The sequence below is a fragment of the Maniola jurtina genome, chromosome 11 (genome assembly GCF_905333055.1).
Source record: "Maniola jurtina chromosome 11, ilManJurt1.1, whole genome shotgun sequence".
Taxonomy (NCBI): domain Eukaryota; kingdom Metazoa; phylum Arthropoda; class Insecta; order Lepidoptera; family Nymphalidae; genus Maniola; species Maniola jurtina.
In genome coordinates this window covers 11,897,010-13,050,442 of record NC_060039.1, presented here as the reverse complement: position 1 = coordinate 13,050,442, position 1,153,433 = coordinate 11,897,010, and the positions used below count along the sequence as shown (strand labels likewise).

The 1,153,433-nt window shown below is 37.3% G+C and overlaps 37 protein-coding genes, 8 long non-coding RNA genes and 1 other non-coding gene across 78 annotated transcripts in view; 23 read left to right on the top strand and 23 right to left on the bottom strand.

Annotated features, from left to right (window-relative positions):
- The window catches only part of LOC123869656 (CUGBP Elav-like family member 4), an 895,280-nt gene extending 804,393 nt beyond the window's left edge, over positions 1-90,887 (top strand). For 4 of the 7 annotated variants that reach the window (XM_045912645.1, XM_045912651.1, XM_045912649.1 and 1 more), the window contains 9 exons: positions 19,739-19,818; positions 80,769-80,939; positions 81,307-81,421; positions 81,923-82,144; positions 82,650-82,739; positions 85,099-85,176; positions 87,499-87,675; positions 88,210-88,376; positions 89,076-90,887. In XM_045912645.1, coding sequence (XP_045768601.1) covers positions 19,739-19,818; positions 80,769-80,939; positions 81,307-81,421; positions 81,923-82,144; positions 82,650-82,739; positions 85,099-85,176; positions 87,499-87,675; positions 88,210-88,337 — 1,061 coding nt within the window. In that variant the 3' untranslated portion in view covers positions 88,338-88,376; positions 89,076-90,887. The remainder of the gene's footprint in view (positions 1-19,738; positions 19,819-80,768; positions 80,940-81,306; positions 81,422-81,922; positions 82,145-82,649; positions 82,740-85,098; positions 85,177-87,498; positions 87,676-88,209; positions 88,377-89,075) is intronic. The other 3 variants (XM_045912648.1, XM_045912647.1, XM_045912646.1) reach the window with 3 other exon arrangements.
- Positions 1,103-13,222, top strand: LOC123869666. The gene is made up of 3 exons (XR_006796940.1): positions 1,103-1,227; positions 8,694-8,699; positions 13,211-13,222. It is a non-coding gene; the product is annotated as an uncharacterized LOC123869666 (long non-coding RNA).
- LOC123869662 (barrier-to-autointegration factor-like) lies at positions 32,280-34,103 on the top strand. Its single transcript, XM_045912656.1, has 2 exons — positions 32,280-32,519; positions 33,637-34,103. The coding sequence occupies exons 1-2, from the start codon at positions 32,382-32,384 to the stop codon at positions 33,781-33,783; spliced, it is 285 nt and encodes a 94-aa protein (XP_045768612.1). The 5' UTR covers positions 32,280-32,381; the 3' UTR covers positions 33,784-34,103.
- On the bottom strand, positions 89,728-100,812 carry LOC123869668. Its single transcript, XR_006796942.1, has 3 exons — positions 100,366-100,812; positions 90,896-90,903; positions 89,728-89,737 (listed from the first exon to the last, which is right to left on the bottom strand). It is a non-coding gene; the product is annotated as an uncharacterized LOC123869668 (long non-coding RNA).
- Positions 100,813-106,133: 5,321 nt separating this feature from the next.
- Positions 106,134-114,846, bottom strand: LOC123869653 (poly(ADP-ribose) glycohydrolase). Of its 2 annotated transcripts, none has more exons than XM_045912642.1 (12): positions 114,616-114,846; positions 113,874-114,151; positions 113,208-113,366; positions 112,252-112,361; positions 111,310-111,453; positions 110,799-110,881; positions 110,242-110,404; positions 109,869-109,999; positions 109,148-109,335; positions 108,561-108,801; positions 107,966-108,114; positions 106,134-107,268 (listed from the first exon to the last, which is right to left on the bottom strand). In XM_045912642.1, exons 2-12 carry the CDS (start codon positions 114,114-114,116, stop codon positions 106,525-106,527), a joined length of 2,355 nt encoding a protein of 784 aa, XP_045768598.1. In that variant the 5' UTR covers positions 114,117-114,151; positions 114,616-114,846; the 3' UTR covers positions 106,134-106,524. The 2 variants fall into 2 exon arrangements, with proteins under 2 accessions (XP_045768598.1, XP_045768597.1); XM_045912641.1 differs by having other exon boundaries at positions 114,716-114,846.
- Positions 114,847-115,277: 431 nt separating this feature from the next.
- LOC123869660 lies at positions 115,278-118,828 on the top strand. Its single transcript, XM_045912655.1, has 4 exons — positions 115,278-115,569; positions 116,251-116,422; positions 117,373-117,504; positions 118,475-118,828. Exons 1-4 carry the CDS (start codon positions 115,457-115,459, stop codon positions 118,700-118,702), a joined length of 645 nt encoding a protein of 214 aa, XP_045768611.1. The 5' UTR covers positions 115,278-115,456; the 3' UTR covers positions 118,703-118,828.
- Positions 118,829-125,796: 6,968 nt separating this feature from the next.
- LOC123869659 (uncharacterized protein CG5902) lies at positions 125,797-138,883 on the bottom strand. 2 transcript variants are annotated; one of them, XR_006796936.1, is made up of 5 exons: positions 138,531-138,883; positions 137,452-137,537; positions 133,042-133,109; positions 129,343-132,820; positions 125,797-127,505 (listed from the first exon to the last, which is right to left on the bottom strand). XR_006796936.1 is itself a non-coding variant. In XM_045912654.1 (4 exons), the coding sequence occupies exons 1-4, from the start codon at positions 138,722-138,724 to the stop codon at positions 127,351-127,353; spliced, it is 666 nt and encodes a 221-aa protein (XP_045768610.1). In that variant the 5' UTR covers positions 138,725-138,883; the 3' UTR covers positions 125,797-127,350. The 2 variants fall into 2 exon arrangements, 1 of the variants encoding a protein (XP_045768610.1); XM_045912654.1 differs by lacking the exon at positions 129,343-132,820 and having other exon boundaries at positions 132,879-133,109.
- A 288-nt stretch (positions 138,884-139,171) lies between these two features.
- LOC123869650 (remodeling and spacing factor 1) lies at positions 139,172-157,422 on the top strand. 12 transcript variants are annotated; one of them, XM_045912639.1, is made up of 27 exons: positions 139,172-139,525; positions 139,604-139,791; positions 140,619-140,815; positions 141,211-141,334; positions 141,686-143,157; positions 143,231-143,301; positions 143,491-143,720; positions 144,153-144,318; positions 145,148-145,249; positions 145,804-145,967; positions 146,578-146,749; positions 147,100-147,221; positions 147,393-147,512; positions 147,896-148,017; positions 148,441-148,550; positions 148,933-149,035; positions 149,260-149,497; positions 149,831-150,068; positions 150,664-150,745; positions 151,649-151,746; positions 152,100-152,143; positions 152,373-152,699; positions 152,939-153,014; positions 153,743-153,842; positions 154,624-155,791; positions 156,026-156,083; positions 156,162-157,422. In XM_045912639.1, the coding sequence occupies exons 1-27, from the start codon at positions 139,381-139,383 to the stop codon at positions 157,121-157,123; spliced, it is 6,999 nt and encodes a 2,332-aa protein (XP_045768595.1). In that variant the 5' UTR covers positions 139,172-139,380; the 3' UTR covers positions 157,124-157,422. The 12 variants fall into 12 exon arrangements, with proteins under 12 accessions (XP_045768595.1, XP_045768596.1, XP_045768594.1 ...); XM_045912640.1 differs by lacking the exon at positions 156,026-156,083 and having other exon boundaries at positions 154,624-155,919; positions 156,388-156,432; positions 156,511-157,422; XM_045912638.1 differs by having other exon boundaries at positions 154,624-156,231; positions 156,388-156,432; positions 156,511-157,422.
- Positions 157,423-157,825: 403 nt separating this feature from the next.
- Positions 157,826-169,334, bottom strand: LOC123869655 (retinoblastoma-binding protein 5 homolog). Its single transcript, XM_045912644.1, has 11 exons — positions 169,161-169,334; positions 169,033-169,058; positions 168,663-168,857; positions 167,946-168,152; positions 167,362-167,543; positions 166,060-166,179; positions 164,955-165,148; positions 159,724-159,899; positions 159,436-159,549; positions 158,913-159,033; positions 157,826-157,919 (listed from the first exon to the last, which is right to left on the bottom strand). Exons 1-11 carry the CDS (start codon positions 169,177-169,179, stop codon positions 157,843-157,845), a joined length of 1,431 nt encoding a protein of 476 aa, XP_045768600.1. The 5' UTR covers positions 169,180-169,334; the 3' UTR covers positions 157,826-157,842.
- LOC123869654 (juvenile hormone esterase-like) lies at positions 161,310-164,579 on the top strand. Its single transcript, XM_045912643.1, has 4 exons — positions 161,310-161,447; positions 161,529-161,672; positions 162,923-164,232; positions 164,414-164,579. The coding sequence occupies exons 1-4, from the start codon at positions 161,406-161,408 to the stop codon at positions 164,577-164,579; spliced, it is 1,662 nt and encodes a 553-aa protein (XP_045768599.1). The 5' UTR covers positions 161,310-161,405.
- Positions 169,335-169,850: 516 nt separating the features above from the next.
- LOC123869465 (phospholipid-transporting ATPase IF) lies at positions 169,851-193,446 on the bottom strand. The gene is made up of 17 exons (XM_045912387.1): positions 193,213-193,446; positions 184,739-184,943; positions 181,635-181,760; positions 180,048-180,269; positions 179,377-179,556; positions 178,113-178,418; positions 177,754-178,001; positions 177,122-177,562; positions 176,672-176,843; positions 175,711-175,901; positions 175,033-175,314; positions 174,297-174,433; positions 173,548-173,683; positions 172,488-172,633; positions 171,723-171,890; positions 171,232-171,387; positions 169,851-170,989 (listed from the first exon to the last, which is right to left on the bottom strand). Exons 1-17 carry the CDS (start codon positions 193,300-193,302, stop codon positions 170,797-170,799), a joined length of 3,399 nt encoding a protein of 1,132 aa, XP_045768343.1. The 5' UTR covers positions 193,303-193,446; the 3' UTR covers positions 169,851-170,796.
- Positions 183,067-193,268, top strand: LOC123869466. The gene is made up of 4 exons (XR_006796897.1): positions 183,067-183,081; positions 183,834-183,839; positions 189,264-189,269; positions 193,190-193,268. It is a non-coding gene; the product is annotated as an uncharacterized LOC123869466 (long non-coding RNA).
- A 976-nt stretch (positions 193,447-194,422) lies between the features above and the next one.
- On the bottom strand, positions 194,423-197,601 carry LOC123869267 (facilitated trehalose transporter Tret1-like). Its single transcript, XM_045912104.1, has 3 exons — positions 197,325-197,601; positions 196,441-196,576; positions 194,423-195,696 (listed from the first exon to the last, which is right to left on the bottom strand). Exons 1-3 carry the CDS (start codon positions 197,334-197,336, stop codon positions 194,429-194,431), a joined length of 1,416 nt encoding a protein of 471 aa, XP_045768060.1. The 5' UTR covers positions 197,337-197,601; the 3' UTR covers positions 194,423-194,428.
- Positions 197,602-203,254: 5,653 nt separating this feature from the next.
- On the bottom strand, positions 203,255-208,624 carry LOC123869919 (facilitated trehalose transporter Tret1-like). Of its 2 annotated transcripts, none has more exons than XM_045913012.1 (4): positions 208,579-208,624; positions 205,901-205,943; positions 205,039-205,174; positions 203,255-204,528 (listed from the first exon to the last, which is right to left on the bottom strand). In XM_045913012.1, the coding sequence occupies exons 2-4, from the start codon at positions 205,910-205,912 to the stop codon at positions 203,261-203,263; spliced, it is 1,416 nt and encodes a 471-aa protein (XP_045768968.1). In that variant the 5' UTR covers positions 205,913-205,943; positions 208,579-208,624; the 3' UTR covers positions 203,255-203,260. The 2 variants fall into 2 exon arrangements, with proteins under 2 accessions (XP_045768968.1, XP_045768967.1); XM_045913011.1 differs by lacking the exon at positions 208,579-208,624 and adding an exon at positions 206,968-206,985.
- Positions 208,625-208,786: 162 nt separating this feature from the next.
- LOC123869924 (ubiquitin-like-conjugating enzyme ATG10) lies at positions 208,787-209,886 on the bottom strand. The gene is made up of 2 exons (XM_045913018.1): positions 209,386-209,886; positions 208,787-209,162 (listed from the first exon to the last, which is right to left on the bottom strand). The coding sequence occupies exons 1-2, from the start codon at positions 209,703-209,705 to the stop codon at positions 208,961-208,963; spliced, it is 522 nt and encodes a 173-aa protein (XP_045768974.1). The 5' UTR covers positions 209,706-209,886; the 3' UTR covers positions 208,787-208,960.
- Positions 209,887-210,747: 861 nt separating this feature from the next.
- LOC123869928 lies at positions 210,748-211,294 on the bottom strand. Its single transcript, XR_006796979.1, has 2 exons — positions 211,206-211,294; positions 210,748-210,982 (listed from the first exon to the last, which is right to left on the bottom strand). It is a non-coding gene; the product is annotated as an uncharacterized LOC123869928 (long non-coding RNA).
- Positions 210,748-216,222, top strand: LOC123869923 (spermidine synthase). The gene is made up of 4 exons (XM_045913017.1): positions 210,748-210,772; positions 211,215-211,425; positions 212,269-212,394; positions 214,839-216,222. Exons 2-4 carry the CDS (start codon positions 211,222-211,224, stop codon positions 215,373-215,375), a joined length of 867 nt encoding a protein of 288 aa, XP_045768973.1. The 5' UTR covers positions 210,748-210,772; positions 211,215-211,221; the 3' UTR covers positions 215,376-216,222.
- Positions 216,223-218,185: 1,963 nt separating this feature from the next.
- LOC123869921 lies at positions 218,186-247,544 on the bottom strand. Of its 2 annotated transcripts, XM_045913015.1 has the most exons (8): positions 247,533-247,544; positions 228,923-229,037; positions 228,249-228,389; positions 227,054-227,185; positions 226,326-226,480; positions 219,911-220,068; positions 218,948-219,131; positions 218,186-218,450 (listed from the first exon to the last, which is right to left on the bottom strand). In XM_045913015.1, the coding sequence occupies exons 2-8, from the start codon at positions 229,001-229,003 to the stop codon at positions 218,300-218,302; spliced, it is 1,002 nt and encodes a 333-aa protein (XP_045768971.1). In that variant the 5' UTR covers positions 229,004-229,037; positions 247,533-247,544; the 3' UTR covers positions 218,186-218,299. The 2 variants fall into 2 exon arrangements, with proteins under 2 accessions (XP_045768971.1, XP_045768970.1); XM_045913014.1 differs by lacking the exon at positions 247,533-247,544 and having other exon boundaries at positions 228,923-229,121.
- LOC123869920 (modifier of mdg4-like) lies at positions 229,928-239,037 on the bottom strand. Its single transcript, XM_045913013.1, has 7 exons — positions 238,814-239,037; positions 238,102-238,242; positions 237,523-237,654; positions 233,018-233,151; positions 232,157-232,347; positions 231,050-231,236; positions 229,928-230,579 (listed from the first exon to the last, which is right to left on the bottom strand). The coding sequence occupies exons 1-7, from the start codon at positions 238,889-238,891 to the stop codon at positions 230,411-230,413; spliced, it is 1,032 nt and encodes a 343-aa protein (XP_045768969.1). The 5' UTR covers positions 238,892-239,037; the 3' UTR covers positions 229,928-230,410.
- Positions 239,678-242,851, bottom strand: LOC123869922 (transcription initiation factor IIE subunit beta). Its single transcript, XM_045913016.1, has 6 exons — positions 242,723-242,851; positions 241,986-242,090; positions 241,399-241,561; positions 241,159-241,268; positions 240,377-240,554; positions 239,678-239,957 (listed from the first exon to the last, which is right to left on the bottom strand). The coding sequence occupies exons 1-6, from the start codon at positions 242,782-242,784 to the stop codon at positions 239,697-239,699; spliced, it is 879 nt and encodes a 292-aa protein (XP_045768972.1). The 5' UTR covers positions 242,785-242,851; the 3' UTR covers positions 239,678-239,696.
- LOC123869918 (chitooligosaccharidolytic beta-N-acetylglucosaminidase) lies at positions 242,570-261,219 on the top strand. 3 transcript variants are annotated; one of them, XM_045913010.1, is made up of 16 exons: positions 242,570-242,649; positions 245,446-245,509; positions 247,386-247,522; positions 248,500-248,630; positions 249,441-249,546; positions 250,225-250,391; positions 253,961-254,069; positions 254,616-254,737; positions 255,405-255,539; positions 256,278-256,383; positions 256,476-256,651; positions 257,027-257,125; positions 257,584-257,704; positions 258,429-258,521; positions 259,074-259,221; positions 260,870-261,219. In XM_045913010.1, the coding sequence occupies exons 2-16, from the start codon at positions 245,454-245,456 to the stop codon at positions 260,952-260,954; spliced, it is 1,791 nt and encodes a 596-aa protein (XP_045768966.1). In that variant the 5' UTR covers positions 242,570-242,649; positions 245,446-245,453; the 3' UTR covers positions 260,955-261,219. The 3 variants fall into 3 exon arrangements, with proteins under 3 accessions (XP_045768966.1, XP_045768965.1, XP_045768964.1); XM_045913009.1 differs by lacking the exon at positions 242,570-242,649 and adding an exon at positions 242,689-242,823 and having other exon boundaries at positions 245,445-245,509; XM_045913008.1 differs by lacking the exon at positions 242,570-242,649 and adding an exon at positions 243,753-243,957 and having other exon boundaries at positions 245,445-245,509.
- A 464-nt stretch (positions 261,220-261,683) lies between these two features.
- On the bottom strand, positions 261,684-262,944 carry LOC123869927 (chorion class CB protein PC404-like). Its single transcript, XM_045913021.1, has 2 exons — positions 262,788-262,944; positions 261,684-262,070 (listed from the first exon to the last, which is right to left on the bottom strand). Exons 1-2 carry the CDS (start codon positions 262,839-262,841, stop codon positions 261,738-261,740), a joined length of 387 nt encoding a protein of 128 aa, XP_045768977.1. The 5' UTR covers positions 262,842-262,944; the 3' UTR covers positions 261,684-261,737.
- Positions 262,945-267,496: 4,552 nt separating this feature from the next.
- Positions 267,497-279,494, top strand: LOC123869916 (nidogen). Its single transcript, XM_045913007.1, has 8 exons — positions 267,497-267,912; positions 272,558-273,048; positions 273,125-274,785; positions 274,895-275,893; positions 276,230-276,404; positions 276,915-277,199; positions 277,510-277,735; positions 278,208-279,494. Exons 1-7 carry the CDS (start codon positions 267,724-267,726, stop codon positions 277,718-277,720), a joined length of 4,011 nt encoding a protein of 1,336 aa, XP_045768963.1. The 5' UTR covers positions 267,497-267,723; the 3' UTR covers positions 277,721-277,735; positions 278,208-279,494.
- A 1,772-nt stretch (positions 279,495-281,266) lies between these two features.
- LOC123869926 (transmembrane protein 50A) lies at positions 281,267-283,959 on the bottom strand. Its single transcript, XM_045913020.1, has 4 exons — positions 283,754-283,959; positions 282,881-283,012; positions 282,208-282,343; positions 281,267-281,439 (listed from the first exon to the last, which is right to left on the bottom strand). The coding sequence occupies exons 1-4, from the start codon at positions 283,847-283,849 to the stop codon at positions 281,330-281,332; spliced, it is 474 nt and encodes a 157-aa protein (XP_045768976.1). The 5' UTR covers positions 283,850-283,959; the 3' UTR covers positions 281,267-281,329.
- A 56,713-nt stretch (positions 283,960-340,672) lies between these two features.
- Positions 340,673-801,181, bottom strand: LOC123869436 (kinesin-like protein CG14535). Of its 2 annotated transcripts, XM_045912358.1 has the most exons (10): positions 801,024-801,181; positions 730,805-730,896; positions 664,505-664,577; positions 609,841-610,220; positions 410,667-410,829; positions 361,064-361,267; positions 350,993-351,086; positions 345,914-346,111; positions 345,261-345,476; positions 340,673-344,554 (listed from the first exon to the last, which is right to left on the bottom strand). In XM_045912358.1, exons 1-10 carry the CDS (start codon positions 801,033-801,035, stop codon positions 341,871-341,873), a joined length of 4,116 nt encoding a protein of 1,371 aa, XP_045768314.1. In that variant the 5' UTR covers positions 801,036-801,181; the 3' UTR covers positions 340,673-341,870. The 2 variants fall into 2 exon arrangements, with proteins under 2 accessions (XP_045768314.1, XP_045768315.1); XM_045912359.1 differs by lacking the exons at positions 664,505-664,577; positions 730,805-730,896; positions 801,024-801,181 and adding an exon at positions 614,332-614,336 and having other exon boundaries at positions 609,841-609,876.
- Positions 431,187-434,488, top strand: LOC123869453 (ubiquinone biosynthesis O-methyltransferase-like). The gene is made up of 6 exons (XM_045912380.1): positions 431,187-431,270; positions 431,768-431,938; positions 432,092-432,206; positions 433,045-433,179; positions 433,511-433,781; positions 434,359-434,488. The coding sequence occupies exons 1-6, from the start codon at positions 431,215-431,217 to the stop codon at positions 434,475-434,477; spliced, it is 867 nt and encodes a 288-aa protein (XP_045768336.1). The 5' UTR covers positions 431,187-431,214; the 3' UTR covers positions 434,478-434,488.
- LOC123869459 lies at positions 439,991-445,026 on the top strand. Its single transcript, XR_006796894.1, has 2 exons — positions 439,991-440,023; positions 444,707-445,026. It is a non-coding gene; the product is annotated as an uncharacterized LOC123869459 (long non-coding RNA).
- LOC123869460 lies at positions 548,158-581,836 on the bottom strand. The gene is made up of 3 exons (XR_006796895.1): positions 581,826-581,836; positions 573,767-573,781; positions 548,158-548,269 (listed from the first exon to the last, which is right to left on the bottom strand). It is a non-coding gene; the product is annotated as an uncharacterized LOC123869460 (long non-coding RNA).
- Trnal-caa lies at positions 714,936-715,018 on the bottom strand. Its single transcript has one exon. It is a non-coding gene; the product is annotated as a tRNA-Leu (tRNA).
- On the top strand, positions 751,304-759,943 carry LOC123869447 (juvenile hormone esterase-like). Its single transcript, XM_045912374.1, has 4 exons — positions 751,304-751,343; positions 756,945-757,088; positions 757,174-758,483; positions 759,734-759,943. The coding sequence occupies exons 2-4, from the start codon at positions 757,026-757,028 to the stop codon at positions 759,897-759,899; spliced, it is 1,539 nt and encodes a 512-aa protein (XP_045768330.1). The 5' UTR covers positions 751,304-751,343; positions 756,945-757,025; the 3' UTR covers positions 759,900-759,943.
- LOC123869445 (juvenile hormone esterase-like) lies at positions 756,583-775,915 on the top strand. Of its 2 annotated transcripts, XM_045912372.1 has the most exons (5): positions 756,583-756,682; positions 756,799-756,847; positions 772,861-772,955; positions 773,471-774,780; positions 775,587-775,915. In XM_045912372.1, exons 1-5 carry the CDS (start codon positions 756,638-756,640, stop codon positions 775,750-775,752), a joined length of 1,665 nt encoding a protein of 554 aa, XP_045768328.1. In that variant the 5' UTR covers positions 756,583-756,637; the 3' UTR covers positions 775,753-775,915. The 2 variants fall into 2 exon arrangements, with proteins under 2 accessions (XP_045768328.1, XP_045768327.1); XM_045912371.1 differs by lacking the exons at positions 756,583-756,682; positions 756,799-756,847 and adding an exon at positions 772,680-772,734 and having other exon boundaries at positions 772,812-772,955.
- LOC123869444 (juvenile hormone esterase-like) lies at positions 777,234-783,275 on the top strand. 3 transcript variants are annotated; one of them, XM_045912368.1, is made up of 5 exons: positions 777,234-777,304; positions 777,626-777,769; positions 778,216-778,798; positions 782,182-782,908; positions 783,084-783,275. In XM_045912368.1, the coding sequence occupies exons 1-5, from the start codon at positions 777,245-777,247 to the stop codon at positions 783,247-783,249; spliced, it is 1,680 nt and encodes a 559-aa protein (XP_045768324.1). In that variant the 5' UTR covers positions 777,234-777,244; the 3' UTR covers positions 783,250-783,275. The 3 variants fall into 3 exon arrangements, with proteins under 3 accessions (XP_045768324.1, XP_045768323.1, XP_045768325.1); XM_045912367.1 differs by lacking the exon at positions 778,216-778,798 and having other exon boundaries at positions 781,596-782,908; XM_045912369.1 differs by lacking the exons at positions 782,182-782,908; positions 783,084-783,275 and adding an exon at positions 780,398-780,571 and having other exon boundaries at positions 778,216-779,525.
- Positions 801,182-806,657: 5,476 nt separating the features above from the next.
- Positions 806,658-883,214, top strand: LOC123869446 (polypeptide N-acetylgalactosaminyltransferase 2). Its single transcript, XM_045912373.1, has 10 exons — positions 806,658-806,872; positions 856,786-857,021; positions 857,587-857,685; positions 858,431-858,498; positions 861,267-861,454; positions 876,840-876,953; positions 878,150-878,328; positions 878,711-878,917; positions 879,385-879,557; positions 879,909-883,214. Exons 1-10 carry the CDS (start codon positions 806,780-806,782, stop codon positions 880,181-880,183), a joined length of 1,632 nt encoding a protein of 543 aa, XP_045768329.1. The 5' UTR covers positions 806,658-806,779; the 3' UTR covers positions 880,184-883,214.
- LOC123869454 (peptidoglycan recognition protein-like) lies at positions 850,672-853,932 on the bottom strand. Its single transcript, XM_045912381.1, has 4 exons — positions 853,761-853,932; positions 853,036-853,208; positions 851,846-852,014; positions 850,672-851,132 (listed from the first exon to the last, which is right to left on the bottom strand). Exons 1-4 carry the CDS (start codon positions 853,804-853,806, stop codon positions 850,882-850,884), a joined length of 639 nt encoding a protein of 212 aa, XP_045768337.1. The 5' UTR covers positions 853,807-853,932; the 3' UTR covers positions 850,672-850,881.
- Positions 883,215-884,676: 1,462 nt separating the features above from the next.
- LOC123869441 (ATP-binding cassette sub-family G member 1-like) lies at positions 884,677-926,653 on the bottom strand. Its single transcript, XM_045912365.1, has 11 exons — positions 926,487-926,653; positions 906,820-907,023; positions 895,024-895,141; positions 894,182-894,371; positions 893,435-893,580; positions 889,606-889,844; positions 889,260-889,498; positions 888,452-888,620; positions 886,928-887,184; positions 886,230-886,453; positions 884,677-885,868 (listed from the first exon to the last, which is right to left on the bottom strand). Exons 2-11 carry the CDS (start codon positions 906,944-906,946, stop codon positions 885,676-885,678), a joined length of 1,902 nt encoding a protein of 633 aa, XP_045768321.1. The 5' UTR covers positions 906,947-907,023; positions 926,487-926,653; the 3' UTR covers positions 884,677-885,675.
- Positions 926,654-932,220: 5,567 nt separating this feature from the next.
- Positions 932,221-989,057, bottom strand: LOC123869439 (ATP-binding cassette sub-family G member 1). 3 transcript variants are annotated; one of them, XR_006796890.1, is made up of 13 exons: positions 984,637-984,999; positions 970,184-970,301; positions 955,504-955,693; positions 953,387-953,711; positions 952,561-952,702; positions 949,829-950,037; positions 947,858-948,012; positions 947,137-947,305; positions 946,422-946,522; positions 945,599-945,754; positions 944,817-945,002; positions 943,586-944,374; positions 932,221-932,233 (listed from the first exon to the last, which is right to left on the bottom strand). XR_006796890.1 is itself a non-coding variant. In XM_045912363.1 (13 exons), exons 1-13 carry the CDS (start codon positions 989,022-989,024, stop codon positions 944,216-944,218), a joined length of 2,070 nt encoding a protein of 689 aa, XP_045768319.1. In that variant the 5' UTR covers positions 989,025-989,057; the 3' UTR covers positions 943,321-944,215. The 3 variants fall into 3 exon arrangements, 2 of the variants coding, with proteins under 2 accessions (XP_045768319.1, XP_045768317.1); XM_045912363.1 differs by lacking the exon at positions 932,221-932,233 and adding an exon at positions 988,993-989,057 and having other exon boundaries at positions 943,321-944,374; positions 984,637-984,764; XM_045912361.1 differs by lacking the exon at positions 932,221-932,233 and having other exon boundaries at positions 943,322-944,374.
- LOC123869742 lies at positions 937,124-938,934 on the top strand. The gene is made up of 3 exons (XM_045912741.1): positions 937,124-937,255; positions 937,322-938,534; positions 938,891-938,934. The coding sequence occupies exons 1-3, from the start codon at positions 937,130-937,132 to the stop codon at positions 938,932-938,934; spliced, it is 1,383 nt and encodes a 460-aa protein (XP_045768697.1). The 5' UTR covers positions 937,124-937,129.
- Positions 939,485-943,031, top strand: LOC123869457. Its single transcript, XR_006796892.1, has 2 exons — positions 939,485-942,399; positions 942,727-943,031. It is a non-coding gene; the product is annotated as an uncharacterized LOC123869457 (long non-coding RNA).
- Positions 964,043-968,073, top strand: LOC123869450. The gene is made up of 3 exons (XM_045912378.1): positions 964,043-964,450; positions 966,707-966,923; positions 967,500-968,073. Exons 1-3 carry the CDS (start codon positions 964,143-964,145, stop codon positions 968,022-968,024), a joined length of 1,050 nt encoding a protein of 349 aa, XP_045768334.1. The 5' UTR covers positions 964,043-964,142; the 3' UTR covers positions 968,025-968,073.
- A 1,785-nt stretch (positions 989,058-990,842) lies between the features above and the next one.
- LOC123869452 (etoposide-induced protein 2.4 homolog) lies at positions 990,843-1,000,227 on the top strand. Its single transcript, XM_045912379.1, has 7 exons — positions 990,843-991,036; positions 991,113-991,273; positions 991,982-992,237; positions 992,785-992,904; positions 994,992-995,215; positions 997,726-997,797; positions 998,403-1,000,227. Exons 1-7 carry the CDS (start codon positions 991,022-991,024, stop codon positions 998,497-998,499), a joined length of 945 nt encoding a protein of 314 aa, XP_045768335.1. The 5' UTR covers positions 990,843-991,021; the 3' UTR covers positions 998,500-1,000,227.
- Positions 1,000,228-1,001,294: 1,067 nt separating this feature from the next.
- LOC123869449 (equilibrative nucleoside transporter 3) lies at positions 1,001,295-1,012,192 on the bottom strand. Of its 3 annotated transcripts, none has more exons than XM_045912376.1 (7): positions 1,011,720-1,012,192; positions 1,010,690-1,010,844; positions 1,009,806-1,009,951; positions 1,005,487-1,005,924; positions 1,004,898-1,004,983; positions 1,004,493-1,004,689; positions 1,001,295-1,003,567 (listed from the first exon to the last, which is right to left on the bottom strand). In XM_045912376.1, the coding sequence occupies exons 1-7, from the start codon at positions 1,011,972-1,011,974 to the stop codon at positions 1,003,456-1,003,458; spliced, it is 1,389 nt and encodes a 462-aa protein (XP_045768332.1). In that variant the 5' UTR covers positions 1,011,975-1,012,192; the 3' UTR covers positions 1,001,295-1,003,455. The 3 variants fall into 3 exon arrangements, 2 of the variants coding, with proteins under 2 accessions (XP_045768332.1, XP_045768333.1); XR_006796891.1 differs by having other exon boundaries at positions 1,003,459-1,003,567; positions 1,004,286-1,004,689; XM_045912377.1 differs by lacking the exon at positions 1,001,295-1,003,567 and adding an exon at positions 1,004,259-1,004,285.
- Positions 1,012,193-1,014,911: 2,719 nt separating this feature from the next.
- Positions 1,014,912-1,048,251, bottom strand: LOC123869435 (protein bark beetle). 2 transcript variants are annotated; one of them, XM_045912356.1, is made up of 15 exons: positions 1,047,517-1,048,251; positions 1,026,386-1,026,549; positions 1,020,012-1,026,226; positions 1,019,718-1,019,929; positions 1,019,502-1,019,637; positions 1,018,920-1,019,139; positions 1,018,454-1,018,579; positions 1,017,993-1,018,022; positions 1,017,545-1,017,673; positions 1,016,898-1,017,030; positions 1,016,571-1,016,772; positions 1,016,304-1,016,436; positions 1,016,091-1,016,211; positions 1,015,375-1,015,999; positions 1,014,912-1,015,225 (listed from the first exon to the last, which is right to left on the bottom strand). In XM_045912356.1, exons 1-15 carry the CDS (start codon positions 1,047,865-1,047,867, stop codon positions 1,014,993-1,014,995), a joined length of 9,030 nt encoding a protein of 3,009 aa, XP_045768312.1. In that variant the 5' UTR covers positions 1,047,868-1,048,251; the 3' UTR covers positions 1,014,912-1,014,992. The 2 variants fall into 2 exon arrangements, with proteins under 2 accessions (XP_045768312.1, XP_045768313.1); XM_045912357.1 differs by lacking the exon at positions 1,017,993-1,018,022.
- A 1,130-nt stretch (positions 1,048,252-1,049,381) lies between these two features.
- LOC123869455 (RNA-binding protein Rsf1) lies at positions 1,049,382-1,052,374 on the top strand. The gene is made up of 3 exons (XM_045912383.1): positions 1,049,382-1,049,543; positions 1,049,705-1,050,337; positions 1,052,230-1,052,374. Exon 2 carries the CDS (start codon positions 1,049,716-1,049,718, stop codon positions 1,050,196-1,050,198), a length of 483 nt encoding a protein of 160 aa, XP_045768339.1. The 5' UTR covers positions 1,049,382-1,049,543; positions 1,049,705-1,049,715; the 3' UTR covers positions 1,050,199-1,050,337; positions 1,052,230-1,052,374.
- On the bottom strand, positions 1,050,254-1,065,935 carry LOC123869440 (mediator of RNA polymerase II transcription subunit 17). The gene is made up of 13 exons (XM_045912364.1): positions 1,065,547-1,065,935; positions 1,064,528-1,064,780; positions 1,064,035-1,064,316; positions 1,062,701-1,062,836; positions 1,062,241-1,062,458; positions 1,061,062-1,061,139; positions 1,060,379-1,060,532; positions 1,059,374-1,059,510; positions 1,058,675-1,058,760; positions 1,057,258-1,057,390; positions 1,056,445-1,056,586; positions 1,055,812-1,056,104; positions 1,050,254-1,053,564 (listed from the first exon to the last, which is right to left on the bottom strand). The coding sequence occupies exons 1-12, from the start codon at positions 1,065,633-1,065,635 to the stop codon at positions 1,055,884-1,055,886; spliced, it is 1,929 nt and encodes a 642-aa protein (XP_045768320.1). The 5' UTR covers positions 1,065,636-1,065,935; the 3' UTR covers positions 1,050,254-1,053,564; positions 1,055,812-1,055,883.
- LOC123869458 lies at positions 1,056,867-1,062,960 on the top strand. The gene is made up of 3 exons (XR_006796893.1): positions 1,056,867-1,057,019; positions 1,057,874-1,057,878; positions 1,062,950-1,062,960. It is a non-coding gene; the product is annotated as an uncharacterized LOC123869458 (long non-coding RNA).
- A 701-nt stretch (positions 1,065,936-1,066,636) lies between the features above and the next one.
- LOC123869438 (1-phosphatidylinositol 4,5-bisphosphate phosphodiesterase classes I and II) lies at positions 1,066,637-1,153,064 on the top strand. The gene is made up of 21 exons (XM_045912360.1): positions 1,066,637-1,067,018; positions 1,068,496-1,068,642; positions 1,100,291-1,100,428; positions 1,111,606-1,111,739; positions 1,122,979-1,123,164; positions 1,127,292-1,127,483; positions 1,129,485-1,129,667; positions 1,134,487-1,134,749; positions 1,139,341-1,139,501; positions 1,139,930-1,140,119; positions 1,141,241-1,141,398; positions 1,141,890-1,142,027; positions 1,143,065-1,143,298; positions 1,147,173-1,147,349; positions 1,148,571-1,148,732; positions 1,149,013-1,149,127; positions 1,149,451-1,149,649; positions 1,149,748-1,149,895; positions 1,150,383-1,150,514; positions 1,151,001-1,151,120; positions 1,151,409-1,153,064. The coding sequence occupies exons 1-21, from the start codon at positions 1,066,923-1,066,925 to the stop codon at positions 1,151,454-1,151,456; spliced, it is 3,321 nt and encodes a 1,106-aa protein (XP_045768316.1). The 5' UTR covers positions 1,066,637-1,066,922; the 3' UTR covers positions 1,151,457-1,153,064.
- The last annotated feature ends 369 nt before the right edge of the window (positions 1,153,065-1,153,433 follow it).

Sequence of the window (1,153,433 nt, the reverse complement as noted above, 5' to 3'; positions counted from 1 at the left end):
GGGATTTCGAAAAACCTAAATCCGCGCGGGCGAAGTCGCGGGCGTCGGCTAGTAATTAATAATACAAGTGGATAGAACAAAGATTACTATTCTTAGAGTTTTATATAATTCTAGGCTCCAATTATTCGTTTTAACAAATTACTCGGTCGAATTCAAGGTAACTTCTTAGTACGATTAAAATAAGAAGTTGTTTAAGGTCAAAGTATGTTTTAGCTCTCTACATCTACTTCGGAATACTTTTTTTACAGAAAAATTAGTAACGAAGCCAAAAGTTATTCATACTTAATTTCTTATTGACTCGATTCACGCTGTTTTATTTTCTAAGAATGTTATTTAAGTCTTGTTTAGTCATCCATTTAGAAATTATAAATTCCCAAACTGTCCCTGCCAGGAATCGAACCTGGACCTGCATATTATAATACCACAGTGCACTCAACACAGCGCCAGAGAGGTTTTCATTCACAATATACCTATTATACTTACTTACATTTATTTACAGTAAAAAATACGCGCTGAATTGAGTACCTCACCCTTTTAAGAAGTCGGTTAAAACTTAAAACAAAAGGTTTTCAGTTTCACAAGGTACTTACTTCACTTTTCACTCTGTGGTCGGGTAAGAAGAATCAGTTTTACTTTATCAAGTGAAGAAAATGCCTCGTAAATCCAGCACCGATTATTGAGGGAAGGAAAGCATCTGAAGTCATTCGAATTTAGACGATCCAACTCACCCTAACAATGGATACGCGTACACCCTTCATGACCATAAAATATTATCCAGGTACTAGCTCGGAACTGTTTGATTTTCCGGGATAAAAAGTAGCATATGCCACTCTCCAGGTCTTTAACTATACCCGTGCAAGAAATCACGTCGATCCATTGCTCCTTGCAATTTAATTGAAGGATGAGATACTTCGTAGTATGAATATGGTATTATATACTCGTTGTTCTCTTTCTTCCTTTCATTGCTCCCTTCGTAGAAATGACGTTCGAACACTGTTCTAGGTTGGTACTTAAATTTGCTACATAGGCTTGTTTTTTTTTTCGTTTGTGATTTGTGTATTTGTAATTTATGGTGGTGATAGTAAAAAAAATACCCGGCTGAGTTTGTTGTGGGCTCTTCTCAGACCTGAGCACGTTTGGAACCCTCGTAGCTTTAGTTTCAAGTTAACGTAGTTAATTATCACCGCTATATCTTTTTACAAATCTTACAATTCTGCCCATCAAAAGGTACCAACAATAGATACCTACTTTGAATTAATGATTTTGAGTTTTTGATTTTTTTTTGAGTTTTATTGTAAGTCGTAGGCAGTGTACGAGGTCCGCATTTCGCAGTCCTCTCGATGAGTGAGCTGACGACCGGAAAAATAATGAGCGGCTCAACCGAGCGACACGATACGACGCTACGTGTACCTACGACCGGCGTAGCATCTCGTAGCACCTAGCTACCTTAAATATTGCATATATACAGTATGATAAATATTACCGTGAGATTCCACTAGTCGCTTATCCATATCCAAAAGTCTGTGTGCCTGTCTGTCTGTCTGCCTGCTTGTTTTTCACGGCCTATCCATGAAACCGATTTAGACTAAAAGCTTGCATCTGGGAACGGACACAGGCTACTTATTGCCTCGGAAAATCAAAGAGTTTTTGATTAAATTTGGTACAGAAATAGCTTGCATCCCGGAGATGGGCAAAAGCTACATTTAACCCGGAAAATCAAAGAGTTTCCACGGGACTTTTAAAAACCTTTACTGTAAAGCCGTGGGCATCATCTAGTGTTTAGTAAACAGAATCTTATGACATAGTCACGATTATTGATTACTCTAGAGCGTTTTCGATCTTTGAGCGTAATATATTATTATACAAAGATAGAAGTAAAATTCTGTAGATAGTGTAGTACATTAGTACCTACTTGTCAATATATAATACAAACAATCTTCTATTACCTACAAAAATTGATGTCTCATTTAATAAAGTATACTATATCAGGTACCAAACGCACATTTCACCGTTATCATTACAACATTAACCTAATGTGAATTGCTGATGTCTTGAAAACTCAATCCACGGAACAGAACGTAATTGCCGATACAAGATAAAGGTGTTACTATTTCAACGCGTTTGTATCATTTATTCCAACCACACGAAAATCAATCTTATCACATCGGAATTAAACACGTTATTGCTCGTTTGGTCTACAAATGTATACCACTACTTTGATAGTGCGAAAGTAATTGTGCGTGAGGGAAAAACGGCTATAACTCAGTATTAACAAGGATGTTTATCGCCTGGAGTAATTATGGAGTTGTCGTGTTGATAGGTGGACTGACTGTAAGACGCCGAGGCGCAATAGTGATAACGCCCACGACCGTCGGTCACGCAAGGCCTCTGAAACCAGATAGCTTGATAGACTAGGTCTTTAAGTGATCCACGTATATTTCCGACCAACTTTTTTATTTTATTACGGTTATATCAGAGGGCTTTTCGTATAAACTCTTATAATATGGATGTCGGGAATGGTAACGCCTCTTTCAGACTTGAGAGAGGCTGGAATGATGAGGACCAGCCCCTAGGTTACGGTAAAATGCAACTACAGTGTGACGATCGCAATCATATCTGATTGGCCGACACTCGCTCACCATTGGCTAAAACGCATCGTTGCAACGAGAATTCAACCAATCAGAACAATTGCGATTGTAATAATTTGATGCAGATTTTCCGGGATTGAAGACTGTGGCGTGTGGAAGTCCCTACAAGGAACCTATACGTAGCAGTAGACGTCTATCGGTTGATGTTGATGACGATGGTTGTATACATTTAATAAAAACCCTTACCTTTTAGAAAAAAACCATAGTCTTTCTGCTGTAAATGTTTTACGTTGTCGGTCCAAGATAAAGGGGATGTCACTCACAACTCATTACACTTCATTGGCAGGCGTCCCGCGATCCGAGCGAGCGTTTGTGTTGTTTGTAACCCGTGGAACGATTAATTTGATAGAACCACATTTTTTTTCATTGAGAGTGACACCTTTCGACGACCGTTCGACCTCTATCATCGTAGCCTCAAAGTTTGTAGACAGACCGTAGGCTACATAATAGAACTTTCCTTATTTATGTGACTATGTACCTAATTGAGTTATATTATAGAATATACTCGTACTACGGAAAGTTTCCAATAAACAAAATTTGACAAAGTCTTATTTTTGGAGTAAATTATTTCTTAATTAAACAAAAAAGTACGTACGTAGTAAGTTTTAATACATATATCTTGAAAAATGACGTCTATACAAACTTTTACCTACCTCTTCTAAAACTGAACGCCTATACGTCAAAGTAACCTATTGTAAAATTCTAATTTCTAAACATAGCGGCTTAGGCTGTGCGTTGATAAACCATTCAGTCAGTCAGTCTGTCAGTCAGTCAGTCAGTCAGTCAGTAGTCAGGACAAGATTTAAGCATAAGTATAGATCAAAGATAGACGAGTAAAGGTAAAGGTATAGTATAGTTACTAGAGATACTAAGCGCTGTTACAGGTAAAGAGTGCTTGTAATTATTTTACCCGTTCGCTTTTACGGATCCACTGGCCTTTTCTAGTTGCTTGTCGCACTAACCGTTCCATTGCCGCTTATTAGCCGGGACTCCCCGGGACAAAGGGCCGGGAGAAGTTCCCGCGTCTTTGTTCCCCTCACATAACAGCATTGAAAATGAAACAATGGAGGGAACTTTCTTTCATCAGGTGTTTGCGGGCTTGAATTGATGGAACTGCGCTTGTCGCTTCCACGGACGCGTCCTCAAAATGCTTAATTAGTTCACAAGTTCTGTTGCTACTTTAATTATGGTGATTTAATACCCTACGGGACCCTATTACTAAACCTCCACTCTCCATCCGTCTGTCCATCTGTCTGTCTGCAGCTGGGAGTATCAACTACAATAGCTGGAGCTGAAATTTTCACAGAGTGTGTATTTCTATTGCCGCTATCATCATCATGATCATCATTATTAACCGATAGAAGTCCACTGCTGGACATAGGTCTCTTTGAAAATCCGACTCGCGCTTGACCATTTTTTTTAATTCGATATTAAGGAGTGCAGTGTCTTTGTCTATACTTTATTGAGTTGATGGGTTAGTGTTCAAATGAGAACCAAACTATGTTTATACTATACGGAAAGCACTGCGGATGCGCTAGGAAATCTTCTGTTACAGGTACATCAGATCACACTAATATTATAAAGGCGAAAGTTTGTGTGTGTGCGTGTGTGTGTGTGTGTGTGTGTATGTTTGTTACTCCTTCACGCAAAAACTACTGGACGGATTTGGGAATGGAGATAGATAATATCGTGGATTAGCACATAGGCTACTTTTTATCCCGGAAAATCAAAGAGTACTTAAATCCACGCAGGCGAAGTCGCGGGCATCGGATAGTTGTCGTATAAATCCATATGTAACCTTATGTAAATTGACATATTTTGAGAGCTCACGCAAATCTAAAATCATGTAGAGATAACAGTGGATTTACTGCAGTTACCTGGCAGTTACAAGTTAGTCTAACTGCAATATCTCGTCCATAAATACGGAATATCGTTAGCTGCGTGTGCGAAATAAGATAACAACTTTACACGTATCTCGGGTATCGTTGATGTTCGGTTGAATTCGTTTGCTGGGTGAACCGTGTAACGAATTAGAGCTCTGGTGTGACGCCATGTTGAAGTAATGTTGAACCGTAGGTGTATCTCTACAACTGCTGAGTATTATCTAGATATTTACTCACTAGGTTAGATGTGTTATGTATTCTCGCGGCCAACTTTTAGCAATTTCAAAATATTCATCATCATCATCATCTCCACTACTTAATATGGGTCTCCTCTTATAAAGTACTAGCTGACGCCCGCGACTTCATCCGCGTGGATTTAGGTTTTTCGAAATCCCGTGGGAACTCTTTGATTTTCCGAAATAAAAAGTAGCCTATGTGCTAATGCAGGATATTATCTATCTCCATTCCAAATTTCAGCCGAAACCGTTCAGTGGTTTTTGCGTGAAGGAGTAACAAACATACACACACACATACACACACACACACACATACAAAATTTCGCCTTTATAATATTAGTGTGATAGTCCACCATGTTGGCAAAGTGCAGAATACTAGACTACATACCTTTGAGAACATTATGACGAACTTTCATGCATGCAGGTTTTGTCACGATGTTTTCCTTCGCCGTAAAAGCAAAAATACCTAAGTATTAGATACAAATTTGTTATTTCAACAAAAACAAGTTTTCATGCACCTCCTTACCAATGTATGTTTTATTACATAAAACCTATAAAAGTTGGAATTCCCTAACGGAAGTTTACAGTACTAACTCTAAAACCGTATTCCGATTGGCAATCGGGAGTCTATTCACATTCCCCACTGTACAAGTCGGCAACTGATAAGAACTCCAATGAAACACCCAACTTTGCTCACGCCCTTATCACCCGCGCTTTGAAATATTGCCCAATTTTTGCCACTTGAAAGTATGACGGAGAACCAGAAGACTAAGTTAGTTGGGACAGGTATTTTTAGTAGGCCCGTGTTAGGTACATTTTTGACTTTTATTAAGCTTTGAACAGTGAATTTTAAAGAATTACTTTTTGATTCATTAGGTCTGTATATCTGATACTCGCCTTCCGAATCAAAAAAGAAAGAAAAAACGAAAAAGAATCATCATCACTCATCACCAGCTCACTACTGAGAACAGAACTCTTTCCAGAATGAGAAGGTAAGCCATAATCTGCCACGCTGGTTCAGTGCGGATCAGCAGATTTGCAGCAGCGCCATTTAGAATATTATGGGGTGATCCTCAGACAGGTTCATCACGATGTGTTTTTTTTACCGTTAAAGCAAGTGATATTTAATTACTTAAAATACGCACTCCGAAAAGAAGAGGTACGTGCCCTGTTAGGAAATACTCGTACCTAATCCATTGAGTGGTTATTATTATTTATCAATAAATTAGCAGGATAGTATGAAACAGTGAACATAATACTTTATCGTAGCAGCTTACGCTCGCCCTAAGCAACCCCACTTGTAAATCTCCCGACTACGTATTTAATTAACTATCTCCTTACGCGATCCTAAAGGGAAAGAATCGGGTGTAACAAGATATTTTAAGACACTTAAAGACTCTAATTGATAAGCTAATATTCCCGTATAACGTTAATTGCGCTCCAAGGGCCGTAAGCGATGCCGGTATTACGTATTTAGGGACGAAATTTCGACGTATTTAGAGAGATCTTAAGATTTGTGAGAGTTCGTACTTAGAGCTATATAGGTGCTTCTGTTTAATTTTGTATAAGTACAGAAAAATGCTATCATCCTCTATATAATACTAATATTATAATACCAAGTTATCACTACCCATGTTATAAATGCAAAAGTGTCTTTGTTTGTTGGTTTGGCCTTCAATCATGCCACAATAGAGCAACGGATTGGCCTGATTTTTTTACATAAATATGGTTGAAAACCTGGAAAATGACATAAGCTGGTTTTTACCCCGAAGAGTTCCCACGGGTTTTGGAAATCTAAATTCTACGTGGGCGAAGTCGCGGGCATCAGCTAATCATTAATATTAAGTAAAATCAATGAATAGCCTAGTGGTTAAGACGTGTTTTATTAGGGAGATAGGGGGTTTGATCCCGGGCACGCATCTCTCACTTTTCAGAAATAAATTGACACGCCCGTATATACGTAACGTAACTACAAATACTGCGACGCACGGCACACAGTCATATCTACAATTTATATAGACAGGCACAAAGTCAAAGCTTCGTTACGAATTCGAAATTCGTATAAAGCAATTGTGAAGGCAGAAGCAAACAGTAAAATTAAAGATCGTTCATCCCGCGCCAGTGCGCATAGATTTTGTTTACACATTCGAGAGAACTGGGGAACTTTGCGGGAAGTTTAAAATGAAGGATGGGGTTCAGGCTTGTAACATTATTGAATTTCCAACTAGAACACCTTTTATGTACGTTCCTCTTGTATGTAAAGTTGGTACGACGAGAAAAGTTCTCTTAGTGTTGATGTGAAAAAATGTTCCTGTAAGTACCTAAATGTTACCTGCTGATAAAAAAGCTGTAGCCTATCCAATAAGGGTTTAGTATTAACTAGTAAAAGCAGAATTTAATGAAATACGTGTACTGGGTACGTAATCCATACCTACTAATATTATAAATGCGAAATTGTGTCTGTCTGTCCGCTGCCTTTTCACGGTCCACCGATTTTGATAAAATTGGGTACAAAGAGAGCTTGGATCCTGGGAACGGACTTTGGAGGACTTGTCAAAATAGCACTATTTTGACGACTTCTTCAAAAAGACCTTAATCTATTTCTGACGTCACACGATTTTTTCAGTAAACTGAAAGTAATTGGTTATGCCCCTTGCGTTTCGTTTCGGCACTCGCGTTGTTATAAGAAAGAGAGATAGGATATAAAAGTAACGCAAAAGAAAGAGAGGTATTCATTAAATATTAAGCTGCGGCGCTATACACCTTAAAGTGTCGTAACAAGCGTCGCTATTTATCTAAAAGTCTTTGCGGAGTGATTATTCTGTACATGGAAGGTACTAAGTATAAAGTATTCTCGTGGTATACGATCACTTTTAAAAGTATTTGCACAGAGACCCACAGTGAATTTTTACGCAAGCTTGCGATCAAAAATACATCACGGCATTTCTTATTCAGCAAAATAATGTAAGCGGGATCCCTTAAACACGAAATCTATTACGCAAAAATCTCCCTAGGGACGACATGTTCTTATAGGCCCTTGTCTTATGTTGGTTTAAGAACGAATACTCTTAAAAAAAAAAGATGGTAATATTATGTTTTTTTAATCTGTGACAAGAGGGTTGGCAACATTATGTTTTTTTTTTCATCTTCAATCCTTGCGCTTGAATACAAGTCCTCGTCTAATGGCTCAGTGGTTAAGGAAGTGGATTAAATTCTTGGAACTAGGTTCACTCAGTTAATTGGGGCGATAATATTTAATTAGGTAATCTTAAATCTTAAGCTACCAGGATATACTGCACGTTGTACCAAACATGAACCTTGTTGGATAGAATCAGGCGGTCATGTTTAGCAAGAAACAGTTAAAAATTATTTTGCTATAATCCTTTTATTTTGTAACTGCATGTTTGACTATACAGATTTTATCTGTTGGCGGATTATAGCAAAATAATTTTTAACTGTTTCTTGATGAACCTTGTTGTTCCTTGTATATCATTGCTTTTTACTAGACGTTCATAAAGTGACGCCTATTCAATACATCAAAATATTGAGATAAAACTTCTTGTATGAAAATTTTACATTACTAAAAAACCGTTTTCATTGAAAAGCTGGAATAAAACACGCCGTAATCACAAAATATATCTACCATTATATGTATTCCGAGACACGTACAAAAATGTCATGACTATGTAATTCCCTCTCATCTACATTTTGATGCGAGTTTAGTAACTCGAGGAATACCTATTCCATACGCAAATAATTCCGCCTTCGTCGCTCGCCAGGAAAAAGTATATTCGATGAGAATTTTGCGGTCTATCCGTGGATAATTTGTGAAGATGTTTGCTGATATAATTCAATCATATTGAAGCTGGAGCGGCGAGATTTGGGAACCTACTTTTATGCTTCAAAAATTATTTTTATTGGCACAGAGTAAAGTATGATATTTATTACTTTTATTCATGAAGCTTGTAGGTAGACACGACTTAGTATTTAAAATTTAATTCTTGCCAACCAGTTAGATAAAACAAAAATGTTTTTTTGAAAAAGTTCCCCAACTGTAAGTAGTTAGAACAATACTCTGATGAAATGACAAGGAGTCATGATGCGAAGAATTGCATCACTTTTTGCGTCAACTTTTTCACCTGTCTTCATGTATTTGTCAATGTTAAGAGCTGAGTGCTTAGGTTAAATGGAACACAAGTCTTCCTCAAATATTTACTGGGACGACAACGTAATTCATCAAAGGTCTCTTTGTTTTTTGTGTGCCCCTGTTTCTTTACGCGTTATCGGAACAAGTATTGACAACACGGGGTCTTTGGGCTAACGGGTTCTTTGCCAAAGGGAAATTGACTATATAGGTAGCCCGATTATAAAAATTCCGAACAAATGAACTGGCGGGTCACCTGATGATAAGTGATTACCACGTACCACGATGTTAAGTGGTTACCATTTATCACGTATCGGCGTCGCGCGTCGCTGTACCGCTAAGGCTACCTTAAAATTAAATATCTACTAACTTCAATTTTAGAGTTCCGTATACCCGAAGGGTGCCAATGGGAGCTACTAAGAAGCCTCCGCTGTCCATCCGTCTGTCCTGCTGCCTGTCAGTGAACTGTATCTTATGAACCCTCCAACCACCCATGGCCCCACCAACTTCTCGGTTATATGGGCCGAATCGCGGGAGAGCCCCCCGGTACTTGCTCTGGGCGTGTTTCCCAGGGGCGCATTCTTGACTCCCTACAAATTATTTATCTCCTCCTTGTCCCTTTGGTCTTTCTCCCCTTTCTGGGGCAGACGAACACTATCACGCAGATCCCCGCGTGCCACGCGGTCCGGATCCGTTCCTCTCCTTAAGCGCTGGTCCTTGATCACGGCTCCGAGCTGTTCCGCCTCTTGTGCCATTGGTGCGCGAACTCCCGTAGCTTTCCGAAGTTTTCTGCCGTTGCAACGAGGTCCTGGTAGTAGACCGGACCCTCCTCCTCACGAACGATCCCGTCCAGCAGGGCGCGCCGGAGGTCCTCGTATACCGCACACTCCCACAAGACATGGTGAAGGTCCTCCTCCGCCAGTCCACGCAGACACACACCACTATCAACAAGACACATATCATGCAGGCGCTTGTTGAAGCACCCATGGCCATGTATCTTATGAACCGTAAATATGTAGAGAATTGAAATTTTCACAGTGTGTATCTATTCGTATTAGTGCTATAATAACAAATAATAAAATTTTAGCAATGACCGCCATGCAAATTTAACAAAAACTACCGTTAAATCTTGTACGATGGTATGGAAACCCAACTCGCACTTGACCGGTTTTTTTTATGGATACTTAACTATATTTCACCGAAATTTCCACTCGAAACACAAAAGTTTCCTCTTGAAAAATGAGAAAAACAATTTAACAGTCGCAAGAGTACGTGACGGCGAATAATAACGTCTTTAGATAAAGTCGCCATTAAGCAATAAACTATTTTATATCTGACGCCGAGCTTTGAGTCGAGAGCGGTCGAGTGCCAAACTTTTAAAAATATAATGTTTCCGATACATAAAACCATCGAATATTTGTTCGGCGGCGACGCGCAAACATTTCGGGCGGTATCGGTCGACGATAAAGGCCTTTCGGGCGATAAAAACTCATCTGCAAGTTCGGTGGAAAACAGATCCCTGGCCGCTTGCCAGGATACCTGCAGCGCACGCACCCCTAGTACCCACTGCGTGCCAGTGTTACCTATAATGTAGGATATAGGCATAGTTTACCATCGTACTTATAAAACTTATCGTCGGAAAAGAACTTTTGAAATATACTGTAGATATTTTTTATAATCCATATCTGTTCCGCTAAACCAAACTGGACGATAGCGTCCTTTCTAGATTTTATCCCGGAATATCAAAGATTTCCCAGTTGAGAGTTAAAAAAAACCTGTAACTCCTAAAAAACAATTCGGAGCAAGTTGTGATCTACTTATTTGAGTTATTTTTAAAAGACCTTAAATAAAAAGAAGAGGTCCGTAATTCGATGGGTATTTTTATTTGTACCAGTAAGTTGTAACAATAAAGAGAAAAAGAAAGAAAAAATGGACAGGGAAGCACAGTCTTATCTTGCATCAAAGCCCACAATCGCTACCCATCACTACATAGGTAAGTATTATAATATTATGCGAAAGTGTGTATGTTTCTTGGTTTATTGATTTGTGCTTCAATCACGCCACAACAGAGATTTGTATGTAGAAAGTGACGTACCTATGTGATACCTGTTCCGAAAAATCAAAGAATTTGCACGGTATTCTTAAAACCTAAATCCACGTGGACGAAGATAAATTCGATGCGTATTTTGTATCAAAGCCTACAATATTGGTTCATACACCCTACATATATTTATCTTAAACTTTGTCTTTTAATAAATCCTGGTATCATAATATTCAGGGAAAATACTAAGTATAACTTGAAAATAAAAACGTGAACACAATTTGGTAGTAATATTAAAAAGGAATAAATCGCACCTGACTTAGTGAAAATAATAATATTCGGATACGTTAGCTATATTTCACGAATACAGATGCTCAAAGCATCCCTATGTAATAAAAACCAGACGCGGGAATAAAAATATTTCACCATGTTCCACTGTGATATTTTATAAATGGCTCATATACCTACCTACCTGTGCAATAAAAATTATAGAATGTGAAAACTAGTTTCAATATGTTATGTAGATGTAAAGATACACAAGTATAAATTAAAATTTTCAACACCCCCGACAAATCATTTTCAAATAAATAATTATGTATATCTGGGCAACGTCCATCTTGACAGCTTGACATTTGTCAATTGACACTTGAATATTATGAACCTAAGGGTTATCTAACCTTCTTTTCTACAAGAATACTAGAAAATAGCTGATAACTTTTAAACGGCTGAACCAATTTTTTTGGATTATAGCTAAGAACAATCTCGATCAAGCCACCTTTCAAACAAAAAAAAGTAAATTAAAATCGGTTCATTCGTTTAGGCGCTACGATGCCACAGACAGATACACAGATACACAGATACACAGACACACAGATACACACGTCAAACTTATAACACCCCTCTTTTTGGGTCGGGGGTTAAAAATAGGAATTTCTGAATTTCTTTAAGAGAGCTGTCTATATTAGGATCGAAGTACCTAAGTAGTAACGAAGTCTGAAAAATATAAGATTCGAATTACGGCCGTAATCCCACTCTAGTGTTGTACAAGCATTAGGTTTTTAACCCCCAACCCAAAAAGAGAATCTGTGTATCTGTGTATATGTCTGTGGCATCGTAGCTCCTAAACTAATGAACCGATTTTAATTTAGTTTTTTAGGGTTCCGTTTTTCCTTTTGAGGTACGGAACCCTAAAAAAACTAAATTATAGGAACAGGAAATTAAACCTTAACCTGTCTGTTTGTCTGTCTGTCTGTCGAGAAAACCTATAGGGAAGGTAATTCCCGTCGACCTAGAATCATGAAAGGCAGGTAGGTACATCTTATAGCACAAGTAAAGGAATAAATCCGAAAACCGTGAATTTGTGGTTACATCATAAAAAAAAATTAAAATGTGTTTCAAACAAAGCAAGATAACTATACCAAGTGGGGTATCATATTATGAAAGGGCTTTACCTGTATATTCTTAAACAGATTTGTATTTATTTTTATGCATGATAGTTTTTGATTTATCGTGCAAAATGTCGGAAAAAGTACCCGAGTCCGGAACCCTCAGTGCGCGAGTCTGACACGCACTTGGCCGGTTTTAATATTATGGCAATAATAGCGAACTAGGTAAATATACAATACCTTTCCGAGGAATCAGACCCCCATGAAGGTGGCGCCTAGTCGTCGCTCGGGTAGCAAGTACCAATTGTCAAACGTTAAATAGCTTCCGTCATTATTAGTTTCGTCCAAGTTTCTAGCTCGTACGGCAAATTTTTATGTGCACCGAACTTGGGTAATAATATTTTATCTGTAGAAATTAGGAATGTCGGAGCGAAGGTAAGATTCACAGACAATTTGACGATCTTGTTCGTTATTACTTAGGTACTCGGTCTTGTTATGTACCTAGTCTAGGAATCGAATCAGTCTAAATACATATATTAAGGCCTCATTCTTACGAGAGTTTTTTTAACGTTAAAAGCGTTCAAATAGAACAAATGCATCCCCAAGTATCTGTTCACATGTCAACGCTTTAACGCGCACTTTGTATTTTCAGCGCAACGCCGGGTTTTAACGCAACGCTTTTTTAACGCTCGTGCGAATTAGGGCTTATAAAAGGAAAAGCTGACTGACTGACTGATCTAACACACAGCTCAAACTACTGGACGGATCGGGCTATTTGGCAGGCTATTATGACGTTGGCATCCAATAAGGATTTTTGAAAAGATTTTTTTTAATTTATAGACTAGACTAGCGGCTAAGATAGAGCTTGCCTAGAAGTTACCTATTCACTCGTGACTTGAAGGTACCCATATTAAAAGTGGAAGATTATAATACGAAAAGTAAAAAGATTTTTGATTTTTAATCAACCAACTATTTAAATAAGGCTTCCAACAGTGACAGTACAGAAAGTTCTCAAAGTTATTAACTTCCAAATGGGTAAGTAAATGAGTGAGTTCTTATTGAATCAGCTTTAGTGGATTCTTGCGGGGACATAAAAAGTGTAGCAAAAGAGATTGCGACTTTTATCTTTTGTGGGGAATCTTCAAAGGAATTATGCCTGATTGGTTTCATTCGTTACGAGTCCGAGGACACGGTTCATTTAGTTCTGTTGGATTTTATGCCGTTTTCCTTTTGGGCGACCGGATGACGAGGTCCAGTAAGTCGTCCTAGCTCGAGAATAAATTAAATAGGCTTAAGGTTACCCTAGCAGGCACCTCTTAAGATGGGTTAAATGTAGTTTGGCGCGCATTTGAATACTAACCAATAAACCTCAATGTTTGGATACGTTCCAGGAACAATTTTTTTTTATTCAGATACAAGTTAGTCCTTGACTGCAATCTCACCTGGTGGTAAGTGATGATGCAGTCTAAGATGAAAGCGGGCTAACCTGAAAGGGGTACGGCTGATTTATCAAATCCAGAGGTACCCCTTTGGTTTCTACATATAGCATCGTATTGGAACGCCAAATCGCTTGGCGGCATGGCTTTGCTGGTAGGGTGGTAACTATTGCCACGTCCAAAGCCTCCCACCAGACCAGGCCAGAAATTCGGAAATTAGAAAATTTTAAACCCCTGCCGGGAATCGAACCTGGGGCCTCCCACTAATAAATAGTAAACCACAGGCATCGATATTAGTTTTTAGAACGTGTGTAGAAAATTACATAGAGTTTGATTGATGAAAACATGATGAAAACCAAACTAAGTAGGTAGGTACTTTGTATGGAGCGAGTGGCGGATAGACCGCTGTTAAGATTTGATATCCGAATCCAGCATTGACTAGATATCAAATCTAAATCGAGCTACACATAAAGATTATCACCGGACAAGTCCAATATGTTACCTATCTGGTCCAATATAAAAAAGATCGGATGATTTACTTGTTAAATCCAACTTTGGGTTCTATAATCCTATCTTCATAACCGACGGATCCATCAGTCGTCATTACCCGGACAAGTGCTCCATCTCTTTCTATCGCACATCTTTTTGCGCAGTCCGTCTCGCTCGTCGCACCTGTGGGAAGCAAGATTGATAAGGCCCCGGCCACACTGGGCTCTGACAGCTTATTATGGAAAAATTGAGCGATAATCCCACAGCGCGGTGTTGTTTAAGATTTTTTTTTTCACGGTGTATATTTCTGGATATTTTCGCAACGAATGGTTATTGATGTGTGTGTTAGCAATTTCCGCACAAGTGTATATAAGAAAGTAGGTATTTCTTTTGTATTTTAAGAGTACATTTTAGTATAATCATTTCTCCGCTCACACGTTCACAAAAATAGATCTTATGAGAGCTTTAGTGTGGCATTAGGACAGCTTTATACAGTGGTATAAAGTGCCTTAAGAACCTCAAAGAGTGACATAGTAGTGAGTGCGCGATTAAAAAAATAGCTTACATAAAAGCTTTAATAATATGGAGTTATTCATTCCTTGCCTACCTTAGAGGCAACTTGATGTCACTATTGTGTGTCCAAAGTGTCTCTGTCGGCTGCATTAGGCTACAAAGCACTCTCTACTGTCTAAGTCTTAACACCTCAGGGCTCAGGGCATAATCGGATTGGCTCTAAAGCCATTGTGCAACTTTTTGTGTTAGTTGGACAGCAGACCATACACTTTTAAATGCCGACATTGTAACCCTACGATAATTCCAATGGTTGTAATTGGCTGAATTTATGACATTCTTTCTACATTTTAACTAGTGCAAGAGTGTCAAGTAATAAAATCAAAAGGTGACAGCTACAGTGTAGCGATCGCAATCACCACTGATTGGATATCGCTCTTTCGCTATTGGCCGAAATCTAACGTCGCAGAAAGAGTACCATAAATTCAGCCAATCACAATAATTGAGATTGTACTATGTACCAATGATTGATGCAGCTATTCCGTCGAACAGCAGAGGTGATCACGTTCACCACTTGTGCTTATTTTTTTTTTAAATTCTGATACAAGTTAGCCCTTGACTACGAACTCACCTGGTGGTAAATGATAATGCAGTCTAAAATGGAAGGGGTATTGAAGTTTCAAATCCCTGATCGGTTCCACGCGGCATCGTACCGGAACGCTAAATCGCTTGGCGGCACAGCTTTGCCGGTAGGGTGGTAACTAGCCACGGCCAAAGCCTCCCACCAGACGAAATTGTATTTATCAGTATTTAGTGCTAGGCCTACGCTAACATACTAAAACGAAGTAAAACTGTTATCATGGACTGCAGCTATAGGTCTCTGTAGGGACTTATGCCTACTGCAGTTTTGCGCTACCTGTATCTAACGACTCCATGCAACTTGTTTGATATCTACCTACTATACTAATCTAAATAACTAAAACTAAGTACTGATCCAAGTAAATCACAACATTTTTAGGGTTCCAAAGCCAAATGGAACCCTTATAGATTCGTCATGTCTGTCTGTCTGTCCGTCCGTATGTCACAACCATTTTTTTCCGAAACTATAAGAAATATAATGTTGAAACTTGTTATTTACACCTAGTAACACAGCCATCCCATGATACTATAGTGAAATAGTTGCCTCGATAACTTAACCCCATTGTTCACACAAATGAAATTACGCATGCAAATTACAGTGCGTAAAGTAAGGATGATCCTTGCCACCCTCACACATAAGAACCTTTGTCATAATTAATTCCCATTCTCTACCCATTCAGTTTATGAAAACTACATGAATATAACCTATCTACCCATCGATTATAGCACCTTAAAAAAAGTTTAATAGCACTTTTTAATAAAAAAGGGGTTTAGTTATATTTTTAACCCCAGACCCAAATAGAAGGGTGTTATAAGTTTGACGTGTGTATCTGTGTGTCTGTGTATCTGTCTGTGGCACCGTAGCGCCTAAACTAATGAACCGATTTAATTTAGTTTTTTTTTGTTTGAAAGGTGGCTTAATCGAGAGTGTTCTTAGCTGTAATCCAAGAAAATCGGTTCAGCCGTTTGAAAGTTATCAGGTCTTTTCTAGTTACTGTAACCTTCACTTGTCGGGGGTGTTATAAATTTTTAATTTACACTTGTTTCAATTTTAATAATATGAAATATCTTAGATGCTTCACATAGAATAACTTGTACTACTTATTATATGCTAGGACTATTATTACCAGTTCGGAAAGTAGATTCTACTGAAAAGAGCCGTCAAGAAACTCAGAATTTACTCTTTTCAAAGCAATATGCGAGATATTGTACAACTCAACCTTAATCGAAAAATGTTTAGTTCATTATTCCATATTTTTCATTTCTGTATTTTATTTTGATGTATCATAACTTACTTACCTACTTATCCTGAGGTTATTCGAAACAAATTTTGAACTTATAGAATTGTATGGGGTCGCGTGATTAAATTAGTACTTACCTATTATTTTAATCTCCACTAAAATTTTCGAATTTGCTTCGAATAACTCAGCGTAATACACACACACTTATTATTCTCCTAGAATGAAAAAAATGTACTTACGCTTTATTTTTTCACGATTTTTCACTGTATAGAGAAAAGAACCTTAGTGAAAATCACATCAACTAACTAGCATAACAATATTGTTACTAACCCCCGGCCCAAAAAGAGGGGTGTTATAAGTTTGACGTGTGTATCTGTGTATCTGTCTGTAGCATCGTAGGTCCTAAACTAATGAGCCGATTTTAATATAGTTTATTTTGTTTGAAAAGTGGCTTGATCGAGAGTGTTCTTAGCTATAATCCAAGAAAATCGGTTCAGTCATTTGAAAGTTATCAGCTCTTTTCTAGTTACCTTCACTTGTCGGGGGCGTTATAGATTTTTAATTTACACTTGTACTTTAAATAAATAAAGTGATTATTCGTTTTAAAAAAAAAATGGCAACATACAGTTCCTACTCCTATAGTTCTCATAAATTACATTACACTGTATCCTTCCCTACACATAAGAACCTTTGTCACAATTAATTCCCGTTCTCTTACAGTTCGCTTGTATGCAAATTACATTAATATGACGTGACATTTTCAAGACTAGGCGACACCCTGTCGAGACAGCTCGCACGGTTCAAGGGATAGTTTCCACTGCGAAGAACATGTTGTGACGAATTACATATAAACATAATTAAGAGAGCACGCAGGGAATATGTATATCCTATCCTATTATATCCTATATGTAATCCTTTGTATACAGGGTGCAACCAGAACGCTAGCAATTTAAGCTTATTACCAAACTAGCTGTGCCCGCGACTTCGTTCGCGTGGAATACTCTGTACGTTAAAAATGTTCGCCGTGATTCTTCAAATTGACATAACTTTTTTATTTATGAGCCGATTGACATGAAATAAAAACTAAATGTTAAGTGAAGCTTACTACAATATATTAGTGAAAAACTGAAAACCGTATCTAAATCAAATAAGCCGTTTCTGATATTAGCGTGCACAAACATACAGACAAAAAGACAAACAGACAAAAAAATAATTAATTACAATTTCGGGTTCGGCATCGATATAATAACAACCCCTGCTACTTTTTTTATATATTTCCATTGTACAGACACCACTTTTCTACAATTGTATTATATGTATAGATTACCTAAACACAATCCAGTACCATAAGCCTTATTTCGTAGTTTTAGTGATTTAGTATTTTTAAACCCGCAATGGATAGCGTGCAAAACCGGGTCAATGCCCCGCCTACGACGCGGCATTGAACCCGAGTGACCTATTTGAGTAAGGTCGTTGACCTCTAGGGTCAGTCATATGTTTTATTTGCATAGTATTGTGAACTTATAAAAAATACAGGATTTTTATTTTATTTTTCGTGATTTTTTGTTGTCTTATCAGTAATCATCAGTATACTATCACATGTCTTCTTTTTGCTAGCATTCCGGTTACACCCTGTATATTCCGGACGAAATCAGCTCAGTTATTTTAGAAGGTTCTTAATATGTCCTAAGCGTCAAGTCGTTACTCAATCGGAATCTGTGGAATTAGGAATAAATACACTATGAAGGCTAGTATTTAACAATTCTACGGTCATCTCATAATTTTTTTGCCTATCATTGTTCAAATGTTTAAAACGGCACGTTCGTTCTTTATGTTAGAAAATTTTCTTAGAACAGTCTAAAGGGGATAAATTTAAGGTAGTTTTGTCAGTGACAAAAATGGTCACAAAACAGTCGACTGCAGGTGAACTACGTCAGTTGACAACGTCTGCTCTAGTGGCCATGTAAAACTGCTTCAAGCATACAAAATATGACATGACGACCTAGGCATAGAAGTTGCTATCTTTCTAACTCTTGACCCAAGTTGTCACCCATATAGTGACACGATGACATAATACTATTATGTCAGAATATTATTATGTCATCGTGTCACTCTATCATGATATGACACGGTCATCATGTACCTAACTTAATCATTTCTAATAACCATGTTACCTGGTTACAACCAATGAAATTATGTCCTTACATTGACATGACAAATAATTAATTCCTATTCAGATGTATGCAAATCGTATTAATGTGACGTGACAGTTTCAAGACCAAGGTGTTGTTAGCGATAATTTCGTTTGGTTGAAGGGATAGGTTCATCAAATTGATAATTAAAGGTATATCCAACACTATTCCTACTATAATGGTACATAATATTATGTATTATGTACCAATTACCTCACTGGCAAATTACAAAATATTTCGAAGTTATCAACAGAGCGGCCTTTAAATAATATGTTTTCACTCATATTCAGCCTTTTATCAAAAAGTACCCTGAAAAACCTCACTGGCATTTTGAAAATACTAACTTTTTTTAAATATTTCGAAGTTATCAACAGAGCGGCCAAATTTAAATAATATGTTTTCACTCATATTCAGCCTTTTATACTCAAAAAGTACCCTAAAAATTTCTTTTAGCAGTAATATAGGTTTCTAGAATTGTTGTACTATATAGTGCTCTTGTAGTTGTTTTTTTAACTGAGACAAACAGAGGGATAGATGCAGGGCAGATAGACAGGCAGACAGACGGACAGACGGGCTAGACCAAACTGAAAGGTTTCCTTGTTATACTATGGACTATGGGAGTCTAAAACGCGTTGCGCCGTGGCTTGACCGTAGGTGTGCCTAAGGTGGCCTAAATCCGTGAGAAAGTCACTCATTGCTAACATTCAAAATGTATGTAATATGAAATTTATAAGGCCTTCTCACATACTTGCTTAGTAATTAGACCATGTATACGTCTTATCAATATAATTTATTAATCACTGCAGTCGATGCATAACACTAGGTTAAATCTAAAGCAACCGCATAGTCTTGACCCATTTGATGTAATCTAACACATACGTATGTTTGTTGCAGGTTGTGCGTTCGTCAAGTTTAGTTCACACCAGGAAGCGCAAGCAGCCATCACAAGCCTGCACGGGAGTCAAACTATGCCGGTAAGTGCTCGCTGCTCGCTACGGCATTCTTGTTTAAAGTGATAACAGTGATATGTGTTTATAACAAACGCTGCGTACCTACACGTACATACATATATGTACGTATATTACTCTTTAATAAACACGATGGCGTATAAACCGTATTCTAACTGTAATGTTAATTGCTCTACAATGTTTACAATAGTGTTTTACATGCGTAGGAATATTATATATTTTTAAGGACTGATTTGTTTGCAGTCACTAATAACAGGAATTTTCACGTTTTGCCAGATTTTGTATTGCAATTTTTTAAACTCCTCTATTCGTCAGATAGATTACCTATATTTTGGCAATTGAAAAATCAGCCCAAATTCTACTAATTCTCAAAAGTTTTATAATATTTATGGAGAGTAATATCTCCCGCAGATTATATAATAATATTCAATGAAAAAATGGCTACGGTGAATTTGTCAGTTGGTGTATAAGGTTATGTCTTATTTTATATTGATTTAAGAAGTTGTTTTTAATATAAAAGCACGGCAATGCTATGACAATCGCTACATATCATAAAAATATCCTCCACCGCGATGAGGTCGTGCTTATTCAGGCTAATCTCAGAAACTACTAGACTTTTATACAGTTTTCATTAATAGAAAGACGGTTAATTTAAAAAGATTATACTTAGGCTATAATTTTTGAACAATTATTACCAAATTAAGCTACCGATATGATCATAATTTTAAAATTAAGTCGGAAAAAATCATCCCATCTGAAAACTTCAGTGGCATGCGCTGTGTATACAGATAAGTACTTTTGTATTAAAACACGAAAACATGTAAAACGGAATTGTTCCATCCCCGTGCGAAGCCCAGGATGGTCCCTAGTGTTGTATAATTTTATATCAATAGGTACTTAACTACTTTAGTAGTATTAGAAATATTTCAGCAAGATTAAGAAAATTTGACTTTTAGCAAAACTATATTGGAATTTTGAATTTACAAATAAGGGTTTAAATTACACTCATACATTACCTAAGTACTTAAAATCAGAAAGCTGAGAACCCAAAACTAAGCTTAATTGTGGTCTTAATGTGAAAAGCGAGTTTATACCGACGTTTAGACTTAGAGCATTCAAACTAGTTGTTTCCATCTTGTTTTATACCGCTTGTGTCACGTTAATAGCCAAGTTTTAGTCAAATGGTAACAAATGTAACAACTAAATGACCTGTTTATTACTATCTGAAAATAACGTAGAAGTTTAAAGTAAATATATTGTTCAATCACATTCATCTTTACCTTTTAGAATCGAATTGCATACTACAGTTACTATGGAACCCAAATAATTGGCAATATTTCTCCGTAACTTACGTAGCTTTCAAACTTGTACATTTTGAGTTTCTAAACTTATAAACTAAGTATTAATAAATAAGTTGTTACTGACTCTGTAATTTTTAACGTCTGTAAATTATAAATTTTGTCTCTCTGTCTTATCTTTGCTAAAAACATTAATTCAATTTTAATCCTATAATATAATCTGGTATATCATTTAAGATTCCCAATCAAATCAACTGTTTTAATGTTTAAATTATGTTACAGAGTAGTAAATTGTTTCAATTTAATTTATTTAACTATTTTTTTTATCCACATTTACATACTAATACTATAAATGCAAAAATATCTATTTGACTGTTAGTAAAGGTAACAGATTGTTACTTTTCAATTTTCACGACCAGATGGGTCGATTTGACTTATTGACTTATTGACTTGACTAATTTTGACAACGTTTTGCTAGATCTTTGCATCTTTTGCATTTAGTCCGGTAAATCAAAAACCAGAGGATTTCAAAATCCTAAATGCAGGCGGACAAAGTCACAGGTATCTACATAGGTAAAATATTTCAGTAAAATTCATTCATTTTAGAAATGCATAACTGCGAATCAAAACCGTATAAAACATTCACGCCAACTAACAGAAACAAGTATCAAAAATAACGAGTGCAGTACAAAGGACCAAAATATAAAACTGCTCGTTTGACAAGCGGAATATTTTTAACTCTGGCTCAAGCCTCTAACGTTTTATTTGGGATTTTAGGATATTAATTAAAATGTCACGCACATATTCATTTTACGTTTTGATAACTGTGTTTGGCTACCTACCTACGTTTACTAGATTAGATTACGCCCGCGAATTCATTAGTTTTTTTTTTATTTCATAATTTGAGCTATTTTCTGAACTCTTTGATTTTTCGGGATAAAAGTAGCGAATGTTCGTCTCCGGGATGCGAGCTATCTCTAGACTAAATTCCATTGAAATCGAGCGGATTGGGTGTGATAAAGTAATAGACAAACAAACAGATAGACAGACAAACAAACATACAGACAGACGGATAGACAGACACACTTTCGCATTTATAATACCTACTATTAGTATGGATATGGATTCTGTGCCTTTGATCATGCATTCCTTTTTTAACCGACTTCAAAAAGGAGGAGGTTCTCAATTCGACGGATTTTTTTTTAATCCATTACAAGTGTTGTGTTTATTCCCTTAACTGTGATCTCACCTGGTGTTAAGTCATGATACAGTCTAAGATGGAAGCAAGCCAACTTAGAAGGGGTATGGCAGTTTTATTACACATAGCTGATGCCCGCGACTTCGTCCGCGTGGATTTAGATTTTTAAAAATCCCGTGGGAACTCTTTGATTTGCCAGGATAAAATAAATCCCATCAGTTTTGGTGTTCAGGTCCACTGCAGCATCAGGATTGAGGAGTTGGAATCCAATTTTTTTATGAAACAATGTCGCAAAGTTCTTCTATCGATTAAAAAAAAAAATACGCAAATCGGTTCAGAAATATCGGAGATTTCGGTGTACATAGGTAGAAAAACACAACTCCTTTTTTGGAAGTCGGTTAAAAAAGTAGCCTATGTTACACCCTGGTCAATCCTCTACTTGTCTGTGAAAGTCCCGTCAAAATCGGTTCAGCCGTTCCGAAGATTAGCCTTTTCAAACAGACAGACAGACAGACAAAAATTTTAAAAACGTGTGATTCAGTTAAGGTATCGTTCAAATAACCCTATGAGCTTAATATGAGGTAGTTATTTCGAAATTACAGACAGACACTCCAATTTTATTTATTAGTATAGATACACCTTATCAGCTTCTAAGCAGCATCGGACCGGAACCACCGGAAATAACTTTAGCATAGTATCGATACTATGATCGTGCCGACAATCGATTCGGCGATCGATTGTCAATCAATTGTCGGCACGATCATAGTATCGATACCACACGAGTAAATATCCATATCGATACTATCATAGTATCGTCGGTAGATTCTAAGAAATTATTTTACACTAGCTGACGCCCGCGACTTCGTCCGCGTGGATTTAGGTTTTTCGAAATCCCGTGGGAACTCTTTGGTTTTCCGGGATAAAAAGTAGCTTATGTGCTAATCCAGGATACTATCTATCTCCATTCCGAATTTCAGCCAAATCCGTCCAGTGGTTTTTGCGTGAAGGAGTAACAAACATACACACACATACACACACACACATACAAACTTTCGCCTTTATAATATTAGTGTGATGTGATGCGGATTTTTCGCCTCTTGCGGTACTGTGCGATCAACGTTTAGGAGAATTAAAGCTTCCGTAGGCAAGAAAAGGAAAAAATATGACGAACAAGCAGATACGGTATGGGGATTAACTTCGTTAATAGATTATTGATTTATAAGCGTCCATAACGTGGTTCAGTGAATGAGGATTTTACCTATTAAGGAAATAGTCTGAGTAATTAAAGTAGGAAAATGTTCTTTGTCGGACGGTTTTGAGACTTTTATGTGATACATAATTCTTTACGATTTTTCGAATTAAATAGAAACTTATAATATTATAAGTATAAAAGGAAAAGCTGACTGACTGACTGACTTTGTTCAAAATTTTATTTTACATCAAGCTATTGAATATTATTTATTACTAACGTGACTTATCGTAATGTATCTACATAGTTTACTTTGATTTTCCGGAATAAAAAGTAGTCTTCGTCTGTCTCCGGGATGCAAGCGATCTCTACATACATTTTCTCAAAATCGGTTCAGCAGATATGCAGTGAAAAGGTAACAGACACACGGACACTTTCACATTTAAATACAGGATGTAACCAGAACACTAGCAAAAACGAAGACAGATGATAGTACTGATGATTACTGATAAGATACCACAAAAAAAAACACGAAAAATGAAATTAAAAATCCTGTATTTTTTAAAAGTTCACAATGTATTGCAAATAAAACATCTGACTGACACACGAGGACCACTCGAAGTCACTTACGCGTCGTAGGAGGGGCATTGACCCGAGTTTTGCACGCTATACAATGCGGGTTTGAAAAATACTAGATCATGGCAAATGGTTATTGTCATTGGATTGTGTTAAGGTAGTAAAATAATAACGCTAAGTTTTTGCTAGCGTTCTGGGGCCTTACTACCATCGCTTACAGTAGTAATGTCTTAATAATATTGTTTTGACATTTTCATATAAAACTTGTATGAAATTGTCAAACAATACCATTGAAACATTATTACTTTTAGCGGTGGTAGTAGGGCCCCAGGTTACACCCTGTATATTGCATAGTATGGATTGCCTCTTTTCGAATTCCACGAATATCCGTAATACATTCGCTACCCGATACATAGTCTCAACAGTGTGGAGAGCGTGGACGCGAGCGGACCGCTAATTAAAACTTAAGCGGCTGGCTCGGACAGTCAATTTTAGGACTTTTTGCTCAACCTCCCCGAATCCGTGCCTGCTCGTGCTACATGTACAGCCTACCACAGAGGTTCTGATGTACTTACCACATTTTCCCTTCGTTAGGGTTCCGTACCTCAAAAGGGAAAAAAGAGCTCTTATTCTATAAGGGTTCTTTGAACACACACTTACATTATTATGTTACAAATCCCACAGTGCGACAATCGAAAAGCGTACCTATAATGATATCTAATCTAAATAAATGAATTTATTTTGATTTTATGCAAGCTATTTTCTGTACCAAACATCAAAATCGGTTATAACATTGGACAAAAAAATGGGCTGTGAAGAAGATTAGTCATGAATAATTAAGCCATTAAACCACTGAAACTCGTAAAACTTCTTTAAAAGAACTGGTCAAGTGCGAGCCGGACTGGCACACGAAGGGTTCCATATCATCGTACAATAGAATATTATTATACGCAGGTACCTAATACTTTTATGTAGAACACTGCAAGTTAATGTGATGCCAAAATTATTTTTAATGAGTATTTTAATTAGTATTTTAATTTTTTTTTCTGATGTAACTACTAATTCACAGGTTTTAGGATTTTTTCCTTTACTTGTGCTAAAAAACCTACCTACCTGCCACGAGACCCCTGTAGATTTTCTTGATAGACACGACAGACGGACAGCCAGACTCACTTTCGCATTTATAATATTATATTATAGTAGGTATAATATTTAGACTATGATGTAACTTTAGTAACCAGTTGTATATCCTCGTGTGTTTAACAACGATGCAATTTGTTTGCAAGCCGAAAGCTTTTTGTACAGTTTCAAAGTTAAAGGCTATTTTAAAAAAAAGTTGATAGGTAAGGTCATTTTGGTAAAAAGGAATAATGCAATTAGGTAAGTATAAAAATGCAAATGTAGAAATGGAAAAAGTAAAAAAAAAAAACTGGTCAACTTCGATTTGGACTCGCCATCGTACAAGAATTAATAACCTTTTAAGTACTATTTTTTGTGATGTATTTACCTAACCACAAATTCACGGTTTTGGGATTTCTCCCTTTACGTCATGTGCTATAAGACATTGCTACATGCTTTTCATGATTCTAGGTCAACGGGAAATACCCAGATGGGTTTTAATTTTATTGACGGATCTTGACAGACAGACGACGACGTGATCCTTTAAGGGTTCTTTTTTTCTCTAGAGGTACAGAACCCTAAAAATATGCTCTTAAGAAGAATTTTAATTACAGCACATGCAATGCCTGTTGACGCCTTATAAAAATTAAGTTCTGGATGAGAATTAGAAGGGCTATAAATTGTCCACGACGCTGCCTAAGTGCAGATTGGCAAACTTCACACACCTTTGAGAACATTTTGGAAACACTCACGCAATCCTTACACTGTTTTTCTTTACCGTTAAAGCAAGTGATAGTTAATTGCTTGAAATCAAAGTCAAAGTCAAAATCATTATATTATACCTACTCCTTTTGATGGTCGAAATTGTTAAATTTGTACGATAATGATAACGGTGATAAATAATTATGTAACTTAAAACTAAAGCTACGAGGGTTCCAAACGCGCCCAAGTCTGAGAAATGCACATAACTCCGAAAAGTTTGAGAATTCAGCCAGCCGTAAAAATAAGTGTAGGTATATATAATAGGAGTGTGTTCCGGCCCTCCTGACTAGGAGGACGTATTAACCACTAGGCTATCCGCCGCTTCTTCACGCCTGTAACGAATCGATATTTTGGGAAAATCCAAGATTAGATTTGGGCAGGTTAGGGGAGGACAAAAACGTCATTAAGCGGAGTAGAGAGCAAATCCAGAGGGCGCGCCTTTGTGTTGACGCTGTTAAAGGAATTATCGGCGGCTCTCCCGCTCTCAATCCTGCCTTCGGTTTGCAGCTTTGCCGATAAATAACATTTTGGTTTGGATGGGTTCAAAGGTTTTCGGCAGTTAATTGTTGCTAACAAAGGTCTTATGGTCGAAGGAATTTGTGATGGGTGCTAGGCATGAATCTATGAGGTACCTACCTATATAAAAGCTAAAGTCCGCGACAGATTGAGATGGCAACCGGAGTATGAGGCGGGAGGACACTCCGCACACCCGCACGTCATCCGCGCTCGCCCGCAGCGGGTTAGCGCGGGGGGTGTGCAGCTGTACGAGGCGTTCCCTCCCCTATTGCCATTTCAACCTGTCGCGTACTATATCTGGATTGCTCATAATACGTAGATACTTGAAGCAAATCCCATTTTTGGATGTCCCACTTCAACTGCAGAGCGAGAGCGAAATATCACAATTTACACCCCCCTAGGGTCCATTCTTTCGCTCTTCTATATTACTATTACTTCATGGTACCTAATGCACTGTAAAAATTATGTAAAAAAGTAGGCATAGCAGCATGGCCGTGTGACACATGAAAGTGTGTCTGTCTGTTTATCTACCTATCCGTAACCTTTTCACTGCTTGTGATATAAATTATTATGTGCTAGAATCCAGAGTCGTAAAGCCAGTTGAAAAAAAAATTACATGTTATTATACTCTTTGGTAAAATCAGTGTTACCAATTTAGTGACTTAGTCGTTAGATTTGACGACATTTTAAAGACGCGAGTGATTTTTTCTTATTTTTAGCAACAAAAAAATATTATATTCATTGACAAGATATAAACGTAAAAAAAACATGAAATATTTGTACCGTAAATAGCTACACACGAGCAGAAAAGTGTAATATGTAAATTAATGTGAGATCTTACAAAGCCTAATAAGACTTGTTAATATCAAACAACCACAATAATAATACACAAACGACTTTTCTATATTATTTTATTATTATTATCGAATTATTATTATTATTAATATCGTAGTAACCCATAGCCATCGAAACCCATGGTAGCAATCATAGCTATGTGGTTACGGCCGGTGCGGCGTCTGAATAATTATAACTGAAGGTCAGCAGATCAAGTCCTCCGTTCAGAATAATTTTTTTACCTATTCAGTGGTTAAAAAGGATTCATCAAAACAAAAATATTATAATATAAAGATCATCCAGTAAAAAAAATCGTCATTTATTTTGTATAATTTTTTTTACTCTGATTTTAGTGACTTCTAGCGACTTACTTACTTTTTCTATGCATGTTGACTCTTCAGTGTTTAGTTTTCGTCGAAAACAACCGTGTCCTAAACGCAATACTAGCAGCGTAATCTGCTGACGCCGCGTCTTCGACCGCCGCGCGCGGGTCGACTGCGTTCAACATAATGACCCAGTTCCGCGTTTCGACCGCGTCAGGGTTATTATAAAATAATTTAATATTAAATCGCAGCTATACTACCTTTATACTGCAACTATGGGTACAGAAATTAAATTAATCACGGAAACGGAGCATATGCTTTTTAAAGCATTCTCCGAAAAAAAGGCGGAAAATGAGAAACTTCAACTCATGATTACTTCTATGCAAAAGCAAATATTGGAACTCCAAAATCAGATAAAATTTCTGTCAAATCAAAATCCAATGGATACCAGCCAGAATAACACTACCAAGGAAAACTCACCGCAACCTACGGAATACCAGACGGATGAGGAAGAGCTAGCCAGAGAGACAGAATGGATTAGAGCTAAAAGCAGGAAGAAAAGAAAATTGAACACCTCACCTGCACAGTCCACATCTATCAATCAGCATGATGATTCCTCTCAAGAAAGGACAAAGAAAGTTCCACCACCCCCGCCAATAATAGTAGACGACGTAACAAACTATCAGTCATTTTATGACTTATTAACAGAAGGTCCATCTGGAGACTCTTTTCGAATCAAAATGTTAAATGGCAACAATGTTAAAATAAATGCCAACAACGAAGATACATATCGGTCAATCACTAAGATATTGACTGCAGGGAATTTCCTGTGGCATTCTTATGAAAACAAGCAAGAAAGGCCCATTAAAGTCATGGCCAAAAAGCTGCATTTTACTTGCAAGCCAGAAAGAATAATCGAAGACCTACAGAATAAGGGGTTTAAGGTTGAAAATGCCGTCAACAAGCTAAGGTGGAAAAATAAGGAACCACTAAACATGTTCTTGCTTAGCTTTAAAAATGGAGAAGACATCAACAAAATTTATGGAATCACTTCGATTCTTGGATGCAAAGTGGAAATACATCCACTGAGATCATCAAAGCTCATACCACAATGTAAAAGATGTCAAACGTATGGGCACACCCAGAAATACTGTTCTAGAGAGCCAAGATGTGTCAAATGCACTGGAAAACATCTGAGTGTTGAATGCAAAAAACCAGCTGAGCAGAAACCTAAATGTATCCACTGTGGGGAAGCTCATCCAGCTAATTATAGAGGCTGCATTGTAGCCAAGGAGATGCAATCCATTAGGAACAAGAGATACAAAAATCCATCTTCTCAAAACACTCAAGCAACAAGTGATAAAGCAAAACAAACTCCAGTCATCAAGAACCGACTTGCCGAAATCAACAAAGAAATTCCTAATAAGAAGGTAACATATGCACAAGTAGCATCAAATAAAATGTCCAGCAGCAGCAACACGAGCGATTCTACCTCAAATAAACTAGATGAGATCCTAAAACTTATGTCATCATTTGATGAACGCCTGCGAAATCTTGAAAAAAGCAATAACAAAGCTCCCTTTAAAACCAAATAATGGGAAAGGAACTAAAAATATTGGCATGGAATTCTAATGGACTATTCCAACATCAACATGAGCTACAAGTAGTCCTAGATACTGAAAATATCGACATATGTCTGATCTCCGAAACACATTTTACAAAAGAATCCTATATCAAATTTAAAGGATATAAAGTATACCATGCCCTACATCCCAATAATTCAGCCAGAGGAGGTAGTGCTGTTATAATAAAAGAGAATATTTCCCACTACGAAGAAAGTAAACATGAGGAGTTAGAAATCCAAGCAGTGGCAGTAAATATCAAAACAGAACGATACCCAATTACAATAGTAGCCATATACTGCCCACCACGGCATTCTCTGAAAAAATGTGAATACATAAGATTCTTGGGACAATATGGACACAGATTTATAATTGGTGGCGATTTTAACGCCAAAAATATTTTCTGGGGCTCTAGACTAACAACAACAAAAGGAAAAGAATTGTTGAATGCGATTAAAGACCTGAGATGCGACGTGATCAGTACTGGTATGCCGACCTATTGGCCTACTGATCCTCAAAAAATCCCAGATCTGATAGATTTCTTTATATCTAAGAATATCTCACCAAGGTACCTAAATATTGAAGGAAAATATGACATGAATTCGGACCATTCGCCAATATTGTTAATATTGGATAAACATAACATTACATTCAAGGAAACCAAGCTCACTCTAGTGAATAACAATACAGACTGGGAGAGCTTTAAAATAGAGTTAGCCAATATTATAAACCTAAAGGTTCCTTTAAAATGCCCAGACCAGCTCAATGTGGAAGTAGCCAAATTTATTACAGACATACAAAAATCAGCCTGGGACAATACGCCATTCATTAAAAAATGGAGTAAGGGTACCACCTATCCTACGGAGATTATCCATCTCATTAGAATAAAGAGAAAGCAAAGAAAAAAATGGCATGCTTCGAGATCGCCACAAGACAAAACAACACTTAACAAACTCGCGAAAACAATCAAAAAAGCAATCAAAAGTCATAACGAAAATAAGTTAAATGATTACCTACGAAGCTTGACCAATGATCGAGAAACTGACTATTCTCTTTGGAAAGTAACGGGAAATCTAAAAAGACCCATCACACATATACCACCACTTAAAGATTCAAATGGAAAATGGGCTATCAATAACATTCAAAAAGCTAATAGATTCGCTCAGCATCTGGAAAATATATTCCAACCAAATGAGGGCCATCCACTTGATCTTAGTGAGATTGAAGAAAGACTAGATGATCTGCAAAATATCAGACTTGTGACACCAAAAGAAGTATCTGAAGAAATAAAGTTCAATTTAAGCAAAAAAAAATCTCCAGGATACGATCTCATTACTGGAGAAATCTTAAAAAACCTTCCTCGGAAAGCTTTAGTGAAACTTACCAATCTCATAAATGCATCATTCAGACTGAGACATGTACCTGAGTTATGGAAAGTTGCTGAAGTCATTATGATTGCCAAACCGGGGAAACCACCCCATGAAACAACATCATATAGACCAATCTCTTTACTACCAGTTATTTCAAAGTTGTTTGAAAAATTGTTACTTAAGAGACTAAAACCCGTACTAGAAGATAGAAAATTAATACCAGATCATCAGTTTGGATTCCGAGAAAAGCACTCAACGATAGATCAAGTCCACAGAATTACTGATATAATAGAGAAATCATTAGAAAATAAGAAAGTGTGTTCCACAGTTTTCTTAGACGTAGCGCAAGCTTTTGATAAAGTGTGGCACGAAGGGCTTATCTATAAACTCAGAAATATGCTACCAAAGTCATTCGCAGATATCCTTGAATCATACATTACAAACAGATGGTTTAGAGTTCGTCAAGAAGATGCGTATTCTGAACTCAAGGAAATTAAAGCTGGGGTACCACAAGGAAGTGTCTTAGGTCCGGTCCTGTACTTATTATACACCTGTGATATTCCAGCACTAGAAAATAATACCATTGCAACATTCGCTGATGACACTGCGATTATAGGAACTGGTGAAAGTCACGAAGAAGCAGTGGAAAAAGTTCAAGTTGCCATAAATAAAGTTAACGAATGGACTATAAAGTGGCGAATTAAGCTTAACGAATCGAAATCAATGCATATAGATTTTACGAATAAGCGACCGAAATATCACCCGATTTATCTTAATCGGCAACTTATTCCATATGTAAATACAGCAAAGTACTTAGGTATGACGCTAGATGCAAAGCTTCGATGGAAAGCTCATGTTAAAAAGAAACGCGAGGAGCTGGAACTACGTTATAAAAAAATGTATTGGCTGCTTGGAAGGCACTCAACACTCTCAATAGATAATAAACTTATGCTATACAAGCAAATCCTGATGCCTGTATGGACGTATGGTATACAACTCTGGGGGTGTACTAAATCGACCAATGTACAAGTAATACAAAGATTCCAGAACAAAGTACTCCGGGAAATAACAAATGCACCCTGGTATGTAAGAAATCACGATCTCCACAGGGACCTTAAGATAGAGTTCGTATACAAAGTAATTCAAAAGTTCGCAGAGGCTCACCAACATCGACTTCACCATCATGTTAATTTCGAGGCTGTGAAGCTTCTAGATAACTTGGACATAAAAAGAAGACTCAAACGAACCAAGCCGTTCGAACTAGTGTTAAAAAGTGCATAAATGCAGTGATTGTGTAATAGTGTTTGTGCTACTTTATTTTTATCTAGGTCACAATAACATAGTGGACTGTAAGCATATTAGAATAAACTAAGGACAGTTATTGGACTGAAATTAGATTTAGAAATTATTCATAAGTAGAAGTTTAAGCTAGAATAAAATTACTTATTAGCCCATAGGCTAGATTGTAGTAGGAATAAAGCTACCATTATATAATGGAGCTTTATGGTAAGAAAAAAAAAAAAAAAAAAAAAAAAAAAAAAAAAAAAATGTTGACTCTGGCGACTTTTCAAAGGAGTTACAGCGACAAACGTTTTTAAAGAGTTGGCGACACTGGCAAAATTGTTGTTGACCTTGTGAGCTGACAGTCTGACACACTTCCTAAACATAGATTTGTATTATTATAATATGTATACCTACTTGACTCAAGTTTACAGCAAAAGTTTTATTTTACTGATTATTCGTCTACTAAAACCTAAATAAAATGCCGACTACATCACAAAAACATCGCAACTTTGTGGCTGAACCTATGGGAGAAAAGCCCGTTACAAAGTTAGCTGGAGTTGGAGAGGTTCTTGGAAAACGATTAGAAACTGCAGGTTTCGACCTTGGTTTCGACAAGGTATACCTGCAATATAATTATCTAAAAGTTTCATTTAAACTTAAGTTATCAACTAAACCAGTGCTTTTCAACCTTCTTGAAAATTCATAAGTTAAAAAAATTCTGGCCTAAAACCAGGTAAGAAAGTCATTCATTTAAAGACTTTAATTTTCTATATATTGAGGAGACCTAAATTGATCGAAAGCTTAGATTGGATGAAAATGAAATCTGTGGATAAGAAAGTCTAATAGATTTAGCATCTGGCATACTCAAAATGCAGTTTCATTACTAACATATCAATGTCTTCTGGATGAAGAGAAGATTATAGTACTTATCCAGAGTTAGGAAGGGATGCCTTAAAATTGTTTGTGCAATTTGATACTAGGTACTTATTTTTCATGGGGTTGCTATAGAATGAGTAACAACCGATTTGATTTAAAAGAGTATGAACATCTACAGGATTATAAGTGCTTCAAAAGCAACCGAACAATGAAAGTAAAAATAATAGATTGCTTTTTGACCATATTTGAAATTAGTCAAATTTAGACTTATTGCCAAAGTGTTGTTTTATTTTAGAACTAGCTGATGCCCGCAGCTTCGCCCGCGTGGATAGGTCAGATCCCCTGCAGCATCAAAATTGAGGAGTTGGAATCCCAAATTTTTTATGAAACAATGTCCCAAAGTTCCTCTATCGATTTAAAAAAAAATGACGCAAATTGGTTCAGAAATCTCGGAGATTTCGGTATACATAGGTAGAAAAACACAACTCCCTTTTTGAAAGTCGGTTAAAAAAGTAGCCTATGTTACACCCTGGTTAATCCTCTACTTGTCTGTGAAAGTCCCGTCAAAATTGGTTCAGCCGTTCCGAAGATTAGCCTTTTCAAACAGACAGACAGACAGACAAAAATTTTAAAAACGTGTGATTCAGTTATGGTATCGTTTAAATAACCATATGAGGTCAATATGAGGTAGTTATTTCGAAATTACAGACAGACACTCCAATTTTATTTATTAGTATAGATATATATTTTTGTAAGTACTAGTTTTAAAAAATCTACCACTTGAGTGATGTCATTTTGTTCATAATCTATCATCTATATTCTATACCTACTAACTATTCTATAACTCCTTGTTTCAGGCTTTTGTCGTTCTGGGGCAGTTCTTACTCTTTAAAAAAGACAAGGAGCTATTTCTAAAGTTTATGAAAGAGACTTGTAGTGCCAATGCTAAACGATCTGAAGACTGTTACCAGTGCTTAAAAGACTGGTGTGATGAATTTTTGTAACATATAGATTTGCATTCAAGGTAATTTGGATTCATTTTTTTGTGGATCATTGGTTTTAAAATCCCAAATCTAATACAAATTAAGGCCAAAATTCCATAATTCCGCATCAACACACACACATGCTTTTGTAATCTTTTATTTTTTAGATATATTACTTATATTAATATTATTCTCAAAGTCTATTCTCTTGATGATATATTTTTTTATAATTTTAAGTAACTAATCTTTTGTGGCTGTATATTAAATCTAGATTAAGATTGTAAATATAATTTTGTATGCTTTTGATTAGGAACAAATAAATAAAGTTAAATTAAGATAAATCATACTATTTCTCCTAAAAACAAAAGAACCCTAAAAACAAGTTCGGTTCTGTATCATCCAAAATACTTAGTCTCCAGTCTGAGAACGATAGTGCTATTCCACGATCCACTGTTTTTAATAATTGGGCTCTCAAAGACGTTTCGTCTGCCTTATTAAAAGAGTTTTCCAGTGCCCGAGGCCCGTCTTGCAGGGCCCGTTTAACAATCTACCGGGATGCAATGATCAACTCGTCTAAGAGTAGACATAGTGCTCTAGTTCCATGTAAATAATACATTTCATGAAGGAGGAGGAAAGAAGAATGGAAATTCAAAACAATAATTTCCAGTTGCTACATAGTAACACATAAAATACAAACCTAATATCATTTGGATTTTGACTGGACCATTATCTTGGTAATGATAACCAAGATAATGGTCCAGGCAAAATATTTTGTTAGAAAAATAGATTATTATCATAAAAAGTTGGTGGCTAACATCCTGCCTCTCTAGATATGCTAATATTATTATGAATGCGAAATTGTGTTTGTTTCTTGGGTTTATTTTAACGGATTGACATTTTTTATATATGAAGACACCTAGTTAAAAACCTGGAGAGTTAATTAGGTTATTATTTTTATGGGAATTCAAAGAGTTCTTACGAAATTTTTAAAACTTAAATCACGCGGGCCAAGTCTTGGGCATCATCAAGTACAATATAATAAATAATTATCTGATGACACCTTAATATTATTTTAATATCCGGCTTTGACCTTATGGTCTGATTCTTTTACAAATGGCATATAAGCACCTCCCCTTTTACACACCAGGGGTTGCGTAGCTTTTTGCCCTTTAACAATCTACCGGGCCTTATATCAGGATGCCTTGTTGGGGATATTTTATGGAAACTATAAACTTATTTCGTTTAATAACGTGCCTCCGTGCGGGTCTTTTTATGAGGCAACTAGATTTAACTCCCATCTCTTGCGAGGCTACCAGATTTGAATGCAAGAAACCTTTTTATATATTTTTATTTTTATAGTAAAAATAAATCCAGCATCAGTTAAAGACCTGGAGAGTGACATGGGATACTTTATATCCTGGTAAATCAAAGAGATCTGTCATACATTTATGAACTATTTATTTTAATATGTATATATTATACAACATAATATCTACTAAGCTTTTTTCATGAATACTTTCTATCCTTGTTGTACCTATTATACTCCCTTTACAATCTCTCGCACTGCCAAGGGTCACTGGTAGAGATCTCTTATAGAGATAAGTGCGTACCTGTCCACTTTTTCTTTCTGGTAAAAATAAAAGAAAATATAACATCCATGCTTATTTGTCATAGTTATACCCCCCGACCCAAAAAGAGGGGTGTTATAAGTTTGACGTGTGTATCTGTGTATCTGTCTGTGGCATCGTAGCTCCTAAACAAATGAACCGATTTCAATTTAGTTTTTTTTTGTTTGAAAGGTGGCTTGATCGAGTGTTCTTAGCTATTCCAAGAAAATCGGTTCAGCCGTTTGAAAGTTATTTACTTTTTAGAGAGTTTTGTGTCGGGGGTTTTCAAATTTTGAATTTATGTTATTCACATAAGTAATTAGGTATATAATCAAGTTTAGTGCCTAGTTATGACAGGTGTAGTACCCACTCAAGGCGCCGGGCAGTCTTCAGCCCGGTTGGTCGTAAGTACTTGGCTGATCTCCAGGGCCCATGACCTTTGCCGTTATTACGAGATTGACAAACTCAACCCTTGGTCCGGGCGAGGCACTAAATTGTGATCGATCCCAATCAATTAATTTGATGACATCTATACGTGTACCTACCTACCTTTGAGACGCTGATGTTCCTTTACTGCTGGGTTTGCTTAAAGGGGCTTTGGAGGTGTATGTAACTATTTGGCAAAATACCTACTGTAACGATGTTATCAAATGAGGTCTAATCACTATTTTTTTTTTTGTAAGTATTTAATTATAAATGCGAAAGTATGTTTATTTGTTAGTGTATTGTTCTGTTGGTTTATTGCTTTTTCTTTGATCACCAACGGAGCAACGGATCATCCGGATTTTTTGCAAGGATAATTCCCCTCTTATTATATCCCCCTCCTCCTTATAAAACCCCTCTTTTTGAGTCGGGGGTTAAAAATAGAGAGGTATATGCGACTTCAAATCGAGTCGAAAAACGTTAACCCTTTTGAAAGTGGGTCGGGCGGGAAAAGTCGTTAAAATATACATTATAATTGCAACGCTAAAACGTTTTCGTTTAAAATTAAAAACTCCCTTTAATTATCCATTTTTCGAAACTGTAGGCCTAAATAAATTTAGTTAACTAAGACAATGTTAAAACATCTGCAACGTCCGCGAATAATTGGATTCCATTTTGATCAAACTGGAAAGCCAAAGTAATCCTTGCTAAACTTTCGTTTTTTTTTTCACATAAATTGACAGCTATGAAAGGCTCCGAGATGGATCTGAAGATTGGAAGAGATTTAAAGTCGATACCTTTTTTTAGGGTTCCGTACCTCCCAAATTAAAAAAGAACCCTTATAGGATCACTTAGTTGTCGTTCTGTCAAGACCCTATTTCTGAGGAACATATCATATGGTAGAGGTATCAAGTTGAAATTTATGTTAAATACTCAAGTCTACAATTCCTTAGAGCTGTACAAAAAGTCTGACTTCTAAGTCAACGCAATCAAAAGAAACGTTCGTTTATGCCGTATATTTTATAGGTACTCGTAAAGGAATCAAAACCCATAGGATACTTCCCGCTAGAACCATAAAATTTAGCAAGAAGCAATGTCCTAATAGCACAAGTAAAGGGGGAAATCCGAAAACCATAAATTTTGTAGTGTCATGCGATTACAAACTCATATTTGCAGTTGGACATAATTTAAGCAACAAAATATTTACACGTATCCTACCAAGGTACGGGTCCCTCAGAACGCGAACCCGACTCGCACTTGCCGGTTTTTTTTTACTTATCAGGTAACTTTCAGCGATTCAATTTTATAAACTTTATTCTATTCGAGTGCCGGCAATTATCCCTGAATGCGAAAAATCTTGAGAGATAAGTTCGCTCTTTTAAAGCCACTTAACGTTTTAAATAATATAATGTAGGTAGATACTTTGGAGAATCGGTTTTACAACTTTTACTCTTCGGTATAAAAGCGATATAATTAGTTCTTGTTACATTTTCATTTGAATTTATAATATCCTCATTAACTTTTTAATATTGGATGTAGTTTTTTTTTTATATTAGAACTTAAGTAACACAGTTTTTGCTTAAATAATATTCTTCTTTTCTATTAAATTAGTTAATTAATTAGTAATTATCAGTATTTAGCCATTACAAGTAAAACAATATGATCTAAAGATAGGTATAGTGTTAGCTTGAGATTCCCTTTGCAATAATTGATTGATTATGAATTAAACTGCGTTTGAATATTCACTAACTTATAATCATTTATACTTATAGGTAGTACATTTGATAAGATGTGCAAAATGCTAATATCACGAAAAAGGCTTTAACAGGGCTCTCTCCGTCACTTACTCCATACAATCGTAGTTCCAATTTCATTTGAATATTATGCAACCAAAGTCCATGAAATGCAGACATATTCTAGAAACTTATATCTGTATAAGGTTATATCTGTGTGGTGTTTTACCTATTTTTCTAAAAATATGTAACTTTAAAATTACTGGGGCTCAAAGACCGCGTAACTTTGAGACCGAATATTTTAACAGAAATCTGGAAAACCACAGGCATAGATATTAGTTTCTAGAATATGTCTGCAAAATGTCATGGCCTTTGGTTGCTTCATATTCAAATGAAACTGGTACTACGTTTGTATGGAGCGAGTGACGGAGAGACCGCTCTTACACTTTAGTGTTAAAAGATAAATACGAGATAGTTTCAGTTTCAGTTTTCGCCTCAGTGTGTTATCTCGCAATCTCACCCTATACATTATGATACTACCTGAAGCACGTAGGAGCCCGTCCCAAGTCATCAAGGAGGATATAGCGTATCTTATGATAAATGTAAGCTCCTCGCCAACCAATTATAAACTCTAGGGGCACGACCGTACAGCCCCAATCTACCTGTTACGTTCATTAGAAACTCAATTATCTTTTGTTAATATACAGTTTGCTAATAGTTTTTAGTCTGGCATTAGTTTTAATACCGTCTTAAAGAATGTTTTAAACGTTCCTTTAAGGCTGTATTAAAGGCTTATTTAAGTTCAAATATGGGTGAATATTTTAAAACATGATCGGTATTGAGACAAATTTAGCATAAAAAATACAAGTGCAAATTAAAAATTTATAACATCCCCGACAAGTGAAGGTACTAGACTAGAAAGGAGCTGATAACTTTCAAACGGCTGAACCGATTTTCTTGGATTATGGCTAAGAACACTCTCGATTAAGCCACCTTTCAAAGAAAAAAAACTAAATTAAAATCGGTTCATTAATTTAGGAGTTACGATGCCACAGACAGATACACAGATAGACACGTCAAACTTATAACACCCCTCTTTTTGGGTCGTGGGTTAAAAACTTACTATAAACTTATTCTAAACGAGAAAGTATGTTTGCATGTTGATTTATTGGTTTGTTAGTTTGTCCTTCAATTACGCCGCATCAGAGCAACAGATCGACGTGATTTTAAAGACCTGGAGAGTGACATTACCTACTTTTTTATCTCGGATAGTCAAAGGAGATCCCTACGGAATTTTTAAAAACCTAAGTCCACGTGGGTGAAGTATAATATTTCCTGCCGGGTGCCGTAGAAGAATTTAACACTGCGTCTCAAATATTTCTTTTTCGTAGTCCAACAAAAATCTGTCAGTCTTTCCCCCTCCCATAAGACAAGGGAAAATTGCAGGAAAATTACAATGAAAAATGTCGGATAGATTGTTAGGGGCTTGTCAAACCTACCCACAGACGTCGTTCATAATTTCCATCTCGCAGTGTTGGAAGCGTTAAAGGCATGGACATAGTTAGAGAACTGATGACCATAGAAATATTATGGTGTACTTGTACTAAGTATATTCTATCCACGGAAACAAATTAGTATAGCGCGCTCTCTGTTACGTAATCTCATACAAATAACAGAGACAAAAATCGGGTTTTTATGTTTTATGTATGCATTATAATTGTTAATTGTAGAACCTACGGGGATGACATAGTCTTCATAGACTAAACCCCCACCAAAAAAAAAAAAATCTCGGTGTTTAAAAACCAACATGTTTTCAAAAAATCCGGCCAAGTGTGAGTCTATCTCGCGCACCGAGGGTTCCGTACTCGGGTATTTTTTCCGATATTTTGCACGATAAACCAAAAACTATTATACATAAAAATAAATAAAAATCTGTTTTAGAATGTACAGGTACCTATCTGATTCTTATGATTCCCCACTTGGTATTGTTATCTTACTTTGAAAACACGTTTTTTTTATGTAACCACAAATAATTACTTTGTACATACTGACAAATGCAATGACCTTGGTGTCAGGTGGTGTATAATGACTGGCTAATTCCTGCCACCAGCTCCGTGGCTACAGTATTTACGGAGCTTATGGGCGAGGCGGGCGCGAAATTAAGAGATTCCCAGCATCAGTACAAACAGACCCTTATTACACCGGGCCTGGGTGCGCGGCGCTCGAGTACGCGTACATTGACGTACCTACAATAACTTGAAAATAACCAAGACCGTTTTTAAATGTACCTATTATAGAAGCAGGTGTTATTTTGCGGAGGTCCATGATATACAAGGATGATATAAAAGCTTAATCTGCTATAATCCGCCAAACCAACGAAATCTGTATGGTAAGCAGCACCACACAAATTCCAACACCACTCGACGCGCGTTTCGCCCCGACACCGGAGCATCCTGACCTCACAATGTCTAATTGCAAATTGTTGCGATCGTCACTTTTGACCGTTTTTTTTTTTTTTTTTGTTAGTGAGAAACCTGAAAAAAGCTTATGATATTAAACTTAACTTATATGACACATATTTATTACTAGCTGATGCCCGCAGCTTCGCCCGCGTGGATTGGTCAGATCCCCTGCAGCATCAGGATTGAGGAGTTGGACTCCAAATTTTTTATGAAACAATGTCGCTAAGTTCCTCTATCGATTAAAAAAAAAATACGCAAATCGGGTCAGAAATCTCGGAGATTTCGCTGTACATAGGTTGAAAAACACAACTCCCTTTTTGAAAGTCGGTTAAAAAAATAGCCTATGTTACTCCCTGGTCAATCCTCTACTTGTCTGTGAAAACCCCGTCAAAATCGGTTCAGCCGTTCCGAAGATTAGCCTTTTCAAACAGACAGACAAAAATTTTAAAAACGTGTGATTCAGTGTTGGTATCGTTCAAATAACCATATGAGCTTAATATGAGGTAGTTATTTCGAAATTACAGACAGACACTTCAATTTTATTTATTAGTATAGATATCCCTGTCGCGTGCCTAACTCGTAGTTTTTGGAGACCCCCACTTTATTCAATGTAACGTCCGTTAAGTTGATTTTTTTTCGTATAAAATGTAGCCTATGTCATCCGGACCATAATATCGAATCGATTGACATCTCATTTATCAAAATAGGCTTAGCAGTTTAGGTGTTAACAGTGGAACACACATAAATACAAACCTATATACATACATACATACATAGGTGCATACATACAGTGCAAAAATCATAACCCTTTCTTTTGGCTTTGCCGTAGTCGGGTAAAAAGCACATCAAATCATTGTGACGTCACATGCTAGTATTTCATAGAAGCTCGCATACTAAGCGCGTGTTTTGACGTTTGATAAAAAGATACTGATTTGACTAGTTGTTAAACACCGGATTCAAGACCTTTCTATGAAAGCAAAAGATTTCCCCAATAATGAAAAACATTGTGAAAGGACTTTCATTAAAACCCGGCCGGTTACTCGAGTGCGAAGTACGCTATGTATCAACATCGCAGTCAAATAAACAGCGAAAAATATGTCTCTCGAAAATGTTTTCAGCTGCTAATTAAAAGTCCCTTAGAATGTGTAAATTTCCTTTTTCATATCAAAAATGTGCATCTCGCCGCGCTGTGACGGCGAATATTTTTAACTTATATAATTTTTTTTTGAATGAACGTTATATTTTACGTGCTTTGACTGTTGCAACAGCCCAAGCGCAATGAATGCGACAACAATTTCTTTTCACGGCATTTTCATGGGCAAAGCGTTGCAGAAGTCACAAGGGAGTTGTGTCGCACTGGCTGTGCTCGGACTGAAGAAGCATATACTATTTTCGCAGAGTTTTTCTCTGACAGAACAGCAGCGAGAAATAACAAGCGGGAACTGCATTTTAAATGTTTACTTTATTCAGGATTTTGGAACTTTTACTCTAAACTATTACTACCTACACTATTACTACGAAACAGAAATAGTTTTAGGTTTAACTCGCGTTTGACTGTGGGAACTCCTGAAGTTTCAGGAATAAAAGATGCATAATAATATATCACTTTCAGTCTTCGTCTATTCTATAACTTTCTGTCTGTCTGTCTGTCTGCTACCTTTTCACGGCCCAACAGTTTAACCGATTCTGACGATATTGGTACAAGGTCAGCTTATATCCCGGGGACGGACATAGGTTACTTTTATCCCGGAAAATCAAAGAATTCCCACGGGATTCCTAAAAACCCATCCGCTTAACCGATTTGTATGAAATTTGGTACCGAGGTAGCTTACGCCCCTGTAATTGACATAGGCAACTTTTTATTCCGGAAAATCAAACAGTTCCCACGGGATCTTTAAAAATCTAAATCCACGCGGACGAAGTCGCGGGCATCCTCTAGTATTTTATATTTAGTGAACGCAAAATGAGACCTATATGTGGTTAGAAATAAAAGGGGTTCCACATTGGGCGCCATTTGAAAATGAAGACGCCGTAATAAAGCGTGTATTTGTTCAGGAATCAGAGTACGTGCTGTAATCACGTTATCAAGTGCGAGGGCCTCGTATGCGTAGTTCATGAGCTCATCTGTTTACATGTGCCGACTAAATGGATGGCTTTGCGTTCACGTAAACTTATTTTCTGTCTTATTTAAATTACCTTTTGAAAATGGTGTATTAAGAAGTGTAAATTAAAAATTTATAACACCCCCGACAGGTGAAGGTTAACTAGAAAAGAGCTGATAACTTTCAAACGGCTGAACCGTTTTGTTTTATTATAGCTAAGAACATTCTCGAGCAAGTCACCTTTCAAACAAAAAAAAAAAACAAAATTAAAATCGTTTTATTACTTTAGGAGCTACGATGCCACAGACAGATACACAGATACATACGTCAAACTTATAACACCCCTCTTTCTGGGTCGGGGGTTAAAAATGGTATATTAATTAAAGGATATTAAAGAATGTTAAAAGTTAATTTTGTCTTAGACCTCTTATTCTTTCAAGTTTTTTGTATATTTTTATGCTGCTTATTATTCTTAACATATTTTTTAATCAAATCCATTTAACTTTACCATATTTTCTTGATTGAAGTTTTTAATGTTCGGGAGGAAAGGGAACTTATCTACTAATTATCTTAGGTCTAGGTAGGAGCGCGCTTGCCTAGGAGATACCTATTCACTCTTGTTTTGAAAGTATTTAGATTATACCTAGGAAAACGAACGCCGGAAGAGCATTCCACATCTTAGCGTTCGGATCAGAAACATTGAGCAAAAACTTTTCGTGCGAATTGATTGGATGTTGACCACATAAGGTTGACAATATTCACAGTTTCTCGCTGTTCTGGGATAGAAGGAGGAGCAATATATCCGATAAAAGATCGATTGAGACCGATAAGAGTGATTATAATGATGATATAATATTTATACAAGTGTAAATTAAAAATTTATAACACCCCCGACCAGTGAAAGTTACAGTACCTAACTAGAAAAAAGCTGATAACTTTCAAACGGCTGAACCGATTTTCTTGGATGATAAGACCACTAAGACCACTCTCGATCAAGCCACCTTTCAAACAAAAAAAACTAAATTAAAATTGGTTCATTCGTTTAGGCTCTACGATGCCACAGACAGATACACAGATACCTACACACGTCAAACTTATAACACCCCTCTTTTTGGGTCGGGGGTTAAAAAGAAGTGACTGGCTGTAAATTACTGCCATCAGCTCCCCACAAGTGATTCCCGTGTAAGCTAGTGAAAACACGCCGAATTCAGGCAAACAAACCAACAATAACTTCGTTCATGCTAAAGTCATTACAAACAATATGCATTTGGCTGTTTGTTCGCCTCATTATTATATTACCGTAGTTGCAGCGCGCGGAATAAAATTTAACACTTAACGTTTAACAATAATAAAATTATGTAGAAAAGTACTTATTTATACAGTTATTAAATCCATTTAAAATTCAAAGGCATGAATTTTTAAAGCATGTACCGTTGTATGTGTGTCTCTGTTTTTATATCCTTTGGGTACGAAACCCTAAAAACTTGAAAGAATAAAAAAGATCTAAGACAGAATTAAGATTACTATACTAATTACTAACCTATACTAATCTATACTATTAAATAAAATTGAAGTACCTGTCTGTTTGAACGGGCTAATCTTCGGAATGGCTGAACCTATTTTGACGGGACTTTCACAGACAAGTAGAGGATTAACCAAGGAGTAGGTAACACAGGCTACTTTTTTAACCGACTTTAATAAACGGAGGAATCGTGTTTTTCTACCCTGTATGTGTGTTTGATGTACACTGATATCTCCGAGATTTCTGAACTGATTTGCGTATTTTTTTTTAATAGATAGAGAAACTTTGCGACACTGTCCCGTAAAAAATTTGGATTCCATCTCCTCAAGCCGGATGCTGCAAGAGATCTGACGAATACACGCGGGCGAAGCTGCGGGACATCATCTCGTTTAAATATCATCAATATATAATATATCATCAATATAATATAATATCAAGTCTGCCGCGTTAAAAAAAATATTTAAAAAATATTTCAACTCATCGACCTATTGATCTACTCTCAGAATGAGAAGAATTCAGGTTATAATCCATCATGCTGGCCTAGTATGAATTGGTAGACTTCCCACATCTTTGAGAACATTATAAAAACTCCTAGGCATGCATATTTCCTCAGGTAAAATCATACTGTACCTAAACATTTAGTTTAGCCACCGACTCCCAAGCTATTAATTAATATGCTTATACACTCTACACTCTTTATTTGATTATGTAAACTTACTAACTAACCCTCTCTATTTTGTAAATACCTACCTTGTACATATTATGTAAAAGCCACTGTATTGTATTTTCGCTCTCAAAATGGAAACTTCTGTAAGTTTTGCTTAGTATGAGATTTACGTCTCACTAACGCTGATAGAATTCGAACATCGAAATACTTTAGAGTTAAATTCAAATAACAGTCTCGTTTTGAAGTTCAAGTTTATCCATACGTCTACAGCCAGCGCAAAACTTGCAAAACAATTGCTGCTACTAAATTGTTCACTTAAAAAGATTTTAGGCCCATTTTACTTTGGCGTTATCGTGCTTCGATGCTAGAATTCTGTCAACATTGGTGAGATCTAAAATCTCATACTAAATCAAACTAAGCACACTGGTCTCTTGGAAACACGTGTTGGTAGTATTACTTACTAAGCAGTATTTATTTAGCTGTATTTTACAATATAAATAGACAATGCAGTTAGTCGACTTTAAAAATAAAATAAAATATTGCAGTGAATGGGAAAACTGGAGTAACTGAATGAAAGAAAATGTTTATAAAAATCCTAGTCGTTGTTTTAACAAAATTAAAACAATTTTACACAAATATTTAAATTATATTTTTATAATAATAACTAGTACCGTTTTAGATGGATGTATCCATTTCTTTCGAATTATGTACAACTAGATGATTCCGGCAAATTCATCCGCGTGGATTTTGATTTTAAGAAATCCCGTGGAAACTTCGCTTTTTCGGAATAAAAATTCCGAGCGAGTTCAACTCGCACTTACCGATTTTTATGTACCTATTGTTGCCATAATTATCGCGATAATCAACGCGTTACAGAGTGGCCACACTTGAACGGTTAAAGTCTAATGCCAATTGAATTGGTGTTAAAACCGTGTAACGCCAAACGGCATTGTGAATGCCGTTGTATGTTGATTGTAGCTACATCTACGTTTAACTATCTCAGTTTAGAATTAATTTAATTATCTCAGACGTTTGACGGGAAACGCCGTTGAACATCGCGTTGTTGACCGGGACATAATTCTTACCTGGTCTGCGTAGTGGCAGTGGCAGTTCCCCCTTCTTCCCCCACTAAGCAAGTTCGCTGATTTAATGCGGAGGTGCCAAGATAATGTTATGCGCGGCGCAGAGCCGGCATTCTGCAAAACCGGCAGCTAATTACCCTTTGTTATTTTATGTTAATAAATTTCATCCCGATTACTGAAGAGCGCTTAGTCGGTTTCATGTTACGGGCTGGTTTGTTTTATTTCACCGGTTTTGATTTCTCTCGCTCGTGCAAAAATCTGAATGCTTTTTATACCGTTTTTGTTGGACCCGATAGCGTATTTTTTTTTGAATTGTGATTTTTTGTCAAATTTGATCAAATTTTGAATTTGAATAAGTGATGACGCTAAGATAGAAGCGGGCTAACTTGGAAGGGATATGGCAGTTTTCATGCATTAAGCCAATACTCCTTTGGTTTCTACACGGCATCGTACCAGAACGTTAAATCACTTGGTGGCAGGCTTTGCCAGTAGGATGGTAAGGAAGCCGTCAGACAAACGAACATTGCGTTCCGTACGTGAAGAGTGCAACGAGACTCTATTACCTATTACTGAGCCTCCGGCTTCCGTCAGTGACTGTCTGTCCGTCAGCGGGCTGTATCTCGTGAACAGTAGTAGGTAGAGAGTTGAAATTTTCACGGAATGTGTATTTCTATTGCTGTTATAACAACAAACTATAAAAATTTCGAAATGGCTGCCATGCAAAATAAAAATAAAATGAGAAGTAGGTACGTGGTGTCATAACTTGTACGATGGAATCGAATCCTTCATGTGCATGTGAATCCAATTCGTTATTTTATTTGCTTTTCAGTTTTTGAGAACACTATCTTTCCAAGTTGAATATTCTGCAGGCTATAATATTTCTGAGAACCAGGTCAAAAATTTCTTGGCCACACCAAGATGTACATCATCTGTGCTCCAAAAGTGCCAACTTATCAACGAAAAAAAGTAGCTTTTTATCTGCGTCATTTCCTCCCAGCAATATATCCGGACATCTCCAACGCATCGCTACAATTTATACAATAGCACGAATATTCACACCGTGTATCCGTATGTCGGTACGTACCTCGCCCCTTATTGAAAACATTTACATATCTATGTGGGCCTCGGCGGGCGACTCACGACAATGGATAAAGGGAAATACGACGGAAAATGCTCACTATCTTTTATGTTGGGGAATACAGTTTGGTAATCGATTTATTCAGTTTTCCTGTACCTAGCTATTTATAAATCAAATCCTTTAGATAGACTTCAAACTACTTACAGTTCAAAGGAAAACATTCATAACAAAAAAAAAACTAAATTAAAATCGGTCCATTCGTTTAGACGCTACGAGGCCACAGACAGATACACAGATACACAGATACACAGATACACACGTCAAACTTATAACACCCCTCTTTTTGGGTCGGGGGTTAAAAATAGCCGCAGAAAACATATTTCTCAGTAGGTACTAAGCAAGCGTTTCAACAAAGAAGAGACATTTTTGAAAAGTAATGTCCTAGTTGTACTTTTCTCTCTCTTCTCTTGTAAATATATTTTAAACAGTAAAACTTAAATCTAGTAATTTTTTTAAATGCCTCTTACGTAATAGGTAAAGTCCACTTATGCCACTTATTATTATTTTAATAAATTGACAGTTTTTCAATATAAAACTCTCAAAATAGCTTCTATCCTTAGTAGTAGTAGTAGTATTCATTATTTGGTGATTTTAAAAAATCCGTCCTTAAAAGTTTTCATGTTAATTTACTTTTATTTTTATTATTACAGCACGTAAACAAATAGTGCAAGTTAGGCAAAATAATTGCATGTTTAGTTAGGTGCTCGCAATTTAATGCAGGATAAATTCCACGCAGCCTGAACGTTCATACAATAACAGCGAGCGCTGTGCCATGTGTTACCTTGCTAGAATAACAACGTTATTTTGAACGGGTGTAAATTTATTTTTTAACAATAATTTTTTACTGCTAGATGGAACTAATAAATTTTATTTTTATGACAGTTTTTACTGCTGTTTTATGTACATGCTTATACTAGGTCATGTGGCGTGTAGAAAGTTTCAATATGTCTCCAAATTCTATGATTCTAGACCCTGTTTCCTTGGTAACGCATTTTTTTTGCCTTATTCCCAATCAGCAGATGCCTGCAACTTAACTTCGTGTGGATTTAAGGTTTTCTAAAATCTTGTACACAAAATGAACGCTAAAATGTATCAAAAAACACTCGAAAATTAAACTCGTAGATCTATGAAAATGTAGTAGCGTATCTGGGCCAGTATCCCAAAGACAGGCGGATAGAGAAACAGACAGACGAACTTGACGTTACTACTCGTATGAGAATTCTGCAATCCGTTTTGCCTTCGGGATAATAAACAAACTATCAACAAAACACTATCGCACAATTTATGAGCAGATTTATCATAAAATGCGTATCCCTATGTCTGATAAAGTGTATCCAGGATAGCGTGCCAATAAAGTTCATCCCGACAAATCCGGGTGGCATGTGTCCGGTGCCTTCCGTAAAGAAATTGACCCAAATTGGCCCCATTCACAACTTGCAAGATCAACACGCTCCGCTCCTGTTTGTGCCTGCGATTGGAACGGGGTATTGATATTGTAGTTTGAACTTTTAAATGAACCATTGTTGACTGTGTGACTTGTTTTTTTTTTAAACTTACCAATGCTCGTTTGAACGTGCATTCGACAATGAAAAATTACGAAGAATGGGTGTACCTACTTCTGGAGATACAGATCCATTTATTTGATTCGATATAGAATTTTTACTAACTATATTTGCAACCAGCATTTCATATAATTTAAAACCAGACTAGTTTTACAGTTTTAATGTTTAGGTTACATTTTAAATTAACCTTCGATCACATAGAATCGATTATAAAATCTGCAATGCAAAAGATTCAAACAAACTTTTTCGTGGCAACAAAGATTCGTTATAAGTTTAGGTAATATTTTTTGCAACTTTCTGGTTATACTGAACTTCTAGTTTTGATTACATTCAATTAGGCAATAGGTTAAGTAAGGTAGGGGTTAATTGAGTAGTCCACGTGAACGCAGTCGCAGGCAATACGCTAGTTTACAATATTAGCATAGACTCCTGTAAAGAGCTACATCATAATAATATGTAAATACGTGCGTGGCCGAACAAAACATCAGAAAACTCCTCTTCGCTCTTTTACAAATAAAATCTGCCTTAGCAGTGATCACTAAAGAGCAAATCAACGCCAAAATAATTGTGGCCCATTTTTTGTGGCAACAAATTGAGATGCGGCGCGGGTGAATAGGCTCTCAGCGAGGGTGTATGCAGATGTCTGTTTGTCCAGTCATTACTGCCTCCACGCCGCCGGACTTCGAGTTGTGGTACAAGGAATGTAACTTTTAAGTAAGAAATGTTTGTTATTGAACAGTTTCTAACACAATGGTAAGGCCCCGTAGCTTTAGTGTTAAGTTTACATAATTAATTATCATCATCTAACAAATCTAACAATTCTGACCATCAAAAGGAGTACAATAGTACCTACTTTGAATAAATGGTCTGTTTTTGAGTTTGAGTAATGCAATTACTATAGCCGCAATAGTCCAGACGTCTCCTCCTATTCGGGAGGTCGTAGATTCGATCCCGGGCACGCATCTCTAACATTTCGGAGTTACGTGCGTTTAAAGTAGTTAATATACCTATCACTTTTTTAACGATGAAGGAAAACATTGTGATGAAATCTGCATGCCTGAGAGTTCTCTATAGGTATAATGTTCTCAAAAGTATGTGGAGTCTGCCGATAAAAATCAAAAACCAAAGTCCCTATAGCATATTTTTAATTCAGATACAAGTTGTCCCTTGACTGCAATTTGACCTGGTGATAAGTGATGATGCAGTATAAGATAGTAGCGGGCTAACCTAGAAAGGGTATGGAAGTTTCATTAAACCTTACATTAAACACCTTGGTTTCTACGCGGCATCGTACCGGACCGCTAAATCGCTTGGTGGCACAGCTTTACGGGTAAGGTGGTGTAAAACAATATTTGTTTACCTAATCCTAGCCTTAAGGCCTAATTAGCCTTTTCAACTTGCACTACAGGAAAAGATGGCAACTTAGGACCTATCTCTCTTACCTTGGGCCACGCTAAGAGACCCTATTATATATGCATCAGGGGTCCCCATTTTTGCATTCCTAATGGGGATCATTGTGTAATTATTCACTCGTTACCAATCTATACTGTGGGCTCGAGACCCGCTTAGTGGCCAATTTCCAATGCGCCTTGGACCGCGCTTTCGCATAAATCTACATTTATAACTTTTATTTTATTTTTAGGATTCCCTGCTTTAAAAGGAATAAATGGAATGCCTAAATAGTAGGTATGCTGGTCAAATAATAATGTGGACTCTTGATTGTTGAGCGGGGTGATTCGCTCACTCAGTGATCATCACTGAATATTAGCCACTGAACTACTTAACATTTATTTTTAATCCATAGAAGGTTATTTACAAAAAAATATTTTAATATCATTCAGTGAAGCAGCAATGTAGAACCAACCACCCAATTTCATATGAGCTCGGCGGCTATCATTCATTGTTGAGTTGAGTTAGCGAATGCAGAACCGCTAAAATAATATAAACTCTAGTCAAGGTTTAAACTTCATAATAATTCTAAAGTAATTAAAAATTACTTTAGAATAGAACTACTATTTCGTTATGAAATAAGAATTAATATAAATTAACATCATATTTTATTGATATCAACATTTTTGGATTGGTTTTTTATTAAAACTACAAAAAATAAAAAACATAGTTGAATTAAAAACTAAGTTAAATAAAATTAAATCTAAAACCTCATCGAGACCACCGCAGCGAGGCATTGTACCTAAGATGCTGGCTTTTAAGCCTTAAATTAGTTATTTAAATTAGAAGTTGTCTGCCCCCTTAGCAGGTAGGTATAATAGTAAGGGGTACTCCAACACTACGCTTTCCATTAGGAGTTTTTGTACGGAACCATTAAAAGAGGAATCCGACTCGGCCTTGATCGGGTTTCCTTAATACACGCTTTATATTCTTTACGTTCGTGGATTTCCCATTAACCTGGAAAGCGCGGTCACCAATTGTTTGTATCGGGGAATAATTTTATGAATTCATCGGCCGTGGACGCAGGCGAATTCGTTTTACGTTGATTACGAATAAAGTTATGATTAAACTTTATTCATTTCATATTTTAACCACACGTTTAAACGTTTTTTTAATAACTTCGGTGATGGCTGGGGCGGGGAAAAGAAAAATCTTAGATATAGGTACCTATGTATTTTAGGTGTCCCATTTTCTAACTTTTATCACTTCCTCACAAAGTGAAAAAAAATTTCGTGAGGAAACCTGCTTGCTTGAAAGATCTCCATTATATTCTCAAAGGTGTGTGAAGTCTGGCAAACCAAACGGATGCCCTCCGATAAATTTTCATTTCATTTCATTTCCCACGTTTCGCCCCTTATAATCGCAAGGTTGGGGGAGCCATGGGATTAGGTGGGTTGTCTCTCTCACAAATCGAACCTGAGACCTCCCACAGCGTTAAGGTACTATTGCACCAGAAACAGACGCGTACTTAACAACGAATAAAAAACCTTTTTGCCATAGGTACCTCGGTATTAGTCAGATAACCATTCCAACTTTACCGATAGCCAAAGTTGCTATGTAAAGTTGATTCGACAACGTATTACGGGGAGCTCGACTATCTCCCGGAGCTGGCACGCAGCCAGTGTTCACTTCATCCGATCCACCTTGAGTAAATCTCGCTAAACAAACAAGGGGTCATTAAACCTGCACAGCAATTTTTTGTCTCCTTTTCACTGTCCTCTCTTTTTTGTCTTAGAATAAGTTTACAGAAACGACTTTTTGTTTCAAACATTTTATCTTGAAATCTACATGTACGAGGCATGCCTTTTAAGTTTTGTCGTTTGAAGAAAAAAACACAACTAGAACCTTATAGTATTTTTTATTCCTTTTCAAAGTATTCACCACGTAGCTTAATACACTTTTCCATTCGCTAAACCAGTTATTCTAATATTTATTCCACTCTAAAGTGGTGGTGTTCAAAATGGCTGACTTGAAAGCGTCGACTGCTTCTTCATCGGACTAAAACCTTTGACCACGAAGACTTTTCTTAATTTTAGGAAATGTAAAGTAATTGTTAGGGCTTAGGTCAGGACTATATGGAGGATGGTCAAGAATTTCTACTTTTTCCTGCTTCAAATACTCAATCGTTTGACGAACTCTGTGTGAGCTTGCGTTGTCGTGGTGCAGGATGATGCGTCGCTTTGATATAGATTTTCGAAGTTCGGCGATGACTTGTGGTAAACAAACTGTGGTATACCACTCTGCGTTAACCGTTCTACGATCTTCAAGTGCAATAGTCGCAACATAGCCGGTTTTTCCAATAAACGTGGCCACCATCTTCTTTGAAGTGCTTCGAGAACGAACAACTTTAGTGGGCTTTGGCTCGTCTTGAAAGACCCAGAGTGTGGATTGTTGTTTGGAATCAGGATCGTAGGCATAGATCCAAGATTCGTCACTACTGATGATGTCGTAGACGTGATTTGACTCTCCTCGGTTGAACCTTTGCAGAGTTTTCTTACACCATCTGACGCGGGCCGCTTTGTGATCGTCGGAAAGCAGATGCGGTATCCAACGGCAAACTAGCTTTCTCACACCAAGCGCTTCATGCAAGATCTTCGAAATGGTTGTCCCTGAGATGCCTAATAGAGCCTCTATCTCTCGATATGTCACATGACGATCTTTGAGAATTAGTTGTCTCACAGCAATGATGTTATCTTCAGTGAAGGCGGATTTTGGTCGTCCTTCGCGAGATTTGTCACTAACACTAGTATGTCCACGCTGGAATTCTAAATACCAGCGTTCGACAATCCGCAGACATGGGGCTTCATCACTGAATACAGATGTTAGCTCTTCAAAACACTGAAGCCGTGTCAGGCCTCTTCTAAAGTTGTAGAAAATTATTGCACGAACATTTTCCTTAGAAAGATTCACTTTCGTATTTTCCTGATAGATTCCAATCGACGCTGTGACTAAACGATAGCATTAATCCTAATACTTTCAACTGTTTTGAGATTCCAAATTAAAACACATTCGAATATAGAACAGTTCCAAATTCAAAATTGCCGGGAAATATGGAAACGACAGAACTTAAAAGGCATGCCTAGTATTTTTAAAATGGCAAACCAATATTAAATACACTTACTTGCCTACTAGCTTTTTTCACCTAACACTTTTCCATAATAAAAATTTGCGCGAAATCGGTTATAGTGGACCGATTTGACGGGCTATACTTATTATGCTTTCAAAATGCATGAGTTTTATCTCAATCGGCCCAGTATTAATGGAAAGGCCTCCTATTTCTTCTTGTATTCTGTCTTGCTGTCAAATTAAAAGTTAAAATTACACTAACCAACCAGGTATTCAGTATTCATCCCGTCAAGTAGAGTAAAAGTTTTTTTCTCATGAAAAGATTCGGTTAAGACCCGGATAACCCCCCCGAAACCAATTCCTGGCTACGGCCTTGTGTTTGACATACAAGCGTACGAATTAGTCTTCACTCCTTAAAGTAGGTAGGTACTATTTGTATGAGTTTTGCCTGTCAAGAGTTTTATAATAATATCTTAGGCAATTTAAAAGCAACTTTCTGTCGTGCAAAATGTCGCTACTAATAAGACTTGCTTTATTCATTGAAGTTAGCTTTCCCACGTTATTTTTTCGTCCCGTAACGAACCGTTTGACAAACATTTCCTGTTCCCGTTTCCTTGGGACTATTTCTTTAGGTAATAAAAGTAGGCCATTAAAGTTCCTCTACATTACATAGAAAACAATTTGGAATTAAGATTGAATGGAATTTTTATATTTACAATTCTACGAGTAGATATAGCAATGGTATGAAATTCGGTTACAATTTTATGTGCAGCAACTTCGAAAATGGGTCAAAGAGGAAAATTAGGTCGAGCTTGTTGATAGAACCTCGGAAAACTTTTAAAAAGTAAATGTTTTCTTTCTTCTAGGAAAATTTTATACGCGTGTACCAAAGACAGGGGTTACTTTTCCTTGGAATAAATAATAGATAATATTATAATGTGCTCCCGAATTTCGTCAACGGCAACCCATTTTCACTGAGATTAGCCATCGGCGCGAGAGTCTGTAAAGGTAGTATACCTACTAGTGTGTGCACTCTCTCTTCCTTTACCCTCGTAGTCCAATAGGACAGTAAACCGACACGACCGGAGAAACATTAGGTGCAAGACTGGTGGATTGGCGTGCTCTCCGAGGCATAGGGGTAAAACACTACTAACTTTTTAACTCTAGAACCATAGGTACCTACCTACTGAAGAGTTCTTGGTAGAAAACCCAATACTTACTATTTTTGGCGCGACCCGGAACACGATTGCAGGGCCTCGTTACCAGCAGTCGAAAAAACTAAACTAAGACCAATGAATTTGTTGTTTTACTTTATTATGAATTGTGAAAGTTTGGATGTTGTGATTCCCTCACGCCACAATGACCGAACCAATTTTGCTGAAATTTGAAATAGAGATGGCTTATAATATGCACTAAATAATTAACACATAAGGCTACATTTTATCCCAGAAAATCCCCATGGCATTTTTAAAGACTTAAATCCATGCGTACGAAGTCGCTGGCATCATCTAGTAAATTATAACGTAGTAGGCTGAGAACTAGTACCTAAACCCTTAGGAAGACGCCAAGATTTCGCACTAATTGGTCACACTAATCTCTTGAATGAAGTGTAATATCATCCAACTTCTATATTTATTTTGAATTCTGTATATCTTGCTACACTATCACCTTTATCGTGGCTTATCAAGAAGATAGTGAAGGAGAAAGGATGGGTTTAAATCAACAATGTCGGCGCAAGTCCGCTCCAATCCACTTTGTTTCCAAGCGGATGTTTTATTCCTACACCTTGTTCGGCTGATTAAATTCATGCGAGTCCCGGGGAATTTCTTAGCTTCACTTTATGACCGCTTCGCGAACTTAAGTAAAAATGGTCGGAGTCCTCGCGAACATTTTTATGTCACATCATTTGAGGAAAATACGGTGGAATAGGGAAGTTAATTATGTTTATAAACCAAAACTAAATACTTACAAAATACATTTTATCAATCCTGGTAAACGCTACATAAAGTTTTATATCGTAATAAAATTAGTAATATTAATAAATGCAAAAGTGGGTTTGTTGGTTTGTCCTTAAACTACACTGCCACGAAGCAATGGATGGACGTGCCTTTCTGGATGGATATAAAGGTAGTTTAAGACATGAGAAGTGACATAAGCTACTTTTCATCCTGGAAAATCAAAGAGTTCCCACGGGATTTTTAAAAACCTAACCTTACTAACAGCGACTCGAAGCGAATTTCTAAAATTTAACACAGCATATTGACCTCTATCTCCACATGCAAAGCATCAATTTCATCCGAATAAAAATCCTGCGAATTTTTCATCTGGTCCAGAAGTTTGTGTTTTACATGGTGTTAGTCAATATGCTGTGTTAAATAGAAATACGGTTCCATTCGCTGCTGACTTATGAATTAACCCATAGTTTATAATTTTATAATATAGATAGATGGTAAAGCTTGTAACAAAAGCCCGGCCTCGATCCGCTCGATAACAGAATATTCTCTGAAATATCCTCGAACGCCATACCTACCTCGCGCTCATCTCCGCTATTTTAATTCCGCCGGGCTGCGGAAATTGGTCCCGCTGAGAGCGAAATGACAACCCTAATAGTCGGCCAGATACACCCAGCCTTGCTATAGAAAAACTAAAGTCTCAACTAGGGCTGCCAAAAATGTAGTAGAAGAGGAAAATAAATTTGATGTTTAAATTTTTTTTTTAATCAAAGGTTTTTTATAGCAAAGATTTCCTGGTAGAGATTTCTCCAAGCAATAAGGCCGCCTTTGCACACAATTGTTTTTTCTGTTTTCTTCTTTCTGTGTTGTGTTCCTTTACATGTGTTTTTGTGTGCAATAAAGTGTTATATCTATCTATCTAAAAATAATAATTAAATCTACTCAATAAAGTTGTTGGACAAAATTTTTTTTAGATTTTAAAAATGCTTCAAACAACGCAACGCACATTTTACCTAATAAACTGCTAATTCTAGCTAGAAACATGATTTTTTGCATAAAAGCTCATTATTTAACGAGGTGGGCAATAAGAAAAAATGATTTTTGAAATTCCATTCTCTAAGGGCCGGTTTGCGTTGACAGCGAATTGAAGCAAAATTCCTATCTATTTCTATTACATAAAACACAAAATTCTACCAATAAAATCCACATAACTCCGTGTATTTGAATTGTTTTCTCCAATAAAGTTATTAAGATGAATTACTTAATAACTATGTCATTTTGTAGTTTTTAAATCAGAAGCTAAAAATCGCAAAATTTTCAAATGTGCCGTAAAGTTACCTATAGTTGTATCCATCGACCATAACGTGAACAGGGCATGGGTCACTTTTAACTATTGTTGGTTGAAAACCCTATAGTTTAAAAAGTTAAAATAAGGATCATTACCCACCATCACAGACTCGTGCAATCTCAAAATGCACAAGGTTTACTTTATAACTGCGTCGGTTAAAAATACAAATTCAGGTGGGTCCGTGGGAACTGCCGGCATAATGTCTGCATTTAACCAGTTTTGTATGCAAGTTCCATGCAAAGGCGTAGGTACACTGGAATAACTTAAGTTTGTTTGCATAAAAACTCGCGTCTCCGAATCGGTAGAAAGGCGTGTTCACGGCGGGGGTGGATCCTTTGAGATTTATGAAAACGTTTTATATTAATGCTTTCGAATAAAATATTCTACGAGTAGAAAATCTTTTTGGATTAAGTATCCACAGTATTTTGAAAAAAGGGACATATTTTATTCAGTGCTTTACATATTTTAAGTGCCACGCATAACAAAGTTTATTCCGCCGCTTCTTCTGCTTGAGACCTTTTGGCCCTCAGGCAGTGATATGTGGCACAACTTTCAAAAACTAAATGTTTTTCTTTCTTTCTAAGTCGGTACGCTGTATACCTGTTATGTTGTCTTAACAGAGCCTGTTGCATAATATTATAAATACATGAAAGAAATAATTGAATAAGGTTTCAAGTGTGCAAACACAGAACAGAGAATCGGCTTATACTTATTAATTAAAGCTTCGGTTTGCTAGGAGCGCGATGCCGCCACAGTGCGGCTATTCTCTGAATCTATGCATCGCAAGAAAAATCTGTTTTGTCCTATTTCTGTTATCTGCTTTGATTATAATTTTTGTGTTGTGGCACTACTAAAAACCATTAAACAACATAAGAAGAAGAAGTATTATTTTGTCATTCCTTGATATCTACTTCACTAAGTAACATCTCATAATAACTATAAAACCTAGTCGAAATCCGTTCTCTTAGTCGAGTTGTATGCAAAAGCATTTTAAAGCCCACCGCATTAATTATTATTATTCCAAGAAAACTTTAACCAATATGTAATTAATAGAAAGGGGTTATAACCAACAGCAATGAGCAATACAACGCAGAGAAAGAATGAGAGATAAGTCGATATGAGTGACGGATTGCGAAGCTGAGGTGGCAATGGGCAGGGCACATAGTTCGAAAAACCGATTAGACGTTGGGGGTCCCAAGATGCTAGACTGTCGCTAGCTAGAAAAGCGCAGCGTTGAAAGACTCCCCACTAGATGGATAGACGACATCAAGGAGCCGCTCGATTCAGGCGGCGCAAGACCGGGGCGTATTGACCTATTGAAGAGACCTATGTCCAGCAGTAGATGTCTATCGGTTGACAATGATGATGATGAATGAATGACACAAACTATTAATCACTCCGTCTCTTCACTGACTCATTCCACTCATTCCAATTCGCCACCATGAGCAAATTGCGCAAAATAACTCCAGAATTCCTACATTGCAACAAAGTTTCTTTCGAAAGTATTCCTCTCTACTAAAGTCTCCAGTTTCTTTTAATTTTTTGCCTCTTTCTTTGTATAATTCCAAGAAATTAACACTTCAATTTACTAGAATTAACACTTTCACTTTCAAATTCTAGCTCATAAGTTTATGAGTGCAACTAAGTTTCAGTGTTTTTTAATTCTGCTATCTTAACGTTTATACCAATTTACTGCCAGTTTGTTATCATTAAGTTGATGAGGTACTTCGTGTTTACTCAGAATTAGGCATACCTATTATAATATTAATTAACTGTCTATATATTTTGAAAACAACCCTACTTAATATAGGTAGATATAAGTGGTTATAGAATTATTACGCAGGCGTTATTTTATTTAGTCTAAGTTAGTGGTGATATAGTATAAAGTATCTGTGATAAGGTTGCCTTTTGTTTTTAAATATATCCTGTATCTATATTAGTAATCTTATATTTAGCAGTAGAGATCTTCAAATAAATAAAAAAGTAGATTATTTTTTATCCCGCAAAATCAGAGTTCCCACGGAATTCTTAAAGGCCCAACCGTTTAACCGATTTATATGGGTCTAGAAGTAGCCTTGCATCTCGGAAATTGACATAGGCAACTTTTTATCCCGGAAAATCAAAGAGTTAAAAATCCACACGAACAAAGTTGCAAACCCAAACATCAATTTAATCATTTTTAAAAGCTTTTGAAGAATCAAATTTTAAAAAAATGCATTGAACTACATCGCAAATTTTTCGAAAACACAATTCTGCTTTTGAAAAATCTTTGCCCAAAGCGGTACAGTGTCAGGTAACACCTGATGAGCTCTGTGTACACACCTTTACACTTTCAGGGGGCTGGGCATTTGCATAGAATAACAAGTGGAGAGGGAGCTCCTGAAATCTCTGCGTAGTTCGCCTCCAATCATAGGGTGAAACATAATGGTGTTACTTAAATGGGTTATTGATTGAGGCAGTTTAGTTTTCGTAAATAATTTTAAATACACTTCGAAAATTGCTTCAGGATTCGAACTTGCGTCTCCCCTGGATATCACGCTCGGAACGCTACCGTCCAACTTGACCATGGTTCACTTGCTGTCCGGTGACCTACCTTTAGCCTAATGGTTACAACTTTGGCCTCTAGTTTGTAAGGTCAGCGGATCGATCCCGGGTATGCACCGATAACTAGTCTGAGTTATGTGCGTTTTAAGCCATTAATTATCGCTTTAACGGTGAAGGAAAACATCGTGAGGAATGCATGCCTGAGAGTTCTCCATAATGTTCTCAAAGGTGTGTGAAGTCTGCCAATCAGCACTTGGTCAGCGTAGTGGATAATGGGCAAAACCTTCTCATTCTGAGAGGAGACCCATGCTCAGTAGTGGGCCGACGATGGTTAATCATTATGATGATGACAGGGTGGAGATAATCGAGGTACATAATTTAGTCAATGTTTGATTTTACCCCACCGTCAACAACCGATTAAATATATCTACTGCTGCACATAGATTTCTTGTAGAGACTTCCACATAGTGTGTGAAGTTTGCCAATTCGCACATGACCAGCGTGGTGGACAATGGTGGTGGTGGTGGTGGTGGTGGACCTAAACCATTTTTCTGAGAGCTAACCCGTTGCAGTACCGTATGTGTTGGGTTTGGCTGATGATGATGAACAAATCCATTCCAACATCCAAATTCCAAACACCCAAAAATCCCAGTCAGCTTTACAATAATTGCAAACCCAACGTTTTGTTTTTTTAATCTGTCCAGCCAGACTACTGTCTTTAACACAATTAGTGAATAAAATCGTAATAAAAAAACTCCAACCTCCCTCGAGTAGCTTATAAGCGTTTTTGAATTTGACATAAAGCGCTCGAGGCGTCCCGGCATTTAAATTAAAATTAACTGTGAATTCTTCAGGAACAGCGACTTTTCACTCTCATTCCAAACATACCAGTTACGATAAAATAGCTGTGATAGCCTAGTTGTTAAGAATTGAGTCTCCTATTCGGAGGGTTCAGTGTTCGATGCCGAGCCCGCACCTCTAACTTTTCGGTGATAGAGTTACATATCTACATATGCTACCATAAGAAACACTAGTAGGCGACAGGTCGAGATGGCGATCGGGGTATAAGGCGGAGAGATGCCCCGCACACCCGCGCTATCCCGCACCGGGTAAGCGCGAGGGTTGTGCGGGGCGTCCCCATCTCGATTGCCATCTGGACCATTCATGCACTATAATTTAGTTGTCCTGATTGAAATAAATGATTTTGATTTTGATTCAGCCACCAGTTCCTCAATCTTCTAGTTCTTCCTCACTTATACGGAGCATAGGTACCTATTGTGGGCTAAATTCTCTAAGATCTCACTAAATCATTAGGAATCTACTGTTATTAATGAATTTCGTCCACTGCATCCAGTAAGCTGAGGCTTCCAAGCTTAAGCGACCTAATGCATCATAGAGCATTAATGTTGAAATTGAAATTTAATTCAGAAATAAATAAATTATGATTTGATTTGGTTAACTATAGGCGTAATAAAACTTAACGCACTTTGAAAAGGAGACAATAGAGTGTGCGTCGCGAGCCGTGAAAAAATCGTACCACTTTAAGCGGGAAAGGCGCTGTTTTATAAATAAACACTCGCTATCAGTCGTCGACACTCCAGCGACTTGCTCCGGATTTAATAAAAACCCCCGTGTAGCTGGTGCCCGAATAGGGTGCATTTTCACTAGCCAGGACGATCACACTAATATTATAAAGGAGAAAGTTTGTATGTGTGTGTGTGTGTGTGTATGTTTGTTACTCCTTCACGCAAAAAGTACTGGACGGATTGGGCTGAAATTTAGAATAGAGATAGATTATACCCTGGATTAGCACATAGGCTACATTTTATCCCGGAAAATCAAAGAGTTCCCACGGGAATTTTTAAAAACCTACATCCACGCGAACGAAGTCGCGGGTATCAGCTAGTACGACAATAATTTAGAATGGCTACAAGTTTAAGCGTAACGACGTTGAAGATTGGATTGAATGAACTTTCTTAAGGTCAATAATACGGTGTGAATGTGAAGATGTTACTATAATGCATATAAGTCATAACAAAAGGACGCAGTTATAATAAAAAAAATAACTGAATAGGCATGCGCGTGACTGCTCTTAATCAACATCTAAAATGTATCATGAGCTAACCAAAAAGTCCTCATATAAAATAATGCTTTAAAATATCTAACAAGATAAAGTTGAAAACTAAAACCCGACTGCGATCGTCTTAGTAAACGCTGAAAATATATTATAGTAAAATTGTTTCTCTGTCGCTTGGTATAGGTATTTTAATATTGTACCTAGTACATTTATATTTACGAACTCAAAATTTTCTCCTCTTTCATTTGACACCCAACTCGATACAATAGCAAAAAAAGGCACTTTTTTTAATGTAACATCCGTTATGTCAATTTTTTTTTTTCATATAAAATGTAGCCTATGTCACCCGGATCTTTACGACGAATCAATTGACACCTCATTTATCAAAATCGGTCCTGTAATTTAGGCGCTACTGTGGAACACACAGAATCTGGATACAAACATACACACCCTTCCTTTTGGCTTTGCCGCAGTCGGGAAAAACATAAAAAGCTGGCTTTAGAAAAATCGACGATGCGACTCAAAAAATATTAAGTAACTTAAACTGGTCGCACCTTAGTTAGTGAAGAGTCACCTTAAAGGAACCCTTATCAAGAGTATGGGAGCGTTCAAGGATAAATTATGTGCCGGCAAGAGATGAAAATTAATGAGCTAAGAGCGAGCGAAACTAAGCGGTTAATGTCGTTTGATGGTTGTAGTTTTTTGTGAAGGTGCGATGGATGGAGGTAATGTTTTAACGGGTAGGATTATTGGACGAAGCTAAGAGGAGTGAAGCGCGATTATTCAGTATTGGTTTTAACGCTTTAAAATATACTGCTCATTTAAACGTGGCTTATTCGAGACCTGATAAATGTTTGATTATGGAACGGTTAACTGTTTCAAAAAACACGATGTTGTTTTAACAAATTGATTTTCAGTAATTAGTTTGTAATAATGGTCGTTTAAGGACATGGAAAGTACCTTGTTTAACATGACCAATTTTCTTTAGTTAAAAAAATTGGCAGTCAGTAATGACTGCCGATATAAGCGGGAACTTTAAAAGGATGTCGGTGAATTTTTACCTACTTATCCCAAAATCGCCCAACACACCTAATAATAAGTCAAGCACCACAAATTATAAGATTATAATTGATTATTAATTATTATTATTACAAAAAAGTTATCTCGGAAATCCAAATATGTATATTGTTCATCCCCAAATGAAAGCATGTAAACTTGTATTAAATAAATGTTGAATAAAGTGGCCGGTCTACGGTAGACCTCGGGGTCCAAAGAATAATCACGGCGAAATGTTACGCATTTTGCCAAATCTTGGATGACGGCCCTCGGATTATTATTATATCTTTTATCCCGATTGCGCTGTAGTAGAAATAATAGGTGGCGTATTTCTGCTCCCTTCCCCAGAGCCTGCGTGAGCGATGGAGGCTCGTTCCGTCAAGTTTTTTATGAGAGCTCCGTGAATCAACGTTAACTTTAAATAACGGACGATTCTTTTTTTCGTACATCTCATATTTTCAGATTATTTGGCGTTTCATAACTTTTTCGGTCTTCAATCTAAATTCTTTAAGAACAAAAACAAGACTGCATACAACTTCTTTGATAGAATAAAAAGTGAAAAGTGCTCCAAATATTAAGTAGATTTTATTTTATTTTAATTGAAAACGGTAATCAGAAAATTTGATTAGGTACTTTCTTATTTCCAATTACCTAATAAAATAAAATCTTATATTTGGAGCAAATTTTGGATTTTTTCTATCAAAGATGTTGTAATATGCAGTCGAGTTTTTATTTCAGGACGAATTTAGATTAAAGACTGAAAAAGTTATAAAATGTCATGATTGATTTTTTTTAAAGTCGTGATTTGTTAACTATTATTTTTAATTGCTGTTCTTAATTTGATTTTTGCTGTCGCAGCCAACGTTGCTTTATTGTCATCTCTTTCTCAGATAGATAGATTTTTCATAATAGTGTAGGTACCTATTGTGAAAAATCTTTCTGGCCTCTTAAAAAAACGACAGCATCAAAATATTTAACTGGCAACAACTTATTGCACCTAACTTGTGGAAAAATATCTTTTAAATGTCCTTAATATTAAGAGTATGACAGAGATCTCAAAGGTACAGACAAAAGAAGTATTTTGTATTAAAAATGCGATGGCACACCGCACGACAAACCAACCAGTAAAACTGAGAGAAACCACGGGCGGTCGCAAGTATTAAAACAGCTTTTACGATGTCCAATATATTGGACATATTGTTCATATTATATACGACATCCTGTTCGTTTATTGTAGACTTAATGGCGCATAAAATAGAGTCTATATTGCACTGGTGATGACAACGTATTGTGTACGAACTCTGTTCCCGGATTAGGGAGGCCTTTTAAGCCCCAATTAAAAAGAAGAGGGCTTATGCATGATGTTTTATTCACAAAATGAAAGTAGTTTTTATCCCTTATCATTCGGTCTCTGTATAGACCGTGGTTTAGCTAAGAAGCTCTTTAGATTTCGACGTTGGGTTATGAATATTGGATTATTTTATAGCTTTTATATGTTGCTTTGTAAGATTTGATTTTTGGGTACCTACTTATACTTTTGATTTATAATTCAAACTAAATCTTTAAACGCCTTTGAAAAATGTTCAAATGAATCAACAAAAATAATAAAAGTAAAAATTTAAAAGTTTTTTGTACAGGTTTCATGAAAATTAATATTACTAAGTATATTCGAAGTAATAATATCACCACCTCATATTATCACCTTCGGGTTATGAATGTCTACGCGATTGTATCTCTGTAATGTATCTTAATTTATTAGGTGTCTCTATCACTACCCATATCATAAAAATGTGAAAGTGGGTTTATTTGTTGGGTTATATTTTTTATAACACCACTAAGCTGAAATCGCGCCCACACTAAATATAATAATAGTAATTCAATTCAATTCAATTTATTTATTAACCGGACAACAAAAATTCATATAGTGTTAGTAATGCCTATGTCAAAAATATATTATTTCTCTGTGATTATTAAATAGAGGGTCTTCCATAATACGTAAAATCCACGTCGTTTGTTAGGTTTAAGTTTAATAACCATTTTAAATTATATCGATTAAACTTAAAAACCCTTGTGACGTCACATGCCAGTGTTTCATAGAAGCTCGCATACCTACTAACGCGTGTTTTTAATGAAAATATACTAATTTGACTAGTAAATTGTCAAACATCGGATTATGTTACTATGTAATTAGAAAAGAAAAGTCAACGAGTCTAACTCAAGAAGCCTAATTAATTAAAATTCGCTTGGAAGCACTGCTTCATTCAGTAGGTACGTCAAAACGCCTCTGTATTTACGGCGTTTGTCATAATATAAATTGATTAGCCCGAGCCTCCTCAAGGGGCTCTCCTTAATAAATGTAAAATTTCAAATCCATTAGGGGAAAGTTTGGATATTAAGCACGCACCTTAATTTTGTTGATGGAAAACTTAACTCGGCCGTAAACTTCTTATGAAGAAGTTTTTTAGGGTTCCGTTACAGTTCATCACAGTTATGAAACTTATAACTAAACGTCGAAACTCACTACATGTAATGTAACCTACATTTGACGCTAGGTAGGCTTTGAAACTACTAGATGAGTATCTTTGATTTCAGGTCATCCCTAGCCTAATAGTTCACATATAGTATGTCGATTTGGGATCATACAGAGAGTTTCCTCTGGTTCCATGTTCGAAGGGTACCAACGGAACCCTATTACTAAGCCTTCGCTGTCCGTCCATCCGTCTGTCTGCCAGCGGCCTGTATCTCGTGAACCGTAATAGTTACAGACAGTTGAAATTTTCACAGAATGTGTAGGTGTAGGTCAAAAGGGCTGCCAAAAATTAAAAAGTGTTATTATTTGTTGTACCTACGATGCGGAACCCTTCGTGTGCAAGTTCGATTCGCACTGCACCGATTTTATTTTTAAATCCCCGTCAAGCGAGAAAGCTAATGAAGACGAAACTCAATTTTACGGAGGCTTTATAAAGCTTTCGTTTCACTTCTAGCTTTTTAATTGACTCTTGAAATTATGATAAAAAAATTCCTAATCCATATCTGTATGATATAAAAGCGAAATATCACTCACTGACTGACTAATCATTAAATTTCAGGCCTAAAAATAAAGTCTAAAAACTAGAAATTTGGAAGATAGATTTCTCCTAGGGTGTAGGCGTCAGCTAAAAAACGGTTTTAAGAAAAGCCAACTCGAAGGGGGTGAAATGGGGTTTGGAAGATTATGTGGAAGTCCTATGTTTTGAAGTTAGAGACATTTAGGTTATCCATACTAATATTATAAATGCGAAAGTGTGTCTGTCTGTCTGTCTGTTACGTTTTCACGGCCCAACCGCTGAACCGATTTTAATGAAATTTGGTACAGACTTGGGATACATCCCGGGGAAGGACATAGGCTACTTTTTATCCCGGAAAATCAAAGAGTTCCTACGGGATTTAAAAAAATCGAAATCAATGCGGGCGAAGCCGCGGGCATCCCCTAGTTCAAGATAAAATAATAAAAACCTGAAAGTTTGTATGATGAAAATTTAATTATTGTTATTATCAACTTCATTCCGTTGCCAAAAAAGACTCAGCGTTGCCAAAAAAGAAATTGAAAGACGATAATGAGAATTTTGTATTTAATCCTAATTTCGTTGATGGAAAATTTGAGTGGAGCCTAAACTCCTGTCGAGAAGTTTCTCGGATCCCCGACCAGCTAATGAAGACGGAACTCAATTTCCCGGGCGGCGGATGCCAACGAGAGAACTTTTATAACACTCTCTTTTGACTTTTTGAGTTTACTCAACTGCGAAAAACTAAGGTCTCTATGGTATAGTCTCCTATAGTAGTAGTAGTATACCTAAGTAATCTTTCTTTTCTTCTTTGTATAATCCACAGAGATTTCTTGAATTTTGAAGACGAACTATAATGCATAAGTAGTGCATAACTTATAGTTCGTCGTTTTAACTGCAGATTAACCCTTAGCATAAATTCAAACTAAATATCTTTATTGCGAATTTGGGTGTTAGGTATAGGTTCTGCTAAATTCTACCTTATGGCATGCAATCCATACTAATATTATAAATGCGAAAGTGTGTCTGTCTGTCTGTCTGTCCGTCTATCTGTCTGCTACCTTTTCACGGCCCAACAGTTTTACCGATATTGACGAAATTTGGTACAGTCATCTTATATCCCGGAGATGGACATAAGCTACTTTTTATCCCGGGAAATCAAAGAGTTCCCACGGGATTCCTAAATACCCATCCTCTTAACCGATTTTCATGAAATTTGGAACCGAGGTAGCTTGCGTCCCTGCAATTGACATAGGCAACTTTGTTCCGGAAAATCAAATAGTTCCCATGGGATCTTTAAAAAACGAAATCCACGCGGACGAAGTCGCGGGTATCTTCTAGTAATACAATAAAACATCAATCATAATTTTTTCATTACAATAATATTATTATAATATTTTTAGATATATTTGGGAAGGCATTAGCCTCGGGTCTCCGATTCTAGGGGTCATCCAAATCTTGAAAAACATTCCATGATAAAATGTAAGCCTATATAGGTTTCTGTTCCCTTTAACACGCTAGTAAGCATTTATTCTACAAAATCACTACCCATCACTACCCTTATTATAAATGCGAAAGTGTGTTTGTTTGTTGGTATATTGGTTTGTTCTTCAACCACGTCGCAACGGAGCAACGACAGATGATTTTTTTGCATGAATATAGTTAAAGACCTGGAAAATGACATGAGCTACTTTTTATTCCGGAAACCCACACGAACAATGCCGCAGGCAACAGCTAGTCTATAATAAATCCCTTCGTTCGCAATATTATTTAGTACTTATCTTTAAGTATTGCTGTAGGTCTGTAAGTATTGCGTCGTTTCTGTAAAATGAAGGAAAAATATTTGCGGCTCTTTAAAGTTACCTCCTAAGTGGGCATCACCTTAATGCGGACGATGCCTGGGTCAAAATTAAATTATTTCTTAGTACTTAATCATTAAATAGAGGTTCGTCCAAAATTCGTAAAACCCACATTCGCTGCTAGTTTTCAGTTTGCTAACCATTTTAAATTATCGACTGTAAATTGAAGTGAAGGTCACAGTAACTAGAAAAAAGCTGATAACTTTCAAACGGCTGAACCGATTTTCTTGGATATAAGCCACCTTTCAAACAAAAAAAAAACTAAATTAAAATCGGTTTATTACTTTAGGAGCTATGATGCCACAGATACACACGTCAAATTTATAACACTCTTCTTTTTGGGTCGGGGTCTAAAAAACGTACCTACGTCAAACGTGTATGACGTCACATCTGTGTATTTCATACAAGCTCCCATAATAAGCGAGCGTTTTGATAAAAAGTCGCTGATTTGACTAGTAAAGGCATAGTTAAAGGTATACCAATGCAAGGCTTTGTGTGCGGTATGTAGCTCTTGTGTCTAGGCATAGCTGGCTGTGGTAATTGGAATCTTTTAAACTTTAGTACGGCAATAAAGGCGACGCTAGTTAGATCTATAGTCTATACCCCAGCTCGAGCCGAGCTGCGACGTATCCGGGTTTACCGCACGGCTTATGTTGGTTTGCTTCCTTAATTAAGGGGGTATAAACCTCGTTCTTTTAGATCTTATTAACCCCAGTGTATCTAATGGAAGTACAGGTTGTTATATAAATCAATTTTAAAGTAGATAACTGCTCTGGTTTTTAACCCCGATGCAAAAAGAGGGGTGTTATAAGTTTGACGTGTGTACCTATCTGTGTATCTGTCTGTGGCATCATAGCTCCTAAAGGAATGAACCGATTTTAATTTAGTTTTTTTTTTGTTTGAAAGGTGGCTTGATCGAGAGTGTTCTTAGCTATAATCGAAGAAAATCGGTTCAGCCAATAAACCAAAACCAATTCTGAGGTAGGTAAGTATATATTATATCGAACATCAAATAGTGCTATTTCAAACAACAGTTTAAATTGAATAAAACCTCTATTGATATAATATTATTGTAATAAGCTTGGTCTGGTTTCTTATTCATCTAAGGTCTAGGTATGATGCATGAGTGCTTCCTTCAATTTATTGAATGGCATCACACTATAGAGAAAAAATAGTAAACATAAAGTACAATAAGTAAGTACCTACTTAGTTCATTTCTTTGATCGATTGTAAGTTCACTATACAATAGAGATAATAGACGAAAGGAAAAATCTAAAAGAAATTATTCGTTCTAAACGTCTTCAATAGTATAATAGGTCAGTTAGGAATTACATTACGAAATTCACCAAAACCGATCGGCCCATCAAAAGCACCTAAAACCACCGCCTACAATGGGATAGTCTTTGAAAATAAATTCACGTTTGATCTCTTATTAAAGAATGAGAATAGGTACGGAGGTGGAATCAATTGTCGAAGTAAACAAGCCCACTTGGCCCTGCCCGAGATGCCGAGTGCGGAAGAAACAGAAAACTCCTTTTACTATAATTGGCCGATGAATAATACAAGAGGCAGTTATTGCAGGCCGAATTTCGAATAAATAAACGTTTGTCGAGCCAGCCGCTCATACTCTACGATATTGCTTATTATTTTATAAGTAGGTATACGGTACGGTTAAAGTGATAAACGTAAACTTGAGTTTAACAAAACTTATGACAGATGACAGATAGAACTAGAGTGAGGGATCTCTCGGTTTGATGCTGAATCGACGACCTGTCAGCTATGGGTGACGTGAAGTCAGTCAAGGACAAATAGTTGTTTCATAGCGTAGCGTCAAATGTAGGTAACATTTGACGCTTGCCAGTGACGCCGAAGCCTCATCGTTTTGCTACAAGTTCCCTAACTGTTGTAAACTGTGATGACGCTCCTGGCACGAAGAAAAAGTTGAAGATGTTCGTGTAAGAACATGACTTCGCTAAAGCTAGGTACATGACTTTGTTAAAAAAACTACAACAATTCCGAAATGTAAAATGACCAGTCACTAAAAACGTCTACTTTGCCCTTAGGGAAATCCCCCTTAGTGTAAACGAAAAAATTTCTCGCGGTAAAGAAATATAGTAAGTAGTTCGTCTTCAAAATGCAAGCAATCTCTGTGGATTATACAAAGAACAAAAGAAAGAGTACCTACTTAGGTAGACACTATACCATAGAGACTTTAGTTTTTCGCAGTTGAGCAAACTCAAAAAGTCAAAAGAGAGTGTTATAAAAGTTCTCTCGTTGGCATCCGCCGCCGGGAAATTGAGTTCCGTCTTCATTAGCTGGTCGGGGATCCGAGAAACTTCTCGACAGGAGTTTAGGCTCCACTCAAATCTTCCATCAACGAAATTAGGATTAAATACAAAATTCTCATTATCGTCTTTCAATTTCTTATTTGACAGTGTAATTATGAATGAAAATTACTTAATTTGAAGAAAGCCTACCTATGTTGGTAAATAGAATTACATTACCGAAGTTAAAACTACCTTATACGAATTTTGGAGACGCATACATCATCAATTTCTACATCATCGCAATCCATTGCGGACCTATGTTAATTTAGGTAAACGGCAAAATATAACTCAGCCCTAGGTGGTGAAATTGAATTATTTGTAAATTGAAACGTGATAGGCAACAGTTTCATTCAACCGCATATCTGAATACTGTCAGGATCGTATTTGGGTCGTATCCGGGCCGTCTTCTAAGACTAACCTCAACGCTAGAGAAGGCTTTCAAGCAACAATGCTTTTAAGCGCTGCCTTCGACACTAGCCGCTATTTTACGAAGGTATTAGACGGGCCAGCGTTACAACACTGTAATACGGTAAAGCTGTTGGCACATCTAGCAGCAAGCCTTAATTCGTCGCATTTTTCTTGCCTTCTGCTAAGACTAGTAACAAACAGCCAAAGTCAAAGTCAAATAATTTATTTAAAATAGGTAACATTGTACATTTTTTGATTGTCACTTGTTGGATTTGTAAGATAATGATGTAAACGGTGATAGTTAATTAACTAAGCTACGAGGGTTCCAAACGCGCCCATGTCTTACTTGCGCAATGCAGTACATCATCACCACGATCAACCATCACCAGTGCAGTACTGAGTACAAATCTCCTCTCAAAATAGGCCATAGACCACCACCCTGGATAGGCGCAAAATTCTTTGACGAACTTCAAGAGTGCGCATGGGGAAAGGGTCTAATAACGACGCCTAGATTTACGTCGCATCTTATGCACTTATGTCATTCAAAAGAGTATATTAAATCTATCAACAAGTGTAAATTAAAAATGTTTAACACCCCCGACAAGTGAAGGCTACAGTAACTAGAAAAGAGCTGATAACATTCAAACGGCTGAACAGATTTTCTTGAATTATAGCTAAGAACACTCTCGATCAAGCCACCTTTCAAACAAAAACAAACTAAATTAAAATCGGTTCATTAGTTTAGGAGCTACGATGCCATAGACAGATACACAGATACACACGTCAAACTTATAACACCCCTCTTTTTGGGTCGGGGGTCAAAAATACATATGTATCGTAGAGCGCGTACGGCGGGTGTTAATAGATGTACGATTATCTTTATAGTTTATACGGAGTCGGAGGGTTTTGACTGGGCCAACGTTTCAGCGCAATAAAATAAAGTAAAGCTGCAATTACACTGAGGCGGTTTTCGGCCGGGACCGTTAACTCCGGCGAGGTTTTCGACAAATCTGGCACAGTTAAATCTGTTTCAGACCATTAAAGCTCTGTCGGCACTGCTTGGGTCTGATTTTGATATGAAGTTGTTTCTCTTTTCTCTTTGCAAACATTTTCCCACCTATTTAATGATTATTGTCATAAACATTATTGCCTTAAATGTTGCTGACATGGACCAGCAAAACCATAATAATACAAATACAGAAAGGATTTAATATAACGATGTAGCTCTAGGCCTGACCAAATTTATAGTCTGAAACACACACAACTTGAAAAGGTAGCACGATAGTAACTGCAGGGCAGGACGTCAAGTTCTAACGCAATCAGCGTGGCTTGGGAGATCGCCCACCTAGGCTTTTTGCAGCGAATACAGTAACGATACGTCGCTGGCCCACAACTTTGTACGGGGTTCCGTACCGCTACTATCGCGATTGAGAATCGTATTCAAGATCGCTATGAAAAGTCAACGTGGGCGATGTCCCTAAACCGCACGCTATAAATTCACGTTCTCGCCTCTTCAGAACCTCCTCCGGGGCAAAAAGGTTTTAAAGGTGTACCAGTTATATAAAGGTGCGCCTTTCATCTCAAACAGTGTCCTTCTATCGGGCGGTAGACTAAGGTATTTTTTTTTAATTTTTAAAGTAGCACTTGGCTGCAATCAGACCTACTGGCAAGTGATGATGCAGCTTAAGATGGAGCGCGCTGGCCTAGAAATGCCTATCCACTCTTGATTGAAGGTACCCATGTTAAAATTGGAGGGGAAAACTGATGCTGAATATACCTATTGTATTGTTTTGTACAAGTTACAAGTACACTTAATTGAAACATTTGAACCTTAATCAAAGCGAGAACTATGAACACGCAATTCCGAATTATATTCGCAATAATTCGGAAGCCCACTAAAGTTAAACAACGCCGAGATTATAGTTTGATATTCCGATTAATGTAATCATGGAGGCGAGACCGCAGATCCGCTCTCACTTAATTGAAACACAAATAGCGAGGTGCGATTGGTCGGCAGAATTATTAAGCCTACTCGAAATTATTAAGAGACAAAGGGTGCGAATTATGAGATAGCTACTACGAGTATCTTCGATGTATCATGAGGATATTTTGGCTGGGGGTCATTTATAACATAAACCTGCTAGGTGATTCGCCAACTCAGTCTCTTACACTGAATGAAAGCCACCGAAGTTGGTTGGTTCGACATTGCTGCTTGACAGGTTGATATAAAAATACCTACCTTCAATGGATTAAATAATAAAGAAAACATTCTAAGTATCATTAAATATCTATTGTTGTTCAGTTTTCCTTTCTATTCCCTGCAAACGAATGCAAAGTTCGGCCACTTTCAAAATGACAATTGTTAACAGTCCAGGCAAAACACACGAAACACGGCAATTAACAGGAATTCAAGCCCAAACATTGTTAACAATTTCCCCGAAATTAATTTCCGCACTATAATTAAGCTCACAACAATGTGCTCTAACTAGGGCCCGTGTAGAATTTCACGGTGGACAAATCACATACAATGCGGCCTAATATGCAAGGGACAAGGCTTGCGGGTAGCTATCAACTGACACCACAGCTAGGGCGGCCCACGCATCGAGGAGAAAGTCGGGACTCCAATCTTTCTAAGCTTCAAGATTAATTGTGTCGGATACAAGCTACTAATGAGAGCCTCAATAGCTCAACCGGTAAAGGAGTGGACTGAAAACCGAAAAGGTCGACGGTTCAAACCCCGCCCGTTGCACTATTGTCGTACCTACTCCTAGCACAAGCCTGACGCTTAGTTGGAGAGGAAAGGGGAACATTAGTCATTTAACATGGCTAATATTCTTAAAAAAAAAAAAAGAACATTTGATTTCTATATGACTAGTATGAAATCAGCCACTCCCCGCGCATACGTCAAGATGTTTAGTGTCCAGTTGCTTCCACAGTCATAAAACTTTAGAAAGAGATAACTGTTTCGTAGAGCGTTGTCTCTGTAGGTGAGATCGACCAAACGTCAAATAGGTGTGAGAGCGAAGCCGAAATCTCTTTCTAAAGTTCAATCTATCTAAGTTTCAATATTTCCTGCCGGGCACTGTAAAGCCTGAACTTTACACCCATTTTTGTGGGGCGGTTTATTTTAATACCTTTTTTATATATTTTACATTATTTTAAATATCTTTTATTCTATTTTCTTCAAAGTAACCGTACTGATTATTATTTTCGCATGTCTATGATATCTATAGTTCGTATAGCCTGTACGCGCCAAAATATAATGGCGGTTCAGATTATTCCTGTGTTCAGAGTACTATGGTCGCCCTAGCTGTAGCACATGCATACCGTATTCCCACTACAGACACTGTGTAACATTATGTTGAACATATCTGCACCGTGCTATCGCTGCCATGCACGCTAAACTCGCACCACTATACGTGCTAGTAGGCGTGTGAGGTGACGGAATTTGTAAGGATACTGTGAAACACTCTTTAGCTAATTTGCATGTTGCTTAATTAACGTATCTAGCAGCAGCTACGTATTTTACTAAAGTGATACAGTACTTTATTCTGCTCTAATAGGTAAAGCCCGTGCTGATACTTATAAATTACTAGCTTTTCTCGCGAGTTTTTTTAAATGCCTTTAGATTTTTTCATAAACCTTTCTTAGTGAAAATCTACGACCTACGGTATGTTAATGTTTCAGTCAATCAGATTATCTTTAATATTATAAACTTTTTAGAGCTTTGTGCGTTTTTGGCAACTAAAATATATAACTAACTTGCTTTAACGGTGAAGGAAAACATCGTGAGAGAATCTGCATGCCATGAGAGTTCTCCATAATTTTCTGAAAGGTGTGTGAAGTCTGCCAATTCGCACCAGGCCAGCGTGCCGGCTAGCGGCCCCACCAAGAAAGTTGTTTCAGAAATTTCACCCAGGCGAAGCTGGGGCGAGTCGCTAGTCCTAACTATTTTCAACTATTTTTTACTAGTTCGTAGTTCGCAACGAGAGTATTTTACATAAAGGCGAGTGTCGCCGGAAAATAATGTTTTTCGTCCAAGTGACTTTTGACCGGGAAGTTATTTTCTTTCACGGCAAAGTTTTAATTGTATTTCGCGAGAACGGGCTGATGAGGCGCGCAACTACTACTCTACTTCTACTGGGACTTCAAGAGACGACGAATAAATTTTGTTTCAAAAACTAGCGTAGAAAGTAAATTTTGAGGATAATACCTGCTAACGTCTTATTGGGTAGGTAAATTATAGGTAAATTGAATAAATATTTTGGATTTCATTGCCGTGAGATATACATATTTTGTAAATGTCACTTTTTGGTGCAACTGATTGGTAATGTAGTGTTTTGATGTGGACCTCTGAATCTATTTTTTATAACAAGATAAAGTTGAAAACTAAAACCCGACTGCGATCGTTTTAATAAACGATAAAATATTAGAGTAAAATTATTTTTCTTTCGCGTGGTATATTTTAATGTTGTAGTAGGTACATTTATATTCATGGGCTTTCATTTGCCATATGCCGATACAATAGAAAAAAAAATCTTGAAGACCTCCACTTTTTATGATGTAACATCCGTTATTAGGTCTATTTTTTCGTATAAAATATAGCCTATGTCACCCGGAACTTTACAACGAGTCAATTGACACCTCATTCATCAAAATCGGTCCAGTAGTTTAGGCACGACGGTGGGACACACTTACATACATAGACTGCTAAAATCATAACCCTTCTTTTTGCCGCAGTCGGGTAAAAATATTACCTATGTGTCAGGATTGAGCAGACGTCACACACTTTTGAAAACATTATGGTGAACTCTCAGGCATGCGTGTTACGGCGTGATTGAAGAACACACCAACAAACAGACACACTTTGCGTAGTGATCGGGATGCTATAGTGAGATACATTACAGAGATATGATCTCGAAGACATTCATAATTCGAAGGTCTCCGTCGCCCGCTGAATAGCGTAAGACGGGAGCAAACAACGGGATGGTTTATGCGTACTGCGTACGGACGGACGACAGATCGCGATCAGCACTAAATAATGGGGACTTACTGCCTCTACACAGGAAGATGACGAACAATGGAGTGATGGAGTACCATCGTCCATCCACCATCGTATAATTCAGTACAGTTATCACTATCACTGCTTTACAACACATTGTAAAACAAAGTCCATCCGCTGAGTTTCTCTGTAGGTATATAACTATATGTATATATCTCAAAAACTATTGCACGGGGTTTCACTAATCCATACTAATATTATAAATGCGAAAGTGTGTCTGTCTGTCTGTCTGTCTGCTACATTTTCACGGCCCAACAGTTTAACCGATTTTAAGGAAAGGTACAGAGTTAGCTTATATCCCGGGATGGACATAGGCTACTTTTTATCCCAGAAAATCAAAGAGTTCCCACGGGGTTCCTAAATACCCATCCGCTCAACCGATTTGCATGAAAGGAACCGAGGTAGCTTGCGTGCCTGCAATTGACATAGGCAACTTTTTATCTCAGAAAATCAAATAGTTCCCATGGGATCTTTAAAAACCGAAATTCACGCGGACGAAGTCGAGGGCATCCTCTAGTAATACTAAATTATTGAATAAGGTATTCATACCTTATTCAATAATTTAGAGAAAAGGAGAAATCTCATGAGATTTTTCCTTTTCTTTGAATTCAAAACCATGACTTCTAATAATTATTAAACTCTACCTGTCTGTGTAAGATAGAGTTTTAGTTAATCAGAAGCTGTCCCTATAGACTTAAAATTGGTAGCCAGTCAAATTCAATAGAGATGTAATCCATCTCTGCCAGTCTTCGATGAATGCAAGACGGGTACAGGGAGGGGGTCGGACAGAGAATGGTTTATGTCGACGCCGACGGCCGCACGTCAAATGTTGGGCGGCAATAAATAACCAACCAATGAAACTCGTAAGCGACGCTTTGCACGGCGCATACGACATTCTTACTGAAAACTAGCAATGGAACCGTGATGCAAGTGAAAAAAGTTGGTCAAAATACACACATTGTAGGGTTCTAATGCCAGCCAAAAATTTTGGCGGTCATTGTTACTTAAACATTATTTGTTTCCAAAAAACTTTGTAAAAACCTCTTAATGATATTTTTAGGTAGCAATTTATAAATCCAGTTACCGATCTGGGACAATGTCGCTTAACCAGCATAATACACTGATGTCTCAATTAGGCCTGCATACCTCCCAGAAACGCCTTGTTAACCCCCGACCCAAAAAGAAAAGTGTTCTGTTTGACGTGTGTATCTGTGTATCTGTCTGTGGCATCGTAGCTCCTAAACTAATGAACCGATTTTAATTTGATTTTAATTTAGTTTTTTTTTTGTTTGAAAGGTGGTTTGATCGAGAGTGTTCTTAGCTTTAATCCAAGAAAATCGATTCAGCCGTTTGAAAGTTATCAGCTCTTTTCTAGTTACTGTAACCTTCACTTGTCGGGGGTGTTTTAAATTTTTAATTTACACTTGTTTAGTATTTTCACATCACTAAACTTTTGTTATCTATCTAATCTAGTTGATCTGTCAAAAATGTATTATGCCTCTCTCTCTCTGTGATTTGAACCTAAATTACATGGACGTGTTGAAAGAGCTCTTCGTTTTATTGAAATATAATAAAATGCCTAGTACCTTCGCCCGAGTGGATTTGGCGGCATAGAAACCCCAATCCAATTTGGAAATGGCCGGAGTAGTCCACGAAGATCCCTAACACGCCTCTCCGGAAAGAACTTTACTACCTATTAAGTAATTAAACAAATTATAAAACGAATTTAAATATTAAGATAAGGCAAATAATTCGCTTAAATTACTGTAGGTAGCGCTCAACTTTAACAAAGTTACTCAGCCAAATCCATTTAGCGAGTATTTTGTACTTTTGGCTATGTACCGAGCCTCCGTAGACAATGCCAACTTTGGCGTAGTAACTTCCATTACATAAATACTGATGTATTCAGCTTCAGATTTATGTACAAAGCTGATTAGGTATTAGGATTACTTTCGAAAATTGCAGTTATTTTTGATACGAATTAGATTGTAATACAACGATGAAAGATGATGAATGATTATAAAAGAACATTATTTTAATGGGATATTACTGTAACGATGGGTCTTGGACCTCGTTAAGGGATGCCGCAGATGCAGCAAATTGGCGTTATAAAATCCATACTAAACAAGTTTTATATTATAACTACTAGCTGATGCCCGCAGCTTCGCCCGCGTGGATTGGTCAGATCCCCTGCAGCATCAGGATTGAGGACTCCAAATTTTTTATGAAACAATGTCGCAAAGTTCCTCTATCGATTAAAAAAGAAATGACGCAAATCGGTTCAGAAATCTCGGAGATTTCGATGTACATAGGTAGAAAAACACAACTTCCTTTTTGAAAGTCGGTTAAAAAAGTAGCCTATGTTACTCCCTGGTCAATTCTCTACTTGTCTGTGAAAATCCCGTCAAAATCGGTTCAGCCGTTCCCAAGATTAGCCTTTTCAAACAGACAGACAGACAGACAGACAGACAGACAGACAGACAAAAATTTTAAAAACGTGTGATTCAGTGTTGGTATCGTTCAAATAACCATATGAGCTTAATATGAGGTAGTTATTTCGAAATTACAGACAGACACTCCAATTTTATTTATTAGTAGTATAGATAATATGATGCCCAGTACTTATATAATATATACCTAAACTGCCATAATAACGATTAAAAGTCTGCCAATCCGCACTTGGTCAGCGTGGCTGACTATGGCTTAAAACTTTCTCACTCTGAGAGGCGACCTGTGCCAGTAGTATGCTGGTGACAGATTAAGATGATGATGAACATGACAGGTATGGTAACATTTTCAACACCACATAAAAGCATTTCATCATTTTCATCGCTTAATTAATTCAAAACCGCGTCAGCAAAGAAATGGGGTTTACTTTCGAAATTAAAACAGCAACACCGAACCTCCAAATATTGACTGTAAACATTTGTAACGCAAACAATGGAATCGCACTCGGAATAAATAATCCAGGAATTATTCCATATTCCGATGCGCCGCCACGTACTGAAAGAGTGGTTTGTTTTATGAAAAACGGGACAAATAAAGTTGGATTTTATTTGAACTCGAATAAAGTTTATTTTACATTTTTGTCTGGGATTGAACGTAATTTTGCATTACTTCAGATAGATACGTCTACGTGGAATTGTAGATACTACCCGTTTAAGTAGCTCGCGGCTACTAGAATAACATACTACTATTACTAACTACTAGAATAATACTAGACTAACGCCATGCAATACAAAGGTATAGGTATTGTTTCTAATAGTAGGTACTTACCTAAATTCAAATTCAAATTCAAAATATTTTTATTCAATTAGACTTTTACAAGTTCTTTTGAATCGTCAAAAGCATCTACCACTGGTTCGGAATGCCTTTCCTACCGAGAAGAACCAGCAAGACTAAACTAAGACAAAACCTATAACAATTCTCACATTCATATTTATTTCATCATCATCATTATCATCATAGCCCGTGGAAGTTCACTAAGAACATAGGCCTCCCTTATTGGGGGACTCCTGCAGTCCATCGTGCCGAAGGAGGCCCCACGCTATACGCCTACCTACATACCAGTATGGGGTCTCCACCCTAGGACTTTTCAGATCCTATGACAAGCATGGTGTACCCATGTCACTTTAGCTTGCATGTTTATTTCTTTCATTCATTACTATCCAATTAATTAGTCACTGCGTCCACACCGTCCTTGATTTATTGTTCATCCATAAAATATACCTACTCTATCGATAATTACTACTTATCAATTCATGTATTTTAATTCTGAATTTAAGTTGTGCAAAGATGCAATGACTTAACTATTAAAAGATTTTTGCAATTATCATCAATTTCCTAAAACTTCGAAGACATAATAACTACTAAATCAATCTTAAACAACCCAGAACCCTATATATAAAAATTTTATATTAAAATTACTTTGTTGAACATAATAAAAAAGCCGCCTCGCCCCAAAAACGCGTCGCAAAAGCCAGGCACTTAACATTCAAAGCATAGTCAATTAGCCAAAGCGAAGGAAACTATTACTGGCAAGTTCTGCGGCGGGCGCTGCATTTTTGGACGGCGGCCCAGGACTTGTTGCATCGGGGAGAGAGACCTGTTGCTCCCGAGCCTACAGAGCGATATTTTTGCTCCGCAGTTGGCAAATACATAATGAATGCGCCGTACTCAGCTCCCGCATTGTAGTGCTGCGGAATTGCCTCCGGGCCGACGCTTGCATTTTTAAGGACGCTCGGGCCTCGTTTTCTGAGGCGTTTGTGTGTTTTGCTAATGATGGGTTCATTTATTTTTCACTCTTGCGGGTGGAAACGTTCTAGTTTGTTTATTGTGATTGTTTTCCTTAAAAGGGAGGTAAATATTGCAGATATTATAATATAGAGACTGTCAGATAACCGGTTTCTGGGTCTAGTGCTATGTCTCAAGAATTTTCTATCGCTCAGCGACTGTCATTATTGTACTTCCGCTATTTAATAAATCAATAATTATCTTTTTATAGAGTATTTTTATATCTATTTTACCTACAGCATACAATTTGGTAATTTACCATAAGTAGTATAGGCTTGGGAACGAACCTACATTAGGTAATTGGCTATAGCAGACCGCGTGTTCTGCCAATCAATATTATATGTTAATAAATAAATGGAAAAGGTGACTAACTGACTGACTGATCTATCAACGCACCAGTTCAAACTACTGACTGGCACAGCTGAAACTACAACGGATCGGGCTGAAATCAAGGCTGAAATTTGACATGCAGATATCTATTATATGAAGTACACATTCACAAAGAATTTTTGAAAATTAACCCCCTTAAAGGGTAAAACAGGGATTTGAAATTTGTATAGTCCACGTCGACAAAGTCGCGGGAATAAGCTAGTTATGATAATTATAGTATTCTACTAGTATTCGATGGCTTACCTAAATCAGAAAATACTGAAAACATTGCACTCCTTTTTTTGGACAAACGCGATGTGACAAAATAGAATCCCTTTTTATTAGGAATCCATTACAGTTGTGCGTAACATCGGTTTTTTATTCCCAAAGCAGATTTCCGGGATTATATGATTCTCCTTAGCGCTCCAATGTTAAAAGCTTTGCGGGTAACGCGATAGACATTATCCCTAACCCCTAGCGTCTAATAATATTAGTGATCTAATCTTACGAGGAAACGTTGTACACCAATCTCGGTCGCCTCTAGAGCTTGGAATATTGTTTCAGTTTTAGCAATGTTTAAGCATGATAATCCGTCGCTCATTTGGGTTTCTTGATTTTTTCAAAAAGGGTTTTACCTAAATTCTAACTTTTCTAATGAATTCTTCAAGGGTTAAATAAAAGTGACATTATTTCGGAAGATTTCTGATTACTGAGGTCACGACACATTTTCATTAATCAAATAATGGTAGGAGTTTTCTTGAGATAATAATGCGGTGGGTTTCCCGATCCTTAAGCATACATTTTGACTAAGAGCTTTCGACTCTTGGGCTTTTACAGTTATTATCAGATATTAGTGACAATAACTGGGACCTACAGCTTAATATGCCCGAGGCAAGGAGGAAACAGAAAGGCCAAATTCGGACCACCAAAGTCGATCATCCATGCAATTACTTACCTATTGACTTGGACCAATGCAATCGGTTGATAGATACCTACCTACTAAGTATGCGTTATCAGTTATCACAACTTTGCCACTCTTCCATAAATAATACACTATTGACTATATCACGATTCTTTCAAAGGATATATGCAATGTTTATGTTTGTTGGTCGTTTGTCGGACATATCTATGTTTGTCGGATAGGTAACTATCAAATTATTAGCTAGCGGAGTCAACGTTGATTGCCTAAATCCTTCTCCCAGACTTTTTAGCTATTTAAAACGTCGAATAAAATTAATTGCGTGTACCTAAATAAGATTAAAGTTAGGTGCTTTACAAAATACTTAGCAAAGGACAATGATTACAACTTTTGATTCCTATTCTTTACAACGGGAACACAGAACTCCAAATATACATATATACTAACGGGAACTTTTTATACAAGAAAAAGTGTGGAGGGGAGGGGTTGTCGGTCGGTAAACTCATATCGCAATTGGGCATCGCGGCGTAATGAAAGATGGCCGTTTTTGCTTCAACACTTCTCCAAATTAAGTGATAATTGAAGTATTTCTTGTTTGTGCTTTTATTTTATTATTTTTCTTCGGCTGTACAAGATTTATTTTCTTCTTTTTTTATGTAGGTAGAGAGTAGGAGGATTTTGTGAATAGATTTGATGTGATTTGTTATTTGCGTAACTACCCACCAAATCGTAATTAATTTTATATTTAGCGACTACTACCTACAATATTAATGATGAAACTTTTTTAAGGATTCTTATGGTATCCATGGTATTAAGAAAATATTACTAAACTTAAAGCTAGCCTTATCTAATTACTATACGAATCATGCCCGCGTGGAATGGTGTTAAGTCCATGGTTGTAACATGTCCTAATCAAAGTAATGTCATTGTTGCAGGGTGCGTCTTCAAGTCTGGTAGTAAAGTTCGCCGACACGGAGAAGGAACGTCAGCTGAGACGCATGCAGCAGATGGCCGGCAACATGAGCCTGCTCAACCCGTTCGTGTTCAACCAGTTCGGCGCGTACGGCACTTACGCGCAGGTCATCACTGAACAAGTTGACTTACAGGTATTACAATAATTGTCGTAAAGGAAATCTGTCTATACGAGTGTAACCAGAACGCTAGCAAACATTTAGCGTTATTATTATACTCCCTTAACACAATCCAATGCCAATAACCATTTCCTCTAAAATCGACTAGGAAACCATCTCGGTTAGAGGTTTTCGCAGCCTTTGAGAAAGAAGAAATCTCTGTTGACCCTGTTATTCTTGTGATCTTCACTTAATTAAATTATTTTCTTCTCTGTTTATTCCTGACAGGGAATCATGTTCTATCGATTTATCTGTCGATAGCGTTTGTGATGAAAATACCTAAGAAGAGAAATCTAATTTATCATATGTATTAGCCACTAACAAATCCAATCATTACTTCCAGCAACAAGCAGCGCTGATGGTGGCGGCCACGGCGCAGGGCTACATTAGCCCGATGACGGCACTCGCTTCCCACGCACTCAACGGAATGGCCAACTCGGTTGTGCCTCCCACTTCTGGTAAATATCCCTATTCTTTTTTATCCAAACCTCTCTCCAACCAATCTCTTGATCAATTTATCTCGACCAATATCTCGTAGAACTAAGAAAAGTTTCTGTTGAAAAACTAAGTACTTAGCTCATACAAAACACAAAACACTGTCTTTGATTTATTGGTCAATAGACGACGAGGTGGTTGGAGAAGTTATGCTTTAATTGAATTAAAGTGCACCTAGAGAGTGTCCCCAATTTTCGACACACTCTGAACCATTGAGTATATTTCTTAACTGTCATTCTAATTATGCCATTACATCAGTCCTTGATCAGGTTTTACTTACTTGGTCGTAAAAATTGCATCATTCAAAGTTGAAAAAAATATCTACGATGTCCTACTTTGAAGGTACAAAATACACGATGTCTGCGATACCTTATCATCCTAGTGTGTTATTTTTATGCCCACAATGTAGATGTAAAACGTCACCACTATATCTTTTGTCATTAAACCTATTTGCTTGTCATCAGATTCCGATCACCCGATTGATTATTTAAAATATACTTTTGGGGATATAGACAACTTTACCGGGCTGGCGATAGGCACAGGCGCCCAGCCGCTGAACGGTGCTCTGCCGTCGCTGCCTTCGCCCACCATGCCGGGGTTCAACATGGCGGCGCAGACCGCCAACGGACAGCCGCCGCCGCAGGAGGCCGTCTACACCAACGGCATCCACCAGACATTCACTGGACGTGAGTAATGACACCCTGCATACACTCTTCAACTCGCCCGCTATGCTGGGGTTCAACAAGGCTGTGCAGACTGCTAACGGACAGCCGCCGCCGCAGGAGGCCGTCTACACCAACGGAATCCACCAGACATTCACTGGACGTGAGTACTGACACCCTGCTCACACTCTCCGCCTCACCCGCCATGCTGGGGTTCAACAAGGTGGTGCAGACCGCCAACGGACGACCGCCGCCGCAGGACGCCATCTACACCAACGGCATCCACCAGACGTTCACTGGACGTGAGTACTGACACCCTGATCACACTTTTCAATTCGCCCACACCATGCCGGGGTTAAACATGGTGGTGCAGACCGCCAACAGACAGCCGCCACTGCATGAAGCCGTCTACTGGACGTTCACTGGAGGTGAGTGCTGACATCCTGCTCACACCCAATCTATATAGTTAATATGATAATGATGATGATGAAACTAAACTTAAGCTTTAACACTGTATGGTGTATTCCAGCGGTCCCGGTGACGGCGCAGGGCATCCCCAACGGCGAAGCGGCGCTGCAGCACGCCGCCTACCCCGGCATGCAGCCGTTCCCCGGCGTCGGTGAGTAGCGCGTACACGTCCGCTTGTATCGCCGCCTTTCCTTGTGTTAGACAAACGTGTATTCCATATTTGAATGTGTATTTTGAGTGTAACTACTTTGAGTGTAATTTTTTTTTTTCTACATAAATGAGTAACAATAAAGAATTCTCATTTTTATTAGAAAATCCTAAATTAATCTTACGCATATTGAGAGTGCGAATTGCTCTGAAGCAAATAGCAATTTGCATTTAAAACTATTTTTAGTTAGTTGAACAACGAGCAAGTCAACTTCATTTTTTTTCAAATCAATGTGACGTGGTTTGATACATTTTGGCATAACTGGGTCCAATTTCAACCTACTTATGCCATAGTAGATGCCTAACATTAAGTTGATAAAATAAAAGCAATGTGAGCAATATGTGTGAGCAAAAAATACACTCAAGACAATATTATGAGCTTCTTCACCAAAATACTCAATTATAAACATGCATCTAGATGTAGGTACCTACGAGAAAATAAAATAATTTAGGTCTCAGACTAAAGGAAAAATATAGACGAAACCAAATTGGATGGACCAAATGGAATGACAAAAAATTTAAGCTACTTCTTGGCACTTCACTGGAATTTACCTGTTTGTTCATAAGATGTCTATCACCCGTATTCACAAACGTTACTATGAGGTCTCATAGTGCGCTCGAACGCACAGTGTCCGTTCCACCAATCAGATGACTGTATCACGTCAATTTACAATGATCTGATTGGTGGAACCTACACTATGCGTTCAAGCTTACTGTGAGACCTCATGGTAACGTTTGTGAATACGGCCGTTAGTCTCTCCTTTTAAATTGGTCATCTATTTGGTGATCTCAATTAGTGACTGAAACTAAGAACTCTTTAAAATTTTCTACTTTGGTTACAATATCTTTAGTTACTTATATTTGGTTACAATATGTTTAGTTACTTATATTCCATTTTCCCTAAGTAAGTAGAGTTTTAAAGCTAAATCTGTAACTTAATTACAACATAAATTTAAAGGATATTTTACAATAAAATTGAAAATCTTAAACAAGCCAGGTGCTCTTGAAAAAGTTTCGAAACAAACGCAAATCCCCATCTGACAGCTGACAAATTGAACAAAATATTGCGTATTCGGTACTTTTATTCTCTAAAGTTTTACAGAATTTATAGCCATTCAGGTCGAATTTTCCCAAAGTTCTTTATAAAAATAGACATCTAATTGTGTACAAATGTATTATTTAAGTATTTACATATAAAGTATTTAGTTCCTTCGTAAGACTTTATAAAACCTACCTATCTTATTTTATACATTAGAATATTTTAGTAGCTCGAAAGAATTTTTTGAAAAAATCACACGACTGATTCGATTTAAAGTAACTAGTTCAAGTAAAAAATCTTTTAAAATAAAGATTAAGTAAATAAAGTATTATATCAATAACAAAGTATATCATAATAAGTACGGCATAGGTAACCAATATAACATATTTTAATATATTTTTTTGAGCTATCAACATTTTTGAATGTGTAGACCCAATTGTTGTTGTGATGTTTTATTGCATATTGTGTTTTGAATGGCATTGTCTTTTTTTTTTTTTAAATTTAAATAAAATAACTGTGACATCGAGAATTTACTTTCAAAAGTAAAACTAAGTTTGCAGACCTAAAATCAAAGTTATCTTTTCCACGCTGTAATTTATGGTAAACGACGGCTTTACTAGTATATTCATTCGTCTACTTAATTAATTTTACTTTTCCATCATTTTTAGTGCGTTATCAATTATAATATCTGAAACAATACACAGCCAATTAAAAATGACTATTATTAATTTTGTAAGCTTTGATTATGAATGTAATTTTGTGTACAACGCAAACAATGTAATTAGACATCATCATCATCAACGGCGTTATTGGCCATTGTGGACTGCTCGTTTTCCAACTTTTTACGTCTATTCGCTTTGAGTCTTGGTTCATCCCATAGAGCTATAACAACAGTTTCTTCTGACTGTTCTTCTTTTCTTATAGCAGAGGCTTGTACAGGGCTTAAAGTCCTAGTACTTACTTCTCTTTGTTGAGCCATTAACTGGTTCATGGCACTATGGCATCTATTCAAAGCAAAACTCGCATTAACAGGGTTTCTAAGAGATCTCCAAGTCAGAGGATAACTGAGTGCGAAACATCATATAAAAATACTAGATGCAAGTTCCACCAATTGCAGCCACATCTTGCATTAAAATTTTCTTCCACATCAATCATTCTGAAAGGATGTCTAGTTACATCGGTGACCTAGTAATGCATGTCGTACACGCAATATAATAGATGTTCAATGTTCATTGTGAAAAATGTGCAAATTAATGTTCGACAGCTTACCCAGCGGTATATGGGCAGTTTCCGCAGCCGATCCCTCCGCCGATGTCCACCATTGCGCCGGCGCAGAGAGAAGGTAAGTGGCGCCTTGAGCTGGCGATCTAAAATCACTTTCTCGCTAGTGGACTATCTCTCTTCGCTTCTAAGAAAATGGAACCAGAAATCAAACAGTGCACGTAACAAAAGCCGGCAAGACTTTGGTGGTTTCTCTGGTGCTGCAGAGTTCTGGGCAAATGGAATCATCTAACAATTATGTTTTTCACCTCAAAAAGTTAAAAAGGACATAGAACGTCCCGCTAAGCCGTTAAAATCATTTGTCAAATGCACAAAAGACTTTAAAAAAAATTGAATATGAGATCTGTTATAAAACATGTCTGAAGGCTGTGGCAAGCAAATTCTCTTGAACAAGCTATGTAACAAGGGATCACGGTTTAATACATTACCAGAAAAGTGAGTTTTCAATATGTTTTATGTAAAGATTTCATCTGTCTGTGTTTCACCAAACTCACGAAAGACGAGCTGATGTTATCCTGATAAAAGGCCGAGCGCTGTTTTTCTAGTCTGCAACAGTTATTTTAAAATCACATTTGATTCATAGTCTTGACAATTAAAAAAAAAAGCTTGCTTCCAGTCCTAAAATTATCGTAATTAACACACACGAGACTTTTAGTATCAGCGATTTAATCTTATTTCAAGACACGGGGGAGGGACTGAAATTCTTAACTCAATAAAACAACACAATATTGATACAACCGCAAAATCGATAATTATCTCAGATGCTACAATTATCAAGTTCGGTAAGACCCTAACGAATATTTTAATTCAAAATCAATAGTCTTAAATTCTCAAAGAGGAAACCACTAATCCAATTAAGTGCGAAATTGCCAACTTAGCGAACCGCCCTCAAATAAGCCATCATTTCTCTTCAACGACTTTGGTAATATCCGGTACTTAACTGTTTTCCAGTAAGAAAAACCATAGCGAATTGGACCCTTAAATACATTTTACTGCACAGCTATTGGTTGCATAATAATAAAAAAATCAAAAATACCTATGTATAGTTTTGTCTTCGTTTCTTTCTAAAGTGCATATTCAACATTGGATTCCTATATCCAATCTATCTGCAATCTGTCCATAATGTTACTTAGCAACGTTGTTATTTGTCAAAAATTGTATGGTCTTTTTTGACAAATAACATTGCTAGGTAAGTTATCGGCAGATTATCCATATCCATACTTCCATACTTATCCATACTAATCCTTACTAATATTATAAATGCGAAAGTGTGTCTGTCTGTCCGTCTGTCTGTCTGCCACCTTTTCACGGCCCAACAGTTGAACCGATTCTGACGAAATTTGGTACAGGGTTAGCTTATACCCGGGGACGGACATAGGCTACTTTTTATCCCGGAAAATCAAAGAGTTCCCACGGGATTCCCAAAAACCCATCCGCTTAACCGATTCGTATGAAATTTGGTACCGAGGTAGCTTGCGTCCCTGTAATTGACATAGACATTTTATCCCGGAAAATCAAACAGTTCCCACAGGATCTTTAAAAACCTAAATCCACGCGGACGAAGTCGCGGGCATTCTCTATTAGTAGATAAGTTGAATATACGAATCCAACTTTAGTGACGTAAAATAAAGTAGGAGCAATAAGCTTCAACTATTCTACTATAAGTAGGTACCTACTCTTATAGAATATGTGACTTCTTTTTTTGTGTATTCAAAATGTACGTAACTATTCTTGCTTGGAAAACAGTTTCTGTGCCATTCATTGAGTATGATATCTGTACTATTCTATGTTAATAGTTTGAGTGTTATTGGGAGTTTGAGTGTTAATTGGGAGCATAGCACGACTTGTACAGTTTCATAGAAAGCTTTGCAATTGTCGTTCGAATAATCTAACCATTTCACATTTTATTCTTTCACTGTATCATTGTTTCGATGTACTACTGCTTTATTCGTGTGTATGAATTGTATATTGTGTAATACTTGTGTCTTCTTCAATACGATTTTGTTGAAGGTTGAAATAAGAAACTTAAAGTATAATAAGTACCTACCTACTACCACTTTTATAAGTTGCATAATTGGCAAAATTCGTTTGCGCAGAAAAGCGCAACCAAACGCCGATTAGAACCGAATGAGTTTGAAAAAAGAACAACAGAGACTCATGCTATCTCACTCATAATTCGCACGTAGAAAACATGGCGCGTAGGCAACAACCAATAGCGGACGGGCACGCGTTATGATTGACTGAGATATTTTCGCGCCATTCAAAAATAAAATTTCTGCGCAGGTACCTCAGGGTAACTTATAGAAGTGGTAGAATTGTAATAGATTTATTAGTATTAATCAAAATGCTGGTGTTTAAGAGCAGATTTGTGAGTTCTTTAAAGATTTTCTCGTGTTTCCAGGCTGCTCCATCTCGGGCCCCGAGGGCTGCAACCTCTTCATTTACCACTTACCGCAGGAGTTCGGCGATGCAGAGCTGATGCAGATGTTCCTGCCGTTCGGAAATGTGATCAGTAGCAAGGTCTTCATTGATCGGGCCACTAACCAGAGCAAATGTTTTGGTACGATTCCTTGTTGCCTTCTAGTTTGCATTGTTACCACAGAACGGAAGTGATTGTAACTCAGATCATAGCTGGTTCTTCTAACGCATTATTTTATTTGTCAATTTTCCACATCCTAATATTATATAAAACACAAAAAATGTTTCTACTTTCTACCTATATCCGTTGTAAACTTGGCATTATAGACTTTCCAACCGATGCCGATGTGCCCCAGGTCAGTTTCATTAGAAAGGCAATAATGCGAAGATGGTTTTAAACCACTAAAACAATGCAATTCTTTTTTTAGCGTCGTAGCACACGTAGGGTGTCTGCTAGTTTTAAAGTAAAACAGGATTATTAATTTTTTTTCTTTCAGTTAAAATTAGACAAAACTTACGCGATTTTCAACATGAACATTTGCACTATAGTCTCTAAAATTGAGGAGATTTTATTTGCTGGCAGCCTTTGTTCTACACCCCCCTGTCAATCTCATTCAAGTGCCAAAAGATCCTTGTCGTACTGTAGGTATATTGCTAATTTGTTGTCGTTTGACAGGCTTTGTGTCATTCGACAACCCGACGTCGGCCCAGGCGGCCATCCAGGCGATGAACGGGTTTCAAATCGGCATGAAGCGGCTAAAGGTGCAGCTGAAGCGGCCCAAGGATGCCAACCGGCCTTACTAACCCATGACGCCGTCCCCGCGCGCGCACCACATGCCCAAGGTAGCGTTCATACCACCATCACCAACATACAGGGTGCAACCAGAACGTTAGCAAAAACGAAGACAGCTGATAGTACAGATGATGAGATACTATAAAAAAACTACGAAAAAATCCTGTATTTTTTTTAAGTTCACGATATATTGCAAATAAAACATTTGACTGACGCTAGAGGTCAACGAAAGTTGCGTAAGTAGGCTACTCGGAGGCCGCGTCGTATCGCGTCGTAGGTGAGGCATTGACTCGAATTTTGCTCGCTATACATTGCGGGCTTGAAAAATACGGAATCACTAAAACTACGGCCGAATAACCTTAATAAATATTTATTAAGATTAATTGCATTGGATTGCGTTTAGGTAGTAAAATGATTACGCTAAGTTTTTGCTGGCGTTCTGGTTACACCTGTATTATAATAATAGTTACTATACTTAAATCTACAATCTTTTCGTATGGCAACAATCGAGCCTGACATCAAGTTTGGCAACAATCAATGGGACAGGGACTAACAGAAAAAGATAGACGTTAATCAAGGTGTTGACTATTGACTGCGTAGCAGTGATCTTTGTCATTTATTTCCTTTAAAGTTTGTCTTGGTATTGTAAACAAAAGTTTCTGATCAGCAATTTTTCCAATCGTTATAAGTATTTAAATTAATTAATTATTATTTAAGTATAAATAACATATTCGTTTTGTTGTTTTCAGAATGCTGCCGGCAAGTCCCGTTTACCCGCGGTGGGCTTGTTTGCGTATTATCAAAAATTCTAAGGAATTTAATAAACATTTATTGTATAGTAAATATCATTAACTACATTACTTACCTAAAGATATATGCAAGCCCACGCGGCGCGTATACTATATTAGTTAAAGTAATTAATTGATCGGCGCGTAGGAAAGCTTCATTCTTATCATTATCGATTAATCATTAAATTACTCTATTATATTATTATATATACAATTTATTAACTTTGATTAAATTATTATTATTATTATTAAATGACACGTTATAAAAATTTTGTCATTCGTAATCATACTTCTACTTCTAAGTACTTAATGTTTAACTGAAAACTTTTAACATAAATTTATTATACTAGTTATTTGCTTGAACTAAGCCAAACTGAATTTATTAAGTAAGTTGAGAATAAGAAAAATGTATTTTAATTATTGTATATTGCATAAATTGTAACGCCGTGATGGGGCACGCGTCTTCGCACGTTTTGTTGTTTTGTTTGTAGTATAGATGGCGCTCTCGGCGCGTTCCGTTCTACGTTGAGTTGTTAGCCGTAGACTTATAGGCCAAGACGCGTCCCCGCGCGGCTCGCGACACTGTTGCCTCCCTTCACCGTGCATCACACATAATATAAGTACTGCGGTATATATCACTATCGGAGTAGCCTATATTTTGTTAAATTTTATTGGTGTGTGTGTCTGTAAGCTATTATGCTGAGCTGTGCCAAGTTAAACGGGATACAATTTGAAATGGACACGACTCTAAATTAAACTGACAACGTTTGAAACACTAGTAGTTCTTTCTTAATGACTGTCGATCGAACTTTACATAGTGAATAAATTGGACATAAAATTAACTTAACTTTTGACAGATTAAAACGAAACAGTTCTTATTTGCAAAATACACGCTAAAGAATAAAAAGATAAACGGAATCCACGTCAATAAACATGTTTTCTTGACCACTGAGTGTATGTCACATAGCATTTAAATGGAACTGTCATGGAATTGGTCTATCCAGTTAAAATTTTGGCACCTCGTAATCCGTCTATCTTTTTTCTCTAGTCTGGGATAATAACCATACTAACTGTCAAAATTTTTCGTCACGCTCCCGAAGGCCAGCTCGGCGCCCCACAACCTACATGTTAGTAAAATTAAATAAACACGATGTTATTAAATTAAATGTTCATAAAACGCTGTGTACAAATCGAAGTGCACTTCAAATATTACCGAGATACTTAAGGCCTTCATTTTGAGATAATTATTATGTTTTGATTCGTTGTAAATTCCAAAATGGGCTGTGATATAAAAAATATAAACCTTAATAATGGATTGTACAGACCGTTTATGCATATTAGTTGTTGCGCTCTCTAAAGCCGCCCGCACACTGCCGAGGTTGAACCAAAATCTTAATAATCCTTGATTACCTAAACGCTTTGGTTCTTAAAAATAGTATCTACGGTATGGCTACTATGAATTTTACAAACATTTGCTCGCTTCAAGTATACAAAGTTTACCGGTTTAACGATTTAGTTTAAGTGAATGTAGGCCTAAAGTTTCAAAATCTGCCACTTTACGTGAAATTCCGCACTTAAACTTAAAATTACCGGTAATTTGAAAATTATCTAGTTACCAATGTTAGTGCTATAGCGGTAATATGGCACTACATGACTACAAGATGCAAAACTGACCTGCAGGTTCGTAAACATAGTGATACGACTTCATATTCTGATACCCACCTTGTTTGAGAGATCGTCTCGGCGACTTTTTGCAGCGATACATTAGTGCAAGTAGATACAATAGTACCTACATTGGTAGTATACGTAAAAAGGTTGCGATACAGGTATAATATGGGGCCACAGGGGCATTGCTGGCCCCTGTGGCCCCGTATTCTGTATCGCTACTGTCGCGTTCAGAATCGCGTTCAAGATACGCGCAGCTGTATCACTACAAAAAGTCGCCATGAGCGATTTTCCATACTTTTTTTAAGAACCAAAAACCATTAGGTACCTCCCGTTAGGCTAGGATTTGTTCCTAATAGCCCGTATGACATATAGACAATAATTTAACCTCATTAGAGTAAAATTGGCGCGTCGGAGTCCCCAATTTGTTATCTAGAAGATTTTGTAGATAGTTCTCAATGTTTTAGTCAAAATAAATAATCTTAGATTGCGGGACACATCCCACGCACGCCAATCTCTATCCATTACAGTTGTTCCAAAAATAATTTTATCGTGTGCCCTTGCAAAATACTAGCTTTTGATCGGCCTTTGCACTACTTATTTGTGAGGCTACCAGAAATGTAGCTAGCTACCTACCTAGTAGGTATACCGACACAATAGTGAATTAGCCAACTGATCAAATCATCAACTCGTTATAAAAGAACGTAAATAAAATAGTGAAGTATGACGTGATAAGCATTTGACGTCTTTTTTAATTTAATCGGTAATTTAAAATGATTATCCAACTCAAAACTACTTACCGTGATTTTACGTATTTTGGAAGACCCTCTATTTAATAATACATTATAATTAATCTTAAATTTTTAAGAAATAAAATTTATTTTTGACATAGGCAATGTCCTTTTGATGTCGAGTTTCAGATCAATTCTAATTGGCCGTTCGTTAAATCCGTAGTTTGCAGAGGTGGCAAGCTTTAAAAGTCCTTAGGAAATTGTTAAAATTAAGTGCCACGTCCACGTAACGTCGCTTCGTAGATCTGTATTCTTCATTTTATAATAATTTAACACTAAATTTAACTTATCCACTTCATTGCTGCTTCCATATAAAAGTTTGGGATATTATATGTCAATCTTGAAAGTTAGCATTCGATTAACATCTTTACTGATATGGCATATTTAAGTCGTAAGAATGCGCCGGTGTGCTAACGACTTCTAAGAACAGCCGAGATCTATAGACCTCAGACTTTACTTAGAGATAAAATAAGACAGATTTATGTGAGAGACATAAAATAGTCATTCTCAAATATGAGATATCTGCGCAGGTACAGTCAAAGGCTGTAAGTCGTTTAGCACCTTTCATATTCGCGTGGCACGGTTATGCACATGCGTTAGGTGTGTGTTTATAGAAAAAGATCAGTGCGACAGGTTTCAGATACAATAGTTTCGCGAAATTGCTACTCGAATTCTGAGGCCGACCGTACATCGACGTAGCATATAAAAGTGGTAGTAAGTACTAACTGTAGTACACATATCTACGAAATAACGCTTCGTGGGCAGTAACTGTAGTGTTCGTGTGCGGGCGGTCACTCGCAGTTAAATGCGAAGTCAATTCTCAAAGAGCGCGTACCCCTGTGTATTTATTTCATGTGTGTGTATGTGTGTCTATATAAACATATATAAATCTATACATGTTAAGGTGTTAATGGAGTGAGACACGTCCAGGGAGCCAGCAGTGACCAAGCGGCACGGATAACAAAAAAAAAGTACTAGCGTAATTTCTACAGAAAGTAAATAGATTCATAATCAAAACGTACCAAGTATAAAATTATAATATTGAGATACCTTAGATGTTAATGCGTGCGCGCGGGCGGGTTCCGTACCCGGAGTGCCGTTGTATTGAAAATAACAGCTTTAAATAACAAGAATCGGCCAAAAATGTATACGTGCCATTTACTTACCTAGAAGCATTAAACGTAAATCGGCGTAAACATTTCTGGCGTGAATAAGGAATTATATTTTTATAAAAAGTGTCGTAAACTTACACATTCTTGATGTGTGGGAGACAGAGATATTCCAACTATAATATTTCCCTTTCCTTCATGTCAAAAAAACACTTTTCGTAGCTTTTCGGGCTGTAAGAACACTATTTATAAAAATACATCAAAATAACCTTTGTGCTCGACGCCCGGTCGGAGTATAATGTAAAAATAACATTGTTAATCTTAATACTTAGTTCCACGATCAGAACAAGGAAGTTCTATAAAGCGATTGCCATCTCTATAGTTCTGAATACCACCAATTCAAAATTTCACAGCCGAAAATCTCCGTCCGTTCAATAAATCCGGTCAAATAAAAAAATGTCTTTCTAAATTAATTTTAAAAAATAATTTCTACACTATACTCCTTGCATAGAGCAATCGAAGGTTGCGTGGCCGCACACAGAAATATGTTATAAATAGTCCTATTTGTATTTAAACATCTTCAGATGTACCGACAAATCGGATACGAACACGTTGCAACTATTTAATTATTATCAGCCAAATAACGTAGGTTTTCGTATAGACGCGCAAAAAATGGAATGGTGTTAGTTGTTAAACTGGTGTAAGTTGGATCTAGGCATTGGCATATCTGAAGATGCAGTTTGTATGAATAAGAGGCGTCTATTTTGTTAACTGACTTGTACACAGGAATGATAAAGCATGTAGAATAAAATTTCGTCTAATGTTACGTTTTATGTCAATAAAGCTACAAGAAAGTAATGATTAAAATCATTTTGAGAAACTAAAATTTTATAGTGATTTTGCATGATTAGTATGAATAATAATCAAATCCGCTAATTTCTGTGTGCAGGTATCGTTAAAAAGTGCTAGCATTCGATCCAGTTTGGTTGCTGCCAAACAAACGCTGGTTGGACCGAACATGTATGATGCTTCGTAGAGAGAGTCGATTTTGTCTGATCAAAATTTAAAACATGGTTAGCACTGACCGAGTTGGATGGTCTGTTGGCGCTTAAATGCCAGCTATCCGCGTGCGGTAGCGAACATACTCATGGCCGCCGCCCGCCTCTAGTCAAATATTACTCTCACACAAGACATAGAATTTTATATTTACACAAATAATTATATTATATTGATATAGTATTCTAGTTTTAGGCGTTTATGATTTAATAATAAGCCGTAATTTAAAATGAAAAATTGTACCGATATCGTTCAAAGCGTAGGGTACCTAGTTTTTTTTTTTCTCTTTTTAAATCATGTTCGTGCAATACTGTTACGCTTCTTTAAATTGTTTAGCGTTACTTTTTACAATGCTAAGTTATATTACTTATTTATTGAATTGAGTCTGTTTGTGTTACGGATTTAAATTATTCGTCGACGTGATCTCGTCTTGTGAAAGAAAAGTCGGCACCTTTAAACGTTTAGCGAAGTCGCTTTAAACGCAACGGACACGATACGACTTTAACTGAAAGTCGGCGACGACTCTGTCCCTCGTTGCGTTCAAATGGACTCAAGAGAAAGCGTAAGTGTAAAGTTTAAATTGATTAGTGAAGGTGTTCGCGGCGCGCACGCGCCTGCCCGCGGGCGACGCGCGGGGGTGCGGGGCGCCGACGGTGGCGGGCGGGCGCCGGCTCGCCTCGCGCCGTGCTATTAGGTTACAGAACAAATCGATGCCAAAGCGGAACACATACTTAGTATATATCGATTAATGATTATATATCACCTCGTGGGTTAAGTAGGAGTAACGCTCGACACCTCGACGCGCGCCGCCGCGCGCCGCGGCGTTCGGGCGATTAATGATATTGTACTTATGTATATTATCTTTATACTGATTAAAATTAAACGTTTCCTTAAATAATATTGCAAAGACGCGAGTCGAAGTTTTAAATAGAATAAAAAATATCCTCACTGAATGTATAAAACGATCGCCCACAAAGTGATTCTAGGATACAGGGTATGCTTTGCAATTGTTTAAATGTATCTAAATGTTTTCACGTAGGCAGAAGTTGTCGGTCTCTACTCTCGCTCGCCGACTGCGGCGTGGCGTCCGCTTCCGGTCGACGGTCGGTGGACGAAAGAGCCAGGGACGACTCGGACGAGCTCGTCGCGCATCGGCCTCCCGGCGCCGCTTCACTCTCGGGTCCACTGTAGTCTGTCGCGAATTTTTATACTCTGTCGTCACTATCGTAGCGTAACCGATTCCATACTGTCATGTCACTCGCGACTCTATAGACTAGCTTCGCAAATATTCTTTCCGTATTAGCTCCGCACTCTCATACTGAAATATTCTAAATTGCGTTCGCAAAGTATCCTCATTCACTAATCATCTTAGTCATAACTAATAAGATCGAGATATTTTGCCGTTGCGTTGTCAAAAAACTTTACCATCCAACAAGAATTCGACTGTCGTACCGTGATTTAGTAAATACCTATGAATAAAAATCTAAATTAATAACTTAACTCCAAATGAAACTTTATACGCGCAACGGGTTATTTAAACCAAACTCGATTCCAGAACGTCTTAGTATTACGAAATCGAATTTGATTAAAAAATACTATTTAACTTCTAAAATTTTATAACATATTTATATCGTTCGCAATTACTTCGTCGTAGCGCTCGCGTAGCCTTGTAACAGTTGGAACACTGGATTGAGGACTTTGTAGAATATAATGTGAAATTGAAAGTGGAGTTTTAGGCGAAATAGGTAGATCGTCGAACGGTGGCCTCCGCGACACGAATCGCTTAGACCCGAAACGACCTCGGTCTGACGATATTGATCAGCCGTGTCGTTGCGTTTAAAAGTCTTCTGAAGGCGAGTTGCACATAGCGATTTGTCGAAATCTTCGCGAACAAATTGAATAATGCCATGGAAGTATCTGCATGTTTCAGAATTATGCAAAAAGGGTAACGGGTGTCATTCCAAGCATTGATTCGTTTGAGAACCTCGCGTCGTATATTTTTCTACCTATTAAATAATCTGATTCCACTAAACTAATTCCACTCAGATGCATATGACAAACAGCAAACGCCAAGTTAAACTAGCTTTTGACTTTTGCCGTGTATAAATTTACAGTAAGGATAGTGCGATTTTACACAACTAAACATTTTTGAGAGAATATCGCGAATTTAACAGCTTAAACACTAACAAGTGAGAGTGAAATCGCCATAAAGGTTTTTTAAGGTGGATAAGGTATACCTTCTGGATAAGGTATTCTTGTTTACTATGTTTCTGCTTGGGAGACTGCAACTCATATTATTAGGTACCTACTGTTTCCTGTCACGCGTTACGCCGTAGAACGCGTAGACGCTTACCCGCGTAGCGACTGCGCTACAAGGCCGTAGCAGTGAGGCTACACGTCACACGGCACGGGGAAGGTAACCTTGATTGGGCCATGAGACCGGCTTGCCCGCGAAATTCAAATTTAATTTGGTTTTTCGCAATTTGTAAACTAATACGACAACGTAGGCTTATGGTATTCTGATTCTGACAGTGACAGTATCATCCTCACAGGTTTATATAAAAATCTTTACTTGAAAAGGTCCAGTTTAAGAAATTAATTAAAGTATCGACCAATTTGTGAGAATAGTATTAGTAGTAGTTGTCGTATTAGTTTACAAATTGCGAAAAACCAAATTAAATTTGAATTTCGCGGGCAGGCCGGTCGCTTCGCCCTTAAGCTTATTCTGAGGTTATATTGTATTTCATTTTGTCCCATCTGTTACAACCCGTTACATGATGTGATTCGGCTTGTGAGTTGTGCCTATAATCGTATTTCGACGACATCCCAGAAAATTCGTTTAGTGAAACTCGCTCAAAGAACGACTTAGAGATATATACCTCATTTTAATAAGCACCGTTCGACGCTAGTGAGTAAGGTGATTGCCAATATTCAAATCAGGAGTAAACAAAATTTAGGATTTCGGAATTATTAAGCATAATATTATATCTATTTATATGGTAAAGATATGGAGAGATGCGCATAGTGCTTTTATGAATTGTAGATCGTAGTGATGAAACAAAAAAGATCTAGTCATATCCTCTTCGTTTATTTAATTTTTCTATCGCTTAGCATAGTTTAGCTTCAAGCACTTCTTTGATAATTTTTTCCTAATTTATTAACTTAGTGGTTTATACGTTTTTGTTTTATTAGGAATCTTTCGAACGCATAAAGGAATTTTAGATTTAATAAAAGTTGACAGACGACTTATTATGTTAACAGGGCTCTCTCCGTCACTCGTTTCATACCATTTCATACAATCGTAGTTCCAATTTCATTTGAATATGAAGCAACCAAAGTCCATTAAATTTTGCAGACATATTCTAGAAACTAATATCTGTGTCTGTGGTGTTTTATATTTTTCTAAAAATATGTAGTTTTAAAATTACAGGGGCTCAAAGATTTGTATGAAAATTTTTAGACCGCGTAACTTTGAAACCGAATATTTTAACAGAAATCTGGAAAACCACAGACATAGCTATTAGTTTCTAGAATATGTCTGCAAAATTTCATGGACTTTAATTGCTTAATATTCAAATGAAATTGGAACTACGATTGTATGAAATGGTATGAAACGAGTGACGGAGAGAGCCCTCTTAACTATTTCTTGTTGTATTTACGAGTAACTACTCCCGCTGTATTTAAGTTACCTTTTCGAGAAAATACTTAACGTTTAAATGCCTAACCTTTCAAAATAATAATAATTATTATAAAAGTGTTTTTGATAAGTTATCCAGAATATTGTTTCATGCATTTCATTCGTCTTTCTTCATAAATCTTTAGATTTTAATAAGGTTTACTAAATTATTAATATATTTTATTGGTATAGAGTGGTCTAGGATTATGAATGGTGTAACCGTTTGGTTAAGTTAGGGGTATAACGTACGAGTACCTTAGAGAAATTAAAGATAGGTAGAGAGAAGTAACTTAATAGTTCCGCTAAAGTTTGGTGCTGACGATACATAGGTTTCTTTGAGGATCGGTGTAGCGTCAGTAGAATTAAGCGTGAAACAGATATTACGCGTGACGACAACGCGTTTAATGTGGCTTCTATAGAAGTTGTTATTCAAGGAACTTATGAAGGGGTTTACATTGAAACGCGCGCTAAACTGCGTTCTGTCGTGATGGCGCGCTTCATAAAGCTCCTTGTAATAAACAACGTATCCACTATGTTCACACTCTAATCTAATCTGCAACCGCTGCAAGAATACGTCTACACTCCAGCAGTCACCTTTGGAAATTATACACGCGTAAGCGCGAGTTCAGTGTGACAGCCTGTCGTGCAGTTTCCGCCACGCGTTTTGTTTGTTTCAGCCTTTAGACAAATATGCGCCGTCCGTAACGATCACAGGTTTCAAATAAACTATGTACAGATCCAGCTTATAGAGAAATCTTTTGCAAGTAAATTGTATGTATAAATTATGTTTCATGATATCCATACACTATAACAAACATAAGTACGTTTCCTTGGACCCCTTGCTATGCAATTCCCTAAGTTATTCGAGCAATTTCCAAAAAAGTAGGAAAGTGATCAATTGTTGCTGGTATTAGGGAGGTATTTATTTTATTAAATGCGTGCTCTTTTTATTAACATTACAATTTACATTAAATCAAGCGTCCGTACGTATTAAGTATGTTGACAGTTGACACCTACTTAATTCTGTTTTTTATTGATCTAGTCCTAAGACTAAGTCAGATAGGTATTCCATTTATTTCTTCATTACATATTCTTAGCAACAAAAATAACATCGTAAAGTTATATTTATTTTTAAAGTCATGACCCATGAAACATCTATGCTTTAAGTAAAATTTTGAGGTAAGTTTGTGCATAAATAAAGTATATGGAACCAGAAAATTACAAAATTAACAACGTCAAAGCATGCTTGCCCTTATTGATAATTTCAAAGGTTTCAGTTCCAGACTTTTGCAAAATAATTACGTAATACCAAACGATGATTTGTCCCGCTCGTTTCAGAATGTAAATAAATATATGACGTCATATCTAATTTAGGAGCTTACTAGCGTTTTGCCCCGAGTCCACTCGGGCGGGTGACAGGGTGTCGCTGTGTTTATGCTAAGAGAATTCATAATCATCAACTGATTAGAAACAATATCACCAAATAGAAGGGTTACAAGATGGTGGCTTGATACAGCGCGTGATGAGTAACAGATGCACTCACCTATGACAATACCTCAGCTAAGTCAGCCAAATGCAGCCCGCATTTGGCTGACTTAAGCTAATTGACTTTGCTCCAACTTTATAAATAGGGATAGATTTCTGTGAGAGATAAATCTGTCCCGTTTTAAATATCTCAAGGCTGAACAAAGTCGAATTAGGGCGGTTATGCACTCATCCGATCCGAATCCGTGAGAATAAGTTCCGAAGTAGGTACTCACAGAACTATTTGTATGGTAGCTTACACACTAGATCCGACTTCCGTCATCCGATTTTTCTCCGTCATTCGTGACAATGTTTGATGTGCCTCGGATTCAAATCGGACATTATGACGTAGATAATGTCAAAGATGTCCACTCAATACTTTTGATTTGGATCAGAGATTGGATTAGTGCGTAAACAATATCCGAATTCGTTCCGAGGTTTTTATAATTTATATCCTCGGATGAGTGTGTAACCGCTGAATGTCACACGCGTGTGTGTGAATGCGTCTTTAGCGTGCGATGAATTGAGTGGGTCTTCTATTACCTTTCTATTGTTGTCACTACTCCGAGGTTGAGACGTCTAAGCATTACTTAAATCTTTTTAAGATTTCTTAGTATATCATAAGGAGCTTAGGACATGCTAGAAGTGCCTTTCAGATCAGTGCACCTTGGCCACAGCTATTCAAACTTCTAAATTAGCTGGGTTATGCAATATTAGATTGTTGGTCTTCAACATGGTAATTTAAAATTGTATGAATCGGATTTTCACACTAATATTATAAAGGCGAAAGTTTGTATGTGTGTGTGTGTGTGTGTGTGTGTATGTTTGTTACTCCTTCACGCAAAAACTACTGGACGGATTTGGCTGTGGAATGAAGATAGATAATATCCTGGATTAGCACATAGGCTACTTTTTATCCCGGAAAATCAAAGAGTTCCCACGGGATTTCGAAAAACCTAAATCCACGCGGGCGAAGTCGCGGGCATCGGCTAGTATTATAATAATTATGAGAAAATAATCAGCTTTACTCAGATTCATGTTAAGTCAATATAGACACTGGCTAGTCTCAATTTTAGACCAGATCTTAGGCGTGTATGTGCCAACGATATAATAATTCAATTGAATGCCATTATTCAATTCAATTGCATGTCATGTCTTAGATGGTTTACAAGTAGGCAATATAATTACCTAGTTGAATTCCATTAGTCTATATTTTCTAATTAATTTAATCTTTTTTTTCTTCTGGATTTACACAGATTAGCCAATGTCAAGTTTGTAATTTGATCATTTCAATTCGATTTTTAATTAAAAGGTAAAAAAAATTGCAACAAGTACCTAAACGTTTTCAATGTTAAACTTAGATTTATTTATTTTTTAATTCAATTATGAGCACAGCTTAGACGTCACACCTAGATAGAAAAAGTACCAACAGTGTATCTTCGGTACAGAGGGAAAATCTATCAATCAAATATGTGCACGCCATTCTGATCCATTGTACAGGTGATCCTTCAGATCATTTTCGCTTGCACAGCTTGTTGATAGCCATCCACACTGAATGTCCCACACATTGTTCTGGATAACTTATGTTGGAATAGTTTAGGCGTGAACAGCCTGCTCTGTTTAAACCATTAAAATTATACATACCTACCTATTTAATAGCATTACCAACATCACTTACTTTATTACTTACTTTTTGTTTAACTAAATCACGACTGCGTAATTTAGTTAAAGTGTCGTAACTTAAAATCTTTGATTTCGTGGTATTGATAATATCTAATTTTTCATCATAATTTAAATAATGAGGATTGCATATTCATTTAACATTAGCTAAGAAATGAGCACGGGCTGTTTACGTATAGCTTAGCAAAGGGATACCTCTATAGATCGATCGTTTCAACGAATAGTTCCTATGGTGTTATGTTGGCTCCCCTGTTTGTCTATGTTATGAGAAGACGCAGATCTTATTTATGGAAATAAACAAAATCTGCGTCTTCTCATGCCAATATGATGCCAATGACTTAGACAGACAGGTGAGCCAATATAACGACGCCACAGGAACTATTCGTTGAAACGATCTATACAGGTGTCTGTGATATACGCTTGTAAAGATCGTCCATTCAACCCCTTTATATATAATTCACTATCTCTCCCATAACCGTTCCGTTTTGCTCGAATACATACAACTAATTATAATGTTAAGACAAATTGTACATTTGACATCTTATTCAAGTGTATTTTACACATAAAGTAATTTTTCAATTTAAATATAGAACAAAATGAATAGCGATCTACGGTAAGGAAATTGTAAAATCGTTTTTAATAAAATCTCAGATAGCCGCTTTTATCAGGACGCCCTTCGTTTGAAAGTATATAGTTTTATATACCATAGATTTGCTACAATGTAATATAAGAGAATTGAAATAGGACAGCGTTCACTATTTGTTTATTGAATATATGTGGATTTTGTCACTTGTAACATAAATGAATGGAATATATTATATAAATATTGATGACGCATTGTTCGCGAACGTGGACACAAATGGAACTACATATATCTATGAATACGTTGTTTATATAAGCTACACGACTACATGATCTTCTACTGGACTCAGTTTTTCCTATTTTAATGTAAGAGAATAATGCATTATTTTGCAACTGTGAGTAAATGAAAATTGTTGATTGGTAGTCTTATTTAATGTTTCACACGCGGCAAACATCTTACCTTTATGAGTACAAACCATCTATCCAGTTATTTCAATATGAAAGCATCTCATTTCAATTAGAGTAGATTATGTTGAAATAATTCGAAAGAAGGCATATTAGCTAGATGCTCACTTGTTCGATTTTCAAAAACAGACATCGTGGCAAAATACTCCCAAAAAATCCAAAATGTTACTTATGTAGCTTTAAAGAAAACACTGTTATTCAGTAATGGTTATAACTTATATGTAGGTACACGATATTTGTTCTTGAGAAATGTATGTAAATTTTCATAGTATTCATTTCAAAATATCATTCCTCGAATATAAAACTCTTAACTTTATAATTTTTTTATGTGTACTTATCTCTTTATCTAAAGAAATGTATGTAAATTTTCATAGTATTCATTTCAAAATAGCGTCATTCCTCGAATATAAAACTCTTAATTTTATTTTATTTTTTATGTGGACTTATCTCCTTATCTAATCAAGTAAATAATATGTACCTTCCTATTTAAGAATAATTCCCTTTGCATTCATGATAGATATGAGACATAAAAAAGAGACTCTATTGTGTTTGAAAGCTGAGTGAAAAATGGCGGCCAATCAAAAAATCCGGTCAAGTGCGAGTTGGACTCGCACACGAAGGTTCCGTTTTTATCAGCGGTTATATTTCAGAAAAGGTTTATGCGTTTGGCTCTCACTTGAATATTAACCAAACTTAATGAAATCTCGTAAATATATTTCAGGAACACCTTAATATCTGTATCAGTGGTTTTCCAGATATCCGTTAAAATATTCCATTTCATAATTACACGATCTAAAGAATTTACATACAAATCTTACAACCCGTGTAACTAAAATTACTTATATTTACGGAAATCTGGCAAACCACAGACGTAGATATATTAGTTTTGATTACATTGAATTTGATTGGTTAATGAGAACCAAACTACGTTTGAATGGTCCGAGTAACGGAAAGATCGCTGTTAACATTCGGGGTTGAAAGATATTTTGAAATGACTGCTTTGACGGTTTACCATAAATTAATGATGTACAATGTACATATTTGAACCTCCTGCCGCATAATTATGATAATATTATGATACACCAAAATAGATCGCAGCTGTCGTTAATGCACAAACGAATACCGCACAACAGCGAATATAAATAAAGTCCACATTTGTATACCAAAGAATTGTAATAAGAAAGCATATAAAATGGATTGTATTTTTACTAAAAGAATTGAATTGAATTGAATAATAAAATAAAATTAAGTATAAAAATTTAAATACTTTAAGTTAAGCCGCTTTTATTTTGGGGTCATTATCAAATGCATTTACAAACAATCCTAATTTTTAAATGTTAATTACCTAGTACCTTCTAAGTTTCTGCTAGCAGTCTCTACTCAGTAGTTTTTGAAAACGAAATTCGGTATCGAGTTCCTCTATACATCTACACTAACATGTAAAATTGGTAGTTAACGAAAACTATCAAAGTTTTCGACATGTGCAAACTCGTGCTAGGAGTAATTATCGTCACTTTTGAATATTAGGTTGAAAGTACGGCAGCACGGTAATAAGTAACTCTGGAAAATATCCGAAAGTGAATTTCACGATTATCCCTGTTAAATTGTTATCATGCTTTAGAAAAATAAGAAATTTAAAACACTTAGTTCTAATAACAATTACTTAGTTAAATCGTAATTTTGATCTTCAACATTAATTTCCTAGTATTTTTATTATAATAACAAAGTTAATTTTACATACGTTAGTATTTATTGTTAGAATAATTCATGTAACTAATTTATATATTTATTTCTAGTCAGTTTACAATCGTGTAGGTACCTATTATTCGTCAATTCTTATAAGAGAGCAGAGAGAAATAAAGAAAGAAATAAAAGTACGCAAATAACTTGTTTCGATGCTAAGCTAGGCTACTTCTATACAAGCAAGACAATCAATTGCTAAGCTTCATACAAAAAAAAACGCCCAAACAACGTTAAGACAAAAATCCCAAATTTAAACGTTATTTCGTTCCAATAAGGTGCAATTTCAATCGTTCAATTGAACAAAACAATCGTGGCTAATTCTGTTGTACAAAATCTCTCGTTGAACTTGAAATTGACAGGTCTAAAAATGCTTTATTTTTCTGCATGGACCATGATGAAACGGATAGCTATACATTTAGACTGTCATTTTAGTTTAGTTTAAAGATTGGGTTTAACAGAATTAGCCACATTGTCTAAACTTTATTTACTAGCTTAGCTTTATCAGTTGTAAATTGGTTTAAATATAACACAATCCATTTTATATTTTGGTGGACACACAACCTATTAAAAAACTCGAAGTTACCAGCAGTGCATTTGATAGCTAGGCTGTTCTAAATGATTCATAGTATATTGTTATATTTCGCCAAAGTTTGTAATTTAAGAGAGTTATAAACACTTATTTAAAACGTCGCTAGGTAATAATATTGTTTAACTATTTATTTTTTAGTCTAGCAAAATTCTGTAGTTAATTGACTGCATACCTACTCTTAAGTGCTTATGTACATGATGACAGCGCTGCAAACTTTTGTGCTCAAATGCTAGTTTTAGGTTACGTTTCCACTAAATGGCAGACGTGTTTCATAGATACGTGATAATCCACCTCATCTCTCAATAATAATCTATAATCGGCGCGGCGAACCTTGATCCCTATGACACTGACAGCTAATTGATTGAAAATTGGTTAATAAATAAAATTGGTTGAAAACATCTCAGCTACAGTCCGTTTTAGTGGAAACGTATCCTTATCCTGTTCAAATGCTACCAGGCGTGGTTTTGTCTCTCCTGCTAACTTCACTCATGACTTCGTTAACATTACAAAATTTTAGCAAGTGAAATTAGCAGGTGTCAAGCCGCGTCTCTTAACATTTGAATGGTAGGTATAATTGTATCGTATGAATAATAGTACTAGGTGGTACGAGTTTGCACATTTCCATAATGTTGGTAGATTTCTAGCATCGAAACACTAAAATATCAGAATATAATGAATCTAAAGCCTCTTGTTTTAAAATCGCCAATTTAGTACTACCGGTTTTACAAGTTTCCGCAGCGTACTTTGACATTGCTCAGATTTAAGTTAAAACTAGACAGTGTTGTCTGACATAAATCTGTGTTTAAATTAAGTAAAGACTGAACAAAGTCAAAAAACGCTCTATAGATCTGAACTTAAAATTTAAAACAAAAACGTTTAGATCCATTTTACCTTGACTATATAGTTTAGACTTACACGATAGCGTTTCGAAGCTCGAAATCTATCAACGTTAGCGAAATATGCAAACTCATACTAAGCCGACTGTATTGAGTTCACAGTTCAACTGTCTTTGAAAATGTCATCGTGTACAAAGGCACGAAGAGAACCACGTTTTTACGGAACTAATACAATAATGATTTGCCTACTTTGCATGTCTAATTTAGTTAATACCTATTATGAAGTTAATAATTATGTATATGGCTGAAATATTTCGAAACTAAATTACTATTCAATTATTTATTATTATACACTTATTACGTTTAGTATGCTAGAAATATGAGGAAGGATAATAAATAATTTTAATTATATTAGGTATGTGTTTTATTTTCCGACTAAAAGCTGCCATAGTATAATTCTGCATTACGGGATCGAACGTCATATCTACTAGGCTTATCCCCGCTTTTGCCGATGATTAATTTTTAGGGTTCTATACTTCAAAAGGAAAAACGGAACCCTTATAGGATCACTTTGTTGTCTGTCTGTCTGTCCGTCCATCCATCCATCCGTCCGTCGTGTCCGTCAAGAAATCTATGTACTTCCCGTTGACGTAGAATCATGAAATTTGGTAGGTAGGTAGGTATTATAGCACAAGTACAGGAATAAATCTGAAAACCACGAATTTGTAGTTACATCATTTAAAAAAAAATTAAAATGTGTTTCAATTTTCAAACTAAGATAACTATACCAAGTGGGGTATCATATGAAAGGGCTTTACCTGTACATTCTAAATCAGATATTTATTTATTTTTATGTAAAATAGTTTTTGATTTATTGTGCAAAATGTTGGAAAAAATACCCGAGTACGGAACCCTCACTGCGCGATTCTGACTCGCCCTTGGCCGGTTTTTTGCAATCACATACTTATAGTATGCGACAGGTTGAGATGGCAATCGGGGTATGAGGCGGGGGGAGGTCACCCGCAGCGGGTTAGGGCGGGGTCTGTGCGGGCGTACGGGGCGTCCCCACTATAGACCATTAAGTAATTTCGCATAAGTTATACGTCGCTACTAATAAATTTATTTTTAAATAGGTCTTATAAAAATAACTGATTGGTAATTTTATAGTAAGTAGTAACAAAATTAAAAATCAATTATTTTATTGCAATAACACCTCAAGTAGATTAATAGTTTTATTACAGAAAAATACATAACAGTGTATTTTGCAGGCATGCAAATATTTCAATTTCATTAAAATATAGAGCCCGCTCAGTTGAAAAAGTGAAAAGACTAAACGCTTTGCATCACATCTCTGAATATAAGTAGATTACAAGTACTACTACTTTTATAACTTACACCAATGTACTTGCGCAGAAATATTATTTTTTAATGGCGCTATAATATCCCAGCCAATCAAAGCTTGCATCCGTTCGCTATTGGTTGTTGCCTGCGCGCCATATTTTGTACGCGCGAATTATGAGTGAGATAGCACAAGTCTCTGTTGTTCTTGTTTTAAATCTTAACGTAAGGCAATAAGGTCTGTATTTCATTGGTGTACATTAATTGGTTTTTATAAAAGTAGCTGTAGTACTGTATATACTTTAGAATTGACTAATACATTTTTCATCAACTTTATTGGGAGGTTAGTAGGTACGTTAAATAGGTTTTTTTGAAAAGTAATCTGTAATTTTCCTTGCTAATTTCTTTTTCGCATCAGGGTTTACTTCCGAAAGTACTTTATCCTCTACGTCCATCGCCGATTTCTGAGGACTTTTTAGGTTCAACTTTCCACTATCTTTATCTAGCTGTTTCATTTCATCGAACAATCTCGACGATCGATTACAAGCTTCACTGTTTTCCGCCATTTCTGCCTGTTTAGATTTCTGTCGGAAAATTGAATTTTGTGGACTTTTTAGATTTAAATTTCCACTGCTTTCGTCTATTTTTTCCATTTCTTCGAATAATCTTGAAGTATGATTAGGTGTTTTGCTTTTCTCCGCAATTTCGGCAGGACTTGTCGACATTCTTGGATCAGTTGCAGGCTTTTTATTTATGTTTGTCGGCGTTTTATGATCAATGTTCACCATTTTGTGATCACTTTCCACCATTTTGTGATCACTCTTCGATGTATTGTGATCACTTTCCGCCATTTTATGATCACTCTTCGATATTTTGTGATCATTATCTACCGTTTCTTTGGAACTAGTCGCCCCGATGATTTTATTGTCGGCAACTTCGTCCACTTTACTCAAATCTTTTTGTCTGCTATCGTTTTGTCCGTTAACTTTAAGTTTTGCGGGTGTAATAAGTAATGCATCATCGTCATCGAATAAATCTGGTGATCTATCGAGAACCAGCTCTTCTTTTAGCGGCAAGTTATACTGCTCAGTTTCGGCGTTCTGTAATAAAACTGAATATTATTTATTATACTTGAAGGCAGAGCGCCACCTTCACTAGTTATTGCTGTACGCGTGAGGAGGGAACGGGCAGGATAAATGGCACCCAGATGGTTACCTAATCATATTTATTCTTGGTAGAATATAATTACAACTGATTTTTGTAAGGAGCAGACGTCCACTAAGCACGAATATGCAATAGGTAGGTCTGTAATAAGCACCCGCATACCCAGCTTGGTTTGGCGTAGAGAGCGATCCTACTCTATTGTCTCCATTATATGGAAATATGGCGCTGTAGTCTGATGTCAACATACTGCTGACCGCCGTCATACTTAATGCAGACATTATACTTAGACTAGATAAAACTCTAGAAACTAAAGAAGAAACATTCGTATGCCTGTACGCATGCGCGTAGCGGCAGACTAGGGGCGGTGTTTAAGCACCTTAAGGTAAAACAACACGTATGAGCATACTTCAAAGCGGCCCGTAACCAGTTTATAGACCCCCAGGGATGTTAGAATAGCGACCTCCCACCGGAAAGCGCAGCATTGACAGACCCCCCCACTGAGTGACCTTGAGTTGCAGAGTCGCTGGATTCAGCCAACGCAAGACCGTGCCTTGTAATAGTCCCTACAATAGACCTATGCCCAGCAGTGGACATCTATTCATTGACGATGAAGGATGTACTTAAATCACTTACACAATCCATAGGTTCAGGCTGATCTGGAGTTGAAGTCTGACTTATGCTTGATGAATCTTTGCCATCCAAAATCTTCTCCAAGAACTTATACAGGTTACATCTCAGTATGTCTGTTTTACAGTAATCCAGAATTAATCCGTACAGCCCTCCTGTAGACAAAAAAAATACAAAATGAGAACTCACTCGCCATTTTAACTCTATGTGTCAACTGTTATGTCAAAAGTTCTCCTTTAAAATAAGGAGTAAAATCGTACATCTGTTGACATGGCGAGTAAGATCTCAGTTTATACGCATTACAACAATATTACCTTATGGCACTTGTTGTTTTATAAATTTAAAAAAAAAAAACTTTGACAGAATCACAGACACAGTTACCTATTTGTTTTAAGAATGTGTCTATAAAATATCACTGAGTTCAAAAGAATAAAAAAAAAAGAGATAAACATGTCGGTAGAGGAGCAAGGATGGAGATGGGGGTTTAAGGAGGAGAAATGATAAGGGGAGGGGAGGGGGGATCCATGGAAAAGGAGGACTTGTTTTCTATTTGGATATCATATGGCAACCCTATTTATTATGAATGAAAGAAATAACTAACCAACAGTAACACTATGCTTCACAAGCAAGTTATAAACTCTCATAATATCATCCCTAAGCTTCGCGTCGCCGAAGGTGTAGTAGGCCATGGGTCGGCCGGACTGCGTTAGGGCCATCGCCTGCAAAAGGGCCTTTAGGGCCGCGGTTCCCCCGAATGCCCCACAGCCCCAGTTGCCCGTGGCCACTCCGGGGTAGTGTGGCCCGGGGTCATCTGAAGTGTAGAATGAAAACCCCACCCAGGCCTAAAACGTGGAAAAATGTGTTAAAAAATTGTAGAAAAGGTTAGTTGGAGTCCAATCTTATAGTTATTTTTGTATAGAACGTAATCACGCGACATTTAGCGTCGCCTGGCGGTCGCGTTCAGCAAAGTCTACCTTATCTCTTGCCTAGTAACAACGTCTTTGTTTAGCACAGTACTTGTCTGTCTCACTCACTCACTTCCCTTTCTCCCTCTCTCTCACACACATTCAGCTCTCTCCTGCGGTCTCCTGTATGAAATATGACACCGCGTTTATGTCTCACTCATTTCCCTATCTCCTTCCCTTCTTCTCTTCCCTATGTCCCTCTTCCTCTCTCTCTTTACCCTACCTTATTCAGCTCCCTGTTGACGGCCTCTTTACGATGCTCCTGCAGTTTAGTATGGAAGGGCAGCGCGTCTATAGCTAACACGGCACAGCGGCGGCGGCCGGAGGAGTCGTATGGCGTTTCATCATTGTGGTCTCCCAACCATTGGAAACTGTGACCGTAGCCAGTGTATGTACAGAATTGTTCGCACCCTGAAATGTTATTACATTTTTAACAAAAAAAATCTTTACAAATCAAAGAAACATACATTACACGAAACCTTTACATATTATAATGTACTTCTTATATAATAACTAGCTTATGCCTGCGACCTTACCCGCGTGGACTACATTTTCAACCCCAGGACTTTACCCCTTTAAAGGTTTAATTTATAAAAATACTTTCTTAGCGGATGTCTACGTCATAATAGCTATCTACATGCTAAATTTCAACCCCATCCATCAAGAAGTTTAAAAATAGCGAGCAAATGAGCAGGCGGGTCACCTAATATTAGGTGATTACCGCCGCCCAGGATTTTTTGCAGCACCAGAGAAACCGCCAAAGCGTTGCGGGCCTTTCAGGACTTTGTTGGTACAATAACCCCATCTATCTAATATAGTGGGAACACTGCCGAGAGGTGATTTTGCAGGCAATGGTCTTCTATTCTAGAATTACCGCTTAGTCTGTCGACTTCATCGCAAATAAAACCAGGAAAGAAAAGAACTACAAAAAAATAGAAGCTCACCTATCATCATGAGTGCTTCGTTAGGTCTCAGGTACTCAGTGAAAAGCATGGATATCATCAGCTCAGGGCATATCACGAACCTGATCTCCTCCTGCACACTTCCATAGCCCAGAACACCACCGCCAAGGAATCTGAAAGTATACCATTTTTAACGAACTTATAAAAGAAGGTTGTCAATTAGGTACATACTTTTTAAAGCTAAGCTTTTTTGTCGGTTGTTTGGCACTGCTCAGCAAGTCTAGCAGCTCTCTATGTAACAGAAGTTGCTTTGGATCAGGCTGTGGGGTACACCGCGTGTACTGGCAACTCTGCCAGCGGCTTGGCACTGCTTGGCCAGTCTGGCAGCGCCCTCAGTAACATAGCAGTAACTCACTTGTTGGCGAAGTCGACTTGTATCAGTCCGTGCGCGTGCTCGATAGTGCTCTGCGGGTCCACGTGTACTGACAACTCTGCCAGCGGCTTGGCACTGCTTTGCCAGTCTGGCAGCGACTTTGGCGGTACCGAGCGTCGACTGAAGGTGACTACCCCCACTGGCACTGTACTGGAAAGTATCGCCAACGCGTCACTACATTAACATTGGCTTTCGTTGTAATGATCCATTTAGATACTTAATAAATAAGTAATATCATGAATAGTAGGGAACCGACCTCGATGGAGAATACTCATACCTTGCATCCTGGAAATAGATACTATATCTTTAGAAAACAGAGTTTCCTAGGGATTCGGTAAACTTAAATCCACAATGACCATAATATGCCGCTATGAACTAATACATTTTTTAATTTCATTCACTATAGTTCTGTATGTAAATGTATTCAGACTATCAATAATGATAACATAATATTGGCCTCCATATTATTTATGAATTTAAACATTGTAATTGGGTTTATTTAAATATTCAAGATATGGGATCAATAAAATATAGCTTACCTTTTCTGCAGACCCGTCTGAAATAGTGACACAAGCATTTGATTTTTTCCAATATATGCGTGGAAGGGGTACAGTTGTACAATCTGAAAAAATATACATTATATAATTGTTGTGTAGAAGCAGGGGTTACTTTGCGGAAGTCCATGTTACCATGGAACATGAAACATGGAAGTTTAAATAAGGAAACAAAAATTTAATCTTCTAAATATACATAAAGGAATGATTGGGTGACTGATCTATCAACACACAGCTCAAACTACTGGACGGGTCGGGCTATATTTTGGCATGCATCCGCTAAGAAAGGATTTTAGAAAATTAAACCCTGAAAGGGGTAAAATACTCTGAGGCGTTCGAAATTTGTGAAGATGGGCATATGCTTGTTAGATATAATCCGCTGAACCGTACAAATCTATATAGGGTGCAACATGCAGCATCCCTACTATCCGCCCTCCCACTGCTAGACGTGCAGGAAAAAATTTTTTCAGCTTAAAACATTAGACTTAATACTTACGCATTAAAATTGATAAATGGATATGACGAGTACTCTGCATCCTTCTTATGTGTATTTCTTCTAGGGAAGGTGCAGAAGAATGCGTTCGCTAATAGAGAAGATATCTGCTGTTGAGACAATGATACTGAGCGGTTCTTGTGTTGCCTGCGAAAATTAAATTATATTGAAACTATTTGACGGCCCTGGCGCAGTGGTAAGCACCGTGGTTTTATCAGTGGGAGGTCCCAGGTTCGATTTTTAATTTTTAAATCCCTGGTCTGGTCTAGAGGAAGGCTTCCGCCGTGGCTAGTTACCACCCTATCCAAGCCAAGCGCCGCTAAGCGATTTAGCGTTCCGGTGCGATGCCGTGTAGAAACCAAAGGGGTATGGGTTTAATAAAAACGGCCAAGCCCCTTCCAGGTTGGCTTGCTTCCATCTTAGACTGCATCATCACTTACCACCAAGTGAGATTGCAAGAGTTAACTTGTAGAGAATAAAAAATAAAATAAAACTTTTGACCATGAGCAAAACGAAGAGCAAGTGTAATTGGGTGAATTTGCATTTGCCTACCCATCTGTCAAGGCCACATAACTTCTAAATAGATTCACATAATTACTTCAAATTCATAAATAAAATGTAAATCAAGCAGTGATAGCCTAGTGTAACCACTAAGACATCTACCTGCAGTTTGAAAAGTGGGGGGTTCTATTCCGGGCATGCACCTCTAACTTTTCAGAGTTGTATGCGTTTTAAGCAATTAAACATCACTTGCTTTGATGGGAAGGATGTTATCGTGAGGAAACCTGCACGCTGAAGGGTTCTCCATGTTCTCAAAGGTGTGTGAATTCTGTAACGTACACACTTGGTCAGCGTGGTGGATTACAGCCTAAACCTTTTTCGTTCTGAATGGAAACGCTTACTCAGTAGTAGGCCGGTAATGCATTGATCATGATGATAGCTTACTTCAGTAAGGGTATAGGTGCCTGTATCAACTTTGGCAACGCTAGAGCCAGCTTAGCTATTTCAGGCAGAGTGACATCAAAGAAATACTGCGCCTCGTCTTCGTCCAAAGACTAGAAAAAAATATTATATAAACTAGATGATATATAAACATCGTCCACATGGATTTAGGTTTGGTGCTTTTCGGAAATAAAAAGTAGGTAGCCAATGTCTGTCCCCGGGATGTAAGCTAACTCTGTATCAAATATCATCAAAATCGGTTAAACTGTTGGGCTGTGAAAAGCTAGCAGATAGACAGGCTGACAGACAGACAGATAGACAGACAGACACACATTCATATTACAATGATCGAACATACATATATTCAAACAATAATACACAAAACACATCAATTGTAATTTAATCCATACTAATATTACAAATGTGAAGGTGTGTCTCTCAGCTACCTTTTCATGGCCCATCCAATTTTAAAAAAAACTGATTTTGACATAATTAATACATGAAAGAATTCTCTCCCTGAGAGAGGAAAATTTTACTTTTTATCCCAGAAAATCAAAGAGTACACACTAGATTTTTAAAAACCTAAATGCGCGTCAACAAACTCACGCGCATGATGATGTTAAAAACATATCTAGGGAGACATTACAGTCGCCCAATTCGTCTCCCCAGGCTACAAAAATACATTTGAAATTGAAACACATTTCATAAAAAAAATCTTCAAACAAGTAACTTTATTTGCTCATGTAGTGTAAATAGTAAAATGTGCTTCTATATTTTAAACACTATGCTCAATACTGACACCTAAATTTATGAGGTTTAACAGTTTTAAATTAAATTAAGTTTGTCTATGTTTTTCTTATCATATTGGTAAGAAAAAGATGCAAATATGTACTCTAAAATTTAGTAGCCTTAATCATTCTGATGGCAACTTTTAGTAGGTATCAATGTTTATTCATTACCTCAAATAAACTATGCAAAGAACGGAACTGCCATTTATCTTTGAACTGTGAGTTGTAACTGAGTATAGTGCTGGCCAACTCTTTGCTATTTTTGATGGGCTTGCTGAGAGCATCCTGTATCATCTCCCATCGGCTCTTCAGCTCAGTCTCTCCAGATCCCTGTGAACAATAAAAAATAATTATGATACATGTCATAAATAGTGAACAGGTTCGAACTAGGAGTGGGGCAAGTTATGCTGGAGCTATGCACTTGTTTCATCCCCAGATTTAACCATCAGATATTTATAATATCACTCACGATAGTCTTAAGATAGAAGCCTGAAGTATTGATATTAAAGAGTAGTAGTTAGTTATACTAACAGAATTTTTGAAAATCAGAATAGAATTTCAAAAATCCTGAAACATGCTTTTTCACATAGACCAATGCCACAAGTGTTCTGAACTGTGACATTGGTCTAAATATCAAGAAGTATGTTGAAATCCTGAAGGATTTTTGAAATTCTAGCCCCTCAGCCCTCACTGATTTTTAAAATTGATTTAACTTAAATACACGACTGTATGTATGAAAGAAACTTTAACCCCGAACACTTCTTTTATGGACAGTCATGTAAAAATGAAAACCCTTTTTCAAAGTTTATTTTGTTAATAAATAGAAGAGTAACTCACTTTGGGAACAGGGTACAAGCTGTGTTTTGAGAAGGGCATCCTAACATGTTCCTGGTCCCACTTGTCTCTTGCAACCTGGGGTTTGGGCGGCCGGTCCAATTGTGTACCGCTTCCCGGTATATGGTACAACACTGCATGGTTGTACCCTGGTTGCACCAGTGGAAACTCTGGGGACCCCCAAGGTGACTGGGACCCAATGATGTGGGACATAGGTACCCCTTTCCAATCATTGTCAGAGGCCATTGTAGTACATGGCACGATACACTTTAATGATTTACCTAGAAAAAAAAAACAGCAAAAATATTAAAATGTCCTGAGATATTCTTGGACACAATACTAAGTACCTGACAGCTCCCTCAATAAGGATGTTTAAATTAATAGACACTCTTGTTATGATTTAATAAAGAGTAGTTCAATATGCACAGCACTGCAGTCTATAGACAAGCCGAGTGATCTCTTCCAGGCAATTAAAAAAAATAAAGCTAAAGCCACATAGTCAAATAAAGCTACTGGACAGATTTTAAGACAGAGAAAGAATCCTAAAATTAACCTATATTCTTTAGTGAATACACAAAACAGTGAGCACCTACATAAAAAGAGGGTACTTATATTAATAATTCTGCCCCTAAATTAATACAATTTATTAATTTAGGGGCCGAATTTATGGAAATAACATGCAATTTAAAGCTATAGTAAATACAAAGCTCTGGCAATCATCCGGCAATAGAAAGATAGTACTTACCTATAAATGGAAATCACGTAGTCTGATAATATGTTTTGTTCCAAGTTGACAGGTTGTGTACATATACTATACTATAAAAAAACTGATTTCTAATACTTACAATTTGGTCTTAAACATTTAATAAAATGTCCAGTTTTAAACATCTATTGAAAACCAACAGGATTTTAAGAATTTTACGAAAACAAAAATCACTGCACAAATGCAAAAATTAACATTAATGAATGCATTCGTTTTCCGTGGTCTGTGACATTGACAGTTGACACAAGATCTTTTTTTTTTTTTTTTCTTTAAATCTGGCTTTACTCTGATTAGCCAATGTCAAGTTTGTGATATTTTCAAGTTATTGAATTTATACAAGTATGGACTCCGTCTGTGCCGGCGCCCGCCGACAAACGCGCGGCGCCCCTTTAGAGCGCTTTTCGGTCAGTTCCACCACCAAAAAACACCAACTAACACAAAAACCAGCCACTCTTAACAAAAAAAGCGCCAGCAAACGCCATCACAGACGAAGTCCGACACAAGATCTGTCTACGCGGGTAACATTGTTATCGTTATTTGTAAAATGTTTGTAAAGGTATAGTATACTTTTGTTTCTAGTGGTGCTACCCATGTGCTACCCGTGACGAAATAAGATTGGTTTTGTCAATAGTAGTCTATGGTAAGATCTATAGTTTGTGGTAATCAGCTGTATTGTCAAAACAAAACAAAAAGATTTGAAAAATCAAAATAGATTTCTGCATTTTAACTGAAAAAGTTGAATAATTTCCACATGAATTACTCTTGAAAAGTTCTTTCAAAGTTTTGAATTCACTGATTTTCAGCATAGCATAAAAGTTTTGCGATGGCACTAATGAAATCATCAAAAATCCCCAAAGATGCGGTGATTTTGGATGAAATGGAAGCTGCGGGCTATATTTGGAACATGATAGCCGACTGGGAGCCTTTATCAGACATGTAATATCCTTTATATTCTTCAGAAACATTAAACTAGATTGTTTCTCTGTAATATTTTGCCAAATGCTATAATGGAATCATAACCTATAAATCTTTAATTTTTTTCAAATATGTCTACAACATACCTTATTTTTTTTACATGCCTTATTAGGTTATTACCAAAGATATTATAAAATTGCAACTAGGCAAAGCTCATGGGTACAATTCAATGCCAAAATAACAACCACAGCCTAGCATGCTTCAAAACCTGGTACCCATTTCAATTATTGGTTGTTACATAATTTAGTACCTATTGTTCCGTTTTATATGGAATAAAAAAACTTAAAATTGAATGCTAACGGTGTTCCAGGAACAGACATATAGATTAAAATAAAACTGCCATATATCCATTCCAAGATAACCCACTTTTTTCTTAAAGTGACTTTTATCTTTTATCACTTAATATCGAGTGAGATTGCAGTCAAGGGCTAATTTGTAATGAAACAAAAAACTTTTATGCATTTGACCGTTCAAAACCCGAAAACCGAACAAAAAAAAAATTTTTTTTTCAATTACTGCTGTCACCTTAAGTAACCATTTTCCAAATGACTCGTGTGCACCAAGTTTTAATGGGCATACATTTTGATGCCATTATAACACTGGTATAGAAGTTTCACTTCATACATGATAGTAAAATTCCAGATGGGCATTACGCTATGGTGCAGTGGCGTTAGGAGCGGTGAGCTCACTGAGTGGGCTCCTCATCAACAAGCACTATAGATGGAGGTTCAAGTTGGGAAACTATGGCTACTTGTCCTCAACCATACCAATTGTTGTTATGCCGGGCCTTCTCACCTTATTGTTTCACAAACAGGTAAGGTCCAAAGCACAAACTTGGACTAGCAAACTTAAAGATATTGAAAGCCATCCACCCAAGTGTTGCGACAATTTGGATCTTTGAGATATTTCCTTTTCATTACGATTTTATTTTCAGTACAATGTTGTGTAGAAACCAAAGGGGCATGGGTTTAAAACTATACCCCTTCCAAGTTAGCCCCCTTCCATCTTAGACTGCATCAGCACTTACCACCGGGTGAGATTGCAGTCAAAGACTAACTTGTATCTGAATAATAAAAAATCCTTTATCAATCGTAAAATCAATGCTCTCTCTTGGCTATTTGTGACGCGTGGCGATTAAAACTTGTGATTGCGCTTTATGATCATCACTTAGTGATTCGCGGAACGTCAGTAGGAAAAAAACCGGCCAAGTGCGAGTTGGGCCTCGCTCTTATAGGATTCCGTACATAATCACGAACAACATATTATTTTGGTTGTATGAAATATTTCGTTTCCGAGATAGACATTCATTACAAGTTGCAACCAACTGTGAAAGAAAACCCCACAAAATTTGTTTTGGCCACAGTTTACAGGCTACTTTTTGAATTTTTACCCGACTACGGCAAAACCGAAAGGAAGGGTTATTTTATTTTTATTTTTATTAATTAGGTTCACTTACAGCTACTTACATTAAGCATTAAAAATAGTACTTACATAATCTAAACTTATTTGCTAAATGTAGTCGCTATTTACAAGTGAACACAACATTTACAACAACAAAGTTACGATTTTAGCAGTCTATGTATTTATGTACAGTATTTGTTGTTTAAATACCTAAAGTATATTATGGTGTATCAGCGAGCGTGTGTGGTGCGTGTGTGGAGCATGTGTGGTGCAAGCGTGCGTGGTGCGTGCATGTATGCGGTCATAAGGTGATTGGAGGTGAAAATAGTCATCATAACCATATTATGTTTTAACTGTTTTCAGCTAGTCACAACAAACATGCTGCTCATGAAAAATAATGCGTGTCCAATATGCCATGAAATCAAATCAGGAGTTTTGCAATTAGGCTTTGGCATTGGATACCCAATGCTGTTGGCGCCGACTTCGGCTTTAATGGTAAGTGTAGTATACAACGAAATTTAAAATGATTTTAAATTGAGAAACTATATTATAAATATAGTTAAAAGAAATGTCATTTCTTGTTCAAACCTGCATTGTAATATGGGCTTGTTGTGGTGTCTTCTCGACAAACTAGTCTATCGGGGTACGGGCCTCGAGGCCGAGCCTCCTTGGAGCCTCCTCCTAATATGGGCCTTTGGAAGTTTCGATAACTGCAAAATGTCGCTACTAGATGGCATTAACAATCGCTTCAGTACTGAGTGAACATATATTATCACAAACGTCACTGGTAGCAAGCAACCCGTGGCCTAGCGGTAAGGGCGTCTGGCATAAACCCAGGTTCGAATCCTGCAATATTTTTTGATATGTATTTAAACATTATATAGAAATTTCTTTCGTCTCACAAGTGTGATGGGCGCTGTGCGTCATTAACTTGCAAATTTTTACTGTACTGGTTTGAGATTTCTTGTACGATGGTGCAGACTGCGGAGCCCTTCGTTTGCGAGTCCAACTCGCACTTGACCGGTTTTTAGGGTTCCGTACCCCAAAAGGCAAAACGGAACATTTATAGGATCACTTCTGTCTATCAAGAAACCGTTGAAAGAAACTGTGTACTTCCCGCTGACCTAGAATCATGAAATTTGGTAAGGTAGGTAGGTTTTATAGCGCAAGTACAGGAAAAAATCTGAAAACCGCGTTTTATCATCAAACAAAAAAAAAAAAAAAAAATGTGTTTTAATGTCCAAAGTAAGATAACTATACCAAGTAGGGTATCATATGAAAGGGCTTTACCTGTATATCCTAAAACAGATTTTTATTTATTTTTATGTATAATAGTTTTCGATTTATCGTGCAAAATGTTGGAAAAAATACCCGAGTACGGAACCCTCAGTTCGCGAGTCTGACTCGCACTTGGCCGATTTTTTTTTCTGTTGTACTTAACTACATCTTTAATTTTTTGTTCCAGTTCGCCAACAGATACGCCACATACAGGGTGCCCCATTTAACCGAAGGCGTGAAAGTAATGTTTAAGTTCCTTCGCGTCCATACAAAGTCGTTGACCGGCACTCTAGCGTACATCGCCGCGCTGCAGTTGGCCGCGTCGGCCGTGGTCACGTACTTCGAAATGAGAAATAATATTACTTTAAGAAATAAATTAGCTGAAATCGAAAGGAAATTAGAAAGTGGACTATAGTAACTAATACAACTAGGAATAATTATCTGTATCTGTACTCGTATATTATAATAACTTTGTAAAAAAATATTTATTTAGTGGTTAAAATAGATTGTAAATAAGTTGTATTAAATAATCTTGAGTTATAAGATTGGTTTTATTTTTAACCCCCGACCCAAAAAGAGGGGTGTTATAAGTTTGACGTGTGTATCTGTGTGTCTGTGTATCTGTCTGTGGCATCGTAACGCCTAAACGAATGAACCGATTTTAATTTACTTTTTTTTGTTTGAAAGGTGGCTTGATCGAGAGTGTTCTTAGCTATAATCCAAGAAAATTGGTTCAGCCGTTTAAAAGTTATCAGCTATTTTCTAGTTTTCTTGTAGAAAAGAAGGTTAGATAACCCTTAGGTTCATAATATTCAAGTGTCAATTGACAAATGTCAAGCTGTCAAGATGGACGTTGCCTAGATATACATAATTATTTATTTGAAAATGATTTGTCGGGGGTGTTGAAAATTATTAATTTACACTTGTAAATATTCAGTTGTATAATATGCAGTAGTTTTTAGGTATATCTGGATAGATATACAATATACATAATAAACTACTTAATATAAATGCTAGTGTTAGTAGTTTATTCTGCAATCATGCCACAATCATCGATGCCACAATGGATTGATAATGATTTTTGGACAAATTAAAAAAGACCTGGATAATGACATTGCTACTTTTAATCCCGATTTGATATAAAATCGAAGAGTTCTTACGGGACGTCGAAGAAAAGAAACTCATATTTTGTGACTTTTGGCAGATATTTTATTATCAAGTCAGAGACATTATTTTTTCGATCATTTCAACAAAAAAGCATCGATATAGTAATAACAACAATATGTATTAAAAATATCGATAAAGTAAGACGGCCACTTACATTCTATTTACAACAAATAAACCTTATTATTTTAAACATATCTATTTTTTGATATTTTTCATGTTTTAATTTTTTTAGATTTTTCTCTTTGACTTTGGAAATTATAACAATAGTTAATACCCTAATATTATAACACACTTTGAGAACACTTTTTTGCCAAAACACTAAAGCTGTTTTACACCAGAGCAAAATGCGAAATGTTTCATATAGAATTTTGCGACCCAGGCCTAGCTCGCACACCTATTTTTATTCGCGCGATTTATATTCCGCGTAGGTACGTAATTTCACCTACCTGCACTGCGAATGCGGTGAGCGTCATACAACCCCATACTGCACAAAATATTCGCGCGAATTTAATTCCGCGTGTTTGTGTCAAATCAAAGATTTTTCGCGCGAATTATAAATCTCCATATGATTTCAAGTGTTAAGGAATTGCGAAAAAAATGCACGATTTTTACCGGTGCGGGCTAGCTCTAAAGTAGCATGCAGCAGTCTGTTTTACGCCCAGAAAACATCGTGCTGTAGAATTGAAATATTGTGGCTCTGTTGGAGACGCGGCGCGTTGTGCGTCGCGTCGCGCGGTTAATTTAATATATAGCCAAGTATGACAGCGTTCTTGCAAAAGCGTTTGCTTGTGACGCGCGACGCAACGCACCAAGCGACGCGCGACCCAACGCACCACGCGACACGCAACGCATCACGCGACGCGCAATTCGCCGCGTCTCAGGACAAGGGCCCTAACAGTTCGGTAGGCTGCCGATAAGTCTTGCCACATTTTAAATTCTTTAACCTTTCCTTTATATCAAGCGCAATAGTACTAAAGTAAGGGCCACTCTGCTGGCTGGGACGAGCCTAATGGACCTCGCCCAAGGGGGGAACCGAGCGTTTAGTAGGTAAAAATCCTACATCACGTTTACATACGGTTTCAAGCCTGCCTACATTTTGCCTGCTACGGAGTGGTTGTGGCACCCCTGGAAGGACCCTTAAGCTTCTGTTTTGACAAAAAAGTGTTCCTTGATACCATCTAAGTACTTCAAGTGGATGTAAGTGCGTGAAGATCTGCCAAGTTAAAATTGTAAAACGTAAAAAAGTATATCCATACTATATCACTAACTAATAACTAAAGAAATCACCATGACCTTAATTTATATTTAACATCATTCAATAGGCACATTTCACACAAACTTGACAGTGGACTGTATCAAATAGACTTCTTCAATTATGACCAACGGGGTGATTCGCTAACCCAGTGCCCAGATGATAGCCACCAAGCTCATTTGACATTTGTTTTTAGTCCATTAAAGGATTTCTACGAAACAATATCTTAATACCACTCAATGATGCAGCAATGTAGAAACAACCAATGTCAAATGAGTTTGATGGAAATCATTTAGTGATCACCGAGTTAGCGAATCACGCCGCTGAACAAGGCATGATGGCAGCGACGTGCAACGGCCACTGGATAGACTTGGCCACGTATAGACGGAGAAACCAATAGACATATACGAGTACCTGCTATGTAACTGGGTGTGAGATAGCACCATAGCACTGGGCTGAGAGTTATAAACATTTCATAACCGAGACTAAACAGTGTTAATTTTTAGTATAGTAAATAGTTGATAGTATAGTTTGAATACCCAGCTGAGTTTGTTGTGGGCTCTTTTGGGCGCGTTTGGAACCCTCGTAGCTTTAGTTTTAAGTATGTAAATATTTATCAGCACTTCTTTCAAATCTAAAAAATCGGACTAACAAAACTAACTATTTGATATATAGGCTATATTTGTGTAAATGCACACGTACTCTTTGTTGTAGTGTGCGTGGTGCTCAGGCTGAGACCTATAGAGGACACTGAATTTGCGCAGACTTAAGACACTGTTAAAACGAGACAGCGTTATACCGCTGGCATAAATCTGTCTCGTTTTAACTAAAACTTAAGTCTAAGCAAAGTCAAAGTGCGCTCTATAGATTTCAACCTTAGTCTCGACTGTGACACAGTTCACGTTACGCACACAAAAGCGTTATATAATATATAAATATTATATTATATTATGTATAATATTACATTGTACAAAAACTAATTGGACAATAATTGTTTCTTCTCGGGTATGTCTTTGCTTGCTTTGCTTTTTCAAGTAGACAACTCATAAGTTGGTCTATTGGTCTCTCTATCCACATCACACTGAGCGCACACGTTTAAGATTTGTAACATAAGGAATTGTATGAAATAGGTCACATACTGCAGCTAGACGGAGTAACAGAGACGACGCTTTACGAAGGCGAAGCTGCCGATTAACTCTTTCTAAAGTCCGATGTGTAATATTTCCTGCCACATACTAATTTGTATTTTGTGACCATTGTATGAACATCTTCATACAACTCCTTATATTACAGATTCCATGAGTCGCGTTGCACTTGGTTTTTTCGTCGCACATTTTATGTCCATGCCATAAAGGCTTAGGAAACTAAACTTTTGATTACAGCTTTGAGATCAGTTCCCTTAGTACGAGTTTGTATATATCGAAAACCTTTTACGTTTAGATATTATAATGTAAATTTGAGTAAAATGAACCTCAAGCTCCTTGTTTTTAAAGTCGTTTATGCACTTCAAATTTTTATTTAATAGGCGCTGGTTATTGAAGTAGTACTATGGAAAAACTCGACATCAAATTTCATTTATGAACATTATTCTATTAAAACCCGTTACTAGAGGTTCAGATATACTAGCTTTAATAAAATTAATTGAATATGTTCGTTTATAATACCTAATACAATATATTATTTCATGACATAATCATCAAAATTATAAAATTTTAGACATAGAAGGAATAAAATAAAATAATAATTAGACCCTTACTAATATAAAATTTACACACACATTATCACATTCAGTGTATAAGCAATGTGTAAAATTTAAGTAGTTAGGACTTTTTACTTCAACAATGTAAATGTAAAATTACAGATTGAAACCTATAGACTATATAAAAACGATTTAAATGTTTCATAATCGAAATGATTCAAGAGACTGCATGCAATTTGATCTTTTTAAAATTAAAACCCAATTCATTCATATTTATATTTGTCATAAAGTAAAATATGTAACAATAAAGCTTCCGTCAAACCGAGGCGAATCGCGTGCGGGATGCGGGATAGCAAGAGTAGATTTTGCGGACAAGCTTTTAAAGCAATCGGCGCATCCCAAATCCCGCGGTATTCTTCTCAACTTGACTGAGCATGAAGTCGAATTTTAAAACGTAAAGGCGGAAACATATCTTTAACACGCGACGCGTTCCAATAAAATGCATCACATATTGAGTCATATCCATTTCCAATCGTAATATTTATTTGGAGAAAAGTAAGGAGAAAGCTCGAATATCTGGGACATATAATGCGGAACTCAAAATATGACCTGCTGCAGCTCATAATGCAAGGGAAAATAAAGGGCAGGCGTAGACCTGGCCGTTGACGAACATCCTGGCTCAAAAACCTTCGCCAGTGGTTTAACATGAGTACGAGGTCACTGTTTAGAGCAGCGGTGAACAAAATCCAGTTAGCCTTAATGATTGCCAACCTCCGATAGGAGACGGCACTAGAAGAAGAAGAAGAAGAAGAATATTTATTTACTATGACCAGAATCACACTACCAACGCCCAACGCGTTAACATTATGTATCCGCCCTAAATGTTCGTATCAAGCTTATGTGAACAACCACCTCATCCTAATCAGTATTTAAGTTAGGGTACGCACCCACTAGGACATCAATATCAAGTTAACGGAAGTTTATAGTCGTTTCGTATATTTATTATAATATATCCGTTACGCCTGATCCAGTCATTAGATGTGTGCGTTTAAAGTTTTTTTTTTTTTAATGTAAGAACAATTTCTATTAGACGATTTAAGAGCACCATTGGTGATGGAAGCGACAAGTACAGTCGCGATCGCTTGTCACCATGACAGATCGCGACCAAACAGCGACTCAGAGAGTAGACCAAGCAAGTTTAGCCGCATTTCCGCCCTAGTGAATACGCACCTTAAAAGTAAACTTAACAGTAATTTCACATAATTTTTATAATCTATTCACATATTGTTAGAAGCACATCACCATTCAATTGAATTCCCTACGTAAAATAAAATTACATTATAATAACTCGAGTGTCTACTACATTCGTGAACTTGTAGCACACCGCGCTCAATTGTTCAAACGGATGTACAATGTTTGCATAGATCTCTAAACTATAGAGCGTTTCAACGAATAGTACCTATGGCGTTATGTTGGCTCCCCTGTCTGTCCAAGTCATTGACACCATATTTGCATAAGAAGACGCAGATTTTGTTTATTTTCATTTGATTTTCCTGAATGAATGAAATGAAAATCAAATGAAAATAAACAAAATCTGCGTCTTCTCATGCCAATATGGTGCCAATGACCACCCAACAGACAGGAGAGCCAACATAACGCCATAGGTACTATTCGATGAAACGCACTATAGACTGAATTATAATAATTAATTATTATTAATAATAGACAGGTAAGCACTGTTATTTTCAACCTTTCTAGGCAAGTGCGCTCTGACCTAGATCTTATCATTTCTCTATTTCTCAGGCATGATTGTCGTCAACAGCAAATCTATCTTACAATTTAAAAAAAAAGTTTCTTTCAGTTTAGAGATCTATGTAAAACAGAATTAGTACCATGGTCGAAACGCAAACGCCAAACAGTTCGCTTAAAGCTTTGGTCAAACTGGTGCGATATTCGCGCGGGATGTGGGATTTGAATTAGAATCGCGAATGAATGTATGCAACTTCCCGCGCCAATTTAAAATCTTAACTGTTTGGTAAAAAAGCGCCCGTGCGAACGAGTTCGTGAACACAGTAGATCCGCGATCACAGACATTTTGTGAACAATAAACCATTCATTTCTCATTAATTCAATAATTCGGCCATTATTTCCCCCACTGAATTTATAATTATTATTATTTATTATTGTTACAATATAATTTGGGACTCACGAGTGCGCGACAATTTTGTCCATCCAAAGATGTTTTCACATTGAACTATTGAGCATCGCAATGCCTGTAACATGCATATTAATGAAAATAACTTTAAGATATTTAAAAATCTTATCATATTTCATTAATTCCGCAACTAACAGACCCTGCAATACTCAATACATTTCTTTAAGCTTACGTCAAAATTAAGTTTGAAGTCAAACTGAGTTGAATTCCATGAAGGACGCGAGTTAGCGCGATTCGCGAATGTATTTTGATGGGAATGTGGGATCCGCCTCAGTTTGACCGAAGCTTTTGTTAATGCTATGTCAAATCGACAACTCAAACTAATTTCGCGCCCTCATCACATTAGTCATTAAAAATACAAACGAAAAGAAACCTTACGTAACAATAATTATGGTATAGAGTCAAAATTATGATCTAAGTGAACACCCGATGGAATTACGATACAAACACAATTTAAAATTCTATACATCTAGCGAGTTAATTAATTAAAACGTGTGTCTGATGTTAAAACAATCACAAACAGGGCCATTTTAACGTGAACGAATAATATAGAATCGATTTTTTACTCCATAGACACTTTCATCAAGCCACACACAACTTTGAACTCTGTGTAGAACTCACTACAGACTATATTCACGTACTCATCTAGGATTACTAAAAATATCCACACAAGTTATATTTGTTTATTGTTAATTCGAGTATCGAAGGGTTACGGCAGATGTAGGTATGAGTACAAAGCAAGATAATATAAAGCCAGGACCAAATTATACAAAGCTTCAAACAGCCGTTTTGTGGTGTAACAATAATCTAAGAAATGGAAACTTGCATAAATTTTGTGAAAACACTCGCCATATTTTGCTCTAAGTGTCAACGGCCATGTTAACAGGGCTCTCTCCGTCACTTACTCCATACAATCGTAGTTCCAATTTCATTTGAATATTAAGCAACCAAAGTCCATGAAATTTTGCAGGCACATTGTACAAACTAATATCTGTGTCTGTGGTGTTTTAGATTTTTCTAAAAATAAGTAGTTTTAAAATTACAGGGGCTCAAATATTTGTATCTGAATTTTTAAGACCGCGTAACTTTGAAACCGAATATTTTAACAGAAATCTGGAAAACCACAGGCATAGATTTATAGTATATTTATTAGTTTCTAGAATATGTCTGCAAAAATTCATGCTTAATATTCAAATGAAATTGGAACTACGTTTGTATGGAGCGAGTGACGGAGAGACCCCTCTTAAAAGTACGATTAAGTACGGTAAATCCATGAAGTAGAAGTAATGGCGAGTTCCAATTGATGCTATATAATATAATTTGTTCCCAGCTTATGCGGTACGTTAGGACATTTTGTCACCATGCCTATGGTTTGCTTCATTCACTTCTTCAGGCTTCATTACGAAAATCATATTTGTGAATTCATATATTGATTTTATTGAGTCATCAAAGGCCAAAAACGAACTAAAAAGTAAAAATCGTCACATTTGAAAATGGTGCCATGCAGCCGCCGTATACTAGAATTTCTTTCAAAAAATTTATATCCGTCACTCAGGATGGTGGGATTTTAACGATACCCCATACATCCAAATCTGTTCAGTCATTTAGAAATTATGGTGGAATTAAGAAACTTACATACATACACCCTGAAAACACTCCTTTTTTTTGGGTAGCTCCCTGCTTCTTTTTCTAATATCTGCCATAGAAAAAAAAGCGTTCAGGATCATCTATTTAAAGCCTTAGTAAAGTTATCCTAAAGCACTAATGAAACTATAATAGACATTTTATGTCCTAAACTGATGGTACTTTTTATTGCTAAATATTTCTATTCAAATTGTCTAATCTATCTTAACGTATGATCTTGATAAAGTCTCTTTTACGAGGCATTAGGGCTGATCCACACCTGCGCACACGCTCGAACCGTGTACACAAAACGCAACATAAGAACAATTTGGACGTGTTTGTGTGGTTTGGGAGTGGTTCGCGTGCTGTTGTACATGTCACGGCGTGCATATGTCCGTAAGTTTTTGGGAGTCAGTACAAACATGATATACGCGTTAGTGACATGCACGTGCTATTCCATGCGTGTGTGAAGGTATAAATCCACCTTCAGTATCCCTAAAAGAAAAATACAATTTTGCCAAGGGATAATTTTAATCCCTAACAGCAAAATATAATTTTGCCCAAGGGTAATTTTTCCTGGACCAAAAGATCTTTTTTTGGGACGGCATGCTGATATTATAATGGTATGACGCCACATAGGATTTTCAACAGTGGATGCCGTATCACCTACATGCCATATTTTTTTACTAGCATTCCCGGCATGCGTTATATAATGTAATTTGCGCGCCAATATATACGCGCCTATAGCTTCATCGGTCTGAATTTCGCACTTTTTTGACTCAAGCCCATAAAAGCACAACCATCGCAACAAAATGTCTCTGTACCCTGCCGTGTAGTTTCAAAGATGGCACCGTTGAACGCCCTGAGGAATGTCGTTGGCAGTGATAATTACTCTTACACCATATCGATGAAGCACGATCTGTTAAGAGCGGGGGCACTTTGAGCATAATTCTGACCCGTCGTAGTCGTGTGCGCGGGTCGCCACGCGTCGTACGGCACACTAGATGCGGTATACTTATAAACTACATTGTTAACACAATAGTCACTCGCGTTCGTCCGATATATTCGCTTGTTAGTGTACGCGTGCCCGTAAAAGGGGGCCGTTTGCTAGCACCGCTGGTTGATGTAGTCGTTGTAAGACGCGGACACCTCTTCCGATTGGTATCTAGTGAGCTTGATGCTCCTTCTGAGATCTGTGGTGATGGCCGCCTTGTAACCCCCCTTTCGGAGGAGGGAGTCGATTGTTTGTATTTGGTCCCAACCTGGAAATATCAATCAACTTTTATTTAACAGATATTGGCGTTGGTTCTCATGATTTTCTCTGAACTAAATTTAGAGTATCTCATTTTTTTTTGTATTGCTAAAAATGGACAGAACATGAATTTTAAATTTGAAGATTAAACAAAGAGTATGTATGACTCGAAATTTTAGTTTGGCTAACCATTGGCATAAAAGTACGTCAAATTAATAAGTCAAATGTTTATGACGTCACATCTATGAATTTCATACAAGCTCCCTTACTAAGCGAGCGTTTTAACGTATGATAAAAGTCACACACTATTCAACGTCACCGTCCGCCTCCCGCAACCTACCCCACGATTCACAGTTTAAGTCAAGCAGTACACCTATAAAATTTAGAAAATAAAATCCTCTCTAAATTTCCTCAGTGTAAATTGAATTCCAAGGACTGTGAGGGTCAAATTGTTCGTTGGCTATGTATCGTTTTAAAGCCTGGCCATATTGCGGTAAACCTGTGAAATTAATTTAAAGGCCGTATACTTAGTGACCATAGTCATTCAATCTTACGACTTAGTAATCTATAGTCATTCAAGTCAAGTCTTATTATATTTCTGGTCAGGCTATATATAGCAATTGCCCTGCTGCGTGCATCAGCTAATGCTGAATGTGTTTACAACATGTTGCTATATGATATTATGCAGTTTGTTATAACTCAATCGCCAAAGCAAAGTGTAGCATTAATGTTTATTTGAACATACCTACTCGAAATAATAAGCAGTACATCAATGTAACGTTAAGCATAATGCTTATAAATATAAGCAGAATTCATGTTGGAGTATTGAAGTATAAATAAAGGAATCGTTCATTAGCAACATGTTAAAACCGTAGATATCGTAGAGCAGAACTTTGTATTAATTCAAGTCAATACTAAAACCAGACAGTAAACAAAACAAAATAAATAACAACCATGAAATAAGTATAGTTCGCGACAGGTCGACATGGCAATCGGGGTATGAGGCGGGGGGACGTCCCGCACACCCGCGCTATCCTACACCGGCTTAGCGCGAAGGCTGTGCGTGTGTGCGGGTCGTCTCCACCCCGATTCATCATCATCATCATCATGATCAACCCATTTCCGCCCCACTACTGAGTACGGGTCTCCTCTCAGAATGAGAAGGGTTTAGGCCATAGTCTGCCACGCTGGCCCAATGCGGATTGGCAGACTTCACACACCTTTGAGAACATGGAGAACTCTCAGGCATGCAGGTTTCCTCACGATGTTTTCCTTCACCGTTAAAGCAAGTGATATTTAATTGCTTAAAACGCACATAACTGAAAAGTAAGTGGTGCGTGCCCGGGATCGAACCCCCGACCTCCGATTAGTAGGCGGACGTTCTAACCACTAGGCTATCACAGCTGGCTAACTCGACTTGCCATGTCGAAATTGTAGTTTAGCGTTTTCACCTCCTCGCGTGTGATACTGGCCATACACGATCAAGTTTTTTTTTTTTAATCTGGCTTTACTCTGATTAGCCAATGTCAAGTTTGTGATATTTTCAAGTTATTGAATTTATACAAGTATGGACTCCGTCTGCGCCGGCGCCCGCCGACATACGAGCGGCGCCCCTTTAGAGCGCTTCCCAGTCAGTTCCACCACCAAAAAACACCAACTAACACAAAAACCAGCCACTCTTAACAAAAAAAAAACACTCCAAACAAGCACAGCACGCGCGCCAGCAAACGCCATCGCAGACGAAGTCCACGATCAAGTTTACCAGTCAAGTTTGCAGCGGACTTGAAGTAGCGTCGAGTAAACTTGACGGTGAATGGTCAGCGCTCGTGACAGCGTCAGTACTGTACCTTGCTCAGTAGCGACTTGAGGTAAGTAGGTTGCAGTGCGCTTGGAGCCGCGCTCGCTGAGGAACTCGATGCGGATGCCGTGCTTGCCCAGCTTCCAGTCCAGGTAGTGCTCCGCTTCCTCGAAGTGCTGCAGGATGGACACCGACACCGACAGCCGCGGCACCTCCTCGCGCGTGATCGACGTAGACTTGAGCGCGCTCGTGACAGCGTCAGTACTGTACCTTGCTCAGTAGCGACTTGAGGTAAGTAGGTTGCAGTGCGCTTGGAGCCGCGCTCGCTGAGGAACTCGATGCGGATGCCGTGCTTGCCCAGCTTCCAGTCCAGGTAGTGCTCCGCTTCCTCGAAGTGCTGCAGGATGGACACCGACACCGACAGCCGCGGCACCTCCTCGCGCGTGATCGACGTAGACTTGAGCGCGCTCGTGACAGCGTCAGTACTGTACCTTGCTCAGTAGCGACTTGAGGTAAGTAGGTTGCAGTGCGCTTGGAGCCGCGCTCGCTGAGGAACTCGATGCGGATGCCGTGCTTGCCCAGCTTCCAGTCCAGGTAGTGCTCCGCTTCCTCGAAGTGCTGCAGGATGGACACCGACACCGACAGCCGCGGCACCTCCTCGCGCGTGATCGACGTAGACTTGAGCGCGCTCGTGACAGCGTCAGTACTGTACCTTGCTCAGTAGCGACTTGAGGTAAGTAGGTTGCAGTGCGCTTGGAGCCGCGCTCGCTGAGGAACTCGATGCGGATGCCGTGCTTGCCCAGCTTCCAGTCCAGGTAGTGCTCCGCTTCCTCGAAGTGCTGCAGGATGGACACCGACACCGACAGCCGCGGCACCTCCTCGCGCGTGATCGACGTAGACTTGAGCGCGCTCGTGACAGCGTCAGTACTGTACCTTGCTCAGTAGCGACTTGAGGTAAGTAGGTTGCAGTGCGCTTGGAGCCGCGCTCGCTGAGGAACTCGATGCGGATGCCGTGCTTGCCCAGCTTCCAGTCCAGGTAGTGCTCCGCTTCCTCGAAGTGCTGCAGGATGGACACCGACACCGACAGCCGCGGCACCTCCTCGCGCGTGATCGACGTAGACTTGAGCGCGCTCGTGACAGCGTCAGTACTGTACCTTGCTCAGTAGCGACTTGAGGTAAGTAGGTTGCAGTGCGCTTGGAGCCGCGCTCGCTGAGGAACTCGATGCGGATGCCGTGCTTGCCCAGCTTCCAGTCCAGGTAGTGCTCCGCTTCCTCGAAGTGCTGCAGGATGGACACCGACACCGACAGCCGCGGCACCTCCTCGCGCGTGATCGACGTAGACTTGAGCGCGCTCGTGACAGCGTCAGTACTGTACCTTGCTCAGTAGCGACTTGAGGTAAGTAGGTTGCAGTGCGCTTGGAGCCGCGCTCGCTGAGGAACTCGATGCGGATGCCGTGCTTGCCCAGCTTCCAGTCCAGGTAGTGCTCCGCTTCCTCGAAGTGCTGCAGGATGGACACCGACACCGACAGCCGCGGCACCTCCTCGCGCGTGATCGACGTAGACTTGAGCGCGCTCGTGACAGCGTCAGTACTGTACCTTGCTCAGTAGCGACTTGAGGTAAGTAGGTTGCAGTGCGCTTGGAGCCGCGCTCGCTGAGGAACTCGATGCGGATGCCGTGCTTGCCCAGCTTCCAGTCCAGGTAGTGCTCCGCTTCCTCGAAGTGCTGCAGGATGGACACCGACACCGACAGCCGCGGCACCTCCTCGCGCGTGATCGACGTAGACTTGAGCGCGCTCGTGACAGCGTCAGTACTGTACCTTGCTCAGTAGCGACTTGAGGTAAGTAGGTTGCAGTGCGCTTGGAGCCGCGCTCGCTGAGGAACTCGATGCGGATGCCGTGCTTGCCCAGCTTCCAGTCCAGGTAGTGCTCCGCTTCCTCGAAGTGCTGCAGGATGGACACCGACACCGACAGCCGCGGCACCTCCTCGCGCGTGATCGACGTAGACTTGAGCGCGCTCGTGACAGCGTCAGTACTGTACCTTGCTCAGTAGCGACTTGAGGTAAGTAGGTTGCAGTGCGCTTGGAGCCGCGCTCGCTGAGGAACTCGATGCGGATGCCGTGCTTGCCCAGCTTCCAGTCCAGGTAGTGCTCCGCTTCCTCGAAGTGCTGCAGGATGGACACCGACACCGACAGCCGCGGCACCTCCTCGCGCGTGATCGACGTAGACTTGAGCGCGCTCGTGACAGCGTCAGTACTGTACCTTGCTCAGTAGCGACTTGAGGTAAGTAGGTTGCAGTGCGCTTGGAGCCGCGCTCGCTGAGGAACTCGATGCGGATGCCGTGCTTGCCCAGCTTCCAGTCCAGGTAGTGCTCCGCTTCCTCGAAGTGCTGCAGGATGGACACCGACACCGACAGCCGCGGCACCTCCTCGCGCGTGATCGACGTAGACTTGAGCGCGCTCGTGACAGCGTCAGTACTGTACCTTGCTCAGTAGCGACTTGAGGTAAGTAGGTTGCAGTGCGCTTGGAGCCGCGCTCGCTGAGGAACTCGATGCGGATGCCGTGCTTGCCCAGCTTCCAGTCCAGGTAGTGCTCCGCTTCCTCGAAGTGCTGCAGGATGGACACCGACACCGACAGCCGCGGCACCTCCTCGCGCGTGATCGACGTAGACTTGAGCGCGCTCGTGACAGCGTCAGTACTGTACCTTGCTCAGTAGCGACTTGAGGTAAGTAGGTTGCAGTGCGCTTGGAGCCGCGCTCGCTGAGGAACTCGATGCGGATGCCGTGCTTGCCCAGCTTCCAGTCCAGGTAGTGCTCCGCTTCCTCGAAGTGCTGCAGGATGGACACCGACACCGACAGCCGCGGCACCTCCTCGCGCGTGATCGACGTAGACTTGAGCGCGCTCGTGACAGCGTCAGTACTGTACCTTGCTCAGTAGCGACTTGAGGTAAGTAGGTTGCAGTGCGCTTGGAGCCGCGCTCGCTGAGGAACTCGATGCGGATGCCGTGCTTGCCCAGCTTCCAGTCCAGGTAGTGCTCCGCTTCCTCGAAGTGCTGCAGGATGGACACCGACACCGACAGCCGCGGCACCTCCTCGCGCGTGATCGACGTAGACTTGAGCGCGCTCGTGACAGCGTCAGTACTGTACCTTGCTCAGTAGCGACTTGAGGTAAGTAGGTTGCAGTGCGCTTGGAGCCGCGCTCGCTGAGGAACTCGATGCGGATGCCGTGCTTGCCCAGCTTCCAGTCCAGGTAGTGCTCCGCTTCCTCGAAGTGCTGCAGGATGGACACCGACACCGACAGCCGCGGCACCTCCTCGCGCGTGATCGACGTAGACTTGAGCGCGCTCGTGACAGCGTCAGTACTGTACCTTGCTCAGTAGCGACTTGAGGTAAGTAGGTTGCAGTGCGCTTGGAGCCGCGCTCGCTGAGGAACTCGATGCGGATGCCGTGCTTGCCCAGCTTCCAGTCCAGGTAGTGCTCCGCTTCCTCGAAGTGCTGCAGGATGGACACCGACACCGACAGCCGCGGCACCTCCTCGCGCGTGATCGACGTAGACTTGAGCGCGCTCGTGACAGCGTCAGTACTGTACCTTGCTCAGTAGCGACTTGAGGTAAGTAGGTTGCAGTGCGCTTGGAGCCGCGCTCGCTGAGGAACTCGATGCGGATGCCGTGCTTGCCCAGCTTCCAGTCCAGGTAGTGCTCCGCTTCCTCGAAGTGCTGCAGGATGGACACCGACACCGACAGCCGCGGCACCTCCTCGCGCGTGATTGGCGTAAAGCGCGAATCCTTCAAAGCGCTTGTTATTGCGTACTCTCGCAGACCTGCAATCAACATGTGATAGCAGCATTAATAGTGGAACACATAAAACAACCCATTGACTATGGGTCTCATAAGAAAAGCTCAGAGTCACTCAACGGGCTTAGAGATATATGCTCGGAATTTCTCTACGTCAAGTCAGAAATGTGCAGATCCATAGAAAAATCAAAGCAACTGACATAGCACAACAGGTTGCGAAGCGGAAATGAACCCAGCACCTATCGGTTCGAAGAACCGATAGGTGCTGGGATGGCGACTTTTTACCGGAAACCGCAGCGTCTGTGGACCCCTCTAGGGGACAGACAACATCGGACGAGTCGAAAGGAGGTGCTGGAAGAAGGAGGCGACGTAAGATCGTATAGAAGAGACCTACAGCCAGCTATGGACGTCTATTCGGTGACGACGACGACAACCTTAATGGCTGGAACTTAAAACCTCGACGTGATCACGTATCATCAAAAACTGCGAACTATATCGACGCTTTGCTGAAACTTGTGATGACTCAAGTATTGACATAAAAATGCAGGAAATATAAATGAATACCTACCCTTGATTTTATTTTTAGAGCTAATAAACCATATCCTTTGATATTCTGCATTAAAAGCGCTGATGGGTGTAAATAATAAATATCTATAGGTACATCGACAACTTAGTTGGCGATGTGCCAGTGTAAAAGCCACGGTTTCAGGAAATGAGCTCTTAGCAACAGGGCGAGCAGGAAAGAGAACCCGTTATACCTATAACTATACTTGCAGAATTTCTACTTCGATGCTAGATTCAAGGTCTAAGCTCAGGGTTCGAGTACAAAACTGCGATGCGTCGTCGCATCGTACAAAATTTACCAGCTTGCGGGAAACCATCGCAAGAACTTGCGAATTGATTCACGCGATTTTTACGATGTGATGTTACTTTTGACGCCATTTTTTTTAACTAGCTGATGCCCACGACTTTGTCCACGTAAATACATTTTAAAGAATCCCACAGGAAACCATGGGTTTTAACAGGGAAATAAGCTTAGGTATGTGTTAATCTAGGATATAATCTATCTACATTCCAAATAGCCAAATTCGTCCAGTAGTTTTTGAAAGCAAGAATCGCAACAAACAAACAAGTTAAATTTTAATATGTAACACATAGGTATAGCTAAACCGAATCGGAGCAGAGATATTCGATCTATTGAATCCTGAACGTAGCGGGGAATTCAAATGCACAAATTTTTGCAACGTCTTTGAAGCTCACAGTTTATGACGAACCGAAAGATGTTTCAGCCGTAAAGGTCGATTCACATTGGAAGAAGCGAATTTCAAAAAAATTACGTAGCATATTGAACTCTACTACTTATATTATGTTCACATGCATTTAGCTTGTGCACGCTGCAACGTAAACCAGTATGATCTATCAAAATTCCACAATTATAATAATGTAAACACCATACCTACTAGCAGTGGTTTGCACTCCATGAAGGCATAAATACACTGCCTGCCTCGAATAATCCTAACAATCTGGTATTGGATTAATATAACAAACTTATATAAAACGATTAATCATAGGCAATGTCTCTCTGCTTTCAAGACCACTCAAGGTTTGCATTATAATTATGAAGTATTTTGCACGTTTCGGGATTTTTGAGCTCACATAGCCTTTAATAGTAATCGCTTTTGTGGTCGATTTAACTGCTTACAGCCCCTACAGTTTTTAAATCAAAGTGGAAAATTAGCATTAATATCTAATGCTGAAGCGACCAACCACTGTTGATGTATAATTTCAAAGTTAGACGAGCTCTAAGATTTGTATGTAACTCTTTAACGTGTCACACCACAAGTATTATAAAAGGGATTTATGAAAGGTGCTGAAAATCAGCCGCTTCAGCTGCCGACAAGAAGCATTCGCTCAGGTGACAGTGGGCCAACAGATCAAGCTGAAACAAACTACGCGTAACGGCAGTGTTATAACGCTCTTCTAACTGTGCGTCCACACACTGCTCTACTCGCGCAATTAATCGCGACGCGTTGCACAAGGTCGCTTGCTTTTGCAACGCGATGGAGGTTGAAACTGTGGCAGTGTGCGCGCTATTGCATACTACCGACTAAACAGGGAGCGATGAGCATGAACGAGGAACACGCGAGTAACGCGGCCACACTACGTCTCTGCCTCCGTTCCTCGCTCCTTCCCATGCCACACGGGGAGTGTGTGGACGGGGGGTAAGGCGGAGATTTATAGAGCGTACTTTGACTTTGCTCAGACTTAAGCTTCATTTAAAACGAGACGGTTTTATGTCAGCAGTATAGCGCTGTCTCGTTTTAACAATGTCTAAGTCTAAGTAAAGTCAAACTATGCTCTACCCGCCTTACCCCCCGTCCACACACTGCTCGTGTGGCATGGGAAGGAGCGAGGAACGGAGGTAGAGACGTAGTGTGGTCGCGTTACTCGCATGTTCCTCATTCATGCCCATCGCTCCCTATTTCGTCGGAAGTATGCAATAGCACGCACACTGTATGGATCTCAACCTCAGAAACCTAGCTTTAGCAAGTTTTAATTGATAAATTGATAATAATGAATTAAATCACAAACAAAATGGCATGTAAGAGATAATTCCTTGTGGATTTTCTCTTGGATGCTATTTTTAACAGTAGTTGTGATTTATTCATTAATTAGCTTGCTGAGCAGTGTGTGCTGACCCTTAGCTAGTGCAGCACTGCAGTTGCGCGATCTGTGTAAAATCTTGTATAGTTAATAAGCAAACTATGTAACATTAAAGGCAGGTCTTATCAAACAGGTTATATTACCCTGATCAAGTGCTAACAGCTACGTTTTATACAGCTGCCAACTTCAATCACATTATGAATGCGAAAGTGTGTTTGTTAGATTTTTGATTTGTTGGTTTGTGCTTCAATCACGTCGCATTACGGAGCAACCGATCGACGTGATCTTTTACACAGGTATAGCTATAGACCTGGAGACTACTTTTTGTTTCTGAAAAATCAAAAAGTTCCCACTGGATTTTTAATAAGTGTATGTTAATAAGTGTCATCAAACTTCTTGGATGCTCTGGAGTCTGATGCAGTGACAGATATCAGCGGGAACACGGCAGGTAGCAGAAGCAGAATTTCGCTTATTCATTACAGGAAGTGGTAAATGAGTTCGTATTTATTCTATTGATGCAAACAAGAACTTTAGAGTATTCAAGATGTTTGATGCCACCTGTATATCATATACAGTTGTGTGTACATATTGAAGTTGTGAGTGAAGTTAGCAGGAGATGCAAAATTTTACTGGTTAGCATTTAAATAGGGTAATACAGTTGATGTCACATAAAAAGGCCACGAGGAACGGCAATGTCTTCAATCAATCAATCAATCAATCAATTTATTTATTTGCTGATACAGGTATTACAGGTGTAATTATAAAAATAGTCCAGCTGTATCACGCCAAGCTGGCATGCAAATACATTAATTCAAAATAGTGAATAAACAAATTAAATTAAAAGTAAAATTTTCGTTTGTTTGAAATAAATGATGTTATACAATAAAAGGAATTTACAATGCTGAATACTTAATATTAAAAAAAAAAAAAAAATAATAATAATATTACAGGTCTTAAAAAATATTACAAGATTACATAATAAAACAAAAAAGTCATCTTAGATATTCATCAACACTATAAAAGGTATTCTTAGTTAAATATTCAAATAATTTCTTTTTAAGAAATGTCTTTTTAAGAAAGTCTTTGCACATGGTATCATGGTATAATAATATGATTGTACTGATTATACAACAGCCTGTGAAATACGCTAGGTTGACTGATAGACCAAAGTGCGGCGGCATAGGCCACCACTCAATAGATCAATAATTCACTCACTGTGCAAATTCAAGAGGTCTTTTTACGTGACACCACAGAACTCTAAATAAGGCAATAGAAATGACATCTATCATACAGGGACCACATTTCGCCCATATTGAGCCATTTGTACAAGAATATTTCAAAATTAAATTGTAATCGATGCAAATAGGTATACTTTTACAAAAACGGGCAATAATGAGTCACTGTCTATTCGGCAGTTGTTTTTTCTAAAAGCGGTTAACTCCAAAAAGTAGTTTTTGAGCTGTTGCCAAAAAACAATTTTCAAGTATGGATGTTTTTAAAAAGCATGCTATGTAGGACTAAGATTTTTTAAAAACATCAGTTTTGATTTTTGCCGATAACTCTCAACCTATTCTTTGGAGTTAGCTGCTTTTTAGCAAAAATCGGCAGCGTCGGCGCGGCAATAATTTCACTTTTTTTACACTTATTCTGATTTCTGTGGGTGACACCAACTGTACTGTACACACATTCCTTTCTGTTACATACCTGAATGCAAATGCATAGCATTAAAGGTCCCAATACATCCGCGGAGCCGATGCTCCTTGCCAATCTTCCATGTGACAAAAAGGGGACTGTAAACACCAGAGACTAGAATATAAACACTTCAGATCAACATCATATTACTGATATTGCTCTATCTAACCTACAATAAACTATAAAGAGGTAGTTTTTAGGGTTCTGTACCTCAAAAGAAAAAATGGAACCCTTATAGAATCACTTTATTGTGTCTGTTGGTATGTATGTCTGTCTATTGTGTCTGTCAAGACTCGTCAAGGGAATCAAAACCTATATTATACTTCCCGTTGACCTAGAATCATGTAATTTGGCAGGTAGAAATGTCATATAGCAAAAGTAAAGGAAAAAATCCATAACTGTTTGTGGTTACATTTCAAAAAAATTAAAAAGGGTTATTTCTTGTGGAATGGTACAGAACCCTTTGTGTGCAAGTCTGACTGGTTTTTTAACCATTTTGTTATAGAACCCTAAAAAGGATACCCTAAATTTCAAACCTCACAAGTTCAACTTGGTTAAACTATTCTCACAGTGGATTTGACTGTTTGAGAAGCAGGATTTATCATACTTTAAGCATTATTATAACCATAATTTTTTAAAAGCATTCTATTACTTTCAAAGAAAACCCTAAATACATAATAAGATGTATAGACAGATGTATATAGTAAATATAGCTAAGTAATATAGTACCTATAGTAATATTTAAAGCTATGAATTTGAACAAAGCCTGACAAAAATAGCACAGCAGTTTCAACATCTGTACTCTATAGAGTTACAAATCCGAGGAATTTATCTCTTTGTGTATGTAAATGATGTGCTAATGAAATAATTTTAAATAAAACTGCTTGTCTATGCCTTTTTGACTAGGTACAGCACAAAGACAGGAACAAAGAAACAGAAAGTCCTTTGTTGAAACCTAAGTTTTTTTGTCATGGTTAATTATGATCATAGCAATTTCTTAACATGAAGCGTTTACGAATCAAAGGCAAGTTGTAATGATGAAGCCCACTAATTGGGCTATTGAGTTGTGATATTTAAATGATGCCACTTACTATGCTTCGTTGGTGAAAAGTGGCGTCTGTGGAGGGTCCATACTGTGCAGCTGACAATACAATACATCGAAACAAAAGTAGCACATATCGGGTATTGCCACTGGCTCATGGTAACCATTTATAGGTCGCTCGACGTGGTTGCTGTATGAATTGTTCAGCTTTTGTTTTTTAGTTCCACAACATACTGAAGACATGATGGCTGGTACCAAATTTAAGGCTATGATACGACTGATACGAGTAATAACAAGAAATAAAAACCTAAAGCAATCACACAAAGTAAACGAAATAATTATCACACATACACGCCACTTTTCGTGGTTTTTCCTGCTTTTCACAGACGATTGACCTTTTTATAATTGACAGCTGTGAACCATAGACAAATATGAATAACAGATAAAAATCTAGATGTGAGCTCCTTGGATCCCCTTTGAGCACTGTGAAATCATTGTTGAAAAAATGCTCGAAATGAGGTTGTAACCAACTTGAGTTTCCAACTTTGTAGAATAAATAGTCTCAAATGGATAAAAAATATTTTGAAGTTTTTATTTGAATTATACACCCTGTTCAGTTGTATATTATTTCCAATGTATAATCTGTGGTATTTTCTTTAGTCTGTGGTTTAAGAAGTTTGAAAAATAATCCGTTGTCTATGGTAGCGATGGCTGTCATTGAGTTTTATTTTATTATTTTAGGAAAATAGGGAATGAAGCTTTCAGTGATTGTAGAATGATATTTTCGTGAATCATGTACATGTTTTCTAATAATCTAATAGTAGTAAGTGTAACTATAATCTACCGGTAGTGAAAATCACTCAGCGATGATAAGTAAAAAGGCTTAATAATTGACGACGATGGCGTCTGATGGAGAAATTTCATGTACGAATGATCCTAATTTCGCCGTTATCTACTCCTTCTTGAAAGTATTTGGTAAATTGTATAATCTAGACGTCCCTACGATAGCCAAATTGCAAGAATTAATAGAGAACACCCAGGAAGGTGAGTTAACATTCTGCGGTATTCACATACAATATAAACAAACTTGGCAAACATGTTGAGAGTGTTTTGTTCTTTTAGTGCTCGATCCGTTGAGGGAGCTCCACTTACGGCTATTGCGCCGTGCGTTGAAATCTGTCCAGAGCAATCGATGGGAGAGGTCCCTCATCAAGTTTTGTCACCAACAGAGGTACCACCAAGAGGCCTGGGAAATAGAAAGGTTTTCATACAAGAAAGCTAGCACTCAAGTCAAGTTGCGGATATTGAAAGTAAGTGACTCAGTGTTTTTTTTTAAGATCATTAGCCATTTATTACCTTTCATGCTAGGTTTATGAGTTTAATGTTGAAATGAAATGAATTTATTTATGTCATGTAGCACAGCTTGTGCCACTTATGAAATGTCAAGACTCTACCACCAATTTGGAAAGAAAATTCTACTGAGAAGAGCTTGCAAGAAACTCAGCAGTTGCTCTTTTTAAAAAACAAAATATCACAGTGATAATCATTATATTACAATACATAAGCACTAATTTGTGGGCTTCTGAATGCAAAGCCAACCTTCTAATCTTAACTTAATGGGTTTTCTTAATTTTCATTCTAGTTGCTTCTAAATCATAAATGGTTTGCACATTGTTTTGCAGGAAGAGCGTAATTAATACAACATACATTTTTTTTTTTTTTTTTTGGTTCTTCTCTAAATGTTATTTCTTATGATGATGGATGGATGGAGCAGTTGTTTTCCTTGTCTCCCTATCTTTGGCTGTTGCCTTGATATGGTTCCACAAGAGTCCCACTCTTTTAATGTCTGCTTCAATGGACCTCCTCCAGGTGTTGATTATTTGTTGCTCATCATACAAAATCCAATGGAATTTATTTTTAGTAAATAATTTGACTACTTTTACTATTTAGGTACTGATGATCTCTTCATCTTCTTTTCTTTATTGGTGGCATGATATACTAGGTCAACAAAAAGTACCCTATAGGTTTTCTTGACTGACATAACAGATAGACAGACAACAAAGTGATCCTATTAGGGTTCCTTTTGGACCTTGGCCTAAACTCTGCACAGAATTATTACAAGATAATACTTTTCCAGTTATTGCTAGAATATCAGTTCACATGTCACCCCAAGTTCAAAGCAGCGGTGAGTGGCATATCATGCCAGGATCTGCGTCTGGAGCCGGTGGGCAGAGACAAGCAGGGCTGTGTGTACTGGCTGCAGGTGGACCACGAGGCCAACCTGTGCCTCTACCGCGAAGACCAGGATGAGGAGACGTGGCAGCTGATAGCTAGGTATGCGATAAATATTGGTAAACATATTGAAGGCTTCAAGTGCTTTATCTAAAATTGGTAGAGGTCATCTAAACTTTTTGGATGTCAATATAAAACTAAAAAATCTAAACTTAACCAAAATAAAACTATAAAAACTTACAGATTGTGGATTGTTGTAAAATCATTGTGTTACATGCTCTGTACATGCAATTGTGCAAACAAATGTTTTTGATCTTTTAAAATTTTAAATAATCCTTGAACATTGAAACAAGATTTTTCTATAGGTTTGCATTTAATAAAAACTTTTAACTTGTTGCAAGACATCTTTAATGTTTGGGAGTATTTAAAAAAAATTGAGTACTTCTTACTTGTATGTCTCAGAACCTATAGAGTAGAATTGAGTATTATATTTTCAGCAATCGAGAAGAGTTGGTAAAAATCATAGGGCAACTTAAGAGCGGGGAAGAGATTACTCCATCAATCGTGTCCAACAACAATGAGGACTCCAGCAGTGCAGATGTGGTGCCGCCACAAACAGAGGTAAATACTAACTTTTGAACTGATTACACATATCTTGCCCACATTTTTTTTAAAATTAAATACCATATTTATAAATAATATTCCTATAAAGTTGATACACATAATACAACCTCACTTCACATCTATTTAGGCATGCACTTTACAACTACTAGAAGCAATAAACATATAAAATAGTAATGCCACATTTGCTAGGCCATTGCATGTGGCAGACTCAGCATTCACTAAGTATTCATCAAGTAGTGGCACAATTACCCAGTTTACTGCCCTGCAGAATAAACAATTAGCTGATATATTTAGGCTAAGGCAAATGTGTAATATGAGTGTTCTCAAACTATTTAAGATATCTTTCAGCCTCCAAAATCGTCAGATGTTGATGAAGAAAATGAAGAAGAGTTCCTAAGTCCTGAATCTGAGTCTGAACACGAAAGCGACGATCATAAAGAACAAGGTAAATCTGAAGCACCTCTAGAGAGTAATGATAATAAGCAAGCAGAAGTAGTGAAAGAAAACAGTGATGTAGATTGTACTGATAATAATAGCAATATAGAATGTAAGGATCATGTAAAAGACACTAATGAAACAGAGTCTAGTGGCAATGTAAATATAGAATCAGAAAAAAAATCAGAGGAAACTATTCCAGAAAACAATAAGAAGGAAGAAAACGAAGAACAGAAAGATGAAACTGAAACAGCAAAAGAAGAAGAAGTGAAAGAATCGGTTAGTGAAGCAATAGAAGAACCTGTTATGATTATAAAAGGAGAAGGAAGTGGTGCTGATTGCGAAAGTGCATATTTCTTTGGTGAGGAGATCTCTGAACCTGTGATGTATTTTTACGGTGATGGCTATGGATTCGAAAATGATACTGGCAACCCTGAAGCAATAAAACAAGATACAAATGAAACGAAAACTGAAGAAGAAACCCCGCCCGAGGAATGTAACGGCGAAAACCATGTCACCGTGTCCAGTAAAAAGACTAAACGAAAAAGTGTTAAATTGAAAAGTAAAATGCCAGCCAACAAACGTACTTTAAAAAAGAAACCTAATGATTCTGCAGAAACTTTAAAAACAGATTGCAAGAAACATTGTAAACGAGATTTAGACAAATCGAATGGTTCAAATTCCAATTCTCGTGTTGATAAAAAAAGAGATAGCAGCTTAAACGATAAAAGTACGACAGACTGTGAAAATGCAAATAAAAGTAGAAAAAAGAAGCTTAGAGGCAAAGTAAAGAAAAAACAGGTCACACAGAAGGTTAAAAGGAATCTGAGTAAAGATCCTTTAAACTCTGTGTCAGAATCTGACAACTGTCAGAATAATAAAAACAGTATTATAGAGAAGAGGAAAAGTAGTCTCTCTTCTGATCAAGGTGAGGAAAATAGTGAAAATGAGAAAGAAAAAAGTGCAGATGAGATAGTTAAGCCAGATGACGACTTGCCACCTAAAAAATTACGTTTAGCAACCTCCGCTGAATTCGTGAACGTACAACATTCCAATGATTTGTCTGACCACAAAGAAGATGCAAATTCACACGAAAACAATGAGAACTACAATTCAAATGCAAATTTAGTTACGGATCCTTTATCTAGTAGGAAGAAAATTAAAGCCAGGAAGGGCAAATTTAAAAAGAAACATTTTGTAAAGTCCAATGACAATAAAAGTGATAAAGCTAGTGATAAGAAGTCGAGTAAAGCAGTCAAAAGGTCGTTATTAAATGCGAATGCAAGTGACAAAAGTGAATCTCAGAGTGAAAGCGAGGAAGAGGAAGCGGCAACTTGTGGCAAAAGGTTGAAAATCAAACCTAAGAAGATAAACACATCCAGCAGGTAAACTAAAAACAATTATTAATTTATATGGCATACCTCTTTTGTCAGGAGTTAAAGATTTTTTCTTTTGTAGAAAAAAAGTGGAAGCGAAACTTTTGGCCAAGGGTTCAAGTGAGTCTGAAGAGGAGACCCTTCATAATTTAGGTATCTATTTTGAAAAATTACTTTTTACTTTAAATAATTCAGTTTAAATTTTATTTTTTACTTTCATTCTTTTGTGTTGTGTTAGTAATATTTTATATCTTAAGAAAAATAGTCAAAAATATTTTTTGGAGAAATAATACAAATTTATGCGGAATCAACACTGAACATTATTGGTTTTAAAATTGGCAGCAGGTAAAAAGTCAGCAAAGAAGAATTTAATAAAAAAGAAGCCAAAAAGCAAAGAAAAAGGTAAAGACAAGTCGAAACAACCAGCGAAGGCGACGGAAGAGGTGGACGCGGACGGAACCCCCGTGCGACAGTCGCGTCGCATCGCGCAGATGAAGATCAAGGAGGAAGCTGATCGGCGGCATCTGGAGGAGGTGGCATTGCGGGAACTCAAGATGATACATAAGAAGAAGGTAAGACATACTTGCGATTATTTTGTCGCGTTGTAGATTTTTACGACGTATGAAGATCAAAGAGGCCGACAAATGGAGGAAGTGGCGTTGCAGGAACTGAGAATGACACATAACAAGGTAAGATACAGTTGTGATTATTTTGTCGCTTTGTTGATATACTACAGAGTCCCTGTATCAATCGGTCTTCGCCGATCTTATGTGACTGCCGCCATTTTGAATTTCCTTGCAGGTGCTTGTGGCTGTACCTGTACCTGGTACAGCAGGATTTTCATGGTTCTGTTTCTCAAGATGGAGGCTACGCTTATGAATTAGGGGGAGGGGGGGCGGCAGTGTCCTGTGTTAAGGTTGTTTTAAAAAAAAGTGAACAAATCATTTTATGTTTTATATGTATTGTTTCTTTACTATCCTTAAAAAAAAACTTTTTGTTACTAGTCCAAGGATGATGAAGAGGAATGGCGGGCTAGCGGCTGTAGTTCAGAATCTGACACAAAAAAGCGTAAAAAGCACAGCGCGACGTGGCGGGCGTCCGACTCCACGGGACCTGATGCTGACAGCGACTCCGAACCGCTGTTTGACCACTACGAGCCGGAGCCTGATTGTAAGTACAGCCCTAGCTTGAAAGCGAGAAAAGGAGTCAGTCTTTGCTCAGTCTTCAGACACTGTTAAAACGTGACAGCGTTAGCATGAATCTGTCTCGTTTTAGCTGAAACTTACATCTGAGCAATATCAAAGTATACTATAGATCTCAGCCTTGGTGTTTTGGCACATGCAATGTTTCCACATCCACATTTTGATTTTCAAATATTACCATAAGAGACTAATTCTTATTCAGAGTCTTATAAAAAAGTCTTATTCAGAGATGCAGCCCTTGCAGCCCTGGGCCTCCAACAGGTTTAATCCGCCGCTAGTGCAATGAGTGATGACACCTAAGTATCACACTACACACTATTAACTGAAACTGTGTGTGTGTATAGTGTTTGTATGTTCGTTACTCTTTCACGCCAAAACTACTGAACGGATTTGGTTGAAATTTGGAATGGAGACAGATTATACTCTGGATAAACACATAGGCTACTTTCTGTCCTGGAAAATCTAAAGAGTTCCCATGGAATTTTTAAAAACCTATATCCACGCAAACAATATCGCGGGCATTAGCTAGTATTATAAAAGTTAAACTGTGTGTGTGTGTTATGTTCGTTACTTTTTCACACCAAAATTACTGGACGGATTTTGTTGAAATTTGGAATGGAGATAGTTTATAACCTTGATAAACATATAGGCTACTTTCTGTCTTAGAAAATCAAAGAGTTTCCACAGGATTATGAAAAACCTGAAACCACGCGGACAAAGTCGTGATATAAAAATTTCATGACCCATGTAAAATATGTTAAAAAAAAAATTGTAATGAATTCATGTATTGTCAACAGTGGAATTCAACAACAAATCAGATCACGAATTCTCCCCCGAGTCAGATCTGGAAGCTGAGGATTCTGCCCAGCCTCTCAAACTAGCCAGGACATTGCGGGAAGGTAAGGTTACATTGATTTTTGAATTATTATAGCCACATGCTTGACCAACAATCACATGTGATGGAAAGTGATGATGTGGCCTCAAATGGGACATGTTTACCTAGAAGATGCCTATTCACTCTAGTTTTAAAGGTACCAGGATTGTAATTGGTCTAATAGTCATCATAGTTTATTTATACAATTATACTTTGTATATACTTGCACCACCTACCTCTAATATCTATAGCTACGTCCTTTAAGGCCGCCTAATTGTACCTACCTGCCTATATTTTGTTGTGTTCTTCTGTACTAATTTTGTGGTATACAATAAAAGTACATTCATTCATACATTGATTCATACTTCCATACTAATATTATAAATGCGATTCGCAAAAGTATCTGTCTGTTTGTTTTGCTGTTTTACCGATTTTGCTGAAATTTGGTAAGCTTGCATACTGATGTATGCAAGCTTACCAAATTTACTTTTTAAATTTATTTAAACCTTTACCCTCACAAATGAACGTGTGCGGACAGTCCGATGTGCCGGTAGTAGTATTAAGTATTCTGTGCCCTAGGTGCGCGTAAAGAGGAAGGGTTCTGCGTGCGTTGCGGCAGCGCGGAGCAGCCGGAGTGGATCCTGCTGTGCGACGCGTGCGACGAGGGCTACCACGCCAGCTGCCTCAAGCCCATGCTGTTTGTGGTGCCCGAGGGAGACTGGTTTTGCCCGCCGTGTAACCATGTGAGTGAGATGGTGAAGCCTTGGATTCGCTACGGGACAAAATGCTGCTGTGTAGTGTGTAGCTATTGGGTAGAATGATAGCTACAATGTCCCGATTGCAATCACCTCTGATTGGTTGACGCTCGCTTACTATTGGCTACATTGTATTGTTGCAACAAAAATAGTATTAACCAATAACACCGATTGCGATTGCAATAATGATTGATGCCGGTTTTACGGGATCGATTTACTAAACATGATGCGGTATATAGAGGGATACAATACTTGCGGTGCGAAGACGTTGCGAGAACGACATCGCACCTCATGCGAATCCCACACAAGGACATATCAAAGACCAGTGTTCTCGGGACATTCACCCGAATAACTGTGGCAGTTTACTCAATGTGTCCCCTAGTGAATCCCAAGTTCTGTACCCCAGGTACAAAAAGACGAAGTTTTAGGCAGTTTTATGATGGCTTCGATTGGCCGATCGTTACGCCAATTTACTTTGTAACACCCACGAAATAATTTCCTTTCAAATAATAATACTGTATTGATATAAATTGTAGACATATTACATATTGTAGAATACAGTTTTATATATATATATTTTTTTATAATCACTTTGCAGGAAAGGCTAATATCAGCGTTAGAAAAAGAACTGACAAAATACGACGAGTTACTAGTGACCGTAGAAGCGGAGAGAGAGAGGAAGAAGTTAGAAGCCCCAGAGCAGGGCAGCGAAGAGGAGAAGCCTTCTGGAGATGAGAAGAAGAAGCAAGGGAGTGACGATGACTCCTCAGGTACATATATCATTCTTCTATATAGGAAAGAAAAAAATCAATTAAGTTAAGTGAGGTAAGTGAGTAATCAGTTAAGTGAGGGTTCTTCCCCGTATCTTGTAAGTGAACTTCTAAAATTTTGCATATCAGAGTTTTTTTGCGGAATCAAGCGCTTTTATTGGGCATACACGTTGACACTAACTAAAATACAATTTAGTGATAAGACCGTTTTTCTATTTATTTTTATTCTTTGTAAATAATGTTTTGTGTGGCAATAAAGGATATATCTATCCAAATCTTTAATGTCAGTTGATCCTAAAGCTTTGGCTTTCAGAAAGTGTTTACAAGATCTTTTTGTATTTGTCTGGTAGGCTCGGAGGGCAGTAGCGGCTGGTCGTCAGAGGAGGCCGTGTACCGCCTGCGCGCTCGGAAACAGTTGCCCGTGTCTTATCGCTCGCAGGAGTATGACCGGCTCATCAGCTCAGCCATCAAGGTATGAAGCACTTCCACATTTATGCCATAGACTCGGAGAGCAGTAGCGGCTGGTCGTCAGAGGAGGCCGAGTACCGTAAGACCTATGTCCAACAGTGGAAATCTCCCTGATGATGATAATCTTGAAAGCGCTTAGTGTAAAAATTAAACAATACTATTGTTACATTCACAGGAGGAGTACGTAGAACCGACCACCAGTGCGGGCAATCAGGGTCGCGGGAAGGACATATCGACCATTATTGAAGCAGCGGAAGAAGAGAAGTTGAAGGCTGAACGAGAAGCTATCGAGCAGGTAGTCAAGCATGATCTTTCATACAAGCGGCAATTGATTTTTGTTTTGTATAGATAACTGAGTGATACCCGCGACTTCGGGTTTTTAAAATCCTATGGAAACTGCTTTACCGGAATAAAAAGTTCCACGTTTTGCGTTGCAGAAGTTCAATTTATGGGATGTAAGTAAGCTACTTCTGTATCAAATTTCATATAAATCGGTTAAACTGATGGGCCTTTAAAGTATACCGTGGGAACTTTGATAAACAGCCTATGTCCATCCCCGGGATGTACGATAACTCTGTACTAAACACCAAAATCGGTTAAACGATTGGGTCGCGAAAAGCTAGCAGACAGACAGACACACTTTTGCGCTCACAATATTAAGTGTGGGTGTAATTTCAGGGTAAACCCGTAGAGTTCAAGAAATCAAAGAAAAAGCAACGCAGAAAGCCACGCAAGCTGAACTCACTTGAGGTGCCATCTGAGGATGACGACGAAACTGACGAGGACTTCAAGGATACGGGGTGAGTTCTACATATCGTCAAAGTGAACTATAGAATGAGGGAACTCTCCTGAGAATGTAGTACACCACTTATTAGTGGAATGTGTTCGTAACGACGCGGAGCGATGGGAGGTATTCACTCGATTTTCCAGGCTTCGCCAGATTGGCGGCTGTAACGGAGCCCTATCCTAACCTCAATCGGATGAGGCTAGGGCTCTGTTACGGTTGTACAAGGCCTTACGCAAGTAAGTGGTTTTATAAATGTAGATAGATGCCTTACGGAGTGACATATTTCGAAAAAAAAAATAAGCGAACACTCGATTTGATCCTGTACCAACGATAATATGTCTATTACGATATGACGATACGACTATTAACTAAATTAAACTCGCTTAATATATCAGTTGCTTATTATAAATATGTAATAATTTTTGCTTGATTCCAGAATGGAATCTTCGTCAGAGGAAATATCTTCTTCCGCTGAACGGGATAGCTCCGGATCTCATTCGTCGGATCAACCCATCCGGCGAATTTGCAGACCGGAGAAAAAGAAAGGTTAAAACACGTCCGTCTTGGATTTCAAAACGAATGTTATTTTTCTAATCAACACCCCGAAAATCCTATGAGATGACACCTATCTTGATTACTTAAAAAATAAGCTTGCTATCTAGGTTTTCAAAATGAACGTCATTCTCATAATCAGCACCTGGAAACTCCTTGAAATGACACCTACATCGATTTATCAAAAAAAAATTGTTGGACATCTTCAATTTCAAAACAGACGTCATTTTCATTCAGCAACCCGAAACTTCTGTGAAATGACACTTATTTCGTTTTCTCAAAAATAAAACACGTTGGCCATCTTGGACTCCAAAAACTTTTACTCTAAAAATATTTTTCAATGTACTTTGGTAAAATCAAAATTGAAATTTTACAGATCGTCAAAAATTAATAGAGTCATCTCCGGAAGTGAAGAAAAAGAAGGGCGTTTTCGACGACAGCTCTAGTGAGTCCGCCGGCGCTAAGGAGTGGTCCAACAAGTGAGTATGATTGAGCCAACAAGAAAAACCTTTTCCATCTTCATAGTACCTATTCACTCCCTTTACAACCTCTCGCACTGCCAAGGATCACGGGTAGAAATCTCTTATATAATCTTATAATATCTAATAGATAAGTGCTTCCCTGTCCACTTTTTCTCTTTATTGTTACAACTTTCTTTAAAGTAAGTAATAAACGTAAAATAAACTTCAAAATAATTTTGTAGATCAAAATCGTCAAAATCAAAGTCCCGACCACCGAAAAAACGAGACAAACGGGACAAGTCGAAGAAGTCCCGCAAACGTAGCGGTCTCACTCAGTACGACGCGGAAGGGAACGTCATTCGAGCGCGCGTGACGTACGGCGGCCTGAGCGACGACGACGTCAACGACTGGTCGCCCAAACACCGCACGCGCCAGAAGAAGATCAACTACACCGAGATGCCCAACACTGAGTCAGAGGATGTGAGTATCCTCCCGAGTAAATCCCGTGGAAGTCTGATTTTCCGGGATAAAAATATATATTTGTACATCTATGGTTGAAGTGGATATAAGCTATCTTTTTACAAAATAGATGATATTTGCGAATTGGTCAGCGTGGATTTAGGTTTTTAAGAGTCCTGTACGAACTCTTGGATTTTCTGAAACAGAGTAGCCTATGTCCTGCCTTGGTATGCAAGCTGTGTCTTTACCAAATTTCGTCAAAAACAGTTAAACGGAAGCACCGTGAATATCTAGTAGACAGACACACTTTCGCATTTATAATATGGATTTATGAGCTCTCGATATCTATTTTAGGAGATGCACAAGTCGAGCGGCAAGCACATGCCGGACAGTTCAGACGAGTTCAAGATAGACGACTCTGACGTCACGTCTGACTCCGACTGCGAGCGTGCGAAGCGGCGCCGCGACCAGGAGGATGAAGAGCGGCAGAAGGCGATGTCGGACCTGGCTACCAAAACTGCGGTAGTTCCTCTCCAGAAGCTGCCGGATGGAGTCACTTCCATCAAGACTGAGGAAACTGAACCAACGCCGGGTAAGTGCCAAAGCAACCAGCAGATTTCCAACTTAGATGGAACAAGTTTTAGCAAGCATCCTTTTTGGGCTACGTAGTAAGGTAAGTGCTTGCAAAGTTTCTTGTCTAAAGCAGTCTTTCTTCACCAGGGAAAAATGGTAGGGATCTCCCAAAGGAGCTTTAAATTTTCATAGTTTAGCTCATCTTAGACGCGACTAAGAAGATGACGAGCGGCAAAAGGCGATATGCCTGCGCAGAAATCAAATTTTTGAATGGCGTGAAAATCTCAGCCAATCATAGCGCCCGTCCGTCCGCTATTGGTTGTTCCCTTCGTCATGTTTTGTAAGCGCGAATTATAAGCGAAATAGCATGAGCTGTTGTTCTTATTTAAAGTCTTTAACGTCAAGTAATAAGATCTATATTTCATTGATGTACATTCGATTTTAGTCAGCGTTAGTTTGCGCTTTTTTGGGCAAACGACTTTGCCGATGCGACTTATAAAACTAATACAGTACCTAGGTCACATCCGCATTTCAATATGAACAACGCCTGCGCTAGGTAGTTATCAGTTATTCAGCAAACAATATTTTAAGTGATTACTATGTTATATTTTCAGAAGGTCAAGAAAATCAAGTAACGCCGATAAGACCGCCGAGGCCTCTACGCGGTAGAGGCAGTAGGGGTGGTCGTGGAAGCCGGTAAGTGTTTTTATGTTTCTTCAAATTGTTTTTAGTAAAAAATATCGAGCAAACGATTAGGCGGATCACTTGATGTATAGTGATTACCGCCGCCTATGTATGCTATTCTCGAAAAATGTCTTCACTGACGTCATGAAACTTTTTTGTTCGTACGCCCATTATGTACCTGAGAAGACCAATGTTGCAACTTGCATTTCATGCCATCAAGCTTTTCTCGTCAAAGGTTCTGCTTAGGTATAATATAATGATAATAATTACCCTAGTGATAAGCTGACCAAAAATGAAAATGAACTTCTCCATTGTTGATTGAATTTTCACAAGAAAACCGTCACAAAAATATATTTTTTTATGTCCTCGACTACCAGTCCCCGTGGCTTCATGAGATAAACTATTGCGTTACCGTAACTGTAGGGTTATAAGCAATAAATTAACATACATTAGAACTCTATTGGTTATCAGGCCAGAGTTCATACAAAAATGCCCATGGTCCTTTGACAGCTATCGCTTTGGACGAGTTCGAGCGTCCCTATTGAAAATTGTAAAAATGTACGTTTATTTTGAAGTTTGTTAGTAAATAGGTTAGTTGTAGATATAGGTTAGAATTAAGAAGTGTTCCGTGGCGCCACCCGAATCGGGGTTCCGGCTGAAAACCAGAGCTGTATGTTTTTGTGTATGGGCAAGGCATACAGCATTTATGCTGAGTTGGGACTTTTTTTTTCGGGTTGTGCCACACATGACACAGTTTATTCCGACGCTTTTTTTGCTTGAGGTCTTTTGACTTTACTGCTCAAGTATTAGAGACGCTGGGATAACCTAACTCGTAATGTATGGCACAGTTTTAAAAAATAAACGTTTTTTCTTTTTTTTTTTAATCCTTTTATAAGCAAAAACCTATAATGTCAGGGGTCCACGCGGCGGTCGCGGCGGGCGCGGCGGCTCGTCCTGCGCGGCGCCGGCGGGCGACGACGCGCTCGCCAAACTCGTCGGCGTCAAGATCAAAGGTGAGCCATTATTGAACATAGACTGATCCCACGTACGCAATGCATGCAATCGATGGCGTGCAGGTCAAAAAGGCATAAAAGCATTTCCCCTTGTTGAAATGGCTAATACTGGCTTCACTATGACTTGTCCCCTGCCGTTTTATTGGCACAATTGCTGGTTTCTAGAACTAAGGGTTTATTATTGTGCGATTTGCAATGGTGCCAACATCATGGGACAAGTTATAGTGAAGGTTTAGTTGCCTACGACAGAATATTTGATAAGAAGTGACGCGCCGCGCAGCGCTGTTGTAATGTGGTCCGACCTTTAGTAGTACTGAAAGAGGTTCTCAAGTTAAAGAGTTTTCTTTTTTCAGATCTAAAACCGGATGGAGATGCGGGTCCATTACGACCGAATCAGGTGAAAATTTATTTCAAATTACGGTAATATTAATATATCAAAAATTTAAATCTAAGTTCTGTTGTGTATTCTAAAAATCTTGTTCAAAACGTTTGCATGAATATTTATAAGGATAGTTTAAAAAACAATCACATGAATGTGATTATGAAAATCTTTTAAAAAGTGAGATTTTTAGGGATAAAAGCTAAAACCACATTCTCTCTCAATATCTAGATATCTCGTTTTTCAGGTCGAGCGTGAAAAGAAGAGGCAAGAGCGCGAAGCGAAACTAGCCGAGAAAGAGGCACGGAAACAAGAAAGAATACAGAAAAAAGAAGAGAAGGAGAAACTAAAGGAACTTAAAGCCAAAGAACGGGAAGAGAAACGCCTCGCAAGACTGGCTCTACAAGAGAGCAAGAAGATGAAGAAGGAAAAGCCAGATTTCATGGGGCCGATGGGGTACGGGCCTCCGATGCGGCCGATGCAGCCGGACCGGCCATATGGGAACAGTCCCATGGGGCCGAGGCATCCAGGCGATTACCAGGATCAACGGTTTCCAGCTACGCCTCGATTGCAGGTATTTTATTTTTGAAAAGAGTTCTTGACAACGGTGCCTGATGTGTTTGAGCGTCTTTCTTTGATGAAAAATTATTATAAGATGACCTGACAGTTATCCTGCAAGTTTAATTTTTACTGAAATAGTTGTTCTTTGGAGCATGTTGTTACTATCAAGCGCCACATCTAGTGGAACATTTATATCGTTGGATGATGGAAAATCTCATCGTCACGCGGTCAGTGAAAACGTTGTGTTTGTAGGTTCGCGCCGAGCTGCGAGGCATTGCCACGCCGGAAGACCGCCGCCCCGACCAACTCCACCCCGCTATGAGAGAAGGTACAAATTCACATTTACATCCCCTAAATAACACTTACAAGCATAATGTATGAGTCGATTAGATACTCGCAAGTATATAATTGGCACCGATAGATATAGAGTATATGATATAGAGTATTCGCATCTTTTTCCTAATAATGTAATAAGAAAAGGACAGACAAACCTAAATAAATAATTTAGAACTGTCAAACCTTGTGGTTTAGCTGCCAGTTGTTATTGCGTGAAAGAATAATAAACACACATACATAACAACAAACTTTCTCCTTTATCCACACTAACTAATATCATCCCAATTCTTAATATAATATTATAAATGTGAAAGTGTGGATGTTTGGATGTTTGTTACTCAATCACGCAAAAACTACCGGACAGATTTGGCTGGGAATGGAGATAGATTATACCCCAGATTAACACATACGCTACTTTTTATCCCGGAAAATCAGTTCCCGCGGGATTTTGAAAAACGTAAAACCACGCGGACGAAGTTGCCGGCATCAGCCAATATAGAAATAAAGTTTGTCTGCAGGAAGTAATTTCTGGAACTACTGAACCGATTTTGAAAATTATTTCACCAATAGAATGGCTATAGCCTTCCCGAGTAACATACGCGGTTTTATTTTCAAGCACCCGTGCGAAGCCGAGGCGGGTCGCTAGTTAACGTATTAATATTAGTGTGATTTATTAATATATATCATCATTCATCATTCACACATTATTGAACATTTTAGGTACTTTGTCCGTAGCGGGATCACCTCAGCCGTTCAAGCCGGTCACCGAAGAGCCCAGTATTATAACACGCATGCCGCATATGATCAACCAACAATACAGGTAATATTCCACGATATTAAAGTCTTCATTTCAACCAAAGCTCAACCGGTAAAGGAGTGGACTGAAAACCGAAAGGTCGACGGTTCAAACCCCGCCCGTTGCACTATTGTCGTACCTACTCCTAGCACAAGCCTGACGCTTAGTTGGAGAGGAAAGGGGAATATTAGTCATTTGACGTGGCTAATATTCTTTTTTTAAAAAAAATTAAATGAAAGTTAATAAATAGTGACGTTGTTTTTTTTTTATTTTTATGTACAGACTAGTGCTTGGCTGAAATCAGACCTGATGGCAAGTGATGTAGCCTAAGATGGAGCGCGCTTGCCTAGAAGTTGCCTATTCACTCTTAACTTGAAGCTCGTTATGTACCAGCGAAAAGAACAAGAAAGCGGGTAGTTCAATACCTACTGCCTGTGGCAGCTCGAACTTTATTTTAGCACTGCGGTCCCGTCGTGACCACGACTCGTGCAACGGTCCAAATATCGATAATTCAAAATTATCGTATTCATTGTGGTATTGTATGTACCCGTTATTTAATTTAAATTATAATAAGGCTTCATTCTTTTAAGATTTGTAAAGAAATGTTTAGACCTTTTACATGCTGACAGGAGACTCCACAATCCCGCTCTAAGTGTTTGAGACAAGAGCTGCAGCCACTGATGTTTTGTCACTATTGCGTACAATTGAAATAGCACCTCTACTGTAATGAAATAACGCCTTTTGAGATTTGTTATTGCAAAACTAATCTTAAAAAAAAATGAGTTTTCTGTAATTCTCATTGCAGAGGTTCGATGATGTACTCGCCGGGCAACGCGCCATACCGCGGGCAGGGCATGTACCAGATGCACCCCTCCCACCCCCCGCACCCCGCGCTCAACGCACCGCGCCACAACTACCAGTACTACCAGCACCTGCAGGCCGGCCCCTACCGCGCGCCCCCGCACGCCCTGCACCGCCCCGCCTCGCCGCAAGCCATGCCCTACCCGCCGATGCAGCACCGCGCACCGCCGCCCGGGCCCCCGCCGCCGCACATGCGCCCGGCGCCCTTCCCGCGCCCCGACCACTCGCCGCACCCGCCGCACCTGCGGCACGGCCCGCCCGCACCGCACGCCGCGCCCCTCCGCCCGCCGGCCGTCATGAGCCTGCGCGCCGCGCCGCCCGCCCGCACGGCCGAGGGCCCCTCCGGATCTCCGGCGCCCCAGCCCACTCCCCCGCCCAACTCGGCGCCGGAGGACGACAAGGAGCCTCCGATCAAGATCAAAGCGGAGGTGAAGACCGAGCCCGAGTACCAGTCGCCGCCGGGCTCGCCCGCGCAGCGCTCGCCCGAGCCGCCCAAGTCGCACCCCAAGATCAAGCACACGGAGACCAAGGACGGCCGCCCGCGCTTTCCGCTCGGCCCCTACGCGCCGCACTACGCGCCCTACGGCCCCTACGCGCCGCCGCCCGACGCGCAGCTGCTGCAGGCGCCGCGACCGCCCGGCCCGCCACAGCGCGCGCCGCCCGACATGCGCCAGTACATGCCGGGCTACCCCTCCGACGCGAAGCCCGGGGACCCGCGTCCGCAGCACCCCGACCGCCCCATCATGCACGACATGACTCGCCCGCCGGGCCCCGAGCGCTCCATCATGCACGACCTGTCTCGCCTCGGACCCGAACGGCTCGGAATGCACAACGTGCCCCGCCCGCAAGCGCCCGACAGGCCCGTCATGCACGTTATGTCGAGGCCGCCCAGTCTGGACCGGCCGCCCGCGCACGATGCGCCGAGGCCGCCCGGTCCCGACCGGCCGATGTTGCACGATGCGTCGAGGTCCCCTGGCGACGATCGGTCGATGATGCGGGAAGCGCTCCGGCTTGGCCCCGACAGGGAGAGCATGCACGATATGAACAAACCTCCGGGACCGGATCGACTGTCCGCACACGACATGTCGAGACCGCAAGGCGGTGACAGACCCATGCCCGATATGTCGAGGCCCCCAGGATCAATTCGGCCGCTGCACGATATGCCGAGGCCCCCGGGACCGATTCGGCCGCTGCACGACATGTCGCGACCACCCGGGGGAGACCGACCGATGCATGACATGTTGAGATTTCCCGGGGGGCATCGCCCAATGCATGACATGTCGAGACATCCCGATGGAGATCGACCGGTGCATGACATGTCAAGACTTCCCGTGGATGGTCGATCGATGCATGACATGTCCAGACCTCCCGGGGGCGACCGACCGATGCATGACATGTCGAGACATCCCGGTGGAGATCGACCGGTGCATGACATGTCAAGACCTCCCGGGGAAGATCGATCGATACATGACACGTCAAGACTTCCCGGGGGAGACCGACCGATGCATGACATGTCAAGACCTCCCGGGGAAGATCGACCGATGCATGACATGTCAAGACTTTCCGGGGGAGACCGACCGATGCATGACATGTCAAGACATCCCGGGGGAGACAGATCCATGCATGACATGGCGAGACCGCCTGGAGGAGATCGGCCAGTACATGACATGTCAAGACCTCCCGGAGATCACCTAATCCATGACAGTATGTCGAGACCGCCTAGTGTTGATCGACAAATACACGATATGTCGAGGCCCCCCAGCGGAAATCGCCCGGTTCACGATTTGTCGAGGCCCCCCAGCGGGGAGCGCCCGATACACGAGATTTCCAGGCCCCCCAGCGGAAATCGCCCGATCCACGATATGTCGAGGCCCCCTAGCGGAGATCGTGCGATCCACGATATGTCCAGGCCCCCTAGTGGCGATCGGGCGATGCTAGAATTGCCGAGACCCCCTAGCGGGGGCCTTCCGATTCATGACATGTCGAGGCCCCCCAGCGGTGACCGCCCGATCCATGACATGTCGAGGCCCCCCAGCAGCGATCGCGCGCTGCAAGACATCGCGAGAGCTGGCCACATGCACGACATGGGTCGGGCGGCGGGGCCGCGGGGCCCCGTGCCCGACATGATGCGCGCGCCGCCGCCCGAAAGGCTGATGGGCCACGAGCTGCCGCCGCACTACCCGTACGTGCGGCCGGCGCCGCGCGCGCCGCTGCCGCCCTTCGCGCCCTACCCCGACGTGCACCGCATCGACAAGCCGCCCGAGCGCCCCGCGTCCGCAGAGCGCGCCTCGGAGTCCCCCGGGGCCTCGCCGCGCGCGTCGCCGCCCGAGCCCAAGTTCGAGCCACAGCGCGTCAAAGAGGAGGCTGGGCGCGAGGAGGGTAGCGTGTTCGGGGGCCTCGTTAGCTACTTTTCGAGCCAGCGGGAAGATGAGCTGGACGCGTGAGGCCCCCGGGGGCCCCGCGCTGTACATATTACATAGATAATTTTATTTATATCGCCGCGATAGGCGCCTAGTGACGTACGCTATGTATGATATTTTATGAAGTTGACATATAGGTTCTTGGAAGTTTAAATGAGTCTTTTTGGTCTCGAATAGAAACGATGTATTATTAATTATTATATTATTTTGTTTATTTTAAGCGAGATTTATTTATATACAAAACGAAAAGTACTTACACAGTATACTCTGAATTCTAATAAAGATCGATTATTTCATTTTGCAAATAAATGTTTTCTTTTAAATGTTTGCTTTCATTATTGTATTCCTGTTACTGTAAGAGAATATTTGCCTTTTGCAAAAAGATGTAGGTTTGTATATTATGTATTTAAATGGAATAATTTTTAATTTTTTTTTAAATCTAGAATATTTATTGAGAATTTGTTCAATTTTTTTAATTAATGACCTATGTTTAGAATATATTATTGTAGCGTTGGTTTTAATTTATTGGAGGACAGTAAAAAATTAGCCTAAAATTATGAACTGTAAATGATGTCCTTTCTAATTAAAGTAAAATCAAATGAAATTGACAAAGTAGTGTTAACATCACATAAATCATGATAAATGTTTATAATAAGATAATATATTTTTTCTTTATCTTTGCAATAAATTAATAAAAAATATGATTTAAAATATAGAAACTCATGATAAATTGTTTACATAATTTATTTTCGAGGTCTCCCGGCGACTTTCTTATTCCCCGCCGCCTGCTTGTTCTTGCCTCCAAATGGCAACGTTTGTTCTGAAAGAAAACACCATGTTCAAATATTGTAACTCGACCAGACTGAATCGTCATCTGTCAAATGTTAAGTACTAGAGGATGCCCGCAACTTCGTCCGTGTGGATTTAGGTTCCTAAAGATCCCGTGGGAACTGTTTGAATTTCCGGGATAAAAAGTAGCCTATGTTAATTACAGGGACGCAAGCTACTTCGGTACCAAATTTCGGTTAAGCGGATGGGTCTTTAGGAATCCCGTGGGTACTGTTTGATTTTCCGGAACAAAAGCCTATGTCCGCCTCCGGGATGTAAGCTAACTCTATGCTAAATTTCATCAAAATTTGTTAAACTGTTGGGTTGAAAAGCTAGCAGACAGACAAACTTTCGCATTTATAATATTAGTATTTTACAAGTTTCATAACTCGTGAACTATAGTGTTGATCACTGAATTAGCGAATCACCCGCGCTGATCTGAGAAGAACCCGTAATAAACTCAGACGGACGTTAAATGTACATAAATCTGTCATTATATACCTAATAGACACGGCTTTCCCTGGTGCGTCTATATCAGAAGTGCTTCGAGTTTTCCAAATGTTTTTCCACAACTGAACTGGTTAACAGCTTGACATAACCACATCCTATGGCAATTTATTCCATACTAGAGGATGCCCGCGGCATCACCCGCGTGGATTTCGGTTTTTTAAAATCCCGTAGGAACTCTTTGATTTTCCAGGATAAAAAGTTGCCTATGTCCTTCCCCGGGATGTATCCCAAGTCTGTACCAAATTTCATTAAAATCGGTTCAGCGGTTAGGCCGTGAAAACGTAGCAGACAGACAGACAGACACACTTTCGCATTTATAATATTAGTATGGATATGAACAACTCTGTTGGTCTGAAGAATGGATTTGACGATGACAATTGATATTGTAGCTTCATATCATATCCCCTTAGTCTAGGATTGCTCCTCGGAAATATAATATGGAGGAACAAAAAACTTTAAAAATAACTAAACTAACCGGGAGGCGCGATTTTGAGTGAGATGTCGTATGTTTTGCTCTTGGTCCGCTTGGCCGCCGGTTCCAGCACCTCGGGCGTCTCGCTGGGGGTGACCGTCTCTTGCGTGGCCGCCCAACCGTCCTGTTTACATTGGTGAAAGATAAGATTAAGATAGATTTACTTGGCTGAACAACAAATATAACATACTCAAAGATAAAATGATTAATCATTTTTCCTCAATCACACCGCACTAAACAGATGTGATTAATCATTTTGTCTCAATCACATCACACTACCTACAGAGATATGATTAATCATGTTGTCTCAATCACACCTTACTAAACAGATATGATTAATCATGTTGTCTCAATCACACCTCACTAAACAGATATGATTATTTATTTTGTCTCAGTCACACCACACTACACTGATATGTATAATCACTTTGTCTCAATCACACCACACCACATAGATATAGAAAGCGAATGATTTAACGCCGCTCTTCTTGTTTCTCTAAGGGGGCGCGTTATACAATTGGCTTACCTCTGGGTCCTCTATCTCAGGCGCGATGGGCAGGAAGGAGAGCATATTCTCGTCTTCGCCTTCTTCATCAGAACTGCAGAACGCGGCCACCGGCTCGCACGTCGTTACATCCACCTAACAATAATAATATCTAGTTAAGTGTGTTTTAAGTTACTTTGCAGCGTATATTAGATAAAGAACCCTTTGTACGAGTTCGAGCAGCGTCACCTAGTATCTGTATGAAGACTGTCACACTCTTCACTATTATAACATGAACTCTCAGAAGAAACGTATTTCAAACAACGATACCTCAACTTCCTCATCATCGCGGCTCTCGCCAGCCTGGTCTACGGAGCGGTCCTCGTCTTCGACGTCGAATTCACTCTCTCGCTCCTCGTACTCCACGTTCTCGTCCAACTCCTTGAAGTCCGGCGCGAATGCGGACCAGTTCTCCACTTGGTTCTGGGCCCAGATCGATACGACGCCTGCGAACAATTCCATACTAATATTATAAAAGGCCGATGGCCGGGGTAGACGTGTTCTGGAGTGGAGACCGCGAACCGGTAAGCGCAGTGTGGGACGACCTCCAGCCCGCTGGACCGATGACCTGACGAAGGTAGCGGGGAGCGGGTGGATGAGGAAGGCGGAGGACCCTGTTTGGTGGCGCGCTCTTGGAAAGGCCTTTGCCCAGCAGTGAACACATACAGGCTGAAGGATATGAATTATAAATGCGTAAATGTGTGTATTTGTCACGTTTTCACGGCCCATCATAATCGAGTTTGATTAAAATTGGAACAGACCTTGCATCTCGGAGATGGACATAGGCTATTTTTAATCCCGAAAAATCAAAAAGTATGCTGGCTCAGTGGAAGTGTTAAGTGTATGTTATAAAGAAGATACATACAAAATCATAGATTTCTTCACTCAGCGGCGGTTGTAAAGCTGTACTTAAGATATTTGGGTATCAATAACTACTTGAAGCGATAAGCTTCGTTTGAGAGGTTCCCGTGGGCAAGAATGACAAAAATTGAAACGAAAGCCGCATATAGGCTGCCCATATCAAGGAGCAGTTTCGCTTCTTCCAGGTAATACACGACATCTCACGGTTATTTTTTTTTTTCAAATAGAAAACGTTCAGTATTGGATTTAATACCTGAAATCTGACTTTGGACTGAAAAAGTAAAGGCAAATGATTTTAATAAATCGACCAGAAATCATAACATATAGCTAATATGCACATTCTCAAAATATTATAATACTGTTTTCGTGAGGAACATCTACATAATACATTTAGTAAAACGAGTAGGTACATATATGGTAATATGAGTACATAGGTATAATAATAATAATTAATTGAATAACAACTGTTTTGAATAACCTTGGTTCAAGAGATTAATGAACTTAATTACCTTTGTTATTGCATAAAAACAACACATATGTACTAACGTAAAACAAGGATGGAAACTTTGAGCTACGCGACCACGACGGCGAAACGCGATAATCGGGAGGCGACACTGTTTTGTATGAAAATGTATGGAGACAATATTTCGAGATGAGCCAGGATGCGTGAAACTTAGCCTGAGATCTATAGAGCGCACTTTGACTTGGCTCACACTTAACAAATATGCGTGTGTGATCAGAGCCTTAATAGTTCGCGTTAGTAGTTAGCCAGGTTCGCGCATGCGCACATTTCTTAAGGCCTTGACACACTAGTATTAACTATTAAGGCCCTGATCACACACGCATGGTGTTAAGTGTGAGCAAAGTCAAAGTGCGCTCTATAGATCTCAGGCTAAGTTTCACGCATCCTGGCTCATCTCGAAATATGCTCTCCGTACATTTTCATACAAAGCAGTGTCGCCTCCCGAGTATCGCGTTTCGCCGTCGTGGTCGCGTAGCTCAAAGACTACCTTTATCATATCGTGTATATTTTCAGCATTTAATACTGTAAAAACAACTTTTCTACAATCATTTTTGTAAAGACAAGCGGAATGTATGTAACAGTTTTATTCATACTTGGAACAATAATATGGGTAGATAGTATCTTTACATTTAAATATTCAAATTATTCAATTTTGGATTGCCAAAAACATTAATTTCAAATAAAATTTCAGCAAGATGTAGCCGCTGTGATAGTGCGGGTACAGCAAGGGTTGTTGGAAGGCGAACAAAAACGGACAATCACTGGGAAAACATTGTTCTACAGTTTTAAAGCCATTCCATATGCATCACCTCCTACTGGTAGCAGGAGATTTAAGGTAAGGTGAATTAGGTATGTAGGTTCAATCAGAAAATACCTCCACTAATATGAAACTTTAGCCGATGCCCGCGTGGATTTAGGTTTTTTGAAAACCCGTGGGAAATCTTTGATTTTCCGGGATAAAAAGTAGCCTATGTGCTAATCCAGGATATTATCTATCTCCATTCCAAATTTCAGCCAAATCCGTCTAGTAGTTTTTGCGTAAAGGAGTAACAAACATACACACACACACACATACACACAAACTTTCGCCTTTATAATATTATAGTGTGAAGTGTGATAGCCTGTATGAAATTTGAGAAGACGCTTGATAAACACTGAATGTGAAAAATTACTTGATTAATTTTTCATTTTCGAGTGGTTTATTAAGCACCTAAAAATTACTATGGGATCTCGGGCCATATTCTTTAACTGTATTTTGCAAAAATGATTTTGGTTGTCTATTAAGGAGTGTATGCATTTAAACCATTTTATCTTTACAAATCTTCTAGTTGACCAATTCAATTATCGGTGGAATTTGTGAAAATCCCTTTTCAGTGAGGGTCTATATTGTAAATAATCCTACATAAACAATCTCAAGCTTGGTCCCAGCAATATGAGTTGTATGTTGAAATGCCAGGCAATCAGTTTGTTGTTTCATGTACTCGTACATAGATTTGGTGTTTTATTTATTTATTAGTATGCATACTCTAAAACCCCTGAACCTGTTTTAGATGATTTTTAGGGTTCCGTACCTCAAAAGGAAAAACGGAACCCTTATAGGATCACTTTGTTGTCTGTTTGTCTGTCTGTCCGTCGTGTCTGTCAAGCAACCTACAGGGTACTTCCCGTTGACCTAGAATCATGATATTTGGCAGGTAGGTAGGTCTTATAGCACAAGTACAGGAATAAATCCTTAAAAAAAATTAAAATGTGTTTCAATTTTCAAAGTAAGATAACTATACCAAGTGGAGTATCATATGAAAAGGCTTTACTTGTACATTCTAAAACAGATTTTTATTTATTTTTATGCATAATAGTTTTTGAGTTATCGTGCAAAATGTTGGAAAAAATACCCGAGTACGGAACCCTCAGTGCGCGAGTCTGACTCGCACTTAGCCGGTTTTTTTTTTGTGTTCAATCACTATAGTCAGAATTAGGTACATACCTATTATGCTAAAGCTTAAAATCAAACCTATAGAGCCCAAAATACAGCTAGAGCCGAAAACCTACTTTATTGTAATCCTAATCACATGTAACACATTTTAGGCACCTCAACCTGCACGGTCTTGGAGAGGAATACGAAAAGCAACAGCACATGGCAGTGTGTGTCCTCAATTCGACTCACTCACTAATACGTACACGCCTGGAAGCGAAGATTGTCTTTTCCTAAACGTTTACACCCCAACGTTACCACCGTGCTCTGCTTTGCCGGTCATGTTTTTTATCCACGGAGGTGGTTATATATCCGGATCTGGTAATGATGATTATTACGGAGCAGATTTCCTAATTGATCGAAATAGTGTCATCGTTACGATTAATTATAGACTGGACAATCCCGGATTTTTGTGCTTGGATACTGCAGAAGTACCCGGAAATGCAGCATTGAAAGACCAAGTAGCTGCTTTAAGATGGGTTCAAAGAAATATAAAAAACTTCGGTGGAGATCCGAACCAGGTGACCATCTTTGGGCAAAGCGTGGGCGGTATTTCAATGACTTTACACGCACTGTCACCGATGTCGAAAGGGCTGTTTCGTAGAGGCATAGGAACGAGTGGAGTGCCAATTAGTGATTACTCCACAGCATTCGAACAGAGGCGAAGAGCCTTCGCACTTGGTAAAAAGCTTGGCTTTGAGGCTACAAATACTTCAGCGCTCCTCAAATTTCTCCAAACTGTGCCTGTCCGACAACTGCTCTACACTAATTCATCTGTTATTGCAGCAGAAGATTATATTCAGATTGTAATGAAAATATATTATACTGTGCCAGTCGTGGAAAAAGATTTCGGTCAAGAGAGATTTTTGACAGAACCACCTCTCACTTCACTAGAGAAAGGACGAAATGAGGTTGATATGTTGCTAGGATACACTTCAAACGAAGGTATTTTTGCTGTACCCTATCTTGAAAACTCAAGCATCATCGCCAATTATGACAGATTTCCAGAAGTTTTAGTGCCAATAGATATATTTTATCGAACAACACCAACGCTCCACTTGCAACTTGCAGATGTTATCAGACAACACTTCACTGGGTCGCCGTTGAGATCTTTAAATACAATACCGATATTCGTGAACTATACAACCAACTTTTTTATTTATCCCATAATTAGATATGCAAGGCGTCTATCCAGTGTTAGAGGAAACGGTGATATATATTTGTTTGAGTTTTCGAGTGTGTCTGAACGCAATGTTTTGAGCCAACTTGGCTTGAGATATGGATTAAGTGGAGTTGCTCACAACGAAGATACATTGTACGTGTTTAACCCTAATGTGTTGAATCTCCCGTTCAATAAGAGTGCCACATCCTACAGAATGATACAGAAAATCTGTGACCTGTACACTAACTTTGCAATATTTGGGTAAACAAGATTATTTACATTTTTTTACTTTTATCTAACTCAAGAGTTTATTTAATCAAATTAACGCGTGTTTTAGCTTCACTTAAAGGAAAAGATCTGACGAAGATTTGAGATAAATGGCATAGCAAACGTGGTGAACAATCCATTATACCTACAATCACTCTCACTGTTATATTTACAGAAACCCCACACCAGATGCGTCGCTGGGTGTAGTCTGGCCCACGTACAACGCAGTATCCGCTGTTTACTTGGACGTTGGAGAGAATCTAACACTCCGCGCGAATCCAAGAGCGTCTATGATGAATTTCTGGGAACGCGTTTATGAACTAGCTAATATACGATTTTAGAAGATAAACTTTTTTAAATTCAAATAAACTTTTACAAGTGCTTTTAGTCGAATTGATTTACTACTGATTTAGAACTTTTTTCCCAACTTCTTAATCCGAAATCGGACCTATTTCGGATTCTATTAAATAAATAAATAAATAATAAATAAAAGTTTATTTAGCTCAATCACAAAAAATACAAGAATAAGAATTAAGATACATTTAAACTTAAATATTAATTAAACTTAAAACTAGAGAATACTAAAACTATTATTGTGTCTGTGAGCTAAAAGGGCTTTGCCTCAGCAAGATGCTGCAGTATTTGACTACTGCAAGCCCTGAAAATCAGCGCTTTTCCTAACCTATTCGATTCTAATCGTCCTCCTCGGCACTTACCAGCACTGATGCTAGCTATGATGGGGCGTATGGGGTGCCACACCACGTCCAGGAGCAGTTCCCCCTTGGTGCCGTGCAGGATCTTCACCAGGTTGCCGATGGACTTCTCCCAGATGTAGAGCGCGTGCTGTCGCGCCGAGCCCGCGCATATGTACTCGCCGTCGCCGGAGAAACAACACTTTTTCCATGTTGTCCTAGCGGCAACCGAAATAAAGTGTTTTAGGGTGGTTACAGACTATGGTTTCTCTTTTTTTTTTTTTTTATTCACTATAGGCAAGCGCTTGACCACAATCACACCTGATGTAAAGTGATGATGTGGTCTAAGATGGGACGCGTTTACCTAGAAGGTGCCTATTCACTCTTGTTTTAAAGATACCCGGATTGTAATTGGTAGGAAACACAGATCGGGGATCTCTGCGTGGTTTGCGCTCATTTTGGCACACGCGAACTACATTTCGCGATTCAATGAACCAAACACTCATTCTAACGTGTTCCTCATACCAGTGGTTCAGTCATTAGCAGTACGGTTTGGGATATTTCGCGACTCGCGCGTTAATAAACAATCGCGTATCTCGAACGAAATGCGTATGACAAAAGACGCACGTATATAAAAGCAAGCTTTATACGCGCAAAAAAGCGCAACTCTGAAATCGCTCTTAGATCTCTTTCTGAAGTGAACTGAAAATAGAAATGAAGAGAAGGTTGAAGGTAAGTCATTCTAGATCCCACTATGACAGATGAAATTGGAACTGTGAAGCTGACAATCTAAGGTAGCGAAATAGTATGCAATCAACCACATACTTGTAGTTTGATGGTGGCGCCGTGTCCAACATTACTTTTTCTAAAATATTCGTTATTTATATTGAAAAAAATTAAGTCATCATCATCAAGGATGCTGCTCCCAGATCTGAAGCGTTCCTCTTGTGGCTTAACAAGAGTAAGATTTTGATTCAACATGCTCACCAAAGCACAAAAAAAGGTTAAGCCAAAATCAGACCTCCATCCAGTTACAGAATGTTGTCAATGTTGCTGCAATTAACACAACCAACTGATATTCTGAAATCTAAATGCTGCGAATGAGGATAAAACCTCAAAATGATCTTACTTGTTGACAAGATCCTGCAGCTTTTGTATGGGCTCTGGCTCCCCGTTGATTCCACATTTCACCACCGTGTTTGTGTCATACACTCTTATTACTCGATCTGAAGTATTTACAAGGAAGCAGCTGGAAAACAAAATCATTCATATATTATACCGGGTTTATTTAATCGTACGCCTAATAAAGCAAATTTTAGTTCACTAATACAGCACCGAATATAATGAGTGCATATTTTGTAGCACTCCCCTAATCAATACTAAAAATAATTATTATAAATGCTAGTGTTGGTCTGTCTGCTAACTTTTCGCGGTTCATATGTTTAACTGATTTGACGAAATAAAGTTGCGGGCATCATCTAAGCGTCTATAGCGTTAGATTAACTGATTTTAGCAAAAACGCATATAAAGCAGATAAATTGAATGTGTTAGCTATTACATATTATAATTGACTTATACATATTGATTGACTGGACAGCACTGGGTCGGAGCAAAACAAAATTGGCTGGATTGGAACAGACTGGATCGGACCAAACCAAAACAGACAGAACTGACTTTTTAAATGAGCTACAATTACTCCCACCACAGTCCCTTCATTTAGCTTCGGTTATTCAACCTCCTGGCTTCTCGCTTTACATAAACACTCTAGGGGTAAGATAGACAAGACGATGCTATGGCATTGACGACTGACAACTCACTCTCCGCGTCTCGCAAACTCTATGCTCTTGATCCCCGTGCTGCTGGAGGTGCCGACGGTGATTTTGAAGCTCGCCTTGACGCGCAGCGACTGCAGCTCGCAGATGAGGATCTGTTGTGTATAGTACACGACAGCTTGAATTGGCAATGGGAACGCCCCGCACACCCACAGAGCCTCTGCACCAAGCTGATGCGGGTGAGTACGGGTGACGTGCGGGTGTGCGGGGCGTCCCCCGCCTCATACCCCGATTGCCATTGCAGCGTGACGCGGACTATACACGTGTCGACGCTATGACGTTGACAACTCACTCTCCGCGTCTCGCGAACTCTATGCTCTTGATCCCCGTGGTGCTGGAGGTGCCGACGGCGATCTTGAAGCTCGCCTTGACGCGCAGTGACTGCAGCTCGCAGATGAGGATCTGTTGTGTATAGTACACGACAGCTTGAATTGGCAATGGGAACGCCCCGCACACCCACAGAGCCTCTGCACCAAGCTGATGCGGGTGAGTACGGATGACGTGCGGGTGTGCGGGGCGTCCCCCGCCTCATACCCCGATTGCCATTGCAGCGTGACGCGGACTATACACGTGTCGACGCTATGACGTTGACAACTCACTCTCCGCGTCTCGCGAACTCTATGCTCTTGATCCCCGTGGTGCTGGAGGTGCCGACGGTGATTTTGAAGCTCGCCTTGACGCGCAGCGACTGCGGCTCGAGGATGAGGATTTTGCCCTTCGCGTTGCCCGTGTACACGTGGTCGCCGCGCCGGTCGAACGACGCTATGACGTTTATGTCACCCTTAGAAAAGAACTTCTATAAAAACCGGTCAAGTGCAAAACGGACTCGCATACGAAGGGTTCCGTACCATCATATAAAATGTTTTAACATTTTTATGCGCAATACTGCAAGTCAATAACAACAGCGCCATCTATATGTGATTTAGTAAGTTAATTTTGTTGTGAACACAATTTAATATTTTTTTTGCGATCTAACCACAAATTCGCTGATTTTTTTTACTGGTGCTATAAATACCTACCTATTTATTTAATCTATAGATTAGATATATTTAGGAAGTTAGGTGATTATGAAATTTAATAATTTCTTGACAGACAGAGCGCCAATAAAGTGATTTTATAAGAGTTCAATTTTTCCTTTTGAGGTATGGAACTCTAATAATAGGATGAAGGAGGATTTACTTACATCATCATCTATAGGTAATATCTTATGGTCACCATCTGTGTCAACCAGTAAAGCTGCATGTCTCATGGGGCATACAAGGAATCGTTTGTCATTCCTTGGGTCAAACTGTACCCTTAGTATTGGTGTTGGGAACCTGTACCGTTGCTCACACTCCCCAGTAAGGACATCCCATATACAGACATTGTGGTCTGTTGACGCTGATAACAACTGGAAAATTTATAGTAACAGCTCTATGTTAAAAAATTTAAGTAAATAGGTAAAAAAATATTAGAAAATTTAAAACATTTCCAAATAAACCATAATTTCCAATAAGCAAAAAAAAAAAAGTACATATATTAATAGCCTTATGGGGCCTAGTATTAATACAGTCTGTCAGTATTTTAACTGACCAATAAACTAGCTCAAACTTACATATTATGGTAAGAGTCAATTCACATAATTAATGAATCAAAGTGATCATAGTATTCTTGCAGTCCGCAATAAACTTTCTACCAAGAAAAAAGACAAGTCAATGTGAATCTATACTATATACATGAGGCGAGAGTAGGGTTATATAAACACTGCTATGTAAAGAGCAGCTATAAAGATTATTGATCAATATACTTCAAAATCTAGAATTTAAGATTGACAATGTACTAATAGGTAGTTTTTAAATGACCATAAATCTCCAGCCTCAACTGTGGAGATATTAAGAATTTTAACCAAAATTAGTCAAACCTTTTTACAGTTCCTAGACCAACTCAGGCTACATACAGGGTAGACGTGTGCTGATATTGACTTGGCTATGCCTCGGGTGAGGAAGTCCCATATAAATATCCTGCCGTCATTACACCCCACAGCTAATAGTGTGCCTCGTCTGTTGAACGCACATGTTGCTGCCAAGGATATTGAGTCTAATGCACCATCAAATTCCTGCAAGTTGTTAACATTATAATTATAGTCATATTATCATTGTTTATAATTGAAATATGTCAAGTGTGAGCTCAGAGAGCCTTATTCGAGCTTGAAACTTAAAAATAGGATCTCTTCATTTTCTTGATTCTAGCTTTGCAAACAAATCTTTGTTTAAATTATAAATTATACATACCTCTGGATAGTTTTGGCCGAAAGATTCTGAAAAAACAAAATAATTAACAGAATATGAAGAAATCTACATCAGAATTTAATGTTCCAAACTTAAAAAAAGGTAATTGTTAAAATAACCTGTTTACTTACCGAGTAACTCTAAATTCATGATTGTTTTATGGTCATTTACTCACTTTAGTATACAAAAGGCATTTAACATATTTACTAGCAGTGATTTAACTTATAATTAATAGAAATAGTTCGTATTTATTAAAAAGTAAACAATACAAAATCGACGCCAAAATTTTGGATCTGTCATTTCACCACTTCACTGTCAGTTGACAATTTGACAGTTGCCAATGTCATATGCTGCGCTGTCACTTTAACCACAGACTAATACTACAATAAGTAAGCACGGGCATCTTTTTTGTATAGATTATACAAATCTCTTCAGCCGACGTGGGTAACATTGTTTACGGAAGTTTAAGTTAGGATCAATCAACCATCGCTCAACAATACAAGTAATTACGAGTAGTTACCTACCTACCTCTCTTTTGTGAGTAGCTCCATTTGACCGTCGACTTTGTGGCCGACTGAAACCAGGTATTACAGGTTAATCTATGACTGAAACAATGCGTTACAATCAAAGAGTATATGTAATCAGTATCCACTGCGTTTTATACAGTATGGGGTATTATAAAGCCAAAATGCACGTTGTGGGCGGTCAAAGAAAAATTGTAACAAACTGTTACCCAGTCTACCCTACTTTGGGTACCTATAATAGTTAGTACAGAGGGGCGCAGAAAAGTTGACAAAAGAGAAAATTAAAACGAGAATTAGTTAAATTTAATGTAAAATTTATTTTAAATCACATTTTCATTTAATAGACCTATGATTAGGCACCACGTCATACGATTACCTATCTATTATAGATACAAATCACAACAATCAACCTGTATTTTTTTAACTTTACCTAAAAATTATTAATCTACCTACTGGGTACTTAATACCCAATGGTCACATTTTTATCCAGTCAAACTATGACGAATAATATTAACGTACTAACTAGGTAGTTAAATGATTGATCGTTCGCTACGCTCGACAACCGTAGCGAACAACCAATCTGTGAATAGGTAACAATAATAAACATTATTGTACTATTGTAATAGGTACATAATATTGTAATATATTGTACTATTTGTAATAATAAATATTATTGTACTTACTTAATTCTGCTTAACTTCTTACATGACTAGATACAATTAAAGTACAAATTAATTTTTAATATAAATAAAAGTAGTTACCTAACTATAGCTAAGTAGGTACATCACAATATTATTTTACCATGTTTTGTTTTCATTTTGGTCCGCTCATAATTTTTTATTTCGCAATAATAATACTAATCGTAGTTAGGTCTTTACGTAAACTTAATCTAATAAATAATTAAGTTTTTCTTTCTATGCTTTAGAATAAAAGTAGCCTACCCATTTCATTATTTACGTAGATACATTCTGTTATTTAGTAGGTAACAAGGTACTTAATTAACAGGTACCTTTATTCTGTATCTATTCAATTCAACGCTGATGCAGCGATGAAATATTTTTTTAGATTGGTCATAATATTATCCTATTTAATTAAAAAATATGTTTCGATGTTGTTCACGCTAGGGCTACCAACCGGTGACCAACCGTTCATTTATTTCACGTAGGTACCTACCTTCTATTAGCTATAATCATTTCAATTCTTGGTACCTAGGTATTCTATAATATATTTTTATGATGAACTTTCACATTCTAGTCATAAAAACTGTAGGAATCAAGTTTTCAGGGATGATATGTCTTGCTCCCCATTTGGCGGAAATAATCCGAATGCAGAAATCTGGCATGAGAGTCGCAATTATAATCAGGACGTTCAGGAAACCGAACGCCGGCGAATGCAGGAGTCTTATGTATGTCCCTAGGACGTCACCGTCGATTGGGCTGCAAATAAAATAAAGGTTATTTAGTCAATAATATATTCTGATTACACGGCTCAAACACAGACAAACACACACTCCGTACACGCCCATACACACCTTTAAGAACATTATAGAGAATCTCCGGCATGTAGATTTCCTCACGATTTTGTCCTTCACCGTTAATTGTTTAAATCATGAGTGCGTGCCCGGGACCCGGCGTCTTAAGTACTAAATTATCACCACAAGCTAGTCAGCCATACTTACAAATAAAACCAAGAGTAGAGAGAGTTGAAAGCCATGTAAACCAAGAACGAGAGTACACTGGTGGCCACGAAGACGAGCGTGTGGTAGCTCGCCTGCAGCCACAGCTTCAGAGTCGCCACCAGTAGCATCAAGTGGAACAGCACTGCACCGAAAGACCTGGAAAAAATCTTATTAATTATTTAGTATATAACATAGGTACGTAATATTCTTTATTATGGACCTATATAGGAATATTTCTTTTCCTTAGACTTAAAAGATACACAAATAGAAGAGACCTCCTCTGGAAAACGCGTAAGCGATGCGATTTGTCCAGCGCTGTAGACCTTCAAGAGTTAGATTTTTCACTCGTATCATGATTTCATTTTCAGTTCAAATATACAGTTGCAATAAGAATACTACCTACTTAAATCTAAGTTTGGTCTTAGGGGGTCGTATGATGAAATACCCCAAGTTAGTAGTTAGGAGAAAACAGAAAACTGTTGTTTACTCACCACAAGTCTACATTCTGGCCATCCACGTTGATAACGGATGGTTCAAATATAATCAACGAGAAATAGTAAATGATGAGAGAGTGATAGAGAGCTGTGAAGAACCAAGCCACAAAGTACTGCCAACCCAGAAGTTTGTTTTTCCTTATTTGTCTATACAACGTTGGGTTTCTGTAACAAAAAATCTAGGTATTTTAACAACATTAATAGTTACTAGAATTGAGATCTGCATTGAACCGCCTAACGCGTGACATAGGATGTTTTTTACCCCGGAAAAGTCGCGGGCATCAGCTAGCTGTTTATAAATAACTACATTTACATAATCTATATTACATTACATATAATAAAATTGTAGAAAAGTGGTGTCTGTACAATGGAAATGTATAAAAAAAAGTAGCAGTGGTTGTTATTATATCGATGCCGAACCCGAAATTGTAATTATTTTTTTTTGTCTGTTTGTCTGTTTGTCTGTGTGTTTGTGCACGCTAATATCAGAAACGGCTTATTCGATTTAGATACGGTTTTCACTAATATATTGTAGTAGTTACACTTAACATTTAGTGTTTATTTCATGTCAATCGGTTCATAAATAAAAAACTTATGTCAATTTAAAGAATCACGGCGAACATTTTTAACGTACAGAGTACGTACTACACGCCTCGCGCCTGAGCGTCCGTGGCTATATAAAGCGCGAAAAGTCACTATTCCACGCGAACGAAGTCGCGGGCACAGCTAGTTCAATTTAAATAGGCACAAAATCGAGCTTACTTCAAAAGAAGATTGGCCGGCCACCTCTGGTCGGTCACTGCGAGTATCAAGCAGGGGACGGAGGTGAAGAACAGGTTGTAGAAAGTGAGATACATCGAGTCGAATATCGACTGAGTGGAGAACATTGAGTTCGTTTGAAAAATAAACTGAAACAAAAAAAAAATACTTATTTACTGAAGAACTTTGAATTTATTTTGATATCAATATTAATTATATAATCATCAGCTGTTTTCATTAAAATACTCGAAAAATATTTGCCACTTTAAGTAGGTAGATACCTACTTTGTATTGTGTTGGAAGGCGAGGCTGTGGGCTTACAGAATAATTCGCCTAAAATAAAAGTACCTAGTTACGTTACACTTACAAGCCGCTGTAATCACCACAATTTCGAAAAAACCGTTATAATAAGGGTTCCCTAGCATCGTACGAGATTATAGACTTTTTCATTTATTTATTTTAATTTACATGTTTTGAAATTTTTATAGTAATAGAAATAAACAATCCGTGACAACTCTACCTATTACAGCCCACAGACAGACAAACAGACAGACGGATGGACAGCGGAAACTTAGTAATAGGGTTCCGTAGGCACCTTTCGGGTACGGGACCCTAAAAAATATCCTCATCACACCAATATTATAAAGGTGAAAGTTTGTATGTGTGTGTGTGTGTGTGTGTGTGTGTGTGTGTGTGTGTGTGTGTGTGTGTGTGTGTGTGTGTGTGTGTGTGTGTGTGTGTGTGTGTGTGTGTGTGTGTGTGTGTGTGTGTTTGTTACTCCTTCACGCAAAAACTACTGGACGGATTGGGCTGAAATTTAGAATGGAGATAGATTATACCCTGGATTAGCACATAGGCTACTTTTTATCCCGGAAAATCAAAGAGTTCCCACGGGATTATTCAAAAACCTACATCCACGCGAACGAAGTCGCTGGCATCAGCTAGTTATCATGATAAAATTAAAAATATAAAATGTCAAATAAAAATATAATATACCTACCTACTAATAGGTTGATACCTGGGAAGTGCTATTTGTTTTTTTTTAATTAAAATAATTACTTACCATAATATTACCAAGGATTAGATTCTTGTAGAAGAAGAAGTGTATAAGTGTGGCCAGCCGCTGGTAGTACCAGTGGCCCAACACTAGCAACACCTTTTTGATCATCGAGAACTTCGTGAACGCAAAATCTGCTGATCTGAAAATAAGGGAATTCTTATTTTAAAAACTAGTCAAGTGCGAGTAGAACTCGCGCACGAAGGGTTCCGTACCCTGGTACGAGAAATCTGAAACCATAACCACAAGTATCGCAAGAACTACCTATATTACTCAAACAGGTATTTGATTGGTGCCCATCATAGGAACTGATATGGTAGAGATTGCTCTAAGCAATAAGGCCGCCTTTCACACAATTGTTTTTTCTGTTTTCTGTATTTTTTTCCTTCTGTCTTGTTCGTTTACATGTTTTTGTGTGCGATAAAGACTTCTATCTATCTATCTATCTGATTTAAGTCAGTTAATAGTTACAGCTGGCGCCCAATGTGGGGCTTGGTTAGCACCGTACCAGAGTGAACTAGGGTAAGGAAACTCTTGGCTTGATCCTTAATCAACATAATTTTGTGTCAAATATTAGACAAGGGGCACAGTTCACGACAGAAAACTTGTGTCAAAACGTCGAGGCTTCGTCGTCACTGCGGCGTCAAATGTTCCTACATTTGACGCTAGGTGGCCTATGAATCGTATATTTTTCTTTGATTTCAGGTGACCCCTAGTGATTAACACGGCCACCTTAGGTGTAGGTAGTCACTAACCTCGCAGCTTGATGACCTTCTTTGCCAAAGATGCCGAAGCCAACATGAGCTTCCTGTATCATTGATATGTCGTTCGCCCCGTCTCCAATCGCGGCAGTTATTGGACGATCGGGACTGTTTTTTATTAATTTCACTATCTGAAAAAAAAAACAATTAAATTATAAATCTAATGAGGTAACGTTCTTTTTGGCCATTTTTCTGATGTCTACTTTTCCTGTCTAGTTAGTTGTTCCAATCCGGCCAAAAAAATCAATGTAAGACTTGGTTAGCGCCCATCATAGGATGTAATTCGTTAAAAGTAGGCGGACCAACGTGACAAATTCGTTAAAAAATGGCAACCAACGTGAGACCTAAATTCGTTGAAAGTTGGCGACCAACATGACGAATTCGTTAAAAAATGGCGACCAACCTGGGACTTAAATTCGTTGAAAGTTGGCGACCTACGTGACAAATTCGTTAAAAACGGCGACCATCGTGGGCCTTGAATTCGTTGAAAGTTGGCGACCAACGTGACAAATTCGTTAAAAACGGCGACCATCCTGGGCCTTAAATTCGTTGAAAGTTGGCGACCAACGTGACGAATTCGTTAAAAAATGGCGACCAACGTGGACTTAAATTCGTTAAAAGTTAGCGACCAACATGGGTCTTAAAAATTCCTTAAAAATTGGCGACCAACGTAGGGCTCGGTTGGCGAAAAAAAAGGATAAAGCTTTGAAAAAGAAAGGACTGTACTTGCTTTAGCTTTCTGTATCGGTGAGAGTCGACAGCACAGCACAGCATGGCACTTCATCGCTATTTCGACGAACGTATCCGCAGCCGGTGTATCCAGTACATGGCTCATGCTCGTCCCGTCCACTATCAGCGTCAGATCTCTGTAGCCAGGCTCCTGTAGGGTGCGCTTGCATAAATCTAGGTGGGATTGTAAGGCTTCCTCGTTTTGGATGCCGACTAAGTACAACCGCCTGTCGTTTTCTGATATATGCGAGCATGATTGTGATACGTTGATGGCTGTTTCCACCTGAAGAAATAAACAAAAGCATAAAATTACTATCGCATACCAGTAATACAAGCTCTCTGCGGCGCGTGATATTGCGGACGGACGCGGGTCAGCCCCGCACGGACGCACCATGGGAAGAGTAGCCGTTTGGCGTAGTAATAAACGCTGAAATATTATAGTAAAATTGTTTTTCTGTCGCTTGGTATATTTTAATGTTGTAGTTATATTCATGAACTCAGAATTTTTTCCTCTTTCATTTGACATCTCATTCATCAAAATCGGCCCAGTAGTTTAGGCGCTACGGTGGAACACACAGAATCTGAATACATGCATACATACATACATACATACATAGACTGCTAAAATCACAACCCTTCCTTTTGGCTTTACCGCAGTTGGGTAAAAAAACAATACTACCTTGTCCCCGGTAAGCACCCACGTATGTATTCCAGCTCTTCGTAGTGAAGCGAGGGTGTCCGCCACACCGTCCTGGAGACAATCCTCGACGGCCGTCGCTCCGAGCAGTGTTAGCTCCTTTTCCAACACCCTATATTGCTGTGTTACTTGCTTGAACGCTTCTGCACTACTACCATCTATCCTTTTTATCACTGAGAACAACATATTCCATTATAGATCCATATCTTATTCTTATAATAATCCATACTAATATTATAAATGCGAAACTGTGTCTGTCTGTCTGTCTGCTACGTTTTCACGGCTCAACTGCTGAACCGATTTTGATGGGTACAGAGGTAGCTTACATCCCGGGGCCGGACATAGGCTACTTTTCATCCCAGAAAATCAAAGAGTTTCTATGGAATTTTTAAATAAACCTAAATCCACGCGGACGGAGTCGCGGACATCATCTAGCTAATTATAATCATCAGCAACAGTTGCCACAAAAGATACTTCCGTTCTTCGGGGATACAAAACTCAGAACCTACTTAAAAAGCCAGTCACTTTGTTCATCCTTATCTATAAAGAGCGCTAAATTATCTATAGTCGTTGCTTACAATAACTTTTATTGGCCCATATGGAATTTTTAACTTTTTAATTAGGTAGGTATATGTACTCAAAGTTTCTGAAAACATGGATCGCCCTCACAGCGTCCATGTTTACTGCCACATACTTGTAAAGTTTACTCTTTTCTTTTACTAGATATTTCCATTGCCACCAGGCAAGGCAGGCATTTTTGTACAGCACAAGTCTGACTTGCATAAAAAATCTATAATTGAATACATTATTACAAAAAACAAATTGGTGCATCGAATCATATTCTGTACCACGAGACCTCTTAATGAAAACCCACGCGTTATAATTTCATCACTTTTTAACCTACCTACTCCCTAAACCAAGCAAGATATTTTTTGGGTCTTACGTTGAGATACTCGTTCATATTCTTCTTCTGGTATTTCTCTATAAGCAACTGCTAGAGTTCTCAACCCTTTGTTTGCGAATGTGTTAATATCCCTGTCTGTTTCCTCTATATACACCGTGTCTTTGCAAATTGAAAACACCGATGTCTCAGCTCCCTTGCAGAACAACCATATCTGAAAATAAATGGCCTTTCATTACTTAAATGCTTTAACAACCCTTTTAAATTTTTGTTTCCTGACTATTAGAATATTACTTATAGATGAAGAAAAAATTATCAGCATAAAATTCATTAGTTATATTTAATTTATAGCTACTTGCTTCGTAGAGCGACGAGTCAATACCTGAAGACCCCCATTAAAAAAGTTCTAAATAAGATAAAAATGTGTTATTTTATCGATACAACCAAGGCCAAATTTTTCTTAACTGTTTAGGTACAATCCATCTAACTAACCTTCCCATCCTTATCTCTCACGATAACGGACATTCGTTTCCTTTCAGAAGTGAACTCTATCACCTGCAATCTTTCATACATTTCTGTGTTACCACCAATTTTGAGTATTAAATTGTTGCCTTCTTCGCCTAAAAATGTAACTCCATTCCTGTCTGCCGCTTCGACGAGTGCCTTCTCATCTGGACTGCTTCCTTGATAATCCATTTTACTTCCGATCTCGCTCATTATTGAACTCCAAGTCACATTCTCTGCGACACTGTTTTCATTCGTCTCCACAACATTGTTTCCGCTTCCTTTAGATTGTTTCTTCCGACGGAAGAGATTGATTAGTTGTAAGCCGTCACTCGCTGAGAAACGAGCGCTAAGCTTTTTCATATCTTCACTGGAAACTTGCACTGAGTGGCACAAAGCGAGGATTGTAAAGAAAAATCTGATGTCTGTCTAAAATATAAATTAATAGATTATCACAACTTCTATCAACATATAGCTATCTTAACAATAAGTTAAAACAATAAAATGTGTATGCGTAAATCATTAATATCAACAGCTAGCAGCAAAGTTGAACGGCTTTATCACAATGCAAGAGATAATGTAACTTATACAAATAACTTTTATTCAAAACAAATACTGACCTGAAAAATATCTACCGGTTCATCGAACCTTTCTAAATCATAAAGTTTGGAATCCCTCTCTTCATAGATTTGTCCTCTAATAGAGCATGCTTTGAATACCATGAGGTTCTTTGTAAGGGTTCCAGTCTTGTCAGAAAATAGAACCTCCACCTGACCCAACTCTTCGTTTAGATCTGACGTGTTGGCTATAGCTGGTCTTCCAGTTTCCCCGCAGCGTAAATCTTCATCCCATCCGATGAAGAAAGCGCCTTTAAAGAATATACAGACTAAATAGGTATAATAAACCTTGATTTATAGTAATATCAGTAAAATTACTACTAAGTAGTAAGTGATGCTTATATTTTTACGATTGAACTTACCAATAAACTTGTACAATTCAATAGTGACGTACAACGACATAGGAATGATGTAATAGTAAAGAAGCAGGAACGAGAATAAGTCCTGTAAAATATTTTTAATTTTGAAAGTGTCCTCTGGTCTGTCTCCTAAATATGATTCATGTTTGGGATACCAATGTTCTAATATCATTTTCGCAGTGTAAGAGCCTGTCATTTCCAGGATGAGGAGATAAATGAAGAACATTAGGTAATTATTGACAACGGCTTCACTTGATGAGAATTTGTTGCCTGAATACTTTGAGTTGAGAGCCAGTTTAGTTTCCTCTCCTGAAATATTTAAAATATCACAAATTTCACATTGTTTATATGATTAATACCTATCCTTTACGTAATTACTTATTCCATTATACTAATTTGGGCGAAAGACTTAGATTCGGTCTAGCGAAACATTTTATGCAAACGAATTATGAAAAGCAGGGTGCTTTTCATAATTCGTTTGCATAAAATCCAATAACATCGTTGTTGATGTTTATTGTATTAAGAGGGGTCTCTCCGTCACTCGCTTCATACAAACGTAGTTCCAATTTCATTTGAATATTAAGCAACTAAAGGCCATGAAATTTTGCAGACATATTCTAGAAACTAATATCTATGTCTGTGGTTTTCCAGATTTCTGTTAAAATATTCGGTTTCAAAGTTACGCGGTCTTAAAAATTTACATACAAATTTTTGAGCCCCTGTAATTTTAAAACTACATATTTTTAGAAAAATCTAAAACACCACAGACACAGATATTAGTTTCTAGAATATGTCTGCAAAATTTCATGGACTTTAGTTGCTTAATATTCAAATTAAATTGGAACTACGATTGTATGAAGCGAGTGACGGTGAGAGCCCTGTTAATACTTTCTGTATAGTCTATATTATATTCACGGACTCTCAAATGCCAAAAGAATGCAAATAAGTAGTCTATATTTTCTTGCCATTGCTCATGTGCTCGTTAGGCCGGTATCAGGAATATATCGGGATTATGGTAAGGGACTGATGGATTGCCACTTATTCCCTGGGAATGGAGATTATACTATTGTGGTAACATGCTGGCTTCATTTCATACTACGTAGACAGCATCAACACCCGTAGCAAAAATGGCTGAAACTGGCAATTTACGCAAGTAGGTAAGCCTTACATTTCACCAGAAGTATTCTTGGCTCTATTCCACGCGGGTATGATTTGGCTAGCTATGAATGTTATTGTAACATTTTCTTTAAAAAAGTTGTGGTCTCACCCGTATACACAGCACATCCGATTGCCCACTCAGTATTCTTAACCCGTGATCCCCTCAGCATGATATTGTCTGTCGACAAAGCCAGACTGTCCATGCCAGGGATTTCCAGACGTCCGTAAAATGTGTACAGATCTGCGACCGGATCTGGGACCTCGATACGCATGCCGTGGGGTATTATATCTGCCGGATTAACGAGTAATTTGTGACATGTTTGGTAATTCATACGATGACTTAGCACCCAATGTAAAAAACCGATCAAATGCAGATCGGACTCGCACACATACCTAGTACAAGAAATTTCAAACCAGAATAAAAGTAAGTTAATGACGGACAGCGCCATCTTGATGTGACTAAGTCAACTAATTATTTGATCGGGAACACAAATTTTTAATGTTTTTATGATGTAGGTAACCACAAATCACGATTTTTGGATTTGTTCCTTATCTTGTGCTACAAGACAAAATTTCTTGCCTTTAATGATTCTAGGTCAATGGGAAGTACCTACCCTTTAGGTTTTGATGCCTGCGAGCTGACAGAGACGACAGACAAACAGACAGACAGACAACGAAAAGGATCCCTACTTCCGTTATTCCTTTTGAGGTATGGAACCCTAAAAAAAACCCATCTCAAATTCGGCACTTTTCAAGAATGAGTCGCAATAAATTACCTACCTGCTGTATATCCTATTAACGATGGGGGAACTCTTAGGGTCTTCAGGTTGGTCTCGCCATCTAAGTTGGCCGTGGTGATGAAGCATTTCCCCTTCTCACCCGCAGCGCACAGCAACACCAAGTCAGCGGGCACTTCTCTTCCACGTTTTACTCTGACAAGAGTTCCAGGCGCTATTGAAGAGTTCTTCACTTCTTTGATGACACCTTTGTAGACGATTTCCACTGTAGATCAAATAAAATTATGAATTTTGATATAATTATGAAGAATTAAAGTTGGAGAGGAGCTTTATAACGACGAAAAGTAACTTATTCTTTTGAATAGGTACCAACCTAATTATTTATTATTAAGTATAATATGGCCCAACAGAAATCTAGTGGATGCTAAGAAGTCGGCCTCCCACGGGGGTCTGGGATTCGATACCGGGCACGGACCTCTAACTTTTCAAAGTTATGTGAAGAAATTAAATATGCTTTAACGGTGAAGGAAAGCATTGTGAGGAGAATCTGCATATCTGAGAGTTCTCCATAAAGTTCTCAAAGGGTTGTAAAGTCTGCCAATCCGTACTTGACCAGCGTCAACTATGGTCAAACCCTTCTCTTCGTGCTCAAAGAAGTCGGGAGACCCCGTACGTAATGTTGGTCGGCAATGATGATGATGATGATAATGCGGATGAAGTCGTAGGCAACTGTTAGTTTATATATATGTATAATGTAGCGTAAAATCCCTACTGATAAGACAAGACACTCAGATAGTAGGTACAATCAGAATAACATAAATAGATATCTTCCTAAATCCATAATCTAATCAGCGAATTCTCAGAGTTCAAGATTTCCCCTTTGTAACAATAATATTCACCGGGTACCCAGGAAGGTGACACTCCAGATTATAAACTTCAGTGAGTAGACTACATTAAGTAGGTATCACACTAATATTATAAAGGCGAAAGTTTGTATGTGTGTGTGTGTGTGTGTATGTTTGTTACTCCTTCACGCAAAAACTACAGGACGGCTTTGGCTGAAATTCGGAATGGAGATAGATAATATCCTGGATTAGAACATAGGCTACTTTTTATCCCGGAAAATCAAAGAGTTCCTACGGGATTTCGAAATACCTAAATCCACGCGGGCGAAGTCGCGGGCATCAGCTAGTACGTCATAAAATGACTTGATAATAGAATCTTGAAGGAAATAAAAGTTTTAGTAAACAACCCGCTTTAGCGTTTTGGAATATAATAATATACATATATCTTAGTAGGTAACTAATTATTCCTATCTTTTTGTATACAGCATGTTTGGTAAACGTAGCTTGTACAGGTAGGTAGATAAGTATATCTTTCGACTGCAGTTGACAAGGAACCAAAAGCTTACTTTGCTATAATCTGCTAAACCAGACAAATCTATGTATATGGTGCAACATGCAGCATGCACCACCCGCCCTCCCACTGCTAAACATGCAGGAAAAGCCAAAACCACTCGACGCACGTTTCGCTCCGATACTGGAGCATCCTCAGAAGGTTTATATTATCATGGACTTCCGCAAAGAAACGCCTGCTTCTATACAACTGTTCACTGTTGAGTTTGACTCACCAATCTGGTTGTTGACTCTGTTGTCCGCCTTGTGGCGCAGCCAGTCCTCGTAGCCCTGCTTCACCGCCGTCACCAGCACCATGAAGCTTAGCGGCGCGATGCTCGTAAATGGAGACACGGGACTATCTAAGAATTATGAACAAATAATACTAAATAATATTATGGTGAGCGTAGTAAGTCGGTCTAAAAGAGAAACTCAGGTTGAGATCTATAGACCGCACTTTAACTTTGCTCAGTTAAAACGCGAGAGATTTTAAGCCAGCGCGGTATAACGCTTACTCGTTTTAACAGTGTCTTAAGTCTAAGCAAAGTCAAAGCTCGCTATAGATTTCAGCCATAATTCCTAACAATCTGTGATAGCCTAGTAGTTAGAACGTCCGCCTCCTAATCGGAGGTCGGGGGTTCGATCCCGGGCACGCACCACTAACTTTTCAGTTATGTGCGTTTAAAGCAATTAAATATCACTTGCTTTAACGGTGAAGGAAAACATCGTGAGGAAACCTGCATGCCTGAGAGTTGCCCATGTTCTCAAAGGTGTGTGAAGTCTGCCAATCCGCATTGGGCCAGCGTGGCAGTCTATGGCCTAAACCCTTCTCAATCTGAGAGGAGACCCGTACTCAGTAGTGGGGCGGAAATGGGTTGATCATGATGATGATCTAACTATACCTAAATATGTTATTACTACCTAATTATGCATTCATTATCATCATGATCATCATCGTCACAACGAATTTAGCGGTCATCATGCCAAAAGCTTGTCTACTCTGAAGCCTTTTCTTTAATTTTGGGTAATTGTCCGGTCCATACACTTAAATCGTTCAACCCCATGAATTAGTTGATGCACTGACGCATTAGTTGGTTTTAGCAACACCGACTCCGCCAAACATCGATGCCGCCAAACCGAATATTGGTACCTTCAAAAGAAGTGTGAATTAGGCTTCATCTAGGCACTGCGTCCTCTACCAAAGAATGCATTATCACTTTGGTGTAATTCCAGACTGCAGTCCTATGTAGTTACCTAGGTACTTAAAAAAAATGATCGTGAATACTACTATTTACTTACTTATATTCTTACTTATCCATGGTTATTTATTATATCACTTATTATGTAGTATAAATATTATGTTTTAAATCATTGTGCTACAAATATTACAAGCACATTACTCGTATATGTTACTTAGTTCAGATTAGATTGAAATATCAAAACATGACTTTATCCAATAACTAGCTGATACCCGCGACTTCGTTCGCGTGGATGTAGGTTTTTAAAATTCCCGTGGGAACTATTTGATTTTCCGGGATAAAAAGTAGCCTATGTGCTAATCCAAGGTAAAATCTATCTCCATTCTTTTCAGCCCAATCCGTCCAGTAGTTTTTGCGTGAAGGAGTAACAAACATACACACACACACACACACACATACAAACTTTCTCCTTTATAATATTAGTGTGATAGTGTGATGTGATAATGTCTTACTCCACTTCCCCATTATGTACTTTTAATCAATGGTATGGTAAGTGCCTAGGTAATCATTATGATCAACCCACCCACCTACTACTGAGCACAGGTATCCTCGGGTATTCTCGGAATGAGAAGGGCTAGGCCATAGTCATGGCCTGGCCAAGTGCGAATAGGCAGTCTTTACACACCTTTGAACGAGGAAATTCGCAGAAGAACAAAAGCGACCGACATAGCTGAAAGGATTAGCAAGCTGCAGTGGCAATGGGCAGGTCATGTCTGTCGTAGAACCAACGGCCGATGGGGCAGACGTGTTCTGGAGTGGAGACCGCGTACCGGTAAGCGCAGTGTGGGACGACCTCCAGCCCGCTGGACCGATGACCTGAAGAAGGTGGCGGGGAGCGGGTGGATGAGGAAGGCGGAGGACCGTGTTTGGTGGCGCGCTCTTGGAAAGGCCTATGTCCAGCAGTGGACGCATACAGGCTGATGGATGGATGACACACCTTTGAGAACATTATAGAGAACTCTCAGGCATGCAGGTTTCCTCACAATGTTTTCCTACATCGTCAAAGCAAGTTACCTATATTATGTACCCAAGTGCCTATTCATTTGCCTATTAAACGCACATAACTCCGTTTTCGAAGTTAGAGGCGAAGTTCCGACCTTCCCCATAGTACGCGGACGTACTAACCACTAGGCTATCACGGGTCCCAATCATATAACGAACGGATTTACGAAGAAGTTAGAAGTTACAGCTTTTGAAATATTATTATGTTTAACCCTCGTCCCTCATAAAAATATATGGTCCATAAAAGCAAGACTTATCACAACAGGTATAAGTACTTACCTATAATAATATTGACACCAATGTGCCAAATCATTAGACCGTACCTAATTATTATTGCAGAAATATAGATGCAACAAAATTATAGGACAAATTCTAGGTATTTATTGATCGCGTTGCACGCGGTAACTACGTACATAAACACATATTATGCCACGAAAAATGTATTTAATAATATTGTATTATCAATAATACTAACAATTTACGATGAAATGTTTTATAACCAAATAAAAAACCGGCCAAGTGCGAGTCAGACTCGCGCACCGAGGGTTCCGTACTCGGGTATTTTTCCGATATTTTGCACGATAAATCAAAAACTATTAAGCTTAAAATTAAATAAAAATCTGTTTTACAATGTGCATGTAAAGCCCTTTCATATGACACCCCACTTGGTATAGTTATCTTCCTTTGAAAATAAAAATACATTTTTTTTGTTCTGTGATGTAATCACAAACTCACGGTTTTCAGATTTATTCCTTCAATTGTGCTATAAGACCTACTTATCTACCAAATCTCACGATTCTAGATCAACGGGAAGTACCCTATAGGTTTTCTTGACAGACACGAAGGACGGACGGACGGACAGACAACAAAGTGATCCTATAAGGGTTCCGATTTTCCATTTGAGGAACGGAACCCAAAAAGTTTTGGAAACCTTTTAGACGTAACAGCTGGTGGATGGATACACACACCACACACACACACATAAGCACGCACGCACGCATTTTACATAGATGAGTACCTACTTAATTTACCAATCCTTTGGGCCGTTGCCCGTTACCTCACTAGTTAAGACTACTTACCAATAACAATAGCAATGATAGTGACGATGAGGAAGTAGAAGTTGACGACCCTCCGGAACTGCTCGGCGAGATTCTTGGGGATGAACATGAGGAGCGTGTACTTGGAGGTCTTGATCTTGTTGTGCTTGCGACGCTTGGAGCCCGCCGCCTGCGCCGCGCCCACCTCGATCTGCCGCGTCGGCGATGCCGCGGATACTTTGTTGGACTGCAAGAAAAATTCTTTCATTATTTTTTAACCCCCGACCCAAAAAGAGGGGTATCATAAGTTTGACGTGTGTATCTGTCTGTGGCATCGTAGCTCCTAAACTAATGAACCGATTTTAATTTAGTTTGTTTTTGTTTGAAAGGTGGCTTGATCGAGAGTGTTCTTAGCTATAATCCAAGAAAATCGGTTCAGCCGTTTGAAAGTTATCAGCTTTTTTCTAGTTACTGTAACCTTCACTTGTCGGGGGTGTTATAAATTTTTAATTTACACTTGACACTTACATATCCTTTACACAAGTATAAAAATCTGTGCTCCTGAGAAAAGCATATTATATTACAATCGAAGATCAAATCAAACGTCAAATTCACGCTCTTTTATCATTTACATAAAATGATAAAAGAGCGTGGATTTGACCTGCAGCAATGCGCGGGACTTCGATTACTTTTAAATACATGGCATAATATTGTATACCTATCAAATCTTTGAAAAGAGCAACCGCCGAGTTTCTTGCTGGTTCTTCTCGGGAAAGGCATTCCGAACCAGTGGTAGATGAATAAAAATATTTTGAATTTGAATTTTTCCATCCATAATTCCATACCCAATAAGGGGTACCTACTACTTCTCATAAAAAAAATTGGCCGAGTGCGCGTTAAACTCGCGCATCTAAAGTTCGGTACTTGGCTTTGTTGGACTGCGGGAGAAATTAATCGATTCATTCATACCCAATAACGGGTACTAGGTACTTCTCATAAAAAAAACCGGCCAAGTGCTAGTCAGACTCGTGCACCGAGGGTTCCGTACGTACTCGGGCAATTTTTTTCGTCTTTTTTCGTCGGAACTCGAAAGGTGTCGAAAGCATCTAATAGTTGGGAACACAAGTTAGATAGGTATGGATATTATATTGTATATAATTAGGTCTATTATTAGCTTAAAAAAACCGTGCAATATCTACTTATCAAGAACACATGTTAGGTATCTAATTATCTGATAAGTGATAAATAATTTGTAACTTTAACTTGCAAATGAAACATAAATACACAAATAATATCAGCTTGCTTATCTTTAATTGAGTTGAAGCATTAGAGTATCTTGCTTGTTTCTTTGTCTGATTAAAATTGATTTTAAAGAAAGCATAATTTAGCTATTACTTACGTAGGTATATTATTAGTAGGTATATTATTAATGATATAGGTAGGTAGGTATTATGATATGATATGTCTAATATAGAGAAAATATCTTAATCTTCGTATTAAGAGGGCTCTCTCCGTTACTTACTCCATACAATCGTAGTTCCAATTTCATTTGTATATTAAGCAACCAAAGTCCATGAAATTTTGCAGACATAATATTCTAGATACTTACTAATATCCCACCAAAAACATTTCATGTAAAATGTTGCCAAGACTCACAAAATCATAATGTTTTCACTGTTAAAAAGTTATGAGATCTCTAGTAGAGCCAAGCCCCGAGCTGAGCTTAGATTTGTGCTGGCCATGGGAGCTATCCCAAGTCCAAAGTATATAGCTTTTAAATGCTCTTGACTATATCACATTTATAACAATAAATAACAAATAACTCTACTTACAAGCTCTGATTCTACAAACCCTACATCTTGGTTAAAAAAGTACGGCTTGGCCGTTTACAGTTCGTGGATTTTTTATCTGAAATGACATTTAAGCCCGGAATAGCTTCTGCGACCATCACGAAGTACAATACAAATTAGTAATTGTCGAACAAACTATTCCTTATTAATTAAAAAATGTTATGTCATGTAATAGTTTTACGAAAATTAAACGGCCAAGCCGTACTTTTTTAACCAAGATTTAGGGTTTGTAGAATCAGAGCTTGTAAGTAGAGTTATTTGTTATTTTACACTTTTTATCCCGGAAAATCAAAGAGTTCCCACGGGATTTTTAAAAAACTACATCCACGCGAACGAAGTCGCGGGCATCAGCTAGTAATTAATTATTATCAAAAGTTCCATTTGAAAGGATTGGCACTAGAAAACAAAAACAATTGCAATAATGTAATTATTGCAATCGTGTGACACCATGCAAGTAAAAGTGTGAATTCAAGGACTAACTAAGGAAGTTTTTTTCTGCGATAAAGTCAATCGATATGCCCTACGTGTAGGTACCTACGTACGTTAATAGTTTTGTAATAATTAATTAATAAACTCCGTCAGCTGGCATTAGACGCAGGCAAGTTCAATAATTAAAAGCTCAATCAAAGATACTTAATAATTATACTAATTTATCTACCCTGAATGGATAGATTAATTTTATCTTAGTATAATTTCTCTTCGAAGAAATTGTTGGCTATGGCTAATGACCTGGCAGGGGGGGAGGTTTCTCCGCGTGTCCCTCTGACTAGCAGAGGGCACAGTGGACGAAGCGAAGGATGGAATGCGGGCGACGTCCGCGTCCCGGGGTCGGGGGACGCACTTCGTTGGTGCGTCCCGGAGGTGCGGTGGTGGGGACCGAGCAGGTCCCCGGTGGAGGGTCTGCCTCGGCAGACGTCGCTGGCTGGGTCGCGGTTGTTTGCTTCAGCGTTCCCGTGACCCAGTCGCCAGGCGACGCGCAGTAGCGCCGCTGGGGTTTAGTGGGTATTCCGGTCGCCTCTCGGCCGGCGAGTCCCACATACCCTCCCTCAGCTGGCTGGCTGCCTCACGGCTGGCTGGCTAGCTTCCGGGGGGGATGCGGAAATGCATTCCCCAGCGTCAACAAAAAGGCTAGGTGACTATTAGTCGAAGCTTTTTAAAAGGAAGTTTTTTCAATTCATATACCTATATAAGTCAGCCCTTGGCTGCAATCTCACCTGTCTAAGATGGATCCGGTTTAACCTTGAAGGAGTATGGCAGTTTTTATTAAATCCACATTCCTTTGGTCGCTTGGCGGCATGGCTTTGCCGGTAGGGTGGTACCTAACTAGCCACGGCCAAAGCCTCCCACCAGACCAGACCATGGATTTAGAAATTATAAAATTCCAAACCCCTACTGAGAATCGAACCCCGACTCGCTACTAATAAAACCACAGCGCTTACCACTGCGTCAGCGAGTCTCCACCAATAGCATAATTTTCATTCATAAAATATTATGATTATTGCCAAGAGTACCCACTGCATATCTGCGCCAGACAGCCCGGTTGATTATTTACTTAGTTCTTTATTAGTTACCTACCTACTTTTTACCCGACTACGGCAAAGCCGAAAGGAATAGTTATGATTTTTTGATGCAAGTGATTGATAATGTAGTATTTTGGCACATGAGTAGGTCTTGGTTTGGACAGCACCGCATGCTGGCTTTCGTACCACTCGAGTAGGTACCCGTCCCTAGCATACGATATAGTAGCTAGGTACCTATATGTTATGTACTTAGACACATATACTCACATCAAATAAAAAAATGTTGCCTGGAAGGTATCTTAAATAATAAATGATTCTCATGATTCTGGTTCGAACTTGATTTCCACGGAATCATTTTAGAGGAACAAATGTCAGTGGAAAAGGTATTGCTTGTTTGATATAAAATATTCTATTCAGTTATTCAATGTCAAAGTCTGAATTAAATATAACATATTATTGACTGGTTTCATTCCTAGTAGGTAGGTAGATAGGTACTTAGTTTAGGTAGTTAGTGCAATTAGCTTTATACCACCTTAATCAACCTTAACCCCTGCCTATTTAAACTTTTTAGTTTATGACGTTCGGAATCCAAAAAAAAGGTCAAGTGCGAGTAAAAAAGATCTTATGGGCGGCGTAGATATAGCTTTTCAGCGAGAAACTACCCTTTAAGTCAGATAAGGAAAAATGGATTAAGTATCTAATAGGTACTATTGGGCAGATACATACCTACTTAGTGCTTTGAGTTTGAGTTATATATAGTAGAGTAGATACCCACTGGGTGGATTTATCACTCTTATCAGCTTGGCCAGTCCGGAAATGAAACATTCTTGTGACATCAGGCATTCCTACTCTGTATTTGCGTACCTAGAACTACTTATAAAGAACGAATCATATAAGTACCTACTAATATGTGTACAATTTGGGTAAGGCGCATATATCTTAAGTAGGTATTGAGGAACGCGATACTTTTTACATTTCGAAAGCTCAATTATTCGAAATTCGCTTAAAAATCAAACCACGAGAGCTTTTTAAACTACAACAGCTTTTATTCGGATCAACAAATGGTGGCACCATTTTGGATTTCTGTGGGTAGCACACAGTCCATAATAAATAATACAGCAATAACAGCAATACTTTACTTATTATGCTTTAAATATTAAGTAGTAAGTAATAATTTTCCTTGTGATTTAACCACAGATTTAGGTGGATTTAACTCGTTTAACATTCAATCATCGTAGTTAGGTACTTTAGCTCCTTTTTTTTAAAGATTCTTTAATCCAATTCATTTTCAGGGTGTGGACTGTGGAAGATATTTAATTCCAGACAATATAAAAACACATTATTATTTAAATTAATTTATTGACAGAAATTATTGTCCTGAAAAGGCGTGCGCATCGGGAAGTAGGTATGTCACATTGATCCTTTTAGCAAATCTTGGGAAGGTACGACTTACGAGTTACGACTCTTATGAGTATCTAGCCTATACTACGAGTACTTATTATGTTCAAGCAATTAAAATATCATCTTTGAGTTATATTTTAATTTTCTCTGCGGTGTGCAAGAGCATTTCATTTCTCTCACTACCTCAGTTTATTCTGCCTACCTTTATTTTTTACTAGGTATTAAAAAAAGTTCAAAATAGTCACCCGCATCTGTGAAGCTCCGCACTAAGGCTTATGGTGCGTCATCGTGCCTACTGTCCACACATGACACAAGCCTGCCGGTCAATGTCAGCCGCTGATACAGCGATAGCCAGTAGCGTGAGATTCTGTACATCTGGCATTCGCGACTGATAGCTTTCCCTCATCGATATACTACACCACAGATACACCGTGGTCCCTCCTGGATCCGTCATCGAACAATGACTGTCAACACGTGAAACTCACAACTCAAGCCAGCTGGCCAATGTCGCCCCTGATACAGTGATAGCGTGAGATTCTGTACATCTGGCATTCGCGACTGATAGCTTTCCCTCATCGATATACTACACCACAGATACACCGTGGTCCCTCCTGGATCCGTCATCGAACAATGACTGTCAACACGTGAAACTCACAACTCAAGCCAGCTGGCCAATGTCGCCCCTGATACAGTGATAGCGTGAGATTCTGTACATCTGGCATTCGCGACTGATAGCTTTCCCTCATCGATATAGTTCACCACAGATACACAGTTCCTTGTAGTCCTGATTTTTCATCGAACAGCTACTGTCCACACACGAGACATGCTCGTCAGCCAATATTAGCCGCTGATACAATGATAGCCAGTATCGTGAGATTCTGTAAATCTGGCATTCCCGACTGATAGCTTTCCTTCGTCGATGTACTTACTCAGTACACCACAGATAGGTACACCGTTCGTTAAAGTCGTGATTTTTCATCGAACAGCAACTGTGACACGTGACATTCGGAACACAGCCTGCCGACGGTCGGCAGGCTGTGTTCCGAATTGAAGGCAGGCAGGCTGTATCAGCACCTGACATTGGTCGGCAGCCGACCAATGTCAGGTGCTGATACAGTGATAGCCAGTAGCATGAGATTCTGTAATTCTGGCATTCACGATTGATAGCTTTCCTTCATCGATATATCTACTAAGTACACCACAGATAGACAGTTCCTTGCAGTCGTGATTCGTCATCGAATAGCTACTGTCGACACGTGACACAACTCAAGCCTGCTGGTGCTGGCCAATGTCAGGCGCCGATACTGTGATAGCCCGTAGCGTCTGTAAATCTGGCATTCGTGACTGATAGTAATGTATGCGGTCAAATTGATCTTAATATGTGTGTAATGGGTCTGAGAGCCACGAAGTCGCGGCGACTGTGTGCGCATACATCGACGACGACTTCCATAAATGACAGATTCTAACGGTCGCGGACTGAGGGTGAGATTTATAGAGCGCACACTAGTTTTGCTTAGACTTAAGATTGAGTTGAAACGAGACATATTTATGTGAGAGATATACATCTGTCTCTTTTTAACCCCGTCTTAAGTCTAAGCAAAGTCAGAGTGCACTCTATAGAGTCCATAAGTGCTTCCTGCAGTTCCCTGAGGCTGAGATCTATAGTTCGCACTTTTTCTTTGCTCAGACTTAAGATACTGTTAAAACGAGACAGCGCTATACCGCTGGCATAAATCTGTCTCGTTTTAACTGAAACTTAAGTGTAAGCAAAGTCAAAGTGCGCTCTACAGATTTCAATATAAGTCTCCGGGCGACTAGCCAACCGTACGTTACGGCTCTGGCACGAATCGCCCGTTTTATCGTTTTATCATAATACTAGCTGATACCCGCGACTTCGTTCGCGTGGATGTAGGTTTTTTAAAATTGCCGTGGAAACTCTTTGATTTTCCGGGATAAAAAGTAGCCTATGTGCTAATCCAGGGTATAACCTATCTCCATTCTAAATTTCAGCCCAATCCATCCAGTAGTTTTTGCGTGAAGGAGTAACAAACATACACACACACACACACACACACACACACACACACACACAAACTTTCTCCTTTATAATATTAGTGTGAAGTGTAATACGATTGTCGAGTACCTAGGTATCGTACAATATTAGCAAATATGTAGGTATCTTGGTTATTACACATCAGTGTTTTCCTGCACTTGTAGATAAATGGACTAATATTTAAAACCTTATCAATATTACTTGTATGACATTATTTTTCAACAAATTGAGCATACTTAGATACTTACCTACCTACATTACTACATAATATATATACATAAAACGATAAACAACATTAAACCACTGGTTATGTACTTACACGGTACACATGTTAAGAGGGCTCTCTCCGTCACTCGTTTCATACAATCGTAGTTCCAATTTCATTTGAATATTAAGCAACCAAAGTCCATGAAATTTTGCAGACATATTCTAGAAACGAATATCTGTTTCTGTGGTGTTTTAGATTTTTCTAAAAATATGTAGTTTTAAAATAGGAAAGGATAGAATAGAAATATTTTTTATTCAAATAAACTTTTAGAAGTAAGTATCTACTTTATAATCGTTAAATGCATCTGCCACTGGTCTGAAATGCCTTTCCTACCGAAAAGAACCAGTAAGAAACTCGGCGGTTGCTCTTTTTAAATATTTGTTTGATATAAAATATTATGGCATGTATAATATAAAAGTACTTAATTGCAGTCCCACGCATTGCTGAAGTGAGCTGCAGGTCAAATCCACGCTCTTTTATCGTTTACATGGTAATGTTTTGTGCAATATAATCTTTGATTTTTTTCACGAGCGCTTTAGATTTTTTTAAACTTGTGTAAAGGTAAGTCGAAAATTGATTCTAGAAGTTTGTTACAAAAGATTGTACTCATTCCCACGGACACCTTTTGGACTTTCAAGTCCAAAAGTTGTCGTACTTAGGTGTCGCAAGGTTATTACGGTTTCTAGTTTGCCTAATAAGTAGATCACCAATTTTCTCGTAATATATTTTGTCTAACAAAAATTGTGTTGTGGTAAATGTATGGATATATAAGCCGTGCTAGCCCAGTGGTTGGAACGTCCGCCTCCTGTACGGAAGGTCGAGGGTTCGATCCAGGGCATGCAGCACTAATTTTCGAAGTTGTGTACGTTTTAAGAAATTAATTATCACTTGCTTTGACGGTGAAGAAAAACATGGTGAGGAATCCTGCATTCCCCAGAGTTCTCCACAATGTTCTCAAAGGTGTGTGCAGTCTGCCAATCCGCACTTGGCTAGCGTGGTGGACTAACCAAACCCTACTCAGTACTCATTCAGAGAGAAGACCCGTGTTCAGTAGTGAGCCGGTTCATCATGTAAGTAGATTGTATATTGAAAAGCTATTGTAAGAATACTAATTTCCTTAAATTCCTCTCGAAGGGAATCGCGTGTCTAATCTTTCTAATAGCCTAAGCATCAGAGCTCAGTTTGCCAGCAAGAGTTGATGTTATAATTATAATGGTACATTATAATGGTGGATGATGTAGGATTCTAATGATACCCCATGCCCATACATCCAAATCTGTTCAGGTATTTAGAAATTATGGTAGAATAAAGAAACTAAACCCTAAAAACACTCCTTTTTTGGGCAGACATGTAAATTACATCACATTACTCAATTCATAAAAATATGTTATCAGACATTAGGTACGGGGAAACGCAAAACTTACATGCCACCAACATATTAGAAGAAAACAGGAACGCAAACAGTCACGGAGGCGTCCGTAAAAATTATACACTGGTACACCGCACTCCCTCATTATACAGTTTTGTTGACCACCATTATACACTACAGCATTATACGGGAAGCATATTATACAATCTGTAAACACCAGGGTCCACGGACAACTGAAGCCACATCTATAAGTTATCTTATCAGTATCATGCCAATACGATATCAATGAAAACGCAACACCCAGTCCGATGACTGGATGGGCCTAGACCTTTCAATCGTTTCAATTTTGAAGTTACTAGATAGGTATTTATCTCTGTTCAAATATTGAGTTTATAAAACAAACTTAAAATAAGGTAGGGCTGATTTCAGATAAGTATTAGGTAAATGTCGTCTTTTTTCATCTTTGACAGCCTTTATTTATCCATTATTAGACAAACGAGTTGGCGTACTTATGTGCACGCCATTCTTTCCGGTGTCGGGGAACCTTGGTGATGTCGTCGGACCAACGATGGTTGTCTTACCCCAGGGGAGGTGGTAAAGAGCGACAAAGTCGAGTTATATCAAGCGAAAGTTGAACACCCGACAGCCCTGGTAAGATCAATAGCCATGGAGGCTGCTACAAGCCTGGACGGCCTGGAGAGTAAATAAATACCTCCAAAAGTGAATCCGCACTAGCCAGAATGGTGTCTCAAAGCCTATGAATCCCGCATGAAAGTACAATTCCCTCAAATGTCGTCTATTAAACAACATTTTGTGCTAAGTATTGCGCTACCTACCCTGTAGACTAGTAAGTACCTAGGCATCCTTATAGAATACATATTGGAGATGTCTTTCAACAAGTTCAAATAAAACGTAAACTGATTGAAAAATCCTATTACAATGTAAAGGATTATTTAAATGATAAGAAAGCTTGGGAATGAGTTGCCAAACAGCGTTCATAGTTCTAATAAGGTGATTTTGTAAACTTGTGATAGTAAAAAAGGAAAAAATACCCGACTGAGTTTGTTGTGGGCTCTTCTCAGACTTGGGCGCGTTTGGAACCCTCGTAGCTTTAGTTTTAAGTTAACGTAATTAATTATCACCACTACATCATTGTTTGACAATCAGAAAGTGTACAGTTAGTACCCAGCACGCTATAAAAGCACGCTTATTTATTAAGAAATGGAGAAAGGTATTGTAGGTAGGTAGGTATTTAAATAAATAAGTAGAATCTAAATAAGAGTCTTTATTTGTTCACTAGGATTCAGTACTTGATCGACGTCGAAACTATTTGTCTTAAAGTATACTTCGATCTCTTGTAGTGTCTTCCCTTTTGTTTCCGGCAGTCGCGCGTAGAGGTACGCGAGACAGACGAACATAATGCCTGTATTTAATAAAAACAACCCGTGATACCCCATAACGCTGACTATGTAAGGTAATGTTAGCAAACATAGAAAAACTGTGCCGAGTAATAATGGTGCTGATAAAAAAAAACAGTACAATTTTATTTCTAATGGAAAAATTTCACCCATCAAAACGTCCAGGATGGGGTATGGACCAGCATTAATGACAATAAAATATATTGCGAGCAGTAACACGTTTATCCATTGGAAATAAACTTCGTTATTTTTAAAATAGAGACTCACACTCAAAGCTATCAATATCCCGTTAGCCGCCAACCCTGACGAGAACAGCAAAGCGCGAATAGACATCTTCTTAATTAAAAAGCATGCAATACACGTTCCTACAAAAATAAAACCGTCCACTACCAACGTGTAAAGCAGAACATCAGACGTGCCTGTCATTTCTTCCAGAATTACAGTTGCCAAATTGGTGAATACCACTCTCCCTGCTGCAGCGTAGTATGCGAAGATCACTCCACTCATTACCATCAAATGCCAGAAATATTTTTTCTTGAACAGCTGCAAAAGTATCCTGCAAGTGTTATTTGTATTCATTTCATTGGCTGCTTTCTGCTTTTTGGTCTCTAGTTTTATTAACAATAGCAACTCACGTTCATTATTACTCTTGTTTCCGTGGAGTTTTCTAAATATACGCTCGCACTCCTCGAATCTGCCTTTCGAAGCCAACCAATGCGGGCTTTCTACCCAAAAGTAAGGCAATATAACGTGGACGGACGTTAGAACTATTCCTATTAATGCTGTGGTTCTCCAGTGAAAAAGTGCTCCAAGAACATGTCCCAATCCTATGCCAAACGATGGAACTACCATTAGTACCATGTTGAGACACAGTGCTCTTGACTTGTATGATATATATTCTGATGTGCCAGCCGCACTCAGCACCCACAGCGGTCCATTAGATACACCAGCAAGGAATCTCGATAACAGAAGGGCTACAAAGGTTTTGGCATAGAATAATACTATCCAATTTATAAACAGTGGTAAAGAAATTATTATCAGGCTCCATCTTCTTCCAAATTTTTCACCGATTACAGCAAGGAAAAAATATCCCACTATATTAAAGAGGTTCAAGAAAGCCCCTGCAAAAAAGAAAAAACTATATTGGTATTCCGTTTCCGACGACGAACGATCCCTATTATTTTTCTGAATAAAAACTCTATCTATATTAACCCGTAGTAGGTTTATGTACCTATATAGATAGGTAGGTACGGTCTATGCCAAGTTGCATTTAAATCCGTCCAGTAGTTTCAGTGTGAAGCATGCTCAGACAGACAGATAGACAAAAATTAAAAACAAACGTTGTAGGCTCTATATCACACTAATATTATAAAGGCGAAAGTTTGTATATGTGAGTGTGTGTGTGTGTGTGTATGTTTGTTACTCCTTCACGCTAAAACTACTGGACGGATTGGGCTGAAATTTAAAATGGAGATAGATTATACTCTGGATTAGCACATAGGCTACTTTTTATCCCGGAAAATCAAAGAGTTCCCACGGGATTTTTAAAAAACTACATCAACGCGAACGAAGTCGCGGGCATCAGCTAGTCAATAATAATTTCTTCTTCCCTTCCCTTCTTATTCTGAGAAGAGACCCGTGTTCAGTAGAGAGCTAAGCGATTCGTCATCTGCATTATTTGTGCATTTCTAAACTGAAAACTCAAAATGATTTATTCAAAGTAGGCACAATACATATTTTGATAGTCAGAATTGTAGATTAATTGTAAGAGGATAGTATAGTGGTGGTAATTAATTAGGAACACTTAAAACTAAAGCTACAGGATTCCAAACGCGCCCGGTCTGACTTTTTTTTACAACACTTACCTAACAAAGCTATCTGCCCCTCACTAAGGTCTATTCCGTCTTCTTTTTTCTGCAAGGCTGCAATCATGCCGGCCATTTGTCCCTGTAGGAACCCCCATGATAGAGCTAGCCAATTCAATGTGACAACCACAAGCGCCTGCAAAAAACGGTTAATTCTAAGGTAAGTATGTACGGTCGGCTCCAGAATTCGAGTAGCAATTCCGCGAAACTAATGCATCACAAGACTAAGTTGAAAACTAAAACCCGACTGCGATCGTCTTAGTAAACGCTGAAATATTAGAGTAATATTGTTTTTCTGTTGCTTGGTATATTTTAATGTTACTGTACATTTATGTACATGAGCTCAGAATTTTTTCCTCTTTCATTTGACATCCCACTCGATACAATAACAAAAAAATTTTTGGGCGACCTCCACTTTTTTTGATGTATCATCCGTTAGTACAATTTTTTCGTATAAAATATAGCCTATGTCACCTGGACCTTTACAACGAATCAATTGACACCTCACTCATCAAAATCAGCCCAGTAGTTTAGGCGCTACGGTGGAACACACAAAATCTGGATACAAACATACATATCCACATACATACATACATAGACTGCTAAAATCATAACCCTTCCTTTTGGCTTTGCCACAGTCGGGTAAAAAAATATACGCCCATAGCACCCTGCAAAAAAAATCCGGCCAAGTGCGAGTCAGACTCGCGCACCGAGGGTTCTGTACTCGGATATTTTGTACGATAAATCAAAACTACGAGTATCTTGCATAAAAATAAATAAAAATCTGTTTTAGAATTTACAGGTAAAGAAAGCCCTTTCTTAAGATACCTACTTACAATAGTAAGGTATACCTACCTACTTAACAATGTATCCTGCTTGCTTACCTTGCTATACATGATTCGCCTGGAGGCTGGAGCAGTCACTATTCTAAAGAATAGGAAAGTGACATTACTTACAATATGCACATAATTATAAAACACTCTAAATAATGCCTAAAAGCGCATTGAAATGAAATGCATTAAGAAGTTTAAAAGTTATTAGCGAATGCACAGATAAATGCACATGGCATCGCTTTCGACCAAGTAGGTAAATATTGAAATACAGGTGCAGTGAACGCTCCAAGAGAGGAGCAGAAACTGAGTGGGAAAATTATTAAGTACTAAAAAAAATAGTAGACATAAAAGTGTCTACCTTGCTATTTATACTAAACAGTATGATTATAAATGTAAATTGAATAATATGCAGTGATCTTTATCTATACTAATAAATAAAATTGGAGTGTCTGTCTGTAATTTCGAAATAACTACCTCATATTAAGCTCATATGGTTATTTGAACGATCATTTAACTAAATCACACGTTTTTAGGGTTCCGTAGCCAAATGGCAAAAAACGGAACCCTATAGATTCGTCATGTCTGTCTGTCTGTCTGTCTGTCAGTCCGTCTGTATGTCACAGCCACTTTTTTCCGAAACTATTAGACCTATACTATTGAAACTTGGTAAGTAGATGTATTCTGTAAACCGCATTAAGATTTTCACACAAAAATAGAAAAAAAACAATAAATTTTGGGGTTCCCCATACTTAGAACTGAAACTCAAAATATTTTTTTTCATCAAACCCATACTTGTGGGGTATCTATGGATAGGTCTTCAAATATGATATTGAGGTTTCTACTATAATTTTTTTCTAAACTGAATACTTTGCGCGAGAGACTCTTCCAAAGTGGTAAAATGTGTGTGTCCAATTAACTTCTAAAATAAGAGAATGATAAAACTAAAAAAAATATATGATGTACATTACCATCCAAATGTCTACCGAAAATTGGTTTGAACAAGATCTAGTCAGTAGTTTTTTTTAATACGTCATAAAAAATTAAAATATATTTCAATTTTCAAAGTAAGATAACTATACCAAGTGGGGTATCATATGAAAGGATTTTACTTGTATATTCTAAAACAGATTTTTATTTATTTTTATGCATAATAGTTTTGGATTTATCAAACACAATGTCAAAAAACACCCGAGTACGGAACCCTCGGTGCGCGAGTCCGACTCGCACTTGGCCGGTTTTTTTTTAATTTTTGTCTGTCTGTCTGTTTGAACGGGCTAATCTTCGGAACGGCTGAACCGATTTTGACGGTATTTTCACAGGCAAACAGGTACCTAACATAGGCTACTTTTGAACCGACTTTTATGAAGGGAGTTGTGTTTTTCTACCGATGTACACCGAAATCTCCTAGATTTCTGAACCGATTTGCGTAATTTTTTTTTAATCAACGGAGGAACTTTGCAACATTGTTCCATAAAAAATTTGGATTCTAAGTCTTCAATCCTGATGCTGCAGGTGACAAAACTGATGGGATGTAAACACTGTCGGTTATAAATTGATTGATATTGAAGGTATCTATTTATTTATTTCGTAATTTTCAAATTACGATATTTTTCACCTCTCTCCTCATAAATATAAATCTGCAATTAGGGACATTATATCCAAAACTGACTAGCTTCACTAGTCAGTTTTGTTTCGTTTTTGTTTTTGTTTTTGCTTTATTATTTATGTAATTTACCTATTTTCTGTTTTTTTCCTACGTACCTTCTTATACCCGGCTATTGTGTGTTTTAATTTTGTGATAACTTTTCGTTGGAGACTGTTGTGGTGTGTGTGCTTTGTATTTGTGCTACCTTTTGTTTATTTTTAATACTGTTTGTCTCCATAAAAAATAAAAAATAAAATAATTAAATAAATCTATACCAAGTAAAGACTTTGTCGTTGAAATCGAGGACCCAACTGTAACTTCAACCCTGATGCTGTAAGGAATTACATTCCTAAATCCTGGTGATCCCTCGGGATTTTTAAAGGATCATCCGTTTAAATGTTTTACATGGTACAGAAGCACGTTGCATCCCGGAGACGGGCTATTACAGATAGGCTACTTTTGTCCTGGGAAATCAAAAGTAGGTATCCCACGGGATTTTTAAAAACCTAAATCCACGCGGGCGAAGCTGCGGGCATCAGCTAGTCTCCGATAAAATGTTATGGCTTGCGTCCATTGGCGACACGGCACACTGGAAAATCGAGGTCTGTTTCGGATCAAAAATTTTTTATTACACAAGTGTAAATTAAAAATTTTCAACACCCCCGATCAGTGAAGGTTACAGTAACTAGAAAATAGCTGATAACTTTCAAACGGCTGAACTGATTTTCTAGGATTATAGCTATCCAAAGTATCTGAGTTTTCCAAAACATCATTTTCAAATAAATAATTATGTATATCTAGGCAACGTCCATCTTGACAGCTTGACATTTATCAATTGACACTTGAATATTATGAACCTAAGGGTTATCTAACCTTCTTTTCTACAAGAACACTAGAAAAGAGCTGATAACTTTTAAACGGCTGAACCAATTTTTTTGAATTATAGCTAAGAACACTCTCGATCAAGCCACCTTTCAAACAAAAAAAACTAAATTAAAATCGGTTCATTCGTTTAGGCGCTACGATGCCACAGACAGATACACAGATACACACGTCAAACTTATAACACGCCTCTTTTTGGGTCGGGGGTTAAAAATACAAAACATTAGGACACTGTGAAATTTTGCACTAATAGAGATTAGTATATTTAAGGCTTGGAACGTAATGTGTTTTTATATAATTTATTTTAATAAAGTATATTTCCCGTCTCACTGAGCATGGTTCTCCCCTCAGAATGAGAAGGGTTTGGCAATAGTCCACTTCGCTGACAAAGTGCGGATTGGCAGATTTCAATCACTTTCGAGAGCTTCATGGAGGACCCTCAAGCATGCAGGTTTGCGCACGATGTTATCCTTCACCGTGAGTTATTATATCTATACTAATATAGATTAGATAGATTGTTAGTTATTATATCTATACTAATAAATAAAATTGGAGTGTCTGTCTGTAATTTCGAAATAACTACCTCATATTAAGCTATTAAGAAGTAAATATTTTTGGTGCTAGAACTTCGCTTGGTTTTTGTAGAAAACTATTCATCGAGCTTTGTCCCTTATATTAACAGGGCTCTCCCCGTCACTCGTTTCCACTCGTTTCATACAATCGTAGTTCCAATTTCATTTGAATATTAAGCAACCAAAGTCCATGAAATTTTGCAGACATATTTTAGAAACTAATATCTGTGTCTGTGGTGTTTTAGATTTTTCTAAAAATATGTAGTTTTAAAATTACAGGGGCTCCAAGATTTGTATGAAATTTTTTAAGACCGCGTAACTTTGAAACCGAATATTTTAACAGAAATCTGGAAAACCACAGACATAGATATTAGTTTCTAGAATATGTCTGCAAAATTTCATGGATTTCAAAAGTATGATATAATTATAGCTGTATATATATATATGTAAGATTTAAAACGAAAAATGTGACGCGCATGATACAGATAAGTAGGTACCTACTGTAAGGTTACTTTTAAAAATTGATTTGAATTGTCAACAATAATATAAAATTATTAATTTATCTAATGCAGGTAGTTTGATAAAATCGATATTTGGCTCATTCGATGTCATACAATCTGTTGCTAGGAGGCCAACAAGATTGAACTTGCATAAATACGGGTGTTTCGAAGGTTTTAGTTTAGTCTCCTTCTGAGATTCGGAGCGATATCGCATATTTTCGGTATTTGGATTGTGAACTGAATAATTAGATGTTGTGATAGCAATCACGCTCTAATTAAATTATTTATTTTGGCATTAGTTTGCTCTACACATTGAACTTGTGTTTCTTGTGTTGGTTATGGGAGGACATTCCAATAATTCGATAAAAATATTTAAATAATACCTGCTTTTCTGAGTGACGCCAATAATTCAGAAGTGGGATGTGTCTCACGTTGTCTTAATTTCGCTGTGGTATCTTTTTGTAAACAACCCACATTTGATTAAAATTTTTATTGAGTTTGATTTGGTGATTAAAATTTTTAGTTTTTTTTAAAGAATTCAGTCTTTTGTGAAGTGGAAAGTAAATTGCAGTAAGTAATTCAGATTTCGTGTACATCGAATGAGAGAATAGTCGTTTGGATTTATTTTTGATTGGATATTAAAACTGAGAGTTCGGCTGTTCAAGAATAGGTTTTGATGACATGACTAAGGGCAGGAACGCCCATGATTTGACGGAGGGCAAGATAGCCCATGATTTGAATTTGACTTAGGGCAGGGAAGCCTGCGACTGACATGACAAGATTGATTAGAAACACGAGGACGTGTTAAATTCAGGACGGCCGAACTGTAAGGTTACTTTTAAAAATTGATTTGAATTGTCAACAATAATATAAAATTATTAATTTATCTAATGCAGGTAGTTTGATAAAATCGATATTTGGCTCATTCGATTTCATACAATCTGTTGCTAGGAGGCCAACAAGATTGAACTTGCATAAATACGGGTGTTTCGAAGGTTTTAGTTTAGTCTCCTTCTGAGATTCGGAGCGATATCGCATATTTTTGGTATTTGGATGGTGAACTGAATAATTAGATGTTGTGATAGCAATCACGCTCTAATTAAATTACTTATTTTGGCATTAGTTTGTTTAGATTAAAACTCTCGGATAACCTCTACACATTGAACTTGTGTTTCTTGTGTTGGTTATGGGAGGACATTCCAATAATTCGATAAAAATATTTAAATAATACCTGCTTTTCTGAGTGACGCCAATAATACGTACCTTAAAAATTTTGATGCATGGATAGGTAATATTAAATTCATTCTCACCTACGTTTCTAACAATTTTATAAAGCACATACTTATAGCAAATTATTATAAGAACTATAGTAGGTTTTCCCAACGACAGGGTTCTCTCTGCTACCTACACCAGTATCTTATACATTTACTCTTTGACCAGAGTGAACTTTACCCAAACAAAAACATTTCATGTGAAAAATAAGGGTCAGTTCCTATCAAAAAGTTTCGACCATTAAAAGTACTGATATCAAAAATTATGGCCAGTTCTTTGCTGGACTCGGTAAATGGCACCATATATATGTAGTTTTATAAGGTGTATCTTCTTCGACCACTTTCAAGCTGTCATCGCTTTCATAGGGATCCTGTTAAGAATAAATAAATACAAATACCTACTCCATATGCTACGGTAAAAAAAAAAAAAACCGGCTCCTTTTTCGTGTAGGTATGGGAGCCCTCCTGAAAATGAACAGATTTTAATTTCGTGTTTTTTTTTGTTTGAAAGGTGGCTTGATCGAGAGTGTTTTTAGCTATAATCTAAGAAAATCGGTTCAGCCGTTTGAAAGTTATCAGCTCTTTTCTAGTTACTGTAACCTTCACTTGTCGGGGGCGTTATTAATTTTTAATTTACACTTGTGTGCCTACCTATCCTGCAGCATAGTACCTACTATATAGGCATCCTTAAAGAATACGTATTGGAGATGTCGGTCAACAAGTTCAAAGTTTTCATAAAACGTAAACTGATTGAAAAATCCTATTACAATATGATTACAATATAAAGGATTATTTAAGTGATAAGAAAGCTTGAATATGAGTGGGAAACAGCTTTTCAGATAGTTCTAACAAGTATTTAGGTGATTTAGTAAAGTTTTGATGATAAAAAAGGAAAAATTACCCGGCTGAGTTTGCTGTGGGCTCTTCTCCGACTTGGGCGCGTTTGGAACCCTCGTAGCTTTAGTTTTAAGTTAACGTACCTAATTAATTATCACCACTAAATCATTGTTTGACAATGAGAAAGTGTACAATATAGTACCCAGCACGCTATAAAAGCACGCTTATTAATTAAGAAATGGAGATAGGTATTGTAGGTATTTAAATAAATAAGTAGAATCTAAATAAGAGTCTTTATTTGTTCACTAGGATTCAGTACTTGATCGACGTCGAAACTATTTGTCTTAAAGTATACTTCGATCTCTTGTAGTGTCTTCCCTTTGGTTTCCGGCAGTCGCGCGTAGAGGTACGCGAGACAGACGAACATAATGCCTGTATTCAATAAAAACAACCCGTGATACCCCATCACGCTGACTATGTAAGGTAATGTTAGTAAACATAGAAAAACTGTGCCGAGTAATAATGGTGCTGATAAAAAAAAACAGTACAATTTTATTTCTAATGGAAAAATTTCACCCATCAAAACGTCCAGGATGGGGTATGGACCAGCATTAATGACAATAAAATATATTGCGAGCAGTAACACGTTTATCCATTGGAAATAAACTTCGTTATTTTTGAAATAGAGACTCACACTCAAAGCTATCAATATCCCGTTAGCCGCCAACCCTGACGAGAACAGCAAAGTGCGAATAGACATCTTCTTGATTAAAAAGCACGAAATACACGTTCCTACAAAAATAAAACCGTCCACTACCAACGTGTAAAGCAGAACATTAGACGTGCCTGTCATTTCTTCCAGAATTACAGTTGCCAAATTGGTGAACACCACTCTCCCTGCTGCAGCGTAGTATGAGTAGATCACTCCACTCATTACCATCAAATGCCAGAAATATTTTTTCTTGAACAGCTGCAAAAGTATCCTGCAAGTGTTATTTGTATTCATTTCATTGGCTGCTTTCTGCTTTTTGGTCTCTAGTTTTATTAACAATAGCAACTCACGTTCATTATTACTTTTGTTTCCGTGGAGTTTTCTAAATATACGCTCGCACTCCTCGAATCTGCCTTTCGAAGCCAACCAATGCGGGCTTTCTACCCAAAAGTAAGGCAATATAACGTGGACGGACGTTATAACCATTCCTATTAATGCTGTAGTTCTCCAGTGAAAAAGTGCTCCAAGAACATGTCCCAATCCTATGCCAAACGATGGAACTACCATAAGTACCATGTTGAGACACAGTGCTCTTGACTTGTATGATATATATTCTGATGCGCCAGCCGCACTCAGCACCCATAGCGGTCCATTAGATACACCAGCAAGGAATCTCGATAACAGAAGGGCTACAAAGGTTTTGGCATAGAATAATACTATCCAATTTATAAACAGTGGTAAGGAAATTATTATCAGGCACCATCTTCTTCCAAATTTTTCACCGATTACAGCAAGGAAAAAATATCCCACTATATTAAAGAGGTTCAAGAAAGCCCCTGCAAAAAAGAAAAAACTATATTGGTATTCCGTTTCCGACGACGAACGATCCCTATTATTTTTCTGAATAAAAACTCTATCTATATTAATCCGTAATAGGTTTATGTACATAGATAGGTAGGTACGGTCTATGCCAAGTTGCATTTAAATCCGTCCAGTAGTTTCAGTGTGAAGCATGCTCAGACAGACAGATAGACAAAAATTAAAAACAAACGTTGTAGGCTCTATGTCAATAATAATTTCTTCTTCCCTTCCCTTCTTATTCTGAGAAGAGACCCGTGTTCAGTAGAGAGCTAAGCGATTCGTCATCTGCATTACCTATTTGTGCATTTCTAAACTGAAAACTCAAAATCATTTATTCAAAGTAGGCACAATACATATTTTGATAGTCAGAATTGTAGATTAATTGTAAGAGGATAGTATAGTGGTGGTAATTAATTCTGTACACTTAAAACTAAAGCTACAGGATTCCAAACGCGCCCGGTCTGACTTTTTTTTACAACACTTACCTAACAAAGCTATCTGCCCCTCACTAAGGTCTATTCCGTCTTCTTTTTTCTGCAAGGCTGCAATCATGCCGGCCATTTGCCCCTGTAGGAACCCCCATGATAGAGCTATCCAATTCAATGTGACAACAACAAGCGCCTGCAAAAAACGGTTAATACTAAGGTAAGTATGTACGGTCGGCTTCAGAATTCGAGTAGCAATTCCGCGAAACTAATGCATCACAAGACTAAGTTGAAAACTAAAACCCGACTGCGATCGTCTTAGTAAACGCTGAAATATTAAAGTAATATTGTTTTTCTGTTGCTTGGTATATTTTAATGTTACTCAGAATTTTCTTCTCTTTCATTTGACATCCCACTCGATACAATAACAAAAAAAAATTTTGGGCGACCTCCACTTTTTTTGATGTATCATCCGTTAGTACAATTTTTTCGTATAAAATATAGCCTATGTCACCTGGACCTTTACAACGAATCAATTGACACCTCACTCATCAAAATCAGCCCAGTAGTTTAGGCGCTACGGTGGAACACACAAAATCTGGATACAAACATACATATCCACATACATACATACATAGACTGCTAAAATCATAACCCTTCCTTTTGGCTTTGCCACAGTCGGGTAAAAAATATACGCCCATAGCACCCTGCAAAAAAATCCGGCCAAGTGCGAGTCAGACTCGCGCACCGAGGGTTCTGTACTCGGATATTTTGTACGATAAATCAAAACTACGAGTATCTTGCATAAAAATAAATAAAAATCTGTTTTAGAATTTACAGGTAAAGAAAGCCCTTTCTTAAGATACCTACTAACAATAGTAAGGTATACCTACCTACTTAACAATGTATCCTGCTTGCTTACCTTGCTATACATGATTCGCCTGGAGGCTGGAGCAGTCACTATTCTAAAGAATAGGAAAGTGACATTACTTACAATATGCACATAATTATAAAACACTCTAAATAATGCCTAAAAGCGCATTGAAATGAAATGCATTAAGAAGTTTAAAAGTTATTAGCGAATGCACAGATAAATGCACATGGCATCGCTTTCGACCAAGTAGGTAAATATTGAAATACAGGTGCAGTGACCGCTCCAAGAGATGAGCAGAAACTGAGTGGGAAAATTATTACTAAAAAAAATAGTAGACATAAAAGTGTCTACCTTGCTATTTATACTAAACCAGTATGATTATAAATGTAAATTGAATAATATGCAGTGATCTTTATCTATACTAATAAATAAAATTGGAGTGTCTGTCTGTAATTTCGAAATAACTACCTCATATTAAGCTCATATGGTTATTTGAACGATACTTTAACTGAATCACACGTTTTTAGGGTTCCGTAGCCAAATGGCGAAAAACGGAACCCTTATAGATTCGTCATGTCTGTCTGTCTGTCAGTCCGTCTGTATGTCACAGCCACTTTTTTCCGAAACTATAAGACCTATACTATTGAAACTTGGTAAGTAGATGTATTCTGTAAACCGCATTAAGATTTTCACACAAAAATAGAAAAAAAACAATAAATTTTGGGGTTCCACATACTTAGAACTGAAACTCAAATTTTTTTTTTTCATCAAACCCATACTTGTGGGGTATCTACGGAGTCTCGGCATACCCAAGGGTCCCACGGGCCACGACATAGTTGCCGCCAATATTATGCGTTTGCATGCAGTGATTCCGAAGGATCCCCTGCCGTGCCGTGTTGCCAGTGGGCGCAGGCCCTTACTTTGTCTGGTTGTTTTGCTTTTTTAGGGTTTCGTAGTAGGTAAAACAAGGACCCCTCATAGTTTTGTCCAGTTCGTCGATGTCTATATTATGTTACCTATTTTATTTTATCAGAAATTACCTACCTATTAAAGCCGGCGGTGATCAACAAGGCCCTAAATGTCTTCACAATCATTAATAGAAACTTCTAACTTACCGCTAGACGTTTATCAGCCTATTTAAATTTTAAAAAAATACTAATACACTTATATAGCTAGGTACTTAACTACTATGTGTTTAAAAAGAACTAAAAGATATGTAAGATTTAAAACGAAAAACGTGACGCGCATGATACAGATAAGTAGGTACCTACCTACCTTAAAAATTTTGATGCATGGATAGGTAATATTAAATTCATTCTCACCTACGTTTCTAACAATTTTATAAAGCACATAGCAAATTATTATAAGAACTGTCGTTAGTTTTCCCAACGACAGAGTTCTCTCTGCTACCTACACCAGTATCTTATAGGTACAGTTACTCTTTGACCAGAGTGAAAAACATTTCATGTGAAAAATAAGGGTCAGTTCCTACTTCCTATCAAAAAGTTTCGGCCATTAAAAGTACTGATATCAAAAATTATGGCCAGTTCTTTGCTGGGCTCGGTAAATGGAACCATATAGTTTTATAAGGTGTAGATACACCTTATAAAACTATATGGTTTGCTAACTATGGTCAAAGAAGATTCTTTGACCACTTTCAAGCTGTCATCGCTTTCATAGGGATCCTGTTAAAATGTGTTTAAAGCCTAAATCGAAGAATAAATAAATACAAATACCTACCCCATATGCTACGGTAAAAAAAAATATTCCAGCTCCTTTTTCGTGTAGGTATGGGAGCCCTCCTGAAAAATAATTTAATAGAATTTTTAATTCAATATTTGGTTTTGGGTCAACGTTCTATCTATACCTACCAAATACCAAAATTTCAGGTTTGTAGGTTTGTAACTCATTTACAAGCTAGAGAACTTCACGTTTGTAACGTCTACGAGCTAGAGAACTGCGACACGCGGACAGACAGACAGACAACAGAGTGACATTAATAGGGCTCCGTTTTTACCCTTGGGTACATAACCCTAAAAACGTTTTTCAATTGCTCCCTAGCGGTCTAATGTGCGAACAGACTAATTGCGAAATAATTTTAATTCACATTGTAGTTTCAGATTTTATTGAACATGGATTAATTGCCTAATGACTTAACTGTCACTCCGTTACGAAAGTAACAATAACTGCACTTTAATCGATTTTAATCAGGTATTTAGCGAGCAATAATTTTATTGTTTGCTCTTCCCAGTAATTAGATAGGTATCTATGACTATTAAAATATTCTGTGGTAAATTTAATATCTGCTTGAGCCTTGAGCCGAGATAGCTCAGTGGTTAAAACGTCTGCTGCCTATTCGAGAGGTCGGTTCTTCGATCCCGGGCATGCACCTTTCGGAGTGACAGTTAAATATCACTTGCTTGCAGCCTAAGAGTTCTCCATAATGTTCTCAAAATATCGAGAGCCTCGATAGCTCAATGGTTGAGGAGCGGGCTGAATTCCGAAAGGTCGGCGGTTCAAACCCCACTCCTTGCACAAGCTTTACGTTTAATTGGAGGGGAAAGGGGAGCATCAGTCATGATTAGCATGGCTAATATTCTTAAAAAAAAAAATGGCCTATGGCCTTCTCAATTCCCTTCTCATTCTGAGGAGACCCGTGATCAGTATTTAGACGGCAAAGTGATCAGCCAAGATGATCATGAATATCTGCTTCTTTCTTGACCTACCTCAAGCGCTTATACTACGCGCGTAGGTACGTACAGTTAAAGACCGTAAGTCGTTTAGTATTCGGGTCGCACGGTTATGCATAATTTTATTATGCGTTAGGCGTGTGTGGCGGTTTTATAGAAAAGGTCATAAGTGCGACAGGTTTATAATACGTTAGTTTCGCGGAATTGCTACTGGAATTCTCTACGGTACATAATTAAACAACAGTTTATTAAACATACGACATTATTTTATTCCTTGTATATAGATTGTATTTCAACATAAGTGCATAAAAATGCAATTAATATCTTATAATTAATATTAATTAATTGATAATGTTTATAATTAAATGAATATTAATTAATTGATAATGTTCAATTAATGAATATTAATCATCTTTAATCATAAACCATATTCTAATGGTAAATTCAGCTGGATCAGTGGCGTTATAAGACCAAGGAATGTGATGATGAGGTTTCTACTCTTCTTCTTGAACATAGACAACAGGTTGGCCGTGTGACATGGATGGATTATGAAATATGGTCGATATAATACAGGATGCTCTTGTTGTGTCACCACTGAGTAGAAATCTTCTTTGCTTATTCTGTGAAAGAGAAAAATACAGGTAGGTAGGTTATTTATAAGAAATAACCATATATTTTTACCTATTCCCAATACTTTTATAAATGCATACAAATGAATCAGACCTCCTGATTCACAATGCCTTTTCTACCGAGAAGAACCAGCAATAAACACAGCGGTTGCTCTTTTATTTAAAAAAAAATTACTTGTGCGCCTCAACTATTCAACCATTAAAAAGTGCTTACTTCATTAACGATATTTCTCTAACTTCTTCCAAAGTCAACAGCTTCCCCGAGCAGTCCCAAACATTGAAACTGAAAGATGGAACACCATAGCTCAAGTTGTAAAATATGACGTACTCCGCGCGGTACAAAAACACCCTCCCAGTCTCATCTCGATGACTGACGAACTCCTCCTTTTTAATATGCGTGTGCAATAATTCGTTGTCGTTCTGGTAAATGGTCCAGCTGTCCAAAAACTTGTCTGATAATTCAATGAAATCCTTCGCTGCATATACGAATTCTTCTAGCGTTATACCCGTGGCATGCGAACTCGATGAGTGCATGATGATTGCTTGGAATCTTCAGAATATTGCCATGGTATGACTTATATAGCAATCCCATTTAACTAATTCATATCATAAAAGTACCATGGTCAATACCGAACCGAAGCACACATGAGCGGATTTTCACAGGGTCCATCAATGTTGTGTAAACAAAGAACCCACAGACCACGAAGCCGAGAGTAAAAACAAAGAGTATGTAATCCAGTTCTACCATAGAGTAGGATATGTATTAACTATGCTGGTATTATTCATGGGCGTATTATAAAGGGGACTTGAAACGTCTTTACTTATTGCTAAAATATATAAGATGCAAAAACATTTATGCTGTATCGCACTGTTACAACAAGGAGTATAATTATTAATCATTACCATAGACTTTGATTTCGTCATGTTACGTCGCCGTGTCAAGTCAACTGTCAAGTTTTTGTCGGGAGTCGGGACTTCGCTGTGTTAGCGTTTGCTGGCGCGCGTGCGGTGCCTTTTTGGACTGTTTCATTTTGTTGGCCGGTTTTAGTGTTTCACTGGTGTTTTTTGGTGCTGGAACCATGCTGGAACTGAATGGAAAGCACTCTAAAGGGGCGCCGCGTGTATGTCGGCGAGCGCCGGCACAGACGAAGTCCATACATTATAGTTTCCCAAACTTGTAAATAACTACAAACTTGACATAGGACTTCGTCTGTGATGGCGTTTGCTGGCGCGCGTGCTGTGCTTGTTTGGAGTGTTTTTTTTTTTGTTAAGAGTGGCTGGTTTTTGTGTTAGTTGGTGTTTTTTGGTGGTGGAACTGACTGGAAAGCGCTCTAAAGGGGCGCCGCGCGTATGTCGGCGGGCGCCGGCGCAGACGGAGTCCATACTTGTATAAATTCAATAACTTGAAAATATCACAAACTTGACATTGGCTAATCAGAGTAAAGCCAGATTTAAAGAAAAAAAAAAAAAAACTTGACATAGGCTAATCTTTGTAAAGCCAGGATGAGAGAAAAAAAAAGTTTTTGTCAGTTTGTCAGTGTTGTCAGCAGTTGTCAGTTTAGTTGATGTTTATTGGGAAATTCGTGTTCTTCGCATTTAGTGTGCAGTGTGCACTGTGTTCGCTGAATATTATAGTTTAATTAATAATTACTAGTTTTATCTGCCACTGTAAATTGTTTAATTAGTTCTTCAAGTAATTGGGAGTTGGGGCCAGGCACAATAACATTGGACATATTGACCGAGTGTCTCGAATCCCGCTCGAATCTTCAATCAGTGCGCAAGAGTAATTTGAGATAAAAATTAATAGCTATCTGTACCGGTGAGTACAATTTTAAGCGAGTTATAGGCATTGTTATCATGCTCCAAGTTATTTGTGTTTAGTTATCTTAATGAAGATTATTTAATTATTTGCCAATATAAGTTGAATATTAATACAAAAGTTTTCGTATTTTGTCTAGCGAACTTTAATCGCTGTGCTGGAAGTTCGCTTAGCTCTTCAGGATATATATATAGTAAACTATCTTTATAGTAAACCTTTTACAGATAAATTATGGATACATTAAAGAAGAACTGGTTCTCGGAGTCGTGTGAGCTGTGGCCAGGGAGTACATTCTCGTTTGAAGTGAAGGAGGTGCTGCATGACGAGCGCTCGGATTTCCAGCTGATCCAGGTGTACGACACTCCCAGCCTGGGCCGCGTGTTAGTACTGGACGGCATCATACAGTGCACACAGAAGGATGAATTCTCTTACCAGGTAATTGTTACCATCATCATGATCAACCTATCGCCAGCCCACTACTGATCACAGTTTCCTCTCAGAATGAGTAGGGTTTAAGCCATAGTGTGCCATGCTGACCCAGTGCAGATTGGCAAACTGCACACACCTTGGAGAACATTATAGGGGACTCTGGCATCCAGGTTTCATCACTATGCGATGTCTTCCTTGACTGTTAAAGCAAGTAATATTTAATTGCTTAAAACAGCACATAACTCCAAAAAGTTAGAAGTACGTGCCCAGTATCAAACCCTCGACCTCACGAATAAAAAGCTGACATCTTAACCATTAGGCTATCATTGCAATACCATTGAGATTTAGAATTTTGTAATCTAGTACCTACTATCAGTAACCAACATAATAATTGTAAAATGAAACGCCTGAATAAAGGCTTAGTTATAATTATTATGTATTTAATGAGTTTTTTTAGTATTTTTAATGTGCTTATTCATATTAATAATATAAAATGTATCTTTCATACTGCATTAAACTAGAAAAAATTGTTAGTTAGTATTAATATTCCCTAAATTACTATATTAAGCCATACAGACTCATTTTTTGGAATTTTCACTTTAGTTAATATCCTCTTTGTAACTTGGTATTTGTACGGAATTTGCATGCAGTGTTTACTTTTAAATGATTTAACATAGTTGAGCATGATAGAAAAATCAATGTATTTATTATAGTTATTAAGCTTATATGTTAAATCGCTAGTAAACCTTTAAATAAAAATTATTTATTTAATTTTATATTATTATTATTATAATATATAGTAAAAACTGTTGTAGCAACACAGATAAAGGTTTTTATCTATTGTTACAGGAGATGATATCATTCCTGCCATTGTGCTGCCACCGCAACCCTGAGAAGGTACTGATAGTGGGCGGTGGGGACGGCGGCGTAGCGCGGGATGTGGCCAAGCACCCGCAAGTTAAGGAAATTGTACAGGTATATAAATATCTTGCCCTCTCTGTGTGCATATAAACTTTTTTGAAGATTTTTGGTCTACCTAGTAGTCTGCCATTTTTCTTCTTAAAATAGTGTCCAAGTATAAAACCTGTATTAATCAATACCTGACATCAATACAAACAAGTATTGTATGAGACAAAATCTTCCATGTCATGTTTAATGAAAAATATTTAGGTGTTCGATTGGAAATGAAGAAATATATTATTTACTGCAGAACCCTAAAAAGAAGTATAATGCATACAAAATGACTTCTCACGCGCATTTTTAACTTTATGTGTCAAATATTATGTCAAAAGTAGGATTTCAGTCGTTATTTTAAAGATGAACCGTACTTTTGACATGACAGTTGACCCATAGAGTTACAAGTGTAAATTAAAAATTTATAACACCCCCGACAAGTGAAGGTTACAGTAACTAGAAAAGAGCTGATAACTTTCAAATGGCTGAACCGATTTTCTTTGACTATTCCGCGCCTACGACCCAAAGTATCTGAGTTTTCCAAAACATCATTTTCAAATAAATAATTATGTATATCTAGGCAACGTCCATCTTGACAGCTTGACATTTGTCAATTGACATAATTATTATGAACCTAACGGTTATCTAACCTTCTTTTCTACAAGAAAACTAGAAAAGAGCTGATAACTCTTAAACGGCTGAAACAATTTTTTTGGATTATAGCTAAGAACACTCTCGATCAAGCCACCTTACAAACAAAAAAAATGAAATTAAAATTGGCTCATTAGTTTAGGAGCTACGATGCCACAGACAGATACACACGTCAAACTTATAACACCCCTCTTTTTAGGTTGGGGGTTAAAAATGGGAGGCGTAAGAAGTCATTTTATACAGACTGTACGTTACATATACGCCTAAAGTGATGACAAAACTACGACACTTAGGCACATTTGTAGAGTGCTATCTCTTCTATTCTCCTGCATTTTGAATGTTCTTTCTTACTCAATGTAATGTGAATATTAAAAAATATTTATCATTTATCTAAATTCTAAGTACATATAATATTTCAATTGAAACGCCTAACATTTTATTTTGTTGTGCAGCCTTTCTTGGATATTTTGATCAGGTAATTCACAATACATCTTTACCCCTATGGCAAAGCTTTAGACCATAGACAGTCAATTGGTTGGATTTTGTGTCTTTGTCTAAAATTTTTCTTTTTAATAATGCTAAAAAAGGACGGAAAATGAATTTAAAATCTAAGACTTTAAATTTTAGTGCTACCTAGTAACATTGATAAAAATTATCGTCTATTTACACTACATACACAAATATTCTTTGTCCAGACAAGTCTGATAAATAAATCTTATCTCAACATGTGGTTAGGAAAAGGTCAATTTTAGATAACAGAGTGGAACATTGGTAGAGTGGTAACATTTTGTTATGGTTAGTCGCCTATAGTTTGCGACAGGTCGACATGACAATCGGGGTGGGACCTTCATACCCTGATTGCCATCTCGGCCTGTCGCGAACTATACTTATTTTGCGATTACTATGCAGTGTTCATACTACATCAATAATTATTATTATTGAACTATAAATTATTTTATTTTTATACTATATTTATATTTATACTTTCGCTGTCCATCATCAATATGATCTACCTATGGCTGATCACTAGAGTATGGGTCTGGGGCGCCAGCTAGGTAGGTAACCTCCCAGTGTGCCTGGATGCTGCTGGTCCCTTCTGGATGCGTCCGAGGGGAAGAGCGTGTCCCTCTAACTAGCAGAGGGCACAGTGGACGAAGTGTAGGACAGGACGTGGGCGACGTGCGCGGGATCGGGTCGGTCTGCGGATGTTGCCCGTTGGGTCCCAGGGTCGGGGGACGCTCGAGTAGGTCCCCGGTGGAGGGTCTGCCTCGGCAGACGTCGCTGGCTGGGTCGCGGTTGTTTGCTTCGGCCGTTCCCGTGACCCAGTCGCCAGGCGACGCGCAGTAGCGCCGCTGGGGTTTAGTGGGTATTCCGGTCGCCTCTCGGCCGGCGAGTCCCACATACCCTCCCTCAGCTGGCTGGCTGCCTTACGGCTGGCTGGCTGGCTTCCGGGGGGGATGCGTAAATGCATTCCCCAGCGTCAACAAATAAAAAAAGAGTATGGGTCTCCTATCAGAATGAGAAGGGGTTTGGCCATAGTCTACCACGCTGGCCAAGTGCATTGGCAGACTTCACCACTCTTGAGAACATGATGGACATTATGGAGAACTCTCAGGCATGCTGATTTCCTCACTATGTTTTCCTCCACTATTTAAGCACGTGATATTAAATTAGGTATTTAAATGCACATAACTCTGAAAAGTTAGGGGTGCGTGCCCGGGATCGAACCCCCGACCTCCGATCAGGAGGTTACCAGGAACTATCACAGCTTAGTTTCACACATTATGTGACGTAAAACATTGATTTAATTTCAGGTAGAAATCGACGCAAAAGTCATCGAAGTATCAAAAAAGTACCTCCCATTCATGGCCGTGGGATTCGAGAGCAAAAAGCTTACACTACATGTGGGGGACGGATTCGAATTCATGAAGAACCACAGCAAAGAGTTTGACGTCATCATAACCGATAGCAGCGACCCAGTCGGCCCAGCGGTCAATTTATTCCAAGAAAACTACTTCGCCTTAATGAAAAGTGCCTTAAAACCAAACGGCATTGTTTGTTCCCAAGCGGGCACATATTGGGACAGTATGGAATTAGTCAAAAATACCCTCAGATTCTGCAAAAATCAGTTCCCCGTAGCTGCGTACGCGTCTACGTCTGTGCCGACTTATCCTTGCGGTCAAATCGGTTTCGTCATCGGCTCTTTAGATGCAAATGTCGACCTTAAGAACCCGGTATCACGGTTTACTCTTGAACAAATAAAGAATATGGACTTGAAATATTACAATACGGATATTCATAAAGCGGCGTTTGCGCTGCCCGCGTTTGTCAGTTATGAAATCGATGCGTAGATATGCGTATAGACTTTTATTAATGATAATTTTTATTTTATAATGGTTCAATATACATTCCGAAGCGTTTTATTAAGACGAAATATATGTTAGGGGCAGCTTCGGTCTGAGAAAGATTGCCTAGGCCGGCACAGGGGCGCCCCTGTTTCGGATTTTGACTATAAATAACTTCATTATCGATTAAAACTCGATGCAAAATTGCTATAAATAGTAACTAAAGGTTGGTTCACCCTGACTTAGGCTTAGATCTATAGAGCGCACTTTGCTCAGACTTAAGACACTGTTAAAACAAGACAGCGCTATACCGCTGGCATAAATCTGTCTCGTTTTAACTGAAACTTAAGTCTAAGCAAATTCAACGTGGGTTCCAACCAGAGTTGAAGGGACGCGTCTAAAGACATTTACGTGTATTTCGTTTTATTAAAAAACAATTATAGTTACGTACTTAGGTACTTAATGTGCATTTAAGTTTTCGATATATGAACAGATCTATATACTCGAATTTAGATGTAAGTGTTTTTAATTATTATAAATAGAATACAATAAATAACTATTATTGGTAAAGAAATTCAGACTGAATAATACTCGGCGATATTAAATTACTTATATGTAACTTTTTATACATTCCACTATCTTTATGTATCTACCTCCATTTTTTAACGCCTGGGTGATATATTATTATTATTAAGTTGTTTTTATTATTTAAAAAAATACGAATCAAACTTCGTTTATATGGAACGCGTTAAAAGGGGTCTCTCTGTCACTCGCTTCATACAAACGTAGTTCCAATTTCATTTCACGCAACCAAAGTCCATGAAATTTTGCAGACATTCTAGAAACTAATATCTATGTCTGTGGTTTTCTAGATTTCTGTTAAAATATTCGGTTTCAAAGTTACGCGGTATTAAAAATTTACATACAAATCTTTGAGCCCCTGTAATTTTAAAACTACATATTTGTAGAAAAATCTAAAACACCACAGACACAGATATTAGTTTCTAGAATATGTCTGCAAAATTTCATGGACTTTGGTTGCGTAATATTCAAATGAAATTGGAACTACGATTGTATGAAGCGAGTGACGGAGAGAGCCCTGTTAAAGGTGCAAACACATTAAGCAGACGCAGCGTGCCAAATTGTCATAATGTGACTAGTTCTGCTAGAGTGCTGTGTGACATAACTCATAACGTTATGTACATAACGTTATGAGTTATGTCACAAAGTTCTTTGCAATCTTATATTTCAGTCAAAGTCTTTCAAATATAAATCAATTATAGGCTTTAAAAATATATTTCTCATTTCTCATAAAAAAAAAAAATAATGAAACACTCATACTAAAAGGTGTTTCAAGGTTTCTTTCTATTGTTTGATAGGCTTGCGCTTGACGACACTTATGTTCATAAAAGCAATGAGGTCTGGGTTATAGCGTGCCTGCCTAGAATTCGATTGAAGAGAATGTTTAAATTTTTTTTTTATAGGAAGTATTTACTTATTTACTTCCATGCCTATCCGCGTGCATTTTAAAGATATAGTAATAAGCTACTATGTGATAAACTAATTGAGATATACATATTTTTGTACATGAAACTAATGTTGTTGTATATTTTTATTCTTATTCAATGTTAAATCGGGGACAGTAAAGTTTATTTTTTATACAACCAGTGTTTTTAATATTTTTTCCCGATTGGTGACCAATTACATCCCGGAAACTTTACTATTGTCATCCCGGAAACAGACTGTATCCCGGAAAATCAGAGTACCCGGGATCTTGAAGATAATGCACCAGGACGAAGTAGGCCTGCTTAAATGAGGGACTATTGTCCACGGTGGACAAATCCCTTTTAATAAATAAATAATAAATAAATAAAAGTTTATTTAGCTCAATTACAGAATCACAAAAAAAAAACAGGAATAAAGATAAAGATACAATTAAACTTAAATATGAATTAAACTTAAAACTAGAAAGTACTATTAAACTATTGTTGTGTCTGTGAGCTAAAAGGGCTCTGCCTCAGCAAGATGCTGCAATATTTGACTACTGCAGCGCTGATTTTCAGGCAGAGCCCTGGTGTCACGACCTGACAACGAAACAGTGCATCTGCATATTAGATTAAATAACAGAAATAAAAGCAACCAAAAAAGAAAAAAAAGAATTATTAGTAGGGTAGAAAAGATATCTATACTAATAAATAAAATTGGAGTGTCTGTCTGTAATTTCGAAATAACTACCGCATATTAAGGTCATATGGTTATTTGAACGATACTATAACTGAATCACACGTTTTTAAAATTTTTGTCTGTCTGTCTGTCTGTCTGTTTGAAAAGGCTAATCTTGGGAACAGCTGAACCGATTTTGACGGGATTTTCACAGACAAGTAGAGAATTGACCAGGGAGTAACATAGGCTACTTTTTTAACCGACTTTCAAAAAGGGAGTTGTGTTTTTCTACGTATGTACACCGAAATCTCCGAGATTTCTGAACCGATTTGCGTCATTTCTTTTTTAATCGATAGAGAAACTTTGCGACATTGTTTCATAAAAAATTTGGAGTCCAACTCCTCAATCCTGATGCTGCAGGGGATCTGACCAATCCACGCAGGCGAAGCTGCGGGCATCAGCTAGTTATATATATTTTACTAAGTTGTTTCGCCATATTATTATTTCATCGTGTGTGTTATGCGACGCAGATCAGTAATCAATTTTTGTCCTCCGCCGTTAGGTTATTAGTATGGATGGATGAAGCGCCCCATCCAATGGCACATTTATATCGGTGATATCAAACCTTAGGAAATAGCGAAATAAAAACACAATAAAATTTAAAATACGTGTATATATTTTCCGGTTACTCTTGAGTAAAAAGAACGTTAAAACCCTTCTCACTGTGAGCTGAGACCAGTGCTCTGTAGTGAGCCAGCGACGGTTGGTCATGATTCATCGCAGAGCTCTTCGTCTGTGCCCTGCGTCTTGTGCGCGACGCTGGCCTGCTCGGCCTCCACGATTTCTGAGAACACGTTGTTTGATTTTATCTTCTTCCAGATTTTGTCATCGTGAAACGGATGCATGTGCGCTTTTATCCTGCGGGACAAACCATTTATTGTTTACTAGATGTCAGATGATGTCCGCGACTTCAGCCGCGTAGATTTTTTTTTAAATCCAGTGGAAACTTTCATCTCCCGGGATAAAAATTGTCCATCTCAATTTCCGGGGCGCAAGCTATCTTTGTACCAAACATATTTAAATCGGTTAAACGGACGGGCCTTTAAGAATCCCGTGGGAACTCTTTGATTTAGCCTATGTCCTTCCCCGGGATGTAAGCTAACTATGTGCCAAATTTCATCAAAATCGGTTAAACTGTTGGGCCATAAAAACCTAGCAGACAACAAACAGAGAGACATACTTGTGTATGTGTGTATATTGAGTGACGAGGTCCCTACGAAAACTGTAATAAACTAGCCGTGCGGAGACGCGGCGGGTCGCTAGTCAGTAATAAACGGATCATCTAAGTTTGTCTAATTTAGTAGCGTTTCACAGATACACCTACCTGCATGAAAGGTATAAGACACATCAGTTACCTTTGCAACACCATATTGTCCTTGGTGATGACCACAGCTGGGCACTTGTTTCGTTTGAGGTAGTCCACGCATCGCCATTGTCGATTTTGGTTGGCTCGTGTGTTCTTCAAGTAATACAAGAATCTGTTCAGAATGAGCTGTAGCGAGCCATGCGTCGATAGTGTGTATTGTAAAGTACTGGATTCTGAAAAAAAAAGAATTGCTTTTTTTTTATTCATTATAGGCAAGCGTTTGACCACAATCACACCTGATGGAAAGTGATGATGTGGCCTAAAACCTGTTTACCTAGAAGATGCCTATTCACTCTTGTTATAAAAATACCCGAATTGTAATGGGTAGGAAACACAGATCGCGGAAGAGTATTCCAAACCTTAGCCATGCGTATGAGAAATGATGACGCAAAACGTTTCGTGCGTGTAGTGGAATGTCGACGACATAAGGATGCTATATACTAATCAGGTCGTCATAGCCGGACGGTGGAATGGATATCATAATCTCATCAACGGCTCGCTACTGAGCACGGGTCGCCTCTCAGAATGTGATGGGTTTGACCATAATCCACCACGCTGGATTGGCAGCATTATGGCGAACTCTCTGACATGCAGGTTTCCTTTCACGATGTTTTTCTTCACAGTTAAAGCAAATGATATTTAATTGCTTAAAACGCAAATAACTTCAAAATGTTAGAGGTGCGTGCCCGGGATAGAATCCCCGACCCACTGAATGGAGGGCGCGGTCTCAACCACTAGACTACCACCGCTCTATCCGGTCGCGTCGCGTACAAACTGTCGCAGTCGCTCGTGCGACGCAACAAAATGACGTTTCCAGTTTCTCTCATCGTTCTATGTCCAACGCGAATGTATTCAAAGCTAGTTGCGTACAATTGCCTAACGAATTCTAAATTCTAACGAATGTCACTTCTTTCGTGTGTCTGCAGGAAAAAGTCGAAGCCATTGGACTTACTGTCTGGACTCGTGTTGGTTAATACGGTAGCCCTCGAAACTTCGGCGAAGGATGGTGGCAACGCGACTGTCGCGGCATCTGATCGCGTCGCACACCAACTGTCGCTGTCGCTCGTGCGACTCAATAATTCCACGTTTCCGGCTTCATTCATTGTCGCACTGGAGAATAAATATAATTTTAATTCATTGTTATTTGACAAGACATTTTTTTAAACATTATACCTACAATTTATATTTCAACTAGCTTATGCCTGAATTTATTCGCGTGGACTACTCTTTAAACTTTACCACCCTATTTTGGCACCGATTCCAAAAAATGACTCTAATTGTTATAATAAAACTACATTAATCCTTGTATAAGTACATAATATATTCAGTAATAAATTAAGGCTATTACACTGATCGCGAGCAATTCACTCTTATCCATTGAGTTTTGTTTTCCATCTCCGAAGATATTCATCAGATCTTAACCAAAATATGGGACCACCTGGGAAGTATACTCTTAAACAACAAAAAATCCAAGTCGTAATAAAAAATAATAAAAGATTCCGACGAATTGAGAACCTCCTAATTTTTTGAAGTCGGTCAAAAATAGCATATGTCCCTTCCCGGGATGCAAGCATCTCTGAACGAAATTTTATCTAAATCAGTTGAAGTGAACGGCCGGATTTTGACAAAAGACACACTTTCGCATTTATACTACTTAAGGTGGATGCGACGGGTCTGCCCGCGAAATTCAAATTTTATTTGGTTTTTCGCAATTTGTAAACTAATATGACAAAGTAGGCTTATGGCATTCTGTTTGCGACAGTAACAGTATCATCCCCACCTATTAGTCGATATAATTAGTCGATACTAGAGATAATTTCCTAAACTGGACCTCATCAAGTAAAGATTTTTATATGAACACGTGAAAACATAAGCCTACTTTGTCGTATTAGTTTACAAATTGGGAAAAACCAAATAAAATTTGAATTTCGCGGGCAGACCCGTCGCATGCCCCTTAATAGTATCGGTTCAATCATTGTTGGGTGGAGGAGTAACAAACATACAAACTTTAAGGGCGAGATCTATAGAATGCAGTTTGACTTTGCTCAAACTTAAGTCACTGTTAAAAAGAGACAGCGTTATACCGCTGGCATAAATCTGTCTCATTTGAACTGAAACTTAAGTCTAAGCAAAATCACAGTGATAGATCACGATTCAGTGATAGAAATCACACTAATATCATAAAGGCGAAAGTTTGTATGTGTGGGTGACTGGGTGTGTGTGTGTGTGTATGTTTGTTACTCCTTCACGCAAAAACTACTGGACGGATTTGGCTGAAATTTGGAATGGAGATAGATAATAATCTGGATTAGCACATAGGCTACTTTTTATCCCGGAAAATCAAAGAGTTCCCACGGGATTTCGAAAAACCTAAATCCACGCGGGCGAAGTCGCGGGCTTCAGCTAGTCACACTATAGATTTCAACCTAAGATAAATATTAGTGAAACTAGAAGTAAGATTAGTACTTTAAAAAAAGTAATCAATATGTATAAACACGTGGATACGTCAAGAACCTAACTTATTATAATATTTAAGTGTACAAATGTAAATTTTAAATTCAAAAGTTGGTTATACTTTTAAAAACAGGTCATTTGCGAGTCGGACTCATACGCGAAGGGTTCCGTACCATCGTACAAGACATACCTAACACTCTTATGTAGAACACTGCAAGTTTATGACGGACTGCACCATAATATTATGTACACATATGTGATTTAGTAAATTATTAGATGATGCCCGCAGCTTTGCCCGCGTGGATTGGTCAGATCACCTGCATCATCAGGATTGAGGAGTTGGAATTCAATTTTTTTATATGGAACAATGTCGCAAAGTTTTCTTAACGATTAAAAAAAAATTACGCAAATCGGTTCAGAAATCTCGGAGATATCAGTGTACATAGGTAGAAAAACACAACTCCTCCATTTGCCAAAGTCGGTTATAAAAGTAGCCAAATGTTACTCCTTGGTTAATCCTCTATTTGTCTGTGAAAGTCCCGTCAAAATAGGTTTAGCCATTCCGAAGATTAGCCCGTTCAAACAGACACGACACTTCAATTTTGTTTATTAGTATAGATTTTTTTCGTGAACACATTTTCATTTTTTTTTTTTTGTTGTAATGTAATCACAAATTCATGGTTTTCAGATTATAGCGGGCAGCGGCAATAAGAATACAAACTGAAAATTGTAACTCTACCTATTAGGTGCGATTCATGAGATATAGCCCGCTGACAGACGGACGGACGGATGGACAGCGGAGGCTTGGAGGCTTAGTAATGAAGTTCCATTGGCACCCTTTGGGCACTGAACCCTAAAAACAGAGGTCGGCAAAGTAATGTTTTATTGGAGACAAAATATGTCACAATATACGTAAATCATTTAATTTACATTTATAATGACACTGGTTTAGTATAAATAAATTTATACCTACATACTAATTTTTAGGGATCTGTACCTCAAAAGAAAAAATAACTTTTATAGGATCACTTTGTTGTCTGTCTGTCCCTCTGTCGTGTCTGTGAAGAAAACATATAGGGTACTTCCTTTTGAGGTAGAATCATGAAAGGCAGGTAGATGGTCTTATAGCTCAAGAACAAAATCCGAAAACCGTGAATATCCTTAAGGTTATAAAAATAGGTAGTTTACTAAATCACATATAGATGGCGCTGTCCGATATTAACTTGCAGTTTTACATAAGTGTTAGGTATACCTTGTACAATGGTACGGAACCCTTCGTATGCGAGTCAGACTCACAATCGAGCGATTTTTTAATGGTAATTTTTAACGGAATTTTTCACTCTAGTTTCTGCTCATCTCTTAGAAGGTTCACCTGACTCGAAATAACCTATTTAGTAAAAAACAAAGACACAATCTATGTTTGTTTGTGTATGAGCTAATAACTGCTTAACTTTTCAGTGCATTTAATTAGAAAGATTTATAATTATGTGCATATTATAAGTAACACCTTCATAATGTATCACAAGGTAAGCAGGGTAAATTATATTTACTAGCTTTAAATAATAAAAATAAAACATCACTCAGTATTATTAATAGTAGTAAAAACAAAATAATAACTTTCTCTGTCACGCTCGTAAGCTTGGCCGCGTGCGAGAGAGACAGAAAGGCTTTTCATAACACTTGCGTTTATTCATAATTATAAAACACAAGCGTGTGAATGTCCTGTACGATCCAGCTCTTGTTAATATGGCTGTACCCTCAGCATAAGATTTACTTCTCACCAACGTTGATAGTTTTTGAGAGTTGAAACACTTTAGCGTTAAAGTAAAATGACCCTTGACTGCCTTAATTCAATGTTCAAGTTTGTACATACATTTAAAGCCAGCGCTCCAGCCGAAACGTTGTGAAATTAAAATCAATGGTACTGAATTTTTGACTTTAAATCAAGGGTTTTTAGATCTATTTTACTTTAACGTTATTTTGTTTCGACTATCGAATACTATCAAAATCGGTGAGAAGTAAGATCTCATACTTATCTGTCAAATATTAACAGGGCTCTCTCCGTCACTTACTCCATACAATCGTAGTTCCAAATTCATTTGAATATTAAGCAACCAAAGTCCATGAAATTTTGCAGACATATTTTAGAAACTAATATCTATGCCTGTGGTGTTTTAGATTTTTCTAAAAATATGTAGTTTTAAAATTACAGGGGCTCAAAGATTTGTATGTGAATTTTTAAGACAGTGTAACTTTGAAACCGAATATTTTAACGGAAATCTGGAAACCACAGGCATAGATATTAGTTACCGGAACGTTTCTACAAAACTCCATTGAGTATGATTGGTTAGTATTCCAATGAGAGACGAACTACGTTTGTATGGAGCGAGTGACGGAGAGTCCCCTCTTAATAGTGGACGTTATTTTAGGTATTTGTGATCGCCACTTTGAATTGGATAGCTCTATCATGGGGGTTCGTGCAGGGGCAAATGGCCGGCATGATTGGTTCCTTGCAGAAAAATGAAGACGGAATAGACCTTAGTGAGGGGCAGATAGCTTTGTTAGGTAAGTGTTATAAATTCTCAAAGAATGTTGAAGTCGATAAGGGCGTTTGTGCACTGACTCGTATTCGATTCGTTTTCGTAATTCGTGAAAATACGATTCGAAAACAGCCTTCGGGTTGACTAAATGATGATAGTTACACAAAAAAGCGAAAAAATTAAAAAAAAACACTAAAAATTAAAATTAAATTAATTAGTGTTTTTTTTTTAAACATTTATTAAATAATAATTATTTTTTTACTTTTTTTTTAACGGTTTTTTAAACGAATTTAAAAAAAAAAATTAAACTTGACTTGAATTTCGGGTTAGGTGTCAGGATTGAGGAATCCTCTGTCCAAATAAACCGTAAAGATGGAGGTCTCCTGTTTAACCATTAAATTATTATGTATGTTTATTTATGTTTCATGTTAATTTAATTGTTTATTAATAAATGTATTTTTTGCAGGGTCTTTCATGAACCTCTTCACTATAGTTGGTCTACTTTGTCTAGCTATAATTAGTGAAAAATTTGGGAGAAGATGGTGTTTTATACTAGTTTCTATACCACTGATAATAAACTGGATAGTATTATTCTATGCCAAAACGTTCGTAGCCCTCCTGTTATCAAGACTCCTTGCGGGTGTCGGCGCTGGACCGCTGTGGGCACTGAGTGCGGCTGGCTCCTCAGAATATGTACCACACAAGTCAAGAGCACTGTGTCTCAACTTAGCACTAATGGTAGTTCCATCGTTTGGTATAGGATTGGGACATGTTCTTGGACTGCTCTTTCACTGGAGAACTACAGCATTAATAGGAATGGTTATAACGTCCGTCCACGTTATATTGCCTTACTTTTGGGTAGAAAGCCCGCATTGGTTGGCTTTGCAAGGCAGATTCGAGGAGTGCGAGCGTATATTTAGAAAACTCCACGGAAACAAGAGTAGCAATGAACATGAGTTGCTATTGTTAGTAAAACTAGAGACCAAAAAGCAGAAAGCAGCCATGGAAACGAATACAAATAAAGGCTCCAGGAAACTGTTGCAGATGTTCAAGGAAAAATATTTTTGGCATTTGATGACAATGTGTGCGTTCATCTACTCATACTACGCCGCAGCAGGAAAAGTGGTGTTCACCAATTTGGCAACTGTAATTTTGGAAGAAATGACAGGCACGTCTGATGTTCTGCTTTACACGTTGGTAGTGGACGGCTTTACTTTTTTAGGAACGTGTATTGCGTGCTTTTTAATTAAGAAGATGTCTAACCGCACTTTGCTGTTCTCGTCAGGGTTGGCGGCTAACGGGATATTGATAGCTTTGAGTGTGAGTCTCTATTTCAAAAATAACGAAGTTTATTTTCAATGGATAAACGTGTTACTGCTCGCATTATATTTTATTGTTATAAATGCTGGTCCTTACCCCCTTCTGGACGTTTTGTTGGGTGAAATTTTTCCATTGGAGCTGAAAGTGTACTTTTATTTATTATCAGCACCATTATTACTCGGCACAGTTTTTCTATGTTTACTAACATTACCTTACATAGTCAGCGTTATGGGGTATCATGGGTTGTTTTTGTTGAATACAGGCATTATGTTCGTCTGTCTCGCGTACCTCTACGCGCGAATGCCGGAAACAAAAGGGAAGACACTACAAGAGATCGAAGTGTACTTTAAGACAGATAGTTTTAACGTCGATCAAGTACTGAATCCTAGTGAACAAATAACTACTCTTATCTAGATTATATGTAGATAGGTATATTTAAAATAACATACAGGTTCTAAAATTATTTTTTATCTTTAGTCTCTAATACTCTACGAATCCATTTGTACTAAATAAATAATTAAAATATGTAATCTGGGTTTTTTAATTATAAAAGTAATTTCCAACTTTAAAAAGGTATGTCCAGTTTCAAATAAGGTGTTTGGTTGTTTAAAAAAAAGATATATCGGGCCTTTATGGCCGACAAAATATAGCGCAGTATTCGGCTTTAGTCTTTTAGGGCCTAGCAACCCTAGAGATACGCAATGAGAAATATTAAAAAATACACATGACCTGTTCTGTGCTCTATGGTTGCAAGACAATCGTTCTAAAGGAGAGTTGCCCTAATGTCCTATAGAATCTTCAATATATGATGCAGTATATAATGTTGATTGCAATAGCATGCTCTCATGCTAGACTTGAAACCATGGAGATTGGAGAACACTCATAAATGAATGGGCAGCGAAAAGCTAGCACACAAACAGACAGACACACTTTCGCATTTATAATATTAGTAGTTCGCATTTCTATATCATAATATATTATAACATATAATATAATACATATTAAAGATGGTTGCAACGCACTATACTATAGTTTGTCTGCACTTTTACTCACTCGTCTGGAGCGTGCCTGTAGATGTTGTCTGAGGGTGTGATTTCCTTGTGTATCTCGTAGGAGTCTTCGTCATCCATTTTTAGGTAACCTGTGTCACGGGACACTATAATTTCATTGGTTTTCTGTTGGTTCGCGGGTTTCGTTACAGCTAAATCCTGCAAAAGAAAATCTGTCAAGAACTCTCAAAAAAATCTGTCAAGTCAGATTCGCACATAAAGGGCTCTGTAGGAGTAATTTCAAGTCAGTATAGTAAAAGTTTGCAGGATAATGATGGAGAGCACCATCTTGATGTGATTTAGTAAACTAATTCAAAAACCTGTAACAGGTTTCCCTAGTACGGGTGTCAAAGCACTCCATCAGGTATCATAGTTATTTTGTTTACTTTTACAGTCTGCTATTTTTTAAGGAGTTCATTTATTGTCAAAACTGTATTTTTGCTTAATAATAATTATATTTGGTCAGGAACACATGTTCCATTTAATGTTTTTTGTGAAAACCACAAATTCACGATTTTCGGATTTTTTTATTTACTGGTGCTATAAGTAACAAGACATAGCTACCTGCCAAATTTCATGATTCTAGGTCAAAAGGAAAAACCCTATGTTTGATTTCTCCCAAATTGACAGAAACGACAGACAGACAGACAACAAACTGATCCTATAATGGTTCCATTTTTCCTTTTAAGGTACAGAACCATAAAAAAAGTCAGCAATCAAAAATTTACACACCATTTCCTGTAACCCTTTGATGTGCAACTCTTTGGCGGCGTCTATCAGGTCCCGAATGTCCTCTATAGCAACCATAACCTCACCCCTGTAGATATACTCCAGTATTGATGCTAGGGTTGTGTGAGAGATTTTCTGAAGTGATATATAAACAGGTTTAACACAGCAAACATCAATACCAATATTATAAATAAATGCAAAGGTGTGCTTGTCTGTCTTTCAGCTAGATTTTCATAGCCCAACAGTTTAACTGAATTTGATGGGTGCAGAGTTAGCTTACATTTCGAGGACAGACATATTAAAGGTTATATTGTGATAAATCCAAAAATCAAAATTAAAAAAAATTAAATCCCAAGAGTTCCAATGGGATTCTTAAAAGCCATCCATATACCCCATTTGTTTGAAATTTGGTACAGAGGAAACTTGCGTCCGTAAACTGACATACCTAGGCATCTCTTTATCCCAGAAAATCAAAGAGTTTCCACAGGATTTTAAAAACCTAAATCCACATGGACGTAGTCGCTGGCATCATTTAGTATTACATTTTTTTTTCACAACAATTATTTAGCCCTTGATTGCAACCTCTTTGGTGGTAAGTGATGACTGATGATGCAGTCTAAAATAGTAGAGGGCTAACTCGGAACAGGTAAGGCAGTTCTCTCAGTTAACAATATAATTTAGTTGTTCACTCTCAAAGATATTATATATACTAGCTGATGTCCGCAATTTCATTTGCGTGGATTAAGATATTTAAAATCTCATGGAAACTTTTTATTTTGCAGCATAAAAAGTAGCATTGGTCATTCCCATAATATTTAACTATATCCATGCAATAAAATCATGTTGATTTGATACTCCAAATTGTGGCGTGATTGAAGAACAAACTAACAAAAAACGCTTTCACATTAGTCAAAATCTGGCAGTGTTTATTAATCTCTGACACTTTGATAGAGTCCAACAAATATCAGTGTTTTGGTCACCTTTGAGAACATTATGGAGAACTCTCAGGCATGCAGGTTTTCTCACTATTTTTCCTTTACTGTGAAGCAAGTGATATTTAATTCTATACACCCAGAATGCACAATAACTCTGAAAAATTAAGAGGTACATGCCCAGGATAGTGTTAACCACTAGGGTATCATAGTTCAGTGCTGCCATATTATGTTCTGTCTAGCTAAAGCTTAAATGTGTAACTTACATTTAATACTATAACAGGATGAGGACATTGGGCGGAGGCTATTAGATCCTTCAGGTAGGGGCTGCTGAGTGCCATGATCACTTGGTGCACTTTTACAAGGTGTCCATCTGCTGCCAATGTCATGTCTACAAACTCCCCATTCTAGAAAACAATAATAAGTTTTGCAATAAAGCTTTGTTATTTATTAAAATAGTATACTTATGTCATCAAATCTTTTAAAATCCAAAAATAAACAAATTAAGAAAACAGTCAATTACACAAAAAACTGAATTGTTTTACTGAATATTTCATGTCGTTCCGACCGAATCCCAATATTAACATCTTTTTTTTTTGCGACATCCATACAACTGCAACAATCCATACTTTCATACTAAATATGCGAGTCTAATCTGTTAACAGATTTTGACGAAATTTGGTACAGAGATAGCTTGCATGCCAGAGATGGACCCAAAATATTTTTATCCCGGAAAATTAAAGAGTTCCCCAGGGATTTAAAAGCTCAAGTTCACGATTTCACAAGGATGAAATCACGGGAATCTTTGTGGGCTATAATGATTTGAAATCCATCTTAAACCTCAAACCATCTCGGGCAAGGCGTCAAATACTTATTTTTTCTGTATATCTATGCAAAATGGCAAGATTTTATATATTATGGAATGCAACAAATTACAAACCTGTTGTAGGTAGCTTAAGCCATTGCAAATGTTCTTCGGATGGTCTTCCCAAGATAAAGAATATTGAGGTTGAGCCATCATAATTACCTACTTGGTAATCACAATAAAATGTGAACTTTATTAGAACTTTAGATTTCAATGTGATTTCAATTTTCAAAAATCAAATCAACAATAATGTTCAACTCTTCGACAAATTGACATTGACATTGATTGACATTAACATTTTGAACCTTTTTTTTCCTCTCTCGTCTGGCTTTACAAAGATTACCCAATGTCAAGTTTGTAGTTACATATTTGTAACAAGTTAGGGAAACTATACAAGTATGGACCCCGTCTGTGCCAGCGCTCGCCGACATACGCACGGCACCCCCTTAGAGCGCTTTCCAGTCAGTTTTAACAAAAAAAAACACTTCAAAAAGGCAGAGCACGCCCGCCAGCTAACACCAACACAGACGAAGTCCCGGACCAAAGAGTATGTGGGTAAAGATTTGACATTCGCAAAATATATTCGTTAGTCTATGATTTAATTTCGTTGGATGTGGGTAACTTTAGAAATGTGATTAAGCCGTGGAATGCAGGACTCCGCTAGGAGTATAAGTATTCCACACTAACACTACTCAATCTCTAATATCTCTGACTCTATCCACATTTTTTATTTCTCAGAAAATAAGTAAGTCTAGCAGTTCCAGGATCTTGCTCCACTCAAATTGTAGTAATTACATACTCTTTGAACTGACTGAGCCTGAGCCGAAGACGGTTATAACCATGTTATAACTTATTATTATTTAAAGAATTTATTAATGGTGTTAAAACGATAGTACAAGCATGTATTATTATATTATGTAGTATCTAGTACTCTGGATCGAATGTTCAAGACTGGCTTTTACGCTTTGGACTATTTAGTAGAACTAGAACCCTTTTATAAACTTATAATGATACTCTAAACTCATTACTTTGGAATAATTTTCAAATAGGGATAGTGTAGATTTAATTAAATATCAACAGTTCTGGTCCCTGTTTTATAAATAGGCTCTCTTGAAGCCTTATTATGAAACAGGTATATTTATTGAACTTAAGCTTAATATATATCTCTTTGAACAAAATATTTAAGTTTAAAGGTCTCTCAGTTTTGCAGGATAAAAAATTGAAGAGCTACCCAAGGTCATCAATTTTTTTTCACCAAGTGAATAAAATACATATTCACTTATTTGTGGCTTCCTCTATAAAAATTACCAAGTATAAAAATTAAAATTTTTGAAATTTTTACTATTTCATAATTTTCTATTTGGGATACTTCCCAAAGAATAGTTTTAATAATATCATCGCGCACCTACGGAGTATGGTAAGGCTGAGACTCAGCATATTTTTGTTAACAACTTATTACTTTATTCAGTTTGACATACTGAAAACAGTATTCGAAAAGCGTATCAAAACACGTGTGTGATGCGTCCCTAGCATCCTGTAATTTAATTTTATGATAACAAATGTCTATGTAGCTAGTAGGTGTAGACTTGACTTTCTTTTATTCTGTATCAAGTTTCTTGCATTCTTGGTTTGCGCATGGACCTCGGCACCCTTCATAGTTGAATACAGTTCACCTGATCCGATCTTCTTTGCTATTTGCAACTCGTGCGTTGGATGAGAGTGGGTTGCTACACTAAAAAAAATAATTATAATATCAATATATAATATCAAAGGATATGACCAGAAAACTGGTCAAGTACGAGTCGGACTCGCACACGATGGGTTTCTTCCGTGCCATCGCACAAGAAATGAAACTTTTGATTGTTTTGTAACTACCCACAAATTCATGGATTTCGGATTTTTTCCTTTACTTGTACCAGAAGAAATTGCTACCTACCACGTGATTCTAGGTTAACAGGATGTACGTTGTAGCAACAGACTGACGTAATTTTTGGCATGGATATAGTTAAAGACCTGGGGAGTGACATAGGCTACTTTTTATCTCGATAAATCAAAGAGTTCCCACGGGTCTTTTAAAGACCTAAATCCACGCGGACGAAGTCGCGGGCATCAGAATATGGCTAGTGATGTACCTATGGATACAAATTACAAATGGAATCCTCATAGCAGGTTATTTTTTATACTGTTTAGAGATTCACCAACCTTTGTATAACCCGGTCGTGTCTAGTGATGACGAACGCGGGGCACTTAGTATTGGAGTAGTTGAGGCATTTCCACTGCGAGTGGCGTGAGGCGCTATTGCTGGTGTATCGCAGATAATACATGTATTTGTCCAATACCAGCTGGAGCGAACCCATTTTTGATGTCGTAAAGTATGGAGTAGCTGTGCCTGAAACATTGTAATTTGTAATAGGTTAGTAAGCCAAATATCATCAGTAAATAGTTGTGTACCTACAAAGCAAAAGTGAAACTTCAGTGAATTTAAAAACCAGGTTTAAAAACGAAGGGTTCCATGCCATCGTAGGTATACTTAAGGTATACTTAAACCTAACATTTTTATGTAGAATACTGCAAGGTAACGACGGAATGCGCTATCTGTTTATGTGATTTAGTAAATTAATTTTTTTCGTGAACATATTTTAATATTTTTTTGTGATGTAAGCACAAATTCGCGGTTTTCGGATTTTTTCCTTCAGTTGTGCTATAAGACCTACCTACCTGCCAAATTTCGTGATTCTAGGTCAATGAGAAGTACCCTATAAGTTTTCTTGACAGACACGACAGAGGGACAGATGAACAGACAGATCCTATAAGGGTATCTTTTCCCCTTTGAGGTAAGGAACCCTAATAATGGATGTAGGTAATTTTGGATTTGAAAATGGATGCTATTTTCATAATCGGTAGCTCGATTGCAGTACAATGACAGCTACAATGTCACGATCGTAATCACCTCTGATTGGTTGATGCTCGTTCACTTTTAGACAATTAGACAATGCAGTGTTGCAACAAGAATACCATAAATTCAGCCAATCACAACAGTTGAGATTATCATAATGATTGATGCAGTTTTTCTACAATCAACCAGCAGCACCCCATACGTTTTTAAAATAACACCCAAATGAGTTTTTCAAAAAATTCATTTCTGCCCATTAATAATCCAAAAAAAACCTTTATAAGGACACTCATATTAGTTTTGTTTTTCAAAAATCCATGTTTACTATTTTGGATATTTGATAATAATGGACGTCATTTTCGTAATCAGTAAGTATCAATTTTTGCAGCTTTCAAGAAGAATTGTCAATGACTTGCCTTTGCTATTTTGAGCACTAATGCTCTTGTTTCCATTGTCAAACTCTTCCTTGGTGAGGCTCTGTGCACTTATACAAGTGATTTTCTCATCCTCTGTGGTATTTGTATAATGTGTTTCGTCTTGTACATGTAATACATAATCTTTGTTATACTTTGTATCATAGTCTGTTTCTGTGTCCATGACATATACTCTGAAAATACGGTTAAAAATTCAAAATTGAAAACATTTTTATTCGATGAAACTTTTACAAGTACTTTTGAATTGTCAAAAGCATCTACCACTGGAGAAGAACCAGCAAGAAACTTGGCGGTTGGTCTTTTCAAAGATTTGATTTTCAATATTATGGCCATGTATAAAAGTATGGAAGTCCCGCGCATTGCTGGAGCGAGCTGCACGTCAAAACCACGCTCTTTTATTATTTACATAATCTTCGCTTGTATAATATGCTTTTCTCAGGGGCATAGTTTTAATAGATTTTTTAAACGTGAGTAAATTCTAACATAACTAAACTCGAAAATGTAATTCGAGATCAAAAATGTAAACAATGGTGGGGCTAATTCAAAATAATAACCTTGTCCATGAGTTTGTGAAAAGTACTAAAATATCATGTAAAAATTATACCTTATATACAAAAACCAACCATAAATAATAGTGATTACCATCATAATAAGCTCCTCAGAACCCAAATCAAAAAGCAAATTATTGTTATTTATTTTCTTTCACTTTTCACTATAAATATTTTAATAGACTTACCTAGACTAGTATTCATCAATTGATTAGGCAAACAGGCATGTAAATCAACCAAAAATATTCAGGCAGCTAAGGCCTCAGAAATATATGAAAATATGCATAAATCTTACTGCTGCTCGTTTTCTTTTAAAACATCTTGTTTGACTTTCTTTATTCTTGGGCTTTTGTTAAGTGTTTGTTGCACATTTTCATTTGGTGGCACATTTTCGTTCGCTCGCACGTTTGAAGACATTGTGTAATGATTCTGAAAGTACAATTAAATTACAATTAAATGCATAATATAAAATTTAAATTACAATTTAATGCAGGAAAAATATTTTATGTAATCTGATAAATTTATTTTTAACTGTAAGTAATTTTAATTTAATTTAATAGGACTGGAGATCTGGCATTCAAGCAGGCATTAGTCTGGCCTTTCAACGAGAAAACACAGCCAGTGTTGTGTCACACCCTGCCCCATTACAGTGATTTGGATAACATTTTTATTTTGTAATTTTAATATTTAAATATTCATAGTATTAGTTAAAGTTAAAATAAATTTACTTAAAGTTCATCATCATCATCATCATCATCATCAGCCTGTGGACTAGTGGTGTCAAAAAATAATTTATCTATAATACCGTAGAGTCTCCTAACTTCAACTTATATGCCTAACATCGGCTAAAATTTAAAAAATTCAATATTTTTTTTCCTTTTATGGAAACACTAATTGTAGTGATTTGGGAAGTATACATATTTAATCATGGCAACATTGCAATGTCATTTGTCAAAATATTGGTGGCCATTTTGTCACAATCGTGAGTAACTTCGGATCACGCACACGCTTCTTTTTTACCGACCCCGAAAATTTGTGTCATTACTCAATACTGCTTGGAGGTAAGTTTTTTAAATCTTTACTACAGTTTACTCATATAATCCATTACCAAAATTAAAAAAATCATTCAGATATGTTCATTAACTATAGAAATATTAGGGCAGACAATGTTAGGATACAATCTGTAATGTGATGTTTTTCTAACTTCGTCTGCCCTTAGGGTCGTCAAAATTAGAATAAGAACTTTTTTTTATGTACTATACTTATATGAAAAAGTACCTGGTCTGTATTTTTTCTTACTCTATACCCTCTATACCTATTTAAAACTGTTATGTATCTGAATAATTACCAAAACGTAGATATATTGTATAAATAACTATGTATTTCCTACATAACAAAATGTAAAGTAAGTTGATAAAAGAGTTGATTTCTGGCGCATTTAAGGTGTTTTAAATTAATGTTTGATAATAAAAGGTTTCTTTAAATATTTGTAACTAGGTTTTTCCTGCGGCGCTGCCTGCGTGAATGTTGTTTTTTTTTATTGATTCCGCATGAACCATGGCTTTTTCACGATAAAAAGTAGCCTGTGTGTTAAGTCAGGGTATAATTTATTTCCATTTCTAATTTCAGCCAAGTAGGATAAACAGTTGAGACTTGTGATGTAGGAGAACTCCTGAAGGAGTATATTTTATCCTGAAATCCACGGCTTCCGCGGGATTTATGATAAACCAAAATTCACGCGAGCGAAGCCGCGGGCAAAACCTAGAAATTTTATAAGAAAAAACTTTTATTAACAGACATGCGCCAACTAAAAGTGCTAGAAATGAACTCAATTTTTATATTTGAAGAAAATTAACAATTACAAAATATACCACTATTTTATATTTGCAATAGTTGATTATTTTAATTTTTTTTACAGGTAATCAAAAAACTCTAGACATGAATCGAGAATTCGTAAAAAAGAAAAAACGATCATATACAGTTGCTCACAGCCAAGACATGCTGGATTTAGCATTAGAATGCCTAAGAAAAAGACAGTTTTACGATTACTACGATTAAAGTGTTTAATTCATTCATCATATTTCATTTTTATTTACGATACCTTTGTGCCACCCCTGAATTTAAGAACGATTTTGGACAAAGTACGCCCTAACTTCGTCTACCTAAATAAAAGTATAAAATATATAAAATTAAAAGGCGATAAGATAGTGTATTTGGACTTTTGGATAATTTTATCTTATTTATATTTTTTTGATAAAATTGGCATTATGTTTAAAATTAATTTCCTATGCATAGATGAAGTTTGGAATTTCACCTTAACTTCGTCTATTTTTTTAACGGTCATTAGCTTGCCTAAACTATAAACAGTAGGTACACTTTCATACACACATAAAAAGAACTATTACCATTGGACGATGTTTGTCAGACGTAACAGATTTTTTTACATCCGATTGGCGGAAAATTTGAAAAAACGGTCAAAAGCAGACGAAGTTAGGGAACTCTACGGTACATATTCAATATAAAAAAATATTCAGGATATTAGATATTCCTTAAGCCCCATATTTAATATAAAATTTTTAAAGCAATACATTTTCTATTAGTAATTGCTTTTAAATTTGACGAGGCGTTTGCCAAAGATAGACCTACGATCTACGTCACACGATATCAGTAGCGAATATCATACGCGATAAAATATTATATTCTATCGCTACGCGTTGGTTTTTAATTCGTTTGGAATATCGCCCCTCGGTAGTTTCATTTATCAAATAGATTCTTTCGATTTTGCTATTCAATCAGGACAGTAGTTTTATTTATTTGTGAACTTGGTTGTGGGTGAATACTGAATGTAAATAATATCATATTTCGATATTTGGAGTTGATATTATCACAGATTAGGTTAGTTACTTGATTTTGTAGATTTGTGACGCGCATATTTGTTATTATAGGTTAGGTACGTAAATTGTATTGGTCTTTTTGGAAATGTGTGTGTTTGTGTGGTCTCATGATGGAACCGGGTGGGCATAGTGGATTATATCCAGGGTCTCATGATGGAACTGGGAGGTAGCCATAGGAACCGAGTGTCTGTTATAGCTCCGGCGTGCTTGGAGCTTGGGTTGTTCGATTTTTGTATTAGTTTTAGCCGTGATGAAGGCTAAAATAAAAACTCGTTATTAAAACGATTTTTAAATAGGTAACTGGGTAAACTTATCTACTTTTTGTACCTTCTTGACATTTCTTTATCATTCCAATTGTTTTTAATTTTGCATAAATACGTAGGTAGGTATAGGTACCTAGGTATTTAGAGTAAAATTATTACCATATACTATACGTCTTTCGGGATTTCTTTATTGTCATGCTTTTTAGGGTTCCGTATCTGAACCTGAAGGGTGCTAACAAGGAATACAGAATCTATTATTTATTTTTGTGAAGCTTGTAGGTACTTATTGAAGTAAAGGTTTACAAGTGCCTTTGAAATTTGTTGGTACTAGTATATCGTGTTAGGTACTATTTTTATTACTTGAGTGTTATTGAAATGGAGACCCGTGCTCAGTAGTGCGCCGGCGATAAGTTCTCACTTCTTTTTGATGATTCTTATAAAAAAAAATAATGAAAAGAAATAATTTAAGTATAAAAATACAAAATAAAAATTATTTGTTTTTTTAAAGTGATATAATATATTTCTACAGAACCTCCTCCGACACCTCAGAGACGTCGCTTTTAAGGTGGTAATCTGTATAATGGTTCGCTAGGGGTGAAAGCAACAGAAAAACAGGTGCAAGCGATTCTCGACCTTATTGACGGTAACGAGAAAGTTGTTATTTTGTCATATTCTTGCTCAGTATCATTCATAGATTGCTAATATGTGGTTTTCTGAAACATGTCAATAAGGTTGAAAATCGTTTGCATGCAAGTTTCTGCTTGCGGCTTTTTTTTTTGATAGTTAATATATTTTAACGTAAAAAATATTCAATATTTTTCTGTAACAAACATTAATATTATGATATAGGAATCTAACCATATTTGACACCTCTACTGTGGACGTCCACTGCGGGACATAGGCCTTCCCTAAAGAGCGCCACCACACCCGGTCCTCAGCCTTCCTCATCCAGCCACTTCCCACCAGCCACTTAATATCATCGGTCCATCGTGCTGGAGGGCGTCCCACACTACGTTTGCTTAAACGCGGGCTCCAACGGCCATCACCTCTATGACAAGCATGGCCTGCCCACTGCCAATTAAACTTAAAAACTTATTTAAAGTTAAAAATATATTATTAAATATGACCAACTATTTACTTTTGATACAATGGAATTATCTTTATATGAAACTGAGAATTATCTTATCTGTTAAAATTATTTTTATGGATAACTCAAGACAAAGACTTGACCAAAAGGTTTACTATGCCAAAATTGTTTTTACAAAAAAAGATCTATGGTTCCTAAAAAGCTTTCTACATCTCATATGGTTTCCGATTTCATCATACTGCCCTAGTTGCAAAAAACATTGTATACTATTACAATTAGTATGTATGTATGTATGTGATACTTATGATGATGAAGGCTAAAATTAAATAAAAAGCTAAAAGAACACCCAGAAAAGAAAAAGATAGGACGGATTGCATGGAAGATTTAAAGAAAATTAAAAGTTTACACATTAGAAGAAAAAAAATAAAGGATACAGCTGAATGAAGAAAAATGGAGAGGCCAAGATCTATCAGCACTACAATCCAAAGCCAAAAATTGTTGCACAAAGGAAATAAATAGGTATGATAATGAAAGTAAGTATGATGCTGAAACATACAATTTCCTGGAGTCCTTTGATTTGCAGCTGCTTCCCGGCCTGGATAAGATCCTCCAGGTGTTCCTTGGATACTTGAACTTCTCCTTTATACACATAGTCCAATATTGAGCATAAAGTATGGTAGGATACATTCTGGAAAATAAAAAATCTGAGTGCCATGATAACCTAGTGGTTAAGGTCATTTGCCTCCTATACGGCAGGTCGGGGGTTGGAGCCCAGGCACACACATCTAATAACTTTCAGAGTTATGTGTTATTAAATACTAATATACTTTGATGGTGAAAGAAAAGATTGTGAAGAAACCAGCACACCTGAAATTTCTCCATAATGTTCTCAAAGGTGTGTGAAGTCTGCCAATTTTAGTTTGTATTTTTATCAATGCTTCATTTTTTTATCAACTTTTGTAAAAGTGTTTTTTTGAATATAAAGGAAATTAAAGCAATTATATTTTATACTAATTACAATCTCACAAAGAGGATCCAATAGATGGTTTTAACTTGCCAGTATGTCCATCCTTAGTCAAGTCCGCCACCTAAACCATGAGCTATTAATTATAATTTAAAGTATGATGACACTTACATTCAAAAATATAACAGGATGTGTACATTTCAATGACTTGATGATGTCTTTGATGTATGGGCTGACTAGTGACAGGATCATTTGGTGAACCTTTACAAAGTAGCCATCTACTGCTAGTGTCATGTCCACAAACTCTCCAGTCTGAAAATGAAATTCAAAATCTATATAATAAAAAAGTTTTCTGACACGAAACACTAAGGTGTGGTTTCTAATCTATGCTCCTACCACATATGACCTAGATATCTTCAAGTCAAGAGTGAATAAGCATCTCTAGGCTTTTTAAAACGCAATTCATGTTCTACGAAGCTGACAGAATGAGTACAAAACTGGATACCATGTTACAAGGAAAAATGAATGACCCATCCCGTACAGCACAAACAACTGGGTTTGGCAACTCTTGCATATATAGGTTTTTTCTATTACTTTGGTCATAGACCCACATTAAGATAGGATTTTCAGAAATTCTAATCAAGGCCAGTCTTGTCAGATAGTTAATGAATACAGTGCAAACTTCCACTATAACACGATTAAACTTCACAATAAAACAAATTTGTCTAAAAGCCTTTATCATGGTTATCAAGACGAATTTTGTTTCAAACCCTCCTATTTGGAGCTACAAGATACTACTGAATACTACTACTGAATACTGAAACTGAATGAATGTTTAATAGTTTAAATACACAAATAATATAGGAAAACGTTTAAAACTAACCTTTAAATATTTATTTAGGCCATAATTTATATGTTGCATGTGTTGCTCCCAGGATAAAGAAAACTGTGTATCTGACATAGTTATTGGTTTAGCCTTAGGCCTTAATATTGGCCGAATGTAGAATTTGGACTGGTATGAGTATTATGCTCTCATATAAAATCAAAATCACAATCAAAATAATAATACCGAAATCGAAAAAAATAACAACCGGCGGCGGTCGAAACTCGAAATGTCAACTTTGACATTTGACATTTGACAAAATATTGCCAGTTCGGCCGTAGCCGTTTGCCTCAATGGTTTGCCTTCCGTGTGCGATCCGGCTTGCCCACTAAGCGAATAGTCCCATTGATTTGATAATGAATAGTCCATACTAACTACATAGGTAGATAAAGAAATTATAAAATCTGTCCTAAACAAAGATTTTTGAAATCATAATAAAGCGCCTTATTCACTGTCAAAGACTACACTTACAGTGTATAAAGGAAGTTCACCGTTCACGTTCCTTTAAGGGGAATGTGATGGGTCTGCCCGCGAAATTCAAATTTAATTTGGTTTTTCGCAATTTGTAAACTAATACGACAACGTAGGCTTATAGCACTTTAATTGCGGCAACGACAGTATCCTCCTCACAGGTTTATATAAAAATCTTTACTTGAAAGGGTCCAGTTTAAGAAATTAGCTCTAGTATCTACTAATTTGTGAGTTATAGTCGATACTAGAGCTAATTTTCTTAAACTGGACCCTTCAGAATACTTCCTGCAGAAAAGGATAGCACTAGATTTAGACCTGTCAGTTTGTATACAACCGAATAAAGCCACATTAATTTATTGTAAAAACTTTTATAATTTCAATAAAACACAAAAACCGATTTAACTAATTTATTTCACTTAATGTTAATGCCTTTCTGACTTAATGAGTTATCCTCGTACGTCTCTAGAACGTCTGCCAAATGCTCGTTGTCCCTTGGTTTCTTGAATGTGCGCCGCTTCTGGGATACTTTCTTCCGTTTTGGCACTACAGGTTTCTTCAGGCCGTGGTCCTGCATGGATTTGATGCCTTGTTTCTCTAAATACTCTTCTATTTTCGCGTCATCCATCGCGTCTACGGCTGTGGCGCGCCATAATTTCACAAATTCGTCATCAACCTAGAAAAAAAAAAACACGCATATTAAAAAAAAAATTTGAACACATCCAGAGTAGTTTTTCAAAGGGTTAAAAAAGTCAGTCAAGGGCGAGTCGGGCTCATACAAGAAGGGTTCTTCGTACAAGAAATAACTCTTATATTTTTTCAAAATTTTCATGGCGGCAATTTAGAAATTTTTAATATTTTTGTTGTTAGCTGCAATAGAAGTACACATCCCATCAAAATTTCAGGTTTCTATTTATCATGTTTCACGAGATACAGCCCGCTGACAGACAGACCGTATTTAGTAATAGGGCCACGTTGGCACCATTCAGGTACAGAACCCTAAAGATTACCCAGATGGGTTCTAAATTAGTCAGGCTTATTTCATCTAATCACATAAGCCCAGCTGGAATTAGTTAAATGTGATTTCCTACTTACATCTAGTGTGGCAGTTCTGTCATTGTAGAACAATATTTTCTTTTTATCGGTGGGCCTTATGATATACAGTATTTCTTGTGCTAAGCTCTTGAGCGCTCTCTCGCAGTGTGGCAACGACTCCTGGACGTCTTCTAGAAATATCCCTCCTAGACCTTTCAAGTCTTGCTGTTTGAGTAGCCTAGAATAATGAATCAGATTTTTAACCCCCGACCCAAAAAGAGGGGTGTTATAAGTTTGACGTGTGTATCTGTGTATCTGTGTATCTGTGTATCTGTCTGTGGCACCGTAGCGCCTAAGCTAATGAACCGATTTTAATTTAGTTTTTTTTTGTTTGAAAGGTGGCTTGATCGAGAGTGTTCTTAGCTATAATCCAAGAAAAATTAGGTTCAGCCTTTTGAAAGTTATCAGCTCTTTTCTAGTTACTGTAACCTTCAACTGTCGGGGGTGTTATAAATTTTTAATTTACACTTGTTATTCATGTTAGGGCGAAATCTATAGAGCGCACTTTGACTTTGCTTAGACTTAAGTTTCAGTTAAAACGAGACAAAATGCCAGCTGTCTCGTTTTAACAGTGTCTTAAGTCTGAGCAAAGTCAAAGTGCGCTCTAAAGATCTCAGCTTTAAATTAGGAAAAAATTAAAATGTGTTATTTTTTGTACGTTGGTACAGAACCCTTTGTGTGTGAGTCCGATTAGTGCTCGGACTCACCCATATACATCAATTTTTTCTATAGGTAAAACAAAAAAATTTTTTGTGCCAGTTTAATTTTTTTCTGTTTCTTACCGTAACAATGATTTCTTATCTTTGATTTTATATACAGGTTTGAATATGAACTTTCCATCCATAGTGCATTCTATTTTTGGATTGTTTTGTAACGCTTCTGTCTGTAGCCACTGAAAACAATTTTTTTTTATTTTTATAAAATCGAAATTCTTATGATAACGACACGACGCGTCGAATAGTTTGTTTCCGCCTATAGACTTAACACAGGGACTGAATAAGTAGTGATGATAAGCAACTAACTTGTTTTATTTTACTGCCAACGTCCAACTGGTTGGTTTCATCCAGTATGTCATCGAGGCTTAGAGGATGGTCGTCCCCTTCTTGATGCCTCGACCTCATGTGTCTAACGATGCGCGCGAGCACTCCAAACCGATATGAGGAACTGCCCGCCATGGTTTTGTAACTGGAACAAATATGTATTTATAATTTATCTATATGTTTTTCATATATTAAATAAATTGCCCAAGAATGTGGTTATGTCAAGCTTTGTTAACCAGTTCAAGAATAGATGGACAAACATTTGAAAAACTTGAAGCACTTCTGATATAGACACATCAGGGAAAGCTGCTCAGTAATAATTTTGTCCTATTGTGATTTATCAAACACACTGTATAAACAGAAGTCTTGTATCCTGACTAAATTATCAATGCCCATCCCAAACCCTTGGAATCCCAAGCTAAATCCCAAACGTAGAAAGCTGAAATTTTGCACAGAGGTTTCTTTTATGATTATTTATTTATTATGACAAGGAATAAGGCCAGATTTCTCCAGTTTCAGTTCAGAATCTTATCATAATTTTCTCTGTATCTAGCACTGTTGATACTTACTTATTGGCATCGAGTTTTGGTGCAGTGCTAACAGAGCTGGTGGATTTGGATTTCTTTTTGCTGTCATCTTTAAATGGTGATTCATCTTTCTTTTTCTTTTCAACACTGGAAACAAAGAATTTTTTAAATGTAACATTTAATAGATAAGTAAATTGAAAGATTAACAAACAGCAGCTATTATTTTTTGCTAGAATTGTTTCAGTTGGGTAATTAAGAATTATAATATACTAAGTAATTATATAGTTCTGCACAATTAGTGCAGTTGGATGCAAAATAAAGTAAAAATATTAACGTTTTTTGTGTGACTGGTCAATGACATTCATTATGTTAGTTAAAACCTAAACATTATGTTCAAGGAAATTTGAAAGGAGATAAAATAATACCTCAATATAAAACTGATTGAAAGCAATAACAAACAATAATTTTAAAATCAGTTACAATCAGTGGGAAAGAAAATTAAAATTAAGTAGATAGCTGTTTCATTGTATATTATTATCACTGATTGTATCAAAGAAACCACTAAAATTGATAAGATAAACAGTAAACACTGGCAGCGAAAATAAACTTGTTTCTCGCATTAACAAGACAAAAATCTTAATAAATCATTATCAATAGGATATCGCGATATCCACGGGAGGGAGCGAGAGGAGGGAAAGTAATTGGTAATTGGTAAAACCGGTGAAGGGAATAGTTCAGTTTGTTCCAAACAAGTGGTGCATAACAAGGATGTAACATACCTCGGTGTCGCAAGTGCCTTTTTCCTAAACGCTTCGCGTTCCCGCAACAGTGCAGGGTCCATATTTTACTTCTGAATTTAAACTACTTGCCCCGATAAAAGGTAAGTGAGGTTTTGTTTATTAAACTATAAAATAATGAGAATGAGATAAATATTTCAGCCAATTTACTTTTTCTATTTTTGTGTGAAATGGAATTGTCAATGTCACTGGCTGCCTGAGATTGTCATTTGTCACTCGCAGTTGTCAATGTCGTTTGAATATTGTTTTTTTTTTCGTACATCTTCCATGATTTGGATACTAGACTCTTTGGATTTTATACTTTGTTAAAATTATTCTATTTTCTTGCCTTATTTTAAATTAGATAAGTAATAACTTCTTTAATTTACTAAAACATACATAGTTACTTACTTTGTACCTATATAAGTTAAAGTTCTCACGAGTCACGAGTAACGACTCACAACTTACAAGTCGCGATTTGGTCGCGATCACTGGTGGAGGCTCCGTGTTTGACTGTCGACGTTTTCAGTTTATGTCTCGCTTTTCGAAGCGTAACCTAACCAAGGAACAAATATAAGCGTAACTATATATGTACCATGGACCTATTATACTACTAGGTACCTACTTAACGAAAGCCGAAGTCCTAACAATAAATAATAGCTTCCAGCCATAGTTAGTAGTCCTATGATATTATGTACCTACTTAATGTAGAAGTTTTCATTTGATACCTATCAAGATTAGAAAAATAATAATTAGGTAGTTAGTAGTTACCTAGTAACGTAACCTATCTATTTATAACCTTATCTATAACTTATAAGATCAGACTGCGTCAAATAGCAATAGCTAAAATATATCAATAAAATTAAATAGTTACATAAGTAAAGTCAGTCTAAAAATATATTTACCTACTTTACAGATTCATCGGAACAACGGTCGAATTGTTTGTAATTTTTAATCTAGTTAGTTAGGTACCTCCTTTCGAATGCAGAATGCTATTGATAAGAAGCCGAGAAGAATCACAACATTACTGATTAAAAAAATATAATTCATGAAAATAAAATATGAGACATTTTGCATTGATTTGTCGAAAAAAAAAAATCTTGTCTGCAAAACTTGTTTTCAAACATGCATATCTAGGTAACGATATTAGGCGGGAAATTATATTTGTTTAGTCCTCCAACTTCTCCCATCACAGTGTCGACATTCGCGAGACGGTGTGGACGCTTGGAATTCAAGAGGTATGTGTTTGTGTACTATATTGTTGAGTAACTATTTACGTACGTAACGAGCCCATGCCCCATTGTGACTTGTGCATCTTCAATTATAAACTGTGTTTTGATATAGTTAAAGTGCACTTTACTCTTTCATATCGCAATATCTAAGCACCAAGATTTCTTTCTTGTTTGTGCCAATTAATTAATTTTATTACAGGTCCTTCCTAGTACGTATGTCGGTCGTACGATTAATTAAGTAGCTAGATAGTTAGTAGGTAGTTAATTAGGCGATTAAAGTTTTTTGAAAATTAGCTAGATAGGACTCGAAAACGAAGTTTCCGTATCATCGTATAAGATATAACACTTTTTTTTTCGTAATTTTCATAGCGATCGTTTTGAAATCATTATTTGTTGTTATAGCGGCAATAGAATTACATATTCTGTGAAAATTTCAACTCTACCTATTACGGTTTACGAGATTCAGCCTGCTGACAGACAGACGGACGGACGGACGGTCGGACGGACGAACAGCGGAGTCTAATTGGGTTCCATTGAGCTTCTGACTAACAATAATTTATTGTAAGGTTCAAAATACTTTTGCTAACAAGCTTTTTTTTATAAGTTTTTTAAACTTATTCAAAGTTTTTTTTAACAATTTTGTTGAATCCAACTGAAACCTACTTACTAATCTAATTGAAATCACGCGATAAGAGATTAGATAATAATAGATAATATGTAGGTCCCTAACTAACTATCTACAAGCCTACTGACTAAACTCTGGGATTAATCTGAGCTGGAACCCCTTTGTCGATTAATTGAGCTCTTTACGGAAACCTTTTAACTATTCTAGTTCAAGGATCAAGGATATGCTACTCGTAAGGTTATTCCTTTGATTGTCAACTATGTATACTCAACATTAAAAAATCGATGAAGTGCGAGTCGGCTTGCACAGGTAGGATTCCGTACCATCGTACGAGAAATGACTCTTTTTAATTTTCGTAAATTGTCTTGGTGACAATTTTAGAATTTTTGGTAGGTATTTGTTGTTATAGCGGCAATGGAAATACACATTCTGTGAAAATTTCAGGTCTCTCTTTACTCTGTACCTATTATGGTTCACGAGATACAGCCCGCTGACAAACAGATGGACGGACAGACAGACGGACGCGACAGACGGACAGCGGAGTATTAGTAATAGGGTCCCGTTGACACCCTTCGGGTACGGAACCCTAAGAATAAAACAGGCCAACTCCGAGTCACACTCGCACAGCGAGGGTTCCGTGATAATAAACGTAAATTATAGTTGTTCGAAAATATTGTTTTTTTTTTTTTTTGGGATTTGGAACTCTTTGATTTTCCGGGATTAAAAGTAGCCTGTGTTAATCCAGGTATAATCTATCTCCATTCCCAGCCAAATACGTTCAGTAGTTTTTGCGTGAAAGAGTAAAAAACACACACACCCATACAAACTTTCACCTTTATAATATTAGTGCCTTTTTTATTTGTTCTAGGTTCACAAGATGTGGCGCCATAATCTATTTTATTATGTTCTACACTTCTTGTTTGTATTGCAATGGTGAGTAAAACATGGTAAAACATTTCGTTATTAATCTAATAATTAATTATTATCATCATCATTATCGACCGATGGACGTCTACTGCTGGACATAGGCCTCTTGTAGAGACTTCCACACGCCAAGTTATTGCGCCGCCGCTATTCAGCGGCTCTATGCGACTCATTTGGTGTCGTCTGTCCACTTAGTGTTGGGAATACCCTTGACTTTAACTTTGTTAACACTGACGGCCTTCCTGGCGCAGTGGTAAGCGGGAGGTGTTAGTGGGAGGTCCCGGGTCCGATTTCCGACAGGGTTTGGAATTTTATAATTTCTAAACTGGTCTTGTCTGGTGAGAGGCTTCGGCCGTGGCAAGTTACCACCCTACCGGCAAAGCCAGGCCGCCAAGCGATCTAGCGTTCCGGCACGATGCCGTGTAGAAACCAAAGTAGTGTGGGTTTAATGAAAACTGCCATACCCCTTCCATGTTAGCCCGCTTTCATCTTAGAATGCATCATCACTTACCACCAGGTGAAATTGCAGTCAAGGGCTAACTTGTATTTGATTTTAAAAACACCTGAGCTTTCCGATGCGAGGTCGCCATTCTAGCACCTTGGGACCCCGACGACTATTTTCGAACTATATGCCCTGCCCATTGCCACTTCTGCATGGCAACCCATTGAACTATATCGGTTACTCTGGTTCTCCTACGGATCTCCTCATTTCTGATTTAATCTCGTACCTAGAGAAACTTCAAGCATAGCTCTCTAAATAAGAATCTAATAATAGAAATTCGATTTCTTTAAGTTGGTCTAAATACCAACGCAATAATGAAAGTTATTGAGGTCAGACTTTGATTGTCTATCATATGTTTATTCGATTGTAGTTAAGTAGGTACCAACTTACAGGCAAACCCGAGCAAAATATAATATTATGTAGAGCGTTAGCGACCTCAGCAAAATCGTTAATGGAAACCTTACACAAATCTGGGATTAGTCCGTTTAGCAATTAAATGGAGAATCGCGTTATGGTTTAGAAAAAATATCTGTGACTAGCTGCGTCGCTCTGGCTTCGCTCGGGTGGAATTTAGAAAATCGGTGTGCGGACAGAATTTCCGAAAATCCTGAAACACGTATTTTTTCATATTTTGTACCTCTCTACAAGGCCATAGATTTGTAAGATGATATAGTGGTGATAACTAATTAGTAATTACGTAATCTTGAAACTAAAGTTACGAGGGTTCCAATCGCGCCCAGGTCTGAGAAGAGCTCACAACAATCAGCCGGATATTCATTTTATTATCACCACTTCACAAATTAACATAGCTTATTAGAACTGTCAAAGCTGTTCAGCAACTCATTCCCAAGCTTTCTTTTCATTTTTTAAATAATCATCTGAGTATAATACATTATTCTTATAGTAGGATTTTTCAATAAGTTAACGTTTAATAATAACTTTGAACTTGCTGAGTTTAGACTTCTAGGAGTCTAGACATCACAATATGTATCATCATCTTCATCATCATCTCAATCCATCATCGGCCCACTATTAGGCACGGACACTATTTAGGCCATTATATACCTATTATAATTCACCAAGCTGGCCAAGTGCGGGTTGGCCAATTAGGTGAACAATTTGGAAAGCATCATGGAGAACTCTCAGACATTCCGGAGGTCGAGTTGGCTGAAAACTAGCGCTGTATGCTTTTAGGTATGTGCTGAAAGCATACAGCATTTTGCTGATTTTCGGGTTATTCCACACATCACAATACAAGACACAGTTTATTCCAGCGCTTCTTCTGCTTGAGGCGAGAGGAACCAGTATAAACCCTTAGGTATAAGTGGTGATGTGTTTGTGTTTGTGTTATGCAGGTTTCCTCCAATGATTTTTTACCCACAGTGTGAGCACAGCCGAAGACCAGCCCGCGTGGCACTGGTCCTGCGAAGATGGCAAATGCGTCAAATCCAAGCATAACCCACTCAGCTCCGAGCCAGCACTTTCCCTCGAGGCCTGCAAAATGTTCTGCAATGAATATGGTATGCTAACACAAACAATATACACAGAAAACATCAGAAGAAACTATACTAGATGGTGCAAGCGCGGCCTTATTTCTATACGTAGTATTTTAATTTTTTAAGAATTTATGTACCCAGTAACACTCCCGCCATCAAGACGAATCTGATGACGTATAATTTATCAAAATCGGTTGAGCTGTTGAGTAGAGTTACGACCGCCCTCCTCCCTTATTTACCCACATCCTATTTAAGGTGGATGCGACGGGCTTGCCCGCGAAATTCATATTTAATTTGGTTTTTTGGAATTTGTAAACTAATACGACAAAGTAGGCTTATGGCACTTTAATTGCGCCAATGGCAGTATCATCCTCATAGGTTTATATAAAAATCTTTGCTTGAAAGAAATTAGCTCTAGTAAAATTATTACTTAGTTGCACCAGCTCCCGTAACAATAGTTTTTATTTTTCGTTGCAAAGTAAAATGCGTACCGTTTGCGGTTTTGCCATTTATTTTATTGCATTTTAATCGTTCTTAGGTACCTAGTTTGTTTTAGCATTCCTTTTGTCGTAATCTTTTAATTGTTCGTCGCATCTTATTATGATTCCTCACTAAGATATTATCTTAATTTTTTGATCTTTCATTAAATAGAAATATTTTTTTTATACCCTTTATTTCTTTTTTATTAGGAGTTTTTTTCTGTTTGAAATATAATGTCACTCCGTAAGGCCACATTCTACAACCACTTACTTGCGTAAGGCCAAATAGAGTTATTTTATTCTGATCTTAAAAATTACTCGGTTCTCACATCATTATATTATGTATGTATGTATGTATGTGTGTATGCATGTGTGTACTGTGTATGTATGTATGTATAAACTTTATTGTACCACAAAAAAGAAAACTTAAAATGTAGTGTAGGTACAAAAAGATCTTATCGTTAAATGGCGATCAATTGCTTTCTTACTATCATTATATTTTTCTTTATTATTTACATTTAGGTCTACTGTGGCCAGCGCCAACAGGTGTAACAGATTTGGGAAGATTCCTGTCCAAAGTAAACATTAACAACATAGAAGTTCTAAATCTTAAGCGAGGCAAAGCAGACGATTTGGTGCAAGCTGCTGCCCAGGTGAGTTGCATCTCTAGGTATAGTACGCGACAGGTCGAGATGGCAATCGGGGTGAGGACGCCCCGCACACCCTCACAGCTCCCGGACGTGCCCCCCCCCCCCCCCCCCCGCTTCATACCCTGATTGCCGTCTCGTACATGTCGCGTATTAAGGACGTATATGCATACTTGTACAGATTTTCGGTACACTTTGTGACTAATATATACTAAGTAAATTGGAACTACAGATTGCTAAAAATAGATTGGTCCTTTATCTCCAGAGGTGGGGTAATTTTTTGATAAAATCATTATTTTTGATACTATAAGAACGATTTTCCGTCACCTCTTCCACGCAGAATTAACGATTTAGGGTCAAGTTTAGGTACATTTTTCTCAGTTTACGTACGGATTTTATTCTTCTAATAAATATTTTACCATAAAAGTATAAAATAAAGTCTCTTCCCTCTGTACGCATAGATCTTTTGAACTACGCAACGGATTTTAATGCGGTTTTCATTAATTATAGATAGAGTGATTCAAGAAGGTTTATATGTACATAATATTGTATGTGTTTAGGTGTAGTTTATTATTGGTTTGTGCTAATTTGTTAAAATAATATCAGGAATAACAATTGCCGATAGGTTCTTGAAGATGTCGGAAGAAATCAAGAAGACCGAAATCACTCCACACTGACACGTGTCTGACGTTAACCTCCATATAACTCGTTAGTTAAATATATTCCCGAAAAATAAATTCATTTAGTTTAACATAGATTTTATGTTATTTATCCTTTAATTTTTATGTATTTAAAGCATTGGTTTTATCTTTCTAGAGATTCAAAAGCTTGGTTGGTTTAGCGATTCCAACAGGTCTGGTACCTAAAGCATCTGGCAAATCCGTCTACGTATATCTAGTCAACGAAGACCCTAATGTTAAAGGTAAGTTAAATTATTTTCACCTAAATTAAATCTACTTGCATCTTTTTCTTACCAATGTAATAAGAAAAGGACAGACAAACCTAATTTAATTTAGAACTTTCAAACCTCGTGGCTTTAGGCGCCAGTCGTTTGTTCAGCCTATTGTTTCAATTTGTAGAGCACACTAAAAATAATCTTTAAAGGTAATTGGGCATTTTGGACCCGCTTTGCGAAAAGTTCCGGACATGAACCAAAATATTTTTGAATCAACAATAACTTCTATGTAGTCATTGTAAATCAAAGATAATATTGTACCTCTTTTGTATATTATGTAAATTATATTTGATTCAAAATCAGTAGGCAAAAAAGTTATTAACCATAGAAAAGAGTATAAAACAATAGGATTGTCTTTCATGGTACAAAAATTCTTTAAATTTTTCGTGAGTTCCATGACCCACAATAACGCGACCTATGTCAGTGTAGATCAGAGCCGTATTTGAATACATACTGTTAATTTCACTTGTGCCCGCCGCTGCGGCTATGGTTTCCATACTCAAGCGCCCGTTTACTTTTAAAACACATTTTTCGTTCTACTTTAGCAATATTAAAAAGAAAAGGATGGAGATGCCCTAAACTTATTTTAGAGAAAAACATCAGAATCGCCTTCAATGTCAGCTCAACGTCATCAATTCTCCTTAGAATTCTCCCCGACCGGCGTGGATGAGAGCTACGGTCTCAGAGTATCACCGGAGAGTAACGACAGAATCAACGCTACTATCTTCGCGAACAACTTCTTTGGCATCCGAAATGGTCTGGAGACGCTGTCGCAGCTCTTCGTGTTCGATGATATCAAGAACCACTTACTGGTAAGCATTTCGATTCTGCCCTTCTTTAGCGTTTAAACTATTCGTGTATAAATCTGTTAATGGAATTCTGTTTGGATCTGAAGTTAGGACCTACATTGAGGAAAATATAATCTTTTGTGCAATTCAAACGAAATTTATCTAAATAATTAAAAAAAAAATTGTACTGACTCCTAATAAAGATCGTTTTCATCCCATTTCTGAAAGATCTACTCTAAAATCCTCTAAAAAATTTAAATACTCCATCAGTACTTAGCAACTTTCAAATGAAGACTAATTAATAGAATTATTATTAGTTCATTTTCAGTTTCTAGAACAAAATCTCTTTTAAAAACAACAAAAATGCATTTATTGAATTTTAAATGAGCATGAATTTTTATAAATGCAGTTTTATTGGCTATTATTGCTCTTTATGCGTCTATTTTATTATGATGACCTTTATTTTAATCTTATTTATTAGTTATTGATTATTTTTGTTCCTCGCGTGGCATTATTAGTGCATTTTTATGGATTTTATTATGTGATAGTTCTAATTTACCTAATGTCACTGAAGCTATAAATTGTTACACTTTCGAAGATGTCCTTTGATGTCCTTAACAGGTCATCGAATTCCCGCTAAAACATCGTTTGACCGCTAGATAAATACTTACAAAATATGTTAATTGGGATGATTATTTTATAGTAGGAATAATAATTATTATTAGATTAAACGGAGAATGATTAAGGAAACAATATAATGATCCTTACATTTTTTATTTTAGGCAATAAATATTTTGTTAGCATTAAACTCATTACCCAATCGATTTCAACGCTCGTATAATTATCATTTGTTCATTTTACTTTTCTTATCGGGATTTAATTAACTTGTCGTTATTTTATTTAACTAAGTAGGTACTTAGGATTTTAGGTATTTAGTACGATGTAATTTTAATTGTACTTAGTTATTAATCGTTTTGGAAATAAATTATTTGAATTTAAATTAATTGTATATAATAATAAACAATGAACACATTTTACTAGTACTTTAAATTATAAATAAATATACCTAATTCTTGGGTGGAAAGGCATTCCGAACCCGTGGTAGATGCTTTTGACGATTCAAAAGAAGTTGTAAAAGTCTAATTGAATAAAAATATTTAGAATTTGAATTTGAACTTACTTCTTACCTATTAATTTGTTATTCTTACCTAAAAATTTTAATTTCGCGTGGATGTAGGTTTTTTTAAAATTCCCGTGGGAACTCTTTGATTTTCTGGGATAAAAAGTAGCCTATGTGCTAATCCAGGGTATAATCTATCTCCATTCTAAATTTCAGCCTAATCCGTCCAGTAGTTTTTGCGTGAAGGAGTAACAAACATACACTATATCATTAATATTTATATATAACAATAAATCAAAGAGATCCCACGTAATTTCGAAAAACCTAAATCCACGCGGGCGAAGTCGTGGGCATTGGCAAGTTAGCCATAAATGTCAAATTGATTTCGCTTTTTCATCATTCAGGTAGCGTCTTTTCTTTTCCAATGCCAGATATTAGGTAATTTAAAAGATACTCACAATCATAATATTATCAGGTTCCTATATTTTTATTTTTTAACGTAGCATTAGTTTTTTTGGCGTAGCATTAGTCGCCAACCTAATATTTTTGGAACCCGCAGTTTGTTTTCCAAGCACCCGAATTACAATTTATTTGCGGCCGCTTTAAAAATGACCGTAAAACTGTAGCTAGGTTTTATTTTATAAACATTCGCAACTATTCGTAGATGTATCATCAGCATTGTTTCTTTTTATCGTAAGAACAAATCGATGTCCTTATACATTTTTTGAAACCGGTTCGCGAACGTTGACTCCTCGCCTATTTGCATAACAACTTCCAGTTATGGGGGAGATCACATTGTGACATTTTATAGTCCTTTATGCCCCGGCGCAGACGGCAGATTAATCCTAATGCACGTAAAGTCGCACACTGTTGGTACTGTATAAAGTTTGGTTCTGGTTATGGTTCCGGTCACCGGTGGGATAACTTTCGTCCATCAAAAAAAAAACAAAGTAAGTTTCAGTTCTAAAGGACATATTACTTGAAATGTCCCTTAGACAGCTTGATTAAGTTTGACAGCTTGCTTGCGGGGAAGGACATAAGCTATTTTTGATCCCAGAAAATCAAAGAGTTCCCACCGTATTTAAAAAAACCTAAATCCACGCGGACGAAATCGCAGGCGACATCTAGTTATAATAAAGTAAGGATATGGAAGTATGGGTATAATAATATTAATCTCTGTGGGAAATCATGCTTGACTTTAGTGGACTTCGAGGATTTTTGTCGGCCATGTGAGCCAGTCGGTAAATATAAATAAATATATGAAAAAAAAATTAAAAGTTCGACTGCTCATTGCTCTTCAGGGATAATCGCAAACAATAAATATTATGGTCATGCAAATAAGGTCATAGCCGTATAGTGATTATAATATTGTTATGCAGCATTCAAATGACAAGATAAATTGCTGCACAATAAACATCTGATTCATCGTGTATCTGCTTAGTGATAAGCGCGCTAAAATTTATTCAAATTAGGTGAACGTAAAAGTAGTTTTATGGAAAAAATCTATAATTCAATAGAAAGCCTATTAAAAGTTTTTCAACCTCTTAGGTGGTTTAGAGCATTTAAACTAGTATCTATCTACGAAGTTTTGAGATTCTTGCCATTACAAACTGTAACTATGAAAGCTGTCGATATTGCTGAAGCTAAACATATAATTATTATGAAATACAATATAAGCTAAAAGCTAATATAAGCCTAAATATAATGAAATTTTTTATAAAAATTATTATAAGCGTATTAATTTTTTTTTTAAATTTTCTTCAAACAATGTATTTTAGGGTTCCGAGTTTAAAACTCAAAAGTGACGTTAAGAAACTTGTATTATTTTTTGTGTAGGTAGGTATCACCAGGAAATGAACTTTTAGTAGAGGTGCTTAGCATAGTGTTTTTTGTAGAGTTATAGCAATGAGTCTTTAACTCCATATTAATATTCCGTCCTTTTTTAGCAATAAGAAAAAGAATAAACAAGTGTAAATTAAAAATTTATAACACCCCCGACAAGTCAAGGTTACAGTAACTAGTCCAAAGTATCTGAGTTTTCCAAAACATCATTTTCAAATAAATAATCATGTATCTAGGCAACGTCGATCTTGACAGCTTGACATTTGTCAATTGACATAATATTATGAACCTGACGGTTATCTAACCTTCTTTTCTACAAGAAAACTAGAAAAGAGCTGATAACTTTTAAACGGCTGAACCAATTTTTTGGATTATAGCTAAGAACACTCTCGATTAAGCCACCTTTCAAACAAAAAAAAAAGTAAATTAAAATCGGTTCATTCGTTTAGGCGCTACGATGCCACAGACAGATACACAGATACACAGATACACACGTCAAACTTATAACACCCCTCTTTTTGGGTCGGGGGTTAAAAAGATTCAGACACCCGACTTACTATATTTTAGAGAAGAACAGAATTGGAAAAACTGAAAAGTTCTACAATATTAGCCAAAACTGTTCATGTTCCAGATCACCAGAGATGTGATGATCGACGACAAACCGGTGTACCCTTACAGAGGAATCCTCCTGGACACCGCTAGAAACTACTATTCCATCAATTCTATTATGGCAACGATTGGTAAGATTTCTGTCATGTCACTCTGCTTTATGGATTTTTTTTGGCTCCGTTTTCATGTATGAGAGCCCCCCTGAAAAATAATTAATTTATATGGACCTACTGGTAGATTTTAGTCAGTACAGATAGTTACTATTGTATGTGCTGAATATATTAAAAGTATTTTATTTTTTATTTTTAAAACTTCACAAGTACTTTTGAATTGCCAAATGCATCTAACACTGGTTCGGAATGCTTTCCCAACAATCACATCACACTTAATATTATAAAGACGAAAGTTTGTGTGTATGTGTGTGTGTATGTTTGTTACTCTTTCACGCAAAAACTACTGAACGGATTTGGCTGAAATTTGAAATGGACATAGATAATATCCTGGATTAGCACATAGGCTACTTTTAATCCCGGAAAATCACAGAGTTTCCACGGGATTTTGAAAAACCTAAATCCACGCGGACGAAGTCGCGGGAATCAGCTAGTTCTTCAATACGACCTACCGAAATGTTTTAATTATTTCGATTACAATTCATAAATGTTCCAATTATTTGACAGATGCCATGGCCTCAGTGAAGCTGAACACCTTCCACTGGCACATCACGGACAGCCAGAGCTTCCCCTTCCAGTCTTCAAAGAGGCCCAACCTGACCAAATACGGCGCTTACAATCCTACCAAAGTCAGTTTATGTTTCGATTCTATAAAAGGTTGTATCTATCTATCAATTTTTAACATCAGAAGTGGGAAAGACATAGCACAATTTTCTTCTTTATGTGAGACCATAAATATTTTCGTTCTTAAATGAATCAAGAAAATTTTTTGCTAATAAAAACAATGGGTGAGGAAATGTGCATACCTATTTAGTGACAAGAAATAATGAGTTTATCCAACTTGAATTTTAGCAGTTATTGGTTGAACTAGTAGGCAATACTTTCTGAACTTTTCGCTTCTGGAAAAAAATACTCTATTCTGTACTTCGATACTGTATAGTTGTTAAAACCCAGAATCCCTGTCATCATTATCATCGAACCGTCCCCAGCTCACTACGGAGCTCGGGTCTCCTCTCAAAATAGTCTACCACGCTGGCCAAGTGCGGATTGGCGGACTTCACACATCTTTGAGAGCATTATGCAGAACTCTCAGGCAACCAGGTTTCCTAACTATGTTTTCCTTCACCGTTGAAGCAATTGGTATTTAATTGCTTAAAAACACACATAACTCTGAAGAGTTAGTGGTGCGTGCCCGGGATCAAACCCTCGACCTCCGAATAGGAAGCCAACGTCTTAATCACTAGGTTATCACCGCTTACAGGATATTAGATTAACAATTTTGTAACCGTTTTCTAGATCTACACAAAGGAAAACATCCGTGACGTGGTGAAGTTCGCTCTAGAGAGGGGCATCAGAGTGTTGCCAGAGTTCGATGCGCCTGCGCATGTGGGCGAAGGCTGGCAGGACACTGGACTAACCGTGTGCTTTAACGTGAGTACACACACATACACCCATAACTAAAACTACACATGGACACACACACATCCAACACACATATACCCACACCCACATATACAACCATACGAGACTACTCGATTATTTCCACTACATTGCCAGAAGGGATACACAACAAGTGAAAAAAAAAAGAAAAACAGGGATTATCTACTGGCAAAGTGGACGGAAAGAGACCTCGGTGGACATTGCCCTATGCGTTCAAAATCTGCACCGCTCTCGATACCACGATGTGTGTGTGTGTCTCACTGTAGATGTGTGTACGTCTACGCACATACATCTACAGTCTACACCCACTCATAGATGCACACGCATATGCCCATGCATGCACGCATATCACCACCCACACGCCCACACTTACACAAGCTCAAGTCGAGGCCAAATCCGAAGCCCAAGTACAAGCAAAAACAAACAAACACACACACACAATTTCGTTATAATCTTACAGGTGTATAAAATACCCTGCAGTTAAATACGTCGTTCTGCACACCTGCAAGAGCGTATGTGACCGGGAGAGCGTTATATGATAAATTCTCAGCGACTATAGAATCCTAACATCGCGCGCCACACTTTGCTTGCGGATACGCGGTCTCCACTCCATAACACGTCAGCCCCAGCGGCTATCAGTTCTGCGGCAGACGTGGCCTGCCCACTGCCACTTCAGCTGGCTAATTCGCGTATTTATGTGCGATAATTTAAATCTGATTGTCTGATCAGGCTCAGCCATGGCAGTCGTACTGCGTGGAGCCTCCGTGCGGTCAGCTTAACCCCGTGAGGGACGAGCTATACGACTATTTGGAGGACATCTACTCAGATATGGCAGGTGAGAAGCTTTGAAAATGAAAATCTACAGTTGTTAAAAGTAGGTCGTTGTTGGAACCCTGAAGTTTGAACTTGACTTGTTTGATCTTTCAGAGGTGTTCCCAACGGACATATTCCACATGGGAGGAGATGAGGTCAGCGAGAAGTGCTGGAACACCTCGTCTGAAATCCAGCAGTTCATGAAGCAGAACCGCTGGCAGCTGGACCAGCCCGGTTTCCTGGACCTGTGGAACTACTTCCAGACTAAAGCGCAGGCTCGAGTGTACAAGGTAGGTGACTTTGAGGTCACTATGAGGTCAGCAAAAAGTGCTGGAACACCTCGTCAGAAATCCAGCAGTTCATGAAGCTTCTGATTTGATAGGTATTCGCGAACGCAAGGTTAACGAACAGACAAACAAACATTAATTTCGATTATTGTATTTAGTATTATTTGTAATTTGTAAAAAAAAATTTAATTTAGTATGTAATAAAGTTTTTACTTATATTGAGGATTTTCGGTCCTCTTTCTCAACTTAATAATTTTCTGTCAATTTTTTTGTCATGTTCGCCATATTGGATTTGTCATGACGTCACGTAAACTGACTCGCGGAAAGCTAAGACCTTCCTGTAGTCGGAAATAACTGGGAATTTTGTTTTTTCCACAGGCCTTCGGGAAAAAACTGCCTCTGATTATGTGGACCAGCACTCTCACCAACTATGTGCACGCGGATAAATACCTCAACAAAGATGACTATATCATTCAGGTGAGGCACTAAAAAAATACAGAATGTGTCAATATTTTTTTTAAACAAAAATGTTGTTACCTATAGTGCCCGACAGGACGAGATGGCAATCGGGCGAACGCCATGTACACCCGCATGTCACGGGCTGTACGGATGTGCGGGGCGTCCCTACCCCGATTGCCATCTTGACCTGTCGCGTACTATACCTATTCCAAGACTAAGGACAACCGTATTCTCTTGACAAAAAGAGTCAAAATTAAAACTGCCAGTTTAAATGTTCTTGTGCATGTATACCTAAAAGTAATCTAAACCGGCATCTTCAATATCCAAATTCCAATAGGAATTTTTATCAATTTGTATATAAATGTTTAATTTAAAATTTTATATTTTGTTTTAAGTACTTATTTTATAATGCAATTTTTTTTTGAATTGGTCAGTTTTCAAAATTGGAATTTAGTTGCATCTATGTTGTGTCTCAGGTGTGGACGACGGGAGAAGACCCTCAGGTCAAGGGTTTGCTGGAGAAGGGCTACCGGCTCATCATGTCAAACTACGACGCTCTCTATTTCGACTGCGGGTTCGGTGCTTGGGTCGGCAGTGGTACGTACTAGTTTATATTAAGCAGCAGTAGTTAGTTATTACCCATAATGGGTAGTTTCGTTCGGATTGATTCTATAAATTATTAATTCTATCAATACCAAGTGTCTTTCATTTAATGTCCCTTTCATATTGAAAGCTGATGAAACTTGATGTTAAGTGATTACTGTCGCCCATGAATATCCCCAGAAGAACTGCCAATGCGTTGCCAGCCTTTCTGGAATTTTTCCAAAAGCGTTCCCTTTCAAAATGAATTTTTTCTTTTCCAATTTCTGCAAGAATATCGCAGTTTTTTCATTCGGTAGGTACCTAATCATAAAGAAAATGTTCTTTCTTTTAAAAGAAAGTCAGAAGGAACGTCAATGTCTTTCTCACCACTTTGTATAAACCAAAATAAAAAATTAAAGTATCGAGTAACAGAAATGTTAGTTCGCAATATTTTATTTGAAAACGAATGCCATGCATGTTCGTAACAAGAAGCTCGGTAACGGTAAAATGACAGCTATATGTCTCGATCGCAATCACTTCTGATTGGTTGAAAGGTTGACGCTCGCTCTCTATTGGCTACAATGCATTGCTGCAATATACCATAACTTCAGCCAATCACAATGATTGAGATTGTAATAATGATTGATACAGTTCTTCCGCAATCGATCAGCAGCATCGTAAGAAATGTCGGAAAATAACACTCTTCTCAAACTATAAAATACCCGATATTTTATTGCAGGAAACAACTGGTGCTCGCCCTACATCGGCTGGCAGAAGGTTTACGAAAATAGCCCCAAAGTGATGGCGCAGGAATATTACGAACAGATCATGGGTAAGAGATAGAATAATTATTGAATAATTGTTGGATACTAAGATACTTTTAATACATTATTTAAACTAGCGTAAAGGCAAGTCTAAAATTGATTGTGGAGAGAATTACAACTTGCCCAAAAAATGCCTGTATTCACTTTTGATTTGTTACACACATGAAACGAAACCCAAAATGGCATTCCAATCCTATAGTTTTGTACCTACCTCCAGACTCATCATCGTTCGTTTTCTATTGTAATTTATGTTTATGTTGCATTCAATGTACGTTAAGTTCGTTAATTCCTAATGTTTCATAATTATTTCTACAAAATGAGATAAAATTATCGATTTCATTTAATCCGTTTGTTTCTACATAGTAACATTTTGACATTTTATTTGTTTATTATTCTCGACTATGTAGTAAATTTTGTACAGTTTGGATTTAATATTAGGTGCCCGCATGTAAAACATTTGCACGCCATTCCATGGCAAATGTGGTGATACCAAAATGAATTGTAATTTCTATTTTAACCTGCATTTGAGCAAATAAATAAATGATTTGATTTGTATCCAGGTGGTGAAGCAGCCTTATGGTCGGAACAATCGGACTCATCAGTACTGGACGGTCGGTTGTGGCCGCGCGCCGCCGCGCTCGCTGAGCGGCTGTGGGGCGAGCCGTCCACTGGCTGGCAGGACGCTGAGAGGCGCATGCTTCACATCAGGTAATGGGGATCTTCCGACGCTTCTGCGACCAGTTTGCGGGTACCATTTCAGCAGCTCTCGCCTCCAGCGTCCGTCCTCTCTGCGATATACGTGCCCCGCCCAACTCCGCTTTAATTTGTCAAGCGATGTTAGTCACTTCGTTCTCAGAACAGAACGAATTTAGTTCTCTTAGATTCTGAGCGCAACTAAATTTTGGAGTATTTGCATCTTTTTCTTACCAATGTAATAAGGAAAGTACAGACCAACATAATTTAACTTAACCTCTCAAACCCCGTGCCAGTTGCGGGCCTATTGTATGTATTATTGTTCAAATTCATTTTCCGTCCTTCCTAGCAATACTAATGAAGAAAAAGATGCAGCTAAGTTTAGAGAAAAAAAAAAAATAGAATCGATGCCATATCACCACATTAATTTTTACTTTAGCCTATACTTAGATCAATCATTTTACGTCGCGTATTGGTGGGTGGCAAGTCATTCCAACACTTGAAAGCGGTTAATTTCTCGTGAGGCTTTATTACAGAAGATTTCTCCTTAATCCACCTTTATAATTTAATTCTTTCACCAAAAGTTGCCTGTAATAGATCGCTTTAGCAATAAGGCCGCATTTACACCCTCTTGCATAGTTTCTTCTGTATCATGTATTTTTCTGTGTATACTATATGTATATGTGATTGTCTATTCGCCTCTTGTATCAATTTGGTTTTAATTTGCTCAAGGCTTAGTTTTTGTCCACTGTTGTCTACAGCCATTATAAGGGGATTGTATACTTCACTCAACCCGCTCAGCATAATAGACACTATCCAGTCATCATCAATTGGAGCATCGATGTCATTCAACTGATTACACAAAAACATTATTTCGGAGATGTATTTCTCCATAGACTCGAAGTTTTCAAGTTTACATTGCCAGAGTTTTCGTTGTAACGTAATTCGTCTTCCCCACCCCTTGTCTTCGTAAGCTGTGCATAAACAATCCCAGACCTCTTTTGCAGTCCTTGCTCTATACACATGCGTGAAGCAATCGGGTTCAAGTAAAAGGCAAAGCGTTGCTTTTACTTTTGTGTCCACTTCTACCAGGTTTTCTTTTTGTTTACTCGTTTGACCTTCATTTGCTACGACCCACCACCAGCCTTTCAATTCAAGATAGTTCTTTACCTTAAATTTCCAATTGGCAAAGTTTTCTGTGCCTTTCAACTTCTCGATGTGGCCGCACAAACCAGAATCAGACTGATGTCTTTCTTCCATCGTCATACGAACAAAAAATTTGACCCGATACTACTGAACTTTTCACTTTAGATTGAGTTTCAGGGCTTCCAGTTTTGCATGCAAAGGAGCCATAACCAAATGGTAAAAATAAAATCTTGTTCCGCCCACAAACTCAATCTTTATTATATTAATAATTATAATTTAATGTTTACAAGAAGACATACTTTTTACGACGATCATGTGGAACGAAACATCGAATCTCGAATATCGAATGACAGAAAAACATCCTACAAAAATAGAACATTATTTTTGTCTTAAGTTTTTCTTGATGTAATGAGATTACATATATTATGTTCCAATAAAAAATTCTTAAACCTTTTGACAGCAAATATAGGTATTCAGATTGCAAAAGAGCAGGTACCTAATCTTATCTTGTTTGCAGGGAGCGTCTAGTTCGTATGGGCATCAAGGCTGAATCAATCGAGCCCGAATGGTGCTACCAGAACGAGGGGAACTGCTACGCCTAACTCTCCAACTCTCAAACCTTCAGTGCCTTCTCACCATTCTAGCCTTTATTCGCAGTGCCATTTATTGTGCTTAGTATGAGAGTTTACATCTCGTTGATAGATTTCGAGCTTCAGTGTAAAATAGACCTTATCGTCATTTTAACATCTGTTAAAAAAGCGTCCAAATACAACAAATGTATTCCCAAGTATCTGTTCACACAATAGATTTGTTCTATTTGGACGCTTTTTAACGGGTGTTAAAAATGCTCTCGTGTAAATAAGGCCTAACTGTAATTTCGCGGGTAGTTGTAAGAAATGTTACGGGGAGTCTTAGCCTTCTAAAAAGCACCGCCCAATAATGATACATCTAACTCCTGAATTACTTCTCTATACTGCTACACTGACGTCGGTTGCGTATGTCGGTCACGATTGAGTCACACTGTGACGTCGCAGTGCGAACAGTCTGCGCGACCGATGTCAGCGTGAAAGGGATTCAGGCCTACAAATATACTCTCGTTGCATTTTCGGTGTGTCGCACTTTGATTCATTAAGTTGTTGTTTTTATTGTGTCGTGTAATAAATAATTTGGATACTTTAAAATAATGTTTTATTACAAAACTATAGATAGGTAGGTATTATTAATTATACAAATAAACTCTTTTTTTTACCCAACTACGGCAAAGCCAAAAGGAAGGGTTATGATTTTACCATTAAAAAAAAAAGTTTCGACTTCAATAAAAAAGACAAATGTTTCAACTCAATTTTATTAAACAATAATTATAAATAACCTAACAGCTAAATGGTTCAGCAAAACACAGAGCCCATCGGAGCGACCATGCCAGAGAATGGCACTTCACGTACAATGCCAACGTCCCCGTTGCCACAGTTGTACAAAACAGTCCCTTGTCCGGCGGCCGGGAGTTCCCCTGCCATGCTCACAGTGCCAAGGAATGGCATAGACCCGCATACAGTCACCATGCCAGCCACTGCCAAGTCATCTGAGCTCACTGAGAAGCTCGGGGCTGGGAGCCACGGCATTTGCATCGCCAGCTCGCTGGTAAATGCGCTTGGCACACCGAACACTGGACCGCATGGTTCTGGTATTGCGACTCTGGGAATACATTGGCCCAGAGTATACTGTAAAACAAATAAATAGCCATTTATCATAGGTTTGCGAAAGACAATTTTATAGATAACTACCTATAGGTACCAAAGTAGGTACTAAACGAATTAGTCAACTCAAGTGGCAGTGGACAGGCTATGTCTGTCGCAAAACCAACCGATGACCGGTGGGGCAGACGTGTTCTGGAGTGGAGACCGCGAACCAGCAAGCGCAGCGTGGGACGACCTCCAACCTGCTTGACTGACGACCTTAAGAAGGTACCGGAAACATGGGCGGTAGAGGAAGACGGAGGACCGTGTGTGGTGGCGCGCTCTTGGGAAGGTCTCTGGACGTCAACAGCCTGTTTGATTGACCTAAGTACTTACCAATCTATTACTTACTAGATTACCCGCGACTTCGTCCGCGTGGGTTTAATTTTTATAGATCCCGTGGGAACTGTTTGATTTTCCGGGATAAAAGTTGCCTATTTCGATAACAGGAACGCAAGCTACTTCGGTACCAAATTTCATACAAATCGGTTAAGTGGATGGGTCTTTAGGAGTCCCGCGGGAACTCTGATTTTCCGGGATAAGAAGTAGTCGTATCCGTCCCCGGGATATAAGCTAACCCTGTACCAAATTTCGTCAGGATCGGTTACACTGTTGGGCCGTGAAAAGGTAGCAGATGGACAGACAGACACACTTTCACATTTATAATATTAAGTATGGATTTAAAATGTACTTAAAACATACCTTCATAAGCACCAACTGTAGACAGAATACAACAAATATGCTCTTAGCTACCATTTTTCCAAATTTTCGAGGACCAACGTTATTGATTTAAGGTTAAAATATTATTATGATGCTCTTCGCTAACCTACTGTCCTATTTATATTGGGACCAGTTTATCGTTGTACAATACACATTAACTTACATCATGATATCAAATGCATTCATTACAAATGCTTAAGTAGGTATCTAGTTTCCAGTAAAATTATTGAGAAATGTCAGCAATAATGGTAAGCGTTGCTTTTTTTGATAACAACACAGTTTAAAGGTCACGAAACTTATTGAGTTATTTTTTTATTTTAATTCATTTAGGTACTTCACTTACCTACTTACTTTTTTATACTAGCTGTTACATGCGACTACGATTACGTGCATTTAATTTTTTTTTTTAATCTTGATGATTTTCTTGGAAATAGCGATATTTCCTAGTGATATCACCAAATTCCTGAAGAAGACGGATACCCCAAGATCATCACGATTAACTCATCACCGGCTCACTACTGAACACAAGTCTCCTCTCAGAATGAGAAAGCGTTGGCCATGGTCTACCACGCTGGCCAAGTGTGGATTGATTATCTCGTTATAAAAAAAACCGGCCAAGTGCGAGTCAGACACGCGCACCGAGGGTTCCGTACTCTGGTATTTTCCGACATTTTGCACGATAAATCAAAAACTATTAAATCAGTTGCGTGGAGTGGTGCTCAGATTTCATTCTAGACTACATTTGACCTAATCTCATGCAGTTTACAAGAGTAAATTAAAAATTTATAACACCCCCGACAAGTGAAGGTTACAGTAACTAGAAAAGAGCTGATAACTTTCAAACGGTTGAACCGATTTTCTTGGATTATAGCTAAGAACATTCTCGATCAAGCCACCTTTCAAAAAAAAAACTAAATTAAAATCGGTTCATTCGTTTAGGAGCTACGATGCCACAGACAGACACACAGATACACAGATACGTCAAACTTATAACACCCCTCTTTTTGGGTCGGGGGTTATTAAAATTGATGATCATTTCACTAGATATTCATAGATTTGTTTAGTTTGTTCTAATGATTGTATTATTTGGCTTCTTCCGGGATTTCTTGTAGTTACTTACCTATTCATAACATTATTTACGAGTATAGGTCGGTATATTAATTCACATTGATTCAAATAAGTTGAAAATATTACTCACTTAGATGTTCGAGAATTATTATCTACAACATTCTCTGAGATTTTAACGTAAGCAGATAACATTATCGTGAGGGCAAAATGCCAGGGTTGTTCGCTCGATGCATTTTCGGGATTTTAAATTAAACTCACGGATTTAGGAAGATATTTTTGCACTCGATTTATCAGTGCGGTCAACGTACTTATGGCCTCAAAATGTTGCAGTGATAAACTTTTGTGAACCTAATGTATCTAGGTACATGGATTCTTAAACCTGTCTAGACTGAAGATCGACCTAGCCATCAGTAAGAATAACATCATTTTCATCGCCAGCTAACTGCTGAGCATGGGTTTCTTCTCAGAATAAGAAGGATTTGGGGCAAAGTCCATCGCGCTGACAGAGTATACCGATTCGCAGACTTCCTTCACATACCTAGAACTCTGAAGTATCTGTGCAGGTTTACTCACGATGTTTTTCCAAGCTAAAGTCCATACAGGCTTCCTCACGATGTTTTCCTTAGCCAGAGATAATTTATTGCATTGCGCCGCCGCCTGAATCCAGCTGCTCCCTGCGACTTGTGAATCTTGTTACGCCATTTTAATCATGACTGACTCCCCTTTCCCCTACAACTAAGCGTAAAGGTAAAGTTCCGCTGCAGTGCGGTTCAAGTGCGTGGGCACCTTTAAGCTTGTGCCAGGAGTGGGTACGACAATAGTGCAACGGGTGGGGTTTGAGCGGCCGACCTTTCGGATTTCAGTCCGCTCCTATTAACCATTGAGCTATTGAGGCCAACGCTTCGCTTCCCATCGAGGTACCTTGGGACCTCAATGTCAAATTCACACCTAACCTAGGTACGGTCAGTGTATTTCAATCTGAAAATATTTTAAGAATTGTTTTCTTATCAAAATAAAATATTATGTTTGGTAATACGGAAAACGGTATCACCAGAGATATATAAACTGTACATTAAGCATTCTTATATACTGGTCATTACTCTTTCTTATTATCTGACTTTTGACCTGATAGTACGCCTCAATGATAAGACACAATTTCACACTAATTCAGCATTATTTTTGTTAACTGGACAATTAACTTTATCGGTGGTTTTTACGTTCTTAAAATATTCTAAAATTTAAATCATAGATCTGTGATTTAAACCATTCCATTCCATCAGCCTGTGTGCGTCCACTGCTGGACATAGGCCTTTCCAAGGGCGCACCACCAAACACGGTCCTCCGCCTTCCTTCAGGTCATTGGTCCAGCGGGCAGGAGGTCGTCCCACACTGCGCTTACCGGTACGCGGTCTCCACTCCAGAGCACGTCTGCCCCATCGGCCGTCGGTTCTGCGACAGACATGTCCGGCCCATTACCACTTCAACTTGCTAATCCTTTGAGCTATGTCGGTTTTGTTCTTCTGCAGATTTCCTCGTCCCGAATTTTATTCCTGAGTGTGATACCAAACATAGCTCGCTCCATAGCGCGCTGAGCAACTTTTAGTTTGTGGACGAGGCCGTTTCCACGATTCTGCCCCATACGCCATCATAGGTAGGACACATCATTGAAGACCTTAGTCGCGGTATCGACGATGCAAATGTCGATTTAAACCATCTTAAATTAAATCTAGGTACCCTGAGTACCTACGTACTTAGGTACAATCTGCTGTCAAACGTTCGTATTGAATCTAGAATTGAATTTGTGTGAAATGTCGAACGAATGACGAACGAGCGCTGGTGACCTGATAAAAAGCCCGCAAAGGTAGAATCAACAACGACAAGCCACTTCTATTTCTATTCTAAATAAGTCAACTTCAAAGGGATGGCTGTTAGGTATATTACTAAAGCCTGCAGGTATAAAGTTACTATCATCAAATAATGAACCGTCAGTTTCGCAATTCAAAGTTAACTCTAGTTTATAGCTTTCCAGAAAGGATGTAAATTCCCTTCAAACAAACCGAAACATTATGGTTAGAACAGACACAAAGCGAAACCGTAGCGTCTAGCGACGCGTGATGACAGTATGACAACATAGCAGAGCAGGGAGTCAGGACGTTACACTAAACTAAAACAACCAACCGTAATGACATCATAAGCACTAAGTAGGTATGGTGATGGTATGGTTTTAAACTTTTTAGGAGCTACGATGAGCACTTTTTCTCGTTTTAAAAGTTCTAGGAGCCACATATGGAAACTTTTCCGGGCTTTAAAAGTTCTAGGAGCCACATATGGACACGTTTCCGGGATCTAAAAGTTCTAGGAGCCACATATGGACACTTTTCCGGGATCTAAAAGTTCTAGGAGCCACATATGGACACTTTTCCGGGATCTCAAAGTTCTAGGAGCCATATATGGACACTTTTCCGGGATCTCAAAGTTCTAGGAGCCATATATGGACACGTTTCCGGGATCTAAAAGTTATAGGAGCCACATATAGACACGTTTCCGGGATCTAAAAGTTCTAGGAGCCACATATGGACACTTTTCCGGGATCTAAAAGTTCTAGGAGCCACATATGGACACTTTTCCGGGATCTCAAAGTTCTAGGAGCCTTATATGGACACTTTTCCGGGCTCTAAAAGTTCTAGGAGCCACATATGGACACGTTTTCGGGATCTAAAAGTTCTAGGAGCCACATATGGACACTTTTCCGGGATCTCAAAGTTCTAGGAGCCATATATGGACACTTTTCCGGGCTCTAAAAGTTCTAGGAGCCACATATGGACACTTTTCCGGGATCTCAAAGTTCTAGGAGCCATATATGGACACGTTTCCGGGATCTAAAAGTTCTAGGAGCCACATATGGACACTTTTCCGGGCTCTAAAAGTTCTAGGAGCCGCGATGAACACCTTTCCATCGCGATTCGCGTAGTGTTTTGTTGAAGCCATCAAAGTAACCGCAAGCATATTAACCCAGATCACATTTAACTGAACTGTCGTAAATCTTAACTGTTCCTTGTTAGATTTAAAGCTCGAACTATTTTTATCTTACTGCTTTACAGCCCTTCAATGAGTAATTAAGGAGTAGAAATCGTAGAAAAGAAAAAATTACACCTAAGTAGGTACCTACCTAGTTACCAACTTATTTAAAAAATAATTATCTTATCGAATCTAAAAATCTTTCTTTTTAGATAATAAATTGGATAAAAGCTTTCACGAGATGAGACCATTTTATGACGCCTAAGCTGGAAACGCTTTTATTTAAAAAGCTAATAATTTTTACCACTACTGACCCAAATCGCTAATTATAAAAATATAAAAGAACCCTTAACTTTATCGCTGATTGATTTCATTGATTTCTTCAATAATCAACTCAAATCATAATAGGTAACTATAGGCTAATCATCTAAATCTATAGCTTTCGCATTGAACTTGTGTTACTTGATAAGTGTACCTAATTATTATTATCTGTTGTTTATTTTCCTTTAATCGTGTTTGCTGTTTGCTGTTAAAATTGTCTAAATGTAAATAGATAGATACTTAGATACCTTCTTTACCTATCTACATAATTAGTTGTTATTCAAAGCTGTTCCAAACGAAAATAACTTCATTTTAATTGACAATTTCCCTAATGAATACGTAATTAGCGATTGTCTTTTAATTCTGTTTTTGAATTAAACATATTTTAATGTGCAAATTTCGATTGTTTGGGAATTCGGGAGCTTCTACAAAAAACTGCTCTGTACGAATTCGTCAACAAGTTGCCCCGAGTGTTATCAATATTCGGTAGTGTGACAGGAAACTTGGCACGATGTGGACGCCTGGTGTCGTCCTGGTGCTTTTACTGGCAGGACATTGTACCGCGGTGACTAGGGACCAGTTCTATCCGACTGGCCCAGGTCTGGACCAGCGGCTACCGAGGGGAGCTGACGTTTCTTCACCTGAGATCCCACTGAGAGTTCCCATTGTGTTCTTTGGCGAGACGTATGAATCTATTTATGTGAGTAGCTATCCTTCTTTCTTTATCTGTTTCTGTTTCATATTCAGCTTTTTGATATAGGTACCTAAGTCTGATATACCTGATGCTTTAGCCCAGGGGTCTGCGAACTTTTTAGCCTAAGATTCCTCCGCTAGTTAGTCCAAAGGGCCTAGATCTATCTAGAAATATTTGATAGTTAATTTTTTCCCCACATTATAAAATAAATGTACCTACCTAGGTAGGTAGGCGTAATAAACAAGACTAGATATCAGGCATTTCAGCTCTCTAAAACTACGGCTTTAGGTTTGGAGACCGCTGCGATAGACGTTTATTTAGCTTCGTATTCAAATTTCAAATATTGCAACGGATTGTTCAATTAAGTATATTTTCTAATGAACCGATTGTAATGGAACTTCGAAAGCTTTCGTTTCTATAACTGTACAACTACTCAGTCGTGATGATACAGGGACCCATATAAATCTTGAGGACATAGCCGAAGATTAGGTATGAATTTATATCGTGGCTTTTTAGCCACGAAATACAAAAAATAATAAGTTAATAACGAAATATGAAAAAGTTTAATATAAAAGTTTTGGTTATTTGTTTTTTGAATGTGTCCTGATTTTTATGATGCCTAGATGGTGGTTCTAGTTCAGTTGATTCTTCTCTAAACTAAAATTCACAAATTTTAGGTTTAGGGCTTCGAGGTACTTACCTCGATAGACATCGTCACTAGGACGAATCCCTTGATGGGATCTAAGTTTCTATTCTATAGTAAGTTTTACTTAGTGGTATTATATTATGAGTGATTATACTTAGAATGTAGGGAGGTCCATTGCCGTTGTGCAGAGGTGTTAGCTCACAGTTCTGATTTTATTTCTTGCGTTGTTGATGCATTTTCAATTTACAATCTCAAAAACAAAATGCATTGTTACAGAATAGCACGCAAATAAGCCCAAATAATTTAGTTGACACGGTATCATCCCAAAATAGTACTCGGGGGCGGTTGTTGATGCACATTCTGTTGTCTGCACTGTGCCAATTTTTTAAAAGTCCAATTTATGTTTTTGTGTACAAAATTTTAAACGCTCGCACGCGTATGGTTTTTTTTCCGAACCGAATTTTGAGATACCGTTTTTCCGTGACTGTTTCGGGACTTTAAGATGAGTAACTTCTTATAAATTGAGCATTGAAAAGAGCAACCGCCGACTTTCTTGCTGGTTCTCGGTAGGAATAGCATTCTGAACCAGTGTAAGTAAATTCTTTTGATGATTCAAATTTCAAAAGCACAGTTTGTAAAAGTGTGCTTTTGAAGAAATATCTCTTCTATTCCACTTGTTATGAAATTATACTTTTTAGGGTCCCGTATTCAAAGGGTGCAAATGGGACTCTTCTACTAAGCCCCCCTGTCCGTCCGCCCGTCTGTGTCAGCGGGCTGTATCTCCTGAACCGTAATAGGTAGAGAGTTGAAATTTTTATAGAATGGCGGCTATAACATTAAATAATAGAAATCAATTATCATTGTGTGATTTATGAAATGTGGCCACGATCCCTAACAGGCAAGTTGCCATATCGCGTCAGCATTTCTATTCTCCAACCAAGAGTCGAACTTGGTTTATCTTACTGATGGCGCAGGCGCATGCCAGAGGTCTTCGTTACACGCGCCAATGATCCGGCTAACCAATCGAATTGGGGCAGTGACCGAAACTTAAAACAATAGATTTATACTGCTTTAACTAAATTAAGTAAACAAGTTATATCTACTTACTTTGCATCTATACCTACGGGCACACTATACAGAGAGAAAAGGTATAGTCCAACGCCTTTGCTCTCGTGGTAAATGACGACCACGACGACCCTTGGCTCCAACATAGGGCCCAACTACGTACCTAGGCCAGTTCGGCTCGCTCCTTCGTCCCGCACGAATCTTTTTTTAAAAAAATTCAGATACAAGTTAGCCCTTGACTAGATTGGATTTAGAAATTATAAAATTCTAAGCCCCTGCCGGGAATTGAACCGGGACCTCCTACTAATAAGACCACAGCGTTTACCACTGCGCCAGGGAGGTCATTATAGATCGAAGATGGAATTAGTGTAGGAAATCGGATCGCGATCAAGTTCGAATTCAAATCGAAAAGACTTAAGTATTTATAAATACGTAATTGTTTAACCCCCGACCCAAAAAGAGGGGTGTTATAAGTTTAACGTGTGTATCTGTCTGTGGCATGGCAACTAATGAACCGATTTTAATTTTTTTTTTTGTTTGAAAGGTGGCTTGATCGAGAGTGTTCTTAGCTATAATCCAAGATCTGTTTGAAATCGGTTCAGCCGTTTGAAAGTTATCAGCTCTTTTCTAGTTATTACTGTAACCTTCACTTGTCGGGGGTGCTGTAAATTTTTAATTTACACTTGTGTTATGGTAATAAATATGTTGTCTAGGAACTCTACCACCGCTTCCGAGAGAGGAGAGCCCACAAGAATCTTAGCATTTTCACTTTTCATCATCATCATTATCAATCGATAGACGTGACTGGACATAGGCCTCTTGTAGGGACTTCCATACGCCACGTCATTCACCGCTGCCATCCATTGACTTGGCTCCCTACAACTCATTTGATATGATCTGTCCACCTATAGTACGCGACAGATCGAGATGGCAATCGGGGTAGGGGTTGCACAGTGCACACCCGCACGTCACCCGTGCTATCCCGCCATCGGGTTAGCGTGGGCAAAGAGTATGTAATCACTATGAGCGCGGGCGCCCAAGTTAAAGGTACACCGCAAGCACCACTTTCTTCGTGCCCAGGTATTTACTGTGCATTTTTGCGAACTGTGATGTCACACGGCTTAGGTCTCATACTGTTACTGAGTAGGATTAATCGCAGTGAGGCGTCAGTGACCGATGTGCCCTACACCCACGAGCGCTTCCGTCCGCTGCACCAAATACATTATCAGTAGACGCGTTGCAAAAATGTGCGAATTGCAGTTTGGCGTGAAGGGGATTGGTGTAGGTTTACGCGACAGGTCGAGATGGCTATCGGGGTGGGAACGCCCTGCACAGTCCCCGTGCTAATGCCCGGTATCTACCCAAGCGGAGCGGAGAGATGTGTACAGTCTATCAACAATTTACTTTTTTTACGTCATCTATTATGAATCTGCAGCTCGATTGCGGAAGAGTGATAGCTACAATGTCACGATAGCAATCACCTCTGATTGGTTGACGCTCGCTCACTATTGGCTACAATGCGTTGTTGCAATAGTGCAAGATAGTAGTTAGCCAATAACAACGACTGCGATTGTAATAATGATTGATGCAGGTTTTACGGAACTGAGCTAGTGATTGGTCGACTGATCATATTTCCTCTCATCTCCGATTAGGTGGATACCGGGCCTTACCAAAATCCCGGGCCGTATCAAAAATTTTATATACCTACCTATAGGTACCTATTCTCTTTGTGACCTTAGCTATTAGTAGGTGCTTACCTAATTAAGTAGGTTTTACTGTCCATTCATAAGAAATTATATGTCAATAGGCAACTAATAACCTATAGTAGTATAATAATAACATGAATAACACAATGGTATATTGACAGTATGAATAACAATAACTTTAATAATGGTGTTAATTAAGTAGGTAGTTGATTAAAGTAAAATAAACTTAGCGTATTCAGAAATTTTGTAACATCTTATCAGTTTAGTGTCAAGACCTCTAAGTATGGATATTTCTATTTCTAGGCAGATAAAGGCTTGGACTCAAATAGGTAAACTGTTTCGGACATCAGAAGCATTACCTGCTTGAGGCAGTCAAGTGCGAGTGCGAGTGGGCTCACGAAGGGTTCCGTAACATCGTACAAGATATAATACTTACTTATTCACTTTTTAATTTGCATGGCAGACACTTTAAAATTCACCACGTTGGTTTTTATTATTTGTTGTTATAGCGGCAATAGACATACGGTTCATGAGTTACAGCCCGCTGACAGACAGACTGACAGCCAGTCGGACAGCGGAGGCTTAGTATAGGATCCCGTTGGCAGCCTTCGGGTACGGATTTACGGAACCCTAAAAAAACTACACCTCGGGCCTCGGCTCTACTCCATTCAGGCGGTCTGCGTTGCGCCTTAATGTAACTTCTGTTATCAGGGAAGGGTCATAGTTGACGTTTGTACCTATCTAATCGTGAAAGATAAATTACTGTGTAGTCTGTTACGTAAGAAATGTATCGATTGCTGGTTGGAAATAAAATGTGTAATAATTATGTAAAGTCAGTTGTGTTATTAATAGAAATAATACCGTTGTAGCTCAATGGTAAAAGGTAACTAACTATTAAACGGTTGGAATTCTTAAAATCTAAATGTCGAAAAAACGGACCTATCATAATTGCTTTTTTGTCGTCACGCGCAAGCCTCTATCACGCATTAAGAGAAACTTAAATTATTTCAAAGGAACATCTACTGACATAATATTAGAAGCCCTTTTTACACAACTTGCATTTTATGAAGAAATGTAGCAAATTCACAAGCATGTAGGTACGCCTTATACCTGAGATAAAAACTTTAATCTATAAGTTAGCACGAGGAAAAAGCCACTAATAAAATTTACAAATGCCAGACACTCATATTTTTTGTATTATAATAAACCACAAGTTTTACTCTCTTTTTTCCAGGTCAACAATTATGGAGTTCTATCGTTCAGGTCTGACATCCCTTCTTTCCTCAACGCGGAGTTTCCTCTCCCCTACCCTTCGATAGCTGCGTTCTACTCCAACATCGACACCACGGAGACAGGCGCGGTGTACTACCGGGAATCCAACGAGTCATACGTCCTGCGCAAAGCAGAGGAAAGCGTACAAAACAACTTCCAAAAATACTACGATTTCAAACCGACAAGTGTCTTCATTGCCAGCTGGATAGAAGTAACTTATTCTAGCAAACAAAGATACGATAGAAAGAACACTTTCCAAATTGCTGTTATAAGCAATGGCACAGAAAGTTTTGTGGAGTTGATGTATCCTGAGAGGGAGATCCAGTGGATTCAGAGGGAAACGGCACAAGGAGAACTGCCCGATGCGAAAGCCCAGGCTGGGTTTGTCGCGGAAGACGGCCGTATCTTCACTCTTAGAGGCTCTGGTAGTCACCAAATTAGAAACATCATCTCGTAAGTCATTTCACTTAAATTAATTGAATTTATTGCTACCTACCTAAATTTATAACTATAAATTCAATTTTTGCAGATGGTCAAACACCCAAGAACCAGGAAAATATGTGTTTCGTGTGGGAAACATACCAAAAGACGGCCTCGTAGCAGTTCCCGACCAGTACGATCAGTACGAAGCTGAAGTAGCAGAAGAATCTAAAACCTGCGCCCAGAGCGGTCCCAGCGTGTGCCATCTGCAAGCGAGATGCGTCGACTACCAAGCAGGCATCTGCTGTCAGTGCGGCGAGGGCTTTTATGGAAATGGAAAAACTTGCATCAAAAACGACCTTCCTATAAGAGTTCACGGAAAACTTAACGGAATGATTAACAACGAGAACTTAAACGACGTCGATATTCAAGCCTATGTGGTCGTCGCCGATGGAAGGTCATACACAGCTCTATCTCAAGCCCCGACCCGTTTGGGAGGCAGCTTGCAACTTTTAAATCTCCTAGGCGGAGTGATAGGCTGGCTGTTCGCAAAACCATCCGGCTCCGCACTAAATGGCTACCAACTAACAGGAGGAGTCTTCAATCACACTGCAGATATTTTTTTCCCTGCATCTGGTGACAGAATTACCATTAATCAAGAATACTTTGGTCAAGATGTATTCGACCAGATATCTTTGGATACAGATGTACGAGGAACTCTGCCACATATAAGTCCTGGATCCAGACTTGAAGTATCTGAATATGAAGAGCAGTACAATATTGTTGAACCGGGTGTAATACACAGCGCGTCGGAGAGGACTTTCACTGATAGAAATACAGGTCAAAAGTATGTAGAGAAGGTTTCACAAACGTTCTCATATAATCCGTGCAAATTCGCTCCACCATCAGAAGAGCCTCCACTCACGTTGAAAGTTATCAAAAATTATTTAGGCTACGAACCGAGAGAAAACATTGTCAGATATGGCACCAGTAATAAAATTCAAGTGATCGGACGAGAAGATCCTTGTATAGAAGGTCGAAATTCTTGTGGAGTCCACAGCACATGTGTTGCACAAGGGGATTCCTTCAATTGTGTTTGTCAGTCGGGTTTCACCAGTATTTACTATGCAGAAATAACTGTTTGTGTTGATGTAGATGAGTGCGCAGCTGGAACACACAATTGTGATACCAACGCCGATTGTTATAACCACGACGGCGGTTTTGAATGCAGATGTCGAAATGGATACGAAGGAAACGGAATTAGTTGCAATCGAGAGTCTCGCTGTAGAAACAAGGTGTGTGACCCTAATGCGCAATGTGTAGATAACCCTGCAGAAGAAGCCATATGTCTATGCAATCCTGGTTATACTGGAAACGGGGAAAGATGTTTCGATACAACATGCAGCAACTGTTCGCCGTACGCTTTCTGTGGATTTTCTGAAGTCACTAAAACTCGTCAGTGCCAATGTAACCCTGGCTATATCGGTGATGGCTACTACTGTGCTTATGCATATTCATCCACTACCGAAAATTACATCGATACAACTACAGTACAATATATTACTGATATTTCTGAAATAGCTCCTTTACAATCGACTACCCCTGCATCATCTGATAACGAATATAATGAAGATTATGTTCTGCCAAATTGCGACGCCTTCGGTTGTGTGTGCCCGCCTGGGTATTCAAGTTTCAAACATAGAGATAACGACTTGTGCCGCATCGATATTTACAACGGTGATAATAATGAGGAAAAGAAAGACAATTCAAGTGAGTTAAATACTATTTTCTATGAAACATTAGAGTCTACTATCTATCATTCGCAGGACTCCATTTTTAGTGTAACTTTATAATCATGGAAATATTGTTTTGCTTTCAGTTAAGTGCAGGAGCGACACTGATTGTCCACCGAATGCAATGTGTTCATTCTCTCCAGAAACATATTTATCCAACAATCAGGAACAAGGCCAGTGCGTATGCCCTGAAGGCTATGAGGGTGACGCCTACGAGTGTATAGAACGTTCAGGGCCTAGTTGTGCGTGTGGTCCCAGCGCTCACTGCGTTGACACGGCCGCTGGCGAACTAATATGCGTGTGTGATTTTGGTTACCACGGTGACGGATACGTGTGCAGGCCGAACTTCAGCTGTACCAACAATTCCGACTGTGAATATAACGCCGAATGCAGACCAGATCCGAACACGATGGAGTATGTGTGTCAATGCATAGAGGGATACATCAAAGACCAAAGCGATGCGTGTATCCCTGATGCGCAACTGTGCAATGGGGCCACATGTGCCGAGCATGCGTCCTGCTTATACGACGAGACTATCCAAGTGAGTTATTGTCACTGTGACGAAGGATACGAGGGAGAGGGTATTTTGAGTTGCGTGCAACGACAAAAGACCTGCGAGCTCACCAACGACTGCGGCGCTAATGCTATCTGTACCCCGGAAGAGGGCTCCTACCGCTGCGTTTGTCTTGAGGGTTTTATTGGAGACGGTTATACTTGTAACCCAGAAATCAGTTGCAAGACTAATATCAATCTATGCGATATCCATGCCTCTTGTATGAAGACAATGGATGGATACGAATGCAAATGTAACAACGGGTACACTGGTGATGGAAACTATTGCGACCTAAATCCGAGGGAAACCGGTAACTTCCTCGTGGCGAGTGATGGCGCATCTGTGTACCGAGTCCCCTTCACAGTTACACCGAGAGAGTTCGCAACTCCTTTGAACAGTGCAATTTATCAGATCGCAGTAGGAATAGATGTAGATTGTCTAGCAGGAAACATTTATTGGGGAGACGTGGGAGCCAGTTCCATCAAACGCACGTCGTACGATGGTTCTCGATTTGAGGAATTTTTGTCAAATGGTAAGTTTTGTTATCAATCCAAACTCGCCATCATACATAATATTTTAATTCCAATACATGCCATGACTCCTAACATTCCAGTTGACAGGATCATTTTAGGGGTTACCCTCAAAATAAGGGGTTTCAGAAATGGCGGACAAGAGGTGACACCACTGAGACGTCAGATGCAAGCACCAAATCAGGCATCGAAGGCATTTAGCGTATAATATAAGAACCGGTGAACCTCTCGCCTCGGTGAAACTCTCATTGAGAAAGGGGTCGTACAAGAAATATATTAAAATCTTTCTGCTATCGGGGCATTAATTATTATGTACTTATCGTAATCTTAATTTGCAGGTGTCCAATCGCCAGAGGGAGTAGCCATCGACTGGGAGGCAAGAAACATATTTTGGACAGACTCTAAAAAGTTAACAATCGAAGTTATTAACATAGACACAAAATTGAGAAAGGTATTGTTTGAGAGAGATGGTCTGTTGAATCCTCGTGGAATTGCAGTACATCCTGGATTGGGGTAAGTTAACAAATATTGTCTAGTTGATAAAGTTTTTCTGGTTAGATCTTCTGGAAAACATGTTCTGAACCAGTAGTAGATTCACTTGTCGATTCGAAAGCTTCGAAAGTTTGATTACAAACAAATCTATTCTAAGACTAATAAATTACCTACATTAAACAAGTATTATTGGATCATCATCAACTCAGCGCCAGCTCACTATTGAGCACGGGTCGAGTGAAAAAGGTTAGGCCATAGTCTACTACGCTGGTCAAGGGCAGATTGGCAGACTTTGCATACCTTTGAAGGAATTATGGAGAACTCTCAGGCATGCAGGTTCCCTCACGTTTCCCTTTACCGTTATAACAAGTGATATTTAATTGCTTAAAACGCACACAACTTCGAAAAGTTAATAGGGATTGAACTACCAACCCCTAACTAGGAGGCCAACATCTTAACCAACAGGTTATCAGTGTTATCACCGCATAAAATGGCTAAACTAATATCTAAACTATCATTGGATACTTACAGGAAAATTTTCTGGTCGGACTGGAATCGCTCTGGACCAAAGATTGAGTGGGCAAACATGGACGGCTCCCAAAGAGGCGTGTTCCTCGACCAGTCGGACGTCAAGTTGCCCAACTCGTTGGCCATCGATTGGGCGAGAGATAGACTCTGCTACAGTGATGCTGGACTTCTTATTATCAAATGCGTTGACATACGAACCTTTGAGAGAGAAACCATCGCTGAAAATTGCTCGTATCCGTTCGGTCTTGCTATCAGTGGAGACACATTCTACTGGACAGATTGGAAAACGTAAGTACCTACCTTAGCTATTTCCTTGACCAGTTGGTCGTCAAGTTGCCCAGCTCGTCGACCACCGATTAGGCGAGAGATTAGCAAATGCGTTGACTTACGAATTTTTGAGAGAGAAACCATCTGCAGACGGATTGGTAAACTTAAGTATAATTTCTTTGATCAGTCTGACGAAGAATTGCTCAACTTGCTAGCCATCGAAGAGAGAGATAGAGACACGGTCTACTTCTCGTCATCATAATAATACTATGCTTAGGTCTACAAGCTTTGGACAGATTGTTTTTAAGGATAAAATTTTCCTCTGTTACAGGCGAAAGATCGAGTACGTGAACTATTTGACCCAACTGAAGGGTCAAGTGCCAGTGGCGACTGCATCGCGGAGGCTGTACGGGGTCTCCGTGGCCCCTGACAGGTGTCCTGACATGCGCAACGTGTGCGGACTCAGGAACGGCAATTGCGGCTCCGACCAGCTCTGCTTACCGAATGGTCAAGGAAGTAGGACGTGCGTCAATGGGGATTAGATTTAAGTATATGTATAAAAAAGTTTTAAAAAATCTCGACTGTGGTTTGCACTGCATCTTTTTCAGGCGTCTTTTACACAGCATTTTTTTTCACGCACATTAAAGGTGAACGCACACTTACCCGAACCGAACGCGTCGAACAAAACGAATTTTAGAATTCTGTATATGAAATCTCATGAAACCTCGCACACTTCCCGCGCCGAATCTTCCGAATCTTTGACGCGCGAAAATGTGCGAGGTTTCATGAGATTTCATATACAGAATTCTAAAATTCGTTTCGTTCGACTCAGATAAGTGCCCTTAAAGCGCATAATATCCGCCATTTTGGTTTTTAACAATTCTATGTACCCAGTGACAATCGCGCCATCAAGACGAATCTAGTGAGCATTTATCAAAATCGGTTGAGCTGATGAGTAGTTACGAGCGAACATAGGTACATACATCAGATCAAACACATAGCCCTCCTTTGGGCTTCGCCGCAGTCGGGTAAAGTCAAAGAATACCAAACTTTTGGGTTAGGCCTACCGTTGAACTGAAAATATTTCCGAGACGAACTGCACGGTACGGAAGCTAAGGGTGAAGGGTTCACTGACTCGGATCTGATGAGTGCGAAACCGCCCTAAGAGCAGCGCAGTTAAAATTACCACATCACAAAGAAAGTACTTAACGAGAGTACAATAAATTGCCGTAATACATTTTGGTCGGAAGACTCCGTTTACATCACTAAGATCTTATAGGTTTTAATCGCAATACCAAAGCAATAGTTATTTATTACGTTTTGTATTTAATTAACATATTAAGCCGTATTAAACTTAAGTACATTTTCTTGAGTAGGTATACATAAAACCATAAGTGCCATGGTGCGTGTAAGTTGTAACGTATACCTACGCATGATTGAAATAAAACTTTTTTGAGGTTATGGTGGTAGACATTACAAAAAAATAGAGCTTTTAATCTATGACCCACTACATCTATAGACCGTTCACTACTTGACCCCTGACGTCATATTGGTACCTTTGCAAATCACACAATAATAATCCCTAAGTTCTAAACAATAAAGCAAAAAAAGCAATAGTGCCAACATGACGGCAGGGGACGAGTTATAGTAAAATTTTAAAACACCTCGATAAAAGATAGCACTCTCTAACCGTCAACAAGGCAAACACGTGCTTAAAATGACAGAATAAAGGAGTAAATACATTACTGTGTTGTGGTGTGTTGTTACACCACAGAAAGCATTGAACTAAATTAGTACCTATTGAGGGGTCATTTCAAATTAAAATCGTGTGGGTTTTGAAGCTGTTAAAATTAGTATGACATTGTAATTTGTAAGTAAAAATGAGTTGCAGTTCACAAAATTTTTGTTTGGAAAGAAAAACCCCCTCTTGTGCGTAGTACTATACGAGTAGAGGTTATTGAAAAAAGGCGCTTGGAGTCTATGTTTCATAAATGACTGAAATGCACTCTATAAAATATATCAGTCACGTCGTCTTGGGCGATTAATCGATCGTCGTGCCAGATTGCGTTACAACACAACACAACACAGTAATAACTAATGTGTCTGTAGTAAAAAAATATGTATTAAGTAAATACAAATAATTTATTTTTATGACGGTTTTAAATACTTACTTAAAAGTATATATTTTTTACTTATATCGTGCACATGCGAATACTTAACATTAAAGTATAATAAGCGAGAAAATTAAACAAGTTCAATAGATTTAATTGTAATACAAATTTATTTTAAATGTAAATATATTTCTTATTAAACATTTTTGCTTTTCATTCTTAGTTACCATGCTACATTAACACAGAAAGACAACTTAACAGTTTTATCTTCATTTCTTTTGAATTAAAATTATTATTATAGATAAAGAATAGTTTTTGTGTGAAAAAGGAGGGATAGATAACTTTATAACAAAATAATGTTTATATTTAATTTAATACATTAAACCTAAATAGAGATTTTAAGAATGTTTAATTTTAAAATAATCTGTTTAATAGTAGACCTTTTTTTTTTTTTTGAGAAATCGACCAGCTTGAGGTACAGGGCGCACCAACCAAGTAGGCCAATCTGAACACGAAGCGTATGACTGCACATTGTACAAAAACAAATCTCAGCTGAAATCTCAGCGCGCAAATCGCCATGTTGCAACTTTAGACTTATTTCAGGTGCACGGAGCACTTTGTGAAATATTTATATTAAGTATTCTGAGAAGTTGAAAAAATGTAGCGTCACAGTATTTTCTTAAATATTAAAGGCGCAATTACAATACTGTGTCGTCATGTGACGCGTGATGGGCGCCGACGCACAAAGTAGGACCGGCAGTTATCTGTGTGATCCAGTCATATAAGTGAGTAACAGTAGGAATGTATAAAGCATGCTGAAGAGGAAATTGACTTGAAGAAAGCCATATTAAGGGATCAAGTATATAAGTATACCTTTAGTAATAAATTTTTAGGAAGAGGACAGGATGACGGAAATCATCATTCAATCAATTACCCTATTTCGCGTCCAATGCTGGATGTAGGCCTTCCCAAGAACGAACAACAACACACACCACAAAATATTCATTAAGACAGTATTGCATCTAAAATTAATAATAAAATATTTTTTAACTTGGTTAATTTATATCAAATCAACCTATAGGTATGGAGACAGGTTGATGAAAACGATTTAAGCTCAGATCACTCAGATGATAACGGCAGTAGTATAGTCCATTGGTTTTGTGGGATAGCGCAATAATTTACAACACACAACAACACAGCAATGTGTTTGCAGCTTACAGTTCAGGTCATGACACCGGCTTATGAGTTATGACAAATCGAGATGGCAATCGGGGTAATGCGGGGAGCCGCCCCGCATACCCGCACGTTACTCGCGCTATCCCGCACCAGGTTAGCACGGGGCTGTGCGGGTGTGCGTGACGTCCCCACCTCTATTGCCATCTCGACCTGTCGCGTACTATATATTACTGATTGAGACATCTGAGTATTGCCATTAGATTTCCTACATGCAAGTGAATCTAAGTGTGGATAAACAACAACAAAGAAAATCAGAAAGCTAGAAAAATTATTATAATACAAATAAGTAATAATACAACAATTTGATATTTGTTTTTCAGTCTTAACCTAATTTTAATTAAAATATAAAGGGCGACAGAGTTGTTAATTACTTTGAGTCGCTAAGTCGATAATTATAACTAACTTGAATAAATTGTTATTATTTTTCAGAATAATTAAGGTTGTCACTGACTTATAATTTTGATTGATTTTGTCATTCAAGTGACATGGTACTTATTCTGAGCGCAACTAAATTTTAGAGTATTCCCATCTTTTTCTTACCTATGTCATAAGAAAAGGACAGACAAATCTAATTCAATTTAGAACTGTCAAACCTCGTGACTTTAGGTGCCAGTGCACTAAAATTTAGAGTTTCTACAATTATTTAAAATTAATTATCCATCCTTTTTTAGCAATATTAAAAAGAAAAAGATCCAAATACTCTAAAAGTATTCAACTTCAGATTGGACTACTTGTTTTGCAATTACTTTACCAGTGAGGTGTGGTGGTATGATGTATATCAGTGACAACTTTTAATCTCAATACCTAGCCCCAAACATCCTCGGAGCGGCCGAATTTGAACACTAGGGACCCCGCGAATATGAACGCATTTTGCATGAACAGACTCACGCCAGGCCACGTGTGCTTGGAGCTACCTAGAATGAGGGAAAAGTGAAAAATTAAAACATTACATGCAATGATCCCTAACATTTAGGGTAACTTGTAGTTCGTGGGTAGGGGGTAAATCTCTAGAACATCATAGAATGATCAGATTCTGAAAAATATTTCACAGATAGATAGCTTCCGTGAATTCACCAACACTACTAGTACCTTAGTTGAACTATTTATTCCCAGTAGTTCAACTGCGTCTAAATCCTCTTAAGAGTTGAACTAGTGGGAATAAAAATTCCCAATAGTTCAACGGTTGAACTAATCAGTTGAACTAGTGGGAACGACAGATTTGACGGCCTCCCTGACGCAGTGGCAAGCGATGTGGTCTTATTAGTTAGGTGAGAGGTCCCGGGTTCGATTCCCGGCAGGTTTGGAATTTTATAATTTCTGAATTTCTGGTCTGGTCTGGTGGGAGCCTTCAGCCGTGGCTAGTTACCGCCCTACTGGCAAAGCCGTACCGTCAAGCGATTTAGCGTTCCGGCACGATGCCGCGTACAAACCAAGGGAGTATAGACTTAATGAAAACTGCCATACCCCTTTATCACTTAGCAGCAGGTGAGATTGCAGTCAAGGTAACTTGTATTTGAAAAAAGCTATTTTATTTCATAGCCTATAGGTGGAGCACTCTATATTCTATAGCCGCTATAGAGTATATCACGGAGACTAAGTCACGGGAGAAAGCTGGCATTCTTTACAAATAAATTCACAGAATGATTGAAAAATGAAGTAAAATAAATACATCTTCCCATTACCTGCATTAACATAGTTAGCGAAGAGTATCCAGCAAGCTGCAATGAGTGAAGCAAACCCCACTACGAATCCCAGGAACAGCCAAAGCCGGGCTCCACGAGGGCCCATGCAACCTCCCGTGTATGTCTCTCCACGGACCTGCCGATAGTAATAGAATGCAGTAAAGGCAAGTCTAAAATTGATTGCGGATTTTTTTTATAAAAGCTCAAAGCGCATTCACATTTCACATGGAATGTGTCCACATTCACACTCTTTATACTTTTTCCTGATGTATTATGCGGCCAAACTGACCTGATTCGATGTTGATTTCAGTGCATTATGTCAGGTTAAAAGTCCTCTTTGGTACAGTGGTGAGCGCTATGGTCTTATAAGCTGGATATCCCTGGTATTAATGGGATTTTTAACTGTCTCTGGTCTGAGCTGGTTAGAGGCTTCGGCTGTGGTTAGTTACCACCCTACCATCAATGCCATGCCATCAAGCAATTTAGCATTCTGATATGGTTTAACTGTGTAGAAACAGATCAGAGGTATGACTTTAATGAAACTGCCATACCACTTCCAAGTTAATCCGCTTTCTTAGACAACATTATCACTTATCATCAGATGAGTTTACTGTCAAGGGCTAAATTGTATCAGAATATAGAAAAGTGGGTGATAATGTGACATGATACAAACCTGAGCATTGGAAACAGAATTGACCATGACTAGAGACAAAGTGGCCATCACTCCACACACGTGAGCTGCGTTGGGCAGCTCGCCCGGGTACACTGAGGCTGCATCAATGATAAACCACCACCCAGCAAAGAACTGAAATTCATAAATATAATGTTGGTGAATAAAATAGAGCTGCTATACACTAAACAAATGATCAAAATACTTTTTATAATTCAGATCTAAAGTAGCCTATATCACTCTTCAAGTTTTTAACTACATAATATTATTACATCCATGCAAATAAATCACTATGACCATTGCAGCTGGTTAAAAAACAAACTAGCACACTTTCACATGTATTATTATATGTTTATTGCGAACAAAATAAGTAACCCAATCTGAAGACTGTGATCTAACTTCAGATTGGACTACTTGCTTTGTGCACATTAGTGATAACACCATTGCAAAGAAACTTAAATACTGTAGAAAAAAATATAAGACAGGTAGTCACGATGTTTCCTTGAAAATCATGCATGCATATCAAGTACATTTTGACACATTGAGGTCATTGAATTTAATATTCTTACTTTAATGAGATTCTATGTGCTTGTTATATGCGGGACCATATGCGGGTCTCAGTTTGGAGTCTGGCACAGGACAAGTACCAGACGAGCAGACCTATTTCATAATCCGATGGAACATGAAGGAATGGACTTATGGACTTATCGATTTGTATTGCTTTATACTAAATCGATTGCAAAAGGATCTGCATTAATATCCTAAGAACTGCTTCCATTATTTCAAGGAGTTAAGACTCTCAGCAATGAGGAATACGACGTAGAGAGAGGAGAAATCAATATAAAAGGAATTAGGAATAATGAATCATCAACAAACCAAGAGGCCAGCGAATATTGACGCGTAGATGTTACGCTTCTCTCCGCTCTCGAACCACACACAATTCGGCATCGTGATGTTTTCGAAACAGCTCATCCTGAATTTAATTATTAGATTTCAGTCGTACAAAATTTTCTTTTTCTCCAACAAAATTACACAAACTGTCACAAACACGATCGGATTTTGTAAATAAAAATGACAATCACATGACAATATGACAGGAGAAAAATATTAAAATGTGACACTGACAGTTGATTGACATCTCATTGACACTTGACAGTGTCACATCACAGAATGCCAGCTTCCACAGAGTAGTAAAGCGCATTTAGTGACAAGGAATGCAGTAGAAACGGGTAAGATTGATATAGTAGTAGGGGCTTTTTAAGATGCCATTTTAAAAGTTTTACGTAAATGTGCTTATTATATTTTGTGGATTTTATGTGTTCTCAGAGGTTTCTGAGTAATTTTTGAAACAAAAGAAATAGTAAGGCATTTTTTTAAATTGAAAATTTTATAAAACTTTGAACCTTATTTAATTACCTAGCTGTAGGTACAATACCTAATCGAAGGTACAAATCTCCCCGTGTGCCTTATTGCAGGATCTGTACGTCGGGCCCACGAACGGCGACGCGTCGTCTCGTGCCATTTCCGACCATCCCTTGAATGATACGCTATTTCCTGTTTCTACTGTCTTCCTACCTGTGGTTTTATGATATTTTTCTTTTAAGGAATTGTAATAAAAAAACATCCCAGGCACGCACCTCTAACTTTTCAGAGTTATGAGCGTTTTCAGCAATTAAATAGCTCTTGCTATAAGTACATTATATAGCAATAGCAGATTTTTCAATAGTTTCTCCACGATGATTTGTCACCTCGCCTCGGTGGGAGAGTTCTCCGTAATTTTCTCAAAGATGTGGAAAGTCTCCAAATCCGCACTTTGCCAGTTTAGTGTACTATGGCCTTTTGATAAGAAGAGATCTGATATCAGTATAATTAGTGGATTAAAATGGTGATGATGTGTCATAGGTAGGTACGTAAATTAAATTAGTGTTTTTCAGCTGAGTTTATTCTTCGTCGTTGGTCTTTTCAACTATGTTTCAACCGTGACGTCTACTGCTGGACGATCTGCCAGACCCCATTATTAAAAACCTGTAGGGTGACTTTAAAAAATCTGTACATTACCACCATATTACCACTATAAAAATCTGTGTGATATCTATAGACTCTATTAGATTTATTATCTGATGATGATATTTTGAAGCTGAAAATAATGGTCTTAGATCTAGTGCCTATTTGACTTAGTTCATCGTGTCGGGCGTCCCACGCTCCGCTTAGATACGCAGTCTAAAACTTTTCGGCTTTAAAAACCGAAAAAATGGGGAATGTTCTGAGGAGTACTCATTCCACTCTCCTTTTTTTACAACCCCCACCGCACGTCATCGTTTTCGTAAGCAATTTCACCCTCATCACCTGGGTGCCTGGTGCACTTCGACCGCTCGTTTTTCCAGATCTTTTTTCCCACGCACATGCAAATTGTGGAACCAACTCTCGACGGTGTTCCCACTAGATTTTAACATAGGGTTATTCAAGGGGCGGACCAACAAATTCCTGAAAGGCCGGCAATGCATTGGCGGTTCCTCTGGTGTTGCAAATGTTATTTTTATATAAAAAAAACTTAGCTTTACTTGATTTGTATACTTACCTAAAGCAAAAAAATAAAGTTCTAAGCCTTCAAACTGGGATGGCGATTTAGTCTATAGAGCTCAGGGACTGTTTAGGACAGGGACTTGGCGTTCAGTGGCAGTAAAGACTTTATTGCTAGTATCACCAAAGTCACGAGCTTTGAGTGCCGTATCAAAATATCACTCGGGCTATTATTGTGGCCCTAGTGACCGCGGTAAGTGAAGCGGAACTTTACTCGTATCTTCTTTTTTGTATTATATTTATTTGAACTTAAAATTGTAGAAGACGTATGAATAACAAGAGAAGGAAACATTAATCTCCATAAAAGATATTACTAACTTTTCCAGTGGTAAGAAGAGTATTATAGTATCTACTATAAAATAATAAGAAGATGCGATTCATGAAATGAATATGGTGGGTCCGTTTTTTTTTACAAGCACATGAGTACAAGGTTGCTTAAATTGTCAGATCTTAGAACAAGACCTGATCAATCAAAATTATCTTAAGCTAACTTTTTCACGTAGTCTGGTAAAAAGCGACAACACAGAAAGCTATGGAATACAACCTATTAGTTTAATTAGCTTAAATTATGTAGGTAAATACAAATAATTTTAGTTAAATAAATTAGTATTTTCTCAGCAATTTTCTTTGCATTCCTTATAGGCTTAGGTACTAGTTACTTATCAGTTATGGAAGAGAGCATAAAGGCGATATGTACTCCTTATCTAAAAGTTAATAATAGTGACTAACAGCTCCGGGCGATGGAGGAATAATGACATTATAAAATAAATGTATGATTGTAATCTACGCCGCCAGCGGCTCCTCGTAAACTGTTTACGACCAACCACTGGGCAAGGGCGTAATTGTTAAGCGATAGCGGGTAGGCTTTAGTCCACAAATCCTACATTGGTTTGGCTTTGTTCATATTCACGACGGACGCACCTACCTACCGCAGCGACTTAGGTATATGTCCTTGGTTTAATTCCTGGTACTTCTAAATTTAAATTCAATTTAGAAATTCAAAACTTCTAAACCTAACATTAGCAAGACAGATATTTGTCAACGCTTTGCTCAATAAGACGCGTGAATTGGACTGTGCTACTACTGTTTACTTAACTTGACATAATTAAGAGTACAGCACTAACAGCTAGGTTTAAAAACTTAGAGATTTTGCATGGTATGTAGACCCTCTCTAAGAATGGATTATCAGAAAATCCACCCAAGTCAAGCTGAGGAGGATCAGTTAGTTTAGCAATAAGATAGAAACATTTCTCTTTCCTTATATATATTTTATAATAATAATAATAATAATAATAACGTTTATTTCAGACCATTATACATAGTCCATATTTATGTGTTAGTAACATTATTTACTTAATCCTATATTAGTAGCTAAACCTAAATCAAAGTGTTAGTAACGATAACTTAAAAACTATGTTAGTACTTACTCACTATAAAATTAACTTCATTTCAAACACACCTTTTAGGCGCCCTCGTTTCAACATGTGCAGCGTTCCAGGTCCTCCAGAGAGGGCCGTCCAGCTTCCATGCCAACGCGCTGAGGAGGGAGTTGGTACTAGTCACGATTCTGCTTATCATAGACGCCGCACGTTTGCGCATGATCGCATTTTATTTTTCTATTTTCTTTGTTGTACTTATCTAAGTAATGTTTTATGTGTTAATAAAAAAATCTGTTTTCTTGTCTAACAGTCTAGTCCAGTCTAACATTTAATTGGAGGTGAGCGGTCATTTTGTCGTATTATTTTCAGTCTTTCTATCTATATCCATTTGTAGTTTGTATGATCCGCTCTTGATCCGCTATCATTCGCACCACAGCCGTTCAGTTGTTAGGTTGTCAAAGCGTTCGCTGCCCAACCCTTTGCTAATGCGATTTGTGTTTTACGGTTTGTGTAATGTGTCTGCCATGGTGTTTTGATTAGATTTAGCATATCTAAGTAATATCCTATGTTAATTAGTAGGTATGCGTATCAATCGACTTGACTCGACTCAAACTTGGAGGTTTCCCCGTGATGTTTCCCTTGACCTTTAATAAAAAAAGTGATAAGTAAATATTTAATTGCTTAAAAGCACATAAATACGAAAAGTTAGAGTTGCATGGGCGGTGTCGAACACCTAACCCTCCGAACACAAGCCAACGTCTTAACCACTAAGCATCACCGCTCTTAAACTAGTTAGTAAGTAGTAGTAAGTCAAAGGGAGACCGACCGTACTTGTAAGGAAGTAATGGAGTAATCTTTAAAAAGAAACACTTTTGTACAAGTCCATCCCCCAACAAACTTAAGGTGAGGGTACATAAAGATAGGATTAACCGTTCCCCAAAGTCACGTAGTCGTAACTGACCGTCAATAAAATTTAATATCATTACCTCGCCGACTCGTTTCAATTAACTGCGGTGGAGAAACGGAGTCGGGGGAAGGTAATTTACTAGGTCCTACTGTCAGAAAAGAATAATATCATAAGACTAGCTGACGCCCGCGACTTCGTCCGCGTGGATTTAGGTTTTTCGAAATCCCGTGGGAACTCTTTGATTTTCTGGGATAAAAAGTAGCCTATATGCTAATTCAGGATATTATCTATCTCCGTTTCGAATTTCAGCCAAATCCGTCCTGTGGTTTTTGCGTGAAGGAGTAACAAACATACACACACACACACACACACATACTAACTTTCGCCTTTATAACATTAGTGTGATGTGATGAAATACATGATGCCTGCGATTTTGTCCGAGTGCGTTTAGGTCCTTTTATTTCTAAATATCGTGGGAAGGTAAGCAAAATCAAATCAAAGAGAAAATCAAGAACAAACCTATGTCCGTCCCTGGGAGCAACCTATCTCCATAATATACTAACTAGTACCTACTACCTACCTACTTCTTGTATAGAATCAGGCGTTACTTTGTGGAAGTCCATGAAGAAACAACCAAAAGCTTAATTTTCTATAATCCGCTATAAAACAGACAAATCTGTATGGTGCAACATACATCATGCGATATGCTCCACTGCTGAACATGCAGGAACATCCAGCCACCAAGAAAGCAATTGGTTGGTTGGTTCCTTGTATCCTGGATATATTTCGATGGATGGACTGTTAAAATGCAAAAAGGCTAGCAGCCTGACAAATATTCATACATATACACTTTCGTATCTATACTAATAAATAAAATTGGAGTGTCTGTCTGTAATTTCGAAATAACTACCTCATATTAAGCTCATATGGTTATTTGAACGATACCATAACTGAATCACACGTTTTTAAAATTTTTGTCTATCTGTCTGTCTGTCTGTCTGTCTGTCTGTCTGTCTGTCTGTCTGTCTGTCTGTCTGTCTGTCTGTCTGTCTGTCTGTTTGAAAAGGCTAATCTTTGGAACGGCTGAACCGATTTTGACGGGACTTTCACAGGCAAGTAGAGGATTGACCAGGGCGTAAAATAGGCTACTTTTTTAACCGACTTTTAAAAAGGGAGTTGTGTTTTTCTACCTATGTACACCGAAATCTCCGAGATTTCTGAACCGATTTGCGTCATTTCTTTTTTAATCGATAGAGGAACTTTGCGACATTGTTTCATAAAAAATTTGGAGTCCAACTCCTCAATCCTGATGCTGCAGGGGATCTGACCAATCCACGCGGGCGAAGCTGCGGGCATCAGCTAGTTTATAATATTAGTTTAGTATGGATTATACGTAATAAACGGTGAACTTAATGACCTTCATTGGTAAAGCACTTTCGGCGACGTTGTCGTCAAATGAAATGAAATGATTTATTTGTCATTCCAGGACCTTGGGACCTCAAAGTCTATGGGTTTTTGGTCCATTGCCACTTCATCTTCGCGACTCGTCTCTTCTAGCATCTCCAGCACTTTAGCCCGATTGATGATATTGTGAGTGAGAGACACCTATTAGAGAAGATTACTCCTACAGAAACAATATATTTCTTTGTTGAAGATATGCTCAGATTGATGTACCTACCTACTCTAATTTCTGCCGATATTCTGGAGCTTATATTGTCACAGTAATCTAGAACTGGACCTAGAAAACATGTAAATCCAGTTTCCCTACGCATAATCTGAAAACCATCCGAAATTCTAGTAGCGATTCTTTGATTGCATATTACCTTGCCCTAAAACCCTAAATTCTCTCAGATTCCCGCTCTTTCCTCCGCACATCTACATAAGACGTAAGTAGCAACCTTCATAAAGATCCGCCTAAGGGCGCCCTCCTGATGCGCTATAGGTAGGTACCTACTGACCGTCCGCGAAGTAAAATTTAATATCAGTACCCTCGTTTCAATTAACTATGTCTTAGGAACTGCGAAGGTGGACTTAAGAGACTAAGCGATGCAACCTGAGGGACTCGTTTAAGAAATGACGGCCTTTCTGGCATAGATGCAATTTACTTCTCAGGTTCCAGGTTCGATGAACCAAATCAGGCCATCAGCTCAGAACTGTTGACAATAGTAAGATCCTCATATACGGCCGATATAGGTATGTCTCTGCAATAGACTCTTGCACAGACTTCCATCACGGTCTTGCGCGGCCTGAATCCAGTGGCATAACTCATTTGATGTTATCTGTTTACATAGTGAGGGGATCTTCCTGTAGGAAGCGGAGCGCACTCCGCTTTCACAGATACACACACACACACACACACACACACACGCACAGGCGAGCTCGCCATTCTAGTACCTCGGGACACCAAATATGTCTATCGTGTTTCCAAACTGTGTGCCCTGCCCTGTCCATTGCCACTTCAGCTTTGCAACCCGTTGAGCCATGCCAGTGTTACGACAGTATGTAGCTATACATATAACTACAACAAATTATATTATAGGACCTACATACTATCTTGTGGCTGGCTGAATACAAATCCGTTATGAAAGACATGTCAATACAAAGTATATTTATTACTTAAGTTATTTAGTAGATACAATCGAAATATCAAAATAGTTGGGATCACCTTTTCAATTTACGTATGAAAGCTTTAGTTAAGTCTTGCCTTGGGCGAATGAAAATTAACCCGTGAGATCGCTCAAAACCTTAAATTTCCTCTATCCCTTTCCCACACTCCAAATTGGATATACCCCAAGAGTAGGACAGAGGTAATAAAATTCCCAACGAGGGGAAAATGGAAGGATTCGAGAGTAATTGGAAAATACCTTCGCATTGAGTGGCGCGACTGAGGTTTCCACATAGATTATAAAAAGTCAAAAGATGGCACACTCCTTTTGAGCATTAAGGATAAATAATAACCATTTACGTACAGTCATGTGCATTACAGATATACCAACATTACTAAAGAAAACTAGAAATTTAAGTCAAAAGACGTTAAATATATTACGCGTATTATGTTCTATTGTTCAATTTAATTTCTAATTATTTCTATGCTCTATCTATTCCATCATTTAGCACAAAAAATAAAATTAGTTTGACAAAGTTTAACTGAGGACTAAATTATTGATGATTTGACAGTTTTTGCATGGGAAAATAGTTTTTGGTGTAAGACTGGTAATAGATTTTGAAATGTAATAATTTTGCGATAGTATTTTATGTAAATAAACATTTAGTTGGTTAAAAAATTAAATTAAAAACAGTTAATTAGAAATTAAGCAAAAAAGTGTGAGCGGAGTTAAGTAGAAGATTTATACACCTATCTTATCGTTAGTCCTCTATTTTGAAACACATTCTACCTACCAACCTACGAGTACCTACTGATTTTTAAGTGAGTGAAAACTCGAAATGACTTTCTCTTATCTCCTTACTCTATGGCCTTCTTCTAAAATAGAGATCGTCGCGTGTACCTTACTAGCCGACTGCGGTCTTTTGTATGAATTTAATCAGATTCTGTTTTCGTCGTTTTGCCCGAAGTTGGAATTTATATTGAAATCGATCCTTATTGCCTGAATATCGTTATTCAGTTCATCATTCTCAATAACCGATACAATTAATTAACGTCCACTCATTATGTGAATAAATAAATTGAAATTCAGAAATATTATAATTTTCAACTAGTTGATTCTCGGGCTCGGTTTTGCGCTGTCTTTTCAATCCTACTAATATTTTAAACGCGGAAGTTTGTATGTATGGATGGATGTATGTTACTCTTTCACCCAAAAACTACTGAACGGATTGGACTGTTTTTTTTTTCTTTTCTTTTTCTTTTTTTTTTCTTTATTTATTTAAGGGCTTTTATACCTTTTATGTGTACATGTCAGCCCTATTATAATCTAATTAAATATAACAATACAACAAAATTCTTAACCTAACAAAATAAACAAACTATGTATTTACGTTAATACAGTGCAATAAATTCAAAGTCTTTCTCACTACCCATAATTTGATTTAGTAAGCTGACTGAAATTTTAAATTGAGATAGATTATACCCAAGATTAACACATAGGCTTCTTTTATCTCGGAAAATCAATGAGTTCCGACGGGATTTTTAAAATCTATATCCAGGGGAATGAAGTCGCGGGCATCAGCTAGTATATTATAAATACATGTTATAACTTATAAGGTATAGCGCATAGCTAAGTAGACTCTCGCGGTAGGGCAGCATTGCGGGAGGGTGACAGTTGTCACAAGTTGACGAATCACTGAGCTTTCGCGTCACGACATGACACCCCTCCCGCACCGCTCCACTACCCCAGGAACCTACTCAGTTTTTTTTCTCTCGTCTGTCTTTACAAAGATTAGCTAATGTCAAGTTTGTAGTTATTTACAAGTTAGGGAAACTATATAAGTATGGACTTCGTCTGTACCGGCGCTCGCTGACACACGCGCGGCGCCCCTTTAGGACACTTCCCAGTCGTTCCACCACCAAAAACACCAGTGAAACACAAAAACCGGCCACTTTTAACAATTTTACACTCCACAACACGCGCGGCAGCAAACGCTAACACAGAGGAAGTCCACCTACTCAGTTTTTTTTTTTTTCTTTAAATCTGGCTTTACTCTGATTAGCCAATGTCAAGTTTGTGATATTTTCAAGTTATTGAATTTATACAAGTATGGACTCCGTCTGCGTCGGCGCCCGCCTACATACGCGCGGCGCCCCTTTAGAGCGTTTCCCAGTCAGTTCCACCACCAAAAAATACCAACTAACACAAAAACCAGCCACGCTTAACAAAAAACGCCATCACAGACGAAGTCCACCTACTAGTTATATGTTAGGCCTATAATGTATAACGTATAATGTATAATATGGTAATATTATATAATGTATAATCTGAAGGTCGTAGTATAATGCAAATAAATGAATCCTTCACACCTTCCGTAATAAACATACAATTTACATTATCCCTTCTCAAAATAATCGGGACCAGCAGAATTCAAACGAAAGGTAACCCCGGGGGTGTGTTTATAATTATTACTCGAGCCCGTCTTGAGCTAAAGAGCCCTAAGGGATGAAGGGATTCGGCTGTATTAATTAATGTTGAGAATATTTTTGATAGAACAGCGTTTCATTTAGGCCCTTAGGTAGAACTATTATTTATTTATCCTCTGGGATAGGATGAGGACGGCAACGCAATTGTTCCTTAACAAACACTATCTTTGCAACTTTTAGTAGCTGTAGAATTAGAAATAGAAAGATTTTAATTCAAATAAACTTTTACTTCTTTAAATCGTCTAAAATATCTACCATTGCTTGGTTCGAAGTGCCCTTTCTACCGAGAATTTGCAAACAACTTGCCGGTTACTCTTCTCAAACATGCAATTCATAATATTATGCCAAGAAATTAGTAATTGCAGTCTTTTTTATCATGTGTGAAACTTCAATTTATTAATATCAATTATCGCCTGCTTTAACGGTGAAGAATAAAATCGCGAGGAAACCTGCATACCTGAGATTTCTCCATAATATTGTCAAAGGTATGTGAAGACTGCCAATCCGCACTGGGCCAGCAAGGCAGACTATGGCCTTAATCCTTCTCATTCTGAGAGGAGACCCAGAAATAAGCCGATGATGGGTTGATCATGATGATGACACACAAAACACTCGTGTGATACTATTAAAAACCTTAACTGTGGCTCAGTTTTGAAACTCTCACTCGTTTTTTAATAACCCCTATTATTATGCAATAGTTTCATAATACTACATCCTTGCACCCTTTGTATATATTTTAAGTAAGTTTTCCTGTAATGTGTGTATCAAATAAAGATTTCTAAATAAATAAATAATACTACATTCAACAAGATAAGTGAACCATCAGACATCTTATAATGCAGTTACTGTACCAAAGCACAGTCTAGTTTGGAGCAAGCTTACATGCTAATACGATAGCTTTGAGACAAGCTTAGTCCACAATAACCGCAATAAGCCTGATTGTGTCGGAGTCAAGGCACAGTGACATTTGGCTCTGCTTCAGCCCTTGAAGGACGAACGAAGGGATAGTGACTGTATATTATACGGTATGTAAATGACAGACTTTGGTACAAGTTATAAGAGTTAGCGGTGAAGTAATAACATATTCAACGAACTATTTTGTCTGTATGATTCGTAATGTATTGGTGCAATCATTCTAAAAACGCATTTCGCTCATTGACAGTTACTTTAAAATAGTGCAGCAATTTTTTACAGAGAAAATGCCGGTTTCAACGCTTTTCCTATCTGTGAGCATTATAATAATGATTCGCAGTGTGCGATTTTGGGTGTTTTTACTATGCCTATTTCGATAAGACAATAATGTGGTTCACCAAATTATATTTAGATATATTTTCTAAGAGTCTATGCGCCATGTTAAAAGCCATAGCTTCATGTTTTAACATTTCACTTGTTGAAAAAGCAACTCTTGAGTTTCTAGCTTACTCAGTAATAAGTTGGCCTACATGATATTTTTTTTTAATAAATCATACCTTTTATGATTCTATAAAATTATTTCGTAGTTCGCTACGCACTTACCTCTGGACCAAAGCCATAGACAGGGCCTGAGATTCCCAGCGGGTGGATCACGCACTTTACGACCGCAGACGGGCTGCGATTGCTATCCCTCATAATGTAGCGCTATTTATAATTAGTTCCTATTGCCCCGGTGTGGCCGCGCCCTAACAGATACTGGATCACACCCATTCAGTCATCATCATCATTTCAACCCATCGCTAGCCCACTAGGTATTGTAAGAAAGGGTCTCCTGTCAGAATGAGGTTTTAATCTGCAGTATTCCAATTCAAATTCAAAAGATTTTTATCCAATTAGACTTTTACAAGTTCTTTTGAATAGTCAAAAGCATCTACCACTGGTTCAGAATGTGCAAGAAACTCGGCAATTAAAGAGAGACACAGTAGTCTTTGATCTTGTTGTAAATGAAGACCACGATGACCTTTCAGTATAGGACCCTAACTACGACGTCAGTACAGGTTGCTCCATCAACCTGCGCTTGACACACGATTGCTAAAGCAGAATTTACCAAACAAACTTATGTACCTTATGTAGATACCTACCTGCTTCCACAAGTAACGCCTGTCTACTACTAACATTTAAAACCATAAGCTTCAAGCTACAATAATATGGAAATGATTTTCTCTCTTTTCCTTAACATCGCAAACTCTATAGGCACCTACATCACAAACTTCCTTAATTTATTTAAAAGGAACGTAAAGAAAGCAATATATTTTTTTACTACCTTCTAGTACCTATCTACCCCCACTAATAAGTGCGCCATAAAGTATTTTATCTTTATTTTATTCAATTAAAAAACGAACGCCTAACAAGAAGGAAAATTAAATTTTAATATCTCACAAAAAAACGTCCCTTTCAAATGTTGAAAGTCGAGAGAGTATTATTCTGAGGGCATTAGAGATTCACATTGATATAGAAAAATTAAAAGACAACTACAGTATCGTTTGAAAATTTCCAAAAACGTCCAAAAAAAACAAATTATAGCTGCTTGCGTCAAACGTACTAACATTTGACGCACGGCAGTGACGTCGATGCCTCGACCTTTTGTAAAAAGTTTGATAAATGTCGTGAATTGTGCCACTGGAGAGTGATATTAGCTGCTTATTGTCTCGGATAAGTAGAGATTCGGCAGAAAATGGATGAGGCAGGTTGTGGATCGTCTGTGGAGGTGCGCTTTTACCAACCTATATGGCTAATGGTTCAAGCCGCTGGACGAACCCGGTGATAATGTGTGTAGATCATTCACCATATATGGACGCGAACAGGCTGATAAAACGGGAAAGCTTTTCACTTTACTGTGGATCATCATTTTTGTTTATACGATTTTCGTAATAACTTCGTAACGCCGCTGCGCACTTTACGAGCATCGTGCCTTATCTTCAATATTAAGGATTTCATTAAATCATGCTCGGGGCAATAAAACAGTTTGATACCACATTTATGTCGGTTCCGACTCGGGTGACCAACTTAATGACGTGTACGCATTGACCCTTATATCTGGGCGGGTTGAGTGAGGTCCAAAAGTAGGGTTGAAGCGAGAACTTTTCATGTTTTTTAGGCTTTAAAAGGAACCTTTACAGGATCAATTCGCTGTCTGTCTATCTTTCTGTCTGTCTGTCAAGACCCGTCAAGGGAATCAAAACCTATATGGTACTTCTCGTTGACCTAGACTCATGAAATTTGGCAGGTAGCAATGTCGTCAGCACAAGTGAAGCGAAAAATCCGAAAACGCCGAATTTGTCAATATATCACAAAAAATATTACGAATAAAAAAAAAAAATTTACGATGGTACGAAACCCTTCGTCCAACTTGCACTTGACCGATTTTTTATACCACTGGAGTAAAATTGGAAAACGCTGATTTGGCACTAACAATCAGAAGAAAGGCAGCCATCAGAGAAAAATGGAGACGCATTGTTAAGCATGCTACAACACTGCAATGACGCCGACGTCCGCTCTGGCCACTCCTGAGAGCGTAACGATGACAGAGGGAAGAAGAAGAACCATAGCGTTGATCTTAATCTTCTTTGTCGATGGCCTTGACTAATTGAATTATATATCAGGTAGCAGGTGTGGTGGGTTCCCAGATGCTTCCGCAGAAGTAGCTTAGCATATTTAATTGTTCTTATACTATTAATTATTGTTATTCACCATTAAAAATGTCCAGAAATTCTATATTTATGGGATTAATCAGAATGTGTATGTGTATGTTTTTTGTCCGACCTTTGTCGTTTTCCATCGTACTTAGGGTAAAGCTCGCAGCTACACACGCTGTGTTTTTTACCTCACGTTATACTCTTTACGGTATTTTACCTTAATCGAAGGTATTCTTTAAAATTATTAAGGCAAGAAGATAAATAGGAATAGAAAAAAATAAAGACTCGTGGGGCCCGTGTTGCAAAATCACTTCTTCCAAGTGGAATCATAAACCACTAAAGGCTTATAACTTATCCCCTACCAAAATATGTTATAATCTTCGTGTCCGTAAATTCCGTAATTCGGCATGTAAAATAGTTGCCGGCTTTATCGCCGACGTATAGCTCAGAATGATCGTAACTACGTTTATTGCGCGGGTAATCGCAATCTTGCTGACAGCTTCGACCCTAGATGACGAATGTTGATTTATTACCTACCCAGTTAAAAGTAGTTTGGAGAGAAGTCCCAAGATTATTCTGGAGGTATTAGCAGACAAGACAGGACAGCGTATTCAAAGCGCACTGGATGTCTGCTTTTAGGTTTAAAATCACACTAATATTATAAAGGTGGAAGTTTGTGTGTATGTGTGTTTGTGTATGTTTGTTACTCCTTCACGCAAAAACTACAGGACGGATTTGGCTGAAATTCAGAATGGAGATAGATAATATTCTGGATTAGCACATAGGTTACTTTTTATCCCGGAAAACCAAAGAGTTCCCACGGGATTTCGAAAAACCTATAAATCCACGCGGACGAAGTTGCGGGCGTCAGCTAGTAGGTTAATAATGTTACGAAGATATCATATTATGCCATTTATACATACACACCAGCGTAAGCAAGCTCTCGCCATCTGGGTGCCTGGTACACTTCAACCACCAGTCGGGCCAGATCTTTTTTCCACCTACATGCAAAATTTAGAATCCACTCTTCGGCAGTATTTTCACTAGATTTATTACATGGGGTTATTCAAGCGGCGGATCTGCAAACTATTATGAAGCCGGCAAAGATTCCTAACCTCATCATTGAGGAAGACGATGCACGATGTACGATTCCGTACCGTCACAAAAAAAATGTTATTTTTTTTGTGACGGTACGGAACCCTTCGTGTGCGAGTGCGATTTGCACTTGACTGGTTCCTTTTTTTTAAACAATCAGGCACTAAACTGCAGGCTTTGTCGTCGACTTTTTCACTGTATCATGTAAGCTTGGCCCATATTAATTATCTATAAACGTGTACAAGTTACTGATTAAATATTTGGCGCCACTCAAATCATAACAAATCATAACATCATATTAGAAGGCGTCATTGATTGGCTGAAGTTGTTCAACATCTGATCGATAAACGTACTGTATATAAAATTCTTATAGTTTTTAGTTGATGAATTGTAGCATAATAAAGGATAATATTTGTAATCAATATATAAGATGAAAACATCTTTATTACTTAGACGATTTGTTAAACGAGCTTGATGATTTGTATATTAGTCACTAAGTTTATTCATTGTACAATTTGGATTGGCCGATAACGATAAGATAAAAAGGGGAGTGGCTAATAAACGTGGAGAGGTTACCTGTAAGAGTGGTTTTTAAAACTACGACATTCGAAAATATACTAACGTAAGAGGAACAACATTTATTTGACACAAATGTAAAAGTTAATAAATTTAAATATGAAATAAAAGTGTAATAATTTATCATAAAGATTGTGTTTGTGATTTCGTCAGACCTTACCCAAAAGGTCAGAAGAGGGACATCAAGAAAATATAATATTTTCTTGTCACGCTCACGACTCAGAGAAACAAGTGGAAATATACAGAGGAACGAGAAAGAAGTGGAGGTCTAGTAGACCACAGACATTTTGGAGCACAAGGCCAATATTTGGGCCTCAATATATCAAAGTACCTAGTCATGGCATCAAAGGATTTCTGGATAAACGGGTAGGATCTTTCCATGATTTTATTTTTACTGATACCTATTAATGGTAATTTTTTTTTATTTGTGTGGGTTTTCGTTTTGTTTGTTCTACATTTAGTTATCATTTTGTTAAAAAGCTTTGCTCCGAGTTGGAATGGAAATTATATAACGTTATGATACCTAGAATTACCCACATGTTTATATTTCATCTTGTATATTGGTTATACAAATGCGATCGACCTTCAAATTGTGGTTTAAATAACATTGAGGTATTTAGAAGGCTTATTTTACAATGAAAAATGAAAAATGTTTATTTACAAAATACAGTCTTGTACAATTTTCCTGTGTCTGGTGGTACCCGCACTAGGTTATCCTGTATCGTGGGTACAATGGAATAGATAGTGAACATAGTGTTAAACAATATAAAAAGTGTGGTTTACTTAATGATGGGCGTTATTGTTACTTTTAAATAGTTTTCAGGATGTATCTACTATGTCCTGCCGGGGTTTTATTTCTCATTAAATGATTTCACAGGTGAATATCTCACGGAACGTGGTATTTCAATCTTCACACTTGTAATCGTGTGCCGAATTAGTTTGGTTAAGAGTTACGATAGGGATTTATTTTCACATACCTAGTGGTTTTGTTTTACGGAAGGTGAATTTCTGGATTTAGGTTCAATCGTTTGCTGCATTCATTGTATAGATAGATGTTTTCCTTTTTCTAGCACACAGTGACGCGATATTATCACACAGCACTCATTGGGCATCTTGAATGTTGTTTTGTGAAATTATTATTTTTTGTAAACCGCTTTGGGATAAGGTAGAAAAAGTTACATGAAATAGCTTTTCGTTTTACGCCTGCCAGTGAAATAATCCGTCTCTCAAGTAGGTAATGGTTACTAAGTGATTGGGGATATAAAATGTTAATTGATAAAAATGAAGGTGATCCGTTGTAATAAAGTGATAGTGACCAGATAGTGAATCCTAAAATGGGTGTAAAAGTAGGTTTATCTTATCTGGTTATTCTTTAACTAAATTTAAAATTATGGTAGGTAGGTAGTCAGATAGTTTTAAATACGGGGTGCATAAATAAGTGTTTTTTTTTACAAAAGTGAGGAGAAATGTTTTTATTTATCTATTTTTACCACTTGAAACGCGTAATGTTTGAGTTTCAAACATAACTTTGCTGATAACAGCTCACCATGAACAACCCATGGCCGGCCCACTACTGAGCAACAAGTGTCTCCTCACAGAATGAGAAGGGTTTAGGCCGTAGTCTACCACGCTAGATAACAGCTAATTTACTTTTAATACTGGCACAATAATTTGAGTACTACGAGTAGTAGGTAGGTATAGTATATGGGCAGCGGGGTTTTTTTTTTTTACCTGTATTCACGCAATTAACTGTGTACTGCCGCATTTAAATGCAATATGATTTTGTTTTTATTGGATTAACATCGCTTGGCGGGTTAAATTCCTGGCAAATGTTCTATTAAAATTAGAGTAAGTTTTTTTTATGGTAATATACCTACAGTACCTACTGCCCTTAGGGCAGGGCGCGATAATAAGTACCTACTACCAAAATACTATTTTCTTTGTTGTACGAAAGAAATTTTAGGCAAATATCTTTGCACTACGCTCGCGTTTGTGGCATGACATTATCCCAGAGATATATTTAAAAAAAAAATTCACGCTCGCTTGACTCACTTCGCGATAGTTCAGCTTCGATATGCATTTAGTTAACAAAACTCTCAGGAAACCACGTTTGTTGTGCTCTCGAAATTGATCAGTCTGTTTGATAAAATCGAAATGCGGTGCCTTATAAATTTCGCTTAGGAGCGCCGGCAGTATCTCATGATAATAATATGAATATTGATCATAATTTTTTTTTTAGGCTGATTAAGCATTGAAGGTTTTTCGGCTGGTCTGGCATTTCGCCTGATTTTATGTTTTTGCTTATTTAGCGCGTTCAGGAAAGCTTTGACAACGTTTTATAACATGAGTATATATTTTTTTTTTGTTTTAGTTACCCAAACAGAAAAAAAAAACATTAAAGATGTGGGACCGAGGGATAAATCTAGTGTGATTTTTGGTTGGATTATGAAGTTGTAGTTAGGGTATTTAAAATAGAAAGATTTCAATTGTAGGAAATGATGTAAAACATGTTGAGGATAAGTTGTGTAATAAAGTCGATAATTCACTTGTTGGATGTCACGCGATCTATTGCGAGGAGGAATCTTTTTCTTGTCTCCTTTTTTTTTAAATACGGTGTTCTGACGGGTTTTTATTTACGTCTCGGATTATTGAATACTTTCGGTGTTTGATTGGACGGTTAGAGGTTGCAAAAGCAATCGCCCTCTAATTAAATCATTTATTTAGGCATTAGTTCAATTTGGATTAAATCTCGCGAAAAGCCACGTTGGCTGTCTCTCGCGCGTCTTGGAAAGACATTCCTAATGCCTGTTTTTCTGAGGGAGGGATGCATTATCAAGTGAGATGAGCTGCGATGTTTGCGGCTGATTATTTTGGAAAATTTGCAATCGTGGCAAGTGGAGTAAAGTTTGACTAAACTATTTAATGAACTAAGTATATAATGGATTTGGTGAATGGTTATATTATATAACATTTTGATAAATGGATGAATTTGAAGAGTGTATGTATGTGGTTGATGCACATTTGTTTCATATTTTTACTTAAGTTATAAAGTATTACATTTGGTGAGTAGTTATTTATATTTGGTAGGGTAGGTTTGATAAACAGGTAGTTATCTTGATTAATAAGTGACTTATCATTTTATAAATGCGTACTTTAATGTTTGATGAACTGGTATACTTGATAAATGTGCATATTTTCATACTTCAAAGACAAGTTGTACCTATTAGTTTCTTCAAGCTTTTAGTTGCTGATAATTATATCAACATTCTTTAGAGCGCATGTCCTATGGACGAAATCGTTTATACATACTTTCACTGTTTGAAATGTTACAATCATAAAGATATAGTTATGACTAGAGGGGGTCATAGCTTGTTGCCGCTCTTGTACATCCATGTGTCAACTAGGTATTGTTATCAGTATATTTCAGGGAACCTCCGTTCGGGTGAAAGCAATAGCTGTTGGATAAATGCTTGTTGGGTTATCAGAAGACCGTGTAGTCTTCGATGAGGTTACTTGTAAATATTATAGCGAAATAGTAAGTTTAAAAATAGAATGAGGCTAAACTAAAAAAATGAGACAAAGATAAAAATAATAACTTAAAGCATTGAAACAGCATAAAGTGAAATAGTAACTTACAAACTATACATACATATTTACGAATTATGTAGATAGATATAGTATTACTGGATTACGTATATCAAATAAGAATACTGTCAGCTCATGTTTTGTTTTCGGCGTGGTAATTTTACGCTTAGAACTCATAAGAGATATCATGAGGTTCGCTTTCTGTAAAAGTTATTAGCTTTAACAGTTAATTGATTTATTACATTATTTATTTATTATACACTCAACAAGTAAAAGTATTTTGTTTTGACAAAATCCAAAGAAGTACCTATTGGATTAATAAGGCAAGGTACGAAGCATTGGCTGGATTTTACAACATTTAAAGTTTCCTGTTCATTTTTATCATTGAGTTAATTTGAGGCGGAAGGATCCTCTTGAAAATTTTTAAGATTAAGTTATTAGTAAGGAAGTATATTTTGCTTAGGTTAGTTTAAAATGTACAGCCGGTAATTTAAAAAAAATATATATATATTTAATTTTACATAATAGGTGAAGCTGGTTGATGCACCAAAAATCGAATTATCATAGGAATTTAATTAAGCTAACATTTTTATTTATTATCAACTTCAAATATACAGTAGCAAACTGATTAGTTGGAATACATGCAGTGATTGGAATATTTAAGTTCCGATAGAAGAATCTATATCGTGGCTTGTTCCTTTATGGACAAGGATATTTTTTTTGACTCGTGGGACCACTTACACAAAATATCAACGTTCGGTTTGGAAGTCTTCCATGGCTATTCCTACAGTTCCATGACGTATTGAAGAGGTTAACACTTTGTCGCTCACCGCATCAACCAGCACGGCATTTGGGTATGATGGATGGATGTAGATAGGTACACATTTGATGGGGGGGGGGTTTAGTGGTTTGTATCAATAGGAACCAGGGGTTGAATGAGGAAGGCTGAGGACAGTACGTGTGGTGCTTACTAGGGAAGGTTTATGTTCAACAGTGACCTTATGATGATGACGATGTAGATGACGATGATGATGATGATGGACGTACGAGGATGAATCTTTTACGAAACGAATAAAGGAAAATCGAACAGATGCAGGTCATTACGGTTAACATATAAAATAATGTATAAGGTACCTACTTTCTTCTAATCTTTATGATCGATCAGCTTGTGATAGAGATCTTGATGTCGTAGAGAATAGAGATGTATCGAACGGAATATTTATTTCATTTTTTTTCCTGCTATTATATTGATATCGCTTTTCTCTATGAAAAGGAATTAATGATAAACTAATAGGTATCATTCGGCGGCGAGTCGCGACTGTGTCGTTCCCAGGGTCGAATTTGGTAGTTCTGCTTATGTTACTCGAAACGACAAAGTACGCCATATGGTGCATATTATGGCTAAAATAAAATATATAAGTATCATGTGAAATTATAAATCAAAGATTCTTTTTGCATGTAGATATTATATGGTTAAGAGGCACAAGTGACGCAACTACTGTACCCTGGCATTGTCCATTAGTACTTCAGAATGTGGATTTTGCTAGAAAAAAAAAAAAAACAATAGGTAATTGTAAGAAATATGGGAAGCGTAATCTGCATTAAAAGAAAAAGTTTGAATTGGAAGCAACCAGGCATAGGATTTTCATACATCCGTAATCACGTTCCTTTCAACTCTCTATCTATCACGGTTCACGATACGCCGTTCATGGTTCAGGCCGTGACGCACGTGCAGACGGACAGACGGACGGAGAGCAGAGGTTTAGAAAATAGGGTCTCGTAGGCACCCTTCGAGGGGTACGGAACTGGAGAAAACTAAATTATAATAATGATAATAGTTTTTTTAGGTTACCAAGTAAAATTACTTCTCTTAGGTCGGATTATATTATGATGGATGCTTATGAAACAAAATTAAATGAACGGTCTACTCAAAGTGTTTTATGTTTGCAGGATCCAAGGATGTTGGAAATGAACAAATGAGGGAAAGGATGACCCAAAACTAGGTATGGGTCAGGGACACAAAGTCCCAAGGAAGGAAAGGACGAAAAAGTAAGCCCCGAGGTTACGGGCTATGGACAAAAAGTCCTATAGGAGGAAGGAGGTGGACCCTAGGATAAGGGTCATTAAAAATTTGGATCTGGAGGGAAATAAGGACAATCATATATGTATCCCGTTAGAAGAGAGACGCGCCAAGGCTCGGAATCCGCGATTTTCCAATAAGAAGGGAAGAAGAAAATATGTGCGTAAAACTATTGCGTTGAAAGTGTATGAAAATGTTTTGTGATTTAAATCGAGAACTGGCGGCGATTAACTTTAAGTTTAAAGAGTTTATTTTATCAAAAGGACAAGAAGTTCACTTACACGTATTCATATTAAGAATCGCTCCCGATTCTAAATATAAATATAGAAGAAAACATAATCTTTAAAGGTATGGTGACTATACAATAATATAAAAAGTCAAAACACGTTATATTCGTTAACAAACTATACCTACATCTAGCTAAGATATCTATGGTGTTTGACACTGTTTGATTAAACTTTAAACTTTGTAAAAGATTTTTCCTCCAGTATGAGTTTCGGCAAGTACATTATGTAGTAGAGCTAGGTAGTTTTCATACCATAATTAGTCCTAGCTTTATGTAATTGTAGCATAATAGGTATGTTCGTTTTGTGTACCATATTTATGAGATTTAGCTTTAAAGTGATGCGTGTATGTACGGACTTTAATAGTATTTTCCTAACAAATAGACATATTTTGAATTTGTATAATTGACTTATATAATATAGTTCATCAGTTTTCTTATATAATTCTTTAGTGGGGAGGAAAGTCTAGTTGGAACAGAACTTTTAACAATTTATTTTGAGATACTTGAAACCCTTTAAAGTAGTTTTTAGTAATAGTTTTACATGCTCATCCCCAAATCTCTATTGAGTGTTCCTGTAAAATATTGGCTTGTGAGTTATAATTGATACTTCGGACTTTATGCATATACCTACCTTCTTTGATTAAATTGAGGCCTCCTTTAGTTGCTACTGGTCTCGCAATTTTTGATATCTTTATGATTTTTGAAAAATTATTTATAAATTTAGAGTGTCTGCATCTTTTTATTTTAATATTAGCGGAAGAGAACAGAAAAATGAATTTTAGATTAAAGGCTAAATTTGAGTGCTACTGTAGACTGGCAGGTAAAGTTGCGAGGGTAAATAGTTTGGAATTGAATTGAGTTTGTCTGCTATTTTCTAATTATATCGGATGGAAAGGGTTGCTGCGAGTGCTCTAAAATTAAGTTGCAATCATAATCAATACCAATGTAACAATAAAACTGTATATTCTTTCTAGTTAAGGTTAGCAAGAATATTAATTTAATTAATTACTATCTTAATTTTTTTTTGTTTTGTTGAACTAAGTATTTGTCATTTTGGTTGTGAAGTTTACATGTTACTTAAGTTTTAAAAGCGATGAGACTCGCTTAAAACAGGATGGCCGAGCTGTAAGCTTGGCCCATATTAATTATCTATAAACGTGTACAAGTTACTGATTAAATATTTGGCGCCACTCAAATCATAACAAATCATAACATCATATTAGAAGGCGTCATTGATTGGCTGAAGTTGTTCAACATCTGATCGATAAACGTACTGTATATAAAATTCTTATAGTTTTTAGTTGATGAATTGTAGCATAATAAAGGATAATATTTGTAATCAATATATAAGATGAAAACATCTTTATTACTTAGACGATTTGTTAAACGAGCTTGATGATTTGTATATTAGTCACTAAGTTTATTCATTGTACAATTTGGATTGGCCGATAACGATAAGATAAAAAGGGGAGTGGCTAATAAACGTGGAGAGGTTACCTGTAAGAGTGGTTTTTAAAACTACGACATTCGAAAATATACTAACGTAAGAGGAACAACATTTATTTGACACAAATGTAAAAGTTAATAAATTTAAATATGAAATAAAAGTGTAATAATTTATCATAAAGATTGTGTTTGTGATTTCGTCAGACCTTACCCAAAAATCAGCACCCAAACTAAGGGTAAATCACACTAATATTATAAAGGCGAAAGTTTGTATGTGTGTGTGTGTGTGTGTGTGTGTGTGTGTGTGTGTGTGTGTGTATGTGTGTGTGTGTGTGTGTATGTTTGTTACTCCTTCATGCAAAAACCACTGCACGGATTTGGCTGAAATTCGGAATGGAGATAGATAATATCCTGGATTAGCACATAGGCTACTTTTTATCCCGGAAAATCAAAGAGTTCCCACGGGATTTCGAAAAATCTAAATCCACGCGGACGAAGTCGCGGGCGTCAGCTAGTAGTCTATAAGAATGAAAAGTTATATGATGTTTCAAACACATTTAAAGCAGACCTACTGGAAATATTATTTATTTGTAAGTTTTTATCACAAACAGGGCAAACTTTACGCCTAATTGACATCCGGATATCTGTCAACGGCGGCGGCATTCCTACTCTGTGATACTATCCCCTGGTTGTCCACTTGCGAATATAAGTCAATGACTCGCTGACGCCTTGGCGCGTGTTTAGGTTTTTAAAAATCCTGTAGGAACTTTTTGATTTTCCGGGATAAAAACTAGCCTATTTCACTCTCCAGATCTTTAACTATGCAAAAAATCACGTCGATTCGTTGCTAATTGCGACGTGATTGAAGAACAACCCAACAAACAAAAATATTTTCGCATTTAAAATAAGTGATGAAAACGAATACGAGGATAACCAAGTAACGTCCACTGAATTATATTAACACCACCGCGGCGGAACATCGGAATATACCGGAATAGGACCGCCAGAATCAATACCGTTGCAGTCGCAGGCTATATTTATCATCCGACCCGGGTTAAAATAGTGCGCACAAAACTAAACTTTGTTTTAACGGCACTTTTGGGTAGCTTTTAAAAATTAATTCCAATTACCCATCGTTTTTGCGGAATTTCAGAACTATTGAAACTGAATCACTTAATTAAATTGAGGTTTGTTATCAGCGCAAAGTTGCTTGCCCATAAAATTGCACCGATAATGGATTTACTAACGAAAGTAAGGTTGGTAAATAAAATTAACATTACATCTGATTAAAAAAGAATTTCAAAATGAAGAATTTCAAAATGAAAAAGTTGGAAACTGGAATGGAATCGGCTTATATTATCTAGATCCTTCAGGTCCAAATGATGCCCGCGACTTAGTCCACGTATGTTTCAGTTTAAAAAAATCCTCTCTTTGAAAGAAGAATACAAGTGTAAATTAAAAATTTTCAACACCCCCGACAAATCATTTTCAAATAAATAATTATGTATATCTAGGCAACGTCCATCTTGGCAGCTTGACATTTGTCAATTGACACTTGAATATTATGAACCTAAGGGTTATCTAACCTTCTTTTCTACAAGAAAACTAGAAAATAGCTGATAACTTTTAAAGGGCTGAACCAATTTTTTTGGATTATAGCTAAGAACACTCTCGATCAAGCCACCTTTCAAACAAAAAAAAAGTAAATTAAAATCGATTCATTCGTTTCGGCGCTACGATGCCACAGACAGATACACAGATACACAGATACACAGATACACAGATACACAGATACACAGATACACAGACACACAGATACACAGATACACACGTCAAACTTATAACACCCCTCTTTTTGGGTCGGGGGTTAAAAAAAGAACTGATTTTCCTGGATAACACCTTACTTCACACACCTTTGAGGATATTATGGAGAAATGTCAGGCATACAATTTTCCTCACGAATGTTTTCTTTCATCGTGTTTATACCGCAATGTTCTCAAAAGTCTGCCAATCTGCATTTGACCAGCGTGGTGGACTATGACCAATCCCTTCGCATTCTGAGAGTATACTGAATGAATATTGATGAAAACGCTTATTCATTTACTGAAAATAGATGCCGATTAGTGTTCACAGGCGAAAAAGCCGACATGTTTGTAAAAACGTCAAAAAAACCTATTCCTAGTGATGGAATCAAATGGTGCTCGAAAAGAGTCGATCAAAAGCCGGGCGTGTCTCGGCGATGGATGGGTAAATTAGATTTGTTAGCGAGAACTGCTCGCACCTGACCGGCCGCTGCTGTTTCGTGATGTAGGTAGGTACTTTATGTCATGTGCGACTCTTCTATTGGGTGAAAATCGTATTTCAAATCGTTATTTTGTTATAGTGTCTTAGCAGAGGTTAATGTTGTTGATGGCCATGGCCATGAGATTTTAGTACTGAATACTTTGAGCGTGTAGCCGGAGCGTAATATAGGTACCTATGGTAGGTATACAATAATCTCAACTCATTACCGATTAACAGGTTAAAGTAAGTGATATTAAATTAAAAAACAAATTAATAACTCTGAACAGTTAGAGGTTCGTGCCAGGGATCTAAACTCAGACGCAAGACGTCGGGCGAGTTTCCATCCTTATGTCGTTGACATTCCATCTACACGCACGAAACGTTTTGCGTCTTCATTCCTCATACGCATGGCTATTGTTTGGAATACTCTTCCGCGATCTGTGTTTCCTACCAATTACAATCCGGGTATCTTTAAAACAAGAGTGAATAGGCATCTTTTAGGTAAACGCGTCCCATCTTAGACCACATCATCACTTTCCATCAGGTGTGATTGTGGTCAAGCGCTTACCTATAGTGAATAAAAAAAAAAGGCCCAGATATTATTTTATTTGTTAAAGTTGTTATTGATAATATACACTGGTTAATGCTGTACTTAGCTATAAAAATATTTACATTTTAATTCCTACTAACATTTTACAAACAAGTTTTACATAGGTACGTGGACTTGCATCCAATATCAATTTCATTTAAGTTTCGACGCAAATAAAAAACAAGTAGGTAGTTTGATCGAGATCGCCGCTGAGACGAAGTCGCCAAGTGAAATTACCTCTGAGACATCCATTGGAACTTGTTTCCTACATTTTAACTATTTAATGAAACCGACCACCAACTTTGTAGCAGATAAAATGAGGTAGATGAAATGTTAAGACGAATGTACACTAAACTTGTTGCGAAGGAATCTACCCATATTATAAATGTGAAAGAGTTTGTTTATTAGTTTTTCCTTGAATCACATGGCCATGGATGTGATTTTTTGGATGTATATATTTAAAGACCTGGAGAGTGATATAGGCACCTTTTTATCCCGGAAAATCGAAGACCTTATTAATATGATTATAAAAAACATATAAGTATTAAAATTTAAAACATTATCATCCTGCAATGGCTCTCTATTATTTTTTACACACATTTTAGTAAGGGCAATACGGTATTAAATAAAGTGAAAAGTAAAGTTAGTTTCGTCCAATCTTAGTTAATCGATGAAAGTTTATCGAGGGAAATTTCAAAACATAAACTTTCCTCGAGCAAGGTTCCAAACCCATTTTGCAGTACGAAACTGCCGATCGGAGAACGTAACGACGAAGATCGCACCCGGACAAGTCCTCGGATACTTCGGCGATATTTAAAATGACTAGTGGATAAACTAGAGTATTTTGCGGTACCGATAATAGTTTTTGGCTTACGGCTTGTCCCATGTGAATTGCATGCAAATTCGTAGTCTTTAACTACAGTTTGGAGCGTCCATGGCTAAGCGGTTAGAGAGAGTAATGAAATGCCTCGTAGGTTAAAAGCACTATTGTGTCGCACCTTCTCCTAGCATAGATTATCTTTACAATTTGAGCAGGAAAAATACTCTTTTTCTAAGGTATGTTCAAAATCTGGACACTCATGATTCATCATGCTCTATTTTCATAGCTTTAAGTTCAACGTTAATCACATTTAATGTTATTAAATTATTTTTCAGAAATGAATTGCATATTTTATTGCAATTTATCAAAAATATATAGTACATATTACAATACATACAATGCATCAATGTAATCTATGTAATTATATAAATCTATGTACAAAAATTTAATCATACAAAACTAAGCATTCAGGGTAGTATTATTTGATTTCAATAGGTAATTATTAATTTTATTCATATCAATTTTATTGTTCTTTTATTTAGGTTGATATTTTTTTGACAAGGATCTTTACTGTCTATTTTTAACCCCCGACCCAAAAAGAGGGGTGTTATAAGTTTGACTTGTGTATCTGTGTATCTGTATATCTGTGTATCTGTCTGTGGCATCGTAGCGCCTAAACGAATGAACCGATTTTAATTTAGTTTTTTTTTGTTTGAAAGGTGGCTTGATCGAGAGTGTTCTTAGCTATCATGCAAGAAAATCGGTTCAGCCGTTTCAAGCCGCAGCTTTCGTTTGAAAGTTATCAGCTTTTTTCTAGTTACTGTAACCTTCACATGTCGGGGGTGTTATAAATTTTTAATTTACACTTGTATATTGTTTCTCTTACTTATTATAAAGATGAAGGACGTTATTTTTTAATTTCGCTTGTATAATGTACACGGGGGCTTAACATTTAGGAGCCAAGTTTTTGATCTGATATGACGAGAGTTCAGTAGTTTCGATATTATTAAATTAATATAGCGACATAAACTTTACGGCTCTTGCTTTACTATACAATTAAATACTTATGTGGGAAAATAATTTAGTGTAGAAAATAAAATATTGAAATAATAATTGCAAGATAATATTTTAAGACAAGAACTTTTTTTTTTTGATTTGTATCAGAAAGTTGTAACAATAAAAATAAAAATAAAGAAAAAGTGGACATGAAAGCACTTATCTCAGAGATCTCTACCAGTGACCCTTGGCAGTGCGAGAGGTTGTAAAGGGCGTAGAATAGGTACTGCAAAGATAGACATAGACAGTAATTATGAAAAAAGCTTACTTATATAACTTTTTCAATTTTTGAAGTTAGCGAAAAGTTTGTTATGTTGGAAAATGAACTGCATCTATTATCTGAAAATCCATACCTACCATACGTTAATATTGGTTTGGAATTGGATCTACGACGTTCTCAGATACCTTTGAGCTTTGGGATGATTATAGCCAAATGCTGTTATTTTGTGCTTACGGCTCTAGAACTAGTGTATATTTTAATATTTCAGCGCCATTTCAGAACTTATAATCTTTAAACTACGACTTACTAAAGATTATCTGTTTTTGACCGACTTCAAAAAAAGGAGGAGCTTCTCAATTCGACTGTATGTTTTTTTTGTATGTTGTCGTTGTCAATGAGGTGCCAATGTGGTGGTGGTGGTGGTGGTGTGGTGGTGCCAAAACGATATGAAGAATAAACGGTCCAAAAATTATTATTATAGGACTAAATTAACTCTTGTATACCTACATACCTAATATATTCGGTACTAAAAATATTAAATTATTTTTAATTTTTAGTGTTTATGGTTAATGAAAACGGTTTTTATTTTTCATTTTTTTTTTTTTTTTGCAAAATGAAAGTCAAATAACAAAGACAATAGTGTATTTTTTCTAGATATCTTCCGATGTAACATTTAGTGACCATTAGCGGGCGGTGCTCGCAACTCATACATTTTGAACACGGACCCTCCTCAAACTAAGGTTTATCTTTATCAGCGGTTTTCATGCGGAAACTTGTGTTTTTTGTCGCTCAGAGAAATATATAGAGCCTTTTTTTGTTGTAATGTAAAAAACCAGTCAAGCTGAGCCACCTCGGCCATTTTAAAACCTTACCTTTGAAACTGTCTGATTGATTTGACTTTGACTTTGATTTTAAAATGACTTCTACACTGGCTATATTATTGATCGTCTTTAGTGTAATTACTCTTTATTCAAGTAAGAGCTGTATAATTACAACTTCAAGAGCCAATATCGCTTAATAATCGTTTGAGTCTATGTTTGAGATACCGCGAAGTATAAACCATAATAATATGACCGCCGACATTCGAGGATGGCCGTATGGCTTTATCTGTCATATCTTTTCCAATTTAGTCCACTTCCATCGGAGACTGCATCATCACCAGTTGAGATAGCAGTCAAGGGCTAATTTGCAATGGAATAAAAAAATACGCAGCTCTATGGTCATCTCTGTGCATCCAAAGATCACTTTATCCGGGAGCTGCCGTGTGCCGTCCTTCCGGAGCGGCAGAGCTCCTGAATAAATTCCACCGACTCCATTAAAACGTCACTCAAAGCCGACTCGCCGCAAAAGTGCCTGTTAGCGGACCTTGCTGGCTTTTTTACGGATTCAAGTGTACTTTTGTAAAACAATAACTATATTTTATTTTATACTTAGTGGTTCGCCCGGAGCTGAGACCTCCCAGAATTTACATTACGAAATTAGTTTCACGACATTAATTTCATCATCAATTGCACGTGTAAACGTCTCATTTCGTAATGCATGCATCATGAAACAAGACGTTTCCACGTGCAATTGATAATTAAATTAATGTCGTGAATCTAATTTCGTGCCAATAATTTCGTATTGTAAATTTCGCTTAAGAGGTCGGACTTGAGAGAGAGACCTTGCAAAATTTTATAAATGTTTTTGATTCCTCATCGCACATCTCTGGTGGAAAGCTAGCTTTATGCGTCTGTACTGTAACCGTTGTAATCCTAAAAATTTAGTGAAGAGGTATGTAACCTATTCACTAAATTTTAGGATATAAATTTATGTTATTTATGTTTTAAATAAGTATGGAATGTAATATTGTAATACAGCATCGCAATAATAAAATTATTTTAGTGTAAACATATTTAAAAAAAAAATTGTATTATTGATAGTGAACCTCTATAACAGAAATTATGGTCACCATACGTAATTATTCAAGATAAAAGAGGTATATAGTCACACTAATATTATAAAGGCGAAAGTTTGTATGTGTGTGTGTGTGTGTATGTTTGTTACTCCTTCACGCAAAAACTACTTGACGGATTTGGCTGAAATTGAGAATGGAGATAGATAATATCCTGGATTAGCACGTAGGCTACTTTTTATCCCGGAAAATCACAGAGTTCCCGCGGGATTTAAAAAAACCTAAATCCACGCGGGCGAAGTCGCGGGCATCGGCTAGTATCAAATACGTTTGTAATCTTAGGGCCAAGGATACACGACCTAAGCTTTTAAATTTGTTACCATTTTTTCTCTCTGCTTTGCTTTCACTAGATAGACTCCAACTTGCAGTACAATAGCAGAAAACGAGCGGTGTGTGATTTGAGAACCCTTATCTAAATCAAATGCCCTCTGCTCTCGGTACGTCCTGAAAGCAGTTTCAAAAGGATTTGCCTCCGAATAAATAAGGCGTAAGTATATTGCTTGAAGACTTGCATTTTATTTGAAGGGTTCTACTATATAAAAAGTATTTAAAAATATCTACCAGGTACAGACACTAAACCTACGCTTAACCCAATCATGATCCCCGCGTAATCCACGCGTAACCCACGTGAAAACCACGCGTAAACCACGCGTAATCCACACACAACCCACGCGTAAACTATGCGTAATTCACGTAAGGCTATCGTTGTCAACGATCCCCCGTCGATTTCCTACGTATGATATTATTGTTCTTATCTCTATCTGCCCTGGTTCGTGCATTCTCGGTTCCTAGATCGGTACATTTGTGATAACCAATTGAAATTGCTGTGATTGGCTGAATTTACCATGTTCTTGCTGCGACAGTGAGTTTTAGCCACTAGCGGAACAATGTTAGCCGGTCAGAAATGATTGCAATTAGTCAACCTGTTTGACGTCCGTGTTCTGTTTTCGATTACAAAAAAGAAAAAATTGTTGTTGCAATCATCAATTTTAGCAAATAGTGAAAGAGAGTCGGCCAATCAGAGGTCACAACTACCGTCACACTTTCTGTCACACTATGGCAGTAGGCATACCGAGTAATGAAAACAATTTTTAAATTCTGTCTAGGAAGTAGTAGGGTTGCCACCTGCCTCTTTTTGATTTACAGGCTACCACCATCAAAAATACGGGGTTTAGATTTGAAGAAATTTGAAAATTTGAAGTATTTAAAGAAATAGGCGGTGGTTCTCTCTGAAATGCATGGAAAGCCTATTTAGATATTTTAGTTTATTTGTAAGTTTTGTATTTTTTCTCCGTATGTTGCCGTGTCTTGATTAGTGAACTGTGTTTGCAATGTGGTTTTAAATAAAAGATTTATTTATTTAAATAGCTTTTAAAAACTCTTAAGTTTTGTAAAGCAAAATGTTATACATTTCATGCATACAATCTTTTCATTTTAACTTAAAATTACATTTAATTTGTAATTCCACCTTCACAGTATCAATACTATGGCCGTAGCCAGGAATCGATTGCGGGAGAGGTTTTATCAGGGCCGGAACTGAATCCTGTCATGAGGAAAAAAACATTCGCTCAACTTTATGGGCTAATTACCTGGTTAGTGAAATTTCACCTTTCAATTTGTCAGTGAGATAAAATACAACAATAAAAAAGCGCGAGCGCAGTGAGCGTAAGTGTTTTTGGTTCAATACAGAAAAAATTAAAGTGAAAGGGAAACGAGTTTAGCCATAGCAAGATTATATTTTTAAAGCTTCCTATCCATACTAATATTACGAATACGACAGTATATCTATTTGCCTATCTACCCTTTCACGGCCCATCTTCTTTACCAAAATTTTGGTACTTACTATTCAGAGGTAACTTGCATCCCAGACATTTTTTTTTAGGCGGCTTTTTAGCCCGGAAAATCCCCCACGGAATTTTTTAAAATCTAAATTCATGCAAACGAAATTGCGGAGTTTACACCAAGTAATACAAATTCAAAGCGCGAGTGAAGTGAGCGCGAAATGTTTGATATATTTCCAAAAAAAATTGGTAAGCAAATGCAAGAAATAGTGTAAGTATTATTTTAGGCTTAGGTTTTTGACGGATTCCCAGGCGCAGTCGCCATTTCTAAATTTCTGGTCTGATGGAAGGCTTCGGTCATGGCTAGTTATATGGTTATTATGGCCCTAACGGCCAAGAAATTAGACTGCATCATCACTTACCACTAGAAAAGATTAAAGTCACGGGCTAACTTGTATAAAAAAAGGCTTACATCCTCAAACCAAGCCCCGCTGCCTTGGCTACGACCATGATCAATATCGAGTGGGTTTCGGCTACGCATTGCCGCAAAAGGAAAATATTCTTTCTACTGGACATAACGTCAGTGTTTGATTTCGCCAGCCAGGTTTCTGTATCCCGAAATACGGGGTAACCAGTAAAATACGGGGCCTCTGGCAACCCTATTCGGAAAACACTGTCACATTCAAGTTAATGTCAAATATTTTGTTTTCAATTACAGAAAGCTGCATCAATCATTATTACAATATTTTCTTTGTTGTGATTGGCTGAATTTTTGAGTTTGAGCCAATAAACAGACTGTTTGCCAATTAAACGTCATAACAATATAAATGCCAGAAAGTTTAACCAAATAAAACAAACTTAATGAGAACCTAGTGAGAATGCAAACGGCACACAATTTATAATACATATTATGTTAGTCGTATATAATAGATATTATAGTAGTCGTTCACTTTGGTAATAGTCAGATTGTCATCAGTAAAATTGATATTGGTTGATGTATCGTAAATTATTGTTTCGGTGACAAATATTTTTATTATCTATTTATCTTTGAACAGAATGGAATAGAATGAAATGGAATGGAATACAATGATAAATTTTTATTCCTGTAAACTTTTAGGTAAACTTCAAAGTGTTTTTGGATGGTCAGACAAATTTACCACTGGTTCGGAATGCCGTTCCTACGTTTTCTAGGGTTTCGTACCTCAAAATGAAAAACGGAACTCTTATAGGATCACTTTGTTGTCTATCTGTCTGTCTGTCGTGTGTGTCAAGAAAACCTCTAGGGTACCCGTTGACTCAAAACCATGAAATTTGGCAGGTAACCTAACTGCGTAATTTTGGGTAGTTTTTTTAATCGATAAAGAAAGTTTGCGACATTGTTCAATAAAAAACTTGGATTCCAACTCCTCAATCCTGATGTTGCAGGGGACCTGACTACTAAAGCTAATGGGATTTAAAAAGTGTCGATTATTAATTGATATTGAAGGTATAGGATGCTGTAAGAAATTGCATTCCTAAATCCTGGTGATCCCTCGGGATTTGAAAAGGATCATCCGTTTAAATATTCTTACGTGATACAGAAACAAGTTGCATCCCGGGGACGGGCTATTACGGAGAGGCAACTTTTGTTCTGGGAAATGAAAGGATCGGGATTTTTAAAAACCTAAATCCACGCGAGCGAAGCTGTGGGCATTAGCTAGTTGTAAATATATTTAAAAGCTACTATAAGATAATAGATAAGGTACTTATTTCCTTATATTTTTATTGTATGGCAGCGCGCGGTTTTAAATTATAAATTGCACGTCCTATCCTTTCTGTAATACATTTTTTTTTCAATATCTACCGCTTTATCTCATAGCAAGAGTCCGTAAGACATAATACAGTGAAAATAGGCAAAATATACAATTTTTGCAGTTTCCACGTCAGTACCTGTCCAATTTTTCTAACAGTGTAAGCAGCAGAGCTGAGTTTACCATCAAGTGTTGATATGTGGGTGTTCCATAGAAGCTTTGCATCTAACATTATACCGAGAAACACGGGGTTCTCCTTTATTTTCAACATATGATTATTTATCAATGAAATTATGTCATTTAAGGTCCTGGTATTGGGCAGTGTGAATTCAACACACTTAGATTTCTTTGCATTTGGAAGTAAATTGTTAGCAATAAATCAGAGAGTGACCTGTGATATGGCATTACATATAGTATACATTGTCAAAAATTATAATATTAAAGCTGTGCGTATTGCGTGAGGAATAGGTTGCAAGAGAGTTGCAACTTGCAGGGTTTGATGCATGCGCTATTGCCAGCAAACATGAGACATATTTTTATCTACAGGCAACGTCTGAGTAGGTAACGCATACGTCTAACGCAAGTTGAAATGTACCAGTGTATTTAGTTAGACCTATCGACAAGTTTGGAGTTGGGTGCAGTCTAAATGTGGCCCGTGTGTTTAGACTGTCAGTTTCTGTCAGTTTCACGTGTCGTCCCCCGCACTTCACCACCCCGCTTGCACAAATCGAGACAGCACGAAATTTTCAAGATTTCTGGGTGTAATTTCTCGTTTTCGTAGTTCCCACACAATTATAACAATATAAAATATATAACGATAATTTTTTTACTACATAATATTCATTAAATTTTCTAGGTCTGTGGTTTTTCCAAATTTCATTAAATTGCTCCATTGTCTAGAAAAACGAGCACAAAGTTGGGCCTTTTTTTAAAGAAAAATACAAATCTTTGAGCCCCTGTAATTTTAAAACTACATATTATTAGAAAAATCTAAAACACCACAGACACAGATATTAGTTTCTAGACTATGTCTGCAAAATTTCATGGACTTTGGTTGCTTAATATTCAAATGAAATGGGAACTACGATTGTATGGAGTAAGTGATGGAGAGAGTCCTGTTAACCCGCGCGTAACCCACGTGTAACCCACGCGTAACCTACGCGTAACCCACGCTTAACCTACGGGTAACCCACGCATAACCCACACACTATCCTCACATTCAGGCATGAAAGGCATTTGATGATTCAAAAGCACTAAAGAGCAACCGCCGAGTTTCTTAAATTCAATCCATCGCATCAAAAACCTTTATTAATAAAAAAAATAAAGAAAAAATTCTTTTAACGATTCAAAAGTACTTGTAAAAGTTTATTCGAATAAAAAATCTCTTTATTTCTATTTTAATAAAAGACTGCTAAGTATCGATAGTTCCCCTTTTCCCTAGGTCTATTGTTAATTTCCTAGACCAAGCTATAAGATCTAGTCCATGTTAGGTAAAAGATCTAAGCTGTGTTTTCTAAGGCTGACCGCAATTTAAAGGAAAGGCATAGGTTCGTATTACACATATATTGAAGGTATAGGTACCGACCATTGACCATAAGGAAAAAGAAAATCAAGTTTTTGCTTTTTCCCTGCGCTTTTTCCTATAAAAATTAGAAGTACCTCTCTTCAAAAATAGTCTAACCCTAAGATTTGGTTGCCTGGAAGAGATCGCTAGGTAGCGATAAGGCCGCCAAATTGTACCTATATTTTGTTGAGCTTTTTATGTGTTTTTCTGTACTAATTTTGTGGTGTACAATAAAAGTATATTCATTCATTCATTCATTCATCAGCAGGAGTAATTTGGGGATTCACATAGTCTTAGCTGTTGTCTCTGGTTTGGTGTAGTGCAAAGCTACGGCGGTGGCTAGTTACCACCCTAACGGCAAAGCCCCACTTGGTATAGTTATCTTAATTTGAAAAAATCACATTTAATTTTTTTTTAAGTAACCATAAATTCACGTTTTTCAGATTTATTCCTTTACTTGTGCTATAAGAGCTACCTACCTGCCAAATTTCATGATTCTAGGTCAACGGGAAGTACCCTATAGGTTTTCTTGACAGACAGACAGACCGACAGACAGAGAACAAAGTGATCCTATAAGGGTTCCGTTTTTCCTTTTGAGGTATGGAACCCTAAAAAAGGAATAAGTACAGTCTAGTCTACACTTTTTATGGCTTTCGAAGCATTTGGGAAGCAGTTTGAGGCGGAAGGAGGAATTCAAGTCGACAGTGTGCGTGCGGGTGCCAGCATTTCCAACCGCCCTTGTTTTGTTATGTAAATAGCATGCTTCCAATATGCTACGTTTATATGTAGCTATTGCTATACATGCATACTGAGATATAAATAAATAAACGGCATTGTCCCTGATATTGAGGGTGTAAACGGCGGCATAAGACCGTGGTTTGTGAGGACCTCTTCCATATCCATATTATAAATGCGAAAGTGTGTCTGTCTGTCTGTCTGCCACGTTTTCACGGCCCAACCGCTGAATTTTAATGAAATTTGGTACAGACTTGAGGTACATCCTGGGGAAGGACATAGGCTACTTTTTATCCCGGAAAATCAAAGAGTTCCTACGGGATTAAAAAAATTGAAATCCACGCGGGCGAAGCCGCGGGCATCCTCTAGTTAGTAAATAATCTTCGTAACTTAAATATAAATAATAACCACAAACAATAAAAAGTTTAAAATAATTTAATTTATTACCAAATATTTGTTTATTTTTTTATTTTACAAGTTTTAGTCGTCCCTCTGTATTAAAATATGCATGCCTGGTTAAAACACACACAGTTTTACACAGTTATTACACTGATCGCGAATAATTTACTCTTATCCATTGAGGAGATCTATACTCTATACTATAATCCTATTTCTGAATATATTCATTAGATCTTCACCAAACTAAAATGTAACCACCTCTAAAAGTATGATCTACCAAATAAAAAAAAGGATTATGAAAATCGGTTCATATTTGGCGGAGTAATCGCGTAACAAACATACAAAAAAATATATACAGTCGAATTGCGAACTTGCTCCTTTTTAACCGACTTCCAAAAAAGGAGGAGGTTCTCAATTCGTCGGGATCTTTTTTTTTTTTTTTTATTTTTTTTTATATTTTTTATGTATGTTCCCCGATTACTCAAAGGCCCCTGGACCGATTTGGAAAATTTTTTTTTTGTTTGAAAGGGTATACTGTGCAGGTGGTCCCATATAAATTTGGTGAAGATCTGATGAATATCTTCGGAGATGGAGAACAGAACTCCTCAATGGATAGGAGCAAATTGCTCGCGATCACTGTAATAGCTTAGTAAACAGTAGGGTTTTAACTGGGCATAGCATATTATAGTACAGTGGGGCCACTAAAAATTGTGAAATAAAAAATTTTCAAAAGAAAAATAAAACCGACTTCAAAAACCAAAAACACTAAAAAGTAGAAAATAATTTTTGTTTAGCTACACATGTAATGTACCTAGGTATGAAGTCGGGCGAGCTTCACTCTTGGATTTCTAATTTTGTTTTAATATGCTCGCTCGACTTCATACCTAGGTACATTACATGTGTAGCTAAACAAAAACTATTTTCTACTTTTTAGTGTTTTTGGTTTTTGAAGTCGGTTTTATTTTTCTTTTGAAAATTTTTTATTTGGAGTCGATTAAAATATTATAAGTATGGTGAATACTTAGAATATTAAATCAGGTTCAAACTTACTCTACTTAATTCAATTTAGCCAGGATCAGATTTTACTCCCGACGAATGGATGACGGATTCGATTTGTGGTCAACATTAGCCAAAGGTCTAACCAAACACGTTTGAAACTGACGCGCTCCTTGATATTCGACACACGGGCACGCTTTGAACCCCGATACTTAATGGTTCGGATGTGTGGACAAGAGCTTTGGAGAGATTTCTGTGGGCGCAAAGTGCACTAAATTCCTCCGTAATATAAGTAGGGACTTTATCGACCTATGATACCGACTAGAGGATGCCCGCGGCTTCGCCCGCCTGGATTCGGTTTTTTAAATCCCGCAAGAACTCTTTGATTTTCCGGGATAAAAAGTAGCCTATGTCCTTCCCCGGGATGTAGCCCATGTCTGTACTAAATTTCATAAAAATCGGTTCAGCGGTTGGGCCGTGAAAACGTAGCAGACAGACAGACAGACAGACACACTTTCGCATTTATAATATTAGTATGGATTAGATGATGACCTATGATACATAGAAGCTTTTATTTACCTAGTATTTGTTTGGTTTTGACAACATAACGGACCATGACATCATTCCCTTTGTAAAACGTAAATATTGTATTCCCACCTATCAAATCTATATCCACTTGTATTTTATGATACTAACGATCCACGTCTCCAAATTCGAGCTCACGATTTGTAGTCCACAGCAGCAGTATACGTGGCAATAAAATTTATTGTCACCCCGAGCATCTGGTGCCTCCCTAAGATTGCTTTATGTAAACACCGGCGGAGGAAAGTTCTTTGAATTTTAAATTTTGTAGTGAAACAAAACACCGCGCCACTCAGGGATAGTTTACTGCGAGTCACGAAGTAAAGTTAAGTAAGTTGTTGAATAAGTGCTTTACTCTATTGAGTTTGTATATTTCATTTATAAATAACTGGATTATGCCCGCGACCTCATCCTGGTGGACTTAGATTTTCAAAAATCTCGCGGGGACTCTTTGACTTTCCGGAATAAAAAATAGAAATACCTAGAAATTCTCTATTTGCAAAAAGAAGCACAAATCAACAATTAACCAACATACAAACATACTTTCTCATTTATATTATGGGTAGTGATGATTGATGATTATTATGCAGTAAATAGTGCACTTTTCAGAACAGTGAAATCTGAATATAGCTACATAATATATAAAAGGAAAAGCTGACTGACTGACTTATTGACTGATCTATCAACGCACAGCTTAAACTACTGGATGGATCGCGCTGAAAGGCATTACAGGTAGCTATATATGTAATAGAATTTTAAAATCATTAAAAAATAACTACTATAAAACACAATTAGCAAGCAGTAATGGTAATATCTCAAAAACTTGGAATATTGTCAAAGAACTATGCTATAGTAACAATAAAAAGTCCTCAGGTCCATTACTCAAAATTAAACCTTCACCTGTAGAATCTCTTAATGAAGTAAATAAATACTTTACATCTGTCGGAAATGATCTAGCTTGCACGATTCTTAAAAATATAAAAACAACACAGTATGACTTAGCAAACAAGGCTGTCAATCTAGCGAATTCCCCGTGTGATTCCTTCTCATTATACTTAACAGATTCCTCTGAAGTTAAAAACATAATATCGAGTCTCAAAAGCAATAGTGCACCAGGCTGGGACAGCATAACTGTTAATTTAATAAAATTTTGTGCCGATTTTGTTGCCGACCCCATAGTCTACATATGTAATCAGAGCTTTACTACCGGAGTTGTTCCCGAATTGTTTAAAAAAGCTATTGTGACTCCTATTTTTAAGACTGGTGACAAACAATTGCCATCTAACTATAGACCCATTTCGCTCTTACCTGTTGTTGCAAAGATACTTGAAAAACTTGTTAACAAACGTCTAAAATCGTTCTTAGAAAAGAATCAAATATTATCTAATAACCAATTCGGATTTCGCGCCAAGAAATCTACGGAAGACGCTGTATTAAAATTAACTTCACTGATCACTCAACACTTAGATCGAAATAAAAAGACTGTAGGAGTATTTCTGGATTTGCAAAAAGCTTTTGACACAGTTTCCATCCCAATATTATTGGCTCGTCTAGAAAACTGTGGAATAAGAGGATTGGCACAGAAATGGTTTTCCGACTATCTCTCTAATAGAACCCAGCAATTAAGAGTTGAAGGATGCTTAAGTGATACGTATACCTGCTCATACGGAGTCCCTCAAGGTAGCACCTTAGGCCCTACACTTTTCTTAGCTTATATAAACGAACTATGCAATATACGAATCAATAATGCTGATGTCATAATGTTTGCTGATGACACAGTTCTCTTATTCCACGGTTCCACATGGGATGAGGTTAAAGAAAATGCAGAAATAGGCCTAAGTAAAATAATTTCGTGGTTAGAACATAGTCTTCTTTCTCTTAATACCAACAAAACCAAGTATCTTTGCTTCAGCAAAACCAAAAGCGGACGACCGCCAAATGATTTTAGAATAAGAGCGCATTGCTACCCGTGCAATCAAGCTGATGGATTTATGTGTAACTGTGATTCCTTAACGCCAGCGAATACAGTTAAATATCTTGGCGTTACAATAGATGATAATATGACTTGGGTTCCTCAAATAGCTAACACTAGTATGCGTATTAGAAGACTTATTTACATTTTTAAAACCCTACGCGCAGTATGTAGTACGGATATGTTAATCAAGCTTTATAAATCCCTTGGCGAATGTGTCCTCAGCTACTGCATCTGCGCCTGGGGTGGAGCTGCTAAAACGCATAATATTGAGGTTGAGCGGGCTCAACGCGCTTTGCTCAAAGTCATTAAGTTTTATCCGTTTATCTTTCCAACTACAAGATTATATGAAGATTGCGACGTACTCTCGGTAAGAAAACTCTTTATCTACCAGACTCTGCGCAGATATCACAGTGAAGCGGTTCCACTCCTACCTGCGAGTACAAGGAGAATCGACAGATGCCCTGTACCTGCAGTCAAGAGTAGTTTAGCGCGTAGACAGTACGACTTTCTTGCACCCTTCTTATATAACCTACTAAAAAAAAGAACATTGAAAGATATGACGAATAGAGACTTAAAAAGCTATGTCAAAACATGGCTGAAGAAATACGACTATGAGAATGTCGAGAAATTATTCTGCAAAAAGGATTAACAAATTAAATAAATGTAATTATTATATTTTATATTTCTTTTCACGCGCAAACGCACTCAAACTCGCACACACACACACACACACACACACACACACACACACACACACACACACACACACACACATTACACATACAAACACACACACACACACACACTACACAAATCTCTTAGAATTGTAACTATCTATCTTTAAATATTAAGTATACCTTTAATTACGTGTTTTCAATTTAAACTTAATTTAAGTAATTATTATAAGTGGTTATATTATATTGTGCTGTACACTATTTATGGGAAGACACTGCCTCCTGAAACACAGTTTTCACTTCATCAGGAGGCAGGGCCTCACACCAAAGTCTGTAAATAATGTTCTGTTCAGATAATAAAGATTTATTTATTATTATTTATTATTATTATTATTATTATGACGTAGGCATCCGCTAAGAAAGGATTTTTGAAAAGTAAACCACCAAAGCGTGAAATAGGGGTTTGTGTGTAGCCACGCGAATGAAGTGGCAGGCATAGGCTAGTCACACTATCACACTTCACACTAATATTATAAAGGCGAAAGTTTCTATGTGTGTGTGTGTGTGTGTGTGTGTGTGTGTGTGTGTGTGTGTGTGTGTGTGTGTGTGTGTGTATGTTTGTTACTCCTTCACGCAAAAACTACTGGACGGATTTGGCTGAAATTCAGAATAAAAATAGATAATATCCTGGATTAGCACATAGGTTACTTTTTATCCCGGAAAACCAAAGAGTTCCCACGGGATTTCGAAAAACCTAAATCCACGCGGACGAAGTCGCGGGCGTCAGCTAGTTCAGTAATAAAAGCAAATAAAAGTGTTCCAAATAAATCCGAATATGAGACAAATGGCATATGTGAAGGTACAAGGGTTTGATATTATCTAAAGTACCCCAAACTGGTCCGATTACTGCCATTAATGAACCTTCTCCCCCTGAACCCGGCCTAAGGGCATTTTTGCATACCTAAAGTTTAGCCGAGTTCTCATTTGAGTTCGTATACGTACCTACTTAAGTAATACGTGTAGATAAGTACATATTGCATTCTTCAATGATAAAGCAGAGGAAAACCGTAACTTATGGTGGCTCTTCCTACGCACTTCTCCATACAAACGTATTACGCCTATTATTCTATTTTTTTTTCTTTAAATCTGGCTTTACTCTGATTAGCCAATGTCAACTTTGTAATTATTTTCAAGTTATTGAATGTATACAAGTATGGACTGCGCCAGCGCCCGCCGACACACGCGCGGCGCCCCTTCAGAGCGCCTCCCAATCAGTTCCACCACCAAAAAACACCAACTAATACAAAAACCAGCCACTCTTAACAAAAAAAACACCCCAAACAAGCACAGCACGCGCGCTAGCAAACGCCATCGCAGGTGAAGTCCTATTATTCTATTATTTTGTTATTCTAGATCTATAACTATAAGCTACATAATATCGATTTATCTCTCCATTATCTATGCCCTAAAATAATAAATTTAGTCAAATTATATTTATTTTGAAAGTTATGACCCTTGAAGTCCAATTAAAAGGCGGACGCAGAACAAATATCTGGCTAGTTGCCTGAATTTTATCACAGAACTATTAAAAACTTCCATCTAAACATTAGCATTCAAACGAGCAAATTTTTTTTACTGTCAATAACCATCACTGTTCCGACTCCCGAGTCGATAAGAAAACCGTTCAATATGCTGTTTCTGGGATTTGCATGTTAATTAAAAATTACCTTTAAGCTTTCTGGTTCCATTATCCAAATATACTCGTATTTTCTTCAGTAATCTAAACAAACGTTCTTCTAGCTGTTTATTCAGGTACGTGGCCTTGTGGTTAAGACTTCCGTCTTGGGAGGTTGTGGGTTCGATCCCGGGCACGCACCTCTAACCTTTCGGAGTTAATAAGTGCGAAGGATAAAACCGGGAGGAAACCTAAAAGCCTTTTGTATACATAAGAAATGCCTAACACATACCCCTCTATCAGTCAGAACGGAGGGGTTATGTGGGGCTTGTACCCACTAAAACCTGTGTTTGTCGCTCAACGGGCTGGCGGTTGCGCTGGTATCACTTAAGCCTACAAGCCAGAGGGTTCTCCGTAATGTTCTCAAAAATGGGTGAAGTCTGCCAATCACGCTGGCCAAGGACTAAGGCCTAAGCTTGCTCATTCTGAGAGGAAACCCGGTATGAATTTACCTACTCTGTCAATGAGATGAAAATCGTATATAGGTACATCTATTATTATCTAGGTTTTAAAAAATAAAATCGCTAGTACTCAAACCTTTAAATAAAAATAAAAAGAGTTAAAAAAATCTTATCACCGCTCTTAAATTGGGGTCAGGAGAAAAATTGTTTTGAAACAAACCGGTTTACGCGATGTTTTATGCCATCAAGATTTAAATCCCGGTTACCATTAAAATGAAAGCTAATTAACTTTTTAACTTTACGCTCTACGCTTTTTCAGGCCGCTGGGGGTAATTAAAACAAAACAAAGGTCAACTTTACCCTGCCCCCCCGGAGTTGGATATGCGTTTTCCTGCTACGCAGAAATAATATACTTAATATGCATAATTAGCTGGATATAGTTAATACGTACGCAAGTTTGGTCTTTGTAACCGACTTCCAAAAAGGAGGTGGTCTTCAATTCGGCCCATATCGCTCTTCAACGTTTTTCTTCGAAGTTTCTGGACCAATTTGCAAATATATTTTTTAATGAACAATAGTGTTTTTTTTTTGGTTTGCAGTGATAAGGGGACGTGCCCCCTCACACTCAATCGAGTCACACTCAATCGTGTCACAGTGTGACTCGTTGGGAATTATAGGAGGAGAGGGTGATGGGGTTTCAGAAAGTTTTCTTGTGTGTATTGCATAGTCCACTCTAATTGCTGAGCGGTTTATTAACAATAAGTAATTTAGTAATTACCTAGTACATAAAATATTTGTAAATCCGAAGACAATTACAGTATTTCTATTTCAACAAACGCTCCGTAATAAGTAAAAATAGCTTTCGTTTTGGTTACAATCGAATTCTTGTTACAGAACTAACTATACAAATTTTTCGGTAATAATTAATTATGGATTAATGCGGAAAACCTTTTTAATTATGATTAAAATTTAGTTTTGTCACGGATACAAAATAGATCAAGTAATTAGTAATTTTAGGTGGCGTGTTTTTAGTTGTAGATGATACCCGCGCATCCAGGTGGAGATACATATTTAGGTTTTTTAACCCCCAACCCAAAAAGAGGGATGTTATAAGTTTGACGTGTGTATCTGTGTATCTGTCTGTGGCATCGAAGCTCCTGAACTAATGAACCGATTTTAATTTAGTTTTTTTTTTGTTTGAAAGGTGGCTTGCTCGAGAGTGTTTTTAGCTATAATCCAAGAAAATTGGTTCAGCCGTTTGAAAGTTATCAGCTCTTTTCTAGGTACCGTAACCTTCACTTATCAGGGCCCGGTGGTGTTATAAATTTTTGATTTACACTTTTTATGAATTCTTGATTTTTCGGGAAACTTTATCAATTTTACTGGAAAAAGTAGCAGTCCGTCCACGGTACGTAAGATAACTCTGTAATTACCTTCAACTAAATCGGTTCCATGGATGGGTTGAGAAAACCTAGCAGACAGACAGACCCACTTTCGTATTTATAAAAGACCATAATCATACGTGATGAAGTTATAGTAGCACTTCAAATATTAATCTTCTTTAAAGAGAATCAACTTTATAATATTAATTCTCGGCAAAACCTCCTCGAACAGAGCCTCAACTATCGAGAGGATAGTTAAAAATTTCCAACATAAAGTCTTAATTCCACTTGTTAAGAGTTAGTTCGTTTAGTCGGTTCTTAGTATCTCAATACCTCTTCAAGAAATATTAAAGTGGATTTTTAAGCTAGTTTTCCACTCGAGTTAGGCCTAAAGACACGCAAATAGTACCTACATTGGAGAAGTGGGTACATGATCTTTAAAAATCTATACCTGCTAATATTATTCTGCGAAAGTGTGCCTGTCTGTCTGTTTGTTAGCTTTTTAAGGCCTATCCGTTTAATCGATTTTGAAATAGACTATTGTTTATTCCGAAAAGTCAAAAAATCAGAGAGACAAAGTCGTGGCTATAACATAGTGTGGAATTAACGTTTAAAATATTAATTATAAATACAAAAGTTTTGTAAGCGTAGCTTTTCTTTTTTAACCCCCGACCCGAGAATAGGGGTGGTATAGGTAAGTTTGACGTGGGTATCTGTGTATCTGTCTGTGGCATCGTAGCTCCTAAACTAAAAAACCGATTTTAATTTAGTTTTTTTGTTTCATTGGCTGGTGGCTTGATCGAGAGTGTTCTATAATCAAAGAAAATCGGTTCAACCGTTTGAAAGTTATCACCTCTTTTCTAGTTACTGTAACTTGTCGAGGGTGTTATAAATTTTTAATTTACACTTGTTTAATTGACGCACTATCCACTAAATTGATTACCTATGAAACTTTTTTCAAAAAAAAACCTTGTTCAAAGGTTTAACATCATCTACTTACCAATATTTAAATAAAAAACAAAGTTATATTTTTTTCTGTAGAGTCAGCATTTGGAGAAATAAATATTATTTATTTTGTATTTAAAGCTAGGCTATACTAAATTAGATGTATAGGTAAATACAGACCTTTTAAAACGTCTAGTCTGTCTGTCCACCAGCGGATTAAATAAAGGAAATAAAAAACAATTGTCAGTAAAACCTCTCCGAAAGGTGGACGTAAATTTTCGCTCAGTTTTCTGCCCGGGTTGTTTTAAAAGACCATTAAAACAATAGCAGCCGGTTTGTCTTCGGATCACGTACGTAAGTAATTTTAAAGGAGATCGCCATCCCGGGAATAGGTGCATTACGATAGATTTTGGTACCGCAGCAGATGCGATTGTTTGGGGGCCCCCATACTTCGGAAACAATTGTTTGATATTCTGGTAAGGTTTTTTCTATCTTAGTGGTAAAGGTATATACTTATGTACCACTAGCTGTGCCCGCGACTTCGTTCGCGTGGAATATTGAATCAGAATATGAAGTGATAGTGTATAGCGGCTCTCAGCGCGCTTTATATAGCCACGGACGCTCAGGCGCGAGGCGTGTAGTACGTACTCTGTACGTTAAAAATGTTCGCCGTGATTCTTTAAATTGACATAACTTTTTTATTTATGAACCGATTGTCATGAAATAAACATTAAATGTTAAGTGAAGCTTACTACAATATATTAGTGAAAACCGTATCTAAATCGAATAAGCCGTTTCTGATATTAGCGTGCACAAACACACAAACAAAATAAAAATTAATTACAATTTCGGGTTCGGCATCGATATAATAACAACCCCTGCTACTTTTTTTTATATATTTCCATTGTACAGACACCACTTTTCTACAATTTTATTATATGTATAGATTTACACTGGAATACACAGTCAAGATAGGGGTTTCTTTAGGGGTCTATTCAGACGACATGTGTCGTTAAATACAACCTTAATACATTGCATAATAGTTGAATACTATGACACATGAAATCTGAATAGGTAGTCCTATGTAAGTTATAGGTACTTTGTTTTGTTCTCTGTACTTATTTTTGTGGTGCAAGTGCAATAAAATAGTATTCATAGATAAATACCTATATAAACGAAAAAGCTAAAGGACTGATTGACAGATCTATCAACGCACAGCCCGATTTGGTTGGGCATGCGGGTAGCAAATAATATGACGTCAACATAAGTTTAAAAAAATTTCAAAAGAAAAATAAAACTGGCTTCAAAAACTACATTTTTTTATTTCACAATTTTAGTGCCCCACTGTACTATATATGCTATGCCCAGTTAAAACCCTAATGTTTACTAAGCTATTACACTGATCGCGAGCATTTTACTGTAATCCATTGAGGAGTTCTGTTCTCCACCTCCGAAGATATTCATCAGATCTTCACCTTTATATGGGACCACCTGCACAGTATACCCTTTCAAACGAAAAAAAAATTCCAAATCGATCCAGGGGTCTTTGAGTAATCGGGGAACATACATAAATAAAAATTAAATAAAAAAAAAAAAGATTCCGACGAATTGAGAACCTCCTCCTTTTTTTGAAGTCGGTTAAAAAGGACTTTTGAAAATTCAACCCCTAAGGTGGCAAAATAGAGGTTTGTTTGTGTAGTCCATGCGGATGAAATCGCGGGCAGAAGCTAGTCTCGTATAAACATAAATTGCAACTTAATACCCCACTTTACTTCTGTCTCCGAGATATCCATAGCCGAGTCTGTTCGAGTGTGAGCAAGTTGGCGCGCAGTATCCGACGGGATAATAGAGTTGGCCAGATGATTTGTCGGATCGATCCCTATTTTAGGAAATTGGATTTGTTGATCGGCGCGATAAGGAGGGGAGGTAAACGGTAAGAGTTCGGGACCCTGTTATCACTGATTTGCGTATCGATTTTCCTTCCCGGCGACGCGGATTTATTTAGATTTTTCCGAAAGGGTTCCGAATTTCTGAGAGGCGTTTTTCAAAGAAAATTGTTGAGTAAATAGACTGTTTATCTAATCTACATTTTGAAGGCTTACAGACTGAGCGAAATTTTTATTCCAAGATTAGTTTTGGAAGAAATAATTGCAGGCAAGAAAATTGCATCACTAACGATGCAAGAATAGAATTGAAATATTTTTATTCAAACAAACTTTTACAAGAACTTTTGTGTCGTCTACTTCTGGTTCGGATTGCCTTTCCTATTGAGAAGAATCAGCAAGAAACTCGGCTGTTGCTCTTTTCAAAGATTCCATTTACAATATTATGCCATGAATCCACGCTCACTTCATTTGAGAGAACACGTGATATTAAAGGCATTTTTATAATTAATTTTCCTTTCTATAGACTACCGACTCCTCTTTTCGAGCTTCATATATATTCTCAGAACCGACGGCCGTTGGGGTAGACGTGTTCTGGAGTGGAGACCGCGTGCCGGTAAGCGCAGTGTGGGACGACCTCCAGTCCGCTGGACCGATGACCTGAAGAAGGTGGCGGGGAGCGGGTGGATGAGGAAGGCGGAGGACCGTGTTTGGTGGCGCGCTCTTGGAAAGGCCTATGTCCAGCAGTGGACGCTTACAGGCTGATGGATGGATGGATGGATGATATATTCTCATGGTTATTGTTGTAATGAAAAAAAAAATTGCTGTAATTATAGAAAATATAAGAGATGGACAAAATGTAAAAAAATATTCTTGTAATATGCCGTACGAAAATTTGCAAAAATAAATTATTCATCGACGAGTTTTCTTTTCCCGAAAGTTACAGAATAGACAAGTAGCTAACTTTACTGCTTCCAAAAACTCTTTTATAGGTATAAAAGCTTTGAAAAGCCACTCAGATATCTTCAGTAAAATAATCGCCAAAATATAATCTCTAGTAACTTAGGAATTAAGGCGTTTTGACAGTTTTTGCACAGAAATCTGCCAAATTTAGTGTCGTGGTTGGTATTGATTGGCATTGACCCATTGGCAGCTACCATTGATGCGTTGGTAGCTGCCGTCGACGAGTTGGCAGCTGCCATTATCGATGATATGTCGAAATACTGGCGGCTTAGTCAGATGTCGAAAATTATATTAATTTTTTTGCAAAAACATCGCATAGGAGCTTTTAAATGGATGATATAGTGGGTAGGCAAAGTAGACTGTTCAGACAAACATATTGTAACGTTATATCGAGCTTATTCGGGCGGTGATATTTTATGCGGAACCAATCGATGTGTCCGGGTTTGGGGACACGTTTAATGACCCGCAATATCCCTACGCTTTCCAGCACTAAATTTAGGTTTAGCCAATTTGGACACCAAATTATTGCCGCTATAAATGGAAAACTAATAGCGTTAATGTTACTTTAAAGCATGTGCTAATAATTGGGCAAACATTATTTTAATGCGTTATATAAGGTATGTACCTATTACATCCGTAATTACTAATAAAATTATTATAAATACAATGCGTCGACTAGCGCTTGGCTGCAATCACACTTGATGGTAAGTGAAGAGGCGTGGTCATAGAATACTAACTACCTACACAACACAAATCATGTGCGGACAGGCCGGTGCTTCGGTAGTAGTAAATAAACTCGTTCGCCGTCTAAAGTAAAGATTTAAAAACTACCACATTTATAGATAGCACTCTTACTTTTATAGAAATGCAACGTATAAAAATTTTAAGTCAGTTCATCGACTAACTTTTCAAGCTTTGAGTATATAAAGATACAGAAGCTGAATTTTTATATATGTATACTGTATATAGGTAAAGAAGATTGCAGGTCCCATGTGGTATCACGCTATTTTACGCATCACAATCAAAATTTCGATGGGGAATTTATGATAAAGGCTACCTTACCTACATAAGGTTTTTATACACCGGGTCTCCGTTATTCTGTTCGGAGCTCATCATTCGCCTTTTATTAGACACCCCCTTATTGTCTTCAATAAAAAATCTAGGGGATTGCCTATAAAATTTAACGTAGGCCGCTGTAAAATTCTACCCTTAATAAATTCTGTTGTAAATCAGAGATTTGATATACCGATACGGGCTATATAATGCTAGTATATAAAACTCAAAATCGCAATCGTAAATCGTAGTATCGCAAAAGTTTGGTGAACGTTTTTAGACCTAAAGTATTGGAGGAGATTTTTTTATATTTTGAAAATGGATACGAGCCTATCCAAAATTTTGCCATCCATTTTTCAATTTCCATTTTTATTTCCTATTTCATTAATTACGACTGAATTTGTTTTTTAAACTTTGTACCTAGGTACTTTCTATTTTTGCCCTAAATTGTCAGTGATACGGCCTGAGGTACAAATTGTCGTTTCTTTGCGACATGCCTAACCTACATACCCTACTACCTACCTACCTAGCTAGCTATTTAGAAACAACTTGAAATCATTTTGGAAGTTTCAGAGTTTAGACCAAAGTGTCCTTCCAAAATCCAAATATCTACGTGACCGCCCGTACCTGCGATTTCAATCTGACTTTTATTAAACTTTGAAACTAAGTGTAAATTAAAAATATATAACACCCCCGACAAGTGAAGGTTACAGTAACTAGAAAAGAGCTGATAACTTTCAAATGGCTCAACCGATTTTCTTGGATTGTAGCTAAGAACACTCTCGATCAAGTCGCCTTTCAAACAAAAAAAACTAAATTAAAATCGGTTCATTAGTTTAGGAGCTACGATGCCACAGACAGATACACACGTCAAACTTATAACACCCCGCTTTTTGGGTCGGGGGTTAATAATGATAATACAAACACATATCTCCCTTGCGTAATAATTTACATCCCGTGTCATTTGTTATTATTAGAACTAATCATGTATTGATTATTATTATTCTAATCGCCGCTTAGAGCTACCTACATCATTATTAGAGACCTAAATTAGTATTAGCGGTATTACCGCGGATCGGAATTGCGAACGATCCGAGAAATAACATGATTACACCGGTGGAGTATACGGAATCCTTATAAATTGCGAGGTAGGTAATAAAAAGTCGCGCTAATGCTAAATAAACGCTTTTATTCCTTACCACTGGTTTGAAAGTCACTTTCTTAGGTCAATTTTACTCGAAAGTCGTGTATAAATTCACGTGTTCTCTTCCTTCCATTATATGTTTACTAGAGGATGCCCGCGACTTCGTCCGCGTGGATTTAGGCTTTTAAAGGTCCCGTGGGAACAGTTTGATTTTCCGGGATAAGAAGTTGCTTATGTCAATGACAGGGACGCAAGCTACATTGGTACCTTTCATACAAATCGGTTAAGCGAATGGGTATTTGGGAATCCCGTGGGAACTCTTTGATTTTCCGGGATAAAAAATAACCTATGTCCATCCCCGGGATATAAGCTAACCCTGTACCAAATTTCGTCAGAATCGGTTAAACTGTTGGGCCGTGAAAGGGTAGCAGACAGACAGACAGACAGACACACTTTCGCATTTATAATATTATAGTATGGATAATGTGATTTAAAAATGATTTTCCTGTATTTATTAAACAACAATACTACCATTAGTAACAACATTTATAATTTATGGACGAGTATAATTTTAATGAGAAATAGATACGTTAATTACGCGTCTAATATGAAGAAGATGAACCTACCGCATTAGTAGAGCGCTATCACTTTTTTTATTTTACTTAGTTAATTATTTAATTTTATTTAATTTTTAATAGGCTGTATTAGGTATATACTTTTCGATATAGAACATATTATTCTGAGATCGTGTACTCTTAACGGTCATCGATAAAAATAATGGCAAATGGTAGTGGTAAAATTCACTAATTCGCCAGAGAGTCTTACGTAGATAAATCGCTTACACTTGTTTACGGCGACTTATAATCAAAACAGATTTCATGTTTATAATACAATTCCTTTAGAGTTTAGTGCATAGTTTTATTTTTCCCATAAATATGGGATATTTCTTATTTTTATGTAGATTGTAAGATATTTATTTTATTGAAAATGTTGTAGTAAAAGTTAAATTACCTACTGTAACAAATCATGCCCGTGTGTAATGGTATAACGAATACTGGTTGTATTTCCACGCTGAAGATTCAGGCCAATTCTTTCCGCAAAAAATTAGCCAGTCCTTAATTTGCCTCCAGGTGACGCAATTAGCCGCATTTAAGGTACCTAAATAGGTATATTTTTAACTACGCGACTAAAGAGTCTGAATAGTACCTAGTAACTAGAGATACGAGTAGGTTTCAAAATTAGACTGCTTGAAAGTAAGTACAAATCTTGTAAATATCAAGTCCTGCCTATTTTTATTTCTTAGAACTGATGTTACACTGAATTCAAATCGATTTACTTTTACTGAAACACAAATAATAATTTAAAAAAAAATTAAAAACACGAGCCATACAAATTTTTTCTAAAAAAAAATTATCACTTTGTAATGATGTAATGATTCTAGCGGTACATCATACATCAAAATCTGTTCAGGCATTTACAAGTTATGGTGGAATAAACTCACATACACATGAACCCTGAAAACATTACACTCCTTTTTGGGTAGCTGTGTATGATAAATCTAAATGAAATGAATGAAATCAGTCTATTTTCTCATCCCAATATCTAGTAAGTAGTCCAAACTGCGTATTTTTCACCACAGTTACCAAACATCGAATTCTCGGTATCTCTAGGAGTGGAGTGTAAACATAGCAAAGTGCGTGCTTTAAGTTTGAGTCGTCGGCGTCTCTCAAATCCTGAGAAATCGCGCCGGCTATAGACGGCTTTCAACACGTTTTAGTCTATGGCCTAAGTTAAAAGAGAATCCACGGTTCCGTTAACTTATGCTAAGAATGGAAATGGCAAGAATCTACTTTTGGAACCAGTGGTAGATTCTTTTGACGATTCAAAAGAAGTTGTAAAAGTCTATTTGAATTAAAAATCTTTCTAATTTATTTTAATAATATTATAAATGTGAAAGTATCTGTCTGTCTGCCACCTTTACATGCCCCGACATTATTTGTAACAAAGATAGCTTGTTTCAAAAGATGAACATTATGAGCGATTTAGGTTATTAAAAATTTCGTGGAAACTTTTTGATTTTCCGTAATAAAAAGTAGCTTATAATATACCTTCTTTCCTAATGTCCGTCTTCGGGATGCAAACTATACCAATTTTTGTCAAATAGAGTTAAACGGATGGGCCATGAAAAGTTTGCATGCAGATAAACAAACAACACACCAGATTTTTAGTATAGATATTTTTAGTTTAGTACAGATAAACACATAATTAATATGGCCTACATGCAAAACTTTGAACCCGTCTAGCTTTGAAACTACACATTTAACGGAAATGTGGCAAACCATAAGCACAGATATTTGGTTCCAAAAGACGTCTACGAAATTTCATTGAGTAGTGTATAATATTCAAATGAGAACCAAGCTAAATAGAGAGCACTAGGAAGCGTGCTAAGAAAATTCCTTTCAAAACGCTTCGTTCTTGATTTTGGACTGTCCTGTGTTGTCTTCGCCGGGATAATGCAGATTGATTCGGCTCAACTCTGAAGAGACAAATTCGATTTGAAACCGCGGAGGTTTGACGCGGGGAAATATAGCGGATTCCGCGCCGACAAAGTAATAGATGGAAATCTTGTGTACCCTTAGGAACCTAATAAAGGTTTCTTATTTCTTTAGTTTCACTACAGATCAGAGACTTTATCGAAGAATTACCCACTCAGTAATCGTTGAGAGCTCTGCACTAGATGAGTATATACCTATACTTGGGACAAGGTAGTCCAATTTTGATAAAAGCGGTTAGCTACTGAATTTAACTGGGCAATTTACCGGCTGAGGAGTATTTAGGAAGCTTCGAGATATATTTTAAACCAAAATTTATCAGTCTTCGATCAGTGCGTGTTGCCAGTTATTATAGACCTTATAAAAAAGCTCAGAGTCACTCAGTGGGCGAAGGAGAGAACTATGCTTGGAGTCTCTCAATGTTATCAAATCAGAAATAAAGAGATCCGTACGAGAACAAGAGTAACCGATTGCTCCGACCGAGCTCTGATCTGATTTTTTTTTATTCTAAAAGTTCTCACCAAAAGGGAGACTCCAACTGTATATAATATTTTTTAAACCAAACGTTACATGCAATATAAATAATATTCCATCCATACGCTGCGTATTTTGACTGCCGAAACTAGTTGATCCGGGATTTGAAATCCGGGATAGAAAAATATACCGGACCGCAAACCTATCCACATTTAAAACCTGAATTTCAGGCTTTGGTTTAAATCGGAAGTAGAATAGAATAAATAATCCGATTCAGCCTCTATACATTTTTTACATTTTTGTTTATAGGCATGTATCCTTATTGCTTTTATCAATAAAAAAATTTGGAAATTCTATATATTCCATTTATTTGCCTCACAGGATAGGTTTAAATTAGTCACGTAGGTATATAGAAGAAATTATGATGATTTTGTTTAGCTTTATTTTCGTGTGCCAAATCTTGCGATTGATTTCTAATAACTTTAATTAACTGAATCGCTTTTTAGGTATGGAATTTCTTATTATGTACCTACCATAAATATTATATCGTGAACGTAACGTGAACTGATGCTATAGGAGTCCAGGTATATAAACCGCGAGGACGATTTTGAATGAATATTAAGGATGTCAATTATGTATAAACTTTCTCATTTAATTCCGGGTTTCAACTTCTCAACCCTGATGCTGTGGGAATGAGGGCGTTATTAGGGGCAAAAAATACATAAGTGAAAACCAAGTAAAGTGAATGCATAAATCTTTGAAAATAATCTAATTCTCAGGCAAAGTTCCAAGCGAAACTATATATTTATCATATATTAGTGTTTAGTTTAGTAGTCAAGTATCAAGTAGGTAGATTAAATGTAATTCTTTTAAAATAAATAGGTAGGTACGCAAATTATATAGAAGCCGTTGTCCTACTGATATTGAAGGGGGACCCCCCTCAATCTCAATTCTTAAACATAAGGGCAAAATCTTTTTAGCGCCCGATAATCGTTATGGGCTAAGCAGCTGCCACTTTGCCAAATTATTGGGAGATTTTCAAGAAAAAAATTCTGTTATCCGTAACAAAACGTCGCTAAGTCATATATGACTGATTTTGAGTAGTTGTCGTCATTTTATAACAAAGAAAATTCCTGCCTTGTTCAATATATTTCATTTTTTCTAGTTAACGAGACGAGTGGCGATCATACGTTTTAATAAAATTAAAAAAAAAATCAGGTATTAAACGAAAGTAAAACAGGTTTTAAGAATCATATTTTCAGTTGAAATAATAATGATTTAAAGAGCAATGCAACCTCCAATTATTTTAACGAGCAGTTTTTTAAATCTAATAAACATTTTATATTTTCCACGTCGTTTTTTCATTGAGGATACAAACTGATCGATGTGTGCTGAATGGGTAGTTTCATTTTTACGGCTTCGGTTCTAAAAATCTATCAATCTCTTCATCATCACACAATCATCTTTGCAACTCTCTGTGTGCTTAGTATGAGATTTTGTATTTCACCGATGTCGATTAAATTTTTTACAGTGAACTGGACCTAAAAGCCCTTAATTTAAAGTCTAAAACTTAGTACTACCGATTCCAATTTCGGAACGTTTCCGCTTGTAAAGCTGCTGGTTGGAAAATATGGACAAACTTGAGCTTAAAAAAAGGCAGATAGAGTAAGTTTTGTCTTACTGCTGGAGTGTTTCAAATTCTATCGATCGATTAGTGAGATCTAAAATCTTTTAACTTTACTAAGCCTAGTAGTAAGAAGACAGCGTAGGTATCTCAAAACTTGCGTAATGCACTTAGCTGCGTTCTGTAGCAGAAGGTAAAGTTGTCACCCCAATGAAGAGGGTAAACGTAGTGTTTGATAGCATGATTTTCCCGAGGCGTAAGGAGAATGTTAAATTACAGGCGAAATGAAAGATAATAGGTATTCCCCTTAAAAAGTTTTTTGTAGGGAAAAAGTTTGTACCCCATAAGATTTTGGAATTACCCCAAGGGCGTTCGTAACTTTCAGGCTCGAGTTTTATTTTATTTATTCATGGGCTCGAGATTTCGACTCGGTTTACTCAGTTTAAAATCTTTATTTCTTTTGCAAATTAGGTATCTACTTTTTACGACGGGGCAGATTTGGTTTAAACCCTCTAGTTAACTAAAATTAAATTAAAATCATATACTTTAAAGCTTTTGGCTATCAGTGGACGCATACAAGCTGATGGATGGATTTTAGAAGTCCGATTTTGATTTGAAACGAACAGAGTTTGTGAAAGCATGTAAAAAAGACAAAATTTGAGTATTTTAAGTGAGTGCTTATATCTATTGTTGAAATGACATAGCATTTTAAGAAAAACTAATAGTACCTGATCTTACTTAGGTATAAATCACCATATAAAATCGTTTTAGGCACAGGTTAGCTAAAACTGATATCAATTCATGATAAAGAAAAATGATTGGTCTTTAAATTGTTCTTAGAAGTTAGACAAAATAACGATCGTTATGGTTTCATACATAATGGTATAACTTGCAGTTGCGTCGTCTTATTCCTTAAAAACATCAGGGACGTTACGGATGGTACGTGGTTAGAATAAGTGAGGGTTGACAACGATATCTATCATTTTGCGTCTCTTAATAATAATAATTGGATATTGAACGCGTTTCGCAGACAGATAGAGATAAATAAAATAACATGAGACAATAAATACTACAATATCTAATCTGTAGAGGTAGGTATATTGAATTAAAGAGTAAAAGCAGATCTAGCACTTTTCCGTATTTATTAAAAAGCGGATACCACTAAAACGATTTTTTGAGTTAGCTCAAAATGATGTTTCTAAAGGAAAGAGCAGGATCAAACTAGAATTTAGAAAATAACTAAAAATCTTGGTAAGTACTACAAAGTACTGAATTAGAAACATCCGTTTTTAAAATTCTCACGTTTTTTGGCCCTAACTCAAAAACTACTTTTTGGGGTTAGTCGCTTTTTAGCAAAAGCAGGGCAGAATTGAATGAATGATATATATAATGAAAAAGTGCGAAAACACAACTGCCGTAAAAAACAGTCAGGTTTTCGATGGCATAATTCACATCTATGGAGTGGAGTAGATCCAATACTTTTCTGATTACAACTTGAATAATTTCAGCTTTAGGCGGCAGTTATGATGCAGTTGTGTCAACTGCAATAAAATTTCATTCCATCTGCAATTTTGCAGTTGACATTCCAAATACATTCCGTCTGTATTAGATACACATTAAGCGCGCATATATCGTTAATAATGGAAAACTTAATTTGATTGAGTTCATTACAGCGATATAAATGTTTGCACGTTCATAACAAAAACGACGTTCTGCCTAGGGGTTTCCCTTCAGCAGGTGTGCGTTGCGCCTTATCTAGAAATTATGATTGGTCGCAACCCTAACCCTCGTGATTAGTGCGACTCGGTATCATTCCAGCGTAACATTATTAGCAATACCTACTCGTATGTATATTGTATACATTTTATTATTTCCGAACAGCTTTCTTTGCGCATCACGTCCTAATATTTCCCGATAAATATAAACTTACCCATACCACTTTATAGTGAAGGGGTTAAGGTTTAATATCGTTTGGTTTTGATCGTAGACGTAGTTCCGATATGTCATGTATTTGGTGTTCGGATCACGTCCCGGGTTCGACTCCCCGGCCGACGCGTGTACCGCCTTTATCCTCCGTTATTCTTCGCGTTTTGTTCTTATTGTGGTATTATGTGTCGTGACAGACTCGCGTTATTAAATGTCTGATCATTACGTGGTATCGTATGAAAGGTAGGTTTAAACGGTTTTATAAATTTTTACACTACTTGCATTGGCTTAGAGGTTGGGATGCGTGGATACTCACTTAGGCGTCAAGGGATCAAATGCTCTTTTTGAGGAGTTTTGAGCTGACTGCTTCTGTCTTAAAAATCTGTTTTACAATATACGTGTAAAGCCTTTCATATGATAGCCCACTTGGTATAGTTCACTTTGAAAATTAAAAATGCTAATTTTTGTTCATGAACACATTTTAATTTATTTGTGATGTACCTACCTAACCACAAATTTACGGTTAACGGATTTTTACCGTTACTTGTGCTATGAGACCTACCTACCTGTCTTTCATGATTACGGGAAGTGCCCTAGGTTTTCTAGACATGACACACAACCAAGTGATCCTATAAGGGTTCTTTTTTTCCTTTTGAGGTACAGAACCCTAAAAATTACACAAAACCGCTCGAGCAGACTTCTTCGAGCTGTCCTTGTATTGCCACTCTTACCACTAATATCTGGAATCCGTGCCACATAATGATCTCTTTGTATGATTATTTCAATGGTGACGATCCAAATGAATTGAGTCATAAACCCTCAAAAATAACATTGCTTCTAGGTCTTCTAGGTATTTTTAGATTTATGCGGTGATAGCCTACTGATATGCTTCGAGCTGTCCTTGTATTACCACTCTTACCACTAATATCTGGAATCCGTGTCATATAACGATCTCTTTGTATGATTTCTATTTCAAAGGTGACGATCCAAATGAATTGAGCGATAAATCTTCAATTAATATAACATTGCTTCTAGGTCTTCTAGGTATTCTTAGATTTATGCGGTGGTAGCCTAGTGGTTAAAGCTTCGGCCTTCGAGTGTGGGGTTCGATACCTAGCAGGCTTTTAACTTTTAGGAATTATGTGCTTGTAGGGTCCCGTATATGCAAATGCAAAAGCGGTAGCTTTACTTATCTTCATTAAGATTTAAACTACCGTGAGTGTTTTGCATTATACTCGTAAGTTTAGGTTGTTACGGCTATATTCAACCGCGACGCGCAGCGAGCTGAGTCCCTATGAAAAAGGGCCCCGGATGAGTTCGAAACTAGTCGGGCTTACATCGACTTAACACGTGAGCAACCTATACTTATAATCTTTAATAAGCAAATATCACTTTACACACATAACGGTGAAGGAAAACATCGTGAGGAAACCTGTGTCTTGGAGTTCTCCATAATGTTCTCGAAGTTGTGTAAAGTCTGCCAATCCAAAGTTGACTGGGTTAGGGTTAAAGCTATTTAATAGTCCACCATGGGACTATAGTTTTAACTCTTCTCATTCTGAGAGAAGATCCGTTAAAAGTGTTAAAAGGGTTGTGTATAAAATGAAACTAGTTAGCATAGGTTCAGATAGAACATTTTATTTTAAACTAATACGAACGCATAGTAGAATTTACGATATAATAATATTTTAATATAATATTAAATGGTATATAACAAAACATTGACAATAAAGCGTTAACTAAGTTTACCAACATTTCATAAAGCCATAGTGATTGCAATCGAGTATTATTTACAAACGGACTAGCCGATTTTGGAGTTGATAATTAATTAATAATAATCAATTAAAGTATTAAAGCTATTTAGAACATGGCCATGACACAACAGTCTTAATTCTAGATAATTTTTGTATATAAATATAATATAACAACATTCGATCCATTCACTTAATTAGACCCAACGGGCTAACATATTTCATAAAAAAAAAACAATTAAACACATTTAGGCTCAAAACACATTGGTGCAAAGTAAAAGTGCGGCGAGGCGTCCTTTTTAAAGTCTCTCAATTTACGTACCTAGTGACGTAAAGTGTACAAATTCCTTTCACGGAAGATGATAGAAGAAAACCGTATCTTGACTCTAGGCTAATAGGTTTTAAACCTTATAATAAAGAATACGCTACTTTTATTTTAAACAGATAAAATGAAGACTTATTTACAATCTTCAATATAGACAATTTAATAGTTAGTTATTTATTTATTAAGTGATTGGAAGAAATGCGTCAAAAACATTTACAAAATTCATTGGTAGCAAACATAGAAAGTATTGCAGTTCCTCCTAAATACAATATTATTTAGATGCGATAGAGATTCGAGGAAGACTTTGTATCTTACTCTTAATAAAAAAAAAATGTTATAAAAAGCTTTAATAGACGCTATTACAAACATACAAATAAAATAAAAACTTCGAAGTATATTATAAAAGTATAAAAATGAGCAGAAATAGTTACACGAACTAGGTCGATTGATTTTCGTTGCATAACACGACTGTATTTCAATATTTACAAAAGTGTTAGGTACATTTACTATACGATCCAATAAACTCACTAAGTACGTCTTTAAAAATATATTTCGGAGCAGAGCTAGAAGCTTCGTAGGGTTTAGAAAAATACAGCGGTAAGTAACCTCATTGGATCAGAGCCAAAGCTTTTGTTATATAAATACGAGTATATCTAGAGTACAAAAGCAGTCTCCAGATTAAATTCGGTAACGTAGCTTAATGATACGAGCTATTTAGAATTTAAACACTAAGTATAAGTACGACTTTGTACCGTTACATCTAGTTTTTAGGTTGTTTTATTGTTAAAAGTCACTAATTTCGGGATCCGTGTCCGCGTATTTGCATGTGAAGGGATTTCTTAGCCACGAGCAGAAAGATCTATCGCTGTGCTGTTTATACTTAGCAGTGGTATGTTTTTTTGCGTGTGCTCTCGCGACAGCTGCTCTACGTGTAGGATAGGAGTCTAGAGACGACGCATCCGAGTCTCTGGGTACTGAATCGTAACCGGACTCTGCTCTTCTCGATGTTGCCGCAGGACTATGCTTCCCAGTACGTGGTGTCGATTCATGGCCACTGTCGTAACCATCAGGTTTACAACTGCCAACAACTCTAGCTACATTCTTGTCACCCTTTTCACACTTCTCTGATCGTGGTTCTGTAGTTACTGGCGGCGTTACTTCAAGGTGCAAATTTGATTTCAGGTCTCGAAATGTACTAGATGGTGCTCCACTACCTGGGATTCGATTTTCTTCCCTCAAATTTGGATCTGAAGCACCGTCTGGATGCCTCAATGATGCTATTCGTGCATCCGTTATGTCATTAGCTCTGTATCGTTCAAAAGGGCCGTATGAATCGTTGTGCGCTACATCTAAGTCGTGATATGCATCACATTCTCCTACTGCACTACCAGGTCTAGACATAGATCTCTTGCAACTATCACAAATTTTATCACTAGGTCGATATGCAGGTTCACTATAAACGGATCCGTCGCCGTGAAAGTCTTCAGTGTCTCTCACATTACACAAAGATAATGATTGGAACTGAGGTGCGATTCTAGCGGCTGTTAAGTTGTGGCTATCGAGCATTCTCCGTGACCCATACAACTCTGTTAAGCCCATGAGGTCTTCTAATCTTGAACGTGAAGATGGTAAACTCTCATGCGGGTGTATATCTGTTGCATGTTCTCCATAATGTTGCGTATAGAATCCGATTGTTTGTCTAAGATATGCTTCGTTTCTAATTTGTCTTTCGACTTCGCTATACAAAGAAAGTGTATCTGTAAAGGTTGATGCTGCTGTGAGATTTTCTTGGCTTAGTATCCTAAGTGGGTGATCTTCACCATCTTCGTGGTCTAATTCTCCAAAGAAATGATCTGAATATCCCATACAATACGCGATGTCTTCTTCAGTAACTTGAAGACAGCAATCTTGCATAGGAACTGGTTCTAAAGGCTCTTCAACTTCAATTATTTCTAAAATTTCATCCTCGTCATCAGCTGGACCTTTACTCATTCCGTGAAGATCAATGTCTCGACTATGAGTAGAAACCATTTCATCGTCCATTCTCATTCTTTCTTTATATTTGCTATCTAAACTTTCCATTGACACTTCCCTACTACTAAGACTACTTGGCTGTAATAGTGGAAGTGCAGGTGGTATTTCAGCTAATTCTTCACTGTCATCATCTTCATCTGGTTCGTTTTTATTCGAAGATGTTGTGCTAGCTGATTTTTTCAGTGCGTTTGGATCTGGAGGCCCTTCTTCTTCAATTGCCATACCCTTGGATCCAGCTTTTAAACCTGTTCTAATAGTAGATTCTTCGACATGTATTCGTCTTGTTGCTTCTTTCATTTCCATTCGATGAGTAGTTTCAGTCTCATCGGGTAATCTTGGGCCATCTTTTGTTATTGTTTGGCTCTTATGGCTTGGTGAGTTATGTCTGGATTTATGAATTTGAAAAGTTTGATTCTCTACCCACTTTTTGATCATATTTTTCTTATGATTGTCCATATATCCATATCCCAGATTTTCACCTCCATATGAATTAAGAACTCCAACTTGTAACGGTATAGAGTTAGATGGCTGGATTGGCACGGATTCAAATTGAAGCGGGATTTTTGGTTCCTGCATTGGACCATCTATCCAAGTTTCTCTCTTTTTTCCTTGTGTTTCTTTAATTATATTATGTCGAGCTTCCACCAACTTTGATTTTGATATTCTAGGACCATCAATCCATTGTTCATCACTTGTACTTTTTCCTTCTTCACCGTGTTTTGTCATTTGTTTCTTGATTGGAGCTGCTTTTGACGCAGCAGAATGTACTGGTGAAGATTTTGGTGTGTGAATCGGCTGTGATATATTTTTCAAAGGCGATGATTTAGGTGATGAATGTAACTTGTGTATGGGACTTTTTTCTTCGACAACTTTTGTTAACGATGACTTTAGCTTTTGATCAGCCAACGATCCTCTTAAAGCTTTACTTAAAACGCATCTGTTATCACCGGAGTTTATATGCGGTATGTATACAGGCGGATGTTCCCCATCTGTCGCGTCGTCTAAAGGTCCAACGTATATAACGGTATCAGCTGATAAATCACTACTAGATGGATCAGGTTCACTACTACTTGGTTTGGAAGCATCTTCACCAGAACTGCCGCCGGAACCAGCGTTATTATTTGAACTATATTTTACTTTTCTTCTCCGCAACCTATGTATTCTAGATGCTAATTGTAAGGTTGTTAGAGTGTCGGAATAATTTTGGAGGTTTGGAGAAACGTGCACTATCATCGCTGTATGGCACGTGAGAGATCCTAAGCATTCTTTTAGAACGTGTGTAAGGTTATGGTCTCTATACGGTAAATGTCTTTGACCATTAAATATTGCAAGAAGTATATTTCCTAAGCCGGACAGGGGTATTCCTCCGTTGGTTTTCCCCCGTTCCGAGTTTCCTAAGTCTATCAAGTGCAAACGGCTGCGGCCCCCGGCAACTGTAAATAAAGAAACGAAATGTTATTTTAAATTCGACTCCGCAGAGAGAGCTCCAGACATTTGTTCGTACGAGAATAATCAAACATTCAATTTTATTGAAGTTGTAGAATCAGCGGTGCACTACAAATAACCAGATTGAATTTCTACAACACACAGAATACGTTATGTGAAAGAGTGATAACTTCTGTTGGTAAAATCTAGCATTTTATAAGTTTTTTTTGCATAAAAATGTACTTTAATGTAACCTTTTAAACTATGATTATTAATTTTCCCACCATGTCAAATAACAGACAATTTAAAAATTCACAAACTGTCCCTGTTGGAAATCTCCCATTTATAAAACCACAGTGCCAGGGAGGTTGCGAATTTATAACCTGAACGGCTAGCTGACCCACCCCAGCTTTATTCGGGTAGTATTTTTGAAAATCCTTTTTAGTGTGGGGTCTATGTTAAATCTCAAGTTTGTGGAGCAGTTTGAACTGCACGTTAACATTAGTAGACCTTAGTCAGTTTCTCCTTTTATATAATACTAGACAATGCCCGCGATTTTGACCGTCCTATAGTCGAACTTAGGGGTTTGTGAATCCCGTGGGGTCTTTGATTTTCCGGAATAAAAAAGTTCTGTGCCAAATTTCATGGACCGCGAAAATGATACCAAGACATACTTTCGCATTTATAATATTAGTATGAGTATCAAATATTTACCAGCTCCTTTTCCCCCCACACTGTACTGGTAAACATGTAAAGTGTACAAAAGATGGCTGTCCTTCCCCTCCTCCCTTGTCCCACGCGTGGCCAACGCTGCGTCGAGGTAGAACGCGGCCTTTTCTGCACTGTGCACCCGCAGCTCCGACTGGTTCTGAAGATGTGTGCCGAATAGCGGGTCGTCTCGGAGGTATACGCCTGGTGACTGTTCGGTATCTGTTGGAATAATACATTTTATCATTGGTAAATTGGTTAATGATATGTTGTGACTAGTGACTGCCATCAAATTCGCACATAAAATAATGTTTCTTGAGAGTGAGACGGTATGTTTGGATGAAGTTTTATTGCGGTCCACATAATTCAATCGAAACTGCCAAGCTGATTGAACGTTGCCGTTAGCAGTTTTAATGACTGCACACTGACTGCAGGTGATACAGTATTGGAACAGGTTTATGACATTTGATTTAACATTTTGGTTAAAAAATTCTCAATTGCTATTCCTGGAACTCGCGGTTGCCCAAGAAACTGCTGATTACGAATCTTAACTGCAGACTTGAGCACCAATAGGCTCGGGTAGTGAAGCCCGGATAAAGTAGGCTAGAATACACCAAAAAACAGACCTCACCCAGGTGCCCAAACTTAATCCAACTTACCGTTCTGATAAGGTGCCAGTAGATCACGAATTTGGTTGGTATTCGTGCACAGTTCCACAGCAGACACTCTGACGGAGAACCTCGTGCCACACTTGTGCCTCTGCTCCGCGATGCCACGGAACAGCCAGGATATGGCGCAAGGGATCGCGCCCAGAGAAGCGGCTGCATCCGGTCGCCCCAGCATTGTGTACGACTTGCCTGGAGAGATAAGCAATAAGTTAGGTCAAAGACTAGGAGGATAGTAAAGATTTATGCTACTGTCCTACGGTGACTGGTCACTCATTTTATCAATAGTTCTGAATCCCGAAGCAAAGGCCTAGTATAAAACAAATTCACCCTTATTCAGTTGTATATACCATAGCTTTTATAAAATATTAGGATAGCGATTATTTTAAAAGTTGCTTGAGGAACTTTAGCCATTGACTTTGTTGCTGATACCGTGGACACGGGCAATAAAACTTGCAGAAGTCAGCTCTGGCAGTGTGTAAATACATATAACAAATTCTGCAAGAATTTTCAGTGGACAGTAACTTGCTCAATTACTTGCAGGAGTTTTGACACAGTGCAAGCGAGTTGCCAGTTGCCACAGCCAGAGTGAACCAGAGTGAGGAAACTCTCGATTTGATTTAGAATCGACGGTATATCAAATGTTAGGCTATGGTGACGCAAAATCAAAAAAAAAAGGCTATTTTAGGGCTACCTGTGTCAAATGTACCAACATTTGATACCTACCAGTGGCATGCCAGTAACGTCGAAGCCTCAATATTTTGTTAGAAGTTCCCTAACTGTCGTGAACAGTGCTGCTGACTTTTGGAGTTTTATTGCTATAGAGCGTTTCATCGAATAGTACCTATGGCGTTATGTTGGCTCCCCTGTCTGTTGGGTGGTCATTGGCACCATATTAGCATGACAAGACACAGATTTTGTTTATTATCATTTCATTCATTCAGGAAAATCAAATGAAAATAAACTAAATCTACGTCTACGTCAAATATGGTGCCAATGACTTGGACAGACAGGGGAGCCAACATAATAGCCATAGGTATTATTCGATGAAACGCACTATAGTTGTACACTTGGCATACAGAGTACAGGGCATTATATTTAAAAACTTTTATCACTGAGATGTACTTTCATTCAAGTGTTCGGCATCACCGTATTGGGATGCAAATCCTGAACCATGAGTTCCGCCGTGCGGTTATGTGGCTGTGCGGTTGTGTGGTTGTCTCCGTCTAGTAAACAGTGCAGCATTGAGGCTTCGGCTGAATATTTAAACGCAATTCAGTCAGATCCAATCGATTGATCTAATTCATACAATTTGCATTGGAAACCCTAATCATGCCATAATCCGTGACAACATCCGAATCACAAATTAAATTGATAATGATATTATTAGTCATAAAATTATGGTGGTCGCACATTACAGCTGAATGGGTCGCTACTTACAAGTATTTTTCAGTTTGAACATATGTCAATTTCAGACTCATGTCACATTGCATCCTAAACAAGATGAATTAAATTGCGTGTCTTGTGCAGTTGTCTCCTAGTACATGATCAATTTCAGACGATTCATGTTTTTGGTTTGGCATGGCATTTTTTATAGCAAAATTGACCTACCTATCACTTTATAGGAGCTTTACAGCTATGTAATATAGTGTCTGTCCTTAAGTTACGGTTGCTGGATAAATTACGCCACCCTGTGTAAATGCCCATACACTTCGCCACCGTGAAGCCTTCGCCAACTACTTCGTAACCAGGACGCAAAGCACTTATTAATGCATCTTGAAACCTTACCAAAGCCGGAAGACCTCTTCCTTGAGCCGGATTCTAAGTTCGGGAGGAAGGTTTTATTATTTCAGCAAAGTGAAAATTAAGTTTAGTTCGAGTGAATTACAAGTTTGACGTGAAAGTTTCAATGAAGTGTGCCCGCCTTCCTATTTAGATGCAAATCCCTCTATGAGTTCCCGTTATGTGGTTGCGCGGTTGTTGAGTAAACACCGTGCCTCGAGGCTGAGAATATTTAAACGCGTTGAAGTTTCGTTTGAACACACACAAACACACAAACACATACACAAATACATGTATCTGTGCATACACTTACTAACGCACACACGTATGCATGAAAATGCTGATAATATTGTTATGGAAGAGCGGTGTCTTCTGAGTTCTGACATAGTAGTTCTCCTACTCGTAAAAGAAGGCCCCAACCTCCTAGAAATACTATGAACGGGGTTGTCTAGTAAACACCTCATATTTTTAACTAGCGACCCGCCCCGGCTTCGCACGGGTAGCTTATTACAATTTTCTTAGGGATCTATCTCTAATTTTTTAAAGTAAAATATAGCCTGTTACTCAGGAATAATGTAGCTTTCTACTGGTGAAAGAATTTTCAAAACCATTATGTAGTTCCAGAGATTAACCCCTACAAAAAAACTTACAAACTTTACAGCTCCTCTACAGTATTGGTATAGAAAAAAATTCAGCTTCGAGACTGAGGTTGAATACCTATATGTGCGTGTGTGTGACACATACATACTTTCACCAGTTGACAAATAGAGTTTAAACTAATGTTTTAAAACCTTGGTTTAAAACATAGTTAAATATAAACTTAAAAAATATTTCAACAGTAAACTGTAGGTAGTAGGTACTAAGAGTCTATACAACGCTTCTGTTAGATGCAAATCCCCGACTATGAGTTCCGCTGTGCGGTTATGTGGTTATGCGGTTATGTGGTTGTCTAATAAATAGTGCGGGAATAAGCCTCGGCTGAATATTTCAACTGAAATTCGACAAAATATTGAAAAGTTTGCCAATCCGCATTGGGCCAGCGTGGCAGACTATGGCCTAAACCCTTCTCATTCTGAGAGGAGACCCGTACTCAGTAGTGGGGCGGAAATGGGTTGATCATGATGACGTTATAGCATACGTTATAGCAATAATATTAGACAGCAGACGATTTAGGTTATTTAAAGATCCCGTGGGAACTCTTTGATTTTCCGGGATAAAAAGTAGCCTGTGTCCTTCCCCGAAACGTGAGCAATCTCTGTACCAATTACCTAATCAAAATCAGTTGAACTGTTGGACCGTGAAAAGCTAGCAGACAGACACACTTTTGCATTTATAATATTAGTAAAAATATGGATACTAGTATGGATTATAATCAAATAAGTATTGCTTGTACCTGGCAGACTTTACATACATTTGGGAATATTGTAGAGAACTCTCGGGTAGGGTATGCAGATTGCCTCATGATTGCAACGCCGACCTTCCGAAAAGGTGGTCAACGTATAAACCTCTAGGCTTTCATTCATTTTTTTTAGATACCCCTAATCGATTTCTATGCGAAATACGGCATCGTACCTATAGGATCACTAAATTGCTTGTTAGCACGGTTTTATGGATATGTCAGTAACTAGCGACGGTTGAAATCTTCCATCAAATTTTACCTAAGCAAAAGAAATTAACCCTGCCGAGAATCGAATTCGACATCTCGCAATAACACCACAGCGCTCACCACTAAACAGGCCGCAAAGTTTCCATTATACGATTACTAGCTGATGCCCGCAGCTTCGCCCGCGTGGATTTAGGTTTTTAGAAATCCCGTGGGAACTCTTTGATTTTCCGGGATAAAAAGTAGCCTATGTGCTAATCCAGGATATTATCTATCTTCATTCCAAATTTCAGCCAAATCCGTCTAGTAGTTTTTGCGTGAAGGAGTAACAAACATACACACACACACACACACATACAAACTTTCGCCTTTATAATATTAGTGTGATGAAGTACGTAAGCTGACTTCATAATAAAACAAGAAGATTATTAACGACTTAAGCGCACATTGTGTAAGTCTTATTCAGCGTCGGGGATTAAGGTTTTGAATGCAAATTGAATGAAAGCCTCAGAAGCTGCGGGCTGAGGAAACCTGGCTTACTGCGTCAAACCGCTTATTGCGGGATTGTGGTACGCGATGAGCGAAAATTAGAAACTCATTTTAATTAGGTAAGTACCTATGAAGGCACGTGTGGCCTAGTTGTGACAACGCATATCAATCGATTGCGATTGTTAAGCGACGTTGACCCAAGTCGGTAATTGGATGGGTGACCTACTTTGGAGGTCCGTATTTGGCCTTTTCGTTTCCTCCGTACCTCGGAGAGAACGTTAAACCGTCGGTCCCGGTCACTTACATCTGATAATAGGTAACTGTAAAAACCTAAGAATTTTCATTCTCTTAGTGAGTTGTATGCGGAAGGATCTGGGAACTCACCGCACTATTATCCCAAGAGAACTCCTACCATTATGTGATTAATGGAAAGGAGTCACGACCCTCAGCAATGAAGGAATACGACTATAAAGAAAAGTACCTATATATCGTGTTTGATAAATCATAGGTCAAACATGGCAAATGAAGTATGATGTAGGAAATAGAGCCATAGATTCTTTTGTTGTAGTGAAAGTTTTACTGAAAAGTGTAAATGAAAATTGAATGAAAACCTCGAGAATAGAAGCCGGAGCGATCAGAGGGCTGAGGAAACCTGGCTTACTGCTTATTGCGGGATTGTGGTACGTGATAAGCGAATAATTAGCTTATTTTATCTTATTCGTGCATTATAAGGAAGCTTTCAAAAGGATCAAAGTAATGATGAAGCAAGTATTACTCGTCTTTCTCAAGGTTATTTCGCCACGGGCATGAAAAAACAAATTGAATGAAAGCCTCAGGAGCAGAAGCCGGAGCGAGCAGAGAGCTGAGAAAACCAGGCTCTGCGTCAAATCGCTTATTGCGGGATTGCGGTACGCGATGAGCGAATAATAAGAATCTCATTTTAATTAGGTACCTACAAGTAGGTATATAAGTGCCTTAGGGAAGTGTAAATTAGGTTTTAGACGTAGACTGCTTCGATGAGGGTGGTATGTTCATGGTAAACATTCCGATTTAGAATTATATGTAGACGTAACACCATCAAGCATAACTATAGGCAATATGCTATGAGTATCTAGCATGTACCAGTTCGCATTTTCCTTCGTGGTAATAGAGGGGAACGTGGTTTATTATAAGAAAAATCTCCTTCTTGATACACCCACCTAGTCCTGCGTGTCCGAAGCAGAAGAGGCAACCGTCCGTGCCGTTGATGACGGCGTGAATGACGTCCGTCAGCGCGCTCGAGCAGATCTCCGTCTGTAACAAATACAATGAGGTTTAGCAAGAAAATAGCGTTAATACCTAATCAGCTGTGATTTTTAACGCCGTGTTATAAGTTTGACGTACTGTGTATCTGTGTATCTGTCTGTGGCATCGTAGCTCCTAAACTAATGAACCGATTTTAATTTAGTTTTTTTTGTTTGAAAGGTGGCTTGATCGAGAGTGTTCTTAGCTATAATCCAAGAAAATCGGTTCAGCCGTTTGAAAGTTACCAGCTCTTTTCTAGTTACTGTAACCTTCACTTGTCGGGGGTGTTATAAATTTTAATTTACAGTTGTGTTTTGTTAAGCGTATAGTTGTTATAGCTTGCATTCCAAAAAAGTCAAAAAATTCGCACGGGATATTCAAAAAACCTGAATTCATGAAGTATAGGTAGTAGTCGCAGGTGTCATCTAGATATTCAAGTACATAAAATTAACAAAATTGTAGTTGTAATTGACTATATTGTGGTAACCCTAAAAGGCCGTTAGCCATAGTCACAAATCACTATGTTTGATTTTATTTTTGGGGACATTATTAAAAGTGTACCTATTATTATACATAGTTACATTCATTAATTTATAAAACGTTTTGAATAATTTAGGTAAATCATCAAGTGTTGGGCGCATTTCCCTGGCTTAGCGTGTTCCCAGTGTTTTCTTTGCTACAGAGGGTTGCCAGATAATTAAAAGGACTTACGGTTAAGCTTAGAGATTACAAGGTAGGGTGCCTACCATTATTTTACGAAATATGTTATGAATTTATCAGTACCTAAATAAAATGGTGAAATAAAAGGAAATAATGACTGACTGACTGCGTGGCCTATCAACGCCCAACTACTGGACGGATCAGGCTAGGCATGCAGATCAGGGGGCACGGCAGTGCCCCCGCCAAGACGAGCCAAACGGCGGCCGGGGCGCTACGTACCTTTTTCTCGAAGTGTTTCGCCGTATTTTCGACCCGTCATAACTTCGGTCTGGATGACGCTAGAAAGCTGAAATTTTCAGTAAAAGGTGTCCTCAGCAAATTTACCAAATATACCAAGTATCAAATATCTAGCTTTTATGGTTACAGATTTATTGATACCTAAAATACGCCGATTTCGTCCCTCACTGATGATCATCAAAACCTCTACTCAAAACCTCTAAGGTACTTCCCGAAGTCCTAGAAGACTGAAATTTGGTATGTAGACTAGAAATTGACTACAAACTACAGGAAAATTATGAAATTGGAAATGCCCCCCCTCTACGCCTCTTATGGGTGAAGCAAATCTGTAAATTCTGTCGCTAGAATGCTGATATTTTCAGGATAAGATGTCCTGGGCAGATTTATTAAACGCATTGAGTATCAATTGTCTAGCTTTTATAGTTTCAGATTTATTGACAGTCAAAATTTCTAGTCTGTCATTCTAGGGTACTTCCCGAAGTCCTAGAAGACTGAAATTTGGTGTGTACACTAGAAATTGCATACAAACTACAGGAAAATTAAGAAATTCAAAATTTTCCCCCTCCACTCTCACGTATGGGGGAAGCAAATTATTTGTAAAGTCTATCGCTAGAATGCTGATATTTTCAGGATAATATGTCCTTGACAGACTTATCAAACGTACCAAGTATCAATTGTCTACCTGTTATGGTTTCAGATTTATTGCCATTCAAAACCCCTCTAGTCAAAAATTCTAAAGTACTTCCCTAAGTCCTAGAAGACTGAAATTTGGTATGTAGGCTAGGAATTTCATTCAAACAACAGGAAAATAAACTTTTCCCAGTCTGTAATTTAAAAAATGTGTTTCCTGAAGTCCTAAAAGACTCTAAGACTAAGAAGAGATCTGCTTTAAAATTGAGTTGCAAGATTCCACCCAAACAAACATAGTTACATACATTGCAAGTGGAATAAAAGTTTTTAAAAAAAGAGGTAACGATAGAGAGCGGGCCATGAAAATGATGTAGGTACCTACAAAAAATAGATCCAAAAAAAAATCTAGGGCACCTGCCAAAAAGAAATGAAATCCCACCAAAAACATTTCATGTAAAATGTGGCCAAGACTCACAAGTTCATAATGCTTTCACTGTTAAAAAGTTATGAGATCTCTAGTAGAGCCAAGCCCCTAGCTGAGCTTAGAATTGCGCTGCCCATGGGACCTATCCCAAGTCCAAAGTATATAGCTCTTAAATGCTCTTGAGTATATCACATTTATATAACAATAAAGAACAAATAACTCTACTTACAAGCTCTGATTTTACAAACCCTAAATCTTGGTTAAAAAAGTACGGCTTGGCCGTTTAATGTTCGTGAAACTATTACATGACATAACATATTATATTAAGGTCATAAGGAATAGTTTGTTCGACAATTACTAATTTTTATTATACTTCATGATTGTCGCACAAGCTATTCCGGGCTTAAATGTCATATCAGATAAAAGTACCACGAACATTAAACGGCCAAGCCGTCCTTTTTTAACCAAGATTTAGGGTTTGTAAAATCAGAGCTTGTAAGTAGAGTTATTTGTTCTTTATTGTTATATAAATGTGATATACTCAAGAGCATTTAAGAGCTATATACTTTGGACTTGGGATAGGTCCCATGGGCAGCGCAATTCTAAGCTCAGCTAGGGGCTTGGCTCTACTAGAGATCTCATAACTTTTTAACAGTGATAGCTATTACCACATAGACATCCACTAAGAAAGGATTATTGAAAATTCAACCCCTAATGGGGTAATATAAGGGGTTGATATTTGTGTTATCCACTTTAATATGTGTAATAAGTATATTTCATAGACCAAAATCTTTTTTTACCCTATTTATTGAGTAAAAAAAAGTTTTTTGGAGTTTTTAAGTAGACTAATAATATAAGAAGGTACCATATAATTTCTGATCGATTTAAGCAGGAGTTACCCTGTAAAAGGCAATGGGTATGAAACAGTGAAAATCCGTCTTCAGTTTAAATTATTTTTAAATAATAAAAAGTATCATTTGAACCAGTCCTGTATATTTATTTGACTGATTAACTGGGTCACTTCTAAATTATTTATTACAAAGAACAGAACTAGTTTTTACTGATTAAAGCTAGTTTAAATGGGTTTTACTATAATACAAGATCGAAGTAAGTACTTACACAAGCAACAGCGAGCTTTGCTAAACTCTGCTAAAACCTAGTTCTAGCTAGTTCGGATTTAGCGGGTTTTAGCAAAATAAACTTGTTCTTCGTAATGGACAAAGTATTTTTACAAGTTTTCTGTGTAACTTTGAGCTTTCTGTTAATTAAACTTTATTTCACAAGTTTTTGTGCAATTATAAGGTTTCAGGCTTTCCAATAAATTACTATATGCTCAATATATTCAAGGTGTATAATTTTTTTTTTTAATTAATCAGTGCGATTAATTTAAAAAAATAAATAAATCAATCTTTTTATTTAGTCTTAAAATATTAACACAATATTTTAGTTTTAACTCATCACTTTCATTGTAGTTGAATTAAACCGACATCGTGGCTTTTGTACACAATTTCTAAAGCCGGCTCTACACTCGTACGCGAAGTCGCGCCGTTATTTCACGCCGTGAATGTATGCCGCGATCGACGCGTGAACTTGTGTCCCTCCACACTCGCAAGTCTTGTTCGTGACGTTGACGATGCGTTCACGTTCGCTCCGCAAACCCTTTGTCGCGGACCAAAAATCGACACTGATCGGGAAAGACGCGAAGCGCGAACGCGAAGGCGCGAACAACATCTACACTCGTGATTCGCAGTTGTCGCGGGCTTTCGCTGCCGTTCGCGCCGCGAGTGTAGAGCCCACTTAAAATAAACTAAATTGTCAAGTTAAGTGTAGTGCTATCCTTTTCCTCAAAGAGTATTATGTAAGGGATAGCAGACGCTAGACCAGTCATTTCAGTTTAGAGATTGTGTAGAACAGAATTATCCACATTGTTTATGAATGGTTACCCTACTTGGGAACCTATTTATAAAGGTGAGGAAGGAATAATATTGAAATTGTTTTGAGTGAAAATTTTAATGAGCATCCCCCGTCCCCGTCCGCAATGGGTTGGAATTAATACAGAGGGTAGTTTATCAAATTATCGTAACAATTAGGACTGTACTCGTCCCGAACTGCCCTCGAAACCCTTTTGTTTATAGTTTAGTTTCGATTGTTTCATCATAATATTTGTATAATTAATGATAATCTGTGCAATTGTAACTATTAGTTACTTGGTTGTATTTGGGTGTGTAAGAGGAGATCCGTTGAAGGACCAGAGTACAGGACGAGAGTGAGGAGAGTGTGTAGGAGGACTGGTCAACTAGTTGTGAAGCTGAAGTGGCAATGGGCAGGGCACATAGTTCGAGAAATCGATTGTGGACCTCGCACTGGAAAGGGCAGCGTTGGAAGACCCCTCACTAGGATAGAAGACATCAAGCAAGTCGCAGGGAGCCGCTGGAATCAAGCGGCGGCGCAAGATCGTGGCGTTCAGAAGTTCCTACTGTTCATTTTTAACCCCCGACCCAAAAAGAGGGGTGTTATAAGTTTGATGTGTGTATCTGTGGTATCGTAGCTCCTAAACTAATGAACCGATTTTAATTTAGTTTTTTTTTTGTTTGAAAGGTGGCTTGATCGAAAGTATTCTTAGCTATAATCCAAGAAAATCGGTTCAGCCGTTTGAAAGTTAACAGCTCTTTTCTAGTTACTGTAACCTTCACTTGTCGGGGGTGTTATAAATTTTTAATTTACACTTGTAATTCATTTACACTCAATTTAAGATTATCAAATTCTGAAAAATCATTTCAACTGGTGAGGGATAAACCACTCATCGCCAGTTATAGTTTTCTCAGTATTTATGAGCTCAAAATTCACACGAGGTAAATTTCATTACAATCACAGACGGTTGGCAAGGTAACGGTGCACGTAAGCTCTTAAGCCTTCACCGCATGGGCGAGTTATATGTAGCTGGCATCGATGTATAGCTGGCTATATGTATAGACCTGGTTCAGACTTAGTAAATCAAATATTGCACAAAAAATAATAAATGAGATTATCTACCTAAATTTCAATAAAATTCGATTACTCGTTTTGTTGAAGCACTAATGCGAATGCGAAGCGAAGTGGAAACAAGCAATAAAACTTGCAGCAATCACCTTTGGCAAGTTACTCGCCCTGTGTGAAACCTCGCTGTGAGTTTATGTAAGTTTATTATACAAAACTTGCACTAATAGACTTGCCGCAAGTTTTATTATACAAAACTTGCACTAATAGACTTGCTGCAAGTTTTATTATACAAAACTTGCACTAATAGACTTGCTGCAAGTTTTATTGCTGTATGGAAAAAAAAAACCCGAGTTTTGTGGAACTTAACATAATTAGAACACTTTACGGAAGCTTAGTAGCACGGCTACAAATTAAGCTTTGGTAAGTGGGTAATGCAGCGAATGCGGATGTCGGGGGATTACACGATATTAATGACGATGCGCTGTTGTCGCGCTGATTTATTGCGCACGCATAAAATTTACACTGTGGCCCCAAATATATATTGTCTGATGTTTTTTGTTTCATTAGTCTAGGCAAGTAAGTAATAAATTAGCCTTTTTCGACAAGAACAATTAATTTGGGAACCTCGTTTTATTTAGAGGTCGTTTGAAAATATAGTTCAAGAAAATACCTCTTACGATTTGACGAAATTAATTAAGAGTCCGGCAACACAATTACCAATTTTTTAGGAACTCTTTAGATATTACGATTAAAAAAATGTAGGTACACTTGGCAATAAAATAGGTATTAATTTTATTAAAAAATATTATTCAAATCTTAATTCTTGCGATAAATGTATTATTTTATTTAACGACTCAATCACGCTTTTGTGTGGGACTTCGGTCTGACATGTAACTACAATTTTTTTAGATATCTAATTACCTTATAAAAAATACTAAAATTATGAGCACACTCTCAGAATTGGACTTTTTGATTTAGTTTTTATGTATTTCTTATACAATTATAAATAGTTATTTTTTGAATAAAATTTTCCTACGCTAGCTAATTGGTAGATTTCTCGTACTTAGAGGAACATTATGGACATATTTCAGGTATGTAGGTTTTCTAACGTTTTCTTTCACCGGTAAAGCAAATGATATTTAACTGCTTTAATTAAATGATGTTTAATTGATAGTTAATTGTTTTTAACTTTTTATTACTTATTAAAGGCGCTGATCCATGTTTCGGCTCCAGACAAATAGGTGGCTGGGATCGTACAATGGACTCCCTGTAAGGAAGGCTGAAGACTAGGCTACTTATAATCGCTTCTTAGGCAAAATAATACTGCTAAACTTTTGGCCCGGCTATCATATACTGTGGCTTTGCTAAGTAGCTAATGCAGACTGCGTATATAAAGGGATTACATGATATTAATGACGCGCGGCGTTGTCGCACTGATTTAATGCCTACGCTTATTTTATACACTGTGGTGTGCATGCCTCTTAAGATATACGATTTGTTTGTTTCATTTGTCTTCTTAATATGCTGTTGCAACATCTACGGACTGTGTTATAGAACGGATGAATATTCCGTCTTTTAATTGAAATAAACCTTAACCATTTATTAACTACCACTTTTATCCATTAATAAACTAAATCACACTAATATTATAAAGGCGAAAGTTTGTATGTGTGTGTGTGTGTGTATGTTTGTTACTCCTTCACGCAAAAACTACTGGACGGATTTGGCTGAAATTTGGAATGGAGATAGATAATATTCTGGATTAGCACATAGGTTACTTTTTATCCCGGAAAATTAAAGAGTTCCCACAGGATTTAGAAAAACCTAAATCCACGCGGGCATCGGCTAGTAAGATAATAAAGTTAGAATAGAGGTCGCAACTAAAATATTCAACCTGGCTGAGAGTTCTCCATTGTATGTTAAGTCTGCCTATACGCGTATAGCGTGGCGGGCTATAGACGAGCTATTCTCATTTCTGAGAGGAGGCCTGTGCTCAGTAGTGGGCCGGGGATGGTTTGAGAACTGAGATGATGACTAAATATAAGTATAAAAGAAAAAGATGACTGACTGAGTGATGTATCCATGCTCAGCTCGAACTACGGGACGGATCGGGCTGTTCAAACGTACTTATCCTATATTCCCTTATTAACAGGGCTCTCTCCGTCACTCGTTTCACTAATATCTGTGTCTGTGGTGTTTTAGATTTTTCTAAAAATATGTAGTTATAAAATTACAGGGGCTCAAAGATTTGTATGAAAATTTTCAAGACCGCGTAACTTTGAAACCGAATATTTTAACAGAAATCTGGAAAACCACAGACATAGATATTAGTTTCTAGAATAGGTCTGCAAAATTTCATGGACTTTGGTTGCTTAGTATTCAAATGAAATTGGAACTAGGTTTGTATGAAACGAGTGACGGAGAGAGCCCTCTTAATCAAATTAGCCAATTATTATTAACAGGGCTCTCTCCGTCACTCGTTTCATACAATCGTAGTTCCAATTTCATTTGAATATTAAGCAACCAAAGTCCATGAAATTTTGCAGACATATTCTAAAAACTAATATCTGTGTCTGTGGTGTTTTAGATTTTTCTAAAAATATGTAGATTTAAAATTACAGGGGCTCAAAGATTTGTATGAAAATTTTTAAGACCGCGTAACTTTAAAACGAATATCTTAACAGAAATCTGGAAAACCACAGACATAGATATTAGTTTCTAGAATATGTCTGCAAAATTTCATGGACTTTGGTTGCTTAATATTCAAATGAAATTGGAACTACGATTGTATGAAATGAGTAACGGAGAGAGCCCTCTTAAGCTTGATAAGTACCTAGTTGTGTAATTAGCTTCAGTAAGTAAACTAATTATTATGTTCTATTTAATTCTAATATGTTGTTGGTTTTGCAGCAGCCATGTTTGCTTGTAGACTCGATGTACCTACCTACTCTATATTTATGAGTTACCAGCCTTATACCAACTGTGTTGAGGTTTACTTGGGTGATGTAATGTGTACGGTATTGTTTCGGATGTAATTCCCGTTTTCAGTACAAGCCTTGGAACAATGAAATATTTTGATATGAGTGTACATGATATGGGCATGGATTTCCAACTGAATTGTTTGTGGAGTAATGACAGAATTATTAATTAAACGAGGTTTGTAACTGAGTGTAATAATTATTCACACATCAAACCAACAAACGAAGTTGAATTAGGAGTGTATTCAGAGCACACCCCATACAAATGGAGTTTAATTCCTATTTGAATATTAACCTATCAAACTCAATGAAATTTTGTAGATGAATTCTTCAAATGAATATCTGTGTCTTTGGTTTGTCTTTGAGCCCGTGTAACTTTGAAACTATAATATATTCAGACATTTAAGATCATTTTCCCTGCATAAAAAAGATAATAGTATCAAAATATAAACTCCAGTAGTTATTTCTATAATAACATTAGGTAGCTCTTTTTCGCTAGAATTTAAAATGTTTCTCAAAAAGATCAAACTTTTACAGGTACGGGCCCAACTTTCTCAGATATTCTAAACTTCAGATGTTAGCGAAAAATGCCAATTTTACTGCATAGCAGGCGATACCGAACGCTGCACGGCCTTTCAACAATTTAAACATGAAATTCGGCGAGAAATTTTTGCACATGAATTTTGAAGTAAGTATAGAAAGGTTGCGACAACGGACTGCGAACGTTCCAAGTAAGAAGATTGCGGATTTTTGTTGGCAAAATATTTTTACTATGTGAAATAACTGAAATATATTATGAAACAATGAACTATTTGCTTTTTGGCATTATTTTTTTCATAGCTAGGGGCTATGAAACTTGACAACTGTTTACCTATACTGTTAGCTTTGGAGCACTATAGATGACTTTTGAAGTAGGCACGTAAATATTTGAGTTCATAAATATACGTTATACCCTACGATATATTATAGGCAAAGTAATAATACTGCCAGAGGGATCAAGAAAAAAAAAATCAAATCTTGAAATATTAATTTATGACTATAAGTATATATTTATTTACTAAAGTATGTATGTTTTTGTAAGTCTATTTTAATATATAAATATTTGTAAGTATATATTATAACATAATATCTACTATTTTTTTTTTCTTCATAATTACTGTCTATCTTTGCTGTACCTATTCTACTCCCTTCACAACCTCTCGCACTGCCAAGGGTCACTGGTAGAGATCTCTTATAGAGATAAGTGCTTCCCTGTCCACTTTTTCTTTCCTTTTATTTATATTGTTACAACTTTCTGGTACAAATAAAAAAATAAATAAAATAAATATTTCAGGCTATGTTCGATTTAGAAAACATTTCGAGTATTTCATCTTGGACCAAAACTAAAACTTAAAAGTTTCATGTAGTACACATTTCCTTCGTTCCTAGACCAGGGATCGAGGAAGTTTCCGCGCAAACACCGTGTCCCGGGAATATCAGATGACTGCACGCTTACGTTAATTCAGGTTTATGTGTTGGCGGAAAATGTCGCTCGATGTACTCGGATATGCCTTTGAGTTTCATGGGGAATGTGAGATAATTGAATGAAGTATGTGTAGAAATATTTTCGCGGATATTTTCTATGGCATGTTCGTAGGTTTTAACAGTTCAGAAAGTGTGCTTCTGTGTCAGTTTATTGGTTTGTTCGTTTTTCCTTCAATCACGTCGCAACGGAGCAACGGATCGGCGTGAATTTTTGCAACCCTCGCGTGATGCGCCCACTCGAAGCATTCCTCTCGGATTTTTCCCTTTACGTATTTGTGCTATAAGTCATAGCTACCTGCCATATCCCATAATTCTAGGTCAACGGGATGTACCCTTATAGGTTTTGATTCGCTTGACGAGTCTTGAGAGACAGACAGACAAACAAAAAATGATCCTACAAGGGTTCCTTTTTTCTCCAGAGGCACGGAACCCTAACAAGCATTCCAGTTGAGCTGCTCTTGTAGCTTAAAGCCAAGCACCTAATGCTAAGTTACCTGGGAGTCGTCCTGGGAGAATATAGCATCGAAGGCGAACATCTTCGGGGCAGCAACACCAACTTTTCTGTCCTCAGGAGCGGTGGCCGCGGGCGCCGCTTCGCACAGCGTCACTTGTTTCTTGCGCTTGTCGAGAGAGAAGGTCTGTGTGCCACTCGTAAAGGGACCCTCGCCTGATGCGCCCACTCGAAGCATTACTTTCACCTGAAACAATCAACATAAATCTTGAATGGATAATAAATAATAATAATTGTTCTCTTGACTTTTTAGGGTTCCGTACCTCAAAAAGAAAACGCAACCCTTATAGAATCACTATGTTGTCTGTTTGTCTGTCTGTCTGTCTGTCTGTCCGTCCGTCGAGTCTGTCAGAAATCCTACAGTTTCCTGTTGACTTAGAATCATGAAAATTGGCAGGTAGGTAGGTCTTATAGCACAAGTAAAGAAAAAATCCGAAAACCGAGAACCGAGTACGGAATCCTCGGTGCGCGAGTTTAACTTGCACTTGGCTGGTTTTCTGGTGAGGTTAGCTGTATTAGCCAAGTTACTGGGTTCTAGTGATCAATATATACGCCTTCTTCTCGGTGAAGAAAAACATCGTGAGGAAACCTGCATGCCTGAGAGTTTTTCATAATGTTTGCAAAGGTGTGTGAAGTCTGCCAGTGTGCACCCCGGGTCGGCGAGGCATAGTATGACTATTTTTTCACAATATTCCTAACATTGTGAAAAAGATAGCTCTATTTTTCTTTCCTGCAGCAAAGCACTACTGTTAAATCTGTCAATTTACTCTAATTAGAGGTTGTGCACAAATGAATTTTCGATATTAAAGGCGCTTATAAAGCAAAACATGGTCTATGATGTTCTATCACTAACAGGAACCCCTCAACTAACTAATTCAAAGAGACAACCTGCCGTAATTAATTCCATCTAATTACATAGTGATTTGGGAGACGCTGTTAGGAAAATGTACCAAATTACGTCAAAATCGGTTAAATGGATGGCAGCGAAGAGCTAGCAGATAGAGAAACAAACAGACAGAAAGAATCACGCATTTATAATATTAAATCATATCAAGCAAAAGTATCACATAATAAGAAAAGCCTTCCTAACCAGTGGTAGATGCACTTGACGATTCAAAAGTAGTTACCTACTTGTAAAATTATTTTGAATTTTGAATTAGTATGGATTTGATTCGACTTGTCACACGTTACGTGTTCGAAGTATGTTTCTCTCATTATTCTCTCCCTTAGCGCTCGTAATCAGCTAATAGGAATCATCAAAAAAAGTCTGTTATTAGTCCTCAAAAGATGCAAGGGGAGCAAACATTAGCAAAATATGTGGTTTACTACCAACATGAGGGTAAATAGTTGACTCTGTCGTAATCAGCTAATAGTCGTAATTCGGGCTTGCGATAAGCCATTGTGCGCGACGTGTCTAGTTTGCTTGATCACGGGCTGAATGCCATTAGAGGATTACTCGAGACGTGTCACGCTAATTTGCGAATGCCTCCGACTGAATTATAAAGCCCTAAAGGGCTAAGCAGACACTACGCGTAAGCGACGCGTCAGCAGTGCTGTCCGTTTTGTGGATGTTGTACCATTTGTTGTCTTACTTCTTACTAATATTACAATTGCGAATGTGTATTCGTTTGTTCTTCAATCACGCTGCAACGGAGTCATGGATCAAGTGATTTTTTGCACGGATGTTATTAATTATCATTACCATCGTTGTTTGACAATCAAAAAGTGTACAATAGTACCAATTTAAATAAATGACTTTTAAATAATATATATAGTCTATGCTTTTACTTTGACTTTGACCTGGAGTGCAATATAGGCTACTTTTTATCCACTAGGTATATATAGTGCACAAGTGTGAGCATGCACAGATACACTTATTTTATAGTCAACAGAAAGTTTAGTGGTTAGAGACTCGAAATCTATCAACGATGTCGAAATGACGTGTAAACTGAGTGCATACCTTGTGCATACTTAGATTTCAACTACTATGAATAGGTACCCGTTGGAAACATTGCTGCCACGCTTTGTATGTGTCAAGGCCTTAAATGGGATGTAATTCTGGAATAACTTCAAACGCCAGTCGGCCGATGAAAGCGATGGATGGTGGGACGAAAATCTTTATGACTATTTGCAATAAGCCATTCCTGTGCTGCGTCCCGTTCTTATGCCGCGATGAGCTTATAGCTTTTGTGTCGTTTGATGTAGGTAGAATGAACTAGAAAAAGAAAAGTTAAGATTTTATGGTAGCGTAGATAATTAAGATTTTTTTATTTCTTATTGAATTTATGACAGGTAAAAGCATGTTTATTTTCTAATTAAAGCTTGAAGATCTATTTTTTTTTAGATCTGAGCATAGAGGTATAATAAATAATTGGTCCATGGATCTGAGTAGATATTTCTAGTTCAAGTTTTTGTGCTTTCTAGTGCTTATTTTAATATCTTCTTCTTTTCTTGTTTGGTGGCTTTTTGAAGTGCGAGTCTTAATAATTAATTTATTTTAAAAAACGGGCTCCGTAGCATCATACAAGATTATGTATTTTTTAATTTTTTTTGTATGTTTTATATTACTGCATGTCATAGCGGCAAAATAAAGACAACTCTCTACCTTTTACGGTTCAAGAGATATAGCTCGCTGACAAACAGACGGACGGATAGCGGAGGCTTAATAATAGGGTTCCGTTGGCACCTTCCGGCTACGGAATCCTAAAACCACAAAAAACCTGTAGTAGTAACTGCAGGCTGCAGCTGCAATATGCTGATAAGGTAAGCCGCAAAGTCAACGCACACTAGCAGTCACCCACTTCACAATGCGGGATTAGGCGCGACTGATTAGTTATTGACGCGATTCACCAGCAGCGTTGTTATGCAAATGACGTCATTAAGTCAATTGTTTCAGTTTAATTCATAGAGATAGCATATAATATTCATCTATGATTGAATTGAGCAGATTATCTGTTATAGTTGATGCCACTTGCAAGAAAATGTATAAGATGCATCTTCTAGGCAAGCGCGCTCCAGTTTAGACCTCATCATTGAAAACCGGTCGTCATCTCAACCTGTCGCGCATCACACTAATCACACTAATATTATAAAGGCGAAAGTTTTTTTTTTTATTCACTATAGGTAAGCGCTTGACCACAATCACACCTGATGGAAAGTGATGATGTGGTCTAAGCCCGTCTTAGTTTACCTAGAAGGTGCCTATTCACTCTTGTTTTAAAGATACCCGGATTGTAATTGGTAGGAAACACAGATCGCGGAAGAGTATTCCAAACCTTAGCCATGCGTATGAGGAATGAAGACGCAAAACGTTTCGTGTGTGTAGATGGAATGTCAACGACATAAGGATGGAAACTCGCCCGACGTCTTGCGGTTTGGTGGTAAAATGGTGAAGGGGGGACAAGTTTGTGTGTATGTATGTGTGTATGTATGTTTGTTACTCTTTCACGCAAAAACTACTGAACGGATTTGGCTGAAATTTGAAAAGAGATAGATAATATCCTGGATTAGCACATAGGTTAGTTTTATCCCCGAAAATCAAGGAGTTCCTACGGGATTTCGAAAAACCTAAATGCACGCGGACGAAGTCGCGGGTATCAGCTAGTATTATATAATAACTAGGTAATTTACGTGATAATATAGCGAATGAGAACATATATGAGCGAATGGGAATGAGAGAATATAGAGAATGGGGCTTATACATTACATACTAGAGATGGATCATTTCACAGATACTTAGCGTGTGAAAAGTCACGTCAGCCTTTTCACAAAATATGTAACACTTCCTATCTTACTTAAAGTTACCTGTAATTTTCACACTTACAATCATAACTTCATAAGTCTATGACATAGACTCCATGTAGTCTATGCTTAAGTAAACAGAAAAAGTTTGATCTTGTGCACAATTTCTAGTTAAAATAATGTAGCAAACGATTCTACGTACGAAAATTAATCAATTTTCGTGAGAAATAGCCCATGAAATCGCTGTGAAAAAAAAATATCACCAAATGAAAATGATTTCAAATAGCAATCATGCCCATCGCTATTAGGTACATACAAACATGAGCCAGGAACGGAGCACTATCAGGCGTCAGTTAACCAGGCTTGCGGGATTAACTCGTCAGAGCACTCGGTAAACTAAACTCCTCACTGGGAATTAAATTATTATCCTGTCTTTTTGATTGTGAACACATAGCTGTGTTACGTTATCGTTGGACCAATTATTGTGTCACTTGTTTAACTATTTGGTAATAGGTATTACATACCCCAAAAAAAAAAGATTCCGACGAATTGAGAACCTCCTCCTTCTTTTAAAGTCGGTTAATAAATGAATGAATTGAGGGAAATATGCTTCATTGTATATTCAAAAGTGTAATATTAGTGAATTTTTATTCAGATACAAGTTAGCCCTTGACTGCAATCTCATCTGGTGGTAAGTGATGATGCACTCTAAGATGGAAATTACCCTGGAAGGGATATGGCAGTTTTCATTAAACCTTTACTTTGGTTTCTACACGGCATCGTACCGGAACGCTAAATCGCCTGGCGGCACGGCTTTGTCGGTAGGGTGTGTCTGTTTGTCTGTCTGTTACCTTTTCTCGACTCATCTGTTTTACAAAATGATTTCACGATATCATAATAGGATATACAGGAAAAGTAGGAAGGTACAGAAATATCTTGCATTCTGGGGACGGTCATAGGCTACTTTTGTCCTGGGAAATCAAAGAGTTCTTACTGCATATTTTTAAAATTAAATCAAGCGGACGAAGTTGCAGGCAATAGTCAGTATCTACCTACTCTTTACATACTTTCCAAGCTTTTACACAAAAGAATGAATTTGTTCCTTTAAATTACCGGGAATCTGTCATAACATAAAAAGAAAATAATGTTATCTTAATACTTTGCGCGAAATGATAAAATGAAGGAGAAAAACAAATCTCGTTGTCAACAGGCGAAATGGCTGCCACGGGTGCCATTTTGCTTTTTTTAGGGTTCCGTATGCGAAGGGTGCCAACGGGACTCTGTTAGTAGGCCTCCGCTGTCCATCCATCCGTCTGTCTGTCAGTGTTCTGTATCTCATGAGCCGCTATAAGTAGAAAGTTGAAATTTTCACAGAGTATACATGTATATGTATATTTTTATTGCCGCTATAACAACAGATACCTAAATAAAACCAAAATGGCCACCATGCAATTTTTATATTGGCACGGAACCCTTCGTGTGAGAATCAGACTCGCACTAGAAAGGTTTTTCGCTCTCACGTAAATATTTCACCCAAAATACGTCATTTGATTTCGTGACACGGATTTTTATGTTCCGTAAACAATATGCTTTTTTCTAAAAGTGATTTAATCTCGTACCACTCTGTGTAATGAAATTCCACACAGGTGGTAGATACCTACTTAGTTTATTTTAATTGAAAATATTACAGTTATTATAGTTTGAATTTCATTTATTAACAATTTTGTTCGTATAAAGATTGAAACAACTTTGGGTTAAAAAATATTAGAGGTTTTATAGCTTTGGAATCCATTATCCTTTTTTTTTAAATAATATTATCTATTTAAATACTTACCTTAAAAATAAGAAGCTCTTTGTATAATATAAATGAAGTTCGTTATATTAGATCACTAGCTGACGCCTGCGACTTCGTCCGCGTGGATTTAGGTTTTTCGAAATCCCGTGGGAACTCTTTGGTTTTCCGGGATAAAAAGAAGCCTATGTGCTAATCCAGGATATTATCTATCTCCATTCTGAATTTCAGCCAAATCTGTCCAGTAGTTTTTGCGTGAAGGAGTAACAAACATACACACACACACACACACACACACATACACATACAAACTTTCGCCTTTATAATATTAGTGTGATGTGATTTTGCTTTTTGAAAATAATTTCCACGTTTTCTCCAGGGTTGGCGATTGGTTGGCTAATATTTAAAACAAGTGCTACTTGGCCTTTAAAAACTGGGGTTTCAAACTGGTTTTCGCCCAATACTTAGGTTGTTTTTAAATTAAACATGCTTCCTTCAGTGACAAATTACAAAAAAAACTTTATACATTTTCCCTTAAATTTTTGGAGTGAAATTGGAGTAAAACTTTCCTCTGGTACAATGCAAGCACTCGTGCATAAAATTAAAGATGAATGACAAGGAAAAATACATCAAGGAAGAAGAAACGTTCATAAACTGAATAATATCCTACTAGGTACCTATTTACGCAAAAGGACCGAGTTAAATAATATTATCATGATTTGGACCCTAAAATAATAAAAATTTATACTTAATATTTTTAAGTAAGTAGTAGGTATATCGATGATAAAATAATAACAAAAATTTTTCGTCAGTTGTACAGATTTTGACTCACACTCAACGACCGCCATTTTTAACCCCCAACCCAAAACGAGGGGTGTATCTGTGTATCTGTGGCATCGTAGCTCCTAAACGAATGAACCGATTTTAATTTAGTTTTTTTTGTTTGAAAGGCGGCTTGATCGAGAGTGTTCCTAGCTATAATCTAAGAAAATCGGTTCAGCCGTTTGAAAGTTGTCAGCTCTTTTTTAGTAACTGTAACCTTCACTTGTCGGGGGTGTTATAAATTTTTAATTTACACTTGTTGAAACTTCCTCATAGGTGTCGTTTTACCCAAAGGTGCGTAAACACCACGCCAGTCTATGCTGCTACGCCGCTACGGGCACCCCAAGCCTACGAATTTGATTGACTTTTTAAAATGCAAATGTACGAGTTTTGCGTATCTGGAGTTTTATAATATCTGCGAAAAAAAAGACTTTTCCGCATCTTCTTATATTTTAAATATAGAAATAATGTTAACTACTTATTGTACATAACGACTAAAAGTACTTTAATGTATTTTTATTAAAAATTACAATTAAAAATTAAAAAATTAATGTTGTATAGAAGTCCATGATATACAAGGAACTAAAAGCCTAATTTGCTATAATCTGTGTGGTGCAACATGCAGCATGCGCCATGCACCGCCCGCCCTTCCACTGATAAACATGCAGGAAAAGCCAGCCACCAAGCAAGCCACAGGCACCACCACCACGCAGCAGCTTTTAAGCTTTTGGTTCCTTGTAAAAAATAAAACAAAGTTTAAAATGCATCACAGGAGGGATATTATAGTCGATAAGAGGATCTCACGGACAAGTTTTTTTAAATCATTTGTCATCTTTGTGGCAAAGGCATTAAATTATACAGACTACGATCTCTGCTTCCCGCGGTTTTCTCCCCACGCCCCAATATATTCGCGCAGTAAAGTTTAAGCAAGATGTTCGACAGCGACGATGCACGCATCCATGCATAAAATTAAAGGCGGGTAATGAAACCTTCCATGTGCTAAGCTGAGATATTCGCGTAATAAACGCGGAATACGCCCCCCACGGTTGAGTGATTGCGAAATTACAAAAAGTTTGTTTAGGATTTACGATGATAATGGTAAAATATTATTTTGTTTAATTTAGTACGACCAGGAATCCTTTTAGTTTTGTCAGTATTGCTGTATAGCAAAAACATATTAGGCACCCTGTGTCTTTAGGCAGCTGTCCCACCACCGACGAAGAAGCGACTATCCACTAAATGTTGTAAATGTTGTACTTTCAATTGTTTCAAAAACAAAATATATAATATATATATATTAAGAAATTGTATTACTTTAGGTTAGTGCATGTTGGATTATTTTTATTCATAAGTGCACCTGTAATGGACAACCATACTGAAATTGATTTGTAAATTTTGTGGTCATAATAACTGTATGGAAGTTGTTGGAGTAAATAAAAAAAAAAAATCTCATTCTTATTTTACTCGTTTATTGATTCACTAGCTAATTTGGTCCGCGTGGATTACACTTTCAAACCCTTATTTTACCCCCTTAAGGGTTGAATTTTAAAAAGCTTTTCTTAGTGGATGTCTACTTCATAATAACTATCTGCCATTCGGTATGTACTTACCTATTTTTTTTAACAGTCTACGCGACTAGTAGTGACTATTAGAAGTTGTTGAGTAAAATTAACAACAAAAAAAATGTTAGCTCTTAAGAACTCTTTAAAAAATCCAAGTTCCAACATTGTGTTATCACGTTATGTTATCGGTAAAGGTAAATGATGGGAACTCATAAATATTTCACGACCGCCTAATCAATCAGACCGCCATGGGCCGTATTATTCAGATATTCTTTATGGGCGATTGGGGCAAACAAATTTGAAATTCGCTGTCGGAGTGACGCGTTATCGACAGCTTGCACGACGGAAGACCTTGTTTATCGTTACTGATAGCCCTTAAACGCACTGTGGTTAGTTTTAAGTTCATAAATAAATAAAATATTTACAAGATGATGCCCACATGTATTTAGTTAATCAAAAGATCCTACAGGATTTTTAAAACACCTTTATCAACGCTTGCGGAAAATCAAATAGTTCCCACGGCATTAAAAAAAAACCTATATCCACATGAACGAAGTCGTGGGTATCTGCTAGTAAAATATATTTTAGTAAGACACTAAGTGGCGTATTATAAGACACAACCCCAGCCTGTGTCTGCCCGTTCTCCTTTCGGTTCAGTTAATTCGGTTTAGTCATTAATAGGTAGTAATGCGAAAGTGTGTCTGTCTGTCACTCTGTCTGCTAGCGTTTCACGGCCCATCCATTGAACCTATTTTGACAAAATTTAGTACAAGGATAGCTTGCATCCCGGAGATGAGCTTAGGCTACTGTTTATCCCGAAAAATTAAAGATTTCCCGCAGGATATTAAAAAAAACTTATATCCACGCGGACGAAGTCTCGGGCATCGCGTCTTACAATAAAATAAAATACGCGACTGGTCGAGATGGCAAACGGGGTGTGCATGCCCAGCACACCCCCCGCGCTAACCCGGTGCAGGCTAATGCAGGTGACGGATGGGTTTTCGGGGCGTCCCTCCATTTCACATCCCGATTGCCATCTCAAGCTGTCGCGAACGGTAGTTACCTACTAATATATCCGCAGTGCAGAATATCCCCCTCCGCCATAAACCAACGGATCATCGTGGAGCACAGGTTTATGTTTGGTCGCTTGATAAAACAAACCGTATGCCGAGGAACAATATTCAAAACCCAGGGGAGAATATTTTACTCGCTTACATTTGGCTATAATAGTTGCATCTTGCTGTATATATAAGGAAAGAAAGAAAAAAAATATTTTTGAAAGCTGTGCCACACATTACCAGTTATATCTAGGTATATCTTGCCAAATTAAACTGTACCCAGCTGTTCAATTACGATAAAACGACTGGTACATTGTGACGATCGCAATCATTTCTGATTGGTTGATGCTCGCTCACTATTGGCTACAATAATGCATTGTAATAATGTAATCGCTAAAAATTGACCTGCTTGCTCATTTCCTCGCTATTCTTACGAAAAATACGTGCCCGGAATCAAATCCCGGACTTTCCGAACAAGAGGCCAAAGTCTTAAACACTACACTATCACCGCTCAAACAAGTAGGGTATAGTGACTATTGTGACAAGTGTAAATTAAAAATGTTTAACACCCCCGACAAGTGAAGGTTACAGTAACTAGAAAAGAGCTGATAACTTTCAAACGGCTCAACCGATTTTCTTGGATTATAACTAAGAACACGCTCGATCAAGCCACCTTTCAAATAAAAAAACTAAATTAAAATCGGTTCATTACTTTAGGAGCTACGAGGCCACATACAGATACACAGATACACCGATACACAGATACACACGTCAAACTTATAACACCCCTCTTTCTGGGTCGGGGTCCAAAAATTGACCTACTTGCTCGTTTAAAAATACGTGCCCGGAATCAAATCCCGGACCCTCCGAACAAGAGGCCGAAGTCTTAAACACTACACTATCACCGCTCAAACAAGTAGGGTAGTGACTATTGTGAAAATGTGTTATAACGGGACATATTCAAAAGTCGGGGGTGAATTTATTACACGGTAACCAACATGCGTCCTCATACGTTTAATTCCATCCCGCCAAGTGTGCTGATATTGTGCTCATGAATATTTCATTGCAGCAGTAGGTACTTTGCTCTAAGCTGGCTGGAAGATTTACTTTATGGGTCTAGATTTTATTTGGGACTTCACAAACGCTTTCGTAAAATCCAGATTTTTTAAGGCCGAAAAAGTCTTTTGTCATGTTGCTCGATATAATTGTGTAAGCATGATTTTTGAAAATATTTTTTTTTTTGTAAGAATGTGGTTTTACAAGCGAAGATAGAAATAACTGTTTGTAAAAAGAAAATAGCTACTTACTTGAAATAAATTAATGTATCATATTTTATATTTAAAACAGAGTTACAGTACTATTGGTTAATTCACTAATTCAGCAAGATTAGCATATACAATCTATTAAGTTAGCTAACCCAAATTATCTCCAATGTACAGACTTACCTAAAAGTTAAAATCAAATGTGATTTTTTTATTTAATAAATGATTTTCTGAATATAGTTAGGAGGCATTGATCTTTTATTTTTAAAGTAACTGAAAAAACATTTCGTAGATAAGGTTAGCTCAATTACAAAGACAAAAACAAAGCTCATTTTTATGAACAATGTATGTCAAAAGCTTCGTATAGGACAAAACAAAAACAGAATGCAAAAAAAACAACTAACAATAATTGCGGCAGGCGAGGCGGCGTCGGTCAAAGCTTTTCTAAGAAAACTGTAACCTTTTTAAAGAAAACTGTGTTAGTAGTTCCCACAAAGGAAGGCGCATGTAATTGCGGCGGGCTTCACTTTCCTGTTTCGTACACAAACGAAGGTGTTGAGACCGTGGGCTTTGTTCTCGAGGACCTTAGATGTTGTGAGGAGAGTGATATTTCTTCGTGAATAATTTCATTTGGTATCATTTGTTTCAATGCGAAAAATTGTGACGCAAAATATAAAAATACTAGCTAATGCTCGCAACTTCGTTCGCGTGGATTTACGTTTTTAACCCACGACCCCAAAAAGAGGGGAGTTATAAGTTTGACGTGTGTATCTGTGTATCTGTCTGTGGCATCGTAGCTCCTAAGCTAATGAACCGATTTTAATTTAGTTTTTTTGTTTGAAAGGTGGCTTGATCGAAAGTGTTCTCAGCTATAATCCAAGAAAATCGGTTCAGGTGTTTGAAAGTTGTCAGCTTTTCTAGTTACTGTAACCTTCACTTGTCGGGGGTGTTATAATAATTTTTAATTTACACTTGTTAAATCTTAGGTCATGTTATTAAATGACTCAAAGCGTATTCAAAGTCGCAAAGCAGTGTTAGGCAGCTTAAACACGCAGACGTTAATAGATTACAAGTGTAAATTAAAAATTTTCAACACCCCCGACAAATCATTTTCAAATAAATAATTATGTATATCTAGGCAACGTCCATCTTGACAGCTTGACATTTGTCAATTGACACTTAAATATTATGAACCTAAGGGTTATCTAACCTTATTTTCTACAAGAAAACTAGAAAATAGCTGATAACTTTTAAACGGCTGAACCAATTTTTTTGGATTATAGCTAAGAACACTCTCGATCAAGCCACCTTTTAAACAAAAAAAAGTAAATTAAAATCGGTTCATTCGTTTAGGCGCTACGATGCCACAGACAGATACACAGATACACAGATACACAGATACACAGATACACAGATACACAGATACACAGACACACAGATACACAGATACACACGTCAAACTTATAACACCCCTCTTTTTGAGTCGGGGGTTAAAAAGGCCCAATTAACGTTTGGTGTAGGCACATTAAATCAAAGCATACGCTGATCCGCGCCACGCCCTCGAATGAATAATGTAAATCGTCTACAGCGGTTAACATCCTAATATTGTAAGCGACACTTTCGTACTACCCTCCATCTTAGAGTTCAAGAAAGCAGTAAACTAGAAGCGACAAGAGCGCGTAGTGTTTTAAGAAATGTGAGCGTACTTATCTGTCCTATAAAACCTTTCAAATTTTTAGAAGATAGCTTTTAATTAAATATACTGAGCCTTTTTGAACAGACTGAAACGGGACATCTATAAATTATCATCATAATCATCTCAGGCCTACTAATAAACATAGGCATCCTCTCAGAATGAGAATGGTGCATGAATGTGGCCATAGTCTATCAAGCTGGTCAAGTATGGGTTGACAGACTTCACACGCCTTTGTGAACATTATGGATAACGCTAAGAAATGCAGGTTTCATTATAATGTTTCCAATTTTAATTGGTTTAAACGCTCATAACTGTGAAACGTTAGAGATGCCCCGCATCGCCCGGAATCTAACCCCCAGACCTCCGAATAGGAAGCCGAAATCTTAACCACTAAGCTATCAAAAATATTAATGAAAATAACTGCAACGTAATATTTAGTTAAGGAATTTACTTTTAAGTTCGCAATAGGGAATTATTTGGAAATAATAAAACAAGCAAACAGTTTTGAACACGTTACTTACTAGAAGTAGTCTAAAATAAAATAAACTGCAATAAGAGTGGATAATAATGAACTCATGAAAACATAAATAAAAGCACATGAAGTTATCAAAAGAACGCGAAATGCAACACATTTGTCTCTTCTAGCGACAGCCATTTATCTCGTGATTCGAATTCTTACAATGAAGATGGTATCTCAGGCAACATAAATTTGAAGAGGGAGCACCGCGAGGCGCAGCGCTCAGGTGAAAATTATCAAAGGGGGCGAGACTGTGCCAGATTTAAACCAACATCGGTTACCGAGTTACGACTCTTGTCAGCTCCTGTATATAAATGGCTGGTTATCTTCGCCAGGCTATAAAATATTATGAGGTTAGCAGCGCGCGATGCCATTTCTAGTTTTCATTATGGCGACGTATGTTGTGAGAACTGTAATAATTTAGTAGTATAGTTAAAGTTTTAACGGCAGTGCATCTGTCACTTGCTGCATACAAACGTAATTGGTTCTCTTTTGAATACTAGCCAATCAAGCACCGAGTAATTGTGTAGACATGTTCTAGAAGCTAATATTTATGCCTATGGTTTACCAGATTTCCGTAAAAATAATAAGTTTTAAATTTACACGGGTCTAAACATTCATATGTAATTTTAGAGACCGTGTATCTTTGTAAGTGAACATTTCAAAATGCTACAGACTTAGTTACTAGTAACGTTTTAAGAGAAACAATGCCACCATACATTGTTTTTGTATAACTTTAACTAGTTACACAGCGTACGCCACGTAATCTCTCAGATGAAACGATTTATGCCGACTTAATTCACATTATCACAATTTTCGTAGGGACCTTTAATTTTTATTGAAAATAAAATATGCATATTAATTACTCAGGAATAATGTAGCTTTCTACTGGTGAAAGAATTTTCAAAATCGGTTCAGTCACGGTAATATTATATTACCGTGGTTCGGTAGTTCCAGAGATTACCCTCTACAAAATAACTTACAAACTTTATCTCTTTTATTATAATAAATAAAAAAATATTTAAGTGCAAAAGTGTTGATTTAGATATACTCGTAATACGCGAAATACTTGAGTAAAATTTTCTTAATTACTTATACAAGACACACTGGCTACCTATAAACCTACAGGCAGAACCTCAAATGTTTAGAAAACGCTTAACTGTGGAGTTTGTAGTCCCCTTACATAGAGGCGTACTTACTTAAAATTATTAAAGAGGCTCTTTTCATTACTGGCTGTATACGGAACACCTACCTTATAAGTTAGCTTATAACTAAAGGTACTAGGATCATCATCATCACTAGTTATAACAGTCCGCTGCTAGAGTAAAGGCCTCTCTCAACGGGAGGGTTTGCCCATATAGTCGCCTCGTACAATGCTCGCAGGACAAGTGTAAATTAAAAATTTATTACACCCCCGACGATCCAAAGTATTTGAGTTTTCCAAAACATCATTTTCAAATAAATAATTATGTATTTAGGCAACGTCCATTTTGACAGCTTGACATTTGTCTATTGACATAATATTATGAACCTAACGGTTATCTAACCTTCTTTTCTACAAGAAAACTAGAAAAGAGCTGATAACTCTTAAACGGCTGAACCAATTTTTTTAGATTATAGAAGAAGAACACTCTCGATCAAGCCACCTTTCAAACAAAAAAAACTAAATTAAAATCGGTTCATTCGTTTAGGCGTTTATACACAGATACACACGTCATACTTATAACACCCCTCTTTTTGGGTCGGGGGTTAAAAAGGAGGAACGGTGACAACTGTATTCTGATCTGCCGTCACTACATGGTACTCCTACTAAGATACTGGGATATTAGGGAGGTACTTATATCCATACTTTAATTCACAAATGCGAAAGTTTGTCTGTCTGTCTGCTAGCTATTCACGGCCCAACAGTTTAACCGATTTTGACGTTTGGTACAGATTTAGCTTACATCCCGGGGACACATCGATGGACATAGGCTATATTCCGAAAAATCAAAGATTTTCCAAGGGATTCTCAAAGATCCATCCGTTTAACCGATTTATATGAATTTTGGTACAGAGGTAGCTTGCGTCCCAGAAATTGACATAGGCTACTTTTTACCCCGGAAAGGGGAACTCTTCCCACGAGATTTTTAAAAATCTAAATCCACGCGGACGAAGTCGCGGGTATCATCTAGCTTCATATAAATTAAAATTAGGTACAGAGAGAGCCTACATTTTGGAGACAGACAGGTTATTTTTTCCGGATAATCAAAGAGTTCCCACGGGATTAATAGAAACCTGAACCCACACGGACAAGTCGCAGACATTATCTTATAGTATAATATAGCTCGGTGTTATAACAGTTTTGTTTATGTCTGGGAATAAAAAAGTTTTCTTTAACAGATACAGAAATAAAATAGTTCTCTACAATCGTAAGACAGTCCGCAATAAAAACTTTAGCACTAAAACACTAATTCTTGTTTCCCCAACTGTCTTAATTTCACAGAAGTACTAATAACGCAACTCAATCATTGTAATGCTCTTTACGCACTGCATCCTATCCGAATCCAAGAATCCTCGATCCGATAGAGGTAATATGTAAGTACCTACTATTTGTATGAGAGGTTGCGCAAGAGATCCGAATGTCGTTTTCAAAAGTCGAGAATCTCTCCAATCCATAAGTTTTTGCATGCCAAATTTCAGCTTGATTCGTCCAGTAGTAGCTGTGCGTTGGTAGAACAGTCAATCAGGAAGCTTTACCTTCAATACTTATATGTAGACTATCTTTCAGGTACCTGATTCGGGTCGGAGTCAGATCGTATGCAGTGCGTAAAGACCCTATGTGTAATAAAAACTTCAAGCCCACCGGTAAGGAAGCGGAGACTTAATTCACTAATAAAATAAAACAACGGCCAAGGAATTCCCTAAAAGGGTTAAACTCAATTACCATTTGCTTAAGTAATTGCATTGAATTAAATCCAAGTGAATTATACAAGGCATCGCAGTGTATACTTAAGGATTGGAATCTATAGAATGCAGTTGTATCAAAAGGTACTGATAGTAATAAGTAAGTATATAGAGAGATACAGTGTCTATTTTTAACCGCCGGCCCAAAAAGAGGGGTGTTATAAGTTAGACGTGTGCATCTGTGTATCTTTCTGTGGCATCGTAGCTCCTCAACTAATGAACCGATTTAAATTTAGTTTTTTCTGTTTGAAAGGTGGCTTGATCGAGAGTGTTCTTAGCTATAATCCAAGAAAATCGGTTCAGCCGTTTGAAAGTTATCACCTCTTTTCTAGTTACTGTAACCTTCACTTGTCGGGGGTGTTATAAATTTTTAGTTTACACTTGTTATAATTTGTGAATTAAGAAAATATACTCAAAGATATTTAAATATATTATGCTGTATGTACACACTGAATTAATAAATTTATATTAAGCTAATAAAATTATATTAAGAGATGTAGCCCTAGAGCGCACCCCAACAATTTCCACGCAAACGTATTTTGTTTCTCATATCGAACTCTTATACTAGACACGTTGAAATATCGTATATTTTATTGTTATTTTATTTTAATAAAGCTCCAACTAAGCGTAAAGTTTATGCTAGGAGGTGCAACAGGTGGGGTTTGAACCGGCGACTTTACGAATTTCAGTCCACTCCTCTAACTGTTAAGCTGTTGAGGCTGAAACGGCCTACTAATCTTGCGATTTCTATGTAAATCTTTGAACCCGTGTAACTTTAACACTACACATTTTTAGGTATCAGGAAAATCTGTTTGTTCTGGAACAAAGAACCTCAGAAATGAGGAATATGATGCTGAACGAGAGACTATAATATTATTTTGCTGGGTTAAAGTTTAAACACCTTAAGCTATTCGCAACAATGGATAGTGATAGCCATAAATTAAGAAAGGGAGGCGGAATCGCCGCAAACGATCTCATAAAGTCGAGAAAAATAAAAAGACACTCCAAGTAAATTATCCTGGAGTGCCATCATGGCTATACAACTCTGTTTACGGCCGATAAGGTATTTTTTGCTTACTTTTATCATCACCAGTTATGCGTGCTAGCTTTTAGAATGTTTATGCCCTTCTTGTGGCATCACCATAAGGTGATGAGTTCTATCAATATTAGAAGTTCCAAAAATAATGATGAATTGTATAGCGGTTCCTTAGTAAAACAGGGAACCCTTAGGACTCTTTTCCAGAGATACGGCGCGTTCCGCGTCGCATGGTGGTGGTGATAAAAAGAATAAGAGTAACCAACATAGCTTAGCTATAGGTTGGGGTCCCAAGGTACTAGAAGTCAACGAAAGGTGCACTTCCACTACTTAGGTGAAGACGACCTCAAACGAGTCGCAGGGAGCCTCAGGATTCAAGCGGCTCAAGACCGTGGTGTGTGAAAATCGTGGAAATCCCTACAAGAGACCTATACCCAGAAGTGGATTTCTATCGATTGACGATGATGATGACACAATGATGATTACGAGATCAGCGTCATGTAGGATGATGAAGACGAAGTCGTAAAGAATAGCTTGTTTATAACTAAAAGGAATAAAATTGGGTCAAATAAATACCGTTGTAATAAAGTTTGTGAGTGACAGTGCCACGTCGTCTGTAGAAACTTATCCGAAGTTGTTCTGATTTTTAAAATAGAGAAATATGAAGAATTCTACAACTTTGACTGTTTCATAAAGTTTGAGTTGGAAATTTTATGGAAATTTTAAAAGAGCAAGACAATCGTATTGATCTTAAACCTGTATGCACATTGGTTACTATCGCACGATGCCTGACGCTTAACGGACGACAACTAATAATAACTAAGATAATTGTCAAAAAGTTAGTTAGAAACGTTGTCATATTTTGTGGGAAAGTCAAAATTGGTTAAACGTATGGACCGTGTGAAGGTAACAGGCAGATAGATAATCACACATTTCGCATCCTACCGACTGCGCCATTTAAAGATAGTATGTCAATCAAATACCAGCATTACGCATGCATACCCCTTTATTATTTCCACATTGACAAATCCATACTAATATTATACATACGAAAGTGTGTACGCTACGAGAGATAGCTTCTCAATATATTTACGCTAATATAATTTTTGTACGACAAAACATTCATAGTTACAAAAAAATCGGTGATTTTCACGACCGGCAAACTAGAAACCGTAATAGGCTCGCATATCCTACGCTCCGCCTCAGGAAAGTTGGAAAATCGTTTGTGGGAATGAGTGTAATATTTTATAATAAAATTCCACAATCAATTTTAGACTTGCCTTTACACAAGTTTAAAAAATCTATTAAAAGTATGCTCCTGAAAAAAGCTTATTATACAATCTAAGATTATGTAAATGACAAAAAAGCTTGGATTTGATTCGCTCCAGCAATACACGGCGCTGCAATTGCTTGTATACAGTATGGCATATTATTGTAAATTGTACATTTGAAAAGAGCAACCGCCGAGTTTCTTGCTGGTTCTTCTCGGTAGGAACAGCATTCCGAACCAGTGGTAGATTATTTTGACGATTCAAAAGCACTTGTAAAAGTTTAATTGAATAAAAATAATTTGAATTTGTATCTGTCTGTTAGCTTTCCACGGCCCAACAGTTCAACTGATTTTAATGTCTGGTACAAAATTAACCTTCATCCCGGGGACGGACGTAGGCTGCTTTTTATTCCATAAAATTGAAGAGTTCCCACGGGATTCTTACAGACCTATCCATTTAACTGATATATTGTATGAAATTTGGTACAGAGGTAGCTGGCGTCCCAGAAATTGACATCGGTTACTTTTCATCCCGGAAGAGCAAAGAGTTCCCTCGGGATTTTTGAAAAACCTAAATCCACGCGTAAGAAGTGTGGGCATCATGAAGAACTATATATATCCATTCCTTACTTTCTTATTTTACACAATATTTGGCTCACAAATGACTAGATCACACTTAAGACACCCCAGTCGCAAACCTGCGTCAACATTCAACAATGTGTTCAATTCTGAACGTTTTCGATTTTGTAAAGTTGGGTGATCGTTAAAATTGCACTAGCAGTGGACGAAGTTGTAAATTTAAATCAGTTTCGCAAGTTGCAACTTGCAGCAAGTTTGAGAACTCACTGCAAATTGGATTACTCGTACACAGGCTAGTTTGACATTGGATGAATACAATTTGCATTTGTAGAAGTAATATTGGCATTTCGAAATGGACCGTTATGTTGCTGATAGATGTAGTTCTCAATTTAATTCGTCTAGTCTTGCAAGTTGCGCGTTCCAGGGGCTTTGAGGTACCCATTGCGAATTGGATGAAAACCGATACCAACTTGAATATCAATATAGCTGATATTATGTGAAACTTGAACATTATTTTAGAATTTCGTAATTAAACAAGGAACACTAATCATAGTTACATCTAGTCTGACTGTCTACCTTTTTTTGTGTTTGGGAAGGAGGAAAATCCTCATGGATACCTCGGTGTTATGGGGCATGACCAACTCCATTGGGGATGCTGCCTAACCTGCCTTCGGACTAAAATCTGCTCCCCTATCACTCTTTCCGTTTGTCTGTCTGTCTATCCGTCCTGTCATAGCCATTTTAAAAAGAAACTATAAAAGCTGAAATTTGATATAGTTACAAAAACCTGTTATCACTACATAGAGGCATATTTACATTATTTTGAAAAAAAAAACTGATGCGAGAGTCGAACATAATTTGGATTACGGCCCTCAAAGTCATGTTTTGTCGAATAGGTATTCTAAAATCATCATGTTTCTTAAACAATTTTTGGGAAAAACTACCAATTACAAAATAATGACCGTCCAAGTATTTAGCAACTAGCATGACTATGGAACCAGGAACCTTACTTTATGTATGTTCTGACTCGAGTTTCTTGCTGGTTCTTCTCGGTAGGAACGGCATTCCGAACCAAATGGTAGATTATGTTGACGATTCAAAAGCACTTGTAAAAGTTTAATTGAATAAAAATATTTTGAATTTGAATTTGACTAGCACTTGACCAATTTTTTCATTTCTCTAGTATCAATAATGATCGTGCATCATTAAACGTCGCAATTTTTCTATTTTCACGGCCATGAAAAATAAAATTAAGATAATTTCCTGCCATTAAAAGGTGGGAAGGCAAAATATTTAATCAGGGGGGACAGTTAAGAGTCTCATTAGGGATGATGGCCCTCAAGCAGTCCGTGAGCTTGAGACAGACTATGGAGTCATTAGCACACCTTATTGATGTTACCCTCTGACTCTATACATAAAACGGGAACTTCTTGACTCTTGACTGACTTTCAAGTTTCAACAATACTCGTAAGTCGCGAAGTCTTAGAACGTCAAACAGACTTGCTTTTTTGATATTAATAGACGATACCGACGACTTCAACCGCGTGGGTTTAGGTTTTTAACTTGAGTTCTCATATAATTTTCGAGATAAAAAGTATCCCATATCCGCTTCCGGTACGCAAGCTATCTCTGTACCTACTAAGTACATTAAATTAAAATCGATTAAACGGATGGACCGTGAAAAGGTAACAGACAAACAGACACACTTTCGCAATAATATTAATATGTATAAGAGAGTTAGCGACCTGCCTCGGCTTCGTACCTATAACATGAACTATCCGCAGTTAACTATATTTTTGGTTACAATGTTGCAATTTTTTTTTTTAGATTTATTTACGATTTATCTTTTTGCACCGAGGTTCCCTGGTGCAGAGAGGTTATTGGGTAATATTTAAATATTTTATTTAATTTTCTGTTTACAGCCCCCCCCCCCCCCCCCCCATCGCAGAGCTGCTGTTTGCTGTTCGGATTAAAATAATGGTTTATATGCAGCTAAACTATCCACGAGAATCGCATTTGAAAATGAAATTACGTCACGTTTCCATCAAATCACATTGTTATTCATCGGAACAGCTTTCGTTCTATTTTTTCAGATGGCATCAGCGATTTCCACTAGTTATACTCGTATCTAGTGGCTTCACTTCAGCGCCCTAACGATTGTTACAAGTTTTAAGAGGGATTACGTGCCTAAACGCGAACGAGGGACACTTCTTCTGCCGCAAATTAAACAAGTTCTGAAATTCAACTGAATTCGCGCTACGGTTTGGCAAACTGGATAATTAGTTGAGTTAGATTTGATACTGATTTGTTTTGTTTTTAGATTGAACATGTTTTACCCCTAATTCACACGAGCGTTATAAAAGCGTTGCGTCAAAACCCGGCGTTCGCGTTAAAAAAGCGTTGTCTTGTGAACAGATACTTGGGAATGCATTTATATTTGAACGCTTTTTTAACGGATATTTAAAAAGCTCTCGTATGAATGAGGCCTTAGAGGTGGTAATGTAGGTTTTCACAGATATACATGTTTAATGATTCAATAATAAGTGATTTAAGTTACTTTGTACTAACCTAGTTGTTTTGTACTTGACATAGAATTTTTTGAAAAAAATTCAATATTTTAAAATGTGATTTATTTACTTTTTAGTTCATTTTTTGGCAAGGCTGTCGTATTTTTTAATTAGGACTTTACTGCTTAATCACTGCATAATTTGAATGCTTGTCTGAGGGATCCCGCTTACAGGTTGATTAGGAAGTTCCGTTCAGCTTGTCACTATTGTGGCGTGACGATGTTGCAAAGTGCGTGTGCGTGATTTGTGATTGGCGGGCTAAAAACTTTTGGATATGTACGTATCATGGATAGAAAAAAGTTTAGAATTAAATATGTATCATTATAATATCTCTATGTTGTTTTTATCCGTCCGTTATCAGTCTGTTATTTACAAGCATCTTCTACTACATAAAAGTGTTAGGTATACCGTATAGTGTGCTGCCTTGTAAGATGGTATGGAACCCTTCGTGTGCGACTCGCACTTGACCATATATATTATATATTATATATATAAAAATAAGTCGGGTTTTCCTTCCTGACGCTATAACTCCATAACGCACGAACCGATTTCCACGGTTTTGCATTCGTTGGAAAGGTCTCGGGCTCCGTGTGGTTTATAGCAAAGAAAATTCAGGATTTCGAAAAACCTAAATCCACGCGGACGAAGTCGCGGGCGTCAGCTAGTTATATATAGATTTTATTTATAGACATTTGTCGATATTTAGACCTAGTTGCGTGACTACGACGGGACTGTCGCGGTCGTGGTGTGGTCTATTTAATCTGTCACGGACAGAATCTATCCGATCGCCTTTTAGTTCTTTTAGAAGGCATTTTTCTCTTCGTAGTTTACTTAGTTGTATTAGGCAGAGAATTTAGTATAGGTAGACATAGAAGTGGTAAATGAGTGTGAAACTTGGCGCAACGTAGATGGCGTTTTATTGTAAAAACAGATGAATTGCACAGTCATCGTCATCATTAGCCCGCTGCCGACTCACTACTGAGCACTGGTTTGCTCCTATAAGAAAGGTTTGGGCCATAATCAACCACGCTGACCAAGTGTAGATTGCTAATCTTTACCTTTGAGAATATTATAGAGAACTCTCAGACATGAAGATTTCCTTACGATTTTTAGCGAGTGATATTATTTTAATTGTTTAAACGCAAATAACTTAAACAGTTTTCCATACCATTACAGTTAATTTTAATATTACTGAATGATGCTAAAGATAAAGTCATTTTTAATTATTTTTGTTGAGTCCGTTGATAAAATCTGCGACACAGTGATCCGATACTAGGCAGAATACACCATTTCTATCACCTTCACAATTCTGCGGTATTAGCTAATGTAAAAGTAAATAAATAAACCAGGTCACACAAACTTTGATGCAAAAAAAAAAAACTATTTCCAATAAAAACCCATCGAGTTAAAGTGCCGTAAGTAAACTCGCAAACTTATAACTACAATATTTTTGTTAGTTGCACAAATAAGCCCGGAGCCACTTCGTTATAATTTCCAACTTGGCGGAAACTTGGCCGTACATTGTGCGTACTGGAGTTACGGGGGAAATACGTGCTCGGACTGACAAAAGAGTTGGGGGTAAATTAGGGTAACGAATTTAAACTTCGCGGTACAAAAATTTGGCTTGAAGCTTTTTTGGTAGCAAACTTGCCGGTGAAAGCTATGTAAATAGAAACTTATAATAAGGTGCTAATGATGGTATATTGGTTAAGATGTCGGCTGCGTATTCAGGAGTTCCAAGGTTCGATCCCGGGCACGGCACTGCTAAAGTTTCGGAGTAATATCGGTAGGTACGTTAAAACAGCGCATCATTAGGAAACATACATGTGAAAATTCTCTTCACTGTTCGAATATATTCTCTCGAATATATGTGAAGCCTGCCATGCCCATAGAAAGATATCAGTAAAGTATTAACTCCAAAATCATGCTAACAATAACAAATGTCATAAAATCTTCAAACCATCATACCTGAGAATTCTCCGCAATGTTTTCAAAGGTGTGTGAAGCTTGCCAAGTAGGAACTTCGAAGTGAAATTGCAGTCGCAAAGATATCAATGAAAAAGTTATGACCCCAAAATCTTAATAACAATAACAAACAAATGTCATAATATCTTCACACATGGTTAGCATGAGGGTGAGAGCACATGCTCGATGTGTGACGTATCAGTAACTTTGGCCGTTAATAAGTTTGGTCGTATATCGCACAGTTTGCCGCGTTGTAGTACAACCAACGAACGGACGACCGGCAGAATATGCTATAGTTAGCAATGTAAAGGCCGATTCACACCAACGTACACGTGACACGTGCGTAGTGACGCACGTAAACTCCTAACAAACCGGGTTACGCATACGTCCACGCTTTATGCAAGCGGTGTGCCATGTTTCATACAGATCCATACATTACAACGCAATGGTACGCGCTACGTCTACGCTTACTATTACAGTACAGAGTCAGCCTACATCTCGGGGATGGACATAGGTTATTTTTCTCCTGGAAACTCAAAGACGTCCCACGGCATTTTAAAAAACCTAAATCCACGCAGACGAAGTTGCAAGCATCAGCTTGTAGTCCAATAAATGAATATTTACTTGCGTGCCTTGCAGAGTTTCAGATTTCAATTCACCCCTATATCGTTGACATTTTAAGTCTTCCGTTCCACGACCTTTCACCATTTGTAACGCTGAATTGAATTGGGCTACTGTTGGGCTACTGTTACATTACATGTAAAGTGGTCATAAATAAAAGTTGACTAATTACATCACCGCACGGTGGTAAATTTCGTGACCAAACACATTTTAAGTATGAATGGTCATTCACAGAGGGGTGCTTAGTATCAAGAGTTTGTTTACGTCTAGTGAGTGACAGTTACGTATTGCAACGTATCATCATGAGAACCCAGGCCCTGTCAGAGGAGTAACGTACATCTACGCACTTTATGGGAAATCGCCGACACAACACGAGCTTGTAAAGCAGGCGTACATCACCACCGCGCATAGCTGTACGCGCTCCGAACATATCTAACCAATATTTAAAGTGTAGAGAGGGGGAATAGGTATAAAAAGCTAAATACGCGAACACACTTTAGCTGGCGAACAGACAGACATACATATACATTCATTTTTACATAAAGTGTAATTATAGTGGAATTTCCGTTACATGCCTTGAATATTGACGCTACAAGCCTATTATGATTATAATGTCATAGCATAGGCCTCAGAGGCGAGCAATGATAAGTAATGCTAAGTATGTATAGGATCTTTCTCAAACCAGGTACTTGTTTGGAGCTAATCATCTAATTATGATTGTTTGCGATAATTAAGCAAAAAAAATATTGTTTACTCGCCGAAGTACAAGATTTGCCCTCTTTAATATACTTGGACGAGTGCGCTGTGTTACTACTGTTTTTTTTTTTTTAAAGAATAGTAGCCATGCTAATCATGACTAATGCTCCCCTTTCCCCTCCAATTAAGCGTAAAGCTTGTGCCAGGAGTGGGTACGACAATAGTGCAACGGGTGGGGTTTGAACCGCCGACCTTTCGGAATTCAGTCCGCTCCTCAACCGTTGAGCTATCGAGGCTATAGCTATTTGTAAGAGCACTAGCTAAGTATAAACTGTCCCTAAACAATGACCAAATATCTAAGGACGTTAAGGATTTGTACCGTACAAATGACACAACTTGTCACATGACTCTTCGGGGAGCGATCGGGCCTTTGTGACTAATGAGTGACATTAGAATGGGTTTACACAGGAATTATGGGGTAATTATGTACCATATCTTAAGTTAACTGTACCATAAAGAATAAAGTTTGGTTCGTAACAAGTTCCTAAGTAGTTTCCGCGTAAGTTTGTGAGTTAAGGTTTAATGTGTTATCCTCTTTAGCGCCTAATAGCAACAACGACTTCACGCACCTTTGAGAAGTTTGAAAGCATTATGCAGAACTTTCAAAAATATAGGTTTCTTCACGAGTTCCAGGTTGTCTACATGCAAGGTGTATGACCTCAGGGGGGTAAATCCCCTAGGATGAGCCCAATGGGCTTCGGGCAAGGAACTGGGGTCCGGGTGGCGTACTTATGTCATTTACAGTTCCTGGAGCCTCTTGATATACGCTGAAGATGAACACCGAGGGGATTTAAGTGGGTAGAAACCCCACATAATCCAAAGAGATCAGGTATCTCCCCCTAATTAAGAAGGATTCTCCCTCATTTTGATGAAGCAAGTCATATTTTAGTCGCCTGTGGACCTAAGCTTAAAAAATTGTTATAGTTTATCACACTGATATTATAAAGGCAAAAGTTTGTGTGTGTGTGTGTTCGTGTGTGTGTGTTTGTGTGTGTGTGTTTGTGTGTTAAAACTACTGGACGGATTTGGCTGAATTCAGAATAAGAGAATTTAATCCATCCTCTCCGAAGATTTACTTTCATTACAGCTACCTACCTAGTTCAATTTTGGTACATCGTTTTGTTATGGTATGCGTATTGCGTAAAGCCGTATTGATCCATCTCACCGATAGGCCTGGAGGCAATTTTGTGTTAAAGCATTGTAACATACCCATTACCCGTATTATATCCGAATTAATACGTTCAATTTTAAACTGTAAAGTAGGTAGGCACATTATGTATTTAATATTTATATTGTTTAAAAGTTGTTTTAAATACAATATTGATCAATCTTAGGAGTTTTGCTTATATACTTAATGCTACAGCACTTGAGTTTGATACAAACTTTGTTTATGTTGAAATAGGTAGGAATAATGTAGCCTGCAGTTGGTTTGGGAAATTGGGATTTATATGGAAGGAGTAGGAGAACCAGAGTAACCGACATAGCTTAGCAGGTATCGAGGCTAAAGTAGCAATGGGCAGGGCACATAATTCGATAAAACAATAGTTGTTGGGGTCCCAAGGTTCTAAAATGGCGACCATGCACCGGAAAGTGCAGCGTTGAAAGACGTTCCACGAGGTGAACTGTAACATCAATAACAATAGCAAAAAAAAATTTGGAGAACCCCCACTTTTTTTCATGTAACATCCGTTAGTTCAATTTTTTTCGTATAAAATGTAGCCTATGTTACCCGGACCTTTACGATGAATCGATTGACACCTCATTCATCAAAATCGGCTTAGTAGTTTAGGCGCTACGGTGGTACGCGCAGAATCTGGATACAAACATACATACACACATACATACATACATAGACTGCTAAAATCATAACCCTTCCTTTTGGCTTTGCCGCAATCGGGTAATAAGGAGTAAGAGTGTGTCGTGAATTTATTCCAGAAGGTGCAAATAGCGAGAGGTAGGAAAACAATGCTCAACTACAATAAACAACGCTATTATTTACATTAATATAGCGGCCGACACGAGAACTCCATAACTATGCTTTATTCAAATTTATTGTGCGCTCTAATATACCCACGTATTCTGCCCTCGAGGGGCGTTGCATTTCGAGTTCACTGTTCACACTTAAACCCACTGGGCGATATGTACCTACCTACCTACATACTATACTGTACATTATGTACATAAGTATAGTACCTAGCTACGAAGAATCAATAGCTTGTAACCTTTGATATAAAGATTTTCACTACGTTATTCGTAACGACTGTCCAATAAAAACATTTCAAAAAAAAAAACCGCCTTCAATAACCACAAACACTAAAAAAATTAAAAATTATTTATATAATTTAGGTATTACCGAATATAACATAGGTATAGCCGGTACCAACTGCGAATTAGCTAATTAGCTGCGCAAATCGTCAACTTTTCATATTTTTGAGACTCTACTATATAGCAACCTCATTGGCATTGAATTTCTTTATTCCACCATAATTTCTAAATACCTGAACAGAATTGGATGTAGGGGGTATCGTTAGAATCCTTATATCGCATCATCCCGAATACACTGGCTTTAAATTTTTTTTGAAATTTTTTACTTTTTATTTCATTTTTATGCAGAGAAGTCGTGTTTTTTATTATAATATTTTTCTACTACGACTTTTCATCCTACGAGTAGATTATCTGATGCTCGCGTGGATGTAGGTTTTTAAAAATGCCGTGGAAACTTTTATTTTTAGGGATAAAAAGTAGCCTATGTCAGTGACGGGTATCTACTAGTTGAAAATAAATAAGAATCACTGTGCTAGAGAGAAACGATTTGTATTTTTTAAATCTTTCACCCAGAAGTTACCGGCGGGCATCCGCTGGTTTAAAAAGTTAAGTTTTAAAATAAAAAATAATATCTATTGTAGTCCGTTGACCCATTTACGAGTTCCCCATTCACCTATAACTGCTTTTTTATATTAAAAAAAAAGGTTTCAACGGACAAAAGTGCTCGAGGTCGGAAAGACAAAAGTTATCGACGTTTGAACTAACAATAAAACCTGGAATAAATGTAACTTAAATCTGGTCTTTGTTTTTCTAGATTCCGTTGTTTTTGAACATCGTTAGCGTTGTTGCCTTTTTAAGACTTTTGGCCCAATCAAAAAAGGATCAGGTTGATGCGAGTATTTTTAGGGAATTGGAGCATTTAACTCCTAAATTGAGTCCACCAACTTATGCCAATCTTTTCTTTTGATTTTTTTTTATGACAAAGGGAATATAATGTTGATAGTTAAACAAAAAACCGGCCAAGTCAGACTCGCGCACCGAGGGTTCCGAACTCGGGTATTTTTTCCGACATTTTGCACGATAAATCAACTATTATGCGTAAAAATAAATAAAAATCTGTTTTAAAATACAAATTGAAAAAACTAATTCGGTATTTGTTCATGAATACATTTTTATTTTTTTCATGATATGACCACAAATTCATGATTTTCGGATTTTTTCCTTTACTTGTACTATAACACCCACCTACTTGCCAAACTTTATGATTCTGGGTCAACGGGAAGAACCCTATAGGTTTTCTTGACAGACACGACAGACGAACAGTCGGACAGACAGACGGACAGACAACAAAGTGATCCTATAAGGGTTCCGTTTTTCCTTTTGAGCTACGGGACCCTAAAAAACATTCAAATTCGATGCTATTTACGCTAACCAGCATCCATACGTCTTGGCTGGTGGAAACCGCTCTAAAAGGCATTCCGCTGTCAATAAGCAGGAAGGGCAGGCAATTACGAGGCCGGCGCGCAATCGATACTCTGCAGACAAGGCATGTTTTATGCAGAACCACTCCACGGGCCGTGCCTGCGTCAACTACGTACATCTTCTTTAGTCCCCGTATACAAATAACTAACCTTAGGTATCTACTTAGTACTTCAAAAACTAGTGATTCAATCGCGTAAATTAAAAATTTATAACACCCCCGACAAGTGAAGGTTACAGGTGAACACTTTCAATCAAGCCACCTTTCAAACAAAAAAAAAAAAAACTAAATTAAAATGGGTTCATAAGTTTAGAAGCTACGATGCCACAGACAGATACACAGATACACACGTCAAACTTATAACACCCCTCTTTTTGGGTCGGGGGTTAGAAAGGAAAAGCTGACTGACTAATCTATCGACGCATACGAGCTCAAACTACTGAACGGATCGGGTTGAAATTCGGCAGATAGCTAAGAAAGGATTTTCGAAAATTCTACCTCTAAGGGGGTAAAATAGGGGGTTGAAATTTGTGTGGTCCACGCGGACGAAGTTTTGGAGAAGGTTTCTGCGATTTGTTTATTTTCTAAGCAAACTAAGGAGTAGTAGGTGGTAGTAGTCAGGTTTTAATTCCGATCGTAGAAAATAGGCTATCACCCGAGCAGCGAATCGTCTGGCTAGTTGGCTTGAAACAAAACATTTTGAATAATTAGCGGCTCGCTAGTCGCTGGGCACGGAGCAGTTTGTTATTGTGGAGCTGCCAGTAGTTTGCTTTTGTTGATGTAAAGTATTCTCATACAACTGAAAACCGATGGTCAGAAGCTACTAGTTGATTTTGAGTTAGTGGACTATCAAACCTCGAGTTAGTGGACTATCATACCTCGAGTTAGTTTTTTGCATAATTCGTCACTTGAACTAATGAAAAATAAAATGCCATGCTAAAATTATAGTGCGAAAGTGTCTGTATACTTATCTGTATGCTAACTTTTCGCAACATATCCGTTTTAACAAAACTTGGTATAGTATCTCTGAACCAAGTTTTGACATATTATGTTACTTTTGTCTTGGAAAATAAAAGAGTTCCCACGAGATTTTTACGAGCATTATTTATTTAGTAGGTACAGAGATAGCTTGCATTCTGGAGATGGACATAGGCTACTTTTTACCCTGAAAAAAAAGTGTTTCAGTTTGTGGAAATGTATTTACACTACTAAGTACCTAATTTGAAAAAAAAGACATAATATGAAATTAATCTAAACTTGGTCTCCACAACGTGAAATACCAGAATTCAACATTTCAGATAAAAGAAAACAAAAATCAACAACACTTTAAAACCATTCACTGAATGTGTCTCTCAAGTATATTCGCACTGGATCTGCGACAATTTTGTTCAATGTTTGTATTTAATATTGTATTAGATAAACTTATCTACGTGGTAGTATAGAGCAAGATCCCGGAACCACCAGACGCTACTTATTTTTAACTGATTTCAAAAAAAGGAGGAGGTTCTCAATTCGTTGAAACCTTTTTTCTGAGAAACAAAATGTGTGGGATTGAGTAGTATTAGTATATAGTTCTGTACTATTAATTAATGTACGCATATCTGCTAACTTGTACCGCGGTTGTCCCACGGTACAAGGTAGCAGATATGCGCACATATCTAGGTATCTGTTGCTAAAAGAACTTCTGTAAAACCATTAAGTGCTTACTTTTCTTAAGGTATGAGTGTAGATTTTGATGTACATTTGACAGAAAATTGTTAATAATTAATATTTCATACTTCCAGACACTTTCCGTCGGCGGTAATTTCCGCCAGATGGTTTTAAGCTTGCGAAAAATAACACATTTAATATAATCTTACTTAATGTCTGAGTCATAATTTTCATTTTATGATGTTCAGAAAATATTAACATAGAAATCATCATTCAGAATTTAAGAAAAGTGAATAATTTTTTTACTTACCGCTAGCAATTTGATATCTTTTTTGCCCTCAACACAAGCTAGTAAATATGTGAACGTTAAAAGTACACACTAAAACTACTCACTATCAGGCACGTTTCGTTTCTCAGAAAAAAAGTAACGTCTGGCAACACTGGGATCTTGGACCATTACCAATAGTTGTATAAAAGGCCTCCTCTCCTCTTGCAACCCTTTTTGTGCCATTATGTCAAGACCTCTTGGCTCTCGACTTCTAACGAGCGGTTTAGTACGCGTGTAAGGTGAACAGGGGGTCTTTATAGGTCACGATACGATTAAGTTCCTGTACAACTGTCGCAATTTTCTTAGTGGTTAGCACTGATGCACTGCAGTATTGTACTAGGAGTCAATTACAATAATTGTGGTTATTAAGAAAATTAAATAGGTATATCTGATGATCTAATAATGTAATTATCTAATGATGCTGATTCGTTAAATCAGGATCATTAGATTCTGAATTGAAATACCTATAAGCGTACACGATATCAAAATGTGCCTAAATTGCGGCGATTTTATATAGCGAACAAACGAGCAGGCAGGTCGACTGATTTTAAGTGATTATCGCCACCCATGAACATTTGACGCACCAGAGAAACCACCAATGCTCTGCCGGCTTTTCAGACATTTGTTGTTTTTTAATAACCCCGTATTATAATCTACTGGGAACACCACCGAAGCTAAGGGATTTGGTTTCACAATTCGCATGCGCGTGGAAAAATGGATCTGGCACAACAGGCGGTCGAAGTGCACCAGGCACCTACATAGGTGGTGTGGGAAAAAATTGCTCACGGTGGCATGTGGTGCGGTTGTAGAAAAAGGAGGGTGGAATAAGGCCAAACAGCTCCTCAGAGCACTGCTCAAGAACCAAAAGCCAAAAGCAAGGCAAGCCGAGAGCTGCTGGAATGACAACCACGCACTAGTCGCACATCAAATATTATTTATGTAGCTTATGATAAGTCGTAAGTCGTATCGTACCCGAAAAGTGTTTATATGACATAGACTTAATATCACTTAGAATTTAAGCTAAAGAGGTTAAGTACGGTCTACGTTAACTGAGATTCAGATGTCACAAGCATGCAAGATTCTTTTATCAGGTATACACATTTAGAAGAGGTAGTTTGCTTATTTAAATTTTTCGTAAATGCCATTTTCCTAATTCGCATGAGCAAATAAAAAAGCGTTGCGTTAAAACCCGGCGTTGCGCTGATAATAAAAAGTGCGCGTTAAAAAAGCGTTGACGTGTGAACAGATCGATACTTGGGAACGTTTTTTAACGGACGTTAAAAAAGCGAAGCGAATCTCTGTCGTGCGAATGAGGCCTTAAAAATACCTATTTAGCGCATTGCTTAAGTCCTTTATCTAAGTGTAATTCCCATTTGTCCTTAACTTAAAGAAGCGATAAGGAAACCTGTGACCCATTAAGCTTCCTATTTATATTCCACAGTGAGGGCGCGTCGGTGTCACGTAGGGCTTGAACTCCGGAACTCCGGTTTTGGCATGACTCCGGAACTTCGAAAAATTACAGATCCGTTTTTAAAACCGGAGTTATCGTGAACCTAACCGGAGTTTATAGGCTCACGAATCACGATAACTCTGGTTCATATTTTTAACAAAAATATGAACCGGAGTTTTTAAAAATTTTTAAACAAAAGTCGAACTTTTCCAGTGATTACATATATACAGTACAGAGTCTTCATAAAGTGTATATATGAAATAGGTTAGAACTTATCCAATTATATCGATGGAAAACATAATAAAAAAATGTAAAAGAGAAACTTTACTAATTAATTTTACTTGGTCGTTAGAATAAAGGTTTCTTTTCATTTTTCTAACTGATTTGTTTTACTTCATGCATATGCACTTGAAGATTCATTTAAGCGCCAGAAATATTCCAAATAATTTTTTTTTAATGAAGCTTCAAAACTCCGGAACTCCGGAACTCCGAAGGCTCAGCATCAAAACCCGACTCCGGAGCTGAAAAACAGTTCGTTTTCAAGCCCTAGTGTCACGTGACCGCGCCGCGTTACTTCAATTAGCAATAAAGTATGCGTAATAAGCTATTACAATCATCGTATATCGTGTGATGTACAATATTTTTAAACGCGAATCAGTCGTACTTTAGCCGGGTAAAGGTACGTTGGCACGCGTAGTAAGGCGCAGTGTACACAATGCAGCTCTTCTATCATGTACCTATGTTCTTTAAAATAAATAAGAAACCGGCCAGGTGCGAGTCAGATTTGCGCACTGAGGGTTCCGTACTCGGGTTTTTTTCCAACATTTTGCAAAAAAAATTCATAAAAATAAATAATATTCTGTTTTAGAATGTACAAGTAAAGCCCTTTCATATGATACCCCACTTGGTATAGTTATCTTACTTTGAAAATTGAAACATAGTTTAATTTAATAATTTATATTATATATTTAATAAAAAAAATTAATGATGTAACTACAGACTCGCGGTTTTCAGATTTATTCCTGTATCTGTGCTATAAGACCTACCTACCTACTAATTTTCATGATTCTAGGACAACGGGAAGTACCCTATAGGTTTCTTGACAGACAAACAGACTGACAGACAGATAGACAGACAGACAGAGATCAAGTATTCAAGCATCCGATATTAAGCTACTAATTTTCTGGAGCATTCAGTCACCACTGGCAAAATGCAAAAATGAGGAATTTGGATTGACGAAATTTATCACGCGGTTGATAAAACGGGACCTACAAGTCAAGAGTGAATAGGCATCTTCTAGGCAAGCGCGCTCCATCTTAGGCTGTATCTTAGACCAGCAAGTCTGATTGCAGCCAAGCGAGCACAAATTAAAGAAAAATAGTGTGTACCAAGCTTAAGACACCTAGCGGAAAAAATGGCAAGCGACTTTTATTTTCCCTGGGGAAACTATTCGAGATTAAAATAGTCTTTTTATTCTGTCTTGACTTATGGAAATTCCCATTCGGAAGAAAGAAAGAAAATATGAAAAACTGCAAGGAATTCAATCTATAGTGAAGAGATTTGATGTAATAGGATTTAAAATACAAAGATGTATACTTTGGCATACCTAGTTATATTGGGAACTATATGTATAATTACACAGTAATTTTACATTGTTTGATTAATATTGGTTGACTCTAGTAAAAAGATTACTAAAACAAAACTGATTTTAATATTGTACCCATTAATTTCTTTTCAATCATTAGTTAACATCACCTGTTGGCTGTTGTTACTGAGTAAGTAGTACCTAATAGTTGATAAGACACTTTCTAAACTTATATTCGGTATGAAGTTCCAACCCTCATCTCCAGGTATGTTCTTCCGGTTTTTATTATAACATAGAAAAACGACAAAAAAGCTATTTCACAAAAAATTAAAAATATTTTGGTGACTTTTAACAGTAGTTTGGTTCATAAACTGGATCAAAACTAGACCTATTGTACTCGTCAGAACATTTAATCTTTTTTAAAATACTAACTTTATTATTTGTGAAGATAATTAAGATAAAAATAATTACTTTCGTAAAACAAACAGATAAATCTCAGCACAAAAGCCAAGTAATTAGGGACCCCTGTCATAAAACCTCCATCTAACCCCTAAACGCATAAAGCGATACAAAACGACGATATTATTTCGATAATTGGTTTCATATTCGTATCGGATGGCCCCATTGTCCGGGGATGTACGTTTGATAAGCTTATTACTACCGCAAACGGCTGAAATTAATTAGTGTGAGGTCTTATAGACCCACAACGATATTGGGGCTTATTTTGTGGGTTAAGTTTTAAGAAAAAGCGATTTTCATCATACTCTAACCAATTCTATAGTGCAGTGCTGAATGCTGGGGTCTGTAAGTAATAAGTGAGAGTTCCTATAAATTCTGTCCTGCCTGGCCTGGGGTTCAGTTCCCGGCAGGTGTGATCTGGATATTTAATATTTATACCTAATTAGATCTAAATTGGCTAACATCATAAAGCGATACGCAACGCCAGATTTTATTTCGATAATAAAATTGGTTTCATATTTGTATCAGATAGGGGCATTGTCCCTGAATGTAGGTTTGTTAAGTTGCTTATAAGCTATCTCTATTGCAAACGGCTGAAGTTATTATTAGTGTCGGGTCTAATAGACCCACAACATCATTGAGGTTTATTAAATAGGTTAAGTTTTAAGAGAAAGCGATTTTCAAGATGAGCTTCTTATAGCAAAGAATGATTCGAATGGGCCAAGCCTTTGCCCTGGCCGGGAGATGGACAAAACGTACTTTCTATTCCGGAAAATTAAGGGGTTCCCACGGAATTTTCAAAAAGCCTACGCAGACGAAGTTGGTCATAAATTAGATTTAAGAGTAGAATCCTCAAGTAATTTTATCTTTGGAAACTTGTAAACTGTAAAAAATACTACGATTTAATACTCGCTTTACCTATTTGGCGTAGGTAGGTACATAGTGAACATAAATCAACCTGTTTTTGTACTCGTAACAATACGAAACATTATCGTCTAATTAATCGACTGGCATTAATAAAAACAACAGCCACGCTCATAATTCCTTTTATTTTTAACCCCCGACCCAAAAAGAGGGGTGTTATAAGTTTGACGTGTGTATCTGTGTATCTGTGTGTCTGTGTATCTGTGTATCTGTGTATCTGTGTATCTGTGTATCTGTGTATCTGTGTATCTGTGTATCTGTGTATCTGTCCGTGGCATCGTAGCGCCTAAACGAATGAACCGATTTTAATTTAGTTTTTTTTTGTTTGAAAGGTGGCTTGATCGAGAGTGTTCTTAGCTATAATCTAAAAAAATTGGTTCAGCCGTTTAAGAGTTATCAGCTCTTTTCTAGTTTTCTTGTAGAAAAGAAGATTAGATAACCGTTAGGTTCTTAATATTATGTCAATAGACAAATGTCAAGCTGTCAAGATGGACGTTGCCTAAATACATAATTATTTATTTGAAAATGATGTTTTGGAAAACTCAAATACTTTGGATCGTCGGGGGTGTTATAAATTTTTAATTTACACTTGTTACATTTTAAATTACTTATTGCACGTAAAATTGTCACCGAGCGTTTTCGTTACAATTTTTAAGTGCTGACAATTTAGTGATATCTACACGCAATCTTAAGCCTGAAACACACTTTTTGCGTACATTTACACGGAAGCGCGTGACATCGGTGCAATACTTGCTTCGGAGTATGAACGTTTTTAAGCAGTTTCAATTGCCCCTATTAAAACTTCTAGGCATCCATGGAGTCTTCAATCATCACTCATATCTAATGATTATTAGGATCATGAGCGCTAATTGATGGAACAGAGAAGTATCCAGATATTTGTACCTACTGCAAACCAATCTGATAGCAAAATCTAATAGACACCTATGAGCCATGTCGCACACGTTTGCATAGCACGCTATGTGTATTCCCGGCTTAATAGTACATTTTCATCGCCAAGTCTAGTAAATCAATAGTTAAATCTTACATAGGTGTTAGTAGTTTCCTGGCTGACTTATTAGCTGCAGGCAGCTATAAATTGTCACCAAGTATTTGTGTTCGTGGAAACTACAATAGGTACATTTAGCTCTACCTGAAGCTACAGCTTACTAATAGTGATGTGACTAATATATTACTATTTCGGTAATCGAATCTCATATCGTGATTTAAACTTAAACTGTTTATAAGTCAGCCATGAAGTTGTGTGATTAGGCTACGTATATAACAGAGGCTACTTTATATCCCGGGAAATCAAAGAGCTTTTAAAATCACCCAGTTATTAAGTAAAAAAGCAGAACTTATTTAAAAATAGCTACAATTTTGTAAAATATATTGGTTCATAGGAACCAGAGTAACCAACATAGCTAAACGGGTTGCGAAGTTAAATGGCAATGGGCAAGGCACATAGTTCGAAAAACCGATAGACGCCGGGGTCCCTAGGTGCCAGAATGTGACCTCGCACTGGAAAATGCAGCGTTGGAAGACCTCCCACTAGTGACTAGGTAGACAGGCGAAATAAAACCAGTCGCAGGGAGCCGTGCAAGACAGGGGCGTGTGGAAATCTCTACAAGAGACCTTTGCCCAGCGGTGGACTTCTATCGGTTGATCATGATGATGATTGTTTTTAACCGACTTCAAAAAGGAAGGATGTTATCAATTCGTCGGAACCTCTTTTTTTTTAATATTTTTGTACCATTACGTAAGTTAATTAGTCGAGTCTAATTCAAATCTACAGTTATACGCCCATCACTAACTACCCTTGGTTAAATTCTGGAGTTGTTTGCCAAGTACACTTTGCGATCCTATTTAAAGTTAAATTTTACTATTTAGGAACCTAGGTACTTTATTTTCCTGCAATTTGCAAGTAGTAGGTATTCAACTAACTAAAGGCATTTACCTAGGTATATTAAAAATTATAATGACGTGTCTAGCACATACGATGTAAGAGGCCGGTATGTGTACTTATTCTTAAAGAGTGTATTAAAATGGTACTTAAGCATTCAAAGTTATTAAGGGCTTAAAATTTACATATAAATTTTTGAGCTATAGCTTTGAAATATTTTTACGGAGATCTTGCAAACCACAGATTTGGATATTTGTTTTTTTAACTAGTCTACAAAATTTCATTGAGTTCGGCCGGTACCTAAATATTCCAACGTATAGGGCAAAAGTCAAAAGGTAAAAAGTCAAATTATTTATTCAAATTGGGCACAAAAATTAATTGTACTCTTTCTGATTGTCAATTGCTGAATTTGCAATACAATGATGTAGTGACGATAATTAATTACTTAATTTTCAACTAAAGCTACGAGGGTTCCAAACGCGCCAAGTTTGAAAAGAGAGCGCTCCAAGTACCTTCCCTGGAAAAAAATTAAAATTAAAATGCAATGTGACAAAAACGTGCATCACACTAATATTATAAAGGTGAAAGTTTGTGTGTATGTGTGTGTGTGTGTGTGTGTACGTATGTTTGTTACTCCTTCATGCAAAAAGTACTAGACGGATTTGGCTGAAATTTGGAACGGAGATAGATAATATCCTGGATTAGCACATAGGCTACTTTTTATCCCGAAAAATCAAAGAGTTCCCACGGGATTTCGAAAAACCTAAATCCACGCGGGCAAAGTCGCATCGGCTAGTCTACTATAAACGTCAATTAAAACATCGTCCAAATGAAAGTACGATTCAATATTGATATTGATGAACTTCCAAGCGGATTCCGTCAGAAGTGTGAACGGGGGCAGAGTGAACTAGGGGGTCAATCATACGACTATAATAATAAAAAAAACATTCTGAGTGGAGTTGGAAAGCCGCTCAACTGATCGGGTCGCGAAAAAAGCGATTCATTTAACTCGTTTCTTACTACATAGTACATTTTGACATTTAATTTTTAATTATTCTGGACTATGTAGTAAATTTTGTGCAGTTTGCATGCTGCTCTTATCCATTGAGGAGTTCTGTTTTCGATCTCCGACCACCTGCAAAGTATATCCTTTAAAACAAAAGAAGAATTCCAAATCGGTCCAGGCGTCTTTGAGTAATCGGGGAACATACGTATAAAAAAAAAAGATTCCGATGAATTGAGAACCTCCTTCTTTTTTGAAGTCGGTTAAAAACCCGCTGTTTTAATGGCTCCGCAGTACGTGAAAAGAAACCGGTGATAATTCGAGTGAAAACGACCGGGTAATTGATTAACGGGCGGCTTTCGACCTTGCCTCTCTTTATTACATTTTACTCTATTGTTTTTCAAACCGTCTCCACTGCGATATTGAAGTGAAAGATGAATAGTCTTGTTTGATTATTGAGTTCGTCTCCACTGTGATATTGAAGTGAAAGATGAATAGTTTTGTTTGATTATTGAATTCGTCTCCACTGTGATATTGAGGTGAAAGATGAATAGTTTTGTTTGTTTATTGAGTTCGCTCCACTGTGATATTGAAGTGAAAGATAAATAGTTTTACTTGATTACTGTCCACTGTGATATTGAAGTGAAAGTTGAATAGTTTTGTTTGTTTATTGAGTTCGTCTCCACTGTGATATTGAGGTGAAAGATGAATAGTTTTGTTTGTTTATTGAGTTCGCTCCACTGTGATATTGAAGTAAAAGGTGAATAGTTTTGTTTATTTATTGAGTTCGTCTCCAAAGTGATATTGAGGTAAAAGATAAATAGTTTTATTTGAATATTGAGTTCGTCTCCACTGTGATATTGAAGTGAAAGATGAATAGTTTTGTTTGATTATTGAATTCGTCTCCACTGTGATATTGAGGTGAAAGATGAATAGTTTTGTTTGTTTATTGAGTTCGCTCCACTGTGATATTGAAGTGAAAGATAAATAGTTTTACTTGATTACTGTCCACTGTGATATTGAAGTGAAAGTTGAATAGTTTTGTTTGTTTATTGAGTTCGTCTCCACTGTGATATTGAAGTGAAAGATAAATAGTTTTGTTTGATTATTGAGTTCGTCTCCACTGTGATATCGAGGTGAAAGATGAATAGTTTTATTTAATTATTGAGATCGTCTCTACTGTGTATTGAGGTGAAAGATGAATGGTTTTGTTTGATTATTGAGTTCGTCTCCACTGTGATATCGAAGTGAAAGATGAATAGTTTTATTTAATTATTGAGATCGTCTCTACTGTGTATTGAGGTGAAAGATGAATGGTTTTGTTTGATTATTGAGTTTGCTCCACTGTGATATTGAAGTGAAAGATAAGTAGTTTTATTTGATTACTGAGTTCGTCTCCACTGTAATATTGAAGTGAATTAAGTTTCGTTTAATAATTGAGTTGCAAAAGCTAGTTTTATAAATTTAGAAAGAAGATAAAACTGTACAATGCTTGCTATTGACACTGTAACGAATCTCCACGTTTTCGTCTGTACGTGTAAACGATATAGCTCGGTAACAAATGCCACGCCATTAAGTGAGCTCGCGCGGGATGTGAACGCATATGAACTGCGCTGTGACACTTTGTCACTGCTCATACGTTTCGTTTTATGCTTTTTACTTTGTTTGAGCCAGTATCGCTGATCGAGTTAATCTTTTTTAACCCTCAGCAACAACGTAACGCGTTTTTAGAGTACCGTAGTAAAAGAATGAACCCTTATAGTATCGTCCAGTTCTAGATAGGTATATAGGTATGTCTATGTGTCACAACCATTTTAAAAATAAATTATAAGAGCTGTAAAATTGAAAAGTACAGTTACAGAAGTAGAGTTATTACTGCCACATCCTCTGAAATTTTGAAAAAAAAAGTCGGGCTGAGGACCTACGCTTAGCTTTTTTTGGTTTACCCCCTGGGTTATAATAGACTTGAGTCGGTATTTCAAATTCATTACTGTCAAACTATCTGAAATTTCTCAGACAGTTTTTGGGAAAAAAAACTGTCGTTTAAGAAGCAGTGACCGCAACACTTCTTAGCAATTAGGCTGACTACGGAACCCTACGTCATGCGGGTTCCGGCACACACTTGACCAGTTTTTTTATAACATAGGTGACTGAAAATTCACTGTGAAACTAAACAATACCAAATTACCATTTAAAATTTCCTTTGTTTGTGTATAGCGTTGAATTAATTAAAACTGGCGATTTTAACTGGATTTTGTTTTCTAAACTAATTTATAACAAACTGGTTAATAGTAAAACAACATGCTGCGCTAAGGTGGAAAAAGAGTGTGTACAGATTTAATTAAAAATGTAATTATTAAAGATAATCTAGTAGGCAATTCTTTGGTATTTTAATAAGAATGCAGGAAAGGAAGAAAAATGGAAAGAAAGATAGATAGATAGATAAAAACTTTAATGCACACAAAACATGAAATAATAAACACAAAAGGATGAAACAGAAAAAACTAGAAACAATTGTATGCAAAGGCGGCCTTATTGCTCAGAGCGATTTCCACCCGGCAACCTTTGGTGAAAGGTGTGTTGGTGGAAAGATTGAGAAGAATAGAAGCCCCTATCTAAAGTTTGGTTATAACGCGTACAAAATAACTTCTTACGCGCCATTTTAACTTTACGTGACAAATATCATGTCAAAAGTACGATTTTAGTTGATCCATAAAGTTAAAATGGCGCGTAAGAAGTCTGGTATGGTCTATACTCATTAGTGTCGACTTGAGAAAACGTTTCAACAACCGCAACCAACCTATGCTTTCGGAACTATCGGTACATATATTTCCGGATAGGTATTTCTTTTTTCTTCTTTCTTTTCTATACCTTTCTGTGTTAGAGGCACTAAATAAAAAAAAATAAAAAAAAAATTATCTACCTTTTAGTTTAGCAGCTAGTTCTCAAACATCGGGAAAATACTAGGTCGTGGTGCTTATAGTAACAAGTGTAAATTAAAAATTTATAACACCCCCGACAAGTGAAGGTTACAGTAACTAGAAAAGAGCTGATAACTTTCAAACGGCTGAACCGATTTTCTTGAATTATAGGTAAGAACACTCTCGATCAAGACACTTTTCAAACAAAAAAAAACTAAATTAAAATCGGTTCATTAGTTTAGGCGCTACGGTGCCACAGACAGATACACAGATACACAGATACACACGTCAAACTTATAACACCCCTCTTTTTGGGTCGGGGGTCAAAAACAGCATTGAAGAGTAGTAAACTATTACAAAGCAAACTTCAAAGGGCACTGACAAAGGACGGTTTAAATCCAGTCCGAATGAACGAGCAAAGTTAATGGCTGCCATTAGTTTGTGTTGAGTGAATGACTTGTACACTCGGACGGGGAAGTTTTAATTAGTTGTGAAAACATTAGTCAGAGACGAAAACTTAGTGAAAAACTCAAAACTTTTGTGAAACTTTTGAGTATTCAAAAATAAAAGTCATCTTTTTCGTAACCTAAACTAAACCTAAGTTATTATATTTTTGAGTTACATAGTTAAGAGCCTTACACTTTTGAGGAACTTATTTGACCACACTTAAAAGTTGAAGGTAAAGGAATTTCGAAAAGTGAGTACCTACGTAACGTAGGTACCTTATTGTGATCTAACTTGAAGGTAAATCAACGCAAAAAAAAACACTGTCGAAACTTTCGAAGTATCTTCTAAGAAATAAGTAAATGGAGATTAGATGCATGCACAACCTTTTTAAAAAAATATAAGGCCCAGTTTATTTTCTCCTAAATTGTCCGTAAGGTAAGATCACTTTGGAACACAGAAACATAAATAAAACAAAGTTAATACTAATATAATAGACACTGTTTAAATATGAAACATACGTCACAAATAAATAATAAATAAAAGTTCATTGTTAAATATTTCGAGCGCGAAGCTACGCTGGCGGTCCGCCAAGTGCGGGTAATTTGATAAAAACGCCAACAACGGGTTAGTGGCAAACTTTAGACAGGCTTTATTAGGTCTGTAACGTTCATATTCACTGCTCCCGCCCGCTTTAGCGCTAAACTTGCAGTAAACGCACATATAAATAACGATTCTTTGCTACTTGCAACAGCTGTTAAGTTTTATTCTGCAAAAGAAAGCCTTGCTTAATGCGAGCTTTTAAAACTGTTTGACTGCTATTTCATTATGGTTTTGTAAACATAAATGAAGTTATAAATGTTATATATGGGGCTAGTGGCAATCTTGAGACAGGCTTTAAGAAAGTATTATTAGTAATACCTACTTTTTTATTGTGAACTTTCCCTACCCTATTTAAATTTTTCGTTATATTGTTATTGCATTCAATTTTGTAAAGATAAAAAAACACCAACAACGGGTTAGTGGCAAACTTTAGACAGGCTTTATTAGGTCTGTAACGTTCATATTCACTGCTCCCGCCCGCTATAGCGCTAAACTTGCAGTAAACGCACATATAAATAACGATTCTTCGCTACTTGCAAGTTGCAACAGCTGTTAAATTTTATTCTGCAAAAGAAAACCTTGTCTTTAAACCGTCTATTTATTACTATTGCTGCTAAATTGCTATCCTATTTAAATTTTACCTTGTATTTTATTCAATCTATACTAATAAATAAAATTGGAGTGTCTGTCTGTAATTTCGAAATAACTACCTCATATTAAGCTCATATGGTTATTTGAACGATACCAACACTGAATCACACGTTTTTAAAATTTTTGTCTGTCTGTCTGTCTGTCTGTCTGTCTGTTTGAAAAGGCTAATCTTCGGAACGGCTGGACTGATTTTGACGGGGTTTTCACAGACAAGTAGAGAATTGACCAGGGAGTAACATAGGCTACTTTTTTAACCGACTTTCAAAAAGGGAGTTGTGTTTTTCTACCTATGTACACCGAAATCTCCGAGATTTCTGAACCGATTTGCGTCATTTCTTTTTTAATCGATAGAGGAACTTCGCGACATTGTTTCATAAAAAATTTGGAGTCTAACTCCTCAATCCTGATGCTGCAGGGGATCTGACCAATCCACGCGGGCGAAGCTGCGGGCATCAGCTAGTTTAAAAGTAAAGATAAAAAGGACCCAACAACGGGTTAGTAAAATATAAATAATTTTACTAATTTTATTTCATTTTTATATTATTTTTTAAAATTAAAACCTTTTCTATTTTATTCAATTTTATATTTTTAATTTAAAAAATTGCCTCAAATAAATGACTAAGTAGGTATTTATTTTATTCATTTATTTATTTATTTAAACAGAACATTATCAATATCATAATATTCTGATAGTGCCTATTATTATTATCATCCCACGTTGTTATTATAATATTATTTGGGATATGCGGAATGTGTATTGGCCGGACAAGCCGAATATTTCCATTTATTGGATACGACCCATATGATAGAGTTCGAGTACTCTCGAGAAAGATATGAATTTATTAATAAAACCTTCGTAACCTATCTAGAGCAGCGGTAATAGGTACTCCATAATGCCATAATATTTTCTATATCAGTACATAGTCCATATTATAAATGCAAAAGTGTGTTTGTTCGTTGGCTTGTCCGTGAATCACGTTGAAACAGTGCAACAGATCGACATGGTTTTTACATGGGTTAGTGAGTGACATAGGCTACAATTTATGCCGGGAAAAAAGAATTTTCACAGGATTTTTAAAACCTAAATCCATGCGAAGTTGCCGGCATCAGCCAGTATTATTATAAATGCGGATTTATGTTTGTTTGTTGCCCTTCAATCATGCTGCAACGAAACATGATCTATGATGTATTTTTTTAGGGTTCCGTACCTCAAAAGGAAAAACGGAACCCTTATAGGATCACTTTGTTGTCTGTCTGTCTGTCAAGAAACCTATAGGGTATGTACTTCCCGTTGACCTAGAGTCATGAAATTTGGTAGGTAGGTAGGTCTTATAGAACAAGTACAGAAATAAATTTGAAAACCGTGAATTTGTTGTTATATCATTAAAAAAAAATGTTTTTATTTTCAAAATAAGACAACTATATCAAGTGAGATATCATAAGAAAGGACTTTACCTGTACATCCTAAAACAGATTTTTATTTATTTTTATGTACAATAGTTTTTAATTTATCGTGCAAAATGTTGGAAAAAATACCCGAGTACGGAACCCTCAGTGCGCGAGTCTGACTCGCAGTTGGCCGGTTTATTTTTTTCATGGATTTTGTTAAAGACCTGATGAGTGACTCTTGAGATGAAAAGCTACTTGTTGAAGAACTTTCAGGCATGCAGGTTTCCTCACGATGTTTTCTTTTACCTTCAAAGTAAGTGGTACTTATTTTGTTATTTAAAACGCATATAACGTTTAAAATTTATAGGTAGGTACGTGCCCCAACTTAGTCGAGTATTTTACCTACTGTGTGTAAATTACGTATTCCTTACGTTTTGCTGGAAAAATGCTGCAGAGAACATCGAAAACAAGGCAAATTGATACGTTCCAAGCTCACGTGCACATCAAAGAGGAAAGAAAGATGTAGGCCTGTAATCCGTATCAATAACGCAGACCCTCTACTGTATATAAATCATCTGTACTCGTAGGCAAGCAGGGTCCAAGTTGCAAGAAATAGCGACGAAAACATGATTTTTAGGGTTCCGTACCTCAAAAGAAACCCTTATAGGATCACTTTGTTGTCTGTCCATCTGTCCGGATGACGGAAAAAATACCTGAGTACGGAACCCTCGGTGCGTGAGTCTGACTCTCACTTGGCCGGTTTTTTTACTTAAGCATAAAGAGTCGTCAATAAAAACGTGCATTCTCAAAAGCCACAGTAGTTCAACGGATTACGGGGTGGACTAAAAGAAAAGTCCTAGGTTTTGATCACTTACACAAGCTTATGAGAAATAATTATATATTGTTTTAAATATTTATGAGAAACATTTATTTATTTATTAGTAGTGTTTCATCATGGCAAAGAATGTACATAAATTATGTAGTAAAATAAACTTAGAATAACATTTGACTTTGATGTGTCTGAAAAGAAATCCATTGGCCACTCATGTTCTTTTACTCACATACATTTTAAAGAGAGAGAATGGCAATTTGAGAAAATGGTAGTACCTAGAAGTAAAATATTATCATCATCAGTACGTGGGTTGTTGAACATTAAAAAAAATACAGAGGTAATTCTGAAATAGTACATGAATTGTAAAGTGATTAGTATTTAGCTATCGCATTAGGTTAGCCTTTAATGATAGTTTTAAGTGGTCAAATAAATAAATAAATAAAAAAAAATAGTTGTCATTCGAGCCACAGATTAGCCAGAATGACAGAAAAATATTTGAATTTGAATTTGAATTTAGAACTAAATATTTAAATTAGGACTTAGGTCACACTTGTTTACTCCCTTCTTATCTCTGTCACTCATGTCTTGGGCGGATGTAAATAAAAAAGGGTCGAATCAATAAGAAGTTTAATCCCGTGGGCAACGTCCAAGATCTCATTGGTCGGTACAAATTGACAGCAAAAGGCGCTTTGGATCTAGTTTAAGTGTTGTTTTGTGTTGCAGTTTACTTTAAATGTTCTCAAAGGGGACCTTTTATTTTTCTATAGCTATACCAATAACAGATTTTATATTTTACTAGAGGATGCCCGCGACTTCTTTCGCGTGGATATAGATTTTTAAAAATCCTGTGGGAATTGATTTTCCAGGATAAAATGTGTTAATTCAGGGTATAATATATTTCCATTCTGAATTTAAGCCAGTCCGTTTTTGCGCGAAAGAATAATAAATATACAAACATACGTACATAGAAACTTTCGCCTTTATAATATTAGTGTGATGTGATTTGGTAACATTGATTTGTACACGACAGCGCATTATATTGGTTTTGCCTGTCTCGAAATACACTACAAACTCTGAATTGAGCAAAAATTACTAGTTTAAAAGTATTGTTATTCCTTTCATAATGCTTGGCGCGGAAAAGGATAGCGCTAGATTTACACCTTTCAACTTCTTTGGAACGCGTGTACTCAATTTTGTGAGGCATAGGACACAATAATTGCGTGAACACAGTCTCTTTTCAACTGTAATTCTAACCTGCTGTTCAAGTGCAATCAATGCAACAATGATTTTTCACGGCTTATGTATTGTATCTACAAAGCGTTGCTAAAGCTATGGGAGAGATTCTCACTAATTGTTGTTCGTTCAGTAAAATTAGACTCGAAAGACCTTTTTAAAGCACATTAAAAAAATTGCACTAAACTAAGTTAAAAGCGAAAACAGGCGATAATACTCCGATGCGATATCAGGCGATGATTACTGATAAGTTACCACAAAAAAAAAACGCGAATATAAAATTAAAAATCCTGTATTTTTATAAGTTCACAATATATTATAAATAAAACATCTGACTGACGCTAGGGGACACCGAACGTTGCGTAAGTACGCCGCTCGGAGTCAATTGCGCGTCGTAGGTAGGGTATTGACTCGAATATTGCACTCTATGCATTGCGGGTTTGAAAAATACTAAATCACTAAAACTAGAAAATAAGGCAATTTATTTATTAAGGTTACTGGCATTGGGTTGTGTTTAGGTAGTAGGTATAATAATAATGCTAAGTTTTTGCTAGCGATCTGGTTACACCCTGTATATTGAGAGTATTGAAAACTGAACGCATAAAAAGTGATTAAAAGCCCTCAAATAGTAAAAACTGCCTTTACTGAACGTTCACCAAATCCTGTTATCTTAAGCCTCCACGTGGCTATGTTTTTGCGGCCGCGTTCTACGGCCTTATCGTGGCCATAGATTATTTCCTGAATTGCAAATTTCGCGCCGTTACGGCTTTGAGCGAAATTTTTTATACCACTTTTTAGCCATTCGCGTGGGTCTACACCGCGTTGGTCTGAAATAGAAATGAAGATTAGAAATGCATTCCTTTTTATGGTATTTCTATTGCCTGTGACAGTTTAGCTCAGACTGTAGGTCAACGGTGTTCTAGTAAAGAAAGATAAGAAATACTATAAACCTGGAAGACGTATTCAATACAAGTGGAAGATGTTTTTGACGATTCAAAAGAACTTGTAAAAGTCTAATTGAATAAAAATATTTTGAATTTGAATTCGAATTCAAGCCACTGAAATGGATATAACAAGTACGGTGGAAGACGAGTGCCATGTAAAATGAGTAATTTTTTGTGCCGATTCGAAGAGTCGATTTTCTTTAATAATGAATTCTAGCCCCATCAACTACCGCTATACAAAACATCACATCATTTTATTACTACAGTCCAAGAAATACCATTTAGGATTAAACGAAGTTAGAGTCTCAGACGTAGCAGAGATACTAGTGTTGTCCTACACGAAATAAATAAATTTTCATTTTGATTTTGACTAATGGAAAGGGGTCATGACCCTCAGCAATAAGGAAAACGACGCAAAGAGAGGGAAATGTAGGTTCCAATTTACCTAAGTAAAATGATTTCGATTCTCATTGTCCAATTTGGGTCGAGCTGGGTCCAATTAATGGTCGAAATTGTCTCATTTCGAATTCGGCTCACGGACAGACGTTGAGTTGGTGATTAAATTCACTCCTAACTGAGTTATCGTTTCTTTCTGAGCCTTATTTTTGGCAATTGCTTGTTAAGGCTTGATTGGTCATCGTACTTGATAAAATTCGGGCTTACAAAAACCAACCTTAATTTGTTTTTTTTTTTTATAATAATATCATGTATGTATGTTAAGTACGATTAATGGAAATGAGTATGGTGATATAGAGAAAAAAATAGGGGGGGGGGGGGGGGGGGTGAGAGAGAGAGAGACGCAGAGAGTGTAAAAGAGAAGTGAAGAGAAAGTGTGCTATAAGACCTACCTACCTGCCAAATTTCGTGATTCTAGGTCAACGGGAAGTACCCTATAGGTTTTCTTGACAGACGAACAGACGGTCGGACAATAAAGTGATCCTACAAGGGTTTTTCCTTTTGATATACGGAACCCTAAATATAGCGTAGGTTCTACTATTTACTACTCATGATCTTTGATTACACATTGATAAGATTCGGTGCGAAAATTTCAAATCAGATCGTTTTCTAATTTCCCCAAGCCGTCTTGGTTATTGGAAAAGGAGTAAAAGTGCAAAGTTCATCTATTTGAAGCCTGCGGGCTCGGTAATGCGGAAAACGGATTTGCCGCTCTGCTGCCTTCTTCGATAATATTCGTGCTAACCTACTTATTTTACAAGCAACAGGTAATAATATGTTTTTAACTTCTGATTAGACACTGATGCAGTATAATTGCCTGCTTATTGGATTTTCTATAGTACATATAATACACTAGAGGATGCCCGCGGCTTCGCCCGCCTGGATTTCGGTTTTTTAAATCCCGCAGGAACTCTTTGATTTTCCGGGATAAAAAGTAGCCTATGTCCTTCCCCAAGATGTAGCCCATGTCTGTACCAAATTTCATCAAAATCGGTTCAGCGGTTGGGCCGTGAAAACGTAGCAGACAGACAGACAGACACACTTTCGCATTTATAATATTAGTATGGATGGATTGAATGCCCTTGCTTATTCCCGCAACTTCATCTGCGTGGACTACACTAATTTTCAGCCCCTATTTTACCACCTTAGGGGTTAAATTCAGTCAGTCAGTCACCTTTTCCTTTTATATATTTAGATTTTTGATTATATATTTAGATATACTTACTTATTTAGATTCAGACTGACTTATTGACTGACTGATCTATCAACGCACAGCTTCAACTACTGGACGAATCGGGCTGAAATTCGACATGCAGATAGCTATTATAACGTAGACATCCGCTAAGAAAGGATTTTTGAAAATTCAACCCCCAAGGGGGTAAAATAGGGATTTGAAATTTCTGTAGTCCACGCGGACAAAGTAGCGGAAATAAGCTTGTTTTCTCTAAAGTTAAAGATTTCACTAACAAAATCATAAAGGAAACTTTAAAATACCTCGCCGTTTTGAAAGAGATTTATTTATCTGGGATCTCATCAAGTGCAGTCTTTATTTCTTAAAGTCCGAGCTAATAAAAGAGTAATATCTCTGCTCCATCGCTAAAGACCCTCATTAGAGCTGGATCATCAGTTGTCTCATTAAACGCAACCAATTAGTGAGCTCCGTGCTCCTTGCGGCCTGTAGTCCAGTGGAAATGACAAGCTATCTAAACTATTGAAACAAAGCTATTAAAATATACAGTATAGACTTAAAAGCTTGAACTAATAGAAGAGTAATGTCTCTTTTTCATCGCTAAAGACTCTTATTAGTAGTGGATCATCAGTTGTCTCATTAAACGCAACCAATTAGTGAGCTCCGTACTCCTTGCGGCCTGTAGTCCAGTTAGAATGACAAGCTAAAGCTATTAAACTATAATATGTACTATATCCACGGAGAGAAGTTAATTTAGGGCTCGTTCGGTTACGTAATCCCATACAAATGACAAGACAAAATAATAATCAGTGCGCGTTGACCTCTTGAGTGACCAACCAAACACAAACAAACCTATTTTTTGTTTTTTGAAAACATAGGTTCCAACTAGTACGGACAACATACTCGTAAATGTAGGTTCGATTTTGTGTGTTTTTTGTTTTTGCCTAATATAATATGCCCGTGCCCGCCCGTGTAGATTTTGTTTTTTTTTTTAAATCCCATAGGTTCTCTTTGATTTTCCGGGATAAAAAGTAGCCTATGTCCTTCCCCGGGATGTATCCCAAGTCTGTACCTAAAATCGGTTCAGTGGTTGGGCCGTGACAACGTGACAGACAGACAGACACACTTTCGCATTTCGTAACAGAAAGAGAACCCTATAGGTATTTACCAACTTCTCTCCCTGGATAGGGTAGAATAGGTAGCTTTAGATAATCGTAAGTTAGTTCACAATCGGCCTTACCCATCGACGTGCGCGTGACTCGGCTCCGTTTCGTCTTCACATTAGCGCGAATTGTGGCTCGAATTTATTTTAAGCGACACTTAATTCTTAAGCGCTACCGGATGCTCACTAATTGTTGTTAGGTTCTTTGTTTAAGAGATCTAAATCTTCGATATAAAATAAAATATTACCTTTATCGAAATACAATACAGTTTGGGGTCATGTGATATTTTATTTGTACCTGTACGATAATGGTTTCATGAAAGTTAAACGCCGATTCACACCAATTGCGTACACGTGACACGTGCGTAGTGACGCGCGTAAACCTCTAACACACCGCGTTATGCACACGCCCACGCTTTACGCAAGCGGTATTCTATGTTTCATACGTTCCATACATTACAACGCAATGGTACGCGCTACGTCTACGCTTACGCAGCCTGTGTGAACGAGCTATTAAGCTCTACCAACCTTGCCCACACCAGTAGGCTCCTTGACACCGAGTCGCCGCAGCAAGGCGGGTGGTGGAGGCGGCGGCATGCGGTGCAAGGCAGCGCTGAACCCTGAGGAACTGGACTCCTCTTCGCGTCTTCTGCGCTCCCGGTGTGGGGAGCCGCTGCTGCATTTTGTTGTTCTGTAACAAAGAGGTTAAGTTTTTTTTTATTTGTGGTTTTGCAAAATTTCATGGACTTTGGTTGCTTAATATTCAAATGAAATTGGAACTACGATTGTATGGAGTAAGTGACGGAGAGAGCCCTGTTTTAAAGCCATGCCGCCAAGCGATTTAGCGTTCCGGTACAATGCCGTGTCAAAACCAAAGGCGTATTTAAGTTTAATGAAACCCATACTCCTTCCAGGTTAGCTTGCTTCCATCTTAGACTGCATCATCACTTACCACCAGGTGAGATTGCAGTCAAGGGCTAACTTGAATCGAATAAAAATGAAAAATAAATTATGTAAGATCTTCAAACGAACCAGAGTAACTGAAATAGCTCATCTTATTACGAAGCTAAGTGGCAATGGATAGCGCACATAAATTATATACGTTTTTTTAATTACTCAGAAATGCAAAGTAATTAGTAGCTTTAAAAACCTATTAAGAACATCGAGGAAACTATTTTGAGGGAGTATAAGTAAAATTTTCCGTAAGTAAAATTAATTTTTCCTTTTTGTGGTTATTACAGCAAATCAAATTAACGATCCCATTAGGCGCTAATCAGTTGACTTCAAAGTTAACTTTGAAATTTATTTTCCAACGGGTAGAAGCCTATGTAACTAGTGAAATATTTCTGTTAACAGTATTAATGGAAAATGGCACGCCACTGAAGTGTATGAACATTCACCCATGTTTTTAGGGTTGCGTACCCTAGGGGTGCCAAAGGGACCCTACACTAGCCTCCGCTTTCCTTCTTTAGTCCGTCTATCTCATGAACCGTATTATGTAGAGTCGAAATTATCAGTGTGTATTTCTATTGCTGATGTAACAACAAATAATATAAAAACCGGCCAAGTGCGAGTCAGACTCGCGCACTGAGGGTTCCGTACTCGGGTATTTTTTCCGACATTTTGCCCGATAAATCAAAAACTATCATACATAAAAATAAATAAAAATCTGTTTTAGCATGTACCCTTTCATATGGTAGCCCACTTGGTATATAGTTATCTTACTTTGAAAATTGAAACACATTTTAATTTTTTTTTTTCAAAAGATGTACCACAAATTCGTGGTTTTCAGATTTATTCCTGTATTTGTGCTATAAGACCTACCTACCAAATTTCATGATTCTAGGACAACAGGAAGTACCCTATAGGTTTCTTGATAGACAGACAGACAGACCGACAACAAAGTGATCCTATAAGGGTTCCGTTTTTCCTTTTGAAGTACGGAACCCTAAAAAACCAAGGTCGCGAAATTCATGCAATTAAAAGAAAAATAATCTATATCGTGTTATATTTTGTGCGATGGTACGGTACCCTTACTGTGCAAGTCGGGCTCGCACTTGACCGTTTTTTTCTATTTTGGCATAATTAAATTTGATGAATTAGCTTACACTAACAGTCATTTATACTTGTAGTATAAATTAATCTTGAATCGTATCCAACCATGCAATTTTAAATTATGTAAACGACATATTAAAAATAATATCTTTTAGAACGAGACTTTCACGTTTTACATTTGATTAATTGTTACCTACTCGTACTTCCACTGGACTTATAATTATTATTATTATTTAGGTACGTCTAGTTTTTAGCCAGATTTTATTTACCTTTAGAAGCAACCAGTGGTTGATTCATTGTTGATACCTAGATATTCACAATATTGAATACCTTCAGGGCAGGCGCGCTCCACCATAGGCTGCATCATCCTTCCATCCTTTTAGGTGTGATTGCAGTCAAGCACAAGCCTGGCCGTAGCCAGGGGACGATTCTGGGGTCTAAACCCCCTTTGCCAATTTTTTTTTGTAAATACACCAAAAACTTCGTGCATGGATTTAGGTTTTCAAAAATCCCTTGCAAGCTTTTTTGGTTTTCCGGGACAAAAGCCTATGTCCGTTTCTGGGATGTAAACTATCACTGAACAGTACCAAATTTTGACTAAGACAATAGGCCGTGAAAAGGTAACAGATTTCTTCCCAATTCACTTTATTGTTTAAAAGCTACTTTAAAATATAAAATTTTGCTATGGCTGAGCTCGTTTTTCTGTCGTTTTAAATTTTTCTGTATTAAAACAGAAGTCGCCAGCATCAGCATGTATATTATACGCATAGTAACTTCATAACTAGTCTATGAATTCAGATGTTATGCCTTACCACCTAATACTAATAAGTTGTTGAACGTACAGGTGAAGGCGGCTTTGGACAAACACCGTGTCATAGCGTGCCGCGATCGCGTGCCACCCCCAGTTCATTGTTTGGGACTATTAACATTCTTATAGGGGAATGTTTAGATAACTCTCGCCTGGTGGCAGAAAGCCCTTCGTGTCTCGTGTGTGCCCGATAAGGGCACATTGATTTACTCTGTATCGATAGCTGAGCTTATTTCGAAGGTCGTTGCTACATGCTAGTTTTTATTGTGTCTTTATTCTGTTTTTGTATTATTTTTTGCGTGACTAAAAGTTTTAATTTTGAAAATGTAGCACACGGGGGATAAGATGCTTGACCACTAAGCCAAGCCTCTGGTCCTACCAAGTCAAGTCACTCACTGGCATTCCACTTACAAACGCAATGAGAAAATCCGAGGACCAAATAGTTACCAGAGTGCTACGAAAACACTTTGTTGTGGATATGACGTTCAAATCATGAAGACATGATGCAATCAAAAAGTATGAGAAACATTCTTATTTCAGTCACTTCTAGGGTAGGTCATGAATTCGCAAAAATACATCACTTCTGTAGAATGAAAAACAATTTTTCAAATCGATATTCTCCAGCAGAACTGATAGCTACTTAACATTCAACCGGATATAGCTCCAGCACACGAGTGTCACTATTCCAATATACTGAGAGAATTTTCAATTTTAAGCCTCGGATGGAACGGGAAGCGTTAAGAGTACTCTCCATGTTCGCTTCATGAGCGTGAGACCATGCTATTGCAATCAACACTTACGGGCTCAAAAGCAAGATGCGTAATACGTGAACTGCAATGTGAATAAACGTTTAATATTACGTTAATTTTTTGCAAAGTACCTAATTAATATTTTTTTATAATCTAAAGACATTTGAAATTATTATCAAGCAAAGTTTGCCTTTAACGCAATAGTTTTGCGATTTTGTAATTTCTCATTATGGTTTATTTAAGCACGAAGAAAAGCTTCAAATAGAGTTGTTTAAAGGGTCATAGCTTTTAAAACAAATACAAGTTTACTATGTACTTATTGTTTTGGTTAAATCATATATATTAACAATCTATTATCTAAATATATAAAAGGAAAAGATGACTGATTGACTGATCTATGGTATACAGATTGCTATAATGACGTACAATCTGCTAAGAAAGGAATTTTGAAAATTCGACCTCTTAGGGAGTTTAACTCCCTAAGGGATTTGTTATTATTGAAATCGCGAGCAGCAGCTAGGATCGAGAGATAAATCAATATCTGGCTTAGATTGAGACTTAGAACAACAAATAAATAATAGAATATTTAAAGGCGGCATACATTCGCATAAAGAAGCGCGTAAAGAAGTGTAACCTTAAATAAAATACGGATCGTCGCCAGGAGTCACGTAAAAACCATCCATCAGCTGCAGGCCCTTTATGCCGCGGTATTGACGCGGAGCGAATTTTTGAAAAATGTAAAAAAGGTTTGGGACATCACGTAGTGTCCATTTATTTCGACTTCGAATTCTTGGGGGGGTTAAGGCGACAGGAAGCTCCACGTTTCCGTTTTCAATGAACTTTTTCAGTTTAATTGAGTCCGCATCACATTTTTCCGTGTAGTTTTGGTATAATTTCTCATGGTTCTTTTGTGTCCGTTATTGGACAATCATGTTTGATTCATATCCTTGGATGGATTAACTCGTCCAAGTAATTAACGTTAACTATGCGCAAATCTGTCAAAATTGTACAGAAATGTCGGGTCACATCGTTTAACCATAGTCACAGTTATCTCGCTTAGAACAAGAATCTGGTTGAACTGTGCGCACAATGCAGATTTAAAATATAATTAATGACTGTTTAAACTCAGCTTTTAGACTTGTCTGTCTGAACTTATATCAAGAAACAATACCTACCTATAAAGTACCGAATAAGAATTTATTTTTACAGTATTTTTAAAAACCTCAACTAATTATTTTGAAAAATCGGAATAAATGTTTTCTCGAAGTTTATTGTTGATCTAGGAAAAAATATAATTGTATAAATCTCACGGAAACGCGGAATAAAAATAACCTATAGAAGATCAATTCCCAAAATGGACTCTTTTAAAAGTAGAACTTATGCTGCGAATACGGAAAACCGAGTCGATATTCTATGAAATATAAATGTTTTAAGCAACGGCTAAGGGTCACTGACTTGTACAAACTTCAGCTGAAGTCGAGGAGTAATTGACACACGATTGATAGATCCTTCGAGAAATCTCGCGAAGAGGCCATCCGAACTTGGGCATTCGTCAATTAAGCTGACAGGGTCATATTGAGAGTGATCTCTTGGCAAATTGGAACTTGTTTCAAAGAATTTGTGTATTTGTAGTTGATTTAGCGTTAGTGCACAGTAGCAGATTCCACGCAGATTTCGAAGGGCAAACGAATCCTAAAATATAATACTTGAAGAGCAAGCATCATACAGAAGGCCAAATTCAAATGGGAATGCCAAAAATATTCATGGCCGTTGTTATCGCAAACGCTAAGTATATTGTAGTTGGAATAGTCTGCAAAATATTTATTCATAACTCATGACAGCGATTCACTCTAAACGATTCCACGTCCTCGCTAGTCATTTTGTCATATTTTGGTCATATTTCTCCGCAATCTTTTATGCTCTTACATCGCGAATTTCACTACTCAGCTTCGAATAAAATGTCGAGGAGTAGAGATAGAAATCTTGCAATTTCAAAGGATGTTTATGCCCCTATGATGCGTTGATTTCACGGCCCGGTGGCTTTGGTGAAAACAATCTGGAAAGGCCGACTCTTGACATTTGATAGAATGTTCCTTGGACCATGAAAGTTAGCGGGCATTTCGTGCGATCTTTATTATTTTTCGAAGGTACAACCCGATATATGAATTTTATCAATTGATGAAATCAATCTATCAAAATCACGGGTTCTCGAAAGATTGATTTTAGCTGGAATTCTGTTCGGCAAAAGTTGGGCAACGATTTTTTTCTGAATCAATTTAGTCTTTGTTTCTTATCGAGCCAGTATTTAATGTTCTAGTACCATGTCATATAGAAACCAGGTATAGCAGTCATGTCAAATTCAAGTTACCACTTTTTAGGAAGCAAGTTACGAGTAGGTCTTTTTGAAAAAAAAATCGTAACCTCAATTCATCTGATGTCCTCAAATCCGAAAGGTACGTTACGAACTATAATCGTAGTTAATTCTAGTATAAGCTTTAGTCTTAGAGAAAAACATGGCCATGGTTTGAAGAAATACAAACCAACTTCGTAAAATATGCACTAATGATTATGGAATTTTAAAGAAATTCAGGTCTCCCCCATAAATATCGTTCACTCGCGAAAAAGTCGCGTGACGTTTAACACGTCGATTACATCCACAAATTAATGATCAAAGGCCTTATCCCCGCTATTTTACATTTCTGAAATTCACCTTGCCATAATATCTCGTAGACAGATGCGATCGTTCTGTACCAGACACAGTCGATTCTGCTGGATTCATTGATCAAGTGGTCAAGTCAAACTTACGAAAAAGATACCCCTGATTTTGTCCGCGTGGATTTAAGTTGTTAAAAATCTCGTGGGATTTTCTGGAATGAAAAGAACTCTTTGTACCTCACCGAAATCAATTCAATGGATGGGCCGTGAAAAGTAACAGACAGATTTAAAGATATATGCGTAAACGGTTGGTAGACTTTTCTATGTATTACGTCGTATAGTATGTTTCGAGACTATCTACTTGGAGGTATGAAGTGAAATGAAGTAAGTAAGCGCAGAGTGCATCTTAACGGCCGTCTATTGCTTCCTTCAAACAACCTTTCGGTCCGCGAGCTAGTATAACCTTAATTATTATACCCATATGCAGAGACATCCTCACCACTACCGCCCATCTGTCTTTTTGAGTAAAATGTACGTTTTTCTGTCCCTGGATCAGTGGAGAGACCTCAAAGTTAATGATCCAAAAGTACTTGTAAAAGTTTAATTGAATAAAAAAGATTTTTATTTATTTACTAGCTGTGCCCGCGACTTCGTTCGCGTGGAATAGTGACTTTTCGCGCTTTATATAACCACGGACGCTCAGGCGCGAGGCGCCGTGATTCTTTAAATTGACATAACTTTTTTATTTATGAACCGATTGACATGAAATAAACACTAAATCCTAAGTGAAGCTTACTACAATATATTAGTGAAAACCGTATCTAAATCGAATAAGCCGTTTCTGAGATTAGCGTGCACAAACACACAGACAAACAGACAAACAGACAAACAGACAAAATTAATTACAATTTCGGGTTCGGCATCGATATAATAACAACCCCTGCTACTTTTTTTTTATATATTTCCATTGTACAGACACCACTTTTCTACAATTTTATTATATGTATAGATTTAAAGTCTTCTAACGTCACGGGCGCGTGTGTCGCTGTCAAGGTGAAATGTGTGCAGCGGGCGCTTGTTGTACTTATTTTGTTCCATAGAGCGCCCTACATTTTTCTTCACAGCAGCGTCACGCCCGCGCCTGGTCGCTAGGTAGGTATATCAAGCCCCTTAAAGTCCGGTCGAACTTTGTATGTCACAAGTGCGATTGCGCTTCCATCAGGTTGAACCACCATATTATTACTTAATGTAATACGACCTAATGGCGCTAAATAGCTGTACAAACGTTTTATTAACGTCCGTGATATGAATTATGCGGTATTTATTTTCGGGGGTGGGAACCTTGGCGAATGATTTATCGCGCCGAATTCTTTGTCACATTTCTGTTTTATGGCTAATTTAAAATGCATAATGGGATTTTTGCAACCCATTACACAATTCATGCATTCTTCCTGGACGTTATACTGTGTATAACGGAAAAGCGAATTAATTAAAAAAAAGCTCTCACGAAACTTTAGGAATTAGATCCGATCCACGCAAGTTTTAAAGGAAAAGTTTCTACAGTATAATGATGGTAAAAGAACATGAAATATGTCATCGTCATCTCAACTGAGCAGCGGCCCACTACTGAGCACGGGTCTTCTTACAGAATGAGAAAGATTTAGGCCATAGTTCACCACGGTGACCGAATTTGGATTGATTGACTTCACACACCTATGAAAACACTGTGGTGAACTCTCGTGCAGGTTTCCTCACGATGTTTCCTTAGATTTCTCCGACATCGATGGTTTTCCTTCACTGTCAAAGTATAGCCAATTTTAATTTCTTAAAACGCACAGAACTCCGAAATGATGAAAAGTGCGTGCCCGACGTCCAACCCCCGACCCCCGAATAAGAGATATTTTAACCACCAGGCTATCACCGCTGTATACTTATAGTCACAAAAAATTTGTTCTAAGTTTTAACCAACAGGCTGAAGACTGAAAAAATGCAAAGAAAACTGTTCAAGTAATAAAAAGCTGTTACAAACTAAATCTTATCTTACCATAAGGATGCATAATAGAGTTATTACCATTTATATGGCATTTAAGATAATATTCTGATCTCAAATGTCCCATGAATAATATTAAAGTAATGTCGGGAAAACTTATGCACGCTATCAAAAGTTTTGAATTCGAACAATTCTTACACCTTTATTTCAGACTAGACGATTTTTTCCGTACCAGCTTCACGTGGCAACCAGCCAGGGAAACACCAAATAATATTACCATTTCAAAAGTAAATTTACTTCCAAATTGAACTCTATTCCAATAAAAATAAGTAGTGTGAATCGGTTTCTGAAATGCAATTGTAAGTTTGTGAATCGAGCATTGTTTGGGAAAATGATGGCAATAAATATAAAGGAAGGCCTTTAACAAAACTGTCCAATCGCGTTTAAGCTTTTCAATACATGGTATATGACGTTTTGAGCTTGTTTTAGTTTTTCCGTGTCTAGATTCATGTATGTCTCGAACTGACGTTCCGTGTAATGGGTTTTCGAACAATGTAGAACATAATTCCCAATGAATTGAACGTAAAACCATTTTAAAATAAGCTTTTTAAAAATATGAGCTTGTTAAAAATTTATTATCTTTTTTAAATAGATGACGATCGTAACAGTGTAACATGCTCATAAGAATTCACAAGCCTGCAACAAAAATAAATATTGTTCTTATAAAACCTTGGGTTGCTTTATCAACCTGCAATGTTTTAGTATAATACCTATATGTCCAGTTGTTAGTGAGCTGACATTTACACAGTAAGTTTTCACTAAAGATCTCTTACGATGTTAAAATATCTACTCACTACACACAAATAAGTAGGGTATTATAGCCTATAATACTCAGGGATATTATGCTATTCATAGTGAACGAATTTTCAGAACCAGATCACTAGTTTCGGAGATTAACCATTACATGAAAACTTAAAAACGTTACCTCTTTAATAGTATACTAGTGTAGATAAATTATATCTGGTCTTTTGCTACTAATGGAAACTTAGGTGGGATGCAACTCAGCCACACCACAGGAACAAAGCACAAGGATGAAAATAAAAAAATAATAATATTCACTTCATTTATAGGTACTGAACTGGCTGCAGCATTATACAAATGAGGGTGGAAGCCGTACGCCACACTCCATCGGATAGACTGTACGATGAATATTTTATGTGAAAAATTGCACCGCACTCTGCTAATGCTTGCCGCGATATCTTTGCGTAGTTTTCGCAAGACACACTAGCGACTTTGTGCTAGACAAAACGTTGCTGACTTTTTCAAGATTCTCAAGTGTGTGTCATTATCACACTAATATTATAAAGGCGAAAGTTTGTATGTGTGTGTGTGTGTGTGTGTGTGTGTGTGTGTGTGTGTGTGTGTGTGTGTGTGTGTGTGTGTGTGTGTGTGTGTGTGTGTGTGTGGGTGTGTGTGTGTATGTTTGTTACTCCTTCACGCAAAAACTACTGGACGGATTTGGCTGAAATTTGGAATGAAGATAGATAATATCCTGGATTAGCACATAGGCTACTTTTTATCCCGGAAAATCAAAGAGTTCCCACGGGATTTCGAAAAACCTAAATCCACGCGGGCGAAGTCGCGGGCATCGGCTAGTTACATATATTGGCATTACACATATTATTTAATATATTTATTAGTGGTTTGTGTGTTAGGATGTAACAGATATTTGTATGTACTTATGTGTATTAGAATTAGTTTATTGGACACCACCTGCAGTCTGTTTTCCTCTTATTCTCTTATTATTGAAGTTGCCTGGTAGAGATCGCTAATTAGCGATAAGGCCGCCTTTTGTGTCCTCCTTCATGACCAAACTTTTGTAGATGTCATGTTTTAAAGTGGGTAACAAGTGTACAAATTAAAAATTTATAACACCCCCGACAAGTGAAGGTTACAGTAACTAGAAAAGAGCTGATAACTTTCAAACAGCTGAACCGATTTTCTTGGATTATAGCTAAGAACACTCTCGATCAAGCCACCTTTCAAACAAAAACAACTAAACTAAAATCGGTTCATTAGTTTAGGAGCTACGATGCCACAGACAGATACACAGATACACACGTCAAACTTATAACACCCCTCTTTAACATCAGTAGACCTTGGTAAACCCTTTACTTTATAACACCCCTCGGGGGTTAAAAACGGCGATAAGACAAAACATTAGACACAAAAAGTCCCTAGTGTGATCACAACGCTTACGGTTAAGCATCACGTACTTATTTTTATCCCTTTTAAGGTTCTTATCTGGAAAGGGATAAAGGTACAGCCGAAAAGGATAATGAAATTGTCCGTTTTCGGAGTCAAAGAATTCTATTTCTGGGCGCTTAAGCGGGAGTATTTAATTTTTCAGGGAAACTTCTTTATGTCCTTTATAAATAGTGCTCGAAAAATTTTCCTCTCAGTAAATGTTTAATACGGCTTTATTCAGTTCAAGGTTTGTAATGATAGCACGACTTTTGGTGATTAATTAATCCATTTCATTTTGTTATGACTGGCTATTGATAAATTAAAAGATCTGGATATATTGAACTGCTTGGACCTCACACCGGAAAGCGCAGCATTAAAAGAGTCCCACTAAGAGGGCACATGACATCAAACCCACCGCAGGAAGCCGCTGGATTCAGGCCTCAAGTACCTACAATATACCTACCTAAGCCCAGCAGTGGAGTCCTATCGGTTGATAATGATAATGATGATGATGAATTTCGTCGTCGACGGATAAAGATCCCCAAAATGGGAATATACGATATTGAAATTTGTGTTCTAAACATCAGAACTTCATTGAGCTACATATAGTATGCGACAGGTCGAGATGGCAATCAGAGTATGAGGCGGGGCGACGTCACACACACCCGCACGTCACCCGCGCTATTCTGCATCAGGTTAGCGCGGGGGCTATGCGGGTTTGCGGGGCTCCCCACCCCCGATTGCCATCTCGACCTGTCGCGCACTATAAGTACTTATTTCTACGTAATATAAAACTCTGGTAGAGTCGCTCCCCGCCATCTTCCTCCCACTGCCGCTTAGATCTTCTAAACCACGCAACGGATTTTAATGTAGTTTTCATGAATAGTAAGAATGATTCAAAAGGACGATTTATACGAATATTTTAATATAGTTTTGTGTTAATTTGTTGGAATATGACGATAATTGCTCAAGATGTCGGAAGAAATTAAGCTAACCGAAATCACTTCACACTGACACCACATTAGTATCTACCTACATTGCACCCGTGCGAAGCCGGGGCGGGTCGCTAGTTTATATTACAAACAGTTCCGAGCAAGTAAACCCGTCGGGGTATTAATAAAGGAGCCGGAAGCTTTGTGTATAAAACTCTTCATTAGAGATCATAGCATTGTTGTGCAGCAGTTTTTTCCTTTTACGGGTAAATCAGAACGTTTTTTGTTCCTGACTGATTGTCCAAGGTAATGGAGTGCGCGTTTGTACAGCTCTACAAATTTTAAAAGTATGGACCAAAATCTACTAGAATTTCCAAGTAAAATTGAATCTAAATAAATAAATTAAAAAAAAAAACAATAACCACAAACACTAAAAGATAAAAAAAATTTAAATTATTACCCAATATAATATTATTATTATGTATACAAGAGTTAATGTAGTTTTATATAAACATTTTTTGAAGTCGGTGCAAATTAGCCGCAAAAACTCCACATTGGCACCTCATTGCAGAGAGTTGACATTATCACAGAATGTAGATTTATTTCTATTGTTGCTATAAGAACAAATAAAAAAATAAGATGGCGAATCTTTCAAAATGGCCGCCATGCAAAAGAGATAATGGAAAAGTACGATAGTACGATAGTAGTGAACCTTTCGTGTCTGACTCCCACTTGACCGATTTTTTTTCGATTTACGTAACTCTGGTTCCAAATTTTAAACTTGAAAATTTTTAGGACTTTGAGTGCAACAAAGTCCACTAAACACACAAAAATCGCTTAATCTTATACCTTAGTTCACTTACATGTTTGGAGTATTTCACCCTAAACTGCAGATGCGTGTATAATGTGCGCTTTGTATCGCTGATGGAAAAGTTTCGGGGAAGGGTACCGATTTTTAGGATTCCGTATATCTAGAGAAAAAATGGAACCCTTTTAGGATAACTTCGCTGTCTGTTTGTCTGTCAAGACCATCGATGTATATGGATGGGCCCTTCGAAGAAAAAAAATGCGCTCACAAGTTAAAGAGAATTGGCAAAAGTCTCTGCATCACGCATCAGTCGGCCGCACACGCTTTATCGTATCGCACGTGTTTTTGACTGTCGAAAATGCCGTCATGTGCGGTCAAATCTTGCAAAAACCGTACGGAAATCCATCAAAAAAAAATTTCAATAACATTTCACTCGTAAGTATATCGTTTTCTCATTTAATTTAACGTATAAGCTGGGTATATTTTTAATTTTGCTATAATTAAATATTTGCCGCAAAAATATCGTACAATTGGAATACAGAAAGAATGGAGTCGTGTTATTTTTTTTGAAGTAAAACTTTTTATTCGAGTATGACAGACTACTTATGATCATGAATATATTTAACTATGATTGTATGTTTGTAAGTATTTAACTATGTATGTTTGTATATAATTAACTGTTTTACTATGTATGTATATTTGTACTAGTAGACTAACGATGTTTCCGATATTCGCATCCTCACCCGCAATTGTGAAGGTTACGCATTGATTTGGGCATCCACATCTGCATCTACAATAATAATAATCAATGCGGATAGTCACGCGGATGCGGATGTTGCAAGTCGCGAAAACTATATATGTATGTTTGAGTGTATACATGCTTATATGTATTTAACTATGTATGTTTATGTATGTGTTTAACTATTTAACGATGTGTGTATTTTTTATGTATACGTCGTACGTATGACGTAGCTATATTTTAGCGATTTTGCGGGCATCCGCATCCGCAACGGCGAAGCTGCCGCATCGATAGAGGGTTCCATACTACAGAAGTTTTTTTGGTTATGGTTTATATTATTACATATTATTTGTGAAAATTCTTTGTTAGATTCATTACATGCTCATATCTGCACTAATAATATTTTTAACGCAAAAAAATTGACGAAATATTGCACAAAACAGCTCCATTCCATCCTTGTTCTTTTTAATAATAGAGAGTTGACGCTCGCGTCAAATTCACTGACGAGTTCAATGACGTAATATTTATTTTTTTATAGGCTCATTTTTGTAAACGGATTTATATGGGAATGACTTATCCTTATACATCGATGGTCAAGACCTATAGGGTACTTTCAGTTGACCTAGAATCATGAAATTTGAAGGAATGTCTTATAGTACAAGTGAAGGGGAAAATCCGAAAAGCGTAAATGCGGTTCAATCACAAAAAAAAAAGTATTTCTTGTACGATGGTACGGAACCCTTTATGTGTGGTCCGACTCGCACTTGACCGGTTTTGCTCCACGGATATTCTATCAGAGCAAAACAAAAGAACAATTCATCTGATATAATGCACCAGATTACCGGGATATTAAAAGCAGAGAAAGTAAGACAGATACTATTGTTTTGACGTGAAAAGGGATATAGTTGAAGGGATCGTAGTTAAATGTACTTGAGTTGACCACTTTTATACAGATTTTTAACCCCCGACCCAAAAAGAGGGGTGTTATAAATTTGACGTGTGTATCTGTGTATCTGTCTGTGGCATCGTAGCTCCTAAACTAATGAACCGATTTTGATTTAGTTTTTTTTTTGTTTGAAAGGTGGCTTGATATAATACTATAAACCCCATATGATATAATACTATAAATTAAAGAAAATAAACAATTTTTCCAATTTCCACTTCAGTTAATAAGAAAACAGAAGGCGGTGCAAGAAGAAAGCTGTGACTTAGACACATCCGTGAAATGGGAATAGACTGTGCTAGCCAATGTAGCATTATTTTTGCGTTTGGCATCGAATAGCTGTTTTTTTTCTCCTTTATTTATTTAAGGGCTTTTATAACTTGTAAGGATACCTTCATGAAAAAATGGGAGAAAAAATAACAATATTCCAATGAAAAAAGCGAAAAAAGCTCCAATATTATATTCTTTGAAAAAGTAAGCGTAAATCGCGACAACACGTGTCCCGTAAAGCTGTCCTATATAAAGTGCGTGCGTACGCCGCCGACGTAACTCCGAAACTAAGCCGTAAAACACGTGAAAATTCTTCTTTATGGCGTTACAAGACCCTGGAGTATGGCGCAGATTACTATGCCCATTTTATAAATGTCAACGATTCAAAGTCAAGAGGGTAAAGATTTTACGTAGGGTTACCAATGTTAAATGTCTTGTCATTATACTAATTTTAAATCGTTTATTCAGCACTAGCTTATGCCCACGAAGCATACGCGTGGACTACAGAAATTTAAAACCCCTTAAGGGTTGAATTTTCAAAAATTCTTTCTCTACACCATAATAGCTGTCTGCATGCCAAACAGTTCGATCCGTCCAATAGTTTGCGTTGATAGATCAGTGAGTCAGCTTTTCCTTTTAAATATCATATTTAGATGAATGTGTGTTTTAAGCAACAATTTATGGTAAAGAAAATATTGTGCTACAAACCTGCATGCCTGAAAGTTTTCCAAAATGTTCTGAAAGGTTCAATCCGTACTTACTTGGCAAGTGAGGCGGACTACAATCTTATCATTCTTAGAGGAGATCCATTGTCAATAGCAGGCTGATGATGGGTTGAGATGACGCTGAAGATAATGAATGTTTCCATAACAATACATATAGCAGATATCGATTTTTCGGAAAATATTCTCGGATTTTTCGGATTCTAATGATTATTTCCGAATTTTTCTCTGATGGCAACCCTAATTGTAAGGAATAAAATAACAGTCTCGAAAAGGGCGCTCGATTTCGGTTTATGAGATCGTCGGACGCGAAAAATATTCAAATCCTGCCTCGGCGTTTGCGGTTTGAAAAAACGCAGACTATTTCGAATTATTTTTTACTATGCATGGCGGAGGATTATTTTCAAATCCCAGAAACAACAAAAGTAATATAGTGAAACGGGGATTGTTATTTATTGATTCTTATTCAAACACCTTTGAGTGCTGCTGTAGGGGCTTAAGTTGCTGGGATGGCAAACTCGCACGGGAAGCCGCTCAGCGTTGACGGTCTCCCACCAAGTGTACGACATCAAACGAGTCATAGTCATAGTTATAGTCATGCATATGCATGCATGTCATAGTTACAGGGAGTCCAGTGGCAGCAAAACCGTGGCGTGTGAAAGTCCTTACAAGAGACCTATGCTCACATATTTTTACTTTTATTATTATTTTTAACCCCCGACCCAAAAAGAGGGGTGTTATAAGTTTGACGTGTGTATCTGTGTATCTGTGTGTCTGTGTGTCTGTGTATCTGTGTATCTGTGTATCTGTCTGTGGCATCGTAGCGCCTAAACGAATGAACCGATTTTAATTTAGTTTTTTTTGTTTGAAAGGTGGCTTGATCGGGAGTGTTCTTAGCTATAATCCAAAAAAATTGGTTCAGCCGTTTAAAAGTTATCAGCTATTTTCTAGTTTTCTTGTATAAAAGAAGGTTAGATAAAGGTTCATAATATTCAAGTGTCAATTGACAAATGTCAAGCTGTCAAGATGGACGTTGCCTAGATATACATAATTATTTATTTGAAAATGATTTGTCGGGGGTGTTGAAAATTTTTTATTTACACTTGTTACAGTGTGTTCATATATATTTTTTTAATTTTTATCTTTACCTGATGAAGAAAACCAAAAAATAAACAAGTACATACCAAATTCATTCAATTTCATTATTCACAAAAAATACGCAAATAATGCTAACCGAAATAAGCTTAGCAAAAAAAGGTGTCCAAATAAAATATTAAAGGGACAAATCACGAAATGATTTCCCCACGATACACGCTTAACAAAGGCGCCTCACATCCGCAACTCACCCCTGACGGATGCGATATGGAGACATCGCGAAAATATACGACGACAGCCACTGATATAGTAAAACTAAATCAAAGATATAGATAGATTACATTGGCAAAGCGTTGCAAAAGCCACACGAAAACTCGGAGTAGAATAGTCAAATGAAACTTTATATTGAAAAAAATACCTAATAATAATGAACAAAACTCACTAATAACGTTTAGTACGTTATTAGTGAGTTTTGTTCATAGTTTTATAAGTCATGATTTTACTAAAATACTAATATAATCATTCATTAATGAATAAATATTTAAAAAACTTACAATAATTATTACTGTAGATATGGATGTAATAATTTCTAATAAACTTATTTATAAAATTAGGATTATTAAATAACAACATAATAAATATGTCTAACCGTTTCATAAAAATGACAGATAAATATTTAGGCTGACTTGAGTATCATCCTCTAACTTGCTTATACTTTCGAGTCTAAATTAAAAGTAAGCTAATAAGGTAAAACTAGTCCACGTTTTCTCAGAAGCTTACTTTCTTACTTAATTTTAGGGTTAGTACTCAAAATAGTAATGAACCTCATATAAATTATAACAAACATACATACGCGTCTTAGCCGCTGCAATTTATTTGAATGCATCCTAAAGAGCATTTACTACTGAGCAAATAGCAAAATCAAAACAATCAAATTAGTACTCAGTATCACCCGAAACTTTGTATCCAGGTTTTGTATATATCAATGAGAGTTACAGGAAACGAATACAAATACAAAATAAAAATAAATGTACGAGAGAAATTTCTCGAAGGAAATGAGAAAAACCATACGCTCAACACCAATCCGCGAGGGGATAGGGTTGTACGGTGTTGCCAGGAATATAATGCCGATAGAATTAAAGAAATGGCACACGGATGGTGGAATTTATAAGCAATTACGTTAGTGAGAATTTATAGACTTCTGGCTTGCTAGTAAATCAAGTGAGGGTCTGTGGATTTAGGTTTTTAAAAATTCCGCCATAACTCTTTGATTTTCCGGGATATAAAGCAGCCAATGTCACTTTCTAGGTCTTAAACTATATCTATGCAAAAATTCACGTCATTCCACTGCTTCGTTGAACCAAATAACCAAAAACAAATAGGTACACTTGCACGTATTACGAGTAAAACGTAAACAAGTGTAAATTAAAAAATAACACCCCCGACAAGTGAAGGTTGCAGTAACTAGAAAAGAGCTGATAACTTTCAAACGGTTGAACCGATTTTCTTGGATTATTATAGCTAAGAACACTCTTGATCAAGCCACCTTTCAAACAAAAATACTAAATTAAAATCGGTTCATTAGTGTAGGAGCTACGATGCTACAGACAGATATACACGTCAAAGTTATAACACCCCTCTTTTTAGGTCGGGGGTTAAAAAACCTCTCAAAAACGTAAACTAAATATACGTTTTTGGAGAATATTTTGGTAAAGGTGTCGGAAAAGCATAGTCACCATGCATCATGATCGCTGGCTCACTACTGAGCATAGATCTTCTCTAATCTCTCGAAACGCTAAATCCAGACCAGACCAGAGACAATTTAGAAATCATAAATTTCCAAATTGACCCTGCCGGGAATCGAACCCGGGACCTTCCACTTATAAGACCGCATGGTTACCACTGCGCCACGGAGGTTGTCTATTTTCATTATGATCTTTTTAGGATTCCGTACCTCAAAAGGAAAAATGGAACCCTTATAGGATCACTTTGTTGTTTGTCTGTCGTGTCTTCAAGAAACCTATAGGGTACTTCCCGTTGAGCTAGAATCATGAAATTTGGCAGGTAGGTAGGTCTTATAGATCGAGTAAAGGGAAATATCCGAAAACCGTAAATTTATGCTTACGTCACAAAAAATAATTGTTAGTTTTTGTAAGATGGTACGGAACCCTTCGTGTACGAGTCCGATTTGCACTTGACCGATTTTTTTTGACGTGACAACGTCTTATAATTCGATAGAGCCGGCTGCACGCACGAAAAACATGACTCATGCGGCGTTACCTCGCTCTGAGGCGTTCCATGTAAGGCTTGAAGTGCAAGCGAGAGCGCGGAACGAGCGACAAAGAAGCACAATCGGCCTTTGTTGTCACGTTCAACTATCGTCAGTAAACCGACTTTACAGACAACCAATTTTTAGATAAAATATGGCTTAGAAACATGATGAGGCAGCTATATACATCTGTGTGTAGTGTGTATGTATATATGCTAACCGCTACTGAATCAGTATGGCGGCGGTTCTGTCCTTTGTCAGATTGTGGCTCTGAATCCACTCGGATTAACTGGGCTCTAGTTCATGTGCGCTATTACGTGTCGCTTGTAATAGCGATAGCGATTCGTCGCCGTCGTTATCGATTGACAGATATCCCTGCTTTATATAGGTCTCTACTCTCCTGTAGGGACTTCTTGTAGCTTATTCTCCAGGTTTTTAACTATATCCATTTATCCATGCACAAAATCAGGTCGATCCGTTGTTTTGTGACGTGATTGAAGGACAAACTAAGAAACCAATTAACCAACAAACAAACATACTTTCGCATTTATTATATGGGTAGTGAAATGTATCGAAGTGTTACTCTTTCTTGTGGGCAGCTGAAATAGAGCTAATCTAAATTATGTCAAAAAACTTTATAAACATATATTTTTTTGTTTAAAACTACCAGAAAATAAGGCAACAACAAAGATCGTGATAGTGACGTGAAAACAAAAGCAACAACGGCAACAACATGATTCTCTCTGCATCTGCACAATATCCTGACATATCTCAAAACTTCGTCGAATGAAACTTAACACCATTGTTTAACATCAGCATACGTAATTGGAGCTCTGTGCAAAATTAATATCTGCAGAAGTATTAAAGTAAACAAAGGGTTGAAATGCTATGCTTTGATGTACATATGGGTATAGTTTTCGCTGAAGTAAATTACTTGTATTCTACTCAAATGATGCACTTTAAAAAAGATTTTTAGGGCTCTGTTCTCGAAAGGTGCTAACGGGGCTCTATTATTAAGCCTCCGCTGTCCGTCCGTCTGTATATCTGTCTGTTTGTCAGCGGGCTGAATCTCATGAATGTTAAAAATAGGTAGGAAATTCGTACAGAGTGTGTATTTCATTTGCCGCTATAACAACAAGTGCCTAATAAAAATTTCAAAATGGCTGAATGAAATTTAAGATATTAAAACAAAATAAAAAGTACATAATACGATGGTACGGAACCCTTCATGTGCAAGTCCGACTCGCATTTAACCGCCTTTTTATTTAGCATTTTATTATGGTAATTACCACAGAACTCCAGTCTTTTAAATCTGTGGTAATTACTAATTAATAATAATTACTAATTTACCAATACTAATTTAAATATATAAAAGGATAAGGTGATTGACTAACTGATCTACCAACGGACAGCTCAAACTACTGGACGGATCTGGCTGGGCATGGAGCTACGTAGCTATTAAATGATGTAGACATTCGCTGAGACAGGATATTTTATAGGATTGTACGGAACACCGTGTGAGTTTGACTCGCACTTGACCGATGTTTGTATATTAAAGACCTGTTATCTAAAGACAAAGTACGTCATAACATTCCTATGACTTAGCTGGGTTGTAATGTACTGAAATTCATTACGCCTTTAGGGATGTAATGTAATTTGAATTAAGAACTTTGTTCCTCACAATACAATGTCACCTGCTATTAAGTGAGTCGTCCATGAACATTTGTGGCTTTTCAGGAAGTTATTGATTCATCCCTGAAAGCCGCCCTTGAATAACCCCATGTTGAAATCTAGTGCGAAGTAGTGACACTGGGAGGGAGGGAGAAGACACACACACACACACACACACACACACTTCACATACCTTTAAGAACATTATGGAGAATTTTCAGGCATGCAGGTTTCCTCCGTCCGTCCGTTCATCCGTCCGTCCATTTTTAACCGACTTCCAAAAAAGGAGGAGGTTCTCAATTCGTCAGGATCTTTTTTTTTTTTTTTATGTATGTTCCCCGATTACTCAAAGACCCCTGGACCGATTTGGAAATTTTTTTTTTTTGTTTGAAAGGGTATACTGTGCAGGTGGTCCCATATAAATTTAGTGAAGATCTGATGAATATCTTCGGAGATGGAGAACAGAACTCCTCAATGGATAAGAGCAAATTGCTCGCGATCACTGTAATAGCTTAGTAAACAGTAGGGTTTTAACTGGGCATAGCATATTATAGTACAGTGGGGCCACTAAAAATTGTGAAATAAAAAATTTTCAAAAGAAAAATAAAACCGACTTCAAAAACACTAAAAAGTAGAAAATAATTTTTGTTTAGCTACACATGTAATGTACCTAGGTATGAAGTCGGGCGAGCTTCACTCTTGGATTTCTAATTTTGTTTTAATATGCTCGCTCGACTTCATACCTAGATACATTACATGTGTAGCTAAACAAAAATTATTTTCTACTTTTTAGTGTTTTTGGTTTTTGAAGTCGGTTTTATTTTTCTTTTGAAATTTTTTTAATATAACGTAAATTAGGTGTGATTTGTAGACTTCTTTTTACCCGACTGTGGCAAAGCCAAAAAGAAGGGTTGTGATTTTAGCAGTTTATGTATGTATGTACTATGTATTTATAAATAGAAAGATCCTAGACCTACACCTAACGTTATCTAACTAGCGACATTTTATCTTAATTACTATGTTAATACAAACGAAGCGCGATCAAACACATATTTATCTTTAATTACTTATTTGATTTCTATTTAGGTAGTTTTATATTACACTGTGCCCTCAGATAGCAAAGATGACTGCAAAGTTCTTTTACTACTTAAATATTCGTCGTACTAAAACTATATTTAGGTAAGTGGATACATATTTTTGGCCTTTTAAATTTTACTTTAAGAATTCATGTATTTTTTATTCAATGAATCTTTCTATGTACATCAAGTTCTTTTAATTTATGTACCATTGTTGATTGATTTTATAAGAAATTTATTGTTTTGTATGTGTTTTTTTGTTGCATTTTAATATTTTTTGGATACTAAATATGACGATGAAGATAACAAATCCATACAAATATTATAAATGTGAAAGTATGCCCATCTGTCTGTCTGTCGTCTACCTTTTTATGGCCCAACAGTTTACTCGATTCTGACGAAAATTGCAGTTTACTTTTTGGAACAGAGATTGTTTGCATTTTCGGAAACGGACATGGGCTACTTTTTATTAGAGACAATCAAAATTTCCACAGGATTTTCAAAATTTAATTCAACGTGGAGAAAACCTTAGAAATAAATCTTACAAAAAACCTATCACAAATATAAATTTTTTTTTTGATTAACCTAATTTGTTTCCAGATGTAGGGTTCCAGCTGCTGGCTCTTCAACCAGTATTAATTTCATTTCTAGGAGATGTACTCACTCAACGATCGACCCAAAAGATTTTTACCAAGTCAATAAAAAAATACCAACATCGTTTTGGGATCCTCAAGGCACATTTAAAGCGCTTTATCGTTTGAACTATATTCGGTAAAAACCAATTTTTTTCAAATTTAGACCAATTTTTTAGGGTCCTTTTCTTAAAATCTGTTTTTAACCAAAAAATGGTTATAAAGTTAATTAGCCTTCGCTTCTACATTTTAGTAAATAACAATAATTATTATGTAACGGTTGACTTTGTAGAGTGCCTTATATAAGAGACAGTCTAGTAGATGTACCGCCTGGTGAAAAATTCTCTAATTGTCTGAAAGGAAAGAAAATCCTTGACGTCGGATGTGGGGGAGGATTTCTCTCAGAGGTAAGGTGTGGGTGTCATAATATCTAAAGAGAAAACAAGACGTAGATCAAGTAGCCTTAGTACAAGATTTCATATCACACCAACGTTGATAGAATTCGAGCGACAAAGACTTAAAAGCTTTGGTTCGCCCATAGATTAAAGCGGAAAATCTAAATTCAAATCAGTTGTACTTTAAACAAGTGTAAATTAAAAATTTATAACACCCCCGACAAGTGAAGGTTACAGTAACTAGAAAAGACCGAAAAGACCTGATAACTTTCAAACGGCTGAACCGGTTTTCTTGGACTATTCCGCGCCTACGATCCAAAGTATCTCAATTTTCCAAAACATTATTTTCAAATAAATAATTATGTATCTAGGCAACGTCCATCTTGACAGCTTGACATTTGTCAATTGACATAATATTATGAAACTAACGGTTATGTAACCTTCTTCTCTACAAGAAAACTAGAAAAGAGCTGATAACTCTTAAACGGCTGCACCAATTTTTTTGGATTATAGCTAAGAACACTCTCGATCAAGCCACCTTTCAAACAAAAAAAAGTAAATTAAAATTGGTTCATTCGTTTAGGCGCTACGATGCCACAGACAGATACACAGATACACAGATACACACGTCAAACTTATAACACCCCTCTTTTTGGGTCGGGGGTTAAAAAATAAGCTTTAGGGCCTTTATGCCCATTTTCTGACGTAATTGTATTTTCACGCTCGAATGCTATCAACGTTGTTGAGATATAAAATCTCATACTAACCACACAGACTAATGATTTTTGAAAACGTGAAATAAAATACAAATTTATAACTGGCTAGTATACCTTTTTATATACATTTTTAGGCGTTGGCTATGCTTGGGGCTGAAGTTACTGGAATAGACCCCAGCGAAGCAGCCATTGAAAATGCAACACAAAATCGCTTTAAGAACAAGCGCTTGGAAAATAACTTGCCTGCATATATTTGGACTACAATAGAGGTGAGATTATGATGACAGTAGGAAAAATCTTTGATCTCAGTCAAAAAAAGAACCAAAGAACCCTCGCTTGTCTCGAACCCATGCTCGGTACCTTTCATACAAATCGGTTAAGCGGATGGGTTTTTGGGAATCCCGTGGGAACTCTTTGATTTTCCGGGATAAAAAGCCTATGTCCGTCCCCGGGATATAAGCTAATCTTGTACCAAATTTCGTCAGTGTCGGTCAAACTGTTGGGCCGTGGAAAGGTAGCAGACAGACAGACAGACACACTTTCGCATTTATAATATTAGTATGGATATGGATAGTATGGATACATATTTTTTTTTTTCAGGAATATTCTAAGGAATATCCTGAGAAATACGACGTTGTCGTGGCATCAGAAGTTATAGACCATGTCGCCAATCAGGAACTGTTCGTGGAGTCATGTGCGCGTACCGCAAAACCAGGAGCAAAGCTATTCTTCACCACCATAAACAGAACAAGACTCGCACAGTTCTTTATAATATTTGTCTATGAAGATGTTTTGAAAATTGTTCCAAAGGGTGTCCACGAATTTGACAAGTTCATCAAACCAAACGAGCTGAAATACATGATAGAAATGAGTAAGTATGATAATGTTATTATCAGTTACCACTTATACTCAGCATCAGGGGCGTGTCCAGGGTTTTAAGCTAGGGTAGGTAATGTCTGTTTCGGCGGACATATGCTGGCGGAAAGAGTGAATAGGCACCTTCTAGGTAAACGCGTCCCATCTTAGACCACATCATCACTTTCCATCAGGTGTGATTGTGGTCAAGCGCCTACCTATAGTGAATTAAAAAAAAAAAAAAAAAGGAGTAACAAGGAGTTGCCAGTCCTTTGTGCTTCGTCGTCAGCGGTAGGCTGGAACTTCGTTAGAGTTTTAGTCGGTATTATAATAATAAAATATTTCCTCACAAAAAAAAGGCATTTAGTTGATCTCTAACAATGCCTGACTGGCGCAAACGGGAAATGAAATCGGAGACTAAGGATTAGATCTATACAGCGTACCTATAATTGACTTTGTTTAGACTTAACTTTCAGTTAAAACAAGACAGATTTAGGTCAGTGTCTGATGCTGTCTCGTTTTAACAGTATTCCTACGTAATGGCCTACAAATAAAACCCTCAGTGAAACAATTTCTGTTCTCTATTATTTCAGATGACTGTTTCGTGGAGTCAACAAAAGGCTACGTTTATTATCCATTGGCGAAGTATTGGGAATGGACTAAACATACGAATTGCTTCTTTGCTATCGAGGCTGTGAAATCAAAGTCATAAAGTTTATGACTTCTAGTCATGGATCTACCCTCTCACGTACAAACAGCGACATACCTAGGTTTGCACCTGCCAGTGTAAGCAACTATGGACGGGTGGAGTCCTAGCTTTGTCTCTGGCCCTACCTAAATTATCAGAAGTTAAATATTTTTTATTGTTTCACAAGTGGTTTTCTTGATTATTTTGTAGTAGATTATGCCCGCGACTTCTAGCTGGGCTACTAGGACGACACTAGGTGGCAGCACCAGTACCTTATAGTTGAAGTACAAGAAGAACACGCAAACCTGAATCGCACTACCAGTTTGCTGAAATCTGCACTATTATACTATGGTACGACCGAGCCTACAGTGTAAAGCGGTTTAAAGTTTCGCTAGACCGCGCCTATTCCCACAGAGCGTGGTTTTTATTTCTTTCTGAATTTACATAATGATATTTTTGTCGCGCTACTGCGCTGAGATTTACTGCGCAAATTCTCAGGGGTGAGGAACTAAGGAGGGGCGACTGAATTTGAACGTATAAATCAAACGCACCGAGTTTTCTGTGAATCGCTTAGGAATGTATTGTTTGATGTCTCTATCTAAGTACCTATCTATAGTGCATAAATTTTGAAAATTAACTCACTATATTGTCAACTGTTATGACAAAAGTACGATTTCGGTCCCATTGACTTATTATTATTTAGTTTTTAGTCTTTCTTTTGATATGACACAAAGCAAATATGGCGAGTGAGTTCTCATTAAACTAAACAAAATGACATGAAACCCTACCACCTACCTGGAGAAGTTATTTGCGTAGATTCAACAGTATATTTATAGGGGTAGTTTTCATTAGGCTAGGTATTTTTTAAATGTTTTTTAATTATACATTATACACACATTTCGATGTCTTTGTTCACAATTGCACTAACTGCACAATTGTCGGTTGTACATGAGAGCTATTTAAAGTTCAGATATGACGCACAGAAATAGTAGTTCGTTTCTATACTTACGTTTAGTATTTGATCACAATTCTCGACCAGATATTAATAAGGTCCAGTTTTGCACTTTAGGTACAGAATTACATACAAACCCTAAAAATAACTAATTGTCTGGTGGGGGCTTTGGCCCTGGCTAGTTATCATTGTACCAGCAAAGCCGTACCACCAAGCGATTTCGCGTAGAAACTATGCTCTGTAGGAACCGATAAGTATCTACATCATCACTTACCACCAGGTGAGATCGCAGTCAAGAGCTAGCTTGTAATGGCATAAAAAAAGAAGCCGCACCTCAGCTCGACTTCACTCTGCAGGTGTGCGTCGCACCTTATTGTCAACCTCAGAAAAAAGACGCGTCTAACAGTAAAAACTTTTCAGTTACAAAATCCCATGTAGTGCGCGGGGGACGCAGAGTCATCTTTGTGAAGCGCTCGCCCGCGGCTTTTAATCAGGGCCGCATGAAAACAGTTTTCACAGATGGCTTCAACGATATTGCTCGCACTGCGCCATGTACCTACTCAGTTGCGGACACTTTGCTAAGTTCAGAAGTTTTATAAAATTACTGGAAAACATATCGGTAAATGTGACTTTAAAGCTTGTGTCAAATGTGTGTGATATCGGTAAAAATGACAAACTTAAAGCTTCAGTAACTCAAGGGTTTGTGGTTGTTGTGTTCAGAAATTTCATATAATTTCTGGAAAAGAATAATCGATAAATGTGTCTTCAAAGCTTGTGTCAAATGTGTGTGATATCGGTAAAAAAGTTAAACTTAAAGCTTCAGTAATTCAATAGTTTGTGACTCAATGAAATTAACAGGGCTCTCTCCGTCACTCGTTTCATACAATCGTAGTTCCAATTTCATTTGAATATTGAGCAACCAAAGTCCATGAAATTTTGCAGACATATTCTAGAAACTAATATCTGTGTCTGTGGTGTTTTAGATTTTTCTAAAAATATGTAGTTTTAAAATTACAGGGGCTCAAAGATTTGTATGAAAATTTTTAAGACCGCGTAACTTTGAAACCGAATATTTTAACAGAAATCTGGAAAACCACAGACATAGATATTAGTTTCTAGAATATGTCTGCAAAATTTCATGGACTTTGGTTGCTTAATATTCAAATGAAATTGGAACTACGATTGTATGAAACGAGTGACGGAGAGAGCCCTCTTAAGGCTGTTCCAAGCAAGGATATCTATTATATTAGTCTTCGACAGGAGGTTTGAAATTAACGTGGTTTTTGAGCCACGCCACCTCTGTATAATTAACGCATTTCAAGTCTTTTGGAAGATATTATTATCTGCTACATGTTAACATTTACTTATTCTCTTTCCTTTTCTGGGTTTGTCCATCTTTGTTTCACTGAGCCCGTGAATGTATTATGTTCAAGGAATTATTTTTAAATCCGTTTTTCATACTTTTCCTACAACACATGCATCAGGTGTATGAAAATGTGCGAATCTGGCTTTTGATCCGCGCTGTTTGTCGCATGAAGGAATACATGTACGAAATACATTCATATTCAATTTCGTTGCAAAAATATGGTGCCCATCATCATACCCCATAATGTTTATTGTCCATACAAATATGCGGTCGTTATACGGCCGATATTATGCCTGAAGGTTTAAACAAACACAAAGCGTGAAGGAAACTTCACGTTAGGAACTCTCACTGACAGCGCGCGTAAAGGTGTACGAATCGTAAAACCGATAAAGCCGTGCTGTTACTATGATAGGTTGAGATCGCAGTCAGGCTTACTTGCTTCGAATAAAAATAAAACCTGTCAAGTTCGAGTTGGGTTCGCACACGAAGGATTCCGTACCATCATACAAGATTACTACATACTTTTATTTATTTTTAATTTGCATGCCGGCCATTTCGAAATTCGCCATCTCGGTTTTTACTATGTTTTGTTATAGCGGCAATAGAAATACAATCTCTGTGAAAATTTCAACTCTATATCTATTACGGTTTATGAGATAAATACAGCCCGCTGACAGATAGACGGACGGGCAGATGGACTGACAGCGAAGGCTTAGTGATAGGGTCCCTTGTCTGGCTTCTGGTATGGAACTCTAAAAATACCACCTTTATACAGATCCTTGTATCAAACGTCCAGGAGCAGCGTTAGACAATTTTCCGTTGCATCGCCCCACGTTTCGCGTTTTGTTTGTTGAAGCCATAATTGCGGCATTAATATGGCGCTTAATATAATTATAATAATGGTGTCGTAAATAGATATTACTGAATACATTTAAAGCGCCGATTGTCCTGTTATATATGTAATTGGATATGGTTTTAATGGTAACGATTAACACTTATTAATTTTGTTTATCATTTCACAGGCGGCTTAAGGAGTTAATCCCACATGATTTCTGAGGTCCTGGTTTCGGAGAACATATCCTGTATATAACACCTTAGTATTATCATGAACCCATCTCCAGCTCACTACTGAGCACGGGTTTACTCTCAGAATTGTGTTTTTCGGTTTGTTTCCTATATTGTATTGGTATATATAATGTGTATTCATTCATTCATTCGATCATTATTATTACCAAGCCTGTATATCTGTATGTCTAGTTTAACACAAGTAACTTTGTCCACGGAGAGAAGTTAATATAGGGCTTTCTCTGTTACTTAATCCCATACAAATGACAGAGACGTTAATCTCAGTGGACGAGCAAACGAAACAAAACTATGTTTCAGAATTGAATTTCGTACGTTTTTTGAAAACATCTTTGTGATTGGTTGGTGACTCAAAATGGTTAACTTCGTCTCTGTCTTTTGTATGAGATTACGTAACAGAGAGAGCCCTATACTAAATTCTTTCCGTGGTTAGAGTATAGAGGTAGGTATCGCGATAGAGTGATCGCGAAGTGACTTCGCATGCAGTGCCTACGCAATGCGGCACGGTGCCGACTACGGGGCATTTGTCAAACTGTCGCCCGCGAGCGAGGAACGTCCTATTCCCTAGCAGCCTAGCGCAACATGTAAACGTAGATCCAGACTTGAAACGTGTTTTTTTACGGTTAACTGTGATAAGTGAACATGACCTAAGTTGGAAGGAGAGCAGAACTCAATATTTTAAAAGCTCTGCAGGCCAAGTACAATCAGTGTGAAAAATGTTTAACTATAAGTACCTACGTATACAAAAATACGCAGAACACCTAACTGATCTCTAGTTTTTCATACAAACTGACTGAGTTTCGAACTGTGTTAAATTAACGATTAAGAGTATTCTTTTCTCAAAACTTACACTCTGGCTCTGAATAGTTTGGGTTGTATTTCGAAACTCTGATTCTAAATATTTCGGGTTTTATGTGGAGTGAAGCTGAGGGTCTCAGCCGATGGGTTACGCAGTGCGGAATCGCCGCAGTGTATTTGTTCAGTAGTGTCGCGAGGGAGCCATAAACATACAACTTTAATGCAAATACTGTATACACAGATAAAGCCTAAGGCTCTACTTTAAAGCCTAAAGCTGTTTTCTACCAGATAAGTACGTGGGCGGTCCCAAAATGAATTGGCCTGATATAGTTCTAACCAACATATCGATACATGTTATGTTATATCGGACAGTACGTTTATCGTGTTACTTTATATACTAAAATGCATTGACATGAAAAGCGTAGTCTCAGCTCAGCAGTGGTTTGAACATCAAGATTCGCGTGTTTTTTGGAAATGTCGAAAACCGAATATCGAAGCGTCACAAGTTTCCGTTTAATGAAGACTTATCTCCCGCCCAAATAAAAGAACGATTAGATGATGTGTACAAGGAGTCTTTCCCCTTGTATAGCACAGTAAGAAACTGGGTGAAAGAGTTTAGCTTCGGGAGAGAAACGGTCGAAGGCTTCGGCCATGACGGTCGACCGGTGAAAGTGTTCTCTCCTGAAACTATTGCTGTAATCGAAGAGGAGGTTTTAAGTGACCGCCGTTTGAAGATTAGAGTAATTGCAGCTAGACTTAGGCTCTCTATAAGTACCATCCATTGTGCAATCCATGACCATCTTCGTATGAAAAAAGTTAGTGCAAGATGAGTTCCGAAACTTCTTTCAGCTGTCCAAAGACAGGAGCGAGTGCGCTGTGCAACCGAGTTTTTAGGACTTTGGGACGAAAACCCAAAGAATGTAATCGAGGGGCTACTTACTGGTGATGAAACTATGGTCTTATATCATGATCCAGAAAGCAAGCGCGAGTCAATGGAATGGTGTTACAAGGGTGAAAAGCCATCTAGAAAGGCAAAGGTGCAAAAATCCACCAAAAATATCTTGTGTACAATCTATTGGGATTCTCAAGGGATTTTGATGGTAGAATTTAAAAAACGTAATACAATCGTGAACGGCGAATATTATGCTTCATTACTATATGAACTGCGAGACACGATTAAGGAGAAGCGCAGAGGCAAGTTGTCTTAAAGCATCCTGTTGCTCCACGACAACGCACCCGTTCACACTGCCGGTGTTCCGAAGGCTGCAGTTTGTGAATGCGGGTTCACGGAACTGGAACATCCACCGTATAGTCCAGGCCTGGCCCCCTCAGACTATAATTTGTTCCCAAATTTAAAGCGGGGCTTAAGAGGTGTTGTATAAAGTCACCATTACTATCGTGTAAAGTCACTTAAGCAGAATGTTATATATTGTCTATTGTCTGTGTCATTATTGTCGGTGGTCTCTCTCTTGAAATAAAAGCATGATACAACATGGTGTCAGAATTATAAAAATTAAAATTAAAATGAATAGTCAAACTGCTAAAAAGTACCAAGATTTTGTGGAAAATCAGTAAGTCAGTCGTAAAAGTTAAATAAATAACTTACAGTTTAAAACAATTTAGACACAAAATGCCCAACACAGAAAAAACTCCTCAAGTCATGTCGGCAAACGACACGTGTTCGACATCAAACATTTTTAATAATGTTCCCAAACTTGTCGTCTCGAAGGCTGATAGCCAGAGCAATGCAGTGGAGTGGAAGAAGTGGTGGCAGAGTTTCCAAATGTTCCTTCTCGCCACAAACCTGGAAGCTGCGTCCGAAAAACGTAAAATAGCCATATTGCTACACACTGTCGGTGAAAAAGGCGTGGAGATTTACAATTCTTTTAACTTGGATTTAGAGAAGATAACATTATCGGGAGTAAAAAACAAATTTGACAATCACTTTGAGCCACAAAAAAGCCTAACGATGACACGTCATTCATTTTTCACGAGGGTCCAAAAAGATGAGGAAACTATTGATTGTTTCATCACTGACTTGCAGAACAAAGCAAATAAATGTGAGTTTGGAGAGCTAAAAGACTCATTAATCAGAGACATCTTTATAGCGAACATGAGTTCCAAATTGATTAATGTGAAGCAAAGATTACTGCAAGAAAACAACCCTACTCTTGAAAGAACACTTACACTAGCAAAAACCGTCATAATGGCGCAAGAAAATGCTCAAAAAATTGAGAGTACACAATGTCCAGACACAGTCATGCACATACAAAGGCAAAGACCAAGGTCAAGGTCCAGAGGTTCTTCAAATAAACAAAGTATGTCACATAGTCAAGTCAAGTCAAGGCAACGCAGTCAGAGTCCATTTAGTCAGCGCAGTGCCAATAACAAAACCTGTGGACGGTGTGGTCAATTTCATCGCTTCAAATGCCCAGCTCAAGGAGTTAAGTGCAATTCGTGTAATCGTCTCAATCATTTTTCAAAATTTTGCTACTTTAACAAAAATAACATTAGAAATTTACAGTCAACGGTCAATTCTACAGAACAGATGTCTAACAGTGAACAATTTTTTATAGGAATGGTGAAAAATTGCAGTGATTCTTCAAATTCTAATAAGTCTTGGTATCTTAGCATGTTTATAAACAATGTACAAGTCAAATGTATATTAGATTCTGGTGCTGATATAAATATCATGTCATATAATACATTTAAAACATTAAAATTGTCACAGTCAATAATTAAAAAGTCTCAAGCCAATGTAAAAGGTTTTGATGGGTCGTCAATAGAAGTTTTAGGTCAATGTGATTTAATTTGCAATTTTAATGGTTGTCAACAAAGAATATCATTTTATATAGCTAACATTAGTTGTTCTACAGTCTTAGGTCTACCTACATGTGTTGATATAGGTGTCTTAAAAAGAGTCTTTGCGATCAACAATAAAAAAATGTCTCAAAGTCAAATATTAAAAGAATTTAATGATGTTTTTCAGGGTCTTGGATGTCTACCTCCTGTTTGTCGCTTGAAGCTTCAGGACAATGCAGTACCATGCGTTGATCCTCCCAGAAAAGTTCCATTTGGATTATATAGTAAATTAAAAGAAGAATTGGATCGCATGTCGGAAATGAACGTCATAGAAAAAGTCACACATCCTACTGAATGGGTAAATTCTGTCGTAGTCACTGTCAAAAAGTCAGGTCAGTTAAGAATTTGTCTTGATCCTAGGAATTTAAATAAATACATTATCAGAGAACATTATCCTCTTAAAAGTATAGATGAAATTAGGTCAATATTAAAAGGTGCTTCTTATTTTTCACATCTTGATGCTTTTTCTGGCTTTTGGATGCTGAAACTAGATAGTGCGAGCTCAGATCTTTGCACATTTCAAACACCTTATGGTCGTTATCGTTATTTAAGATTACCTTATGGTATTAATGCTGCGTCAGAAATTTTTCATCGAGTAATGACAGAAATTTTTGCTGATCTCGAAGGAGTCTTAGTTTTTGTCGATGATATTCTAGTATATGGGGAAACAGAAGAAATTCATAACAAAAGATTATATAAAGTCATGCAGAGAGCAAGAGAAGTCAATTTAAAATTAAATAAAGATAAATGCAAATTTTCAGTCAAAGAAGTATGTTTTTTAGGCTATGTCTTTAGTAAAGAAGGTGCTAAGGTCGATCAGGAAAAAGTCAAGGCTATTGTCAACATGCCTACCCCAACTAATGTCAAAGAACTACAAAGAGTCTTAGGTATGATAAATTATTTAGGTCCTTTCATTCAAAACATGTCGGAAAAAACCCAAGTTTTAAGAAATCTTCTAAAAAAAGACTCAGTCTGGGTCTGGGATGAAAATTGTGAAAAAAGTTTCCAATCTTTAAAAAATGCAATCACAAATGCACCTGTCTTAGCTCATTACAACCCAAATATACCTATAGTCTTGTCAGTCGATTCATCAAAGAAAGCATTAGGAGCAGTGCTCATGCAAAATAAACAGCCTATAGCCTACAGTTCTAAAACTCTAACTACAACTCAAGAAAGATACGCTCAAATAGAAAAAGAATTATTCGCTATTCAATTTGGTTGTGAAAAATTTCACCAATATGTCTATGGCAATAAGGTCACTGTACATACAGATCACAAACCCTTAGTCTATTTATTTAAAAAACCTTTGCACGATGTACCAGCACGTCTACAAAGAATGATGCTTGCTTTACAGGCTTATGATTTAAATGTAATTCATGTGCCCGGTAAAGAAATGTACATATCAGACACATTGTCTAGGGCAGCTTTAAAAGAAAATTATATTCCAAATTATGAGTCAGATTTGTCATATCATGTAAATGCAATATATTCTAACTTGGCTATAAGTGAAGAATACAAAAATAAAATTTTACAAGCTACTAAATTAGATAGTCAATTGCAAATGTTAAAAAAGTACTGTCAGGATGGATGGCCTACTAGTAAAAATCAAGTAGATCCTTTATTGAAGTCATACTGGAATATTCAGGCGGAAATTCATGTCATTAATGATTTATTGTTTAAAAATGATAGATTAATTATTCCAAAGTCAATGCAAAATGAAATGTTAACGAAAGTCCATGAAGGTCATCAAGGCATTAATAAGTGTCTAAGTCTTGCTAGAAATATTATTTTTTGGCCAAACATGAGTGCAGATATAAAGAATTTAGTTGATCAATGTTCTATTTGTGCTAAATTTAAGCCTAATAATCAGTCAGAGCCATTGCAAAGCTATAATATAAGCAAATTTCCATGGCAGCAAGTAGGTATTGATTTAATGCATTTTAATAACAAAACTTATTTAGTTGTCACAGATTATTATTCAAAATTTATTGAATTAGCAATGCTGAACAGTAGATATACAGCTTCTAACATAATAATACAGTTAAAATCTATTTTTGCACGCCACGGGATACCAGTCTCCCTGGTTTCCGATGGTGGTCCACCTTATAATTCAGCAGAGTTTAAATCATTTCTATATAATTGGGATATTGAACATAAACTTACAAGTCCATACCACCCAAAGTCTAACGGTCAAGCTGAAAGTTCTGTCAAAATTATGAAAAATTTATTAAAAAAATGTTTGGAGTCTAATAAAGATCCATACATGGCTTTATTACAGTATAGAAATACACCTAAAGCAAATTTTCCATCTCCAGCTCAGTTATTAATGTCCAGAAATCTAAGAATGCATATACCAGTCACTAATAAAAAGCTTAAACCTAAAGTAGTCACCTTCAGTGATTATAAAAAAAGTTTTGATAAAGACCGAGCACAAAGTAGAAGTTATTACAATAGAAATAAAAAACCATTACCACTTTTACAACCTGGTGATCATGTCACTTTTAAAAAGAATCCTAATTCAGACTGGCTTCCTGCTATTGTTAAAGAAAGGTTAAAGTGTCAGAGGTCATACATAATAGAAGACAGTAAAGGTAATAGGTACAGGAGAAATAGAGTACAGATAAGGTTCACGTCCAATGAAAGTTGTCACAAGTTCGATTCCGAGGTGCCATCCAATGCTTCTGAAACCCAAATTAGTCAAAGGGAAGAGGAACCAAGCGAGAGACAGGTGGAAGCAGACCATGATTCATTTACAGATTCATTCATGGATTCAGTTCATAAACCTAAGGAATTTTACAAGTATGTGACTAGATCTGGTAGAGAAATTAAATTACCTATGAAATATGATTTGTAACTTTTTAACTAAATGTAACTTTAAATGTAATTTAAAACTTATACTTTTATATGTAAAACTTAAACTATTATATTATGTACCTATGTAAAAAATTGTCTTTTTGTAATTAACTAATTAGCAATTTACTCAATAATGTCATGTCATGTCATAGTGTTCAACTTCTTAAAATGTCAACTAAAAAATTGTAATAATTTATTTATTTAAAAAGGGAGATGTTGTATAAAGTCACCATTACTATCGTGTAAAGTCACTTAAGCAGAATGTTATATATTGTCTATTGTCTGTGTCATTATTGTCGGTGGTCTCTCTCTTGAAATAAAAGCATGATACAACAAGAGGAAGGAAATTTTCAAACGATGAAGAGTTGCAGGCGGCCGACTTTAGTCATTTTGAAGACAAAAATTGAAGTCACTTTTATGAAGGTTTAGAGATGTTAGTCCTCAGAAGTCAAAAGTGTGTTTATATTAGTGGAGATTATATAGAAAAATAAAATTGGTTTCATCTCATTTTGTTGACTATTTCATAGCTAGGCCAATTCATTATGGGACCGCCTAGGTATGTCCTTTGCAGCTATGCTGTGAGGAGGTCCAAAGCTACGAAACTATGTGACCGTTTCCACTAATGCTAGTGGTGTAGCGGAGCGGGTAAGATGTGCTATCGATGCTCCGCCGCGAGGTAACAGTGCGAGGTAGATGCGAAGCGATGCATCGATGGTAGGGACAGATCTCGGGGCTACACCACTCACCTATCCGTAGCACCCATCCATAGCTCATATCAATAGCTCCCATCCGTAGCTCTCATCCATAGCACACACCCCTCCATTTAAAACATAGCTTCGTTAAACCCGTTTCCACCAATGCTATGGTATGTATGTGGAGCAACGAAAATATTGGTGGATATCACACATATCCATTTTCTGGCTTTGAATAGTTTGGGTTGTATTTCGAATGAGGCTGGAAGTCTCAGCTGATAGATTACGCAGTGCGGAATCGCCGCAGTGTGTTTGTTCAGTAGTGTCGCGAGGGAGCCATAAACATACAACTTTAATGCAAATACTGTATACACAGATACCTATTTTAAAGCCTAAAGCATACACGACGCGTGCCATAGCCGTGTGTTTTATAGCCTCGTTAGCTGATGTACGCGACTTCGTCCACGTGGATATCCACGTTTTTTCACGTGGTTTTTTAAAAATCCCATGGGAACTCTTTGATTTTCTGGGACAAAAAGTATGGTCCTAAACGTAGGGCTCCTCCCGGAGAAGGACTACAAACTATCTCACCTTTCTTCAAAATCTTTTGAGTTGTTCGTTGAAGATCAGTCAGTCAATCAGTCAGTCAGTCACCTTTTCCTTTCATAAGTATATTATTTAGACATACAGAAATCGTCCTAGGTTGTTACGACTAAACGTATCAACTACTAACTAACTAACCGCAACGCGCAGAGACCTGAGTCCCTATGAAATACTCGTAGGACCCCGAATGGGTTAAAAACTAGTCGGGCTTACATCGACTAAATATATGGGTATAGTCGTAACACCCTATACTTAAATACTGGAAATCACTTACGATACTTTAAACGTTAAAATCGTCCAGTTACAGTTTTATTATAAGTATTTTTGTGGTCCCAGCCTAAAATGACAGGTAATTCAAAGTAGGGCTTTTCTCTACACTTGAATAATTGTGAACAATAAACTAGACGAGCAGCCTGCCGGCGCAGCCTCGATTTGCAGCGATTATCCTGAAAGTTAATCAAGATTAAGGTAAACCTATTATACTATAAGCCGTAACGAATGGCGGTAAGAGGTATGTTCTCTCTGAATTTCTTTTTCTTTCAAGTTATATTTATTCGAACAAACTACCATTATCTTGTGATAAACTAAAACTTGGTTATAATTATTTCAAATTAAAATCGACAGTTTTCTTCCTAATATATTTCATGATATTCTCTAGGAAAATCGATCATGCCTAATACAAGGCCTAATAATATAAAAAATGCGAAAGTTGTCTGTATGTCTGCTTGTTTTTCACAGCCCATCTGTATTACCTATTTTGATGAAAAGTAGAATAGAATTAGTTTTATTAGTTGATCCAACACATAATATAAACCACGAAAAGATAAATTACAAATGATGACGCCTTGAAATACGTGGATTTAGGCTTTTAAAGATCCCGTGGGAACTGTTTTATTTTCCGGGATAAAAAGTAGCCTATGTCCGTCCCCGGGATATAAGCTACTCTGTACCAAATTTCGTCAGAATCGGTTAAACTGTTGGACCGTGAAAAGGTAGCAGACAGACAGACAGATATACAGACAGATGCACTTGCGCATTTATAATATTAGTATGGATAAAATAAAATATAACATTATAACATTATTTTGAAAAGATTGCCTCTTTTATTTACCTAAACACACTTATTAGATGCGTATGAGTCGCGTTTGCTCGCAAATTCACTCACAATAATATTATTCATAGGTTTTAAAAGTTAAGTAGACTACCTAAAAGAGCTCTCAACGGCTTAGATGAAAGCATTCAAGTTTAATCAGATGTGATCCAAACAACGCGCTGCCATGAGAGTAGGTACATTTGCATTCACATTAGAGTTTCACTATTTGCACTGTGCGAAATGCACTTGGGATGTTGCTATTTACTCTTACTTGAAGTGAAGCGAGATGTCGATAAAATAGATTCACAACTTGCACTACTGAAAAAACGCTCGTTAATCAGTTTTGATCCAAACACATTCACATGAGTTTCTTGAGTATGAGTTGTTGCAATTTACTCATGCTGTAGTGAAGCTATGTTGTCGATTTAATTGATTCATGCTTAATTTATGAACAATAATCTGACGTTATATGTAAGGATAGACATACCCTCCTGGACTTCGTCTGTGTTGGTGTTAGCTGGTGGGCGTGCTCTGCCTTTTTGGAGTGTTTTTTTTTGTTAAAACGGACTGGAAAGCGCTCTAAGGGGGTGCCGGGCGTATGTCAGCGAGCGCCGGCACAGACGGGGTCCATACTTGTATAGTTTAACTAACTTGTTACAAATAACTACAAACTTGACATTGGCTAATCTTTGTAAAGCCAGACGAGAGAGAAAAAAAAATAACCCTCTTGCTCTATTAAATTTGAACTACTGAAAACCAATTTTCAATCCAATGTGATGTAACATACGGCGCGGCGCCTGTCATACTTATTATTTTTACCTGTCTCACTTATTTTGGCATTCACTGATGTGAATTATTCACAGTGTCAATAGTGAAACTCTGATAAGTTTCACTATTAACACTGTGAGAAATGTAGTTGCAATATTTACCTACTTGTGTAGGTACTTGTAGTGAATGATATAATATAATATGTCAATAAAAAGCCATTCAGCAAAAGGTGAAATACTCAGTAGCTTATTACGCTTTTAAAGAAAATGGCATGAAAATAGAGCAAAAAAATACTAGAACATTTTAGCATCTTGAATTTTCCAGTGGCATTTAATAAGCTATTTTGCTGTCGTTGCTTCGAGACGATTGGTGACAAATGAAACTCTGTACTCGTAAATAAAAGTGCTGTATAAGTTATAGGATCAAGCGGTTAATCGATAAATGATGCAATCTTTGTAAAGTAAATTATTAACTTTTCTCCTTCAACAAAGCATAAAGCTTATCCTAAAATCTACGCTTCCATCTGACCAGTGGTATCCATGGACAATGATGGATTTTTCTCACAATAAAGGAATAGGTAATTACGCGAAAAAAGCAGAAAATGGAGTTTGAACTTCAAAAATATTGTTAAAATCCTGGGTTTTAATTTTTTATTTTATTTCGATTTTTTCCATTAATAGTTTTTACTAAGAATTGACTTTGTATGAATAAAATTAAGTTTACTTGAACAAACTAAAAAAAAATTAATATCAAAAATGCTATTGTACCTACGTGTGTTATACAAAGCTAACAGAAAAAATTGCTGTATAAATTCTTTACTCCCATTTTTTGCTTTTTATTAAGAACATGAGAACTCTTTATGTAGGAGTAAAAAATATAAGGCAGAAAAGAAATAAACCTGTATAAATAAGGCGTATGTAATTTTGTGCTTCCATTTTTCTTATTGTTGCTCCATTTTAGGCCACAGCGTAAGAAATCACCAACCATGAGGGAAATTACGCTCAAGATGCTGGCGTGGTTTACTTATTTCACTTTTTGTGTATTTTGACCCGAGAGCCCATAGGAAATTTTACGTAGGTGCTTGAAAAAACTGAATGAAAGTTTCTAATAAGATAAAGAGTATCTTCGCTAAGTTGAGCATAGCAAATTAGAAACTGTCAGGATTGCGAGCTAAGATATTTTAAAATTAAATTTTTTGTAATCAATAAAAGTAAATGATAGAATCTGAATTATATTTAAATATATCACATTGAGGCCAAAAATAAAATGGCAGGGCATTCTGCTCGGAGAGTTGCCAGGCATGCTTAAAATTTACAACAACTATTTCATGTCATTACGTTGTTATACTAGCAAGTTATTGAGCGATAGTTGAACTGTTTATTTATTTTTCAAAAATTGTGAGCTCACCATGGATCTGTTTTTTCTTCAGTGGCTTTTAAAAGGTTAAGTAATCAAAGAAAATTTCTCGCGTTTTAAACATTGTTAAGTTTGATGATTTGATGATGATGATTTTCACTCCTACCTCGGTTTCATTGTTTGCTCACGACAAGAACTTCCGATACACCATAACACTTACACATTAAGCCAGAAACGACTTGTTTACCTTTTAATTCAACCATAAAAAATAGACTAGTTTGCTTACTTTCAATTTTTATCAAGCACATCCTCAAAATTTCTAACTGGGTCTTAGACTATTTACTCCACTCTCGCCGCGGGCAACGAAACCTCTTAATGTAGGTCCCTGAATACAATCCCATTTCAGCACAGTTGGCTGCAATTAGAATACTACTTCGTTATTGGACATTTCTTAAAGCTGGAGCGTCGATCGACGAGGCGGACTATTAAGAACCGCTATTAGTACTTGAAGAGCCGGAGTAACAATCAATTCTTGAAGTTGATTGTGCTGATGCTTTCCGCTTCAGCCTTTCTTTTTTTAGATTTAAAAACTTGTAACAGCAGATACACTAGGTATCTAAGTAGAAAAAAAGTTTTATTAATATTGAAATAGAAAATTGAGGTGTCTCTACCCAAAACTTTTCTTAGGGATGATTTTGACAATTTTAATCTTTATATTAGGGATAACTTTGGTAGTTTTGCAATGGAAATCTGTCAAACCGTCAGATTTATTCCTCAAATAAAGCCTCAATAGCTCAACGGTTATAGGAGCGGACTGAAATCCGAAAGGTCGGCGGGTCCAAACCCCACCCGTTGCACTATTGTCGTACATTGTAGCACAAGCTTTACGCTTAGTTGGAGGGGAAAGGGGAATGTTAGTCATGATAATATTCTTTAAAAAAAATTAAAGTTTATTTGGCTATAGAAAAATCAGCCTTTTCATTATACTTTAATTACGTCCCATATACCTACATAACTTGTATCAGATATAGTATATAAGTAGGTACCTATTGAAACCTGAATATTCATTAACCATGAAACGGCTTTCTAGATTAATCAGCGAGGATTCAAACAACACAGCAACGAAGTTACATTTGCATTCGCATTACAGTTGCACTATTTGCACGGCATGCACTCGGCATGCACCCGGGATGCTGTTATTTACTAATCTTGATGAGAACATGTCAGGGGAGATGTAGAGCGTTGCGGAGAGCTTGTTTGCTAAACGGGATATTAATTTTCAAATAGTATTTTTTCTAATGCTACAGTCTAGCAAAAATGAAGAAAGCTGAACCTGCAGGTGGCGCAGTACTGATAATTTCTTGTCACTGAGTGATACCATAAAAAAAACTATATTTTTTAAAAGTTCGCAATGTATTGCAAACCTCTGATTGACGCTATAGGCACATGTGTGGCGGGTCAATGCCGCATTATAGGTAGGGCATTGACTCTAAGTTTTGCACACTATACATTGCGGGTTTGAGAAACACTAAATCACTAAAACTACAAGTGAAAGGTAAATGGTCGTAAGTATTGGATTGTGGTCAAGTAGTATAATAATGGTGCAAAATTTTTGCTAGTGTTCTAATTCTAAAAGAGGGTATCCTTAATCCTTATCCTTAAGTCATACTTCCATATACTAATATTATAAATGCGAAAGCGTGTCTATCTGTCTGTTTGTCTGCTAGCTTTTCATAGTTCATCCGTTTAACCGATTTTGACGAAAAGTGTAGATATAGCTTTTTAGGGGAGGACTATTTTCGATCTCGGAAAACAGTTCACTCGGGATTTTTAAATACCTAAGTCCACTTCTATCCTAGGGGAGGACTATTTTTGGTCTCGGAAAACAGGTCTTACAGGATTTTTAAAAAACTAAGTCCACGCGGATAGTATAGTATAGTAGTAGTCATAGACATCATTTCATCAAGATAAAAGAGCATGTTCCCGATATCCCAAGACGGCTGTCTTACCCAAAAGCGTCTCTCTCTCTCTCTCTTAAGCTAAAAGATATAACTTTTATTTGTAAGGAACATTAGGAAGATGCTGCGCATGGTTTACAAAAGGAGACATTAAAGTCGTTTTTCGTTTTACTACATTACCCGCGCCCACTGAAATGCCATAAATACCTCATGCAGGGGTAGAAGTCAATCTATCGTGATAATTCACATTAGAATTTACATAAATATTACGTTATGTAAATTGCTGATTGGGTAGCCTTTTCACAAAAACGAATGATAGAAAAAAAGCAAGAAAGTTGCTATTCCAAGATGAAACTTTGATAAAACAAGGAACGTATTTTTTTATTAATTTAAGGCTTGATCATGATCAACCCATCGCCAACTCTGCAGAGCACAGTTCTCCTCTCAGAGTGAGAAGGGCTTTAGTCTATCGGTGGCCAAGTGCGGATTGACAGAGCTTACTAGGCACGTACGCATATTAGTTGTATTAGGTAGAGAATTTAGTATAGGTAGGCATAGAAGTGGTAAATGAGCGTGAAACTTGTCATCGGGTATGGCGCGTTATTATAAAAACAGATGAATTGCAGTCATCATCATCATTAGCCTGTTGCCGACTCGACTCACTGCTGAGCACGGGTTTGCTCTCAGAATAAGAAAGGTTTGGGCCATAATCAACCACGCTGACCAAGTGTAGATTGCTAATCTTTACACACCTTTGAGAACATTATGGAGAACTTTCAGGCATGCAGGGTTCCTCACGATGTTTCCTTCACCGTTAAAGCAAGGTATATTTAATAACTCAAAACGCACGTAACTCCGAAAAGATAGAGGTGCGTGCCCGGGATCGAACCCCCGACCTCACGTTAGGAGGCGGACGTCCTAACCACGTTATCACAGCTTTCAGAGTTGACTCTCAAAGAGAGTGCATGATCAGATGCAATTCCAAAACAAGGCAATATCAAAATATCTACACTATAAACCAAACTAATATCCAATGAATAATTAATATTAACTATAGTCTCACGAATCCAAGACTAACCCGCCTTATCTGGAGCGTTTTAAGAGGAGTTTATTCAGTGCGCGCTCCATACTTAATGTAGTTAACCATTACTCAACAAATGTAGGCATGCTCTAGAAATCAATATCTGTGTCTTTGGTTTACCAGATTCCTGTAAAAATGTAAATGTGTACACGGGAAAAGATATACAATACTAGCCGATGCCCGCGACTTCGCCCGCGTGGATTTAGGTTTTTCGAAATCCCGTGGGAACTCTTTGATTTTCCGTGATAAAAAGCAGCCAATGTGCTAATCCAGGATATTATCTATCTCCATTCTAAATTTCAGCCAAATCTGTCCGGTAGTTTTTGCGTGAAGGAGTAACAAACATACACACACACACACACAACCACACACACACACACACACACACACACACACACACACACACACACACACACACACACACACACACACATACAAACTTTCGCCTTTATAATATTAGTGTGATACATACATACAAATTTATGAATGCGAATGAAAAGGTTGTATTATTCTCACCGTCACCATCTTCAAGTTGCGGTAGTAAGACGCTTGCGAGGTAGTGGACGTTCATTTAAATGAGATCCAAATTACGTTTATATGGAGAGCGTGGGGGAGTGCGCTAGGGAAACTTCTCTTAAATCGAATTTCTTCGGAATCCCGCAAGTATCCCGCCACTTAATATCGTGTCCCGGTATAATTAATATAACAGAACACTATTTTATTTGATTACGGCAGCAATATTTCGACTGAGTTAGAAGTTTCGCCGCGAGTTGTACCAACAGAAGTATAATTGTGCACATAAATATTTATGCGGCCATCTTGAAGTGTAATGGCTTAGGTTTATTAGTTGTTATCGAGTTTTTATTGCATATGGTTTTGTAGTTCCACCATAACGGTGGAACTTTGAAGTTTATAGCAATGTAGCGAGGAAATTATAGAACATAGCGTAGAATATTTGATTAAACTTTAAAATCATCAACCAAGTTAAAGCAAGTGACATTAAACTGCTAGAAGAATTAGACTTATCAGTCTTAAGAGGGGTCTCTCCGTCACTCGCTTCATACAAACGTAGTTCCAATTTCATTTGAATATTAAGCAACCAAAGTCCATGAAATTTTGCAGACATATTCTAGAAACTAATATCTATGTCTGTGGTTTTCCAGATTTCTGTCAAAATATTCGGTTTCAAAGTTACGCGGTCTTAAAAATTTACATACAAATCTTTGAGCCCCTGTAATTTTAAAACTACATATTTTTAGAAAAATCTAAAACACCACAGACACAGATATTAGTTTCTAGAATATGTCTGCAAAATTTCATGGACTTTGGTTGCTTAATATTTAAATGAAATTGGAACTACGATTGTATGAAGCGAGTGACGGAAAGAGCCCTGTTAACAATAATATCGTAAATAACAAATCTTTAGGCGGTGCTATATTTTTTAATGAATTAACATGCTTAAAACTTATCACTTTATTTTAACTAGTCTATGGTTTTTTTGTAACCAACTGTACTTCCTTATTAGCAAAGTAAGAGTGTCTCATCTAGTCTTAACCAAAAACTCAGCGCATAAATCGTGCGAATGTACGAGTAGATTTATGTGTGTCTGTGTGTCCCGCTAACACGCTACTTCCAGCCGAGCCGGGGACTGCTTGCCGGTGCGTTGGTTACAGTAGGTAATTAACGTTGACAGAACATGCCATAACTTCGCCCTTTTCGAGAAAATTAAATTTGGTTGCACTGCTATAGTGTATACCTACTATGGTTTACTTTTGTAACATTAGGTAATTGTTAAGTAATGTTACATAGAACAAGCTTTAAATAGTTTGAGACGAAAGAGGAATATTAGTCACATCTCCAGGCTAATATTCTTTAAGAGATATGGCTATTATCCTTTAAATATTCCATTTAATATCACAAGGCGAAATATTCCACATTAATATTAATATAAAAGGTATAAAAAATAAATTAATATTCATCCCGGCGTCTCAATGGGCCGTCAAGAAGAAAAATAATTAAAAATTCCATCAGCAAAGCGTTTCGGCCAAAACGGTCTTATTGTCGCTTTTAAGGCTTAATAACGGAGACACAGGGACGGAGGCATTAAAACCTTTCTGTTTCTAGTAACAAAAGTATATCCTAAGATAAAATGAGCAATAAGTTTGGTGTGCGGCCACGGAACCAGTATATACCTAGTCACAATAATTTACTCGTTAGTGACAATATCTAATTTAATACCCTAGGAATAGGTATTATGCGCTTGTTGTCATGTTGATCAAACTCAGCGGAAAATGTAAATATTTCATAACGATCATCAGTACCTACTTCGAATGCCTACGTAATCTATAATAAGTACCTATTTCAGAGCCTCAATAGCTCAACCGGTAAAGGAGTGGATTGAAAACCGAAAGGTCGACGGTTCAAACCCCGCCCGTTGCACTATTGTCGTACCTACTCCTAGCACAAGCCTGACGCTTAGTTGGAGAGGAAAGGGGAATATTAGTCATTTAACATGGCTAATACTCTTTAAAAAAAAAGCCAAACTTAACAATCATGCCTATTATAATAAATTAATAAATTATAGTTCCGAAAAGTCCTATGAAAAATAATAACAGATATATTACATAGATTAAAAGGATAGGACATACCTGATTTTTTCTAAAAATCGCGATTCCAGTGGCCATAACCGAACAGTAATATAAAAATGCTCGAATTTTTTAAAGGGAAGGCGGTGCCCGCTACGCCTACGCACCTGGTATAACTTTCTTTCATTCTATGAATACAAAACGATCTGGTTAGGGGATCGCCGAAACAAAACGTCTTGGTTTATTACTGCTTCGGGTGGGGGAGGGTTTTAATTACGAGACCTGTGTCTACTGTCTATATTCAGTACAATTAATATAGGTGAAGTGCTTCCAGCTTGGCTTCAAGTCATTATAACTATTTGAGAATATAAATGTGTCAAAAACAACAGCTTACAAGTGTAAATTAAAAATTTAAAACACCCCCGATAAGTGAAGGTAACAGTAACTAGAAAAGAGCTGATAACTTTCAAACGACTGAACCGATTTTCTTGGATTATAGCTAAGAACACTCTCGATCAAGCCACCTTTCAAACAAAAACTAAATTAAAATCGGTTCATTAGTTTAGGAGCTACGATGTCACAGACAGATACACACGTCAAACTTAAAACACCCCTCTTTTTGGGTCGGGGGTTAAAAACAACGGCTTAAAATAATAAACTTAAAAGTAAAGCAGTTGTCCCATCGCCGACGATGCGACTAACTATCGGGTATTTTCTCGCTCAAATAACGTAGAATCAATTATGATTCCGTGTCGATAAAAGAAATAAATATATTAATAGTTAATCGCTGACTCTAATGACTGCTGATCAGGGACTCTCTCTTCACTAGCTGATCGCAGCATCAAGAGCTATCAAAGAAAAACTCGGCCAGCTACGCTCTCTTGGTGGTCAAAATACTCGCGCAGCTTGCGCTGGGATTAATTTATAAAATAAAATTTACATAAAAATCATACAGTTGAATTGCGAAACTTGCCTTATTTTTGATGTCAGTAAAAATTATCAAGTGTTTCGAAAAGAACACAAGGGGTCAAAAATTCTTCTCAAAAGTGAAATCGAAAAAAACTTTTTCCGATAGGCCGACTATCAATCAAAGACCTCAGAGAGATCTCGATATAGATTCCGGCAGAGTTTTTAACAAAATTAAAATCCCCTGATCCGCTGTAACAAGGCGGGGCAAGTGGCTCAAATCATCGGTTCTCGCTGTCTGATTACATTATGTAAATTCTTTGGATTTCCCTCCCGTGTCATCTATATCTTTACACGAATGTAGAGTTGATAGATGTGAAAGGTTTGCACTTATCCTTTCTTTAAGTTTTCAACCCCCGACCCAAAAATAGGGGTATTATAAGTTTGACGTGTGTATCCGTCTGTGGCATCGTAGTTCCTAAACGAATAAACCGATTTTAATTTAGTTTTTTTTTTGTTTGAAAGGTGGCTTGATCGAGAGTGTTATTAGCTATAATCGAAGCAAATCGGTTCAGCCGTTTGAAAGTTATCAGCTCTTTTCTAGTTTTCTTACAGAGGTTTTTGTGTCGGGGGTTTTTAAATTTTGTAATGTAATCGAATTTCGAATGGTTTCATTACATTTGTACAAATGTGGTCAGTACACACCTTTAGAATATATATGTTGTTTGGAGCATGAAAACAATTTGAATTGACTCTCCCGTAAAAATATTATGTCAGTTCCATTTTTGATATATTTTTGTTGGTTACTTTTCCTTAAACAGATACTTGGCTGTACGCCGTATCGTCGCCCCCGTATTGGGGACATTTCGAGATTAGCGTAAAGAAGTATGTTTCTATTTAAAAGCTCCGGTTCGTTCGAAGGAACGCAGCTGCGTCTGTCAGGCGAATAATTTCAAATGTATCCGGGGAAAGGTTTCGCCTCTTATCGGCTTTTTTATACCGTTTTTCCATCGTTTTTCAGATAAAGTTAAATGACGCATTTATACCGTGCCCTTTCTGATTTGTATGCGATGGAATGTTGATTACATTTTGTATTATTTATACTTAAACAGATTTAGCTTCTATACTTAATTCTAGCTTAAATGACTAAGCAATGGAGGCCACGCCGGTATAATCTATCTTGAAGTTAAACTACTGATGTGTCGCACAGTTTATAAATAAACGTTATTTTCTAAACCAACTATAGTACGTCAACTATAGTAAGTGACTATGGTTTCAAAGATGGAAGCAGAGTTAGGTAGGTACCTACTTGATAAATGGGTATGTCAGTTTAAGCTCATACCTTTAATCGGAACGCTAGAGGCTTTGCCACACTCTTTGCCGGTAAAGTAACTAGTCATGGCTGTAGGATGGATGGTGGCATCAGACCAGACTAGTTACAATGTAAATTATGACTTCCCGAATTACCCCTATCAAGAATCAAACCTGAAACCTCCCACTTATAAGACCACAGCGTTCACAAGAGAACCAGGTAGATCTGCAATTATAAAGAAAATTACTCCTGCCGAGAATCAAATCCAAGGCGGTCCCTAAGATGACAGCGCTATACCGTGCCTATTCTGGTTAGTATGTAGTGTAATGTAGACCACAATATTTTGTATTATTATATCTAGCATATTATCTTCAAATAGAGAATCGGTAGGTACATCTAGTGCGCCGAATTAACATTCATGATGCGATTCCAATAATGTACTTATCGAGCATACGTGAGCTGACTGGAGGCTGATATGATAATCAGTTATAATCATAATGCTCGGGCCACATTAAGGTTAACGTCAATGCCCAACAACGCCATAATTATCACGATAATTGTGGCGTTGTTGGGCATTGACGCGAAACTGAGTGGCCACACTTGAACGGTTACGATGTAATGCCAATTGAATTAGGATTAAAATCGTCTAACGCCAAAATCATCTAGTAACAAAAACGGATTGATTGACTTTATCTATTTTGATTTTTTTTCCGGCTCATATTTTTAAAAATGTGAAAAATATTGAACACAAGCCTTGCCATTCCCGATTTCACCACCCCCAGACGTATCAATCCAAACTACATATAAATCATATCGCACGGTGCGGGAGGCTGACAGGCAAAAGGAAGATGTAAAATATTGCATCTGTCAAGAATGGCCGACGCAACTGGGCATATCCATCATGCTGGAGATTGGTTAGTCTGCGAGCGGTGGCAGGGTTATTGACTTGAAAAAAGTAAATGGCTTTTCACCAACCTCAAACCGAAAAATGTATACAGGTGGGATGGGATGTTAGTAGGTATATTTTCCTCCAACATTTCTATATTATTTGGAAACTTAATTTAATTCACCTACTGCAGCTAGCTGAATCAATTAGTATAGGTCTACTATACTATACTATACTATACTATACTATAGTAGACTTGAATACCCTTTGATATTAATCAATGAGAATTCTAAAAAAACCAAAAGTTCATTTTGTGCGATTTCCGTCTCAAAACAAATAAGAAATTTGAAAATATTACAAGATTTTATGAAATTCCTACGGGATTTTTTCAAAATTAAATCCACGCGCGGGATACAGCTAATAAAAACATCAATTGAACAAGTGTAAATTAATAATTTATAACACCCCCGACAAGTGAAGGTTACAGTAACTAGAAAAGAGCTGATAACTTTCAAACGGCTGAACTGAATTTCTTAGATTATAGCTAAGAACTCGATCAAACCACCTTTCAAACAAAAAAACACTAAATAAAAATCGGTTCATTAGTTTAGGAGCTATGATACTACAGACAGATACACAGATACACTCGTCAAACTTATAACACCGCTCTTTTTGGGTCGGGGGTTAAAAACTGAAAACACATTCAACGTAACATACCCAAACATCTCCAGATGCTACGAATACGTCGACGAAAATCAATAGAGCCGCTTATCAAACAAATCGCTTCTATCCTTTTGGATAAATCGAAATCACGTACACGTACCATCTAAACGTAAGGCCAAGACAAATATTATGCACCCCCGAATGTTTTTGGACGTAAGAATCCAGCTTTACGGCTAGGAGTGGACATAAATAAAGTCTTTTAGCATTGAATGCTAGGGGAAAATCCTATACGGTGATAAAGTAGAGCATAGATAGATAGATAGACCACTTTATTGCACACAAAAACACATGTAAAGGAACACAACACAGAAAGAAGAAAACAGAAAAAACATATGTGTGCAAAGGCGGCCTTATTGCTTGGAGCCATCTCTATCAGCATAGTAGAGCGATGATAGTCTAGTGGTCAAAAATTCTGACTCCTTTTCGGGGAGGATCAATTCCAGGCAAAAGCGCACGTGCTTTGAGCAATTAGAGTCTCAATAGCTTAACGGTTGAGGAGCGGATTGAATTTCGAAAGGCCGGCGATTCGAACCCCACCCATTGCACTATTGTTATACCTACTCCTTGCACAAGCTTATCGCTAATTAGGAGAAAGGGGAACACACGTATGATTAGCATGGCTAATGTTTTTTTAATGATTATGAGTTTTGGCCAAGTGGTCAATTACCTCGGCAGAGGATAACATTACTCATATCATCTCCCCTTAAACGCAAGGGCGCTCGTTGCTTGAACGTAAGCAATAACCGGGGCCAGGTGTGCGCATCCAGGGCAATACATCGGAACAAATAGACGGACGTGATCCGGGTACGGGACGCTGACCCAAATACAATGCGACTCGATCGGACCTCTTAGGGACTATCCACACCTATCCGCTAGTTATTCGGAGCTGATTAATAATAGTCTTTAAAACCAACAAAACAGAAACTTCATCATCATTATTATTATTATTTTTCATATTCCTTAGGTTAGCAATTATATTATATTTTATATTTTACTGTACGACTTATGTTTATGTTAATGTATGCTGTGACTGCCCGTAAGTGGAGTTGCATAAGAGCCCTAGAATTTAAGGAACAACATGTATTTAATCTAAATGTGTAACTCTGTGGGCGGTACATAAATAAATAAATAAATAAATAAATTAACTGATAGGGACTTCCAAACGCCAAGGTCTTGCACCGCCTGAATCCAGCGGCTCCCTGCGACTCGATTGATGTCATTTGTCGAACTAGTGGAGTGTCTTCAAATGCTGTGTTTTTTTTCTCGCTTTCTTACACCTTGGGTCCCCCAACAGAGTCTATCGGGTTTTCGGGCTATATGCTCTGCCCATTGCCACTTCAGCTTTGCAACCCGTTGAGCCATAATCCGGTGTTTGAAAACTAGTCAAAATGAGTATCATATTTTTATAGTATGCGAGCGTCTATGATATTATACTGGTATGTGACGTCACAATGAATTGACGTGCTGTTCTCGTTTAATCGATAATTTAAAATGGTAAGTACACTTAAAACTAGCAGAGGTCGTGAGTTTTACGTATTTTGGAAAACCCTCTATTCAATAATCACTGAGAAATAATTTATTTTTGACATATACAAATACCGTATTTTAAAAAGAAGTAAATATCCAACAGTCACCAAGATAAATTATTATAAATCGTATTCGTCCACAAAGTTGCATTTCCTTGAACAAATGTAGGAAGACCCATAAAGGCTGACCAAGGAAATTGGTGTAACGGAGCGTGAAGAGATCTATCGAATCCTGAGATACATTGTGAAAACTCAGCTTGGGAGACGTTTCAAAGATTTTTAAAGTTTTTTCAAACATACAATCGTATAGACTATCTAGTAAGCATTCATTTGGAAAAACAATGATAAGTACAAATACCTACATAATTTTTTTTCAAAATTTAACCCTTGATACTGGCCAAATTCTTCATCGAAGCCGCTAGATATGCTTAAATACCACACAAATAAAGTATCACACTAATATTATAAAGGCGAAAGTTTGTGTGTATATGTGTGTGTGTTTGTTACTCCTTCACGCAAAAACTACTGGACGGATTGGGCTGAAATTTAGAATGGAGATAGATTACACGCTGGAAAAGCAAATAGGCTACTTTTTATCCCGGAAAATCAAAGAGTTCCCACCGGATTTTTAAAAAGCCTACATCCACGCGATCGAAGTCGCGGGCATCAGCTAGTCTCTTTTAAAATGATGAACTGACTGACTATCAAAGTTTAGTTCAAATCGCTGGGCTTATAAACTTGGGATCTTACTTTTTGATGTTTTCTATTAAGTAGATCCACGATTCCAAGAAATCAACGTTATCTTAATTTATAAACTTTTAAATATGCGAAGTGTAGCTTAAATAACTTTTCCTTGTAATAAATGTAATTTTTTGTTACAATGTAAGCTTTTATTACATTGTTGGTCTTGCATTGATATGGTTGTATGATAAACATCCACATTGCGGTGAATTTTCATTTCATTTGTTTGCGTGCTTATAAAAAAACAATAGATCACCTGAAATTAAACTTACATAACCCATTAATTAATATTATAAAGACCGTTTTTAGTTTTCTAAAACCAAAAATTCGCATAATGTAGCGGATACATTAACGGCCATTAACGCGTTTTTCAACGGAATTTCTTGTTTCCCCTAAATGTAGCCACGATCAATTTGATCAACGGCATTCACATTGCCGTTCGGCATTAGACGATTTTAACCCCAATCCAATTAGCATTTTAACCGTTCAAGTGTGGTCACACAGTTTAACGCGTTAATTATTATCGGCGAAATTATCCCAATAATTTTGGCGTTGTTAGGCATTGACGTTAACCTTAATGTGGCCCGAGCATAAGGAAGACCTGTAGTATGACATTAAATAAAGGTAACCTAAGTGTAATTTCAAAAGCTCATATATTTTCTAGCGGCTGTATTCTCAAAGTTCAGTATATCAATGTCCACTGTTATTCTTTTCATAAATCGAGGTTCATCGTACGCAGACAATGGCCCTGTCTTTATCTTCAAGTTAAACACTGGACACAAAGGGATTGCACAATTTCGTAGACTCAATGCAGCATGGCTCGCTTACAGTTGATACTGTTTTGTCACGGAATTATAACGTACGAGTAGATACTGTGAGATTCTAGCAAAAAAACGGTCAAGCGCGAGTCAAACTCGCACACTGAGGGTTCCGCACTCGGGTATTTTTTCCAACATTTTGCACTATAACTCAAAATCTATTATACATAAAAATAAATGAAAATCTATTTTAGAATGTACAGGTAAAGCCCTTTCATATGATACTCCATTTGGTAAAGTTATCTTACATTGAAAATTGAAACACATTTTTTTTTAAATGATGTAACCACAAATTCGCGGTTTTCAGATTTATTCCTGTACTTGTGCTATAAGACCTACCTACCTGCCAAATTTCATGATTCTAGGTCGACGGGAAATACCCTATAGGTTTTCTAGACAAATACGACGGACGGACGGACGGACAGACAACAAAGTGATCCTATAAGACCGAACTGTGGAACAGCTAGTTTGGCAGAGTTCTAGTCTAAGGTTCTAACGTTCGCTAATACACCGTTTAGCTGCCAGACAATTTGCCCATTTGCTGTATGATCGGATTTTCGATCAGAAATTGTTTAATTTGGTTAGCTGTGCAGTTGCTATCATTGTTTTACCTGAGCTCTATTTGTTTAAGTTACATTTTAATAAACTTGGTGACTACACGTTTAAATTAACTGTTGCGTGTAGTAAAAATAATAATACTCGTAATACCAACTCCATTACAATTGTTGACTAAATCATGACCAATACTGAAAAAATTCTAATAATATCAGCAAAAAAAATCGTGAATTATGCTTTGCACAGTTGGAAATTTCCTATCCAATAGTGTGTTTGGTTTTCTCTGTTATACTAACTTCCCACGGTGCATGATTCTGCGGATTGTCCCGCATGGCAGACGACCACGGACAGCCACGCACCGCGCACAAGGCTCGAATGACAACAACGATGTGTCTGTGCTACCACGAACGGTACGCTTCCAATGGTGCGTCAGTGCGGGCTGGTCCGCGTATGTCCGCAATATCAGCACCGTGGAAGGCGGGTATTACATTTTCACAGTCCATTCGTTGAACCGATTTTGATGAAATATGGTACAGAACTGGCTTACATCTTGGAGAAGGATGTAGGGTACATTTCATCCCAAAGAATCATATACACAGGATTTTAAAAATATACATCGACGTAAATAAAGTCGCGGGCATCTAGTAACCCTACCCTTTATAGGTTTGATGAAACTCGTTTACCGTAAAATCGCATACTCCAACTGAATTGTTGCTCAATTTAGATAGTTTAAAGCAATTGCGAACATTATTTTTGCTTCCCTGCTTTAGATTGCATGTAAATGCGTTCTCTGATTAGAATCTTTGGCGATATTCCGCGGTTTACTATTGAATTGTCCTTGATTCAAACGACTATGAAAACGACTTATGAGTCCTGTGTTGTGGTAGGCTTTTATTGCCGAAGGTAGGTTTATGGTAGGTTTATATTCTGTTCTTGACTGCTCTATGACACGGAAAGTATTCTTATGAATATGGTAACCTCGTGACATGGTAAAGTTATATCACAGATATTTTACCAGTAAATCTACTAGAATGATGCTAAATTCTTAATGTTACGGGGATGGTGTTATCCATAATGTTCTCAAAGGTGTGTGAAGTCTACCAATCCGCACTTGGCCAGCTTGGTCGAGCTTGGCCAAACCCTTCTCATACTGAGAGGAGATCCGTTGTCTGTAATAAGCCGGCGATGGATTGATCATGACGTAAATTAAAAATTTATAACACCCCCGACAAGTGAAGGCTACAGTAACTAGAAAAGAGCTGATAACTTTCAAACGGCTGAACCGATTTTTTTGGATTATAGCAAAGAACACTCTCGATCAAGCCACATTTCAAACAAAAAAACTAAATTAAAATCGGTACATTAGTAACCATATTTTTCATAAAAGTTACCCACCCAATATCTGTCAGAATTCCCCCGAATTAAAAATCAGAATATACCATGTTTTTCATTCATGAACTTGAAAATGTCGAGTTTAATGGCCGTTCCTGTCCGTTTATATTCCCAACCGCAAAATTCACATCAAAATAATCGGTCCCGCCGACCCACCACAAACTGCGTTCGCGGGACGAGCTCAGTTTATATGAACATTTATCACGAATAGATACTGCCAAAAATATCCCATGGTTACCAGTTAACGGTTAAGTACAGCTGTGGGTAATTTCGAAATACAAAATGGTGTTTTAAAGCGGATACGGGCGAAGAGCCAGACTATGTCTACCTATTTGTAAATTTGAAGCCGTGATAGCCTAGTGGTTAAGTAATGGATTCGATTCTGGGCACGCACGTCAAACTTTTTTTAATAACAATTACTTATAGCGAGCAAACGAGCAGGCGGGTCACCTGATGTTAAGTGCTTACCGCAGCCCATGAACATTTGCAGAGGAACCGCCAATGCGTAGCCAGCCTTTCAGGAATTTTTTCGTCCACCCCTTTCGGAGTTATGTGCGTTGTAAACAATTTAATATCACTTGTTTTAACGATGAAGGAAACCATCGTGAGGAAACCTGTATGCCTCAGAGTTCTCCATAGCATTCTCGAAGGTTTGTGAAGTCTGCCAATCCGTACTTGGCCAATGGACTATGGATAGGAGTGCCGATAGACGAAAAACTAAAATATGTTAATGGATTTAATTTACAATAGGTAGGTATATGAAATTTTATTTTTGAAACTAAATTTATATTTTAGGTTATAACTGCTTCGAAAACTGGCCGATTCAAAAAATAGAAGTTTTTCTTTCTTTTTTCTTTTCTAATTTGAAAAAACAAAATAAAACCACTGTGTTTTCATAGTTCCCACTAATATGACTGCCAACTCGCCTACAAAAGTTATTCTAAGGTTCAAAGCAAAAATGAAACATAAGTAAGTACATCTAAATATATCGCACGGACTTGTAATTGGAAGAAAAGAAGGTACAGTTACAAATAGGCCTCGGCTCCGTTTCATCAGTCGAAATGTAAACGAACAAAAAACATTCCACGCTTTGTAATGCGTGAAAACATTGGAGGGGTAACCACACATGGAGAACCAAACCTGAACCGCGGGCGGGTCTTGAAAAACTCCGTTTTCCAGCCAAAATTATCCGATGACCAGCTTCATTTGAGCTCATTTAGTGCTACCCAGTTGTTTAATTAATAAACTATGTATGTAGGACAGTGTTTGCGGTAATGCCGGTTCAGATACGCGATTATCTGCGAGCAATCGATAAAAGAAAATAAAGAATTTGTATGTACATACAACTAATGTAATAATTTATCAGTATTGTGTAGGTGTACTTCATGTAATGAAGTAGGTACTCATGTCTTTATTTATGTAACTAAAGTATGTATGTATGTAGCTGATGCCCAAACGTCGTTGCGTGGAATTAGGTTTTAAAATCCCATGGGAGCTTTATGATTTTCCGGAATAAAAAGTAGCTTATGTCACTCCCCAAATCTCTACCTATCTGTTGCTCTGTTGCCGCGTGATTGAAGGACAAACCGACGAAGCAACAAACAACACGCTTTTGCATAATTTATGACATGAGTAGTGATGTTCATTACTTTTCGAAGTTAGCGAATTCTATCTATCCAATCAACATTACACTGGACCGCTGTATGTGTAATGGCTTCCACGTAGGCGCGTATGTTGTCTGCATGTGATGCAGTTGAATGTGTCTTGTGCCCGTACTTTGGCAAACATTCGCGCTCATTCGCTCTATCTGTCTCAGCATTAACACCAAACGCAACAATTCAACAACTGCGATATAATTTCAGCCAGCCATTGTTTTGTATGCAGATTTTTGGCAGGCGTTAATCAATTATTTGGTTTGCTACTGTTTACGTGGCAGCAATTACACATTCTGACGGAAATGCCATTTTAATCATTGCATGCCAGTCTGTTACACGTATAAAGCGCTATTACGAATTTCAACACTTCGACAGGTAGCGTGTTTTTAACCCCCAACCCAAAAAGAGGGGGGTTATAAGTTTGACGTGTGTATCTGTGTATCTGTCTATCATCGTAGCTCCTAAACTAATGAACCGATTTTAATTATGTTTCTATTGTTTGAAAGGTGGCTTGATCGAAAGTGTTCTTAGCTATAATCCAAGCAAATCGGTTCAGCGTTTGAAAGTTATCAGCTCTTTTCTAGTTACTGTAACCTTCACTTGTCGGGGGTGTTATCAATTTACACTTGTTAATCTAAATGATACATCGATGTCTAAATGTAAGTATAAAAGGTAAAGCTGACTGATTGGCTAACTATTCTATCAACGCACACCTCAAACCACGCGACTTTTCGTAAGATATTTATAATGATGAATGTTACTAGTTACTGCTACTTAGAAACATTTTTGTCTGGTGGGAGGCTTTGGTCGTGGCTAGTTACCACCCTACCGGCGAAGCCGTGCCGCCAAGCGATTTAGCGTTCCGGTGTAATACCATGTAGAAACCACAGGGGTGTGGATTTAATAAAAACTGCCATACCCCTTCCAGATTAGCCCGCTTCCATCTAAGACTGCATCATCACTAACCATCTGGTGAGACTGCAGTCAAGGTCTTTCTCCGCCTCTAACTAGTTTCTTCTTCGAACTTCCGGAGTCGATATCGACTTTCAATCAATCTGCCAACCTGCACTTGGCCAGCGTGGCAGACCATGGCCTAAGCATCTCTCATTCTGAGAGGAGAGCCGTTCTCAGTAGTGGGTCGGTGATGTAATTGATCATGATGATGACGGTGAACTGTATTGGCGAGGTTTGTTTATGCAAGTTACTCTCGAGGCACTGAATACCGACGTTCCAGACTCATGAAAAATGTAAGGCTCTAAAATGACATATTTCGCACGTCGCGTGGTCGGCCGGAAGACCATGTCGCATGTCGCCGGGCCTCGGGCGGAGTAAGGGGGCGAGCGTGTGCAAATAATACATTTTCTCAAGCTAAAACACGAAACAGCCAATTGCGTCTTGGACTGTAGTAATAAAATGATGTGATGTTTTGTATAGCGGTAGTTTATGGGGCTGGAATTAATTTATTATTAAAGAAAATAATAATTGAAAAAAAAAAATGATTTTTCGAAATGTTTAACATAATATTCTTTATAAAAGGTGATCAATGACGTCACAAGGCGAAAACGAAAAATATTTTTCAATTTTTTTAACATAAAAATTGACTAATTTCTGCGCGAAAATATTTTTATGTCAGTAAATTGAAAAATAGCGAAAAGTCGATAAACGACAACGTTTATCGACTCCGAGTCGGAACACATACAACCGAAAAGATGGAATTGCGTGCCTGGGACCGAACCCCGTTCTTCCGTATATAAACCCGACATCTTGGAAGTTAAAAATCAAGTAAAAAAAATAGAAAAAATGAATGGTTTAAGGAGTAGTAAACATGATTGTGAAACTTTTACTTATGTATTCAAAACTCATGGGCATTGGCTAGTTTATCAATAGACTTGAAATAGGCAGTAATATTGCCACACGGAGGAACTATTCCCCCACTTAACATGTTTCTGATACCTAGATCTATACAAGCCCAGACAGCCAAGTGCCATACGCTCTCCCTTCCCGTGCCTCCAATATTTCATTGGGGCGATAATACGGACCATAGTTCATAATACAGAATGGCTTTCTAGCTCTATTGATGCTCTATAACGCTTATACCTATCTGTACTAATATTATAATGTGGCAAAATTTGTAAGTTTGTTTGTAGGGGATAATCTCTGGAACTACTGAACTGATTTTAAAAATTCTTCCACCAGTACAAAGATTACGCTACATTTTATTTTCAAAAAAATTAGAGATCCCTACAAAAATTGTAATAAGCTACCCGTAAGAAGCTGGAACGCGGACGGGTCGATAGTACATAGAAAAATTTGAAGTTTTTAAAAGCGCTATGATAAGGGACTAATGTAGATGAATCTGTTTTGAGTAAAAAGCACTGTAGCAGCCATGCAGTGTATGATAGATAACTTGATAAATAAAAATACCGCTACATATTAACTTGTATTACTTGGGCTGTATTTACAATATGTGCTTGGGTTACAATTAAAACTGTGGTAGAAAAACGAGGTCCGGAGCTTGGTGCTAGACCGAGGTGTTTCGGTCTTGATAATCTGAAGTGAATTGGTTGAATGCGCTGCCCGGGGTTCGTCCAGGCCAGCAAGATATTTTGAATCGTTCCGAATTCAAATTGTGTTCTCTAAGTGACAGCTGCAAAGTGTGTTGCTTTCTTCGCAGCTGCCGGTCTTAAAAGAGGCTGCATGCCTCTACAGCACTATACGCAAGGCATTTCGAACCAGTGTTTTTAACGTTTATTTTGACTATGCAAAAGATGTTGTAAAAGTTTATTTGAACAAAAATGTATTCTATTCTATTATATATTATGCTCTAATATTAATCTAATAATCATCTAACGTAGATGCAACTGTAATAAAACAATTTTTTGTTGTTACCTTAAAACTGGTAATTATTTTACTTTTTATTAAGAGTTCTACGAGCCTTAAAAATCTTTTCTTATAATAAAAGCACTTTCTCCCTTCAAATGCTTCCAATATTTCAACTGGGGCGATAATCGCTCCATAATAATAATTCATAGTGGAACGCCTCCCTAAAATTTAACTCGTATAGTGTTCATAATGCCGTGATCAGTTTTTAAAATATAAATTTATTACCCACTCTCATGTAAAAGTGATACAGATTTGGATTTATCGATGAGGGAGCAATAATTATTATTAGGATAAGTTTTGATGAATATTAATTAATAGCTACTAATAATACTTAGTAATACTATCGTACATAATCCTGATGCAATTATTTAGCTTGAAGAAGAAATATGAATGTAGAGTATATTATGTGCAGTAAAATTAAGGCGGAACGGAATTATGTAAACTTTACAGAGTAACGTAGTCGCATAAGCAACCAAGCTCTTTAAATAAAGATTTAAAAAAAAAACCAGGCGAGGATGCTATGTCCGTAGTATTATTGTTTCTAACCCCCGACCCAAAAAGAGAGGTGCTATAAGTTTGACGTGTGTATCTGTGTATCGGTCTGTGGCATCGTAGCTCCTAAACTAATGAACCGATTTTAATTTAGTTTTTATTGTTTCAAAGGTGGCTTGATCGAGAGTGTTCTTAGCTATAATCCAAGAAAATCGGTTCAGCCGTTTGAAAGTTATCAGCTAAGATTCTAGTTACTGTAATCTTCACTTGTTGGGGGTGTTATACATTTTTTTTTTACACTTGTCCTCACTAGCTTTTGTGATATTAGCATAACTTTATATTATTATTATAGATAAGTTTTATTGGAGCTGTATATCAGTCCTATAGATTCTTATTTCTACAACTTGTAGTTACAAAACAGAGATTACAAATTATAACACACTCCCCTTCAAACACAATATTTCACGCTGGGCGATAATCTCACCATAACTCATATCGCTAAAATTCGTATAATGTTCGTGATCAGTTTTAAAATATAAATTTATCGCTCACTCCCGTATGAAGGTGGTATATGGGAATTTATGGGCGCAGGACTTAGGTGCGAATATTGATAGAAGCACTAAAATTTTTCGAACAACCGAATTTATAGCTACAAAATTCTATCATAGTAAATTGAAGATCAGAAATGCCATTCATAATAACTACTGTGGTATATAATACGTGAGATGGATCCATCTATGCGGTTTTTGAAGAGAAAGAGTGTCCGTAAGTGTAAATTAAAAATTTATAACACCCCCGACAAGTGAAGGTTACAGTAACTAGAAAAAAGCTGATAACTTTCAAACGGCTGAACCGATTTTCTTGGATAATAGCTAAGAACACTCTCGATCAAGGCCACCTTTCAAATAAAAAAAAACTAAATTGAAATCGGTTCATTAGTCTAGGAGCTACGATGCCACAGACAGATACGCAGATACACAGATACACATGTCAAACTTATAACACCCCTCTTTTTGGGTCGGGGGTTAAAAATATGTGCGTGTCATCTAGGCGATTCATTCTTTAACATGATCGGTATGATTGTTTGATGATTACGCATACTTACGTATTTATGTAATTTTTCTGGTTCTGTTGTTAATAAAGTAAAGTCAAAGCAACACTTTTTAACCAACTTCAAAAACTAGGATATTTTCAATTTGACTTGTATTTTTTTCCGCCAGATAGAGATTCGATAGAGCCGGCTGCACGCACGAAAAAACATGACTCATGCGGCGTTACCTCGCTCTGAGGCGTTCCATGTAAGGCTTGAAGTGCAAGCGAGAGCGCGGAACGAGCGACAAAGAAGCACAATCGGCCTTTGTTGTCACGATCAACTATCGTCAGTAAACCGACTTTACAGACAACCAATTTTTTTTTGTTTCCACATTAAGTGGTGATTCAAAAGCAGACAAACTAAAGTACACCGAAAGAAAAATTGAACAGCTAGTCAAAACAAACTTCAAAAAACCGCGCCGAATGTATGTTCATACTTGTTTATATTTTATAAGTAACTATGTATTATGACAACAAAAAGTGTGAAACTGTAACACAAACTGCACCAATAAACACTTTCAGCAAGTGGGATACACAGGCGGACAAGCTCTTTTGTGCTGTATTAAAAAATAAACATTTAAACGGCAACGGGCCGAAATCAGATGTCTGTGCGCTTGCTGCAGTCATTGTATTGATTTTACATCCGCCTGTAGATAAAAATGTACCGCTTCTACCACGTGTTCTCGATTATCAGGATATATTTTATTTTTTCTATTTTGATCGATTATTTATCAGGATCTTTTTTATGGAGATGTTGAAGGATGAGTTCAAGCTTTTATAGAGATAGCTTGCATACCAAGCAAGCACATAGGCTACTTTTTGCCCCGGAAAATCAAAGAGTTACCACGGTATTCTTGGAATGCCTAAATCCACACCAACGAAGTCTCGGGCATCATCTATTTAGTACAGAGATAGCTTGCATCCCGGAGACCGTAAAAATCCCGTGAGAGCTCTTTGATTTTCCGAGATGAAAGTAGCTTATGTCACTCTCCAGGTCTTCAACTATATCCATGTACAAAATTAGGTCAATCCGTTGCTCTGTTGCGGCGTGATTGAAGGACAAACCAATAAACGAACAAACACATTTGTAATATGATTAGTGATTCGCATTTATAATATGGGTGGTAATGGGTAGTAACATTTAACTTTGTACTTCATTCATATTTATTAATAAATGGTTATTAATAAGTATGAATGAAGTATTATTATGGTAAGTATGGATGAAGTACAAAGTTAAATTAGTAGGGGCTTCAAATTGACCAAACATTGGACGATGGGCGATGGCTGTAGTATTTTTTTCTCGGGCCGATGGCCGACGATTTGCGAACGGTTTTTACACGTATTTACTCGCAACATGATGTGTTGCGCCGTAAACCGTAAACCGGACACAACATACGGACTATTTGTCGAACTATTTGCTATGCCACTATGTTTTATTTTACTCTTTTCAATCAATTTGTAGTTTTATAGCTAACTGTTGATATATAGGAAGCTAACTGTTACATCGTGGAAGTCGGTTTTGTTAAATGTATTATTTAGTGTTTTTTTTTACGAAAAAATAGGGCTAAATAGGCAAAGCTTTCAAATAAGAATTACGGATCAAGATAAGCGCTTTAATGTCCCGGCCACATTAACAGCAAACAACGCGATGTTCAACGGCATTTCCCGTTAAACGTAGATATAGCCACGATCAACGTACAAAAGCATTCACAATGCCGTTTGGCGTTAGATGGTTTTAATCCCAATTCAATTGACATTAGATGTTAACTGTTCAAGTGTGGCCACTCAGTTTAACACGTTGATTATCGCGAGAGTTTCCTCACTTTAGTTCACTCTGGTGTAGTTAAATAGAAAACTAACAATAAAGCCACAATATTTTTATCGCCAGCCGTCAATAACTAATTACTGTCGTCAATCAAGTGTCCGAAACGGTTAAAATAAAATGGTTTCACCAATTTATCTCGCAGATAACTTACAGAGTCTGGCATGTGTCCAACGGACAGATAAAATAATATAGACGGCTGATAACTTTGTTATTATGTTTGTTTACTATTTTTTCTTGTAGTTTAGTGTCGAAATTTTGTTTTAATGTTAAGATAACCCCTATCATGGGACCTTTTTTAACCCCCGACCCAAAAAGAGGGGTTTTATAAGTTTGACGTGTTTATCTGTGTATCTGCCTGTGACATCGTAGCTCCTTAACATTAGTTCATTAGAACCGATTTTAATTTTTTTTTTTTTTGTTTGAACGGTGGCTTGATCGAGAGTGTTCTTAACTATGATCCAAGAAAATCGGTTTAGCCGTTTGAAAGTTATCAGCTCTTTTCTAGTTACTATAAGCTTCACTTGCGGGGGTGTAAAATTTTTTAATTTACTCTTTTAAAAAAATTGTTTGAATATATCATCCTAAATCTAATCTGAGTAACGAAACTACGTCTTTGCAGAGGAAACGTAGTTAAATCAAAAAATCTTTATAATCACGGTTGCTTATAATACTTTTAGTCAAATTACTTTCACTTACCTCGGCACTTCCTTGGCTGGGCTGGACTGAGTCTCCTGGTGGCTGTACGAGGCCATTGCTTCAGATTACGTCGACAGGGCACTCATTGTACTTAGTGTTACTTTACTGCACTGATTATACTTTCTTATTAGCTAGTTTTAATAGGAACATTGGTAGTCACACACTGGAATATTAAAAAATAATTATAATAATGAATGCTCTATGAGGTCTGTGGATGATTGTTGTTACGATATTATTATATTAATTTTTTTTTATTGTGGGATGGAACAGGAATTTATTTTACGAAAAATATTGTTGTTTTTCGTTTTTTTATATAAGTATAGAAAATGTTTGGTTGGACTTCTAGCGTAATCTAATTTCTGTTAAGTCATTTAGACAATTGGTGTTGGTGTGAAATCATGTTTTTTTTTCATTACGAATGCAAATCGAATATTTGTTCAAATACACTCAGTTTCCTATATATATATTTCAGATTTATTTCTCACTACAAATGTAGAAAAATAATAGAATGGATCTATTTCATTCACCATGATGACGAAAAATCTAAATAGTTTTAAGAAAAGCCGTGAACTTAATTCACCCTTAAATATGACTTAAAATTTTTAGTTTTCACGTTTGCAGCTCTATAGTTTACTTTGAAACTGGGATAAAAAATCAAAAAGTTTAAGTTTGCAGTCAATACTTAGCATACAATAGTCAAAACTTAGCATAACTGGCTCTACAAAATTATCCTGTATTTAATTGCAACCTCTCCATTTAATTTCATTCAATTAAGTACCCCTTAGAAATTGCCTACTATTCTAATGAGGAAATAGAATAATCGAATATTAATCAGGTACCTCGTCAAGGTATAGGCTACCACTCGTAAGTCCTCGGTTTCACGACCCAATAAAATGTTACTGTTGAATCATTAAGTTAACGACACACTGGGATTTATTTGACAAGTTATAGCGAATACAGCCTTCGGTATGGGTAATTAAATTTATTAGTCGTGCATGTGTGGATTAGGAGAGGCTGTTACGAATAATTATAATGTTACTAGATGATTTGACCCGGCTTCGCACGGGAGAACAGCATACCTACCTACTATAAATTTTCCTCATTCTAAATGAAGGTGACAGCCACGTTGAAATCTATTACAAAGTTTAAGAGTCGTAAGAGAATATGGTGAAGGATTTTTTGAGATCTATATTTACAGACTAGCGACCACCGAAAATACTCTTCATTCTTTATCCCCAGGAAACTTCGAAAAATCTGGTCTTTTTCGTTGTCTACATTACCTACATAGAGAACCTTTGTGAAAATTTCAGTTTTCTAAGTCCCAATGGGTGTTGATGAGTCAGTTTGTGAGTCAGGATTCTTTTTATAATCATTAAGATGATGTCAGAAGATTATAATCATTAAGATGATGTCAGAAGAAAAATGAAATTTATTTTGCTCGCATCTATGTTAAAAATTTTCTAACGATTTCAAAAATTTTAGATGGACAAAGGCTATATCTATGCACATATTTTTATGTCAATTTCACACAAGTGAAGCCAGGCGGATCAGCTAGTATTTATAATAAGGTAATTTAAGAGGTCCTTAGTTAGTGAATTTGTATGTCATTTTAAAATTCTTTTACCGTTTGATAGCTTCATTAGCATCTAGTGCTATTTATATACTATAAATTATATATTGTGTATCCCTGATAAATAAGCTTAGTACCTACAAAAAATGCTTTCGTTAATAAAATTTGAATTTAGTGCCAAAACCTATTTGCGATAAAAACCTTAATTATTGTTTTATTAAGTCTTATGAGCTTTTGTGTGTGATATTTAATTTTTAATTTAGAAAATAAGTTATTTCACTTATCCATCGAGGGACGCCATTATTGGATAGTATTACGGCATTACGCCATTCCAGGATTACACTCATAATAACGCAGTCTCAAAGGGAAGTAAATGAACGCTGTTTTGTGAAGACGTTAAAAATTTATGACTTTATGACTTTGCTTTCCACTTTTAAAGCACGAAGCATACAAACCGCGCGACGGTCCGTGTGCAACGCGGCTCCTAGAAAATATAATTTGAGGAACTATATGGAGCAAACATTTACATATTAAGATACTAGAGGATGCCCGCGACTTCGTCCACGTGGATTTATTTTTTTAAGGATCCCGTAGGAACTGTTTAATTTTCCGGGATAAAAAATTGCCTATGTCCGTCCCCGGGATATGAGCTAACCTTGTACCAAATTTCGTCAGAATCGGTTACACTGTTGGGCCGTGAAAAGGTAGAAGACAGACAGACAGAAAGATAGACAGACAGACAGATAGACAGACAGACAGATAGACAGACAGACAGATAGACAGACAGACAGACACACTGTCGCATTTATAATATTAGTACGGAAGTATGGATAGTATGGATGGATGATGATGGTCATGACGATTTCATGTCACTATAATGTTAATACTCTACTACCGATTCGAAAAGCAGATTGGTAACATAATACAGCCCAATTTATTACAAATCGTACACATGTACGCGTGCGTTTAGTGTGACAGCCTCTTTTGCAGTTCGCTTTTCTGTGTCTGTACAAGCCCTAAATGAACGCTGTATTGTGAGGACGTTAAAAATTTATGACCTTACTTTGCTTCCCGCTTTTATTGTCGTCACGAGCGAGTCGGCAATAATTAAAGTGGGGGCATGTCTTGCTTAGTACTGAATAAATTAACAAGTTTTAAACAATTTGTTGGCAGTTTCTGAATTTCAGTTGCTACTGTCGGTTGCAGCCTGCAGGTTTGATTAATGTTTCACGGGTTGCTTGGGTAGAATTTGTCTTTTACTTCAAAGTTTTTGCGCTTGAGTACTAAGAAGCAGTCCAAGATTTCGCTGATCTAAAAAGCTTAAGTATAATGTAAAGCTTGGGAACATTTAATACATTAGAGCCATGAGTATATCTTTTCAAATTACTTAACTATATTTTAATCTGCCAAAATTGTATCACTACCCATATTACATATAAATGCGAAAGTGTGTTTGTTTGTTCGTTTATTGGTTTGTCCTTCAATCACGTCGCAATACCGAAAAATTAAAGAATTTCCACGAGATTTTTAAAAATCAAATCCGCGCGGAAGAAGTCGCGGGCATTAGCTAGTAAAGATGATAAACGCGATGTTTTCCATCCATTAATTACTAAATTTTTACCTACAATTACATAGTTATAGTTAGTTAGTTTTAGATTTTTTCAACCCACAGTTGAAGTTAAGTTACGTAACAGTTCTGACTTCTGAGGCTATAATATAACTTATGTGTTGTAGCCTCGGAAGTTTAATTTTTTTTTAAATCCCGTAAGAACTCTTTGTTTTCACGAGATAAAAAGTAGCCTGTATAAACGTGTCAATATCGAATTCTGACTGAACAGAATTTCTTATGGTATAATTAGAAATTGTAAATTAGGTGTATAAGCGAAGTTAACTTTTAATAACTTCTAAAATTTCTATGTCAAAAAGAAAGTGATGTGCCTTCCGTATTACAAATCAGTTGACCTAGTCAGTCAGAGGTCTGATCCTCGGTGAATTTCAACGAGACTGCTTATCATTACAAATGACACCTAACTTCGTCAGCCGTCCAAGTTTAATTAATTTATGAATTTGGGCGAAAAGGATCCGAATTAATCAAGCTACTCGTTAACGTTGTGTTGGCAAATCGTTACAAATATTTGTCGTGAATGGTAGCTCAAAATACAGAATATAGTTCGTACTAGTTATTTTATGGCACCTTAGAAATTAAAATCGCTTTCTTACCCATTTTTACAGTACAGTATTTTTATTTATTTGTTATAATAAAATAACGAGCAAACGGGCAGGCGGATCACCTGATGTTAAGTGATTACCGCCGCCAATGAACATTTGCAGCACCAGAGGTATTGCCGATGTGTTGCCGGCCTTTCAGGAATTTGTTGTTCCACCCCATGTTAAAATTGCATACATAAAATTGCTTAGTAATTGATTTATAAATCTCATTTTTGCAATTCGTAGACCTTGGTTGGTTTAATATCCTATAAATACAGTTAATAACCTCTCTATTTCTTTTAGAAAATGTTTATTTTTAAACAGTATCCTTTCTTCCAAAAACTTTCAAAAATCACTTGTCCTCCGAAAGTGTCTACGACGCGCAGTGTCTACGAAAATCGAAAGAGTCTGTCTCTATACATTTCAGCTATGTACCTATTGTATATATTTCTTAAGCATTTGCAAAATAATCACATCTAAGCGTAAGCTTGAAGGTACAAAAGCTTAAAAAGAAAGTTAAAAAAGGAAAAAAACTAAAAAAAGAAAGTTAAAAAAAGGAAAAAACTAATTTTATTCGTTTAAAAAAATGTTTACGCAACTTAAGCGTATTTAATGAGCGCAAAGATTTGTATAATTAAAATAATTACAGTACAGGAGTTAAATTACAAAGGGAAAGAGTTTTAAAGAATGCCTTGTCGTAAACTTTTTCCGACTTTTTCGTGAAATACTTCCGTTTGTAATCTTAAACAAATATACGGTGAGTTTGTCCGCCTCGATCGTTCTTATTATTTTCTTTTTGTTTTCCTTTTACGAGTCCAATTATTACGACATTGTTATGAAATGTTTACGAATATTGTTTTGTAATTCTGTAATTTTTCACATTTCGCTTTATCTTAGAGTAATAAAGGTTCCACTTTTGCGTTTGCGTTGATTTTTAACCCCCGGCCCAAGCAGTTATAAGTCTGACGTGTGTATCTGTGTATCCGTCTGTGGCACCGTAGCTCCTAAACTAATGAACCGATTTTAATTTAGTTTTTTTTGTTTGAAAGGTGGCTTGATCGAGAGTGTTCTTAGCTATAATTCATGTTCACAGCTCTTTTCTAGTTACTGTAACCTTCACTTGTCGGGGGTGTTATAAATTTTTAATTTACACTTGTATATTATTACAAGACTACTCAAAAAATGAATGTATTATTTTCAGGTGTTTGAGTTTCTTTGTTTCACCATAACTAAGTAAATGCCTGAATAGATTTGGATGTATAAAGGATCGTGTGGAAGACAGTCTATCCATCAGTTTACGATAATGACGATGAATATTGATTGCAGTAAGAATCATTTGATAATAATTATATTAGTTTTAGTTAAGTATTAGGTTATCTTACTCTGCATAGTACAAAAAGTTTTAAAACGAAAATTTGTTTGACCTATCGCTATTGATACATTTTAGCCATAATAAAAATCATGGTAGTGCTACTAGTAGGGAACTTTACGATGTTTTCATTAGAAACACTTTCTACCCGTTCTGTATCCGGGCAGTAAACGATGGATAACATACGCTAATGAAATTTATAATCCATAAAACCGGGGCGAGACCGTTGTTTTATAAAGTGTTATAAATAATAATTATAAAACTGAAGGGCTTTCCCGGGCAAACTCTGTGCTTTAGCGGTGCGATAAATGGTTATGGTTTAATTTCTCTTAAATTAGTTAAATTTACCTTTGATATGTCAATATAGATAGAATAGATATATACTTTCAAATTTATAATAATACTAGAGCATGCCCGCGACTGCGTCCACGTGGATTTGAGTTATTAAAGATCCCGTGGGAACTGTTTGATTTTCCAGGACAAAATGCCTAAGTTTGTCAATTAGGTACAGGGACGCAAGCTACCTCGGTACCAAATTTCATAGAAATCGGTTAAGTGGATAGGTTTTTTAAGAATCCCGTGAGAACTCTTTGATTTTCCGGTATAAAAAGTAACCTATGTCCGTCCCCGGGATATAAGCTAACCCTGTACTTTTCGTCAGAATCGGTGAAACTGTTGGGCCGTGAAAAAGTAGCAGACGGACAGACACACTTTCGCATTTATAATATTATAAGTATGGATTAGTTTTAAAAACTATGTTTTGAAGCGAAGAAGTTACGATTTTAAAGTATTCAAGTACTTTATCTTTATAAATAAATCTAAGTATGTAGATAAGCTACGGAGATTACGGAGTAGGTTTTTGCGGAGTTGAAACGGGCGTATCAAATAAACACTCTCCTAAAGCAAGTTTTCAAGCTGAAAGGTGGGATTGCGGGTGATCCTGGTAATGCACCGCGTTTTCCTAAGCACCTATATCCGGGATTTTATTGACTACCTACTGAACATAGTAACCATTTAAAACGATTGTTTACTTTGGATGTTAGCATTTCGTTATTGTTTTGTTTTCTACATGTTACTGTACAGGTTATAACTCAAAAAACCCCCGAAAACTAGAAAAGAGCTGATAACTTTCAAACGGCTGAACCGATTTTCTTCGATTATAACTACTAAGAACACTCGATCAAGCCACCTTACAAACAAAAAAATAATTAAAATTGGTTTATTAGTTTAGGAGCTACGATGCCACAGACAGATACACAGATACACAGATACACACGTCAAACTTATAACACCCCTCTTTTTGGGTTGGGGGTTAAAAACATAATGCACTTTAAAGGTAGGTAACTACTTATTTTTTAATATTAACCAACATGCCTTTTTCCCCTTAAATTTTAATAAAGTTAGGTAAAAATCTTCATTTTAATAAAATTTCTGTATACTACTATGTTTGTTTAGAATTTGAAATGATTTTTCATAGATAGGTATAAAGCATTTAAAATCATACCATCTAAGATTATTTCTCGAGGTTATTTAAAGGATTTTGATCCGTAAGGAAAAACCTATCGGCCCTGCAATTTCGATGTTTAGTGGTAATTCGCAAAATTATAAAAAATCGCAATATTAATATCAATTTTCTAGTACGTAACTTATGGCCGTTATTAAACAAAACTTTAAAACTTATCAAGTAAAACTTGGTATCAATAAAAATATGCCATGATGCTGCATTATTTTTAATTAAACCCATAAAAATTGCAGTACAGGCTTTTTAATTTAATAGTTATAAATTGCAACGCTATAACTAGACTTAGAACAATTTTTCTAGACATTTTGCGGAGCCGCCTCGGTTCCTTTAAATCATGACGATACGGCACTAAGGAGCTTACTTTAAATTAAAAATATCGCAAAAAAGCTTGGACGTTGAAGCCGTCTTAAAAATGCAGTCACATCTCTACGGTATTAAAAAAAATAGAATAAGTACTTACATTATCTAGATTCTAGACTGTTTACTAGCTGATACCCGCGACTTCGTTCGCGTGGATTTTTAAAATTCCCGTGGGAACTCTTTGATTTTCCGGGATAAAAAGTATCCTATGTGCTAATCCAGGGTATAATCTATCTCCATTCTAAATTTCAGCCCAATCCGTCCAATAGTTTTTGCGTGAAGGAGTAACAAACATACACACACACACACACACACACACACACACACACACACACACACACACACACACACACACATACAAACTTTCTCCTTTATAATATTATATAAGTGTGATACGGGACTGTGCATCATCATCATCAACCATCGCTAGCTCACTACCCACTACTACTAAATTGTTTTTTAAAGCTTGAATGAAAAAACTAAACAAAATATTTCTTCTTGAAAAATGAACAAAAATAGAACCTAGTGAATGAAAAAAACTAAAAAAATATATCTTATAGAAAAAATGAACAGTACTACTGAGAATGGGTCTTCTCTCAGAATGAGAAGGGTTTGCCCGTAGTCTAACTACCGCAAATATCACATATTCATATTGGCTGGACTAAAAGGTTTACTTTTTTTATACCGACTAAGATGACAATACATTTTTAAAACTACGTCTGGAATTCCGCATCTCTTAGACAGGAGTAACCTACTTTGGAACACGAGTAAAGACACGGAATTTAGTTAGATTCATACTAATATCATAAATTCGAAAGTGTGTATGTCTGTCTGCTAGCTTTTAACGGCCCGTTTAACCGATTGTGATAAAATTTGGTACAGAGTTAGCGTACATCCCGGGGAAGGACACAGTCTTTTATCCCGGGAAATCAAATCTCCGCGGACGAAGTCGCGGGCATTATCTAGTTAGGTAACAAGTGTAAATTAAAAATTTATAACACCCCCGACAAGTGAAGTTACAGTAACTACAAAAGACCGAAAAGACCTGATAACTTTCAAACGGCTGAACCGATTTTCTTGGATTATTCCGCGCCTACGATCCAAAGTATCAAAGTTTTCCAAAACATCATTTTCAAATAAATAATTATGTATCAAGGCAACGTCCATCTTGACAGCTTGACATTTGTCTATTGACATAATATTATGAACCTAACGGTTATGTAACCTTCTTTTCTACAAGAAAACTAGAAAAGAGCTGATAACTCTTAAACGGCTGCACCATTTTTTTTGGATTATAGCTAAGAACACTCTCGATCAAGCCACCTTTCAAACAAAAAAACTAAATTAAAATCGGTTCATTCGTTTAGGCTCTACGATGCCACAGACAGATACACAGATACACAGATACACAGATACACAGATACACAGACACACAGATACACAGATACACACATCAAACTTATAACACCCCTCTTTTTGGGTCGGGGGTTAAAAACCGAAAAGGAAAATGACACGAGGAGGAGCTGTATGTCTCGAGAAGTTCCGTGAGCTTCGACTTGTTCCGTCGACTCAGAAACGGGGAAACTTACTAGTTAAACTTCCGAACCCTCTCATTAGTAGAAGGGGCTGCTACCCTACAGAGGAACATTAAAAATCTCTTACTTAACTTACGCCTTAGCGTTAAAGATTACTCGTATTGTACTAGGTATGCCTACTAACTTCGTTTTAAACAAAAAAGTGCAGTATAAATAACATTTTATGATGATTTTCTAAGTTATAGATGTTTGAGCATTATTTGAGCTAAAGTATATTTCTTTGCTGGTTCATTGGTTTGTTAATTTGTTGCTTTTAAGTTTGTTTTTCAATCACGCTATAACGGAACAACGGATTGGCGTGATTGCATCGATAGGTACTTGATTCTGCTGACGCCTTTGACTTCGTTTGCCTGGATTTAGGTTTTAAAATCCCGTGGTAACTCTATTTCCCAGGATAAAAGGTAGTCTATGTCACTCTCCAAGTTCAAATGTGTATGTTCAAATGTGTAATGTTCTCTCCATGTAAAAAATTACGTTAATCCGTTGCTATTGATAAACCAACAAACATTCGCGTTTATAATATGGATAGTGATTACCTAAAAAACATGGTTTTCGCTGAAAAATGAAACAGGACGTCAATGTAAAAAGAGGCCCTTTATCTAAGCTCAGACGGCACTTATACTGTAAAAGCCTAAGCAATCATAGCGTCACGCTCTGCTGCCAACATCTAGGACCTGTTGCTTTGAGCTTTAATAAAAACTTCTTTGTATTCAGTTACAAGCTAGCCCTTGACTGCAATCTCACCTGGTGGTAAGTGATGATGCAGTCTAAAATGGAAGCGGGCTAACCTGGAAGAGGTATGTCAGTTTTCATTTAACCCATATCCCTTTGCTTTGTCGGTAGGACGGCAATTACTACGGTCGAAGCTTCCCACCAGAGTCCAGACCAGACCAGAGACTTCAAAATAGTAAAATTCCAAACCCCAGCCGAGAATCGAACCAGGGACCTCCCTCTAATAATAAAGACCACAGCACTTAGAGATCGCCAAAAAAGGTTTGCTGACCGATAAATCACAATAGAGCTTTTTCGTAGCAAAGAAAACCTAGAAATGAAAATAAAACTAAGACGTTAATTTAAGCCCAAATCCTGCCTGCGTAGTAAAAGCCCGAGTTGAGATGATCGTCACGTTTCAGTGAGTAAGACCTGAAATTGTTGGTATAAGCTTTTTTGGCTTTGTGAGCTTTTCACAGATAAACTGACTGTATTTATTAGCACATGTTCTCTATATAAACCCCTAAGCTGTACAGTGAATAAGCTTTGCCCGCGACTTCACCCACATGATAAAATAATCCTTTATAGCATAGGATATACCTAGATACCTAGTACTCAAGGATAATGTAGTTATCAGTAAAAAAAAATTCAAATCGGATTAGTTCCGGAGATTGCCCCCCTACATCGTAACTTACAAAGTTTACCTTTTTATAAGACAAGAGCACTCAGATAAAGAAAAAATCTAAATTCTGAAGTTAAGAATCTACGCATTACGAACACATAATATAAAAAAATGACCTGGCATCACCACGGACCTGAACGTAAAAAGAGATTTTTTTGGAACAAAATGATTCGAAGTGAACAGGCGGATTTTGTAAAGTTGCAAAAATGCACCATATAAGGTAAAAAGTATTTCATTTTGTATACCTAATTGGATGGTATTGTTTATATTTTCTAGAACATTTTTTTTTACATTTTACTGTTTTCTACCTAAAACCGCTGCTGGTTCTTCGGTAGTAAAGGCATTCCGAACCAGTGATAGATGCGTTTGACAGTTCAAAAGTACCAAAAAGTAAAAGTAAGTAAGGTAAAAAAATAAGTAAGAAGTAAAATTAAATAAAAAATATATTTATTTATTTACAAAAAGCTTATCGTGGAGTCTACGGTCTACTTATGTAGATAAAAGCCCGACGAGCGAGTTTCATAGAGCATAGAGATTCTCCAACATCAATGGAGCATACAAAAATGGCTGACACGACGTCCACACATTTGAATTTGCTTGAATGAACTTCATTCAAAACGTCGAACATGCACGCACGTGGAGAACACGCACCACTAAGGATGCGTTTCCACTAAAGTGAAAATGAATGAAAAACGGCCAACAAATGATTAATAACGTGACGAAATTACATATCATGTCATCTAACAATGACCTTATTGATCTCTTGAAGATGTCTTCGCTCCTTTACGCTTCAGTGGAAACGCACCCTAAGTATTCACGTTTCGTAGAGTCTAACCATATCCAGCATTTCACCATTTTTTTACTCACCAATCAACCATAGATCAATTTTGTAAATTGATTTACTTGATTACACCATTACATTTCTTTAGAACTGTTTTCTTTATAAAAAATACGTAACTCTACCTTTTAAAATTAGGGCTGTATGCAGCATTAAATTCAGTGAATAAATTAACATAAAAAAACACGTTAAATACCGAAAAAAGACCTTTTTCACCACCCTTCAAATTTAATTAAAACCGTATCATAAACCACGAACCTCATAGAAGCATGCATTCAAAAGCACTCAAAATAAAATATCAACCCTGCACTGCACGTAACTGTATACACGTAACCAAGATTTCGGAGCGCGATACACAAGCGCCACCCACGTCCCACGGCGTCCGATGCAATACTGACTGACCTGAACTTCAGGATCGGGTATATCTAGTGCATCTCGTATACCCCTACATTCCTCTTCAGTGCGATGAACGCCTGGTAGGCCGGAATCGACTCCGTGGAAAATGTACTGCCGCTTTTCCAGCAACTTCCCGGATAAGCGATTTTAAATAGTGAAAAGCTCCAATCCTTGTTTCTATGAAGTTCATAATGAGGTGTAGCTTGTAGGTTAAGTTTCTTTTATGTTATGTAATCTTTACATATATTAAAATTGTAGAAAAGTGGTGTCTGTACAATGGAAATATATAAAAAAAAAGTAGCAGGGGTTGTTATTATATCGATGCCGAACCCGAAATTGTAATTAATTTTTTTTTTGTCTATTTGTCTGTTTGTCTGTGTGTTTATGCTCGCTAATATCAGAAACGGCTTATTCGATTTAGATACGAGTTTCACTAATATATTGTAGTAAGCTTCACTTAACATTTAGTGTTTATTTCATATCAATCGGTTCATAAATAAAGAAGTTATGTCAATTTAAAGAATCACGGCGAACATTTTTAACGTACAGAGTACGTACTACACGCCTCGCGCCTGAGCGTCCGTGGCTATATAAAGCGCGCTGATTCCACGCGAACGAAGTCGCGGGCACAGCTAGTGTTATAATATGACTACTGAAAACTAAAAAAAAAATAGTAAAAAATTCTCATCAGTTTAAGCTTATTTACTCTCTTTAAGCTTTATTTTAACTTGGCACTTAGGTCAATTGAAATAGTAAAAGACTTTCAAGAAATTAGTGACTATAAACGCTTCTATGAATAGAACTTACTTTCATGCTGGTTACAGATTGATACCAAACAAGTCTTTAAAACAAAACGACTGGCCTGCCATGCTGAATATTTTTTCAAAAAGTAGAGCCAGTGTCACTCTGGATGGTGCAATGACTCTACCGACACCCACTACATCCAAATCTATTCAGGCATTTAGAAGTTAGTATGGAATAAAGATGCTTACAGACATACACTCCGAAAACATTACACTCCTTTTTCGGGCAGTCGTAATAAAAATAGATAGGGCAGACAACACTTTTAAATTTTAAGTGACACTTTAAAGTTAAGACCGTAAAGTTATTTCACTAATCGAGTCGTCTGAGACCGCAGTATCAGCACAGTTTTATGACCCATCACGAAAATCTTTTCCCCAAAAAACGTTCCAGTAATTGTATATTTTGAGCAAAGGTTTCATTAGAATTCACTGATATATAAAACTGAAGATAGATAGTTCCTTGGGCGGTGTCCCGCGACGAAGCGACTAGCTGTCGATTATTTTCTCGCTCAAAAAATGTACGATCGATGTATGATTCCGTACCAATAAAAGAGATGAAATATATTTTAATAGTTTATCGCTGACTGTGCATTATTGCCGGCGAGAACCTCTTCTAGCTTATCGCAAGAGCTGCCCAAGAAAGACTCGCTCAGCAATCGGCGACGATGATGATGCTTCTTTTTATTCCTATTTGTATAGGCCCTCTTCTAGCTTATCGCAGGAGCTATCCAAGAAAGACTCGCTCAGCAATCGGCGACGATGATGACTTTTTTTATTCCTTTATAGTTTTGCGTTATGACAATCATGCTTCAAAGTCAAAGTCAAAATCATTTCATTTTTCATTTTCATTGCCTACAAGATGCTTATTTATTATAGTGAAAGTGCATTAATAAGAAACTGTATATCTTTTTTGGAATATATGTAAGTATATCGATGATTGGAAGCAAAGATTTCAGTAGGACGGAGTAATTAGTGCCGGACCCGGAGGGAGGAGGGTGGAACCTCTGACAAACAATTTTCTCTATTAATTAGAGGGACCTTTGCAGGCCACTCATTTGGCACTGCCTCATTTGCAAGCCTTTATCGACTCTTCTTCTTTTGGATCGAAAGGTCCTTTGATCGCACTGAATAGGACGTTATCTGATAGGTAAATGATTTGTTTAGAAGTTTACCTAATTACTTATCTACTGAGTACCTACTGTGGCACTACAAAGTATTCCGTATTATAGATACTACGTCTTCTAATTTTATTTGATAATGTATTTCTATATATTTTTTTAATAATACACAATGACGAATTCTTTTTTCAATGACAAGATGTTATAAAAGCTAACCAAAAAATTTTGCCAATTTCGAAGTTCATGTAAAATTTTAAAGAGCCAAAAGTAGAAAAGAAAATGCTAAAGTCTGCCTGTTTGTCTGTAATCTTTTCATGTTTCATCCTGTTTAATAAAAGGTAAGTAGAGATGACGCTTACTTGCTGAAGACGTTTATGTCTATGTTACTTTTTATCAAGGACTTCCCATGGCATTTATAGAAATCTAAATCCATGCAGATGATTATCTAGATTCTAGATAATACCTAATAATATATTGTGAAAGCTTCTACGCCATGACTGAAGCCCCGTATTTTATCAGTGAATATGAACTAATTTTTTACAGTACTACAGTGTTATACATGCATTGAAATGAATTCACATACTGGTGAATGCAATAAATTGACCCTAACTATTTCAGTACTATACACACCAACTAATCACTATTTATTCCGCAAAATTCAACCCCTGGCATTATGAGTATAACCTTAATAAAATGAAAGGAATTATACTAAACCCCTTCTAAACTAACACCTGCTAACTTGCCCCATCCGAGCATCAATGGTGCATAAGACTGAGTTAAATTTGTTTTCATTACAATATTTACCTGTCCATTGGACCGTTTGATACGATCCCCTGGCTCCAGGGGACTCGGGGACGTGACCTCTGTAACGCAGTGCTACGTCATTTCAAACACTTGTAACTAGAGATGGACCATTTCACAGGTAGCATGTGAAAAATCACGTGAAAAGCCTTTTCATAAGTAACACTTGCTACCTTACATAAAGTTTAAGTTTACGGGGCCTCGCTCTTACAGGGGCATCGCGCAACAACCCAAGCAAGATATAAAAAATATACATTTTTTAACTATATTTTTTATTTAAAACTTTTGATTCTGATCTTTAATAACTTAATAAGGTTATAACATAACGGTAAATTTAAATAAAGCTAGTTAGTTAGTTTCCTGTGAAATTTTACAAAGCATATCTCACTAAGTTTGAAATTAATTAATAATATTTTAATCCCGCTTTACTGTTTAAATTACACGCGCGCACGGTCATTGACCCGAGCTAAGAGCGAGCGATTGAGAACACTGCGTGTTAAACTGCACCTAGTTAAATTATATTACTGTAGCAAACAATCATTTGTCGCACTTACAATCTTAAGTGTAAAAATTCACTTCTCTTGAAACTCTACCTGTGAAAATATGTCAGTGCTATTGACCTTGATAATTAGTTAAATAAATGTAGCAAACGATTGTAAGTGCAAAAACTGAAAAATCACTTTGTGAAAAATAGCCTGTGAAATCACAAAACAAAAATAAGTATTTCAGCAAATGAAAATTATTTTAATGTAGCAATAACGCTCATCTCTGCTTGTAACAGATTTTTATATCAACAAACTTATATTTACCATCCCCCAACTATAAATAAACCTTTAAATAGAAGAGAGTAAAGTAGAAAATTGAATGTTTTATGATTTTTTATGGGAACATAAGTGTGGTAAAGTTTTAGATAGGGTCAGTACTGAACGCAAGATGTGACTGCCCCTGTAATAAGATAGTATTTGACTCGTGGGAATGACGACTTATGGGTATTGACGAGCATTGATCAATATGAAAAACTTATGTGGTTAACTTTACTACTTTATTTAAACCTACTAACTTCACAAAACTGCCAGCCTTTTCAAAATTTCTCGTACTCAAAGGTTCTTAAAATTAATTTACTTAAAATTAAGTAGTAGCGTTGCCTATAAGCACACCGAATGACAGGTTTACGCAAAGTTAACGTTAACTAGAAAAAGTACATCATTTTCACTAACATCATCATCTGTACATCATCTTAATCATCACTACTCATACTTATTACAAATGCGAAAATGTGTTCGCTGCAATGGAACAATTTATAGATAGATGTGATTTTTCGCAGATATACATATATTTTATAGACCTGAAGAGTGATAAAAAATAGTTTTTATACCGGAATATTTCACGGTATTTTAAAAAAAAATCTAAATCCACACGAATAAAGTGGCGTTAATAATAAAGTATTTTATTTAAAAAGTTTCGTTTTAAAATGAAATATAGTGTTTCACCGTTGTATTATTTATCTGGGTCATAATTCCATTTATCAGTCGGGCGCGGGAAACGACCACTCCTGGGAAATATGCGTCGCGCGACTGAAAGCCTTTCACTAGGCATTCTATTTATTCCAATACAAAAACACCATACGTTTTACATGTTGGACTGACGACTCATCAATATGCAGCGTAAAGTTATACTGGGGACTTTTTAACGCAATAAATAGGAATAACTTCTTTGTTTTATTCCTTCTTAAAGGCCAAATTATCAGTAGGTAGGTAATTTTTTGGTAACATTACCAAATGTTAACGGTAAAAAGTAGGTAAAAATGAAAATATTGAAATAATTATAATAATAATAATAACTTTATTTCCACATAATTTTTTTAAAACCACACAAATATTTATTTAACTAGACTAGAAACTCTTAAAGTTACAACTTGGCCAAATAATAAATAAAATCAATAAGTAGTTATAATTTTTTAACCCCCGAACCAAAACAGGGTGGTTCTAAGTTTGACGTGTGTATCTGTGTATCTGTCTGTGGCATCGTAGCTCATAAACTAATGAACCAATTTTAATTTAATTTTTTTTTTGTTTGAAAGGTGGCTTGATCGAGAGAGTTCTTAGCTATAATCCAAGAAAATCGGTTCAGCCGTTTGAAAGTTATCAGCTCTTTTCTAGTTACTGTAACCTTCACTTGTCGGGGGTGTCATAAATTTTTAATACACACGTCAAACTTATAACACCCCTCTTTTTGGGTCGGGGGTTGAAAAGTTAAAGTGTAAGCCCAAGTGTAAGTTAAATGTGTAAGCCCAATAAAAATCTTGGATCCCTAAATAGATTTACACGTTAGCTAGTGATAACTATTTTGGGAAGCTAAATCAACACGTGCTATAATAAGAAATATTCCCATTAAGGCGTAGTACGCCCCCGTCATGCTTGTGTACCCGGATCAGTTTAATTGACTCCTCTGCCCCGGATTGCCAGATTACGGCGGAAAAACGTCCCGGATTTAGCCGGACAGGATAATGGGAGGCCTTTTAAAATGCCAAATTGAGTGCTTATAATACTTTTACGTGTTTTTTTGTCAGTTATTTAAAACCTTACTGAATAAAGTAATATGAAGTAGAAGGGTACTTCGGTATTGGTATTTTATGTAGTTATGCGTAATCTATCAATTTTTAATCTGGTAAGTAAAAATTTAAGTCACTCCCGACATTGTGGAATGTGTGAGGAGTTCAAAATTAAGCTATCGATTTTTAACTAACCGATAGCGAATTGATGTGCCCAAACATCAGAGACAAAACAGAAGAAATGCGAACGAAAATCGTCTGCAAAATGAAGTCATCAGTACGCAGGGTTAAATAAAACAGCTTTTTAAAATTAGAACAATACACTTTTTGTTTGGAACATGCTTAAACTGTTTTCTTGATTAAAATATGTTTAAATACTTGTTTTATTTGTTGTTTAAAACAACTAGTTTCAAATACAAGTTTTTAAAACCAAAATGGATCAAGCATATTTTGTTTATAATAACAGTGATCCATCTTTCCAAATATTTTGTAACAGCTGTGACAAATCTCGCGCTGAACTAATTGATTGATCATTTCAAAGCACTCCTTTGACCTGCTATATTCATTCATGCTATGAGAGGAGTGAAATAGCTACTAATGGTTATTTTTGTTTTTAACTGCCAACGCATAAAGAGGGATATTTATCTTTTTTTCGATTTCTCTATAGTATATGCCTGTTCTGGCTCTGACATCATAAGACTATACTCGATAGACTGATTTGAATGTAATTTTTAAGTTTCATGAATATATTTTATTTAACCGTATAATACCATCAGCTCTTTTTTCGATACGTATTTGTAGAGATCTCCTATTTACGGAGAGATATCCTTGAATCACCTGCGGCTCCATTTCCTCTGCTTATTTCTTTTGCAATTACCTGAAACAATACACAAAAAGAAATATAATATTTATATGAAGTTTATATATAATTTCCCCAACTAACCAGCAACAAAAACCACTTTACCCCACGTACGAAGCGCCGAGGAAATCTCGAAATAGGAAAAAGAAAATAATAAAAATGGCGGCAGAGGGAAAATGACAACGCAAATGCCTCGTGTCAAAAGTCTGGAGGAGGGTAGCAAGTGAAGCGGACGTAATTTCAAATTGCCTCCTTGTACTACGTGTGCGCCCATATTTTTGGCACTCACTTTTATATCAATTGCCCATAACGCAAACTACGTTAAAAGTTTTTATTTTGCGGTTCTGAAAAGTGTTCTTCTACTTTTTTAACCCCCGCCCCAAAAAGAAGGGTGTTATAAGTTCGACGTGTGTATCTGTGTATCTGTCTGTGGCATCGTAGCGCCTAAACGAATGAACCAATTTTAATTTAGTTTTTTTTTTGTTTGAAAGGTGGCTTGATCGAGAGTATTCTTAGCTATAATCCAAGAAAATCGGTTCAGCTGTTTGAAAGTTATCAGCTCCTTTCTAGTTACTGTAACCTTCACTTGTCGGGGGTGTTATAAATTTTTAATTTACACTTGTATAAGTATACTTTAGGTCTAAACGATTTCACTTGTGGAAAATAGAGTGATTCACTGTCTTTTAGAACGCAGCTCAGCGTTGACGTGTTCTTCTTCGACATTTGGATGTAGGGGTGTGTTACAGCAACACCACTCGACCGATTTTAACTTTTCCAAATTTCGTTTCCTCATTTTTTTTCTAAACATACGTATGCTCTTCAACTTTTCCCCTTTGATTGGAATTTCAAGATTAATTACATAGAATCCTTTTGATGAAATTTTCTTGCATGGACTTTCACTTACCTATTTTATTTACTTGGACATATTTTTAAAAGCCTGTAGATTAACTAAGACTAAAGCGCAAGGAAGAGATACCATAAAAGCGAATAAAACTATCAATATCTACATACACAGCCAAAAGGGCATACCAGTGATAGAAAATTCTTCTAAGATAATAATTTTCGTCTTCACTTTCATATTCAATTAGCATTGGCATTGGCACAGCTTTCTTTCTACTATCTTCAGCCATAATAATCGCTTTTAAAAGAATCTTTTCCATTTTTGGGTGATGCCTGAAATTGATAAGTTGATAACTGTTCTGACTTGTCCCTTCCAATAAAGTAATGATCGATTAATGAAATATACATTAAGCGCTTGCTCATATATTACGTCCTCCGGCGCCTTTTAACATACATTTTAATCATTAAGAGGGCTCTCTCCGTCACTCGTTTCATACAATCGTAGTTCCAATTTCATTTGAATATTAAGCAACCAAAGTCCATGAAATTTTGCAGACATATTCTAGAAACTAATATCTATGTCTGTGGTTTTCCAGATTTCTGTTAAAATATTCGGTTTCAAAGTTACGCGGTCTTAAAAAATTTCATACAAATCTTTGAGCCCCTGTAATTTTAAAACTACATATTTTTAGAAAAATCTAAAACACCATAGACACAGATATTAGTTTCTAAAATATGTCTGCAAAATTTTATGGACTTTGTTTGCTTAATATTCAAATGAAATTGGAACTACGATTGTATGAAACGAGTGACGGAGAGAGCCCTGTTAAAGGTTCGGAAAAACACAAATACACATTTATTGGAGATGTAACTAATATATACAGGGTACTATACCTACATATTACCTAAATACAGTATTTCTAGAGTTAGGTACTTTTCAAGGAGGAAAACTCTCAGGTATGTGCCTGAGAGTTCATTATAATGATCTCAAAGGTGTGTGAAAGTCTGCCAATCTACACTTGGCCAGCGTGATGGATTGTGGCCTAAGCCCCTAAGCCCCTCTCATTCTGAGAAGAAACCCTGCTCATTAACAGGGCTCTCTCCGTCACTCGTTTCATACAATCGTAGTTCCAATTTCATTTGAATATTAAGCAACCAAAGTCCATGAAATTTTGCATACATATTCTAGAAACTAATATGTGTGTCTGTGGTGTTTTAGATTTTTCTAAAAATATGTAGTTTTAAAATTACAGGGGCTCAAAGATTTGTATGAAAATTTTTAAGACCGCGTAACTTTGAAACCGAATATTTTAACAGAAATCTGGAAAACCACAGACATAGGTAGATATTAGTTTCTAGAATATGTCTGCAAAATTTCATGGACTTCGGTTGCTAATATTCAAATGAAATTGGAACTACGATTGTATGAAACGACTGACGGAGAGAGCCCTCTTAATGGGCATGATGGTGATGATGATGATGATGATAAATGATGACCTTGTAGTAGCGTTTAAAAAAAGCGCTACCATTATCGCGTAGGGCCACTGTTGCGCTCTGCAGTTTACGCTTCTGTAAGGTCACTGGTATGGCATGAACCAGCCCGGTACTTCACTAACTCAGTGTCTAACAATGAATCATAGCCATCGAACTCATTTTTTAAGTCATTGAAGGTTTTCTACGAAACAATATTTTAATGTTGCAGTGAAGCAAAGTGGAACCAACCAACCTCGGTGGCTGTCATTCAGAGTTAGACAATGAGTTAGCGAATCATTTAGCAGTGATTGTAATGACACGTGGTCATCACGCGTTGTCTCCGACCAAGCCTCAAGCCCATAAAAGTCTGGGCAATTAACGCGCCTGAGCAAAAAACTTTCGGCAATCATGAATCATTGGTGTAAATTTATGTTCGGCGCTGGCCGGTCCTCGTTTTTGCCCCGGGGCGGGCGGTCCGATAATCCGGGGGCAGTTACAAATGCACCCAGATTTGCGACACGACGGGATGACGCGATAAGTGCTATAAACACTCATAAATATAGTTACGAGTAGGTACCTACCGATCGAAATGGCGCAGGCGGTAGGCTTTGTTTTGAACGTTTTAGGGAAAATATTCTGCAATTTTGTTTTATGTATCAACCAACGACCTCAATGTAGCACGCACTAGGTAAATCGCTCAAACAAGAACCGTATTCTATAAAACTGTCATATTCGTATGACACTCATTCGTAGATTACAGAAAAGCATCATTGCTACAATCTCAATTGTAGTGATTGGCTGAGTGTATGGTATCTTTGCTACAGCAATGCATTTTAGCCAATAGCGAGAGAGTGTCAGCCTATCAGAGATGATCAAAGGAAAGAAGAAAGGAAGAAAAAAATTTTTGACGTGACAACGTCTTATAATTCGATAGAGCCGGCTGCACGCACGAAAAAACATGACTCATGCGGCGTTACCTCGCTCTGAGGCGTTCCATGTAAGGCTTGAAGTGCAAGCGAGAGCGCGGAACGAGCGACAAAGAAGCACAATCGGCCTTTGTTGTCACGTTCAACTATCGTCAGTAAACCGACTTTACAGACAACCAATTTTTTTTTGAAAGCTGTGCCACTCATTACCAGTTATACCTACGGGTTAGGTTATCTCGTTGCCTCTAATACTTGAGCATTAAACTCAAAAGACCTGCAAGCACAAGAAGCGCCGGAATAAACTGTGTCATGTGTGGCTCAACCCGAAAAAAAGGTCCCAACTCAGCTTAAAAGCGAGTTGCAGCCCGCAAAATATTTAACGCGTCTAGTGGTAGGTACTATGTGGAGATCGTTGTTATCAACTTACAGCCCAAGGGCTTATACTCACATTAGGCCCTTAGGCCTCAGGCTGGTCATATCAATCTGTGGTAGGTACATAAGTAGACGATGACTAACAATACCCTAAGAATTAATTATAGAAAAACCGTAAAAGGCGCGCGTAATTGGTATAAATAACAATATTCCTACACACAATAGGCAATAATATTATATTATAAAATTTTGTTTAGGAAATAGGTTGACGTGAGTGGGTACGTACTTTATGAACTAGTTAAGGCCCGCGGCTTAATCCGCTTGGTTTTAGATTTTTAATCCCGTTAGAATATCTCAAATACTTTTTAGTTAGGGTCTATAAGTACATTTAGTATAGGGTATATAAATACATATGTGCAAAATCTCAAGTTTCTAGAGTCTAGACACTGGGTCTAGAGCTGTGTATTCATAAATGTCAGTCAGTTAGTTTTATATCCCTGTACTGTAGTAGTAACGCTTGATTTTGGTTGGAAAGCACCAGAACTGTTTAGAGACATTTCCGGGGTCCTTATTCCTGCCCTATATTCCTAGGCCCTTTGATTTGATCCATTATTATAATTACTTTGAAACAATTCAAAAAATGTTTCTGTAGGTACCAAGAAGCCATGGTGTGAGAGTTATATTATTTGATTTTACAAAGCACCTTTGCAGATAAAATTATTGCTCACTTTCCCACTACAAAGTAACAATAAAGAGAAATAACAAAATTACCTCACAAACTAAACGAATGAAAATTGCATCGAAGAAAATATAATTCCGCAAACAAAGATTAACGTTCAATATCTCAAGTAGACGGTCGTTTTTCTCCACCTATTAACGGAGCAATAATCGGTATTCAAAGACAAGGGAAATGATGGAAGGAGCAAACAAAATTGCGCTTACAAGAGTGATGTCAATACGGTTTGTATATTACAGAATTTATACTTTAGTATTTCTTAGTTTACTTAAAAACTATGCGCTCTTCCTTAGTTAATTTTCAATAGACAGATTATATCAAACGAGTTGCACGGAGCCACTAGATCCAGGCGGCGCAATAGCGTGGCTTGTAGAAGTCACACTATGTCTAGCAGCGGGCATCTATTGATTGATAATGATGATGATAACCATGTTGAAACGAAATGAAATACATAGTTTATTTTGTTTGAATATGGGATGACAGACATTTACAACACAGAGTTGAGCCAACACATTAAACTGAGTTCACAGCGTTTTAAACAGTCCCTAAAGTTTTAGAGCTTTTTAAAGTATATTTGGGTCCAAAACTCAAATATTCTAGCACGGAAGGACGATGAAAAAAGGATATATAGAATCAGAAATGATAAAGACATAGAAAAATTAGCTGGCTGAGTTGCAACTAAGGCTCCGTGTACACACGAAACATAATTAAATAATTATAAAATTCAACAATTTTACAGATTCTTCACCAGACATAGACTACACTAGATATAGCAACATTGAATATTGGTTTAAAAATAAGGACTACAATACTAAAAAATTACACATATTGCACATAAATATAAGATCAATCCGAAAACACTTCAACGAGCTATTGGTTGTACTGGATAAAATAAAGTATCAAGTGGATATATTAGTACTATCGGAAATTAATATAAAAGAAGAAGAATTATCCTTATATTCTATAAAGGGCTTTGTTACCTATGCCAGAACACGACAGACAAGCAAAGGAGGGGGATTACTTTTGTACGTGAAAGAAAATCGAAGCTTTTGTATGAAAGAAATTAAAACTACGGCTACTGAAAACATTTATGGTATACTGAAATTAGAGAACAAGTTAGTACATATTATCGCATTGTATAGGCCACCGAACAAAAACAAACAGAAATTTTTAGAGCAAATAAATATATTTTTGGAAAGTATTCCAAAAAATGAGGATCTAGTTGTCATCGGAGATATTAATATAGATATATCGGAAGTCAAATTGAATGCAACTTCAATGAACTATAAAAATATCCTATGTGAACACGGCCTACAATGTGCGATCCCTACAACGGAGGTAACACGCGAAGCAATAGTCGACGGGCGGCTCGACCGATCGTGCATTGACCACGTGTGGGTGCGAGCGGGACAGCTGCGGCGAAACGAGCATGTTAAATCTTTTCTACTTGAAAGCGATATCTCTGATCACCATATGATAGGCGTCTCGTTCGACCTGGACCGGCAACTCAGCGACTGTAAGACGCCCGAATGCAATAAAAAGTATGTATTACGTGACAATCTTGTTCATGAAAAATTAGATAATTACGATTGGACTGAACTTCTGGGTATACGTTGCCCATTGTTATTATTTAGCAAAATTTACAATATATTTACGAGTGTTTATAGTGATAGCACTATACAAAAAACTGTAAGACCGTTTCGAATAACACAACCATGGGTAGATGGAAAGTTATACAGCATGATTCTAAAGAGGGATAGATTGTTCCGGGCATGGAAATCGTCACCTGATTGTATGTATAAACGCTTAGAGTATACCAAATTTAGAAATAAAGTAAACAAGCTTATAAATAACGCTAAAAATAATTATAGAAGGCAAGAAGTTAAAAATTGTGAAGGGGATTATAGAAAAGTGTGGTTAACTATTAATAGCTGGTTAGGAAGGTGCAAGCCGAATGTAGATAGTGTAATTAAGAGATATTTAGGTAAAATAAATAGTATACATTGTATTTGTAATGAATTTTCTAAAACATTTACTCAAGAAATAGAGAAAATAAAACATAATTGTAGTGATAAATTTTTAGAGAGAAACACATATGTCAAAAACAGTGAGGTCTCGTTTAGATATATAAAAGTTAATGATAAAGATATAAAAAAAATAATTAGGAAGTTAAGTAGTGAAAAATCCCCAGGCTTTGATAAAATTAGGGTACAAGATGTAAAGGCTATGTCAGACCGGCTGAGCCCAATATTGGCTTATTTTGTGAATTTGTGTGTTCAAAATGGCTTATATCCTCAAGAGTTAAAAAAAGCAATCATACGACCTATTTATAAAGGTGGTAGCCATCTCGAATACACAAACTATAGACCGATAGCCATACTATCTATAATTAATAAAATAGTTGAGAAAGTAATTGTGGGCCAGATATCAAGGTTCTTAGAAAAATATAACATATTGACAGACGCACAACACGGTTTCAGGAGAGGCAGGAGCACAGTTACAGCCCTCACTCAGTTTGCAGACGAAGTTAATGGCAATTTAAATAGTGGTAGGCAAATTTTAGCTCTTTTTATTGATTATAAGAAGGCTTTCGATACGCTGGAAAAAGAAGTGCTACTCTTGGCCATGGAGGAGTGTGGCATTGCAGGCCCCACCAATGAGTGGTTCCGCAATTATTTGTCGGAAAGAACCATACGCACCAATATTGATGGGACTCAGGGCGACGAGTGGAACGTAACCCTGGGAGTACCGACTGGCTCAATATACGGGCCAGTGGGTTACCTGATGCTCGTTAATAGTGTAGTCAATGTGATTAAAAAATGTCGAGTATATATGTATGCTGACGACATGTGTCTGCTGTACGCGTCAAAGGACGTGAGGGAGGCGCGCGATCATATCCAGTCAGACTTTGAAAATGTGATTAAATGGGCGCATGATAATGGTATAATTATTAATATGGAAAAGACGAAATGCATGCATATATACTCGCCATACAACAGACGGGCTAAATTGGTTCAGTATAAAGATATAGGTATAGTTGGCCACAGTTATGACTGCTTGCATGGTGCTAAAAACTCGTGTGTATGTCCACAGCTACAATATGTAGATAATTATAAGTACCTAGGTTTGATCATAGATCAAAATTTTAATTGGAAATCTCACATAGGAGCTGTGTGCAACAAGCTAAGGTCAATATTGGGAAAATTTTATCACCTAGACCGAGTCTTAAGTAAACATACAAAACTAGTAGTATACTATGCGTTAGCAGACTCAGTAATTAGTTATGGCTTGAGTATTTATGGCAGAACATTTAGTACCTATCTCACAGAAATTAAAAAAATACAAATTAGACTTTTAAAACATATTTTAGGAAAAAAAGCGAAAAAAAAATACAAAGGACAATATGACAGTATTTTTAAAGACTTACAAATTTTACCTATCAACAAAAAAGTAGAATATTTAATAGTAAAAAATAATTTTTTCTCAACTAATTATAAAAAAAAGGTTAAAATGAGGGATAATCGTAGAACAAATAGGAAGGTGAGATTTTCAATGCCAAAAATTTACAATTACTATGGCAAAAGAATAAGCGCATATATAGTACCCAAATTATATAATGCAATCGGCTGGGTTGAGGAGGACAGCGATGGGCTCAGTGAGGGAGTCCTTAAGAAGAGGTTAAAGAAACACCTACTTAGGGACTCCCTAACGGAGTAGGTCCGTGCTTTATAAAATTAGTAATTTATGTTTTGTGTTTTCTTTTGATTTGTATAGTAATGTGTTTTTGTCTGTGTAGTAAATTAGTTAGGTTTAAATAAATATTTAATAGTGGTAAGTTTATTATAAGTATAGATTAAGGTGTATGGATAAGTTAGTTAATAGTTACGATAAAATAAGAGCGCCACCTCGCCAACAAACTGGCCCACCAGTTTGGCGAGCGATAATATTATAGATCCAATGTTAAATTTTTTTTTTGATTAAATAAATTAAAAAAAAAAAAAAAAAAAAAATGCTCCCTAGTGAATTAGTATTTAGGTTTACTATATACACCACCTCCCACTGTCCATTAATTCGTTTTCTCCCTAGCTTTAAGGCTGTTTAAAAGAGATCGCTATTTAGCGATAAGACCACCCTTTGTACCTAGATTTTAAGTTTTATTTTTTGTAACCTGTCATTTGTGTTTTGTGGTACAACAAAAAGTAAATACACAACATACACAATCCAGACTCCCATCGATTCCATAAATATTTTTGTTTACTCAAAACTAGGTAGGTTTATCGGCTTCGTTAACGTTTTTCATATATTACAGGCGAGCTTTCTACTTTTTCCTTTAGTCTGCGTCGGTATAGTACAAAAAGCAATCCTGTTAATCGAAGCCGCGGCCGTTTGTTCCCGTCCTACGAGCGGCAAATGGACAAATCAGATTATTTCACCCACTATGAGTCTGTAGATAACATTTTGACAGAGTGCAGTCCAAGTTGATAAGCAATAGCGATTTTTCTGGTCACATAGCCTTAATTTTTTAGGGTTACATACCTCAAAAGGAAAAACGGAACCCATCTAGGATCACTTTGTTGTGTGTCTGTCTATCTGTCCGTCTGTCGTGTCAAGAAAACCTATAGGGTACTTCTCATTGACCTAGAATATATATCCCATTTTTCACATTGTGTAGGGATCTCAACCATACATCATCATCATAATCAACCCATCACCGTCATACTATTGAGCACGGATTTCTTCCCAGAATAAGAAAGGTTTAGGCCATAATCCACCACACTGGGCAAGTATCGATTGGCTGACTTCACACACCTTTGGAAATATTATGCAGAACTCTCAGTCATGCATGTTTTTAATTTAACCCCCGACCAAAAAAAGGGCTGTTATAAGTTTGACGTGTGTATCTGTGTATCTGTCTAATGTCTGTGGCATCTTAGCTCCTAAACTAATGAACCGATTTTAGGTTAGTAATAACCTTAGTTAGTAATAACCTTCACTTGTCGGGGGTGTTATAAATTTTTAATTTACACTTGTTATTTGTACGATGCCAATGATTCGCTTCCCGCTCTCAACTTGTACCACAACAAATCCAATGCTATAAATTAAGAGATCCCTGCTAAGTCCCCATCAGTTAGCGCGCCCCGCGGCGTTGCCCGTACCCACCTAGCGACGACATCGGTCCACTTGAGTGGAAATTATCTTAGCCAGATTATCCTCATCCGAACATTTCTCTTCTTTCCCCGATGACTAACTTCCTTCCCAGAAAACCTTTTTACCTTTACACCTCATTTAATAAAGACATTAGTAAAATTTATGATAATGGACTTATACCTAAGTAGCTGTCACTTATATTCCATTGCCCATAAGTTAAACACTGTAGGTAAACTTTCTCGTAAATAAGTACCTACTATAATTTTGTAGGCGTGCACTTTGTTGCATTAAACACAATATGGACGGATAAAAAAGGGCGGATGGATTGTCGCTGGACACCACAACGAAGCACCCAAAAGCCAACCTTGCATACTAAGTCAAAGTCATTTATTCAAATTCGGAAAAATTCAAGTTCATTGATTGTCAAACAATGATGTAGTGGTGATAAGTAATTAAGTTAACTTAAAACTTGTCCTACAAAGATTCCAAACGCGCCCAAGTCTGAGGAGAGCCCGGTAACAACAGTACAAGATCGGCCGTCATTACATACTTTTGTTTATTCCACTCACGCATACTTGCAGCGCTGCCATTGCAGTGCTTCAATCATTTCTTAGCAACAAGTAATCCGCCCTCATTCATTCGTCCATGATTAAACATAAAAGTATCATATCATAGCATAGCAATATTGTATAACCTAGTCATAGTGCAGATTCAATTACCTAAATGCCTGCCCAATGATCTCTCTCTTCCTCCAAGACCTTGTAATGTGCGAACGTGTGTGCTATTTAACGTTTGAATTCACCGATAACTGCTACCTTATCCATGATATCCACATGCCACTCTGCTCATATTTGAATGAAAAATAAGGACAAACTTCAAGTCCAGTTACATGACAGGTGGTTAAATTTAAGATATGGGTACAATTAATCATACTTCCATGATTAAGAGAGTGTAACACTTAACGTAATGTTACCAATTGTGAGCAGACTCACTGTGCGCCAAGGTGTGTAGGTGAAATTAGACTACATTTTTTCAATCACAATATGCTGACAATACGTATATAGGTACCTACATATCTACGGCTGGGACACTTAGTGGCATAGCATAATATTTTGGTCGCCGAGAGACAGCGACTATACATAGCGAAATAGCGTATTGCCGGTTTGATGTGAACGATAAGATGAATATTGTGTAGAAAAGAAGTAAACTGCGTAACGCTCCCTCACAGTCAGTGCTTGATAATACATACATACGTGAGAGGTCAACGCGCGCTAATGTTAAAGGTATTTATATAATATAATAATAATATAATATAAGCCTTTTATTACTGAAAATAAAATTTACATTTAAAAAATACAATATTATGTAAGTTATACATGCTTTTTAGGTAAGTTTACATAATTCGAATTTTTAATTTTATAATTACAGTAGCAACAAATATATGTATAATATTTCTTTCCATTTTTGTTTTCTTAGTGAACACAATTTATTACTATAACAATAACTTCTTAATTTAAATTTTGATTTTTAATCACAATTTATTCTAAATAAAAACTGTTTTTGAATGGAAAAGCTCATTACACCTATATCAATCACATGGTACCTACCATAGGCCTATGGGAAGGTACTTATTTATTGTTAATTGTTATCTATAATAGTTAGTACCTACTAATTTACAATTCAAATTTTATTATTTTATTATAGACTCTGTTAAATTAATAACAAACTCTGACTTGTGCAACCCATTTTGCGAAAATATAAAGCTGAAATCTGTTAGGCTACTGAATGACCGATCATCACATTTAACTATTAATTATTATGATTGCTACGTAAATAGTTGATAGAACAATAATATAAATCGTTCCCGCTTCAAACATAAAACTCCAACTTAGATGAAAACAAAGGGATCTTTAGTACGTAGACAAATAGGGATCGTTGAATATTACTTATTTTTAAAAAATATATGCTTCTTATTCTTTTTTACTTTATTCTTATATCAAGTAATTTAATACAGACGTTATGTGGAAAAAGTTAAATATCTTGTGGGATAAAACCTATTTGGAAATCACAATAGGGATGTCTTCATTGTCTGAAAGCTCTCTGGGTACGGCGTTTGCCAACACTGTTTGTGTGGCGTAAGTTAAGAAAGATCGACCTAAACTTCAAGAATGACGATAATTTTAAAACATCTCTTTTTCAATAAGATTTCCAAGCAGTACGAATATAATTAAAGCATCAATAGCTCAACGTACGAGGAGCGGACTGAATTCCAAAAGGTCGGTGGTTACACTATTGTCGTATCTACTCCTAGCACAAGCTTTACCCTTAATTGAAGGGGAAAGGGGAATATTAGTCATAAAAATCTTGGCTAATATTCTTTAAAAAATATAAAGCCACAGGTGTATCCCTTAATGCGGCTTAGGTGATACTTTTTTTATCTAATATAACCAAGGGGCCACACACTCCTCGCTTTTTGTTGAAATGCATGGTTGAAACCAAAATACTATAAATTCAGCTAATCACAACACTTTGTTACACACTAGATTGTAGTAATAAAAAGCGTTTTTAATAATTCCCGCTTCCTCGTTTGTTTTAAAACGTCTGTGAGGTACTATCGAGGTCTAAATTGCAAATTTAATACAGCTATTTGCATCCTAAAGGAGCCATATTAAGCCGTTTTTTACGCTCACTGATTTGTACAGTTTATCTAAAACTCTCTATCTAAATTAGATGTGTGCTTAAGTGTTCTGTGTCAGCTAATGTTAGTCTTTTGTCTGTGGATTGTGAGCTTTATTTTTTAATTTGCTGTTTTTTCCTCTAACAAAATTTACAAGTCCCACATGGGGTAAGTGCGGATTAGCAGACTTAAACCACCTTTGAGAACATTATGGCGAACTCTCAGGCAAGACAACAACTTATGGGTAACATTATGTACTAGCTAATGCCCGCGACTTCACCTGCGTGGATTTAGGTCTTTAAAAATCCCGTGGGAACTCTTTGATTATCCGGGATAAAAAGTAGCCTGTATGTCACTCTCCAGGTCTTTAATTGTATCCATGCAAAAAAATCATAACGGTCCGTTGCTTCGTTGCGACGTGATTGAAGGACAAACCAGCAAACAAATAAATTAATAAACCAGCGAACAAACACACTTTCGCATTTATATTAATATCTAGGGACTAGGGAGTGATATAATTTTGAAATACCTGGAACTTCTTTAGGCGTAATTTGAGAGATTATTTGAGACTTGAGAGCAACTTAGATCTTTTTTCGGGCAGAATTAACGTTCTTAAGTAACTTCCGTTTGCTTTTATTTCTTTGTGGAAATGGCAACTAGATAAGATGATGATGATGAATCGGAAATATTTCCCATTAAAAACATCCTCGGACTTTTACACCGTTATGAACCTCGGGAGCAAAGAACACTTTTACACCCATCCCACCCAATCAATTACGGGACAAACAATATCAAAAATGAATATTAAGTACTTTTAACGAGTGCATTCGATTGAATGACAATGCCGATATAAAGTTTCACTGTCCAGTGCACGCCGGATGCGCCGGCGTCGACGCATTAAAATAATAAATCCATCTGATCAAACAGCTTAATAGCTGCCCTTGATTGCATACCAGCTTATCAAACCACTCAAAAAGTCACACCTAACCCTTATCTCAAGTGGCTAAAGTTAAAAGTTCAATGTGATTTCAATATCCAACACGCAACGTTAAATTGGTAAATGCACTTCATTGTTTTTATTGTCGTAATATTATAACATAAAGTATGAATGCTTTTTAATTGACTACCAAAAAGTGGAGTCCTTTTTTCCTTTGACTGTCCGATACTGAATTTCCTTATAGGTAGGTACGAACCAATAAGAATTTATTTTTATCACACAGAAAATGTTTACAAAATTTTGGTACATAAAAATAGCGATCTCTTCCAGACAAATTAAATGCTAGAGATACTAAACTAGTGGAAAATTAGTTTATTCAATTTTTAGAATTATATTTCTAAAACGAGATTCAAAAGACATTAATTCTTAAATAAAAGCCCTTGACTGATAAGATATAACTTGATAAAGCACCCAGGTATATTATATTGATACGATTATTTAGGTCCTTATCAAAAGAGTATTAATTAACTAAGTCCTACTAAGTTATTATTAAGTATGCACTGACTAATGATACAATCTAAAATAGTAAGAACGACATATTAACTTCTGTCCTCCATATCTCTGAATAGTTTAAAGTTTTTAATTAAGATTAATTAATAATCTGTTGCTATGCTATTTTGTTTTCATTACTATAATGTTGCGTTGTTTATAGCTCACATTTGTTTTTAGTCATGAAAACTAAATATAAGTTGTCATCTATATTTATTACACCATAACAGCATGTCTTAATGTAAAAGTCAAAATTTACGACATTTGAGGAAGCAGTGAGGCGCGCCGGTCACGCTCGATGCTCTAACGCCCCTCGACTTAACCTTACATTAAAAAGAACCTATGTTTACACTACCATATTGATATACCATACGATATGTTTAGACACTAAGTTATCTTTACAGCTTATGGCTGTTTAGGTGTATTTTCAACCCCCGACCCAAAAAGAGGGGTGTTGTAAGTTTAACGTGTGTATCTGTGTATCTGTCTGTGGCGTTGTAGCTCCTAAACTAATGAACCGATTTTGATTTAGTTTTGTATGTTTGAAAGGTTGCTTGATCGAGAGTGTCCTTAGCTATAATCCAAGAAAATCGGTTAAGCGGTTTGAAAGTTATCAGTTCTTTTCTAGTTATTACTGTAACATTCACTTGTCGGGGGTGTTATAATTTTTTAATTTACACTTGTATTAATTTAAAGAAGCGATACAATGGATACAAAATGCCCGTCATAAGTTGGCAGACATTCTGTATTTTTATTGAGAGGATTTTATACGTAGTGCGCTCCAAACAGAAATACTTAGTTTGGTTCCTATTTGAATATAATACCTTATATTGAATGCAATGATCGCAATGGGAAAACAGCTTTATAATGATGTATAAGCTATCTTAAATGTCACTTTAAATGCCATTAAACAAATATTTTAACCACAAGCATAATACAAGTGTAAATTAAAAATTTATAACACCCCCGACGATCCAAAGTATCTGAGTTTTCAAAACATCATTTTCAAATAAATAATTATGTATTTAGGCAACGTCCATCTTGACAGCTTGACATTTGTCTATTGACATAATATTATGAACCTAACGTTTATCTAACCTTCTTTTCTACAAGAAAACTAGAAAAGAGCTGATAACTCTTAAACGGCTGAACCAATTTTTTTAGATTATAGCTAAGAACACTCTCGATCAAGCCACCTTTCAAACAAAAAAAACTAAATTAAAATCGGTTCATTCGTTTAGGCGCTACGATGCCACAGACAGATACACAGATACACAGAAACACAGATACACAGATACACAGATACACAGACACACAGATACACAGATACACACGTCAAACTTATAACACCCCTCTTTTTGGGTCGGGGGTTAATTAAAATACACATCATATAGGAGACAATTTTATATGACAGGAATTTCCACTTCAAATACAGTGTTTTTAATATTCAGCGGGCTATCTGTCGAACGTGACAGAGCCGTCCGGAGTAATAACATTTCCCTCTTTCCCTCCCCGAGTTCGCAACTTTGTGTCTTAAACATAGAGATTCACTCTAATGGTTGAACGGGCATAAACATCTACATATACAAGTGTAAATTAAACATTAATAACACCCCCGACAAGTGAACAGTTACAGTAACTAGAAAAGAGCTGATAACTTTCAAACGGCTGAACCGATTTTCTTGGATTATAGCTAAGAACACTCTCGATTCAGCCACCTTTCAAACGAAAAATAACTAAATTAAAATCGGTTTATTAGTTTAGGAGCTACAATGCCACAGATACAGATACACACGTCAAACTTATAACACCCCTCTTTTTGGGTCGGGGGTTAAAAAGGATGACATATTGACCTAATAAAAGTAAAAGGCATGTGCTTAAACTGCGGCACCGCCCAAGTCATTTTTTCAAAAGTTTTTCTCCACTGGGCCGCTTTTGTATAACCACTCGCTCAGCTTTATAATGAGCGGGACCTTTTTTGACGAGAAAATTGAAAAACTGCTGTTAGAAATGAACTCGATTAATGCTTTACCTCTTATAGAAAAGTTTTAATTGTATTTTAAGTTTTGACATTTTTACTACGTTACATTACTACGAAGACAACTCAAACCACTGGGTCTAAAAGTTTGTGATTTTACATGTATATTTTCCGTATAACAAAAACCCCAACTAAGAAACGATTTTCAAAAACCACCCGAGCGAAGCCAGTGCGAGGATATTAAAAATTTGTTTCTATATTCTATAACGATGAATTCTACCACAACAAGTCCGGTGTTTTAACGATAGTAGATATTTCGGCGAGTGCTCACGAATTATCCGATATTTTTCTAGTTTAACTACCGAAACCATCAAAACCAAAAAAACAGGTAGATTTTCATACTTATGTAGCCGCAAATTTGTCTAGTTGCCCAAAGGCCTTGACGAAAAGGTAACTTACTGGAGCAAAAAGAAGCCAAACGGCTCATTCTTCTGGATTTATATCTTTTGTTGCTTTGTCTTGTCTGTCATTAATAAACTTTTAAATCTCTTCGCGTCTACAGTCTACTCTGTAAGTTTCGTTGCCTGTCGATTTCTAATAAAGACTTTTAAGTATTTCAGCTCTTGGGAAATTGATGAAGCAAGTATTTCAAAAATCCTTTGAATGGTAGAGGAATTTCTAACGAGTTTTATAATAATCTAGATTCTAGACTTCAAGAGGCTAAGTGTGCTTAAAGAATACTAAAACGTTGATAACGGTGCTGATTCAGATGGCAATTCTTTAAGCTTTCGGCACGTATATTTGCGTCTTTGCGTTTACTTTTTTGTTAAATAACTATTGGAAAAATTAAAAATTTTAATGTTCTTTACTTTTTCTTCTTTTTTATGTAGTTATTAAGTATTATATTAAGTTAAAAAATAAGCCTCCTTCATTTCTAATGTAGAGATTTATATTTTTACTAGATGATGCCCGCGACCTAGTACGCGTGGATTTAGGTTTTTGAAAACCCCTGGAAACTTTTGATTTTCTGGGACCAAAAGTAGCGTCTTTTCCTGGGACTCAAGCTATCTCTATAGGTACCTTTTGTCAAAATCTTGTAAACGGTGGGCCGGTAAAAAAACCAGCAGACAGACAGGCACACTTTCGCAATTATAATATTGATTTTAAAAAGATCTAACTAATTTCAAAAACACTCGATATTTTTCAGATCAATTAATAGGTATATCTACTCACTCATACAATGTTTCCATACATCTCTTCAAAGACTCGCTTTTATCATAAAACGCTTTTATCTTAGGAGGAAACAAACATAAACAAACATCAAGTTTGTTTCCAGTTTCTGAACGAGGTGTTAAAGAAAGAGGACATACTTCAATAGCCTAACCATACTGTAGGTTACGATTAGAGATGCCGCGAATAGATGTTATGACGAAAATTCAGTTAGTTTAACAGGGCTCTCTCCGTCACTTACTCCATACAATCGCAGTTCTAATTTCATTTGAATATTAAGCAACCAAAGTCCATGAAATTTTGCAGACATATTCTAGAAACTAATATCTGTGCCTGTTATTATTAGTTTCTAGAATATGTCTGCAAAATTTCATGGACTTCGGTTACTTAATATTCAAATGAAATTGGAACTACGTTTGTATGGAGCGAGTGACGGAGAGACCCCTCTTAACAATTTAAGGGGTTGCCACGATGTACCTACTATGTCTGGCAATGCATGACGTGTTTTTCTAATACTATTCCAAAGAAAATATTTAAAAAAATTATGTTGATGTAAGGTTTAACTTTTAACACGTCTGTTACCTGTTATCTCCTATAGCTACCATGATCCAAATTCATAGTCGTTGATCGTTCCTCCCTGTGCTTGGGGCAATACTCAGTGATACTTGCTGCTTTTATAATATAGCAAAGATCTGGCTTTCGTGGGCTCTTAGATGACGAGAAAATAAACATTTCCAATCAGTCAAGGGGACGTCAAATAACGCTCAGCATTTGGGTTACGCTGATGGAAACGTGAAAACAATTTTTTTTCTATGTTTTAGTTTTTTTTATATATGTATTAAGAGCAGTTTCCCTAGCGCGCTCTCCGGCGCTCTCCAAACGAATATAGTTTGGTTCTCATTTAAGTAAATATTAATCAATCAACATAATTCATCATTAATTTTAATCAATTTATCTATGAACAAGTAAAACACAGGTAATAAAACGCCATAATGGGTGTATAGCACTATTTACAAGTGTAAATTAAAAATTTTCAACACCCCCGACCAGTGAAGGTTACAGTAACTAGAAAAGAGCTGATAACTTTCAAAAACTTGGAGTTTTCCAAAACATCATTTTCAAATAAATAATAATGTATATCTAGGCAACGTCCATCTTGACAGCTTGACATTTGTCAATTGACTTAATATTAAGAACCTAACGGTTATCTAACCTTCTTTTCTACAAGAAAACTAGAAAAGAGCTGATAACTCTTAAACGGCTGAACCAATTTTTTTGGATTATAGCTAAGAACACTCTCGATCAAGCCACCTTTCAAACAAAAAAAACTAAATTAAAATCGGTTCATTCGTTTAGGCGCTACGATGCCACAGACAGATACACAGATACACAGATACACAGATACACAGACACACAGATACACAGATACACACGTCAAACTTATAACACCCCTCTTTTTGGGTCGGGGGTTAATTAAATCATAAATTTCACCTCCACCACCTAATATTAAATAAGTAACGTCGCGAAATGCAAACATCGAGCGCTATCAAGGGATTTATGACGTTTTAAAGCATCCCGGTGGGCGATAAAGAATTTTGAGGTGAGACACTTTCAATGTGGGGCACGATTTTTGAACATTTTTATAATTTATCTAACATCTTAATATCTTTCGCGTTCTACATTTTGTGGTACTTTAAAATATGGAATATAATATTCGTGACCCATTTCCATTAAGCGTTACGCATAACCTAAAACCACGCGGACGAAGTTGCGGGCGTCAGCTAGTAAATTATATTTACCTATCACTAACTATTATTCATTCAAATACATATAATGTATACAAGTATCATTAATAATAATAATTAAGTAGATCTTTCATCTAATCAAACTATCAAAGTATTTAAGTTGGAATTCATAGGGAATTACATTTATAATTCCCATTTCACCTTTTTGTTAAGGTTAACCTAAAGTTTCCAAGCGACATCACAGTATCGTGGAAATAAAATAAATAAAACTAACTGGCTATAAACATGGCTACTGTAAGAGCTAGGGTAACCAACTGTGTGGATTTAAGAATATTTAAAAATCCGTAAATCTTTTCTACGTAATTAACAATAAAGCACAAATATATGAGCATAATAGCAAATAGAAAACAGAAAAATATGTAAAAGTGGTTGTATTTTTGAATTTTTTAAGTCAATTGTGAAGCTCTTTCCTTTCAGAACAGTTGCTTTGTCGTGTACTTTTTTTGTCATCATCTCGGTCCAGCTGTACCTTTGCGCATGTTTGCATAGAAATCATCCACGCGACCGTCATAAGTAACTAACAAATATTATAGAACCTCAAAAAATGAACAACAGTTTTTATTTATTTATTTTTATTGTATGTAATTTTACTGGCTCAGATAAAAGCCAACTTTGATATTAAAAAAATTACCGTATCAGGCGGTTCCGCAGTTTGATATGTATTTAAAAAATGTTTATAAACTTACTAATTCTCTAAAATATCTTATATTTTTATCTCTCACATGGCAAGTGGCAACCCTACTAACAATCGACTCTAAACATTAATTCAGTGGACACCGTTAACACTTTAATAGTACTTTAGCGTGAACAAAACACCTAATTCAATGTTGTTTATGTTTTAAAGAGTTCCTAGTTTTTTTATTTATTTGAAAGGGTTAAATAATTTTATATTATTTACTGTTCATTATTATAAGTGTTCACTTTATAGATAAGAAAATGTTGTGGTATTTCTAATACTATTTCAACTAATCATTATTATTTACGTAAGTACCTAGTTACGACTAACGGCTCCGTCACTCTGTTACGGTTAAGAAGCCTCAGATTGATTTTAAAATACTTAGGTATTCAATGAGCCATCACTCAATGTACGATATGGGTAATAGCAGGAATTCAGGTGTACGAGGGCAGAGAAGTACATCCTCCAGGATGATGAGCCCAATGGGCATCGCGTGAGGGAGGCATCAACGCACGTTCTTCAGAGTTCCCAGAGCTTCTCAATATTATGTGCTGAGGAGGGTCACCAAGGGAGTCCAAGTGGGTAGAAATCCCTCGTAACCCGATCGGGTATCTTAAGAGGATTTCCCTTTTGTCAAACTCCCATGCCGAATTTTTCGACTCTCGCTTTTCATATTCAGGAGTCTAGGTACCCTGAAAATGTTTTTCAAAATTAAACAATGTCATTCTATAGCGGTAACAAATTTCTATAGGTACCTACCTAACTGTCTACTAAACACTAAATCAAACTTATATTATAGGTACCTATTATTTTGAAAATAACAGTGAAACACGGACAGATGAACAAACGGGCAGACGGACAGATAAATAAGGCAGAAGGATTGAAAGACCGAACGAAACTTTAAATATTCCTCGTTTTGCTATAGAATTCCATACAAGAAATCCAAATACCTATACAATTTTAACTAAGTAAGTCCACGTAAATCCTCATCCCATTTCAGCTGTTCCAAAGCCAAGACAAGAGCGTATCCCTTAAACTCTTAAAGAACCATCTAAGTAATAGCTCGAGGAATAGATTTTGATAGAGATACGCCGTAATTGTCATTGTTTCGCCAACTGGCAACGCTCCAGGAAGGCATAAACAAGCAACTCTACGTAACTCGATCTAATAGTTTCGGATACACGACCAAAACAATTGTGGCAGGAAGGATGCACGGCATCTTACCTGGTTAGCGTTCAACAAAGGACGTTAACTTTTCTGGAAATAAGTTACAGATCGTTGGTTGTCACTTGTCATGGCTTTGGTTTATTTAGCGTGCATTGGGGTAAATGTGAAAACGGGTATATTTCGAATGTTTGGTTTTTCTCCCAATACTAGCGTTATTAGTACTGATAGCAACACCAGGCTAGGCGACATCGATTGTCCTTGACACTCTAAGCGTCGCGAGTCACTAGTAACAAGCATTGCATCGATTTTTTTCAAACAAGTGAATTTGCCTCCTCATTTCTAACTCGAACCGCTAGGATATAGAACGCCCTTACAGCATCAGTTTTCCCCTCCAATTTTAATAGAGGTACCTTTAAGTCAAGAGTAAAAAGCATCTTCTAGGCAAGCGCGCTCCATCTTAGGCTGCATCATCACTTGCCACCAGGTCTAATACAGCCAAGCGCTAGTCTATAAATTAAAAAAGACAAACTTTAGCACAGAACATCGCGAATATTAGCATACGCATTTTTATCAGAAGTATTTGTTCGCCAAATTCTCAATTTAAGCAATCCTCAACCTATTAATTCTCCACATAACGATACTTGCGTGATTGAAAAGACCGATCAACCAGAAGCCCACCAGTTGATGAAATCATTTGGGACATTCAAGCCCCCGACAATATTTGTCAACGCGATCAAAGATGGCGTTTTAATAGAGAATAATGACGCGGGTGATATCAACAGGCGATTGCGGATCGCCGCCGCCCGCATTCGAGAGCGATCAATTCCGATGCCCCAATTACCTTTCCTCGATTTCTTAGAGACACACTGACTGCGCGATAGACGAACATAAGTTGTCTTCTTCTTCTTCTTCTTCTTCTTCTTCTCTCTGGGCTGGTTTCCGCACTTAAACGTTTCCGTCTGTTGTGCGTGTGTTGCCCCTCCCCGCCGAAGGAACATAAGTTGTATAACTGGTTGTATATCACTAAAGCTCGGATGCCTCTTACCTTGATGTCGGTCGCTTTTAACTCGGTGACGCATACTATACTTTAGTTTACCTTTACCTTAGTTTACAAGTAGCTTCTACCTGAAATGCGTAGAAACAAACGCAGCCTATACGACCTTGTTATTAACAATGAAATCATGATCGAGTGAAAACTCTAACTCCAAAAGGGTTAAAACGCCGGGAAAATTGCGTCGCTTACGCATTTATCTGAGAAGGTGTTTGCAATTTTAAATCTTTTAAGCAAACCAAGGAAAAACAGACTAAGTACATTCACTGTATTGTAAGCGGTGGCAGCTTCGCAGTATGGTGCTTAATAGCAGTTCCTTGGCTATTTTTATAGCAGTGTGTATATCATTTTCTCATTACGGGATCGACAGACAATAATTAGGGGGTCGACGGAGCTACGGCTTCGCTGATACGAGATAAGAATGTCAATTTACCTACAGCAACACGCTTTCCCTATATATCTCCATATCATTAAGATAGAAAGTATTGGCGATGTCGCCATTATCCGCCACGCTGGTCAAGTGTCGGTAGACTTTACACAGCTTTAAGAGCGTTATGGAGAACTGATAGTTGCATGCAGGTTTCCTCATGATGGTTTTTTTCACCGTTAAAATAAATTTTAATAAAGCCACATAGTTCCGAAAAGTTAAAGGTGTATGCCCGGAATCGTACCCGGAACCACTGAATAGGTACCCGACGTCTTATCTATCTACTTATCACCGCTTCGTTTTAAATATCGATGGGTATCAGGGGGCACGGTAGTGCCCCCGCCAAGACGAGCCAAACGGCGGCCGGGGCGCTACGTAGTACCTTTTTCTCGAAGTGTTTCGCCGTATTTTCGACCCATCATAACTTCGGTCTGGATGACGCTAGAAAGCTGAAATTTTCAGTATAAGGTGTCCTCAGCAAATTTACTAAATATACTAAGTATCAAATATCTAGCTTTTATGGTTATAGATTTATTGATACCTAAAATACGCCGTTTTCGTCCCTCACTGATGATCATCACAATTCATAGTCTGTAATTCTAGGGTACTTCCAGAAGTCCTAGAAGGCTGAAATTTGGTATGTAGACTATAAATTGCATACAAACTACAGGAAAATTAAGAAATTGGCAATGCCCCCCCTCTACGCCTCTTATGAGTAAAGCAAATCTATAAATTCTGTCGCTAGAATTCTGATATTTTCAGGATAAGATGTCCTTGGCAGATTTATTAAAAGCATTGAGTATCAATTGTCTAGCTTTTATAGTTTCAGATTTATTGACAGTCAAAACTTCTAGTCTGTAATTCTAGGGTACTTCCCGAAGTCCTAGAAGGCTGAAATTTGGTATGTAGACTAGAAATTGCATACAAACTACAGGAAAATTAAGAAATTGGCAATGCCCCCCCTCTACGACTCTTATGAGTAAAGCAAATCTGTAAATTCTGTCGCTAGAATGCTGATATTTTCAGGATAAGATGTCCTTGGCAAATTGATTAAACTCATTGAGTATCAATTGTCTAGCTTTTATAGTTTCAGATTTATTGACAGTCAAAACTTCTAGTCTGTAATTCTAGGGTACTTCCCGAAGTCCTAGAAGGCTGAAAGTTGGTATGTAGACTAGAAATTGCATACAAACTACAGGAAAATTAAGAAATTGGCAATGCCCCCCCTCTACGACTCTTATGAGTAAAGCAAATCTGTAAATTCTGTCGCTATAATGCTGATATTTTCAGGATAAGATGTCCTTGGCAAATTGATTAAACTCATTGAGTATCAATTGTCTAGCTTTTATAGTTTCAGATTTATTGACAGTCAAAACTTCTAGTCTGTAATTCTAGGGTACTTCCCGAAGTCCTAGAAGGCTGAAATTTGGTATGTAGACTAGAAATTGCATACAAACTACAGGAAAATTAAGAAATTGGCAATGCCCCCCTCTACGACTCTTATGAGTAAAGCAAATCTGTAAATTCTGTCGCTAGAATGCTGATATTTTCAGGATAAGATGTCCTTGGCAAATTGATTAAACTCATTGAGTATCAATTGTCTAGCTTTTATAGTTTCAGATTTATTGACAGTCAAAACTTCTAGTCTGTAATTCTAGGGTACTTCCCGAAGTCCTAGAAGGCTGAAAGTTGGTATGTAGACTAGAAATTGCATACAAACTACAGGAAAATTAAGAAATTGGCAATGCCCCCCCTCTACGACTCTTATGAGTAAAGCAAATCTGTAAATTCTGTCGCTAGAATGCTGATATTTTCAGGATAAGATGTCCTTGGCAAATTGATTAAACTCATTGAGTATCAATTGTCTAGCTTTTATAGTTTCAGATTTATTGACAGTCAAAACTTCTAGTCTGTAATTCTAGGGTACTTCCCGAAGTCCTAGAAGGCTGAAATTTGGTATGTAGACTAAAAATTGCATACAAACTACAGGAAAATTAAGAAATTGGCAATGCCCCCCCTCTACGACTCTTATGGGAAAAGCAAATCTGTAAATTCTGTCGGTAGAATGCTGATATTTTCAGGATAAGATGTCCTTGGCAAATTAATTAAACGCATTGAGTATCAATTGTCTAGCTTTTATAGTTTCAGATTTATTGACAGTCAAAACTTCTAGTCTGTAATTCTAGGGTACTTCCCGAAGTCCTAGAAGGCTGAAATTTGGTGTGTAGACTAGAAATTGCATACAAACTACAGGAAAATTAAGAAATTGGCAATGCCCCCCCTCTACGCCTCTTATGAGTAAAGCAAATCTGTAAATTCTGTCGCTAGAATGCTGATATTTTCAGGAGAAGATGTCTTTGGCAGATTGATTAAACGCATTGAGTATCATTTGTCTAGCTTTTATAGTTTCAGATTTATTGACAGTCAAAACTTCTAGTCTGTAATTCTAGGGTAATTCCCGAAGTCCTAGAAGGCTGAAATTTGGTGTGTAGACTAGAAATTGCATACAAACTACAGAAAAATTAAGAAATTGGAATTTTCCCCCCTCTACGCCTCTTATGAGAAAAGCAAATCTGTAAATTCTGTCGCTAGAATGCTGATATTTTCAGGATAAGATGTCCTTGGCAAATTGATTAAACGCATTGAGTATCAATTGTCTAACTTTTATAGTTTCAGATTTATTGACAGTCAAAACTTCTAGTCTGTAATTCTAGGGTACTTCCCGAAGTCCTAGAAGACTGAAATTTGGCATTAAGTACAAAGGAGATCATTCTAGCTCCATACATTTTTGGGCCTTTTCTGAAAGTGCCGGCCAACGAAAAAAAATGGTACGGATCGTTAGAACTAGCCATTTGGAGTAATAGTTGATATGGCAGAAAAGTTGTAGGATTGCTCTGAACCAAGTTATACAAGGTCGAAGATTCGTCATTTTCATACATTTTATTGATTTCTAAAAGTGCTGGGAAACATAAAATAATGTTAGATATTGCTAGAACTAATGATTTGAAGCAATTGTCATTATGACCCGAAGGCCGTGGGGCCATTATATGCCGTGTTATACAAGTTATACAAAAATTAATATACTTTGTATAATTAATTGCAACCGATTTTATGATTTTGTTACTATTCTGATTGTTTTATACGAATTTGAATACACGTACAATTATTTTGACTCCCACGAAGTGCTGGATCAGCTGCAATGTGGACAAAATTCGTTTATAGATTGTATGCGGCCTTGTAATACTAGGTGATCTCATCCAGCCATCTCCCAAACTTCTGCCACTGGGATATTTCCGGCGAGGTCTGTGATGAATGCACCATTTGGTTATACGTACTATTCACCATAGTAACTACGGGCTTGCTTCAGTCGATAGCTGCCCAAAGCAACCTGCGTCAATTCTTCTGTGAATCTAGGAAAGTCATTGAACGGAGGATGTTGGCTTCCATAGCCTGGAAATGAGATCTCCTTCTATTATAATTACATATTGTTTGTGATAACAAGTTCTGCTGAAGTGTTTTGCTCACTGGCCGTTCATAGATTACGTCAAGAAAATCACGTGCATGCACGTTGTTGTCTATCAGAACATGATAGCCGTTCAGCAATGCTGACAAAATCCTGGAATAATCGATCATGTTACTTAATGTCTGGTTATCTCTTCCAAAGCGGTCGTTAATCATTTACATTATCCAGCAGCAAATGGTAAAAAGTCTAGATTTATTGGCTTCGTCTGTAGTTAGCTGGGTTTTACTGATGTTTTGTTACTGGCATTTGTGCCACATAACCGCACACCTCAAGAAAGAAAGATTACCTCAAGATTGTTTATGGTATCTCTAAAACCATGGACTAAGATAAAAATCCAGTAAAAATCTTCTATATCATTTAAGGTATCATTTAAAATCTAGGCATTGTAAGTTGCTGCAGCGTGTAGATTATTGTTCCATCGCAACAAATATAAAGGCTTTTAGTGGTTTCGGAACTTGTGGTTAGGGTATGATTTTCACAGAAAAAAGTAATTAGTGCTTTTCTGAAGATATATGTACATACCTGTATCTGTCTGTACATGCCCTTTATAGATAGCCTTTCTTTCTTGAGGCATGCGGTTATGTGACACAAATGCTAGAAACAAAACATTTAAATGAAACCCAGCTAATTACTGACCAAACCAATGAATCTAAGCTTGTTACTATTTGCCGCTGGATGGTGGAAGTGATGAACAATTGCTTTAAAAGAGATTTTCGTTTGCTCAGGATTGATCAGAGTGACCGGGCATTAAGTAACGTGATCGATTATTTATGGATCGCGGTAACATCGCTAAATAGCTATCATGTTCTGATAGACAATAACGTGTACTACAGACGTGATTTCCTTGACAAAATCCATGAACTGGTCAATGCGCAAGACAGTTTATCAGAACTTGTTATCACACACAATAATTATAATAGAAGAAGAGCTCATTTCCAGGCTATGGAAGCCGACATCCTCCGTTCAATGACTTTCCTAGATTCACAGAAGAATCGACGCAGGTTGCTTTGGGTAGCTATCGACTGAAGCAAGCCCGTAGTTACTATGGTGAACAGTACTTATAACCAAATGGTGCATTCATCACAGAGCGCGCCGGAGATATCCCAGTGGCAGAAGTTTGGGAGATTGCTGGATGAGATCACCTAGTATTACAAGGCCGCATACAGTCCAGGTATGTATAAACGAATTTTGTCCACATTGCAGCTGATCCAGCACTTCGTGGGAGTCAAAATAATTGTACGTGTATTCAAATTCGTATAAAACAATCAGAACAGTAACAAAATCATAAAATCGGTTACAATTAATTATACAAAGTATATTAATTTTTGTATAACTTGTATAACACGGCATATAATGGCCCCACGGCCTTCGGGTCATAATGACAATTGCTTCAAATCATTAGTTCTAGCAATATCTAACATTGTTTTATGTTTTCCAGCACTTTAAGAAATCAATAAAATGTATGAAAATGACGAATCTTCGACCTTGTATAACTTGGTTCAGATCAATCCTACATTTCTGCCATATTAACTATTACTCCAAATGGCTAGTTCTAACGATCCGTACCATTTTTTTTCGTTGGCCGGCACTTTCAGAAAAGGCCCAAAAATAATGATCTCCTTTCAAGAATTATGAACAACAGATAAATTAAGAAATCGGGTCCCCCTTCATCCCCTCGTATATGAGATGCATATCTGTAAAATCTGTTGCTCGTATACTAAAGTTTACATGATAAGATGTCCGTGGCAGATTTATCAAACGTACCAATTATCTGTGTTTCCTGAAGTCCTAAAAGACTGAAATTTGGTATATCTGCTTCAAAATTGAGTTGCAAGATCCCACCCGAACAAATATACTTACATACGAGTACATTGCAAGTTGAATAAAAGCTTTTAAAAAAAGAGGTAACGATAGAGAGTGGGCCATGAAAATGATGTACGTACAAGAAATAGATCCAAAAAAAATTTAGGGCACCTGCCAAAAAGAAATGAAATCCCACCAAAAACATTTCATGTAAAAAGTTAGCCAAGACTCACAAGTTCATAATGTTTTCACTGTTAAAAAGTTATGAGATCTCTAGTAGAGCCAAGCCCCTAGCTGATCTTAGATTTGTGCTGGCCATGGGACCTATCCCAAGTCCAAAGTAATATAGCTCTTAAATGTTCTTGACTATATCACATTTATAACAATAAATAACAAATCACTCTACTTACAAGCTCTGATTCTACAAACCCTATATCTTGGTAAAAAAAGTACGGCTTGGCCGTTTAATGTTCGTAAAACTATTACATGACATAACATATTAAACGTTAAAAGGTTTTAAACGGCCAAACCGTACTTTTTTTACCAAGATATAGGGTTTGTAGAATCAGAGCTTGTAAGTAGAGTGATTTGTTATTTATTGTTATAAATGTGATATAGTCAAGAACATTTAAGAGCTATATTACTTTGGACTTGGGATAGGTCCCATGGCCAGCACAAATCTAAGATCAGCTAGGGGCTTGGCTCTACTAGAGATCTCATAACTTTTTAACAGTGAAAACATTATGAACTTGTGAGTCTTGGCTAACTTTTTACATGAAATGTTTTTGGTGGGATTTAAGTATGTCCTAAATATTGAATGATAATGTCCTAAATGTCAAAGAAAGGAAAAATGTATCTTCGTTCTTAAATGTTAAACAGGATATGTTTGTTTCTGTCAAATCTAACAAGTTTAGTTCACATTTTAACTTCTACTCGAACAATGTATTGCGTGGGCACGCAACATTAACTTCTACAACCCAATAAGCCGTCCAATACATCACATAATATAAAAGAAAGTGTTATTTGATTGACAAGGGATCTCCCTCGGGCGTCTGGCTCCTAATTTGATTGTTACACGAGAATTTTCCATTCACTTTCTTTTATCCACTTTGCTGTCAAACTATTGCTTGCTAGAATGGAAACAGTTTAAAGAAAAATATTATTATCTTATCCATAGACTTACAAATTTTTCGCTATTTTTATACAGACTCCTGGCTAGGGAGAGAGTTCTGAAAAACGGTCGAAAAATTAGGCGCGAACTTTGCCTTTAATGCGCTTTTGATCTAGTTAGCGAAGCACGGGCCTTTGGTTGGTGCATTTTAATTTTTACTTTTACAAGAAGTTATTAAGTAGTATTTTGCAGAAGTCCATGATAATAATATGAGGCACATAATGCGTATTTTTTTTTAATTTTAATGCGTTAAATAAAATAGATTAATCTAGTAAAATATACATATAGTAACAGAGACACCAATAACCATGCACTTTTCTATTGCAGTTGAGAATCAATATCATAGCAAAATAGTTTGCAACGCATTAGAGGTTTCTCTGGTGCTGCAGATAATCACTTGTGATCAGGTGGTGAATGATCTATCGGCTCGTTTATTCGCTAGAGTAAATACTTTAAAAAATAAGCATGTTGCTCCTCGAAAATATTTACGGAAAAACAAAAAAAGTGCGGTGTAATTCCTTCCATATTTTTATGTTCCCCGTTAGATAATAAAACAGTAGGTATATTAAAGCCGTTACAGACGCCGCTGCAATGTTTCCACTCCGCGAAAGCCTCCCACGGGATCGCTATTAGGAAATTAGGTATGGAATTGTTATACAATGTTCAGGGGATATCGATCAATATACGAGCCGTTCATTTCATTATTACATTATTATCTGTTATTATTTTTATGCCTCAGATTATCCGAGAGTTTTAATTAAAAAAAGTAATGGCAAAATAAATTATTCAATCAGAGCGCGATTGCTATCGCAACATCTTAATTATCCAGTTTCACGATCTAAACACCAGAAGTCCTACTAATATTATAAACGCGAAAGTTTGTAGTTATAGATGTTTGTTACTCTTCCACGCAAAAACTACTGGACGGATTTGGCTGAAATTTGGAATGGAGATAGATTATACCCTGGATTGATTAACACATAGGCTACTTTTTATCCCAGAAAAATAATGAGTTCCCAAGGAATTTCTTAAAACCTATATCCACGGGAACGAAGTCGCGGGCATCAGCTAGTATTCAATAACTGACCCGACGAATCAATTTCTAAAAATAACCTTATAGTAGTAACATAAAGTTCAAAATACTGCCCATTTATCTGAATTATTTCTACGGCTCGTGCAGCCAGTTAATCAGGCAAGCGAGACTGTTTCTCACACTTTAAATATTTTATGGTGTGCATTATAAATAAGTTACAAAAAGTCTTAAAATTTAAGTCTAGACTTAGGTATAAAAATGTTCTCGTATTAACACTGGATTACGACGACAGTCGAATATTATTATTATAAAGTAAGAAAAAGGCTATATTTTTGATGAACTCCAATGGTTACAGAAGGTTAAGTCCCTATTTTCCTCGTAATGATAGTATTTCTGATTGAAATATTGAAAAATGTTAGGTTTAAACTTAAAGAGTTTAGTTTGCCATTAAAAATAAGAGTTTACTTATATTATGTGAAATTTTATAAATATCTAGTTTGAAAAATTTTCTTGTTAGCATTTTAGTGACATTCACAACGTAAAAATAAAGTAGGTACAGTTCGTGACAGGTTGTGATGGCAATCGGGTGTATGAGGTGGGATGACACCCCGCACACCCGCTCGGTGTTCCCCTATTTCACCCCTTCAAACGCCTGATTTACCCCTTTATAGATTAAATTTTCAAAAATCCTTTCTTACTGGATGTCTACGTGTACTACGATAATAGCTATCTGCATGCCCAGCCCAATCAGTCCAGTAGTTTTAGCTGTGCGTTGGTAGACCAGTCAACCAGTCAGTTTTCCTTTTGTATACTGATAAACTATTATATACTAGAGGATACCCGCGACTTCGTTCGCGTGGATTTAGATTTTTATAGATCCCGTCGGAACTATTTAATTTTCCGGGATAAAAAGTAGCCAATGTTCGTCCCCACGATAAAAGCTAACCCTGTACCAAAATTCGTCAAAATCGGTTACACTGTTGGGCCGTGAAAAGGTAGCAGACCGACAGACAGACAGACAGACAGACAGAGTACAGACGGACAGACACACTTTCGAATTTATAATATTATATAGTAGTAAGTAATAAGTATGGATTAAAAGCGGTGATGTTGGTTAGGAGTTAGGTCTGGGATCTCTTAAGTAAGACTTAAGTAAGAAAAACTTGCACTTGTCCAGTTTTGCATACGGTTGTCCACGTTCTTAACTCTCTAAGTAGGAAACCTAAGTAAAACATTAACAATTCAAACACTTTCGTAGGCAATAAATTAACTCGTACTGTACACAGGCGGTGGGTAATCTCAAAATGGCCACGTATGTAATACTTCAACGATTCGTGGCCTAAGTGAAACGAACAAGCGTGTAAGAAAACACAAAAACTAATATAATTTCACTATCCAACAGAATGCGACAAAGCTTTTTTGCAGCTATTGCAAAATCTACGACAAATAATTATGTCACACTGATTGTTCTTTTATGAGTTAGCAAGATAAAGGATCTGAAAGACCGTCACATTTTTATCCTTTAAATTAATCGAAAGGGCTACGCTCCTCAGCAATCAGAATAATGACACAGAGAGCGCGTCCATAATTTATCAACGTTTGCTTTTGTACTTCAGCCACATCATGCATGGGATATTTAAATCTTGAAAGAAATCTCTCCAGTTGAATAAATTTATCCTTTGTGCACGTGTTTTCATTGCATGTATTTGAAAACTAAAACATAACGCTAGATACAGTAGGTACATGGCTTTCACTGGAAGAAAAGTTCGCTCTAGAACTTGTTAGCCTTCATATAAAGGAAATATATCAAATAAGGGAATCCAACATGTGTAAATTCTAAAACATTCAAAATTGGCCACCAACAGAAGTTGGTTGAAAAACTAAATACACTCGAGGGTTGGATGTCGCTGGAACAATAATTCTCAGCAATAAATGAATGACCAAAGAGAGATAAATTTTTCTTCCGCTCGCGCTTTTGACTTGAACCTACATTACTGTTTCCCTTGACTTCCTGTACGTTACTTCCTGGAGTCGTGGCAGGCTGTTTGACATGACGCGAAGCTTTCTTTGGGGACCGCGCTGTTTTCTAACTCGTTTGCAGATTGACCATAACTTCTTATGGAAAATTGCAATATCTACACCTACGAGTACTTATTATTTTAGATTGATTTCATTGTTGTATTTGATTTAATTTTTTTATTTCATGGCTAAATGGATGTTTTTTTTAATATAACTAATTTAATTTGATTCAAGTGAAGACTAATATCTGTTATTTACCCACAACATTTAATTTACTTTCAGCAAGGTTTATTCAGATGTCCCACCAAAGTCTTCGCTCTTATTATATTACGAAAACTTTCTACAGTTTTAACTGACATTTAATTCATATAATAATGTAGGCGATCACCCGTCAATTACACCTTAAGTTTTTCATGATAATATCAAATAATTAATTAAACTGTGTATTCCAAGGTAGTAAATACGCGATCTCATAGAAATTTTATAAATACTTAGTCACTTTCTATGGATGAAAATTCGAAATTGTCTAAAGTAAAGTATGTGTGATTTACAAAAAACATCGCTATATTCAAATCCAAAGTACCTATCTTTAAAACTAAAAATTTTAATTAAAAGGCACAAGGAACCATTGCAGCGGTGATTTCACATTGAAAAAGACGCAAAAGCAGCCCTTGGTCCTTCGAGGGAACACCAAGTTTGGAACGTAAATCATCACCCTTCCTCGGAAAGGGCCGCATCCATTTGCGAAATGGCCGGCCTCCTATTAAATGTCGATTTTTCACATTCAGAAACGCTGAGTCCCTTAGTCAAGGGAACAGTTGATTTTTAAGGGCGTAAGGGGATTTGATTTTGACTTTCGTATTTTCTAAAGGTTTTACTGTATAGGCTTGCATTCTTACATTCCAAGTTGCTTTGGTCACATTTCTAGACGCACCTACATACTCTTTCTGCACACCTATCTATAGTTGTTCAAGAAAATGTAGAGGGCACCAGTCAATTGCGATAAAGCTCAATCATTGCCGCAGTCTAAATCCTGTAGGTATTCCTTTTTAACAAAATGAGGGGTGTTATAAGTTTGACGTGTGTATCTGTGTATCTGTCTGTGGCATCGTAGCTCCTAACTAATGAGCCGATTTTACTCGTAATTTAGTTTTTTTGTTTGAAAGGTGGCTTGATCAAGAGTGTTCTTATCTATAATCCAAGAAAAAATCCGGTTCAGCCGTTTGAACTTCTTTTCTAGTTACGGTAACCTTCACTTGTCGAGGGTGTTATACATTTTAACTTACACTTATTGCAACAATGCATTTCAGCCAATAGTGAGAAAGAGTCAACCTGTAGCTATCAAACTACGGCCATATGCCTCTTGTTTGCCTATGACATGGACAGACCAAGTGGGTATAATAGATGCCTTACAAGTTCACAGGGAAGATAGCTATCATGTCCTGGCCACATTAACGGCCATCAACGCGATGTTCAACAGCGTTTTCCTTTAAACGTAGATGTAGCCACGATTAACGTACAACGGCATACACAATTCCGTTTGGCGTTAGACGATTTTAACTCCAATTCAATGGTCATTAGATGTTAACCGTTCAAGAGTAGCCACTCAGTTTAACGCGTTGATTATCGCGATAATTATGGCGTTGCTGGGCATTGACGTTAACCCCGCAACATCAGAGAGGGCTGGTAAAAGACAGTTCAAGCGCTCCACAACACTGCAATACAATAGGTCACTTTTTAACATACTTGCTTTATTGAAAATCTGTACCTACTGCATATGTTTTAATGAATAATATGTTAATGAATAATATATTAATGAACACATTATATTTATTACTAGTAATTACAGAACATATAAATTCCTTTAAAAGTAACATTACCAAATAAAGTGTATCATTAGTTTACATTGTGCGTTCCATTAAAAGTATTAATGTCGCTGTTATTATCGTACAGTGTTTAACTCTCGCCTAACTAATCACCAACAATCTGTCATAATGATTTTAATAACACACATGACAGTCACACAGAATATACCATAGAGTTGTATTATATATTATTAGAGCAGCAATGACCCGCAAAATAGACTTAAGAGCCCCATTCATGCAAGCGGCAACTTGTTGATAGGTAAATCCTAAAATAGTAGTGTTTCCACATATGAAGGAAATAACGTAACCTGTGCATGTCGTCCTTTCCCTCTAACCACACTTCACCCAAGAGAGGCTGGGTGAATGAATTTTGCTTGAGATACAAGATTTTTCAGTCAAAAACAAGAAAGTGAAAATTCTAATCGACGTTTGGAATTACGCCTATTTTCCCCAAAAGAAAGCATTTTTTTTACACAAACTTAAGACATTTAAAATTAATGTAAAGTAAAGTATCATTATGACGTTGTTAATTTTTCAAATTTCTAGTTTTCAGTTCAGGCTCACTAAGAAAGGACAAGACAAATTAATGAAAATTGGTGTTTCAGGATTTTAAAACGTTCCATCCCCTAAAGCTCTGGTTTCCTCCAAAAGCGGTGCCATCATGTAGCGGCCGTAATACAGCGGTGAATGACGTCACTAGAACGTTGTCTATGTAAACAATATGGCGCGGTTTCCTAGATAACGGTAATTGACACCGTAACGTCAAAAAGCGGTACCGCCATTTGCATGACGGCCGTCTTGTCGGTGTCGAAGTGTCTGTCAACGTTTTTTCATGTAGCGGTGAAGGTATTTTCAAGCGTAATATTAATTTGCGTGTCATTTTAAAATATTTATTGTTCAAAATGAGTTTCATCAACTGGACCAGCGAGGATGATGAAATTTTAATTGATTTTGTGCGGGTTCATGATGTGCTATATATGTGTGTGTGTGGTCTGTTCACCGTAATAAAACGGACAATGTAGTCTCGAACATTCCACATGTTTACGGCCGTCTTTTTGAGGTAATCATATTGCGTCCGTTTAAAAACGGCACCGCTTTTGGAGGAAACCATAGCTTTACCGACTTTCAATTTTTTGACAGGGTTGCTGCTCTATGCTCCAACTCAATGAATTATGAAGTATACAAAGCCCTAAGCACTTTATTCCTTCCTACCTGTCCCTGTGATACACGCAACTTGACACTCTTAATTATTAACGAGGATTGATGCTATCCCGCGAGTAAAACCTCTAAAAACGATATAACTCCTACTTCTAAAGCAATAAGGGTGATATTTGAATGTATTTTAGGTTTGTTAAGGGTATGGTATCACGCGTGTCTCTTTGTTGTTAGCAACTTTTGGAAACGGATAATCTCGGTGTTTATATGCATTATTTAGGTGAAATTTGGGATTAGTAGGGTATATAACGAATATAGTGATATCTATTTGGTTTTCGATGTAATTAAAGATTTACGTAAACGTAATTTACACTTAGAGGATGCTTCAAAGATGTGAAGCATCCTTATCAAGATTTAGAACGCCTTTCCGGCTTCCGTGTTTCCTACCACGTATAACTTACGTACCTTTAAGGCAAAACTGAATAGACATCAAGGTAAACGCGCTCTAATCTAGACCTCAGGGCATACCTAATTGTCATCAAGCATAAACTTAACCTGATTTAAAAAAAATGTAGGTAGATACTAGAGTTGAAAACTTTTTCAAGAAAGATTTCGATAAGAACGAACTATGGTAACATTTAGTTCCTTTACAGAGCCACTGCATATTTAGGCTTCAAGACAATAATTGCAAAGCTCACCTTTGGGAACGCATTTTTATTGCAGTTCACATAATATAAATTGCTGCATCAAAAACAGCAATTGTGCAGTTGCAGTCCAATTCAGTCCAGTGCATACCTAATGGTTTATAATTACCTATAAACTTGTTTGGTCTGAAAACCAAAAAGGGCCTGTTTATTGCCTGTTTATAAGAAGGTGTGATAAAGCAAAAATATGATAAGATTATGAAATTAATTCTTACAGTGTAGAATTGTTTTAGTATAAATATACGTACTTCAAAATGTTTCAAGTTAACCATAACTAGATGTCGGAAAAATTGAAGATCTGGGACAAAATCAACAGAGCAACAAGGAAAATGTGAAAAATCAAGCCAAAAATAAACTAAGTATCTATGTCAACCGTCGCCATAGTGAATCGCTCCCGATGATTAAAGTAAACAGAGTCGCCCTCTATAAGATGTTTTTTTTTGTGAAATACTCTGTAAAAGATGAATTCCGGGAACGATAAGAGAACACGTCGCGAGTCTGACGGATGTGTTTGGTGCAAGGGTAAAGATGTAGCGGAACAAGTACAAGTACAAGTTAGCCCTTGACTGTGATCTCACCTGGTGGTAAGTGATGATGCAGTCTAAGGTGGAAGCGGCATAACTTGGAAGGATATGACAGTTTCATTAAGCCAGTACCATACACGGCTTCATACTCGAACACTAAATTGCTCGGTGGCTTTGCCGATAGGTTGGTAACTAGCCACGACCGTAGCCTCTCAACAGACCAGACCAGAGACAATTTAGAAATTAGGAATTTCCAAATAACCCGTGCTGAGAATCGAACCTCCGACTTATAAGAGCACAGAGCTCACCACTGCGCCAGAGAAGTCGATAAAATGAAAATGCGTTGCTGTCCAACCAGTAGAAGTACAAGTATAGTATGCGATAGGTCGAGATGGCAATCAAGGTAAGAGGTGGGGGGACGCCCCGCACACCCGCGCGTCACCCGCGATGTCCTGCACGGGAAGTCCCCACCCCAATTGCCATCTTGAACTGTCGCGTACTATAACTACGTATAATAGTCCTACCAATCCAGTGAACCCAACATCATCCTAAGCCCTGATCCGAGCCTCTCAGGAGACACCCCTAGGAGGACGTTGCCCCCCACCTCTCCAATTATTTCTTCGAGCTGTAGGGTTCATTCTCAGGTGGAGCTTCGCGCTCGCCAACCCATCCGGTGACGATGTAGCGGCCAGTAGGGCCTACGCAGCATATCCGATACAACACAACACTTGTACCACACAGCTTCGTACCCCACATCACCTGACGGCGGCGAGCACGGAATAATTTATTACGTTTCTTAAAAGCCATTACTGGGTGACACCGTCAATGGGGCGTCACCTCTCCCTCCGCAATTAGCATGAATTTTATAATGGGATACATTGCAGCTCTCTGGCCTCAACCCCACTGTTGTAAATGTGTTATTTTCTCTACAAATCTAGGTATATTATTATTTTCTTACCGGACGGACGAGATACCATAATCCTTACTACTCAAGTGATAATGCTGTCTAAGATGGAAGTGGGCTAACCTGGAAGGAGTACCTATGGCAGTTTCTATTATACCTATACCCCTTTGGTTTCTACACGGCATCGTACTGGAACGCTAAATCGCTTGGCGGCACGGCTTTGCCGATAAGGTGGTAACTAGCCACGGCCGAAGCCTCCCACCAGACAAAAGTGGTTAATACGTCAGAATTCGGAGACTCGATCCCGGGTACGCAACTCTAGCTTTCTAAAATAAAGTTTTATTTAATTAAATTTAGAGACAAAACCAATCTGCAAAATATAGAATTTCATCCCCGAAACTCTCCGACAAGGGATCATGTTCCTCTACCAAGAAAAATACCAATCTACAATATTTTAAGACATGCTTCGAGAAATTTATAAGCAACATTGTACGGATAACTTCATTCAAGGCTATTATTAGCGCACGTGCTGGTGGTCTTCCCGAAAACAAACGCTCCTCAACATACGATGTCTATTATGGAGATTTACGACTAGTACCGCGATTCCTTAAACAGCTTGCGATTGGAAAAATATGTTATACGCACACACGATACTTTTGGCATCGAGGATTACGAAAGTTGCAGTAAGTCCTTTTTCTACAACCGTACCGCACGCCACCGAAGCAATTTCACCCTCATCACCTGGGTGCCTGGTGTGCCATCCACCGCCCGTTGTGCCAGATCCTTTTTTCCACGCACATGCAAACTGTGGAATCAATTCCCATCGGCGGTGTTCCCACTAGAGAATTACAACATGGGGTTATTCAAGGGGCAGACCAACAAATCCTTGAAAGGCTGGCAACGCATGGGCGGTACCTCTGGTGCTGCAAATGTTCATGGGCGGCGGTAGTCACTTAACATCAGGTGACCCACCGCTCACCGCTCATTTGTTCGCTATTTTATTATTTATTGTGATTTTAAAATACGGAAGAAGAAGTCGTACTAAAATTCTATGCAGATAATTCTTATTTGGAATCCGAAATTATAGTTTGAGTGCGGCTTTTGTGTAGTTTCTATAAGTGCATGAAGTCCACATGCATTTTGCATGCAGTTCACATTGCGTGTCATCAACTGCAACTTTGCAATACATTTACGGTCCAAATGCAAACAAGACATAATCGCTTTGACTAAGGCGCAAGACACACCAGCAGAGTCAAGGCTGTCCTTTGTTATCAGTATATCAATGTCACTGGTAGATCAAAGCTGAGTTTAGATCATGGATAAAGGAAATAATAATTCTTACTTCCAATTTCTTCGGTTTAGGTAATAATCAAAAAAAATTACTCTAGGCCACTCAGTCTATTTGCGCTGATCCTAACGTTATTTGTAGTAATTATGTAACTTCTAAAAGCGATCATATCGTCGATTACCGATACTGAAAGTATCAAAAAGTATCATGTGTGCGATAGCCCAACAGCTTCTGATGGAAAAAAACGTTTTAAGCAACGCCATTTTATTTACGTTCGCTTCTACCGAGTGGTTGGTAACAGAGTTTAGTGTGACGTAAAATGTTCTTGAAATAGAGGCCCATCTTTAAACGTGAAGTGTTCAATTACAAGATTGAAGTGGTGATAAATTTTGCGTACGGTCAATTTACGTTAATAAGTAGTAGTCGTCTCATTTACATCGATCTTCTTGAATAAGTTTGCTAGTTTTATCTTTGACTTCCTTTTTTAAAAAGTCTGTTTGCTATCGTCATCAACTCAGCCTATCGCCGCTGGCCCAATACTAAGCATGGATCTCCTCTCAGTATAAGAAGAGATGTTATATATTTATCTACATCAGTCAGTCAGCTTTTCCTTTTATATATTTAGATAATGTGAGTTGTTTAGATTGTAATGTTACTATTAAATAATATAATAATTATTAAAATATTATACTCCATGACACTGGGTACAACAATACACTATGTCTTTTTTTAAACCTTACAGAAATAAACGGTATATTAAAAGAAAAACAAAAAAAAGATGAAGAAGATAATACTTTATAGTAATCAACAAAACTAAGAAGCTTAACATTAAAAAAAATACCAATTTCAATTATGATCTACAGTTTAAAGTAAACTGTTACATAACTCCACATAAAAGGGTCCCAACTCCCAACGTCAATCAGAGAGCTTATAACGTCAAATCCGATGTCTTGGAGAGAAACCAATACAGTAGTTATCAATTTCGAGGAAACATGTAATACGTGTCTTCTCGGTTTATCTCCCAATCAATCTGACACGAACCGTGATTTAGGTCAACAGATTTACGTACCCTGAACACCATGTAAAATACCCTAGAACTTACTCGGAATTATCTCTCACGCAATAATTGATTTTATAACCAAAGCTGTAGGGTAGAAAATTGTGTGTATGGGTTATTCTTTTACAGTGCCTTGTTTCCGATGGTTGTTACCGCCTGGTAAATGTCGTGAAAACGTCATCAAACCTCAGTTGCTTTTATTGTCTGCTGCTTCAAGTGTTTTAGCGCTATCATCATTTTCGGGAATGGAGCCGATCCTAGACACTCATTTTGAACTTACATTACATTTTCTGAGTTCAACTTTTTATCGACTTTGTGGAAAAGACATACCTACATGCACAAACTTTCTGTTTTTTATTTGGTTGTTTGTAACACTTTGAATGGTAAATCGCTGAACTGATAAAGATGTAAAAAAAATTGCATAGTTCGCTTGAATACTAGGATCTATCTCCAGAATTCAAACTATCACACAGGATATTTTTAGTCACAAATTCAGGAATTAAATCCTACGTGATTAAAAGCCATCTTGGTATTAGTTAACTAGAGGATAGATTGCTTTGGCATTTAAAAAAGTTTAAAAAAGTATTATGGTTAAATAATATAGTTTGGTTTGCTTTTTATAGTGCTTTTGTTTCTTACCAACCACAGCAGAGATATGGTGCTGGTAAACAACCTGTTGTTTTGAGGGCAAACACTGGGAATAAAACTGCTGGCTACGGGCGTAGATCTTGCTTTGCTTCAATCAAACCAGCACAACATTCAAAATACCTGTCCATGTTGCCTACCAAAATGCCACGGATTGAAATGGTAAAATATGGCAGAAAAGGTGACTCCGTGGCAAAAAACACGATATTATACATTAGGAACACTATGCCGAATTAGATTTTCCAGGCTATTAGGTATAGCCAAAAGTAAGTTACTTATTTCTACTATTTAGTAGTTCTACTACCACATTAAAATCTCGCATATTCATTTGCAGTATTCGTCTTGAAAATAATTTGCTTCGGCACAGAGGGAAATTTAATATGTATTTTCCTAACAATACCTTTACACCTGCAATCCTTTGGATAGCAAGAACAATGCCATTCAAACCGTATTAAAGTCACAATGCTCATAAAGAAATGGCCCGCAGTACTATTCTAGCGACGCATGTATGAAGGAGTACAAGCATTATTTTCTTTTAAATTAACAAAAGTTGTGCTATTAAAGTTGTTATTTTCTAGGCAATAAAGGCTTAGCAGGAGTTTGGCAAGTGGTCGGTTATGTTTGCGCAGGTGTATAGGTACTGGAGAGAGAGTTATTGTTTTTCTTTTATTACTAATGAGGCAAGAGAGTGACAATGGTTGTCATTTGGAACACTCTCATTTTTCACAGGAAATTCATCTTTTTTCATTTCCGATTAATAGGGTGTTAAAGTAAGTACACGTAAAGTCTTTGTTTTGTTTCTTTTGTTTGCGACATTCAATTAATAGAATACAAATGATGAATCTACTTTTTATGCGGCGTGATTTTTTTATTCAACAAATGGTATTCCGATCGAGCTCGACTACTTTAAGTTTAACTAAGTGTTGGAATGTCTACCAGACAAGTTTACAACAACATACAAGTTTAATTTATTTAACTTAGTTAGTTTAGTTTAGTTTATTTTAAGTTATTTTATTTACTCTACTCAAAATTCTTGTATCGACTGAACTAAATAACATAAAAACTAAGTCCACCACTCTGGCCATGTGCGGATTGACAGACTTCACACATGAGAATATTATGGAGAATTCTAAGGTGTGCCGGTTTCCTCATGATTAAAAAACCGGCTCACCGTTAAAGCAAATGATACCTATTTAATTTCTTAAAACTCACATAACTTGAAAAGTTGGTGGTGCGTGCTCGGGATCGAACCCCCAACCTTTCGAGAGGAGGCGGACGTCTTAACCACTAGGCTATCACGGCATAAATATATTCAAACAAAATTATTGCCCACTTTATAGTCAATAGCGCCCTTAAACTTGTAATAGACAATTCTTGTTCAATTTTCTTTATAATAATATCTCTAGTTTATGTTTAAAGCAGCAAGAAATTACATCACTATAAATATAACATATTAGCTCATAAACTTTCAAGCTGTACGCTCTCTCAACACTTTCAGTCTTACACTAGCGACGTTCTAAGCTATGTTTATTATGCTGCAAATTATGAGCTATTAAAATGAATTAGTTTACGTGCAAAGTAACAAATAGCTATATCTACATCAAGTTAATAGACTTTGAATAATTTAAATCGGAATTAACTGTAAACTAAAAGTAAGCATAGAAGGATATTGATTTTGTTTTTAGACTTCTAAGGGTAACTTTAGTTTCTTGCTGGCTCTTCTCAGTAGAATATGTTTTCCAAACCGGGCGCGGCGGTAGAGTTAAGATGTAACATATATTATTTGACACATGATATAAAGAAAGTATGAATTTAGCTAAAGAGATATCATCAGGCGCAAGTTCCTATAGGAATACCATTTTATTGCCATATTTTGTATATTTTATTACTAAACTACTTAACTCTTAGCATAACTTTTTGACTCGGAAATCCGATATTTTTTCCTAAAATTAACCAAGTACAACCAACTAACACTTGAATAAATAAAACTTAGACAAGCGCTTTCCTACTGATTTTAAGTTTATTTTTTCATGGTTTTTATATTGAACATGACGGGTACATACCATTAATAATTTAGTGTTTTTAACTGCCGACATTTCCGATTTAAATTAATCGTGGTTTGTACCCATTATCTAGAATATAAAATATATTGTACATGATGAGTACATACCATTAATAATTTAGTGTTTTTAACTGCCGATATTTCCGATTTAAATTAATCGTGGTTTGTACCCATTATCTAGAATATAAAAAGCGCTTTCCCACCGAAACCTCATCCTCAGGTATGTTAGTAGTCAAACTAAAGCCATCAAAAAAGCTTCAGCATCCCCCAAAGGCTCAATAATGATTGTGCATAAAGTGGAGAGTGTTCGGTTCAGGACAAACACAGACGCTGTGTGTCTGTCTACATCGTTAGGTAATCAAATTTGTTTGCCGCCTTAACAAGCCCGCACGGTCAGACGACTGTGACTTGTTTGCTAATGGAGCGATAGATGCAGAACTTGCCCGTAGTTTCAATGACTGCATTTACCTTTATTATAATAGCTCGTAGTTTCAATGACTTCAAAAAAAAAGGCACCTTCTTTGTGTAGAGCTGTTTTGGCGATTATTTAATAACGAGTTAGGTCTTTGAATTTACTTGTAGTTTTCATGATTTCATAGGTGTAATACTCGTATTGGGACACCAAAAATCTTCTAATATTTTAATTTTTTCGAGATAATTAAAATACACACATATGTATATGGTTGTCGCTGTGAAAGCCCATACGGTTAAATGACTGGGACGTCATGTTTGCTAATGGAGCAATAGATGCAGAACTTGTTCGTAGTTTCAATGACTTCACTATGCCTTCTTTGAGTAGGTAGAGCTATTTCACCGATCAATTTAAAGTTTAAACCAATTTTATTGTCGTTGAATGATTTCATAGACTTCTTTGGGTACTATAAAAACAAAAGATATGTATTTTATTTCCGATGGTATTATTTTGGTGACACACATACTATTATAAGCTATGTGGAAAAAATTGTAAAACGTAAAAAAAAACTGTAACCTAACCTAAACTTTTTAAAATCTTCATAACTTTAAGCCCCGACTGCAAAACAACATGCGACTTTTTAACCCCCGACCCAAAAAGAGGGGTGTTATAAGTTTGACGTGTGTATCTGTGTATCTGTGTGTCTGTGTATCTGTGTATCTGTGTATCTGTGTATCTGTGTATCTGTGTATCTGTCTGTGGCATCGTAGCGCCTAAACGAATGAACCGATTTTAATTTAGTTTTTTTTGTTTGAAAGGTGGCTTGATCGAGAGTGTTCTTAGCTATAATCTAAAAAAATCGGTACAGCCGTTTAAGAGTTATCAGCTCATTTCTAGTTTTCTTGTAGAAAAGAAGGTTAGATAACCGTTAGGTTCATAATATTATGTCAATAGACAAATGTCAAGCTGTCAAGATGGACGTTGTCTAAATACATAATTATTTATTTGAAAATGATGTTTTGGAAAACTCAAATACTTTGGATCGTCGGGGGTGTTATAAATTTTTAATTTACACTTGTTTTAAATAGAAGATTTTACTATTAAATGACACATATATCATCTCTGTACATTCTGGGGCACGCGTCCATACAATTTTTTTTCATCTTCTTTGTTTGCTTCCACAAATAGCCCGCAAGGTCAGAAGACTGTGACCTGTTTGTTAATGGAGCGATAAATGTAGAACTTGCTCGTAGTTTCCCTTATTTTTGTAAAGCTATTTCAACAATAAATTTTAGCAAGTTAGTCGTTGAGCTTACTTGTAGTTTCAATGACTTCATATACCTAATCATAGATGTACAATATTTCTAAACACCAAATAGATACAAAAAGTCACTAACCAAACTAAGAAAAATATTTCATTTATGCAGCTTATAAAATTTGTTTGCCAAAAAAACCAATTTAAAACATACTAAAAGCGAATAAAATCAATGAACAATGAGTGTGCATAAAGTGAAAAGTGCTCGCTATATGTTAAACATGTCTGTCTGTCTACATCGTTAGGTAATGGAATTTGTTTGCCACGCTAACGAGACGCACGGTCAGACTGTGACTTATTAGATGCCTGCGACTTCGTCCGCGTGGTTTTAGGTTTTAAAAGATCCCGTGGGAACTGTTTGATTTTCCGGGATAAAAAGTTGCTTATGTTAATAACAGGGACACAAGCTACCTCGGTACCAAATTTGATACAAATCGGTTAAGCGGATGAGTTTTTTAGAATCCCACGGGAACTGATTGATTTTTCGGGATAAAAAGTAACCTATGTCCGTCCCCGGGATATAAGCTAACCCTGTACCTAATTTCGTCAGAATCGGTTGAACTGTTGGACCGTGAAAAGGTAGCAAACAGACAGACACACTTTTGCATTTATAATATTAAGTATGGATGTATGGATTTATATTATTATAGTTTTTGATTTCGCAATACCTATAGTTATAACAATAAGTGCCATTGCCACATAAGCGTAGATGGCTATTCGACATCATGAAAGGGGTGCAAAATACAATGTTCTGTAGGGAATAGTGCAGGCCAAAATGCTACTGATTATTTCCAATTTAAATTCGAAATAGCCTCCATGAAAGGCTTTAACAAGCTGAAAGTGTTTAATTTTATTTTTTAAGGGTGTAAATTGCAAATTAGATTTCTATCGGTAAATATCTAAAAAATAGATAAAATAAAAATATTGAAGTTCATTTCATTTAATTTTAAGAACCACCAGAATTAAACATAAAGAAAACATGATAAATAAGGCCTAAAACCTTGATATGTCCACATATTAATATAATTTATTCTGTAGAACAGTTACATCGTTTTGTGAAAATATTCCTCAGAATTTGGTCGTCCATATTTATTACTTAAGAGCTTTATTTAAGTAGGTACTTGGTTTATATTGCAAAAATCCATATTATCTACTAAATGCAGAGGTTCGTTTGCTTTTCCTTCTATTACCATTGCATGGCTCATGTAACGCATTTGTACATTTGTATGAGATTTGTCTATATCAAATTTTATAATATCTTTGATAAAAAATATGTAAATTACATGGCCATTGACAGTCCGTACATCACTAGTGTAGGGAAACACGAAAACTCGATAAATTTTAAAGTGCCCGCGCCGCGAGCTATGCGCTCCCAAAAATACGGGCCGTGGCTTCGTTAATATGCCTTTATTGTGAATTTTAAGCCCTTTCAATTTGAAACTGCAAATGATGCAGGATTTTGAAAGCCGCTCGATAACGTTTTTGGTGTGAAAAAGTTTTGTAAAGCTGCCGATTCAAACAGGTCAGCTTAAATTAAGAGCTTTTCATACTACTCATAGAATAGCGGAGCTCACAATCGTTCAAGAGTTCTTGCAGTTGGAACTTCACTATAAATTATTTAAGACAATAGAATAATTTTTAACTGGTTATAACAATACCTTCGTAACTTTTTTCGCTCATGTGAAATAACCCCTCACGTATTCCTCATTGCTGAAGGTCGTGACCTCTTTTCATTAATTTTACTACTTATAAGGGGATTGTATTGAGCTTATAATAATAATGCGTTGGACTCTTAGAATCTTCCGCATGTAGCTACTTACGACCTATTAGAAATACGATTTTAACAGGTCTAAATGTATGGTTATATATTGTATACCTACTAATGGTACTTCATGACGCTCATTGTACAAAAAGATAGCTCTAGATTAGCTCTAATTTTATCGATTTGGGTCAATATTGCTTACCCAGCGATATCGACTGATTGATTGTTGAAACTTGACCTCACATTTCCCAATTTTTTTTTTTTTTTTTTTTTATTCACTATAGGTAAGCGCTTGACCACAATCACACCTGATGGAAAGTGATGATGTGGTCTAAGATGGGACGCGTTTACCTAGAAGATGCATATTCACTCTTGTTTTAAAGATACCCGGATTGTAATTGGTAGGAAACACAGATCGCGGAAGAGTATTCCAAACCTTAGCCATGCGTATGAGGAATGAAGACGCAAAACGTTTCGTGCGTGTAGATGGAATGTCAACGACATAAGGATGGAAACTCGCCCGACGTCTTGCGGAATTCAAAATAGATAGAGTGGATCTATACATAATTAATCTATGTATGTATTATATAGTAGTAGGACTTGGTATAGTATAGGTAGATTTTACAATATAAAATCTATAAGTTCCTTTATCTATCTGTATCTATGTGTAGTAATATTCAGCTTTAATCAAATAACATGCGGACGAAACCGAAAGAAAAGTTTAGTTGACGATAGTAAATCCAATTATACTCAGAGCTTTTGAAATTATGTGTGTGCAGCCAACTATATGAATCATAATAGCACTTATAATGCAACACAACCATGTCATTTGCGTGTATTGTTTTAGGAAACAAAAAGTCTTTGGTAACCTCATTATCCCATACTGTTTGCGCATCCGCGTGGTTATTCCCTTGAAAATGCTTCATTAAAAGTATTTATCACATTTAGGGACGTACGTGCGGGTTAAGTAGAGGCTAATGAAGAGCCAGGTATATAAAATAACATGTCTCGCTTGTGTTTTTTAACCCCCGACCCAAAAAGAGGGGTGTTATAAGTTTGACGTGGGTATCTGTGTATCTGTCTGTGGCATCGTAGCGCCTAAACGAATTAACCGATTTTAATTTAGTTTTTTTTTGTTTGAAAGGTGGCTTGATCGAGAGTGTTCTTAGCTATCATCCAAAGAAATCGATTCAGCCGTTTGAAAGTTACCAGTTTTTTTCAAGTTACTGTAACCTTCACTTGTCGGGGGTGTTATAAATTTTTAATTTACACTTAGGTATATTCATTTTAGTCGATGAATGGGTTTAAGACTCGATTAAAAGTGTTATTATTTCAAGAGGTACGAGTACTTTGTTCTATTTGTTTTATTTTTCTGTTGCGATGTTTTATGATGATGAAAAAAAAATTTTTTGAATGGGAAATTTTCGGAATTTTTTCCCGAAAATTTTCGATTTTTGAAAAACTTAAGTATTTATTTTTATTTAATTTAATTTCTTCATTTTCATCGTCTCAACCCCTCACGGCCCACTATAGTCGTCTCTCAGAATTTCAAGGATTTAGACCATAACCCACTACGATGGCCGAGTGCGGGTTGACAAACTTCAAACACCTTTGAGAAAATTATTTAGAACTCTCAGGCATGCAGAATTCCCCACGATGTTTTCCTTTTTTTAGACTACTCACATGATTTTTATTATTAATTTCCAATTTCGTTACAAACCTTATCTAAAGTACAAGTGTAAATTAAAAATTTATAACACCCCCGACAAGTGAAGGTTACAGTAACTAGAAAAGAGCTGCTAACTTTCAAACGGCTGAACCGATTTTCTTGAATTATAGCTAAGAACACTCTCGATCAAGCCAGCTTTCAAACAAAAAAACTAAATTAAAATCGGTTCATTAGTTTAGGAACTACGATGCCACAGACAGATACACACGTCAAACTTATGACACCCCTTTTTTTGGATGGGGGTTAAAAACCCTAACGAGTAAGGATCAGTGGGACTTCCATTTCAATGTTACTTTTGTAACTAGTAACGCAATGTTGAAAAACACTGTATTCATTACTTCCAAAGCCGCCATTTTAAATACCCCGTAATGAAATTAGGGTGCAACGTTCGTCGATTCGTCTGTTTCAAATTAAAACGCAATAACTCCCGAACAGGCCGACAAAGTTATTCTTTTAGTGCTATGATTTATCGAGACGTTAATTCAAAGTTAATTTCTACGACTACAGTTACTGGGCGCACTTTGTCTGTTACTTTGTGTTGTACTCGTAAAAAGTGTAACACGGAAGTATTATAATGGTTCCTACCTATTACTTTTTTAGTAATTTATTAGTAGTTGGTTATATTCTTACTTTGTTGTGACATTTTATGTGATTATGAAGTATGAGTCCAGGAACCAATAGGAGGATTATCTCACAGTAGGTAGTCGAACTTCAGTCAATCGAACAATGTGGTTAGTTCTGTTGTTCACAATCTCTAAACTAAATTATTAAGAAGTCTAAAATGTAATGCTGTCATATTCGACAGGCAGCATTTTGAATTTTATAGCAATATATTTAGAACGGTTATTTTAGTTTAGAGATTGTGTACAATAGAATTAGCTATATTCTCTTAGACGTGGACTCGCGGACAAATCCTATCCAGCTAGACCACGAAGATGGCCCACCCAGCAAAAGTTTTTACTATAGGTATATTTGGTTGTTTCTCCTAAGGCAGATCGGAATCTTGGACCTCCCACTTGAAAAGCCACTTAACTTTTATCAAACAAGCCATTACCTGAATAGCTTTATTAGTAAAAACAAAATTAAATGCTACAAGGTGTATTAAGTAGAATTACCAGCAGAAGGAACTAAGTACCTACTTTTCTTACTTCTAGGACTTCTAGTTACATTTTTTACCCAACTCCGTGCCCTAACAAGAGTTAACACGTTTCATTTGGTCTGGATATTGTTTTAGCACTAAAACCAGCGTTTAATCTTCCCCGCAATAACGCCTGACTTTTACAGCCGCGGGGCATCGACCGCCATTATTATATGCTTCACCTATTTACTATTTTGATAACTAGATATAGGTGTAAGGTTGTCTTTCCACCAGAAATGAGCGATGGAGCTAGCTTAAGATCCGAAGCTGGATTGCTGTAGAACGACAGCTAAAACGTTACGATCGCAATCTCTGATTGGTTGACCCTCGCTCACTATTGGATACAATGCATTGTTGCAGCAAGAATACCATAAATTCAGCCAATCACAATAATTGCGATTGTAATAACGATTGATGCAGGTTTTCGGGCATCCAGCCAGTTTCCACTTAAGCGTAGCGGGTGGTAGCGGAGAAGAGAGATGTGTAAAAAATCTGATTGGTCGACTAAACTCATATAATATATCCTCTTCGCTCTAGTTCTTAATAAAACTAAGCTATGAAACTATGTTTTTTTTTCCATCAAAGCTAAGTAGTATAGTGGAGCGTCAAAGCTAAGTGGTATAGTGAAGGTCTATTAGCACTAACGGCCTCAAGTAATTAAATTACTTATAAATAATTAATCATTCCAGTCGGAAAGGTTTAAAATTAATTTACCATTAACACTTTCTAAACATTTTATTCTACTTCAACAGTAGGTACACACTAAAATATTCATGTATAGAAGAGCAAACGTACAGACAACGTTATTACCGACTATTTTTACGCTCAATTTTATGGCTTACTTTGTGAAATGTGCAGTAGATCATTGCCCCTACCATGGTACCACGGTACTAATAATATGTGGTTCCTTAGTTGATCTAATGACGTGACTTTTAACTCGAACGACGCGACAACCGACGCGATGTGTAAAATTCTGGCGAAAATACAGAGTATCTAAATGTCAAAGGTGACATTTTGCGATTTTAAATGTCAAAGATATTAAGGGGACTTCGTCTGTGGTGGCGTTTGCTGGCGCGGGTGTTGTGACTTTTTGGAGTGTTTTTTTTTTTGTTAAAACTGACTGGAAAGCGCTCTAAGGGAGTGCTGTGCGTATGTCGGCGAGCGCCGGCACAGACGGGGTCCATACTTGTATAGTAACTTGTTACAAATAACTACAAACTTGACATTGGCTAATCTTTGTAAAGCCAGACGAGAGAAAAAAAAAAAGATATTAAGGGAACGTCTGTACCTAGACAGTTCACTATAAAAGTTCTGCAGTCTGCTGTTATTAAATACGTACAGTACCCGGCAGGAAATATAGTACATCGATGTACATCGACCTTTGGAAAGAGATAGTGATTTCGTAGAGTCTCTGTCGTTGAGACCGACAAAACGTCACATAGGTATGTGTGACAGAGACAACAAGAAAAAAGATCCTCCGTGCTATAACTAACTACCATCAACTGCGATCACCAGTCCGTTTGCCCAGAGTGGTGATTATGGGCAAATCCTCCCGTTGGTAGAAGCCTTTAGTCAAGCAGTGGACTGTTATAGGCTATTGATGAAGTAATAATACGTTTATGAAATAAATCACAATTTTCCGAAATTTTTCGAAATCCGCCCTTACTTATTGCTTCTCTAACCTGTCAAAAAAAAAAGAATCCTTTTAAAAAGAGGCCTAAGTCTAGACTACGCTACCATAACTCTCGTAGAAATAAAAACTATAAAATGGTTGACGTTTTTACTGCCCAAAGTTTCATATTAGTCGGCCACTAGTAGGAGACTCGCATATTTTTTTTACTGGACTTTATTTATGCACCATTTCCGTGGGGGGACTTTGACAAATGCCTGCAATTTTTGCTTCCGTCCGTTTCGACCTTCTATAGTTATATTTACCTGGGTACAGAGTAGTTAACCTATAGTTTACTAGACAATGCGCACGGCTTTATTTCATCATCTTTACAACCGATAACCTGGACGTCCAGCTGTGGACATCCACGGCTGGACATAGGTCTCTTGTAGGGACTTCCACACGTCAGGGTCTTGCGCCTATATCGGGCGGTTCGCTGCCATTTGATGTAATCTGTCCACAGTGAGGGTCTTTGCGGTGTAAGCTATGTGCCCTGCCCATTGCCATCTTCAGCTTTTTTTTTAAATTCCTTATAGGCAAGCGCTTGCCCACAATCACACCTGATGCAAAGTGATTATGTGGCCTGAAATGGATCTATAAGATCGACGAATTAAAAAAACTACTATGCTAACCCGACTCTACTAAGTTTCGGTTTTTAGGAGCGAAGACGGTTTATTTGTAGTGACACAAAACATCTTTGCATGCAAAAGTTCTCTAGGAAACTTCGCCATTTGGTGTCAGGGTTGTAAATTATTTCTCAGACACTCTATACGTACTCACAGCATTGTAGGAGCCGTCATCTACGTCTGGGATGGCAAAGAAATTAACGCTCTCCCAATGAATCTTAAGTTTTAATTAAAACGCGAAGTGTCACCAGTGCCCTGTGGTGTCCTAGCGTCTTCGCTGCTGGCTTTTGACAAGTCTGGCAAGGACAATTTTATTTGAACTCGCCAGAATTAAAATAATTCTTACAAGCAAGGATATTATTGTTCACATCATTGTGATTAACCCATCGCCAGTCCATTATAACTGATCACAGGTATTCTCTGGGAGTAGTCCGCCACGCTGGCCCAGTGCGTATTGGCAGACTACACACACGTTTGAGAACATTATGGAGAGCTCTGAGACATGCAGGCTTTTTTGCGACGTTTTCCTTCACCGGTAAAACAAGTGATACTTAATTGCTTAAAATGCACTTACCCACTATCATCGTCACTTAACATCAGCTTAAATATTAGGATTGCCAGATGCCCCGTATTTCACGGGTAACCCCGTATTTCAGGGTATCATAATACAGAAACCCGTAATTGCGAAAATAAAATACGGGGTAGATGATCCTCCCGTATTTTTTACAAATTCCAAATCAAACTGACGTTATGTCCAGTAAATAGAATATTTTCCTTATGCGACAATGCATGGACCTATACCCATGTAGCCGAAACCGACTCAATATTGATATTGTGAAGGCGGTATACTATCTCCCGTATAAATATCTAAACCCCGTATTTTTGATGCTGGTAACTCGTAAATCAAGAATTGGCAGGTAACCTTCGCTTATATGGCAAAATTTACCCCAAGATGTTTCTCTTAAAAAAACCAAAACTAGTACTTTTATTCTATGAACCACAGAAGCCAAACAACAGTCCTGGGACTGCGAGTAACTTTAGGGGACTCAACAAATGAACCGGTCACTTGATTGATTTATCGCGCGGCCGCGACGCGTCCGACACGACACGCGACGACTTTTAATTAATTTACTCACCCGTATTGCGGACAAGCGCTCGTTCATGCTTTGTTTTTTTTTTGTGCCGGCAACAACACATCAGCACTTAACACTAAACGCGTACTTAATCGTGTAAGATTTGTATTATTATATAAAATATATAACTTAATTATATTTTAATGGAACCCTAGCTTTAATTAACGCAACCTGTATAGTATGTAATATTCCAGTCATTGCAACAGGTTTCGCTGGCAGCGATGTTCACGACATTTCGCGTCGCGCTGCACATTATTCTTACCTACCCACTAGATTAAGTACTATGTACCTACATTACCAATTTGTCATTATGCTGGTTTCTATAATTTTATTTTTATTGTATAGCTATAATTAATAAACTCAGTGCCCGGTAAAACCAACTGTGGTTTTTGTGGCGCTGACTGTAATAAAAAAAAAAAAAAAAATTTGTGCCACTACATCATTGTTTGACAGTCAGAACGTGTACAATAATAGTACCCAATTCGAATAAATGACTTTGACTTTGGCTGACGTTTTAGAAACACTTAGATGACATTGGCGCCATTTACAGTAATTTTGAACTTTCGACCAAATTTTAGTGATGTTCCATAATAGTGTAATTTTTTAGACGATTGAGTTCATTCATGGTTATTAATCACCACAAAAGAACTCCAATAACGTTCTACAATAAAAAGAGAAAAAAAGAAATCCCCTGACGGTTGAAATGGTGAAAAAAAAACATTGAAAAGTTAATAACTCCCAAACTACTAAAAAGTGCTGAATGATTTGGATACTCCTCAACGTAAGGTATTTAAATTTTATTTTAAGACGTCTCTTCCCCGGCCACCCTGTATATGAATTGTTACTTACGCCTGACTAAGCGGTTGAAAAAGGATAACCGTCAAGTTTTTAGCGAATGCATGCAAAATTTGTCACGGTACTTTGTAGAGTACGTGTTAATACTCGTACTTAGCGTGAAAGTGATAAATTTTTTGTCGTACCTATAGGTTACACATTTCTACGTCAATATTGTAGCAGCGATAATGTTCATATTACAAACAATACTAGTTTAAGTTATGGTTGGTAGGTACTTTTTAGAGTTACGTGCCTCAAAAGGAAAAATGGAACCCTTATAGGATCACTTTGTTGTCTGTCTGCGTCCGTCTACCCGTCTGTCGCGTGTGTCAAGATAACCTATAGGGTAAGTACTTCCTGTTGACTTAGAATCATGATATTTGGCAGGTAGGTAGATCGATGGGACCACGAAAATAAGCCAAAAAACAATTTTATAATAATCGGTAGGTATGGGCCGAAAAAAGTACCTATAGTACGCGACAGGTCGAGATGGTAATCGGAGTATGAGGCGGGGGACGCCCCGCACACCCGCGCTATCCAGTACGGAGTTAGCACGGGGCTGGCGCTGAAAGAAAACATCGTGAAGAATCCTGCATGCCTGAGAGTTTCCATAATGTTCTCAAAGGTGTGTGAAGTCTACCAATCCGTACTTGGCCAGTACTAGACTATGGCCAAGGCCTACTCATTTTGAGCGGAAACCCGTGCTCCATAGTGAACCGGCGATCAATTGATCATGATGATTATGATGCTGATTGTTATGGTCAGAAATATAGTCGTTACATTTATTAATATTATTAATCGCACCCGTTCAGGATGTAACCGTCGGCCGGGAATGGTTATGGTAATGTTTTCGGAAATAAGGAGCGCTATAACAGTTAGCCGATCCGACTCAGTGTTATTGTTATTATTAACGTTAACATCGCTTGTATTCTCGGACAGATGTAAGATGTTAACGCGAAATGTTGCCCGAAGGCTTTGTTATATTCCTGCAACTTCCCCGTTAATACAGGTGTAACTAGAAAACTAGCGAAAACGAAGACACGTGATAGTACTGATAACTGCTAAAATATCATAAAAATTCAACGAAATTAAAAAAACTTGTGTTTTTTAAAAGTTGATAATATATTGCAAATAAAACATCTGACTGACGCTCAACGAACGTTCCGTAAATAGGTCATTTCGAAGTCAATGCTGCGTCGTAGGTGAGGCATTGACCCGAGTTTCACAAGCTATACAATGCGAGTTTGAAAAATACTAAATCACTTAAACTACAAGATAAGGCAAATAAGGGCAAATGGTTATTGGCATTGGATTGTGTTTAAATCACACTTATATTATAAAGGGAAAGTTTGTATGTGTGTGTGTATGTTTGTTACTCCTTCACGCAAAAACTACTGGACGGATTGGGCTGAAATTTAGAATGGCAATAGATTATACCCTGGATTAGCACATAGGCTACTTTTTATCCTAGAAAATCAAAGAGTTCCCACGGGAATTTTAAAAAACCTACATCCACGCGAACGAAGTCGCGGGTCTCAGCTAGTATTATAATATTTGCTAGCCGATTATACCCTATATAGTTGCTAATAGTTAGCTGTGGACCAAGAGTGTCATGATTTTTAAATAATTAATAAGACTAGCTGATGCCCGTGACTTTGTCAGCGCGGATTTAGATTTTTAATCCCGTGGGAACTATTTGATTTTCCGGAATAAAAAGTACCTTTTTCACTCTCCAGGTGCAAATTCCGTTGCGACGTTATTGAAAGAAAAACTGACAAATAAACACACTTTCGCATTTTATAATTGTGTAGTGATTTTGGTACCTAAGTATGTGATTTAACTTAAATAGATATAATTTATTCCTTAAGACAAATCACATATTTTTTACAACTGAATCGAATTTTATAAAGAGGATTTCATTTTTCTAAACATAAAGGAATAGGCACTTTGTATCAACTCAAGTTACTTTAGGACGAATTTTCTATTAAAGTCCCATTTCATTGTTTTAAACGAACTCAGTATAAAAAGAATAAAAACCAACACCGATAAGCACTAGGTCCGGGACAAAGCCTAAGTTAATGAAAGATATTGCGATACCAAGCCTTTATGGGTAATGGACGGAGCATGTAGTGGTATAGGGAAGATAAGATGCTTTTAATTAAGCAGCTGATACTCAAGTTTAAGTTATGTTCCGGTTGTTAATTGAAATTCCTATAAAACAAATATGGGTTAAAACCAGGTCCGATTAAAGTTATTACCAACATAAATTTTGCCCAAGAACCAGCTATGTAACAGTATGAAATCATTTTGGGGACAATAAAATGGTCATTCGCGACCCGTTTTGTCACCCAAAGATTCGTCATAGAACAAATAAGTAGCACTTGGATTTTAATATGTCATAAACTTTTGAATACCACCCGAACAGACATACAAAGTTATCTCACGTAATCCAAATATCATGGGAATAAGGTCGAGATTTGTTCAAATTTGGGAAATGAATAAGTTTGTTTTCCAAATGGAAACCAGTCCAGGACTGCAGCTGGGAACACAAATTTGATGAAAAACTAACTCTTTCCCAGAAGTAATAAGGACTGAATAGTTTTCCATACAGTTTTGAGAGAGAAAATGTACAAGGACTTCATGAGCGAAGACATGTCTTTAAGTGCAAGACCGTCCTTCGCCAGCTTTATGTCTGTAGGATGCGAAGCTCCTTATCGTTTCTGAGTAAAATGCTTTCCTAGTACTTCAACGTCCAATGCTACCGCGAAAAAATCTACATTGTTTCGCAAAATACCAGAACGTTTTAAGGAATTCTGTCGGCGCTTCCTTCACACGAATCGGTTAACGTAAACACAGACAAAAATGTCAATAACCTTAAGCTAATGAACTTGGCGAGTCACTGTAGAGCTGGAATTATTTTTGGTATTATTGACTTTTTAACCCCAGACCCAAAAAGAGGGGTGTTATAAGTTTGACGTGTGTATCTGTGTATCTGTCTGTAGCTCCTAAACTAATGACCCGATTTCATTTTAGTTTTTTTTTGTTTGAAAGGTGGCTTTATCGAGAGTGTTCTTAGCTATAATCCAAGAAAATCGGTTCAACCATTTGAAAGTTATCAGCTCTTTTCTAGTTACTGTAACCTCTTGTCAGGAATGTTATAAATTTTTAATTTACATTTGTACCTCTATCCGTTTAAAGTAATGATGAAATTGGGTATCTTTAGATCGAGAGTGAATTATTAGGTACGTGTGATTAGTGATTACGTGTATTATGTGAGTTGGACGATATCCTTCAAAAAAACTAAAATTAAATTAATAGTGTATTGTAAAAGGGTAACATTTTTGCGTCCACTGTTTATACAATTAAACAGTTACAATTTTCCGTTACGAAAATAATTATGACATAACAAGTGTAAATTAAAAATTTATAACACCCCCGACGATCCAAAGTATCTGAGTTTTCCAAAACATCATTTTCAAATAAATAATTATGTATTTAGGCAACGTCCATCTTGACAGCTTGACATTTGTCTATTGACATAATATTATGAACCTAACGGCTATCTAACCTTCTTTTCTACAAGAAAACTAGAAAAGAGCTGATAACTCTTAAACGGCTGAACCAATTTTTTTAGATTATAGCTAAGAACACTCGATCAAGCCACCTTTCAAACAAAAAAAACTAAATTAAAATCGGTTCATTCGTTTAGGCGCTACGATGCCACAGACAGATACACAGATACACAGACACAGATACACAGATACACACGTCAAACTTATAACACCCCTCTTTTTGGGTCGGGGGTTAAAAATATGAAAATCAACATAATACATAATATAACTAACTGATGCCCGCGATTATGTGGATTTAAGTTTTTAAAAATCCCGTGGGAACTCTTGGATTTTCCGCCCTAAAGTAAAAGGCAGCCTACTGCCCTATGTCACTCTCAAAGTCTTTAACTGTACCCATGTACAAATTCCAAAGTCGTGCCAATTTCCATCAATGCAGTTATAACAAGGTTAATTATTATTATAAAAAAAGATTATTCGTAATTTTCTTACCGATAAGCAAAATTATCAGCACCACAGAAGGCAACAGTAACTCATACCTGCAAAACAGAGGACATAACTTTAATTAAATTGAAGCATGTCACAATATTCTACGTAAATTTAGGTTAGCGGACCGTAGTCCCTTTGCTTTGATCACCGAAAAGATTAAATTTTCCGTGTCGCCGAATTATGGCTTTCATATGCAAATCCTCTGTGTGACGTCAAAATATGGCGGCGACAAAAGGGATTCCTATTTTATCTGTGAATGTACAAGCGGCGGGAAAAATATGGAGGTTTGCGGCCATATTTTTCAATTGCTTGTTAGTTGAGTAGAGGTGCAAATTGCACTGTATGGTAACTAGATTTTACAATTTAGACTGACGCGGTTAGGTTTTTTTAATATTTTCTCTTTATATTTTATGATGAATTTGTTACCTACAACTGTTTGATCTGTGGGTACCTAAATCCTTACCATCATATTATTTTGATAGAGATTTTGAATATTATTTTGATTTGATATTGATTTTGATTAGTAGCTTTAGTTTTAAGTTTCGTAATTAATTATCACCACTATATCGTACAAATTTAACAATTTCGACCATCAAAAAGAGTACAATTGTACCTACTTTGAATAAATGATTTTGACTTTGACTTTGATATGATAAGTGGAAATGCACAATGAAAATCCGATGCAGAGACATGCATGAGATACATTGACATTGGTCGGTTCTGTTTGTTTTATATTACTGCTTTACTGAGTGAAAGTAAAATATTTTTTCGTAGAAAAACTTCAATGAATTAAAAATAAATGTCAAATGTGTGTGGCTATCAATTAGTGATGAACACTGAGTTAGCGAATCACCCTGAAGATCTACCTACAGTATTAGGTATAGGTTATCACAAAGAAAGTAACATAAGAACAACGTTACTTTATCCACAAAATTATTAAAAAAATTGGAAAAATTAGGAATAAATTATAATTTTCTCTAAAAAAGTTAAAATATAGGAGATTCAGGAGAGAAATCTTGTTACATAAGAACTAGATGCACTTATTCCAAAAAAAAAATGGATTCCTGAAAAAAGCAATTTCACCAACTAGGCACTTCTACAGAACTACTTTTAAGAAAAGTTTAGACTGAAAGCATAACTTTTAGCGCAAAGATCTTGGTAAAATTTTGCTCTAGGAATGTTTTTCGTGTGTTAAGCGAAAAGTTCGTAAGGTGCAAGAGCGGGGACAGATCTGTAACCCGTTTAGGATGTGTTAAGAACAATCGCAGTCTGAGGTTAATGTAGTGCTGTCCATCCTGGCGGTAAACACAGCTGGATCCCCTACTACGAACCTATAAAATGTTTTTTGACGTGACAACGTCTTATAATTCGATAGAGCCGGCTGCACGCACGAAAAAACATGACTCATGCGGCGTTACCTCGCTCTGAGGCGTTCCATGTAAGGCTTGAAGTGCAAGCGAAAGCACGGAATGAGCGACAAAGAAGCACAATCGGCCTTTGTTGTCACGTTCAACTATCGTCAGTAAACCGACTTTACAGACAACCAATTTTTTGTTCGATTACAAGGTAGAGCTTGACTGTGGTCTCAGCCACAGAGTATACATTGGGACTTTGTCTGTGTTGGTGTTAGCTGGCGGGCGTGTTCTGCCTTTTTGGAGTGTTTTTTTTTTGGTAAAACTGACTGGAAAGCGCTCTAAGGGGATGCCGGGCGTGTGTCGGCGAACGCCGGCACAGACGGGGTCCATACTTGTATAGTTTAACTAACTTGTTACAAATAACTACAAACTTGACATTGGCTAATCTTTGTAAAGCCAGACGAGAGAGAGAAAAAAAAAAGAGTATATACATTGGTATAATAATATCAGCTGGTAGTAAGTAGGTAGGTATAAAGCAAAATTTTATTTCAGTGGGAACTTCTTTAGGTGCGTTGTGCTTGTTTGGAATGGGTAAACACTTCAAGGTGTATTTAATGTTAATAGTTCTTGGAGTGCCGTTTATTCAAAAACAAAACTATTGATAATAATTACTAAATTGTAATAATTTACAAATCATGAAATTTTAATTTTTGATAATTACAATTTTGAAACCCCAAAAAAGAACTACTGTCATTTCCAAATTTTAAGGTTCTAAGTATTCACTTTTGTCAGAGTCTTTACTGATTACCAATTTACAAAAATGTGTTAGCCATTTATTTATTTAATTATTTAATTAGAACGGACATTTCAGTCCAATTACACTAATTAAATTACACATTAAAAATAAATTTGTTACGTCAATAATCTAATATGTAAACTACAAATTCTCGGAAAAGTGCAGGATCTGACCTATGAGGTCAGCCCATTTGTCAGCAAATATGTCACAGCGCGGGGACTCCTTCAGCAGCGCGTTCAGCGCTGCCAAAGTGCGCGGTATGGGAGACCTGGCGCGCGCTACCGTGCGACTACACGGACTCACGAAAAACTTACGGCGGCGGCGGAGGTAGCCATGTTAAAATGTTTTGCCTTTCCTCTCCACCTACACGTAAGTGCAAAGCTTGTGACATGAGTGAGTTGACGTACGGTTGACCTTCGGATTTCTTAGATCGGATTTCGGACTTCTATGTAGTATGACACTGGACATCAAGTTGTAAGCAAAAACGAGTTGTAGTTCGCAAAAGTTTATGTTCGAAATGTCCGTCTTGTATAGGTCATTAGCGTAAGAGTAAAATAAAAAGCGAGAACCCGTAGTAGCGTATTTTGGATGCTTCTAGTAAAGTGCACTCCAGCAAGCGCGAATGAAATGAAAGTTTTGCTCGCGTTTCGTTTATTTCGTTTCACTGTTGCGCCGTCGATTTGATTTATTGTTTTTGGTGGCTTCCTTGTTTGAGATTCCCCCTTTGAACTCACAATCGATGCTACTCGTTTATTGACAATAGTAGGGGACCATGGATGTTTGAGGGTTATATTAATGACAGATAGGACAAAACTAATTAGAACCAGTTGCATGACACGTGGTTAAAATTACGTTACAGTTATAGGTAATTTTTGTAAGTAAAAAGCAAGGTGACTGAATTTGCTGTGGGTTTTTCTCATGGTCAGGGTGCGTTCGGATTCCTCGTAGCTTTAATTTTAAAACGTAATTATCACTAGTCTGCTTCCATTACATCAATTAACTAGCAAACTCAACAAATTATTATTGACAACCAAAAAGCATACATTTGTACCCAATTTAAAATAGGCTTTGATTTGACTTTGACTTTGGAAATATAATGCCTATGGTTCGATCCGTTGCACTATTGTCGCACCTATTCCTAGTATATAGAAAGCTATTATAACCTTTACGCTTAGTTGGAGGGGGAATATTATGATATAGAGATAAACTAGACACCTTCATAACAAAAATTATTTACAAACTGCAATTTTTCTATAGGTACGTAGTAGGGACGATATTATATCACAAAAAATAAATTTTAAAACTGCGATCAAATTTTTTACTACAAAATACCTAATGTACCCTATAAAAAAAATCTCTTTGTTGGCCCTAAATAATATGGCACTATGTCTGTCGCAAAACTTAGCGCGCACCCACTTTGTTACACCGCAGTTTAAATAAAATATGTCTCTAGTTTTATGTTCAATACTTTAGTTTTGAACTTGGAAACTTTGAACATAAAATGCGATAGCTGTTGCTTTTCTATATAAACTTTGTCTTTTCGATACGGTCTATAAACTCAAATTCAGCCCAAAATATAGTAGTTAGGTACTTCTAAATAATCCATTGCTCTTACATGCTCTACTTTTAAAATTCCAAAAGTTTTAATTTATTTGCAGAAACATAGCTAAAATAGCTAAAAATAATAGCTAAAATTGCAAAACTTATTTGCAGAAACATAGGTAAAATAGCTGACCATAATAGCTAAAATTGCAAAACTTATTATTTGCAGAAACATATCTAAAATAGCTAAAATTGCAAAACTTATTTTCAGAAACATATCTAAAATAGCTAAACATAATAGCTAAAATTGTAAAACTAGCCTTTAATTTTACAGATAGCTTTTTATTGGATAGGTGTACAAAATAAAATAACAAGTACGATTTCCGATCAAAGCCATTTATTCTACACAGATACCATTGTTACACTTTTTGATTGTCAATTGGTGAATATGTTAGATAATTCAGATTTTAGGCAGGAAATAGTGATAATTTATTAGATAAACTTAAACCTAAGGCTATGAGGATTTCAAACGCACCCTGATCTGAGAAGAGCCCACAATAAACTAAGCCGGGTAGTATTTTGAAAATCTTCAATTATAGTTATTCTCTATTTTAAACCCCCGACCCAAAAAGAGGGGTGTTATAAGTTTGACGTGTGTATCTGTGTGTCTATCTGTCTGTGGCATCGTAGCGCCTAAACGAATGAACCGATTTTAATTTAGTTTTTGTTTGTAAGGTGGCTTGATCGAGAGTGTTCTTAGCTATAATCCAAAAAAATTGGTTCAGCCGTTTGAAAGTTATCAGCTCTTTTCTAGATATTGTAGCCTTCACTTGTCGGGGATGTAATAAATTTTTAATTTACACTTGTTAAACAGCAGTCATTCTCAGAATAAATTAATATATATCTGAACCAGTTTTCAACTCATTGACTGCTGGTTTCAAAATAACAATGTGTACTTGAATACTGTACCCATATTACCGACTTGTAGGTCAAAGCTTCCCAGAGTTACCTACTGCCTAATCATGTAACATGATAAGCGTGAAATTAACGTGGTCGCTCGGTTAGTAGGCAAGCATCCAATGTCCTATCAATTCCTACACATCACAGTGATAAGGCAATCCGTATGTTAATGTACCTACTTAATATTATATCGTCATCATTACGTGAGATGCAACGACTTCTATGTAGTACTACAACTAGACTCCGAACAATAACTATTATTGACAAGTGTTATAACACCCCCGACAAGTGAAGGTAACAGTAACTAGAAAAGACCTGATAACTTTCAAACGGCTGAACCGATTTTCTTGAATTATAGCTAAGAACACTCTCGATCAAGCCACTTTTCAAACAAAAAAAAAACTAAATTAAAATGTTGTCCGCATGGAATACACAAATTTCAACCCCCTATTTTACCTTTTTAAAAGTCTTTTCTTAGCGAATACCTACGTTATAATAAGTTATCTGCATGCCAAATTTCAGCCCGATCCGTCCAGTGGTTTAAGTTGTGCGTTGATAGATATCTGTCAGTCAGTCACATTTCACTTTTGTATATTTAGATTCCTTCTTTTTTTCACAACTTGCAAACGGTAGCATATAATATAATTAAACACTCAATAAATAACCGTCGGTACATTCATACAAGTGTAATACAAAAGTCATGAGTTATTACTGAACACGACGACAGCTCGTCGCCGGTTGAACGCTGTACTTTGATGTATTGGTGCCGCGCCCCGGATCTGCAATGCAAAATATTACCTACTTATTATTCTGTTTGTTTTACTATATTTTGCGTTCCTTTTCATCACAGCGTGTTTTATTTAAAGGATCTAGTACACGCAGAGCCTAGTGTACATTAGGTCAACGCATTGGCGAACGTGTTTGGGACACTAATTGTACTACATTTTGTTGAGTTCAACCAGCGTTATTTAATTTCTACCAAGAAATCTAACAATATCTATAACATCTGGCTGATAGTTTTGTATGGTAGTTAAAGAAAACACTCTCAAAAAAACTAGAGGCCTTGGCCTAAAAATATTGTACTACCGAAGAATGTAGCGAATGAATGGTCCAAAAATCCAAAAAACAACAACAATGTCCTACGACGCACCGGTAAAAATAGAGACCTGTTTTTGACCATCAAATGCAGAAAGGTCAGTTATCTGGAATATGTTCTCAGACTTTACTGGTATCACGATGGCCAAATAGGCGGAAAGAGGAGCATCGAAAGAAGAAGAAAGTCTTAGGAACATCTGAGAATGGGCAGGAATAGGCGTAGCACAACTTTTCGTTTCGTGAAAGACTAAAATTAAATGACAAGATGAAAGCTAAACTCCAATTAGTGGAAAGGTATGAGAAGAATAAGAAGAAATACGACGATCAGAAGCGCCCAATGATTCTTTAACACGTGAATTTCAAGTCATTATGTGCATTCAGTTCAGCAATGTATGTATGTTTGTGCATTAAGTACTTCAGAAGCCTTTTAAATACGAGTACCTACTGCAGGCGGAAGGACGGACGGACGGACAGACGGACGGAGAGACGGACAGACGGACGGACGAACAAATTCAAATTCATCCAAGTAGATTTGAAGACAGACCCGCTTCGTTCGGTCAATAATCTAGACCTATAAACCCTATCGATTTCTCTTAATCTAGATATTAGGCCATCAATGGCTGCCAATACACCACATCGCATATATCACGCAATTTAATTGTGCTGTCGGGTGTACAATGGGTTATAGTAAATCATTATGGCATGTGAATAACCACTGGTTAATCATTATAATTTATCATGCCCCAGGGTCGCGATGTGAGCTTTATTTAATACTAACGATCACTATCACAACTTTGTTTTTTTTTACTCAGATACAAGTTAGCCCTTGACTGCAATCTCACCTGGTGGTTAAGTGATGATGCAGTCTAAGATGGGAGCGGGCTAACCTGGACGGGGTATGGCAGTTTTTATTAAACCCATACCCCTTTGGTTTCTACATGGCATCGTACCGGAATGCTTAATCGCTTGGCGGCACGGCTTTGCGGGTAGTGTGGTAACTAGCCACGTCCAAAGCCTCTCACCAGACCAGACCAGAAATTTAGAAATTATCAAATTCCAAACCTCTGCCGGGAATCGAACCTTCAAAAAAAGCGGTTCTCAATTTTAGGAACCTTAAGCGACTAAGTAGTTAATAACAGGCACCCGAGACACGTCCAGTGCGCTGCGTTTTTAGCATTATCAAGAAGCTCGGCGGTTGCTCTTTCCAAGATTCGGTTTACATATTATGCCATGCATGGTCATGGCAGATCCATGCATTGCTATAAAGAACTCCGAGTCAAATCTACGTCCTCTTATCCTTACTAATATTATAAATGCGAAAGTCTGTCTGTCGGTCTGTCAGCTAGAAACGAAACATTACGAAAGGTACAGAGATAGCTTGCATCCCGGGAAAGGATCCGGACTACTATTTATCCCGGAAAATCAATGCGTTCCCAGAGGATTTTTAAAAACCTATTTCCACGGGAACGATGTCGCGGGTTAGCTAGTCATTTACATAATCTTAAGTAGATATACTTTTTCAGGATCATGTATACCATATTATAGTATTCCAATAGAAAACGCATTATTCTTCAACAGTATTTCCGCATCGTATAAAAGTAATCCAAACATCACAATGTTCCTCTATTAAATCAAGCGAGGATTGTAAATGGGCATTCATTCCACTTCCGATAAGCCTATAAATAAACCCCCATACATCTTGCACTTAAAAATATGCTCGTGTTAATCCACAACAGTGGTTGGCTGACACCATAACATAATGCTACCGAATTTCATGGAAAACCAGTTTAAAATGACCTATCTATCCTACTAATGTTATAAACGCGAAAGTTTGTATGTATGGATGGATGTTTGTTACTCTTTCACGCAAAAACTACTGGACGGATTTGACTGAAATTTGGAATGGACTTTACTACTTTTTATAGCGGAAAATCAATAAGTTCCCACGGGATTTTTAAAAACCTATATCCACGGGAACAAAGTCGCGGGCATCAGCTAGTCTACCGTAATCATGATCATGATCAACTCATCCCCAACACACTACTCATGCTCTGGTCGCATTAAGATTAAAATAATAAGTAAGTATACCTAAAGGTAAATAACAAAGTTGCCGGCAATCAATGAAACTCTCATTAAATGTGTGTAAAACTTTTACCAACAATATTGCTCTCAATATCAACATCTGGGCTCTTCTTATAATGGATATCAAAGTTACCATAAATAGTCGAAGATACACCGACAACGTTTAAGCGACAACTTAAAAAATATGGTAACCTAAATTCCTACGTGTTAAAGTTCTAAATGCATAAATTACTTGTTTCTCGTAAGCGAGATTACAGCGAGTTTCCAGTAGCTCTTAAATAGACGTTGAAAGAAGTCGACAGACAGCTATCAAGATGTTCTAATAGGCGTAGCGGACGCCAGGAATAAATTACAAATTGCCTCGGTGGCGAGACTGATTCGTGTAACTTTCGAGTTGCCGTGGTAGGCGTTTTTTTTTGTTTATTATTTTTGGAATCCAATAGCATGACAAACATCGTGTATTATGTCCCAGCCACATAAACGGCCAGCAACGCGATGTTCAACGGCGTTTCCACGATCAATGTACAACGGCACTCACAATACCGTTTGGCGTTAGACTATTTTAACCCCAATTCAATTGGCATTAGACGTTAACCATTCAAGCGTGAATTAACGCTCAACTTAACGCATTGATTGTCGAGATAATTGTGGCGTTGTTGGGCATTGACGTTAACTTTAATGTGGCCGCAACATTAGAATTTATTATGTCGTATACATACAGAGCCTTATAGCTTAGTGGTTAAGACGTCCGCTCCCTGTTCGGAAGAGGGGTTGATTCCGAGCACGCACCTCTAACTTTTCGGAGTTATGTGTATTTTTAACCGACTTCCAAAAAAGGAGGAGGTTCTCAATTCGTCGGGATCTTGCAGGTGGTCCCATATAAATTTGGTGAAGATCTGATGAATATCTTCGGAGATGGAGAACAGAACTCCTCAATGGATAGGAGCAAATTGCTCGCGATCAGTGTAATAGCTTAGTAAACAGTAGGGTTTTAACTGGGCACAGCATATTATAGTACAGTAGGGCCACTAAAAATTGTGAAATAAAAAAATTTCAAAAGAAAAATAAAACCGACTTCAAAAACGACAAACACTAAAAAGTAAAAAATAACTTTTGTTTAGCTACACGTGTAATGCACCTAGGTATGAAGTCGGGCGAGCTTCACTCTTGGATTTCTAATTTTGTTTTAATATGCTCGCTCGACTTCATACCTAGGTGCATTACACGTGTAGCTAAACAAAAGTTATAATATGCTCGCTCGACTTCATACCTAGGTACATTACACGTGTAGCTAAACAAAAGTTATTTTTTACTTTTTAGTGTTTGTCGTTTTTGAAGTCGGTTTTATTTTAAGCAATTAAATATCACTTGCTTTAACGGTGACGGAATACATCGTGTGGAAACCTGCCTGTATGAGGATTCTCCAATGATATCAAAGGTATGTGAAGTCTACCCATCGGTACTAGACCAGCGAGAAGGATTTTGGCCTAAGCCCTACTCATTCTGACAGGAGCAAGTGCTCAGTATTAGGCCGGCGGCGAGTTTCGTTTTATAACCAAGACGCTCAGTAAGAAACGATTTTCGGAAATTATATCCCTATAGAGGGGGTATGAAAGTCCGTCAAGTTACATTCCTACCTAATGAATAGTTAATTAAGTTGACTCTAAGTATCTCTTGGATGCAAAAATTAGTAGATTTTAGCATCAAAGAGATTCTTAAAGAAAACAGGATGGATCTAAAATGAAGAAAATAAAATAACAGACATCTCTGGTTTGTAAAAGAAGGAAGAAAAGTAATAAGTTCTTATCTAAAAAGACAAGTTAAAAATGCAAATAGGGCCATGTTTTTCTACCGTTTTCAGATAGTTTCAGCGCGTAACATGACAGCCTGTAGGCGGACGGCGCGTCGGGAGTCGGGACAAGGCGGGATGTTCGGCCCGGGAACTTTCAGAGAACAGTTTGATTCATGTAAACGAATGCAAATTATATTCACACCAACTCATAAATTAAAAGTTAGCAATACACACGGCGCGTCCGTCTGCTGAGTCCTATTTTCCCTTAAAACATGCCTATTGCAGTGGTTGGGTTTATTTTTATTCCCTCTCCGGTAGTTCGTTCATTACTGAAGATCGTGGTCCTGGCAATATCCTGGGTCCTTGATTCTGCCTGGGTTTATTTAGAGCATCCTAAATATTATTGGTTAGCAAACAATACCTATAACACAATTAATAGTAATTTGCTATATTAAGAGACGTATATCTTTTAATTTGACAGCTTCTAAATTGGGGAAAACAGTATGACCTATGCGGGGTTATTTGTTGAATTTGCAGTAAGTATTGTGCAATAAGATTGACTAAAATGCTGTGTTACAATATTTTAAATACAGGTCTAAATAACAGCACACAAACACAGCATTCCGATCTTTGTAGATTAATAAGATAATAATATAGAAAAAAAGGAATCTTGGAGTTCCCTTGGACTCCAATATTTCCAAATAAAATCACTTGGAAAAGTCGCTGGCATCATCTAAGTAGTTCATATTTAATATTTCCCTATCAGCCGCGAGTAGGTATAAGTATAGCGTTCCACACTCGACGGATTTTCAGATTATGAATTTATACAGCGTGAAGTATTCACCGTTATTGTTTTAACGGAGATGGGAGAAAGCAATCTCGCGTCAGCGTGACAGACAGACAGACAAACCCACTCGGATATTAAATACCGTTATTTGATATGGAATGCGGAATTTTGTGAGAGGTTAAAGTTTATTTTGGAATGGGATGGAGAATCTAAGATTACGATTTGACGCAATATGTGGGTAAATGGGGATTCATAGATTGAAATTAATTTTATACCTGACCCACCCCGGCTTCGGTCGAGTTGTATTTTTTAAATAATCTAATGGGGTGCCTAAAATTCTGAAACATGGAAGAAATTCTTCATTTTTGCCATAAACCATTCTTTATAAATTCAAAATTCAAAATATTTTTATTCAATTATTAGACTTTACAAGTTCTTTTGAATCTATGTGAAATTAATTTATATAGGTACCTAAATAGTAAATCTTATACTAATAATATAAAAAGGTAAAGTTTGTTTGTTTAAAGTAAGTACCTTATCTCTGGATCTACTAAACCGATTTTGTAACTTCTTTTACCAGTAGAAAGTTACATTAATCCCGAGTGACATAGGCTATATTTTATTTTCGAAAAAAATAGAGATCCCTATAAAAATAATTAAAATAAGCTACCCGTGCGAAGCCGGGGTGGATCGCTTGTATTTTATGAAACAAACCGATTCCTAACCCAAAATCTCAATTTTTCATCTTAATTCGCCCACTTCAACTTTGAGCTACTGGGTCTTTGATACATGGGTTTTGTACATGGATTTTGGTAGAGCAAGTTTAGTTCTGAAAAACAATGTAATTTGTTTTCCCCATATATGAAAATGCGAATTGTATTATACCTATTAAACACTATATTAGTTTGCATTACTTTTTTACAAATAAATATAATATATAGGTAGTGAAAATTCATGGAAGCGCCATCTAAACGGTGACATTGGAAACTCCATCCCGTCGCTTTCCTTTTCTTCCTTAGGGAACCTCTCAGTTTCCCAATGCACCGACAGATAGCGTTCCTGTTAAACCACGGATAGACAAACTGAGTTTTTCCTTACTTCGACAGGCGGATTGCGAGTCGGAGTCGCATCTAAATTATACACGTTAAATTACACAGTATTTAGAGGAAGAGCCTCAATAGCTCAACCGGTAAAGGAGTGGACTGAAAACCGAAAGGTCGACGGTTAAAACCCCGCCCGTTGCACTATTGTCGTACCTACTCCTAGCACAAGCCTGACGTTTAGTTGGAGAGGAAAGGGGAATATTAGTCATTTAACATGACTAATATTCTTTAAAAAAAAAAATCTTCTATTATAACAAAATAAATGCCATAGTAACATCCGAAGACGACAAAAAACATAGCGCCGGAAAAACAGTCCAGTAGTCTATGACTAAGGAACCCTAATTTTTATTATTTGTTGTTTTATTATGGAGTGTTTGGTAATCTAATCAAAAAAGTGTATTAGAAGTGGTTCTTAATATGATGGGTATTTCTTTAATAGGACATAGGTAACCACGAATTTTGTCTTAGTTAAGTTTCTTTTGCGCCTATTTTATTTATTGTATTGAAGATGACCTCCAATCATTATCATCATCACCATCTCAATTCTCAACCCACCTCCACCCCGTTACTGAGCACGGGTCTCTTTTCAAAAATAGAAGGGTTTAGGCCATAGTCCACAACGCTGGCCAAATGCGAAGTAATAGACAATGCCCGGTTGCCGTCTCAACCCGTGTACTATACTTACCTAGTTAGAATTATTACTTGATACCTACGTGAAACTCTTATAGCGCTCTATCCAAACGAAATAATATAGGCAACTGATAAAGAATTTATGGACTAGCTACGGATGGAACGTATAAAATAAAGATACATACGGAATGCCTCTAGAGACATAAAACTATTTGCCAAAACAAAATACTCTATAAAACACGCGCAAAACTGTGCGCAAAACACTAAGAGGAGACCGACGTGGTCGATCTCAGAACGCGACCAGCCTTACTCCAACAGCCTGCGATTCTGTTGCGCAAATTGATCAATTGATCAATTCGCAAAAAAAAATTACAATATAGTAATATTGCATTCAAGCGACGCATTACTTTTTTCCGTCGTTATACATTGTACGTACAGTGCTAAATTAGAAATTTGTAGAGCTTAAAGTTTGAAGAACGTTACGTTGGGGTTCCAAAGTGTTAGAATGTCAACCTCGTACTGTTCTTTCAATTCACGAAGGCAAGTAAACTTTGTGGTTACATCGTATACATGGGCATTGCGTAAGTGTGCGTGCATGTTGAACCAATCAGTCGCGAGCAAGCGCTCGCAAACGCACACATTTAGTGAACCTTACTTATACCGATACGACTTAAACACAAGCATAAGCCACTCGCCTTCGTGAATTACAAGAACTGTACCGGAAAACGGAGTGTTGTCGACCACATACTAGGTGAAGATACGCCATTAAATGGGTCACAGGGACCTACTGGATACAGGCGGCGAAAATCGCGCGGCCTATGGAAGTTTCCACAAGAGACCTCAAGTTTATAGAACGACGACCACCATGATGTGCATATATGTCTATAGCTAAATTACTTGTACTTTTTCGTGTGAAATCTAATCCCTCACCTATCCAACGGTCTGCATTGACATCTGTCATACGACAAGATAACAGGGTCTAGTCATGGTATTAGGATGGCACCTCGAAGCGGGTTGAGTCGCCACAGATACTCAAAGACTAAAGCGTAGTAAAGCTGAAAACTTGTACGGTTTATAAGTTTCTTACGCAAGATTGGACTTACGCTGGGGTTTCATCGCGCGTACAAATCTACGGGTAACTGAGTGGAAAGAAAGTTTGATGGACGAAAATCTTTATGGCCTGAAGCTCTGGTTCCCTCCAACAGCGGTGCCATCATGTAGCGGCCGTAATACAGCGGTGAATGACGTCACTAGAACGTTGTCTATGTAAACAATATGGCGCGGTTTCCTAGATAACGGTAATTGACACCGTAACGTCAAAAAGCGGTACCGCCATTTGCATGACGGCCGTCTTGTCGGTGTCGAAGTGTCTGTCAACGTTTTTTTCATAGCGGTGCAGGTATTTTCAAGCGTAATATTAATTTGCGTATCATTTTAAAATATTTATTGTTCAAAATGAGTTTCATCAACTGGACCAGCGAGGATGATGAAATTTTAATTGATTTTGTGCGGGTTCATGATGTGCTATATATGTGTGTGTGTGTGTGGTCTGTTCACCGTAATAAAACGGTCAATGCAGTCTCGAACATTCCACATGTTTACGGCCGTCTTTTTGAGGTCATCATATTGCGTCCGTTTAAAAACGGCACCGCTTTTGGAGGAAACCATAGCTTAAGAGCTCGTCAGAAATTTGTGGTAGTCTATAAAGTCTAGAATTTTATCACTCGCCTGATGATAGATATGATAGCTCGCCTCAGCAGCCTACCTATAGATAAAGCCTCGATAGCTCAATGGTTAAAGGAGCGGACTGAAAACCGAAAGGTCGCCGATTCAAACCCCACCCGTTGCACTATTGTCGTAGCCACTCCTAGCACAAGCTTTACGCTTAGTTAGAGGGGAAAGGGGAATATTAGTCAGCATAAAAAACTTGGCTAATATTCTTTTAAAAAAAAACAAGATTGACGTTTGGACCTGGACGTAAAAAAAATACGTTTGGGATGATTGAAAATGACGAAGCCAGATGGAACAGAACTAGTAAGTACGTTCTGGCCTGGTCTGGAGGCTTCGGCCGTGGCTAATTATCACCCTACCAGTAGGTAGCCCAAGCTATTAGCCGAAGCGTTTCGGTACGAAGCCGCGTAGATTATAATTACATGAGGGGTATATTTAAAATGTATGTTTGTTTTAAAATAAAATAAATAGATAAAAAAAGGTTAAAGCGTCTTTTATCACGGCTTTTATAACATAAGGGCAGACCAACAAATTCTTGAAAGGCCAGCTACGCATCGGCGGTACCTCTGGTGCTGCAGATTTTCATGGGCGGCGGTAATCACTTAACATCAGGTGACCCGCCTGTTCATCGCTTGCTATTTTATTATTTAAAAAAAATATTTGCGATATATTAGGTATAGATGTTAGATACCTATAACTACAGAGAGAATACTAACAATTTTCTTCCTCCCCTTTTGAAATAAGTATCTCGATTTCGCAAAGAAAAATCCTAAATGAGCACAGATAACAGAAGAAAATAGGCTAAATCGGAACTCTTTGTTGTGCTTATATAAGCTCATTAGAGGAAACTACTTCCGCTCGTGGTGGATTTCTCTTGGATATTATTTTTAGGGTTCCATTGAAACTAGAAATAATGTGACAGTGATTTTTCATCTGGTTATTTCAGCATTATTTTTCTTTTTTATTCACTTTCTTATAACAAATGTAAATTAAAAACTTATAACTTTTATGATTAAGAGCAACTGCTGAGTTTCTTGTCGACTCTCCTCAGTAGAATCTGCATTTCAAATCGTTCAATTCGTTCAATTTAACCTTTTTTCAGTCGATATGGTGGCCTATCTAACATAACGAGGTCATAAATACATTGAATGGTATTAATAGGTATTACATAGGTACCTGATTAGTTAATACCAGGGCTTACATAGCTATTGCTATTCATGACAAATTCACGCGATATCGCTTTCATATAATTATTTATTAATTCGGGTTGAATTCGTGATGAAACGGGATAGCTATTATTTCACAATATGAGGGTAAAGGTCTCTACTCACTAACTTATTGTCTCGAACAGTTATCCAAATCTAGGTGATGCCTGTGACTTTGTCCGCGTGGAATTAAGTTTTCATAAAATCCCGTCTTTGATTTCCGGGATCAAAAGTTGCCTATGCCAATTGCCGTAATGCAAGCTACCTCTGAACTTTTCATAGAAATTATTAGGTATTAAGTAGATATTGTTTTAATTCGGTCAGTTAGTACCTATGGCGAAAAAAATTACAACGAAAGTCACGTCTATATTAAAGGTAAATATATTATCTGCTATGAACCATTCATTTTAGACCAAAGCTATTCACTATGCGTTAACAGGGCTCTCTCCGTCACTTACTCCATACATTCGTAGTTCCAATTTCATTTGAATATTAAGCAACCAAAGTCCATGAAATTTTGCAGACATATTCTAAAAACTAATATCTGTGCCTGTGGTGTTATAGATTTTTCTAAAAATATGTAGTTTTAAAATTACAGGGGCTCAAAGATTTGTACGTGAATTTTTAAACCGAATATTTTAACGGAAATCTGGAAAACCACAGGCAATATTAGTTCCCGGAACGTTTCTACAAAAATCCATTGATTATGATTGGTTAGTATTCCAATGAGAGACGAACTACGTTTGTATGGAGCGAGTGACGGAGAGACTCCTCTTAAAACTGGTAAGATTAAAATGACAGTTGTATATTGTGCGCCATAAGACAAATACATGCTGAATCCGGTAACATCGTTAAAGGTATGCGTCCACTATACACCTGCATTACACTGTCATTTTAGTTCCTGTCAATGTATTCACAGTGCGTTTGGAACTTAATTAGAATTCATTCGGTGACGGATTCGTGACATACAGCGTCAAAGCATCCACCGCCACGTGCCTTACAACTCTACGGAACACTGTGACTTGAATTTAAAACGACTTGCATCGGTGGTCCCGCTGTGGTGCTCTAACTTTTAATGTCTTTTTAAGCAGGATTTATTTATTTATTTATTTATTTATTTATTTTTTAAGGGACGCTAACAATATACATATTTAACATTTTATATACTACTTACATACTATTACATGACCGATATGTATATCAATAACTAGCGTCCACAACATTTTTGTAGAGCGCCAGTAAACTTTATATTACAATAGACTTAACAGATATAATAGATACATACAAGTAGGTACTTAAATAAAAGATATATGAAACATAATTACATTATAAATCCCTAATCTGTAAGAATCACCGAGCCATTGAAGTACTTAGCGGCTTTCTAAAACTTATTAGTTGTTGCCCGCGACATCGTCTACGTAGATAAAGTAGGGATACCTTATAAGAACCCTCTGCTATGCCAATACAATACATTAAGTTGTTAAGTATATAATGTGGCCTTACGGAGTGGCATTTTCCAAATGGAAAAAACTGCCAAAAATCAAGATTAAAAAAAAATACAATACATTGTACCTTCAGATACAGTTTTTCAAAAATTCAAAATTCAAAATGTTTTTATTCAATTAAACTTTTACAAGTGCTTTTGAATCGTCAAAAAAATCTACCACTGGTTCGGAATGCCGTTCCTACCGAGAAGAACCAGCAAGAAACTCGGCGGTTGCTCTTTTCAAGTACATATTCAATTTACAATAAATTTTTGTCGTTAAAACCGCTAAAATATGAGTTCCTCGCACCTATCTATAGATACCTATACTTATAGCACGCGACAGGTCGAGATGGCAATCGGGGCATGACTCGGGGGACGCCCCGCACACTCGTACGTCACCCGGCTTTTCTGCTCTGGTTTAGCGCGGGGGCTATGCGGGTGAGCGCGGCGTCCCCATTCCGATTGCCATCTCGACCTTTCGCGTACTATACTAATGATATGGCATTTAAATAATTCTACCGTACTAAGATAATAAATACCATTTAATCATGACCCGGTATCATATTTTTAATAAATGTTTCTGTTATTCTATTTTTGCAAACATTTTTTCAAAATATGATTGTAATTAGTATATTCTGAATAAATGAGAGAAAAGTTAATAAAACATCTCATGAGATACAATTTTGAATTCAGTTTGATGTTGAACAAAAGCTGAAATTTCATAAACCTAAGCGCATAGACTTATTTTTAATATTTCATACACTTTGACGGTGCAAAGGGAATACCAAAATGCATGGAAATAATTAGTTACGAAGCGAACGTGAAAGTTCGAGATACACACGGTCGTGGAGACATGCGAACAAGGATATTAGAGTTTTCTTCAACTGTTCACCAAAGTATAGAGCGTTTTCAAATATCAATCACATTTGAATTTCATGCATGTGACTTTGTCTAGATCTGGTTTAGATTTTCCAAAAAACCCGTGCGAACTCTTTGATTTTCAGAGTCAAAAAGTAGCCTATGTCCAATCCGGGGATACTAGCTATCTCTGTACAAATACTTTCGAATCATAAAGACGTGAATCAACTGAGAAAAACCCGCAAAAAACTTGGTAGTCGCTTTTTTCAAAGATTTGAGTAACAATAGGTATGCCATGTATAAAACTAATTGAAGTCCCACGCTGGAGCTAATAGATAATCTTCGATTGTGTAATACGCTTTTTTCAGAAGCATGATATTAACTTAGTTTTTATGTATTTGTCTTTACTTACAAAATGGTCCTTTTAGTCCAATTGTTTATTTATTATTTAGAAGTTATATATATTTCAAGCCACATAGTAAAATATCGCATGTATAACACCGCGCTATGCAACGAGCTATGTTGGGTATCACTCTCAGAGATAAAATACGAATCGAGGAAATTCACAGAAGAATAAAAGCGACCGACATAGCTCAAAGGATTAGCAAGCTGAAGTGGCATTAGGCAGGTCATGTCTGTCGCAGAACCGACGGCTGATGGCGCAGACGTGTTCTGGAGTGGAGACCACGTACCGATAAGTGTTGTGTGGGACGATCTCCAGCCCGCTGGACCGATGACCTGAAGAAGGTGGCGGGGAGTGGGTGGATGAGGAACGCGGAGGACCGTGTTGGGTGGCGCGCTCTTGGAAAGGCCTATGTCCAGCAGTGGACACATACAGGCTGATGGAATAGAATGGAATAAAATATCGTGCTGCTGACCGATATACGCGTCAGTGGATCGCGATAAAGGATGCATTTATAATGCAGCGACGCGACGAGACGGGGAAGCTGTCCACCAATCACATTAAAATATCCCCTCGGCTTAGCTCGCCCATTGTTTATGTGTGCTACTGATGCTGCTGGTTAAACACAGTGACAGCTCGCTGGTGTGGTGCCACCTTTAATCATATGCGAAAATTGAGAGACGAGCATTCCGGAGATGACTATGTTATACTTACTATGTTATATTATATTGTTATCACAGCATATTTAATACATTACCTTATCTTATCTGTAAAAGTCAAAAGGACTTGGTCTCCTCTTTTCTTTAAGAAGATTTAGGTACATTCGCTAAGAAATGATTTTCGAATTGATTGGATTTGATGTTGTTCATACGGACAGAGTCTCGGGTATCAGCTAGTAATATTATAAAGATGAGAAGAGACAGAAGAGAGTCTAGATGTTTTGAGGTTTGTTATTCCTTCAGGCCACAATTACTAAACCGATTTGGCAAAGAATGGAGAAAGTTTATATTCTGAAGAAACATATGGGCTACTGTTTACCCCAGTTTCCAAGGGATTTAAAAAGAATCTATATCCACGCGAAAAAAGTTCAGCTATTAATAAATAAATAGCATATAATGATATATTTGTACGGATTTCTAAACAAAAAGCAAATACGCTAAGCAGGATTAGCTTTAATCGTTCATATTGTAGTGCTTTGCCAATATTGGCTGCACCATGCAGGCTACAAAAAGGCTATTAGTTTTATTTGAATAATGATCCTACATTCTACACCCGACCTATATTGCTCACCTATCGGAAATTATTGTTCTGATTTTTCCTTTATTATACAACCTAAAACATAAATTAAGGTAACTTATTAAGTTTTATGACATTTTTAACCCCCGACCCAAAAAGAGGGGTGTTATAAGTTTGACGTGTGTATCTGTGTATCTGTCTGTGGCATCGTAGCTCCTAAACTAATGAACCGATTTTAATTTAGTTTTTTTTTGTTTTGAAAGGTGGTTTGATCAAGAGTGTTCTTAGCTATCATCCAAGAAAATCGGTTCAAACGTTTGAAAGTTATCAGTTCTTTTCTAGTTACTGTACGAGTATGTAACCTTCACTTGTCGGGGTTGTTATAAATTTTTAATTTACACTTGTAATCAATAGTTAACTAGTATTATCTTGACATTATTATTCACAGTATTACACAGATACACACGTCGAACTTATAACACCCCTCGTTTTGGGTCGGGGGTTAAAAATAGACTTTTTTTTTTGCATAATAGTTTTTGATTTATCGTGCATAATGTCGGAAAAAATATTCGACTACGGAACCCTCGGTGCGCGAGTCTGACTCGCACTTGGCCGGTTTTTTTTTAACAAAAACTAGCGAGCAACTGAGTAGGTGGGCCACCTGATGTTAAGTGATTACCACCACCCATGAACAATTTTGCAGCACTATATAGGAGAGCCCTTGTCTAATTCCGCTGTTGCCGGCGTGTGATAGCATTACATAGGTACATAATATTGCCCATTCTTTGTATTTCACACGCCATAATGCAGTTATTGCAAACTGCCACAAATCACAATACCTTCACTAATGCATGAAACATTTTGTTACTTTCAAAATGCATTGAAATACCTTCCATGTAATAAATCTATTTTACATAGATTACTTAAAATATTTCCCCGTAACTTACAAGTTACACGCTATAACGAAAACTGGTATATTTACAGCATACCGGCACAAAAATCCAAAAAAAAAAAAGGTCAAGTGCGAGTTCCAACGCGCATAACGTAGGGTTCCGTAGCCATGCTAGTTGCAGAAAACTTTGACGGCCATTATTTGTTTGAACTTATTTGTTTCGATGATTTTAAAATACTTACCTATTTAACAAAATATCACCAGAACCAAATATTTTTCCATGCTCGCGTGTGGAGGTTGGTTCCCCAAAATTTTTTTTCAGCATTTCAAATTTTTATTTCTGTATAATGGTAAAAGATTTCTCTAACTGTAGGTACAAAAAACCTTATGCCTAATATGTACTTCGGTAATTTTTAAAATGGCTGTGCCATATAGGTAGACGCACAGATGACCTTGACGAAATTAGGTAAGTATAAGGGTTCCTTGTTTTACTATAGAACCCTAAAATAACCCTAAAAAGAGCTCGCTTCGCTCACATCAATTGTTTTACTTTGCAAACGTGTTCTGTGATACCTACTGAAAAAAATGCTCTCTTCGCTCGCTCTACTAAATCCATGTAGGTACCTACCTATTAGACAGAGTGGACGAAACTCTATAAGAATTCCGTATTTTACCATAGATCCCTAAAAATACTAATTTTATTAATTTTTATAATGTAGCGTGCGGCCACACATTACTTCTTTCTATGAAACACGGCACTTGATAAAAGTCAAAGAAAGGTAACAGTAACGCCCTATTTAAACTAAAGTATCATTAAAATGTTTAGCGATAAGGATGGTTAATGAGGCCCGGTATGATTAATGTGATATGCTTTCGAGTTGTTTATGAGTTTTTATGGTTAGAGCCTTATTATGTTAATGTTTACATGCGCTATAACCTGGCTGTAATTCTTATTGGTGCAATCGACGTCAAACTGACAAGGTTATATAACACCGTTATATTTTCATAACAATTTATAACACATAGCTATAAAATGATAGATAACAAGTGTAAATTAAAAATTTATAACACCCCCGACAAGAGAAGGTTACAGTAACTAGAAAAGAGCTGATAACTTTCAAACGGCTGAACCGATTTTCTTGGATTATAGCTAAGAACACTCTCGATCAAGCCACCTTTCAAATAAAAAAAAAACTAAATTAAAATCGGTACATTAGCTTAGGAGCCACGATGTCACAAACAGATACACAGATACACACGTCAAACTTATAACACCCCTCTTTTTGGGTCGGGGGTTAAAAAATGTCGTAAATTTTGAGACATATAACTTGTCCCTAACAAATTTTGAAAAATACAGTCTGTAGCTATGTATCATGAAGCGTTTTTTACCCAACTACGGCAAAGCCAAAAGGAAGGGTTCTGATTTTTTTAGCATATGTATGTATGGAGTTTTGTACTTATGTGTGTTCCACCGTAGCGCCTAAACTACTGAGCCGATTTTGATGAATGAGTTGTCAATCAAATCTTTAATAATACGGTCCGGGTGACGTAGGCTACATTTTATACAAATAAATCGACCTGACGGATGCTACATCCAAAAAATCTTGTTATCAAGTCCCCTCGTCGTCAACCAATAGACATCCACTGCTCGACAAAGGTTTCCTGTAGAAATTTCCACACGCCACGGTACTACTACTCACTACACACAGTAACTACACGGTACTATGCTCGTACGTACTCATACTATGAGGTACCTACGGAACCCTAAAAATGAAAAAGTATATACGTTATCTGCTCGAGCGAAGCCGGGGTGGGTCAGCTAGTTTTATATGTGGACTTGACAAGAAAGTATATTAAAAATTCTGTCCCTAAGGGAAAATAAGTGCCTCTATTATAATGAAATCGGCCATTACCATAAGTCCCACAACAATAGGACAACGTTTTTCTTTAACGTCATTTTGAAAGCATAAACAGTGTCTCTAGGGCAGGAATGTGTTTGAAATTCCCATTAACAAGGCTCGCATCACGCGAACAAGCTCAGGTATTCTTCGTTATACAATTATTTATTATAATATCGCTATTATACTACAAGTGTAAATTAAAAATTTATAACACCCCCGACGATCCAAAGTATTTGAGTTTTCCAAAACATCATTTTCAAATAAATAATTAAGTATTTAGGCAACGTCCATCTTGACAGCTTGACATTTGTCTATTGACATAATATTATGAACCTAACGGTTATCTAACCTTCTTTTCTACAAGAAAACTAGAAAAGAGCTGATAACTCTTAAACGGCTGAACCAATTTTTTTAGATTATAGCTAAGAACACTCTCGATCAAGCCACCTTTCAAACAAAAAAAACTAAATTAAAATCGGTTCATTCGTTTAGGCGCTACGATGCCACAGACAGATACACAGATACACAGATACACAGATACACAGATACACAGACACACAGATACACAGATACACAGATACACACGTCAAACTTATAACACCCCTCTTTTTGGGTCGGGGGTTAAAAAACGGTTTTTTTGACGCCCTCCCTAACGCAGTGGTAGGTAAGCGCTATGGTATTATTAGTGGGAGGTCCCGGGTTCGATTCCCGACAGGGGTTCGGAATTTCATAATTTCTAAATTTCTGGTCTGGTCTGGTGGAGGCTCCGGCCGTGGCTAGTTACCACCCTACCGGCAAAGCCGTTCTGTAGACCGATTTTGCATTCCGGTACGATGCCGTGTAGAAAGGGGTATGGGTTTAATGAAAGCTGCCATACCCCTACCAGGTTAGCCCACTCCCATCTTAGAATGGATCATCACTTACCACCAGGTGAGATTTTAGTTAAGGGCTAACTTGTATATGAATTTAAAAAAAATGGCAAAACCAAATAGTTGCTTCTAGTTTCAGAGATTCAAGATCTTAAGACAAGAGACTCCACAGCTTAAAATTCTTCTCATTCGTTCACTCTTGGCATGGTGGCCATGAGTTATCCTTTAATTCTGTCCTTAATTAAAGCTTAAAAGGATCAATGCAATTTTTTTGTAACCATTGCATGTTCAATTCTGCGTGCGTGCGTCGATATTATAAAACAAAACGTACATTTTACGGAAGTCAAACATTATACCTAATGCTCACACAGTAAAAGCTTCCAATTAATAACACAAACAAAGCCAAATTAGAAAATAATTAGTTATTCAACTAATCCCTTATCTTTAACGTCACAAAACTTGACCCCGGCACAAAAAGATAACCAAAAACAATCACGCAAAGGTACAAAGGCGTTGAAAACGAAAGACAAACTCCATTTTCCAGACGAATAATTAAATTTGTATAATAGAGCTCGCTTAAAATTCACCCTTTGTGGAGGCCCGACAATTTTAGATTACCCCGAATGTATGATTTTGATATTAACTTCCAAATTACAAATTTTTGCCACTGAAGCAGATAACAATACAACGCCATCTTTGATTTTGTCATTTGCAAAATATTCCAGTTCTGACTTTCAAAAAATATCACCATTTATCCATGCTAATATTATAAATGCGAAAGTGTGTCTGTCTGTTTGTCTGCTACCGTTTCACGGCCCAACAGTTTAACCAATTTTGGCGAAATTTGGTACAGGGTTAGCTTATATCCCAGGGACGGACATAGGCTATTTATATACCGGAAAATCAAAGAGTCCCCACGGGATCTTCAAAAACCTAAATCCACGCGGACGAAGTCGGGGGCATCCTCTAGTTTTTAATAAACTAGCTTTTGTCCGTGACTTTGTTCGCGTGATTAATCGATAATCTATCAGTGATGAAATTTTCAGAATCGGATGATTACCCCCTATATCCAAACTTACAAACTTTATCTCTTTCTAATATTAGTAGCCAATGTCACTACTGTTATGAGTATTATAATCAAATATTAAAAAAGAAACCCGACTGCGCAGAAGCATACAAAACTAAACACAACTTAACTAAAGACTGTCTCAGCCGGGGACATACAAAACCACACCCCCCTCACCTATAGTTTGTTTTGCCAGCAGGGTTGTAAAAGCTACGACTTAAGCCTTCCACCAGACCAAATCCGAACCGTGCCACTTTATCACATTTCAATAGAACAGGCCAATTCTTTGGTCCAAGTAATCTGAATGGGTCATTATCAGTTTAAAACGTATAAATTGGAGCGTCGCCACAATACTGCCCGCATTGGAAGCGATCTCTGATTGTTCTGTTCTGTGGATAATTGTTGCCTTTGTCTTTACCCTCCAACGATTGAGTTGGTAAGGAAGGATTTGGAACTCTGTTAGATCCCTGTGGAGTAAACTAGTAACTTTTTCAGCTGGTAACCTTGTTCTTCATATCATAAATAACCCGCTCAATGTAGGTAATACAATGATCAGTCAGAATTCCACCGATTTGAAAATCAGACTTTAAATCATTTTTTAATTTACTCAATAGTTTGTTTAGGTGGGTTCTTTTCTTGATTAAATAATAAAGGAAACTATCTTTAGGGTTCCGTACGGATCCGTACCCGAAGGGTGCCAACGGACCCTATGACTAAACCTCCGCTGTCCGTCCGTCCGTCCGACTGTCTGTCAGCATTTGATTATATCACATTTCAATAGGGCAGGCCAATTTTTTGGTCCAAGTTATCTGAATAGGTCATCACCAGGTTTGAGTATTGAGTAAACTAGTAACTTTTTATTAATAACTAGATGATACCCGCTATCTCCAAGTTCCCTGAGGAGAATTTGCCCTTTGTCCTTCCGTCTGTCCGTTTGTTAGTCTATTAGAGCCTGATACATCTAAATTATTTAGGTATCATAATCACCTATAATCACTTAAACTTCACAAATAAATACTATGTAAACCGATGGCCATAGCACAAAATTACATCAATAGTTATAAGTGAAACTTTGTTAGGGAAACCATCACTGAAAAACATAGCTGTGACATTGAAATATAGAGTGATACACATAAATATTTATTTTGTTATCCGTATGAAATCCATTTGAGTGGGATGTTTCTGAAGTATCAGCGTGTTTTCGTGCGAAATTGGAGAGAAACAATTATCTGACTGTAGCCTTTGAGTGTATTAAATAAATAATGTCTGTACTTCGGGCACCTTCGGGTGGATTCGGTTAGTATTTCGTGACCGCTACTAAGGATCTAATTTCTAGATGATTATTATAATAAGGCCATTGACTATTTATCTTCATGGTGGATCACACATATCAGCGAGTTGGACCCGGTGGCATATGTGGATCCACCGTCAGGAATCATCTTTATATCAAACTTGTTTCAAAAAACTCGCCTCGGTTTGCACTGCTATCTCATGAGTGTCATGGGTACAAATGGGTACATGGGTCAACAAATAATTGAAGAAAATTAATCTATTCCATTTATTTTGAAAATGACACCATACAGCCACCACATTGAATTTCAAAAAAATTACAGCCAGTGTCACGTGGGATGATGTAACGATGTCATATACCTACCTACACCAAAATCTGTTCAAGAATTTAGAAGACATTGTGGAATTAAGAAACCCATACGATTTTAATTCGGTTTTTTTTGTTTGAAAGATGGCTTGATCGAGAGTGTTCTTAGCTACGATAATTCAAGAAAATAGGTTCAGCCGTTTGAAAGTTATCAGCTCATTTCTAGTTACTTAACCTTCACTTGTCGGGGGTGTTATAAATTTTTAATTTACACTTGTATCCAGCATATTTTGTCGCTCAAATTGTCATCATTTCAACCCACTATTGAGCACGGGTCTCCTTTCAAAATGAGTGTGGACCACGTCACAGTTGACACACCTTTGAGAAGATTATGGAAAACTCTCTGGATGTTTTCTTTCACCGCTGACCGACTATCGAGAACCATTGGTAAAACCATCGTTTATTTAGGCCGCGATCTAACTCGCATTTCTTTGTCCTCTTTACCTTTTGTAATGAAATATTCAGCGTATCCCCACGTTCGGCTGATATTGTGGTGCGAGAGCGGGTGGAAACTAGGAGGAGGCACCTTCTTATGATGCCCGCGGCTTCGCCCGCGTGGATTTCGTTTTTTTTAAATCCCGTGGGAACTCTTTGATTTTCCGGGATAAAAAGTAGCCTATGTCCTTCCCCGGGATGTATCCCAAGTCTGTACCAAATTTCATTAAAATTGGTTCAGCGGTTGGGCCGTGAAAACGTAGCAGACAGACAGACACACTTTCGCATTTATAATATTAAGTATGGATTGGTCTTACTCTAGGCAAGCGCACTCCAACCTAGATCTCATCATTTGCTTTCTACGCTAAGCGCAAGCCTATCCTGAAAAAAAAACTGTTTGTTATATAGGGTTATTGACTATAGCCATCGGGCATATACCAAACTAGACGATGCCTTCGACTTCGTCTGTGTGGATTTTGATTTTAATTAAATCCCGTGGGAACTCTTTGATTTTGCGGGATAAAAGTTACTTACCTATGTAAATTTCCGGGATGCAAGGTGCCTACTTCTGTAGCGAATTTCATATGAATCGGTTAAACAGATGGACCTTTAAGAATCCCGAGGGAACTCTCTGATATACCGGGATAAAAAACACCCCTATGTTATTTTCCGTCTCCGGGATGCAAGAGATTCAACTTTAATATGCAATAACGTTTTTACTTGAAGAATATAATATACGTAGGTATTATTTATTACAAACTTGCTTTTATGAAGTCACCCCGTCAAAATGATCGCCATCTCTTCAAGTATAAAGGCCCTAGATATTAATAAACTGAAATACGACGGTATGCAGAGGTCCCTACATTTTTCCTATCTATAGTTATCCTATCGCCCTACTTATCTATTTTTGAAATAGGGCCTTTCTCTACTTTATGTGTAGATCGACCCAAGTGTGAATAACTGTGAATAATGTCAGAGAATAATATCTGCAAGAAAACTGCAAAATAAATTCTGAAAAAGTAAGGGTGGCCTTTGATGATAATCATAGTTTTAAGTAATCTTCGTTTAATTGACAATTATATTATAATAACTTGTTATCATTTCACTGTGATCTCTCGTTACACAGTACTATATTCCTTGACTGTGTTTTTACCTGAAGTATTCCTAACAATGTTGTCTCTGGTCAAGTCTAGAGGGAAGCTTCGGCCACATGAGATGTCTTCGGTCATGGCAAGTTGCCACCCTTTATTTTTCTTGGCGTCATTGATAGTAAGTGTCACTCGGAATGATGTAAGGTTTTTAACGATATGCATCCGAATCTGTTCAAGTGTTTTTAAGCTATGGTGTAATACAGAAACTCATATACATATGGTTGGCCTCAGAATTCGAGTAGCAATTCAGCAAAACTATTGCATCCAAAACCTGTCGCACTTGTGAGCTTTTCTATAAACACGCCACACACACCTAACGCATGTGCATAACCGTGCCACGCGAATATGATCATTAAGGTGCTAAACTATTTACGGTCTTTGACTGTACATAAAACCAGAAAACATTACACCTGTTTTTAGGCAGTCGTCTGTGACTCAGATGAAGTCGCAGGCAAAACTAGTCCACCTATTTACATTCTCGTCTTTTCACGTCTAGGTAGAGTTGAAAGACTTAACATTGGCACAAGTATAAGTTACTTTGTGAGGGAACATTTCGACTTTAAAAGCCTCAAAATTCAACTGGTAAGAGGTTAACTTGAGACCCGAAAAGTAGCTGCCTAAAATTCTCTCCTTATATCTACGAGTCCTACCTTTATAGTCGGTTGAATAGGAAAATGCCATGTCTGAAACTCTGAAAACCAAAGCAGTTTCAACAAGTGCATGCTGTAACATGACTTTTTGATACAGTTGTACCTATAACAATGGTATAATTACATACTATATTATGTAATTATTAGTAATGTATAAATATAAAATGACCCCCCCCCCCCTCATTAATTTTCAAAAATTCCAGTCGACCAAAGCCGGCAAGCTCAGCTTTCACTTATAGTTTACTTGTATACAGTCAAAATAAGATAATAGGTACCTAATTTATACATAACTATTTTTTTTTCTTCACATAAGCAGGTACATATAATTATATACTAACTTAACATTATTTTCCATTACAAGTTAGCCCTTGATTGCAATCACACTTGATGGTACATGATAATGGTATAATATTAAGTTATCTCTGGCCAACATGAGTCAGAGTTTACAGAAATTCATACTGAATTTTTAAATCCAGTATTTCTTCATCAACTATATCGTAAAACAAATTATTCACATGATAACACACACCGTATAATCAAATCATAAAATAAAATGTGCTCAACGCGACTAATGAACGCGAGAAGCGCATTACACAAACTTACAAGTTACGTCGTGGAGTACAAAGGAAAACTTTGAACTTGAGAGGTTAACATTCTAAGCGAATCTAATACTACATTATGACGATTTTAATATTATGCTGCTTTGAGATATTTGACTTCCCCTGAGTATCCAAAAGAAGCTTTGAATAATCTTTTTATAAGTAGGTACATAATCACACTAATATTATAAAGGCGAAAGTTTGTATGTGTGTGTGTGTGTGTGTGTGTATGTTTGTTACTCCTTCACGCAAAAACTACTGGACGGATTTCGCTGAAATTTGGAATGGAGATAGATAATATCCTGAATTAGCACATAGGCTACTTTTTGTCCCGGAAAATCAAAGAGTTCCCATGGGATTTCGAAAAACCTAAATCCACGCGGGCGAAGTCGCGGGCATCGGCTAGTTGTACATAAAAAACCGGTCAAGAATCGCGCACCGAGGGCTCTTTATTAGATTCGTATTTTTTCGACATTTTGCACTATAAACTAAAAACTATTACGCAGAAAAATAAATAAAAATCTGTTTTATAATGTACCGGTAAAGCTCTAATATATGATACCCAATTGGTATAGTAAAAAAGTTGAAAATACTAATATTTGTTAATGAACATATTTTTTTTTTGTGATGTAACCACAAATTCACGGTTTTCGGATTTTTTCCCCTTACGTATGCTATAAGACCATTGTAAGACCTACTTAACGGGAAGTACGCTTTGGTGTATTGACAGACACGACAGACAGACAACGAAGTGATTCTATAACGGTTCCTTTTTCCTTTTGAGGTATGGAAACCTGTGATATGTTTCTAAAAGCATGCTACATTACAAAAACTCTACCGAAAAGCATAAATACCTAAACAGTCTGAGCCCAGGTGAAGCTTTAAAGCCTTAGATTAAAATTTCCGAGCATGTACCTGAAACAGAGAGAGGCGGGCATTAGCTATTCGTACGATAATAATTTATATTTCATATCCTAAGCGACTTCCGAGTTATATTTTCATATGCCAAAAACTCCAGTGCAGTCTTATGTAATGTTTGGCTTCGATCCCACAGGATATCTTGAACTTCAAAACGTATGCATCAAATTGTTTAGTAGGTTTTAAACCTGTGATTTGTTTTACTGGGTATGCGTGTCTTAGGTGAAATTCTTTATTCTGATTTAAACATATTTCTAGTAAAGATCACGTCTAAAACATTTGACTCCTTAACTTAAGTTCAGTGCAATATAAAAACTTGATTATAAAAAGGCGGGATACGCAAATTATGTCTATCTTGGACTGCAATAATAAAATGATGTGATGTTATGTATAGCGGTAAGTACCTATAGTTATTTTTTTGCGGAAAAACGTTTTTATGTAAAAAAATTGATAAATGATTTTGTCGTTTACGCCTTGTGACATCAGTGATCGCGTTTCGTACAGCGTGAGGTCAATAATTAATTATTATGTTAAAAATTTCAAAAGAACTATTTTTTTTTAATTATTTTCTCCAATCCTCATGTATTCTAGCCCCATAAACTATCGCTATACAAAACACTACATCATTTTATTACTAAGTACAGTCCAAGATCATTGTACAGATTTATAGATGTAAATTCTTAATATCTATACTATTATAAAGATGAAAGATTTGTTTATTAGTTTGAAAGCTATACTTTATGCAGAAGTAACGTAGTCTATAAATTACCGGACAAAATCGCTGTAAAACGGTAGTCTTAAATACGACTTTTATTTTACATGTTTATATAGATCACATAAGCTTTGGAACATGATCCTTATTTTTGTAAGAATAACTATACAATCTCATTTGATAAAACATTAGCACAGTCTACAGCAATTTTGCCCTCAAATAAAATATGTAAGAGCTTCTAACCCATATTAAATTCTCCACTCACTCGGGTAGCTAGGTCGTGATTAGCTTTTCAAGAGCACTGGAGTGGAGCTTTCGTACTCAATGGAATCTAGGCCCAAGGGTAATCTTGTAATACCTAATGTGTACATAGTAAAAATGCATACGGATTTTTTTTTAATTTATTGACTAGCGCTTGGCTGCAATCAGACCTGCTGGCAAGTGATGATGCAGCCCAAGATAGAGGATGCTTGCCTTACAACCCCGGACCGGATATAGGCTACTTTTTATCCCAGAAAATCTAAGAGTTCGAACGGGATTCTTAAACCCACGGGATTCTTAAAGGCCCATCCATTTAACCGATTTATATGTTATTTGGTAATTGTACAGAAATCATTGACATAGGCAACATAGGTAACTGTTTATTTCAGAAAAGCAAAGAGTTTCCATGGATTTAAAAAAACCTAAATCCACGCGGACGAAGTCACGGGCAAAAACAACACTTTTACTGTAGGTAGTTTTTGATGTCGGGGCAAAACTCGTTTTCTATTAATATTTTTTTCCTTTTTGGTTTAGCATCTACGATAACGAGTAAAATCAGAGCTGTTTTTGAAGTGATAATTTTTTAATCCAGACCAAGATAAAGCATAATATTATACAAAAATAGTTCATAGAACAGCGCTGTACTCATTAAAAGGAATAAAGTGTCTCGTTCCGCCCGGCTCCTGAATTTTAATAAGAACACTAGTGGATGTTAATTTAATTATTAAATAATAAGGCGACCCTCCAGCATGCTCTAATTGACTCCGGGATGATTCAGGAAAGACATTCTCCTACACACTTTAGAAATTTAATAAAATGACAACTTTTTCCTTTTTTTACAACCCCTTTTCATACATAAACTTTTGTGGAAGTTTACGTAATGCCTGCTTTTCTATTTGGCGAGGGTGCTTGAAGTTTTCTTGATAAGGCTTTAATAAAATGGATGGTGTAACTATTCATTAGAATTTCAGCTGGAGTGGTCTGTAAAAATATTACAACAAATACGTAATTACTGAGGTAATAATATTCTATACCGTCAGACTAACAACATTTTCAACGCCTTCTTAGGGTTCCGTACCCAAAGGTTGCAAATGGGACCCTAATAGGTACTAAGCGTCCGTTGTCCGTCCGTCTGTCTGTATGTCTGTCTGTCTGTCAGCGAGCTGTGTCTCGTGAACCGTAATAAGTAGAGAGATAATTCTTTACAGAATGACTATTGCTGCTATAACAGCATACTATAATGAAAAATTCAAGTTATTTTTTGTACGCGTACGCAACCCTTCGTGTGTGAATCCAACTCACACTTGGCCAATTTTTTAATATTAGCGTGGATTATTCATGGAAAGGGGGCATGAAAGCATGAAGTATGAACGACTCTCAGCAATGAATGAGGAATACGATTATAATAAAGAGAAAGTGGTTTAATAGCAGTTGTATAAACAGGAAAGTACAGTACCAAAGGAATGGCACGGTGCAGCGAAGGCGAACGCCACCAATTAGGCGAGCACGCCTGATTGGGTTCCGTAACCGAGTCAGAGCTTACCTAGTGTGTACACGTCATTAGATGGCAAATTTGCCAAGACGCGCTGTCTGTGACATGACGATGTATCTATTATAGCAAGGATTTTAACCCAAAGACATCTCCACAGACTAGCCGTAAAGAACGAACTGTTCTCAAAAATAAAGGTCCTTTCTTGTTTTCTGCAGGTTAAAAACGTGATCTTTTTAGGAGAGCATTTTAAAGCAAAACTGCGATATTAATTCTTAAAATCACAAGCGTAAATTAAAAATTTATAACACCCCCGACAAGTGAAGGTTACAGTAACTAGAAAAGAGGTGATATCTTTCAAACGGCTGAACCGATTTTCTTGGATTGTAGCTAAGAACACTCTCGATCAAGCCACCTTTCAAAAAAAAACTAAATTAAAATCGATTCATTAGTTTAGGAGCTACGATGCCACAGACAGATACACAGATACACACGTCAAACTTATAACACCCCTATTTTTGGGTCGGGGGTTAAAAACGGTCAGACAGACGGATAGCGGAGGCTTAATAGAGCCTTCGGGTACGAAACCCTTTTTTTATGGTAGTTTGTATGGTAGTTCTTATTAAATGCATATTACGCCTTTGGTTTCTACACGGTATCGTGCCGGAACGCTTAATCGCTTGGCGGCACAGCTTTGCCGATAAGGTGGTAACTAGCCACGGCGGAAGCCTCCCACCAGACCATACCAGAGATTTAGAAATTATAAAATTCCAAACCCCTGCCGGAAATCGAACTCGGGACCTCCGACTAATAAGACCACAGCGATTACCACAGCGCCAAGGAGGTCGTCTAACTATAAGGTGGTTTTTAAAAACGTAATATTTTATCAAGAATCAAGATGCACCCTCCAAGATGGGGGTAAGCGCCATCTTTGCATAAGACTCAAGGCACTTGCACCTAGAATATGAAAGCATTACTCAAATTCCCTCCGTGCAGGAAATATAAAATAATATCCAGCGAATGGCTGATGCCTGCCTCTTACTGTTTGCGATAAAAGTGTTGGTGCAAAACCTAATCTACTGCTCATGCTCCTGGCCCGAGGTTATTGCTTCCGTGGAAAATTATGTCTCAAAATAATTTCCAGTGTACGTACTTACCTACTTGGAAAATTCTTTTATTATTTTACGTAAGGCGGTTATAAGTACCAGTAAAATAAACAATCAGACAGACCGACAAGAAAACGAGTTAAGAAAAAAGATTGCTCAGAGATTGATCCATACTATGGAGGGTCTACCGACAACTCAGCAGGCCAATGATGTATTAATGGATTACTAATATTTTAGAGTTCCTGTATTCTTTAAAATAAAAACCGGCCAAGTGCGAGTCAGACTCGCGCACCGAGGGTTCCGTACTCGGGTAATTTCTCCGACATTTTGCACGATAAATCAAAAACTTATGCATAAAAAAAATCTGTTTTAGAATATAAAGATAAAGCACTATCATATCATATCCCACTTGGTATAGTTATCTTACTTTGAAAATTGAAACACATTTTAATTTTTTTTAATGATGTGACCACAAATTCACGGTTTTCGGATTTATTCTTTTACTTGTGTTATAAGACCTACCTACCTGCCAAATTTCATAATTCAAGGTCAACGGGAAGTATCCTATAGGTTTCTTGACAGACACGACGGACGGACGGACAGACAGACAGACAACAAAGTGATACTAATAAGGGTTCCTTTTTTCCTTTTGAGCTACGGAACCCTAAAAGTATGATCATCACACTGTAGCTTTTAAAGTTTAGCTCTAGACAAGCTGGCCTTAAAGCACCTTAAAGTATTTATTACGGTAGAACTTAAAAGTAATCATGCACTGCTTCAACGCCTAATGGAAAATATTTTATAGCCGAGAAGTAAAGACAAAATAACGCTGTGCGAGCCTGTTACTTTAATTGACAAGTCTCTCAAGACATCAGCAGTGCGATCGTAAAGTGAAACAATTATAGAAGTTCATTTTACAGGGCTCTCTCCGTCACTTACTCCATACAATCGTAGTCCCAATTTCATTTGAATATTAAGCAACCAAAGTCCATGAAATTTTGCAGACATATTCTAGAAACTAATATTTGCCTGTGGAGTTTTAGATTTTTCTAAAAATATGTAGTTTTAAAATTACAGGGGCTCAAAGATTTGTATGTGAATTTTTAGACCGCGTAACTTTGAAACCGAATATTTTAACAGTAATCTGGAAAACCACAGGCATAGATATTAGTTTCTAGAATATCTCTGCAAAATTTCATGGACTTTGGTTGCTTAATATTCAAATGAAATTGGAACTACGTTTGTATGGAGCGAGTGACGGAGAGACCCTTTATCGTCGTTCATTTAGCCTTGGGGCAGAGGTTTACAGCTCCAAACGGCGGCTTTAATGCGTGGCCCGGCATTAAATACGATGTTAAAAGAGACTGAATTGTCATTTGATAAGACTTTTATATAGTGCGATTTTTAGGGAAGTCGGGTGTCGTAGAATAGCTCCCTTACGATGCAAGAAATTCTCCTCTGACTAAACTGACTCACCCTGATTTTAAACATAATAAGTAGTTCATCTAATCTGACACATACTCCATCTACTTATAAAAACGTGATCAAAATCCGATTAGAGGTTTTAAGATATTTCTCTCAGACTAGTATACTTTATTTTATAAATTAGGTTATTTTTTCAGAACACTACGAAATAAAATAGAAACGTTATTTTAGAAAAAACCGGCTGAATTATTGCGAACCACCTCCTTTTTGGAAGTCGGTTAAAAGCTTGATTACTTAGATAATTTACATTCTTAACATCTGATATCTATTTTTAGTTAAAAGAGTTCATTTTGATATACATAAGCTGCTTAATCAGATAAATTTGTAAGGCACAACGTGCAGCATACGCTATGAACCACTCGTGGTTTCGCTACTACTCCTGCAGGAAGAGCAAGCAACTGAGCTAAAAATACACACCACCACACAAAGCCTCTAAAACATACACGTTTCACTAAATAAAAATATTGACTCTACAATACACAAAGGGCAGTCGTGAAGAAACGCCAGTGTAGCTGAGATTCGGTCAAGTGAACGTAATTATCTGGTTCTAGCATTTTATAACAATAGCCCCTTTCTTCTATCCTATTATAATTATTATCATAATCAGATAATTACTATCATACTCAGATAATAGATTATATTTGCCCTCTTACTTAGTGTATATGGATTCCAAATATGGCGTCGAAGTCGTATCGGAAGATGTAAACATAATTACCAAGAACAGCATAGCTAATGGTTACGACAGACGAATAACGATATAAAACGCCTTTTATTTCACATCTGACACTAATTTTACTGGAAAATGTAATTACTAATACACCGTAAAAGTAATTAAGGTATTATTTTATAAACCATGAGTACCTTCGTTAGTTTTGAACTAAAATAACTTCGTCCAGACCAGATTCTTTGAACTGGCAATATAAAAATGCGACAGTTAATTTTTGCTTTGTGGTTTTTGTGATGAAATAAATGACGTTGATTTTATTTCCTCATTCCTAAAGGGTATTCCATTAACCCATACTAATATCCATACTAATATTATAATTGCGAAAGTGTGTCTGTCTGTCTGTCTATCTGTCTGTCTATCTGCTACCTTTTCACGGCCCAACAATGTAACTGGTTCTGACGAAATTTGGTACAAGGTTAGCTTATATCCCGGGGACGGACATAGGCTACTTTTTATCCCGGAAAATCAAACAGTTCCCACGGGATCAATAGAAATCTAAATTCACGCGGACGAAGTCGCGGGCATCCTCAAGTAACATAATAGTAGGGGTTGGGATAATATTGCGGTGGTTTCCTAGAAACCTAGTCCCTCAGTCATATTTTTTTGACAGACTTAATGATAAGTGAACATCACCACATTTTGTAGACCAAATCGTTAGATATAAACTGAGACTGATGTTTGCAATTTGCAGCCCAAATAGACCGTAGTCTGTGCTAGGGCTGACAAAAACCTATAAGTACAATCACACTAATATTATAAAGGCGAAAGTTTGTTTGTATGTGTGTGTGTGTGTGTGTGTGTGTGTGTGTGTGTGTGTGTGTGTGTGTGTGTGTGTGTGTTTGTTACTCTTTCATGTAATAACTACTGAATGGATTTGGCTGAAATTTGGAATGGAGATAGATAATATCCTGGATTAGCACATAGGCTACTTTTTATCCCAGAAAATCAAAGAATTCCTACGGGATTTAAAAAACCGAAATCCACGCGGGCGAAGCCGCGGGCATCTTCTAGTCTACAATAAAGAAAATTAAACTTACCATTTTAAATTTAAACTTGTGAAAATGGCTCACGGATTAAAATGGGTGTGAAAAAGTGCATGCAGGCTGCATACAAGTACGGAGTAGGTACCACATGTATTACAGTACTAGAACATTGTTTTAAAATTCATGAACTGGGAAAATGTGGGTGTTAAGAATGTTCTGACACCTGCATTCTAATGTAGGTGCTGCTAGTTATTTTGCCCAATTCAAATCTTTATACATATACCGGGTATTTTGCTCAAGTCAAAGTTTTATACGAATAGTACCGTATAGCGTTTCTGATTTTTTTTATAAAACTTTTTTAACTTTAATTTATTATATTTAGAAAAGAATGCTCTGAGAACGATGATAATTTTTTGACGATAAATTAAAAATACCGCGCAAAATTAGGAGGCGGCCGATTGTAAGTTTTCCAAAGTTCCTGCCTGTCTGTCTGTCAGCGGGTTCTATCTCAGAAACATAAATAGGCAGTGTTGAAATCACAGAATGTGCATTTTAAGAGGGCTCTCTCCGTCACTCATTTCATACAATCGTAGTTCCAATTTCATTTGAATATTAAGCAACCGAAGTCTATGAAATTTTGCAGACATATTCTAGAAACTAATATCTATGTCTGTGGTTTTCCAGATTTCTGTTAAAATATTTGGTTTAAAAGTAACGCGGTTTTAAAAATTTTCATACAAATCTTTGAGGCCCTGTAATTTTAAAACTTAATATTTTTAGAAAAATCTAAAACACCACAGACACAGATATTAGTTTCTAGAATATGTCTGCAAAATTTCATGGACTTTGGTTGCTTAATATTCAAATGAAATTGGAACTACGATTGTATGAAACGAGTGACGGAGAGAGCCCTGTTAACTAAAAAAAGTAAAAATTTCACATGGCCACCATGTAAAAAAAATTAAAAGTACATTATCTTGAATGATGGTATGGAACCCTTCGTGAGCGAGTCTGATTCGTACTTGGCCGGTTTTTAAAATATTGTAGTCATGTGAAAAGGTACTTTGTATCCATGAATGAATGAAAAAACACATACAAATCCATCCACAAAATCCAAAATGTATCCATCTACATAATCTAATCAATTCTATCTTTATCTATTTCTACACACCTTTGTTGTAAGCACTGAAATTAGAATAAGTCCATTTATGATTGAATGTATATTTTTATACTAAATTTCGAAATAATGTTAAATACTTACCCAAAAACAGAGGAGTGGTAAAAAGATAAACAAAAGTACAGAACATTTGCTTGTAAAATGAATGCCGGGCAGAAATGCAAGTGTTAGTATATTTATTAGCGCACGACTACATTAAGTCGTATGAAAATGTTTCTCTTTACTTGCTCACAGCGAGTTTACATTGTTATTTGCGAGAAAAGCGAGCGAAAATGGAATAAAATTGCTTTTATTGCTTATCTAGGTACATCGTGTGGGTACATGTAGCATGCTAACATTATTACAAAACGCATTTACGAGTATGTGTAATAAGTACCGGTAACCAGTTTCTTGTTCGGAAAAAATCCTCTTTCATGTAGTTACCTATCCATATCTCTCTTAGAATGACAAGAGCTTAGGTTATTGTCCACCACGCTGGTCAAGTAAGTAAGTAAGAATGCGGTGGTAGACTTCACACACCTTTGAGAACATTATGGAAGCCTCTCAGGCATGCAGGTTTCCTCACGATGGTTTCCTTCACCGTCAAAGCAAGTGACATATTTTAATAACTCAAAACAAGTGTAAATCCCGAAAGTTTAACTGTAGGTATTAATACTTACCTATTATAATTTTTTTTTTATCCTTTTCTGATTACTATCTTAGTATATTAAATCATTTGCATCTAAAAATTTCCATTCAGGACGCTGTAGAGTGTAGATACAAAACTAACATAAATAGCTTTGGAATTAAATTATACCTCCTTTCTCCTCTCATCTCGGCCATTACTCAAGATCGTCCATTACCGATTACTTAAATACCACTCGTAACAATAAGTCAAACGGAGCTTACCGGAGATTATATGGAAGATGACTGATCGGATGCGTTACGTGGGAACGTCACAGCTCAGATCGCTATCGGTCCACAATGGACGATTACCAGCGATAGCGGAATGATCCTATCTCAGGAATATGGCTCAAGTCACAAGAGATAGCGACTTAAGTAAATCAAACGTAATAATGATATGGAAAACGGCAAACGCTGTACTTGCTACAAATTAGCGGCTTATATGAAAGATATGATAAGATATTAAAGAATGATGCTTTACGTGGGAACGTCACAGCTCACATCGCTATGGTCCAGAGTGAACGATTACCAGCGATTGCGGAATGATCCTATCTCAGAAATTTGGTCCAAGTTACAAGAGATAGCGATATAATCAACATCAAGCTAAAAACGGGAAGCTGAAATTTTGCACAGAGATTCCTTTATAATGTAGACAAGGAATAAGGCCGGATGTTTTTCAAATCTCAAGGTAGTGAAGCTGCGGACGTCACTGGTCATGCATAATAATGCATGCATGCTTCTGTAATGGTAAACGTAGCTATTCTTGCTATAAATTACAGGATTACATGAAAGATGACCGATCTGATGCATTACGTGGGAACGTCATAGCTCAAAAAAAAGGGGTACATGATACGTTGATGGATGATAGAAGAGAGTGGAAGGGGAAGACCCCACGTAGCATGGGATAAGGTCTGGAAGAAGAAGAAGAAGAGTCATAGCTTAGATCTCTATCGCTTCACAATGGACGATCACCAGCGATAGTGGAATGATGCTATCTCAGAAATATGGGCCAAGTCACAAGAGATAGCGTGGCATTGGCTATCCTTGCTTTAAAATGGAAAATTACTAATCTGACGAGGGAACTTCACAGCTCAGTTCGCTAACAATTCAATCAGTTCTATCAGCAGCAATTACCAGCGACGCGGAATATTACTATCTAAGAAATATGGTTCACGTCACAAAATATAGCGATTTAACCTAAATCACGCATAATAATGAACGATTACCAACAATAGCAGAGTGACTCTACTCGATAATGATTTGAAACGCGATCGCCTATAACTTGAACCACACAAAATTGCACAAATGCTTGACTTACCGGTCTTTACCGACAATAGTTTGGTTCAGAACTAAAAATCTCTCATTGTTCTCTGACAAATTACCCGACTAGAAATACGTGATGCACTGAGATAGCACTGGGAGCTAACCTTTCCAATATAATAAATGAGTCCTGAGAACGAACAAAAGTATTTGCTCAACAAAATGTAGATATAATATACCTACTAGTTGACGACGGCTGTGCTCGGGTGGAGTTTTCGAAAATCGGTGAGAGATTTCCAAAAATAAGTCAAATACCAGTTTTCAATTTAATTTGAAACATTTTTTTTATTGAGATAGGTACAATCTTTAGCAATCTTTTACAATTAGCCCTTGACTGCAATCTTACCTAGTGGTAAGTGATGATGCAGTCTAAGATGTTAGCGGGCTAACCTGGAAGAGGTATGTCAGTTTTCATTAAACCCATACTCCTTGGTTTCTACACGGCATCGTACCGGAACGCTAAATCGCTTGGCGGCACGGCCTTGCCGGTAGGGTGACAAACAAATTTTCCACCCTCTATTTAACCCAATTAGGGATGAATTAATAAACCTTTAAAATTAAATTATTTAAATCGCTCTCTCCGATCCGGCCTCGGCATTATTTAAACAGTGATACTATTACATACCTACTGATTACATAACACTAATTGCGCATATTATTCACGCAGTTTTGACACGTAGGTGAACGTAATAAGGACTAATTTGACATAATATATGACTCAATTGACCCCTACCACAAATGGTGAGGCCGCTATTAACAATCCGGCAAGTTTTTGCGACGACAGCTGTTTTCGAGTTTCAACCAAAAAGCATCCTCTCTACGAAGGGAGGACGCAATGCGCAACGTCCCTTTTTGCCAAAATACTGGCCCGTTGGATCCAAAAATATCTAGGCGGTGACAATTATTATAATATTTCTTCGTAGCGACGAATACTTGAATCTACACTAAAATTATATTTTAACATTTATACATGAACATTTTTTGCAACTGCATTGTCCTCTTGCCAAAAAGTGACAGCATTTAAAAATTTATTAATAAATCAATTTAACTGTCCTTGTGCAAGTGGGTCCTTATGTCAGATATGTAGTCTAATCAATAGTAACGTTATGTACATCATATTAATAAAAAATATGAAGTGTTGCTAACTGGAAGAGTTACGTACAAGATAGAGATAGATGGAGAATTCGACTGCAGTAGGGCCGACAAAGATCTGCAACGCCAATTTAATTGAAGACTTTTTTTATTTTCTATCTTTCGCGTCATATCACCAGATCACAATTTATGCACTCGTACAATTGCAATTATACCACGTACGAAGTGCTATTGACTTAGTATAAAGAAGTCTTCTCTTAAGCGCGTTGCTTGTTGATTTGAACGCAATAAATCCACAAATTGGCTTCGGAATACCGTTTTTTTGTCACGATATTTCACGACGCACGTTTCGTTTATGACAAAATTTGATTAATACGTCTGATCCTCGCTCGTAAACAAGTTAGGTGTTTTTTTGAATAGGTTTGTTTATGTAGCCTGTTAATGTGTTACATATTGCAATACACAGACATAGTTGAAATCACTCGCGCAGCAAACCTGCCTCGAAGGCTAAGGCACTAGGTCACAAGTCCAGCGCACTGTCAGCAAGATGTCACCACGTCGTAATATGTGACCAACTAATTGGGACTGATCTATATTTTAATATTAGATGTTAGCTGCTAAGGTATAGTAAAAAACCAGCAAAGTGCAAGGCAGACTCGCGCACCGCGGGTTCCGTAATCGGGTAGTTTTCCGACATTTTGCACGATAAATCAAAAACTATTATGCATAAAAATAATTACTACTAAAACTAATTCTTTGTTCATGAAGACATTTTAATTTATTTTTTGTGATGTAACCACAAATTCACTATAAGATTCAATATATTCAATATATAAGAGATTCAATACTGTAAGAAATACCTAACTGCCAAATTTCATGAGTCCACGTTAACGGGAAGTACCCAATAAGTTTTTTTGACAGACACGACAGACGGACAGACAGACAACAAAGTGATCCTATTAGGGTTCTGGTTTTCCTTTTGAGGTATGTAAACCTAAAAGTAAGATCATCACACTGTAGCTTTTAAACTTTAGCTCCGGCAGGCTGGCCTATTGTTACTCTAAGATGAGCTCCGTCTGCTTTAAATTTATTTTAGAGATGTATTTACCGATTATGATAATGGTGTTTTCTTAAACCTAAAGTTGTGATAAATTGTATTAAGTAGGTGGGTATCTATTTTACTATTATACCTAATAGGAATAACTAAATGTTTTTAGTCAGGATCCATACCCATTACCCATTTCCGAAGCTCCACACGTTATAAGATATAACGATCAGGCCATCACGGCTATAACACACCGTCTTTCACCTAACCGCAATTATTTTTCCAAGAAGATAAAAGGGACGGAGAGAAATGATATTGCACGGTTTATAATATGGGTCGAGTAAATTTTATTACATTTATGTCAGTCAACAAAGGAATATTAATAAAACAGAAACATTCAAATTCAAAAGATCACATCACTGCCTGCTTATTATAAGTACAAAGATTACGTTTTCGGTTAGCATCGTTCGGGTACGGAACTCTAAAAATTCCACCTGAGATCTATCCAATCTCCGGTAAAGATGAGCGCTCACACAGCATAACAGCATAAAAGCAAGGGTAATATGTAGGTAAGTATAGTTTTTGTTTTCGTTGGTAAAGTGAGTTACTTCCAAGCGGTCCAAGCACAATCATTGCCACAATGCTTTGTCGCGCCTTTTAAGTGGGCTCTACACTCGCGGCGCGAACGGCCGCGAAAGCCCGCGACAACTGCGACTCACGAGTGTAGATGTTGTTCACGCCTTCGCGTTCGCGCTTCGCGCCTTTCCCCGATCAGTGTCGGTTTTTTTTTGTCCGCGACAAAGGGTTTCGTCCATAGTCACGATAGTGAAGATTTGTGAGTGTGGAGGGACACAGATCACGCGTGGATCGCGGCATACATTCACGGCGTGAAATAACGGCGCGACTTCACGTGCGAGTGTAGAGCCGGCTATACATTGACAAAAATCACGACACAGATTGGGGTACCGCAGCTCAGGTGAAATAGCAGTCAAGGGCTAACCTGCCATCGACAAAGAAAAAGTAAAGCTAAAGGCACGTGCACACGCGCCATAAAGTTAACTCGCAGTGAAAACGCCGGATTTCCTTCAGCCCGGTCGCATAATAAAACTTGCGAACTATAGGAAACTCGCCAATAAATCAGAAAAAGGTCGATTACGTTTCTCCGGGGCTTTCTAACGTTTTTCTTGGGGGCAAGATAGCGTCATAATAACTAGACATAATATAGTGGAACTTTATTAATATTGAAGTTCTTATTACTTAAATTATAATAATCTCGGAACTTAATGTATTTTATGGGATAGTACCTACCCAGCAAGGCTGTGTGTGTGTGTGTGTGTGTGTGTGGGTTTGTGTGCGTGTGTGTGTGCGAAAGAAAATGATTCAGTATATTGTAAGCCGCTGCGATGTGCCCAGCTGAAATGGTTATTTAAGACTTCACCGCATTATTATTCCAAGAAAACGCCTTTATGTGATTAACGGTAAGGGATCATGCCCCTCAGTAATCAAAATACGGCGCATAGAGAGACAAGCGAAAGAAATATAAAAATATCTATGAATAAGATTTCTACACCAGCCCGACACCACCAGCTAGCATGGACAGTAGATAAAAATTATATCCCCGATTATACCACTGATTTCTATGACATAAGTGATATAATCGGGGGATATAATTTTTATCTACTGTAGGCCCATAAAAAAAAGCTGAAAAAAGCTGATAAATCTTAAAGGGCTGTATTGATTTTGATAAAACAGTGCTAAGAACTATCCCCATTAGCCACATCGTTTGAGCAGTACAATGTCACAGACATACAGATAGAATGCTATTTATAACAGCCCTCTTTTTGCTTGCGGGGATAAAACAAAAGTATAAGTCGACAACGGATAAAGTTCGATATTCAGTCCAAGGTTCCGGTTACAACTGTAATTACAACTAGGTCGCTAATTACAAGTACCGAAATAAATGAAACGAAAACCACATTCCAATTCCCGAGTAGACATTAAATAATCAAGTATACTCGGTATTTCTGTGAATTAAAGTCTTGGTCAAACACAACGCGCAGCGACACAGATTCCTGAGGCAGCAGCATTAACGCAGTCTTTGCGAAGTCCTATCACAATGAACAAGTGACTGTATACGCGTGACTGTTGAAAATTACTGTCCTGCATTTCTAAGCTGTAGGTATACCCATTTGGGATGGTGTCACAGATGAAAATGTACATTTGTATGCTTTGTTTTTATCTGTGACATCAACAACAAATAAATGCATTTTCTTCCTTTTCTTTGCATTTCTTACTATAATATTATGTAGTGAAATATTGTACGTGGTAGATACTTCCAACGCAAGAATTCTCTTCAATATTTCGTCCGCGCAGATATAGCGTTCTCTAGAAATACATAAGACGTTTTCGAGGGAAATCAGATTTCCTTTTTGGCCAGTAGTAGCGTTTCGCCACATTACGGACCGCACTGTTATGCAGTGATACACAAAGTAGAATCTACAGTTCCCTATAGTATTACAATTTCTAGAAGCCGTTGGCAGTTCTCACCCCTGTCGCTGTGCTTTTTGTGTGACCAGACCTTACCTCTGGGAATCACTTTTCCATCAATTTAATATTCCATTATGAGCTGGCCAGGCTAGCCACAAAATGAAAAACCAGAGGCAAAGGCCAAATAAATTGCTTATCAAGGAATTAAAGCTGGTCTGGATAAGCTTTAAGATATAATGACTGTGAACACGCACTTATCCTCATAGTAAAACAAGTTTTATGGTTTCATTTACCGCTGAGTTTCTTATTGCTTGATAGGCTTGCGTTTGATGACAATTATGAAAATAACAAGTGTAAATTAAAAATTTATAACACCCCCGACAAGTGAAGGTTGTACAGTAACTAGAAAAGAGCTGATAATTTTCAAACGGCTGAACCGTTTTTCTTGGATTATAGCTAAGAACACTCTCGATCAAGCCACCTTTCAAACAAAAAAAACTTAATTAAAATCGGTTCATTCGTTTAGGCGCTACGATGCCACAGACAGATACACAGATACACACGTCAAACTTATAACACGCCTCTTTTTGGGTCGGGGGTTAATTAAAAAAAGCAATCTACCTAGATCTAGACCTTATCAAACCAAGACCTCATAGGTGGAGCGCGCTTGCCTAAAAACTTAAGTTAATCCGAAGATACGGCCACTTCTTGTATCCCTAGGTACCGTGTAGCGACGTTTGATATAGAGTTCGGTGTTTTTCTTTCCTAAGACACTATTACTTAAGTTTCCCGGACCAAGTAGAATTATCAGAAGTTTCGAGGCACGCTCGATGCATTTAATTGCAAATTTCTTGTTGTTACCCAACTTAAGAGGGGTCTCTCTGTCACTCGCTTCATACAAACGTAGTTCCAATTTCATTTGAATACTAAGCAACCAAAGTCCATGAAATTTTGCAGACATGTTCTAGAAACTAATATTTATGTCTGTGGTTTTCCAGATTTCTGTTAAAATATTCGGTTTCAAAGTTAATACAAATCTTTGAGCCCCTGTAATTTTAAAACTACATATTTTTAAAAAATCTAAAACACCACAGACACAGATATTAGTTTCTAGAATATGTCTGCAAAATTTCATGGATTTTGGTTGCTTAATATTCAAATGAAATTGGAACTACGATTGTATGAAGCGAGTGACGGAGAGAGCCCTGTTAATGGAAGGCTTTGAAAGGGAATACGATCGACTCTTTTATTCGAATCGAAGTCTTGAAAAGGGTATATAATCTGTTTTTTTTTTTTAATGTAAATTAAACATTATCTTTTCTATGAATATTAGGATTTTGTTAATTTGGTCGGACTATATTTAGAGAGAGCCAGTACGTGCCAGATCTTCTTTATTTTATAAAAACTGAAAGTTTCTCAACAACAGGGAAGAACGATCAGCGACTATGGTGTTTGGATCATAGTGGCTTTGGGAGATAACAGGTAATATAGGTGCAAAAAATCTTACGTCTTTGAAGTGTATTTTTTTTCTTCGAATAGCATGTGATAGAAATCACTCCATACATTGCCAGACACTTAGTGTCTTGGTAACCCTCTGACAAGCGCCCTTAAAGTTTTAAAGTTTAAGGGTGTCTTACTACTACAACTAGATTACAACAAGTCCTGAAAGGCCGGCAACGCATCGGTGGTTCCTCTGGTGCTGCAAATGTTCATGGGCGGCGGTAATCACTTAACATCATCGCCTGCTCGTTTACTCGCTATTTTTATTTTAAAAAAGGTTTACACTCCGATTAAGCGAACCGGTAACCTTATACAAGGGCATTGCTACAAAAGCTTATAAGGAAGAAACTTTAACCGAAAATCTTACCGGCAGATCAAGCTTTAACTTTTAATAAAGCATAGGGAAACGCCGGCGTAGGTATACTTGGTTATACATTACGGCGGTTACGTGTGCCGACTTCAAAGGTACTTACTGTAATGAAAGTGCGGTGGTAAATTAAAAATATTTTCAAATTGAAACCGTTCCGTTACTAACATTGTTTACCATGTATGCGGGTAGAAAGGTTTTTTTATACACTTTGACGGGACTTGGGCTTCGTAGGCAAGCCTGTAATTAATATTTTATTCTTTTAATTTACATTTTGAAGTATTTATGTCTGCTGACCGCTTTGTTTTCAAATACGTTACTATTTTTTTTTTTGTTTTAATTAGAAATAATATTTTACCTAATTATAATATGTAAGTATACGTTTTAATTATTTGCTGTGTTTTTTTTACATACTTTGCCATTTCACAAAAAATGTGTACTTTTATTATATCGTCATACAGAATTTTTTGAATGATACATACTCTCTTGTTTAACGGATCCCTAATTCCTAAGGGTCCGACGCACACAGACGGAGTGGAATAGAGCCGAGCATGGTGATAACCAAAAATTAGTTTCAACTACTTTGACATTAAGTTCAAATTAGTACAAGTATTGAACTTAAAATATTGAGGAGACTCAAAGGATGCTGTCGTTATGCCAAATTCATATCAATACTTCTATATTTAATCCATACTAATATTATAAATGCAAAAGTGTCTGGCTGTTGTTTTCTAGAAGTGTAATGTAAAAGAAATTACTTAACGCCATTTTCCACCATACCTTAATGAAATGCACAATACTGTAAATAGAGTCCTACTTTTAGTGAAACAAGAATAATATCCACAATGGTAATATTTTAGTAATGCATTCACGTAAGAACTTCATTTGCATTATTTTTACAGGTATTTTCCATTTTTCTCATACATTTTCCGTAGATAATTTTTGGGGTTCGCGCCTGAAGGATGCCAAGTGAACCCTATAACTAAGACTCCACAGTCCGTCCGTCCGTCGTCTGTCTGTAAATAGGCTGTATCTCATGACCCGTAATAGGTAGAGAGTTGTAATTTTCACAGAATGTGTATTTCTATTGCCGCAATAACAATAAATAATAAAAATTTCAAAATGGCTGCCATGTAAATAAAAAAAAGTGTTATTTTTGTACGATGGCACGGAACACTTCGTCCGCGAGTCTGAATCGCATTTGACCGGTTTTGTTTCTATTTAGCTACTACTTAAACTATCAGTTGCTCTAAATAATCTGCTTCGATTCGGTTTTGCGCTAATGTGTCATGAACCTAAGTGTATTTATTTATTATAAACTGTTTTTATTAGAATAACGAGTGTAAATTAAAAATTTATAACACCCCCGACAAGTAAAGGTTACAGAAACTAGAAAAGAGCTGATAACTTTCAAACAGCTGAACCGATTTTCTTGGATTATAGCTAAGAACACTCTCGATCAAGGTACCAAAAAAAACTAAATTAAAATCGGTTCATTAGTTTAGGAGCTACGATGCCATAGACAGATACACATATACACACGTCAAACTTATAACACCCCTCTTTTTGGTCGGGGGTTTAAAGAATCGATACCTACGATAATAATCAGCATATTATTTTGACCCACCTCTTCATTATAAGAGCCATACCCTAATCTCAATGCAATCAATGAGATTATCAAGCAAAATCACATCCAATTTCTTACTTAGAATTTTAGTCATTATGTTAAAAGCATTAAGAACTAATTTCCCAAGTGTATTCATGTCATGTACGAGATTACAGGCGCAAGTTTTATTGGAAACGACAAAGTTGCCGAACCTACTTCAGGACTTCAATCCTCCTGACATACAAATGTTGGCATTCGTTTTAAAATTGACTCCGCAATTCGAATGGGAAAGTTTCGGCCCCAACTTGTGTTTGGGCAAAGTTACTTTGTAATATTTTAGTTTGGAATGATTAATTTTAGTGAAATGACCAAAGCACACAAGTAAGTAGAATATTATAAAATTCACCTTTTATACCCATCACCACTTACCACAAGGTGAGAGCGCAGTTAACTTTTAATGAAATTTAAAAAAGGATAAGCTGTTTTATACAAAAAAATGAAACCCCTAATCAATTTCTACGCGATATCGTGCCAGAATGTTTGCCGGTGGGTGGTAAGGGTAACTAACCACGACCAAAACCTTCTGCCAAACCTGACCAAAGACAATTTAGAATTTATAAATTCCTAAATTGTCCCTTTCAGAAATTGAACCCAGACAAATAACAAATATATTATTGACTAGCTGATGCCCGCGACTTCGTTCGCGTGGATTTAGATCTCATAAAAATCCTATCGGAACTACTTGATTTTCCGAGATAAAAACTAACCTATGTCACTCTCCCAGGTGTTCAACAATACCCATGCTAAATATTATCATGTCAATCCGTTGCTCCGTTAGGACGTGATTGATAGACAAACCAACAAACCAACAGACTTTAGCATTTATAAAATGGGTAGTGATAGAGATGTTATGGACACCATCGTACTGTACAATTACTATAGGTAAGACATTATACAATACATAATTTATTATGTTCGTTTCCGTGCTGACACGAGAAATATTGGAGTTTTTAAAAAATAAAATTGCTACGAATAATATTGTATAAAATTGGGTCTACAGTCTACCTAGTTTATTAAGGTAGTCGCTCGAACACTTTGTCTTTCAAGCCTGAGGCCTATTTTACCTAATTAGCCCCTAAGATAATTTGCGATTCAAAATGAATTTTATTTTCAGGTCATGACCTATTTTAGTGACGTAAATATGATTTCGACTTAATTATCTGACTTAGCGATGATAGCCTAGTGGTTAAAACGTCAGCCTCCAAATCCAGGGGTCTAGAGTTCGCTCCCGGACACGCACTTCTAAGTTATAACTTTTCTAAGTTATCGAAGTTATAATCAATTACCATGCTTTCACATCGTGAGGAAATCTGCCTGCCTGAGAATCCATACTTAATATTATAAACGCGAAAGTGTGTCTGTCTGTCTGTCTGTCTGTCTGCTACCTTTTCATGGCACAGGAGTTGAACCTATCCCCTCCGCCGCCGGCGGCTTTACCACTAACTACCACTAGTAATATGTTAACCTAAATACGTCAGATATCAAGAGGAGAGCATAGAACTCAATGTCTTGTTCACACATTGTCACGTCAGTCAGAGGACGAGGCAGCTATGTATGGAGCGAGTTAATTAGTACAACTTGCTTGATCCGCAGTATTTAGTCAGATGTCTGCCAAGTGCCACGTATAACCTAAATACTTACGGCATTATTACTTACGGCTTATTTTCACGGCAAGAATGAATAGGCCTCTTCTAGTCAAGCGCTCTTTCATGATTGTCGGCAAGTCTATCTTGAACTTAAAAAAAAAACAATTAGATGGTGTTTTTACCCAACTGCGGCAATGCCAAAAGGAAGGGTTATGATTTTAGCAGTCTATGTATGTGGGTGTGTATGTTTGTATCCAGATTCTGTGTGTTCCACCGTAGCGAATAAACTACTGGGACGATTTTGATGAATGAGGTGTCAGTCGATTTGTCGTAAAGGTCTGGGTGACTTAGGCTACATTTTGTAAGAAAAAAATTGACCTAACGGATGTTACATGAAAAAAGTGGCGGTCTCCAAAATTATATTTTTTGCAATTGTATCGAGTGGGGTGTCAAATGAAAGAGGAGAAAATCCGATCGCAGTCGGGTTTTATTTTTCAACTTTATCTTGTAAATAGTTTATATTGTAAAAGAAAGAATGAATGAAAAAGTGCTTATGTACTTAGCATTACATTTTTTTTCAGCATAAATAGTGGCCTGGTCTGGATTTGAACCTGTGAGCCTTCATAAATAAATACCCAGGCTATTAAAGTAATGAGTACGCAAGTACAATATAAGTGGGTTATTCGAGATTACATATCTATGTTCGAGATACGTAGAGACATAAGTACCAGGAGATCATAATCCATTAAAGTCAATTCAATGTCTTGTTCACACATTGTCACGTCAGTCAAAGGACGAGGCAGCCATCTATGGAGCTAATTAATTAGTACGGCCTGCATGATCCGCAGTATTTAGTCTGATTCGATTAGAGCAGCTAATGTGTGACATTGTGTGTAACCACTTTGATCTTAAACGGCCTAATTGCTTTAGTGGCTACCTTATTCTGCTGCATATGGTAGCAAAGTTTAAATCTCGGTTCAGGTCAAAAAATCTAGTTATTGGGTAAACGATTTTGGTTTTTAAGAAATCCCGTGAGAGTGCCAAAATCGGTTAACAGGGCTCTCTCCGTCACTCGCTTCATACAATCGTAGTTCTAATTTCAAAAATAGCAAACATACACACATACACACACACACAAACTTTCGCCTTCATAATATAAGTGTGATTAGTATGGATTATCACAAGTAAACCCGAATAAATAGCTAGTGAACCATAGGACTTCGTCAATGAGAAGGCATTTTCGATTAATTAATTCCACAGCTACAATTTCGTTGGCATTCAATTTAACTTTTTAATTACATTATGGACATGGCTGGATTATCTCCAAAATTTGCTGAGATTTTCATCTTATCTTATTACTGATTTATAGTTATATAATAATTATACTACAATTATTGTAGTAGTAAGTTGGTAACTTAACTAACTTTTCCTGCAAACAAAACATATCGGAACAAAATATAGCAGGAAAAGTTTTGACTTACTGACTGATTTATCAACGCCCAGTCGAAACCTTTGGACCTAGAAAGCTGTTTTTTTCACAGAGGTTTGCTTTAGGTAGACATTAGACAAGGAATAAGGCCAGTATTTTTGAAATTCCTATGGGATAGGGAATAAAGAGGATTTATACTTTCTTATACCTACTTTTCAAATTGGCATACTGAACATAGAAAATGGAGGATGGGCACAACTCATGGGCGCTATGCGTACATTATCCCAAAGTTAATAAGGCTTAGATCTTCATCGCTGGCCCCGTCACCGTAATCTAGGCAAGCGGAGCTGATGGTGTTCTGTCCCACGACGGATGACGTTGTCTAGCGGTTATCAAGAAGGTGTGCGTTGCGCCTTACAGAATAAAGCTATCAAGGAAGTAAATTATAATATACGATCACACTGTAAAGTGGTGTGGCGTGGTAAATGGCTCTTGAATCTCACGAGAGCTCGTTTAAGTCTTCATAAGGCATCAATTTAATAAAAATTCTTATAAACTCCCCGGAGCTCTACTTTATTAACCTCCCAAGTATGAAAATAATTTGACAGTCGCTTTCATAAATTGCGGCATCTTTAAAAAAACCGGTCAAGTGCGACTTGGCCTCGTACACGAAGGGTTCCGTACGATCGTACACGATATAACACTACGTACTTCTTTTTTTACTAACATTGGTTTAGTTTTTACATCTACTGGCATTCCAAGCACTATTAACATTAACATGTTGTTAGCGCGACCTTGATGTTTCTACCCATCCCAAAATTAATTGAATAAGGGAGCTCATAAGATCACACACTGCAACTTTTGAAAAAAACAAAAAAAAAATTATCAAAATAGTCTATATCTAGAAGGTTCCGAGAAAACCAGTTGTGACAGTAGTGAATGCCGGACAGAGTGATCATCATCATGATCAACTCATCGCTGGCCCACTACTGACCACAGGTCTCCTTTCAGAACAAGAAGGGTTTAGGCTATTAGTCTGCGCTGGCCCAGTGCGAGTCGACAGACTTTGATTTAACATCATGGAGGAGAGTTCTCCATAATGTTCTCAAAGTCTCTCAAAGTTCTCAAAGGCATGTAGGTTTCCTTACGATGTTTTCCTTCACCGTTAAAGCAAGTGATATTTCATTGCTCCGTGAAGTTAAAGATGCGTGCCCAGTATCAAACCCCCGAGGTCCGATCTCCAGAATAGGAGGCGGATGTCATAACCACTATCACGGCTCTAGTCATTAGAGTATTAGTTATTTTATAGGTACGGAACCCTAAAATCACCGCCAAGATCCTCTGCCCAGAGAGTAGGACGCCAGACATATTATTACGGAAAATTTATGGCATCAGGATGGCAAATTATCCCTGTGAAATCTTAAGAATTATGTGAAATGACCTCCCGGCGACATCAATTGACGCTTGTGTTGTGATTAGGTATATGCGATTTATTACGACAAAACGATTTATTGTGCGCCATTTTGGATATTAATTTTTTTTAGCCGCTACTTTAACAGTACCAGGAATTTTGCGATAAGAATCTGTATCCTGAGTGTAAGTTGTTAAAGTAGGAATTTTCTGTTGGCTTCGGCCGTTGCTAGTTACCACTCTACCTGCAAAGCCGTGCCGCCAAGCGATTTAGCGTTCCGGTACGATGCCGTGTAGAAACCAAAGGGTTTAAACTGCCATACCTTTTTGAGGTTAGCCCGCTTCCATCTTAGACTGCATCATCACTTACCACCAGGTGAGATTACAATCAAGGGCTTGCATCTGAATTAAAAAAAAACTATAATAAGGTAAAAATAAAATCTAATAGACCGGGCACAGCCGGGACGGGAACGAGTTTTGTAATAAAACTCTTGGATGTTATGTATTATCATGTCATGTCAGTGCTGATAACCGGGAGCAGCATCCGACAGCTTATCAAACCATCACGCACGTCTGGAACGCGGTTCTCCAAAGTTCGGCCACCCATCGCTCAAACACAGACCTCCCAAATTCAACCACCTTACACGTTATATTCAAATGATATACCTAGGCACGCTTTGTGGTAGGAAAACAGAGGAGAGTAAGACCAAAGAAAAGGTAGATAGATTGCTTGAAAGAGGATATGTGTGTTACAAGTGTAAATTAAAAATTTATAACACCCCCGACAAGTGAAGGTTTCAGTAACTAGAAAAGAGCTGATAACTTTCAAACGGCTGAACCGATTTTCTTGGATTATAGCTAAGAACACTCTCGATCAAGCCAAACAAAAAAAAAACTTAATTAAAATCGGTTCATTAATTTAGGAGCTACGATGCCACAGACAGATACACAGATACACACGTCAAACTTATATCACACCTCTTTTTGGGTCGGGGGTTAAAAAGGGTGCAAAATGCGTTGACGTATGACAAAAGTAAGTGGAAGAAAAATACATGTTATGCCGACCCTACATATTATGGGATACAGGACAAGAAGAAGATAACCATGTCTCTAAATCATATTGTTTTTTGCCCCATTAATCATTATACTATTTAAAGATTTTTTTATAAAAATAGCGAGCAAACGAGCAAGCGGGTCACCTGATGCTAAGTGATTACCGCCGCCCATGAAAACCAGCACCGGAGGAATCGCCAATGGAAGCCGGCCTTTCAAGAATTTGTTGATCCCTTGAATAGCCCCATGTTGAAAAGTGAGAACACCGCCGAAGAGAGTTGATTCCACGATTTACATGTGCGGTGAAAAAACTATTGAAAAAATATTTGTTTTTAATTTAACATTTTTTTAGTTTTTAACCCCCGACCCAAAAAGAGGGGTGTTATAAGTTTGACGTGTGTATCTGTGTATCTGTGTGTCTGTGTATCTGTGTATCTGTGTATCTGTCTGTGGCATCGTAGCGCCTAAACGAATGAACCGATTTTAATTTAGTTTTTTTTGTTTGAAAGGTAGCTTGATCGAGAGTGTTCTTAGCTATAATCTAAAAAAATTGGTTCAGCCGTTTAAGAGTTATCAGCTCTTTTCTAGTTTTCTTGTAGAAAAGAAGGTTAGATATCCGTTAGGTTCATAATATTATGTCAATTGACAAATGTCAAGCTGTCAAGATGCACGTTGCCTAAATACATAATTATTTATTTGAAAATGATGTTTTGGAAAACTCAGATACTTTGGATCGTCGAGGGTGTTATAAATTTTTAATTTACACTTGTTAATATAGATTTAAGTTTATTTTATAGAATCGTCTATTATTATAATACCTAATTCTAAAATTAAAATTTATAAAAATAAATCATTTTTTTTTTAATTTTTCATTGTTCAAGTGAAAAGCACCGCATTTAATTAGCGGTAGAACCTTTGGTGTAACAAAGCCTGACACATGTACACTCGAGGTTATACCAGTCACGAACAATATCGCTTTCAGCAGGTGTGTAGGTAGGTATATCTATTTGTGTACAAACTAAGTTAATGAATTACTTACTATTTGCCTCTTTTGTTTGCTTTTTAGCGAAGCACAAAGTCGAAATCTACTCCTGTATATTTACATATGGTTATTTTTTATTATCCCCCGACCCAAAAAGAGGGGTGTTATAAGTTTGACGTGTGTATCTGTGTATCTGTCGTGGCATCGTAGCTTGAAAGGTGGCTTGATCGAAAGCACTCGAAAGTGTTCTTAGATATTAATCGAATAAAATCGGCTCAGCCGTTTAAAAGTTATCAGCTCTTTGCTAGTTTTCTTATAGAGGTTTTTGTGTCGGGGTTTTTTTTAATTTTAAGTTATTATTTTTTTTTTAAACATCTATTGCGTGCCACCCCACATTTTTCGTTTCAAATATTAAAAGTCAAAGTCAGTGGCACTTAAAAACTATAGACTGATATTTAGGAATTAAAAAGGTAAGTGGTCCTTTGTGCATGTCCTTTTAAATGTTTATATTTTAGTTGTTAGGTTTTTAGTACTTACAAAAAAATATTTAAAAAAGTAATGAGCAATTTATGTGTGCCTAAGATGAGTTCAGTCTAAATAATTTTAACCGACTTCTAAAAAGGGGAAGTTTCTCAATTCGATGCGTTTTTTGCTCCCCGTATTATCTACAGCAACTTTTGTGAGGGCATTCGAAGAGTTCGCGAGTTTAATGAGGGGCGCAGGAGGATTTTTTGTAAGCCTTTGTATCTATTCTGTAGGTGTTACCTTAAGAAGTTGACTCGTTTAAAATTAAGAAACTTTTTCGGAAGGACGACAGATGAATATAGATACTTACTTTTAGATTTATTTTGATAATGTTCAAACTTGCGAGGTACCTATTTGATATTTCCCCACGTTTTTACGATTTTTAGGGTTCCGTACCTCAAAAGGAAAAACGCAACCCTAATAGGATCACTTTGCTGTCTGTCTGTCTGTCTGTCTGTCTGCCTGTCCGTCGTCGTGTCTGTCAAGAAACCTATAGGGTACTTCCCGTTGACCTAGAATCATGAAATTTGGTAGGTAGGTAGGTCTTATAGCACAAGTACAGGAATAAATCTGAAAACCACGAATTTGTGGTTACATCATTAAAAAATAAATAAAATGTGTTTCAATTTTCAAAATAAGATAACTATACCAAGTGGGGTATCATATGAAATACCCGAGTACGGAACCCTCAGTGCGTGAGTCTGAGTCGCACTTGGCTGGTTTTATAAAATTTGCGTAAGGTTCCCAAAATACCCACCTCATAGTTTTAAAAAAAATCCTATATCCATAGGGTAAAGTCGGCATCATCAAGCTTAGAACATGGTAACACTCATACGTGACTCTCTATCAGGTATGAGTAACACTGCGAATTAGACCCATAAATGTCATTGATCAGATTTAAAAGGTCATCTTATACAGAAAATTAGTGTCACATTATAGCATCTAATCCAATACAATAAGTATCATTTTTCAATGTGTATTCAACTAAGTAGTGCGCCTAACGCAGACGGTCGATAATATTTGATCCGATAAAATTTGATGAAAATAGAAAACATTTTACGTTGTTCTACAAATAAAATAGTCTTACTAAAATCAGTCACTTATTATAAATCACCGCTTGAAAACGATTTTTGACGTTCAGAATAGGATTGATAGGTGTTTGCATAAATACGATTGAACATGCAATAAGGTTGTAACAATTCTTCTCAAATCTGGGCGCGCTTGGAACCCTCGTAGCTTTAGTTTTAAGTTTGCGTAATTTTATATCAGTATTACGCTCATTATCTTACGAGTTCAACAAGTGGGAATCAAAAAGTATACAATGTTACCTACTTTGAATAAATAAGTTGCACGGGCCAACAACGCATCACTACTGTATCGTGACCTTTTTGCAGCTGTATCGTTTCTGCTTTGCTGTAAAAAGTCGTGGTGGGTGCTCTCCTTAACACTACTGCCATCTTCTTAGGTGAATCGGCCGTTGATGGATAAAAATCGGTTTCAGCCAAAAATCGGTTGTCTGCGTTAACTCGAATGATTAATCTAGATATAATATCAAATTACTACTGGCCTTTGATAAAAGATTTCCGTACTGGGCTTTATTATAATCCTCTTTACCTAAAAGGGAGAGTACAGTTAGCTACAGAAATATGTTCACAGGAATTGTAAATTTTTTGAAGTAAAACTTCTTTAGGCGTGAATTGAGTGTAATTTAAATGTTTTCGGTACCTGCAGTAGCCACCAAAAAGAACAGCTGTTTTAAGACTGCTTTTATCAACGGTTTAAAAGTACCAAGTAGGTTATAGTTAATGCCATTTAAATTAAAGCTCTATTTATATATATATTATTTTTATATATACATTGTTCACCACGACTCGTTTGGTATCCTTTCTCAAATCTCTCTTAACAGGGCTCTCTCCGTCACTCGTTTCATACAATCGTAGTTCCAATTTCATTTGAATATTAAGCAACCAAAGTCCATGAAATTTTGCAGACATATTCTAGAAACTAATATCTGTGTCTTCGGTGTTTTAGATTTTTCTAAAAATATGTAGTTTTAAAATTACAGGGGCTCAAAGATTTGTATGAAATTTTTTAAGACCGCGTAACTTTGAAACCGAATATTTTAACAGAAATCTGGAAAACCACAGACATAGACAACGGGCATTCTCTAGTTTTTAAATAATATACATCCTTAACAGTTCAGACATAATATCTGACGTCAACTGTACATGATTAATAATGCATTATGTGTTTGCTAAAAATACACAGCGTCGCTATGAAGATCATTTTGTGTGGTGTGCACTCTTCCTTAATTTTCTATGTGTACTCACCTTTTAATCCTGCTATGTTGGTATTTTACCTGTCTGTCACCGGCGAGGGCGCTCATCTCTACTAAGTTGGTCAGCCCTCTTTACTGTCATAGCGTTTTGTGAATTCCTGCAATAACGGACGAAAACTTTCTTTTTTCGGAAAAAAGTTGATTTTAAAAAGTTTTCATGGACTTTTAGACGGATATTTCGTGTTCGAAAGTGACAATTTAATGCCACAGAGGCAAAATGAGTAAAAACAGTGATAAAGACTCGCAAAGTGCAGTGGATGTAAGTGAGACATATTCTCAGTCTCATGGAGAGAAAAGAAGTCACGACTCATCATCATCAGATGAAAGCAGCGGGAAATCCGAGTCTGAATCGGAACGCGATTGTGCGCGTCCCCCGAATAAAAGAACAAGAAGAGTAAAGGAGAAGAAAGAGGTCTATTCGTGGGTCCCCCCACGAATAGACCTCTTAATGGACCATGTGAGTCAGCTATCGAATTATCTTCAATTGTATATGCCATATAATGTGAGAGCGAGAGCTGAGTTGCCTGCGACGGCGAGTGGGGAGATACCATCATGCTCCTCTACAGAATTTTTAGTAAATCCTAGAGCTGGACAGCTGGATCTAGGTGAAAATGAGACGGTAATAGATGTAGCAAAGATTATAAAAGATGCTCCGGCAGAACGGGTGCAGGCTCTTTGTAGACTGCAGAGATTCCACACAAATCAGTGGAAGGATGTTAAGTATTCGAAAAGTCTGCAGACGTTACTGGCGAGACCGGGCTTTGCAGATTTGAAGGTTAATGATGAACTCTGCCACTTGAATAAAGGCAAGGATTTTTTAATGAGCACGGAGAGAGTGCTGGCGGGGCTCACGAATGGACTGTTGGAGCATAGAGAGCTAATGCGGAACAATTTACAGGAAATAGTAAATTGGGCAAGCAATTCGAGAGGCGAGTTGACTCCAGAAAATTTATTTAAGAAAGTCTTGGCCCTCTTTGGTCCGGAGTCCCAGGGCCACAAGAAAATGGATCAGATCCTACAAGTGGTATGTGGGAAGAGGGCCGAGTGTATTGAAGTGCGAAGGGACAGACTTATAGGAGAGGTGCAGAATAAGAATTTGCAAGCTACGTTGAAGAATGTTCCTCCAAGTGCCGATCACCTTTTTGATCCTAAGGCATTAACGCCGGTGATTCAATCTTTGGGGGGATCAGGTTCGTGGCTGAATGTACCTACATATTTGAAGGAAGGTAAATCTTTCAAAAATAAAAACAAATCAGAGGGTGAACCTATTGCTTCCACATCAAGGCATGTGGATCAGGGATATCGTAGCTCAACCTTCCGTCCTGGAAGGAATAAGACTTTTCATAAGAATTTAAAGAAGGAAACAAGACCAAATAATAATAAGAATAAGTCCTTTCGAGGGAAAGATAAAAAATGACAGCCATGTAAGATTCAGGGGGGGTCATCTAAGAAACTTCTTGCCAGCCTGGAGAGCTCTAGGAGCCAACAGCTTTATTATGAAAATTATTTCCGGGGCTCGCATACCTTTCATGAGGAAACCCCCTCTGATATATCCTTACAGAAATTTGATGAACCGATACAGTACAAAGGTTACACCGGACTTGACATGCATAATAAAGGATTTAAAAGAGCAACAAATTTTAGAGAAACCAAAGCAGTTAACACCAAGCTTCCTATCAAAAATGTTTTTAGTTCCAAAGAGCAATGGCAGCCTTCGTCCTGTGTTCGACCTGAGGGGGCTAAACAAATATGTGCAGGCCAAACATTTTCAACTAATATCCCATGCATCAGTACCAGAGTTCTTACAGGCTCAGGATTGGATGGTCAAGATAGATATTTCCAATGCTTATTTTCACGTGCCAATAGCAGAGTCCCATCGTTGCTACCTCAGGTTGGTTTACCAAGACGAGTTGCTGCAAATGACATCCCTGCCTTTCGGCCTATCATCTGCACCTCGGACATTTGCAGCTCTAACGAATTGGATTGCGGAAATCCTTCGTTCCAGAGGAATTCGAGTTCTAGTCTATCTGGACGATTTCCTCTTGGTCCACCAGGACCAGTCCAAGTTGAGATCTCAGACTGCGGAAGTCGTGAAGATCTTAGAGTCTCTGGGATGGCAAATAAATTATCCAAAGTCAGTGCTAACACCAATACGCCAATTGGAGTACCTGGGGATAACATGGGATACCGAAGCAAACAGAATATCGTTATCCACAGAGAAAAGAAGGAAAATAGGAGTGGCAGTAAAGATGACATTGAACAAGAGACATTGCACTCTAAAACAGGTGGAAAGATTGCTAGGTCAGTTAAATTTCGCCAATTTTGTGGTTCCAAGAGGCCGCCTTCACTGCCGGTACCTACAAATATTTCTGAGACGATTCAGACGAAACCACAAAATGAAACGGAAGCTGCCACCACAGGTAATGGACGATCTCAGATGGTGGATTCGCGCTATCCAAGCCGATTCACTTCTACATCAACGTCCATACACTCACTTCCTGACAACCGACGCAGCGGATGCAGGCTGGGGAGCCCAGCTAAACGAAACTCTGATGTCGGGAATGTGGACAGAAGAACAGATGAGATGGCACTCGAACTGGAAAGAGCTGTTCGCAGTATATGTGTCGATTCGGAATCGATCTCATACACTGAAGGATGCTCATATTCTAGTCCAGTCAGACAATCAGACACTGGTCTCGTACATACGGAACGAGGGAGGAACTCATTCCCTGAGTTTACTCAAACTGACACGCAAGTTGTTGAGGCTGACAGAAGAGAGGAACATACTCTTATCAGCTCATTACCTCCCGGGGAGGTACAACTGCACAGCCGATCGCCTATCAAGGGGGCGAAGGCTTTCAGAGTGGCATCTATTGCCCACAGCAACAAACCAATTATTTCATCGTTGGGGAAAACCAGATGTCGACCTGTTCGCGTCAGCAGAAACAGCCGTGGTCAACAGATACGTCTCTCTGGACTGCAAAGATCACTCAGCACTATTCTCAAATGCCTTCAGTCAAGATTGGGACTATCAGCTGGGATGGATATTTCCTCCACCCAATCTCATTCCTCGGGTTTTGGCGCAGCTAAACAGGGCAAAAGGTCTTTATATTATCATAGCACCACTCTGGGAAAAGACCTTTTGGTTAGCGGATCTGAAATCACGAGCCCTGGAACCACCAATAACGATAGAGGGACTTTCGGAATGTCTAATCGATACTGCAACGGGCCTAGCTCCAGCGCAAGTAGACCAACTGATCCTTCAGGCTTGGTTAGTTGGAGGTGGGGGCAACAGACCTGCAGCTGGTCTGAAAGAGAAAGACAGTTGTTAAAGACTAGTTGGAGACAGTCAACAATACAAACTTATTATCCAGCTATTAGAAGATGGTTTAAATGGTGTGATGAGAATAGAGTGAATAGTTATAAACCGCAGTTACAACAGGTAGCTAGATTTCTTGCCTATCTGCATTTACAATTGCATCTTGCTTATAATACAATCTTAATCCATAAATCTGCCATATTCACATTTTGTAAGATCAATTCAGAACAGGATGAAGAGCAATTGCTTGTAAGGCAAATTCTCAAGGCAATAGCTACGGCACACCCAGCTAAGCCAAAACCACCAGTGTGGGATGCTCAAGTGGTATTAGGTTGGTTGTCTACACCAAATGACAAAATTACACTCTTTGAGGTGTCACGCAGAACTGCAACTATCCTTCTGTTAGCGTCTGGAAGACGGGTACATGATTTAACATTGCTAAGAATAACTGATTCTCATATATGTATCTCAGATGATAGAATAGTTCTGTGGCCAGTGTTTGGCTCAAAGACGGATTCAGGGCAACATAGACAGTCAGGATGGTTACTATTAAAACACCCAGATCCACAAATTTGCCCGGTGAGATGGGTCAAACAGCTAATTTCACTGACGGCAGAGAGGAGATACCGGGAAGAAGGGCTGAACCACTTATTCATTACTATAATTGGTAAACCACGGCCAGCCTCTCGGACAGTGATTGGAGGATGGTTAAAATCAGTTTTGAGGGAGTCAGGAGTGTCTGCAACTCCTGGATCATTTCGATCGGCAGTGGCATCTGCAAGTTGGGTAGAGAACCATCCTATAGAAGACATATTAGCCAGGGGAAACTGGAAAAGTGAGCAAACATTCCAAAGATTCTATTGTAAAGAAATAGAGAGAAAAACTAGAGGATCTCAATTACTTTTTAATAATTTTAAATCAGAATGATTATTTATGTTATGTTACAATATTATGTGTTGATTTTTGTGAAAGGATATTCTTAGGTTGAATTTATGAGTGAACGATTTAATTATTTCTATTTAGCTAGAAGTATTATAATACTTTGTTTTTCAGTACTATTCTGGGATTTTGTAAGTGATTTTTTGGGCCATTAATAAACAATTATATTTGTCACATAGCGTTTTGTGTTTGTCACCAGCAGAAAACAAACAAGTCTTCATAGCGACGCTGTGTATTTTTAGCAAACACATAATATAATATTTTGAATTACAACAAAATTGTTATTATGTGTTGAAAGAAAAATACACAGCGTCGCAGGAATGTCTTCCTGGTGAAGACACTATGACAGTAAAGAGGGCTGACCAACTTAGTAGAGATGAGCGCCCTCGCCGGTGACAGACAGGTAAAATACCAACATAGCAGGATTAAAAGGTGAGTACACATAGAAAATTAAGGAAGAGTGCACACCACACAAAATGATCTTCATAGCGACGCTGTGTATTTTTCTTTCAACACATAATAACAATTTTGTTGTAATTCAAAATATTATAATACAGAGACTCTATACTTATGGGCAGAAACTTTCGCGACAACTTTAAAAGTCATTCCAAAACCTGTTCATGTGTCTAATTAGAATGGGGTTTGGTTCAAATTTGAATAAAACTCATTTTACCGTTAGATTTAACTGGAAAAAGCAGTGCAGTGGTGTGAGGAAAAATGGAATGAAAACAGAGTTGTGAATGGCTCACGAAATGATATGAATTGTTATGATAGGTTCTTTTGGCGAGAATAAAGTGAAGTGGGGATATTTTGCTATTATTATATGATGCCGGCGTCTTGGTCAGCTTAGATGTAGGGTTTTTAAAAATCCCGCGGGATCTCTTTAATTTTCCAACATAAAAAGTGGCCAATGTATTTCGATATTATTATTTATTATAAATCCATTTCGGGTATAAGCTATCTCCATTCCAAATTTCAGCAAAATCGGTGCAGTCATTGCGCCGTGAAGGAGTAGGTAACTAATAAATATACAAACAAAAACTTTTACGTTTATAATATTAGTAGGATCGGACCAGTGTCATTCAGGATGATATTCTAATGGTACCCCATAGAATAGCATCCAAATCTGGTAAGGCATTTATGAGTTATGGTGGAACAGAGACTCACATACATACATACTGTTGGGATATTTTGAATTTATAGGAAAATATCAGTAAAAAGAAAAGCTTGGACGTCTTGTTTGAGATATATATTTGAAGCATCGATGTATTGAAGTGAGTTAAAAAGTCATCGAACGTAAAAAAAAAGGATTTTAGAAAAAGAATAAGAATATATTTAAATATAAACAATTTAGTTTACAGCCAGTTCCAACACATACATACTCGTACATGCATACATACGAGTACATACATGAACACTGAAAACATTACACTCCTATTTTGGCTAATCGTGAAGGCCACTTAATTAATTTGCAGTAGGAACGCGAAAGCTGTGATAGCCTAGTGGTTAGAACGCCCGACTCCTAATCGGAAGTCGGGGGTTCGATTCCGGGCACGCACTTCTAACTTTTCAGTTATGTGCATTTTAAGAAATTAAATATTACTTGCTTTAACGGTGAAGGAAAACATCGTGAGGAAACCTGCATGTCTGAGAGTTCTCCATAATATAATATGCTCAAAGGTGTGTGAAGTCTGCCAATCCGCATTGGGCCTAAATTCTTCTCACTCTGAGAAGAGACCCATCCTCAGTAGTGGGCCAGCAAGGGGTTGAACGTGATGAACAGGAACGAGTAGGTGACAGGTTAAGATGACAATCGGCGTATGAGGCACGTCTCCCGCGCTCACCAGCAGCGGGTTAGCACGGGGGCTTTGCGGGTGTGCGGGGCGTTTCCATCCCGGTTGCCATCTCAACCTGTCGTGAACTATACCTACTATTATGATTGAGTAAAAGATAATACAAACATAGAAATCCAGATTAGACAAATTAACGTAACCAAATCTAGGTATTAAACTAGATAAATCCGGATCGACAAATGAGTTAATTTATATTCATTTCATACACTGACTCGTTGAAAGCGATTATCCATTAAATATTCTAATATCAAATGTTTCATTGCATTTGCATATAAACACAAACAGCGATGTGATTTGAGGATTAACAATGACGGATTTGCCGTCGATGTTAACGCAATACAAACAGTACAAAATAATCAGTGCGAAATGCCATGTCAGTATCTGGTTTCGTTATTTACCAAAAGAAGCAATAAAAAGAGAGTTTATTTATTTCTCTCCATATAATCTCTTCCCAAGGCCCCATGTAAAAAATATGTTTGAATTTGGTTATAAAAACTAAACTAAGTTCATAGATTGGAACGGAGGTAGAGTTAGCTAGAGTGAGGAAAATCTCGGTTTTGATCCTGAATCTGAATTTTATGAAACGAACTGAGCTAGCTTACATCTCAGGGAAGGACATACCTATGTAACTTTATATCTCAGAAAAGCCAAGAGTTCCCACGGGATTTTTAAAAACCACGCGGACGCATTCGTGGACATCATCTCGTAGTATCACATCACACTAATCACACTTCACACTAATATTATAAAGCTGAAAGTTTGTATGTGTGTGTGTGTGTGTGTGTGTGTGTATGTTTGTTACTCCTTCACGCAAAAACTACTGGACGGATTGGGCTGAAATTTAGAATGGAGATAGATTATACCCTGGATTAGCACATAGGCTACTTTTTATCCCGGAAAATCAAAGAGTTCCCACGGGAATTTTAAAAAACCTACATCCACGCGAACGAAGTCGCGGGCATCAGCTAGTAATATTATAAAGGCGAAAGTTTGTATGTGTGTGTGTGTGTATGTTCGTTACTCCTTCACGCAAAAACTACGGAACGGATTTGGCTGAAATTTGGAATGAAGATAGATAATATCCTGGATTAGCACATAGGCTTCTTTTTATCCCGAAAAATCAAAGAGTTCCCACGGAATTTCGAAAAACCTAAATCCACGCGGGCGAAGTCGCGGGCATCGGCTAGTAATAAAAATAGCAATGTGAATATTATTTCAATTGATAAGAGTAGTAAATAAACAAAGACAACTAATAAAACAAAACATCTGCAAACAATAACAAAAACAATCAACAAGTGACAAACAAACCAAAACCCACCTGACACTCTGGTATCCAGCTCTCCTCTGCTCATTTCTCCGTTTTTTACACTCACTCTCCACTCTCTTATCACTATTCTCACGTATCGTATGATATCGAGGTTGATAACTTTCGAGTTGCGTATATAAACGCGCGCGTGGCGCGTCTGTTCCGAGCCTTTGCGACATAGAATCCCCGCGTCCTTTCTCTGTGGCCGCTGAAGCCACACTGTGGGTAAATGGGGAGCTATGCAACCTCTCAGCCACCCCTGGCCGCCGCTTTTCCTCGAAAGCCATCCGCGGGGGCTTAGGCTGCATCAGGCTTATCTTTTTCTTCTTCGCTGTAGAGGCCACGTAGAAGAAGTAGCCGTTACGGTCCATTTTTGGGGTCGTTGCTTTGACCTGGGGACAAAATAAAGACTTATCAACTATCTATCGCTTCTTCAGAAGTAACTTTTCCAATCTGGACACTTACAATTATCGAAGTAAGGTAATGGTGATACCTGTGATAGGTTCTACTGTACTATTTAATTATTTACTTAGGTAACTCGTAAGAAGCAATTCGGTAACTTTCAATTGCTAAATATTCCTCTCTGGTCTAGTCCGATGGCTGGTTTCAGCTATGACCTTATGACATAGATGGCTACCGGTAACGATATAACGCTAAGCGATCCTGTACAATGTCGCATGCAAATCGATGTATGTGTTTGATAAAACCAAACTCCTTGCAGGTAAGTCTGTTTTCAACTTAGACTGGAAGCACCAAATTGACATCGAATGAACAAATTTTGAACTTTGTAAGTTCTACATACATCAAGATCGCTTTACATTACTGTTGAGCGTATCTGATCTCTATTTCGAAATGTTTCACTAATACATATCTAGATGTTTATCATGAAAATTTGTATAAAATTTGTTAACTAAGTCTGGAAGTAGGACGCTACAGACAATCTTAATGTTTTATAACGGAACAATGATGCTACATTTGTATTTTTATTTTGTATTTTTATAAGTAAAGAATATTATCCACGTTCAGTTCATCATGACTAATATTCTCCTTTCCCCTCCAACTAAGTGTAAAGTTTGTGCTAGGAGTAGGCACGACAATAGTGCAACGGGTGGGGTTTGAACCACCGACCCTTCACAATTCAGTCCGCTCTTATAACCGTTGAGCTATTGAGGTTTATTATATACTCGTACAATATAAATAGAGTAGGAACGGATTTTTTTAAATAAATAGGCAAAAGGAAAAGAAAATGGAAGAAAAAATTATATTTTATGTAAAACAGAAATACACTATAATTGTCGCGTCCGGTAATCAAACTTATATCCTTTGTGGTAAACAGGTACTACCGTAGACGCTACACTTATGGTCATAGTAGAGTCAAGTGAGCGTCATTATATCATCAACGTAGGACTTTAATGAATGAAATGTTATGAACAATTCTCATAGTAGTTCCTTGAACAATCATCTATTATGGAGTTATGGTGGATGACATGCAAATAACGGGACTTTTCCTGCCATATCTTCCTAGCTTGTTAAAAAAATATATTAGGCATGACAAATATAAATAAAATTAATAAGTAAATATTCTTAAATCATCTTCTGATTACTAAATTATTACATAATTTTTTCAAGTTGCAATCACACCTGCTGGTAAGTGATGCTGCAGCCTAAGCGTACAAAATTTATTGAATTTAGTCAGCATCTCATCTCGCCTTCATATAAATACATAATATTATGTCATCAAATCAATCAATATGCAAAAACTTGTAAAGCTGGACAGTGGACACTGAACATGACTTATTTATTCCAGCATTTATAATATTCAATGCAAATTCTGAGATATATTTCCTCCAAGACAGCTGCCATCTTTACGTACACATACTTATCTGGAATTTTCTATAAATTTTCCTTTATTTTCGCCAAACTGTCCGCTTGCGCTGCCGACAAAGCTGTTATCTACCTAAACGTTCCACTGATATTAAAATATTGATGTCCTTTCAATATCCGATACAAAATAAACAACTTTTTCGGAGTAGGTAAACTATGGAGCACTCTATTTTTCAGATGTGCTGATGACTTTTACAAATTTCCGTTTTAGAACAACTTTTTTTTCTGTAACTTACCATTAAGTTGGAGCCTTTGGGTAGCTATTAGGTAGCAAGCTAGTGCTTGACAGCAAATACTTATTTAAAAATAAGTATATAATAAGTAATAATTGTCCTCAAATATTTAAAAATAAGTATTTGAGGACAATAATTATTTTGGAACCCTTGTAGCTTGTTTAAAGTTAACGTAATTAATTACCACCACTAACTGCATCATTGTTTGACAATCAGACAGTGTACAATAGTACCCGATTGAAATAAATGACTTTGACTTTAACTAAGTAGAGTTTAATCAACATTATCATCATCATCTCAACCCATCGCCGACCCGTTATAATAATTTACTGAGCTTATTAGTAGGTATTAAATCATAATAATTGTATTAACCACCTTGTGCATTTGGTGAAGACTTTAACGAGTAATAATATGTAGTCTTTTATTTCAAACATTTTCTACCTAGGTAGATCAAACTCACAGGCTTTATAAATGTTTCAGCCGTAAGAGAATCAAGTTTTCAATTCCGATGGTCGATTGACAGTGGTATTCAGAGAAAAACCTTTGTATCGCAGTACAATACCTTTTGTGAGGCTGCGTTTTATTGACTTTTGCAAACGTTTTTGACTATTCAAACTGTTTTTAGAATTCCGGTACCGTTTCATTGGCTCCGAATTTCCTATTGGCAAAGTTTTGGTATGCCAATGTTATTGTGTGGCTCTAAGGCTACCTTTCCACTAGATATTATGCGCTACGTTGCTAAACTACGAAGGTCAAGCCTACCAATAGGATCGCTTGATTTTCATAGCATAGCTTAGCACGGGTGGAAAGGGGTTTAATTAAGTTTTTATATTACATACTATTTGAAGCTTTGAATGCGAGAAAGATCGGGACTCAAGATGCGAGCTTGAGATACGCGAGTTGATTTGCTATGGGAAGTATTAAAAAAAAAAACCAAAATTCAAAATATTTTTATTAAATTAAACTTTTACAAGTGCTTTTGAATCGTCAAAATAATTTACAACAAAATAATATAGAACACAGCCATTGATTAAATGCATTTTAGCTCGCATTGTGTATCTTAGAGTTAGCCCAGAGAGCGAATAAAAATCACAAAAAAAAATTTTGCGCAATTCTGTAGCACTTGCAATCATATGCCTAGAGATTTCCACACTGCGATTTAAAATTCACGCGGGAGAGAAATCTGTGATTTCATACAAATTGCGATATTAAATTCGAGTATATATTTTGTGCAATATGGAGTTGTATGGTGCACACGGCATTCGCGGTGCGTGCAGGCGAAATTCCGTACGCGGAAAATAAATCGCGCGAATAAAATTTGCGAGAATAAAAGTGCCCTCTTGCTACACCACTAAGCTTTGGTGGAAATAGACACTTAATTTTGTAGCTTAACTTTAACTTCGTCACCACTTAAAGTACAGTTCAGCTCTAGTGAAAAACACTCGAATACCGGAACGCATCTTGGTGGGAAATTTTCAGGTGCTTTCAAATATTTATTAGATGGTGTTTCAGTATTCAACCGTAACTCTAGTTTGCGCTTGTGGTTTTACCTTTTCCATAAATAAATTAAAGAACTAGGCGAGACTACAAATACACTATTTATGTGGGTGTATCGTTCTAGATTACGAGGCTGAGATTTTATGGGAGGAACTCAGAGGTTTGTAAGTTTACCTGCATTTTTAATCATAATCCTGACAAGAGAAATAAATAAGACTTTTAAACATGATTAAAAATAAACTAATTAATAGAAACAGAAAAATTTTTATTCACATAATCTTCTAAAAGTGGATTTGTGTAAGTGCAAATACAGTTAATATAATGAGTTAAAAAGAAAAATAAAACCGACTTCAAAAACCACAAACACTAAAAAGTAAAAAATAACTTTTATTTAGCTACACATGTAATGTACCTAGGTATGAAGTCGAGCGAGCATATTAAAACAAAATTAGAAATCCAAGAATGAAGCTCGCCCGACTTCATACCTAGGTACATTACATGTGTAGCTAAATAAAAGTTATTTTTTACTTTTTAGTGTTTGTGGTTTTTGAAGTCGGTTTTATTTTTCTTTTGAAAATTTTTTATTTCACAATTTTTAGTGGCCCCACTGTACTATAATATGCTATGCCCAGTTAAAACCCTACTGTTTACTAAGCTATTACAGTGATCGCGAGCAATTTGCTCCTATCTAATGAGGAGTTCTGTTCTCCATCTCCGAAGATATTCATCAGATCTTCACCAAATTTATATGGGACCACCTGCACAGTATACCCTTTCAAACAAAAAAAAAAATTTTCAAATCGGTCCAGGGGTCTTTGAGTAATCGGGGAACATACATAAAAAAAAAAAAAAAAAAAAAAAAAAAAAAAGATTCCGACGAATTGAGAACCTCCTCCTTTTTTGGAAGTCGGTTAAAAAGATAAATGTTATAAGTTTGACGTGTGTATCTGTGTATCTGTATGTGGTATCGTAGCTCCTAAACGAATGAACCGATTTTAATTTAGTTTTTTTTTGTTTGAAAGGTGGCTGGCTTTATCGAGAGTTTTCTTAGCTATAATCCAAGAAAATCGGTTCAGCCGTTTGGAAGTTATCAGATCTTTTCTAGTTTTCTTGTAGAAAAGAAGGCTAGATAACCGTTAGGTTCATAATATTATGTCAATTGACAAATGTCAAGCTAGTTATTGTAACCTTCACTTTTCGGGGGGGTGTTATAAATTTTTAATTTACACTTGTCTAGTAATTTTACAAATAAAAAATTAATACTTCTAACACTATCAGTGCGATAATGTTTTCTCACGGCTTCTTTATAAAGTAGGTACATAAGAAATATATTATATATTATGACCGTTTTAAAGATACTAAATAATCTCAATGTCTATCCAGGAGAAGGTAACAGATAAATATATACCTAAATGATAGATGTACAAAGCATTTATAATATTAAAAGTATAGATTATTTTTTATGTTTTTTTTTTTAAAAAAAAAGAATATTAGCCATGTTAAATGACTAATATTCTTCTTTCCTCTCCAACTAAACGACAGGCTTGTGCTAGGAGTAGGTACGACAATAGTGCAACGGGCGAAGTTTGAACCCGTCGACCTTTCGGTTTTAAGTCCAGTCCTTTACCGGTTGAGCTATTGAGGCTCTAATGTTATATTCCTGTAATAATATTTTTGGTTTTTGATTTCACCTTGTCTATTTTGTGGATTCCCTCTTTGTTTACATACATTGCCATTTTGTTCGATGTATCTATACTAATAAATAAAATTGGAGTGTCTGTCTGTAATTTCGAAATAACTACCACATATTAAGCTCATATGGTCATTTGAACGATACTATAACTGAATCACACGTTTTTAAAATTTTTGTCTGTCTGTCTGTCTGTCTGTTTGAAAAGGCTAATCTTCGGAACGGCTGAACCGATTTTAACGGGATTTTCACATACAAGTAGAGGATTGATCAGGGTGTAACATAGGCTACTTTTTTAACCGACTTTCAAGAAGGGAGTTGTGTTTTTCTACCTATATACACCGAAATCTCCGAGATTTCTGAACCGATTTGCGTCATTTCTTTTTTAATCGATAGAGGAACTTTGCGACATTGTTTCATAAAAAAATTGGATTCCAACTCCTCAATCCTGATGCTGCAGGGGATCTGACCAATCCACGAGGGCGAAGCTGCGGGCATCAGCTAGTTTGTATTAAAGATAATGTAGGCGAACGCCGCGGTAACTGAGTTTCACGCGATGGATGATCGATGAGTAAGTAGGCTGGTTAGTTAGGGGTGAATAATATTGGCTGAACATTACGCGTTGTATTTCGGAAACTCTTCCGAAAATATAAGCTCACCGCGTTTTAAACTGAGCGATATTTTCGTCAAAAATATTTTTGCACCTGCGTTTAGGTTTTGTTTTGCAAGCCAGCTACCATGGAGTTAGTAGACTAATCGGATTTGCGAGGAAAATCGAAGTCTTCTCGTCAATGCAACGCTGTATATATTGAGTTTATTACTTGAGCGCCTTTTAAAAGTACTGAAATCTTTAGGATTTTGTAAAATTTAATTTTTTGTCTGAGTTCTGCCATAGAACAGAGAGGAACCGTGAATATTTAAAATGCAAAAATTTGGATGTTTGTTACTCCTTAACGCCACAACGACTGAAAAGGAGGTGAACTGAACTTAAATTTGATAGGAACCTACCTTTAACCATTGGCTACTTTTTATCCAGAAAAATAAAGAGAAAAAAAAGAAGAGTTCCCGCGAGAGTTTCAAAAAGTCTTTATTCAAACAGACAAAATCGTGGGCATGATCTTTTTTTTTGTAATAAAAAAGTGCATAAAAGTACAGAGTTAAGAATGAATATCTATACTAATAAATAAAATTGGAGTGTCTGTCTGTAATTTCGAAATAACTACCTCATATTAAGCTCATATGGTTATTTGAACGATACCAACACTGAATCACACGTTTTTAAAATTTTTGTCTGTCTGTCTGTCTGTCTGTCTGTTTGAAAAGGCTAATCTTGGGAACGGCTGAACCGATTTTGACGGGATTTTCACAGACAAGTAGAGAATTGACTAGGGAGTAACATAGGCTACTTTTTTAACCGACTTTCAAAAAGGGAGTTGTGTTTTTCTACCTATGTACACCGAAATCTCCGAGATTTCTGAACCGATTTGCATCATTTCTTTTTTAATCGATAGAGGAACTTTGCGACATTGTTTCATAAAAAATTTGGAGTCCAACTCCTCAATCCTGATGCTGCAGGGGATCTGACCAATCCACGCGGGCGAAGCTGCGGGCATCAGCTAGTTATTATATAAGTATAGAATTTTGTTAGTTATAGAATAAGTATAGAGTGTTTGGTGGCGCGCTCTTGGAAAGGCCTATGTCCAGCAGTGGACGCTTACAGGCTGATGGATGGATGGATGGATAGAATATTTTTCTCCTGTTTAAATGTTGGCATATTAGTTTCCGTGTCCTAGTTCTAAATCCTTCCACGCACGTCTTGATGCTGGCTAATCTTGGTCATTCATTCGCGGCATTCGTCAACGCTGCGCTGATGTTATCGCAGTGGCTCACGGCGTCTTTCTGAATGCTAACTGCTCGCTCAGTAGCAACACACGTCTGACTGATCCCTACTTTGATACCAGACTGCCCGGGGTTGTTTCCCTTCACCGTTTGCATACCGTTTCATACTCTTTATTTGACTTTGATAAAGGGTCAAACAAAAGGTGCGTGGTATGTGTTTTACGTGAATTATATCCACTTTTAGAACCAAAAACAGTTACGGTAATGAAAAAATAATGGCATCAAGATAGGTACTAATACCATTAGGAATAAATATGTAATATAATGATAAATAATCAATATTAGCTTACTAGCATCGCTCCAGTGGAATTTCTGAATATCCTTTCATAATGACATTCTTTCGGCAGTTTGTAAGCACGTATAACAAGATAATTATAAATGTGACATAAAAACGCGTGAATTAAAAAAAAAAGGTTTCCGTAATAATGGATAAATTTTACCCCTTATCACACCATTCAAATAGACATGCTTGACTTTTCCGGCTAAAAATCATTGGTCGGCCGGATTTTTTCTTGTTGAACATAATATTTCACACAAAATTCTATATAAGATTGATCAAAATCCCTGATGAAGGAAAAAATTATGGAAATTTAATAATAAATAATTTAATTAAAATATTTCCGGCCAATCAAATCCACGCCGACCAAGCAAATCTTGTTCGTCTAAATGTTAACTTTTATTTTTTATTAAAAATATTAGAATCCGTGATCACGGAGCTTTCAGGATTGGTGGGTCTCCGCCTATTACATACTTTACATGCAAAATATTTATGTACGTTAATATGTCAGTCAGTTTTTTCTTTTATTATGTAGACGAATAATAACACAATATTTATGACGAAGTGGCGGGCATCATCTAGTTGCCTATATTTTAACATTGATTGTTATTGATGATTAAACGAACTTACCTGAAGTGAAGTTCTATCCCAATTATACGAGTTGCTTCGTCCGAAGAGATTAGGTATACATTGTAGTAATACGTCTAAGTATTGCCTTTCTAACCACTTATTTGAAAGCAGAAAATCTGCAGTTCTATTTTTTGTATTTTTTGTTGGTATCACTGGAGCGTTCCCATCTCATTTAGTTGAAAGCCTGCCTGGAACATTAATATTTCACTTATCAGGGGTCCTAGGGCTGGGAGGGACCTAATCTCTTCGGACGAAGCAACTCGTATAATTGGGATAGAACTTCACTTCAGGTAAGTTCGTTTAATCATCAATTATACCTCATTGCTTCGTCCTTTGAGATTAGGTATACATTGTAGATTTTGAAAGATAGTGAAATATTAAAACACTTCTAGGTGTAATAATATTGTATTTATATTATCAATTTTGACAAGCAAAATAAAGCCAAAAATAAATAAAAGATATTATCATAATTACGGTTACTTCATCCGTATTTAAGTAGATACTTAGTGATTTTTATAATCACTGTATTATAAGTAAAAATAAAATACTTTTAAAGCTGCTGATTCAAATTTATTTTACTTAAAATAAATTTTAATCAGCTGCTCAGTGTTCCAGATTGATTTATGAATAATAAATAATAATAAATAATAGGAGTGATAGAGCAATCTGATTAGATTGATCACATTGAATACCTCTACGATAAACTCTGGCACACAGCATAGAGTTGCCCACGCTAAGGCCGCTGTATTTCGTATTAGGTATATCAATATTGATACCTTTACTGTGAGCTGCGGAGGTAGCTGCATGCCTGACGGAATAAGCGAAAAAAAAATATATAGAAGTATTATATTTTTATCCACTGACTGATACTGTTCGTAGATACCGATTTATGCGGACTCTTAAATCTTACTATTGTAATGGGGCATTTTTTTTTTTTTTTTTTTTCGTAGGGGTTACATTCTATCGATGTATTCTAACAATTTTTCTGCTGGATAAAGTTATCTTCGGTGAATGTTTATTAGAAAGGAACATTTAGGCAAGGTTGAGCTGAATCTGGGTATGACGATCTTGTTAGGTCATGTATTTCGACTGATGTTTGTTAAATTAATATTATTATTAACAATTACACTACGTATCTAAATTAATTTTCAAAATATGGTTTGCACCTTATGTGTAATTATACCAGCATGAGTAATGTGACGTTGATCAAATATTCTAAATTCAAATTGTTATTTGGATTCCAATTAACAAAAATTCTAAAACTATGGACAGATCTCATGGTGTAACAACATCAAATCTTGGGACTGGAGGACGATGAAAAAACAGACGTTACTCTCGAACCTAGGATCAACGATAGAGCTGAGCCATGGCTGTGTTTTCTGAACCCATCAAGCTTATAGCCTGACCGGCTAATTCAGATAGACATTTTCATCGGAGTTGACGCTTCATAATATACAATATACCTTTATTTCAGGACACAGAGTTCGTTCTGTCGTGTGCGCCTATATTTTTTTTTTTTTTTTTTTACAAAAAACTAACCCAACACCATCTTGCGAAGTTGATCATAATATATACAAAGATGACGGTGCTACGCTCCTCTCTACCTAGTAGTACCGTCTTGATAACTTCCATGCAACCAACATAATATGCAATCAACAGGGTGGCTGAAACAGATAATGCATTATCATTATGTCTAAATTGAATTTAGAACCGAAAAGAGAAGGCTCTGAAATGGTGGAAACCAGGGGTTTTTTTTTTTTTTTTTTTGATGCAAAAAAAAAAAAACCAACATGTGGTTGCCCTAAGGCTGGTACTATTTATTTAAATACATGTTCTTCTAGTTCCCGTTTCCCGTTGTTTTTTAAACTAATGTATGAAGCGAACACAAATCTCCTGTGAGCTTCACAGCATAATTATAGATTTTGATATTCTCGTAAGAAGTGGACATCTAACTCCATCTATATAGTTAAATAGGAAAGAGAGCACTTTATTGTCGTACGCAATAAAATGCCTTTTTTTTTTTTTTTTATAGATTCCATTTTCTGAAAACCTGAAAGTCCAAAAAAAACAGTCAGTAATTTTAGCTACTTCATATGTTTGACAGATTCAAAACTAAACTCAGAATCCACTGGCCATCGGTGGTCTTCTCACAGCGTGTCGCCCCTACCCTATATCGTTAGGATCCGAAAAAAAAAAAAATAATTCTAGACAGTCTATTTTGTCAAATAGGATTGACTGTCACTTCGATAGATTTTTACCATTATGTAAATATTCCTGCAAAGACTGTGCTGAATGCTGATGTGTCAATGCTGAGCTATCTTAGTGATTTGCATTACACAACAAGATATTTAAAACATCTTTCTGTCCGTTTTTGTAGGTGTACCGTATCTACTTACTAAATCGCGGGCAAGTCGCAGTAAGTCATTAACAACGAGTTTTGTATGTAAATTTAGCTCTTGATTGATTAAATATCATTTTTCTTCAGACGGGTCAACGTATTTTTTTTTTTTTTTTTTTTTTAAATCAGGTAATTGCAATATTTGCGCACAGTAGGTACTCGGGCTGTACAGCTCTTTTTTACATTGATGATAAATCTTAAGAACTCTAAAGTATTTATTGTTTGTAAAATAATTTTAGAAAACCCTGATAAATTTTAAAAATCAACTATATCTTGTAAATATATGTTATGTATATACCTAGTTGACAAGTAACCCAAAAATCTGAGTAAATACATAAATCACCGGCTTTAGTACTCGTAGTTTTGTAAAGACGAGAGGCGGAAAGTATATTCAGACCAAAATAGTGTAAGGTTATTTTTAAAAATTGATTTGAGTCGTCAAAAATAATATAAAATTATTAATTTATCTAATGCAGGTAGATTGATAAAATCGATATTTGGCTCATTCGATGTCATACAATCTGTTGCTAGGAGGCCAACAAGATTGAACTTGCATAAATACGGGTGTTTCGAAGGTTTTAGTTCAGTCTCCTTCTGAGATTCGGAGCGATATCGCATATTTTCGGTATTTGGATTGTGAACTGAATAATTAGATGTTGTGATAGCAATCACGCTCTAATTAAATTATTTATTTTGGCATTAGTTTGTTTAGATTAAAACTCTCGGATAACCTTACACATTAAACCTGGTGTTTTTTGTGTTGGTTTTGAGAGACATACCAATTATTCGATAAAAATATTTAAATAATACCTGCTTTTCTGAGTGACGCCAATAATTCAGAAGCGGGACGTGTCTCACGTTGTCTTAATTTCGCTTTGGTATCTTTTTGTAAACAACCCACATTTAATTAAAATTTTTATTGAGTTTGATTTGGTGATTAAAATTTTTAGTTTTTTTTTAATAATTTAGTCTTTTGTGAAGTGGAAAGTAACTTGCAATAAGTGGTTCAGATATTGTATACATCGAATGGGAAGTTAGTCGTTTGGATTTATTGTTGACTTGATATTAAAACTGAGAGTTCGGCAGTTCAAGGGTAGGTTTTAATGATTTGACGGAGGGCAGGATAGCCCATGATTTGGATTTGACTTAGGGCAAGGAAGCCCGCGACTGACATGACAAGATTGATTAGAAACACGAGGACGTGTTAAATTCAGGACGGCCGAACTGTAAGGTTATTTTTAAAAATTGATTTGAGTCGTCAAAAATAATATAAAATTATTAATTTATCTAATGCAGGTAGATTGATAAAATCGATATTTGGCTCATTCGATGTCATACAATCTGTTGCTAGGAGGCCAACAAGATTGAACTTGCATAAATACGGGTGTTTCGAAGGTTTTAGTTCAGTCTCCTTCTGAGATTCGGAGCGATATCGCATATTTTCGGTATTTGGATTGTGAACTGAATAATTAGATGTTGTGATAGCAATCACGCTCTAATTAAATTATTTATTTTGGCATTAGTTTGTTTAGATTAAAACTCTCGGATAACCTTACACATTAAACCTGGTGTTTTTTGTGTTGGTTTTGAGAGACATACCAATTATTCGATAAAAATATTTAAATAATACCTGCTTTTCTGAGTGACGCCAATAATAGTAAACCATTAAATTGGAATAATTCTCGTTCATTTTAAATCGTAGATACTTTCTATAGATAGGTAGTAAAATCTTTTATAACTCCTAAGAAATAAATCTAACGTGGCCATCCAACTATTCATTGATGTAGTTGTAATTGACCTTAATGTTGTTATGTAAGCACCCACTCGTTTAAGAATTTTAGACTTATTATAAGTCTGTTATTTCCATTGGATTTATAATAAAAAATGAAAAGAAGGAAACGATCCTTCACACGAATCACATTGTGATAAGTATAACTTCACTAAACATAAAGTCTATGATATTATATTCAGATGATAGGAGGCATGCTGGGTCGTGAGATTAAGATACTGGTTTTAGAAATGGAATCCCGTATCCTCTTACCCACAATAGTATGACTGGGTCATTAATTAATTGCCATTAGTCCTAAAAGTAGAATGAACGTTCCTGCGGAACGTACCGGGTGCAGCGACGAGGGTCCCCGGTGACACTGCCAGAGCCAGCGGCGCGGCGACTGTCACAGCTGCCGTGAGCGCGGTGACTTCGTGGGTTCGTACTTCGTATATAATCGTTGCTCCCGCTTGTTGTATTGCCGGGAGCGGATGCTCCTGGTTTAAAGTCTGGATAGGAGCCGGTGTCGGCTTCTGCGTTGCAGGAGGTTTTCTTGCGGGTGGGATTATTCATATCTTGGCACCGGATCATAATATTACAAGCCCGAATGTATCGGCTAGCTTCACGCTGTATAAGACACAGTCTATTTCTGTATGAGCTGATCTTTAATATTTTTCTTTATTAAAAAAGAATATGAAGTTTTTTCTTGTCATAGATTCGTTGTGCTGGGTATCGCACATCAGTCTGGCTGGATCTTTAATAATAATTAATTTACGGACTGATCACTTTATTCTAAAGAGAAAAAATGAGTGAGAGCTTCCTCATGAGCATATCCGATAAAGCGAAGCGAAGACTAGTTTTTTCTTGACGATGGCTTAATTTTATGGTTGACGTGCTTGGCTGCGTTTCGACAACAATCATTGGCACTAACTCGGGTTCGAGTTGTAATCCGTCTGTACAATGGTATTATAATAATTTATAAACAAAAAAGTGTAGGTATTTTAAACCATCTACCCTTAACTTTTCTATCAGTAGCGAAAGGGTACATCCTTATTAGAAGACCGCAACATAAATGTATAAACTATATGAAGGTATGAAGAAGGTATTTAATATGCGTAAATCTCAAATGATCTCATTTTTACTCGATAATAGCACTTGATATCTCATGATTCATGTAGACACATTTCATTCACAAATAATAATCAAAGTAAAGGTAATAATATTCCTTTTTAAATGTATTCCATCACGATAATATTTTCAAAGCTTTCGGAATTCCAAATGATGTGAAGGTAACATCCCCATGAGATGTACACAACACCGATTGGAAATTGATATCATTCCATTAGTCTGATAGGTAACGTTTTACTGTAAATACCTTCATGGTCTGGGCTTCCAAATGACGTGAAGGTTACATCCCCATGAGATGTACACAGCACTATTGGAAAGTGATGTCATATCATCACCAGTGTGATACGGAAATAGTTCTAGCAACTATTCACAATATCAGCATTTCACTGTTAAATACCTTCATGTTCCGGGATTCCAATTAACGTGAAGGTCACATCCCCACAAGATGTACACAACACAATAGGAAAGTGATGTCATATTCTCAGTGTGATACGGAAATAGTCCTTGCAACTATTCACAATATCCCAAGAAATAAATAACATTTCACTGTAAACACCTTCATGTTCCGGGATTCTAATTGATGTGAAGGTCACATCCCCACAAGATGTACACAACACAATAGGAAAGTAATGTCGTATTTTATTAGTGTGATATGGAAATAATCCTAGCAAATTTTCACAATATCCTTAGAAGTAGGCAACATTTCACTGTAAATACCTTTTTATTTCGGGATTCCAAGTGACGTATCATATATATCATATCACTAGTTTGATTCGTAAACAGTCCCAGAAGCTATTCATAATATGTTTAGAATTAGGTAACACGTCTTCACTGAAATACCTTATGGTCCGGAATTCCAAATCACGTGAAAGTAACATCGCCATGTTGTCATATGTCAAGGTAACATCGCAATGTACAAAACATTAATTGCATAGTGATATCATATCACCAGACACTATTATAATAAAACCTTATAACATAAAAATATGTAACAAATAAATAAATAAATAAATCACTATCGTTTTGGTGACTACGCTTTTGTAACGTTTTTTAAAACTTGAATAACGTGGTGATCGGCGAGGCACTAAAACGCGAATGAGATGGGAACGCTCCAGTGATACCAACAAAAAATACAAAAAATAGAACTGCAGATTTTCTGCTTTCAAATAAGTGGTTAGAAAGGCAATACTTAGACGTATTACTACAATGTATACCTAATCTCAAAGGACGAAGCAATGAGGTATAATTTATAATAATATACTCTACTGCATAAAGAAATCGTATATTTCTGTATATTTTCCAGAACATGGGGCAAGTTATTTTTGACTCTACACTAGAGTTATAAAGTTTTATTTCCTTTGATGACCAAATCTATACTACAGTGCGTGTTTAAGCTAAACCACTCAAAGTGGGCGCAAGCAAGGGTCCAAAGCACAAAGGTAAACTGACCGGAACCTAATCTTTAAGGAGGAGAGGACCCGTGGGGATAAACAATGGACTCACATTTGTTTCTTGTAGGAATATTTAATTGAACATTTTTAGGGTTCCGTAACCTAAGGGTGCCAACAAGACTCTATTATATTATTACTATATGTGTATTCAGCCTCCGCTGCCCGTCCGTCCGTCTGTCTATCAGCGGTCTGTATCTCCTGAACCGTACCTAATAGGCGAAGAGTTAAAATTTTCACCGAATTTGTATTTCTATTGCCGCTATAACAATAAATAATAAAAAATAAAAATGGCTGCCATGAAAAAAAAAAGTGTTATTTCTTATACGATAGCATAGAACCCTTCATGTGTGAGTCCGACTCGCACATAGCCGGTCCTTTATTAATATAACAGTGAAACGGGTTCCTACTTCCATATTATAATCAAAAGTTTTTGGTAATGCTTTCCTAAAATCGAAGATTATGAATGATGGATGGATCAATTTATTATTGGGTATGTAGGTAGCAACCGCGCTGTAGGGCGGTATATCCGGTAGAGACGGATAAGACAGCTTTAGAACCGAAACAAAAAACTGCAATGTGATGCGATTTCTATGCCACATACGCCCAGTGACGGATTAACCCTTAATCAAATTAAGCAATTGCCTAGGGCATCACGTCTGAGGGGGCACCAGAAGTAGCACAAAAAAAATTTGTCCTTAGGGCATCACGTCTCACTCTCACGTCACCAAAAACCACACCAAAAAAAGTTTCTAGGACTAATTTGAAAATTCGCGCGTTCTAAGTTGACATAGAGTCCGACCTAGAGTCATAACCCCACTCCCGCTTGCCCACTCGCTGCCCGCTTGTGCATTCGACAATTCGAATGCCTCCGAAAGCCGCAAGGCGCATTTCAATAAATAAATAAATTATGCTTTGGTTTTTATTGTTGTCGCACCTACTCCACTTCTAAAGTACATCATCATCATCTCATCATCTTATTTTTTTTAGGCGGTAAAGGTTTAAAGAGCGATTCTAGTTGACATACGGATAGGGGGGCCCACAGGCATGGATTGCTTAGGGCATCATGTAGTCTTAATCCGTCACTGCATACGCCACATAGTGGTTTTTCTTAACTTTCTATAAGTTAAAAAAGTTCTTTTCTTTCTAAAAGTTAGCGCTTGGTTGGGCTTGGCTAGTTTTGCTGTCATGGTTCGGACAACCATCCTAAATATTCAGGGATAGTATGCAGTAAGTATGGTTCTGGACATATTTTCTGTCCAATCCATGGATCAAAAAAAGCATCTTGTACTTACTTAGTTTTTCATTAAAAGAATATGCGATGCAAATCAATTGTAAGTTCTTGCGAATTGCTTCTCCTAGGCAGACCTGCCCCCTGATTTTGTAAGAAAAATGTATTCATCGTTATCGTAATCGACAGCAAAATATTCTACCCTTTGATTGGTTGATTCGTTGCTTACATTTTTTCACAGCCAGTCAGGGGACAGAATTTGCTACAGATTACTCGGGTATTCGGTTGACGAGGGTATTTTTTTCGACATTTTGCACGATAAATCAAAAACTATTGTCCATAAAACCACACCACAAATTCACGGTTTTCGGATTTATTCCTTTACTTGTGCTATAGGACCTACCTACTCGTACCTGCCAAATTTCATGATTCTAAGTCAACGGGAAGTATCTTATAGGTTTTCTTGACAGATACGACAGACCGACAGACGGACAGACGGATAGACGGACAGACAGATAGACTGACAGACAGACAGACAACTTCTTTTGAGGCACGGAACCCTAAAAACAGCATCGTGCGACCTCGCATCGCAGTTTTGTGTTTTGAACCTAATTCTTATACCTACTATATATAGACTAACGCAAAGAAAAGAGATAAGCATAAATGTTTGAGTTCCGACTTCCGTAGTTCAACGGAAACAGACCTGGGATCAAACGCACCTGCATGCGAATTTATCTGTTTCATCTAAGGCATCTTTGTTCTAAATTGTTGCTGCTTGTTCCGGCAACACCAAATATTGACATACGGGGCCCTTTTGATATGCTTGTTGTTCAGTTCAAATATACCATAGACTTATATTTTCGAAATAGTTTTACCTAATAATGTACCTAAAACGATAACAACGAATAATACTATGACGATATAAAAAGCTCGTCTTGACTGACTGACTGACTGACAGATTGAAATCTTTGAAAAGAGCAACCGCCGAGTTTCTTGCTGGTTCTTCTCGGTAGGAAAGGCATTCCGAACCAGTGGTAGATGCTTTTGACGATTCGAAAGAACTTGTAAAAGTCTAATTGAATAAAAACATTTTGAATTTGAATTTGAATTTGAATTGACTGATCTATCAACACAGCCTAAACCACCTGGGAATTTGGAATTTTGCTAAGACAGTTTCTTTTATGACTAAAAAATCTTTTTCGGAATTCCACCTAGGACTAAAGTATGAAAGTTTGTATGAAAGAAATTCTTGAATATTAAAAATGTTTTTAATTTTTGTCATATTAAACATACCGTGCCGAAGTTCACTTTGAAACTGTATCTTACCTACTTTAGAAGCTTACCTACCTTGAAAGAGCTTCCACATTAATAAATTAAGTTTCTCGAACAAGTTTCTTAGAGCCTTTACACACGATATTATCATGCGTTTATACGCGTCAGGTGTGACTGATGAAGTAAGAGCTACGGGCCTCATAAAAAGCTAAGAGTCACTCACATATTATACTAGATCAAATCAAAAATGAGAAGATCCGTAGGAGAACGTGAGTAACTGATATAGTTCAGCGGGTTGCGAAGCTGAAGTGGCAATAGTCAGGGCAAATAGCTCTTCGAAAAACTGACAGATGTTGGGGTTCCGAGGGGTCAAAAATGGCGACCACGTATTGGAAAGCACAGCGTTGAAAGACACCTCACTAGAATCTAGATGGACAGACAACATCAAACGAATCGTAGGGACTAGGGAGCCGCTGAATTCAGGTAGCGTATGATCGTGGCGCATGGAAGTCCATACAAGAAAACAAGATAGACGTCGGGGTTTCAAGGTGCTAGAATGGCAACCTTACACTGACGACATCGAACAAGCCGCTGGATTTAGGTAACGACATTATATTTCATTTATTCTTTTTATCACTGTAAATGTGTAAAATATTGCATGCCGTATGGCTAAATTTGGCTGTACTTATTATAAGCTTAGATTAAGACCAATGTATACAACCCTGCAATAAATTGATTGACTGATCTATCGGTTGACGATGATGATAATGATACCCAACGGTACCTCAAACCTAGATCATTTATAGACAAAATTACTGCAGATACGCTGATAAGTTTTCAGCGTTACTGTTGACGCGCGTTTTTAACGCTCTAGAGTGTGTGAAAGCTCTTAGAAAGCTAAGAAATTTCAAGACTACTTAATTACTAATTACAGTCTTTACCTCCCTCGCGCTAGATATCGTTATGAACGATGTGGAAGGTAATCAATTAACAGGTGCATTTTCCCCAGCTAGTAGCATTATGTTAATGCGTTATTCGCGTGCTGTTCTTACAGATCGGAGCAATTAGGTTTAAGTTTAACAAGTGTTATTATATATTTTATATCACGGCATATAATATACTTATCGTGTTCAGCTTTAAAATACAATTTTTCGGCGTTCTGCACATGAAACAGGAGACGTTTCGTCAATGAAGTTCTAATAGTGCGTAAGTCAAAAAGTTTACTTCACAGATGAGTAATAAAATATTAAAGGTTTACCCATTTGAATAAAAAATCTGTTTCTGTTTCTAGATTTTCAACAACAACAGTAGTATTATTTGGATTTCTGTGATTAAAACCATTAAAAACTAACCATAATAATAATTAATACAGGACCCTAAAAGCACAAGATTTATCAACACTTTTGTTTTAATAATCTCTGTTTCTTGAATAAGTGAAAATATTTTGAGTACCTGCCTATCTGCTTTTCAAAAAGCACTCGCAAAAGATTTTGCTGCGTCCTTAAACGCTTTGATAAGCACTCTAATGTGCAAATACTTATAAAAGAGAGCTTTCGACTTTCATAGAAATTCATACACGTGTATGTTGAGATCGTGTTTACGACATTTTAAATCTAAGGATCATACATAAAAATTGAAGAAAGAAGAAATAAAGAAAATATTTTTATTCGTTCTGTATTAAGTACTTAGGCACATCTTAATAATACAACTACATAATATGTCTATGGCATAATTTAGCATTTTAATTATTACTGTAAACACATACAGTAAGCTAAGGTTTCTAATCACTGTCTCTAAGATTGCGCCTTTTTTTTTATTTCTTTTGCTCTGTTAGGATAAACCAGCACTGTGAAATTTCCCGCGCGATTTTTCTATTCAATTCTGTAACTTACAAACTATTTTTTTTTTAAATGTCAGTCATTTTAATCATGACTAACATTCCCTTTTCCCCTCCAACTAAGCGTAAAGCTTGTGCTAGGAGTGGGTACGACAATATTATAGTGCAACGGGTGAGGTTTGAACCGCCGACCTTTCGGATTTCAGTCCGCTCCTATAACCGTTGAGCTACTGAGGTTGATTGGTAGATCAGTCAGTCAGTCAGTCACCTTATCCTTTTATACATATATTTAAGAAGCCGAAGATAACGTTGTGTACTTTGCCTTATACTGGTGTATCTATGGGAGATAAGTACCCTTGGAGCCGGCATGTTAATGAAAAGATTAGCTCTTCTAACCTCAAGGCGAAGGGAGTTTTGGTTAAGTGGTACAATGCAAGGGCGGCACCAGATACGGTGAATAATGATTAGATGAGGGAATACCGAGACATAAATTATTAGGTGCTAAAGCAATATAAACTACAATTTATTGGCTATACGCCCTTTGGGCATTTTCCCCGCAATATCATAATATAATATGCCATAGTACCTGAAGGAAGGCCACGGCCTTCAAGGCTTCGATAGACACAATAGATTTGAAAACTCAATCTCATTTCTCTCATCTCATCATAAAATAAGAAATTTCGGTGCACAGATAAACCCGACCAGGTTTTTAAAATGTAGGTAATCCATACTAATATTATAAATGCGAAAGTGTGTCCGTCTGTCTGTCTGTCTGTCTGCTACCTTTTCACGAGCCAACAGTTTAACCGATTCTGACGAAATTTGGTACAGGGTTAGCTTATATCCCGGGGACGGACATAGGCTATTTTTTATCCCGAAAAATCAAAGAGTTCCCACGGGATCTTTAAAAACCTAAATCCACGCGGACTAAGTTGCGGGCATCCTCTATTAAAAAAATAAAATAAAAATGTTTACACAAAAATTACAAGGTACATGGTACACCTCATCGTCTCAACCTATCCCTGGCCTACTACTGACCACAGGTCTGATCTCAGAATGACAAGAGACGGGCCACAGTCCACCACGCTGGCCAAGCAAAAGCAAAGCTGTTAAAGCAAATGTTATTTAAAGCACGCACATGACTTCATTAAAGTTAGAGGTACATGTCCGGGATTGAACCCCCGATTCTCCAGTAGTAGGCAGACATCTTTCTTAATTTCTTTCTTCTCTCTGGGCTGGTTTCCGCACTTAAACGTTTCGTCTGTTGTGCGTGAGTTGCCCCTCCCCGCCGAAGTCTTCACTCCAGCCATCCAAGCTCGCTCCACAAGCCGAGTAGACCGCCCAGGTTGCTGCAGGCTTCATGAAGTGAGGTTGGGGATCTCAGATGGCGTTCTCATTGTTCTGCCACGCCCATGCACTCCAGGAGCACGTGCGTCGGTGTTTCATCGACCTCCATGCAGGCCCTGTACAAAGGACTGGCGGTAACACCTATAACGAAGAGGTGTTTTTTTTTTAGTGGGCTATGCCCTGTTATGAGTCCCACCACCTTTCTAAGTTTACCTTTGTCCAGGCGGAGTAGTTTGTTAGTTTGTCGTTGATCTATGTTAGGGAAAGCCTCTTTGGCTTGCCTGCAGTCAGTTGCGTTTGCCCATAGCTGGGAATGCTCCAGAAGAGGAGTAGGCAGACATAGGCTCGTTTGTAACGGTTGGTTACATAAAATGGTCAATACCCACTGACTTTTTGTCTTTATCATTTATATGGGATTACGTAACAGAGAGAGCCCTATACTGACTTTTCTCAGTAGATAAAGTATAGGTGGGTAGTTGACGAAAGAAGCCCTGTAATTGGATTATTCATTAAAGCAATCAGTCTTTCCCAACAGAATCAGCTCTGGCACGATCCGTATAACCTCATTACCGCCACTCAGTAATTAGATACACCCACCTTATACGCCCATATTATAATGTTTATAATATTTATGGAAAAATATATTCATAAGTATACAGAGTTACTTGTGGTAGATTCCTAAGACGATTCAAAAGCACTTGTAAAAGTTTATTTTCATAAAAAGCCGGTCAAGTGCGAGTCAGACGCCCACACGAAGAGTTCCGTACCATCGTAAAGGAATAAAACTTTTTAATTTTCAGAGCGGCAATTTCGAATTTATTAGTAGGTATTTATTGTTAGTATACCTAGTGAATAGAAATACATATTCTGTGAAAATTTCAGGTCGCTACCTCAGGAGATACAGCCGACTGACAGACCGACGGACGGACAGACGTACGGATGGACGGACGGATGGACGAACGGACGGACAACAGAGTCTTAGGAATAGGGCTTTGCTGGCGCCCTTCGGATACAGAACCCTAAAAATCTTTCCATTTTTATTTCTCAAAACCGGTCTATGAGTGAAAACTTGAAGTATAATATTAAAACATAGGGCACATGCAAAAAACGGGCCGACTTGGGAACCTCCTCCTATTTGGAAGTCCGTAGAAAAAACAATTTGGTCTAAGGAGTTATTGAGTCGATTTTGAAGAAAAGAAAAACTGCATTTAAGTTTTTCAGTAGATCGGGTTTTCAGGTAAAAATTTAATAAAGCAGTAATTTGTCAAGAAAACACAAAAGAATCTATAGGAATTTTTACCCGACTGCGGCAAAGGTAAAAGGAAGGGTTATGATTTTAGCAGTCTATGTATGTATGTATGTATGTGGGTATGTATGTACGTATGTGGTATGTATTTTGTATCCAGATTCTGTGTGCTCCACCGTCGCGCCTAAACTACTAGGCCGATTTTGATGAATGAGGTGTCAATCGATTCGTCGTAAAAGTCCGGGTGGAAAGGAAAACCTATTGACCTAACGGATGTTACATGAAAAAAAGTGGGGGTCTCCAAAAATTTTTTTTTGCTATTATTGTTATTGTATTGACTGGGATGTCAAATGAAAGAGAAAAAAAAATTGGTTGTCTGTAAAGTCGGTTTACTGACGATAGTTGAACGTGACAACAAAGGCCGATTGTACTTCTTTGTCGCTCGTTCCGCGCTCTCGCTTGCACTTCAATCCTTACATGGAACGCCTCAGAGCGAGGTAACGCCGCATGAGTCATGTTTTTTCGTGCGTGCAGCCGGCTCTATCGAATTATAAGACGTTGTCACGTCAAAAATACTGAGTTCATAAATGTAAATGTACTACAACATTAAAATATACCAAGCGACAGAAAAACAATTTTACTATAATATTTCAGCGTTTATTAAGACGATCGAGTCGGGTTTTAGTTTTCAACTTTATCTCGTTCACCTGTAACAAACATCTGACGAATGAACGAATAGACAAAACTACGAGAATGAGGGTTTTTTATCTTTCATGATAAAAACTATACTTTTCTTACAGCTTATTTTCTTTAAAAGCCTTACCGTGATCTGCCATTGGTAATCTTTAAACTGTCTGTATGGGAAGGTTGTGTGCATAATCCCAAATGATGCATCATAGACTAATGTCAAGGGAGGACGTCCCTGCGTTATTTGTCAAGGAAACACAAAGGAAACAAGTATTAATCTTCTATTGCTCGAGCTGAACCGGCGAGTGGCGACCCCTGGAGTGTGCCTCCAGATTTTATTCAATGGTAGCACCCTGTTGTTTTCACCCCAGTGGTTGGGGACATGCGGAAGCTGTAAGAGTCGAGCTTTTTCATCTCACTAGCTTTTGGTTTTTATCGTTCGAAATCAGCGTGGAGAAGTCCATTTTAACCGATAGCATGGAAAAGTCATTCGAAATTCGAACGTGACAAATTATGTTCATGGTTCACTCTGCTGTGGTCTATTGACGTACCTAACTTATTTTTTATCTATTAACAAGTGTAAATTAAAAATGTATAACACCCCCGACAAGTGAAGGTTACAGTAACTAGACAAGAGCTGATAACTTTCAAACGGCTGAACCGATTTTCTTGGCTTAGAACACTCTCGATCAAGCCACCTTTCAAACAAAAAAAAAACTAAATTAAAATCGGTTCATTAGTTTAGGAGCTACGATGCCACAGACAGATACACAGATACGTACACGTGAAACTTATAACACCTCTCTTTTTGGGTCGGGGGTTAAAAATACCATATAGTGAAACGTTTATAAATGCGGTTTACCCTTGCAGTCTTTATTACTACTATACTTTTAGTTATTAGTAAGCCGTCAGAAAACTTTACCATAATTTTTTATACCATAGAATTAAAAATATTATACCTACTCCGCTTCAGTTTTATTGAATAGACAATATTATATAGTCAAGTTCGTAAAATTATAAAAATATAAATAAATTAATATAACATTTTAGTTTTTGCTCTCTAATTTGAATTCAGAACGCAGCCGAAAATATTTTCTTCTATGTAGGTTAAGTAAATTATTATTGAATTGTTTTTCTTTTATCTAGAATTTTCCTCGCTGTAGTGCGATGAAAAGTTCCGTGTTTCATCCGGCCGCAAAATTAATTGCGTTTGTGCCTTTGTATTCCTCGTTACGCTCAGGATTCTATTTTTGAACCACTCGCTTCACTCAGGGTCCAACTTTGGAATCCTTTGCTTGCTCGGAATTCAATACAAACACTGGCACAAATAACAACTTTGCAGCCTTGCATAACAAATAACTATTGATTGTTGGACTTTCCAACCGTGTGTAGCATGAATCGTAAGAAATCATCCCTCCGTCCGCACCCAGCTGCAATTTTTAAGTGATTTCTTTTATTACTAAGCACGGACGTGAAAAAACCAATATGAAAAATTCACGGCGAGTGGAAAGTGCAGTTTTACGAGCAAGTTTATGGCGTGGTGAAAGGTGGATGATTGGATTAATGCTTCCCTTGGCCGGCCATCAAAGATGAAGTAAAGAGTCCTCATATGAGAGTTTTTCAATACGTACAATATTATTTTCTTAAAACTTTATACAAAACATACAAGTATATACTCGTATATAAAATGTCAGTCTTTCGGGAAATCCGAGACTGTGCACGCAACTCAAAATTCTCGCATTTATATATTTATAATCGTGAGGATATCTGATAAATAGTTCTCAAAAAGGTGTGTGAAGTCTGCCATGCTTTCAGCTTTCAACCCTTTCATCTCACTCCTTTAACTGAGCTCAGCTCCTCTTCAGCTCGGTCCAACCGTCACAAGTTTTTCCTGAGCCCTGGTGCTAATCGGCAGATTTTTTTGTTATTCTCGTACTTGTTAGTACAAGGCTGTAAGTTTTTGGGATAATCCACTGAAAAAGACGGAATTTGGATAGTATTTTTGAGTGAAAATCTCAATCCTCTTCTCATTTTATCCATTAGTATATTGCACCCGTGTGAAGCCGGGTCAGTCACTATTACTTTATAATCATTAAAATAAACTTTTCCGATGCATCTGCACTTACATATTCTAAGGTTCTGGTTTATGGATACTATATAGCAAAGGTAAGTGTCATAGTACACCGCAATTTTATCTGACCGTTTATGAGCAATCTCTTGAAAGCTTACTGTTAGTTTTACTGGCAATTTGCTTGTAGCGGTAGCTATGAGCTATCAATATTACTTTGTAAGCTGTTGTTAACTTGTGGTTGCATAACAGGCGATTGAAGTTAAGTTAAACATACTGTTAAACTTTGACCGCTAATAAAAACAAAATGGGCTACACTTGAGTCAAGACTTGTTAACTTTAGATCAAAATTAGAGATATGAATACCTATGCAACAAACTTTGCTTTTTATTGATGGTCAAAATTGCGATTACGTTTAATAACTGCTCATGAAACTGAACCTTGATGGATTTAAATCGGTAATTAATTATTTAACTAGTGACGTAAATTTGATACTTAAAAACTTATGGTCTATTTAATAAGTTTTTCTAAGTGCGTGTCTTGAGTGTATCATACTCGAAGGGTGCCAACGGGTGCTTATTACTAAGACTCCTTATCCGTCAGTCCTCCGTCTGTGTGTCAGCTATATCTCGTGAACCGAAATAGTTAAAAAGTTGAAAGGACAGAATGTGTATTTCTATTGCCGCTATAATAACAAATAATAAAAATTTCATAATGACCGCCATGCGGACGAAGCCACGGGCATCATCTTATAGGCTAATCGTATCGCAGTCGTATCTTCTTGGCTAAACCACTTTTGCCCTTTGTGGTCACAAAAGTACGTGAAATAATGTTGTCGGAATGCACCAGAGAGGGTTGGACGGCTTTTCCTGTCTGGGAAGCGACGCGACGTCTACTTAAGAGGAGACTTGTCAACGAGCCCCCGTCGATTTCCTACGTATGATATTATTGTTCTTATCTCTATCTGCCCTGGTTCGTGCATTCTCGGTTCCTAGATCGGTACTTTTGTGATAACCAATTCAAATTGCTGTGATTGGCTGAATTTACCATGTTCTTGCTGCGACAGTGAGTTTGAGCCACTAGCGGAACAATGTTAGCCGGTCAGAAATGATTGCAATTAGTCAACCTGTTTGACGTCCGTGTTCTGTTTTCGATTACAAAAAAGCAAAAATTGTTGTTGCAATCATCAATTTTAGCAAATAGTGAAAGAGAGTCGGCCAATCAGAGGTCACAACTACCGCCACACTTTCTGTCAAACTTTGGCAGTAGGCCTGCCGAGTAATGAAAACAATTAATTTTTCATTCTGTCTAGGAAGTAGGGTTGCCACCTGCCTCTTTTTGATTTACAAGCTACCACCATCAAAAATACGGGGTTTAGATTTGTTTACGGGAGACATTGTTTCTTATTTATTGTTGTATTATTGTATTGTTTATTATTGTATTTGAAGAAATAGGCGGTGGTTCTCTCTGAAAGCTTATTAAGATATTTCAGTTTATTTGTATGTTTTGTATTTTTTCTCTGTATGTTGCCGGGTCTTGATTGGTGAACTGTGTTTGCAATGTGGTTTTAAATAAAAGATTATTTATTTATTTCAATAGCTTTTAAAAACTCTTCATTTTGTAAAACAAAATGTTATACATTTCATGCATACAATCTTTGCATGTTAACTTAAAATTACATTTAACTTGTAATTCCACCTTCAAAGTATCAATACCATGGCCGTAGCCAGGAATTGATTTCGGGAGAGGTTTTATCAGGGCCGGAACTGAATCCTGTCATGAGGAAAAACACGTTCGCTCAACTTTATGGGCTAATTACCTGGTTAGTTGAATTTCGCCTTTCAATTTGATAGTGGAATAAAATACTTACAACAATGAAAAAGCGCAGCGCAGTGAGCGTAAGTGTTTTTGGTTCAATACAGAAAAAATTAAGTGAAAGGGAAACGAGTTTAGCCATAGCAAGATACTTCTTTACCAAAATTTTGATACTTACTATTCAGAGGTAACTTGCACCCCAGAAACGAACATAAGCTTTTTATCCCGGAAAATCCCCCACGGAATTTTTAAAAACCTAAATTCATGCAGACGAAATTGCGGGGCATACACCAAGTAATACAAATTCAAAACGCGAGTGAAGCGAGCGCGAAATGTTTGATATATTTCCAAAAAAAATTGGTAAGCAAATGCAAGAAATAGTGTAAGGTATTATTTTAGGTTTAGGTTTTTGACGGTCTCCCAGGCGCAGTGGCCATTTCTAAATTTCTGGTCTGGTGGGAGGCTTAGGTCATGGCTAGTTATATGGTTAGTATGGCCCTACCGGCCAAGAAATTAGACTGCACTATTACCACTAGGAGAGATTAAAGTCAAGGGCTAACTTGTATAAAAAAAGGCTTAGATCCTAAAACCAACCTCCGCCTCTTTGGCTACGGCCATGATCAAAATCGAGTGGGTTTCGGCTACGCAGGTATTATTCTACGCATTGTCGCACAAGGAAAATATGTATTCTTTCTACTGGACATAACGTCAGCGTTTGGTTTCGCAAGCCAGCCCGGCTGAATTTGTAAAAAACCGGCCAAGTGCGAGTCAGACTCACGCACCGAGGGTTCCGTATTCGGGTATTTTTTTTCGACATTTTACACAAGAAATCAAAACTGTTATGCATTAAAAAAATAAGCATAAAAATAAATAAAAATCTGTCTTAGAATGTACTGGTAAAGTCCTTTCATATAATAACCCACTTGATTTAATATTTAGTTACTTTGAAAATTGAAAATACTAATATTTGTTCATGAACACATGACAGACGAAGAGACGGACAGATGGACAGACAGACAGACAGACGGACAGACGGAAAGACAGACAGACGGACAGACAGACAGACAGCGAATTGATCCTATTTCCTTTTTGCTTTTGAGGTACGGAACCCTAAAAATATTTAGTTTTATTTGCCCCATATTTTATTTTCATAATTACGGGTTTCTGTATCCTGAAATACCAACCAGTAACCAGTAAAATACGGGGCCTCTGGCAACCCTACTCGGAAATCACTGTCACATTCAAGTTAATGTCAAATATTTTGTTTTCGATTACAGAAAGCTGCATCAATCATTATTACAATATTTTATTTGTTGTGATTGGCTGAATTTTTGAGTTTCAGCCAATAAACAGACTGTTTGCCAATTAAACGTCATAACAATATAAATGCCAGAAAGTTTAACCAAATAAAACAAACTTAATGAGAACTTAGTGAGAATGCAAACGGCACACAATTTATAATACATATTATGTTAGTCGTATATAATAGATATTATAGTAGTCGTTCACTTTGGTAATAGTCAGATTGTCATCAGTAAAATTGATATTGGTTGATGTATCGTAAATTATTGTTTCGGTGACAAATATTTTTATAATCTATTTATCTTTGAACAGAATGGAATAGAATGAAATGGAATGGAATACAATGATAAATTTTTATTCCTGTAAACTTTTAGGTAAACTTCAAACTGTTTTTGAATGGTCAGAAAAATTTACCACTGGTTCGGAATGCCATTCCTACGATTTCTAGGGTTTCGTACCTCAAAACGAAAAACAGAACTCTTATAGGATCACTTTGTTGTCTATCTGTCTGTCTGTTGTGTGTGTCAAGAAAACCTCTAGGGTACTTCCCGTTGACTCAAAACCATGAAATTTGGCAGGTAACCTAACTGCGTAATTTTGGCTAGTTTTTTTAATCGATAAAGAAAGTTTGCGACATTGTTCAATAAAAAATTTGGATTCCAACTCCTCAATCCTGATGTTGCAGGGGACCTGACTACTAAAGCTAATGGGATTTAAAAAGTGTCGATTATTAATTGATATTGAAGGTATCTATACCAAGTAAATACTTTGTCGTTGACCTCAACCCTGATGCTGTAAGAAATTGCATTCCTAAATCCTGGTGATCCCTCGGGATTTGAAAAGGATCATCCGTTTAAATGTTCTTACGTGATACAGAAACAAGTTGCATCCCGGGGACGGGCTATTACGGAGAGGCAACTTTTGTTCTGGGAAATGAAAGGATCGGGATTTTCAAAAACCTAAATCCACGCGAGCAAAGCTGTGGGCATTAGCTAGTTGTAAATATATTTAAAAGCTACTATAAGATAATAAATAAGGTACTTATTTCCTTATATTTTTATTGTATGGCAGCGCGCGGTTTTAAATTATAAATTGCACGTCCTGTCCTTTTCTGTAATACATTTTTTCTCAATATCTATCGCTTTATCTCATAGCAAGAGTCCGTAAGACATAATACAGTGAATATAGGCAAAATATACAATTTTTGCAGTTTCCACGTCAGTACCTGTCGAATTTTTCTAACAGTGTAAGCAGCAGAGTTGAGTTTACCATCAAGTGTTGATATATGGGTGTTCCATAGAAGCTTTGCATCTAACATTATACCGAGAAACACGGGGTTCTCCTTTATTTTAACATATGATTATTAATCAATGAATTTATGTCATTTAAGGTCCTGGTATTGGGCAGTGTGAATTGAACACACTTAGATTTCTTTGCATTTGGAATTGATTTGGAAGTAAATTGTTAGCAATAAATCAGAGAGTGACCTGTGATATGGCATTACATATAGTATACATTGTCAAAAATTATAATATTAAAGCTGTGCGTATTGCGTGAGGAATTGCGTATTGCGTGAGGAATAGGTGCAACTTGCAGGGTTTGATGCATGCGCTATTGCCAGCAAACATGAGACATATTTTTATCTACAGGCAACGTCTGAGTAGGTAACGCATACGTCTAACGCAAGTTGAAATGTACCAGTGTATTTAGTTAGACCTATCGACAAGTTTAGAGTCGGGTGTAGTTTAAATGTGGCCCGTGTGTTTAGACCAGTTTAGACTGTCAGTTTCCGCCCCCCGTCACCGTCGGGGGTTGGTCGTCCCCCGCACCTCACCACCCCTCTTGCAGAAATCGAGACAGCACGAAATTTTCAAGATTTCTGGGTGTAATTTCTGGTTTTCGTAGTTCCAACATAATTATAACAATATAAAATATATAACGATAATTTTTTTACTGCATGATATTCATTAAATTTTCTAGGTCTGTGGTTTTTCCAAATTTCATTAAATTGCTTCGTTGTCTAGAAAAACGAGCACAAAGTTGGGCCTTTTTTTAAAGAAAAATACAAATCTTTGAACCCCTGTAATTTTAAAACTACATATTTTTAGAAAAATCTAAAACACCACAGACACAGATATTAGTTTCTAGACTATGTCTGCAAAATTTCATGGACTTTGGTTGCTTAATATTCAAATGAAATGGGAACTACGATTGTATGGAGTAAGTGACGGAGAGAGCCCTGTTAAGCCGGATTTAAAAATATTAAGAAAGGTAACCATTCTACTTCCTGGATGTCATTTCGTTGTACTTTGGTTTTAGAAAAGATATACATTTTTTATGGACCGCTAGGATATGGAACGCCCTTCCGGCATCAGGTTTCCCTTCCACTTTTAATATGGGTACAAGACAAGAGTAAATAGGTAACTTATAAGCAAGCGCGCTCCATCTTAGGCTGCATCATCACTTGCTAGCAGGTCTGATTGCAGCCAAGCGCTAGTCTTTTACTTAAAAAAAAATATTTCGGACTGTATATAAGACTTAATTGTCACACATAGAATAAGTTCTAAGTGAAGCGATAATTAGGTACCTAAAAGGGTCTGGGATTGGAACCCGGGGACGAATACCCAACTTTTCTACGCATCTATTTTTAAAATGAATTTTATATGTCATGGTAGACAGCCTTCAAGGCCAAAATGTTGAATACCTAAAACATTGAATTCTTATAATGTTGAATTTGCAAAATTATGAGATGCCACTTATGATAATATAATATGTCACGACTCAAGACTCTACCACTTTCAAAATTATGCACGTTTTACATCTTAAGCAATCAGGTATTTACATATCATTCGATTTAACAGCAAAGAAAAACATCGTGAGGACATCTACTGAACTTAGTTTTAACCAATAGGATTATTAACAGTCGTTAAAACTAAATATAGATAGTTTAACGACTATTATTAGTAGTTGTTAAAACCAAATAAGATTACCAGGATCAAAAAGAACTCGAAAAAGCTTTGATTCTTTCAAATTCAGTCACCCATGCAGTAACCGACTTGAGGCAAGAGATGTTGAGATGCGCTTTAGACGTTTAACTTTAAAGCTGCATTAAGTGATTAATTTGTCTAAAATTTGTTGCTACACGCCGTATCTAATATTAGCTGGCTCACATGTAGAATTTTTAAATATCAGTGAGAATTTCCCAAAAATCCTGAAACGCGACTTTTTATTTCTAACGAAAGCTCAAAAGCCATTATTAATGGATAAAGTATACCTAAGTTGAAAAAAGATGTCGGACTTTCATACAAACTTTGAACCCCTATAATTAACCCCCATAATGGTTAAATTTCCAAAAATCTTTTCTTAGTGAGTGCTTATATTTTAAACCTACTGTCAAAATATCCTAACGTTTCAGGCGGTGCGTCGATTGATAAGTCTTTTTACATAGGTGAGGCTGTATTTCAGTCCCTACCCCCTTGCACCCTCTTTTTGTTTAAACGGCGACAGTGTTTAATTAATCCCAGTTTGTCTTGTTGATTGTGTTCGCCAATTATAACTTCGCGTGCGCGTGACGTTGATTTGTTATGACGTTGAGCCCTTCAATTGGATGACATGTTTAAGCATTTTTAGAGCAGATGGATGAGTATATCTATTAACAGCTTCTTAAGTAATTCTTAAGTGCTTCATAGTTAATATTTTTGTGTTTTCTTTGATGATTTTTATAATAATGTGCTCATTTGTATTTGTTTAGTAAAGTAGGTAGGTTTAAATAAATATTTAGTATAGTTTATTATAAGTATAGATTAAGGTGTAATGGATAGTTAAAAAATATAGTAGTTAGTAAGTTATGTACATAAAATTAAGAGCGCCACCTCGCCACCACTTTGGACCACCACTGGTCCACCAGTTTGGCGAGCCACAAAATGTAAAAGACATGTTAAATTATTACGAATAAATAAATAAATAAAATAAAAAAGTTTTTATTGTCAGATATTAGTGACAACATCCAGGAGTGACAGTTTATCATGCAGGAAAAGCTAGCGGCCACCAAGCAAGCCCCAACTACCACCACACATCACCACATAAATCCACCAGAACACACTCGACGCACGTTTCGCTCCCACCAGAGCATCCTCAGGAGATGTAGAGCTTATATCATAGTGCATGCGCAAACACAGGTGCACTCTCTATTCCCTCACTCTCATAGCCCGATGGGACGGAATCCGACACGACCGGAGAAAGATCAGGTGCAGGACCAACGGCTTTACGTGCTCTCCGAGGCACGAAGAGGTCATTGTATAGAAAGCCTTATAGATAAGTGGAAGGCTTAGCGGATGTAATATAAAAATGTCATAAAGATAACAGTAAGTTCTTCGATAGGACCATATAATATTCTTGAAGTCTACTAAAAGACAAAGTCTCCCCCTCGGCCATTAACCACCATTTATCACTTATTCCGAGTTGTTAGCGAGTTTCTTCCTTTCTTAGCAAACTAAAGACGGACCCCTTCACTAATTACTTTGCCCAAGAAAAATATTAAGTTATTAGGATTGTTCTAGTTATGAAGCATGAGGTATGATTTTGTACTTGCACGGTCTTGTGAGTGGCCTTCTGCGGCAGAAAAACCCAAAAAAAAATATTTTTTGGCTTGACTCGGGACTCGAACTTAGAATTTCGTGATACACAGCCGAATAACCCAGCCACACAGACTAACGAGATAGTTAATACCGTTATTACCTACTACAGCTGTATAATATGGTGGCAGATTTCTATTGCAATAGATTAATTAGCTAATGCCTAGTCTACCTCAAATCTTAATTAATATAAATAGGAGATGATCAATTTTCATCAGACAGGCGAACGGTGGTATTACGCCAAGTAGGCATACTCGTATGTACTTAACATCTATAGTGAGTTCATGGGTCTTTTGCAGTTCATATACCTCATATTGGATCCCTATATCACACGTCAATCCGTTTCCGCTTCATTGCGGCGTGATTGAAGGACAAACCAACAAACTATTGGGTACAAACACATTTTCGCATTTATAATATTATGAGTAGTGATATGGGTAGTGATTTAACATAGTCACAGACATACATTAATAATACGGAACTCTCAGAAATTGGGGAGAAATGGGGTAAAAACTATATTAGTAATTGATTGACGACCGGGAGATTAGTCGGCATAGCGAGTAGGGGATAACTTTGGGGTGCTAATATATTTGTTATTCTTCTTACTGTTTGGTGGGAATACAAGGTTTTCTATTTATGAAAGTCGAATCATTCTTTGTTTGCCTCGTTGGTCTCGTTCAAATGGTAGTTTTACGTGAGTTTGGAATTCCTAAACTATGATAACTAAAGTCATCATAATACATTTTCTTAGGAAATTTCATAAGCTATTCCTATTTTGATAGTAGGACCTAGGTAAGTACATAATTTCTTGACAAACGAGGAAATTCGTAAAACGGTTCGGTCGCTCTGCTTCAATGGAAACACTTGCCACTTTTCACTGATTTTCTCCACTCCACTTCGCCCAACTTTACGTCAGTGGAAACGCACCCTTAGTGAAATGAAATAAAGGGCGTCCTAGTTCCTGAATTTTATTTTTCATAAGGGGTCACATATTGTATTAAATTTTCAAACTGTTTGTCGCAGTAGTTCCCCAGATCAGACGAGGGGATTAAGACGTCGGCACATAATTTTTCAATTTGCCCAGTTAAAGCGCGTTAAGGAGTCGGATTAATAAATCTCTGGCGTAGGGGGCGATATCGAGTTAGCGTTCCTGCACCCTCCGACCCTCGTTCCTGGACCTAAATGATCTCACGATAGTCAAGAACTGCTGAGAAAATAAAAAGTTTATCTAAAAATGTTTAGACAGAACTTTTTGCTTAATGTTTCTGATACGAACGGCTATGGTGTGGAACTCCTCACTCACATAATTAGGTACTTAGCACGTACTTAGTTACTATCCAATAATTATTGCAAATCCTTACCAAAACCCCGTTTTTAACCCCCGACCCAAAAAGAGGGGTGTTATAAGTTTGACGTGTGTATCTGTGTATCTGTGTGTCTGTGTATCTGTGTATCTGTCTGTGGCATCGTAGCTCCTAAACTAATGAAACGATTTTAATTTAGATTTTTTTGTTTCAAAGGTGTGTTTTGTTTGATCGAGAGTGTTCTTAACTATAATCCAAAAAAATTGGTTCAGCCGTTTAAAAGTTAGTTATCAGCTATTTTCTAGTTTTCTTGTAGAAAAGAAGGTTAGATAACCCTTAGGTTCATAATATTCAAGTGTCAATTGACAAATGTCAAGCTGTCAAGATGGACGTTGCCTAGATATACATAATTATTTATTTGAAAATGATTTGTCGGGGGTGTTGAAATTTTTTAATTTAAACTTGTTACTCCCAGTAATTAGAATCGTTGTCACTTGACATCCGCGTTGTTCAACATGCTCCCTGTTTCCTGTCGTTCGACCAGCGTTGCCAATAGTTGGATATAGCTGCTGTAGGACATACTGGACATACTGGGGTTTATCGAGCAAAACCAAAGGACGACGATAGATGTTAATATCGCGGTCCACTCGAGTGCAGAGTCTACAACTCTCCGCCCTGCAGTAAATTTATTCGAGGGTTTGCTTTACCCTAACCACGGAGTTTGGCATCACACTAAAATGTTTTTCTATAATTCTCCTATTAATTTCCTACTGCATGGCATATAATTAAAAGAAAACAAGAACGTAGTGTTTACACTCAACTCAACAAACGGTTCTAGTGCGTACACCAGTTGCAAATTTTTTCCTAAATATGTCTCATCATCTTGCTCCTTCAACGAAAAATATTCGCTTTAAAAAAAGAAAATAGAAGCACAAACATGCGATTGCTTATACATTTTAATTGTGACCCTTAGTGTAATTATAACCACTACCTACTTCTTAAGTATCATCCAAAACCTCTGCGACAAAAGGGACTACGAAGCAGGAACGTCAGCCGCGCGGCGGCTGCCTCCCATGATATTTAATGGTGCCATGCGCACCTACGCGCCACTACACCCGCACGTATAGGTTCGTGTCGTGGACGCTCCCGCATCCCAAGTTCATGACGCGCAGATGTGACCGTAGCTTTAGACTATACTTACTTCTTCAGGTTAACACGCATCCGTGTAAAGAGCGGTATTTACATTACGAAATTAGTGGCACGAAATTAGTTTCACGACATTAATTTCGTTATCAATTGCACGTGTAAACGTCTATTACATTACGCAATTAGACGTGTATAGAGTAGACATGTAGAGTACATGTATTACGAAATTAAGATGTTTACACGTGCGATTAATAATGAAACTAATTTCGTGCCACTAATTTCGTAATGAGAATTCCGCTTCACAGTCAAACGCGAACTTGTGATATTTAGATATTCCCTTAGTAGGGGTAGGTCCCTGAGAAAGTGAATTCATTTCCCGCGTGCGCGTCGGTGCCGCGGCAACTAATATAATCTGGTCTGCCTGCTGCTGCACCCCAGCTCACTATGATTTGTTAACTTGCAATCTCAGCGATGACACACGCCTTAGGTTAGCATTTTAATATATGTAATTTTTAAATGGTTTTCTTCAGAAGCTGTTGAAGGTATAAACTGAAAAGAACATCTCAATGATACCTCCTGAAAGAGTACTGGATAATATCAAAAACTTCAAAAAAGATACCCAAAATTGGCCCAGAAAACCCGGAGAAATCTCTATATTTATACTAATATTATAAAGAGGTAAAGTTTGTAAATTTATTTGTAGGGGGTAATCTCTGGAACTACTGAACCGGTTTTGGAAATTCTTTCGCCAGTAGAAACCATTATTCCTGAATGGCATAGGCTATATTTTATTTTCAAAAAATTAGAGATCCCTACGAAAATTATAATAAGCTAAACGTGCGAAGCCGGGGCGGGTCGCTAGTTGGTTTATTAAACTAGAAAAGAGCTGATAACTTTCAAACGGCTGGACCGATTTTCTTGGATTATATTTATATAGCTAAGAACACTCTCGACATGCCACCTTTCAAACAAAAAAAAACTAAACTAAAATCGGTTTAGGAGCTACGATGCCACAGACAGATACACAGCTACACAGGTACTCAGATACACAGATACACACGGCAAACTTATAACACCCCTCTTTATGGGTCGGGGTTTAAAAGTCCTCCTTTCTTGAAAAATAAACATTAAAATTAAAGTACTCAACACAACCCAACCCTACCCGTCAATACAAATTGGGATATGTCCGAATGATTGAACGAGGAGAGATCGGTATTAAAATCAATGTATCTCAGGTGGCACACACGGCACGGTGGCGGGGCTGGCCAGGATCAATGGAATATTAATTGCTTTTAAAGAGCGCTGGATTATACCAATAATTGAACAGAATGGTAAATTGGGGGTTGAGATTGGCGTTTTGGACGGACTTTATCCACTGGTCAGCGAGTTATGGAAATTTTATTGTCTTTCGTTCATATAAAAATGGATTTTTTACGACGTCATAATTTTATTTGTATTGTGATGTATTTAATTCGGGGCATTTAGATGTTTTCAGAACATTACGCTATAAGATGCGAAAGTGTGTCTGTCTGTCTGCTAGCTTTTCCCGGTCCAACAGTTTAACCAATTTTGATGAAATTTGGTATAGAGTCAGCTTACATCCTGGAAATCGACATAGGCGTAGGCTTCTTATCCCGGAAAATCAAAGAGTTCCCGGGGGATTCCTAGACCCATCCGTTTAACCGATTTGTATGAAATTTGGTACTGAGGTAGCTTGCATCCCTGTAATTGACCTATGCAACTTTTTATCCCGGAAAATCAAACAGTTTAAACGAGGTCTTTAAAACGTTGAATCCACGCGGATGAAGTCGCGGGTATCATCTAGTTCCTTTTTCGTTTTCCATATAATTTTTTATGAAAATATATAAGTACCGAAATGTATTAATTAGCCGCTTTCATGAGTAACTGGTAAAAATACATAGAAGTAGGTAAGTATATTTGTTTACGTCCGTGTTTCGTGCGGCGGCAGACAGTGACGGAGCGAGCGGCGTTGCGCGGATGACAGGTGCGAGCGATTATTACGCGATGAAAACGCGCGCCGATATGCGTGACGTACGACCGTGTGGACATGCCTTTATACCTTTTTAAATTTTATAGATTCTTCAACTTTTCAAAAAAAAAAACAAAAAGATTATAAGTAGGTCCAATACAAACAACATTCGTTACGCTAAAGTATTTATCGTAAAAATATTTTAGAGCCTCAATAGCTCAACCGGTAAAGGAGTGGACTGAAAACCGAAAGGTCGACGGTTCAAACCCCGCCCGTTGCACTATTGTCGTACCTACTCCTAGCACAAGCCTGACGCTTAGTTGGAGAGGAAAGGGGAATATTAGTCATTTAACATGGCTAATATTCTTTTTTCTTAAAAAAATAATTTAAAAAAGCTTTTGTAAAATTTGATTGAAAAGTGCCTTCATAAATGAAACGTAGACCGATTGAAATAACCTGGTACGTATTACTTAGTAACATTTGAATAGATAGTCTCACTGAACATATCCTAACAATAATACAATCATTTATGTCTAGTTTAGTAAAGTATGTACATATGAGTTGTAAAGTATGTACATATGAGTACTTTATCTCAATAAAGTCGAATTTGTTAATGGATTGCACTCACAGATTGTATGCAAGTTGGAATTAAAAGAATCGAGCTAGGCTTGATGTACCCACTCTTGTATGGTCTCGTAACAATGTGATTTCAATCAGGTACCTATACCCGTATTGAAAAAATCCTATTAGAATGTCATGGCAAGTTCGTCATACATTATTTTCCAGCAGAGTTGCGTTACAAAATAAGCTCATTCAATGAGAAGGCGTATCCATACGATGTTAACGTATGAAAAACGGAAAAACAAAAAAAAATGTTTTCATTACCAGTCGTTTCGTTTACACGGGCAGGCTTTTATTTCTGTCAATCCATTCGTGAAAACATTCAGCGCTCGATTTTATATTATTTTATGAGTATCACAATGTAAATGTGGTCGATTGTACCTAATTTTTTTATCGATTTCAAGTTAGCCCTTGACTGCGATCTTTCTTAATGATAAGCATGGTAAGTGATGAATGATGATGCATTCTAAGGACTCGGGGGACAGACGAACAGACACACAGACTGACAGACAGACGGACAAAAAAATGATTCTATAAGGGTTCCGCTTTTAGGGTTCCGTACCTCAAAAGGGAAAACGGAACCCTTATAGAATCACTTTGTTGTCTGTCTGTCTGTCTGTCCGTCCGTCGTGTCTGTCAAGAAAACCTATAGGGTACTTCCCGTTGACCTAAAATCATGAAATTAGGCAGGTAGGTAGGTCTTATAGCACAAATAAAGAAATAAATTCGAAAACAGTGAATTTGTGGTTACATCATTAAAAAAATTAAAATGTGTTTAAATTTTCAAAGTATGAAAACTATACCAAGTAGGGTATCATATGAAAGGGCTTTACCGGTACATTCTAAAACAGATTTTTATTTATTTGTATAAATAATAGTTTTTGATTTATTGTGCAAAATGTTGGAAAAAATTCTTGAGTACGGAACCCTCGGTGCGCGAATCTGACTCGCACTTGGCTGGTTTTTCCTTTTCACTCGGCATCTCTCCACATTAGTATTTACATTGCACCCGTGCGAAGCCGGTACGGTTCACTAGTCTAGTATACCATAAACAAAGGGTATTTCTCTCTGGGTACACGTTTACTGAGATTGGCGTGTTGCTGACTTGATCGTGATGTAAAACAGTTAACCCATCATCCGGGTTGCGTATGAATAATTGAGGCAATTCGTTGTTACCATTATTATTAATTACTTAACCTACTGAAATGACTTTGAAGTGAAATTATGTTGTATAACAATGTTGTACACAAATAAATAAACAGTTTTGTTCGCTTCAAATAAAGTAGCTTTAATTTTTAGGGTTGCGTACCCGAAGGGTGCCAAGGAGACCCTATTACTTATTATGCCTCCGCGGTCCGTCCGTTTGTCTATCAGTGGACTGTATCTCGTCAACCGTAAAAGGTAGAGAGTTGAAATTTTTACAGAATGTGTAGTTCTATTACCTCTACTCGTATAGTACAAACAACAAATGATAAAAATTTCAAGTGTTATTTCTTGTACGATGATACGGAACCCTTCATGCGTGAATCCGTCTCGCACTTGACCTATTTTTGTTTTTACTCCTGAATTTATAAGAGGTCAAAGTCAATTGCCAATTCAGTGCCATTAGGCTATCATTGCTCTTCCATCTAGCCAACTAGCTATATTTTCATATTATTATTTGCTTTTCTAGTCTTGAATTCCTACGATAAAATAGATCGACCAGTACAAGAACACTCATTCCTATCCTATTAACAAATTATTTATTTTGTTTATTTGAAGACCAGTTGTCTAGAATGTAAAATATTTCATTACTTTAAAAATAGCTTTCTAGAAATATTTAAAAGTGGTGCCAATAATAGCAACGTCACCTGAGGGACCAGTTGCGGTAAATTGTTTCCGTGTTCAACAGATGTGGTGCCTGTATTCTGCATATTGCACACCATGTCCCAAATAGGGTGGATACCATCTGCCATATTGAACCGCTATTTAGTGCCACTGAACAAAAGAAATAAATTAAACTAGAAATATTTTTTGTAACTGAAATCGTTCACATATCGACCTCCAGAACGACCGCGAACGACCTCCAGCCCGCTGGACCTGAAGAAGGTAGCGGGCAGCGGGTGGAAGAGGAAGGCGGAGGACCGTGTTTGGTGGCGCGCTCTTGGAAAGGCCTATGTCCAGCAGTGGACGCATACAGACTGATGGGAATGGAATGGAACCGAAATAGGCTAACGGGTTGCGGAGCTAAAGTGGCAATGGGCAGGGCGCATTATTCGAAAAACTGATAGGTGTAGGGACCAAGGTGTTAGAATGACGACCTCGTGCCGGAAAACGCAGCGTTGGAAGACCCCTCACTAGATGGATAGACAATATCAAACGAGTTGCAGGGAGCCGCTGGATTCAGGCGGCGCAAGACCGTGGCATGATGGAAGTCCTTACAAGATACCTATGTCCACTCTGGACATCTATTGGTTGATGATGATGATAATGAAGCCAGAGTGAGTCACGCAGTCCAGTAATAATCTCATTTAGCAGATATAGTTGTGAAGTAACCAGAACTGGTTCAGTTTTTTTTTACAAAATAATTCACTAACAAATAATTTTATTTTGTTTGTAAATTATTTATTAAATAAAATATATATTAAATAATTTACTTATAAATTAATTTAAATGAATTTAATTTATAAAATATTTATTAAATAATTTACTTATTCATAAAGTTAATTTTGATAGAAACGACAACAAAAAACGTGAATGTAGAATACCCCGAATTAGATTTCGTTTACGCATTTCGTCTCAATCATTCTTTCGGTATACCAAGGTTTTGTAGGCATATAAAAAAGTCGTAAAAAGTGAAGAGTGACAAACATCACACGGAAGGTGCGAGATAAAAAGCCGATAAAGATTCGATACAAAGCATTCCACGGCGGTGTGGCCCTTTGCGGCGTAATGACGTACGCTGTATCGCCAGCCGCACTTATTAGAGACAGGGACTTTGAAGCCACTGGATGTGACAAACCTGACAAAGTTTCGATACAAAGTGGTGTGGCCCCTTGCAGCATAATGATGTACGCTGTATCGCCAGCCGCACTTATTAGAAACAGGGACTTTGAAGCCACTGGATGTGACAAACCTGACAAAGTTTCGATACAAAGCGGTGTGGCCCTTTGCGTCGTAATGACGTACGCTGTATCGCCAGCCGTACTTATTAGAGACAGGGACTTTGAAGCAACTGGATGCGACAAACCTGACAAAGATTCGATACAAAGCGGTGTGACCCTTTGCGGCGTAATGACGTACGCTGTATCGCCAGCCGCACTTATTAGAGACAGGGACTTTTGAGCTACTGGATGCGACAATCCTGACAAAGTTTCGATACAAAGCGGTGTGGCCCTTTGCGGCGTAATGACGTACGCTGTGTTGCCAGCCGCACTTATTAGAGACAGAGACTTTAGAGCGACTGGATGCGACAAACCTGACAAAGTTTCGATACAAAGCGGTGTGGCTCTTTGCGTCGTAATGACGTACGTTGTATTGCCAGCTTTACTTATTAGAGACACAGTGTTACACCTTAGAGTCACTAGATGTAACAGACCTGACAAAGAGTCGATACAAAGCATTCCACGGCGGAGTGGCCCTTTGCGGCATAATGATGTACGCTTTATCGCATATAGTCAGAACTGTTAAACAAATAAAATGTACAAGTAAGTATTTTTTTTTTTGGCTTTCCATCTATCATTAAGTTAGGTATGTAGATGAATTTATTACGCACAATATTTCAAAGAAAATTTTAATTACAATCGTTGATAAATATGCAATTATATTAGTTTCTGCAGATATCAACTTAACAAAATCTTAGCATTGTGTCATATTCTACAGATCATTATTATCCAACTTGATTCAAGTATATGACAGAATAAAAGGTATAAACTTTTATCTCTTATAATATAAAGGATATCGTACATAAAATCATCGCACTTCAGATTTATATTACATGCAGTGGGTGCGTGGTTATTACACATTTTTTGTTTTATTTTCTAGCTCCGCTTATTCTTATAATCGTGAATCACATTCACAGAGGGTGTAAGTTTTGTTGCGTATTTAATGACGTGCACTGTAACACTCTTCGCAATTATTATTTGCGTAAGTATAAGTGGATATAAGAATCCTAGATATCGCAAGAATATTATTTTTAAGTGATTTTTATCTCTACTGGGTACTATAAAATTGCATCATTTTATCTATGTTTTTTTTTCACGCCACGCCAGCCAAATGCGGATTGGCACACTTCACACACCTTTTGAGAACATTATGGCGAACTCTCAAGCATGCAAGTTTCCTCGCGATATTTTCCTTCGCCGTTAAAACAAGTGATATTTTTAATTACTTAAAAAGCACATAACTCTGAAAAGTTAGAGGTGCGTAACCGGAATCAAACCCCCGATCTCCGCATTAGAAACCGGATGTCCTAACCACTAGACTATGACGCTTATACAACTTGACTTCATACTGGGTGTAACCAGAACTCTAGCAAAAACTTAACGATATTATTATACCACCATAACACAATCCAATAACCATTTGCCTTATCTTGTAGTGTTAGTGATTCAGTATTTTTCAAACCCGCATTTTATAACGTATACAACTCGGATCACTGCCCCACCTACTATGCGGCATTGACTTTAACTGGCCTATTTACGGAACGTTCGTTGACCTCTAGCGTCAATGAGTTGTTGTATTTGCAATATATTGTGCACTTTTAAAAAATACAAGATTTTTCGAAATTTTTTTTCGCAGTTTTTCTTATGGCATCTTATCAGTAACCATCAGTAATATCACCTGTCTTAGTTCTTGCTAGCGTTCTGGTTACTTTCTGTATTATTCACATTAAATCGATGCCACATCTAGAGGCTCTATGCGGTGCACAGACAATCACCTAGACAAATTCACCCTCCCGCATTGTCGCTTTGATCTCGTGTTTTGGTTTTCACCAGTACCGGGGGTGGTTACATCGATGCCGGGCACAATTCGAGGCCTCTTCAGTTTCAGGAATAATTCCCGCCTGCATGTATGCAAATGCTTGAAAACACTCGAGTTTGATGCATCTGCCTACATAGTTTTCTTTACGGGAAATTACATTTTAGGGCTATGATAAAGGCTTAAATAAGACTGTTTCATCTCTGTTCCAGTTTCTGGTGTAATCGCCTTGCAATTAAAAGTTGTACAAACGTGACTTCAAAGCTTGTAAGGATTGTGTATTCTACCTGCAACAATGTAGATCAAAAGCTTACGTCAATACAAGACATTAACAAGAGTCGTCGGCAGGCTTCGCTAGTAAGACATATTATGTTACTGACACGTGGTAGGTTTTCTTTAAATAAAAATAGCGAGCAAACGAGCAGGCGGGTCACTTGATGTTAAGTGAATACCGCCGCCCATGAACATTTGCAGTACCGGAGGAACCACCAATGCGTTGCCGGCTTTTCGGGACTTTGTTGGTAAACCCCTTGAATAACCCGATGTTGTAATCTAATGGGAACACCGCCGATGGGAGTTGATTCCATAGTTTGCATGTGGAAGAAAGGATCTGTACAATGGGCGGTTGAAGTGCATCAGGCATCCAGGTAGTGAGGGTGAAATTCACAGATAAAAGAGAGAAAAGCTTCCTTCTTTTATCTATGGCGAAATTGCTTGCGGTAGCGTTTGGTGCGGTCGTAGATAGCTGTACATGGCCGATTTTTTACCGACATTTTAGATGGTGGGTATATTAGCATATTACCATCTATAATGGCCTCTGCACGTAGACCATTCTATTCCGCCGATGTCCATTGCGCCTAAATTGAAATGTGTAGCTAACGTTCTATAATATTGTGTGGTTTATATGTATCTAGCTAGTGGTACTAAGAATCACGTTGCAAAGAGTCAAGACGCAGGCGGCATTCTAAAGACAAAGGTGAAAAAACTGTCCTGTCTTGTTTCTTCATACAAGCAAACGACAAGCGTGATTACTCCTTAAAATCTTGCAAGTAACAAAGACATCTTCACTTGAAACTTGAAAGTCTTTGAACTCGCAATCTTGAACTTTGATTGCGCTTTGGCTGTGTGTGATTTGAGGATGTGTTTCCATTGAAGCCGGGGGAGACCAATCAGGTTATTGTTAGATGACGTGATCATTTCATCACGTCATCTGACAATAATCTGACTGGTTGAAAACACAAGTCACGACTCAGCAAGGGATCATAGCTACATACATAGCTACCAAAATAATATATTAGGTATTATCTTACAAGCTGATGTCCACGACTTCGTTCGCGTGGATATAGTTTTTGAAATCCTGTGGAAACTCTTTGAATTTGCGGGATGAAAAGTGGCCTATGTGTTAATCCAGGGTATACCTAATCTATCTCCACTCCAAATTTCACCCAAATCCGTCCACCTACTTTTGCGTGAAAGAGTAACAAACATGCATACATCCATCCATACATACAAACTTTCGCGTTTATAATATTAGCAGGATAGGACAAGAATAGAATCTCGAATGTTGTGTAAAATAATGATCGACGCACACAATTTATACCATTCAAGATTGCTAGGCTGTGTACACAATGCACTCACGCATGATTCTCCGCTGACATGTTGATCAATGTGAACACGCCCTTATTGATACAGTGGCGCGGCTTAATTGAGGCTCAGGTGCTGATGCCAAGTGCCAATTATTATTGTAAATAGGTATTAGTATGGGATAAAAATATGGGATGTGATATTTTTCGTGTCAGAATGTTGTTATAGATTTTTTTTTTCATACTGTAGGAAGACTGTAGGCCTTTAGGCAAAATTATAAAACTCCAGAGAGGCAAAACTCATACATTCGTATTTTAAAAAGTTAAGACAAATTCTTACACTAGGTAAGGTTATAGATAACTGACTTTCATACCAATTATTACCCCTATTTTGAACCTCTCAGAATTTCAAAAAAATATTTCTTTGTGAGTCCTAACAGAAACCTACTGTCAAAATTTCAAGTTTCTAACAATTTTCTAACCCTAGCGGTTTAGGCTTTGCGTTGAGACATTCGATCTGTCAGATCAGACAAGTCTTTTATATGTAGGTACCTACTGTGTCCTCATTGCTAAGGATCGTAACCCCTTTCCTTTGATAATAAAATATATGGGTTTTCTTAGGATAATGCGGTGGGCTTCAAAACAATTCTTCTTCCTATTTTTTGGGGCTATGCAGGTGCTTTGATGCCGACCGTTCCCGATCCATTAAGGTCCCCGCCACATTATAGTTCCTTGTTAAAACTTGTGGTCTTCCATTGTGGCCTTCCAGACCCTTTCTGAGTTTTATATTAATGAATATCGCACAAAAATATTACACTCGAGGTATAGGTACTCGAGGCACTCGAATCTATTTTTTTTTTAAAGAATATTAGTCATTTTTAAATCATGACTAACATTCCCATTTCCCCTCCAACTAAGCGTAAAGCTTGTGCTAGGAGTGGGTACGACAATAGTTAAACGGGTGGGATTTGAACCGCCGACCTTTCTGATTTCAGTCCGCTCCTATAATAACCGTTGAGCTATTGAGGCTATAATAATAATGTAATTTATGATTCCCACTTCACACAAACCTAAATTAAGAATACGCAACCGTCACATGAAGGTAGATAGGTAGGTAGAAGGTAGGTAGGTAGTAGGTAGGTACAACAACAAATGATCGGTCGACATTCGACATCAATTTGTCTCGGAGTCGTTAAAATCGCGTTTCCCCTTATTAATTTTTGCTCCCTACGCCACCGGCACGCAGGAAGCACGTTGTTATAGTCAAATTTACGATATTGATAGATGTTCTATCGATTTTAGGGGATATGCGGTGGCCTTCGACTACCAGTATGGCTCCTCAACCCGCCCCGAGATGAAATCGTGCGATTGCGACATCACAAAAAATATTTTCAAAACTTCTAGACTTTTATCATTAGTAGGTATTTTATCATCATCATCACCATGATCAGGTGTATCGTCAGTGGGCCGGCGATGACCATTAAGGCCGATTCACACCAATTGCGTACATGTGACACGTGCATAGTGACGCGCGTAAACCCACATGCGCGTAAACGTAAACGACACAGCGGGTTACGCAAGCGGTGTGCCATGTTCCATACAGTTTCAAACATTACAACTCAATGGTACGCGCTACGTCCACGCTTGCGTAGCCTGTGTGAACGCGCTTTTAGTGCTTATCAAAAACACTAAAAGCACGGGTGTCCTCTCAGAATAAGAAGGCCCAGAGGCCATAAGGCTTGGCCAAGTGCGGATTGGCCAAGCATTATGGACTTTTATTATGTTAATTTTAATACGGTACAATACATAGGAAATTAGGAAATTGTAACAATCCACGTTAGCTCAATATAATATTTTCGCATATTCAAATTGATCATTTGATCAACTTCCCTGGCAGAAGTTCCACTGTTGCGAAAACCTATCCCGTTCTACAGCGTCGATTAGACAACGGGGTTTGTTGTCAGTTTTGGCAAAATGATTGCATGGTAGGACGAATTGCTGCTCTGTTATAAATGATCAATACCTAAATACAATTTTTGAGAAAGAACAGTTCCGACAGATAATTTATACTTAGATAGATTGATTATTTATTTCAGGCGCAAATAGAACGAGCGTTTAGAACGATCGCGTCACTCTACGCTGGTGGCTGTGAGGCGAACGTGTCACAAATTGTGGTAATTCACCAATTCCGCACCAAAAAATCCGGAAATACATCGGGAATTGCGGAAAAGTTCGCTCGTTTGTAATTTCGCGCTGTGATTATGCGTATTAGGGAAACCTGGGAGAAATTACGAAAAAAATTCAGAAAAGCTACATTTTTAGTTGGATCGAATGAATACGAGGAAATCATCCGCTGTAATTATTACTACACATCCATACTTAATATTATAAATGTGAAAGTGTGTCTGTATGTCTGTCTGTCTATCTGTCTGTCTGCTGCCTTTTCACGCCCCAACTTCTGTCGAAATTTGGTACAGGGTTAGGTTAGTTTGGTATATCCCGGGGACGGACATAGACTACTTTTTATCCCGGAAAATCAAACAGTTCCCACGGGATCTATAAAAATCAAAATACACGCGATCGAAGTCGCGGGCATCCTCTAGTATTATATAATACGCAAGTGTGATTGTTTGTCCGTTTGTTAGTTTTTTCCTGCAATCACTTCGCAACGGAGCAACGTGATTTTTTGTATGGATATAATTAATGACAAAGGCTACTTTTAGCTCGGCAAATCAAATAGACTACAGGCCCATGTTCAAAAATGGATGGGTCATATGAACCACCAGGTGACGTATACAGGACGATATAAGAGCATAAAATAATAAGATTCAGCACTATGCCGTCACTTGTAAGCTGTCCAACAGAGTGCTGGTGAGAATTCAAAAGTGCAGGTAGAGTGAGTACATTTTGGTCATATATTTTTGTACGGCATTTTTACCATCGATAGATCCATGAAAAATAATAAGAAAGCGCGCAGTGCCGTAAAAAAATGGTGCGCCACAAAGTCAGTAAATTGTTTGATTTTCTGACCTTTTCCGGGGTAAATTTGGTCATTTAATTCTGTACGGCACTAGTTTCATACTGTTTCAATACAGCCTCCAATCCATTATTCCGCAACGCCGTACAAAAATCATGCGACAAGGGGAAAAAATTGAGGGTAGCAACCCCCTCTTTTTCCGTGGTCCGGGGGATGATTTGAAACAACATAAAATTAATTTATTTTGAAAGTGTTTTATGCATAGATAATATTTTTTTACATGCCGTACATTTTCGTTGGTCCAAAGGTTTGTAGGGGATGTGGATATTATATACACACCCGTTCACTTCAGTTAGACGGCATAGTGATTTTATCATATTATCAATTGTTCTCTTCAAAAATATGTTAATGCCGTACAGTATCAGATGGCCATAAAGTACTACACCTTAAAATGGTAGCGTCATTTTCATCAGCCTAAAAGATATGGTCTGCATTAAAATGTACGGCATATTTTTTTCCTAATTTATTTATCTTAATACTATTTAAAACAAGGGAAAAGCGTAGAAAATTGCTATATTTTATTAATCTATGAATATTTAAACTTTTGCAATAATTTGAAAAATTTCAGTTTTTGTATTTCTCTATAATTTTTTTTAGAACAGTTTTTTTTGAACGGCAATACTATACAACAATAGTATTTTACACTATCATGTTAAAAAAAAAGTTGCCGTACAGAGTCAAATGATTTTACAGCTTTAAAAATCAAGTATACCATGAAATTAAGATAATTATTGATACACATTCAAATGAACACTAATTTTTTGACGGCATTATTTTTAATAGTACTTTTGAGTGCTAGATAATGTTTTGGAATCAAAGCCGTACTTTTTTAAATTACCCCCCGGACCACGGAAAGAGAGGGGGTTGCTACCCTCAATTTTTTCCCCTTGTCGCATGATTTTTGTACGGCGTTGCGGAATAATGGATTAGAGGCTGTATTGAAACAGTATGAAACTAGTGCCGTACAGAATTAAATGACCAAATTTACCCCGGAAAAGGTCAGAAAATCAAACAATTTACTGACTTTGTGGCGCACCATTTTTTTACGGCACTGCGCGCTTTCTTATTATTTTTCATGGATCTATCGATGGTAAAAATGCCGTACAAAAATATATGACCAAAATGTACTCACTCTACCTGCACTTTTGAATTCTCACCAGCACTCTGTTGGACAGCTTACAAGTGACGGCATAGTGCTGAATCTTATTATTTTATGCTCTTATATCGTCCTGTATACGTCACCTGGTGGTTCATATGACCCATCCATTTTTGAACATGGGCCTGTAGTCTAAAAGGGTTGCTACGAAATTTTGTAAAAGACGCATATTTATAACTAGAAGATGCTCGCGACTTCGTCCGCGTGGAAAAGTGAGAGTATGTCTGTTTGTTTTCAGGACTCTGAAATATGAATTAATTTTAAATTAAGGCAGAGAAAAATTGTGTCCTGGAGACGCGTACCTGTAGGATACTTTTTATCCCGGTAATTATAAAGGGTTCTCATATCTCACGGGTTTTATTTATAATCCATCCACATCCAATCCACATAAAATCCAAGTCATTGTATCTATTACTCAAAAGAATTGTAGTATTTCAAGAGTTTTTTTGCATATCTTCATATTTTATGCATTTTTATTAATATGATGAAAAGCAATTAAGTAAAAAAACAATTATTTATCACTCATAATTGTTTTTTACTTTAAAGTTTGTGTGTGTCTGTGTGTATGTTTGTTACTCCTTCACGCGAAAACTACTTGACGGATTTGGCTGAAATTTGGAATGGAGATAGATAATATCCAGAATTAGCACATAGGCTACTTTTATCCCGGAAAATCAAAGAGTTCCCACGGGATTTCGAAAAACCTAAATCCACGCGGGCAAAGTCGCGGGCATCGGTTAGTAAGTGATAATTTCAGCAACACTCACATAGGTAGACCTTCCCTTTTGCGGGTTGATTGTAGCGAATGCTTTGATATTTCAAAGTATGTAATTGGTCCATCGGCCTGAAGTGCGAAGAGAGAACCAAATGAGACTTTCGTATTCTTTTGATCTTTAGGATGAGTGTCGATTATGTACTCATCTTCTGAAGATGAGATTTTGGCGGTCTTTTTGACTAAAATTACTTTCAAGATGGGTGATGTTTTTTTTACTTAATCTATCTTAGCGTGAACAGATGGTAGAGACGTAGAATCATTGCCAACCAACAGTCATGAACCTAAAAATTCAATATTTTCCTTTTTTCCATCTTTAACCCACCCAAAAAGAGGCATAGTACCGTACTCCTAAACGAATGAACCGATTTTAATTTAGTTTTTTTGTTTGAAAGGTGGCTTGATCGAGAGTGTTCTTAGATATAACCGAAGAAAATCGGTTCGGCCGTTTGAAAGTTATCAGGTATTTTCTAGTTTTCTTATAGAGGTTTTTGTGTTGGGGGTTTTTTTAATATTGAGTTATATTATTATCAATAGTGGTACGAAGATTGTCATTACTAAGCATGGCTTTCCTCTCAAGAACGAGAAAAGGTTTAGGCTAAGTCCACCATGATGGTCAAGTGCGGACAGTATAGGTAAAGAACAGACTTGCAGGTTTCCTCTCGATGAATTCCTATTAAAGGTGATATTTAATGGCTTCAATTGCACATAATAAAGTTTTTTGCCTGAAACTCCGAAAATTTAGAGATGCGTGCCCGGGAACAAACCCTGAATCACCCGAATAGGTAGCCGACGTCTTAACCACTGGGCTATCACCGCTTTAACAAGTCTCAGTCAAAGCCTTCCATCAGACCTAAGATTTTGCTAAACATAGAGCCACAAAGAAAATATTATGGTAAATTACTTTGACGATTCAAAAGCACTTGTAAAAGTCTACTTGAATAAAATCTATTCTATTATATTCTATTATTTTCAGAAATTAAAACAGATTGAAGGCGCGACGGGTCAGATAATACTTATGTTATAACTTTGTTATTGTCAGAGGCAAAAATACCAAGTATGTCGACTACAAAACTTTGGCTAATGACAACTCCGCAGAGAGGATCACAAAAGAAGCAATTCACAGTGAATTAACTCGCTCAGTGATCACCCGCATCTCGAGCCAGGGCAATGAGGTGTCTCGAGTGAAGATTACTCTACTCATCCTATCCCCTTTGCTTTCCACTACACCTGCCTTGAATGGATGTTATAATGAGTATGAATAACTTTTACTTTATATTATATGTGTAGTTAATGTTTAAAGTTCCTCGGTTCCCAAGTTTGACCAATCAATTTCAGGTAAATTCTGTTTGATATATTTTACTCATAAAGATAAAACCTTCATTAGTGCAACAAGTTAAAGTGGTTGAATTAATTTTGGGGCTCTGTTACAGTTATACAAAAAGGTCTTACGTAAATAGATGTTCCCATAAATTCAGATGTCTTACGAAGTGTCATATTTCCCAAGGAAAAAACTCCTCAAATAAAGAATATTTAAAAAAAACTACTACTTCGTACGGGTAGCTTCTTACAATTTTCGTACGGATCTCTAATTTTTTTGAAAATGGAACATATCCTATGTCACTCAAGAATAATGTAGCTTTCTATTAGTGAAAGAATTTTCGAAATCGGTTCCATCTAATCTAATCTAGCGGCCTTTGCAGTAGGTAACAAATTACATGACCTTGCAATTATCTGCGTATCTCTAATTTAAATTGCAAAATCAAAACATTAGTGGGAGTGTTGTGCTCCCATGGAGTCTACACCAAGATAATTCTCAGCAAACTTTATTAGTCTGTAATGATTCAGCAAATACCTACTGATGAAGAGGGGACGGCAAGTAGGTACCTACCTATCTTACGTTTTTGGTTCTAATGTAAATCTGCGCGGACAAAGTTGCCATCAATGATATTCAACCTTAGAACCTATAGGCACTTGTGATTGACGCATTTGACTGATGCAGAATATATGAGCATATATGCATATGAGCATTTTTAACCACCGACCCAAAAAGAGCGGACGTGTGTATCTATGTATCTGTCTATGGCATCGTAGCTCCTACACTAATGAACCGATTTTAATTTAGTTTTTTTTGTTTGAAAGGTGGCTTGATCGAGAGTGTTCTCATTTATAATCCAAGAAAATCGGTTCAGGCGTTTGAAAGTTATCGGCTCTTTTCTAGTTACTGTAACCTTCACTTGTCGGGGGTGTTATAAATTAATTTACACTTGTGTGCCTGTTTGTTTGTTTGTATAAGTTTTCTTTTTGTAACCTATCATTTGTGTTTTGTGGTGCAATAAAATATATACATACGGACATACATACATAATATTATTGTCGCTTTATTTGAGTAACCACGAATGTTTTAGATGCCCGTCGAATCTAATGAAAGTATAAAAGACCCCCAAAATATATGCGCCAAAATAATTACAATAAACACATTCTATCGCCTAATAGAATAATTATATCACTCGATTACCCTATAATACACGTTTGACTCCCATTTTCCTTTAAAAAATACATCAAAAGTGGGCCCCTAATGCAGCGAGCAATCTTTAAATCGAGGGGTGCATAATTTATCATGCACCCACTACCTTGGATCTAACGCTATTTTTATTACATCACACGTTTCGTAAAGAATGAATTTCAAATGGTGTCGGAAGTTTGTGTAGGGGGAAATAAATTCGACGCTCTAACGACCGGTCTGCTGTAAAAGTAGTAAATTCGATCGAGTTTTGTATGAGTTTGATTATCGAGGAAACTGTTTTCAGCCTGGGGGAGTAGGTGAAGAATGTTCTTCTGTTTTCTATAACTCCTCCCTATATTTTTATTTGATCGAATATTCTACCACACTACAGTCCCATAGAATACCTGTACTTCTATTTATCTATACTATAATTTTCGAAACAGCTGTACCAATTTGGATAATTTTGCAGGCAAATAGAAGCAAGAAGTGATCGTGGCCTTAGTAAATAGGTTAATATGTATATATTTAAAAAGGTAACTACGAATTCTGAATGCAGCTTTGCTATAATTCACATCTTCTCAGTAGACACTGCGTTCAAGACCGGTGTTAGACTCCTGACAATACATAAGTGGCAAAAATTATCCTATATTCTTATAAAAGTTATTTTATTTTATTTCGCCACAGATTTACCAAGTCAAATTGTATTAACTGAATATAAAAATTCTAACTTCTATTTCGTTTCTCTATACTTACATGCAACATGCTTTTTAGCGCAGTGACAGGTACGGTTTAGCTAGTAGACCGTGACATAGGAAAAGAGACATAAAAGTTGCCAGAAAGCCTTCTTTTTCATAATACTCGATAGTTAAAAGAAATGTTCGATCGAGCTTAATCAAAGCAAATGGTAGGGGTGTAGAAGTGTGAGAGGGTGTAAAAGTCTCGAAAAGAAATATACCGGCAGTGTAAATCGACTTGGAATATGATTTATGCGCGCAATGAATGATCATCATGACATTTTCTTTTAAACTTATAAAGGAAAAGCTTATGCCGGATTGAATCAGTGTCAATAAATAGGATATTGAAGAGCTCTTTGACTTGAACGGTGACTCTGTAAAAATAGTTGATTAAACTGTAATAGTATACAGGGTGTAAACCAGAACGCTAGGCAAAAACGAAGACAGGTGATAATACTCATGATTACTGAAAAGATACTACAAAAAAAAAACGCAAAAAAAAAAACTTCTGTATTTTTTTAAAAGTTCACAATACATTGCAAATTAAACGCTGACGCTAGAGGTCAACGAACGTTGCGTAAGTAGGCCATCCATCAGCCTGTATGCGTCCACAGCTGGACATAGGCCTTTCCAAGAGCGCGCCACCAAACACGGTCCTCCGCCTTCCTCATCCACCCAGTCCCCGCCACCTTCTTTAGGTCATCGGTCCAGCGGGCTGGAGGTCGTCCCACACTGCGCTTACCGGCACGCGGTCTCCACTCCAGAACACGTCTGCCTTGATTTTCAACCCTAGAAGATTTGAATACTTGGCGTGAAAAGTTACATAACTTAGAGCGACCTTTAAGTAAAACGAAGCTTTCTTACTGCAGAAATGTAAGTAACCTTTACGTTAGTAACGCCTAGTCACGACTATCACCTTGCTAAGGAGCGTGCAAATTACACAATGAGCCGCTTCATGTAGGGCGTGAATCCATTGTGCGCAATTAAGGGGATTCGCTTCTAGACTGGCGCCAGACCATATCTGATACAGATAGCCAACGTCTACAGACTGCTGAAGTTCTAGTTAGCTATGGTAGGTTGATATGTATATTTGACATTTTGACAGTATTATTTAGACTGGCTTCCCACGACGCGTGATTTTGCGGATTATCGCGCACCATTGACAAGCGTTGACAGCTGCGCAACCCGGCACAAGGCAACTTTCTTCCCATGGTGCGTGATATTTCAGACGGATGATATTCATCAAACAATCAATCTTTGAAAATTATCACACTAATATTATAAAGGCGAAAGTTTGTATGTGTGTGTGTGTGTGTGTGTGTGTGTGTATGTTTGCTACTCCTTCACGCAAAAACTACTAGACGGATTGGGCTGAAACTTAGAATGGAGATAGATTATACACTGGATTAGCACATAGGCTACTTTTTATCCCGGAAAATCAAAGAGTTCCCACGGGAATTTTAAAAAATCTACATCCACGCGAACGGAGCCGCGGGCATCAGCTAGTTGAGTAATAATGATAAATCCTTTATTTTTGTAAAAAAATTGGGCTGAGTATTTGCTTCTATAAGGTTTACCCGAAAGATGCCAGCGGGACCCAACTACTAAGCCTCCGTTATCCGTCCGTCTATCCGTCTATTAGCAACCTGTATCACATGAACCGTAATAGGTAGAGTCTAGAGAGATGTCACATAATGTCACAGTTTCTATTGCCACTATGAGAACAAATAATAAAAAATTCAAAATGGCCGCTATGAAAATTAAAAAAAAATTAAAAAGTGTAATTTCTTGTACGATGGTACGTAACCTTTCACGCGCGAGCTCGACCCGCACTTGGCCGTTGTTCATTTTCAGAACCCTAACTTGTTGAAGTCGATTGTCAGTTAAAAATGAATCTCAGGCAATATTTCACTAAACCCCTTAGAAACATCGCAAATAAGTACAGCTCCATATAATCCAGGGTCGTATGGATACCCTACAGTCCCTTCATAAGCACACACTATTTGTTTTCGTCGGATCCCTCGAGATAACTATGTTTGCTCCTCATCTAATCTGATCCCACTTCTGAACTAATCCTGACTTATTATAATACATCAATCCTGTTCACATAATAATATATCATTACGTCTATTTGTTTAGGTATAGGTATTGAGGTTTTAAGATGAGTCAGAGATGTCAAACTGAAATGATTATGTAGCTGAAGTTCGAAGTAAGTTTAATGCCTAATAACCATCATAGAAATTTCGTGGAAGTAATATGTAGATTAGGTATGTGATGTGCAAATTATATGAAACTACGTAGGTAGGTCTAGTATACTAATATTATCATGAGTCATGTAAAATTAATATCAAACAATGTGTCTTTCCAACCAAAGCAAAGCCTTCGCGGCGATGCGACCGACGCGCATAGCGAAAGCGTTATAAACCTTAAGCGGAATTTACATTACGAAATTAGTGGCACAAAATATGGCATTTTCGTTATGTGATAGTGGCACGAATAGTGAAATTATTGTGTCACTAATTTCGTGCGACTAATTTCGTAATGTAAATTCCGCTTTATAGGAATATTATGACTTACCGCATTAATTGCTTCCTTTTCATATGGACTTAATTTGTATGAAGCCTCCGAACCGACCAATCTAAGAGCGGACCTGAAATAGATAAAACCTGCTTTAGGTAGGTATAATGGCAAGCTAGGGCAGGCATTCGGAACCAGTGGTAATGGATGTATTTGACGATTCAAAGATAAATTTAGTTACCTACTTAAATTATTTTGATTTTAATTAAATTAATCTTTTTTACGCTGGTGTGTAAAAAACGGTAAAATTGATTAGCTGATTTTGAACATAATAAAATAACACTTACTTGCTTATTAATAATATTTGTTTACTTGCTTACTAAATTACTTGTTATTCATTCATTCAATATTATCATAAGTATTGGAAAACATGCCCCATAATTACCTAGGTACCAATTTTGTATTCGAATTAACTAAGACAGACAGACAGACACGTATATTTATACATATAAATATACTGCATCTTTGTAGGTATGGCGTATGAGCAATGAGCATTCATCGCCAATATAATCTTTTCATAATAATAATTAACACTCTTACTTTAGTGGGTATGAGTATGAATCTTTCTCGGAGGTAAGGGCGTGGTAGGAATGCGAGCGACTGAGAGAAAAGTCAAGTGAAAATATTTTTGGTCTACAAAGTTGGCTATGCAGTTTTTACTTTGAGCCAAATTCATGATTATCCTAATAATATTATAAATATGAAAGTATGGATGTTTGGATGTTTGGATGTTTGGATGTTTGTTACTCAATCACGCAAAAACTACTAGAGATAGATCATACCCTGGATTTACACATAAGCCGGGAGTTAAGCTAAGAATAAGAATAAGAAGTGTTTATTTGCTAGAATATGGTATAATATACTCCCGGTATATAACTCCCGGCTTATGCCATTTCACTGTGACATATAGGTATAATAGATCGCCTCTACAAATGCATTTTCACAATTTAAGATTACTACGCCAGGCGGATTAACTAATTATTATTGTTATCAATAGAGAAAGTACTTTATGAAAAACAAAAAAAAAAAGTTAATAGCTACAACCACGGCCGCACCTCGCTGCAGGTAAGACAAATACGCTCATTTCCTGCGGAGCGCGCCCAAACGTCCAAGCCGACAAATTGCGGCGCCGAACACTTATTCTGGACTTCCTGTGTTTACAGAATGCCGAGTTTCTTGCTGGTTGTTCTAAAAAAGAACTTGTAAAAGTTTATTAGAATAAATACTTATTCTCTTCTACTCTACTCTATTTTCTTCTGGCCGACTCCTTTCTAAAATCAAAATATTTCACCGCGAAATAGAATCTTGTGATTTCAAACTGGACAACTGACATACAAGAAGATATTCAGTACAGAGACAGCTTGCATCTTGGAGACAGGCATCAGCTACTTTTTGAGCCAGAAAGTCATAAAGTTCGCACGGGTTTTTTAAAAAAACTAAATCCATGCGGACGAATCGCGGGCATCATCTAGTTCTAAATAAGTACATTAGTTTTTATTATAACTAAAAAATGTTATAAGTTTACAATAATATTAACAAAAATAAATATAGGATATCGAGATTCGAGACATTGCACACGACGTAGGTATCCGAGTCACCATAGTTATTTCGGATTTTGTCCCTAATAATTCTTCTTTTGGATGTTAAAAAGTGAATAGTTTTTCATTAATTTTGCCCACCAGAATAAGGTTACTGTGACCTCAGAAGGCGGATAGCGCAAAGTTTGCCCGCTTTGTTATATTTATGACGCTTATGCGCTAACGAATTCAACTTTCATTCCTTTTCTTAGCCGAGATCTGATCGCGGGCATTGAGTTACAATCACGGAGATGTGACTTTCGGCCACATTACACCTGTAAGTTTTACTCACGTAAGTACTTAATTCAACTTTAATTCCTTCTTAGCTGAGATCTGATCGCGGGTATTGAGTTACAATCACAGCGATATGACTTTCGGCCACATTACACCTGTAAGTTTTACTCACGTACTTAGGTATTAAATTCAACTCTCATTCCTTTTCTTAGCTGAGATCTGATCGTGGGCATTGAGTTACAATCACAGAGATGTGACTTTAGGCCGCATTACACCTGTAAGTTTTACTCACGCAAGTATTCAGTCATTTACGGAACTTTCTACCTGTAAAAATAGTGGCACCTCTCTGATCCTGGGAGACGGGGTCTGAAAACCAGAGATTTTTCTGAATCACAAACAACAATAATCACAACTTTATTTTTAGATTTTTTATTTCTAGAGCTTTATTGTTTTAAAATGTAAGTGCCCTCTATTTAATTGTATCGTGCAAAAGCACAAAAAAGTTCAAAAGTTGATCGTTTTTAAAGTAAGTCCAATTTGCATGTTGGTAGCTTTAGTTTCTATACTATTTTTAACATTATATTTCACCGATTTTGACTGGGGATGGTCAATGAGCATATGCTACTATTTGTCGCAGAAAATGAAAGTTTCCACAGGATAAAATAATCTAATCATCCCGCGTGGACAAAGTAACAGAATATGTCGTCTAATTAGTACAGAAATAGCTTGCATCGCGGGAATGGATATAGGCTTTTTTTCTGGGAAATCAAAGAGTTTCCTTAGGATTTTCGAAAGTCTAAACAGCGGACGAAGTCGTGAGCATTAACTTGTGAATAATAAAAAGAAATAGCAATAGAGTATGTTTAGCAAGAAACAGTTAAAAATTATTTAGCTATAATCCGCCAACAGAAAAAATCTGTATGGTCAAACATGCAGTTACAAGCTAAGCACCGCTTACCTCCCCAACCAAGCAATAAAGCCAAGTTCCCAAGCAAGCACTGCCACCACCACTCACATGCACCACCACACAAGACTTTTCCACTACTCTCGACGCACGTTTCGCCCCGACACCGGAGCATCCTCAGGAGATTTCGACTTTACAATGCTGTATTGTCTAGTCTATCTTACTATCTTTACAGAAGTAATCTAAATTAAGAGATATAAAGTGAAACAAGGTAGTGAGGCGCGCCCCCGGGAGGCGTGTGGTAACTTTGTTAGACGGGAAGGATAGTTGAATTTTGCCGGCTTTTGGTTGCAACTTTCTATAAGATGTTACTATGGAAACTCGTTTATAAAACGAGAAAAAATAAAGATCTAAAATACAAATCTTTTTAAGTTTTCTTTTTTGTAACCTGTCATGTCTGAAATGGTCCACTAAAGATGCCCCTATCTTGCCTATGAATTCCAGTGTAAATTACAAGGATGAATATGACACAATCCTGTCGTCTGAAATGGTCCCCTAGAAAGATGCCCCTATCTTGCCTACGAATTCCAGTGTAAATTGCAAGGTTGATTATTATGACAGTCTTAACGTCGTTTGAAATGGTCCAATAAATATGCCCCCAATCTTGACTATGAGTTCCAGTGTAAATTGCAAGGTTGATTATGACACAGTCATGTTGTCAGAAATGGTCCCCTAAAAAGCCCCTCTCTTGACTATGAATACCAGCGTAAGTCTTTAACCACTAGGAGCTCACTTAGCTTTTATTTTATTTTATACTGCAAGAATTGAAATGGTAGGGGCCCTTGCGGTCACATGGGGCCTGAGACGAGAGCCCGAGGCTGTCTGCGCGCTCTTATTAATATTCTCAAGTAAAGGTTCGAGACACTTAGTAGACTACGTGGGGGATGGAATTCCGAAGGTTAAATAGGTTAGAACCTTACCCGTTAAACAATTAGGTACAGTACCTACTTACCCAAAGGTAGATTTTAGGAAGGTAGCTACGCGACCGCGACGCGCGACATTGATACGCGACACAATCTTTGCCATAGATGCGCTACATGGTCTGGCTTAACTATAGATTCTATGGTTAAGGCCGTGTTGAGAGTGGCCATGGAGAGCATTCTTAAGTAAACATGACTCTTTATCGACCAATTTGGGTGGTTACGCACTAATCCGATTAAAATCGGTGAAAATGCGGATATAAAAAAAAAATCGGACTGAGTCCGGATATTGCTTACGCACTAATCCGATGTCTAATCCAAATCCAAGCTATTCAGTGGGCATCTTTGACATATCTACGTCAAAACTTGAATCCAAGGCACATCCGAAATATTCTCACGAATGACGGACAGAAGTCGGATGAAGAAGGCGGATCTAGTGTGTAAGCTACCATACAAATAGTTTTATGACTACTTCGGAACGTATTTTGCCGGATTCGGATCGGATGCAGTGCATAACCGACCTAAGTATTACACCTAGACATCATGTACCGTTAAGAGGTCACATAGTTAAGTCATATGTATTGGTATTCGCTTACGAAACTAAATACTTACACGACATTTAGAGCATGTCTTCTACAAAAACAATGAAGAGGCATGCCGTGGTACAGTTTTAACAATAACTTTCATAATTAAGTGCATAGGAAACTAAACTTTATTTCGACGAAAATAGAGTTAGATTTACGCTGTAAAAGCAAAAGGGCATCGGTGATCGAAGTCGGCAAAGTTGGTTTTCAAAGGTAAACATTGAACACGTGTTATGTAGGGTGACTATATTACATTTAAATTGTTGAATATTTAAAAGTTTCTCTCTACATTTTCTTTTCCTTTATTAAACAATGCCTTCGTACGAATAAACAGTGCTTTAATATAATAGTTCTTTTATCTTAATTTGCTTTCATTTTGTTGTCTTATTAACACATAAATAAAAATTGAAGTAAGCAATCGTAAAATCAAATAAAAAAAAGGTTTCCAGCGTTATGTGCTTTCTATGCAATTAAATCACTTGCTTTAACGGCGAAGGAAAACACCGTGAGGAAACCTGCATGCCTGAGAGTTCCCCATAATATTCTCAAAGGTGTGTGAAGTCTGCTAATCCGCACTTGACCAGCCTGGTGGACAATGTTCAAACCCTTCTCATTCTGAAAGGAGACCCGAGATCAGTAGTGAGTCAGTGAAAGGCTGATTATGATGATAACGGTTTACTTAATTCTACGATGAATTACTTTAATACAGGGCATAGCATTGTATGCCAAATCTTTGAAAAGAGCAACCGCCCAGTTTCTTGCTGGTTCTTCTCGGTAGAAAAGGCATTCCGAACCAGTGGTAGATGCTTTTGACGATTCAATAGTAACTACTTGTTTTTTTTTTTTACTTGTAAAGTAAACAGTCTCAGGATCGCCTCGCGTCATAGAGTCCCTATCTATATCCGCCGATATAGTTTGTTTGCAGTAAGGTATCGGTGTCACAGTCACGACCATTTTGATCCGATGATCGGTTTGAACTTTGAACACGAATTAGGTACATTAACTGTCTAATAACAAGTGTTTTAAAATTTATTTAAGTACAGTAACTAGAAAAGAACTAATAACTTTCAAACGGCTGGACCGTTTATCTTGGATTATAGCTAAGAACACTCTCGTTCAAGCCTCCTTTCAAACAAAAAAAAAACTAAATTAAAATCGGTTGATCAGTTTAGAAGCTACGATGCCACAGACTGATACACAGACACACATGTCAAACTTATAACATCCCTCTTTTTGGGTCGGGGGTTAAAAACATAACATACTACGTGATACTACTAAGAATGACGATTATATACTAAAAAGCTGATGCCTATTATTGTTCGCGTGTATTTTAGGTTTTTAAATATCCCGTGGGAACCATTCGATTTGCCGGGATAAAAAACTAGCCAAGTGCGAGTGGAGACTCGCGCACCGAGGGTTCCGTACTACAGAATAAGTAAAACGGTAATAATCACTATTGTTAACAAACCGCAAACTAATTTATTGGTTTATTGTTAATATCAAAAAAAACTATGATAGTAAAAAACGGTTTTAGAATGTAGAGGTGAAGCCCTTTCATGTGATAACCCATATGGAGTAGATACTCTTAAATATTATACTTACCTGGAAACAGGCGGTTAAATTTTCTCTCGCATGGGAAGATTACTCAAACTAGTTACTCTAAATTACTCAAATTGCTGTGAGTAATTTTATTACTGGGTCGTTGCGAGCCTAACCATACGTTTAGGAGTTACGTACAATATGTTTTGACGTGTGAAATTACGTTAAATTATTAACATAAGTATACTATTATGTGGGTGTTACAAACCACGAAGGTGCTAAGAACAAAATTGAAACTAAAGAACCACCTTGCTTAGTACTGGTGGTACTAGGAATACAATACTTGATTTCATCTTGATACACATACCTAATAAAGTTTAAGTTATATTCATAATTCTTTTAAAATAATTATGAATTACTAATCCATATTTTTCACACTAAAATGTGTATGTCTATCTGTCTGTCTATAAGCTATTCACGTCCATCGGCTTAACTGATTTTGACAAGTACCTACCTAAAGAGATAGTTTGCATTCTAGATATAGAAACCACCATAATGCATTGCATAAAGGTTTTATTTTATGTTATTCAGATATACAAGTTAGCCCTTGACTGCAATCTCACCTGGTGGTAAGTAATAATGCAACCTAAGATGGAAGCAGGCTAACCTGGAAGGGCTATGGAAACCCATATCAGTTTGGTTTCTACACGGGATCGTATCGGAACGCTAAATCGCTTGGCGGCAAGGCTTTACCGGTAGGGTGATAACTAGCCACGCCCAAAACCTCCCACCAGACCAGACCAGAGATTTTTAGAAATTATAAAATTCCAAAACCCTGTCGGGAATCGAACCCAGGACCTTTCACAAAAAGACCACGACCATAGAGATATTATATAAACAATAGAGGTAGTCATAGGTTGTTGCCGCTCTTGTACATCCATGTGTCAACTAGGTATTGTTATCTCGGTCTATTTCAGGGAACCTCCGTTCGGGTAAAAGCGATAGCTCATATAAGTCTGGCAACAACGCACTGTATGTGTAACTGGTGACAGTAGTTGTCAGCATTTGGAGACAAAACATTGGGATTTGATGCAGCGTTTTTATAAAATTTTAAAAATCACAAAAGTCTGGGTTAAAATTAAGATAAAAACTAAAAACCAAATGTGTGACGCTGTGTTTTGTGCCTCCAGATATAAGAAAGAAGGCGTCCAAGTTCCTGAATTGCCTTTTCATAGGTAAGTCTTTAATAACTATTTCATCGATACCAACCGCGACTTTTATTCCGAAAATCGCTAAAAATTAAAGATTTACATGTTATAAGTGTAATTATCTCGTGTAATACTGACAAAAATCACGTTTTACAGCGCAATTTAATTTTAATTTATGAATTATTTTAGGCATCATTTGTAGTGATGTGTACACACTTTATCGATAAAATCAATGTTGTCTTTTATCGTATAAATAACATTTGCTTACTTTTGTAGATTTCCAAAATGTCCTGAAATTAGAACTGCGTGGATTTCGACAATAAAACGAAAATCTGGAAGTGAAAGGTATATTCTCGTCTATGCTCCAAACATTTGGAAGAGTCTTGTTAGGTTTCTGGTTTAAAAATAAATAAATTGAAATCAGATGCAATACCAACTGTAGTTATTTGAAGGATATCTTATATACCATCAACCAGTAAGCCGTAAGCACTTTCAAATTGTATGTAGGTACCTATCTACTAATAAATATATAGTAATATTACACTTTTCTTTATTTGACAATGGTTAAACAAAAAGGGACCAACAATTATTTTTCAGGATTGAGGTACAAGTGAGTTTAAATAATTTCTCATGTTTTACTGATGTTTTCTTAAATTTTATTATCATCGTAAGGAATTTTGCATTTTTAACTAGTAACAGCAAGACATAAATAAATTCATTTAATTTCAGGTTATACAAAAACGAAAACCACTTCGAGAGCTGGCTAATAATAAAACAAAAGAAAGGTTTTGAACATTTTCCTCAGTCAGTTTTCAATGTCTAGCTCTCTATAATTTTGTTGACCTAGAATTCTTGACGTTTAAAGAGCTTTCTATTTTATAATAGAGCAAGATCCCAGAAGCACCAGAACGAATTTACTTATTTTCTGAGAAATGGCCAATTTACAGGTATCAGCTGCTAAAGGTACATAATTAAAACATCTGAGTGTAGATTTTATGTATGTATATTTTACAGAAGATTGTAAATAATTAATATTCAATGCTGCCAGAAACTTTCCGTCTCAAAAAATAACATTGCAAGTACATAAAATATGTCTACGTTAATAGTAATAATACGTAATAAATTGATTTAAATTATTTGAAAAGTGTTTCATTTTACTTTTGTTTTTACTGAATATATAATCGTCCGCGTGGATTTAGGTTTTTAAAAATCCCGTGAGTAATCTTTAATTTTCTGAAGTAAAAAGTTGTCAATTTCCAGAACGTAAGCTATCTCTGTACATACAAATCGGTACAACGGATGGGCTTTTAAGAATCCCATGGGAACTCTTTGATTTTTTCGGGATAAAAGTAGCCTAGTTATGCCCACTCTTAGAGTGTAAACTAACTCTGTACCAAATTTCATCAAAATCGGTTAAACTACTGGGCCGTGAAAAGCTAACAGACAGACTGAGATACACTTTCGTATTTATAATATTAGTATGGATAAGTATATATTGTACGTAGTCCGTCGTAGTAACATAGAAAATTAATTTTGATGTGGTATCGATATACCCAAATTCGCCGTCCCAGCCCTAGATGGTGCACACAGTGACAAAATGACTTACGCACACAAAAATAATTGACACGCATTTTCAGTTTATTATCGGTCCATAGTTATAATACGTCCATGACCACGACGCTTACCACTGCATCAGGAAGGTTTAATATGACACATGTCATCTGAATGGTCCCCTAAAGAATACCCTGTCTTACCTATGCTATGAATCCCAGTGTAAAGATATCTGCTAAGCAATTAAAAATCCGTCTGGAGTCTAAAACAGAAGACACCAATTAACAAAGCGTTAATTCGACAAATTCGCCAATCACTCAAGAAGGTACAATTTTGAGTAATGCAGTAAGTAAAGATTACTCAAAATTACCGTCATTTCCTCAGTCTAATCACTAATTGACAACGTCTGCTGATTGGTAAAAGTTCGTCAAGTAACACACCTATGTATAGACATTATTGGGCTCATTTCAAATATATGTACCGGTCGACCTCAGAATTCGAGCAGCAATTCCGCGAAACTTATGCATCAAAAAACTATCGGACTTATGACCTTTTTCTATAATCACGCCACACACACCTAACGCATGTGAATAACCCTGTCACGCGAATATGTTCATTAAGGTGCTAAACGACTTACGGCCATAAGGAATAATAAAATTACTGTATGTAAAAACAGAAACTATCTGACTGGCATTATTATCAACGTACCTATATATGGCTGATAATTCTAGTGCTTAGAAACTTGATATTTTTTTCATGCAGATTTTCTCTAAAACGTAGACCTCCACTAAGAGGATTTTCAGAAATTTCAAGTAAGCACAAAAAGTTCCAGTTAAGTACAAAAAATCATAGTAGACGTTAAATGACTGCAAACTGGCAGACAAGCACTCAATTGAAGAGTTTGGTTTTGAACTGTGTTATCTATACTAACTAATACTTAACTATACTATAGTTAAAAATGCTAACAGATTATGAGCCTTCAGCTAACTGCTCTCTCAACTTGCCATACCTGCGAGCACTTGAATAGGGTAATAATATAGTGGAGAGAAATTAAAATTTATTGTAAACGCAAACACGGTATGTATATTTCTGGACCAAATGGTCCGGTACTATGCTACAGGGAAACTTTGCGTATGGCGTCTGCTCATCGAAGAGATTTTGCTCTTTATAAGTGATGAGGGATGCTGGTACAGTTCCCACCCTAAGTAATAAAAATAACTCTCAGAACATCTGTCACAATATTTCCATACTAAACGCCGTCTGGCACTCTTGTCGGTCTGTTTGTGCATATTTATACACAAAATTAGCTGTCAACGAGATTTAAGGGACCTATAGATTCTTAGATATATCCAGCAGCTCTAGCATAATCAATGCGAGATATTTCTCTCACGGTTTTTGCAATGATTTCTCGATGAAAAAACTGCGAGAAAACTTTAAGTACTAAGGTACTATGTTTGTGCTAGTCTTCTTTACACAATTTCTAAACTTTACAGGAGTCTAAACAAAACTTAGCCTTATTTTAATGTAAATAACATTTTGAAATATCGATATTTCTAAATCATCTTCAACTTAGTTTAATGACAAGTGTAAATTAAAAATTTATAACACCCCCGACAAGTGAAGGTTACAGTAACTAGAAAAGAGCTGATAACTTTCAAACGGCTGAACCGATTTTCTTGGATTATAGCTAAGAACACTCTCGATCAAGCCACCTTTCAAACAAAAAAAAACTAAATTAAAATCGGTTCATAAGTTTAGGCGCTACGATGCCACAGACAGATACACAGATACACACGTCAAACTTATAACACCCCTCTTTTTGGGTCGGGGGTTAAAAATAGTGTAATCATTTCACAATGTAAACACAACGTTATAAATGTAATCAAATTGATTTACTTAAAAGTTTCAAGCTTGAATCCGTCTTTTCCTTTAATTAACATTACGAGTAGATACTAGGCACTTTTTTAATTTACGTTTCCCGAACAACTTTGCTAGTAACACAACACCATGATCTAGTTGCATGACCGGTGGTTAAAGTTAAGTAACGTTTAGCGTTAAACTTTGACCACCAATAAAAACGAGTGTGTTGTACTAAAGTATTAATTTTTCCATAATAAAGGATAAACATGTAATTTTGATGCAAAAACAAATCCAGACCTTACGTAACCCATTTGGTTTATTGACCAAAGTTCAAACGTAACGTTAACCGTCTTTCGTGCTACTGGAGCTAAGTATTTCCGATTCTTGACGTAGATTTTTAAAGGAACTTTAAATACTTTAATTAAACTTTATCCCCAGCGCTTTAGTTAAAACAACGAGTAATCTAAGGCGTTTTTCTTCCTTTTCGGAATTTGGAAAATTCTAATATTTTCAGCGAGACGTTAACCTACCTAACCTACCTAGGTTTAAGTGGGTACCTATCTATGGTAATTAAGTTTTTTTGGTTTCTAGACGTTGCCTGCGACTTTGTCCGCGAGAATCTAGGTTTTAAAAAATTGTAAGAAAACTCTTCAATTTTCTCGGATAAAAAGTAACTTTTATCCGTATACACTATACAGGGTGCAAGATATTTTTGTAACAAACAGATGATGCCCACGACTTCATCCAGGTACAGTAGGAATTTGTAAAAATCCCGTGGGAATCCTTTAATTTTCCGTGACAAAAAGTAGCCTGTAGTCCATCCTCGGGAAGCAAGCAATCTCTATTCCAAACTTGTCAAAATTGGTTAAACGGATGGATCGTAAAAAGTTAGCACAGACACACAGGCATTTAAGTCTAATAAGTATAGTATAATAATATAGTTACAGCACTTATAGCTTATTTTTAAAATAGCTGTGAAACATAGACAGACAGACTGAACGAAACTGTAAGGGTTCCTTCTTTATCTTACGGCACCCAAAAAAAGAAAAATTGTCACCATTGTGGCGACTGCAACAATTTCTGAACGCAGCCGTCATTCACAACAACTGACGTTTCACACGTCTGACACACACTGTCACAGAGAGACTTTTGCCGCTCTTCGAACGTTGACTAATGCGAAATACATTTTCGGTCTAACCTTAGTAATTAGTAAAGCTAAATATAATTTATACTACATAAAACAGCAGTGTTATTATTGGACCTCGATGTGGGTCCACCGCCAAACCAAGCGTTATCGATATCACGTTGAACTTTAGATTAGTCATTTATTTTTATTTTATCTCTAGTTCACGAGTTAGCCTAGCTTCAGGGCGGTCGAAAATTGTCTGCAAGCTTTCAGCGATTTAAGCACTTTTGGAAAACAATACCTACTGAAGAAATCCTATTATTCTGGTTTCATAATATTTGAAAGTGGTGTCTCTTTGTCGTTTTGTTCAACATTGGCTTTATATATTATTATATTATACTATATATAGCTCAATTACCACTCACTCACTCACTCACTCATTGACATAATTGTTCTCCTAGAAAGAGACGGAAAATGATATAATGATGTAGGGGAGATGTGTTCGGTTTCGGGAACCCTCTGGGGAAAAATTATGACATTTCAGAAAAACAAGATGGCGGCCGTCGTAATTTTTGCAGCTCCTTTGTTTTTTAAGGGACTCCGTTCAAACTCGCAACTATTATAGAATGTAGTAAACGGTTAACAGAAAATGTGAAAAAAATTGGAAAAACAAGATGGCGGCCGAGCCGCAGCGTTTTGAAAATTTTCATTTTTCGACCCCGAACCGCGGCGCCACAGATCCAAAACGGGGTAGTCGAGGATAATTATTTTTTCGTGATTCGCCTACGATTATCCTGTATTTTGACAGAACGGGAGTGGTTTTTAAAAATTCAAGATGGCGCCTGTCGTGGCGGCCGTTATGTTAGAGGTACGCAAAATCGCAATTTTAAAAGTTAAATATCTCAAAGTTGGCAACATCGGAGCGATTCGGCTTCTATGAAGCGGTTGTACGTATAGACTCGGGGTATAGATTGGTGGGAAAAAATTACCCCATTTTTAGGGAAATTTCAAGATTTTCGGGAAATTGTAAAAAATCGAAATACGCACTTTTAGCAAAATTCGAGTATGAGCGATTACGTGTTTTGCTCGTAAAAATGACATTTGGGTATTTTCGTCGCCGGAGACTGGCAACACTGGAATTCATCAAAGAAAAAGTGATTTTCGACACGGTCTTTTTCACGGTATCCCCTTTCGCGTGGGTGCGAGCGAGAGGCAAGATTGAAACGTCATCGGGAGCGGTATATCCTGTAGTTAATAGGAAAATTATGAAACCGTGTAAAATCTGTCTGTGAAACGAGCTGGCGGCCATTTTGTATTTTTTTTAACTTTTCGAAATTTTGATCAAGTTTTTGAGGCAGTTGGCAACATTTTGGAAAGTCAGAATGTATGAATCGATTGTGTATCTCGGCTGGCAGTATAGAGATATGCAACCGGTGTTGCCAGTTTTGGGGAGATTTTCGAGATTTTCAACTAAGAAACTCCTGTAAAATTTTGTATGAAAATTTTTTTTTTCACTGATGGTGTCGTATAGAAAACAAAAAGTTAGTAAGCCAAAATTATGGAGAGAGCTGATGATTGAGGGTTTCGGAGACGGGTGGAGGGCCCGCTTAAGGTATTGAAGATAGGTGGGGGGTGCTCGAGCAAATGTCATTCATGACGTCATCCAATTGCCAAAAAGCTGAAAAAAAATTCAAAATGGCGAAGAAAAGATGGCCGCCATACAAATTTCGCTGGTGTCCAGCTCGGAGGGTATAAAAGATAGAAGTGAGGTTTCTTGGCAAGAGATGATCAGGATCCCAAGGTCTACTCGATGAATAGAAAAAAAATCCAAAATGGCGGAATTTTTTTTTCCATACATTTTGTATGGCGAATATTGAATGCCTCATTCTCCTAGAAAGAGACAGAAAACGATACATTGATGTATGGGAGATATGTTCGGATGCGCGATATGAGTAGGGGAAAATTATGATATTTCAGAAAAACAAGATGGCGGCCTATATGATTTTTGCAACTCTATTGTTTTTCGACCGATTTCGTTGAAACTCGCAATCTTGGAAGAAAGTAGTAAACGATTAATGGAAATAGTGGAAAAATTTGGAAAAACAAGATGGCCGCCACACAAACTTCGTCGGTGTCTATCTCGGAGGGTATAAAAGATGGAAGACTGGTTTCTCGACAAAAGATGATCAGGATCCGAAGGTCTACTCGGTGGAACAAACTCTGCATGCTCGCGGACCACTTTAGTGGTCCGCGCACCCACGCACCCTACTTTATTAACCTCAACTACCCCGTTTTTACAAAATATGATATGGATGTCGTTTTCAGAGTTTTCCGGCGTGCTGATTTTGATAACGACATTTATTTTGAAATCCAAGATGGCGGACATGCACTTTTTAAGAAAAAAATTGATATGGGTGTCGTTTTGTGGGTTTTTGTGGTGAATTGTGTATCTTTAATAAATAAATTTGGTTAAATATAATAAATTTAACATAACCACGTCACGTGAGCTGCTTTAGCAGCTCGCGCACCGAGCAAAACACTAGTTATACTATATATAGCTCGATTACCACTCACTGACTGACTCACTCATTGACATAATTGTTCTCCTAGAAAGAGAAGGAAAATGATATAGTGATGTAGGGGAGTTGTGTTCGGTTTCGGGAACCCTCTGGGGAAAAATTATGACATTTCGGAAAAACAAGATGGCGGCCGAATGGATTTTTGCAGCTCCGTTGTTTTTCAACCGATTTTGTTGAATTTTGCAAACTTTGAAGAAAGTAGTAAATGACTAAAAGAAAATGTGGAAAAAATTGGAAAAACAAAATGGCGGCCGAGCCGTAGCGTTTTAAAATTTTTGATTTTTCGACCCCGAACCGCGGCGCCACAGATCCGAGACGGGGTAATCGAGGATAATTATTTTTTTTGGTTTCGCCCACGATTATCCTGTATTTTGACAGAACGGGAGTGGTTTTTAAAAATTCAAGATGGCGGCTGTCATGGCGGCCGTTTTGTTCGAGGTACGAAAAAACGCAATTTTAAAAGTTAAATATCTCAAAGTTGGCAACATCGGAGCGATTCGGTTTTTATGAAGCGATTGTACGTATAGGCTCGAGGTATAGATTGGAGGAAAAAAATTACCCCATTTTCAGGGAAATTTCAAGATTTTCGGGAAATTGTAAAAAATCGAAATACGCACTTTTAGCAAAATCCGAGTATGAGCGATTACGTGTTTTGCTCGTGCAAATGATATTTAGGTACTTTTGTCGCCGGCGACTGGCAACACTAGAATTTATCAAAGCAAAAGTGATTTTCGACATGGTCTTTTTTAGGGGCGATCGGTTCGCCTGGGTGCGAGCGAGATGAGAGATTGAAACGTCATCGGGAGCGGTATATCCTGTAGTTTATAGGAAAATTATGAAACCGTGTAAAATCTTTCTGTGAAACGAGTTGGCGGCCATTTTGTATTTTTTTTAATTTTTCGAAATTTTGATCGCGTTTTTGAGGCAGTTGGCAACATTTTGGAAAGTTAACATGTATGAATCGATTGTGTATCTCTGCTGGCAGTGTGGAGATATACAACCGGTGTTGCCACTTTTGGGGAGATTTTCGAGATTTTCAACTAAGAAACTCCTGTAAAATTTTGTATGAAATTTTTTTTTTCGCTGATGGTGTCGTATAGAAAACAAAAAGTTAGTAAGCCAAAATTATGGAGAGAGCTGATGATTGAGGATATCGGAGACGGGTGAAGGGCCCGCTTAAGGTATTGAAGATAGGTGGGGGGTGCTCGAGCAAATGTCATTCATGACGTCATCCAATTGCCAAAAAGCTGAAAAAAAATTCAAAATGGCGAAGAAAAGATGGCCGCCATACAAATTTCGCCGGTGTCAAGCTCGGAGGGTATAAAAGATGGAGGTGTGGTTTCTTGGCAAAAGAGAATCAGGATCCGAAGGTCTACTCGATGAATAGAAAAAAAATTCAATATGGCGGAATTTATTTTTCCATACATTTTGTATGGCGATTATGAATGTCTCATTCTCCTAGAAAGAGACGGATAACGATACATTGATGTATGGGAGATATGTTCGGATGCGCAATATGAGTAGGGGAAAATTATGACATTTCAGAAAAACAAGATGGCGGCCTATATGATTTTTACAACTCTTTTGTTTTCCAACCGATGTCGTTGAAACTCGCAACCCTTGAAGAATATAGTAAACGCTTAATAGTAAAAGTGGAAAATTTTGGAAAAACAAGATGGCCGCCGTACAAATTTCGTCGGTGTCTATCTCGGAGGCTATAAAAGATGGAAGAGTGGTTTCTTGGCAAAAGATGATCAGGGACCGAAGGTCTACTCGGTGGAACAAACTCTGCATGCTCGCGGACCACTTTAGTGGTCCGCGCACCCACGCACCCTACTTTATTAACCTCAACTACCCCATTTTTACAAAAAACTATTTGGATGTCGTTTTCAGGGTTCTCTAGGGTGCTGATTTTGATAACGACATTTATTTTGAAATCCAAGATGGTGGACATGCACTTTTTAAGAAAAAAATGGTATGGGTGTCGTATCATGGGGTTTTCGGGGTGAATTGTGTGTCTTAATAAATAAATTTGGTTTAATGTAATAAAGTTAACCTGACCACGTCACGCGAGCTGCTTTAGCAGCTCGCGCACCGAGCGAAATACTAGTTATACTATATATAGCTCGATTACCACTCACTCACTGACTCATTGACATAATTGTTCTCCTAGAAAGAGACAGAAAATGATATAATGATGTAGGGGAGATGTGTTCGGTTTCGGGAACCCTCTGGGGAAAAATTATGACATTTCAGAAAAACAAGATGGCGGCCGAGGTGATTTTTGCAGCTCCGTTGTTTTCCAACCGATTTCGTTGAGTTTTGCAATCTTTAAAGAAAGTAGTAAACGGTTAATAGAAAATGTAGAAAAAATTGGAAAAACAAGATGGCGGCCGAGCCGCAGCGTTTTGAAAATTTTGATTTTTCGACCCCGAACCGCGGCGCCACAGATCCGAGACGGGGTAATCGAGGATAATATTTTTTTTTGGTTTCGCCGACGATTATCCTCTATTTTGACAAAATGGGAGTGATTTTTAAAAATTCAAGATGGCGGCTGTCGTGGCGGCCATTATGTTAGAGGTACGAAAAAACGCAATTTTAAAAGTTAAATATCTCAAAGTTGGCAACATCGGACCGTTTTGGTTTCCATGAAACGATTGTACGTATAGGCTCGAGGTATAGATTGGAGGAAAAAAATTACCCCATTTTTAGGGAAATTTCAAGATTTTCGGGAAATTGTAAAAAATCGAAATACGGACTTTTCGCAAAATCCGAGTATGAACGATTACGTGTTTTGATTGTACAAATGACATTTGGGTATTTTTGTCGCCGGAGACTGGTAACACTGGAATTTATCAAAGAAAAAGTGATTTCCGACGTGGTCTTTTTCACGGAATCCCCTTTCGCGTGGGTGCGAGCGAGAGGAAAGATTGAAACGTCATCGGGAGCGGTATATCCTGTAGTTAATAGGAAAATTATGAAACCGTGTAAAATCTTTCTGTGAAACGAGTTGGCGGCCATTTGTATTTTTTTTAATTTTTCGAAATTTTGATCACGTTTTTGAGGCAGTTGGCAACATTTTGGAAAGTCAGAATGTATGAATCGATTGTGTATCTCGGCTTGCAGTATGGAGATATGCAACCGGTGTTGCCACTTTTGGGGAGATTTTCGAGATTTTCAACTAGAAAACTCCTGTAAAATTTTGTATGAAAAATTTTTTTTTCACTGATGGTGTCGTATAGAAAACAAAAACTTAGTAAGCCAAAATTATGGAGAGAGCTGATGATTGAGGATGTCCGAGACGGGTGAAGGGCCCGCTTAAGGTATTGAAGATAAGTGGGGGGTGCTCGAGCAAATGTCATTCATGACGTCATCCAATTGCCAAAAAGCTGAAAAAAAATCAAAATGGCGAAGAAAAGATGGCCGCCATACAAATTTCGCCGGTGTCCAGCTCGGAGGGTATAAAAGATGGAAGTGTGGTTTCTTGGCAAGAGATGATCAGGGTCCGAAGGTCTACTCGATGAATAGAAAAAAAATTCAAAATGGCGGAATTTATTTTTACATACATTTTGTATGGCGAATATTGAATGTCTCATTCTCCTAGAAAGAGACAGAAAACGATACATTGATATATGGGAGATATGTTTTGGTGCGCGATATGAGTAGGGAAAAATTATGACATTTCAGAAAAACAAGATGGCGGCCTATATGATTTTTGCAACTCCTTTGTTTTCCAACCGATTTCGTTGAAACTCACAATCTTTGAAGAAAGTAGTAAACGATTGATAGAAAAAGTTGAATTTTTTGGAAAAACAAGATGGCCGCCGTACAAATTTCGTCGGTGTCTATCTCGGAGGCTATAAAAGATGGAAGAGTGGTTTCATGGCAAAAGATGATCAGGATCCGAAGGTCTACTCGGTGAAACAAACTCTGCATGCTCGTGGACCACTTTAGTGGTCCGCGCACCCACGCACCCTACTAAATTATTATCCTAATTTACAAAAAATAATATGGATATCGTTTTCAGGGTTTTTCAGGGTGCTGATTTTGATAATGACATTTATTTTCAAATCCAAGATGGCGGACTTACATTTTCTACAAAAAATAGAAATGCCTGTCATTTTGTGGGGTTTTTCGGGGTGAATTATGTATCTTAATAAATCAATTTGGTTTTATATAATAAAGTTTACCTTACCACGTCACGTGAGCTGCTTTAGCAGCTCGCGCACCGAGCAAAAACTAGTTATACTATATATAGCTCAATTACCACTCACTCACTCATTGACATAATTGTTCTCCTAGAAAGAGACGGAAAATGATATAATAATGTAGGGAAATTGTGTTTGGATGCGGGATTCGACTGGGGAAAAATTATGACATTTCAGAAAAACAAGATGGCGGCCGTCGTGATTTTTGCAGCTCCGTTGTTTTCCAACCGATTTTATCGAATTTTACAATCTTTAAAGAAAGTAGTAAACGGTTAATAGAAAATGTGAAAAAAAATGGAAAAACAAGATGGCGGCCGAACCGTAGCGTTTTGAAAATTTTGAATTTTCGACCCCGAACCGCGGCGCCACAGATCCAAGACGGGGTAGTCGAGGATAACTATTTTTTCGTGTTTCGCCCACGATTATCCTGTATTTTGACAGAACGGGAGTGGTTTTAAAAAATTCAAGATGGCGGCTGTCATGGCGGCCGTTTTGTTCGAGGTACGAAAAAACGCAATTTTAAAAGTTAAATATCTCAAAGTTGGCAACATCGGAGCGATTCGGCTTCTATGAAGCGGTTGTACGTATAGGCTCGAGGTATAGATCGGTGGGAAAAAATTACCCCATTTTTAGGGAAATTTCAAGATTTTCGGGAAATTGTAAAAAATCGAAATACGCACTTTTAGCAAAATCCGAGTATGAGTGATTACGTGTTTTGCTCGTACAAATGACATTTGGGTATTTTTGTCACCGGAGACTGGCAACACTGGAATTTATCAAAGTAAAAGTGATTTTCGACACGGTCTTTTTCACGGTATCCCCTTTCGCGTGGGTGCGAGCGAGAGGAAAGATTGAAACGTCATCGGGCGCGGTATATCCTGTAGTTAATAGGAAAATTATGAAACCGTGTAAAATCTTTCTGTGAAACGAGTTGGCGGCCATTTTGTATTTTTTTTAATTTTTCGAAATTTTGATCACGTTTTTGAGGCAGTTGGCAACATTTTGGAAAGTCAGTATGTATGAATCGATTGTGTATCTCGGCTGGCAGTATGAAGATATGCAACCGGTGTTGCCACTTTTGGGGAGATTTTCGAGATTTTCAACTAGAAAACTCCTGTAAAATTTTGTATGAAAAATTTTTTTTTCACTGACGGTGTCGTATAGAAAACAAAAACTTAGTAAGCCAAAATTATGGAGAGAGCTGATGATTGAGGGTTTCGGAGACGGGTGAAGGGTCCGCTCAAGGTATTGAAGATAGGTGGGGGGTGCTCGACCAAATGTCATTCATGACATCATCCAATTGCCAAAAAGCTGAAAAAAAATTCAAAATGGCGAAGAAAAGATGGCCGCCATACAAATTTCGCCGGCGTCCAGCTCGGAGGGTATAAAAGATGGAGGTGTGGTTTCTTGGCAAAAGAGGATCAGGATCCAAAGGTCTACTCGATGAATAGAAAAAAAATTCAAAATGGCGGAATTTATTTTCCCATACATTTTGTATGGCGAATATTGAATGTCTCATTCTCCTAGAAAGAGACGGAAAACGATACGATAATGTAGGGGAGATATGTTTTGAAGCGCGATATGAGAAGGGAAAAATTATGACATTTCAGAAAAACAAGATGGCGACCGACGTGATTTTTGCAACTCTTTTGTTTTCCAACCGATTTCGTTGAAACTCGCAATCTTAGAAGAATGTAGTAAACGATTAATAGAAAAAGTGGAAAATTTTGGAAAAACAAGATGGCCGCCGTACAAATTTCGTCGGTGTCTATCTCGGAGGCTATAAAAGATGGAAGAATGGTTTCTTGGCAAAAGATGATCAGGGTCCGAAGGTCTACTCGGTGGAACAAACTCTGCATGCTCGCGGACCACTTTAGTGGTCCGCGCACCCACGCACCCTACTTTATTACCCTCAACTACCCCGTTTTTACAAAAAATGATATGGATGTCGTTTTCAGAGTTTTCCAGGGGCTGATTTTGATAACGACATTTATTTTGAAATCCAAAATGGCGGACATGTCTTTTTTAAGAAAAAAATCGATATGGGTGTCGTTTTATGGTGTTTTCGCGGTGAATTTTGCATCTTAATAACTCGATTCGGTTTAATACAATAAAGCTAAACATTACCACGTCACGCGAGCTGCTTTAGCAGCTCGCGCACCGAGCAAAACACTAGTTATACTATATATAGCTCGATTACCACTGACTGACTCACTCACTCATTGACATAATTGTTCTCCTAGAAGAAGACGGAAAATGATATAATGATGTGGGGGAGTTGTGTTCGGTTTCGGGAACCCTCTGGGGAAAAATTATGACATTTCGGAAAAACAAGATGGCGGCCGAGGTGATTTTTGCAGCTCCGTTGTTTTCCAACCGATTTCGTTGAATTTTACAATCTTTGAAGAAAATAGTAAACGATTAATGGGAAATGTGGAAAAAATTGGAAAAACAAGATGGCGGCCGAGCCGTAGCGTTTTGAAAATTTCGATTTTTCGACCCCGAACCGCGGCGCCACAGATCCAAAACGGGAAATTGAAACTAATAATTTTTTTCTGGTTTTGTCTACGATTATCCTGAATTTTGACGGAATGGGAGTGGTTTTTAAAAATTCAAGATGGCGGCTGTTGTGGCGGCCATTATGTTAGAGGTACGAAAAAACGCAATTTTAAAAGTTAAATATCTCAAAGTTGGCAACATCGGAGCGATTCGGCTTCTATGAAGCGATTGTACGTATAGTTTCGAGGTATAGATTGAAGGAAAAAAATTACCCCATTTTTTGGGGAAATTTCAAGATTTTCGGGAAATTATAAAAAATCGAAATACGCACTTTTAGCAAAATTCGAGTATGAGCGATTACGTGTTTTGCTCGTGCAAATGACATTTAGGTATTTTCGTCGCCGAGGACTGGCAACACTGGAAGTTATCGAAGCAAAAGTGATTTTCGACATTGTCTTTTTTCAGGGACGATCATTTCGCGTGGGTGCGAGCGAGATGAAAGATTGAAACGTCATCGGGAGCGGTATATCCTGTAGTTAATGGGAAAGTTGTACAACGATGTAATTTATTTCTGCAAAACGAGTTGGCGGCCATTTTGTAATTTTTTGAATTTTTCGAAATTTTGATCACGTTTTTGAGGCAGTTGGCAACATTTTGGAAAGTCAATATGTATGAATCGATTGTGTATCTCGGCTGGCAGTATGGAGATATGCAACCGGTGTTGCCACTTTTGGGGAGATTTTCGAGATTTTCAACTAAGAAACTCCTGTAAAATTTTGTATGAAAAATTTTTTTTTCACTGATGGTGTCGTATAGAGAACAAAAACTTAGTAAGCCAAAATTATGGAGAGAGCTGATGATTGAGGGTTTCGGAGACGGGTGGAGGGCCCGCTTAAGGTATTGAAGATAGGTGGGGGGTGCTCGAGCAAATGTCATTCGTGACGTCATCCAATTGCCAAAAAGCTGAAAAAAAATTCAAAATGGTGAAGAAAAGATGGCCGCCATACAAATTTCGCCGGTGTCCAGCTCGGAGGGTATAAAAGATGGAAGTGTGGTTTCTTGGCAAGAGATGATCAGGGTCCGAAGGTCTACTCGATGAATAGAAAAAAAATTCAAAATGGCGGAATTTATTTTCCCATAGAAAATGTATGGCGAATATTCAATGTCTCATTCTCCTAGAAAGAGACGGAAAACGATACATTGATGTATGGGAGATATGTTCGGGTGTGGGATGGAAATCGGGAAAAATTATGACATTTCAAAAAAACAAGATGGCGGCCTATATGATTTTTGTAACTCTTTTGTTTTCCAACCGATTTCGTTGAAACTCGCAATCTTTGAAGAATGTAGTAAACGATTAATAGAAAAAGTGGAAAATTTTGGAAAAACAAGATGGCCGCCGTATAAATTTCGTTGATGTCTATCTCGGAGGCTATAAAAGATGGAAGAGTGGTTTCTTGGCAAAAGATGATCAGGGTCCGAAGGTCTACTCGGTGAAACAAACTCTGCATGCTCGCGGACCACTTTAGTGGTCCGCGCACCCACGCACCCTACTAAATTATTATCCTAATTTTCAAAAAAATGATATGGATGTCGTTTTCGGAGTTTTCCAGGGCGCTGATTTTGATAACGATATTTATTTTGAAATCCAAGATGGCGGACATGCACTTTTTAAGAAAAAAATTGATATGGGTGTCGTTTTGTGGGTTTTTGTGGTGAATTGTGTAAATTAATAAATAAATTCGGTTTAATACAATATAGTAAAACCTAACCACGTCACGCGAGCTGCTTTAGCAGCTCGCGCACCGAGCAAAACACTAGTTATACTATATATAGCTCGATTACCACTCACTCACTCACTGACTCATTGACATAATTGTTCTCCTAGAAAGAGACGGAAAATGATATAATGATGTAGGGGAAATGTGTTCGGGTGGGGGATTCGACTGGGGAAAAATTATGACATTTCGGAAAAACAAGATGGCGGCCGAGGTGATTTTTGCAGCTCCGTTGTTTTCCAACCGATTTTGTTGAATTTTGCAAACTTTGTAGAAAGTAGTAAATGATTAACAGAAAATGTGGAAAAAATTGGAAAAACAAGATGGCGGCCGAGCCGTAGCGTTTTCAAAATTTTGATTTTTCGACCCCGAACCGCGTTGCCACAGATCCGAAACGGGGTAATCGAGGATAATTATTTTTTTTGGTTTCGCCCACGATTATCCTTAATTTTGACAGAACGGGAGTGGTTTTTAAAAATTCAAGATGGCGGCTGTCATGGCGGCCGTTTTGTTCGAGGTACGAAAAAACGCAATTTTAAATGTTAAATATCTCAAAGTAGGCAACATCGGAGCGATTCGGTTTTTATGAAGCGATTGTACGTATAGGCTCGAGGTATAGATTGGAGGAAAAAAATTACCCCATTTTTAGGGAAATTTCAAGATTTTCGGGAAATTGTAAAAAATCGAAATACGCACTTTTAGCAAAATCCGAGTATGAGCGATTACGTGTTTTGCTCGTGCAAATGACATTTAGGTACTTTTGTCGCCGGCGACTGGCAACACTAGAATTTATCAAAGCAAAAGTGATTTTCGACATGGTCTGTTTTAGGGGCGATCGGTTCGCCTGGGTGCGAGCGAGATGAGAGATTGAAACGTCATCGGGAGCGGTATATCCTGTAGTTAATAGGAAAATTATGAAACCGTGTAAAATCTTTCTGTGAAACGAGTTGGCGGCCATTTTGTATTTTTTTTAATTTTTCGAAATTTTGATCGCGTTTTTGAGGCAGTTGGCAACATTTTGGAAAGTTAACATGTATGAATCGATTGTGTATCTCGGCTGGCAGTATGGAGATATGCAACCGGTGTTGCCACTTTTGGGGAGATTTTCGAGATTTTTAACTAAGAAACTCCTGTAAAATTTTGTATGAAAATTTTTTTTTTCACTGATGGTGTCGTATAGAAAACAAAAAGTTAGTAAGCCAAAATTATGGAGAGAGCTGATGATTGAGGGTTTCGGAGACGGGTGGAGGGCCCGCTTAAGGTATTGAAGATAGGTGGGGGGTGCTCGAGCAAATGTCATTCATGACGTCATCCAATTGCCAAAAAGCTGAAAAAAAAATCAAAATGGCGAAGAAAAGATGGCCGCCATACAAATTTCGCCGGTGTCCAGCTCGGAGGGTATAAAAGATGGAAGTGTGGTTTCTTGGCAAGAGATGATCAGGGTCCGAAGGTCTACTCGATGAATAGAAAAAAAATTCAAAATGGCGGATTTTTTTTCCCCATAGAAAATGTATGGCGAATATTGAATGTCTCATTCTCCTAGAAAGAGACGGAAAACGATACGATAATGTAGGACAGATGTGTTTGGCTGGTGAAAGCAAGTAGGGAAAAATTATGACATTTCAGAAAAACAAGATGGCGACCGACGTGATTTTTGCAACTCTTTTGTTTTCCAACCGATTTCGTTGAAACTCGCAATCTTTGAAGAATGTAGTAAACCATTTATAGAAAAAGTGGAAAATTTTGGAAAAACAAGATGGCCGCCGTACAAATTTCGTCTGTGTCTATCTCAGAGGCTATAAAAGATGGAAGAGTGGTTTCTTGGCAAAAGATGATCAGGGTCCGAAGGTCTACTCGGTGGAACAAACTCTGCATGCTCGCGGACCACTTTAGTGGTCCGCGCACCCACGCACCCTACTTTATTAACCTCACCTACCCCGTTTTTACAAAAAATGATATGGATGTCTTTTTCAGAGTTTTCTAGGGTGCTGATTTTGATAACGACATTTATTTTCAAATCCAAGATGGCGGACTTACATTTTCTACAAAAAATAGAAATGTCTGTCATTTTATGGGGTTTTTCGGGGTGAATTATGTATCTTAATAAATCAATTTGGTTTTATATAATAAAGTTAACCTTACCACGTCACGTGAGCTGCTTTAGCAGCTCGCGCACCGAGCAAAAACTAGTATATACTATATATAGCTCGATTACCACTCACTCACTCACTGACTCATTGACATAATTGTTCTCCTAGAAGGAGACGGAAAATGATATAATGATGTAGGGGAAATGTGTTCGGGTGGGGGATTCGACTGGGGAAAAATTATGACATTTCGGAAAAACAAGATGGCGGCCGACGTGATTTTTGCAGCTCTTTTGTATTCCAACCGATTTTGTTGAATTTTGTAAACTTCAAAGAAAGTAGTAAACGATTAATGGGAAATGTCGAAAAAATTGAAAAAACAAGATGGCGGCCAAACCGTAGCGTTTTCAAAATTTTGATTTTTCGACCCCGAACCGCGGCGCCACAGATCCGAGACGGGGTAGTCGAGGATAATTATTTTTTCGTGTTTCGCCCACAATTATCCTGTATTTTGACAGAACGGGAGTGATTTTTAAAAATTCAAGATGGCGGCTGTCATGGCGGCCGTTTTGTTCGAGGTACGAAAAAACGCAATTTTAAAAGTTAAATATCTCAAAATTGGCAACATCGGAGCGATTCGGCTTCTATGAAGCGGTTGTACGTATAGACTCGAGGTATAGATCGGTGGGAAAAAATTACCCCATTTTTAGGGAAATTTCAAGATTTTCGGGAAATTGTAAAAAAACGAAATAAGGACTTTTTGCAAAATCCGAGTATGAGCGATTATGTGTTTTGCTCGTAACAATGACATTTGGATATTTTTGTCGCCGGAGACTGGCAACACTGGAATTTATCAAAGAAAAAGTGATTTTCGACGTGGTCTTTTTTTAGGGGCGATCGTTTCGCGTGGGTGCGAGCGAGATGAGAGATTGAAACGTCATCGGGAGCGGTATATCCTGTAGTTATTGGAAAAGTTGTACAACGATGTAATTTATTTCTGCAAAACGAGTTGGCGGCCATTTTGTAATTTTTTGAATTTTTCGAAATTTTGATCACGTTTTTGAGGCAGTTGGCAACATTTTGGAAAGTCAATATGTATGAATCGATTGTGTATCTCGGCTGGCAGTATGGAGATATGCAACCGGTGTTGCCACTTTTGGGGAGATTTTCGAGAATTTCAACTAAGAAACTCCTGTAAAATTTTGTATGAAAAAATTTTTTTTCACTGATGGTGTCGTATAGAGAACAAAAACTTAGTAAGCCAAAATTATGGAGAGAGCTGATGATTGAGGGTTTCGGAGACGGGTGGAGGGCCCGCTTAAGGTATTGAAGATAGGTGGGGGGTGCTCGAGCAAATGTTATTCATGACGTCATCCAATTGCCAAAAAGCTGAAAAAAAATTCAAAATGGCGAAGAAAAGATGGCCGCCATACAAATTTCGCCGGTGTCCAGCTCGGAGGGTATAAAAGATGGAAGTGTGGTTTCGTGGCAAGAGATGATCAGGGTCCGAAGGTCTACTCGATGAATAGAAAAAAAATTCAAAATGGCGGAAATTATTTTCCCATACAAAATGTATGGCGAATATTGAATGTCTCATTCTACTAGAAAGAGACGGAAAACGATACATTGATGTATGGGAGATGTGTTTGGGTGGGGGAGGCGAGTAGGGAAAAATTATGACATTTCAGAAAAACAAGATGGCGACCGACGTGATTTTTGCAACTCTTTTGTTTTCCAACCGATTTCGTTGAAACTCGCAATCTTAGAAGAAAGTAGTAAACGATTAATAGAAAAAGTGGAAAATTTTGGAAAAACAAGATGGCCGCCGTACAAATTTCGTCGGTGTCTATCTCGGAGGCTATAAAAGATGGATGAGTGGTTTCTTGGCAAAAGATGATCAGGGTCCAAAGGTCTACTCGGCGGAATAAATTCTGCATGCTCGCGGGCCACTTTAGTGGTCCGCGCACCCACGCACCCTACTTTATTAACCTCAACTACCCCGTTTTTACAAAAAATGATATGGATATCGTTTTCAGAGTTTTCCAGCGTGCTGATTTTGATAATGACATTTATTTTGAAATCCAAGATGGCAGGCGTGCACTTTTTAAGAAAAAAATTGATATAGGTGTCGTTTTATGGGGTTTTCGGGGTAATTTGTGTATCTTAATAAAAAAAATCGGTTTAATACAACTCATAAACCTAACCACGTCACGCGAGCTGCTTTAGCAGCTCGCGCACCGAGCAAAACACTAGTTATACTATATATAGCTCGATTACCACTCACTGACTCACTGACTCATTGACATAATTGTTCTCCTAGAAGGAGACGGAAAATGATATAGTGATGTGGGGGAGTTGTGTTCGGTTTCGGGAACCCTCTGGGGAAAAATTATGACATTTCAGAAAAACAAGATGGCGGCCGACGTGATTTTTGCAGCTCCGTTGTTTTCCAACCGATTTCGTCGAATTTTGGAAACTCTGAAGAAAGTAGTAAACGATTAATGGGAAATGTCGAAAAAATTGAAAAAACAAGATGGCGGCCGAACCGTAGCGTTTTCAAAATTTTGATTTTTCGACCCCGAACCGCGGCGCCACAGATCCGAAACGGGGTAATCGAGGATAATTATTTTTTCTGGTTTCGCCCACGATTATCCTGTATTTTGACAGAACGGGAGTGGTTTTTAAAAATTCAAGATGGCGGCTGTCATGGCGGCCGTTATGTTCGAGGTACGAAAAAACGCAATTTTAAAAGTTAAATATCTCAAAGTTGGCAACATCGGAGCGATTCGGCTTCTATGAAGCGGTTGTACGTATAGACTTGAGGTATAGATCGGTGGGATAAAATTACCCCATTTTTAGGGAAATTTCAAGATTTTCGGGAAATTGTAAAAAATCGAAATACGGGCTTTTTGAAAAATCCGAGTATGAGCGATTACGTGTTTTGCTTGTGCAAATGACATTTGGGTATTTTTGTTGCCGGAGACTGGCAACACTGGAATTTATCAAAGTAAAAGTGATTTTCGACACGGTCTTTTTCACGGTATCCCCTTTCGCGTGGGTGCGAGCGAGAGGAAAGATTGAAACGTCATCGGTAGCGGTATATCCTGTAGTTAATAGGAAAATTATGAAACCGTGTAAAATTTTTCTGTGAAACGAGTTGGCGGCCATTTTGTATTTTTTTTTATTTTTCGAAATTTTGACCACGTTTTTGAGGCAGTTGGCAACATTTTGGAAAGTCGACATATATCAATCGATTGTGTGACTCAACCAGCAGTATCGAAATATGTAAACAGTGTTGCCACTTTTGGGGAGATTTTCGAGATTTTCCCCAAAAACTCCTCCTGTAAAATTTTGTATGAAATTATTTTTTTTCACTGATGGTTTCGTATAGAAAACAAAAAAAAAATCGAGGAAAAATTTGGAAATAGCTGATGATCGAGGATGTCGGAGACGGGTGAAGGGTCCGCTCAAGGTATTGAAGATAGGTAGGGGGTGCTCGACCAAATGTCATTCATGACGTCATCCAATTGCCAAAAAGCTGAAAAAAAATTCAAAATGGCGAAGAAAAGATGGCCGCCATACAAATTTCGCCGGCGTCCAGCTCGGAGGGTATAAAAGATGGAGGTGCGGTTTCTTGGCAAAAGGTGATCAGGATCCGAAGGTCTACTCGATGAATAGAAAAAAAATTCAAAATGGCGGATTTTTTTTTGCCCATACATTTTGTATGGCGAATATTGAATGTCTCATTCTCCTAGAAAGAGACGGAAAACGATACAATGATATTCGGGAGATATGTTTTGGTGCGCGATATGAGTAGGGAAAAATTATGACATTTCAGAAAAACAAGATGGCGGCCTATATGATTTTTGCAACTCTTTTGTTTTCCAACCGATTTCGTTCAAACTCGCAATCTTTGAAGAATGTAGTAAACGATTAATAGAAAAAGTGGAAAATTTTGGAAAAACAAGATGGCCGCCGTACAAATTTCGTCGGTGTCTATCTCGGAGAATATAAAAGATGGAAGAGTGGTTTCTTGGCAAAAGATGATTAGGGTCCGAAGGTCTACTCAGTGGAACAAACTCTGCATGCTCGCGGACCACTTTAGTGGTCCGCGCACCCACGCACCATTTTTTCCCATACATTTTGTATGGCGAATATTGAATGTCTCATTCTCCTAGAAAGAGACGGAAAACGATACGATAATGTAGGGGAGATGTGTTCGGGTGGGGGAGGCGAGTAGGGAAAAATTATGACATTTCAGAAAAACAAGATGGCGACCGACGTGATTTTTGCAACTCTTTTGTTTTCCGACCGATTTCGTTGAAATTCGCAATCTTTGAAGAATGTAGTAAACGATTAATATAAAAAGTGGAAAATTTTGGAAAAACAAGATGGCCGCCGTATAAATTTCATCGATGTCTATCTCGGAGGCTATAAAAGATGGAAGAGTGGTTTCTTGGCAAAAGATGATCAGGGTCCGAAGGTCTACTCGGTGAAACAAACTCTGCATGCTCGCGGACCACTTTAGTGGTCCGCGCACCCACGCACCCTACTAAATTATTATCCTAATCTACAAAAAATAATATGGATGTCGTTTTCAGGGTTTTCCAGGGTGCTGATTTTGATAATGACATTTATTTTCAAATCCAAGATGGCGGACTTACATTTTCTACAACAAATAGAAATTACTGTCATTTTATGGGTTTTTTTGGGGTGAATTATGTATCTTAATAAATCAATTTGGTTTTATATAATAAAGTTAACCTTACCACGTCACGCGAGCTGCTTTAGCAGCTCGCGCACCGAGCAAAAGCTAGTTATACTATATATAGCTCGATTACCACTCACTGACTGACTCACTCATTGACATAATTGTTCTCCTAGAAAGAGAAGGAAAATGATATAGTGATGTAGGGGAGTTGTGTTCGGTTTCGGGAACCCTCTGGGGAAAAATTATGACATTTCGGAAAAACAAGATGGCGGCCGAATGGATTTTTGCAGCTCCGTTGTTTTTCAACCGATTTTGTTGAATTTTGCAAACTTTGAAGAAAGTAGTAAATGACTAAAAGAAAATGTGGAAAAAATTGGAAAAACAAAATGGCGGCCGAGCCGTAGCGTTTTAAAATTTTTGATTTTTCGACCCCGAACCGCGGCGCCACAGATCCGAGACGGGGTAATCGAGGATAATTATTTTTTTTGGTTTCGCCCACGATTATCCTGTATTTTGACAGAACGGGAGTGGTTTTTAAAAATTCAAGATGGCGGCTGTCATGGCGGCCGTTTTGTTCGAGGTACGAAAAAACGCAATTTTAAAAGTTAAATATCTCAAAGTTGGCAACATCGGAGCGATTCGGTTTTTATGAAGCGATTGTACGTATAGGCTCGAGGTATAGATTGGAGGAAAAAAATTACCCCATTTTCAGGGAAATTTCAAGATTTTCGGGAAATTGTAAAAAATCGAAATACGCACTTTTAGCAAAATCCGAGTATGAGCGATTACGTGTTTTGCTCGTGCAAATGATATTTAGGTACTTTTGTCGCCGGCGACTGGCAACACTAGAATTTATCAAAGCAAAAGTGATTTTCGACATGGTCTTTTTTAGGGGCGATCGGTTCGCCTGGGTGCGAGCGAGATGAGAGATTGAAACGTCATCGGGAGCGGTATATCCTGTAGTTTATAGGAAAATTATGAAACCGTGTAAAATCTTTCTGTGAAACGAGTTGGCGGCCATTTTGTATTTTTTTTAATTTTTCGAAATTTTGATCGCGTTTTTGAGGCAGTTGGCAACATTTTGGAAAGTTAACATGTATGAATCGATTGTGTATCTCTGCTGGCAGTGTGGAGATATACAACCGGTGTTGCCACTTTTGGGGAGATTTTCGAGATTTTCAACTAAGAAACTCCTGTAAAATTTTGTATGAAATTTTTTTTTTCGCTGATGGTGTCGTATAGAAAACAAAAAGTTAGTAAGCCAAAATTATGGAGAGAGCTGATGATTGAGGATATCGGAGACGGGTGAAGGGCCCGCTTAAGGTATTGAAGATAGGTGGGGGGTGCTCGAGCAAATGTCATTCATGACGTCATCCAATTGCCAAAAAGCTGAAAAAAAATTCAAAATGGCGAAGAAAAGATGGCCGCCATACAAATTTCGCCGGTGTCAAGCTCGGAGGGTATAAAAGATGGAGGTGTGGTTTCTTGGCAAAAGAGAATCAGGATCCGAAGGTCTACTCGATGAATAGAAAAAAAATTCAATATGGCGGAATTTATTTTTCCATACATTTTGTATGGCGATTATGAATGTCTCATTCTCCTAGAAAGAGACGGATAACGATACATTGATGTATGGGAGATATGTTCGGATGCGCAATATGAGTAGGGGAAAATTATGACATTTCAGAAAAACAAGATGGCGGCCTATATGATTTTTACAACTCTTTTGTTTTCCAACCGATGTCGTTGAAACTCGCAACCCTTGAAGAATATAGTAAACGCTTAATAGAAAAAGTGGAAAATTTTGGAAAAACAAGATGGCCGCCGTACAAATTTCGTCGGTGTCTATCTCGGAGGCTATAAAAGATGGAAGAGTGGTTTCTTGGCAAAAGATGATCAGGGACCGAAGGTCTACTCGGTGGAACAAACTCTGCATGCTCGCGGACCACTTTAGTGGTCCGCGCACCCACGCACCCTACTTTATTAACCTCAACTACCCCATTTTTACAAAAAACTATTTGGATGTCGTTTTCAGGGTTCTCTAGGGTGCTGATTTTGATAACGACATTTATTTTGAAATCCAAGATGGTGGACATGCACTTTTTAAGAAAAAAATGGTATGGGTGTCGTATCATGGGGTTTTCGGGGTGAATTGTGTGTCTTAATAAATAAATTTGGTTTAATGTAATAAAGTTAACCTGACCACGTCACGCGAGCTGCTTTAGCAGCTCGCGCACCGAGCGAAATACTAGTTATACTATATATAGCTCGATTACCACTCACTCACTGACTCATTGACATAATTGTTCTCCTAGAAAGAGACAGAAAATGATATAATGATGTAGGGGAGATGTGTTCGGTTTCGGGAACCCTCTGGGGAAAAATTATGACATTTCAGAAAAACAAGATGGCGGCCGAGGTGATTTTTGCAGCTCCGTTGTTTTCCAACCGATTTCGTTGAGTTTTGCAATCTTTAAAGAAAGTAGTAAACGGTTAATAGAAAATGTAGAAAAAATTGGAAAAACAAGATGGCGGCCGAGCCGCAGCGTTTTGAAAATTTTGATTTTTCGACCCCGAACCGCGGCGCCACAGATCCGAGACGGGGTAATCGAGGATAATATTTTTTTTTGGTTTCGCCGACGATTATCCTCTATTTTGACAAAATGGGAGTGATTTTTAAAAATTCAAGATGGCGGCTGTCGTGGCGGCCATTATGTTAGAGGTACGAAAAAACGCAATTTTAAAAGTTAAATATCTCAAAGTTGGCAACATCGGACCGTTTTGGTTTCCATGAAACGATTGTACGTATAGGCTCGAGGTATAGATTGGAGGAAAAAAATTACCCCATTTTTAGGGAAATTTCAAGATTTTCGGGAAATTGTAAAAAATCGAAATACGGACTTTTCGCAAAATCCGAGTATGAACGATTACGTGTTTTGATTGTACAAATGACATTTGGGTATTTTTGTCGCCGGAGACTGGTAACACTGGAATTTATCAAAGAAAAAGTGATTTCCGACGTGGTCTTTTTCACGGAATCCCCTTTCGCGTGGGTGCGAGCGAGAGGAAAGATTGAAACGTCATCGGGAGCGGTATATCCTGTAGTTAATAGGAAAATTATGAAACCGTGTAAAATCTTTCTGTGAAACGAGTTGGCGGCCATTTGTATTTTTTTTAATTTTTCGAAATTTTGATCACGTTTTTGAGGCAGTTGGCAACATTTTGGAAAGTCAGAATGTATGAATCGATTGTGTATCTCGGCTTGCAGTATGGAGATATGCAACCGGTGTTGCCACTTTTGGGGAGATTTTCGAGATTTTCAACTAGAAAACTCCTGTAAAATTTTGTATGAAAAATTTTTTTTTCACTGATGGTGTCGTATAGAAAACAAAAACTTAGTAAGCCAAAATTATGGAGAGAGCTGATGATTGAGGATGTCCGAGACGGGTGAAGGGCCCGCTTAAGGTATTGAAGATAAGTGGGGGGTGCTCGAGCAAATGTCATTCATGACGTCATCCAATTGCCAAAAAGCTGAAAAAAAATCAAAATGGCGAAGAAAAGATGGCCGCCATACAAATTTCGCCGGTGTCCAGCTCGGAGGGTATAAAAGATGGAAGTGTGGTTTCTTGGCAAGAGATGATCAGGGTCCGAAGGTCTACTCGATGAATAGAAAAAAAATTCAAAATGGCGGAATTTATTTTTACATACATTTTGTATGGCGAATATTGAATGTCTCATTCTCCTAGAAAGAGACAGAAAACGATACATTGATATATGGGAGATATGTTTTGGTGCGCGATATGAGTAGGGAAAAATTATGACATTTCAGAAAAACAAGATGGCGGCCTATATGATTTTTGCAACTCCTTTGTTTTCCAACCGATTTCGTTGAAACTCACAATCTTTGAAGAAAGTAGTAAACGATTGATAGAAAAAGTTGAATTTTTTGGAAAAACAAGATGGCCGCCGTACAAATTTCGTCGGTGTCTATCTCGGAGGCTATAAAAGATGGAAGAGTGGTTTCATGGCAAAAGATGATCAGGATCCGAAGGTCTACTCGGTGAAACAAACTCTGCATGCTCGTGGACCACTTTAGTGGTCCGCGCACCCACGCACCCTACTAAATTATTATCCTAATTTACAAAAAATAATATGGATATCGTTTTCAGGGTTTTTCAGGGTGCTGATTTTGATAATGACATTTATTTTCAAATCCAAGATGGCGGACTTACATTTTCTACAAAAAATAGAAATGCCTGTCATTTTGTGGGGTTTTTCGGGGTGAATTATGTATCTTAATAAATCAATTTGGTTTTATATAATAAAGTTTACCTTACCACGTCACGTGAGCTGCTTTAGCAGCTCGCGCACCGAGCAAAAACTAGTTATACTATATATAGCTCAATTACCACTCACTCACTCATTGACATAATTGTTCTCCTAGAAAGAGACGGAAAATGATATAATAATGTAGGGAAATTGTGTTTGGATGCGGGATTCGACTGGGGAAAAATTATGACATTTCAGAAAAACAAGATGGCGGCCGTCGTGATTTTTGCAGCTCCGTTGTTTTCCAACCGATTTTATCGAATTTTACAATCTTTAAAGAAAGTAGTAAACGGTTAATAGAAAATGTGAAAAAAAATGGAAAAACAAGATGGCGGCCGAACCGTAGCGTTTTGAAAATTTTGAATTTTCGACCCCGAACCGCGGCGCCACAGATCCAAGACGGGGTAGTCGAGGATAACTATTTTTTCGTGTTTCGCCCACGATTATCCTGTATTTTGACAGAACGGGAGTGGTTTTAAAAAATTCAAGATGGCGGCTGTCATGGCGGCCGTTTTGTTCGAGGTACGAAAAAACGCAATTTTAAAAGTTAAATATCTCAAAGTTGGCAACATCGGAGCGATTCGGCTTCTATGAAGCGGTTGTACGTATAGGCTCGAGGTATAGATCGGTGGGAAAAAATTACCCCATTTTTAGGGAAATTTCAAGATTTTCGGGAAATTGTAAAAAATCGAAATACGCACTTTTAGCAAAATCCGAGTATGAGTGATTACGTGTTTTGCTCGTACAAATGACATTTGGGTATTTTTGTCACCGGAGACTGGCAACACTGGAATTTATCAAAGTAAAAGTGATTTTCGACACGGTCTTTTTCACGGTATCCCCTTTCGCGTGGGTGCGAGCGAGAGGAAAGATTGAAACGTCATCGGGCGCGGTATATCCTGTAGTTAATAGGAAAATTATGAAACCGTGTAAAATCTTTCTGTGAAACGAGTTGGCGGCCATTTTGTATTTTTTTTAATTTTTCGAAATTTTGATCACGTTTTTGAGGCAGTTGGCAACATTTTGGAAAGTCAGTATGTATGAATCGATTGTGTATCTCGGCTGGCAGTATGAAGATATGCAACCGGTGTTGCCACTTTTGGGGAGATTTTCGAGATTTTCAACTAGAAAACTCCTGTAAAATTTTGTATGAAAAATTTTTTTTTCACTGACGGTGTCGTATAGAAAACAAAAACTTAGTAAGCCAAAATTATGGAGAGAGCTGATGATTGAGGGTTTCGGAGACGGGTGAAGGGTCCGCTCAAGGTATTGAAGATAGGTGGGGGGTGCTCGACCAAATGTCATTCATGACATCATCCAATTGCCAAAAAGCTGAAAAAAAATTCAAAATGGCGAAGAAAAGATGGCCGCCATACAAATTTCGCCGGCGTCCAGCTCGGAGGGTATAAAAGATGGAGGTGTGGTTTCTTGGCAAAAGAGGATCAGGATCCAAAGGTCTACTCGATGAATAGAAAAAAAATTCAAAATGGCGGAATTTATTTTCCCATACATTTTGTATGGCGAATATTGAATGTCTCATTCTCCTAGAAAGAGACGGAAAACGATACGATAATGTAGGGGAGATATGTTTTGAAGCGCGATATGAGAAGGGAAAAATTATGACATTTCAGAAAAACAAGATGGCGACCGACGTGATTTTTGCAACTCTTTTGTTTTCCAACCGATTTCGTTGAAACTCGCAATCTTAGAAGAATGTAGTAAACGATTAATAGAAAAAGTGGAAAATTTTGGAAAAACAAGATGGCCGCCGTACAAATTTCGTCGGTGTCTATCTCGGAGGCTATAAAAGATGGAAGAATGGTTTCTTGGCAAAAGATGATCAGGGTCCGAAGGTCTACTCGGTGGAACAAACTCTGCATGCTCGCGGACCACTTTAGTGGTCCGCGCACCCACGCACCCTACTTTATTACCCTCAACTACCCCGTTTTTACAAAAAATGATATGGATGTCGTTTTCAGAGTTTTCCAGGGGCTGATTTTGATAACGACATTTATTTTGAAATCCAAAATGGCGGACATGTCTTTTTTAAGAAAAAAATCGATATGGGTGTCGTTTTATGGTGTTTTCGCGGTGAATTTTGCATCTTAATAACTCGATTCGGTTTAATACAATAAAGCTAAACATTACCACGTCACGCGAGCTGCTTTAGCAGCTCGCGCACCGAGCAAAACACTAGTTATTATACTATATATTTATTATACTATATATAGCTCAATTACCACTGACTCATTGACATAATTGTTCTCCTAGAAAGAGACGGAAAATGATATAATGATGTTGGGGAGTTGTGTTCGGTTTTGGGAACCCTCTGGGGAAAAATTATGACATTTCAGAAAAACAAGATGGCGGCCGAGGTGATTTTTGCAGCTTCGTTGTTTTCCAACCGATTTCGTTGAATTTTGCAATCTTTAAAGAAACTGGTTAAAGATTAATAAAAAAAGTAGAAAAAATTGGAAAAACAAGATGGCGGCCGAGCCGTAGCGTTTTCAAAATTTTGATTTTTCGACCCCAAACCGCGGCGCCACGGATCCGAAACGGGAAATTGAAACTAATAATTTTTTTCTGGTTTCGTCTACGATTATCCTGAATTTTGACGGAATGGGAGTGGTTTTTAAAAATTCAAGATGGCGGCTGTCGTGGCGGCCATTATGTTAGAGATACGAAAAAACGCAATTTTAAAAGTTAAATATCTCAAAGTTGGCAACATCGGAGCGATTCGGCTTTTATGAAGCGATTGTACGTATAGACTCGAGGTATAGATTGAAGAAAAAAAATTACCCTATTTTTTGGGGAAATTTCAAGATTTTCGGGAAATTGTAAAAAATCGAAATACGCACTTTTAGCAAAATTCGAGTATGAGCGATTACGTGTTTTGCTCGTGCAAATGACATTTAGGTATTTTCGTCGCCGAGGACTGGCAACACTGGAATTTATCGAAGCAAAAGTGATTTTCGACATTTGTCTTTTTCAGGGACGATCATTTCGCGTGGGTGCGAGCGAGATGAGAGATTGAAACGTCATCGGGAGCGGTATATCCTGTAGTTATTAGAAAAGTTGTACAACGATGTAATTTATTTCTGCGAAACAAGTTGGCGGCCATTTTGTAATTTTTTGAATTTTTCGAAATTTTGATCACGTTTTTGAGGCAGTTGGCGACATTTTGGAAAGTCAATATGTACGAATCGATTGTGTATCTCGGCTGGCAGTATGGAGATATGCAACCAGTGTTGCCACTTTTAGGGAGATTTTCGAGAATTTCAACTAAGAAACTCCTGTAAAATTTTGTATGAAAATTTTTTTTTTCATTGATGGTGTCATATAGAAAACAAAAACTTAGTAAGCCAAAATTATGGAGAGAGCTGATGATTGAGGATATCGGAGACGGGTGAAGGGCCCGCTTAAGGTATTGAAGATAGGTGGGGGGTGCTCGAGCAAATGTCATTCATGACGTCATCCAATTGCCAAAAAGCTGAAAAAAAATTCAAAATGGCGAAGAAAAGATGGCCGCCATACAAATTTCGCCGGCGTCCAGCTCGGAGGGTATAAAAGATGGAGGTGCGGTTTCTTGGCAAAAGAGGATCAGGATCCAAAGGTCTAATCGATGAATAGAAAAAAAATTCAAAATGGCGGAATTTATTTTCCCATAGAAAATGTATGGCGAATATTGAATGTCTCATTCTCCTAGAAAGAGACGGAAAACGATACGATAATGTAGGACAGATGTGTTTGGCTGGTGGAAGCAAGTAGGGGAAAATTATGACATTTCAGAAAAACAAGATGGCGACCGACGTGATTTTTGCAACTCTTTTGTTTTCCAACCGATTTCGTTGAAACTCACAATCTTTGAAGAAAGTAGTAAACGATTGATAGAAAAAGTGGAATTTTTTGGAAAAACAAGATGGCCGCCGTACAAATTTCGTCGGTGTCTATCTCGGAGGCTATAAAAGATGGAAGAGTGGTTTCTTGGCAAAAGATGATCAGGGTCCGAAGGTCTACTCGGTGGAACAAACTCTACATGCTCGCGGACCACTTTAGTGGTCCGCGCACCCACGCACCCTACTTTATTAACCTCAACTACCCCATTTTTACAAAAAATGATATGGATGTCGTTTTCAGGGTTGTCCAGGGTGCTGATTTTGATAACGACATTTATTTTGAAATCCAAGATGGCGGACATGCATTTTTTAAGAAAAAAATCGATATGGGTGTCTTTTTATGGTGAATTTCGGGGTGAATTATGTATCTTAATAAATCAATTTGGTTTTATATAATAAAAAGTTAACCTTACCACGTCACGCGAGCTGCTTTAGCAGCTCGCGCACCGAGCAAAACACTAGTATATACTATATATAGCTCGATTACCACTGACTCACTGACTCACTCATTGACATAATTGTTCTCCTAGAAAGAGACGGAAAATGATATAATGATGTAGGGGAGTTGTGTTCGGATTCGGGAACCCTCTGGGGAAAAATTATGACATTTCGGAAAAACAAGATGGCGGCCGAGGAGATTTTTGCAGCTCCGTTGTTTTCCAACCGATTTTGTTGAATTTTGCAAACTTTGAAGAAAGTAGTAAATGATTAACAGAAAATGTAGAAAAAATTGGAAAAACAAGATGGCGGCCGAGCCGTAGCGTTTTCAAAATTTTGATTTTTCGACCCCGAACCGCGGCGCCACAGATCCGAAACGGGGTAATCGAGGATAATTATTTTTTCTGGGTTCGTCTACGAATATCCTGAATTTTGACGGAAAGGGAGTGATTTTTAAAAATTCAAGATGGCGGCTGTCGTGGCGGCCATTATGTTAGAGGTACGAAAAAATGCAATTTTGAAATTCAAATTTTTCCCAGTTGACGACGTCAGAGCGTTTCGGCTTCTATCAAGCGATTGTACGTATAGGCTCGAGGTGTAGATTGAAGGAAAAAAATTACCCCATTTTTCGGGAAATTTTGAGATTTTCGGGAAATTGTAAAAAATCGAAATACGGACTTTTCGCAAAATCCGAGTATGAGCGATTATGTGTTTTGATTGTACAAATGACATTTGGGTATTTTTGTCGTCGGAGACTGGCAACACTGGAATTTATCAAAGAAAAAGTGATTTTCGACGTGGTCTTTTTTCAGGGGCGATCGTTTCGCGTGGGTGCGAGCGAGATGAGAGATTGAAACGTCATCGGGAGCGGTATATCCTGTAGTTATTGGAAAAGTTGTACAACGATGAAATTTATTTCTGCAAAACGAGTTGGCGGCCATTTTGTAATTTTTTTGAATTTTTCGAAATTTTGATCACGTTTTTGAGGCAGTTGGCAACATTTCGGAAAGTCAATATGTATGAATCGATTGTGTATCTCGGCTGGCAGTATGGAGATATGCAACCGGTGTTGCCACTTTTAGGGAGATTTTCGAGATTTTCAACTAAGAAACTCCTATAAAATTTTGTATGAAAAATTTTTTTTTCACTGATGGTGTCGTATAGAAAACAAAAACTTAGTAAGCCAAAATTATGGAGACAGCTGATGATCGAGGATGTCGGAGACGGGTGAAGGGTCCGCTCAAGGTATTGAAGATAGGTGGGGGGTGCTCGACCAAATGTCATTCATGACGTCATCCAATTGCCAAAAAGCTGAAAAAAAATTCAAAATGGCGAAGAAAAGATGGCCGCCATACAAATTTCGCCGGCGTCCAGCTCGGAGGGTATAAAAGATGGAAGTGTGGTTTCTTGGCAAAAGAGGATCAGGATCCAAAGGTCTACTCGATGAATAGAAAAAAAATTCAAAATGGCGGAATTTATTTTTCCATACATTTTGTATGGCGAATATTTTTTGTTTTACTCTCCTAGAAAGAAACAATCAACGATACGATGATGTTTGGGAGATATGTTCGGGTGCACGATATGAGTAGGGAAAAATTATGATATTTCAGAAAAACAAGATGGCGGCCGACGTGATTTTTGCAACTCTTTTGTTTTCCAACCGATTTCGTTGAAACTCGCAATCTTTGAAGAATGTAGTAAACGATTAATAGAAAAAGTGGAAAATTTTGAAAAAACAAGATGGCCGCCGTACAAATTTCGTCGTTGTCTATCTCGGAGGCTATAAAAGATGGAAGAGTGGTTTCTTCGCAAAAGATGATCAGGGTCCGGAGGTGTACTCAATGGAACAAACTCTGCATGCTCGCGGACCACTTTAGTGGTCCGCGCACCCACGCACCCTACTTTATTAACCTCAACTACCCCGTTTTTATAAAAAATGATATGGATGTCGTTTTCAGAGTTTCCCAGGGTACTGATTTTGATAACGACATTTATTTTGAAATCCAAGATGGCGGTCATGCTTTTTTTAAGAAAAAAATCGATATGGGTGTCGTTTTATGGTGTTTTTGGGGTGAATTTTGAATCTTAATAAGTAAATTCGTTTTAATACTTATCAACCTAACCACGTCACGCGAGCTGCTTTAGCAGCTCGCGCACCGAGCAAAACACTAGTTTTATTATATTATTAGGATACCTCGTTTGTGACTCCGTCCTGTAACAGATTTTTCAGCTGATTCCAATAATAGTAAGAGAGTCTTGGACTGTAGTAATAAAACGATGTGCCGTTTTGTATAGTGGTAGTTTATGGGGCTAGAATTCATTAATTTAATTAAATTCATGACTTTTATTTATTTTTAACATAATTATCTATTATTAACGTCACGTTGTATGGAAAGCGATCAATTACATCACAAGGCATTAAGCGACAAATATTTTTCAATTTATTAACGTAAAAATAGAGTAGGTAGGTAATTTCTGCGGGAAAAATATTTTTATGTAAAAAAAAAAATGAGAAGTCTTATTTTGCCTTGTGCCGATTTTTTCTCAGTTATTTCGTCTTGCATCAGCGATCTTTTAATAAGGCACACTAAGCAAGTACCTACTTATATAAGATAGGTAGGTACAATAGATTTGCACACAGCGTGAACACAGACAAGTTGAATTTTCCTAACATGCAAACTTTGAACACAAAACCTTGCAAGTTTGCAACGCATTGTAGTGAATTCTAAAGAAACTGAATTATTTGGAGGAGAAACATTTACAAGTTACAACAGCTATCCGTACTTTTACACCTACCCAAAACTACGTAGGTACATAGACTAACAATGACAAGTAGATAGAAGTTTTATTCCGCAGCAAGCATTCATTCTATTACTTACCATCCTATTTTTAATTCGTCTAATCTCAGAGATTACAGAGTATTAGGTACCTTACTTACTTTCACGAAAGAATAATTTCTTCATTTTCGTTCAACGAAGATTTTTTTTTTTTTTTTTTTTTTTTTTTTTTTTTTTTTTTTTTTTTTTTTTAAAAAGAATATTAGCCATTTTTAATCATGACTAACATTCCCCTTTCCCCTCCAACTAAGCGTTAAGCTTGTGCTAGGAGTGGATACGACAATAGTGCAACGGGTGGGGTTTGAACCGGCGACCTTTCGGATTTCAGTCCGCTCCTATAACCGTTGAGCTATTGAGGCTTAAGATTAAGTGTTCTTTGAAGTTTCTTTTCCAGTTAGTCGTCCCTCATTTTCAATTTCTCTAGTATTTTGTTGTAACGCTCTGGATTACAAAGGATTTTTCTTTTAGGCGAATTATGAAAAAAATGTAGGAATAAGTCACCAGACCTTAAGACGAATGTAGACATGAATATGAGCAAAACGGTAAGTATATATCATAAATAAAATAATATTTAATAAAATCAGTAACTACTGTATTATTGTTATGGTTATTGTATTTTAATACGAATATAAGGAACAAACACAAGGTAGGTAGCGACATTATGTTGCTAAATAGACTTTACCTACATAATCTGAATTGTAGAGCTAAGTGCATGGAAGATCAGTAGGTACCTACTTAGTATCAGCTACAGAGGTACACGTAGGTACCTACTACGTGTAATACAATATCTATGGTGTAATACGTGAGTAAGAACCTTTTGTGCTTAGAACAATACCTTCGTCTAATTTATTGACCCCTACGTAGATAGTGCCTTTGTAAAGGATTCGTGTAGTTACGGTGTTTGTAGGAGGATTGGCCCTGGCTAGATTTATGTCTTAGAACAAGTTAGTGCAATGTCTAGGCATCTAACTTTACATGTTCCTAGGTACCTAGTGGATATTATAGTACCTAAGTATGGTTAAAAAATTATATTATCATAAATTCTTATCTTTTTTCAATTTTATAGTTGGGTAGATTTTTTTTAGTTTATTTAAATTATGCAATTTTTGTGTTCGTTTCAATGCAGCGCCATCTAGTTATACCACTTAAAACTACTTTAGATTCGTGTAAGTACTGCCACCAAGCGGCACACTACCAAACTACGTCAAAGCATCGTGCGTCTTATTATGTTCAAACTTACAACAGGTGGCGCTGTCATAACGCGTCCAAAAATCGTTTTGAATTTTATTTTTTAACCCCCGACCCAAAAAGGGGTGTTATAAGTATGACGTGTGTATCTGTGTATCTGTCTGTGGCATCCGATTAACCGATAATGAACTAATGAACCGATTTTAATTTAGTTTTTTGTTTGAAAGGTAAGATCGAGTGTTCTTAGCTATATACTTAATCCAAGAATATCGGTTCAGCCGTTTGAAAGTTATTAGCTCTTTTCTAGTTACTGTAACCGTCACTTGGGGGGGGTGTTATAAATTTTTAATTTACGCTTGTAATTCACACACTATGGTCTAAGACTACAATATTATAGGAATTGATTTTGAAAAAGCCACCCCTCTTATTCTGAGATTATACTGATGATTTCGTAAAAATCTGTTGATGTCTTAAGATACCTACAGTAGGTACTAGGTAGGTATTAGGTATTGTTATTTTGGAAGATATGATGATGTAGGCACTAACTTAATGTAGGGCTTGTCTATTTTGAAATGACGCGCCCCACTACATAATTTTGTGTACCTAATAGTGATGTATCAATTGCGGTGGTGGGGCGCGACATTTCAAAATAGACAAGCTCTACTTTACTATCTACATTCAGTAAAATAAACACTAAATAGCGATTCTCTACTTCATGAATCATGACGGTGAACCGTTAGTTCGCTTTGACCACGTAGGTATCTACCTACTCGTATCTATCCATCATCCCAGTTTATGCCTCTTTGAGACCTTATCAATACACCCTAACCACGATCAAATGCACCCCATTCTAACCCCAGGCTATTATTGTCACACGGACTGTTCTGATAGACGATTAAGTGCAGACCCCTCTAGTGTTTAGAGGGTTATGTCATACGATGCAATGCAACACTGACTGCAAACGAGATTATAATACTTATGTAGTAAGTACACTATATTATTTTGATGCAGTTTTGATAATTTTAAAATATTTGGAGAAAGTAGATATAATGCGTAACAAGTGTAAATTAAAAATTTATAACACCCCCGACAAGTGCAGGTTACAGTTACTAGAAAAGAGCTGATAACTTTCAAACAGCTGAACCGATTTTCTTCGATTATAGCTAAGAACACTCTCGATCAAGCCACCTTTCAAACAAAAAAAAAAACTAAATTAAAATCGGTTCATTCGTTTAGGAGCTACGACGCCACAGATACACACGTCTTTATAACACCCTTCTTTTTGGGTCGGGGGTTAATTAAATTAAACAACTTCAGTTGATGTGACGTCATTAACGCCCATAGGTGGTTGTGCAAACTACCTAGCTATTTTATCGATAAATATAATCAGAATCACACTATCACACTTCACATAAAACTTCAAACTAATATTATAAAGGCGAAAGATCGTGCGTCTCTGTGTATGTTTGTTACTTTTTCACGCAAAAACTACTGGACGGATTTGGCTGAAAAGAAAGGATGTAGATTATACCCTGGATTAACACATAGGCTACTTTTTATCCAAGAAAATTAAAGATATGCAACGGGATTTTTAAAAAACCTATATCCACGCGAACGAAGTCGCGGGCATCAGCTAGTATAAATATATACTTACCACAGTATTTACACTGTGCGAAACTAGCTCCAATACTAGTCAGTCAGTCATAGATGAATATTCGCGATTAGTCACCGCTCGCTTCGCCTGCATGAGACAATACACATTGACGATAGTCTGTACTTAGCATTACGAGACTACCTACGCTGCCTTTCCACCAGGAAAACGAAAAATGCCCGGCTGAATTTCTTGTGTACTTCTTCTAAGACCAGGACATTTAGTTTAACAAATTAATTGTAATTGTAATTAGTTGTAATTTTGTTTTTGTTGTACATTTTGTTGGAAACCTCTCACTAGAAATCTAATGAATTATATTGTGTCTAACAAACAAAGAGGGGTCATCCTCCACTCGCTCCATACAACCGTAGTTCGTCTCTCATTGAAATACTAACAAATCATACTAAATGGGATTTTGTAGAAACGTACCGGGAACTAATATATGCCTGTGGTTTTCCAGATTTCCGTTAAAATATTCGGTTTCAAAGTTATGCGGTCTTAAAAATGCACAGACAAATCTTTGAGCCCCTGTTATTTTAAAACTACATATTTTTAGAAAAATCTAAAAATCCACAGACACAGATTAGATTAGTTTCTAGAATATGTCTGCAAAATTTCATGGACTTTAGTTGCTTAATATTCATGAAATTGGAACTACGATTGTATAGAGTAAGTGACGGAGAGATCCCTGTTAATGACATTCCAAAAGTGTACAAATAATGTCCAATTTGAATAAAAGACTGACTTTGAATTCCTTGAAAAAACTATAGCGAAGGATTGTAAGTGAAAAGATTTACAAATTGCAATTATTTTTATACAAATCCTTTCTTTTAACATGTTTATGCAATGTCTGGTTAAAAACGTACTGTGTATTGAGCTATTACACTAATCGCGAGCAATTTACTCTCATCCGTTGAGGAGTTCCATTATCTATCTTTGAAAATTTCATCAGATCTTCACCAAATTTTTATGCGACAGCCTGACAAGTATACCCTTTAAAACAAAAAAGATTTTTCAAAAATCAATGAAGGCGTCTTCGAGTAATCGGGGAACATACATTAAAAAAAAAAGATTCCGACGAATTGAGAATCTCTTCTTTTAACCCGTCTAACGGCAAAGCCAAAAGGAAGGGTTATGATTTTGGCAATCTATTTTGAAGTTGGTTAAAAAGCATCGTATTCGCTTTATTTCTCACGACCCGCCCCGGCTTCGCACGGGTGTACATTTATTTTTTCTATTTTCCGGGATAAAATATAGCCTATACGGATTCGGAAGAATGCCTCTAAGTAATGGTAAAAGAAATTTTGAAATCGGTCCAGTAGTTTTTGAGCCTATTCAATACAAGCATACAAAAATACAAAGGTTTCCTCTTTATAATATTAGTATAGATAGACTGTTTTTGATACCAATTAATTTTTGTATCGATAAAACGAAGTAATCTCATTGCTGAGTCAGTTCCCATCTCTCGCTTAACATGCTCGTTCATTCCCGGTGAAATGGCAACTTTACACAGGTGCTTTGTTGCCTTTGTAACATATCGATTTAATTTTACCGAGAATTAATTCGCCGCCTTTTCGATCCCGAGTGGAAACACGTTTCGGATTCGCGATGAGGAATGTTTATGAAAGAATTTTAACTCGATCAATCGACGGCTTCCTCCACTTTGATCTGAGTACACATGTTTGGTTAACAATTCATTTTATGATTGTTTGCACATGTAAAAATTTATATTAAGCTTTTAAGAGGTCAATCACTTGTTGGTTGCAAAGTATTTTGGAAGATAAGTGTAAGATTTTGTGATAAAGGCCGTCATACAGAGAAAGGTTGTATTTATGTAGAATGCCCCAAAAAGGGGTGTCAAAGTTTTTAGGGTCCGTGTAGTATGTGAGTTTTCTTTCTTCCACCGTGAATTTTAAATGCCTGAACAGATTTGGATGTACTTACTATCGTTAGAATCCTTACATCACCTGAGTGTCACTGGCTATCCAATTTTTTAACAAATTCAAAATGTTGGCGCCATTTTCTGATGTGATTTTTTAAATTTTTTAGTTTTCTGGCATGGCAGTCGCGTTTTTAATTAGGTTTTTTTTCCAAAAAAAATTTGAAAGTTTTAATATCCTTTTTTGTAGCGGTAATAGGTTTCTGTGTCACTTCTTACAGCTTTAGGATTATTTATTTTTAAAATGGATGTGACTCACAGACATACAGACAGAAGACATAAAGAAAGACTTGATAAAACTATAAGTATGTCACAGACATATGGACAGAAGACATAAAGAAAGACTGGATAAAACTATAAGTAAGTTCCTTGTGTTACCTGAATACTACACCAACTACTGAAGTCTGAATCCTAAAGAATGATTCATTGATAATAATATATAAGTAGGTATTATGTAGGTATTGCTGATAAAAGCTGCTACTAAACAGGTTTCTATCACCTCTGTGTTCGAACATCAAACGAAAATGTTTACAACGCTCGAGGTAAAGCTCCTTATCCATATTTATTGTCTCTAACGTATTCTCTACTCAATGGCGTGCCTTGTCGACGCATTCATAACCTGCAACTCATTGATAGTTAAACGGCTCCAAATGGATACCGAATCGATCTCCAACCACAAGCTGAAATAGACTTTAACTCCAAGGTATACGATATAAATTTGCTTACATACCTATACTGTTTGTTTCAAGAGTGATGCATGCCATTATAACTCTTATGTGTTATGTATCATGAATTATTTCAGCGTGTGCAGATTTTACATATCAAATCGTTGTACACTAGTCCCAATACCGTAATAGATGCACGCTATTTTCATTCTTATTATTAGAGTAATAGAGTGTAAGGTCGCATGTGTATTTTTAATGTTGCAACAATACAAACATGATGTATTCGGAAAAGCAATAACTGACCATCTCAATGTTGGCACGTGCGTTCGCCGGAACCACATGGCGGATCAAAGGGGAACGCCGGACGTCGCCGCGCCGTATTGCCGTGACAATAAACGCATTTTCACTTTTTCAGCAAGAATACAGTCATGGTTGCCGTGAAGGAAATTTTTGTCTGCCACCGGCACTTAATGTTTCATGGGTAAATAAAATATTTCTTTTTAACAGGGCTCTCTCCGTCACTTACTTCATACAATCGTAGTTCCCATTTCATTTGAATATTAAGCAACCAAACTAGTAACTAGAAACTAATATCTTATTTGTTACATAACCATTATCCGACTCATTTATCGTTAAATGAGTCGGAAAAAAGTTATCGTCAAAAACTGTTTTTGGACGCTACGCTTTCCAAGATGGCGACGCGAGCGACAAAGATACGAGGTGGCAAAATGAAAATTCGGAAAGAGCACGGCGAAATCTATAAAACCACCAATTTGCATAACTCCCGGGAAACTTTCAACTTCCAATGGCGTTCCTTCCTTCTTCTGAACTTCCAATGAGTTTTTCTTTGATAGCTCTTGTCGCTACGGAGTGGAGCTAGTGGAGAGAGAGAGTTCTCTCCAGCAGTATGCACAGTAAGCGATCAACTAGGATTAACTGTTCTAGGAAATCTCTATTAGGAAATCAGCAATAGGTATAGAATTAGCACCTACTTAGGTAATAAGTCGATTTCTCTTCGGATGGGACACCGAAGAGAAATTACACCTCTAAAAAACCGGCCAAGTGTACTAGGAGAAAAGCAATGAATAGGTGTTATTATGATCTTTATTGTACTATCCTTTGTTGTCGAGAAAAATCAACGTGAAAGGATACTCTGTTTCTATTTACTTACTCATTGAAACCCATAAGATAGTATCCACATGCAATTCGTTTTCATTGAAATATACCTATTTCAAATAAGACTCTACTGCTTGGAGATTTTCCAAATAAAATGTACACAACTCTTTAATACCTATGCTTTCCTTGTAGGTAACCTCGCTGGTAGGTACAAGGCAAATATTCCGTGCTGTCTGACTTTCATATCCCGAAAAGTGATATTGTCTATTACATTACCTCTCTTATCTACATTTTTTCTATGCTTTTTTGACACTTTCATTCTTTGCTCTACCTATGATAAACGAAACATGGGAAGGAAGGAAATAATATAGTGGCCATATTATACCTACTATACGGAAATTACAATAATTTCCGTAGCGGTTAAAAGTCATTTAAGAGTAGGCACTTAAAATATAATAATCAGTAGTTATTGCACATCTCGCTGCCGTTTATACTGTTTATAGAATAAGTAGAATTGCTGGAGCGAGTTGCAACTTGCAAGTAAATTCCACGCTCTTTGGAGTAGGTATTTTATACATCCATGGCTCTGATCATTTAATAATCTTCGATTGTGCAATTAGGTACCATGTTATTTTGAAAAAGTGGTTCTTACTCGTACCTACATCAGAAAACAATACAGACCTACGATACGAATACATGCCAATAAAAACATACACAAACAGTTTATTTATTCATATGATAAAAACTGAAAGTCACTATCATCACTAAAAGAGATAATTCATTATAATTTATAATTAATTGCAGGTCAGAGGGCAAGTGTTGCTTGCCTTTGATAGCAGATCAGACTCTCCTCTTGTTGGTTTCATAACATCAGTTCAACTTTTGATAATATTTTTTGAACTCCAATGGAATAGATTGAGGTATTCTGTTTTCTAATCAGTTCAACCGATTTTGACGTCTGGACAGGAATGTGATAATGAAAATTGGTTTGTACGAGTGAAATATCATTAAATAGACGGTGTAACAAGTGTTAATTAAAAATTTATAACACCCTCGACAAGTGAAGGTTACAGTAACTAGAAAAGAGCTGATAACTTTCAAACGGCTGAACCAATTTTCTTGGATTATAGCTAAGAACACTTTCGATCAAGCCACCTTTCAAACAAAAAAAACTAAATTTAAATCGGTTCATTAGTTTAGGGGCTACGATGCCACAGACAGATAGGGGAGAGTGTGGATGAAAGAGCCAGTTTTGAATAGTGTAAAAAAAAACACACTTTTACTATATTATTTTCAAATGAAACTAGGTTTTCTTATAATCACTTTAATTGGCAATGTTATAAAATAAAAATAAAGAGGATAACAACGCTGATAATCTCTTATATAAATAGTTTAAAAAAAAAAGGAAATCGGCTCTTTCATAGCAGCAGGTCAATGAAAGAGCCACTATGTGTTATGAAAGAGCCGATACCTACTTTTGAGGTACTAAACGGTTTTTTATCAATTAAAATTATGTTAAGTATTTAAAATCAGATTAATACTAAGCTTACTTTAGTATTTCTATGAAAATCACAATTTTTAAACAGTCTCAGTAATAATTAAACATTGTCTTAATCAACAATTAAAACTTTTGAACTTTGTCTTAGTCAAAAATTAAATAATTAATAAAAATTTGTCTAAAAACATAAAATTCCCTTTTTCGTATTCTTACTCTATAACTTAAAAAATAAAAACAATTTAAAATTAAAAACATTTTTGGCAGAAGAAATTAATCACCCCTTTGAGGCCACACGATAACGCTAACGCTGTTCTATTTATGGACTGATTTCCAGCAAGCACTTCTTTTACAGCCTCTTCTATTGCAGCAGTTGTGGGCCTTACCCGTTTTTTAGCTGTTGACGCTTGCGAAGACATATCTTTTTATTCTGAAACATATATCATATAATAATGAAATAACTAAGATTAAAAATTTTGGACACCCCTGACCTCTATAAATATGACTGGTAGAGAATGCCATTAGGCATTAAGTCCGCCTTTTGTTTTTTTTTGTATTTTGTGCAATAAAGATTAAATAAATAAATAAATTATAGCTAAGAACAATCTCTATCACATCAGTTATCAAACAAAAAAAAAGAACCATCAGAATTAGTCCATTGGTTTAGGATCTACGTGGCCATAGACACACACACACACAGAGACAGACACACAGACACACACGTCAAACTTATAACATCCCTCTTTTTTCGTCGGGGGTTAATTAAAACTAAACGATGTATTGAATAAGCCAGTTTTCGTGTCATGAAAGAGGCGGCTCTTTCAAAGCATAAATAACTGGCTCTTTCAAAACACGACGCTTTTAAAAATATAACTTCAAAAAAAAGGGACTATACCAGAACGCTGATCTGATATTATTTATGCAAAACAAGGGCAAATATATAGACGCCAATACTGTATATCAGTTTTGTCAACTTATGCAATACCCTTTTTGAAAAAAAAGATGAAAGAAACACAAAGAAACTTACTTTTTGGCTTCCGAATTTTCGTAACAGTCCTGTGAGGCCATTTGCTGTCGTAAAACTGTCAAATGTTTGTGGGTAACAGCTATCCAGTGTTGCCATTTAAGGAGTAAAATTAAACTTTGGTAGAATATCGATAAGTAATGGAAAATCACATCGGCTCTTTCAAAGCCTGGCTCTTTCATGCACACTCTCCCCTACACAGATAAACACGTCAAACTTATGACACCCCTCTTTTTGGGTCGGGGGTTAAAAAAGATAATAATAACAGCCAATTTTAACGTTTAAACTATCGTGAGTGATTCCCATTAACTCCTCCAATTCCTCATCCACCCGCTCACCAAGAAGGTAGCTTCTTCGGAAAATATATTAGTGTACAAATATGTCACTGTAAAGTCACTTGTGTCTAATAAATAATTTATTAAAAAAACTGTCAGAAGTGGGATTCGAACCCACGCCCACATAGTGGACTGCAACTTGAACGCAGCGCCTTCGACCGCTCGGCCATTCTGACTGTGTGCATGCTGATGAAATTGCAGGAAAATATATACACAATGCACCTTGCACGCTGACGCAACGCTATGCATCATAATCGATTAAAACTAACTTCCCAAAGGAAAAGTAAACCTCTCTGTATGATTCAATGTTAAGAACATCACTTCTCAGAGCAGGGCGCGTTTGGAACCCTCGTCGTGTACGTAATTAGTAATTACCTAATTATATCATCATAACATCAATATCTTACAAATTCTAAATCAAAACCTCTCCAATGGTACCCAATTTGGTACCAAAAACCGATCAAGTTCGAGTTGAGCCTCGCTCTATTACGGTTCCGTACATAATTGTCATGAACATCATATTTAGGGTGTATAAAATATTTCTTTTCCGAGCTAGGAACATTGCAATAAACCGTGAAAGAAAACCCCAAAAACTGTTACTGTTTGCTCACAGCTAACAAACTATTTTGTTAACCCCCGACCCAAAAAGAGGGGTGTCATAAGTTTGCCGTGTGTATTTGTGTATCTATCTGTGGCATCGTAGCTCCTAAGCTAATGAACCGATTTTAATTTAGTTTTTTGTTTGAAAGGTGGCTTGATCGAGAGTGTTCTTAGCTATAATTCAAGAGAATCGGTTCAGCCGTTTGAAAGTTATCAGCTCTTTTCTAGTTACTGTAACCTTCACTTGTCGGCGGGTGTTATAAATTAATTTACACTTGTAAATCATTGTGTTTAGTATTTGTTGTTACATAATATACCAAAATTTTATATTTCTCACTAGTTTAGTTTTTGAAATAGATTTATGTAGACCAGTTTCCAATAAAATATCCACAGTAGACGAACACGCATAAATGAGTCCACGAGTATCCCTTTCCGTCGTCAGAGCACTAGCTTCTAAAGTCTGGGGTAACCAGGAGGGCGCAAAATTTGAATTATACCTCATTACTGAGTAATCAAGATCGGATACTTAACATTTCAAAGAATCGCCAGTTCATCCAAATGACCCCCCAGTGCAGCCAGGAGGGCCCAGGATTGCGAGTCTTTTGAAACGCCCGCTTTGTGGGGACACTGAAGTAGCGTCAAGTTTTACGCGGATTTAGAGAAAAATGATGCGGTATGGTGATCGCATAACAAGTCAGTATTCAGTACCTACACTGAACAAGCAGAACCTATAGAAGCAGGCGTTATTTTGCGGAAGTCCATGATATACAAGGAACCAAAAGCTTAATTAGCTATAATCTGCCAAACCAAAGAACCACCACCGACCATACAGATAATATGTTGCACCATACAGATTTCTTTGGTTTGGCGGAATATAGCAAATTAAGCTTTTGGATCCTTGTATATGGGGCTGTCTGCCTAGGTCATAGACTATAATGACGCAAGTTAGGCTGAGATCTGTTTTTGTGCACTGCGCAGTTATACGCCTCGTGCTAAGATCGAACCACTTGTAATGCGATCACAGTAGATAAGATACCCAATCTAAATAATTTTTCAATACATATCAAAAATTACAAAACTAGCTCTAGTATCGACTAATTTGTGAGTTATAGTCGATACTAGAGCTAATTTCTTAAACTGGACCCTTTCAAGTAAAGATTTTTTAGTTTACAAATTGCGAAAAACCAAATAAAATTTGAATTTCGCGGGCAGACCCGTCGCATCCACCTTGATTTAATTGTTGTTTCATGTTTAACTATGATTCCCTCTTTTTTGTGTTCCGCTAATTCTGCTGGCGTGTGTAGTAAAGGAATAAATTAGGTAAGTGTATCAGAGAAGTGGTGATAGCCTAGTGGTGTCTGCCATATTTTATTCGGGGAGTCCAAAGTTCGGCACCGGACATGCACCTATCACATTTCGAAGTTAGGTAAGCTTCAAAGCAATTAAATAGCATTTGTTTTAGCATTTAACACATCCTCTATGTTTCTTCTCGATCAATTAGTGGTTTTAGGCTATACTTTATCAGCCAGTCATTATTTTATTCATTTTCGAAATCTATATAATACTTACCAAAGATATGAAATACCAGGCTCCTAAAATTTCGCTGCGATAGTCTGATAAAAAGCAGCATACATTTTTAAAGTTACGGAGGTATCATAAATCAAGAGGTGTCATTTCCAGTGTAATCCTTTTATGGCGTCTCATCTTGCATTACCCATTGAAGCGTCTATAATGGAGGGACTGTGGAAAAATGCCTTATATTACGGCACAGACTATATTCTTTAGAAATCTTTTATCAGACTGGTAATAAAACGATACAGCAAGACGAGCTTCTAATATAGATTGGAATCATGTTTTTGTCTCCCTTTATCTGGGAAGATTTCTGTCTGATGAGAAAGGACATAAAATATGGCCGTGCTGTATTTTCTTAAGTATCTATGTAAAATATCTGACTTGAAAATGGTGAAAATTTGTTTTTAAGAAAAATACTTACTAAATTAAATTAAAAAAAAACTAACATTAATTTATATGAGTGTAATTATAATCTATCTATCTGAACGATCACTTTCTATGATTTCTGCAGCATGCTTCACTAACTCAGTGATCATCATTGCATGAAAGCTACCAAGCTTATTTCGCATTTATTTTTAATCCATTGAAGGTTTGCCACGATATATTACTTTTACAGCGCTTAGTGAAGCAGCAACGTAGAACAATCCAATGTTAAAAGAGTTTGATCACACACACGTTATACATTTACAGTAAGGATTCGTTCTACTATTCCATGAAATAAAACAAATTAACATCCACTTAGCACATGGGATAGTCAATAAAGAAAAAGAAATGTATTATTGTGGCCAGGAAAGCATTATTGCAGTCATTTGAATGCCACAATAATTTTAGAGCGGCGGTAAAAAAATAAAATTTATGTATTTCGGGAGTTCACACATTATTAAAAAGAAACGCGACGGTGCGTAACTAAGCTCCGGTCTGAAATAAAAGCGTAGAGCGATGTAAAGATAAATAATATACCGCCTATATTTTGGTAAAGGTAAACTCTACAATATTAGTTTCTAGAATATGTCTGCAAAATTTCATGGACTTTGGTTGCTTAATATTCAAATAAAATTGGAACTACGATTGTATGAAGCGAGTGACGGAGAGAGCCCTGTTAAGTGTGTACTAAGTTATAACAAACAAAAATGGCACCTTTTCTCCAATCCAATCATTTACTTCATTTGTCACGTGTCACTTCTTCAGGTAATAAAATTAATTTTTGCCCGTCCGTTTGTCTGGTTATCATCGGACTGTATCTCATGAACCATAATAGGTATGGAGTGGAAATTTTCTAAGTGTGTTGCTACTATAACAACAAATGATAAAAACCAAGAAGGCGAATTTCAAAATGGCTGCCATGAAAATCTAAAAAAATTAAAAAGTACATAGCATTATATCTTGTACAATGGTATAGAAACCGTCGTGTGCGAGTCCGTTTCCTACTAGACCAGTTTTAAATGCTCTTTAGGGCCTTTATAACCCCCGCCCAAAAAGAGGGGTGTTATAAGTTTGACGTGTATCTGTGTATCTGTGTGTGTCTGTGTATCTGTGTATCTGTGTATCTGTCTGTGGCATCGTAGCGCCTAAACGAATGAACCGATTTTAATGTAGTTTTTTTGGTTTGAAAGGTGGCTTGATCGAGAGTGTTCTTAGCTATAATCCAAAAAAATTGGTTCAGCCGTTTAAAAGTTATCAGCTCTTTTCTAGTTTTCTTGTAGAAAAGAAGGTTAGATGAACCTTAGGTTCATAATATTCAAGTGTCAATTGACAAATGTCAAGCTGTCAAGATGGACGTTGCCAAGATATACCTAATTATTTTAATTATTTATTTGAAAATGATGTTTTGGAAAACTCAGATACTTTGAATCGTAGGCGCGGAATAGTCCAAGAAAATCGGTTTAGCCGTTTGAAAGTTATCAGCTCTTTTCTAGTTACTGTAACCTTCACATGTCGGGGGTGTTGAAAATTTTTAACTTACACTTGTTAATGTAGCCGCTGCATGCAGTGACTTGTACCACCAACCACAACACGTGTGCCCACTGTTTACTGTGCTGTCATCGAAACTCACGGCTTTGGTTGCGGCTACGCAGCTCACACGAGGTGCATTAATTTTTTAAACACATTACCTACCACTTGGATTAAAATATTTACTTTCAGCCCGTATGGGGTTGGGCATATGGCTTGATGGATGTACAATGAAATCGTATAAGTAGCGGTAGTTTTTGGGGCTAGAATTCATTATTATTAAAGAAAACATTTGTATTTTCGAAATTTTTAACATAATTAATTAATAACGTCACGCTGTAAAGAAGGCGATCAATGGCGCGATAAACGAAAAACATTTTTCAAATTTTTAACATAAAAATGGAGTAATTTCTGCGGGAGAATATTTTTATGTTAAAGAATTTAAAATATAATGAATTGATAATATTTTAATAACAAGACATGACTGTATTATTGTATTATTGCATGCCGTAAGGTAGAATTTGGCAGAACACTAACAATATATATTAAGATCTGTAAACTAACCCAAATTCGCAATAAAGAAAATTGAATTGAATTGAAAAAATATTTGTCGTCGTCATTGTTCGCCTTCCGTACAGTGTAACGTTAATAAAATTATTTTAAACATGTCCAAAAATCATTTTTTTTTTTTAATTTAGTCCCTATTATTAGTAGTAGGTATTGTATTATGATGTTATTATGATTTCGTATTATTTTTTCCACGCACATGCAAACAGTGGAATCAACTCCCATCAGCGGTGTTCCCTCTAGATACAACATGGGGTTATTCAAGGGGCGGATCAACAAATTCCTGAAAGGCCGGCAACGCATTGGTGCTTCCTCTGATGCTGCAAATGTTCATGGGCTGCGGTAATCACTTAACATCAGATGACCTGCCTGCTAGTTTGCTCGCTATTTTTATTTACAAAAAACCGAGGATGGCGTAAACGTCGAGAGTGCTCACTTCGTGTGACACTTTAAAAAATTAATAAAATTTAAATTAAAGAAATTCTCTTTTAATTTAAATATTAATTTTACAGTCTTCACTGAGTGGCGTTTCGTAAAAATTAATTTAAAAACGTTGCACTACTTAAAATAAAACCTTTTCACACGTGAAATGCTTTTAAAAGTTACATTATAAAAGCCGACTTTTGCGGTTTAGCTTTTCAACGTAACATAACGTGTGAAGGGTCATAACCGTAACTTTTGATTTGTAAACATAATTTACAAGGGTGTACTAAAAAGTATCACATATATTTAGCGTTTACATTAAAATAACCCTTTTAAAATGTAGCATGCGTTTAAAAAATTGTGTTTTTAGAGTTCCGTACCCGAGAGTTCCTCTATTACCACAGAGTAAGGATAATATCATGGGCTTAGTCTCCGCTGTCCGGTAGTCTGTCTTTCAGCGGGCTTTATCTCATGAACCGTTATAGGTAGAGTTGAAATTTACAAAGAATGTATAGTTCTTTGCTGCTATTACAACAAATAAACCGGTGAATTTCGAAATGGTAACCCTGCAAACCAAAAAAATTAAAAAATGCATAGTGTTATAATATCTTGTACGAAGATACAGAACCTTACGGAACCCTTCCTGTGCGAGTCGCTCGCACTTGACCGGTTTTATTTCCTTCAGCAAGCCTATATTTCTATCGTTAGTAACCATTATGGTTAGAGTGAGAGCATAATATTATGTCTGCCCTTTGATGAATTTAATGGAGTACCTATTTAGATAGCTCTGGCTGTAATTAATTGCAATTTTAAAAGGGTTTTAAGCGTTATGACGTCTGCTAAAGTAAAATGGAGGTGCAAGTTCGCAGAGTGCATTATTTTATGAGAGTTAACGACATTGTTATACTTAGTTTTTTTTTAATTTCCATAATGTTATTGCATAATTTTTGAATACACTGTAAGTAGTTCTTTTTAATATGTTTTGATTAATTCTTTTCTTGACGGTCTGTTTTTTTTAATTCTGCCGGTTCCGCGATTTTTGATATAGGTACCCAATACCCATGTATTTAAAAATTATTTATAAACAAACGTACCTTTGCATTTATTATATGGGTAGTGATAGTTAGTTTAAACACGTTTGATTCGTGCATAATGTCCATGTTCGACCACCCACAAGCATGTCAGACCTTCGCGAAGGGGTTATCAGCTGTTAACTTCCTTGTTATCATTCCTAATGGCACATAACTTATTTTTAACACAGTTAACTGTTTTCAGCGATAAGGCAAAGATAATAATATGGTTATTTTAAACATTAGGAACTTTTACTTACCAATATTTAGTAAGCCTTGAAGTTTATTTAAAAATTTGTGTGCTCAGCTGAAATTGGGCTAGATTTAAAGAAAAAAACCGGCCAAGTGCGAGTCGACGCACTGAGAGATACGTACTCGGGTATTTTTTTCAACATTTTGGACGATAAATCAAAAACTATTATGCATAAAAAGAAATTAAAATCTGTTTAAGAATGTACAGGTTAAAGCCCTTTCATATGATATCCCACTTGATATAGTTATCTTACTTTGAAAATTGAAACACATTTTAATTTTTTTTAAATGATGTAACCATTAAAAAAAATTCAGTTTTCAGATTTATTCCTGTATTTGTACTATAAGACCTACCTACCTGCCAAATTTCACGATTCTAGGTCAACGGGTAGTACCCTATAGGTTTCTTGACAGACAGACAGACAGACAACAAAGTGATCCTATAAGGGTTCCGTTTTTCCTTTTGAGGTACAGGACCCTAAAAAACATAATTTTTTAAAAGAATTGAAAGATTTTTTATTCAAATAAACTTTTGAAGTTTATTTGAATAAAATATTATTAATATTTCAAGAAGCGTGGCGCCCTTCAATGAAAAGAATGATGGTGAATGAAGATGATAATGAATAGTGAATGATGGTGATAGAAGACTCGGAGACTTTAGAGCTGCTTTAGAATTCATATAGATCGTTAACAGGGCTCTCTCCGTCACTCGTTTCATACAATCGTAGTTCCAATTTCATTTGAATATTAAGCAACCAAAGTCCATGAAATTTTGCAGACAAATTCTAGAAACTAATATTTGTGTCTGTGGTGTTTTAGATTTTTCTAAAAACATGTAGTTTTAAATTACAGGGGCTCAAAGATTTGTATGAAAATTTTTAAGACCGCGTAACTTTGAAACCGAATATTTTAACAGAAATCTGGAAAACCACAGACACAGATATTAGTTTCTAGAATATGTCTGCAAAATTTCATGGACTTTGGTTGCTTAATATTCAAATGAAATTGGAACTACGATTGTATGAAGCGAGTGACGGAGAGAGCCCTGTTAAACATCAGTATCAGCCTCCCTCTACACAGTACGTCATCTCAGCGTGCAATAGCTAACTTATTAAAGCTAACGTGTGTTGGCAGAATCGAGCTAGGAAACGTGTACCACAATATCCCACAATACACGCTGTTATTATACCCATATCCGATTTCGGTAAGCTCAGGGTTGCTACACACTATGGAAAATGAAACATTGGCATTTACTTTAGTAGAAAAAAACTGGCCAAGAGCGAGTCAGACTCGCGCACCGAGGGTTCCGTACTCGGGTTTTTTTTCCGACATTTTGCTCGATAAATCAAAAATTACTATGCATTTATAATAAATAAAAATCTGTTTTAGAATGTAGGTACAGGTAAAGCCCTTTCATATGATACCCCATTTGGTATAGTTATCTTACTTTGAAAATTGAAACGCATTTTTTGTTTAATGATGGGGAGCCCTGAAAAACATTTTAATTGAATTTCTAATTCAATATTTGGTTCTGGGTCGATGTTCTACACCAAATACCAAAGTTACAGATTTTTAACTCGTTTCGTTTACGAGTTAGAGACCCGTGACTTGCGGACAGACAGACGGACAGTCAGACAGACATGTGTCAGAGTGACATTAATAAGGCTCCATTTTTACATTTTACGGAACTATTTTCTATACTAAGATAGATACTATTTTCCTGATTCAAGTCAACCTAGGAAACGGATAAATGGAAGACTGTCTTGAAAAAAATACATGAAAATGAGGCATACCTAACCTCACCTGACCTAAGGAACACTCATGAAGTGGCAACTGGCAACCCTAGACATAAGTTATAGTACACATAAGTCCCTCTGTAGACTGCATGTACGTTGAAATTCCATATAATTCTACTCGGCACTTGTACGAGTGTATTTAATAACTTTGTACGCCACCTAATAAGTTACGCGGAGCGGCTTTGAAAAGTTCCCTTGTAAATTTTAATAATTTATTCAATTTATACTCTGAACTTCATAGTAGTTATTCAACTTGCTGTAAAGAGCCGGAGGCTTCGTTTGTGTAAGTTTTAAGTTATCTTAATTTATCTTTTAGAATAGAAGCCAAGCTTTGAGAATCAAGGCTGGGTTTTACAGAAAACTGAACGTTTATAAGGCAGCAACTTGTAATTAAAAATAATTAAAAACATGACTGCCTTGCCAAAAAACCTAAATAGAAGAAAGTTAGAAGAAAATAAATCCACGCGTCATAGCCATCTATAGGTATACTAATGCGAAAAATTCATATACATGCATAAGTGTGTCTGTCTGGCTGTTCGCTAGCTTTTCGCGGCCCATCCGTACAACCGATTTTGATGTCGGTGATGATGATAAGCTTATATCTCGGGGACGGATATATTATGTACCTACGTAATAAGCTACTTTAAGTCTTGGAAAATCAAAGTGACGGGCGAACGGACAGACAGACAGACAGGCAACAAAGGGATCCTATAAGGGCTCCCTCTAAAATTAAATCCATGCGGACGAAGTCGCAAGCATCATGTAATCACACTATCACACTAATTATATAATATTATAAAGGCGAAAGTTTGTATGTGTGTGTGTGTGTGTGTGTGTATGTTTGTTACTCCTTCACGCAAAAACTACTGAACGGATTTGGCTGAAATTTAGAATGGAGATAGATAATATCTTGGATTAGCACATAGGCTACTTTTTATCCCGGAAAATCAAAGAGTTCCCACGGGATTTCAAATAAACCTAAATCCACGCGGGCGAAGTCGCGTGCATCGGCTAGTATTTAATAAATAATTGCCCATAAACTAAAAGTCTCGCTGTATCATTACTCAAATCACAGCCCCATACAAAGCAAGGCTCTTGTGTCGTATTTCCTGTCGCCGTCACCGACATCACCACTCACCAGTCAATATGATGATCCGCATTCACGCCACGTCACACGAACACGCATCCATCAGCGCATAATATTACTAATGATTATACATATAGCTGCGACATCGACACTCATACAAGTACGGTCTGATCACTTAGAAATGCTGAACTTTTTTTAAAATAAAATCTCTACGAATCTGTCCTTCATTTTTACCCGACTGCGGCAAAGCCAAAAGGAAGGGTTATGATTTTAGCAGTCTATGTATTTATGTAAGTACTAGATGATGCCCGCGACTTCGTCCGCGTGGATTTAGGTTTTTCGGAATCCCGTGAGAACTCTTTGATTCTCCGGGATAAAAAGTAGCCTATGTGCTAATACTGGATATTATCTATCTTCATTCTGAATTTCAGCCAAATCCGTCCAGTGGTTTTTGCGTGAAGGAGTAACAAACATACACACACACACACACACACACACACACATACAAACTTTCGCCTTTATAATATAAGTGTGATGTATGTGTCTTTGTATGTATGTTTGCTTGTATCCATATTCGGTGTGTTCCACCGTAGCGCCTAAACTACTGGGCCGATTTTGATGAATGAGGTGTCAATTGATTCGTCGTAAAGGTCCGAGTGACAAAGGCACCGTTGCACGTGATTCAAGGACAAACCAACAAATAAACATACTCTTGCATTTATACTTAATATTATAGGTTGTCATAGCAATGGTCTGGAGTCGCACTCCGCAAAAGCACCTCTAACTTTCGGAGTTATGTGCGTTGTAAGCAATTATATGTCACATTTTTTCGTCAGGAAATCTGTATGCCAATGAAATCTTCATAAAATTTTCATATTACACAATTTACTTCAGCTTACCAACTTAAACATAAAATTATGATTATATTTATATAATTTAACTCGACGTAATTTAAGATATAATCTAATTTAAGCTAATATTTAGACATTTCTAAACGTAGAAAGCATAGCTGTATTCAAATGCGAAGGTAGTATGGGTGCGTACGATACAAAATAACGAAGGCATGTGCTTCAATGGGATCGCTAATGACAGCTTGACACAATAAAACTCACGCACTCGTTCTAATGAATTCGTTTTGCGAGTTGCGAATTGCGATGCGACTGAATTGAATGATTTGACTAAGGTTTTGTTTAGGTATCTGATAATAATCCATACTCCCATATTTATATTAATATTATAAATGCGAAAGTGTGTCTGTCTGTCTGTCTGCAACGTTTTCACGGCCCAACCGTTGAACCGATTTTAATGGATAGGTACAGACTGGGGATACATCCCGGGAAGGACAAAGGCTACTTTTCATCCTGGAAAATCAAAGAGTTTCTACGAAATTTAAAAAAAAAAGCCACGCGGGCGAACCGGCGGGCATCCATGTTTATGGTAGATTTATTATTCCTCTACGCTTCGGAGACGTGGAGAGGAAGGCCAGTATCAAATTTTTATTATTTGTTGTTATAGCGGCAATAGAAATACATATTCTATGAAAACTTCAACTCTCTACCTATTACGGTTAACGAGATACAGCCCGCAGAAAGACAGACGGACAGACGGACGGACGGAAGGACAGCGGAGGCTTAGTAATAGATTGGGTCCCGTTGACACCCTCGGGTACGGATTACGTAGCCCTAAAAAATAAAAATAAGGAAGAAAGCTCAAACAATTTTCAGTGTTCAAAATGCTTTCTCGATATTTCAAACCTTGTATTCTCCTAAACTTGGGCTCCATTACAAAAGTTTACACTCCGAATTCGCGTAAGATCGTCTCTGTAGCAATTTGAATGTAAACTGGAGAAGCGATTCGGAAGTTACGAGAGCTATCCGACAATTTCATCACAAAGTTTTTACGAGTGATACTATTGGTGATAATGTACACTGATATTACGCGAATTTTGACGTCTTCCTGGCGTATCTAGATTCTAGTGCCAAGCTGAGGTCATATATATTAGTGAAAGATCAGTTTATACGCATATAAGATTTGGAATAGGTATGTTCCGCGATGGGTTTTTCCTAACAATTACAATCGGGGTACGCGACAGGTTGAGACGGCAACCGGGGTGGGGACACCCCGCCCACCCGCACAGCCTCCGCGCTAATCCGCTGCGGATGAGCGAGGGTGACGTGCGGGTGCACGGGGCGTACCCCGCCTCGTACCCCGATTGCCATCTCAACCTGTCGCGTACTATACCTACCTTTAAAAACAAGAGTGAAAAGGCATGTTCTAGACAAATGTTCCACACTCATTTTAATTTTTAAATTATTAATTCGCTTGTCGGCCATTTTGTTATACTTAGCGGAAATAGAAATACACACTCTCTCAAAATTCCAAATGTCGCCTGTTGCGGTTCATGCGATACAGTCCACTGACAGACAGACAGACGAACGGAAGGACAGGCGTCTGTCTGTCTATCAGCGGTAATTTTCAGGTACGGAACCCAAAAAAATTACTCAAATACGTATAAACAGTACGTATACTGCCTAGTATCAACTACAGAACCCTACTTAGGAATGTGGCGAGCTTGTTAGCATTTACTTAAAGAGGTCAAGGGTTAAAGAGTGTTATCTACTGAGCGTGGTCTTTTCAAGTGGACATGCATAATTAATACAATTTGAGCTTCCTGGTTTGTACACAAAGTAACACCAAACATGAGTTCCTTACAGAACACTTCTATAACTTGATATTACTTGACAGTAGATAAGTAGGTGTCTATGGGGAATTTTTTTTTGGAAAATGTAACAAGTATTTCCATTCAGTAGGAGCATTTTTAGCATTAGAAAACGGTGTTAGTCTACTGGCTAGGTTTCGAGACGTCGGGGGTTCGATCCCGCGACCTCTACCTTTTCACAGCTATGTGAGTTGTAAGCAATCAAATAGGTATCACTTGTTTTAACTGTGAATAAAAACATCGTGAGGTAACCTGCATGCAAGAGAATTCTCCATAATTTTCTCAAAGGTGTGTGAAGTCTGCCAATCCGCACTGGGTCAGCGTGGCAGACTGTGGCTTAAAGCACTTCTTATTCTGAGAAGAAAGTCGTGCTCAGTAGTATACCGACGATGAGTTGATATGGGTGCGTGTTGATGGGATGATAGTATTTTTATTAGGGATTAGATTTTGTACGTGTGTGTTAAAAATTTCAAACTTTAGGTTACGTACAAAGTTTAGGTACCCACCTACGAGTACGTAAAACCTGAATTGTGAATTTGCGGAAACTCTATAACAATTCAAATCTAAGCAGAGCAAGCTATTCCAAAGTTTCAATGGACGAAGTTTGTCAGATATTTTAAGTTTTTACGACTTCTATTGGAAACCAAAGTTGACAATCGAAATGTAGCTACCTAACTACCTAGTAATTTTTTTGTCGGTTTTCACAAGTAACTCCGATCACTTACGATCATACTTAGTGGCAAGTGACACTTACAAGTAGTAAAGATAGATCAAATTCAGGCCGAAAATGAAATCTGTAGTACAAAATCGCCTATTTTCTAAATCAGACCGAGGTAAATCAAATTAGTGATTAATATAATATAAATTAAGGTAATTTCTATATGTAAAAGATAGAGTTCCATAAGTAGAGTAATAATATTTAAATGATTCAAGATTCAATAGAACTATTTTAACAAGAGATGTAAATTCAATCGATGTTACCCAGAACGTGATCATCGACGGAATAATCAACACACGTGCGGCTTAGCAGTAAAGTTCTAGCTTGCACTACGGTTTTATGCCGCAATCGGTTGAAAACCGCAAAACGCACTCGGAATTTAAAATAGTCAAATCATTTCATCACTAAAAACTGTTCCAACTAAGTCATGTTGAGCAGTGTTTTTTTATGTATGTTTCGGTTTTCGGAGACTTTGTATTTACCTTATTCCTTTTAGATTTTCATGAAACAGGTTCTTTTTTGAACTGTGATCATGAGTTTTAAGCTTATAAACGTTTTTACCTTATTCTATTCAGATTGATATTAACATGCATGTATGTAACATATTATTCCATTCGTTGTGCGGTGTTACGCCATGACAAATGTCTTTCTAAAGCGCTAATGAATGTCAGTAAAAAAAAAGTACATACTGTGTCTATATTGTCAATACAAAAGACGCGAGAATGTGTCTGTGTTATCTTTTAACTTTTCACACGCACGGGGGCATGGAGAATGGATATAGCTTGGATTCTGGAGACGGACATCGGATAATTTTTAACCCGAAAAATCAAAGAGTTCTCTTATAAAACCTACATCCACGGGATGAAGTCGTGGGTATAAAATAGAAGAAGTAAAAAAATATATATTACTAACCCATCAGTTTTAAGATGTTTAGTGATTCAAAGTTCAAACCCACTTAAAACCCACTCGCGTTAAACAGTAGTGCGTGGTTGCAGTAACTTGGAATTAGGGTTGTGTTGTCATTTGGTTGTATCGTATTACAAGAGTATCGCTTACGTCTATCGTGACATTCACTGTAATTAAAATTGATGACCCTCTGTATTGAATTCAAGTATTTAGGAAGTCATACACTTATAAAAACCTAATATTATGGGTTAACTAAAGTGACAGCATTTGCGGCCTCCTAATTGGCGGTCCCAGTTTCGATCCCGGGCATTTACAAAATAATTAAATATTGCTATAATTTTAATATCTTGACTGAAGGTACCCCTTCAAGTCAAGAGTGAAAAGGCATCTTCTAGGCAGCATGCTCCAACTTGGTCTACATAATCAGTTGTCACTTGCCAACAGGTCTGATTGCAGCCAAGACTTAGCCAAGTCTATAAACATATTTTATTTTATTAGATATCCTTGTATGTCGAACTTTCATGTCCGCGATTTCTCCATAATGTTCTCAAAGATAAAGCTATATCCTTTGGACCATTTTGGTTGCCTGGAGGAGATCGCTAGGTAGCGATAAGGCCGCCAAATTGTACTTATATCTTGTTGAGCTTTGTATGTGTTTTTCTGTACTAATTTTGTGGTGTACAATAAAAGTATATTCATTCATTCATGCAAAAGATATTGTGTGAGGTTAACCGATATCCAATAGCGTGGTGAACTACAACTTAAACCCTTCTCATTCTGTGAAGAAACCCGTTCTCAGTAGTGGGCCGGTGAAGGGTTTGCAAAACAATAGGTTTACCAAAGCGTGATTGATTTTAACTTACTTTTGTATTAAAAAATCTAACTATTCACCTAATTACATACGAGTAACTGTAATAATGGTTTAGAAATTTGAAATGGTATTCTCTAAACTCTCATTAGTGCAAACTTAGCCGTAAAACTATCGAGCAATAAACCTAAACTGCCCAATACTACAATATTCAACAGCGGCGGTTTAGAACAACACATATTACAACTTTACAAACTTGAGACACCCTCAAATTGCTTCACTAAAGACAAACAGACAATATTGACAATTGTTTCGTGCTTCCAAAGACCTAGGTACCAGGTCTCTCCTGGGACTCCCATAGTCTGAAACTATTGTGTACTAAAGGTGTTCTAGGTAATAGTGCTGAGAAAGCGATTCCAAAATAAGGTTACAAGAGTCAAATGTTTCCTTTTGAACGGTTACATGAGGCGACATTTTACTGAGGTTTCTAAGTTCCCTTCCACAAAACTCAAAAAATTACTAGATGATGCCCGTGACTATGTTCGCGTGACTTTAGAATTTATAAAAACCGGCCAAGTGCGAGACAGACTCGCGCACCAAGGGTTCCGTACTCGGGTATTTTTCCGACATTTTGCACGATAAATCAAAAACTATTATGCATAAAAATAAATAAAATATATAAGTAAAGCCCTTTATATGATACCCTACTTGGTATAGTTATCTTACTTTGAAAATTGAAACACATTTTAATATTTTTTTTGTGATATAACCACAAATTTACGGTTTTGGATTTATTCCTTTACTTGTGCTATAAGATCTACCTAACTGCCAAATTTCATGGTTCTAGGTCAACTGGAAGTACCCTTAGATCTATAGAGCGTACTTTGACTTTGCTCAGACTTAAGATTCAGTTAAAACGAGACGGTTTTATGCCAGCAGTATAGCGCTGCCTCGTTTTAACAGTGTCTAGTGTAAAACCAACTTCAAAGACCACAATATTAAAAAGTAAAAAATATTTTTTGTTTCTACACGTGTAATGTATGTATGAAGTCGAGTGAGTATAATAAAAGAAACTAGAAATCCAAGTGTGAAGCTCGCTTTTGAAAATTTTTTATTTCGCAATTTTTAGTGGCCCCGCTGTACAATAATATGCTATGACCAGTTAAAACCCTACTGTTTACTGAGCTATTACACTGATTACGAGCAATAATAATTTACTGTTATCCATTGAGGAGTTCTATTATCCATCTCCGAAGATATTCATCAGATCTTCATCTTTATATGGGACCACCTGTAAAGAATGCCCTTTCAAACAAAAAAAAAATTCCAAATCGGTCCAGGCGACTTTGAGTAATCGGGGAACATACATAAAAAATATTTTTTAAAAAAACCGACGAATTGAGAACCTCCTCCTTTTTTCGAAGTCGGTTAAAAAGCTTCTTATTTTACCTTCTCATCACTAGACAAGACGTGTATTTGTTTATTGTCACCTACCGGCTAGGATGCAGCTCCTTAGGGGGAGGCATGGGGGTGGGGATGCGCCTCCCACCCTTGGTACCGCTCTCGCTCATGATTGTCCTCGGCAACTGAAACAAGAACACTATTCAGTACACTTCAGTTTAGAGCATGAACTATAGTGTGAGGGCTTTTCACTATTTTGGATAGTTCAAAGACATAAATGGCTCTTTAAGTTCAAAGAGCGTTGAAAATTAGGTAGGTACCTGTACCTACACTTTACTTTGATTTCATATTTTAATTTTCATGATAATATAAGCGTGTCCACTGCATTGAAATAATAATATTATGAACCGGGCATAAAGTGCAATTCAATAAGATATGTCACACAGTTTGCAAACTTTTTTTTATTTTCTAATTTCTTTGCCCCTCAAATATTGTCAACCCCTTAAATTCCCTTCTTTACGTTACACATCCATGTTTGGGCCACAGAAATTCATATTATGTGTACCCAACATAATTTTTGGCTGTTAAATGAGCTTGCTGTAATGGACAGATAGACAGACAGACACACAAGTGATTTTAGGATTCCAATTTTAATTCGGACGTACAGAACCCTAAAAGTGTTAAAATTTTCAAAAGAATGAAATATAATTTAATTAGACCATACCTAGGCAAGAGGAGGAAAGTGTAGAATATTCATCATCATTTAACTCATCGCCGGCTCACTACTGAGAACGGGTCTCCTCTTAGAATGAAAAAGGTGTAAAAGGTTGACAGACGCTTTCATCCTCTTCTAATAATGTCATAAAGTTTATTTTAGACTAGCTGATGCCCGCAGCTTCGCCCGCGTGGATTGGTCAGATCCCCTGCAGCATCAGGATTGAGGAGTTGGAATCCAAATTTTTTATGAAACAATGTCGCAAAGTTCCTCTATCGATTAAAAAAAAAAAATACGCAAATCGGTTCAGAAATCTCAGAGATTTCGGTGTACATAGGTAGAAAAACACAACTCCCTTTTTGAAAGTCGGTTAAAAAAGTAGCCTATGTTACACCCTGGTCAATCCTCTACTTGTCTGTGAAAATCCCGTCAAAATCGGTTCAGCCGTTCCAAAGATTAGCCTTTTCAAACAGACAGACAGACAGACAGAATTTTTTTTTAAAAACGTGTGATTCAGTTAAGGTATCGTTCAAATAACCATATGAGCTTAATATGAGGTAGTTATTTCGAAATTACAGACAGACACTCCAATTTTATTTATTAGTAGGTATAGATGTCCTGTAATGTAAGTCAATTCAGTCGAACATGAACCCCTATCAAAAATCCCCGCCTAAAAAAATAAAAACAACAGGTACTTAATTAAAAATTTCATCCACGCAGAGATTTCTAACAATCGTCCTTATCACTCGACTAATAAATGAAGTGGCGTGAACACTGCAACTTTAACACATATCCAACCTTACCACTTACGAACAAGGTTCAATTTCAAATGACGCTGTAACGCTATCATTCGCCGGGATGTATTCATCAAAGAGAAGGTATGACGTCAGCTACATTGTATAGGTCCTCGAGGCTCTCAGTTCGTTCGTTAAACAAGAGATGGTGTCGGAAAAACAAACTGAACGTTTGCGACAGATCCAGACCTTTGCGGCCGCTTGGCATGCAATTTGTTCAGACATAGGCAACAGTAAAGCTGGGATTAAAGGGGAAATCTAGACAGTCGGTTTTGAATAGATGTTAGAACCTTTTCCATTCTAAACCTGTCCAGAAAATTGCAACCGTTGCTACAGGTGCATAGGATGTTGCTAATTAGGGTAGTGGCTAAGTGGTCTGGATTTTTTCAGAAGAGGACTGTTATTTTGCTAACCAACGTCTATCACTTGAGTCTTGAAACGATGTCTAAGAAGAAGGATGATAAAAGAGCGTGGTAAAAGATAAGAGAGGCTTCACAAACTAACAAACAAACATACAATCAACTTTACCATTTTCTAAAAATATCATCTCCTGTGGGAGATTGGCAATCAATAGTTTAGAATTAAATGACCGCTGAATGGCGTAGATAAATCAATGTACAGCGATATAAATGTAAATCCATAACTTTGATTATAATATCTATTAAGCCAAGAAAGTCCAAGGGCGTTCAATTCTATATAAGAAGATTTTTTTGACCCAAAAAGAGGAGTGTTATAAGTTTGACGTGTGTATCTGTGTATCTGTGTGTGGCATCGTAGCTCCTAAACTAATAAATCGATTTTAATTTATTTATTTTTTTGTTTGAAAGGTGGTTTGATCGAGAGTGTTCTTAGCTATAATCCAAGAAAATCGGTTCAGCCGTTTGAAAATTATCAGCTCTTTTCTAGTTACTTTCACTTGTCGGAGGTGTTATCAATTTTTAATTTACACTTATCTTTTAACTTTTTTCACCAACAAAGTCTTGCTAAAGCCACGAGAGACATGTCTCGCTGGTTATGCTCGAGATTCTGAAGGAGTAAAACGTGTTGCAATATTTAAACTTCTCAAAGTGAAATAGAAACGAATACCGGTCTCATTTCGAATATTCCTTTGCTTGCTGTTTATTTTCCTTTACAACATCCCAAGTACCTACCTACTTTGAAACAATTTCGCAATCATTTCATCAACTTCAAGAATCTGGGCCGAATGTTTAGTAAATATTAAAGATGGTAGCAAAAAACAAACTTCTACAAACTCAAAACTTGTAGAAATTCTTTGCCACTTTTAGATGAAATAAAATGTTAGTTTTGTATTTTTTAAGGAAGGACGGCGTTCTGACGTAACTGGAGAGATGTAGTGCAGAACCAGCAGCTTTACAAGCTGTACGAGGCCCTGGGGTACATACCCAACTTCCTAACCCCGAGCTGATACTGAGAATTTCTAAATTTAGCACTATGAAAAGTCATAAAACAAGAATATCAAGAGAATATCTTGACAGAAAACCCCCATAAATTTTTGACCCGACCGGGGCTTGAACCCGGGACCACGAGATTGGATTCGCAGCCATTTGGCTGATCACTGTGACCAACCACAGAACCAATGATTTTTTTAGTAACAGTAACCTCCCGACTGAATTTCAATCGTCTATCTCGTCAATTCGTCTCAATGACGTCATTTATATTTATGGGGTAAATCCATATCCATACTTCCATACTATAATATAATATATAATATTATAAATGCGAAAGTGTGTCTGTCTGTCTGTCTGCTAGCTTTCATGGCCCAACAGTTTAACCGATTTTGATGAAATTTGATACAGAGGTAGCTTGCATCCCGGAAACTGACATAGACTTTATTTTATACTAGATGATGCCCGCAGCTTCGCCCGCGTGGATTGGTCAGATCCCCTGCAGCATCAGGATTGAGGAGTTGGACTTCAATTTTTTTATGAAACAATGTCGCAAAGTTTCTCTATCGATTAAAAAAAAATTACGCAAATCGGTTCAGAAATCTCGGAGATTTCGGTGTACATAGGTAGAAAAACACAATTCCCTTTTTGAAAGTCGGTTAAAAAAGTAGCCTATGTTACGCCCTGGTCAATCCTCAACTTGTCTGTGAAAATCCCGTCAAAATCGGTTCAGCCGTTCCAAAGATTAGCTTTTTCAAACAGACAGACAGACAGACAGACAGACAGACAGACAGACAGACAAAAATTTTAAAAACGTGTGATTCAGTGTTGGTATCGTTCAAATAACCATATGAGCTTAATATGAGGTAGTTATTTCGAAATTACAGACAGACACTCCAATTTTATTTATTAGTATAGATCATTCTTCCCGCGCGATCTGATCCTTTATCCCGGAAAATCAATGAGTTCCTACGGGATTTTTAAAAACCTAAATCAACGCGGACAAAGTCGCGGGCATCATCTAGTAAATAATAAATTATATCTATTACCTACTGAAAAATGCCTTACGTAAAACCAGAAAGGCACCAACCACTTTTCATCGTTACCGACACTAAGGGGACAGGAGATTGAAAAGGAAAATTAGATGTTTATTGGCTAGAACCTTGCTGGAAATGAGAAATACCATTTCAGGAATCCCATTCGAATGCAATATTGCAATTTTATAAGTAAAATGGCTCTGCCTAGGCGATTGGGGACAATCAGCTCGCCAATTGAACTATAACGAACGGTTTTGCTCGATCGTTTTCCAATAACTCTTGATAGATTTTGATTGGCGCGATGCTTGGGTAGATTAATTATGCATGACGACGAATTTGGCATGGTTGGCGCGCTGTGGGTACTCATCTTAACTAGGTACATGAACTTTCTCTTTGTATGTTTTATCCCTTACTTTGATCCTATAGGTCAGTTCAGGTTATTGCCATTTTACTTATCATTGTTTTTTTTTTTTTAAAACAAAAATACCGAGCAAACGAGTGCCGCCCATGAACATTTACAGGACCAGAGGAACCGCTAATGCCGAATTCAGGAATTTATGGTCGTTCTCCTTAAAATAGATAAATAATGAGGCCTGAGAGTTCTCAATAATATTATCAAAGGTGAAGTGTACCAATTTGCACTTGCAATCAATGATGAAGATAATATGACAGTCAGGAGTGAATAAGCGAACAAACAAGCTCAACAAAACAAAAAAATGCTTATTTCAGAAGTTTGCGTTTATGCTAGATTATATTATAGTAGATTGAATTGAATTAGAATCCCAAATCAGCCTAAACGCTACTAAATCTAGCAAATTTTATTAAATGGGGATATAAAATATCGACATAAAAATATATACAGGTTATGCGCTTGAAAATAAAAATATAACACTTTTAGATTTAATTAGAAACCCAGATCTCAATAAGAATCTAGTAAACTTTATTAAATGGGGATAAAAAATATCGAGATAAAAATATACATATACCAACGCATGAAAATAAAAACTAAGTAGCTAATATTAAGTAAATAAGTTTAATAGGCAGATCGAAGAAAATAGAGCAAACTCTTCAAAGCTAAAATAAAATGGGTATTGAAAATTTAAATGGAATAACTAAACTCAGTCCATCACAAGTCGATATTCCGAGCGATAAGATCAGCTCTCCGATCACATGCAATGATGCTGAACGCTAAAGGCTGGGACACACCAAGCGCGTATGCAGCACGTAAGCGTAGACGTAGCGCGTACCATGACGTTGTAATGTATGGAACTGTATGAGATATGGCATACCGCTTGCGTGACGTGAACGTTCGCGTAGACGTAATGCGTGCTGTCATGTCTATGGATTCACGCGCGTCACTACGCGCGTGGTCACGCGTACGTGCTGCATACGCGTTTGGTGTGTCCCAGCTCTAAATCTCGTTCCTCTTCCCTCTTGTTTTGCATACTTTGCATTTTTAATCTGCAATTTTGAATTCGCAGTCGCTTGTTGAAATTTTGTCGAAAATTCTTTTTGTAGAATGCTGCAGTTAGGTATAGATTTTAAACTTTGGAAGGAAACGTCTACTAAACTTCGAAATTCTGTTCTTACTACAATAGTTTGTTTTTAGTTTAATTTCGTAGGTATCTATGGAACTTTGTATTTTGTTTCTTCAATTTTGATTTCATCAGAGAATTTTTTTATTCAAATAAACTTTTACTAGTACCTACTTTCGAATCATCAAATGTATCTACCACTGGTTCGGAATGCCTTTCCTACTGAGAAGAACCAGCAAGAAACTCAGCGGTAGATTCGATTTACAATATTATGGTTTGCGTAAGAAATGAATAGGGGTTAATTTTTAAGAGTAAGTATTCTAATCTAATCTTAACTTAACTTAAACCTAGTTTTTTTTGCCACGGTCCAGCTGTTCAGCCTCTACATTAGTATTACGGTAACGCAACTAAACAAATCCGTTTAAAAACTCTATTTTACCAAGGATCTCCTTCAAGATGGCGGAATCAAAGTAGATGAAGGATAAACAAAAACACGGAGCCAAAACTCATTTCAAATACTGAAAACAAGTAAATACGCAACTTCGTAAGTACGTAGACTCATCAACATATTGAGCTGATTTATCCCCAATCGTTGTTTGATTTGAGCGCGCCAAGAAGCTAAAAGTTTGAAAGTCCCACATAGACTGTTTAATTTTAAACTTTTGTGGAGTTATGTCGCGGGCGTTTGCTGTTAAATATTCTGAAGTTATAACTTAACTTCTAAACTTTATAGCGGTTATCTTCGTACGTCATATTAATCTCGTCTCCTTCATAATTTAATGAATTTTTAGAGAATTATTTACCTAAAGAACATCCAAACGTGCGGATACTTGTAAGCTAAGGAAAATCTGAAACAAATATACAAAAGAACTGGTTGGCAAACTAAAAATTATTTGAGAGCATGACTTTGCTGGCTAGGACTGGTTGTCAGACTAAAAATTATTGGAAAAAAATTAATTAGCATGATTTTGCTGGCTAGCTCTGGTTTTCAGACTAAATAATATTATTATTGGAAAAAATTAATTAGTACCTGTGACTTTACTGGCTAGATTTGTCAGAGAGAGGATGGAAATAATCTTGCTGTTAGAAAAGATTACTTTGGGGTTACCTATAGAAAAATGCTCAGATGAACGTTCAAGGTGTCGCTTGATCTACTGGGGCCTGCAAAACCTCAAAACCCGTGGATCGGGTTGAATAACAATTTCAGAAGGCCATTATCATCTTCTCTACTACGCTAGAGAAGAGATTAAGTGAAGAATAACCGTTTAAGTTTATAGTAGAGTTAGTGCTCTATGTAAGATTTATTGACCTTTTTATCTGAAAAAACACTGTTGCATCTTAAATGTACTAGTATTTTTACCTAGGTACTTTAATTCCATATTGTTTTATTTTTTTGCTTATTTCTTGTGTAAATCGTCTCTAATACTTTTCTCATTGCCTTAACAAATTCAGTGAAATTAAATAGGCTACGAAGTTCCTTTTTTATTCTTTCTGAACCAGTGAAAGTTTATTTGAATAAAAATCTATTCTATTTAAATTGCTATTCCTTCTCTATCAAAATGTGTAGTAAACACAAGAGATATAATGAGTTCTAAGAGATACCCACTTAACTTTTTTGCTTCCATGAGGCTTCTCGGTATTCATTATTATTTAAAGCTAAAAAATGAAGTCATAATGAATCCGTGGGTGAGCTTAATTTAATTTTTCCTCATTTAATTCGAGTGCGCGTTAACCTCAGCTATACTTGAGTGCGTGCCCTTGCATAATGTTTAGTATTTTGCACTTTTCTACTTGATTGGACATTATGAATAATGGCTGAAGGGGAACTTTAAGTAATCATTTCAACTCCTTCGAGAGAGTGTTGCTAGAACCTTGCTATCTTCAACCATGATCAGAAATCAAAACATATTTTACTAGCTGATGCCCGCAGCTTCGCCCGCGTGGATTTAGGTTTTTAGAAATCCCGTGGGAACTCTTTAATTTTCCGGGATAAAAAGTAGCCTATGTGCTAATCCAGGATATTATCTATCTCCATTCCAAATTTCAGCCGAATCCGTCCAGTAGTTTTTGCGTGAAGGAGTAACAAACATACACACACACACACACACACACACACATACAAACTTTCGCCTTTATAATATTAGTGTGAAGTGATGGATAGATTAGCCTTCTATCGTTTCTGATTCGAATAGCAAAGATATGGAACGCCCTTTCGGCGTCAGTTTTCCCTTCCACTTTTAATATAGGTGCCTTCTTGTGAATAGGCATCTTCTGGGTAAGCGCGCTCTATCTTAGGTTGCAATAAATTAAAAAAAAACTGAACAACTACAAGACAGACTCGCGCACCAAGAGTTCCGTACCTTGGAAGTATGTATATTGTATACGTGTCATTAATTTATTGCTTGAATTATCTCCAACTGCAAATACCAAAGTGTTTTTCCTTAGTCGGTTCCCAATAAAATAAAATAGTAGATATACTTACCTATTGAAAATTTTCAATTTCAGAAATACCCTTGTTTGTTTTCACTCTGTAGAATGCTGAAAAGCGCTACCAACATTCCAGCTACATTTTCCTTCATCGGGGAAAATTCCGTAAATTGTTAACTAGAACCTTACTTATTTAAGCTTCCCGTTCTGCGCTCGTACAATCGTAAAGAAGGTAAGTGGATGGGGTTCTTTGCGATTGGTTTTCCAGAATGTTTTATTTATAACTAACTCACTGACCAGCTAGGCTATAGGCTTCGCGGGGGTGGAATTTACGAAAATCCTTTCATAATAGTAGTTTAATGCACCTATACCTACAGAGTCAAGATCCTAGACGATTGAAACTTGTGATTCAAACGATTGAAATGTTATACTCTGAAGTACAAATCACACTTCATTATGTAGGTATGTCAAAAGTACATTTAAAGTTAAAAAGTTATTAAAAGTACATTACAATATTACATTACATAACATCAGTATACTTTGTATCTGTGCTTATTTAGGCGACAACCGCGTACAGGAATCATACAAAGTTAGACTTTTGTTATTTCCTTGTGTAAACTACGAGTAAACATCCACAACTCACAAACCATCGCTCGGCGATTAATATTTAAATAATAATGAGTTCTAATTATGGGCCTCATAAGAAAGCTCTGAGTTCCTTAGCGGGCGAAGGAGAGAGCTGTGCTTGGAGTTTCTCTACATGCTCAAATGAGGAGAAGATGGCTCTGCAGTAGTAACTGAATTCGTGCGCATAATTGCTGGGGCGAGCCGCAGGTCAAATCCACGCTCTTTTATCATTTAGGTACATAATCTTTTATTGTATAATATGCTTTTTTCAGAATCATAATTTCAATAGATCTTTAAACTTGTGTAGTCCAAACAAGTCGAAAAAAGTTGAAGTGGCAATAGACACTGGGCTACCCTCCGTCATCCTCTGATTAATACATCCATACTAATATTATAAATGCGAAAGTCTGTCTGTCTGTCTGTCTATCTGTCTATCTGTCTGTCTGCTACCTTTTAACGGCCCAACAGTTTAACCGATTCTGACGAAATTTGGTACAGAGTTAGCTTATATCCCGGGGATGGACATAGGCTACTTTTCATCCCGGAAAATCAAAGAGTTCCCGCGGGATTCTTAAAGACTCATCCGCTCAACCGATTTTTATGGTACCGAGGTAGCTTGCGTCCGTGTTATCGATATACCTAGACAACTTTTTCCACGGGAACAGTTTCCACGGGATCTTCAAGAACCTAAATCCACGCGGACGAAGTCGCGGGCATCCTCTAGTTCCTGATATTTCACATTTCAGTCTTTCCTTAACGATTGAGCTGATGGGGCTTCGCTTGTTTTATTAGGTCAACGGAACTGTGAGTTTTGAGTCTGCGACAATAACAGGGCCCACCCGAATGTGCACGGGCCCTTACACGCGTGTTGATTTTTAGGCAAACATAATAGAGAACTCACTTATTGACGGCCCTAAATAAATAGGGGTCTGTATTTGCGAGCGCGGGCACAAACTGCTTTAATGTTACAAATTAAAAGGGGTCCATGCAGAACTCTAAAATGTATTATTGCAAATGCATTGAAAATACTGTTGTATTGATTTTGGAGTAATCATTCGAATGGAGCGGCTATTCTGGTTTGCATTGATGCTGTAAATAGGAAGAGGGAAAAGGTTTGAAAATTAAAATGGTTATTGATGTTTTTTTCTTTATTACGTAATAGGTTTGCGCTTAACGACAAGATCATGCTTAAACAAGTGTAAATTAAAAATTTAAAACACCCCCGACAAGTGAAAGTTACAGTAACTAGAAAAGAGTTGATAACTTTCAAACGGCTGAACCGATTTTCTTGGATTATAGCTTCCTTTCTAACCTAGATCAAGCCACCTTTCAAACAAAAAAAACTAAATTAAAATCGGTTCATTAGTTTAGGAGCTACGATGCCACAGACAGATACACAGATACACACGTCAAACTTATAACACCCCTCTTTTGGATCGGGGGTTAAAAATCAATGATGAGGTCTAAATTGGAGCGCGCTTGCCTAGAAGATGCCTATTCTCTCTTGCTTTAAAGGTATTTACGATATACGTGGCAGAAAACACGGACTCCATCTTTAACATACGGCTGAAATTAATAATAAATTAATCAATCTAAGTATCTGTAACCTGTCTATAAGTTACTTAGCAACGTTGTTATATTGTCAAAAATGTCCATACAATTTTCGACAAAATATAACAATAGAGGGTGTGGCTGTGTTGGGTGGTTGGTGATGGGGCTTCATCACCCATCCAGTCACTGGCTGCCCCACCGGTCTCTCGCCTGTCCAGTTTGGTGACGGGCGAGGGAGATGTTGAGGATAGGGAACGTGGAAAGGGAATTGCCCTACCCGCGAACCCTAGCCCTCAGGAGTACCTGTGGATGATGGACACGGGGTGGTCCGTCGCTCGCTGTGTGGTCCTCGGGTTGGTTGGCGTGCTGTGGTTCCGGCATGCCTCTAACGGTGTTTGGGGCACGTAGTGTCCCAAACGCCGGGTCTGCTGAGGCAGACATCCGCTGGCGGAGTAACGAGGTGTTTACGGTCCCTTGTGCTCCGTCATCAGCGGTGGGATGGAACTTCGTGAGGTTTTTAGTCGGTAGGAGTCCGACATAACCACTGTGCTCCCCCGTAGTCAGTGGTATCCATGACGGATTTTCTTCACGAGAAAAAAAAGGTGTGCGAGATGTCCCCACCCCGATTGCCATGTCGATCTGTCGCGAACTATACAACTAAACTTATTATTTGGAAAAGTAAATAGGCAGGTAGTAAAGGGTTTCCCATAATTTATTTTCACCCTATATAAATAAACAGGATCGCTTTTAGATTTTTTTTGTTTGTTTACAAAACTACAAAGGTATGCGGTTCAACGACTGTAATGTTATTCTTACACCTTGATAGTGTAAGCTACGTGTAAACAACAAAACATGGCGGCGTAAACTTGTAGGGCTTCTGAAAACATTGTGTGGAAGAAATCTTATTAATTTATACTAAGTAGGTATAGCGGTTGCTGACGACTTAGTTCGTTCGGAATGAATCTAGATATTCCTGTAGAATGGTACAAATCCTTTTTTACAGGGTTCCGTAATCAAAGGCTGAAATGGAACCCTTTTACTTACTAAGACGCCACCGTTTTACCGTTTGTAGCCTCGAAGCTGAAAGACCGTGTAGTAAAAAAAGGAAAATGCGGGGCATTAAAAAATAAAAACAAAAATCAATGACTCAAAATTTAAAAAATCCCCGACACAAAAACCTCTACAAGAAAACTAGAAAAAAAACTCATAACTTTCAAACGGCGGAACTGATTTTCATCGATTATAGCTAAGAACACTCTCGATCAAGCCACCTTTCGAACAAAAAAAAAACTAAATTTAAAACGGTTCATTAGTTTAGGAGCTACGATGCAACAGACAGATACACAGATACACACGTCAAACTTATAACACCCCTCTTTTTGGGTCGCGAGTTACAAATTGACATGGTGACAACCCTGGAATCAGCTATGCCTTAGCCGCTAGGGTGTTTACTGCATGCTCCGGCTTGCCGTGTTTAATGTATGCGCCGGCGCAACGGACGCGGCGTGCGATTGATCTACAGCTGAAATTGAATCAACGTGAATTACTCGTACGTCGGGATCCAACGACTTCAGTGAAAACTAAACGCGAAACCTGCTGTGTTGAAACACACGTGGTTTTCATTAACTTTTATGGTTGGTTTTGTTATCCTCTATTTTACCTTATCTTAATTAAAGCTAAAAAACGCAGGACACTTCTTGAAAAAAACACGCAAGCGACGAACTATATGATGGTCCGTCTAAGATGTCTTAAGTGTAATTTTTTCATTGTAGGTAAGTATTACAGTTTCGCGCCTTACATAAGTACAGTCAGCAACAAAACTATAGGTAGGCTGTACCCGCCAGTACAAGCGATTATGGGCGCCTGCAAATCTAGTTTGTTGCTGACTGTTATAATGCATTTGAAAAACGTTTACTTAATTATGTAACATTAATAAGTAGATAAGTAGTAATAGCCTAGTGATTTTAGCTTCCTACTCCGAAGGTCTGAGGTTCGATTCCGACCTCTAACTTTTACTCGTACTCAACTTGGCTAGCGTGGTGGACTAAGGCATAAATCTAAATCCTTCTTATTCTGAGAAGAGGCCCATGATTGTGAGCCGCTGATGGCTTGAGACTTGAGATAATAATGATGCAATGGTGTTTACAAATACAATGGTCGAGTGCTCTTTAAGATACTCGTAGGTATTAGCTAATTAGAATAAACTGGGGGCCGCTTCTAAAATCAATGGGTACTAGGCAGCGGTGGCGGAGGACACCGATATTTTTTTTTATTCAGATACAAATCAGCCCTGGACTGCAATCTCACCTGGTGGTAAATGATGTTGCAGTCTAGATGGAAGTGGGCTAACCTGGATGGTGTACGTCATTTTTATTAAACCCATACCCCTTTGGTTTCCACACGGCATTGTACCGGAACGTCAAATCGCTTGGCGGCACGGCTTTGCTGGTAGGGCGGTAACCAGCCACGGCGGAAGCCTGCCACCAGACCTGACCAGAGATTTAGAAATTATAAAATTCCAACCCCTGCCGGGAATCGATTCCGGGACCTCCCACTAATAAGATCACAACGCTTACCACTGCGCCAGAGAGGTTAGTTGGAACATGTTGTTACTATGAACGCCCCTTATTAAGGTATATCGTTGATATTAGGAAGCCTACCTAATATTTTTGGATTAAATAATTTTTGCACATACTAAATTATTAATAATGACTATCAGAGCAAGGTTGTAAATGCTTTGGCAAATGTTATTTTTGGACCCACCACAGCTCGCTGCTATTTACAATGACTGCAGGGTATGTCGATGCACTTTAAATTGATTGGGTAGGTGTCCGCAACATTGTAATAAAATGTTAAGGCTATCGTTGTCAACGATCCCCCGTCGATTTCCTACGTATGATATTATTGTTCTTATCTCTATCTGCCCTGGTTCGTGCATTCTCGGTTCCTAGATCGGTACATTTGTGATAACCAAATTTCAAATTGCTGTGATTGGCTGAATTTACCATGTTCTTGCTGCGACAGTGAGTTTGAGCCACTAGCGGAACAATGTTAGCCGGTCAGAAATGATTGCAATTAGTCAACCTGATTGACGTCCGCGTTCTGTTTTCGATTACAAAAAAGAAAAAATTGTTGTTGCAATCATTAATTTTAGCAAATAGTGAAAGAGAGTCGGCCAATCAGAGGTCACAACTACCGTCACACTTTCTGTCACACTATGGCAGTAGGCATACCGAGTAATGAAAACAATTTTTCATTCTGTCTAGGTCGAAGTAGGGTTGCCACCTGGCTCTTTTTGATTTACAGGCTACCACCATCAAAAATACGGGGTTTAGATTTGAAGAAATTTGAAAATTTGAAGTATTTGAAGAAATAGGCGGTGGTTCTCTCTGAAATGCATGGAAAGCCTATTCAGATATTTCAGTTTATTTGTAAGTTTTGTATTTTTTCTCTGTATGTTGCCGTGTCTTGATTGGTGAACTGTGTTTGCAATGTGGTTTTAAATAAAAGATTTATTTATTTAAATAGCTTTTAAAAACTCTTAGTGTTGTAAAGCAAAATGTTATACATTTCATGCATACAATATTTTCATTTCAACTTAAAATTACATTTAATTTGTAATTCCACCTTCACAATATCAATACTATGGCCGTAGCCAGGAATCGATTGCGGGAGAGGTTTTATTAGGGCCAGAACTGAATCCTGTCATGAGGAAAAAAACATTCGCTCAACTTTATGGGCTAATTACCTGGTTAGTGGAATTTCGCCTTTCAATTTGACAGTGAGATAAAATACAACAATAAAAAAGCGCGAGCGCAGTGATCGTAAGTGTTTTTGGTTCAATACAGAAAAAATTAAAGTGAAAGGGAAAAGAGTGTAGCCATAGCAAGATTTTATTTTTAAAGCTTCCTATCCATACTAATATTACGAATACGACAGTATATCTATTTGCCTATCTATTTGTTACCCTTTCACGGCCCATCTTCTTTACCAAAATTTTGGTACTTACTATTCAGAGGTAACTTGCATCCCAGACATTTTTTTAGGCGGCTTTTTAGCCCGGAAAATCCCCCACGGAATTTTTAAAAATCTAAATTCATGCAAACGAAATTGCGGGGTTTACACCAAGTAATAGAAATTCAAAGCGCGAGTGAAGTGAGCGCGAAATGTTTGATATATTTCCAAAAAAAAATTGGTAAGCAAATGCAAGAAATAGTGTAAGTATTATTTTAGGCTTAGGTTTTTGACGGCTTCTCAGGCGCAGTCGCCATTTCTAAATTTCTGGTCTGGTGGGAGGCTTCGGTCATGGCTAGTTATATGGTTAGTATGGCCCTAACGGCCAAGAAGACTGCATCATCACTTACCACCACTAGAAAAGATTAAAGTCACGGGCTAACTTGTATAAAAAAGGCTTACATCCTCAAACCAAGCCCCGCCGCCTTGGCTACGACCATGATCAATATCGAGTGGGTTTCGGCTACGCATTGCCGCAAAAGGAAAATATTCTTTCTACTGGACATAACGTCAGTGTTTTATTTCGCCAGCCAGCTCCTGCTGAATTTGTAAAAAACCGGCCAAGTGCGAGTCAGACCCACGCACCGAGGGTTCCGTATTCGGGTATTTTTTCCGACATTTTACTCGAGAAATCAAAAACTGTTATGCATTAAAAAAATATGCATAAAAATAAATAAAAATCTGTTTTAGAATGAACAGGTAAAGCCCTTTCATATGATAACCCACTTGATATATGTAGTTATCTTACTTTGAAAATTGAAAATACTAATATTTGTTCATGAACACATGACAGACGGATAGAAGGATAGATGGACAGACGGACAGACGGAAAGACTGACAGAATGACAGACAACGAAGTGATCCTATAAGAGTTCTTTTTTGCTTTTGACTTACGGAACCCTAAAAATATTTAGTTTTATTTGCCCCGTATTTTATTTTCATAATTACAGGTTTCTGTATCCTGAAATACGGGGTAACCAGTAAAATACGGGGCCTCTGGCAACCCTATTCGGAAAACACTGTCACATTCAAGTTAATGTCAAATATTTTGTTTTCAATTACAGAAAGCTGCATCAATCATTATTACAATATTTTCTTTGTTGTGATTGGCTGAATTTTTGAGTTTCAGCCAATAAACAGACTGTTTGCCAATTAAACGTCATAACAATATAAATGCCAGAAAGTTTAACCAAATAAAACAAACTTAATGAGAACCTAGTGAGAATGCAAACGGCACACAATTTATAATACATATTATGTTAGTCGTATATAATAGATATTATAGTAGTCGTTCACTTTGGTAATAGTCAGATTGTCATCAGTAAAATTGATATTGGTTGATGTATCGTAAATTATTGTTTCGGTGACAAATATTTTTAATATCTATTTATCTTTGAACAGAATGGAATAGAATGAAATGGAATGGAATACAATGATAAATTTTTATTCCTGTAAACTTTTAGGTAAACTTCAAAGTGTTTTTGGATGGTCAGAAAAATTTACCACTGGTTCGGAATGCCATCCCTACGTTTTCTAGGATTTCGTACCTCAAAATGAAAAACGGAACTCTTATAGGATCACTTTGCTGTCTATCTCTCTGTCTGTCGTGTGTGTCAAGAAAACCTCTAGGGTACTTCCCGTTGACTCAAAACCATGAAATTTGGCAGGTAACCTAACTGCGTAATTTTGGGTAGTTTTTTTAATCGATAAAGAAAGTTTGCGACATTGTTCAATAAAAAATTTGGATTCCAACCCCTCAATCCTGATGTTGCAGGGGACCTGACTACTAAAGCTAATGGGATTTAAAAAGTGTCGATTATTAATTGATATTGAAGGTATCTATACCAAGTAAACACTTTGTCGTTGACCTCAACCCTGACGCTGTAAGAAATTGCATTCCTAAATCCTGGTGATCCCTCGGGATTTGAAAAGGATCATCCGTTTAAATATTTTTACGTGATACAGAAACAAGTTGCATCCCGGGGACGGGCTATTACGGAGAGACAACTTTTGTTCTGGGAAATGAAAGGATCGGGATTTTTAAAAACCTAAATCCACGCGAGCGAAGTTGCGGGCATTAGCTAGTTGTAAATATATTTAGAAGCTACTATAAGATAATAGATAAGGTACTTATTTCCTTATATTTTTATTGTATGGCAGCGCGCGGTTTTAAATTATAAATTGCACGTCCTGTCCTTTTCTGTAATACATTTCTTTCTCAATATCTACCGCTTTATCTCATAGCAAGAGTCCGTAAGACATAATACAGTGAAAATAGCAAAATATACAATTTTTGCAGTTTCCACGTCAGTACCTGTCGAATTTTTCTAACAGTGTAAGCAGCAGAGCTGAGTTTACCATCTAGTGTTGATATGTGGGTGTTCCATAGAAGCTTTGCATCTAACATTATACCGAGAAACACGGGGTTCTCCTTTATTTTCAACATATGATTATTTATCAATGAATTTATGTCATTTAAGGTCCTGGTATTGGGCAGTGTGAATTCAACACACTTAGATTTCTTTGCATTTGGAAGTAAATTGTTAGCAATAAATCAGAGAGTGACCTGTGATATGGCATTACATATAGTATACATTGTCAAAAATTATAATATTAAAGCTGTGCGTATTGCGTGAGGAATAGGTTGCAAGAGAGTTGCAACTTGCAGGGTTTGATGCATGCGCTATTGCCAGCAAACATGAGACATATTTTTATCTACAGGCAACGTCTGAGTAGGTAACGCATACGTCTAACGCAAGTTGAAATGTACCAGTGTATTTAGTTAGACCTATCGACAAGTTTGGAGTTGGGTGCAGTCTAAATGTGGCCCGTGTGTTTAGACTGTCAGTTTCTGTCAGTTTCACGTGTCGTCCCCCGCACTTCACCACCCCGCTTGCACAAATCGAGACAGCACGAAATTTTCAAGATTTCTGGGTGTAATTTCTGGTTTTCGTAGTTCCCACATAATTATAACAATATAAAATATATAACGATAATTTTTTTACTACATAATATTCATTAAATTTTCTAGGTCTGTGGTTTTTCCAAATTTCATTAAATTGCTTCGTTGTCTAGAAAAACGAGCACAAAGTTGGGCCTTTTTTTAAAGAAAAATACAAATCTTTGAGCCCCTGTAATTTTAAAACTACATATTTTTAGAAAAATCTAAAACACCACAGACACAGATATTAGTTTCTAGACTATGTCTGCAAAATTTCATGGACTTTGGTTGCTTAATATTCAAATGAAATGGGAACTACGATTGTATGGAGTAAGTGACGGAGAGAGCCCTGTTAAATATAAACGCTCCAAATTCCTATACGTACACTAGGCAAAAAAATCGTATTGACACATTCCATGGTTATTGCCTTGTAATGTTCGGGCTACATCAAGGTGAACGTCAATGCCCAACAACGCCATAATTATCGCTATAATTAACGCGTTAAACTGAGTGGCCACATTTGAACGGTTATAGTCTAATTAATGCCAATTGAATTGGAGTTAACTCTAACTAAACTAACTAACATAACAGGGATTTAGCAAGAAACCCCTACACTATCACAGGTTACTTGGCAAAGCCTCAATAGCTCAATCGGTAAAGGAGTGGACTGAAAACCGAAAGATTCAAACCCCGCCCGTTGCACTATTGTCGTACCTACTCCTAGCACAAGCCTGACGCTTAGTTGGAGAGGAAAGGGGAATATTAGTCATTTAACATGGCTAATATTCTTTTAAAAAAAAGTCATGAAGCGGAAAATCAACTGAAACATGCGGCATTCAAATAGGCGTTGACGATTCAGCTTTTACTATTTTTTGTACGTTTTATAGTTCAACATTTTACAAGCGTTTGACTGCAAATATTTTTACTATGTTCAACCGGTTTTTTATCATAGACACAAAAATAATAGGGCTATTTGTTTTTTCCCCAAACAGCGTCCGCGTGGTACGGTTGTACCGTAAAAAATAGCAGACAGGTAGACAGACAAACAGACAGACTGAGACGATTTCGCATTTAGACTTTGTCCGCGTGGACTACACTTTCAAACCACTATCGTACCCGCTTGGGAATTGAATTTTCAAAAATCCTTTCTTAGCAGATGTCTGCGTCATAATAGTTATCAGCATGCCAAACAGCCTGATCCGTCCAGTAGTTTAATGTAGTAGTTTAACGTTTAGTTGTATGTTGATAGACCAATCAATACCACTATTAAGGTTTAATAATTTTTTTAGTGTACTTTTAGTAATTTAAATAAATTTAAAGTGACCACTGACTGGATCTAGTTGCATTATAGTTTGCCACACTGCGGCAGTAGGTTTGTGTTGTCTAACTATTGGACTACTACCTATCTGTTATTTATCCACAATTTTCAAAATAAATATGATTATGATTATTAAGGGCACATCAATTGACAAAAATATTGTAAAAATAATATTTAAAAATAAAATAGTTTAAGAACTTTGACCGAACAAATGAATCTTGAGTCTTGAATCTTGAATCCAGTCAGATGTATAGATTAATGAATGTATGCATTAATCTGTGGTAATGTGCGTTATGGCGGACAAGCCCCATCAAATATCCATCAAACAATCTGCGTCCTCATCCGCACACATCCGCGCTATTGGTTCTTTACAATCATCGTCCACATTCAACAATAGGTCCGTCATAGACTATGGAAACTTCAGAACAATGGCATCGGTTGTGTCTACATTGTGGAATTTTCCAAATTTCTCCTATTTTGCTATGCTTCCCGACAGACTGTTCTTATTTGAAGTAGAAATACTTAGAAATAGAGTTAAAATCAAATAATTTATTCCAATTGGGTATCATTAACCCCCGACCCAAAAAGAGGGGTGTTATAAGTTTGACGTGTGTATCTGTGTATACACACGTCAAATAATATTGTCAAAAGTATATTTTTTTGTTTAATTTACATTTTTTTGTTTGTTGCTTCTCAATCAAGCCACCTGGCTTGATCGAGAGTGTTCTTAGCTATAATCCGGTAGAATAGGTAAAATAAAAAATCGGTTCAGCCGTTTGAAAGTTATCAGCCCTTTTCCAGTTACTGTAACCTTCACTTGTCGGGGGTGTTATAAATTTTTAATTTACACTTGTTTTACACTTTTTGATTGTCAAATTGTGGAATTTGTAAGATAAAAATGTAGGTAATGCAGGTAATGGTGATAATTAATTACGAGAAAAATTTGCTATTCAAATTAAGTTTTAAATAGTATAAGTATTTTAAGTAGATGGAAAGAGCTATGCTTGGAATTTCTCTACGCGATCAAATCAGAAATGAGGAGGAGTACCAGAGTAACGGACATGGTACCGTTAAACCACAGTTTTACGATCGTAAAACTGGGGTTCAACGGATTGCGAAGTTGAATTTCGATGTTTCTGTCATTATTGTGCCCCTTGCCATAATTTTATTGTTTTTACTAACTTAATTTTAGGTTAATTTGCTATAGTGTGGAAAATTCTCACTTAATTGCAATTTTATAATACTAGGTACTAGTGGATACCTCCGAAGTTGCTTAGATATAACGTTTTTAATCGTGTGGAAACTCTTTGATTTTACGGGATATTAAGTATCTTATTTCCATCCCCGTCAAGCGGCCTCTGTGCCAAATTTCGTCTTGCTTTGCGGTTGAGCGGCGAAAAGATAACAGACAGACACATTTTCGCATTAACAATATTAGAATCGATAGACCTGAGTAGGTACCTATTATTAGCTCGATAGATAAAGGACCTTAATTACTTTAGCGTTTAAACTGCCGTGACTTATATTTGTTACAATCGTACATAAAACGGTTTAACTCACGTTTTTTGTCGGTGTGTGCCCGACTAGTTTCTAACCCGTCCTGGGTAAAAATCCAGTTAAAAACATGAAATCAGTTACCTAATTGCTTATTTTTTAACCGTGGGTATAAAGTTGGATTTGCTTTCCTGGCGTTGGTAAGCGCTGTGGTCTAATTTTTGTTATTTTGTCTTATGTTGGAATTTTATAATTTCTATGCCTCAGGTCTGGGCTGGTGGGAGGCTTTGGCCGTGGCTAGTTACCAGCCTATCGGCTAAAGCCGTGCCGCCAAGCGATTTAGCGTTCCAGTACGAAGCCCGTGAAGAAACCAAAGGGGTGAAGGTTTAATAAAAACTACTATAGACACATCTTCCAGGTTAGGTAGCTCCCATCATAGAATCCATCATCACTTACCATCACGTGAGGTTGCAGTCAAGGTCTAGCTTGTATCTGAATAAAAATGAAAAAACCCTGGCATTCAGAACGAATGGTATCATGTTATGATTATTTGTTGTCTTGGCGTTATCAGACTAAAACATTAGTTAAGCCGTTTTATATAACACTTTCATGACCTTAATTACCTTCACATGCATTCGTATTAATTTTTAATATATGTAGATATTTTCGGTATTTATAAGACGGTAAAATCAACCTTCATAGAATATTTTTTGCAAGGACCAGTGCAAATGTATGTGACCGTAGTTTTATTCATACTTGGAAATACAATATGGGTAAGGATTTATTTCCTATTTCAAATTAGTATTGACTAGCTTATGCCCACAACTTGGTCCGCGTGAACTACACTTTCAAACCCGTATATTACCCCTTTATAAATTGAGGTCATAATTATAGTCATCTGCATGCCTTTCAGCCCAATCCGTCCAATAGTTTGAGCTGTGCGTTCATAGATCAATGAGTCAGTTACCTTATACTTTTATGTATTATTTAGATAAGCCCACTTGCACAAGGGCACTTAAATAAAATATATAGTTATTAGGATTCCGTACTTCAAAAGGAAAAATGGAACCCTTATACTGTCTGTCACTTTGTTGTCTGTTTGTCTGTCTGTCTGTCCGTCTGTCGTGTGTGTCAAGAAAACCTATAGGGCACTTTCCGTTGGCCTAGATTCTAGAATCATGAAATTAGGCAGGTAGGTTATAGGTCTTATAGCACAAGCATAAGGAAATAATCCGAAAATCGTGAACTTGTGGTTACATCACAAAAAAAATTAAAATGTGTTCATGGAAAAATAATACTTAGTGTTTTCAATTTTCAAAGTAAGATAGCTATAGCAAGTGGGGTATCATATTATGAAAGTACATTCTAAAACAGATATTTATTTATTTTTATGCATAATATTTTTTAATTTATCATGAAAAATGTCGAAAAAATATCTAAGTACGGAACAGTGCGCGAGTCTGACTCGCACTTGGTCGTTTTTTTTAAATGCTACTTTTGAAATGAAAGAGACATCATTACAAAATTTAACTAAATCAGTCTGTCTTCATTCAAGTGGGCCTCGGGATGGAAAACTTAAAATTACTATCAAACAAATTTCAGCATCATGTAGCCGCTGTGACTGTGTCTGTAGAGCAAGGGATGCTGGAAGGGGTACAAAAATGGACTGTCACGGGAGATAAAATGTTCTACAGTTTTAAAGGCATACCGTATGCAGCACCACCTACTGGTATAAGGAGGTTCAAGGTAAGCCATTGTTGAATTAGCAAAAGTTTACAAGGTGGACGCACTTAACAGGGCTCTCTCCGTCACTCACTCCATACAATCGTAGCCCCAATTTCATTTGAATATTAAGCAACCAAAGTCCATTAAATTTTGCAGGCATATTCTAGAAACTAATATCTATGCCTGTGGTGTTTTAGATTTTTCTAAAAATATGCAGTTTTAAAATTATAGGGGCTCAAAGATTTGTATGTGGATTAATAAGGGTTTATAGTAGGGTTCAGCCTGTTATAAGTTATGGAGCCGTTATTGAATACTTTAAGAGCATTATAGCACTATTGAACGTTTATGAATAATGTTTTTGAGAACTTTGCTTATAACGAGCTGATAAAGCTTCTACAAACTTTTATGAATAAGACTGTTACTTTCTATTGTGGGTCTCGAGCCTATTCCTGAGATCTTTTCTAAAACTACATATAAGTATTTTATAAAACTTTGTAGATTTCCTATTATTATTATCCCTAAAAAATTTGTCAAAAAAAAAACATGTGGTTAATGGAAAAGAGTCAACGCTGAGAAAGAGATTTTATTATGTTGTTTCTATCTTCCAAATCTTCTGTTTATTTGTTTCTTAGTAAGACAATATTTGAAGATCACTGACTTACATACTGCGCAAGTTTTCTAAAAATCCATCCGTACCTGCGTAAACCCGTAGCACCCGAAATACAGCTTTTAATGCTATAAAGCCACTGCCAGTAAGTTGTAATACCTCAGTAATTCACTATTTTTAGGCACCACTACCTGCTTGGCCATGGGTAGGAATACGAAAAGCAACTGAACATGGGAGTGTTTGTCCTCAAATTGACTTCTTATTCAAGAATACGTACATACCTGGAAGCGAAGATTGTCTTTTCTTGAATATTTACACACCAAAATTACCACCAGGCTCTCTTTTACCAGTCATGTTTTTTATTCACGGAGGTGGTTTTGCATTCGGATCTGGTAATGATGATTATTATGGACCCGATTTTCTAATTAATCAAAATGATGTGGTTGTGGTTACGATTAATTACAGACTTGACAATCTCGGATTTCTGGTCTTAGATACTTTAGAAGTGCCCGGAAATGCAGGTTTGAAAGATCAAGTAGCTGCGTTAAGGTGGGTTAAAAGGAATATAAAAAAATTTGGTGGAGACCCAATGAAGGTGACCATCTTTGGCCAAGACGCGGGGTCTGCTTCTGTGTCTTTACACGCATTGTCGCCAATGTCGAAAGGACTGTTTCGTAGAGCAATAGGAACAAGTGGAGTGCCAATTAACGATTTCGCACTACCATTTGAACAAAAACGAAGAGCCTTTGAACTTGGTAGAAAGCTAGGCTTTAAGACTACATCAACTTCAGCGCTCTTAAACTTTCTCCAAACCGTACCTCTCCCACAACTGATCAACACTAATTCCTCTATCATAACAGCGGAAGATTATATTCAGGTTACAACAAGAGGATATTATACTGTGCCAGTCATAGAAACAGACTTTGGTCAAAAGAGATTTCTAACCGGTCGACCTCTTACTTTGATTGAATATGGGCGACAGCAGGTTGATATGTTACTGGGATACACTTCAAACGAAGGATTAATTGCTGTGCCTTTGCTTGAAAACTCGAATATCATTGCAAATTATCGCAGATTCCCAGGTGTTTTAGTACCGAGGAATATTTTTTATCGAACAACACCAACGATGCACTTGCAACTGGCAGATGCTATCAGAAAATACTACACTGGGTCGCCATTGAAGTACTTAGATACGATACCGATTTTCGTGAATTACGTGACCGATCTTTACATCTATCCCGTAATTAGATATGCAAGGCATTTGTCTAATGGCGGAAACGGTAAAATATATTTGTTTCAATTTTCGAGTGTGTCTGAACGGAATGTTATAAGCCAATCCGGCATTAGATATGGATTAACAGGAGTTGCACATTATGAAAATTTAGTTTATCTGTTTAACCCAAATGTGTTGAATATCCCGGTCAATAAGAATGCCGCTTCCTACAAACTGATACAACAGTACTGCGCCTTGTATACCAACTTCGCAATATTTGGGTATGGAAAAGAGATTTTTTATACATTTTTTCGGTTTTATCTAATTTTATAAACAAGATCCAACATAATATATATTGATGTTGATGTTGGCTCTTTATTAACATTCTACGTAAATTGTATTTTTACTTAAGCAACAAGTATATTGTAGTGTTCTTCTTTTCATGACTAAACTGCTGAACCAAAAAAGAAGATTTATTTATATTTTTTTGGAGACGATCTTAGGGTAGGTACTTAGGTGTCCGTGCTTCTCGCTCATGTGACAACAACCACTGGACTAAGAGCCAGCGTGTGCCAGACCTTCGTTATTGTATAAAAGCTGAAAGTTCCTCTGCGTATTGTCCCCAACACAGGGAGGAACGATCAGCGACTTTGAAGTTTGGATCATGGTGGCTTTGGGAGATAACAGGTAATAAAGGTGTTAAAAAAAATTACGTCAAATTATAAAGTCAAATTTTTTTTTCTTCGGACTTTATTAGAAATCACGCCATGCATTGCCAGACACTTACCTACTATCATAGCAAGCCCCTGTCAGATACCCTTAAACTTTTAAACTTTAAGGGCGTTTAGCAGAGAGTTGCCACGACCCAAGCGTCCTGTTCTGGGGACAATACGTGTAGGAACTTTCAGTTTTTATAAAATAGCGAAGTTATGGTACGCGCTGGCTCTCTCTCTACAAGCAACGCCAGCGTGGTAGGGCCAGTAGACGCTCCACAACAATGCGAGCGACGATAAATTGGCGAGGAGGATTGGTATCGCTTCTTTGCGTAGTAATAGTTTTTTTTTATACTAGCTAGATTATATTATGAAGCTGGCTTGATCCGTAGCTATAAGTTTTATTTTAATATTTTCGATAAAACAATAAACTAATCTATGTATTTGCTTGCAGTAACCCCACGCCCGACGCGTCGCTCGGTGTAGTCTGGCCCACGTATGATCCGGGATCCGCTGTATACTTGGACATTGGGAAGGATCTAACACTACGCACGAACCCAAAGTCATCAACGATGAATTTCTGGGAAAGCGTTTATAAACTAACAGATATACGGTTTTAGAATAGTAGAACATAACCTTTTCTGTTTAAAAAAGGCTTAACTAATGCTTTTGGAATTTTGGATAGACAAACTAATCTACCACTGCACTGGTTCGGAATGCGCTTTCAGAAGCGACAAGAGAGGTGATTGCTCTGTAGAGTTTAATCCCATAATACTGAAATATTAACATAAATAATTAAATAATATTTGAGTTATCATTTAACTGTTTTATGCTAGATGATGCCCGCGACTTCGTCCGCGTACATTTAAATTTATTAAAAATCCCATCATAAAAATCTTTGAATTTCCGGGATAAAAGGTTTCTTTGTCAATTTCCGGGATGCAAACTACCTCTTGTACCAAATTTCATTTCAACCGGTTAAACGGATGGGCCTTTAAGAATCCCGTGGGAACTCTTTTACATTTATAATATTACATACATTAATATTACATTTATAATGAAAACAGCATGTAAAATCTGTTGTATTCCTAAACACATGCGGTTTTCATTATTTTAAAGCTAACGCCTGGATGCATAATATCTGGCATGTATAGCAATGCAAATCGCGCGCCACCTATTTACGTTGATGTTAGACACTTCATCAGAAAACCGATGCATGTTATCGAATTATTAAAAAAGAGGATTTCAGTAATCAGAATGGTAAGTATTACGAAAACCTATCAGTTTGAAAATCAATTTGTGAGGCACTGAATGGACATGCATATTGCATATGGATTCTCGGTGCTCCTTAAATACTCAGATGGTATGCTATTGTACAAAAATCTATTTTGTTATTTATATGTGTTTATGTCTTGGTGTACAATAAAGAATATTTTTCTTTACTTTTACTTTACTTTATGCTAAATAACAGACTAACACAGATCAGAAGTCATTATGTAAGGGGTTGAAGTTAAAAATTTGGTGGTTCTTCTATATCGTCAGACAGCTCTGCTGGTTTTTATCGCTGACACCGTTGAGGTAATCCACATATGCAGACCTAATGTTAGTTCAAAATTAGACAACGATACTGTTTTGGAATTATCCGACAAAAAACATGGGTTATACCATTTTATACAATAGTTACGTTTATAATTTTAATTACCTTTGCACGCAACACATATAACTTTTATCGTGTTGATAATTATTTTACTGTTTATAAGACTGATAAATGTACCTACAATCATAGAATACTTTTTGAAAAGTCAAGAAATGTATGTGATCCTGGTTTTATTCATACTTGGAAAAACAATATGTGTAAGTATAGCTTTATTTCCCTTTTCAAAAATATTCCCTTCCATTTTCATTTCCATTCCATTTTCAAATTATTATATTTTCGATTTAGTACTTAAAAACGGCATCAAATATTTCAGCATGATATAGCCAATGTAACTGTGCAGTTAAAGCAAGGGTTGTTACAAGGGGAACAAACCTTCACTTGTCGGGGGTGTTATAATTTTTTAATTTACACTTGTTAAATTTTGGATTCAGTATTTAAAAACAGTATCAAATATTTCAGCACGATGTAACCGCTGTGACTGTGCGGGTAGAGCAAGGATTGTTAGAAGGGGAGCAAAAATTGACAATAACAGGAGATAAAATGTTCTACAGTTTTAAAGGCATTCCATATGCAGCACCGCCTACCGGCAGTTGGAGGTTTAAGGTAAGAAATTGTTTAATCTGCATAGCTTCAATCATCAATCAGTCTGCTCACTATAGTAAATATTAATCCCAGTATCTAATTTTAGGCACCTCAACCTGCACGTCCATGGAAAGGAATACGAAATGCAACAGTACATGGCAGTGTTTGTCCTCAATTTGACCCAACCCTTAATAAATACATACCTGGAAGCGAAGACTGTCTTTTTTTAAATGTTTACACGCCATCATTATCACCGTGCTCTCTTGTAGCAGTTATGGTTTTTATTCACGGAGGTCTTTATATATACGGCTCTGGTAATGATAATATGTACGGGCCCGATTTTATAATTGATCAAAATAATGTAGTTGTGGTTACAATTAATTACAGACTTGACAATCTCGGATTTCTGGTGTTAGATACTGCAGACGTGCCCGGAAATGCAGGTATGAAAGATCAAGTGGCTGCGTTAAGATGGGTTCAAAGAAATATAAAAAACTTTGGTGGAGATCCAAACAAGGTGACCATATTTGGAGAAAGCGTGGGTTCTTCTTCTGTTACTTTGCACGCACTATCACCGATGTCGAAAGGGTTGTTTCGTAGAGTCATAGGAACGAGTGGAGTGCCAATAAACGATTTCTCGACGGCATTTGACCAAAAACGAAGAGCCTTTGAACTTGGTAGAAAGCTAGGCTTTGAGACTACAAATACTTCAGCGCTCTTAGACTTCCTGCAAACCGTACCCGTCCATAAACTGATCAACACCAATTCAACTATTATAGCAGCGGAAGATTATATTCAGATTATGACAAGAGGATATTATACAGTGCCAGTCGTGGAAAAAGATTTTGGTCAAGAGAGATTTTTAACTGGAGAACCCCTTACTTTAATTGAATATGGACAGCAGCAGGTCGACATGTTACTAGGTTACACTTCAAACGAAGGCTTAATTGTTGTGCCATTACTTGAAAACTCAAATATATTTGCCAATTATCGCAGATTTCCAGAAGTGTTAGTGCCAAGAGATATTTTTTATCGAACAACACCAACACTCCAGTTACAATTAGCAGATATTATCAGACAACACTTCACTGGGTCACCGTTGAGGCCTTTAAATACGGTACCGATTTTTGTGAGCTACGAAACCGATCTTTTTATTTATCCTATAATCAGATACGCAAGACGTTTATCTAATGGCAGAAACGGTCGTATATATTTGTTTGAGTTTTCGAGTGTGTCTGAAAGAAATGTTGTAGGCCAACCAGGCAGAAGATATGGATTAACAGGAGTTTCACACCTTGATGATCTAGTTTATGTGTTTAACCCCAATGCGATGAATCTACCGGTCAATAAGAGTGCCCCTTCCTACAAAATGATTCAGCAGATCTGCGCCCTGTATACCAACTTTGCAATATTTGGGTATGTTATCAAGTTTTTCATGTATTTTTTTTTTCATTTTTATCTAATTTTAGAACAAAATTCAAAAACTCAAACCAACAACTCCTCTTAAAACACGCAACAGAATCTTCATTTGATACCAAACCTGATCTAATTATTATCTACAGTTATTTTCTTGACCAACATTAATCTCTTTACATAATCGCCATATTGAATTTGTCAAGACTTCACGTCTCTTTAGATGCTTAATGAAGCCAACGACACCTCTTTACTCAGAACTTTTCTTAAAATCTAATGAGTTCTTAGTTTAGCAAAATGTAGTTTACGAGGTATCAGAAAATCATTCGCGATCAGGGAATATTTTACAGTAGGTACGTATGTACTTTTCTTTATTTTACTTATATGTAATTAAAAAATTAATTATTATAGTAGTTAGTCCAGTGGTGGTGTCATCCAGAGGTGTTGTTGACAAGACACGACAAGAAGGTAATATAAAAACCAACTAACGCAAGGACGATAGGGCCAGCAGTCGTTCCAATGATAGTTTTTTTATACATTAAAACCTGGGCCAGACTGTTTTAAACAAGCCCTCCACATTGGTTTCCACTGGCGGTTTACAACAGTGTAAACACTTGTTTGCAATAAAAATTCGTTTGACATTCAACAACCTCTGTTGACGGACGCGCGTTGCCAACCGCGTGTGGATGCCGCCGTTGTAAACACGTATTCCACAGTGTAAACGCTTGTTGTAAAACATGCAAGGGCAGTTGCGCAGCGGCAACCGTTGCGTGCGCATGTATGTATATACGAAAATGGCATCTACGTGGGAAAAAGAAGTTATCAGCGAATTCATTGAACTCTACAGGGAGGGACCTTTCCTGTCTTTGGGACCTATCTTCCGAAACATATAAGGACACGGGCCAAATAAAATCCAACGCTTCATCCATATTCTTTTTTTTCTCCTCATTTGCGCACACAAGTGCTAATGCTACGCCAACTTTTTGAAGTTTAGATAGGTAAGGAGCCATATTGCAATGCGTGCTTCCAAACACAGAGTCGACAACACACTGAGGTGGGAGTCATGTTGTAAACCAGTGTGGACGAAAACACCAACATTCAGCTCCACAAGCGTCCCAACAAGGTGACCCCTGTGGAAAGCTTGTTTACAACAGTCTGGCACAGGCTTGGAGTCAGATATGTAGTACTGGCATAATTTGTGCACTTGTAATGTTTTCAATAAAAAAAAAGTAAACTAATCTATTTCTTTACAGTAACCCCACGCCCGACGCATCGCTCGGTGTGGTCTGGCCCACGTATGATCCGAGATCCGCTATATACTTGGACGTTGGGAAGGATCTAACACTTCGCTCGAACCCAAAATCCTCTACGACGTGTTTCTGGGAAAGAATTTATGAACAAGCAAATTTACAATTTTAGAATAGAATGTAACTTTTTCTATTTATATAAACTTTAACTATTGCTTTTGGAATTTTGAATAGACAAACTAATCTATCACTGCACTGGTTTGGAATGCCCTTTCTAGCGAAAACATGCAACAAGGCATTTAGTGGTTGCTCTGTAGAGTTTAATTTATTGCTAAAATGTTTTTATAAATAAGTAAATAAATAATATTTATTACTTAACTTTTTTATAAATAATATTTAATAATTGTTATGTGATTTCTGTATATGGCATATTTTTTTTCTTATTTTGAAGTGTCTCTATTATCCCAATTTTATTTATTATACTATATATAGCTCGATTACCACTCACTCACTGACTGACTCATTGACATAATTGTTCTCCTAGAAGGAGACGGAAAATGATATAGTGATGTAGGGGAGATGTGTTCGGATTCGGGAACCCTCTGGGGAAAAATTATGACATTTCGGAAAAACAAGATGGCGGCCGACGTGATTTTTGCAGCTCCGTTGTTTTCCAACCGATTTCGTTGAATTTTGCAATCTTTGAAGAAAATATTAAACGATTAATGGGAAATGTCAAAAAAATTGAAAAAAACAAGATGGCGGCCGAACCGTAGCGTTTTCAAAATTTTGATTTTTCGACCCCGAACCGCGGCGCCACAGATCCGAAACGGGATGTCGATAGTAATAAATTTTTTCTTGTTTTGCTTGCAATGATCCTGAATTTTGACAAAACGGGAGTGGTTTTTAAAAATTCAAGATGGCGACTGTCATGGCGGCCGTTTTGTTCGAGGTACGAAAAAACGCAATTTTAAAAGTTAAATATCTCAAAGTTGGCAACATCGGAGCGATTCGGCTTCTATGAAGCGGTTGTACGTATTGATTCGAGGTATAGATCGGTGTGAAAAAATTACCCCATTTTTAGGGAAATTTCAAGATTTACGGGAAGTTGTAAAAAATCGAAATACGGACTTTTCGCAAAATCCGAGTATGAGCGATTACGTGTTTTGCTCGTACAAATGACATTTGGGTATTTTTGTCGCCGGAGACTGGCAACACTGGAATTTATCAAAGTAAAAGTGATTTTCGACACGGTCTTTTTCACGGTATCCCCTTTCGCGTGGGTGCGAGCGAGAGGAAAGATTGAAACGTCATCGAAAGCGGTATATCCTGTAGTTAATAGGAAAATTATGAAACCGTGTAAAATCTTTCTGTGAAACGAGTTGGCGGCCATTTTGTATTTTTCTTTACTTTTCGAAATTTTGATCACGTTTTTGAGGCAGTTGGCAACATTTTGGAAAGTCGGAATGTATGAATCGATTGTGTATCTCGGCTGGCAGTATGAAGATATGCAACCGGTGTTGCCACTTTTGGGGAGATTTTCGAGATTTTCAACTAAGAAACTCCTGTAAAATTTTGTATGAAAAATTTTTTTTTCACTGATGGTGTCGTATAGAAAACAAAAACTTAGTAAGCCAAAATTATGGAGAGAGCTGATGATTGAGGATATCGGAGACGGGTGAAGGGCCCGCTTAAGGTATTGAAGATAGGTGGGGGGTGCTCGAGCAAATGTCTTTCATGACGTCATCCAATTGCCAAAAAGCTGAAAAAAAATTCAAAATGGCGAAGAAAAGATGGCCGCCATACAAATTTCGCCGGTGTCCAGCTCGGAGGGTATAAAAGATGGAAGTGTGGTTTCTTGGCAAGAGATAATCAGGGTCCGAAGGTCTACTCGATGAATAGAAAAAAAATTCAAAATGGCGGATTTTTTTTTCCCATAGAAAATGTATGGCGAATATTGAATGTCTCATTCTCCTAGAAAGAGACGGAAAACGATACATTGATGTATGGAAGATATGTTCGGATGCGCGATATGAGTAGGGGAAAATTATGACATTTCAGAAAAACAAGATGGCAGCCTATATGATTTTTGCAACTCTTTTGTTTTTCAACCGATTTCGTTGAAACTCGCAATCTTTGAAGAATGTAGTAAACGATTAATAGAAAAAGTGGAAAATTTTGGAAAAACAAGATGGCCGCCGTACAAATTTCGTCGGTGTATATCTCGGAGGCTATAAAAGATGGAAGAGTGGTTTCTTGGCAAAAGATGATCAGGATCTGAAGGTCTAATTGTGAAACAATCTCTGTATGCTCGCGGACCACTTTAGTGGTCCGCGCACCCACGCACCCTACTAAATTATTATCCTCAACTACTCTGTTTTTAAAAATAATAATATGAAGGTCGTTTTCAGGGTTTTCTAGGGTGCTGATTTTGATTATGACATTCATTTTGAAATCCAAGATGGCGGACATGCATTTTTTAAGAAAAAAATCGATATGGGTGTCGTTTTATGGTGTTTTCGCGGTGAATTTTGTATCTTAATAAATAAATTTGGTTTAGTATAATAAAGTTAACCCAACCACGTCACGCGAGCTGCTTTAGCAGCTCGCGCACCGAGCAAAACACTAGTTATACTATATATAGCTCGATTACCACTGACTCACTGACTCACTCATTGACATAATTGTTCTCCTAGAAGGAGACGGAAAATGATATAATGATGTGGGGGAGTTGTGTTCGGTTTCGGGAACCCTCTGGGGAAAAATTATGACATTTCGGAAAAACAAGATGGCGGCCGAGGTGATTTTTGCAGCTCCGTTGTTTTCCAACCGATTTCGTTGAATTTTGCAATCTTTGAAAAAAATAGTAAACGATTAATGGGAAATGTGGAAAAAATTGGAAAAACAAGATGGCGGCCGAGCCGTAGCGTTTTGAAAATTTCGATTTTTCGACCCCGAACCGCGGCGCCACAGATCCAAGACGGGGTAGTCGAGGATAATTATTTTTTCCTATTTCGCCCACGATTATCCTGTATTTTGACAGAAAGGGAGTGGTTTTTAAAAATTCAAGATGGCGGCTGTCATGGCGGCCGTTTTGTTCGAGGTACGAAAAAACGCAATTTTAAAATTCGAATATCTCAAAGTTGGCAACATCAGAGCGATTCGGCTTCTATGAAGCGATTGTACGTACAGGCTCGAGGTATAGTTTGCAGGAAAAAAATTACCCAATTTTTAGGGAAATTTTAAGATTTTCGGGAAATTGTAAAAAATCGAAATACGCACTTTTAGCAAAATCCGAGTATGAGCGATTATGTGTTTCGCTCGTGCAAATGACATTTAGGTACTTTTGTTACCAGAGACTGGCAACACTGGAATTTATCAAAGTAAAAGTGATTTTCGACACGGTCTTTTTCACGGTATCCCCTTTCGCGTGGGTGCGAGCGAGAGGAAAGATTGAAACGTCATCGGGAGCGGTATATCCTGTAGTTAATAGGAAAATTATGAAACCGTGTAAAATCTTTCTGTGAAACGAGCTGGCGGCCATTTTGTATTTTTTTTAACTTTTCGAAATTTTGATCAAGTTTTTGAGGCAGTTGGCAACATTTTGGAAAGTCAATATGTATGAATCGATTGTGTATCTTGGCTGGCAGTATAGAGATATGCAACCGGTGTTGCCAGTTTTGGGGAGATTTTCGAGATTTTCAACTAAGAAACTCCTGTAAAATTTTGTATGAAAATTTTTTTTTTCACTGATGGTGTCGTATAGAAAACAAAAAGTTAGTAAGCCAAAATTATGGAGAGAGCTGATGATTGAGGGTTTCGGAGACGGGTGGAGGGCCCGCTTAAGGTATTGAAGATAGGTGGGGGGTGCTCGAGCAAATGTCATTCATGACGTCATCCAATTGCCAAAAAGCTGAAAAAAAATTCAAAATGGCGAAGAAAAGATGGCCGCCATACAAATTTCGCTGGTGTCCAGCTCGGAGGGTATAAAAGATGGAAGTGAGGTTTCTTGGCAAGAGATGATCAGGATCCGAAGGTCTACTCGATGAATAGAAAAAAAATCCAAAATGGCGGATATTTTTTTTCCATACATTTTGTATGGCGAATATTGAATGCCTCATTCTCCTAGAAAGAGACAGAAAACGATACATTGATGTATGGGAGATATGTTCGGATGCGCGATATGAGTAGGGGAAAATTATGATATTTCAGAAAAACAAGATGGCGGCCTATATGATTTTTGCAACTCTATTGTTTTTCGACCGATTTCGTTGAAACTCGCAATCTTGGAAGAAAGTAGTAAACGATTAATGGAAATAGTGGAAAAATTTGGAAAAACAAGATGGCCGCCACACAAACTTCGTCGGTGTCTATCTCGGAGGGTATAAAAGATGGAAGACTGGTTTCTCGGCAAAAGATGAACAGGATCCGAAGGTCTACTCGGTGGAACAAACTCTGCATGCTCGCGGACCACTTTAGTGGTCCGCGCACCCACGCACCCTACTTTATTAACCTCAACTACCCCGTTTTTACAAAAAATGATATGGATGTCGTTTTCAGAGTTTTCCGGCGTGCTGATTTTGATAACGACATTTATTTTGAAATCCAAGATGGCGGACATGCACTTTTTAAGAAAAAAATTGATATGGGTGTCGTTTTGTGGGTTTTTGTGGTGAATTGTGTATCTTTAATAAATAAATTTGGTTAAATATAATAAAGTTTACATAACCACGTCACGTGAGCTGCTTTAGCAGCTCGCGCACCGAGCAAAACACTAGTTATACTATATATAGCTCGATTACCACTCACTCACTGACTCATTGACATAATTGTTCTCCTAGAAAGAGACGGAAAATGATATAGTGATGAAGGGGAGTTGTGTTCGGATGGGGGATTCGACTGGGGAAAAATTATGACATTTCGGAAAAACAAGATGGCGGCCGATGTGATTTTTGCAGCTCCGTTGTTTTTCAACCGATTTCGTTGAATTTTGCAAACTTTGAAGAATGTAGTAAATGGTTAACAGAAAATGTGGAAAAAATTGGAAAAACAAAATGGCGGCCGAGCCGTAGCGTTTTGAAAATTTTGATTTTTCGACCCCGAACCGCGGCGCCACAGATCCGAAACGGGGTAGTCGAGGATAACTATTTTTTCGTGTTTCGCCCACGATTATCCTGTATTTTGACAGAACGGGAGTGGTTTTAAAAAATTCAAGATGGCGGCTGTCATGGCGGCCGTTTTGTTCGAGGTACGAAAAAACGCAATTTTAAAAGTTAAATATCTCAAAGTTGGCAACATCGGAGTGATTCGGCTTCTATGAAGCGATTGTACGTGTAGGCTCGGGGTATAGATCGGTGGGAAAAAATTACCCTATTTTTAGGGAAATTTCAAGATTTTCGGGAAATTGTAAAAAATCGAAATACGGACTTTTCGCAAAATACGAGTATGAGCGATTATGTGTTTTGCTCGTACAAATGACATTTGGGTATTTTTGTCGCCGGAGACTGGCAACACTGGAATTTATCAAAGTAAAAGTGATTTTCGACACGGTCTTTTTCACGGTATCCCCTTTCGCGTGGGTGCGAGCGAGAGGAAAGATTGAAACGTCATCGGAAGCGGTATATCCTGTAGTTAATAGGAAAATTATGAAACCGTGTAAAATCTTTCTGTGAAACGAGTTGGGGGCCATTTTGTATTTTTCTTTACTTTTCGAAATTTTGATCACGTTTTTGAGGCAGTTGGCAACATTTTGGAAAGTCGACATGTATCAATCGATTGTGTGACTCAACCAGCAGTATCGAAATATGTAAACAGTGTTGCCACATTTGGGGAGATTTTCGAGATTTTCCCCAAAAACTGCTCCTGTAAAATTTTGTATGAAATTTTTTTTTTCACTGATGGTTTCGTATAGAAAACAAAAAAAAAATCGAGGAAAATTTTGGAAATCGCTGATGATCGAGGATGTCGGAAACGGGTAAAGGGTCCGCTCAAGGTATTGAAGATAGGTGGGGGGTGCTCGACCAAATGTCATTCATGACATCATCCAATTGCCAAAAAGCTGAAAAAAAATTCAAAATGGCGAAGAAAAGATGGCCGCCATACAAATTTCGCCGGCGTCCAGCTCGGAGGGTATAAAAGATGGAGGTGCGGTTTCTTGGCAAAAGAGGATCAGGATCCAAAGGTCTACTCGATGAATAGAAAAAAAATTCAAAATGGCGGAATTTATTTTCCCATACATTTTGTATGGCGAATATTGAATGTCTCATTCTCCTAGAAAGAGACGGAAAACGATACAATAATGTAGGGGAAATGTGTTTGGGTGGGGGAGGCGAGTAGGGAAAAACTATGACATTTCAGGAAAACAAGATGGCGACCAACGTGATTTTTGCAACTCTTTTGTTTTCCAACCGATTTCGTTGAAACTCGCAATCTTTGAAGAATGTAGTAAACGATTAATAGGAAAAGTGGAAAATTTTGGAAAAACAAGATGGCCGCCGTACAAATTTCGTCGGTGTCTATCTCGGAGGCTATAAAAGATGGAAGAGTGGTTTCTTGGCAAAAGATGATCAGGGTCCGAAGGTCTACTCGGTGGAACAAACTCTGCATGCTCGCGGACCACTTTAGTGGTCCGCGCACCCACGCACCCTACTTTATTAACCTCAACTACCCCGTTTTTACAAAAAATGATATGGATGTCGTTTTCAGAGTTTTCCAGGGTGCTGGTTTTGATAACGACATTCATTTTGAAATCCAAGATGGCGGACATGCATTTTTTAAGAAAAAAATCGATATGGGTGTCGTTTTATTGTGTTTTCGCGGTTAATTTTGTATCTTAATAAATACTATCGTTTTAATACTGAAGGTCTACTCGTTGGAACAAACTCTGCATGCTCGCGGACCACTTTAGTGGTCCGCGCACCCACGCACCCTACTTTATTAACCTCAACTACCCCGTTTTAATAAAAAATGATATGGATGTCGTTTTCAGAGTTTTCCAGTGTGTTGATTTTGATAACGACATTTATTTTGAAATCCAAGATGGCGGACATGCATTTTTTAAGAAAAAAATCGATGTGGGTGTCGTTTTGTGGGTTTTTGTGGTAAATTGTGTATCTTTAACCGACTTCCAAAAAAGGAGGAGGTTCTCAATTCGTCGGAATCTTTTTTTTTTTTTTTTTTTTATTTTTTATGTATGTTCCCCGATTACTCAAAGACCCCTGGACCGATTTGGAATTTTTTTTTTTGTTTGAAAGGGTATACTGTGCAGATGGTCCCATATAAATTTGGTGAAGATCTGATGAATATCTTCGGAGATGGAGAACAGAACTCCTCAATAGATAGGAGCAAATTGCTCGCGATCAGTGTAATAGCTTAGTAAACAGTAGGGTTTTAACTGGGCATAGCATATTATAGTACAGTGGGCCACTAAAAATTGTGAAATAAAAAATTTTCAAAAGAAAAATAAAACCGACTTCAAAAACCACAAACACTAAAAAGTAAAAAATAACTTTTATTTAGCTACACGTGTAATGTACCTAGGTATGAAGTCGGGCGAGCTTCACTCTTGGATTTCTAATTTTGTTTTAATATGCTCGCTCGACTTCATACCTAGGTGCATTACACGTGTAGCTAAATAAAAGTTATTTTTTACTTTTTAGTGTTTGTGGTTTTTGAAGTCGGTTTTATTTTTCTTTTGTTAATAAATAAATTTGGTTAAATATAATAAAGTTAACCTTACCACGTCACGCGAGCTGCTTTAGCAGCTCGCGCACCGAGCAAAAGCTAGTTATACTATATATAGCTCAATTACCACTCACTGACTCACTCACTCATTGACATAATTGTTCTCCTAGAAGGAGACGGAAAATGATATAGTGATGTAAGGGAGTTGTGTTTGGTTTCTGGAACCCTCTGGGGAAAAATTATGACATTTCAGAAAAACAAGATGGCGGCCGGTGTGATTTTTGCAGCTCCGTTGTTTTCCAACCGATTTCGTTGAATTTTGCAATCTTTGAAGAAAATAGTAAACGATTAATGGGAAATGTCGAAAAAATTGAAAAAACAAGATGGCGGCCGAACCGTAGCGTTTTCAAAATTTTGATTTTTCGACCCCGAACCGCGGCGCCACAGATCCCAAACGGGGTAGTCAAGGATAATTATTTTTTTCTTGTTTCGCTCACAATGATCCTGAATTTTGACAGAACGGGAGTGGTTTTTAAAAATTCAAAATGGCGACTGTCATGGCGGCCGTTTTGTTCGAGGTACGAAAAAACGCAATTTTAAAAGTTAAATATCTCAAAGTTGGCAACATCGGAGCGATTCGGCTTCTATGAAGCGATTGTACGTATAGACTCGAGGTATAGATCGGTGGGAAAAAATTACCCCATTTTTAGGGAAATTTCAAGATTTTCGGGAAATTGTAAAAAATCGAAATACGCACTTTTAGCAAAATCCGAGTATGAGTGATTACGTGTTTTGCTCGTACAAATGACATTTGGGTATTTTTGTCACCGGAGACTGGCAACACTGGAATTTATCAAAGTAAAAGTGATTTTCGACACGGTCTTTTTCACGGTATCCCCTTTCGCGTGGGTGCGAGCGAGAGGGAAGATTGAAACGTCATCGGGCGCGGTATATCCTGTAGTTAATAGGAAAATTATGAAACCGTGTAAAATCTTTCTGTGAAACGAGTTGGCGGCCATTTTGTATTTTTTTTAATTTTTCGAAATTTTGATCACGTTTTTGAGGCAGTTGGCAACATTTTGGAAAGTCAATATGTATGAATCGATTGTGTATCTCGGCTGGCAGTATGGAGATATGCAACCGGTGTTGCCACTTTTGGGGAGATTTTCGAGATTTTCAACTAAGAAACTCCTGTAAAATTTTGTATGAAAAATTTTTTTTTCCCTGATGGTGTCGTATAGAAAACAAAAACTTAGTAAGCCAAAATTATGGAGAGAGCTGATGATTGAGGATATCGGAGACGGGTGAAGGGCCCGCTTAAGGTATTGAAGATAGGTGGGGGGTGCTCGAGCAAATGTCATTCATGACGTCATCCAATTGCCAAAAAGCTGAAAAAAAATTCAAAATGGCGAAGAAAAGATGGCCGCCATACAAATTTCGCCGGTGTCCAGCTCGGAGGGTATAAAAGATGGAGGTGCGGTTTCTTGGCAAAAGAGGATCAGGATCCAAAGGTTTACTCGATGAATAGAAAAAAAATTCAAAATGGCGGAATTTATTTTTCCATACATTTTGTATGGCGAATATTTTATGTTTTATTCTTCTAGAAAGAAACAATAAACGATACGATGATGTTCGGGAGATATGTTCGGGTGCACGATATGAGTAGGGAAAAATTATGACATTTCAGAAAAACAATATGGCGACCGACGTGATTTTTGCAACTCTTTTGTTTTCCAACCGATTTCGTTTAAACTCGCAATCTTTGAAGAATGTACTAAACGATTAATAGAAAAAGTGGAAAATTTTGGAAAAACAAGATGGCCGCCGTACAAATTTCGTCGGTGTCTATCTCGGAGGCTATAAAAGATGGAAGAGTGGTTTCTTGGCAAAAGATGATCAGGGTCCGAAGGTCTACTCGGTGGAACAATCTCTGCATGCTCGCGGACCACTTTAGTGGTCCGCGCACCCACGCACCCTACTAATTTATTATCCAAATCTACAAAAAATAATATGGATGTCGTTTTCAGGGTTTTCCAGGGTGCTGATTTTAATAATGACATTTATTTTCAAATCCAAGATGGCGGACTTACATTTTCTACAAAAAATAGAAATGTCTGTCATTTTATGGGTTTTTTCGAGGTGAATTATGAACATATCTTAATAAATCAATTTGGTTTTATATAATAAAGTTAACCTTACCACGTCACGCGAGCTGCTTTAGCAGCTCGCGCACCGAGCAAAAGCTAGTTATTATACTATATATAGCTCGATTACCACTCACTCACTCACTGACTCATTGACATAATTGTTCTCCTAGAAAGAGACGGAAAATGATATAATGATGTAGGGGAAATGTGTTCGGGTGGGGGATTCGACTGGGGAAAAATTATGACATTTCGGAAAAACAAGATGGCGGCCGACGTGATTTTTGCTGCTCCGTTGTTTTCCAACCGATTTTGTTGAATTTTATAAACTTCAAAGAAAGTAGTAAACGATTAATGGAAAATGTCGAAAAAATTGAAAAAACAAGATGGCGGCCGAACCGTAGCGTTTTCAAAATTTTGATTTTTCGACCCCGAACCGCGGCGCCACAGATCCGAGACGGGGTAGTCGAGGATAATTATTTTTTCGTGTTTCGCCCACGATTATCCTGTATTTTGACAGAACGGGAGTGATTTTTAAAAATTCAAGATGGCGGCTGTCATGGCGGCCGTTTTGTTCGAGGTACGAAAAAACGCAATTTTAAAAGTTAAATATCTCAAAGTTGGCAACATCGGAGCGATTCGGCTTCTATGAAGCGGTTGTACGTATAGACTCGAGGTATAGATCGGTGGGAAAAAATTACCCCATTTTTAGGGAAATTTCAAGATTTTCGGGAAATTGTAAAAAAACGAAATAAGGACTTTTTGCAAAATCCGAGTATGAGCGATTATGTGTTTTGCTCGTAACAATGACATTTGGATATTTTTGTCGCCGGAGACTGGCAACACTGGAATTTATCAAAGAAAAAGTGATTTTCGACGTGGTCTTTTTTTAGGGGCGATCGTTTCGCGTGGGTGCGAGCGAGATGAGAGATTGAAACGTCATCGGGAGCGGTATATCCTGTAGTTATTGGAAAAGTTTTACAACGATGTAATTTATTTCTGCAAAACGAGTTGGCGGCCATTTTGTAATTTTTTGAATTTTTCGAAATTTTGATCACGTTTTTGAGGCAGTTGGCAACATTTTGGAAAGTCAATATGTATGAATCGATTGTGTATCTCGGCTGGCAGTATGGAGATATGCAACCGGTGTTGCCAGTTTTGGGGAGATTTTCGAGATTTTCAACTAAGAAACTCCTGTAAAATTTTGTATGAAAAAATTTTTTTTCACTGATGGTGTCGTATAGAGAACAAAAACTTAGTAAGCCAAAATTATGGAGAGAGCTGATGATTGAGGGTTTCGGAGACGGGTGGAGGGCCCGCTTAAGGTATTGAAGATAGGTGGGGGGTGCTCGAGCAAATGTCATTCATGACGTCATCCAATTGCCAAAAAGCTGAAAAAAAATTCAAAATAGCGAAAAAAAGATGGCCGCCATACAAATTTCGCCGGCGTCCAGCTCGGAGGGTATAAAAGATGGAGGTGCGGTTTCTTGGCAAAAGAGGGTCAGGATCCAAAGGTTTACTCGATGAATAGAAAAAAAATTCAAAATGGCGGAATTCAGTTTTCCATACATTTTGTATGGCGAATATTGAATGCCTCATTCTCCTAGAAAGAGACGGATAACGATACGATAATGTAGGGGAGATATGTTCGGATGCGCGATATGAGTAGGGGAAAATTATGAAATTTCAGAAAAACAAGATGGCGACCGACGTGATTTTTGCAACTCTTTTGTTTTCCAACCGATTTCGTTGAAACTCGCAATCTTTGAAGAATGTACTAAACGATTAATAGAAAAAGTGGAAAATTTTGGAAAAACAAAATGGCCGCCGTACAAATTTCGTCGGTGTCTATCTCGGAGGCTATAAAAGATGGAAGAGTGGTTTCTTGGCAAAAGATGATCAGAGTCCGAAGGTCTACTCGGTGGAACAAACGCTGCATGCTCGCGGACCACTTTAGTGGTCCGCGCACCCACGCACCCTACTAACTTATTATCCTAATTTACAAAAAATAATATGGATATCGTTTTCAGGGTTTCCAGGGTGCTGATTTTGATAATGACATTTATTTTCAAATCCAAGATGGCGGACTTACATTTTCTACAAAAAATAGAAATGCCTGTCATTTTATGGGGTTTTTCGGGGTGAATTATCTTAATAAATCAATTTGGTTTTATATAATAAAAGTTAACCTTACCACGTCACGTGAGCTGCTTTAGCAGCTCGCGCACCGAGCAAAAAACTAGTTTATTTATATAAATAGATAGTTTGAGAGTTCCTTGAATTTGATTTGACTTATTTTAAGATAATCCTGTTGAACGTTTGTTGATTGGTTGGTGGTAATTATGGTACCAGATTAAAATATAAAAAAATAACAGCACTTTTATAACTTTCTATCGTTGATAGGTTTCAGAATTATATCTGAGGTACGCCAACGCAACGGACGCGGTATGGGATTGATGTACAGCTGAAATTATTTAACGTGAATCACATCGGAATCCAACTACTTCACTGAAGACAGAATATAAAATCTGTTGTATTTCTGAACACATGCGGTTTTCAGTAACTTAAAGCTAAAGCCTGGCATGTATAGCAAATGCCTGGCATGAATACGTTGATGTTGGACACTATATCAGAAAACCGATGTGTGTTATGGAATTATTAAAAAAGAGCGATGAGCGGAATGGTAGGTATTCTGAAAATCCTAACAGAAATTTGAACAACCATTTGTGACGCACTGAATGGGCATGCATACCCATTATGCATTCTCGGCGCTTATGTTAAATAACAAACGGACAGTTCAGAAGTAATTATGTGAGGCAGCTTAAGTCGAAAATTAGGTGGTTCTTCAATATCGCCAGACAGCTCCTGCTGGTTTTTATCGCTGAGACCGTTGATGTAATCCAGGCAAGCAGAACTAATGGTAGGTATTATATTCAAAGTTAGAAAACCGGAATATTTTGGAATTATTCGACAAAAACATGGGTTAATATAATAATACAATAGTTACGTTTATAATCTTAATTACCTTTGCAGGCAACAGGTACCTATATTACTTTTATCATGTTGGTATTTTTACTGTTTATAAAACCATAAAATGTACTTATCATTATAGAATATTCTTTGCGAAGTCAAGAAATGTACGTGATCCTAGTTTTATTCATACTTGGAAAAATAATATACGTAAGTATAGATCAATTTTCTTTTTAAAAAATTTATATTTTGGAAGCAGTATTTAAAAACAGTATCAAATATTTCAGCACGATGTAGCCGCTGTGACTGTGCGGGTAAAGCAAGGATTGTTAAAAGGGGAACAAAAATGGACAATCACGGGAGATAAAATGTTCTACAGTTTTAAAGGCATTCCATATGCAGCACCGCCTACCGGCAGTTGGAGGTTTAAGGTAAGCTATTAATTAGCATAGCTTTAATCAGTCTGCCCACTAAATTGACCCGATATCTTCTTCTGCGTTAACTGAATGTAGCAAATTACTCATTCTTACAGGCCTACCTTTAAAAATTTAGGTTTTTTTTTGTGGATATCAGAACTTATTCGAAAACTGTGTTTTATTTTAATCCTGAATTTTGATGACGTTTTTGAATCCTCAAAATATTCTATTAATAAATTATCTGTGTACTTTTTTTTTTTTTTAATTCAAATTTTTTTTTTTTTAATGAAAATATTACAATAAAACTTAAAGCTAGCCTTATCTAATTACTATACAAATCATGCCCGCGTGGAATCTGTGTATTTATTATTTATTAGTACGTCACTTGAAAATAACATAATGGTAAACCTTGAAATCCTATCCGTACATATGCAAACCCATAGCAACCAAAATACAGCTTGACCTAAATTTTATGCAGACAAAACCGCAGTCTAAATTTAATAAATGTTAATCCCACTAACTAATTTTAGGCACCTCAACCTGCACGTCCATGGAAAGGAATACGAAATGCAACAGTACATGGCAGTGTTTGTCCTCAATTTGACCCAACCCTTAATAAATACATACCTGGAAGCGAAGACTGTCTTTTTTTAAATGTTTACACGCCATCATTACCACCGTGTTCCCCTTTACCGGTTATGTTTTTTATTCACGGAGGTCTTTACATATACGGCTCTGGTAATGATGACATGTACGGGCCCGATTTTCTAATTGATCAAAATGATGTGGTTGTGGTTACAATTAATTACAGACTTGATAATCTTGGATTTCTGGTGTTAGATACTGCAGACGTGCCCGGAAATGCAGGAATGAAAGATCAAGTGGCTGCGTTAAGATGGGTCCAAAGAAATATAAAAAACTTTGGTGGAGATCCAAACAAGGTGACCATATTTGGAGAAAGCGTGGGTTCTTCTTCTGTGACTTTGCACGCACTATCACCGATGTCGAAAGGGTTGTTTCGTAGAGCCATAGGAACGAGTGGAGTGCCAATAAACGATTTCTCGACCGCATTTGAACAAAGACGAAGAGCCTTTGAACTTGGTAGAAAGCTAGGCTTTGAGACTACAAATACTTCAGCGCTCTTAGACTTCCTGCAAACCGTACCCGTCCATAAACTGATCAACACCAATTCAACTATTATAGCAGCGGAAGATTATATTCAGATTATGACAAGAGGATATTATACAGTGCCAGTCGAGGAAAAAGATTTTGGTCAAGAGAGATTTTTAACTGGAGAACCCCTTACTTTAATTGAATATGGACAGCAGCAGGTCGACATGTTACTAGGTTACACTTCAAACGAAGGCTTAATTGTTGTGCCATTACTTGAAAACTCAAATATATTTGCCAATTATCGCAGATTTCCAGAAGTGTTAGTGCCAAGAGATATTTTTTATCGAACAACACCAACACTCCAGCTACAATTAGCAGATATTATCAGACAACACTTCACTGGGTCACCGTTGAGGCCTTTAAATACGGTACCGATTTTTGTGAGCTACGAAACCGATCTTTTTATTTATCCTATAATCAGATACGCAAGACGTTTATCTAATGGCAGAAACGGTCGTATATATTTGTTTGAGTTTTCAAGTGTGTCTGAACGAAATGTTGTAGGCCAACCAGGCAGAAGATATGGATTAACAGGAGTTTCACACCTTGATGATCTAGTTTATGTGTTTAACCCCAATGCGATGAATCTACCGGTCAATAAGAGTGCCCCTTCCTACAAAATGATTCAGCAGATCTGCGCCCTGTATACCAACTTTGCAATATTTGGGTATGTTATCAAGTTTTTCATGCATTTTTTTTTCATTTTTATCTAATTTTATAAACAAGATAAAATTCAAAAACTCAAACTAACAACTCCTCTTAAAACACGCAACAGAAACTTTATTTGATACCAAACCTGATCTAATTATTATCTACAGTTATTTTCTTGACCAACATTAATCTCTTTACATAATCGCCATATTGAATTTGTCAAGACTTCACGCCTCTTTAGATGCTTAATGAAGCCAACGACACCTCTTCACTCAGAACTTTTCTTAAAATCTAATGAGTTCTTAGTTTAGCAAAATGTAGTTTACGAGGTATCAGAAAATCATTCGCGATCAGCTGTGTGATTCTCTAGTGTAAAATAATATTTACATCGGTTGCACTTAGGATGTCACCTTAGATGTAGGCTGTAGCACATTTGCTATTCTACTAATTGAGTTTGACTCGCGGCTGCGACACTAGCGCCTCACATGCCAGGGAATATTTTACAGTAGGTACGTCCGTACTTTTCTTTATTTTACTTATATGTAATTAAAAAATTATTAATTATAGTCGGCGGTGGTATAGTGATCAAAAAAAATTGTAAACGACACCCCAGTGGTGGTGTCGTCCAGAGGTGTTGTTGACAAGACACGACTAGAAGGTAAAAACCAACTAACGCAAGGACAATAGAGCCAGCATTCGTTCCAATGATAGTTTTTTTATAGATTAAGGAGTCAGATAATGTGATACTGGCATAATTTGTGCACTTTTAGTTTTGTTGTAATGTTTTCAATAAATAAAGTAAACTAATCTATTTCTTTACAGTAACCCCACGCCCGACGCATCGCTCGGTGTGGTCTGGCCCACGTATGATCCGAGATCCGCTATATACTTGGACGTTGGGAAGGATCTAACACTTCGCTCGAACCCAAAATCCTCTACGACGTGTTTCTGGGAAAGAATTTATGAACAAGCAAATTTACAATTTTAGAATAGAATGTAACTTTTTCTATTTATATAAGTAAACTTTAACTATTGCTTTTGTAATTTTGAATAGACAAACTAATCTACCACTGCACTGGTTCGGAATATCCTTTCTAACGTAAATATTCGACAAGACATTTGTGGTTGCTCTGTAGAGTATCACACTAATATTATAAAGGCGAAAGTTTGTATGTGTGTGTGTGTGTGTGTGTGTATGTTTGTTACTCCTTCACGCAAAAACTACTGGACGGATTGGGCTGAAATTTAGAATGGAGATATATTATACCCTGGATTAGCACATAGGCTACTTTTTATCCCGGAAAATCAAAGAGTTCCCACGGGAATTTTAAAAAACCTACATCCACGCGAACAAAGTCGCGGGCATCAGCTAGTATTTAATAATTGTTGTGTGATTTCTGTATCTTGCATATATTTTTTCAAATTTTGTAGTGTCTCTATTATCCCAATTTTGTCTATTTATTTATATAAATAAATAGTTTGAGAGCTCCTTGAATTTGATTTGACTTATTTTAAGATCATGTTGTAGTGAAGTAAACGAAGCCTTTTCGTCGGAAGTCCTCAGAAACAGCTCTGATTTTGATGATTTTTTAAAAAAAATCATCAAAATCATGTTTTATATATTATTTAAAATCAGAAACGTTTTAAAGCGGCGAAATAATTTTTAATATTTTTTAATCCATATGTATGATATTTATACATGAAGTCCACTAAAACGTTACCTTCTCTTTGAGAGGTTGTAGAGGAGGTCAAATGCTATCAAATGACTTCTTAACACCTATGGGCAAAAAGGGCCCGTTTTTGAGTTATTGATCGTTTTCAGAAAAAATACGTATTTGTTTCTTTAAAAATTTATTAAACAAAAGTAAGATATAGTGCCAACTTTTACTTTCATTTTTTAGTGGCAGACATCTTAATTAATAATTAAGTGTACTAAAATAATAATAATTCTCATAGTTTCTCATGTTAGTGCTCCGAATATGTACCAGAGTCATAATTTCTACGTAGTTACTTTGCCAAAAATGCTATTTTTTTAAGAGTTACATAAACTTTTGGCCTGCAGATAATCTCTAAATCTTTTACACATTCTTAGCTATCTAATAACGTACAAAACTTTATAATAAGTTGAAAATCATATATGCTAAATACCAAACGAAGAGTTCAGAAGTAATTATGTGAGGGGGTTGAAGTCAAAAATTAGGTGGTTCTTCTACATCGCCAGACAGCTCCTGCTGGTTTTCATCGCTGGCACCGTTCAAGTAATCCAAACATGCAGAACTCACGGTATTATTTTCAAAGTTAGAGAACGGTACTGTTTTGGAATTATCCGACAAAAACATGAGTTAAGCCATTTTATACAATAGTTACGTTTATAATCTTAATTACCTTTGCAGGCAACAGGTACCTATATTACTTTTATCATGTTGATATTTTGACTGTTTATAAAACCATGAAATGTACTAACCATTATAGAATATTCTATGCAAAGTCAAGAAATGTACGTGATCCTAGTTATATTCATACTTGGAAAAATAATATGCGTAAGTATAGATTTATTTTCTTTTTAACCCCCGACCCAAAAAGAGGGGTGTTATAAGTTTGACGTGTGTATCTGTGTATCTGTCTGTGGCATCGTAGCTCCCAAACCAATGAACCGATTTTAATTTAGTTTTTTTTGTTTGAAAGGTGACTTGATCGAGAGTGTTCTTAGCTATCATCCAAGAAAATCGGTTCAGACGTTTGAAAGTTATCAGCTCTTTTCTAGTTACTGTAACCTTCACTTGTCGGGGGTGTTATAAATTTTTAATTTACACTTGTTAAATTTTGAATTCAGTATTTAAAAACAGTATCAAATATTTCAGCACGATGTAGCCGCTGTGACTGTGCGGGTAAAGCAAGGATTGTTAGAAGGGGAGCAAAAATTGACAATAACGGGAGATAAAATGTTCTACAGTTTTAAAGGCATTCCATATGCAGCACCGCCTACTGGCAGTAGGAGGTTTAAGGTAAGCTATTAATTAGCATAGCTTTAATCAGTCTGCCACTATTGACCCGATATCTTCTTCTGCGTTAACAAATTACTCATTCTTACAGGCCTACCTTTAAAAATTTAGTTTATTTTTATTGCGGATCTCAGAACTTATTCGAAAACTGTGTTTGTACGATTGTGGTATGGTACCTACTATATAGATAGTACAAAGCACAATTTTTTTTTTTTTTTGAATCCTGAATTTTTATGACGTTTTTGAATCCTCAAAATATTCTATTAATAAATTATCTGTGTATTTATTATTTATTAGTACGTCACTTGAAAATAACATATTAGTAAACCTCAAAACCCTATCCGTACATATGCAAACCCATAGCAACCAGAATACAGCTTGACCTAAATTTTATGCAGGCAAAGTCGCAGTCTAAATTTGATAATATTAATTCCAGTATCTAATTTTAGGCACCTCAACCTGCACGGTCATGGAAAGGAATACGAAATGCAACAGTACATGGCAGTGTTTGTCCTCAGTTTGACCCACTCCTTAATATATACATACCTGGAAGTGAAGGCTGTCTTTTTTTAAATGTTTACACGCCATCATTACCACCGTGCTCTCCTTTGCCGGTTATGTTTTTTATTCACGGAGGTCTTTATATAACCGGCTCTGGTAATGATGATTTGTACGGGCCCGATTTTCTAATTGATCAAAATGATGTGGTAGTGGTTACGATTAATTACAGACTTGATAATCTCGGATTTCTGGTCTTAGATACTGTAGACGTGCCCGGAAATGCAGGAATGAAAGACCAAGTAGCTGCGTTAAGATGGGTTCAGAGCAATATAAAAAACTTTGGAGGAGATCCGAACAGGGTTACCATCTTTGGAGAAAGCGCGGGTTCTTCTTCTGTAGCTTTACACGCACTGTCACCGATGTCGAAAGGGTTGTTTCGTAGAGCCATAGGAACGAGTGGAGTGCCAATAAACGATTTCTCGACAGCATTTGAACAAAGACGAAGAGCTTTTGAACTTGGTAAAAAGCTAGGCTTTGAGACTACAAATACTTCAGCGCTCTTAGACTTCCTGCAAACCGTACCTGTCCGACAACTGATCAATACTAATTCAACTATAATAGCAGCGGAAGATTATATTCAGATTACAACAAGAGGATATTATACTTTTCCAGTCGTGGAAAAAGATTTTAGTCAAGAGAGATTTTTAACTGGAGAACCCCTTAGTTTGATTAAATATGGACAGCAGCAGGTCGACATGTTACTAGGTTACACTTCAAACGAAGGATTAATTATTGTGCCATTACTTGAAACCTCAAATATATTTGCAAATTATCGCAGATTTCTAGAAGTGTTAGTGCCAAGAGATATATTTTATCGAACAACACCAACGACCCATTTGCAACTGGCAGATGTTATCAGACAATATTACACTGGGTCGCCGCTGAAGTTTTTAGATACGGTACCGATTTTTGTGAGCTACGAAACCGATCTATTTATTTATCCCATAATTAGATACGCAAGGCGTTTATCGAATGGCAGAAACGGTCGTATATATTTGTTTGAGTTTTCGAGTGTGTCTGAACGGAATGTTGTAGGCCAACCAGGCAGGAGATATGGATTAACAGGAGTTTCACACCTAGAAGATCTAGTTTATGTGTTTAATCCAAATGCGTTAAATCTTCCGGTAAATAAGACTGCCACTTCCTACAAAATGATTCAACAAATCTGCGCCCTGTATACCAACTTTGCAATATTTGGGTATGTAATCCAGATGGTTTATACAATTTTTTCAGTTTTTTTAGCAACAAGATTTAACTAAACTAAGTGCCTAGTTTAGTAAAATAAACGAGGTAAGAGCTGAATATCACTCGCGACCAGGGGAACATACTTCAACAATAAACCTATACTTTTCGATCTTACTCGTAAGAGCCCCGTTCTCGGTAGCAACAAATCGTTGGTAGGTATCTAGTGCCGTTTTCACAGATGAAGGAAATAACTTTATCTGAGTGTGTCATCCTTTCCTTCTACACGCACCTCATCCCGAAAGAGACCGTGTGAATGAATTTTGCTTGATATACAAGATTTCTTAGTCAAAAAAGGGCAAAGGGAGAATTCAAATCGACGTTTGGAATTACGCCTATTTTACCCAAAAGAAAACATTTTTAACCCCCGACCAAAAAAGAGGGGTGTTATAAGTTTGACGTGTGTATCTGTGTATCTGTGTATCTGTGTATCTGTGTATCTGTCTGTGGCATCGTAGCTCCTAAACTAATGAACCGATTTTAAATTAGTTTTTTTTGTTTGAAAGGTGGCTTGATCGAGAGTGTTCTTAGCTATAATTCAAGAAAATCGGTTTAGCCGTTTGAAAGTTATCAGCTCTTTTCTAGTTATTACTGTAACCTTCACTTGTCGGGGGTGTTATAAATTTTTAATTTACACTTGTATCACACAAACTAGAGACATTTGAAATTTATTATTATAAAGTAAAGTGTGACGTTTCTAGTTTTTTATATAGTATATTTAGTTTAGTTCCATGCCTCCATACCATGTGATCACTATTTGTAAAATAATTCGATTAAGCTATACGTTTTATGGTAATATTTTTAATAAAAGCGATAATTTGTCTACAGTAACCCCACGCCCGACGCGTCGCTCGGTGTAGTCTGGCCCACGTATGATTCGGGATCCGCTATATACCTGGACGTTGGAGAGAACCTAACACTCCGCGCGAACCCAAAATCGTCTACAATGAATTTCTGGGAAAGCGTTTATAAACTAATAGATATACGATTTTAGTCTTATTGAGCCACGGAACCCTAGAAACTTATAAATTACAATTATAATATAGATGTAATGTCTGATAATAAAGCAAAATTACGTCAAGATCAGCTCTGTGAGCCGTAAAAAGGTAACAGACAGACACACTTTCATATTAACACTATAAAAATTGATTAAACATTTCACTTGAATAACAACTACTGAACAGTGACTCAATAGATTAAAATGCTAATTGACTACCTATGCACGTAATACGTGTCATTAATTTTATCGTATACGTGTCATTAGTGTCATCATTTAGATATTTTCAGTATTTAAAATAAAGTAAAGCAACTTTGCTGGAATATTTTTGTAGAGACAAGCGTAAATGTATGTCACAGTAGTTTTACTTATACTTGTAAAGTTAATATGGGTAAGATTTTGTTTGGATTTTCAACTAATTAAATTTTGAATTAAGAATAATATTTAAGATACATTTTGAATTAAGTATTTAAAAAAAAATTCAGCATGATGTAGTCGCAGTGACTGTTCGAGTAGAGCAAGGGTTACTGGAAGGGGAACAAAAATGGACAATCACAGGAGATACATCATTCCACACTTTTAAAGGGATTCCATACGCGGCACCACCTACTGGCAAAAGGAGGTTTAAGGTAAGCCATTATTGAATTATATCTACTTAATATTGGCCCAGATCTTCAGTCAAAATGAAATTCTTATTGTGGGTCTCGCTGTGGTCCTAGGTCATATCCTTAAACTGTGTTTGTACAAAATTGTGTTTGTTGATTATATTATAGATACGTGGTTTCTGTATCTTTAAAATATAATATGTATAAATTTACTGTTCATTTATTTCCTCATAAGCGCATCACTTGAAAATTACATATTGTACTATAGATTAAAATCCCACCCGTACATATACAAAACATTATTAACCCTAGATAAGTAGGTACAACTCGATCCGAATTTCATGCAGGCAAACCCGCAGGCAATACTTAATTCTAATTTATGTAGTTAATCATAATCCAGTAACATACCTATAACTATTTTTAGGCACCCCAACCTGCACGATCATGGAGAGGAATTCGAAAAGCAATTAAACATGGGAGTGTTTGTCCCCAATTTGATTTCTTATTTACGAATATGTACATACCTGGAAGCGAAAATTGCCTTTTTTTAAACGTTTATACACCAAAATTACCACCGTGCTCTCTTTCACCAGTTATGTTTTTTATTCACGGAGGTGGTTATGTATCCGGATCTGGTAATGATGATTATTATGGACCCGATTTTCTAATTGATCAAAAAGATGTGGTTGTGGTTACAATAAATTACAGACTTGACAATCTCGGATTTCTGGTGTTAGATACTGCAGATGTGCCAGGAAATGCAGCAATGAAAGATCAAGTAGCTGCGTTAAGATGGGTCCAAAGAAATATAAAAAACTTTGGTGGAGATCCGAACAAGGTGACCATCATTGGGCAAAGCGTGGGTTCTTCTTCTGTGGCTTTACACGCACTGTCGCCGATGTCTAAAGGGTTGTTTCGTAGAGCCATAGGAACGAGTGGAGTGCCAATAAACGATTTCATAACAGCATTTGAACAAAGACGGAGAGCCTTTGAGCTTGGTAAAAAGCTAGGTTTCGAGACTACATCAACTTCAGCGCTCTTAAAATTTCTCCAAACTGTGCCTGTTCGACTACTGATTAATACGAATTCTTCTGTTATAGCAGCGGAAGATTATATTCAGATTTTAACGAAAGGATATTATGTTGTGCCAGTCGTTGAAACAGATTTTGGTCAAGAGAGATTTTTAACTGCATCGTCCCTTACTTTGATTGAGAAAGGACAACATGACGTCGACATGTTACTAGGCTACACTTCAAACGAAGGATTAATTGCTGTACCGTTTCTTGAAAACTCAAGTATCTTCGCAAATTATCGCAGATTTCCAGAAGTTTTAGTGCCAAGAGATATTTTATATCGAACAACACCGACGCTCCACTTGCAACTGGCAGATTTTATCAGACAACACTTCACTGGGTCACCGCTGAGGTCTTTAAATACGATACCAATTTTCGTGAGCTATGAAACAGATTTATTTATTTATCCTATAATTAGATACGCAAGGCGTTTATCTAATGGCAGAAACGGTCGTATATATTTGTTTGAATTTTCAAGTGTGTCTGAACGCAATGTTTTGAGTCAACCAGGTAGGAGATATGGATTAACAGGAGTTTCACACATTGAAGATCTATTTTACGTGTTTAACCCAAATGTGTTGAATCTCCCGGTCAATAATAATGCCACTTCCTACAAAATGATTCAACAGATCTGTGCCCTGTATACTAACTTCGTAAAATTTGGGTATGTAGTCAAGATAGTTTATACATATTTTTTTTCAGTTTCATCTAATTTTATTAACAAGATGAAGTACGTTTTTTAAAACTCGACTACTCCTTTAAAACATTTCATGAATTCCACATAATGATAGTTGAATTTGATATATTAAAGAAAATAATCAAAATTAATTTGTTAACAGTAACCCCACGCCCGACGCGTCGCTCGGTGTAGTCTGGCCCACGTATGATCCGGAATCCGCTATATACTTGGACGTTGGAAACGGTCTAACGCTACGCACCAACCCAAAAGCGTCTACGATGAATTTCTGGGAAAGTGTTTATAAACTAACAAATATACCATTTTAGAATAAATAATATAGTAAATTTGTTTTATTAATGAACTATTACAAATACTTGGATAGTCAAATTTACCTACCACTTTTTCAGAATGTCGTTCCTAGAACTAGCAAGAAACTCGGCGGTTGCTAAAAAATTAATTTCATCGAAATCCAATGACTTCACAGAAAACTGAATTCTTCCAAATAAGGCGTGTGGTTTTCCAGCTAATGTTCGGCGAGCGCGTGCCAGACCTTCGTTATTTTATAAAAGCTGAAAGTTTCTGCGTATTGTCCCAACACAAGGAGGAACGATCAGCGACTATGAAGTTTGGATCATGGTGGGTTTGGGAGTTAAAAGGTAATACCTAAGGTGTAAAAAATCTTACGTATAAAGTCTTTGTATAAAGTATTTTTTTTCACGTGTTAAGTCTAAGTATAAGGTCTATTATTTTATGTTTTCTTCGGAATAGTGTTAGACATCACCAGACACTTTGTGTCGTGGCAACCCCCTGCCAAACACCCTAACTCTTGTAAACTTTAAGGGCAACTTTTCTTTTATTTTCCTTTCTTTTATTTGTAAACATCTAAAAATTAATTAGGCTGCTAACAATCTAGAGCTTTATTGATTTTGAAAGAGCCACCCCATTATTCTATGGGTAGGACAGTCGGTTACATCATTGCATCTATGGTTAATGTTTGAAAGATTGTACAGTAGAATGTTCCATCTGGGATAAAACCTGCACACGTTTACGAGTAGGTATATACCTACTACCCGGTAGAAAGCTCTAGACACGTAATCTCTCACTACTCGCTGCAATAAAAAGAAGTGCATCTAGGAACAAGGTACTTCAAAACTCAAGATGTTAGAGTACTAAAATGTTGTTATTGTTAACCCCCGACCCAAAAAGAGGGGTTTTATAAGTTTGACGTGTGTATCTGTGTATCTGCCTGTGGCATCGTAGCTCCTAAACGAATGGATCGATATTAATTTAGTTTTTTTTGTTTGAAAGGTGGCTTGATCGAGTGTTCTTAGCTAGTCGAAGAAAATCAGTTCAGCCGTTTGAAAGTTATCAGCTCTTTTCAAGCTTTCTTATAGAGGTTTTTATGTCGGGGGTTTTGTTATAGAAACTTAGATCAGTTTGTAGGTATTTTGTTATGGTATGGTAGTCAAAAAATACGCAAACCTTCAAATAGAACCATAGGCGGATAGATAGGTTCCCCCCGAGATCCATAGAGCAAGCACCACAAATCACTACTAATAAAAACTTATTCTGGAGGATAGATTACCCGAAGTTTTCATAAATTACCAACTGATACCTGTAAATTCGTCCGTCGATCCCGTGCAAACTCTTTGATATTCCGGAATAAAAAATAGCCTGTGTCACTCTCCAGGTCCTTAACTATCCATTGCTCCGTTACGGTTTGATTACAGAACAAACCAACACGCAAACACTTTCGCAATCATAGTATTAGTATGATATTAAAAAAGCTAATGCTCGCAATTTCGCCACACAGAGTCACGTTTTTTTTAAATTCCGAATGAACTCTTTGATTTTTGGGATAAAAATTATTATACCTATCTGTCATGTTTATCCTTCTCTAGGGTGCAAGCTATCTCCTTGCCATACTTGTTTGAAATCGGTTCAGAGGCGGAAAAGGTAACCAACAGACAAAGCTATTTTTGCATTTAGGTATCATGTTAGTGCTAATAGATGTTAATTTGTCCAATAATAAACTTAATATAAAAACATTCTCTGCATTAAATCTTCAGAACATCAACCCCGTAGGTAAGTAAGCTCACAACTTGGCCGGCAACATTTCAAAATTACCTGCCTCATTCACGAAAAAGGAGAAAAAGTTTCTTTACAAAAATGAAAAGTTCCCTCTAGGCAGTTCCATAACCGCAAAGTTTACACCAACAGCATTCAGAGCATAGTTGTTACCAACTTAACCTGGATTCCAGCTGTTAACTACAACTATAACAAAATGCACCTTAACGAGCGTATTCCGTTGAGTAAACGCCGCATTAACAGGGCTCTCTCCGTCACTCGCTTCTGCTCGCTTCATACAATCGTAGTTCCAATTTCATTTGAATATTAAGCAACCAAAGTCCATGAAATTTTGCAGACATATTCTAGAAACTAATGTCTGTGTCTGTGGTGTTTTAGATTTTTCTAAAAATATGTAGTTTTAAAATTACAGGGGCTCAAATATTTGTATGTAAATTTTTAAGACCGCGTAACTTTGAAACTGAATATTTTAAGAGAAATCTGGAAAACCACAGACATAGATATTAGTTTCTAGAATATGTCTGCAAAATTTCATGGACTTTGGTTGCTTAATATTCAAATGAAATTGGAACTACGATTGTATGAAACGAGTGACGGAGAGAGCCCTGTTAAGGGTGCGTTTCCACTGAAGCGGGCGGACGTTAGATGACATGATAATTTCATCACGTTATCTCTCAATACCCTGATTGTTCTAAAACACACGTCCTTATTCAGCTCCACTTCAGTGAATACGAACTCTAAGGATAAAACAGGGCTAGCGACATTTTAATCGCACTGACAACGATCGATCTAGATTCAAAGCTCTTATCTTTGTCGAATATCCATCCATACTAATATTATAAATGCGGAAGTGTGTCTGTCCGTCTATCTGTCTGCTACCTTTTCACGGCCCAACAGTTTAACCGATTTTGATAGGCACAGAATTAGCTTTTATCCCGGAGAAAGACTTAGGCTACTTTTTATCCCAGAAAATCAAACAACTCCCACGGGATTCTTTAAAGGCCCATCCATATAACCAATTTATATGTGGTACAAAGGTAGCTTGCATAGAAATTGTCATAGGCTACTTTTCATCCCGGAAAAGCAAAGAATCCGCATGGGGTTTTTAAAAACCTAAATCCACGCGGACGAAGTCGCGGGCATCATTTAGATTTTAGGTTAGACTAGGACCCAGGCTAATAAAAAAAAAAAAGAATTAACAATAGGATTTGTACTGCATTTTCTTAATAACTTGGCTATTATAACCTGACCTATGATCAAGGCATATTTATCAACTTAACCCGAATTCCAGCTGTAAAACTAAAACAAAATACGCCTTAACGAGCGTATTCCGCTGGAAAACACTGCCATAAGGGTAAAATCGCACTAGCGACTTTTAAGGCTGTGATCACACTGACAACGATCACGACTTAAGATAATAATCTGAACTCAGAGTTCTAGAGTAGGGTCCTGTGCTTTGTAAGTGGCGCGAAAGGGATTGACAGCTGTCACAAATTGACCAATCGCTGAGCTTTCGCGTCACCACGCGTCGGGAAGCGTCGGGCCCCACGTTGGGCGCCACTGTGACGGGATAGGCCGTCACAGGAGTAGGTAAATAAAAGTCCCGGGTGTGGGTCGATCCTGCCTTTACTCGTCTTTTCCACCGCACGCGCACTGCAGTTTGAAGCATGAAAAACCCCGACCGGCGTGAAAGAAGCTTGCGGGTTCCGCGTTAAATATTTATTTAATTTTTAAGGAACAAGTTACAACGTTACAGTCATCCCATCCCACCTGCAGCACTCCACTGCCGAAGGAACCTACTCAGTTATGCGTTATGCCTTTAATAAGTCCCTCATTCGTTCATCATAACACGAGTAAAAAGTTTGGACTTTTAAAATATAAATACAACATAATATAATAATATGAATTTTGTGGTACTAGATGATGTCCGAGGCTTCGTCTGCGTTGACTTAGGTTTTTTAAGAATCTCGGGGGAACTTTTTAGTACTAGTAGTAATACTAGTCACTTACAGGGATGGTCCCTATATTCTAAGTAAAACTGTTCTACCAAAAAAAAAATTTCCAAGATAAATACACTTAAGTACTACATACATACATTGGCTGCTATACAGACGGTCAAATTAATGCATTTATAATATCAAAGTTTCGAATTTACCACTAAATTACGCTACGGAACCCTAAAATGAACTTGGATAACAATAAACCTAACAACAAGTTTTTTCGCCTTCCAAATCCGCTTTTCAAAAATTCAATTAGAATCGATTCAGTCCGGAGTTCACAAAGGAGAACTAATAAAAAATTCAAACATCGATTCAACAAGGATCCAAATTGGAGTTTCTTTGTTTGTTTAAAGAGGGTGCGATTTTATTTTAGAGTTGAAGAGAGTATCCAACGTTGTAGTGGGTAACTACCCTCGCTGATTGACATGTTAGCACGCTCCTGTGGGTTAGGGTACGACTACATTGCAAAAATCAAAAAAATTAAAAGCGTGACAGACACATACGCAGATTACATACTAAGTCAGCGATTAAGGTTTTTTTTAGTCAGATACAAGTTAGCCCTTAACTGCAATCTCACCTAGTGGTAAGTGTGATGCAGTCTAAGATGGAAGCGGGCTAACCTGAAAGGGGTATGGCAGTTTTATTAAACCCTTTGGTTTTTTCACAACATAGTAACGGAACCCTAAATCGCTTGGCACGACTTTGCCGGTAGGGTGGTAACTAGCTTCAGCTGAAGACCAGAATAGCGAATTCCAAACCCGGGACCTCCTACTAATAAGACCGCCAGCGTTTACCATTGGGATTAAATTGCGAGTAAACGTGTGCATTCATTTTTTTGCATGAATATAATATACTTACCCAGGGTTTCGGCTCAGACAAAACATAATTTTAAATTTAAAACTTCAAACAAACAAGCGATTGAACTAAAATCGGTCCTTCCAAAGGGATTTGACGGCTACAATGTCACAACCAAAAATACATAGGTAAACTCCCGTGTATTTATATCAGAGTAAAAAAACTGTCAAGCTGTCAATCTTTCGTTAATTTATTCCTTCTGTTTCGCGAAAATCGAATCAAACAACCCTCCAAATATGAGCAATCAGACTAAAAATTCTGTTTGAAAATTTAATAAAACAACCAGTCAAGTGCGAGTGTGACTCACATACCAAGGGCTCCGTACCATCGCGTCGTGCAAGATATAACACTCAGTACTTTTGAATATTTGAATTTGTATTGCAGCCATTTTGAAATTCGCTATCTTGGTTTTTACTATTCGTTGTTAAAGCGGCAATAAAAATACACATTTCAACTCTCTACATAATCTTACGGTTTATGAGATACAGGCACAGCTCGCTGACAGATAGACGGACGGACAGCGATAGTATAATAATAAGGTTCCGTTGGCACTCTTCGGGTACGGATCCCTAAAAACACGCGAGCGACACCGGAGCCAGGCTGTCGCGTAAAATTGGGGAAAATTTGTGAATGCACAGTGTAGACGCAGCGCTATTGTCCTAGGCAGTACAATGGGAGCCATTGTGACTGAAGAAGCAATGGTGCACATGCATGGTGCGGTCGAGAGCGTAGATTGGGTGATGCATTGATAATGTGGCTTGGTAGATATCGTTTAGCCGTCCGCGTCGCGTCGTTTTCACCGTCAATTGTCCAGACTTCTCAGTTGAGATTTTTAGAGACCTCGCACACTACGCGGCCACGATCTGGTCAGCTGTTGCAGTCATGTACACGATGCGTAATTGGTTATAGAGTATATATTATGTGTGTGTGTGTGTGTGTGTGTGTGTGTGTGGGTGAGTGTGTACGTGCGTCCGTACTCGATTACGGTAAAATGTCACCATTGTAATCGCCTCTGATTGGTTAACGCTCGCTTACTATTTTTGACGTGACAACGTCTTATAATTCGATAGAGCCGGCTGCACGCACGAAAAAACATGACTCATGCGGCGTTACCTCGCTCTGAGGTAACGCCGCATGAGTCGTTCCATGTAAGGCTTGAAGTGCAAGCGAGAGCGCGGAACGAGCGACAAAGAAGCACAATCGGCCTTTGTTGTCACGTTCAACTATCGTCAGTAAACCGACTTTACAGACAACCAATTTTTATATTAGATTAGCATAAATTCAGCCAATCGCAACAATTGCGATTGTAATGATGATTAACGCAGGTTTTAAGGAATCGACTTACAGGCACATGAGTAGAAGTGCTACAAGTTACCGGTTGGTCCAACTGAAACCACATGCTGAAACTATTATCGTTCTTACACAGAAATCGACTACTATTAAAATATAGATGCCGACTTCTTTAGTACGCTGTACTTAGTACGTAGTGGAAAGCTGTATTTACGGTATGCAATATGTAAATATTGCGTTCATAAGCACAAAGAAACCCCTGCCTTAATGCATTAGGAATAAGTACGAGAGTGGTCCTTTAAATATTTTGTAGGATATTTTTTGTAAAACATGCTAACAAAAGTCCTTAGCACAGCAAATTATTAAAACAAAGAGTGCGAAGTACGCTTTTATGCCTAGTGTTATATAAAAGATTTTCCAACTGACCTACTGCTTTACATAATTTTAATTGTGGTACACTTGTGGTTCTTACATAATGTCAATTGTGGTACATTATTATTTTCGTAAAGCTCACTTTTAATATCACGAATTTTATAAAACAAACAATACCTGAAAAAGAACTGCTAACAATAAAACAATTAAGAAAATACTGCAAAATAAAGAATGTACACTCCGCTTTCAGGATTCTTTTCTACTTGACCTACTGCTTTGTGTAATTTTGATTATACTTCTTTAGTTTTCATACCTTTTTCATGACTAAAATATTTTTGTTGCTGCATTCATCCCTCCTACCTGCCTTTTATTTACAGCTTAATCTGCGTGGATTTAGGCTTTTTAAAAATCTCGTAAAACCTTTTGATTTCCGGAGATTAAAAATAAATGTACAAGAGGATGCTGTTTTCACCCCTTTCGCACTCTCCGTTCTCCATCTCGGAAGACAATAATTATTATGAAATCTTCACTAAAAAATGAAAACAACCTGGAAAATGCGTCCTTTCTATAAAATAAAAACCGGCCAAGTGCGAATCAGACTCGCACACCGAGGGTTCCGTACTACAGTCGTATCCTTTCGACATTTTGCACGATAAATGAAAAATCATTATGCATAAAAATAAATGAAAATCTGTATTAGAATATGCAGGTAAAGTCCTGTCATATGATGTCCCTTTTTCCCTTATTATTATAGTAATTTTACTTTTAAAGTTGAAAATATGAATTATTTATTTTGCTCATGACCACATTTTAATATTTTTTATGATGTAATCACAAATTCATGGTTTCCGGATTTTCCGCTTACATGATGTGCTAAGACCTACCTACCTGCCAAATTTTATGGTTCTAGTTCAACGGAAAGTACCCTATAGGTTTCTTGACAGATACGACAGACAACGAAGTGATCCTATTCCTTTTGAGGAACGGAATGCTAAAATTTTTTCAAATTGGTTCAGATTTGACGAAGTTACGAGTACGAAATAGGTTACATTAGGTACTATAGTCTAATTAAGAACCTCTTCCTTTTTTGAAGTCGGTTAAAAACCTTTAAACAAAATAAAGTTTGTAGACCCAGTTTCTAGAGAAACCAGGAAATAATATATGTCAGTACGTCATGGAGTAGTTCAAACTATGTCAGTTCACTTCAAAATTCTTGATTAGAAATTGCACTTCGATCAATTTCGACGTTTTAATTGAGTTGTCACACAAGTAGGAACTTTATGACTGTGAATTATTGTTTTCACTTTACAAAAATCCATATGGTCTGTCTATCGTTAAATTTAATCCTTGAGTGGTTTAGGAACTACTTATTTGGGACTAGACGACACCTGCGACTTCGTCGGCGCGGAATTAGGTTTTTAAAAATCCCGTCGGAAATCTGCTTTTCCGGGATAAAAAGTTGCCTATGTCAATTTCCGGGATGCAAGCTATCTACTTCTGCATCAAACATATAAATCGGTTTAACGGATGGGTCTTTGAGAATCCCGTGGGAATTCTTCGAATTTACGGGATAAAAAGTAGCCTATGTCCGTCCGGGATGTAAGCTAACTTTGTATCCAACAAAATCAGTTAAACTGCTGGGCCGTGAAAAGCTGGCAGACAGACAGACACACTTTCGCATTCAAAATATTAGTATGGATTCATTATAGAAACTTTCTGATTCGTGGAAGACCATACTGCCCTAGGCCTTAGAAGTAATCTGCGTTTTAAAAAAATATTTAGAAGTATATCGAAGCTTCAAGTTGGTGATACGGTTGGTATTTGGTAATAATCTAATCCTTGATCATGGACTTATAATAGTCTCCTTGTATATTGTGGCAGTAAACGCCATACTTCCTTGTGTTTACCGGTTGTTAACTTTATTATGGCGGAAGCGAGGTTATTTTTACAAATGGCAACGCATTACTTTGACGAATGGTGAAGACCGATTTGCATGTCCCAACGATTTAGATACGAAATGCTTTCACAGTTCACACTGTTTTAACAAATATTTAGATATAGCTTTTTGTGTTAACATGTTTAAGAGGCATGCTAATTTAAGTTAATATTATTTGAGCATTTGACCGCAAAGTGATTCTTCTCTTCTCGTAGAAAAAACTTTAGCTTATTGCCTTCAAAATTAAATTAATGCGAAAGTGTATATGTCTGTTTTTCTTCTATCATTTTCTCGGCTTATCAACTGAACCAATCCTGACACAGCATACTTAGTTTATAGCAGTAACTAGACAAAGAATAATTTATGACCCGGAAATTCAAAGAGTTCTCGCGGGATTTTTTGAAAAACCTAAATCCATGCGGACGAAGTCAGCTCATCAACTAGAAAAAAAATTGCTTTTGTATGACTATGCATGTGGCCTTATAGGTATTTTACTGTAGTATCTACAGGTTATCGTACAGGTTATCTATATCTTCTCGGTAGGAACGGCATTCCGAACCAGTGGTAAATTATTTGACGATTCAAAAGCACTTGTAAAAGTTTATTTGAATAAAAATCTATTCTATTCTATTCTATTCTATACTTACCTAAGTTTCATGACTTAGCGACCCAAAAAGGTTATTCATGTCCTAAGCCAATTCGCGCCTATCGGCTAAAAAAAATCATGAGAATACTTTCCAGGATTTTTTTTTACACAACCTCGGATATTTTTTTAAAATTAAAATGCAGGTGACATTTTTATGATAGGTACGTAACGCATTTCTTCGTAGACGTACAACATAACACGGCTAATTAACTCTAGCGAGAGGCAAGGAACAAGTGGCGTTTGCGAGTAGTCTGGTCTCGCGACGTGAGTGACCCTTCACACACGACACGCCTCAGCCGTGACAGATGTGAATAGGGATGACCAGCAAAATGTATTCTGTGACAATTTACTTCAATAAAAGCTAATTTTTCTCAAAACATTCAAGTTTAGCGTCTCAAACTCGTGTTTTTGAAGATTTGCTAATAAATAGGGCATTTCCTCGCAAGACATACAACATAACAAGGCTAATTAACTCTAGCAAGAGACAAGGAGCAAGTGACGTTTGCGAGTAGTCTGGTCTCGCGACGTGAGTGACCCTTCACACACGACACGCCTCAGCCGTGACAGATGTGAATAGGGATGACCAGCAAAATGTATTCTGTGACGATATACTTCAATAAAAGCTAATTTTTCTCAAAAAATTCAAGTTTATCGTCTCAAACTGGTGTTTTTGAAAGATTTGCTCTTCAAACCGGCATTTCTTCGCAAGATGTACAATAACTATTCTAATATAATAGTGTGTATGATAACTAACTAATCAACTCTATCAAGAGGCAAGGAGCAAGTGGCGTCTTGCGAATAGTCTGGTCTCGAGAAGTGAGTGACCCTTCACACACGACACGCCTCAGCCGTGACCGATGTGAATAGAAATAAGGGTGACCAGTATTATTATAAAAGGAATGATCTAGTGGCTAGCTTAAAAGGCCACTTTAGTGATCGGACTACCTTTGCACCCTATCACAACTGTTTTTCTACTTATACAAGGAACCAAAAGCTTAATTTGCTATAATCTGCTGAAACAGACAAATCTGTATGGTGCAAGATGCAGCATGCGATAAGGTATACACCGCCCGCCTTCCCACTGCTAAACACGCAGGTAAAGCCAGCCACCAAGCAAGCAATACGCACCACCACCACGCAGCACCACACAAATGTATCTCACATCGTGACGGATTTGTCCCTTTGGACTAAAAATAGTGACGAAATAGAGAGTGGACCCATGTTTGCTCACACACTTTTGCACTAGGTATAAAAATCTCTTTTTATCTCTATATAAAAAACTAGCTTAGATCTAGAAATTCTAATAGGAGAACTAAGTCATGTTTACAGAGGACATTTAACATTCCTTCACATCAGCTGTTGACAACCCTGTTGACCACTGAAACGAATCACTTTAACATCCCTAGGAATAGGCTCTTTCTCACTGGATAGTAAAATATCTCAAGCGTGCATTTCGAGTTATTGTGTTTCAAAATACTTCGAAATGTCTTTACTCTTTACCTACTTTACCTACTCTATAAAATCGTTATTTCTGTAAGTCCTTACTTCATATACCACAGGATTAGTAAAGCTAGTTGATTCGCCCGTCCCTCGGATAGAATTTTTGAAAAGGGTTATTTATCCCCCCTCCCCGTATCGTCCCCCCTCCTCATATCCCGATTGCCATCTCGACCTGTCGCGTACTATGCTTACATGCCAAACATCAAGTTTAGAACTAAGTCCAAAAAAAGTTTACCTAATTTCTCCAGTTTCGTATTTTTTAAAATATCGCACATTAAAAACAAAAATGACAATAATTCTGAGTTACAACTAGGTCCATTGTAAAGATTTTTCTCGGGAACTGGTATTGCTAGATGACGACTCATTTTTCCCCGAAATAATTTTTACAAAATAGTTAATGCAAAAGGTCGCAACCGCAAATTGGTTAGCAGACGAAGCGAGCATTGTCCAATTAGCGTCGTAATTAATATTGCGTGACAATTTCAATCACCGTCAGCTCATTGCGACGCGGCGACCGTTCGGGTGGTGAGAAATATTTTACACATTTTATTACAATTTTTATACTAGGAATTTTTACAAATTTTAGGGTTCCGTACCTCAAAAGGAAAAACGGAACTCTTATAGGACACTTTGTTGTATGTCTGTCAGTTTGTCTGTCTGTCTGTCCGTCCGTCCGTCGTGTCTGTCAAAAAAACCAATAGGATACTTCCCGTTGACCTAGAATAATAAAATTTGGCAGGTAGGTAGGTCTTATAGCACAGGTAAAGGAATAAATCCGTAAAAAACCGTGAATTTGTGGCTCTACATCATTAAAAAAAAAATTAAATGTGTTTATTTATTTATTTATTCAATTTTCAAAGTAAGATAACTATACCAAATGGGGTATGCTATGAAAGGGCTTTACCTGTATATTCTAAAACAGATTTTTTTATGCATAATAGTTTTTGATTTATCGTCCAAAATGTCGGAAAAATTACCCGAGAACGGAACCCTCGGTGCGCGAGTCTGACTCGCACTTGGTCGGTTTTTTACAATTTAATTGGTCCTCCTCATTTTCATCAACCCATATCACCGGCTCACTGCTCAGCTGGGTCTCCTCTCAGAATGAGAAAGTTTTAGTCATTCTCACTTGCAATAGGCTATGTAAGTTATGCGGATGAAGTCGTGGGCATAAGTATTCATAAAGTCCTAGAGATACTTTTCCCAATGCAAATAATTCACAAAAGGCCCCAAAGATTTGTGAACAGTGCGAAAACTTTCCCGAAGTGTCGGGGTAGGTATCTTATGAAACTTCGATAAGGAACTGACTCCTAAATCATGATAATGTTTTATGAGTTTTACCTCAAATCAGAAAGACCGTAGGCTAACCGTAGCTCAGGTATAAGGTATACTAATATTATAAATGCGAAAGTGTGTCTGTCTGTCTGCTACCTTTTCACGGCCCAACAGTATAACCGATTCTGACGAAAAGTACAGGGTTAGCTTATATCCCGGGGACGGACATAGGACATTTAATCCCGGAAAGTCAAAGAGTTCCCACGGGATCTTTAAAACCTAAATCCACGCGGACGAAGTCGCGGGCATCCTCTGGTTAGGATATAAGTTGTAATTTTTGCAATACCTACATATTATATCACAAGTAGGTACCTATGTCGCATATGTATCATCATCATCATCATCAACAGAGTGACGGGGCTTCCAGCGACGTCTTGCCAGTCTTTCGTTGTCCAAATCCAGCGACTCCCTGCGACTTGTTTGATGTCGTCGGTCTACCTAGGGGTCTTCCAAAGTTGCGCTTTCCGGTACTAGAGGTCACTATTCTACCACCTTGGCAAACGTAGGCATAGGTATCTATTACATAGGTCTATTTTACTCAGATGTTATAAATACCTAATCAAAACTTACGAAAACCTTCGAAGTGGCTGAGATGTGCCAACTCGCACTAGAGCTTCAAATAGAAAATGCCAAAACAATATTATAATAATGAAAAATTTGTACATAGATCGGATCGCTTTTAATACAAGTGTAAATTAAAAATTTATAACAACCCCGACAAGTGAAGGTTAGGTACAGTAACTAGAAAAGAGCTGTCAAATTTTGTTAACAAACGGCTGAACCGATTTTCTTGGATAAGTTGGATTTTTTCGAGTGCTAAGAACACTCGATCAAGCCACCTTTCAAACAAAAAAACTAAATTAAAATCGTTTCATTAATTTAAGAGCTACGATGCCACAGACAGATACACAGATACACAGATACACACATCAAACTTAACACACCCCTCCCTCTTTTTGGGTCATACAAGATATAACACTACGTACTTTTTAATTTTTTAATTTTGCATGGCGCCATTTTGAAATTATATTTACTTAATATATCTATTTATATTTACTTATATGTATTCTTTATTTGAATTATCGACACTAAAAATACACACTCTGTGAGCATTTCAACACTCAACCTGTTACGGTTCATGAGATGAAGCACGCTAACAGACAAACAGGCACGGGACCCTAAAATTGGAAGTATGGGTTTAAAAAATGTCCGTACAAACAACTTGCTTTCTAAAACGTATTATCCAGATTAAAAACGCCACAGAAAGATATAATGTTTAGTCGCTCTAATATAATACGGTGTAGTGAGAATTGTGGTCCTGGCAAATGAATTAGAGATGTGGGCGGAGTCTATTTTAATTCTGGATAATTGACACCCTTTGGCGCAGCAGTGGGAATTCTAACTCACGAAGTAAACTATCCGGGATCATTCTTTGTTGAGAAAAAGGTTCACTTATTTTAGAAAATATTATTTAGATTCACTTAGGGGTTGAAATTACTAAAATTCTATCTTAGCGAATGTCTACATCATAATAGCCATCTGCATGCCAAACAGCCCGATCCGTCCAGTTGTTTGTGCTGTGCATTGATAGATCAATCAGTCAGTAAATCAGGCAGTCAGTCAGTGAGTCAGTTTTTCCTTTAATATATTTAGATTTAGTAGTAACTCGTAACTTCATTTCCTTCAAAGTCCTTGTGGCTGTCGCTTAGTAGTGTTAAATAAATATTAAAAAGTAAATAGGTATTATGTTTTTATAATTTTATGCTAAATAAATAAAACAATTAGACAGGTACCATGAGTTTAACATTGTAATTTGTATCGTGATGGTATTTGTCACATGACCTTCAGTATTTAGATAAGTACCGAACGCGAAGAATTCACGGGTATTGCATGGGTTAGAACAATCCAAGGGTTGTTTTATTTATATGAGGGCGAGTGCATGTGATGGCTGGAGGGAGAGGGTGGCTACAGAGTACCTATTTTAGAGTTAGATAAAATAGGCAAACAAAAATATTCCCTATTTAAATTAGGACCGATTTTTTAAAATTAAATTTTTCGAACAAACCGACGTCACGAGGAGATTTTTTTATAACATTCTATGTAATTACTAATTACTGTACGAAATATTAATTGTAGTTGTGTCTCAGAACGCATAATACAGCTTTTGCACGAGCTATATTACCGGTGACTTCGGTTACTTTATTTTTTTAAATAAGCTACTTTTTTATGGATGGTTTTTTACGAAGAGCATCCACCTATCTCATTGGCTGGGCAGCGCGATTTGTTAACCATATGAGTGAACGAGAGAAAGGATAAGATTTAATACACCCCTAATTTGTAAGAAGCTTCGCATAAAAGTATCACGCGACTCACGAGTCACGGGCTTTATATTTATTCATCTTTTATATCATCATTCATCCTTGCATTCATCATATAATCTCATGTTAATCAATATGATTAATTAAATTGACGTTGCCTGAAGCTTACAACCTTTATATGTTATTAACTGAAATGATTAAAATGCTTCCACTTTGATTAAAATATACAACAGGAACTATTTAAATTAATTAAAATACAAAATAAACCTCTAGAATGTCCCGTTCCTCATTAATTTCGGCTCGTTCTTGTTACTGCTGTCAATGGCATGTCAACGAATTATTTTGTAACCGCATGTCATTGAAGTAAACTTTCAGTACAAGGGTCATCAAAAGATGCAAATCGAGCATGGAAGTAGCTACTTACTAATTAGGTAGCTTAGGTACATCTAGGTACGTAGGTATTGATTGGTTGGTTTGTCCTTCAATCACGACGCAACGGATCAATGGATCGACCTCGATCCGTTGATCCGTTGCATGGATATTGCTGTAGTAGACCTGAAAAGTAACATTGGTTACTTTTTATGCCGGGAAATCAAAGAGTTCCCACGAGATTTTTGAAAACCTAAATCCACGAAGTCACGGGCTTCAGCTAGTAATTTTATATCACTGTGTGGTGGTGGTGATGAATGATGATAGTAATACTGAAACTGATTATATTTCGTTTTAGAGGCAGCCCTACCGTCCCTAAGTTTATGAGGGGCTCGACTTTACAACTAAACCACGTCTGTATGTCACACAGCTAATTTGAATGTAATAAAACTAATAGAGATTTCATTTTATTTCTACTCTAATTGCTTACGATGGTCAAGTGTACAGTATCTAAGACTAGTTGATGCCCGCGACTTCCTACGCGTGGATGTAGGCTTTTTAAAAACCTGTAAGAACACTTTAGTTTTCCGGGATAAAAAGATGTCTAAGTACTTATATCAGTTTCTGGGATGCAAGCTACCTCTGCACCAAATTTCATAAAAAACGGTTAAACGGATAGGCCTTTAAGAAAACCGTGGGAGTTCTTTGATTTTCCGGGATAAAAATATCGGTAAGCAGGGTAGCTTATGTCCTTCCCCGGGATGTAAGCTAACTCTGTACCCATAGAAATCAATTAAACTGTAGGGCCTAGAAAAGCTGGCAGGTAGACAGACAGACAGACAATAAGCCGGCCTGGGTTGATCATGATGATGATGAATAACATAAAATAAATAAATAAAAATGCCTTTCCGTTATTGGCAGCCCTAAAGCAGATTATAAAGGGGGTGCATAGTTCATGAGTAAGGTACCAGTGGTTTGCATAGTGCAATTGCCTCTGATTTTATTTACTCTAATTGAATTTTCATGTCATGACAATGTTGAATATTTTCTTATTAGAGACAGCTGCTCTAGCATAGAATTCATCAATCTATTTATCCTTTATTAAGGTAAAATTATAGCTTTTCACTGAAATGAAAGAGGCCTATGACTGTACGCGGCTCATAGGACTTTCTTAACTTGAACTGACAACGAAATATGATAAGAGGGAAAATCTAACTCCAGAAGATCTAAAGCGACGGACAAATAACGTCGCTTACGCGTTTCTCCGAGAAGGTGTCTGCAATTTGTTTATCTTTTAAATATCTAAGGAAACTATAGAATACATTATCATTTGCCATCTGGTAGAATTATAGTGATTATTTTCAAGTTTCCGACTGCCAGACAGACAAATTGATGTTTTTATAAATATAGAGATGAAAAATATGTTTTTCACATTCCTTTGTAAGGGTGCGTGGAGACTACTTCAGCGTCACTTCAAAAAAAAAAATTAATTGGGGTAAAAAGTTCAAAGTGACAAGGCAAGCTCACACATACCTGTGCGAGAATACGCCATAACGACACTATCAAAAAAATAATGGCGAAAAGTTTATTTTCAACCTTTATTCATAGTTGGTAGTGTTACCTACGAGACTAATACGAGAATTACTTGATTAATCTCTAAATTCTCTAAAATAAATGATTATCATAAATGACATCATGAGTCTGTTGTGAGCTCTTCTCAACCCTGGGCGCGTTTGGAACCCTCGTAGCTTTAGTGTTAAGTTTACGTAATTAATTAACACCACTATAATATTATCTTACAAATCTAACAATTCTGACCATCAAAAGGTGTAATATACCTACTTTGAATAAATGATTTTGAGTTTGCGTTTTGAGTTTGAATTATTATTCACTAGCTGTTGCCCGCGACTTCGTCCGCGTGGATTTACGTTTTTCAAAATCCCGCGGGAACTCTTTGATTTTCCGGAATTGAAAGTAGCCTATGTGTGAATCCAGGGTATAAACTATCTCCATTCCGAATTTCAGCCAAATCCGTCCAGTAGTTTTTGCGTGATTAATTAACAAACATCCAAACATCCACACTTTCACATTTATAATATTAGTAGGATCATCATCATGATCAACTCATAGCTGGCTCACTACTGAGTCTACCACGCTGGCTAAGTGTAGATCGGCAGACATCACACACCTTTGAGAACATTATGGAGAACTCTTTGGCATACAGGTTCCCTCCCGATAATCCTTCCTCCTCCTCCTTTACTGTTAAAGCAAGTTATATTTTAAACTGCGAAAAGTTAGAGGTGCGTGCCCGGGTTCGAACCCCGGACCTCTACTAGAAAGCTGACGTCTCAACCACTATGCTATCACTGTTTTTTGTTAAATAAAAACAAATTTCGAAAATTGTTATTTAACTTAAGTATTCCAAAATTCCTACCTATAAGAAACTGAGAATATTTTTAACTTTGAGTTTTGTTAAATTAAACTATACAACGTTTTTAATACAACCTACAAAATATTTTTCTAAACAAGAAAAGTTTCATCATAATTAAGAACAGCTTTTACTGAAAATGTTGAAGTTAGAAAAACAAAACTATCATTTACAATTTTTTATTTCTTTGTCCAGTTAGTACTAATCAAACAAGTAAAGTTTCATTATAAGTATAGTATCACTATAGTTTAAAAGTTAAAAAGTAAAGTTTCACTATAATTAAGTATAGTTTTTACTGAAAATTGTAGTCAGAAAGCTAAACTTGTGTTAAAAAAAAAAAATATTTCGTTGTTCAATTTAGAAATAAATAATGATCAAACGAGAAAAGTTTCATCATATCTAGTAAGCTTTTACTGAAAACTGTAGTCAGAAACCAAAACTTTTATTTAAAATTTTCTATTTCGTTGTTCAATTTAGTAATAAATATAATCAAACAAGAAAAGTTTTATCATACCTAGTAAGCTTTTACTGAAAATTGTGGTCTGAAAACCAAAACTTATTTAAAATTTTCTCTTTCTTTGTTCAATTTAGTAATTTAAATACATTTATAATCAAACAAGAAAAGTTTCATCATACCTAGTAAGCTTTTACTGAAAATTGTGGTCTGAAAAACGAAACTGTTATTTACAATTTCCTATTTTGTTGTTCAATTAGTACCTAACAAATAAAATCAAACAAGAAAAGTTTCATCATACCTCGTAAGCTTTTACTGAACATTGTGGTCTGAAAACCGGAACTTTTATTTACAATTCCTATTTTGTTGTTCAATTTAAGAATAAGAATAATCAAACAAAAAAAAGTTTCATCATACCTAGTAAGCTTTTACTGAAAATTGTAGTCAGAAAACCAGAACTTTTATTTTCAATTTTCTATTCCGTTGTTCGTGTAATAAATAATCCTTACCGGCTCCAACATCCGGTAAAACCACAAACACAGTCCACTCCAGTCCAATCCAATCACTACATAATAGAAAACTGAAAACACAGTTCGGTTCGAGAATTCCAATTTATCGTAATAAGTTGTGGAGAGATGCCAAGTACAGGACGTGTACTCCGGGCGAAACGCGCGCGAACTCTGGACGCTGGAGTCTGGACTTTTGAGTCTGGCTTTGGAGGAATCGTGAATGAATTTGGAGGGAAAACCGGATAAGGGTGGTTTTACATGAGAGGTCAAACTAAAACAAGCTAAAGTAATAGCAGTTTCGTAACCTAAAGTCGACAGAAGTAAACTGAGAACCTCTGCACCAAATTCCAATCCGTTCAGTAGTTTCAGCGTGATGCATTAACAGACAGACATATTTGTCTGTCTGTAAAGATATATTTGTTTGTCTGTCTGACAGATAGACAATTTTTTTAAAATAGGTACCTATAGTTCACGACAGGTCGACATGGCAATCTGGGTGGGGACGCCCACACCCACACAACCCCCACTCTAACCTGGTGCAGAAAAGCTCGGGTGACGAGGCGTGTTCGAGGCGTCTCCCCGTCTCATATCCCGATTGCCATGTCGACCTGTCGCGTACTATAGCTACGACTCTACAGTCTACATTCTCTACTATGTATACTCTCCTCAAAAATCTATTTAACTTTTTAACAGGGCTCTCTCCGTCACTCGCTTCATACAAACGTAGTTTCAAATTCATTTGAATACTAAGCAACCAAAGTCCATGAAATTTTGCAGACATATTTTAGAAACTGTGTCTGTGGTGTTTTAGATTTTTCTAAAAATATGTAGTTTTAAAGTTACAAGTGCTCAAAGATTTGTATGTGAATTTTTAAGACCGCGTAACTTTGAAACCGAATATTTTAATAGAAATCTGGAAAACCACAGACATAGATATTAGTTTTTAGAATATGTCTGCAAAATTTCATGGACTTTGAATGAATTTGGAACTACGTTTGTATGAAACGAGTGACGGAGAGAGCCCTCTTAACTCGGTGACATGCTGGTGTGCGGGGCCTCTCCCAGCCTCATATCCCGATTGCCATGTCGACCTGTCGCGTACTATAGCTACAACTCTACACTCTACATTCTCTACTATATATAGTGTATACTCTCCTCAAAAATCTATTTAACTTTTTAACTATAAACCGATGGGATTGAATTGCCAGCCAGATGATTTTAGCCGGTCTTTGTTCGAAGCTTAATTGGCGCATTTTAATTTTGCGATGCAACGTTGAGCGTTCAAAACTATGCCTGTGCTGAAATATCAAAGGTAACTAAGTTAATTTTAACAAAAAACCGGGCAAGTACGAATCGCACTTGCTCACGAAGGGGTCCGTACAAGATATAAGATAACACTTTTATGTAGATCACTGCAAGTTAATTATGGACTACGCCATGCGTTTAGTAAATTAATTTTTTCGTGAACACGTTTTATTTTTTTATGACACGTGTGCTAAATTAAGTAAATTACGTACGTAATATTTTAGCACACGTAAAGAGAAAAATCCGAAAACCTTGAATTTATGGTTACATGCCAAAAAAAAATGTGTTCATGAAAAAATAATTAGTAGTTTTACCTTTCAAAGTAAAATTACTATACCAAGTGGGGTTAATATGAAAGGGCTTTACCTGTGTATACTAAAACAGATTTTTATTTATTTTTATGCATAATAGTTTTTATTTATCGTGCAAAATGTCGAAAAAATTCGACTGTACTACGGAACCCTCGGTGTACGAGTCTGGACTTTCACTTCGCCGGTTTTTTTGTCTATCTGCCATCACCATAAAAAATAACCCGCAAAATCGGTTCATTAGTTTAGGAGCTACGATGCCACAGACAGATACACAGATACACACGGCAAACTTATAACACCCGTCTTTTTGGGTCGGGGGTTAACATTCATCTAGTCATATTATTGTACTTTGAAAGTACGACGCTTTTCAAAAAAGTAGGTATATGTTTTTATTACAGCGCCATCTCACATAATTCAGCTGAAGCGCTACGTGGGAAATAGGAAAATGTTGTCGTACTACCTACTACTGACGTCATTACTATTGTAGTTATACCAACTTCCATAAGGCGGCGCTACTGTCGAGCACACAATAAAATCAAGTAAAGTTCCACACTAGAGAGCACTTTTGTCGTCGAAAAAATCTCTAGTGTGCGACTGAAAAATTAGAAAATTGTAATCCAGTAATAATTTTGTTTGTACAAATAGGCTTCGACTGTAAGGACTTTGAGGATTAATGTAGATAAATTGTAACGCCCTTGTAGAATCCTTTAAGAAAAATATGCTGCATAATAATTGTAAGTGCTGAGTTTCTTGCCGGCTCTTCTTAGTAGAATTTTCCTTCCGAACCGGTGATAGAGTCTTGACATAATATCATAATAATATTATGTGGCACAGGCATTATTATAATAATATTACATGAAATAAATTCATTTCATTTGCTACCAATGCGTAATAAGTACCTACCATCTAATAGTACACGACAGGTCGAGATGGCAATCGGGGTATGAGGCCATCGATGTAGGAGGCGCCCCACACACCCCCCGCGGTAACCCGCTCTTTCGCCTTATCTGATCAACCATCTCGATTTGTCACGTATTATACTTTGGACTTTTTGGTTTTTTTATATTTAACAAGTGTAAATTAAAAATTTATAACACCCCCGACGATCCAAAGTATCTGAGTTTTCCAAAACATCATTTTCAAATAAATAATTATGTATTTAGGCAACGTCCATCTTGACAGCTTGACATTTGTCTATTGACATAATATTATGAACCTAACGGTTATCTAACCTTCTTTTCTACAAGAAAACTAGAAAAGAGCTGATAACTCTTAAACGGCTGAAACCCCTCTTTTTGGGTCGGGGGTTAAAAAGAATATCAGCCACGTTAATTATGACGAATATTCGTCCCCCTTTCCCTCCAACTTAACGTAAAGCTTGTGCTGGGAATAGGTGCGACAATAGTGCAACGGGTGGGGTTTGAACCGTCGACCTTTCGGATTTCAGTCCGCTCCTTAACCGTTGAGCTATTGAGGCTTTGGTCTGCTATAGTACTTACCTACGGCTGTTATGATCGGCATGACAGTACCAGTATGGGTTTATTAAATACTGCTGTACCTACTCCTTCTAGGTTAACTCGCTTCCATCTTAGACTGCGTCATCATTTACCACCTGTCCAGGTGAAATCGCAACCAAGGTCTAACTTGTCCGAATATAAACTACCTAGAACTCCTGGAAGATATGCCCTGGCAGGAAAAAAAATCCACAATAAGAAATTCCCCGAAAGCCGGCAACGCATACAATGTACCTCTAGTCTCTACATATGCAGAAAGTAGGTACGCTCATAATGTAAACGTCCGTACATTATAACATGGTAGGTAAATAATAATATGTTATTAATATTAAGGTCGCCGGGTTATCATTATATTATAATCACTGTATATACAATGAGTCACAGTAATAGATATTCAGCATGGCTGTAAATCAAATAGCAACGTTGGAAGACAACAGCTATAGTACGAGACAGGACGAGATGGCAATTGGGGTGGGGACGCCCCGCACACCCGCACAGCCTCTTCGCTAACCCGGTGCGGGATAGAACAGTGGACGTACGGGTGAGGCGGCCCTCATACCCCGATTGCCATCTCGACCTGTCGCGTATCTACTATAGGTATCTCGCTGATCAGACTTGCGGTATAATAACTTGGAAAAGGCTCGCTCAATACAGAATGAGAAGGGATTTAGGTCATAGTCCACCACGCTGGTCAAGTGCAGATAGGCAGACTTCACACACCTTTGAGAATATTACGGAGAACTCTCAGATATGCAGGTTTCCTAACGATATTTTCTTCTTCGTTAAAGCAAGTGACATACTTATCAATCATCGATAGCTTCACGATTTAGAAACTTTTTCAAAATTTACTGAAATACTTATAATTCTACCAGGAAAGTTCTAGTTTTTAAGGTGTAACGCACACCTACAGATTAGAGTGAGCTGTAGTGCACCGTGCGTCGCATTGTCTTGATAAAAATTATTCAAAGTAAGCTTTACATGTAAATTGTAATACATTGGCGGAACGAGAACGAGAACGATTGGCGGGCGAGAGCCTTGGGGCGTCTTTGAGTCTTTTAAGTATCTACCGAGTTTTATTTTCAGTACTTACCAATTTTTTTTCAAACCATGTTTCAAGACAACAATAGGTATAAGGTTCTTGTCTAAAACACCCGTCTCCACTCCACTATGTCTGTATGCGTAAGCCTTTAGATTTTGCTATTCATGGAAAAGTTACGAGTAAAAGTTACTTGGTAAAGAAATAGGTAACAGAAAAATAAAAGCTTAAAAAGCGAAGAAAAGAAATCCACAGTTTACTCCAAACATATCAAACAATATGACGACAATACAATAATGTCAACAACTAAAAACAATACTTTCACTATCAAATCCCCATTATCAGGATTAGAAACAATGCTGTCAATCAAATCCACACCATTCTAAATTCAACTAATTTTAGGGTTCCGTATCTGCAGAGGAAAATAAACTCTTTTAGGGTCACTTCATTGTCTATCTGTCTATCTGCTGTATGTCTGTCTGTCTGCTGTCTGTCTGTTTGTCTATAATGTCTGTCAAGACCCATAAAAATCAGAAAACCGTTTATTTGTGTTTACATCACAGAAAAAAAAATTAAAGTTTCTTTCTTATGCGGTAGGTAGTACGGGACCCATCGTGTGCGAGCCCGACTCGCATCTGACAGGGTTTCCTTGTTTAATAGCGAGGATAACGATATTAGTAAGGAAATTAAGGAAATAGGTAAGTTCAAATTAAGTTTTAAAAAGCTCCAAAGCTTTACCAACTCCTAGACCATTCCTAGACAATCTATACATATAATAAAATTGTAGAAAAGTGGTGTCTGTACAATGGAAATATATTAAAAAAAAAGTAGCAGGGGTTGTTATTATATCGATGCCGAACCCGAAATTGTAATTAATTTTTTTTTGTCTGTTTGTCTGTGTGTTTGTGCACGCTAATATCAGAAACGGCTTATTCGATTTAGATACGGTTTTCACTAATATTGTAATAAGCATTAATTTAGTGTTTATTTCATGTCAATCGGTTCATAAATAAAAAAGTTCTGTCAATTTAAAGTAGCTAGTATGATAATAAAAATCAATACAACTAAAAATAACACTTTCACTATCAAACCTCTATTATCAGGTTTAGAAACAATGCTGTAAGTTATGACCTTAGAATAGGTTCATGCTGTGCTGAACTGTTATTTGTTTTATTATATTTTATCAATGACATATGATATTACTAAAGAAATACTTAGGTAGTTTTTAGTTGAGTCCTAAAAAAGCTCCAAAGCTTTGCCTACCTACTTCAACAGTCAAGAAACACCAAAACAATTATGACGACAAATGTCAATACAACTAAAAATAACACTTTCACTATCAAACCCCCATTATCAGGGTTGAAACAATGCTGTAATGTAACCCTCGAATGCATGCCGTTCTATTTTAGTAGTGGCGATACGCGCATGACCGACAAGAGCGTACCATTTTATAATCCGTACTCACTACTCTGCCAGTCCGCACGCCGCTGCCAATAGCGCGGCCGCGCGCCCGCGAAAAACGATTTTCTACGTAAAAAAATCAACGCAAAAACCGCGCGTGTGTTAAACAGTGCCACAAAAAATCCTAAAATGCGTAGGAACGTGAAAATTTTGTTCTTTTTGGGTGGAGCGTGGATTTTTGTGCTATTCTACTACATGCAGCCGGAGTCTACGCCGAACAAGGTAGCTTTTTTATGCTTGTTTATGAAATCAGCTGTTAGAGCTGCATTGCGCATGACGGGTTAGGCTGCCGCACTATGACCTGTCTTGTATTCCTCAGCAATACCTGTCAGTATGTAAATAAAAGGAGATATATGAGGAAAATGGATGTGGTAAGCTAGAATTGTACCGGCAAAGCTGTGCCGTTTAATCTTAGCGATCCGCTACGATGCCGCATAGAAACCGATAGGATATGGATTTAATAAAACCTACCATACACCTTAGAGGTAAGCTCTCTTCCGTCTTAGACTGCATTATTACCACACGAGGTCAAAACTTCAAATAAAAGCTAAAGAAAGCTAAGCTAAATAAAGTAAAATGATCCGCGCATCTGTAAATTATATTTGTGTATTTTATATTTTTTTTTTAAATGTTTGTGTGTATAATTTTGAATAAAATGTCAATTTTCGCGCAATTTTTGTTTTTAATGGTAGATTAATAAGAAGAAACCTACAGTGCGTACCAAATACAGATAACCTTGTTTGTATTCAACCAAGTTTGGGAAACTACGCTAGATTGTGAGATTGTGTTTGTGTGAGTGCATACAATGTAACGTCGATCTAAATAATACAGTTTTTGTGACTAATAAGTTATATATTTTTATCATAAAAAGCTTGACAAAACAAACAAAACATTAATTTTACAACGTGCATCAAATTATAATTGAAGCCCACGTGTTTTGCCTTGAATTTTATTTTTTCCTGTTCCTTCAGGTAAAATATTAATTAAAAAATTACCGTACTACACATTGTCCTTCTACCATCACAGATAATTCATTTATATGAATGGTAGTACAATTACTTACAATGAGTTCAGTCGTCTGGATCATCATCATAATCTCATCCCCGGCCTGTCACTGAACACGGATCTTCTCTTCATTAACTACACGTTTTAGGGTGCATTTGCACTAACGTGGAGCTGGGTGGAGTGGAGCGGAGTGGACCGTGAATAGCACCAATGACCGATCGCAGTGCTCGACAGTGCTGGACAGAACGGAGTCGAGCAAGCTGTGGTGCCGAGCGGAGGTCACGAATCGGAGGGTAGCAGGACGGTGCGGCGCAGCGGTTAGAGTAGACAAAGACTGGTCGGAACACGGCTTAATGCAGCTCTAATCTGCTCAGCTCAGCTCAGTTCAGCCTCACTTCGCCCCGCTCCACTTCGCGCAGCTCCACATCAGTTGGAACGCAGCCTTAAGGGAGAGATTATTTTATGAATTCCTTTCAATATGTCTAATTTAATTAATAAACTTTCACAAAATAGACACCAACTTCCAAAACGTATTCGATATCTTTTCTTTATAAATAAATAGACAATTAACGGTTCCTAGTTAACAAGAATTAAATGATATTAATTAATCATTAATTGGATATATCCTTTAATTGATACCAACGCATTTATAGGGTTAGCCCTTACATAGATATGCGAGGGCAAAAATGACCTACCTATAATATATGATTACAAAAACTAGTGTAAGTATAAAAATGAATGTGTGTGTGTTGGTTCGTTCGTTACCAATGCGTTCCCGCATCGTTCATCCGAATAAGTTGAAATTTCGTACAGTTATTGTTGGCACTTGCGTGAAGTTTTCCAACATAAATCTGTCAATGGATGCATGACGGGCTTTTATAACTAGTAATCAATATATTATTTGTTTGGATGATACCCACAACTTTGTCTGCGTGGATTTTGATTTATAAAAATCCCGTGGGAACTTTTTGATTTTCCGCAATACAGACGGACATACATACCTCCCTAGGTAATTTTAACCTAGGTATGTGCATCTCCGGAATGCGAGTTATCTCTGTACTAACTTTCGTTAAAATAGGTTAAGCGGATAGGTCGTGGAAAAGTGGGACAGACATACATATACAAGGAATATTATGGATTTGTTTTTTTTTCTTACGAAACTAAATGAGACAATTCTGCATTTCAGAGAAATGGGGGGAAATAAATAATGAATTAATTCTATGCAGCTGCAGTTAGTCAACAAGTGTAAATTAAAAATTTATAACACCCCCGACAAGTGAAGGTTACAGTAATAACTAGAAAAGAGCTGATAACTTTCAAACGGCTGAACCGATTTTCTTGAATTATAGCTAAGAACACTCTCGATCAAGCCACCTTTCAAACAAAAAAACTAAATTAAAATCGGTTCATTTGTTTAGGAGCTACGATGCCACAGACAGATACACAGATACACAGATACACACATACACACGTCAAACTTATAACACCCCTCTTTTTTGGTCGGGGGTTAAAAAAGCTAGTTTTCGGTTTAATGTCAAACTAAAATGCAGTTTAAAATACTAATCAATTCACATATCTAATGATATGGAAAGCTAGCATTAGATAATGTTGAATTTCTATTCAAAATAAATCGATTTATTTGCAAACTCACAGAATAATTAATTGTTAACAAAGTCCTATATTATTATGCAATCTATGAACATTTAGAAATAATATCTAAGATTAAAAATAAAAACGCTCAGCAGGTAGGATCTTTTTGTAGACGCGAAAGATCTTTGGCCACATTACACCTGTAAGTTTTAATCTCATAAGTAGCTTACGTAATTAACTGACAACTTTACTAATGTAAATGTACTTATGCGGGTGTTTACATTAGTAAAGTTGTAAGTTAATCATATATAAGCTACTTACGTGAGTAAAACTTACAGGTGTATCCGCGGCGTTATATTATTTTTCTTCATTTATTAGATATACTATAGGGTCTTTGACTGTAGTAATAAAAATATGTGATGTTTTGTATAGCGGTAGGTTTATGGGGCTAGAATTCATTCTTTGGTCACACTAGTGACCCAGCTCTTTAAATAAGAAAAAAAAAAAAAAAAATTCACTATTACTATTTTCACTAAAAAAAAAACTGGACTACTAAATCGCTTGGCGGCACCGCTTTGCTGGTAGGATAATAACTAGCCAAGGCCCAAGCCTCCCACCAGACCAGACCAGAGGAAGTAATTATAAAATTCCAAGTTTCCCCTATCGGAAATCAAACCCAGGAACTCCCACTGATAAGACCACGGCGCTCACCACTGCGCCAGGAAGGTCTCTAAGATCAATAAAACTGCACCTGTTAGATTACTAGTGGAAGCTGCTTAGCATTACCATTGTCGTTTATTTACGTTGGTCAATATTTGCTCATTGGCATATTAGACCTAACGCAAGCGACCGCTTTTTATCTGCGACCGATTTATATTCATATCTTATTTTACGCTCATGGAATGGAATGGAAGTCAATAGCTCGTCTGTGTTGTCTCGTCTTTTTCCTCCGTAAGAATTGGATCGGGTCTATGAAAATTTAAGTATGATTGCATCCAAATCGGCACCACAATATTTTCCATACAAATCGGATCAAGCGGGCGATTCACTAACTAAGTCTCTAACACAATGTTAGCCACCGAACTTATTGGACATCGATTGATAATAATTTTTCGTAGAAAACCTTCAATGGATTAAAAGTAAATGTCAAATGAGCTCGCTGGCCCTATCTTTTAGCGTTGAACACTGAATTATCGCCCGTAATTGGCCGTTATTATACTTACTCCGACGCTTAGGATCGTTTTTGGGCTTCTGCGACAGTTTGTTTATTACATTATTACAATACAGTAACCAAAGTCCATGAAATTTTGCAGATATATTCTGGAAACTAATATCTATGTCTGTGGTTTTCCAGGTTTCTGTTAAAATATTCGATTTCAAAGTTACAGGGTCTTAAAAATTTTCATACAAATCTTTGAGCCCCTGTAATTTTAAAACTACATATTTTTAGAAAATCTAAAACACCACAGACACAGATATTAGTTTCTAGAATATGTCTGCAAAATTTCATGGACTTTGGTTGCTTAATATTCAAATGAAATTGGAACTACGATTGTATGAAACGAGTGACGAAGAGAGCCCTGTTAATGTACATGCCCACCAATAAAAAGCGAAATGGGTGACTCAATTCAATATCTAAACCTCAATGATTAAGATTACACGTTGATCGGTTAGTAAATTTTTGTCCAAAATATAACAAAGCCTGGGAGACACTGGCTTGCAGATCCATTTTGTAAATATTTAAAATTTAACCGTAACCGTAATGTAACTTTAACCGCCTGTCATGCAACTGGAGCTTAAATCGACCGATCGAATTTGAATTGAATATCTCCTCACTTTTGAGTCGGTTAAAAATAAATCCGGAAGCTGAACTTTTGAAGTTATTTAAATAAGTACTTATTTAAGTAGGTAAGTGTTTTTCGATGGGTGTACAAAATAATTAAGCTTTATAGTATAAGTACTTTATGCATGTAACAAGCCTGTGCGTGTCGTACTGAACGCAAATAAGGTATGGAGATTAAAATCGGCTTTATATATTAACCGTGCGCGTGTAATTAATAAAATTTAAGTCTTTTACATGCATGTAAAGGTACTGGATATGACAGAGAAAGAGAGCCTCAACAGCTCAACTGATAAAGGTGTGGACTGAAAACCGAAAGGTCGACGGTTCAAACCCCGCCCGTTGCACTATTGTCGTACCTACTCCTAGCACAAGCCTGACGCTTAGTTGGAGAGGAAAGGGGAATATTAGTCATTTAACATGACTAATATTCTTTTTTAAATATAAATAAAGAGCTTGTATTAATTGGAGAGTTTTCTTTACAATGTCTCTGGCACGCTTTATCAAGCGGGCAGCTTTGAGCATTAGTACCTCTTTTCATTTTTACTAACCGTTTTCCAGGAAAGAGGATATTTTCAACTCAACCCTTCAATCACTTAAAATGTCTTAAACACTCACTGAATAAAAATGTTAATTTCCAATTTCTTCTTGACAAAAAATCTATTTCCAAGTTAGGTCCAATGCTAATCGATCGAGGGAAACTGAACTAAACCAACCACTAAAAGATCGATTCGCAGTGATTTTTTGTTTCCTAACTCATAGAAGGTTTTATCAGATAATCCATGTTATTATCCAGTAGTCATGGCAGGGCAATTGTCTGGTCGCACTGGTGTCGCAGCCCAAGTCATTTATCCAGTCTATCCAATTCGAAATGACTATACCGCCATTTATCGGTCACCAGAGCCTTGTCTGTAGACGCTGCTTTTCATTACAAATACGTATACCTAACTCGGATGCAGCAAAATAGCCGACCTCTTCTATTTATTTATTATTTATTTACACCACCTGCTGTCTTTTTCCTCATATTTTCATATTCTTAAGGTTGCCTGGTAGAGATTGCTAATTAGCGATAAGGTCGCCTTTTGTATCCTCCTTATGTCTGTTTTTTGTACTTATACTGTAATCCTTTTTGTAGTGGTCCAAATAAAGTGTATAATAATAATAATAGACTTGCGAGTGTCTGTAATAAAAAATCCGTCCAAGTGCGAGTCGGACTTGCACAGACGGACAGGCGGACAGACAGACAGACAACAAAGTGATCCTATCAGGGTTCCGTTTTTCCTTTTGGGGTTTTTCTTTAAAACAAGAGTGAATACGCACCTTCTAGGTAAACGCGTCCCATCGTAGACCATCACTTTCCATCAGGTGTGATTGTGGTCAAGCGCTTGCCTATAGTGAATAAAAAAAAGAGGTACAGAACCCTAAAAACAGGCGCGGGTTGCGGTCTGTGCCATCTCCAAACCTTCTGCGAGCGGGTTATACTAACTTTTTTCATCCTTGTAAGGTCATATCTAGTATGTCTAGATCGTTGCTACCCTTGTTTCAACAGTGCAGGCGCCACAACAAAACAAATACTTTTATCCGACGGTCCCGTGCACGCAGCTTTCATTTTTATTCTCGTAAAGTTCGCCTTGTAACCGCATATCGTGTTTGGCAGGTTGGTTTTTAATTAGGGCTGACTCCATCGATTTGCTTACTCCTTTAATAATAACTAGCCGATGCCCGCGACTTCGTTCGCGTGGATGTAGGCTTTTAAAATTCCCGTGGGAACTCTTTGATTTTCCGGGATAAAAAGTAGCCTATGTGCTAATCCAGGGTATAATCTATCTCTATTCTAAATTTCAGCCAAATCCGTCCAGTAGTTTTTGCGTGAAGGAGGAACAAACAAACAAACACACACATACAAACTTTCGCCTTTATAATATTAGTGTGATTGTATTTGAAATAAAAGGGAATTTAAAACTGGAATTTCATTTTATGAGTCAACGTTCAGGACCAAAATTCGCTGACTTTTGCGTCGGTGTCATAAGGGTAGTTGCTAAAACAAAGAAATAGATTTGTTAGATAGAAACGTAGTAATAATAATTTTTTAATAAAACTAGATACCATTCACGACACTCAAGGATCCAAGAATATCTGGGGGTGTACCTATACTGATTAAATAATTTAAAAAAATCTATTTGAAGATTGAACATTGATTAGTTTTTTTTAAAGCAATCAGACGAACAGGAGAACGAATAGAAAAATAGCCAAAGGGATAGGGATAACCTAGATGAAAGCTTTTAAGCCAAAACAAAAGAGTGAATTGGATTAACTGATAAAAAATACTGCTTAAAAAAGTGCAGTATAAATTCCAAGCATAAAAATAAATATTGTAGAGGCCTACACTTTCAATCACCTAAAACAGATTTTCAATATAGAACCTGTCAAAAGACGAGTTCATTCTTCGGTAAAACATTTTGGTGAATAAAAGGCGGATCTTTAAAGATCTATGTAAATATAATAACTTATTTTGAAAGGCGAAAATAAAAGACTGCACTTAGCATGGAGCGAGTGACGAAGAGTCCTCTGTTAATATTACATTAAGATTAAAGACAAAAATATGTCATTATAATAATGTAAGATGACAACCCTAACGATATAAATTTAAGACATTCACGCAACGCGCACGTTCACTTTTCGTATCATCCTCGCTTTTTTTGTCGAGTTCCGTTGCATTACTTTTTTAAAGTAAATATCTCTCCAAGCGATCTAAAAAGTAATTTATCACTGTTTCGATTGTGATTTGTTACCTTTAAGATCCTTTCTAATGTTGGTATTGTGCAGAATCGAAATAGAAATTAGAAAAATTTGATTTCAACATCGTTCTTTTAAAAATAAACTACTAGAGCTGTAAGCTTGAAAAGAATAGTTTTAGAAACCTACAGATAAAGAAATCAGAACAACAGAGGCATTCTGAAAAAAAAATGATTCATACCCAAAATTAGTATGTAAAAGTAGTAGTTAGCAAAAAGCTCTAATAGTGCCTATTAATGTCACTCTGCTGTCCGTCTGTACGCGTGTCACAGGTCTCTAGCTCGTAAATGGCCAATTCACACCAATTGCGTACACGTGACACGTGCGTAGTGACGCGCGTAAGCTCCTAACACACCGGGTTACGCATACGTCCACGCTTTACGCAAGCGGTGTGCCATGTTTCATACAGTTCCATTACAATTTACAACGCAATAGTACGCGCTACGTCTACGCTTACGCAGGCTGTGTGGACGAGCTAAAAAATGTTAAAATATCTTGTACGATGGTACGGAACCCTTCATATGCGGTCCTAATCGCACTTGACCGGTTTTTATGTCTATGTTCAGTTAAAGACAATAAAGTAAACAAATAGGTACTGAAAACAGCACGCGTCCAAATGCGAATTTCACGGATACTTTCTCAATTTCCACTTTGACGAGTTTGTTAGTGTGTTGTTTATATAAAAAATTATGCTGCCCATATTTTCACCTTACTATGTTGCATTTATCTGTGTCGATTGTGGTGGTTTGATAGTAATAAATTATATGACTTCGTACGCGTGGATTTAGAATTTTTTATCCCGTGGAATCGATTTTCTAGGATAAAAAGTTGCCCTGTCCTGGATACAAGCTATATCTCTGAACAAAATAGATGATGCCCGCGACTAAAGCCGCGTAAAGCGGATAGCCGTATGGCTTTTGGCTGTACTTATTATAAACTTAGATTAAGACCAATACGTATAAGCTAAGCAATAAATTAATTGCAATAAATTGATTGATTGATTGACTTCGTAAACGTAGATTACTACCGTGTTTGATTTTCCAGGACAAAAAGTCCTGTGGGATGCAAGCTATCTCTTTAATAGCCCAGTCACTTTAGCATAAAAAAGAAGTCAATATCGGAATGAGCTGAATTTTGATAGGTATATGCCTTCATTTTGGCGTTCTAAATGTCTCAAAAGTCACATAAAATATCGCTCATGTATCGTAAGTTATTCAAGGTCAAAGTTCACAAAAATGGGTTTTTTGCATTTACCAGCTAAACGGTAAGTTGAATCAATATAAATAAACATAAATAAATAAAATAATCATAAAATAGGCCAGATAAATATTGTAGACCATAAAATTATCTACAGAAATTGTTTCATACTTTTTTTTCTGAGATATCGCGCGTTTGTTTCATCGTGAAAACTGAAATTTTCTTTTATGTCACAAAAATAGTTGAAATGACATAACTGGGAATGCTAAATTCCTCCATGCCGTACTAACGGTGGCTTGACTGATAAGAAGCGCACACTTTATCTTGCAGACTATTGGGCTACAGTGGAAGCGTGTTCCACAAAACATGTGGGACCTATCTGATAAGATAACAGCGACTCAGTGAGCGACAAACGTTACTGATTTTTATTGAAGTCTAGCTTACACCCGTGACTTCGTCCGCGTACATTAATTTCAATCCCTTATTACACCGTCCCTTTAGGGATTGAATTTTCAAAAATTCTTTCTTAGCGGATGTTTACATCATAAAGCTATCCGCATAGCCAGCCAGATCTGTCCAACCAACGCACAGCTGACTGACTGACTGATCTATTAACTTAATAGATCAGTCAGTCTTACCTGTCACCTTTTGTACTTATATTTCTACGTCTTCGTCCTCGTGGATTAAGTTTTTTAATCCCGTGGAACTTTTTGATTTTCCGGGACAAAGTAATCTCTGTCCTTCCCCGGGATGCGAGCTATCTTTGTACTACACGTCAAAATCGGTTAAAGGGATAGGCCGTGAAACGCTAGTAGATAGACAGATAGACACCCTTTTGTATTTATAAGATTAAGTATTGAATGTTAAGTACTTATTAATTGATAAGAATTATACCTAATATCCGATTTGAACAGATTTGAGCTCGCTAATCTATCCTTTTAGTTTTTTTATAGCTATCATCTAGTTTTATATAATTTGCTTTAATTAATAAAATTATAAATTAGTTATTTATGTTATGTATGTAATGTGTTTTTGTTTGAAAATCTGTTATGCAGAATATACTATAATATAATATAATGTGAAAAGTTAACAGATAGACAGCCAGACAGACAAATACTTTCTCCTTAAAAACTTAGTTCGAGAACCAGTCTGGACAACGACTTAAACTCAAATAATAATTAATTAATTATTCTTTTGTATATCTTCCAAGTTCTCAAATCTTTATGATATAAATTATATTATCCTCAATTTAAATAAAAGGTAAATAACCTCAGCATATACAAGAGGTAGCGTACAGTAATATAATAGGCATTAAATGTCTTTGACCATAGCATATCGATACTTCAATAATACAATAATATCGCAAATCAACCAAAAGCCTGTTTTCCCTTTGTAAGGCCAGTTGTTAGCAATCGTTTTCCTCTTTGACCGTGATAATTTACTATTCATGACAGAATGAGACAGCTTTATAGGAAAAATTGTGAAACAGATCAGTTTAACAGAAAGAGAGCAATATAGGTTGGAAGTTTCGTTTCAAATCAAAGGCTGTGGATCGATAATAACCGCGTGGCAAGGGATGTTTATTTAGGGTGAGTTCCACAGGGCTAAAAATAAATTTCATAAACAATAGGTGTTTGAGTTCACGCAGTCAAGTATAACTGAATGGTAGCTATGTAAGTACACACTCTAGAATATTGCTTGTTTAAGCATTAGCTCATAAATAAGTAGAAAACATTTTCTGTATCAAATACATTTCAAAGTACTTATTTAATTCAAAAGGATGGTCAAAAACTTTTTGCCCTTTGCTGTAATGTCTCCTGCGCGCTTTTCAGCACTCTCCATACAAACGTTATTGGGTTTTTATTTGAATAGACTAGCAATTGCCCGCGACTTCGTCCACGTAGACTACACAATTTTCAACCCCCTATTTTAGAGCCTTAGAGGTTGAATTTTCAAAAATCCTTTCTTAACAGATGTTTACGTCTCAATAGCTATCTGCAACTCCCTATTTTAAAGCCTAAGAGAATCTTTGATTTTTGAACAATGATTTTCAAAAATCCTTTGTTTTGTTTACGTCTCAATAGCTATCTGCATATCAAACTTCAGCCCAATCCGTCCAGTGGTTTGAGCCGTGCGTTGATAGTACAGTCAGTCAGTCAGGCATTCAGTCAGCCAGCTTTTTTTTATATTTTTAGATTAATTAAACTCAGTGTTTGTAGGCGCGTTTTAGAAACTAATATCCGTATCTTTAGTTTGCTAGATTTTTGATGAGATAAAATATCTAAGTAGCTTTTAAGTTAGAGCCTGTGTAATTTTATTATAGTAACCAAGCCTATAGTAACAAGGCGGTCATTTTTCGACTACGCCTTTAGGTGTCAAAAGGCACGTAAATCCAACACCAACACTATGTGGCCTATATATACCTATCGCTACGCCTACAAACACATAATCATACTAATATTTTGTCTTCACTTTTGAAATATAGTGAACTTTTATACAAAAAAATGTTACTTAAATTTTAAACTTATACCCTAATACAATATAATATCTATCCTAGATACAATTCTTGGGTTGATTATGGATATTTTTTGCAAAAAAAAATAGTTATTATAGTTATTTAAAACGAATCAACACAATTTAATTAAACATTTACCAATACGAATTAATTATTGTTAATTAACCCGTTACGTAGGTAATGAGAATTACCAAATCAGTCCTGTAATTTGGCTTCAAATCTATCATATACATATAATAAAATTGTAGAAAAGTGGTGTCTGTACAATGGAAATAAATAAATAAAAAGTACCAGGGGTTGTTATTATATCGATGCCGAACCCGAAATTGTAATTAATTATTTTTTTGTCTGTTTGTCTGTGTGTTTGTGCACGCTAATATCAGAAACAGCTTATTCGATTTAGATACGGTTTTCAATAATATATTGTAGTAAGTTTCACTTAACATTTAATGTTTATTTCATGTCAATCGGTTCATAAATAAAAAAGTTATGTCAATTTAAAGAATCACGGCGAACATTTTTAACGTACCTACAGAGTATTCCACGCGAACGAAGTCGCGGGCACAGCTAGTAAATACTTAATAAGAATTTAAATAAATAGTCATGGAGTCACTTATTTTAAATAGATATTTAATGAAAAAATACTACTTATTCATAAAGTTTGAGAAATCGCCTGTGGTGCGCCAATAAATTATTATTATTACATAGGTATTATAAAATTTTAATGCAATAATACTTGAACTCGTTAAATAATAAATAATTCATGATTCTAATAAATCTCTAAATAAATTACAAAAATATAAATTATGTATGTTTTTGAAACCTAAATTAGATAATTATGTATTTTTAAAACAGTAAATGATATTAAGTATTCGTATACATATTTTGAGAGAGTCGAAAAATATTGTGATTTACCTTGAGTATTAGCTCGTTAATTTTTTCAGGTTTTTAGGTTGGGAAGCTGGAAGAAATCTCTGTTTAGAGATCAGCATTCATAGTGGTTACTAGACTATTATTACTTTGTACTTAACTACAATTTTGGTACATGAAAAAAGATTCCGACGAATTGAGAACCTCCTCCTTCTTTTGAAGTCGGTTAAAAAAAAAAATAGATACGTAACCTTATGCGTGTTTAGCCACGCACTTGACTAACTTTATTAATTGTAGTTGGTTCGAATTACAATAAACAAATTTGTTATTTTATATTCCAGTTCCTACCCGACATTGTTTTACTTTTAACGCAATTACCTCGCGGAAATGAATTAACTGGCCGTTAACAGGGCTCTCTCCGTCACTCGTTTCATACAATCGTAGTTCCAATTTCATTTGAATATTAAGCAACCAAAGTCCATGAAATTTTGCAGACATATTCTAGAAACTAATATCTGTGTCTGTGGTGTTTTAGATTTTTCTAAAAATATGTAGTTTTAAAATTACAGGGGTTCAAAGATTTGTATGAAAATTTTTAAGACCGCGTAACTTTGAAACCGAATATTTTAACAGAAATCTGGAAAACCACAGACATAGATATTAGTTTTTAGAATATGTCTGCAAAATTTCATGGACTTTGGTTGCTTAATATTCAAATGAAATTGGAACTACGATTGTATGAAACGAGTGACGGAGAGAGCCCTCTTAAAATGTAGTGTGGCAATCCGTCGGAAAATTGATATCGATTTATCAGCGTTTACCACTCCTTAATACTGGCACCGACATACATATTAATACATAATATAGTGAGAGGACACCTTTACCCGACTACGAAGAGAAGGGTTACCTTTGTTCTTAAGATTCCGTGCCTGAATAGCAAAAAAGAACCCTTATATTTCACTTCGTTGTCTGTCTGTCTGTCCGCCTGTCGTGTCTGTCAAGAAAACCTATAGGGTACTTCCCGTTGACCTAGAATCATGAAATTTGACAGGTAGGTAGGTCTTATAGCACATGTACAGGAAACCTCCGAAAACCGTGAATTTGTAGTTACATCATTATAAAAAAGATTTAAATGTGTTTCAATTTTCAAAGTACGATAACTATAATACCAAGTGGGGTATCATATGAAAGGGCTTTACCTGTATATACTAAAACAGATTTTTATTTATTTTTATATAGAACATTTTTCGATTTATCATGCAAAATGTAAAAAAAATCTCGAGTACGGAACCCTCGGTGCGCGAGTCTGACTTGCACTTGGCCGGTTTTTTTTTATTGCAAGGTAGGCTTGCGCTTGACGACATCCATCACTAAGTAGTCATCACTGCACATATTATAAATGCGAAAGTGTGTTTATTGCTTTATTAGTTTGATCGTTTGTTGGTTTTTCCTTCAATCATGTCGCAACGAAGCAACGAATCAACGTGATCGTTTGCACGGGTATAGATAAAGACTTAGAGAGTGAGATAAGCTGCTATTTACCCTGCAAAACCAAAGAGTTCCCACGGGATATTCAAAAACTTAAATCCACGCGGACGACGTCGCGAGCGTTGGCTAGTAAATTCTATAAATACAGAAAGCAGCAATTATAAATTCTAATCAAAACAGTTTCACAAGTAATTCAAACCTGTTAACGATTAGATTTTCTAATAGTAACAGTACTTATTGCAATTACCGTATCGTAAGGGAAGTAATTTAACTTCGCTCACTGCAAATCTTGCAACTGCAGGAAAGTGGTTACTGGCATTCGTTTATTAAGTTAAAGTCAACTATAGCACATGAGTAGACATACTATAGTGCGCGACAGGTTGAGATGGCAACCGGGGTGGAGACACAAAGTGAAAGGTAGCCTGTGTCCTCCCCCGGGATGTAAGCTAACTCTTTAATCTTTACCAAATTTCATAAAAATCGGTTCAACTGCTAGGCCGTGCAAAAAATAGACAGACAGATAGACACACTTTCGCATTTATAATAATATTAAAGTATGGCTATGGATTTGTTGTTTTAGGGGCAATAAAAATACACATTCTCTGAAAATTTCAATTCGCTGCCTGCGGTTCACATACAATCCACTGACAAAGAGACGGACGGTTGGATGGACGGGCGGATAGCAAAGGCTTAGTAATGGGGTCCTTTCCGTTTTCCGTTGGCGCACTTTCGGGTACGGAACCTTAAAAAAAGCGCGGCTTTCTATTCGGGAGATCGGGGGTACGATCCCGGGCACGCATCTCTAATTTTTCGGATTTATGTTGCGTTTTTAGCATTTAAATATCACATACTTTAACGATGGAAGAAAACGTCGAGGAAACCTGCATGCCTGAGAGTTCTACATAATGCATTTTTAACAGGGCTCTCTCCGTCACTCGCTTCATACAATCGTAGTTCCAATGTCATTTGAATACTAAGCAACCAAAGTCCATGAAATTTTGCAGACATATTCTAGAAACTAATATCTGTGCCTGTGGTATTTTAGATTTTTCTAAAAAGATGTAGTTTTAAAATTACAGGGGCTCAAAGATTTGTATGTGAATTTTTAAGACCGCGTACCTTTGAAACCGAATATTTTAACGGAAATCTGGAAAACCACAGGCATAGATATTAGTTCCCGGAACGTTTGTACAAAATTTCATTGGTTAGTATTCCAATGAGAGACGAACTACGTTTGTATGGAGCGAGTGACGGAGAGCCCCCTCTTAAAAGTCTTGAAAACTGTTACTTCGTGTTTATACTCATAAATTATTAAATTACGTATTCGATAATTAATTCATAACTGATTTTGTTTTAATAAGAAATCTAATTGTAGATAGATGAGATTAAAATGCAAAAAAATATATAAGTGTAAGATGATATAATTTACTAGGTCGTCTTCAACCTGGGTTGATTTTTTTTTAAATAAACTCTTGACACAAAATTTTATGTAAATGATCGTTTTAGCATAAATTTACATCGTGATGCGTGTTGGAAGAGCTGCAGAGTAGGTGGCTGCCTTGACATTTTATAGGTGGAACAGATGCATAATATCTATTCAGACCAAAACTATATTTTTTTATTAGTTCCGGATCTCCTGAGAAAAAAGGAACTCTTATAGGATCACATCGTTGTCTGCTTGCCTGTCGTGTTTATCAAGACTCAAGGTCCACCAATGATTCTTTGTAGAATAAGTCACTGCATTTAAAAATTCAGTCAGTAAAATGATGATACTTAACATGAAGTAATATGCAACAATACAATAACAAATTATCTTATCACTTTTTTAATATTCAAATAAACGGAAGTCAGGACGTTGAACGCTCTTGTTTATTTTATTTTATTTGGATTTTCATTTCTACTTCGATGGGATTCTAGGAATGCCAAACACATACATCCATTTGTAAATAGCTCAAAGTGAAACTCCGCCTAATACAGCCGCTATACATATTATATAGAATTTTATTCAAAAATTTATAGCCAATTTCACTCGCGATGATCTAAGGATTCTAACGATACCCCATACATCTAAATCCGTTAAGACATTTACAAGTTATAGAGGAATAAAAAACCTACAAACATGAACCCTGACAATCTTACACTGCTTTTTTCGTGTAAGTAATAAATCTTAGTTTGAGTTGTTCTCCCTCTGCAGGTGTAAGTTGCGCCTAAGAATTTAAGCAAAAGTAAAATTGTGAAACCATGCAATACCTTTACCACAGATCACCAGATTATCCATAATATTCTCAACACGAATAAGAAAGTACTCTTAACTCCTCACTTATATTCAAGGCACGAGCAATTGGTAGGATAGCCTCACTGACTAAGCTTTATACGCTTTGGAATTTGATCCTTATAAAGAAACACACAGAATTCTGGACGGCAATAGAAATGGTATCACGTCATGTCGCCTATCTTCAGCTAGTATAATTACTTTTGTGGGCTTAAAAAACACACACAGAATTCTGAATGGCGATAGAAATGGTACATGTCGGCTATTTTTAGCTAGTCACACATACAGAAATAATTTGTTTCTCCATAAATCATGCCTGCATCGGAAAATAGTCTTTTTGAATAAACAGAGATTGCTGGAGTAGCTAAGTCAGCGGTCCACTACTGAACACAGTCTCCTCTTAGAATGAGAAAAGTTTAGGCCATAGACTAGGCGGTAGGTAGTTTTGTGTAGACAATTTTTAATCTTTACTTTCTTCGTAAGGTTTGACTAATATGCGTATCTAATTATATCATAAAATAATGCGTAAGAGTGATTTCCGCTTTTTTACGCTCACATACACGTTTTACGCTCGTTCTGGTTCGTTTACACATGCGCGCTTTCTTCTTTTCTTTCTTCTCTCTGGGCTGGTTTCCGCACTTAAACGTTTCCGTCGGTTGTGCGTGAGTTGTCCCTCCCCGCCGAAGTCTTCACTCCAGCCATCCAAGCTCGCTCCAGAAGCCGAGTAGACCGCCCAGGTTGCCGAGGGCTTCATGAAGTGAGGTTGGGGATCCCAAATGGCGTTTTCGTTGTTCATTGCACACATGCGCGCTATAATAAACCTAATGAGCGTGCATGCGTTGTTCATGTGAGCATGTTCGCTCAAATCTGCAGTAGCAATATGGATTAGCGTAACGGCGTTATGCGTCTACGCTCGCTCGTGAAAGATGCCTATCTTACACGAATGAGCGGGTGAGTTGGGACAAAAATTATACGCGTAGAATACAACAAGTGTAAATTAAAAATTTATAACACCCCCGACAAGTGAAGGTTACAGTAACTAGAAAAGAGCTGATAACTTTCAAACGGCTGAACCGATTTTCTTGGATTATAACTAGCTAAGAACACTCTCGATCAAGCCACCATTTAAACAAAAAAAAAACTAAATTAAAATCGGTTCATTAATTTAAGAGCTACGATGCCACAGACAGACACATAAATACACAGATACACACGTCAAACTTATAACACCCCTCTTTGTCGGCTGGGGGGTTAAAAACAAGCTTGTTACGCGCAAAGACTCATGACAGGTCTGAAGAGCTTTTTATCAAGCCCCGCGTCTCGTCTGTGGAAATTGCAATATTTTATTCATCCCTTGGAAAGTTGCTATTTACTTAGCATGAATAATTTCTTATAACATCCGATCGTATAATTTCACTTGCAATGTGCCCAGACTGTAAATAAGGCGTTATTCCACCAGCACCGGTTCTGATAAGCTAACGGATAAGCTTGGAAGGACCTTCCATATAAACCAGCTTGAAATCAAGGCGTGGAATAATCAATTATTAACACCTTCTATGTCTTTGTAAGAACTTGCTTCGTCAAATCCAGTCAAATCAGCAACTATCAAATAAGCTTGATTAAGAACGGGGACTCATTTTTATTGCTAGGACGATGGAGCATCTAGTTTCGTCATCATCATCATCATTTCAGCTGGACGTCCACAGCTGGACATTGGCCTACCCCAAAGAGTGTGCGTCGCGTGGTGTTCCGCACCCTCGCGTCACGCGCCCCACTGACACCTAAAAATGCTATTGCGACGGGTCTTGCGGTTAAGTTCACGTGCGACCACTTATTTGGCGCGGACTATACTTTTGCTTCGCAACCCTTTGGGCTATGTTGGTTATCTTAGTTCTCCTACGTATTGATCGTGATAGGTCAAGATGGCAATCGGGATATGAGGCGAGGGGACGCCCCGCACACCCGCACTTCTGCCCGCACTCTCCCGCACCGGATTAGTGCGGGGGCTGTGCGGGTTTGCAGGGCGTCCCCACCCCGATTGCCTGTCGCGTACTATATGAACTCCGAGCATAGCTCACTCCGTCGCTTACTGAGTGACTCTTATAAGGTCAATACCTATAAATCATAATTTAAGCGAATATTCAGTTGGTAAGTAGTAAATATTAAGTAAAAAGTGGCTGTATTTAAAAGTACTAAGTAGGTATTCGAATAAATCGTGGGTCCTTAAATCGGGTTTAATGACGCCGCAGAGCGAAAGTTATTTTAATTGAGATTATCGCCTCCGTATCGGTTTCCGAAAGAATTTACAACATGAAGGCACTGGATATTTAGTAGAGATGGACCCTTTCACAGGTAACATGTGAAAAATCATCTAAGAAGCATTTTCATATGTATACTAGCTATCTTGCCTACTTAAAATAACATGTGAAAAATCACAACCAGACCTCACAAAGTTTCAGTAATCATTTTGTTACATTTAACACCGCTTTATTATTTAAATTTTGCGCGGTCATCGACCCGAGCTATGAATGACGCTTCGTCTTCTATTTCAGCAGTTTCCCGGGATATTGAATATCTATGATAAAAGGCTTGTTCGTAGCGCGTAAATTAATATAAAATTTTGGCTTTCGAGCAAAATAACCTACCGAGGTACGTGTTTCAAGATATTTTCAATTTTTATCTTCTCACCAATTTTTTAAATTCGATTCGAGCTGAGCCGGGATGGACCAGTTAGATGATAAATACTCATATATATTTGTGATGATAGGGTTCTAGGCATACATTAGTATGACTAGAATCATTATAAAGGCAAAAGTTTGTATATGTGTTTGTGTTTGTTACGCAAAAACTACTGGACAAAGGCTGAAATTTGAAATGGAGATAAATTATTCTGTGAATCACAGGGGCTATCTACTTTTAGTAGTAAAAATCCATGGTTCTCGCAGGATTTGTTAAACATAATCCATGCGGACAAAGTCGCAGGCATCATGTAGTATATGATAAGAGAGTCAAACCAAGTGCCCACTGCAAAAAACTTGGAACAGTAAATATTATATCTAGCAAGCATTGCACTGTGTAAACAACCTAGTGTAAAAAATCACAGCGAGTCAATTTTTTATCAAGCAAAAGTTGCAGAAATTGACAACGACAACGACTTCTGCAAGTTTTATCGCAAGTCGACACTTAGCATTAGAAAAAGCTGGGTCCTTTTACACAAACCGGAATGGAAGTCAATACCCGGAGCAACCAGTAAAAGAAAGAAATAACAAGCGTGTCAAAAGTATTTTTGTACTTTTTCCTTTGAAAACATTTTCTTGTAAATTGATCTAAATTTATCGGGACACGTAAAAAGATACTTTTTATATTCTTTACAAAAGACGACCGTTCGAGGTAAAGATCTTTGAACCCTATATTACAAACAGATAGGACAAAACGACAATACTCATAAGTTGAGACCAGTTGGCTAAGTTTTACCCGATTGCACCAGAGGGAAGGTACTGTATTTAAGTTGTGTTTATGAAAATCATGTTTGTATTTATGTATCAAAAAATCATTTGGCGTCGCTTGCAACCTAAACGGGTAGGTTAATTTTAACCAATGAGATATCAATGAATGAGATTTATCTTGGTTGTAAGAATGACACTGACTAAATGACCACACTATATAAAAATATGGCAGACACTGACCGTTGAAAACCAACATATTTGGGATCAGTAGCCTAAACGGTGAAGTTAGTTTTGGCTTTATTAGTTTTGACAGTGTCGTCAGGTGGTAAATTTTGAAAAAATTAGGATCTACGTGCGTTTTGTTAACAAAAGATTTCCTTTGGTAGGATTGATTCATGGGGACTAAGGATTTGGTGGTAGGACAGTCCTCAGTCTGATCTTGGTAGTTGGTACATACATCAGTTAAGGTTGGTGTCACTTTTGAACCATGATGGGATGATGAGTTCATTTTATAGAATCATATTGGAAGAAAAAACCAGTCTCGAGCCAAAAGTAAATCGAGTTCTTCTAGTCTATTTACTTTTGATATCTACATTTCCCGTGAACCTGAGATCAAATGTTCCAAATAGCCCCTTTAAATTCGAGGTGAATCTCTCAGATGAACTGTGGAAGTTTATGTTCGGTAGAGTCAATGACCATTTATATTTGTCTTGTAAAGAAATGACTAAAAAGTCAAAAAAATCCTAATACTTAATATTATAAATGCAAAAGTGTGTCTGTCTGTCTGTCTGTCTGTTTGCTTTTAACCAATTTTGATGAAAGATTGGAGAGCGCTTGCCTAGAAGATGCCTAATAATCACTCATGCTTTAGATTTTAGAAGATTAGTTTATACGTTAGCTACAATTTAACGATTTCCGAATTATTTCCTTTACTTGTGCTGTAAATCTTTGCGTCTTGCCGAAATCCCCATAGGCATAAAAGGCTCATACTTAGCGACCATTAAAGTAAAAGTAAAATATTCTTTATTGTACACCAACAAGACAGAAATATACTTATGTATAAATAACATTATAGATTTATGTACAAAAGGCGGCCTTATCGCTAAAATAGCGATTCCAGGCAACCTTAGGGTGAGGAGATAATAAAAATTAAAGAAAGTGGAATGGGTGTACTAATAAAATAAAGTAAATGAACATAATGTATATATAAAATTTAAAATAAATACCATTGTGTCAGATTATTTAGTAAATAAGTAAAAGTTTATACATTGCTGGTTTAAAATAAATCAGATAAGTACCTTTATATAAGCCGAGATGGCTTACGTCAAGTAAGTATCTAAACCTCTGGTTGCGCTCTGTTAAACTTTTAAACAAAATAATAAATGGGCTAGTTTCGTAAAAGTGTGAAATATATTCTAAACTGTTCTACTTCGTATGTACCTTCTACAGAAAGCTAAATGAATTAAATATACCTGATGTATAATTTACATAAATTATTAATATCGAAGACAGGCAAAAAAATACTATTTATGGCACTTTGATAATAATTCTTTTAATTAACATGGTTTTATTTTGGACCTGTGTATTTTATCCTAATATTTTCACATGCTTAATAATAATCATTTTTACGTCTACATATTATCTAGGTGCCTGGTGCACTTCGACCGCCCGTTGTACCAGATCCTTTTTTCCATGCACATGCAAACTGTGAAATCAACTCCCTTCTACGGTGTTCAACTAGATTACAACATGGGGTTATTCAAGGGGTTGACCAACAAATTCCTGAAAGGCCGGCAACGCATTGGGTTCCTCTGGTATTGGTTCATGGGCGGGGGTAATCACTTAACATCGAGTGACCAGCCTGCCCGTTTGCTCGCTATTTCTATTTAAAAATGAAATAAACCTACTGGACTAGAATAAATTGTCAGTATTAAATCTAAATAATGCTACATGTAATTGATAATGGATTGAACTTATTAATATTTAATTAACGAGTTAAAAAACGATATCATATCACATCACACTATCACACTTAATATTATAAAGGAGAAAGTTTGTATGTGTGTGTGTGTGTGTGTGTGTGTGTGTGTGTATGTTTGTTACTCCTTCACGCAAAAACTACTGGACGGATTGGGAGAAAATTTAGAATGGAGATAGATTATACCCTGGATTAGCACATAGGCTACATTTTATCCCGGAAAATCAAAGAGTTCCCACGGGAATTTTAAAAACCTACATCCACGCGAACGAAGTCGCGGGTATCAGCTAGTACCTAATATTTTTTCGAGACGTAGGTATGTATGAGCTGTGTTAATAGGTAGGTACGACAGTATGTAGTGATCTTCGGCCTCATTATTATTCCAAAGAAACCACAATTTATTAGATATTATTATGATTATAATATTAGATAGAAGTGGTCATGACCCTCAGTAATGAGATAATGACCCAGACAGAGAGCGAGAGGCACCTACTTACTTATTTACGTGTATGTATGAAGATCAACTCAGCAATTCACCTAGTTCGGGTAAACTACTGACGGATGCTGCATACAATTACCATTACTGGAAATAGTAGTACCTAAGTAAATAAGAGTAGAATTTTGCTTATTAAAATCTTGTACGAGGGCGGCACTGAAAATTTCGGGAATCAAGGAAGTGACACAACATTACTATATAAAAATGTATTTAATGCTTTTAGAAGTATTCTCCGCGAAATTTGACACATTTTTCCATACGATGGAACCAATCATTGAAGCAACCATTCCATTCGGAAGTTGGGGTCTCCAAAATGGCCGTTTTGTAGGCGTCCACAGCTTCTTCAGGTGATGAAAATCTCTGACCACGCAATGTATTCTTTATTTTAGGGAAAGTACAGAAATCATTAGGACTTAGGTCGGGGCTGTACGGCGGATGGTCTAATAATTCTATGTTTTCTTGCTCTAAAAACTCTTTTGTTCTGTGCGCGGTGTGAGAACTCGCATTGTCGTGATGGAGGATGATGCGGCGGTTGCAGTTCTCTTACGGAGTTCAGAAACGACCTGTGGCAAACAAATGCTAGCATACCATTCTGCATTAACCGTTCTTTGTCCCTCAAGAGGAATAGTCGCAACATGGCCGGTTTTGGAGACAAACGTGGCCACCATTTTTTTTGCAACACTTCGTGAACGAACAATTTTTGTTGGCTTTAACTCATTTTCGAACACCCAAACTCGTGACTGGTTTTTTGTTTCGGGTTCGTACGCGTATATCCAGGATTCGTCACCTGATACGATGTTGTATACAGCATTTGAGGATCCTGCGTGGAATCTTTCGAGAGTTCTGACGCACCAAGTAACGCGAGCCGCTTTTTGCTCTTCACAGAGCAAATGCGGTATCCATCGGGAAAAAAACTTTTTTACACCTAATTGTTCATGCAAGATTATTTGTATTTGACTCATGCCAATGTCTAAAGTTGCCTGAATTTCGCAGTATGTCACATGTCGATCTTCCTCAATCAGCTTACGCACAGCATCAACGTTTTCTTGGGTGACTGCAGTTTTTGGACGACCTTGACGGGGATCATCACTGAGCTTGACACGTCCACGTTGAAATTCAGCAAACCAGCGATAACATGTGGTTTTAGATGGGGCTTCATCACCAAATGCAGAAATCATCCGGTCAACACACTGTTTTTGTGTTAAACCACTTCGAAAGTCATAATAAATCATCGCTCTAGAATTTTCTCGAGTCAATTCCATTTTCTCAACGACTAAACAAGTTTGACAAGACATTGTGAAAAGACCGAGAATCTTTTTTAAAATAAATAAATGGTATTCGATTGTTAAAACCAAGGAGTTTTCAATTAAAAAGGTTTTAATATGACAGGGACAGTGGAAATATTCCATTCCCGATACTTTTAGTGCAGCCTATGTATTACCGGTATTATAATCAACTAGCGACCCGCCCCGGCTTCGCACGGGTGGACATTTATTTTTTCTATTTTCCAGGATAAAATAAAACCTATACGGATTCGGAAGAGTCCCTCTAAGTAATGGTAAAAGAAATTTTGAAATCGGTCCAGTAGTTTTTGAGCCTATTCAATACAAACATACAAAAATACAAAAATACAAAGGTTTCCTCTTTATAATATTAGTAGGACCGTGAAAGTTGTATCCGGTTATAGACCTTGGATTTTCCTTAGTCGATTATCAAGATAATAAACACAGAGTAAATACGTACAGTTAGTCGACGCCCTTGATATTTGTGACCAACTGGCATTTTTAACCCCCACCCAAAAAGAGGGGTGTTATAAGTTTGACGTGTGTACCTGTGTATCTGTCTGTGGCATCGTAGCTCCTAAACTAATGAACCGATTTTGATTTAGTTTTGTTTTTGTTTGAAAGGTGGCTTGACCGAGAGTGTTCTTAGATATAATCCAAGAAAATCGGTTCAGCCGTTTGAAAGTTATCTTTTCTAGTTACTGTAATCTTCACTTGTCGGGGGTGTTATACATTTTTAATTTAGCTTGTATACCCATAGGTATATAGTTTCCATTTTGACTCGACAGATAGATAGTGTAACAAAAGTAAAACAGATAATTGTTATGATTACAGAAAGAAATCTGCTATGTTAAGCTGTGACAAAATTCAATGCATTTCAAATTCAATACATTTGCAAGACATTACAAACTTGCATGCTTGTATCGTGTAACGTGTTACAGAACATGGAATAGGTATGTTTGTCGGAAAATCACTCCATTGTTCACATGAGATATTGCCTGTTGCACATTGACATTGGAGTTCTTTTAGTATTATCGAGCAGGGCTCTCTCCGTCACTCGTTTCATACAAACGTAGTTCCAATTTCATTTGAATATTAAGCAACCAAAGTCCATGAAATTTTGCAGACATATTCTAGAAACTAATATCTATGTCTGTGGTTTTCCAGATTTCTGTTAAAATATTTGTTTTTAAAGTTACGCGGTCTTAAAAAATTTCATACAAATCTTTGAGCCCCTGTAATTTTAAAACTACATAATATTTTTAGAAAAACCTACAACACCACAGACACAGATATTAGTTTCTAGCATATGTCTGCAAAATTTCATCGACATTGGTTGCTTAATATTCAAATGAAATTGGAACTACGATTGTATGAAACGAGTGACGGAGAGAGCCCTCTTAACCGTGTTAAGCAAGCTTCGTAAGACATTTCTAAACAATCAGACCATACAGAAATAGTTTGGTATTTTTTGCCAGGGGTTTACCTATAATCTTAATCGTGGACTTGTGCCTTGTGCAACCCACATTGTTAGGGGTCCGTACCTCAAAAGGAAAAACGAAACCCTTGTACAATAACTTTGTGTCTGAATGTCTGTCTGTCGTGTCTGTCAAGAAAACCTATAGGGTACTTGATCCCGTTGACCTAAAATCATGAAATTTGGTATGTAGGAGGGTCTTAAAGCACGGGGGCTGTGCGGGTGTGCGGGGCGTCTCTAACCTCGATTGCCATCTCAACCTGTCGCGTACTATATGTACGCCATGTATACCTATCAAGGCTGAAGACATCAATAGATCGAAGTACAATTTCGCAATTCAACAATTAACTATATCTATTGTTCGCGGGTACCTATTAAGTTATTGTGAGCGATCAACTTAGATTACTATCTGCATGTAGGTGCATTACGTAACTTTTCGGGTTATTAAACACTAATAACAGTTATTTTTTGTGCAATTATACCACAGATTATACTCCGACAATTGAGTAAAGCCATGACCTTAACCTATTGTGGACGACACATGCACTAGGTACATTTTTGATCAACTTTGAAAATAAATTGATGAATTAAGATGGGACGCGACGTGCGATGGGGCTTGGATGACCATAGAACTTAATTATGATAACAAAGAGTCTCTGAGGACGGAGATAGAGGGTGGGCATGCAACTCTCTAGTAGTACAGTCAGGGTAGTAGAGTTTAGATCTAGATATTTTATTTTCTAGAGTAAGTCTCATTTTTTTATATTTTAAAAAAGGCCTCAAAGTTTTTTGCATTGAACTTATTTCACATTTTATTTCCTTTCACTGAAGACACGAATACCTATCATAACGGCTTATTACATCTGAACATTTCTGAGTGCATGTCGTGACCACAACTCCACTCTGTTACCAAACTGACAGATCGTTTCGCAACCTACTTTAATGCCATCGCGAATTTAATACTTGACTTTTGCTTGCTTATTATAATCATCACGCATCAAACATAATCAAAGTACTAGAAAAGTAAGCTTTGATTAGCGTCCTGTCACAGTTCACGACAAAGGAAACTTCTAATAAATTGTAGATACAAGTGTAAATTAAAAATTTATAACACCCCCGACAAGTGAAGGTTACAATGACTAGAAAAGAGCTGATAACTTTCAAACGGCTGAACCAATTTTCTTGGTTTATAGCTAAGAACACTCTCGATCAAGCCACCTTTCAAACAAAAAAAAAAACTAAATTAAAATCGGTTTATTAGTTTAGGAGCTACGATGCCACAGATAGATACACAGATACACACGTCAAACTTATAAAACCCCTCTTTTTGGGTCGGAGGTTAAAAATGCATCAAAATATAATATATATTAGGTACTAATATAATATTATATTATATTAATTAATATAATATCATATTGTATCTCGTTGGGTAGCTGAGAAGTTGTACATGTTTTTCATGTGTTCTGCCGATAAAGTTCTTCAGTAATTTTTTACATAAATCGACCATTTTTGTCAGACCACCTGGTGTAAATTATGAAACTTGTACAGATTTGTAGCTGTGATTTAAAAACTATTAAAGATAAGTATCATTTTATGGTTGATTATTATGTACTAAAGTGTTAGCAAGCAAATAATAATAAAAATAAAAAAAATCATGCATTGGTTTTTTTTTTATAAATTTTCAAAGTTGCATACCTCAAATTCTTCTAAAAAACACAAAAAGTCAAATTACTCGAAAATGGTTGACATTTGCCTAGGGGTCATTAGGGGTCATTTGGTTGCAAATTACTTCGCCTACACCCCCTTAACAGATTGCCGACATATTACCAGTAACCCTGTATGTATTATGTACTATATAATCTCATAGAGAAAATTATTAAAGAGACTCACTCTCCTTGTTTCTAATTTCAAAGTAGGAGTAAAGCCTACAAAAAAATTAATAAAAACTTCCTGAAAGTTACACGATCTCCTTTTTAATTTCCTTCTCGTTTAAGTACCCATCTTATAAAGGATAGAAAGTTCCTAATACATAATTAATTTTCCCTAAGGATTCGCAGGAAAGCTGAAGAATCGCGACTCATTATTTTATTATTACTGGGTAATAGGTTTCTTTTATTTGATGAACTTTTATTGTTTCACCTGGGAATAGAACCTGACACATAATTACTGGTCTAACTTTATCAAAATTGTTCAACTCCTGGAAAAGTTTATACATATAGAATTATGTTATTGTTAAGTTTATACATATTATTATTTATACAAATTTAACTTCAGAAAATGAGATTTAAGTTTACAACAATTACAATTGTCAACGTATTATTTAAAAAAATGAATCTTGATGCTTCTTATTTAGGTGTCCCAGTTTTATATACCTTAAGACTGTTTTACGCCAGAGCCTTTACTCTGTATGTTGTCTTGGCATAAACTAGACAGCTGCATGCTACATGAGGGTGGCAAAATAAATGTTTGGATTGACAGCAAGCTGCATTGTTGCATGTTGTTGCTTCGGTGCAAAACAGCAGACAGCAAGAATCCCTTATTAGAGTTAAACCATGCTAAATTATAACAACCACATTTCAAAGTATATAAACGGAGTTTAAATTGAAAAATTTTAATTTAAAAGTTTTTAAAATCAGACTGATGTTAGCACTGCAAGTCTGGTGTTTATTAAGTAAGTATTTATTTTTTTTATGTTTTTTTTTTTAGTTGATAGTCATGGTCACTCGGGATGCAGTAAGGATTGTAACGATAACACACACATCCAAATCTGTTTTGGTATTTAGAAGTTATGTTGCGATTGAGAAGCTCACATACATACATTCATGAACCCTGAAAATATTACACTCCTTTTTTCGGCGGTTGTGTAAAAAAGAATCCACGCATCAACCCACTCTGTCTGTGAATGGTCTAAATAAAATAGTGTTGAAAACTCACTCAAGCTACTGTTTACAACAATATAATTACGACTTAATTTCTTTTGACCGCTTCATCTTATTACATAATAAGCTTTTTACTATTCAAAAATCTGGGTCAGAGAACACAAAAAAAGAAACAAGCACCGCAGAGCATTTATTAGCGTCATTTAGAACATGGAGATCAGGGTTGTCAAATCATTTCAATAAAAATCAACAAACAATAAACCGGTGAATGCCTATTTAAAACCCGTTCTGCAATGACAATATTCATTAAATTAATTAGACTTGTTTTGCCTTTTGAATTGCTTTATCAGATCGCAAATAACAGCAAGCGCCGTATATAACGTATTTTCGATAAACAATGTATTTTTCAGGTATCTTTAGTAGATTGTCAAGATTCAGACATTGCATGTGGTTCGCCTGTCGATATAACAACATTACAACATTATTATTTTATTCTATAGTATTTTTATATGAATTCCAATATAATATTATGTAGCTGTAGAGTTTGAGTTTTTAGATATTATTTCTGATAACTACGTCTGATTGTACGATTTAATGAAAACTTGGAAACTGGTATTCTTTTGGTAAATGGAATATTATCAAAATATACAGCTGAAACTGAGAAACATTCTCAATTGTTGGCAACCCTAACTGAGAACATTTCTTTAGGTTGTAAAAATTGCGATTTGAAATAAACATGGAAATCGAAAGTTTATGTATATTTTATTGATACAAATTGTTTACCTACGCATTCTACCTACTGATTTGGTGACAGTAACAGAATTGTAGCAATGTGTATCTTTGAGATTGGCTGAATTTATATCCACCGAAATAAGTTAGTATAGCTCCCTCTTTGTTATGTAATCCCGTACAAATGACAGAGACAAAAATCTCCTCGTTACCTAACCAGTTTGATACACCAACCGATAACAAGGGTTCAATGAAACTGCCATAACCCTTCCAAGTTAGCCCGCTTCTATCTTAGAATGCATCATCACTTACCACCAGGTGAGATCGTAGACAAGGGCTAACTTGTATCGGAACAAAAAAATAGGTATAAAATTAAATAAAGTAAGTATGTACCTAAAATACAAGTTTTCAGGGTTTTAACAGAAAAAAGCTCGCCCGGGGAAAACGTATATTAAGTAGATAGGTACCTACTTCGTTACTTACTAAGTATATTAAGGCATAATAATACTCCATACCAATATCACCCTCGTGTGATATTATAGATGCGAAACTGTGCACAAACGAGGGAATAATTTATTATTATCTGCGAAGGATCAGACAAGGCAACATAAGCTCCTAAATCTTTCATTATCGCAAGAGGAAGAAGGCTGTCTTATAATACGCTTATTTTCTACAGCGCTGTGCTTTTATGAGAGTGGAATTTATTGGTACTTAATTGGAGAAGTAGTGATAGCTTAGTGGTTAAAACGTCGGCTTCCTAATCTGGAGGTCCGGGGTTCAATCCCAGGGACATACCTCTAACTATACTTCTACGGAGTTATGTGTTTCAAGCAATTAAGTATCACTTGCTTTAATTGTAAAGGAAAATATCGTGAGGAAACTTGCATGTCTGAGAGTTTTATATATTGTTCTCAAAGGTGTGTGAAGACTGCCAATCTGCACTTAGGTAGCGTGACAGACTGTGCTCAAACCCTTCTCATTCTGAAAGGAGACCCGTGCCCAGCAGTGGGTTGGTGGGAGATGAGGGTTGAGTTTGAAAATTGAGATCAGCCCCGGTTTTTCCCAAGTGTCCACTGGAATTTTCGTGAATTTATTAAACATGAAAAATACTCACTCTCCTAAAAGCTTTCATCCCCTATTTAGCCGCATTTTCAGATTAAATTAAAAGACGAAAACAGGTACATACTTAGTAGGTAATATTTACTTTTTTAACTGACAAAATAAACATATCAACTTTCATAACTTCCATTTTTTTACCTGCTTAGGGGTGGAATTACCAAAAATTGTTTCTTAGTGAGTGCTTACGGCATAGAAGGAACCTACTGTCTTTAAGTTTATCTAGACCTAGATAATGTCCAGTGTCGTAATGATATTCGTAGGAAGTTCTCAAGTAGTTACCCATCATAACTCCATCGTATTTGGGCTGTTGGATTTTTCTTGACATAATTCGTTTCAGTACATGGCTTGAATAAAGGCTTGTTTTTAAATTGTTTTTTTATTGTGGATATTACCTATATTATGAATAGAAAACAGATAAGAACGAACCTAGAACGCTTTGCTTGCAAAACAAGTAATTGCACCGCTACACCAGACGGGTCGTAAAACTCGTGGGAAAGCAACCTTGCTATCATAGGAAACAAGAACATACCATAAACGTTGCCTATTCCACGGTGGAAATGTTTCCCGTTTATAACGACAACAATTATAGCCCCTATTTCTTTAGGTATAGAATTCAAAATGACCACCATTAATACTAAACTTTCTCTGAACAACGGCTTAGTTGATAATATCATACGAAACGCATAATAATATTATTATGTTCTCAAATAATATAAATGTCTCATAATAATAGAAAAGACCAAGTCTGTTTTGTTTAAACGCATTGCACTTTTTCGATTACAAGTTAAAATATTTCAGCTTATAAAAGCTCCAATACACATTGGTACAATGCTTTCGGCAAGTGCCGGCCAACATATAAATACCGATTTCTATTTGCGCCAAGATCATCTGATATTGTATGAAAACCCACTAATACTGATAAAGCTAATAATAATAGCAGCAAAGCCTACTTCGCCAAGTGGCCCCACACAAAGCCATTGTCATCGTTAAGGTGCCCACGCACTCGAACTGAACTGCAGCTGAACTGCGCGTTGCGGCAGCGCCCCGCACGATATTCTCTCCAGCCGCGACGCGCGGCAGTGACGTACGCGCGTCGCGGCTGGAGTTGTCACGTGTGTCAAGTGCGTGGGCACCTTTATCCTTTAGACGTCCAAATGCATAGACATGGGTTTCTTCTAAGAACTTCCATGCGCCACGGATAATCACAGTCTATTCTACCTTAACGCTAAAGTTGGACGCTCTAATTCTATCAACGTTGATGAGATATAAAACTTTTTACCAACTAAAATTCTACTGAATGCTATCTTAGGTAACTTTGTGCGAAAATCTTTTTAGTAATCAGCTACATCCGTAACTTTTCATCATCGCTCGACTGTATGAATTTGAGGTTGCAATTTCGAACCTATACCTGGCACAGCTGGTAGGTCTAGTTTGGCATTCTCAGACCAAACCAAACATTATATTTTATTAAACGCCCCAAAATCTACAGGAACTCGGTCTCTAGTATTTTTCCTAAAGAGCCCTGGTATTAGCCCAATGCCAGTGGCCAGTGCTGGCTGGCTTGTCAACTTCTGTGGGTGTGGTTGTCATTCAGACAGCAAAGGATTTTAGCGCTATTTGGCTACCATACTTTGGCCGGCACTTGCCGAACACATTGGGCGAATGTGTATTAGACTGGAGCCATCATAATATACAAAGCCAATACCACCTGCAAGTCATAGTGGTATAATAATGAATACACCAATTAAGGCGTAATTGTTTCCAACGTCTCTAATCTTACACTTTCGCTCGATTTCACGTGTTCAGTTCAAACAGGTTTAAAAGCACTATAATTGCGCATAAATTGCTCAAAACCTTACAAGAGGAGTGGTCAAAGATCTCTTAATTGTACCATAAATCGTTAATTTTGAGAACCTTTGACGATTAAACTGATTATATTTTAGGTACGCCACACGCGCCGTACCTAAATCGTGCACTTTTCTTTTTAACCCCCTGACCCAAAAAGAGGGGTGTTATAAGTTTGACGTGTGTATCTGTGTATCTGTCTGTGGCATCGTAGCTTCTAAACTAAGGAATCGATTTTAACTTAGTTTTTTTTTGTTTGAAAGGTGACTTTATCGAGAGTGTTCTTAGCTAATCTAAGAAAATCGGTTCAGCCGTTTGAAAGTTATCAGCTCTTTTCTAGTTTCTGTCACCTTCATTTGTCGGGGGTGTTATAAATTTTTAATTTACACTAATTGTCTGAAAATTGTGACGTTTGCCTACCTGTGAATTATCCATAACGTTTTCAAAGACGTATGAATTCTACCAATCCACTGTTGGCCTACAACCTTTTCATTCTAAGAGCAGACCCTTGCCCAGTAGTTGACCTGGACACTGAATTCCAATCTGGGACCTTCTAAGGCCACAACAAAAATCGCTATGCAATTTAAATTATGCGACACTGACGCCGCTGCGGGGTGAACTCTAGACGAGTTAATGTGCTGATAAAGTCCATGAGTAATGCTGGCATAATGCTCTGAACATTCTGTTATCGCCCCAGAGCATTCCTGCCGCGATCACTAAATAACAAACTTTGCATGATTGTTATGACATAGTTTGGGTACGCCCCCGAAACATATTGTGAAAATGAATAAGTTATTTAGTTTCCATAACCTATGCACCTGTGATTTCTAAAACACCAGTAAACCCTATAGCAGTGATGAAAGTTAAGACTTCGGGCTCCTATTTGGAGGGTCCAGGGTTCTATCCCAGGCACGCATTTCTAATTTTTCGGCGCCAGGAGAAATTGGTTAAAATATCACTTGTTAACGAAGAGGAAAACGTCCCAGGCACATATTTCGAATTTTTCGGCGCCAGGAGAAAATATCACTTGCTAACGAAGAGGCAAATGTCGTCAGGAAAGCTTTATACTTGCGAGATTTCCATAATTTTGGGCATGGTGGAGTATTTCCGAAACCCTTCTCATTCTGAGAGGTGATCTTAGAGTAAAAGTAAGGTAGGTTATAGTATTACGTATTCTGAGAGTATAAGTAACATACTCTAAGGAAGAGACCCTTGCTCAGTAGTGAGCCGACGATAGATCGATGATCATGACGAGGTGCGTGCCCGGAATCGAACCTCAGATCCCCGGACCACTGTGCTATCACCACTTATACATTGCTTTAATGTTATATTTACCATTAAATTATATTCTATGATACATATTATTGAGCATTAAAGTTAAGTTAACTATAGCTGCCCAAGTCGTTGAGTTAATTTGAGTAAATTTTATAATACAAGCTCTTTACTTCGATTAACTTACAGATATAACTAAAATAGTTAAGTAAGTAGTATGCATAACGAAATCAGTATCAAATTACTCGACGTAATGCAGGCTTACGTAACGAAATCACATCATATTTGATCTAAGAGTGCCCATTATAATAATTGAACCACTAGATGAAGGGAGATTCTCACGCGATCAGGGTTGCCAGTCGTCTTACTTTAGCCGGACATGATTTGGCATCTTACTTTAGTCGGACATGGCTTGGCATCTTGCTTTAGCCGGACATGGTTTGGCATCTTACTTTAGCCAGACATGGCTTGGCATCTTGCTTTAGCCGGACATGGTTTGGCATTTTACTTTAGCCGGTCATGGCTTGGCATCTTACTTTAGCCGGACATGGCTTGGCATATTACTTTAGCCGGACATGGTTTGGCATCTTTCTTTAGTCGGACATGTGCTTTTAGATACCTATAAAAGTCCCTAAATAAATAAAGAACAGAAGAAAAACAATGGACCGGTGAGATGATAATGATGATGATCGTAATAATGTGTGGTTATTAAAAAATATATTGCCTGTTTCCGACTACAACCTGTTATTTCAGAAAAGTGTAATTTTTAACCAACAATGTAAAATTATTCAAACCTATTGTTTCTTAATCTAAGATATTGGATGGTTAATCTCGCAGAACACACCATTCTTCTGGGGTCAGTAAAAACACGGCCATTGCAAATCTTTATACCTATGTGTTTTCTCAGAAATCAATTTTTTTAAATATCACGTAGTCACAAACAGGCGATTATGTCCGGCTTTTAGAGCTAACTGTCCACCCGAGTCCATATTTTTCATTTTAGGGCCTGGCAACCCTACATACAATACCCAGTACATCGATGCCAGTACTCCGTAGATGCTCTATAGATAATCTTATTCGTTATGCAATGCTTATCTTCTTTTGACGTCTGAAATAATTGTGGGTGAGGGGATGGGATTTCCAAAAATCCTGAAAAACATATTATTTTTTTATATTTCTCATCCGCCTTTTAACGCACGAATTTCTAAGAAAATCCTTTGTTATGAGTACTTACGTCATGAAAGAGTACTGACTGTCAAAATGTCAAGTAATTCTAACCCCAGTGGCTTAGCCTGCGCGTTGATATATCAGTCAGTCAGTCAATTTTGCATTTCGATTTGATACGATTTCACGTAAAAGTCAAAGTAATAGGCTTACCTCCCTTGCTTATTTTTGAAGCTTAATGCTATGTATTATTATTTCATATTTTAGATATAATTAATCGGAATGTGGTGGATTGAAAAACAAACATCAATAAAAAATTAACTATATTTTTATTACCTCCTAAAAACGAAATACTAAGTATATCAATAACATAATAAAATGCTTCCATTTTATAAACTTTTGAGGCTATAAAGTCTACTGTTACATTTTATGGCGTAACAAACTAACACAAGTTATTACTTACATAATGTTATGGGTAATCAACTTTCATTCCGGTACTCGGTTTGTTTTAACCGCCAATTACCACTGACCTAGGAGTTTGAACGATCGATTTATTTATAGCTTAAAGGTATACACAATTCAATAATAATAATCCATATCCAGACTAATATCATAAATAGCGAAAGTGTGGCTGCTTGTCTATCAGTCTGCTAGCTTTTTACACCGATTTTGACGAAATTTGGTACAGGAATAGCTTGCGTCCTGGGGATGGATAAATAGCCTATTTTTAATATCGGAAAATCGAAGCTTTCCCAAGGTTTTAAAAAGCGATCAAACCCACATGGACGAAGTCACGGGTATCATCTAGTACTTACTTATTACTTGTGAAAGTGTATCTGTCTATCTGTCTGTTCTAAACAGACACATAGATTTGTATTTTGACATCTTGCATTTTGGAAAGCGCTAGAGCTTTTACAGTTTACGGGGGTGACATAGTCACCTTTGACAAGGAACAAGTGTCAATTAAAAATTTATAACACCCCTGTCAAGTGAAGGTTACAGTAACTAGAAAAGAGCTGATAACTTTCAAACGGCTGAAATGATTTTCTTGGATTATAGCTAAGAACACTCTCGATCAAGCCAACAAAAGAAACTAAATTAAAATCGGTTCATTAGTTTAGGAGCTACGATGCCACAGACAGATACACTGATACACAGATATACACGTCAAGCTTATAACACCCCTCTTTTTGGGTCGGGGGTTAAAAAAAGAGCCTGTTGTCACTTTTTCAAAGCCGCTTAAAATAAGGCATTTTTATAGACTGGTGCTGAATCAAACACTGGTTTAAAACAACCTGAGTAGGTACCTTAGGTATCTCTCTATTACCTAGATAATAAATTTTACCTAGGTTGAGTAACGATAGATCTAATGCGATATAATTTCCTATTACCCCACTAATGTCGAAATCTATTGTTAATTTCAACACGTTCTCCGATGTTATCTTTTCTATTATGTTTAAAGGTGCCAATTAAATTTAGCTCTATTAAGCTGATCACACATTACCGCAAGTACCGCAAGAAGTGAAATTTTTAGTACTAATTGAACGTGATGGAATACATGCACCTATTATAAATGCCAAAGTGTGTGTTCGTCTGTCTACTAGCTTTTCGCAACCCATAACTTAAATTAAGTACCTATTGGTCTCTGCTGCGGTTGGAGCGACCAATCCTTAATCTTAGTTTATTAATAGTATTAATATTAATAGTTTAAAAGCCTGTTGCTAATTTTCGACGGTTTAGGACCAGCGTAAATCGAGCGGCCAATGCATCGTTGCGGATCGCTTCGTAATACTAATATGCAATCAGCTTTACGACTAATGTAACTATTAAACCATTGACCTATTTATTGACCTTTGGACAGAACAATAGCATGAAGGTTAATTAAAGCTCTCTATAATATACTAGATCAAGCCTGTAACTTGATCCGCGTCGATATTACTTTTTTTTAAATCTCGTGGAATCTTTTTGATTTTCCGAGATATTTATAACACCTTATTCAGATTGTATAATACAGGTAATAAAAAACTTATACCTATTATTACCTACTAGCTGTGCCCGCGACTTCGTTCGCGTGGAATAGTGACTTTTCGGGCAGCATGTACGTTAAAAATGTTCGCCGTGATTCTTTAAATTGACATAACTTTTTTATTTATGAACCGATTGACATGAAATAAATACTTATTATTACTACAATATATTAGTGAAAACCGTATATAAATCGAATAAGCCGTTTCTGATATTAGCGTGCACAAACACACAGACCAACAGACAAACAGACAAAAAAAATATTACGATTTCGGGTTCGGCATCGATATAATAACAACCCCTGCTACTTTTTTTTTATATATTTCCATTGTACAGACACCACTTTTTTACAATTTTATTATATGTATAGATTTACTTTTGCAATAGTGGACAAAGTCGGTTTATGCCATAGATATGGTTTATGCATATTAAAATACCTACTAGGGTACTAGATATAGTTTAAAGGCATATTAGGTAAATAAAAAAAATCGAAAGTTGTAAATAAAATAATCACAGTGAATACATTCGAATGATTGATTATTTTCTTACGACTCATAACCCAGTTGACGTCTGAATGAGTGATTAATCATAAGTTTCAATGAATGAACGATATTTTAAACACGGTATTACGAATAGATTAGAAGCTTAGAATGTTATAACATTGTTAATTGGGGTTATTGATTAACATAAATGGTGATTACTTTCATAAAGTGGAAGTTATGTAAATATTTACAATCATCATCATCGTCATCAACCCATTACCGGTTCACTACTGAGTACGAGTCTCCTCTCAGAGTGAGAAAGGGTTTGGCTATAGTCCACCACGCTGGCCGACAGCGTATTGGCAGGTTTCACCTTTTTAGAACATTATGCAGAAATCTGAGAAATGCAGGTTTCCTCACGATGTTTTCCTTCGCCGTTAAAGAAGTAACTGAAAAGTCAGAGGTGCGTTTCCGAGTTTGAACCATTAATCTTCCGAATAGGAGACCTACATCATATCACTAGGAGGGGGGTTTTTAGGGTTCCGTAGCCAAATGGCAAAAAACGGAAACCTTATGGATTCGTCCTGTCTGTCTGTCTGTCCGTCCGAATGTCACAGCCACTTTTTTCCGAAACTGTAAGAACTATACTGTTGACACTTGGTAAGTAGATGTATTCTGTGTTTTCATACAAAAATAGAAGAAAAACAATTTTTTAATTTATAGACAAGCTCTTGGACCCAATCAGAGCCGCTTGCAATGGGTTAGTTTTAAATTTTGGTTGTTATTGGAAATAAGATTTAGAAAAGTCACTAATTTTTATACGACTACTACGCTACGCTATTTTTATACGCTATTATGTTTGTCTACATATATATTATGTTTGATTGTTCATCTGTGGCCCTCTAGAGACTAAGGTCATAGACCGATTTTGATGAGACGCGGGTAGGTTTTATTTTAGTGAGCAAAACATAAAAATCAATGCAACAGGTTGTTTTTATAAAAAAACAAATACACTTATCGAGAAAATAGCTAATTTCTCAACAAGAAGCACAGCCTGCTTAGCCTGTCGATACCCGCAATACCGTCGTGACTAGAAAAGCTCCGGCAGTGACTTTCCAAACCCGTTTGCAGAATACTTGTACCCACCATTGCGGCGAGCCTGGAATAAGGAGATAGCGACTGTCTAGCCTCCGCTCCCACCAGCACTAGGGTGACCAATAAATAAGAATTTTATTAAGTTCCCAATACATGGAGAGGATTTTCACCTTCACCACCTAGGTGCCTGGTCTGCGTCAACCACCTATTGTGCCAGATTTTTTTTTCTACGCACAAGTGAATTCCTTAAAAGAGGAATTTCCATATAAACGTAGATTCATACGGATTTGAATACTGCAACCAAAGTCAATTAAATCTTGTAGATATGTTCTAGATATTTAGACAGATGTAAATACTAATATCTGTGTCTAAGGTTTGCCACATTTCCATAAAAAATTCTAGTTTAAAGTAACGTTTTTGAGCTCGAAATTAACGGAAATCTGGAAAGTTAAAGGCACAAGTGTTAGTTCCTAGAACATATTTACATTTCATTGAGTTTGATTGGTTAGCTATTTATTCAAAAGAGAGCCAAATGGTGTTCTACCTGTCCCAATAATTTCATGGGAAACAAATGATAAATAGTAAACTTGCAACGAATATTCGGTTACTATTCGGTATTCGGCCTATTCGGCTGCTTTTATTATATTCGGCCGAATACCGAATATCTACATATTATTCGGCCGAATACCGAATACTTAAATAATATATTTTGTCATAGAGAAATAATTGGTAAAATGAAAAATTAAAATCGATTGATTACGTATATATTCATATTTTCATTTCTGTTATAATCATTTAGGTAGTCATTGGTGCATAACACAGGTACATAATCATCTTCTGGATTAGAAAAATGGAGGATTCTATGTATTTGAATAATTGTGGTCAAAATCAAAATTTCTTTTTAACCCCCGACCCAAAAAGAGGGGTGTTATAATTTTGACGTGTGTATCTGTGTATCTGTGTGTCTGTGTATCTGTGTATCTGTGTATCTGTGTATCTGTCTGTGGCATCGTAGCGCCTACACGAATGAACCAATTTTAATTTAGTTTTTTTTGTTTGAAAGGTGGCTTGATCGAGAGTGTTCTTAGCTATAATCCAAAAAAATTGGTTCAGCCGTTTAAAAGTTATCAGCTCTTTTCTAGTTTTCTTGTAGAAAAGAAGGTTAGATAAACCTTAGGTTCATAATATTCAAGTGTCAATTGACAAATGTCAAGCTGTCAAGATGGACGTTGCCTAGATATTCATAATTATTTATTTGAAAATGATGTTTTGGAAAACTCAGATACTTTGAATCGTAGGCGCGGAATAGTCCAAGAAAATCGGTTCAGCCGTTTGAAAGTTATCAGCTCTTTTCTAGTTACTGTAACCTTCACTGGTCGGGGGTGTTGAAAATTTTTAATTTACACTTGTATAATCATTTATTAAGTAGTCATTGGTACATAAAACAGGTACATAATTTAATCATTTTCAAGTTTTTGGCGCTAAAATCCAGCCGAATACTTTGGCCTAATATTCGGCCATTCGGTCAGGGGCCTCGCCGAATATTCGGTATTCGGTATACTGCCGAATATACTATTCGTTGCAAGCCTAATAAATAGTTCTACAGTTTTATTTTTCGTCGAAAAGCTACAAATTAGTTACCTAGCTAAAATGATGGACAACCTACGAATGCTACGAGCGCAGTTACAAGATTAAAGTTCAACTTTTAGCTTTGAGATCTGTACATGTAATCTCAGAGGCTAATATGTAACTATCTGACAGGTTTTTGCTGTCGACCTGTCTAGCAATAAATCGCTAACTACATACTTATCAATGCAATAGCAAATAACTACGGAAAATAATTTGTTTTGGTATCAAACATTATGTGTGATTGTATTTGTTTCTTATTTTGTTTTTAATGACTGACTGCTAACAAGGAATTCGGCAATGGTACAAGGTGTTGCTGTGCTGTTTGTTATGCTTAGATCTCATTAAAGTCCTCATTGCTCTTAGAGTCGAAATTAACCACGACTAACTCTCACTATCAAAATTATCAGACTTTTCCTTACTAGCCAATTAAAGATGGATGTTTATTTTTTTTTAACTACGATTTGCGTAGTTAAAAAAAAAATAAACAAAAACCGGCTAAGTGCGAGTCAGACTCGCGCACCGAGGGTTCCGTACGCGGGTAATTTTTCCGACATTTTGCATGATAAATCAAAAACTATTATGAACTAAAATGTCACTCTATTTAATGATTAAAATAAATTAAAAATGAATAAAATGCTAATGCTATGATGAAACCCTTCAAAACTTCATATATTCAGATATTAAGAGGTTCAGAAATAGCAGCAACCTCCGCATTTTTAAAAATAACTCCATTAGGAGATACTTGCGAGGGTAGATATAGTATCAAAATACAAATGTGTAGGCGAGATTAAATTCCCTCGCGGATTTGATAAAAATATCAAGATTGATATCGGATCTGAGTACTTGTAAATACTTGAAATGTTTTTAGTACAAAACTTACTAGAGTTAAAAAAAAAAAAGATTCCGACGAATTGAGAACCTCCTCCTTTTTTTGAAGTCGGTTAATAAATAGGTAGGCATGATTGACATCGGCTGCCTATTCGGGGCGTTCGAAGTTCGATCCTGAGCAGGCATCTCTTCCTTTTCGGAGCTATGCCCGCAGCTTCACCCGCGTGGATTGGCCAGATCCCTTGCAGCATCAGGATTGAGGAGTTGGAATCCAAATTTTTTATGGAACATTTTCGCAAAGTTCCTCGAACGATTAAAAAAAATTACGCAAATCGGTTCAGAAATCTCGGAGATATCAGTGCATAGGTAGAAAAACACAATTCCTCCTTTATTAAGTCGGTTAAAAAAGCAGCCTATGTTACTCCTTGGTTAATCCTCTACTTGTCTGTGAAAATCCCGTCAAAATAGGCTCAGCCGTTCCGAAGATTAGCCCGTTCAAACAGACAGTCACTTCAATCTTATTTATTAGTATAGATTAAAATGTATTAGTTGTTATAACGACGAAGAAAAAAATTGTGAGGAAACCTACATGCCTGAGAGCTCCACATGATGTTGAATGTAGTGAGAATTGTGTGAAGAATGAAATCTGCACTCGGCCAGCAAGGAGGACTATGGCCTAAACCCTGCTCACTTTGAAAGGAGACTAATGCTCAGTAGTGAGTAGGTGGTATGTTGAAAATAATGCCTATAAACAATCCAAAGAGATTTTATAGGTATGAGTTCACCATAGAATAATTATTATTTATTATTCGTTTTTGCAATAGCCCAGTGTGACAATGGCCTTAGTCCTTCTTATTCTGAGAGGAAAGCCATTCTAGTACCAGGCTGGTGATGAATTGAGATGAATGAGAATTTTACAACACTCTTATTTTATTAACCCCCGACCCAAAAAGAGGGGTGTTATAAGTTTGACGTGTGTATCTGTGTATCTGTCTGTGGCATCGTAGCTCCTAAACTAATGAACCGATTTTAATTTAGTTTTTTTTTTTTTGTTTGAAAGGTGGCTTGATCGAGAGTGTTCTTAGCTATAATCCAAGAAAATCGGTTCAGCCGTTTGAAAGTTATCAGCTCTTTTCTATTTCTTAGTTTAACCTTCACTTGTCGGGGGTGTTATAAATTTTTAATTTACACTTGTATAGTAATGTGGCATAATGTTGAATTTAAATCTACGCGTTTTATAAAGATGTTATCTGTTTATATTTCGATGGATGTAATTGCCGTGACCATAGTAATTTATACAGCAATTCGATGTGGTGAATTACTAAGACGGGCCTTAGCAATTTTGTTTAGATGGGTATAATATTATAATGTATCTAATTATGTCTGTATATAAGTTCGATCATAATAATTATAGTGAGACCACAACTAACACAAGTTCTACCCAAATATAATTATAAATTGAACACTTGAAAAGAGCAACCGCCGAGTTTCTTGCTAGTGCTTCTCGGTAGGGACGACATTCCGAACCAGTGGTAAATTATTTTGACGATTCAAAAGCACTTATAATATTATATTTCTATACGAAATGAAAAAACACAAAGAAACATTATTATTTTTTAACAAATGGTTTACTTCAATAAATCTTTTTTGCATTCGAGAAAAACAAACCAATGATTGTATTCGACTCAAGTTTATTTTTGCAGATGTTGAAAGTCATCCAAAGATTTCCCATCTGCAAAAAATATTTGTTCAACAGTAAAATATTTTTGTGTAGATACTTATTTTTTCTTCGCTGTTTACACCAAACGCAATTCAGCAACGTTATTATTTTGTTTTGATATAAAACGTAAGAACGTATGTCTAATAATAACGAATTGCGTATTATTACGGAATCAAATCAAAACCATTCGTAATAATAAATATCTTGACAATAAAATAATAATATTATATCGTACTTATCACTTTTTTGTTGAAGAAATAATAACAACTTTTACACTATTTTGATATAAATATTTATAAGAGCGTGTTTAAGATATAAAATATAGATGTATAACTATTTTATTTCTTTTAAAGAAAATCTGTTAATTCCTTCATCAAAACTGACGCTATAGTTTCTTAGTCTTTTTCAGCTCCAATAGTTTGAGTGTTAACCGCACTGGCCTTATTTATTTTATTGATATTTATTTGGTACAGGAAGCAATTACATATTAAAAAACTATAACTTAAATCTAGCATACAAAATTGGTCAATCACCTTATCCACGGCTAAACAATAGAACTAGGGCGACAGATATTTATATACTTAACTAAAACTCTAAGTAACAAGTGTAAATTAAAATTTTATAACACCCCCGACAAGTGAAGGTTACAGTAACTAGAAAAGAGCTGATAACTTTTAAACGGCTGAACCGATCTTCTTGGATTATAGCTAAGAACACTCTCGATCAAGCCACCTTTCAAACAAGAAAAACTTAATTAAAATCGGTTCATCAGTTTAGAAGCTACGATGCCACAGGCAGACACACGGATACACACGTCAAACTTATAACACCCCTCTTTTTGGGTCGGGGGTTAATAAAAAGGGTACATTGAAAAGTTAAAAGTAAAAATGTGAGTCCCTAGATACTAGTTCTTTCCGTGGTTTTGCTTTAGCGCTAATAAGTACAGTAGTCACATCGTTTAGCGACATCGATATAAACAAACAGACTTTTCTTTTCGTTACATAACCGTAATAAACGGTGGAGCACACGCACCGTAACCGTCACGGTCACCAGTTCATGCGCGTAATGATACTTGCACTTTCAATGCTATACCGCACTTCCCTTTTTAGCTAACGAGTTGAGTAGAGTACTATGACATTAACACCATTTCTTTTTAACCCCCGACCAAAAAAGAGGGGTGTTATAAGTTTGACGTGTGTATGTGTGTATCTGTCTGTGGCATCGTAGCTCCTAAACTAATGAACCGATTTTAATTTAGTTTTTTTTGTTTGAAAGGTGGCTTGATCGAGAGTGTTCTTAGGCAAAATTCAAGAAAATCGGTTTAGCCGTTTGAAAGTTATCAGCTCTTTTCTAGTTATTACTGTAACCTTCACTTGTCGGGGGTGTTATAAATTTTTAATTTACACTTGTTTTACTCATAACTTTGTGATACCTGTGATTTCGTCCACGTGTATTTAGGTTTCTTTAAAATCTTGAGGAAACTCTGCTTTCCGGGATAAAAAGTTGCCTATGTCAATTTCCGGCACGCAAGCCACCTCAGTACCGAAAATCATATAAATCGGTTAAACGAATGGGTCTTTGAGAATTCCGTGGGAACTCTTCGATTTTCCGGGATGTAAGCTAACTCTAAACCTCATCAAAATTGTTTAAACTGTTGGGCCGTGAAAAGCTAGGAGACAGACAGACAGACACAGTTTCGCATTTATAATATTATAGATAATAGGCAAGCGCTTGACGTCAATCACACTCTATGGAAAGTGATGATGTTAGTGGGATGTTAGTGGGATGGGACGCGTTTACCTAGAAGATGCCTATTCACCGTTGTTTAAAGATATCCGGATTGTAATTGGTAGGAAACACAGGTCGCGAAGGGTATTCCAAACCTCAGCCATGATACTCGATTACTAACAAACGAACAAACAAATCTTTCCTTTTATAAAGTTATACCTATAGCTATATAAATTGCTCTCAAGATTATCATTGAATACTATCTTCTAATAATATAATTAAACTTTCCCCATAAGTTGCTGGAAAACCCATTCGATCCACACCGCGAACAAGAGCTTGTATGCCAATAAATATCTCATTTTATGTTGAAATTTGTTGAGAAAAAGAGAACAAAGTGTCATTCAATTCGTTCTTTATGTGCGTCGTCGAAAACGGAGTGAATTGTGGGAAACGCGGCAATTAACCGTCACTCGCAGTTGACTCCACTCGAGATATCGTCTTAACACTTTATCTGGAATCACACGACAAATTGTCTCTTACACGAGCCATACAAAGTACTAAATACCTATATGACATACTAACTATGATGCCCGCGACTTCGTTCCCGTGGATATAGGTTTTTAAAAATCCCGTGGGAACTTATTGATTTTCCAAGATAAAAAGTAGCCTATATGTTAATCTAGGCTATAATCTATCTTCAATCCAAATTTCAGCTAAATCCGCTAAGACCCCAAGACAGCGTTATATCTCTAAACTAGCCGATGCCCGCGACTTCGTCCGCGTGGATTTAAGTTTTCGAAATCCCGTGGGAACTCTTTGATTTTCCGGGATAAAAAGTAGCCTATGTGCTAATCCAGGATATTATCTATCTCCATTCTAAATTTCAGCCAAATCCGTTCAGTAGTTTTTGCGTGAAGGAGTAACAAACATACACACACACACACACACACACACACACATACAAACTTTCGCCTTTATAATATTAGTGTGGTCTCGTTAAATATCTCGCTTTAACTGAAACTTACGCTACAGAACCCAGCCTTTTTCTTGTTATTTATTTTATTTTATTTATTGAAAAGGTACACAAAACAGGTTGTTACTAAAAATGGTCCAAACATAAAAACAAAAGATCCTAATCTAAGTGACAACCCCTAATAGGTGTACACAGCAATACTATACCTAGATAAAATATACATTACACAAGATATACACAGAATTTTTAAAATGAAGGCTTAATAGAAATTTACAATAATATTTACTATATAAAATGGTTTACTACATGATTTTAAGTATTTAAATGACAAATATGCATAGAAGTTTATTTAAAAAATAAAAATGAAAGAAGAATGTTACGAAGATGAAAAAAGTTGATGAATTTCTTTTTTAACTATATTAATATTATTGTTAAAAATGTCAATATTATGATTTATTGTGAAAAGATCAATTATTTGATTAAAAAAAGTTCAATTCCGTTTACGTGACATAATATTATTGGAAAAAATCGTAAAATTGCTAGCAAAGTGGGGCCACTCCTTGATAATATCAAAAAGTTTATCTCCAGGACTCATAGTAGCCATCAATTGTCTCTGACCAACGAGCTTGTAGTCTTTGCTGAGTTTGAGTTGGTCGACGCCTTGCTTGATAAGCTTCTTACAGGCTTCAACTTGCTCTCTCGTGGGTGAGTCTTTGCGGTATGTACCGATAAAGGCTATGCCTGTAAAAAAAATTGTCTATGAAAAAGCGGTGGTTAAGACGTCCGCCTCCCATTCCAGAGGTCCCAGGGGTTCGATCCCGGGCACGCAACTCGAACTTTTCGGAGTTATGTAACGGAGCAATTAAATGACACTTGCTTTAACGGCGAAGGAAAACATCGTGAGGAAACCTGCATGCCTGAGAGTTCCTATAATGTTCTCAAAGAAAAAGAAAGCAGACGGCCCATGCCCCTATGGTTTGGTTTCTACACCAGCTAAAATCTTGCTGCAGCCGTTCACATTACAGCGGTTGAACCTACTGGTTATTATGCTTAGGACTCTGTTAGCAGTGATAACACGGATATCATACTCTGGTGGGGAACTTCGGCCGTGGCTGGTTACCACCCTACTGGCAAAGCCGTGCTGTCAAGCTATTTAGCATTCCCGTACGATGCCGTGTAGAAACCGAACAAAGTATGGGTTTAATGAAACTGCCATACTGTTTCCAAGTTATAGCCCACTTCCATCTTAGACTACATTCACATTACAGCGGTACACTTACAGCAGTACACTTACCATCAGATAAGATCGCAGTCAAGGCCTAACTTGTATCTGAATTTTTTAAAAATCATCATCATCATCAATCAATTGCCGGTCTACTACTGAGCATAAGTCTCCCCTCAGTATGAGGACCGTTTCGGCTTATAGAATTATATCATATTTAGATATACTATACCTATACTCTTCTTGCTGTACCCTGGCGTATGGGCGCCGTGGTAGTCCCAACCTCGGCCGATATAAACAGAGCCGTCGCCCCCGATCAGAAAGTTGTACCCAATGTCGACCCAACCTCTAGATTCTATGTGGAACGATTGTATTAATCGCACACGAAGGACACATTCACTCTGTAATAATAGGGTTGTCACTTTATATTAATTATAAAATAAACACCTTATAAAATTTTATTAATTAACGGAAAAGTGCCGGGTGTTTTTCTGACCTGTGTATGAGATTTTTTAACTGTCCTTTTTATTTTCTTTAAAATCAACGCCTTCCTACCTAAGAACGAAATTCCTCTATCTCTAATATTTTTATCTTCATGACCGCTCCCACAAATAAACCCCCTGAACCCAGTATACCTACTTAATAACGACACCTCATTTGTTAAAATCAACTTATCCGTTTAGGCTGCAGGAGACGCTATCAATTATTGGTACATTATATAAATATACCTATACATAATATATGTACATATATAGATCAGACACACATAAAAATCAGCACGCAGACTTTAAGAAAAAGTCGGCATAAGCTAGCAGATATACGTAAAAAGTACACTTATACTTTTCTATATTAATACAATACTTTTCTATCGCATACATTTTGTTTCTCAGAAAACAAGTGTAAATTAAAAATTTATAACACCCCCGACGATCCAAAGTATTTGAGTTTTCCAAAACATCATTTTCAAATAAATAATTATGTATTTAGGCAACGTCCATCTTGACAGCTTGACATTTGTCTATTGACATAATATTAAGAACCTAACGGTTATCTAACCTTCTTTTCTACAAGAAAACTAGAAAAGAGCTGATAACTCTTAAACGGCTGAACCAATTTTTTTAGATTATAGCTAAGAACACTCTCGATCAAGCCACCTTTCAAACAAAAAAAACTAAATTAAAATCGGTTCATTCGTTTAGGCTCTACGATGCCACAGACAGATACACAGATACACAGATACACAGATACACAGATACACAGATACACAGATACACAGATACACAGACACACAGATACACAGATACACACGTCAAACTTATAACACCCCTCTTTTTGGGTCGGGGGTTAATAAGTAATGTCTGGCGGTCCTAGGATCTTGCTCTATTAATAAAAGTACCATTTCAGAGAATCAATCGAACATACCCTCGTATGACAGCTTTCAGTGGTGGTATGGGTTATGATAACCCATGGAATTGGTTGTTCTAATTTTTCCAGTGCACCTTCAGCGGGTTGCGCCAACCAATCCCTCCGCGATACTATATTCAAAGGATCTGGAGAAACGGTGGTGGTGGTGGAAATAGGAAAGGGTGGATCACCTGAAAAATAACAACACAAATCACACATCCTCATTATCAACCGATAGACGTCCACTGAGACCTTTGTCCACATAGGTCTCTTGTAGAGACTTTGCGCCACGGTCTTGCACGCCGCCTGAATTCAGCGGCTCCCTGCGACTCGTTTGATGTCGTCTGTCAATTTCACACATTGAAAACAAAAGTGACCTTGTTCAAAACCTCGCGATTTTTCAATACAATCATTTCAGGCTTTGAGTGTAGCAGTAAATACCAAAGTAAAAGTGACAATATTATCATTATAGGTCATAGAATAGGATCTTTACAAAGGACCTATTTTCTCGTAGAAACTGCAAACTCAGATCTGCCAAATTCTCGGTACCTAATGCATTTTTTGATATCAATAATATACCTAATATGTGAAGGGTAACATATTATTGGTATCAAATATGTTATGTTATGGGTAACATATTATTAGAAGTAAATTACAGTTTTGGAATTTCCACTTCCAAGAGATCCTACCTACGTACAATTTTATGTATTAATACTTGTTTTAAAATTTCCAAATTTACATACCAATCCCCATTGCAAGGCATGTCAAAACATTAATAGCGTAATCCATTTATTCACAACAATTTTTGACTAGTAATAATTAATTTAACTAAGTAAGTATAGAGTTCGAGTGTAATCAGTGTTTTAAAGCGCAAGTAAAACAGAAATGAAGTCTTGTTGCTATTTTGTTGTCACACATTCTTATCAAAGGTCATACTGTGACCTTAACTTATAAAGAGACACTATTGACCGGTGGTAAAAAGTACTTCCCCGAGAATTATATCTATATAGTACTTATTATATTGTTGTAACCACGGAATTATCGTAGCAAGATACTGCAAGCCGTTCGTCAGAACGTCAAATGCCTATGTTAGGGTCCCGTACCAACGGGACCATATTATTAAGCCTCTTTTTTAGGGACCTTCGGATACAGAACCATTAAAGTTATCCTCTCTCTGTTATGAGTTCTAAGTCTGTTTGGTGATTGAAACTAAAATATGACTCGCGTAACATCGTCGTAGCACAGTTGCACAGCACAGTTGGTCTTATGCGGCGTCTAGCTATTTCAAGTCCGTGATCGTAAACTTCACCTGTTACCTCTGTTATTATGTACCTACCTATGCTAAACCCATGAAAATCATATAATAGTTTTCTGTGGCTAAGTGGCATGGACAGTTTGACAATATATATATATATTAGGTATCAAGATAACGATACTGGATGTAGGTATAGGTTATTAGGGTTACGTACCTCAAAAGGGTTCCGTACCTCGTATCATATAAATGAAAGGGCTTTACCTGTACATCCTAAAACAGATTTTTATTTATTTTTATGTATAATAGTTTTTGATTTATCGTGCAAAATGTTGGAAAAAATACCCGAGTACGGAACCCTCAGTGCTGTGAGTCACTTGGCCGGTTTTTTCATTGTTACTTTTTAATGTTAGCATAGCGGTACTTTGGTTATACTTACTATAAAAAAATACCGGTAAGACGGTCCCCGATAATACCTATTGTAAAGCATTAAAAAAAACTTGTAGAAACTGGTTAACGCATTGTATATTCATCATCACTTACAATCAGGTGTGAATGTGATCTAAACCAGTTCGTCTTGATGAATACAAAATACATTATAAGAAGATTTATCGGGAAAATACTGTTAAATTAGATACGCTCTGTTCGTTTAGAAATTGCCAACTACTACACTAGGTATACCTTCTTGCTCATCTAAAGAAATCTATTTCGCTCATTGAATTATTATGTAAGTACTAACGATTTCATTCGGTTTTTTTCTACATTTACGCCACATGTTAAGCCATCCTACCCGTTAATTTATAATCACTTACATCTGATAATAAACCATTCATAACTTGGTCAAGAAAATGCGGGGGTAGCTTAGTTAGTAACAGCTTCTACCTACCATCGTACCGAAAGGCATCGTCAAGGTCTGCATACGTACGTAACGTGAAATTCCCCGGACACCCACGAAGCCATTTGCTTCCTCGTTTTCCCTCCACTTTTAATATGGGTGCGTTTATGTCAAGAGTTAATAGGCATCATCTAGGCAAGCGCGCTCCATCTTAGGCTGTCATCACTTGCTAGCAGGTCTGATTGCAGCCAAGTGCTAGTCTATAATTTTTTTGTTTAACGGCGAAGAAAAACATCGAGAGGAATCCTGCAAACCTGAAAGTTCCCATCGGATTTTTAAAAGCCTAAACTTACGAAAGATTGGCGGTTCAAATCCCATCCGTTGCACTATGTCGTACCTACTCTTAGCACAAGCTTTACGCTTCGTTGGAGGGGAAAGAGGAATATTAGACATGATTAACATAGTTTATACTAGCTGATACCCGCGACTTCATTCGCGTGGATGTAGGTTTTTTTTAAATTCCCGTGGGAACTCTTTGATTTTCCGGGATAAAAAGTAGCCTATGTGCTAATCCAGGGTTTAATCTATCTCCATTCTAAATTTCAGCCCAATCCGTCCAGTAGTTTTTGCGTGAAGGAGTAACAAACATACACACACACACACATACAAACTTTCTCCTTTATAATATTAGTGTGATTCTTTAAAAAAACAAGAATTTGCGCTCATCATCTAGTCACTAGTGAATACTGTATGTATTAAAAAAATAAAATAATGAAATGAAAGCTGGCGATTTGTCTATGGGTTATATCTAAATGGTCAAAGTATATCAAGACCAGTCAAAAAGAGATCATTTGATTGCGAAATATGAACTTGATCCATAACATGGACTATTTACATAATTAATACATTGTTCGGGGTCGGGTGTCATATTATGTCAAGGTAAATGACATGTCATGATACCTAGTCAACGAAATATGGGGGCGTTTGCCTTCACATTTACTGAATAGTTAAGTAGTATAGAGAAAGAGACGGCGAGGGCCAGAGCTTTATTATTTCATAAAAGCTGAAAATTTCTCTGCGTATTGTCCCCAACGCAGGGAGGAACGACCAGTTACTATGAAGTTTTGACATGGTGGCTTTGGTAGATAAGTAATAAAGGTTTAAAAAATCTTATGTCAGTTTAAAGTCTATTTTTTTATATTTAATTCGGAATAGAATTATAAATCACGTCTTACATTGCCAGACACGTAGAGTGATGGCAACCCTTTGCCAGACACCCTTAAAATTTCACGTCACGCATTGCCAGACACTTAGTGGCGTGGCAACCCGCTAGAAGATACCATTAAACTTTTAAACTTACAAATTACTTACAATTGTTACAGGGTTACAAATTGTTACGAAGAAAATATTTTATTTATTTATTTATTTGAACAACTTTATTGCCTAATACTATGACAAAGAATAAAATACAGAAAAGATTCAAAAACAAAGGGCAACTTTATAACTTAGTGATCTCTTCCAGGCAACCCATTTATTATTTTATTATGTACCTATTAAATAAAAAAAATATCATTTGCAAAACGCAGAGAAACTTTCAGCTTTTATAAAATAACGAAGGTCTGACCTTCGCTGGCTCTCTCTCTATTACTCGTGACCTAACTCTTACTATCTCTTGTTACAGGAAGAAAACATAGCTCTTCGACTCATAAAGCAACACGCAGATGTTGAGGAGCCGGAGAGCAGTCCAGCCTCTCCCGAGGAGTATGGCACCGGGAGTACGGGGAGGTACTTCGACGAGGCGGGCTACGTGGCGGGGGGGTCCAAGGATAACGACCCCTATGTACGGAACCGATTCAACCAGGCCGCTTCGGATAATTTATCCAGCAACCGGGCAGTGCCTGACACGAGAAACGCTATGTAAGTTTTGACGTGACAACGTCTTATAATTCGATAGAGCCGGCTGCACGCACGAAATAACATGACTCATGCGGCGTTACCTCGCTCTGAGGCGTTCCATGTAAGACTTGAAGTGCAAGCGAGAGCGCGGAACGAGCGACAAAGATGCACAATCGGCCTTTGTTGTCACGTTCAACTATCGTCAGTAAACCGACTTTACAGACAACCAATTTTTTTAAAGCTTTTTAGGGTCCCGTTACGAAACAATAAACCCTATCATTATGTTTTTAGCCATTTTTTATAAAATCGTGTAGACTAAGTACGAGTTTTTTCTTTTTACATCTCGACAACGTTAATAGATTTCGAGTATCGAAACACTAAATTACGTCAATTTAAATTAGCCTACTAAATTAAAATAGCCAGTTTTCGTCAATACAGGCTAAGTATAACATAAATTTTGCATGATTGATGCTTGTAGTTACCCTATAATATAGATTCCCTAAGAAATTGTATTTCTACTCAAGGAAATTCGGGGTCATGCAGCTGGTAATTACTTACCTACTTAATCTATTGTTGTGATATGCAGGTGCCGACTGAAGAAGTACGATGTAGAGCTACCTCAGACAAGCGTCATAATCACATTCCACAACGAAGCTCGGTCGACACTCCTGCGCACTATCGTCAGGTAATTACATTTAATAACGTTACAAGTTACAACATAGGACCACACTAGGTACGAGGTGATAGGAATCCTTAGATATTCCGGGATAAACCTGGCCTACGAACATCTCTGGGATACAGGCTATATCTGTACCAAATCTCATCAAAATCGGTTAATCGGGTGAAGTGTGAAAAGGAAATATTTAAATACACAGCCAGACAAACATATTTACACTTTTATGATAATATTATATTCCACACTGATATGAAAAATAAAAGTGAAAATATGTATGTCTGCCTGCTAGCTCTTTTTTGGCCAAATCGATGAACCGATTTTGATGAAATTTGGTACAGAAATAGCTTGCATTGCATGTTTTGTCCCAGAAAATCAAATCATTTCCACGGGATTTTCAAAAACCTAAGTCTAGGTTTACGAAGTTGCGCATCATCTAACTTAGTTTTTACAGAGATAGCTTGTATCCCAGACACTGATATAGAGTACCTTTATCTCCAGATAAACGAAGAGTTTCCCCGGGATTTTAAAAAAACCTTAATCTACGCGGATGTAGTTGTGGGCATCATGTTATTATTATAAGATTAGTATGGATTGTAGAAAATAAATAAGTATTCATAATTTACTATTAAATAAGTATAACTATTCAAATTAATTTCAAAAATTTCAATTTGTACTCAAGTATTAATTATAATGTACATGCAAACAATAAAAATATTGAAAGTAAGTAAGTTTTTAATATAATTTTCTGTTTCAGTGTACTGAATCGGAGTCCGGAACACTTGATCAAAGAAATAATTTTAGTAGACGACTTTAGTGATAATCGTAAGTATGAGTTTTTACTTTTTATAAAGGTATATTTTCGTATGGAAAACAGATTCTAATGAAAAATTCCGCCAAGAAACATAGTAATTTCTTAGATCAATATGGTACACATTGATGTTAAAAACTGGTAAAGTGTGTGTCATAACATGCGATTGGGTTCCGTAAGTATGCTAAGTTGTTGCTAAAATATTTAGCGGTCAATATTTTTTAAAGGGTTATATTATCAAAAACCCTTTAAGCTTTAAATAAAACTAGGTACATAGGTACTTAGTTTAATTTTACTGAGTTACTACTTACTGACCCCAAAAATACAAGAAAATGCAAAGCCTTATCGGTTAATCGCTGAACCGAGCTGAGACAGACATGGTAGGCCAAATCTCTTAGTCCCACGAGAAATCTCTACACTTGAAAAAGCTTATCTACCTATCTATATTACATTAAATATTATTACGAAACCAATTTCATTACATAAAGTGGCGCCTGTAGATAACAAAAGCCTATAAAATTAATCTCGAACAGTTTTAATTATTTCTCAATTTATCCTAAATGCGCCGTTTAAAAAGCAATTCGGTTGTGCCTTATTTTACGAGTGTGAACGTAAGACTGGTCCCATGTATGTAAAGATTTATGTAAACTCAGTACTTGAACACTCATCATCATCATCATTTCAACTCATCGCGGGCCACTACTGAGAACGGGTCTCTTCTCAGAATGAGTATTTCCAAAGTCCACTACGCTGGCCAAGTATATATTGGCAGACTTCGCACACCTTTGAGAATATTATGAAGAACTCTTCAGCATGCAGGTTTCCTCGCTAAGTTTTCCTTCAGCGTTAAAGGAAGTGATAAAACCGTTACGTTAAAAAAGTTCAAGGCCCAGAATCGAACCCCAGACTGCTGAATAGGATGCCGATGCCTCATCATTAAGCTATTACCGTTTTTACTTTACTTTATGAGAAAAGTGAAAACTGTGTGTAAGGTATCGAGTAGCGCACTCTTAATACACGAAAAGAAACGTAAGATCTCACTGAGAAATCTAGTCTAGCCACAGCCAAAGCTCCATCATTGTGAAGAGACAACGGCTCTTAATGTGAAACATTTAATGTAAAGACAATGAGTTCATAACAAACGCATAATTACAATTTTCTAAGCCCAGTAGAACTGAGAAGCAAAACACTATTCGCATCTATTGTAATTCGTAACAATGGATTATTCACTTTGAAATCCTCCCTAGCACAGTGGTAAGCACTATGGTCTTGTGAGTGAGATGTCCCGGGTTCTATCTGGTTCATAATTTCTGGTCTAGTCTGGTAGCCACGCGACTCTTAAATTTCTGAGTTAGGTAGATACACTACAGTTATGCTTGCTTAAAGTAAAAAAAACCGGTCAAGTGCGAGTCAGACTCACGCACTGAGGGTTCCGTAGCCTTTCCAACATTTTGCACGATAAATCAAAAACTATTATGCATAAAAATACATACAAATCTGTTTTAGAATGTATAGGTAAAGCCCTTTCATATTATACCCCACTTGGTATAGTTATCTTACTTTGAAAATTGAAACATATATTTTTTTTTAATGATGTGGCTACAAATTCGCGATTTTCAGATTTATTCCTGTACTTGTGCTGTAAGACCTACCTACCTGCCAAATTTCATGATTCTAGGTTAACGGGAAGAACCCTATAGGTTTCTTAACAGACACGACGGACGGACGGACGGACAGACAGACAGACAACAAAGTGATCCTATAAGGGTTCCGTTTTTCCTTCCTTTTTGGACCTTAAAAATCGTGAGGAAATCTGCACGACTGAGAATGATCTCCATAATGTTCTCAAAGGTGTATGAAATCTGCCAATCGGCACTGGGTCATTATGGTTGACTACCTGCCCTTCTCATTCTGAGAGGCGATACGTTCTCAGTAGTGGGTTGGCGATATGTCAAGATGAGAAGAGAGAGTCTGGTGCTAGGCTTCAGCCGTGACTAGTTACCCTACCAGGAAAGATGTACCGCCAAGCGATTTAGCGTTCCACTACGATGAAATTATCAATTCCGAAACTGCCCCTGTCGGATATCGGACCAACACAACATTTTTAATAGAAAAAGTTACTATTTTATTAATGACTATATAACTGACTAGATATAACAAATGAATACTTAGACTTAGAATCATTAAAGTTTTTTTACATAATATATTTGGGAAGTAATAATTCTACTTCCCTATTTGGAATTATGTAAAAAAAAACTTTAATGATATTTTGTATTCATGACTGTTATCGTATTATTCCATGCCGTAAGGTTGAATTAGGTAGAACCTAACAATAGTATTAAAATCTGTAAACTAGCCCAAATTCGCAATAAAGGTAATTGAATTGAATTGAAGATACGATCTGCCGCTTAAAAGATCACTGCGCCAGGGAGATCGTCAAAAGATAATGATTAAGTTGCCTTCAGTAATAAATAACCCACGACCCAAAAAGAGGGGTGTTATAAGTTTGACGTGAGTATCCGTGTATATGTCTGTGGCATCGTAGCTCCTAAACTAATGAACCGATTTTAATTTAGTTTTTTTTTTGTTTGAAAGGTGGCTTGATCGAGAGTGTTCTTAGCTATAATCCAAGAAAATCGGTTCAACCGTTTGAAAGTTATCAGCTCTTTTCTAGTTACTGTAACCTTCACTTGTCGGGGGTGTTATAAATTTTTAATAATTTACACTTGTTTACTAAGTAGATACAAGGTACACAATGCGCTAACCATAGCGATTCTTGCAGCGGAAGACGGCGCAGCATTGCGGGCGATACGGAAAGTCCAAGTGATAAGGAACTCCAAACGGGAAGGTCTCATGAGATCAAGAGTAAAAGGAGCTGATGCTGCCACAGCACCCGTCCTCACCTTCCTGGACTCCCATGTTGAATGCAACACGCACTGGCTTGAACCCCTCCTGCAGAGGATAAAGGAGGTTAGTACTTAGACGAGGTTTTAGTGATCATTAGTTACTGAGCCCAAGAGTTAAGGCATGCGATACGCATAGCATTCAATTTTTAACCTCCGACCCAAAAAGAGGGGTGTTATAAGTTTGACGTGTGTATCTGTGTATCTATGTGTCTGTGTATCTGTGTATCTGTCTGTGGCATCGTAGCGCCTAAACGAATGAACCGATTTTATTTTACTTTTTTTTGTTTGAAAGATGGCTTGATCGAGAGTGTTCTTAGCTATAATCCAAGAAAATCGGTTCAGCCGTTTGAAAGTTATCAGCTCTTTTCTAGTTACTGTAACCTTCAATTGTCGGGGGTGTTATAAATTTTTAATTTACACTTGTAGAAACATTAATTTTAAAAATTCTCACAATCTTTGGCGAGTACTCAAAAACTATTTAGTTAAAAGACGGCAGTCATATTGCATACATTGATGTAGGAGGGAATCTACCATTCCACACATAAGTATGTAGGTACAATCGTCAAATGAAAATTTCCAAATTGGTAGATCAGCTGATTACCTATAGTGGTAAGTAGGTTCTTACCACTATATTGATTTCTTTAAGAGGGCTCTCTCAGTCACTCGTTTCATACAATCGTAGTTCCGATTTCATTTGAATATTAAGCAACCAAAGTCCATGAAATTTTGCAGACATATTCTAGAAACTAATATCTATGTCTGTGGTTTTGCAGATTTCTGTTAAAATATTCGGTTTTAAAGTTACGCGGTCTTAAAAAATTTCATACAAATCTTTAAGCCCCTGTAATTTTAAAACTACATATTTTTGAAAAAATCTAAAACACCACAGACACAGATATTAGTTTTTAGAATATGTCTGCAAAATTTCATGGACTTTGGTTGCTTAATATTCAAATGAAATTGGAACTACGATTGTATGAAACGAGTGACGGAGAGAGCCCTGTTAAGAAGGTGAGGTGGTAGGATCTATAGTTAGATATTAATATTTTTAAATGAGACTACAAAGCACCAGCTTTTAATAATTTGTATAGGTAAGAACAATTTGATAGCTCGCCATCCATATAAATTGGCACATTTACATACACACGCATTTGTAAACATCGAAACCAAGGTTCGGATGGTAAGTCACTGATTCTAGATCAAGGTGCTACACTTGCATACCACGATCTTAAAAAGACATTTAAATATGCAGATATGTTATGATTTTGCAACTTTTTAGGGTTCCGTACCTCAAAAGGAAATACGGAACCCTTATAGAATCACTTTGTTGTCTGTCTGTCTGTCTGTCTGTCCGTCTGTCGTTTTTGTCAAGGTAACCTATAGGGTACTTCCCGTTGACCTAGAGTCATGAAATTCGGAAGGTAGGTAGGTCTTATAGCACAAGTAAAGTAAAAAATCTGAAAAGCGTGAATTTGTGGTTACATCACACAAAAAAAGTGTGTTAAAATTCAAAGTAAGATAACTATACCAAGTGGGATATCGTATGAAAGGGCTTTAGCTGTACACTCTAAAACAGATTTTTATTTATTTTTATGCTAAATAGTTTTTGATTTATCGTGCAAAATATCGGAAAAAATACCAGAGTACGGAACCCTCGGTGCGCGAGTCTGACTCGCACTTGGCCGGTTTTTTAACTCCAAGTTGCTAAATTCAATGAGTAAATAGTGAAAGGAATGAACACCCACTGGTATGAGGTGAGCCAACGTGTTATTAGAATCCAATTTCTGTGACGAAGAGCTACAAAGTGTACGACAATCACGAAGGCTGTAAACTGTCAGGCCTGTTGAGAAATTGATGGATTACATTGGTACTTAAGTTGTACTTTTTATGATAGGTTTCCATTTTGTCGAAGTTTCATCAGTAGACGAGCTGATTTTGTTGATTTAGCTTTTAAATGAAACTAGCTTAGCTCTTTGAACGTCCGGGATAAAAAGTAGCCTATGTCCTTCCCCGGGATGTATCCTAAGTCTGTACCAAATTTCATGAAAATCTGTTCAGTGGTTGGGCCGTGAAAACGTAGCAAACAGACAGACAGATAGACACACTTTCGCATTTATAATATTAGTATGGAGGATATGGATTTCGAAAAATGAGCTTAGTCTCAGCTTCCTGTTTTGCGGAGTTCATTTGTCACATCAGCAATATGCAGACGATGGAAGTCGCGTCCGCGTTTTGCATAGCTTATAGATTAGCCTCGCTTATGCAATGTTGCAATGCTACAATTGCTACTAGGAACCTCCGCTTCCAAACAGAGCAACGTCTGTGTTACGCAATAAATAGCTTTTACATTATTTGTTCTCTGGTTATGTATACTTAGTAATAGTTGTCGAGCAACATTTGTTTTATTTGGATTTATATATAAAGCAGAACTTTTTGCGTAAGTATCTTTTTTGTTTGTTCTTGACTGCATTTAATTTAATGTTTCACACCCAATCCTATATGGAGAGCGCTAAATTAACAAGTGTAAAATAAAAAATTTATAACACCCCCCACAAGTAAAGGGTAACTAGAAAAGAGCTGATAATTTCAAACGGCTGAACCGATTTTCTAGGATTATAGCTAAGAACACTCTCGATCAAGCCACCTTTCAACAAAAAAAACTAAATTAAAATCATCAGTTTAGGAGCTACGATGCCACAGACAGATACACAGATACACACGTCAAACTTATAACACCCCTCTTTTTGAGTCGGGGGTTAAAAAACGTTTGGCAGCTGTCTAAGCCAAATATATATTTTTTTATTCAACATTTTTACCTGCTGCTATTTCTATTGCAACATCTTTAACGTTGATTTATAATTTTCTAATCTAATGTTAACATAACTTAAACCTAGTATTTTTTTTTTGCCAAGGTCCAGCTGTCATCCCCAATCGTTGCATTTTCACATCTTACGTCTTGTTATCATATAACTTACTAGTTACTGCTATAGATATTATTACCTACCTAACTAAATTAAATGAGTGAAAAAATAAGCCACATGCTTCTTTTTTTCACTCTTTCGTGTCCTTTTTTGAACAAAATGCACTCAATAATTGCGTGGTTCGGTGTCTGATTCGGCATAGTTGCCAGGATATTAATACACAGACAAAATGCTACACTGCACTGCTTGCAATGAATTTGCATGCTTTCAACGAGCTTAAAAACAAAGACATTGTCTTGTATTGTTTGAATAATTGATTCTACTGCTATTTTAGTACAAGAAAGGAGTTCAGTGGTCGCAAGGCCTCAAGTCGTCGCGTCGCGTTGCGTTTTTCGGTTGTTCGGCTGCGCATGCAAAATCCGCTACGTATTTTTTTTTTGAATTTTCTTTTTTGATGCCATATTGTTTGGTTTTAAACAATCATATGTGTACATGTAGAAACTCGTTCTTCAGCTTGTGTGCTGCTATTTCAAGAAATAATCTTTGTAGCTATGTGATTTTGATTTTAAAGTAAAGATTATTTTTCAAAAAATTTTAGTTAAAACCTCTTGAAAACTTGATTTTTCACATAGCGGAATTTTTGTGCGCAGCGACGTTGTTCCTCTGTTTATTTTACTGATTGACATTTTAATAGCTAGATACTTGTTATTAATGCAAACGTGTATCTACCTATCTATCTATCTATAGATCTATCCGTCTGTCCGTCTGCTAGCTTTTCCTATCCGTTTAACCGATTGACGAAGAGATAGCTTGCATCCCGCGAAAGGACATAGACAACTTTTGGTCCCGGAAAATCAAAAAGTTCCCACAGGATTTTTAAAAACCTGAGCCCAGGCGGATGATATCGTGGGCTTCGTCCAGTTTATTGTAATGTACCATTATTACAAATACTACATTTGTATGAAAACATGACTTTTAAACATTAGCACATTCAAACAGACAGATGACAGACGGAGGTCAGCTTTATTAATATAGGAAGAGCGATCATCAGAGGCCTTGGCATTACCAAACGTAGATAGCACGTATAAAAATTAACGAATCAAAATGTCACCCATATTCTTTTTTAATATTGGAGCACATTTATTTATTCTGCTGATCGCATATTAATGTGAAACCACACGATTGCGTCGGCGGTACGGCGCCTGAGCGATGCCGCTGCGTCATCCTACAATCTACATAGAAATCACTGTACGGCGTCGTGCGGTGGCACAACGGACTTGGGATCAGAGAGACGAGGTGGGGAGGGTTGGTGCTGTGCAAAGTCATATTCCCTGCCGGAGCAGCATTACCCAAATACACAGCAGTGCGGCGCTGAAACTAACCGAAAACGTATCGTGTGGCCTCAGTCTTAGGTACGAATCGCTCACACTGCAAAAGTCGCCCGCGAACGACGTACAACATGCCAGAAAATCCGAATTAGTAGCTACCCCAGAAACATTTAAATTGCATTGTTTTGTAACGATTGCTTCTCGCGCCACTAAAGTGTCTCCCTAAAACAATTGTAGCAGAGATAAAAAATGTTAATGTTTTATGCCAAGTAAGTACGAAGTGTTTTCATAAATGAAAACCCATGGGTGCTTCATGTTTGTGTATTTTAGTCTCTGTCTTCAAGACCCCTGTATTACGCGGCCCCTTGTACGCTTTAACTTGCTGTAAATATAATCTGTTGTTTTTGTATATTATTTTGTGTATAATAAAGTTTTTTTACTTACTTCTTTGCTCCTTTAGGTAAAGAACAAAGAAGATTTAGAGTATCTGGGCCATTTCACTTTTCCAGTATTCAAACATTCGGTGCGTGCGGCTCAGTCGTAATGTGTAATCCGCATTAAAGTGATCCATATTTAACTTTAAAATCGAACTACATTTTCCTAATCTATTTTAATGTAAACCATCTGTTTCGAGAAGGTCACATTGAATTTACATAAAAATGAGTTCGAAGATTGTATTTCCTTATTGCGATATATGGGATGTTATTTTAATTAAACTGGCTCGACATGAAATGATACTAGTCTAGTCTTCTGCTCCCCGTCATTGCTTGTTATCAAAGTTTAAGTTCGTCTTATCTAATATATTTGTTAAGGCTGATAAAGCTAAAGTCAACGACACCTGTTTTTGCCAGTGGTAGTTTAACTTTTAGGACACAGTGTTTTAAAGACTGCTAATGGGGAATAGCCGTGATAGCCTAGTAGTTAAGATATCCGCCTTCTGTATGGGAGGTCGGGTGTTCGATCCCAACCACGCACCTACCTATAACTTTCAGAGTTAAGTGCGTTTTAAGTAATTAAATATCACTTGCTTAGACGGTGAAGAAAATAAAATAAACATAGTGGAGTCCGGCAAAAATGTAGTTCACCCTAAAATGTGGTCAAGTACCTATTTATGTGAGATTAATCAGGTGCTTTAGAAGAGCGACTTAATATGCTGACGGAATGTGATTGGTATGGTAATATCAAGGACTTTACCATTCGCCTTATAGTAACTGTAAGGCTGCACGCCCACCGGCTGTAAGCGAGAGTCAAATGTTACTGTATCGAAAAACCCGATCAAGTGCGAGTCGGACGCGCACACGAAGGGTCCCGTACCTACATGTCTGTCTGTCAGCGGGCTGTATCTTATGAACCGTCATAGGTGGAAAGTTTAAATTTTCAGTGTGTTCTATTGCCGCTATAACATCAATATTTCAAAATGGTCGCCATGAAAATTAGCGAAACACCCTGCTGGTCGTTAGGCATTCACCTTATTTAATGCTGCTTGTGGTAATGTGGTAACCAAGTTAATAACTGAAGCTATAAAATGTCCTCGTTTGATTTTATTAAGTGAATGGTCGATGCAAACATTTTGCTTTATGTTTACATTAAACACACGAAAATGATTAATCGACTGTTGAATATAACTTTCAAAACATTTATTTTGCTCTAAAAATTTGCAAATCCCGTCAAGTGGGAGTCAGACGCGCACACAAAGGGTCCCGTACATCTGTCTATCTGTCAGTGGGCTGTATCTCATGAACCATCACAGACAGAAAGTTTATTTCTATTGCCGCTATAACATCAATATTTCAAAATGATCGCCATGAAAATTAAAGTAAAATAAAAAGTATGCTATAGGTGCATAGTCTTGTACGTTGGTAAGGTACGGATTTTTTATTTTTGCTCTAAAACCTAAATACATACCAATTTTCATAGAAATAACTAGAAAAATGACGGGCACTCATATAGGTACCTATTGCCGATTCTCTATGGCTCTATAATGATTCAGCACAAATCGTATTGACAAATCACTTGAAATTATCAAACATAATCTCTGTTACGTTATTACAGTTAAGTTACTTTTTATCTCTTACAAAAGTTACAAAAGTGACCAGACGGTTAAGTGAAGTGAAGTGAATAATGTAAACACTTTTTTGTAGTTACGCAAATGGTAATGTCGTAAAGATAGAGTCAAGGCCGAATGCATTTACTTGCATGCCCATATAAAGATTGTAATAGAATTATTTATACTAGAATAGAAAATAGATACAGACATGTACCTAATTCAAGCCATCGTCATCATGATCAACCCATTGCCAGACTCGCGCACTGAGGGTTCCGTACTCGGGTATTTTTTCCAACATTTTGCACGATAAATCAAAAACTATTATACATAAAAATAAATAAAAATCTGTTTTAGGATGTACAGGAAAAGCCCTTTCATATGATACCCCACGTAGTATAGTTATCTTATTTTGAAAATTGAAACACATTTTAATTATTTTTTTTAAGTGATGTAACCCGAAATTCGCGGTTTTCAGATTTATTCCTGTACTTGTGCTATAAGACTTACCATCCTACCATCCTATCATGATTCTAGGTTAACAGAAAGTACCCTATAGGTCTCTTGACAGACAGACAGACAACGAAGTGATCCTATAAGGGTTCCGTTTTTCCTTTTGAGGTACGGAACCCTAAAAATACCTATTTCTCGAAGATGGGATTTTCTCGCATATCTCCGTGTATACAATTTAATACCTATGTACCTATTATAATATTTTCTGCTGTGAGTACTCTATTCTATAAAAATGCCGTGTACAGTATACGGGAAAAATATTGCCGCCTGGACGTAGCCTAATAAATCAGCCCATGCCCTATACACTGGTTACATATTGTACTCGTACATGTAAGTGATCGGATACTTTACGTCCGGGGGTCACGTTAGGCTAATGTGTCTGTGTTCAAATTTCCGGGTCCGAACACGATACCGGTTGTTCCATAGATCATGATTTTGCATAACGTTTGAAACCTGTTTAATGCTCTATTTCGCCCACTATCTTACCAATAGCCACGTTTGAATGTATAATTTACGTTTTTACAACAAGTAATAGTAAAATAATAGTATTCTTTTTGTTTTGTGATAATAATGGGTAATAGAGGAGCTGGCGAACGAAACGGTGTATCTGCACGAAATAAAATTTTACAGGAGAAGCAAAAAACTGAATGAAAACTGTTGAAACTTTACCGTAATTAGTATGATAACTGTGTCAAATATAAATTATTTCTTCGTCTAGTTCCAAAACGCGACACGAGTAGGTATTTTCTTCACTTGGTATAGTTATCTTACTTTGAAAATTAAAACACATTTTAAATTTTTTTTCTGTGATAAATTCACGGTTTTCAGATTTATTCCTTTACTTGTGCTATAAGACCTAACTACCTGCCAAATTTCATGATTCTAGGTCAACGGTACCCTATAGGTTTCTTGACAGTGAAAGTGATCCTATAAGGGTTCCGTTTTTCCTTTTGAGGTACGAAACCCTAAAAATCCTCATTTCACCAAATTATTACTGTCCACCGTATAAAGTTAGGTCTAATATCCGCATTGCACTGGTTACGCGATGACGAGACCTACGAGATCTCGCCCTGACCGGCGAGGCTGTTGCACAAACAATTTAGATTGAAAGTCGGTTACCACACGTACCTTTACTGATACAGTGCATTTTCAGTGATGGCGTAATTCTGAGGCGATTATATTATAAAAGTTTGTAAGGAAAGCTCTTTTCCTAGCTTTGAACAGCTGGATTTAACTATGCCATAACAGCATGTTGAAGCGGTATTCATGGACGTAGAAAATGATAAATATTTTATCAAGGTCTTTAGCGGTAATACAGTGTCCGGCAAGCAACTTGAACATTGACGCGATTGGCTAGCGACTGGTGAATGCACGCGATTGGCTGATCAGTCGGCGCAATTGCACGCCATTGGTTAATAAATTGAACCTTGCTTTCTGGATTCGCCAACTTTCTTTCACTACGCCGTTTAATGTTCAAGTTGTTTGCCGGGCATAATACCTATCCTAGAGTTTAAAACATCGGCATTTTATTCAGCAGGTTTGAGGTTCGATGGCAGATGTTTTTCAAACATGTTGTATAAGTAGGTATATGTAGGTCGACATGGCCATCGGGGTATGAGGTGGGGGGACATTCTACACACCAGCACCGCGGCCGCGCTTTCCACACCGGGTTAGCACGGGGGCTGTGCGGGTGTGCGGGGCGTTTCCACCCCAATTGATTTTATATCGACCTATCGCGAACTATGTACTTACATTGCATTTGTACTGCTATTGCTTGTGCCTTGTACCGTATGGCAGTTACTCAAGCGTAGTGAACGGAAGATGCAGCGTTGCGCAAGCTGCATCATCGGCTCCCTTCACCCTCATGCAACACCACTGCGTCCGCTATCATTGTTTCGGAATCACATTCTTGTATTTACCGACCAACACGCCTAGGAGGGGACACAATTTATTTTATTTATTTATTAATCATAATCATATTATTTATTTTCTGAGTACAAGTACAAAAGGTGGTAGAAAGAGTATACATATAAATTATGTGTTGTATACTTTGTGTAAGTATTATAGAGTGAGCGAGTGAGTAAGAGTCCAATGTTAATACATTGGACATTATATGATATAAAATGAGTCCAATGTATTCAACAAATGCATTTTGTACCAGAAAGTAGTAACAATAAAGAGAAAAAGAAAGAAAAAGTGGACTTAGACTTAAAGTTGAAGCACTTATCTCAATGATGCCTTAGAGACAAAAAGTTCAGGCATTTTTGATGTTAAAATGTTTCGTGATCTAAATTTATTAATGAGAAGTTGATAAGCATCGTAACATACGAGTACGAGTAATATATTTTTATTTTCATATATTTTTATATGTATGAAACATATACTGTATGAAATGTTTCATACATTATGTATACATACAGTTTTACGATACTTAGAAAAAAAAGAAAAACGTAGACAAAGAGAAAACGTATCACTAAAAATGTATGTTTACAAAAAATTTACACCATCCATCAATGGTTATTAATGGGCACTGTGCCAAATACACTGGCGCTATTACCTCGCTGAAAGGCTTAGCCGTTGAGCTAAATAAGCGCCGGCTCTTGTGTTATCAGAGCGTGGATCAGCTGTTAAGAGGGCTCTCTCCGTCACTCGTTTCATACAATCGTAGTTCCAATTTCATTTGAATATTAAGCAACCAAAGTCCATGAAATTTTGCAGACATATTCTAGAAACTAATATCTATGTCTGTGGTTTTCCAGATTTCTGTTAAAATATTCGGTTTCAAAGTTACGCGGTCTTAAAAATTTTCATACAAATCTTTGAGCCCCTGTAATTTTCAAACTACATATTTTTAGAAAAATCTAAAACACCACAGACACAGATATTAGTTTCTAGAATATGTCTGCAAAATTTCATGGACTTTGGTTGCTTAATATTCAAATGAAATTGGAACTACGATTGTATGAAACGAGTGGAAACGAGTGACGGAGAGAGCCCTGTTAACCTTCTGATTGACCAAAATTTAGACCCAGAGGTCCAGTGATTTGACAGACGTATACCAGGCTCCCAATCTATACTAATATTATAAAGAGGAAACCTTTGTATTTTTGTATGTTTGTATTAAATAGGCTCAAAAACTACTGGACCGATTTCAAAATTTCTTTTACCATTACTTAGAGGGATTCTTCCGAATCCGTATAGGCTATATTTTATCCCGGAAAATAGAAAAAATAAATGTCCACCCGTGCGAAGCCGGGGCGGGTCGCTAGTGCTTTATGTAGACCTTTTGCTTTTTCGTATTAACCTCGGTACTATCCGAGAACGTTTCGTGTATCGTGATCTAGACGCACTGATGAGAGGTTGATAGGTTTCGTAATACACGAGCAATATTAACGTTCCACTTGCACTCATACATCTCGATATGGATTGCAGGTAGACCTTTACACGTATTAGCAACTTAATGTTTTATAAGGTCAAATAGTTTAGCATTTATTTCCCCATTAACTTGATCGTTAAATCGTAACGAGAATGTATTAATTTGTAAGTTCAAACTTATGTCGTATACCTTCACTTTTGTAGGCTTAGGACCTGGGCAGACTATATTATTCGAGAAGAATAGAAGTCCCTCATCTTGTACTACGGTGTTTCGTCGTAGGTCTAGTACCTACGCGGAATTTGATATGATATGTTACCCCACTTGGTAAAATTATCTTACTTGGAAAATTGAAAATACTAATTATATTTGTTCATGAACACATTTTTTTTGTGATGTTTACAGTTTTTGGATTTTTTCCTTTACTTGCGCTATAAGACCTACCTACCTACCAAATTTCATGATTCTAGGTCAACGGGAAGTACCCTGTAGGTTTTTTTTAACAATAAAGAGAAAAAGAAAGAAAAAGTGCACTTAGACTTAAAGTTGAATGCCTTAGAGACAAAAAGTTCATGCATTATTGAAGTGAAAATGGACAGACAGACAACAAAGTGATCCTATAAGGGTCCGTTTTTCCTTTTGAGGTACGGAACCCTAAAAATTACACATAGCCCTCACAGGCTCTGTCTCTGTAGTCTTAATTTACCTGGTTACTTAATATTGCAAAAGAAGTCACATCTAATAATAATTTAATTACGAGTACAGTTCTTACGCAACTAATTAAATTATGTATTTCACCTCTCAACTTATGACGCAACCTCCATTATTGTAGAGCACGAAACTAAGCCACTGGTAATTCAATATCCTAATTAGATGACGCAACAGTCACCCATTCCCTGCTACGTAACAGAAGTAAAACAAAGGTGTATGTAGATATGTACTTTCAAAGTGCAGGTTTACTAAGACTATGTGAATGAACAGACTATAACTTGGCCAGAGTGAACTAGAGTGAGGGAACTCTCGGTAGGTATTAAAGTATGGTTTAAGTTAATGTAATTAATAATTATCACCACTATATCACTGTTTGACAGTCAGAAAGTGTTCAATAGTACCCAATTTGATTATAAATGACTTTGACTTTGTATAATCCTGAATCGACGATATTATTATGTCAAGTATTAAGTGACGGTGACGTATATAAATCAAAGAAAAGTAGGGCTACTTTCGGGCTACCTGCTTCAAATGTACAAAAATTTAACGCCTGCTAGTGACATCGAAGTCTCGACGTTTTTAAAAGTTCTCTAATTAGTGAACTGTGCTGAGACAGAGTGAACTAGAATGATATAAATTGCAGTATGACCTTGAATAGATCACCTGTCAAGTAAATAAGCACTCGAGCCATCTAGCTCTAATTAATTATAGGTAGGTAGTGGAACCTACTTATTTAATTAATCAAATTTGGTAACTTGAAAAGAGCTGATAACTTTCAAACGGCTGAACCGATTTTCTGAAAAACTAGTTTCACTCTGATTGAGATCACTCGTGCTACCGAAATCGGGAAAGGAAATGTTCCCCTTTTGGGAAGTGAAAATCGGGAGGAACCTCAGAAAATTGCTCTCAGCATAGGTAATAACTACCTATTGGCACCTACCTATGTAGCACAGCATAAATCTCTTCGTCCCATACCTAAATGAACTTAGAAATGAGTGCAGACTGAATTGTCTAGTCTATCCGATTCCGTTTCTAATCTCTTGCGTCACTGACTCGTTGTGTAACTGTGTCTCCGTGCTAGGCAAAGAGGTGGTTGTAAGATTTCCTTATTAAAATACATTCACATCTAAATACATAAACCTAAAAAGCCGACCAAGAGCGAGTCAGATTCGCACACGAAGAGTTCCGTACATACAAGGCATGACACTGTTATATATGGAACACAGCAGGTTAATAACAGACTGCGCCATCTACCTATATGTATATGTCATTTAGTAGGTAATTTTAATTTTTCCTGGACTTTTATTTTTTTTTGTGTGATATAACCACAAATTCACGCTTTTCGGATTTTTTCCTTTACTTGCGCTATAAGACAAACCTGCCTTTCATAATTCTAGGTCAACGGGAAGTGCCCTATGGTTAGGACGTAATAGTAAACGTTTTCACCATAGACTTACAATTTTATCGCTTATGGTTTTCACTAGTAGCAAACACGCCTCCAATACACCGGCCGTCTCTTACACCGCACGTCAGATCCGGTTCGACGTGACATTCGCGCTCGCGCGGCCTTGACACAACATTCACAAAAGACGTCTTCTGCCTGATTGACGGCTGCTAACCTTGCCCGTGGAACTACCTTTCAATTGAAAAATCGATTGTAATACGTTTCCCGCATTGAAGAAAGTTGGAAAGCCTTCAAAGACTATTTTCTACAGTTTGACGCATAGGTATAGTGCGCGCGTATAGAGTGATAGGTTGAGATGCTAACCAGGTGGGGTCGCTCTGCACACCCGCACAGCCTCCGCGCTAACCCGCTGTGGGTGAGTGCGGATGACATGCAGGTGTGTGGGGCGCCTCCCCCTCCTCATACCCCGATTGCCATCACAACATGTCGCGTACTATCTACTTTATGTGTGTACAGCACGGAGTGAGGCCGAGTTGATCTTTTTTACATAAACTTCAAATAGAAAAAAAAACAGCCAGAATTACAAGAATTTGGAAGGGTCAGTTTCTACGTGAAATTGCACCAGAACGTTAGCTTAAATCGCTTGGCGGTACATCTTTACCGGTAGGGTTGGTAACTAGTCGAAGTCTCCGAGACCAGACCAGACCAGAGACTTATAAATTGTCCCTGCCGGGAATCGAACCCGGGACCTCCCATTTATAAGACCAAAACGCTCACCACTGCGCTAGCCAAGTCTAGTTCAATCTTCTTGCATGTGATTGACCTTCAACTTTCACAAATCGACACCAGAGCAGTCAAAGGTCCAATATCTTTAATCAAGGTCCAAAATGTATCGGTCAAGGCTCGATTAATTCAAAATTAACAGTTTCAACTCAAAATAGCTGTCACGCTACTTAATTACTATGCAAATAAAGCATTAAATAAATCATTGAATTCATTAGAAATTTTTCATCTCTAAAAGTTTAGAGGTATGGCTACACCTGCGCGTCATGAACGCGGGATACGGGGCGCCATCCATGACCCGAATCTAATAGTCTTTACTTGCACAGTGCACATCTAATAGTTGCGTATAGGAAGCGACAGGTCGAGATGCCAATCGGAGTATGAGACGGGGGGGAGGAGGGGACGTCACCCGCGCTATCCCGGGTTAGCGCGGGGGCTGTGCGGGTGTGCGGGGCGTCACCACCCCGATTGCCATCTAGACATGTCGCGTACCATAATATGTGTGCATGGCGTTGGAGACCACCGCCGCGCGCTGACGTTCCCGCTTAGTAATCTTTTTATCAGGTTTGGATAGTGTTTAAAACAAAACCCAATCCATAATATTTTGTCCATGTGATGTCGTTGTCATTGTCAAGCGATAGAAGTCTTGTATGGACTCTCGTCTCCTGAATCCAGGAAGCCCTCTGCGACTCGTTTAATCTATCATATTACGCCTGTCCACCTAGTAGGTACGAGGTCTGCTAACGCTGTGTTTTTTGTGAAGGTTGCCATTCCAGCATCTTGGGACAAAGCTTTTAGCTTGGGTTAAAGTTTAACGGTTCTTTAAATTATGCGCCTCGCGTCTATAAAAATTAAGCGTATTATTTAAACTTTTAGTAAATGTAAAACAATCCACAAAAATAAATATTGAAGGTCCGAGACATTTCCAATTGTGCCCTATAAGGATCGCGGATGATTCATATGGCCAGCTGTGCACGTACCTATCTGTCGACTGTGGAACAACCTGTCGGCAACCTTATACAAATACGTGAGACCAAAGAGTTGTCATATTATTATTAGAGGCAGTGATGCCCTTATAGCCTTAGGCTGCTTTTCCACCAGAGATGTGCTATGCTACGTTGCTATGGATGCGTTTGATATCCACCAATCATATTTAGTGGTGGAAACGGATTCAACTGAGATATGTTTTTATATAAAAGGATGCGTGCTATAGATGTCTGCTATGAGCCGTCGACAGTGGTGCAGAGCAGAATACCTACAGTATGCGTATCTTTCTCGTGCAGCTACTTTGCGGCGGCGCATCTTCATAGCGCATCTTCCTTGCACAGCTACATAGCTTAGTATTGGTGGAAACGGTCACATATTTTCGTAGCGTAGATTTCACATCTTCACAGCATAGCTGCAAAGCACATCCCTGGTGGAAAGGCACCCTTAATCTGTTGTCTGTTACTATGTTTGCCCTTCTAACTGAAATCCGGCCACAGCGGCCAACTCAACGGACACTAGCCAGTTCATAGTGCACTCTCTGTTCCGTCCCTCTTAAGATGGAACCACACCTGCGCACGACGCGTATCGAACACATATGGGCGTGTAAGTGCACACGTGCATATCGCGAACACGTATAATGTCATGTTGGTACTCACTCCCAAAAATTCACCAATAAGTGCGCGAAGTAACTTGTACAAGCACATGAACCGCTCGCAAACCACTCGTAGACACTCGTAGTCTATTGATGTATGAGATTTGCATCTCTACAGTGTATAAACTCAATGCGTGAGACTCTCAATAATATTATGGTCTTAGAACAACACATATTATAGAATATAATATAGATCTGACGGTTATAACCGTCTAGCGTATTTGCCTACATAAACTTGTTTTATTCGTCTGTGAAATATAACAGTTATCTACCAAAAAAAATTGATCCATATTTTTTTTTAACTTCCATCACGTTGAATCCATCATCATGATCAACCTATCGCCAGCGCACTACTGAGTACTCCTCTCTGAATGAGGTGATTCCATAGTCAGCCACTGGCTGTTAAAGGTGCGTGCCCTGGAGTCCGGACCCTTCGACAGGGAGGGTGACGTCTTACTTCGCTTTTTATTACCCGACTGCGGCAAAGTCAAAAGGAAGGGTTATGATTTTAGCAGTCTATGTATGTATGTTAAAACCAGATTTTGTGTGTTCCACCGTAGTGCCTAAACTACTGGGCCGATTTGCATGAATGAGGTGTCAATTGATTCGTTGGAAAGGTCCGGGTGTCATAGACTATACGTATATATATTTTATACGAAAAAAATTGATCTAAAGGATGTTACATCAAAAAGTGGGGGTCTCCAAAAACTTTATTTTGCTATTTTTTTCCAGGACCCAACCAGGGTAGTGTGCCCGGTCATCGACGTCATCAGCATGGACACTTTCCAGTACATCGGTGCCTCGGCCGACTTGCGCGGCGGCTTCGACTGGAACCTCGTATTCAAGGTGAGCCGCCTCTCGAATCGCCTCGATTATTGACCGAATTTATTTTTATGTAGACTATTCAATGTCCTAGACTTTTAGATCACATTACCGCGGCGAGCGAACCTATTTTTTACTCGGTAATGCCCTAGAAACTGGACTCTCTTAATATACAGTAGGTACCTGTTTTGTTTCTATGCACCTAATTAAGCCTCGCTCCAGCTTAAAATTAATTAAGATTTTTTGCTACCAATGGCTTGAAATTTGGGTTATAGACCATCGCAGTTCTAGAAGATAAAGAATGTTAAATATGTATGTGGAAGGAAAACAGAGGAGCAGACCAAACAAAAGGTGGATGGATTGCGTGAAAGAGGATATGTGTGTAAAAGGGATGGAAAATGCGTTGACGTATGACAGAAGTGAGTGGAAAAAACATGTTGTACCGACGAAGAAGGTATAACAATTCTTCGCAAATTCTTTTCAACTATTTGGTACTTAATTAAAAGTTTGTCGAAAACAATTAACCGTTTAGCCCAAACACCAGTTTGTGTTAACAAATTCTTCAATTAAATTTTAGTTAAAACTTAATTTATTTTTAAACTCCGTTATTTATATTTTTTATAACAATTAATAAAAATAATTACGATACTGACCTCTGATACTAACCAATGACGTGACCGAGGTGTTTATGGAATTTTTCGATATGGAGTTTTCAATTTTGCTAGAGTTCTGGTTACACAATGTATAATGTATATGTTATTGGCGTCACTCAGAAAAGCAGGTATTATTTAAATATTTTTATCGAATTATTGGAATGTCCTCTCCAAAACCAACACAAAAAACACAAGTTCAATGTGTAAGGTTATCCGAGAGTTTTAATCTAAACAAACTAATGCCAAAATAAATAATTTAATTAGAGCGTTATTGCTATCACAACATCTAATTATCCAGTTCACAATCCAAATACCGAAAATATGCGATATCGCTCCGAATCTCAGAAGGAGACTAAACTAAAACGTTCAAAACACCCGTATTTATGCAAGTTCAATCTTGTCGGCCTCCTAATAACAGATTGTATGACATCGAATGAGCCAAATATCGATTTTATCAAACTACCTTCATCAGCTAAATTAATAATTTTATATTATTTTTGACAACTCAAATCAATTTTTAAAAATAACCTTACAATGTATACTGATAGAAGATGTCCTTCATTTCAGTGGGAATACCTATCACACGCAGAACGCAGTGCCCGTCTCAGCGACCCCTCGCAAGTGATCAGGACGCCAATGATAGCTGGAGGACTGTTCAGCATCAACCGCGCCTACTTCAACAAGCTCGGCAAATACGACATGAAGATGGATGTCTGGGGCGGAGAGAATCTGGAAATATCTTTTAGGTAAGGTTAAGCGACTATCACTTGCTTGACGGTGAAGAAAAGCATCCTGAGGAATTCTGCATGCCTTAGAGTTCTCCATAATGTTCTCAAAGGTGTGTTAAGACTTCATGATTTAGGTACCTGTAAATACATAATTCACCTACTTAGCATGTTCAAGGTTTTTTAGGGTTCCGTACCTCAAAAGGAAAAGGAACCCTTATAGGATCACTTCGTTGTCTGTCAAGAAAATCTATAGGGTACTTCCCGTTGACCAAGAATCATGAAATTTGAAAGGTAGGTGCGAATCTGACTCGCACTTGGCCTTTTTTTCCTAGCGAGAACTTATCATTATATTTTCATCATGATTTCATGAAAAAAAAAATGAGTTTTGAACAAATTCCAGGGTATGGCAATGTGGTGGATCCCTGGAAATCGTGCCCTGTTCGCGGGTAGGACACGTGTTCCGCAAACGGCATCCGTACACCTTCCCCGGAGGTTCGGGCGCCGTGTTCGCGAGGAACACCCGCCGAGCTGCTGAGGTGTGGATGGACGACTACAAGGAGCTGTACTACCGGTCGCAACCTCTTGCCAAGCAGGTTGAATATGGAGAGTAAGTTTCGTACTTAACAGCACACAAAGCATACCTATATTTCTTAGCTTTGACTTGCATGGGTGGGTAGGAAATTCTAAAAAAGGCACTTTTTATTGGTGAATACTCGAATACAAGCTGACGGAATATTACAGGCAGGAGCATGCGTCGAAAACTAACTGTTTCTTTGTTCAAAAGATTTGGTTCACTGCGATAGGTGTATTGCGAAATGTGCAATGCTCCAAACCAGACACGCAGTCAAGCACTTATGGGCACCAAGGATCTAAATATACAAGTATATTTTATTTTTGAAATACAGTTAAAATCATGTCAGGTAAATGCTTTCGCCTTGCCCTACTAAAATTTGTTGAACGTCATTTCAAATCTTTTTTGGGACTAACATGACCTATGTATTTTATTCTTTCAAAGAAAAGCCTGTATTTATGTACCTAGTTAAAAGAATAATGCTAAAAAATCCTCATTTCCAGCATATCAGAGCGTGTCGCAATCCGAGACAAGCTCCATTGCAAGCCGTTCAGCTGGTACCTGGAGCACGTGTACCCTGAGCTGCAAGTACCTTCCCTGGGAGGTGCCTCCTTCTCCATCAGACAGGGGTCCAGGTGCTTGGACACTATGGGCCACCTGGTTGATGGAACTGTCGGTAAGTTAAAAATATCTTTGTTGGTCTCGTGGCTCATTTGGCTGACGGTTGCTATTTCTGAGTCGGGCCACATTGGGTTTTTCTGTCAAGAAATTTTCAGTAGCAACCCGTAGCTGGGAATTTATACCACTTACAATACTTGTATACTTCACCTTCATGTCTTTGAGAGCATGTAATCCCGACTCCGATTGTTTTGGCCTGCCCTTTCCATTAGACTAAGAGAGTCAGGAAATACCTCATACATCTCATTCACATTCCTAAGCACATCTGATAGAAGACTGATAAAAATGCGACATTCTGCATGTTTGTAAGCTAAATTAAAACACCTGAAATTTATTTTTCTCTTTCCAGGTATGTACCCTTGCCACAACACAGGCGGCAATCAAGAGTGGCGTTTCGACAACGGGCTAATACGCCACCACAGCCTCTGTGTCTCTCTATCCCCCGACGACCGCGTCACAGCAGTTCTGGTCGCCTGTGACCCCTCTGATGATGCACAGCTCTGGAGACGGAAGGGTCTTCTTATTCGGCACGCAAAACTAAACGCTTGTCTGGACTCTGAACGGCCCGCGTTGTACTTGGAACAGTGTGACAATGAAAAGTTGACTCAACAGTTTACATTCTAAGTTCGAGCTATGTGTAAAAATATTTTTGTTTACACTTTTTACTCTTTGAGAGATGATTGAGAGTTGATAGCTCAATGACAGGGTTTTGGAAATCAAGCAAAATCAAATCATAGTTATTTCGACGTACTTATATTGAAAATGAGAAAGGGTATGTCTTTCTTTATAATAAAAGTCGTTCGGGCTGTTCCTTGGTTCGCACACATTCGACGTCTTTCACTCTCTAACACACACTTTATAAAACGAGGATTTACTTAAAGAATGTTGGAACATGATAATATTTTGTTTCATCATAATATCATGTTGAATGATGAAACCCTGTTATGTATCGTAAAAAGTGGTGGAAAACAGGAAGCTACGGCAGCTACAGTAATTATTTGGATGGCTATTATAGGGACTTCTAGAGTTAATGTATAAACACTTGCCTAGGAAATATTACTTTCACGAATCTAAACTAAATAACTCGAATATCTTAACACTAGGTTTATTAAATCAATCAAGATTTGAGAGCTTATAATCACTTAATGATATAAGTACCTATATGAATTTTTGTTTAGGAATCACTTTTTATATAAAAAGTTAGGCCTACCTACACATAGGTAACCTTAATATTAATATGAACAAAATACAGAGATTTTAAAAATTTCCCACTCAAACTAAACATTCCATGAATGTATACAAAATAGGTTTTAATTTACAAAATGTTTAGATTTTAAGTTTTTTTATATATGTTTTGTAAAATACCTATACCTACTAAGTGTATTATTCATCAATGTATACCAATTTATTAATTACTTTATTCTTTGCATCAATCCCGTAACTTTAAGTAGGTAGTTACGCTTAAAAAGCATTTTAGTTAATGACTTATTTTTGTTTTAGCATAAGTATAGCTATTTATTTACTATTTTTTTTGCAATTTTATTTGACTTGTTACATCATAATATCTTATAATTATGTATATCAAAAATATATTAATTAGCTCTACGCATTTGTATATAATTCATTAACACCATACATAATGTAAAATGACTTAATTACAAAATCATAAAAAATAGTTACCATAGTGTACATAATTAAGTTTTTTAAGATAAGTGCCGGGGATGTGGAATGAGGAATTAATGTAAATAAATCAAATACCTAATCATTTAACTTTATAAACTAAAAACACAAATATTTCGTAACAATAAATTACGCCAGTTTTAGAATTTCATAAAAAAATGGCAGCCGACAGAAATGAAAACTTTATTTGACACTTCCATTAAAAATTGAACCTTAACTAGTTGTGTTTAAGAACAAATTTTAAAAGCTAATAAGATTAGCATGTCGCTGACGAAACTTTAAAGATTTCACCCATGAAAAAATCGCCCTTCGCGCGTAAAGAAATTTCATTTCAATACAAATAATAATAATTAATTGAAAATTCAAACAAAAAAAGAAACGAATTTTAGCGATATCCGTTTACGCCTAAAATCCGAAATAGATATTTATTTATAATATTCTCTTACTGTTCTATTTATTTCAAGTAAAATAAATTAATAAATTTCAAATAGGTAATCCCATTAGATCATAGTGCCATGGCAGTAACTACACCGTCCATCAATGCTTGCTTAGCTTATTCTTTTATTAGGGGAGATGACTACGGACTACTGGTCAAATTAATTAGACTTTTTATCAAACGTCAAAACGCTTGCTTAGTGAGGGAGCTTGTATGAAATTCACAGATATGACGTCATAAATATTTGACATAATTTGACGTCCTTTTTTATTTAAATCCATAATTAAAAATGGTTAGCAAACTCAAAACTAACAGCGGATGTGGATTTTACGAATTTTGGAAGACTCTCTGTTTAATAATTCCTAAGAAATAATTCATTTTTGACGTAGGTAGTCGTCATCCCAATTAATGATTTCATTTATGAATTGAAAAAATATATTAATAATATCACGAAATGGCTCACGATATTCTAAAATAGAAATTAGAATTAGACAGTCTAAAATAGAACGCGTTATTTTATTTTAAGTTAGTAAGTATTTTTATTTTAAACAATTACTTCTTTCAATCTTTTGAAATAATTCTTCAAACTACATTAGCTTTTGAAATCAATAATATCAATAAATAATTATATTTTTTTTTTTTCACTTTTTGAACAACATTGTATGTATATTTTTTGACATAGATTACAGGGGACTATAACTTATTCACTTTAATCCATTAAAAAAAATGTAAGTATTTAATTAATTGTTCAGTTTTAAATCTTTTTTGTACTCTTAGGATTTTTAATTTAAAAACTATTTAAAATCGTTGTTTTTTATATTGCAAGTAGATTGCAAATTATTAGTTTTGCTTTTTATTTTTATTGCAACAAATGTTTGCTTTTTTTACCTACCTATTATTTTTTATTTTATTTTAAGAAATTATTAATTTTTATAATTGACATTCCGAATATTCATTACGTAAAATGATTTAAAAAATTACCTAGTGATTGTAAATAAATTACGCACCTATGTAAGTACCTATAAGTTAATGTTATCAAATTAAGTTAGTTATTTTACTACTTAAATTATGTCCAACTTAGCTTACCTAATGATGTTCTGTCAAATAAACGGAAAAATTAATCCTGTAATAATGCAATAAGCTGTTGCAATTTTTATAGAAACAATTTATTATGATTGTAAATCTTGATCCTATGTTTTTAGAATCTAATAAAAAAACTAGAACGTATTTTAATTTTTTTTTTCAATATGCTTAAGGCCATCTTCAACTTTAATAATGGTTTATAGTTTTTCAGTATCAATCACTTTTCAAAAAATAACTTAAGAAATTTTAACGAAATACTAACAAGATTTATGAATAGATCTGAAATAATGTAAACTTGGAACTTAATTACTTTCAAAATGTAAAATTTTGTAACTTGACTGTCCTAGTCAGATATCTTTATGCGTGTGAGTAAGTGCTTATGTTTGAATGAAAAAAGGATTTCGTTTTAGTGAGAGACAAATTGATTTGGTAAATAAATGAAATTTGAACCAAAGATTTTATTTGTGTTGTGATTTTATTTCCCTTTTTTTTTTACTTATCAAACCTAAGAAAGTAGGTACATTTAAGATTTTCTTTAGAGTTCTAAAATAATAATAATAAGAGAATAAGTTCTAAAGAAAATTATCAAGTTCATTCATCAACTTATCACTGACTCTCTACTGAGTACAGGTCTCTTCTCAGAATAAGAATTTGGCCATAGTCTACCACGCTGACCAAGACGTGCGGATCGGCAGTCTAAAAACAACATTATGGATAACTTTCAGACATGCAGGATTACCTTCAGCGTTAAAACAAGTGATATAATATTTTCGCTTAGAACGCACATAGCTCCGAAAAGTTAGAGGGGCGAGTCCAGAATCGAACCCTGCATCTTCGAATAGGAGACCGACGTTTTAACCACTACGCTATCGCCACTTTCAGATTACAAGTGTAAATTAAAAATTTATAACACCCCCGACAAGTGAAGGTTATAGTAACTAGAAAAGAGCTGATAACTTTCAAACGGCTGAACCGATTTTCTTGGCTTATAGCTAAGAACACTCTCGATCAAGCCACCTTTCAAACAAAAAAAGAAAACTAAATTAAATCGGTTCATTACTTAGTTTAGCTACGATGCCACAGACAGATATACACGTCAAACTTACAACACCCCTCTTTTTGGGTCGGGGATTAATTACAAAGATATTGTTGAAAACGATCAAAGGGATCAAAAATGAAAGATGGGATAAGAATTTAAAAAATTAATTTATTACACACCACTTATAAAAAATACCAGTCTTAACACCATTTAGGATATTTTACAATTTATAAATGTAGCTTACAATTTAATTGTAACTGAATTAAATAGGCGCAGTCATATTTTAAAGTATCATTCTATGAATGATGGTGTCAGCCCCGATCCAATCTTGATTCATAGCTTAATCCAGAATCAAAGGACCAGTCGACACTTCCTATACTCATTATAATATCTAGTTTATATAATTTATTTAATATCTTCACTTATTTATCTTAAATATTAATTTTATTAAATAATGTAGATTGTAAAACATTAATTATTTATTTTGTAAATTCCGAAAACGTTACGTAACTTTGAATAAATAAATTACCTTAATTTCATAATTTAGATTTAATGCAGTGTCAGTTTTTTATGCGGCACCACATTCTACTTTAGTAAGTAATATTCAATTTATATGGTTACAAATAGTTTGGATACTAACCATTTTTATGCAGGTAAGTTAAGAGATCTAAACGAGCATTCAATAAAGTTATACCATTCCAAAAATGGATAGTAAACATCAATTTTTAGGGTTCCGTACCTCAAAAGGAAAAACGGAACCCTTATAGGATCACTTTGTTGTCTGTCTGTCCGTCCGTCCGTCTGTCCGTCGTGTCTGTCAAGAAAACCTATAGGGTACTTCCCGTTGACCTAGAATCATGAAATTTGGCAGGTAGGTAGGACTTATAGCACGAGTAAAGGAATAAATCATCAAAATGTCGGAAAAATACCCGAGTATGGAAACCTCGGGGCGCGAGTTTGACTCGCACTTGGCCGGTTTTTCTTTTTGGGGTGGCATAACTTTATTGCACAGCAGTTTATTTTAATTTTCTGTCAATCTTATCTATAAATTGCTAATTATCACAATTATATTTTGTAAAAAGTATGGAAATAATGTTATCATTAAAGGATTTATCACTGTTGCTCACTACAAAATGAAAGAGCTTTCTTTTGTACTTACTTAGGCTTAATTTTTAAAATTAAATAAACTTAGCTAAGTATAGGGGCTCGGAAGCGGCGCCATGTATTTTCATAATATTGTTTAGTATACTTTAGTTTTCCTTAACAATGAGATTCTCGCTGAAATGCATAATAGGCGCACTATATACCCACAGGATGTAACCAGAACTCTAGAAAAAATTCAATAACCATTTGCCTTATCTTGTAGTTTTAGTGATTTAGTATTTCTCAAAGCCGCATTCTAGTGTGCAAAACCTATGACGTGGCATTGACTTTGAGTGAAATATTTATGGAACGTCCGTTGACCTCTAGCGTCAGTCAGTTGTTTTATTTGGAATATATTGTGCACTTTCAAAAAATACAGATTTTTTGTAGTTTTTGCTATGGTATCTTATCAGAAATCATCAGTGTATTATCACTTATCTTCATTTTTGCTAGCGTTCTGGTTACATACTGGATACGCAGCCCATACGACATTATTACCGCAAACTGACAATTAAATCATGATACCTCCAGAAGATCTAAAGCGCCGGGCAAATCGCTATTGTCGCTTATGCATTTCTCCGAAAAGATTTCTGGGATCTGTTTATCTTATGAACAAACTAAGGAAAACTATGAAAGTATGTAGGTAGGTATATCTTTTTGTCGCGTTAGACGCGGCGCGTACCACGAAAGTCGGTTTTTACTTGAAAAGTTACACTGGCTCCGAATATTTTCCTATTACATTGTGAGACTCATTTTAGTTTTAATAAAGCTCCCAATATACTTAATGGCTCGAAAAGCATAGTTGGGAGACAGCCTTTGCCTTAGAAGGTAGTAAGCGCCGAGATTCAGGGCAAAGAGAGTTGCGATCAGCACTCCAAAGTCCACCCAGAAGGAAACTCCTGACATTCCCATCATTTTGATGAAGTACCTGCAAAAGATATAGTTCAAATTAAAAAAAAAAAAATTATGGTCTCAATAGAGTAGAACCCAAAAAATCAGCAAATTTTCCTCACCAATTATTACCTATTTGGTGAGGAAAAAGAAAAAGGCATTTATACATAATCTATACATATTATAAGAAACTGACTGTTATATCAATGTGCCTGCAGTTCAAATCGCAAGGTCAACGTTGACTAAGAAATGATTTTTAGAAATTTTGTCTGAGTGAAATCGGAGTACTTATATTTCCAATACATTTTGATCAAAAAGTTGTCAGGAACCTAAGTAATAATCATTTCAAGGTCATGGTTACCTAGTACCTACTTAAAATAGCAATTTAACACACTCACCTAGGATTCTTATATTCGCAATACTCGACTTCACTGGGGCATATGAGATCGTCTCTAGGAGGGCCGTACACCGCCACCACCAGGCCTTCCAGGGCGTATCTCATGAAGGAGCAGGCCCTCGCCAGCCTCCAGATGATGGGGGGAGCCTCGTCACCGCTGCCGATGCCGTAAACAGCCAGTAACATTAGTGGCACGGAGACTACTGGTCCAACGAACATGGAGTTCTGAAAATTGTAAAATAAAAACAATCTTGAGAATGGGATAGGTTTATTGTAAGCTTTATTAAGGCCAACACACGTTAGAACTAAGGAAAATGTTAGAAAAGATATCAAGATTGTACAAATAGTATACAAAACGAAATAAAACATCGTGTATAAAATTTTCACGTATATTGCTTGAACCGCAAACCTAAACATAGTGTAATGAGGGTTTTTTTTTAAATATTGCGCGGTCACTGGTTTGATTTCAAAATTATATCAGTTTTCATACAGTCAGCACTTAGCCTTTCATTTTACAAATACCCCAGTACTATTCCACTGCATGGGAATGCGCTGTGAGGGGGTACACTACCATCACGTAGATGAGGCAGAAGATGAGATAATTAGAGCAGCAGATAAATGTAAAGAGCTGGTGGAATGGCAACCATACACTGGATGCAGAAGCGTTGGTAACATCAGTATAATATTCTGGATACTTACCACTACGCTTAAAGTAGAAGAGATGAGCGTCCCCAGAGACTCGGAGATCAAGGCGGTCAAGACACAGATGGATATGAACATCAGTATCCTCGACAGCTCCATAGGCTGCGCTGTGAGGGGGTACACTATCACCACGTAGATGAGGCAGAAGAAGATGGTTGCGGGAGTTCGGGAGACGACCAGAGCAGCGTAGTACGGCTTCAGGCCGTACCATCGGTTGAAGTATTCGCGTTTGACTAGCAGCACTTCTGATGGATCTGAAATGATCGATTATTGTAATTACAGATTATTCTTTGATATTCCTTCAAATGATGCCTTAGATACGCTATCGCATATGATTTGAGCTGGTTAAGCAGCGATGACCTATGTCAATAACTTGATGAGTTTGACTGAGTTTGGAAGTCTTTTAGTTTTTTCTTTACTACGTGCCTCAGAAAGCCAACCTGTCGAGCTATCAGTTTCAGCCTAGTTGAAAATTGTTCTATTCTTACTCGAATCGTATTTGTAGGGTATAGAAGCCTACCCCAGACTATCCCTAAAAAACCAGATAATTTACGAATTCAGTGTGGTCACAAGTCACATCTTTCGAATTTAGTATCACGATGCGTGACGTAGAGATATTCCTAGAGATGTTCTCTATGACATGTCTAACACCTACAATTTATTTGCTATTCAGCTCAAGTTGAAATAAAGCCAAGTCTATGTACCCAAGTAGGACCATATAAATCAAGTATTTGGTTGTACCGGTTCTAGTGCAAAAAATTAACTTGTGTTACTTGATGAAAGTGCTAACTAACAGACGCCTTCAAATAACATAACCAAATCTAAACCGGAGCTTTATTGAATCGATTCGTTGGTTTCGATGCTGCGTCACTCTTATTTATTGGTTTTTATCAGTTCTTAGAAAAGCTATTGTTACTCTTCGCGGAAGACTTCAGAAATAATTAAATACCTACAACAAATTAAAATCCTTGATCTAAGTTTAGAGGTAAATTACGACCATGATTCTCATGAGAACATTATAATTGACAGCCATTGTGTAAATATAAATGGGTTTAATGTCAAGTTTACTAAATTAAATGTGATAAAATAAAAATAACAATTCTTATTAAAGGACAAAAAAGTCCAAAAGTTATTAAAAGACAAAAAAAGTGTTTTGCTCGAATTTTTTTTTCAATCTATAACTTAGGTAAATACTTGTACAGAAGGTAAGTATTTCCATTACCGAAAAAACAAAATGGCGAATTAAAAAAATTGCCACCACACAAACTTAAAAAAAATATTGTTATACTTATATTTTACTTAGGCGTTAGAAATTATGAAAAAAATATAATGTGTTAAATGTACACTGTGATAGAATAAACAAGTACGATACAGTAAAGTGTTATTATAATACGATGCTAATACCACAGTTCCCATTGTATTCAAAAATAATGAGAATAATATTATGTACCTAATACCTATTCAAAATTAATGAATAAAATATGAATATAAAATTATTAATAAATCAACAAAGGAACTTACAGGCTAACAATATAGGCATCATGGTGGTATACAACATGGCGATGATGCAAGCGTAGCAGAAACCGAAGTTGAATAGTGTCTTGGAAGCATCATATCCCATGCTACTGAACAGGGCGCCAACTATTGCTCCTAGGAATAAGTGAAGGCAAACTCGCAGCCAAAGGTAGCCCTGAAAAAGAAGATCACTTATACCTACTACTAAAAGTAATGTACAAAACAGAATCAGAAGTGTAATACTAAATTCAATTTCATACATTCACGCAACACGAATGTAGTCACGTGAAGAAGAGTAGGTACCTAGCATAACTACTAACTAGCATATCGTCTTAGCTGCATCATCACTTACCACTAAGTGAGATTGCAGTGTAGGACTATAAACTTGAATTTGAATTATTTTAAAACTGCGAATGATATACAGAAATGAACATCTGTTTGATCTGCTACTAAATGGCCCCACGCTGATCCAAAAGTTGTTTTAGTCCACGCAATTAGGTCTCATTCGCACGAGAGCTTTTTAACGTCCGTTAAAAAAGCGTTCTAATAGAACAAATGCATTCCCAAGTATCTGTTCACAAGTCAACGCTTTTTTAACGCGCACTTTGTATTGTCAGCGCAACGCCGGGTTTTAACGCAACGCTTTTTTAACACACGTGTGAATTAGGGCAGGACACACCCTGACAGATTACCAGAAAAAAAATTCAGGTCACATTTTGTTCCGGAAAATCATACTACTCTCACGAAATTTTTAAAAATTTAAATTCACGCGGACGAAATCGCGGGTATCAGCGAGTAAAAAATGAAAACATACCCTATTTCTAACAGTCTGCAACATCATCCTCTTCAACAGCACATAGAACTGCTGGCACGGCGTACTCTCATACTTATAACTATGCTTCTCCACCACTCCCGTGTTCAGTTGCTCTATCTCCATCTCCTCATAAACATACTCGTTTGCGTATTGCCTCCATTTCTGACTCCTTCCGTTGTCAACTGCGGCCACCATGCGCTCTGTATGAGAGCCGTATTCGCCACTTGATACTTCTATGACTGAAAGAATAAACGGCGAATAAACGATACTGCAATTGCTGAAGTCGTCAATTAAATTATTTCACGCTATCATAATAAAAAGGTACCTATAGCTATAACCGGCTTACCAAAATCAGCAGGATTATAAGTTTTCGGGCAAGGCAGTTGCAGTTCCTTCAGAAAAGGCACAACCCCAGCTGCCGTGCCCTGGTATCCACATTTCCCATCAGCCACCACATACACGTGGTCGAAGACTGCGAAGAGGCGTGCGGACGGAGTGTGGAGGGAGCATATGACGGTGCGACCACCACGAGCCACACGTTTGAGGAGAGACACGCATGTTGATGATGCCACGTCATCCAGTCCTCTAGAAGAAAAATAGCAACTTTCATCATCAGAGTTATCTCAAGCCCATGTAGCACGCGGTAATCAAAACTGATTAGAACAGCAACAAACCGATGATCCTGTGGTCAACCACATCCAATCCACTCGAACGAAACGTTTTTGCTCAAAGTGGAATGCTCTGCTGGCATCCGTGTGTCCTGTCATTTGTAACCTTCTAGGCAAGAGTGAACAGGCATCTTCTAGGCAAGCGCTCTCCAATCTATAACCTTTCCTCTCGGGCTTAGGTTATAATCCACCACGTGCGTCAAGTGCAGATTTACAGACTTCACACACCTTTGAGAACATTAGAAAGAACTCTAAGCTTTCACGTTTCTTACAATGTTTCCTTCACCATTAAAGCAAGTTGAAAAGTTGAAGTTGAGTTGAGAGTTGAAGTTGAGAGTTTTAAGAGGGATTGAACACTGAACTCCTCAAAACAGGAGGACGACATCTACATAATCGCCGCTTTCAAGCACTTGATTAGAAGATAATTTACGACCTAACCCAATCAAAATGTAGTCTATAATTTGCGAAGGACTGCTATAATTTTACATAATCCTTTATTTATTTACAGTAGAATTATGAAATCAATCATGAATAAATTATGATAATGATGATGATGGTAGTCATTATGTCTCGTCAGTACTAATTATAGCGGATATAATTTTCTTCTTGCAGTTATCACATAATATCATTGCGTTTACGTGCTATGTCCATTATATACGAGCATAATAATTACATGTTGAAATAATTACCTATTCAAAGATGGTTCAAGTTCAAATACAACAACTTAAGCACTGCCTGTGAACTAGAGTGAGGAAACTCTCGGTTTCATCCTGAATCGACGATATATCAAATATTAGGCTATGGGCACAGTTTACGACTGTTAAGTAGCTTGTAACAAAACGCGAGACTTCGACGTCACTGGAAGACATTAAAATATGTGCCCAAATATTTGACATATCATTAATTCAGGATCAAATCGAAAATTCCCTCACTCTAGTTCACTTTGCTACGGGTGACGTGAAACCAAAGAAAAATAAGCTTTTCATAGGCTCTCTAGCGTCAAATGTAGAACACTTGAAATCCGAGGCTCCAGAGTAATTGAAAGTCGTTTCTTTTCCCTGCCAAATAGCCGCTCGCTCACTGTGTTCCTAGCCTTGCCCAGTCGAAGTTGGATATGGAACGCCCTTCCGGCGTCAGTTTTCCCTTCCACCTATAATATGGGTACCTTCAAGTCAAGAGTGAATAGGCACCTTCTAGGCAAGCGCGCTCCATCTTAGGCTGCATCATCACTTGCTAGCAGGTCTGATTGCAGCCAAGCGCTAGTCTATACAATTTAAAAAAAAAAAAAAAAACATTTGTAGGAATGGATCACTCATGTGGTAAGTTCATCGAGGAAGATGACTGGCGGGTTGTTGAGAAGCTCCAGAGCAATTGACAACCGCTTTCGCTCCCCGCCAGATAGCCGCTCGCTCGCTGTGTTCCTAGCCTTGCCCAGTCGAAGTTGGATCATTTGTAGGAATGGATCACTCACGTGGTAAGTTCATCGAGGAAGATGACTGGCGGGTTGTTGAGAAGCTCCAGAGCAATTGACAACCGCTTTCGCTCCCCGCCAGATAGCCGCTCGCTCACTGTGTTCCTAGCCTTGCCCAGTCGAAGTTGGATCATTTGTAGGAATGGATCACTCACGTGGTAAGTTCATCGAGGAAGATGACTGGCGGGTTGTTGAGAAGCTCCAGAGCAATTGACAACCGCTTTCGCTCCCCGCCAGATAGCCGCTCGCTCACTGTGTTCCTAGCCTTGCCCAATCTAAGTTGGATTATTTAGTGTATGGATGGATCACTCACGTGGTAGGTTCATCGAGGAAGATGACTGGCGGGTTGTTGAGAAGCTCCAGAGCAATTGACAACCGCTTTCGCTCCCCGCCAGATAGCCGCTCGCTCACTGTGTTCCTAGCCTTGCCCAATCTAAGTTGGATTATTTAGTGTATGGATGGATCACTCACGTGGTAGGTTCATCGAGGAAGATGACTGGCGGGTTGTTGAGAAGCTCCAGAGCAATTGACAACCGCTTTCGCTCCCCGCCAGATAGCCGCTCGCTCACTGTGTTCCTAGCCTTGCCCAATCTAAGTTGGATTATTTAGTGTATGGATGGATCACTCACGTGGTAGGTTCATCGAGGAAGATGACTGGCGGGTTGTTGAGAAGCTCCAGAGCAATTGACAACCGCTTTCGCTCCCCGCCAGATAGCCGCTCGCTCACTGTCTTCCTAGCCTTGCCCAGTCGAAGTTGGATCATTTGTAGGAATGGATCACTCACGTGGTAAGTTCATCGAGGAAGATGACTGGCGGGTTGTTGAGAAGCTCCAGAGCAATTGACAACCGCTTTCGCTCCCCGCCAGATAGCCGCTCGCTCACTGTGTTCCTAGCCTTGCCCAATCTAAGTTGGATTATTTAGTGTATGGATGGATCACTCACGTGGTAGGTTCATCGAGGAAGATGACTGGCGGGTTGTTGAGAAGCTCCAGAGCAATTGACAACCGCTTTCGCTCCCCGCCAGATAGCCGCTCGCTCACTGTGTTCCTAGCCTTGCCCAGTCGAAGTTGGATCATTTGTAGGAATGGATCACTCACGTGGTAAGTTCATCGAGGAAGATGACTGGCGGGTTGTTGAGAAGCTCCAGAGCAATTGACAACCGCTTTCGCTCCCCGCCAGATAGCCGCTCGCTCACTGTGTTCCTAGCCTTGCCCAATCTAAGTTGGATTATTTAGTGTATGGATGGATCACTCACGTGGTAGGTTCATCGAGGAAGATGAATGGCGGGTTGTTGAGAAGCTCCAGAGCAATTGACAACCGCTTTCGCTCCCCGCCAGATAGCCGCTCGCTCACTGTGTTCCTAGCCTTGCCCAATCTAAGTTGGATCATTTGTACGAATAGATCACTCACGGGGTAGGTTCATCGAGGAAAATGACTGGCGGGTTGTTGAGAAGCTCCAGAGCAATTGACAACCGCTTTCGCTCCCCGCCAGATAGCCGCTCGCTCACTGTGTTCCTAGCCTTGCCCAGTCGAAGTTGGATCATTTTTGTACGAATGGATCACTCACGTGGTAGGTTCATCGAGGAAGATGACTGGCGGGTTGTTGAGAAGCTCCAGAGCAATTGACAACCGCTTTCGCTCCCCGCCAGATAGCCGCTCGCTCACTGTGTTCCTAGCCTTGCCCAATCTAAGTTGGATCATTTGTACGAATAGATCACTCACGGGGTAGGTTCATCGAGGAAAATGACTGGCGGGTTGTTGAGAAGCTCCAGAGCAATTGACAACCGCTTTCGCTCCCCGCCAGATAGCCGCTCGCTCACTGTGTTCCTAGCCTTGCCCAGTCGAAGTTGGATCATTTTTGTACGAATGGATCACTCACGTGGTAGGTTCATCGAGGAAGATGACTGGCGGGTTGTTGAGAAGCTCCAGAGCAATTGACAACCGCTTTCGCTCCCCGCCAGATAGCCGCTCGCTCACTGTGTTCCTAGCCTTGCCCAGTCGAAGTTGGATCATTTTTGTACGAATGGATCACTCACGTGGTAGGTTCATCGAGGAAGATGACTGGCGGGTTGTTGAGAAGCTCCAGAGCAATTGACAACCGCTTTCGCTCCCCGCCAGATAGCCGCTCGCTCACTGTGTTCCTAGCCTTGCCCAGTCGAAGGAGTTGGATTATTTCCTCTACCTAGAATCAGAAATGTTCACAGTGAAACTATGACTGATTTTTTTAATACACTTTTATAAGTACAACATAGAAAAAGCCTAAACATGAAAGATGTGATTATGAAGATTAACACGCTTACTGCGGGTACAATTTTGGCTATCTATAAGCAGGTGCGTTACGAGGCATCTTCATAATCATCGGTGTATAACAATGCTGCGGCATTGTAGTGAACGCTATTTTCGCTTGACGGCACAACTTTCCCTACAGTATGATAGCTAGCTGAGAACCCGGGCATTACAAATCACCCAAAATGATCCAACCGGCACCGGTTTATAAGATTGCCTCACTTTATTCCTGTGCTAGAAAGCTCGTCATAACATTCCCTCTTTTCTCTTACAGTTATATTTTAGCTCCTTATGCTCAAGTTACTGTCTAGTTTCAGATCTGCCGTCATGGTCAAAGCTTTCTGCACCGTGAAGAAAGGCTGCAGGAAATCATCCTGCATGATTGATAATAATATCTAGAAATGATTTATGTAGCTATAATAGTTTTCTAAACATCTTCAGGTCTTTCTACTCTCCATTTGTAGTTACGGGACTTACTCATAAGAGAAAGAACTTACAATAATTTTCTTCCTCCGTGAACTCATCTCACTGCCCAGCTTGAGGTCTGCCGCCATTGCCATCGCCTCCTGCACCGTGATGAGAGGCTGAAGGAGATCATCTTGCATGATGTAGCGAGACAGCTTCCTGAACAACTTCAGGTCTCTTGGGATCCCATTAGTTGTTATGAGGCCTGACGCTCCATTTACTCTAGAAAAATTTATTTATTTATTTATTTATTTTCACCACCACTTAAAACTATCATTACAGGCTAACCTAATGCGATAGCTAAGTTAAGGAGTTGAGCGTGTAAATCTATTTTTCTATTTATTCCTATCGTAACAGATAGTCCACATTGCCACCCTTGTGAGTTCACTCCGAGTACAACAAAACAGGTCGATCCGCTCCGCCACGACGTTAAGAAAGTATAATATAAAATTAATCTGATGACCTCAAGCGAGATCACAGTCAAGCGAGATCATCTAATAATCCATGCTAGTAGTATACTTATGCGAAATGTGAAAGTGTATCTGTCTGTCTGTCTGCGAGCTTTTCACAGCCCAACAGTTTAACCAATTTTGACAAAATTTGCTACAGACTTTGCTTACATCCCGAGGATGGACTAGGCTACTTTTTATCCCGAAAAAGCAAAGAGTTTCCTAAGGGATTTTTAAAAACCTAAATTCACGCAAACGAAGTCGCGGGCATCATCTAGTGCAGTATAAAATGATGGTTACTGAAAACATAGAGGTACCCGGGATCGATCTCGACCTCCCGAATGGAAGGCCTACGCTTTAACCATTAGGCTATCACCGCTTTAATAAGTCTTCTTGATTTGAAAAAATGAGTTGAACTTGCATACCTGTATCCGGCAAGAATGTTGAGCAAAGTGCTCTTGCCGGCTCCAGAGGGTCCCAATATGGCCGTCAGCTGGCCGGAGCGAAATTCACCACTAATTCCCCGCAAGATTAACTTCGATACTGAAACAAGCAAAAAATCGCACTTTAATCCACATACTTCAATCCACAAATCCATCCTTTAATAAATAAAACACAAAAAAAATTCTAGCTATGCCCGTTGAAGCCTTTGAAACCATCCAAACGATGTTCGCCAAACCAGTGTCATTAGAAAGGCAATAATGCGAATATGGTTGTAGACCACTAAAACAATGCACTAGGCACATTCTTTTTTGGCTGTGTAGCACACGCTGGGTAGGTATCTACTGATTATAATGTATGTACATAAAAGTAAAAGCTGACGGACTGACGGATTGATCTATATGCCCTAGTATTATAAATGCGAAAGTGTGTCTGTCTGCTGTCTTTTCATAGCTCAGCCGATGCAGTTTGGCAATCAATGCGATGATTTCGCATTGATTTCGCATTGAGGCAAAAACTAGTATAGGTATAATATTAATAGTAGACAAGTAAAGTAATGCTTTACAATATGAATAGTAGGTACTTGTAAACCTCTCTTGACCCCTCTTGACCCCAGCTATTGTATTAAAATCACTGCATTCATAAAAGGTATATACCTAACAGGATGCAGCTCTTGAGACTTACTACTGTTGGTTTATGTAACTAGTACTAGTCTCAGGCATAACAAGACCTTATGAATTTTTGTACAAAGAATTAATTCCTACTAGAAGATGCCCGCGGCTTCGCCCGCGTGGATTTCGGTTTTTTAAAATCCCGTAGGAACTCTTTGATTATCCGGGATAAAAAGTAGCCTATGTGCTAATCCAGGATATTATCTATCTCCATTCCAAATTTCAGCCAAATCCATTCAGTAGTTATTGCGTGAAAGAGTAACAAACATACACACACACACACACACACACACACACAATACAAACTTTCGCCTTTATAATATTAGTGTGATAACAGATAGGTAACTGTTAACAAGTGTGAGTCGGATTCGCACACGAAGGTTTCCGTACAATCATACAAGAAATAACACTTTGTAATTTTCATATAATTTTCATGGTCGCCATTTGTATTTTTTTATCCATTACGGTTCAGGAGATACCCAGTGACAGACAGACAGGCGGACAGACGGACTATGGAGGCTTAGTAATAGGATCCCATTGGCACCCGTCGGCTAAGGAACCCTAAAAAGGATGTCATTATTGTGACGATGTAAATCAACGTTTGGTGCCTATTACGAAATACGGATGTTTTGCAAAACTACTTAATCATTACGTATTTTTAACAAACAAACATCTGAAATTGTCATTAATTACCTATTTGATAATAATTTTAATTTGTTTGCCCACCTATTTAATTTTATCAAGTAACTAGCGACCCACCCCGGCTTCGCACGGGTGGACACTACCACGAAAAATCCTATCTATTTTCCGGGATAAAATATAGCCTATACGGATTCGGAAAAATCCCTCTAAGTAATGGTAAAAGAAATTTTGAAATCGGTCCAGTAGTTTTTGAGCCTATTCAATACAAACATACAAAAATACAAAGGTTTCCTCTTTATAATATTAGTATAGATAAGTAGGTATATTATGCCTCCCCCAGTAGTTTTGTAGTTTTTAGTTTATTGACCAACGAAGTTGTCTCGTGATTTGCACTAAAATAGAATTTTTTCAAGGTAATTATAACACTCTTATCTTATCTATTGTTTTTTGTTGTTGACCATAGAAAAATTAAGAGATTTATCGATGTCTAATTTAATTACAGGGCGGCGTGGCCGCAGAAGTAGGAATTAGTATTCAACGTCATATGAATATAAGATCCACATTGTTTGACGACAGTAGGACGGAGAAATGTATGCGCATGTAATAAAGTTCTTAGTCTGGTTTCTGGCCTGGCCGAATAAATCATCATGATCAACCCATAGCCAGTCCACTATACTGAGCCAAGTCTCCTCTCAGAACGAGAAGGGTTCAGGCCATAGTCTGGCAACTGCCACTAATTGGTTGGTGACTCAAAATGATTTTTGTCTCTGTTCTTTGTATGGGATAAAGCAACAGAGAGAGCGCTATACTACTTAACTTCTTTACGCGGATAGGGTATAGCAGTCCACAGTGCGTAATGGCTCTAACAAAAGTGGCATAACTCTAAAGAAGTTTCGTAATAATTATTTTGATACTTTAAGGTTGACCTTAACTCTTATCTCGCACATATTTTATATTACGGAAGTTGCTTGAGCATTTAATTCTTTTAAATACCTAGGCACCTACCCAAACAAGTACCTACTCAATTATTATTTTAATGAACGCCTTCTATCTATTATATTTTTTTTAATTATGATAGGTACACTAAAGACTAATAATATTATGGTGGTCAATTATATTATTACTAGCTGATGCCCACGACTTCGTCCGCGTGGATTTAGGTTTTTGAAAATCCTCTTTGAGATTCCAAGATAAAAGTACCCTATGTCACTCTACCATACCCATGCAACAAGATAAAATTGAAAACTAAAATCCGACTGGATCGTTATAATAAACGCTGAAATATTATAGTAAAATTGTTTTTCTGTCGCTTGGTATATTTTAATGTTGCAGTACATTTATATTTATGAACTCAGAATTTTTTCCTCTTTCAATTGACACCCCACTCGATACAAAAGCAAAAAAAAATTTAGAGACCCCCACTTTTTTTATGTAACATCCGTTAGATCAATTTTTTCGTATAAAATGTAGCTATGTCACCAGGACCTTTACGGCAAATCGATTGACACCTCAATCATCAAAATCGGCCCAGTAGTTTAGGCGCTAGGGTGAAACACACTAAATCTGGATACAAACATACATACACACATACATACATACATACATAGACTGCTAAAATCACAACCCTTCCTTTTGGCTTTGCCGCAATCGGGTAAAAAATTACGTCGATGCGTTGCTCCGTTGCGACTTGCGACGTCATTGAAGGACAAACCAACAAACAAACACAGTTTCGTATTTTATAATATGGGAAGTGATGATCAAGCAAATTGCACAATAAATGTGATTTAATTATAATAATCCATTGTTTAATAATAGCACTTAAGTCCATTATTATATATTTTTTATATTATTTATTTAAAGTTTTAACATCTTTATTGCTTAATACTATTTTATTATAAACTTATTACCTCTTCACTATTAACTCTTAAATCCATTATTATTTTCTTATAAACTTATTAGTTGAGTTCAACATTCAATTACCGCGTGGTCTTTATAAGTGTGAGGTCTCGGGTTCGATTCCAGGCAAGGGCTGTACAAATCCAGCAAAGCAGTGCCGCCAAGCAATTAAGCGTTCCTGTACAATGCCGTGTAGAAACCAAAAGGGTATGATATGGGTTTAATAAAAACTGCCATACCGCTTCTACGTTAGCCTGCTTGTATCTTTGTATCATCAGTCTTCACTTAACAAGTGAAATTGCAGTGAAAAGCTAACATGTATAGGTAGGTATAGTCTATTCGAATTCCAAATTGTCTCTGGTCTGGTTTGGTGGAGGCTTCGGCCGTGTCTAGTTACCACCCTACCGACAAAGTCGTGCGCCGATCAGGGGTTTGCCCGTTTTCATCACTTACCGCCGGCCCGGCTAGCATGGGCAGTAGATAAAAATTATATCCCCCGATTATATCCACTGTATTCTATGACATCAGTGGATATAATCGGGGGATATCATTTTTATCTACTGCCCATGCTAGCCGGGCAGGTGAGATCGCAGTCAAGGGCTAACTTGTGTCAGTATAAAAAAAAAACAATTTTTTACTGGGCTTATTTTTCGTAACTTTTGTATCCTACCTACTAACAAAATATGGAAATAACAGGAAGAACAAAAGTAGGTACTATCTACTATCTAATGACGAGAAGTACTGAGTCTCTTATCGGCTCTTCTCAATAGAAACTGCTTTCCCAATTGGTGGTAGAGTCTAGAACCTGAAGTTGCCTTATATGAAATATTTTTTATTTTTTTGGAAGTCGACAGTGGTCCTATTTACCTACACGGCTGTTTGCGTAGCGTAAATGCACGTTTGCGGGCTCTTTCGGAGTAAAATAGTAATATTGAGAAATAGAATATTGTATTTCATAGCTGTTGCCTCACGACGAAATACCAACGTTCGGATTCCTCAGCTAAACAACAAGCCATTCAAGATTTCAACAGAACACAATGGTACATTTACTCACATACAAACATACTTTAGTAAAATAGAGTCACGAAGTGAGTATGATACACCGACTAACTAATTACTAAACTACATAAATTATACTTAGTGAGTCCAAGTCAAAGTCATTTATCCAAAATTATTTAGTCATTTCCTTGAGGTGTAGGTAAAAACACTGTCATAAAAGTTATAAAACAGGCACCATTAAGTACACACTTTTGATTGTCAAATATGTAATAATATTATACAATACTAATTTATGTGATGGTGATAAAGTACCTAGTTACGTAAACTTAAAACTAAAGCTGGGTTGCAAACGCACCTAAGTCTATGGCATAATAGAAGTAAGCAGAGAAAGCTAATTTCAAGCTATGTTGATAATCTATACTAATATTATAAAGAGGAAACCTTTGTATTTTTGTATTTTTGTATGTTTGTATTGAATAGGCTCAAAAACCGATTTCAAAATTTCTTTTACCATTACTTAGAGGAATTCTTCCGAATCCGTATAGGCTATATTTTATCCCGGAAAATAGATAGGATTTTTTGTGGTAGTGTCCACCCGTGCGAAGCCGGGGCGGGTCGCTAGTAAAAGATAAAGAAATGTAAATTTGTACCTTACCTACGTTACTTTTAAAGTAAGTAGACCTATAAAGACATGAGCGAGATATTTCTAAATGAATGCAATACAGAATTTAAAACAAACATAAAAATTTAACAGGGCTCTCTCCGTCACTTACTCCATACAATCATAGTCCCAATTTAATTTGAATATTAAGCAACCAAACTCCATGAAATTTTGCAGACATATTTTAGAAACTAATATCTATGCCTGTGGTGTTAAAGATTTTTCTAAAAATATGTAGTTTTAAAATTACAGTGGCTCAAAGATTTGTATGTGAATTTTTAAGACCGCGTAACTTTGAAACCGAATATTTTAACGGAAATCTGGAAAACCACACAAAATTCCATTGAGTATGATTGGTTAGTATTCCAATGAGAGCGTGTCATGGAGAGTTGGCTTATTAGTTAGTGGTGTTAGTACTAGAACAGTAATTAGATAAAAAAAGTAACCGCGAATTTTCTTGGCACTGGTTCTTCTCAATAGAAAGGGCATTCCGGACCTGTGGTAGATTTACTTGACGAAACTACAAATCGAGAGCATTTTGTAAAAGTCTATTCTCATTACTTACTGTTGTAAGCAGAGCCTTCGAAATTAATCATCTGCAAGATCAGATTTCCTAACGGAATAGTTCGAGTGGAAACATGCGCCATGCCCTAGAAAAGGAAGTTGCATCAATGGAGAGGTATGGGTGCATTCACGTGCACGATGTAGGCCGCAGGCTGCTGGCCGGTCGCGTGTTGCTGGTTAGTGATGTACTTCTACCGATATTTTATAATCGTCGATATTTTCATGGTTACTAGGGGTGGCTGCGTCATCAATGGTTACCAATACAGTGTAAAAGGCTTCCGAGACGGTCAAGCCGCTTGTCCTGCATAGATTTTTGCTTAAACCAAACATTTTGACCGTTTACTAAGTTTGCTTGATGCTTAAGTCAAGCATTTACGTGCTTGACGGTGGTTGATGCGATTTTTAACTGACGTTCGGACAGTGTTCGAGAAATGAGAAAAGTGTCTGTTACTGGTTCAAGCTGCTTGATCAAGCAAGATTGACGTCAAGTCGCTTGACCGTCTCCAAAGCCCTTAACACGTAATATTACAAAGCTTAACATGTATAACCAAGCTTAACATGTATTAGTAAGCTGGTTATCAAGCGAGGGTTAAATAATATCACATGCACGTTTACTTTGTAAGTCACAGCGTACTGGTCGCGTGTTGCTGAATAGTGATGGACGTAATATCGATATTTTATATTCGTCGATGTTTTAGTGGTTACCGAGCTTTAGAGTTTAATAATATCACGTGCGCGTTTATAGGCCGCAGCGTGCTGGTCGCGTGTTAGCAGCTAGTGATGGTCATTCATCGATATTATACATTCATCGATGTTTTCATGGTTACCGAACTTTAAAGTTAAAGCACGTTACCGGCTAGTGATGAGCTGGTATTGATATTTTATATTCACTGATGTTTTTCGTAAGTATCGAGTTTTAATATTATACACGTTTGTAAGCAGCCAGATGTGCGCTGACGATTAGTGATGGGCGTATATCGATTTCTTTTGATAGGTATTTTACATTCGTTAATGTTTTTCATGACTAACAAATTTATAAGTGATTAATCATCATGTTATACTCAGGAACATACAATTAAAATATAATAATTGATGATATGATATGCCTAATTGATGTTTTAGATTGCGAGCAAGCATGAATTTAATATTCATCGTTACATAACAAAAACATCATTATTTTTTGAATCTGAAGAATAACAAATATCAGTGCAATCAAACCTAATGACTGCTGCCAAGGTGGAGCGCGCTTGCCTATTCAAGAAAGTAGTGGGGAAAAAGAAAGCCGGAAGCGCATTCCAGACCTTAGCGGTGCGTTTTAGAAACGAGGAAGTAAAGCGCTTCATAGGTACCGAGATGTAGAATATCAACTACGTAAGCAGAAATTAAACTTTTATTTGATTCTATATTATAATAAGCTTTTAATAATGGTAGTGTATCACGGGTAACAAGCGAATAGGTATCTACTCGTATATAAAGCGAAAAGGCGTTCACTAGATGGCCTGACAAATTATATTATTAGAAGATAACTAGAGGATGACCACGACTTTTTCCGCGTGGATTAAGGTTTTTAAAGATCCCGTAGGAACTCTTTGATTTTCCGGGATAAAAAGTAGATTATGTCCGTCCCCGGGATATAAGCTAACCCTGTACTAAATTTCGTCAGAATCGAAGACAGATAGACAGATAGACATACTTTCGCATTTAAAATACTAGTGTGGATAGATATAAGATGCCTATTCACTGTGGATTTAAAGATACTTACCTAGATTGTAATTGGTAGGAAACACAGATCGGGAAAGAGTATTCCAAACCGCTGACTGAGACGATTCCCTTTTTGGGACAGTTTTGCGCCACAGACACGCACTTGATTCCTTTAGAGTTCAGATCTAGTAATTTAAGTTTTTAGATTAACTGAAATTCCATGCAATTCAGCTCAGAGGATCACCGCGCCGCGTTTGTTATACAAGTACATTATTTATTAGAGCTACGTAAGTGGTTTTTCCGGCTGAAATGCTTGGAAAGCCGTACTTTAGGTAAATATTGTGTTTTTGCATTTTTTTTTCTCTGTTTGTTATATTGCTGCTGTGTTTTATTCGGTGTGTTGCGCTTTGGGTGCCAAATAAAAGCGTATTTATTTATACCTTAGCCACTATCTTATCTTGTTGTTTAGTATCACGGTACATCACTAATGGTTTCACACAAAGCTTTCGACAGAGTTAGCCAATGCACGCGGCGTGGTAATTGCGGCTTCGTGCAAACCTTGCATTGATCTATACTAATAAATAAAATTGGAGTGTCTGTCTGTAATTTCGAAATAACTACCACGTATTAAGGTCATATGGTTATTTGAACGATACCATAACTGAATCACACGTTTTTAAAATTTTTGTCTGTCTGTCTGTCTGTCTGTCTGTCTGTCTGTCTGTCTGTTTGAAAAGGCTAATCTTCGGATCGGCTGAACCGATTTTAACGGGGTTTTCACATACAAGTAGAGGATTGACCAGAGTGTAACATAGGCTACTTTTTTAACCGACTTTCAAGAAGGGAGTTGTGTTTTTCTACCTATGTACACCGAAATCTCCGAGATTTCTGAACCGATTTGCGTGAGTTCTTTTTTAATCGATAGAGGAACTTTGCGACATTGTTTCATAAAAAAATTGGATTACAACTCCTCAATCCTGATGCTGCAGGGAATCTGACCAATCCACGCGGGCGAAGCTGCGGGCATCAGCTAGTCTTACCTACTCGTAGGATATAGGCAACGGGGTCGATGGCCGGCAGTGTTTGATCTGCGGTGGCTGTAAGCGCGAGCCGAGTGTTGGGAAATGTTGCCTGCGGTTTCATGTGTCGGAAACTCGGAAATGGTTTATCATTTGAGGCCTTACCCTGCGTTCGCATTATGGTCTAAACTCTAAACTCTAAACTATGGTCTAAGGCCTCATTTACACGAGAGCTTTTTAACATCCGATAAAAAGCGTCCAAATAGAAAAATGTATTCCCAAGTACCTATGTGTTCACTTCACACGTAAAAAAGCGTTGACGTGTGAACATATACTTACTTGGGATTCAATTTGTTCTATTTGGACGCTTTTTTAACGGACGTTAAAAAGCTCTCGTGTAAATGAGGCCTTAGTCTAAAGCATGAACACGAGTCGTGTGTTGGGAAAGAAAAAAAAGAGTCATCAGTTTGCAATATTTGGCTAAGGTACACCATTTGAAAAAAAAACTTTAGAAAACTAACAATTAGGATAACTAGGTTAGGTGGAACCCTACCTTATGTTGTGTTCCTAATACCTACGTACCTCCTTGACCAGTTTTTTAGGGTTCCGTACCCAAAGGGTAAAAACTCATATTAATGCCACTGCTGTCTGTCTGTCTGTCCGCGTATCACAGCCCGGCTAGTATGGGCAGTGGATAAAAATTATATCCCCGATTATATCCACTGATTTCTATGACATCAGTGGATATAATCGGGGGATATAATTTTTATCTACAGCCCATGCTAGCCGGGCAGGTCTCTAGCGCGTAGACGAAATGAGTTACAAGCTTGATTACAAGCCTGGAGTATTTGGTGTAGAACGTTGACTCAAAACCAAATATTGAATTAAAAATTCAATTAAATTATTTTTCAGGGGGTCTCTCCATACGTGAAAAAGAAGCCAAAAAAATTTATATTTTTTTTCCTACATGTGGGATATTGTTGTTGATGGCTTATTGAGTAGAGTAGGTATATTTTTATTTTATTTTTATCTTAAAATGGGGAGCGGTCAAAGTTGTTAATTTTAGACCGTTTTTGTGAGGGAGGCTATTTCAAAAACTAAACTAGTTAGGGATATGAAATTTCTGTACATTATGTACCATATATACTGTATTTAAACAACAAATACTAAAAACAACCATTTATAAAATAGTTTCTAAGCTGTGACAAAACAAACTAGCATTTTTTGGGTTTTTCTTTCACGGTTTACTGCGATGTTCTAGCTCGGAAAAGAAATATTTCATACACCCAAAATATGATGTTCCTAATTACATACGGAACCCTAAAAGAGCGAGGCCCGACTCGCACTTGACCGGTTTTTAAATAAATGAGTTCTTCAAAAGCATTATTTAGATTGTCGGATATTAACGACGAAGGCCAGCAAGTGTTTTAAATAAAGTCATTTTAAGTAAGTAGTTATCTTTAGTTGTTTAAATGCTTGCATCATGAGATGAGCAATCACCACGGGTCATGATCGCCAGGTGGATTAAAAAAATATTTATCTTTATTTTAACAGGGCTCTCTCCGTCACTCGTTTCATACAATCGTAGTTCCAATTTCATTTGAATATTAAGCAACCAAAGTCCATGATATTTGGCAGACATATTCTAGAAACTAATATCTGTGTCTGTGGTGTTTTAGATTTTTCTAAAAATATGTAGTTTTAAAATTACAGGGGCTCAAAGATTTGTATGAAAATTTTTAAGACCGCGTAACTTTGAAACCAAATATTTTAATAGAAATCTGGAAAACCACAGACATAGATATTAATTAGTTTCTAGAATATGTCTGCAAAATTTCATGAACTTTGGTTGCTTAATATTCAAATGAAATTGGAACTACGATTGTATGAAACGAGTGGAAACGAGTGACGGAGAGAGCCCTCTTAAAACGTCAAAACGCAAACAAATACCTATACAAGAGTAAATTAATGAATTATAACACCCCCGACAAGTGAATGTTACAGTAACTAGAAGAGAGCTTATAACTTTCAAACGGCTGAACCGATTTTCTTGGATTATAGCTAAGAACACTCTCGATCCAGCCACCTTTCCAACAAAAAAAAACTGAATTAAAATCGGTTCATTAGTTTAGGAGCTACGATGCCACAGACAGATACACAGATACATACGTCAAACTTATAACACCCCGCTTTTTGGGTCTGGGTTAATCGCAAACTGTAGGTACCTAAATAAGTATTTAATTAGTAATACAAATATTATTTTAACCTTTACTTTTCAACAAACTTCAAGTTTCCGGTTAACTTAGGATTAGCACCAAAATTATAATATTATTTTGAACCATAAATTATAATTTATGACCTCCCACCCAAGCCTTGAAAACAGGCCATGTAGGTCCGTAATAGATCAAAATTTTAAGGAAGTGTTTGTTGAAACTAAAGATTTTTTGTTATCTTTTTTAACTTAACTACGTAGGTAAAAATATTTTTAAATATTATTTCCTTAACATATTATAGGTATTTGTTGATGCCCGCGACTTCATCCGTGTAGATTTAAGCTTTTATGAATCCCGCACAAGCTCTTTGATTTTCCGGGATAAAATATAGCCTATGTGATAATTCAGCGTATAAGCATATATCTGCGTACCTCCATTCCTTTTCGCCAAATCGACAAGCTATATAGTTCATCCATGTAAAATTCTGTAATATTATTCCTACGGTAACTTTTGAATTTTCCTTTCCGGGATGAATATTAATAAAATTGATAAATGATAAGAAAGCTTAGGAATTAGTTGCCAAACAGATTAACTCAGATTCACTAATATTTGGAGTATCTCAAAATATATGATTTATTAAAAAAATGCTGATTATTATCCATGTCTGTCTGCTAGGTTTTGGCAACCTATATGTTGAACCGATATTGATGAGAGACAGAGATAGCTGCATCCCGGGGAAGAACATAGAATACTTTCAATTCCGACTCGATTTTTCGGAAAAACAAAGAGTTCCCACGGGATCACACTAATATTATAAAGGCGAAAGTTTGTATGTGTGTGTGTGTGTGTGTGTGTGTGTGTGTGTGTGTGTGTGTTTGTTACTCCTTCACGCAAAAACTACTGAACGGATTTGGCTGAAATTTAGAATGGAGATAGATAATATCCTGGATTAGCACATAGGCTACTTTTTATCCCGGAAAATCAAAGAGTTCCCACGGGATTTCGAAAAGCCTAAATCCACGCGGACGAAGTCGCGGGCATCGGCTAGTTTTTAATAAACCTAAATCCACGTTGACGAACACAATATCAGAAAATATGAAAAACTTAATATTTTCTATATAATATTGACTCTATCTATGGCTATGTCTACATTTGCTCGCTATAATTAGTGTTCATAAGTTTATTGTTTTGTTTACTTAAATATTTTCCTGAGCGATTCGCGAGGACATACCTACCTATTAAGTTACAGATGCATTGAACTGCTCGGATACCTAGATACAGTATGACGACATCAGACTATGAAAGTAACTAACTACGACTAGTTATGTATCGATAATAGAAATCTCAGTTTAGCGTGGAAGCCCGGGTCATCTTACCGTTACGTATAAACTGGAAATGGTAAAAGAAATCTTACTTTTTCCATTAGAGACAGTGTAGGACAGATCTTGAAAGCCGAGGTTGACTGGCGGCCGTTGAGGCAAGTGGGAGAGATGGGCTTGGCCTAAGGCTGCCGGGACACTGGGTTGCGATGGGGCCTCCATTGCTGGTCCTTTTACGTCTTCGTCATCTTAAAGTTCCTTTGCTGTTTGTGCACTAGTGTGTAATTGTCGTTATCAACCTGTAACAAAGAAGAATATTTCAATACTTATGTATGGTATAGTATTGTTGTATACCTATTACCTACCTATTGCCTAAACAGCAAGTTTTTATTACAGCGTAGACCACTCAAATCAGATGTCTTAGAAGTACCAGAGATCAGAATATACAGCAGTACAGTGGTAACGATGTTTTGAGGCGAGGTGACGGATTAAATCGGAGAAAACCTACAATGTATGTACTTAGTCACCTTTTTTGTCGAATCAACTATCACATAACCATTTTAATCATAAAAGAGTCGGTTAAAGGAGTTATCGCCAAAAAACTGTTTTGGATGCCATTTTTCCAAGATGGTGGTGCGAGCGGCAAAGATGGTAGCAAAATAAAAATTCGGCAAGAGCACGTCGAAATCCAACAACATTCAAAAACCACCAATTTTCAAAACTCCCGGAAAATTTCCAGGTGAATCCCTTTTTGAGCACCAAATGACTGTACTATAAATTCAATTTTGTTGTTTCGTGTGTTTCTTATAACTGTAGTTGTACTTACTGTATAGAGTAATACATAGTTAAGTAAACGGTCGGTAAGTAAGGACTAAGTACACATTTGTCGAAGTTTACTTATAGCACTAGCTCGCGAATTCGTGGATAGGTATTAATTATACCATTATACACTGTGTACATTCGGATTTATCCTGAACAAACAAAGTTAATGTACCTAGGTACTAAAAGTGTGATCGCTTAAGCAAACTGGCTTTTAGAAGTTTTTTTTTATCGCACCTTTGACTAAGAACTACGTCGTAATATTGGTTTTTGTACCTGCATAAAAACATCTAGGCACACACCGTAACCTTCGATTCAGCGAATGCAAAACTAAACTATTGTAACTAACAACGACCGAAGCTTTGCCCAGATGTATGACAATTTGGAAATCTTAACTTCGCGAATTGATGCACTCAATAATCAAACCCAGGATATCCCACTTAAGTATAAGATCAAAGCAACGGTAAGGGTAAGCCCACACTGCGCAAATCGTCACCGCGCGATTCTGTGACATATGGAAATTGTATAGAACCGTACGCACTCGCGAAAAAAATATGCGCGAAAGGCTTCGTACAATTTCCAATCCCCTCCCATTCAATACCCTTACTCCTAAGAGTAAGCGGATTAGGTCTTACCCTAAAGCTCTTTCGATCCGAACCCGAGAAAATTCAGGTATAGAAAACTTGGACCGAATCTGGATGTCGATTTTATACTGCGTCCGTTTCGACGATATTCATACTTAGTATTCTTAAACCAACGCCTGCAAGACGGATTCGGATTGGACGCAGTGCGCAAGCGTTCACACAAGTAATATTGTAGTTAATTCATTCCGTGAACAATGCTTCGAATCGGAGATATTCTCAGAAAACGAAAGGATATCCAGTGCGCAACCTCAAATACCTACCTAGTAGTGGCACTAGTGGCTGATAGAATTCGAGGACCGATACATAATAACAAAAGAGTATAATGGCAATGGGTAGGTCACTTCTGTCGCAGAACCGACGGCTGATGGAGCAGATATGTTCTGGAGTGGAGACTGATGACCTGATGAAGGTGGTCGGTCGGGAGCGGATGGATGAAGAAGGCAAAGGCTCATGTTTGGTGGCGCGCTCTTGGAAAGGCCTATGTCCAGCAGTGGACGCATACAGGCTGATGGAATGGAATAATGAGTCTAAAATCCTCTAAAATCAAAACTCACTATAATTTCGCAAAGTTTCCGCTTGGAGTGATGCACGCTGCCTGTATTTATGAAAGGACCAGCTGATGTGCCTAGGTACACGACCGATCAGTAATTCAGGCCTTCACATTTTGATCTACCATCCTGTAATACCGAGACATCATTAACTTAATAGCGCCGTCACCTTTAGATAGGTTACCTAATACAGGTGCATAGTAAGCCAAGGTGATCTACTTAGATATAATATCATAGTCATACTTTTGTAGCGTATTAAAAGTCAATTATCTGAGTACTTACAAGATTTGTAATTAGATCTTGAGAGGTCAAGCGACCCAGTTATGATGGAAGCATACTTACTACACGCTACATGGCTCGACGCCACGAGTGACGAGTAAAGTGACAAGCCCAATTGCATAGGGCCTGTAGTTCGCCGTAGCTTGACAGCTACAGTATATCGCCATCACCTCTGATTGGCAAATACTCTCTCACTATTGGCTGAAATGCATTGTTGCAGCCAGAATACTATAAATTCAGTCAATCACTCAATTGAGATCTTAGCAATGTTTTATGCAGATTTTTCGCAACCAATTGTTAAGTATTGGGACGGGAAGGCACTAGGGATATTCAAATGATAAAACAAGGAACACCTACTTGATCTCCAGCGCTGATCTTGCATGGATGCACTAGGATTTCAGACTTTTTCTTCAGTATTTGCAGTCACAACTCACTACACTCACAAAACACATGCTGGCCAGCTTGATTGTTTGATTCGGGTATTTCGGTCACATGTTAGTCCAAAAACTTTAACTTTTTCGAGCAGCGCACGTACGCGTTCTAGCAGAAATCGCCATCTTGCATATCGTCCTGTTGCGTTTCATTTCACGCGCGTCTATTTGGCGGGAAAGTTTGAATGGGGGGCAGGAAATGGATTATATATAAAAGATAAGTGATATATTAACAATAAAAATAAAAGAACCTGATAACTTGGTAACAAAAACTAAACATTCTCCCCCCGAGAAAGGCTAAAAGCCTTTATCCCTTAAACATTGAACTAATTTAAAGGAAGCCGACACAGTTTGACAACAGGTCGGACCAAAGAACCAGTGGACGTTAATAATTTTACCACCCTAACTACCCCATCTCTCCCAGGTAGCAGCTCGTTAATTCTAGCAAGCCTCCATTTAAGTGGCGGCAAATTCTCCTCCTTAATTAAGACTAACTCTCCAACGGTAGGAGGGTCAGTAGTGGCGGTCCACTTGTTTCGCATTTGAAGGGTGTGGAGATACTGCTCACTCCACTTAAGCCAAAACCGCTGGGACATTGCCGTAACCAACTGATAGCGGTTTAACCGAGAGTCCGGAATATGATGCCAATCATACTCGGGAACTGCCAAAAGCGATCTGCCGATAATAAAATGAGCCGGAGTCAAAGCTTCTAACTGATCCGGATCTTGAGATAAAGGGCATAAAGGCCTGGAGTTCAGCACAGCCTCAATTCTGACCACCAAAGTTACAAATTCCTCATGCGTTAAGGTTTGATCTCCCACAACCCTTTTTAGCAAGGTCTTAGCCGACTTAACAGCGCTTTCGAAAAGCCCGCCAAAATGCGAAGACGCGGGAGGATTGAACTGCCAAATGACTCCCAATTGGCCAGCTTGATGGGTCAAATTATCTTGCACTTCCTGAGCCCGCAAGAACCGCTGTACCTCATCCAGATGACGGCTGCTTCCAACGTAATTTCCCCCACCGTCTGATCTTATCCGAAAAGGTAAACCGCGCCTCGCCGAAAACCGGGAGAAAGCCGCTAAAAATCCTTCCGTCGATAAATCTCCGACCACTTCCAAATGTACGGCTTTTGTAGCAGAACAGACAAATACGCACAAATATTCTTTTAAGACCTTGGCTTTTCGTAAACGAGAAGATTTGATTGCGAACGGACCCGCAAAATCCGTTTGCACCGTATGAAACAACCCAGTGGCATTTATCCGGTCAGCTGGTAAGTCAGACATAAAAGGCTCGTCTGGCTTGGCTTTAGTCCTAAAACACTTTACACACTTAAACAACTGGCTTCGAATAGCCTGCCGAGCGGAAATGACCCAAAATTGTTTTTGTAGGATTGCCTGAAGGGCAGTTGCTCCCACATGGCAACATCGCTCATGATGATGCACAATTATCAAGGATGTTAGGACATGAGACTTGGGCAAAATCACCGGATGTTTAGCCTCGAAAGGTAAACTAGATCGTTCAAGTCGACCTCCCACCCGAAGTAGTCCTGACTCATCAATAAAAGGGTTCAATCTTCTTAAGCCCGTGGAACACATTCGTTTGTTAGAAATTGCTTCAATATCCTTGGAAAAGGCGTCTGCCTGGACTAACCGAACAAGCCGTTCTAAAGCTTGTTTACGTTCTATCACTGTTAAGGGACCCGTGATTCGGCTAGTCGGGTTTTTACAGTTCGACGCAAACCGAATGCAATACGCGGTCACCGCTATTAACGTGGACAAAGAGCTGTACTTGGCCATGAGAGATGTATCCGATACGGCAACCGCCGACACAGTGACGTTACCGCCCCTCCGCAAACCGGGCAATGTGTCAACCGGATCCACCAGATTAACCGGCCAATCACCTTCGTCCGACAACAGCCACGGTGGACCCCACCACAGGTCATGAGACCGAAGTTCGTGCCCCTTACAGCCTCGGCTGGCAACATCTGCCGGGTTCCCCTCCGAGGGCACGTATCTCCATTTAATATCCAAACCACTATTGTTGATTTGGGTCACTCGGTTTCCTTCAAACGTTTGAAGCCGATGAGGTGGATATTTCAACCATGAAAGAGCTATCGTGCTATCCGACCAACCAAAAATGTCATGCACGACAACTTTATCGTTAATAGAATCTAAGACGTATGTTAGCAATTTGACTGCTAACCCTGCCGCCGATAGTTCCAACTTAGGTATGGTTAGTTTACTCTTTATCGGAGCGACCTTAGATTTAGCCATCATTAAAAAGATTCGAACCTGACCACTCGTAGTCACAGTACGAATATAAACTGCGGCGCCAAAAGCCTTTTCCGAGGCGTCCGAGAATCCATGTAACGAGCAATGAACGACCTCGTCAGCTAATACAAACCGATTTATCCTAAGGTTTTCTATGGCGGGGAGGTTATTAAATATGTGAGTCCATTCCTTGATAATTTCTGGCGGTGGACATTCATCCCAGGTTAACTTCAGCAGCCAAATCTGCTGTAACAACAGTTTCCCTTGTAAAATCACAGGGGTTATCCAACCCATGGGGTCAAACATACGAGCGAGGACGGACAAAATGGCTCTTTTTGTCCAAACCGCGTCTGGATCCAGATTCGTGTGGTAAGTAAAGGTATCCGCAACCGGATTCCATTGAATTCCTAGGATTTTCACATAACCAGGACCGTCCGTGTCAAATAAGTGGGGCTTCTCTCGATGATCTGAGGGAATATCCTCCAAGAGGTGTTCGTCGTTTGACATCCATTTGCGCAGTTCAAATCCGCCCAAGGACAGCAGGTGAATTATGTCCTTCTTTAACCGTTGAGCTTCGGCTAAAGTAGGAGCTCCACTTAGAATATCATCCATATACACGGATGTTTGAAGCACCCGAGCTGCCTCTGCTAATCCGGAAGCATCCATCTCGCCTTGGTCAGACTCGCCTTTAGGCGCACGTGACTCATCCTCCGCGAGCTGGCGTAGAGTCCTTATAGCTATATACGGACTACATTTCATACCATAAGTAACCGTTGTTAAGGCAAACAATTGCAAAGGTAGCTTCGGTGATTCCCGCCAAAATATTAACTGATACCTTTGATCTTCCCGTTGAATCTCAATCATACGGTACATCATCCGGATGTCCGTAGAAAACGCAATTTTGTGGAGCCGAAACCGACAGATAACCTGCATAACGTCATGCTGTAATTTAGGACCAGCATGAAGGCAATCGTTCAGAGAAACCCCCGTTGATGTAGGACAGCTGGCGTCAAACACCACTCGAATTTTCTCCGATCCCGCTTTAAATATCCCATGATGAGGAATTACATAATGAGATGCTTCAAGATCTCCACTGAAAGGAACCATGTGCCCCAACTGCTGGTACTCCCGCATGAAGTCCACGTATTTGCTGCTTAACCCCGGATTCGCCTGGAGCCGCTTCTCCAAAGCGTGAAACCGTCTACGTGCTTGGTTTTGAGAGTCCCCCAACTCAGGATGATCCGCTAGAAACGGTAGCCGCAGTGCGTATCGTCCTGTTGCATCCCGCTGGTGGGTCTGTTCAAAGTGAACTTCACATGGCTCTTCCTTTGGATCCTTCATCTTGACAGGCACCTCCTCCACCTCCCAAAATTTCTCCAATATAGCATCCGTGTTAGCAAAATAAACTTGTACCGAGGATTTAGATTCCCTAGTAACTTGACATGCCCCCTGTAAAATATAACCAAATATGGTATTCATGGCCCATGGCAACCCCTCAGGTCGGATAATCTCTCCACCCAGAAAAATGTCCCCCAGGAGATCCGCCCCAATGAGCATGTCAATTTTGGCGCTTTTATAAAATTGATCATCAGCCAACTGCAGCCCCGGATAGCAATCCACCAACTGACTGGGTAGTGACCAACTAGGCAGATCATCCGCTACCTTATTCAATACCAAAGCGGTTGTCACCAACACTGGGTTATCAACGTGACGTGGGGTAATCCTGACTATAACACAGCCTTTATACCCGGATAACAGGTTTCCCCCTACCCCCCGTACATCCACAGAACCCGACTTTTGAACCTTCAATCCCAACCGGGATATACATTTTTCCGAAATGAAGGTACTTTGACTACCACTATCCAACAAAGCACGGACTTCATGATAATTTCCATATTTGTCCAAGACATGCACCACAGCTGTAGACAATAACACCGTGCGCTGAGCACCTACCGCTGCTGAATGCAAAACATTAACCGCATCCGACTTTCCCTCATTTGGTGAACCCAATTTAGAACCCCCCGTACCCGGTGGAGCCGAACCAGAGCCAGTAGAGCCGCTCCCTACAGACCCTTCATCCAAATGAAGCAAAGAATGATGTTTCCGAGAATTACAGGTCCCGCAAGATAATTTGACCTTACATTCATTAATATGATGCCGATGGAAACACCGAAAACACAACCGTTTTTCAATAATAAAGTTTTTCCGTGCTGCTACATTCAGCTTATTAAATTTCTCACAGTGATTTAAATAATGAACCCCGTTACATAGAATACACTGAATCGATTGTTTTTGCGTTTGGTTTCTTGAATAAGCCACGTGCACTTTATGCTGCTGAGTAGAATTTGTTGAGCTGGTACCCCTTGAACTTGAATTAGTAGTCTCTAGAATTTGAACCTCCTTGGTTAAAAATGTGATTAAATTTTCAAAGGTTGGCAACCCCTGGCCTCCTCCAAATTTATCTTCAAATTGACGCTTAAGCGTAATGTCTAATTTGTTTAAGTTAATATACAACAGCAAATAGGACCATTCTTCCGTCGGAAACTTTAACTTCTGCAATCCTTTGCTAGTCTCCATCAACACATTTAAAAACGATTTTAAAGAACCCAAATTTTTTGTTGCCGGAGACGCCGACATCATAGTGTGAAGTAATTTATCGGCCTGCAACCTTGGGTTGCCATACCTTGACTTTAAAATATCCAGCACAACCGGATAATTTTCCCCGGTAATTGACAAATGTTGTACCAAACTCTTCGCCTCTGCACTCAGAGCCCCGCACAAATAATAGATTTTTTGTGTGCTAGACAACTGATTATCATTCCCTACCATTGCTAAGAACAAATCCATAAAATACTCATATTCCTCTATCTTACCACTAAAGCTTGGAATTTGCACCTTAGGTAGTAACAGATTCGGTTTATACGAATGACTTGCTGAACCATCGCTTTTACTTGCAGTCGCCTTTGGCAGTTCCGAGTCCTCAAAAAGTTCGGCATATTTCGCCTTAGATGTATAATAAGAATTACTAATTTCTTTGAACACTAACATGTGTTTTCCCTGATCAAACTCCGGTCCCGATTCCGCTGCCAATTGGACATGCAATTCCTGAAAATCCTCAAATAGTTTTTCCAAATCGGCACATCTAGCTTTAAACAAAAGCTTATTCTCATTTGAAGCCAACACCACCTGAGAGAGAGAGCGTATTGTCTCAAAATTAGAAACGGTCATATCATAACGCACTTTAGTCATTAACTTTTTCCCACCCATGGTTAAAGTTTAATAATTAATTACCTTAATATTTTAAGACTAAAGCCACCCTAATTAACCAATCAAATCACCAATGATTAATTCCAATATTAATAAAACCCAAGAAAATTTTCCAAAATTAGCTTAGTGTGGAACCGCCCTTATTTTCAAGAATTGAAAATACCTAATAAGGACAACCACGAACTACCATTATTAGGGAAACATGCGTCCCACACATAAACTACAATTTGCAATACACCTGCACTAATGTGAAGCAACCCTTATTTCCAACGAAATACCTAATAGGTGAAATCCGAACCTAAACCTATTAGGGAAAAAGCTTCTAAAAAATAACCCCAAAATCTTGAATAGATTTGGCTAGTGTGGAGCAGTCCTTATTTCCAAAGAAATACCTAATAGGTGAAACCGTTCCTAAACCTATTAGGGAAAGTGCTCCTACAATAATTCCAAAACCTTGAATAAATCTGGCTAGTGTGGAGCGGCCCTTATTTCCAAAGAAATATCTAATAAGCGAAATTCCGACCAAAGCTTATTAGAGAAAAAATGCTTCCAACAACTAAACCAAACTTTTTAATAAACGCGCACTAGTGTGCCGTGACCCTTAATTCCCAAGAAATTCCTAATAAGCCAAAACATACCCTTAACTTATTAGGGAAAAATGAATCCGAAAAATAATAACCAAAGCTTTTAATACGGCCGTGTGTAGTAACCCTTAATTCCAACTTGAACAGCTAAATTCCTAGAACACGCGCTCGCCCCACGCGAATGACGCAATCCGATTCCCAAAATAGAAATTTAACCATATATAGCCCTACGCCAAATTCGTTTCGTAGAAACGAACGAAAGCATGCTTAGCTTTTGTTACACAATTTTAAGTTCTAACAAGAGCGTCACACGGTGCTATTTTAAATGTAGATATATATCGTATTATATACTACAACTATTTAAATAAGGGATTTATTATATACTACACTCGATATAATACACATATATCGTAATAAACATGGCTTGTAGAGTGTATTTTCGTGAACTTTACCCCGATTACCCAAGTTATTCCCGTGTGACGATATGCAACCCCATAGGAACTACCAGTTTTATATACACCGAAAATTCGATGCATTCGCGAACGAAGGACCAAATGTTAAGTATTGGGACGGGAAGGCACTAGGGATATTCAAATGATAAAACAAGGAACACCTACTTGATCTCCAGCGCTGATCTTGCATGGATGCACTAGGATTTCAGACTTTTTCTTCAGTATTTGCAGTCACAACTCACTACACTCACAAAACACATGCTGGCCAGCTTGATTGTTTGATTCGGGTATTTCGGTCACATGTTAGTCCAAAAACTTTAACTTTTTCGAGCAGCGCACGTACGCGTTCTAGCAGAAATCGCCATCTTGCATATCGTCCTGTTGCGTTTCATTTCACGCGCGTCTATTTGGCGGGAAAGTTTGAATGGGGGGCAGGAAATGGATTATATATAAAAGATAAGTGATATATTAACAATAAAAATAAAAGAACCTGATAACTTGGTAACAAAAACTAAACACCAATCAGCAGAAATATCTCTGACTATGAACCTGCGCAGTGGACGATTTAACGATGCATAACATTAAGTAAAATAATATAGTAAGGCTCAGGGCATACCTACTGCGGTAGATATAAAGCGACTCAACGCGTCTTCTAAAATTTTGTGAACTAAAAGTTACACTTACTCCGTACAATATCACTCCGTAATATGTAAACAATTAATATACTTATTATTATTATTTGTAAGGAAAAAATAAAAGCAACTGAGCTCGTCTTGACTCATGAAATTGCGCACATTTTTTCAGTTCTGCTGTAAAGTGAAAGCGAAACGCTTTCAGAGTTTCACACAGAGATGGTTGTGGTTCCAAAAGTCATTGTGGTTCCATACAAACTTGGATGCGAATGTTACAAGGACGAATCATGAAACATGTTTTATTTCGATTCGATTTCTAGCATTTTTTCACATTTCTGCAGAAGTTTTTTTACCTGAAAATACAGCTTTAACTTTTTATTTTGAAATAAAACTTTAAGCATTCGACAGCCAAATTCATCCTTTGCAGAATTTGAGATTTTCTTTTGTACATAATGTTTAGAAAAAACGTATCGTGTGTCGCGTCACTTCGACTCGCCACAATGTGTCTCGAGCCTTAAAGATGCTCTACTTCAACACATCTTTACATAGGTAATTATTTATTTACAAACAAAGTAACTTATTAAATGATGAATTCAAGTTAGCGAAACTGGTTTCGACTTTCTGTTTCCGTTCTATGACCATGGCCCACAGCCGTGATTCGTTCACATGTCGAAATATGTATAAGTATAATGGATTCCGATCTATCATCTTAACATCATAACATAACGTACAGTATACCTAGGTAACTACCTATGTATACCTACTTTGAAAATGATAATTAAGTAAGTATTAATAAGTAAAAGTAAGTAGTTAATTAAATGATAATTAAATAAGTAGGTTATTTAACATAATGTGTAAAAAAGGCTATGCTATTATTATTGACTAGAAGATGCCCGCGGCTTCGCCCGCGTGGATTTCGGTTTTTGTAAATCCCGTAGGAACTCGTCGATTTTCCGGGATAAAAAGTAGCCTATGTGCTAATCCAGGATATTATCTATCTCCATTCCAAATTTCAGCCAAATCCATTCAGGAGTTATTGCGTGAAAGAGTAACAAACATACACACACACACACATACAAACTTTCGCCTTTATAATATTAGTGTGATGAATAGGGTCTTGGTTTGTAGCACAGGTCTGTAGTAATAAAATGATGTGATGTTTTGCACTATAGGTAGTGGTAGTTTATGGGGCTAGAATTCATTATTAAAGAGAATAATTAAATAATAATCATGATTTTTCTTTATTTTTAACATAATTACTGTACTATAGGCGTTCAATCGCATCACAAGACGATAAACGACAAATATTTTTCAATTTTATGGCATAAAAAAAATTTCCCACTAAAATTACTCTTTTTTAGTAGTTGTAGATAATAAAAATTGGAATAAATTCTGCGCAAAAACACAGACAATTTCACATCACAACAAACACGAAACTGACCTAAATGATTCACTCATTATCATCATCGACTATCGAGTAATGGCGGCCTCATTCTATGATAGACCGGCGCGCGCGCACCCGCCTACGCAAAACTATTTGACATACAAAACTTTTTTTTTATGTAATAATGCAGTGATTATGAAAGGAAGCTAACTTAGAAGGGGTATGGTAGTTTTAGTAAACCTATACTTATCAGTTTCTGCACAGCATCGTACGAAAACGCTTAATCGATTGGCGGCACGGCTTTGCCGTTAGGGGGTAACTAGCCACGGCCGTAGTCTCCCACCAGACCAGAGATAATTTAGAAATCAAGTAAGTATTTTTGAAATAGAGATCGTTTTCCCCCGCTCGGGAATCGAACCAGGGACATCCCACTTATAAGACCACAGGGAGAACGCCAAGTTCCGCTGCACAGCCGCAGACACCAACTACTTTTAATTTTTTTTTTTCAGAATTAACGAACATAGGTACCTGCCGCGAATGGATAGCCCAATGAATGTGGTCAAGGTTAATGAAGATAAAAGTAATAATTATATTAGATTTTTAGCTTTTTAGGGTCACTTTGTTGTCTGTCTGTCTGCCTGTCTTTATTTATCTTTGATTTTATATCAACATAGCCTTATATGACCTGAAGAAGGTGGCGGGGAGCGGGTGGATGAGGAAGGCGGAGGACCGTGTTTGGTGGCGCGCTCTTGGAAAGGCCTATGTCCAGCAGTGGACACATACAGGCTGATGGATGGATGGATGGATGGATAGCCTTATATTTGACATATCGTCGATTCAGGATCAAACTGAGATTTCCCTCACTCTAGTTAACTGGCTGAGGTACTCGTATGTTAACTTTGACCACCCTACCAGAGTGAAAGACCTTAATACGAACTTTGCCCATAAAGGTGCATCTACACATGCGTGGATATAATTATTATAATAGACAAGTAGACTGTGCACACGCTGTTACTTATTACACAGAGGCACGTATCAAAATGTGAACTAAACAGCCCATAAACTACAATATTGTGCAAAATTATTAGATAGGTATGAAAGTAGGTACCTACTAAGTAAGTAAATATGTATTTTTAATTATTTGAAATGTGTTAAATACATAACTAATCATAATCACGTTACATAAAGCAAAAAAGATGAGAATCATTAGATATACTATATTACATTTTAGCAGATACTTCTAATTAAATAACTCTACGATTCTAACCAAAGGATTTTTTATTTTGATTTTTTTGGTTAGTGCAATGGATGTAGGAAGTAATAATTCTTATTTTGTCTGCTGACGCAATTTGCCACTATGACGTTGTAAAAACTTGTAAAAACTGCAAAATAGACCGTGACATCGACTTAGCAGTGTCCTGTATCCATCTGATACCAGATACCTACTAAAAAAAGTAGGTATCGACTAAACCAATTTTAAATCTAGTATCCTAAGAACAGTGTCTTAGATAATGGAGTCTTAAAAAACAAATTGAGAACCTCCTCATTTTGAAGTCGGCTAAAAGCAACAAAGAAGTAGGAATAATAACACACGTGTACATTTAATCACAGTCATTAGTATAGTTACACTTTGTCATGCTGTAAATTAGTTTCCTGTGGGTTTTCAATATGGAGCAGCCAAGCTTTGCATATAATACAACTGGCTTATGTCCATGACTTCATCCAAATGCACTATAAACATTTGAAACCCCTATTTTCCTCCCCTAGGGGTTGCTATGCGTTGATGGATCAGTCAGTCAGTCACCTTTCCTTTTATATGTTTAGATATTATTGTCTAAGTAGAGCGAAATGTCACCAAGTCTAAAAATAGCGAAAAGTTTTGGCAACATTTACTTACCCCAACCTTACTTGAATAAGGGTAGTTATTTACCCCATTTTAACAAAATAATTAAAAGATGAGCGAAATATTGTACTTCGAAACGAAAGGATTCAAGGGATTAGATTTAATTTAATTCATTTAGTTTTTAATTTAATTTTTTATTATATTATTTATATATAGCTATATAACTTACTCTCACGCCGGTGCACAAAATAGATAGGTAGGTACATATAAAAGCCAAAAGGGATATAATATACTTACATACATAAAAATAAATAAACCTACATACGTACACATTATTATTATTATTTTTAAACCCCGACCCAAAAAGAGGGGTGTCATAAGTTTGACGTGTGTATCTGTCTATCTGTCTGTGGCATTGTAGCTCCTAAACTATTGAACCGATTTTAAATTCGTTTTTTTATTTGACAGGTTGCTTGATCGAGAGTGTTCTTAGGTATAATCCAAGAAAATCGGTTCAGCCGTTTGAAAGTTATCAGCTCTTTTCTAGTTACTGGTAACCTTCAATTGTCGGGGGTGTTATAAATTTTTAATTTACACTTGTTTACTTTTAGATTGAAGTATATTTTACAAAAAAAAATCTTATGTTTGATGCCAATGAATTTATTACCGAATAAAAATAGATACCTATTGAAGGGTAAAAATAAATTATTTCAGACCGCTGCCTGCCGGAGATTGCGTCTATTACATTACATTTGAATTTGCTTGAATAAACCTAACATAAGTCCAACTCTACCAGAACTCATAGGTATACCTGTATAGGAAGGTACCTAATGCATTTTGCAACTCAGTTTTGCACAATTTGCTGTGAACGTGCAACAACGGACAAAACGTTCAGACATTTGTTAATTTTTGTTACAAATACCTAAGTAAATCTATTTGAATAGCAATAACTGTGCGCTTAAAACCGTTACTACCCAGTTAATGGAACATTACTTTTAAGATGGATCCACACCTGCGGAAGCACACGAACCGTGCACATAACGTGCATCGAACGCCTATGGACGTATCACTGTCTATGTCATTTGAATCCGTAGGTATAGGTAGGTACACGATTCTAAGGTCCAATGTATTACACATTGTACCTTAGAATCGTGTACCTATTTGTCTGTGAAAATCCCGTCAAAATCAGTTCAGCCGTTCCGGAGATTAGCCCGTTCAAACAGACAGACAGACAAAAATTTAAAAAACGCGTGATTCAGTTATGGTACCGTTCAAATAACCATTATACGAACTTAAATTAATATTATGAGGTAGTTATTTCGAAATTACAGACAGACACGTCAATTTTATTTATTAGTATATAGACAAACCAACAAACCTATAATGTGAGGATTGCTAGTTCATTATACCTGCTGCATTAATATTATGATATAAATTATAATATTGTATATTATATTACATATTTTGCGCGGATAAATAAAATATGGAAATCTTATGCACCTTTCGCCACAAGATTAAATTAATAATTACTGCATTCTTCGTCTTGCGGGTGATATTATTATCATTATCAGATTTGTGCGACCTTGTCCGATTGGGTAGCTGTTGTTTGGATACGGCATTTTAAGTGTCTTGTGTAACGACTGGTTCACTTCACGGACTGATGGATTTCGCCCTTGACTTGTGTGTATTTTCTCGGTGAAACGTTTATTTATTGATAGCAGTACCCGTGACTTTGTCCGCGTGGATTTAGGTTTTTAAAAATCCCGTGGGACCTCTTTGATTTTCCGGGATAAAAAGTACCTAATCTATGCCCATCTCTGAGATGCAAGTTATCTCTGTCCCCCTTCAAAGTCAAAGCCAGTACGACGCGCGACGGTACACTTTTCGACTGACAATGATTGTTGAATGTTTAGATAAGATAATTATTGATCTAATGGTGATATCTAATTATTTCTTAAGTAAACTTACTAAAGCTCTCAAGGTCCTAAACGCCAGGGCTCGTTTCGATACGAGTTCATCGAGAATGATAGGATGATATTCAAATGAAACTTCAACTATGTTTGTATGTAACGCTGGAGAACGCGCTAGGAAAACTTCTCTTAAACTAACTAAGGGAAAATAAATAATATAAACTTAGCATTTGGGCCTGTAATGGCATGACTCCATTATCGGGATTCAGCAAATGATTCAAGTTCGGGCTACAATAGTTCGGCATTCGGCAAATCAACTGACCACACTATTCAGGTTACGACGAATGTTTTGTGGCAAAGCCGGCAGATATTTTGTGACGGCGAATATTCATCCCTGTTGTGTATGTATTAGAACACTTATATCCCGGAAAAACAAAAAATAAACTTATACTTGGTGTAACCAGAACGCTAGCAAAAACGAAGACAGATAACAGTACTAACGATTACTGATAAGATAAAAAACACGAAAAAATAAAATGATCCTGTATTTTTTAAAGTTTACAACATATTGCAAATAAAATATCTGACTGACGCAAGACTCAAGATGTCAATGAACGTTCCGTAAATATGCCACTCAATGCCGCATCGTAGATGGGGCATTGACCCGAGTTTTGCACGCTATACAATGCGGGTTTGAAAAATATTAAATCACTAAAAGTACAAGATAAGGCAAATGGTTACTGGCCTTGGATTGTGTTAATAATAATAACGCTAAGGTTTTGCTAGCGTTCTGGTTACACGCACGAATGAGCGGAACGATACAATCGCCGAGTCCCAATAGTGGAGTCGAACCATATGATCTGTATGATCGAGATTAGAGAGGACACGTTAATGACGTAGGGAACAATGACAGCGAATACCAGTAGTCATCCCTTTTGTGTATTGGATACTTATATCCCGAAAAAACAAAAAATAAACCTATGTTCGCGCAGATCATTCGGGTAAGTGCGAATGTACGGAGCGATACGATTGCCGCCGACCGCACAATTCGCGATGTCATTTGCTGAGTCCCGATAGTGGAGTCGAACCATATGATCTGTATGATCGAGATTAGAGAGGACACGTTAATGACGTAGGGAACAATGACAGCGAATATGAGTATAATTCATCCCTTTTGTGTATTAGATACTTATATCCCGAAAAAACAAAAAAAATAAACCTATATTCGCGCAGATCACTCACGCGCGAATGTACGGAACGATACGATTGCCGCCGACCACACAATTCGCGATGTCATTTGCTGAGTCCCGATAGTGGAGTCGCACCATATTATGATCTGTATGATCAAGATTAGAGAGGACACGTTATCCTTGCGGCGCGACTCGCGGCCCGCCGCGGAGCGTATGTATTATATACCTTTGGATTTAGGTCAAATGAGTTTTGTAATAGTCTCGTTTCGACACCGACCGACTTTGCTCGATAAGATCGGTACGGGTCGCCAGAAAACATTCGGACTCATGTAGAAAAGATTCTTCTTATTACAGAGATAAGATCGGCTTTTCTAAAATTATATGAAGTAGATTACTTGGGTTCGCGCGTGCCTACTTGGCAATCGTTTGCACCATCGATGTATAGTTTGCACGAAGTCGCGTCTAACGTCTTAAAAAAAGCGGCCAAGTACAAGTCGGACTCGCCCATGAGGGGTTCCGTAGCAGCAAGTAACATCACATATAAAAGTTCTTGTAGTTCGTTGTAACTTTGACCGATGTTTTAATAATGATGTATTTTTGCTAAATTAAGTTATTGATAAGTAAACATTATAATGAAAGGTATATTGCGGTTTACGATTTTTGACCTATTAAAAAAACTACTTACTAGATTTTTGAATACTTATCCATAGATATCCCACACGTATGGGTTTGATGAAAAAAAAATTTGAGTTTCAGTTCTAAGTATGGGGAACCCCCCAAATTTTTTTTAATCTATTTTTGTGTGAAAATCTTAATGCGGTTCGCAGAATACATCTACTTACCAAGTTTCCACAGTATAGTTCTAGTAGTTTCGGAAAAAAGTGGCTGTGACATACGAACGGACAGACAGACAGATATGACGAATCCGTAAGGGTTCCGTTTTTTGCCATTTGGCTACGGAACCCTAAAAAGAATGCTACTTAAGACCAGTTGTTTTCAGTTTTTACTTTGCAAACTTTTTTGGAAATATTATCAGAAAGTTCCGTACCCAAAGATTGCTAACTGCTAACTCCTGTTAGCAGTTAGCAATCTTCTACCATCTTCTACCATCTATTACAAAGCCTCTAAATATTATTTCCGTGGCGCACTCTTGGAAAGGCCTACGCATACAGGCTGATGGATGGATGGATGGAAATACCTATTATTATTTTTTGGGTCAGCCACTTTTTAGCAACGGACGGCAGAATAATGTATAAACGATGACATCCATTCCTCAAGAGCACAGGAATCAGGATATTACATTAGGTAGATCCAGTGACTTGAATAATGTGAACCAGCCATTATGCTGATAAGTACTGAATGATAAAGACCTACTTAAAGTATTACTTCCAGTTCAGCACCGAATCGCAATCAGCATGACTCTGTATACTTAGCTACGTCATGGACCCTGACCAAAATCCGATCTTAGAAGCTTCTAACATGCTATTTACTTATTGTGTACTTGAGCAGAGGATTTACGTGTATTACTATGCAAATAAATAAAACTTTGTCTGTCTGTGAATAATTGCCTCAATTTGTTTGGTGGGAGGCTTCGGTCGTGGGTAGTTACAGCTCTACCGGCAAAGCCGTGGCTTCAAGCAATTTAACATATTAGGTTACATTACAACATTTAGGTTAGTGCATGTTAGATTACTTTCATTCATAAGTGTACCTGTAATGGACAACCATACTGCAATTAATGCATTTACTAAAATGAAAATACAAGTGTAAATTATAAATTTATAACACCCTCGACATGTGAAGGTTACAGTAACTAGAAAAGTAGCTGATAACTTTCAAACGGCTGAACCGATTTTCTTGGATTATAGCTAACAACACTCTCGATCAAGCCACCTTTCAAACAAAAATAACTAAATTAAAATCGGTTCATTAGTTTAGGAGCTACGATGCCACAGACAGATACACAGATATACACTTCAAACTTATAACACCCCTCTTTTTGGGTCGGGGGTTAAAAATGTACTTACTAACATTTGACACCTGCCAGTGACGGCGAAGCCGTTTTGTTAGAAGTTCTATAACTAATATCGTGAACTATGTATGACTGCAAAGAAACTTAAATGCTGTAATTATGCCGTTTTGATATACATCACGTAGAATCAATTTTAGCAGATTTTAGGATGTAAGTAAAATTTAATTTGTATTCAGTGGACCGAAAACGTCCAGATGATAAAAAAATAAACATTTTGAAAAAGTGTAATTACTTACACCGTTTTGTTCGTCCGCTCCTCAAAATTATTTTGATCAACGCTTGGTTTTTACTTTACCGCTGTGTATTTTTTGGACCTTAAAATAAAAAATTGTTTGAGTGATTAGGTACGTAGTAGGTACTATTACAATAATATATTCTGAGGTTTAAGTAATATGCATATAATATGTATTTAATATTTATGTTCACTCGTGTCGTTATGCAAAGTGACTGTATTCTATTTGCAATTAACACATTTTGTTTAATTATGTATACTTATACCTAATACTACTTAGATGCCTAATCGCAAAGTTCTTTAGAGGACCTACTTGTACCTACCTAAGTTTAGTTAAGTTTTTTGAAGTTTATAACTTTTTTATTTTGATATCGCAACTATGTTTAGCTTAGTTTGAATCTAGGTATTTTTATGGGTCATAAACTAGGCTTAGTTTGAATCTAGGTATTTTTATGGGTCATATTATACATAATTGGTAAGTAGGTACCTATGTCATATATGTACAAAAATGTGAGATAACGTGCCTAAATAATAAAATTATGTTAAGTATTATGAGATTACATGTGGAATAGGAAAATGTGGTTTATGAATTAAGAGCAGGTATGAGGCTTCCACAAAATTACCTAATTAGTTAAGTATTTTTAATTTTTGTATATATAAACAGCATTTTATTTTATAATTGTACAAATTTTTTATCTATGAAAGAATTATTTTTAGATATCTTAAAATGCTACCTTGCTATCTGAAATTAATCCACAATATTATAATGGACAATAATTATAACAAGTGTAAATTAAAAATTTATAACACCCCCGACAAGTGAAGGTTACAGTAAGAACTAGAAAAGAGCTGATAACTTTCAAACGGCTGAACCGATTTTCTTCTATTATAGCTAAGAACACTCTCGATCAAGCCACCTTTCAAACAAAAAAAAAACTAAATTAAAATAGGTTCATTAGTTTAGGAGCTACGATGCCACAGACAGATACACAGATACACAGATACACAGACACACAGATACACACGTCAAACTTATAACACCCCTCTTTTTGGGTCGAGGGTTAAAAAAAAAGAAATCTTGGTTATCCGATTATGCCTCTATCTTTGCCTACAGTAGAGATGTCTTAAATAGATAAATACATAAATGCTTCCCAGTCCAAATATCTTTTTCTTAGTAGGTAGGTACCTACCTAAGTACATATTACTAATTTTTGGTACAAAAAAATTAAAATAATGTGAACCTACCTATAAATTCCAAATACAAATTCAAATATCGAACTTATCACTCGCACATACATAAAACACGCGCTGTCCGCTCAATAAAGCGGTGTGCCGACTAACGTGAATCAAGGCTGGGCCCTAACTGGGTACTGGCTTGGTACTGGCAATAGCCGGTTACATGGACTGAATGGTCCCGTTCAAATACACTAATATACCAGTCCCGTTGAGGTCTGTAATTGTATATCATCATAGAGGTGCATAACTATTTGTAGTAAGCTTGTACAGTAAAGTTAACACCGTTAACGCGCCGCCTCTATCTGTTATTTAGAAAGTCTGTTAATTTTAAAAAGTACCTACAGTATTGAATGGATTCAAGTCATTTATTACTCGCCTCGGCATGCAATTCTAACTTTTCGAAGTTATGTGTTAAGCAATTAAATATTATGCTTTAACGGTGAAGAAAACATCGTGGGGGGGCCTGCATGCCTCAGAGTTTCTCCATAATGTTCTCAAAGATGTGTGAAGTCTGCCAATCCGCACTTAGCCAGAGTGGTGGAGTATTACCAAATCTTTCTCATACTAAGAGGAATCCCGTGCCCAGTAGTGAGCCGGCGATGGGTTGATCATGATGATAAAATTATGCCCACCACTTCATCTGCGTGGATTTAGTTTCGAAAAAAAATTCCGAAAATTTTTATGATTTTCCGGGACAAAAAGTAGCCTATGCCCGTTTGCAGGATGCAAGCCATCTACCCGTATGTATTAAATAGATTATACCCACGACTTCAGTAGCGTGGATATACCTACCTAGGTTTTTAAAATCCTGCGGGAATACTTTAATTTTCCCGGACAAAATGTAGCCTTAATCCTTTAATTTTCCGGGATAAATGTAGCCTATGTTTCCATTCAAGGTATACTTAGTTATACTATCTACATTCCCAGCCGATCAGTTTAGCGCGAAGAAAATAATAAACATAGCTAAACATCCAACTTTCACATTTTATGGTATTCTTTTCATGTCTTTCACTGGGCCGAATTAGCACCCATATAGAGGAGGGACAAAGCCGATGTGTTTGCGCCATGACGCTTTTTCTCAAAGTTAAAACCATTACAACGGTTCTTTTACAAAGCGTACCCACTTAACGCGGCGGTCTCCGTTTTCGTTGATACTAAAGTTTACTAAAATGGAATTAAGTTAGGAACGCATGGATCGAAAAATTTGAAATTAATATATAGTATTTTTCATTATATCCCCTTGGATTTGGTCCGATAAAAACATGATTGGACAAACTTTCCTCGATAGAAAAAAAATCAGAAGTTTGGTCTAAAACCTTAGACTTTTGGGTTTTTCTCTTTAATGACAAAGCTCTTAAAGACGTAACTTTCACCATAGGTGTAAAACAATCAAATTAATAATTCGGTCCGATCATTTCACAGTAAGTGCTATATTTCAAATTATATTCTAAATTATTCGATTTCACGCTTCCTCGCTTATTCTCTTCAAATCGCGTACAGAACGAGTACAAAGAATTTTCGACCCTATTGTTGAGTCTTATGGGCCGTAATTACGTTATCTTGTCAGTCATACCCGTCGCCTCAGCGCGGCAGGACCTGTTTCGGGTTTCATAAGCATTTTGTCATACTGTAATTGTACAGAATGCCATAGAGTAGTAAATTCAGTACTATGTTATAAAGTATTTTTATTTAGGATTTTTCTAGATTTTAAGATAAGTTTATATTGTGCATTTATTACATTAAAAAAGTAATTATTTTAAAAAGAATGCAGTAAACAGTACATTGCAGTGTAGTGAAGCTAATATTAGGTCATTATAGACCAGGACTTATAATTTGAAAATAAAAATTAATTAATCTGAGTGCTCTATCCCGGTAGCTCAAAGATCAAAAACCAAACTTGTAAAATGCATAAGTATTAGAAGATAAGATGGAAAAAAAAAACTTTATTGATATCAATTTAAAGGTTTTTAGGGGAAAGTACTAATTATTATGAAAATAGGATGAGAGGAGACCGCGTATAAGCAAGCGTAGTGTAGGACGTCCTCCAGCACGATGGACTGATGATATAAAGCGGCTGGCGCTCTTTAGGGAAGGCCCATGTCCAACAGTGGACATCCACGGGCTCATAATGATGATGATGATGATCATGATTATTATGAAAATGACATCCACTTTCAAGTCCGAGATGTTTATCCAAGGTGTTATAATTTTTAGTTTCTTCACTTGCTATGCAATGATATCATTTATTAGGGTTCCGTACCTCAAAAAGAAAAGCGGAACGCTTATAGGATCAATTTGCTGTCTGTTTGTCTGTCTATCTAACTGTATGTCTGTCTATCTGTCCGCCTGTCAGTCTGTTTTGTCCGTGTGTGTTGTGTCTGTCAGGAAAACCTATAGGGTACTTCCCGTTGACCTAGAATCATGAAATTTGGCAAAAACCATGAATTTATGGGTTCTTTAAAAAACAATGTGTTTCAATTTTCAAAGTAAGATAACTATACCAAGTGGGGTATCATATAAAAGGGTTTTACCTGAACATTCTAAAACTGATTTTAATTTATTTTTAAGCATAATAGTTTTTGATTTATCTTGCAAAATGTCGAAAAAATACCTGAGTACGGATACGGAAACTTGGTGCGCGAGTCTGACTCGCACTTGGCTGGTTTTTTTATGTATATACGTCACTAAGTAGTCAATAATAAGTTTGACCAAAAATTGCAGTGTCATAAATGTTTTATAGATCAAAAAAATAATCATACTATTAAATATTCCTTCAACTTAGACCTTATTGTCACAGCTTAAAAGTTGAAAATGTGCAAAACAAAATTTCATACGTACTTAATACTTTTTCTCATAAAACTAGTTCAATTTACAAGAAATGAAAGATCCTATTGTGTTTGCCTTTGTCAATACAAAGGATCTTTGTGGCTTTTGTGTTCTCACTCACGTATACTAATATTAAAATATCGATGTTAAAATATTCGTTGTAAAACTTACCTTATGCAGTTATTCTTAAAGTATACATTAAATTGTTATTAGGACGAGAGTTGCTTCGTTTTGGAATGCCAAATCAGTGTATCAATTTTTTTTGTTTTGAATCGAAAGGTAAGAACAGTAATAAAATGTAACTACTGAAATCGTTTGTTCGTAGCTTTTATAGGTTCGTGAGAAGTAGTATTGTTGTATGATAATTTGGTCAATTTACAGATCAAATTTCTCAAAATCCTGTCTTAGTGCGGGTCTACGTTATAAAGAGAACCAACTGCACCTTTTCAAACTTCAAAATCCCATCAGGACCAGTCCTGGCACAATTGTTAGTTAGTGGTAGTACCTTTTCACCCCCACTTTTTTTCATATTACATCCGTTAGGTCAATTTTTTTCGTATAAAATGTAGCCTATGTTACCCGGATCTTTACGACAAATCGATTTACACCTCATTCATCAAAATCAGCCCAGTAGTTTCGGCGCTACGGTGGAACACACAGAATCTGGATACAAACACACACACATACATATACAGACTGCTAAAATCATAACTCTTCCTTTAGGCTTTGCCGCAATGGGGTAAAAAAACAGGCTGAATTGAGAACCACCTTCTTTTTGGAAGTTGGTTAAAAATTAAAAAGGGAGCAAGCAACAGACCATTTAGACTATTTACTTTTCCAGACGTTTTAGATACTATCTCATTCAGCGTTTATGTCATCCAACTATGTAATTTGACGTCTGGCTAATGAGGTGTTCTAATCATACAGACTATTCACAATTCCAGACGTTTTGCTACTTGTGCATTCTGTTTTTATGGCGTACAGCTAAGTTGACTCTCTGCTGACTGGGTAATCTGCTTTGATGTCATCTAGCTGAATTGTCTATTGGCTTACTAGGCACTTTGCTTTCATGTCAGTCAACGTAAAATTGTCTTTTAGCGAAAAGGTAATGACCTCTTTTTCTGGATGCCTAATGATAGGCATCCAGAAAAAGAGCTCATCTTCTGAATTAGAGAACATAATTACTACAAATTAAAAATTTGAATCAATGGCCCGAATCTGAATATAACAAAAAAGCTATAAAATATTTTAATCTCTGTCTTGACTTTGTTCAGTATCATATAAAAACATTTCTCCAGCGCTTTGACTTTGAACCTTAACGTAAACAGTTAAGTTAGCGTATTGAATGTGTACATACCTACTTATGCTCTTTTGGAATATTTCACCTAATTAGTTAACTTTTATGGCTATTAGCTCCGAGCGGGCCGGTTTGACTGTAACCATATTGAATAAACAAAAACAAGGATTATAAACAAAACAGCTTTTTATACAACACGAAATATATTATAATGTTATCCTGTTATGGCTGCAGGTGCACATAATCTCTTTCAGGTGTTTTTGCACGCCTAGCGCGTGTGATATTTTTTTACTGTAAACGTTTTGATAATATGAAAAAATAGGATTTTACGATCTCGGTAATTAGTGAAATGCAATAAATAGTTACTTGTGTAATGTCCGTGCTAACTATATTTTCATTGAATTTCAGTTGAGTGTAATTTCTATAATCTCAGCATCTATAATAGCAATAAGATATAGAAAATATAAGATTTACCTATAAATGTAAGTAATTAGGAATGACAGTATTATCATTATCAATAAGTGAAAATTTCAGAAACTTGGACTTGTCCATGCTATAATCTTTTATCCATGTGAAGTATCTTCTTTCAAGGCCAAATGTAATGGTCACCACAGTAATGACCAAAACTGGCAGATAGGGGTTTATAATGAGAAAATAAAATAGACCTTAACCGCTTTGTTTTATAGCTCAAATTAATCCATTCATGTATAGCCAGTCAGACAGAACCAGAAATTAAAATCGGTGTAATTGAATTTAGGACCTTAAGTCAAGGTTATTTAGGCCCATTTTAATTTAATGTTACTGTGTGTGTGTGATCTCATTCTATGAAAGTTGGTGAAATGTTAAATCTCCTACTATAATAAGCATACAGGTTGAAAAAGACACCTATTAGCATGATTGTAAATAGATCTCATTCATTATTTCTCGTTGTTGACAAAACAATAAAAGTACATTATAATATTGTTTTTTTTTTTTATCAGTGACTGTTTACTAACTAATGATAGTAACTTGGCAACAGTGTGCATTAAAATCCATACTAATATTATAAATGCGAAAGTGTGTCTGTCTGTCTGCTACGTTTTCACGGCCCAACCACTGAACCGATTTTAATGAAATTTGGTACAGACTTGGGATACATCCCGGAGAAGGACATAGGCTACTTTTTATCCCGGAAAAATGAAGAGTTTCAAAAAAAAAGAGTTTCGGGATTCAAAAAAACCGAAATCAACGCAGGCGAAGCCGCAGGGATTCTCTAGAGTCTAGTAGTATATAAAACAATATTTAACTTGTACAAATATTTTTTATACATACGCAATGTTATATATTACAATAAAGTAACCCAGCGAAGTCGAATGTAATCGATTCTGATGATACCTACAGATTAATTTTTTTAAATAAATTTTTAATTATTTCATAATAAATATTTTTTATCACTATAACTTTGAATTTTAAACTTATACATAACTTGACTTTTTACTCCATCGTAAACACTGAAGTGGGGTGACGTAATGATTAAATGCAGGAGCGATGTGAAAATAATAATCTACACTGTGGCGATGCGCAACCGGTTCAGGGGCGTCTAAGAGAGATGCCGATACAATGTGTATCGCCATCTCTAGATTTGAAATTTTACCTGGAATATACCGTCCCCTTAACTATTTTAAGTGATAATTAAGCCCCCATCCACACACTGCTCTATTCGCGCAATTAATCGCGACGCCGCCGCACTTGGTCCGCTTGCCTTTGCATTTGCAACGCGATGGACGTCGAAACTGTGCGCTATCGCATACTTACCGACAAAATAGGGAGCGATGGGCGTGAACGAGGAACATGCGAGTAACGCGTCCACCCACACTACGTCTCTGCCTCCGTTCCTCGCTCCTTCCCATGCCATACGGGCAGTGTGTGGACGGGGTATAAAGTAGACTATGGCGAATTAATTAGTTAATACCTAGTAAAAGTAGTACCCGTACCGATGGGATAAGAGCGGGGAAAAAAAGAAAATGAAAGAAAAAGCGGTTGCGTTGGACGCTTCAACCAATTCGACGCGATTGTGTGACTCAGTAGAGGCATCACCACATGAGTAAAGTGGTGTGGTAGTTAAGGGAAACTAATTGGTAAGGTAAGTAAGTAAGATAAACTAGGTGAGGTATGATTTATTATGGCTACACGGTAAATAAATGCGGTATGGAATTAAGAAAATATGCAGTTTTTGCACCCCCTGCAATATTAAAATATATTAATAGTAAAATATCTTCGATTAAAATGGTAGATATACTTAGTCCAAAACCGAAATGTTTAGGAGGTTCCTACATAGCTCCCTGTTTTTTTTTTCAGTTTGAATAAGTTTGCCTGTCTGTCTGTTCGTAGCAATAATAGTTTCTATAGCTTTAAGGTTTTTTATAGTCTATAAGGATTTTTTGTGTCTTTAAATAAATGAATTTAAAAAAAAACTAAGTATTAACTAACCTTATTGAGATTAATGAATATAAAGCTTTTTTAGTTTAATTTCAAAATGACTGCCAGATAGACGGATAAGCGGATAAGGATTCTTTGTTTTGCTACGGGACCCTAAAAAGTGATCAAATAGGAACCTACATACTTAATTGAGAAACTGGTTGGGTCAAGTGTTATTTGCCGACAACATGTGAAATGATGATGCATCAATTTACAAGTTTCACAAGGGTTTGTACTAGATATATGTAGGTAAGTATTTCGTAGAAGTATTTTTGACAGATTTAGTAGGTAAATAGGTACCCACACCACACGCAGTCATAACTTGTAAATGGTGAGGTTGTTTTCGTAGAAATTTTCGTCAATGCGGAGAGTTTTCCCACTATTAAAGCTCACACAATAAAAACCCAAAGACGCGCGTCGTCGATCGATTAAAATAATACTTAATTTAAACATATTTATCACCTGCTAGGTAGGTATGTGGTAGGTATGTATAGTATGATAGAATTCTATGTAGGTAGATACCTTAGGTACCTATAGAATACCTAGGTCAAAAAAATTGCCTACCTATGCATTTAAAAAAATTGAGGGGTGTGTGGCCTAAAATGTGACAATTTTTCATTTAATTTTTTACAATTAAGTAAATGTTTTTTTAAGCATTTAAAATTTATTTTAAAAAGGGGGGTACCTAAATCCACGCGGAAGGAGACGCAAACATAATATTTAGGCTCTTTATTTTGGAATCGGAGCTTGGTTATTTTTTTTCTAACTGTTAGTTACCTATTTCATAATATGTAACAATATTCATACTTTCCATGCGTTTCCACGTGTGACGTCGCCCATTGTTTCCTGCGGGTGAAAGGCCGTAACAACTTTGTGTATGGCTATAAAACGGCTACTCACCCACTTGTCACATCGTGGTCACATCTAACGCCTAAATATTTACATACCATAACTATACATACTGTTTTTGCGCAACGAGACAGCCTGGCTGCCACGGTCAGCATAATTTTCATCAGATTCATAATGAGTACCTACTTAAATATACTAAGGAATAAAAAAAGCGCATCGACATCGATTCAACCATATTTTGAGATCGCCAGATCCTAAACAAACACGCAGATAGACTAACAGATAGAGACACAGACAGAAGTTAAACGTATAGATGCCACTTCGCGAAAATTGGTGAATAGGAAGGGTGGTAAAAACGTAACGGACAGACAGGCAGACACATTTTCACATAATTATTATCATATCTTCAGGTTTTTAACGTTCTCTGATGTTGTTTTCGTCTCTACTTAGGCATTATAATGACAATAAGTGTTTGTAGAATAAAATTATATGCAAAATTATGTCGTAAGTAGGTCGTAGGTATAACCTGAGTTTATCCTTCAAAACCATAATTTTTTTTAGTAATATTTTTTCTTTAGTAGTCAAATAATATAATATGAAACGCAAGAAGGAATGTTGCTTGAATATAAACACCTATTCGCACGAGGTAGGTACCTAAGCAAAAACTGCAAGGTCAATCCTTGATCTTATGACACCTAAGTTCAACTAAAATTATTCCGCTTGCAGCGAGAACAAAACAGATATAGTCATGACGTTATAAATGCATGTTATATACACCCATCGCCTGGTGCCTGGACTACGCGGGGCCAAACCACGGAACATTATCCTCCCCAGGGGACCAATAGAATACATAGGTACACTAGAATACATAGGTACACTATAGAATACATAGGTACACAATAGAATACATAGGTACACAATAGAATACATAGGTACACTACATAGGTACTAAGGCACACCAGGAACACATAGGTGCACCTCTCGACTCGAGGACTGGTTTCTTTTTGGACGACAGGCTCCCCGTGTCTATCGCCCGGAAGTCCTTCTCAAGGAGGTAGTTAGCCATCGTCCAATGTATCTTTTCAAGTAAAGATAAGAAAAGTTTCACTGGCGCGCTCCTCCATACAAACGTACCTACTTCTCATTTGAATATATTTTATCTTTGAGCCCATGTTAGGTCTATAAAATTACACATTTTTCTAGAATATAGGTAGGTATATCTGCAAAACTAGACAGATATTAATTTCTAGAACATCCAAACAAGGTTTTTTTTAACTCTTTATTTGTTTGGACTCCAAACTATTAGAGTCATAGGACGGGAGAGAGATTGAAAACTTTTCAGTCAAGAAAAGCGGTTGCTCTTTTCCAATTCACAAAGTACTAAGTAGGTATTAACTACCTACGTAGATATATGTAGGTATGCCCACGAATTGCCTAGCAATAAAGCGGTATTCGACCAAGGGGAAAATTATAGGCAATCTTTTAACCATTTTGCCCAATTATCTATGGCTGTGCAGGCGAGTCAATTGCCTGGATATCTAGGTTAGCGCCAAGGCTCGACTCGTCGCATCAGTCCTTTACTTAATATAAGGTATTACGAAATATTTTGCATAGGTAGGTAGTAGGTACGTAGTACGTACCTAGTAGGTATGTACCTAGTAGGTATTTTAGGCCGAATAATTAAGACATACAGAATACCTAGTCCGTTTTTCCTTAGTTTGTTTAAAAGATAAACAAATCGCAGAAACCTCGGAGAAATGCGTAAGCAACGCGATTTCCCGCTCCATCTTAGACTGCATCATCACTTGCCGCCAGTACTGATTGCAGCGAAGTCTATAAATAAAAAAGTTTAAGTCTATAAATAAAAAAACATAAAATATTAATTTTTATGTAAGTAAGTAAGTAAAAGATTTTATAGGCACCTAATCGATATTTGTCACGCATTTTTAGGGCGGTATTTTATTGCCCGTCAGTTAATTTACAAATAAAACCGGCCAAGAGCGAGTCAGGATTGGGCAACAAGGGTTCCGTACCTTGATAGGAATAAATGCGTAGGTAGTTATTTGGCGAAATTATTCGACATCGATTCGTGTGACAGCAAAACTAAATTTGTTTGTAATATATACACTTTAAATGCTGTTTCATTTTTTCTATTATTATTCACATTAAGCTCTGTAATAATACTGTAAAAAAAATCAGATTTTTCGCTTGGCATACTTACTTTGGAGATAAGAGGGGAGGAAGTAAAATGTCCAAAATTTTGTCATTTTCACGAAGGTCAAAACTAACATGAAGCAAAATAAATATACATTAGAATTTGCAAATGAAAACCTTTCATATTATGTTCCATAATTGACCTAGTAACTCTACTTTAGGTATACTTCAACCCCCCATTTGCAATGTCAATACAAATATTTTATAGGACCAAACAAGTTGATAGCATTTTTAGTTACTGAAATACGCAGCTGTACCAGACGGTCAGATGGCTTGCGACAAGTCGCGTCACAAGGGTTCCTTTTTACCACTTTCGAGCGGAACCCTAAAAAGAGAAAGATGGAGAAATAATGATCCTTATTAATGTAGGTACATTACTGACCAATTATTCGTGTCAATTTATTATAATTAGGTAGGTACATTGATTTATTACTAAAAGCATTATTTTGTACTATACGTTTACAGCAATAAAGCTACTGTCACAAGTTTTGATAAAGTGATATCTAATAAGATAGTTACAGAGCTAGAAGAAACTATTTTTTTTTTATTCCAATATTTTTAGGGGATTTTATAGGTGTCCTATATGACAGCCCCATCGGTACAATCTAAATATCTTTTTTGTTAAACGCCAACCTATTATTTCAAGCAAATATAGTTCAGGCATAGTGAACTACATTACATTCTAATTCATTATCATCATCATTATGATTAACCCATCGTCGGCTCACTACAGAGCACTCAGAATGAGAACGGTTTTGGCCATAGTTTACCGCGCTGGCCAAGTACGGATTTGGCAGACTTACAATATACATCGACTATGTTTATAACGTTAATATTCTTAAGGCAAGTAGGTAAACTGTTTGTGTTCCATCTCATACTGATTAACTATGATTTTATTCAAGAGTTTAGATAAGTACACACTCTTCGACTATAACAATGACAAATCCCTAATGAGTATGTCCATGTTAAATTACCTAGAAGAAACCCACACTGCTCATTTGAAGTTTCGATGATGCTGGTCGTCCATGTCGTATTGTTCTTCTACGCACTTCCCTCACAATATGAAGCCAGGCTTTCTTACGAGTATCCCAACAATACTCATTTTCAAAAATGTGTAAGCACCATCATAAAAAAATATTTTCATAAATACAAAGAATTTTCAATCGTGGACATGGAGAGTGAAAATAGAGAAATTGTTAAGATAGTTAATGATGTACGAGCGAATTCAATACTTTTGAGAAAATCAGGCACAATGTTTCGCACTCCGAACATGGCTTACTTCATAGCTGCCGGGAACTACAACGATTTCATTAATAATTTCCCCGATTTAACCGAAGAAAAATATTGGCTCCCGACAGCACGATTTTTAATCATGATCAAGGATTTAACGACTACCAGTTTAGGCAAAATCTTCGATCTTCTACTGAAATATAACGTTATCAATGTTCTTGTTCTGAACGAGAATGCAGACCCCGATCTGTACACTTATAATCCGTTCGAAAACTACGGATGTGGCCAGCGTTACGATAGGATCATCGAATACGGAAAATGTTCCATGTCGCAAGAGAACTTATACCCATACAAATTGATTACGGGACTTAGAAATTGCACGTTCAAAGTCGGCAGCCCTCAATGGCCTCCATACTCTATCGATCTCGCAAAAAGTAATGGCCCCGATGGAGTCGAACAGATGGTGCTAAGAGAATTAGGCAAATTGGAACACTTCCAAGTGAATTTCACTAACAGTGGAGATGGGGAAGCATTCTCAAAGATAGAGAAGGGAGTCGGGTCCTTGTATATGCTTCAAAAGCAAGAAATACAAATGATGGCGGGAGGTATGATACTGACGTACCCGAGAACGAAGGAGTTCGACTACATATGGGGGCACCTCGCGTACACGGATGAAATTTCATATCAAGTCAAGAGAGCTACAGACGTCGCGACCTGGAGATATACGTACTTGGAATTCGATGCGTTGGTTTGGACCGTATTTATTTTAGCCTTTCTCGTTTTCTTGCTCATCTTCGTCATCTTCGTTCGTCCGAAGGACAAGGGCCGCATCGTGCTTAAAATGATCGGATTCTTATTTCTCGCCGGCAACAGAATTCGAGGGAATTTCTTTACGAGGTATCTTTTCATTCACTGGGTTTTGTTAGCGTATATCATAAATGTTTACTACGTATCCAATCTAGTAAGCTTCACGACCAATCCCATTAGAAAATACCAGGTGTGTGAAGAAGAGGATTTGGTAAAGTACAACTTGCAACCCTGCGTGAGTCCTGTTATTAAGGATTTTATGTCATCCGTGGAGGTGAATGAATCTTTTATTGACATTCAACGCGAAGGTTGCGAAAATTTGTATGAAAGTATTGAAACGGTCAGCAAATCGGACGAGCTTTATACTGTGGTGATACGTTCGTTGTATAAATATAACAAACACAATTACGTAGACGAATGGGGTGATAGTACGATCTACACTTTTAATGAGCCTCTCACCAAAACGATTTTTGCTATTTATTTGTACAAGGGTTTTCCGATGCTCGAGCAATTGCGCTTGCAAACGCTACGATTGAGAGAAAATGGTCTCATAGATGGGTATATAAGATATCTGTATTCGTATCGTAATTTTAAACACGATTTCAACACTAAGGAGCAACGTTATCATGTCTTTGTACCTTGGAACATACTAATGTTTGGATATTTATTATCTGTGGTAGTATTCTTTATAGAAATCATTATAAAAAAGTTTTGGTCTAAAAAACGTCCTCAGATTTAGTTGAAGCACGCAAGTTGAAGCAGTCAAGTTTAGTTTAGAAATTGTCTTCAACAGAATTAGCTACCATTCATAATGGCGCCGATTCTGTTGTGTTTCTCTAAACTAAATTTAGAGTATCTCCAACTTTTTCTTTTTAATATTGCTAAAAAAAGACTCTAAATTTTAGTGCACGCTTCATAGGCTCGCGACTGGCGGATAAAGCCACGAGGTTTGACAGCTCTAAATTAAATTTAAAACTGTCAAACTCTGTCTTTCCTTTTCTTATGCCATTAGTAAGAAAAGGATGCGAATACTCTATAGTTGTACTCAGAATCAGTACCATTATTTACTACTTATAATATAATATTATACTTACACTAGCTTCTCTATAGGTAGTTAAATGTTTGTACACATTTGCATTTTTATGTAAAGATTTCGTGTTGCCTATCTTAAATCTTATTAGCATCTAAGTAATAAGGGAATTTTATAAAGACACCACTATTGGATCATCGTACGACCAACATGCCATCGTACGATCGTTGCCAATTAGAACGACGCCTTAGTCAAAAAATTTAATAGGTTTCAAATTATGACTAAAAAACGTAATGTTACTATTTTAAACCATTTATTAAAAAAATATAGAAACTTTATACATACTAAAAACCATAACTAACCATAACATTATTGGACCATAATAATTTGTCTATGCGTTTAAGAACTAAGTACAAATATAATATAACCACGATCCCTAAGTCTTTACTCCTAACTTAAGAACTCCTCTGCACTAGTCCGATCCGAATCTGAGAAAATACTTTTCTTTCTTTACTTTGGAAATGGCCGCAACACTGTTAACCAACTTTTTTCGGATAAAGCTGTCAGGTTGAGATCTATAGATCCCAATTCGACTTTGCTCAGACTTAAGTCACTATTAAAACGAGACAGCGTTATACCGCTGGCATAAATCTGTCTCGTTTTATCTGAAACATAAGTCTGAGTAGAGTCAAAATACGATCTCAGCCTTACTGCCTTGCCTTGGACGTCAGTACTCACCAATATGACATCCGAATTTGGGCAAAATTTTCTCAATCCGTATTTTATCAAATTCGAATGTGACAAGTGTACAAAGGTCCTAATATAGCAGCTATATGATAGTCAAATAAATAGTAGGAAATGGAAAATCAAAAATACTCCGTGAAAAGCGGCACAAAATAAAAATAACGGTCCGATTATGGGAGTAGTCGAATAATCAGTAGTTACGTACGTGGATTTTGGTTTTACGTCGCTTTTTAATGTTACCACAGGGTTTGACTGTACAGAAATGATTTATAAAATTATAAACGAATTGAGCATATAATGCAATAAGTTATTATTTTTTGATGGCAATTTAATAAAAACTGTTTAATTTAATATGCATAAGGAAGATGTGAGAAGATTTATTTGATTACCATATTCTGAAGGTACACTGCAAATCTCCGGAGTGGAGTGGAACCGAGACACAGTATATATTCAGAACATAACTTAAAGTCAGCTTTACCTACTGAGTACGAAGTAAATAAAGTTGAGCTTATTAAAAAAGACGGTGCGATTCCGTTCAACTTCACTCTGTAGGTCTGCGTTGTGCATTACACGCCTGAATTAGGCAAGAAAATGTTAAGGCAAGCCACTTAAAAACTAGCTGAGCAAAATTAATATTTGTTCTATAATTTGATCTGTATTACATATTTTGTGTCATTTACAATAATTTAAAAAATATAAATAATATTTATATAGCTAACAATTATTTATAAACACATATTTGGTACACCGTTTTAAAATATTGTTAATAATTTTATGTTTGGTCAATACTCAATACCTATCAGAAATATTTACGCGTACCCATACTTGTGTCGGGAGCGTGCTCGACCGTAAGGGTGTTTCCACTGACGTGGAGCTGGGCGAAGTGGAGCGGAGCGGACCATGAACTAGCCAATTACACAGTGTCCACGGATGCGGAGTGGGGATTTCGAGCACTTGGCCAATTCACGGCCCGCTTTGCTCCACTCCGCCCAACTTCGCGTCATTGGAAACGCCTACTAATGGAATCCTCCGAGTTATGCTTGGGAACCCAGCTGGTCTTACCGTTCTAGATTTGAAGTCCTATAATATAATAGTGCTATTCGGAAAAGACTTCATAATCAATTCAGGCGGCCGAACTTTGATAAGTAAATTGTTCGGACTAGATCGAGCGTCGTAGATCTAATAGCGACTTCTATTATCGTAATATGTAGTAACCCTATACTTGTATTTACCATTTCTACACCTAGTATGCAATCCGTGGTGTTGAATATTGTCATACTTTTTATGTTCATCAGCGTAAGAATTTTTAGAATTGGATCATTAGTTCCGTGGATTACATACAAACTTACAAAACCTATATGATATTAATATACATATCATTTTACAGTACAACAGCTATACCTGCATTATGGAATGAACACAAATACAGATTCTTAACGAAAATTAAATATTATTCGTATAAAAAGTAGTAACGACCGCGTTAAATAATTACATTCTATATAATTAAATATGAAGTTGGATCTTGGCATCACAACACGAATAAAAGCGCAAAAATCATAAATCAGCGCCAAAAATATGGGAAAACCTGTTTTGAATCAACAAAAAACTATTAATCAACAACAAGCCCTCAACAATCATCACACACACATCTTTTCAGGATTTATTTTTAGATTTTAGTAAGTCTCGTTCTTAGTTCATTTATTTTATCTAGATTCTAGGTATACAACGTAATTTCTTTTTCCCCAAAAATATTTGTAGAAAAAAAATAAGAAATGCAGTCAATCTTTCCCGGAAAAAAAAAATTGTGTTTTAAATTGAACATCGTTTCTATTTAAAACACATTTCAATTTAAAGATTTTAAGCCACTGACCTATGACATTACACCATATTTACTCGTTTTTTTAAGGCTAAGAATTTTAACGGGCGTTCGCATTGAAACGCAACTGATTGACTGGGCAGCACGTATCGTAGCCCATATGTGTGAGCGAGACAGTATAAGATTTTATATACAATTTGAAAGTAGCTTGGCTTCGGACGGGTGCCCAGCGACATGTCGGAGCAGCACATATCGTTGCCCATATGTGTGAGCGAGACAGAGTATAAGATTTTATATACAATTCGCAAGCAGCTTGGCTTTTGTCGGATGTCGGGTTTTCTGGGCAGCGCTTATTGTTGCCCATATGATAAGCGAATAGAAAACTTTATATACAATTTTTTTGCATCGATCCGGTGTCCCACGATACCACACGACATTTTTTAATCAGTCCAAGAAGTAAGAACCCACAAGAGTATAGAATACATAGTAATATTATTTAAATCTACCTAAGATAATTTCATAAGCATAACATAGAAGGCACTTTGTACATAGCTAATATAATCATAAATAATTGTCATGCTCCTACCAACCACCTATGTATAGGTATAGCGCATAACTGAGGAAGCTCCTGCGGTAGTGGAGCGGTGCGAGAGTTTTTTTATTCATTATAGGCAAGCGCTTGACCACAATCACACCTGATGGTAAGTGAATGAATGAATATACTTTTATTGTACACCACAAAGTGATGATGTGGCCTTTAATGTGGCCTATTCACTCTTGTTTTAAAGATACCCGGGTTGTAATTGGTAGGAAACAGACAGAAGAGTATTCCAAACCTTAGCCATGCGTACGAGGAATGATGATGCAAAACGTTTTGTGCTTGTAGATGAAATGCCGACGACATAGGGATAGAAACTCGCCCGACGCCAAGATCTAGACAAGATCGAAAAGATCCTGTGCACACTCTCCGAAATACAAGATGACAGTTGTCACAAGTTGAGGAATCACTGAGCTCTCGCGTCACGTTTTCACACCCTCCCGCACCGCTCCCCTACCGCAGAAACCCATTCAGTTATGCGTTATGCCTGTAGTTAATATATCGCGTCATAATGTTTTTCATAACATAAAAGAAAATTTCATCATTCTCATTCGCTGAGTATAGTTTTAATCCGGCAACCTCGCAAGGAAACGCCTAGCATGGCTGCCGCGTTCAGTCCAGACCCAGCTGTTCATCATTTCAGTGTCATGAGAAGTACGAAATCTGTATGCTGTATGCCAATGGTCTTTGAAAATGGTGACCATATCCAAGGAATAAAAACCTTTACTTTAATACTATGTATATTTACTACTAGCTGATGCCCGCGACTTCGTTCGCGTGGATGTAGGTTTTTTAAAATTCCCGTGGGAACTCTTTGATTTTCCGGGATAAAAAGTAGCCTATGTGCTAATCCAGGGTATAATCTATCTCCATTCTAAATTTCAGCCAAATCCGTCGAGTAGTTTTTGCGTGAAGGAGTAACAAACATACACACACACACACACACACACACACACACACATACAAACTTTCTCCTTTATAATATTAGTGTGATAATATTGCAGAACACACTTTAGTGTGCTGGATTTGTGTGGTGGGGTTCGCTTGGTGGCTTGCTTTTCCTGCATGTTTAGCAGTGGAAGGGTGGGCGGTGCATGTCGCTTGCTGCATGTTGCACCGTACAAATTTGCCTGTTTCAGCGGATTACAGCAAATTAAGCTTTTGGTGCCTTGTAAATCCTAAAATAGCTTTAAGATTGTTGACAACTAAATCAAAATGAAGGCTTTATTCAAATAAATACAGTTTTCGTACTTCACACAAGACACTAGCAACATCTGCGTGTATTCGAAAAACCACCTATTATCACAATAACTGCGTCCAAGTTTCATTTGAGACCTCTTATAAAAATCGCAATCACGTCTTAAACAGTCCCAACATTGAACTTATAATATAAAATTAAGATTAAACTTATAAATATACAAGGTGAAGTTTTTAAATAGGGATACTTATGACAGCTAAGCTAACCATAACAAAACATTCGTCAATATAGAGAATTAAAAAATCCCCATAAATCGTTAAAATGTCGAAATCTAAACGCACATAAATATAAAAAGTATTCAACTGCTTACATAGTTTTGGCGGTTTTTTCCGCTCAAATCCATAATTAGCTTTTGTGTGTCAAGCTATTCTAACACTTTTTATTTATTTATTTGCAGATTTTAAGTTTTGGCAAAAAAATTGAATTTTTTTTTTCAATGTATCGATTTTAGTCGCCTTTTTATCAGATTATGACATGTTTTTTTATTAGGGCGTTTAAAAATCTCCAAGATTGTTTTGGTTAGGACAATAATCTTCCTATTTAAGACAGGCTTTTTATCAAGCTACCATTGCCATCCCACTTAAAAACTCAGCCTATAAAGTAAATACGAGCTTATCTCGTGGACCGCAGCTTCCAGCGCAGGAACAGGAAGGCAGAGATACGTAGGATGAGGAAGATGAGACATAGCGCCGCGATGTCCAGGGTAAAGTCCGCGTTTTGCATGTCCAGTTCTTCTAACGTCGTGTCCGGGTGCTTGAAGTGGCAGTATACCTGGAAATAACATATGAGATAGTAACACTTATCATATTTCCTTGGGAAATAAGTTTTTAGACAAAGTAATAATTGCTATCCGATATCCTAGTGTGACTTTTCAAGATTATTAAGTTGGCTCGCTTGCATAATGTAAAACACTAAGTAACATGGAAATAAAAGTAAAATTGCTTCAAGGCCTGGCACTTCAGTCTGGTCCAATTTAAGGTGTAGGATGGATGTAGGACACATGATGACTAGATCCAACGCAAGAGAGCGCGTTAAACGACACGAAGAAACCACACCTTTTACAGTCAAGCAGTCAAGGTGTGTTCAAATAAAACCCAACATCCCTCCCCCTAAGGAAGAGCGCTGAATGAAAACCCCGGATTTTTGAGGCTCCAAAACGAGCAATGTAGAATCACTTTTAGGCAATGGAAATAAAGGTGAAAATGCTTCGTACCTGGTGACACTGTAGTTTAGTCCTATTGAAGGCGTAGGTGGCCAGTGCCGTGCCCTCGAACCCGTAACGGATGTAGGACACGTAAGTTATCCAGCGCAAGTACACAGGAATCGCATTGAACGATACGAAGAAACCGCTGAACAGCAGGAAAGGCACCGACATCACTGGCGCTAGGAACACTCCGTTCTGGAACAAGGTAATAAGAATGTAATAACTAGGTGTTTAATATAATAGAATCTTACGTAATTGGAAAAAACATCAAAAGGTTCATTCGTTTTTAACAAAATTACGAACAAACATACATACACATCATCCTGATCAACACATCACCGGCTTACTACTCAACAATCACATCTAATCACATAATAAGAAGGGATTTGGTCATAGTCTACCACGCTGACCAAGGGCGGATAGGCAGGCTTTGGGAACATTAGGTTTCCTCACGATGTTTTCGTTAAAGCACGTAATAATTGCTTAAAACGCACATAGTTCCGAAAAGTTAGAGGTAAGTGACCCCCCCCCCCCTCCGCCCTCTCCCTCTGATCCACGAAAGCTATGGACAGACATGATGACAGGAACATCGCAAAACGGAACCACTCCAGCGGCTGTGATGTCAGTAGGCACATGATCGCAATACTTTCAGAAACATAGGTTTTTTGCTGGTTCTTCTCGGTAGGAATGGCATTTCGAACCAGTTTTGACGATTCAAAAGCACTTGTAAAAGTTTATTTGAATAACAATCTATTCTATGTTGTTCTATACTAATGGCAGGTCTAGGTTACCTGGACGTTCATAGCGGCCCCGACCACGAGACCAACGCTCTGAGCCACGAAGGCGATGAGCAGACATGATGACAGGAACATTGCGAAGCGGAACCACTCCAGCGGCTGTGACGTCAGCAGATACACGATCACCACGTAGATTATACAGAATATCGCCTGGAAACAAAGAAACATATTTTTATTGCCAGACCCCACAAAACAGAAATCAGCTTTACTTTTTATTAGACACACATAAATGTGTTCGCTGCTTTATTCATTTTTCGTATTTTTGTTCGTTTTTGATTTTCGCTAAATTCATGGTTTTTGTTCAAAATTTAGCCGACTTAATTTTAGCTAATAGCCCAAAACTAGCCAGCTTAGCTAATAGCCTAGCCCATTAACAATCTTTCGTTATATCTAAACATTTAAAAAGAAAAGTCTTGAGCTAGGTGTTGACGAGTCCCTCAATGAGTCATTGAGGGACTCGTCAACACCTAGCTCAAAACTTTAGACCTAGAAAGCTAAAATTTTGCAGAGGTTCCCTTTATAATGCAGACAAGGAACAAAGCCGGATTTTACCAAAACACTCACAGGAGCGATGCTGCGGGCGGTCGCTAGTTCTTATTCAAATTATTGGGAGGAGCACTAATACTCTATGTTATCTATTATATTGTCCGAAACTTCTGGCTCCACGGAAGACCAGCGCTGTGCCTGCGTTCCCGACACAGGCGCGGCAAAACTTTATTTCGAGCAATTAGTATTATATTAGTATTTTATCTGTACTTTTTGTGGCACCAAATGAACACTTTCTTCCTTTCTAAATAGAAATAAAGCTACGTTTTACCTGGAACGGTATATCCGAAACAGTGATGGCGAGATAGTAGGATCGTAGCGAGTACCATCTGTTGAAGTGTTCTTTTATCAGCACCGGCATTTCAAGGGGAACTGGAATAGTGAACAAACAGATTTAGTTAAATGTTTGTATAGTACGCGACAGATCGATATGGCAATCGGGGTGGGGACGCTCCGCACACCCCCACACAGCCCTCGCGCTAACCCGGTGCGGGATAGCGCTGGTGACGTGCGGGTGTGCGGGCGTCCCCCCATCTCATACCCCGATCACCATCTCGACCTGTCGCGTACTATAAATCTAAATTTAATGTCGCCGTCGCTAATTGTATGAATGAATAGATTTTTACTGTACACCACAAAATTGAATCACATGTTTCTTCTTCTAGAACAAACTTGTCGCTTGATTATTATCACCATCAACAACTCACCGCCGGCCCACTACTGAAAACGGGTGTCCTCTTAGAATGAGAAGTGTTTAGTCCGCCACGCTGGCAATACGGATTGGTACATTTCACACACCTTTCAGAAGATTATGCAGAACTTTCAGGCATGCAGGTTTCACGGTTAATGCAAGGGATATTTAATTGCTTGTTGCTTACTTGACGGAAAAAGGAGAATATTATATAGCCCTCTTTATCATGACTATTTAAAAAAAGATGATCTTAGCTGGCAAAAAAAGTTCGTAAATTGGTGAAACTCATACTCACAGCTGAGAATAGTGATGGTCATGGAGGTGTACATAAGGAACAGCATGTTGAAGAACAGGAAACCGAGGTTGGACAACACTTTGGAGCCGTCGTCACCGATGTCGTAGTACAGTGCTCCGATCAGGAAGCCCACCAGGATGTGAGCGAACAGACGCAGGTACATCAACGTCTGCCAAACAATAATAAAATTCGTATTTTCATCACCAGTTTTGCCCAATAATCCATTTTCGATGAACATCAAAAATTTGTGAATAGCGAAATTGAATCCAAAAGGGCATTCCATATCGCTAAGCTTTGTGCGCGTCAATTACGTAGGGTACAATGCCTGACAAGCGAATACGCATTTTCCGGTCAATCGCAGTCGGTGTGTCAGACAGTCGCATTCAGTCCCTGTTCTGACTGAACAGGGAGTGAATGCGAATGTCAATACGAAGAAGCCAAGTAAAAAGAAGTTGCTATGTCATGTATCTTGGGATAGTTAATGCTACCGACGACGGGTTTTGAGATTTACTCCCTGTCCAGCAACGGAACCCCAATGTCCGGAAAACAAGGACTTTTCTAACCAAAAAAGAACCAAATGAAACCAAAGGAGTATGTTTAATGAAAAATTCCATACCCCTTCCAGATTAGCCCGCTTCCATTTTAGACGGCATCATCACTTACCCCCAGGTGAGATTGCAGTCAAGGGCTAACTTGTATCAGGAAAAATATGCAAACTCACCCAATCTCGCCTACTGAAGAGCAAGGTCCGTTTGAGTACCACCCAGAACTGCGTGAACTCCGACGTGGCGTAGCGCCGCGGGGACGCTTCGGTACCGAGAAGCGCCACTTCTGCGTTGTCTTGCTTCTCTGTTTCAACTTGCACTACCTGATCACCTGGCGAAAACAAAATATATATGTTTTTAGAGTTCCGTACCTCAAAAGGGAAAACGGAACCCTTATAGGATTACTTTGTTGTTTGTCTGTCTGTCTGTTTGTGTCTGTCTGTCTGTCTGTCTGTCTGTCCGTCCGTCCGTCCGTCCGTCCGTCCTTCCGTCGTGAAGTCAAGAAAACCTACAGGGTATAACAGATTTTTATTTATTTTTATGCATAATAGTTTTTGATTTATCGTGCAAAATGTCGAGAAAAATACCCGAATACGGAACCCTCGGTGCGCGAGTCTGACTCGCACTTGGTCGGTTTTTCTACCTTATTGCACAATCAATAACATACAAAGGCGTGACACAGACTCGTTCTATCTCTCAAATGGAATTAAAGCACTACACATTTATTATGAAAGCTATTTCGAATCGTATTTTCACGAATCACAATACAACAGTGCACAAACGCCTTTTGGCTAATTTTATACCTTGAACTAATCGATTTCTCAATTAGGTAATACCTTAATAATCGATTTCTCAAGTTTCGGTCAAATTCCGTCTTATACCGAATATACATATCTCGCAAGTTAGTTTTGTTCTTAGGCGGCGGTAATCACTTAACACCAGGTGACCCGCCTGCTCCTTTGTTCGCTATTCATTTAAACATTTTATCTATACATATAATAAAATTGTAGAAAAGTGGTGTCTGTACAATGGAAATATATAAAAAAAAAGTAGCAGGGGTTGTTATTATATCGATGCCGAACCCGAAATTGTAATTAATTTTTTTTTTGTCTGTTTGTCTGTTTGTCTGTGTGTTTGTGCACGCTAATCTCAGAAACGGCTTATTCGATTTAGATACGGTTTTCACTAATATATTGTAGTAAGCTTCACTTAGGATTTAGTGTTTATTTCATGTCAATCGGTTCATAAATAAAAAAGTTATGTCAATTTAAAGAATCACGGCGCCTCGCGCCTGAGCGTCCGTGGCTATATAAAGCGCGAAAAGTCACTATTCCACGCGAACGAAGTCGCGGGCACAGCTAGTTGTTAATAAAATCACAAAAAGTAAGAATACAGGATACACTTTAAAAAACAAAGGGCCATACATATGACACAAGATTGGATGATATAACCCAAATATGATACCAAATAAGATAATTACCGCTAATTAATTGGCATTCGTTGGTTTGTTAACTACATCCAACGTCAAGCGCGCAAACAGGAAGCTTATCTGTTACCTTTGGCCGCCCTTATCACTCGCTACATTCAATGCAATTAGATCTAAGCAAATAGAATATTATATCGAGCGTTTAAAGGAAGTTTACATGAATACCTAAATTAATACAAGTTGAAGGTTTACGCCGAGGCCAAAATTTCCACAATGGAAAAAATCCAAATAAAAAAAATATCTTGAAAATGTTTGGTCTCTAAATCTAAATAATACTTACACACTGTGTTTTTTTTTTAACTGGGAAATCCAAAACTATACTTAGGAGATACAGGAAAACTGTCTAAGGAACCTTAAGGTCTTTTTTTATGAAAACAATTTTAATATAGTCAATTTTTTAGCCAAGCGTGAGTTGTCCATAAAAATCAATGAAATAGACTAATTTTTTTTATAATAATTATAATGCCGATCGAGTTTTATGTAAGGATCATTTCATTGTATCCGAAGAAAAAATGGGGACAGCAGAAATAGATCTTTAAGTACATGAATGTTTTTTCATCGTGCTATGTCCAACACCTTATGTTGCACTTGCAAAGCGCCGTTCTTGTTCACCTCGTTGGACTTCAGAAATAATTCCATGATTTTAAACACACAATCTCACCTTTTCCTTTAGAAATTTCGTTGGCCGCGAGCTGCAGTAGTCCATTGTGGAGGTTGTTGGTCCCGTTGGTTCCGTTGGCGCCGTGCACGTCCAACACCTTGTCTTGCACTTGCGAAGCGTCATTCTTGTTCCATTCGTTGGATTTCATAGACAGTTCCATGTCTTTCTTGTTGTTGTACTCAGCCATTTTCGGTAATGGCATACCAGTTCTGGGAAAGACGGAAAAATTAATTTTAACGAGGCTGACCTACCCCAGTTTGAATCTATAATCATATACCTGGATTGCTTACTCGTAGTAGCTACTTGAAGCAAAACCTACTTATCTCTATCCCAGTTCGACTGCCGAGCGAGAGCGAGAGATCGCACCCCACTGGGATCGTAAGTCTAATTGGTAAGTAGACATGAGATAGCGATAAGTAGGTAACTATTTTGCTTTAAGTTTTGGAAGTGAACTCTTCATTACTTCTGCTGATACGACAGGTTATCTGATACGACACCCATCCATAGTCACTTGTACTGGCGGCAAACCTAGCCTTTGTTGCTGACTGTACGACGATGGCACTATGCTAGAAACCTCCACGCAATCTCCGTACGCGGTGGCGAGATCTTCACCAGCAGCGCAGAGAACAAACGGATAGGACTACACAGCCTCAAACCAAGATTGGCAGAACTTTAAGCTGGCGAAATACCGGCTTGGGGCACTAAGCTTGAGGTCTATAGAAAGCACTTTGACTTTGCTCAGACTTAAGACACTGTTAAAACGAGACAGCGCTATATCGCTGGTATAAATCTGTCTCTTTTTAACTGAAGCTCGCTCTATAGATCTCGGCCTAAGTTTCTCTGCGCCCACTAAGGAGGTCACGCCTCAAGGCATTCCCAAGGTACCCCCAACGGTCTTTAATAAGCTGCAGCCCAGCAACAAAAGTGAGAATCACTGTACAAAGTTTCAACTGAATCTGATGAACGATGCACGAACGAATAATTAACGACAGAGACAATAATATGAATTTTATTTATCGGATGAGATTGCAGTGAGGTGCTAATTTGTCATCAAGTTACAAAAACAACAAAAAACGACACTTAGCACCCAAGTAATAACTTATAACGACTAACATCTTCATAGCGACAAAGATTTTCTTCCATTTGTCTCAATGTTAAATCCAATTACTTTGTATTTGTAGAAGGATGAGGTATGTCAACGCATATACTAAACTACTGGGTCTAGAAACTGGAGTTTGTAAATTGCCTTTAAAAACGTAACTCCCACTAAAGCTAGAAGCTATAGTATTTCCTATAAGACCTGTGCCACTGCAGAGCGGTCATACTATAACGGTGAAACGACTAAAGTAAAAGACGGCCGGTCTTCGTCTGTGTTGGTGTTAGCTGGCGGGCGTGCTCTGCCTTTTTGGAATGTTTTTTTTTTTGTTAAAACTGACTGTAAAGCGCTGTAAGGGGACGCCGTGCGTGTGTCGGCGAGCGCCGGCACAGACGGGGTCCATACTTGTATAGTTTCCTTAACTTGTTACAAATAACTACAAACTTGACATTGCCTTATCTTTGTAAAGCCAGACGAGAGAAAAAAAAAAGACGGCCGTGTGCAGTACAGTGCAGTGATAGCACGGCTTTTTTGCTATTTGCAATTAAAAAAAAATTACAATTCTTTTTAGACTTCCTTGCTAATCAATTTGCGAGTCATTTAGCACCGGTATTGAAAAAAAACGTGCGAAAACTGTTTATAACCGTAAATACAGCATTTCTAGAAATAGCGGCACCTCTATTTGAGGTTATTGGTTACGGTGTCAAACACTGCTCTCTAGGTAACCACGCTGTCTTATTTCGATTGATGTTTAGTGACGTCACTCGACAGTGGCTATGTGGCGGCACCGCTTTTTTTATTCAGATACAAGTTAGTCCTTGACAGCAATCTCACCTGGTCGTAAGTGATGATGCAGCCTAAGATAGAAACGGGCTAACATGGAAGGGGTATTGCAGTTTTTATGAAACCCTTTGATTTCTACACGGCATCATACCGGAACGTTAAATGGCTTAACAGCACGGCTTTGTCGGTATGGTGGTAACTAGCCAAAGCCAGACCAGACCAGAAATTACAAAATTCTAAACCCCTGCCGGGAATCGAACCCGCGGCCTCCCACTAATAAGACTCTTGTGTCTTCCACTGCGCCAGGGAGGTCGCTAAGGGCTTCCCTAGGAAACCCTGTCTTTACAAAAGATTTTTAGAAGAACATAGCCGGGTGGGTTAGTTATATTCGTACAAAAATCACACTGCACATGATCTGTGCCCTGAACAATGATGTCATGTAGGTGTTTGAGTGTTAACGAATGCGCATATCTTTCAATTACAGTTTATACTTACACGGCGGAAAATCCAACTTTGATTGTAAACATTTTTATTTTAACAATTCATCGACAAAGTAAATATAATGTGCATATCTAATGCATATCGATTGTTTCCTTTAAAACATTTGTGTGTTCGTTCATCCAATTGAGTCAAAACTTTGTACAGTTGTTGATGGCACTTGTGTGAAGGTTTCCGACAGTATCATAAACGTACATAGGTGCGCGAGTCGTTCAAACATAAGAGGCATTGGTATGCCGCGCATTAGTTAGTTCTTACTATAAAATACTAAATATCTTACTATGGGGGGGGAGGGGGGGGGGCAGGCATTAAATGACGAGGATGAAGAAGATGATGAATGATGATGAGGAGTTACCTGATATCATTCTTGCCGTTGTCGATGGCGCGCACCAGCTTGCCGGTGTTGTCGCCATACTCGCCGCACGACACCTCGATGATGAAGGACGCGGGGTTGTGGTACGACGGGCACTGCAGGCTCAGGCTGCCGAGCCATTCCACTGCAAACAAATATACGCTTTATGAACAGTGGGATAAGGTACAAATTCACAATGCTCATCGGTCATTCGAAACCAAACTGATAGAGCTAGGGTACGACAGGCACTGGAGGCTCAGGCTGTCAAGCCATTTCACTGCAAAGAAATATGTGCTTTACCAACTCTGGGATAAGGTATATATTCACGATGCTTAGTGACGGTTATCCGAAATCCATTTGATAAAGCTAAGGTGCTATGGATACTGCCGGCTCACGCTGCTGAGCCACTCCATTGCGAATGAATATACACTTTATGAACTGTAGTATAAAGTACAAATTCACACTGTTCAGTGGTTATTCGCAATCAAACTGATAGAGCTAGGGTACGATGAGCAATGGAGCCTCAGGCTGCCAAGTCATGTGCTATGAACGAAATACAGAAGAGCTACGTTTAGAAGATACATTGTATTTACTGTAGCATAAGGTATACATTTACAGGGCTCAGTGATAGATCGAGTTTCTGAAGTTTCTTAACGACTGCAATCGAGGCTACATAAAAAGCACACATATTTACGACCACTTAAAGATCTTCCTGAGTGACACCTATTAAGATCAAATTCGCATTAAAAAACCTGTACCATTAACTGTAAAACATTTTAAAAACCGAGGCAAGCCAAGAAAGGCCAGTAAAAGGTTAAAATAAACTTACCTAATCGTCCAGTGCTGCCTTGGTAAACACATTGTCCATCTGCCAACGTGTACAAGTGGTCAAACATCTCGAACAATCTCGCGGAGGGTTGATGGATGGTACAGATGATGGTCCTGCCTCCTCTCGCCAGGGTCTTCAGCAGCGATATGCATTGGAAGCACGAGGAACTGTCCAAGCCAGATGTTGGCTCGTCAAAGAACATGATGGGAGGATTGTTGACTAACTCCAAGGCTATGGAGAGACGTTTCTTTTGACCCCCGGAAAGATTTGACGTCATCGTTTTGTGGTGTTCTGAGAGACCCAGCGTTTCGAGGATTTCTTGGATCTGGTAACAAAAATTTTGAATTTATTGAAGGTGCTCAGCAGCGACATACATTGGAAGCAGGAGGAAGTCCAAATCAAGACGTTGGCTTCTCGAAGAACATGATTGGATGGAGAGTTAACTAACTCCAAGGTTATAAAGACGTTTTTTTGAGCTCGTGCGCATGTGTTAGTTTGTCAGTTTTCATGACTCATGACGTGCATTGCCAGAGTAGTCCAGTAATTCTGTAATATGAGATGGAAAGTTTTCAGAATGTTATGCAAATTGGTGGGTTTATAGATTTCGATGTGCTCTTTCCGAATTTTTATTTTGCCACCTCGTACCTTTGCCGCTCGCGCCGCCATCTTGGAAAAATGGCGCCCAAAAACAGTTTTTTCACGATAACTTCTTTCCCACTCATTTTACGATAAAAATGGCTATGTAACAATTAAACTAGAGACAATTTCCTACAATTTGAGTAGACACCTTTTTTTGTAGACTCAATAGTTTCAGCGTACAAGCGCCACAAAGCCCACTCCAACACTCGTTTTGGCTAAATAACTCATTTCCACCTCACCATGTGGTAGAGTGAGTGGCGTGATTTTTTTTTATGGTATCTCCAGGAGCCGGTAGTCACCTTCAATTTAAGCCATCAGTTCGACCAGAGAATACTAACACTCTTCAGAATTCTGCTCGAGATAAGAGTAAATATACTGCATCGCAGTTTCGATCTCACGTGCATATGAGCCTTTTTTTTGGGTTTTAAACCCAAAAGATGCCCATGGGACCTTATTACTAAGCCTCCGCTGTCATCCGTTTGCTTGTCCGTCTGTCCGTCTGTCTGTCAGCGTGCTGTATCTCATGAACCGTAATAGGTAGAAAGTTGAAATTTTCACAGAATGTGTATTTTTATTGCCGTTATAATAACAAATAATAAAAATTTCAAAATGGCCGTCATGAAAAAAAAAAAAATTTTTGATGCAAAGCAAAACATTTATAACCCTATTAATGTCTATAATCACAGATATTTACTTACGTATATTGCTTATTATAGTAGACAAAACATTGTAAATGTTGTGGCTAGTGGCTACTAAATGACAATTAAATAATAATCTCAGAAACAAATATCATAATAATCTCGCTCTTACTTAGTTATAATCTTCTAGAACATAAAATCGACAATCTTCTACAACATGAAAATGCACAGCAGAGAGTCTAGTCATCTTACCACTTCCTTCTTATCAGCCCTGTTGGTAGCACTGGGCAGCTTGAGAGCAGCCATCCTACCACCATGGCTTCCTCGACTGTGAGGTTGCTGTGCAGCTGGTTGTCTTGCGTGGACGACATCTTGCGAAAGCTGGTCAGGTGAAGAACGATCGGGAGCTAAATGCCAGTAGCAGAGAGTAAGTCTAGTCATCTTACCACTTCCTCCTTATCAGCCCTGTTGGTAGCACTGGGCAGCTTGAGAGCAGCCATCCTACCACCATGGCTTCCTCGACTGTGAGGTTGCTGTGCAGCTGGTTGTCTTGCGTGGACGACATCTTGCGAAAGCTGGTCAGGTGAAGAACGATCGGGAGCTAAATGCCAGTAGCAGAGAGTAAGTCTAGTCATCTTACCACTTCCTCCTTATCAGCCCTGTTGGTAGCACTGGGCAGCTTGAGAGCAGCCATCCTACCACCATGGCTTCCTCGACTGTGAGGTTGCTGTGCAGCTGGTTGTCTTGCGTGGACGACATCTTGCGAAAGCTGGTCAGGTGAAGAACGATTGGGAGCTACGAGTAAATGCCAGTAGCAGAGAGTAAGTCTAGTCATCTTACCACTTCCTCCTTATCAGCCCTGTTGGTAGCACTGGGCAGCTTGAGAGCAGTGGCCACCGCCATGGCTTCCTCGACTGTGAGGTTGCCGTGCAGCTGGTTGTCTTGCATGATATAGCACGACAGCTTGCGGAAACTGGACAGGTTGCGCTCCATACCGTTCACTGTGATGCTACCTTCCATTCCTGATGTCCTGGAAACAAGATGGTTTTGTTAGTCATTTTTACCATTCTGATGAGAATATAAAGATACAAAAAATATACATATTTAACTACGCTTGAATTCACGTCTCTTTTCGTTATCGCATCCTGAATATCTTAGCGTTAGACGACGGTTTAGACTTTAGATGCCATCGATGCCTATACAGCGTAAATGGCATTGTTTGATTTTGTTGACATAGGACACTGTTAAAACAAGACAGCGTTATACCTATTGTCGACATAAAGTCTCGTTTTAACTGAAATTTCAGTATAAGCAAAGTCAAAGTGCGCTCTATAGATTTCAACCTTAGAGATCTACAGAGCGTAGAGCGTAGAGAAATAGCGTACTTTGACTTTGTTGAGACTTAAGACACTGTTAAAACGAGACAGCGTTATATCGCCGACATAGTCTCGTTTAACTGAACTTTAGTCTGAGCAAAGTCAAAGTACGCTCTACAGAACTCGGCCTTAAGCTAAAAAAACCGGCCAAGTGCGAGTCAGACTCGCGCATTGAGGGTTCCGTACTCGGGTAATTTTCCGACATTTTGTACGATAGATCAAAAACTATTATACATAAAAATAAATAAAAATCTCTTTTAGAATGTACAAATAAAGACCTTTCATATGATACCCCACTTGGTATAGTTAAATTACTTAGAAAATTGAAACACATTTTAATTTTTCTTAATGATGTAACCACAAATTCGCGGTTTTCAGATTTATTGCTGTACTTGTGCTATAAGACCTACCTACCTGCCAAATTTCATGATTCTAGGTCAACGGAAAGTACCCGTACTAGTAGTAGTATAGGTTTTCTTGACAGACACGACGGACGGACGGACGGACGGACGGACGGACGGACAGACAGACAGACAACAAAGTGATCCTATAAGGGTTCCGTTTTTCCTTTTGAGATGCGGAACCCTAAAAACTGTAGGTACACACTACACACATGTCGGTAGTTTTTGTACTGTACATTGTGTTTAACAATAAAAGGTGATGGATCATTGATATTAATGTCAAGAGCGAGTTCCCGGGTCAAGCAGCGAGGTCAAGGCTTGATCGATTACTTGAAAGGGGCAATATCAGTGCAGACGTACAACTATACAATTTTATATTGCTGCTTCACAGTAGAAACACATTAACAACAACCTGCGACGCGCGGCGTATTGCGTCAACTCAGCTTCTAATCTAGGGAAAGTATTTTTCGAAGGCACTTCATACTAACGAAGAATTTTATAGACACGTTTTAGGAACTAATATCTGTGTTTGTAGTTTGTCTTTCCGTTACACCCACGTAGTTTCAAAGTTACATGGAGTCGAGAATTTGTGTGTTAATTTTTGAACCCGTATAACTTTGAAACTACATATTTTTTACGGAAATCTGACAAACCACCGACCCTGATATCAGTACACATTCAGTACATTGAGTATGATTGATTAGTATTATACTATAATAAGAACCCAACTTCATTTGTATGGGGTGCACTTAGAAGAGCCATAACATGAAACTTCGATAAATTAAACTACTCAAAACAAAATAGGGCCCACCACGAGTTAATCTCGAATTTTGTTTATAAATATGCGGTATTTCAATCATAGGCAAAGTTATGAGAGCTTTAAAAGTCTGTTGGGAGCAGATACCCCAGCAAAATGTGGATCACTTGATTGAAAGTGTGCCAAACAGGCTCCAAGAGTGTATACGGAGTAGAGGAGGCCCTACTCGCTATTAAACTTACAGCAGTTCTAGTAGTTAGTGGAAAACGTGACAAAAACCAGAACTAAGTTAAACTTTTACATTTCTTGTTTATGTGTTATTTTTGTTTGTGTGTTATTTAAGTAAACAAAATAAACTATTTTTGCAATTAATTATGTTTACACAATTTAAGAATCTCTACGTCAACATACCTTACTAAAAAAAAGATCATAATTTTATGCATTTACAAGTTACAGTCAAAAAATGTGGTGGGCCCTATTTTGTTTTGAGTAGTTTATATACTGGCTTTTGGCTTAGCTGATTCTGTTGAACACAACCTCATAAACTGACAAGTGTCTATCACTTTCATATCCCTTTCATAATGCTCCTTGCAGAAAAGATAGCATATTAAATTTAGACCTGACAATTTAGTTTGAAAATTGTGGTCCTCTGGCGTCGTTAAATGTGCAAAGTCCTATGTTTAATGATACCTACGATATAAAACCGGCTTTAAATGTCGCGAATTATCTCGATTTTAGTCCGAATATAGTTTCCAACCTTTTCAAGGTTCTTGCTAATGCAGCTTTACCTAAAGGTGCATGTAACAACTAATAGCTGTTCAAGGATATTTTTTATATACTTACCCAAGTAAGTAAACATACTCATACGTTCTCTGAGAGAATATAGGCGGAAAAAAACCTGCCTTGAGGCAGTGATGAGCGCTGTGGTTTTATGCGTTATTATATACGAATTACTCGGGTTCGATTCTCGGCAGTGGCTAATGAGGAATTTATGTATTACTAAATTGCCTTTGATCTGGTCCGGTGGGACGCTTCGGTCGTAGATAGTTACCACCAAACCGGCAAAGCCGTGCCGCCAAGCTATTTAGCTTTCCGGTGCCCTGCCGCGTAAAACCCGATTAGGGCTATAAGTTTAACGAAACTGCCATAACCTTACAAAGTTAGTCCGCTTTTATCTTAGAATGCACCATCATTTACCGCCAGGTAAACACGCAGTCAAGAGTTAACTTGTATTGAAACAAAAAAATAAGAATGCTGTGAAAAATAAAAAATATGACTGTAATCTTTTTTATTTATTAACTGAATTCGAACATTGAAATTAATCTTTAACACTCACTTAATCATTAGAAAAAGATACATAGAATTAGTTAAGGTAAAACAATTATTTTAACATGCTGACCGCGGCCGGTTGAAGTTGCCCAACACACCCTATTATCTATAGTAATACCAATAATAAAGATAATATAATTAGAAACAATTGCTTCAGTCGAAGGTATTATGTATTAGGTAAACAATCCTTTCACAACAATCCATAATAATGGCAATGGACGTGTTGAAGATTGTTCCTAATCAGTAGTTTAATAACAGGAGCAATGAGCATGTCTAAAGGTCTAAGTTAAAGCCATCAGATTTGTTAATTAAACAACATTTTTTGACGTTTCCAGTGCAACCAGATAGATTTTTATGAAAAATAAATGAACTGGGCAAAAAGAGATTGCTAAAAATGATCAACACAGTTGATACAGTAGCTATACGGGTAACGGGTATGTGAACCTTTTGATACTGTACGTTTTAGGACACTGGACATTTTCGGATCCAGTCCCACACACCCAGTGTTCTTAAACGTCGTAACAGTTATACACTAGGCACTTTAGCATACATACTATAATATTACTAGGAGACTAGACATTGTCAGCCAGAGCGTTGTTTAACTTTCAGAATATAATTTTTTTAGACCTTAATAAGACCTTTTCAAATATAACAGAAGAAACTGTTAAATTTGAAAAATATTAAAATACTAGAGGATGCCCGCGTGGATTTCGGTTTTTATTAAATCCCATAGGAACTCTTTGATTTTCCGGGATAAATAGTAGCCTATGTCCTTCCCCGGGATGTATCCCATGTCTGTACCAAATTTCATTAAAATCGGTTCAGCGGTTGGGCCGTGAAAACGTAGCAGACAGACAGACAGACAGACAGACAAACACACTTTCGCATTTATAATATTAGTATGGATTAATATAATATACAAAATATTACAATAAAGGTTTAAGTTTTTTTGTAATATTTTCAATAAAAAAAGAAGAAACAGACATATTAATGTACCTAACAGTTCAAACTGCTACGCTAACTAGGCAAGAAACTGAAGATTTTTCATACAGGTTTTCCTTATACCGTGAACCTAGGGGCATTTAGATATTTTTGGGACTTGGGATATTTCGCGCGATTGATTTGAAACTTTGTATTGGAACTTGCGAGAAGGTTTACGAATTGCAAGCATGCGGGCATTAGCTTGTGTTCAATAAAATACCTATACAAACAAAACACACGCAATCATCTAATACCCAGATGTTACCTAATCCGATATACGAGTAACAGAGTTGACTGAGTATCTACTATTGAGGCCACAAGACATTTTTTGTTGTCATTAACTAGTGTCGAACAAGGAAACCCGCTGAGTGAGATTTATAAATTGTCGTCATTAACGAACAGTCAAACAAGTCATTACGTTTTATTAAACGCGACAACAATTACAGAAAAGATCAATATTATGTCGACCAAGCGACAAGACCTTTTACGCAAAGATTTTTAACCCCCCACCCAAAAAGAAGGGTGTTATAAGTTTGACGTGTGTATCTGTCTGTGGCATCGTACCTCCTAAACGAATGAACCGATTTCAATTTAGTTTTTTTTGTTTGAAAGGTGGCTTGATCGAGATTGTTCTTAGCTATAATCCAAGAAAATCGGTTCAGCCGTTTGAAAGTTATCAGCTCTTTTCTAGTTACTGTAACCTTCACATGTCGGGGGTGTTATAAATTTTTAATTTATACTTGTTACTTTATGACAATTTCGTGATCTGTAATCTTATATTGTAGTGTTGATAGATGGAAGCGCGCTAAGCTACCTAGTAGGCATTGGCAGGTTTATTAAAATCCATACACCAAACTAGTTTCTACATAGGTAGTAAGTAGGTATAGGTAGGACCACCGCTAAATCCCTAGGCGGCACAGCTTTTCCGACAGTGTGGTAAATATAAATAACTAGCTGATGCCCGCGACTTCGTTCGCGTGGATGTAGTTTTTTAAAAATCCCGTGGGAACTCTAGGATTTTCCTGGATAAAAAGTAGCCTATGTGCTAATCCAGAGTATAATCTATCTCCATTCTAAATTTCAGCCCAATCCGTCCAGTAGTTTTAGCGTGAAGGAGTAACAAACATACACACACACATACAAACGTTCGCCTTTATAATATTAAAGTGTGATAGTGTGATTGTAATTTTTTGTATCTATCTTTCATTAAAATAGCATTATGAGATACGTAGCGTATCTATGTTCATCGTATTGCTAATGTACGCTTCCAGTTTATTGTTAATGTTCATCCACTGAAACTGATGATACCAAGTGTTCAACATAATTACTTTTGGTACTTACCTACCACTTTTATTGCGTTGCCTGCGACGACTTTGTAAGGATTGTCTACGAGTCAAACTGCCCGTTTTTGAATTTGGTATTGGGGCGCTATAAAATGTAATTAATTGCATACCAAAAGACGCCTCTGGTCTGGGTCTAGCAGTTCTTGTTGCTATGCGATCTTCAATCGTTACGGTTTAGCCCGAGATCAATAAAGTGTATGATGCCCGAAACTTCGCTTTTAAAAATCTCGTGGGAACTCTTTCATTTTTGGGGATAAAAATAAGCATCCCTTTCCTACCTCCTTGGAAGGGCATGAACAGCGCCATCTTTGAGGTTTTTAAGGCCCTGAAAAGTTCCTCATTGAAGAAAAATTAAATTCGCATTTGAAAATGGCGCCATACAGCCGCCATATTGATTTTTTTAAGTACTCTGGTCTAAACACTATTGCTAATGGTCATGGAGCATAAATTCAGTGTTATTGGCTTGCAAAAATCATCATCCGTAAAACTTGTTAGTTCTATGCGTTATCCGCAAATTGTATGAAGATGTCAAATCACAACGACGTTTCCTCGAAAGTTGATCTCCAAGAATCAGCCACTATACCACTGGTCAAAGCACCATTTGATGACCATTCGACCTATGGTCATGGAGCATAAATTCACTGTTACTGGCTTGCAGAAATCGTCCATGACCCTGGTCGCTCCACATCGAAGCCAGCTTCATTCATTTCAAAATGCAACCTCCAACTGCATACATTTCATGCTCTTGCAGTTAGTTACATTCATGCAGTTATTAGCCGACTTAGGGAGGGAGTTTCAAGTTTGACAGTCGATGTGTGTGTTTGTTACTACGGTATCAGTTCCCATATAATTCCCAAACTGATTATCACATTTTGATATCACACCCCTTTTCATACTTAATAAATATAATGTAACGTGTAAAATACATTGTGTGATAAAAAAAATCTTTATGAAAATTAATGTTTTTTGTCCGTTCCTTGCCTATACGTTCGTGTATTTTTCCGCCGATTGACTTGAAAATTTTGTACAATTGTTTTTGGCACTTGCATGAAGATTTTTGATGACATCATCATCATCATCATGGCCAACCCATCGCTGGCTCACTAAATAGTCTACCATGTGCGGATTGGAACACCTCACACACCTTTGAGAACATTAGGGAGAACTCCCGGGCATGCAGGTTTCCTCACGATGTTTTCCTGCACCCGGCTTAATCGATTGATATTTTGTCAACCTCAAAACTAAATTGAAATGTCTCGAAGAAATGCTATCCCTTTCCGCTGATAACATTGAAAATTAATTACTTATTATGAAAGGCATAGAACAGAACACTCATTTTAGTTAAAGAGATTGTTCCTAATAAACACTTAGCTGCCTGGAAAGCAAGGTGTCCATGCCTAGTTAATAGAAACCGGATCCTAGTTATCACAAAGTTGGCAACAAGCGGGTCAAGCGGTCAATTAGTAGGTAGGTAGTGCTGTGTGCAGTGCGCAATTTGATAGACGCGCGATGGTACCTAATGTGGCCACGCTACGTCCTACTAAATGGGCATTCTGCATCGTTGCGCTCGCCAGTACCACAGCCGGTACAGTGCGTTTCATCGAATAGTACCTATGGCGTTACGTTGGCTCCCCTGTCTGTCCAAGTCATTGGCACCATATTTGCATAAGAAGACGCAGATTTTGTTTATTTTCATTTGATTTTTCTGAATGAATGAAATGAAAATCAAATGAAAATAAACAAAATCTGCGTCTTCTCATGCCAATATGGTGCCAATGACCACCCAACAGACAGGGGAGCCAACATAACGCCATAGGTACTATTCGATGAAACGCACTATACACTGGTTCACAAAAATGCTACTTATCTATTAATCCATACCGCTATCTTTACTCATGTGCCAATATTATAAATGCGAGACTATCTGACTGTTTCCTTTCCACGGCATCCGTTTAACTGATGTCGATAAAATTCGGTTTTTTTTTTTCATTTTAATTTTTATGTCATTAGAATGCACTAACACGAATTACCTACTTATATTTTACATCTCGCCAAACTGCACAGCAGTTTGGTATAGAAATAGCTTGAATTACGGACACAGTGACAGACAGACTAGTCACTGATTTTATCGCGGAAAATGAAAGAGTTTCCACTGGATTTTTAATAAACCTAAACCCACGCGAACAAAGTCGCGGGCATCGTTTAGTTTCCTCATAATATGTACCTACCTATTTCTTACATTTATGTACGTTTTCTTTAAAACTTCTCCCGCTCTCTAGATTCTTTGTTGCTAGTGGTCAAAGTTTGATACGTATTTCTGAGTGCCTAGCTGACAGCCTTCTTATTTTAGCGCAAAGTTAGATATTACGAAGTATCTACAGTTCGTCATCATCATCATCATCATCATCATCATCAGCCTGTGGACGACCACTGCTGGACATAGGCCTTCTCTAAAGAGCGCCACAACACCCGGTCCTCAGCCTTCCTCGTCCAGCCACTTCCCGCCAGCCGCTTTATATCATCGGTCCATCGTGCTGGAGGGCGTCCCACACTAGTAGATATCTACAGTTCATAGTAGATAGATAATATTTATTTGTTATGCTAAGCTGCAAAGTTGTTATTTGGTTTTGGCGGGAGTGTTTATACTGAATTTCAAACAAGCGAAGGATTATTTTCAAAAATGGAATCGTGAGCGTAGCGAGGAATTCAAAGACAAGAGCGCAAGTCATTTTTGCAGCCATTCGAAACAAACAACTTTTCGTCTTACTACAGCAAGGAAAATGCTAATATTTTATTCCACATGCAAGAACACAAGATATTTTTTTTGGGAGCGCGTTCTGAATTCAAATTTAGAATTCTTAGAACAAAAAATGAATTTAAAATTATCTAATCTTGTTGTTTTTGAATTTGACTATATTATTAATCGAATAAAGCTGAAACGGAATAGGTAAGTAAAAATATGTTCAATTTAATGATATTAGAAATAAAAAAAGAGTCAGAACTGGTCACTAATAAGACCTATTGATATTGAATAAAGATTGTAACGATGAACCGCGTGTCTAGACGTTTCAAGTAGTATTTTAATAGAAAAAAAAGTTAGATTTACGCCATCCATAGTTTGTCACGTTCAAATTTCGAATGACTTTACGAGTACCACGCAGATTTCGAACAAAAAAGTCTTTCCGGGCTAGTGAGATGAAAACTTAATTTATCTACATTTCTGACGATACGGTTAGTTCACAGTCCCCTTTTTATACTTGAGCATAATAAATTCATCAATCATTTACAAATCATGATTGACACGACGATAATGCATATCGTCGTTGGCGTACAAAGGAGGGCCGGCGCCATCACTCAATCAATGTCACACGTAATGGCGGAACGCGTTCAATCATCCCACATTCCGTCAGTCAGCGCCCGACCGGCAATGGAGTCGGACGAGTGTTACGAGAGCGTATCGTCGCCCGGAGCGGAGCAGGAAGAGCCGTATTGTCCGCCAATTCACAATTTGGAACCGGAAAAGGAGTTTATATTGCAATACCAATCGCTTCCACAGTTATGGGATACATCGGACATACGCTACAGCAATAGATTTGAAAGGTATGCGTTTTATATTATGTCTATATGAATGTGGCGTCAGTCCGCGCGCGAGCTTCAGTTCAATGCTACGGGCGGGGTGTCAGAGGATTGGAACTTGGAAGGGGGAGGGGTGCCCGTCCTCCCACCATTCCGTCGCACTCTGGCCACCCGCGCCATTGCCATCAACGAGCGAGTTTTGCTTTGTGCCACGAGTTTATGTACGTAATTTATCAAACAGCTGATAATGTTAAACTTATCAAAACGCAGTATTGTTATCTGGGATATGAAATGAATCTATACTAATATTATAAAGAGGTAAAGTTTGTTTGTAGGTGGTAATATCTGGAAATACTAAACCGATTTTGAAAATACTTTCACCAGTAGAAAGCTACACTATTCCTGAGTGGCATAGGCTTTAATTTTAAAAACTTTAGGTTTATTTATAAAAAATTAGAGATCCCTGTAAAAATTGTAATAAGCTGCCCGTGCGAAGCCGGGGCGGGTTGTTAGTAGGTACACAATAAAGGCGTTCTGAAGTTATTATATTATTTCAAGTTACGAGTTACGACCTAACATAAGTAAGTTGATATAACGTTTTATTGTGCTCTAATGATAATGTTCCATAAAGTACATACCAAATCACATATTAAAAACATATCACATAATATTATAGTAATGTCACAATATATTAAAGTTATTGTTTTCTTATCTTGTCTTTCTTGACAATTAATTCATAGGTAGATAGTAAATGTAGGTCATACAGGTATAATATATTGTATATTGATATTTGTATGTTTTATTCTTCGTAATAGGCCTATTAAAGCGCTTACGAAAGTCATGTTAAATTATGTGGTACAATATGGGTACAAACAATTAAGTAAAAACAAAAAAAATGATTAAGTACAATAATATGTAATTGTCTTACGGCCAGTTTCTTCATTGCAAGCAACAGCCAAAGTAATGGCTTAAAGTAAAAGTAACGGTCAAATTTGTTTCTTCACAGTGTAATCTGTTGCCTTTACTATTGCTTTTACCTTTAACTTTTACTGCTCAATAGGCTGCTGTAAAAGCTACAGTACTTGTCATTTGTCAACATTTTTAGGTTATATTTACTTTTTCAACAGTATTTCACGGTTCCACCGAGTTTTATCATTTTATTTGATACTACTTATTGATTGTACTTAATTAAAGTATCAAAATGTTTTCAAAATCTTCAAGTGAAAGTTCAAGTTCATCAGATGATGAACTTATTATAAGTTATTTAACGCATCGGCGTAAAAGATTTAATATTCGGAAGGATCATTTTTTATAGGACGACGCTGATTGTATTATTTTTATTAACCCCCGACCCAAAAAGAGGGGTGTTATAAGTTTGACGTGTGTATGTGTGTATCTGTGTATCTGTGTGTCTGTGTATCTGTGTATCTGTCTGTGGCATCGTAGCGCCTAAACAAATGAACCGATTTTAATTTACTTTTTTTTGTTTGAAAGGTGGCTTGATCGAGAGTGTTCTTAGTTATAATGCAAGAAAATCGGTTCAGCCGTTTGAAAGTTATCAGGTCTTTTCGATCTTTTCTAGTTACTGTAACCTTCACTTGTTGGGGGTGTTATAAATTTTTAATTTACACTTGTATAAATATTAATATTGAAATGCTGATAACATACCTAGACGTCAAGTTTACGTCCACATTTTCGTCTCCGAAAAGCTCCATCAAAATAAATATTTTAAACTTGTAAATGGTTTTAAATCAGTTTGTAAGAAAAAAACGAATTTTTATTTTAAAAGTAAGTACCTACTTTGGCACCATAGAGATATTTGACACTTTATACTAATTGACACTGACACATTGACAGTGATATTACGATGCTGCCATGTGTAAAAAAAACTCGCCACGACTTTTTGGTGAAACTGCGACGTGTATGTAATGGCAACTACTTTGACTTTTACTTTAGCTGTTGCTTGAATGAAGAAACACATTTACCTAAACTCCAGTAATGGTCAAGTAAAAGTTAATACTTTTACTGATTACTTTAGTTGTTCATGAAGAAACTGGCCGTTAGAAAATAATAAGTCAAGGAAAAAATTAAAATGGTTAAAAAGTCATAAAATAATTTAAATAAATCTCTATAATAATTAAATAATCATAGAATTAAATAATTACATTTATGATGATGGCAATGATGTCTTATTTTTGTTTAAAATATTTCTAGACATTTTTTCAATAAGAAAACTACATATCTATGAAGAAAACTAATTAACAAAACTCCATTTTTCAGATACCAGGCCTTGGCAAAACTTCTACCAATATACCAGAAAATGAAACCTTATGGAACAATAGATGACATCAAAAAGAAAATCAATTCCCTACGCTCTAACTTTCGCAGGGAGCTGAAGAAGTACATGGCACACGACAATCCTGGGGGCTATTATCCCAAAGTTTGGTACTTCCCGTATTTAAGTTTTTTAAGAAAATTGGAAGGTTGTGATGACAAGGTAAAATCTATATTATCACAAAAATGTTATTGTTTGCCTGTTTGTATCGCTAACGAAGTCAAGGGCAGGCTTTCAAAAACATTTCATTCCTAAAACGGCAAGATCTATTCTTTGACTACAGTATAAAGGCAGTCTATGCTTTCTAAGGCCAAGAGCTAGGGGCTAGGGCTCGGCGATGATGAGTCAGTTAGTGATTCAGGACTTTTCTTTTAATATATTTGGACCAGCTTATGTCCGCGATTTCATCCTAGAGGACAACACAAATTACAAACCCCTATTTTACCCCCTTAGGAGTTTTCAAAAAATATTTTTAGTGATTCTATTTCATGATAGGTATCTGGATGTTAAAATTCAGCTCCATCCGTCCAGTATTTTGAGCTGTGTATAAACAGATTAACGGGTGCCTAAAGGTGAAAAGAGGCTATGAATTTCATTAAAGACTTTACCTTATCTCGGCCAATAGATCTTATAATAAAGTAATATTCTCATTTCTCACACGATAATACATTTGGAAAACAAAAACACTTGAACCCTTATTCCAGGATTATTGGTAAAAAAATCATATTTCAATTACAGGGCGAAAGTACACCAAAAGTGGATGAAACGGAGAAGCCGGAACATATTCAGATAGAGAGACCAAAAGAGAAGAAAGAAAGTCTACTTCGATCATTATGTACGGAGCCCAAACCACGAAGCTCGCACCCGCCACAGAAAATGAAAAAGAAAATATTACATCGAGAGCAAATTCGAACCCACCATCGCCCTCAACCGTACCAACATCAGCACCAATGTCAAAGGATTTCAAACCCATTGGCAATAGAATGGTCTGAAACTCTAGCGAGACTAGATCCTCTCCAAAAGTTGTATGCCAAGAAAGCTATCAACGACGTCTTGTTTGAAGCTGAATTAGGAAATCTACATAAAAATTCAGTTCGAATCAATGATGATACACCCGAAACCTACTCGACACCACAATCTGATCCGATTTCAGTTCAAAACGATTCAACTACAGAGCAAGACTACAAATATCCCATTGCCTATTTACATTGCAATCTCGAAAATGATGGCCAATCGCCTAAGGAGACTATATATGGTGATTAGTTAAGGAGTAAAGTGTTTGTTTTCAATAATACATGTTTAAATTAATAATAATAAAGAAAATTCTTGAAACTTTGTACACTTTGGTCTTCATTTTAATATCCTCTCCACAAATAATCTCCCTTCAGTCTCTTATCAGAGAAAGGGGTGATGATAGACTCTTAAGTTATTTAACACTACAGTCTGATCTACGAGTAATTTCAGTTCAAAACGATTCAACTACAGATCAAGACTACAAATATTCCATTGCGATCTCGAAAATGATGATCAATCGCCTAAAGAGACTGATTATCACACTAATATTATAAAGGCGAAAGTTTGTATGTGTGTGTGTGTGTGTGTGTGTGTGTGTGTATGTTTGTTACTCCTTCACGCAAAAACTACTGGATGGATTGGGCTGAAATTTAGAATGGAGATAGATTATACTCTGGATTAGCACATAGGCTACTTTTCATCCTGGAAAATCAAAGAGTTCCCACGGGATTTTTAAAAAACTACATCCACGCGAACGAAGTCGCGGGCATCAGCTAGTGGTGATTAAGAAGTAAAATTTCCGTTTGAAATAATACAGATGCTAGCGTCAAATGTACTAACATTTGACGCCTGCCAATGACGTCAAAGCCTCGACGTTTTGTTACAAGTTCCCACTGTCGTGAACTGTTGTGGAACCCTAGAGTGGTGTAAAACGGAAAAGCGCCCCGCTTCGAGCTCTCGAACGGCTCGTTTCCTTGAGATGGTGTTGCGCAAATTGCGAACCAACGCTAACGTTGCACGCTGCGCAATGTGTGGATATACTTACCACAGCTCTGTGCTGATGCATGTGCAATACCGGGCGAGAGAGTTCAGCAAATATGCGAAAATATAAGCTCCAGCCTCTCTTACCTTACATTAGAATCGAAAGGTAGATTTGAAAATCACTACCCATAACTATTATAATAATGCGGAAGTGTGTTAAATGGTTTGTCCTTCAATTACACCGCAATGGCACAGGCAATGGAGCTACAGATCGACGTTTTTTTTCATGAGTCAAAGACGGAGAGAGACAGGCTACTTTTATCCCGGAAAATTAAAAAGTTCCCACAGAATAAAAACAAAACGTAAATAAACGAAATCGCAGGCATTGGCGAAGATTCTGTTGTCTTTCTCTAAACTTAATTTAGAGTATCTGCATCTTTTTCTTTTTAATATTGCTAAAAAAACACGGAACCTGAATTTTAGATTTAAAGACCAAGTTTTAGGGCACGCTACAAAAAACAATAAGCTCGCGACTGGCAGATAAAGTCGCGAGGTTTGACAGCTCTAAATTAAATTTCGAACTGTCAAACTGTGTCTGTCCTTTTCATATTTCATTAGTAAAAAGAGGATGCGATCTGTAAAATTTAGTTGTGCTCAGAATCAGTACTATTATCTAGTTATAAATGTAGTAACTATATTGCCTGTGCTCAAAATGCTATTTACAGAGCATAGTTTCCGTAATGTAAAATTTACTTTCTACATAGCTTTTATTTTCAGCATTACTTCATGATAACATTATGAATATTAAGCAAAACCTTTACTGAGAACTGTATGACGATACAGCTAGGCCTATGTAGGTGGGTACTAAGTAGTAAATAAACACGAACATTTTAGGCTATTTTGCGGTATAAAAAGAAAGTGAAGCGAATCGTGCCGCTGCGACAAGCGAAGAGAAACGAAGATTTCCTACGGTAAATAGCTACATAGTACTCCATTCACCGAGTACCTAGTAGGTACCTACATAGTCATAACTCATACCTACTATCTACTTAGCAGATCTTATGTTTCTAGAATCTGGTTTCTCTTATAAGGCCTAGCTCGCACAGTGAATTTTATTCGCACGATTTATTTTCCGCGTCCGGAATTTTAACTACCCGCACTGCGAATGCGGTGAGCGCCATACAACAGCTCCATACACAACACAAGCACAATATATTCGCACGAATTTAATAACGCAATTTGTATTAAAAGCATCTCTATATTATGATTGTAAGTGTTACAGAATTGCGGAAAAGGCTACATTTTATACGAAAAAAATAGACCTAACGGATGTTACATCCAAAAAAGTTGGGGTTTCTATCGGCAGTTCGCGGGTAGTAGTTGGGTTTTAGTGCTGTTTAACTTTATCTTGTTAAAAATAAACTTACTTGTAACCTGTAAGGATGTTGAGCAGTGTAGACTTGCCAGCGCCAGACGGGCCCATGATGGCCGTCAGCTCGCCGGACCGCAGCCTCCCCGAGACTGATTTGAGGATAGTCTTCACATCTGCAAAAAAAATCCTTGTAAAGTACTACAAATCGTAGGTACCTACTGAAATTCAATTATTTAAAACTATTATTATGATGCCCGCGAATAGAATTCATCAGCGTTGATTTTAAAATCTCGTGCGAACTCTTTGATTTTTCGAGGTAAAAAGTAGCCTATGTCAGTCCCTAAGAAGCAAGCTACCTCTGTACCTACCAAATTTCGTCAAAATCGGATAACAAATGAGCCGTGAATAGTTAGCAAACAGACAGATGGACACACTTTCGCATTGATAATATTAAGTATAGATCAACTTTTAACATAGAATCATTATTATTATCAACGTAATACAAAAATTTTCACATAATATCGTATTAAGTAGGTACCTATATCAAAAAATCCCAAACCTAGATCAGAAACCGACAGCCTCCTCAGCAAGACTGCAATTGTATTGAATGGTTAGGTGACACTGGCGTCACTTAACCATTCAATACATTGCTAAGAGTAATCCATTAATTACCTACTTACTAAAATCTGTTGGATTAATCCATATTTATCAATAATAATAAATAAATTGTTGAATAAAAGAATAACGAAGTGAAGAGAAAATTAAAACATAATAACCGTTTGATTTCCATCTATACACAGTAAAATATAAACTAAGTATATATAACTGAGTACCTATCTAAGCAATTTCCAGAGTTCATCAAAGGGTTAAAAATAATGTTTAAGCCTTTGTGGAGAGCACGCAACTAGGCATAAGCACAAAGTTTACTCACGGGGCAAATTCCACTCTTGCGCAGGTACTGGAGGTACTCGTACATTAAACGCGATGAGTAACTTGCTTACTTCAAGTTGTACACGTGACTTTGATACTTGATTAGATACAAGTGTAAATTAAAAATTTATAACACCCCCGACAAGTGAAGATTACAGTAACTAGAAAAGAGCTGATAACTTTCAAACGGCTGAACCGATTTTCTTGGATGATAGCTAAGAACACTCTCGATCAAGCCACCTTTCAAACAAAAAAAACCAAATTAAAATCGGTTCATTAGTTTAGGAGCTACGATGCCACAGACAGATACACAGATACACACGACAAACTTATAACACCCCTCTTTTTGGGTCGAGGGTTAAAAATAGCAGAAAGTTCTCACAGTTGTCGAGTTTTCTGTTGTTATTAAGTAAGATAGATTATTCCAGCTACACGACCTATTTGGCGCAGTGGTAAGCGCATCTTATTGGTGGGAGGTCCCGGGTTTGGAATTTTATAATTTCAAAATCATTGTCTAGTCTGGCGGGAGGCTTCGGCCGTGGCTAGTTACCACCCTACTTACATCAGTGAATATTGGCGTCCGTAACTCCGTTGACCTCCGTGATTTTAAACTTTGACGTCAGAGATATCTAAGATCTTGGAAATGATCAGAAATGGCGACAACATACACCAGGTATTAGAGATAGAGAATCTGAGGAAACTGAGTCTAGTAGAGGTTTCAGAAAAAATCAAGCATGTAGCTTATAATACAAATGTTAATGACGATGAGATAGAAAAGATCCATGATGATATTAGTGTTCAAACAATGTTTGAAACGATGCCACATAATATGAACCTAAAGAAATAGTTTATCTAGACTAAACAATACTTTATCTTTGTCTTGTTCGCTGCTATATAACAAAGAGATTTGTTGTGGAATCGCACGCTTGTTACGGGATGTTCGCATGGCCCTCTTTGTCTAAATATTTAAAAGAAAAAAGGTGTCTGACTGAATAATTAACTGACTGATCTGTCAACGCACAGGTCAAACTACTGTGCGGATCAGGCTGAAAGGCATGCAGAACTACACTTGGCTATTATGACCTAGACATTCATTAGGATTTTTTTTTTTGAAAATTCAATCCCTAAGGGTGAAATAAAAGATTGAAATTTGCGTAGTCTACGCGGATAAAGTCGCAGGCATAAACTAGTTTAATATAAATAGCGAGCAATCGAGCAGACGAGTCACTTGATGTACCGCCTATGAACATACATATTTTGCGCTTTACAGCAGCAAAAAGACCACAGATGCTTTGCCGGTTTTTCAGGAATTTGTTGATCCGCCCCTTGAATAACCTCATATTATTTAAATCTAATAAGACACTGCCGAAGAGACGTGTTGGCGTCGAATAATCTGGCACAACGAATGGTCAAAGTATCTAGCACAGACCCTCAGGTTGGTGAAGGTGAAATCGCTTTCGATGGCTTGCGGTGCGGTTGTATTTAGCCCTAATCAGTAGGTATATTAATTATTTCTGTATTTTTAATCTCATTGATAAGTACAGATAGTGCTTATCGGTATGAATGATATCAATGTGTCAATATCCAGTTTTACAAATTTTTTGGGCATTTCCTAATCATAAATACTATATTAATAACAATTTTTTGTTAACTATTTCAAACAAAAACAAGTTTATCCTTATAAACAAAACAACTGAAACAAGTCTCGATGAAAAATTATCTGTATCGGTGGAGACAAGTCAAGCCAAAATACGATGGATTTACATTTTACTGGTAGTCATTGAGGAGTCTCTAACTCCTTATACAGGCCAAGATATAAGGCGGAGATTACTAACAGATTCAGTGTTCTGGTAATAAATACTATATTATTTTACTGTGCGTAAATTGCCAATTATATCTTTATTTACTCGTACAACAACTATATACGAGGATATGTATTAAATTATTAATTAGTTGGTCTACGAACCGTGACAGCAGAAACATATTTTTGATAGTGAATCTTTTTTGGGTCTTTTAATCTCTATTTATTGAGCTACAAACTCCTGGGTTTCACAAAGATCTTGGGTTGTTCGCATATATAACATACAACAGGGACCTATATTCCTAATTAACAAATGTAGTTGTAATCAATTGTTCAACACTATCAATGTCCATATGCATTCGGTCGCTATGACTTTTATCAAATTATTATTACCAGATTACGCTTTAATTTCGTAATCTAATAATGATACATTTTGAGAAACGATTCAATTTTAGACCTACTTCAAGAAAAGCATGCTCGGGACAGACAGACCCCAATTAAGATATCCTAAATCTTCCCAAAGTAGAATTAAGCAAATTAGTGTTTTAAGCAAAAAAACAGTTTAAAAATAATAGTAAAGCACTGGATTTCTTTTATCGGCACTTGCGGAAAAAATATAGAAAAATATTCCGCAAGGTCGACGACTAATTGTTTTTTGCAATTATCATTGAATTTTAAGGACAAAGATAATTTTAAGGTCAGAGTTCATTTTAGTTTCCTATAAGTACACTATACAGTTATTTGGGTATATAAGTAAAGTAATAACATCAGTACTTTTCACCCATCGATCTCTATGTAGACAACTATGTTTTCAGCATGATCAAAATCATATATAAGTAAATTTATATGTAACAATAACCAACCAACCAACGCTAAAATTCGACCAACGCCTCTATTTTTAACCGACTTCGAAAAAAGGGGGAGGTTCTCAATTCATCGGAATCTTTTTTTTGCCATCAATAAATCAGCCTGTTTGCGTCCACAGCAAGATATAGATGTTGTCCTCCTCTGCCTTCCTCATCCACCCACTTCCCAACACCTTAGATCATCAGTTCAGCGAGCTGGAGATCATCACTACTGAGATCACTACCCAGTACCCATATTATTAATGCCTGTCTTTGTTTTTTGGTTTGTCCTTCAATCACGTCGCAACGGAGAAACGGATTGAGTAGTAGGACCTGGAGATATGTCACTCTCCACTACTATTTTCTATCCCGGAAAACCAAAGATTTACCACGGTATTTTTAAAAACCTGAATCCCCGTGGAAGAAGACGCGAGCATCAGTTAGTTATTTAATAGTAACTCCATCGGCGGTGTTCCTTCTAGATTACAACAAGAGGTTATTCAAGGGGCGGACCAACAAATTCCTGAAAGACCGGCAACGCATCGTCACGGTTCCTCTGGTGCTGCAAATGTTCATTGGGCGGCGGTAATCACTGATCATCAGGTGACACACCAGCTCGTTTGCTTTCTTTATTTAAAAAAAATTGCACATAGCTTTCATAAAATGAACCATTGTGAGTGAACACAGTGGTTATCAAACCAAAAATATTACAGTTTATCTATACAACAAAGAGTGATTCATCATTGAGCAAAATCGTTTGCAACATATTCTGAATATCAAATCACATTGTAAATAATATGGTTAATATTTCGTAATATAGGACTTTGAACTGTAAACCATTACTTGATATACCTATTATATGAGTGCGACATAACCACAACCGTAAAATTATGTTGATTTACTATAACTAATATGTAAGTAATAAAAATTGTTACATTGCACATGGATTTTGAAATAAATAAACTAAGAGCCCGTGAGGTCCAATCCTTCGTTATTTTATAAAATACTAGCTGATGCCCGCAGCTTCGCCCGCGTGGATTGGTCAGATCCCCTGCAGCATCAGGATTGAAGAGTTGGAATCCAAATTTTTTATGAAACAATGTCGCAAAGTTCCTCTATCGATTAAAAAAGAAATGACGCAAATCGGTTCAGAAATCTCGGAGATTTCAGTGTACATAGGTAAAAAAACACAACTCCCTTCTTGAAAGTCGGTTAAAAAAGTAGCCTATGTTACACCATGGTCAATCCTCTACTTGTATGTGAAAACCCCGTTATAATCGGTTCAGCCGTTCCGAAGATTAGCCTTTTCAAACAGACAGACAAAAATTTTAAAAACGTGTGATTCAGTTATGGTATCGTTCAAATAACCATATGACCTTAATATGTGGTAGTTATTTCGAAATTACAGACAGACACTCCAATTTTATTTATTAGTATAGATGAAAGTTTCTATGCGCATCGTTCAGTTCCCAACACGGATAGGAACGATCAGCGACTATGAAGTTTGGATCATCGTGATTTTGGCAGACAACAGGTTCATACTTTGACGAAAGATTTTATATTACACATTTTTGGAAAATCCGAGGGAAAAGTTCCCGCAGGACGTGGACGAAGTCACAGGCAACAGCTAGTACCTTAAAAAAATCTAATTAAGAAAATCCAGTCCGATTATATTACTTTTACTTATACATACCATTGGCCCAAAAAAGGTAAGAGGTCATAATTCACTACTAAAAACCACAATAATAGGATTGCTAGTACGCAAACAGGTATAAAAATTATATTTACAAAAGTAGACATAACGAACTCATGGCAGCAATTCATGTTTGTGTTACCTGAGATTACAATTTGACTGGCGCGGGCGGCATTATAATTTTAATACTAAGCCCAAATGATGTTAGGTTAAATTAAATTATAAACAACTTTATATTCCGTCTCTAACTACCGGTTTTGTTTTATTTAAGGTCAAATACGAATCATTTTACTACAGTGATCTATAATGTAGGTAGGTAAAGTGGACTTCCGATTCCGAGATTTATTAAAAGAATTGCTGTTAAGCCTTGAACGGGTTTACCAGATCCAAAATACGCGACTTCCTGGCAAACTTCTAATTTAAAAAGTTCTGACAATTTTGTATGTTGTGCGCACGACATCACATTCACCGTTTAGTGGGATAATACCATTGATCTATGTAAATCGCTCGATAATACAATCATGTTACGATTCCTTCAATCTTCACACCTCTCAAAAACAGTTTGATAAAACTAGGATAGCTAAATGAAGTCACCGTTGTAATCTAAGGTCGGATCTTTTAGATAATATTTCGTAGTGTATCTCCATATTTCAAGAATTATATTAAATTACATATATACAACAATAATATAGATATATAGTGTATTATATTTCTTTTGCATTTATATGTATTATTTTGTACACGGGCGTGCGAGCAAAAAATATAAGGATATCTTAAACATTTTTATTTGCGTGTTCACAGACACAGTAAAAATTCTACCCTACGAGTTTTGGAGGAACAAAACTCCTGACACATGGTCAAATATTCCGGCACATCAGAAAAAGTACTGTCTTCTGATAACCCTACTTACGAGGCATTAACTACAGAGATCAGAGTGCCTCGACAGATAATGAGAGACATTGTCTTTAATATGCCAAGGGTGGCGTTGGCGGTCGTGATTTACTAGTCTGAATCATTCGTTATGGACGCCTACTTCAGGAAATAGCATAACATTTCATAGATTACTTCCTGAGCAAGTTAAGCCGGTCAATCCTGTTTGTCAATAGTAAAAACGTCAAAAATCCATGTTTATTCGTGAATTGGTTTAGAATTTCGATGGCAATCTGACCAAATATTGATTTAGAAGAATACCCACCCGGCCGAGTTTGGTTCTCAGACCAGGAACCCTCGTAGCTTTAGTTTGAAGTTTACGTAATTAAATATTATCACCATTACGTTAATTTATTAGTCAAATTCAATAAATTGTACATTAATTGTACCCATTTTGAAAAATATAAGGATTTGACTATAAATACACAGAAATGACATCAGGATCATTCTAGAAAAAGAAAGCTCATAGGTAAGTTAATTTACGAAATATGAATAGCAGATCATATCATAGAATGCCATGATTATCATGGCATAAATCGTTTTCCCTACCGTATATATGTCGGTCGATGCAGTCATTGTTAATTCCAAAACGCTATGATATCGGTTTTCACAGTGCAGAATATGAGTTCCTGGGACGACGCGACGTACTTTTACACAATAATGATGACAAGGCGAAACACATGCTCACACACTATGTTCAGGGCGTGCACTATGATTAATTATCGTGTATGTAGGATTGTAGGCAATTAAATACTCGTACTGGCATTGTGACAGGGTTTGTGTAAAAACTTTTGGAAGATAAATTCTTGAATTATCTTTTGAGACTCTTTATATCAGATCTTACTCTTCATGGATCCTAATATGATGGCCTATGTTTGAACAACTTTGGACACTAATAAATTCTTGTAATAAATAATCAAACTAATATTATAAAGGCGAAAGTTTGTGTGTGTGTATGTTTGTTACTCCTTCACGCAAAAACTACTGGACGAATTTGGCTGAAATTTGGAATGAAGATAGATAATATCCTGGATTAGCACATAAGCTACTTTTTATCCCGGAAAATCAAAGAGTTCCGACGGGATTATAAAAAACCGAAATCCACGCGGGCGAAGCCGCGGGCATCTTCTAGTAAATAATAATTAATGTATTTATTTCGGATGTTACCGTTCAAAGACGCCTACTATTATCTACTAGATATATTTAGTGTTAACATGTTGAAGTTTAGGTATTTACCAAGAACACAGCAAAGATGTCTTTGAACTGGCTAAATATTTGTCCGCTACAACCCAAAAAGGTCAGCGCTTTAACCCTTTTAAAAATTAACAAGCTGTTTCCCGTTTAATTAAATAAATATCACGGTAAGAAACATTCATTTTAAAAACATTTAAAAAATATTTCTGTAAAGGATTGACCTTTATTTAATAACTTCCGACATGCAAATTACTTATCTGTAGCGAAATTATTTATATTATTTTTTTTTTCTGAGAATTACCGGATAAGTTACTCAAAAGCTCTCATTTACATAGTAAAAAAATGTTTACGACAAGTGTAAATTAAAAATTTATAACACCCCCGACGAGTGAAGGTTACAGTAACTAGAAAAGAGCTGATAACTTTCAAACGGCTGAACCGATTTGCTTGGATTATAGCTAAGAACACTCTCGGTCAAAGCCACCTTTCAAACAAAAAAAAAAAAAACAAAATTGAAATGGGTTCATTAGTTTAGGAGCTACAATGCCACAGACAGATACACACGTCAAACTTATAACACCCTTCTTTTTGGTTCGGGGGTTAAAAATACATAACTAACTAATACGGTCTCAGTTGTCACAACTCATAAATCTTTACAATTAGCGATTCAACACATTAGGCCCCTTCACTTAAGATAACAATAGGACTATAATTTATAATAACCGATATATCGGACACGTGATGTCTGTATACGAGCTCTTTAATTGATGTTCTTGAAGAGGACACCACATATAAATTATCTACTTAACTACTTTGACATAAAAATGTACCAACGACTGTATTTTAATTGAACATTGATTACATGCCGCCATATCTACAATCACACTAATATTATAAAGGGGAAAGTTTCTATGTATGTGTGTGTGTATGTTTGTTACTCCTTCACGCAAAAACTACTGGTCGGATTTGGCTGAAATTTGGCTTTTTATCCCGGAAAATCAAAAAGTTCCCACAGGGTATCGGAAAACCTAAATCCACGCGGACGATGTCGCGGGCATCAGCTAGTCAGTAATAAGAAAACAGACATCTTTTTCTTCACAACTATTTTATTAACCCCCAACCCAAAAAGAGGGGTGTTATAAGTTTGACGTGTGTATCTGTGTATCTGTCTGTGGCATCGTAGCTCCTAAAGTAATGAACCGATTTTAATTTAATTTTTTTTGTTTGAAAGGTGGCTTGATCGAGAGTGTTCTTAGCTTATAATCCAAGAAAATCGGTTCAGCCGTTTGAAAGTTAGCAGCTCTTTTCTAATTACTGTAACCTTCACTTGTCGGGGGTGTTATAAATTTTTAATTTACACTTGTCCTTCTTCATACAAAAGAAATTACAAGTTTATGCGCCAAAACAGACAAATCTGTCAGAACAAATAAAAATTCGTACATATTTACAATTTTTAAAGTAAAATAACTATAAGTGGGGTATCATATTATGGAAGGGCTTTAACAGATTTTTACTTTTTTTCATGCATAATAGTAATTGTTTTTCTATTTATCTAGTACTGATACGTACATTTTAGGAATTCAACATTTTGAACCTGAAGGACTTACGTAAGTGCTCAATTTTGCGAAAGTGATGTCTAGATATGATGTCTACTTATGGCTATAAACACACAGGTAATAAAAATGAAAAAATCAAGAGGAAGCAATGTTTAAAACACTATTCAATGTCATCCGCCTTGCAATAATACCTGTTCTGAAATATTGCCGGTTTGGCAACGCCAAAACGGGTAAAGTGCTGAGCAATTAATTTTATAACAAGAATTTTGTATTTATGTTTAATAATGATCTATTATCTACTTCTACGTCATAACTCGTAAGCTAGTAAGTTTCGTGAGGGATCAAAGTAGAGTACCTGAAGATTTGGAAATTTAAAAATTTTGAGTAGGAATTCTTAACGGATACTAGCCAACTAGGCAGGAAATGATCACACTAATATTATAAAGGCGAAAGTTTGTGTGTATGTGTGTGTGCATGTTTGTTACTCCTTCACGCAAAAACTACTAGACGGATTTGGCTGAAATTTGGAATGGAGATAGATAATATCCTGGATTAGCACATAGGCTACTTTTTATCCCGGGAAATCAAAGAGTTCCCACGGGATTTCGAAAAACCTAAATCCACGCGGGCGAAGTTGCGGGCATCGGCTAGTTAGTGCATAAGTGTATGCGCCAACACAGATGCACCCTCTATTCCCTCACTCTCATAGTTCAAAAGGACGGTTATCGGACGAGATAATAGAAAACTTATTACAAAGTCAAAACATATGTAAAGTCACGGGCATAAGCAAATTCATTATTATCTTGATAAGTTTCTATACAAGATACGAACTAATTTTAATATTATTATTCACCCAGACACGTTTGCCAACAGGAAAGATAGATTCCATTATATTTGGGAAATCCTACGAAGCGATCTAAAAGCGTCGAGTACTGAGAAAATCGTGTTTATATAATACCAAAGGTAACAGATTTAACAGATAAATATAACTTATTAGGTCAATAAAATAAAATTGGATGTTAAGATACAGGAAGGAGACCTGTGTACCTCGCGCATGTTTTTGGAAGGCATTCCAATTACCTACCTGCATGTCTGAGTGCTTATAATAAGAACTAAGATATTACCGGTCACAGATCTTTATTACCGGTTATATGACGTATAAGAAGCCAACTAGGAAATCGGTGAAGCCTGTTTTCCTTTAGGCACATCTATCTGTTTAGCAACAAGTCTTCAATGGTTTATTCATGTGTATACGTCATTACATTTTTAATGATTCATCCATAAAATTAAAATACAATAACTACGACACTAATTAGTTATTCTTAGACTGCAAATTAATATCCTTGTAAATGTTTGATTTTATCTTACAATATGCCTACCCTTCCAAGACGAACGCTTCAACAAATTTTGACGACTTTAGGTACCTTACCTACCTGACACAGCTATTGTATATAATTTACTAGTTTTTGACCGGACTCCGTCTGTGTTGGCGTTTGCTGGCGCGCGTGCTCTGCCTTCTTAGAGTGTTTTTTTTTTTTTGTTGAAAGTGGTCGGGTTTTGTGTTTTACTGGTGTTTTTGGTGGAGGAACTGACTGGGAAGCGCTCTAAAGGGGTGCCGCGCGTGTGTCGGCGGGCGCCGGCATAGACGAAGTCCATATCTACTTATATAGTTTCCCTAACTTGTAAATATAACTACAAATTTGACATTGGCTAATCTTTGTAAAGCCAGACGAGAAAAAAAAGGAAAAAAAGCCAGGTAGGTAGGTTTTGCCCAGGTAGGTATGAGGTAGGTAGGTATGTACAATGTACATGTGTCTCACTGCGCTATTGTTTCCTCATTCGCCCATTCGCTTCCTGCGATATGTAGGAAAGTAGATACAATATTCTAGCGCAAACACATCCCTCCATCATATCAAGAACTCTTTTTACCTGACATCAACCTCCAAAAGTACATTTTCTTTTTAATTTTATACAAAAAAAAAATCACTCTTTAGCCGAAACCAAACGGCAACCAAAACCAACGATGGACGCCCGCGTGGCCTCTAAGTAATTTTTAAGTGTTCCTAGGTACATATATTGAACTAGAGGATGCCCGCGACTTCATTCGTTTGGATTTAGGTTTTTAAAGATCCCGTGGGAACTGTTTGTTTTTTCGGGATAAAAAGTAGCCTAAGTCCTTCCCCGGAATGTATCCTAAGTCTGTACAAAATTTCATTAAAATCGGTTCAGCGGTTGAGCCGTGAAAGCGTAGCAGACAGACAGACAGACACACTTTCGTATTTATAATATTAGTATGGAAGTATGGATTGAAAAGATTGAAAATCGAGCCTGAAGCCTCGACTTAAAGACTGCGTCAGAGAGGTCTTTGAAATGATTATAAAAAAAAAAAACAATTACTGTAACTCAAAGTCTCAGAACGACAATGGTAATGTTACCCTTGATCCTCGCGACTTGTTAACAAAGTAGGTACTTATTATAATACTACGGGCAAAGAGGTGACATGTACTAGAGACGGTGATGTCTCCCAAAACGGCCTGAACTATGACCAATTGACCATATATTATATATGGCCATTGGCCACTACAGCCTTTCAGGGCCCTTGTCTGTCGTATCTACAGTAATAGTATCATGCGATGTAACCATAGACATAAGATATTGTACGTCTATTCTATGGGTGTGACGACCTTTGGCTAACACTTTCTCTTTATATGGGCTAAAAATATTGGTGACATAACATATTATTATGTGTACATTCATGTGTATTACTTCCTATATAAGAATGATATACTAAATGCATTATAAACTAAAGTCTAAACCCTTCCTGAAACTACGTGAATTACGATAGTGAAAAAATTATCAAAATCGGTTATTAGTATTTTAGATAGTAGTAATTAGTATTTAAGATAATCGCGGATTTACATACATTCGGATCGAATACATAACCTCCTTATTTTAAAGTCGGTTGAGAAAATCAGGTGATCAAACTTCAATACTACACAGCTGAAGCATTTTTTGACGCTTTCTTGACGTGAAGTTTACCATGGACCCCATACCAATATTAGAACATGCGAAAGTGTGTCTGTCTGTCTGACTACTAGCTTTTCACGGTCCATCCGTTTAACGGATTTTGATTTTTGGTTCAGAGATAGCTTGCATCCCGGCTACGTATATAAGCTACTTTTTATCCCGGAAAATCTGATCTTAAAGTATCTACTTAATTCACGTGGACGAGGGCGCGGGCATCATTTAGTAATCTATAAGGCTATAACTCAATGCCTACAGGTGCCTACTTTAAACTACAACAAAAACAAACAATGATTGATGTTTAATACTCCTTTGTGTGAAAATTAAACATAATTACTTTGTTGTGTTTTTCTCTTAATACAAGCAGATGCATGTGACTTGGTCATTCATGGAAAATAAAAGCAATGAAGTTATAGGTTTTTAACTCGTTTTTAAGGTTTCATACGCGAAGCGTGCCAACGCGAACGGGAACAGATTACTAAAACTCCTCTGTCCGTCCGTCCGTCCGTCTGTCTGTCATCGAGCTGTATCTTATGAACCGTAATAGGTATACTTAGTTGAAATTTTCACAAAGTGTGTATTTCTATTGCCGTTAATTACAAATAATCAGAATTTCAAAACGACCGTCATGAAAATCAAAAAAACCGGCCACGTGCGAGTCAGACTCGCGCATCAAGGGTTCCGTAGTTGGTTATTTTTCCGACATTTTATTATTAAGGCTTAGGAATATTATCTAGGTAAGTACTAATAGGGAGCCGTAATGCACGAAGTTGAGGAAAACTCAGTCATATAGAAGGAAAAGATAAGAAACAAAGTGATGATTAAGTATATTAAATCTAATAATTAATTAATATTATAGATAAGACCATTTAAATCATACCATCAGTACATTCTACAACTTGGCTGAGAATAACTTATTGTGTATTTATTATATAATAACTACTGTTTATGACAATTAAAGTCATTAAGTTAATTAAGTGATTGAGTATAAAAATTCCATTACTTTGCCCATGTAGCAATATTTAGGCCCAAACTCAGTGATAAATAAACATAACCTAACGCTCAAAAATCTAAGATTGAGTATACCTTTCAAGTATCAAGAATAGCTCAACAGTACAAATGGACTGAAATTCAAGACATTATATAATATACAGTATAAACTCTATATAACGACACCGAAGGGACCGTGCATTTTATGGCGTTATAGAGAGTTGTCGTTAAATGGAGAGAAGAAACATCAGAATTAGAAAAAGAAAAAGTTTATTTATGTGCATAAAAAAGAATATTATTTGAACGCTAGAAAGTTTGTGAGCAACTAAGAATATGATAAGGTATAGATAATCCATGACTCCTACTTATGAGTCATGGTCAACAACAGTGTACACATACAAGCAATCCCAATTTGTAAACAAAAGAACGAATTTCTTAGAATGTTCGGTATGCATGATGCCGACAGTCGAGTTTATTGCGGGCTAGGATAATAAAGCGACAAAAGATCGTACACAGCTGCGCAGTTTTTACTAATTTTAGCAACTTAAAAGGTACTTTTTATTACTCAATTGTCGTTATTGAGAGTGGGTGTAATGCTATGTAGAGTGAAACATGGTATGAAAGACAAGCTAAACCAACCGAAGCCAATTGATTTCGACGCTTAAGGGAGTTTGTCGTTAAATAGAGTGACGTTACATGGAGTTTACACTGTATGTTCATTTATATTCAGAAATTCAAATTTAATGTATATTTATATATAACTTCAATGCAAATTCAACATATTATATTCAAAAAACTCTAGGAGCCGCAGTGGCGTGCAGGTCATAGAGGCATGAAAGCACTGCTTACCTTAATTGAAACAGCTCAGTGCTTACTTATCATTGACCTGCTAGTAAAAAGGCCTATGACCTAACTAATGCCTACCCTGGCCTCGAACTCTTTGCACGCCACTAGTAGGAGGAATATTTTATATCATATTTTACATTGGAATCTTTAACAACATTGTTAGCTATAATATAAATGAAATTTTATCTGCGCGTTTTGGTTAGATTGCAAAAATTACATTTCTCAGTACCTATAACATACACTACATGTTCTGACTTCTGAACCAAACATCACTGGTTTTTTGTAACCAAAGTGAACTTTGTCTTTAACTTTGTGCCTTTTGGTTACTGTGCTTGGAACTTTCCATTATACTTAATAATACGGTATTCCTTCCTCCTTTCGGAGGAAAGTTCTTCCTTTATACCTAATACTTTCCATTATTAGGTACAATGGAAAATTCTCTACTCCAAAGAGTCGACTACCTAAATAAAAATTTTAAGTGTCTAATAGGGTAGATTGCAAAGTACTCGTATTTCTCGGTATGAACGTTCGCGTTCTGAAGTCTGAACCAAAGAGCAGTAGTACCTATGTCTTATGTATTTTGGCTACTAAGGTCAAATGTGCTCAGTCCTAGCTCAATACTGGCTACATCAGAAAATTCTCAACTCCAGGAAGTCATGTTAAAAGTTATGATAAAATATAATATACAAAAAAACTTACTGCTTTTCCTTCCCTCCTGGACCTTGTATGTGAGGTCCGTGAACGCCAGGTCCACTGGCGGTCTCTTGGGCAGGTGCGTGAGCGTCTTGTGCTGCGCCGGAGTGATCGTCACCTTCAGGCTGCCCTTCCTGTCGGAGATCATGGGTTTACTCTCCTCAGGAGCGCATAACTCTTTTTCCACTTTCATTTTGAATTCTAACTGTTGCACAAAATGGAGCTTAACTTAGCTAACTCGTTGGTTACGGAGTCAAACTGTCATCTCACACGTCACAAAGGACGTAAAGTTGTACTGTGATGTGTGGAGCGCTAGACACGCGCACTCGATCGCACTCCCGCGCACGCACTGAATGGTGGGGACGAGAGTGACGTCCGACCTCCACTGCGTGTAAGGCTGGGTTTACACGGTTCCGGTTCGGCTACTATAATTAAAACTTGACGGCCAACACATTCTAACGAGCTGGTTGATTACGAAAAAGCTGCATCAATCATTGCTACAATATTAACTGTTGTGATTGTCTGAATTTCTGGTATTCTTGTTTGTAAATAACCCTTTTGATTTATGAATGAGACACAAAACTGCGTCGCGACGCCATGCGAATTTGCAATGCAAAAAATTTATAACACCCCCGACAAGTAACTAGAAAAGAGCTGATAACTTTCAAACGGCTGAACCGATTCTCTTGGGTTATAGCTAAGAATATTCTCGATCAAGCCACCTTTCAAACAAAAAAACTTAATTAAAATTGGTTCATTAGTTTAGGAGCTACGATGCCACAGACAGATACACAGATACACACGTCAAACTTATAACAAGCCTCTTTTTGGGTCGGGGGTTAAAAACTGCGATGCGATGCGATTTCGCGCCGCCAGGTATCTTGCTGCCATGGTTTTTATGGACCAGCCAAACCATTTATTCATGGATCTGGGGGGTCTCCATAAATTATTTTTTTGCCATTGTATCGTGTGGCATATCAAATGAAAGGAAAAAAATCTGAGTTCATAAATATAAATATAGTACAAATAATAAAAATTACAAATATAGTAAAACTTAAAATGCACGAAGCAACAGAAACGAAATTAATAGGTACTATATCTATAGCTATCGGCAATTGGCGGGTCGGGTTTTAGTGCATTTTAACTTTTGTGTTTTGTTGACAGTCAATTGGGTTGATTACAAAAAGAATATCTTGTGTTTTGGCCCTAAATGTATTACCAACTCGTTTATATTACGACCACAAACTGGTTGTAGCCGAATCATAGTTGAACCAGTCATGTAGTCCTAGCCTTACACTTCCTGACGTCGCAAGAGGTTTTGAACTTTGCGCTGTCGGATATATTTTATCAGGGTTCCGTAAAGATATCAAAACAAGCGAATTAACATTGCATTAATTAAATTAAATACCTAGACCTATAGTTAAAATGGTAAGGGCATTCAAAATGTTATGGGTATTAATTAGGGAAATAAAATTATTGCACTTTAATTTTGTGACCTTTTAAAATGAATTTGAACTTTTATTTCATTCACAATAAATGCCACCAATAATTGGAAATATATTCGTACAGTACAATGTAGAATTATAGGTAGGTGGGTACTTATGGGTTTAATACAAGATATCCAGGATAGCCCACATTCATTCTAGACTGCATGGTTGGTCCACAACCAAAGACTAATATTAGGATTGGATATGAGCTATAATTTTTTTACCAAATTGTAAAGCACTTATAAACAGGGATCGAAATTCTAAAGATGTCTCTTGATAACAATTATCATGATAACAATTTTATAAGATAAGTAATTTATCAAACAAGTAAGTATAAACTTAGCAACCTACAATGTAAACTATTAGCCTATCAACATTTAGATATGTTAGAAACAAGTACATAGTTTCAAGCAATTTAAAATTCTCTACATTTCTTTTCGAAATTTTGCATCAAGCCCAAAATCCGCCTCATTTGGCTTTAATGCACTCAAAGTTGGACCAAACAGGTTCCCTATTTCGAAGCATTACGTCATTACGTTTTTTCTCCATTACTGAGGGTTATGACCCCATTTTCATTAATCACATAATTGGTAGTTTTCTTAGGATATCAGTGTGGTAGGTCCATAGATCCTTTCACATACAGCTTGACTTATTGAGATTTCAATTCTTTGAATTTACAGTTGTTATCAGATACAATATGTACTTGGGTGATTGATGAATTAAACACTTCATCCAAGAATATGTACCTAATCTATACTAATAAATAAAATTGGAGTGTCTGTCTGTAATTTCGAAATAACTACCTCATATAAAGCTCATATGGTTATTTGAACGATACCATAACCGAATCACACGTTTTTAAAATTTTTGTCTGTTTGTCTGTCTGTCTGTCTGTCTGTCTGTCTGTTTGAAAAGGCTAATCTTCGGAACGGCTGAACCGATTTTGACGGGACTTTCACAGACAATTAGAGGATTCATCAGGGAATTTGCGACATTGCCCTATAAAAAATTTAGATTCCAACTCCTCAATCCTGATGCTGCAGGGGATCTGATCACCAAAGTGGATGGGATTTAGAAACTGTCGTCGGTTATAACTTGATATTGAAGGTATATTTACCAAGTAAAGACTTTGTCGCGCGGTACGGATAAACTACTTTTGTCTTGGGAACTCAAAAGTTTCCACGGGATTTCTAAAAACCTAAATCCACGCGGGCGAAGCTGCGGGCATCAGCTAGTAATTAATATTGAGAAAGTTGTTTCTCAACCAAACAGTTGAGAGAGTGAGTTGAGTGTTGTTGTTGTTGTGTGTTGACACCAAGCTACCAACTTCATCTTTGTTCTTTGATATTTATCAAACATAAATTATTATCAGCCTATGTTTCTATCTTGCTAATTGTGTTGATATTTTGTCAATAATAATTACTTAGTTTATCACTTCAGACCCAGGTTTTAGATATTAAAACTGGTTGTTTGGATTATGTAGCGTTGTTTTCTTTCTAGTTTCTCTAAGTAGAAAGGAAATACTAAGGGACCCAATGAAAGATTTGTTTGAAGGATAGTAGAATCATGTGGTAGATTCTTTTGACAATTCAAGAGCACTTGCAAAAGTTTATTTGAATAAAAAATATTTCTATTTTTAGTTCAAAAGCACTTTGCAAAAGTTTTAAGTTTTGCATTTCTTTCCTTTTATGATTTTCTTTGTTAACTAAATTAATAATATTTATGTAAGTAAAGGAATACTCAATTAAGTACATATATGTATAATAGAAGCAGGTTTTATACTTGATGCTGTGTCTAATTAATGCCTAAAACTGCCTTGACTATGTTTACTTTAAAAACAAACCTGTTCTTAATGAATAATGTGATATTTTATTTTACATTTATTTCAGTAATATGTAAGTACTAAGTATATATTTATGCTATGCTATGAATAACATTATAAGGTAAGTACTTACATTTTATTCATCACAAAAATGGTAGAGTCACCTAAGTTATTTTCATATGAATTAAAATATTTGTGAATTTGTTTGTTACAGAAGAATCACTAGTTTAGAGATAGTGTTCGTTTGTATGTATGTACAACTGATCCCTCATAATATCTCACCATAGGTAAGTTGTAACATTTTAATTTTCAATAAATGAGATGTAGATGAACTATTCATTAATAGTGTTATTTATAACAATATGATGATGGTAATTGTAAAATAAATAATAATAATAATAATTATGAAGATATTTTAGCAAAATTCTGAATTTAATTTATAAGTTGTTAGACCTCTTACTAATAACTAATTACTACACAGCAATCTAGAAGTTTTGTATGTACCAAGTAAAGATAATAAGTCCCATTAGTAAGTACAAATACATAGTCTGCTAAAACCATGACCCTTCCTTTTGGCTTTTATGTAGTTAGGTAAAAACGTTCTCAAAGCAGGTTTTATGCTTATTGCAATCTCATACTAACTAATGTACCCACGTTTTGTTATATCAAAAACGGTATAAGCGGCAAGCGCCAAGGACCTTTTCACAAACTAGGTATGTATAATGAGTTACCACTAACCACTCAAAGCTACACATACTTAGCATTTATTGCGCAAGACATCTGACACCGAAGAGAATATTTACTTTTTGTTGTCCCATTTTTGGGGTATAACTTACTCACTTTCATTTTCTTTTTAATACTACCTATTCTCTAAGTTAGTTATTTTATTGCAGTGTATGGGGATTAAAAACTAAATTTAAGAAATTATAGATTTTGTTTGCTCAAAAACCAAGTCTTTGTGGGTAAATATGATAAAGAGGTCACTATAAAATTATGACTACGTCGCGAATTCAAGTTTTGTGCACAAAGGTTTTAGAAATTACGTGGACTTACCCCAAATTGTTAATAAGAAACTTGTTATCCATTTTGATTGTAGCTAATAAAAAACATAACACTACAACATATTATAAGAAACTTCCAAAATTTTAAGTTTTACGTTAATCAAAACAAAACACGAAATTAATAGGTATTTTACTTAGGTATAATTTTACGAAACTCCCCGGACTTGACGCAAACGCAGACTAATATTGGCACAGAGCTTTTTGTCTGAAATAATATTATGATCTGTATGTGTATAATCATCTCTGTGGGTGTTATAGCTTTGTATAATTTCAATTTAAATCGTACTTTAAACCTATTAAAATAACATACTATCTACTTTATATCTTTAAGTCAATAGTCAAAATAATTTTATTTACAACCATTTAATAAAAGAGATTTTCTTTGAAAAGTTAATGTTTATACGGAACATATTATGCGGGACATTGCTTCGAATGGACTTCGACATCTGTGTAATCTGTGGCTTTGAGTAAAATTCTAAATCTATAGTCTATGATTTAGTGTTAGCAGAATAATAATTTTCCCAAGTTTATTGCAATCTTGCTGTTATCATAGAAAAATTTGAAAAGACGCTCTAGCTATTTTCACCATTATTTTTTTAAATACCCGCAAACCGCGTAAGATTATATCTACACTTCTATATTATCTACTTATACTGACCTGACAGTAAGGTAGCTATATCATTGCCTCATTTTTATCGCTCGGAAACACGTTTATTAGACACTAGAGGATGCCCGCGGCTTCGCCCACGTGGATTTCGGTTTTTTTTTAAATCCCGTAGGAACTCTTTGATTTTCCGGGATAAAAAGTAGCCTATGTCCTTCCCCGGGATGTATCCCAAGTCTGTACCTTTCATTGAAATCGGTTCAGCGGTTGGGCCGTGAAAACGTAGCAGACAGACAGACAGACAGATAGACAGACAGACAGACAGACATACTTTCGCATTTATATTATTAGTATGGATGTCTCCGGGGCGAACCGGTCCGAACACTGCTCTTTCCCTCGGACGCATCCAAAAGGGACCAGCAACACCCAAGCACGCTGAGAGGTTACCTGGCTGGCATCCCAATAACCCCTGAGTGAGGCTATAAAATAAAATATGTACCTATCATGGATGAAGTCACGGAAAAAAAGCTAACTAGTATAGAATACAATATAGGTTGATTATAATTATATTTTATTCAATTGAATTGTGTTACTTAAAATATATTCCAATCATTATGTTACCCATAAAAATGAAATTATTATTTAAAAACCAGCCAAGTGCGAGTTAGATTCGCGCACTGAGGGTTCTGTACTCGGGTATTTTTCCTGACATTTTGTATGATAAATCACTATTTTGCATAAAAATAAATAAAAATATGTTTTAGAGTATACAGGTATAATTATATAGGAGTATACTTTCATATGATGTCCCACTTGGTATAGTTATAATAACTACTTTGAAAATTGAAACACATTGTAACTAATATTTTTTTACTGTGTTGTAACTACAAATTCACGGTTTTCGGATTTATTCCTTTAATTGTGCTTTAAGACCTACCCACCTGCCAAATTTCATGATTCATGGATAGGTTTTCTTGACAGACACGACGGATGGATGGATGGACGGACGGACAAACAGACAGACAGACAACAAAATGATCCTTTATGGGTTCCGTTTTTTCCTTTTGAGGAACGGAACCCTAAAAAAATAACAATGATAACGAGTTAGGTTAGTCAATAGCTTGACGTTTCGTTCATTCATAGTTTCTTATAAGAAATCTATTTTATATTCAAAAAAATCGGAAAATATTTACTCCAAACGTGGCAACATTCAAATCAAAAGCGTCAAGAGTGGTCTATGGTCAAGAGTGAAGAGTGCTGTCAAAAACATCAACACTTCTATGTCAAAATAAATTTATTCATTTCGATCAATTTTGATAAGAATGGGATACTTGATTTTAACAGCTTGATTGATTATTTAATAAATATAATTTATCGCAAAAAATAATGTGGCAGTGAAAAATTAGTGAACACTGATATGGAGAGCGTTAAAGTAAATAACTTTTGAGTTTACATCTTTGTGTTTGTAGTGATGAAAACAGCTGTTGATAACTTCTTTGTTGTTTCAGAATTTTTCTGTATCACTTATCAAAGGTTTTATAGACAGTTTGCGTGGTGTAACCGTGCTTTTATACTTAGATAAAGAAATTAATGAGCGAGCCCTCAGTCGGTCGTCGCCGATCGATTTTGATAATAGTAAACATAAGCAAAAACAACCAAAAGTCAAACAGTAAGTATTTAGTATCACTCTATTGTACTTTGCACTGTTGAGTACGTATGGCAAAGCATCAAGTTTTTATGCCATTTACATATTATATTAATCATTATTTAGTTTATAGAAATCAATAATAAGCAGTATTTAATTCTGAATTTGAAGAACTATTTGTATGATTACCTAATTCAGTTTTTATCGGACAAAGGCTCTGTCTGAATTAGTAGACAAAATAGCAATTTATTTTTAGGGTTCCATAACCAAAGGGTAAAAGCCCTAGAAAGCCCTATTAATGTCAATCTGCGGTCCCTGTGTCACAAGTCTAGTTTAATCTCATTTTATATCAATATATTTTGAAATATCATTTTTAGTCTGTGATTGAAGAACATGTGTACTCATTTGGTATAAAGTATTCGAATAGATAGTATTTTCTTGGTACAGTCATATTTTAATCACATAATTTACTTATTATAAATTAAAATGTTTTTTTTTAAAGAATATTAGCCATGCTTATCATGACTAATACTCCCCTTTCCCCTCCAATTAAGCGTAAAGCTTGTGCCAGGAGTGGGTACGACAATAGTGCAACAGGTGGGGTTTGAACCGCCGACCTTTCGAATTCAGTTTGCTCCTCAACTGTTGAGCTATTGAGGCTAATGAATGTGCTGGAAATTTGAATTGAATTGAAACTATATACATACTTAATAGATACTGATTTTTTTCCAGGGAATCAAAAGTACTTACTAGGGTTTTACAATCATGTGTTCTCAACGGGTTTATATTTCTGTTGAGCATACTTATATTCGAGTATGCATTGTTGCCAGCCGTGAAGTACTTAGTGATACTCATATTTGGCCACAACCCTGGGGTGGCGCATAGCGTCTGGGGCTGGATGCAGCCCTTCTTGTCTATGACATTCCGGATGATATGGGTGCTTCCACTCTTCCTTCTTAGCAAACTGGTTAACAGTCTGTGGTTTCAAGTAAGTATAATTAACTTTGAAATGGCACATAATATAGTTACATACTGAAAAACATCTCAAACTTTAAGGGGACCACAATATGTGACTGTTTTTAGGATTCTATATGTCTGAATAAAAACAGAATAAACAGATCCTTTATAGGATCACTGATGTGTTTCTGTCTGTCTGTCGTAGCCAATTTTCATTAGTATTGGATATAGGCTTATAACGACAATATTTTAGGGCTGCATTCGAATTGTTGCTATCATGACTCATGATTTATATTACATGTTAAAATCAACCCCATGGTTTCTTAAACCAAATTTATCTCTCTAATCCATATCCATTAATAGAATTGTAAAAGTGTATGTCTGTCTTTTGCTATTTTATGTTCCATATGTTTTAGCGATTTTGATTAAAGGTACTTTATCCCAGAAAATGAAAGAGTTCCAATGGGATTTTCAAAAATCTAAATCCATGTTGAAATAATGAATATCATCCTATTTATTGAAACCAATCTTAACTAATGTATAAAAAAATATAAATAATATATGGTACTCCTTTTCAGGATATTGCTGACTCAGCATACAGGCATAGACGGGGTCGACCACAGTTCATGTCAAGTGTCAGCAAAATCATTGCTGACTCATTGTTTAGTTTGTTGGTGCAAGCATTATTTCTAGTTCAGGTATGTTCTTTTCTATCCTCAGTCAGTTTTTGACGAATTTTCCTTTACATTTTTCCAGACAATACCTATAATATTTAAAAAAATCTTTATTGTTTCTAAACAACAAAGATTTTTTTACTTGTATCTCTAGATACAAGTAACTTCTGCATATTATAATGTACTTCTTATAGTCTTATAAATTAAGTAGGTAAGCAGAAACCGAATCTCCATAACGACGGCTTAGAGTGAAAACCTCGTAAGTGTAAAAGACGTAACTTTTCAGGAGGAAGAAAAAACTGCGTGCTGTAACTAACAGAAGCGAGTATTTACGAGTTTCTCATTTAATGTCATAGATGGCGTTACGAGTATCGAATGAACAAATTAGTCAGATCAGGATGTGCGTTGCGAGGTTTTCTTCCTAGAAACGCATTAAAATAAATTTGAGCAAAAATGCATTCCCGAGGTTTTCACTCTAAGACGACGATAAGCTATACTAAGCTCCACATACAATAATTCTGTGCTATAGGCTATAGCCATAGGCGATAGTGATCTCTTTCATATTATTGCAATTGTGTAAACACTGGCCTAATGTACTTATTTACTACAACTGAAACTGTTACCAAAACAGCTGAATACACAAGCTATAAAGAATGTATGATTAAACTGGCCCAATTTATTATTGACTGACTCGGCCCAGTTTTGTACAGTTGGTGTTCAAATATTAAGAAATACATATAATTGTTATGAGTTGAAGAAAACTTGAATAAACAGATCGTCTGACTGTAACCTTTTCAAGTTTAAATTACTAAACTGGACATAATTTTTGGCATAAAAATCAGCCTACGATCTAGAAAACCTTTTCACAATTTTATTTCAGTGCCACATATGCTATGTCAGGACTGGTTCGGAAAGGAGATCCTACTGAGAAGATCCAACAAGAAACTAGGCAGTTACCTTTTTTTTAATGCATTTTTGTTGGTTTTCATAAAAATACACTTTGTTCCTGTGAATTGATGTTTTTAAGGGAACTTGTCGATTTGCCAGGATAAAAAATCCTGTGTCTATCTCTGGAATGCAAACTATCTCTGTACTAAACGTCAAAATCCTTTAAACGTAATAATACTGTGATCTTTGATTTTCTGAGATAAAACGTAGCCTACATCTATGTTCGGTATGCAAACTGTTTCTACCAAATTTCGTCAAAACCGTTAAACAGATAATTGTGCAAAGGTAAAAGACAGATAGACACATTATCGCATGCACAATGTTAGCCCTAATTCGCACGAGCGTTAAAAAAGCGTTGCGTGTGAAACCTGCTAGCAAGTGATGATGCAGCCTAAGATGGAGCGCGCTTGCCTAGAAATTGCCTATTCACTCGTGACTCGAAGGTACCTATATTAAAAGTGGGAGGGAAAACAGACTTCCGGGCGTTCCATATCCTAGCGGTTCGGATTAGAAACGAGGAAGCACGAGGAAGCCCCAATAGCTCAACATTTATTGGAGCGGACTGAAATCCGAAAGGTCGGCGGTTGAAACCCCACCGTTGCACTATTGCCGTACCCACTCCTAGCACAAGCTTAACGCTTAGTTGGAGGGGAAAAGGAAATGTTAGTCATGATTAAAAATGGCTAATATTAAAAAAAAAATCGCTTCGTACGTGTCCGAGAAATTTTGACGTATATTTGTCTACTAGCTGATACCCGCGACTTCGTTCGCGTGGATGTAGGTTTTTTTTAATTCCCGTGGGAACTCTTAGATTTTCCGGGATAAAAAGTAGTCTATGTGCTAATCCAGGGTATAATCTATCTCTATTCTAAATTTCAGCCAAATCCGTCCAGTAGTTTTTGCGTGAAAGTGTAACAAACACACACACACACACACACACACACACACACACACACACACACACACACACACACACACACACACACACACACACACACACACACACACACACACACACACACACACACACACACACACACACACACACACACACACACACACACACACACACACACACACACACACACACACACACACACACACACACACACACACACACACACATACAAACTTTATAATATTAGTGTGATTTGTTTCCACAGAGTATGCTAGTCAGTATGTTGCCCATAACATACATAGGGGAGTTATTATGCCTGGTGCACATGTGCCTCTTATACTCACTGTACTCGTTTGAGTACAAATGGTTCAACATGGGCTGGGAGCTGCACAAGCGGCTGACCTTTATAGAGACCAATTGGCCGTACTTTCTTGGCTTTGGACTGCCGTTGGCCGTGCTCACTCAAATCCCACAGTCTTATATTATAAGGTAAGTTATTTTCATAGATTTATAATGAATAGATGTCTAATTGTCTACCAATGATATGCGAAAGAGATTCTATGTTGTAAAATGAACCAGAAGTAAGATGATCTAAAGTTTAGATCATCTTAGTTCTGGTTAGAGCTAAGGCAAGCTAAGCCTTATAGTTTAGCTCTGGTGGTTAAGGGATCAATGCCCTAAGCTAAGAAAATATTGTGATCTTATTAGTGGGTTTACACACTATATTTGTTTGAGTTCAACATGGGCTGGCCAATTGGCAGTCTTATATTATAAGGTTGGCACCTATATAGTGTTTTTTATGCCGTGTTATGATAGTTGTGTAAATAGTTAAAGTAGATAATTCATCTTTCTGTTGTGAAAGCTGTATGAAAATTTTCAGTTTCAGAGTTTAGCCTGAACTAACAATGTAATTTAGGTATGTCTCTACTTAAATTAGTTAACTTTACTGACAATGTAAGTCATTATTTCTTGGTTTTTCATCAGATTTTTACACTACTGAGTATACTATTATCTGACCTTGATCTCGATTTCAAATACTCCACGAGGTTGTATAATTAATTTAATTATTGTAACCAACTACGATATCGTAGTAGGTATTCTATTCATACTTGAATTAAGATAAGTGATGTACTTTTGCTCCAATTAATAGTAGTTGCTTATCATGATTATTTTTCGTGTTTGCAAAATCATCTTTTGTCCGTTAAAGAAATACAAGTGATTGTAACAGACAGGATTGTTTGTTACCATGATGACTGAGGTTCGATATATAGAGCGCACTTTGTCAATACATGGTATTTAAGGCCCCTCGTAAACAGGTGACATACGAACCAAAAATTACATTGAACGGAGCTACACTCATACGTGTGCAACAATTTAAATACTTGGGTCACTATGTTTCAGAGGACCTTAAAGATCATGTCGACATCGAAAGAGAAAGAAGGGCCTTGGCAGTTAAATGTAATATGTTGGCCCGCAGGTTCGCCCGATGTAGTAAAGAGACAAAAATAACGCTTTTCAAGGCATACTGCCAAAACTTCTACTCGGGAAGCTTGTGGGTCAACTTTTCAAAAAAGGCCATAGACACCCTAAGGGTGCAGTATAATAATGGTTTTAGGATGCTGTTGGGCTTGCCGCGGTTCTGTTCAGCCTCAGGCATGTTCGCAGACGAGCGGACTGATGACTTCTTTGTAATAATGCGGAAGAAGTCAGCATCACTGCTGAAAAGACTGCGCTCAGGTTCCAACAGCATCCTGAACATGTTTGCGAGCAAGATGGACTCACCAATGCTTAAACACATTGTTAAAGTGTTGGTGAGGCCACCTTTGTAAATAATTCTGTCTGTCGTCACAAATATAGTTTAAGGTACTAACATTAGGTTTTTAAGTGTCTGTATACTAACAAATTGAGCCATAGTAGCTTTAAATAAAAAGATTATTATAGATATTATAGATTATGTATATAACTCACTCTCACGCCCGGTTACAAAATAGATATATATAAAAGCCAAAGGGAATATAATATACTTACATACATAAAAATAAATAAACCTACATACACATTTACATAAATACATACTTGTACCGGGCGGAGGATTACGCCCCGGCAGGGGAGACCAAACGGCCGGGGGTCAGGGCGACAGGTTGAGAAAGCGGCGGACTATCCTAGCCGAGTCTAGCAAGACCGCTTTTTGCATCCTGGCTGCGAGCGAACTGCCACGGAACCCCAGTCGCCTCAGATGGTGAGCGAGGTTATTATAGATTATTATTATTATTATTATTATTATTTGTCTTCGCTCAGACTTAAGACACTGTTAAAACGAGATAGCACTATACCGCTGGCTTAAATCTGTCTCGTTTGAACTGAAACTAAGCAAAGTCAACGTGCGCTCTATAGATTTCAACCTGAGCGGCATAGAGACAAAAACTTGGTGAAACACGCGCTTGTTGCATTTTCCCATATGAGTAAACGAGACGAAGTAGGTACAAGGTTTTATGCCCGTGACTCCCCGGGAGTTAAAAAGTAGGCCCTGTCTGTCTCCAGACGCAAACTACCATCTATCTGTACGAAACGCCAAAATCTGTTCCAGGACGAGTCAGGTGATAGGCAGCCACACTTTCTTTATAATATAGGCTCCTGTGTTAGTGGAGTGGTGCGGGAGGGTGACAGTTGTCTCAAGTTGAGGAATAACTGAGCTCTCGCGTCACATCATCACACCCCTCCCGCACCGCTCCACTACCGCAGGAACCCACTCATTTATACGTTATGCCGTTTGTATTTTGATGAAACCCGATTTTTGATAAAAATCCTACGATTTAGATCAAAATATACCCCTAAACTGGTCTAAACCCTTCTCATACTGAGAAGAGACCCGTTTTCAGTAGTGGGTCAGTGATAATGGCTGTTTTCATCAAAATCCTGTGGCATATCCTGGTGTCAGAAACGTCGCTTCTGCCTGATGTCCCCGGCCACGTCACGCTCACGGTTTGTGTTTGTTTCAGTGGTTGCGTGTTCTCAATCTTCTTCCCGGTGTTCATATTGAGTGGGAACGAAGCCACGCCGGTCGCGGGAAGGTAAGACAAAATTCAAAATATTTTACAAGTACTTTTGAATCGTCAAGAGCATCTACCTCTGGTTTGGACTGCCTATTACATATCTCACTCACTATTATTCTACACTTTTGAAGCTTTTGCCGAGCATAGACTTTGTTATTGAATTCCAAATTCCAACTCTTCTGAATTCTACTGAACTCCTAAGCCGTGTGGTTTAGAAAGTTTTGCTGGTGAATTGATATTTTAGGTACCAAGCAATGACTACTTACACAAAAAAGTTTCAAATATTGGTACTCGTAGCTTAATTGACTCGCGCTTGACCGGTTTTTTCAAACTACGGGCCCTGCTCATTGCCACTTCAGCTTCGCCACCCGTTGAGCTATGTCGGTTACTCTCATTTACAGTACCTACCCGGCAGGAAATATGGTACATCGATCTTTAGAAAGAGATAGCGGTTTCGTAGAGCGTTGTCTCTGTCGTTAAGCCCGGCGAAACGTCAAATAGATATGCGTGACAGAGACACCGCTCTACAAGCCGAAATCTCATTCTAAAGGTCGATATACAATATTTTTTGCCGGCTACTGTATAAGTATGCCAGTTTCTCATTCGGTTTATATTACTTCCAGCGAGTATCCCCTGCGCCTGTTCTCGCCGGTGGTGGCGATATCCAACGGCATGTTTCGCTTCGTCCGCCACACCGCGCCCGACGACAAGACCAGGTGATAGGTACAGCTGTTTACGCACAGAGAGACGTAGCAGCTTCTACAAGATGGCTTCCGCTTACGCCTTTAATAAGAAGGGAGAAGAAAGTTTTTTTTAATCACAGTTATAAACGTACTAGGTACCTGATTCTCACGACTTCGTGTGGATTGCAGGTTTTTAAAACCCTGTGGGAACTCTTTGATTTTCCGGGATGAAAAGTAATGTCACTCTCCAGGTCCTTATTAACCATATCCATTTAGCTGTCATGCTCCTGATTTTTATCCAAAACTCTTTTTATCTGATCCAACTGGATTTTAGAAGCGCAGCCGCGATTTAAAGTGAATATAATATGCACATATCATTCAAAATTGTTAATAAAAGACAAAATTTTATTATGCTTTGTCTTTTATACACAGGGAAATTTTTATTGTATACATAACAGTTTCTAAACTAAATTGACAGATCTAAATGTAGTGCTATCCTTTTCTATAGGGAGCATTATGAGAAGGATAGCAATACGCTTAGTCTGAGACCTGAGTGATGGCGGCGCGAATGAACGGCGCATTAAATAAATGTTCGACAAGTTTGAACTTCTCCGCGTGCACTAAGGACGAGTACCTACGGCGGCGTGTAAATCCTCTAACCCGCCATACGCGGTGAGCCGTCACTCAGGACATACACTTAGGTTGAGACACATAACTTATAGAGCTCACTTTGGCTTTGCTCAGACTTAAGACACTGTAACACTGTTAAAACGAGACAGCGCTATACCGCTGGCCCAAATCTGTCTCATTTACCTTGAGTGTAAGCATTGAAGTCAAAGTGCGATCTACAGATTTCGACCTTAGGCTGAGATTTATAGAGCTTACTTTGACTTTGCTCAGACTTAAGACACTGTTAAAACGAGACAGCGTTGTCTCTCACGTAAATCTGTCTCGTTTTAACTCTGACTTAAGTCGGAGCAAAGTCAAAGTACGATCGATCTCAGCCTCAGACCAGTGATTTTAGTTTAGAAATTGTGCACAAAAGAATTAGTCACACTATGTAATTGTCTTGTTAACCGACTTCGAAAAAAGGAGGAGGTTCTCAATTCGTCGGAATCTTTTTTTTTATTATGTTGTGTGCTAAAAATATTATTAACTTAAATTATATCATTATATGGCTATTAGCTAACTCTGTTGCACACGTTGGTATCTAATGATTCTGTTGGCAACTAAATAGGCTGAGATTTATAGAATGCACTTTGACTTTGCTTAGACATAAGACACAGCGTTTAAAACGAGATGGCGCTATATCACTGGTCACTGGCATAAATCTGTCTCGTTTTAAATGAAACTTAAGTCTGAGCAAAGACAAAGTACACTCTATAGATGTCAGCCTTAGAGTATTCAGTCCTAGTAGTAGAGGTTGTAAATTTTAAGGTAGGTACTTATTACCCGAGGAGAAAAAGCCACAGTCGCTATTTTAAAACTTTCGTGAAGCATAACCGCATGTATAAAATATGTATGTAACTTGTATAAAATATTATGGATGATATTATAATATTTGTAGTTGACCAATGGTGCCTGGATAAATATTTATTTTACTGACTTTTGGTGTAAAAAAGAATATAATAATCATATTGTTATATTACTTATGGCTTTGTATAGGGTTTAATTATTATAGATGTAAAAATCATTCTCACTTGAATAGTCGTAAAATTGTGATTTTATTTTTACATGACATAATTTATTAAAGGAATTGACTGATCACTGTATTTTTATTTCATTAAATTGATAACACTTAGGGCCGGGGCACATAATATGGCGGAGCGCAGCGCACAGCATTTTTCAGTCAAAATAGTTTTTTTTTTTTAAATATTAGCCATGCTAATCATGACTAATACTCCCCTTTCCCCTCCAATTAAGCGTAAAGCTTGTACCAGGAGTGGGTACGACAATAGTGCAACGGGTGGGGTTTGAATTGTCGACCTTTCGGAATTCAGTCCGCTCCTCAACAGTTGAGCTATCGAGGCTCTATCAAACCAAAAACAGTTAAAATAGTACCGACATTGTCCTCATTAAAATAATATCTAAAATCAATTGTGCATCCGTGCGGATACTCGCGCATCCGCTCGCAGTCCCGCGCGTGCTCGCGCATTCTCTGGTACAAATTCGCGTAATGAATTCAATTAGAAAACTTCACGGGCATGCTCTGCGCTGCGCTCCGCCATATGTGCGCCGGTAGTCTTATTAGTGGGAGGTCCCGCGTTTGATTTCCGGCTGGTGTTTGGAAATTTATAATTTCTGGTCTGGTCTAGTGGGAGGCTAAGACTGACAAGTGCCAAGTCGGCGACGTAATGTCATATAATTAAGCGGAATTTACATTACGAAATTAGTGTCACGACGTCAATTCCATTTAATTAATGTAAATTCCGCTTTATGTACAAGCTAAGCCACAGCCTTCTATATTGCTCATTCAGAGCTCCATAATCACATGTATAAGTGCCAGAGACGACGGTCTACCTACACAGCCGAATGATTATCTCTTTCTAAAGTTTAATGTTAAATCTTATCTGCCTGGTAGGTAAGTATATTGATTCTTTGAGCTCGATTCTTGGCACTTATAGTTGCCAGTGCCATTTAAGCATCGATGTATATGGATTAGCCTTTCCCATACAATTCCGTCCGCAAAAATACGCTTGAATCTTACGTCATCGTCATTGACAAAGTCAAGAGACTTTTGCAATTTCTCTTGACTTTTTGAGCGCGTTTTTTATCTTCGAAGGGCCCATCCATATACATCGATGCATTTAAGTTTAAATGAAACAAAACGTATATTAATAACATATTTTTATTGACACAATAATAATAATCATTTAGGACAATGTGATTACAATAATACATAAATGTCAAATATTATATAAAACACGAATGTCATTATTTCTTTGCAATATTTGGGCAAGATTTTGTTAAAAATAAAACTTAAACATATACCTACTTATCAAAATTAATTTAAGATCTATACAAAAACTTTTTGAATATTTTAATTGTAATAAAGTTAATAACATTTTCACTACAATAAAACTGATGGTTAAGTAATAAACATATTATGGTAACATATGGGTACCATTTGGTAAATAGGTAGGTACCTTGGTATAGGCACCACCCACAAAATCAACTCCATAAAAAACTTTTTAAATTTATTAATATAAAAGCTAATATATATTTTATTCTTGGTTTTCTATAATTGTTATCTATCTATACAAAACGACTGCACTTAAAATAAGACATTTTTAAATGTTCCAAAAATATTGCATGACGAAACACTATTTTGACAGGACGTTTCAGTTTGGTAAAAGTACTTAATAATAATATTATTTAAATCAAAGCACCTAGTAATAATAACTTTATTTAAATCATAAAGTCCCACATAGTTTTAGGTGCAATCGTTTTAAAATTGACCTATATTCTAAATTCTACTTATATAATAATATGAGATCTACGACGATTACAATATTGTACACAGGTATTAATTAATAAGTATATCTTTGAGATACAATGTTACATCAATACTACTCTAAGACGGAATGGAATGACCACATTTATTTCATTAGGATACTTCTACAGTACATTAACGTAATAAAACGAAGATAAAATTACAATTGCATGTAAATATTTCAAAAAAACGCTGTTAAATTTACAGGAAATAGAACTGTAACATAGTTATATAACATGTCTACGCTATGAAACGTTACAATACAACTAAATAACTAAATTATTAAAAAAAAAATATAAATGTTACAAATGTATGAAATGACTTGTAACAGACTCAATGCAAAATAATATTTAAAAATCATATTAAAAAAAAGTAAAAATTGCATTTATACATTTTAAAATGAATGTATAAAATTGTCTAATATGTCAAAATTGCGTTACAAAAATGTTTTTATAAAAAAGGCACCTATGATATTATTTATAAAATTAAAAAAATGAAGGTATGTTTATATTGAACACTTAATAAGACATAAATATTAGTCAAACGAAAAAAATATCGTTTTGAATATCACAATCGCTGCTTATTTTCTACAAATAAAGCATAAAAATTAAAAAAAAAATCGCTATACTTACAAATAAAGTAAAGAATAATTAATTCTATTCTAAATAGGCGTGATCGGTTAGTACTCATGTTTACTGTATAAATTAATCATGTATAATAACGTTTCGTAATACGTTTTGTCTAATATGTGAAATCATAGCATTTAGCAAAACATAGGCATAAAAAGGTTACCATAATTAATAATATATTTACTAGCATTAATAATATAATTCTTGATATTTATCTTTGACTTACTGATGTACACATGATATTATATTTTAAGGTTATTAATGTTATTTTTATATAAAGACACATAAATATTACGTCCCTAGATAATAAAATACAATAGTCATGATTTTTCAGGTACTAAGCACCTTAATTTTTCAAAATATAAAAATATGTTCACAATATTTTGTAGCATTTAAGTTCTCAAGAATTACAGTAAAATGTTAATGAGAATTAAAAAAGGCAGGTTGATAATTCTGATGTTTTCTTATAAAAAAAAATTTAATACATTATGTAGCTTTATGCGATTCCTTTTAGGACCTACTTTTGATTGCCAAATAATATTTAACTGATAAATAAGTTTGACTTTTTGTCGGTTTTTGTATTAAAAATCTTATGGAAATCTATCAAAATGTCAAATTTACTGACCAGTAAAAGTTTATTTCGCAATCGAAAAATCACTCCTAGATAAATCATTTAACTTCACACGTCTTTATTATGTATCTCATCATAAAACGCAACGAACACAAAAATTAAAAAAATCTATATTCCAAAATAATAAATTTTCATCTTTCTGAAATAAACTCAGTGTCAAGTCATTAAAAAACTATTTTTACAGTCAAAAATGCTATAAACGAAAATGTAAGCTAATTGGCTAATTAATAATAATTTGTTTTATAGTAATCTCACTAGTAGCATACCTACGGCCGCGCCTACGGTCAGGCCGACGCTTAGCATGGTGGCTACAACCGAGGACGCTTTCTCTCGTTCGTGCATTTCTACCACCCTGGAATTACAAAATTTGCAGCTTAAGCATTGATCGTTGATTTAATATACTATCTGGTGGGAGACTTCGGCCGTGGCTAGTTACCGGCAAAGCTGTGCCACCAAGAGATTAAGCGTTCCGGTACGATGCAGTGTAGAAACCAAAGGGGTATGAGTTTAATATAAACTGCCATGCCCGTTCCAGGTTAGCCCGCTTCCCTTTTAGACTGTATCACTTACCACCAGGTGAGATTGCAGTCAAGGGCTAACTTGTATCTGAGTAAAAAAAAAAACTAGACTACCAATCGCTAGAAAAGTTCATCAAAAATAATCCATCGAACAGAGACGCGACTATTAATGAAATTTAAACGTTATTTCGTGACGGTAAAGTGCAGTTTCAACTAGTAAGTGACAATACTCTCAGACGCGCTAAGATGAGGAATGCCCTTCCGTCGTCCATGTTTCTTCTCTCACTTAGAACCTAAATACCTTCAAGGCAAGAGTGAAAGAGTAAATAGGCACCTTCTAGGCAAGCACGCTCCAACCAAGACCTCACCATTCATTCATCATCATCACCAAGCACGATTATCGCTAAGCGCAAGCCTATTTCACAATTTAAAAAAAAAACTGATCAAAAGCAACCCCTGATCAACCAAGATCAATTTTTTTAATACTTAATTAAAAAAATTGTTTTTTTTTTTGACAATAGAGAGTAGAGTCGGATAATGCCGCGTGCTCACCTGGTAGAGTTGATCATGACGATGTTGGTGAGGTAGCCGTTGGTGAAGGCGAACACGATCATGATGAGGATGTACTCGTAGTCCCACAGGAACACCACGGGCAGGTGCTTGCGCGGCTGAGCGTTGCAGAGCATCAGCATCGGCACTCCGATGATCCTCAGTATACTGGCCCCAGCTATCACCCACTGGCTAATGCTATGACCTCACCTGGTAGAGTTGATCATGACGATGTTGGTGAGGTAGCCGTTGGTGAAGGCGAACACGATCATGATGAGGATGTACTCGTAGTCCCACAGGAACACCACGGGCAGGTGCTTGCGCGGCTGAGCGTTGCAGAGCATCAGCATCGGCACTCCGATGATCCTCAGTATACTGGCCCCAGCTATCACCCACTGGTTATTGGGCTTGAAACAACACAAGAAAATTGTCACAATATTATAGAACCCGTCGCTCTGAATTCAAAATAACGCCGTTGAGGAACAAAATATCACTTTGGCCCCTTGTGACAAAAATAACTGTTAAAACTGTTGATGAATTGTTATGAGTTTATACTTTGTGTCTGTAGGAAGTTACTTTAGTCTGATTTTCGCAGTGAAAAGTCTAACAACTTACCCGCAGTAAAAATCCGGCGACTAGACGTCCAGAATAGTCTCCGCAATTGAATATTAGATAGTTCACCACCGGCACGAAGAAAATATCTGTGAATAAATAAATACATATTTGCATTAAATATAAATTTAAAGGGAACCAGTTTTAGATCTGAACTTATTTCCAAGCAAAACAGCCTAAATTTATTTCTGCACGAAGTGGCTTCAATTGTACACTAACAGTCAAGATTACAATATCATTAAAGTGGAACTAGCTAATACTCGCGACTTCATCACGGACTAAACCCAAACATTCAAAAATGAATAAATGAATTTAAGAAATTATGTGTATGTAACCTATAACTCGGTATGCGATTTGGCGTTTGACTGTAAGCATACCAAGTATTCTTCTTCAATAAATCAATGTCAATATCAATAAAATTTCAGTCTGATTTGTCCAGTAGTTTGAACTGTGAATTGATAAATCAGTCAGTCAGTCACCATTTCTTTTTTAGGGTTTCGTACCTCAAAAGGAAAAAGGGACTCTTATTGGATTTTAATAGATTAAGCTTTGAGCATAAACATGCAATCGATGAAATTAAAAAAAAACTTACTGTTCCAATCAGTCCCAGCAGTAACCGGATGCGACTCCACCAACACAGTCACAGCTGGATACACCGCCATAGAAATCCCGAACACCGCAAATATACTGAACGCATACACCCAGATCTTCCTCAGTATACCCAGCATAGACGCTTCCCTGTGCCTATTGGTCGCCATACCACCAGATCCCCTCAAAATGTGGTATGTAAAGAAATCTATTTTGTATAGCAAAACGTAGGATATAAGGGACAGTACGACCATGATGTCCGCTATACAGAAGTATATAAGCGCGCTATGTAACGGGGATATTTTGAAGGCTAAGGAAATGATCTGGGCGATGGCCGCTATGATGCCGCCTAAGGATTGTCCGCTTACTACGGCCGCCATATATTCTTTGGAGAATTTGCTCGCTATACCCACTAGGCAGCCGATGAAGACTGCGCTGGCAGCTGGAACAAGAGGAAAATGTAACGATAAAACTTAATTTATAAATTACTAGCTGATGCCCGCGACTTCGTTCGCTTGGACATAGATTTTCGTAAAATCCCGTGGGAATTTTTTGATAATCCGGGACAAAAAGTACTCTATATCCATCTCTGGGATGCAAACTATCTCTATACCAAATTCCGTCAAAATCGGTTTGAAGGATGAACCGTGAAAACGTACCATAAGACAGACATGCACGCAACTTTCTTATTAATTAAATTAGGTTTTTAAAAATCACATGGGAACCCGGACTTTCCGTAAAAGAAGTAGCCTATTAGGGAAACGAAATTCAGAAATCCCCATTAGGAGTTCCAGAGAGTGTCAATGGGGATTTGTAGAAAAGTTCACAAATCCCCATTGATGGGGACTGTCAATTTAGATTCGTGGAAATAACAATTCGCCGCGATATATTTTCGTCAAAATATATCCCTACTAGCCGATGCCCGCGACTTCGCCCGCGCGGATTTAGGTTTTTGAAATCCTGTGGGAACTCTTTGATTTTCCGGGATAAAAAGTAGCCTATGTGCTAATCCAGGATATTATCTATCTCCATTTCAAATTTCAGCCAAATCCGTCCAGTATTTTTTGTGTGAAGGAGTAACAAACATACACACACACACACACACACACACATACAAACTTTCGCCTTTATAATATTAGTGTGATATTAGGTTAGGCATTTTAAAATAGGTAGGATACAGGTATAGGTACTAAGTACATTAAAAAAATTTAATGCATACTCTCCAGTCTAGTCAATACCTACTTTAAAACACCAGAATTCTTTCTTGGAACGTGACAAGGTCACCTCTTGTCATTTGTCGTCGAGGTTAGGTTTTTAATATAATGTTATGTACCAGGTGCCTACAAGATTTCATCGACTGCAAATATAAACTGGTTAATGAGTCATTTTTAATTTACTTACTGCTTTTAAACAAAACTAGTTTACACTACTAATAGGGAGTTGCAAATATTAGATTTCTTTAGGAATCCTCAGCGAGTCCAATAAAAATATGTGCATCGAAAGTAAATATGGATTGTAAGTAAGTAGTAGGTATTAACTATTGTGCTCCTGACCTTTCGGCCACGACAGCCAATCTACCCAACTATGCAGACGATAAAATCCATACTAATATTATAAATGCGAAGGTGTGTCCGTCTGTATGTCTGTTTGTCTGCTAGCTTTTCACAACCCGTCTGTGTTACCAATTTTCACGTTTGGTAGAGATAGCTTACACCCTAGGGATGGAAATGCTGCTTTTAGTCGAACCCGGCGGTATGTGTGGATGCACGATTATCAGCGCAGATGTGGCGCTCGCTTTACATTTCAATGTGTCACATTGTAGTGAAATAATTTTCTGCACGGAATACCGCTAGGTATTAGAGTTGACCCTAGCCTAATGTATGATAAATGCAACATTAACGGCCAACAACGCGATGTTCAACGGCGTTTCCCGTTAAACGTAGATGTAGCAACGATCAACGTACAATGGTATTCACAATGCCGTTTGGTGTTAGATAATTTTAACCCCGATTCAATTGGCATTAGACGTTAACCGTTCAAGGCCACTCAGTTTAACGCGTTGATTATCGAGATAGGTAATGACGGCGTTGTTGGGCATTGACGTTAACCTTAATGTAGCCGCAACATAAGAGACTGCAGTAATAGCTAGGTACGTAAATAAGGCCAATGTAGCATAACAAACAGAAACGTTAGATGATATCTGGTTGACCTATACTGCATCGCGATAGCCGTAAAAGATTTGCATAAGGGGTCAGAACTGCCTACTGCACGAGGCATTATTATGCAAAGATTTACATAACTAAGCGTTTGCCATAGTAATCTTTTAAATCCCCGATCGATAAAAGTCCTAGACTAGAATATATACTTGAGGGATATAATTATGTAGTGTTTGATTCGATCGACTTTAAGGTTGGACCACATTACAGCTGCGCTGCGCGGCGCATCGCTTCGCGTCGAAACGTCCTCTTTGCCGCGACGCGCTGTGTAGCATTGACTCTAGTGCGATATGCACCATACGAAATGATTGAAAATAATATTTTGACGCTTTATGCTGTGCTGTGCAGCGCTGCGAAGCACCACTGTAATGCGAGGTCCTTTAAGGTCAAATCCAACGTAGGTTTGCAGTTTGCAACTATGAAGTGGAGTGAAACCTCTTTTTAACCCCCGACCCAAAAAGAGGGGTGTTATAAGTTTGACGTGTGTATCTGTGTGTCTGTGTATCTGTGTATCTGTCTGTGGCATCGTAGCGCCTAAACGAATGAACCGATTTTAATTTAGTTTTTTTTGTTTGAAAGGTGGCTTGATTGAGTGTTTTCTTAGCTATAATCTAAAAAAATTGGTTCAGCCGTTTAAGAGTTATCAGCTCTTTTCTAGTTTTCTTGTAGAAAAGAAGGTTAGATAACCGTTAGGTTCATAATATTATTTCGATTGACAAATGTCAAGCTGTCAAGATGGACGTTGCCTAAATACCTACATAATTATTTATTTGAAAATGATGTTTTGGAAAACTCAAATACTTTGGATCGTCGGGGGTGTTATAAATTTTTAATTTACACTTGTTCGATAGCAACTTACACTCCGCGTTATTTGCTTTGAAATAGAATTGAATAAGGAATCAAAACTCAAAGGAGACTCAAAGGCCGAGCGCCGCCTCATACCAACGAAGTTCGAGCGTTCGAGCGAACACTCCGGAATGAGAGCGTGCACGCGCGTCCGGTTTATTGAAGCGCAAAATATAACACGCGTGTACAAGCGCGTATGAAAAACCGCTAGTCTGAAACCACCCTTACGTTTACGCTGACAAATTGCAATCATCACTAACCTACACCGATAACCTATTTAATTATTATACCTACTACCAGATGCAAAGGTCTATTTAAATATTTAATTATATTGTACTATTTACTCTAGTTAGTTGCACGGCCATTTCTTTGTATTTATCAATTTCCTTATGACGTTCTTTGTACAACTTTAATGATCACATTTTATTAGTAGCGGGCAATATTTTAAAGAGGAAAAGTTTCCAAGTTTGGATTTAGCTGAGGTAATCTCCGAAACTATTCATCCGATTTCAAAAATACTTTCACTGATGAATGGATAATTATCCCTGACTACTATGGGCTATAAATTATCTAAATTTATAAAAGGAAAAGCTGACTGACTGACTGACTGATCTATCAACGCACAGCTCAAACTACTGGACGGATCGGGCAGATAGCTATTATGATGTAGACATCCGCTAAGAGAGGATTTTTGGAAATCCAACCCCTAGGGGTGAAAATTGAGTTTTGAAGTTTGTGAAGTCCACGCACACGAAGTTGTAGGCATAAGGTTGTATTGTGTATACTAGTAGTATTGGATTTGCAAAAAAAATATGACTCAAAAAAATATTTCAGGTCAAAAACCTTTATTAGGATCAACAAAATATAAAACCTATAATATAACCTTGAAGGAGTCTCAATTTATTTTTAGCCTCTAAAAACATCAGAAGTACCTACATTTGGAATTTGAATCCATTTTAAAAATAAAATCTGACAAGATATTGGGTTTTTGCTCTCTATAAAGTTTTTTTATACATTATATTATAAAATAGCTGATGCCCGCGACTTCGTCCGCGTGGATTTTGGTTTTTTGAAATCCTGTGGGAACTCATTGATTTTCCGCAGTGAAAAGTAGCCAATGTGTTAATTTAATGTATAATCTATCTCCATTTAGCTAAATCCGTCCAAAAGTTTTGGTGTGAAGGAGTAACAAACATACACACACACACATACATACATACAAACAAACTTTCGCCTTTATAATATTAGTGTGATGTGTTACCTGTCATAATGACTACAGTCACTATAGTGATGATGAAGAACGTGTTCTGCCACTGGTCTGTGTCCACCTGTACGAATGACGTGGTCACTAGAAGCGACAGTGTCACTATTATCAGGGCTCCTTGAAGTCTGCTTCTCATAGATACCCTGTAAATGGATTTTTTGTAATGTACCTCACCATTTTATGCCAACAGTAATATTATTATAATAATTTGTCTGTTTATTTGTTTATGTATCTTTTGCGTGTTGAACGCATTTATAGCTTGGTCACACAGGCTGTGTAAGCGTTGCGTAATCGTAGACGTAGCGCGTACCATTGCGTTGTAATGTATGGAACTGTATGAAACATGGCACACAGCTTGCGTAAAACGTGGACGTATGCGTAACCCGGTGTGTTAGGAGCTTACGCGCGTCACAACGCACGTGTCACGTGTAAGTGTTTGGTGTGAATCGGCCTTTAATCAAACTTGAGAAACTGGTTAAATGCGATTCAGACTCGCACTCGATGGATTCCGTAGATTGACAATATAATGTTAAGTGGTAATTGTCTAAGATTGCATTTTAAAGACAAAGAGCTGTGCGGTACTACGTATTTATGGTGCCAAATTCGAAATTAAACTTCGAAACTGATATGTGTTGCGTTCGTCACGTTGCTTATGGTGCGGCCAGCCTAAAGGTCTTCGCACATTACATAGACTCACACCAACTTGACTCCGATTCGACTCACAGTCAAAGCTTTGAAGCTTGAGCTTATGTTCGATCAGGTTTTATATTGTACGGTGGAATTTTCCTTTTAAAAAAAGTGTATGACGCGTGGACGTAGTTCACGCGTTCTACACATTTAATTTTACGAGAATTTGAACTGGGGTATATTAAAGTACTTACCAATGTCCATACAATGAATTCAATATGAGAAATATCAAGTTGGGTATAGCAGTCGCCACATTGAGATAGGATGTGAACTCTGCTTGGAACTGAGTCTTCCGCACATACATCGTGAGGTTCTTGGGCTCAACATCGCGGAATTTGTACATCCAATACTGAAACAGTAATATTTGGTTATGAAAGGGGACCCTATTACCCTATTAGAGCCTCGATAGCTCAATGGTTGAGGAGCGGACTCAATTCCAAAAGGTCGATGGTTCAAACCTTACCCGTTGCACTATTGTCGTACCCACTCCTAGCACAAGCTTTACGCTGAATTGCTTTACGCTGAATTGGAGGGGAAAGGGGATTATTAGTCATGATTAGCTGGCTAATATTCTTTTAAAAAAAAAAGTCTCTGCTGCTATTGCCCCACTCTAATGCACATAAACATAGCATCCACTTAGGGAAACACACCATATACCCTAAGGAAGCTACTCTAATTCCAGTTCGAAAAGTGGATCTGGCGATCACAAGTATTGACAAGGAACTATAACGTGGTATCAATAACAATGGATCAGAGAGGGTTAAAGTGAGACAGGGTACCCAAGAACTTGCATTGCCACGAAGAAGAAGAAGCCTACATTGTTTATCTGTCCATTTGTCTGTCAGTGGGCTGTATTTCATGAACTGTAATTGAAAATGATTGAGCACACTGAACCGAATTTTCAATTTACTTACTACATTGAGGACATTGAAATTACAAAAGTATGTACATTGATAAGAATGTATCATCTGATATGAATCATTAATATTAATTTCACATTGTCATGTTTATTGAACATTAAGTTATTATTTGAATATCATCAATATAATATGAAATGCAGACTGTATGTAATGCCATTTATGAATAGGTAGGTTAGGCACCTATTTAAAACAAAAACAAAGACATTCATCAAGCCTACATCAATGCCTTCAAATCTGCCAGACAGCTTTATGTAAATCATTATGAAAAGTACTTAATTAAATAATATATTAAAATAATACTTACGTCATTAGCAGTGATCAAGAAGTTCCAAGGCACGAGAGAAGAAATCCCAAACAAATAAAACAAAATGTACACAATGCAATATCTATCTCGCGGTTCCTCGCACGTGTCCAGGACTTTAGTGGAGCACGAGTCCTCCACTAACTCCCTCTCCTCCGAGTAGTCCACGTCCTCTTCATTCTCAACAGCCTCTATCAAATCTTCATTGTTAATTGATCCAGTTACATCCATTTTTTCAAAACAATCAGCTATCCTCATGAATCCGTTCTGAATGACTTACTAGCCGATTAAAATGGTTCAAATTCTGCGTTGGTTAAACGCGAGCGCCATGCCGTTTTACTCAGAAAACTATGTAAATATTAGATTGCAAATTAACAAGTTCGGAATAATTTACAAACACGACCAGCTGCGAATTTCCCATCGATATTTTGATTTTAATTTATGAATTTTTGATTTTGACAGTTGACTTCATTGACTTTGAGTGAGTTTGACACAATTAAAGAGTATTTTTTTTTTTTTTTTTACTTTAAATCTGGCTTTACTCTGATTAGCCAATGTCAAGTTTGTGATATTTTCAAGTTATTGAATTTATTCAAGTATGGACTCCGTCTGCGCCGGCGCCCGCCGACATACGCGCAGCGCCCCTTTAGAGCGCTTCCCAGTCAGTTCCATCACCAAAAAACACCAACTAACACAAAAACCAGCCACTCTTAACAAAAAAAAACACTCCAAACAAGCACAGCACGCGCGCCAGCAAACGCCATCGCAGACGAAGTCATTAAAGAGTATGTAATATATGTAATCACTACGTTGGACTTCGTCTGTAGTGGCGTTTGCTGGCGCGCGTGTTGTGCCTTTTTGGACTATTTTTTTTTGTTTGAAGTGGCCGGTTTTTGTGTTCTGCTGGTATTTATTGGTGGTGGAACTGACTGGAAAAAGCTCTAAAGGACAGCGGCATGTGTGTCGGCGGGCGCTGGTACAGACGAAGTCCATACTTATAGTTTCCCTAACTAGTAAATAACTAAAAGGACTTCGTCTGTGGTGGCGTTTGCTGGCGCGCGTGCGGTACTTTTTTGGAGTGTTTTTTGTGAGAAGTGGCCGGCAGTGGTGGAACTGACTGGGAAGCGCTTTATAGGGGCGCCTGCACAGACGAAGTCCATACTGATACATATAGTTTCCCTAACTTGTAAATAACTACAAACTTGACATTGGCTAATCAGTGTAAAGCCAGACGAGAGAAAAAAAATTACTACAAACTTGACATTGGCTAATCAGTGTAAAGCCAGACGAGAAAAAAAAATAGTTTGACACTTTGATGCGAAGTTGCCACTTGCTTGCGTCTGTTATTCAGTCTGCAGTCATGACTCATGTCTGAGCATCCAACAGTCCAACAAATTATACCTCTATGGTCCAACAGCATCCGATCCATTGTCCGATCCGATAGGTAGGACAGATAGGTACCTACTATCCTACCTGCCTTCTATGGGAAAACTATTCATATTTTATTTCATTTTATTGTTATAAGGAGTAAAGAAATCAAAAAGGTAGGTACATATGTTTAACAATAATACAACTTACCAAAATATTCATTTTAATTACTTAGGTTTCAATATTTTCTTTTTGATTTGCCTAGTTTTGTACGTTTTACAATTAAAGCATGGTTAAAATTAGATCTGGTACTACTTGCCTATAAAATAATACAAAATATGTAAAAACAGTTTTATCAAATTAAATTGCGATATTGCATACACTTAGAATAAATTGATTTAGGCTAGGTCTAGAATAAATAAAGAAAAGCAAATTATAGAACCTAGTTAATAGAAATTTATTAGAGCTTGTCTATTTTGAAATGACGCGCCCCACCACCGCAATTTACACATCACTACTACACAAAATTATGTACTGGGGCGCCTCATTTCAAAATAGTACTATAATAGGTACCTTTATTTGAAAAATTGTTAAAATATATTTAAGAAAAGTAATTAAACTTTTAAATTACCTATTTACGACTATATTACACGTAAGGACGGACATAAACATCAACAAAGGTTAACAGGTTCTTATGTTATACCAAATTGTCACAGTTCTCTAAATAAATAAGTTTTAATCATTATACAATTGGCAAAATGTAATTTCTTCAAAAACATTTATAGTTAGTTAGTTAAAATTTAAAATACTTAAGGTAGGTACCCACTAAAAATTTAGCAGTTGTCTATGGTAACAAAAATTACAATGTAATAATATACAGTACTTTTATAAGTCACGCCGATGTACTTGCGCAGAAATCTTATTATTGAATGGCGCGAAAATATCTTAGCCAATCACAGCGCGCGTCCTTCCGCTATTGGTTGTTGCCTACGCGCCATATTATGTTACTACGAGTCTCTGTTTTTATATTTAAAATCTTAATGTCAAGCAAATAAGGTCTGGATTTTATTGGTGTACATTCGGTTTTAGTCGGCGCATTAAGTCACGTTAAGTTACGCTTTTCTGCGCAAATCTTGCCAATGTGACTTGTAAAAGTGGTTGTACTGGAATCGATTTTATATCGATATTGACAAAACAATTTTATGTCAATTAATGAGATCGTGTTTTTTTATTTAACATCCTCAGTTATCCTCAGTCCTATGTATTATTTTATTTTTTATTAAAAATTAAAAATAATTGGTCCAAACTGGTTAACCTGTTAGTTTATAATTTTTTTAATAGCTTTGAAATAATTTTAGGATGTTCGACTTAGAAAGTTATACTACCTAGAAGAAAGCTACTTAAATATTGAAAAAAGGGTAGATACATAAAAATAGATAAGTAAATAAATGCAAGAGTGCAGTACCTAATTGTACCGAAGACGTTTTCAGTCTTTTCATAGTATGTCTTATATTATTATTTAGTTACATTTCTTACAAACTAAGTATCAGGCAAAAATTACAATAGCTATAATAATATAGGTACATGAATCATATTTAGTTATCTATATAGTAGATATATAATATACTTAAAAAATATTTATAGTTTTTTTTAAGGCCACTGGTGGACGGTTATTCTAATGACGGTGTTTAATAGTCTTTTTAAGCGGTAGTATAAAAATTTTATAAACACAAAAATCTGTTCATTACCCTCATTTTTCAGATAAAGATAACGACTGTTATAATATACAACCCTATAGTATTTTATTTTTATTTTATTTTATATAATGTTAAGCATTATTCAACCCTGTTACTAGAACATAACGTTTAAAATAGATTTTTGGTTAATTTAATAATTATTAATCATTAGTTACATAGCAGTTTCCAAGGGTTGACTATGAGATCGGCTGTCTTCGGAGATCTGTGGGTTCATTTGCGAGTCTTCGAAGTCGAAATTCGTTTCTAATAATGCTTCGGATCGGGAGCGAGCGTGGAAATCAGAAGGGTAGGAGAGGTCTGGGGAAGAGTGCGGGGAAGAGTCGTAAGGATAGTCGGGAGTTTGCAACGGACTTGGTAATCGATCGTCGTAGTATTGAGGTTCATCTGTAAAGTAAAAATGTGCGAAATAAGTCAGTGGAAACTGAGACAAACATCATTTGCTGGTTGCGAAAGGTGGGATCCATTGCGGGTTGTTAAATATTCAGATTGAATAGCGGTATAAAGAAACATTCGAGATTTTATATAGAATATACCTTCAAGTTTCCTCTGTCCGAAAGTAGTTGTTGGCAAAGCCCCAGGTTGAGGTTGTTCCGGCATCCTCTGCCTCAACTCCATCAAAAACGACAACCTTGGCTGTCCACCGTGGTTCGGCGCTCCATATGGCCCGAACATCTTCCCCTCCCTCTCTAATTCTTGTTTGAAGAACATCGGATCATCAGATTTGTCGATACCTCTTAAAGGTAGAGTATCCGATGTAAAATACTGGGAGTCGCTTGTCGGTGATAACGTATCATCATCTTGGGGTGATGTGAGACCACCAGGATGGTGTATGATTGGCAATTCTTCTGTTGCAACGGTATTCATTGACGGTGCAGCACTTGTGCCAGAATTTTCTCTGTATCCTTCGTTTTTATATGCCAGGTCATACTTTGTGTTCTGTGGGACACTATATTCTGGTGAAGCGGGTTTCTTATTAAATGTGCTGTGCTTAAGCTGGATAATATTATTAGGGTTATGTGCTTCGTAAATATCGAAGCTATGGTTGTCTTCTATGGAGGAATTGAATTGACTTTTTTCCATTGACTCCATAGACGCTGTGGATGCGAGCATTTTTTTGTAGTCAGATCCTTTAGTTAGGGTATCTGTTGAGCGGGTACTCTGTGAAAGATAATAAGGAAAAATATTAGGATCAAAAATAATAATTCTAAAATCTCTATAGATTAATATGCAATTTAGATGTGCTTCTTACCATTTGTGTCATTTTTCTCCTATAAGGTGTATCAGGGAACCCTCCATTGATACTGCCGATTGAACGAACAGAGTGTAGAGATTGTCTGATAGAGTTACGCCGTTCTAATCTTTGAAGATGTCTGAAACAAGAAACGGATTCAAAACAGATTAAATTGAAAATCAAATCCATGTTCAATACTACATCTCAGTAGGTATTGCAAAAAAAAAATACCTGTGCTTAGATTTGGAATACCAGCAGATAAGTGCAGCTCCAACTAAAACAACGGCTCCTAAGAGTATTCCAACGAACGCAACGGCCAAAGTATCTCCACGCCACGACATCGGATCAATGGTTATTTTGGGATCTAGAAGGATAGATACATTTTTTGTAACATTTCATATTTTCAGGAATATTCCTGAGAATATTTTTCAACACCTTTCTTCAGTTAATATGACTTTTTGGTTAAAATAATTTACAGGATGAAGAAAACAAACTTACCGATTTCGCAAATGAAAGTATTCTTCTGATTACAATCCGTTATCTCTATGTTTGAGAAGGCGAAAGACGTGCACTGAGTGACATAGTCGATATGGTTGACCCAAACCCTGTCTCCATATTGGAACCATTGGTTCTGGCGTTGTATGAATTCATAAAGCACGTCGTAATTGCCAGATACGTATGGCATTGATGAATTGTCAGACTGTAACAGAAAATTTAAATGAGAATCAAGTGAGAATTTGAGTGAGTCTTCATCAACATCTACTTCCCCAAGACGAAAATGGGCATATTTCTGCAATTTCAGAACTTTTAATATAAGATACTCACCAAGCAGAAAAGTCTTGCCTCCTCATATGTCATAGGAGCACCCACGTACATATAACAGGTACCAGCTACAGGATCCCATCCGGGTGGACATTTCCCTCCTCCCAATATCGTCAGATTGTTCATGTAGAATGGCCTGGGAACAAATTACTTATGTCGAATTGAATAATTTAGAGCCTCGATAGCTCAACAGTTGAGGAGCGGACTAAATTCCGAAAGGTCGGCGGTTCAAACCCCACTCGTTGCACTATTGTCGTACCCACTCCTGGCACAAGCTTTACGCTTAATTGGAGGGGAAAGGGGAGTATTAGTCATGATTAGCATGGCTCATATTCTTTATTTAAAAAAAAATCTCAGATAGGTACAGCACATTGTAATTCCTCGATACAATGAAAGCAGGTTTTACCAGACACAACAATTAGTCAACTGAGCAAGAAACATCTGAAAAATATGCAATAGTGGCTAGTATTCATGACAGACATTCTTGGGCCTGCAATAAGAAAACTGAGTCTATGGAATATAGCAGATTGGTTAAGAAGACTTTTAGCTATGAAGAATAAACTGTACCTCAGACATGAGAACTATAATCAAGATTAAGAAGTGGGTACTGTACCTATTTGAAGCGAAAGAAGAAAAATATTCAAACCTACCTGTAATCTACTTCAAGTAGCAACGGGTTGTCCGACTCGTCTCTAATGCGGCCTGCTACAGCAAGGCTCTCGTTGTAACTCCAGTAGTTGTGTTTAGCATCTATGCGCGTACGCCACAAGTCGAGAGCGCTAAAAGACACAATTGTTATATGAATTTGGATTGAAAAATAGTTGTTGGAATCATTATTTCTATTTATTTATCTTTTGCTTTTATCTAAGTATATTAGGAAATAAACTGCAAAAAGTATGAGAGATATTCATATCACGAATATCATGCATAAGCTAAATAAATGTAGGTATAGTTAAAGCAAGCTAAGGTCGATTATACTTCAAGATGACGCCATATCAGACCCATTACCCATATCAAAAAGCACTATTTTGTAGTTTATAAAACCAAATTTATACCTATTAACACAGAAGTTAATATAATAAGTAACGCAAAACTTACCTCATATAATTTGGGTTAAAATCGACAAAGCTAAGGTCCGCCCAGCCATGCAAAAAAGAAACATGCAATTTATTAATTCATTTTAAAAACATCTTTCGTTTTCGACCGTTTATTTTGGATACTCCAATAAATTCGATTGAATAAATAATAACGGTGAAAGCAGTATAACTTCCTATTTAACTGTAACTTTAACTATAAAAAATCCCAACAGAATCGAAAATATTGTACTATGTATTTCTGAATTCAAATGAGAACAATATAACCATAGGATATCGAATAGAAATAAACGATCATGCAAAGCTTCTTCCAAGGCTCCAACTAATAAACATAAATATAGGTAATTGATCAAATACTCAGTCAAAAAATATCAATGTAAAATCGCCAATCAATGTAAATTTTGGCAATAATCTTATAACTTAAAATTAGTATTAGTGATATACTTAAAACTTTAGGAAACTTACATGGATCTGTTGACGGTAATCATTTCATAATCGTTGTCAGGGTTGAAGAAGATGTTATCAACGTAGTGCTGGCCAGCTGTACCGGCAACCACTGTTGCGCGGCCATCGCGATCTAAAGCGTAGTTTCTGAAAAATATTGATGTGATTAAATTGGAAAAACTGACAAAACATTTCGAAAATAGGCACAGTTAAACCACTTGATCCAACCGCAGACCTGACTGATAGTGATTTCGTGGTACCAATATTTTAGCTAGTAGGACTTTATTCACTCACAATTAACTCTTTAATTGCAACGAATCAAGCATTTGATGATTTTTTGCTATTATATTAATTTCTTGTAGTACCTACACTGACGACTATTGGAAGAAAGAATGACAAATTGATATTATATTATCTTACGTATAAGAAAAAACTCTAAAAAGGTGGGTTTCAAATCATTAAGACTTGAAGTCTCCAAGTGACGTACCTATAAAATCCGTTATGCGACGTTGTCTGGTAGATCGGCAAGCGCACTTTATGGAAACCAGACACTTCCAAAATTCTGAGCCCAGTATTTCGGTGTACGTAGTTGTGCGTGAAATTGGATACCACTTGGCGTAGAACTATGACATCTGTATAATTTGCTCGGTTGCGGGTGAAATAATTGCGGTATATTGTCACTTCTTGATATGGTGATGACTGACGTCCTGTGAATAATGAATAGTACATTATAAAGACGCAAAAGAGAAAACAGAAAATGGCAAGAGAGTATTGTGTATTTTAGTATAGTAGTTAGTGCAAAGAAATTTTTACGAGACATTTCACCGCGTTTAATAGCCTCATCGGGTGACAGAAGGGCTGGCTCATTTTTTGCGCAACGGATCAGCCTGGCTGTCCAACGCGGAAATGCAGCCAGTATTCTTGGCACCATTCCACGCGGGCATGATTTGTATAGTAATTAGATAAGGCTAGCTTTAAGTTTTATTGTAATATTTTCAATTAAAAAAAAAAAAAAAGAGAGTATTTTTAAAATTCAAGGGATAAAAGTTTTCAAGTTTAATTTTCCTACCTTCAACTTTGAGACAGGGAAGATCATGATTAGACAAAAACAGATTGTTGTGAATCCAACCACGAAGAGAAGTAGCCGAACTTCGTGAATCGGCTCTAACAAGTATACCACCAACATTGTTACGCACTAGATTGTTCTGAAACAAGAGATATATTACTCAAACTAGAAGAATAGAAAAAAATAGGATATCGTTAATTCAATTTCATTATAACTTACTCTGAATACTAGAGTCTGTGTGTTCTGGACGTCAACTATTACAGCAGCTTGGCATGTAGTGAAGTTACCGTAAAGTTTGAGACAGTTGTGAGTAATATCATTTCTAGAGATGGCCACTAAAGGATTAACTTCTCCCACTGATTGATATGTGATAGCTCCGTCGCGATTGTTAAAAAATTCAGTGTTTGATATGTTGTGTTGAACGTCACGACCTAAAACGTTGAGATATTTAAATCAAAATGCTTAACGTATGAAATTGTATCAGTCAGTAAAAAATATGTTAATGATACTCACTAATACCAATAGCAGATATTGGTAGTGTAACTATTTCAGCAATAAATCCGTGCACTGCTGAAGCACCATTGGCAAACAGTTTGACGCTTAGACTTGCGCTTTCAGTTCTGAATAACTTCTTTTCGTCCGGCGATCCATTTTCTAAATATCCAATTTGGGGTGCTGTTATATTGTAGATGTCTCCGTCATATAAAGTTATTGAATCTCGTTTTCCATAGTTAAGAGTGTGATTGAATAAATTAAACTGTAGCAGTCTGAACCCAAAAGGTTTTACTCTGAACATGCTTTTGAAAATTTTTACACAATTTACTGGGTTGTTATCATACTTGTAATATATTAGTACTCTCTCTTCTACAGTTATAACTTTCGAACTGTCGCATATATCGATCAGAGAAAACAAATGGTAAGGTAGATTAAGGTCTCTTAAAGGTGTAAAGCTTGACTCTTCTGACTCTCTACCTTCGCCATTCAAAGAAATAGCGCTGACTCCTTCCCCCAATATATCACTTATAGAATTAAACGATATGCTTATTGTATCCGTAGGTGATATCAAATTAATACCATGGTGCGCACAATTACTTATGTTAACGTTTTCAATACTTGGGTTTTTTATGACACTTTGAATAGCAGGTGATTTTTCATTGTGCAGTATACCGGCTCCAACAATTTGCACATGCTTTAATTGACTTTCAACTTTTTTTAAGGTCTCATGTGTATGGTGGTCATGAATTCTGTGTTCGTAGAGACAATATTCAAATTCTGGATTAGTAAATCTTATTCCACCCCAATAGTCAAGATTTTCGTCTAAATTTCTTGAACCACAATGGATGAATACAAAATCAGAATCCCATTTGCATTCATGTCGATGTCCGAAAAGTTGACCATTCAGCCGAATCGGGCAATCTTCGTAACGATCTTCTGTGCCAACACATTGTAATGGTTCCGGCCATGACCATATACGAGAGAGTGAATTACTGTGATATTCTACTCGTCTGTCGTGCGCAAAAAATACGTTTATTGGATCAAAGCCTAACTCTCGGCATACTACCTGCGCATTTCTCTCTGTAAATCGGTTATCGCACATAGGTACCCACTGCAACGTTGTCCTGTTATAATATTCTAAGAATCCTTCATTTTTTCTCGCTATATCACTGCCACCAATGGAACAATTTCTACCTGTACATAACCTGATTGAGTCCTGAACGATAAGTGTTTCTAACTGCCTTCTATGTTTATGGTGACTAGATGAATACAGACTAGTGTCCCTTTTCTCGATTCTACTGGCCTCTGCATTAGACAGTGGTGATTTTGATTTCATGAAAATTGGTAACTGACTATGACCAATTGCATGAAGAGTGCCCATAACAAGTATACCAACATTTGGAGCAAACTCCATCACAACTCCAGGATTAATGCTGAGTGTGACGTCCGGCATTACAGTGATATCAGATTTAATAATATAAGGCGTAATACGCGCATCTAGCGTAAGATCTGACGTTAGCCGTCCACCAAGTTCATCTAAGTTAATAGGGTTTTCAGGGCTAAATGTGGCAGATACACTCGAATCAAAGCTGTTCTCAAGTAAATACGGCATATATGTAGCAATTGCGTGATTGTTCCAATCATCAAAGTCAAATATTTGATTCTTTATTTCTTTCTCATCAGCACTACCCCACCAATTTTCAACAACATCAAGCAGGTTATTGATTTTAGCTGTTTTAATTCCAGCTACTAAGGTATATTGTAAAGCATTATTTCCGAAAAGATTTCTGCTCACTTTTACTTTTTGAATACCTTTAAATCCTATAACATATGTTGGTTCAGCACTTCTCGTCAAAGCACCACGGTTTACTAGTGTAACATGTCTATTGTTTTTCACTTGATTATACACAAAAACCGCATAGACAAATCCCATTATTTCACTTTGACTATCCATAGAAAACTCAACCATGTTCTGACCATTATTGTTTTCTATCAAATTTCCATCTATCTTCATTTTCTTCTCCATTCCTCGTATAGAAATAAGACCTGTCTTACAATTGTTATCAGTAAACACGTTTTTTGTTATATTAACTGATGCAAAATGACCATCTATAACAAATCCAAACTTGTTATTACTACGCCAAGTGTTGTTATATGAATACACTGAATGGGTGAAGTTCTCATTATATTGCCAGACATATGGCAAACTAATATCGAAACCTCCGTATTTGTTCCTTTCAAAAGTATTATCCTGCATTATATAATGATAAAGGTTATTAGAGCTTCTTAAATCTCGAGCGAAGTGATGTATACCTTTTCCATTGTCTGTTATTAGACTATTATTTATCATTAAAGTTATCTCTGTTATATTGCTTTCATGAATATCCCAGAAAGGTGTATTGATATAAATTGCTTCCTCTGTATTATGTGCTATTTCACAATTAATTATCTTCATGGTCTCATTAGCTTTACGTAGGAAATGATCGCCAATTTCATTTAAGAAGCGGTTATAATATGAAGCTTTAATACCTTTTGTATTACCTTTTATTTTTGTATTCACAACTTGAAGAGTTGGAATGGGGCCACTTATAATTCTGTTTCTGATGTTTTGTATCGGCGCTTCTATCGCAGTTACTACTAGGACTACATTACCTAAAGCTCTAACACCACTTTCGTATTTTAATACAACTCCAAAAGTAATACTTGCTGTCGGAAATGTGGATAAATCACGATCCAAGCACCATACAGTACTGGCTTCGTTAATGTTCTGAGAATCGTAAATACATATACTTTCAGTAGAGAAATTGTGTATTGGATTTAAAAGTTGGAGTCCAAGTACAAAACCAGGGTTACATTTAATATTATACGTTTTCACAATATTCTCACCATTGTGCTTGGTAAAAACTAAATGTCTTGTTTCTCCATTCACTAAAGATATATCCGTTTCATATCCGGGTATCATTATTGGGCGATAATTAGATTCATCTAAGTTAAACCCAGGATCCAAACTGAACCAACCTGCTAGTTCTCTTTGCTGAGGGCCTGTTATATGTGGGTTGTGGAATATGCCAGCTAAATCATTATTCTCTATAATAGAGCTATAAACTTTCAAACCTAACTGTTTAAAACTCATACCGCTGCCTCTGTTGTTACTGAATTCAGAATTTCGCACTGTATTAATAGCATCACTCCCATATAAATCAGAGTACAGAATTCCTAATCCATCATGGTAGTTGTTTGCCACTTTAACACTTTCCAAACTGTGTCGCGCAAAATCTATTTGCAGGGCAGGCTTAAATGAGTTGGACGAATAATCAAGAAGACCTGCTTTTTCAATACTTACATATTGTAAGTCTGCCCTTTCGGCAATAACACTGAATCGGACACCTGCCCAACTGGTTTCGTAGCACCTTACGCCGACATCATTATCATGTGTACAAGAATTTTCAAAACTCTCAATTGTTTCTGCTCTGCATTTTGTTATATCGTTATCAAATTCTGTACAATCCACATTAGATAATATTATATCCTCAGTCATACCAGCACTTGGTATTTCAATAGGTTCTAAAAACCAATCATCTGGATTTAAAGCTAAGCCAACTTGATTGCACACTAACGCTGCATTTACTATATTCCATCCGTAATTACATACTGTGCCCCATTTACCATCAATTCGAACTTGCAACCTTCCTTCGTGAGGTGTTCTACCACCCAAAAGTCTTATTGGCACAATCGGTTCCTGATATCCTGGTGTGGTAGGTTCTATTTCTGGATCAATTTCATATATACTATCATTTGTCATAACAACTTCTTCTTTCAAGGTGAACGCAATATCGTTGGGTCGTTTTCCTCTTGCTTCTATTTTACCAGCAACCATCATACCAATAGCAGGCGGAAACTTCAACGTGACTCCTGACTGTAGAATTAACCTACCACCGGGGCGAATATTTATATCTTTATCTACATCGTATTCTCCTTGTCTAATTATTTCTATTCCTTCCACTTCACCACCGACTACTGATGATCCAGGCACGTTAAACTGAGGCACATAGAGTGAATTATAATTTATCTGTGTTGCACCAGGGTTGCTATTATGAAGTAAGTAAGGCATAAAAGTTATTTTAGCTAAATTATATCTATCTTTTCTATGGAATAATCTTTTATAAACTTTTTCTTCTTCAGCGTATCCGAGCCAGTTGTAAGTGCAATTGAGAATTTTACTTTGATCCTCTACATGTGATCCTATTTCGTATTGGGCTTCTGGGTTACTTATTATATTTCTGTAAACATCGATATTACTTGAAGCTAATACTATAGTGGCTGCGACTCGGCTTCTCGGAATAAGTCTAGATGATAAGCCTTCTATTGGTTCAAAAGGTTCTTTTACTTTATTGTCTCGTAAAAAATTTCTAGAAAATAAAATGTATTGGAGGTCGCTGTACGGCGACAGACCAAGATTTACCACAAACGGTCCTTTATTGCCATAAAAGTAATTATGCTGTATAAGAAACCTAGCAGGCAATATTTCAAATTCTTCTAGATATATTCCTTTTACTCTATTTAATATGGCGATAGCACCGTAATCACCTTGTTCAAAATAATTGTGCTCGATTCTTCCAAAAACATTAAGAGCGGGTTGAATTCTTATTGGCACTCGTTGATTTTGATAGAATCTATTATGTCCTATCTGTAAATTGAGCAGTTTTATAGGATCATTCAACCTCCAGCACGTAGATATGTCTACTGTGCTTTCTATACTGGCATTAAACCAATTTCCTGTAACATTAACCCAACTCTCTCCACAAAAGTTTCCATGTAAAATGCCTACTTCTAAGTTCTTAAATATTTCAGAGTACTCAACAATTGTTGTTTGATTTAATGGCACGTATTCCGTTTCTTGAGTATTGTTTATCCAAACAGCGATACCATATCCTTGATTTGAACTTATTGTACTTCGAGATATATTTCGATTTCCGCCTGTCACAGTTATATTAACACCATCACCTTGATTGAACGATATTCTACTTTCAGTAACGTTAACGTCTCCAGCGCCGCTAACTACTTGTAAGCCAGCCACATGATTATTATTTGATATAGATGTACGGTGAATATGAATTTGGGATCGAAGGTTTTCTATCACTACGCCTCTACCATTATTGTCTGAAATTATTGTGTCCGTTACATTTAAATCGTACGTTTTACTAATACCAGAAGTTAGTCTTAGAAAGCCAACGATATCGGTTCTAGTATCGGCATGAAATCTCACATGCATTCGACTTCTCGTTGATGTAACACTTTGTGGTCGTGTGTTATTTCTAATGCTGAACGATAGCAAAAGTTTATCGTTTGTTGTCAAGCCATCGTAAACAAAAATTTCACCGGTATCGTTTTTATTTGTCATTATTTTCAAAAAATTGAGAGTAAGGACATGATCTGGTCGCGTGTAAAACTTTTGGTTGCAGTCTCTTTCCATATTTGAATACCTTGACTGTTCGATAGACATATGAATGGGAAACGTTTGGCTAGGTGTAGATGCGAGCGTGCATAAATCAAATATTTCACTACGATCAAATTTCTCGTCTAAATTCATTTCGTGTACCACGTATTTGACCCCGTCACCACCGTTGTCGTGAATCAAGCAATTTTCAATCTTGGTCATGCCATAAGTTGAATTTACATATACGCCGTAACCTCTATTGTTTTGTATTGTGCAGTTGTTAATTATTATGGGAGCGTTTGGTGCGGTAACGTTTATAGCATTGAATGCGGAGTTTGATATTTCTATATCCTCCATCATCGGTGGTACACCTATTACGTCTAGAGCGCTTGTTGCGTTATTATCCCTCCCCATTCCCGCATTTCTTATTACGACGTGGACTAATCTGGACATAGAAGTTGGGACGAACAGTGTATTTGCGGCCGTGAGTATTCTTTCGAAAACTGCATTTTCGAATCGTATGCCTCTCCAGTGGATTCCAGAATGGCCCAGCTCATTATCGTCATGATGTGGCAAGCATTGGATGCCGAGGTCGGGATGAAAGTCGCAAACACCAGATCCTAGCTGTCTTGAATTCCAGTCGCATTGAAAGAGATCGTACTCTGTGCCTTTACACTTGGGTTCCTCAAGTAAGAGCCGTGCTCTCCGGCCTGGCTGCCGATCCATCCAGTTGTAAAACGTTCCGCCCATGAACCCTAATTGCCTGCACGCTGTTTCCATGTCGTTGATGGTCCAACTGGAAAATAAAACGTTTTCTATCATTAATTTGTTTTCTAAAATGAATTTCTCTTATACATTTTTACTCAGGATCAGAATTTTAAATTTATTTTAGACGATTTACTTATAATATTATGACGATTTCAATAATTTGTGATGTGGTTATTGGTAAACTTACTTCCTTGAATTTGTGCACACGGATCTCCATTGTCCCCTGTGCAAAATCTGAACTCTTCCCGCCAATATCGACGGTCCATCCACTAAACGGATGTCGGGAAATGGCCTTGGTTGCTTTTGTGATTCTTCCGTGCTCGTGAATGTTATGTTTTTCCCAGCTTCTCCCTGAAAAGAGAAAAGAGTTTGACTTCAAATTTTAACCCATTTTTAATAAAATCATTTGGTACGGCATTGTTCTGGAAAATATGTACTGTTTACTGGACTCCGAATCTGGATACTGGACCATATTATTTGATTGCCCTTAAAAAATATCGAATTTTATTAGTATTTTATAATTAAGGGGCATGAGACTAATTTGTGAGAATAGTCGATACTTTAATTTATTTCTTAAACTGGACCTTTTCAAGTTAAGATTTTTATATAAACCGGTGAGGATGATATTGCCATTGTCGCAAATAAAATAACCATAAGTCTACGTTGTCGTATTAGTTTACAAATTGCGAAAAACCAAATTAAATTTGAATATCGCGGGCAGGCTGGTCTCATGACCCTTAATGTCCGTAATTCTGTATCATGCTAGTGAATAAAGAAATACCTACCAATATCTAATTACTTGTGAGTGATCAGCAGAATTTGGACATACTATTTGCCGGTTGCCCGTCCGAATAATTTATATGGATAACTTTTGCATAGATTTTATTAAACGGCTCAAGCTGAACGGGACTTTCCGTCGTCCATTGTCTATCACACGGTTTAGTTTGAAGCATAAAATATAAGTAAGTACTTTGTCTTTATCTTTGTTCCTAACTTATTTTACTTTATACTTAGTTTCGTTTTCGAAACACCGACGGAACTCGGTTCGACGTCCGTTTCGCACGTCCGCCTATTCGCGATACGAATCGCCCCCGCTGTTTACATCATCAAATCAAAGCGGGGTCTCGCTGAATGTTCACGCAAAAAGCATTTTGCAATTTCATTGTTATGAAGGAATAGTTGCGAAAGTTGTTAATGAATGGACTATGTTTTCACAATAATAAAATTTGGCAAAGAAACGGTTATTATGGCTATTCTTATTGTTAACTAGATTTAGCGATGGATTTTGTGTTCTTTTGCTTCTTATAGAAAAGTATTTTCTTTTTGATTTAAGGGTCCAATTAGAATTTTAAGCTTTTGGTCTGTATTTATAGGAATAAATATAATATTTTTTTAATTTTTTTTTTATGGTTTTATAATGGTTAGCCTCAGAATACAAAATAGTTACCCTAGCTTAAATCAAATGGGTACAACTAGACCAAAGATAGATCACTTTCGTCTGTAACTACTATGTATAAGCCTAAAAAATGTAACATTGGTCCTTCAAGCCGGATTATTTAGCTGCAACTTATCAAGAAAGATAACTTCCCAAAATGGGACAGTTGTCAGATGTCACTTAAGTAACTGTGCTTATAAGCTGTCACTTATGAGTTGTGCTTATAAGCGTTAAGTTGCATCGAAACCTTCATTTAAACTGTTAGGTACAGTTGAATAAATTACAACATACAGAATGAACGGTATGTCAAAACTGCCTATACCATTACCATCGATGATTGTTACATAATATTGAATATGTATTGAATTATACTCCTTTTTTCTATCGCCATAAAGATTAGATATAAATCTACGTATGGTCACTACTCACTAGTGACCGACGCCAACGGTACGTGACGGTATGAATGAGAGACGTGAAAAGACAGGAAGCCATATTTGTGAAGTGCAAGGGCGCATGCGTGGGTTGCGCGTGCGCCGCCTTTGGGCGTTATGACATCATACCTATTACCTTTCGTGTCGTGACCTTCGTATCGGCAGTATTAGGGGTCATTAGTCTGAGCAACACCGGACACACCCGTCTTTATGGTAACCGCAAAAAAAGTCGCAAAATTATCAAATCGAAGTCTGTTAAGTCGTAACTAACGTAAATAACACATTTTCCTCATACCCCGATTGCCATCTCGACCTGTCGCGTAACATAGGTCATCAGGTTATGTTATAGTTTTGAGTTTGATTTATATTCGAGTTTGATTTTATCTTTGTTGTTATTCTTGTTCTTTTTTTTGTTTTTGTGTGTGATTCTGTATATGAGAGCTGAATAAACCTTTATTTATTTATTTATTTATTTATTTATACCGCTTTTCGACTAATACCTACTGCTTGCACATTTTTTTTTTAAATAAATGAATACCAATAACTGGTTTATGTAAACCAGTGTAGCAACATATAGGTAAAGTGAAATTAAAGAACAGAAATCCTTGAAACATGATTTTAATAAGAAAAATATAAATCCGTTTAAAACCAGAATCAATAAAATGAATCATCAGAATGATTGCAGTTTCTTCAAACGTTTTCAAAGAAAGTATGTAAAAGTGAAAGCAGAAGTATAATTTCCTGCGCTATTTTAAAAATCTGAAATAACATCAATTACTTAAGGGGCATGAGACGGCTGCCCGCGAAATTCAAATTTAATTAGGTTTTTCGCAATTTGTAAACTAATACGACAACGTAGGCTTATGGCATTTTAATTGCGCCATTGGATTGAGTTTAAGTAAGTATTGTACGCTAACTACTCTCGAAATGGAACATAAGTTTATTATGAGTTTAACTTTATTTTTTATTGGATTATAAAACTCGCTTCCCTAATGTTATCGTATTACCTACCCAAATAGAACACTAATCAGGAATTCATGGCTTACAAGTTACAAGGTAAGTATTAATATTTTATGTCATATTAGTTTTAAGGCAGATATCAGATATCCACGTCTTGTACGTAGTTCGTCACAGTTGGTTAAGTGCTTATTGAACAAGGGGGGAAAACAACAAATTCTGTTCCTAATACCACCAAAGATATCCTTGGATCCTTGTTTTCAAAAGCGAAATTATGCTCAGAGTTTTTATATGTGGGATTTACCCTAATCAGTTTTTGTCAGAGGACGTTCAAAGGACATATTGGAAAGTGTGTATGAGTCAGTGCGGTCAATGTGTCGTCGAATAAGTATATGAACAGCCTGAACTATACTAAAGCTGTGATTCAGATCTAATTAAAATAATAAAAAAAATATATATTAGCCATATTAAATGACTAATATTCCCCTTTCCTCTCCAACTAAGCGTCAGGCTTGTGATAGGAGTAGGTACGACAATAGTGCAACGGGCGGGGTTTGAACCGTCGACCTTTCGGTTTTTCAGTCCACTCCTTTACTGGTTGAGCTATTAGACTGATAATTAAAATATTTTTTTTTATATATTTAATTCATTAACTACTTACCTACACACGAAATTCACCAGTGATCAAAAGTTTGATCATACGCTGGAGAAAATCTACTTGATTTTGAACTCTTTAGACTCAGAATACATTAGTACAGGTACTTTAGGGTAAATTCTGTACCTACCTGTATTTATTGTAGACACTGGATAGGCACAAAATAATTATGCCAAAATTGTACCTAGGTACTACTTAGAGTTATAGCCAAAACATAGTCTATTGGCAAGTGCAACGGCGAAATTTCTACCAGAGTGCTCTTTTAAGAGGGGGTTTCGGGGTTTCGCAATTCTTTGAAATAGTAAGTCGGTGGAGTTGAAACTCAAAACCAACTCTAAATACCTACTCATCACCTATCTTTTAACGGGGCTATCTCCGTCACTCGCTTCATACAATCGTAGTTCCAATTTCATTTGAATATCAAGCAACCAAAGTCTATGTGCAGACATATTCTAGAAACTAATATCTGTGTCTGTGGTGTTTTAGATTTTTCTAAAAATATGTAGTTTTAAAATTACAGGGGCTCAAAGATTTGTATGTAAATTTATAAGACCGCGTGACTTTGAAATTGAATATTTTAACAGAAATCTGGAAAACCACAAACATACATATTAGTTTCTAGAATATGTCTGCAAAATTTCTTGGACTTTGGTTGCTATTCAAATGAAATTGGAACTACGTTTGTATGAAGCGAGTGACGGAGAGACCCCTCTTAAGACGATTCTTTTTAACACAGCGAACTGCAGTAGGTAGTATTTTAGTGCAGTGCCGCAGTTGCCACCTGCATGCCATCAAGCGTGTAATGGCCATCCTTTCAATGTTGTGGAATAGACTTCCGTTGCGCAAACAATGTACTTATGTGATTCTTCAACGGCGACACTGTCACGTGGAATTTCAAATAAGGATTGACGTTCAAACGCATGTCTTGGTCTTTTATGGCCATTACAATATTACAACTGCGCAATTTGTGTTTTTTAGGTTTCGAAACCTAGTAATTTCATATGGATCAATGTTAAGGCAGAAAAAAAATGTATGAGGCCTCCTCAAAAAATTATATGCCTACCTTTTTATTGAACCCCCAATATAAGAATCAGCAAATCATCAAAAAAATCTTTGAGGTCTCGGTGTACCTACCACAAAGCATCAAATTCAGAAATACTCAAATGAATAGATACGAGTAGAAACATGAGTTCAAGTCGAAATATTTCAATTATACTAAGATAGTATATAAATTATCCGTTACAAAATCTCTACCTTGTACCTAGCCAGGTTTAATTTAACCGTAAAATGTGCCCTGTGCATTGAATTAAGAGGGGTCTCTCCTTCACTCGCTCCATACAAACGTAGTTCCAATTTCATTTGAATATTAAGCAACTAAAGTCCATGAAATTTTGCAGACATATTCTAGAAACTAATATGCCTGTGGTTTTCCAAATTTCTGTTAAAATATTCGGTTTCAAAGTTACGCGGTCTTAAAAATTCACATACAAATCTTTGAGCCCCTGTAATTTTAAAACTACATATTTTTATAGAAAAATCTAAAACACCACAGGCACAGATATTAGTTTCTAGAATATGTCTGCAAAATTTCATGGACTTTGGTTGCTTAATATTCAAATGAAATTGGAACTACGATTGTATGGGGTAAGTGACGGAGAGAGCCCTGTTAACTTTGAATGAGAATTTCCTTGACGTTTGGCTGGAGAAGGCGGTCGCTTCCGCCGATTTCTCCAGTCGACTTTCTGATAAATAATTTGTTTTAACCCAGCACGACATCGCGATTCGTGATCTAGAGGTATTTAGGTAAGTACTAAATACGAATTGCATTTTGCAGTCTAGTCTGTAGGTTGGTACCTATTTATCGCATGTTTACCAAAGTTTTGAAAGGGGCGTCTAAGCCTGCGAAACTATTTCATATTTTTATCTTAGTGTTCATCCTAGGTCAGTGGGACAAAACTGTGTATATATTTTATGTTAAATATTAATAAAGAAATTTCAACAACAACAACAACCAATGTTTTATTTTTTCCTAATAAACCTTTTAATGTTTCCAAAAAAAACCGTAAGTAAGTAAGAAATATAATTTTGTCCATAAGTTGTACCCGTAAGTTGGTAAAATCATTTCATTTGGTGGTTTTTTTCTTCTTCATTTTGTTTTAATTTGATGTGCAGTTGTCTAATAGGTGTCTAATAGGTGTCTAATAGGTAATAACTCATAATGTGAACTTTTGTTCTATCTTTCTACTTCATGGTATGGTAGGGGTTCTAATTTAAATATTTGAAGAAATACAGTAAGTATCCTCAGGTACATCAGCTAAATATACATGTATTTATATATGCTTGTGAGTATATTAATGTAATGACATAAGGCCCATAACTAAGTACAATACTAATTACTGTTCAGGTGAACCACCTTATCGTATTTGGTGCGTGAATGCGTGACCTGTGAATCTAAATACGACTGACTACCTTATTTGTAGCCAGCATAGCATACACCAACGACTTTGTCTGCATGAACTGTAGAATAATGTACCGTCGGCCTCAGAATTCGAGTAGCAATTCCGCGAAACTATTGCATCAAAAATCTGTCGCACTTATATGACGTATGTGCATCCGTGCCACGCGAATGAATGACCACTAAGGTGCTAAACAACTTATTGCCTTTAACTGTACCTACCTAGCGTAGGAGTTTAAGAAGGAAGGCTTGAAAAATTACTGATTAGAAATACAATATACCAAAAATAATAAGTAGTGATTAGGGTTTAATTCATTAGTGCAGAGTCGAAGCGAATCAAAGCTTCAAATTCTTTACAATTAAAGCGAAGTTACTATATATACAATTTGAAATCTAACTGGCAAGAACATCACATGCGTTAAAGAAACTGAACTTATAATAGTAGAATCAACAGTAGATAAGTTTATATTTTAATACCTACCTAGTAATTAATATCACAGGTTGTCACGCTTTTCATACCCACAAGCAGAGCGAAACCATGGCCTGATGGTATCTCCTGCGCTAAATAATTGTCGCACCATGCATGGGCGTCACTGCATTGTCATCCTTTTTTTTATACCATTACAAGCTAGCCTTTGACTACTATCTGATCTCAAAATGATAAATGAAAGATGATGATGATGAAATGAGATGAAATGATAAATGATGATCATTCTAAGATGGAAGCGGGACTTTCTACGCGGCATCGTACTGCTAAATCACTTGGCGAGACAGCTTTGCAGGTAGTGTGGTAACTAGCTACGGCAGAAGCCTTCCACCAGACCAGAGACAATTTAGAAATTATAAATTCTCCAATTGCCCCTACTAGGAATCAAAGGGATCTCCCACTTATAAGGCCACAGCGCTCACTACTGCACCCATAGATTTGATAAATATCAAGTCAATGACTGCACCAAGTAGGTTGTTTAAATGAGGTACTTACAATGCGCATATCTATACTTTAAACAAGTGTAAATTAAAAATTTATAACACCCCCGACAAGTGAAGGTTACAGTAACTAGAAAAGAGCTGATAACTTTCAAACGGCTGAACCGATTTTCTTGTATTATAGCTAAGAACACTCTCGATCAAGCCACCTTTCAAACAAAAAAAATTAAATTAAAATCGGTGCATTAGTTTAGGAGCTACGATGCCACAGACAGATACACAGATACGTCAAATTTATAACACCCCTCTTTTTGGGTCGGAGGTTAAAAAGAGGTTGGATTAGAATATTCATCAAAATATCTGTATCATTTCATACACACAAATATTATATCTAAACGGCTCATTTCTAAACGGGTTATAGGGATTTTTTGTGGGTTCTCTCATAACCTGTTTGGTTCTGTTTCTAATGTTTAGTTTTACACATACGTAGTAGGTGCGTAGATTGATTTTATAACAGTGGGTAATCTAGGTTATCAGGTGTAAGATAACGAACTGTAGAACGTACGCTTACACACTAGGCATAGGTACCTAAGTACTTCCATAGACGTAATATTTAATTTCAATACAAAGTTAAAATTAGTTTTGAGTTTTTTGTTATCTATGGTTTAAGGCTTGAACCAATAGAGCGAACTGTTCTAGAATAGTACAGGAGAGGTATGACAGGCTGATTTCCTTTACGTATTCACATTTAACGATTCTTGCGCCAACAAGCTTCATGAGCACGGCATTTAGCGGTCGCGCATAGAAATGAGCTTTTAAAATTCCGTATCTGTAGTCTTTACTCATAAGAAACGTGAATCAACATCACCTTGGAATTTTGCATCGATAATGATATCAATATAAAATTAGTTCCGCACTCTGCTATCAGTTTTCACAATGATTACTGTCTGACCTAATGTATATTAGACCTACCCATAGACTTTGAGTTAAAACGAGACAGATTTATGTGAGGGATATAGCTCTGTCTCGTTTTAACTCAATCTTAAGTCAGAGCAAAGTCAAAGTGCGCTTTATAGATTTCAGCCTTAGTCATTTTCATCGGTAGGTCCAATTTTGAGGAAGAGGTTAGCCGCCGAATATAACTCGGCTGACCAGCATTCGAGAAGCTTCCAGATGTCTTCATCGTCCAAAATTCCTCAGTGCTTGAAGACCAGTTTTCGAATAGTAAGTAGGTACGTGTCGAACAGTAGGAGTTACCATGACATATGGATCAGAAATATAGTCGCTAACTATGGCACTGTTGGAGAGAGAAAGAGAGTAAGAGTAACTATGGCACTGCTGGAGAGAGAAAGAGAGTAAGAGTAACTATGGCACTGCTAGAAATAGATCTCCTGTAGGAACTTCCACAAGCCAGTCTTGTGCCACCTACTGAATCCAACGGCTCCCTGTGATTCGTTTGATGCATCGATGTATATGGATGGGCCCTACGAAGATAAAAAACGCGCTCAAAAAGTCAAGAGAAATTGCAAAAGTCTCTTGACTTTGACAAAGACGATGACGTAAGATTCAAGCGTATTTTTGCGAACGGAATTGTATGCGAAAGGCTAATCCATATACATCGATGGTTTGATGTCGTCTGTCCACCGAGGATCTACCAAACGCTGCACTTTTCAGTGCGAGTTCATTTTTCCAGCACTCTGGGGACCCCAATTATAATACCTGTTAATATAATGAGGCAATGATTTTTTTATAAAAATAGCGAGCAAACGAGCAGACGGGTCACCTGATGTTAAGTGATTACCGCCGCCCATGAACATTTGCAGGAACCGCTGATGCGTTGCATGCCTTTCAAGAGTTATTATATCTATAAAATGTAGGTAAGTAAGAAGTATGCCTATTTCTATTAACTAGGTAACTCTTCCTCAACAGATGTTACAATGTCACATTTAGGTTCTACTAAGATAACTACCGACTAAATATTTGTTAAAGCGAGCATAACCCTAAAGTGAATTAAAAGGTATTTCACACTGCATCAAGTGGTACGGAGGATGCCTCGTCGATTGCGCAAACCACAACCCAGATTCAAGCAACTGCATTCGTGACGATCCTTTGTCGTTCCAACTGTAAATCGGTGGCTCGCCGACTTTCGAAATGCCTTTACGCTCTTAAACTGCTGATTTTAATTCCTTCTTCGACAAGTTCTGTTTAAGGATTTTGTTTTTAAAATAGTCTTAACTTTTAAATAAAACTAAGTTTGTCTGTTTCATTAAGAAAAAGTTAAGGCTTTAGAAATGCTCAGGGCTTTAGTAAGTATTTTATTTTTGTCATTTCGTTTTCTTAGTGTTTTGAGCATCGTAGTCACGCTTAGCTTGATTCCATGTTGAGTTATGATGATAAATTATCTTCCTGTAATAGTTAATTTGAAATAATCACGCAAGGAATTTAATAAGACCTCTTCTCCTTGGAAAAGTTAAAGAAATATTTTAAGATATAATATATAATTAATTAAGAGTTCTTAATTAATCAGAGAGTCTGAGACTACGATTTGATAATAATACGAGCCAACTTTGAGGAAATTATTTGTAGGTATATGTTAGTGAAGGTGACTGAAGCTCTTATACAATGAGCTGCTACCTACTTATTTATGTGGTTTGCCATCTTTACCAGCTTTAGAGGATTTTGTTTATCGGCCTTTTGAATAGCTTCAGGAGCACCAAAAAAAATCGACACAGAAATCTCGGTCGGGGTACTTACATACCACTACATACATAGAAAAAAAACCTCTATTTTTATTTTATACTAGCTGATGCCCGCAGCTTCGCCCGCGTGGATTGGTCAGATCCCCTGCAGCATCAGGATTGAGGAGTTGGACTCCAAATTTTTTATGAAACAATGTCGCAAAGTTCCTCTATCGATTAAAAAAGAAATGACGCAAATCGGTTCAGAAATCTCGGAGATTTCGGTGTACATAGGTAGAAAAACACAACTCCCTTTTTGAAAGTCGGTTAAAAAAGTAGCCTATTTTACGCCCTGGTCAATCCTCTACTTGCCTGTGAAAGTCCCGTCAAAATCGGTTCAGCCGTTCCAAAGATTAGCCTTTTCAAACAGACAGACAGACAGACAGACAGACAGACAGACAAAAATTTTAAAAACGTGTGATTCAGTTATGGTATCGTTCAAATAACCATATGAGCTTAATATGAGGTAGTTATTTCGAAATTACAGACAGACACTCCAATTTTATTTAGGTATTAGTATAGATGCACCTACGCGGGCTAAGTATGGTTTTCTAGCTAATGGAACTTTAAAGCTAGACGTAGGTAGGTACCGGTTTCAAATTTTAATTTTAATGTCAATAACGCAAAAAAAATGTATAGGTACGTGCCTAAGACCGTATCCTCCCACGGTTCCGCGGCATGTCTTATCTATTAATTAGCACCCATAAGATCATAGATATAACTATTATATATCTTAGACATTGAACTCATTTTCACAGACTGAGTCCTCAATAACACCATCCCGTAACAATTTTTTTAACTAAGTAGGTACCTACTTTATAAGTTAGAATTCAATAAGACTTCAAACTCCTGTAATTTCATAGCATTAGCAGAACAAGTTTGTACCTGTCTTGAATTTTTTGTTGAAGGCAGGTTTTGGGCATGAAGTCTAAAGATGGGGTAAGTGAGAATGAGGGAGACATCGTCATCTACAGCCTGTTGCTGTCCACTGCAAGAAAGGACTAAGGCATCTTGCACTTCATCAAGACTTTTTGCACGCATCCATTTTCCTTTTGCTCTAGTAAGTTGGATCCAATTCCTTCCCGCTGCCTTAATACAATAATTCTTACAGAATTCGAATTAAAATCGTAAGTATAATAAAATTTGAATACTTAAAACTGGTTTTTTTTTCCCATTTGGGTCACTTATACATCTTATATTAAAGCTATAAATCTAATACTGTGCAATTTCACCGAGCAACCTGCAGGAGCTAAGATTACAAACTTGTTTATATTATTATCTTTGGTCAGAAAAAAATTGCGATACCCTAGTCTTAGTAGTAGAGTTCGGTGTAATCGAAGTCTAGGTTCCTGTTCTGTAAGCCTAGCAATATAACTGGTCAGATTGCGATCTTTACAATTGAGCGAACTGGTTTACGTAACGAACTGCGGTGGGATTAAACGATTGCATTATTTTATGTCTAGAAAACTTGATATATGTACCTAGATGCTTATTATGCTGTTATAAATCTTATTGATTTGGAAGCTATCTCCAATGGGATTGCATTTTACAAAGGTTTTCTCTTTCCTATTAAACCAAACCATTACTAGCTACTCCTGTCCTTTTGCTAAAAAGCTTTTATCAGTTTTTCAAAATCCTCGCGTAACTTTTCGGTTTAGTCGCTTTTTAGCAAAAGGAAGGTAGCCTACCGAAGAGATGCGCAAAAAGTTTTTCGCAAGATCCAGTAGGTAAAACTTAGTGCGAAAAAATACCTCAATACCTCAAAATAAACTCATGCAATGCAATGCAATAACTGTGGCAATGGTAGGTATACCTACCTACTACTTCTACTCTCCGAATAATAATAATTTTATATATTGCACTTCTAGATACAACAGTATAAACAAGAAGAGCATCTTAAAATACTTACATAGCTTTTACAATCTTATAGCCTGTAAGTACCTAGTAGTTACTGGGTATAGTCTATGTAATTTTTGTGTGTGGTAGTGCATTGGTACCAGTGTCTACTTTACTGAACGTGCCTAACAAAGGAACTGCAGACATGCCCGTGAAAGTAGCACTCCTTTTGCGGTGGCTATTTGTGCGCATAACCCGACACTCGACAGGTGACACTGCGCCGGCCGGTAAAGGCAAGAGGGGTTGCGTAAGTCGCTGCACAATCGAATCGCAACCTCGATAACAAGTGATCCGACACGACGCACAGGATGTATTACATTTATATAAGTACGCATAGTATATTTCATCAATCTTCGGGTTCGAATTACGGCCCAGCTAGGTGATTGGCTAACTCAGTGACTAACACTGAATCATAGCCACCGAGGTTGGTTCTACGTTGCTGCTTCACTGGGTGATATTGAAATATTTTTTCGTAGAAACCTTCAATGGATTAAAAATGAGCTCGGTGGCTATCATTCAGTGTTAGACACTGAGTTAGCGAATCACCCCACTGGTCAATATAAGTATAAAGCCTATATAATCATATAAGTCCATTGTCATCATCATCAATCGATAGACCAAAGGTGTCTTGTAGGGACTTTCACACGCCACGATATTACGAAGAAAAAAAAAACAATATTTTTCATACACTCTTTCTACTTTACTAGACTTATGCACATGGTGTCTTACTTTGGGATTCATTTGAATAGGTTCCCTAGTTTGGACTTTACGTAAATACCTAGGAAATAGGCATTTTTATCTTTAACAATAATTATTTATTAATTGCAACGATTAACGAACACTAAGCGGCAGACATTAAAGATACTAATTAAGATCATCATGTGCTTGGATTGTACCAATTGTTTGCTTGGATGACACAGACTTGATTTCCTTCCGGGAATCACATAACGACTTCAATGAATTAGCACAGTAGCTGATAAAGATAACAAACAGATAGTACCTAGTTAGGTACAGGATGTAACACTACACCGAGAGTTACGCGGTATCAGATGACTATTCTTTAAACAATTGCTTTGATAACACGTTGAATTATACTGAATGAAATTGCTATACACACCTACCTATGATTTTACTACATTGCACATACTTACCTATATCGATAGGAAGGTTAGATATTTTTGTTAACGTCATTTCGGTTGATTGAAATATCCGAAAACGTTATATCATCACTTGCCAGCAAGTCTGATTGCAGCCAAGCGCTGGTCTATAAATTAAAAAAAAACTTAGAGATGTCGAGATAATTAGTCGGTAGATCGATATGTGCATTGTTTAGTAATTATGTCACTGTTTAGGTCTTATTCTAAAATCTTAATTGGTTTAGTCCGTTTATCCACCCTAAGGCGTATACTCGGAAAGATGGTCTATCCACTCTTGACGACGAACTTGTACTTATATTATTATTTTTTAGTCTGGGGTGGATAGTCAGACACACATTTCCGAAAATAAACCCTAGGGCGGATGTTTTAGGGTGGATAACCTGAATGGCACACAGCACTTGATTTAAATACCAGCAAAATAATGCTAAATGATGAAGCAATCCAAGAAAGAGAAACTCCTCAAAAAAAGGCGTTTCGTTTTTAGGGTTCCGTACCCGAAGGGTGGCCAGCGGGACGCTATTACTAAGACTCTACTGTCCGTCCGTCTGCCCGTCCATCCGTCTGTCTGTCAGCGGGGTGTATCTCGTGAACCATAATAGGTAGAGACCTGAATTTTCGCAGCATGCGTATTTCTCTTGCCACTATAACAACAAATACTAAAACTTTTAAAATTGCCATCTTGAATTAAAAAAAAAAAAGTGTGATTTCTTGTACGAAGGTACGGAATCTTTCCTGTGCGAGTCCAACTCGCACTTGACCGATTTTTTATAGAACCCTAAATCGGTTCCTTCGCGGCAGTTCCGCAGTAGAGACAGCGATTTTGTGTGGAAATCTACAACCAGTTTTTATAGCACGCAATAATTGCCACAACTTGACCTCCGCAAATTGTGGAGGACGAATAAATAACTGACCCAGACAAAAAAATCTGAGACTGAGCTAACAATTGACAATAAGTAATGGTTATCAGTTAAACAATGTAGACTAGAAGCTTACTAGAAGTTAGAACATCGATAGGTAGCCCAAAAATACAATATGGACACAAACGTAAGAAAATTTATCATAGCCATTCTAAACCAAGAAAATATACTTATTATGAATATTAATTGCGGGTAGTGATAGAATTACTTTTAGACGTTTAGAGGATGCCTTGTCCAAGATTCACCGCAAAAGATATCTCAATATTTATCAAAACGTTTTCTAGCGTGTTTGGTCTTGGTATATCTATTGAGCAGATTAATATAACATGCTCTACAAAATCTTACAAATTAACAACAATTAATCTAGTAGGCATGTGTGACTTTTGGTGGGTTACACACCGACTAATTAACAAAGGTAACTAACTGGTAGCGTAATCTCAAGGGCTCAGCAGTGCCCTAAATAGCCGTAAAGGCTACAGTCCGTTAATTTGTTACCTAATGTTCAAGGCAGTCCATTCCTTAGGTATAAAGATATTATGTCTTTTTAAGAACGAACATTGAATATTTGTGGACAACATTTAATAGTAAATCGTTAATTTATCTCTCTAGTTACTAACTATTTCAAAATGATGACCCAAGGATTCAGTCTAGAGATAATAATGTTATGGATGTTATAGCATAGGTACATTCTAAATTGAACAAAACTTTTACCGACTGCAGCGAAACCCAAATGTGTTTGTTAAAGTCCTAGTTTTTGAAAAATAAATGGTCAGATGGTTATTTTTGTATCCGCATTTTTCAGTAGGTATAGAATGTTGTTTTTTTTAAAAAAAAAAGAATATTGGGCATGCTAATCAAGACTAATATTTCCCTTTCCGCTACAATTAAGCGTAAAGCTTGTGCCAGCAGGGGGTACGACAATAGTGCAGCGGGTGGGGTTTGAAACGCCGACCTTTCGGAATTCAGTCCTTTCTTCAACCGTTGAGCTATAGAGGCTATTTTTCCGCTCTTGAGATTGAGAATTAATGCGAATTTACTGATGTCGAATTTCCTCTTTCACCAGAGCAAGGTTAATTGATCGTTCGTGATAAAAAAAAAACCCCGATAATAAAATTAGTCCACGTTTCACTCTCTCAGTGAATCATAATGAGTCATGTGAGGCGTGACACGATGTGTTTAAATAATCCTTCGCACCAATAATAATAGCATAGGACTATTTACATCTCGTCTACGGTCTACTTACAGGTGCAAGAGTACAAGTGGTCGTAAACAAGTGTGTCAATATGAAACACCTGCTTCGGACACACCTGAAAAGATACTTAGGACTAAAGGAACAGTAGTTTTTCATTAAAGGTCTTTACTCTTTAACCCACCTTTAGATACTTACAGTACCTAAATACCTACTAGGTACCACTTTTATGAGTCGCATAAGCAAAATTCGATTGTTATTCTGTCCCTTTCATACATACAAATTCAACCAACAATTAATTAAGTTTCTTCTATGGGATTCGGGAACAAATTACAATGGGCGATTAACAACCACATCCACCGGAAGCAATTTCAACCTTATCACCTGGCTGACTGGTGCATTTCGAACGCCCGTTGCGTTGTGCTAGAATCTAGATCTTTTTTCCACGGACATGCAAACTGTGGAACCAACTCCCTCTGGCGGTGTTCCCACTAGATTTCAACATGGGGTTATTCAAGAGGGGGATCAGCAAACACCTGAAAGGCCGGCAATGCATAAGCGGTTCCTCTGGTGCTGCAAATGAGCAAAAAAAAGTTGACTCGCCTGCTCGTTTGCTTGCTATTTTTTAACCCCCGACCCAAAAAGAGGGGTGTTATAAGTTTGACGTGTGTATCTGTGTATGTGTCTGTGGCATAGTAGCTGCTAAACTAACCGATTTTAATTTAGTTTTTTTGTTTGAAAGGTGGCTTGATAGAGAGTGTTCTTAGCTATAATCCAAGAAAATCGGTTCAGCCGTTTGAAAGTTATCAGCTCTTTTCTAGTTACTGTAACCTTCACTTGTCAGGGGTGTTATAAATATTTAATTTACACTTGTATTTAAAACAGGTTTAACATGTAACATGGCTACTCAAATGGAAACGCAAGTTCTTATTCTCGAGGTAAATAACACTGATTCAATTAAAATAACTTGCAATAACAGCAATGATGAATCAGCCCGGCGCTTAGCAATTTCAAGGTTAACCATACTATTAGATGAGAAGCCGACTTGCTTTGGGCAGTCAACCGCGGCCTAACTGTACGTTGCATAGTTAAGATCACGGAGTATCGAGATAAAAGTTCATTCACTTTAACATTTTTGTTCTGGTTGGGATTTTTGGATGAGCTACAGCTACTCGAGTAGGGACCTACTCATCACCTTACTAGATTTGGTCACATACATACTTATATGGAAGTAATATTCATATACTTACTTAATGAAAAACTATCTCAGTAGGTACCTAAGTAGGTAGGTACGATGAGACGAAGGGTCTATTTCTCCTTTACCTACCTAGTACCTACCTACCCATTAGTCATGTTTATTTTATTTTATCCAAAAGGCACACAAAACATGGTTGAAACTAAAAGTGTAGTTTACTCCGCTTACCCACCCTGGCACCCTAGGGTGTATATTCGGAAACGTGTGTCCATATCCACCCCAGACTAAAAATAATATAACTAGAAATTCGCCGGCTGTGGTGAATACGAGTAGATCGATACATTCGTAAAGATCATGCTCAAACTCTTGCAGTCTTGAGACTGGAGTGAATAGGCGTCTTCTAAGTTGTAGGTATAGGTTAACGGCGTCCCTGCATCTTAGGCTACATCATCACTTTAAGGAGTGATTGTGGTCAAGCGTTTGCCTATATTTAATCAATAAAAAAAACTTGAATCTTGCCCCAAATAGACAATTTTGATTAAATACGAGTGCCTATCTACCTATGACTTCAAACAAAAGGTAACAGAGTTATCAATGTTTACAGATCTTGACACGATTTTGATAGCAACAGCCCTATATGCACACGGTGGGAGTTAGGACCGTCCGCTGTGATAAAAGTAAGTTAGGTAGGTACCTGTAGTTTGCGACAGGTTGAGATGGCAATCGGGGTATGAGGCGGAGGGACGCAAAGCACACCCGCATCAGAAAAAAATGATTTTCATATCTTTATTTGAAAGTAAAAGTAAAATATTCTTCAATTCAACCTGTTTCTATATAAAAACTATAAAATAGCCATACCTACGGTCTATAGGTAAGGTAGGTAGGTATAAGTTCACCCCTCACATAACACATTAGCTTCACTTTTTATGCGTCCCATAGTATTTCACCCCCTCGTTATCAAAAACAGGTTCCGTTAAAAAACGACAACCCCTAACAATAGTGAAAGCATTCATACATGATCCTACTTTATAAACGCGAGAGGTTTTGTTTTTAGGGTTCCTCAAAAGAAAAAACGGAACCCTTATAGGATCACTTTGTTGTCTTTATTTTTCTTCTTGTATTTATTTTTAAGCGTAATAGTTCCTCCTCCAGTTCCTCCAGTAGTCGGCCTTTCCAATCTACGGAACCTTCAATTCAACTGAACTATACGGAACCTTCGGTGGGCGAGTATCCCACTTAGCCATTTTTTTAATTGGTACAAAATTATCAGTTCATAAATTATGATACATAGATACATATGCACCTACCTAGATACATGCAGTATAATAGGACTATAATAGCAATTGTAGAACGTGGGATCGTTTTCGCCGATTGAAATGAAAACCTTGTATTCTTTTGTCTAAACTCTTTGAGTATTTACTAGACCTTGCGCGGACTGTACATGTCTAGAATATGTACATGGATTCTGACCTAACTATGAGTAGGTAGTTAATAAACGACTGTCTAATTGCTGCTCTTAAGATATGTAAAGTAGATCACACTTCACACTAATATTATAAAGGCGAAAGTTTGTATATATGTGTGTGTGTGTGTGTGTATGTTTGTTACTCCTTCACGCAAAAACTACTGGACGGATTTGGCTGAAATTCGGAATGGCGATAGATAATATCCTGGATTAGCACATAGGCTACTTTTTATCCCAGAAAACCAACGAGTTCCCACAGGATTTCGAAAAACCTAAATCTACGCGGACGAAGTCGCGGGCGTCAGCTAGTACTGAATAAATACTGTACCAAATCTTTCACTGCATATTCTATTCCTGCAGGTCCTTCAATGAGAGTAAAATAGAATAAGTAAGAAAGTAGGTACATAATATAATATATTGAATAAATTAAGCTTTTAATTTTGAATCGTCAAAACGATTTATCACTGGTTCAGAATGCCATTCCTACCGAGAAGAACCAGCAAGAAACTCTACGGTTGCTCTTTTCAAATGTTCAATTTACAAGCAATTGCAGCCCCTTGCATTGCTGGAGCGAGTCAAAGCCAAGCTTTTTACCTACTTATACCTTCGATTGAATACCTAATGTGCATTTTTTAGGAGCATAGTTACTTATAAAAGATTTTTTCAAACTTGTTTAAGGTCAAAATAATGAGTTTGACGTGAGTTACTCACAAATTAGTCGATACTCTGACTAAATTTCTTAAACTGTACCCTTTCAAGTAAAGATTTTTATACTAACCAGTGGAGATGATACTGCCATTAGCGGTATGAGAATGCCATAAACCTACTTTGTCGTATTAGTTTACAAATTGTGAAAAACCAAATTAAATTTGAATTTCGCGGGCAGAAAATGAAAACAGCTGTTCAGAGAGGTCATAGGGCTGTGATTTGAACAAGATTACTGATTGAATTAGAGGAAGCTGTGTCGGCGGGTCAAGCTCGGCGCTCGGACAGCGGACCCTTTGAACAGCTGCGTAACGTCATTTATACAAAGGTACATAAATAAATGTGACTCATGACATGCATACGATATGCATGTTTATGATTCACAGTCAAACATAATTACTTATTAATTAGTAGGTACTTAACTGAGAAGTTTACATGCATTTTAACTGAGAAGACCTTTGGCAAGGTAGCTAGGTAGTTACCTACCTACTTTATTCATAACGAAGTTAGACGAGTTACAATTTGCTGTGTAAAATAATTAATTTATAGTGGCTACTTTAATTGAAAGGCATATTAAATAAATGAAAAATAAATCATCATCATGATCAACAGCTATCATCGAAGGTGGCGCTTCTGAAATCGATGTCCGACTAATTTCATAATATTGATGGAATCCCTCAAAATATGAATCGTAAAAAAAACGAATGGGTGCACACGCTTACGTGCGTTTTGTATGAAGGCCACTTCGGATCGTATGACTTGTTTTTCTATCCGTGATTTATTCTTCGTCGTCTTTACACGAATCACGAAAACGTACCGAATACAAATGAGTGCACAAACGCCCTTAGAATCGGTAATTTATATTTATGGAAGTTGCCGTGTCTATGCGCACGGAGTCGCCGCAACTTCATGCGTAGTACACAGGCTTCTGTGTAGAAACTCGGCGACTTCCATTCAAATCACAGATTCTTACGGCCGCCGTCGACCGAGTTGCCGGGCAACTAGTCGCGTTCGTAATCCCAAATCTTATTCCCAAATAATTATATAACTAAGTAGGTCCCTACCTACTTCCAAAAGAAAGTACTTAGAACTTATTTATTGTTTTATACATTACATAGGTACCTAGTGAGTTCTACTTATAAACTTAGAAAAATGTTAAGATGGTTACTTTATATTATACAGTCACTTTCAATGCTTAAGTAAGTATATTTATTTATTTGTGCGAAATATTGACTTTAATGCAACAGGTGAACAAATCAATAGTTTGATAACATTATCAAGGTAAGTACGGGGCCCTTATCACACACTCGTTTATCAAGTGTTATCGATTGAAGGGACGAGTCGTTTGCAAAAAGGAACAAAATGAAAATAAATATGATGACCTATCAATATTATTCATAAATCCAATTTTCACAAACGAATTTATTTTGGAACAAAAATCGCGCGGTTTTCAACTTTGAGCCTTGATTTGACTTTTTTGCAAGGGAACGAGAATTTTTCATTCACTCATTTCAAAATGGCAAAAAAAATGTTACTATAGTTTATTTGTTATTTTTAATTTATGTCTATGGTCATTTCATATCTGTCAAAAAAGTTTAAGTATTTTTTCAATTAAATTGATTGTTATTTGTCAATTATTGTTAATGTGATAATTTCAATTTAAATAAATTAATTCATGAGATTTTGAGTACCTATGTATTTAGGTAACTAATTATGTACCTACTTAATTTATTAGTTATTCACTATCATGAATCATGAGACTTTAACGTAATTTTAAATGAATGGAGATTGTAAAGTGATAACAAAACAATGTGACTAAGTAGCTAGGTATGTACTTATTAAACTTTAAAAATGCTGTTGACTGTAGATTTAAAAAGAATGTAAGTTTATAAGTCCATGATGATTAATGGATGATTGAATGGTTCACTACAAGAATAAAGCTATAAATGCAGTAATTTTATATGATAAGTAAGTAAGTATAATAGGTACATACCTACGTAAGGTACATACGTAAATTACCTACACATACCTACCTACTGAAAATCTGGCGTACGTATGTAGGTAGGTATCTAGACATCATATTTAGGTACTTGTAGCCCACAGACAGGTAGGTAGAGGTTTAGTGTCCTTGTTCCCAAACAAACATTCTAACTTTTACCTATATAGGCACAGGCCTTCTTAGTTCGTTCTCAATAGAGGTAAAATATGTTTAGTTTAAATATTAATTAGAATTTAAAGAAAATATGTCATCTTTACTTTTAGGTAGGAAACAAAGTTCCTTTGTAGTAAGTAATTAGCGAATTACCTATGACATGTAGGAACCTATTAATAAAATGGAGCTAGTTACCTACCAAACTATTAGGCACTACTTATTTTTTCTTGGACTTGTAAATAGGTAACTATCTAATTATTATTTCAGTAGGTACTTAAAATTATACTCAACCCACACTATCATTTTGAATTCCGATAGTGCGATGTTAAAATGTCACTTTTACTTAAAAGATAACAGAATTGATTTGTAGAGCATGGATTGTTTTATTTCATTTCAAACTTTTGGATAAAAAATAACAACATAATAGTTTACCTAATAACATAATGAGACATTAATTAATTATTTAATGGTTACGAAATATTGACACCTATTTTCATTAATATTTTAAACTAAGCTAAACGCTTCATAATATAGGTAGTTCTAAATATCTAGTTATATTATAGTAAATATATTATACGAGTACCTATTACGAATCACGAACCAGAACCGCGATCTAAATATCGTAATCTAAATAAATAATACTAAAATGAGCATGTAGCATGCACCAAAGGGTTGCATATTTTCCTTTTGAAGGACTCTTAAAACTGGTTAGTCCGCTTTATCCATACACTCCAAGAATATGATATTTTCTTGATTGTTGATTTTGCATGAACAGTGTAAGAATCTTATCAGAATAACAAAATATTTTATTTGGTGTACTTATCCTTTCCGTCTTTTACATAAAAGACGAATATGAGGAACCCAATTCGAGTTGTTTAGGTTCTGATTTTTTCCAGATTAAAAAAATTAAAATTCATTCAACCTGTGGTCTCTTGTTAAGCGTCCGCAGATCTTAACAATTATGCCATCGAGACTCAAAATATAAATAATAATTTAACAAGTTAGGTATAAAAACAAACCGATAATTTTTATAGCATTACTTACAATAGCCACCAATTGTCCTCGTACGGTTATGCCAATCATCGGTGCAAATTTGACTTCAACTCCTGGTTCTATCACTAACTCAGCATCCCTTTCTACCAGCAGATCATCTCGGAGAAGGTATGGACTCCCATCAGCCTTCCAAACTGTTCTCCCACCCGCTAATACGCCACCAGGCAACTCCGTGAGTCCTAACGATTTGTTCAACAAATATGGGTCCGTCTCTCCCAACCGTATCTCCTGTCCGTTACACCACACAAAGCACAAAAACACTATAAACACAGTCCGCCACTTATATTTTGTGTCACTAAACTGGCTGTGTCTCTTCTGCACTCCCATCTCTTTAGAACACATTCTTAAAATACTAAAAAATCGCTATATTCATTTCATTTTAATTGCTTCTATTCAGCTTTAATGCCTAACACCTCGACAAATACTGAACAGGTATGCAGTGTCTTGAAGATGAAGATCACATGAAGACATAGTGGATTTTATTAAATAAACAGTAAGAGTATATACGTAAACTACCCATACGTTGCGTACTTCTTTAATTTTGATTTTATGTTGATTGATAAATCGTATCAAAACAATTGAACAAAGGTGGGGCCGTCTAGTGACTCGGAAAATAAGCGAAAACACGCGCCACCGAGCGACCGTTGAACAAAGTAGTTTGGCCGGTTTCATACACGTAAATTTCCCTCCTTCCTCCCTGCCTCTCCTCCTACCTCACTCGCTGAACGCAAAGCCTCCTCCCCTCTACCGTGCCTCTGCCATACTTGTTACGTTGTGACGTCACTGATAAAACCATTCATTCGCCTTTCACTTCGACTGACTATGGGCGTGTTTCCACTAGCCGGCACCGGCACCGATACGGCGATGATCCGGCACGATGCCGGTGAATTGTTTTACTATAACGAGTGACCCGTATTATTCTGATGACACTGGTTATACAGGCAGTTGTCAGTAGGCGGAACTTAAACAGCAGCTTACACGAGTACATTACCACTATTTTTATTGCAACCAAAACTCTCCCAGCGTTGTTTCCCGTGTAGAAATAAATGAAGCTCGGCTTCTTATACCGCCACCGACCCATAAACAAGCAACCTGATACAATAATTCACGTGATTACGCCATATTATAATAAGTGCAAGTTGCTGGCTGACAGGAACTGTGAGGTTTGCTTGTGCCAGTGGCACTCGTCACTGTGCCGGCGCCGACACCAGTCAGTGGAGAAACGGGTGGTTTTTCTATATTATTCTAATACAAGTTAGCTCTTGACTGCGATCTTACCTGGTAGTAAGTGAGAATAATGATACAGTCTAAGATGGAAGTGGGCTAACTTATAAGGGGTAGGCAGTTTCATTAAACTCATACCCCTGATTGGTTTCTACGCAGCACCGTACCAGCGAAATGCTAAATAACTTGGCGGCACGACTTTCCCAGTAAGGTGGTAACTAGCCACAACCAACACCTTCAACCAGACAAAAAATAATATAAATTTAATGTTAAGTAGTTAGGTATAATTTGGTACAATTTTGCCTGCATCTTAGCCATGCCGTTGCCACGCCGATTCCGGTGCCGGTGACGGCTAGTGGAAAAACACTCATTGAAGCCAAACATCTTTATGATATAGGTATTTCATTCATTCATCATTCATTCGCCAGAAAGCATTTTGAAATAAGACTGCTGTAACCAGATTTTTGAGAAACTTGTTTTCATCTAAAAAAACTCTTATTCGCTTTTTGATTTAACTACATTTAAAAATAATGTTCACCAAAAGTACACGAACAAAAATGATAACAATGCTGTTATTTTTAACTTGCAACATTTTTCATATTTCATTCGTTCCTTCGTGCGTCCGTTCTCTATAATCTATGTTCGTTCACTCTTTCTTTCCATTCAATCATCAACTTCATTGATCCGTTTTTAATTTTTGACGAAAATAAAATTAGATTTAATTTATATTTATAAAATTAAATAGTAAATTTAGTTGTAGTTTAGATTAACTCGCACCCACATAAATAAAACACGTAAGTATCTTCATATTTATCGGCGTAATTGCAAGATAACTGTGCGTACGTCGTGGCATCACTATTGATGTGTCGACATTTTGTTTAGTTCGTTGTAATTTATGTATTTATTTCGGCGCTAATATCAGTGACTCGTGTTTAAATGTGAATTTCTATTGTAGAGAATAACGAGATGAGTTCAGGAGGCACTCGCGTGTACGTCGGTGGTTTGGTGGAAGGAATCAAGAAGGAGGATTTGGAGCGAGAGTTTGACAAATACGGAAAACTGAACTCCGTGTGGGTCGCACTTAACCCCCCAGGTTTCGCATTTATCGAATTTGAGAACGTGCAGGAGGCGGAGGATGCGTGTAGCGCGATGAACGGGTTCGAGATGCTAGGCGCGACATTAAAAGTAGAATTATCGAGAAAACGAGACGGCCCACGCCGCGGCGGCGGCAATTTCCGAGGGGGCCGCGGGGGTAGCTTCCGCGGCGGGCGCTCCTTCGGCGGCTCGTCCGGGGGCGGCGGCGGCGGCGGCGGCGGGCGCTCGTACGGCGGCGGCGGTGGCGGCGGCCGGCCCTTCAACCGGAACGGCAACGGCTACGGCTCGGGCGGCGGCGGTGGTGGCGGCGGCGGCGGCAACTTCAGATCTAGGTCGCCGCTGTCTCGATTTTAATTTAATTCTAGAATAAATTTAGGTTTAGTGTTAACGTAATCTGAAGCCTTCCGAGTGTTTAATAAAATTCGATGTTTTGTTTAATACTGGGGGTTTAATGCTTAAGAGATTGATGAAGTTGATGTCGTTGGATGTCGAGGTAATGTACCACTTGATTTTCCTTGTTTTTTAGGTTATGTTTTTAAGATTTGCTTTGCATGCTGTACTCACTCGCCCTAAATGTGTGAATCCTTTGTTCAATTTTAATCTTTCTTTATCAGTTGAATTAGTCATGTGCTATTTATATCAATAATGAATAAAGCCATTAATGGTCTGATCAGTTTTCTTTTCATAACTTTAAATTTGTGTAGAGAAATTTTGAACAAAGGAACAAACATATCCAAAATCTTTTGTAGCATTTCTTATGAAAAGAATTTTAGAGTAAATGTAACTTATTTTAAACAAGTTTTCAGTTCGGTGTTGAAATATAACTGCCAATCTTTGTTTGAAATATACATTTGGTATAGAAATCACGTTTGAACATCTTTTCCTTGTATTTCATACACACTGACTAATCTATACCAAAATACTCAACAAGATTTGTATGCAACATTGTTTGTGCGCTACTAACCATTTAACAATATCATCTTTACATGTTTCAAATAACTAATCAAGCAATTATTATTCTGCACCCATCCTTTGACAGGCTTTTATTGCAGAGCCATTATAATAGGCCACTTTTGACAGTTGCTAAAAATGTATGGTAAGATAGTTATCCGCATAACCTATTGTAGTTTCTCAAAAACCAGATAAGTGAGATTTGGAACTTTGGTGGAGAGGCTTGTATTAAATAACTCAGTAAATCTCTGAATATTGTGCATACAATTTTAGATTCTTAGTTATTTTAAGACAATTAGTGTAGATTTTTCTGTACTCAGTAAGCAAAGAACTGTTTCTAATGTGAGTATATGAGGACAGACAAATGATCTACAAGGGTTTGGTTTTTCATTTGGTCATGGAAGCCTCAAAATAAATTAATGATGGTATTTAAATATTGCATTTGTTATAGAAAAAAAAATCTCTACTAAATATTAACTTTCTTTGTCAGAATTCAATAATAATTATTATGTATTCACTGGCTACCATACAAGTACCTAGTCTGTACTTATTTGAATTGTCAATGTTGGCCTATTTAAATAGCTCTTCTGTAGACTAGTATCATAAGGCACAACACATATTTGCAGACTGGAGACAGAGCCAAGATGCAGTACCTTTTTTAATAACTCAAACTCAGCTTTACTTTGGCAAAGCAGCTGTGGCAAAGGTGATTTCAACCATTCCAAAAAACCGATTTTAACTGAATATAAAAGTAATCTAAGGCGAGTTAAGTTGTTATCAAAAAAGATGTTGCATCTGGGCTCCAATTTGTAACTGTGTTGCGCTTTACTATGAAGCTTGTTAAAAAATTGTAACTTCTCATCTCCCATGTCAATGTGTCAAAATAGAATAGATTACATTCTGCATGTTAAAATTAAGGTGTTTTGCAGTTTCCTAATGTCTGTTCAGCCCTGACTGTCTCACCTGGTGCAGCGGTCTTAAATGAGGCAGGTCTTGGGTTCGATTCCCAATCAGGTCAGTTAAGGAATGTAATCATTTCTATAATTGCCTCAGGTCTGCTCAATGAGGGGCTTTTGGCTGTGGCTAGATATCTCAACTGACAAAACAGTGCTCCTAAGATATTTCTAAGTAATACAATGTGATGGAATGCTAAGAAGGATACAAGTTGATGTCAATTCTTGAATTTCATGCCATAAACAAATTAAACTTCTTTACTAAAATAAAAATATTACTTGATGTCAGTTTGCTCAGTCTCAAAATTCAGTACCAAGAGATGTTTCAGTATTTGGATTTAGCTAGTCAAATTATACTTCTCCAGATTATTGAAAAACAAGGGAATAAAGAGCACTGTTTGTTGGACTTTTTTTTCAATCAAGTTTGGTCTCTGTCTAGTTAGTTTGACTTATTATTTTCTAATGATAGTTTTTTTTCCAGGACAATGGAATAATTCCAACCTGGATTCCAGCTACACATCAAGACAAAATATGAACAATCTTCAGTATATCTTTAACATTATACCTAAGCACCTAATGGGCTAAGTTTCCTTATTGTATAAATAAATAAAAAACACAAATTCCAATTCTCAATCTTTTTTTTAATAAATTAGAATACTTACTTAATAATTATTATATCATATAAATATTTAAAACTAGTTTTCTAATAGTTAGGTTTGATATGCCAGTGAGACATTTTTCTTACAAAAAATTTAAAAAATCAATAGAATTTTCTGTCTAGGTATGGATTTATTCCTAGCTTAGATAGTATTTAATAATAGATAGATGGGTCAATTTAGTTGAAAAAGTTCAAAAATCTAGAACAAATTCCACAAACGACCTATGAACAATAGTTAAACTTTAGGTGAATTCATTATCATAAAAAGTCTGCCGAAATTATGGGTTATTTTCAAGATGGCCGTCGCTAGCCTTGAAAATTTATACGCCGCAAATTAACAAAGGTACCGGACCACCTTTGTTGATTCTCTGTGACAAAATTATTTTTATATCATCACTATCATACGGTTTTTATGGTCAAGGAATTTATTTTAAACAGTATTAATATTTGTTTTGCTCGCGAATTATTTTGAGTAGCTTTAAATTTTATTTTTTATTTTGTGGGTTAATCTTAACATTTTATACATAATATGCTGACCGAGACTTTTTGATAGATGTTAGATATAAAAATAATTGTTCTACGCCAAAAATTATTATAAGGAAGTAACAGGAATTTGCCGATTTTCAAGGTTAGCGGCGACCATGTCCACTTCTGGTTGTACGATTTATGTATATTTTTCTATTGATGAAAGGTTGATGAATATACCTAGTAAAGTCAAAAACCCTTATCTTTTGTTGGAATTTGTCATCTTATGTTATAGCACATAAGACTTTTTTTAAAGAAGTTTACAGACAATGATGCCGCTTAGCCCATACAACGGTGTTCAACGTAAATTGCGCCTGCTTTTATGGTAAGACCAGTATTTTGTAACAAACTAGCTGATGCCCGCAACTTCGCGTGGATTTCGTTTTTAGGGTTACATTCTTCAAAAGAAAAAACGGAACCCTTATTGGATCACTTTGTTGTCTGTCTGTCATGTCATGAAAACCTATAGGGTACTTCCCGTTGACCTAGAAGGAAATTTGGCACGTAGGTAGGTCTTATAGCACAAGTAAAGGAAAAACAGGTTGGCAATAGGAAGTCCAGCGCACTTGTATTATTACAGGTCAGTGCATGATGCAGAACATTTCAAATCATACTACGAAGCGGACCTAGTACACTCGGAAAAATAATTCGCTTGGCAGAGCATACTAATGCGCGCGTATGTATAACACACAAAGATACGACCCGATGCTATCCGATAATAGATACACTCACACTTACTACACTCACTCACACTTCTAGATAACCTTACCAGTCGTATAGGGTTGCAAATTTCACATTCGTCAACATAGTTCTGATGGCCGAGTGGTAATAGTGTTGAAGTTCTTAAATATGGCGTGAGTTCTAATCCTAGTGGGGGATTGCTTTTTTATTTTTGCAATTATTTATTTTGTCTTCTTTATACAGTCAAAATTATCATACTTTCAAACAATATAATTATAAGCAAGAAAAAACAAAAATAATAACACTTTTCTATTTTAGAAGTTATTTATTTGTCTTTTGTGCAGTTCATAAATTATTATAATAAGCAAGAAATAAATAAGACGCTTGTCAAAAAATTAACACATCAAGTTAACAGAAGGTATACAAAAGAGGAAAAAAAATTGACATACTTTATCTACTCCTATTACTCCTATAGTAATTTAAAACCAATATCGATGTGAAGTATGCTAAAAGTCGGTCAAGTATGAACGTAATGTTTTATTTACGTTTTGGGTTACTTTTAGGTTTGTGAGATGAATCAACATGTTAATTACTTAGTTAGAAATCAAAATCAATTATAACTTCTAACTGCAATAACAATAACATCACTCACAAATAGAATTAAATTAATTACCTATACTTTATTTAATAATGTATAAAGGTAGGCCACCCTCGTAAGCTATTACTTTTTGTAATCGACTCGTCATGTTAGTTACCATATTCCAGCAAGTCTATGCTGCCCCACAGAGACTCCCAGGTTGAAGTTACCACTTTATTCAAAGTATAATATATCGTTTACCTGTTGTTCTATTATTATAGTATTTTACGTCCATCCTTGTCCGACTCGAAAGATTTTTCATTATTAAAAATAACAACGTAATTACATCAGTCAAAGTTTATATATTTCATTGCAAAATGAAAGTCTATGGTCCTGGTGCAAACCATTCGTAATATTTTCTTCGTAATGTATTCCGGCCGCACGCAAATGCTTCCGCACAGTTTGTAGAACTACATTGTGCTTGGTCGCTGTCAACCAAATTTTTAAAAAGGAATCCACGCTATGCATTGCAACGATTTCTTGGTGGTGATGTGACTCCATCTTATAAGCTGATGGTTTGGGCCCAGGTCAACAATTGTCTACATGCCCCGTTTCTCCGTAGTGACAGACCCACAAGCGCACGGTATTCATCTGTAAATGATTATATCCTGGATTAATACATAGGTTACTTTTTATCCCGGAAAATTAATGAGTTCCACGGGATTTTTAATAACCTATATACACGGGAATGAAGTCGCGGGCATCAACTAGTATTTAGTATATTGGTTACATTGTTATATTATAATGCGTCTGATTAAAAGTATTAAATGGACTAAAAACATTAGGCTAACATTTAGAAAATACTAAATGCACATAAGTAAAACCATAAACATAATTTCAATACGAGTAGGTTATATTTGTTTACTTACCGATATCATCGATTTCGGTTATCGAAATATTCCACTCAAATAACAATCTCTGCTTTTTAAACAAAGATTAATAAATGTTCCATGGTGGTGAGAAGTTCAGTAGTTATTCAGTGTGAAAAATAACACAATACACCATAAATGAATTCACTACTAGGATCTATTAATCCGCGTGCTCAAGTTCTATTTGACAATAATTTATAAAATAGGTAGGGTAGATTTAAAAAATGGGACATCAACTTGATATTGCCATTCTGTAATCTATAGGTATACCTACACCGCATAATTTATCGTTTTGTGGGTTCGAAACATTTCAGTGATGAATAGACCTTAACTGTCTTGTTTTAAAGCTTAAATTCGTCCACATATCTACAGCCAGCACTGCAAGTGAAAACTGCTAATTAAAGTCGTGAATTTTAGACGTTATCTCAAGGTGGTTTAAGGCCATTTTACTCTGACATAATTGTGCTTCGACGATCGGATTCTATCAGCGTGGGTAAGCGGCAATACTACCTAGTGCCTGCTGTGGGGAAGTCAGCGAAATATGTAATTTGTAATTATTGCAAGTAGGTATGGTGAAAAGAGACCGACAATTCATTAAAGAGAGATAGGTGTAAAATAATAAGTAAACGAGTTATGCACACACATAATGCTTCGTTGTGTTGCCTGCTTACCGATTTGTTTTGCTTTGTGTACTTGGGATTCGTATCCCAGAGCTGGGCAAAAAATTCGCATCAGTACAAAACACATTTCCTTCAAAACTATTTATTACAAAGGGCTACTTAAACAGGCCATGAGTAATTCCATTTTATTCAAAAAGTTTTTTCCCTCCATTTTCTCGAGTTTGACTTCCTTGAAGGCGCCGCCCAGGTTCTCCCACTTCTTGTCTTGGACCAGTTCACTCACAAAGAAGTCTTTGCGTGGCGACTGAGCGATGAACACTTGAATACCGACGGAGGGCTCGCATCGTATCGCTATCATTCTGTCACCTGCAAGAGAATACTTTAAGAGTTGGTTCTTTTTATACAAATAGTCTGAAATCTAAACAATAGACTCGGAAAAATAGGGCTATGTGAGATGTATGTTTTTATTTAAAAAAACTAGATGATACCCGCAGCTTCGCCCACGTGGTTTTAGGTATTTAAAAATCCCGTGGAAACTTGATTTTACAGGTCAAAAGTAGCTTATCCGCAATAGCTCGTCCCCAGGATGCAAGCAATGCAATGCAATTTCGTAGACACATTGAAACTGATGATCCTTTAAAAATCTCGTGGGATCACCAGGATTTAGGAATGCCGTCATTTGGCGCTGGTGTCTGGTGATGCTTACCATTGGGCGAGGCCAGCAGGCAGGATGACGCGTTGCCGAGCGGTTCCACGGGGCCGGAGCCGAGGTGCGAGCTGCTGGCCAGCAGCTGCCAGCCCATGCAGCGCCCCACGGCCTGCACCGCCGTCATTTGGTGCTGGTATATCTAGTGACACAAAATTGTGTGGCAAATTGGTTTACAAGTGTAAATAAAAAATTTATAACACCCCCGACAAGTGAAGGTTACAGTAACTAGAAAAGAGCTGATAACTTTCAAACGGCTGAACCGATTTTCTTGGATTATAGCTAAGAACACTCTCGATCAAAGCCACCTTTTAAACAAAAAAAAAAACTAAATTAAAATCGGTTCATTAGTTTAGGAGCTACAATGCCACAGACAGATACACACGTCAAACTTGTAACACCTCTTTTTTGGGTCAGGGGTTAAAAATCAACAATTCAGTATCATGGATTTTAATTTCGCATTGGAGCACTGGTTGTAAATATGTGTGTATATGTAAAAACTTGAGCATTAAAACAAGGCTGTTAAGGGTCATTTTACTTAAACGCTAAAGTGTTTCGACTCAAATACTATAAACGTGAGAGTAAAATCTTATACTGAGGGTGAGGGTACTGTTAAAGGCCGATTCATACCAAGCACGTACACGTGACACGTGCGTGGTGACGCGCGTAAACCCCTAACAAACCGGGTTACGCATACGTCCACGCTTTACGCAAGTGGTGTGGCATGTTTCATACAGTTCCATACATTACAACGCAATGGTACGCGCTACGTCTACGCTTACGCAGCCTGTGTGAACGAGCTATAACACTTACCTGGCAGTATATTAGGTCCCTAAGCTCCTGCAGCTCGTACGACAAATGTCGCACTTTCCCGTCTCGACAGATACACTTGAGCGTTTTCTCTCCCACGTGCACCACTAGTGATGTTCTGCATACTGCGTCATATCTGTTTATCGAAATTAAAACCCTTTATAATAAAACTAGCTGATACCCGCGACTTCGTTCGCGTGGATGTAGGTTTTTTAAAAATCCCGTGGGAACTCTTTGATTTTCCGGGATAAAAACTAATGTCACTCCAGATCCTTATTAACCATATCCATTTTGCTATCATGCTCCTGATTTTTGTCCAAAACTCTGATTTTAGGAGCGCAGCTAATCCAGGGTATAATCTATCTCCATTCTAAATTTCACCCTAATCCATCCAGTAGTTTTTGCGTGAAAGAGTAACAAACATACACACATACACATAGTACACAAACTTTCGCCTTTATAATATTAGTGTGAGTGTGATTAAAGATCCAAGCAAGTATAGCTGAAGATGCTGACAGATTGAATTTATTTCGAAAGAAATTTCAGATTAAATTCTTGATTTAAAAAAAATTGGTTTTTTATATTGACTCTGCTAAAACTCAAGAAAGCATCAGTATAGGTTAGGTTACCGAATTTAGAGGTCCCAAATCTGTCATCAATCTAAAATTACATAGCAGTTGGCGCTATTTACATTGCTGTCTTTCCGTTGAAATGTAACTTCCGCAATTTCTTGTGTGAGTGCTTACACAGTGCAAGTATTTTGCTAGAGCTAACTTTTGCAAGTATTATTGGTGGACTAGCTGATGCCCGCAGCTTCGCCCGCGTGGATTGGTCAGATCCCCTGCAGCATCAGGATTGAGGAGTTGGACTCCAAATTTATGAAACAATGTCGCAAAGTTCCTCAATCGATTAAAAAAGAAATGACGCAAATCGGTTGAGAAATCTCGGAGATTTCGGTGTACATAGGTAGAAAAACACAACTTCCTTTTTGAAAGTCGGTTAAAAAAGTAGCCTATGTTACACCCTGGTCAATCCTCTACTTGTCTGTGAAAATCCCGTCAAAATCGGTTCAGCCGTTCCAAAGATTAGCCTTTTCAAACAGACAGACAGACAAAAATGTTAAAAACGTGTGATTCAGTGTTGGTATCGTTCAAATAACCATATGAGCTTAATATGAGGTAGTTATTTCGAAATTACAGACAGACACTCCAATTTTATTTATTAGTATAGATACGACTTAGTTAATTTAAGCGTTAATGCTGATTTCAGATGGTTCATATTTTGTCTTACATCCTGCATCTTTCGAAATGAAAATCCTTAACTTAAAATGAATCAAAAGTGATAAATAAATGAAAATCTCGAGTGAACAACCACTCTGAATGAATCGTCTGGTATCATATCACGATAAGAAAAAGTTTACCCGTAAGCCATGATGTTGATTTTGACACAGGACTGCGTGGGGCTGTTCAGCGCATTCCAGTGGGACACTATTAATGGGTCCTTTACCTACAACGAAACAGAGTTAAATTAAGAGTTGAAATAATAATACCAGACCTCATGGTCGCGTGGACTACGCAAATTTCAACCCCTAGTTTACTTTCTTAGGGATTGAATTTTCAAAAATTCTTTCTTAGTAAATGTCTACGTCATATTAACTATCTGCTAAAGGTTGCCTGGTGGAGATTGCTCTGACCTTTGCATACCAAAGTTTTTAGTTTTTTTGTTTTGTTTTGGTTATTTCATGATTTGTGTGCAGTAAAGTCTTCTATCTATCTATAGGCTGAATAAAAGTCAGATCCGTCTTGAGATGCCCGTTGATAGATTCCTTTTATATATTTAGATAAGTATACAAAAAGACAACATACAAAGTGCGAACACGAGATGGCTTCACTTTATCAGCCACAATGGCTCTCCCGCTCGAGGCCACTTGTGTAACTGTTATCGTTTTGAGAGAGAGTGAGATAAGAATCAGGCAGGTATCCACCTAAGCGGAGAGGAGAGATGTGTTCAGTCAAACCAAATAAAATTTGAATTTCGCGGGCAGACCCGTCGCTTGTCCCTTAAATGTCTGCATAGTTACTCTTCTATACCTAGAAGATAATAAGTATTCTGTACGAACCTCTTTGGCGATAGTATCAAGAACATATTCGCTGCGCCGGCGCATAAAGAAATGTTGCGCCTGTTGAATGATTTGCTCCAATAGAGACTGTTCCTTGCTCATTTCCAGCAGCTCATAGCGGTCTGCGGCCATCGGACCTGAGACAAACAATACTCTTTAGTCTACGTTTAGTAGATTCTAATGTAAATTTCGATAACAGCTTTATTTGGCATACGGCTAAATGCCTACCGTTCATCGTATCTTAAGTGGCATAAAGTTGACCTAGGTACATGAAATAAATATTTTATACTAGGATCTAGATGATGCCTGCGAATTTGTCCGCTTGGGTTTAGGTTCTTAAGGGTCATGAGACCGGCCTGCCCGCGAAATTCATATTTAATTTGGTTTTTCGCAATTTGTAAACTAATACGACAACGTAGGCTCATGGTTATTTTATTTGCGACAGTGGAAATATCATCCTCACAGGTTTATATAAAAATCTTTACTTGAAAAGGTCCAATTTCATTTAAAAAAATTTAAAATTTAATTCTCACAAATTAGTCGATACTTTAATTCATTTCTTAAATTGGACCTTTTCAAGTAAAGATTTTTATATAAACCTGTGAGGATGATATTGCCATTGTCGCAAATAAAATAACCATAAGCCTACGTTGTCGTATTAGTTTACAAATTGCGAAAAACCAAATTATATTTGAATTTCGCGGGTAGGCCGGTCTCATGACCCTTAAAACTGATTTTCCGGGATCAAAAGTAGCCCATGTCCTTCCCCGGGATGCAAGCTATCTCTGTACCAAACATATTGAAATCGGTTAAACAGATGGACCGTGAAAAGCTATCAGACAGACAGACGGACAGACACACTTACGCATTTATAATATTAGTATGGAAGATGGATTCCATTTCATAGAGCCTATCATTATAACAAGTACCATAATATCAACTAGTCGCTGCAGACAGTTAAATCGCGCTAGAGAAGTTTTCATCTTTTAATTCGCGTATACATACCAGCCAACGAGCGTCGTTTGGAGGGTCCCAAAGGGCCGGAGGCGGGGTGCGGGAAGGGGTGATGAGTATTGGAGTGATGCACGGCTCGTAGTAGCTGATGTAGAGAGTGCTCCAATACGTGGTCGTGCTCTGACTTGCTGCCTGTGCCTTCAGACTAAAATTAAAAGAAAACATAAGAAAACCGAAATATCCAGTACTACAAAGTAAAAGAAATGTTAATTTGAGAATTTAAACCACTGTGAGTGATTTCCATTATAAATATAGATTACTAGCTGATGCCCACGACTTCGACCGGTGTGGGATTTAGGTCTTTCAAAATCCTGTGGGAACTCTTTGATTTTCCGGGATAAAAAGTTGCCTATCTGCTAATCCAGGATATTATTATCTATATCCATTCTGTTTTTTCGTGAAGGAGTTACAAACAAACATACATATACATACACACAAATTTTCGCCTTCATAATATTAGCGTGAAGTGTGATGTGATAGATGATCCCAACTTTACTCACGTGGCCTTAATGGCCTCGCGAGCTGAGGTCGCTGTTAAAAAGACCCTGGATGGGATTGAAACTAGTCAGGCTATTTTGGCGACTAACTACGTGAGTACAGCAGGGATCATTTATACATTTTATAATAGAAAATGTTAAGTGCCATACAATTGTGTAATTACTTTAAATAAATACCTTAACTCCTTCTGGATTATTATTGTTTTGTCCATTGTTGTGGCACAGTCCAATAAGCAGCTGAATGCCTGGTAAGACCTAAAACAAGATCATTTTGAAAAGCTAATTTTTTCGGAATATACAAGAAATGTAGAACTGCATCTTCACAATGTGCTTCAATGAAGATTCATGATCGTGTCGTGTTATTTTTCGCACTTTTTCTTTTGACTTCCTGGAATAACTTTGAGGAATGGAAGCGCCTAGCTGCACAGCTAATGCAGTAAGCCTCGAGAACATTCTGCGCGGCCTCCAGCTTCAATGCCAGTGCAGCTCCGCGGCTTCCCCTGGGAGCGTTCCCGTCAAGTATACAGCTGAGGCACTAACAGTCATCATAATCGTCAACCGATAGATACCCACTCCTGCCCGGCTAGCATGGGCAGTAGATAAAAATTATATCCCCGATTATATCCACTGATTTCTATGACATCAGTGGATATAATTTTTATCTACGGCCCATGCTAGCCAGGCTGGACATAGGTCTCTTGTAGAGACTTCCACACGCCCCTAAAGCTCCCTGCGACTCGTTTGATCTCGTCTGTCCACCTAGTGGAAGATCATCATCAGCTTTCCCTCCCATTTTTATATGGGTACCTTCAAGTCAAGAGTGAATAAGCAACTTCTAGGCAAGCGCGCTCATCTTAGGCTGCATCATCACTTGCTAGCAGGTCTGATTGCAGCCAAGCGCTAGTCTATATAATAAAAAAAACCGGCCAAGTGCGAGTCAGACTCGCGCACCGAGGGTTCCATATTCGGGTAATTTTTCAGATCAAAAACTATTTTGCATAAAAATAAATAAAAATCTGTTTTAGAATGTACAGGTAAATCCCTTTCATATGATACCCCACTTGGTATAGTTATCTTACTTTGAAAATTGAAACAATTTTAATTTTTTTTAAATTATGTAACCACAAATTCAGTTTTCTGATTTATTCCTTTACTTATACTATAATACCTACCTACCTGCCAAATTTCATGATTCTAGGTCAATGGAAAGTACCCTATAGGTTTTCTTGACAGACACGACGGACGGACGGACAGACAGACAGACAACAAAGTGATCCTAAAAGGGTTCCGTTTTTCCTTATGAGGTATGGAACCTTAAAAAAGATCTTTTAACCGACAGCCACTCTCACTGCTCACCGTAGCCATTATCTGGTTCCCGACCACCATGTGTGGTATGGAAGCGTCCAGCTGCACGGCTTCTGCAGCCAGCCTCGCGAACAGCTCCTTGCAGAACAGCACGTTCTGCGCGGCCTCCAGCTTCTGCTGCCAATGCAGCTCCGCGCCTTCTCCCGGGAGCGTCCCAGGACAGTTGAGTGCTGAGGAACTGAGGGTCGCAGTCACTACGTCTTCTTGTTCTATAGAAAAAAAATGGTCGTCTGTATCTGTTGAGTACACGCGAAAGATGAAAAAAACCTGTCAGAACATGCATAGGATAGAGTTGTGAGCTAGTTGTTAAAATTTCTTTTAAACTATTTTTTTTGAACTGTCTAAGAAACCTTGTAATAATTTTAAAGTACCTATTTAACAAGGTATCACTCGAGGAGGTAAACCAATAAGGCTTCTACAGGTTTTTGTTACTACACTATGGTCAACAAACCTTTTTGACAGAGGACTGATATAAAAGCAACACCCTGTAACTCAGGCGGCACAGTCACTCTTAGGGCTGATGGTGTTGGTCCTGTCGCATTCATACTCATGGCCTGCGCTATTTGTTCCTCGGGGGCTTTTGTTACCTGTAATTATGTTACAATATACAGTGTGGTCCACACAAACATCAAAAGAAAAATAGTAACTTGCCAAAGGGCGATGGAAAGGAGCATACTTAATCTGCAAAAAATACATAAAGTGAGAAGTGAAGACAGACATACGGAAGAAGACAAAACTTACAGATGCCTTGAAACATGCCCTAAAACTGAAATGGAAGTGGGCTGGTAATGCATCGAGATTTACAGATGAAAGGTGGACAGGAAAAATCTCTACTTGGCCAGGTCCAGCAGGCAAAAGAAAAATTGGTAGACCGAAGGCACGCTGGTCCAACGATATTGTACAAATAGCAGGGATAAATTGGCTTGATAGAGCCAAAGACAAAGAAATGGCACCAACTGGAGGAGGCCTATACCCAAGAGGGATCCTTATCTAAGAAAGAAGAATATAATAATAAATAAAATATACTAAGTTTTACTAACTTACTAACACACTCATATTCACATACACACAAGTACATACATTCAGATACACACACACATCCACACTTCATAAGCTCACCTAGCAATTAATAATACTAGTAGAGAAGTACTTACTAACATTAAATTAATACTAGATATAAAATGTAAATAATTTAAAAAATATTATGTAAATAATTAAGATTAAGATAAGATAAGGAGTAAATAAAGGCTTTGAATTCGAAATATACAGTGTTTAATTTATCTTGTCAATCACTACCCACATTATTCATACAATTGTGTTTGTTTGTTAATTTGTCCTTCAATCACGTCGCAACGGAGCAACAAATCGACGTGATTTTTTGCATGAATATAGTTAAAGACCTGGTGAGTAACATAGGCTACTTTTAATCTCAGAAAATCAAAAAGCTCCCATAAAAATTTTAAAAACCTAAATCCACACGAACAAAGTCGCGGGCTATACAAGTAGTTTCATCTATAAATGCTCCATAATAGTTCTAATTTTGCTGTACATGTATGTATGTATGTATGTATATTTATTAACTGAAAAAAAAAGATGTACAGAGGGTTTTTCTTACATTCAGCCCTTTTCACAATGTTTCTTGTACAAAAACTTCTGTATACAAATTACTCTTACAACTGTCAAGTTTAGAACAATTAGACATTTTATGTAGAACAAATTAGCACCAACTTAAGTGATTGGATTCAAAAGTTTATGATTTAAGCATAGTTTATGCAATTTTCTCACCTCAAAAACGCCAGTCTGACTAAACTTAGAGCCAGCGGTCCTATAACTGAGATCTCCAACGATGGTATTTGATACTTTCTTGAGCCTCCAATTCTGTCGTAACCTAAGCAAGTCGATATGGAAGTCAGGCATGTTGCGCGTCATGCGCATGGTCTCACTTGCTCGGAGTCTCTCCACTCCATTCAGTAATACTGCTCCGGCTGCGGAAAGGGCCTTCTTACGACCGTATACTTGAACCATTGGACGGCTTTCAACTTGTTCTGCTTGTATTGGGTCTAATACCTGCAAAATTGTAATGATTTGGCTTAATTATTATGCTCTTAGTGTCGCCTACATGAAAGAGTTTCAGAAAATCCTCTCTTAGTAAGTATCTAATTTATAGAAGAAACCTACTGACCAGAGACAATAATTTAGAAATTATAAATTATCAAATAGATCAGCTAGGATAAGCCTTTTTATATATTGTATAGAAGATTGTAAACAAAGTACTCACCATAAACCTCTTCTCTTTAGCAATGCTCAATACATCTGCGAGCACACTCACTTCTGTAAGAGCATTCCTTAGTTTATTCCTCACCGAGTCCCAGGGCCACAAACTAGACTGGTACCCTGGTTCCTTATCCTCTTCTGACTTCACATCGGAGCTGGTTTCACCTTCCTTCTTGATATTACAGAACTCATCGTCAGATTTTGAGAAGTCTATCTTCTGTGCCAGTCTTGCAAGGTTCTCTGACATAGACAAAGGCCTGGAACAGTTTGTTTAGGAAATAAAGACTTGGACACACAAGCCATGGGCATGTCTAAAGCAACTCCCAGAAGCTGCAGAAGAAACTGCATAAAGGTATTCATATCTCTAAGCATGGGTAGTCACACTTCTGAGCATATTTAGAGGCAGTGCTTTGCATTGCAGAACTGAATTAAGCTATATAGAGGCCCCTATGTAATGAAATCTTTGGGCCCCTGACCCCTCTCCCAGTTTCATTTGAACTAAAGTACCAAGCTTATTTTATGAATTTTTTTATCAATAAAAATAAACCTAAAACCTATGGAAAGCAAAACCGTTTTGAATTCATTTTTTTGCTTTTTCAAATGTTTAACCTTTTCATGAACCTGCCTTACTGAACAATCAAAGCTTCAAAAATAAGAATCAGTCTGGTTTTTTAGTAAGTATGAGGTTTGAACTGTTAAGTATAATTTTTGCAATCAGTAACTTGGCAGCATTACCTTGTATTATACGAACTGCTCATGTGAATGCGTGCAATAAGTATAAGGCCCATAACATGCCATGTTTGTCATGCCTGGCGCTAAGTTAAATGAAAAGGTCTGATAGTTTTTGATTCCATTTGTCTAGCCTTAGCCATTAGCCTTTGACTATGATCTCACCTGGTGGTAAATGATGATGCAATCTAAGATATAATCGGACTAACTTGGAAAGGGTATGGCAGTGGCATTAATCCCATACAAAGTTCAGCAAAACAAATACAACAATACTACAAGTTAGGCTATACTTACGCTTGGTAAATTTCCTGCCCATCGTACGTAATTTCTTGTATTTGATTTTCAATGGGGGCTTCCACCGATATGTTTACGGAATTGGCCATCGCGTCACTGACGAATAGTAAGCACTAAGCACCACTAAACAGTTCTAAGATGTTATTGACATCATAGTAACAACAACTATTGATTCTTTTAGACTCAAAAACCACACTTGACTAATTACTGAGCGCGGACCTGCGGATAGGACTGAGGACTGAAGAGTTTATTGATTACTCTATAGGTATTAATTTAGAGATTTCACTGTATACCATAAAATCGAATTTTACGTTCATCAAAAGTATATATACGCCGTGGAAATGGATTTTCGAATTCCGCTATCCAGGCTAGTGTTGCCAACTGCTTTCCAAAAAATCCATTTAACCAACCTCGAGATAACTAATTTAGTTTAAAAATCACTAAATCGTCAAAATAAACCTAGGCTTCTTTTAAAATGATTACGTTGCGTATCCCCGGTATATTATATACTAGCTGATGCCCGCGACTTCGCCCGCGTGGATTTAAGTTTTCAAAATCCCGTAGAAACTTTTTGATTTTCCGAGATAAAAAGTAGCCTATCCATCTAATAATAATTTATCTCCATGCCGAATTTTAACCAAATCCATTTATCGTACGAAACGGCAATTATTGTCCTTCTGGCAACTCTGGATGAAAATGAAATTGACAAGTGACAGCGTGAAATGACAATTATGACAATCAAAATCTACAGATAACAAAAAAATTGGTAATGACATAGAGTAAGGACTACGGGAATGGTTTATCTCAGATTCAGAATGAACATCTAGCTAGGCCCCAATAAGCCCTTAAATTACTGGGTTTCCCGGCGCCTAGGCCTAAACTTTACCAAAATAATAAAAAAGTTCACCATTTCATGATAAAGTAAGTGTCTCAACTTGCACTGTGTATACGCACCATTGTGTTACGTGAAAAAAAAAAACATTTTATTTTAATATACCTGTACGGTACGTGTATCCGATTGAATTGTGAACAAGTTTGGGAACAAGTGGACTGGAGATTTTTGACATTTCACTTCAGAATTTTCGGTGGTTTCGTTCCGTCGTGTTGCGATTGCGAGTATGTGTGGAATTCTCGTTGTTTATTATCAGTTATCGTACATTTATTTGTAACTTTTTATCATGGACAAGATTTTGAGTTAGTTGCGCTTGCTTTAGTGTTATTTTGTGTCGCATCGGAGTTCGTACATTGTGCCTTTACTGTGGGAAACTAGGATCCATTGATGGATATCTGAGATTGTGCTCTTGGCTGGGAGGAAGATGACGGTTTTTATCACCGATAGTGTTATGTTTGCCGTGTAATAGTGTTCCTTATTCACGATGAGTACGGCTGCCAGGTTGGCGAAGGTCTCGTTGAAGCCTATCGAAGTTCCCAAGGCTTTGCAGGAGGGAGAGAAATTCGTAAAGTGGGATGAGGTTTGTCTCATGTTTTCATTGCCATTTAAATATTTGTAATGTTAGAGAACTGAGGGGGGCTCACATGAAATCTTAGAATTTGATACAAAGGTAATGTTAAATATTAAACTTTGTTATTCCATTTCTCTTATAAATAAGTACTTAAATTAAATAAGTGTCCTGAAAATGGTTACATATTAAATAAATAAGAAGTATTAACAAAAAAAAACTATATTACTTAACATTCTCCAATGAGACAATAGCCCCAGTGTCTTGGAAACTATACCCATTAATGATCACTTAAACTGTGGAAGTTATTTCTCGTAGTTGAATATTAAATAATCTTTATTTTATGATACTTAGTTTAATTAGGTGTATGAACAGTTTATAATGTAATTGCTAATTTCATAAGTCCTCAAAGCCTTCTCATAAGTAAAGTGGACCCCCAGTAATCAGACAAAATTTTGGAGGGCAGTGTTGAACTATCGAATTTGTCAGATTATAGAGTACTGCCTAAGACCCTAAGTATAGTCCAGATTTTTTTTTACAAAAGAGTACCTAATTACAGATCCAGTGATGAGATTCTATATAAATAAAAAAATTCTATATGTTATACTCTGAAGTACAAATCATACTTCTTTATGTATATCAAATCTTTGTACCAAATTTTGAGCAGTGAGCAGTGAAGAAGAGGCAACAGACAAACAGACACATGATGTTATTAAGGTAGTATAAGTATGGACACAATCATTTCAACAATAAATGAAGAGTGGTCAAATTCGCTATATACTATAACTTCCTAATTCAATAACATGTGGTTGTGAAATACATATTTTATTGTTCGGCATTTAAGTATAAACCCATGATTCATGGTCTAATGAACTATAACAATTTCATAAATACTTCTGGAAGATTATCAATCCAATGAGCTTTGATAATTATAACAATTATCTTAGTTAATATAATTCATATTTCCAAATAATTTTTTTTGGGTCCCTTCCCCAAAAGGAAAAAAGGACCCCTTATAGGAACACTTTGTTGTCTGTCTGTCTGACAGTCCGTCCTGTCTGTCATGTCTGTCAAGAAAATCTATAGGGTAGGTACTTGCCATTAACCTAGAATCATGAAATTTGGTAGGTAAGTAGGTCTTATAGCACAAATAAACGAAAAATCTAAAAATAAATGAAATAAAATAGTTTTTTGTACTGGTTTACTTATTGTAAATACATATCAAAAATTGTGGAGGCGGGCTTACTTATTGTAAATATATATAAAAAATTGTGGAGGGGGAAGGAGGACTTGTATTGTGTGGATTCTGCAATTTTTGATATGTTTATTCAAATAATTTACTTAATTTCTGTTTTATTCTGATACAAGTTAGCCCTTGACTTCAATATCACCTGGTGGCAAGTGATGATGCTTGAATGTCCTTGAAGTATACTGTAAAACACTATCATAAAAAATGACAAAGATTTAGTGTAGTTTTGTTTTCCACAAGGACTCGGGAACTGGTCTGCCGGTCACTCTGCGCGTGGACCCCAATGGCTTCTTCTTGTACTGGACGGATCAGAATATGGAGGTGGACATGCTGGACATGGCTTCCATTAGGGATGTCCGAACTGGAGTTTACGCTAAGCTTCCTAAGGTATTTATAGTAATTATCACTAGCTTTTTAGGGTGCCGACAGGACCCTATCACTAAAGACCGATTCACACCAATTGTGTACACGTGACACGTGCGTAGTGACGCGTGTAAACCTTTAACACACCTGATTACGCATACGTCCACGGTTTAGGCAAAAGGTGTGCCATGTTTCATACAGTTCCATACATTACAAAGCAATGGTACGCGCTACGTCTACGCTTACGCAACGCTTACGCAGCCTGTGTGAACGAGCCATTAGCCTCTACTGTCCGTCCATCCGCCTGTCTGTCAGCGGCTGCATCACGTCATCCACAACAGGTAGAGACCTCCTCAGAATGTGTATATCTATTATATGCTATAACAACAATCCTGGATATGCTATATAAAAAAAAACTTCAAAATGGCTGCCATGAAAATTATAAAAAATTAAAAAGTGTTATTTCTTGTACATACAATGTACGGAACCCATGGGTGTGAGTCGGACTCGTACTAGACCGATTTTTTCCTGCAACAACAGTCTCTTCTAGGTAAAGAAGGATCGTAAGCTAAGACGTTTAAATGAATGACGACTTTTCGTCACCACATAAGCAATTTTTTGGTGGTTTTAGTATATTTGGTAGCCCTTCGCTAGAGTATCAAGACCCAACGTCCAACAGAAACTATTAAAGAAATAAAAAAAAAAAGCAACTGTACCGCATCCAAAATACTCCAAACCTCTGGAAACAGAAAGTTTTTCGCTCTCCTGTAAAGTTACTAATTTGACCTTACTTGGTGTTAGAACTTATAGACGTTATGTTACTGTAGCCTAAAAAATAAAACCGACTTCAAAAACCACAAGCACTAAAAAGTAAAAAATAATTTTTGTTTCTACATCTGCTAACGTATGTATGAAGCGAGCGAGCATAATATAAAAAGAAACTAGAAATCCAAGTGTGAAGTTTGTCCGACTCCTACTCCTTTTTTTGAAGTCGTTTAAAAATACGAGGTGTGTTCAAAAAGTACCCGGAATTTTCGTTTTTTCAAAAAAATATTTATTTATTCGTCTACATCAATATGGTCCCCTTCAAATTAGTCCCCCCTAGATATAATACACTTATGCCAGCGTTTTTTCCAATCTTCGAAGCACTCTTGACATTCACTTTTTGGTATGTCCTTGATCACTCTCAGCGATTCGGCCTTTATTTCTTCAATAGAGGAAAAACGCCGTTCTTTCATGGGTCTCTTCAACTTTGGGAACAGGAAAAATTCACACGGAGCCATATCTGGTGAATATGGAGGTTGTTTTTGGCCAAAAAATTACAAACAAGCAACGACGAGTGAGAACGACGAGTGAGTTTTGGAATGAATTTTGCTGCCACTCGTTTCATGCCCAAAACATTTGAAAAAATGTTATGACATGAGCTAATTGTTATGCCAACTTCATCAGCAACTTCTCTAATTGTGATTCGGCGTTCATTCATAACCATTTTTCCACTTTTTTTCACATTTTCATCGATTTTATTGACGTGCTGGGTCGACCGGAGCGTTCGTCATCTTCAACGTCTTCGCGGCCATCTTGGAAACGCTTATACCACTCGTAAACACTTGTTTTTTTCATAGCAGACTCACCATAGGCTTTTTGTAACAGTTTACACACTTTGTTACACTTCATTTCATTTTTTACGCAAAATTTAATACAAATTCTTCGACTCTTCCATTGTTTAAACAAGCAAAAATCGCCGAGCTCATAAAAACACGTCGGACCTTAGCGACTACCACAGACAAAGTAAACAGTAAATATAGCTGAAAATTTTATCATACTTTAGGGGCATGAATACCAACACAATAAAAAAATAATCTCCAGACCCCCGAAATTTAAAAATTCCGGGTACTTTTTGAACACACCTCGTAGACAGTGCTGTAGCCTAAAATTTAATAAAAGCCACTTTTTCTATCGCCCATGTTTTTCGTGACCACATACAGCCTCAGAACGTGGAATTATTTAAAAACCTTTATATATTATTCTACTGTAAAATTAAAAACACGACTTACGTACTTTTCGTTGAAAAAAATATTAAATAATTAGGTACTTTTGTTGAAAAGAATTACTTAGAGACACGACAAAAGAATCTTCATAATGTTTAGGCATTTACAATTTATGTAACCAGAGAATAGGAAACCGCAGGGTACTTAGCCATATCTCTCATATCTAAACCATTATTTAAATTAGCTTGACCGACACAGTGATATAGCCGATAAGCTTTTTATAGTTAATACAATCATATTCGCATTTATAATGCGTAAAAAATGAGTTCTCACGCGTCGTTTTTAACCTCCGACCCAAAGAGAGGGGTGTTATAAGTTTGACGTGTGTATCTGTGTATCTGTCTGTGGTATCGTAGCTCCTAAACTAATAAACCGTTTTTAATTTAGTTTTTTTTTGTTTGAAAGGTGGCTTGAACGAGAGTGTTCTTAGCTATAATCCAAAAAAAAAAAATGGTTCAGCTCTTTGAAAGCTATCAGCTCTTTTCTAGTTACTGTTACCTTCACTTGTCGGGGGTGTTATACATTTTTTATTTACACTTGTAACTTTAAGTGAAAAATGTCATGTCAAAAAATACCATTTTAGTCCATATTTTAAAGGTGAACAGTACTTTTGATATGACAGTTAAACTTAACCCATAGAGTTACAAGTGTAAATTAAAAATTTATAATACCCCCGACAAGTGAACTGACAACTTTCAAACGGCTGAACCGATTTTCTTGGACTATTCCGCGCCTACGATCTAAAGTATCTGAGTTTTCCAAAACATCATTTTCAAATAAATAATTATGTATCTAGGCAACGTCCATCTTGACAGCTTAACATTTGTCAATTGACATAATATTATGAACCTAACGGTTATCTAACCTTCTTTTCTACAAGATAACTAGAAAAGAGCTGATAACTCTTAAACGGCTGAACCAATTTTTTTAGATTATAGCTAAGAACACTCTCGATCAAGCCACCTTTCAAACAAAAAAAACTAAATTAAAATCGGTTCATTCGTTTAGGCGCTACGATGCCACAGACAGATACACAGATACACAGATACACAGACACACAGATACACAGATACACACGTCAAACTTATAACACCCCTCTGTTTGGGTCGGGGGTTAAAAATAGCGCGTGAGAAGTCATTCAGTACGCATTTTGTTGTGGCTTTCTGTTGTACACAATCTCTAAACTAAACCGACAAAATTAAATCTAGTGCCATTTTTTTCTGCAGAGAGATTTGTCATATTTAGGGTTCCGTACCTTAAAAGGAAAAAAGGAACCTTTTATAGGACCACTTTGTCTGTCCGTCGGTCCGTCTGTTTGTCTGTCTGTCGTGTCTGGTAAGAAAACCTATAGGGTACTCATGAAAAGGCTTTACTTGTACATTCTAAAACAGATTTTTATTTATTTGTATGCATAATAGTTTTTGATTTATCGTGTGAAATTCGGAAAAATATACCGTACGGAACCCTCGGTGCGCGAGTCTGACTCGCACTTGGCCGATTTTCTATTTCCTCGTCTGGGTTGCCTGGAAGAGATCGCTTTTTAGCGATAAGGTTGTCTGCGTCTATTGTACAATTTTTTGTCTATACTTAGTTAAATAAGTTTTTTATTGTTGTGTTCAATGATGTAAGATCCATAATAATATTATAAATGCGACAGTTTGCCTGTCTGTTACCATTTTGTGGCCCATCCACTGAACTGATTTTGACGTTTGGTACCTAAAGATATAGCTTGTATCCCGGAGACGGACATAAACCTAAATTCACGGGGATGAAGTTTTTAGTAAAGTAGGTACGTATGTTGTCCACATTCTCATTTCTTTTCTCAAGATGATGAGTGTATGGACTTATAAAAACCTTATACAAATACCTATATTATGTTAACTGGATTCCTGACTGGACTTATTGTAATCGTGAAAATTCCATTGTAAAACTGTCTGAGTTTCATCTGGAATAGGTGTATCTACCTACCAAACTTGACAAAAATATTTTTATTTTTGCTTGAAATGGGTATAGTCTATATTTAAAAGTAGGGCAAACAAAGACATGTAGGGCATCATTATGAAAAGGGTTGTTTAAGCCCTGTTATGTGACAAGGGGCTTTTGCTGTTTCGTGCGCGCGGTAAAATGTAAAAAGTATTGTTCAATGTTTTTGGTTCGGTGTCGACTAGCTGTCCTCTCTTGAAACTATGATATTTTAGGCTAGATTTTCGCTAGAAATCCTCTAGATTTTTCCCTAGCCTTAAGAAAAAATATTTATGAAACTACCTACTACTTACTAGCTGATGCCCGCGACTTCGTCCGCGTGGATTAAAGTGTTTAAAATCCCATGGAAACTTTGATTTCCGGGATGAAAAGTAGCCTATGTCACTCTCCAGGTCTTGAACTATATAGCTCATGCCCGCGACTTCGTCCGCGTGGACTAAACTTTTAACCCCCTATTTTACCCCCTTAGGGGTTGAATTTTCAAAAATCCTTTCATAGCATTTGTCTTCGTCATAATAGCTATCTGCATGCACATCCCGATCCGTCCAGTAAATTGAGCTGTGCGTTGATAGACCAGTCAGTCAGTCAGTCATCTTTTCCTTTTACATATTTAGAAGAAAAATAACGATGTGATTTGCTTCTTTAGATTGGGGCCTAGGGGCGATTAGGGCCCTGCTGTATGAGGTTTGCTCCTCTTGGCCAATGTAACTCAATGGTATGTTTAGAGTGAAATAACGTAGATTAACAATAGGTAGTAATAATATAATGTGGGTATAGGTATTCTAAAGTTTAGCGCTCAGGGAATAGCTTGACCTCTGTCTACACGTGTTTGGTCGATTGAATTAAAGTGTTAAATTGTATTATACCTACACTTACAGTAATTACCGTCTATTGACCTATGATGTCATTGGTAGCACGTTCAATTAATCTCTCTTAGATCTGTCTGTCTGGCTGTCTGATTTGTAACTACCCACGTCTAATGGTCTCATTTGTATTTTTTCCTTTACGGACGTGAACGAACGGAGCAAGGTTTTCGGGTCTACTTTGGTGAATTTGCAACTAATCCGATTTCAAAAACCCGAAGAATAATCCGACCAATAATTGAATTCCTTTATCTTTGTGTACATTAAGTATAAAGGGACTTCTATGCAAATTTTCATCTTCCAGTCCATCTTAGTAATTAAAGACCTTCTGAGTTTTCAAAACTTCTACTTCAACGATTAATAAACGGTTCTTTGTCGATTCAAAGAATATGCGAAATTACGAAACCTCTTTTTACACTTAAACACGAATTTATTTTGTCACAGTTTTAATATCCTTTCCCCGAGGAGTGTTGTCATATAAAATTGAACAAAAACAGCCTTTAATATTTTATGCTCTGTGATGTCAATTTGTCTTCTCTGAAAAGGGAAGAATGAATAACGCATCAGCCGCGAGTCTTGTTTTGATATGCGTACACAAAGAGATTTATTTAAGAGTTAGAGCCGCTATTTGGATAATTTCATACCAAAAGCAGAAGGGTATGTGGCATATTCTGATCTAAATGAAACACATTTTTGAAGCCAAGCTTCTTAATGGATGTCTGTGCGATGGCTTCTTTTCAGGAGCTGAAACGGCTGATATTAAGTTTTTGTCCTTTCCCCGAGGACTGTTATCATATAAAATTGAACAAAAACAGCCTTTAATATTTTACGTGTTCTGTTCTGTCAATTTGTCTGCTCTGAAAAGGGAAGAATGAATAACACATCAGCCGCGAGTCTTGTTTGGATATGTGTATACAAAGAGATTTATCTAAAAGTTAGAGCCGCTATTTGAACAATTTTATATCAGAAGGAGATAGGTATGGTACAATATGTGGCATTGCGTAAAAACTGCATCAATCATTATCACAACCTCAATTGTTGTAATTGGCTGAAGTTATGGTAATTTGTTCTGCAAACTGTGAAAAAAACGACTTGTATCCAATAAATACTTGTAGTAAGCGAGCGTCAACCAATCAGAGGTGATTGCGACCGTGACATTGTAGCTGTCATTTTATCGTAATCGAGCACCTGATCTCTATAAAACACATTTTTGAAGGCAAGCTTCTTACCGGATGTCTGTGCAGTTGTTTCTTTTCTGAAGCTGAAGCGGCTGATATTGATAAAGTCGTTTATTTTTCTATAGAGACTCGGGAGCGGCTCGGGCGTCCACATGGAAACATATTTTGAGAATTTCATACCTGCCATTGAGAAGAATTTAGGCGAAACTAGTGTTACCATTTGAAAATTTTGTAAACTAGGATTTGAATGTGGAAATACCAGGACATTAATGTCTTTTCATAGATGGCCAAAGTTGTACAGGTCTTATGTGAAGCGACTGCCGTCCATTCTCCATGACCCCAAGAGATACTCTACTGTGCCTAAGTTCAGAGGCTCGTTCGTTGTTAAGCGGGATGTACCAAGGGCAGGTGAGGTTGGCTTGGCTGACATGATGTTGGGTGCGCCTTTTAGCTCACAGACACAATATTGGTCTTAGTATTTTCTAGTTTTAAGTTAAGTTGATAATTTGTATAGATAGTATTTTTATTTTGATTCTTTTTTTGTGATTTTGTTGAGCTGAATAAACTTTTATTTATTTATTTATTACGTCCCAGCGTTAGGATAGACTGGAGTAGACCGAAAAGTTGCCAATAGGCTTCATCTTATAAGTTGTAACTTTTTTCCTATCTGTCAGTAATGTAATGTTGGAATATCTTCGTGTACCAGTTGAAATGAAGCCGCGAGTGCATTTAAAACGCGCTCTATTGTGATATTGTCTAGCTGTGTGTCAAGGGCGATGTACTTGAATAAAAGCTTTTGTCAGCGTACAGTTAAGACAACGGTTTACGGGCCGGGCATACTTGTAAGTTGTAAGACGCTACGGCTCGCGTCTTGAGTTAAATCGTTTTATTTTTCTATTCTCTAGTAGTAATTGCTATTGTTAGAGCAGCCATACTGCCGACCTATTTCTCATAACTGGTTTACTGCAACAATTGGTTTTTGAGTTATCGCCGAAGACGTAGGAATTTTAAGAAATTGGTGTTTCTAATGAAGAATGCTATGCAGGACCAAATTAAAAACTAACTGAAAACGTCGGTTCTGCGTAGCATTCTTTATTAGAAGCACCGTTTATTATGAGTTTCTAATATTCCCACATTTTTGGTAAAAGGCAGCAGATAGGCCTACTTGTAGCTTCGGATCTACGTGGCGTCAAATCGAGTTGCGTGTTAAAAAAACGTTATTCCACTCATATTTTCAAAGCACAACTTTTAGCACTAAATCTACTATTCTCATTATTTTTACCATCGATCTGAGACATTATTAGATTATGCTGATCACACATTATCACATTACGGAGGCGTCGCATAAGCCGCGAGAGCCATTCGCGTTAGAGGGGCAGACGCTTAATTGGTTGAATTAGCGGTTCACATTTTTTCACAGCCAATCAAGGGGCAGAATTTGCTACCGAATACGATTACAATGAATACGTTTTTCTTACACAATCGGTGGGCTTTTTTAAAATTTATTTCATGCTTTCCAATATTATTTATTACTTAATTCGATCAACAATTATTACAATAGGTATAATAATATCAATCTTGGGAGTTGGGACCCCGTTGGGGCACAGCAATTTTAGCAAGGAGGCGGCTTTGTTTTGAAACCAATCGCGTTCCACGCATGTGGCTTTTGCGGTTCAAGCGGCAGGTCCGTACTCCGTAGTGTGCGACTAGCATAACAGCGGCATTTTTCTAATGGACTCCGTTGTTGGCCATTCCAAGTATTACGATAAGGAGTGGTCTTTATAGCCCGTTTTCACAGCGACACATTTACTAAATGCGGCATAGAATACCGTTACGCTATTAGGCCGTGGAAAGTGCTTTCGAGCACCTATATTATGGTACGAGTATTTGGTCGATTATGTTTATCGATAGGTTCATTATTGGATAAGTGGTGAAATATGTACAAACTTATTAGGGTAAACAATATGGCGAATTTTAATTTAAAAGGTTTTCCTATTTTCTTTGCCCCAGTACTAGTTTGTTCCCTACTTTTTAATCCTGATGTACTTGTTAAGTACTTTTTGGGATCAGCGCTGATAATAATATAAACATATAGTGCGTGCAAAACAAGAAGTCAAAGCTGAACACAATGCATTTGACTGCGGTTGCGTTGGTAAAAGCTAATAAGAGAACTAAGGATTAGTCTCTAACCTGCGCATACTGCCATGATGTAATGAAATAAATACCATGAGGGCTATAGATTCACTAACGAATTTTTCAGTGAAGTATGTTGAATTTTTTGCCATTTCACTAGGTTTGTTTAGCAAAATCAATTGGTGTATTTGGCTTTTTTTCTGGATTTCGTAGATAGAAAATTCACGAAATCCTTGATTTTCTCTTTTCCCTGCGACATATTTGTATGATACTACCATCTATACTATATCTATACTAATAAATAAAATTGGAGTGTCTGTCTGTAATTTCGAAATAACTACCTCATATTAAGCTCATATGGTTATTTGAACGATACCAACACTGAATAACACGTTTTTAAAATTTTTGTCTGTCTGTCTGTCTGTCTGTCTGTCTGTCTGTCTGTCTGTCTGTCTGTTTGAAAAGGGTAATCTTTGGAACGGCTGAACCGATTTTGACGGGATTTTCACAGACAAGTAGAGGATTGATCAGGGTGTAAAATAGGCTACTTTTTTAACCGACTTTCAAAAAGGTAGTTGTGTTTTTCTACCTATGTACACCGAAAACTCCGAGATTTCTAAACCGATTTGCGTCGTTTCTTTTTTAATCGATAGAGGAACTTTGCGACATTGTTTTTTAAAAAATTTGGATTCCAACTCCTCAATCCTGATGCTGCAGGGGATCTGACCAATCCACGCGGGCGAAGCTGCGGGCATCAGCTAGTGTAAAAATAAAAACTAAAAAATATCATAAAACCTAAAAAAACGTCAATAAAAACATGCCTAGTAGGTACATACACGTAATACTTAACTTGTTGTATTGATAAATTTTAATTAACATTTGCGTAGTTAGGTTATAATATAATGACAGCATTAATTTAGCTTTTTGTAAGATAATAACTATTAAGTAATAATACATATTTTGTTTCATACATAAAATGTACTACTTATTAGCACTAATTAGTGGATCGATTGTTGTTAGTTACTTATTAGTGGACACCATTTAAATTAGGATTTGGTGAATTCACCTCTAGGCTATCTATGCTTTTTCCGGACTTCTAGTCAGGTTCAGAGCACGCATCTCAGATAACATTTTGGAGTTATGTGCATTTTTAGAGCAATTCTGTCCTATCACTTGTTTTATTGGTGAAGGAAAACATCTTGGGGGATGTGTTGTGATGATGTGGGCAGGTGCTTAGTTTGTTCAATCGTCAATGTTCAATTTTTTTTCACATTAAGTACCTAGGTACCTAGATACTTAAGTTTGTAATTCAAATTACTTGCACCAAAAAGTCAATACATAATATTACCAAATCGTTACTTTTCTCATTATGAAAGGAGACCCGAGCTCAGTAATGATCCGGCGATGGGTTGATGATGATGACCAAATCGTTAACCATAAAAATTTCCCATTTTGTGCCTCATTGATACATGGCACAGCTCAAAACATCTGATAAAAATTCGTTATCAGCCCGAAAGGTTGATGTATCACGTTAATATTATGCTGATAGTTCCATTGTAATAACAGGCGCCAGATTAGGGATGGTTCATATTAGATCGTGCCGGGCACGAGCCCTGTGACGCCCGTGCTACGGATCGTCCACGGATTAAAATCACTATCCATATTATAAGAAAGTGTTTTTGTTTAGTCATTTGTTCTTCAAATACGCCGGAACGAATCAACGAATTGATGTGATTAGATTTTTTGCAATAACTAAAGGTCTGGAGAGGAACATGGCCTACTTCTTATTTCTTCAAATCATAGATCATAGACGGACAGCGGAGTCTTACTATTTGCGCCCTTCGGGTAGGTACGGAACCCAGAAAATGACCATAGGCTAAGTTTAGTAATCAGTTAGGTGGTATGAAGTGAGACGTACGAGCGACGGTATGTCGTCGTATAGGTAGTGCTTGACTGTTTACCCTAGGGTTTCTACTAATCAGTAATTACCTCTCCTCGGGATTACACCCTGCGCAACTTTATTACATATGCAATTAAACACCCACTGAAACAGTCTAGTCTAGACCATAAAGACAATCAAGCCATATTTTAATTTATAACCACTCTATAATTTTATAGCTCTACATCGACGCCACTCGTCTGCGAACTTGGAAATTAATGAGTACCTAACTCAAATTTGAAAATTTATTTAGTTTAGGCACCTAGTCTGGACTATAACTGTTAACTGTCACTTTATAAGATCTAGAATTCAAGTTGTTTCGTGTTAAATCTATTTTATTTAAATCGGGGCGGGTCACCTGATGTTAAGCGATTACCGCCGCCCATAAACATTTGCAGTACCAGAGGAACCGCTAATGCGTTGCCGGCCTTTCAGGAATTTGTTGGTCCGCCCCTTGAATAACCCCATGATGTAATTTTGTTCTAAACTTCTTGTCCATGGCTAGGCCAGTCCACTCCCTTATGTTACGTAGCCATGACTTTTTCCCTCATTATCCAGCGATTTTACCCATCATTATTAATTGCAGAAGGCGGTACCTGTTGCGTCTCTAAATATGGCCCAAGTAAAAGATCTTACGATTCTTGATGATTCTAACTCGGTCTTTTTCTGCATTCGGGCAAGAACTTCAGCGTTAGACACCTTTGCTGTCCAACTTTTGCAGGATACGTCCACATCTCAAAGAATTCTTGAGCATACATTCATACATTCATAATAGTTCCCTAATCTTCGATACAAAAGAACTATTATGTATGTATACAGGTAGTTTTGCCTATGAAGATCGCTATCCGTCACGTCATGTCATATCAAAAATTAACCGACAAGCAGACATGGTCGTTACTAAACGGAATAGGGGAGCAGCGTTTCTCTGATTACAAAGCAAACGTCATCGGCAACGGTCATATCCCACTATAATATGAATTGAAATGTGTTCTGCACGCTGATCAAACAACATATAAGCCACTGGGCATATCAATCCAATTATTATGTTATTTGTGGCTTATTTTGAGTAGGGGCGTATTTCTCTAGCAAAACTAACTCTAAATAATTTTATTAATCACTCTACCCATATTATAAATGCGAAAGATTGTTGGGTTGTCCTTAAGTTAGAAAGCAACGGATCGACGTGATATTTTTCATGGATAAAGTTAAAGGTCTAAAGAATGGTTATCCCGAAAAATTAAAGAGTTCTCACTAAATCTGCTGGATGAAATCGTGGGCATCATCTACATTCTACTTGGTAAACTTTCTACTTGGTACTGAAAAACTTGCATACCTACTGAGTCGGACAGAGGTTACTTTTTATCCCGGAAAATCAAAGAGTTCTCCCGGGATTTCTATAAAATCATAAATACACGCGGATGAAGTCGCAGGCGACATCTAGTTAAAATATAAACTGTCCATCGGCTTGCTACGCTACTAGCTACGAAGGATTATAATATAATTCCAGATACAATAGGTATAGTAAATAAATGATACGTGTGAAAAACACGTTTTTTTGCAGGCGGCTCAAAATATAATACTGCTAATTGATTTTATCCCCGATCTGCGTGGCATGTATTAAACTTTAAATTGTGGATATTTAAAGTTTAAACGATAGACATGAATAAACACATAGACGTTGGTAAAATAAACATTTTGCCTCATAATGAAAGGTGGGATAGTCGCCGTTATTTTCTTTGAGCTTTGAAAAGAATTATTTTCGTCGACGCCACGAAGACCTGCAATGGATGGGTGTATTTCTAGACTCAGACCAAAGAAAATAGGACGATGTCTCAGATATATTCTAAGAACTCAGGAGATTCAGTTAGACCAAAACATTTTTCTAATAAACTTAAGCACACCAACAATGCTTCGTGTTTCTGCAATGCAGCTATTCAGTCCAGTCGGCTTAATAGCTACCTAGAGGACAAAATAGAATAATATGATGGAAATACACAGAATAATATTAAACTTAATGATCGGCGTCGTCAAGCGATCTCGTCCGTTACTTAGCTCTCTTTTAGGGTCTCTCACTATGGGAGCAAGCGACTTGCAAATACACAATTACAAAATGACTTTGCAGTTGTGCATTTTGGAGTCTACATCTCTTGAGGATGCTCCGATGTCGGAATGACACGTTGTGTAATGTGTTCTATTAGATTTGTGTCGGTGGTATGTATTTCTTGCTTTACCTGCTTTTTAGAGTTCCGTACCTTAAAAGGAAAAACAGAAACCTTACGGACAGAATCCTTAACGGATCACCTTGTTTTCTATCTGTCTGTCTGTCCGTCAGTTCGTCCATACGTCCGTCCGTCCGTCCGTCTTTAGAGTCCTTGTACTTCCGCAAAGTAACACTTGCTTCTATCCAAGATTTTGAACAACTCGTTCATATAATCCAAAGTCCTTTAAATAAGTCTTTTTTTACGCTAACCCCATGCTATGATGAATCACTCGCCATGCATTCAACAATGTTATGCTTTTAAACCTACAATTATTCTGATTTCTGCGGTATGTACTTAGAACTTGTTAGGCTCAAAATAGGTCGATCTCACACGTTGCGACCGACGAGTTTCTGTTTACATACCGTTCTAAGATGAATATAATGAATGCATGATCTTGCATCTCGCCAGAGAGATATCACATGACTAGATAAGCATTGGGTACAACTTGATGGTGTACGATGGACTTTGTAGAAGAAAACCAATCGCTCTTTTTTTACTTTTACTCAGTCTGCCAATAATCTTCTTCGTGCTTCTTCCTGGCTTTCTTTTTCGCACTTAGACGTAGCCGTCCATTGCACGTGAGACCTCTTCAATAACTTCATGTTAAGTTGTAGGTACAATTTTTATGTTAAGGTATCCAAGAGTCTATATGTAAAAGGAAAAGCTGACTGATTGATTGACTGACGGACAGATCGGGCTGCCATGTAGATAGCTATTATAACGTAGACATCCGCTAAGAAAGGATTTTTGAAAATTTTATCCCTGAAGGAGTAAAACAGGTAGGTACAAAATAGGAAGGGAAGTGGCAGTATTTATTGTATTTGTATGTATATTTATTAACTGAAAAAAAAATGTACAGAGGGTTTTTCTTACATTCAGCGCCACAAAAACCACAGTTGGTTTAACTGGGCACTGAGTTAACTATAAAAATAAAGCTATACAATAAAAATTAAAGTAGGTATAGAAACCAACACGCGGCACATAGTACTTAATCTAGTGGGTAGGTAAGAACAATCTGCAGCGCGACGCGTAACATCTATTTATTAAACTATGTATTTGCTTAACCCTAATTTGTTTCAACGTCGCATCGGACCGGAACACTGAATCGCGGACGGTATGGCTTTGCGGCAGGTTACTAGCCACCACCGAAGGTTCCCATCAATGATCAGACAGACCTGAGTCAATTCAGAAATTGTGAATTTCCTAAGCCCTGTCGGGAATCGAACCGGAATTATCACTTTAATATCGGGAGTTTTTATTATCTCTAGTTTTAGTTATCTCTATGTATTTCGCTCTAAATAAACGGTCATTGTAAAGCGGTTTCTAATTTAGCAGCTTTTTGTGCCACTATACTGCAGCGCTAAAAATAGTGGGTCGCAGTTTCCCGAGAATACGTTGCTTTTCTCAAAGGTATTTTGATGAGTGATGAGTATTTTTCCGCGAATGATGATTGTTGGGAGGAAATCTTTACGTTTTTACGATGATTTCGTGGGAATATTTTTTACGCCTACTGAATTTGGTATAGAATTGTTTGCGGAAATTCTTGTGATATTAAGTGTTTATTTTTTGGCATATCTACTCCAAAAAAATTCTTTAATGGCGTCTGCCCACTTAGTGGAGGGAGGTCGAGGGACGGAGGGGGAGGGGTCCCTTCCAGCGCTGTGTTTTCCGGTGCGAGGTCGCCATTCCATTCCAGCACCTTGGGAGTCTTGGGACCCGAACGGCTATCAGTTTTTCGGATACATGCCCAGCTGTGGATGTGTATCAGTTGATGATGATGATGATGATAAAACAATCTTAAATCTTCAATATCTGAAAAAGCAAAATCTCAACTTCCAGACCTAGCTGTTTGAGCTGTACGTTGATTTGTCAGTCAATCAGTTTCTTCTTTAAAAATAAACAATGCTGCAAACATAAAGTTTCGAAACAAAGAGTTATTTGAAAATCGCGGCTCGTGTTAATAGCCGGAATTTCATCGGAAAATCCGCGGAAAGTTATTTCCATCGTTGAGCACAATAACCCTCTGGGGCAATGAGAAATTCATATCTGGATGCGCTGTATCGAGAGCGTTTATGTTGCTGAAATAAAGCTTGCAACACACACAACGCGCGACGGAACGCGCCTAGTGTGACTCCTCGAAGTATCTTTGTATTACACAAGAGTGAGATATCAGTGTTATATTTAAAAAGAAATATAAGTTTAGTACTTACTTCCAAATTAGATTTAAGGAAAGGGAAGGATACCTTTCGATCATCTTGACAGAAAAAAAGGGAAGTTAATTGATTAAAATCTGCTATCGAGCTTACGAGTAGCTACCTAGTCTTTGGAATAAAAATATAATTATGTAAAGTGCATTAATCAGATAAGTATATGGGTGATTGTAACACATTGAAGACAATATCAAATAATGATGTAAAATTACTGATAGTATGTATTTGGAAAGGCTGTCTCTACATTTGTATAAGAAAGATATAGATACAGATTATAGATATTATCTATTAGATAGTCTATGTAGGCGGAAGTGGCCGTGAAGTTTCCGCCGCGCTGCGTTTCCGTCGCGCATTTTGTGTGTTTCAGGCTTTATTCGAACCGCTACATTAGTAATTAGTGTTAGAATATTAGATGTAAAGATTCCGTTTTAGCCATTAGTTCATCTCTGCTTATTTTAAGTAACATTATATTGTAGACAAGAGTATGAAAATATCTTTCGAGATTTCGTTTGCGTGGATTTTTTTTACAGTCTCGTGGGAACTCTTTGTTTCCTTGGGATAAAAATATGTCCTGTCCGTCTCCAGGGTGCAAGTTATCTCTGTGCTAAATTTCGTCAAGAGCCGTTTAGCGGTTGAGTAGTGAAAAGGTAACAGACTGACACACATTCGCGTTTATAATATTAGATACCTACTGGCTCATGTCGGCAACTTTGGTTTTTATCTATCCCGTGGGAACTATTTGATTTTCCGGGATAAAAGTAGTCTATGCCACCTTTCAGGTCTTTAACAATATTCATGCAAAATTCACGTTGCTCCGTTGCGACGACGTGATTGTAGCACAAACCAGCAAACAGACACTTTCGCTTTTATAATTTGAGTACAAATGTGTAGTGAAGTATGAATATAGTCATCAAAATACAAATTAAATATAGAAATATTTTATGTATAGGATGCCGAGTACTTACAAGTTATACAGAGCAACTGAGTACCGAGTTTTACTCGGATTTACTTGCGCCAAACCGAGTACTCGGCTGAGTTACTCGGTTCAAGGTTACATAGATTAGAGGTGCGATAACAGACTTATTACAAATGATCATGGCGATCGATTTGCCATCGAGAGACCAAACCTCATTTAATTTGGTGGGCAATACATGCTACATAAGATGTCCATAATTGGAATACTTGACAAGTTCATTTTGTACACCTGCAAGCAGTTGTAAAAGTTTACAATGATTGACCTTCTTTGCTGGTGGTGATTATATTTTTTATTTATATGTATTAGCTGAAATGAGAATCATAAATTTAATTATAAAATACACTTGTTCCATTTGAATATCTTATCAAATAGGAAGGCTGTGAGCTTTGTATAGTGTATAAATAATATACGCATATAATTCATGTCTGACTTAACCGGATACTCGGCATTTGAAACGAGTTATTCGGCCGAGGAGTAGTTAAAAAATTGCCGAGTATGCCGAGTACCGAGTAATAAACGAGTACTCGGCCCATCTCTGATACCTAGATCCGATTGGATGCTACGGGGAAGCTCATGCAAGAGACAGACTTTTCTAAAATTAATGTGTGACCCAGAATGGATAACGATTGGAAGGCCGTGCTCAATACAGCCTCACTATACCTACCCGTGAACTGCAAAGCTACATGTACTCGTATTTCTATTGATTGTCTACCTCTTTCGAGGCAAGCGGGGCAGAATTTATATAATTCTAGATTATGTTCGCGTAAATTTAGGGTTTTTAAAAATCCCGTCTCTTTGATTTTCCGGGATAAAAAGTAGCCTATGTCCTTCTCCAGGATGTAAGCTAACTTTGTACCAAATTTCATCAAAATCGGTTCAACAGTTAGGCCGTGAAATGCTAGCAGATAAACAGACAGACAGACACACTTTCGCATTTATAATATTAGTATGGATTAGTATGGATGGGTATTTATATATCTCATATACAGAGAGGAGCCTGATTTCATACCCAAGATTAGTGTTGGAAGGAAGGATTGCAGGAAAGAAAATTCAGGTCGCCAAAAACGAAAGTATTTGTACAATTTAAAGACAAGGCTTAGCTACCCGAAAGCTTTTCGCGTGATGCCCTCCTCACCACTGTGGCTTCTATTATGTGGGATAACTCGAGTTCGATTCCTAGCAGGGGTTTTTAATGAATTCATCTGAATAAACCATTCTGGTTTGGTTGCAAGCTTCAGCCGTGGTTATTTACCACCACGAAGCTATAAGCTTTTCGAGACGACATAGACACCACGAGGAATGTGGGTTTAATGAAACCTCCATACCCCTTCCAAGTTAGCACGTTTTCAGAAATAAGGATTTATATCTGCTATTGTAAAAGCTTGAACTACGGTAAGTCCTAGGAGTTTGCAGTAAAACCTAGGATTTATTTTAATTTTAGAATACTATACAGTAGGTACATCAAACGTGAGAGAAAAAATTTGAGTAACAACAGCGTACACTAACTAATTGGACTCGGTACAAAGAAATGCTTTGGGCAAATGCGCATGAGAGCTTTTTGGCCATGGCAGCCAATGCATAATGTAAAGGGGCTTGTATTATTTTTATGTAGCCTCCTTTGGTATCTCTCTTCTTTTCGACTAAATAAAATCAATGTGAGTAAAACATGAATCATGATACATTTACCTTATCATATTATGTTCCGGATGACAAAATCAGATTCTCTGAATTGATCAAATTATCTACTGGAAATGTCGAAACTAAGTTATTTATGATCAATCTTTTGATTTTATCATTTTTCGATATGAATACCTACACCATGGTTTTTTTTGGAGGTAGGAAAATATTACTGTCTTTTGCGATGTTCGCTCTTACTTAAGATATGGACTTATAGAGTCAGTTCAATATAATGCGGTCAAAGTTACTGTAGCATCAAAAATAAATTGACCTCTAAAAACTAGTTTGGGAGCTTCAGTTGTTTTGTAACTTTTTATCAAACTCCGTGGACCCTTACAATGAGGTACTTACATACCTCCTCGATAGATAAATAGGTCCTGTGCAGTATGGGACGATGCATTACCATTTACTAGACGTTAGCCTTTGTTATAAGAATCAAACTTTGTTTGTTAAGGGCGCACTCGGGAGCTTTAAAGGAAATCTCGCAAAACTTAAAATAATTGTAAACCTCTTGCTTATCTTGTACTCTAGAGGTTAACAAAATTGGATTTTTAAAAACCAGCTTTTGACTGCCTTGGGCACAATAAAAGAAAATTGTACAATTCATTTCTTTGAAAACGCTTTAAAATGTACCAGTAAACGCTGGCTCTTTGAAAACGATAATACCAGTGAAATATCGCCGGTGATTCTGCCGAGAGCTAGAAAGGATTAGTTCGGATTGTTAGATGAAAACATTTTCCGAGACGTTTCTACTTGTATTTACTATTTTTGTTACCTAAACAATGTGCAGTTGGAATTTGTTTTATTTTTTTACTTTTTGCACCTTAAGGTCTTCTAAACATTTTCTTAAGCTCTTAATTATGCGGTTACACGTGTTTCATAATACATTTCTGGTTTTAGAATAGTACCTAGTTTATAAGTAGGTACATAACATGAACATGACTGCTAACTACGGTGTGACGATCGTAATCACCTTTGGCTAACGCGTAACGTAATAACGCTCCTGTGTGAGGGAGCCTTAACGCACAAAACGCACCATAGCAGAAAAGATACCATGAATTCAGCCAATCACATCACCACTTTCTTGATAAGGAGATTTTTAATAACATATGTAGACCCATTAACAAGCGTTAAACGCGTGTTTGTCTCTGTTAAATTAAATTTTTTCGGGGTTTTACCGTAGTAAACTAGAGTGACGAAACTCGGTTTGATCCTGAATCGATGAAATTTCAAATATTAGGCTATGGGTAACGTAAAATCAAAGAAAAATAGGCGTCTACCAGTGACGTCGAAGCCTCGAATTTTGTTACAAGCGCCCTAACTGTGGTGAACTGTGGTAAGATCGTATTTACATCTATATCCCGTTTTTCGCGTTTTTGCTCTAGGAAATCGCGGAAAAGCGGTCGCAGCGCACTTTCCTCGCGCCGAGGCTCTGTCCGACCCGGAAAAATCGAAAATTTTGAGTTTGACATTTTACCGAAAAAATTTCGTAAGTGGAAAATGTGAAAATTTAAAATGTCTTCTCGAAAATCTTTGGCGGAAACTGGTTTTTGTGTGGGTCTGCGTATTTTTCAGTAGCACGGTCACTTCCTTGATGACCGGTAACGAGTGGAATGGAATGGTTTATTATATGATTATGACTTTCCGTCGTGCCCACGCCGTGCAATCGCGGTACACCTACATCCTACGGCGGTTTATGTCCAAACTTTATTGTCTTAGCTCGTAATGGCTGGTTCACATTGATCCAGCAGCATTTAAGCACGACAATACGCGGCCACGTCTGTTGCAGAGCCGATGGCCGTGTCATTCTAGCTCGGAAAGTTGATTAGGCATTGGGCAGGTCATATTATTGTCCAATCGATAGTTGCTGGGGCAGATCGATAGTTGCTGGGGCAGTTATTGAATTAATTGATCGTGATTTACCGGTAAGAGCAGCGTGGTACATGTCGAGCCCTATCTTCCGATTTTAAAGAGGGTGACGGAAACAGGATGGATGAGAAAAGCGGTGGACCGTTAGTGCCTAGCATCTATTGACTATCTATTGATGATGATTGATATAATTTTGGTGTATTGCTATTGGAATAGTTTGAACAGCATTAATATTCCTATTAGTAACAGTGTAGTCACGCTGGGCATCCAGTCGATTGGCAGTCTACATTTCAATCCAGTGTGGCGACCGTTTGGACGTCAAATTCATTGCCGTACTGAGTTATGATGAGAAACATTATGTTGGTGTTTACTATGGCCTGTAAATGATTAGAAGATAAAGCTGGCAACTGGAACCATGTGAACCAGTCATTATGTTACTTTATTGTCATAGTTCATAATAACTGCTATGTCGGCACGTGATTTGATCAAGCGCTGAAAACATTGTAAAATATTGTCGTTCAGGAAAAGTTTTGATAACATGTAGATGTAACATGGCTGTGGATGTGTGACTAGACAGGTACATGCTTAATTTTAAACCGCAGAATAATTTGATACTGTATTGCTATTTGCTAGATATTAAGGGAATTATCTTTTGATTTCATTAAATCGAGGCTATTATACAATTGATGAACTCCTTAGTGATCAAGTTGCGTGATAGCAACCTGCTGAGCTTTCAGTTGCCTACACGGTGGTGTAGTGTATGGCTACATATTATCTTAACTTTTTGGGATTTGATAAGAGCAACTGCAGAGTTTCTTGCGCGCTTTTCTCAGTAGCAGCTGTATTCTGAACCGGTGGTAGAGTCGCAGACATAGCTGTTGTTCTACTTGAAATAAATTGATTTGATTTTGATGGCTTTTCGCGCAAGTGAATTTACCCGATTGTTTGTTACTTCTCCTGATCTTAGCCTTAGCTTAGCTAATCAACTAATCAATAATAATCAAAATTAGAAATTCATTGAGCTTTTCATCCATCTCCAAAAAGCTAGCAGCTTTGAGCGGAATATAAGCTACATTTCACCGCAGGGAAATTGGAAATATTTTCACACAGGAATGTTTGAAAATACGAACCTATAAATGCAGTGGAGCTCAGCAAACTAACCTATCCTTCAAAAAACTCAGTCAAGTGCGAGCCGGACTCGCACACGAAGGGTTCCGAGTACTCTTTAATTTTCATGGCGGCCACGTTGAAATTTTTATTACGACCATGTGTTGTTATAGCGGCAAAGAAATACACGTTCAGTGAAAATTTCAACTCTACTTATTACGGTTCAGTAGATACAACCCGTTGACAGACAGTCGGACGGACAGCGTAGGCTTAGTAATAGGGTCCCAAGTACGGAACCCTAAAAAACGTACATAAATCCCATCGAGTTCAGCAAACCAACGTATCCTTCAAAAAGAAAATCTTATTCTCGCTGCAGAAATTATTCGATAAAGTGGAAATGGAAAAACTCGATGTTAACCTACGTACGTAATAATAACATTACTAATTGAATCGTCGAGTGGATCCAGAACAAACAATTGGAACAATGAATGCAATAATTATATTATCTGAAGTACTTACGTAACAAAAGAGAATATTATTATAAACCCCGTAAGGCGCTGTCTCCACGGGCGAGAGTATCGCTGCGATAGTTTCGCCGTGCCACCAAGTCCGATACAAACTCTATGGGCCTATTCCCACAGGGCGATACTATCGCGGCGGTAGACGAGTGACTCTGGACGAGTAAGTATAACGTCTCGCGGCTATACCCGCCACGTTACGCCACAGTTGAGAGGCCCGCGGTCACGTCACGCGGCGATCCGTTGCGGGCTCGTGGCGTATCGTTGCGGATCGCGACGACACACTGGCGGAATCATCGTTGTATCCGTGGATATTATCCGACGACCATCGTCGGATACTTTCCACGGCACAACGGCTGGACTCTCGCACGTGGAGATGGCATCTAAGTGTCTGCACGCGGCGACATTTTCACATCCTTATAAATAAAAAAATAGACGATTTTAACCCCAATTCTATTGGCATTAGAATTTAGACGTTAACTGTTCGAGTGTGGTCACTCAGTTTAACGGGTTGATTATTGTGATAATTATGGCGTTGTTGGGCATTGACGTTAACCTTAATAAACCGTCTTCTTGAATCACTCTATCTAATGAAGATAAGCTTATAAAAATCTGTTGCGTAGTTTAAAAGGTCTAAGTGTACGGCACGGCGGGAAGCGACTTTGTTTTACACTATGTAGATATAAAACCTTTAAAAACCATTGCCGTCGGGTGTTGTCTGACAAGTGCCTAAAAGGTATATTATGTTCACTATTGTGTTTCTCAAAAAAAGATGCCCCTTTTGATACATAATCTCATGTATCATGTACATTCACCCTGCAGGGAATTTGGGGATACTAATAATATGTTCTAAAAATACTTCAGACGCATAAAGCACTACACACACATATCTACTTATATACGTTAATCTACCTGTCTGTTATGACGAAGTCTTTCAAAAACCTTTTTCGTCGGAAGCCATCATGGAATACCAATATTTACTTTTCGGCTCGGAAAGATTAATCAAAAATTTTCTGCCGGAAGAATGTGAATAATCTCATATTTTATGTAAAAAAATATTATGTTTGTCTATTTGTTCGTTACCTATCCGTTTGCACGTCGTTTGCAAGTAGATGTCAATAATTAAATGTATCCACAGTTATAGTAATCAACAATTATTACATTAAATATTCTTTAACGGCGTAATAGCATTTTTCTAAAAGTAATTTATTAAGTTTTCCCTTAAAAAAAAAGAGTAAGACCGCTTTTCGAAGTAGGTCAGGCGTCAACTATGGCTACTGCTATGGCTGTAAAAATGTAAAATAAAGTAAGTAGTTTATTTTATATTTAAAATACAGTACAATATATACTGTAAAAATATAAAATAAACTAATTTAGTTTATATTTTTACAGCCATAGCAGAGTGAACTAGAGTGAGGGAACTCTCGGTTTGATCCTGAATCGAAAGTATTAGGCTACGGTGACGTAAAATCAAAGAAAAATAGAGCTACTTTAGAGCTACCTGCTTCAAATGTACTAAACTTTTGACGCCAAACATTTGACAAAAGAACAAAAAAATACAGACACAATGAAGTTACAAAAGACGGCCTTATCGCTAGTTAGCGATCTCTCCCAGGCAACCTTCAGGCTAAGAACTCACGGAGCGATTTTCACCCGCGCCCGCTACGGTAGCGGGCCCGCAGCTCCTGTAGAATACAGATATGTATGTAAAACTGAGTGGCACATTTCACGACGCGGTTTACGGCCGCGGCGAGCGCGGTTGCTCGCGGCGCCCGCTGCACCGGCGGGCAACTTGTAGAATCGCGCGGGTCGCGGTCAGCCGCAGCCTCGGCGGGTAGCTCCCGCGCACTCTGCGATCGCTTGGTGGACGACCCGTCTTGCAACCGCCCGTCTGGCGATAATCGGCCGCCAAGCTTGCGGGCGATAATCGCAACCGTGGCGGCTGCGTTACCGCACAAAACTTCGGTCTCGTGAGTTTTGAAAAGTTTTTAAAATTCCGCCATCGCGGCGGGCGCGGGTGAAAACCGCTCCGTGAGTTCTTAGCTTCAGAATAGGAGAATGAGGAAAAACAGACCGCAGGTGGTGTCTAATAAATTAATTATAATATACATATTACATACATTAAAACAAGTGTAAATTAAAAATTTATAATACCCCCGACAAGTGAAGGTTACAGTAACTAGAAAAGAGCTGATAACTTTCAAACGGCTGAACCGATTTTCTTGGATTATAGCTAAGAACACTCTCGATCAAGCCACCTTTCAAATAAAAAAAAACTAAATTAAAATCGGTTCATCAGTTTAGGAGCTACGATGCTACAGACAGATGTACACAGATACACACATCAAACTTGTAACACTCCTCTTTTTGCGTCGGGGGTTAAAAATACTATAATTATCGTCTTCAATTTGTCAGATAATAATTCTTCACTGCGTTTTTATACTGCGCATTCTTGTGTTATCGCGTGTTGTATTGAGTTTTCAGTTCGTCTCTATTTTGTGAACGCGGGTAGAAAATACGCGAAATAAATCCTTTTCAATAAACCCGATGATCTTAAACATTTGCTCATTAAAACGAAACAAATTCGGTTTCTTCATAAACGATTGAATTGTTAAAAAGTCGTTCCACAGTAAATTGTGTCAGGAACCGTTGAAAACCCTGTATTTCAGGGTCCTCGTTCTTTCTTCTCTGTCTCAAACATAAATATTTTTTACAAACATATTGAATGGTAAATTCAATTTAAGAGTATTCGCATCCTCTTCTTACGAATGTAATATGAAAAGGATAGACACAGTTTGGCAGTTTTAAATTTTATTTAGAGCTGACAAATCTCGTGACTTCAGCTGCCTAACCTATTGTTTAAAGTAGCGTTGCGACGTGATTGAAGGACAAACCAACAAACAAACACACTTTCGTATTTGTAACATTTGTTGTAGTGATAATATGGGTAGCGATAATAGATTAGTTATTTTGTACAGCTTTAGGTACCTATTGGTATTTCAAGTTCGTTTTCCCGACCCACATACGATGTTATCATCTCACGGTCGTGCGACATATCGATGTTCCGGTCAGCTGGGCTAACCGCAACTCACGAGCGTACAATAATTCGTTTTCACAGTGGCGAGCACTGTGGTTTTTATTACTGCGAGGTCCCGGGTTCGAATCCGGCAGGGGTTTGGAATTTTATAATTTCTAAACTGGTCTGTCTGGTGGGAGACTTCGGTCGTGGCTAGTTACCACCCTACCGGCAAAGCCGTGTCGCCGTGTTTAGTATTCCGGTACGATGTCGTGTAGAAACCAAAGGGGGTATGGGTTTAATGAAAACTGTCATACACCTTTCAGGTTAGCCCGCTTCCATCTTAGACTGCATCAGGCGGGGCGTCACACGTCACTGCAGTGTGACTAGTGACTCATTATAAGGGGGCGCCCACCGCACTTGGTCTGTTCATCTGATAGTGAAATGATGATGTCGTTCTGAACGAGAATGAGATAAAAGTGTGCTCCTGAAAAAAGCATATTATACAATCGAAGATTATGTAAATGATAAAAGAGCGTGGATTTGACGCCCAGTTTCTTCTCGGTAAGATATGGATTCCGAACCAGCGCAGCGGTAGATGCATTTGACGATTTAAAAGTATTTTCTATTTCTTTTGCGCGAAATTGTTCGTGTTTCTGACTACGTATAACCTTAAAACCTTCAAAACAAGAGTGAATATTTAGGCATCTTGTAGGAAAGCGCGTTCTTGCCTAAATCTCATCATTGCTTTTTTAAACACGAATTGTCGTCAAGCGCAAGTCTATTAGGCAAAAAAAAAAAAAATGACAGGAAAAAACGCGGATGGCGACGGAATTACACTATTTAGAGAAGATAGTGATTGAAGTTGTGTAAAAGCAATTTTATAGAGCACACAGCAGCTGGCCGACCGCATCTCGGAGGATTTTATGCTCTCCCTGAAATTGACTGAGCCATTGCCGTCGAGATTAAAATGTTCCGTTCGTGATTTACTTCATTTGCTTGTCGATTAATTTACCAGACGGTAATGGTATTTGGATTCTACAAATATCCAGCAGGAACAGATGTTTTCTAGGGTTCCGTACCCAAAGGGTGCCAACGGAACCCTATTAGTGAGCCTCCGCTATCCGACCCGTCCGTCTGTCTGTCAGCGAGCTGTATCTCGTGAAACGTAATAGATAGAGAGCTGAAATTTTCACAGAATGTGTATTTCTATTGCCGTTATAACAACAAATACTAAACTAGTTTCAAAATTGCCGCCATGAAAGATTAAAAAAAAAATGGGTTTGAATTCGATAGGTATTAATTAGGTACGTGCTTATTTAATAACAGGTGACAGGTGATTAAAAAAATGGTTATTGTTGATCTAATTTAACGAGGGAGCAGTGCCTTGCGTTTAACTCAAACGTGCATGCAGTTTACGAGTAGGTACCTACATACGATTAGTGTGGGTTTTAATGTAAAACGAGGTTTGCGCGTCCAATCGATTTTCGATAGGAATTTTTTTGTTTGCTCACAACTCAGGAACTATATGCGAGTCTATTATAGCTCTTTTACTTTTTATTGTCGAATCAGAAAGCATCGTAAACGCTCGCTTTTGTTAGACTGCATCATCACTTAAGTACCATAAGTTGAGATCGTAGTTAAGGGCTAACTTGTGATTAAATTGAAAAAGTGGTACAAAATCATACCTATTAGGTATTATGATGATTTCTTAGAAAAAATGGAGCCACAAGTATCGTAGAGCTGCTACTACAAAAAAGGCAACACAATGATCAATCACTATTATTTATAGTTCGAACGAGCAATTTCATACACTTTCGATACATCCTTGTGTGTATCCCGGAAAAAGCAATAGGATAAGAGGCAATATCCATTCCCAAAGCCAATTTGGGAATAAGGCAGACCAAATGTGTCTCGTTATTTTTCTCGACAAATAGTCATTTGCGGCACGACAAGTAATTGGATAGGAAACGCGGTGTCACGTCAAACGGGCAATAATGATATTTTAGGCAAGCCACGGGCGACGCCTGGCAACGATATAGCCAAATGCTGAGGGCTATAATGATATTAAGAAGAGAAGAGAGAGAAGAAGAAGAAAAGAAGAAGATAGAGATTTAGGAGTTCAGCACGAAGTAATGCCACGCAGTTCCGTACTTACCTTGGAAGACATGGGGAGGTTGTTTAAGTCATGCGAGTCGGGCACACCGTGCCAGCAGGCAGAAGTCCGTAAGGATCCCCCCCATAAAAATAAATAAAAAACTGTTTTAGAATGTACAAGTAAAGCCCTTTCATATGATACCCCACTTGGTTTAGTTTTCTTACTTTAAAAATTGAAACACATTTTAATTTTTTTTAGTGATGTAACCACAAATTCACGGTTTTCGGATTTATTCCTTTACTTGTGCTATAAGACCTACCTACCTGCTGATTCTAGAGCAACGGGAAGTACCCTATAGGTTTTCTTGACAGACACGATGGACAGACAGACAGACAGACAGACAGACAGACAACAAAGTGATCCTATGAGGTTTCCGTTTTAAAAAAAGGCAAGCCACGGCATAAGATGTGACTTATCGTCGTATGACGTCGTCGTCCGAAGAAACGGGGTGGGTGCAGGTGTGAGTTTGACGCCATATTCTAAACTCCCACTAATAAGACCACAGCACTGCGCCAGGGAGGCCGTCAACAGTTACAGCTGTTTACAGTTTTATTGCGAAAATTGTGTCATCACTATACTTAATTACTGTTTCAGTAGGTATCCATTTCATTTGCTAAATGTACATCCCGCTGCGAAGGAAAGTAATGGGTATTCTATGAAGATTTATGAGGAAATCCCGTTCGCCCCCTGGTAGTTTCGCGATTATTTATGCCGACTAATCTTTACTTGCGACGATTATCTTAGCGTATTTACAGATATATACTTTTGTTTTCCTTAGTTTGCTTAAAAAATAAACAAATCGCAGAAACTTTCTCGGAGAAAAGCGTAAGCATCGCGATTTGCCCACGCTTTATATCTTCTGGACTTAGATTTTTCACTAATATTACGATTTCATTGTCAGTTCACTGTAACGAGGTCGCATGGGCCGCGTATAGTGCAGGCTGCAGCTCTTACGCATTTCATGTTAATTCTTTCTTCTAGACTAGCGACCCGCCGCGGCTTCGCTCGGGTAGCTTATTACATTTTTCGTAGGGATATCTAATTGTTTTGAAATTAAAAATAGCCTATGTCACTCAGGAATAATGTAGCTTTCTACTGGTGAAAGAAATTTCAAAATCGGTTTGTAGTTCCAGAGATTACTCCCTACAAACAAACTTATAAACTTTACCTCTTCGTATAATAGTGTAGAAGTGTAGATAAGGAAAAACGTAGCTGCCGTGCAAAGCTAAGTCTGAATCGAGATATTTTACAGTTTTATTGCGACGAAAAATTGTGTCATCTCTACACTTAATTACCGTTTCAGTGGGTATCTATTTCATTTGCCAAATGTATGTCCCGCTGCGTAGGACAATATTCTATGAAGATTTATAAGGAAATTCCGTTCGCCCTCTGGTAGTTTCGCGACTATTTATGCGTTCTAGTTTTTACTTACGATTATCTTAGCGTATCTGAGCGTATCTAATACTTTTGGATATGCCTCATAAACTCTATCCTTGGTGTTTCTACCACCGTGGTTTGAAAGCTACATTGTGATAAATGACGCAACCATATCTGATTTGCTGACACTCGCTCGCTATTGGCTAAAATACACAGTCGCTGAAAGAATCGAGTTGGGGAGTCTAGTTGGGGATGTAGTTTTTAGTGAAGAAAATTGGGCCTGTCTAAACTTTAAACCACTTGCGCTATTGACTGACAGACACTGCAGAGTTTACCGCCAAAGAATGAAAATAGGTATTTTATAAGTTTTGTTAGCAGAAAGTTGCCATATTCTAAAGAGGTGAATGGTCCGCAAAATAATAGCCTTTTAACTGGAATCAAGGGGTGCCATTATTGCTTTTGATAATTCAGTATAAAGGTTTTAGATTTGCTTTTACGTATTGTGTGAATCCAGCTTATTACTCCTGGTCTATGAATAATTAACTCAATGCCGAAATTATACGAAATTTCATTTTCAAATTTCCAACGTAACAGTCTTGCTGAGTATGCCTACTACGTGAAGGCACACGTATAAAGGGTAAACACACCCTTGTTAATGTCCCGATAGGGGTAGGGTAAAGAAAAAGCCGTCATTTGAAGGGTGGAGAGGGTATTTTGCGGTTTAGGATATGTACTACAAATGTTACGAGCCAAGCCCGCAGGGTGGACAAAGTTGACATTATCCGAGAAGTTGACTTCACAGAGCCTTTGAATAGCTGTAAAATATATTATGCGCTCTAACGTATTGTTTACTTTTATAAAAAAAAACATATCCTTAACCTAACAAACACTCTTCGTCGTGATTACGATCCATGCGACTTGATTAAAATATCGACATTTTATATTTATTATGGTAAGAACTACGAATCCATTTTATATACATTTGTAGTCGTCATTGTCAACAGATAGACGTCCACTGCTGGTCTTTAGATCTCTGATACGCCGCGTAGATCTTAACTGCCTGAATCCAGTGGGAGATGTACTTACCAATAATATGTTTTCCGGTGCGAGATCGCCATTCCATCCACCCATGATCCAACGTCTATCGGTATATTATGATGTCGGTAATAACACCACCACAAAATACGTCTAAAATTATTTTCGTTATTAACTTTTTTTAGAGTACATATTGTATCCTTGTCCTATCTGAAGTTGCAACACGACAGGTCATAGATTAAAGATTAAATACACAAGTGAGGCTTAAAACTGGTTTTGTAAAATGTGCAGTCATACGCCTCGTGTTCAGATTGGCTTGTTTTAAGTGCACTATATCTAGACTTAGCCACCCATATTAGCTAATAAACAATTTCCTTGATCCATGACTGGTTCAGTAGCTCTCAACAATTCGCTGAAACACAAGCGGCACAAATCCGTGGAGATGTTAAAACAGACTTTCTTCAGGAATGGAGTCTACGGTTAGCTGAGCCAACTTCGACTCTACCCGGGTTAGTGTGAACTTTGCACACCTTGCGGACTTTGCCCGTAACTCGTATACTGTATCATTATTTAGGATGGATCATGTATGCCAAAGATCAGAAGGCCATTCAACCTGGGGACCTCTTTTTGAAAGAATTTCTTTGTTTGCTGTAACGAGTGAATTAAAGCGCTACATTTTCTTTCTTTGTATTTCACTCTCTTTAAAACACATTCGTAGTTTGAAACTCTTGAAAGTTGTATTTCATTCTTCTTCAATCTCAAGGTTTCACAAGGTTGCATGGCAGAGATCGTTAACAATTAAGCGATGGGGCTGCCTTATGTTTTCTACTTTCTTTTTATTTATTTTCCCTGTATTTTTTAACCCCCGACCCAAAAAGAGGGGTGTTATAAGTTTGACGTGTGTATCTGTGTATCTGTGTGTCTGTGTATCTGTGTATCTGTCTGTGGCATCGTAGCGCCTAAACGAATGAACCGATTTTAATTTACTTTTTTTTGTTTGAAAGGTGGCTTGATCGAGAGTGTTCTTAGCTATAATCCAAAAAAATTGGTTCAGCCGTTTAATAGTTATCAGCTATTTTCTAGTTTTCTTGTAGAAAAGAAGGTTAGATAACCCTTAGGTTCATAATATTCAAGTGTCAATTGACAAATGTCAAGCTGTCAAGATGGACGTTGCCTAGATACATAATTATTTATTTTAAAATGATGTTTTGTAAAACTCAGATACTTTGGATCGTAGGCGCGGAATAATCCAAGAAAATCGGTTCATAGTTTGAAAGTTATCAGCTCTTTTCTAGTTACTGTAACCTTCACTTGTCGGGGGTGTTGAAAATTTTTAATTTACACTTGTTATTATGTGTTGAATAAATAAAGTGTAACCAAAGAGTTATAGGAGAAGCATTGAACAAGTTGCCAGCGCGTCGCTTTTTACGTTGTTTCAAGATTAACAAAAACTCGAGAATTTATTTTTAATATGTACTTTGAAATATTCACAGAGTCTAAAAGCATTTGAGACTTTAAACAATGAAAGAAGCTGTACAATTACTGAGACAGTGAAATGTTTTACATTATGAATAATTGACGTGTTTAATAATGTTAAAAGCGAAAAAAGACAGAATCTCTCTTAGCGATATTGCAGTCTAGTCCGCTGACGGGCGGAACGAATAATCACGAATAATGGAGGAATTTATTCCCGTTGTGAATAAGATGAGATGAAATGAAATGCCATATTTGCTTATGCGACATACAGACTTTTTAATGAAACCTACTTTTTACCCAACTTCGCTAGAAGTAGGGTAATGTGTTAGCATTCCAAAGTGAGTTAACAATTATTGAAACTGTGGCAATGATTGATGCATCTTTTTCACATTCTACCAACTGTTTCTTACTTCCACCAGCTGGAGAAAGGAGCGGTTAAACGGCTGAACAGATTTACATAGCTAAGAAACCCAATTAAACATGTCTTTGAATAAAAAATGTATGCATATCGGTCCATAGATTGAGCTCTACATACAGACATACAAGATACAAAGCGACCAATCTTATAAAGTCAAAACCATAGAAAGTTTTAAAGTACTTTCTTAGAGATTTGTTCACCATATTACAAGGGCGGGCGGACTGAAGTCCAAAGGATTGTAAGTTCATTTTATCCTACCCATACCTACACAACGTATGTACACGGTGAACAGCGGCCTAATTAAAATAAACATGAGCATGGTTTCTTGAATAATATTGAATCCTTTATTAAAATTTACACGCTTTTAGCACAGAGTAAATATACTATTACAGTGCTATGTACTTTTACACAAGGGAGGCAGTATTGTTAATATTTTCTCGATCACATATTACGTGGGAGTTTTACCACATATTAAGTGGGAGGTTTTATAACTATCCTTGGGCCTATCAACAAATAAAATCAATCAAATACATAATATCTAAAGCGAAAGCAATAATCTTGTGTAATTTCCTCTGCCATAACAGATTTGTATGTAAGTAGCTTAAAATTGAAATCTGGCTAGACCTATATAGTTTTTACACGACTACATAAAAGGTGTATTATATTTTAAGGATTCTTGTATGTACCTATATGAGTTTCTTTATTCCACCACTAGCTGATGCCCGTGATTTCGTGCGCGTGGTTTATAAAAATCCCGTGGGAACTCTTTGATTTTCCAGGACATAAAGTCTCATGTCACTCACCAGGTATTTAACTATACTAATGCAAAAAACAGGTCGATCATTTGCTCCTTTGCGACGTGATTGAAGGACAAACCAATAAATCAACAAATAAACACACTATCGCATATAAAACAGGGGTAGTAAGGTAGTGATTAGCGTTAGCAGAGTGATCTAGAGTGAGTGAACTCTCGGTTTGATCCTAAATCAATGATAATATTAGACTGTAAAAGTGTAAATTAAAAATTTATAACACCCCCGACAAGTGAAGGTTACAGTAACTAGAAAAGAGCTGATAACTTTCAAACGGCTGAACCGATTTTCTTGGATTATAGCTAAGAACACTCTCGATCAAGCCACCTTTCAAACAAAAAAATAATAAATTAAAATCGGTTCATTAGTTTAGCCGCTACGGTGCCACAGACAGATACACAGATACACAGATACACACGTTAAACTTATAACACCCCTCTTTTTGGGTCGGGGGTTATAAAGCAAAGAAAAGTAGGGCTACTCTAGGGCTACCCGCGTCAATTGTACTAACATTTAACGCCTGCCAGTGAGGTTGACGCTTTGTTAGAAGATCCGTAACTATCGTGAACTGTAATGTAAGTTAGTGCCAATGTTTTTGACACTATCTTTTTTCGGCAGGACCAAAAGATCAGAAACGTCGTGCTGATAGGAGCACAGGGTTCGCTGGAGGAGAAGACCGTCACCGTGTGCCATGGCGCAGACTTCGTCAACGTGACCTTCGTCAACTTCTGCTGCACGAGAAAGGACATAGCACAAGTAAGTTTTCATATCTCTTTTGCATCAAGTGCCTATTGGGACGTCATTAAAGTTATCAAAAAGAGCAGCTCACCGCTCACCGCGAATCACCGCGTAGAAACAATAGAATCCATATAATATCACTAGCTTTATGCCCGTGACTTCGTCCACGTAGACTACACAAATAACCCCCTATTTTACCCTCAGAGGTTTAATTTTCAAAAATCCTTTCTTAGCGGATGTATACGTCATATTGGCTATCTTTATGCTATCGTTAGTTTCTGCTGTGCGTTGATAGATAGATCAGTCAGTCAGACAGCCAGTCAGCCGGTCAGTCAGTCAGTCACTTTTTATATATTAAGATGTACGAAGGGTACAGAGGTAAAACATGGAATGACACATGTTTTGGCTCTGTACCCTTCGTTTGTTGGTACTTTGTGGGTACTACAAAATGATTGCAGAGCTTTTTTGATTGCTCCAATGTGGCCCTAATAGGTCACTGAGGGAATTGATCCCTCTATTACGTAAACCCCGAATTCAGGTACAGCATAATGTGACCTTTTAGTGGAGGGCAGACGTATTGTAAGGAAAGTAGTCAAACGCGCTTTATCACACGTCCTACACGTTACAAAAGGGATGTTTTGTTGGGTACTGTTCTTTTGTACTTCTTGGTCTGACAGAAAATCTGTGGGCGCTTTAAGGCCACTCATACCTGATATAATAAAGCGTGAAAGGTTGTCATATGTCGAAAATTATGAAACAATTCGTTTCACCACAAGCATAGAAAGAAGTTAAAAGGATTACGACGAGTGATAAGGCGGACAGTGTGTAATAAATCAAGTAAGGAACTGAACTTTTCAGATTTCATGCGTGATTATTAGGGTTCCGTACCTCAAAAGGGAAAACGGAACCCTTATAGGATCACTTTGTCGTCTGTCTGTCTGTCTGTCTGTCCGTCCGTCCGTCCGTCCGTCCTTCCGTCCGTCCGTCCGTCGTGTCTGTCAAGAAAACCTATAGGGTACTTCCCGTTGACCTAGAATCATAAAATTTGGCAGGTAGGTAGGTCTTATAGCACAAGTAAAGGAATAAATCTGAAAACCGTGATTTTGCGGTTACACTATTTAAAAAAAATATTAAAATGTGTTTAAATTTTCGAAGTAAGATAACTATACCAAGTGGGGTATCATATGAAAGGGCTTTACTTGTACATTCTAAAACAGATTTTTATTTATTTTTATGCATAATAGGTAATATATCGTACAAAATGTCGGAAAAAATACCTGAGTACGGAACGCTCAGTGCGCGAGTCTGACTCGCACTCGCGCTTTTTTTTTTTAGATAATTTGGTTACTTATTTGAAAATCTTACAAAATTAGTTACAAAATTGCCGAATTTTACATTTTCAGATATAGAGTATGCACTCTATAATTAGTATCATACGTTATTAATATTTATTACGTTATTAATTTTCTATTAAATAGCTATGCCAAGATATTCTCTATGATATAAGTAGGTAGGTACGTTTCAAATAATTTCTCTATACGAGTTGTTACACTCGGAAGATTTAAAGTCTATTCAATTTCTTAGACAAAAGCATTGCATTGTTGAGACTTCATGCAATATGTAGCACAAACTAATATTTTCAAGTTCCATCTTTGAATACGTCAGGCTTTTGTGCCTGCTTTGTTTATACTTCATCCTAGTATCAGCTTTCGACACGAAACTAGTACACGAATACATTTCAACTGTAATAGCAGAGAATAAAAAACCGGCCTAGTGCGAGTTAGACTCGCGCATCGAGGGTTCCGTACTCGGGTATTTTTTCGATATTATAAATTAAAAACTGTTATGCATAAAAATAAATGAAAATCTGTTTTAAAATATCTTTTAATAATGATACCCCACTTTTTATAATTATCTTGCTTTGCAAATTGAAAGAACTAATTATTTGTTCATGAAACACATTTTAATTTTTTTTTGTGATGTAAACACAAATTCACGGTTTTTGAATTTTTTTTTTACTTGTGCTATATAACCTACCAAATTTCATAGAAAATTCAAGATATTGCTGTGTTTATTACAATTTGTTAGTCCACGAGTGTTTTCCTGAAAATTTTTAAGATCCACTAGCCCCAAAGGTGTAATAGATAATGTCAGAAGTTGGTTTTATGGCGTGACGTTTATTACGGTTTACAGTTTACCACGAACGCGCTATAATTTCAATGTTTCGAGCCGAAGCCGCGGGGTGGCACCCTAATATATTAAGTTTATCTCACATTCATTACAGAATGACATGTTTCAGCGTACACGTCTCATAAATTTGTAAGTCATACTCACGTTGGGTAGAGGATAAGATGATCGCATATTTATTAACCCCGACGCAAATCCCTTTGCATAGTTCCAGTCTATCCATCTGCCAATTTATAGATTTCAATCTTATCTTACATCCTTTAACTTACGAGTACTACTCGTAATATTTCAGTAGCGTAAAAGTGTAAAGTAGTGTAAAAGTGTTCTTCTTGGTTATCACGAATGATAACTTTATGTATTTAATAGCATTCATTCCTTGACTGTTGCATTTATGAGAGTATTTTTGTATTCATCTCTTGGTCTATAAACTACATTGTTTTCGTCTTTTCAAATATTATTCTGTAATATTATGTAAGACAATAAAAATATTAATTATATTATATTATTATATTATGATGCCCGCAACTTCGTCCTTTCGACCATAGAATGGGCATTCATTTTACTTCTACTTATCTCGAATAGTTTGGTGTAAACCCGATGTCACCACAATAACCTTGACCTGTTTATACTCAAGAAAATTTGGGACTACTCGTCTTGACAAATTACAGTAGATGTATCATGTTCGGGCTCATTAATTACAACCTTTATGAGTAAGTTGGTCAAGATCTAATGATAGAGCGCTAAAGTGGTTGGCTATAGCCATAGACCTTTTTTATTAATAGTAACACTCAAGACACTCCATACAAGCGGATATATTAAATAGTTACTACTACCGGAACCGCGGCCTGTCCGCATACTATTTGTGTGTGTGTGTGTGTGTGTGTGTGTGTGTGTGTGTGTGTGTGTGTGTGTGTGTGTGTGTGTGTGTGTGTGTGTGTGTGTGTGTGTGTGTGTGTGTGTGTGTGTGTGTGTGTGTGTGTGTGTGTGTGTGTGTGTGTGTGTGTGTGTGTGTGTGTGTGTGTGTGTGTGTGTGTGTGTGTGTGTGTGTGTGTGCGTGCGTGCGTGCGTGCGTGCGTGCGTGCGTGCGTGCGTGCGTGCGTGCGTGCGTGCGTGCGTGCGTGCGTGCGTGCGTGCGTGCGTGCGTGCGTGCGTGCGTGCGTGCGTGCGTGCGTGCGTGCGTGCGTGCGTGCGTGCGTGCGTGCGTGCGTGCGTGCGTGCGTGCGTGCGTGCGTGCGTGCGTGCGTGCGTGCGTGCGTGCGTGCGTGCGTGCGTGCGTGCGTGCGTGCGTGCGTGCGTGCGTGCGTGCGTGCGTGCGTGCGTGCGTGCGTGCGTGCGTGCGTGCGTGCGTGCGTGCGTGCGTGCGTGCGTGCGTGCGTGCGTGCGTGCGTGCGTGCGTGCGTGCGTGCGTGCGTGCGTGCGTGCGTGCGTGCGTGCGTGCGTGCGTGCGTGCGTGCGTGCGTGCGTGCGTGCGTGCGTGCGTGCGTGCGTGCGTGCGTGCGTGCGTGCGTGCGTGCGTGCGTGCGTGCGTGCGTGCGTGCGTGCGTGCGTGCGTGCGTGCGTGCGTGCGTGCGTGCGTGCGTGCGTGCGTGCGTGCGTGCGTGCGTGCGTGCGTGCGTGCGTGCGTGCGTGCGTGCGTGCGTGCGTGCGTGCGTGCGTGCGTGCGTGCGTGCGTGCGTGCGTGCGTGCGTGCGTGCGTGCGTGCGTGCGTGCGTGCGTGCGTGCGTGCGTGCGTGCGTGCGTGCGTGCGTGCGTGCGTGCGTGCGTGCGTGCGTGCGTGCGTGCGTGCGTGCGTGCGTGCGTGCGTGCGTGCGTGCGTGCGTGCGTGCGTGCGTGCGTGCGTGCGTGCGTGCGTGCGTGCGTGCGTGCGTGCGTGCGTGCGTGCGTGCGTGCGTGCGTGCGTGCGTGCGTGCGTGCGTGCGTGCGTGCGTGCGTGCGTGCGTGCGTGCGTGCGTGCGTGCGTGCGTGCGTGCGTGCGTGCGTGCGTGCGTGCGTGCGTGCGTGCGTGCGTGCGTGCGTGCGTGCGTGCGTGCGTGCGTGCGTGTGTGTGTGTGTGTGTGTGGGTAACGCCAGATCTAAGCTAGCCAATCGAGCGGGGACAAGGACAACGCCATAGCGCCAACGCGAGAAACAAACCAAGTGAGAACCGAGTGATGCCAGCGTGGTAGTGCCAGTAGCCGTGCCATTTCGTTGTGGGCGACGAATTGGCAGGGGGAGTGATTGTCGCTTCTTTCGAGTAGTAGTAGGTACTAGTTACTATTTTGTCAGGGCGATCGGGGTATGAGGCGAGAGGACGCCCAGCACACCAGCCTGCGCGCCAGCCAAATCATTTTATTACTACAGTCTGACCCTATCACGCGCTCTCCACTAGACTCCACGTTTCAAAGTAGATTCTTAAAAGGAGCAATTTGCTCCGAACGGCAGTTTATAAAAATTTCCGCTATGTTTATAAATAGACGACGCCTCCTCTCCCGAGACAATATGATTTTTATCTTATTTTCTTTAAAGATAAAACTTGTACTGCATCTTGCGAAAGTTGAAGACTACGTTCGGAGACTTTTCTCATCCCTTATTTCTTCAAATAATAAATTTTCATAATTTATCGCTTGAATGACGTAGCAAAAAGATATTTCATTTGAAAATGCAAGAGAAATTAAAATACCAGTTGAGCTAATTAGAATTTTTTTCTGTTGTTTATTAATGTTTAAAGCGCTACTTAATTCTATTTTTCTACTATATTAAGACAGCAGCGTCTTTTCGCGGAGCTCAAACCAAGCTTTCATTACTTTGGTACAAAGCCAATTCAGAGTGAACTGTGCCACGTCCTTTAAGTTTGTTTTGTTTTAATTTGTTTTTTATTTTTTCATTTTTAACTAAATTACAAAGAATACAGGAAAAAACAAAGGTCCTTTAGGTGCCGGTAAACTCGTAAGTAGAAATGGCCATAACTTCCCACGAGATCAGACCAAAGTCCATTTAGAAAATGCATATAAAGTCCCAACTGCCCCTGCCAGGAATCGGACCCAGGCCCTCCCAATTGTAAGACCAGAGTGCTCACCATTGCGCCAGGGAGGTTGACAATCGAACCTAAGAATAATAAATAACTGGGTAAAGAACTTTATACGTACAGCAATTTTTTTGTACATATTAGATAAGTTTCGTCTTTCGCAGGAGCTTTTAGTGAACATTTTATTTTCTTTGAGATATTTCTCTAAGGCTTTGTTCAGATTAGCAAGTGACGGGCCTCTGCGCCCCTAGAGACGTGTCGTGCACAGCCTTGTACCTTGTCATAAGCACTCAAAGGCGCATATCATCATCATCACCAACCCATCGCCAGCTCACGTGTCCTCTCATGTTTGCTCATAGACCACCACGCTGATCAAGTGCGAATTAGTCATCACACACTTTGAGAATATTGTAATTTTCCAATGTTTTCCTTTACCGCTAAAGCAAGTGATATTTACGAGCTTAAAACGCAAATAACTCCGAGATTAAAGCCTCAATAGCTCAACGCTTACAGGAGCGGACTGAAATCCGAAAGGTCGCCGTTCAAACCCCACTCGTTGAACTATTGTCGTCTTAGTTAGAGGGGTAAGGGGAATGTTCGTCATCATGATAAACTTAGTTAATATTCTTTAAAAAAAAAAAAGAAAAAAAGAGGTTAGAATCTGGGATCGAACCCTTGACTAGCAATAATAAAATAGGGGATGTCTTGAAGCTTCGCCTTGCAGTGAGCCCTTCTAAGAAATATTTGGAGAGATCAAAATTCAAAATTCAAAATACTTTTATTCCATTAGACTTTTACAAGTACTTCGGGGGGCAACTTCTTCCAAAGCGCGCCTCCTGTGAGGCTCGGATATCACAATTCAAAGTTTTCAAATATTATTATCAAGCATCTGCAAACTAACTATGTATACTTATATTTAGGACACTGGAATAGTTTTCGGTTAATCTGTTGTCCGAGGACCCTCACTCGCTTGGGTCGACGTAACATTATGCCTTTAAACGCGGGCGAGGACCACAAAGAGATTATACTTACTTGACTCAGGCTCATGTTTGGGCTTAATACACACACACACACACACACACACGATGGAAACTATGTGCCCCTATGTTTAGTCTGACAGCAAGTATCACGATCGCATCAAAAATTTTGCAGATGCAACTTGTTTATGAAAGGAAAAATCTGTCAAATGTGAGTCGGACTCGCATACAAGGGGTTCCGTACTTTCGTACAAGAAGTAACACTTTTTATTTTATTTTAATTTTCATAGTGGTTATTTTGAAATTTTTACTATTTTCTTTTTAAGTAAGTATAACGACAGTAGAAACACATATTCTGTAAAAATCTCAACTGTCTACCTATTATGGTTCACCAGATACAGCCCGCTGACAGATAGACGGAAGGACGAATGAACGGGCGCACAGCTTAGCTGTGCAGGTTCGGGTGCGGAACCCTAAAAAAGGAACAAATTGCATAAGTAACTATTTATTTAAAGGTTTTTGTGTATCAGGTCCAGTGTAATTTTGACAGCTCCGTAGCAATAGATAATAGAAATAGTCCTTCTATGCCTTCTATAATTTCTAATTTAGTTCAATAGTAGACACTATAGCTTCCAGTAAACGTGCGTTTTCGTTTCTAAGATATGTGAGTTTAAAAAGCAAATTTTCCGAAATCACAGACGGGCATTTTCATTATATTTTATTTGTATAGATTGAAGAATGTTCGACTACTTTCAATGGGTATTGTAAAGTTTCATAAAACACGCCTTTTATTACAAACTTTAGTAATAAACGCTTTGTTTGCTATCCTTTCTCGTCCGATGAATAAGAAACTGTGTAATCCTTTTGCGACTTTCCCACCTAAAGTAACGACATGGTGACTCAACCCGCCTGGAACACACAGAATACTTAATAACGGTGTTCTCTATCACTACGTACTTAGTTTGGTTTTCATTTGAATATTAACCAATCAAACTCGAAGACACGGAGAATTTTGTAGACACGTTCTAGAAACTAATTTCTATGTCTGGATTGCAATTTTTGCATAAAAGTAACTAATTTTGAAGTTACACGGGTTTAAAAATTTGTACGTAAAGTGCTGGAAGTGTTGTCGCGTGCTTTTAAGTGACTACAAAATAACTGTCAAAGATTGACACTGACTCAAAAATGTTATTCCTACCAACAAAGTCGCAATCGCCAGAAAGATCGCTTTGCGTCGGTCTACGAACATCCTAGAAGTTTGGTCCAAAAGTTTGCAGATATCTTGCTAAAAAGATAAAATCGTGTTGCTGCGTATCAATAATGATACTATCAAAATATATTCTTAAAACCTTAGAAAAAGTACCTATCTGGTATACTTTATCTAAGGTTTGATAAAGAACTAATCTTGAACTCATTGATTTTCTGGGATAAAAAGTAGCCTCTGTGTTAATCCGGTGTATAATCTACCTCCATTTCAAATTTGAGCCAAATCCGTCCAGTAGTTTTTGCGTGAAAGAATAACAAACATCCATATATCCATCCATACATATTTTCGCGTTTATAATATTAGTAGGATTTATCATCCATCATCATCCTGGATTATAGTATAGAGCCGGGATTGACGCGAGAACATAACTACCACTATGAAGTGATGATCCACTGTTTATGATCTGAATTATTTGGCTAGATGCCAGATTAATGCCAGACATATTTGTGCGTAACTTAAGCTAAACGTTTCATTATACTAGCTCCCGGATTATATTAGATTCATGTGACATTTGACCCTTTTGTCGCCACTTTGCCCGCAATAATATAAGGGTCGAATATGCATAATAAATATTTTGACGACCTTCGTGGCTCAGTTGTGAGCGTTTGAATAAATGGCTTCCTAAGTTCGATTCCCGGTGCGTAAGGGAAATTAGGAAAATAATTTCTAAATTATCACTAGTGTGTCAGGCTTCGGTCGAGACACGTGGCTAGTTACCACCCTCGGTATAAACGTATCATCAAGCGTAAAGCGTTTGCTATAGTTTGACAACTATAGTGTGACGATCGCAATCACCTCTGATTGGTCGGCACTGTCTCACTATTGGCTGAAATGTATTGTTGCAGAAAGAATACCATAAATTCAGCCAATCGCTACAGTTGAGAATTGAGATTGTAGGAAGATTAATGCCGTTTTTCGCAATCGACTAGCCGGCAAGATGCTGTGTTGGAAGTACAGACCGATTAGGGGCTTGGGTTTGATTGAACTGCAATACCTTATCCAAGTTAGCCTGCGTACATCTTAGGCTGCCTCGTCAGTGTCACTTATCTCAGTAGCTTAGTCAGTGAGAGCAGAAGTGAAAGGTTAAAAACTATGAAATAGTGCTTTTTATGGATTTTCAAATTAATTTTATTCACATTAGTTTGGTTTTTACATCGATAGGCACTCCAAGTACTATTAACATTAGCATGTCAGTCATTCGACCTTCAATTTTTTACCCATCCCAAAATCGCAGAGCGCGCTTAAAGAAGTCTTCACTTCAAAAAATATGTTTGGCTACACCTACTCGTAAATCGCTGTGTACCTACTGCCATGTATGAGAAATATGGTTGGTTACAATTTATTGTTGTATTCCATGACAAATGTGGAGACGCTAAGCTTCGCTGCGTATGATTTGGCAGGATTTCAGTTTTTGGCAGATTTTATTTTAGGCTGAATTCCCCGTTTCGGCTGCTCCCAGATTGTTAGATTTATGATATTGATATTATTGCGTATTTGGTTCATTTATCTTTTTCCATGTGGGTTGAATAGGTACATAAATATCTTGAATTATACATCTCATTTAGCTCGCTTTCACTTGGATCAACCCGTTGTATTTTTAACCCCCGACCAAGAGGGGTGTTATAAGTTTGACGTGTGCAGCTGTGGCATCGTAGCTCCTAAATTAATGAATTTAGTTTAATTGGATTTTAATTTAGTTTTTTTTTGTTTGAAAGGTGGCTTGATCGAGATCCAAGAAAATCGGTTCAGCCGTTTGAAAGTTATCAGCTCTTTTCTAGTTACTGTAACCTTCACTTGTCGGGGGTGTTATAAATTTTTAATTTACACTTGTTGGTTGTTGATTGACCGATTTTATCTAGTAACTGTAAGTATGTCCGAAGTTCAAGTACTTAAGTTGGACTATACGCCTTCGATATCAACCCTGTGGTCTTCTCGTTTTTCGTCTACAAACAAATAAAAAAAACATTGCAATATTTAGTTAGTAGAGTACGAATTATGCGAGCACTAGACCATGTATTAGAAAAATACTGGCCTTACTTTTTGTTTTATTCTATAACAATATAAGCTCTTATATATTTATGATGTTGATCCTAAATAAATTATTTGGCCGAACTCCAGCCTATTTCCAGGAATATTTATTCGTAACTTATCTAAATGCCCTATTATGTCAGGCTGGGATTATATTGCAAAATATGTGACGTACAAGCCGGTTTTGTACAAATGAATTAATGTTCGTGATATGCATACTATGTTTGTCCTGATTTACCTATATTATTTATTGCTTGCTTTTGTGTATACCTACTTATCATAAAAAATCGGAACGTACTAAAAGGCGTTGCGAGATGTTGCAATTTTTTCCATGGGTACTATATTTTATCAATTTTGCGTTTGACTGAGTTCTCGCATGCTTTTTATCCCATATAATTAAAGATTTTTAGGATTTTTTTAAAAACAAATCTACGTGGATTGTTGCGGGCATTAGCTTGTATAAAATGTATTGTCCGATCATATTCTATAAAATGTATCTTATTAAAACTTGATTGGACACTCTGGCCGTGCGTCTTGATGTTCCGATCACCTTCTGTCGTATCCGTAATATGACGGTATCAAGGGTCTCGCCACTTCACGCTATGCTATGGAACTGTAGTTTTTTAAACGAATTGATTTGCAAGATTTAGCACCTTAACGCCCGAGGGGTCGTCGGAACCATTACTGTATAATTCAAGTAATGTTTTGGCTGGATTCCAGATGTTTGTTCATTCATAAATTACGTTAAGTGCTTCATTCTGTCTGCTCTTGGATTATATAAGATTCTCGTAACTCCGAAATATCTGTAGTTGTGTTGTCCACACAGAACAATGGACTAAAGGCTGTGACACACCAGACGCGCGACGAAAACACAAAGTTAAAGGTCTTCGCACATTACACAGACTCGACGCCAAAATGTGAGCTTTATATCGTGTTCCTTACTGTGGAATTATCAACTATTTATATACCCAATTGAAAAGAAACCCATATTACTCGGGTCACGTGACCAAGTGATCCCTGCCTGGTTATACATTAAACCTGCCCATGACATGAACAACGGGAAGTACCCTATAGCTTTGATTCCTTTAACAGGTCTTGACAGACATGATACACGAACAGGCAAACTGACAGACAGCGAAGTCATCATGTAATTATTCCTTTTTTTCTCGGGAGTTACGGAAACCCTAAGTCTCTAGCCAGACTTTTATACACGCAAAATTTAAAAGAAAACTAATTAGATAATAATAATAGAAATGTAGACCATACGAAAGATTTGCAAAGGAAACCATAGGCAATTCTGTAGCGCCCTGCGTCGCGCCGCAAAGTTCAACGTATAGCAAATAAATCACCTTTTGTGCTTGCTCCCTCGTATTTGAGAAAAATCGTTGGTCGTACACTCGGGACAAAAGATATTTATTTTTATTGGCCAGCTACATACATCTTGGAGATAAATCATAAAACAGGTCCTAATCTGTAAATATAAAAGGAAAAACTGACTGACTGACGGATCTATCAACGCACAACTCAAACTACTAGAGTGATCGGGCTGAAAGGCATGCAGAGCTATTACGACGTAGACATTCGCTAAGAAAGGATTTTTGAAAATTCAATCCCTAAAGGGGTAAAACAGGTGTTTCAATTTTGTGTAGTCCACGCTGATAAAAGCAAAAAGGCCTTTGTATTTCTGTGCTTTGTTGTTCTTTTAACTTTAACAGTCATGTTTTGTCGACAGATGTGGACAGAAGAGCTGTTCAAGCTGGCTTACAACCTCAACCAGTTCAACAACCCGACCATCAAGTTCCTGGAGAAGCTGCACACGAAGATCGTCCTCAGAGCTGATAAGTCTGGAAAAATTCTAGTTAAAAAGTAAGTACCGAAGGCCTGGTTTCAACGTCTTTGTTTTAGTTCCTTCGCAGACAGGTAGTATGCGCAAGGAGCGAATATCGAAACTTTTTTAGGGTTCCGTACCTCAAAAGGAAAAACGGAACCCTTATAGGATCACTTTGTTGTCTGTCTGTCTGTCGTGTCTGTAAAGAAAACCTATAGGAATCTTCCCGTTGACCTAGAGTCATGAAATTTGGCAGGTAGGTAGGGGTTATAGCACGAGTAAAAGAATAATTCCGAAAACCGTGAATTTGTGGTTACATCACACAAAACAAATTAAAATGTGTTTCAATTTTCAAAGTTACATAACTATACCAAATGGGGTATTCATATTATAAAAGGGCTTTGCCAGTACGTTCTAAAACAGTTTTATTTATTTTTATGCATACTAGTTTTTGATTTATCGTGCAAAATGTCGAAAATATACCCGTGTACGGAACCCTCGGTGCGCGAGTCTGACTCGCACTTGGCCGGTTTTTTTGCCGAAAATTCTGCCAATGTGCACTTTGTTAGCGTGGCGAACTACGGCCTAAAGCTTTCTCGTTTTCAGAGGAGACCCGTTTAAATATTGTTCGACAAAATACATTGTGTTTATTCCAAAAGTCAAAATTGATATACCTATTAATGTAATCCTTTGGAAATTGTTTACGGCATTGTTCGAAAAGCGGCTATCGAATCGAGTAAAAAATAGGTTGTCGAGTTTTCAGACAGCTATACCTAATCAGTGACCTCTAGTACGCTGGACCTGCTATTGAAAACTTGTTCTTGAAGCAACTAGATTTTTGCCATTTTGACGATGATAGCAGCAGTTAGCGTCGTGTGAATGTACTCGGAACTAAATGTTTGCGATGAGACATTTATCATAGACACACACGAAGTCGACATGAAGACCATTTGACACAAAGTGTCAATTTCAATTCCCGCGAGGCTTTGAAATTCGAATCGGGACAAAAAATAACTGTCATTTTATATGGCACACCTCTTCCAGTGTACTTGTAAAAGTTCATTTCAATATTCTATAAACCGACATCCGTAGAGAGATACCTATCTGTATCCATCACGGACAGTGACATTTTTTATTTCCGTCGAGTTATTTATGTACCGGAATATTTTATTTTTACTGGTTAGGACTTTTCCTGTTAGGAAAGTTTAAAGAAAACGCAATTGAATGTTATGAAATAACTTACTTTTATCATTTTGATTATTATTTGAACACCTAGTGTAAATTCACGCAAAAAATCGGTCAAGTGCGAGTCAGACTCGCGCTATGAGGGTTCAGTATTCGGGTATTTTTCCGATATTTTGCACGATAAATCAAAGACTATTATGCATACAAAAATCTATTTTAGAATGTACAGGTAAAGCTCTTTCATATGATACCCCACTTGGTATAGTTATCTTATTTTGAAAACTGAAACACATTTTAATTTTTTTTTGTGATGTAACCACAAATTCACGGTTTTCAGATTTATTCCTTTATTTGTGCTATAAGACCTACCTACCCGCCAAATTTCATGATTCTAGGTGACAGAAAGTACCCTATAGGTTTTCTTGAAAGACACGATAGACGGGCAGAAGGACAACAAAGTGATCCTATAATATTGGCGTCACTCAGAAAAGCAGGTATTATTTAAATATTTTTAACGAATTATTGGAATGTTCTCTCCAAAACCAACACAAAAAAACACAAGTTTAATGTGCAAGGTTATCCGAGAGTTTTAATCTAAACAAACTAATGCCAAAATAAATAATTTAATTAGAGCGTGATTGCTATCACAACATCTAATTATCCAGTTCACAACCCAAATACCGAAAATATGCGATACGCTCCGAATCTCAGAAGGAGACTGAACTAAAACCTTCAAAACACCCGTATTTATGCAAGTTCAATCTTGTTGGCCTCCTAGTAACAGATTGTATGACATCGAATGAGCGAAATATCGATTTTATCAAACTACCTGCATTAGATAAATTAATAATTTTATATTATTTTTGACAACTCAAATCAATTTTTAAAAATAACCTTACAGTTCGGCCGTCCTGAATTTAACACGTCCTCGTGTTTCTAATTAATCATGTCATGTCAGTCGCGGGCATTCCTTGCCCTAAGTCAAATCCAAATCATGGGCTATCCTGCCCTCCGTCAAATCGTTAAAACCTATCGTGAACTGCCGAACTCTCAGTTTTAATATCCAGTCAACAATAAATCCAAACGACTAACTTCTCATTCGATGTATACAAAATCTGAACCACTTATTGCAAATTACTTTTCACTACACAAAAGACTAAATTCTTTAAAAAAAAACTAAAAATTTTAATCACCAAATCAAACTCAATAAAAATTTTAATCAAATGTGGGTTGTTTACAAAAAGATACCAAAGCGAAATTAAGACAACGTGAGACACGTCCCGCTTCTGAATTATTGGCGTCACTCAGAAAAGCAGGTATTATTTAAATATTTTTAACGAATTATTGGAATGTTCTCTCCAAAACCAACACAAAAAAACACAAGTTTAATGTGCAAGGTTATCCGAGAGTTTTAATCTAAACAAACTAATGCCAAAATAAATAATTTAATTAGAGCGTGATTGCTATCACAACATCTAATTATCCAGTTCACAACCCAAATACCGAAAATATGCGATACGCTCCGAATCTCAGAAGGAGACTGAACTAAAACCTTCAAAACACCCGTATTTATGCAAGTTCAATCTTGTTGGCCTCCTAGTAACAGATTGTATGACATCGAATGAGCGAAATATCGATTTTATCAAACTACCTGCATTAGATAAATTAATAATTTTATATTATTTTTGACAACTCAAATCAATTTTTAAAAATAACCTTACAATAAGGATACCGTTTTTCCTTTTGAGGTACCTACGTAACCCTAAAAATGTATTTTTAAATCAATAATCCACGTGGGTATAATTTAACTCTATATTAAGTACAAAAAAACTCTTAATCTGTTATCAGATCGTCTCATCGTGGCAGCAGGTTTCCGCTTCGGCTATTATGGTAAAAAAGTGGGCAAACATTAAGCATTCGTCGTGTATTTGCTCAAAGTGACATAATCTTGACGACAATCGCTCATTGCGTGTAAATATTTGCCGTGTAATCGATTTATCACAGTTATTTTTATCGTTTATATGATAAATAATGTTTATGAATACTATTTTAGTATTTCAATAAATAGTACATACTCGTAGGTAGCCATCAGGGCTATTTAAGTAGGTATAAGTTTCTAGGTATATATTTTTAGGGTTCCGTACCTCAAAAGGAAAAACGGAACCCTTATAGGATCTCTGAAACGGAACCCTTGTAGTTTGTGTTAGTAGCTAATCCTAGTAAGAGACGTTTTTTTTAGGGAGATCGGGCGTTCGACCGCGAGCCCTCTAACTTTTCGAAGTTAAACTTGTGCGTTTTAAGCAATTACCTACACATCACTTGTTTTAACGGTGAAGGAAAAACATCGTGAGGAAACCTGCATGCCTGAGAGTTCTTCATAAAATTCTCAAAGGTATGTGAAGTCTATCAATCCGCACTTGGTTAGCGTGGTAGACTATGGCCAAACCTGTCTCATTCTGACTAGCAGAGGGCACAGTGGACGAAGCGGAGGATGGGACGCGGGCGATGTGCGCGTCCCAAGGTCGGGGGACGCACTTCGTTGGTGCGTCCCTGCAGTGGTGGGGACCGAGTAGGTCCCCGGTGGAGGGTCTGCCTTGGCAGACGTCGCTGGCTGGGTCGCGGTTGTTTGCTTCGGCCGTTCCCGTGACCCAGTCGCCAGGCGACGCGCAGTAGCGCCGCTGGGGTTTAGTGGGTATTCCGGTCGCCTCTCGGCCGGCGAGTCCCACATACCCTCCCTCCGGGGGGGATGCGTAAATGCATTCCCCAGCGTCAACAAAAAAAAAAAAAAAAAGGGTTCCGTATTTCCAGAGAAAAATAAACGCTTTTAGGATTACTCAGTTACCTCCTGTCGTGTCTATCAATATCCATCCAGGAATTAAAACCTAGATACTTCCCGTTGACCTAGAATCATGCAATTTGGCAGGTATAGGAATGTATTTCGTGTAATAGCACAAGTAGGTAAAGGGAAAAGGCTTCTTATTGAATGTTACAATGAATCCTCACAACTGTTTTTCGATTCAGTGTGATGTTTTCGTTGCATTCAGAAAACGGCGCTTGTTTTGCTTTGTGAAAGCCTATAAAAGCGTTATTCTGTTTACGCTTTGCGTTGTTGTGTTTAGACTTATTTTTAACCCCCGACCCAAAAAGAGGGGTGTTATAAGTTTGACGTGTGTATCTGTGTGTCTGTGTATCTGTGTATCTGTCTGTGGCATCGTAGCGCCTAAACGAATGAACCGATTTTAATTAACTTTTTTTTTGTTTGAAAGGTGGCTTGATCGAGAGTGTTCTTAGCTATAATCCAAAAAAATTGGTTCAGCCGTTTAAGAGTTATCAGCTCTTTTCTAGTTTTCTTGTAGAAAAGACGGTTAGATAACCGTTAGGTTCATAATATTATGTCAATTGACAAATGTCAAGCTGTCAAGATGGACGTTGCCTAAATACATAATTATTTATTTGAAAATGATGTTTTGGAAAACTCAGATACTTTAGAGTTTAGATCGTAGGCGCGGAATAGTCCAAGAAAATCAGTTCAGCCGTTTGAAAGTTATCAGGTCTTTTCGGTCTTTTCTAGTTACTGTAACCACTTCGACCGTCTCCGATCCATTGTGATCGCCTCCTTTTCATATTTCCTCGTCAAAACCTGCGCCCGCCAGATACAGCAACACTGTTGTGTTTAGACTTTTTCATTATTAACGCAGACGACAGCTGTTGATGTATAACAAGTGTAAATTAAAAAAATTATAACACCCCCGACAAGTGAAAGTTACAGTAACTAGAAAAGAGCTGATAACTTTCAAACGGCTGAACCGATTCTCTTGGATTATAGCTAAGAACACTCTCGATCAAGCCACCTTACAAACAAAAAAAAAAACTAAATTAAAATCGGTTCATTAGTTTAGGAGCTACGATGCCACAGACAGTTACACAGATACGCACGTTAAACTTATAACACCCCTCTTTTTGGGTCGGGGGGTGATTTTTATACATCAACAGCTAGCTTACTTTAGCCAAAGAATCGGTAGAAGTAGTGTTTAGAACGGTTTCATATTTGAGCTTTTTTGCGCGTATTAGCTTGAACTCCCGCGCATTTTATCATACACGCATCTCGTTCGAGCGTAGACACGCTTGTAAGTTTGTATATGGTCTGGCAATTTCTTTGTCGGAATCAATGTTACTACTGTCTGATCTATTGGTATTAGCGAACACGCCGAAATGAGTGTGTGCATGTGCGTTGAGATACAACGAGTGTTGTGACGTACGGACGGACGGAGTTTGGGTAGAACCCTAAAAAGAAAGACCAAAATGGATATTCACTTTTATTTCATCGTAACTCGTGCATGTTAAAATATCCACACCACTCACAAAAGCCTGAATTCTATGGACTAGATGTTTCCCAGGCCGTACGACGACGATATAAATTGTATTGAATTCTAATGTTAGCCTATTAAATTTGAACAACGTTTTAGATATTCTCTATTCAGGCGCCAGGCTGCATTCAACTGGAAATGTATCGCAGCTGATCTGGTTTATACACTGAAGCTATAGCGTTCTGCTAGGAGCTTTTCGTTTTTGAATAGAATCAGCTAAATGTCTAGCATTGAATCCAAAGTCTATAATGATTTTGACCTGCCTGTCATGACTTATGGAGCTGAAATGTGGGTACTGGTATTTGGTTTCGTCCTGCTATGGACGTACTAACACCCAACATACCCTATGTTGGATGTTTCTCTGAGATACAAAATCCGTATCGAAAAAATCCATAGCACTAAAGGGCCCGACATAATAGGTCAACGAATTAGCAAGCTGAAGTGGTAGAGGGTAGGCCTTGCTGTCGCAGAATAGATGGTTGCTGGGTCAGACATTTTCTGGAGTGGAAACCGTGTACCAGCAGGCACAGTATGGGACGAACTCCAGCCCACTAGACTGATGATGACCTTAAGAATGTAGCGGGTAATGGGTGGATGAGGAAGGTGGAGGTCCGTGTACGATGGCAACTGGCGCGCTATGTTCTGATTAATTTAACTAGTTTTACTTAAGTAATACTGGCCGCTGATGAGCTGTTAGCCTTAAGTAATCATAATATGGCCCGTTTTGACTCTTTGATTAATAGATGTGAGTGAGGGCATCATCTAGTTTTTTTATGTGAACTAAATCTAATTTTATATTTCTACCCTCGACACGGTCCATGTACGTACGGGGTATAATGAATCATCCCTAAATATGACTTTAAATTACAAACTTCATACCTGATTCTCTTTTACAAACATAGAAGTGCATCCAACTAGAAATGTGTTGTAACTGGGCTAGTTCCAGTTGGAAAACTAAAAGTTTCTCACGGACTTTTCTGCAAAGATAAGTCCCTCGTTTTGTGTCACCGGTGAGCCTGAAGTTATTGTCAGTTGTAACTCTCGCTTTGAGGCTGTAAAGTTGGGGACCTTTATTATGTACTTACCAAGATTTCTCCTACTTGCATTTTATGTGCAAAATAATATTACTATAACTATTAGCCGTGTGCCCGATGGGATTTCCCATCATCCTCTGTTTAAAGAATATGAATATTTTAAAATCGTAATTCTAGGGGGCAGCATATGCTAAGGTTAAGGAAAAATCGAGCTTGAAAATTCTCTTCCGCATTTTGTCCGCGTGATGTGGCGTGTCCCTATAACTTCAATATGTTACATTTCCCCATAATTCATTAATTAATGTAATTACATTTTTTTCAATAATGTAATCGATGTTTGTTACTCATTTATTAGAGTGGCCCATATAATATAATCATTGGGGTGCCCTAATTTTTTTGCCCATCAATATTAGGCTACGACCACACTTGCGTAACATAAGCACGGGATGCGGAAGCGTCCACTGCACATGTAACTATTGTAGTCGTGTAGGTGTGCATGGCGCCATTAAATATTATGTGAGGCGACCGCCGCGCGACTGACGTTCCCCCTTCGTAGTCGCTTTTGTCGCGCAGATTCGGATGATGCTTGGGTTTCTATAATAATAATCATAGTCATTTATGTATACAGTACCTACTAGCTGATGCCTGCGACTTGGTCCGCAACGATTTAGGTTTTGAAACATCTCGTGGGAACTATTTGATTTTCCGGGATAAAAAGTAGCCTATGTCACTCTCCAGGTCTTTAATCCATGCGAAAAATTACGGTGATCCGTTGCTCCGTTGTGACGTGATTGATGGACAAACCAATAAACCAACAAACAAACACACTTTCGCATTTACGAGTATATATAGGTAGCTTGTTCTGAATGACAACTGTTGATTACTATCTTCTTAGGCTTAATTATCATCAAGATCGGATATTTGTTAAAAAGTTTAGCACTATGAAAATAATGTGTAAGTAGGTAGATATATTATATATCAATCCGAAATCTTTTAACATCAATGTGTCGTTCTATAACGCCAACTTCAGGGAAACTAATCCAATACTGAGGTTATTAGATATAGGATTAGTTTGATCTCTAGGCTTAGGCACAGTCAATCGTGCACACTCCTTTACGGCTGACGAGACTGCTTTTGCAGCCAATACCTACTAATAGATTTGACTTACGTTCGCTTCGGTACACATGGCTCTGTTGTGAATCGATGGCTATGTTAAATACCGCAGATGACAGATCATTTTTAACCCCCGATTCAAAAAGAGGGGTGTTATAAGTTTAACGTGTGTATCTGTGTAGGTATCTGTCTGTGGCATCGTAGCTCCTAAATTAATTTATTAATTTTTTTTTTGTTTGAAAGGTGGCTTCTCTTAGCTATAATAGAAGAAAATCGGTTCAGCCATTTGAAAGTTATCACCTATTTTCTAGTTTTCTTATAGAGGTTTTTGTGTCGGGGGTTTTTTTAATTTTCGTTATATAATTAATTCAATTCAATTTTTTATTGCCTAAAATGGCGTACAAGTAAATATAGTGTAGGACTACCTCCGGCCCGTTGGACAGATGACCTGAAGAAAGTGGCAGGAAGCGGGTGGATGAGGAAGATGGAGGACCATGGTTGGCGGTCGGTTTTAAAAAGGCTTCTATGCAGCAGTGGACGTATATAGGCTGAGGGATGGGGTTGGATTGGAAGTACTGAGAAATGCGATGAAGCCACTGTGACTGTAGCAGAAATCATCGCGCAAGTGCCGATAATAATTGTACAAAGTTTCACCTCAATCGAATAAACGATACGCGAATGCATAGGTAACAAATAGACAGTTAGCGCATGGGTTGTGCGGGTGTTCGGGGCGTTCTCTCCCCGATTGCCATTTCAACCAGTCGCGTACTATAAGTACTTACCTACCTGCTCTTCTCTACTTAATTACTCGTCAGAACTTAGAATTATCGACTTTTTGTAGTTTAAGTACAGATTTCTGAATTAGTATGTAGGTATGTTAACCAACCCACCAGACGGTGGTTTGCACCTTAGTTAATTCAGTCCAATAGCTTCAATTACAGGCAATTAGACCTGCGCCACTACAAGTCAGTAGACAATTTGATTTGTAGTATCGAGGTAGATGGGCTGCAATTAAACTAATAAACTATCGTCCCTAAGGTACAGTTTGTACCGAAATGTCGATTGGCGGAGACACGAATACAATAATAGAAGCTACGCACGTGATTGGCTAACTCGGAAACGTTTAGTGTCGAGACGCAGCTGCATAAATACGTCGCCGAAAGTTCGGCTGAATATGTTCGCAGTATTTTTTAGGCTTAATATATTTACAGAATATGCAGAATACGCCGCAATCAGCGTAATTTCCGCCGGGTAGTTATTTACTCATACTATAAATGCCGAAGTTTGTTTGTTGGTTTGTCAACGGTTTAACGTGGCATGGAAACCTGGAAAGTGACAGGCTCTTTTTTATCCCGGAAAATCAAAGAGTTACCACGTGTTTTTCAAACCTAAATCCACTCGGATAGTTCTACATATTTGCATAGCCAGCGACACACCAAAACGCGCTATGCGACCGAAAGCTCGGCGCGTGTATAGTGTCTGTACATCGGCATAATATTCCGTGTAACGCGCAGAAAAAACGCTTAATTTTAGCAGACGCTGCCAGAAAGGCTAGACGCTCAAGCAAAGTCACCAATGTGCGCCCAGCCTAACCGGTTACGGTGGCTGTCAAGCGAACAGCGCCTCTATTTGTAATTAGTGTAGTCAGAACGGTGCTACGGTGCCGTCGTAGACAATTAGCTGGTTTAATTATTGTATTTGTACCGGCTCGTAGCAGCGCTGCTACGAATCGTCTACGACCTACTAAAAGTTATTTTAAAGCAAAGGAAAGACAAAAGAATTATAGAGTAAGTGTCAATACAAATATTTAAATGCGAAAGTGTGTTTGTCTGTCTGCTAGCTTGTAACGGCCCATTTGTTTAACTGATTTTGACGAAAAGACTTGGAAGAGTTAGCTTTCCCCGGAAACTCGACGAGTTCTCACGAGACTTTTAAAAAACCTATATCTATTCTTTTGCTATCTTATCGAGTGGGATGTCAAATGAAAGAAGAAAAAACTTCTGAGTTGATTAATATAAGTATCGGATAGTAAAATTAAAATAAACTCAATTAATTTTACTATTGGGAGAAGTTGGCTTTTAGTTTTGTATTTTACCTTGACAAGAAATTGGTGAATAAATTAATGTTTTCTTAAATGTATCAGCTAGGATACACCGGCTTAGGTGGGGACATTCAATTCATATGCAAATTACATTAAGCACGCAATTTGCCTCAGCTTGCTTGCGGGATTACCTCTCAACGACAAACGGCTTACGATAGTACTGTTTTGAATACATTTGATGGGTTAGTAAATGCATTAAAAGTTCTTCTTAAGGGATTGCTTTTAATGAACATTATACAACCCAAGTTGTTAAGTGGCAGGGTATCAAAGTCTGACTCATCCGAGTCGTCAACTTCTGTCAACTAAGGATGTGTACAGACTGCATTTGGACCGCAAGCCGAATGCAAAATTGCTGTTGGTATGCAGTTTTGTTGCAGTTGACACAACTGCATCGCGTGCAGTTCTAGTACATGCATTCAATGTGAACTGACGCCGACTGCTCAGCCGGTCGGCAGTTGAGATGCAGTTGTATGAACTCCAATCAAACTGCATCCCAATTGCAATTTTGCAGTCGGCTTATACAGTCCATATATACAGGCCGTCTGTATAGGCACTTAGGTCTGCTTAGCTTACGTGTATCTATTCTTTATACTTTGTGTAACTTTATTAAAGTTCAGAATATGTTAGTGATTATAACTAGGGCCGACGGCTTAACTTTTGAAAAGTTAAGCCTAAAGTAAGAAAGATAAGGGTCAAGCAACTATAAAGGTAGATGATCTACTTATAACTTTTTCAATTTTTCTTTTCTCTTTGTATTATCGGTTTTGACGTGACGTTTTTTGGGGCAGATGTTATTTATTCGCCTTGTAACGTTTTGACATAATACAAAAGACGGTAAAATGGGACAGGTAGAAACTTGAGACAACTTTGTCCTTCAAACTCAAAGATGTTACCATAAAGATATAGAGGAGGTGGTTTATTAATCTGTATGACATTCTATATGCCTAAATCATCCATGAATTTATTCCTTCTCAAGGAAAAAGGGCGCGCGGTAAGGAATCGCTCGAGAAATGATTTTTTAATAAACACTACGAATATTACGCTTTCAAACAGAGCTCCAACAAAGCTTATAACGGTGCTAAAATGTTAATGACATTAGTTCATCAGGTCATAGTATTTGGGCGAGGTCCATCAATATTATGTGACTGCGACTAACATCAATAGAAGTCGCTTGTTACAGGTGTACTAGAATAGAAATGATAGTTTTAAACCCTTGTAACTCGCTTAATTGCTAACTTTTTGGAGTTATGTGGGTTTTTAGCAATTAAATATCACTTGCTTTAACAGTTTAACAGTGAAGGAAACATCGTGAGGAAACCTGCAAGACTGAGATTTCTCCATAGTGTTCTTAAAGGTGGTAGATTATTGTTAAGCCCTTCTCATTCTGACAGGTAACCTGTGCCGAGATGGGTTGATGAATAACCCTTGTGCACTTAAGTGATACCTATGTGTGTTAAACATGTTTTATTTGTTGCAGCATCGTCGGTCTCTTCGCCCAGAACAAAGAAGGAAAGAAGAGGGTAGAGAAGGCACTAAGTGAGTCCGGCCTGCCCACGGGAAAGAACGACACAATCAGCCAGACCAAGTTCCAGTTTGAAGACTTCTTCGCCTTCTACAAGAGCCTGACGCAACGCACCGAAGTCCAGAAGATCTTTAACAATCTGTGAGTAACATTTCATGCGTTCTCAGTTTACAGTATCGATACACGATGGAATATAGATAGACGTGGAAATTCATTGGCTTTCATTACCTATAAGATCGTTTCTTTACGGAAATGTACTGTGTGACACCAACAACAAATAAATGTATTTCTCTTTTCTTTTTTTTCTTTTCTTTTTTCCTTTCTTTTTTTTCTTTTCTTTCTTTACTTAGCAGATACAGCTTCCACGGAGACGCTCGAGGTCGGTTTGGGCACCCGAACAGAAGCGTTCGACATTCATACTCGTAGCTGCCGTTCAGAAGCTTGAGCTTCTTCGGACGCTAGAGCTGCTTTGAGAGGCTAGATGCTCTGGCGATATACGTAGCAGCCAAATCTTAGCTCAGCACATACCTATACATTTCCATGATGGCGTGATTAAAGTCAAAATTAGTTTTCCACGGCCACGCAAACATAATTGTACGTACCCACGCGAAGAGTTAAAGACTGTTTTTGGGCCTTGAAATACATTTAGTTCCGGTTCCCGTTATTTTTTTTGTAATGTGGCGTTGTAACAACAATGATGTGTATCAGAAAACTTTTAACTCTATGCTAGCGTCTTAACTACTTATCGTGGATTTTCTCCATCATTATAAATATTATAGAGCTATTATAAATGTAGATGATCCCGGTTATATTTGCTTGATGAGTCGACGTAAGTCCGACTAGTTTTCGCCCACAGCGGTCTGTGTGGGTTGCGTCCCGAGCAGCAGACAGTCTCAACCAAACTGCTTTGCAAACTGAGCGCCTATGAAAAAGAACCTTGAATGGGTTCGAAACTAGTCGGGCTTACGTCAACTCATCACGTGATTATAGCCGGGATCATCTACATTTATATTAGCTCTATGCTACTTCCAAATCCATACTAAAACTCTCAGCAACGTCAAGAAATTGGCGATGCACGAGCGAAAATCATGTGTGATACGGTTGGTCGCTTCAGCGCTCAATACATAGCCTGAGCAAGCCAATGTGCAGCCGACCTGCAAGAGGCAATAATTTGGTTAGAAGTTTTAATAATGGCATATCCAAGTTAGTCTACCTAGTTTGGAGTAAGTCAGTAAATTCAACTTGGGACGTATTCTACGTTTGATAATATGACAAATGCTGAACTTTGGCGAATCCCGGTTCAACTTACTTGTCTCCCTTATTGTTTCCATTTTGAGACTCTGTGAGGGGAGTCAACTTTGTGCTGCAAGTTTCGTGATATTTATATATTGTATTAGATTTCGGTTTACTAAAGCTTAGATCTATAGAGCGCACTTTGACTTTGCTCAGACTTATGACACAGTTAAAACGAGACAGCGTTATACCGTTGGCATGAATCTATCTCGTTTTAACTGAAACTTAAGTCTAAGCAAAATCCAAGTGTGATCTATAGATTTCAACCTGAGTCTCTAGTTTGAAAAGCAGCAGTTCCAGAGCAGTCTTGTGGATTAATATAATTATGTATGATAAATCCTCTCCAAGGGACACTTTATCACTACGTTTTACTCTATTTCTTATCATCAACACCATTATCAATTGATGGACGTGCTCTGCTGGGCATAGGTCACTTTTAGGGATTTCCACGCGCCACGGTCTTGTGCCGCCTGAATCCAGCGGTTCCCTGCGTCTCGTTTAATGTCGTCTGTCCACCTAGTGTGGGGTCTGGCAACGCTACGCTTTCCAAAATCAAAGTCAAAGTCAAAATCATTTATTTAAAATAGGTACCTTACTTACACCTTTTGTTTGTCCGATTTTGTTAGATTTTAAAGATGATGTAGTGGTGATAGTTAATTAACTAAGGCTACGAGGGTTCCAAACGCGACCAAGTCTGAGAATTGCGAGGTCGTCATTCTAGCATGTTTGAACTCTATAATTTTTTCGAACGTGTCCTGTTCATTAGCACTTCAATTTCGGAACCCATGTAGCTTAGTCGGTTACTCTGGTCCTCCTACGGATCTCATTTCTGATTTGATCAGGTAGAGACACCCTATCTCTACATAATACATTCACCAACAGAAAAGATGGTGAACATTTTCCTAGCGAATTACACATTCAGATTCGAAGTATTTTTTTCTAAGAGTACTTAGCGATAATATACCTAGAGACTCGGATGAAATATTACTATATAATAATTCATAACAAAAGTATTTAAACGTCCATGCTTCAAACATAACGTTATGAATATTATGAATGTAACGTCTATTCATAAATCTCTTGAACAATAAACAAGTAGTACGGTATAAATGGAATTCAAAACAGATCGTAGCAGGTGCTCTTTCATCTGCCCCAGTCAGCATTCGACAGACATGTTAGGGCGTGTGCACACTAAGAATACGTGCTCACATGTCAGACATTTGATTCAAACTCGGTCGTTGATTTATAAAACGAAATTTATATATTTTAACCTACTTCCAAAAAAGGAGGAAGTTCTCAATTAGGTGCGTTTTTTATATGTATATTGATTTTTTAATGTTATAATAAGACACGAATAATGTTTAAGTATAAAAAATTCAAAATTCAAAACATTTTTATTCAATTAGACTTTTACAAGTAAGGAATATTAGCAACGGCTCATTACTGAGCACGGGTCTCCACGCTGGCCATGTGCAGATTGACAGACTTTACACTCTTTTGAGAACATTAGGTACCTATACATACTTAGAACTCTTAGGCATGCAGGTTTTTTCACGATATTTTGTTAAATCAAAAGATAAGCGACTTACTTAAACACATACAACTTCGAACTACGATAGAAAGATGCTTCTACACAATAGATGAGTTTCTGAAAAAAGAATAGTTTAAATATGAATTGTACGTTGTACTAATTTTGCATGCCTGATTATGTAAAGTGAAACATTTCTATTGGACAATATGTATGGGTACTACAATACTTAGGTAATAACATCTCATTGTAAAAAATGTTTCTGCGAGTAAAGAATCTTAAGTCTTGAACCCCGAATATTCCATAGTCTTAACCACTAAATCATCGCCTCATTAATTGAATAGTCTTATCTTATACTAGCCGATGCCCGCGACTTCGCCCGCGTGGATTTAGGTTTCAAAATCCCGTGGGAACTCTTTGATTTTCCGGGATAAAAAGTAGCCTATGTGCTAATCCAGGATATTATCTATCTCCATTCCAAATTTCAGCCAAATCCGTCCAGTAGTTTTTGCGTGAAGGAGTAACAAACATACACACACACACACACACACATACAAACTTTCGCCTTTATAATATTAGTGTGATAATATTAGTGTGATAATATTAGTGTGATGCAGTCAAGTCTAAATAAGTTAATTGCACTTGGGTAATAAACTTGAAAACTTTGAAAGTCAGTAAAAGCGCGCAGGAGAATTAATATGAAATCCGTCTCACGTTCCTCCGACAATTTGAAATACACCAAACAAGAGCTAACTCGAAACTTTCCGCCACCGCAATCAAGAAATTTCAATTAATCCTCGTGGTTGGTGCAGTGCTGAACATATTATTTATCTTAAAGTACGTTTCACATCAAACGGGCTAAATCGAATCACACCGCAGCACATTTTATGTGAATATGTAAAAGGAAAAGCCGACTGATTGACTGACATATCAGCGCACAGCTCAAACTACTGGACGGATTGGGCTGTTTGGCATGCAGATAGCTACTATGACGTAAACATCCGGTAAGAAAGGATTTTTGAAAATTCTACCTCTAAGGAGGCAAACAGGGGTTTAAGTTTGTATAGTCTACGCGGCCAAAGTCGCGGGCTTAAGCTAGTATGGAATAAAGGAAATTAAAGTGTCTATACTATATCCGTATTTGCGTGGTCTTACGATTTAGGGGCGCCGCCAACGGTTGAATTTTTAAAAAATCCTTTCTTAGCGGCTGTCTACACAATAGCTATCTGCACAGCCCGATCCGTCCATTACTTTGAGCTATGCGTTGATTGATTCAGTCTGTCAGTCAGTCGGTCGGTCAGTCAGCTTTTCCTTTTAGGTAGGTATATATTTATAGATATTTGGCCATCCAAAGTTATTGGCAGTGAAAAGGCAACTCATTTGAGTTTGTTGATTCAAAAACTTTAACTCGAGACAAAAATAACAAAGTTTAAACATGTTTGCACAGCACCGACGGCAAGCCGCACCTGTCCGCCAACCAGTTGGTCGACTTCCTCAACGAAGTACAACGCGACCCCCGACTGAACGAGATCCTGCATCCGTACGCCGACATCCAGCGGGCGAGAGACCTCATAAAAGCTTACGAGCACAATAAGTACCACCAGCAGAGATCGCAATTAACTTTCGATGGATTTTTAAGGCGAGTGAATTTTCTAATTAATTATATTACTGTAACTTTCGACTTTTTAAGTTTGTGTTTTTTAGCTTATTGAATCCTTGTTGAATCAGAGCTAAGCTTAGCTATGAAAAGATGTTATATGAAAAAAGGATACATTAGCATAGGTTTTAGTATTCTCGCGAGGTATGAAAAGTAGAGTATTCAACTTAAGGGTAATGTGGTCTTCGTCTTGGGTGCCCCCAAACCTCGCGGTTCATTCAGGATTCTAGATGCAACACCCTCGCTACGGAAGTTACTCTGTTATCGTATCGTTGCGCTTAGAATTTATTTCGGCGCCCGTGACGTTTATTACATTACCACCATGTCGAATACTATTATCAAATGCCACTTAAATGCTAAAAAAAACCTCGTTAAATATCATACACATACCCTCAAATACGGTCTGTATTTGAGGGTAGTTTTCCAACACTGTAATATCACTTATTAGATAGGTTTATGGACAGAAAATCAGCTTTTTTGCTAAGTAAGTGCCCCGTTGGTAGGCTTTACACACATTAGTTATAATCGGGCCATGGACATCCCTAGTAAAACGGTAGCCATATTACAAAAGTTCAGTTTCATCCAGTTCGCAATAAACAGCTCCTGTCAATAAAGACGCGCACGGGCGTGAATAAACCGACCATACGTCAGTCAGTCGGCACAGTACTACACTCACCGCTAGTAAACAAACACGATCCGTATATTGAGTAAACAATCTACTGTACGATGCCTCGCACACGTTGATAGGTGGAGTGGAACAACACAGACGTTTGTGGCATGTCAATATAGACAAGTTACCACTAAAAGGTGCAACCTGTAGAAACCATGGGTATGGGTTTAATTAAAACTGCCATACCCCTTCCAGGTTAGCCCGCTTCCATCTTACCACCATCATCAGTTACCACCAGGTGTGATTGCAGTCAAGGGCTAACTTGTATCTGAATATATAGAAAAAGTGAATCTACTTCTGGCTCGAAATGCTCTTCCTATCGAGATGATCGCTCTTTATTCTTGGCTCTCTTTTTTGACGTATTAACTTTCCCGATAAACTTTCCTGTAGTCTGGCTAAAATACAGTTTTCTTGTAGGTACTCGTAACAAAGGGTCTAAAAACTTGAATTTTTGCGTGTAAGTTCTCTCCAAGTAACGTAGACTAATAAATAAAACGAAGATATTCAGAATTTCCACCCAAACGAACCTAGAATGGGTCAAATAGCCTACGTAATGATAGAAAGATTTTATAAACCCGCTCACAACTATATACCTACTTACGTTAGAAGTATTTTGGTGGTAGGCATAATTGACAAATGATATAACAAGTGTAAATTAAAAATTTATAACACCCCCGACGATCCAAAGTATTTGAGTTTTCTAAAACATCATTTTCAAATAAATAATTATGTATTTAGGCAACGTCCATCTTGACAGCTTGACATTTGTCAATTGACATAATATTATGAACCTAACGGTTATCTAACCTTCTTTTCTACAAGAAAACTAGAAAAGAGCTGATAACTCTTAAACGGCTGAACCAATTTTTTTAGATTATAGCTAAGAACACTCGATCAAGCCACCTTTCAAACAAAAAAAACTAAATTAAAATCGGTTCATTCGTTTAGGCGCTACGATGCCACAGACAGATACACAGATACACAGACACACAGATACACAGATACACACGTCAAACTTATAACACCCCTCTTTTTGGGTCGGGGGTTAAAAAAAGAGATGCACTACATAAGAAATGACGTCATCGCTAATTAGGCGCAGGAGTGCAAGGGAGATGGCGAGATGACCCTACCACACCCCTGTTCTTCTTTATGTCTTCATTTAAAATTTTATTCACTGCCTCATTTTACAACCAATATTGCTGATGTTTTCACAGAAGGCTTTCTTTTTAATTGTATTTGATGTATAAAATAACAATAAAATTAAACCTACCTATATAAATTACCATTTTGTAAACGTATGCTCTTGTTCATAGGTTTCTAATGTCAGAAGACAACCCGATAGTCGCGCCGAACAAACTAGACCTCTGTGACGACATGGAGCAACCGTTGGCGCACTACTTCATAAACAGTTCTCACAACACCTACCTCACTGGGCATCAGATCACGGGCAAGTCTAGCGTGGAGATCTACAGGCAGGGACTACTGGCCGGCTGCAGGTAATACAATAGTTAGTGGCTATATACCATGTGACCTCATAGGTCAACCTTCAGCATCTATACGCATAATAAAATTGTAGAAAAGTGGTGTCTGTACAATGGAAATATATAAAAAAAAAGTAGCAGGGGTTGTTATTATATCGATGCCGAACCCGAAATTGTAATTAATTTTTTTTTGTCTGTTTGTCTGTGTGTTTGTGCACGCTAATATCAAAAACGACTTATTCGATTTAGATACGGTTTTCACTAATATATTATAGTAAGCTTCTTTTAAGATTTAGTGTTTATTTCATGTCAATCGGTTCATAAATAAAAAAGTTATGTCAATTTAAAGAATCACGGCGAACATTTTTAACGTACAGAGTATATGCTGCCCGAAAAGTCACTATTCCACGCGAACGAAGTCGCGGGCACAGCTAGTCTGAACTATGTTTGATAAGAATTTATTTGAACGATACAGGTGTTGTATGTATAGTACAAAAACACGGACGCCTTCAAGTCCTTCAACATTGTATCGTAAATACTTTTGAGTACAGAAGTAATCCAAACTAGTTCTTCTGCTGAAACTGTATTTAAACTCCAAAACAAGTAAGATCCATGAAAAAGTACTCTCAGCGTATTGCCAGTAAATAGTAAATTTTCCATCTCGTAATTTGTGCACTAAAATGTTTTATGGTCCGTGTTTCACGATCTATTTATTGTTTGTAGTCCTCTAGTATAAACATTCTACATATCGCTCAAGTGTATTAGTAGTAAAAAATACGTAGGTACATAAAATTAGTAATTGGAGCCTCAGTAGCTCAAAGGTTAGGCAGCGGACTGAAATATAGTAGTCGCAGGTGGACCTTGGCAAAAAAATAGGTTTAAGTTAAGTTAAGATTAGAATATTATAAACAAGCGTTAAAGATGTTGCAATACAAATAGCAGCAGGTAAAAATGTTGAATAAAAAAAAAATATAGAAGTCGGATGTTTTGAATTTCGAATCCCAGCCAGAGTGAAGTAGAATGAGAAAAGACTCGACGTCTAAAGTCTAAAACGTCGAGGCTTCGATGTCATTGGCAAATGTCAAATGTTAGTACATTTACAGCCCTAAGGTAGCCCTATTTTTCTATGATCTCACAGCCTAATATTTGACATGGTCGATTCAGGATCAAACAGAGAGTTCCCTCACTCTATACTTCCACTACGAGTATGTCGACTCGTGACCATCGATGTATATGGATAGGCCCTTCGAAGATAAAAAACGCGCTCAACAAGTCAATAGAATTTGCAAAAGTCTATTGACTTTGTCACTAGTGACTTTGATTTGACTTTGGATAATATTCTTATAAAAAAAAATATTACGTAAGTATCAAGCGCATTTTTGCAGTCGGATTTATATGGGAAAGGCTAATCCATATACATCGATGCTTGTGACGTATTGTTATTTACGAGTTTCCTGTCGTGAACTGTGTCTCAGCCATTGCACTATTGGCGCACTTATTTCTGTCACAAGCTTTAGGTTTAGTTGGGAGGGAAAGGAGAATATTCTGCCACAGTTATCGAGATAGCAGCAAGAAAAGTCGATTTGGAGAAAAAGACGCTTAAAGCTGTGTTCTAATAATTGAAATGAAACTCAGATAGGACGAAACATCATTTTGTTTGTCGAGCATTCCATTATGTAACAAAATAAAATAAAAAACTCTGACTTACTGCCTACTAAATTACCACGGCAGTATTCGCGCGAATTGTCTGCGATTCGTGCGTGAACTCCACGTGAAATATAATTTTATATTTTATTGCTAAAATTGCTTGACACACAGACATACAGACACATATTATATATGGAGTGGATGCTTGAGCCTTTGAGAAATCAATAACACGATACAGACATTTTCTTTCAAACATTAATATGAATATGTTTATGAAGCTATTTAGTCACATTGTTGGCACAATCGTTTTTGTTATCAATTAATTAATTTGTACCGCACAAAATCTCCTAAATTAACGTAATGGGCGTTTAATGCCGTAACAAATTAATATAAAATGCGTGTTATCAAACGTGCTCGACAAGTAACACGTTTACGGGTAGACGTATTGCTGTTTGACTGTAGAAATCATTAATCTGGCTTTATAGTAATTAGTTATTCACGTTGTCGGTAGCGTGCGTGGTAATAGCAATCGATATAAGTATTACACTGTCTAATACTGTTTGTTGACTCAAATAAATAAATAGAGAAACACAAAATGACGCAGCTGCGCGGAATTGGGTTAAAATATAGGATGCAGCATACAAAACGTACAGTAACAATGCTATTTATGAAATCTCTTAATAATAGGATTAAGGACAAATTAACAATTCGCGTTTATCTATATATATTCGCATTTTATAGATTTAATTTGAGTTTGATGTGGTTTTCAAAAGGTTTTCACAATAATTTCGAACAAGCTATCAAATCATTTATTTTTCAAAATATGGCAACTGCTATTCTACAAGGAATGTTTGTTCACCTTTATATTTACACATTCACGTAGTCAAAAGACTAGGTAAGCCTTGCGATAGATGGCGCGGCGAGTCAGTGAGTTATTCCAAACTATAAATAAACATTTTTGATCCTAGCGGTCAGGTTTTTTGGCAGACGGTATAGTGTGCATATTTCTCCTCCCCCTCGAGTGATGTGGCCTGCTTACAGTCGCTCGATGTTAACGACTATGCTCGGTGTAAACATAAACATCGGACCCGCTTTATTGGATTTTTACGCGAGAGGTAACTGCCTGGACTAAATTATTTTTGGCGCATCCTGCCGATCGATATTGATTGGTTTATGATCTCAAAACGTTGATTGATATATTAATTTGAGCTAAAATTGTGCTTACACTAAAATTTTCCACACTGTACGGTCTAACGACTTGGCAGAGTGAACCAGAGTGAGGAAACTCTCGGTTTGATCCTTGATTGACATCTGTTAAGTATTTGGCGGACCTGTCAATTTATCAGGCATTCGGAACCAGTAGGTGATACATTTGACGATTCAATAGTACTTTTAAAAGTATATTTGAATAAAAATATTTGTATACTATTGTATTTTAGTTCACTCTGGCACCGTGGCGCGGCTTGCATGTTACAGGCATTTGCCTGCTTAATAATTATTTATTATTATTAGACAAGGCGACCCTTTGGCAAAGCCAATAAAAGTCATTGCTAAGTAATTTAGAATCCTCGTTGAATAAAGCCCCTAGTGACTAAAGTGTGAATTTTAATGAGACTTGAATATATAAGTACTTTAATTATTTATTTTTTACGCTCTTTTCCTCTCAGATTAGGCACTCGTTAGTGACATTGGGATTCATTAAAAATTTCGTTTGTTGTCCATTTCTATTTAATTTTTTCATTAGTAGAAGCTTAATCTAAAGCAATATTACTTATTAGCCCATAGGCTAGTAATCAGGGGTCTCCAAACTTTTTAGCCGTAGATTCCTCCACGTCCAAAGCTCCAAGAACATTTGATAGCCTATTTTCTGTCTGACTTCTCTACTTTATAAACACAATAATATATCTAGTCACTTTAAACTATTGTGGGCCACTAGCGTGGATTCTCCCTACATTGATGATAGACCGGATATTAGGCATTTTCAGCTCGCTGAAACACAACTCAAGGGCTGTAGTTCGGAAGCCCTAAGCTGGATTATAGTAGAAGATAAGCCACCATAATTTTAATAACCAATTTAATAATTTAAATAACTTTGTGACTTTTTCTGTTCAACACAGTATTTTTACTAAAATAAATTAAAAGAAATGTAAATCCCTCTTACAATACTTCCTGCGGAAAAGGATAGCACTGAATTTCGACCTGTCAATTTAGTTTAGGAATTGTTTACAGCAGATTCAGCCCTATATATTTGCCTAGTCCACCGAATTCATGCGGGTTAGCTGACGATCAATTTCGAGATAGAAGTTCGTATTTATGTATGTGGATAAAGGTTAGGACCTTTAAAGGTGATAAGGATAACCTACACATACACAATGTAGTTGTGTAGGCACCTTTTCAAAGGTACAAAATACCAACGTAGGTTGGAATGCATCTTATATGAACGAATATTAATAGTTTGTTGATATGTGGCGTTTTAGACACACTAGCAGTTTAAAAAACGTAAGTAAACGAGCAGGTGGGTCACCTGATGTTAAGGAATTATCGCCGCCCATGAATATTTGTAGTACCAGAGGAACCGCCAATGCGTTGCCGGCTTTTCAAGAACTTGTTGGTCCGCCCCTTGAATAACCCCATGTTGAAATCTAGTGAGAACAACCCCGAAGGGAGTTGGTTCCACAATTTTCATGTGCATATTTCTAGATGTTATATAAACTTATTCGATTGATGAAATAATATTTTGATAAAAATAAAATTTATTTTCCCGAATAGAAGAGAAATATCTTTATTCAAATAAACTTTTATAAAGTACTTTTGAATCTTCAAATGCATATACCACTGCTTCAGAATGCCTTTCTTACCGAGAAGTACCAGCAAGAAAGTCGGCGGTTGCTCTTTTCAAAGATTCGATTTACAATATTATGCCATGTATGGGTGCTCGAATAAAGAAGCGGGTTTTCGGTACCAATAGGTCGATGCGGATCTGTATACCGTGATGCGGGTAAATTAGCCTTATGTTATCTTTTACCTATTACCTTTCTCTTTATATGAGATCTAATAAGATAGTATGAGGCTATTTTACCCACACCGACAGGTACCTGCACCGACTTGTCAGTACCGGAAATTTGGCTCTTTATGCCAAATGATGATGATGATGATTATTATTAATTGAATAAAATGTTGTTCAAAGGTGCGTGGAACTAGACTTCTGGAACGGTCGGACCGAAGAGCCCGTGATCGTCCACGGCTACACGTTTGTACCTGAGATCAGCGCGAAGGAGGTCCTGGAAGCTATCGCCGAAAGTGCCTTCAAGACGTCCGACTTCCCTGTCATACTTAGTTTCGAGAACCACTGCAACCCAAGACAGCAGGCCAAAATCGCCAACTACTGCAGGGATATATTCGGAGAGATGCTCCTCGATAAACCTCTAGATTCACATCAACTTGAACCAGGTAAGCCAATTTTTTTTAAAACTCTGGTCATGAAATGTTATCGAGTTCAATTTGTGAATTACTTATCAGCTAGTCTCGAGAGCACAGCAAAATTGCTAACTACTGTGGGGATATATTCGGCAAAATGTTCTTCGACAGACCTTTGGAATCACATTAAATTTTTAAGCCTTGTCAGTCCATATATTACTTGTGCTCAATTTTAAAATACTTTACCCAACTCGAGAACCTCAAGAAGGGATATATTCGGCAAAATGCTCTTTGATAAATCTTTGGATTCATCTCAACTTGAACCAGGTAAAGCAAAATGCAAATATTTTAGAGTTCGAACCCTTGCAATCCTATACCTATATAAATACTCTTGCTCAATTTTTAAATAAAATACTTTACTAGCCAAAAGCAGAACATAATCGCCAACTACTGTAGAAACATATTCGTTGAATGAAATGCTCCTCGATAAATCTTAACTTAAGTTTGACTCACGTCAATTTGAGCTGAGTGAGAAGAATAAGTTTAGAACTGCAATCCTCGACAGCAGGCCTAAACCGCCAACTACAATTAGTACTTAGAGATAGATATTCGGCAAAATGCTCCACATTAAACCGATTGGATTGACATCAACTTGAACCAGGTGAGACCAATTAAATTATACGAGGTTTTGAAAACTAAGTTGCAACCCTTGACAGGAGGCCAAAATTGCCAACTATTTTTTTTTTGGTAGGTCCAAACAGTCCAAAGAGATTCCCTTAATTCCATACGCGATAAAACGTGTGTCCAATTTGTAGCATTGAATATTGAAATGTTCGTACATAGAACGGATCATATATTCGAGCGGCTTATTCGTCGCAGGTTTTCCCGCGTGCCCTCGATACTATTCGGTTGGCGAAGAATTTCAGCAACTTTTTAACCCCCGACCCAAAAAGAGGGGTGTTATAAGTTTGACGTGTGTATCTGTGTATCTGTCTGTGGCATCGTAGCTCCTAAACTAATCAACCGATTTTAATTTAGCTTTTTTTGTTTGAAAGGTGGATTGATCGAGAGTGTTTTTCGCTATAATCCAAGAAAATCGGTTCAGCCGTTTGAAAGTTATCAGCTCTTTTCTAGTTACTGTAACCTTAACTTGTCGGGGGTGTTATAAATTTTTATTTACACTTGTTGAAATTTATTCGTTGATATGATCAAAAAAAAAAAAATTCACTCTTATTAAAATTATTTTGATGAAAATTATAATAAGAATAAAAGGAAAATTTACTCACTGAAACTTCTTATTTACTTAGTGAACTTTCATTGGTTTACCAACGTTTTCGCCTCGACGCTATCGCTACTCGGTTGATGTGGAATTTTAGTAACTTTTCAAAGTTTATTTGTTGGTAATGAATAAATTAAAATTAAGTATTACTTATTTATTAAAATTTTCTTGGTGAAAATTGTAAAAAAAAATTACTGTACTGAAACTACTTAGTTAAACTGTCACTCCTTTACCAACGTTGTGGAATCGAAGCGGAATTTCCGCTCGGATTTGTTGCGTAGTAGTTATACTGTAATTTACGGGTAGCTCGCGAAATTCCCGCGAAAGCTCTTAGTGCAAAATAGAACATAGCGTGAATGCTTATATGAGAAAGCCATCTATTCTCGGAATCGACTTCGTAAAAGGTGCGACACTTCCAAGAATAGCAACAGCGTTCCTAATAACGCCGTTAAAAGCCTCATTTTCTTTGAACGGCTGATGTTATTGGCGCCTGATCCATCGCTGAGTCATGCGCCCGTAAACAACGATACATTGTTGTGAGTGTATGGCTGGGCGCACATTGGCTACTATCGCTTAAGCATCTTCGGCTGAGATCTGTACACCGCTTACTATAGTATGAGTTTGCTTGGACTTAAGATACTGTTAAAAGGAGAGTGATATAGGATTCTCCTTGGCCTTGACCTCCGCTGGCAGTCTGTCTCGTTTTAACTGAAACTTAAGTCTGAGCAAAGTCAAAGTGCTCTCTATAGATCTCAGCCTTAGGGCTAGAGCGTTGAGAGTTGCATTAATGCGTAAGTGTATACACTGCATTTGGCGCGGCGTTCTACGACCGTTTTGTGTAGTCCAATCTGCATTAAGAATCAGCGCGGTGGTAGTCATAGACGTAGCATAAGAAACACTAAGTGTGAGATTTATAGAGCGTACTTTGAATTAGCTCAGAATTAAGATTGAGTTAAAACGAGACAGATATATATACATCCTTCGGTCAATACAATCCTTCTTAGTCTATGATCTGTGCAACCCGCCATGTTGCAACTTCAGATTAGACTACTTGTTTTGCGAGCATTGTAGGTAAGGTGCGCGCACTGCACTGGCTCAGTTCGGAAATGGACAGACAAATAATTGCCTGTGTGTGGCCCCTCTATCATCGCTATAAAAGACGATGGCAAAGGCGAATATAATTCTGGGTGCACTCAATATTACGAAATAGACTAACGCCTGGAACAGTTTTTTGTTTCCAAATTATCTTCAGAATCGCAAAAAAGTCCGCCATTTCCTCCCGATCGTTCTTCTTCAATCGCTGTCGCTAGCCAATGTGCGACTAGCCTAAGTCCCACGAGGGATGTTTTGCGAGAAAAAATATACGTATGCTACTTTAACGTGATCACGTATCACGAGCAGAAGTACCTACTACAAAAGTGAATACATGAGTCTGTCGCACTGGGCGTGATAGAGCATAATAACTTCTAAAACAGCAGAACGGATCGCATCTAAGGCGGATTAGGATTAACAGTGGTATGGCCACCGATGTTTGTTGGAACATGTTACTATGAAATGCCTCATCTAGCGGAACACTTATATCACTGGATAAAGCAGAAATAAATGCCCTACAGTTTCGTGCAGTGACTGCAGGCAATCGCAATATTCGTAGATATCAATATCGGGCGTCGAATACGGCGATATTTTTAAATTTTTCCGCGACACAATATTGAATCGGCGTCCGATAAATATAATTGGTATCAGCTGGTGCATTTCCTTTCACACGGTTTGCAACGATATCGAATACACATTTCATTAACCGTCTATCTACCTATAATTTAAGTTCAAAAAAAAAAAATGATTACCTACTCCCGGCCGAATTTCGGCCAGCGCGCCAATTATATTTATCATCCAAAATATTCTGCGCGGACGTTAGTTATCGAAAAAAGATTTTTTGTTGCAGTCTGTAACCTAAATGGGTTGATCGATTTCAATATGAGGCGTTGTTAGATTTATCTTGGTTAGAGTACAAGTAATAGCGAATTAACAAAATATATGTACCTACATATTATATTCGCAACTAGGGAAATGAAGGTCGACCAAAAAACATTAAATGTCCACCTGTGTAGAGTGGCATAGTTTAATGGCGTATATATGGATCGTATATTTCAAATACGAGAGCCGTATATACTATATATACCATTAACCATCTAATGGCATAAAAGACTGTCGAACGGTATAGATGAAAGCTTGTTATAAAATATATATTTTTAACGGTTATTTCATTTAACTAGAACGTGGAAATGTTATCACGGAAAAGTTCAAGCTCTTATCTACGATATGTTTCCGACGATGCATTTTCTTCGCCACCCGACCGTAGATCATTGCGCATTGCCCCATAAATTGCACTATATGGATTGGACCGTAAACACCCTATAATCATTTTAATGCCCGCCTCACATTATTCCAGTCACTGTATCTAGTTAGATCGTTTATCGCTGGAATGCATTAGATGGAGTCTATATGAGTATATTAGGTCATTTAATAGGCCAATGAGTAACACAGTTGCTACCCTACCGTGCACATGAAACTGGAATGAACTTTATTAAGCTTCTAGACAATACTAGTTCATCACTTAATGCATTGCCGCGCCGGCCTATTTTATTGATCACGGGGTTCCTTTCAGAGTGAGAATGGCTTAAGCCATAGTCAACCACCAAGTCAATAGGCCAAGTACGGATTGGCAGATTGTACACCCTTTCGAAATTTTGGAAACACCTACACCAGATTGGTACGCTAAATAGCTTGGCGGCTTTACCAGTAGGGTGGCACGGCCGAAGCCTCCCATCAGACCAGACCAGAGACAATATGGAAATTATAAATTACCAAATTGCCACCGCCGGGTCTCGAACCCAGGACTTCCTACTTATAGACCACAGCGCTCACTGTGTGTTATTTATATTATTCCACCAGAAATATAGCGCCAGATTAGACCATTGGACTGGAATGCTAGGTACCGGAGCAATGTGAACCAGTCATTACAGTAATTACTCGAAGCTTTCAATTCGCAGCTCCGGTTCAGATATTATTATCAAACGTGCTCTTCTTTTTCGCACATAATAAAATGCACGTTTTGCAAATACGATAGACTAGCATCTAGTGACTTCGTCCACGTGGTCTGTACAAATTCCGAACCCCTATTTTATCCTCTTAGGGGTAGCATTTTCAAAAGTCTTTTCGTTGGAGGTCTATAGTTGCAATCTGCATGCCAAAAAGCCTGATCCGTTCAGTTGTTTGAGCTGTGCGTTGATAAATAAATCAGTCAGTCATCTTTTCCTTTTATATATTTAGATTTACTTGCTACAGGAGGGGAGCTGCCACCACCGTCGATGCTCAAAAACAAGATAATAATAAAGAACAAAAAGAAACATCACCATCATCACAAGAAGGAGGAAGTCGTTGTCAATGAAGAGAGCGAGAAATTAGAACAAGTGCCTCAAGGCAACGGCGAAGTCGCGCACGGATCGGTAAGATCTGCTCGATTACTATATAGGGTACTATTAGAGTGCTAGCAAAAACTTAGCGCTATTATTATACTACCTAAACACAATCCAATACCTACCAATAACGATTTGCCTTACAGTTTTAGTGATTTAGTATTTTTCAAACCCGCAATGTATAGCGTGCAAACAACGTGCCATTGACCCCGCGGCATCTATCTACGCAGCGTTCGTTGATCTCTAGCATAGCATCAGTCAGAAGTTTTATTTACAGTACATTTTAAAAATTACATGCACGCGCGTTCGATTTATTTGAGCTTGAAATGTAGCGTGCGTATGCCAAAAAGGAGCGCAGAAAAAACGCTTGTTTATAACCGCCCTTAGATTTGTCCCTAGCCTCAACAAGCTTTTCACAAAGCTAGAATCTTATTGACATAGAGGATTGTCGGTCGTAGCTGGTGCGGCAAGGGTCCAAGGACTCGACGTCGTCATCGGAGTCCGAGAGCTCGAGCGAGGAGGAGGGCGGCGGCGAGGCGGAGGGCGGCGCGGCGGAGGAGGCGCGCGAGACGCACGCGGCGGCCGAGATCTCCGCGCTTGTCAACTACGTGCAGCCCGTGCACTTCTCCTCCTTCGAGAACGCGGAAAGTGAGTCTCTGCCTCGTGTTCACATGGTTGTAAGTAGCTGGTACGTCATTCAAGGGGCAAGGAGTCGACGTCGGGGTCGGAAAGCTCGAGCGAGGAGGGTAACGGCGAGGCGGAGGACGGCGAGGCAAGTCAAAGAGATTTTTAAAAAAACCTAATTCCATCATCTGTTTGGTAGAGAGCTAGCTTGTATCTCGGAAACGGATCTAGGCTAAGTACTTTTAAACGCAGAAAATCAAAGTGTTCCTACAGGGTTTTTAAAAACCCCTAAATCCACGCGGATGAAGTCCCGGGCATCATCTAGTACCGTAATAAAAAACGTTTTTATCTGGCATTCCCACGAGCAATGAGATTATTCATTAGCGTCTATCTACAACTTGCTCCAGAAAAGGCACCAATTTGTCTCTAAATTGTGCAGAAATCGCTCTTAAAAATTGTTTGCTTTGAGTCTAATTTAATTATCGTATTTTGCTGAGACTTGGAAACCAGGTCAAGTGGAGCTTTGAAAATGAACAGTTATAATGCTGTTGCGTATTTTCAGTAAATAAACCTATTAGTTCTTAAATCGTGTTTAGTAATTAGCTGTTAATTCGCGAAGAAAATTGTTTTGATACAAACCATTTCAAGTATTGACATTATTTTAATGCTGAGTAATAATTGTATTAAAAGCGGTGAAAGCCTTAGTGGATACGACCGACCTATAATTTGGTAGGTTCGATTCCAGGCACGCACTCTTAATTTTTCGGAGTTAGGTGCATTTTAAGCAATTAAATGTCACTTGCTTTAACGGTGAAGGAAAATGTCGTGAGGAAACCTGCACGTTCATCAACAAAGATCTTTTTTAGAAACTTGAAGTGGAGCAATTTACTCTTATCCGTTGAGAAGTTCCGTTTTCCATCTCCGAAGATATTCGTCAGATCTTCACCAAAATATAGGACCACCTCTGAAGTAGGTATAACCTACCAAAGGAAAAAGAATCAATTCAAAATCAATTCACAGTTGGCGGAGGAATCGCGTAACAAACTTACAAAAAAAAACATACGGTCGAATTGAGAGAATCGAGAACCTATTTTTTTAAGTCGTTTAAAATGTGCAGGAGCCTTGAAAGCAGCGGTCTGTTTCAGAGAAGAACCGCTTCTACGAGATGTCATCGTTCGACGAGAAGCAAGCCACCACTCTGCTGAAGGAGCGGCCCATCGAGTTCGTGAACTATAACAAGCACCAGCTGTCGAGGGTGTACCCCGCGGGGACTCGGTTCGACTCCTCAAACTTTATGCCACAGGTTTGGGAATAGTAACTTTTCAAAGGCTTGTTTCACAATCGCCAGATAAACTTTATCTAACGGATAAAGACATTTTGACAGATTCCCAATACAAAAACTGTCATAACGTCTTTATTCGTTAGATTAAGTTTATCTGGAAGTTGTGTAACAGATCCTATAGGCTCATACTCGTACTGATAATGAAAACTTGTGAGACCGTTTGGTTAGGTTAAACTTAGTGGCACTAATTGGGATGATGCCTATAATATCAAAACTAAAATATTTCTTACGAATGATTAAATAGAGTCTTCAGAAATTCGTAAAATCTACATCCTAACCACGTAAAAGTTTGCTGAACGTTTTAGATTATCGATTTAACTAAAACGTAAGTCAAATACCATCAATGTGTGCCATACGCTCTCTTCGTTTTGACATTTGATAAAAAGTCGCTGATTTGACTAGTAGTCATCATCCGTATTGTAGATGATGTTTGAGTGAAGCACAATTTCCAGGTGTTCTGGAATGCGGGCTGCCAGCTGGTGGCGCTGAACTATCAGACGCTGGACCTGGCGATGCAGCTCAACCTGGGCACCTTCGAGTACAACCGTCGCTGCGGGTATCTACTCAAACCTGAGTTTATGAGGAGGAAGGTTGGTTACTGTTCCCGTCACTTCTTCATGTTTTACTTTTTATGAACGCTTTATTTGCTAAAATTATTTTTAAGATTCATATAAAAAATTGTGGCACTGGTAAAATTTTAACCTTGCGTCTCTCTGAGTGTCGCTGAGCGTCTTAGCCTGAGATCTATAGACCCCCACTTTGACTTTGCTCAGACTTAAGCCACTGTTAAAACGAGACGGCGTTATACCGCTGCCATAAATCTGTCTCGTTTTAACTGAAACTTAAGTCTAAGCAAAGTCAAAGTTCGGTCTATAGATTCCAACCTTAGGCTTAGATTATGCATTTAACTATTAAACTAGTCTAAGCAAAAAGTAAAAGTAAAGCCAATAAAACACCAATAAAAAACCAAAATAAAATGTGGATGGGTGTTTAACGCCATTCATGGATGGTTCACGGGTTTTGCGTTGCGATTTGCTCGCCAGTAAACGCATTAACATTAATACTTGCGAAACTAATCATACCTATAAAGTATTATATTAAGTAAAGTATGACTCCAGCTTAATCGTTTTACACTATTGTATTTTCTCAGTTTATTTACGCTCGAAGTTGCCTTATTTGCCCTAAAATAATAGAGATATTTGAATCAAAACAAAACTTACTAAAACAAAAATATAATTTTACGATGTTATTTACTGCCTGACATGGTTATTGAAGAAATAAATTATTGATAAAATGATTTATTGGTATCTTAGTTTCAGATCTAGAACGAAGCGTTATTTTCTTGCTTTAATTCTGCAAAGACCCCGCGCTTCGTCTTTGCTATGTTAATTAATTATTATTAGGTAATCTTTTATTTTTCTATGGTTTTAAACTCAAATATCTCAGAAAGTATATGACTTACGACATTTTATCACCGAATGCTTTTTGATTGTAACGTCTTACTCCGTCGATTGACACATGTTTTATCATTGGCCGCCTAAATCAGTTTTTTTCAATATGGCAGACTTGTAGGTTTGCCAGGTTCCATGGAAAAATGTTCAAACCCTTTTCTTCAATTTCATCCCAGGATCGCCGACTGGACCCATTTGCCGAGAGCACAGTAGACGGCATCATCGCCGGGTCGCTGTCAGTGAGCGTGATGTCCGGGCAACTGTTGACGGACAAGCGGACAGGCACCTACGTCGAGGTGGACATGTTCGGACTGCCGGCGGACACAGTCCGGAAGAAGTTCCGGACGAAAGTTGTGCAGAGCAACGGCATCAACCCCGTTTATGAAGATGAGCCGTTTGTATTCAAGAAGGTACTTCACACTTTAATATTATAAAAGCGAAAGTTTGTATGAGTGTGTTTGTATGTTTCTTACTCTACGCAAAAACTACTAAACGGATTTGGCTGAAATTTGGAATGTAGATACTTTATACCTTGGATAACACATAGGCTACTTTTAATCTCGTAAAAATCTAATGTTCCCGCGGGATTTTAAATATAAATCCACGCGGACGATGTCAGGCATCATCGAGTATTTCAATATGACTTATCTAATTTCAACACGACTTAAGTCCAACGTGAACACTGTACAATACAGACAGAGTGGAGTGGAGGCGAGTCTTTTTGATAACAACGTAAACTCAACTTTATGTGTTTGATATAGGGTTGAAATTGATATACTGCAAACAAAACGAAGGAGACTCGTAGGACTCACCGCGGCGATATGCCTAAGTAAATAAAAGTTTGAGTTGTTCAAGAAAGACGCCGCGCCTCTTTACTAAGCCAGGTCTAGAAACTTGAAATTTGCATTAAAGTTTTCTCTATGACGTAACAGACTATGAAATGAGTGAAAATTTTATTATTAGGTATGTAAAATATTCGTACATCGACATATTTTATGTGACATTAAAATCGCACAGAATAGCTAAATCGTATTTAAATGACGTTTTCGTAATATTAATGTTCCATAATGCAGTTTGAATAATGTTTCGAAAATTCAATAGAAAATTAGTATCTGTACTTACCTGGAAATGCTTTTTGCGCTGTAATGCGCGAAGTTGGTCGAACAAAATGCAGGGACTTGTTGTGAGTGCAAAGTTACTTGAAGCGAGTTGAGCACTGCAATCTTTCTCTTCGAACATACTGAACTCTTTTAGAAACTGTTGAAAGTTAAAATTATCTTTGGAATATTTATCGTGTGGTTCATAAAAAAATATTACGTGAGTCACAAGAAAATAACTATCTTTTTCAATGAGTTTTTTATATAATTCAGTCATATTTGGATCATTATTTAAAGCACTTCAAAGTTGCATCCATATTTTGACAAGAAATCCAAAATGAAGCCATGTTGATATTATTTGTCTTTGTGCTTTCGTAACTATAAGGATGTCTCCTATACAGAGATTGTCAGGTTGTTTTACAAAATAACATTGATTTAAAGGGACAAAACCAATGACCTCCATGTATCCCAATATGAGCCATTCCAACATTGACTTATGATACATTCCGAACAAACATTTTTGGCGGGCTGAGCAACTCTTGTTTGGAATGCCCTTTAGTCCTAATTCAGTTCAATGAACAAAACGAAGTATCACAAATAAGTATTATAGAGTTTGTGTTTTGTAGCAAAACTTAATCCCGTAGACAAAATGTGTAGTTGGACTTTGTCTGTGGTGGCGTTTGCTGGCGCGCATCTTGGAGTGTTTTTTTGTGGGAAGTGGCCGGTTTTTGTGTTCTGCTGGTGGTATTGGTGGTGGAACTGACTGGGAAGCGCTCTAAAGGGGCGCCGCGTGTATGTCGGCGGGCGCCGGCACAGACGAGGTCCATACTTATACATTTAGTTTCCCTTACTTGTGAATAACTACAAACTTGACATTGGCTAATCAGTGTAAAGCCAGACGAGAGAAGAAAAAAAAAATGTGTAGTTAAAATGAAAATAAATCTCGATATTGAAGGAATCTAATCGTGCAACGGATATAAATATACAAATCAGTTCGACAGTGAAACATTTGATTGTGCTGTAAATTCTTTCATTTCACTGAATAAATATGTATTATTCAGTTTTATTTTCCGAACAACATGAAAGGTTTCTCTTGTTTGTTATTCTGCGGGTGTCTGCGATGCGTAACGACCACGCGGTATTATTCTGTTTCGCGGAAAGACAAAATATTTGTCATTAAAACACCGATTCCTGTTTGCGGGTGCACGTCCTACGTGCTTTTCCAGAAATAAAAATGCGTGGTACTTTTTTGTTAGCGGTGTGAAAATAAGCATAAAAAAGAAATTAATGCCCGTTCTCAGTTAATAAATAACATATTTATTGCTTAACTCTATTGTTCTATAGAAAAAAAAGGGCATGATTCGTTGACGGGATTTTCATCGTCACATTCTTTCGTTTCACTTTTTGCCATACCAGTTGATCCCCAATCCCGACATGTTGAGGATATTAAGCTGAAAGGTCGGATCTACAATAATGCAATTTTACAGGAAGAAAAGATGAAACTGATTCATCGATGATAACTTTTTTTGTATTAGGTATACATATATACGGTTTTTAAAGTTCCGTACGTCAAAAGGAAAAACGGACTCCTTATAGGATAATTTTGTTGTCTGTCCGTCCGGCCGTCCGTCCATCCGTCCGAGCCCACCCGAACATTGTGCAAAATGTTGGAAAAAATACCCGAGTACGGGACCCTCAGTGCGCGAGTCTGACTCGCACTTGACCGGTTTTTGTGTTTAGGTCTTCCTTTCAAATAGTAAAGTGCTGTTACGCCCTTTCTGTTTATAGAGCTAAGAAATAGATAAGATAAAGAATAGATTCGCCCAATAGTAAATTTGATAAATCTTTACCACTATCAATATCAATACCACTTTTCAGTTTAAAGCTCGGTTTCCACCTAAGCGGAGCAGAGAGGGGATGTGTACAGTCAGACTTAAAAGATGTTTTTTTCACATGATCTATTAATAATCTGATTGGTCGAACGAGCATTTCTCCTGTCCGCTCTGCTTAGGATGAAAATATGCTTCCATGAAAATACCCGGCGATCTTAGGTCCGGTCTCCACCTAAACAGGACGGAAAGGAAGAATCTGATTTTAAATATGACGTAATAATTTTTCCACGTCATCTATTATATCAATCTGATTGGTGGATTGTACAAGTAGAAACATTGCTTTATCGCAGTGCGAACTAGCCCTTATTGTTCTCCTTTGAAAACTTTTATACTACCAACTGTTTGGATACTTTGTTGGCGAATTATTATTATTAATAAAATCGAGAGCAGTGTACACACTGTTGCTCTCCATCCAAACTTTAGCGAAGTTCGTTGCCGGCTACAAATGTTTACGTTTTGTTGTGTCGACAGTTTCAGTGTTTACTCTCGGCCTATTAAAGCTATGATCGCGTTTCACGAAGTTGTTTCACTAACGTTTATTCTGGGTTTATTACTTTGACAGAATCTTCTTATTGTTTACTAGATGTTGCCTGCGACTTCGTTCACGTGGTTTCAGTTTTTAAAAATTCCGTGGGAATTCTTCATTTTTCCGTAATAAGAAGTAGTTTATGTCGTCTTTGGGAGCAAGCGGTTAAAAGGATGGGCTTATAAACGTTTCATGGGAACTTTTTTATTTTCCGGAATAAAAAGAAACTATGCCTGTCTCAGGATGCAAGCAATAAATGTTTAAAATTTAAACGGATGGGCCGTGAAAAGGTAGCAGAAAGACATACTTTCACAGTTGTAATATACCACCCTTGTGTATAGATGAAATCAACTTGAAAGGAGTGTTTATTTGTAAAATGGCTGTAACAAGGACAGAATGATAGATGAACTGGATGAAAAGCTATAAGGGGTCCTAGTTTTAGTTCGGTTCTGTTCGTCAGGGTTTTTTTATTAACACAAGTTAACCCTTGTCGGCAACCTCACCTGGTGGTAAGTGATGATGCAATTTAAGATGGAATCGGGCTAATTTGGAAGGGATATAGCAGTTTTCGTAAAACCCATACTCCTATGGTTTCTACACGGCATCGTACCGGAACGCTAAATCGCTTGGCGGCACGGTTTTGCCGGTAGGGTGGACCAGACAAAATCACAGGACAGGACAGACAGGGCAGGACAAACAGGTCGTCAAATATATATGGCTAGTTCTATTGCATTTCCATGTGTTATAACAGTTAGTTGACGCTCCATAGGTAGTGCTCCCTGAGCTGGCGATGCTCCGAATAGCGGCGCACGAGGAGAGTGGTCGGCTGCTGGGGCACCGCGTGCTGCCCGTGCTGGGCCTGTGCCCCGGCTACCGCCACGTGGGGCTGCGCACCGAGCTGGGCCTGCCGCTGTCCGCCAGCCTGCTGCTGCACGTGCAAGTCAAGGTGAACCCGCTCTACATTGTAAGACTTGAACCATTCACCGCTTTCTGTCATTAACCACTTCAATGTAGTATGTGATAAGAGTGATCGGAATTTTATGACGATCCATTTGTATTCATAATATACCTACAAGTTAATCCTTGACAGCGATCTCACCCGGTGGTAAGTGATGATGTAGTCTAAGACTGAGATCTATAGAGCGCACTTTGACTTTGCTCAGACTTAAGACACTGTTACGTTTTAACAGTGTCTTAAGTCTGAGCAAAGTCAAAGTGCGCTCTATAGATTTCAACCTAAGAAGCGGATTAACATGGAAAAAGTATGGCAGTTTTATTTAACCCATACCCCTGATTGGCTTCTTCATGGCATCACGGTACCTAGGCTAATAATAATATAATAATAATAATACAATAATAATTTTGGATCCAACTTTTTAATCTTGATGCTCCAGGGTTACTAACTGTGTAAATTATGGAGATTCAGGAACTGTTGATAGTGAATTAATGTTGTAGGTATCAAGTAACGAGCAAGTATTAAAAAAAACTAAAAATCGATGCGTTATGCTCGTTTTTCTTCAACATACGTGTAGAAACAAATATGATTTTTGTCACATTAGTCGATGCATACACGTCTGCCTTCGGCTCCCCACTGTTTTAGTCGAAATGCACCCTTGAGTTGTTGTCGCTAACGTAAATGTTTGCATGCAATCAGTGTAATATATATAAATTAGATTAATTTTTTATTCAAATTTGAGAGGGGTAATTTTCTATCACTTTATACATTATCGCACCCTTATCTCATCGCATACACCAACCATTTCAGATTATTTAGAAACATCAAGGGCAAGCATCGTCTCACTATGTATTTATGCTTCACTAATGTCATATTTAACGGTGGAGAAAAACATTGAGAGGAAACCTTCATGCCTGAGTTTTCCATAATGTTCTCAAAGGAGAATGAAGTCCGCCAATCTGCACTTGACCAACATGGTGGACTACAGTTTAGTCAAAGTCAAAGTCATTTATTTAAATTGTACACTTTCTGATTGTCAAATAATGATGTAATGGTAATAGTTAATTACGTTAACTTAAAACTAAAACTATGAGGGTTCCAAAAGCGCCAAAGTCTGAGTGCTTAATCTTTTTCATTCAGAAAAGGGACGTTCTCAGTAGTGGGATGGCAATGTGTTGATGATAATGGTGATGATAATTATCATATTTACAGGACTACGTACCAGACCGGCTGTCGGAGCTTGCGGAAGCTTTGGCAAACCCAATCAAGTACCAGAGCGAGATGGACAAGCGGACACAGCAACTGGCTGTGTTGACGGATGACACGGACGAGCCCAGCGTGCCTTTTCCCACGCCTGTGCCCACTTGCCCACGCGTGAGTTCAATTTTACGTACCTTCCATATCCATACTAATACTATGAATAAGAAGGTGTGTCTGCATGTCTGTTACCTTTTCACAGCTCAACCAATAATATACAAGGACAACTTGCATCTCGGAGATATAGGATACTTTTTATTCCGGAAAATCTAAGAGCTCCCTTGAAAGTTGCGAGCATCAGCTGGTTAATCATGATAATTACCTAATTAATTTTGATGTTGGTACTATTTTGAAAATTGTGTAGTGCTTAAAACTAGAATCAATTGTCCTTTTTTAGGATCGGCCATCTAGTGGTATGGATGTCAGTCCAAAAAATGTTGGCATGGCGACTGAGAACACAAAAAATGATGCGGAGACACAAAACACTGAAGCGAATGAAAAAGAGCCTCAAAGTAAGTGGGTAGAATATTATATCTGTTGAAATTCCGATGTGCCCCATCTGAAAAAAATCCACGATTCAAGTAGTAGGTATATTAATAAAGTATTGTAGTTAGTTGTTAAGGAATGCCCCGCATTTGTTTAAATTATATCTTTCGGCCGCCATCTTGAAAAAAATTGTAAATCTCGAAATTTTTATTTTCTTTGCCACGAATTATCGAATGACTGATTTGCTTTTCTTACAAAATTTGTAGAGCAAGAAATTTTCTACTTTTGTGGTAGGCAATACTTTATAGTTGTTAAACTATCGTTGCTTATCAAATACTTTAAATTATAGAGGATGTCGAAACTAAATACAACGGTGGAACCACTGAAGAGAAGCCAGATGAATCGCTGGAAACATTGTTGAGCAGCAAAGTGGTTAAAGAGAAGAGGGCGGAATTGGAGCGGAAGTTGGATGCACTGCGGCGGAAAAACGCGCGGACCAAGCCGGTGTCTGCCAAGTTCTTTGTGAAGAGGCTGTCGACGCGGAACATGTAAGTGCAGCATCCAGATAGATCTATGAAATTTTTTTATACACATTTCCTTAAAATATGCAGCGGGAATAATAATAATTGATGTTATTTGCTGTAAGGAGTGAACCATCGGTCCCGGGAGAAGAGACAGGCGCTAACACCGCGGCAGATGAGAGGGAGCTGCGTCTTCGCTACCATCACACGATCTATGCGGCGCTCGAGAAGATTCTGCGCAACGAGCAGCAACAGCAAATGAAGGCGCTCTCTGTGAGTACATGGCCATTCTGATAGGTCACACTCTAGACAAGGAGCAACCATCGGTCCTGGTAGAAGAGGCAGAGGGAGGAGCAAGCTGCGTCTGCGCTATCAACACACGATCTATGCGGCGCTCGAGAAGATCCTGCGCAACGAGCAGCAGCAGCAAATGAAGGCACTCTCTGTGAGTACACGGCCATTCTGATGCACATTCTGTTACACTCTTGTCAAGAAGCAACCATCGACTCCGGGAGAAGAGACAGGCGCTAACACCGCGGCAGATGAGAGGGAGCTGCGTCTGCGCTACCATCACACGATCTATGCGGCGCTCGAGAAGATTCTGCGCAACGAGCAGCAGATTTTATAGATCCCTGCCGAAGTTTATAATTGTTATCGATTATCTCGACTGAACTTGTTAAAACCTGAGTTAGCGGGGACTAGCACATACATAGGAGTTTATACCTGAATAGTGAATATAGTATGTTATTTATGGTTCTAGGATTCGCTGGAAGTTCGGAAGAAAGAGACGCTAAACAAACTGGCGAATCTGCGCAAGGAGGACGTCAAAGCATTAGCCAAAACTACTAATAAGGACGAAATTCTGAGGAGAAAGAGAGAAATACATTCGCAGGTACGTTTTACCCGACTGAATGTGTTTGTCCATTTAACCTAAATGTCGATGATTACGGTTGTGCACGACTACCTAATTAAATACATGCGACCTTTATCCCTTATGTTTTAATTCATTATAATAGTTAAGAATTATTATAGTAAAGTACCTATTAATGAAAACATAATATAGTTACAATAAAATCAACATTTGTAGTTTAGTATCAATAATATCGATATTATTATGATGGCTTTTTTAACATTGTCGCAGCCCTATTTATGTCACAGGACTTCGCTATATTTTATGAACAATAGGTGTGGGATTAAAACGTATTTCTTATACAATTTTATGGAACGGAAATGTGTGAGTCCGATTCGCACTTGCCCGTTTTTTTAATTAAGTATCTTTGACTTAGTCCTAGCATGCTGCATATCATGAAATATGATATCATGAGAAGTAACATATGGCAAAGCGGCAATTCTAAAATGTTAGTGTTGTCTGTTACAGTCTGTGGTTCGCGGCGTGGCGGAGTGTTCGCGGTTAGAGCTGGAGCACGCGCAGCGCCGCGAGCAGCTGGCGCGTGCTCACGAGCGCATGCGTGCTGCGCTGCAGCTGCATCGCGATCAGGTACGTACGCTAGCGCGCACGTACACGAAAAGAGGGCAGCAGCATCTTAATAAAAAAAATTATATATTCGCGTGAATAAAGTTTTTTTAAGAATCCCGAGGAACTCTTTATCTTTTCGGGATAAAAAGTAGCCGATGTGTTAATCGAGGGTGTAATCTATCTCCATTCAAAATTTAAGCCAAATCCATCCAGTAGTTGTTGCGTGAAAGAGTAACAAACATACACACATGCACACAAACTTTCGCCCTTATAATATTAGTGTGATAACAATGAATCCTATTATTCCAGGAGTTATTGGAGCTGGAGCGGCTGTGCGGCGGCGCTCCGGAGGGCTAGGCCGCTCGCTCGAGCGCGCCCGGCGGCAGCGAGCCGCAAGTGTTAATTTCCTTTAGGAATCTGTGATATTACCTCCTAAGGAGCGAAGCGGGGCCTTCGCCGACTCTCGTCTCCGCAATCTCATAGCTTTAGTTCGTTTTCGTAGTTTTTAATACTTACCTTGAGCGTTGTGACGTGTACGTTATCGGATTTAAGCATCGACTCATTAGGGCGTTTGTGGACTCATTCGGATTTAATTAGTATTCGTTTTTGTAAAAATACGATTCGTTGTGCCCGTCATACAAAACGTATATTATACGCTTGTGCCCTCATTTGATTCATATTTTGACAGACCCATATAAATAAGAACCCAATTAGTGCACGAGCGTACGTAAATTTTGTGTCGCGATCATTAGGAACCGTATTTTTACGAAAACAAATACGAATCGAATACGAATGAGTGCACAACCAAGACTACCAATCGCTAAGAAAAGTACAACAAAGCGTTCGAAAGCTGTTGAAAAACTCATTCTTTTAAAGTTACTTCATTACAGTAAGCAGTTTTAATTGCACGCAAAAATAATAAAACTGACCAAAAAATATGCATTGAGCATTCTTGAATACTTTTTGAGCGTGATTGTGGGTCTTGGGTAGACTGAGTCAATGTAAGGTAAAGACAGACTGGTCCCACGTATGCAACGTACACTTGACCCAAAAAAGGCAACGTACGTTTTCTAATGGATTTACACGTACTGAAAGTACGCCAGAATTCAAAAGAAAATATACGTACGTCAGGATCTAGGAACACAGTCTTATGCGTGAAATATTGTACGATATTGAACATCACGGGCATAGGATTACATTTCGTACTATGTTTTAAATCCATATGTATAAAATCAAGCGTCCAGATGTCATAAGGAGTTGCATCCGGTGTGGTCGTTGATTTAGTCTATCTTTACTTTTACTTGTATATTTACAAAAAATACGGAAGTTGGGGTGGAAACGGTCCAGGGCTTAATCATAAATTACTGCGGGTATCATCCAGTATCCTTAGTACAGGTTTGCGCATCTCGATAACGTTGATAGATTTCGAGAATCCAATCATGTGTGTATAAAATGGACCTAAATCGCCTAAATCCCCTTGTTTCAAAGTTACATTTAGTATTTACGAATTTGAACCTTAAAATAATGTGGTTTAGGTCCATTTTCATGTCATAGTGTTTATTATAACCTTATCTAGATGTGCAAACTCATACAATATAATTCTACGTACGTTCTAACGTATTACTACTATTAGAGATGCTGTAAGAAAAAGATATATTTCATACAAAAGCCATCTGAGAAATCCCGGTTCTAAATCGCTCAGGACCGCTCTTGCCTTGATTTCTGTGTGTTTAGTGCTTAAATCTACGATAAATTCGTATAAAGATTTTCGCCCACTATACGGGTAACAAATTAAAAAATATACACAATTTATTCTTCGTCCAATTTACTCACTATACTCCTTTATACCTACTGTTTTCTATTTTACAGATTTATTTAGTCTGCTCTCTATCGCATCTAACCGATTACCGATGTAAAAGTACACTTTTGTACTGTTATATTGTATATATCGAATATCGATATGAATAAATACGGTATATTTTATTTAATAAGCAGACTGACAAGCTTATTCAACTATTTAGTCTAATTTGCCTACTAAATAGGTCTGTTATAATGTATATGTATTGAATATCTAGTGGTTATTAAGTCGATGGTCACTAGTGTGCTTAGTATGAGATTTTACATCTCACCAAAACGCTGACAGAATCCTAGAGTCGAAGCACAATGACGTCAAAGCAAAATGGACCTAAATGTCTTATTAATATGATTCAAAGTCAAAAAATTCAGTACCATCGATTTTCATTTCGCAACGTTTCCAAACGCCGGCTACAGATGTATGGGCGAACTAGAGCTTTAAAACAAAGCAGTTAAGGTCCATTTTACTTAATGCTAAAG

Bases quoted from the DNA above. Each gene is read 5' to 3' on its own strand.
- LOC123869662 (XM_045912656.1), top strand. From the start codon at position 32,382: ATGCCGACTACATCACAAAAACATCGCAACTTTGTGGCTGAACCTATG. The intron at 32,520-33,636 runs GTATACCTGCAA...TCCTTGTTTCAG, and splicing joins TCGACCTTGGTTTCGACAAG to GCTTTTGTCGTTCTGGGGCA.
- LOC123869653 (XM_045912641.1), bottom strand. From the start codon at position 114,758: ATGTTTAAAACTGGACATTTTATTAAATGTTTAAGACCAAATT. The intron at 114,152-114,715 runs GTAAGTATTAGA...TTTTTTTTCTAG, and splicing joins TAAATGTTTAAGACCAAATT to GTAAATCATTAAAGTGTATC. The intron at 107,269-107,965 runs GTAAGTGATTTA...GTTTTATTACAG, and splicing joins AGCCTGAACCTATGGATTGT to AACGCCGAAACTGAGCAGTA.
- LOC123869660 (XM_045912655.1), top strand. From the start codon at position 115,457: ATGGCACTAATGAAATCATCAAAAATCCCCAAAGATGCGGTGATTTTG. The intron at 115,570-116,250 runs GTAATATCCTTT...GTAAAATTCCAG, and splicing joins TGGGAGCCTTTATCAGACAT to ATGGGCATTACGCTATGGTG. The intron at 117,505-118,474 runs GTAAGTGTAGTA...TTTTTGTTCCAG, and splicing joins CGCCGACTTCGGCTTTAATG to TTCGCCAACAGATACGCCAC.
- LOC123869659 (XM_045912654.1), bottom strand. From the start codon at position 138,724: ATGTCTTCAGTATGTTGTGGAACTAAAAAACAAAAGCTGAACAATTCA. The intron at 133,110-137,451 runs GTATGTAACAGA...TGTTGATTGCAG, and splicing joins TGCTATGCATTTGCATTCAG to GTCTGCGAGAGTACGCAATA. The intron at 127,506-132,878 runs GTACAGTACTGA...TGATATTTCCAG, and splicing joins TCAAGTCGCTACTGAGCAAG to GTTGGGACCAAATACAAACA.
- LOC123869650 (XM_045912629.1), top strand. From the start codon at position 139,381: ATGGCGTCTGATGGAGAAATTTCATGTACGAATGATCCTAATTTCGCC. The intron at 147,222-147,392 runs GTATGAAGCACT...TTACATTCACAG, and splicing joins TCATCAGCTCAGCCATCAAG to GAGGAGTACGTAGAACCGAC. The intron at 149,498-149,830 runs GTGAGTATCCTC...TATCTATTTTAG, and splicing joins CCAACACTGAGTCAGAGGAT to GAGATGCACAAGTCGAGCGG.
- LOC123869654 (XM_045912643.1), top strand. From the start codon at position 161,406: ATGTATGTAACAGTTTTATTCATACTTGGAACAATAATATGG. The intron at 161,673-162,922 runs GTAAGGTGAATT...AACACATTTTAG, and splicing joins CTGGTAGCAGGAGATTTAAG to GCACCTCAACCTGCACGGTC. The intron at 164,233-164,413 runs GTAAACAAGATT...TTATATTTACAG, and splicing joins ACTAACTTTGCAATATTTGG to AAACCCCACACCAGATGCGT.
- LOC123869655 (XM_045912644.1), bottom strand. The intron at 168,153-168,662 runs GTTTGACTAATT...TAAATTTTCCAG, and splicing joins GGTCTAGGAACTGTAAAAAG to TTGTTATCAGCGTCAACAGA. The intron at 166,180-167,361 runs GTGAGTTGTCAA...TTTGTTTTCCAG, and splicing joins GAGTTCGCGAGACGCGGAGA to CTGCTTCCTTGTAAATACTT.
- LOC123869465 (XM_045912387.1), bottom strand. From the start codon at position 193,302: ATGAGGGAGTGCGGTGTACCAGTGTATAATTTTTACGGACGCCTCCGT. The intron at 175,315-175,710 runs GTAGTATTGTTT...TTATTTCTTCAG, and splicing joins GGGTGCTTACCGGGGACAAG to GTGGAAACAGCCATCAACGT. The intron at 173,684-174,296 runs GTTAGTGACTAC...CCTTATTTTCAG, and splicing joins GAAGGTCATCAAGCTGCGAG to ATCAGCAGATTTTGCGTTCA.
- LOC123869267 (XM_045912104.1), bottom strand. The intron at 195,697-196,440 runs GTAAGTGTTGTA...TCTTTTTTGCAG, and splicing joins GGGGCAGATAGCTTTGTTAG to GGGCTTTCTTGAACCTCTTT.
- LOC123869919 (XM_045913012.1), bottom strand. The intron at 204,529-205,038 runs GTAAGTGTTGTA...TCTTTTTTGCAG, and splicing joins GGGGCAGATAGCTTTGTTAG to GGGCTTTCTTGAACCTCTTT.
- LOC123869924 (XM_045913018.1), bottom strand. From the start codon at position 209,705: ATGCACTCATCGAGTTCGCATGCCACGGGTATAACGCTAGAAGAATTC. The intron at 209,163-209,385 runs GTAAGCACTTTT...TCTCTTTCACAG, and splicing joins AGAGAAATATCGTTAATGAA to AATAAGCAAAGAAGATTTCT.
- LOC123869923 (XM_045913017.1), top strand. From the start codon at position 211,222: ATGGATACATTAAAGAAGAACTGGTTCTCGGAGTCGTGTGAGCTGTGG. The intron at 211,426-212,268 runs GTAATTGTTACC...CTATTGTTACAG, and splicing joins AGGATGAATTCTCTTACCAG to GAGATGATATCATTCCTGCC. The intron at 212,395-214,838 runs GTATATAAATAT...ATTTAATTTCAG, and splicing joins AAGTTAAGGAAATTGTACAG to GTAGAAATCGACGCAAAAGT.
- LOC123869921 (XM_045913015.1), bottom strand. From the start codon at position 229,003: ATGATGGCTCAACCTCAATATTCTTTATCTTGGGAAGACCATCCGAAG. The intron at 227,186-228,248 runs GTAAGTTACACA...ATATCACTTCAG, and splicing joins ATCCTGTTATAGTATTAAAT to AAAATCTCTCACACAACCCT. The intron at 218,451-218,947 runs GTAACTGATGTG...TTTGTCCCGCAG, and splicing joins GACAATATGGTGTTGCAAAG to GATAAAAGCGCACATGCATC.
- LOC123869920 (XM_045913013.1), bottom strand. From the start codon at position 238,891: ATGTCAGATACACAGTTTTCTTTATCCTGGGAGCAACACATGCAACAT. The intron at 237,655-238,101 runs GTAAGTGTCATC...TTTATTTTCCAG, and splicing joins ATCCTGTTATATTTTTGAAT to AATGTATCCTACCATACTTT. The intron at 232,348-233,017 runs GTAAGATTTATG...CCGTATTTTCAG, and splicing joins TTAAAAGAAAACGAGCAGCA to AGTATATGTCATGGACACAG.
- LOC123869922 (XM_045913016.1), bottom strand. From the start codon at position 242,784: ATGGACCCTGCACTGTTGCGGGAACGCGAAGCGTTTAGGAAAAAGGCA. The intron at 240,555-241,158 runs GTAAGAAACAGA...TCATTATTCTAG, and splicing joins GATAAGAAATCATTGTTACG to GCTACTCAAACAGCAAGACT. The intron at 239,958-240,376 runs GTAAGTAGGAAA...TTTTTTTTCTAG, and splicing joins ACAGAACTGCCACACTAGAT to GTTGATGACGAATTTGTGAA.
- LOC123869918 (XM_045913010.1), top strand. From the start codon at position 245,454: ATGTGGCGCCATAATCTATTTTATTATGTTCTACACTTCTTGTTTGTA. The intron at 245,510-247,385 runs GTGAGTAAAACA...TTTTACCCACAG, and splicing joins TTCTTGTTTGTATTGCAATG to TGTGAGCACAGCCGAAGACC. The intron at 255,540-256,277 runs GTGAGTACACAC...TTGTCTGATCAG, and splicing joins GACTAACCGTGTGCTTTAAC to GCTCAGCCATGGCAGTCGTA.
- LOC123869927 (XM_045913021.1), bottom strand. From the start codon at position 262,841: ATGGTAGCTAAGAGCATATTTGTTGTATTCTGTCTACAGTTGGTGCTT. The intron at 262,071-262,787 runs GTATGTTTTAAG...TTTGTTTTACAG, and splicing joins TACAGTTGGTGCTTATGAAG to TATACTCTGGGCCAATGTAT.
- LOC123869916 (XM_045913007.1), top strand. From the start codon at position 267,724: ATGTGGACGCCTGGTGTCGTCCTGGTGCTTTTACTGGCAGGACATTGT. The intron at 274,786-274,894 runs GTGAGTTAAATA...TTTTGCTTTCAG, and splicing joins GGAAAAGAAAGACAATTCAA to TTAAGTGCAGGAGCGACACT. The intron at 276,405-276,914 runs GTAAGTTAACAA...GGATACTTACAG, and splicing joins GCAGTACATCCTGGATTGGG to GAAAATTTTCTGGTCGGACT.
- LOC123869926 (XM_045913020.1), bottom strand. From the start codon at position 283,849: ATGAGCTGTTTCGAAAACATCACGATGCCGAATTGTGTGTGGTTCGAG. The intron at 283,013-283,753 runs GTTTGTTGATGA...TATGAATTTCAG, and splicing joins CAATATTCGCTGGCCTCTTG to TTCTTTGCTGGGTGGTGGTT. The intron at 281,440-282,207 runs GTAATGGGAAGA...CCCTCATTCTAG, and splicing joins CGCTAACTATGTTAATGCAG to GTAGCTCCAAGCACACGTGG.
- LOC123869453 (XM_045912380.1), top strand. From the start codon at position 431,215: ATGACTGCAAAGTTCTTTTACTACTTAAATATTCGTCGTACTAAAACT. The intron at 432,207-433,044 runs GTAAGGTGTGGG...ATACATTTTTAG, and splicing joins GGGGAGGATTTCTCTCAGAG to GCGTTGGCTATGCTTGGGGC. The intron at 433,782-434,358 runs GTAAGTATGATA...CTATTATTTCAG, and splicing joins GAAATACATGATAGAAATGA to ATGACTGTTTCGTGGAGTCA.
- LOC123869445 (XM_045912372.1), top strand. From the start codon at position 756,638: ATGTATGTGATCCTGGTTTTATTCATACTTGGAAAAACAATATGT. The intron at 756,848-772,860 runs GGGAACAAACCT...GATTGTTAAAAG, and splicing joins AAAGCAAGGGTTGTTACAAG to GGGAACAAAAATGGACAATC. The intron at 772,956-773,470 runs GTAAGCTATTAA...AACTAATTTTAG, and splicing joins CCGGCAGTTGGAGGTTTAAG to GCACCTCAACCTGCACGTCC.
- LOC123869447 (XM_045912374.1), top strand. From the start codon at position 757,026: ATGTTCTACAGTTTTAAAGGCATTCCATATGCAGCACCGCCTACCGGC. The intron at 757,089-757,173 runs GTAAGAAATTGT...ATCTAATTTTAG, and splicing joins CCGGCAGTTGGAGGTTTAAG to GCACCTCAACCTGCACGTCC. The intron at 758,484-759,733 runs GTATGTTATCAA...ATTTCTTTACAG, and splicing joins ACCAACTTTGCAATATTTGG to TAACCCCACGCCCGACGCAT.
- LOC123869444 (XM_045912367.1), top strand. From the start codon at position 777,245: ATGCAAAGTCAAGAAATGTACGTGATCCTAGTTATATTCATACTTGGA. The intron at 777,305-777,625 runs GTAAGTATAGAT...CAAATATTTCAG, and splicing joins TACTTGGAAAAATAATATGC to CACGATGTAGCCGCTGTGAC. The intron at 782,909-783,083 runs GTATGTAGTCAA...ATTTGTTAACAG, and splicing joins ACTAACTTCGTAAAATTTGG to TAACCCCACGCCCGACGCGT.
- LOC123869436 (XM_045912358.1), bottom strand. The intron at 346,112-350,992 runs GTGGGTGTATCA...TTATCTCTCCAG, and splicing joins CTTCGGACACGCAGGACTAG to GCAAGTCGTACACAATGCTG. The intron at 344,555-345,260 runs GTAAATATTTGA...CTTTATTTACAG, and splicing joins TGTGGGGGGAAAAGGAGCTG to TTGCCGGGGGCCGCAGCCGT.
- LOC123869446 (XM_045912373.1), top strand. From the start codon at position 806,780: ATGCGTAGGAACGTGAAAATTTTGTTCTTTTTGGGTGGAGCGTGGATT. The intron at 806,873-856,785 runs GTAGCTTTTTTA...CTCTTGTTACAG, and splicing joins CGGAGTCTACGCCGAACAAG to GAAGAAAACATAGCTCTTCG. The intron at 876,954-878,149 runs GTGAGCCGCCTC...CCTTCATTTCAG, and splicing joins ACTGGAACCTCGTATTCAAG to TGGGAATACCTATCACACGC.
- LOC123869454 (XM_045912381.1), bottom strand. From the start codon at position 853,806: ATGGATTACGCTATTAATGTTTTGACATGCCTTGCAATGGGGATTG. The intron at 853,209-853,760 runs GTATGTAAATTT...GTTATTTTTCAG, and splicing joins ATGCCTTGCAATGGGGATTG to GTGATCCACCCTTTCCTATT. The intron at 852,015-853,035 runs GTATGTTCGATT...CTATTATTACAG, and splicing joins CTGAAAGCTGTCATACGAGG to AGTGAATGTGTCCTTCGTGT.
- LOC123869441 (XM_045912365.1), bottom strand. From the start codon at position 906,946: ATGGAGGCCCCATCGCAACCCAGTGTCCCGGCAGCCTTAGGCCAAGCC. The intron at 889,845-893,434 runs GTGAGTGATCCA...TTTTTCTTCTAG, and splicing joins TTCCTCGATGAACCTACCAC to AGGACTGGATGACGTGGCAT. The intron at 886,454-886,927 runs GTAAGTATCCAG...TACAATTTTCAG, and splicing joins CTTCTACTTTAAGCGTAGTG to AACTCCATGTTCGTTGGACC.
- LOC123869742 (XM_045912741.1), top strand. From the start codon at position 937,130: ATGATGCTGGTCGTCCATGTCGTATTGTTCTTCTACGCACTTCCCTCA. The intron at 937,256-937,321 runs TATTTTCATAAA...GAAATTGTTAAG, and splicing joins TAAGCACCATCATAAAAAAA to ATAGTTAATGATGTACGAGC. The intron at 938,535-938,890 runs GTTCGTTGTATA...AAACGTCCTCAG, and splicing joins GCTTTATACTGTGGTGATAC to ATTTAGTTGAAGCACGCAAG.
- LOC123869450 (XM_045912378.1), top strand. From the start codon at position 964,143: ATGATTGACACGACGATAATGCATATCGTCGTTGGCGTACAAAGGAGG. The intron at 964,451-966,706 runs GTATGCGTTTTA...TCCATTTTTCAG, and splicing joins TACAGCAATAGATTTGAAAG to ATACCAGGCCTTGGCAAAAC. The intron at 966,924-967,499 runs GTAAAATCTATA...TTTCAATTACAG, and splicing joins TGGAAGGTTGTGATGACAAG to GGCGAAAGTACACCAAAAGT.
- LOC123869439 (XM_045912361.1), bottom strand. From the start codon at position 984,823: ATGAAAGTGGAAAAAGAGTTATGCGCTCCTGAGGAGAGTAAACCCATG. The intron at 953,712-955,503 runs GTAAGATGACTA...TTTTGTTACCAG, and splicing joins GGGCTGATAAGGAGGAAGTG to ATCCAAGAAATCCTCGAAAC. The intron at 950,038-952,560 runs GTAACTCCTCAT...CGTCTTTCCCAG, and splicing joins AACGGCAAGAATGATATCAG to AACTGGTATGCCATTACCGA.
- LOC123869452 (XM_045912379.1), top strand. The intron at 992,905-994,991 runs GTATGTTCTTTT...TTGTTTCCACAG, and splicing joins AAGCATTATTTCTAGTTCAG to AGTATGCTAGTCAGTATGTT. The intron at 997,798-998,402 runs GTAAGACAAAAT...TATTACTTCCAG, and splicing joins GCCACGCCGGTCGCGGGAAG to CGAGTATCCCCTGCGCCTGT.
- LOC123869449 (XM_045912376.1), bottom strand. From the start codon at position 1,011,974: ATGAGGATAGCTGATTGTTTTGAAAAAATGGATGTAACTGGATCAATT. The intron at 1,005,925-1,009,805 runs GTAACACATCAC...CTCTTGTTCCAG, and splicing joins GACTGTAGTCATTATGACAG to CTGCCAGCGCAGTCTTCATC. The intron at 1,003,568-1,004,492 runs GTGAGGTCATAG...TTGTAATTCCAG, and splicing joins GTCATGATCAACTCTACCAG to GGTGGTAGAAATGCACGAAC.
- LOC123869435 (XM_045912356.1), bottom strand. From the start codon at position 1,047,867: ATGTGTTCTAAAGAGATGGGAGTGCAGAAGAGACACAGCCAGTTTAGT. The intron at 1,018,580-1,018,919 runs GTACGTCACTTG...AATATTTTTCAG, and splicing joins TCGCATAACGGATTTTATAG to AAACTACGCTTTAGATCGCG. The intron at 1,017,674-1,017,992 runs GTAAGTTTTGCG...TGTGTCTTTTAG, and splicing joins TTTAACCCAAATTATATGAG to CGCTCTCGACTTGTGGCGTA.
- LOC123869455 (XM_045912383.1), top strand. From the start codon at position 1,049,716: ATGAGTTCAGGAGGCACTCGCGTGTACGTCGGTGGTTTGGTGGAAGGA.
- LOC123869440 (XM_045912364.1), bottom strand. From the start codon at position 1,065,635: ATGGCCAATTCCGTAAACATATCGGTGGAAGCCCCCATTGAAAATCAA. The intron at 1,062,459-1,062,700 runs GTTTGTTGACCA...TTTTTTCTATAG, and splicing joins ATCAGTCCTCTGTCAAAAAG to AACAAGAAGACGTAGTGACT. The intron at 1,056,105-1,056,444 runs GTAAGCATCACC...ATTCTCTTGCAG, and splicing joins CCTGCTGGCCTCGCCCAATG to GTGACAGAATGATAGCGATA.
- LOC123869438 (XM_045912360.1), top strand. From the start codon at position 1,066,923: ATGAGTACGGCTGCCAGGTTGGCGAAGGTCTCGTTGAAGCCTATCGAA. The intron at 1,150,515-1,151,000 runs GTACGTTTTACC...TGTCTGTTACAG, and splicing joins AGAGAGAAATACATTCGCAG to TCTGTGGTTCGCGGCGTGGC. The intron at 1,151,121-1,151,408 runs GTACGTACGCTA...CTATTATTCCAG, and splicing joins TGCAGCTGCATCGCGATCAG to GAGTTATTGGAGCTGGAGCG.